Below are 1,153,433 nucleotides of genomic sequence, written 5' to 3'. Positions count from 1 at the left end.
CCGATCTCAATGATTTTTTCAGACATCAATATATGCTATACACGTAAGCAGTTGGTGAAATTTGAAGCTTCTAGCTGTTAAAATGGGGTAGAAATTGCGAAAAGTTTCTTATCTGAACAATCGGTTGTATGAGATATATACTATATATACAACCGATCTCTATGATTTTTTCAGACAACAATATATGCTATATAAGTAAATATTCGGTGAAATTTGAAGCTTCTAGCTGTTAAAATGGGGCTAAAATTTGCGAAAATATATATATATATATATATACTATATATATATACTATATATACCACCATATATATACTATATATACCACCGATCTTTATGATTTTTTCAGACAACAATATATGCTATATACGTAAGCATTCGCTGAAATTTGAAGCCTCTAGCTCTTAAAATAGGGCAGTAATTACGAAAAGTTCCTTATCTGAACAATCGGTTGTGGGGGATATATACTATATATACGACCGATCTCATAAATTTTTTCAGGTAACAATATGTGCAATATACGAAAGTATATGGTGAAGTTTGAAGCTTCAATCTGTTAAATTGGGTAAGATATTACAAAAATCCTCTTTTTCTGAAAAATCGGTTGTATGGAGGATATAAGCTATAGTGGTCCGATCCGGTCGGTTCCGACAAATGTCTAATCGGACACCCAAATACACCTGCTCACCAAATTCTATCAAGATATCTCAAAAATTGAGGGACTAGTTTGCATACAAACAGACAGACGGACAGACGGACATGGCTAAATCAACTCAGCTCTTCAACCTGATTATTTCGGTATACTTAATGGTGGGTCTATCTATTTTCCTTTAAGGACTTACAATTTTCGGTTTCGTGACGAAATTAATATACCATTTCGTTTTCATGAAAGGTATAAAAATAGGTAGGTAATCTGTGTGAGGATGCAAAGCTTCACATTTTTTGTGGTCTGCATGTAAAAACTATGACTACGAATCACGTATTTCAAAAATATATGACGTAAACGTAACTATTTGATGAAATTTGATGAATTTTGAAGCTTCCAGCCGTAAAAAACGGGCAAAAATGACAGTTTGTATGAAGTGTATAATATATATACCACCGATCTCTATAATTTTTTCAGACAACAATATATGCTATATCCGTAAACATTTTGTGAAATTTGAAGCTTCTAGCTGTTAAAACGGGACAGAAATTGCGCAAAGTTTCTTATCTGAACAATCGGTTGTATGAGATATATACTATATATACCACCGATCTCTATGATTTTTTCAGACAACAATATATGCTATATACGTAAGCATTTGGTGAAATTTGAAGCTTCTAGCTGTTAAAATGGGGTAGAAATTGCGAAAAGTTTCTTATCTGAACAATCGGTTGTATGAGATATATACTATATATACAACCGATCTCTATGATTCTTTCAGACAACAATATATGCTATATACGTAAGCAACCGGTGAAATTTGAAGCTTATAGCTGTTAAAATGGGGTAGAAATTGCGAAAAGTTTCTTATCTGAACAATCGGTTGTATGAGATATATACTATATATACAACCGATCTCTATGATTTTTTCAGACAACAATATATGCTATATACGTAAGTATTCGGTGAAATTTGAAGCTTCTAGCTGTTAAAATGGGGCTAAAATTTGCCAAAAATATATATATATATACTATATATATGTGGCACCCTGCACTATTCCATCTTCATACATACTAGCTTTTACTACATATGTTCTATTTTGTACACCTGTAGTTGTTATTCGTTTTCTCTATACCATTCTTTTTGCAATACTGACTGGCTAACAAGTGCGCGCTTATACGATAGCGAAATAAAAAATCTTCAACACAGTTTTTAGTTACAATAGTTAATAAAATATCAATATTTATTAACCACGGTTTATTCACTTATAATTAAATAGTCGTCTCGTAACTGGAAGCAATTTGGTGGGTTTAAAATCAATAAAGCCAACCAAATATATATACTATATATACCACCATATATATACTATATATACCACCGATCTTTATGATTTTTTCAGACAACAATATATGCTATATACCTAAGCATTCGTTGAAATTTGAAGCCTCTAGCTCTTAAAATGGGGCAGTAATTACGAAAAGTTCCTTATCTGAACAATCGGTTGTGGGGGATATATACTATATATACGACCGATCTCATCAATTTTTTCAGGCAACAATATGTGCAATTTACAAAAGTATATGGTGAAGTTTGAAGCTTCAATCTGTTAAATTGGGTAAGATATTACAAAAATCCTCTTTTTCTGAAAAATCGGTTGTATGGAGGATATATGCTATTGTGGTCCGATCCGGTCGGTTCCGACAAATGTCTAATCGGACACCCAAATACACCCGCTCACCAAATTTTATCAAGATATCTCAAAAATTGAGGGACTAGTTTGCATACAAACAGACAGACGGACAGACGGACATGGCTAAATCAACTCAGCTCTTCAACCTGATTATTTCGGTATACTTAATGGTGGGTCTATCTATTTTCCTTTAAGGACTTACAATTTTCGGTTTCGTGACGAAATTAATATACCATTTCATTTTCATGAAAGGTATAAAAACAGAAATAATTTGAACGATAACAAAACAGCCTTAACACATCGATGTAGCGCTATGGGACATTGTCCAGATTTAGAGAATGTGAGAATTTTGCAACAAGAGAAGCAATATAATAAGAGATGCATACTTGAAATACTTCATATTATCAATATAGAGAGTCTAGCATACACTTTATTAAAAAAGTTATATTTCCTCCAATGTTTTATATTAAACACAAAAACGGCTTATTAAAAAAGTTTTGATTTTAAAAAGGTGTGTCAATATATTTTATTTAAATACTTAAAACTTATATTTTGTCAATTCTATTATTTCACGACCGACGACCCAGTAAGTATCCAATTTTAATTCTCGAATCACTCAAGCGCTGGGTTGCATTCGGTCAACTCGTACAAGAACAGCTGATGCATGTTTGATGTGGTGAGTTGCGGTTAGGGTGTCGTTACATCACCCTACTTTGGGAAGAAGAAGTCGGCAGAGTGATCAATTCTGCTGGCTTTTTCTTGCCCGACAATATGTTAAAGTGATGAACTCAAACATACATCATCTTATCTTATCTTCCGGTTAATAATAAAAAAATTATAAACTTATTTAATATGTAGAAATATAATAATTAAATTTACTTATACATGTTATTTTAATTAATGATGATTAAATTTATTTGTGCAATGTAATTGAAAATTTTGCATTGCAATATGCAATTAATTTGCATGGTATATGTATACAATTTGGTATAAGTATTCAGTTTTTAATGAGCTTTGTTTAAATAAAACCATTACTCAGAGTATTTTGTAAAGTTTTACAAAGTTTTACGTATTATAAATTATAATATAGTATTTTTCGTTTTGTTACAATTTCATTTATCTGGAGTGTATAGGTTATGCCACTAAGGGTTTTTGTTATGCCAATTGGTATATTTGAAAATAATTTTATAAGTATAAGATTTCAACTTTTTTATTTATATATTATTTATTTATATAATTCATCTTTCCCATATGTTTATGGTTTAGCTCTTAGCTACTAAGTCGTGTGTTTACATCTTATATTTATTTGTAAATTTGATACAGTACAAGTTTTTTTTGTATAGAAATGCGCTTCAAATAAGTTATTATTTAAATATTACAATTCTAAATTTGAAACTTTTGTATTTGTAAATAAAACGTGAGTTGCCGAAAGGTTTATTGTACCTTTCGTACACGGTTTTTGTGTACAGTTTTTAATTTTTTCTTTATTTATCAAAAACTTTTACATTCGTCCGATCTATTTCTTTAACTACGTACGGCCCCTGATATATACTTGCATGTTTATAGCGCGGTTCTTTTTGTATTAGAACCTTATCATTTCCGCATGTTTGTCATAATAATATTTATTTCGAACTTTATGTTTGTTTAGAAGTTCTTGCGCCAATATATGTAATTTTTGCATGCGGTATTTCGACTCTTTAGCGTAATTCTCTACATCATAAATTGGATCAACTTTTGCTTTTTGAAGTTCACTAGGTAAAATTGGTTTTTTACCGAATACTAATTCGAACGGTGTAAATTTATTATAGTATTGTCCAAGTGGTATTGTGAAAGAACGTGAAAAACTTCAAGTAAGTATCCCAGTCCGATAACGTGTCATTAAGAAATGCGCGCAAGTATTCGATAAATACTCGATGGTTTCGCTCGATTGAACCTAACGCTTCAAGATGATACGCTGTGGAAAAATCGTGTTTGATTTTTAAAAGTTTTGTCAGCTCTGAAAACACTTCATTTTTATATTCCGTGCCTAGATCAGATTTGATAGAATTCATTGGACCATATGTTAAAATAAATGACTCGAATACCGCAGAAGCTATGGTTTTCGCACTTTTATCCGGAACCGCTACTGTTATTAAGTACTTCGTTAAATCGCAAATTATGGTAACTGCGAACCTGTTACCATACTTCGATTCTGGCAACGTTCCTATTGTATCAATGACTACTATTCCAAATGGTTTACAAGGTGTTGGTGTTAACACTAGCTTTTCTTTAGTTTTTGGTTTCACTTTGTTTAATAGGCAGTGTTGGCAATTTTTCACAAATTTCGCAATGTCTGGGGTCATGTTTCTCCAATAAAATTTAGTACGAACTTTTGCGTACAGCTTTTTAACACCGCAATGTCTACCTGAGATGGCATCGTTGTGATAAATTGACATAATTTTGAGTTTTTTGTCTTCCGTTGTTATGATCTCTACAGGGTCGGTCAGTATTATCTCTAACTTCTTTAATATTTTGTTTCCACTTTGTTTTAAATTTAAAATACTAGAATATTTGAACAATAAATCATCTTTTGGCCATTCTATCTTATTAATACCGTGAATGTCGGCTTCGGATTGTAACCTCGAAAGTAACTCGTCTAGATTTGTTATTTCGTTAGCAATCTCAGCATTAACTAGTTCAAATTTTTTATGTTTGATATGCGCATGAATTTGTAATTTTGAAATTTTAGTTTTCTCATCATAGAAAATTGTGGATCTAATACGTGGAATTTTATTAGAAAATGTAAATGAAAATTTGTCATAAACCTTGACTATCTGTATTGTATTGTCTGAGTCGTTAGAAATAGTTGGTAAATTTGTATCAGATTGTTGTTTTGACATCGCCCGTGTTTTTACCGCAAGAATTTGTTTAGCTGAGTCCTTTATTTCGTCAAATGAGATGCGTGAGAGTGCGTCAGCACCAACATTACTTTTTCCTTTGATATACTCTTTTGTGAAGTTGTACTCGGCTAGTCCGAGACGTATCCTTGCTAATTTTGACGTCGGATTCTTCTTAATAAACAAATAAACCAAGGGTCTATGATCTGATTTTACTAGAAAGTTGGTTCCATAAATATATGGTCTGAATTGCTTTATCGCAAAATATATCCCTAATAACTCTAATTCAATAATTGGTTTCTTTTGCTCCGCCTTAGTGAATGATTTAGACGCAAAACAAATGAGTAAATCGTTATCTTCATGAACCTGACTCAATATAGCACCACAACCTGCCTTGGATGCATCTACCGTAATTATGAACTGTTTTTTGAAATCAGGATACTGTAGTAACTGTGGTGACATTAAAGCGGATTTTAATAATTGAAATGCGTTTTCACAAGCACTATCCCAAATAAAGTCTACCTTTTTCCTATTCAAGCGGTTTAAAGGTGCTGCCAGAGAAGCAAAATTAGGTATAAACTTTCGATAATTCGCAAATGCTACAAAGCGTCGCACAGCGTCTTTGTCGGTTGGTTTTGTGTATTTATTAATTGCTTCGATGTTTGACGGGTCTTGCAACAAGCCCTTTGCCGAACATTTGTGACCCAAAAAGGTAACTGCTGGTCTAAGGAAATGACATTTATTTGGATTTAATTTAAGGTTAAACTTTCTACATGTGCTGAATACTTGAGAAAGATTTTTAATGTGATGCTTTCGTTACATCCAATCACTATAATGTCATCCACATACAAAAAAGCTACGTTAGGCGGAATGTCTGAAAAAGCAATCGTCATCATTCTGGAAAAAGAGTTAGGTGAAACGTTTAACCCAAAAGGTAATACTCTCCATCTGAATGATCCACGGTCAGTGCTAAACGAGGTTATGTCGCGTGAGTCGGGGTGTAGAGGTATTTGGTGGAAACCCGAAAAGAGGTCAAGCGTTGAAAAATATTTTGCACGGCCAAGATTGTCAAGAATATCATCCAATATACACCCGTAATATTAATTATATCATTATCATTGATTGATACATTTTTGTTAATGCATGAGATTATAATTAATGAAATGTCGGCTTGCGTGTCGACTAAAAAGGTGCAACATTTCTTAGATCCGGTTATGTTTAATTGGATAAAGTCTGAGAAATTAAGATTTAGACATTAAATGTTTTTTGTAGAATAATTTTTTGAAGAATCGGTTAATCGTAAGTGTCTTGCTCCCCCAGTGTTCGCTCCTGAGGGGCATGCGCGTTTCTAAGCACGCACGTTTGCGTTGTTAGTACTCCTAGGAGTGAAAGTTCGTCGATTCGCATTATTCACGCGATCGTTATTACTGCTATTGTTGCTGTTGTTGTTCTGATACCGGTTACCGTTTGAAAAACGAAAATTTTGACGTTGTTACCACGATTTGAATTGTGAACGTTATTGAAGTTTTGCCTATTTTGCCTGTCACCATTAAAGTTACGATTATTTTGATTGGAAAAATTACGACCCGATAGCCACCTTGAAAATTTCGAAAATTGCTGTTACCGCGATACCTGAAAGCGAGTACTTGGCGTTCTTTAACTTCGTTAGACTGTTCAACTATTAATTTTGCTACAATTTGATAATTTTGATTGAGCTTTAGGCCAGATTATTGAATAAAACTTCTTTTTTAGTAGTATTCAAAATATATTTATTTTTCGATATTTCGACTTCAATCTGAAGTCATCATCAAGAATCTACGAAAAGAAAACAATTAACATTTTTGAACATACATTTCCGTAGCAAAAATACGACTTACACATATGGATATGTATGATCGACTGAACAGAAATTATGACAACATAATTTTAGTAAAAACAAAAGAGCGAAAAATATAAATAAAGATAAATCAAAAACTCCCGCGAATATAAACAATTTCATGTACCGCAAGTGTAAACAAAAAACATATGTATACAATAAAAAATGTGTCAACAAAAGTTAAAAATATATATGTATATATATGTATGTATGTACGTATTTAATGTATGTTATGCTCTCAGCATTGCTAGAGTTATTGTGTTCCTGCTTAAGTTTAGTGAGTGTGCTTAACTGACAGCAGCGTGATGTTGTTGTTTTAAGACCAAATTTCTGTAGGTTTGTGCACAATGGTCTACATCTGATTTAAAATTCATTTTTATATCATTAGGGGTGTTCAAAATGTGTAAGGTTTCTAAAATGAAGCGCTTATTATAATGTTTTTCATGTTCCAGAATGGTTACGTTTTCAAAATCTGGATAGTGTCCCGTGTCTTTGCAATGCGCAGCCAATGCTGTCTTGTTTTCTGGATTATTATTTCTCAATTTAATATTCGATTTGTGGGCGGAAAGCCTAGTCTTTAGTTTAAGTTTAGTTGTCCCTACATATACTTGTTCGCATACGTGGGACCCGTCGCCGTTGCATGGAATTTTGTACACCACGTTGGATTTCTCATGATTTGGTATTTTGTCCTTTAAATTACTATAAATTTGTGGTAGAGTGTTGTTGTAAGTAAACGCGAATTCATATTTCTCTTTGTCATATATATTTGAACCCTTGATTCTTTCAGACACTCCCGGGATATATGTCATTGATTTATAAATTTTATCACCTTTCTCAGTTGTATTATTATTGGCGTTCGCTGTGTGATGTTTGTGAATCAGTTTGTTTATAAGGGACCTGGGAAAAGAATTTTGTTCCAGGGTTTTTCTAATTATGGCTATGTTTTTGTTGTGAAACATCTTATCACTTATGTTAAGAACCCTTCTTATAAAAAAAATTGTTCGCTGTGTTCAAAATAGTGTTGGGTGCGTGTTTGGAATTATAATTGATAAGTCTACCCGAAGCTGTTTGTTTTTTATACCAATCAATGTATAACTTATTATTATTTTTAATTATTAATGTGTCAAGGTAGGAAAGTCTGTTGTTTTTCTCCACTTCCATAGTAAATCGTATGGATTTGTAATATGTATTAAGTAGTTTAAGCATGTTTTCCATTTCGCTCGTTTTGACGATGGCAAATAAGTCGTCAACGTATTTGGTTAGCAATCGGGGTTTGCTTTTTGATTCCATCTCGAATCTTGGAATCAAAAAGCAAACCCCGATTGCTAACCAAATACGTTTACGACTTATTTGCCATCGTCAAAACGAGCGAAATGGAAAACATGCTTAAACTACTTAATACATATTACAAATCCATACGATTTACTATGGAAGTGGAGAAAAACAACAGACTTCCCTACCTTGACACATTAATAAATAAAAATAATAATAAGTTATACATTGATTGGTATAAAAAACAAACAGCTTCGGGTAGACTTATCAATTATAATTCCAAACACGCACCCATCACTATTTTGAACACAGCGAAAAATTTTATAAGAAGGGTTCTTAACATAAGTGATGAGATGTTTCACAAGAAAAACATAGCCATAATTAGAAAAACCCTGGAACAAAATTCTTTTCCCAGGTCCCTTATAAACAAACTGATTCACAAACATCACACAGCGAACGCCAATAATAATACAACTGAGAAAGGTGATAAAATTTATAAATCAATGACATATATCCCGGGAGTGTCTGAAAGAATCAAGGGTTCAAATTTATATGACAAAGAGAAATATGAAATCGCGTTTACTTACAACAACACTCTACGACCAATTTATAGTAATTTAAAGGACAAAATACCAAATCATGACAAATCCAACGTGGTGTACAAAATTCCATGCAACGGCGACGGGTCCCACGTATGCGAACAAGTATATGTAGGGATAACTAAACTTAACCTAAAGACTAGGCTTTCCGCCCACAAATCGAATATTAAATTGAGAAATAATAATCCAGAAAACAAGACAGCATTGGCTGCGCATTGCAAAGACACGGGACACTATCCAGATTTTGAAAACGTAACCATTCTGGAACATGAAAAACATTATAATAAGCGCTTCATTTTAGAAACCTTACACATTTTGAACACCCCTAATGATATAAAAATGAATTTTAAATCAGATGTAGACCATTGTGCACAAACCTACAGAAATTTGGTCTTAAAACAACAACATCACGCTGCTGTCAGTTAAGCACACTCACTAAACTTAAGCTGGAACAATAACTCTAGCAATGCTGAGAGCATAACATACATTAAATACGTACATACATATATATATATATATATATATATATATATATATATATTTTTAACTTTTGTTGACACATTTTTTATTGTATACATATGTTTTTTGTTTACACTTGCGGTACATGAAATTGTTTATATTCGCGGGAGTTTTTGATTTATCTTTATTTATATTTTTCGCTCTTTTGTTTTTACTAAAATTATGTTGACATAATTTCTGTTCAGTCGATCATACATATCCATATGTGTAAGTCGTATTTTTGCTACGGAAATGTATGTTCAAAAATGTTAATTGTTTTCTTTTTGTAGATTCTTGATGATGACTTCAGATTGAAGTCGAAATATCGAAAAATAAATATATTTTGAATACTACTAAAAAAGAAGTTTTATTCAGTAATCTGGCCTAAAGCTCAATCAAAATTATCAAATTATATTAAACAAGGCTATTTAATTTTGCTACGACATCTTTTGAGTCGGTGAATGAAGTAGAAGCGAGAATTGACTTAACGAGGCTTGACTTTGCATTCAACCGGCAAACGTTTACAGTTTGCTCAATCGCCATTTCATGCGCTTTATTCTGGGTTATAACCCTCAATAATTAACGAACGCTCCAATGAGGCCGACAATTCTTCAATACGTCTAGCAAAATCAGTATAGTTGTTTTTATTTACTTGTAACGCCGCGATTCTTCCAGTCACGACCTTCGAGTGTCTGGCTTTATCCTATTACGTAGAGCTATTTTAATTTCATTAACTGGAGTTACTTGCGTCGGTATTGCTTCACGAGCTTTACCCTCCAGTTTTGATTTTAGGAATGCTATAAAAGTACCAGTTAAAGTTTCATCGGCAAACTCTTCGAGTAATTTAATTTTATCTATAAAGTCTCGAGTGCTAGAGGATCACCGCTGTAGTTTTCTCTAATCGAAGTAGCACACATGCTAATGAAAGTTTTCTTTTCCTCAAGTGTTGCCATGATTTGATCGTTAAGATCTGAAGCTGAATTAAAAGAAAGTGAAGCAACTTTTGTATTAATTGAATCGTCAGGATTTGACTTTAAATTAGAAAAAGGTTAAGTTAATTTTGCACTGTTTGTATCGTTAAGATTTGGATCTGAAGTAGAAGTTAAAATTTTACTAGAGGAATCTGTCGACAAGGGTAATTTATTTTTCTGGTTTGTGACGGTTTCGGTCGAAGATGACGTTAAACTTTCGTAGCTTGTAGCTGATTTATCTGAATCGAATTCTGAATCTGAAGTTTTTTTGCACTTGCTTCCTATATCTAAGGTTGTACAGATGTAGTTATCGGAATAGCAAAAAGTTCAGTTCAAACTGTGGAATTATAGAAGCACTTTTTTGAATGTCAAAATTAATATTTGAAGTTGAAATGTTGAGCAGAAGAAATTTGAAAAAAAGGAACTTATTTACAGTGAATTGTGGCTGACGAAATATTTAGAAATTCAGTGGAAAATTTGATTGACACTGCACTATTGGTATGAAAAATCTGTAGCAGGTAGCTGAATTTGAAATTGGTTTAAAAGTATATAGGTATGTGGTTATCACAGACGCACCGGTTTATTAAAAAAATCTTAATTGGTTTTTCCGGAACCATCGTTTTATATGAAAAATCTCATTTGGTTTTTTTTTTAAACCACCGTATGTAATGAAAAAATCCAAACTTTACGATATGTACGTGGAAATAGGTCAAAATGCCCGAAAATTTGAAAAGAAAAATATTTGTAAAAGACTATTTGAAAAACTGGATTCACTTTAAATCGCTTTATAACATACATAACCTGTAAAGTTCACATGCAAAAGAAAATATACGTGTGTAATAATAATTGTACACATGCGAGCAAAAAAAGTGTAGTATGTTCGAATAGATGTGGTTAATCTTTAAGCAATATTTTCCATTTAGCATTTTACCAATTATGTAAAATAAATATAGTTCTAACACTAGTTTTAAGCAGAAGTAGTTAGCACTAATTTGAAAAGAAAAATTTTGGTTGTAGCTGGTTTTAGGCATGGTAGTTTTAAATTTGAAAAATTAGTAGTATTTTTAAACAAAAGTAGTTGTAATGAAGTAGTTTTGATTTATCGTATTTTTGAACCTAACTTTAGTTAACAAAAGTGATTTTTTCTCTTCGCGCAAAATAGTTATATTAACGAAAAGTGTTAAGTTGAAGTTAACATTATAGACTTGGTCACTTAATTTAAGCTAATGTAGTTTTAAGTTTATAAAATTAACATATTTTAGGTGCTCCCGCGCCGCAGTCACAAAAGTGAGGTTATTGTAGGTGCTCCCGCGCAGCAATCACAAAAATTTAGGTTATTTTAGGTGCTTATTACAGTTTTCGGTATTCCCGTAATTAAACGTGAATATGTTGTTTGTCAATGGCATGATGTATGCGATGCAGCCGGATAAAATCAAAGGCTTGGAAAAAATGAGAGATGGTGGCGTACGGCACCATTTTGTGTCCACGCCCACGTGTATTCTTTTGATTTTCACTCGCGGCTGGCCCGCGCCTCACGGCGGCCATCTAGCATACACTATTAAAAAAGTTATATTTCCTCCAATGTTTTATATTAAACACAAAAACGGCTTATTAAAAAAGTTTTGATTTTAAAAAGGTGTATAAATATATTTTATTTAAATATTTAAAACTTATATTTTGTCAATTCTATTATTTCACGACCGACTCCCAGTAAGTATCCAATTTTAATTCCCGAATCACTCAAGCGCTGGGTTGCATTCGGTCAACTCGTACAAGAACAGCTGATGCATGTTTGGTGTGGTGAGTTGCGCTTAGGGTGTCGTTGCAAGAGCGACAAACGCATAAATTTTAAAACGGACACGGAAAATTGTGCTTCGGCCTATAGGCAGCTAATAAGCAGAAACAAAAAAGCCTTTTGGGAGTAATTTGTTAGTTTAATGTCCCACCAATATCTATATATTAATACGCTAACAAAATTTCCATACAATCAATTGACAGGCTGTTTCGCATACTTAGCATACGTAAAATCATATAAAAGTTATATTAATCGATTCGTATTGATCAGCCGCAGTGCATAGGCCTATTTTTGTTAACAAATATTACTCTATTTGTTTATAATTAATAGAAAAAGTTTTTTGTAATTTCGAAAATCTGTGCAACTATCGAAATTGCCATCTGTAGGACGCATTATGTTCACAAACCCCCCTGAGTACATAGCTACAAATGCTCAATTGTAGCGTTGCTCAAATGTTTCATTTCTACATATGTATATATTTGTACACGCCAAACGGTGAGAGAACTACTGCTTCGCTCATTTTCTGTTGAAATAAAATATTGTTTCCCATTGTTGCCAATTGCCTATATTGGTATAAAATAATTGTTAGCACACAAAAAAAACTTTAAAGAGAAGTAATAACTTAACCGGCCTATTTTTTTGGACAAATTTTACTTACACGTAAAAGCATAGGTCTTTATTTAACAGATTCTTTGTTTTTCATTTTAGGTGCTTTAAAAAAAGTGAAATCAGAAATAATGAGTCAACTTTTGTTCAAACTCACTAAATTTATTTATTTATAACAATTAATTGCAAATTTGACCCAAATGTTTTTTGCATTTCCATATTTTATGCTCATTTTAGATATAGCACGTCTTATACTGAACAAAAAATAAATAAATTTGCTACAAAGATATTACATTAAAATTTGTATATTGTCTTTATGCTAACTTATTTTGATATTTCTTATTTTATTTTATTATATTATCTTTTATTTCAACTTAGTTTATTATTATTTAAATGCAACTTGATTGAATCGGAAAAATTCACGTTGTATATTAAACGAAAAAGACGACCTTAAAAAAATGTTCTAAAATAATTGTTAGCTTAACCGGCCTATTTTTTGGACAAACTTTACTTACACGTAAAAGCATAGGACTTTATTTAACAGATACTTTGTTTTTTATTTTAGGTGCTTGAAATCACAAAAAGTGAGTCAACTTTTGGTCACACTCACTAAATACATTTATTTATAACAATTAATTGCAAATTTGACCCAAAATGTTTTTTGCATTTCCATATTTTATGCTCATTTTAGATATAGCACGTCTTATACTGAACAAAAAATAAATAAATTTGGTACAAAGATATTACATTAAAATTTGTATATTGTCTTTATGCTAACTTATTTTGATATTTCTTATTTTATTTTATTATATTATCTTTTATTTCAACTTAGTTAATTATTATTTAAATGCAACTTGATTGCATCGGAAAATTTCACGTTGTATATTAAACGAAAAAAACGACCCAAAAAGGTTTTCGATTTTAGGTCGAAATATTGCAAAGGCCGTATATTCCCCTACTATCTATATACTAATTCGCATATGTACATATTCGTACCGGCCAAATGGTGAGAGAACTACTGCCTCTCTCATTTTCAGTTCAAATAAAATGTTGTTTCCCATTGTTGCCACTTACCTATATTGGTCTGTACCAAAATCTTTAAAAAATTGTTCTAAAATAATTGCTAGCGCACAAAAAAACTTTAAAGGGAAGTAATAACTTAACCGGCCTATTTTTTTGGACAAATTTTACTTACACGTAAATGCATAGGTCTCTATTTAACAGATTCTTTGTTTTTTATTTTAGTTGCTTTCAAAAACACATGAAATCACAAATAATGAGTCAACTTTTGTTCAAACTCACTAAATTTATTTATTTATAACAATTAATTGCAAATTTGACCCAAAATGTTTTTTGCCTTTCCAGATTTTATGCTCATTTTAGATATAGCACGTCTTATACTGAACAAAAAATTAATAAATTTTCTGCAAAGACATCACGTAAAATTTGTATATTGCCTTTTATGCTAATTAATTTTGATATTTCTTATTTTTTTTCATTATATTATCTTATATTTCAACTTAATTTATTATTATTTAAATGCAACTTAATTGCATCGGAAAATTTCACTTTGAATATTAAACGAAAAAACGACCCAAAAACGTTTTCGATTTTAGGTCGAAATATTGCATAGGCAGTGTATTACCCACTACCTATTTATTAATACGCTAGCAAAATTTCCATACAATCAATTGACAGGCTGTCTCGCATACTTAGCATACGTAAAATCATATAAAAGTTATATGAATCGATTCGTATTGATCAGCCGTAGTGCATAGGCCTATTTTTGTTAACAAATATTACTCTATTTGTTTATAATTATTAGAAAAAGTTTTTTGTAAATTCAAAAATATGTGCAACTATCGAAATTGCCATCTGTAGGACGCATTATGTTCACAAACCCCCTGCTTCGCTCATTTTCTGTTGAAATAAAATATTGTTTCCCATTGTTGCCAATTACCTATATTGGTCTGTACCAAAATTGTTAAAAAATTGTTCTAAAATAATTGTTAGCGCACAAAAAAACTTTAAAGAGAAGTAATAACTTAACCGGCCTATTTTTTTTGAACAAATTTTACTTACACGTAAAAGCATAGGTCTTTATTTAACAGATTCTTTGTTTTTCATTTTAGGTGCTTTAAAAAAAATTAAATCAGAAAAATCAGTCAACTTTTGTTCAAACTCACTAAATTTTTTTGGACAAATTTTACTTACACGTAAAAGCATAGGTCTTTATATAACAGATTCTTTGTTTTTCATTTTAGGTGCTCCAAAAAAAACTGAAATCAGAAATAATGAGTCAACTTTTGTTCAAACTCACTAAATTTATTTATTTATAACAATTAATTGCAAATTTGACCCAAACGTTTTTTGCATTTCCAGATTTTATGCTCATTTTAGATATAGCACGTCTTATAGTGAACAAAAAATAAATAAATTTGCTACAAAGATATTACATTAAAATTTGTATATTGTCTTTTATGCTAATTTATTTTGATATTTCTTATTTTATTTTATTATATTCACCCCTATCACGGTCGTCAATAGTGAGAAAATTAGTGTCCACACTCATGAATTGGTATCGGCGTTGTCAACGTCGCACAGTGGCGCCTCTGCCGTTAAAGCATGGCAAAAATCAAAAAAGTTATGAATGCGTTCGCTAAACGTAATACATGTTCCTAATAGAGAATTTTCCAGGGATCAAGAATATATAACTGTTTTTTCACAGAAAATTATAGTTTACCAGGTAGAGCCGCTCAAATTTGAACAATTTTCAACATTGGGAAAAATTTGAAATTTTTCTTTTTTTCGTTGTATTTAAAATGGTTTTGTGAGTAAATAAGGCGGCCGGTTGTCGTTTTTTTTATATAGCAATTAAAGGTAATTTAATTTAGAATTTAAACAAAAAAAATTCGTTTTTTTTTTTGTTAAAAGTTGGCGGATATACTTGTTTTTCGAAATTCCTATTTTTAGGCCCTTTTTAAAACTTTGATGGAAAAAAAATGATAAAAAATGTGCTACGTCAAATTAACAATAGTTATTTGTGAAATATTCAGTTACCTAAATTCACAGCTGCAACTTCACTTTTTACATCAAATAAAGTTAAACAACCTTGGGCATAAATACGCGCCTGAGCAGGTATATATAATTCACAGTACGGCCGTAAGGTCGTTTTTGTTATTGGAACTTGTTAACAACATAAATTTTTTTAGTTTGTATACCTGAAATTCATTTAAATAATTTGAGTAGGTATATTAAGCTATCTATCATACAATGCACATTATCATTCGTCTTTTGGAGATTAAGGAACTAAGAATTCTGTTTACTTAAATAAAGTGAATAGTATTTTTAAATATAGTTCACAGTTTAATATTTAGTCAGATACACTCGAAGCCAATTCTAATATGTATCTAGAAAACTCGAAACTATTTGCGGTGTTTAAATCTACAAAGTCAAGACGGGACTTCGTTGAGGCTATTATGAGAGAATTAGCTAGTGAAACAAGCATTAAAGAAAAGGAAGGCCTGGAAGAAAAAATTGGTTTACAATACATTATGATAGGAAGAAAATGGAAGGACGTCTATCGTAACAATTCAAAATTTCTAAGTCAGCATGAAAAGTGGCTAGCTGACAAAACTTTTTTGGACGAAGAAAAGTCCAGGCGGGTCAACCAATCCAACTAGAGGGAGACCAACAAAGCCCATGGAAGAGTGTTCTACCAACACAAGGAAAAGGAAGCTGTCTGATACCACAAAAGCTATGGCCACGACTCATCTTTCAGAAGCACTGGCTATTAAATATAAAAAAGACGAAGAAAACGTGAAGTCTCATATAACAGAAGCAGTAGCGGTAGCAAGTCCAGTGCGACTGATGAGGATTAAAAACAGCATTCCCACACCACCAAATGCGCTACCTAGGAAATACACTCCCGTAGAAGCTTTGGTGCTGTTTATAGATCTCGGTTTAACGAAGAAAAAATATATCATATTGCGTAAGTCATTATTGCAACGTAATGCCGATATTTTACCTGGATACAAAAAAATTATCCAAGCCAAGAAAGAAGCAGTTCCTCTAAGTCCCAAAATAACCGAAGTATCAGCTGAAATTGAGCTACAAAACCTAATGGATCATACGTCTACACGACTGCTTCAAAGTTTTACTGAAAAAAACTTGAAATCACTGCCAAAGGAGCTAGCATTGATAACTAAGTGGGGCTGTGATGGATCATCAGGACAAAGCGCATATAAACAAAGAATAAATGTAGACGGTGAAACAATTACAGATAGTAATATGTTTATGGCTTCTATTGTTCCATTACGACTAAAAGATGAAGCTTCAGAATATTGGAAAAATCCACGTCCGTCATCAACTATATTGTGCCGCCCGATATTATTTAAATATGAGAAGGAGTCTTCGGAACTCATAAAATCTACAGTGAGTGACATAAAAAATCAAATTGCCAAATTAAAAGTAAAAATAAATAAATGTAAGGCGCGATAGCCTCCGAAGAGATCTAAGGCCGAGCTTCTCTTCAAATTTGCGTCGTGCTCCTCTTGATTTTCCCTACAAATTGGCCGGACGGGACCTACATGATTTACGCCGACTCCGAACGGCATCTGCAAGGCAAACGAGTTTTCACTGAGAGCTTTTCATGGCAGAAATACATCCGGAGCGCTTGCCAAACACTGCCGAGGGGCGACCCCGCTTAGAAAAATTTTCTTCTAATTTAAAAACCTTATTTCTAAATTTTTTGATGTTGTTTTGCCCGGGGTGTGAACCCAGGGCATACGGTGTGGTTAGCGGAGCACGCTACCATCACACCACGGTGGCCGCCAAATTAGAACTAACAATAATTGAAATTGAAGAGGGGAATGACATTACAATAAAGCATGATTTTCTTCTAACAATGGTCGATGGAAAAGTTTTGAACTTAATAACAAATACGACATCTACAATGAAATGTCCAAGTTGTAAGAAGAGCCAAAAGGACTTTGAAAATCTTGATGATTTAATAACTGACGAACTAAATTATGAGTATGGAATATCTCCTTTGCATGCTAGGATAAGATGTATGGAATTTGTTTTGAAGCTGGCTTATACACTACCACAACAAGGAGAAGTTTTCGACGACAATACAACATGTAAGGAGAAACAAAACAGGAGAAAAAAAATAATTCAGGATGCATTCTATAAAGATATTGGCCTTAGAGTTGACTGTCCAAAATATGGATACGGAAATACAAATGATGGTAACTCCTCAAGAAGATTTTATGAAAACGATGAAGTAACTGCTCGCATAACAGGAGTTGATGGAGATGTTGTGAAAAGATTGGGAGTAGTTTAAATATTTTAAACTGCCATGAACCAGTTAATGGACCCAAATTTGGAGAATATGCATCTGAAACTACAGAGTTGCTGCATGAAAAGTATCCTGAGAAGAAACTTACACCAACGGTACATAAAATTTTAGCACATGAAAAAGATTTAATAGAGTACCAGTGCTTACCATTAGGAGAATTGTCTGAAGAAGCTCAATAATCTAAGAACAATGACTACAAAAGTTATAGATGTATGAACACCTGCAAAGTATCACGACTTAGACAAAACGAAGACCTTTTCAACATGTTAGCTATCTCTTCTGATCCAGTCATATCATCTATGAGGTATGTAAGAACACAAAAAGACCTTACAGATGCGTATAGCTCAGAAATGGTTGCTTTGTTAGATAAATGTTCCAGTGATGATGACCATGTTAAGTTAAAATAAGTTTCTCACTTCTTATCACAACATCGAAAAAGAGATTTACTAATCAATTTTGTTACTTTATTGAAAAAATAAGATATCTATGTACAAGTTAATTTTTAAATTCAAATAAAAGAATTAATTAATTTATAAATATATACTTTTCGTTATTGCATTTCCCTAAAGTTTATCAAATTTATTTTAAAGCTTAGGCATTTCGCCTTCAAACGAGTATTAAATTTTTATAGAAACCAATACGTCTATCGAGCTTGGTACAAATTGGTAAAGCGGTTACTAAGATCAAACTTTTTAGTATAATATAGTTTAATCTTTAGCTCGAATAAAATTTCATTGAACAACTTTCAATAACCTTTAGTTATTAATAAAATACATATATGGCTTGTAAATTAAAAAAAAACATGTAAAATTTTACGATGAATTTTGAAGCACCTTGTTATTGTAGCACCAAAAACGAACATTTGAGTTTTATAAGAGTATTGCCATTTAAAAGACAATATACGTCTATCAATTTTGGTAGTTATTGATTGCGTGACTACTTAGATACAACTTTTTATCATAAGTGGGCAGTGCCACACTATCTTATCAAAATCATTAGTTTATCTTATTTATCTTATTTATTACACAATAAAACTTCAAATAATTAGCTTTCATTTGCATTTTAAATTTTTAAAATATCTTCATTGGTTCAAAAGTTATGATTTTTGCAAAGAAAAAACTCAAAAGGCGCCACTGTGCGTCGATAACTATTGATAGGTGTTGACGCTTTTTTGGTATTGGCTAAAACAATATTGAAGTTGTGTTGACGTGACGCGACACAAAGTTTGCCGACACAGTTTTTGGTGACGACAAGCGCGGCAATACAGAATTCAATTATTAAAAATTCAAAAAATAAGCTTTTTTATGATTTTTATGCTTCTTATTTATTAATTTTTTATTCAATTTCAGAAAATAGTCAAAATAACCAACAAGAGTCAGTTTAGTAGAATTGTGGTAATGTTCTAGGGTAGCGGTCGACTGCTAAAACACGCCCAAAAAATTCAGGGGAAGTACCAAAACACACGTATTGACCTCGATTTTAATATTCCGAAGTCGAAATATAAAAATTGTACTTGCGTTAGGAAATATTTGCAAAAACAATTGCAAGCTTTCAAGTGGTTCATTAAAAGGTTTTTGTGAAATTTCAAGGACTTTTTATTTCCGCCTTCAGATTATTAATACCGAGGTCAATTCGGGTATTGTGATACCCCTCCCGAATTCGATTAAGTTTTCCATTAGTGCACCACGCTCTGGGAGGTAGGGAATTGCTAATGGTGTACTAAAGAGAAATCCAATCATCTACAATATATTCACTAAAGTTCGTAAACAAATTCCTTGTATGTATTTTGCCCGGAATGCTTAATTGTGCACTAATAGATTTCAGCAGTTATTTAGATCCACAAATTGTCCACTAAATAAAAAATTAACTCAATACAAATTGTAAATAAACAGCTGTCAAAAATATAGGGATCGTGTTTTTATCGATATCACGTCGACATCAATACATTGCCTTAGTAAATACTAATTATGCATTGACGTGACATTAATGTTGATACGACGTGATGTCGATGACGATACGAAGTGATGGTTGACGTTGACAACCGTAATAGGGGTGATTATCTTTTATCACGTTGTATATTAAATTTGCTACAAAGATATTACATTAAAAATTGTATATTGTCTTTTATGCTAATTTATTTTGATATTTCTTATTTTATTTTATTATATTATCTTTTATCACGTTGTATATTAAATTTGCTACAAAGATATTACATTAAAATTTGTATATTGTCTTTTATGCTAATTTATTTTGATATTTCTTATTTTATTTTATTATATTATCTTTTATTTCAACTTAGTTTATTATTAATTTAATTTAGTTTATTATTATTTAAATGCAACTTGATTGAATCGGAAAATGTCACGTTGTATATTAAACGAAAAAAAAGCACCCAAAAACATTTTCGATTTTAGGTCGAAATATTGCATAGGCCGTATATTACTCTACTATCTATATATTAATACGCTAACAAAATTTCCATACAATCAATTGACAGGCAGTTTCGAATACTTAGCATACGTAAAATCATATAAAAGTTATATGAATCGATTCGTATTGATCAGCCGCAGTGCATAGGCCTATTTTTGTTAACAAATATTACTCTATTTGTTTATAATTAATAGAAAAAGTTTTTTGTAAATTCGAAAATTTGTCCAACTATCGAAATTGCCATCTGTAGGACGCATTATGTTCACAAACCCCCCTGAGTACATAGCTCCAAATGCTCAATTGTCGCGTTACTCAAATGTTTCATATATACATATGTATATATTTGTACACGCCAAACGGTGAGAGAACTACTGCTTCGCTCATGTTCTGTTGAAATAAAATATTGTTTCCCATTGTTGCCAATTACCTATATTGGTCTGTACCAAAATCCTTAAAAAATTGTTCTAAAATAATTGTTAGCGCACAAAAAAACTTTAAAGAGAAGTAATAACTTAACCGGCCTATTTTTTTGGAAAAATTTTACTTACACGTAAAAGCATAGGTCTTTATTTAACAGATTCCTTGTTTTTCATTTTAGGTGCTTTAAAAAAAATGATATCAGAAATAATGAGTCAAATTTTGTTCAAACTCACTAAATTTATTTATTTATAACAATTAATTGCAAATTTGACCCAAATGTTTTTTGCATTTTCAGATTTTATGCTCATTTTAGATATAGCACGCCTTATAGTGAACAAAAAATAAATAAATTTGCTACAAAGATATTACATTCACATTTGTTTATTGTCCTTTATGCTAATTTATTTGATATTTCTTATTTTATTTTATTATATTATCTTTTATTTCAACTTAGTTTATTATTATTTAAATGCAACTTGATTGAATCGGAAAATTTCACGTTGTATATTAAACGAAAAAAAACGACCCAAAAACGTTTTCGATTTTAGGTCGAAATATTGCATAGGCCGTATATTACTCTACTATATTTATTATTTGGTTAACTTTGTTCGATTATAATATGCCCATTACATTGATTCAAAAATGTAAAATTTTTGGCTGAAAAACTTCACAAAAGTCGAAACTGTATACGTGGCCCCACTTAATAAATTTTTAATACGAAAAAAAAAACCGAAATTAAAACTACAGTGGAGACACTGCAGGTTTAAATAGGAGATTTATTTAATCTTCTCAGTTAAAGCTCTAGGTGGAGATGTGCTATTAAACAAAAAATTCCGCGTTCGTTTATGACCCCTAAAAGTATCAAATATTCTACGAAATCTTAAGGGGTGGCAACACGAATGTTGGGTTTCTACTTATTTAAAAGTACTCAACTATATCGTTATTGAGTTTTAAGTGATAAAGAGAGAGTTACACTCAATATATGAAATAAATGACTAAATCAGAACCGGCCACACAAATACTAAAACAATTGCATAAGCGTGTGTAAAAATTGAGTGACAACTCCCGACAGTGTGCTAAAAGAAAATGTGGACTTTGAAAATGTGAAGTTTGAAATTAAAAAGGACTTTGGTTATTTGATTTCAAGCTAATCCTGACTATATTTACTTATATTCGTATAACTAAGAACGCGGAGGTCGAGCTAGTCAGATAAAACTCACTTTTTCATTAAGAAAAAACTATAAAACAAAGTAAATGTAAGGATAGAAATATATATTTTCAAAACATAAAGTTATTCAATAAAAAAATTTATGAAAATTAATAAAACTAAGTAGAACGTATAAAAATATATGTATATTAAATTGTCAATATTTATTAATAATTAATTAATTATTATTAATTATTAATAATTAATATTTAAATTGTCAATATTAATATGTATGTTCAAAGGAACTTTATAATACTAACTAAAACGTATTAAAAGTCACTTTAACATTGCAGCATATTGTTTTTATTATGTGCCCAAAAAGTAGCATGGACTTTTCCTTTTGCATTCATTGTTGATTTTAGTGAGTGACAAGCGAAAGCAAACGATCGTGATCACACATCGTTAGTGTCGGTGTGAAAATACGAACTCAAATTGCACAATGTGCAACTTTTGGCCGGCTTTGGACTAAATTATGGCCTTTGTTATCCGCTGCCTCACTTCGAAAAAGTTCGTGCCAGGAGAAGGAGTAAAAAGAAAGTGAATTTTTGCAAATTTTCAAACGAAATTTAAAATTTAAAATTTTTATATTTTCAGGATAAGCAAAAAAAAGCACATCACACACGCATACATTATTCTATATCATTTATATTATCATCAACATCAGGTAAGTTTATATTTTATCCCACCCGTTCAAACAACTTACATTGGAAACCACCAAAACTCCCACTCCTACTCCCACTCTTATCACCACTCCATACTCGTATTCCCACTACCACTCCTTTAAGCACTCCTACTCCTACTCCCACCCCTCCCACTCCGACTCCTATTTCCATTTCCTCTCCCACTCCTATTCCTACTCTTCCCACCCCTACTCCAGCTACTACTAATCCTGTTCCCCTCAAACTCCTGCTACTCCTATTCCCAATCCCACTCCCACTCTTACCTCCACTCATACCCCAACTCCTATTCCCCTGATACTCCTACTCCTACTCCCACTCTCAATCCCATCCTCTTGCCCCCACCCTCACCGCCACTCCCACTCCTACTACACCTACTCTGCTCCCACTCCTACCCGCACTCCAATTCCCCTACCACTTCGTCTACTCCTACTTCCACTTACAATCCCACGCCTATCCCCACTTCCACTCCTACTACCACTCCTGCTACTACTACTCCCACTCACAATCCCACTCCTACAACCCCACTCCACTCCTACCCCCACTCCACTCCTACTCCTGTTCTTATCCCAATCCCACTCCCATTCCTACCCCACCTCACACTCCTGTTACTCCTACTCCCACTCCTACCCCCACTCCTATTCCCATGATAATCCTACTATCAATGCCACCCCACTCCTGTTCCCCTCCCAATCCCACTCCCATTCCTACCCCCACTCCCACTCCTGTTACTCCTACTCCCACTCCTATTCCGTGATACTCCTACTCTCAATCACCCTGATCGCGAAGTTCACGCGGAAAAGTGTTCGCCTTCACTTTTTTGTTCGGGTGAACTTTTTTCGCCTATCAGCAATTTCGGGCGAACAAAAGTTCACTTCGAAACAGCTGATGCTCTATTGCGAATTAGCGGTGAACAAATGATTTATTTGCAATTGTGTAAATTTTGTAAACAAGCATATATTTCATTAAAATATCGCAAAAATAGAGATAAAAAATTTATAAAAAAATGTTTAGTATTGCACTTAGGTTGATATTGATTGAGCGCTAGGAGAATATAAATGTGAAAGCGATCCGGAGGCAATTAAGGGACAGTTCTAAACCTTTGGAGCTAAGTGATTTTCTGTAAGTTAAAAATTAATATTTTCAGTACTTTTGGATAACAAATTAACTTCTTTTCAACTAGTTTTCGGCAATATTACAGGCTAAACAAGCCGCAATTCAAATATTTGCTAGATATTCTTACCAACTCCTTGCCACAATTGAAGCAAAAATTTGGAGTTCCACCAATTGTAAAGTTGAGCGTATGTGTTCGTTTTATCGCAGAGGGAAGACATCAAAAATGCGTTGGAAAGGACCGTGAGGTGGGTCTTAGCCAATCTTGTTTCAGTGTGCTTCTTTCAGAGGTGCTCAATATTTTGGAACTGTTGCTTTATCCACAATGGATAACTTGGCTGACTGATACGTTGTCATAGAAAATAGAATTTACATACTTAGCAATACAGGAATTTCACTTTTTTCCACTCAGCTTCCGATTGTGCATTATTCATTGATTTATTTCTAATAATAAAAGAGTATCAAATTTCAAAACAAAAAATTATTTACATTTTGTTTTCCTCTCGTTCGCCTGTAAAATATAAGTGAACAAATTTGGGTTTCCCCGCTGTTCATTTCGCCAGAACAAAGAGTTGCCGATAAGGTGAAACAAGAAAAATTGTTCCGCCACCCTCTGCGATAGGGTGAACAAAAACTGTGAATATTTTCGGGTGAAAATAAAACTCGCGATAAGGGTGAATGCCATCCACTCCTGTTCCTCTCCCAATCCCACTCCCATTCCTACCCCCACTCCCACACTTACTACCACTTCTACTCCCACTCCCAATACCACTACCAATTATATATATATATAAACATGCATTTTTAAATTTGTTTTTATTTAAAATATTTGTATATATACGGGCGCCCACACTACTGCCCCACCCCTCCTTTATCGCAACTTATACTCCTACTCGAACTCCCACTCCCACCGCCACTCCCACTGCAACTCCTGCTCGAAAATAAAACTCCCGATAAGCGTGAATGCCACCCACTCCTGTTCCTCTCCCAATCCCACTCCCATTCCTACCCCCACTCCCACTCTTACTACCACTTCTACTCCCACTCCCAATACCACTACCAATTATATATATAAACATGCATTTTTTAAATTTGCTTTATTTAAAATATTTATATATATACGGGCGCCACACTACTGCCCGACCCCTCCTTTATCGCAACTTATACTCCTACTCGAACTCCCACTCCCACCGCCACTCCCACTGCAACTCCTGCTACTCTCGCTACCATGCCCATCCCCTGCTACTCCTACTCCCAATCCCACTCCCACCCTTACTACCACTCCTGCTACTCCTATTCATATTCCTACTCCCACTCCTACCCCCACTCCTGATACTACTACCCCTACTCCTACCCCCTCAATCGCACTCCCAGTCCAACTCCAACTTCTGCTACTTCTATTTCGACTCCCAATCCCACCCCCACTCCCACTCCTTTTTCCACTCCAACTCCTGCTACTCCTACTCCCAATCCCAATGCCACCCCACCCCCACTCCAACTCCTTTTCCCACTCTCACACCCACTTGCTGTCCACTCCCAATTTATGATCGGTCAAACTGTTTAGGATGCAACCCGATTTATACCTACACACATAAGTTGAATTTTAATTATATCTATATGCACATGCATTTTTTAAATTTGTTTTTTTTTAATATTTGTACATATACGGGCGCTCCCACTACTGCCCCACCCCTCCTTTATCACCACTTATACTCCTACTCGAACTCCCGCCGTCACTCCAACTGCAACTCCTGATACTCTCACTACCTTGCCCACCCCCTGCTACTCCTACTCGCAATCCAACTCCCACTCCTACTAACATTTCTACTACCAATCCTGCTACTCCAACTCCTATTCCTATTCGTACTCACACTCCTATTTCCCTTCCATACCTGCTACTCCTACTCCCAATCCCACTCCTGCTACTGATACTACTACCCCACTACCTCCTCAATCACACCCCCACTCCCATTCCAATTCCAACTTCTGCCACTTCTATTTCCACTCCCAATCCTACCCCCACCCCACTACTTCTCCAAGCCTACCCTCACTTCCACTCCTGCTACTCCCAATCCCAATCCCATCCCCACTCAAACTCCTTTTCCCACTCTCACACTCACTCGCTGTCCACTCCCAATTTATAATAGGTCAAACTGTTTAGGATGCAACCCGATTTATACCTACATACATGAGTTGAATTTTAATTGTATCTATATGCACATGCATTTTTTTATTTTGTACATATATGGGCGCTCGCACTACTGCCCCACCCGTCCTTTATCCCACTTATACTCCTACTCTAACTCCCACTCCCACTACAACTCCTGCTATTCTCACTACCATGCCCATCCCCTGCTACTACTACTCCCAATCCCCCTCCCACTCCACAACTCCTACTACCACTATTGCTACTCTTATTCCCACTCCCACTCCCACTTCTACCCCCACTCCTATTCCCCTCCCACTTCTGCTACTCCTATTCCCACCCCCACTCCCACTCCTTTTCCCACTCTAACTCCTGCTACTCCTACTTCTATTCCTATTCCTACTTCCACTCCTACCCCTACTCCTTTTCCCACTCCGACTCCTATTCCCACTCTATGATCAATCAATGCGTTTATATGGCTGCTCCAACTACTGTCCTCACCCCTCTCCTTACCCCACTTCCATTCCTGCTACTACTCTAACTCCCACTCCCCCGCCCACTCGCTGTCCAACTCCCACTTTATGATCGGTCAAACCGGTTTATACCTACATACATATGTTGAATTTTAATTATATCTATATACACATGCATTTTTTAAATTTGTTTTTATTTAAAATATTTGTACATATGTGGGCGCTCCCACTCCTGCCCCACCTCCTTTATCCCAACTTATTCTCCTATTCCTTCTCCTACTCCTATTTTGCACTCCCACACATTTTCCCACTCCACTCCCACCCGCACTCCCGCTACTCCTACTTCTACCTCCACTACTATTCCCCTGCTACTCCCACTACTACCCCCCACACCAACCCTCCACTCCCACTCCTACTACTATTCCAACTCCCACTCCTGCTACTCCCACTCCCAATTCCAATCCTACCCCCCTCTATCACCCCCCTCGCCACTGCCACCCCCACTTTTACTCCTCTTCACACTCCCACATTATGATCGGTTAAAACGTTTATATGAGCGCTCCAACTACTGCCGCCACCCCTTTCTTTATCCCCACTTCCATTCCTACTCCTACTCTTACTACCGGTCAAACCGTTAGGATGCAACCCGGTTTATACCTACATACATAAGTTGAATTTTCATTATATCTATATACACATGCATTTTTTAAATTTGTGTAAAAATCCGTTCCCGCCTGGCTAACACCATAAGGAGCAAGTACCGGATTCATATTCGGCAAAGGCTTACCCATGTCCGTAAAACTTCCGTAAACTCTTGGGTACTCATTTTTTCTGCTACAATAACAACCCAGGCCGTATATCCCAGGTTCATCCCCCTGCGGGTTAAGGGGCTAAGAATATTCCCGCGGTAGGCATGCCTGTCGAAAGAGGCGACTAAAATCCACAAACCTGCGGGATCAAGGGGTAAAAATTCGTTCCCGCCTGGCTAATACCAGAAGGAGCAAGTACCGGATTCATATTCGGCAAAGGATTACCCATGTCCGTAAAACTCCCGTAAAATGTCGGAAGTAAGTTTTGTTGTTACAACAACAACCCTGGCCGAAGATCCCAGGTTCGTCCCCCTGAGGGTTAAGTGGCTCAGAAAATTCCCGCGGCAGGCATGCCTGTCGTAAGAGGCTACTAAAATCCACAGACCCGTAGGTTCAAGGGGCCAAGATTAGTTCCCGCCGGCCTAATACCAGAAGGTGCAAGTATCGGATCGTACCAGATTCGTATTCGGTAAAGGCCTACCTTCGGGGAGTAATTTTTGTTGTTACAGGAACAACATCCCAGGTTCGTATCCAAGGGCAAGTAAAAAGGCCTTAGAAAATGTTTATTATTATGTTTTCAAATAACTTGAATGCATTACCAAGAAAGGAATTTTTAATAAATGCGTTACTAAAAACTGAAGCATGTAAAAATTCTCACTACCTTTGCAGATTAGGCTCCATTACAGAGCTGTGTTTTTCGACAATTATTACCGGATTATGTGAAATTATTTTCATGATCATTCATGGACATTTTGAAATTAATTTTGTTTCTTAATTTATTTTTAGTTATATATAATAGGAAGAGACGTCCTAATGTTAACACATCTCTCGCATTGGTTGATAGTTTTAAGGGTGCTTTGCACGATGTACCTCCTAATTTTATTAGCTTGGATATTGGAAATATGGATTTACGTTGTGAGCATTGTAATGCAATGCATTTCGAGAAAGAAATTACTGCAAGAAGTAGAAATTCCTTTTCGTTGTGTTGTCAAAAGGGAAAAGTAACATTGGCACCGTTAACACAAAATCAGTTTTTCAATAATATATATGAGGGTTTACGCTCCAATAACCTGGTTTTAAAGCGGAGATCAACAAATTACTTTGAAAATATACGTAATTCATCTTTTGCGATGGTTAGTTCTGAAGCGGAAATAGCAGAGAATGTTACGCAAAGTGCTTATTATTTTAAAATTCGCAATATCTTTTATCATAGAGCTGGCCCTTTAACGCATGAGCAAAATGCTAGGTCGAATCCCTGCTATGATCAGTTATATTTCTATGATGTTGATACCGCAAATACTTTTAGACGGAGAGAACCATCAAATGCATTATGCGATAGAGGCTTGATGACAGAAATATCTGCCCAATTGAATCAAGTTAACCCTTTTGTTCGGTCTTTTATTTCCATGAAAGAACACTGTAGTAGACACGAAAACATATATAAGGAAATGTGTTTACTCATTAAGGTTAATCGTGAGATGCCGAATATAGAGATGGGTAGATTTAATGATGCTCTTGCAACAGATGTTGCCGTGATATTTAGTACAACCTCCATTGATAGAAGGATGGTATCATTTTATAAAAGGAGTGGTACGGTAAAGAATATTTCCGTTATAGATTCATCTTTGGATCCGCTTGCCTATCCACTACTATTTCCCAATGGAAACGCGGGATGGCATCCTGATATATTGCATAGCAGACGAAGTACGTCTACTTCAAGACGAGCTAGAATTAAAACTACTATGCTTGAGTTCGCGTCATTTCGACTTGCGATCAGAGACGAATTCAGTCTTCTACATCAGCTTTATCTACAGTGGATTGTAGATATGTATGTTCGATTTGAGGGATAGGATAGGATAGGTTAGGTGGTAGCTGCCCTGATAAGGATAGCTCACTTGGACAACACGAAGGTCCGTTGTGATACCACATATCCAAAAAATAACGGTGACTTAGATCTAGCTACTTAGAGAATCGTTGGGTAGCAACGATAAAGCTCCGAATGATACCGATCTCAACTTTGGATAAATCCTCGGGAGATCCAAGTGAGTCGCGACCGAAGTATTTTCGCCTAGTTCTGGCAAAAGCTGGGCAATCAAGCATAAAGTGATTTGGTGATTCCACCTCATCATCCTCCATACAGCTGCAGCAGGATGGAGTTTCCAGTATATTGAGACGTACCGCATGGATACCCATGGGACAGTGCCCTGTCAAAACCCCAATGACCATTGATAGGTGAGCCTTAGTGAACCCAATTATTTCAGCAGACCTCCTGCCATCCACTTTTGGCCAGAAAGATCTTGCTACCCTGCAAGACGTGGTATCCGCCCAACGTTTGCTGAGCTGATTCGAGGCCCAGCTATGGAGGAGCAATCCACAGGTGGCCAGCGGGATCCCGAAATCCCTACAGCCATCTTCATCCGGTTCAGTTGTACCGATGTGGGCTAAGAGATCCGCTTGACAGTTACCCGGGATATTACTATGGCCCGGGACCCAGATAATCTTAATTGTAAAATAATTCGATGCAATCGAAAGCGAGGTCAGGCACTCCCAGACCACCTTCGATCGCACTGTAGTTGAGCTCAAGGCCTTGATAGCCGCTTGGCTATCAGAGTAGATGTTAAATTCCCTAACCGTGTTAGCACTGGGTAGCATTCCATCCACCGCATCCTTAATCGCAGCAATGTCCGCTTGGAATACACTGCAGTGATCAGCCAACTTAAACTTACGGCTTAAATTTAGCTCTTGACAAAAGACCCCCCCACCAACCTTTCCATCCAGCTTTGACCCATCCGTGAACAAGTTAACCGGTCCCATGCCCCAGATAATTCCTCTTCCCCAATCCTCTCTCTCTGGAATAACTGGGGTGAAGGTTGTATAGGGAGCAGTTATCGGCATACAGTAGTCCGTTCTGTCCGGGATGAAGTCGAAACTGGTAAGAAGGCTAGAGTGTCCGCGGTCAGAAAGTCTATATCCCATATCACGAAGCCTGACCAACGACCTTGCCGCGGCCGCCTTTCCCGCAATATCTACTGGGTATATGTTCAGCATGACGTTCAGTGCCAAGGTAGGTGTTGTTCTGAGAGCGCCACTGATACCGATCAGCGCCGTCCGTTGCACTGACACTAACATTTTGGAGGTGCTCGCCGTGTCCATTGCTTTCCACCAGACCAGCACCCCATATAGCAGAATAGGTTTGACCACCATCTCATAAAGCCAGTGTACTATTCTTGGCGAGAGTCCCCATCTCTTCCCGATAGCTCCTCTGCAGCAGTACAAGGCAATGGCGGCCTTCCTGGCCCGATCTTCCACATTGGGTCTCCAGGACAGTTTCTTGTCCAAAACAATCCCCAAATATTTAACCCTATCAGAAAGTACCAACGGTACCCCTCCAATCGAGGGAGTTCTGAAATCGGGCATCTTATATCTCCTTGTGAAAAGGACCAATTCCGTTTTTCCCGGGTTGACCGCCAATCCACATGATTCAGCCCACCTAGCCACAGTATCCAGGTATCCCTGCAGAACATCGCGCACGGTGCCCAGAAATTTGCCTCTGACTAGGATAGCGAAGTCATCTGCATAGGCTACCACCCGACAACCATTGGCTTCCAGCTCCACAAGAAGCTCGTTGACTACCACAACCCAGAGGAGAGGAGATAGAACACCCCCCTGTGGCGTGCCCCTGCACACCTTCCTCTTAATTATGGCCCCTCCCCACTCCGCTGCAACAATTCTGCCGCATAGAAGTTTGCTAATAAATTCAACCAGAGCCGCCTCGACTCCTAAACCCACCAGAGCTCTTTCCATTGCCCCCGGTAAGACATTGTTAAAAGCTCCCTCGATGTCTAGAAAGGCACCCAGAGCATACCCTTTGTGTTCTAGGGACCCCTCTATTTGCTTTACAATCGAATGGAGAGCCGTTTCCGTCGATCTGCCCTTGCAGTACGAATGCTGTGAAGCCGACAGTAACCCCCGAGGTATCCTTTCCGGTAGGTACAGGTCAATCAACCGCTCAAACGTCTTAAGAAGAAACGACGAGAGACTGATTGGCCTGAAATCCTTAGGTGATACATTAGAGCTTCTGCCGGCCTTCGGAATGAAAATAACCCTAACCGTGTGCCAAGACTTCGGGATATAGTTAAGCCTGAGGCAGTTAGTATATATGATGGCCAACCAGCGGCAGGAAATCCCCAAAGACCTTTGAAGCTGCGCAGGAATGGATCCATCCGGGCCCGGAGACTTATAGGGCTTGAACGACCCTTCTACGTTTTCCCAGAAGCTTCGCCATGCATCTCGCTTGGCTATCCTTATTTCATATTTATAAATCCCCAGACTCACCTTATAGAGCTCCCAGTCCGAGGGTAATTTACTCCTCCTGGCTCTGTTGAAGAGCCGCCGACTGGACGCTCTTAGGTCGTCAAGAGTATCCGACCACCAGGGCGGCTTGCGCTTCCCCCTGTAAGTTTTCAATGGGCAGGACAGCTGAAAGGCGCTATTGCTTGCCGAGGTGAAGTTTTCCACCAGAACGTCTATCTCAGATTCGTACAGGCCCGAACTAATGATAGACACCGCAGGCAGTAGCTCTCCCAGCTTCCTACAATACAAGTCCCAGTTAGTACTTTTAGGGTTCCTAAAAGATATTTTACCGGGACGTTATTCGTTCACTGAGAACTGAATATATCGGTGATCAGAGAACCCGTTGAGAACCCTCCATCCAGATATCCGACCTTACAGTTCTCTACTAACCAGGGTGAGGTCCAGGACCTCCACCCTTACCGCAGTAATAAAAGTCGGGTCATTCCCCCTATTACATATACAAAGTCCCTCATCTACAATAAAAGTAAATAAAGACTCACCTCTAGTGTTGGTATCCGAGCTTCCCCAAATGCTATGATGGGCATTAGCATCGGCACCGATGATCACGCCAACACCTCTCCGCCTTGCTTCAGCGGTGATTTCACCCAGTATCGCAGGTGGTGGTCCCTCTACGTCCCCGTGGGGCATGTACGCTGAGACTACCCACATTTCATTACTTCCTCGCTCGAGGCAGACTGTGGTTACGTCAGCATTGCTGAAATTAGAGAGAATAAAAGCTTTAATCTCTTTTTTAACAAGCACACAGGATCTAGGCCTACTTGCCTCCCCATGCACCAAGGTGTTGAATTTTCCAGTCCTTAATCCAGAAATCTTACTGCCGTTACTACTCAGCCACGGCTCCTGGACAAGGACTATATCCACTCCGCCTTTTTCAAGGCAGAGCAACAAATTTGCGGAAGCCGCCTTAGAGTGCTGAAGATTGATTTCACGGATTTCCATCAAAAGCGCTCTTCTTCCGCACCCCATCCTTGGCGGATTCGTATTAGTCTTGTCCATTCTAAAAAAGTCCCCCCTCAAGGCCGCTATCCGAAGCCGATTGTGTAGTCGCCCTTTAACGGTCTCGTGGTTATCTATGCTACGCAGGGAGGCCACGGGAGGGTTGACGCATTACCTTATGAGTAATGCGTTCAAAGCCAGACCGGACGCGAAGCGGGAAAATCTTCAACCGCACCTACACCACCAACTTAACGGCGACGGAGCCGGAACGTACCTTGAGGCCCGCCACGGTTTTATCGGGACGTGGGCAGGTGCAGCATTAGCCTACCAGCCATTTCGGTAGGGTTTCACCCCGACCTACTAAAGTGGCAGAATCCCGCACCTACCAGCCCAAAGTCATCAAGTTCAAATTTAATGTCAAATTAAAGCCCTAAAACAGTCCAGTTCGTCACCGTTGTGTACCGATCTTGACTCTTAAAGAGTACTCCCTCCCCTGAGCTCGGCACAATGACTCAGGGGGTGCGGGTTTTATCGAGTTGTCCTCTCTAGATCCGCCATTATCAGTAGAAGCAGGGGCACCTCGTGCAGGACGTGAAAACTAATCACGCGTGACATTCGTCACTATGGCCGGTCTAAGACTGAAATCAGTCCCTGATCCAGAGCCTGAAACCACTTATGATATCCAAGCCAAGTATCTTAGCCCCCAACGATTTGAGGGAACAAGACTTAACTTTTTAAGACTTAATCAAGAAAACCTGAGGTGTGATATTTTGTATAACATAACAGATTATCTGATCACAAATCCTCATAGTAATGGACATGAAAATATTGGAAGAAGAATTATTCTGCCATCTTCATTCACCGGCTCTCCCAGAAACATGTACCAAAACTATTTCGACGCTATGAATATATTCCGTCATTTTGGTAAACCATCTCTGTTTATTACAATGACATGCAATCCAAATTGGCCAGAAGTTACCAGGAGTGTTGATTTCAATGAAACACCAAATTATCGCCCAGAAATTATAGTGCGCGTGTTCAGTGCGAAACTAAATGATTTAATAAGCACAATAACTACAAAAAAAGTTGTTGGTACTGTTGCTGCTTATATTTATTCAATAGAATTTCAAAAGAGAGGTTTGCCTAATGCGCACATATTGCTAACATTAGATGAAAGGGATAAACTTGAAGGTGTTAGTGATATAGACAAAGCGGTATGTGCGGAAATTCCTGACATTGAAATAAACCCAAAATTGCATGAATACGTTGCGAAACATATGATGCATGGGCCATGTGGTGCTTTGAATATTAACGCAGTTTGCATGAGAAATGGTAATTGTTCCAAGATTTTCCCCAAAAATGTTTGCGAGTCCACACGAGCAGAGGAAAATGGGTTTCCAATGTATATAAGACGTGGTAATGGTGTTAGTGTTGATATTCGTGGTGCGTCTCTTGATAACCGTTATGTTGTACCATATAATCCATATTTGCTTGCCAAATTTAATTGCCACATTAATGTTGAGGTTTGCTCAACCGTCAAAAGTGTGAAATACATTTATAAATATGTATATAAAGGATATGACAGTGCAACTGTCAGGTTAGCTACTGAACACGTTAATGCTGGTGAAGTAGACAATTGTGACGAGATTCAAAACTTTTTAAATGGACGTTACGTTGGTTCCACTGAAGCGGCTTGGCGAATTTTCCAATTCCCTATGCACTGTCAGTCCCATTCAGTAACGCGACTTGACGTTCACTTACCGCAAAGAGAAAACGTTGTGTTTACTAATGGTCAGGCACAACGAGCTGTTCAGAATTTGAGAAAAACCAGGTTGTTGGCATTTTTTCATTTGAATATTGAAGATCCTTCATATTAATATTTAGAAATTCCATTGCATTATACTTGGGAAGATAAAACCAAGAAATGGAAAAAAATACAGCGAGGCGGTGATAAAACTATTGCTCGCATGTATGTAGTGTCGCCGAAGGATATTGAACTCTTCCATTTACGTTTGCTCCTTTTACATGTAACTGGGCCAAAATCGTTTATGGATGTTCGAACATATAATGGGGTCATATATAATACATTTGTGGAAGCGTGTCGTGCTAGGGGAATCGCCTCAAATTATAACGAATGGCGGGAGTGCTTAGAAGAAGCGCGACAATTTCATCGTGCACTATTAGAAATCGAAGATGTGCTACTTAGTCATAACGTGACATGTCACAGCCTTGGATTACCAGTGCCCACAGCAAATTCTGCTGTAACAAGTACAGATGTTCCTCAACCTGAAAATGAGCTAATTTTATTTGAAGACTATTACTCACGAGCAAACAACGAGCAACGTACAATAATAGACCGCGTTATCCAGGGAATACAGTTTCGTGATACTGGTTCTAATGTGTTCTGCGTTACTGCCCATGCAGGTTGCGGTAAAACTTTTATGCAAACTGCTTTAATTCACAGGTTGAATTCACTTGAGCTTCCATGCATTGCGACTGCTTTTAGTGGCATAACATCAACTCTTTTGATTGGTGGAAGAACAGTGCACAATGTGTTTAAATTACCCATTCCTGTTGTCAAAAATTCTGTACCGAATATCACCCCAAACAATGCTCAAGGAAGATATATAAATTCAGCTGCGCTGATAATAATTGACGAAATTTCCATGTGCCCACTTTTAATTTTGAAAGCTATAGATAGACTACTGCGTGATTTGTGTTCCGATGAAAATGATAAATGCAAGCTGTTTGCTGGGAAAACAATACTTTTTTGTGGCGATTTTAGGCAAATTCTACCCGTTGTTCCTCATGGATCACGTGCTGTTTTGGTTGAAAACTGTATTATTAGTTGGAATGAATTTGCTTCTTTTCATCATGAAACATTAAACCAAAACATGAGAGCATTACCACACGAGCTGCAGTTTGTAGAATTTTTAAAGCAAATTGGTGATGGTCAAACACCTTTATATCCACAGTTTGAAGATAATGTCATTGAAATACCACAGCAGTTAGTGGGAAATGAAGATAACCTAATTGCTGACGTATTTGGAATAATTGAAGAAAATTTATTGTCAGATCAAGTTGTGACTTTTGTAATTTTAGCAGCAACCAATGAGGACTGCTCCCTGGTTAATAATGACATACTTAATCGCATACTTGGTTCATTCAAAACATATATAAGATTTGATGAAATTATTTGCGACGATGAAAGAGAAGTCAATAATTATCCCACTGAGTTTCTGAAATCCCTCAATGTGAGCGGACTTCCACCGCATACGCTTTCACTCAAGCTTAATTGCGTCGTGCTGCTCATTCGAAACCTTAATACAAAGGATGCCTTAGTGAACGGGACGCGACTGAGGGTTAAGTGCCTTCACAACAACGCCATTGATTGTGAAGTTTTAGCCGGATATTCAAGAGGCAAACGAATTACTATACCGCGCATCAAATTAACTTATTCAGGAATCATATTACCCTTTAATTTTCAACGGACCCAGTTTCCAGTAATACCATCTTTCGCAATGACCATAAATAAGTCGCAAGGTCAAACGTTTGAAAAAGTTGGAATTTTGTTGAGGCGGCCTGTATTTACACATGGGCAATTATACGTAGCTGCAAGTAGAGTCAGGTCCTTTGACAGTCTAAAATTTTATGTAAGCGAACATAATAATCAAGGTTACTTAGCTGGCGATGAAAGGGTATTCACGAAAAATATTGTTTTCCCCGAAGTTATAAATCCAAACTGCTAAATGTAAGCAATGCAAATGCATGAATTTAAATTGGCGATAATTGAGAAAAGTTTTTAAAACATTTGCATGTGGACGAAGTAATGTATCTAAGTATAGATTTTTTGGCGTCCCTCCTTTACTCTTTTTCCCTTTTATTCTTGCGAAATGGGCAGTACTCGAGGTTAGTTAAAATCAAGATATTCTTCAGTACTGTGTAAAATTATATTTTAAATTTTTGATATTGCAGTTATATATGGCATGACGTATGGTGATAAGTGTATATATGCACTTAAAAATTTTATATAATTACATTTGGTCTATTCACGAAAGCGTGTTTATCAGGTTATTTGCTTATGTGGTTATATTTTTCGCAAATAATTTTTAAACAAATAAATTGATAATCATGCTGACGAAAAGAGACCAGTAATGTTAAATATGTATATATTTGTTTTTGTGTTAAGTTTTTAATTTATTTATATTTACTTATTTTATAATTTGTGAGTTACACTTTATTTTATCTGGAATATTTTATTTTAAATTTTTGTCATATATATATTATATTTATATGTAGTTTATATGGGTGATATAGGCCTACTGGGGAACCGAGCGTATCTCCCGGGTGGTGTGGAAAAAAGCAAATTTTCAATTCAATTTCAAGGCATTTCACCATAATTCAATGTCAATTTAATTTGATTTTACATATTTTTTATATTTTATTTAAGGAGTTCCAAACCAAAACGTAATTATTACATTTGAAATGTAATTTAAGGAAATACAATCAAAAAGTATAACGTCTTAGGTCAAACCCAAATTGTTAATGGAAACTTTAAGTAGGTTAGACCAGTTGGTTTTAAAAATTTAAATAAAATAAAATATCAGAAAACGTCTCAATATTATTATCTGCAAATTAGGCATCCCAACATTGGAATTCTCACATTAAATATCCGAGCATTAGAATCTTCATATTCCCACAATGATAACATTAAATCGCGGAAAAAATTTAAGTGCATTTATTGCGTTTTGATATGGAACTGCTTATTCCCTTCATTTAACTTTTTTGCACTTTAAGTACTTTATTTTTTCTTTTATTTTAAATTTGTTTAGAAAACTCTGCTTTCTTTTCCATTACATCCTTTTTATATTTTTATTTTATTTTTTATGAAGGTATCCTCTATTCTATTCGAAATTTTCGTTTTCGTTTACATATTACATATGTATTTATAATTAATTTAATTAATTATAATTTAATTTAATTAATTATAAATACATATGTAATAGAATAAATAGGTTAAATTCCTTTAGCACATTTCTTCGTTCTTAACTAAAAATTCGTGTTTTTTGAATTATGGCGCTATTGAAGTAAATGGGCGATATATGTATATGTAGTTTATATTGGTGATATAGACCTACTGGGGAACCGAGCACCCAAAACTAACTTCGGTAGCGCCAACGGCGTATGTAAATTTCATTTGATTTTACATATTTGTTTAGGCCACCAGCCTAAATATTCGCTACCACCCTAATGCACATTTTTTGGCAATATTATTATTTACCGTTAACGGCCCACCCCTGCCGAGCGCTAACTTCAAAGGGGAAAAACTCGACGAAAGTTAGCTATCGGCAGGTGGTGCGGACCTTTTTCGTTTTTAAATCTTTTTTTTCTATTTTGGAACGTTCAAGCGCCAGCAGCTAGCCCCAGGTGAGTTTCCGAACCATTTAATATAATTTTCACAAGTAAATCTTAAATTGTGTTCTAAAGCCAAGTGAATTTATTCTGCCATTGTCACTTAATTTTTAAGTTTCAATTTGCTATTTGCAATTAATATAATTTTCACACGTAAATCTTAAATTGTGTTCTAAAGCCAAGTGAATTTATTTTGCCATTGTCACTTAATTTTTAAGATTCAATTTGCTATTTGCAATTAATCCCGTGCATAAATTTTAATGTGTTAAGTGCATTATGTAAGTCAACTAATTTCTTTCCAATTGCACGGCGGCATATTCAAGCTATTTATCTTGTGAAGTAATTAACTGTCCTGACGACCAGGAAGTTTGTGAGTGCTTCACTTGTATAAACAATTATTGTAAAATATTTATCTTTTATAAATAAATTGTAACGAATCTGTACTAATTCTTCTCTTTTTATTTCTTTTATTTGCGTGCGATCGCGCCCCACGACCCGGGTGCCACATTCCCCCAGCAACATTTGGTCCATTCGTGCCGAGAAAATTTAAGTCGGAGAAAACAGCACCTTTTTGTAAAATTTTGGCCAATTTTCATCTTGGAAATTACACAAAAGTTAAGGAGGCGATTATTAACATACATAAAAACCAGCGAAAACACAAAACAAGCGAGCACACATACAGCCACAAATCATCACATACAGTCTATTGACATCGAAATCATATTACGTCAGCGCACAACATCATACAGTCCACACGACATCACATACAATCCATTGATCATCACAGGTCATAACATCATACAGTCCATTACAGTCAACAGCACATCATACATTTTCAATATCGCAGTATACTCTTCAAGTTCACATACAACATCCCATCAGACAAATCTTCACATCAACACATCGCTGCCCATCGATCAACTAAAAACACAAGGTACGTGGTTGCTTGGTTGCACAAAATTTTTTTTTATTTACGTGATTTTTTTATTTTCCGTGATAGACAAAAAAGGCAAAGCAAGCGAAATTGTTTGATTTCGTGGTTTTAAACACACCAATCGCCTTTTGTCGATCGGGTAATTCCCCCCACCAGTGGTAAGGGTTACTCGACACCGCTCAAGGCAGACAGTCAGTGAATTTTTTTTTAGTTTTTTTTTCACATTCATCACTGCACTGTGTTGTACCCCTCATCGTCACATACGTTGACAAAACTTGCGGCATACCATATTTTCACTTGGTTGATAGCCTTAGCTTATCTATCAGAGAATTCGCTTTATAAATCAGTTTGTGAGCTGAAATAATACCAAAAGCCAAAAAAGTATCACTACGTTGGGTGGCTAGTGGCTTGATCACACAATTTATACTGATCGCTTTATATTATATAGCTGTATTTTTATCACTTTTTTCTTAATAAATACTTTAAATCATAATTTTCCACAGTAAGTTGGATAAACAAATTTATTTTTTATATTGGGAAAGATCCCTGGTTGGATACTCGGGAATACTCAGCGTTCACTTTCACTTTGTATACACATTAAATCCTCGTCAGGATTTCTATCTGTGTTTCACATCACTAGGTATACACATTAAATCCTCATTGGGATTTCTATCTGTGGTTCAAATTTCTAGAATTACACACATTAAATCCACAGGATTTCGATTTGTGTTTCAAATCTCGAGGTTGACACACTATATCCACGTCGGGATTACATATGCGTTTTTTAAACTTTTTTTTAGACACGCTAAATTTTCAGATAATATTTATATCTGTGTCCAATACACTCTTTAGACACATTAAATATTTGCGGACGATTTCTCGTCTCTGCATCACACATCACTGTAGACACATTAAATCCTTGTTAGGATTTCTATCTGTGTTGGATATCACTTTGTACACACTAGAACCTTTCAGGATTTCTATCTGTGCTGCATATCACTACATACCTACTAAATCCTTGTCAGGATTTCTTTCCATATCACTGTAGACACATTAAATCATCGTCAGGATTTCTATCTGTGGCCTACATAATCCTCGTGAGGATCTCTATAAGTGGTTAATATCACTGGCCACACATTACATTCACGTCAAGATTTACATCTGAGTCATTTTTGTCGCTTATCACTAAATTCACATAAGATTGCTTTCTGTGTTAACAATACAATCAGTTCAGAGTTTCAATCCGTGTGTTTTTAAAGATTTTACTTATACAGCACAATCACAGCAGGATTGATAGCTGGGCTGCGTTCAAAAAACGAAACACACTTGTAATTTTTGCTGCGGTTAGATACACACCAACGCCACTAAGTATTTTGCCTCCAAGCTCGAACCCTTTAAAGAATCAAGATATTCAAATTAATAAAATCAATGGAGACTTATATTAGATTGGCTGATTCCATAGCCGAGTTTGAACAAGATTTCAACTCCACCCCGGCCGAATCCCGGAACAAGCACACCCTTGCACTACTGCAAGAGGAGCTAAGGGCACTATGGAAGAAGACCAAGTCCACATATGAAAGTCTTCTCAGCAATTCTGAGCTGTCCAAAGACGAGCTCAGCTCACAAAGAAAAAGAATAAAAGTTGCTTCGCATGCTACCTGCAATGCATGTCTGCTGTGGCGGCTGAAGTCGAAGCTATCACCCCACAGCCGGCAAAGGATGAAGACTCTTCGCGCCGTGGACATAAAATGCGGCTGCCGCCTTGTGACACCGATGTATTTAAAGGCGACTACCTTTCCTGGCCAGCCTTTAGAGATATGTTCACGGCGATTTACATCCACAATACTGATCTGAAAGATGTCGAGAAATTATATTATTTAAAACAAAAAACGCAAGGGGAGGCAAAAGAAATAGTGGGCAGGTGCTCGTTAACAAACGAGGGTTTTGCAACCGCCTGGAAAAACTTAAGCGACAGATATGAAAATAAACGTATCCTAGTAAACACACAACTTAAACTCTTATTTAATCTGACGGCAGTCGAACAGCAGTGTGGAACCTCAATCAAAAAATTGCAACGGGAGATAAACAATTGCATTTCTGCGCTACAATGTCATAATATTGACATCACAAATTGGGATGCAATTATAACTTACTTATGCTCCACAAAACTCCCTGAATCTACACTGGCTCTTTGGGAACAGACCGTAGAACGAAAAACAGATATTCCGAAATGGGAGGATATGGACAAATTCCTGTCCAATCGCTTCCAGGCATTAAGAGACGGTTTCCGATCTTAGGGGTAATAAAACAACAAAAACACCCAAACGTCAGAATTCGAATTCTAGGGAAAATTCTACGAAACTTGGGGTTTACCAAGCCAGCGTACCAAAGTCGGCATGTAAGATGTGCAACAGTACGGAGCACAAATTACGAAATTGTCAAAAACAATAGTTACTGTCTGAATTGTATGTCGGGTGGACACACCGTGACACGATGCACTAGCCAATTTAATTGCAGCACGTGCCATGCAAGGCACAACACCTTGCTCCATCTTCCGACAGCACAACCAAAGACAACTCCTCAAAGGTGGACTCAAAACGCCACCGACAATACACCTTCAACCTCACAGCAGGCTAGGGCAAGGATGGAGTCTGAAAAAAGACAAGATAATGCTAATAACGTCTCTTCGTGTCATGCTAACACCACTAAAGGGGTGTTATTAGGAACAGCACGTGTCAATATACACTATAATGGAGTGAAGTTTTCCGCCAGAGCGCTGATAGACTCTGGGTCCGAATGCTCTTTCATAACAGAAAGACTAAAAAAGCGAATAAACCTTCCATCCAAACGTCTGCATGTGCAAGTGTCAGGAATAAATAATACACCATCTGCACAGGTAAAGGAATCATGTGCGATTACCTTAGGTTCGCTTACAGACCCCTTAGTAAGCATCAATACAGTGGCCCTAGTCCTGCCTCAATTAACAGGGGACCTTCCGACTTGCCAAGTGAGCGCAACGACTCGGCAAGCGTTCCCTGATCTGATTCTGGCGGATAAGAGGTACTTCATTAATGAACCAGTCGATCTTGTACTTGGAGGTGACATTTATCCGCAGATAATACTAAACGGTATACGGAAGAACGTTCTAAATACGCTTCTCGCCCAAGAAACCGTCTTCGGTTGGATTTTAACCGGTCGTGCAGATGCACCTTGCCCAACCAATACGCGGGTATCCTTTTTCAATGAAATTAGCCTAGACAAGCAACTAACAGCTTTCTGGGAAATTGAAAACATACCAACAAAAAAAGCCCTGACGGAAGACAATGCCTATTGCGAGGCACTATATAAGAACACGACGGAAAGGAATTCAGATGGAAGATATACCGTCCCCCTTCCATTCAAACAAGACTTCCCAAAAACGCTCTGTTTGGGCCCATCTCTTAAGAGCGTCTGCTCTCAGTTCTATCGGAACGAGACACGCCTAGCCAAGACGCCGGCCCTACAGACGGAATACAATAGGGTACTGACAGAATACGTCACGTTAGGGCACATGTCTAAGGTGCACACCGTAGTACCACCACAATCATCTGATTGCTACTTCTTGCCGCATCATGCAGTTATCAAAGAGGAGAGTACAACGACTAAAGTGAGAGTCGTGTTCAACGCGTCGTGCCCGACATCCAATAGCACAAGCCTGAACGATGTGCTACACACCGGCCCAGTACTTCAATCCGACCTAACAATACTGCTCCTCCGATGGAGATTCTACAAGTACGTCTTCAACAGCGACATTGAGAAGATGTACAGGCAAATTTGGGTAAAGGAAAATCAAACCCAATACCAAAGAATAGTTTTTCGACTCAAAGCAGAGGACCCTGTCAGCGTGTTTGAGCTCAACACGGTAACCTTTGGGGTCAACTGTGCCCCCTATCTAGCGATCAGAACCCTACATCAACTTGCAGATGACGTCGAGGCATCTCTGCCAACCGCAGCGCACATCTTGCGAAACAGTATGTACGTCGATGACGTCCTTGCAGGGGGGCATAGCATCGAGGCAGCAATCGCGGCTCGCGATGAAATCACAGCTGCATTAAAGTCAGCAGGATTCCCTCTGCGAAAGTGGACCTCTAATTGCAGTAGGATACTACAGGGCATACCCAAACCTCACAGGCTTACGGAAAACTTTCTGGAGCATGGCAAAAACCCTAGGCATCCGTTGGAACGCGCATTCCGACTATTTTTATTTCACCGCGAAACCAATCGAAAACCAGGACATCTTAACAAAGAGGGCGATCCTATCTGCCATCGCCAAACTCTTCGACCCGTTAGGTTGGCTTGCTCCAGTTATCATCGTAGCCAAGATACTAATGCAGAACATTTGGCTGGAGGGGACAGATTGGGATGAACCGGTATCCTCAATAACTTTAGATCGGTGGAAAACCTTTATGCAGGAGTACCCCGCCATTAACCAGATTCGTATACCTCGGTGGGTGCACTTCACCCCAACCAACGATATAGAAATTAACGGCTTCTGCGACGCGTCCGAAAAGGCCTACGCGGCTACGGTTAACGTGCGAGCTTAGATCAACGATAGGATCTGCGTTAGTCTACTTATGGCAAACACAAGGGTGGCACCAGTGAAAACAATTTCATTACCACGATTGGAGTTATTCGGTGTTGTATTGCTGGCTGAGACTTTGGAAACTGTGATGGAGAATCTGAACTTAGGCACATTTAACATTCACCTATGGACAGATTCGACCATCGTCCTAGCATGGATTCGAAAACCCCTTGTTCCTGGTCAACATTTGTAGCTCACAGGGTGACAAAAATCGTGGAAAAGGTAGGAACGAAAGCATGGCATCATGTCGAGTCCGCATCAAATCCAGCGGACTTATCCAGCAGAGTACTTCCAGCCACGGACCTAGTCGACAACTCTTTGTGGTGGCAGGGACCTTCTTGGCTGAAAGAAGGCAAAGCGGAATGGCCATCTCAAGGCGAACAGGAGTACCACACAAATATCGAAGAAAGACGAGTACAAGTGCATGCAGCAACAAACATCAACAATAGCGAGGATATTCTTGATCGGTTTTCCAATCTATCAAGGGCATTGCGGGTAATCTCCTACATTATAAGATTCGCCAATAGAACCCATCCAAAAACTAAACCGTCTTTTAAAGCAGAGTCGCACCAGATTTCGCCTCACGAAATTAAGGCTACGACTAGCCGCCTCATCAGGATATCCCAAACAAACCACTATGCCGAAGAAATAAGCTCTCTGAGAGCTAGGAAACACATCGCGACCAAAAGCGAGATACTCTCCCTAGACCCCTTTATCGACGAAGATGATGTCCTTCGGGTGGGGGGTCGTCTCAACGCATCAAGGGACGTTCCCGTCGACGAGCGTCACCCGATAATCCTCCCTTACGCCTGCCGACTCACCCGTCTCCTAGTCCAGTTTGTCCACACCATTTCCGCACATGGCGGAAACCAACTGATGCTGAGGCTCCTACGCACGCAATATTGGATACCTCGGGTCAAAAACATGTTCCGATCCATCATACACAACTGCAAGGCCTGTACGCTATTCCGCAAACGTTCCCCGACGCAACTCAAGGGAACCCTCCCTGCGGAACGCACTACCTTTTCTAGGGCATTTACCAACACCGGGGTGGATTTTGCCGGACCGTTTGACATCAAGTCTTACAGCGGACGAGGATGCCGCATGTCTAAGGGTTGAGTCTGCCTATTCGCCTGTTTTGCGACTAAGGCGATCCACTTAGAGCCTACTAGCGACCGCAGCACCGCCGCGTTTCTAGCAGCGTTTAGTCGGTTTGTCGCCAGACGAGGATGCCCGAAAAACCTGTACTCCGACAACGGGACGAACTTTGTCGGTGCGTCGAGGGCTCTCCGCTCGGAGTTCAGGGCATTCCTCGTTGATGCGCACGACCAAACCCTCTCGAAATACGCCCACCAAACCCTGACATGGCATTTCATACCAGCCGCTGCTCCTCATATGGGCGGGCTGTGGGAAGCGGGAGTCAAGAGTTTCAAAACTCATTTCAAAAAGATCGCATCGGCTCATAAATTTACTCTAGAGGAGTTTAGCACCCTTCTGTGTAGGATTGAATCCTGTCTCAACTCCCGACCCCTAAGCTCATCGTCAAATGACCCGTCCAACCTGGAGCCACTTACCCCCGGACACTTCCTAGTCGGGGGCCACCTACTAGCGCCACCCGAGATTGACGTCAGCGAGAATCGCGCTTCACTCGTCAATCGATGGGAAAAACTTAAGGCGCTGCATCAAACCTTCTGCAAACGGTGGAAAACGGAGTATCTCACCGAATTGCAGAAGCGCGTTAAGTGGAAGCATCCACAATCAAACCTTAAACAGGGAGACCTAGTCGTCATTAAGGAGGATAATCTGCCCCCCCAATGAATGGAGACTAGGTCGGATAGCCACCCTTCATTATGGCCCCGATAACCGAGTTCGAGTCGTCGAACTGGATACGGCAAGGGGACAAACCACCAGACCAATCACGAAATTGGTCCTACTACCACCCTCCAGTGAGGGTGAGGAAGACTTGTAACTCCCAAACGTTCTCACAAACCCCGTAACCCAGCTCTCGTTCATCCCGAACGAGGCCAACAAACCCCATAACCCAGCTCTCGTTCACCCCGCACGAGGCCAACAAACCCTATAACCCAGCTCTCGTTCAGCACGAACGAGGCCAACAGAAGCCTAAAGCAGATAAACTATCTGCCACCGCATACCCCAAAAAAAAAAAAAAATCATATCACCACCAGAATATCCAGCGACTCAAAACATTCAAACATCATGCCCCAGGATGATTAAAAACGTTCAGGTTCAAAGGTATTTTCGGTTCAAAAGTTAATCTATTTTCGAAAAAAAAAAAAAAAATGTATCTTAAATGTGATTATGCTTGAATAATCATTTCTGATTCATATCTCAGACCAAATAAAATCTTCGATGAGATGTAAAACTTTAACACGTAGAATATTCATTAATCAGTCAATCAAGATTATCAGGGAAGATTCAGAAATCTGAATGGAAAATGACTAAAAAATTGTTGACCATCTAAAGTAAACATATTCGATTCGCATATGACTCCAAAAATGATTGAAAACTATATATAAACGAGGGGTCGCCCCTCGGCAGTGTTTGGCAAGCGCTCCGGGTGTATTTATGCCATGACAAAGCTCTCAGTGAAAACTCATCTGCCTTGCAGATGCCGTTCGGAGTCGGCATAAAACATGTAGGTCCCGTCCGGCCAATTTGTAGGGAAAACCAAGAGGAGCACGACGCAAATTGGAAGAGAGGCTCGGCCTTAGGTCTCTTCGGAGGTTATCGCGCCTTACTTTTATTCATTTATTTTTAAAACGCGTGAGTGGTAGTGCGACAAGGTATTTAAGTAAAAGTTGGTTCCTTGGTTCCAATTTCAAGAGGACTCTGACTCTCATATTGCCTCATTTTGTGGTCTTTAATAACCACTCCAACTGATAAGTGAAAAAAGATTGCACAATTAAAACACCCTTTAAGCTTACGGATTGCACAACAAGGTTATTTTACACTACCATTCGAAACATGTAAAGAAACGCTTACGAAACGAAAGCTTATTAAGCCCAAGACAACAGTGGGCATAATCTTAGTAACTCATGGGTCTGGATAACAGCCTATCTACTACGCTCCCAAAGGGGATCTGAGACACGCCGTCAACACACTGAAACATTTAAGATCATGGAGTAATACGATGGCATGCTGGTATTACATATATCCTAAAAATTTGTACATTTCTTCGTAATTTATTAGTCAAAAATGCAGCGGTTCCTTAATCCAAAATTCAAATAAAAGTGAATCAATTGACGCTTGATTCCTCGTAAGACTTATGTACACTCTTTACTTGTTATCTGGGTAACTAGTGACTTCAAAACATGCTGTATTTGCATCCGGCATTGGAGTTGACACAGAATCAACTAAACCATTTGGACGCGGCTCAATTGGTCACGTACCCAAATGGGGGACACCCGCAATTTTAGCTAACTCAACGTCGCTATTAGATGAGAATATATTAGGGCAATCACTGCAGTGTGGACAAACAACCCATATATTCCATAATATCAATAACATGCAGACCTGTCCTCCGACAAAATGTTAACCCCGCACGTACAGCCGAAAAGGCAACCCCTTGTGGCGTCGTAGACAGGATTTCACCTTCACACTTCACATCACGCATACATTCCATAACAGTAACATGTTCATCTGAGGTGCCCGGGGGTGTCTCAATAATCAAGTAATCCGATCCATCCCACATTACATCGGTGGGACCTTGTTAAACCATCATAATTTTTTGGACCACACCACATAACTGGAGCATTGCGAGCCTTAACAGGAAGCCACTAGCCACGATGGCAAGCGGTTTGTGTTCATCTGTGTAATTTGTTAAATCACACAATTTTTTTTTTCGTTGTAAACCAAACCATTTTCGTGCATTTGTTATTATTCTCTTTCTTAGGCAATGTTGAGGGTTGCCAGGCACATGCACGTACACATAATCTAGTGCTTATGGTATCATCACAGTCAATCATACCAGTGATGCAGCCTCTTCCCACCTCACCACCTATCGCAAATGACAGTCGATTGAGTTCTGCACCAACAGAGTCTATCAAAAGATGCAGACTACCTTGTATAATTGGCTATAACCTCATACCAACGCATGCAAGTGAACACATTAGATCTAGTTGGGAGTAAAAACTGAAAGGTTAAATAAAGAATGTTGAAAGTTCCCTTTTCCCTCAACTATACCATTTAATAAGCACCCAGAGAACAAAGGGAAACGCCTAAATGTCATTAGGACTAATCTCAATATGACGGATGGCTAACATATGTACTTTCAAAAAGCCAAAAGGAAGGTTTAGCCGGTTGAGATCGCCTAATTTAGACTGAAGGCTTCCCTTTGTTATCTCGGCCGCATACGGGGGGACTAGCACTGCACCGGTTAATTCGGCCGCATACGGGGGGACTAGCACTGCACCGGTTAATTTATTTAATAAATCATTTTTTTATTCATTGGCCTAAATAGGCGTCGTGTTTTCCTTGCATTAGAACTACATTGTTACTACACTTATTTGGAGATCGGCCGTATATCATGCATACCACAATCCTAATGTACACCAAATTTCACTCATGCGTGTAGAATGTTTTGTGGCATAAATACCTGTAGAAGATCCGTAGGATATAGAGCGATAATCGGCAGTAATGGCCACATATTGGCCTTCCTACAGTTCTCTCGGCAAAGTGCCATCGCACCCCCATTGGAGCGTACCATATTCCGAATTGGATGCGCTTTCGACGAGGTTAATGGAAGCCCCCTGGGCCATTGCGCAAGCCACCAGCAGTACCACTGGCACCGGCTGCGTATTCAGGACATGCTCCGCAATTCAAGTTGCAAAGTGTCAGCCCATCTAAAACGGATGAAAGGGTTAGGTAAAAACACCACTATATGGGGCTCGAAATCAATTACCAGAATGGCACGCATGTTGTTCGCGTACACCAAGTCGGACGGTTAGGGGCGCGACTCTCTAAAGATTTTGGCCGCTACATGAAAGTTAGTAGCTGAGCTTGCGTACTAAAGAGCTGATGGCAACAAGAGTCCAGCAGTTCTCGAACAACGGCGTGACCAACTAGAAAAGTATTTGGAGGAAATACTTGTCCCTTGTTTTTTACACTCAATGGCCGCACTTCGGCTGAATTCTCTGATTTGGATGATAGATGCTACAGAACTTAGCAAATAAAGGAGTTCATCTGTCACCACTAAGTGAGCGTCGGTCATTTTTGACCGATCCCCCAGGGAATATTGTAGATATTCCCCAACAGGTACCTTGAAATAGAAACGAAAAGAAAAGAAATCAAATTAGTAAATCGGTAATAAGAATAATCAACATTCTTACCGGAACCACGCTCTGCCAATTCGTCAATTTATTTCCGACATAGTATGTATCCATGAAGGAGTGTCATTGTGAATGAAATAGTATATATCCATGAATGAGTGTCATTGTGAACGACCCAAACACGGTTGCCACTCGATGACATTTGCTCTTGTCTTTTCTTACGCCGTAAACACATTGCATGCGATCCCATAGGATCACAAGTCGGATCCGTGGGATCCAACAAATTCCAGTGTTAGTACCCGAACAAAAACTAACGAAATACGAAACACGAAAAATGCAGCCTAGTTCATTGAAAACAAACGAGTCGGTTCGTATTTCGATAGGTTTCTTCTGACAAATAAAACAGCCTAGTTCATTGAAAACAAACGAGTCAGTTCGTATTTCGATAGGTTTCTTCTGACAAATAAAAATTTTGTTTTTAGTTTGAAAATTTGGTGCATTAGAACACTATCAAAGTCAACCTTCTTGTGAATAGGGTGAACCACTCGAGACCGAAATAATTTTCGCGTGTTCTTTGCATTGTTCTTACTGATTCAAAATGGTAATGCAAAAATAAAAAGTAAAACTTAAACAAAAACAGGTCCATCGCTTTCGTGAGAGCAATTGTTTTGGTGTTTTGAAGTTTCGTCAGTCCCTCTAGCTTGAAATCCCAGCAAGAATAAAGTAGTGTCATCTATGCTTTCGATACTACAAACAAGGGAGAAATTAATCTTTTAGAAAAACTATAAATTTTATGTCGCGTTAGAACTCAGACGCGAGTTTTCCCTAAATACTTTCATGACATGACCATTATGTATCATTACACTGCAATGGGCAGCACTGCACAGCTGTCTCATTCCAATGATTGGAAGAGTGAGCAGCTGACAGCTCTACAAATTACCACACTCGATAGTGTAGGCCGAAATCAACAAACACACCACAATTTGTGATTCTCACATAGCATGGCCCAAATCAACACAAAGAGTGTTCCCAGACAGCGAATAAAGGTCTCTTTACATCTGTCGCACACTTTATCTGCACGACGTCATTTGACTAGTCATTTGACAGTCATTCATAGGTTATATTCATAGTCACATTTGCATGGGCGTGGGTAAGTTTTGACCAAATTTTTGTAGGGCAATAACAAGGAGCCGTGACAACACACGGGTTTACCGTGATATACCGTATATTATCGCGTATTGCCTGCCTTAGACAAACACCGAAAAATATAGTTTGCCCTAAGTCTATATTTAATAATTCTTAATCTTACTATTGGTGGCTTTCAATATCAGCATTTCATTCTGATGAAACTATTTTCAAAACTAAAGATAACTTAGGCGTATGTCAATCAAAGTTTACTAAACCTAACAGTGGGTTCAACCACTACACGTCATTGTATCGGCAGAATAACCTAACCAGATTATTCATCACAAGCTCGACCAATTAAGCTTCTACTCTCCGCTCATACGCCACCCAACTCCCTTAAAATGCAAAACAAATAATAACAAGTTCCCGTTCCAGAATGACGGGTTTCTCGGTCAAACGCAACAAGACGGAGCAACGCGTTGACTCCTTCACTGTCTCCTGCCGGTTGTGCCATAAGAATCACGGCATACGACTATGCCCGCTGTACAGGGGTATGTCGGCTGAAGAACGCCTCCGGGCCGTCCTCATACACCGGCACTGCCCCAATTGTTTATCGCCGTTCCATCGGCTGGAAATATGCCCCAGCCGCGACCGTTGCCACCGATGCCGGGAGCCACACACGTTCTTCCTACAGGAATCCAACGCTGGGTTCTTTGGGGCTGGCTTTTGCTCGATATTCACGAAACTCGTTTTTTCGCGTTGGCACTTTTTTCCAAATACTATTCGACCGAATACTTATTTTATCGAACACAATAACACCGGCCCCTTCGTTGGGCGCCAATTAACGTTTTATAGTACGTATTTTTTAAAAAGGTAGCGGACTTGCGTCCGCTTTCATATTTGGCGGTTGGGATTGGGCGGAGCTACAGGTGTCCAACAGCTACTTTTTGTAGACGAGAAAAAAGAGGGGGGTGGGTGGATTGGGAAGCAGTCGCTCGATTAGAAATCTATGGGACTCTTTAAAACGGCTCGGGTGAAATCTAGGACTCATTAGAAATATGAGGAGACATTTAAAAATGTGCGGCTCTTTAGAAATGTAGGGCCCCATTTAACGATCCTCATTTTTTACTCAAAAGATGTCCAACTTATATAAAATGAGACAAGTAGCCCTTATCTAAATGTATGCATATGGATGGGAGTGTCTGTGTCGGTATGTATTTTGCGGTTTGTTGATATATATATATATATAATTTATATGCTGTCATGTTTACGGCAAAGCTCTGCTAAATGTACAAAGCTCTAAGCTTTTTCTTATACACCACTAAGCTTTTTCTTATGCGCCACCTAGCGGAAGTTAGCCAGAACACGCCACCTAGCGGTGAGATCAGCCAGAACACAAACCGAAAAAACGTATGCGCCACCTAGCGGAATTGTTGAATGATCTTGAGAGGTGGTAAAAATTTCAGGTCAAGATAAATATAGACCTGGTTTCATTCCTTCGATCAGCCTCAACCCAGACTGGTCCGAAAATAATGAACTGGTCCCATTCCTAAGACCAGACTGTTGACAGACTGCACCAAAAGTATTAAGTTTTTAGGGTGAGTCATGCTCCCAGTTTTCCATACAAAATGTGATCCAGAACCGCCATATACATACTACTGGTCTGGAATCGGTATTTACATACTACTCACAGGACAAGAGCACAGGATGTGCTCAACCGTTTCTTCCTGCAGCTCACACTTCCTACACTTGCTGTTACTGACGAGGCCTAAGTTATTAGCATGTGACGCCAGAAATGTTCAGTGTACACTCAGTATGCCCATCGTGCACCTTAAATCTTCTATCTTCAGAGATATGAGATATTTTGTGAGTCTGATATGGTAGGCTTTGCACACGATCTTAGAAATTTTGCAGCCCCGCGCTTTTGTCCACGCCTTTCCTGCTTGACGGGTTATATCAAACTGCTATCTCCTTTTGAATTCTCCCAAACGGATTCTGGTAGACAGGAAAATTTGTGGACATTTTTTTAATTTTGTAGGCAAAGACCTGCCTACTATATTTTTTGTTCTCCCTGGCCTCACGTCATTCCACGGAACTATAGGCTACGATACTCTTACGGAAATCAAAGCCGTACAAGACAGGGAATTAAACCTCCTTATATTAAAGCCTGACATATTGTTCCCCCTTAAGCGAAAGGAAGCACAGAATATCAATAGTATATATGCAAACATCCCTCTCGATCCTTATATCACTGACTCTACAAGAAAGCAACTCAACAACATATTGAATAGATACGAAAATTTGTTTGGTCCAGTTCATCGGTAAATCGCTACCAACGTACAGGCAGAAATAAGGACCAACACAGAAGCACCCATTTACACGAAAAGTCACCCTACCCCGTTAACATGCGCGGCGAAGTCGAGAGGCAAATTCAAGAACTCCTTTCAGAAGGCATTATTCGTCCTTCGAAAAGCCCATATAACTCTCCCATATGGATTTTTCCAAAAAAGTCTGGCTCAGATGGGGGAAAAAATACCGCATGGTGATCGATTTTAAAAGGCTGAATGCCGTAACCATCCCTGATACATATCCGATTCCTGATATCAACGGCACTATCGCTAGCCTTAGTAATGCCAAATATTTCACCACACTAGATTTAACTTCAGGATTCCACCAAATCCCAATGAAGGAGCGTGACATTCCGAAAACGGCGTTTTCCACTATGAATGGCAAGTATGAATTTTTGTGGCTTCCCTTCGGGCTTAAAAATGCACCCTCAATCTTCCAACGGATGATTGACGATGTCCTCAAGGAATTCATAGGTCGTGTGTGCTTCGTATATATCGACGATATAATAATTTTTAGCAAGGACGAGGCCACCCTCTTAAAGGACATCGAAACAACCCTCTCCAGACTCCTAGCCGCAAGGCTCACAGTTAACCTTCAAAAAACGCAATTTCTGAAAAAAAGTGTAAATTCTTAGGCTACAACGTAACCTTCGAAGGAATATTACCAGATCCTAAAAAAAATAAATTCAATTAAAAAACTTTTGCCACCTTCAAATTTGAAAGAATTTAAAAGTTTCCTGGGATTAACATCCTATTACAGAAAGTTTATCCGCGACTATGCGAAAATCGCGAAACCACTTACCAACCTTACGAGGGGAGAGCATGCACAAGCCAAAGCAACCCAATCCAAGAGAGTACCAATAACACTGAATAAGGACGCCCTTAGGGCATTCGAGAAACTTAATGAAGTGTTAACAACTTCGGGAGTCCTAACGTTTCCCAATTTTGAGAAAACGTTTAACTTAACAACCGATGCCTCTGACTATGCAATTGGCGCAGTACTGTCTCAAGACTACGACGGTAAAGACAAGCCAATAGCGTTTATCTCGAGAAGCCTTACAACCACAGAGGAAGGCTATGCGACGAATGAAAAGGAGATGCTCGCCATAGTCTGGGCCTTAGATAATCTTCGAAATTATTTATATGGTGCAAAGAAAATACGTATATTCACTGATCACCAACCGTTAACTTTCTCCCTTAGCAATAGAAATTACAGTGCTAAACTTAAGCGTTGGAAATCCCGAATCGAGGAATACAATTATGAGCTTGTCTACAAACCTGGAAAGTCAAATGTCGTGGCTGATGCCCTTTCTCGGCTTAAAACACAAGTAAATCAATTGACGGAGTCTATCCTGCCTGCATCCGAAGTCGCTAGCCAAGCCGCAACTATGGAATCAGATCCTGACGCTGCAAGTGTGGGCGAATTTACGTGCGAGACGGCTCATAGCGCGAAACAAGACTATACAGATTTAATTCCATTCGTCGAAGCACCATTAAATGTCTTCAGGAATCAAATAATATTTGGAAGAGGGCTTCAAATCTACGAAGAACCACATCCTGGACATTCACGTCACTATGTAGGGAAGGAGAACGCTTCTGGAGAGGAACTCACCACAATACTAAAAGAAAAACTTAACCCAAACGTAGTAAATGGTATCAAAATTCAAGACAATTTATTGGGTTTACTTCAGAAGGTATATTTAGAACATTTCACCAATTATAAAATTCGTATAGCGCGTGAAGGACTTGACAAATCCAGATGCGGTATGTGAGGTCATAATGAAAGAGCACAACAGAGCTCACCGCAATGCTAGCGAGAATAGGAAGCAAATTTTAGAGCATTACTACTTCCCAAAAATGAGCAGCCAGATTAGGAAATATGTACTGGCTTGTGAAACCTGCAAGCTTAGTAAGTACGATAGGCATCCTAATAGGCCAGAATTGCAAATTGCACCAATCCCCTCACGACCATGTGAAATCCTTCATATAGATATTTTTGAGATTCAAGGAAAAAAATGTTTAAGTTCTCTTGATAAATTTTCGAAATATGCAAAGCTTTTACATATTAAAAACAAAGGAACCCTGCACCTTAAACAAAAAATAGTGAAACTTCTCCACTATTTTACAGCCCCAAAAATTTTAGTTAGGGATAACGAACGGGATTAATTACCCCAGTAATACGGAATTTATTAGAATCTTTAGGAATTCAGTTTTACCGCACTCTTTCTCAGAGGGCGAGGTTAATGGCCAAATCGAGAGATTTCACTCTACATTATTAGAAATTTACAGATGCCTAAAGGCGAAAAATACAGATCTCAGGACCAAAGAACTCGTTAGTATAGCCGTAGATCGTTATAATAATTCAGTACACTCGGTCACAACCAAGAAACCATCTGAAATATTCTTCAATCGATCAGAAGCCTCTAACTACGAAGAACTCCTTGACAAGATCAGAAAGATGAATAGGTTTATCAAAACACTCTTAAAAGAACAACCCCAAAAAGAACAAAAAGAAGGACCCCACCAAAGCATTATAAGGAAAACGACGTTATATACGTCAAAGACAAGCAAATTAAGGGAAAACAGAGACCAATCTATAAAAAAGAAATAGTCAGCAAGGATAATAAAGTTTCTGTTACCACACTTAGTGGAAAAAAAATCATAAGATACACATTAATAACGTAAAACGAAAAAAAGAGCCTACTTCCACTTAGAGCAGCAAAAAAACAAAAAAGGACTTTATCTTACAAGAGCGGGCTTGTAAGTGGGACAAATCGTGCCTTAGTAGCGGGCGGCGCCATCGAATTTGACAAAAGGCTACGCTGCCTTCAAGACGGACCACACGATCCCCCATAGCTGGTTCGAGACATGTTAACACCTCTAGTCACCACCAAAATGAAAATTCGAATATTTTTCGCCTAATCCGTAAAATATCGAACAAATGAAGCTTATGCGCCTAATCTGCTAAGCAATTACATTAAATATTTTGCGCCTAATCCGAAAAACTATACGAAAAATTAAGCTTATGCGCCTAATCCGCTAAGCAGTTATATTAAATATTTTGCGCATAATCCGCAAAACTATATGAATAAATAATAGTTTAAAAAACTAAAAAAACACGCTTTTATAGCAAACCGAACTAAAAAATAGAAACTAATTTTCAATTAAAAAGAGTTTATGTAACAGTAGTAGAAGGTCAAAGAATCATTTATAGTTTATTACCTCAAAATAAAATTATAATAAAATTTAAGTTATTAACAGAATAATTAAATTCACAGTAAAAAGCGTGGGGTGCTTGATATTGAATGTTACAATCGTTCTATTGGCAACTATCTGAGAGGAAAGATATGATATGTAGTCAAATGCACCCCACACTTTTTAATCTGAATTAAATTATTCTGTTAATAACTTAAATTTTATTATAATTTCATTTTGAGGTGATTAACTATAAATGATTGTTTGACCTTCTACTACTGTTATATAAACTCTTTTAATTGAAAATTATTTTTTTTTTAGTTCGGTTTGCTATAAAAGCGTGTTTTTTAGTTTTTTTAAACTATTATTTATTTTTAATTTTTTAGTTCAAGTAATTTTAAAATTTTAGTCGAGAGTGATGACTCCAACCCCACGGCACCGAAAAGGGCCAAGGCACAGGGAGGCTGGACGCGGTCTTTCGCCGAAATCGCTAAGGGTCGGCAGATCATTGGCTTTATAGACGAGAGCAGCGAAGATGGCAGGATCCCGAAACAACAGTGGAAGTGGATCGAGGCCGCTCTCGCTACGGTGGCCGTTAAGGTTAAGAAAGACAACCCTGGTCCTCCGCCATCTTACACCGATGCAAGGTGACTCCAGGGCAATGTCAAGCTAATTGCCTGTGACGACGCCAGGTCGGTAAACCTCTATAGGGCCGCCGTCACGCTGATAGGGGTGGTATATCCGGGCGCGCGCCTCAAGGTAGTGGAGGCGCGCGATATCCCCTCACGACCAAGGGCTAGAGCCTGGGTCCAGTGACGCCAACGGACCCAGCTGACATCCTGGAGCTACTCCAGGAGTACAACCCGCCACAGGTTTGGAAGTCCACCAGGATAAAACCGAGCTTGTTCTCTTCACGAGGAGGTACAAAGTACCAAATCTTACACCGCCAAGAATTGGGGGTACGTTCTTAGCGTTTAGCGATCAAGTCAAGTATTTGGGAGTCATTCTGGATAGGAAGCTATTATGGAGTGACCATATAGTGGAGCGATCCAAGAAGGCAGCAGCAGAGCTGTTCACCTGCAAGAGGGCAATTGGCACCTCCTGGGGATTCTCCCCTAAGGTGACCTACTGGATTTACACAGCCATTGTGCGCCCAATTCTTCTTTATGGTGCCTTGGTCTGGTGGCCTGCACTAGCTAAAGGTACCTATCTTAAAATGTTTCAAAAGATGCAACGGAGTGCGGAGCTCTGCATTACCGGGGCTCTCGGCTCCACTCCAGATTCCGTTACATACATACATGGATACATAGATAGATACAGGCCAAGCTAATAAAAGCGTGTTAAAAAGGGCTCCAGTATGCTCTTTCGTAGATGTTCCATGCATCCACTTCTATCATTAATAAAGGACATGATTCAATTACAAGAGGTTCCGGATGTAGCTTTTTTTAAAATGTGACACTCCGCACTCATGGTTGTTTTTAAGAAGGAGAGGAAAAAGGGGAAGAATTTAATCCCGTTTTCAAAAAGCTATTAAAATTTTACAAAACGGTATGGATTGAAGTTACTAATATTGTTATAATAATATCTGACGAAGGTTATGAATTTAATGCCCGGTTTTTCTGTGAGAGTTTAAACTCCAGTTTAAGTTGACTAGAGTTTATCCTACCACTTCAGCCGCTTAAGCACAGATGATTCGCAAAACTTTATGTTATTGAACAAAAAGGCAAGGTTACATTCTATTCAACTTTAACTCGAGTTTAAACTCGCATTTAAAAACCGGGGCTAAGCATCGTATTTGCAAAACTAGCCAGGAGGCACAGTGTTGAATTACCTATAAACATTTTGCCGCTCGAAGCCAGACGTTCTGTTCAAAATTAGATGTTTATCTTCTACATTACCGCTGGCTCTTCTTGGACAAATTTGTTTCAATGCTCCCAATGAAACCCTCCGTTCTTATAATATATTTTACATTGAAGTTAGGAGATCGAATTATCTTAATTTTGCACCTCTTGAAGAGTTTAATCGGATCTCTAGAAATCTGGATCTTGACTTCACGATCTCAAGACCTTTGTTTAAGTTACTGATTGAGTCTTACTACCGGGCAAATACAACTGTTCCTTGAACTCATTGTTAATTGGTTTTGAGTTTGTTTCAGTTTCACTAGCCACTCTATTGTGCCTACGGAGGGCAACTTAGTGGCTGGGTTGGCTACTTACGCCTTTTTATCACCTTTCACTAAATAATCAACGCGGCACACGACTTTCAATAATAAAAGGGTTTATAATATTTATTTAATATTAATCCGTTCACAAATTAACTTTATTTAGAAGAATACCTTTCTTGGGTTAAACTTCAAAGTGCACAAATCGAATTAACAAGAGTTTATGGAGTAGAAAAAGAAATATATAGCTTTCACCGCGCGCTCAACGATAACTGCACTCACTCCGTTTTGCTGCTGACGGTTGAGCCTTTGGTTTTTTACTTCTTTACGTATGTATATGTACATATGTATACTTAAGGTACGTACATGACAAAGAAGCGGTATTCTTCCAATTTGATTTAATAGATTTTATATTAGGGCGTTCGAATTTATGATATAAAAATTTTTAGGTGAGTATAAATTTACAGGTGAGTATGAGTTTAAGGTAAGTATATGTATATATGTATTTTATTTCATAAAATTAGTTCATTGGCTATATATACATACCGATATGAATAGTTAATTTTATAGAATTCAGGTAAGTATAAGAGTATATGTATATATAAAAATTCGAAAATGATCATATTTAAAATTCGATTAAATTTTCTTCCTCCATGTCTTCAGCAAAGTTAATTTATAATAACATTGTAAATCTAGTCAGTAGGGTCTTTCGCCATTGACTTAATAAAGATATGAACATGAATATGAATAAACAGCAACTTTTTTATGGACCAACGCAATAAAGCCGAAGAAATTGCTCTATCGCAAGTGTTGAATTGCGTTGGTCAACCCCTTTTATAACTCAAAAGTACAACTGTTTTGTATTTAAACACAAGAATTGAACTTATTTATTTATATTAAGTGTACAGTAAAGAGCACCCAACAGACTGCACTGGTAATGATAATCTCATGTCTCCATAGAACTTTACACGTTTATGCTAATCACGTATATAGCACGGTTTGTTTGGTTTCTTCATAGGTATATTTCACGGAAACGAGAAAATACACCAAAAAGTTGATAATAATCGGCTAAAGTGTTGCATAAATATCCAAGTTGGTCGGTGTAGCGCCTAAGACCATTGCGTATAGGCACCTACATTTAACAATCAGGATTCTTCACAGAATTTGTTCAATAATTGATTTTATTTTCTGTGTTTGGACAAAACATTTTCATTGTCCACCGCGAAGCTTAGTATTGTGCAGCTTCATCTCAATACTAAATACACTCTTCCGCATCCTCTGGGCGTTATTTCAACTAGCGTCTTCTATACATGCGCAAAGCATTGTACAAATTTCAAATAATAAATACATGGCGTTTTGTCCATAAATACAATTTGGCGCCTTTGGTCTCTTCTTCGTAGGGCACATCTTCATCGGGAATCGATATCCTCAGGGGCCAGTGAACATGAGCGTCATATTATAATTTTCGCTTTAATTTCAAACGTTAAGATCTTTTATTAACGAATTCATGGAAGTAATCGTGTTATTGACGGGGACGCAAAATTTAGATGTGCAAAAAAAAAAACGAAATGTTAATACATAAAACAAAAATATAAACAAATTTTGACAATGCAAGAAAAATATTTTATTTTTTAACGGATGAGAACAAAATAAACTATCAAAAGTATATAAGTGTACCCAGCTTATACTTTTTCCCCAAAAAAAAAAATACTTTTTTAAAATTTTTGTTCGATATTCTGAAAGGAGTTTAAAAAGAAGTAAGACCTTAAGTTTTTAGGAGCAATGTGGGGGTTTGGAAGGTGAAAAGTACAGGGTGACATTGCGCTACATGGGTAACCTTGTATAATTAAACCATGATAAAGGAATGCGATTTTCGCATTATGTGCAAGGTTTCAAATCTGTGGCCATTTGGGGTGGTCATAAGTTCAATTGGCCTTATGTCCGTTAACCTTATGTCAGCACACCATCACATGATTGCGTTGTCATCGAGCCTTGATACGTGTGGAAAGTTTCATTCAAACTTATGGCCATTGAAAGTGGTAATAAGGCCAATTGACCTTATGGCCGTTGACCTTATGTCACCACACCATCACATAAATGCATCTTCATCGAGCCTTGATACGTGTGCAAAGTTTCAATCAAACTTATGGCCATTCAGAGTGGTAATAAGGCCAATTGACCATATGGCCGTTGACCTTATGTCAACGCACCATCACACTAATGCATTGTCATCGAGCCTTGATACGTGCGCAAAGCTTCAATCAAACGTATGACCATTCAAAGTGGTAATAAGGCCAATTGACCTTATGGCCGTTGACCTTATGTCACCACACCATCACATTAATGCATTGTCATCGAGCCTTGATACGTGTGAAAAGTTTCAATCAAACATATGGCCATTCAAAGTCGTAATAAGGCCAATTGACCTTATGGCCGTTGACCTTATGTCACCGCACCATAACATTAATGCATTGTCATCGAGCCTGGTTACGTGTGCAAAATTTCAATCAAACTTATGGCCATTCAAAGTGGTAATAAGGCCAATTGACCTTATGCCCTTTGACCTTATGTCACCACACCACCACATTAATGCATTGTCATCGGTCCTTGATACGTATGCAAAGTTTCAAATTAATCAGACTTCTAGAAACCGGTGAAAATTAAGCTGAAAAATTCCGTTACATACAGGCCAAGCTAATAAAAGCGTGTTAAAAATTAAGCTTATGCGCCCAATCCGCTAAGCAATATTAAAAGAAAAAATTAAGCTTATGCGCCTAATCCGCTAAGCAGTTATATTAAATATTTTGCGCATAATCCGCAAAACTATACGAAAAATTAAGCTTATGCGCCTAATCCGCTAAGCAAAGCTAAATGAAAAAATCCAGCTTATGCGCCTAATCCGCTAAGCAAAAGAAAAAAACAAAAACAAAAAAATTATGAAAAACCAAAAAAAGAAAAATTTATGAAAAACAAAAAAATACAAAAGCAAATACTCTTACCTCTTTTTCGTCTTCCTTTTTCTTTCTTTTTTGGTATTTTTCCTAATTTTCTCCTCTTGCTACCGAATCTATACTAACCTCCATTATCCTTTCAAATTTTAACATCGCACGCCTTATTAGTACACTCGAAAGCAAAACAAGAAGAAAAACGCGCAATTCAAACTAATTTTAACTCGAAATGTAAAACTTTAGTTTTATCAATCGAAATGTCAAAAAAATGTTTTTTTTTTTTTCAAAACAGCAAATTGTTCTACACATTAGTAAAGCAAAAAAATATAACAGCCTTGTGAAAGGAAGTAGCTATTCGTCCAAAAATTTTATCTTTTTTATCTTTAAGAATGAACAAAAAAAAAACACAACACAACAATAATTTAGGAAATGTTTGTACTGGAATTTTCGGACGAATAGGAACAGCCCAAAAGAAACAAATATATATTTTGTAAACCCTCTACTAACACATTTAACTATCTAAAATTACGAGTAAAAAACCTAGTCTTAAATAGTCAATAAGTAATCGAAAAAACTTTTTTTTGTTAACCCAATAACAATAACCTACATTCATAGAATCTAATGATTACTAACCCAATAAAAATAACCTACATTCATAGAATCTAATGATTACTAACCCACTAACAATATTGAATTAGATATAACATTTGGCGTTGCAGATTCCCACTGCTGGTGCCGGCCATCAGCGGACACCATATTTTCAATTACAAGGCACCAATTGTTACGATCCAGGACGGAAATGGGTGGATCATCGGTGGGTCATTTAAGCTGGTACACGTCGTCAACCTCCAACCTTACAGGTCGGCTAATGAAACGACCCAATGACCAACTCTTTGCGCAGCTGTACATTAACCAAACATTGGGGCGACTAGAGGAGTTGATGGCAACCAGAAGCAAAACGAGAATAATCCGATCTATTGACTGGATAAGCTAAGCCTGGAAATGGCTGGCAGGATCATCTGACGCAACCGACTGGAACAATATCCTCAACAGTCAAATCAGGTCATCGAAAACAATAACCACCAATACAATATCAATAAGAAACTATTCACAGCTACGCAAGAAGTCCTGAAGAAAATCGGCAAAGTGGTGGACCGCACCAATTACGTAGAAAAAGAAACCGAATTAATAGAATCTGAGCAAAGCGCACTTCACAATATCCTGCTAGTTCGCGACGAAATTAATGAGATAGTGCGGGCATGCCAACTAGCAAAACACGGAATTGTCAACACCAATTTACTTGACACCGGCGAAGTCAACCAGATTTTATCGGAAATAGAAACTCTTCCATATCAAAACGTTATCGAAGCAATCGAATATGGCGAACCATCAGTGCTCACAAACGGAACTAGTAAATATAATATCCTCATTACTCGCGCCGAAATCTACGAAGGAAAACAACTTGACCTACAATTCAGCAGGATGCTCGTCAATCAGAAAGAAACATACGGATTGATGAAGGATTGTTTAGTGATCAGCACAACCACAGTATGTAAATCAGAATCCTTGATCAAATTGGAGGAAAGCGACTGTTTGCCACGATTACTAAAAAGAGGAGAAGCGGCGGCATGACACACATATAGAATTGATAAACGAAAACACCATTTTTTTTTCCAACTACCAAGGCATAATCAGGAGTAATAATGGTTCAGAGGTAATAAATGGTACATATGTCACCCAATTGAATAATGAAACAGTTAGGATCGGTGACCAAGAGTTTTCCAGCAGCGAGGCGGTTACAACGCATGCCCTGCCATCTGTACTATCTAACGTAAAGAAGCATACCACGAAGATAAACTTGGAATACGTTCACGACATCACGATGAAGAACGTAAAGTATCTGGGTTATGTTCACGAAAAGATCAATTTTTCCCTAATTACAGAAACCATTTCAATCCTCGCAATACTATTCATTGGCGGTCTGCTATGGAGATGCTACACCAAAAGACTAGATCTTCCACCGGTTCAAATTCCTACACATTGGACGGGAAACGTCAGCGTTAACAAAATCGTTAAACGAAAATCCGCACCCGAACTATATTGCCTAGATAATAGCCTACCAGTTACAGCGATCAAGACCAACATAATATCAGAAAGCCGAAACCACTCACTGCAAAATTTTACCCCTTTACGATTTTCAGCTTTTGATCTATGAGACGCAGATCTTTAAAGGGAGAGGAGTTATCTCACCTGTAATCCCAATACTAACTAATGGCGCACCCTTTACTCACGTTGCCAGGCATGTGACCATATTGTTCCTCTTACTAACTTCGCTGCCGCCGCACACGCGCAACCAACGATCAGGTCAGGTATCGAAATTATTGAAATCATGGGAATTGCAATATAAGCAATTGCTGTCTAGACGCGCAAGCCTTCGACTTGCGAAATGTGGGAACTGCACCCGCAGCATAAATAGTTAGCAGTAACAGGTTAGCTAATAAGTTAATTCAGATTTTTAGTTCAGTTAATTTTGGGACGTACAAGTGGCACACAATAATTAATTGAAATTGAAGTTGTTCGTGTTTTAGTTTTAAATACATCAGTATCGGCGAACAGTGGGTTCGCCGCACCTTTAATTTTTTATATCTCTCAAGGCACGAGAGATTAACTTTGATGCTCTGCATACCCTCTCAAGTTTTCTGGTATACGTACTTTTTTCTGTGGCTGTCCACCAAGCAAGAACCCCATAGTAAAGTATGGGTTTGACAATTCCGTAAATATCCAATGAGAGAGTTTGGGTGAAAGGCCCCTCATGCATCCTAGCATCCTCTTGTATGCATAGAGTGCCGCGGAGGCTTTCTTCGCTCTCTCTTCCACATGGAGTTTCCACGACAACTTACTATCTAGTATAACTTCTAGATACTTTGTGGTATATTTTTCCTGCAGTTTTACCCCTCCAAGATTAGGCTTAGTCCAATTTTGCAGCCCCGCGCTTTTATCCACGCCTTTCCTGCTTGACGTGTTATACGCAACTGCTACCTCCGTTTGTATTCTCCCAAACGGATTGGGCCGTCTATCGTCGACTCAGCGAGTGTTGTACCCTTCTTTGCCAACTTATGGGCCTTTTCGTTACCTCCTATCCCTTTATGACCGGGAACCCAGTAAAGATGTATGGTCCGGCCTGAGCGAGGCTTTTGCAATGCTTCATTGCATTCCAGAACACTTCTTGATGAAGCACTGTGTGAGATTATTGCCTTAATCGAAGCCTGACTATCAATATATAAATTGACGCGACTGCAGCTAAAGCACGCTTCCTCCAGAATTTCTGCTGCTTTCTTCACTGCTATAAATTCCACCTGAAAAAAGTTATCTGGCGGCCTGTATGATCTACTTATTTCTGGGTCGATACAGTAAACAGCAGACACAACCCCTTCCATTAATACAGAAAATCCGTATACACGTGTATAGTATGTTCTGCCATTTCTGCACCCCGGCACCAACCCCCCGGTTTAATTGTGGTCTCAATATATCTTTCGAAGCTTTCCGTTTGTCCGATATTAGATGGCGCTATACTGCTGTGACCATAAGGCCTGCACTCAAGCTGCCCCGAGGCCTTAAGCCTTGTTGTCGTTGCTAACGCGATGTTTTTGGCCGTTAGGTCTGCAGGCGGGATGTGTAGAATGGCATGCAATGCTGATGTCGGGGTAGTTTTTAAGGCTCCCGTTATGCTAATCATTAATGCTCTGCATACCCTCTCAAGTTTTTTGGTATACGTACTTTTTTCTGTGGCTGTCCACCAAACAAGAACCCCATAGCAAAGTATGGGTTTGACAATTGCCGTAAATATCCAATGAGAGAGTTTGGGTGAAAGGCCCCACGTGCATCCTAGCATCCTCTTGTATGCATAGTGCGCCGCGGAGGCTTTCTTCGCTCTCTCTTCGACATGGAGTTTCCACGACAACTTACTATCTAGTATAACTCCTAGATACTTTGTGCTATATTTTTCCTGCAGGGTTAACCCTCCAACATTAGGCTTAGTCCAATTAGGGAACTTATACTTCCTAGTATATAATAGATCGGTTTTTTCCGCGTTGGCGGTTAACCCGACTCCAGATGCCCAGGCATGTACATCCCGCAGTTCCTGATCCATCAGAGAGCTGCTTATTTTTAGGCATCTGCCGCTCGCGTGATGACAGACACGTCATATGCATATGCCGTAAGTTTAGCTGGTCCTCCGTTGAACCGCCTAACCAATTGTTTTATAACCAGGGTCCACAGCAATGGTGATAAAAGCCCACCCTGCGGCGTTCCTCTGTTTACAGATTTCGTTGCCTCGAACAGACCCCATTGCAATGTGATCATTCTGCAGATTAACTTGGAGCTGTTCCAATTTGCTAGAGCTGGATGAACTTCAATCGAGATGAGACTGTCCATGATTGCTCCGATCGAGACATTATTGAAAGCACCGGCAATGTCCACAAAAACACCTAGGGCATATTTCTGGTGATCCAGGGCCTTCTCTATATTCATAACCACCCTATGCAATGCAGTATAAAATAAAAGCACTTTTAATATAATAAATTGAATTTTTAAATACATACATTTACACAGTTAATGCAGGTTTTTGTTATCAAACTTGAATACGTACAAATGTTTAGTTAAATAGATTTTTATAACCAGTTGTACTTGTACACAGTGTATTATAAATTTGAGTGGATAACGATTGGTTGTACAGGTATGAAGGAATCGAGATAGATATAGACTTCCATATATCAAAATCATCAGTATCAAACAAAAAAAGTTGATTGAGCCATGTCCGTCCCTCCGTCTGTCCGCTAACACTATAACTTAAGTAAATATTGAGATATCTTCACCAAATTTGGTGCAGGAGCTTACCTGGACCCAGAATAGATTGGTATTGAAAATGAGCGAAATCGGATGATAACCACGCCCACTTTTTATATATATAACATTTTGGAAAACACAAAAAACCTGATTATTTAGTAAATAATACACCTAGAATGCTGAAATTTGACGCGTTGACTGATATTGAGACTCTTGATAAAAATTTGAAAAACAAATTTTTAAAAGGGCTGTGGCACCGCCCACTTGTGATAAAATTAATTTTACAAATATTATTAATCATAAATCAAAAATCGTTAAACCTATCGTAACAAAATTCGGCAGAGAGGTTGCCTTTACTATAAGGAATTCTTTGAAGAAAAATTAACGAAATCGGTTAAGGACCACGCCCACCCATAAAAGATTTTTAAAAGGGTCGCGGACGAATAAAATAAGCTATATCTTTGCAAAAAAGAATGATATTTCATTTCCCAAGTGTATTTATAACAATAAATAGGGAAAACTTCAAATTTTAAAAAATAGGCGCGGCACCGCCCCTTTTATGACTAAGCAATTTTCTATGTTTCGGGAGCCATAACTCGAAGAAAAATTTGTGGAACCATATGTATCTATATTGCGACGAATATTAGCAACACAAAGGGATACTATCATCTCTAAGCCGATGCTAAGCAGTGACTTGTATGCACATCAATAGATCAGTCATTATGTCTACACACATTTACGTACATGCAGCGGAGAAAAGACGCACAAACACATGCAGATATCTTATCTGAGATGCTCCCAAAAGTATGCAAATGTAGTTGTGGAAGTGTCGGTCACAATTACACCCACATATGAGCAGCTATACAAGTGCATCTATAGTTATAATTATATGGCAGTAACTAAGTAAATTCTGGAAGCGCCTAGAAGATGCAACGAGGAAATCACAAAGTGTAAAAGGCAGCAACAGTAGAGGCGCGACAATCAGTTTGATGTAAGACGCTATCTGGCGAGCAATAGTAGAAGCAGAAGGAATTAACGTGGAAGAGTATGTCTTTCATCTTGATGTCGACGAGACAACAACAAAAATTGAAGAGCAAAACGAAACATCGCAGACAGTTACGAGCACAGACTTGAACATGATATTGGCTGCAATAACTGCTCAAACATCGACATTGGCATCTCAGCTGGAATCGCAGGAGACACGTTTAACATCCAAGATAAAGAACAGGACGGACGCATTTCAGAAATGTCATCTCAACTGACATCGCAAGAGACACGCATAACATCCAAGATGGAAAAACAACTAGAATCGCAGGAGAACCATATAAAAGCGAAGATTGAAGCACAGGAAACTAAAATTTTACCACAGCGGGAAGAACAAAATACATATATTGCAACTCAACTGAAAGAACAAGAGGCACGCATAACAGTAAAACTAGAAGCACAAGAGGCGCGTATATCATCAAAACTCGAAGCGCGCATGGACGAAAAAACAATGCAGTTTGAAGAAAAATTCGAGGCAGAGGTGGATGCTTTGAGAGGTCGTATACAGGAGTTGCAATTAAATCGCCAAGCTGTTTCAGCAAGCAATCCAAAGGTACAAACACCATCCTTTGACGGTTCTGTTCCTTTGCAGGTCTTTAAGCTACAGTTTGAGAAGACCGCAGCAGTGAACAACTGGAATGCTGAAGATAAAGTTGCTGCATTGTTCGTGGCTTTAAAAAGGACCAGTTGCTGAGATATTACAGACCATCCCAGGGTCCGAACGTACCAGTTATGTAGCATTGATGGCTGCTGTAGAACGGCGATACGGAAGCGAACACAGAAAACAGATATACCAAATTGAGTTGCAAAACCGTTACCAAAAAGCAAATGAGACATTACAGGAGTTTGCTTCGGATGTTGAAAGATTGGCTCATCTTGCAAATGCGAAAGCCCCGCGGAATACACTGAAAGGGTAAAAATTCAGAGCTTTATAAACGGCATACGGGACGTCGAAACGAAGCGAGTCACATACGCGAACTCAAAGCAAACATTCGCTGAAACGGTATCCCATGCACTGACTCAGGAAACTGCCTCACTTTTGAGTAAGCCAGCGTAAAAAGCCCATCGAGTGGAATTAGAAAGGCCAGATTGGGCGGACACAATTTTGGAAGCACTGAGGGGATCACAACAGAAAAACTCTAGAGTTATTAAATGTTTCAAGTGCGGCAACCAAGGCCACATTGCACGTCATTGCAGCACCGGTCCTAATAGTTCCAACAATCTGGGTGGCCGTAAACGCAGAGCTGACGGAGATGAGCAAATATCCAAGTCCACTCAATCATTAAGCTAAAGAGAGTCAGCCGCAAGAGGCGACAGGTGGCCACCTCAATTGAATGCCCCATAATCTCTATCTCGCAAATTGGAAGAAGGTCAAGCAATCTTACTGTCGGAGGACATGTGGATGGAAAGGAACGTTTACTGACTGTAGATACGGGTGCATCCCATTCCATCATTCGATCAGATTTAGTCAACAAGAAGATAATACCATTGCTTGGAGCAAGATTACGTACAGCCACGGGAGAGGACACTCAGGTAATTGGAGAAGTAGCATGTGAAGTAGCAATTGGGAAAGTCACGGTACTACACAATTTTATAGTGGCAGGGATTGTTGATTAAATCATAATTGGAATGGACTTCATAACCGACCAAGGCATCAAGATCGATATGCAAAGCAAGATGATGGATGTGCCACTTAATTTCGGCCACAAGAGAGGCTACAGCAGTAAACGAGTGCTGGTGGAAGAGAGTCAGCAAATACCACCAAAATCCGAAGCAGTCATCTAGGCAAAGGCTGATGGAGATTGTGGGACAAACAAATTGGGGGTTGTCGAAGCAGCAAACAAATCAGGACTGAACATACTTTTAGGAAAACCCCTGGCTATGACAAAACAAGATGGACGTATTCCGATAAGAGTACTCAATGAGTTCAAGTCACCAATCAAACTGACCAAAGGAGCTATTTTGGGAAGATGTTAAGAGGCTGAAGTAGTTATTAACTGTGAACAGCTCCAGGAACACGTTTCATCTAGTAATACTGATCTTCCAAATGACATCACGGCATGGACGCAGGGGCTAGAGGAAGCCTATCAGAGTAAGGAAAAACAACTGCTCCTAAAGTACGCGGATATATTTGACCAGGATGGTTCCAAACCTGGCCGCACCAACATTCTGAAACATCAATTTGACACTCGAGATGCGAGGCCGATCCGTCAAGCTCCACGCAGTGTTCCACTGGCGAAGCGGGAATTTGTGAGTCAAATGGTACAAGAAATGAGCGACAGCGGCGTAATCGAACCATCAGCTAGTCCATGGAGCTCGCCGGTAGTACTTGTAAAGAAGAAGGATGGGAAAATGAGGTTTTGCGTGGACTACCGGAATAGACGACACTGTGGACTGGCTATCTGGTACGAAATGGTTTTCTACACTGGACTTGAAAAGCGGCTACTGGCAAGTTGAGGTGAAGGAGGAAGATAAAGAGAAAACAGCCTTCAGTGTCGGTGATGGTATTTAGCAATTTACAGTGATGTTTTGGACTTTGTAATGCACCAGCTACTTTTGAGAGACTCATGGACCAGGTACTGAAAGAACTACATTGGAAAACATGCTTGGTGTACCTGGACGACATCATCGTATTGGGCAAGAACTCTGATGAACATCTTAAGAACTTGGAGGAAGTTTTCCAGAGAATAGCTGGCGCTGGTCTAAAGTTAAGTCCCAAAAAGTGTGCGCTGTTTAAAAAGGAAGTACATTATTTGGGTCACAAGGTAACGACAGAGGACATCTGCACTGCGAACGAAAAGATAGAGGCTGTAAAGATCACAGAACCTACATGAATTGAGAAGTTTCCTTTGGCTGTGCACATATTACCGCCGATTTGTACCAAATTTTTCCAGCGCAGCCCATAGCCTCCATGAGCTTACAAGAAAAAATCAAGCTTTTGAATGGATGAAGGAGCAAGAAGTGGCTTTCCAAACATTGAAGGAGCGTTTGTGCACTGCCCCAATGTTAGCATATCCGATTCCAACATTTATTCTAGATACAGATGCGAGTGGATATGCTATAGGAGGCGTTTTATCACAACTGGTCGATGGATAGAAGAAGGTAGTTGCATATTACAGCCGTTCGATTGGAAAACCAGAGAGGAACTACTGCGTTACGTGGAGAGAGCTGTTGGCATTTGTAGAGTGCATTAAACATTTTCACAAATACCTCTACGGCCAGCGATTTCGTGTCAGGACAGATCACGCAGCTTTAAAATGGCTACTGCAGTTCCGTAATCCGGAAGGACTATTGGCACGGTGGATCGAGCGACTACAAAGCTATGACTTTTCCATTGAGCATCGAAAAGGTAGTACCCATGGAAATGCCGATGCAATGTCACGAAGACCATGTAGTTTGGAATGCAAGCACAGTTCAAAAGCCGAGGCTAAAGAAGACATTATAGATGTCCGGCTAATGACTATAACATGTACAGATGAATGGGACAAGGAACAGCTAAGAAAGTGCCAGCTAGAAGATGCAGATCTGTCACGTGTTATGCAAGGGCTCGAACGAAATGAAAGACCAAACAGAGAAGAGATGTCAGCAAAGAGTCCCATTGCGAAGTCATATTGGGCACAGTGGAACAGTTTAGAATTGATATCCGGTTTCCTTCATCGAGTGTGGGAGAGTGAGGATGGTAAGTACAAGAATAAACTGATAGTTGTTCCCAGAAAGAGGATTCCTGATGTGCTCAGCGAGCTGCATAATGGTCCAAGCGGCGGTCATCTTGGAATCACGAAGACGCTCGAGAAGATTAAACAGGGATTCTATTGGGTTGGTTGCCGTCAGTCGGTCACTGAGTGGATTGCGAACTGCGAGGTTTGCAGCAGAGCGAAAGGGCCCAGAACACGAAGTCATGGCCAGATGAAGCAATATTAGTCAGGTGCGCCATTTGAAAGGATCGCTATGGATGTCGCCGGTCCATTTCCTACTAGCAACGGCGGAAACAAATATGTACTGGTAGTTATGGATTATTTCAGCAAATGGCCAGAGGTATACCCAATCCCAAACCAAGAAGCAGAAACAGTAGCAGAAGTGGTTACAAACGATTGGGTTGCAAGATATGGTGTACCAATGGTTACATTCTGACCAAGGCAGGAATTTTGAATCAGCTGTGTTCCAAGAAATGTGCAAGAAGTTCGGCATTCGAGAAACACGGACAACTGCATTGCATCCTCAGTCCGATGGTATGGTGGAACGTTTCAATAGAACATTGGAGGAGCATTTAAGGAAAGTAGTAGAGAAGTACCATAAAGACTGGGATACACACATATCATTATTCTTGGTGGCCTACCGATCGGTAGTACATGAGACAACGGGCCAAACTCCCGCAAAGGTAATTTTTGACAATGACCTTCGACTGCCAGCTGATTTGAAGTATGGGTAGATGCCGATGCGGAGAGAAATGTCAAGAAATCCATTGGTGTCCTGGAAGAAGAGCTGAGAGAGATACACGACCTGGTAAGGAAACGAGCAAAGATTATGAGTGACAAGATGAAAGCGAAGTACGACAAAGCAATTAATTCGGAAGGGTTTCAGGAAGGAGATTTGGTGCTATTATACAACCCACAACGAAAAAAAGGTTTGTCCCCGAAATTGCAGTGTAATTGGGAAGGCCCATACAAAGTTGTAAAATGAATCAACGATGTAGTGTACCGCATGGCAAACCACGAACCAAAATGAAAGTGGTCCATTTGGAGAGGCTAGCAGCATTTAGATCGAGAGATTTGTCTGATCGGGACGATTAGACTTAGGTGGAGGGCAGTGTGACGAATATTAGCAACATTAAGGGATGTAAAGAAAAAATGAATTGAACAACAAATGATTTGGCTGACCAACGCTGATGAGAAGCGTTGGATAGCACTTTGTTAATTGTCTTTATTGACGGCATTCATTATTATTTATACAAAATTCTTAACCTATACATATATACATACTTACATTAATATTTACATACTAGTGGTGCATGACTCACTAGTGAGGAATGATTTGTCAGCGAATTATTATATTGACCTACATATTGTCAATATTATTCCTGCTTGAGCAGTTTGGTATGACGCATTAATACATTAGGCGACTTGCTAAACGCGAATGTACTCATAGTAATTATCTGGGTCAACGAACGAATGTTTGTAATGTTAAGCGTGTTTGAAGTGAGGTTAATTCCACGCGATACTACACCATCGGCCTTTTAAGTGAACTTATATAATTTTATGCTTAATTATAGACGGTCACTCCAATGTCACTGTGATAAGCGTGCCGTGTTGTTTCATTTTTCATTGAATGACCCAGTCAACTTGCTTGGTGTTACCAAAAGAGATTTTCATATGTGTTACTAGTAAAAGTTCTATACTAGTTTCAGCCTACTTTTATGGATTACTATTTCTTTTATTTTGTCGGTAGGTTAACAGTAGAAAGAGATGTTTCCTTTTTCATGTAAAGAAATGTTTCCTATTTCTATCTTCTAATCTATTTAGAATGAAAGATATTTTCCTATTACTATTTCTTAGTCTACCTGTGGCTAAAGTAAAAATATTTTTCCTAAAATTATTACCTTTCTAAAAACTAGGTTTCCTAGCTGAAGCATCTCATACTTATATCTATTTTTTTTTTTATTTCTAACTTTAATTATTTCTATTAAATAACATCTTTTTATTGTTATTTCATTTTATCAGGGTTACATTAAACTTAGTACAAAAAAAAATCTGTAGCTAATTATATGGGAATTTATAATATGAAATATGTCACTAAGTATGCAGAAATTTAGGATCTGTGATTGACGGGAGAGAAAGGTAGTTTATATTAGCGGTAGTAGTTTAGCTGGATAGTGGAAGGAAGGTACAGTGGATGCAAAAATTGCTCTATCTTTTAATTTATTTTTCCAGCAATTTTTTTGATCTTATTTGTCATGCGATTTCTGCGGCGGCCACCAAGACAGAATCGTCATGACTTTTATGAAGAATTTTTTTATTTTTTATTTTTATTTTTATATCGGGATTTGTCACTTGCACAACCTCTTGGGTTTGTGCAATTAGATGATTTTGAGAACCTGGTTATCAATTTTAAATTTGCCTACTGCAGTAAATATTCAATTAATTTTTCCTTATAAATTTCAAGTCCTGGGCTGCCGGCATTTGTTGTATGCCTGGTCGAATATTGTCCTGAGTCAATAACTTCCTCAACAAACTGGTTTCTTAATAATTTTTCTACGTTACCATTTGTCTATCCTAAGATGAAAATGAGCGCGACTAGTCTTTTATTGCAAATCTATATAGCGCTTCACATATATTTTAAGGTTCTCTTTGTGACTTTTCTTCATTCTTGCTGTTGTTATGGGCTGGTTTTAAAGTTTTTGTATTTTGCATATATCCACTTACATGCATTTTATCGGGGCTGTGGTATAAATCTTCTTCCTTGACAGCCTCTAAGAATGTTATTTTGATAACTTCCATAGGAACTACTGCGGTATTTAATGTGAATTATGCAACTTCTTGATTTGCTGTCCACTTTAGGCAGGGGTGCTTTACTGTCAATTGTGACATTTTGAGATTTACTATTTGAGGTATACTTGGATTGTTTATTCCCTTCCTCAGCTTTAAGATTTGTTTTAAAATAGTAGGGTGTAAGTTTAACAATAGAATTCCTTAGATACGAGCTTAAACGGGTTTTAATTGCCTATATTTAAATTTCATATAACTTTTGAGTATCATGGCAAGATTAAAACTGCTAACCAAACATCTGGAACGTTTGGCGAATTTTTCGTATCTATTTCGGTTGATGGTTCATATTTTACTACTCTATGTTCCGAGTTTTCCTTCCCTAATTCATAACCGGCTATTGCTATCATGATGCCTTGAGCTTTTTGAGTCCACCAAACCATTTTGAACCTTCTGTGGTTACTTTACTGTTCCAGTGAAAATAAAGGGTTAATTCCAATTTTAATAAAATTTCTTTGATTTTATTCTTTATTTTAAATACTCCAGTTTATTTATAAGCTTCGTATTATAGATTTGTAAGTCTAAAGTTTTTAAATTAAAAATATTTTTATTTAGGTTAAAAGGATTTTAACATTTCAAAAAAATTTTATAATCTACAAGCTTAGTAGAGTTTATTTTCGTTCATAGTCAAAAAAGGTTTCAACGCTATTACAATTTAATTTTAAGCTCTCTCGGGGAATACCATTCGAATCATTCTCACGGTTTCTTCTTCCCTGGTTGTGGGATTATTTACATCCTCAATTATGGGTTCCCTATTCACGCCTATCTTTTTCCAAAATGGTTTTAACCATTTTAATTCCTTTTCGTAATCTACTGTTCCTGCGTCTAAAATTACTTTATCTTTCCACTCAATGGGGTATTTAAAATATTTTTTCGACATTCCAATTTACTCGGTATATGGATATTTCTAGTTATTTTTCTATGACAATGAAACAAATTTTTTTTTTCAACAACTTATTTGAGAAATTGTATTTATGTTTTTTTTCAAGATTTTTCTATTGAGCTAGTCCTATTGTGACAAAATTTATTCTAATTTAAAATGCTGAAAAAAAATGTTCTATGGTTTAGGGTCCCTGAGGCCGCTCAATTGATTCTAGTTATATTTACTCTTGTGAGGATAAAATCCCCCAAATTAACTTTTTAATAATCATCTGGCAACATCTCAACATTGTTACTTACAATGATATTTAATTGTGAATATTAAAACAGAAAGAATAAAATATAAACATAATACGTCATGAGATATTGTAATGTAGTGTGTAAAAGTGAACCAGATATATGTGGGGTGAAACATGAAAAACGATTGGCAAGAGTGACATCGACATTTTCATGTTTCACCGCCATTATTATAAATTTAGCAAGCGTACAAAACAGAAGTGTTCGGGAAAAATATTTAAAAGGAGAATAAGTTTTAGTTATATATATATATAAATCTATATATTGAACAGTTTTTAAATAAAAAAGTGATTATTTAAAAAGGTGAAGCGTCTGACTTAAATTAAGAGTTTCCATACATGGGTGTGTGGCGTAGAAGACCGCCACGGAATTAAATTCCACAAAAATGGCCACAATCTGGAGGCGAGGGTAAGTTTTCGGCTCGACAGCAAAGCTGTACCTTATATGGCGACCGTGAGGCTGGAGCCTCGTTCACTTCAATTTTGGCATCGTGGCGTACCGGACATTTTTTTGGACAGCAGCGGTGAGTAGAGTGGAGAAAAGTGGAAAAGTGTTGGTCAGTGAAATTATTGGAACAAAATTAAAACAAAGTTAATAAATTTATTATACAAAAACTTTAATGCTACGGAGATAGCTAAAAAAAAAATTTTTTTTTCTACAGTTATAATATAAAACACTAAATCTAACAGAAATAATAAAAGAGAAATCAACCTACAATATAAATCCTAATACTACGGAACTAATGGAAAATTTTACAATTATAATTCAACAAAACTAAATTTAACAGAGATAATCGAAGAAAACTGAGTACATAATGCAGAGAACTTAATCCTACGGATATAATCGCAAATTTTACAAAACTAAAGTACGAAATTTAAGTACGGAAGAGATAAACGAAATTTTTAACGATTAAGTACAAAATTTACCAAAAGAGTAAAACCATAATATAAAACAATTTTAATCGACACAGAAATAAAACAAAATTTTCGAAATAATAAACTCAAATAAAACAAACAGAGATAATACAAACTAAGAACAGCGGAAATAGAAAGAAAATCGCTTTTCAAAAGACCTAATACCTAATTCGCCTGAGTAAGAGAAAAACTGTACCAACCACATCTAATAACGGCATAACATCCGCCATATTCCTCCACCTACTCACATAACGGAACGCGAAAAACCACTCCACCAATACAACGCCATTTTTACAGCAATCAGTAGCGACAACACCAGCAGCGATTCAGGTCTGCCAGCGCAGCAGCAGCAGTAACGGAAACTGGCAGCAGCGACAATTAAGTATACATATGTATGTAGTTAAAATTTTTCTTGCTTACGGGTCTTTTTCTTCAAACATATATACGTATATAAAACATTTTAATTCCCATTAAATGCAATGCAATCGCTTTTCATATAATTAACTTGGATTGTTTCAATTACATATAAATTTTGGATTTTGATATTATGGTGGTTTTCGATAAAACCAATTAATTTTTTTTTGATACATACGGTGGGTTTTCGATAAAACCAATTATTTTTTTTAATACATACGGTGGTTTTCGAAAAACCCAATTCATTTTTCGGTACATGCGGTGGTTCCATTAAAAACCAAGTACTTTTTTTGACAATATGCGGTGTTTCCGTTAAAAACAAATTTTTTTTGAATAAAGCGGTGCGCCCGTGAGTACAATTTAAGACTTTTACCAATTAATATACATACTTTTGAGCCATTTTAAAATCAATTACTTTTATAGATTTTTCATACAAATTTACTGCAGTTTCAATTAATTCTTCTAATAAATTGTTAAATATGTATTTAGCGACCATTCACCTGCAAATCAGTTCCATTTTATAAAAATTTGTTTTCCTTCGCTCTTTTTCCTCAACAATTTAACTTCAAATATAAATTCAAAATTCAAACAAGTGCTTTAGTAATTTCATATGTACAACCTTAGAAGTGGTCGACAAGTGCAAAAAACTTCAGATTCAAAATCCGATTCAGATAAATCAGGCTCAAGCTACGAAAGTTTAGCTTCATCTTCGACCGAAAAAGTCACAAACCAGGAAAATTGATTTTCTTTATTAACAGATTTTCCAGGCTTCGAAAATTCTTCCATTAAAAATTCAACTTCTAATTTAGTTTCAAATCTTAACGATTCAAATAGTGAAATATTAACTTCAACTTCTCCTACTTTAAAATCAGATCTTAACGATCCAAATAGTACAAACGTGGCCTCATCTTCTGCTAATTCAGCTCCAGATCTTAACGATCAAATCATGGCAACACCTGAGGAAAAGAAAATTTTTATTAACAAAAGTGCTAATTCTATTAGAGAAAAATACAGTGGTGATCCACTAGCACTTGATTCTTTCATAGACAAAATTGCATTACTCGAACAATTCGCTACTGCAGATTTAACCGATACTTTTATAGCGTTCTTAAAATCAAAATTAGAGGGTAAAGCTCGTGAAGCAATACCAACACAAGTAACTACAGTCAATGAAATTAAAACAGCTCTACGTAATAGGATAAAACCAGACAACTCGAATATTGTAGCAGGGAGAATTGCAGCGTTGCATGTTAACGGTAACAATTATACAGATTTTGCCAAAAAAGTTGAAGATTTAGCTGACTCACTTGAGCGGTCTCTTATTATTGGAGGGATCACTCAAACGAAAGCTCATGAAATGGCAGTCGAACAAACTGTTAACGTGTGTCGTCTAAATGCAAAATCAAATTTAGTAAAAACCATTCTAGCCTCAACAGCATTTACTGATCCGAAAGACTTGAAATTCACGTGGTAGTTATCGAGGTTTCTACCCAAACCGCGGCTATACTGGTTATAGAAATAATAACAGTTCATTCTCATACAATAGTAACTATAACGGTAATAATAATCAAAGATATAGGAATTATAACGGAAATAGATATCAGAATAATCACAGTAATAATACGCGTCCAATTTCAAATTCCAATTCAAATACAAATAATGGTAACAATAGAGGTAACAATTCGAGATCAGCCAATGGTAGAGGTCGAAACGCAAACGTTCGCGCTTTAAACGCCAGTGCCCCTCAGGAGCGAACACTGAGGGAGGACGAATTAAACGAGTAAGCGAACTTCCCTCATCAATAGCCATCTATTGTTTAAATTTAATACTCTGATTTCATAGAATTACAACTAAACGAGTCACAAAAATTTTGTTTTTTCCTAGTAGACACTCAAGCCGACATTTCTTTTATAAAAATATCATGTCTAGACAGAAATATTTCCTTAAATACGAACGACATTATTAACATTACCGGTGTCACTTCTAATTCAGTTTCTACTTTAGGTGAAATTACAGCAAATTTAAATTTTTCTAATTTTTCTATTAAACATACTTTACATGTAGTAAATGAAGACTTTAATATTCCATCCGATGGCATACTGGGTAAAGATTTTCTGAAAATTAACAAAAGCATTATTAATTATGAAAGAAATAGTATTTCCTTTTTGGTAGGTAATGAAAAAGTCGCGATACCAATCCTTCACGGAACAGAAAGCGACAGTTGTATCATTCCACCAAGATGTGAAATATTCAGACCTTTTGATTTAGGAGATTCACCCGAGCCACTTTTCGTGGACTCGCAGGAAATTGAAAAAGGTGTTTTCACAGCTAGGTGCATTGTTAATTCCAGTAACCCAATTATTAAAGTTATAAATACCACGGATGATATAAAGTATGTGAAAAGAAAAAGTATTCGGACAGAAAGACTTTCAAATTATAATGTTTATACAATTAACAAGACAGAAACAGAAGACAAACATACGAAAAAACTAACCTCGATTTTAAAAAATCAAATACCTCAACATGCTCATAGTAAATTAGTTGACCTTTGTATAGATTATGCCGACATTTTCGCTCTTGACACGGACAAAATGACTTTAAATAACTTTTACGAGCAAAAATTAAGACTGACAGACAACGAACCGGTATATGTTAAAAATTATAGATTGCCATACTCTCAACGCGAAGAAATAAATCGCCAAGTAAATAAGTTATTAGACAATGATTTGATTGAACCCAGTTATTCGATTTACAATAGTCCTTTGATTGTAGTCCCAAAGAAAGATACAAATGGTCAAAAAGCTTACCGTATGTGCGTAGATTTTCGCGCAGTAAACAAAAAACTCATTGCTGATAAATTCCCACTAGCTAGAGTTGACGATATTTTAGACAATACGGGTAGAGCAAAATATTTTTCCACATTAGATCTTTTTTCAGGATTTCATCAAATCCCCTTGCATCCTGACTCTCGTGACATTACGCCTTTCAGCACTGACCGTGGCGCATTTATATGGAAAGTGCTTCCATTCGGCTTAAATATAGCACCTAATTCATTCTCGCGAATGATGACCATAGCTTTTTCGGGTATACCACCCAATGTCGCATTTTTGTACGTCGACGATATTAGCGTCATAGGGTGTAGCGAAGCACACCACATTAAAAATCTTTCAAAAGTCTTCGATACTTGTATATCTTTTAATCTCAAACTTAACCCAAATAAATGCAACTTTTTACGACCAGAAGTTACATTTTTAGGTCATAAATGTTCAGCCAAAGGTTTGTTGCCAGACGACTCTAAGATAAACGCAATTAAAAAGTATACGAAACCGACTGACAAAGACGCGGTACGACGATTCGTCGCGTTTGCAAATTATTACAGACGGTTTATACCTAATTTTGCGTCTCTGGCAGCGCCTCTGAATCGATTAAGCAGAAAAAGAGTTGAATTTGTATGGGATTTAGAGTGCGAAAGAGCATTTTTATCTTTGAAAGCAGCGTTACTTTCACCAAAATTACATCAATATCCAGATTTTACTAAACAATTCATTATTACAGTTGATGATTCCACAACTGGATGTGGCGCTATTTTAAGTCAAGAACAGCAAGGTAGTGATTTACCAATTTGTTTCGCTTCTAAAGCATTTAATAAAGCCGAACAGAAAAACCCAATTATAGAGTTGGAACTGTTAGCTATTTACTTTGCAATAAAGCAATTTCGACCATACGTTTATGGTACCCATTTTATTGTAAAGTCAGACCATAGACCTCTAGTATACTTATTCAACATGAAAGACCCATCTTCAAAACTTTCAAGAATAAGACTAGAATTATCTGAATATAACTTTACTATTGTATATATAGAGGGTAAATCAAACGTTTGTGCTGATGCACTATCGCGTATAACAATCGATGAGATTAAAGAAGCTAACAAACAAATTTTGGAGTCCAAATATGGTAACAAGTTCGCACCATGGTTTGCGACATGACTAAATACCTGGTAACAGTCGCTGTGCCAGACAAATCGGCAAAAACAATCGCTTCACCAATTTTTGAAGAATTCATTTTAACTTACGGCACAATGAATGCCATAAAGTCAGATTTAGGTACTGAATTTAAAAATGAATTATTCGAAGAATTAAAAAAGCTTTTAAATATTCAACATAATTTTTCAACTGCATACCATCATGAAACTGTTGGCACGATTGAACGTAATCATAGGGTTTTTAATGAATACTTACGTGCATATTTAAAATACACTTTTTCTGATTGGGATGTTTATTTAAAATACTTTACTTTCCTACACAATACTACGAGTAGCACAGTTTTCGACAACCAATTTTCGCCTTACGAGTTAGTCTTTGGGAAAAAGGCAACTTTGCCTAATGAATTAAGTAAAGAAACAATTGACCCAATTTATAATGTCGAAAACTATGCCAAAGAAGTTAAGTTTAGGATGCAGAAAACGCACAAAATGGCACAAAATCTTATTAATAAAAATAAGCTACAAAGTAAAAATCTATACGATAAAACGGCACGACCTTTAATTGTAAAAATCGGAGATAGAGTACTTTTACAAAAAGAACCACATCATAAACACGAAAATATTTATCAAGGTCTGTTCATCATTACTAAAATTAACGAACCTAACGTAACGATTTTCGATGAAGTCAAAAACAAAGAAAAAGTGGTACATAAAAACCGCTTTAGTAAAGTAAATTAACATTACTTTAATACCTTGATAAAACGTTAAATTCCATTGAAAAATAAATCCAAAATTTTCTTACTAGAATTTAAGCAGCTACGAAGGCCAAAAAAATTGTTAAAACAAAAAAAAAAACAAAAAAAAAGCACAAAATTTTGTATATTCAAAAAACATATTTCAAAACAACAAAGACTAAAAATGTAAAACTTTAACAAATCTAATATATATTACAATGTAACTATTTACAAAAGAAGATTCAAACAAAACAAACATACAAAGTATTTTACTAATTTAAATTGAAATTAATATTCTCGCCAATAACTTTCTAGTTCCTACCAATAAACAAACATGAATGTAAATAAAATTTGAGTATTTTTACTTCTAAGTTCATTTGTAATAATCAGCCATAAAAATGGTTCCGAACCAACGAATTAAAAAGGGGAGGTACACCCTAATATAAATATATATTCGTTTGTTCGCAACAATTTTTATAAGTTATGGCAAAAGAAGAATATGACAAAATTGATCACTTTGTCAATTCTTCTTTTCCCCAAAAAGGGTGATGTGAGGATAAAATCCCCCAAATTAACTTTTTAATAATCATCTGGCAACATCTCAACATTGTTACTCACAATGATATTTAATTGTGAATATTAAAACAGAAAGAATAAAATATAAACATAATACGTCATGAGATATTGTAATGTAGTGTGTAAAAGTGAACCAGATATATGTGGGGTGAAACATGAAAAACGATTGGCAAGAGTGACATCGACATTTTCATGTCTCATCGCCATTATTATAAATTTGGCAAGCGTACAACACAGAAGTGTCCGGGAAAAATATTTAAAAGGAGAATAAGTTTTAGTTATATATATATAAATCTATATATTGAACAGTTTTTAAATAAAAAAGTGATTATTTAAAAAGGTGAAGCGTCTGACTTAAATTAAGAGTTTCCATACATGGGTGTGTTGCGTAGAAGACCGCCACGGAATTAAATTCCACAAAAATGGCCACAATCTGGAGGCGGCGTCCTCCCAGAACCATACCAAGGTGATCGAGGGTAAGTTTTCGGCTCGACAGCAAAGCTGTACCTTATACTCTTACACTAATTGCTGCCAGTCTCAATTGTTGTTTTTTTTACTGCCCCCAGTCAATTGTAATATTCTACTCCTTTTTATGCTGTTAAAATTGCTTCCATTTGATTTAATTTTTGCCATCATTATGCTTTTGCTGCGAATGTAATATTCCACTCCTTTTTATGCTGTTGAAATTGCTTCCATTTAATTTTTTGCCATCACTATGCTTTTGCTGCGAATGTAATATTCCACTACTTTTTATGCTGTTGAAATTGCTTCCATTTAATTTTTTGCCATCACTATGCTTTTGCTGCGATACGACAAAGTGCCTCTGCGAATGTAGTAATTCATTGTATCTCCTTTAGCTTCTAAAGCTTTCTCAAAAATGTCCTGTTTTTGTTGCCAATGTGCACCTTTCCAGGACTTTAAAAAATTAGTCCTTTCCTTCCACGACTGGCAGGATCGCCATGTAAAAAAAAAATGAATTGAACAACAAATGACTTGGCTGGCAAACGCTGATGAGTAGCGTTGGATAGCAATTTGTTTATTGTCTTTATTGACGGCATTCATTATTATTTTTACAAAAGTTCTTAACCTATACATATATACATACTTACATTAATATTTACATATTAGAGGTGCATGACTCAATAGTGAGGAATGCTTTGTCAGCGAATTATTATATTGACCTATATATTGTCAATATGATACCTGATTGAGCAGTTTGGTATGACGCATTAATACATTAGGCGACTTGGCAAACGCTAATGAACTCATAGTAGTTATTTGGGTCAATGAACGAATGTTTGTAATGTTAAGCGTGTTTGAAGTAAGGTGAATTCCACGCGATACTACAGGGATACTATCATCTCTAAGCCGATGCTAAGCAGTGACTTGTATGCACATCAATAGATCAATCATTATGTCTACACATATGTACGTACACGCAGCGGAGAAGCGACGCACAAACATATGCAGATATCTTATCTGAGATGCTCCCAAAAGTATGCAATTTTAATTGTGGAAGTGTCGCTCAGAAATACACGCGCATATGAGAAGCTATACAGTTGCATCTGTAGTTATAATTTTATAGCAGTAACTAAGTAAATTCTGGAAGCGCCTAGAAGATGCAACGAGGAAATCACAGAGTATAAAAGGCAGCAACAGCAGAGGCGCGACAATGAGTTTGATGTAAGACGCTATCTGGCGAGCAATAGTAGTGTTATTTTGGAAGTACTTTAATAAAGGCCATTTTTGCATTATTGAATAGTGGAGTTATTTATTCAACAGCTTAGTGATTCGACCGTTAGAAGAAGATTGCAAATAGGGGGAATTGCAGTAAAAATCGTGACAACAAATTAATACGCTAACAAAATTTCCATACAATTAATTGACAGGCTGTTTCGCATAGTTAGCGTACGTAAAATCATGTAAAAGTTATATGAATCGATTCGGATGGATCAGCCGCAGTGCATAGGCCTATTTTTGTTAACAAATATTACTCTATTTGTTTCTAATTAATAGAAAAAGTTTTTTGTAAATTCGAAAATCTGTAATACCCATTATGTTCACAAACCCCCTGAATTCGAAACTCCAAAGCTGCATTGTCGCGTTGCTCAAATGTTTCATCTCTACGTATGTATATATTCGTACGCGCCAAACGGTGAGAGAACTACTGCCTTACTCATTTTCAGTTCAAACGAAATATTGTTTCCCATTGTTGCCACTTACCTATATTGGTCTGTACCAAAATCCTTAAAAACAGTTCTAAAATTATTGTTAGCGCACAAAAAAAGAGAAGTATTAACTTAACCGGCCTATTTTTTTGGACAAACTTTACTTACACGTATTGGGTCGTTTTTTCGTTTAATATACAACGTGAAATTTTCCGATTCAATCAAGTTGCATTTCAATAATAATAAACTAAGTTGAAATAGGCGGCCACCGTGGTGTGATGGTAGCGTGCTCCGCCTACCACGCCGGATGCCCTGGGTTCAAACCCCGGGCAAAGCAACATCAAAAATTTTAGAAATAAGGTTTTTCAATTAGAGGAACATTTTTGTAAGCGGGGTCGCCCCTCGGCAGTGTTTGGCAAGCGCTCCGGGTGTATTTCTGCCATGAAAAGCTCTCAGTGAAAACTCATCTGCCTTGCAGATGCCGTTCGGAGTCGGCATAAAATCATGTAGGTCCCGTCCGGCCAGTTTGTAGGGAAAATCAAGAGGAGCACGACGCAAATTGGAAGAGAAGCTCGGCCTTAGATCCCTTGGGAGGTTATCGCGCCTTACATATATTTTTTTTTTTAAGTTGAAATAAAAGATAAGACCCAAAATGGTATAGCACGTCTTATACTTAACAAAAAATAAATAAATTTGCTACAAAGATATTACATTAAAATTTGTATATTGTGTTTTATGCTAATTTATTTTTAGATCACGGGTTCGAATCGAGCTCAAGCCCTAACAATAATTTTTTATCATTATTATTGTTATGATAAATTTTTTCTTAATTGAAAAAATTTTTAAATTAGAATAGAAGAAAGAAAAAATTTTAGACAACTGCCAAAGCTCGTTGTATAGATCCATTTCGGGAACTGCTAAATTCCTTCATCGGCAACGTTTAGGCGCCGCTGCTATAACCATTCAGCCACCACAGCGGTTTTTTGTTTGTCTTCATTAATCCTACTTCTATTCTGATTCGTGCCAATTGATATTCACACCACTGCGACATCTGTTGCAGAATAGCTGTGAAAATTGGACTTGTTTGTTGGCAATGCTGCCATAGTGTCATATTTTATTGACACTTTTTTCCCCGTGCTCTGGGATGTATTAACAATTTTTGTTGTTATATCGGCCTACTGATTTTAAGATCGCGGCTTCGAATCGAATTAAGAAAAAATTTATCATAACAATAATAATGATAAAAAATTATTGTTAGGCCTTGAGCTCGATTCGAACCCGCGATCTTAAAATCAGTAGGCCGATATAACAACAAAAATTGTTAATACATCCCAGAGCACGGGGAAAAAAGTGTCAATAAAATATGACACTATGGCAGCATTGCCAACAAACAAGTCCAATTTTCACAGCTATTCTGCAACAGATGTCGCAGTGGTGTGAATATCAATTGGCACGAACCAGAATAGAAGTAGGATTAATGAAGACAAACAAAAAACCGCTGTGGTGGCTGAATGGTTATAGCAGCGGCGCCTAAACGTTGCCGATGAAGGAATTTAGCAGTTCCCGAAATGGATCTATACAACGAGCTTTGGCAGTTGTCTAAAATTTTTTCTTTCTTCTAATCTAATTTAAAAATTTTTTCAATTAAGAAAAAATTTATCATAACAATAATAATGATAAAAAATTATTGTTAGGCCTTCAGCTCGATTCGAACCAGTGATCTTAAAATCAGTAGGCCGATATAACAACAAAAATTGTTAATACATCCCAGAGCACGGGGAAAAAAGTGTCAATAAAATATGACACTATGGCAGCATTGCCAACAAACAAGTCCAATTTTCACAGCTATTCTGCAACAGATGTCGCAGTGGTGTGAATATCAATTGGCACGAAACAGAATAGAAGTAGGATTAATGAAGACAAACAAAAAACCGCTGTGGTGGCTGAATGGTTATAGCAGCGGCGCCTAAACGTTGCCGATGAAGGAATTTAGCAGTTCCCGAAATGGATCTATACAACGAGCTTTGGCAGTTGTCTAAAATTTTTTCTTTCTTCTATTCTAATTTAAAAAATTTTTCAATTAAGAAAAAATGTATCATAACAATAATAATGATAAAAAATTATTGTTAGGCCTTGAGCTCGATTCGAACCCGCGATCTTAAAATCAGTAGGCCGATATAACAACAAAAATTGCTAATTTATTTTTATTATTTTATTTTCTTATTTTTTTATTTTCTTATTTTATTTTATTTTGTTATATTATCTACTTAGTTTATTATTATTTAAATGCAACTTGATTGCATCGGAAACTTTCACGTTGTATATTAAACGAAAAAAACGACCGAAAAAGGTTTTCGACTTTAGGTCGAAATATTGCATAGGCCGTACGTATATTACCCTACTATCTATATACTAATATGCATATGTACATATTCGTACCGGCCAAATGGTGAGAGAACTACTTCCTCTCTCATTTTCAGTTCAAATTTTTCATTCAAATTTCATAATTTTTGCCACTTACCTATATTGGTGTGTACCAAAATCTTTAAAAAATTGTTCTAAAATAATTGTTAGCGCACAAAAACACTTTAACGAGAAGTAATAACTTAACCGGCCTATTTTTTTGGACAAATTTTACTTACACGTAAATGCATAGGTCTTTATTTAACAGAACTTTTTCCTAACTCACTAATTTTATTTATGTCTAACAATTTATTAGCAAATTTGACCTAAAATGTTTTTGCATTTCCAGATTTTATGCTCATTATACTCAGATGAGCATAGCTCACAGATTATATTAACTTTGTTCGCATAGCGGTAATCCGTAACGGCATAAACTAATCGAGTTAGATATAGACTTCTATATATCAAAATGATCTGGGCGAAAAAAGAAATTTATTTAGCATTTCCGACCGTCCGTCCCTCCGTAATAACGATAACTTGAGTAAATTTTGAGGTATCTTGATGAAATTTGGTATGTAGGTTCCTGGGCACTCATCTCAGATCCCTACCTTAAATGAACGAAATTTTTAACAGAACTTTTTCTCAACTCACTAATTTTATTTATGTCTAACAATTTATTAGAAAATTTGACCTAAAATGTTTTTGCATTTCCAGATTTTATGCTCATTATACTCAGATGAGCATAGCTCACTTTGTTCGCATAGCGGTAATCCGTAACGGCATAAACTAATGGAGTTAGATATAAACTTCTATATATCAAAATGATCTGGGCGAAAAAAGAAATTTATTTAGCCATGTCCGACCGTCCGTCCCTCCGTAATAACGATAACTTGAGTAAATTTTGAGGTATCTTGATGAAATTTGGTATGTAGGTTCCTGGGCACTCATCTCAGATCCCTACCTTAAATGAACGAAATTGGACTATAACCACGCCCACTTCGAAAATTTCGAAAAACCGAAAAAGTGCGATAATTCATTACCAAAGACGGATAAAGCGATGAAACTCGGCAGGTGGGTTGACCTTATGACGTAGAATAGAAAATTGGTAGAATTTTGGACAATGGTCGTGGCACCGCCCACTTTTGAAAGAAGGTAATTTGAAAGCTGTAATTTGGCAGTCGTTGAATATATCATGATGAAATTTAGCGAAAGCGTTACTCCTATTCCTGTATGTGTGCTAAATAAAAATTAGCAAAATCGAATGACGAACACGCCCACTTTTTAAAAAAATTTTTGTTTAAAGTGAAATTTTAACAAAAAATTTTATATCTTTACAGTATATAAGTAAATTATGTCAACATTAAACTCCAGTAATAATATGGTGCAACAAAATACAAAAATAAAAGAAAATTTCGAAATGGGCGTGGCTCCGCCCTTCTTAATTTAATTTGTCTAGAATACTTTTAATGCCATAAGTCGAACAAAAATTTACCAATTCCTGTGAAATTTGGTGGGGGCATAGATTCTATGACGGTAACTGCTTTCTGTGGAAATGGGCGAAATCGGTTGAAGCCACGCCCAGTTTTTATACACAGTCGACCGTCTGTCCTTCCGTTCCGCCGTTAACACGATACCTTGAGCAAAAATTGATATATCTTTACTAAACTTAGTTCACGTACTTATCTGAACTCACCTTATCTTGGTATAAAAATGGCTGAAATCCGACTATGACCACGCCGACTTTTTCGATATCGAAAATTACGAAAAATGAAAAAAATGCCATAATTCTATACCAAATATGAAAAAAGGGATGAAACATTGTAATTGGATTGGTTAATTGACGCAAAATATAACTTTAGAAAAAAACTTTGTAAAATGGGTGTGGCACCTTCCATACTAAGTAGAATAAAATGAAAAAGTTCTTCAGGGCGAAATCAAAAGTCCTTGAAATCTTGGCAGGAATACTGTTCGTGGTATTATATATATAAATAAATTAGCGGTACCGGACAGATGATGTTCTGGGTCATCCTGGTTCACCTTTATGGCGATATCTCGAAAAGGCGTCCACCTATAGAACTAAGGCCCACTCCCTTTAAAAATACTCATTAACACCTTTCATTTGATACCCATAACGTACAAACAAAATCTAGAGTCACCCCTGGTCCACCTTTAAGGCGATATCTCGAAAAGGCGTCCACCTATAGAACTAAGGCCCACTCCCTTTAAAAATACACATTGACACCTTTCATTTGATACCCATATCGTACAAACAAATTCTAGAGTCACCCCTGGTCCACCTTTATGGCGATATCTCGAAAAGGCGTCAACCTATAGAACTAAGGCCCACTACCTTTTAAAATACTCATTAACGCCTTTCATTTGATTCCCATATCGTATCATCACATTCTAGAGTCACCCCTGGTCCACCTTTAGGGCGATATCCCGAAATGGCGTCCACCTATAGAACTATGGCGCACTCCCTTTTAAAATAGTCTTTAATACCTTCCATTTGATACCCATGTCATTCAAACACATTCCAGGGTTTCCCTAGGTTTATTTTCCTACATGGTGATTTTCCCTTATTTTGTCCCCAAAAGCTCTCAGCTGCGTATGTAATGTTCGGTTACACCCGAACTTAGTCTTCCTTATTTGTTTGTTGTTGTATATTAAAGGAAAAAAAACGACCCAAAAGCGTTTTCGATTTTAGGTTGAAATATTGCATAGGCAGTATATTACCCACTATCTATATATTAATACGCTAACAAAATTTCCATACAATTAATTGAGAGGCTGTTTCGCATAGTTATCGTACGTAAAATCATATAAAAGTTATATGAATCGATTCGGATGGATCGGCCGCAGTGCACAGGCCTATTTTTATTAACAAATATTACTCTATTTGTTTATAGTTAATAGAAAAAGTTTTTTGCAAATTCTAAAATCTGTGCAAATATCGAAATTGCCATCTGTAATACCCATTATGTTCACAAACCCCCTGAATTCGAAACTCCAAAGCTGCATTGTCGCGTTGCTCAAATGTTTCATCTCTACATATGTATATATTCGTACGCCCCAAACGGTGAGAGAACTACTGCCTTACTCATTTTCATTTCAAATAAAATATCGTTTCCCATTGTTGCCACTTACCTATATTGGTCTGTACCAAAATCCTTAAAAAATTGTTCTAAAATAATTGTTAGCGCACAAAAAATTTAATGAGAAGTATTAATTTAAACGGCCTATTTTCTGGACAAACTTTACTTACACGTATTGGGTCGTTTTTTCGTTTAATATACAACGTGAAATTTTCCGATTCAATCAAGTTGCATTTAAATAATAATAAACTAAGTTGAAATAAAAGATAAGACCCAAAATGTTTTTTGCATTTCCAGATTTTATGCTCATTTTATATATAGCACGTCTTATACTGAACAAAAATAAATTTGCTACAAAGATATTACATTAAAATTTGTATATTTTCTTTTATGCTAATTTATTTTGATATTTCTTATTTTATTTTATTATATTATATTTTATTTCAACTTAGTTTATTATTATTTAAATGCAACTTGATTGCATCGGAAAATTTCACGTTGTATATTAAACGAAAAAAACGACCCAATACGTGTAAGTAAAGTTTGTCCAAAAAATAGGCCGGTTAAATTAATTGCAGATATTGTAATGGAGGAATTGATGAACAAATTCATGAAAAATTTTCCACATAAACCACGTTTGCTTACGAAATATGTGGATGATATATTTGCTATCGTTCAAACAGATAGTCCAAGAAATGGTGGCCACTCTAAATAGCTACATAAAGTCTATAAAGTTCACGTCAGAGATGGAAGTTGACGGAAAATTACCATTCTTAGATACGATAGTAATAAGACATAACAACAAACTTACATTTAAATGGTACAAAAAACCCACTGCGTCTGGGAGATTAATAAACTTTTATTCCAGGCATGAAAGAAGAATTATAGTAAACACGGCAAAGAATTTTGTTGGAAAAGTTTTCTCTATTAGCGACGCATGACAACGATTTTCCTACATATTTAATCAATAGCTACATAAGAGATTTTTACGCTAAAGCAAATACTACTGAGATCAGACAGGATGCCAAGAAAGTATTCAAGACAGCCACATACATTCCAGGCTTGTCCAACAGACTGAAAAATTCAAATATGTATGACCGGGACAGGTTCCAAATAGCTTTTACGTACGACAATACTCTACGACAAATATACAGCAGCATGAAAAGCAGGATTGAAAAATACGAGAAATCCAACGTAATATACCAAATTAATTGCAATGGTGACGGGTCCCACTTATGCAACAAAGTATATGTGGGGACAACTAAATCTAAGCTTAAGACAAGAATTTCCGGACACAAGTCGAATATAAAAAACAGAAATAATTTGAACGATAACAAAACAGCCTTAACACATCGATGTAGCGCTACGGGACATTGTCCAGATTTAGAGAATGTGAGAATTTTGCAACAAGAGAAGCAATATAATAAGAGATGCATACTTGAAATACTTCATATTATCAATATAGAGAGTCTAGCATACGCTTTATTAAAAAAGTTATATTTCCTCCAATGTTTTATATTAAACATAAAAACGGCTTATTAAAAAAGTTTTGATTTTAAAAAGGTGTGTCAATATATTTTATTTAAATACTTAAAACTTATATTTTGTCAATTCTATTATTTCACGACCGACTTCCAGTAAGTATCCAATTTTAATTCTCGAATCACTCAAGCGCTGGGTTGCATTCGGTCAACTCGTACAAGAACAGCTGATGCATATTTGATGTGGTGAGTTGCGCTTAGGGTGTCGTTACATCACCCTCCTTTGGGAAGAAGAAGTCGGCAGAGTGATCAATTCTGCTGGCTTCTTCTTGCTCGACAATATGTTAAAGTGATGAACTCAAACATACATCAGCTTATCTTCCGTTTAACAATAAAAAAATTATAAACTTATTTAATATGTAGAAATATAATATTGAAATTTACTTATACATGTTATTTTAATTAATGATAATTAAATTTATTTGTGCAATGTAACTGAAAATTTTGCATTGCAATATGCAATTAATTTGCATGGTATATGTATACAATTTGGTATAAGTATTCAGTTTTTAATGAGCTTTGTTTAAATAAAACCATTACTCAGAGTATTTTGTAAAGTTTTACGTATTATAAATTATAATATAGTATTTTTCGTTTTGTTACAATTTTATTTATCTGGAGTGTATAGGTTATGCCACTAAGGGTTTTTGTTATGCCAATTGGCATATTTGAAAATAATTTTATAAGTATAAGTTTTCAACTTTTTGGATTTATATAATTCATCTTTCCCATATATTTATGGTTTAGCTCTTAGCTACTAAGTCGTGTGTTTACATCTTATATTTATTTGTAAATTTGATACAGTACAAGTTTTTTTTGTTTTTTTTTTTTTGAAAAATTGTATAGAAATGCGCTTCAAATAAGTTATTATTTAAATATTACAATTCTAAATTTGTAACTTTTGTATTTGTAAATAAAACGTGAGTTGCCGAAAGGTTTATTGTACCTTTCGTACACGGTTTTTGTGTACAGTTTTTAATTTTTTCTTTTCTTTATCAAAAACTTTTACATTCGTCCCATCTATTTCTTTAACTACGTACGGCCCCTGATATATACTTGCATGTTTATAGCGCGGTTCTTTTTGTATTAGAACCTTATCATTTCCGCATGTTTGTCATAATAATATTTATTTCGAACTTTATGTTTGTTTAGAAGTTCTTGCGCCAATGTATGTGACTTTTGCATGCGGTATTTCGACTCTTTAGCGTAATTCTCTACATCATAAATCGGATCAACTTTTGCTTTTTGAAGTTCACTAGGTAAAATTGGTTTTTTACCGAATACTAATTCGAACGGTGTAAATTTATTATCAAAAACTGTATTCCAAGTGGTATTGTGAAAGAACGTGAAAAACTTTAAGTAAGTATGCCAGTCCGACAACGTGTCATTAAGAAATGCGCGCAAGTATTCGATAAATACTCGATGGTTTCGTTCGATTGAACCTAACGCTTCATGATGATACGCTGTGGAAAAATCGTGTTTGATTTTTAAAAGTTTTGTCAGCTCTGAAAACACTTCATTTTTATATTCCGTGTCTAGATCAGATTTGATAGAATTCATTGGACCATATGTTAAAATAAATGACTCGAATACCGCAGAAGCTATGGTTTTCGCACTTTTATCCGGAACCGCTACTGTTACTAAGTACTTCGTTAACCCGCAAATGATGGTAACTGCGAACCTGTTACCATACTTCGATTCTGGCAACGGTCCTATTGTATCAATGACTACTATTCCAAATGGTTTACAAGGTGTTGGTGTTAACACTAGCTTTTCTTTAGTTTTTGGTTTAACTTTGTTTAATAGGCAGTGTTGGCAATTTTTCACAAATTTCGCAATGTCTGGGGTCATGTTTCTCCAATAAAATTTAGTACGAACTCTTGCGTACAGCTTTTTAACACCGCAATGTCTACCTGAGATGGCATCGTTGTGATAAATTGACATAATTTTGAGTTTTTTGTCTTCCGTTGTTATGATCTCTACCGGTTCGGTCAGTATTATCTCTAACGTCTTTAATATTTTGTTTCCACTTTGTTTTAACTTTAAAATACTAGAATATTTGAACAATAAATCATCTTTTGGCCATTCTATCTTATTAATACCGTGAATGTCGGCTTCGGATTGTAACCTCGAAAGTAACTCGTCTAGATTTGTTATTTCGTTAGCAATCTCAGTATTAACTAGTTCAAATTTTTTATGTTTGATATGCGCGTGAATTTGTAATTTTGAAATTTTAGTTTTCTCATCATAGAAAATTGTGGATCTAATACGTGGAATTTTATTAGAAAATGTAAATGAAAATTTGTCATAAACCTTGACTATCTGTATTGTATTGTCTGAGTCGTTAGAAATAGTTGGTAAATTTGTATCAGATTGTTGTTTTGGCATTGCCCGTGTTTTTACCGCAAGAATTTGTTTAGTCGAGTCCTTTATTTCGTCAAATGAGATGCGTGAGAGTGCGTCAGCACCAACATTACTTTTTCCTTTGATATACTCTATTGTGAAGTTGTACTCGGCTAGTCCGAGACGTATCCTTGCTAATTTTGACGTCGGATCCTTCTTAATAAACAAATAAACCAAGGGTCTATGATCTGATTTTACTAGAAAGTTGGTTCCATAAATATATGGTCTGAATTGCTTTATCGCAAAATATATCGCTAATAACTCGAATTCAATAATTGGTTTCTTTTGATCCGCCTTAGTGAATGATTTAGACGCAAACAAATGAGTAAATCGTTATCTTCATGAACCTGACTCAATATAGCACCACAACCTGCCTTGGATGCATCTACCGTAATTATGAACTGTTTTTTGAAATCAGGATACTGTAGTAACTGTGGTGACATTAAAGCGGATTTTAATGATTGAAATGCGTTTTCATAAGCACTATCCCAAATAAAGTTTACCTTTTTCCTATTCAAGCGGTTTAAAGGTGCTGCCAGAGAAGCAAAATTAGGTATAAACTTTCGATAATTCGCAAATGCTACAAAGCGTCGCACAGCGTCTTTGTCGGTTGGTTTTGTGTATTTATTAATTGCTTCGATTTTTGACGGGTCTGGCAACAAGCCCTTTGCCGAACATTTGTGACCCAATAAGGTTACTTCTGGTCTAAGGAAATGACATTTATTAGGATTTAATTTAAGGTTAAACTTTCTACGTGTGCTGAATACTTGAAAGAGATTTTTAATGTGATGCTTTCGTTACATCCAATCACTATAATGTCATCCACATACAAAAAAGCTGCGTTAGGCGGAATGCCTGAAAAAGCAATCGTCATCATTCTGGAAAAAGGAGTTAGGTGAAACGTTTAACCCATAAGGTAATACTTTCCATCTGAATGATCCACGGTCAGTGCTAAACGAGGTTATGTCGCGTGAGTCGGGGTGTAGAGGTATTTGGTGGAAACCCGAAAAGAGGTCAAGCGTTGAAAAAATTTGCACGGCCAAGATTGTCAAGAATATCATCTACTCGAGCGAGCGGAAATTTGTCGGCTATTAGTTTTTTGTTTACTGCGCGAAAATCTACGCACATTCTATACGCTTTTTCGCCGTTTGTATGTTTCTTTGGCACAATTATAAGTGGACTATTATAGTTTGAGAAGCTTTCTTCGATTAAGTCATTTTGCAATAATTTACTAACTTGGTTGTTTATTTCTTCGCGCTGAGAGTGTGGAAGGCGATAATTTTTGATGTACACTGGCGTTGTATCTGAAAGTCGGAATTTTTGTTCGTAGAAGTTGTTTTGTGTCATTTTGCCATTGTTTAACGCAAAAATGTCCGAATACTCTAAACATAACTCAAGCAAATGACTCTGTATATTTAGGTATTTGGTTTTGTAAAATTTGTTTTAGTTCGCTAACACGATTGGTTCGATTTTCTGTTTTATTGATTTTGTAAACGTTATATTTAGATATTTCTGTACGAATGTTGCAACTTTTTATCCATTTAATTGTATTTGTGGTATTTATAACTTTTACTATCGGATTATCGGTATCGATGATGCATCTTGCTGTAAAGACGCCTTCGAATATTTCTTGTGAGTCCACGAACAGTGGTTCTGGTGACTTTCCTAAGTCAAAAATTCTGAAAACTTCGCATCTTGGTGGAATAACACAAGAGTTACTTTCCGTACCGTGTAGGATTGGAAGTGAGACTTTTTTGCCTGATTTCGTATTGGTTTTGTTTCAAAAAGTCTTTACCTAATATTCCATCGGACGGAATATTGAAATCGTCATTCACCACCTGCAACGTATGCTTAATAAAAAAATTTGGAAAATGTAAATTTGTTGTGAACGTTCCCAAGGTAGGAACCACATCTGAGGTAACTCCCGTAATATTAATTATATCATTATCATTGATTGATAAATTTTTGTTAATGCATGAGATTATAATTAATGAAATGTCGGCTTGCGTGTCGACTAAAAAGGTGCAACATTTCTTAGATCCGGTTATGTTTAATTGAATAAAGTCTGAGAAATTAAGATTTAGACAATAAATGTTTTTTATAGAAAAATATTTTGAAGAATCGGTTAATCGTAAGTGTCTTGCTCCCCCAGTGTTCGCTCCTGAGGGGCATGAGCGTTTTTAAGCACGCACGTTTGCGTTGTTAGTACTCCTAGGCGTGAAAGTTCGTCGATTCGCATTATTCACGCGATCGTTATTACTGCTATTGTTGCTGTTGTTGTTCTGATACCGGTTACCGTTTGAAAAACGAAAATTTTGACGTTGATTACCACGATTTGAATTGTGAACGTTATTGAAGTTTTGCCTATTTTGCCTGTAACCATTAAAGTTACGATTATTTTAATTGGAAAAATTACGACCCGAAAGCCACCTTGAAATTTTCGAAAATTGCTGTTACCGCGAGACCTGAAAGCGAGTACTTGGCGTTCTTTAACTTCGTTAGACTGTTCAACTATTAATTTTGCTACGACATCTTTTGAGTCGGTGAATGAAGTAGAAGCGAGAATTGACTTAACGAGGCTTGACTTTGCATTCAACCGGCAAACGTTTACAGTTTGCTCAATCGCCATTTCATGCGCTTTATTCTTGGTTATAACCCTCAATAATTAACGAACGCTCCAATGAGGCCGACAATTCTTCAATACGTCTAGCAAAATCAGTATAGTTGTTTTTATTTACTTGTAACGCCACGATTCTTCCAGCCACGACCTTCGAGTTGTCTGGCTTTATCCTATTACGTAGAGCTGTTTAATTTCATTAAGTGAAGTTACTTGCGTCGGTATTGCTTCACGAGCTTTACCCTCCAGTTTTGATTTTAGGAATGCTATAAAAGTACCAGTTAAAGTTTCATCGGCAAACTCTTCGAGTAATTGAATTTTATCTATAAAGTCTCGAGTGCTAGAGGATCACCGCTGTAGTTTTCTCTAATCGAAGTAGCACACATGCTAATGAAAGTTTTCTTTTCCTCAAGTGTTGCCATGATTTGATCGTTAAGATCTGAAGCTGAATTAGAAGAAAGTGAGGCAACATTTGTATTAATTGAATCGTCAGGATTTGACTTTAAATTAGAAAAAGGTTAAGTTAATTTCGCACTGTTTGTATCGTTAAGATTTGGATCTGAAGTAGAAGTTAAAATTTTACTAGAGGAATCTTCGAAGCATACGAAATCTGTCGACAAGGGTAATTTATTTTTCTGGTTTGTGACGGTTTCGGTCGAAGATGACGTTAAACTTTCGTAGCTTGTAGCTGATTTATCGGAATCGGTTTCTGAATCTGAAGTTTTTTTGCACTTGCTTCCTATATCTAAGGTTGTACAGATGTAGTTATCGCAATAGCAAAAAATTCAGTTCAAACTGTGGAATTATAGAAGCACTTGTTTGAATGTCAAAATTAATATTTGAAGTTGAAATGTTGAGCAGAAGAAATTTGAAAAAAAAGGAACTTATTTACAGTGAATTGTGGCTGACGAAATATTTAGAAATTCAGTGGAAAATTTGATTGACACTGCACTATTGGTATGAAAAATCTGTAGCAGGTAACTGAATTTGAAATTGGTTTAAAAGTATATAGTTATGTGGTTATCACAGACGCACCGGTTTATTAAAAGAATCTTAATTGGTTTTTCCGGAACCATCGTTTTATATGAAAAATCTCATTTGGTTTTTTTTTGAAACCGCCGTATGTAATGAAAAAATCCAAACTTTACGATATGTGCGTGGAAATAGGTCAAAATGCCCGAAAATTTGAAAAGAAAAATATTTGTAAAAGACTATTTGAAAAAATGGTTTAATTTTATTCACTTTATTTATATTTTAATTGGATTCACTTTAAATCGCTTTATAACATACATAACCTGTAAAGTTCACATGAAAAAGAGAATATACGTGTGTAATAATAATTGTACACATGCGAGCAAAACAAGTGTAGTATGTTCGAATAGATGTGGTTAATATTTAAGCAATATTTTCCATTTAGCATTTTACCAATTATGTAAAATAAATATAGTTTTAACACTAGTTTTAAGCAGAAGTATTTAGCACTAATTTGAAAAGAAAAATTTTGGTTGTAGCTGGTTTTAGGCATAGTAGTTTTAAATTTGAAAAATTGGTAGTATTTTTAAACAAAAGTAGTTGTAATGAAGTAGTATCGTATTTTTAAACCTAACTTTAGTTAACAAAAGTGATTTTTTCTCTTCGCGCAAAATAGTTATATTAACGAAAAGTGTTAAGTTGAAGTTAACATTATAGACTTAGTCACTTAATTTAAGCTAATGTAGTTTTAAGTTTATAAAATTAACATATTTTAGGTGCTCCCGCGCCGCAGTCACAAAAGTGAGGTTATTGTAGGTGCTCCCGCGCAGCAGTCACAAAAATTTAGGTTATTTTAGGTGCTTATTACAGTTTTCGGTATTCCCGTAATTAAACGTGAATATGTTGTTTGTCAATGGCATGATGTATGCGATGCAGCCGGATAAAATGAAAGGCTTGGAAAAAATGAGAGATGGTGGCGTACGGCACCATTTTGTGTCCACGCCCACGTGTATTCTTTTGATTTTCACTCGCGGCTGGCCCGCGCCTGACGGCCGCCATCTAGCATACACTTTATTAAAAAAGTTATATTTCCTCCAATGTTTTATATTAAACACAAAAACGGCTTATTAAAAAAGTTTTGATTTTAAAAAGGTGTGTAAATATATTTTATTTAAATATTTAAAACTTATATTTTGTCAATTCTATTATTTCAGACCGACTCCCAGTAAGTATCCAATTTTAATTCCCGAATCACTCAAGCGCTGGGTTGCATTCGGTCAACTCGTACAAGAACAGCTGATGCATGTTTGGTGTGGTGAGTTGCGCTTAGGGTGTCGTTGCAAGAGCGACAAACGCATAAATTTTAAAACGGACACCGAAAATTGTGCTTCGGTCTATAGGCAGCTAATAAGCAGAAACAAAAAAGCCTTTTGAGAGTAATTTGTTAGTTTAATGTCCCACCAATATCTATATATTAATACGCTAAGAAAATTTCCATACAATCAATTGGCAGGCTGTTTCGCATACTTAGCATACGTAAAATCATATAAAAGTTATATTAATCGATTCGTATTGATCAGCCGTAGTGCATAGGCCTATTTTTGTTAACAAATATTACTCTATTTGTTTATAATTAATAGAAAAAGTTTTTTGTAAATTCAAAAATCTGTGCAACTATCGAAATTGCCATCTGTAGGACGCATTATGTTCACAAACCCCCCTGAGTACATAGCTCCAAATGCTCAATTGTAGCGTTGCTCAAATGTTTCATCCCTACATATGTATATATTTGTACACGCCAAACGGTGAGAGAACTACTGCTTCGCTCATTTTCTGTTGAAATAAAATATTGTTTCCCATTGTTGCCAATTGCCTATATTGGTCTAAAATAATTGTTAGCGCACAAAAAAACTTTAAAGAGAAGTAATAACTTAACCGGCCTATTTTTTTGGACAAATTTTACTTACACGTAGATGCATAGGTCTTTATTTAGCAGATGAGTCAAATTTGTTCAAACTCACTAAATTTATTTATTTATAACAATTAATTGCAAATTTGACCCAAAATGTTTTTTGCATTTCCATATTTTATGCTCATTTTAGATATAGCACGTCTTATACTGAACAAAAAATAAATAAATTTGCTACAAAGATATTACATTAAAATTTGTATATTGTCTTTATGCTAACTTATTTTGATATTTCTTATTTTATTTTATTATATTCACCCCTATCACGGTTGTGAATAGTGAGAAAATTAGTGTCGACGCTCATGAATTGGTATCGGCATTGTCAACGTCGCACAGTGGCGCCTCTGCCGTTAAAGCATGGCAAAAATCAAAAAAATTATGAATGCGTTTGCTAAACGTAATACATGTTCCTTATAGAGAATTTTCCAGGGATCAAGAATATATAACTGTTTTTTCACAGAAAATAGTTTACCAGGTAGAGCCGCTCAAAGTTGAACAATTTTCAACATTGGGAAAAATTTGAAATTTTTCTTCTTTTTCGTTGTATTTAAAATGGTTTTGTGAGTAAATAAGGCGGCCGGTTGTCGTTTTTTTATATAGCAATTAAAGGTAATTTAATTTAGAATTGAAACAAAAAAAATTCGTTTTTTTTTTGTTAAAAGTTGGCGGATATACTTGTTTTTCGAAATTCCCATTTTTAGGCCCTTTTTAAAACTTTGATGGAAAAAAAATGATAAAAAATGTGCTACGTTAAATTAACAATAGTTATTTGTGAAATATTCCGTTACCTCAATTCATAAAGTCTACCTGCGTCCAGCTGCAACTTCACTTTTTACATCAAATAAAGTTAAACAACCTTGGGCATAAATACGCGCCGGAGCAGGTATATATAATTCAGTACGGCCGTAAGGTCGTTTTTGTTATTGGAACTTGTTAACAACATACATTTTTTTAGTTTGTATACCTGAAATTCATTTAAATAATTTGAGTAGGTATATTAAGCTATCTATCATACAATGCACATTATCGTTCGTCTTTTGGAGATTAAGGAACTAAGTATTCTGTTTACTTAAATAAAGTGAATAGTATTTTTAAATATAGTTCACAGTTTAATATTTAGTCAGATACACTCGAAGCCAATTCTAATATGTATCTAGAAAACTCGAAACTATTTGCGGTGTTTAAATCTGCAAAGTCAAGACGGGACTTCGTTGAGGCTATTATGAGAGAACTAGCGAGTGAAAGAAGCATTAAAGAAAAGGAAGGCCTGGAAGAAAAAATTGGTTTACAATACATTATGATAGAAAGAAAATGGAAGGACGTCTATCGTAACAATTCAAAATTTCTAAGTCAGTCATGAAAAGTGGCTAGCTGACAAAACTTTTTTGGACGAAGAAAAGTCCAGGCGGGTCAACCAATCCAACTAGAGGGAGACCAACAAAACCCATGGAAGAGTGTTCTACCAACACAAGGAAAAGGAAGCTGTCTGATACCACAAAAGCTATGGCCACGACTCATCTTTCAGAAGCACTGGCTATTAAATATAAAAAAGACGAAGAAAACGTGAAGTCTCATATAACAGAAGCAGTAGCGGTAGCAAGTCCACTGCGACTGATGAGGATTAAAAACAGGGCCCGTATTACGTGTTACGATCAGTGACTGAAAACCATTTTCACTCAAGCCATAACTATGCAACTGTCAAACTTTTTTTAAAAATTATAATAAACAATGGATCTGACGAGAACTATTTGTCGCTAGTTCAAATATGCCATTAATCCGATCCACCTTTCAAGAGCTATTGTGATTTAAAAAATGAGTTTCGATCACGGATCGTAACACGTAATACGGGCCCAGCATTCCCACACCACCAAATGCGCTACCTAGGAAATACACTCCCGTAGAAGCTTTGGTGCTGTTTATAGGTCTCGGTTTAACGAAGAAAAAATATATCATATTGCGTAAGTCATTATTGCAACGTAATGCCGATATTTTACCTGGATACAAAAAAATTACCCAAGCCAAGAAAGAAGCAATTCCTCTAAGTCCCAAAATAACCGAAGTATCAGCTGAAATTGAGCTACAAAACCTAATGGATCATACGTCTACACGACTCCTTCAAAGTTTTACTGAAGAAAACTTGAAATCACTGCCAAAGGAGCTAGCATTGATAACTAAGTGGGGCTGTGATGGATCATCAGGACAAAGCGCATATAAACAAAGAATAAATGTAGACGATGAAACAATTACAGATAGTAATATGTTTATGGCTTCTATTGTTCCATTACGACTAAAAGATGAAGCTTCAGAATATTGGAAAAATCCACGTCCATCATCAACTATATTGTGCCGCCCGATATTATTTAAATACGAGAAGGAGTCTTCGGAACTCATAAAATCTACAGTGAGTGATATAAAAAATCATTTTGCCAAATTAAAAATAAAAATAAATAAATGTAAGGCGCGATATCCTCCGAAGAGATCTAAGGCCGAGCTTCTCTTCCAATTTGCGTCGTGCTCCTCTTGATTTTCCCTACAAATTGGCCGGACGGGACCTACATGATTTACGCCGACTCCGAACGGCATCTGCAAGGCAGACGAGTTTTCACTGAGAGCTTTTCATGGCAGAAATACACCCGGAGCGCTTGCCAAACACTGCCGAGGGGCGACCCCGCTTAGAAAAATTTTCTTCTAATTTAAAAACCTTATTTCTAAATTTTTTGATGTTGCTTTGCCCGGGGTGTGAACCCAGGGCATACGGTGTGGTTATATGGCTTGTAAATAAAAAAAAAACATGTAAAATTTTACGATGAATTTTGAAGCACCTTGTTATCGTGGCACCAAAAACGAACATTTGAGTTTTATAAGAGTATTGCCATTTAAAAGAAAATATACGTCTATCGATTTTGGTAGTTATTGATTGCGTGACTACTTAGATACAACTGTTTATCATAAGTGGGCAGTGCCACACTATCTTATCAAAATCATTAGTTTATCTTATTTATTTTCGAATTTGACAAATTTTTTGGAAGCACCCTGTATCTGTGACATTCTGAGCTTTCACACAATAAAACTTCAAATAATTAGCTTTCATTTGCATTTTAAATTTTTAAAATATCTTCATTGGTTCAAAAGTTATGATTTTTGCAAAGAAAAAACTCAAAAGGCGCCACTGTGCGTCGATAACTATTGATAGGTGTTGACGCTTTTTTGGTATTGGCTAAAACAATATTGAAGTTGTGTTGACGTGACGCGACACAAAGTTTGTCGACACAGTTTTTGGTGACGACAAGCGCGGCAATACAGAATTCAATTATTAAAAATTCAAAAAATAAGTTTTTTTATTATTTTTATGCTTCTTATTTATTAATTTTTTATTCAATTTCAGAAAATAGTCAAAATAACCAACAAGAGTCAGTTTAGTAGAATTGTGGTAATGTTCTAGGGTAGCGGTCGACTGCTAAAACACGCCCAAAAAATTCAGGAGAAGTACCAAAACACACGTATTGACCTCGATTTTAATATTCCGAAGTCGAAATATAAAAATTTTACTTGCGTTAGGAAATATTTGCAAAAACAGTTGCAAGCTTTCAAGTGGTTCATTAAAAGGTTTTTGTGAAATTTCAAGGACTTTTTATTTCCGCCTTCAGATTATTAATAGCGAGGTCAATTCGGGTATTTTGATACCCCTCCCGAATTCGATTAAGTTTTCCATTAGTGCACCACGCTCTGGGAGGTAGGGAGTTGCTAATGGTGTACTAAAGAGAAATCCAATCATCTACAATATATTCACTAAAGTTCGTAAACAAATTCCTTGTGTGTATTTTGCCCGGAATGCTTAATTGTGCACTAATAGATTTCAGCAGTTATTTAGATCCACAAATTGTCCACTAAATAAAAAATTAACTCAATACAAATTGTAAATAAACAGCTGTCAAAAATATAGGGATCGTGTTTTTATCGATATCACGTCGACATCAATACATTGCCTTAGTAAATACTAATTATGCATTGACGTGACATTGATGTTGATACGACGTGATGTCGACGACGATACGAAGTGATGGTTGACGTTGACAACCGTAATAGGGGTGATTATCTTTTATCACGTTGTATATTAAATTTGCTACAAAGATATTACATTAAAATTTGTATATTGTCTTTTATGCTAATTTATTTTGATATTTCTTATTTTATTTTATTATATTATCTTTTATCACGTTGTATATTAAATTTGCTACAAAGATATTACAATTTATTAAATTTTAATGAGCTCGAGGCAGTTTAAAAAATTGAAACACAGTTTAAATTTTTATATTTCAATTTTATTTGGTCGATATTTCGATCTCATTCTGAGATCATCCTCAGGAACTGTGGACAAAAACAACAATTAGTTAACATGTAAACAATTTTCAAACCCTAAACATAATACCACTTACACAATTGAATATGTTTTACCGACTAACAAGATGTACGAAAAAAGAAAGCGTAGAAGTCAAATAAATATGAAAATATAAACAATTTAAAACACCGTAAGTATAAACAAAAATCTACAAAAACAACAATACATAGGATGACGAACAAAAAGACATAATCATTTGCATTAACATACAAATGTACATATGTACATATATATTTGTCATCCCACTGCATTTGTTGTGTTGAGCTGCAATTCTAACTAGAACAGTGTTGTTGTCTTAAAATTAAGTCGCGGTAAACGCGCGCCAGCTGATCAGTATCTATTTTATAATTCATTTTCGTGTCATTAGGGGTGTTCGTTATGTGCAGCATTTCTAAAGTATATCTTTTGCCGTAATTTTTCTCCTCGTGTAAAATGGATACATTATCGAAATCGGGATAATGCCCGGTATCTTTGCAATGTGATGACAATGCCGTCTTATTGTCCGAAAAACTGCTTCTTAATTTCACATTTGACCTGTGAGCGGAAATCCTTGTATTGAGTTTCATTTTTGTTGTCCCCACATATACCTTTTTGCATAAGTGGGACCCGTCACCATTACACGGAATCGTGTAAACTACATCAGACTTCTCTTGTTTGGGAATTCTATCCTTTGTATTGCTGTAGAGTTTTCTTAGCGTGTGTTTATAAGTTGACGCGATCTGATATTTATCTCTGTCATAGAGCTTTGAAAATTTTATTCTTTCCGTTATTCCTGGAACATGAACTGCCGTGGGCTTTTTATACCAGTCAATCAACAATTTGTTATTCTTTCTGATAATAAGAGTGTCTAAGTAGGGTAGCTCTCCATCTTTTTCCGTTTCTATTGTAAATTGAATTGATTTATTGAAGTTGTTAAGATCGTTGAGCATCTTGTCGACATCTTGTGTCCTAACAATCGCGAACAAGTCGTCAACGTACTTAGTTAATAAGCGCGGTTTGTTGAGGATGATCTCAGAATGAGATCGAAATATCGACCAAATAAAATTGAAATATAAAAATTTAAACTGTGTTTCAATTTTTTAAACTGCCTCGAGCTCATTAAAATTTAATAAATTATAATATTTGAAGGCAAATAAAAATATTTTTAAAATGTACAAAGATATTACATTAAAATTTGTATATTGTCTTTTATGCTAATTTATTTTGATATTCCTTATTTTATTTTATTATATTATCTTTTATTTCAACTTAGTTTATTATTAATTTAATTTAGTTTATTATTATTTAAATGCAACTTGATTGAATCGGAAAATGCCACGTTGTATATTAAACGAAAAAAAACCACCCAAAAACATTTTCGATTTTAGGTCGAAATATTGCATAGGCCGTATATTACTCTACTATCTATATATTAATACGCTAACAAAATTTCCATACAATCAATTGACAGGCAGTTTCGCATACTTAGCATACGTAAAATCATATAAAAGTTATATGAATCGATTCGTTTTGATCAGCCGCAGTGCATAGGCCTATTTTAATTAGTAGAAAAAGTTTTTTGTAAATTCGAAAATCTGTGCAACTATCAAAATTGCCATCTGTAGGACGCACTATGTTCATAAACCCCCTGAGTATATAGCTCCAAATGCTCAATTGTCGCGTTACTCAAATGTTTCATATCTACATATGTATATATTTGTACACGCCAACGGTGGAGGGTGGGGCCGTGTGTAGAAGTCCACGAAAGTGGGGAAAGCTTCTGACCGCCATTCACCTGGGAATGGCCAGAGCGATTCTTTTGCATGCGGTTCAAGCAGCTCACTACTGCCGGTCGCTTGCGGCCAAGTATCCTCTGGGTAGCCGCTAAACACTCGTTTAGCGGTGAGCTAATGTGAGAAGGCGACAACCTGGCTAGGCCACTCTGACATAATCGGTTTAAGGGCTAGCCCAGGGAGATTTCATCGGCAGCGTCTGTACACCTCTAGGTGCGGCTGCAAGCGGGCGTCTGTCTTGGAGCAAGCGGCTCGCTATATAAACGTGCCAAGTTATATTTTCACCCCCGCTGAGCGGGTTGTGCGCTGGGCTTGGGACCCGCCACGTAAAACCATACTCCAATGAAATATAACAACAAGCCTCGGATAAATACACTCTCTATTGATGACGACCATGGCAAACGTTTGAAGGACAATGAATTGAGGGCATGCACCTGGAACGTCCGCTCCCTGAATGGGATTGGTGCAGATGCCCGGCTGGTTGATGTCCTCGTCAAAGCAAAATCTGACATCACCGCCATCCAAGAAATGCGTTGGACGAAGCAAGGAAGAAAGAAGATCAAAAATTGTGACATATATTGGAGTGGCCATGCGAAAAAGCGCAGTTTCGGCGTCGGATTCGTGGTGGGAGAGAGACTTTGTCGCCAAGTGCTGGCGTTCACGCCTGTGGACGAGCGTCTCGCCGCTATTCGAATAAAAGCAAAATTTTTTTAATATATCATTCATCTGCGCCCATGCGCCGACAGAGGAGAAAGACGATGAGGTGAAAGACACTTTTTATGAACAATTAGAACGCACATACGAGCGCCACCCCCGTCATGATATAAAAGTCGTGCTTGGCGACTTTAACGCCAGGGTGGGCAAAGAAAGTGTTTTTGGCCCTACAGTCGGAAAGTTCAGCCTACACAATGAAACTTCTCCTAACGGACTGAGGCTGATTGACTTTGCCGGTGCTCGAAACATGGTCATATCAAGCACGAGGTTCATGCATAAAAAGATACATCAAGCTACATGGCTGTCTCCTGATCGAAATACTCGCAATCAGATCGATCACGTTGTGATAGACGGACGGCATGCCTCCAGTGTTTTAGATGTGCGAACGATCCGAGGACCTAACATCAATTCGGACCATTATCTCGTTGCAGCCAAAATACGCACCCGCCTCAACGCGGCTAAAAACAAGGAACAAAAAACACAAGGAAAGCTAGACGTCGAAAAGCTTCAATCACAACAGACTGCCAATGATTTCGCAACTCGACTCTCACACCTGCTCTCTGAGGGCACAACTCATCCTGAAGGAATACAGGAGCAGTGGGAGCATATCTCCAAAGCACTTCATACTGCCATCGAGGAAAAAATTGGTTACCGGCGGCCACGAAAAAACAACTGGTATGATGAAGAATGCCGCGTTGCAACCGAAAGAAAAGACGCTGCCTACAGGGCTACGTTAAAAGCGAGCGCGATAAGACGAGTGTGTGAACGCTATCGTGAGTTGAAAAGGGAAGCGAGACGCCTTTTCAGGAAGAAAAAAGCAGAAGCAGAAAGGCGTGAGTGCGAGGAGCTTGAGCTGCTAGCCACCAGGAATAACGCCCGAAAATTCTACCAAAAAATACGGCGACAGACGGAAGGTTTTAAGACCGGGGCAAACTCCTGTAGGAATGAAAACGGCGACCTTGTAACTGATGTCCAGAGAGTGCTGAGATTATGGAGGAAACACTTCTCTGCTCTCCTAAATGGAGGCAGCAATTCACCGCGCAGAGATGAAGAACCCGATCCCGCAATCGATGATGATGGAATATATGTCCCCCCGCCCGATTATGACGAAGTTAGAATAGCAATAACCAGATTGAAAAACAACAAGGCCGTGGGCGCTGATGGATTGCCTGCGGAGCTATTCAAGTTCGGCGGCGAGGAGTTGGTAAGGCGCATGCAGCAGCTTCTTAGCAAAATATGGGCGGACGAAAGCATGCCCGACGGTTGGAATCTAAGTGTTCTTTGCCCAGTTCACAAGAAGGGGGATACTGCAAAATGCACCAACTATCGTGGAATCAGCCTTCTTAATATCGCATATAAGGCCCTTTCAAGTGTATTGTGCTAAAGATTGAAGCCCACCGTGAACCGGCTGATTGGACCTTATCAGTGCGGCTTCAGACCTGGTAAATCTACCATCGACCAGATTTTCACAATGCGCCAAATCTTGGAAAAAACCCGTGAAAAGAGAATCGACACACATCACCTCTTCGTCGACTTTAAAGCCGCCTTCGACAGCACGAAAAGGAGCTGCCTATATGCCGCTTTGTCTGAATTTGGTTTCCCCGCAAAACTTATACGGCTGTGCAAACCATCAGCTCAGTCAGAATTGGGAAGGACCTCTCCGAGCCGTTCGAAACTAAACGAGGTTTCAGACAGGGTGACCCCCTATCGTGCGATTTCTTTAATTTGATGCTGGAGAAAATTATACTAGCTGCAGAACTTAACCGCACTGGAACAATATACTATAAAAACGTGCAATTACTGGCATATGCTGATGACATTGATATCATCGGCCTAAACACCCGCGCTGTTAGTTCTGCTTACTCCAAGCTGGAAAAAGAAGCGGTAAAGATGGGTTTGATGGTGAATGAGGACAAAACGAAGTACCTGCTGTCATCGAGCAAAGAGTCAGCGCATATGCGCCTTGGCAACCACGCTACTGTTGGCAGCCATAATTTCGAAATAGTAAAAGACTTCGTTTATTTGGGAACCAGCATCAACACTAGCAACAACATCAGCACTGAAATCCAGCGAAGAATCAATCTTGCCAATAAATGCTACTTTGGACTAGGTAGGCAATTGAAAAGTAAAGTCCTCTCTCGGCGAACGAAAATCATACTCTACAAGTCACTTATCGTACCCGTCCTGCTATATGGGGCAGAAGCATGGACCATGACAACAGCAGATGAAGCGGCTTTGGGAGTGTTCGAGAGAAAAGTTCTTCGAAAGATTTATGGACCTCTACGCGTTGGCGATGGCGAGTACCGAAGAAGATTTAATGATGAGCTGTACGAGCTATACGCAGACATCAACATAGTCCAGCGAATTAAAACGCAGCGGCTGCGCTGGCTAGGCCATGTTATGCGAATGAAAGATGATGCTCCGGCCAAGAAAGTGTTTCTATCGGAACCCGCCTATGGAAGCACAGGTAGAGGGCGGCCCCCACTCCGTTGGAAGGACCAGGTGGAAAACGATTTAAACTCCCTTGGTGTGACCAATTGGCGCCGGTTGGCGGAGCGAAGGAGCGACTGGGGCGCCTTGTTGGACGGCCATAACCGTTTAGACGGTTAAGCGCCAATTAAGTAAGTAAGTAAACGGTGAGAGAACTACTGCTTCGCTCATGTTCTGTTGAAATAAAATATTGTTTCCCATTGTTGCCAATTACCTATATTGGTCTGTACCAAAATCCTTAAAAAATTGTTCTAAAATAATTGTTAGCGCAAAAAAAACTTTAAAGAGAAGTAATAACTTAACCGGCCTATTTTTTTGGACAAATTTTACTTACACGTAAAAGCATAGGTCTTTATTTAACAGATTCTTTGTTTTTCATTTTAGGTGCTTTAAAAAAAATGATATCAGAAATAATGAGTCAAATTTTGTTCAAACTCACTAAATTTATTTATTTATAACAATTAATTGCAAATTTGACCCAAATGTTTTTTGCATTTCCAGATTTTATGCTCATTTTAGATATAGCACGCCTTATAGTGAACAAAAAATAAATAAATTTGCTACAAAGATATTACATTCACATTTGTATATTGTCTTTTATGCTAATTTATTTGATATTTCTTATTTTATTTTATTATATTATCTTTTATTTCAACTTAGTTTATTATTATTTAAATGCAACTTGATTGAATCGGAAAATTTCACGTTGTATATTAAACGAAAAAAAAACGACCCAAAAACGTTTTCGATTTTAGGTCGAAATATTGCATAGGCCGTATATTACTCTACTATATTTATTATTTTGTTAACTTTGTTCGATTATAATGTGCCCATTACATTGATTCAAATATGTAAAATTTTTGGCTGAAAAACTTCACAAAAGTCGAAACTGTATACGTGGCCCCACTTAATAAATTTTTAATACGAAAAAAAAACCGAAATTAAAACTACAGTGGAGACACTGCAGGTTTAAATAGGAGTTTTTTTAATCTTCTCAGTTAAAGCTCTAGGTGGAGATGTGCTATTAGACCTAAAAATTCCGCGTTCTTTTATGACCCCCAAAAATTTTCCAACATTCTACGAAATCTTAAGGGGTGGCAACACGAATGTTGGGTTTCTACTTATTTAAAAGTACTCAACTATATCGTTATTGAGTTTTAAGTGATAAAGAGAGAGTTACACTCAATATATGAAATAAATGACTGCATAAGCGTGTGTAAAAATTGAGTGACAACTCCAACAGTGTGCTAAAAGAAAATGTGGACTGTGAAGTTTGAAATTAAAAAGGACTTTGGTTATTTGATTTCAAGCTAATCCTGACTATATTTACTTATATTCGTATAACTAAGAACGCGGAGGTCGAGCTAGTCAGATAAAACTCACTTTTTCATTAAGAAAAAACTATAAAACAAAGTAAATGTAAGGATAGAAATATATATTTTCAAAACATAAAGTTATTCAATAAAAAAAATTTATAAAAATTAATAAAACTAAGTAGAACGTATAAAAATATATGTATATTAAATTGTCAATATTTATTAATAATTAATTAATTATTATTAATTATTAATAATTAATATTTAAATTGTCAATATTAATATGTATGTTCAAATGAACTTTATAATACTAACTAAAACGTATTAAAAGTCACTTTAACATTGCAGCATATTGTTTTTATTATGTGCCCAAAAAGGAGCATGGACTTTTCCTTTTGCATTCATTGTTGATTTTAGTGAGTGACAAGCGAAAGCAAACGATCGTGATCACACATCGTTAGTGTCGGTGTGAAAATACGAACTCAAATTGCACAATGTGCAGCTTTTGGCCGGCTTTGGACTAAATTATGGCCTTCGTTATCCGCTGCCTCACTTCGAAAAAGTTCGTGCCAGGAGAAGGAGTAAAAAGAAAGTGAATTTTTGCAAATTTTCAAACGAAATTTAAAATTTAAAATTTTTATATTTCCAGGATAAGCAAAAAAAAGCACATCACACACGCATACATTATTCTATATCATTTATATTATCATCAACATCAGGTAAGTTTATATTTTATCCCACCCATTCAAACAACTTACATTGGAAACCACCAAAACTCCCACTCCTACTCCCACTCTTATCACCACTCCATACTCGTATTCCCACTACCACTCCTTTAAGCACTCCTACTCCTACTCCCACCCCTCCCACTCCGACTCCTATTTCCATTTCCTCTCCCACTCCTACTCCTACTCTTCCCACCCCTACTCCAGCTACTACTAATCCTGTTCCCCTCAAACTCCTGCTACTCCTATTCCCAATCCCACTCCCACTCTTACCTCCACTCATACCCCAACTCCTATTCCCCTGATACTCCTACTCCTACTCCCACTCTCAATCCCATCCTCTTGCCCCTACCAACCCCTACACCCACTCCTGCCCACACGACCTCTAATCCTACTCCCACTCTTTCCCACCCCCACCCTCACCCTCACCACCACTCCCACTCCTACTACAACTACTCTGCTCCCACTCCTACCCGCACTCCAATTCCCCTACCACTTCGTCTACTCCTACTTCCACTTACAATCCCAGGCCTACCCCCACTTCCACTCCTACTACCACTCCTGCTACTACTACTCCCACTCACAATCCCACTCCTACAACCCCACTCCACTCCTACCCCCACTCCACTCCTACTCCTGTTCCTATCCCAATCCCACTCCACCTCACACTCCTGTTACTCCTACTCCCACTCCTACCCCCACTTCTATTCCCATGATAATCCTACTATCAATGCCACCCCACTCCTGTTCCCCTCCCAATCCCACTCCCATTCCTACCCCCACTCCCACTCCTGTTACTCCTACTCCCACTCCTATTCCCTTGATACTCCTACTCTCAATCACCCTGATCGCGAAGTTCACGCGGAAAAGTGTTCGCCTTCACTTTTTTGTTCGGGTGAACTTTTTTCGCCTATCAGCAATTTCGGGCGAACAAAAGTTCACTTCGAAACAGCTGATGCTCTATTGCGAATTAGCGGTGAACAAATGATTTATTTGCAATTGTGTACATTTTGTAAACAAGCATATATTTCATTAAAATATCGCAAAAATAGAGATAAAAAATTTATAAAAAAATGTTTAGTATTGCACTTAGGTTGGTATTGATTGAGCGCTAGGAGAATATAAATGTGAAAGCGATCCGGAGGCAATTAAGGGACAGTTCTAAACCTTTGGAGCTAAGTGATTTTCTGTAAGTTAAAAATTAATATTTTCAGTACTTTTGGATAACAAATTAACTTCTTTTCAACTAGTTTTCGGCAATATTACAGGCTAAACAAGCCGCAATTCAAATATTTGCTAGATATTCTTACCAACTCCTTGCCACAATTGAAGCAAAAATTTGGAGTTCCACCAATTGTAAAGTTGAGCGTATGTGTTCGCTTTATCGCAGAGGGAAGACATCAAAAAGGCGTTGGAAAGGACCGTGAGGTGGGTCTTAGCCAATCTTGTTTCAGTGAGGTTCTTTCAGAGGTGCTCAACATTTTGGAACCATTGCTTTATCCACAATGGATAACTTGGCTGACTGATACGTTGTCATAGAAAATAGAATTTACATACTTAGCAATACAGGAATTTCACTTTTTTCCACTCAGCTTCCGATTGTGCATTATTGATTGATTTATTTCTAACAATAAAAGAGTATCAAATTTCAAAACAAAAAATTATTTACATTTTGTTATCCTCTCGTTCGCCTGTAAAATATAAGTGAACAAATTTGGGTTTCCCCGCTGTTCATTTCGCCTGAACAAAGAGTTGCCGATAAGGTGAAATCTTTTTCGAACAAGAAAAATTGTTCCGCCACCCTCTGCGATAGGGCGAACAAAAACTGTGAATATTTTCGGGTGAAAATAAAACTCGCGATAAGGGTGAATGCCACCCACTCCTGTTCCTCTCCCAATCCCACTCCCATTCCTACCCCCACTCCCACTCTTACTACCACTTCTACTCCCACTCCCAATACCACTACCAATTATATATATATAAACATGCATTTTTTAAATTTGTTTTTATTTAAAATATTTGTATATATACGGGCGCCCACACTACTGCCCTACCCCTCCTTTATCGCAACTTATACTCCTACTCGAACTCCCACTCCCACCGCCACTCCCACTGCAACTCCTGCTACTCTCGCTACCATGCCCATCCCCTGCTACTCCTACTCCCAATCCCACTCCCACCCCTACTACCACTCCTGCTACTCCTATTCATATTCCTACTCCCACTCCTACCCCCACTCCTGATACTACTACCCCTACTCCTACCCCCTCAATCGCACTCCCAGTCCAACTCCAACTTCTGCTACTTCTACTTCGACTCCCAATCCCACCCCCACTCCCACTCCTTTTCATACTCCAACTCCTGCTACTCCTACTCCCAATTCCAATGCCACCCCCACCCCCACTCCAACTCCTTTTCCCACTCTCACACGCCCTAGCTGTCCACTCCCAATTTATGATCGGTCAAACTGTTTAGGATGCAACCCGATTTATACCTACACAAATAAGTTGAATTTTAATTATATCTATATGCACATGCATTTTATAATTTGTTTTTTTTAATATTTGTACATATACGGGCGCTCCCACTACTGCCCCACCCCTCCTTTATCTCCACTTATACTCCTACTCGAACTCCCACCGTCCCTCCAACTGCAACTCCTGCTACTCTCACTACCTCCCCACCCCCCGCTACTCCTACTCGCAATCCAACTCCCACTCCTACTAACATTTCTACTACCAATCCTGCTACTCCAACTCCTATTCCTATTCGTACTCACACTCCTATTTCCCTTCCATACCTGCTACTCCTACTCCCAATCCCACTCCTGCTACTGCTACTACTACCCCACTACCTCCTCAATCACACCCCCACTCCCATTCCAATTCCAACTTCTGCTACTTCTATTTCCACTCCCAATCCTACCCCCACCCCACTACTTCTCCAAACCTACCCCCACTCCCACTCCTGCTACTCCCAATCCCAATCCCATCCCCACTCAAACTCCTTTTCCCACTCTCACACTCACTCGCTGTCCACTCCCAATTTATAATAGGTCAAACTGTTTAGGATGCAACCCGATTTATACCTACATACATGAGTAGAATTTGAATTATATCTATATGCACATGCATTTTTTTATTTTGTACATATATGGGCGCTCGCACTACTGCCCCACCCGTCCTTTATCCCACTTATACTCCTACTTTAACTCCCACTCCCACTACAACTCCTGCTATTCTCACTACCATGCCCATCCCCTGCTACTCCTACTCCCAATCCCCCTCCCACTCCACAACTCCTACTACCACTATTGCTACTCTTATTCCCACTCCCACTCCTACCCCTACTCCTATTCCCCTCCCACTTCTGCTACTCCTATTCCCACCCCCACTCCCACTCCTTTTCCCACTCCAACTCCTGCTACTCCTACTTCTATTCCTATTCCTACTTCCACTCCTACCCCTACTCCTTTTACCACTCCGACTCCTATTCCCACTCTATGATCAATCAAAGCGTTTATATGGCTGCTCCAACTACTGTCATCACCCCTCTCCTTACCCCACTTCCATTCCTGCTACTACTCTAGCTCCCACTCCCCCGCCCACTCGCTGTCCAACTCCCATTTTTTGATCGGTCAAACCCTACATACATATGCTGAATTTTAATTATATCTATATACACATGCATTTTTTAAATTTGTTTTTATTTAAAATATTTGTACATATGTGGGCGCTCCCACTCCTGCCCCACCCCTCCTTTATCACAACTTATTCTCCTATTCCTTCTCCTACTCCTATTTTCCACTCCCACACCTTTTCCCACTCCACTCCCACCCGCACTCCCGCTACTCCTACTTCTACCTCCACTACTATTCCCCTGCTACTCCCACTACTACCCCCCACACCAACCCTCCACTCCCACTCCTACTACTATTCCAACTCCCACTCCTGCTACTCCCACTCCCAATTCCAATCCTACCCTCTCTATCACCCCCCTCGCCACTGCCACCCCTACTTTTACTCCTTTTCACACTCCCACATTATGATCGGTTAAAGCGTTTATATGAGCGGTCCAACTACTGCCGCCACCCCTTTCTTTATCCCCACTTCCATTCCTACTCCTACTCTTACTACCGGTCAAACCGTTAGGATGTAATCCGGTTTATACCTACATACATAAGTTGAATTTTCATTATATCTATATACACATGCATTTTTTAAATTTGTGTAAAAATTCGTTCCCACCTGGCTAACACCATAAGGAGCAAGTACCGGATTCATATTCGGCAAAGGCTTACCCATGTCCGTAAAACTTCCGTAAACTCTTGGGTACTAATTTTTTCTGCTACAATAACAACCCAGGCCGTATATCCCAGGTTCATCCCCCTGCGGGTTAAGGGGCTAAGAATATTCCCGCGGTAGGCATGCCTGTCGTAAGAGGCGACTAAAATCCACAAACCTGCGGGATCAAGGGGTAAAAATTCGTTCCCGCCTGGTTAATACCAGAAGGAGCAAGTACCGGATTCATATTCGGCAAAGGATTACCCATGTCCGTAAAACTCCCGTAAAATGTCGGGAGTAAGTTTTGTTGTTACAACAACAACCCTGGCCGAAGATCCCAGGTTCGTCCCCCTGAGGGTTAAGGGGCTCAGAAAATTCCCGCGGCAGGCATGCCTGTCGTAAGAGGCTACTAAAATCCACAGACCCGTAGGTTCAAGGGGCCAAGATTCGTTCCCGCCGGCCTAATACCAGAAGGTGCAAGTATCGGATCGTACCAGATTCGTATTCGTTAAAGGCCTACCTTCGGGGAGTAATTTTTGTTGTTACAGGAACAACATCCCAGGTTCGTATCCAAGGGCAAGTAAAAAGGCCTTAGAAAATGTTTATTATTATGTTTTCAAATAACTTGAACGCATTACCAAGAAAGGAATTTTTCATAAATGCATTACTAAAAACTGAAGCATGTAAAAATTTTCACTACCTTTGCAGATTAGGCTCCATTACAGAGCTGTGTTTTTCGACAATTATTACCGGATTATGTGAAATTATTTTCATGATCATTTCTGCAATATTTTCATGGGCATTTTGAAATTAATTTTGTTTCTTAATTTATTTTTAGTTATATATAATGCCACGACTTACAAGAAGAAGGGACAGGGATAGTAATAGGGAGAGACGTCCTAATGTTAACACATCTCTCGCATTGGTTGATAGTTTTAAGGGTGCTTTGCACGATGTACCTCATAATTTTATTAGCTTGGATATTGGAAATATGGATTTACGTTGTGAGCATTGTAATGCAATGCATTTCGAGAAAGAAATTACTGCAAGAAGCAGAAATTCCTTTTCGTTGTGTTGTCAAAAGGGAAAAGTAACTTTGGCACCGTTAACACAAAATCAGTTTTTCAATAATTTATATGAGGGTTTACGCTCCAATAACCTGGTTTTAAAGCGGAGATCAACAAATTACTTTGAAAATATACGTAATTCATCTTTTGCGATGGTTAGTTCTGAAGCGGAAATAGCAGAGAATGTTACGCAAGGTGCTTATTATTTTAAAATTCACAATATCTTTTATCATAGAGCTGGCCCTTTAACGCATGAGCAAAATGCTAGGTCGAATCCCTGCTATGCTCAGTTATATTTCTATGATGTTGATACCGCAAATACTTTTAGACTGAGAGAACCATCAAATGCATTATGCGATAGAGGCTTGATGACAGAAATATCTGCCCAATTGAATCAAGTTAACCCTTTTGTTCGGTCTTTTATTTCCATGAAAGAACACTGTAGTAGACACGAAAACATATATAAGGAAATGTGTTTACTCATTACGGTTAATCGTGAGATGCCGAATATAGAGATGGGTAGATTTAATGATGCTCTTGCAACAGATGTTGCCGTGATATTTAGTACAACCTCCATTGATAGAAGGATGGTATCATTTTATAAAAGGAGTGGTACGGTAAAGAATATTTCCGTTATAGATTCATCTATGGATCCGCTGGCCTATCCACTACTATTTCCCAATGGAAACGCGGGATGGCATCCTGATATATTGCATAGCAGACGAAGTACGTCTACTTCAAGTCGAGCTAGAATTAAAACTACTATGCTTGAGTTCGCGTCATTTCGACTTGCGATCAGAGACGAATTCAGTCTTCTACATCATTCTAAAAAGCTTTATCTACAGTGGATTGTAGATATGTATGTTCGATTTGAGGGATACGATAGGATAGGTTAGGTGGTAGCTGCCCTGATAAGGATAGCTCACTTGGACAACACGAAGGTCCGTTGTGATACCACATATCCAAAAAATAACGGTGACTTAGATCTAGCTACTTAGAGAATCATTGGGTAGCAACGATAAAGCTCCGAATGATACCGATCTCAACTTTGGATATATCCTCGGGATTTGGTGATTCCACCTCATCATCCTCCATAGAGCTGCAGCAGGATGGCGTTTCCAGTATATTGAGACGTACCGCATGGATACCCATGGGACAGTGCCCTGTCAAAACCCCAATGACCATTGATAGGTGAGCCTTAGTGAACCCAATTATTTCAGCAGACCTGCCATCCACTTTTGGCCAGAAAGATCTTGCTACCCTGCAAGACGTAGTAACCGCCCAACGTTTGCTGAGCTGATTCGAGGCCCAGCTATGGAGGAGCAATCCACAGGTGGCCAGCGGGATCCCGGAATCCCTACAGCCATCTTCATCCGGTTCAGTTGTACCGATGCGTGCTAAGAGATCCGCTTCACAGTTACCCGGGATATCACTATGGACCCAGATAATCTTAATTGTAAAATAATTCGATGCAATCGCAAGCGAGGTCAGGCACTCCCAGACCACCCTCGATCGCATTGTAGTTGAGCTCAAGGCCTTGATAGCCGCTTGGCTATCAGAGTAGATGTTAAATTCCCTAACCGTGGTAGCACTGGATAGCATTCCATCCGCCGCATCCTTAATCGCAGCAATTTCCGCTTGGAATACACTGCAGTGATCAGCCAACTTAAACTTACGGCTTAAATTTAGCTCTTGACAAAAGACCCCCCCCCCCCCCCCCCCACCAACCTTTCCATCCAGCTTTGACCCATCCGTGAACAAGTTAACCGGGCCCATGCCCCAGATAATTCCTCTTCCCCAATCCTCTCTCTCTGGAATAACTGGGGTGAAGGTTGTATAGGGAGCAGTTATCGGCATACAGTAGTCCGTTCTGTCCGGGATGAAGTCGAAACTGGTAAGAAGGCTAGAGTGTCCGCGTCAGAAAGTCTATATCCCATATCACGAAGCCTGACCAACGACCTTGCCGCGGCCGCCTTTCCCGCAATATCTACTGGGTATATGTTCAGCATGACGTTCAGTGCCAAGATAGGTGTTGTTCTGAGAGCGCCACTGATACCGATCAGAGCCGTCCGTTGCACTGACACTAACATTTTGGAGGTGCTCGCCGTGTCCAATGCTTTCCACCAGACCAGCACCCCATATAGCAGAATCGGTTTGACCACCATCTCATAAAGCCAGTGTACTATTCTGGCGAGAGTCCCCATCTCTTCCCGATAGCTCCTCTGCAGCAGTACAAGGCAATGGTGGCCTTCCTGGCCCGATCTTCCACATTGGGTCTCCAGGACAATTTCTTGTCCAAAACAATCCCCAAATATTTAACCCTATCAGAAAGTACCAACGTTACCCCTCCAATCGAGGGAGTTCTGAAAACGGGCATCTTATATCTCCTTGTGAAAAGGACGAATTCCGTTTTTCCCGGGTTGACCGCCAATCCACATGATTCAGCCCACCTAGCCACAGTATCCAGGTAGCCCTGCAGAACATCGCGCATGGTGCCCAGAAATTTGCCTCTGACTAGGATAGCGAGGTCATCTGCATAGGCAACCACCCGACAACCATTGGCTTCCAGCTCCACAAGAAGCTCGTTGACTACAACAACCCAGAGTAGAGGAGATAGGACACCCCCCTGTGGCGTGCCCCTGCACACCTTCCTCTTAATTATGGCCCCTCCACACTCCGCTGCAACAATTCTGCCGCATAGAAGTTTGCTAATAAATTCAACCAGAGCCGCCTCGACTCCTAAACCCACCAGAGCTCTTTCGATTGCCCCCGGTAAGACATTGTTAAAAGCTCCCTCGATGTCTAGAAAGGCACCCAGAGCATACTCTTTGTGTTCTAGGGACCCCTCTATTTGCTTTACAATCGAATGGAGAGCCGTTTCCGTCGATCTGCTCTTGCAGTACGCATGCTGTGAAGCCGACAGTAACCCCCGAGGTATCCTTTCCCGTAGGTACAGGTCAATCAACCGCTCAAACGTCTTAAGAAGAAACGACGAGAGACTGATTGGCCTGAAATCCTTAGGTGATACATAAGAGCTTCTGCCGCCCTTCGGAATGAAAATAACCCTAACCGTGTGCCAAGAATTCGGGATATAGTTAAGCCTGAGGCAGTTAGTATATATGATGGCCAACCAGCGGCAGGAAATCCCCAAAGACCTTTGAAGCTGCGCAGGAATGATTCCATCCGGGCCCGGAGACCTATAGGGCTTGAACGACCATATAGCCCAGGTTATTTGACTTTCCCGTATTGGAATGGCAGGCACTTCTGCATGGCCAACGACCGCCGACCATGCAGGCGAAGATCCCTGCGCAACTGGGACATCGGGAAAATGATTGTCCAGTAAAAGCCTTAGGGACTCCTCGCTACTCATCGACCAGTCCCCACCATCATCTCTAGATACCCCAGAGGAGCGGGGTTCCTAGAGAGTATTTTCCTAAATCTCGCGGATTCATTGCAGCCTTCTACGTTTTCGCAGAAGCTTCGCCATGCATCTCGCTTGGCTAATCTTATTTCATATTTATAAATCCCCAGACTCACCTTATAGAGCTCCCAGTCCGAGGGTAATTTACTCCTCCTGGCTCTGTTGAAGAGCCGCCGACTGGACGCTCTTAGGTCGTCAAGAGAATCCGACCACCAGGGCGGCTTGCGCTTCCCCCTGTAAGTTTTAAATGGGCTATTGCTTTCCGAGGTGAAGTTTTCCACCAGAACGTCTATCTCAGATTCGGACAGGCCCGAACTAATGATAGGCACCGCAGGCAGTAGCTCTCCCAGCTTCCTACAATACAAGTCCCAGTTAGTACTTTTAGGGTTCCTAAAAGATATTTTACCGGGACGTCATTCCTCCTATTACATATACAAAGTCCCTCATCTACAATAAAAGTAAATAAAGACTCACCTCTAGTGTTGGTATCCGAGCTTCCCCAAATGCTATGATGGGCATTAGCATCGGCACCTATGATCACGCCAACACCTCTTTCAGCGGTGATTTCACCCAGTATCGCAGGTGGTGGTCCCTCTACGTCCCCGTGGGGCACGTACGCTGAGACTACCCACATTTCCTTACTTCCTCGCTCGAGGCAGACCGTGGTTACGTCAGCATTGCTGAAATTAGAGAGAATAAAAGCTTTAATCTCTTTTTTAACAAGCACACAGGATCTAGGCCTACTTGCCTCCCCATGCACCAAGGTGTTGAATTTTCCAGTCCTTAATCCAGAAATGTTACTGCCGTTACTACTCAGCCACGGCTCCTGGACAAGGACTATATCCACTCCGCCTTTTTCAAGGCAGAGCAACAAATTTGCGGAAGCCGCCTTAGAGTGCTGAAGATAGATTTGACGGATTTCCATCAAAAGCGCTCTTCTTTCGCACCCCATCCTTGGCGGATTCGTATTAGTATTGTCCATTCTAAAAAAAGTCCCCACTCAAGGCCGCTATCCGGAGCCGATTGTGTAGTCGCCCTTTAACGGTCTCGTGGTTATCTATGCTACGCAGGGAGGCCACGCGAGGGTTGACGCATTACCTTATGAGTAATGCGTTCAGAGCCAGACCGGACGCGAAGCGGGAACATCTTCAACCGCACCTACACCACCAACTTAACGGCGACGGAGCCGGAACGTACCTTGAGGCCCGCCACGGTTTTAACGGGACGTGGGCAGGTGCAGCATTAGCCTACCAGCCATTTCGGTAGGGTTTCACCCCGACCTACTAAAGTGGCAGAATACCGCACCTACCAGCCCAAAGTCATCAAGTCCAAATTTAATGTCAAATCAAAGCCCTAAAACAGTCCAGTTCGTCACCGTTGTGTACCGATCTTGACTCTTAAAGAGTGCTCCATCCCCTGAGCTCGGCACAATGACTCAGGGGTCCGGGTTTTATCGAGTTGTCCTCTCTAGATCCGCCATTATCAGTAGAAGCAGGGGCACCTCGTGCAGGACGTGAAAACTAATCACGCGTGACATTCGTCACTATGGCCGGTCTAAGACTGAAATCAGTCCATGATCCAGAGCCTGAAACCACTTATGATATCCAAGCCAAGTATCTTAGCCCCCCTCGATTTGAGAGAACAGACTTAACTTTTTAAGCCTTAATCAAGAAAACCTGAGGTGTGATGTTTTGTATAACATAACAGATTATCTGATCACAAATCCTCATAGTAATGGACATGAAAATATTGGAAGAAGAATTATTCTGCCATCTTCATTCACCGGCTCTCCCAGAAACATGTACCAAAACTATTTCGACGCTATGAATATAGTCCGTCATTTTGGTAAACCATCTCTGTTTATTACAATGACATGCAATCCAAATTGGCCAGAAGTTACCAGGAGTGTTGATTTCAATGAAACACCAAATTATCGCCCAGAAATTATAGTGCGCGTGTTCAGTGCGAAACTAAATGATTTACTGTTGCTGCTTATATTTATACAATAGAATTTCAAAAGAGAGGTTTGCCTCATGCGCACATATTGCTAACATTAGATGAAAGGGATAAACTTAAAGGTGATATAGACAAAGCGGTATGTGCGGATATTCCTGACATTGAAATAAACCCAAAATTGCATGAATACGTTGCGAAACATATGATGCATGGGCAATGTGGTGCTTTGAATATTAACGCAGTTTGCATGAGAAATGGTAATTGTTCCAAGATTTTTCCCAAAAATGTTTGCGAGTCCACACGAGCAGAGGAAAACGGGTTTCCAATGTATATAATACGTGGTAATGGTGTTAGTGTTGATATTCGTGGTGCGTCTCTTGATAACCGTTATGTTGTACCATATAATCCATATTTGCTTGCCAAATTTAATTGCCACATTAATGTTGAGGTTTGCTCAACCGTCAAAAGTGTGAAATACATTTATAAATATGTATATAAAGGATATGACAGTGCAACTGTCAGGTTAGCTACTGAACACGTTAATGCTGGTGAAGTAGACAATTGTGACGAGATTCAAAACTTTTTGAATGGACGTTACGTTGGTTCCACTGAAGCGGCTTGGCGAATTTTCCAATTCCCTATGCACTGTCAGTCCCATTCAGTAACGCGACTTGACGTTCACTTACCGCAAAGAGAAAACGTTGTGTTTACTAATGGTCAGGCACAACGAGCTGTTCAGAATTTGAGAAAAACCAGGTTGTTGGCATTTTTTCATTTGAATATTGAAGATCCTTCATATTAATATTTAGAAATTCCATTGCATTATACTTGGGAAGATAAAACTAAGAAATGGAAAAAAATACAGCGAGGCGGTGATAAAACTATTGCTCGCATGTATGTAGTGTCGCCGAAGGATATTGAACTCTTCCATTTACGTTTGCTCCTTTTACATGTAACTGGGCCAAAATCGTTTATGGACGTTCGAACATATAATGGGGTCATATATAATACATTTGTGGAAGCGTGTCGTGCTAGGGGAATCGCCTCAAATGATAACGAATGGCGGGAGTGCTTAGAAGAAGCGCGACAATTTCATCGTGCACTATTAGAAATCGAAGATGTGCTACTTAGTCATAACGTGACATGTCACAGCCTTGGATTACCAGTGCCCACAGCAAATTCTGCTGTAACAAGTACAGATGTTCCTCAACCTGAAAATGAGCTAATTTTATTTGAAGACTATTACTCACGAGCAAACAACGATCAACGTACAATAATAGACCGCGTTATCCAGGGAATACAGTTTCGTGATACTGGTTCTAATGTGTTCTGCGTTACTGCCCATGCAGGTTGCGGTAAAACTTTTATGCAAACTGCTTTAATTCACAGGTTGAATTCACTTGATCTTCCATGCATTGCAACTGCTTTAGTGGCATAACATCAACTCTTTTGATTGGTGGAAGAACAGTGCACAATGTGTTTAAATTACCCATTCGTGTTGTCGAAAATTCTGTACCGAATATCACCCCAAACAATGCTCAAGGAAGATATATAAATTCAGCTGCGCTGATAATAATTGACGAAATTTCCATGTGCCCCCTTTTAATTTTGAAAGCTATAGATAGACTACTGCGAGATTTGTGTTCCGATGAAAATGATAAATGCAAGCTGTTTGCTGGGAAAACAATACTTTTTTGTGGCGATTTTAGGCAAATTCTACCTGTTGTTCCTCATGGATCACGTGCTGTTTTGGTTGAAAACTGTATTATTAGTTGGAATGAATTTGCTTCTTTTCATCATGAAACATTAAACCAAAACATGAGAGCATTACCACACGAGCTGCAGTTTGTAGAATTTTTAAAGCAAATTGGTGATGGTCAAACACCTTTATATCCACAGTTTGAAGATAATGTCATTGAAATACCACAGCAATTAGTGGGAAATAAAGATAACCTAATTGCTGACGTATTTGGAAATATTGTCAGATCAAGTTGTGACTTTTGTAATTTTAGCAGCAACCAATGAGGACTGCTCCCTGGTTAATAATGACATACTTAATCGCATACCTGGTTCATTCAAAACATATAATAGTTTTGATAAAATTATTTGCGACGATGAAAGAGAAGTCAATAAGAAGTCAGTGGGATAGAGTTTCTGAATTCCCTCAATGTGAGCGGACTTCCACCGCATAAGCTTTCACTCAAGCTTAATTGCGTCGTGCTGCTCATTCGAAACCTTAATACAAAGGATGCCTTAGTGAACGGGACGCGAATGAGGGTTAAGTGCCTTCACAACAACGCCATCGATTGTGAAGTTTTAGACGGATATTCAAAAGGCAAACGAATTATTATTCCGCGCATCAAATTAACTTATTCAGGAATCATATTACCCTTTACTTTTCAACGGACCCAGTTTCCAGTAATACCATCTTTCGCAATGACCATAAATAAGTCGCAAGGTCAAACGTTTGAAAAAGTTGGAATTTTGTTGAGGCGGCCTGTATTTACACATGGGCAATTATACGTAGCTGCAAGTACAGTCAGGTCCTTTGACAGTCTAAAGTTTTATGTAAGCGAACATAATAATCAAGGTCACTTAGCTGGCCATGAAAGGGTATTCACGAAAAATATTGTTTTCCCCGAAGTTATAAATCCAAACTGCTAAATGTAAACAATGCAAATCCATGAATTTAAATTCGCGTTAACTGAGAAAAGTTTTTAAAACATTTGCATGTGGACGAAGTAATGTATCTAAGTATAGATTTTTTGGCGTCTCTCCTTTACTCTTTTTCCCTTTTATTCTTGCGAAATGGGCAGTACTCGAGGTTAGTTAAAATCAAGATATTCTTCAGTACTGTGTAAAATTATATTTTAAATTTTTGATATTGCAGTTATATATGGCATGACGTATGGTGATAAGTGTATATATGCACTTAAAAATTTTATATAATTACATTTGGTCTATTAACGAAAGCGTGCTTATCAGGTTATTTGCTTATGTGGTTATATTTTTCGCAAATAATTTTTAAACAAATAAATTGATAATCATGCTGACGAAAAGAGACCAGTAATGTTAAATATGTATATATTTGTTTTTGTGTTAAGTTTTTAATGTATTTATATTTACTTATTTTATAATTTGTGAGTTACACTTTATTTTATCTTGAATATTTTATTTAAAATTTTTGTCATATATATATTATATTTATATGTAGTTTATATGGGTGATATAGGCCTACTGGGGAACCGAGCACCCAAAACTAACTTCGGTAACGCGCCAACTGCGTATCTCCCAATTCAATTTCAAGGCATTTCACCATAATTCAATGTCAATTTAATTTGATTTTACATATTTTTTATATTTTATTTAAGCAGTTCCAAACCAAAACGTAATTATTACATTTGAAATGTAATTTAAGGAAATACAATCAAAAAGTATAACGTCTTAGGTCAAAACCAAATGGTTAATGGAAACTTTAAGTAGGTTAGACCAGTTGGTTTTAAAAATTTAAATAAAATAAAATATCAGAAAAGTCTCAATATTATTATCTGCAAATTAGGCATCCCAACATTGGAATTCTCACATTAAATATCCGAGCATTAGAATCTTCATATTCCCACAATGATAACATTAAATCGCGGAAAAAATTTAAGTGCATTTATTGCGTTTTGATATGGAACTGCTTATTCCCTTCATTTAACTTTTTTGCACTTTAAGTACTTTATTTTTTTTTCTTTTATTTTAAATTTGTTTAGAAAACTCTGCTTTCTTTTCCATTACATACTTTTTTATATTTTTATTTTATTTTTTATGAAGGTATCCTCTATTCTATTCGAAATTTTCGTTTTCGTTTACATATTACATATGTATTTATAATTAATTTAATTAATTATAATTTAATTTAATTAATTATAAATACATATGTAATAGTAAAGCGCCAAGTGCATACTTAACCGGTGGTGTGAAATAGGTTAAATTCCTTTAGCACATTTTTTCGTTCTTAACTAAAAATTCGTGTTTTTTGAATTATGGCGCTATTGAAGTAAATGGGCGATATATGTATATGTAGTTTATATTGGTGATATAGGCCTACTGGGGAACCGAGCACCCAAAACTAACTTCGGTAGCGCGCAAACGGCGTATCTCCCGGGTGGTGTGGAAAAAGCAAATTTTCAATTCAATTTCAAGTAATTTCATCACAATTCTATGTAAATTTCATTTGATTTTACATATTTGTTTAGGCCACCAGCCTAAATATTCGCTACCACCCAAATGCACATTTTTTGGCAATATTATTATTTACCGTTAACGACCCACCCCTGCCGAGCGCTAACTTCAAAGGGGAAAAACTCGACGAAAGTTAGCTATCGGCAGGTAGTGCGGACCTTTTTCGTTTTTAAATCTTTTCTTTCTATTTTGGAACGTTCAAGCGCCAGCAGCTAGCCCCAGGTGAGTTTCCGAACCATTTAATATAATTTTCACAAGTAAATCTTAAATTGTGTTCTAAAGCCAAGTGAATTTATTCTGCCATTGTCACTTAATTTTTAAGTTTCAATTTGCTATTTGCAATTAATATAATTTTCACAAGTAAATCTTAAATTGTGTTCTAAAGCCAAGTGAATTTATTTTGCCATTGTCACTTAATTTTTAAGTTTCAATTTGCTATTTGCAATTAATCCCGTGCATAAATTTTAATGTGTTAAGTGCATTGTGTAAGTCAACTAATTTCTTTCCAATTGCACGGCGGCATATTCAAGCTATTTATCTTGTGAAGTAATTAACTGTCCTGACGACCAGGAAGTTTGTGAGTGCTTCACTTGTATAAACAATTATTGTAAAATATTTATCTTTTATAAATAAATTGTAACGAATCGGTACTAATTCTTCTCTTTTTATTTCTTTTATCTGCGATCGCGCCCCACGACCCGGGTGCCACATTCCCCCCGCAACATTTGGTCCATTCGTGCCGAGAAAATTTAAGTCGGAGAAAACAGCACCTTTTTGTAAAATTTTGGCCAATTTTCATCTTGGAAATTAAACAAAAGTTAAGGAGGAGATTATTAACATACATAAAAACCAGCGAAAACACAAAACAAGCGAGCACACATACAGCTACAAATCATCACATACAGTCTATTGACATCGAAATCATATCACGTCAGCGCACAACATCAAACAGTCCACACGACATCACGTACAATCCATTGATCATAACAGGTCATAACATCATACAGTCCATTACAGTCAACAGCACATCATACATTTTCAATATCGCAGTACACTCTTCAAGTTCACATACATCATCCCATCAGACAAATCATCACATCAACACATCGCTGCCCATCGATCAACTAAAAACACAAGGTACGTGGTTGCTTGGTTGCACAAAATTTTTTTTTTTATTTACGTGATTTTACGTACGGAAGGTGCATTCCGTGATAGACAAAAAAGGCAAAGCAAGCGAAATTGTTTGATTTCGTGGTTTTAAACACACCAATCGCCATTTGACGATCGGGTAATTCCCCCCACCAGTGGTATGGGTTACTCGACACCGCTCAAGGCAGACAGTCAGTGAATTTTTTTTTTAGTTTTTTTTTTTTCACATTCATCACTGCACTGTGTTGTATCCCCTCATCGTCACATACGTTGACAAAACTTGCGGCATACCATATTTTCACTTGGTTGATAGCCTTAGCTTATCTATCACAGAATTCGCTTTATTAATCAGTTTGCGAGCTGAAATAATACCAAAAGCCAAAAAAGTATCACTACGTTGGGTGGCTAGCGGCTTGATCACACAATTTATACTGATCGCTTTATATTATATAGCTGTATTTTTATCACTTTTTTTCTTAATAAATACTTTAAATCGTAATTTGCCACAGTAAGTTGGATAAACAAATTTATTTTTTATATTGGGAAAGATCCCTCGTTGGCTACACGGGAATACTCAGCGTTCACTTTCACTTTGTATACACATTATATCCTCGTCAGGATTTCTATCTGTGTTTCACATCACTAGGTATACACATTAAACCTCATTGGGATTTCTATCTGTGGTTCAAATTTCTAGAATTACACACATTAAATCCACAGGATTTCGATTTGTGTTTCAAATCTCGAGGTTGACACACTATATCCACGTCGGGATTACATCTGCGTTTTTTAAACTTTTTTTAGACACGCTAAATTTTTTTTTTCACCCTTTAGACACATTAAATATTTGCAGACGATTTCTCGTCTCTGCATCACACATCACTGTAGACACATTAAATCCTCGTTAGGATTTCTATCTGTGTTGGATATCACTTTGTACACACTAGGACCTTTCAGGATTTCTATCTGTGCTGCATATCACTACATACCTACTAAATCCTCGTCAGGATTTCTTTCTATATCACTGTAGACACATTAAATCATCGTCAGGTTTTCTATCTGTGGCCTACATAATCCTCGTGAGGATCTCTATAAGTGGTTAATATCACTGGCCACACATTACATTCACGTCAAGATTTACATCTGAGTCATTTTTGTCGCTTATCACTAAATTCACATAAGATTGCTTTCTGTGTTAACACATACAATCAGTTCAGAGTTTCAGTCCGTGTGTTTTTAAAGATTTTACTTATACAGCACAATCACAGCAGGATTGATAGCTGGGCTACGTTCAAAAAACGAAACACACTTGTAATTTTTGCTGCGGTTAGATACACACCAACGCCACTAAGTATTTTGCCTCCAAGCTCGAACCCTTTAAAGAATCAAGATATTCAAATTAATAAAATCAATGGAGACTTATATTAGATTGGCTGATTCCATAGCCGAGTTTGAACAAGATTTCAACTCCACCCCGGCCGAATCCCGGAACAAGCACACCCTTGCATTACTGCAAGAGGAGCTAAGGGCACTATGGAAGAAGACCAAGTCCACATATGAAAGTCTTCTCAGCAATTCTGAGCTGTCCAAAGACGAGCTCAGCTCACTAAGAAAGAAGAATAAAAGTTGCTTCGCATGCTACCTGCAATGCATGTCTGCTGTGGCGGCTGAAGTCGAAGCTATCACCCCACAGCCGGCAAAGGATGAAGCAAAGGATGAAGACTCTTCGCGCCGTGGACATAAAATGCGGCTGTCGCCTTGTGACACCGATGTATTTAAAGGCGACTACCTTTCCTGGCCAGCCTTTAGAGATATGTTCACGGCGATTTACATCCACAATACTGATCTGAAAGATGTCGAGAAATTATATTATTTAAAACAAAAAACGCAAGGGGAGGCAAAAGAAATAGTGGGCAGGTGCTCGTTAATAAACGAGGGTTTTGCAACCGCCTGGAAAAACTTAAGCGAGAGATATGAAAATAAACGTATCCTAGTAAACACACAACTTAAACTCTTATTTAATCTGACGGCAGTCGAACAGGAGTGTGGAACCTCAATCAAAAAATTGCAAAGGGAGATAAACAATTGCATTTCTGCGCTACAATGTCATAATATTGACATCACAAATTGGGATGCAATTATAACTTACTTATGCTCCACAAAACTCCCTAAATCTACACTGGCTCTTTGGGAACAGACCGTAGAACGAAAAAAAGATATTCCGAAATGGGAGGATATGGACAAATTCCTGTCCAATCGCTTCCAGACATTAGAGACGGTTTCCGATCTTAGGGGTAATAAAACAACAAAAACACCCAAAAGTCAGAATTCGAATTCTAGGGAAAATTCTACGAAACCTGGGGTTTACCAAGCCAGCGTACCAAAGTCGGCATGTAAGATGTGCTACAGTACGGCGCACAAATTACGAAATTGCCAAAAATTCCGTAGGTTGTCCACGTCAGGAAAAATCGAATTTGTCAAAAACAATAGTTACTGTCTGAATTGTCTGTCGGGTGGACACACCGTGACACGATGCACTAGCCAATTTAATTGCAGCACGTGCCATGCAAGGGACAACACCTTGCTCCATCTTCCGACAGCACAACCAAAGACAACTCCTCAAAGGTGGACTCAAAACGCCACCGACAATACACCTTCAACCTCACAGCAGGCTAGAGCAAGGATGGAGTCTGAAAAAATACAAGATAATGCTAATAACGTCTCTTCGTGTCATGCTAACACCACTAAAGGGGTGTTATTAGGAACAGCACGTGTCAATATACACTATAATAGAGTGAAGTTTTCCGCCAGAGCGCTGATAGACTCTGGGTCCGAATGCTCTTTCATAACAGAAAGACTAAAAAAGCGAATAAACCTTCCATCCAAACGTCTGCATGTGCAAGTGTCAGGAATAAATAATACACCATCTGCACAGGTAAAGGAATCATGTGCGATTACCTTAGGTTCGCTTACAGACCCCTTAGTAAGCATCAATACAGTGGCCCTAGTCCTGCCTCAATTAACAGGGGACCTTCCGACTTGCCAAGTGAGCGCAACGACTCGGCAAGCGTTCCCTGATCTGATTCTGGCGGATAAGAGGTTCTTCATTAATGAACCAGTCGATCTCATACTTGGAGGCGACATTTATCCGCAGATAATACTAAACGGTATACGGAAGAACGTTCTAAATACGCTTCTCGCCCAAGAAACCATCTTCGGTTGGATTTTAACCGGTCGTGCAGATGCACCTCGCCCAACCAATACGCGGGTATCCTTTTTCAATGAAATTAGCCTAGACAAGTAACTAACAGGTTTCTGGGAAATTGAAAACATACCAACAAAAAAGCCCTGACGGAAGACAATGCCTATTGCGAGGCACTATATAAGAACACGACGGAAAGGAATTCAGATGGAAGATATACCGTCTCCCTTCCATTCAAACAAGACTTCCCAAAAACGCTCTGTTTGGGCCCATCTCTTAAGAGCGTCTGCTCTCAGTTCTATCGGAACGAGACACACCTAGCCAAGACACCGGCCCTACAGACGGAATACAATAGGGTACTGACAGAATACGTCACGTTAGGGCACATGTCTAAGGTGCACACCGTAGTACCACCACAATCATCTGATTGCTACTTCTTGTCGCATCATGCGGTTATCAAATAGGAGAGTACAACGACTAAAGTGAGAGTCGTGTTCAACGCGTCTTGCCTGACATCCAACAATACTGCTCCTCCGATGGAGATTCTACAAGTACGTCTTCAACAGCGACATTGAGAAGATGTACAGGCAAATTTGGGTAAAGGAAAATCAAACCCAATACCAAAGAATAGTTTTTCGACTCAAAGCAGAGGACCCTGTCAGCGTGTTTGAGCTCAACACGGTAACCTTTGGGGTCAACTGTGCCCCTATCTAGCGATCAGAACCCTACATCAACTTGCAGATGACGTCGAGGCATCTCTGCCAACTGCAGCGCACATCTTGCGAAACAGTATGTACGTCGATGACGTCCTTGCAGGGGGCATAGCATCGAGGCAGCAATCGCGGCTCGCGATGAAATCACAGCTGCATTAAAGTCAGCAGGATTCCCTCTGCGAAAGTGGACCTCTAATTGCAGTAGAATACTACAGGGCATGCCCAAACCTCACAGGCTTACGGAAGACTTTCTGGAGTTAGAGGACGCGAGCATGGTAAAAACCCTAGGCATCCGTTGGAACGCGCTTTCCGACTATTTTTATTTCACCGCGAAACCAATCGAAAACCAGGACATCTTAACAAAGAGGGCGATCCTATCTGCCATCGCCAAACTCTTCGACCCGTTAGGCTGGCTTGCTCCAGTTGTCATCGTAGCCAAGATACTAATGCAGAACATTTGGCTGGAGGGGACGGATTGGGATGAACCGGTATCCTCAATAACTTTAGATCGGTGGAAAACCTTTGTGCAGGAGTACCCCGCCATTAACCAGATTCGTATACCTCGGTGGGTACACTTCCCCCCAACCAACGATATAGAAATTCACGGCTTCTGTGACGCGTCCGAAAAGGCCTACGCGGCTACGGTTTACGTGCGAGCTAAGATCAACGATAGGATCTACGTTAGTCTACTTATGGCAAAAACAAGGGTGGCACCAGTGAAAACAATTTCATTACCACGATTGGAGTTATGCGGTGCCGTATTGCTGGCTGAGACTTTGGAAACTGTGATGGAGAATCTGAACTTAGGCACATTTAACATTCACCTATGGACAGATTCGACCATCGTCCTAGCATGGATTCGAAAACCCCCTTGTTCCTGGTCAACATTTGTAGCTCACAGGGTGACAAAAATCGTGGAAAAGGTAGGAACGAAAGCATGGCATCATGTCGAGTCCGCATCAAATCCAGCGGACTTATCCAGCAGAGGACTTCCAGCCACGGACCTAGTCGACAACTCTTTGTGGTGGCAGGGACCTTCTTGGCTGGAAGAAGGCAAAGCGGAATGGCCATCTCAAGGCGAACATGAGTACCACACAAACATCGAAGAAAGACGAGTACAAGTGCATGCAGCGAAAAACATCAACAATAGCGAGGATATTCTTGATCGGTTTTCCAATCTATCAAGGGCATTGCGGGTAATCTCCTACATTATAAGATTCGCCAATAGAACCCATCTAAAAACTAAACCGTCTTTTAAAGCAGAGTCGCACCAGATTTCGCCTCACGAAATCAAGGCTACGACTAGCCGCCTCATCAGGATATCCCAAACAAACCACTATGCCGAAGAAATAAGCTCTCTGATAGCTAGGAAACCCATCGCGCCCAAAAGCGAAATACTCTCCCTAGACCCCTTTATCGACGAAGATGATGTCCTTCGGGTGGGAGGTCGTCTCAACGCATCCAGGGACGTTCCCGTCGACGAGCGTCACCCGATAATCCTCCCTTACGCCTGCCGACTCACCCGTCTCCTAGTCCAGTTTGTCCACACCATTTCCGTACATGGCGGAAACCAACTGATGCTGCGGTTCCCACGCACGCAATATTGGATACCTCGGGTCAAAAACATGATCCGATCCATCATACACAACTCCAAGGCCTGTACGCTATTCCGCAAACGTTCCCCGACGCAACTCATGGGAACCCTCCCTGCGGAACGCACTACCTTTTCTAGGGCATTTACCAACGCCGGGGTGGATTTTGCCGGACCGTTTGACATCAAGTCTTACTGCGGACGAGGATGCCGTATGTCTAAGGGTTACGTCTGCCTATTCGTCTGTTTTGCGACTAAGGCGATCCACTTAGAGGCTACTAGCGACCTCAGCACCGCCGCGTTTCTAGCAGCGTTTAGTCGGTTTGTCGCCAGATTAGGATGCCCGAAAAACCTGTACTCCGACAACCGGACGAACTTTGTCGGTGCGTCGAGGGCTCTCCGCTCGGAGTTCAAGGCATTCCTCGTAGATGCGCGCGACCAAACCCTCTCGAAATGTGCCCACCAAACCCTGACATGGCATTTCATACCAGCCGCTGCTCCTCATATGGGCGGGCTGTGGGAAGCGGGAGTCAAGAGTTTCAAAACTCATTTCAAAAAGATCGCATCGGATCATAAATTTACTCTAGAGGAGTTTAGCACCCTTCTGTGTAGGATTGAATCCTGTCTCAACTCCCGACCCCTAAGCCCATCGTCAAATGACCCGTCCAACCTGGAGCCACTTACCCCCGGACACTTCCTAGTCGAGGGCCACCTACTAGCGCCACCCGAGATTGACGTCAGCGAGAATCGCGCTTCACTCGTCAATCGATGGGAAAAACTTAAGGCGCTGCATCAAACCTTCTGCAAACGGTGGAAAACGGAGTATCTCACCGAATTGCAGAAGCGCGTTAAGTGCAAGCATCCACAATCAAACCTTAAACAGGGAGACCTAGTCGTCATTAAGGAGGATAATCTGCCCCCCAATGAATGGAGACTAGGTCGGATAGCCACCCTTCATTATGGCCCCGATAACCGGGTTCGAGTCGTCGAACTGGATACGGCAAGGGGACAAACCACCAGACCAATCACGAAATTGGTCCTACTACCACCCTCCAGTGAGGGTGAGGAAGACTTGTAACTCCCAACCGTTCTCACAAACCCCGTAACCCAGCTCTCGTTCACCCCGAACGAGGCCAACAAACCCCATAACCCAGCTCTCGTTCACCCCGAACGAGGCCAACAAACCCCATAACCCAACTCTGGTTCACCACGAACGAGGCCAACAGAAGCATAAAGCAGATAAACTATTTGCCACCGCATACCCCAAAAAAAAAAAAAAATCATATCACCACCAGAATATCCAGCGACTCAAAACATTCAAACATCATGCCCCAGGATGATTAAAAACGTTCAGATTCAAAGGTATTTTCGGTTCAAAAGTTAATTTATTTTCGAAAAAAAAAAAAATGTTACTTAAATGTGATTATGCTTAAATAATCATTTCTGATTCATATCTCAGACCAAATAAAATCTTCGATGAGATGTAAAACTTTAACACGTAGAATATTCATTAATCAGTCAATCAAGATAATCAGGGAAGATTCAGAAAGCTGAATGGAAAATGACTAAAAAATTGTTGACCATCTAAAGTAAACATATTCGATTCGCATATGACTCCAAAAATGATTGAAAACTATATTCAGTTTTCGATCATCGAAGTATTCATATGGTTCAGTGGTTATCTCCTTTGTTCAATCGTACGAGAACCTATATTTAGTCAGACAGATGCCCGCTCCGACGATTAAAACGACGCGCTAAAACGCGCGACCACCGTGGTGTGATGGTAGCGTGCTCCGCTTACCACACCGAATGCCCTGGGTTCACACCCCAACAAGCAACATCAAAATTTTAGAAATAAAGTTTTTCAATTAGAAGACAATTTTTCTAAGCGGGGTCGCCCCTCGGCAGTGTTTGGCAAGCGCTCCGGGTGTATTTCTGCCATGAAAAAGCTCTCAGTGAAAACTTATCTGCCTTGCAGACGCCGTTCGGAGTCGGCATAAAACATGTAGGTCCCGTCCGGGCAATTTGTAGCGAAAACCAAGAGGAGCACGACGCAAATTGGAAGAGAGGCTCGGCCTTAGGTCTCTTCGGAGGTTATCGCGCCTTACATTTATTCATTTATTTTTAAAACGCGTGAGTGGTAGTGCGACAAGGTATTTAAGTAAAAGTTGGTTCCTTGGTTCCAATTTCAAGAGAACACTGACACTCATATTGCCTCATTTTGTGGTCTTTAATAACCAATCCAACTGATAAGTGAAAAAAGATTGCACAATTAAAACACCCTTTAAGCTTACGGATTGCACAACAAGGTTATTTTACACTACCATTCGAAACATGTAAAGAAACGCTTACGAAACGAAAGCTTATTAAGACCAAGACAACATTGGGCATAATCTTAGTAACTCATGGGTCTGGATAACAGCCTCTCTACGCTCCCAAAGGGGATCTGAGACACGCCGTCAACACACTGAAACATTTAAGATCATAGAGTAATACGATGGCATGCTGGTATTACATATATCCTAAAAATTTGTATATTTCTTCGTAATGTATTAGTCAAAAATGCAGCGGTTCCTTAATCCAAAATTCAAATAAAAGTGGGTAACTAGTGACTTCAAAACATGCTGTATTTGCATCCGGCATTGGAGTTGACACAGAATCAACTAAACCATTTGGACGCGGCTCAATTGGTCACGTACCCAAATGGGGGACACCCGTAATTTTAGCTAACTCAACGTCGCTATTAGATGAGAATATATTAGAGCAATCACTGCAGTGTGGACAAACAACCCATATTTTCCATAATATCAATAACATGCAGACCTGTCCTCCGACAAAATGTTAACCCCGCACGTACAGCCGAAAAGGCAACCCCTTGTGGCGCCGTAGACAGGATTGCACCTTCACACTTCACATCACGCATACATTCCATAACAGTAACATGTTCATCTGAGGTGCCCGGGGATGTCTCAATAATCAAGTAATCCGATCCATCCCACATTACATCGGTTGGACCTTGTTAAACCATCATAATTTTTTGGACCACACCACATAACTGGAGCATTGCGGGCCTTAACAGGAAGCCACTAGCCACGATGGCAAGCGGTTTGTGTTCATCTGTGTAATTTGTTACATCACACCATTTTTTTTTTCGTTGTAAACCAAACCATTTTCGTGCATTTGTTATTATTCTCTTTCTTAGACAATGTTGAGGGTTGCCAGGCACATGCACGTACACATAATCTAGTGCTTATGGTGTCATCACAGTCAATCATACCAGTGATGCAGGCTCTTCCCACCACCCCACCTATCGCAAATGACAGTCGATTGAGTTCTGCACCAACAGAGTCTATTAAAAGATGCAGACTACCTTGTATGATTGGCTATAACCTCATACCAACGCATGCAAGTGAACACATTAGATCTAGTTGGGAGTAAAAACTGAAAGGTTAAATAAAGAATGTTGAAAGTTCCCTTTTCCCTCAACTATACCATTTAATAAGCACCCAGAGAACAAAGGGAAACGCCTAAATGTCATTAGGACTAATCTCAATATGACGGATGGCTAACATATGTACTTTCAAAAAGCCAAAAGGAAGGTTTAGCCGGTTGAGATCGCCTAATTTAGACTGAAGGCTTCCCTTTGTTATTTCGGCCGCATACGGGGGGACTAGCACTGCACCGGTTAATTTATTTAATAAATCAGTTTTTTATTCATTGGCCTAAATTGGCGTCGTGTTTTCCTTGCATTAGACCTACATTGTTACTACACTTATTTGGAGATTGGCCGTATATCATGCATACCACAATCCTAATGTACACCAAATTTCACTCATGCGTGTAAAATGTTTTGTAGCATAAATACCTGTAGAAGATCCGTAGGATATAGAGCGATAATCGGCAGTAATGGCCACATATTGACCTTCCTACAGTTGTCTCGGCAAAGTGCCATCGCACCCCCATTGGAGCGTACCATATTCCGAATTGGATGCGCTTTCGACGAGGTTAATGGAAGCCCCCTCGGCCATTGCGCAAGCCACCAGCAGTACTACTGGCACCGGCTGCGTATTCAGGACATGATCCGCAATTCAAGTTGTAAAGTGTCAGCCCATCTAAAACGGATGAAAGGTCACAAGTCGGATCCGTGGGATCCAACAAACTCCAGTGTTAGTACCCGAACAAAAACTAACGAAATACGAAACACGAAAAATACAGCCTAGTTCATTGAAAACAAACGAGTCAGTTCGTATTTCGATAGGTTTCTTCTGACAAATAAAACAGCCTAGTTCATTGAAAACAAACGAGTCAGTTCGTATTTCGATAGGTTTCTTCTGACAAATAAAATTTTTGTTTTTAGTTTGAAAATTTGGTGCATTAGAACACTATCAAAGTCAACCTTCTTGTGAAGAGGGTGAACCACTCGAGACCGAAATAATTTTCGCGTGTTCTTTGCATTGTTCTTACTGATTCAAAATGTAAATGCAAAAATAAAAAGTAAAACTTAAACAAAAACAGGTCTAACTCGCGAATTTTGGGGGAATAGTGCCATCGCTTTCGTGAGAGCAATTGTTTTGGTGTTTTGAAGTTTCGTCAGTCCCTCTAGCTTGAAATCCCAGCAAGAATAAAGTAGTGTCATCTATGCTTTCGATACTACAAACAAGGGAGAAATTAATCTTTTAGAAAAACTATAAATTTTATGTCGCGTTAGAACTCAGACGCGAGTTTTCCCTAAATACTTTCATGACATGACCATTATGTATCATTACACTGCAATGGGCAGCACCGCACAGCTGTCTCATTCCAATGATTGGAAGAGTGAGCAGCTGACAGCTCTACAAATTACCACACTCGATAGTGTAGGCCGAAATCAACAAACACACCACAATTTGTGATTCTCACATAGCATGGCCCAAATCAACACAAAGAGTGTTCCCAGACAGCGAATAAAGGCCTCTTTACATCTGTCGCACACTTTATCTGCACGACGTCATTTGACTAGTCATTTTACAGTCATTCATAGGTTATATTCATAGTCACATTTGCATGGGCGTGGGTAAGTTTTGTGACCAAATTTTTGTAGGGCAATAACAAGGAGCCGTGACAACACACGGGTTTACCGTGATATACCGTATATTATCGCGTATTGCCTGCCTTAGACAAACACCAAAAAATATAGTTTGCCCTAAGTCTATATTTAATAATTTTTAATCTTACTATTGGTGGCTTTCAATATCAGCATTTCATTCTGATGAAACTATTTTCAAAACTAAAGATAACTTAGGCGTATGTCAATCAAAGTTTACTAAACCTAACAGTGGGTTCAACCACTACACGTCATTGTATCGGCAGAATAACCTAACCAGATTATTCATCCCAAATAAACCCCTTAACCCGAGTACGACAACCACAAGCTCGACCAATTAAGCTTCTACTCTCCGCTCATACGTCACCCAACTCCCTTAAAATGCAAAACAAATAATAACAAGTTCCCGTTCCAGAATGACGGGTTTCTCGGTCAAACGCAACAAGACGGAGCAACGCGTTGACTCCTTCACTGTCTCCTGCCGGTTGTGCCATAAGAATCACGGCATACGACTATGCCCGCTGTACAGGGGTATGTCGGCTGAAGAACGCCTCCGGGCCGTCCTCATACACCGGCACTGCCCCAATTGTTTATCGCCGATCCATCGGCTGGAAATATGCCCCAGCCGTGACCGTTGCCACCGATGCCGGGACCCACACCATACTACGCTGCATATGGAGGATGAGCAACCGCAGCCACGCTCTACCTACCACGACGAGCACGACGAGGAAGCAAGCGCCGACGAAGTGCTCTCTATTCATATAACGGAGGACATCCGATCATGGGCACAACAAGTAGCAGATGAGGAGGAAGAGATGGAGGAGATCGCCCGAAGTGCCGCAGCCTTAGCCATCGCCCCAACGACCAGTGGAGAAGCACGATCCTTTCGACCACTGCTTCAGCATGAGAAGCAGAAAAGTAATCAGAGACACATGGAACACGGGGATGGCGCGGAGACACGTCCTTTCCGCCCATCGCACCGCAATGCCAGTAGGCGCCGGGGCGGCGCGGAGCCGCGTCCGTTCCGCTCGACCCGACGCTCCACTGGCAGAGCGGCCCCGTATCAACCATGCAAGGAGGGTACCACAACCACCCTCGCGCGCCAAACAACAACCCCAGCCGGCTTCAGAAGTGGTCGACTCCGGGACAATTTAGCGGCACCGAGTATAACTCGAACATTGATCGCCATCGCGCCGACAGCCATAGTCCGAATTGAGGCAGGAGGCCGTTTACACCTGGTCCGCGCCCTGTTGGATGCCTGCGCTCCCACCAGCATTATCGATGCCAATTTGTGCAACCGTACACCGGGAGCGTAACAATACCGCACGTCTTTCGAGGTGCACCGTCATTCTTCGAGGGAAGTATGGGGTAGCGGGAAAGATCACGACCCAAGCCACCGTAATAGCAAACTATGCCAGGTTAAACCCCACGGCAAATTTGGACCCGTCGGTAGCGGCCCCATTCCAGTTCATGAAGCTGGCCGATCCGACATTTTACCGATCGTCCCCAGTGTTGCTCACTTTGGGCGCCGACGTCTACGTCAGTATTATGGTCGGAGGCACACCCACGTCTACTGTCGGCGGGCTCCTCACCCAAGCCACAATTTTCGGCCTCGTCGTGTCCGGAGCCCACCCCCTATAAAAACTTTAATTATACCACAAGGTGCATTTTAAACCAAGAAACCCCACGTACTTGAATACTAACGCTTTTCATTTTCATCCACACTTCAGCGAGGCTGCATTTTTGCGAGCACGGATGTCCGCCGGAGATCGTACTTACGATCCAACTATACATACATATCATAGTTTTAATTTATTTATTTTATCCTGCCTTGGGAAGGTTGCTGGCGTACTCACCAGTTTTTTTTTTGCTCTTTCGAGTTGCTCGCCACAAGGGGGCGGCATGTTTAGGCCACCAGCCTAAATATTCGCTACCACCCTAATGCACATTTTTTGGCAATATTATTATTTACCGTTAACGGCCCACCCCTGCCGAGCGCTAACTTCAAAGGGCAAAAACTCGACGAAAGTTAGCTATCGGCAGGTGGTGCGGACCTTTTTCGTTTTTAAATCTTTTTTTTCTATTTTGGAACGTTCAAGCGCCAGCAGCTAGCCCCAGGTGAGTTTCCGAACCATTTAATATAATTTTCACAAGTAAATCTTAAATTGTATTCTAAAGCGAAGTGAATTTATTCTGCCATTGTCACTTAATTTTTAAGTTTCAATTTGCTATTTGCAATTAATATAATTTTCACAAGTAAATCTTAAATTGTGTTCTAAAGCCAAGTGAATTTATTTTGCCATTGTCACTTAATTTTTAAGTTTCAATTTGCTATTTGCAATTAATCCCGTGCATAAATTTTAATGTGTTAAGTGCATTGGGTAAGTCAACTAATTTCTTTCCAATTGCACGGCGGCATATTCAAGCTATTTATCTTGTGAAGTAATTAACTGTCCTGACGACCAGGAAGTTTGTGAGTGCTTCAATTGTATAAACAATTATTGTAAAATATTTATCTTTTATAAATAAATTGTAACGAATCGGTACTAATTCTTCTCTTTTTATTTCTTTTATTTGCGTGCGATCGCGCCCCACGACTCGGGTGCCACATTCCCCCCGCAACAATATTTGTTATATTTTTTTTAAGGAGCTCCATACCAAAACTTATAATTACATTTGAAAAGTTTGTAGAAAATTTAAGAAAATACAATCAAAGATTATAACGTCTTGGGTCAAATTCAAAATTTTAATGAGAACTTTAAGTAAGATAGATCAGTTTGCTATATTTCCACTCACTGCTCAACTATTAACGCAATATTGCACTACCCCAACACTGGATGCATAAAGTGAGTTGAAAAAAATAAAAGTTGGTCGAATTTCGACCACGGGCGATACTAGTTTTTATTAGCTGATATATGTACATATATATGTATGCTGAGCGCGACGTACAGTTGGAGAAATTTGTACATGGTTGTTTTTGTCAAAATTTGTTTATATTTACGGTATTTATTTGTTTACATTATGTTGTTTATATTCGTTTCATATGTAATCTTTTAAAATTAGTCGATCAGGCACAGCAAAGAGTGTAAGTTGTGTTATAGTCATGTATGTAAAATGCACTTTTTGATGTTTTTATTGTTTTTAATATTTTTAGTCCTGAGGATGATCTCAGATTGAGGTCGAAATATCGATCAATTTTTAAACAAATATATTTATTGAAACATATTGTCACGGATATTAGCATCGCTAAGTTATACCATCACTAAGGCGATGCTAAGGCCACGACAAGCAGTATTTACGTCAATAATCAAATCATGTATACACATATATAAGGCAGCCGAAAGATGTCACACACAGATGCATTTACTTATACGCCTATGTATGCGCGAGAGACTGTAAACTACAAACATTCACATCAATAATTCAATCATTATGTATCTACATAAAAGAATAAATAATTGCGTCTACACATATGTACTTATACGAGCAGCGTAGCGGCAATGCACAAACACATGCATATATCTTATCTGAGTTGTCACAAGAGAGAGCAATAATTTGTTCACGTAGTTGTGGCTGGCGATTTTGTAGCCGAAACTAACTAGTAAGTTCTGGAAATCAAAGAGCCTAGAAGTATGCAGCGTAAACTATAAAAGCGGGGCAGGCGAGTAAAAAGTAATTCAGTTTGAGTTGAGCACTCAATCAGTTATTGATTAAGCACGCGATCTGGCGGCCAATAGTAGAGTTTAATTTGAGTTATCAATCAGTTTGGTTATTAAGCCAGCGAGTAGCAAAGTATAAGTGTTATTGTGAAGTACTTTAATAAAGGCCATTTTTCCATTCTTCAATATTGGAGTTATTTATTCAACAGTTTAGTGACTCGACCTTAGCAGAGGATTGCAAATAAGAGGATTTGCAAGTAAATTCGTTACAATTGGTGTCAGAAGAGGAGTTGTTGAATAAATTCCAGCAGACAACAAGGACATGGCAAAGTTCAGTGAATTGAAGATCCAGCAACTGAAAAAGGAGTTGGAGAACCGTGGATTAAATACAACTGGCAATAAGATCGAACTTCAAGCACGGCTACGAGAGGTAATGGAGTCGCAAGGAATTGATGTGGACGAGTTTGTCTTTTATCCTGATGGGGACGAGACAGCAACAAAAATTGAAGAGAAAACCGAAACATCCCAGACAGTTACGATCACAGACTTGAACATGATATTGGCTGCAATAACTCATCTCAGCTGGAATCACAGGAGGCACGTATAACATCCAAGATGGAGGCACAGGAGGCACGCATTTCAGAAATGTCGTCACAAATGTCATCTCAACTGGAATCGCAGGAGAACCGTATAACAGCGAAGATTGAAGCCCAAGAGACACGTATAACATCAAAGATTGAAGCACAAGAAACACGGATATCCGAAATGTCGGCGCAAATTTCAACACAGATATCATCGCAGATCTCTGCTCAACTGGAAGAGCAAGAAGAACGTATTTCCTCGAAGTTGGAGGCGCAAGATACATAAAGTTTACAGTTTGAAGAAAAAATCGAGGCCGAGGTGGATGTTTTGAGAGGACGTATCGAGCAGTTGCAACTAAATTGCCCAGCAGTTTCAACGAGTAATACAAAGGTAAAAACACCATCCTTTGACGGTTCTGTTCCTTTCCAGGTCTTTAAGCTACAATTTCAGAAGACCGCAACAGTGAACAACTGGAATGCTGAAGATAAAGTTGCTGCATTGTTCGTAGCTTTAAAAGGACCAGCTGCGGAAATCTTACAGACCATCCCAGAGTACGAGCGGAACCACTACGAAACATTGATGAGCGCTTTAGAGAGACGTTGCGAAAGCGAGCATAGGAAACAGATATTCCAAATTGAGTTGCAAAACCGCTACCAAAAAGCAAATTAGACATTGCAGGAGTTTGCTTCAGATATTGAAAGATTGGCTCATCTTGCAAATGCGGACGCACCCGTGGAATACACTGAAAGGGTAAAAATCCAGAGCTTCATAAATGGCATACGAGATGTGGAAACGAAGCCAGCTACATACGCAAACCCAAAACTGACATCTGCTGAAACGGTATCATATGCATTGACTCAGGAAACGGCCTCACTATTGAGTAAACCAGCATACAAAGCTCATCGTGTGGAAGTGGAAAGACCAGATTGGGTAGACACAATTTTGGAAGCACTGAAGGGATCACAACAGAAAAATGCCGGAGTGATTAAATGTTTCAAGTGCGGCAACTCAGGTCATATTGCACGACATTGCAGCACCGGTTCCAATAGCTCCAACAATGTGGGTGGCCGTAAACGCAGAGCTGAAGGAGATGAGCAAATCTCCAAGTCCACTCAATCGTTAAACTAAAGCGAGTCAGCCGCAAGGGGCGACAGCTGGCTCCCTCAATTGAATGCCCCATAATCTCTATCTCACAAATTGGAAGAAGGTCAAACAATCTTACTGTCGGAGGACATGTCGATGGAAAGGAACGTTTACTGACTGTAGATATGGGTGCATCTCATTCCATCATTCGAGCGGATTTAGTCAACAAGAAGATAAGACCATTGCATGGAGCAAGATTGCGTACAGCCACTGAAGAAGACAGTACGGTTCTAGGAGAAGTATCATGTGAAGTCGCAATTGGGAACGTCACGGTAGTACACAATTTTACAGTGGCAGAGATTGTTGATGAAATCATAATTGGAGTGGACTTCTTAATCGACCAGGGCATCAAGATTGACATGCAAAGCAAGACGATGCGATATAAGAACATGGATGTACCATTTAATTTCGGATACGAGAGAGGCTACAGCAGTAAACGAGTGCTGGTGGAAGAGAGTCAGCGAATACCACCAAAATCCGAAGCAGTCATCTGGGCAAAGGTTGATGGAGATTGTGGGACAAACAAATTGTGGGTTGTCGAAGCAGCAAACAAATCAGCACTGAACATACTTGTAGCAAAAACCCTGGCTATGACAAAACAAGATGGACGTATTCCGGTAAGAGTAGTTTAATGAGTTCAAGTCACCACTCAAACTGACTAAAGGAGCTATTTTGGGAAGATGCCAAGAGGCTGAAGTAGTTATTAACTGTGAACAGCTCCAGGAACACGTTTCAACAAGTAATACTGATCTTTCAAATGACATCACGGCATGGACACAGCGGCTAGAGGAAGCATATCAAAGTAAGGCAAAACAACTGCTCCTAAAGCACGCGAACATATTTGACCAGGATGGTTCCAAACCAGGCCGCACCAATGTTGTGAAACATCAAATTGACACTGGAGATGCGAGGGCGATCCGTCAAGCTCCACGTAGTGTTCCACTGGCGAAGCGGGAAGTTGTGAGCCAAATCATACAAGAAATGAGCGACAGGGGCGTCATCGAACCATCAGCAAGTCCATGGAGCTCACCGGTAGTACTTGTAAAGAAGAAGGATGGAAAAATGAGGTTTTGCGTGGACTACCGGAAGTTGAATAAAGTAACGAAAAAGGATAGCTACCCACTGCCAAGAATTGACGACACTCTGGACTCGCTATCTGGTACGAAATGGTTTTCCACGCTGGATTTGAAAAGCGGCTACTGGCAAGTTGAAGTGAAGGAGGAAGATAAAGAGAAAACAGCCTTCAGTGTGGGTGATGGTCTTTGGCAATTTACAGTGATGCCTTTTGGACTTTGTAATGCACCAGCTACTTTTGAGAGACTCATGGACCAGGTATTGAAAGGACTACATTGGAAAACATGCTTGGTGTACCTGGACGACATCATCGTATTGGGCAAGAACTTTGATGAACATCTTAAAAACTTAGATGAAGTTTTCCAGAGAATAGCTGGCGCTGGTCTGAAGTTAAGTCCCAAAAAGTGTGCGCTGTTTAAAAAGGAAGTAAATTATTTGGGTCACAAGGTAACGACATAAGGTATCCGTACAGCGAATGAAAAGATAGAGGCAGTAAAGGATTGGCCAAGACCACAGAACCTACATGAATTAAGAAGTTTCCTTGGGCTGTGCACATATTACCGCCGATTTGTACAAAAATTTTCCAGCGTAGCCCATAGCCTCCATGAGCTTACAAGAAAAAATAAAGCTTTTGAATGGAAGAAGGAGCAAGAAGTGGCTTTCCAAACATTGAAGGAGCGTTTGTGCACTGCCCCAATGTTAGCATATCCGATTCCAGGAGCAACATTTATTCTAGATACAGATGCGAGTGGATATGCTATAGGAGGCGTTTTATCACAACTGGTCGATGGACAGGGGAAGGTAGTTGCATATTACAGCCGTTCGATTGGAAAACCAGAGAGGAACTACTGCGTTACGCGGAGAGAGCTGTTGGCATTGGTAGAGTGCATTAAACATTTTCACAAATACCTCTACGGCCAGCGATTTCGTGTCAGGACAGATCACGCAGCTTTAAAATGGCTACTGCAGTTCCGTAATCCGGAAGTACAATTGGCACGGTGGATCGAGCGACTACAAAGCTATGACTTTTCCATTGAGCATCGAAAAGGAAGACCATGTAGTTTGGAATGCAAGCACAGTTTAAAAGCCGAGGCTAAAGAAGACATTATAGATGTCCGGCTAGTGACTATAACATGTACAGATGAATGGGACAAGGAACAGCTAAGAAAGTGCCAGCTAGAAGATGCAGATCTGTCACGTGTTATGCAAGGGCTCGAACGAAATGAAAGACCAAACAGAGAAGAGATGTCAGCAGAGAGTCCCATTGCGAAGTCATATTGGGCACAGTGGAACAGTTTAGAATTGATATCCATCGATATGGGAGAGTATGGGAGAGTGAGGATGGTAAATACAAGAATAAACTGATAGTTGTTCCCAGAAAGCGGATTCCTGATGTGCTCAGCGAGCTGCATAATGGTCCAAGCGGCGGTCATCTTGGAATCACGAAGACGCTCGAGAAGATTAAACAGAGATTCTATTGGGTTGGTTGCCGTCAGTCGGTCACTGAGTGGATTGCGAACTGCGAGGTTTGCAGCAGAGCGAAAGGGCCCAGAACACGAAGTCATGGCCAGATGAAGCAATATAACTCAGGTGCGCCATTTGAAAGGATCGCTATGGATGTCGCCGGTCCATTTCCTACTAGCAACGGCGGGAACAAATATGTACTGGTAGTTATGGATTATTTCAGCAAATGGCCAGAGGTATACCCAAACCCAAATCAAGAAGCGGAAACGGTAGCAGAAGTGTTTATAAACAATTGGGTTGCAAGGTATGGTGTACCAATGGAGTTACATTCTGACCAAGGCAGGAATTTCGAATCAGCTGTGTTCCAGGAAATGTGTAAGTCATTGGGCATTCGAAAAACACGGACAACTGCATTGCATCCTCAATCCGATGGTATGGTAGAACGATTCAATAGAACATTGGAGGATCACTTAAGGAAAGTAGTAGACAAGTACCATAAAGAATGGGATACCCGCATACCATTATTATTGATGGCTTACCGATCAGCAGTGCATGAGACAACGGGCCAAACCCCTGCAAAAGTAATTTTTGGCAATGACCTTAGACTGCCAGCTGATTTGAAGTTTGGGATAGATGCCAATGCGGAGAGAAATGTCAGGAAATCCACTAGTGATTTGGAAGAAGAGCTAAGAGAAATACATGATCTGATAAGGCAACGAACAAAGATTATGAGTGACAAGATGAAAGCCAGATATGATAAAGCAATTAATTCAGAAGGTTTTCAGGAAGGAGATTTGGTGCTGTTATACAACCTGCAACGAAAAAAAGGTTTGTCCCCGAAATTGCAGTGTAATTGGGAAGGCCCATACAAAGTTGTAAAACGGATCAACGATGTAGTGTACCGCATACAAACTATCGGTAAACCACGAACCAAAATGAAAGTGGTCCATTTGGAAAGGCTGGCAACGTTTAGATTGAGAGATTTGTCTGATCGGGACGATCAGACTTAGGTGGAGGGCAGTGTCACGGATATTAGCATCGCTAAGTTATACCATCACTAAGGCGATGCTAAGGCCACGATAAGCAGTATTTACGTCAATAATCAAATCATGTATACACATATATAAGGCAGCCGAAAGATGTCACACACAGATGCATTTACTTATACGCCTATGTATGCGCGAGAGACTGTAAACTACAAACATTCACATCAATAATTCAATAATTATGTATCTACATAAACGAATAAATAATTGCGTCTACACATATGTACTTATACGAGCAGCGTAGCGGCAATGCACAAACACATGCATATATCTTATCTGAGTTGTCACAAGAGAGAGCAATAATTTGTGCACGTAGTTGTGGCTGGCGATTTTGTAGCCGAAACTAACTAGTAAGTTCTGGAAATCGAAGCCCCTAGAAGTATACAGCGTAAACTATAAAAGCGGGGCAGGCGAGTAAGAAGTAATTCAGTTTGAGTTGAGCACTCAATCAGTTATTGATTAAGCACGCGATCTGGCGGCCAATAGTAGAGTTTAATTTGAGATATCAATCAGTTTGGTTATTAAGCCAGCGAGTAGCAAAGTATAAGTGTTATTGTGAAGTACTTTAATAAAGGCCATTTTTCCATTCTTCAATATTGGAGTTATTTATTCAACAGTTTAGTGATTCGAACTTAGCAGAGGATTGCAAATAAGAGGATTTGCAAGTAAATTCGTTACAATATAAAATATTTGGTTTTTATTTATGCGTGGCCTTGAGCTCGAAAAATTGAATAATTTGCTACAAAGATATAACGTAAAATTTGTATATTGTTCTTTATGCTAATTTGTTTTGATATTTCTTATTTTATTTTATTATATTATCTTATATTTCAACTTAATTTATTATTAATTAAATGCACCTTAATTACATTGGAAAATTTCACGTTGCATATTAAACGAAAAAAACGACCCAAAACCGTTTTCTATTTTAGGTCGAAATATTGCATAGGCAGTATATTACCCACTATATTTATTATTAGGCTAACTTAGTTGGATTATATGCCCATTAATCGGATGCTTAGATCCCATATTCCTAATTTGTTTATGTCGCTTAATGTTATGAAATCAATTTTATTTTAGTAAATATGTTTGCGTGAATAATTTCAATGTTTTTGTTTCAATGTTTTCTTTTCTTTCTAATTTATTCTGCTTTGTCATATCTTAGTATTATATCGTTCACAGACGATATTTTATGGAGCGTTTACAAATTTAATACAAACTAATTACGTACATAGATCTCAATGGGAATCCCAACATTAAATATCCGAATATAAGAATCTTCATATTTCCACAATGATAGCATTAAAACCCGGAAAAAAGTTTAAGTGCACTTATTGCGTTTTTATATGGAACTGTTTATTCACTTCACTTAATTTTTTCGCACTTTAGGTACTTTATTTTTTTTCTTTCATTAAAATTTTTTTTAGTAAACTCTGCCTTCTTTTTCATTATATAATTTTTTTATATTTTTATTTTTTATGAAGGTATCCTTTATTCTATTCGAAATTTTCGTTTTGTGTCACACTTATGTACATACTATGTATGTATTTATACAAAATTAAACTCTGTAAAGCGCCAATTGCATTCCTAACGGGTGGCGTGAAATAGGCTAAATTCCTTTATCACATTTCTTCGTTTTTAACTAAAATTTCGTGTTTTTTGAATTATGACACTATTGAAGTAAATGGGCGATATATGTATATGGGTGATATAGGCCTATTGGGGAACCGAGCACACAAAACTTACTTCGGTAGCGTCCCAACGGGGACCTCCCGGGTGGTGTGGAAAAAGCTATTTTTCAATTTAATTTCAAGTAATTTCACCATAATTCTGTGGCAATTTCTTTTGATTTTACATATTTTTTATATTTTTGTTTAAGGAGCTCTATACCAAAACGTTATAATTACATTTGAAAATTTTGTAGAAAATTTAAGAAAATACAATGAAAATTACGACTCACTGCTCAACTATTAACGCATTATTGCACTACCCCCAACACTGGATGCATAGACTGAGTTGAAAAAAATACAAGTTGGTCGAATTTTGACCACAGGCGATACTAGTATGTATTATTGCGCAGCCTTGTAACACTATTAAGCACACAAAACTAGAGCTTACGATTTCTTCTCGAACACAAGCGAGATTTTCGAGACGCGAGAAATCGAGAACTCGACTTCTCGCGAGATTTTTGTGTCTCGAAGTACTCGTAAATCTCGCGAGCTTCTCGACATAAACTTAATTGCTGTATGGACAGTATATATTTATACAATTGGTTTTTTTACTTTTGAATTTCTTGTTGATTATACTGCTTTCCAATGACATTCAACTCAAAACATATTTATTATACATATAACTTTGTTCGCAATATTTTATTTTTTTAACGAGACATCGAGAACAAAGCTTCTCGCGAGATTTTCGAATCTCAAAATACTCGTAATACTAGCGAGCTTCTCGACTTTCAATTCTCGCGAGATTCTCGAATCTCGACATACTCGTAATATTCGCCAGCTTCTCGACTTGCAATTCAGCCGCTGCATTGGCGGTATTCTATACATTTCGGTGCCTTTAGTTGTAGTTTTGTGGAAATTTTCGTTTGTGCTCCAAAAAATCATAAGCTCTATATAAAACAGCCGAAGAATCGATTAAACTCAACGTCGAGAAGCTCGCGAGCCTTACGAGCCTTACGAGTCATTCGAGATTCGAAAATCTCGCGAAAGAAAGCTTAGTAGTTAGGCTAATCGTGGGCCATCATTTGCATGCAGTGTATACCTACCAACATGCGAAAGTGATTAGTGAACTGCCTTTGACATCTTTATTCAACTTGTTAAATCTTATTTTAACTTACCGGCCACCGTGGTGTGATGGTAGCGTGCTCCGCCTATCACACCGTACGCCCTGGGTTCAACTCCCGGGCAAAGCAACATCAAAATTTTAGAAATAAGGTTTTTCAATTAGAAGAAATTTTTTCTAAGCGGGGTCGCCCCTCGGCAGTGACTGGCAAGCGCTCCGAGTGTATTTCTGCCATGAAAAGCTCTCAGTGAAAACTCATCTGCCTTGCAGATGCCGTTCGGAGTCGGCATAAAACATGTAGGTCCCGTCCGGCCAATTTGTAGGGAAAATCAAGAGGAGCACGACGCAAATTGGAAGAGAAGCTCCGCCTTAGATCTCTTCGGAGGTTATAGCGCCTTACATTTATTTATTATTTATTATTAATTAAAATATTTAAGAATTGATGAGCTTAACACCGGCTTATAATAATTGAATATTCAATATAGAATTAACTGTGCTAATCATTTGCTGAACAATGTTCAGCGCTGTGCCTTTGAAGAAACTGAGGAACTAAGCCCAATTTTGGACTCTTGTAAAAAAATGATGTTCGGGGACAGCAAATAAAAAACCGCACTGTTCAAGTTTACGTGTTTGTGCTTTATTTGCCTTGAGTGAACTAACTAGTAATTATATTGTAACGAATTTACTGCAATTCCCCTTATTTGCAATCTTCTGCTAACGTTCGTATCGCTAAACTGTTGAATAAATAACTCCAATATTGAATAATGGAAAAATGGCCTTTATTAAAGTACTTCACAATAACACTTATACTTTGCAACTAGCTTGCTTAATAAACAAACTGACTTAAATGAAACTGATCTATTGCCCTACAGATAGCGTGCTTAACTGAAACTGATTCTAGCGCCTTTACCGCTGGTGCTTTTATACTCTGTGATTTCCTCGTGTCATCTTCTAGGCGCTTCCAGAATTTACTTAGTTACCGCCATATAATTATAAGAACAGATGCACGTATATAGCTTCTCATATGCGTGTATTTGTGAGCGACACTTCCACAATTACAACTGCATACTTTTGGGAGCATCTTACATAAGATATCTGCATGTTTTTGTGCATCTCTTCTCTGCTGCGTGTACGTACATATGTGTAGACATAATGTTTTATTCGTTTATGTAGATACAAGTGACTGTCTGCTTTGTTGTTGTTGTGACTTCATTTATTTAGCATCAGACTAGGGATGTGAGTATCACTTAGTGTCACTCATATTCGTCACACTGCCCTCCACCTAAGTCTGATCGTCCCGATCAGGCAAATCTCCCGATCTAAACGTCGCTAGCATCTCCAAATGTACCACTCTTATACGCCGTGGTTTCCCAATGGTTTGTATGCGGTAGATGGTATCACTGATCTTCTTCACAACTTTGTACGGGCCTTCCCAACTGCACCGAATCTTGGATGGAACACCTTTCCGCCGGTAAGGGTTGTATAGCAGTACCAAATCTCCCTTCCGGAGACCTTCCGAATTATTTTCTTTGTCGTACCTGTGTTTCATTTTACTACTCATTACCCTGGGCCGATCCTTCACACTCTGTTGTTTGGCCAATGAACTACTTCGTAGAGCTTGCGCTGGACGGATTTGCTTTGCATAATCAGTATCGTTCCGACGCTTAACAACAGTAGTGTGCCCTGGCTTGAAACCACCCTAGCATTCTTTCTGCGAAATTCTTTCCTTCGTTTTAGTACGTCCGTTAGGGATTTTCAATGCCAGTGTTTCTCTCACAGGTACCTTCGGTTTTGATTTGTTTGGCCCATTCGTTCCATCAACCCTAGTCCGATCTGCTGCCTTTGACTTTTGCGGTTTTTGTCGGATCTCTTTCAACAGCACTCGATTACTGCTGAATCCTTCTTCCAAACTGAAGTTAAGTGGCACATCCTGGTTCCCATAGCGCATAATATTTCTTGGCATATCGATCCTGATGTCATGGTCAACTAAGACGTCCACTCGCAATATGGCTTCATCAACGATCTCGGCCACAACGAATTTGTGTAGAACCATGACCTTACCAATTAGGACTTCACATATCACTGCTCCCTGGACTTGGTTATACTCGCCTGTGACCGTACGCAACCTTGCTCCAGGTAACGGTTTTACTCTCAAGGAATGAGATGCGCCCGTATCTACAGTCAGTACACGCTCCTTGCCATCCACATTGCCTCTGACGGTAAGACTGCTTGATTTCCTTCCGATTTGCAACACAGATATCACAGGACATTCAATAGCTGGAGCAAGCTTTCGTTGTTTACATCTGACACGCTCTTGCTCATCTTCTCCAGCTTCGCGTTTACGGCCACCCACATTGCTGGAACTATTAGGACCAAGATCGCAATGACGTGCAATGTGACCGGGCTTCCCGCATTTGAAGCATTTGATAACTTTTTCACTCCGCTTTTGCGATCCTTTCAGCGCCTCCAATATTGTGTCTACCCACTCTGGCATTTCTACTTTCACACGGCGTGCTTTGAAAACTGGCTTTTACAGAAGCGACGCTGTTTCCTGAATCAGAGCTTGTGACACCGTTTCTGCTAATGTTAGCTTTGGGTTTACGTATAGGGTCCGTATACCATTTATAAAGCTCTGAATCTTTACCCTTTCAGTGTATTCCACGGGTGCGTGCGCATTCGCTAAATGTGCCAGCCTTTCAACATCCGTCGCAAACTCTTGCAATGTTTCACCAGGCCTCTGGAAGTGGTTCAGTAACTCCATTTCATATATCTCTTTCCTGTGTTCACTTCCGTACCATCGTTCTACAACAGCCATCAATGCGTCATAACTGTTCCGTTCGTACTCTGGAATAGTCTGTAAGATTTCCGCGGCAGGCCCTTTCAGTGCCACGAACAGAGCTGCAACTTTATCTTCAGCATTCCAGTTGTTCACTGCTGCGGTCTTTTCAAACTGTAGCTTAAAGACCTGAAAAGGAACAGAACCGTCAAAGGATGGTGTCTTTACCTTTGGATTACTCGCTGTTGGGCGATTTATTTGTAACTCCTGTATACGACCTCTCAAAGCTTCTATCTCGGCATTCATTTTGTCCTCGAGCTGTACAATTTTTGTATTCTGTGCTTCTAACTGCGAAGACATTTGTGCCACCTGCAATAATAAGCGCTCCTCTTGTGCTTCCATCTTGGATGTAATCTGTGTCGACATTTCTGAAATACGCGTTTCTTGTAATTCAATCTTCGATGTTATTTCTGACGACATTTCTGCAATATGAGTCTTCGGTTCTTCCATCTGGGTCTCCTGTGATTCTAGTTGAGATGTCATATATGTCTTCTGTTCTGCCAGTTGAGATGACACTGTCGATGTTTGAGCAGATATTGCAGCTAAATTCCTGTTCTGTGCTTGTAACTGTCTGCGATGTTTCATTTTTCTCTTCAATTTTTGTTGTCTCGTCGACATCAAGATAAAAGACATACTTTTCCACGTTAATTCCTTCTGCTTCCATTACCTCTCTCAGTCGTGCCTGAAGTTCGAGTTTAATGCCGGTTGTATTCAACCCACGGCTCTCCAACTCCTTCTTCAGTTGCTGTATCTTCAATTCACTGAACTTTGCCATGTCCCTGTTGTCCTCTGGAATTTATTCAACAATTCCTCTTCTGACACCAATTGTAACGAATTTACTGCAATTCCCCTTATTTGCAATCTTCTGCTAACGTTCGTATCGCTAAATTGTTGAATAAATAACTCCAATATTGAATAATGGAAAAATGGCCTTTATTAAAGTACTTCACAATAACACTTATACTTGGCAACTAGCTTGCGTAATAACCAAACTGACTTAAATGAAACTGATCTATTGCCCGACAGATAGCGTACTTAACTATGATTTCCTCGTGGCATTTCCTAGGCGCTTCCAGGATTTACTTAGTTACCGCCATATAATTATAACTACAGATGCACGTATATAGCTTCTCATATGCGTATATTTGTGAGCGACACTTCCACAATCACAATTGCATACTTTTGGGAGCACCTCAGATAAGATATCTGCATGTGTTTGTGCATCTCTTCTCTGCTGCGTGTACGTACATTGGTGTAGGCATAATGTTTTATTCGTTTATGTAGATACAAGTGACTGTCTGCTTTATTGTTGTTGTGACTTCATTGACTTAGCATCAGACTAAGGATATGAGCATCACTTAGTGTCACTCGTATTCGTCACAATATGTATGTATGTAAATCTTAGTATGAGAGAGAGCATACTAACTTGCAATGCTCTATAACAGGGCTTTTCAAAATTGAAAGTGCGGCTGTATTAGTGAGAACGCAATCGTTGCGATGATCGTGCGGGTGAATTGATGTTTCCTTATTCGCTTACTAGCAAGCAACGAGCTAACAACAAGCATATGTATCTCGCATACTTATTCATAAATATTTTGATACCGATAAGCCGATATCAATCACCGATGTGCTACGCCAAGTGCCAAGCGGCGACTACCTCAATTAACGACGACAGAGCGAATCATATGCGTGTGAAGTGAGAGGGCACAATTGTGCTATGAAATGAAAAGCTCTTCTCTATAACCTTGAATACAGGCATTGACTTCAAATGACGGTATAATACATGATTTGTTCTTATGTTAGTTAGTGCGTGAATAAATACAATGCATACATGGGCACTGTCTTAACAACAGTAGTGCGTAAAGAAATGAAATGCAAGTTAACAGTACACTTCCCACAGTGCCCTTATGGCAATCATAAAGAAATATTCCATTTCTCAAGCCACTGGCATTTCAGTAAGCAGACTAAACAAATATTATATTTCTCAAGCCACTGGCATTTCATTGAATAAACATTCCATTTCTCACGCATCGGTTTTCAAGGGCAAATCCGATGCAACTTTATATTGTAAATATTAAATTAAGTTATAAATAAGAGCAATTGTGGAAAATAAAGGCAGTTTGGATTCTGAGTTTGGTGTCAATGTTACATTCTGTAACTAACCATACAAAATTCTTATTATTTTTTAAAAACCCCTCCTAAAGTAGGAGGGCGATAATTGGCGCCCGGCATGTAGGGCACGCGTTGTAAAAAATAAGTATCGTCAAAGGACGAGAAAGAATAAAAAAACACAAAAGTTAAACAACAAAATTTTTAAATAAGTATCGTCAAAGGACGAGAAAGAACAAGAAAAAAATACAAAAGTTAAACAACAAAATTTTTTAAATAAGTATCGTCACTGGACGAGAAAGAACCAAAAACACAAAAGTAAAACAACAAAAAATTGTTTTCAAAACTTTAACTAACTACCATTGTGAATTCATACAAATGGTTTGAAAAAAACATTAACAATAGTAAACAGCTTCAATCATCTGTTGAATCGCTGTTCGAATACTTAAATCATTTAATGTGAAGTTCGTGCGTTGAAATTTGAAAATTGACAAGAAAAATACAAGTGAGCAGCTAACAGCAAAATAAGTCCATGGAGAAATAAATTTAATAAAGTGTGCAAAAACAAAAACAAATTTAAAAATCTAATTCTTGAATTGCTCGTATCACAACAACAAAACAAACATACAACCCTAACGTTAAATAAGAGGAAGAAGTAAATGAGAGGAGAAGAGCAGTTCAAAAAGGAGCAGAGGAAAAAAAGGAAGCTGTATATAAATTTGATGTTACAGGACCAGTGAGAGCAGCAGTACGGCAGTGAAGTAAGATTAATTTTTATGCTATTTGGTGACTAAAGATTCATTCTTGCACTTACGCTACTAAAAAAAAAAAAAAAAAACAATTACTAAAAATATTTAAGTGTGGATTTGTTGATACAAGTATTTAGAAGTATGTCGTTAGAAAGTGAAAATGAAGCCCTAGTGGCTAGGTTAATAGCCGCGACTAACGCTTCATTAAAATTAGAGGTAGCGGAATTGCGCAGGCAAATCGAGGGGATGACTCAGGCAGCTACCATTGCGGAGTACAAGCCTGAGATCATCAACCAGCAAATAAAGTGCGAGGAGTCTTTAGAGATAATAAAGTCTTTGCCCGAATTCACGGGAAAGCAAAATAAATATGTTAGTTGGAGGGAATCCGCTAATAACACAATGAGTTTATACGTTAGAGGCAGCCGTAGGTATTTCGCTGCACTAACTATATTAAGAAATAAGATTACCCAGGAAGCCAATGATTTGATATCAAATCATGGGACAGTGCTAAATTTTGATGCCATTTTGGCACGATTAGATTTCGCATACGCCGACAAGAGGCCAGCCCACATTATTGAACAAGAGATGAGCATTTTGAGACAAGGCTCTAATTCAATAATTGATTATTATAATAAGGTTAACGAGAAATTAACGTTGTTGATAAATAAAACTATCATGACCTACGGTACTGACAGTTCAGTCACTAGGGAACTTAATGCCAAGAATAGGCGAGATGCTTTACGCATATTTATAACCGGATTGAATGGGAATTTATCAAATATCCTGTTTTCATTGTCACCAAGTGATCTGCCCAACGCTTTGGCAAAGGCCCAAGAATTGGAGTCTAACAATATGCGAGCAAATTTTGCTTTACAGTTCGGTAGGCCGACCCATTTTTCGCCTTCAGCAAATAATGGGCAAAATAATTATAACCATAGAAGAAACTTCAATAATAATCTGAGGTTTGCACAAGAACAGCCTCAAAGAAATTTCGACCAAAGAATTGAAAGGTTGCAACCACGACCGACCCTAATGGATGTTGATTCCAGCATCAGGGTACAAAATCGGCCGCAGCTAAGACCTGCTTATAATTACCAAAGTAATAACAATCAAAGTGGTAATATAGAAAAAGACACATGGAAGCACGCAGCAGACCGTGCAACCACCCAATAATGCATTGCGTGTTAATAATATAAATGAGGATCATTTTTTAAATCAAAATAAGCTTTGCCATACATTTTCTTGTATGATAGGGCAATAGGTAAACATTTTAAAATATTAGTTGACACAGGAGCAACTAGCTGTTATATAAAGTCAGGTATTTACAAGAATAGAAATGAATTGGCTATACAAAAAAGAGTTAAAACAATTAACGGCTATTCAATAATACGTTACTATCATTTTATAACTTTGTTCGGTAAAAAGCAAATTTTTTATGAAATTGAAAATTTGGAAGCAGATTTGCTGATCGGATGTAAGTTCTTGAGAGATATAAAAGCGGTAATTAATCTTGAAAAGATGAGGTTGATAATAAATAACGGTAAAGAAGCAGAAATATTTTATTTGGGAAGTGAATCCGAGCGACAGGAAAATTTAGAAAATGAAAATACTTTGGGAGCAAGGACTTCTAAAGTGCCAGCCGATGGTAATACCGTCAAAAGAAAGGAAGATAAAGAGGAAAACACTCGGGACAAAGAAATCCTGAGACGCCAGCCGAAGAGAATTCCAGCAATTTTTAAAATAAAACACGTTAATAAAAATAATTTGAATATAAAAAATTCGGGAGAAGATCCTGAAAAGCCAGTCGTTGAATTATCCGACAAGATAAATAGTGAAAAGGGAGCGTTGATAATTACTTTGGAGGAAGAATCCTTTGAAGCACCAGCCGATGTATGTTCCGGCAATGCAGAAGATAATTACAAACCCTGTAATAGGAAAGGGTCAAATAAATTTATTGTTATGGAAAAGGAAAAGGAAATAATAGCGGAAATTAAGAAAATTCATTCTGGAATAGATATGAATTTACCGTTTCGGACAGATGTTAGAGCAGAGATTCGTACTACGACTAATACTACGGTTTGGAGTAAGCAGTATCAATATCCGCTAGGTGCAAATAGCTTTGTTAATGAGGAGATCAGGGTTTTGTTACAAGATGGTGTGGTTCGTCCAAGTAAAAGCCCATACAATTCACCCATCTGGGTTATACCAAAAAAGGGCATAAATGAAGATGGTACACAAAAGTTGAGGATGGTTGTGGACTTCAAAAAATTAAATGAAGTAACAGTTTCGGATAAATATCCAATTCCAGACAGCAATGTCATACTGTCTAATTTGGGGGGTTCTAAATACTTTTCTACAATTGACCTTGAGTCGGGATTTCATCAAATTTTGATGAAGGATAGTGATGTGGAAAAGACAGCATTTTCAGTTAATAACGGCAAGTATGAGTTTCTAAGAATGCCTTTTGGACTGAAAAACGCACCTAGTATTTTTCAAAGAGCTATGGATAACGTTGGCAAATTTTGTCACGTATATATAGATGATATCATTGTGTTTTCCAAAACATTTACGGAGCACACGGAGCATTTAAAGACGGTTGTTGATACGTTGAAGAAAGCAGATATGAAAATTTCATTGGAAAAATCGAAATTTTACAGAAAGGAAGTAGAATTTTTAGGGTATATTGTAGCTAACAATATTATTAAAACCGATCCGGAAAAGATTGAAACGATTTCGAGGTATCCATTACCTAAAACAGTGAGACAACTTCGTAGTTTTCTGGGGATGACAGGTTATTATAGAAAATTTATTAAAGATTATGCAGCGATAGCGGAACCATTGACGAAGCATTTATCAGGAAAAAATGGCCATGTGTCACAGCACATGTCTAAAAAAATTGAGGTTAGATTAGAACAAGACGCAATTATGGCTTTTGAAAGGTTAAAGAAATGACTTGCAAACCAAGTCGAACTGACTCAGCCGGATTTTACAAAAAAATTTATATTGGCAACAGATGCCTCAAATGACGCATTGGGAGGAGTATTAAGTCAGGAAGGAAAGCCCATTACTTTTATATCGAAAACATTAAATTCAACAGAAAGAAATTATGCGACAAATGAAAAGGAGCTTTATGCCATAGTTTGGGCATTAAAAACTTTAAGAAATTACCTTTATGGGGTATCAGATCTGGAGATTCACACAGATCATCAGCCATTATCTTTTTCGGTTTCTCCAAGAAACCCTAATGTTAAAATGAAAAGATGGCACACTATAATCGAGGAATATGCTCCAAAAATAATTTATAAGCCAGGTAAAGTGAATATAGTATCGGATGCGTTGTCTAGGCAATATTTAAATCAGGTATCTGATGACTCATCCGATCGTGCTACGCAGCATTCTGCGGAAAGCTCAGATAATGTGGAAATTCCGGAGACAAAAAAACCGTTGAATCAGTTTAAACAGCAGATATTGCTGAGTAAAGAACGTTTTACCATACATGAGTCAGTGATAAACTTTGGTAGGACAAGACATCTTATTGAATACGATACGGTGGAAAATTTGATAACAATTTTAAAGGAATTTATACAACCCAGTCTTGTGACTGCAATTCACTGTACACCAGAAGATCTCTTTGAAATTAAAACTAAGTTAAAGGAAACGTTTACAAATAAATTTTTGTCTGCCAAGAATTTTCCTATAGATGTAACAAACAGGGAGGACCAAGGTGCGATAATAGAACAAACACATAACAGAGCACATAGAAGTTTTGAAGAAAATATAAGGCAAATTTGTAAAATGTACTATTGGCCTGAAATGCATAAGCAATTCAGAGAGTATATTAGAAGCTGCGATATTTGTAATGGAAATAAATATGATAGGCACCCGAAGAAAATACCGATTGGAGAGGCTCCTATACCTGATGAGGAAGGAATACAGATGCATATGGATATATTTTATGCTCAGTCTTTGAAATTCATTACATGTATTAACGCATATTCAAAGTTTTTGATTATTAAACGAATTGAGGATAAGACTGAGTTGGAAGATAAAGTATTGGAGATATTACAGGGTTTCCCTAATGTAAAGATTATAACACTAGATAATGAACCAGGATTTACTACTGTACAATTTAAGACCTTGATGGAGAGTCTTCATATTGAGGTTTATTTTTGTAACCCAAATCACAGTACTAAATATGGACAAGTTGAGAGAGTTCATTCAAAGATAATTGATAATATATGATTTGATCAGTTTTTCTGAATCAGTATATAGAGCGGTTCAACAATATAATAAAACTATACACTCCGTAATTGAGAATAAACCTTTTGAGGTACTGTATAATAAGATTAAATATGATACTTTGCCACAAAAATTAGTACTGGCGCAAGAAAAGATGTTAGACAGACAAAATAAAAACAGGAAAATAAAAACGTATTCATGTGGTGATATTATATACGAAAAAATCATAGGAGAGAGAAATAAATTAAGACCTAGGTATAGGAAACAGATAGTAAAGGAGGATTTAGGCAATAAGGTTAGAATTAATCAAAGAAATAGAATAGTGCATAAAGATAATATAAAATCTTAATTATACATTTTTAGATGATACCAGTAATAATTGTATCACTAATTGCTCTAGCGATATCAGACATAGTAGACTATACACGGGAGGATTACTGATATGCTTTATACCGCAGCTTTGGAACAATTTTCCACATAACCAATTTGACTTATTTTGAAAATCTCATAATCGCAGATAAAAAATTGTACAACAAAAAATTCAGATACAATAATTTAGAGGAAACATCTGAATCACCAGATATTAAGAAGTCAGACATAAAATTTGAAACCGGTTTAATAGAAACCTTATTGGGGCAACTACAAAGAAAGAGTGGAAGAAATAAAAGGGGTATTAATGAATTAGGGACAATATGGAAATGGATAGCGGGATCACCAGACCATATTGATTTGGTGTTAGTAAATAACAAATTGAACGAATTAACGGATAATAATAATAAACCGTACACTACAAACTATGAAATTTTTAAAGAAATTTATAGATTAACTGAAACAATAAAAAGCTTAAATGGAGACGAATATGTTAAATTACTTGTAAAACGAAGAAATGAATTTTTAATGTCGGAATTACAAAATCTCGGCAACGGCAAAAGTAGGAATTTTAAATCCAGTAATTTTACATTTTGATGAAATAGAGAAGATAACCGAAAATGAGCACGGACGACTGTCTATATCAGATATAATAGACGTATCTACTTATAAAATATTGCAAAATGAAGATGTAATAGTTATTTACATAAAATATCCAAAAATTATATTTGATTGTAAATTGTTTGAAGTAAGGCCAATTGCCCAAATAGATGGTAAGCTATTAATTGCAAAAGAAATTGCAAAATGTAACGACAAATATGTTAATGTTGAAAATTGTAAAAAAGAATTGATAAATACCTATTGTAAAATTAATAATACAAATAGTTGCTTGTCAGATATTTTAACTGGAAATAAAGCTAAATGTAAAAAAATTAAAGAAGGCAATAAACAAATAGATGAAATAAAACAGGGTGCTATATTAGTTTCAGGGAAGCATATTATCAATAATCAGGAAGTAGATGGAATTTATTTAGTTACATTTGAAAATCAAACAAATATTGATAATGTTACATATGAAAATATAGATTAAAAAATATGGCAGTATGTCAGGAATAGTAAAGTAAGTAATTTAAAATTGTAGATTACATTGAGTCAAAAGCCTATAATTTGAAATTTGAAAACATCAATTTGATCAACTATGTAAGAAATGAAATACAATCACATCCTTTATATTGGATTGTCATTGTGTTAACATGTATTATAATTATAATATATATATTTTTTAAGATCAACAAAGTGGTTGAAAGATGGAAAACAAATAGACAGTCAATAAAACAAGAGAAAATTTTTAATGAATTAACCGTTAAAATTAATCAACTTACAAACAAAATTACAGAATCGGGACGATCATCTTAAAGAAAGGGGAGAGTTAACAATACACTTCCCACAGTGCCCTTATGGCATCATAAACAAATATTCCATTTCTCAAGCCACTGGCATTTCAGTAAGCAGACTAAACAAATATTGTATTTCTCAAGCCACTGGCATTTCAGTAAGCAGACTAAACAAATATTATATTTCTCAAGCCACTGGCATTTCAGTAAGCAGACTAAACAAATATTATAATTCTCAAGCCACTGGCATTTCATTGAATAAACATTCCATTTCTCACGCATCGGTTTTCAAGGGCAAATCCGATGCAACGCTTATATTGTAAATATTAAATTAAGTTATAAATAAGAGCAATTGTGGAAAATAAAGGCAGTTTTGATTCTGAGTTTGGTGTCAATGTTACATTCTGTAACTAACCATACAAAATTCTTATTATTTTTTAAAAACCCTTCCTAAAGTAGGAGGACGATAATTTGCATAGATGGGCAGTCTCATCCAACAACTGGTTCGATATTTCTAAAAATCAAACTTACAGCACATGCTATAATATAATTCATAAAAAAAATTGCGCTACGCGTTGGAGTTCCTATCTTAATTTGTTCAAATAAATTTTAGATAATTGGGTTAAGATAGGCGAAATATTGTTCAATCACAACGAAATGTATAGAATAAGTTCGATAAATTACGCGACTTTATATGCATTGGTAGAACTTTTTGAAAAGTTTGATTCAATCATCCCAAAGCTACAGGGAACAAATTATGTATCAACAAACTACGTATACCTTTCAAATTCCAGCATAAGGCAGATTTGTTCTCCTAATCATGAAGACTTATTACTCATACAATCATGGAAAGATAAGATTTTGCCTCAAATAGAGGAGAAATGGATTCCAAATCTTAGCATATACCAGAAAGTAACTTGTTTTTTGTATCCTCCCACTAATAGCACTGGTTTACAGCCAAAATGCACCAGAGACGCCATTATGAAATTCCTATGTAAAATCACCCCCTGATTCCGAAAATCAAGGTTATTTTTAATTCTATGTTAACGTTTTTGAGATATTTACGAATAACCGTTTTTTTTTCAAAAAAAAATTGGGTCCACTTAATCATATATATCTCATATATTGAGCAATTCCTAAAGCTTGAAGCTTTTAAAAGGAAATAAAATTTGCTATAAACTGTGCATACAACACTTTTCGCTAGGCCCTGCAGATTCAAAGATAACGAACAATCATTACGGATTTTTAAAATTTTTTTTGTAAAAGTATAAAAAAATTTGTACTTTACGCGGAAGGATCTCGAAAATTTTTTGTTTTTTTTTTCTCTTAGCTTTGTTTTATTACAAAAAAAAATAAGCTTTCATTCAACAAAATCGATGAACTAATACAAAAGTTATAAGCATTCAAATAAATATATACATTTAATACTTAAGTACCCTACTGGTACATATGTGTTAGTATTCGTATATCAGTTAGTTAGCAGGTAGATTTTCGAAGGGTTATTAGATATAAAAAACTGTTAGTGTCGTTTTCTCAAACCCAGGAACATTTCAAGCAAGAGGATATTTTTAAGGCAGGTAGTGTTTTCTTTGTAGAACTAGGGAACCTTTTTGTCTAGGTAGGCTTGAATTTTTACTTGATCTAAGTATAAATAATAGTACATGCGCCTTGTTCCTTCATAATATCTGCGAGGCTAGCCGGATACTGTTCAGTTTATAATTGCAGTTTATAACCCGTCATTTACTTAAAAATATAATATGAAGAAAAGGGCGCGAGAGTTTGAGTGTACAAGTGATTCAGATATGTTCTGTTTCATCTGCGGTCAATTTATCGTTAAAAGGATGCGACGTGTGTTTTCAAATCCTTTGAAAGTTACATACTATAAGTATTTTTGAGCCTAAAAACAATGAAAAACCATGGACACCGAATATTGTGTGCACCACATGTCAAGTCGAATTAACTTTTCGGAAACCGGAACAAAAAGGTGCGTTGTAAAAATTAGGAATTTGTCCCTTTTAATGCATAGCTGACTAATTTCTGAAACTATCTATTTAGGTGACATATGACATTTATTACACCAGTGAAGTGGAGGGAACCACTTTGCCATTCAACGGACTGCTATATTTGTACTACATAAGTACTTGGGGTTAGAGAGTCAAGAAAAGTAAGCTATGCGAGCGTATCTACAGTGTCATTACCAGAACTAAATTCAACGGAAGCTACATTGCCAGAATCAAATTTAACTTTAGTTCCGGCTCCAGTTTCATTGTCAACAGCAGTATCTGATTACGCGGCATCATGGTGTACTGGATTTCAAACGGAAAACGAAAGAAACTCTTTGTCACAAGCACAACTCAATGATTGGATAAGGGATTTGAAACTGTCAAAGGAAAAGGCCGAACTGCACGCCTCTCGTATGCAAAAATTTAAATTTGTTTCATCCGATGTTAAGGTAACATATTATATCACTCGTCACGAACAATTTTCCAAGTACTATACGAACGAGGACAGTGTTTGTTACTGCAAAGACATTGCTGGTCTATTCAAACAGTTTGGTGAACCATATGATTCAAAAGAGTGAAATATCTCAAAAACTTTACCATAGAATTAAAAGTAACCTTGATTTTCGGAATCAGGGGGTGGTTTTACATAGGAATTTCATAATGGAGTCTTTGGTGCAGAAAAAAAATTGGAATTTTTGATCCAGTGTAATCTAAAGACAATGCTGAGATGAAACATTTTTGCATTTCTATAATTTTGGAAAGAAATTTGGTTAGCCCAAGAATTCATCTAGCAGTCGATAATGCCTCAATGAGTTGCACAAATCATGATCTAGATTTCAGTTTATATTTCTCACGTTTGATTAGTACAGAGAACCGTTCAGATAGAGAGCATGTTGGAGATGAATTGCAAAGTTACTGTTCTTGTAAGGATAATCGTAATAAAAATTGTGAGGCATTGAAATGGTGGGATCATAATTTATCAGAATATCCTAGCCTTTTAAAATTTGCAAGAATGATTTTTTGCATTCCTGCAAGCAGTGCACCATTTGAAAGAGTTTTTTCACTCGCGAGAAATATTATGACTGACAGAAGAATCGCTTAGGACCAAAAAGCTTAAATAATTTATTATTCTTAAATTCTTTAAGTAATTTTAAAAATAATATAAACTGAATACACATGTACATAGAAGAATTTGCGGGAAATGTTATGAATGACAAGACGAATGTCTTAGGCACAAAAAGCTTAAATAATTTATTATTCTTAAATTCTTTAAGAAATTTTAAAAATAATAATAACTAAATATATAAAGAGATATATAAGATTTGTTTTGTATCAAGAGAAACTCATTCAACTTAATTTTAAGATTTTTTACTTTTGTACGTGAAACTATTATAGTTTTAGAATAAAATTATTTAAAATATATTAAATTTTTTTCAGTCAAGAGATAAGTTTGATAGGAAGAATTCGATTTTTATTGATAAAATAGGAGAATATTATTTTAGTAAATATATATTTCGAAGCATTTTCAGTATATGAACGAAAATGTTTCTGTGTGCCTGAAAAACCCTCAAAAGTATGCAAAATTTTGTCATTATATGATGCAGGTTGCTTTCGTCACGTTAACATCGTCATACACTTCGAATGACATTGCTGCCTTCTAAAAAGCAGCGAAACATTTTTGGTGTTGGAGGCATCATTTGAGGTGGTTCCAATTCTCTGAAGAGCTTAGCAGTGCATTAGGCTTACTTCTTTTAAGACCTAGTTCAAGGTAAAAAAAAAATATATATATATATATATGTAAATTTTTTACATTACATGCTTAATGTCTTACAGTATAAAAATAATTTTGCTTTAAACTTATTAATATTTTCACAGTCTTTTATCTCATTTGGTAATTCATTGTACATTTTATAACCTATATATTCTAAAGTCTTCTTTGCGAACTCCATTCTAACTCTAGGCAGTCTTATATTTCCGCTGCTTCTAGTTCCATAGTTATTTATTTCTTTATTTATTTATCAGTCTACAAATTAAACAATTATACAGACCAAATATACCGACACTTAAATCTCAGATGTAATACACGATATAAACAACATAAGCAGTCATCAATTTTAAAGTAATATTTAAACAGTATTGAATTAAACGCTTGACAATTTCAATTAAAAACTTAGAAGTAAGCAAAAGATAAAATGTTGAAAATGTGTTAAAATGTACTCATGAAGGAGCTAGTAAATAATAATTTATGAAATTGACAATAAAGCAAATTAATAGTAGATAAAATATATACAGAATAGAATTTATACAGAGTAAATTTGATTGCATACATATAAAAATAATGATCAAAACGCAATTTTGCAAACAAGTTTCAAGTAACTGGTACTTCAAATTTGAAACAGAGGGTTGAACAGTATATCAAGGTTTAGCGTTTTGAACAGTATATCACGGTTTAGCGTTCTTTGCTTCATTTCGAATTACAAATTTAATGTAGTTAAAAGGTATTTTTTTAATACCAAGAAACGAGTCGCAGACGTCTAAATTTTTACAGTGTTTATTAAAATCACGACATAAACAGTGAAGTGGTTCGTGCATTTCATAATTCGACCTGCATGTAGCTACAAAAATTGATTGAAAATGTCTAGATGGCCTAATAGGAACGTTAAACTTAATTTCACCAAGCAAAAATGGACTATTTATTGACCCTGTTATTAATTTAACAATAAATAAGACACCAAGCATCTCCCTGCGGCTCTGCAATGTAGGTAGCTGTATTAGTTTTAACCGGCTGCAATAGGGGGAAGATTTTTAGAAGGATCCCATGGTAAGTGTTTTAAAGCGAAAAGCAAAAATTGTTTCTGGACCGATTCCAGCTTGTCAGAATGAACCTGATACCGCGGATTCCAAATTATTGAAGCATATTCCAAAGTAGGTCTGACCAATGTGGTAAAAAGAGTTTTTGTAACGTATGGGTGATTAAATTCTTTAGACCAACGTTTAACGAAAGCCAAAGTACCTTTCGCGCTATTCACGCAAGATTCAATATGAAGTTTAAAATCGAGTTTTGGGTTCATTGTAACGCCTAAATCAATAAAATTAGTAACTTGCTTGATTACATAGTCGCCAATAACATAATCATGGGATTGGAAGGACTTCCTTGTAAAACACATGAACTTACATTTAGGTAGGTTTCGCGACACCAGTCACCAAGACCTGAGAGCCTGAAGACATGCCCTATCCACGGGTGAGCGGATAGGCATTACAAGTTTGACATCATCAGCGTACATCAACGGCTTACAGCTCTTCAAAACACTAGGAAGGTCATTAATGAACAACAGGAACAAAACCGGACCGATGGCTGCCTTGGGGAACACCAGAAGTTACGTTTATGAACCGAGACCAATAATTATTAAATATAACTGTTTGTTTTCTATCCCTCACATAAGAAGAAACCCAAGATAGAAGCAAAGGAGGAAATCCTAACCGATCAAGTTTGAATAAAATTATAGAATGAGAAACTTTATCAAATACTACTTACTTACTTAATTGGCGCTTAACCGTCTAAACGGTTATGGCCGTCCAACAAGGCGCGCCAGTCGCTCCTTCGCTCCGCCAGCCGGCGCCAATTGGTCACACCAAGGGAGTTTAAATCGTTTTCCACCTGGTCCTTCCAACGGAGTGGGGGCCGCCCTCTACCTCTGCTTCCATAGGCGGGTTCCGATAGAAACACTTTCTTGGCCGGAGCATCACCTTTCATTCGCATAACATGGCCTAGCCAGCGCACCCGCTGCGCTTTAATTCGCACTTAATCAAATACCTTACTAAAATCAGTATAAATAACATCAACTTCACAATTAGTCTTAAAACTTTTGGATACAAAGGTTGTAAACTCGAGCAAGTTGGACACCGTTGATTTACCCTTGCAAAAGCCGCGTTGTGAAAAGTCAATTAATGAAGATACCCTAAAAGCAATCTGTTTTGTGATAATCAATTCAAATAGCTTAGGAATAGTGTTGAGTTTGGCTATTCCTCTATAATTTATAATCCACGTTCTGCTTCCATTTTTATGCAGTGGTATAATGAATGATTCTTTCCACTTCTTGGGGAATACCCCTTGCTTCAGGGACGCATTAAACAAACAGGTTAGAGGTCGATATAAGTATCGAGCACAAGATTTCAGCACTACCGACGGAATATGATCCGGACCACTAGAGTAAGAAATTTTTAGATTTTCCAGATGAGTTAAAACATCATCAGTACATATATATGGGACTGCCTGGGAATCCAGAGGAGACAATCTGAAAGGATAATTCGATGGCGGGTAATCATAGGTGTTTGAATAATTAGATTCGAAGAAATCCGCAAACATGTTAGCAATTTCGAAGCTATCGTTGGAAATCTGATCATTTAGCTTCATTGTAGAAGGAAACCCTTTTATCTTCCTTTTTGAATTAACGAAGCTGTAAAACGACTTAGGATTGACAAAAATTTGGCTTTTAATCCTACTGATATAGTTCTTGTAACAAATTCTGTTCAATGTGTTATATTTGTGACGTAAAATTTAGTAGGCCGCATAGTCGTTTCAATTCTTTAGTGCTCCAAGCCGATGATGATATAGCAGTGGTTTCTGACGTAGGTATGCATTTTTTAAATATTCCGTATAATACATTATTAAAATGTGATATACTGTCATCAATATCCCCATCGTACACAGGCCAATTTATTCTCGATACTTCGAGTATTACTTTAGACCAATTGGCTTTTCTAAACAGAAATCGGTGAGGGGTCTTTTGCAGTACGTTGGAGGAACGCTCAGAAAAATTGTAAGATTCCATAAACATCGCGAGAGTAGGATGATACACATCTTCAGGCAGGGCAAGGGGGTCACATTGATTTACAAAACAATTTGAGTAAATTAAATCCAAGCATTTACCGAATTTATTCTGAATGTTGTTAACTTGAAAAAGTCCAACATCTGCAAACTCGTTTAGGAAATCATAGTCGATAGCACGAGAAGAAGTAGGGACTAGCTTCCCATCGATAAGACTCCATGACACACATGGCAGATTAAAATCGCCAAGTACAGTGACAGAATCACAGGCCCTGGCAGTACTGCACACAGATTTCACTATTGAGGAATGATTCAAATATAAGGAAATGTCAGATTGTTGGGAAACGTAGTTGGCTATAAAATATTTGTAGGTTGAGGAAAGTTTTACTCTTACACAAAGAAGCTCAGCATCCTCAAAGTCAGGAAAATGTAGTTCCTCCGCGGAAAACCTAGTGTGAACGGCAATTAACACACCTCCACCAGCTCTGGCCAGTCGGTCTTTTCTAAACACTTGAAACGAACTCGATAAAACTTCAGCATTAAAAACTGTTGGTTTTAGCCAAGTCTCAGTAAAAACGAGTACATCATAAGAACTCTCATGACTCCGTAGAAAAATTTCCGTTAGTTTGGTATTCAGCCCCCTAACGTTCTGATAAAGTATACTAAGTGAGATATTATTTACGTCTGATAAGACATAATTTAAGTTTGTACCACTTCTGGAGTGTTGTCTGGCAAGTTTTTTGATGCATTTAAAGTAGCGCGGTCACGGTTCGACTTTCTAGTAAACAAATGTACCACAGAGTGCTTCGGCCAGAAAGTAGAATCGAGTACCCTATCAAAAAATGTGTCAGGAACTAAGATTCTGAAAGAAGAGATCTCTCTCCCAGACTTAAAATTAAATTTATAAACATTAATATTGCTGTTAAGTTCAACACCAAGCTTTGAGCATACGTAGTTAGATATATCAGCCTCCGTCAGCGATGCGTGGAGCCGTGATACAAAAATGGACCTACGGGGGGAACAGCAGTCACCTCCCTAGGAGCACCAGTTTCTAAAACAACCGATTCGGAAACAGGGGCTGTGATTGGGGCTGCGAGTGCGGTTGTTGTTACAGCAGTTGAATCATTACCAGAATTGGGTTGCATAGCAGGAACATTAACAGCATCAGAATCATCAGCATTAACAGAATTAGTGCTGTTCCCAACGGCATTCGCTTTGTTTTTTGAAGCTGGAGTCTTGTTCTTACTAGACATTGCAATGTTAGCAGCAGCACTGGGGTTAACAGTTGTATTGGGAATATCAGCAGTATTAATAGGTACAGGAACATTAACACCATCAGAATCATTCGCATTGACAGAATTAGTGCTGTTCCCAACAGCGTTCGCTTTGTTTTTTGAAGCTGGAGTCTTCTTCTTACTAGACATTGCAAAGTTAGCAGCAGCACTGGAGATAACAGTTGTATTGAGAATATCATCAGTATTAACAGGTGCTGTCAATCGTTTAGCATAAGACATTTGATTATTGAAATCATGCGAGGGGGTGGCTGAGTGTACGCAAAAAGGCTCACTATTGTTATCAGCAGAAATTGGACTTGCATAAACAGCTGATCGGGCGAGCAAGTGGCAATGTATACATGACTGCATTAGTGTAGGTGAAATCGATAGAGTATGAGGTTTGAGCGCGCAACTAACATTACCACTACTCAACGAGTTCGGATTAGTGACAGAGCTAACAACATTTTTTATTTTATTTATACCATCAGCCATCACCTCCACACACCTTTCATTGTTTTTGTTAGAGTCTTCATTATCTTTAAAATGTTTTTTGATGACACTTTTCATATCAGCCATCTCCGCAAACAAATCCTTAAATTTAAGGTCCAAGGCAAGCATTGTGGACTCCATTGTAGCTTTATGGGATGCCAACACAGCGTCATAGGCGTTACAAAGCTTGACGTGGGCGTTTAGGCAATCCGCGCACATATAACTTAGGTGGCGGTTCTTCATAAGCAAATTCACGTCGTACTCTGAAAAGTTGCCTTCACAGAAAGAACGATGGTAGACTCTCTTGCAAAAGCCACCACAAGGCACAATAAGGGTATCCGAACGCGAAAAATGCTTGTCACACTTGGCACAATATTTATCCATTACACCAGATATCGTAATAGGTAAAATAGGTAAAATAAATATATAAAAACTGGACGAAAAGAATAAAAAACAGAGAGCGAGATAAAACACGTCTGTTCGGCACGAACGCAAACTTTAGTTATGTATTTCATGATTAAAATGTATTCTCCCGTTCAGATAATTCGGTGTTATTCCTAATTTCATATGATGTATAAATTTCAATGTGAAATAATGTATCGACTGTTTTACACTGAGCCAGTTTAACATATTTAGCATTGTAGCTTTTGGTGTTCTACGCGAACATTTTAAAATTAATCGCATTGCCTTGTTTTGTTGTATCTGCAGTTTTTTATTTGTGTGTCATTTGCTAATAGCAGGATTGTTGGACAATAAATAAAGTGTGGTTCAATAATTGATCGATCCACTAATATTTTGTGTCGTTGACTAATATATTTACAAGTTCTGTACATAAAACCATTTTTTTTTTTGCAATTTTGTTTTCTAAATAATTTATGTGTTCTCCAAATCTAAGGTTTTTGTCGATAAAGACTCCTAGGTATTTGATCTTGTCTACTTGCTGAATCTCAACGTTTCTTATCTTCAGAGTAATATTGCTTAGGTTATTGGCCCCCATAATGCTTTGATTTTTGCAAAATATCATACATTTGGTTTTATCCACTTTCACTTTCAACTTTCTATGGCATAGCCATTTGTAAAGGGAGTCTAAGTCTTCTTACATTTTCGGTACCGCAAAGCCCGCATTTCTTTCACTGATGGTTATCAATTCATCATCCGCAAATAGTCTAATATTGCAATTTTTCAAGCATTCTTTAATATCGTTAATATATATTGCAAACAATAGCGGTGCTAATACTGACCCTTGTGGTAGCCCAATATTTACATCAGCAACCGGTGAAACTGCACTTCCAATTATCGTCTTCTGCTTTCTATTACTCAAATAGCTTCTGAACCATTCCAAGGCCTTTCCTCTTATCCCATTATTAAACATTACATTCAGCAGTTCCTCTCTATCCACAGTTTCAAAAGCACGTTTTAAATCTAAAAAGACTGAGATCACAACTTTTTTGTCAGTTACATCCTCTTTCCATTCCGAAATAACCATATTCAGTGCGGTTTCACTAGAATGGCTCTTCCTAAACCCAGATTGTTCAGGTATAATAATTTGGTAATTATCTAGATATGCCACTAATTGATTTTTAACCACCGTTTCCATAATTTTTTCATCTGCGGGTAGCGTATTAATTGGGCGCAGGTCCTCCGGCCTTACTGTATTTTTGACTTTTTCCACAGGTACTATAGTTAATACTTTCCAGCAATTTGGAACAATGCTACGGTTTATTGATTCGTTTATTATATCTTTGTAGAAGTGAGCAATGTAAATCATGGCATCTTTAAATACCCCCTCCGACAAAAGCTTTTTTCCACCATATTTGTTTCTAAAAGATTTAGTAATGTTCATTATATCATCTAACTCTACGTCGGTGAATTGAAAAGTTTCAATTGCATTATTTACACTTGCTTCTGCCGCATTCGAAATTATTTCAATGCTATCATTAATTTCAGCTTTGCTCTGTAGAAAAAATGTATTTAGGGCATTGGCTATATCGTATTCCTTCTCAAGGCATTCGCGATTAATTACTATTTTGCTAACGACCTTTATGCCATCGGTGAGCTCAGCAAGATCTTTTAAAGACTTCCACATCAGCTTCATGTCTCCTTCACTATCGAGCACTTTATCTTCCATGTATTTCTTCTTTTTATACATAATAGTTTTTTTATATTTTTTAACGTTATTATAATCCTCCCAGTTGCCAGTATTTCTAGCATTATTATATGATTCAAGTTTTCTTTTGTGCAGTTCCCTTAGCTCACGGTCATACCACTTATTCCTCAGTTGTATTTGGATCCTCTTCTCATACGTCAGTGCTTGCATAGCTCCAGTTAAAATATTGTTCAGTATCTCAGTTCTACTTTCTACCCCTACACGAGACACAGAACTAAAGTCGCATCTTCGCAGCAGATTTAAAAGATTTTCTGCACTATAGTACTCCCAGTTGGTGACAGTAGCAACTTTTCTCATTTTGCAATATTTAGCTGCTGGTACTTTGAAATGAATTGTTTCATGATCGGAAATTCTATATTCACTTACATGTTCAGTTTTAACTTGCTCATTATTGCTGAACAATAAGTCTATTTTCGTAGAAGAGTGCTCAGTTATTCTTGTGTTGAAATTTATCCTTTGTACCATAGCCATTTGTGCAAATAAACTTATAAGCTGGTTTGAGTATGTTGATGATATATTCATATTAATATTAAAATCTCCAACTATTATAATGTTGTCAGATTCCCTGAGGTGTTCATTGATGACATTGTTTAAGTATGTCATGAAGTCAGCATCACTATTTGGTGAGTGATAGAGTACACCAATTTGCCATTTTAACGCACATTTTTTAATTTTTACGATAATGCACCACATATTCCTGTCAATAGCTTTATTACACACGATGCTATATTGTAAATATTCATGTACATACATTAGAACACCACCTGTATGTCTACTGTAGCAATCGCAGCGGATGAATTTATATGTAGAAATGCATAGCTCAGAATCCATGATTATATCTGTTGTACATGTTTCTAGCTTATTTGCTGTAATACTATTAATATTAAGATATATACAGTCCAAGTTGAGCACTTTGTTACGCAGGTTTGTATTAGTTTTTGACTTGTGTTTTGTGGTGACAAATTCCCTCATTGGTTGCTAATAGCCAATCTTCCTCTTCCTAGCCATGAGTTTTTGTTGATACACAGGACACATTCTGTCCATGGAATCGTGATTTTCGTCTAGTCCCAAATTTAATTCTTTATAAAGTAAGAATAAAAAATATAAGACAAAAACAAAAAAATAAATTATAAAATAAATTAAATACAAATCTCTGAATGATTAATTTTATTTTAACAAAATTTTGACTTTGTGAATCAGTTAGTAAAATCTTCCTTATTTCCTAGCCGTTTTAGAAAAAATTCGACTAATTGAGTGTGTGCATAAGTTTATTTTATCGTGGCATTTTATGTAAGCATCCTTACTCTTACAAAATATCAAAATTATTTAAGTTGAGATACTAAAAAATATAATTAGCATCAAACTCACTTAGATACCAATCATCCGTTCAGCTTTTACGTAAGTGGACTTAATCAGCATTGATTTCCGTCCATGATTTTTCAGAAGTTGTATAAATTAAGACATTTAATAGGCCTCAAGTGCAGACAGTGTAGGTAAAAAATGCCAGTTTTAATTACCCCAACAGTTAAAGCTTGAGATAGAAACTGCTGCTGATGAACAACTTTCTAACTTTGATCAACTTCGTTACAACCGAACCTCCTTTCTTCATAAAATTTTCTTGTTTTTGTTTTTGTTCTATTTACAGAACTACAACGAATTAACCAATTTTGTCTGTTTGCTTTACAACAACTAAGGCCTGACGTAGCTGAATGCGTTTGTAACCATTTCAACTATCGTAGAAGTGCGGGTTCGACTCCCACTCCCGGGAGAAAAGGCTCTGAAGAGATTTACAAGGTATAATCGAAACAGCTGTTGCCTTGTCCGTCCTGATGTCACTTTGTTTAAATTTTTCCCAAATTATTAAATAAATTATAAAATTGAAAATTGCTTCAAATAAATGTTTTCACACATTTAAAAAAAAAGCAATACTGGCAATCCCCGATTAAATCATACAAACAGACAAAATTGGTTAATTCGTTGTAGTTCTATAAATAGAACAAAAACAGCAACAATACCAAAGTTTCTTTGAATACCGCCGTACCAACAAGCATAGCTTTAACACATAATTGCATACGAAGTATGCAATGTGTAAAAGATTAAAATATGCAAAAGAAGGCAATTGGGAAAAACTTTTTTGTCTCTTTGCTTTACAACAACTAACGCATGACGTAGCTGAATGCGTTTGTAACCATTTCAACTCTCGCAGGAGTGCGGGTTCGACTCCCACTCCCAGGAGAAAAGGCTTTGAGGAGATTTACTAGGTATAATCGAAACAGCTGCCTCCTTGTCCGTCCTGATGTCACGTTGTTTAAATTTTTCCCAAATTATTAAAAAAATAAAAATTTGTTCATACCTTCGCGTTTTGACGCAACAGCGCCATCCTCAGGGTATTGTTTTTATTAACAATAAACATGAAAAATAGCAATTAGTTATAAAGACACTCGATTAAAATATAATTTTCTCTAAATATAATATTTTTTCATTGCATGTTGACTCACCATGTAATGGTATTTACAAAAATATATAGCTAAATCCGTAAGTTTCTCTTTTGTACATGATTTTCTTACATCACACAAACATTAAGACTGTAAAGAAGGTTAAAAATGAATAAGAGATGAACGCCGATGAGTAGCGTTAAAAAGCGATTGATTTTATTTTAGAAATGTCTTTCCTTTTATACAAAATTATCTATCTTACACACACGTAATTACACTAACACTAATACACTATATTCTTAACATTTACATACTGAGTCAGCATATTAGTTCGACCTAATTTAGAAATTGTAACTATAGAAATATTTTGGCAGGCGCAGCATTGACGAATTGTCGTTGATACGCGGTCACGCTATTAACGAATTGGTCAATGCGCCAGTAGAAATGTAACCGGATACAGGTCTTGCTTTCGGCATTAGTAAGTGATGTTGAACTCCCGCTGCGATGGGGTAAACGTAATGTATTTAGGTCGATATTGTAATGTAATGCAATATGTGTGGTCTGCATAGAAAGTGCATTGGCGTAGTAGAGCATGCTGCATAATACTACAAACATATTGACATAAGGCGGCATTATGCATACACCATCCACCTTAAAAGAAAAAGGCATATATGACTTTTTCAGATTCTTAATGACACACTTGAGTTTTGCTTGAATAATAAAAAGATTTTAATTGTTTTTGAGTTATACTATAATTTATTGCATAGCGGTTACTTGATATGGGAAGCAAAGAGTCTGTTTACATTATTTTCTGTTTACACTTGTTTATAATATGCTGACTTTTGTTATTTACATTTTTTTTTTGTTTTTGTTTTGTTTGTATGTTTGTATGTTTTATGTAATGTTTCGCATCAAGTATTATCTATTGAAATTCGTTTTACATATCAGAATTTTAAGTGTGTCGACCCACTTAAAATCCGCTTATGTTTACAAATTGAAATGAATTTGTATATTTATGTGTGCTTTGTTTTTGTTTACATTTTCTTTACTTACGCATCTATTGTACTGATTGTTGTTTAGTGAGTAAAGTGGAATGCTTTGTGTAGAAAAAAAAATTTTTTTTTAATTATGTGACTTACTAGCAGATGTTTTATATTGGTTTGAGCCCCTTCTTATGGACTATTATTTCCTTATTTTTATTGTTCCTATCGCTATCTTCTACTTTATGTGGTATTAATGTGTAATTGTTATTTTTATCAATTTCCTTTACCTTATACTGCCCCTTATATCTATTATCTAACTTATGGCCCGGATCATTTCTAACTAATACTAGATCACCTATACCTATTTCCTTACTGTAGCTACTTCTACCTTAGTTGGTTTTTTAGTCTCTTAGACTAATTTCCTAGCTCGTTGTTGGGCTATTTGTAGTCTGTATTTTATTTCGTTATCATATGCCTCGTGATTATACACTGGGCTTATTTTATTTTCATCTAGAAATTCGTAGGTCGGGGGTTTTTCGCGAATATAAGCTCGAAAGGACAATACCCGTGTAGGGTTAGTGGCGTCGTATTGTAACAGTACGCGAAGTACCTGAGGTATTCATCCCAATCATCTTTGTCACTGGATATGTGTGAACGTACATATTCATTAAAAGTTCTGTGACTACGCTCTACAGTGCCCAAAGTTTGATGATGGTATGGTGTTGAAGCTTTATGCTCAATTTTTAGCAGTTTGCACAGTTCTTCGAACAAGCTACTTTTGTATTCGATTCCCATATCTGTTACGATTGTTTTCATGCAACTATAAGTCAGAATGAAATGCTCGAATATAGCTTTAACAACTGTTAATGCATGTTTGCTCGGGACTGGGATTGCTACCAAGTATTTGGTTAGATCGCATATAATGGTAACTGCATACTCGTTTCCATTTATCGATTTTGATAGTGGTCCGACCGTATCGATCTGTACAATATCAAAGGCCTTCGGAGGTGTCTCCGTTATTGTCATTGGTTCTTTTATATGCTTATTTACTTTATTCTTTTTGCAGTGGATGCGGTTATATACGTATTTCTTTATGTCACCTCGCTAATTTTTCCAGCTATATTTTTGCTTGATTTTCTTTATCATTCGATTTATTTCCGGGTGGCCACCACTAATAAGATCGTCATGATATTTGTGCAAAATTTCTTTAATTTTCCCGGGATTTGTCACATATCTAACCTCTGGGGTTAGTGCTATTGTTAACTTTTTGAGAACCTTGGTACCTTCTTCTATAAATTTGCCTACCGCAGTATAATTACTTTTAAAAAATTTGTCCCCTAAGGACAACTGTATTTGTACAAGTCCTAAATTGGCGGCTTCTTTTTCAAGCCTGATAAAGAATTGTCCTAAGTCAATTTTGTTATCAACAATTAGGTTGCTTATATTTATAGTGCTACAAATTTTCTTTCCCTTTTTGAAATATAATTTCGGGGGATTGAAGACGAGCCTGACATGTCTTTTTACTTCAAATTTATTTAGCGCTTCATATATTTTGGGTTCTCTTTTGTGACTTTCTTCAATTTTAACATTATTTTTAATATTTTTGGCTGTTGATCTAGTTGTGACTTTCATTATTTTGCATGCTTCCACTGACATTTCTTTTAAGTTTGTTATGTTTATGCGAGACAATGCGTCCGCGACGTGGTTTTCTTTTCCAGCAATGCACTCCACTTCAAAATCATACGCCTCTAAATCGAGTCTTACTCGTGTTAACTTAGATGAAGGGCTCTTCATCGAGAAAAGGTATGTTAAAGGGCGATTGGTGGTTTTCATTAGGCATTTTCTGCCATAGACGTATGGTCTGAAGAAGGTTATGGCCCAATGGATTGCTGCTAATTCTTTCTCTATTTTGGCTTTGTTAGTTTCACCTTTTGTGAAAGATCCAGAAGCGCAATCAATTGGTAACTGTTTGCCATCGTGTTCTTGACTCAGGACTGCTCCGCAAGCATACCCACTAGCGTCTGTTGTTATGCAGAATTCTTTATTGAAGTCTGGGTATTGCAAAAGTTTTGGACTAATTAATGCCTCCTTTAGGTACACAAAAGCTTTTTGACATTCTTCCGTCCACTCAAAGGAAACATTTTTTTTGCAAAGCCTAGTTAGTTTTCTTGAGTATTCTGCGAAATTCGGTACAAATCTTCTGTAGTAGTTGCAGAACGCTACGAACCTTTTAACTTCATCGGCTGTTTTGGGTGTTGGGTAGTTTTGAACTGTTCCAAATTTGCTTGGGTCGGGTAGTATTCCCGTGCTTGTATATTTATGGCCTAAATAGGTTACTTCTTAGCTGAAAAATAGACATTTATCTGGATGTAATTTTAGGTTGTATTTTCTACATGTGGAGAACATGTCTCGTAGGTTTTTCAACATATGTTTTTCAGAGCAACCTAATACAACTAAGTCATCCATATAAAGGAACGCTTGAGATGGTTTGAGACCTGCAAATGCTAGTGTCATCATTCTTTGGAATGAATTCGGTGCTACTTTCAATCCATAAGGTAGTCTTTTAAAATGTATGTGCCATTTTCAGCTGTGAATGAGGTTATATCCCTTGAATCTGGGTGTAATTCTATTTGATGAAAACCTGACATAAGGTCTAGGCATGAAAAATATTTTACTCTTCCAAGTTGGTCTAAAATATCATCAATTCTTGGAAGTGGGAATTTATCCGCTGCTAACCTTTTGTTTACTTGTCTGTAGTCAACTACCAACCTCCATATTTTTTCTGTGTTCCCTGGGAGTGATTTTTTAGGTACTAGTAAAATTGGACTATTGTATTCTGATATTGAGGGCTCTATAATGTCATCTTCGATCAACTTATTAACCTGTTTGCTTATCGCCCCTTTTTGTGTCTCAGGCAATCTATAGTTTTTTATGTAAACTGGTGTGTCGTCTTTCATGTGAAGTTTTTGTTTGTAAAAATTTAGAGGAAATTGGTTCTGTTCCTAGTGCAAATATGTCTATGAATTCTGTGCATAATGATGTTAATTGAGAATTGACAAATTTTGGGACATTTTTGGTAAATCTTTTTAATTTGTCTGTATCATTATTATTTTTATTGTATTTGTTTGTTTCAATTAGTGTGTAGTCATCTAAATTTTCAGTATTAATTTTGTAGTTTTGAATAGTTGTATTTTATTTGTTGTGTTAATAATTCTGACGAAAGTTTGATCTTTATTTGTGATTGTGTTTGCTATAAAAATGCCTTCAGATAATTGTTGATGGGGTATGAAGTTGTTTTTACTATCAGTGTTTACTGTTACTTGTGTAATGACTTCAGATCTAGCAGGGATCGTGATTGTATTGACGGACAGACAATTTGTTAGGTGCATTGTTATTGTTTGGGGAAAATCATATGGTCTTAGAATTTGCTTATCCTCTGTTTTGCCATAATATAGAATCCAATTATATTTCGTAATAAAGTCCTAAGTACTAAACCTATCATTCCATCGCATGGTATTGGGAAGTCGTCTTCCACGACGTGAAATTTATGATAAATTACAAGGTCATCACCTTTTAATCCGCTTTGACTGTGCCTATTGTGCTGGTGATGCCTTGGCCTATGCCCTTTAAATCTATTATTTGTGTTGTATTTATTTTTGTATGATTATCTATTTGATTCTTTTTATAATTGAAATATCTGCTCCTGTATCTACTAGGAGGTTTGAAACTGAATTACTTAGAGTCGTTTTAGTGGATATGTAGCTATTTAAATGTAAATTTAGTATACATATTTTTCTGCTTAATGCTCTTGAAGTGGAGTCTGCTGGTTTTCCTGGTGCGTACAATTGCGTACGTTACGTGTCTGGCTATAATTCCTATTTCCATTTTGGGTTGCAGCCCTTTGGGTATTATTATTTGGTCTCGTGGTATTGTTATTGTTATACCTTGATTGTGGTCTGAACCTTCTGCCTCTATAACTTCCGTAGTTGTTATTTCGATAACCTCCACGGAAATTACTTCGATATTGATTTTGTTGCCTTATATTTAAAATTGTTTTCGAGCTGCCTGTGATTTCCGTGCAGCTGTTTGTGAATTTTGAAATTGCATCGTTTATTGTTCTGAACGTTCCCGCTTGCATGATCATTTTCACTTTATCATTGGAGCAGTTTTTACACATGGCTTTGACTGCTGCTTGGGTAGCATATCTGGTTGCCAAGTCTGGGTTTAAGCCATCCGAGATGTATGCTCCTTCCAATGACCTAGTTATCTTTTCTATCTCCACAGTGTATTGGTTTGCTGTTTTACTGCGCTGTTGGATATTCAGGAGTTTTGCTGTCAAAACCTCCACAGATTCGCCTTTTATTGCAGTTCTTAATTTTAATTTTATTTGTGCAATTGTAGTTTCGTTGCTAATAATATTTCTTGCTGTGCCTTTTAATTTTGTTTTTATCAGCGTTATTGCTAAAGCTTCGTGATTATCCTTGATTTGGTCGAGGATATCAAGGGCGGCTAGGAAACTATGCAAATTTTCAGGCTTACCATCAAACTCTGGTAGCACTGATCAGGCGGTTTTGATGAATTCCACTATGGTTTGTGCCATTGTGATATTAATGACTGGGAGATCTAATGGTTTATTTTCTTCCACCGATGAAGTCTGACTCAACGACGGTGATGGGGTGCGGTTCCGGGAAAATTATGTTAGGACTGAGTTAAAGTCAACCTGAAGTTTTTCTTCTACTGTAGTTGGTATAGTTATTTCTATGTTGTATCTGGTTAAAGAAGATACTAATTTATCTTGTACGTAAGAAAAGAATTGGCAAGCTTCTGTTTGGTGCTCTTTGGTGAGTATATTATTTACCGTATTTATCACCTGTCCTATATTGTTTAAAGCTTCTACAATCGTGTTCAAATGTTTTACTATTGTTTCTGGTTTTATTGTGGTGTTTTTATTTATGCATTTGTATGATTTTTCTGCCTTAATTTTTTCTTCAGATAACGCCTCATAAATTTGTTCCCATTTGTTCATTTCTATCTTGGGAAAACATCAGTGAGCACAAAAGAGGAATTTCAAATTTAAAGGGTTTTTATAAGGACGACATGAGCATTCCAATTTACTTACTTATTTAGTTATAGTTTTTATTTCTTAACTCTCTAATTTTTTCTTTTAATTTTAGTCTATCTTCCTTATTGGTTGTAATATTTAATAGTTTCAGCTATTTCCTTTTTCTTTTTAAATTGTTTACCTCCCCGTTTTCTTCTTCTTTGTATTATCGGGGAAGGTATTATAGGAATTTCTTCCTTCTTGTAAACCTTATTCCGTCGCCGATACTCGTCTATTGTAATCGGTGTCGGACCTTGTTTAGTTGCTCTACGATTTTTGAAGACTTCGGAGATTTTTATAAATTCTTTAATTGTGTCTTCACACTTTTTAAAAATTTTATGAAAATCTTCGTCAGTTGTAATCTCTTGCATAGTAGGGAAATAGCTGCAACCTTTTTTTTTAATTTGACAAGATATTGGAAAATTTTATTATTCTCCTTTTTTTCAAAATTTTTCGATTAACCTAGTCCTACTATAACAATGTTAGATGTTGAGTCTAACTTAATGAATAGAGAGAAAAAAAAAATTCCTAAACAAAAACCAAGGTTTTGCTCATGGTTTAGCGTCCATAAGCCCGCTCAATTTATTCTAAAAAATTTAAAGTATACTTATAAGGATTAAGTCTAGTTTATCTTTATCTTTATTTAAGTCTTTGGAATACAATCCTTACAGACTATGTACTTAACTAATTTATAGGTTACATACTAATTTTGTGTATAAATCGAACCACTTATAGGGCTGAGTTAAGCATCCCGAAAAAAGCATTAATTGGCATCGAAAAATCCAAAGTGATAGCATCACTTAGTGAATTAAACTCCCTTAAAGCACGATTGACGGGAGCATTACGAGCATATAGCGTTCTCGTATTAACCCCATAGAAAGGAGACACATTACGAAGAAACCGTTGAGGGACATTAAACTGGATCCTTTCTAATAAATATGGGCAGTCATTAGGCCCTTGACAATTTCGAAAGTAAAGGACAAGGAGAGTGTAGATCTTCGACTCTCCAAGGATTTGACCCCAGCGGGTTAGGTGATCAGAATATACCCGCAGTAGGTATGCCTGTCTTAAGAGGCGAGTAAAATACCAGATTGAAGGGGCTGTGTAGCGCAACCCTTCAGGTTGCCAGCGCAATATATAGCTTCTCCAAACCCAATTGTCAACCTCACCTATCCGCGGCGAATCCTGTTTCACTAACAGACGAGGCTCTGGCTAACCCAAGCTCCTCATGGAACTTGGGGGGGAGGGAGGGAATGGCGTGAAGGTTTAATGTGGCCACATAAATCGTTCGCGAGATGGTCGGACTAGCACCTTAATGGTGCTATGGTACCGGAGCGTACCGGATCTGTATCCGGCAAAGGACCATCACATCGATAACACTCCCCAAAGCCTTCGGGGAGCAACCTTATCGCAACAACAACAACAACAGCAGTATAAGATGGTATGGGCTCCTCGAAATTTAACGTCCAAAGAGCATACTTAAGAAAGCGTTTTTGTATTCTCGCTAGTCTATTTTTAGCTGTCATAGTACTAGGTCTCCAAATAAAGACATCATATTCTAAATGAGACCTGACAAAAGAAGTATAGAGAGCTTTAAAAGTATAAGGGTCACAGAACTTCGCGGAATTGCGCGCTAACAAAACCCAGCATGGAGTAAGATTTAGAGGTAACGTGGCTAATATGACTATTGAAGGAAAACTTGCTATCAAATATAACCCCAAGGTCCTTAATCTCACTAAGCCATTGAAGTTCACAATTAGAAGTACTATATTTTGAGCGAAGTATATTGGATGACTTAGAATAGGTCACATGAAAGCATTTAGATGCATTTAAGGACAGATGAGACTTGAGACACCACAGATGTAGCTTGGTAATGTCATTATGCAATTTCAATGTATCATCAGGCAACTCAATAATTGAGAACAATTTTAGGTCATCAGCGTAAAGGAGACATTTAGCAAATGTAAAGCAATTGCTAATGTCATTCAGCCCTATTCTGCATTTCGACTTGGATTGGAATTTTTTCGATTTGGCAATTTTGGTATTCTGTGTTCCAATCTCTTTCGATCCAACTTCGAATCGTTCGATTTCGTGTATTCTGCATTTCGATCGTAGTTCCGTTTTTCTAAGTTGCAAATTAGTTGGCGGAAAAATATTTTCTTTTTATATTTTTATTAATTTATAACAGAATTTTAACAAAAATGTAAGTAAAGCTTGTTAAGAAACGTAGAAGGCTTGATGATGATTGTTTTTTATATGTTTCCAGGTCAAAAACAACATGTCGATGTCGAAGTCCTTGGACGTATTTGCCCCGCAAAAGTATCTAACACATACTTGAAAGCAACCTTGTTAAGTCGAAAGTTTTTTTGAACGTAAATAAGAAAATATGTCATTAAACTTTACCACTTTTAAGTTCAATTTCTCACAATTCGTCACTCATCTCAAATGGATTACACAAATCTCGCAATATTTGCCTTTCCATTCTCGCCTGGCCATTTTCGTATGCGTTGCTTTCCAACTCCATAAATAGTACCGCGGCTATTGATTCCATTATAATAGACAGCTATAATTTGTGTCTGTTCGTTGGGTCCAGTAATATGCCAAAGCAAGCTGCCGGAGTAGAGGAAAGTGAAGCGAAAACGTAAACAATCATTGGAGAAAGAATAAAAAAACCTTTATAAAGTATTTTAGGCCAGTGCAATGAAATTAGCATCCATAAAATTCAGAAAATGTCAACTATATTCGTGCAGGAATCCGTTTTAACAAAACTTGGTGGCCACGGCAGGGAATTGGCCAAAAGAACGACAAAAACATACTTACAATTATGAAAGCACTTCACTCAAAAAGAATGGCGTGGGTAATAAAATATAAACGTTTTTCAGTGTTTTTTACAAATTTTCTTTAATTTATTTTGTTCCAATGTTCACACATTCCGCACCAACAGCTGATTTCGAAAAATAATTTGCTCTTCCTCTTCTCGTTACGATTCCGTCGTAATGCAGAATATCCAACTTCGACTAAAGCGGAGCGTAGAACGGTAACGTAATCGAAATGCAGAATAGGGGTGATTAATAAAAAGATTAAATCATAATGGACCTAGTATACTCCCCTGTGGTACCCCTGAAGAGGCAATACAGGAAATATAAGACTCCCCATCAACAGTGACAACACTCCGACTGCTGGATAAATATGAACTTAACCATAACAGAAAAGAAGAATGAAAACCAAGGCATCCTAGTTTATTAATTAGGACTCTATGGGAGACCCTATCAAAGGCCTTTGAAAAGTCAGTATAGATACAATCTACCTGCGAACCAGCTGAAAAAGACTTAATGCAATACTCACTGAAAACAGCAAGATTAGAATACGTCAACCTCTCCGCAAAGAAACCATGCTGATAAGGAGAAACAAGGGACTTAACGGCAAAGCTCAACTTAGCATAGACTGCATGCTCAAAAATTTTGGAAACAGTGTTCAGTTTGGATATGGGTTACGCACATAATTTTTGTTGCCACTCTTGAAGATGGGCGTAATAGACGAAACCTTCCAATCATCAATAAAATTCCCAGAGGATAGTGATTTGTTGAAAATAAGTTGGAGAGGATAAACCAGGGCCGGACAATTTTTCAATAAGATGGGAAAAAATCCGTCTAAATCTGTTTGAGAAGAAAACTTAAGATTATTATTAGCTCCACTAATATCATCAGAAGAAAGATGTAGAGCTCCGAAATTTAAGGCAGAGTTCAGACTATTCGAAGAATCGAGCGGTTGATAACTATCATCCACAGAAAAATTGGATTTAAAAAAATCAGCAAATAAGTTAGCAGCCTCATTTGTAATTTTCGCCGAGTTATCATCCAGGAAACTACGGTTGGCACACTAGCGGAACACTTTTTGTCCTTAAGATATTTCCAAAAAATTTTTGGATTCGATTTGATGTTACCCTCGATATTGCTCATACACTCAGAATAAAGAGTTTTATTCAAAATATTGAAATCCTTTAAGTACGACTTATATTTACTGAAGAACATGTTATTCTTATTCTTCTGAAATTTTTTTAAGAATTTGTTTTTAAGATTCTTGAGTTTTTTTTAACTCCGTAGTGTACCAAGGTAATTTGTAAGCTCGTTTTGCCCGCAAGGGGATTCTATCCAAACATTGGGAGAATAAGATAGATTTAAAAGTGGAAAAGCTAACAGAAGTATCAAGCCCACCCAGTAGCTCCTCCCAATTTATTTCACAAAAAGAATAATTAAAGATTAATCTACTGTCAGTAGTAACCGGAGAAAAATGATAAAAACTAAACTCGACGACAAGTGGTAGATGATGACTGTCCTTAGATGTAACTGGATTCAAGCGCCAGTCTTTCTCAATTGATGTGTTTTACCACCAGTATTCTACTTCCTTATGCCTTTATTGAAATACTTGCTAGTCCACCGCTGCCAGTCAGGTTGTTTTACGTCTGTTGCCGGTATTTATCCAGGTTAACATTGCCTTGTGTTTTTAACTATCGCCATGAAATATTTAGTTATCACCAAATGATGAAATGATGCCTTGTGTGTCTAACTATCGCCATGAAATATTTAATTATCACCAAACGTAAAGTATTTAGGTCGATATTGTAATGTGAATGTAATATGTGTGGTCTGAATAGAAAGTGCATTGGCGTAGTAGAGCATGCTGCATAATACTACAAACGTATTGACATAAGGCGGCACCATGCATAATACTACAATACATATAAAATTTTTTAACACCAGTACAGTTAACATTATATTATTTGAAAACATATCACAGTCTTTTTCCCCTTTTAATTGTCAAGTTTATTAATATGTATCATTTTATCACTGCTGTATATGCACTATTTGTGTTGTTGATATCTTCTTTGAAGTTTATGAGGTTTCTCAACTGTTGTTGTATACGTAAGGTTTCCAGTGTTAATCGTCGTTTTTCTATTCTCTCTATGCCGAATATTCTAGCGCTGGTGAAATCAGCTGCGTGATCGTTGCTTGTCAGGTGTTATGCCAGTGCTGTTGTATCCTTTTTGTTTTCGGCGTCCGTTTCATGTTCATGTAGTCTTATACCCAATGCCCTTTTTGTAGTGCCAATGTAACTCTTATTGCATTCAAAGTTTTAGTTGATTTTACACTTTATTTCATATACCACATTATTCTGATCTTCTTTCCGAATTCTATCTTTAGTTTTGGTAAATATTTTATATAGCGTGCTATGTGGTTTGAGAGCATAACTCCACCCTTATCGCGTACTAATTTTATGCGCAGCAATTTCAGAAGAGTAGATAAAGTTTAACGCTTAGCAGTCCATATAAAGTATAAGCGTAAACGTAGAGATGTAAAAAAAACACAGCTATATACAGAAATTCTTTTAGTTGCACTGAAAATGTTCCGCTACTTGAAAACTTAAAGCGAATTAATTTTTTTAACGAATCGCATACCGTTACTGAATGTTGGTTAGAAAGGGCATTGGTCCTATCCTTCCCGCTCGGTTATAAATCGGTACAATTAGTCTCTTCATGGGGCATGCTCAAACAAAAGGAAACCGTTCAATGCATACAAAGAGGTAAAAACTAACCCCAGCGGGTTAGGGGGTCAGAATATTCCCGCGGTAGGTATGCCTGTCTTAAGAGGCGACTAAAATACCAGATTCAAGAGGTTGTGTAGCGCAACCCTTCAGGTTGCCAGCGCATTATATAGCTTCTCCAAACCCAATTGTCAACCTCACCTATCCGCGGCGAATCCTGTTTCACTAACAGACGAGGCTCTGGCGACCCCAAGCTCCTCGTGGAACTTGGGGTGGGGAGGGAGGGGATGGCCTGAAGGTTTAATGTGGCCACATAAATCTTTCCCGAGATGGTCGGGCTAGCACCTTAATGGTGCTGTGGTACCAGAGCGTACCGGATCTGTATCCGGCAAAGGACCATTACATCGATAACACTCCCCAAAGCCTTCGGGGAGCAACCTTATCGCTACAACAACAACAACAACAGGTAAAAACTGGTATTAGTCGTATACTCCTTTTCGGTTAATCCGGTATTCATCCGAGACTAATCGCATTGTTTTGCAGGGGTAGTTTACTTTACTCTTCAATTAACTTAGATCTACATATACACATACACACTTATAGATGTAGTCAGTATTTATATGTATGTGTAGAAGTTGTAAGTGCAATCAATCTTCAAGTCATCGTAGATTTTTTGTTTTCAAAGGCAAGCATTGTAAGTCTTGCTGAGGCATTTTACATTATAAAGAGAAACTTTGTATGTAGGGGGTAGACATCGAGTTAAGTCGGGTTAGGGTCTGTTTTTCAGTAAAAGGACATATATAGTACTAAACAAGTAAAGGTGTCTAAGTTCGGGTGTAACCGAATAGTATATACTCAGCGTGAGCTTCAATTATACATTTGATTTCAAATAAATTACTTTTCTACATAACATGTGGCACCACCCGTTTAAAAAAAGTGTCTCCCCATTTCCTCTTACAATAAAACTTGATAAGTGAAATATCATTGATTCAAAACTATTTTTTGCTAAGTTATAGGTTATTATTCTTTTAAACTTGTTTTATACCTAAGTTACCGTGGTCTTTAACCGATCCCGTCCATTTTTACTAGAAATATTTTCTGCTATAAGGAAAATATGTGTACACAATTTCATTACAATATGTTAATTTTTCGTCAAGTTATGGCTCCCGAAACACAGAAAATTGCTTAGTCATAAAGTCTTATGACTCTTACACCCCCATTATGAACTCATACGATACACGATAAACGCTTGCAATCTGTTGTACCGTATTATGAAATAAATTCTAGCGTGTGAAATTCGATCGTTAGCGTTTATCGTTTATCGTGGTATTGTCATTCGCTAACTACCGCACCAACCAGCTGTTCAATTTTCTACGGTAGCTATCGTTGATAAAGTGTTGCACGATACGTTGGGAGCTATTTACATAAAAGTAAATATAAAATTATTAAAAAATCCAAAAGAATCCAACTAAAGCCTCAACACTCTGTTGCAACACCCGGGGCAAGAAACCTTTAAGTGGCACAAACCTTCAAAATATTTGGGATTGATGACCTATTTTTACGGGCGCGCAAACTGCCTTCTACTTCTATTAAGACATACTCTGAAATATATTTTTTTTATTCAACTTTTTTTTTTACTTTTAGTATGTCAAATACTTACAGTGTAGAGTTCATTTCAAGAAGATTGGAAGCATCTCTCAATTTTATTCTTTCTATGACCTCTATGCAAGTTAGGTCAATTTGTTCATTTGATTTTATAAAAAAGGCAACAGAGGTTGAAGAAAACATTTTATTATTACAGGTTTTAAAAACTTTTGCCACTTTTACGTACAAAACAATTGAATTGTTAGTATTTACGTTTTGTTTTGCTATCTGTTTCGTATAGATTCACAAAAATTTGTAAACAAAACCCTGCTGTCATTCACAATAGTACATCTATCGGGCGCGTGGAAATCGCAATATGAAAGCTGATTTTTTACGATACGCTAGCAACCGTTTATCGTCTATCGTATGAAAATTCATAATAGGGGTGTTAGTCAATTTAGAAAGTAAAATTCTATTGATACAAAGCTCTTTTTCGCTAAGATATAGCTTATTATTTTCGTGTACGACCCTTTTAAAAATTGGTCTTTAACCGATCTCGTCCATTTTTTCTAGAAATATTTCCTGCTATAGGGAAAATTTCTGTACCCAATTTTATTACGATCCGTTAATTTTTCTTCGAGTTATGGCTCCCGAAACAGAAAATTGTTTAGTCATAAAAGGGGCGGTGCTACGCACATTTTTTAAAATTTGAAGTTTTTCTTATTTATTGTTATAAATCCACTTGAGATATGAAATACCATTGATACAAAGCTCTTTTTTGCAAAGATATAGCTTATTTTATTCATCCACGACCCTATTAAAAATTTTTTATATAAAAGTGGGCGTGGTCCTTAACCGATTTCGTTAATTTTTCTTCAAAGAATTCCTTATAGTAAAGGCAACCTCTCTGCCGAATTTTGTTGCGATAGGTTTAACGATTTTTGATTTATGATTAATATTTGTAAAATTGATTTTATCACAAGTGGGCGGTGCCACGCCCATTTAAAACATTTTTTTTTTTCAAATTTTTATCAATAGTCTCAATATCAGTCCGCACGTCAAATTTCAGCAGTCTAGGTGTATTATTTACTAAATAATCCGGTTTTTTGTGTTTTCCAAAATGTTATATATATAAAAAGGGGCGTGGTTATCCGATTTCGCTCATTTTTAATACCAATTTATTCTGGGTCCAGGTAAGCTCGTGTACCAAATTTGGTGATGATATCGCAATATTTACCCAAGTTATCGTGTTAACGGACAGACGGATGGACGGACGGACATGGCTCAATCAAATTTTTTTTTCGATACTGATAATTTTTTTATATGGAAGTCTATATCTATCTCGATTCCTTTATACCTGTACAACCAACCGTTATCCAATAAAAGTTAATATACTCTGTTTGCAAAGCACGCTGAGTATAAAAATACCTTTTCAACGATATGTAATTAATTTATTCATTCATTTGTTTAAATAAAAAAAATTTGCACAATGAGATTTAACATCTTTTATAGTACAACAAAAAACAAAATTGTAATCAACTATATCAAATAACCAATAGACACAGGTGTAAATATATGAATAAAAATGTATAAATAATAATAATACTAATAGTAATAATAATAATAATATTAGTAATAACAATAGTAATAATACTTATAATTGCAAACTTTTTTGTCCACCCGGTCTACTCACCACTGCCAAGATTTAAAGTCACCAGGTCCGGATGGGATCAGTACATTCTCAGTTACCTGTCTGTTAAACCATATAGCCCCAGCCCCATCCAACCTTTATCAGGCATCTGTACTGCTCAGCCGCATTCCAAACAGATGGTATGGAATTAAGGTGGTATTCGTACCAAAGCCTCAGTAAGTTTCTTCTAAGGGTATGGAGAAAATTTTAAGAAAATTTATATCAAACGACGCATTGACGACCAACGGATTGTTATTTTGTTTATTCGGGCAACTAAATTTTTCATAATGTTTAATTAGATTTTTTTAATTTACGGTAAGATAATTAACCGAATACTTTATTACAGCTAATAGTTGAAAAAAGAGCATTAAACGTACTTTACAATTCTTATTTTTTTCATAACATTAAAAAAAATTCAAAACCCGGAGACATCGGGATTACATACTAGTATATATTTAACTCAAGTTTATGCATATATGAACTTGTAATAAGTTAAATTTTAAATAAGCATAATATTTAAGAGAAGAGGAAATAAATAATCATGCCGTGAGTTTAATCGCACAAAAAAGAAAGATACACATAATTTAGATTTATTCCTTATCTTGTTTTTGAGTCACATCCATATTTTTATTATGAAGCTTCAGCATTTATGGTGCATCTACATAAACTCGATCGCCCACATTCGTACGACCCTCAGCAGCAGTAACAGAAAATCCTAATATACGTGCATCCAATTTAGTCATTTTGCCCTTTTTTACTTTCTTCTGCCTTCCCTAGAAGAAATTAAATAAAAGTATTAACGATATGTTATATAAATATTCATATAATAAAGTAGACCAGCAGAGGTTTGGGTTTTAGTATCTCTCATTTTTGTAATGAGAAAAATTAACTTAACCCAAAGTGCTTTGTAGTAATATTTTAAAAAAATTACAACAAACTTTTGGAAACTTGCATTTCTAGTCGTCCTATATATGGGACATTGGGCGCATAGCATACTGTCAACCATTTTTACAGAATTTATAAAAGGGTTTTAAAAAGTCCTTAATTAATAATTTTGAAACAAATATTGAGACATTTGTGGTACAAAATATAGTTTCACAGGTTCCCTGAGAACCTATAAATATATCAGAAATCTCAAGAAATATTCATCTTGCAGATCCTTCATTTGGTAATCCAGATAAAATTGACATACTTTTAGGTGCTGACATATTCTTTGATTTATTAAAGGAAGAGAAAATTAAGGTTGGAAATGAAAACTATCCTTTCCAAAATAGTATCTTAGGGTGGCTAATATATGGATCAGCTAGCAGCAAATCAAGCTTAGTACACTGCGGCGTTGTTACCAACTCTGACAAAAAAATAAGTGACCAATTAAAGAAATTTTGGGAAATTGAATCGATGGAAAATAATGATGTTTGAAAAACCACAGAAGATAGGGCATGTCAGGAACACTTTGAAAATAGTTTCGAACTCTAAGTTTAAAGTAGGTATCCCATTAAAAGAAAAAAATGTTAGCATAGGGGATTCATCCTTGCGGTTTAAAGGAAATGATGAATTGAGAACTCAATACAAACAATTCATGGATCAATATAAAAACCTTGGATATATAGTTGAAGTAAATATAAATCAACTAGATACGAAATATTACCTACCACACCATTGTGTTCTAAGACCAGATAGCAGTACAGCCAAACTGAGAGTAGTGCTTGACGCCTCATGTAAGACAAATAAAAACATTTCCTTAAATTCAATTATGCATACTGCAGCCAAGCTACAAGAAGATTTATTTAACATTTTGCTAAGATATAGAAAAAATGCATATGTCTTAACTGCAGATATTGAAAAAATGTTTAGACAAATATGGATTCGACAAGAAGATGAAAAATGCCAATTAATTTATTGGAGAGAAAGAGAAAATGAACCATTGCAGACATATGCTCTCAAAACGGTTACTTATGGAACTTCAGCTTACTTAGCTGTTAAATCTTTACACAAGGTTGCAGAAAAAAGCAAAACTAATATCCAGAAATATCTGACCGGTAGAGACAATCTAAACGAACTTAAGTCAATACAACAAAACATTAAAGATATTTTACTGAAGTGTGGTTTCAATCTTAGAAAATGATGTGCTAAAAACATAGAATTTCTAAAAAATATTCACATCAATGACAAAGAAAATCATTTATAATTAAATAAGGAACTGTATAATGATGTGAAGGTCTTATGTGTACACTAACAGTCTGTAAACACCTTGTTTGTTGATTAAAAATAAATTAAAAAAATAAATAAATAAATGTAACTGGGATTGCAGCAACACAATCACAAAAAGAAATATTTTATCAGACATCTCAAAATTGTTCGACCCATAGGGTCTCATTAATCCAGTAACAGTCACTACAAAAATCTTACTTCAAGAACTGTGGAAATCGAAAACAGATTGGGACAAAAAACCTTCTAATGAAATAATAGACCAATGGAAGAAAATTACAGAAGAGCGACCACTTTTAATTCAGTTAAAAATACCACGACGAATTCTTTATAACAACCCTTCAACAGTCGAATTACATGGTTTCTGTGATGCATCTATGAAAGCTTAAGGAGCAGTCGTTTATGCAAAATCCTGGAAAACGGAAGGCACAAAATACATAAACATTGTAGCTGCAAAATCCCGAGTTGCACCGATTAAAGTAGTCACACTGCCACGATTAGAGCTTTAAGCTGCAGTGCTCTTAGTAGAATTAATGCAAAAGGTCTTAGAAAGTTTAAAAATAAATTGTTCTTTATATTTCCATACAGATTCCACAATTGTGCTTAGCTGGTTGCGGCTTGACCCTGGGCGCCTTCAAATATTCGTCTCCAACACTTATATTGATAATTGGAAGCAGATATCTTCAAAACAAAACCTAGCGGACATTATCTCCAGAGGTGTGACATCTGGAGAACTTATAAATAATGACCTGTGGTTAAAATGACTTTAATCCACCAAAAGGATAAGTACAGAGCGATGCAAATCATCAACCCAGGAGAGGTAAATATACCGGAAATAAAAAAGACTAAAATAGTTTCAGTTTTAGTAAAGTTTAAAGTTACTTAATAAAAACAAGCAGATACCAAAAAGTTCAAAATTAATCACGCCATCTCCAGTTTTAGACAATTATGGCATAATCAGAGTAGGAGGCAGATTACAAAAATTGTACAATTACAGAAGATTCGAAACACCCTATCTTACTGTCGTATGAAGATGAATTCGTCGACTTTTAATGACATAACTCCATCAAAAACATTTGCACGTAGGCCCATAGGGATTATTAGCAATAAGTAGACAACAATTTTGGATACTGCGCGGCAGACAACTATGTAGCAGGTAAAATAGTGAGTAAATATTGTAAAGCTAATCCTCGACCGTTACATCAACTGATGGGAAATTTGCCACACGATAGATTAATGGATACACGACCTTTATATAGCGTAGGAGTAGATTTCTTAGGTCCAATTAGGATTCATCATAAAATAAGAGGAAAAAGAGCTTACAAAGCTTATTTCTGTGTGTTTGTGTGCTTCGCAACGAAAGCTGTCCATTTGGAAATAGTTTCAGACTTAAGCTCAGCAGCGTTTATAGGAGCTCTTAAAAGATTCGTAGGGAGACGAAGTTGTCCAAACAAAATATATTCGGATAATGGCATTCATTGGAGCAGCCAATAGTCTTCACGATGTTTATAAGCTTTTTGACCAAGAGCACCTTAAAAACGAGCCCACGACATACTGCAACCATGTAGGAGGGCTATGGGAAGCCACTTCTCACTACACTCCACTAAATCAGTAGAAAAGCATTTCTTCACAGTAATTGAAGGTACAATGAGATTTATGTAAATGTCAACTTTAATGACACAAATTGAAGCCATGCTAAATTCATAAGTGGTCTTGAATTGTCTGATAACCACAACGATCTTCAAGTGCTAACTCCCGGGCACTTTTTAATAGGTGAGCCGTTAGCTATAATTATTGACAACGAGAATAAGTTATCATGGAATTAAAGACCAATGGAAAGCTGTAGAAAAAAATACAAAAGAATTTTGGAAACGCTGCAATATTCATTATTTAAGCGAATTATAAAAAAGAAATAAATGGAGAGAGCCACATAAAAATATTGAAATGGATACTTATTGCTCTTCAAGGTAGAAAATATTCCACAACGCAGTGGAGAAGAGGACGTGTAATTAACACCATATTTGACCAAGACGGCAAATGTAGAATGGTAGAGGTAATCACCAACAATTGCATATCGAAATAATCGATACACAATATTTGTCCTTTTCCTACCGAAGAACAAATAACAACAGAACCCACAGTTGAGAGTTAAGGCTCCATTACTGATACTTAGCATAGACTTGACTTGGCTTGCGAACTGTCACTTACAGTTCTGTTAAATGAACATTGCATGTTACTGATTACTCAAAACTTAACTTGACTTAGAAGTCTGTTGAATTTTGATTTTCTATGTAAGTTCTAAGTGACGTTTACATTTTGAGATGCCATTTGTATGTTTCCATTTCATTTTGACATTTTGTCATACAAATTGACATTTATTTAAAAATAAATTTCAACACTGATTATGATGCCAGATTTTATGCGCCAAGTGGAGTATAATCGTGGCTAAGTTGCCAAGTTTACGCCAAGTCAAGTCAAGTCTATGCTAAGTATCAGTAATGGGGGCTTAATGCACAAATAAAACCAAGGCGGTCGGTTCGGATAAAAAATAAAAAAAAGTTTAATAACATTATTAGGAATTCTGTTAATCTTACCATGCATAATATTAATATTGACTATGTTAAGAATAGCGCAAGAATATTTATAAAAAAAAGTGGGCCTGTAGCGTTAACGAGGACTGCTTGGGATACAATTGTCCACGTAGATATGAAAACGTACACAAGGGAGAAATATAAGATTCGAAGTTCTTTAGAAGTCTTTTCGAAATCGAGCATTGCCGAAAATCCAAAATTTGAAAACTAAATATTTGGCGGCCACCGTGGTGTGATGGTAGCGTGCTCCGCCTATCACACCGTATGCCCTGGGTTCAACTCCCGGGCAAAGCAACATCAAAATTTTAGAAATAAGGTTTTTCAATTATAAGAAAATTTTTCTAAGCGGGGTCGCCCCTCGGCAGTGTTTGGCAAGCGCTCCGGGTGTATTTCTGCCATGAAAAGCTCTCAGTGAAAACTCATCTGCCTTGCAGATGCCGTTCGGAGTCGGCATAAAAACATGTAGGTCCCGTCTGGCCAATTTGTAGGGAAAATCAAGAGGAGCACGACGCAAATTGGAAGAGAAGCTCGGCCTTAGATCTCTTCGGAGGTTATCGCGCCTTACATTTATTTATTTTTTTAAATATTTACACATTGAGCAAAACCACGATATCATCGCTCTCACGGGGAGGAGGATGCAGAGAACTTTGCAATCAGTCCTACCATTCATAGGTTCGGTATATTATTCCCTGTTCGGTCTACTGGACGAAGAGCATGCTGACCTGCTGACAGAAAAAATAGAAAAGGCAAAAGACAACGAAAAATACCTTCTTGGCTTACTGCGAAATGAGTCTTCTGTCCAAGATGTCACCTTAGATGTACTCAAAAGGCAAAATCAGGTTCACGGAGACAACTTTAAGTTGATTGAGACTTTAATGTATGAAATAAGGGCAACAATGAATAGGCACTACAGTTATGACGACACTCAGTGAAAATACGGTAACATTTGAGTTGATGCAAAGGACATCAGAAGCGTGCTATGGAATTGTAGAGGTAACTTTTTAGAATCATATTACCTATGAAGAAATTCCAAGAGCAAATAAAACTGATATACGAGAACATCGACCAAGGCCTGGAGCTGACAGATACTGACCCGTTAACACTTGGCCACATTGTAACTACTACCGCGAAAACTACTAAGGATTATATATTAGTCAATATAAAAATACCTTTGCCAAGCAGGACTATACTTGAAGCTTATACTATTTATCCTTACCCCACCATACATGATGGATATTTTGTGAGTATAAAGGTAAACAGTACTTATATCCCATTGGACAAAATCAGGACAATATTTTATGAAATGAACAACGAAAGGTTCAATCTATGTCAACACATTTCAAAGCTGACTGTATGATCACAACTGCATCCTATCTTTAGGATAGGAAAAATGCAAAATTGTGAGATGTCCTTAGTGAATGAACAAGGAAAGCTGCCAGCCAGCTGCGAAATTAACATAATGCCTCTTCAAGAGTACTGGGTTCAGGTTCAGTTACAATCATCAAACTCTTGGCTATCCTCATTGCCAAAAAAGGAACAAGCAACATTGAATTGTAACGGTAGCTTGGAAGACCTTGAATTGAGTCATCAGGGCATTGTTCGATTAGACAGCGACTGCAAATTAAACACAACGAATGTCAACCTTTGGGCATATGAAGCAATTAGCATGCTTGCTGAATTTGAAACACCACAGACCAACATTACCGAACATCTGCCACCTGTAAAATTAATTGAACTTAAAGGCACCATCTAGGTATTCAAAATACCTGAAATACCTAAAATAAAAACAATTCGAGGATTTCCGCTGGATTTGGATCGGCATCATATTGCACACTACGGCATGAGCACAAATCTTCACCTTCTAATCGCCGCAGGAATCGTCGTATTTTTTGCTTTACGACGCATGTGTAATCAAAAGGCGCACTTAATAATTGCATACACCTTCGTAAATTATAATTATATTAAAAGGTCCAAAAGAGAAAATAACTAAATAAATATCATGTTAAATTGTTAAAGTTATTAGAAACATTTAGTTTTGAAATGTAACCATTTCAACGTGGGCAATATGTTCAGAGTTCTGAACAGATCTTAAGGTTGTAGATGCACAAATGTATGTATGTGGGTACAATTCATGTATGAAAATATATGTATAACAATGTAACAAGAAATGCATTATAGGTATGCATATTTTGTAGATGTAAATTGTCACGAAAACGCTATCAGATAGTGCATTGTTTAATAGGACCAAACAAGATAGGACTCAAGTGTATTTATCCATTAGATAAGAAACACTTAAGTACATAATTTATTTACGTATGTAATAAAATTCATATAGACCTCCGCTGCTAAGGTTAGGATTAAGATAAGTAGGTATTTGTGTGTAACATAGATACTGTACATTAACATACACACACACATGTACATGTATGTAGCATACGATAGTTAGGGTCACGGTTGCCACACCATGTTTTCATTTGGGACCAAAATTCATCGAAAAAAAGGCCCAAATTTGTGTTTTATTTTATTGGTATATAAAGAGGTATACAAGAGTGTCGCATTCGTTGTAAGATATAAAACTTTAGGATGCTTCCATGGTTTCTTATATAAAATTTTACTAGACATAGTAAATACTTTGCCTTAATTCAAGGAACAAACAAAAATAAAATGTAGATCATGGTATTATATTTTCACATTTCTAGAATAAGTGTATGTCGATCACCAACCTACTGTTGTGAACCTAGTTTTGCTCACAAAGCTTTTAGTTTCAGTATTATGTTGTTGATTGCAATGAAATAAAATGTATAGCGCAGTTTAATTTTAGTAAGGAACGGTTCAAAAATTTGCGTTCTGGTCGAACTATGTGGAAAACTCAGTAGAGCATAAATGAAATTAAGCAATTTTGTTAGTGCCATTTCTATACATGCTTACTTTTTTTCTTAACGTTTAAACTTTATATCATAGCCTAGATTCAGTAAGTGTGAGTTTTGATACCAGGCCTCAGGGGTTAATGGGGTTCTGCTAGCACCTAAGGGGATAATTTTACACAAAATATTTCGTCAAAATCAAATCTCTTTTGCATTTGCAATATAAAAATAAAATTTTTTAATAGCATTCATTGTACATTTATAAAGTTATCCCCTTCAAGAAATATTTCTAACTTCCAGTTAAAATATTTCTTGTGCCAAGATACTTAGTTTTAAAGAATAAAATTAATAATATAATATAAATAAATATAATAAATATAATAAATATAAAAATAAAATTTTTAATAACATTCGTTGTACATTTATAAAGTTATCCCCTTCAAGAAATATTTCTAACTTCCAGTTAAAATATTTCTTGTGCCAAGATACTTAGTTTTAAAGAATCTTGCGTGGCTTAACCCAACAAAAGGCCTGGAATTCCTTGAACTCATTGAGCTGGGTGAGAAAGATTTAAATATCAAACTCTCAATATCTCTCGGCATGCTTGAATTAAGTAAATGGCAAGCACACTTAATATAAAATAAATTAGTTTCATTATTTTACTTAGTTTTCAGTTAATTAAAATTCACGCTTCATCAGTTGCAAGCCCTGTCAAAATTCTTAGAGGCGCACGTGCATTTGAAATACAAACTTCTAGCTATACTACATAAAAATCTTTCACTAAGTGTTTAATAACCGATCGAAATATATAGCAATTATTATTATAATTATTATAAAACAAGAGTTTTTTTTTTGATAAGTCGGGTACTTCATCAACAATTAACTTTTTAGTGCCTCGGCTAAACTATTTCCTAGATGAAATATCACTGTGCTAGCACATTTTATTGACTGAGCAATTTTTTGCGGTGAGAAATCCATTGAAGTTAATTCAAAATTATGTGTGGGTTAACGAATATGCGGAAAATCTTTTGGGAAATATTGTAAATTTTTACCGGAGTTAAAAAGAAATAAAAGTATCAAAATCATGGTAACTGCCTAAAAAGGACCAAAAAAAGAAAAAAAGACAGAAGAAAAAGGGACAGCGGACCAAATGGGTTTAGAAGGGACCATTTTTGGTCCAAATGGACCAAAGTGGTAACCGTGCTTGTCACTGTAACATTCACACATATTCATATACCATGTATATGCATGCTGCAGATTATATAATTTTATATCATAGCAAGGCGCATTTCATCATCTATTCTAAGAAATATAAAAGTTACATTAGGGTAGGTCGGCTTTATTGAGTAGGAAAATATAAGTATACATAAGTTACAGGTTACAGTGACTTCAACATTTTGTGAGAAAGTTTTTTTTTAATGTTTATTTCATATTTGGCACAATAGTAGCCACAACCGCTAGTGCTTAAACTTTTTTGCTTACATGTGTCTAATAAAAATCTGACTTAAAAGTACAATGACAAATTCTATAGTACGAGCATTCCTTGTTAAATCGCAAATTTTCGCAGATTTTCGATTTGCTCTCCTTATAAATTAGCAATGCCAATATATGTACTCTAAATATATCACACCTCAACGATCCCAAGAGGACGAATTTAAAATTATTATTAGCTTGAGAAAAAAGATGTTAAAAAAAAATTGGTATAGAAAAATTAAATAATTCTCAAAAATGTATTAGCAACCATTTCTTTATTGCTTCATATTAATTATCTGAAAAAATACAGAATGTTAATTTTTGTACATAGACTAAGCCTGTATCTGAAATAGGTATGTGAATATATATAAACTGGAGTAAATTTCCAGAAGAGAATTTAGGTCTAGCTTCTCTTCCAATTCTCGTCGTGCTTCTTTTAATTTATTTAATTGCCGAGGGGCGACTCCGCTTATTTCTAAATTATTGAAGTTTCTTGAACCCAGGATTTTTAGAGGAAGTGGAGCACGTTACGACACATAATATAGGGAAATCGAAATTGGAAAAATAACTGCGCACATGTCCCGGAAAACTAATTTATTTAGAAACTAAATTTTTTTTTTCGAATAAAGGTATTAAATTTTGTTTGTTATTTGAACAACAACTACCAAATAAAGTTTTTTTAACATTAAATGTTTTGCTGAAGTTTCACCTGACTGACTGCTGTCCCGTACAAAAGGATGGTTTTTTGCGATTTTTCACACACATATACAAATATTTGAAGAGTAGGTTGCTATTTTTATTTACACATGTACTCTACAACCCTATGCACTAAAAACTTTGTCTGAGATTGTTAAGTTTTTCTTTAGTTAAGTCCTAAAAATGAAAAAAATTTGTATGATTTGTTCCATACCAACCGTGGAAACTCCAGTAGCAATTATTTTGAAGAGTGGGTGGAACATTCTCAACATCGATGGGTGCTTCAATGCTGCCTCTATTCATGAAGACCTAGACGACTTTCCTCTAGAATCTGAGCTCTTTGAATATTGATTAGTAGGTCGCACTATTCCTTCTGACAGAAATTTGACCCGTGTTTGAAACCTTCCGTCTTTCGCCGAGTTTTTGGTAATATTTTAAGCTTTTCCTACACTCTGTGCCGTATTTTTCGATCGGGTAACAGCCCTGTAGCTTTATAGATCTTAAAATGTTTAAAGTTTTAGCTGGATATGAAAACATTTCGGAAAACAGCAAAGTCGATCGTCCTCAGTCCATTAATTAAAATCTAAATTGTTGTGTAAATGTATATTATTTCCTTTATATTAGGTCAGTTGAATGTTTGTACGCATTTTCAATATAAATCTTGCAATCGATTTTTAAGTAACTTCTCATTAAGCTAGGTGAAACTTCACATATAGGTTAGAACACCGAGACAATGCAACAAAAGGGGGGAAATCCGTTAGGTGGCGCACGGATCGAAGTAATTAGATGAGAACTTAAACCTGCTTTAAGGTACATACTTCGCGATGAGCTAGAGACTTGAAATTTCAAACGTGATTCAGAGGCCGATGTCCGTTTAAAACGCATAATAAAAAGTTTCGATGGGGACGCACGGATCGAGATATTTATAACAAATAAGGAAGTCTAAGTTCGGGTGAAACCGAACATTACATACCCAGCTGTACACTTGAAATACTGTTGTTGTTTGTTTTGTGTTACAAGGCTGCGCAATAAAACATATACATATTGTTCTATTCTGAACTAATTTTTCTTCGAGTTATGGCTCCCGAAACATAGAAAAGGGTCGGTGCCACGCCCACTTTTTTAAATTTGAAGTTTTTCCCATTTATTGTTATAAATCCAACTGTGAAATGAAATACCATTGATATAAAACTCTTTTTTGCAAAGATATAGCTTATTTTATTCGTCCACGACCCTTTTAAAAATTTTTTATATAAAAGTGGGCGTGGTCCTTAACCGATTTCGTTATTTTGTCTTCAAAGCATTCCTTATAGTAAAGGCAACCTCCCTGCCGAATTCTGTTACGAAAGGTTTAACGATATTTGATTTATGATTAATAATATTTGTAAAACTGATTTCATTACAAGTGGGCGGTGCCACGCCCATTTTAAAAAATTTTCAAATTTTTATCAAGTCTCAATATCAGTCCATACATCAAATTTCAACATTCTAGGTGTAAGATTTACTAAATAATCAAGTTTTTTGTGTTTTCCAAAATGATATATATATAAAAAGTGGGCGTGGGTATCATCCGATTTCGGTCATTTTCTATACCAATCCATTCTGGGTACACGTAAGCTAGTGTACAAAATTTGAAGAAGATATCTCAATATTTACTCAAGTTATCGTGTTAACGGACAGACGGACGGACAAAGCTCAATCCAATTTTTTTTCGATATTGAGGATTTGGATATATGGAAGTCTATATCTATCTCGATTCCTTTATTCCTGTACAACCGACCGTTATCCAATCAAAGTCATAGTTAGTTAGTTAGTTTCTTCTTTACTTAGCTTTTTGCTATTTAAAAATAAAAAAAAATTTCAAGTACAATTTACTTATTAGATAGTAATTTGCTTATTAGGAATTGTGACCTAAAAGACTGCTCTAACGTAATCTATTAGCAGTATTTTAAATACATTAATGATTCTTTCATTATACTCAGTTGAGCAGAGCTCACAGAGTATATTAAGTTTGATTGGATAACGGTTGGTTGTACATATATAAAGGAATCGAGATAGATATATACTTCCATATATCAAAATAATCAGGATCGAAAAAAAATTTGATTGAGCCATGTCCGTCCGTCCGTCCGTCCGTCCGTCCGTTAACACGATAACTTGAGTAAATTTTGAGGTATCTTGATGAAATTTGGTATGTAGGTTCCTGAGCACTCATCTCAGATCGCTATTTAAAATGAACGATATCGGACTATAACCACGCCCACTTTTTCGATATCGAAAATTTCGAAAAACCGAAAAAGTGTGATAATTCATTACAAAAGACCGATAAAGCGACGAAACTTGGTAGATGAGTTGAACTTATGACGCAAAATAGAAAATTAGTAAAATTTTGGACAATGGGCGTGGCACCGCCCACTTTTAAAAGAAGGTAATTTAAAACTTTTGCAAGCTGTAATTTGGCAGTCGTTGAAGATATCATGATGAAATTTGGCAGGAACGTTACTCTTATTACTATATGTACGCTTAATAAAAATTTGCAAAATCGGATAAGGACCACGCCCACTTTTAAAAAAAAATTTTTTTAAAAGTAAAATTTTAACAAAAAATTTAATATCTTTACAGTATATAAGTAAATTATGTCAAGATTCAACTCCAGTAATGATATGGTGCAACAAAATACAAAAATAAACCAAAATTTCAAAATGGGCGTGGCTCCGCCCTTTTTCATTTAATTTGTCTAGGATACTTTTAACGCCATAAGTCGAACAAAAATTAACCAATCCTTTTGAAATTTGGTAAGCGCATAGCTTTTATGGCGTTAACTGTTTTCTGTGAAAATGGGCGAAATCGGCTGATGCCACGCCCAGTTTTTATACACAGTCGTCCGTCTGTCCTTCCGCATGGCCGTTAACACGATAACTTGAGCAAAAATCGATATATCTTTACTAAACTCAGTGCACGTACTTATCTGAACTCACTTTATCTTGGTATGAAAAACGAACGAAATCCGACTATGACCACGCCCACTTTTTCCATATCGAAAATTACGAAAAATGAAAAAAATGCCATAATTCTATACCGAATACGAAAAAAGGGATGAAATATGGTAAGGTAATTGGATTGTTTTATTGATGCGAAATATAACTTTAGAAAAAACTTTATAAAATGGTTGTGACACCTACCATATTAAGTAGAAGAAAATGAAAAAGTTCTGCAGGGCGAAATAAAAAACCCTTAAAATCTTGGCAGGTATTACATATATAAATAAATTAGCGGTATCCAACAGATGATGTTCTGGGTCACCCTGGTCCACATTTTGGTCGATATCTGGAAAACGCCTTCACATATACAACTACCACCACTCCCTTTTAAAACTCTCATTAATACCTTTAATTTGATACCCATATCGTACAAACTCATTCTAGAGTCACCCCTGGTCCACCTTTATGGCGATATTTCGAAAAGGCGAACACCTATAGAACGAAGGCCCACTCCCTTTTAAAAATACTCATTAACACCTTTCATTTGATACTCATATCGTACAAACAAAGTCTAGAGTCACCCCTGGTCCAGAAAGGCCCACTCCCTCTTAAAATACTCATTAACACCTTTCGTTTGATACCCATATTGCGCAAACGAATTCTAGGGTCACCCCTGGTCCACCTTTATGGCGATATCTCGAAACGGCGTCCACATATGGAACTAAGGATTACTCCCTTTTAAAATACTCATTAACACCTTTCATTTGATACCCATATCGTACAAACGCATTCTAGAGTCACACCTGGTCCATCTTTATGGCGATATCTCGAAAAGCCGTCCACCTATAGAACTAAGGCCCACTCCCTCTTAAAATACTCATTAACTCCTTTCGTTTGATACCCATATTGCACAAACGAATTCTAGAGTCACCCCTGGTCCACCTTTATGGCGATATCTCGAAAAGGGGTCCACCTATAGAACTAAGCCCCACGCCCTTTTAAAATAATCATTAACACCTTTCATTTGATACCCATATCATACAAACAAATTCTAAAGTCACCCCTGGTCCACCTCTATGGCGATATCTCGAAAAGGCGAACACCTATAAAACGAAGGCCCACTCCCTTTTAAAAATACTCATTAACACCTTTCATTTGATACCCATATCGTACAAACAAAGTCTAGAGTCACCCCTGGTCCACCTTTATTGCGATACCTGGAAAAGGCGTCCACCTATAGAACTAAGGCCCACTCCCTCTTAAACTACTCATTAACTCCTTTCGTTTGATACCCATATTGCACAAACGAATTCTAGAGTCACCCCTGGTCCACCTTTATGGCGATATCTCGAAAAGGGGTCCACCTATAGAACTAAGCCCCACGCCCTTTTAAAATAATGATTAACACCTTTCATTTGATACCCATATCATACAAACAAATTCTAAAGTCACCCCTGGTCCACCTTTATGGCGATATCTCGAAAAGGCGAACACCTATAAAACGAAGGCCCACTCCCTTTTAAAAATACTCATTAACACCTTTCATTTGATACTCATATCGTACAAACAAAGTCTAAAGTCACCCCTGGTCCAGAAAGGCCCACTCCCTCTTAAAATACTCATTAACACCTTTCGTTTGATACCCATATTGCACAAACGAATTCTAGGGTCACCCCTGGTCCACCTTTATGGCGATATCTCGAAACGGCGTCCACCTATGGAACTAAGGATTACTCCCTTTTAAAATACTCATTAACACCTTTCATTTGATACCCATATCGTACAAACGCATTCTAGAGTCACACCTGGTCCATCTTTATGGCGATATCTCGAAAAGGCGTCCACCTATAGAACTAAGGCCCACTCCCTCTTAAAATACTCATTAACTCCTTTCGTTTGATACCCATATTGCACAAACGAATTCTAGAGTCACCCCTGGCCCACCTTTATGGCGATATCTCGAAACGGCGTCCACCTATGGAACTAAGGATTACTCCCTTTTAAAATGCTCATTAACACCTTTCATTTGATACCCATATCGTACAAACGCATTCTAGAGTCAACCCTGATCCACCTTTATGGCTATATCCCTAAATGGCGTCCACCTATAGAACTATGCCTTTCATTTGATACACATGTCATACAAACACATTCCAGGCTTTCCCTCGGTTCATTTTCCTACATGGTTAGCTCTCAACTGAGTATGTAATGTTCGGTTACACCCGAACTTAACCTTCCTTACTTGTTTTTGATATTACTTGGTAATTCACTAAATAGTTTTAGGCCTTCATACATTAAAATATTTTGTGCCTTATTAGACTTATAAAAGTTAATTCTAAAATCATTTTTGTTCCTTAAACTGTAGGGTTGCACATCCCCAACATACACAATTTGGCTTGCTAAATACTTTGGTAGCAGATTATACCTCATTTTAAATGCAACAAGTAAGGAAGACTAAGTTTGGGTGTAACCGAACATTACATACTCAGCTGAGAGCTTTGGATACAAAATAAGGGAAAATAACCATTTAGCAAAATGAACCTAGGGTAACCCTGAAATGTGTTTGTATGACATTGGTTTCAAATGGAAGGTATTAAAGAGTATTTTAAAAGGGAGTGCGCCATAGTTCTATAGGCGGAGGCAATTTAAGGATATCGCCATAAAGGTGGACCAGGGGTGACTCTAGAATGTGTGTTGTACGATATGGGTATCAAATGAAAGGTGTTAATGATTTTTTAAAACGTAGTGGGCCTTAGTTCTATAGATGGACGCCTTTGCGAGATATCGCAATAAGGGTGGACCAGGGGTGACTCTAGAATGTGTTTGGACGATATGGGTATAAAATGAAAGGTGTTAATGAGTATTTTAAAAGGGAGTGGGCCTTAGTTTTATAGGTGGACGCCTTTTCGAGATGTCGTCATAAAGGTGGAACAGGGATGACTCTAGAATGCGTTTGTACGATATGGGTATCAAATGAAAGGTTTTTTGCGCATTCTCTAGAAAAATCCAATTTTGTTTGCAATTTTACTGAAAACATAATCTATATGCTTGTCGAAATTTAATTTTTCATCGATTATTTCACAATTAACTGTAATGTTTTCATTTGACTCGCCATTGATTATCATTGCCTTTGTTTTATTCGCGTTAAGTTTTAGTTTGTTCATTTCCAGATATTTACATACATTTTTCAGATTATTATTCAGCCGCGCAATACATTCCTGACTAGAACTTCTGGTCATATATAGTAATGTATTATCTGCAAATTGACGAATTTGTACACCATCCTGTAATATATTTTCCATATCGTTTATGTATATTAAAAATAGTAGCGTCCCAAGCACTGCGCCTTGAGGTACGCCTAACATTATTCTTGCTGGATCTGATACACTTTCCGATACTTTAGTGCACTGACATCTGTTACTTAAGTAACTTTTAAACCACCGGTATTCGGTATAATTCCGTACGTCCTCATTTTTTCTAGCAAAATTCCGCTATCAATTGTTTCAAATGCTCGCTTGAAATCCAAGAAAACAGCCACTATACATTCCCCGTTGTCCATTTCTGACTTCCAGTGTGAAATTACTAGATTTATTGCCGACTCACAGCTATGACGTTGTCGGAATCCCGATTGCTTTTCTGATATTAGCCGATTATTCTCCATGTAGCCTTCTAATTGTTTATGCACCACTTTTTCAAGTATTTTACTTTCGGTCATTAACATATTGATGGGACGAAACTCTTCCGGATTTAGCGTGTTTTTAGCTTGTTCTACTGGTACCACCATTGAAGTTTTCCATTTTTTTGGAAATTCTCCCAGTTCGAACGACGCATAAAAATTTCAAGGAGGATTGGGCCCAGCATATCAAATTCACATAGTATTATTTTTGGGGATATCGAGTTATAGTCTTTCTTGTTATTCATTCCTTTGAGTATTCTCTTGAGCTCATTTAATTCTAGTTTCTTAAATTTAATTGTTTATCACAAGGCTTTAGGTTGTTTATATACGTCACATTGGGTATATTTCTATTCAGTTCTTCAACACTTTCTATAAAAAATTTATTAAGTTCGTTAGCGATTTCCAACGGGTTTTTTTATCTCTATGGATTTCACCATAATTTTGCTAATATCTGTCCTCTCTTCGTTTAGGACAAATTGTTTTATTGTTCTCCACATCGTCTTTTGGTCATTCGATGCATCAACCTTCTTCGAAATATAATTGTTTCGCGCCTTTTCAAATCCTTTGGAATACCTATTTCTGTACTGTTTATAGTTCTGTCACTCTGCCTGCTCCATTTTGCTGATTCATATAGTTAAATTTTTGTTTTTTTTTCAGTTGGAGCAGATTACCACCAAACCACCCATCAAAGTTTGTTTTTTGTGTAACCGTTCTAGGCGTAATCATTTTTTTGATAGGTTCCTTTATTTTTTCACTGAAAATTTTCACAGATTCGTTAAAATTATGTATGTAAATTTTCGAAAATTTTGACTTTGCTATTTCTTCAGCAAACAGAATATTGTCAAAGCGGAACGTTTTTTATTACTTTCACGAGCTATATTGCATCTTTCCTTCCTTATTATACTCAGTTGAGCAGAGCTCACAGAGTATATTAACTTTGATTGGATAACGGTTGGTTGTACAGTAGGGCGGGTCGATTGTGGGGAGGCAAAAAAATCGCCCATTGCTCTGTGAAAATCATATTCTAGGGATCAAAATAAGAAACTTTGCCGAAGGAACCATACCTCTAAAAGGAATTCTGATGTCCCCCCCCCCCCCCCCCCAACTTGGGTCGAACTTTTGGGTAGGGGCAAATTTTGAAAAATCCCACTTTGACCCATTTAGAGTGCTCCAAACGAGTCCAAATGTCTGACCGACCCCCACTAACTTTGGAGGCCCGACCCACCGATGCCAGTGGCACACCCCACCATATAACCATTTATGGTGAACCCCCAGGGGGCTTCCAGGGGGTGTGGCATCGAGTTCAGTTCGACCCAAATTGGGGGGGCATCAGAATTCGTTTTAGAGGTATGGTTCCTGTTAGCGTTAAAATGCGGGTTGCGGGTTGTAAATTTTACTTACGCGAGGATTATAGCCGATTATAAAGAACACTTCCACTTGTTTTTCTTTGTTTAATTACTTTGAAGATAAACGGAAGTAGCCATTGACAGCTGACAGTCAGTGCTGCCAATGCCACTAATTGACGTTTGATATGATTACATATAGAGATGCCAATTAGGCGCAAACAGTTCCTTCGGCAAAGTTTCTTATTTTGATCCCTAGAATACGATTTTCACAGAGCAATGAGCGATTTTTAAATCGACCCGCCCTATTGTACAGGTATAAAGGAATCGAGATATATAGACTTCCATATATCAAAATCATCAGTATCGAAAAAAAATTCGATTGAGCCATGTCCGTCCGTCCGTTAACACGATAACTTGAGTAAATTTTGAGGTATCTTGATGAAATTTGGTATGTAGGTTCCTGGGCACACATCTCAGATCGCTATTTAAAATGAACGATATCGGACTATAACCACGGCCACTTTTTCGATATCGAAAATTTCGAAAAATCGAAAAAGTGCGACAACAAAATCGATTCTCCGGAACTACTTTTTCTTCTCCCCTTCTATGCACCCGAAAGGTGTCTAAGGGACAAATACATTTTCTACGTCCAAACGCGTAGAACGAATTTTGGAAATAATGAACCTATTCACAGAATGATCTCCTTATGTAACTCTGTTTGCAATCATGCCGATTTTAGCTCATGTAAAGAACATTTTAAAGCTGATGTTATTGATTACTTTCTTTTCAATTAATATGTTTCAGTATTCGTATTACTATATAAATGTTTTTACATGTAGTTTTATTTAAGCAGTAGCGAATTTTTTACAAAAATTTTTGTTATAATGTCGTTGTATTTATAAATTGTTACCATATATTTTTCTATCTCGATAATTTTTGTTTAAGTTGTTACATATCTGTGAGGACTATGTCCGGTAGATAATAATAATAATAATAATAAAAATAATAATTCATTACCAACTACGGATAAAGCGATGAAACTTGGTAGGTGAGTTGAACTTGTGACGCAGAATAGAGAATTAGTAAAATTTTGGACAATGGGCGTGGCACCGCCCACTTTTAAAAGAATGTAATTTAGAAGTTTTGCAAGCTGTAATTTGGCAGTCGTTGAAGATATCATGATGAAATTTGGAAGGAACGTTACTCTTTTTACTATATGTATGCTTAATAACAATTAGCAAAATCGGAGGCGTGGTCGTTCTCTTCGTTCACTTTAAAAAAAAAAAATTTTTTTTAAGTCAAATTTTAAAGGAAAAGTTAATATCTTTACAGTATATAAGTAAATTATGTCAACATTCAACCCCAGTAATGATATGGTGCAATAAAATACAAAAATAAAAGAAAATTTCAAAATGGGCGTGGCTCCGCCCTTTTTAATTTAAGTTGTCTAGGATACTTTTAATGCCATAAGTCGAACAAAAATTTACCAATCCTTGTGAAATTTGGTAGAGGCTTATATTCTAGGACGATAACTTATTTCTGTGAAAAAGGGTGAATTTGGTTGAAGCCACACCCAGCTTTTATACACAGTCGACCGTCTGTCCTTCCACTCGGCCGTTAACACGATAACTTGAGCAAAAATCGATATATCTTTACTAAACTCAGTTCACGTACTTATCTGAACTCACTTTGTATTGGTATAAAAAATTGCCGAAATCCGACTATGACGAAATTACGAAAAATAAAAAAACCCCATAATTCTATACCAAATACGAAATAAGAGATGAAACATGGTAATTGGATTGGTTTATTGATTGTGGTAGGGACATAGATTCTACGACGATAACTGTTTTCTGTGAAAATGGGCGAAATCGGTTGAAGCCACGCCCAGTTTAATACACAGTCGACCGTCCGTCCTTCCGCTCGGCCGTTAACACGATAACTTGAGCAAAAATCGATATATCTTTACTAAACTCAGTTCACATACTTATCTGAACTCATTTTGTATTGGTGTAAAAAATGGCCAAAATCCGACTATGACCACGCCCACTTTTCGATATCGAAAATTACGAAAAATGAAAAAATGCCATAACTAAATACCAAATACGAAAAAAAGGGATGAAACATGGTAATTGGATTGGTCTATTGACGCAAAATATAACTTTAGAATAAAACTTTGTAAAATAGGTGTGACACCTACCATATTAAGTAGAAGAAAGTGAAAAAGTTCTGCAGGGCGAAATCAAAAACACCACCACTCTCTTTTAAAACCCTCATTAATACCTTTAATTTGATACCCATATCGTACAAACAAATTCTAGAGTCACCCCTGGTCCACCTTTATGGTGATATCTCGAAAAGGCATCCACCTATAGAACTAAGGCCCACGCCCTTTTAAAATACTCATTAACACCTTTCATTTGATACCCATATCGTACAAACAAATTCTAGAGTCACCCCTGGTCCACCTTTATGGTGATATCTCGAAAAGGCGTCCACCTATAGAACTAAGGCCCACGCCCTTTTAAAATACTCATTACCACCTTTCATTTGATACCCATATTGTACAAACGCATTCTAGAGTCACCCCAGGTCCACTTTTATGTCGATATCCCGAAAAGGCGTCCACCCATAGAACTAAGGCCCACTCCCTTTTAAAATACCTATCAACACGTTTCGTTTGATACCCATTGTAGTATAATTGACTGGTTCACTTGACTTCGGGTTTATGACTGTTTTATTAAAGTTCTTTCCAATTACATATCCATGTACAGAGGTGTATTTTAAAGTACTTAAAACTAAACATTATATCATAACATCTCCCCTTCTTAGTATTGCTTAGATTTATCGAGCTTATATAAATGTATGTTTCAAATCTTTTTATGAAATGTTTATAAAAATACAGTGTATACTTACTTAATAAAATTAATTTCAATCTTTGTATTCAAGTCTATTAGGGGGCATTATTTTCCTACCACTTCTTGATCTCAATGCGTTATTTACATTTTCTGTTTCAGTATTATTCTCACTATTGTTTTCGGTACTTTTCTCTTCTGTTTCACACATCATTTCATTAGAGTCTTCTTTCTTTTCTTCTCCTGCGTTTTCATTTACTTCTCTTGGGATCAAGATATGTTGCCTATTTCTTCTATAAGTAGAGCCATGCACATCCTCTATAATATAGGATCTAGGTTCCTTACAATTTTCAATAACTGTTGCTGGAAGCCACAGAGAGTTAGGGTTTTTCTTGAAATATATATTTTTACCTACTTCAATTGGTTTGAGACGTTTTGAATTTCTATTATATAGTTCTGCTGATTTTTTATTTTTCTTTATTATAGACTTTTGGTAGTTATCAGCATTTGAAATTTTTGATTCTAGATTTTTTGAAACCGACGGCACTTTTGTCCTTAACTTCCTAGACATTAAGAGTTCAGCTGGACTAGGAGCATTATTTTTTGGAGCTGTACGATAATGAAGCAAAGCTGTGTAGTAATCAACACCTAATTCTTGATATTTTTTGAAAATATTTTTTATTGTTTGTATTGATCTTTCCGCAAGACCGTTGGATCTAGGCATATAGGGACTTGAGGTATGATGTTCAATGCACCACTCGTTGCAAAATCGTTCGAACTGAATGGGGGACCATTATCGGAAATCATAATGGCAGGAATTCCATGTCTCGCAAATATACTTTTTAGCTTTGTAACTACTAGCGTATTAGTGCATCCCGAACTGAGCCACTCTCTTTCAATGTATTTCGAATAATAATCGACTACCAAAAGAAAGTACTTTTTATTAAATTCAAATAAATCAATTCCTACTTTGTACCACGGGATTGAATAGACTTCATGACTAAGCAAATTTTCTTTTGGGTTTGCGTTTCTGTATTTGATACAAGTTTCACAACTTGAAACGACATTGTATATATCATTATTGATATTTGGCCAGAATACTGTATCTTTTGCCAGATTTTGACAACTTTGAATGCCAGTGTGACCTTCATGTAAACGTTTTAATATTTTAGACCTAAGGGTTTTTGGAATTAGAATTCTCCTGTTTTTCAATATAAGCCCATCTATTAAATTAATTTCGTCTTTCATATTGAAATATGGCGCAACGATCTGATCACATGACTTTTTATTTTCAGGCCATCCCTCCTTTATATAGTTAATAAGTTTCTGAAACACTGTATCTTTCATTGTTTCTGTTCGAATTTCATTCAACTCACTTTCTGGAAGGGCAATTTGAGATATAACAGAATGGCAGTGTAAGTCTGCGTCTTTCTCAATGTCGACTAAAGGCTTATCTTTCAGAGGTGCTCTCGATAGGGCATCTGCAATGTGCATTTCTTTGCCAGGTTTATAGTTAACTGTTAAGTTATACGCCAGTAACCTCAACATAAACCTTTGAAGACGAGGGGGAACTTTGTGCAGTGGCTTATTAAAAAGTGATATCAGTGGTTTCCCTGCAAAAATCGCTATGGACCAACCGAGTAATCAAAAATTAACCACACTTCATAGAAAAAATATGGTCCAATTAACATTGCAATGTCCTAGGACCGGACCATATACTCCAGCTCCGCATTACATCAGAGTAATCCATGGAGTACCCACAGTCCAATAAACATCGTGTAGTGATTACAATCGTTAAAAACGAGCAATGATCGGCTTACAACATGTTCGTGTAGAAACATGAGTTGGTCCATTGCTGCATTACAGTGGAGTAGAATGGTAAGTACTCCAGTGGACCACATGGTCCAACGATTTTTGCAGGGTTATGATCCGTTTCGACTACAACATTATGACCGTATATATATTGATGGAAACGCGTGCATCCAAACAGTATGGCAAATAGCTCTTTTTCAATTTGGGCATACTTTGCCTGACAGTCCGTTAAGGAGGCTGAAGCATAAGCTATTGGATGGTTGTCATGCATAAAAACTGCACCCATAGCAAACTTTGATGCATCGGTAGACAAAACTAGTTGCTTGTTCGGATTATAGTACGTTAAAACAGGCGCGTCGGATATTGCTTTTTTCAAATTATTAAACTCCTCTTCATGAATTTTATACCAATGCCACGACGTTTCCTTTTTCAAAAGGTCTCTTAAATGTTTGTTTTTGGCAGATAAATTATCTATAAAGGAACCTAAGTAGTTTACCATTCCCAAAAAGCGTTGGAGCTCTTTAACATTGGTTGGAACTGACAATTCACTGATAGATTTAATTTTATTTTCATCTGGTCGTACACCTGTTTCACAAAAAATATGTCCGATGAATTTCACTTCACTTTTTAATATATTTGACTTGGCTTTATTGAAGCGAATACCTACTCTTTTAGCCCTGTCTAGTACTTTTTCCAAAATTGCATTATGCTGTTCTATACTTGGCGCATGGATTAGAAAATCGTCCATGTATATAATAAGACCTTTTATATCACTAAATATACGTATCATTTCTGCGTGAAAAATCTCTGGTGCGGCGTTTATGCCAAACGGCAAACGTAAAAATCTATATCGACCAAACGGTGTACTAAATGTGCATAGCTTAGATGATTCCTCATCTAAAGGTATCATCCAGAATCCCGAATTAGCATCCAACGTACTAAAAAATTTCGATTCACTCATTTGCGACTTACATTCATCTAAGGTTGGAAAAGAAAAACGTGGCCTTATTTTAATTTTGTTAAGATTACGAGGATCTAAACAAAGTCTCAAAGTTCCATTGGATTTTGTAACCAAAACTATGGAATTAACCCACTGTGTTGGCTCTTGAACTTCAGCAATAACATTTAACATTTTCATACGCTCTAATTCTCTCTTTAATGGTTCTGCCAAACTAAAAGGTATGCGACGTGGCGGTTCTACAATAGGCTGACTATTTTCTTTTAATTCAAGATGACACTTATTTTTCAACTGACCTAAACCTTTGAACACATCTGAGAAGTTTTTCAAAATATCTTTGCATTTAATTGACTCAATTGACTTCACTATTTGTACCAAATTCTTTTTCACTGCCAAATCTAAACCTATAACACTTCTGCAGCTCATATCTAAAATGTAAAAACTCGCACAATATGTTACCTTGCTATGTTGCAATTTAAGACTGACACTCCCTAGCACTGGTAGTTTCTCACCACTAAATGTAACAATATTATTTAATGAATTCTTATTAATCTTAATTATATTCAACATTTTAAGTATTTTTACCGACATCAGATTTGCCTGCGAGCCCGTGTCAACTTGACAGTTGATTTTGTGGCCATTTACATCCACATTTACGTTCCATTCCTTTATTACTCCTTCTTTGTTTGTTTTCTGCAGTAGCCCAATGAACAGATCATTGCTGAGTTCATTTTCTTCATACCCACTTCGTTCTTCTTTGACAGTTTTTATGAATTTTCTCTTTTCTTTTTGTTCTATGTGTTTGTTGTTGTGGCACATTTTCGCAAAATGATTTGGCTTCTTGCATAGATGACACGTTATACCCTCTGCTGGACATTTGAAACGATGAATTTGACCGCAGTTTTTGCACCGGTTACGTGTTGTTTGCTTATTTTGCTGCTGCGACGTGCCTGCCGGCTTTTTGAATTGCTGCCTTCGGCTTTTTATTGCTGCTATCATTTCGTCACTAGAAGTTGTTGTTGTTGTTGTTTGGGTTGCTTCTGCATTTTCCCGCGCTATTTCCATGCTTCTGGCAATTTCGAAAGCTTTTTGCCATTTGATTTCACCTTCACTCAAAAGGCGCTCCTTAATCTTTTTGTAGTTTGGTGATAATCCGCAAATAAAAATATCTTTTACAAGGCCCTCCCGCAAATTACCAAACTCACATGTCACGCTTAAATTTTGCAAAGCTGTGGCATACTGACTTAAAGACTCATTAGCTGTTTGCCGTCTGATAAAGAAATTATGACGTTCAATTGCTACGTTGGTTTTCGGCATAAAGTAATTATGAAACAATTGCCAGAGGTCTTTGTATTTTATGCTCTCTATATTAACATTAAATGAATTAAAAATTTTAAAGCTTTCTGTGCCCATGTGGTGTAGCAAAATTGCAACTTTTCGTCTGTCGGAATGTTCTTCTAAATTTGCTGCCAAGAGGAAGACTTTGAATTGATTGCTCCAATTTTTCCACTCTAGCGACAAATTCATGGCTTTAGTGTTTAATGGTGGCAAATTTGCTGCCATTGAGATAAATTGATTTTCCTTCATTTTATTTTCAGTCATTTTTTTATTTTTTCACTTTTCACCTGACACCATGTAGTATAATTGACTGGTTCACTTGACTTCGGGTTTATGACTGTTTTATTAAAGTTCTTTCCAATTACATATCCATGTACAGAGGTGTATTTTAAAGTACCTAAAACTAAACATTATATCATAACACCCATAATGTACAAACGCATTCTAGAGTCAATTCTGGTCCACCTTTATAACGATATCCCGAAAAGGCGTTCACCTATAGAACTAAGGCCCACTCCCTTTTAAAATACTCATTAACACCTTCTCTTTGATACCCGTATAGTACAAACAAATTCTAGAGTTACCCCTGGTCCACCTTTATGACGATATCTCGAAAAGGCATCCACCTATAGAACTAAGGCCCACTCCCTTTTAATATACTCATTAACACCTTTCATTTGATACCCATATCGTACAAACAAATTCTAGAGTCACCCCTGGTCCACCTTTATGGCGATATCTCGAAAAGGCGTCCACCCATAGAACTAAGGCCCACTCCCTTTTAAAATACTCATTAACACCTTTCGTTTGATACGCATATCGTACAAACAAATTCTAGAGTCACCCCTGGTCCACCTTTATGGCGATATCCCTAAATGGCGTCCACCTATAGAACTATGGCCCACTCCCTCTTAAAATACTCTTTAATACCTTCCATTTGACACACATGTCATACAAACACATTCCAGGGTTACCCTAGGTTCATTTTACTACATGGTGATTTTCCCTTATTTTGTCTCCATAGCTCTCAACTGAGTATGTAATGTTCGGTTACACCTGAACTTAGCCTTCCTTACTTGTTTTTATATTAATTTCAATGGACTCATGATCACTTATTTGATAGATGGCGTTAACCTTGGCTTCGGCTTTTGAAATATTAGTCAATACATAGTCAATTAGCGTTGCGCTAGTTCTTGTGATTCTTGTTGGTTCAAGAACTATTTGCTCTAGTGCATTGTCTGACACTGACTGACAAATTTGGTCCCTGTAGGCACTATTTCCCAGCCAATCAATATTAGGGGGACTCATGTAACCGTATAAATGCCTTATAAAGTGTGTAAACGTATAAATTTATCTAGTGCGTAAACGAGCTGTCAAATTTTGTATGAAAAATCATTTACACAATTTGTATAAATTTACGCGCACATTTCATTGTGTAAACGCGGTAAACTCAAAGGAATGCAACCTTGCAGACATTACAGCCGGCATTTTCATCAGAAATCTCCAACATCGGCAAGTAAAGGCGTTTTAGTTTTGATTTTTCACTTTATCTTGGTATTTTTCAATTTGTATAACAATCAAAAAAATTTTGTTTGGCAATAATACAGCTGAAAAACAATCAAGTTTATCAAGAGTATTACTAGGTGCGTTCATATAACCGCGTGTGTAAATGGATATAATTTTACACCTTATAAGTTTATATGCTATCATGAGTCCCCCTATTAAAATCATACATTATGAGAACTTCTCTACCACTGTCATCTAATTGCTCAACTTTTTCTTTAATAAAGTCACAAAACACTCTTTCTGGGGATCTCTCTTTATCAGGTGATCAATCTAATTCAACTAAAGTTATATTAACATTTTTTTGGTTGACTATTATTATCAAGGACCATATACTTTTTCGAGCGCTGTTTCCTCTATAACTTCTGCCATTCTGGGCTAATATAAAATAGAACACCTCCTGTATGGTTTGATGTGCTGTCACATCTCACAAGCTGATAGTCCCTTAGCTTTATTTCACAATTCTGTATTGAATTCGTTAAATGAGTTTCACTCACACATATAAACTCAAATCTTAAACCAAATGAAATAGCTTCGAGCTGATTAAAGTTTGTCCTTAAACAGCCGATATTTAAATACATGCCTCTTATCACTGAATTTAATTGATAATATTGAATCCTTTCGGACTCAATTTTTAACTTTTTTTGAAATGACGGACAATCAGTGCTTCTGCCGTCGTGATTTACACATAAATCAGTCAGATTAAATATCTCCTTTCCTTTTACACAATTAACGCACTTTAAAACATTATTTGTACACTGTCGGTATGCATGGCCTTTTTCGCCACACTTAGCACATATTTGTAGGCTTTCCTTACACACTTTGCTTGTGTGGTTGTAACCCCAGCACTTATAGCACCTTCAAATATTGTGGCTTTCATACACCTTGCACGTATCCCATTCCACATTTATTTTTCTAAGTTCCATAACTTTTTCAAAATCTTTTCCATAAATCTCAATTATTGCGTTGTGCACTGCTGGATTTTTGTATGATTTGTAGACTTTAATACACTTCAAGTAGCTCTCTTGCAAATTGTTTTGAGTTTTTATTGCTTGAGTTATTGTCTCCCCATCGAGCGTTTCACTCAATCCACACATCAATATCTTTGGCCTTTTCGTTGCTGGTAGTTGAATGTCATATTTTTCACTCACTTTTTCTTTAATATCATTTACCAATAATTTTCTCGCTTCATCGCTCTCACATCGTATAGCTACTGCCTATCATATGCCTATGTACCCTATGTACAAGTACAGCTGGGTATAAAAATCGTATCGAACAGAGGGAATCTTGCAATCGATTTTTAAGTAACTTCCCATTGAGCTGCAAACGTAAAACATCACAGATAGGTTAAGACACCGGGACGCACGGATCGAAATAGTTAGATGAGAATATGAAAAATTTTGATATAGATTTTTAAGTAACTTCTGTAAAATTGCGTGGTGGCAACGGCGCGCACCCACGTAATTGTTAAAGAATATTTAGGCGGAAAAAAATAGAAGATAAAAACACCAAAAGGGATTTGTGTTAATACAATGAAATATTTATGGTTTTATGAAAAATGATTTGAAACAACAAATGTTAAGGAAAAAATTAACAATTGTTGTGGAATATAGTATTAAGAAAGTATATGAAAACGTTAAATCGGTGTTTCCTTGCTGGCTGCTGGATTCAAAGAGGACGACCTCTTTGCAACAAAAGCTTGTGACTTTAGGTCTGTGACCTAAACATACCCGCCCCCTTGCCGTAAGCAACAAAAGCAAAGAAAAAATTAAAAAAGGAATGTCACGTCATCACACGTCCAGTAAGGCGATGCATCAAAGTAAGGCGTTGAGATCAGGAATATTATTTTTTCATTCATTCATTTATTTAATGCACATATAAGACATGGTCTTTTACAGTGTCATATTTGAAACGTTTACTTAATACTAGTTCAAATTTATTACTTATTTATGCATTTAATATTAGTTACTGACAGAGCGAGATTCAAAAAGTGAGAGCAATTCAAAAAGTGACATGAAGTAAGACAAAATCATAGATATTTTTCATAAGTTCATTAACAAAGGATCTGGTGTACAGCTAACTTGAAGCGCTTAGGATTTAGTTGACTTTACTTTATTAGGCAACGCATTCCACAATTGCACAACTCTAACGAAAAACATTCTGGATGTCTCCGAGTACTTAAAGTGCGGTATAAAAGGTTGCAAGTACGAGTTGACCGCGCAAACGAAAGCTTCGAAAAAAGACATTCTGGGGAACGCGAGTAAATAATTGTATGTATAAACAAGTAAGGAAGGTTAAGTTCGGGTGTAACCGAACATTACATACTCAGTTGAGAGCTATGGTGACAACATAAGGGAAAATAACCATGTAGGAAAATGAACCGAGGGAAACCCTGGAATGTGTTTGTATGACATGTGTATCAAATGAAAGGCATTAAAGAGTATTTTATGAGGGAGTGGGCCATAGTTCTATAGGTGGACGCCATTTAGGGATATAGCCATAAAGGTGGATCAGGTTGACTCTAGAATGCGTTTGTACGATATGGGTATGAAATGAAAGGTGTTAATGAGTATTTTAAAAGGGAGTAATCCTTAGTTCCATAGGTGGACGCCGTTTCGAGATACCGCCATAAAGGTGGACCAGGGGTGACCCTAGAATTTGTTTGTACAATATGGGTATCAAAAGAAAGGTGTTAACGAGTATTTTAAAAGGGAGTAATCCTTAGTTCCATAGGTGGACGCCCTTTTCGAGATATCGCCATAAAGGTGGACCAGGGGTGACCCTAGAATTTGTTTGTACGATATGGGTATCAAATTAAAGGTATTAAGGAGGGTTTTAAAAGGGAGTGGTGGTAGTTGTATAGGTGGTCGCCTTTTCGAGATATCGCCATAAAGGTGGACCAGGGGTGACTCTAGAATGCGCTTGTACGATATGGGTATCAAATGAAAGGTGTTAATGAGTATTTTAAAAGGGAGTAATCCTTAGTTCCACAGGTAGACGCCGTTTCGAGATATCGCCACAAAGGTGGACCAGGTGTGACCCTAGAATTTGTTTGTACAATATTGGTATCAAAAGAAAGGTGTTAATGAGTATTTTAAAAGGGAGTGATGCTTAGTTCCACAGGTGGACGCCGTTTCGAGATATCGCCATAAAGGTGGACCAGGTGTGACCCTAGAATTTGTTTGTACGATATGGGTATCAAATTAAAGGTATTAATGAGGGTTTTAAAAGGGAGAGGTGGTAGTTGTATAGGTGGTCGCCTTTTCGAGATATCGCCATAAAGGTGGACCAGGGGTGACTCTAGAATGCGTTTGTACGATATGGTTATCAAATGAAAGGTGTTAATGAGTATTTTAAAAGGGAGTAATCCTTAGTTCCACAGGTAGACGCCGTTTCGAGATATCGCCACAAAGGTGGACCAGGTGTGACCCTAGAATTTGTTTGTACAATATGGGTATCAAAAGAAAGGTGTTAATGGGTATTTGAAAAGGGAGTGATGCTTAGTTCCAGAAGTGGACACCGTTTCGAGATATCGCCATAAAGGTGGACCAGGTGTGACCCTAGAATTTGTTTGTACGATATGGGTATCAAATTAAAGGTATTAATGAGGGTTTTAAAAGGGAGAGGTGGTAGTTGTATAGGTGGTCGCCTTTTCGAGATATCGCCATAAAGGTGGACCAGGGGTGACTCTAGAATGCGTTTGTACGATATGGTTATCAAATGAAAGGTGTTAATGAGTATTTTAAAAGGGAGTTATCCTTAGTTCCATAGGTGGACGCCGTTTCGAGATATCGCCACAAAAGTGGACCAGGGGTGACCCTAGAATTTGTTTGTACAATATGGGCATCAAACGAATGGTGTTAATGAGTATTTTAAAAGGGGGTGGGCCTTAGTTCTATAGGTGCACGCCGTTTCGAAATATCGCCATAAAGGTGGACCATGGGTGACTCTAGAATGTGTTTGTACGATATGGGTATCAAATTAAAGGTATTAATGAGGGTTTTAAAAGGGAGTGGTGGTTGTTGTATAGGTGGTCGCCTTTTCGAGATATCGCCATAAAGGTGGACCAGGGTGACTCTAGAATGCGTTTGTACGATATGGGTATCAAATGAAAGGTGTTAATGAGTATTTTAAAAGGGAGTAATCCTTAGTTCCATAGGTGGACGCCGTTTCGAGATACCGCCATAAAGGTGGACCAGGGGTGACCCTAGAATTTGTTTGTACAATATGGGTATCAAAAGAAAGGTGTTAATGAGTATTTTAAAAGGGAGTAATCCTTAGTTACATAGGTGGACGCCGTTTCGAGATATCGGCATAAAGGTGGACCAGGGGTGACCGTAGAATTTGTTTGTACAATATGGGTATCAAAAGAAAGGTGTTAATGAGTATTTTAAAAGGGAGTGGGCCTTAGTTCTATAGGTGGACGCCGTTTCGAAATATCGCCATAAAGGTGGTCCAGGGCGACTCTAGAATGTGTTTGTACGATATGGGTATCAAATTAAAGGTATTAATGAGAGTTTTAAAAGGGAGTGGTGGTAGTTGTATATGTGAAGGCGTTTTCCAGATCGCGACCAAAATGTGAACCAGGGTGACACAGAACATCATCTGTTGGATACCGCTAATTTATTTATATATGTAATACCTGCCAAGATTTTAAGGGTTTTTTATTTCGCCCTGCGGAACTTTTTCATTTTCTTCTACTTAATATGGTAGGTGTCACAACCATTTTATAAAGTTTTTTCTAAAGTTATATTTCGTGTCAGTAAACCAATCCAATTACCTCACCATGTTTCATTCCTTTTTTCGTATTTGGTATAGAATTATGGCATTTTTTTCATTTTTCGTAATTTTCGATATCGAAAAAGTGGGCGTGGTCATTGTCGGATTTCGTTCATTTTTCATACCAAAATAAAGTGAGTTCAAGTAAGTACGTGAACTAAGTTCATTAAAGATATGTCGATTTTTGCTCAAGTTATCGTGTTAACGGCCATGCGGACGACTGTGTATAAAAACTGGGCGTGGCATAAACCGATTTCGCCCGTTTTCACAGAAAACAGTTAACATCATAAAATCTATGCCCCTACCAAATTTCAAAAGGATTGGTTAATTTTTGTTCGACTTATGGCGTTAAAAGTATCCTAGACAAATTAAATGAAAAAGGGCGGAGCCACGCCCATTTTGAAATTTTCATTTATTTTTATATTTTGTTGCACCATGTCATTATTGGAGTTGAATGTTGACATAATTTACTTATATACTGTAAAGATATTAAATTTTTTGTTAAAATTTTACTTTAAAAAAATTTTTTTTTTAAATTATCTTCTTTTAAAAGTGGGCGGTGCCACGCCCATTGTCCAAAATTTTACTAATTTTCTATTCTGCGTCATAAATTCAACTCATCTACCAAGTTTCGTCGCTTTATCTGTATTTGGTAATGAATTATCGCACTTTTTCGGTTTTACGAAATTTTCGATATCGAAAAAGTGGGCGTGGTTATAGTCCGATATTGTTCATTTTAAATAGTGATCTGAGATGAGTGCTCAGGAACCTACATACCAAATTTCATGAAGTTACCTCAAAATTTACTCAAGTTATCGTGTTAACGGCCATGCGGAAGGACAGACGGACGACTGTGTATAAAAACTGGGCGTGGCATCAACCGATTTCGCCCGTTTTCACAGAAAACAGTTAACATCATAAAATCTATGCCACTACCAAATTTCAAAAGGATTGGTTAATTTTTGTTCGACTTATGGCGTTAAAAGTATCCTAGACAAATTAAATGAAAAAGGGCGGAGCCACGCCCATTTTGAAATTTTCTTTTATTTTTGTATTTTGTTGCACCATGTCATTACTGGAGTTGAATGTTGACATAATTTACTTATATACTGTAAAGATATTAAATTTTTTGTTAAAATTTTACTTTAAAAAAATTTTTTTTTTTTAAGTGGGCGTGGCCCTTCTCCGATTTTGCTAATTTTTATTAGGCGTACATATAGTAATAGGAGTAACGTCCCTGCCAAATTTCATCATGATATCTTCAACGACTGACAAATTACAGCTTGCAAAAGTTATAAATTACCTTCTTTTAAAAGTGGGCGGTGCCACGCCCATTGTCCAAAATTTTACTAATTTTCTATTCTGCGTCATAAGTTCAACTCATCTACCAAGTTTCGTCGCTTTATCTGTCTTTGGTAATGAATTATCGCACTTTTTCGGTTTTACGAAATTTTCGATATCGAAAAAGTGGGCGTGGTTATAGTCCGATATCGTTCATTTTAAATAGCGATCTGAGATGAGTGCTCAGGAACCTACGTACCAAATTTCATCAAGTTACCTCAAAATTTACTCAAGTTATCGTGTTAACGGACGGACGGACGGACGGACGGACATGGCTCAATCAAATTTTTTTTCGATCCTGATTATTTTGATATATGGAAGTCTATATCTATCTCGATTCCTTTATATATGTACAACCAACCGTTATCCAATCAAACTTAATATACTCTGTGAGCTCTGCTCAACTGAGTATAAAACTAGTAGACGGCGATCAAAGAACGAAGATAAACTACATTCTTGAGAAGCTGGAAATATGATCGTTTTTCCTTTTAAGAAAAATATATCTGGCGCAATTATTAATTATAAGTTGATATTTCCTCATGGAACCTTTATCAAGGCAACCATATATCAGCTCATGGTACGATATTATTGGCAGTAATAGAGTTTTAACAAGTTTAAGCTTGGTATCTTCACTAATAAAATTGGCCGTTTTCCATAAATGTCTCAATATATAATATAACCTACTAATTGATGAATTTACATGATCAGCGCAAGTAACATGCTTATTTAGTATGAATCCAAGCGTTTTAACAGTCTTCTCAAATTTCACAACATTCCGATTAAGTATTATTGGAGAAACGTCATCCAAATTATAAGAATAATGAGAAATGGCAATCGCTTGTGTTTTAGATGCATTAAGACAGAGCTTATTATTGTTAGACCATTGATTTATAGCTTTTAGGTCTTCATTTATTCGACAAACAAGATCCTCCACTAACCCCAGAGGTGCCGAGAGGTATACTTGCGCATCATCAGCATAAAGATGCATAGATACATTTTGGCAACATTTCTCTATGTCATTTATATACAAGCTAAATAATATTGGACCAAGAATAGAGCCCTGAGGTACACCAGATTTCACCGGCAATGAGCTGGATTTACTATCTCTACACACTACCCTCTGATACCTGTTTGTCAAGTAGCTATTTATGAGTCTTGCAGCATCCCAACTGAAACCAAAGTATGTTTGAAGCTTATGAATAAGAATTTTGTGGCAGACAGTGTCAAAAGCCTTGGAGAAATCCAACAGTGCAAGAATTGTCAGGTCACCGTTATCAAAGGAAGGCCGTATATCTTCCATTACCTTAAGCATAGCCGTTGAACAGCTATGACCCCTACGATAACCTGATTGGTTTTGTGAAAGCAGATTTTCTTTTGTCATATAGTTCATAATTTGGCTCAATAAAAGTTTTTCAAAAATCTTTGATAGACACGGAAGAATACTGATAGGCCGAAAATCAGATGGTTGGGAGGCATTAACTTTTTTCGGAACAGGTACAATATTAGCTACTGTCCAAGCATCAGGAAAATTTAAGGAAGTTAGTGAAAAGTTTAGAATATGTGTAAAAGGCGCAATAATATAAGGTAAAATTAATTTAATGAATTTTAAACTGATCTTATCCTCTCCCGTAGCGTTCGATTTCATTGAAAGAATGGCTTGTATTGTTTCAGCCTCAGTTAGATTTGAAAAATTAAATATTTGACCAGGATCATTAGAAGAATCTTCACTCGAGTATATTTATGGATTTTCCCCTTCTGGTAATTTCACAGCAAAGAAGTCATTCATAACATCAGCATCAACCAAGCATTCGGAGTTAAGATTGGGCTTAACACCAAGTTGTTTTAAGTTACTCCAGAGAATCTTGGGACCTAGGCTTACATCAAGTTTGCGATGGAAATAACACCTCTTGGCCTCCCTGGTGATACTAGTAGCTCTATTTCGCAATACTTTGTAAGCCTGCCAATGTTCGATTTTAGACGTTTTCTTCCAAAGCGAATGGCTTTTATTTCTTGCTTTTATAGCCTGAAGTACTACGCTATTGAACCATGGCTGTTTATTATTCTTAACTTTAATTTTCTAAGTGGAACATATTTATCGAACAAGTAATTAACTAAGAACGAAAAATATTCAACTTTATCATTAATATCTGCAGAAAACCAACAGTCGTTCCAAGGAAGTGCAGATGCTTCAGTGGCTAAGTCTCTGATATTTATTTTCTTGAAGTCTCAAAAATTTATGTAGTTTTCTGAAACATTAAATTCTGAGTGCATAACTAAATTATAGCTTAGAAAAATTAAGTCGTGGTTCCACTCAGGGAAATTTGGTCAAAATGTAAGACATTACTCATATCAGAAACGCAAAAGACGTCTAGTAAACTTGGTCTACAATGGGGACCAAAACGAGTAGGAAGCTGGTTTACAACTTTAAGCCCTAAGCCTGACATATCTTCAAGCAAGTTTCTGGAACGATCATTTTCAACAAGCAAAATCTATATTTAAATCTCCACACAGTAGTATATGATCGTAAGTGGCACTATATTTATGTATACATTGAAAGAGGTTATTTAAGTCATACGACTTATTTGGATTATACACGCATACAACAAGGCAACGCTCGTAATTATTGTAAAATTCTACCATCAAAAACTCTACAGGATCGGAATTATCTGATTTATTTATTATTTTACACTGCAACGTCCTCTTGTGGTATATCGCAATACCTCCACCTCGCTTACCTTGCTGTCTGTCATTTCTAATCACACAATAGTCACGAAACTGGTTATCATTATCATTCATGTCATTTTGAAACCAAGTTTCAGTGACACACAGAACATCAACACTCACAGAGCTAAATATGTGGTTCAAATAATCAAGCTTACATTGATTCAGACTTCTAGAGTTGAAATGGCAAAGCTGAAATCCAGGGTGACAATCACTCAAAAGCTTCAGTACTATTTTAGTGTTGAGTTCTTTAGAGCTGGAAAATGAACTATTTGAGTTCATAAACATATCTATGCACTTCAAATTGCCAACATAATATAATACATGCTAGAGCAAGGGAATTAAAAAATAAGTATGGCAGCGAAAGAAAAAGAAAAAATGAAAAGTATACATTAAAAAACCTAAGAAAATAATAGTAAATGGTTACACATCTTAGACTAACGTTAAATTCTAAACCAATAAAACAATATATATATTTCATTTTCATTATCAACTTCTTAGTTTCAGGTGCTTAAAAGTGAATCCACTTCCACTATGGTGGTCACCAGTTTAGGCTCTTCATTGGGCTTCAGTCGTACAAGCACTTTTGCACGTATTGAAAACACTGATGCCAAGTGCTTCTTTCTCTTCATTTCCGTCGCATACGACATTACTTCTCTTAATCTCTTTGGCAAACTCTCATGCAAATATATAGATCCGTAGCCAGGTACATCAATATCAAACAGCGCAAGCGATCTCTTCTTTTGTTTGCAAAATGCAGCAATAGAGGTAAAAATTGGTTTCGCTCACGCGCAGAGTGTAGTTTTACAACAATAGGAATGTTGCTGTTTATATTATTTTGCTTTCTGTTTTGCTTTTTCCGTAACCTAAAGGCATCGCGTAATGGCGGTGGGCTTAGATTTATTGCTTTGCATATCTTGGCAAATAAATCAGGCAAACTCTCTTCGCCAGCATACGGAATACCATTAATTATCATATCAGTGGCGACTGCATTGCTCTCAAGCCCGTTAAGTTGACTACGTGCAGCCACAATTTCATCGCGCAATGTCATAACCTCACTATTCATATTTTCTAGTGCAGTCACCCTACCTTGAATTGTTGTTATGCTTCGCTTAAGGTTAGCAGTCTCCGCAGTCAACTCACCTATTTTCTGCATTACCCTCTCTTCGAAATCGCTTATTGCTTTTTTCATTATTACCGTCAGCTCTTCAATTATTGCGACTCTTTGCTCATCCATCATGCGCTCAAATCTGCCATCCGCGAGATTGGTATTTTTATTGCTTTGCATATCTTGGCAAATAAATCAGGCAAACTCTCTTCGCCAGCATACGGAATACCATTAATTATCATATCAGTGGCGACTGCATTGCTCTCAAGCCCGTTAAGTTGACTACGTGCAGCCACAATTTCATCGCGCAATGTCATAACCTCACTATTCATATTTTCTAGTGCAGTCACCCTACCTTGAATTGTTGTTATGCTTCGCTTAAGGTTAGCAGTCTCCGCAGTCAACTCACCTATTTTCTGCATTACCCTCTCTTCGAAATCGCTTATTGCTTTTTTCATTATTACCGTCAGCTCTTCAATTATTGCGACTCTTTGCTCATCCATCATGCGCTCAAATCTGCCATCCGCGAGATTGGTATTTTTACCGGAGATGCTAGCTTACGAGCTGGATTTTTGCGTGAGTTGGACATGGCTGACAGGCTCCTGAGACCACCAACCCCAATACGGTCGGTTGCGTCAGGAGACCGCCAACTATAGCTGCCGGTGTACCGCTCACCATCATTTGTTGTGCTAATAGCAAAGTGAAATTGCCGGTATTTGAAACTCCACCTGATTCATTGCATTCATTGATTTTTGGAGGATCACCAATATCGAAACATTTTATGAATCATATACAAGAATACAATTCATCATTTCAAATGACTTCTTTTGGTGCTACAAAAATTATAAGAGACAATTTTGTGCCGACATTTAAGGTGATTACTTCATGTGGAATATCTAATTGTTCTGTAGATCTAAGTAACAGTTTCTACAATGTTTTTAAGGATTCTGATCCAACATCAAATTACATTGCATACATATTACAGATTCAAAGTCAGATTTATCATAGAGCGGATGCATTATTACCATTTCCTGACGCTAAACATCAATTTTTGCAAAAATATTTTATCGGAGATGAAAATCGTGAGTTGGATGAATGTTGCACAATTGGCTCACATACAAAACGAGCGATTGATTATTTGCGATCTCCAAAAATTTTTTCATCAGAACAATGAATTGGCTAAATTGTTCAAAACCGGTATCGATCGTATGCCATCTGATAATCACAAAATCATAATCAGAGCCGATAAAACGCCTTTTGGTGAGCGTGCCAGAAGATTTAATGTACCGGCGATTGATGATGTGGCAATTGTAATTGTTGGCGATCAGTTTCAATCCCGCGATATTGTACTTCATCGTAGAAATGAACAATTACAGCGTGTTTCGGAGTTTCATCGCAGTTACGACGCATTACAATATCCAATTCTACATTGGAAAGGTGATGATGGTTATCACATTAATATACCAATGGTAGATCCAAGAACCGGTAAATTATATACTAATTATATTTATTTATTTATTTAATTATTGTAATACCGTCAATGAAACAAAGTTTCTTACAGACTACTAACAGATCAGATATCAGATATTAAATAAAAACTAAAACTTAAAATCGAATGAACATAATTTTTACAGGTCGAGATGTTCAAAGAAAATTAGTGCGATGAATTATTATTCTTATCGATTGATGATTCGTGCACAAGAACAAAATTACATTTCGAGATGTGGTAAACTTTTACACCAATACATTGTAGACATGTATGCAAAAATTGAAACTAAACGTCTCAATTTCATCCGATTCAATCAAGCCAAATTGCGATCAGAAGAGTACATACATTTGCAAGATGCAATAGCGAATGATGCAAATGTGAATGAGATCGGACGTCTGACGATATTACCAGCTTCTTATATTGGTAGTCCACGCCACATGCACGAATATGCACGAATATGCACAAGATGCTATGTGATGATATGTTCGAAAATACGGCCGACCAGATCTTTTCATCAGTTTTACGTGTAATCCGATGTGGAACGATATAAAAAATAATTTGTTCGACGGTCAGTCACCAACAGATCGACACGATGTTACAGCACGTGTATTCCGGAAAAAATTTAAGGCACTGATGGATTTAATTGTGAAATTAAGCGTTTTTGGAAAGGTACAATGTTGGATGTACTCGAATGAATGTCAAAGAAGAGTTTTGCCACACGCACACATATTGATATGGCTGGTACGTAAAATAACACCGGACGAGATCGATAGCGTCATATCAGCCGAAATACCATATCAAACCATCGATCCAGAATTATTTGAAGTGGTAACAAAAAACATGATTCACGGTCCATGCGGTGAAATAAATATGAATTCACCATGTATGATCGATGGGAAATGTTCAAAGCGGTATCCGAAAGCATTAATTTCCGATACCATAACAGGAAATTACGGATATCCATTGTATCGACGTCGATCATTTGAAAATAATTGCAAAACGGCGATAATAAGAGTGCGCAATCAAGACATCGAAATTTACAATCGTTGGGTCGTGCCATATTCACCGATACTGCCAAAAGTTTTTCAGTCTCACATAAATGTTGAGTACTGTAACTCAGTAAAGTCTATCAAACACATTTGTAAATATGTAAATAAAGCAAGTGATATGGCCGTTTTCAGTAGATGGTGAAAATAGAAATGATGAAATCAGTCACTATCAAATGGGACGATACATAAGCAGTAATGAAGCAGTTTGGCTATCTTTTCGTTTCCTTTGCACGAAAGACATCCTGTTGTTGTCCATTTGGCAGTTCATCTGGAAATGGTCAACGAGTTTATTTCACTACTGATAATGTACAGCAGAGAGCAGCATAACCACCAGCAACTATTTTAACTGCGTTTTTTTCAATTGTGTGAAATCGACACATTTGCCAGAAATTTAATACATGTTGATGTACCTCAATATTACACCTGGAATGCATCATCGAAAAAATTTCAGCGGCGTAAACAAGGAACACCAGTTGATGGTCATCCAGGTATTTTCCAAACAGATGCCTTGGGCAGGATGTATACTGTACAACACAACAATGCTGAATGTTTCTATTTGCGAATGTTCTTGGCAAACGTTCGAGGACCAAAGTTATTTCAGGATTTAAGAACAGTTCATGGTCATTTTTTTCAGACATATCGCGAAGCATGTCAGCTCTTGCATTTGTTAGAAGATGACACTCATTGGGACGCAACACTTCATGATGCAACGATTTCATCTCATCCACAGCAAATACGAATGCTTTTTTCGATTATAATACCAACATGCATGCCACCGAATCCAAGTGAATTGTGGAATAAATATAAAGATTACATGACTGAAGATATTTTAATTCGGACGCGTCGTAGAGCAATGGATCCTGATTTGCTGATTACATTGGAAATGTACAATGAGGCTTTGATAATAATTGAAGATATGGGTATTGCGATTGCCAATAAAGCGTTGGGGCAGTTAGCTTTGATTTCACCAAATCGTCCAATGCATGATTTATTTGATCGAGAGTTGCAGCGTGAACAACAATTCGATTGTGACGATTTACGTACATTTGTTCAATCCAGCATCACCAAATTGAACAATCAACGAAAGGATATATATGACAATATCATGCAAGCTGTTTCTGATAACACTGGTGGATTATATTTTTTGGATGTGCCGGTGCCGCCGGAAAAACATTTGTGATTCAATTGATTTTAGCAACTATTCGATCGCAACAGCAAATTGCTTTGGCACCCGCTTCTTCTGGAATTCCTGCAACTTTATTGGATGGAGGACGAACAGCTCATTTAGCTTTAAAATTGGCATTGAATATACAGATGATTGAAACTCCAACCTGTAACATATCCTAAAATTCAGCGATGGCAAAAGTTTTGCAACAAGCAGCGGTCATTCTATGGAATGAGTGTACAATGGCAAACAAAAAATCATTGGAAGCATTAAATCGAACGATGCAGGATTTGCGTGGACACCGAAGGCTTTTTTGGTGGTGCTTTAATTTTATTGTCAGGTGAGTTTCGACAAACATTGCCCGTTATTCCACGATCAACATCGGCAGATGAGATCAATGCATGTTTGAAGTCTTCCCTTTTGTGTCGATACGTGAAAAAACTAACATTACACTTAAACATGCGTGTTCAGTTGCACAATTATCAGTCTGCAAAGCAGTCCTCGAAGCAATTGTTAGAGATCGGAAATGGCAAAATTCCAATCAACAAAACAAATGGTTTGATTACATTGCCAAACAATTTTTGTACAATTATCCAATCAAAAGAAGAATTAATTGAACGAATGTTTCCAAATATTGTTCAAAATTACATGAATCACGATTGGTTGAGAGAACGCGCAATACTGGCACCAAAAAATGTACATGTCAATGAAATCAATCAAAAAAGGTGTGGTAACAACATACAAGTCAGTGGATAGCGCAATGAATCAAGATGACGCAGTGAATTATCCAGTTGAATTTTTGAATTCATTGGAACCGTCTGGTATGCCACCGCATTGTTTAAATTTGAAGGTCGGCTCATCAGTTATTTTATTACGGAAGAGCCGTGCTTTTCGCACGGACAGCTATACGTTGCCTGTTCCAGAGTAGGCATTCCAAATTGTTTGTTTATTCATATCCCAGATGGAAAAGCGAAAAATGTAGTGTATCCAAATGTTTTGGATTAAGAATTGAAATAAAGATTACAAAAATTCTATGATATTTTATTCTTTTTCCAATATTTCTATTGGTGTAGCGAAGCACACCGGGGTCCCGCTAGCTCTGTATAAAAAGAAAGGCATTTCTTTAATAAAGCCAATCATATTCTAAGGCTACTCATCAGCGCACACAGGTAGATTTTAGACATTTAGGCGGCCATAATTGAATTTCCGAAAGTTGCCACAATTACAAAAAAAGCACTCCCACAGCTTAAGAATAGACAGGGGAACAATAATTCTACCCCTTGCCATCCATCGCATACCTGGCGTTAGCTGTCAAGTAATCGGAATTTAGCTATTACTGAAACGCGTGTTATGGTTTTTTTTTTAACCTATGTGAAATCGCATGTTTTAACGTGAATATTTTAGTTTTAAAACAATTGAATTGAGTAATTGTGATGGATTCTGATATTTTTGGTAAATACTAACATTATTAATTTTGCTTGCGGTTTTTAGAAGTTATAAATTGATAAGGAAACTATTTTATTTAGGATGTTAAAAAAATTGTATTTTTTTTTAATTTTTGGTTTTCAAAACCAGTTTTGTTATGTTTCCAAGTCCGTACAAGCAAAAATTAGTTTTGAACATTGTACTTGACAGAATTAGCTTGCCAACTGCGTTAAATTTAGCTGCAGATACTTGCAGATAGGGGGTTAGATAGAAGGTTTGATATACCCTTGTTGCCCCTCACTGCGCAAGAATTTTTAGGTGTTACACAGTTTAATACCTATTCTAATATAACCGATTAGTTACACAAAATATTATAATTTTTCATAAAACCAATTAAAAATTTACCCTAGATAAGGGCAGAACTAAGTTATTACACTTCTTGCCGTACAACAAGAAAAATAGCCTCTGCGTAGAAATTTTTTAGTGTTACACAGTGTAATATCTATTTATTATAACCGATTAATTACACAAAGTATTACAAATTTTCATTTAATAAACAGTTTTAAGAAGATATAGGCAATAAAATATTTTTGGTCGCCTAAAACTTGAAAATCTACCTATGTGCAGCGTGTATTTTCTTTTACGTTTTAACCCTTTCACATTATCGTTCCCTGCGCCACCAGTACAATCGTCGATGCAGAGCTGGTACGCGATTTACAATTGGAGCGCCAAAGACCAGGGCAATGCACACTTGTTCTGCGTGGCAAGTTCGGGTCATCGACGCATGTCACCACTCAAACCGCAGTTGTCAATGGCCACTATCGCTTGAGTCCGCCGTCTTATGTGGACCCGAAGATTGCCTCGCCTTTTCAATTTATGCGGCTAGCGGATCCGCATTTCTACCGTTCCTCACCAATTCTGCTGACACTCGGCGCTGACATATAAAATAAAATAAAATAAAATGATGGTGAGCGGTACACCGCCAACTATAGCTGCCGGTGTACCGCTCACCATCATTTTATTTTATTTTATTTTATATGTCAGCGCCGAGTGTCAGCAGAATTGGTGAGGAACGGTAGAAATGCGGATCCGCTAGCCGCATAAATTGAAAAGGCGAGGCAATCTTCGGGTCCACATTAGACGGCGGACTCAAGCGATAGTGGCCATTGACAACTGCGGTTTGAGTGGTGACATGCGTCGATGACCCGAACTTGCCACGCAGAACAAGTGTGCATTACCCTGGTCTTTGGCGCTCCAATTGTAAATCGCGTACCAGCTCTGCATCGACGATTGTACTGGTGGCGCAGGGAACGATAATGTGAAAGGGTTAAAACGTAAAAGAAAATACACGCTGCACATAGGTAGATTTTCAAGTTTTAGGCGACCAAAAATATTTTATTGCCTATATCTTCTTAAAACTGTTTATTAAATGAAAATTTGTAATACTTTGTGTATATAATCGGTTATAATAAATAGATATTACACTGTGTAACACTAAAAAATTTCTACGCAGAGGCTATTTTTCTTGTTGTACGGCAAGAAGTGTAATAACTTAGTTCTGCCCTTATCTAGGGTAAATTTTTAATTGGTTTTATGAAAAATTATAATATTTTGTGTAACTAATCGGTTATATTAGAATAGGTATTAAACTGTGTAACACCTAAAAATTCTTGCGCAGTGAGGGGCAACAAGGGTATATCAAACCTTCTATCTAACCCCCTATCTGCAAGTATCTGCAGCTAAATTTAACGCAGTTGGCAAGCTAATTCTGTCAAGTACAATGTTCAAAACTAATTTTTGCTTGTACGGACTTGGAAACATAACAAAACTGGTTTTGAAAACCAAAAATTAAAAAAAAATACAATTTTTTTAACATCCTAAATAAAATAGTTTCCTTATCAATTTATAACTTCTAAAAACCGCAAGCACCATTAATAATGTTAGTATTTACCTAAAATATCAGAATCCATCACAATTACTCAATTCAATTGTTTTAAAACTAAAATATTCACGTTAAAACATGCGATTTCACATAGGTTAAAAAAAAAACCATAACACGCGTTTCAGTAATAGCTAAATTCCGATTACTTGACAGCTAACGCCAGGTATGCGATGGATGGCAAGGGGTAGAATTATTGTTCCCCTGTCTATTCTTAAGCTGTGGGAGTGCTTTTTTTGTAATTGTGGCAACTTTCGGAAATTCAATTATGGCCGCCTAAATGTCTAAAATCTACCTGTGTGCGCTGATGAGTAGCCTTAGAATATGATTGGCTTTATTAAAGAAATGCCTTTCTTTTTATACAGAGCTAGCGGGACCCCGGTGTGCTTCGCTACACCAATAGAAATATTGGAAAAAGAATAAAATATCATAGAATTTTTGTAATCTTTATTTCAATTCTTAATCCAAAACATTTGGATACACTACATTTTTCGCTTTTCCATCTGGGATATGAATAAACAAACAATTTGGAATGCCTACTCTGGAACAGGCAACGTATAGCTGTCCGTGCGAAAAGCACGGCTCTTCCGTAATAAAATAACTGATGAGCCGACCTTCAAATTTAAACAATGCGGTGGCATACCAGACGGTTCCAATGAATTCAAAAATTCAACTGGATAATTCACTGCGTCATCTTGATTCATTGCGCTATCCACTGACTTGTATGTTGTTACCACACCTTTTTTGATTGATTTCATTGACATGTACATTTTTTGGTGCCAGTATTGCGCGTTCTCTCAACCAATCGTGATTCATGTAATTTTGAACAATATTTGGAAACACTCGTTCAATTAATTCTTCTTTTGATTGGATAATTGTACAAAAATTGTTTGGCAATGTAATCAAACCATTTGTTTTGTTGATTGGAATTTTGCCATTTCCGATCTCTAACAATTGCTTCGAGGACTGCTTTGCAGACTGATAATTGTGCAACTGAACACGCATGTTTAAGTGTAATGTTAGTTTTTTCACGTATCGACACAAAAGGGAAGACTTCAAACATGCATTGATCTCATCTGCCGGTGTTGATCGTGGAATAACGGGCAATGTTTGTCGAAAGTCACCTGACAATAAAATTAAAGCACCACCAAAAAAGCCTTCGGTGTCCACGCAAATCCTGCATCGTTCGATTTAATGCTTCCAATGATTTTTTGTTTGCCATTGTACACTCATTCCATAGAATGACCGCTGCTTGTTGCAAAACTTTTGCCATCGCTGAATTTTAGGATATGTTACAGGTTGGAGTTTCAATCATCTGTATATTCAATGCCAATTTTAAAGCTAAATGAGCTGTTCGTCCTCCATCCAATAAAGTTGCAGGAATTCCAGAAGAAGCGGGTGCCAAAGCAATTTGCTGTTGCGATCGAATAGTTGCTAAAATCAATTAAATCACAAATGTTTTTCCGGCGGCACCGGCACATCCAAAAAATATAATCCACCAGTGTTATCAGAAACAGCTTGCATGATATTGTCATATATATCCTTTCGTTGATTGTTCAATTTGGTGATGCTGGATTGAACAAATGTACGTAAATCGTCACAATCGAATTGTTGTTCACGCTGCAACTCTCGATCAAATAAATCATGCATTGGACGATTTGGTGAAATCAAAGCTAACTGCCCCAACGCTTTATTGGCAATCGCAATACCCATATCTTCAATTATTATCAAAGCTTCATTGTACATTTCCAATGTAATCAGCAAATCAGGATCCATTGCTCTACGACGCGTCCGAATTAAAATATCTTCAGTCATGTAATCTTTATATTTATTCCACAATTCACTTGGATTCGGTGGCATGCATGTTGGTATTATAATCGAAAAAAGCATTCGTATTTGCTGTGGATCAGATGAAATCGTTGCATCATGAAGTGTTGCGTCCCAATGAGTGTCATCTTCTAAAAAATGCAAGAGCTGACATGCTTCGCGATATGTCTGAAAAAAATGACCATGAACTGTTCTTAAATCCTGAAATAACTTTGGTCCTCAAACGTTTGCCAAGAACATTCGCAAATAGAAACATTCAGCATTGTTGTGTTGTACAGTATACATCCTGCCCAAGGCATCTGTTTGGAAAATACCTGGATGACCATCAACTGGTGTTCCTTGTTTACGCCGCTGAAATTTTTTCGATGATGCATTCCAGGTGTAATATTGAGGTACATCAACATGTATTAAATTTCTGGCAAATGTGTCGATTTCACACAATTGAAAAAAACGCAGTTAAAATAGTTGCTGGTGGTTATGCTGCTCTCTGCTGTACATTATCAGTAGTGAAATAAACTCGTTGACCATTTCCAGATGAACTGCCAAATGGACAACAACAGGATGTCTTTCGTGCAAAGGAAACGAAAAGATAGCCAAACTGCTTCATTACTGCTTATGTATCGTCCCATTTGATAGTGACTGATTTCATCATTTCTATTTTCACCATCTACTGAAAACGGCCATATCACTTGCTTTATTTACATATTTACAAATGTGTTTGATAGACTTTACTGAGTTACAGTACTCAACATTTATGTGAGACTGAAAAACTTTTGGCAGTATCGGTGAATATGGCACGACCCAACGATTGTAAATTTCGATGTCTTGATTGCGCACTCTTATTATCGCCGTTTTGCAATTATTTTCAAATGATCGACGTCGATACAATGGATATCCGTAATTTCCTGTTATGGTATCGGAAATTAATGCTTTCGGATACCGCTTTGAACATTTCCCATCGATCATACATGGTGAATTCATATTTATTTCACCGCATGGACCGTGAATCATGTTTTTTGTTACCACTTCAAATAATTCTGGATCGATGGTTTGATATGGTATTTCGGCTGATATGACGCTATCAATCTCGTCCGGTGTTATTTTACGTACCAGCCATATCAATATGTGTGCGTGTGGCAAAACTCTTCTTTGACATTCATTCGAGTACATCCAACATTGTACCTTTCCAAAAACGCTTAATTTCACAATTAAATCCATCAGTGCCTTAAATTTTTTCCGGAATACACGTGCTGTAACATCGTGTCGATCTGTTGGTGACTGACCGTCGAACAAATTATTTTTTATATCGTTCCACATCGGATTACACGTAAAACTGATGAAAAGATCTGGTCGGCCGTATTTTCGAACATATCATCACATAGCATCTTGTGCATATTCGTGCATGTGGCGTGGACTACCAATATAAGAAGCTGGTAATATCGTCAGACGTCCGATCTCATTCACATTTGCATCATTCGCTATTGCATCTTGCAAATGTATGTACTCTTCTGATCGCAATTTGGCTTGATTGAATCGGATGAAATTGAGACGTTTAGTTTCAATTTTTGCATACATGTCTACAATGTATTGGTGTAAAAGTTTACCACATCTCGAAATGTAATTTTGTTCTTGTGCACGAATCATCAATCGATAAGAATAATAATTCATCGCACTAATTTTCTTTGAACATCTCGACCTGTAAAAATTATGTTCATTCGATTTTAAGTTTTAGTTTTTATTTAATATCTGATATCTGATCTGTTAGTAGTCTGTAAGAAACTTTGTTTCATTGACGGTATTACAATAATTAAATAAATAAATAAATATAATTAGTATATAATTTACCGGTTCTTGGATCTACCATTGGTATATTAATGTGATAACCATCATCACCTTTCCAATGTAGAATTGGATATTGTAATGCGTCGTAACTGCGATGAAACTCCGAAACACGCTGTAATTGTTCATTTCTACGATGAAGTACAATATCGCGGGATTGAAACTGATCGCCAACAATTACAATTGCCACATCATCAATCGTCGGTACATTAAATCTTATGGCACGCTCACCAAAAGGCGTTTTATCGGCTCTGATTATGATTTTGTGATTATCAGATGGCATACGATCGATACCGGTTTTGAAAAATTTAGCCAATTCATTGTTCTGATGAAAAAATTTTTGGAGATCGCAAATAATCAATCGCTCGTTTTGTATGTGAGCCAATTGTGCAACATTCATCCAACTCACGATTTTCATCTCCGATAAAATATTTTTGCAAAAATTGATGTTTAGCGTCAGGAAATGGTAATAATGCATCCGCTCTATGATAAATCTGACTTTGAATCTGTAATATGTATGCAATGTAATTTGATGTTGGATCAGAATCCTTAAAAACATTGTAGAAACTGTTACTTAGATCTACAGAACAATTAGATATTCCACATGAAGTAATCACCTTAAATGTCGGCACAAAATTGTCTCTTATAATTTTTGTAGCACCAAAAGAAGTCATTTGAAATGATGAATTGTATTCTTGTATATGATTCATAAAATGTTTCGATATTGGTGATCCTCCAAAAATCAATGAATGCAATGGATCAGGTGGAGTTTCAAATACCGGCAATTTCACTTTGCTATTAGCACAACACATGCCAGACGTTTCACCCAGAAACTTAGCTGCTTCACAATGTGGACATATCGCACTCATTAATCCAATATATCCATACATACTGTAATCAATTTGTGGATCGTAATTAAAAGCAGAACGATACACATTTTCTAGAACACGACTTCGTAATTGTCTTGGTCGTGCTGGATTTCTTTGCCGCTGTGGTTCTGCAGATCTATTTCGTGCATATCATTCACGTCGTATTTCATTTTGTTGTGACAGGTCAATACTTTGCGCTCTTCTTTGAAGTAACATGTTGTAAGCATTACGCGTACGTCGACCGATATTTTGACGTCTGGCTCGAGGCATTTTCTTCAAGAGAAAGGCAAAAAATTCACTAAAACTCCATGTTCAACGCAAGAAATTTAATTTAAGAAAAGCACATGTGCAAACAAAAAATGCGCGGTCGAAATACACCCACACGTATATGTCCAAAAGACAAAACGAAAATACAAACCGTGCAAAAAATTTGATGAAAAACACAATAAAACACGTGCGCACGATTAGATACAGTTGAAATCACTAAGTGTATTCTGTAAAATGAAAGAAGAAAGAACATTTGAAAAAATAAATTTGAAGAGAAAAACATGATACATCATTGCCACAATTTTCTACTATGTTTTTGTTCAATGATACGACATACTTACAGAAGGAACTCCCAATGTATTATAAATACTGATATGAATTCAATTGAAAATGAAGAAATACTCAATTATGAATCGAAAACTACATAAATGTTGAACACACGTGTTGATTCTCCATAGTTCATAACAAAAAGACCTAATGTCAATATACACCGAAATTACGATGTGACAGATATGTTGCGTTGTGGTGTATCTCTTTCCATTGTATCTGAAAAATCCCTATTGTCAAAATTGCAGCCATGTTCATTGTTTATACTCTATCAGATGCAGATGAATCAGTACAATACATCATAAAGACATTTCTTCATTACTTTTTTTTTAAATTTTTTTATTCTTAAGGCATCAGAGTAAAAAAGTTAGTAAGTGCGTAGGAACAACAATTTTCAGGACGCTGGTGAATATATTCGTTGAACTCGAGGGATCCATGAGTTAGGTTACCAAATAGTTGTAGCGATATTGATTCGAAAACAGGTGGGCGAATGTTTCTAATGTTGACTTGATCCGTATTTCGAAGAAACATTGTATATGTAAATCTTATGGCTATCAGATTTGGTAGTCGTAAATTTGCAAGTTGAATAGCAACAGTCAACGATTCTGTATATTCGTTTTCTCAATAAGTGATTTCTCGTCGTGAAAGAAGATTGAACACGTTGCTTCGAACCGTTGTTTGTTGTGGCAGTTGTGTAATGAAGAGATATTGTAAAGTTTCAGTAAGGAAGCGACCATTTGAGAGGAACCAGTTGAAATTTGCGGAATGTCGGGTTTTGATTTCGAGAAATCTAAAATATTGACCGAAATAATGCATTAGCGCTTCGTCGTAAAAACTGCGATGAACTCGATACTCTAGAATTCTTGTTGCCAAAATCCCAGCCAAAAATGAATTTTCCGATGCGAAACGTATGACATCTTCATCAGAATGCAGTCGGTCAGCAATTTCCAAGATTATTTCAACTGTATTCATGGTTGTTTCTGAAGAAAATCAACGCGATTCTATTACAATGTTGTTTCTTTGACACAACAAAATCACACTTAATAAATTTAGTGGGACATTACTCACCAAACTGAAGCACAGCATATACCGAATTTACTTAAATACAGTTCCTTTTTTTTTTTTTTTAACAGTTTTTATGAAAAAAAAAACAAAACAAAACAAATGACTTCTTTTTATACTCAGTTGAGCAGAGCTCACAGAGTATATTAACTTTGATTGGATAACGGTTGGTTGTACAGGTATAAAGGAATCGAGATAGATATAGACTTCCATATATCAAAATCATCAGTATCGAAAAAAATTCGATTGAGCCATGTCCGTCCGTCCGTCCGTCCGTCCGTCCGTTAACACGATAACTTGAGTAAATTTTGAGGTATCTTGATGAAATTTGGTATGTATGAAATTTGGTATGTAAAAATGAACGATATCGGACTATAACCACGGCCACTTTTTCGATATCGATAATTTCGAAAAATCGAAAAAATGCGATAATTCATTACCACCTACGGATAAAGCGATGAAACTTGGTAGGTGAGTTGAACATATGACACAGAATAGAAAATTAGTAAAATTTTGGACAATGGGCGTGGCACCGCCCACTTTTAAAAGAATGTAATTTAGAAGTTTTGCAAGCTGTAATTTGGCAGTCGTTGAAGATATCATGATGCAATTTGGAAAGAACGTTACTCTTATTACTATATGTATGATTAATAAAAATTTGCAAAATCGGAGAACGACCACGCCCACTTTTTAAAAAAAAATAAAGATATTATTACAGTATATAAGTAAATTATGTCAACATTCAACCCCAGTAATAATATGGTGCAATAAAATACAAAAATAAAAGAAAATTTCAATTGGGCGTGGCTCCGCCCTTTTTAATTTAATTTGTCTAGGATACTTTTAATGCCATAAGTCGAACAAAAATTTACCAATCCCTGTGAAATTTGGTAGAGGCTTAGATTCTAGGACGATAACTTATTTCTGTGAAAAAGGGCGAAATCAGTTGAAGCCACGCCCAGTTTTTATACACAGTCGACCGTCTGTCCTTCCGCTCGGCCGTTAACACGATAACTTGAGCAAAAATCGATATATCTTTACTAAACTCAGTTCACGTACTTATCAGAACTCACTTTGTATTGGTATACAAAACTGCCGAAATCCGAATATGACCACGCCCATTTTTTCGATATCGAAAATTACGAAAAATAAAAAAACCCCATAATTCTATACCAAATACGAAATAAGAGATGAAACATGGTAATTGGATTGGTTTATTGATTGTGGTAGGGACATAGATTCTAGGACGATAACTGTGTTCTGTGAAAATGGGCGAAATCGGTTGAAGCCACGCCCAGTTTTTATACACAGTCGACCGTCTGTCCTTCCGCTCGGCCATTAACACGATAACTTGAGCAAAAATAGATATATCTTTACTAAACTCAGTTCACGTACTTATTTGATCTCACTTTGTATTGGTATAAAAAATGGCCGAAATCCGACTATGACCACGCCCACTTTTTCGATATCGAAAATTACGAAAAATGAAAAAATGCCATAATTATATACCAAATACGAAAAGAAGGGATGAAACATGGTAATTGGATTGGTCTATTGACGCAAAATATGACTTTAGAATAAAACTTTGTAAAATGGGTGTGACACCTACCATATTAAGTAAAAGAAAATGAAAAATTTCTGCAGGGCGAAATCAAAAGCACCACCACTCTCTTTTAAAACCCTCATAAATACCTTTAATTTGATACCCATATCGTACAAACACATTACACAGTCACCCCTGGTCCACCTTTATAGCGGTATCTCGAAAATGCGTCCACCTATCGAACTAAGGCCCACTCACTTTTAAAATACCCATTATCACCTTTCGTTTGATAACCATATCGTACAAACAAATTCTAGAGTCACCCTGGTCCACGTTCATGGCGATATCTCGAAAAGGCGTCCACTTATAGAACTAAGGTCCACTCCCTTTTAAAATACTCATTAACACCTTTCATTTGATACCCATATCGTACAAACAAATTCTAGAGTCACCCCTGGTCCACCTTTATGGCGATATCTTGAAAAGGCATCCACCTATAGAACTAAGGCCCACGCCCTTTTAAAATATTCATTAACACCTTTCATTTGATACCCATATCGTACAAACAAATTCTAGAGTCACCCCTGGTCCACCTTTATGGCGATACCACGAAAAGGCGTACACCTATAGAACTAAGGCCCACGCCCTTTTAAAACACTCATTACCACCTTTCATTTGATCCCTATATTGTATAAACGCATTCTAGAGTCACCCCAGGTCCACGTTTATGGCGACATCCCGAAAAGGCGTCCACCTATAGAACTAAGGCCCACTCCATTTTAAAATACTCATTAACACCTTTCATTTGATACCCATATCGTACAAACAAATTCTAGAGTCACCCCTGGTCCACCTTTATGGCGATACCACGAAAAGGCGTACATCTATAGAACTAAAGCCCACGCCCTTTTAAAATACTCATTACCACCTTTCATTTGATCCCTATATTGTATAAACGCATTCTAGAGTCACCCCAGGTCAACGTTTATGGCGATAACCCGAAAAGGCGTCCACCCATAGAACTAAGGCCCACTCCCTTTTAAAATACCTATCAACACCTTTCGTTTGATACCCATAATGTACAAACGCATTCTAGAGTCAATCCTGGTCAACCTTTATAACGATATCTCGAAAAGGCGTCCACCTATAGAACTAAGGCCCACTCCCTTTTAAAATACTCATTAACACCTTTTCTTTGATACCCATATAGTACAAACAAATTCTAGAGTTACCCCTGGTCCACCTTTATGGCGATATCTCGAAAAGGCATCCACCTATAGAACTAAGGCCCACTCCCTATTAAAATAATCATTAACACCTTTCGCTTGATACCCATATCGTACAAACAAATTCTAGAGTCATCCACCTTTATGGCGATATCCCTAAATGGCGTCCACCTATAGAACTATGGCCCACTCCCTCTTAAAATACTCTTTAATACCTTCCATTTGACAGACATGTCATACAAACACATTCCAGGGTTACCCTAGGTTCATTTTACTACATGGTGATTTTCCCTTATTTTGTCTCCATAGCTCTCAACTGAGTATGTAATGCTCGGTTACACCCGAAATTAGTCTTCCTTACTTTTTTTCGTTTGGCTTTCACTTGAGAAATGCCGAAAGTCAAATTATACTTCTAGAAACGTCAATTCCATTGAATAATGCAAAATGGAAATAAGCACCTCCTATTCCATTTCATGAAATAACGCAAATATGCAAATAAGCACCATCTATTGGTATGAAACGCAGCCGCAGCTGGGTTTGATATATCTCATGAACCGCTCGACCGAATTCAATCAAACTTTACAAAAACCATCTACATGATAGCCCAAATGTACCGTAGAAATTTGGTTGAATTTGGTGGAGCCGGTCTCAAGTTATAAAGCAACACCAAAAATGTGCACTTGTTTTTATATATATAGATAGATTCTTATTCTACATATACACAGTTACATTAATATTTTCAAATCAAAAGTATCTACATTCATAATACATACACACATTCTGTGTAAGCATATTAGTTTGACCAAATTTTAGATATTTGTCATTGTATAAATATTTTGGCAGGCACATTGATAAACGGTCATTGACGTTCCGTCACGCGCCAGCTAAATGTAATCGGATATGGGTCTTGCTGTCGGCATTTGTATGTGATGTTGAACTCCCGCTGTGTTGGTGTTAACATAATTTATACAGGTAGATATTGTAATATGAATGCAATATGACTGTGTGCCTGCTTAAAAATGCATTGACATAGGAGGGCATAATGCATAATGCTACAAATGGCACGAACCAACTGTAAGTGCACGCGCGATTCGATGGCCGTTGGCGCAATGGGCACGAAAGGCCGCATGATGGGCGATGGAGTAGCCGAACTGTCCGGAAGCCTTCCGGTGTGTCGCGCGATACTGCACTTGTATTTTGGGCGTCAGAAGAATATGGCGTCGATTTATATCGCCGGTGCTGTCTTTCATGTATGTATGATTTGGTAGGGCCTCGTTGGAGTCCGGCGTCACTGTGCCGCCAATTGCCTCGTTCGCTCGCTCTCCCTCCGCTTTCGCTCTTTCTTCCTCCACCTGCTGAGCCCAGGACTTTGTCGGTCCTATTAGGTTGATTGACAATGCGTCATCGGGCGGGTTGTCGTCGCCAATTGTGGCTGCATCATCGCGTACTGACTGACGCTCATCCAAATGGAGCGTGGTGTGCTTTTCCTGGCACCGTTTGCAGCGATATTTTCTATTACACTTGTCCACGCGGTGACAGACAGTTCGGACAGTATTTATGTAGAAGCACTGCCCGCAACCTTTCCTCGGGGGATTTTTATACTCAGCTGAGAAGAGCTCACAGAGTATATTAACTTTGGTCGCATAACGGTAATCCGTAACAGCATAAACTAATCGCGATAGATATAGACTTCTATATATCAAAATGATCTGGGCGAAAAAAGAAATTCATTTAGCCATGCCCGCCCGTCCGTCTGTCCGTCCGTCCGCAAACACGATAACTTGAGTAAATTTTGAGGTATCTTGATGAAATTTGGTATGTAGGTTCCTGGGCGCTCATCACAGATCGCTATTTAAAATGAACGGAATTGGACTACAACCACGCCCACTTTTTCGATATCGAAAATTTCGAAAAACCGAAAAAGTGCGATAATTCATTACCAAAGACGGATAAAGCGATGAAACTTGGTGGGTGCGTTGCCATAATGACGCAAAATAGAAAATTAGTAAACTTTTGGACAATGGGCGTGGCGCCGCCCACTTTTAAAAGAAGGTAATTTAAAAGTTCTGCAAGCTGTAATTTGCAGTCGTTGAAGATATCATGATGAAATTTGGTAGGCACCTTACTCCTATTACTATATGTGTGCTAAATAAAAACAAGTAAGGTAGGTTAAGTTCGGGTGTAACCGAACATTACATACTCAGTTGCGAGCTATGGTGACAACATAAGGGAAAATAACCTACATGGTTGGAAATTGAACCGAGGGTAATTCTGGAATGTGCTTGTATGACATGTGTATCAAATGAAGGGTATTAAAAAGTATTTTATGAGGGAGTGGGCCATAGTTCTATAGGTGGACGCCATTTAGGGATATCGCCATAAAGGTGAACCAGGGCTGACTATAGAATTTGTTTGTACGATATGGGTATCAAATGAAAGATGTTAATGAGAATTTTAAAAGGCGTAGGCTTAGTTCTATAGGTGGACGCCTTTTCGAGATATCGCACATAAAGGTGGATCAGGGTTCACTCTAGGATTTGTTTGTACGATATGGGTATCAAATGAAAGGTGTTAATGAGTATTTTAAAAGGGAGTGATCCTTAGTTTCATAGGTTGACCAGGGGTGACTCTAGAATGCGTTTGTACAATATGGGTATCAAATTAAAGGTGTTAATGAGTATTTTAAAAGCGAGTAGGCCTTAGTTCTATAGGTGGACACCTTTTCGAGATATCGCCATAAAGGTGGACCAGATGTGACTCTAGACTTTGTTTGTACGATATGGGTATCAAATTAAAGGTATTAATGAGGGTTTTAAAAGGGAGTGGCGGTAGTTGTATCTGTGAAGGCGTTTTCCAGATATCGACCAAAATGTGGACCAGGGTGACCCAGAAAATTATCTGTTGGATACCGCTAATTTATTTACATATGTAATACCACAAACAGTATTCCTGCCAAGATTTCAAGGGTTTTTTATTTCGCCCTGCAGAACTTTTTCATTTTCTTCTACTTAATATGATAGGTGTCACACCTATTTTACAAAGTTTTTTTCTAAAGTTATATTTTGCGTCAATAAACCAATCCAATTACCATGTTTCATATCTTATTTCGTATTTGGTATAGAATTATGGCGTTTTTTTATTTTTCGTAATTTTCGATATCGAAAAAATGGGCGTGGTCATAGTCGGATTTCGGCAATTTTTTATACCAATACAAAGTGAGTTCAGATAAGTACGTGAACTGAGTTTAGTACAGATATATCGATTTTTGCTCAAGTTATCGTGTTAACGGATGAGCGGAAGGACAGACGGTCGACTGTGTATAAAAACTGGGCGTGGCTTCAACCGATTTCGCCCTTTTCACAGAAATAAGTTATCGTCCTAGAATCTAAGCCCCTACCAAATTTCACAAGGCTTGGTAAATTTTTATTCGACTTATGGCATTAAAACTATCCTAGACAAATTAAATTAAAAAGGGCGGAGCCACGCCCATTTTGCAATTTTCTTTTATTTTTGTATTTTGTTGCACCATGTCATTATTGGAGTTGAATCTTGACATAATTTACTTATATACTGTAAAGATATTAAATTTTCTTTTAAAATTTGACTTAAAAAAGTTTTAAGCTATTGCATAGATTTTATCGCGGGCTTGGCGACTAAATCAAAAAAAACCGTAATGGATATTTGTCAAAAAAGATCCGAAAAGGCTCGAAAATGTTTGAAAAGGTTCGTAAAGGTTCGGTGTTAGCAACAGGCCAAATACATAAAATTGGACCTCTATCATAATCAGCGGTGGGCAGGTTACCAAATTGAGAATGTTTTAGTAAACACGAACGCGTAGCGAGCACGAAAGCAAAATCAATTAGTTATTTAGTTTGATTTCAATGCTTGAACGGTAAACATGTGTCACACGCACTCTCTGGTACTCTGTTTTAAGCGCGCGTGCGACACTTCCTCATTTCCTTTTGCCCCAGCGGGTTAGGGGATCAGAATATACCCGCGGTAGGTATGCCTGTTGTAAGAGGCGACTAAAATACCAGATTCAAGGGGTTGTGTAACGCAACCCTTCAGGTTGCCAGCGCAATATATAGCTTCTCCGAACCCAATTGTCAACCTCACCTATCCGCGGCGAATCCTGTTTCACTAACAGACGAGGCTCTGGCGACCACAAGCTCCTCATGGAACTTGGGGGTGGGGAGGGGGGAATGGCCAGAAGGTTTAATGTGGCCACATAAATCGTTCCCGAGATGGTCGGGCTAGCACCTTAATGGTGCTGTGGTACCGGAGCGTAAAGAATCATCACATCGATAACACTCCCCAAGGCATTCGGGGAGTAACCCTATCGCTACAACAACAACAACAACAACACTTCCTCACCGTACGACCATCGAAATCAAACTAAAAGATCTGTCGTTGATTTTCACGAAGTAGCCATTGTGCTTTCGCTTATCGTATATATATATTGTCGCTTACAAGCCAACCTAATAAAACCGCACTGCGTTTTTTTAGCGCACGCAAACAACAGGCGTTTTTTGCCCTAACACAAATAAGAATGCGTTGCGACAATGTAAACCATGTATGCAAACGTCAAATCTAAATGCCACACAGAACAAAAATTGGAAATCGAGTTAGGTTTTCACGCAGCAAATTCAATTTGAGTTGCTCTCATACAAGTTGTATGTGCATGAGACATTTTTGACAGAAAATGACTTGCGTGCGTTTATATTAGGTTGGCTTGTTAGCAGGTGCTAAGCTCACGCCCACCCCGGATCATAAAGTTAAAGTTAAAGTTAAAGTTAAAGTGAATGTTAAAGTTAAAGCGAAAGTTAAAGTTAAAAATATAGTTAAAGTTAAAGTTAAGGTTAAAGTTAAAATTAAAGTTGAAGCTAAAGTTAAAGTTAAAGTTAAAGTTAAAGTTAAAGATAAAGTTAAAGCTAAAGTTAAAGTTAAAGTTAAAGTTAAAGTGAATGTTAAAGTTAAAGCGAAAGTACCGTAGCAATTTGGTTGAATTATGTGGAGCCGGTCTCAAGTTATAAAGTAACACCAAAAATGTGCACTTGTTTTTATATATATAGATAGATTCTTATTCTACATATACACAGTTACATTAATATTTTCAAATCAAAAGTATCTACATTCATAATACATACACACATTCTGTGTAAGCATATTAGTTTGACCTAATTTTAGATATTTGTCATTGTATAAATATTTTGGCAGGCACATTGATAAACTGTCATTGACGTTCCGTCACGCGCCAGCTAAATGTAATCGGATATGGGTCTTGCTGTCGGCATTTGTATGTGATGTTGAACTCCCGCTGTGTTGGTGTTAACATAATTTATACAGGTAGATATTGTAATATGAATGCAATATGACTGTGTGCCTGCTTAAAAATGCATTGACATAGGAGGGCTTAATGCATAATGCTACAAATGGCACGAACCAACTGTAAGTGCCCGCGCGATTCGATGGCCGTTGGCGCAATGGGCACGAAAGGCCGCATGATGGGCGATGGAGTAGCCGAACTGTCCGGAAGCCTTCCGGTGTGTCGCGCGATACTGCACTTGTATTTTGGGCGTCAGAAGAATATGGCGTCGATTTATATCGCCGGTGCTGTCTTTCATGTATGTATGATTTGGTAGGGCTTCGTTGGAGTCCGGCGTCACTGTGCCGCCAATTGCCTCGTTCGCTCGCTCTCCCTCCGCTTTCGCTCTCTCTTCCTCCACCTGCTGAGCCCAGGACTTTGTCGGTCCCATTAGGTTGATTGACAGTGCGTCATCGAGCGGGTTGTCGTCGCCAATTGTGGCTGCATCATCGCGTTCTGACTGACGCCCATCCAAATGGAGCGTGGTGTGCTTTTCCTGGCACCGTTTGCAGCGATATTTTCTATTACACTTGTCCACGCGGTGACAGACAGTTCGGACAGTATTTATGTAGAAGCACTGCCCGCAACCTTTCCTCGGGGGATTTTTATACTCAGCTGAGAAGAGCTCACAGAGTATATTAACTTTGGTCGCATAACGGTAGTCCGTAACAGCATAAACTAATCGCGATAGATATAAACTTCTATATATCAAAATGATCTGGGCGAAAAAAGAAATTCATTTAGCCATGCCCACCCGTCCGTCTGTCCGTCCGTCCGCAAACACGATAACTTGAGTAAATTTTGAGGTATCTTGATGAAATTTAATATGTAGGTTCCTGGGCGCTCATCACAGATCGCTATTTAAAATGAACGGAATTGGACTACAACCACGCCCACTTTTTCGATATCGAAAATTTCGAAAAACCGAAAAAGTGCGATAATTCATTAACAAAGACGGATAAAGCGATGAAACTTGGTGGGTGCGTTGCCATAATGACGCAAAATAGAAAATTAGTAAAATTTTGGACAATGGGCGTGGCGCCGCCCACTTTTAAAAGAAGGTAATTTAAAAGTTCTGCAAGCTGTAATTTGCAGTCGTTGAAGATATCATGATGAAATTTGGTAGGCACCTTACTCCTATTACTATATGTGTGCTAAATAAAAACAAGTAAGGTAGGTTAAGTTCGGGTGTAACCGAACATTACATACTCAGTTGCGAGCTATGGTGACAACATAAGGGAAAATAACCTACATGGTTGGAAATTGAACCGAGGGTAATTCTGGAATGTGTTTGTATGACATGTGTATCAAATGAAGGGTATTAAAAAGTATTTTATGAGGTAGTGGGCCATAGTTCTATAGGTGGACGCCATTTAGGGATATCGCCATAAAGGTGGACCAGGGCTGACTCTAGAATTTGTTTGTACGATATGGGTATCAAATGAAAGATGTTAATGAGAATTTTAAAAGGCGTAGGCTTAGTTCTATAGGTGGACGCCTTTTCGAGATATCGCACATAAAGGTGGATCAGGGTTCACTGTAGGATTTGTTTGTACGATATGGGTATCAAATGAAAGGTGTTAATGAGTATTTTAAAAGGGAGTGATCCTTAGTTTCATAGGTGGACCAGGGGTGACTCTAGAATGTGTTTGTACGATATGGGTATCAAATTAAAGGTATTAATGAGGGTTTTAAAAGGGAATGGTGGTAGATGTATAGGTGGTCGCCTTTTCGAGATATCGCCATAAAGGTGGACCAGGGGTGACTCTAGAATGCGTTTGTACAATATGGGTATCAAACGAAAGGTGTTAATGAGTATTTTAAAAGCGAGTAGGCCTTAGTTCTATAGGTGGACACCTTTTAGAGATATCGCCATAAAGGTGGACCAGATGTGACTCTAGACTTTGTTTGTACTATATGGGTATCAAATTAAAGGTATTAATGAGGGTTTTAAAAGGTAGTGGCGGTAGTTGTATCTGTGAAGGCGTTTTCCAGATATCGACCAAAATGTGGACCAGGGTGACCCAGAACATTATCTGTTGGATACCGCTAATTTATTTATATATGTAATACCACAAACAGTATTCCTGCCAAGATTTCAAGGGTTTTTTATTTCGCCCTGCTGAACTTTTTCATTTTCTTCTACTTAATATGATAGGTGTCACACCTATTTTACAAATTTTTTTTCTAAAGTTATATTTTGCGTCAATAAACCAATCCAATTACCATGTTTCATCTCTTATTTCGTATTTGGTATAGAATTATGGCGTTTTTTTATTTTTCGTAATTTTCGATATCGAAAAAATGGGCGTGGTCATAGTCGGATTTCGGCAATTTTTTATACCAATACAAAGTGAGTTCAGATAAGTACGTGAACTGAGTTTAGTACAGATATATCGATTTTTGCTCAAGTTATCGTGTTAACGGATGAGCGGAAGGACAGACGGTCGACTGTGTATAAAAACTGGGCGTGGCTTCAACCGATTTCGCCCTTTTCACAGAAATAAGTTATCGTCCTAGAATCTAAGCCCCTACCAAATTTCACAAGGCTTGGTAAATTTTTATTCGACTTATGGCATTAAAACTATCCTAGACAAATTAAATTAAAAAGGGCGAAGCCACGCCCATTTTGCAATTTTCTTTTATTTTTGTATTTTGTTGCACCATGTCATTATTGGAGTTGAATCTTGACATAATTTACTTATATACTGTAAAGATATTAAATTTTCTTTTAAAATTTGACTTAAAAAAGTTTTAAGCTATTGCATAGATTTTATCGCGGGCTTGGCGACTAAATCAAAAAAAACCGTAATGGATATTTGTCAAAAAAGATCCGAAAAGGCTCGAAAATGTTTGAAAAGGTTCGTAAAGGTTCGGTGTTAGCAACAGGCCAAATACATAAAATTGGACCTCTATCATAATCAGCGGTGGGCAGGTTACCAAATTGAGAATGTGTTAGTAAACACGAACGCGTAGCGAGCACGAAAGCAAAATCAATTATTTATTTAGTTTGATTTCAATGCTTGAACGGTAAACATGTGTCACACGCACTCTCTGGTACTCTGTTTTAAGCGCGCGTGCGACACTTCCTCATTTCCTTTTGCCCCAGCGGGTTTGGGGGTCAGAATATACCCGCGGTAGGAATGCCTGTCGTAAGAGGCGACTAAAATACCAGATTCAAGGGGTTGTGTAACGCAACCCTTCAGGTTGCCAGCGCAATATATAGCTTCTCCGAACCCAATTGTCAACCTCACCTATCCGCGGCGAATCCTGTTTCACTAACAGACGAGGCTCTGGCGACCACAAGCTCCTCATGGAACTTGGGGGTGGGGAGGGGGGAATGGCCTGAAGGTTTAATGTGGCCACATAAATCGTTCCCGAGATGGTCGGGCTAGCACCTTAATGGTGCTGTGGTACCGGAGCGTAAAGAATCATCACATCGATAACACTCCCCAAGGCATTCGGGGAGCAACCCTATCGCTACAACAACAACAACAACAACACTTCCTCACCGTACGACCGTCGAAATCAAACTAAAAGAGCTGTCGTTGATTTTCACGAAGTAGCCATTGTGCTTTCGCTTATCGTATATATATATTGTCGCTTACAAGCCAACCTAATAAAACCGCACTGCGTTTTTTTAGCGCACGCAAACAACAGGCGTTTTTTGCCCTAACCCAAATAAGAATGCGTTGCGACAATGTAAACCATGTATGCAAACGTCAAATCTAAATGCCACACAGAACAAAAATTGGAAATCGAGTTAGGTTTTCACGCAGCAAATTCAGTTTGAGTTGCTCTCATACAAGTTCTATGTGCATGAGACATTTTTGACAGAAAATGACTTGCGTGCGTTTATATTAGGTTGGCTTGTTAGCAGGTGCTAAGCTCACGCCCACCACGGATCATAAAGTTAAAGTTAAAGTTAAAGTGAATGTTAAAGTTAAAGCGAAAGTTAAAGTTAAAAATATAGTTAAAGTTAAAGTTAAGGTTAAAGTTAAAATTAAAGTTAAAGTTTAAGCTAAAGTTAAAGTTAAAGCTAAAGTTAAAGTTAAAGTTAAAGTGAATGTTAAAGTTAAAGCGAAAGTTTAAGTTAAAGTTAATGCTAAAGTTAAAGTTAAAGTTAAAGTGAATGTTAAAGTTAAAGAGAAAGTTAAAGTTAAATTTCAAGTTCAAGTTCAAGTTCAAGTTAAAGTTAAAGTTAAAGTTAAAGTTAAAGTTAAAGTTAAAGTTAAAGTTAAAGTTAAAGCTAAAGTTAAAGTTAAAGTTAAAGTTAAAGTTAAAGTTAAAGTTAAAGTTAAAGTCAAAGTTAAAGTTAAAGTTAAGGTTAAAGTTAAATTTAAAGTTAAAGTTAAAGTCACAGTTAAAGTTAAAGTTAAATTTAAAGTTAAATTTAAAGTTAAAGTTGAATTTAAAGTGAATGTTAAAGCGAAAGTTAAAGTTAAAGTTAAAAATAAAGTTAAAGTGAAAGTTAAAGTTAATGTTAAAGTTAAAGCGAAAGTTAAAGTTAAAGTTAAAAATAAAGTTAAAGTGAAAGTTAAATATTAACTTCTCATTTATTCAATAAAAGTAAAAAATTTGTTTTCTTATCGGTCACCACGCTTAAAAAGGTTAACTTGAATTAATATCAAAGACAAAACTTGAATTAATATCAAAGAAAACAAAATGTTGCATAAATATTATAATTGCATAAGTTGATAATATGCAATAGCTTTACCGCGGCAGTCCCCGAGTGCCACACGTCCTTTTTTTGTTTCTCCGATTTTGCTAATTTTTATTAAGCATACATATAGTAATAGGAGTAACGTTTCTGCCAAATTTCATCATGATATCTGCCAAATTACAGCTTGCAAAACTTTTAAATTACCTTCTTTTAAAAGTGGGCGGTGCCACGCCCATTGTACAAAAATTTACTAATTTTCTATTCTGCGTGATAAGATCAACTCACCTACCAAGTTTCATCGCTTTATCCGTGTTTAGTAATGAATTATCGCACTTTTTCAGTTTTCCGAAATTTTCGATATCGATAAAGTGGGCGTGGTTATGGTCCGATATAGTTCATTTTAAATAGCGATCTGAGATGAGTGCTCAGGAACCTATATACCAAATTTCATCAAGATACCTCAAAATTTACTCAAGTTATCGTGTTAACGGACGGACGGACATGGCTCAATCCAATTTTTTTCGATCCTGATGATTTTGATATATGGAAGTCTATATCTATCTCGATGCCTTTATACCTGTACAACCAACCGTTATCCAATCAAAGTCAATATACTCTTCATCTGGATTTTCATTAAATTGGGTCCTATAATATTCGCAATTATTTAATTCTTCTTTTCTTTCTTCTTGGTTTGTCCGAATTTTTTCTAAATTATCAATCTCCATCGGTTCCGCTCGGTCTTGCCTAGGATGATTACCGCGATTTTGACCGGAATTTGGCCTAGGGTTTCCTACCTTTGGGTACCTCTAAAGTTGATCTGAACTACTTCTGTAGTTATTAATTTGGTAATAATTTTGAGGACTCTGCCTCCTTTGTAATGGCACATTTTCCCTAATTTGGTATGACCCTTGCTGATTTTGTCTTACTTGTGCTGAGTTTCCTTGATTATTTCTAAGATTACCAGGGCTTCTCTCGCCTTGGCCTGTGTTTTTATTTGGAACTTGTGGCGTTTGGTTATAGTTTTTCTTCGGCCACTCTCTATACCTTTCTTCCCTTCTATATATTATTCTATATTCGGGTCGGATACACATATCCCCGAATCTTCTTTGATTCATTATGGATATAATTTGGCCTAATTCCCTACATTCATATATTTTGTCTAGCAACGTGCCCTGTGTCATCTCCTTGGTTGTGTTTACTAGGAGACTATCTATGTTAGTGAGATCTATTCCCTGTCCTCCCCTATAGTATACTATAAGCTCATCGGCTTTATACTTAATATTTTGAATTACCGAGTTCACCTTAATGGCTGTAATCCGTTTATAGATCTCGTGAGGATCCGTGTCGGGCTTGAATCTCATCTTTAACACTTCTTTTATCAGTTGCCAGTCGTCTGGGCGAGGCATATTTATTACTACGTTTTTCGCTTCGCCCTGTATGGTCCGGTAGAAGATCATTCTCGTCGCCTCCTTCTCGTTTTCGTTGTCTATTGTTGACAACAGGTATTCTGTGCTCGAGAAGAAAGAATTTACCGATACATTGCCTCGCCCGGTGAAAATTGGTATCTGGGCGATGTTCTTCGACACCCGGTCCGTCCTCGTATGGTCCGCTCTGTGTTGCAGCTCCAGGTATGCTGCCCTCAGCGCCTCCAACTGTTGTTCCCGTCTGGCCAGTTCCTCGACCAGATCTACTGGTGCCATTTGAGCCTGATTTTCCGTCATATTCCTTCGTTCGTCGTGTTCTCTTTGTATTCCTGAAGCCAATTTGTTGCCGCTTTGCTGCTGATTTGTGGGTGGTGGCTATATGTATTATATGCACACTGCACTACCACTTTTTTTTTTAGTTGTGTTCTTTTGTGGGTGGTGGCTATATGTATTATATGCACACTGCACTACCACTTTTTTTTAGTTGTGTTCTTTTGTGGGTGGTCCCTATACGACTGCATGTCACAGCACTGCCACTTTTTTTTTTTTTTTTTGTGTTCTTTTGTGGGTGGTCACTATACTACTGTATGTAACTGCACTGCCACTTTTTAATTGTGTTCTTTTGTGGGTGGTCACTATACTACTGTATGTAACTGCACTGCCACTTTTTAGTTGTTCGTATCACGATCCTTTTATATAAAGGATTACCGACTGCGCCAATTTCTTCGTAGTCGCGGCAAGCGGATTTTTTAAAAAATGCCAAAGGCAACGGCTTAAATAAAATAACAACCGAGAACTAGACTTTAACTCGAGAGACTTCAAAACCAGACTGAATTCTTTTCTTTATTCCAAATTAAAAGAAAGCGTAAATGTACAATGGTGAAAATTCTTACTACTAATTAACCTAAATTGTTTATCTAAAACAATGGTGAAAATGCTTACTACTAATTAACCGGAATTGTTTACTTAAGTTTTGCAATGACTATAATTTTGAATTGGGCCGGAAGTTACTTTTATTTATTTTGTTATGCTTAATATGAATTTGTCGATATCGTCTTGTGCTGAGTCTGCACTTACATAAGTTGACGATTTATTGGTAATTGGGGGGTTATTGGCATTATACATAACCGCGCGCCGTCGTCGCCTGCCACGCCAACGCAACGAGGAAAACAGGTTTTGACTTGTCTTAATCCAGCTAACGCGCCCCGACAAGCATGTATTTCGTGCCGAATATTAGGCGGACGAATATTCGGTATTCGGCCAATTCACTATTCGTGGCATCGCTAGTAAGCGGATGCCTCTTTGGAAGCAAAATGGGGTGACGGGAGTTGAAGTCCAAACCCGCGTTTTTAGTCGCCCGCCGACACGAAGTAATCCAAAATCGTCTAAGAATGGTGATAGCGAAACCAGTGAGCTGGATGAGGTGATCGGCTGTTTTCTTTCGAGTGCGGTATACTCGGCGCAAAAGTTAACTCTTTGAATCATTCGTAGAAGATAGAAGGTCCCTTTCTGAATAAGTAATGGTGACAACATATTAGAGTGATCTTTGCATACAAATTTGTATACGTAGCCATAAATTCGTTGCATTGAGTTGAGTGAATTTACGTACTTGCAGTCAATAGATGAGTCAAACAAGTAAGGAAGGCTATGTTCGGGTGTAACCGAACATTACGTACTCAGCTGAGAGCTTTGGAGACAAAATAAGGGAAAATCACCATGTAGGAAAATTAACCGAGGGTAACCCTGGAATGTGTTGGTATGACATGGGTATCAAATGGAAGGTATTAAAGAGTATTTTAGAAGGGAGTGGGCCATAGTTCTATAGGTGGATGCCTTTTCGAGATATCGCCATAAAGGTGGACCAGGGGTGACTCTAGAATGTTTTTGTACGATATCAGTATCAAATGAAAGGTGGCAATGAGTATTTTAAAAGGGAGAGATCCTTAGTTCTATAGGTGGACGCCTTTTCGAGATATCGCCATAAAGGTGGCCCAGGGGTGACTCTGTAATGTGTTTGGGTATCAAATTAAAGGTATTAATGAGGGTTTTAAAAGAGAGTGGTGGTGCTTTTGACTTCGCCCTGCAGAACTTTTTCACTTTCTTCTACTTAATATGGTAGGTGTCACACTCATTTTACAAAGTTTTTTCCAAAGTTATATTTTGCGTCAAAAATCAATCCAATCACCATGTTTCATCCCTTTTTTCGTATTTGGCAATTTTTTTTTTTCATTTTTCGAAAGTTTCGATATCGAAAAAGAGGTCATAGTCGGATTTCGCCCATTTTTAATACCAAGATAAAGTGAGTTCAGATAAGTACGTGAACTAAGTTTAGGACAGCGGAAGGACAGACGGTCTACTATATATAAAAACTGGGCGTGGCTTCAACCGATTTTGCCCATTTTCACAGAAAACAGTTATCGTGATAGCTATGCCCTTACCAAATTTCACGAGGATTGGTACATTTTTGTTCGACTTACGGCATTAAATGTATTCTAGGCAAACTAAATAAAAAGGAGCCACGCCCATTTTGAAATTTTCTTTTATTTTTGTATTTTATTGCACCATATCATTACTGGAGGTGAATGTTGACATAATTTACTTATATACTGTAAAGATATTCAATTTTTTGTAAAAAAAATAGTTTTTTAAAGTGGGCGTGTTCGTCATCCGATTTTGCTAATTTTTATTAAGCACACATATAGTAATAGGAGTAACGTTCCTGCCAAGTTTCATGATGATGGCTTCAACGACTGCCAAATTACAGCTTGCAAAACTTTTAAATTACCTTCTTTTAAAAGTGGGCGGTGCCACGCCCATTGTCCAAAACTTTACGAATTTTCTATTATGCATCATAAGGTCAACCCATCTACCAAGTTCTATCGCTTTATCCGTCTTTGGTAATGAATATCGAAAAAGTAGGCGTGGTTATAGTCCCATTTCGTTCATTTTATATAGCGATCTGAGATGAGTGCCCAGGAATTTACATATCAAATTTCATTAAGATACCCCAAAATTTACTCAAGTTATCGTGTTTACGGACGGACGGACGGACGTACATGGCTAAATAAATTTCTTTTTTCGCCCAGATCATTTTGATATATAGAAGCCTATATCTATCTCGATTAGTTTATGCCGTTACGGATTACCGTTATGCGAACAAAATTAATATATTATGTAAGCTCTGCTCAGCTGAGTATAAAAATACATGCGATGAGAGCTGTGGACCTTTACTCATCTCAGGCAGACCGTTTACTGGCACACATAATACTGGCCACGTAGCTGATGGTTGGGCTAAAAATTGTGGACCATGCTTCCACAACGACGATTTGAGAAGCTCAGTAGCAGTAGCCCCTCTAGATAATATATCGGCTGGGTTGAGGGCTGATGGAACGTAACGCCATTCCATTCCTTTTGTAAGCTGTTGAATACTGCTTACTAGATTAGAAACAAAAACATCAAAACGCAAAGATTCCATGCCAGAACGATACTGGAATCAGATCAGCAATAAAATTTACAGTCGAAAATGCCGAGCTTTAAAATTGCTTGCACAACTTGGGCAAATAGTGCGGCAGCACAAAGTTCCAATTTCGGTATGGTGAGTGCCTTGAGCGGCGTTACTCGAGTTTTGGAGCATAGAAGAGAAGCCTGAACATCGTGGTTACTGGTTGAACGTACATACACACATACTCCATATGCCGAGATGCTAGCATCGCAAAATGCATGTACTTCGGTTTTAGCGTCTGGCATGGAAACGAAACGAGGAAAACAAAACCCTTTCACTGACTCGAGTTCATTATGTAGCTTCTGGCAAGCAGTATGAAGAGAAAATGGCAAGCCCTTGTCCCAATTGACTTTATCCATCCAGTAGCGCTGCAAAAATATTTTGGCCTTACAAATTATTGGTCCTATCAAGCCAAGTGGATCGTAGAAGCGCGCTATAATAGAGAGCACAACACATTTAGTAATTTTTGGAGGTAGCTTTTCTAATGAAAACGAAAATAGAAACGTGTCTGTTTGCGGATTCCATAAAAGTCCAAGCGTTTTTGTAACATTACTTCCGTCATCAAATTTTAAAAAACTTTCTTTATTTTCGGTGGCAATTTGTGAGAGCACATCGTTTTGACCTGAACCTGAGCACCATTTTTGAATTCGAAAGTTGTCTTTCGCTAACAACTGAGTAGTTTGCATCTCTTGCGTCGTCAGCGGTCTTAGCACCAGTAATTAAATCGTCGTCGTTAAAATCTCGTAGAACAATTTGAGAACCAAGAGAAAATGATTTTTTCTCATCAAAAGCGAGTTGATGCATTGCACGAATAACAAGGAATGACGTCGGTTTCGTGCCATAAGTGACAGTCAGGTTTTAATTTCGCTATTTGGATCATCTCTCCATAGTATACACTGCAAATAGTCATCAGGGGATGTAACCCGGACGCACCTATTTTACATATGTCACAAGTTACAGCTACCGGATAAGTACGAAACCGAATGAGAATATCAACCAACTTGGGTTGAATCGTTGGCCCAGTCATCAAAATTTCATTAAGTGAGTATCCAGTTGTGTTAATTCCGAGCCGTCAAACACAACGCGAAGTTTTGTTGTTGTACTGTCACTTTTGAAGACACAGTGATGAGGTAAATAATAAGCATTTGTATTTTTGGGTGGGTACTCAACAAATGGCGTGTGCCTTAATTGTTGGTACTCTTTGATGAATGCGGAATATTGAGCTTTCACTGGAGTATTATGCTGGAGTCGGCGCTCTAAAGATAGAAATCGTCTGAGAGCTTGCTCATATGAGTCCCCGAGTAAATCAAGGTTATGCTCTAATGGCAATCGAACAGAGTACTCGCCAAGAGTACTCGTCCAAGCGACGATAGCTGTTCGTAAAGTGCTCTTCGCATTCAATCTCTTCCTCTGTTGTGTTTGCTGAGGGTTCGAAGCAGTTGTGGACACATATAAATCGAGTGGTCATCCCTTTTGCAGTATGAGCATCCTTTGTGAATGGATTTCGAAAATACAAGAGCTTTTTTCTGATGCTATGTTTTGCTCACCTGAACGTTTGGCGTTTTCTGTAACGTAGCGAAATTAATGCTCCCCAACGTTTGACATATCTTCTCGACAAATGTTTCCATACTCTCCCATGTAGGTATGTTGTTGCATGAGGCTGATTCTTCCCACTTTCTTTGTGTGGATGGATCTAACCTTTGAGCAATAATAAAGATGAGTAGACAGTCGGCTATTTGTTTCTTACTTCCTAGGGTCTGAAGTGCTCTAATGTGAGACGTGAATTTGTCAACAAGCACGCGAAGACTACCTACAGTGTTGGCTTCTCCACTTTTAAGTTCAAACAATTCGCGAATGTGAGCTGAAAAATAAGGCGTTCGCTATCAAAGCGGCATTTAAGTAAACTCATAGCCTTTTCGTAGTTGCTATCGCGTATTTCCAGTGAACGAATTACACCTAAGGTGCTGCCTTGCAAGCAGGTCCGCAGGTGCTGGAATTTTTCTATTTTCGTAAGCTCCGGTTCATTATCGGCCACAGTTTCAAACATCGAAATGAAATTTGGCCACTCCGTGAATGCATCGGCGAATTTTGGCAGATAAAGGTCGGATAGCCGTGATTTACTTTACTTACGACTACTGATTGGGAATCGTGCGGAGAAAATACGGATGTTGATGAATGAGCCGGTGGCTCCATGCGATCCGATTTTAATTCACAGGTGATTGCCGTTTTTATGGAGACATATATGGCAAGAAAATCAGTACGGCTGCTACTATCCAGCTCATAAGGATTTCCTTCTTGCAAGCTAGTTGTTATCCATTTCAAGAAAAAAATTTGTAAAAAATAATTTTCAAACACAATACCAAAAAAATGTTCGATATAGAAAGCGCGCTCGTTGCGTTGCACAATTACTTGTTGTTGTTTAAAGTGTCACCGAATGTGATCACGTCGGAGTCACCAATATTTGAAGTCAGGAGACTATTTTCTCTTGACTGTATAAATTTCGTTATTCAACTGAACTTAAAATAGATCGAACAAAGTTAGCGTGAAAATATTTGATACTATGGACCTAACTGTTTTATGTATGCGGAAAATATGTATTCATTATGCTAGTTGGAATTCAATAACATCAGCTTAGGAAACTAACATTATTTCAAAATTCTTATAAAGAGAGAATGTATACCTATTGCAAAAAATGTAAAAACTTAACTATATACATATGAATGTAAGTAAGTCAGCATATTGGGGTGGAACTTATATAGTCTTTACAAAACAATGATAATGATTGAATAAGTAGTTAACATTTCTTTTAAGGTTTGATCGACATCGAGGACAAATTAATAGGCCTTTGCGAAAAAGATTTATCCAGTTTTGAGTTGCCTTCCCCAAATCGTGATATTCAATGGAATGCTCTTTTGAGACAAACCTGAGGAGCCCATGTGACTTAAATTATTTAAATGACTGCCTTCAAGCTAATATATCGAAAGGAACTCGAGCTGATATTGTTAAATCGTGCTTAAAATCATCGTTATTATGGATTCACCTCGAAAAATTGTGTCTGGGAACAAACATTAGAGCGCATCTTAACGGAACTATAAGTACATTTCCCCAGGATTTATTAGATATTGGAGATGGTAAAATTTTCACTGAGCACGGCTATTTTATAATAGATTCAAAGCTTGGGAATGTGGTACATAACGTGAGCGAATTAATATCATATAATATATGCGAACGGGCTTTCATTTCACCTGTAAGGCTAAACTAACCTTCACATCCGTTAAAATAACATAAGCTATGTGCATGCAGCTTTAGTTGCATTTGACAGGCGCGGGCAGTTGGCAACGCGAATGTCAAATGCAGCTACGGCCCACGTCACGCAATAAAAAACGATATACATATATACATAAATTTGGTCGAGTCGTACACGAACGTGCTTGGAAGTTTTTATTAAAAAATTTAATAAAGTGCCTGAAACAAATTTGATTTGAAAGTTTTTTTGTAATGGGCATTTGGCGCATAAGACCGCCTCACAAAAGAAATTAAAGGGATACGGCCACAATCTGGAGGAGGCGCCCTCCAAGGCGACAAAACTGCACATTTGGGGTAGCAGCAGAGGCGACGGGTAAGTCGGAGATCACACACCAAGGAATAAGACTGTAGACGAAATAAATAACATAATTCTAGATAGAGTTCCTGGCGAAGTTAAAGAGTATATATCAAATGTCACTGTTCTTAATAATGAAGATGCCGTACACTATCCAATTGAATATTTAAATACGCTTAAAAAACGATATTCCAATTATTTTGCTACGTAACCTCAAGCCACCAACTCTATGCAATGGAACGAGATTACAAACAAAACGAATGCATAACAATGTCCTCGAGGCTATGATCCTCACGGGTCCTGCGGCCGGAGCGATATCGTTCATACCCCGCATACCTATGGTTCCAACGGATATGCCCTTCCAATATAAACGGTTACAATTTCCTCTGAAGGTTTCCTTTGTAGTCACAATCAACAAATCACAATCCAAAACTTTCCTCAATGTTGATATAGACTTGCGTGCAGAATGTTTCACCCATGGGCAGTTGTACGTTGCAATATCGAGAACTGGGAATCCTAGAATCAAAGTATACTGCTACCTTCAGATAATAAAACTAAAAATGTAGTGTATTCGGAAGTAGTTTAAGTTATATAATTAATTTAAATCTAATCTAATATATTTTATATTATAAATGGCAAAGTTTGGATGTTTGGATGTTTGTCCAGACGTTTGTCTTTGTGACTCAATCACGCAAGAACGGCAGGACCGATTTGGATGAAATTTTGCACACATATAGCCAATAGTCTAGAAGGATCTACTAGCTATATATTTTTGAAAAGGAGCGTGGTCCCCGCCCCCTAGGAACAGTTATAATTTAATTATTATATTTTTTCGTCTTTGCGACTGAATCACGCCAGAATGGCTACACGGATTTTGATGAAATTTGGGACACAGACAGTAGTCTACTAGCGAAATTTTTTTCGAACATGGAAATAGGGGTGAGGGTCCCACGACCCCTTCGAGAAATTTTTTTTCATAATTTTTACACATTATAACTTTACGTATACTGGCCTTCACCAATATCACAGACTTAAGGGGTCAAATAAGTCGAGGGCTTACAAAGTAAGCAGTGACACCCTCCGCCCGCCCCCCTTTATCTCCCCCTCTGGTGTAAAATCCATAAATTGTTATAACTCAATCTGAATTTTCTCCTAAATCAATAGTTTTTGGTATCTGGTACATACAGAACGAGATCTAGACAATTTTGGAGGAACGATCAGTGGTCCTCTCCTCTACTCCCGCCATCCGCTCTCCATCAATTGTTTTTATTAGCACGCTTTTATTAGCTTTACCTGTATGTTTCAATGTAACTTTTTATTCGCTCCAATGCGCCTGCTGCCTTATTAACATGGTTTTATAATTAGCTTCACCTTATTTGTAATCCCGTAAGGGTCATATCGAGACCCTTCCGGGATCATTTCTGGATGGTTTTCGGGATCGGTCCGGGATTACGCAGGGGTAATTTCGGGACTTTTTCGGGACTATTTCGGGATCATTTTGGGACCCTTCCGGGATCATTTCTGTATAGTTTACGGGATCCGTCCGGGATCCCGTCGGGGTTATTTTGGAACATTTTCGGGACTATACCGGAATCATTTCGGGACTATTTCGCGATCATTTGGGGACCCTTCCGGCATCATTTCTGGATGGTTTTCGGGATCCATGCGGGATCTCGTCGGGGTCATATGGGGACTTTTTCGGGATCATTTGGGGGCTCTTCCGGCATCATTTCTGGATGGTTTTCGGGATCCGTCCGGGATATCGTCGGGGTCATTTGGGGACTTTTTCGGGATCATTTGGGGGCTCTTCCGGCATCATTTCTGGATGGTTATCGGGATCGGTCCGGGATTACGCCGGGGTAATTTCGGGACTTTTTCGGGACTATTTCGGGATCATTTTGGGACTTCTGTATAGTTTACGGGATCCGTCCGGGATCCCGTCGGGGTTATTTTGGAACATTTTCGGGACTATTCCGGAATCATTTCGGGACTATTTCGGGATCATTTTGGGACCCTTCCGGGATCATTTCTGTATAGTTTACGGGATCCCGTCGGGGTTATTTTGGAACATTTTCGGGACTATTCCGGAATCATTTCGGGACTATTTCGCGATCATTGGGGACCCTTCCGGTATCATTTCTGGATGGTTTTCGGGATCCGTGCGGGATCTCGTCGGGGTCATTTGGGGACTTTTTCGGGATCATTTGGGGGCTCTTCCGGCATCATTTCTGGATGGTTTTCGGGATCCGTCCGGGATATCGTCGGGGTCATTTGGGGACTTTTTCGGGATCATTTGGGGGCTCTTCCGGCATCATTTCTGGATGGTTTTCGGGATCCGTCCGGGATCCCGTCGGGGTCATTTCGGGACTTTTTCGCGACTAATACGAGATCATTTGGGAACCCTTTCGGCATCATCTCTGGATGGTTTTCGGGATCCGTCCGGGATCCCGTCGGGGTCATTTCGGGACTTTTTCGCGACTAATACGGGATCATTTGGGAACCCTTTCGGCATCATTTCTGGATGGTTTTCGGGATCCGTCCGGGATCCCATTAGGGTAATTTCGGGACTATTAGGGGATCATTTGGGAACCTTTCCGGCATCATTTCTGGATAATTTTCGGGATCCGTCCGGGATGCCGACGAGGTCATTTCGGGACTATTTCGGGATCATTTGGGATACCTACCGGCATCATTTCTGGATGGTTTTTGGGATTCGTCCGGGATCCCGTCGTGGTCCTTTCGGGACTTTTTTTCGACTAATACGGGATCATTTGCGGACCCTTTCGGCATCATTTCTGGATAGTTGTAGGGATCCCGTCACGGTCATTTCGGGGCTGTTAGGGGATCATTTGAGGACCTTTCCAGCATCATTTTTGTATTGTTTTCGGAATCCTTTCGGGATCCCGTCAGGGTCATTTTGGGACTTTTTCGGGGCTAATACGGGATCATTTGGGGATCCTCTAGGGGTCGTTTCGTGACTTTTTCTGTTTTATTTCGGGATCATTTGGGGACCCTTCCGGCATAATTTCTTGATGGTTTGCCGGATCCATCAGGGTCATTTCGGGACCATTTTGGGATCATTTGGGGACCCTTCGAGATCATTTCTGGATCCGTCCGGGATGCCGCAGGAGCCATTTCGGGATTTTTTGTTACTTTTCCGGGATAGTTTTTGGACCCTTCCGGGATCATTTCTGGATCTGTGCGGGATCCCATCTGGGTCATTTCCGGACTATTTCGGGATCATTTTGGGATCCTTCCGGAATCATTTCTGTATGGTTTTCGCGATCCGTCGTTGATTCCCTCGGAGCCATTTCGGAACCTTTTCTGCAGTATGTCGGGGTCATTTGGGGACTTTTTCGGGATCATTTGGGGCTCTTCCGGCATCATTTCTGGATGTTTTTCGGGATCCGTGCGGGATCTCGTCGGGGTCATTTGGGGACTTTTTCGGGATCATTTGGGGGCTCTTCCGGCATCATTTCTGGATGGTTTTCGGGATCCGTCCGGGATATCGTCGGGGTCATTTTGGGACTTTTTCGGGATCATTTGGGGGCTCTTCCGGCATCATTTCTGGATGGTTTTCGGGATCCGTCCGGGATCCCATCAGGGTAATTTCGGGACTATTAGGGGATCATTTGTGGACCTTTCCGGCATCATTTCTGGATAATTTACGGTATCCGTCCGGGATGCCGACGAGGTCATTTCGGGATCATTTGGGATACCTACCGGCATCATTTCTGGATGGTTTTTGGATTCGTCCGGGATCCCGTCGGGGTCATTTCGGGACTTTTTCTCGACTAATACGGGATCATTTGCGGACCCTTTCAGCATAATTTCTGGATAGTTGTCGGGATCCGTTCGCCACTATTAGGGGATCATTTGAGGACCTTTCCGGCATCATTTCTGGATAGTTTTCGGAATCCTTTCGGGATCCCGTCAGGGTCATTTCGGGGCTTTTTCGGGATCATTTAAGGATGGCTTTCAGGATTCGTCCGGGAACCCGTCAGTGTAATTTCTGGACTTTTCCGAGACTATTTCGGGATCATTTTGGGACCTTCCCAAGATCATTTCTGGATGGATTTCGGGATTTGTCCGGGATGCCCTCAGGGTCATTTTGGGACTATTAGGTGAGCATTTGAGGACTGTTCCGGCATCACTTCTGGATGGTTTTCGGTATCCGTTCAGATTCCTGTCGGAATAATTGCGGGACTTTTTCGGGATCATTGGGGTCCCTTCCGACATCATTTCTGGATGGTTTTTGGGATTCGTCCGGCATCCCGTCGGCGTCATTTCGGGACTTTTTCTCGACTAATACGGGATCATTTGCGGGCCCTTTCGGTATCATTTCTGGATAGCTGTCGGGATCCGTTCGGGATCCCGTCAGGGTCTTTTCGGAACTATTGGGAGATCATTTGAGGACCTTTCTGGCATCATTTCTGGTTAGTTTTCGGGATACTTTCCGGGTCCCATCAGGGTCATTTCGGGACTTTTTCGGCATCATTTAAGATTGGTTTTCAGGATTCGTCCGGGATCCGTCAGGGTAATTTCTGGACTTTTCCCAGACTATTTCGGGATAATTTTGGGACCCTCCCAAGATCATTTCTGGATGGATTTCGGAATCTGTCCGGGATCCCGTCAGGGTCATTTCGGGGCTTTTTCGGGATCATTTAAGGATGGCTTTCAGGATTCGTCCGGGAACCCGTCAGGGTAATTTCTGGACTTTTCCGAGACTATTTCGGGATCATTTTGGGACCTTCCCAAGATCATTTCTGGATGGATTTCGGGATTTGTCCGGGATGCCCTCAGGGTCATTTTGGGACTATTAGGTGAGCATTTGAGGACCGTTCCGGCATCACTTCTGGATGGTTTTCGGTATCCGTTCAGATTCCCGTCGGAATAATTGCGGGAATTTTTCGGGATCATTGGGGTCCCTTCTGACATCATTTCTGGATGGTTTTTGGGATTCGTCCGGCATCCCGTCGGGGTCATTTCGGGACTTTTTCTCGACTAATACGGGATCATTTGTGGGCCCTTTCGGCATCATTTCTAGATAGTTGTCGGGATCCGTTCGGGATCCCGTCAGGGTCTTTTCGGAACTATTAGGAGATCATTTGAGGACCTTTCCGGCATCATTTCTGGATAGTTTTCGGAATCCTTTCGGGGTCCAGTCAGGGTCATTTCGGGACTTTTTCGGGATCATTTAGAGATGGCTTTCAGGTTTCGTCCGGGAACCCGTCAGGGTAATTTCTGAACTTTTCCGAGACTATTTCGGGATAATTTTGGGACCTTCCCAAGATCATTTCTGGATGGATTTTGGGATCAGTCCGGGATGCCGTCAGGGTCATTTTGGTATTAGGAGATCATTTGAGGACCTTTCCGGCATCACTTCTGGATGGTTTTCGGTATCCGATCAGGATCCTCTCGGAATCATTGCGGGACTTTTTCGGGATCATTTGAGGTCCCTCCCAAGATCATTTCTGGATGGATTCGGGATCTGTCCGGAATCCCGTCAGGGTCATTTAGGGGTGCGTTCGAGATCCCGTCAGGGTCATTTCGGGACTTCTTCGGGACTATATCGGGATCATTTCTGGATGGTTTATGGGATCCGTCCATGACCCCTTAAGGGTCATTTCGGGACTATTAGGTGATCATTTGAGGACCTTTCCGGCATCACTTCTGGATGATTTTCGGTATCCGTTCGGGATCCCGTCGGAATCAATGCGGGACTTTTACGGAATCATTTGGGATTCCTTCCGGCATCATTTCTGGATGGTTTTCGGGATTTGTCCGGGATCCCGTCGGGGTTATTTCGGGACCTTTTCGGGGCTAATACGGGATCATTTGGGGATCCTCTAGGGGTCGTTTCGTGACTTTTTCTGTATTATTTCGGGATCATTTTGGGACCCTTTCGGCATAATTTCTTGATGGTTTGCCGGATCCATCAGGGTCATTTCGGGACCGTTTTGGGATCATTTGGGGACCCTTCCGAGATCATTTCTGGATCCGTCCGGGATGCCGTAGGAGCCATTTCTGGATTTTTTTTACTTTTCCGGGATAGTTTTTGCACCCTTCCGGGATCATTTCTGGATCTGTGCGGGATCCCATCTGGGTCAATTCCGGACTATTTCGGGATCATTTTGGAATCCTTCCGGAATCATTTCTGTATGGTTTTCGCGATCCATCGTGGATCCCCTCGGAGCCATTTCGGAACTTTTTCTGGAGTTAGTCGGGATAATTTAGGGACCCTTCCTGGATATTTTCTGTATGGTTTTTGATATCCGCCCGGGAGCCCGTCAGGGACATTTCGGAACCTTTTCGGGATCATTTTGGAACACCTTCAGGGATCATTTCTGTGTGGTTCTCTGGATACGTCTAGAATCGTGTCGCTCTCATTTCGGGTTTTTTTGGGACTATTCGGGGAACTTTTGGAGACCCTTTGGGGCATTTCTGGATGGTTTTCGGGATCCGTCCGCGATAGCGTTGGGGTCATTTCGTAGCTTTTTCTGGATAATTTCGGGATCATTTGGGATCCTATCAGGTTATCAGCTCATTTAGTTCTTTTTTTTACTCAATTTCAAAAATAAAATGCATTAGACAGAAAACAAAATTTTAAACAGATAATAAGCAGGCTAACGCGAATAGCCCATATATTTAAAATTTTCCTTGCGGACGGGGCCGCGGGTAAAGACTAGTAATTAAATAATCTAGTATCGCCTGTGGTCGAAATTCAACCAACTTGTATTTTTTTCAACTCAGTCTATGCATCCAGTGTTGGGTGTAGTGCAGTAATGCGTTAATAGTTAAACAGTGAGTGGAAATATAGCAAACTGGTCTAACTTACTTAAAATATTCATTAAAAATTTGAATTTGATCTAAGACGTTGATTGCATTTTCTAAAATTGTCTACTAACTTTTCAAATGTAATTATAACGTTTTGGTATGGAGCTCCTTGAACAAAAATATAAAAAATATGTAGAACCAAATGAAATTGACATAGAATTATGGTGAAATTACTTGAAATTGAATTGAATAATAGCTTTTTCCACACCCCCCGGGAGGTATGCCGTTGGCGCGCTACCGAAGTTAGTTTTGGGTGCTCGGTTCCCCAGTAGGCCTATATCACCCATATAAACTACATTTTATTTCATTCATATATGTATATCGCCCATTTACTTCAATAGTGTCATAATTCAAAAACACGAACTTTTAGTTAAAAACGAAGAAATGTGCTAAGGGAGTTTAGCCTATTTCCCACCACCCGTTAGGTATGCAATTGGCGTTTTACCGAGCTTAATTTTTTAAATACATATGTAATATGTAAGGGTGACACTAAAACGAAAATTTCGAATAGAATAGAGGATACCTTCATAAAAAATAAAATACAAATATAAAAAAATTATGTAATGGGAAAGAAGGCAGAGTTTACTAAAAAAAATTAAAATGAAAGAAAAAAATTAAGTGAAGTGAATAAACAGTTCCATATAAAAACGCAATAAGTGCACTTCGACTTTTTTCCGGGTTTTAATGTTATAATTGTGGAAATATGAAGATTCTAATGTTCGGATATTTAATGTTGGTATTTCCATTGAGAACTATGTACGTAATTAATTTATATTAAATTTGTAAACACCCCATTTCATGAATATATATGACCATAAAATATCGTCTGTGAACGATATAATACTAAAATATAACACAGCAGAATAAATTAGAAAGAAAAGAAAAACAAACAAAAACATTGATATTATTCACGCAAAAATATTTACTAAAATGAAATTAATTTCATAACTTTAAGCGACACAAACAAATTAGAGTTATGGGATCTAAGCAACCGGTTAATGGGCATATAATCCAGCATAATAATAAATATATTAGGTAATATACGGCCTATGCAATACGGCTGCTATGATGCCGGTTGCCTATATCGAGCAAAAGAGAAACAAATATACAAATAAGCTTTTTTTACAAATCGCTGAAGCTGTGTTTTTTTACATCTATAGGCGTTTACGCTAAAACTTTATATGGACTGCTAAGCGTCAAGCTTTAAATACACCTCTGAAATTGCTGCGCATAAAATGTGTACTATTAAATTTCAATACTCAGATATAACTGAAATATGTGTCTAAAAATTGTGTGTATCCGCTATTCATCGCAACCGATTCAGCTATGTGTTATACATTTTGGCCACCAGAGGTATGTGTCTCCGATTTTAGGTACACCCTGTTCTGTAGCTGGTTATTTAACCACTGCCGCTAGATGGGTTCCCTAAGCATTATATAAGCGAGGATAAGCGCTTTTTTATGCGCAAACGTAAACGTATATGCTTGTAAAAAAAACACGGCTTTAGTTGAGATTTTCAATTGTTGATTTAACTTAAGCCGTTATGCCGCTATTTTTCAAATAGGTAATTTTTCCAAAAGCAAAATATATTACAGAGTTAGACAGCCTTAAAAGTCAGAATTCAGCAGGTTGCATATGTTGGTTTGTGTCTTGCAGCACTTAGATAATTGGTCCTGCAGATGGCGCACTTTTGTGCACCAAAGTAAATTTTGATATTTGCAGAGATTGTTCGATTTTACAAAAAACTTTTTCTATTAATTATAAATAAATAGAGTAATATTTGTTAACAAAAATAGGCCTATGAACTGCGGCTGATCCATACGAATCGATTGGTATAACTTTTATATGCTTTTACGTATGCTAACTATGCGAAACAGCCTGTCAATTGATTGTATGTAAATTTTGTTAGCGTATTAATGTATAGATAGTAGAGTAATATACGGCCTATGCAATATTTCGACCTAAAATCGAAAACGTTTTTGGGTCGTTTTTTTCGTTTAATATACAACGTGAAATTTTCCGATTCAATCAAATTGCATTTAAATAATAATAAACTAAGTTGAAATAAAAGATAATATAATAAAACCAAATAAGAAATATCAAAATAAATTAGCATAAAAGACAATATACAAATATTAATGTTAATCTTGAGGATGGGGGGATTCCCCCGGGCCCGGGGTTTCTTAGGGGGCCCACGATTTAGAGGTACTAAGCCATTTTTTTTAATTCAGGGGAGTCTTTAGTTGTTCCATGTGCAAATTTTAAGCCGAATTTCAAAAGCAACGAATATTGATAATGATTTTTTGCCTGGGCGTGACTGCTTAATGTGGAGTGCCAGTAGCAATGCTTTTTATTGCCTACCATGTCGTCTGTTAAGCAATATTCCAAATTCCAGGTTGGAAGAAGCTACACGAGAAACTGCCATCACACGAAAATATTCAAGATCACATTAAATGTTATGTTCAATGGCGACCTTTACAAAATCTAATTCAAAAGGAGGAAAAGTCGCATTACACCAAGTAACTAAACGATTTAAATCCGCCTGGAGTACAGAACTTCAACCGACGCGTATGACTTAAAAAGTTTCACGTCGGCGGCATACATTAAAATTTTAGAATATTTTATAGTTGTGGAAACATCGTTTATAAAGACCAAGAACAGAATAGGACCGAGATGGCTGCTCCGAGGCACACCGGAGGGAACATCGATGACATTCGAACAAATGTTTTTAAAAATGACTCTTTGAGTTCTACCGCAAAGATAGGAGGAGATCCAGCGAGTTAGGCCAGGTTGAAAACCAAGCAATTCGAGTTTATAAACAAGTAATGAGTGGCGTACTTTGTCGAATGCTTTGCTGAAATCAGTGTATATAACGTCGGTATGATGATTGTTTCTAAACCCATTAAAGACGTGAGTTGTAAATTCAAGCAAATTGGTTGTGGTTGATTTGGCTCTACAAAAGCCATGCTGAGAACTATCTATCAATGTAGAAATCGAAAATGTAAGGTGATTAGTAACGATTGCTTCGAAAAGCTTAGGGATAGTGGAGAGCTTTGCTATTCCACGATAGTTTTCAATAGACGACTTGCTTCCTATTTTATGGAGTGGGATAAGAAAAGATTCCTTCCAAGCCGTCGGGAAAATGCCATTTTTTAAAGAGAGGTTAAACAGATTAGTAAGGGGCTGGTAAATGTACTCCGCACATTTTTTAAGAAAACATGTTGGGATCAAATCGGGACCGTATTTGAAGGATTCTTTTAGGGTCTTTAGATGTAGTAGAACATCTTCAGGCAACAAATGTGGGGCATATATTGAGTTACTAGAATGGAACTCATACGGATAATTTGTAGGTGATGAATCAACCACAGCAGAGTAATTAGAGTGAAAGAATTGAGCGAAGAAGTTTGCAATCTCTTGATCTTCGCTGGAAATGCTATTTCTAAACTTCATGGCAGAAGGAAACCCGTTATTCTGCGTTTAGAATTTACGAAATCATAAAAAGACTTCGGGTTGCAAATCATGCTTCTTTTAATTTTACATATGTAAGCTTTATAACACTTTTTATTAAATTCAAAATACTTATAACGGAAAATAGCGTACTGTGCATAATCGGAATGTAAACCGGTTCTCTTATATAATTTGAATAAACGTGATTTCTTTAAATCTTTAGTAAACCAGGCTTGCACTGGTTCAATGTACGAGCATGTGCGTTTTGGCACATGTTTTTCAAATAAAGTATAAATGATTTTATTAAAATGTAAAACGTTTTGTTCTACATCCTCTTTATATCGAGGCCACGTTATCTCAGAAAGATCTTTATTTAAATTGTTGAAATTAGTTTTGGAAAAATCAAAGCATTTAGATATGTCGTCAAGAAATGCTAAGTCTAAGAATTGTCCATATTTATTCGGAAAGAAGTTGATCGGATTAAGGCAAAGATCAGTAATTCCATCCAAAAAGTCATTGTTATGCATCTTGGATGATACGGGACAATATTGTGATCAACGGTATTCCAAAATATATGCGGCAAGTCGCCTAAAACAATCATTGAGTCCGTGGGCTTTATCATCGAATTCACTGATTGTAACAGTGAAATATGGTGCATATACACTGATAGATCAGAAGACGGGGGAATATAGCAAACGGCTAAGTAAATATGACCCCGGCCTAGTAGGATTCGGATGAATTTAAACTCGATGGAATCAACGTCGGCTAAATTAACATCTTCAGATGAAATTGAAGAATATACAGCTAGCAAAACACCACCTCTGGTCCTATTTAAGCGATCATTTCTATAGGTCTGATACTCACCGCAAAAAATTTCGGAGTTTCAGCCATGTTTCGGTAAAAGCAATAATATTATAGTTACAGTGAATGGTTTTCAAATATAAGTCAGTTAATTTAGTATTTAAGCCTCTAACGTTTTCATAGTAAATGCTTAAGCAAGATGTTAATTAAGTTTTTTGGATCGGAACTTTGAGGAATTTTTGCTACAATAGTCTTATACACAAATTCGTGAACAAAAGCCCCTGGCAGCCAAAATGCGCTGTCCAAAAGTTTATCAAAATCTTTTGAGTAGACATCAATACTAAATGAAGAAATGTTTCGTAATTAAATTTAAATTTTCTTAAAGTCATGCCGTCAGCCTTAATTTTCGAAGTGACATAAGACTTGATATCCTCAACGGAAGTGTCTTTGTCAAAGCGAGATACAAAAATCGATTTTTTGAGCGGGACTACAACCAGCTTCTTAGCCGGTGCTTCAATTCTAAATGAAGAAATGTTTCGTAATTAAATTTAACTTTTCTTAAAGTCATGCCGTCAGCCTTAATTTTCAAGTGACATAAGACTTGATATCCTCAACGGAAGTGTCTTTGTCAAAGCGAGATACAAAAATCGATTTTTTGAGCGGGACTACAACCAGCTTCTTAGCCGGTGCTTCTGAAAAAGAAGTCACAGATTGAGAAGTTACAGTTTCAGAAGTTAGAGTCTGAGACCCTAAGGTTTTTTCCGCGGAAGTGGATGGAACCACAGCTTGCGGATTAGGGGAAGCCAAGTCTATGAGCTCCACTTGCGGAAGATTAATGCTATGAGCAGGATTAAGATTCAAAGAGTTAGGTGAGTCTTCAGAGTGTTTTTGTTTATTATCGCGGTTGTCTTTATTTCTATTTAAACAATGCGGTAATTCATCCAAATACTTGAAAGATTTGAACAAGCTATCGTATTGATTGAACATTTCCGTGATTATGGAAAACTCTTTAGCAATTTCAGAAAACGCATTTCGTGTTTATTTAAACAGTTTAAATAGGTCAACCTCAGTTGATCTGCATTTAAAGCAGGACCAACGTACTCCCTTCTCGCCATCATTGACAGTGTCAACAACTCTAGCCGTCAGTCCCGCGCACTTTCCATGGGCGAGCCCATCGCAAAGCCAGCAAGAGACAAAACGTTCGGATTCGCTTTTTACCTGACAGTTTTTCAAAATGCAAGTCATTTTTTATAGAAAGATAATGAAAATAGACTAGTATAAGAATATAGAGTGCGATCCTACGGTAATGCTAGTATGATAGGAGGTAGACGTATTCGGTTGCAGGCCACTGTTCAAGATGCCGTGCAAATAGTCCACCACTGTTTGCACGTGAGGTTTACAGTGCGCCTGCGCCACAGACAATTCCACAGAGTATGGCAGCCAAGCTTTACGCCAAGGCTTAGTGACTTGACGTGCCGTACTCGATCGACATGACTTGTAGGGGAGACGTAGCTGACTTGGACTTAGACAAATTACGGACGGACAGCTCACATCCATTATGACCTTGCTGAGGTGCAACACCAACAAATACCAAGCGTATTAATAATATATAAAAAAAAATTATATATATCGACACCAACATCAAACAAAAAAAGGGGGGAGAATTATACATAATTATAACATTCCATTTATTATTATTTTTTTGTTTAACAAATTCTTGAATTTGAACAACACAACAACACATTTCTACTTATATACATACATAGATATACGTATATAACTATTTTTTTTGCAAATTCTATTTATTATTTTTTTGTTTAACAAATTTTTGAATTTGAAGTGCATTCTTTTGGATTTTTTGTACTTTGTTCTTAAGTTTACCCTTTTGAGCAAATCACCTTTGTCTTACTTCGAAATAGGTTTCTAAAAAGGTTTTAATTAACACTTTTTTTATATGGTTCTTTAGTGTTATCTAATAAACAACTTTATTAGTGATTTTCTATTTTTTTAATTCCAAATTATTTTTGAAGTTTTGAAGTCGGAATTGAATTTTTATTATTTTTTCTTATTTTATTTTTGAGTTTTATACCTTCTTTTGGAGTTTTGAAATTCTCTTACCTACATGCGGAGTTCGGTCTTTACATACTCCGTTGTGTTGTTTTTTTTTTATATACTGCCTTAAATTCGAAATATCTTGGGTGTTGAATTTTTAGGCTAACCCTCAGTGGACTTACTTTTTTTAGGTTTGATATTTCTTTTCGTCATAACGTTTTTCTTTGTATTACGTTTACCTGCCTAATTTTTAAATTTTTCCCTAGGAGGATTGAGCCACCAGCGAACACGGGTGCAGCGGAACCCCGGAGAAGCGGACCTAGTTCCACAGCCGGCAATATTGATCAGTTGACTAATATGATGGCTGTGATGGCACAGCAAAACCAAATCATGGGGCAATACATGAACGAGGTCCGCCATATCCGGGATAACGTGCCGAACCTCAGCAACCGCGTCGCTGATATGAAGACCTCGGCACAACCGTTAGGACACCGGTCTGAGCGCGCGTCTACACCAGAGCCTAGGGAGATAAGGAATGAGACAGCGCACCAGCGTGTCAATCCAGGTGCAGCAGGGGGGGGGGGGGGGGGGGGGAGAGAAGTTGATAGAAGGCTGGGAGGATAGCATCATCCCACTGGCCAATCAAAACATAGGCACAGCGAATGGTGCCGAAACGCCAGTGGTTGGTGCTATCATTCTGTCTGTCTTCGGGATGGAATATATAAGGACCTAGAGTTTCTCATTGTACCAGGCCTCCAGCAAGAGGTGTATTTAGGGGTAGACTTTTGGCAGGCTTTCGATCTGAATATTGTTAGTCGTGGGGTGGCGTCGGAGAAGGTCAAGGCGCAGTTTCCCTCATTTGCGGTCCTAGGTTTAGGGAAAACGAATGTGGAGGAACACGTGATAGAAGTCACAAATGAAAACCTCCCAGTCAAGCAAAGGCATTACCCTATATCACCAGCGATCCAAAAACTAGTATTTGAAGAGCTCGATAGGATGGCTGGTTTAGGCGTGATAGAGGAGAGCAATAGTAGCTGGAGCTCCCCTGTGTCGCTGGTGATAAAAGGTGAAAAGAAGCGTCTGTGCCTCGACGCACGAAAGATTAATGAGCGAAGGATAAAGGATGCGTACCCACCAGAGAGCTGCAATTATTCATCTTTTAAGGTTATTAGTGGACTAGCCAAAAAATGATTATTAGTGCGTACACAAACAAAGAATATCAAGCACTTACATAGTCATGCTTCGTAAAATGAATAACCGCTCATAAGCAATGAAGCAGTTCAGTACTCAATCGTCTTGCTGAGTAAGAAAGTCAACTGTGTTATACGAAAACACTAATTGGAATAAGTAAGACTACAGTGCAAAAAAATGAATAAAGTAATATCAGTCTTCTGACGCTAGCAACACAACGATGTGTACCAGAGCCGGCCACACAAATACTAAAACAATTGCATAAGTGTGTGTAAAAATTGAGTGACAACTCCCCACAGTAAGCTAAAAGAAAATGTGGACTGTGAAGTTTGAAATTAAAAAGGACTTTGGTTATTTGATTTCAAGCTAATCCTGACTATATTTACTTATATTCGTATAACTAAGAACGCGGAGGTCGAGCTAGGCAGATAAAACTTTTTTATAAAAGAAGGTATGGTGTTTATTCAATGCAAAATTTACTTAAAAAAATTCACTTTTTCATTGTGAAAGAACTATAAAACAAAGTAAATGTAAAGATAGAAATATACATTTTCAAAACATAAAGTTATTCAATAAAAAAAAATTTATGAAAATTAATAAAACTAAGTAGAACGTATAAAAACATATTTATAGTAAATTGTCAATATTTATTAATAATTAATAAATTACTATTAATTATTAATAATTAATATTTAAATTGTCAATATTAATATGTATGTTCAAAGGAACTTAATAATACTAACTAAAACGTATTAAAAGTCACTTTAACATTGCAGCATATTGTTTTTATTATGTGCCCAAAAAGTAGCATGGACTTTTCCTTTTGCATTCACTGTTGATTTTAGTTAGTGATAAGCGAAAGCAAACGATCGTGATCACACATCGTTAGTGTCGGTGTGAAAATACGAACTCAAATTGCACAATGTGCAACTTTTGCCCGGCTTTGATGTACACGAAACTAAACTGAATACATCGCCAAAGAAAAACCGATAATAAACGAAGAATACAGTGTATTACACACGAAACCAACGTGCTACTGAGTTAAAGCGACTATGATTTCAGTTTATACTCAACAATGTCATATATGTATGGGACATATGTGTTGCGGGGCCCTCGTATGTATTTTCTATTTTATGTGCTAGTCACTCATAGTATTTTTCTGTACTTGACTAAGTACACATTTAGACAAAATTTTTTGGCTCATGACTAAGTGCACTAATTTTATTAGTACTCAAAGCAGATCTCTGGTACCCACTGCCAAATACCGACGGGATCATTAGCCGATTGCAGAACACTAGGTTCATTTCGGCAATAGATTTAAAAGATGCCTTTTGGCAAATACCATTGGAGAAGAAGTCGCGAGAGAAGACAGCATTTACAGTGCCAGGGCGTCCCCTTTACCAATACACAGTCATGCCGCTTGGACTGTACAACGCAGCACAAAGAATGTTTAGGTTAATGGACGAGGTTATACCCGCTTCATTACGTGAGTCTGTGTTTGTATAATTGGATGATTTGTTGGTATGTTCTGTCGATTTTTCGTCTCATTTATGTTTGTTGGAAAAGGTCGCTAGATGTTTACGTGGGGCTAACCTTACCATTAACGTGGAAAAGAGTAAATTTTGCTTTAAAGAAGTTAGATACCTAGGCTATGTAGTGGGCGATGGATGCATCCGTACCGATGTGAACAAGGTTGCTGCTGTGAGGGATTTCTCCGAGCCGAAAACACCAAAGCAGCTCCGACGGTTTCTAGGGACGTCAGGCTGGTACCGTCGTTTTATCCAAGACTACGCAACCATTGCAGATCCACTGCACGATTGTCTCACTAAAGACAAAATTAAAAAGTTAACGATGACTGACGAGGCGAGAGAGTCATTTGAGTGACTAAAACAAACCCTAATTTCTGCTCCCGTACTGGTACACCCTGACTTTGACAGACGATTTTATATCCAGTGCGATGCTTCGACAGACGGTGTGGGCGGGGTACTCTTCCAGTTAGACGACGAGAACAACGAAGTACCGATAGCTTACCGATGGTGGGGACGATCTTCAGCAGGACCAAGCCTGGAAACTCTGGGTACCGTCGGAGTTGCGCGCAGGGTTGGTGGAATCCTCCCACAGCTCACCTTCGGCCGGACATGGGGGCATCCATAAAACGTTAGCCCGAAGACGCGAAAAATACTACTGGTCTGGTATGGTAACAGAGGTTCAAAATTACGTTAGGGAATGCAAAGTCTGTAAGGGAAATAAAACCCAAAACTCTTTTCACAAACCACTCATGGGAAAGCAACACGTAACTGAGAGACCTTTCCAACGATAGTTTATAGACTTTATGGGCCCTTACCCACGTACGAGTGATGGTAATGTGTATGTGTTTCTTTGTCTTGACCATTTTTCCAAGTTTGTCTTTTTGAAACCTATGCGTAAAGCCACGTCTGTAGATGTTATTAAATTTTTAGAAAAAGAGGTTTTTCACATCTTTGGTGTCCCGGAATATTTCCATTCAGATAATGCAAGCAATTCGTATCAGAATTGTTTGTAAAATTTTTAGAAAAGTATAGCACAAGACATATCCGGACTGCATTCTACTCTCCACAAGGGAATGCAGCGGAGAGGGTGAATCGCTCAGTGCTACAGATAATAAGATCCTTCATTAAAGAGAATCAAAAGAGTTGGGATAGGTGCATCAGTGATGCGGCCTTTGCCCTTCGTAGCGCGATACACACATCAATAAACTGCTCGCCATATTATACCACGTTTGGCTTGCCGATGATGCAACATGGCGCGACCTATGAACTATGCCGCAAATTAGGCACCGTGAAAGATACTGATCTACAGATAGATGCGCGAGCAGATAGATTACACGGAATTAGGGACTCGATAATGAAGGAGCTTAAGTTAGCACATGAGCGAAGTCAGAAAGTTTATAACACCCGATCCAAAGATGTGAAATTCCAAATCGGACAAGTGGTATATCGCCGAAATTTCAAACAGAGTTCACAAATAAACAACTATAATACTAAGCTTGCCCCAAAGCAAGTAGTGTGTCGTTCTTAAAGCGATCGGCAACTCGATGTATGAAATCAGGGATACCAGTGGCAAGAAATTCGGCGTATACCACGCTAAGGATATTTTTGTTGCTTGAGTGTATGTTGAATGTTAGTTTTGGTGACCTATGCTAATTGTAGATGTGTGCAACGTTTTGTAGTTTTAGTTTTAGCTTGACCATTAGAGTAATCATTTTTGCAATTATTTATTTTTACGACCATGTTTATTGTTGAAGCCAAACGCCTTCAATAGTTGGGAACCACTGGTGTTTCTTCATTCACAGCTGTTCGCCACAAAGCTGCACTGTCATTGGAAATCTACCGGTGGTTCTCTTTCGAAGTTAGGGTTCGTTAACGCTGCGCTCAACTGCAGAGATATAGTCTTCTACTTAGGACAGCAGTTGAGACAGCGTTCCACAGCAGCATTTCAGAGCTAAGGTAACATATATACCTTTTCGGTAATATTTAACTTTATAAATTCGTTACATCTATTGAGATTTATATTTGTCCTTTTAAATTCGATTTTTCACCCGCGTATATCTTCATATATGCGGTTTCTTTTTCTTCAATAAACCTAAACATTTTTTATATCATATTTAACTAATTCTTTTGTTTCATTTCTTTGTTTCGCTCTTTTCATTTTTTTCGAGTTGCCGTGAGGTCGAACCGGCATATTATTTTGTTTGTGTAGACAAACATTTGGTCCTCGAGCCGACGAGCCCACGGCAACATGGAAAGTAATACTTACAAACATTTATACGAACAGAGAATCAGCAGCACAACAAATACTCAAAATAACAAAGAGAGGGATACACAAAGCGGAGAACTAAACATAAAGCAGAACATCACAAAACGAGAAAAACAGGTGCGTGTAAGAAATAAAATAAATTGTTGAGTGAATAAATAAATAAAAATATACTTAGTGAGTATTGAATTGGTTATATTAAATAGTGCACCGAAGATAATAACAAAAAGTGAAAGAAAAGAAAAATCAACCGAATAAAATTCGTTCAAACAAAAGTTTTTAAAAAATTGTGTAAAATAATACAAAAAGAAACTAAATACGTCGGTTTGTAGTACCTACATCGGTTTAGTGAGTTTCTTTTCTTTCGCCGAAGTTTGCGAGGGTGCACAACAAAAAATATTGTAGAACATTTACATTAGTATATACGGACATATATGGTCATAAAAGTGTGTGTTTGCAAAGAAATTAAAGCAAAGCGATCATTTAACTTTGTTAGAAGTTTATAATTTCTATTGCGGGCAAATTTAAACGAATCTTTTAAAGTTTTCTATTGTGAGAAAGTTTTTATTGTGAGAATAACATACATCAAACAATCATAAATTCGCGTTTGTTGCACTATTTATCCTGACCATATCTGTCTGTGCTTTTTCGTAAAAATCAGTAAATATTGGGCGTGAGAATTTAAAACATACATACGGAGATATTTGTTATTTCGAAATAGTTCGCGCTTTTCCCGTCGGGTTTTCGTAAATTGATCTCTGCCAATTACATTCTTTGGTATAGCATTAATTTTCTCGTCTTATGTTTCACTCACATACGTACATACATATTAATTTATACACCGAACTTCAGTTCCAATCTCGCAAACGAAGAGAATAGTATTTAATATTTCGCGTTTCCGCCCCCCCCCCCCCCCCCTTCCTTAGTCATCAAATATTAATATCTGCCGGCTATTTACATAGCTAAAAACAAATTAGCTCGTTTGCGATTTGACCGGCATACGATCTTCCTCCCCTTTTCACGGTCTCTTCATATAAAAATCCAAGCATTGGTAAATTCGGTACAAACATACAAATTTTCGTTTAGCTAACCTTGTTTTATTGTTCTCATAACACGAAAGTTCAATTGTGAGCGCCCAGTTGTTGACTTTGCCTTTTTTCTACTTTGTCATACCGTACATATACATACAAGGCACATTTGTAGGAACATACAGCCCAGTAGGAAATTTTTACACTGACCCCGTAGGAAATTTTTCAAAAATTAACTTTCAATTAAATTTGAGAAATTTTTTCAAATTTATATTTAATTGGTGGCGCTTATCATTCCCTTTGACGGTTTTCAGTATTCGGGTCATATTTTATTCGATCGTTTTTTAATTTTCGGCACACAGAGCGTGGTCCTTTAAACAAGAGGTATGGCTTTGACTTATTTCACTAGGTGCTCAGACCAAGTTGTTGAATTCAACGCGCAATTCGACGACGTATTTTTAAAAGAAAATAACGTCTCTAGAACTTTTAAAACAGGAAGTAATCGGTTCGTGGTCGAACACAAAGTTGGCGTATGTAAAATGCCCACAATCCTTGAAGAATGACGAGGAAGTAGAAGCGGTTAAAGCAAAGCAGTCAACCACTCTTAAGGACTACATATCCTGCCTTTCGCGTATTAGCGAATACATTCAAAAGGCCGAAGCAAGCGTTGCTCCGGTCATAGCCCCTGCCCAAGTAGCCACCCAATCTAATAGTCTGCGTTTACCGCCATGTGATACGGAAATATTCCGTGGTGATTATGTCTCTTGGCCATCCTTCCGCGATCTATTCACTGCGATTTATATTAAGAATTCGCGACTAGATGACGTCGAAAAACTGTATTTCTTGCTTCAGAAAACAAGTGGTGAAGCAAAGGAAATCGTCGCGAAAGCCCCGCTAACCAATCAAGGCTTCCACATGGCGTGGTCGAATCTCAAAGCGGCGTACGAAAACAAACGGGTGCTGGTCAAAAGCCATCTAACGACACTTTTCTCTCTTCCAGTCATTCGGAGTGAAAGTGCAAAAGCGTTAAAGGAACTTCAGCGGAGCATTAATGGATGCTTATCAGCCCTTGAAATGCACGAGGCCAAGGTGGATAATTGGGATCCAATTCTAATCTTCCATGGTTCTAATCGCTTACCGGAAGCAACGCTCGGTTTGTGGGAACAATCCTTAGAAGACAAAGCGGCGCTACCCAGATGGAGTCAAATGGACGCATTCCTCACGCAACGGTACAGGACTTTGGAATCAATAGTTGATGTAAAATGTTCTACAACATCGTCGTCGCCAAACACCCTTCAAAAATCATCGGCACATTCGACCAACAACGCAGGCCAAAAGAAAGTAGCTCTTGCCACCAAAGTTTCAAATTCAAACTGCGTTTTATGTCCGAAGCAACACCATCCTCTCCGATTATGCACCAAATTCCTCTCCCTTTCCGTAAACGATAGGTTTGCGGCAATAAAAAAGCACAACTGCTGTCTAAATTGCCTTACGAAAGGCCACTCCATAAAGGACTGTAAAGGCCAATACTCCTGCACTACGTGCAAGAGTAGACACCACACTTTACTTCATAGAGTGTCTTCCAACGCGCAACCCTCTAAAGAAACCACGGCTGGAACCGCGGCGCAAGCATTCCACACAAATATACAGGCCACTTCTTCGAATACAAATTTGTCGTTATCTGAGAATAATTTTAAATCGTCAGGTTTATCCTCAGCTCTTCTTGGAACTGCCATGGTTCACATTTGCCATTCGGGCGCAACATACATAGCTCGCGCGTTAATAGATTCTGCTGCTGAAGCGTCGTTTATTTCTGACCGACTGCGAAAACTTCTTAAGCTTCCTTTCTCGAAAACAAACGTGGTTATTTCTGGGCTAAACCAAAAGGTTTGCAACAATTCCGCGAAAAGTTGCTCGTTTATTTTGGGCTCACCCCGTGACCCAAACCTCTTCATAGAAGCCTCGGCAATCGTATTACCTTAAATTACAGGTAATTTTCCTTTGGCTTCAATCGATGAAACACTTCTCGACCAACTGCCAAAAGTACCTTTAGCAGATCCAAAGTTTTTACAAAGCGGTCCCATAGATGTTCTGATAGGGGGAGATTTATACCCTAAAGTTATGTTAGATGGGGTGAAACGTAGTATTCATAAAAATCTTTTATCTCAAGAGACCGTGTTCGGGTGGATTGTCACTGGGGCATCGGACACCGCACACTTCTCTTGCTTTGCTACCAAAGTCTCAATAGAAGAAGATATTAATTTAGATAGTCAGCTTCGTAAATTCTGGGAGTTAGAAGAAATACCCAAGAAGAATTATCAATCATCGGAAGACTTGTTTTGTGAAGAGCTGTACTCGAAGACGACTATACGAAACCCGGATGGTAGATATGTCGTTTCGTTGCCGTTTAAAAGTTTTTATCCCACGGATTTAAAATTAGGTGCATCTCGGCCAACCGCGTTGCAGCAATTTTATCGCAACGAAACAAGATTGTTAAAAAGCCCTTCGTTAAAAGAAGAATACGACAACGTCGTTAAGGAATATCTTGAATTAGGACACATGGAGCGAGTAGAAGCTCCAAATTTCGAACATTCACCTAGCCACTTTTACCTCCCACATCACGCGGTTCTGAAACCGGAAAGTACTTCGACGAAGTTGAGAGTACTTTTTAACGCGTCATGCAACTCTTCGAATGGCGTCTCGTTAAATGATATTCTCCATGTAGGCCCGGCTCTGCAATCAGATTTAACTCTTCTTATAATTCGGTGGCGGCTGTACAATTTCGTTCTGAGTAGCGACATACAGAAAATGTATCGTCAAATTCTGGTCAAACAGACCTTATCAGAGGATTATTTTTAGGGATGACCCGCAAGGTAGCATACAAGACTGTCAACTTAAAACAGTCACCTTCGGGATAAATTGCGCGCCATACTTGGCAATTAGAACACTTATTCAATTAGCTCAAGACTGTCAGGATTCACATCCATTGGCAGCTCAAATTCTCCGGAACTCCATGTACGTAGATGACGTATGAGCTGGATTCCACAATATAGCCACAGCTTTACAAGCGCGAGATGAACTTATCGAGTCATTATACAGCGCTGGCTTTTCCTTGAGGAAATGGTCCTCAAATTCGAAAGACATTCTGAGGAATCTTCCGCAAGAGCATCTCTTGGACAAAGACTTCTTAGAATTAGACGAAACAAGTACGACAAAGGCATTAGGAATTCGATGGAATGCTAAATCAGATCGGTTCACGACCAATCGTGGTGCTAGCAAAAAAATTCATGCAGCAAATATGGTCTGATGGTACTCCCTCGAATAAGCCCTTATCTCCTCAAACTCTTTCCAAATGGAAAGCATTTTTAGAAAATTACCAATTTGTAGAGGAAACGAAATTCCGCGATGGGTATGTTATTCTGAGGAATCACCTTTCCAATTTCATGCCTTTTGCGATGCCTCGGAAAAGGCATACGCGGGGGCGATATATTTAAGAGTAGAAAATCAGGGAATCACGTCTTCCAATCTCTTATTGGCCAAAGCGAAAGTCGCACCAATCAAAACCATTTCACTTCCCCGTTTAGAGTTGTGTGGTGCTGTTCTGGTGGTCAATATGCTTAAGTCACTTCTAAAGGAACTTCCATTCAAAGTAGAAAATATATACTGCTGGACAGATTCTACCATCGTTCTCGCGTGGTTAAGAAAAAGGCCCTGCTCTTGGACCACCTTTGTTGCTAATCGAGTGGTAAAGATCCACGATGCTCTCAGCGTTAGGCATTGGAGTCACGTTGATTCCAAGGATAATCCCGCGGATCTTGGTAGCAGAGGAACTTACCCACAGGACTTATGCTCGAATAAGTTGTGGTGGCACGGCCCCTTGTGGTTAGCCAAATCTGTAGAACAGTGGCCTTCCTTGGATACAGATATAAACGACATTACGCTCGAAGCGAGGGGATTAAAGGCACACATTTCACAAGTGTCGAAGCAGGAGGATCCCTTAGAAAGATTTTCGTCGCTTCCGCATGCACTGCGGGTCTTATCATATGTGTTTAGGTTCTACAATCGAACTAACCGATACACCCGACGGTTTCATTCTTACCCCTCTCTAATTATTTCTGGAGAAGAAATTTCTAAAATTCGAGTTCGGCTCATAATACTCGCACAGATGAATCACTTTCCAGAGGAACACAAGAATCTTACCGCTAAAATTGTAATATCGTCAAAGAGTAAAATTCTCTCCTTAAACCCATTCCTCGATATTCATGGTGTAATTCGAGCAAACGGCCGACTGACAAATTCGCAGATGTTGTCTGAAGACGAAAAGCGTCCGATTATTTTGCCCTATAGTTGTTATTTCGCAAAGTTGTTAGTAGAACTCACAAGGGCTCTCTTCATGGCGGAAATCAATTGGTATTTCGGTTACTGCGCCAACAATATTGGATCCCGAAAGCCAAAAATCTCATAAAGACTGTTATTCATAATTGTAAACCATGTGTTATACACAGAAAACAAAATCAATGTCAAATTATGGCGGCTCTCCCGGAAGAACGGACGGTACTTTCCAGACCCTTTGAAAATACAGGTGCAGATTTCGCCGGTCCATTCGACATTAAAAGCTTTTCGGGAAGATCTTACAAGATTACTAAAGGTTACGCTTGTGTTTTTGTATGCTTTTCTACGAAAGCGATTCACTTAGAAGCTGCCAGCGATCTTTCAACAGAAACCTTTCTAGGCGAATTTTCAAGGTTCATTGCTAGAAGAAGCTGTCCAAAAAATATCTTTTCGGATAACGGAACTAACTTTGTAGGCGCATCCACCGTTCTTAAAAGGGACTTTAAAAAATTCATTACCACAACTCAAGAGTCTGTGTGCAACCTATATAGCCTTCAAGAAGTCTCCTGGTATTTTATCCCGGCAGGCGCTCCTCATATGGGTGGTCTCTGGGAAGCAGGGGTTAAAAGTTTAAAATTCCATCTTCGTCGTACCGCTGCTTCTCAGAAATTCAGCTTGAAGAATTTCAAACCCTTCTTTGTCGCATCGAAGCCTGTCTAAATTCAAGACCGATATCACCTAATTCCAACGACCCCACTGATTGTGCGCTCTTACTCCGGGTCATTTTCTAACTGGGGGGCCAATACTCGCCCCACCGGAACCCTCAATCGAAACAAACCCAATATCATTAATCAACCGATGGCAAAAACTTAAGGCTCTTAGTCAACAACATTCGCTTCGCTGGAAGGAGGAATACTTAAAGGAGCTTCACAAACGTCATAAATGGAAGTCCCCTCAAAAAGATATTGTCATCGATGACCTAGTTGTAGTTCGCCATGAAAATCTTCCACCTAGTGAATGGCGCTTGGGTAGGGTCACCAATATATACCATGGAACTGATAAAAGAGTTCGAGTGGCCGACATTCGCACCCAAAAGGGAATGATAACGCGTCCCATTATAAAGTTAGTTGTTTTACCAAACTAACCTTTAGCGTTTATCATCTCCTTTAATTCCTTAGCTTTACAATATGGATGCAGCACTCATTGAATGTTCACCGGACCCACCCCCCAATGCAGCGGCACCAGTGGAAACATCGACAAGCATTGAAAGAGCAACAACGGACACATCGGCCAACACTGAGCAGGCGGCAATGAACACGTCAACATCAGCGAAGAAATTGCCAGGCCCCAACAAACGAAGCAATACGCTCAAATGCAGAGCTTGTGATCGACCACACCCTCTTCGATTCTGTAAAAGATTTATCGACGCAAGCTTTGAACGCCGACTACATTTGGTACTGTTACACCGTTATTGCTCGCGATGCTTAGCGCATTCACATATAACAAAAACTGCAAAAGCACGGGAACATGCCATTTTTGTGGTGAGAAGCATCATTCGCTTCTACACTCCAGAACTCGTGTAACCTCTCGCCGTCAACTCCCCCCGATCTTCACACAGCTCTCCGGAACGATCACGGTTCTGCCAACAGTCGCCATTTATATACATATAGGGCAACGAAAGGTCCTGACCCGAGCTCTTCTCGACTCTTGCTCACCCACGAGCAAAGTGTGCAATTCATTGGTGCGCCGTCTTCGTATACCGACGGTGCCGGTTGCACATATTGATATATGCGAGCTCTATATCAGCTCATCAAACGACTCGCATGTTCGATTCACGTTCCCAGCAAGAGTCATGCCGGAGTTCGAGCTCAAGACCCCGACTCGCCATCTCAGCCAAGCCACATGTGATGAGTTTGTCAATATGACGTTGGCAGATCCCGGGTTTCACACATCTTCCGCAGTAGCCGTGATTATAGGGGGGATGTATATTACAAAATCATTAAAACCGAAATTGTAAAGTATCCAGGCTATCCGACAGCCCAAAATTCCGTGTTCGGATGGGTCCTTTCTGGCCCATGTGTCCTTTAAGGCACAGCGACCCCTTAATGGGTACCGTTTCGCGTCTTCCGCGTTCGCGTGGGTCCTATCCGGCCCGGGTGTCCCTTCAGGCACAGCGACCCCCTAATAGGTACCGTTTCGTACACTTAAATTTCCTCACCGGTTTAAGTATTCAATTGAATTGAACTTAATATATGAATTATACTAGCTTGGTAATTAATCATATAAGTAAGTCGCCGTTACATTGTAACCCCTACGGGGCAGTAATTATGAATTTATAAAATACGAATATGAATTAGATTTAACTATAATAAAGCACTGTACATATTAAAGAAAACTCAACAATTTATTACTTTACACGCATTTAATGAATTTTAGTTTTAGTTTGGAAATTTATATGGTGCTATGGTATTGGCTTTTGAATTGTTCGTTGCAACCCCTACGTGTTGCAAGGCCGGCGGCAATGTTGAAGCCAAACGCCTTCAATAGTTGGGAACCACTGGTGTTTCTTCATTCACAGCTGTTCGCCACAAAGCTGCACTGTGATTGGAAATCTACCGGTGGTTCTCTTTCGAAGTTAGGGTTCGTTAACGCTGCGCTCAACTGCAGAGATATAGTCTTCTACTTAGGACAGCAGTTGAGACAGCGTTCCACAGCAGCATTTCAGAGCTAAGTTAACATATATACCTTTTCGGTAATATTTAACTTTATAAATTCGTTACATCTATTGAGATTTATATTTGTCCTTTTAAATTCGATTTTTCACCCGCGTATATCTTCATATATGCGGTTTCTTTTTCTTCAATAAACCTAAACATTTTTTATATCATATTTTACTAATTCCTTTGTTTCATTTCTTTGATTCGCTCTTTTCATTTTTTTCGAGTTGCCGTGAGGTCGAACAGGCATATTATTTTGTTTGTGTAGACAAACATTTATAATTTACCTTATTTATTTATTATTTTTTTTATTATTTTTTATTATTTATTTATTTATTATTTTCTATTTTTTATTATTATTTTATAGATTCTGTGATTTTTTTTACTAACATACAAAAACTGTGATATAGATTTAGGCAGATATCTGTGATATAGGCTTAGATACTTTCCAGTGATATAACTTTAGATTTAACCCGCAAGCCAGTCTAGTCATTAATATAAGTAGATATCTGTGATATTAGTTTTAGTAGTAGAAAAATTTTATAATTCTGCGTGCTGCCCTTATACGAGTTTCACCTATACAGAAAGGATGGAAAGGATAGGGGATAGCCTGGCCTTAGGTAGTGGGTCGAGGCCACACGTTAGGCGCTTGAAAGTAGCTTTAGGACAGACTGCGCTTTGAATTTTTTTACGCCCACGCTCCATGTTGCATGCAACATCGGCGGTTGCGAGCCTGTAGCGGCAGCCTGTGGGTTAATGCGATTATAAGGATGTTCAAACATCTACGTATGTATCTGCATGCATAGCTACGTTTACATGTGTTAGTAACTGGTAGAAAGCAAACACATGTATAGATGTTCGAACATGTATCTGTTAGTATGCCTGAAGTTTGTTCGTGAAAGTTTATGTCCGTCGTTTCCCGCCAAAATAGGATTGCATGTATTGGTGTCTTTCGTTCTTGAGTGAAAGTGGTGCGAAAGAAATGCTTTCCATCTATGGGGTACGATCGCCAAACGATGACAGGGCATGTCTCAAATGTAAAGTACATGCAAGTGAGTGCGGAAGCTACTAAAGTCGTTTTAAGTGCAAATTTAGTCTTTTGTGGATAAAAAGTAAGCTTCGGTTTACGGTTGTTGCTAACCGCGTTATTGGCCCGTTAAGCACCGGCACACAGAAAAAAACTCGGTATCCTGGACCCTATTCAGATGAGTCAGTGAAACCCCCTTACCCAGTCCACGGTGCGTGTGGACTATTCGTGAACATAAATAAAATTGTTAAAATGTAAATTAAATTAAATAAAATTAAATACCTAAAATTCATAAAATTGAATAAATAAATAAAATTAAATACAAAGATAATATGAAGTAATAAAATTAAATAAAATAATGAAATTTAAACATAAAATAAAATAAAATTAAAATAAATTAACTATAATTATAAAATAAAATAAAACCATAAAATTAATTAAAATAAAATAACATACATAAATACAAAAAGTCAGACATTTGAGTAAAATCTAGTAGATAACATTAAAGATATATGTAAATAAAATTAAGTAAAACAAATAAACAAAAAATTACATAAGTAGGTAAAATGAAATAAAATAACATAATTTAATAAATTAATATAACAAATAAACGATACAGTGGACAGAACAAAGATAACGGCGAAAGAAAGCTCACATGCACCTAAATATTCCCTTATGTGCGGTATGACCTAACCCCTGAAACTGTTTCTTTTCCCCTCGTAGAGATCGCGGCTCTAAAAGCTAAACCTGCCACATTAGCCACCATCACAATCACAAATACACACAAAAGCGGGGTAGTATTTATTATTAAGAAGCCTGCCACATCATAGAGACGGTGCCAGGCTGAACATAAAAGGAGTAGAGGAGCATCTTGGCGCTCCTGTCCTGGCACCGCAATCATTAACCTGAGCACAGCCTGGAGGAACATTAATTGGAGGAGAAAAGCAAACCCGAGGAGAGGGGCCAAGAAGGGAGCAGAATTATCCGTGCGCCACTGCGGGAATTTATATTGTTTTTTTATATTCCCATTGCATTTTGTTGAACTTGAGATTTCTTTAGTTAGTTTCAATCACTATTTCATTAGTAGTAAGGTAATTTAACTAAATTCTAATTCTGTTCTATTTCTTTGTGAGTTTTTTATTTTTATGAATTAATTTTGTTTTTGAAACTTGATTAATTATTGATATCCTAATTTCGTTTATTTTGCTTTCTGTCTCATGACTTTCTTACTTTTCTCACTTTTTCCCATTTTTGTATTGCTTTGCATATAATGATCGCTAATTTTTTTCCCACCTGCCCAACATTTTTTTATATTTTTGACTTCGTTGGCTTTTTTTTACACCTTTTGCGTTTTTATTCCCCTTTAGCGCATTTTTCTATATTATTTTTCGCTTTTTTTGTTGCTTTACGTTTTCTTTTTTGCGCTTTTCACTTTTTTTCGTAAAGTTATTAGAATTTTTTGAGTTTACATTCAGTTCCATTTTTACATAGTAATTAAATTTCCGACTATTAAAATTCATAATCATTTACATTTCTTTTTATAAAATTTTTTTTGTTGGTTTGCTCAAACCACGCAGAAAGTCTTTGATCCGGGCCGCCACCGCATGCCCGAATAACTTTGCAATTTTTCTCTTGCACCGATCGACTTTCCATATAGCATTTTTCCCTTGGGTATATGTATGTTTATGTATGTAGGTTACGCCTTCTCAACTTTGCAGCCACGCTCTCTCTTCAACGCAGACGCCTCCGTCGCGGGATTGATCGGTAAGTTCTAGACGTTTAAACTATTGATATTACGTAGATATACATACTTATAAACATACACATACATATATACATATATGTTTAAAAGAAAAAAGGGCAAACTTATTGGAAGCCAGGAGAGGGTGATAATCGATTGGGCTACAGTGGCAGGCCGATAATCAGGTACACTACGTATTCAGTAATATTCAATTGAACCTTTTATTAATTTTGAGTTCCGTTTTTTTATGCTAAAGTTTTTTTGTATTAAATAAATTTCGATCCAAAGTTGATCCATTTTTTTATTTCCTTTCCTATTTATTTAAAGTTTTTGGGTGAGTCTTCTTTGCCAATAAATAAACAGCTTTCTTTAAGCTTCCTAAGTTTTTCACAGTATCTTCTCTGTATAGATCTATCTATATATGAACCAATGAACTGCAAAACTCGAACACAACAACGTTCGATTACATTCGGCAACATGATCGCGTTCAATGATCCAACTTGCTTAAACGGACATAATCGACATTGATTTAAAATCAACCAACTTATTGCATGCGTGAATATAACCAATTCAGGCGTTTGCTCGTTTGCCTCAACGGCGATTACATTCATCGAAATGAAAAGGCAAATATGAAAACTCCATGCGTCTGAATATTTGCATGATTCTTCTGCCCTTACGCCCCGGCGACAAGCTACATATAAACATACATACATATGCTTGTTTGCCGAACTAAACGATACTAATTGTCGTGATTTGATTTTATTCTCTGTTATGGTATCGCATTTACAGTGGAAGCAGTAAGGAAGGCGGTCGGCATGATGTGGTGGTGCACAGTGGCTAGCCATTGTCGGCTGGGGCGGGTCCTTGCCAACCTTACTGTTCCTGCGCCATAAACAGAAAAAAGTTCCTATCATGCCTATCAAAACTGAAAGCTGTCAAAATCAAAAACCCTGACAGAAGCGCAGAGACCGACTCAAAACGCTTATAAATTCAAACTAAAACAACATCCGGTCGAACCGGATGTCACGGACAGACCGTTAATCATTCAAAAATTTAAAATTCAAAAAAAAGAAACTTCAAAAAAACTAAGCGCAAAAAAAAAACTTACCGAACCGGACATGGCCGGTTACCAACGTTGAAAATCAAACTAAAAAAAAAAACGGCTGAAAACAGAAATAAAAGAAAGAGAAGGGCCGAATATAAATTGGGGGCGCCGCGGGTGTTGTTGCGACGCCCGGTGCTTATACCCACCCTCAAAGTCCATGGCCACCGACGCACCTAAATTTTCGGTGGCCCCTTACCTGTTTCCCCAAGTGCCTTCTAAATAAATGCGATAGTCAGCATTCCCATTTAAATTACAAAATTTATTCCAAATTCATTATTAATATTTAGAGCTTGTCTTTAAAAAAAATTATTGGATTATTATCTAAATTTCTAATATAACTATACTCGCTAACGCACGGTATTCAAATTTACTTGCTTATATTTTGTTAGCAAAAAAAAATATATATAAAGTTCGGTTTTGGTTATTATCCTAAGGGGTTGCCCTTAAAGCACATTGTTACACTAATCCTTATTATCTGCTTTTTTTTGTGTAAAGCTAATGGTTATGGTATAATGGTAATAATATCTAATATGTACTAAGACGAGTATTCACAAAAGCAATAAAGATGAAATTGAGATAGTAATATGTATTACGTGCACGTATATTACTTTCGTCTCGTTGTCCGAACGATATTGCCCGCAATAGGGATTCATATATATATATATATATATATATATATATATACAACAGAGAAGCTCGGCCTTAGATCTCTTCGGAGGTTATCGCGCCTTACATTTATTTTTTTTTATATATACAGCATTTGTGTGATATAAGAAAAAAAAACTAAATGGAAATCCTTTTGCCAACTCGAGCATAATCGACTAATGGCTGCTGTCGCAAAAAAAATTGTCTTTAAATTTATGGTTGAGCTCCCAAAATGAATCGCTAAAACGTTGCACGTGATAAAGACGGCCTATTATCAATAAAACTTACAGAGCCAACTTCAAACATCTTAAAGCGGCTAAATATGTTACTAGATTGAAAAAAAAGGATGTATGCTCTTTTTACTGTCTAGGTAGGTACTATGTAAATTGAATTACACTCGTAAATGACTGAATACATTTTTAGTTATACTTAAAGAGTTTGGTTCAATATAATGTACATAAGGTGCATTCTCAAATAAACGGCGTAAGTCTGAATTCGCGTTGAGCGTTCTAACAGGTAATTGCTGCTTGACCTGACTGAGGCAAACTGCCTGTTTATTTGTGAACAGACCTTTAGAATGCGTAAACAATTTTGTATATTACACTGTTGTTGCATTATTTAATATCTTGTCAAGGTGCCAAGCATAAGTGTTCATGTAATAATTATTTCGATTAGATAATTGATACAAGCTAATCTTAATTAATGGGAATCATTTAGGTGTATCCCCCTTTTTATTTTTTTCTCTCCACCCTAGTATGGTTGCAAGTAGCATGTATGTAGTGTATTTAATGAAATATATATGAATGAAGCAAACAATCGTATATAGGAAAATTTAAAAACTAATTATAAATACAACATTAGCTTGGCGTTCCAAGCGATTTTTCTTTTGCCAGCGCATATATATTTATGTACCGATATACTATATAATTATGTATACTATCCAGTGTAGTATACTACCATTTGAATTTTAATATTTTTCGCGTCTTCTGCTTTCCATGCAAATCAAAATTTCTAATTTTCTTTACTAATTTTTTGTTTGGAACGAACTCACCCTAGTCAGGTTGCAGGCAATTGGTGTTGGTTCTGCCGTGGTCGTTGTCGTTGCAGGTTGGTGTTGGTACGGTTGGTGGTTCTTGCGCTCTGGTCTGAGGTAATCGAGTGAACCTGGTGGCGATAAAACCTCGTGCTGACCTTTACGGTCTGGATGACTTGGCAATTTTGGCGTTAGTTGTGTTATGCAGCAACGTACTGCTGGCCTGGGAGGCGGACTTGGTGTCGGACGCTGTTCTGAAGGTGGTAGGGTACTTCGTAGACGTAGAGAAAGGGGTTTATCTTCAGATTGCAATGGTTCTCCTCACCGTTTAGCTTCACTGGATATTATACACGTTGAGCTACGACACTACCGTGATAAGGTTTGCTACCACCTAACTGTTCCTCTAGTAGTTGGATCCGGCCTGCAATTCCTCGCTGCAGTCCTTTGGTTCTTCCACAATGCTCACTTGGATACGTGCACAGCCGGCTAGGGTGTTTGGCGATTAGTTAAATATAAGTGGGGATGTGCAGTGGATGTAGCAGCAATGTCAATAAGGCAGTTGGCGTCTTGCTGTTGACGTTGGACCGACTGATGCTGCACGATTCCCTTTTTGTTTTTCTATGTATCTGGGCCAGCACAAAATTTTGCTGCTGCCTATCACGCTTTTTCCCGGAAACTCATTCAATATAAGTGGGGATGGGCAGTTGATGTAGCAGTAATGTCAATAAGGCAGTTGGCGTCTTGCTATTGACGTTGGGCCGACTGATGCTGCACGATTTCCTTTTTGTTTTTCTATGTATCTGGGCTAGCACAAAATTTTGCTGCTGCCTATCACACTTTTTCCCCGGAAAACCATTGCGATTCTTTTTTTGCTAGTGATGATCGGTCTGTTTTTTTCCTTGTTTTTCGATACTTTTTATCGCAACTTTCGCCCCATCACTAGGTGTGTTCGCGCGAATACGCTCCCAAGTGGACCGTAACCGTAGACCGTAGCAGCAGACCCCAACATCTCCGCTTGCCTTCGTTTGATCAATCCAATCGTACGCAAAACCTGTTCGGTCATTCGATCGCAATAATGCTAACAGAGTCTTGTAAAGACAGATGCTGAGTTTATTCAATTACGAGTTTATTCAATTATGAGTTTATTCAATATGAGTTTATTTGCATGATTGAATGTGAATGCAAGTTTTAGTGTTTGATTTAATCAAGAAAATTGTGATTTTTGCAGTTCTCTGATATGAACGCAACGTAGGGTTGGAAACACTAGTATATTTTACCTTTTAGTTCTAGCCGTAAGAAAGCCAATATTGTTGAAAGTTAGGATTTCTTTGTTTTATTGCTTTTTAGTTGGATTTTTTTTTTTTTTGCTAAATAAAAGTAAAGAATTTGTAACGTTTTAAGTCGAAATCCAGGCGCTTGTCTTTATTAGTTCCATGGGTTGAGTTAATTCCAATATGATGCCCTAAATACACTCAGTTGGTGTGGGTGTTGTACGGGAGCAAAAGAGGGGACGTGGAAGTGAGGCAAAGATGATGGACCAGGCAGGCTAGGGAAATGGGACCGTAACGGACAGACAAATGTCAGGCTAAGAGGGCGTTGCTAAAGTTTCGGAGTCAGTGCAACGCCCAAGGCTGCGTCACGGTTTTATGCAGAAGCGGAGGGATGACTCCACCTGACACGGACAGACCTTTTCTTCCAGCTTTCCCTTTCTTTTCGTAGATTTCAGGCATGAACCTCTCTCCCTTGTTTGTATAACTGTAAGTAAGTCGGGTGAGCAAAAACTCACCCCAGCCGACGAGCTAGCAGGGGCTTGCCAGCATGCCGCATGCCACCTCCGCCTTACCCCTACAGACAGTTATACAACAATATCTAAAATGAGCATAAAATCGGGAAATGCAAAAAACATTTTGGAGCAAATTTGAAATTAATTTAGCGAGTTTCAACAAAAGTTAACTCATTATTTGTGATTTCATATTTTTTTGAAAGCAACTAAAATAAAAAACAAGTAAGGACGGGACTGTCTTCGGCTGTGCCGAAGACTTCATACCTTTCATGAATGGGGCTGAACAATAATCTTACGCCGTTCGTAATCTCCGAATAATCGGATGTATAAGATAAGAAATATATAACGAACATACCTAAACGATTTTTGAGATAAATATAAAATAAAAAATAGGTAGGTACTTTGTGTGAGGATGCAAAGTTTCAGGTTTTTTGTGGTCTGCGTGTAAAAACTATGACTACGATTCACGTATTTCAACAATATATGACGTAAACCAAACTATTTGATGAATTTTGAAGCTTGTAGCCATAAAAAAGGGGCAAAAAAATACAGTTTATATGGGGTATATAATATATATACCACCTATCTCTATGATTTTTTCAGACAACAATATATTGTTACGAATATTAGCAAAACTATGGGGTGCTGCCAACTCTAAGCCGATGCTAAACAGTGCTATCATGCACATCCATAGATCAATCATTATATATCTACTACATAAACGAATCAATAATTGCGTCTACACATATGTACGTATACGAACAGCGGAGAAACAATGCACAAACACATGCATATATCTTATCTGAGTTGTCACAAGAGAGGGCAATAATTTGTGCAAGTATTACTCAAATGAAAACTTATACATCTGTAGTTGTAGCTGAGAAATTTATAACTAACTAAGTAAAATTCTGGAAGCGCCTAGAAGATGCCACGAGGAAATCACAGAGTATAAAAGCATCAGCGGTAGAGGAGCTATGGGCAGTTTCGATTAAGACGCTATCTAGCGAGCAATAGCAGTATTATTTTGATAGTAGAGTTTCATTTAAGTTATCAGTTTGGTTATTAAGCCAGCTAGTTGCAAAGTATAAGTGTTATTGTGAAGTACTTTAATAAAGGCCATTTTTCCATTATTCAATATTGGAGTTATTTATTCAACAGTTTAGTGATACGAACGTTGGCAGAAGATTGCAAATAAGGAGTTTTGCAGTAAATTCGTTACAATTGGTGTCAGAAGAGGAATTGTTGAATAAATTCCAGAGGACAACAAGGACATGGCAAAGTTCAGTGAATTGAAGATCCAGCAACTGAAGAACGAGTTGGAGAGCCGTGGATTGAATACAAGCGGCGTTAAACTCGAACTTCAGGCACGGCTACGGGAGGCAATGGAAGCAGAAGGAATTGATGTGGATGAGTATGTCTTTTATCCTGATGGGGACGAGACAACAACAAAAATTGAAGAGAAAAACGAAACATCGCAGACAGTTACGAGCACAGACTTGAACATGATTTTGTTTGCAATATATGCACAAACATCGACAGTAAAAGAAATGTCGTCAGAAATAACATCCAAGATGGAAACTCAACTGGAAGAACAGAAGACATATATGGCATCCCAACTAGAATCGCAGGAGACACGCATAACATCCAAGATGGAAACTCAACTGGAAGAACAGAAGACATATATGGCATCCCAACTGGAATCGCAGGAGACACGCATAACATCCAAGATGGAAGAACAAGAGGAGCGCTTATCATTGCAGGTGGCACAAATGTCTTCACAGTTAGAAGCACAGGAAGCAAGGGTAACATCAAAGCTGAAAGCGCAGGATGCAAAAATCGCTCAATTTCAGGCAGAAGTCGATGATTTGAAGGGTCGTATGGAGCAGTAACAACTAAATCGCCTAGCTGTTTCAACGAGTAATCCAAAGGTAAAAACACCATCCTTTGACGGGTCTGTTCCTTTCCAGGTGTTTAAGATTCAGTTTGAGAAGACCGGAGCAGTGAACAACTGGAGTGCTGAAGATAAAGTTGCTGCACTATTCGTGGCATTGAAAGGATCTGCTGCTGAAATCCTACAGACTATTCCCGAGGGAGAGCGGAACAACTACGAAACATTGATGAGCGCTCTAGAGAGGCGATACGGAAGCGAACAGAGGAAGCAGATACACCAAATAGAGTTGCAAAATCGCTACCAAAAAGCTAATGAGACTTTGCAGGAGTTTGCGTCAGATGTCGAAAGGCTTGCACATTTGGCGAATGCCGACGCACATGTGGAATACACCGAAAGAGTAAAAATTCAGAGCTTTATAAATGACGTCGAAACGAAGCGATCCACATACGCAAACCTTAAGCCAACATTTGCAGAGACGGTATCACATGAATTGACTCAGGAAACTGCCTCACTATTGAGTAAACCAGCATACAAAGCTCATCGTGTGGAAGTGGAAAGACCAGATTGGGTAGACACAATTTTGGAAGCACTGAAGGGATCACAAGAGAAAAATACCGGAGTTATTAAATGTTTCAAGTGCGGCAACCCAGGTCATATTGCACGACATTGCAACACCAACCCTAACAGTTCCAACAATGTGGGTGGTCGTAAGCGCAGAGCTGAAGGAGATGAACAAATCTCCAAGTCCACTCAATCGTTAAACTAAAGAGAGTCAGCCGCAAGGGGCGACAGCTGGCTCCCTCAATTGAATGCCCCATAATCTCTATCTCGCAAATTGGAAGAAGATCAAGCAGTCTTACTGTCGGAGAACATGTGAATGGAAAGGCACGGTTACTGACTGTAGATACGGGTGCATCCCATTTCATCATTCGATCAGATTTAGCCAACAATAAGATAAGACCATTGCTTGGAGCAAGATTACGTACAGCCACTGGAGAGGACACCCAGGTAATTGGAGAAGTAGAATGTGAAGTAGCAATTGGGAACGTCACGGTACTACGCAATTTTATAGTGGCAGGTATTGTTGATGAAGTCATAATTGGAGTGGACTTCTTAATCAACCAAGGCATCAAAATCGATATGCAATGCAGGACTATGCGATATAAGAACATGGATGTGCCGCTTAATTTCGGCTACGAGAGAGGCTACAGCAGTAAACGAGTGCTGGTGGAAGAGAGTCAGCAAATACCACCAAAATCCGAAGCAGTCATCTGGGCAAAGGTTGATGGAGATTGTGGGACAAACAAATTGTGGGTTGTCGAAGCAGCACACAAATCAACACTCAACGTACTTGTGGGAAAAACCTTGGCTATGACAAAACAAGATGGACGTATTCCTGTAAGAGTACTCAATGAGTTCAAGTCACCACTCAAACTGACAAAAGGAGCTATATTCTGAAAATGCCAAGAGGCCGAAGTAGTTATTAACTGTGAACAGCTCCAGGAACACGTTTCATCTAGTAATACTGATCTCTCAAATGAAATCACGGCATGGACGCAGGGGCTAGAGGAAGCCTATCAGAGTAAGGCAAAACAACTGCTCCTAAAGTACGCGAACATACTTGACCAGGATGGTTCCAAACCAGGCCGCACCAATGTTGTGAAACATCAAATTGACACTGGAGATGCGATGCCGATCCGTCAAGCTCCACGTAGTGTTCCACTGGCGAAGCGGGAAGTTGTGAGTCAAATCATACAAGAAATGAGCGACAGCGGCGTCATCGAACCATCAGCTAGTCCATGGAGCTCACCGGTAGTACTTGTAAAGAAGAAAGATGGAAAAATGAGGTTTTTCGTGGACTACCGGAAGTTGAATGACGTTACGAAAAAGGATAGCTACCCATTGCCAAGAATTGACGACACTCTGGACTCGCTATCTGCTACGAAATGTTTTTCCACACTGGACTTGAAAAGCGGCTACTGGCAAGTTGAGGTGAAGGAGGAAGATAAAGAGAAAACAGCCTTCAGTGTCGGTGATGGTTTTTGGCAATTTACAGTGATGCCTTTTGGACTTTGTAATGCACCAGCTACTTTTGAGAGACTCATGGACCAGGTACTGAAAGGGCTACATTGGAAAACATGCTTGATGTACCTGGACGACATCATCGTATTGGGCAAGAATTTTGATGAACATCTTAAGAACTTGGAGGAAGTTTTCCAGAGATGAGCTGGCACTGGTCTGAAGTTAAGTCCCAAAAAGTGTGCGCTGTTTAAAAAGGAAGTAAATTATTTGGGTCACAAGGTTACGACAAAGGGCATCTGCACTGCGAACGAAAAGATAGAGGCTGTAAAGGATTGGCCAAGACCACAGAACCTACATGAATTGAGAAGTTTCTTGGGGCTGTGCACATATTACCGCCGATTTGTACCAAATTTTTCCAGCGTAGCCCATAGCCTCCATGAGCTTAAAAGAAAAAATAAAGCTTTTGTATGGAAGAAGGAGCAAGAAGTGGCTTTCCAAACATTGAAGGAGCGTTTGTGCACTGCCCCAATGTTAGCATATCCGATTCCAGAAGTAACATTTATTCTAGATACAGATGCGAGTGGATATGTTATAGGAGGCATTTTATCACAACTGGTCGATGGACAGGAGAAGGTAATTGCATATTACAGCCGTTCGATTGGAAAACCAGAGAAGAACTACTGCGTTACGCGGAGAGAGCTGTTGGCATTGGTAGAATGCATTAAACATTTTCACAAATACCTCTACGGCCAGCGATTCCGTGTCAGGACAGATCACGTAGCGTTAAAATGGCTTCTGCAGTTCCGTTATCCGGAAGGACAATTGGCACGAAGGATCGAGCGACTACAAAGCTATGAGTTTTCCATTGAGCATCGAAAAGGTAGTACCCATGGAAATGCCGATGCAATGTCACGAAGACAATGTAGTTTGGAATGCAAGCACTGTTCAAAGGCCGAGGCTAAAGAAGACATTATAGATGTCCAGCTAATGACTATAACGTGTACGGATGAATGGGACAGGGAACAACTAAGAAAGTGTCAGCTAGAAGATACAGATCTGTCACATGTTATGCAAGGGCTCGAACGACACGAAAGACCAAGCAGAGAGTCCCATTGCGAAGTCATATTGGGCACAGTGGAACAGTTTAGAATTGATATCCGGTTGCTTGCATAGAGTATGGGAGAGTGAGGATGCTCAAAGAAAAAAGAAACTGATAGTTGTTCCCAGAAAGAGGATTCCTGACGTGCTCAGTGAGCTACATAATGGTCCAAGCGGAGGTCATCTAGGAATCACGAAGACGCTCGAGAAGATTAAACAGAGATTCTATTGGGTTGGTTGCCGTCAGTCGGTCACTGAGTGGATTGCGAACTGCGAGGTTTGCAGTAGAACGAAAGGGCCCAGAACCCGAAGTCATGGCCAGATTAAGCAATATATCTCAGGTGCGCCATTTGAAAGGATCGCTATGGATGTCGCCGGCCCAGTTCCTACTAGCAACGGCGTAAACAAATATGTACTGGTAGTAGATATTATACCCAATCCCAAATCAAGAAGCGGAAACAGTAGCAGAAGTGTTTATAAACAATTGGGTTGCAAGGTATGGTATACCAATGGAGTTACATTCTGACCAAGGCAGGAATTTCGAATCAGCTGTGTTCCAGGAAATGTGCAAATCATTGGGCATTCGAAAAACACGGACCAAAATGAAAGTGGTGCATTTGGAAAGACTGGCAACGTTTAGATCGGGAGATTTGTCTGATCGGGATGATCAGACTTAGGTGGAGGGCAGTGTTACGAATATTAGCAAAACTATGGGGTGCTGCCAACTCTAAGCCGATGCTAAACAGTGATATCATGCACATCCATAGGTCAATCATTATGCATCTACTACATAAACGAATCAATAATTGCGTCAACACATATGTACGTATACGAGCAGCGGAGAAACAATGCACAAACACATGCATATATCTTATCTGAGTTGTCACAAGAGAGGGCAATAATTTGTGCAAGCATTACTCAAATGAGAAATTATACATCTGTAGTTGTAGCTGAGAAATTTATAACTAACTAAGTAAAATTCTGGAAGCGCCTAGAAGATGCCACCAGGAAATCACAGAGTATAAAAGCATCAGCGGTGGAGGCGCTATGGGCAGTTTCAATTAAGAAGCTATCTAGCGAACAACAGCAGTATTATTTTGATAGTAGAGTTTCATTTAAGTTATCATTTTGGTTATTAAGCCAGCTAGTTGCAAAGTATAAGTGTTATTGTGAAGTACTTTAATAAAGGCCATTTTTCCATTATTCAATATTGGAGTTATTTATTCAACAGTTTAGTGATACGAACGTTGGCAGAAGATTGCAAATAAGGAGTTTTGCAGTAAATTCGTTACAACATGCTATACACGTAAGCATTTGGTGAAATTTGAAGCTTCTAGCTGTTAAAATGGGGAAGAAATTGCGCAAAGTTTCTTATCTCAACAATCGGTTGTATGAGATATATACTATATATACCACCAATCTCTATGATTTTTTGAGACAATAGTATATGCTATACACGTAAACATTTGGTGAAAATTGAACATATCTAAACGATTTTTAAGATAAATATAAAATAAAAAATATGTAGGTACTTTGTGTGAGGATGCAAAACTTCACGTTTTTTGTGGTCTGCATGTAAAACCTATGACTACGAATCACGTATTTCAAAAATATATGACCTAAACGTAACTATTTGATGAAATTTGATGAATTTTTAAGCTTCTAGCCGTAAAAAAGGGGCAAAAATGAAAGTTTATATGAAGTATATAATATATATACCACCGATCTCTATGATTTTTTTAGACAACAATATATGCTATATACGTAAGCATTTGGTGAAATTTGAAGCTTCTAGCTGTTAAAACGGGGCAGAAATTGCGCAAAGTTTCTTATCTGAACAATCGGTTGTATGAGATATATACTATGTATACCACCGATCTCAATGATTTTTTCAGACATCAATATATGCTATACACGTAAGCATTTGGTGAAATTTGAAGTTTCTAGCTGTTAAAATGGGGCCGAAATCGCAAAAAAAAAATATATATATACTATATATACCATCACACATATATTATATATATCACCGATCTCTATGATTTTTTGACACAACAATATATACTATATACGTAAGCAATCGGTGAAATTTGAAGCTTATAGCTGTTAAAATGGGGTGAAATTGCGAAAAGCTTCTTATCTGAACAATCGGTTGAATGAGATATATACTATATATACAACCGATCTCTATGATTTTTTCAAACAACAATGTATGCTATATACGTAAGCATTCGGTGAAATTTGAATTATGATTTTTTCAGACAACAATATATGCTATATACGTAAGCATTTGTTGAAATTTGAAGCCTCTAGCTCTTAAAATAGGGCAGCAATTACGAAAAGTTTCTTATCTGAACAATCGGTTGTGGGGGATATATACTATATATACGACCGATCTCATCAATTTTTTCAGGCAACAATATGTGCAATATACGAAAGTATATGGTGAAGTTTGAAGCTTCAATCTGTTAAATTGAGTAAGATATTCAAAAATCCTCTTTTTCTGAAAAATCGGTTGTATGGAGGATATATGCTATAGGGGTCCGATCCGGCCGGTTCCGACAAATGTCTAATCGGACACCCAAATACCCCCGCTCACCAAATTTTATTAAGATATCTCAAAAATTGAGGGACTAGTTTGCATACAAACAGACAGACGGACAGACGGACATGGCTAAATCAAATCAGCTCTTCAACCTGATTATTTCGGTATACTTAATGGTGGGTCTATCTATTTACCTTTAAGGACTTACAATTTTGGGTTTCGTGACGAAATTAATATACCATTTTATTTTCATGAAAGGTATAAAAATAGGTAGGTACTTTGTGTGATGATGCAAAGCTTCAAGTTTTTTGTGGTCTGCATGTAAAAACTATGACTACGAATCACGTATTTCAAAAATATATGACGTAAACGTAACTATTTGATGAAATTTGATGAATTTTGAAGCTTATAGCCGTAAAAAAGGGGCAAAAATGACAGTTTATATGAAGTATATAATATATATACCACCGATCTCTATGATTTTTCAGACAACAATATATGCTATATGCGTAAGCATTTTGGTTAAATTTGAAGCTTCTAGCTGTTAAAACGGGGCAGAAATTGCGAAAAGTTTCTTATCTGAACAATCGGTTGTATGAGATATATACTATATATACAACCGATCTCTATGATTTTTTCAAACAACAATATATGCTATATACGTAAGCATTTGGTGAAATTTGAAGCTTCTAGCTGTTAAAATGGGGCTAAAATTGTGAAAATATATGTTTAGGCAGGATGCCTAACTTTTTCCGCATCTGTCTGCGACCCCCCCCCCCATGGCAACCCTGCGAATCGATACTCGATACTCGAATTAATTTGTAACCACCCACACCATCACCGCCACATGCATGTGCATGCATGTACATGTACGTGTATGTGTGTTTTTTGTCAGCACTCATGCATATGCATGTCGGGGTTGATGTGTGGGTGCCTTTCCCCTCCAAAACGGAGGATTTTGCGGGTCAACGGTTGTAGCTTGCTATACAACCGGCCTCTTTGATTTCAACAGCCAACCTGTTCACATCTGCCGCCAGCGATCTCTGCCGTTTATCAAAGGTAATATTAATTCCTGTATATTTAATATCTTCCAATAAAAATAACAGCTTTATTATAACGAGAAATTCTCGTCTTCTCCTATTTATTTTCAAACACACCCGTTCTTGAGATTTGGTCCTTCTCACCAGGAATTAGAACAGAGCGCCTATATACAGTCCACATCCACACAAAATCTTCTATATACACTTTGGTGGTCAAATTCTTTTGGTGACATTAAAATCATAGCTGATCGCACACACTTAAAAATTCCTCATAAAAAATGTATCCGGGAAAAAAGTATTATTTTCACATCAGCGTCAATCACTGAGCAATCGACAGCGAGCGGAAGCCACTGCAAGACATCAAGCCATCTTACCACATAAGCACCACTATACAAATCGCCATAAAAAGCCAGAGTAAGTGCAATATTTCTTGCCACATTTTTTTTGGTTGGTTAAAAACAATAAATAAAAAGTGCGAAAAATCATTTAAAGTGCCATACGTGATTGTAGTTAACCGCGAAAAGTGTGAAAAAACTGTGTAGTGCCAAAGAAGAAAATAAGTGCAAACGCGTTGCATTAACGTCGGTTAAGATTCCTTGTGACTATCTGGTCTGTCCCCCCACCAGCGGTAAGGCTCTCCAGACACAGCACAGGGAAGAGGTGTACATAACCTCACTTTCACAAAAATTTCACGCCATTTGACTGCGGCAAAATTTAATTTCTTTTGCGTCACTATTATTTTCACTAATTTCCTTAATCAATCTTGTTACACAGTTTTTTGTTCTTTGTTGCATAAGATCTATTTCACGGTTTCACACTTTTCGTCGAGTTGTTATATCAGCGCGCGCACTTATTTATAACAAATTTTAACGTTGAAGTGGCGAGTGGCCCCTTTAATTCCACAAAAGACGTTGTTGTTGCTCTCCCCTTCTCCCTGCTTTTCGGCACAAATAAGCTGCAAAGTCAGTGAAAAAATAAACAAATTGAAAGCGTTAAATAAAGAGTTTTTCTATATTTTAATCATTGTTGGTTGGGTGATTCGCACAGGTTTTTTCAGTTTTATAACCCCTTTTTAATTTGATCACAAATTTTAATCCATGAACATGGAATCATATATTAGATTGGCCGATCGAATAATCGAATTCGAGGCCGATTTTAATGACATCAATGCGGCTCTGCACACTGTGCACACTCTTGCAATACAGCAAAAAGAGTTGCAAGCTAAGTGGGAAAAAGCAGAGAACGCCCTAGAGGAGTTGCTTGGCTCTGACACGCTCGACGCAAAGAAAATTGCAGCGGTCAAGATCAAGCATAAAGCGGCATATGCCGTATTCCTGAGATGCATGTCGAACATGGCTGAACTTCAAGCCAAATTGAAGGAGGAAAAAGATAGGGCAGTCAAACCTGAGGGAGAACGTGCGCGCGAACATAGTATCCGCCTGCCAGCTTGTGATACTGAGGTGTTCAAGGGCGACTACCTATCTTGGCCTACGTTTCGTGACCTGTTCACGGCCATATACAAAAACAACAGTCGCCTAAGCCCGGTAGAAAAGTTGTTCCACCTCAATCAGAAAACTCAAGGTGAGGCAAAGGACATCGTCAAGAAATGTCCCTTGACAAATGAAGGCTTCGAAACAGCCTGGAAAAACCTATGTGAGAGATACGAGAATAAGCGGATTCTCGTAAACTCACAACTACAAATTTTGTTTAATCTAAAAAAGATAGATAGCGAGTGCGGCAGCTCTATCCAAACCTTACAGCGCGACATAAATAATTGCTTGGCATCTTTAAAAAAACATCAGATCGATGTTTCAAATTGGGATGCGATTATTACCTATTTATGTTCGACAAAATTACCTGAAAATACGTTGGCTCTATGGGAGCAGAGCATTGACCACAAGACGGACATATCCAAGTGGGAGGATATGGACAAATTCTTGTCAAATCGTTTCCAGACACTTGAAACCGTGTCTGGTTTTACAGGGAATGCCACTTCTAAAGTGCAAAAATCAAACACGTCGCGCCAGTCGACAGAAAACCCTACAAAAAGACTTGGTGCTTTTCAAACCAAAGTAACCAAGCAAACAACAAAATCAATGTGTAAAATGTGCAAATCTACGGAGCACAGATTACGCAACTGTTCACGTTTTTGCGATTTAAACCCAGTAGAAAGGATTAAATTCGTCAAATCCACAAATGGCTGCCTGAATTGTTTATCCCCAGGACACACAGTGACGAGGTGCACCAGTTCATACAACTGTTCCAAATGCCACTCTCGTCACCACACGCTCCTGCATGCGGACACACTTCAGCAACCGGCGGTACGAAATCCCTTCAAAGATGCGGATAATGCCCCATCAACTTCGGCACAGGCAAGGAAAAGACAGGAATCGGGACAACCACCTTCCTCTGCGAATCAGAATGTCAAATCCTGCCATGCCAATTCCAGCACAGGCGTGCTATTAGGAACTGCTCGCGTACACATTCACCATAATGGTACCGACTTCTCCGCGCGGGCATTAATTGATTCTGGGTCTGAATGTTCCTTTATAACTGAAAGACTGAAACGCAGAATCAATTTGCCAGCGAGGAAAATGCATGCCCATGTTTCAGGCATCACAAATGCGGTGTCAGCTCAGGTGAAAGAAGCATCCAACATCGAACTACGTTCACCAGTGGATCCCTGCTTCAGCCTGACTACACCCGTACTAGTTCTAACGAAACTCACTGGGAATCTTCCATCCTGCCATATCAACGCAATGACTATGCAGGCATTCCCAGACTTGATTTAGGCAGACAAGAGGTTCTACGTCAACGAAGACGTAGACCTCATACCGGGCGGAGACATATATCCCCACATTATAATGAGCGGTATAAAGAAGAATGTGCTAAACACACTGTTAGCCCAAGAGACAGTGTTCGGTTGGATACTAACCGGTCGTATCGAATCACCGAATCCAACGAAGAGCATTATGTCTTTTTAAAACGAGGTTGCGTTAGACAATCAACTCAAAGCTTTCTGGGAGGTAGAAAATGTACCCAAAAATAAAATATTGAATGAGGATGAAAGGTACTGTGAACAACTATTTAAAGAAACAACGCAGCGAAGTGAGAATGGAAGAAACACCGTGTCACTACCATTCCGGCAGGATTACCCTAAAAATATTAACTTAGGACCATCCCTGAAGCGTGCATGCTCTCAATTCTTCCGGAATGAGGGGCGGCTAATAAAAAACCCAGATTTAGGAAAAGAATATGTTCGAGTGTTGTCAGAATATGAAACGCTCGGACATATGAGAAAAATTGAAAAGAATATTCCATCCGACGATTCGGAAAATTATTTCCTGCCCCACCACGCCGTTGTAAAAGCAGAAAGTACAACCACCAAGGTACGCGTAGTATTTAACGCCTCGAGCCCTACGGCCAACGGCAATAGCTTAAACGATATTCTCCTCCCAGGCCCAGTTCTACAAGCCGATCTACCCATACTTATCTTACGATGGAGACTATACCGCTTCGTATTCAATAGCGACATCGAAAAGATGTATCGACAAATTTGGGTGAACGAAAATCACACCAAATTTCAACGTATTGTGCATCGCACTTTCCCGAATGACCCTATTAGTCTTTACGAATTAAAGACGGTTACCTTCGGAGTGAATTGCGCTCCATATCTCGCGATAAGAACGCTCCTACAACTAGCAGACGACGTCTCAAACTCGCACCCTACAGCGGCTAGCATACTGCGAGAATACATGTATGTAGATGATGTGTTAGCGGGTGGACATACGATCACATCGACTATTAAAGCCAGAGATGAAATTCGTCAAGTCCTACAATCAGCGGGCTTTCCACTTCGCAAATGGACCTCCAACTCAGAGGACATTCTAAGGGACATCCCCAAAGCAGACCTGCTCAATGAAAACTTCCTGGCATTCGAAGATACCAGTTCAGTGAAAGCATTAGGTATTCGATGGAATGCCCACTCCGATTTATTTTATTTTAAAGCAGGGACGCTGGACAACCCGGAAAACATTACGAAAAGAGCAGTCCTATCCGCTATAGCCAAACTTTTCGATCCTTTAGGCTGGCTTGCGCCAATGGTTATTGTGGCAAAAATACTCATGCAGAGTATTTGGCTAGAAGGCACCGCTTGGGACGAACCAGTATCGACCAGTACGTTGGAACAATGGAGAACTTTCACCGACCAATACCATGAGATCGATAGAATCAGGATACCTAGATGGGTCAACTTCTCTCCAGGAACCGACATCGAGATTCATGGATTTTGTGACGCATCCGAAAAGGCTTATGCAGCAGCCGTTTACATGCGTGTCAAAACGGATGTTGATGTCGGCACAAACCTGCTGCTATCTAAAACGCGAGTAGCCCCAGTGAAAACTCTCTCTCTCCCACGTTTGGAACTTTGCGGAGCTGTGCTGTTAGCGGAAATCACCGAATCACTTTTCAGGAACCTCAAATTGGGACCAGTGAAAGTCCACCTTTGGACGGATTCAACTATCGTCCTCGCATGGATAAGGAAACCGCCCTGTTCCTGGTCCACTTTCGTCGCACATCGGATCACCAAGATCATCGACATGGTCGGTAGCAAGGACTGGCTTCACGTGAACTCGGAGTCAAACCCAGCCGATTTAGGCAGCAGAGGACTACCTGCCTCTGACTTGGTCGACAATTCGTTGTGGTGGCAGGGACCTTCTTGGCTGCAAGAAGACAATTCCCACTGGCCAGCACAAGACACCGAATACAACACGTCAATTGAGGAAAAGCGGATAAAGGTTCATGCAGCGTCAGTGAACAACAACCCTAACATCCTTGATAGGTTCTCCGAACTTTCAAGGGCGCTGCGGGTTATATCTTACATTTTTCGATTTGCCCGCAGAACACATCCCAAAACTAGAGTTTCCTTCAATAGGCAGTCTCATACAATCGCACCTGATGAAATCGAAACTACGTCACAACGATTGATAGCTATATGCCAAAGGAAATATTATCAAGCAGAGTATGCCAACTTGAAGTCAGGGAAACCAATTCATGCGAAGAGTGAAATTTTACCCTTAAACCCATTTATCGATTCTGATGGCATAATCAGAACTGGTGGTAGGATTGACGCATCCAAAGATATTCCCTACAACGAACGACACCCAATTATCCTGCCGTACACTTGTAGGCTATCCAGACTCCTAGTTGAGTTTATACATAAGATCTCCCTCCATGGAGAAAACCAGCTGATGCTGCGCTTTATTCGCACTCAGTACTGGATACCGCGTGTTAAAACCATGATTAGGTCTGTCATCCACAAATGTAAAGTGTGTACTATTTACAAGAAGCGGGCACAAACTCAACTCATGGGCATCCTTCCCAAGGAGCGCACCACTTTTGCCAGGGCCTTCACAAATACAGGGGTAGATTTCGCCGGACCTTTTGACATAAAGTCCTACCGAGGGAGAGGGTGTCGGACCTCAAAGGGATATGTATGTTTGTTCGTCTGCTTTTCAACGAAAGCTATTCATCTTGAAGCGACAAACGACCTTAGTACCGGGTCCTTCTTGGCTGCCTTTTCCAGATTTGTATCCAGACGAGGATGCCCAAAAAACGTCTACTCCGACAGCGGTACAAACTTTGTCGGAGCTTCACGATCCTTACGATCGGAGTTCAAGGCATTTCTTCGGGAAGCGAGGGACGATACCATGAATAAATATAGCCACCAAACTCTCGCATGGCATTTCATACCCCCAGGTGCTCCTCACATGGGAGGCTTGTGGGAGGCAGGGGTAAAAAGTTTTAAAACCCATTATAAAAAAATCGCGTCCGACCATAAATATACCTTCGAGGAGTTTACGACCCTGTTATGCGGAATAGAGGCATGTCTTAACTCTAGACCACTGAGTCCCTCATCAAATGAACCTTCCGACCTGGAGCCGCTTACTCCAGGCCATTTTCTCGTGGGTGGGCATCTGTTAGCTCCACCCGAACTCGACTGTGACGAGAATCCTGCCTCAATAGTCAACAGATGGCAAAAAATGAAGGCCTTGCATCATACTTTCTGCCAAAGATGGAAATCGGAATATCTCACCGAGATCCAGAAACGATATAAGTGGAAACATCCACAATCCAATTTAAAATCCGGAGACCTGGTCGTTATCAAGGAGGATAACCTCCAACCTAACGAGTGGAGAATGGGGAGGATCGTCAACATACACCCAGGCTCTGACAACCGTGTGCGTGTTGTTGACGTCCAGACAACCAAGGGACAAATAACTAGACCAATTTCGAAATTGGTACTCCTTCCGTCCCACGACCAGGAGGAGGAAATGTAAGGGGCAAAATTCCGCCTCACAAAACCCCAGAAAACCACAACACTATTTCCCCCGACTACCTACAATTAGAGGCCCACGGTTAGTGATAGCATCGAAAGCATATTAAGGAACCCACGTCTTCGTGTCTCTCTATCCCTAAGCTTGTGTTTCTCCCGAGCCATATATTATCATCAACCCCCCGGTCTCGTGAGGGTGCGAGTCTACCGGAGGGGAAACCTAAAGCGTACTACGCGATGGCAATGGGGAAAGGGAGCGCGGGACATAAAGACGCGTTCAACCACGCGCCGTGATGCCCCGCTATCCCTAAGCTTGCGTCGCTCCCGAGGCCCTAATTATTATCAACCACCCCGGTCTCGTGATGGTGCGAGTCTACCGGAGGGCGATCCTACATCTTATCTTTCTTTTTTTTCTCACCCCCGGTCTCGTACCGAGTCTGCCGGAGGGGGAATCCTACACCTAGCTACTTGTGGGCAATGGGGAAAGGGAGCTAGAGACACGAGGACGCGGGAGAGCTTACCAAAAGCTCGCAAACAAAAAAACACTTTTCTTTCCTTCTATGTGCTTTAACAATACTAACCGAGGGCCCCCTGAACAGAAAACCCCCTAATGCAGATAGCCCATCTGCCACCAAACACTTATTTTTTAATTTTTGACAAAACCAACCCAAATTCACTCGCTCACCCCGAGCGAGGACACAAGAAACCATTCCCAGTCACTCGTTATCCCATAACGAGGACATCATAAAAATCTACAGCAGAAGGGCGAACCAATCTGCCACAGAGCCTAAAGGCTTTCAGCCCATCATCTTTAAATTTCCAACAAATCAAACCCAAAGTCACTCGCTGACCCAGAGCGAGGACACCAGAAAACCCTCCCATTCACTCGTTATCCCATAACGAGGACACTATAAAGCCTACCGCAGAAGGGCGAACCGATCTGCCATAGACAACCTTTGCACTCGTTGGCGCGCAACGAGGCCCATCGCAAACTTAACGCAGATCCATTGTCTGCCAGAGAACATAAATGCACTCGGACAAAAGCACGAGGCCAACAGAATTTTTTTTACTTAATGAGTAGGGACAGCCATATTCTACATAACGTCCTATTTCAGAGTTGGGTTGAGGAACGCCGCATCTCAGAATGCTTTTCATTAACTCCTCTTATGCCAGAATGCATTGAAATTATGCTGAAATAGGGAGTTTTCGAAACAAATTTTGAGGTAGTGTATTATTGAATAAAATTCTGACGCTCGCCGTTCTTCATCTAAATTCTGAATGACCAAACGAATATAACTTTTTATCAACTCACGAAGTACTTAGTAGACAAGTAATTGTTTCCGCCAAAACCTGGTGGCGTCTACAAATTTACTATCACTACTAATTTACTACTAAATGTACTTGCCTTTACGTTTTTCGCTGAAGGGGATTGATTTATGCGCGTTTTACCTTACAGCGTAAAAGCAACCAGTTCAGATTTAATTTGGGAGTGCCACAAGATCAGTCATCATTGGACAAGAAGCTTCCGGTGATTGGACTATGGGGCCGGCTCTGCCGGTTCTCAAAAATTATTTTTGCCAATTTTATTAATTCATTACGTATTCTTGAACTTTTTAATTGATTACGAATGCGAATGTTAAAACCCCCCATTAATAACAACAAAAGGGTTCTGTACTTTATATCAGAAACAATATTATCTTGCAATGCGGGAGTGGTGTAGGTAATCGTTTCGTAGTTTCCCAGAATTTATAAATCTTTTTTTTACTTCTTCGGCTATTGAGATATTAAACATCTTTAAAACTCTTAAAACCGCTCTAAATTATTGCTCAAGGTTTGACACAATCTATAAATAACTTTAGGGACATGCAAACGTAACTTCGTCTCAAAATCATAAAATGTTTAGTTAGTGATATGAGAGAACGTTTTGTCGGTTGGATACCTATTTTCAACAAAAAGGAGGAGTTTCACTGGCGAGAGTTGAGGAGATATCGCCAGTGCTCTTTTTCTGTACCTTGCTGTTGACGAGAACAAAATCAAAAGATGGATCGAAATCTGCTACGGAATTATAACATGCGATCACGGATCGAAATATATTGCGACCCTGCACGCAAATGCATACATATAATTATTCATTCTTTTTTGACTTGAGCGAACCATTTCTTTTACGGCGAAATAATTTGCTACAAAATATCTTGAGTGGAATCAATTTTACGGTTTAGTAATGGATAAATTTATTATAAGAAAGCCTAGAGTGGAAAATCTGTCGGCTCAGGAAGATGAAGTTCAACAAGAAAATGAAGCTCAAGAAGACACTGAAAGGGATGAAAATACAGAAGAAAAATATGGTCATCAATAGTTTTTGGAAAAAAATCAGCTCCGTTAAAAATGGACTTGGAGAATCAATGTTTCCTGACCTTTCAAACTTTGTATTTCTCTTATAATCATTGCCTCACAGTTCTGCTGCAGCGAAAGCTTACGAAAAATATCCAAATTGGTGACCCCGGACTTAGGATCACGAACATCGACGGAGATAGGAATCAACACAACGCAGCCAGCGATGCCGCGCACGTGGAAGCATCCTTTGCAATTCCAAAAATCAATCCACCAAATATGGCTGAGTCCTATTTCATGTCATTATAGTTCTGGTTTACAGCATCAGGAATTCTATCAGACGCAAAAAAAAGTACAACATAGTAAGGGCGCAAGTACCACCTACTAATTTAGCTGAGCTGGCAAAGCATTATCAATGAACTGTCAGCACAAAACAAGTACGATTATATATGTATGTAAAAGAAAAACTTAAAAAAACATTTTGCAGAGAGTCAGCAGCACCGCTTGCAAACAGTCATATCCGAAAGGGCACTCGGTGACTTAAAGCCAAGCCAATTATTCAGCGAAATAAAACACGTTGCTGGAAAATCCATAAGCGAAAATATTTTAATAGATCTCTGGACAGCTCGACTCCCTGCACAGGCACGAGCCGCAATTATAGCGTCAGAACATAAAATGTCAAAAAAGGCAAAAATCGCGGATGATATCGTAGAATCGCTAAACCTGGGCGAATCTTTTAATTCCGATTCACATATCCGATCGTTAACTAATGAGAAAAACAATAGCGAAACCGTGTCGGCGCTAGAAACCCTACAGAAAGAGTTCGCTCAGTTATCTCAACGGCTGAATAATTACACCACCGATCGATTAGTTTAGTCCATGCAACACAAAAAAAAAAAAAACACAACACTCATCCAACCATTAAACTATTACGCGCTTAATGTAGTATCGCCCTCCTTTCTTATAAAGTTCGCAAGCGCGATAATTTGACAAGTCAATGCGCATATCTTGGAAGCCAGTTATGGGCTATATTTACGTGTTGGTATTCGCTTACTTACATGCGATCCAAATTTCTACGATAGACCGCTACCCGCTGGCCAATCAGTTGCTCCATACTACCAATTACCATCTGGTTCGTGATTTTGCTCGTTGGCCTGTTTCCAGTTGCTTAATAATTGCAGAAACTCGGCACTTACCTGAAAAAGAGAAAAATTATTTCATGAGATAACTTCGAGAAGATCGTCCACTTCCATTTTCTTTTCACAGCACTATAAACCGTACCTTGTACTTCTCTATTACATCCAACACCTACTTGAGGTAATCAATATTGGCCCGATACATTTTGTACACCCATTCTCTGTAGACCCCCTGACGACTGAAGACAGCTAAGCGCTGCATCGTACGCAGCTTTACGCACCAGCTTTCCACGAGGATTAGGGAAACTACACTTGATGTCGTTCCTCATTAAATTTAAAGGGCTCAGCTGGTCGATTCGATACTGATGGAATTGGACGTCTAAAGCCTAAGACAAAATAGTACTGAGATGCCGGCAAGCGAAATATCGAGACTTAGTTAGTTTTTTGTGATACAAATTTTGTATCTTCTTGTAGTAGTCAATCACTCTTTATTCAACCCACAGTTCACAGCGCTTTGGGATTTCACAATTAGATGCGCGCGCCGCTATCTGCGCAGCACGACTTCCTCATTATTTGTAGAAGGATGTTTTCATGTAAATATGGATGTGGAGTTACCGATGGCGGGAACTAGCCATAGAAGGCGCTCTCGGAAACAGCAAGATTTCCTGTGTAGCCTTCACTTCGTTCAAGGCGATTATTTATTATTATTTATTCACCTTACCCATAAACCCTTACGTCAGCTATACGTTTCCGCAATCCTTACAGAAACCTTCTTGGCATTCGAATTAGTCATGAGAATTTATATGAATTGCCAACTTTTTTACTATTGAAGTTTCGACCACAGCACTTGCCTGGATACCAATATAAGGTAATATCCAATATAAAATTGAATATGAAGCTCCAGAGTACTGCGAGCAGCTGCACCACCTACCCTACCCGCCGGCGTCGATATACCTGAACGATCAGCTGGATGTACGGTGCTACTAGCATCAAACAATTCACATTTATTTTGTACAATGCGAAACCCATAAGATTTCTTGGAAGATAAACGACGCTGACAGAGACGACACCGTCATCGGACACGACAATCAGCAGCTTGTTCTCGACTACATCCGAAAATCGCTTTTGCACAGCTGGCTGATGATGCATAACTGGGGGTGTTGATGTTGTAGAAGGCGGTGGTGCTGGCGCTATAGGTAGGCCGCTAGGGCTGATTTCTTTTGTTTTCTTTAAAACACCTGGTCAAAGTGCGTTAGTTCGTACAACGGCCCTATATGAACGCATACGCACATGATTATTTTATACAAAGGTGTGAACGCATACGCGCATGAATGTAAAGACCTGTGTCCATTGATGCAGGAAAACGCGTCACAAATTGGACAATTGCTCACGCTAGGCGAACGCATTCAATGAAACCACAATTTCGTTGTTTAATAAAACTCACAGTTAACATGGATTAAAGTGTGGTTCCTTTATATTTTAATTTCCACCACAAGCATCAGCACCTAAAAATAAAAGGAATATTAATTAATAAGATGAAATAAAAGAAATATATATTATTAATAAAATAAATTCAACAATTTATAATGTACTTACCTTTTCCCTTATAAATGTGCCATAGTAATCCAACCACGCATAAAAAATGAGAAAAACATGAGAAAACGTTAAATCATGCAATTCATGTCCCGTTTGTTGCAATTCATTGGAATTCTACATTCTATACACGGGTGTGTATGAATGTTTATTTGTTTTGTCTTTCGCCGTTGGCATATTTGTAACCAACGTATGTACATATGTATGTATGTATGCCTACTTGGTTCGGCATATCATATTAGTGCTGCATCAAGTGGCGCACACTGGTACCGAAAACCCGCAAAAGGAACAAAATCGGGATCGGTTTTTTTTGACCCGGGCAGTCCCCAAAAAAAAAAAAAAAAAAAAAAAATTCTTACACACAAAAAAATAAAGGCGAACACCTCATTAAAAATTAAGTGCTCGCATTTACAAACAAAAAACAAAAAAAAAGGAAAAACAATTTTTTTTTTCTTTTTGATTTTTTTTATTTTTCTTTGCCGTCGGTACTGCCTGCTTTCTGGCTGGGGGGCAGGACTTGTTGTTTTTCAACAACAAACATCACAAACAGTCATTATAAGGGCTCGGTACAAAAACAATCCGAGTCCCGAAAGTAAAGAATCCCGACACGACAAAGTCCCGAAATTGGAATAAGTCAACTTTTTCTACTGGCTTAGTGTGCCACTGCCCCAGTGACCTAGTTTTTTTTCAAGGGCAAGCAAATACATAGATGTATATATATATATACTCGCACACCACAAATTCACCATACCAGCTGTCAGCTAACCAAGAAATACACGACAGAGTTGCATGGTACATTTCGCATAATGGTACGGGCAGATAGAACGCGTCGTGAAGAACGCATCGCCAATCTGCATGTAAGCACCGGCAGTTGGTACATTTTCGAATTTAATTACGATGTTCGCTATTCTTCATGAGCTTTCGCACAAAATTAAAATCAATACCGTCGTCAGCCTCTACGGTTCGTTTTAAACTCGGTTTATTCATATATTTCAACGAAGGTTTGTTAATAAAACACCACGCGTATCACGAAAACAAGTAATTTTGCGCGGGTGGCTTGGAATCACGTCCGCTCCAACCTCCCACACACCGCAATCTTGCTGGTTTTTGTTGAAACACATAAGCTGCTCGAAATCACAGCACTAAATACTTTGCAAAAAACGCTCTCGTCACTCCACGTCATTTGACTAGTCATCTTACGGTGGTGGGTTATATTCGTAGTCACATTTGCATGGGCGTGGGTAGGGTTTGTGACCAGGTGTTTTGTAGGGTAATAAAATAATACACAACTGACGAAATGTATGCGCTGCAGCGAAAACGCGCATCACCCAACCAACCTCACGGCCACTCGCCCTGGCACATCCATAAAATGCCACAGTCGCCCTGAGAGCGACACGACACGTTATACGCTGGAACGGAGACCTCGGCCTCTTCGTCCAGCCCAGAAAAACCTCAAAACCATCGAGTCTGGAACGGAGACCTCTGCCTCTTCGTCCAACCAACAAAAAAACCGCAAATCTGGAATGGAGACCTCGGCCTCTCCATCCGGAACGACAAAAACTAAAGAATAACAAAAAATGGTGCCAATCTGGAACGGAGACCTCGGCCTCTTCGTCCAGCCCTACTGGCCATCGACTATACACATATTACATTCTGAATTTCTATATTTAAGAATTATGTATAATTCAATGGCAAGAAATATTCACTTAACTGTTCATAACCGCTAATTTTACAAATCTTAGCTCAGGTGGCATGCGAAGCAAGTCGGAAGGGATTCCCGGCCATTTTGCGTCGTCAGACGAACTCCTCATCTAGATTAAGTTTAGTGTGTAAGTCTTATATTCATTTATATTCATTTTTCTCGTTTCAGTGGAGGTCGTTGGCGGAAAACGATGTTGCGCATCGCAAGGGGGGCCGGCATGTTTAGGCAGGATGCCTAACTTTTTCCGCATCTGTCTGCGACCCCCCCAATGCAACCCTGCGAATCGATACTCGATACTCGAATTAATTTGTAACCACCCACACCATCACCGCCACATGCATGTGCATGCATGTACATGTACGTGTATGTGTGTTTTTTGTCAGCACTCATGCATATGCATGTCGGGGTTGATGTGTGGGTGCCTTTCCCCTCCAAAACGGAGGATTTTGCGGGTCAACGGTTGTAGCTTGCTATACAACCGGCCTCTTTGATTTCAACAGCCAACCTGTTCACATCTGCCGCCAGCGATCTCTGCCGTTTATCAAAGGTAATATTAATTCCTGTATATTTAATATCTACCAATAAAAATAACAGCTTTATTATAACGAGAAATTCTCGTCTTCTCCTATTTATTTTCAAACACACCCGTTCTTTGAGATCGACCCGGTGCGCCCACCTCTCCAGGATTAGACGCACACCGGCCGATCATATATATATATACTATATATTAGAGTGACCACAAAACATATGGGATTTGCAAAAGTATTGAATTTTTTCGCTCCCCGCGCATTTTTTGATAGCTTGACAATAGAAAATAAGATCTGCATAAAAATGCGACCACCTGTAGTGCTTTAGAGACCAATATCTCTTTAAACAATGATTTTCGGAGAAATAATGTAATAATCATTTTATACAAAATGAAACTGGGAACATATTATCCATATGATATTTATACCTACCGTTATCCTTTCAGGACATATTTAAATTTTTTTGTTTGTTAAAAAGGCAAAAATAAATATTTTAAAATAGAGAATTGCATAAACTATACATCATTTAATAGGTTATTTAAATTACACACCATAAATAAATTTTTTAATTTACATGCACTATTATAGTCAAGAAAATAATTTAAAATAAGCAAGCCGCATTTTTTCAAACTTTTTTTTAACAACCTGAAAATATCGTAGTAGGCTTTGCAATTAAAAAAAAATGTGGTATAGTTTCATTCTTAGCAGGCTATGAAAATGTTGAGATAGGGCAAATTAAATGTGCATTAAACAAAAAAAACTTCATTTAATTAGTTTTTTTTAGTATCTTTACACATCATAATTTTTTTTTTTGATTTACATGCATTATTACAAAGAAAAAAAACGGTGTCGAATTTTACAAAAAGTCGAACTCTTTTTTTTCACAAACTGTAGTAGGCTTTACTAAGTGAATAAAAATAAAAAGAATAAGAATAAAAAAGGTAAATAAAAAAAGGTATCCGCCGAGCTTTTAAGAAGCGACCGCATTTATATATTTACATTGACTGTTCTAATAATGGAATCCTCTTCTTCTGTCTGTGGTTCATCGATTTGGTAATCTAAATCATAACGCGACACATGAGCTTCATTAGACTGTACCACGGCATTAAAATTACATGTTTTTGGTTCTGCTTGTGGGTCTGATGACTGTACTTCAATTTCTAAAGCCAATTTTGAGCGCACAGCTTCTATTAATACGCGATGTTCGTTTAAAAAGTTTACGGCTTTTGTATTTTTATTCTTTTGCAATGTTTTAATAGCATTTGTATGTCAAATAACACGTCCAGAGAGTCAGTAAAATGTTTTTTTGCCTTACCACATTTCAATTTAATAATTTAGTTGTATTGATTTAAACGCCTTTTAATCATTTTCTCTATTCCATCTTTTCTTTTGGTCGGAATTCCGAATTTCGTATAGACCTCAATCAATCTATTGGACAAAAGAGGAATGCTTTCCTTTGCCGTTTTATGTTCATCACGAATCAAATAAAATAAATATCTTAACACATCTCTTCTGCTTGGAAGCATATTTCCATTCAAAGAGTTTTTTTCCAGCCTGTGTTTAAAAAAGATACTCTTACATTATACAATAGAAAAGCCTTACATAGCACTTAGCTCGTAAGATATTATTAAATAATTACCAATTAAGGGAATGCATCTGGATCTTAATGCCATTACAATAATAGTTTTAAAAAAATTTTAACAAAACTTTTTTGAACTGAATATAACACACTTATGAGCACTACCGCTACAAGTTCACTTTAAAGAAAGTTCAACACACTATTGAATGAGCTGAAATATTTTCATAACCTACTAAAGGTAAGATCACACCTAGCGTCACGTCACGTAACAGCAGCGTAGCAGCACGTCACGACCAAATATTTTTTGCATGTATTCTTATGGAGCATATCACACTTAGCGGCAGCGGAACTGCGCGTCGCGTCACGTAGCGACAAATTTGAGCAACTAGGCTAAACTGACGCGCTGCTGCCGCTCAGGTGCTGCTTGGTATATCACACTTCGCGGCATGTTATGTCATTTTTAAACCACTATATGCTTAAACAACAACAAATATTTTGCCGCGACATGCCGCTCTACTGCCGCTTTAGTGCGATATACCAAATTATGATGTACAGTGACGCGACGCTGCTGTTACATGCCGCGACGCTAGGTGAGTACGTACCTTAAGAATGAAACTATACCACTTTTTTTTTTTAATTGCAAAGCCTACTACGATATTTTCAGTTTGGTAAAAAAAAAAGTTTGAAAAAATGCGGCTTGCTTATTTTAAATCATTTTCTTGACTACAATAGTGCATGTAAATTAAAAAATTATGATGTGTAAAACTACTTTAAATAACCTATTAAATGATGTATAGTTTATGCAATTCTCTATTTTTTAAATATTTATTTTTGCCTTTTTAACAAACAAAAAAATTTAAATTTCACTTTAAGGACTCAATATGTCCTGAAAGGATAACGGAAGGTATAAATATCATATGGAGAATATGTTCCCAGTTTCATTTTGTATATAAATGATTATTACATTATTTCTCCGAAAATCATTGTTTAAAGAGATATTGGTCTATAAAGCCATGCATAATTTTTAGGTCAATTTTTGAACTTTAGGTCAAATACGCGTGGCTATTTCCCACTACAGGTGGCCAGATTTTTATGCAGATCTTATTTTCTATTGTCAAGCTATCAGAAAATGCGCGGGGAATAAAAAAAATCAGCACTTTTGCATTTGTGGTTACTCTTTATGATTTTTTCAGACAACAATATATACTATATACGTAAGCAATCGTTGAAATTTGAAGCCTCTAGCTCTTAAAATAGGGCAGTAATTACGAAGTTTCTTATCTGAACAATCGGTTGTGGGGGATATATACTATATATACGACCGATTTCATCAATTTTTTCAGGCAACAATATGTGCAATATACGAAAGTATATGGTGAAGTTTGAAGCTCCAATCTGTTAAATTGAGAAGTGAGAGTGAGAATGTCAATCAATTGAGAGGATGCAAAATTAAGCTCAGTAAATAATAAATTATAAATCAAGTTTTTGAAGGCGTTAAAATTACCAATTGGTGTAAAGCATACTTTTTGGGTGCCTTTTTCGAATGAGTGAATTGTATGTGAAATATTATATTGACAAACATAAAAATAATACTTTACACTTTTGTGTTGAAAAATTGAAGACGGCAAAAGAAGTTAAAGAAATGGCGCCAAAAACAACAACAAATAAAAAACACAACGATAAACAAAACACTTCAGTTTCAAGTGATTCGAGTGATAATGAAACTACTTCTGTTGGCCTATCTTCGATAATAGGAAAACTAAACAAAGAATTTAAAATACAAGAAAGAGCGATGAAAAAAATAAAAGAGTCGCAAGACCACATCGGTGACAGCTTTGATGCTCTCAGAAGAGAAATTGACCGGCTAACAGAAGAAAACAAACAAATAAAGAAAGAACTGAAAGAGCTTAAAACAAATGGTGAAAATGTCAAAATGAAAATGAAAAACTTAGAACGAAACGTAATGGAATTGAAGCAAGATAAAAATAAAAACAATCGTATAATAACAAATCTACCAAAGCTAGTAGACATGGACTTAAAAAATGTAGTAATAAAAATTGCTGCGTAAGTCAATGCAAATATTAGCTATATCGATGTCTATCAAAATGAAAACAAAAGATTTAAAACATATCCCATAGTGGTTAAAATGAGCAATATTGAGTTCAAAACCAAATGCTTTGACTTTAGAAAGAAAGGTTGGCGGATAGATGTAAACCAAATTCTAACAAATGTAGATATGGAGGGGAAAAATGTAAACTTTCATCAGATGTTGGAGAAGGAGCTTAGCGATCTTTGGAAGAAGGTCAAAATCGAAGCAAATAAGAAGAATTATAAATACGTGTGGGTAAAAGATGCGAAAGTGTTTGTTCGGAAAGAGAGTGAAACTACTGCCATACAAATAAAAGAATTAAGTTGTTTTATATTTTGTATATTCTTTATTTCAAAAATGGACATTATACATATAATAAATAAAGCAACTTTACACGTCAATGTAAAGTATGACGCTAACAAATTGGTATTCAACAAAAATAATAACAATATTAATATACTATACTTAAATATACAAAGCATTAGAAATAAGGTAAACTAGTTAGATATGTTGATTCACCAAAAATTAATCGAGGGTAAAACTATTCATATAATAGCGCTAAGTGAAATATGGATATATGAAAATGAAAACAAGTATTTTAGTCTGAGATATTATAATGCTTATTTTGCAAATCGAACATCCAATAGAGCAGGTGGATGCACCATTTTCATACATAAAACTATTCCATCCTCATTAGTATATGCAATTGAATATGAAGGAAGCAGCTTTTTGACCGTAAAATTAATCAAAGCAAATATGCATGTATCATGTATCTATAGATGCTGCGCTTCCGATATTGGTTCTTTCGTTGAAAAGTTTGAGAATGATGTTTTGAAATATAAGAGATCCATCATAGTTGGTAATTTTAACCTAAAACTACTAAAATCAAATAACGACATCATTAATTATGTGAACGCCGTATTTGGTAAAGGGTTTCTTTTCTTAAATAATTTGAATCACGAGATGTATACTAGAAAAGGAAATGGCTCAAAAACTATAATTGGTCATGCTCTAACAGATTTAGTAGAATGCGCTTATACTTTATCGTTAGATGATAATAATATACAAGTATGCATGTATTATGTATGTATAGATTCTGCGCTTCCGATATTGGTTCTTTCGTTGAAAAGTTTGAGAATGATGTTTTGAAATATAAGAGATCCATCATAGTTGGTGATTTTAACCTAAACCTACTAAAATCAAATAACGGCATTATTAATTATGTGAAAGCCGTATTTGGTAAAGGGTTTCTTTTCTTAAATAATTTGAATCACGAGATGTATACTAGAAAAGGAAATGGCTCAAAAACTATAATTGATCATGCTCTAACAGATTTAGTAGAATGCGCTTATACTTTATCGTTAGATGACAATGTTTTATCTGATCATAGACTTTTATCACTGACTGTGAATAATAATATACAAAACTTTGAACAGCAAAAAATGAAATAAAAGTCTTTGATTACAGCCGGTTTGAAATTAATAACCACTTAAATACCATTTTAAATCAGACAAACTTTTCAGACTTTCATAGGCAGCTATGTATAAGTATTGAAAATTGAACTAAATGTATCAAAAAATCAAATAAAAACATTAAAACCATGGATGAATAACGAAATTTTATCTTTAATCAAAGAGCAAAATAAATTTTATAAATTGAAGAAGAAGTATCAGAATAACTTGTATTTCGAAACTCAGTTTAGAACTTTGAAAACTTTAACGCGGAATAAATTAAAGAGAGCAAGAAAAGAGTTTTATGGAGCCAGATAGAACAAGGTATCGAATCTAGTGCTAAAACACGGAGAGTTTTTAATCAGATTATATATGGGCAAAAGAATGCATCGCCTCTGGAAATCTCACAAATAGAATACAATGATAAAGTTTTAACAAAACATTCTGAAATAGCCGATACTTTTAATAACTATTTTATAAACATTACAAACACTCCGGAAAACTTTGAGTACTCCCCAGAGCCCGAGGCTGAAATACCTCATCCTTTTGATATGAGTCACTGCAATATCGGGGAAGTAAGCCGTGCAATTTGCAGCCTTAACCCAAGGTCGGCCAACGGGCCCGATGGAATTTCAACAAAATTTTTACAGAAATATAAAGACATGTTATCTGGTCCCTTGTCGAATTTTATAAATCAGTGCTTCGAGAGCGGTCAGTATCCAGATGAATTGAAAATCGGGTCTGTAGTTCCCATTCACAAATCTGGAAGCAAGGAGGTTTGCTCAAACTACAGGCCAATAACAAAATTGAGTGCAATCGATAAGGTTTTCGAAAGCATTTTGCTGAACCGACTCAAACATTTTATTAAAATTAACAATATAATAAGCGATAATCAGTTTGGATACACCGAAAACTCGAGCACATTATCTGCCAGTATCAATTGCACAGAATTTTTATACGAAAACTTAGATAAGAAAAAATATGTTTCAATGCTCTCAATAGATCTCAGCAAAGCGTTTGACTCAGTAAACATCTATATTATGATCCACAAGCTTAAGGAGTTGGGAGTTAATGGCAGTGCTATTAACCTCTTCGAAAGCTTTTTAACTAAAACAATTTGTTCAAATCAAAGATACAAAAAGTTCAATTAAAAATGTTAAATCTGGCGTTCCACAAGGATCGAAGTTAGCTGCCACATTATTTTTATTATATATAAACAACATATTTAAACTTGACTTGAATGGAATTCCGCAATTCTATGCCGATGACGGGACCTTTTTGTATGCTACTGATAGCCTCGATGACCTCTTGGCTCATATGCAAAGAGATCTTAGGTTAATTTCACAATGGTTTCAGCATAATTTATTAAAAATTAATCTATCTAAAACTAACTTTATAATATTCAACAATTATAAAAATATACCCAGTTTGAATGATTTGAAGGGAATTTATCTGGAGGGCAGATTTATTTCGAGAGTCGACAATTTAAAGTACCTCGGAATTTGGTTTGATGCCAATTTAAACTGGCGAGAACATATAAACAAATTGAAAATGAAATTAATACCCCTAAATTTTGCTATTTATAGAAATCGAAAACTTATTCCACAAAAACACAAGTGGCTTCTGTACAACGCCTTGGTCATGTCACATATTAATTATTTAAATCCAATTTGGAACACTTGTTCCGAACAGCTAACAAATGAAATACAAAGAATTCAAAATAAAATAATAAAAAACATTTTACATCTGCCGCTAAGAACAGCAAGTGAACTGCTATACCAAGAGAGGATTGATGTACGCAAGAACTCCATCCTTCAAACCTTAATATTATTTTATAAAATTAAAAATAACTTAATAAAGCATAATTTAGACATTCCAGAAGAATCAACCCCAGAATATACACTTAGAGTTAGAATAAATATGAAACCACGTATCTTTCGAACGGAAAGATGTGCAAAATCACTAAGACATTATGGTGTTAAACTTTTCAACAAACTTCCAGTTGAAGTTAAAAATGCAAGAAATGTGCAATGCTTTAAATTCGAGGTCAAACGGCTACTTATTACAAATTTTGATTTTAATATCTAGATGCAAAGTACGTTCTACACTATATTTTTAATTATACTCATATAATATTAAATTATTAAGCTAAATTTTAGTTTTAATTTAATTTTAATTATTATTATTTACTTACTGTTGTCTTTCATTGTAACCTCTCATAACAATTGATAACAAATAGAGTAAAATAGAAATAAGCTATTTTCTCTCGCAAAAACTTCGCTTTTTTTGAGAAATCTTCTAATAATTTTAAACTTTGTTGTCAATAAAGAAAAAAAAAATTGAGTAAGATATTACAAAAATACTCTCTTTCTGAAAAATCGGTTGTATGGAGGATATATGCTATAGTGGTCCGATCCGGCCGGTTCCGACAAATCTCTAATCGGACACCCAAATACACCCGCTCACCCAATTTTATCAAGATATCTCAAAAATTGAGGGACTAGTTTGCATACAAACAGACAGACGGACAGACGGACATGGCTAAATCAACTCAGCTCTTCAACCTGATTATTTCGGTATACCTAATGGTGGGTCTATCTATTTTCCTTTAAGGACTTACAATTTCGGGTTTCGTGACGAAATTAATATACCATTTCATTTTCATGAAAGGTATAAATATAGGTAGGTACTTTGTGTAAGGATGCAAAGTTTCAGGTTTTTTGTGGTCTGCGTGTAAAAACTATGACTACGAATCACGTATTTCAACAATATATGACGTAAACGAAACTATTTGATGAATTTTGAAGCTTCTAGCCGTAAAAAAGGGGCAAAAAAATACAGTTTATATGGGGTATATAATATATATACCACCGATCTCTATGATTTTTCAGACAACAATATATGCTATATACGTAAGCATTTGGGGAAATTTGAAGCTTCCAGCGGTTAAAATGGGGCAGAAATTGGGCAAAGTTTCTTATCTGAACAATCGGTTGTATGAGATACTATATATACCACCGATCTCAATGATTTTTTCAGACAACAATATATGCTATACACGTAAGCATTTGGTGAAATTTGAAGCCTCTAGCTGTTAAAATGGGGAGGAAATTGCGCAAAGTTTCTTATCTCAACAATTGGTTGTATGAGATATATACTATATATATCACCGGTCTCTATGATTTTTTCAGACAAAAGTATATGCTATACACGTAAACATTTGGTGAAATTTGAACATATCTAAAAGATTTTTAAGATAAATATAAAATAAAAAATAGGGAGGTACTTTGTGTGAGGATGCAAAGCTTCACGTTTTTTGTGGTCTGCATATAAAAACTATGACTACGAATCACGTATTTGAAAAATATATTACCTACACGTAACTATTTGATGAAATTTGATGAATTTTGAAGCTTCTAGCCGTAAAAAAGGGGCAAAAATGACAGTTTATATGAAGTATATAATATATATACCACCGATCTCTATGATTTTTTCAGACAAAAATATATGCTATATACGTAAGCATTTGGTGAAATTTGAAGCTTCTAGCTGTTAAAACGGGGCAGAAATTGCGCAAAGTTTCTTATCTGAATAATCGGTTGTATGAGATATATACTATGTATACCACCGATCTCAATGATTTTTTCAGACATCAATATATGCTATACACGTAAGCATTTGGTGAAATTTGAAGTTTCTAGCTGTTAAAATGGGGCCGAAATCGCAAAAAAAATATATATATACTATATATATACTATATATACCATCATATATATATTATATATATCACCGATCTCTATGATTTTTTGACACAACAATATATACTATATACGTAAGCAATCGGTGAAATTTGAAGATTATAGCTGTTAAAATGGGGTAGAAATTGCGAAAAGTTTCTTATCTGAACAATCGGTTAAATGAGATATATAAAACCGATCTCTATGATTTTTTCAGACAACAAAATATGCTATATACGTAAGCATTCGTTGAAATTTAAAGCCTCTATCTCTTAAAATAGGGCAGTAATTACGAAAAGTTTCTTATCTGAACAATCGGTTGTGGGGGATATATACTATATATACGACCGATCTCATCAATTTTTTCAGGCAACAATATCTACAATATACGAAAAAGTATATGGTGAAGTTTGAAGCTTCAATCTGTTAAATTGAGTAAGATATTACAAAAATCCTCTTTTTCTGAAAAATCGGTTGTATGGAGGATATATGCTATAGGGGTCCGATCCGGCCGGTTCCGACAAATGTCTAATCGGACACCCAAATACACCCGCTCACCAAATTTTATCAAGATATCTCAAAAATTGAGGGACTAGTTTGCATACAAACAGACAGACGGACAGACGGACATATGGCTAAATCAACTCAGCTCTTCAACCTGATTATTTCGGTATACTTAATGGTGCGTCTATCTATTCTCCTTTAAGGACTTACAATTTTTGGTTTCGTGACGAAATTAATATACCATTTCATTTTCATGAAAGGTATAAAAATAGGTAGGTACTTTGTGTGAGGATGCAAAGCTTCAAGTTTTTTGTGGTCTACATGTAAAAACTATGACTACGAATCACGTATTTAAAAATATATGACGAAAACGTAACTATTTGATGAAATTTGATGAAATTTGATGAATTTTGAAGCTTCTAGCCGTAAAAAAGGGGCAAACATTACAGTTTATATGAAGTATATAATATATATACCACCGATCTCTATGATTTTTTCAGACAACGATATATGCTATATACGTAATCATTTGGTGAAATTTGAAGCTTCTGGCTGTTAAAACGGGGCAGAAATTGCGCACAGTTTCTTATCTGAACAATCGGTTGTATGAGATATATACTATGTATACCACCGATCTCAATGATTTTTTCAGACATCAATATATGCTATACACGTAAGCATTTGGTGAAATTTGGGGCCGAAATCGGAAAAAAAAATATATATACTATATATACCATCATATATATCACCGATCTCTATGATACTTTGACACAACAATATATACTATATACGTAAGCAATCGGTGAAATTTGAAGCTTATAGCTGTTAAAATGGGGCTAAAACTGCGAAAATATATATATATATATACTATATATACCACCATATATATACACTATATATACCACCGATCTTTATGATTTTTTCAGACAACAATATATGCTATATACGTAAGCATTCGTTGAAATTTGAAGCCTCTAGCTCTTAAAATAGGGCAGTAATTACGAAAAGTATCTTATCTGAACAATCGGTTGTGGGGGATATATACTATATATACGACCGATCTCATCAATTTTTTCAGGCAACAATATCTACAATATACGAAAAAGTATATGGTGAAGTTTGAAGCTTCAATCTGTTAAAGTGAGTAAGATATTACAAAAATCCTCTTTTTCTGAAAAATCGGTTGTATGGAGGATATATGCTATAGGGGTCCGATCCGGCCGGTTCCGACAAATGTCTAATCGGACATCGAAAGACACCCGCTCAACAAATTTTATCAAGATATCTCAAAAATTGAGGGACTAGTTTGCATACAAACAGACAGACGGACAGATGGACATGGCTAAATCAACTCAGCTCTTCAACCTGATTATTTCGGTATACTTAATGGTGGGTCTATCTATTTTCCTTTAAGGACTTACAATTTTGGGTTTCGTGACGAAATTAATAGACCATTTCATTTTCATGAAAGGTATAACAAAGAATCTGTTAAATAAAGACCTATGTATTTACGTGTAAGTAAAATTTGTCCAAAAAAATGGGCCGGTTAAATTATTACTTCTCTTTAAATTTTTTTTGTGCACTAACAATTATTTTAGAACAATTTTTTAAGGATTTTGGTACAGAGTTATATAGTTAAGTGGCAACAATGGGAAACAATATTTTATTTGAACTGAAAATGAGTGAGGCAGTAGTTCTCTCACCGTTTGGCGCGTACGAATATGTACATATGTAGATGAAACATTTGAGCAACGCGACAATGTAGCTTTTGGAATTTCGAATTCAGAGGGGTTTGTGAACGTAATGGGTCCTACAGATGGCAATTTCGATATTTGCACATATTTTCGGATTTACAAAAAACTTTTTCTATTAATTATAAACAAACTGAATAATATTTGTTAACAAAAATAGGCCTATGCACTGCGACTGATGCTTACGAATCGATTCATATAACTTTTATATGATTTTACGTATGCTAACTATGCGAAACAGCCTGCCAATTGATTGTATGGAAATTTTGTTAGCGTATTAATATATAGATAGTAGAGTAACATACGGCTTTTGCAATATTTCGACCTAAAATCGAAAACGTTTTTGGGTCGTTTTTTTTTTTTCGTTTAATATATAACGTGAAATTTTCCGTTGCAATCAAGTTGCATTTAAATAATAATAAACTAAGCCGAAATAAAAGATAATATAATAAAATAAAATAAGAAATATCAAAATAAATTAGCATAAAAGACAATATACATATTTTAATGTAATATCTTTGTAGAAAATTTATTTATTTTTTATATCTAAAATGAGCATAAAATCTGGAAATGCCAAAAACATTTTGGGTCAAATTTGAAATTAATTGTTATAAATAAATAAATTTAGTGAGTTTGAACAAAAGTTGACTCATTATTTGTGATTTCATATTTTTTTGAAAGCACCTAAAATAAAAAACAAAGAATCTGTTAAATAAAGACCTATGCATTTACGTGTAAGTAAAATTTGTCCGAAAAAATGGGTCGGTTAAGTTATTAATTCTTTTTAAAGTTTTTTTGTGTGCTAACAATTATTTTAGAACATATTCTTAAGGATTTTGGTACAGACCAATATAGGTAAGTGGCAACAATAGGAAACAATATTCTATTTGAACTGAAAATGAGTGAGGCAGTAGTTCTCTCACCGTTTGGCGCGTACGAATATGTACATATGTAGATGAAACATTTGAGCAACACGACAATGCAGCTTTTGGAATTTCGAATTCAGCGGGGTTTGTGAACATAATGGGTCCTACAGATGGCAATTTCGTATTTTCACAGATTTTCGAAATTACAAAAAACTTTTTCTATTAATTATAAACAAATAGAGTAATATTTGTTAACAAAAGTAGGCCTATGCACTGCGGCTGATCCATACGAATCGATTCATATAACTTTTATATGATTTTACGTACGCTATGCGAAGCAGCCTGTCAATTGATTGTATGGAAATTTTGTTAGCGTATTAATATATAGATAGTAGAGTAATATACAGCCTTTGCAATATTTCGACCTAAAATCGAAAACGTTTTTGGGTCGTTTTTTTCGTTTAATATACAACGTGAAATTTTCCGATGCAATCAAGTTGCATTTAAATAATAATAAACTAAGTTGAAATAAAAGAATATAATAAAATCAAATAAGAAATATCAAAATAAATTAGCATAAAAGACAATATACAAATTTTAATGTTATATTTTTGTAGCAAATTTGTTTATTTTGCTATATCTAAAATAAGCATAAAACTTGGAAATGCAAAAAACATTTTGGTGCAAATTTGCAATTAATTGTTACAAATAAATTTAGTGAGTTTGAACAAAAGTTGACTCATTATTTGTGATTTCAAGTTTTTTTGAAAGCAACTAAAATAAAAAACAAAGACTCTGTTAAATAAAGACCTATGCATTTACGTGTAAGTAAAATTGGTCCAAAAAAATGGGCCGGTTAAGTTATTCTTCTCTTTAAGGTTTTTTTTGCGCTAACAATTATTTTAGAACAATTTTTTAAGGATTTTGGTACAGACCAATATAGGTAAGTGGCAACAATGGGAAACAATATTTTATTTGAACTGAAAATGAGTGAGGCAGTAGTTCCCTCACAGTTTGGCGCGTACATATGTAGATGAAACATTTCAGCAGCTTTTGGAATTTCGAATTCAGCGGGGTTTGTGAACATACTGGGTCCTACAGATGGCAATTTCGTTATTTGCACAGATTTTCGAATTTACAAACAACTTTTTCTATTAATTATAAACAAATAGAGTAATATTCGTTAACCAAAATAGGCCTAAGAACTGCGGCTGATCCATACGAATCGATTCATATAACTTTTATATGATTTTACGTACGCTAACTATGCGAAACAGCCTGTCAATTGATTGTATGGAAATTTTGTTAGCGTATTAATATATATGCAATATTTCGACTTAAAATAGAAAACGTTTTTGGGTCGTTTTTTTCGTTTAATATACAACGTGACATTTTCCGATTCAATCAAGTTACATTAAAATAATAATAAATTAAGTTGAAATAAAAGATAATATAATAAAATAAAATAAGAAATATCAAAATAAATTAGCATAAAAGACAATACACAAATTTTAATGTCATATCTTTGTAGCAAATTTACTTATTTTTTATTCAGTATAAGACGTGCTATAACTAAAATGAGCATAAAATCTGAAATGCAAAAAAACATTTTGGGTCAAATTTGCAATTAATTGTTATAAATAAATAAATTTAGTGAGATTGAACAAAAGTTGACTCATTATTTTTGATTTCAAGTTTTTTTGAAAGCAACTAAAATAAAAAACAGAGAATCTGTTAAATAAAGACCTATTGTAGCATTATACGTCACACACTGTATTGTATCATTATATGCCACACCTACTGTAACATACTTGCGGCTTTACGCATAACAAATTAAAATATATTTTAGTAATAATCATATTACAATTATTGAACTAACCCAGACGGCACGGAATGCCGAATATGAGACACATATCACAGTTAATAAATTATACATATAAACACACAACCCATTGTAATATACATACAAACATTCAACTAATTGTGGGAAAATACCAAAATATTCAAACTGATCTGCTGACGCTGCAAATTGTACAAAACTACATGTATGGAGTTATGCATACAAAACTGCATGTATACAAAGACTGTATACAAACGTACATGTCTGCATAACCCATTTCCTATGTACTTATTTTTAGTTATTAGTATTAAGATATTTATGAATGTAAAGGTTAAGTAAATTAGTATAAAAGACAATAATTTATTGAATAAAGCAGAGACTTAATGTCGCATAATCAAACGTGCAACGTCTTTCAATTACGAATATTTCATGGCGATCCTGCCAGCTCAGAACAAAAATCAGCACAACTGCTAAAACGTTCTGACTGGAGAAGATCCTGCCAGCTTGATCTTAACTTAGCTGAAAATTTGCTCATAAGCAAAATTCGCTAGATCTTGCCTGGACAGAGATCCTGCCATCTCACAAACAGCTCACTAACTGCCAAGAATTTGAAAAGAAAGGACTAAAGATCCTGCCAAACTAAAGTAGTCCTGAACGTAACAAGATACAAAGAAAGAAGATATTTTACGCTACAAAGAGGATTCAAAAAATTTTTTGCTAACATCATCAGGAGCTGAACAAATTAAAACCAAAATCATCAGTTATGAAAATTGGAGCAAATCAGAATCGAAGGATGACTGATCAAGTAAACGCATAAGCGAAGTGGAATAAAAAGGCAATAAGGAGAACGGATCAAATAAAAACGTAAGCAAGCTGGAATAAAAATGACGGATCAAATATAAGCAAAAGAGGTGGAATAAATGTTGGAAATCTTCAGCAACAGCAAATTAACGACAAACTACACCCAGACCGACAAGGAGTTATAAATATTTAAGTATACATTTTTAGAATCAATTGAGCGGCCTCAGGGACGCTAAACCATTAGCAAAAACGAAAGTTTTTGCTTAGGATTTTTTTTTCTCTTTTTAAGTAGGAAATAAAATTAATTGAAAATTCTTTTTTTAAACATTGAACAAATTTCCTTTAAAATATATAGAAAAACTGCACTATTTAATTTTGAAAAAAAAAGTGTGTAGAAACAATTTCTTTTGAAAAAAAAATGTAATACAAAAATTTACTTTAAAAGTAAAAGAAAAGTAAATTGGAATATTTAGGACACTTCTATAACCTCTAGAGAAATCCCATAGAACATTTTAATAAAATTTAAAAATTTAAATTACTCTGTCCATTACTATTAAAATGCAAAGAAACTCCTCAGACCTTCCTCTCTATTGGTGGGATGAAAATACCCGACACACTAGGGACCTACCCAAAGAACTAGAGAGTTTAAAGAAATTTTGGAAGACAATAGGTATGGAACGGGAACCCACAATTGAGCACATTATAAACCCCACTACCAGGGTGGAAGAAATAATGCGAATGATGAGGAAAGTGTTCCCCAACAAAATGTTAGGTAGCACCTGAAAAAAAATTTTATAAAACAAAAATATCTAACTTCCTATTAAAACCTTCAAGATGTCTTGGTGGACAAAAATAGCCCAAGGCATTATGGTAGCCATAGCTGGCTACGAAATAGGAAAAGAACGCTCTGAAACAAGAGATAACAAAATAACCAAGTATGAGCCATCAACTAGGGTAGATACAGAAAGTACTCCGAACATCCCGGATGTTTGGTTAGCAATTATAGGTTGCGTATTCATGCTATTAATCATCACAATAGCCATGATGCTCAAAAACTATATGAAGCACAAATTTAGGCAGGTAAAACCCGCCACAACTCGTATCTAACCCATTACCAGTACCAAACCAAAACTGAGGAAGAGCGATAAATTCAAACCCAAAATGTCACAATCGACAGTAAAGGCAACCCTGCCTAAAGCGAACAGCAAATCAAAAAAAAATTAGCATAATTCCTTTGATGGCTCCTGACAAAAATAGTCATGAAGCAATAGGAAAATCTAGGACAGTGGAAGTAAGCAAAACCTAATGAAAAAAAAAAAATAAAAATATATACAAATAATTTTTCTACCCAGCCAATATTAACAACTAAAATGAAGAAAAGTCACAAAGAGAACCTATATTAAATATATATGTTAAAGCGCTATATAAATTTGCAATAAGACATGTCGCGCTAGTTTTCATCTTAGGATAGAAAAATGGTAGCGTAGGAAATACAAGAAACCTGATTGTAGATGATAAAATTGACTTAGGACAATTACTTATCAGGCTGTACATACGTTGTACAAATGCCGCCAATACAGGACTTGGTATTTATATGAAAAACACAGTTGTCCTCAGGAACAAATTGGTGAAAAATAATTGATTATTTACTCGAGTAGGCAAATGTAAAACAATAATTGATAGTTCTCTAAAATAGAATATATGCATTAACCAAAGAGGTTGTGCACGTGACAAATCCCGGTATAAAAATAAAAATTAATTCTTCATAAAAGTTATGACGATTCTGTCCTGGTGGTCGCCGCAGAAATCGCATGACAAATAAGATCAAATAAATTGCTGGAAAAATAAGAAAAATAAATTAAAAGATAGACTAATTTTGCATCCACTGTACCTTCTTTCCATTAACCAGCTAAACTACTACAACAAATACAAATTACCTCGCTCTTCCACCAGCTACAGCTACAAAATTTTCCGAATAAATAAATGTAACCCTAATAAAATAATATAACAATGAAAAGGTGTTAAAAATATGTATATAAATATGAAGTGTTTCAGCCATATAAACAACGTTTATAGAAATCATAATCTTAGGAAAACTCCGATAAAATAGTAATAGGAAATATTTTTACGCTAAATAGAATTGAATAGTAGTAAGAAATAGTCTTATTTCAAAATCCCCAATAGATTAGAAAATATTAATAGCAAGGTTTCTTCTTCTCTAACCTTAGGTAAATAAATAATAAAATTATTTCTATAGGAAACTGATTTGCATAAATTAATAAGTAATGGTAGAATAAATAATGGTAGGAACTATAAAAATAATTTAGAAATTAATAATAATAGCAATTATTATTAAGGAATTAATTTCTCTTGGAAATAATATAAAAATAAATATTCCAATTTACTCGATTTGTAGGAACATGCCGATTTTTAAGTGAGTCGACGCTCTTAAAGACCGGCTGTGCAAAACAAATTTAAAAATTCTTTATATGAAAAATAATTATTACATTTAAAATTTTGAAAAAATAAGTAAAATTTAAAAAATAAAAAAAAATTTTCTATATCTAAAAGTCTAAAATGTTGAAAAAAAATGGACTTATACAAAACAAAAAATATACGTAAACAATAATTATAACAATAAAAATAGCAAGGTCAACAGATCAAAAGCAAAGCAAACAACCTCTTTCACTACAATATCAAATAACAATAAAATATCAAAACAATTGAAAATATGACAAAAAGTCTTATACAATTGTTCACAAAACAATTATATAACACTTTTTTTTCTAAGGTGGATGGTGTAGCATTATACGTCACACACTGTATTGTATCATTATATGCCACACCTACTGTAACATACTTGCGGCTTTACGCATAACAAATTCAAATATATTTTAGTAATAATCATATTACAATTATTGAACTAACCCAGACGGCACGGAATGCCGAATATGAGACACATATCACAGTTAATAAATTATACATATAAACACACAACCCATTGTAATATACATACAAACATTCAACTAATTGTGGGAAAATACCAAAATATTCAAACTGAACTGCTGACGCTGCAAATTGTACAAAACTACATGTATGGAGTTATGCATACAAAACTACATGTATACAAAGACTGTATACAAACGTACATATGTACAAACGTACGTATGCATAAGCCATTTCCTATGTACTTATTTTTAGTTATTAAAAAAAAAAAAATAAATGTAAGGCGCGATAACCTCCGAAGAGATCTAAGGCCGAGCTTCTCTTCCAATTTGCGTCGTGCTCCTCTTGATTTTTCCCTACAAATTGGCCGGACGGGACCTACATGTTTTATGCCGACTCCGAACGGCATCTGCAAGGCAGATGAGTTTTCACTGAGAGCTTTTCATTTTTAGTTATTAGTATTAAGATATTTATGAATGTATAGGTTAAGTAAATTAGTATAAAAGACAATAATTTATTCAATAAAGCAGAGACTTAATGTCGCACAATCAAACGTGCAACGTCTTTCAATTACGAATATTTCACTATTTTTATTTGTTGTTTTTCGGCCTTCAATATTTAAATTATTAAATTTTTCGAGCTCAAGGCCACGCATAAATAAAAACCAAATATTTTATATCTTTCAATAAATATACTTGTTTAATGTTAATCGATATTTCGACCTCAATCTGAGATCATCCTCAGGACTGAAAAGATTACAAACAATAAAAACATCAAAAAGTGCATTTTACGTACATCCTTATAACACAACTTACACTCTTGGCTGTGCCTGATCGACTAATTTTAAAAGATTACATATTAAACGAATATAAACAATATAATGTAAACAAATAAATACCGTAAATATAAACAAATTTTGACAAAAACAACCATGTACAAATTTCTCCAACTGTACGTGGCGCTCAGCATACATATATATGTACATATATCAGCTACAGGTAAACTGTTGTTGTCTAACATTATAATACGAATATTGGTGGGACATTAAACTAACAAATTACTCTCAAAGTGCTTTTTTGTTTCTGCTTATTAGCTGCCTATAGGCCGAAGCACAATTTTCCGTGTCTGTTTTAAAATTTATCCGTTTTTCGCTCTCTATATTGATAATATGAAGCATTTCAAGTATGTATCTCTTGTTATATTGCTTCTCTTGTTGCAAAATTCTCACATTGTCTAAATCTGGACAATGTCCCGTAGCGCTACAATGATGTGTTAAGGCTGTTTTGTTATCGTTCAAATTATTTCTGTTTTTTATATTCGACTTGTGTCCGGAAATCATTGTCTTAAGCTTAGATTTAGTTGTCCCCACATATACTTTATTGCATAAGTGGGACCCGTCACCATTGCAATTAATTTGGTATATTACGTTGGATTTCTCGTATTTTTCAATCCTGCTTTTCATGTTGCTGTATATTTGTCGTAGAGTGTTGTCGTACGTGAAAGCTATTTGGAACTTGTCCCGGTCATATATATTTGAGTTCTTCAGTCTGTTGGACAAGCCTGGAATGTATGTGGCTGTCTTGAATATTTTCTTGGCATCCTGTCTGATCTCAGTAGTATTCTGTCTAGCGTAAAAAGCTCGTATGTAGCTATTGATTAAAGATAGAGGAAAATCGTTGTCTGTTAATATTTCCTTGATCAGGGCAACATTTTCTTCATGGTAACATGCGTCGCTAATAGATAGAACTTTTCTGACAAAGTTCTTTGCCGTGTTTACTATGATTCTTCTTTCATGCTTGGAATAAAAGTTTATTAATCTCCCAGACGCAGTGGGTTTTTTGTACCATTTGAATGTAAGTTTATTGTTATGTCTTATTACCATCGTATCTAAGAATGGTAATTTTCCGTCAACTTCTATCTCTGACGTGAAATTTATAGACTTCATGTAGCTGTTTAGAGTGGCCACCGTTTCTTGGACTTTATCTGTTTTGACGATAGCAAATATATCATCCACATATTTTGTTAGCAAACGTGGTTTATGTGGAAAATCTTCCATGAATTTGTTCAGCAATTCCTCCATTACAATATCTGCAATGACTGGCGATGCTGGGGATCCCATAGGCATTCCATAGCGCTGTTCATATATTTTGTCTCTAAATTTAAAATACCTGTTGTCCTTTATGCAGAATCGTACTACCCCAAGAAATAAGTCCTTCGTTAACGAAGTGTGGCTTTTTATCAAATCCCACTTATTCTCAATAATTTTCATCGCATGGTCTACTGGAACGCTAGGGAAAAGAGATACCACATCAAAAGAAACTAGACTTTCATCGTCATATATATATGTCTTTTTTATTTTGTCTTTAAACTCGATTGAGTCTTTTACGTTGAAAATGGAAGATTTTGTTATGTTCTTAAGAATGTTAGTGAGGTATTTACACATACTATATGATGGCGAATTTACTGACGAACATATTGGTCTCAATGGAATTCCTTCCTTGTGGATCTTCGGTAGACCATAGAGTCTCGGCGCATTAGCTGTTTTGCTTAGCAGACGGTATTTTTCACTCAGACTAATCATTTTGTTTTTAAACATCTTTTCGACAAATTCATTATTCTTTTCTTGGAGTTTGTTGGTGGGATCTCTTTTCAGAACTCTGTATGACGTGATGTCATTAACTATTTTCCCTAACTTCGTTTCATATTCAGATTTTTCCAAAACCACTGTAACATTACCTTTATCTGCACTGAGGACCAGTAGGTGTTTATTGTTACTGAGGAACTCTTTTGCTGAATGTAGGGTGTCTAAAACAAAATTATCTCTCGTATTATAATTTGGTCTTTTCAGGTGATCCCGTATTAATGTGGTTAAATTATTTCTTTCTGTCTCTTGTCTTTCTCTGTCTACGATGGTTTGTATACAGTCCTCTCCGTCTGCTATTATCTTAAAAAGTGGAAAATTTTTCGTTTTTGTTGGCAAAGCATATTTTGGACCTAACGAGAGAAGCCACTGAGTGTCAGCTGTGGGGCTACTCTGTATTGCGATGCGAATGGAAATTTTTTCGCATTTGCCTTATCGACACTCTGTAACTCAACTATCGCAACTGACATTTGACATTTTCGGATTTGCTTTTTCCCTTTCGCATTCATTTTTCCCTTTCGAATTGCGTACCCTCTGTATCGCGAAAGCGAATGTCAATTGCTCTGTAAATTCGAATCTGTCTTCCTACAACAAAACTCAGTCGCGCGGCAAAAAAATGTAAGTTTTTACCAAAAACTGTGTGCTGTTTTATTTTTTATGTTTATTTAAACACTTAATAAATAGTGTTGTTAATGTTTTTTAGGGAAAAATCTAAAATGAAGCACACGCAACAAAAACAATTCGAAGTGCTCGTGGACTTCATGAAGGCGCATCCCGACTTGTCGAAGGGATTACTAAAGTCCGCGAATGGTCGAAATGCTGCCTCAAATTTGTGGAAGAGGGTAACATCACAGCTAAATGCAGTTGGTCCACCATCCCGCGATGTTGCTGGTTGGAAAAAAGTAAGTACTTCTCGGTAGCTATTTATGTACATAGTTAAATGCAAAAAATTTTAGGTGTGGGCTGATTACAAAGTGCATCTAAAATCAAAAATCCGACGCAATAAGACAAGCGTTTCCGGAACTGGTGGGGGTCCGTCGGGGTTTGTGCCGTTAACACACCTAGAAGAAGAAGTAAGCAAGCTATTGAGTGCAGATAAGTCCATGAGCGGAACCATTAGCACCTCGAGGTTTGGTGCTAAGCCAAAGTCGGCTTCAATACAACCGAGGGAGAGTCCGGTGGCGCGACGTGAGAGTCCGGTGGTACGACGTGGGAGTCCGGTGGTACAACGTGGGAGTCCGGTAGCACGAGCAGACAGTTCCGCCGGGTCGGGGAACTCGTGCTCAGATAATGAACATACAGGCTCAGAAGAAAGCGAGCAAGAAGAGCTTCCCACTTGTTCGAACACCGCCAAAACTCCGCGCAGAAAGCAAAGTCTGTTGGAACATCAAGTGTCGAATCAAATCGAGTACCACAAGCGTTCAACAAATTTGCTGAACGAAATAAACTCGAACTTGATAAACATTTACAGCGAAATGAAAAAAAACGAGAGCTACAAGAATGCCGACTAAAGCTGGAGAGAGAAAGGTTCCTTTACCAGCAAACAGCAGACAATAAAAAAATTAAGATGAAGCTAACCAAACTAGAACTACAAAAGGAGGTCCTAGCTGTTGAAGCAAGTACCAACGCGTTGATCTCTAGCTCAAAGCGGCAGGCACAGTAAACCAAAAGAGGTGTTGTTTCACTATGTATATATACTAATAAGACCGTACCTATTTATAAAAAAATATGTGATTTTAAAAACATGATGCTAAATTTAATATTAATTACCAAATAATTAACCAAATGAATATAAAAGACTGTAAGAGTGTATAAACGTATGTGATAATGTGTACAATGTTGAAAGAAAAAGTCGGTACGCTTTATTTAATTTAATGACGTAAATTTATTGAAGTGAATTTAATTTTGATTTAATTGAATGCTTTTATGTTTAATTTAACTAAATATATTTACATATATATATTACATTAAAAAGTGAAAAATATTGTACCTTTTAATTTGAACCATACATACATATATGTATGTATTTACATTAAAAAATGAAAATTAAAAAATTAAAAAAAATGTACCTTTTAATGCCATAAGTGTATATGTGAACATGTGCGAATTTATTTTAATTTAATATTTTTATGTTTTGTATTCATTTTTTTACATCAAACATGTTTAAATTCACATAAATTTGTATACATATGTGTATGTAAAAACTATTTCAAAATACATGAACAAAAATAATTGAGCAATTCATATATTTTATTTCTTTAGTTTGGGTTTCTCGAGTTAACCATATTATTTTTAATTTGTTCCCTAATGTTTTTGGCGATGTTTGATAAATTTCGGCATTCTTGTGCATCGACATTGGCACTTGAAGGGTCATTTCGCTCGAAAACAATGTTTGAAGGATCTTCCAGTTTGTATAAAATGCAAATATTATGCAAAGCACAGCATACGTTTAGAATTTGAACCACTTTTTCGGGTGTATAATGCAACTCTCTTGCAGCTAAGAGGCATCTAAACCTGCCTTTTAATACTCCAAAAGTTCGTTCGATTAACGATCTTCCTTTGCCAAACTTATCATTAAAAAAAATTTCTTCAGAGCTCTCTGCTGCGTTTCTGTATGGTGTTAGCAGCCATGGCTCGAGGGGATATCCAGAATCTCCTATAATAAAGTAACATAAGTATGTGGTTAGAAAAACTGGGAAGCAAATCCTCAGGCGAAATACCTAAAGTATGTTAATCTTACCAAGAATTCTCACTTCTCTGTCTCCATTTTCAAAATTCGCCTTTAAGCAAGCACGCTCTGAAGATAGGCTCCAGACGTGGGAATCATGCGAAGCACCTCCAAACCTTCCATCTACTGCCCTTATGCACATTTTGTGGTCACAAATCTAAAATATATAAATACATAAATATGTAGTTGCATTTAAATGTGTATTTATAAATAATGCATCACTCTTACCACCATTGCATTAATGCTATGTTTGAGCTTACGGTTAAAATATAAATGCTCGTCTCGAGCCGGTCGTACCAATTGAATGTGAGTTCCATCGACCGCACCAATCACTCCTGGAATTCCGCAAGCCGAATAGAAACTTCTATTTGCTTCATTCTTTTCCGCTTCAGACAATGGAAACTCTATATGTTTTTTACATAGCACTTTTTCAATGGCGCTACACACCTCGAACATGCAACGGGAAAACGTTTGCTGGGCCATACCCGTGTGGCGATCTTGACCAATCAAGTGTTGATAGGCCCCCTGGCCAAGAAACTTCAATGTGCTCGACAACTTTAAAATGTTTGGAACTGCGGTTGACCTTTTTGGGCTCTTGAGTTCGCCGTTTATGCTATCTAGCACATATAAAAATGCATCCTTATTCAGGCGGAAATTTTTAACAAAACTAAACACAAAAAATAAACTTGCTATAGGTCACAAACTTACAAATTCATAGATTTTGCATACCTCTTATCACTAAGGTTCATTATATTGGAGCTATCACGAATAATTCGTCTTTCAATGCGCTCCTCGTTTGTGTCATCCCACAGTGCCACTGAATCCATTTTATAAACTTTTAAATCTTTATTGCAACTATTAATTTAAAACACAAGCCGAATTGAACGCGTTCCTAATCGCAACATACAATTGTTTATTTTTTTACTTTATTTGTTTTGTTCTTACATTCTTTGACATCTTCTAGCAGTAATGCCAACCCACACAGGAAAATACGCAAACAGCAAAAAGGCAACACTGTTAGCAATGCTATAGCAATACAGAGTACCATTTGCTTATCGACTCGGATTTGACAATCGCATCGAATTCGTTTTCGAATCGCAATACAGAGTAGCCCCCCTGGTATATTTGTTGATGTTGTGTTACAAAACCACTGGGGAATGTGTTTGATGTTTAGTAGTTGTTTTTGTTCGTCTTTAAGTCTATAAAATTTGTCCGTTTGTGTTTTCTTGATTTTTGTTGTAAGTTTGTTAGTTAGCAGAGTTTCACTCTCAAAAAATACGACGGAATCTTCCTCATTTAATTGTTGTTTTAAATTTGTTGTTAGTTTATTTACCTCCTTTTCCTTTTTCTTCCGAAGCTCGTGCTTGATTTTGATAATTATATTTAATAATTTCTTTTGGACTGTTACCAAATATGATGACGCTGCTTTGTTGATCTTTGATGAAATTTTCTCGTTATTGATGTTACATTCAAGGGTGTATACAATGTTTTTGGTGGCATTTTTGATGAAATTTGGTATTATGCCGCTCTTCCTGCATCTACCCAAAAACTTTATCGACTCCGTCAGCCCAATCAGTTGTTGTGTGTTATATTGATAACGTTTTTACGTTAACTTTGTCAGAAAAGTTCTATCTATTAGCGACGCATGTTACCATGAAGAAAATGTTGCCCTGATCAAGGAAATATTAACAGACAACGATTTTCCTCTATCTTTAATCAATAGCTACATACGAGCTTTTTACGCTAGACAGAATACTACTGAGATCAGACAGGATGCCAAGAAAATATTCAAGACAGCCACATACATTCCAGGCTTGTCCAACAGACTGAAGAACTCAAATATATATGACCGGGACAAGTTCCAAATAGCTTTCACGTACGACAACACTCTACGACAAATATACAGCAACATGAAAAGCAGGATTGAAAAATACGAGAAATCCAACGTAATATACCAAATTAATTGCAATGGTGACGGGTCCCACTTATGCAATAAAGTATATGTGGGGACAACTAAATCTAAGCTTAAGACAAGGATTTCCGGACACAAGTCGAATATAAAAAACAGAAATAATTTGAACGATAACAAAACAGCCTTAACACATCATTGTAGCGCTACGGGACATTGTCCAGATTTAGACAATGTGAGAATTTTGCAACAAGAGAAGCAATATAACAAGAGATACATACTTGAAATGCTTCATATTATCAATATAGAGAGCGAAAAACGGATAAATTTTAAAACACACACGGAAAATTGTGCTTCGGCCTATAGGCAGCTAATAAGCAGAAACAAAAAAGCGCTTTGAGAGTAATTTGTTAGTTTAATGTCCCACCAATATTCGTATTATAATGTTAGACAACAACAGTTTACCTGTAGCTGATATATGTACATATATATGTATGCTGAGCGCCACGTACAGTTGGAGAAATTTGTACATGGTTGTTTTTGTCAAAATTTGTTTATATTTACGGTATTTATTTGTTTACATTATATTGTTTATATTCGTTTAATATGTAATCTTTTAAAATTAGTCGATCAGGCACAGCCAAGAGTGTAAGTTGTGTTATAAGGATGTACGTAAAATGCACTTTTTGATGTTTTTATTGTTTGTAATCTTTTCAGTCCTGAGGATGATCTCAGATTGAGGTCGAAATATCGATTAAAATTAAACAAGTATATTTATTGAAAGATATAAAATATTTGGTTTTTATTTATGCGTGGCCTTGAGCTCGAAAAATTTAATAATTTAATATTTCACTATGCATTTACGTGTAAGTAAAATTTGTCAAAAAAAATGGGCCGGTTAAGTTATTATATCTCTTTAAAGTTTTTTTGTGCTCTAGCAATTGTTTTAGAACAATTTTTTAAGGATTTTGGTACAGACCAATATAGGTAAGTGGCAACAATGGGAAACAATATTTTATTTGAAATGAAAATGAGTGAGGCAGTAGTTCTCTCACCGTTTGGCGCGTACGAATATGTACATATGTAAATGAAACAAATGAGCAACGCGACAATGCAGTTTTGGAATTTCGAATTCAGTGGGGTTTGTGAACATAATGATTCCCACAGATGGCAATTTCGATATTTGCACAAATTTTCGAATTTACAAACAACTTTTTCTATTAATTATAAATAAATAGGGCAATATTTGTTAAAAAAAAATAGGCCTATGCACTGCGGTTGATCCACACGAATCGATTCTTATAACCTTTATATGATTTTACGTAGGCAAACTATGCGAAACAGCCTGTCAATTGATTGTATGGAAATTTTGTTAGCGTAATAATATATAGATAGTAGAGTAATATACGGCCTATGCAATATTTCGAACTAAATGGGAAAACGCTTTTGGGTCGTTTTTTTCGTTTAATATACAACGTGAAATTTGCCGATTCAATCAAGTTGCATTTAAATAATAATAAATTAAGTTGAAATAAAAGATAATATAATAAAATAAAATAAGAAATATCAAAATAAATTAGCATAAAAGACAATATACAAATTTTAATGTTATATCTTTGTAGCAAATTTATTTATTTTTTATTCAGTATAAGACGTGCTAATCTAAAATGAGCATAAAACCTGGAAATGCAAAGAACATTTTGGGGCAAATTTGCAATTAATTGTTACAAATAAATTTAGTGAGTTTGAACAAAAGTTAACTAATTATTTGTAATTTCATATGTTTTTGAAAGCAACTAAAATAAAAAGCAAAGAATCTGTTAAATAAAGACCTATGCATTTACGTGTAAGTAAAATTTGTCCAAAAAATGGGCCGGTTAAATTATTACTTCTCTTTAAAGTTTTTTTGTGAGCTAACAATTATTTTAGAACAATTTTTTAAGGATTTTGGTACAGACCAATATAGGTAAGTGGCAACAATGGGAAACAATATTTTATTTGAACTGAAAATGAGTGAGGCAGTAGTTCTCTCACCGTTTGGCGCGTACGAATATGTACATATGTAGATGAAACATTTGAGCAACGCGACAATGCGGCTTTTGGAATTTCGAATTCAACGAGGTTTGTGAACATAATGGGTCCTACAGATGGCAATTTCGAAATTTGAACAGATTTTCGAATTTACAAAAAAATTTTTCTATTAAGTATAAACAAATAGAGTAATATTTGTTAACAAAAATAGGCCTATGCACTGATCCATACGAATCGATTCATATAACTTTTATATGATTTTACGTATGCTAAATATGCGAAACAGCCTGCCAATTGATTGTATCGAAATTTTGTTAGTGTATTACTATATAGATAGTAGATTAATATACGGCCTGTGCAATATTTCGACCTAAAATAGAAAACGTTTTTGGGCCGTTTTTTTCCTTTAATATACAACGTGAAATTTTCCGATGCAATCAAGTTGCATTTAAATAATAATAAACTAAGTAGAAATAAAAGATAATATATAAAAATAAAAAAAATAAATATCAAAAAAAATTAGCAAGAAAGAGAATATACAAATTTTAATGTAATATCTTTGTAGCAAATTTATTTATTTTTTGTTGTATAAGACGTGCTATATTTAAATGAGCATAAAATCTGGAAATGCAAAAAACATTTTGGGGCAAATTTGCAATTAATTGTTACAAATAAATTTTAAGTATGTTTGTGTGCTAACAATTATTTTAGAACAATTTTTTAAGGAGTTTGGTATAGACCAATATAGGTAAGTGGCAACAATGGGAAACAATATTTTATTTGAACTGAAAATGGGTGAGGCAGTAGTTCTCTCATCGTTTGGCGCGTACGAATATGTACATATGTAGATGAAACATTAGAGCAACGCGACAATGCAGCTTTTGGAATTTCGAATTCGGCGGGGTTTGTGAACATAATGGGTCCTACAGATGGCAATTTCGAAATTTGCACAGATTTTCGAATTTACAAAAAAATTTTTCTATTAAGTATAAACAAATAGAGTAATATTTGTTAACAAAAATAGGACTATGCACTGCGGTTGATCTATACGAATCGATTCATATAACTTTTATATGATTTTACGTATGCTAACTATGCGAAACAGCCTGCCAATTGATTGTATCGAAATTTTGTTAGCGTATTACTATATAGATAGTAGATTAATATACGGCCTGTGCAATATTTCGACCTAAAATCGAAAACGTTTTTGGGCCGTTTTTTTCCTTTAATATACAACGTGAAATTTTCCGATGCAATCAAGTTGCATTTAAATAATAATAAACTAAGTAGAAATAAAAGGTAATATATAAAAATAAAAAAAATAAATATCAAAATAAATTAGCAAGAAAGAGAATATACAAATTTTAATGTAATATCTTTGTAGCAAATTTATTTATTTTTTGTTCGGTATAAGACGTGCTATATCTAAAATGAGCATAAAATCTGGAAATGCAAAAAACATTTTGAGTCAGATTTGCAATTAATTGTTATAAATAAATTAATTTAGTCAGTTTGAACAAAATTTGACTCATTATTTGTGATTTCATGTTTTTTTGAAAGCAACTAAAATAAAAAACAAAGAATCTGTTAAATAAAGACCTATGCATTTACGTGTAAGTAAAATTTGTCCAAAAAATGGGCCGGTTAAGTTATTACTTCTCTTTAAAGTTTTTTTGTGAGCTAACAATTATTTTAGAACAATTTTATAAGGATTTTGGTACAGACCAATATAGGTAAGTGGCAACAATGGGAAACTATATTTTATTTGAACTGAAAATGAGTGAGGCAGTAGTTCTCTCGCCGTTTGGCGCGTACGAATATGTACATATGAAACATTTGAGCAACGCGACAATGCGGCTTTTAGAATTTCGAATTCAGCGGGGTTTGTGAACATAATGGGTCCTACAGATGGCAATTTCGATATTTGCACAGATTTTCGAATTTACAAAAAACTTTTTCTATTAATTATAAACAAATAGAGTAATATTTGTTAAGAAAAAAGTCTATGCACTGCGGTTGATCCATACGAATCGATTCTTATAACTTTTATATGATTTTACGTATGCTAACTATGCGAAACAGCCTGTCAATTGATTGTATGGAAATTTTGTTAGCGTATTAATATATAGATAGTAGAGTAATATACGGCCTATGCAACATTTCGATGTAAAATCTACAACGTTTTTGGGTCGTTTTTTTCGTTTAATATACAACGTGAAATTTTCCGATGCAATCAAGTTGCATTTGAATAATAATAAACTAAGTTGAAATAAAATATAATATAATAAAATCAAATAAGAAATATCAAAATAAATTAGCATAAAAGACAATATACAAATTTTAATGTTATATCTTTGTAGCATATTTATTTATTTTAAATTTGTCCAAAAAATGGGCCGGTTAAATTATTACTTCTCTTTAAAGTTTTTTTGTGAGCTAACAATTATTTTAGAACAATTTTTTAAGGATTTTGGTACAGACCAATATAGGTAAGTGGCAACAATGGGAAACAATATTTTATTTGAACTGAAAATGAGTGAGGCAGTAGTTCTCTCACCGTTTGGCGCGTACGAATATGTACATATGTAGATGAAAAATTTGAGCAACGCGACAATGCGGCTTTTGGAATTTCGAATTCAACGAGGTTTGTGAACATAATGGGTCCTACAGATGGCAATTTCGAAATTTGAACAGATTTTCGAATTTACAAAAAAATTTTTCTATTAAGTATAAACAAATAGAGTAATATTTGTTAACAAAAATAGGCCTATGCACTGATCCATACGAATCGATTCATATAACTTTTATATGATTTTACGTATGCTAAATATGCGAAACAGCCTGCCAATTGATTGTATCGAAATTTTGTTAGTGTATTACTATATAGATAGTAGATTAATATACGGCCTGTGCAATATTTCGACCTAAAATAGAAAACGTTTTTGGGCCGTTTTTTTCCTTTAATATACAACGTGAAATTTTCCGATGCAATCAAGTTGCATTTAAATAATAATAAACTAAGTAGAAATAAAAGATAATATATAAAAATAAAAAAAATAAATATCAAAAAAAATTAGCAAGAAAGAGAATATACAAATTTTAATGTAATATCTTTGTAGCAAATTTATTTATTTTTTGTTGTATAAGACGTGCTATATTTAAATGAGCATAAAATCTGGAAATGCAAAAAACATTTTGGGGCAAATTTGCAATTAATTGTTACAAATAAATTTTAAGTATGTTTGTGTGCTAACAATTATTTTAGAACAATTTTTTAAGGAGTTTGGTATAGACCAATATATGTAAGTGGCAACAATGGGAAACAATATTTTATTTGAACTGAAAATGGGTGAGGCAGTAGTTCTCTCATCGTTTGGCGCGTACGAATATGTACATATGTAGATGAAACATTAGAGCAACGCGACAATGCAGCTTTTGGAATTTCGAATTCAGCGGGGTTTGTGAACATAATGGGTCCTACAGATGGCAATTTCGAAATTTGCACAGATTTTCGAATTTACAAAAAAATTTTTCTATTAAGTATAAACAAATAGAGTAATATTTGTTAACAAAAATAGGACTATGCACTGCGGTTGATCTATACGAATCGATTCATATAACTTTTATATGATTTTACGTATGCTAACTATGCGAAACAGCCTGCCAATTGATTGTATCGAAATTTTGTTAGCGTATTACTATATAGATAGTAGATTAATATACGGCCTGTGCAATATTTCGACCTAAAATCGAAAACGTTTTTGGGCCGTTTTTTTCCTTTAATATACAACGTGAAATTTTCCGATGCAATCAAGTTGCATTTAAATAATAATAAACTAAGTAGAAATAAAAGGTAATATATAAAAATAAAAAAAATAAATATCAAAATAAATTAGCAAGAAAGAGAATATACAAATTTTAATGTAATATCTTTGTAGCAAATTTATTTATTTTTTGTTCGGTATAAGACGTGCTATATCTAAAATGAGCATAAAATCTGGAAATGCAAAAAACATTTTGAGTCAGATTTGCAATTAATTGTTATAAATAAATTAATTTAGTCAGTTTGAACAAAATTTGACTCATTATTTGTGATTTCATGTTTTTTTGAAAGCAACTAAAATAAAAAACAAAGAATCTGTTAAATAAAGACCTATGCATTTACGTGTAAGTAAAATTTGTCCAAAAAATGGGCCGGTTAAGTTATTACTTCTCTTTAAAGTTTTTTTGTGAGCTAACAATTATTTTAGAACAATTTTATAAGGATTTTGGTACAGACCAATATAGGTAAGTGGCAACAATGGGAAACTATATTTTATTTGAACTGAAAATGAGTGAGGCAGTAGTTCTCTCGCCGTTTGGCGCGTACGAATATGTACATATGAAACATTTGAGCAACGCGACAATGCGGCTTTTAGAATTTCGAATTCAGCGGGGTTTGTGAACATAATGGGTCCTACAGATGGCAATTTCGATATTTGCACAGATTTTCGAATTTACAAAAAACTTTTTCTATTAATTATAAACAAATAGAGTAATATTTGTTAAGAAAAAAGTCTATGCACTGCGGTTGATCCATACGAATCGATTCTTATAACTTTTATATGATTTTACGTATGCTAACTATGCGAAACAGCCTGTCAATTGATTGTATGGAAATTTTGTTAGCGTATTAATATATAGATAGTAGAGTAATATACGGCCTATGCAACATTTCGATGTAAAATCTACAACGTTTTTGGGTCGTTTTTTTCGTTTAATATACAACGTGAAATTTTCCGATGCAATCAAGTTGCATTTGAATAATAATAAACTAAGTTGAAATAAAATATAATATAATAAAATCAAATAAGAAATATCAAAATAAATTAGCATAAAAGACAATATACAAATTTTAATGTTATATCTTTGTAGCATATTTATTTATTTTTTATTCAGTATAAGACGTGCTAATCTAAAATGAGCATAAAACCTGGAAATGCAAAAAACATTTTGGGGCAAATTTGCAATTAATTGTTACAAATAAATTTAGTGAGTTTGAACAAAAGTTACCTAATTATTTGTGATTTCATATGTTTTTGAAAGCAACTAAAATAAAAAACAATGAATCTGTTAAATAAAGACCTATGCATTTACGTGTAAGTAAAATTTGTCCAAAAAATGGGCCGGTTAAGTTATTACTTCTCTTTAGAGTTTTTTTGTGAGCTAACAATTATTTTAGAACAATTTTTTAAGGATTTTGGTACAGACCAATATAGGTAAGTGGCAACAATGGGAAACAATATTTTATTTGATCTGAAAATGAGTGAGGCAGTAGTTCTCTCACCGTTTGGCGCGTACGAATATGTACATTTGTAGATGAAACATTTGAGCAACGCGACAATGCAGATTTTGTAATTTCGAATTCAGCGGGGTTTGTGAACATAATGAGGCCTACAGATGGCAATTTCGATATTTGCACAAATTTTCGAATTTACAAACAACTTTTTCTATCAATTATAAATAAATAGGGTAATATTTGTTAACAAAAATAGGCCTATGCACTGCGGTTGATCCATACGAATCGATTCATAAAACTTTTATATGATTTTACGTAGGCAAACTATGCGAAACAGCCTGTCAATTGATTGTATGGAAATTTTGTTAGCGTAATAATATATAGATAGTAGAGTAATATACGGCCTATGCAATATTTCGACCTAAAATGGAAAACGCTTTTGGGTCGTTTTTTTCGTTTAATATACAACGTGAAATTTGCCGATTCAATCAAGTTGCATTTAAATAATAATAAATTAAGGCGAAATAAAAGATAATATAATAAAATAAAATAAGAAATATCAAAATAAATTAGCATAAAAGACAATATTCAAATTTTAATGTTATATCTTTTGTTATGAACTAGTGGACAGGGTGGAAAAAGGAAACGATTGAGGGTCGTCTAGAAGGGCCGGTTAAGTCTTGTCCTACGACTGCCGCGTGTGCACTGGCTCGTTCCCGGAGCTTCAGCCTGGGGCAGGGTATTAAACAGCTGCAGGACCCAGACACCTTCTCCCTAATCCCTAGCCCTAACAAGACAAAATATAATATTGCACACGACTCAAAAAAAACACCCATCAACTTACCCATTGACATCCATACTTACTCCTTCAGAGCTTCGACGCCCATCACCTTGCAGCACATGTAGATGGCTTGGCTGCTCTAGACCCACCCAACCATGGCCTTTACGGTGGTTAAAAAGGCCCCAATAAACCCACTCTCACTATCCTTAATCAGACCAAACTAATAGATTTATGTACTCATGTTAACAATATTTTTATTACAATTCAAAGCATGATTCATCTTAACATTATAAGTAAAGATAAGGAGTCAAAGCTATCTTATAAGTTGTACAAACTACCAATCCAAAAGTTAGAAAAAAAATTACATTACTTAACTTCTAGCAATTTTTGTTTGGGGGTACTTAAATGCAAATCCCTAACCTACCTCAACAGCTGATCTGTATATGTATGGTCATTGAACTATCTTTTTCAAGAGAATGGAAGATCATATGTACAGGTTACATATTCATTCACATACATATGCTTGCGGAGGGCCAAAAAAAAAAAAAAAACTGATATGTATGTAGCTGGGATTGATGACTTTGTCATCAAAAGAAAATAGGTGGAAAAAGAGAAAAAAAAACCACTTGTTGATCACTAACTTTGGCAATCGCAACTAGAGAAAGAAACTCATCCATATGTACATATGTATGTATATATGTATGAATATACAGGTTCTCACTCAAATCATTCCGGTCAAATGAGAGTATTAGCTAAAGTAACCAAAGCTAGGCACACTATAGTCAGGTGTGTAACCACACGTAGATGTATGCGTAAATATGTACATAAATCAAAGCGACTTAATATTTTATTTGTTTACAAAATAAAACATAATAACCATGTTACTTACATGTGGAGCATTTCGACGTAGCGTTGAGGCCTCCTCGCTGTGACGTAGTGCTGAAAATGAATGCGTTATCCCGCCTAACTCTCTAATAATTACTGCTTCGAGGAACTAGTTATTACTTTCTTTTAAATCAAATAGTGGTTCTTCTTAGGTATTTCTTCCTTATATGACGAAATTTCGCAACATAACGAAGAGATTAAAAAGAAACAATATTTATCCCTTGGAAAATTCGAGTAGTTTCGTGGCCATTTTTATTTACGCCACTGTAACTACTTATTTGAGTGAGCGCCGAGTGAGTGAAAAACTCGAAGCGCTAAACAAAACAAAGTTTAAAACAAAAATATTTGTATGAGAAAGAAGCAAAAAAAAACTTCGATTTCTCATTTAATATTAAATATGTATGTACATGGGTATGTAACCTATAAGAAAAAAACCAACAAAAACAATAAAGATATTGTGTGAGGGAGGCTAGTGATTACACTTGTTCTTGATGGACAAAATCTGAAGCATCGCTCTGAAAGAAAAATGGTCTATTATCCATGCGAACTTACATGCGTATTTTTATATGTTACAATGAATTACAATGTTCCGTGATGAAAAAGTCTTTGAAAATCCTAAATATAGAATTTGATATTTGTATGAAACCTTTTTGAGCAAACTTAAACTTAAAATGTATTTTATTAAACTCAAATGGGTAAGACTTAAACAACGCCGTATTAAAGTCTTTGAAAATTCGAAATGTAAGCTTGGAATTTGTTTTCGAAATCGGGTTCTAAATTTAAGGCAACGTTTTTGGAATTGCAACTAAAATTTATAAAATCTCATCATTTACGCTGCTATTTATTTGCTTACAAGCATACATATACCCTCACAAAACTAGGCACAGCAATTTTTAAGTTCGCCACTTTGTTCACGTATTCTCGGGATGCTCAAGCAAGACATTGCAAAGTTCAAATGGCTATAGCAAAAGATGCGACTTGAGAATGCGGCTGGCTTTTGAATTTTCATTACACGGGTCCTTATCTATGAACCAAAGTTGAGGTTATCCCATCAACAGACAATGCATTGGGATTTTAGGTATGCAACGAGAACATCAATGTAGCTCGGAAGATTCTATTAAAAGAAACAAAAGTTTTCATGCCCAAACTCGATTATTTAGCACCATCCTTTGATTAGAAATTAATTTGTCGTCAGCGAAACTACACAGCTAGGATACGGCTCCTGGTGGTCCAGCGGCGATAGGTGGCCTCGTGGCATGCACCTTGGATGGATCTCTTGATATTTGCAAGTCGGCTTAGCGTGGGATCAGTGGAGATGATTTTAGGCAGCGAAACCGATTGTAGATTACGCGTAGGTATACTTTTTACCCTTTACTTGCGGTCTTAAATAAACTTTGCGCACGCGGGCAGATAGAATTAATTAGAAAGCACACTTGTGTTTACATATGTATATATAAAAAAACAAATTCGCCTAATCTCCACTGATCTTACCTCCTCGATATCTCGTTCAGAAAGAAGGACTCAAAAAACATGTTTCCTTCCGGAAGTCTAGCTATGCTCTTTTCTGACAGCTAGCAGTCAGTCGTTTTTGAAGTGGTATCAAATGATACAAAGGAAGTGTTCTGAACGTGGTGTGGTGAGTAACTTTCTTGCACCGGAATGTATACACCGGAAGTGAAAAGTACTCAAACACGTACCCGATATTATTTTAGATATAAAATTATATTAAATGGAGGAATTGTGACTTTGCCAGGTACACCAGTACACCCCCCCCCCCCCCCCCCACCAAGAGTGTTGGTGCGTTGTTTTTATCTTCTTGAAGATCTTTGCGATGATACATTCCCCGCCTTCCACTAGCTACATCCTCAAGCTCATATATACAATTTCCTTTTACATTTACGACTTTTGCTTTTATGAATTTTGGTGCAAGTTTGGCGCAGTATTTCTTCGTGGCATCGCTTAAGATAAAATTCCGACGAAAAAGAGTTTCGCCAACTTTAAAGGCTTTCGTAGTGCTCCGGAGGTTGTAGCGTTTGGCTGTAGATTCGAACGCTGGGCTAATATTTTTCATAATCGTATCACGTATACAGTTTAAGCGACCTGCTCTACTTCGCACATTCTCGTCAAGCGTTCCCAGTTCCCGTAGCAGTTTATAATCATTTCCGTGTGAGATCATTTGCTGGCCGAAAAGTGCAAAATACGGTGAACATCTAATAGTCTGGTGGTAAGAGCTCCTGAGAGCTTCGGCAATGTCTCCTAAATGCTCATCCCAAAGTCCCTGGTCATGTTTGAGGTACGACCTAATGCCAGTTATGATGGACCGATTTACTCTTTCACTCGCGTTAGCCTGTGGGCTATATAAAGCAGTACATATATGTTTCACTCCACGGTCTGCTAAAAATGTGTTGAATTGTTTCGATCTAAACTGTTGGCCATTATCTGTTAGGACAATTTCAGGAGTTCCAAAGAGGCTAAATACTTCCCGCAGATACTCTCGAATTGGTGTGGTGCTAAAATTTCTAACAAGCTTTAATAAGGGATATTTTGTTAGGGCATCGAGAATAGTCAGTACGCCAATATTACCCTGTTTCGATCGTGGATAAGGTCGTATCAGGTCAATGTAAAGTTTCTGGAAGGGTCGCTGAACGATGTACTGCGTAGACATAGGGGGACGTAGAGTAGTATTTGGTGATTTACACTGCCGACATGTATCACATTGCTCGACATATAATTTTACGTTCGCTGCCATGTTGGGCCAGTAAAAGTTAAGCCGCAATCGTTCCAATGTCTTAGCCACACCTCCATGGCATTTGTTTGGGGGGCAGTGGGCATTGTCAATCACCGAACTGGTAAGAGTTTTTGGAATCCACAGCTTCCAGTTGAAAGCTTCTCGATCGACGTTACCATTAGGATGATCTGTGCGTTTATACACCTTGTTGTCCAGTACCTGGAAGTCCGGAAGCCGAGTTTTGTGGGTTTGAACGTGTTGTACAAGCTTATTGTACTCTTCCGACAAAAACTCGGGTGAGCTAAGATCCACCAGTGGGCGGACTTCTAGTTCAGTTATTTCGTCGAAGTTCTGGCGCGATAAACTATCCGGGACCACATTAAGCGAACCTTTGCGATGCTCTATTTTAAACCTAAAGCCCTGTAGTTTTAATGCCCATCGAGCCAGTCTACTTGACAAATCCGTCTGTCGCATGAGCCATTGCAAGCTGGCGTGGTCGGTTATGATGGTAAAGTCCTGACCCTCTACATAGGCTCTAAATTTCTTGAGGCTGAGAATTGCAGCAAGACACTCCAGTTCCGTCACACTATAATTCGTCTGAGCCTGGTTCAGCTTCTGAGAAAAGTAGGCAATAGGGACTTTTGTTCCTTCATCATTTCTGTGTGCCAAAACAGCACCAACACCAAGCTTACTAGCATGACACTGGATGATAAACGGCTTATCGTAGTCCGGGCTTGCTAAGACAGGAGCGGTACACAACATATTTTTGAGTTTGTCGAACGATTTCTGGGCCTCCTCGTTCCATGTGAAATTTTTGCTCTTTTTAAGCAAATTTGTTAAAGGTGTGGTAATGGCTGCGAAATTATCCACAAAACGTCGGTACCAGCCGGCCATTCCGAGGAACCTTCGCAATTGCTTACAGTGTTTGGAAAGGGATAGGTCGTTACGGCAGAAATTTTGTCGGGGTCAGTGCGAAGCGTACCATTCCTTACTATGTAGCCGAGGTATTTAACTTCGCGAATGCAAAATGAGCTTTTTCCCACGTTTATAGTTAGGCCCGCTTTCTTTAAGTATTAAGCAACCTCTGCGAGAACGGACATGTGGTTTTCGAAAGTCTCTGATAGAATCAAGAGATCATCCAAATAAACAAAAACTTGATTTTTCAATTGAGGAGGGATTACGCGATCCATTAGTCGACAACGCGCCTGTGGAGAATTACATAGACCGAAAGGCATAACGCGGTATCGATAAAGCGGACGATTAGGGACAGTAAAACTGGTGTAATCTCGGGAGCTTTCCGCTAAGGGAATTTGCCAGAAGGCACGACGTAAGTCGAGGGAACTAATAAATTCAGCCTTTGGTAATCTGCTTAATATACCATCAATATGTGGGAGGGGATAAGCGTCCTTCACGGTGACACTGTTAACTTTTCGCGAGTCGAGACACAGACGGACTTTATTAGGCTTTTTCACTAGCACGACCGGACTGGACCATGGACTATTTGGAGCTTCCTCGATTACACCTAATCTAATCATTTCATCAATCTCTGCGTGTACTAACTTTTCCACTGCAGGAGATATCGGAAAATATCGCTGTTTTATCGATAACATATTCCATTAAGGAAGTTTTTCCCAGACCTTCTTTTTCGAAGCTGGGAAACCTATTCGTAATTTGATCTAACTGGCGCTGTTGGTCCACACTTAAGGAAATACAGTTTGCATCATTTGCATCAGGGGTTTGGCAAGTCGAAATTTCCGAAATAATATTTGGAGCAATTTGAAATTTTGCCCAAAAGTCGACGCCTAGAATGACTTGTTGGGACATAGACGGGATAACAAAAAAGTGAATAGTCTTGCGTTTTCCTTGAAATTGAACATCTAGGTCGATGCAACCATACACGACTTGTCTCTTCCCATCTGCGGTGCTGATTGAAGTGGCATGTTCGCGTAGTTGGTTTTTGGATTTCACGGTATTCGCTAACGAGGAGCCTAAACAAGATACCTGGGCTCCGCTGTCTAACAGACCCAAATACTCACAACCTAGAACCTCTATCTTAGCGTATGGTCGTAAGTCTGAAGACTTCTGGTAGATGGAGCTAACCACGCTATTTAAAAGTTTGTGGTCACGTTTGACTTTTTCCCAAAAGTTCTTGCAACGTACGGACGATTGCTTGGAGTTGGTAGGTTTAATATCCTCTGCAAATATCCTATTCCTAACTTTATTATAGTTTTTGAGACGCTCTTCGTATGGGATAATTTCCCGGATGGGTGAATTGGGTTCACTGAAATCGCTCTCGGAAATTTTATTAGGACGGACGGCCATCCTATTTGGGGCTACTTCCGGTCGTCGCGAGGAATCTTCCTGAGACCCTCGCTCGGTTTCGGGTTTTCCGGATTACACTTACTACATTTCGGCCGGTAAACGTTTGGTGCTCCACATCCGTAGCAAAACACTGTCCGATGTTCGAGGCAGTCAAAGTACCTATGGCCTTCGCCTTGGCAATTCCAGCAAATTTGTTTCGTCTTGGATGCTTGCTTTGATATTTCGTCGATTTCCGGTTCAGCTTCGATTTCGGTGTCCTTACATGGTATTTCACTAACATAATGGCGAGTAGGTTGTCGGATATTCCCTACTGGCATCGGATTAGCAACCCTACTGATTTCTCCAGCAAGACTTTCTCCCTTGAGACAGAGTCTACGCAGATCCGCTAGCGAGCTTATTTGAACATATAGAAGCTGCTGTCTTATCCGAGGTCGCAAGTTGTGTTGGAGGATTTCCACCAATGCGGCTTCAGGTAGTGGTGACGGCAAAGGTTCTGCTATCTTCAGAACGGCATTACGGAATTCGTCAAAAGTTTCGGTCGGTCCTTGTTTTCTGCTACGTAGCATCTCTTTAATTTCAAAATCCGTACGACGCTGCTGAAAATTAGTACGTAAGGCTTCACAAAGGGATGGCCCCGTAACTCGTTCCACAGTACGACGGTATCGCCAATACCAATCCTTGGCTTCATTAAGAAACAAGCATTGAATGTGCTCGCAGAGTAAATTAAAGTTACCCCCTAAAGTATCTGAAACCTGACATTCAAGCCTATAAAGAAAACTATCTACAGATAATTTTGCTGAACCATCAAACTTTATATCCCAACTTGATATTAGCTGGGCAACCCTACCTGCATTTGGAACACTTGAAATATCACTAAAGCGAAGCTGGTCAAGTTGCTGGTGAAAGTTGGGGTTCGAATGGTATGGTAAATTCGGTATATCTCTAGGCCAACGTGGAGTTGAATGGTTCCGGTGCATACTAGGTTGCGGAGCCACTCTTTCGGGACTAGGGATATTTGATTGTTAAGCGGGTGGAGCATTGAGGTTCAGCCTATTCAGTAATTGAGAAACTACATCCTCAAGTTTTTGTTCGATCAAATGTGATACGCGATCTTCGAGATTATTAAAAATGGTAGCTTGCCTTGCCGATACCACCGCAGATACGATGTTGCGGATACGATTGTTGTCATTATTTCCCTCATTATTTCCAACTGGGGTATTCAAGATAGGCAAACTGGAAGCGCCTTCGGACTGCTGTTGCTCATTTTGGGCTCCCATGGTGAGACCTACTTCCCTACTTCTGTTTTGCTGGTTGTGCTGATTGTGCTGAGGAGGTTTGTGTGAACGCGTCTTAATCCGTGCGCCGGCGTTTTGGCTAAAATCTCGACTGTGACATTTGCTGCGGCATTGTGGACAGGTCGAGTTCCTTTTCAGCCAATTCAAAAGGCAAGCGCGGTGGAACTGATGTGAACACCCGATTATTAGTACATCGTCTGCCTCAGAGAACGCGTCTCGACATATCGTACATATATTGACCTGCTGTGGCACATGCTCATTACTGTGGCGCAGGGCCATTTTCCCAGTTTAACCCGAACGTAACCAAAATCCAACCAAATAAAATTAAAAGGTTGTAAAAAAAGTCTTTAAAGAAAAGGTCGACTTGTTGTCTCCGATAGGTATATATTATAAAAACAATATTCACTGGAACGATAGAAAAATTTCCGAACAATATGAAATCTCGTAACCTAAATCTCCTCCTAAAATCAAATTTGCAAATCTTTGATTTTAGTGTCTATGAATTTATGCATTTTAGGCAGTATCTTGAAAAAAAGGATTATTCAATTAGGGGTTTTTTTTTTTTTTTTTTTTTTTTTTGTTTAATTAATAGCAAAAAGGGTATATAAAAAAATTAGCAAAAGGTTACTATGGTCTGATTCTCCGGAAGTGAGAGAGGCAGAAGTGGTGATGGGTAGTCTGAGGACTGGAGAGTGCATGGTCTTACTGCCAACAGGCTTTAGCCATGGAAAGGAATTTTTTTTGAAGCAAAATACTTCTATGTATCAAAAGAAATGATTAGGTAAAATGAAGAAAAAAAAATCACATAACCTTTTAAAATATGTCAATTTTACTTGTGTTGGTAAGCCAGCGGGCATTTAGCCATAACTAAACTCCTAACAACGGCAAAAAAAGAAAATCATAAAAGCGAAAAAAAACATTAACTAGAAAAAGAATTTCAACTTGAATTGTATCTAAATACACAACATCGAAAAGCGGCAAACTCTCCAGATATTCAACCTTGTCAGAGTTAATTTCCAGCTGGCGGACGTTGGCGTATGAATTACTTCTTGAAAGTAGGTTATGATGCCAGAACAACTTTACAAAAGCTGGTCAAAACCGAATACATATAGCTATCAGTCTTGAGATCCGAAACTTTTTGGAAGTTCCACTAACCAAAATTTATAGACTAATAAAACTATTTTAACGTCGGACAAACGAAAATGAATTCCGATACGGGAATAAAAATATGGGGACAAGAGGCTGTTATTCATCGTCTCTTCATGTCCCTGCTCGGGCGCCATTTCTGTTATGAACTAGTGGACAGGGTGGAAAAAGGAAACGATTGAGGGTCTTCTACAAGGGCCGGTTAAGTCTTGTCCTACGACTGCCGCGTGTGCACTGGCTCGTTTCTGGAGCTTCAGCCTGGGGCAGGGTATTAAAAAGCTGCAGGACCCAGACACCTTCTCCCTAATCCCTAGCCCTAACAAGGCAAAATATAATATTGCACACGACTCAAAAAAAAAAACACCCATCGACTTATCCATTGACATCCATACTTACTCCTTCAGAGCTTCGACGCCCATCACCTTGCAGCACATGTAGATGGCTTGGCTGCTCTAGACCCACCCAACCATGGCCTTTACGGTGGTTAAAAAGGCCCCAATAAACCCACTATCACTATCCTTAATCAGACCAAACTAATAGATTTATGTACTCATGTTAACAAAATTTTTATTACAATTCAAAGCATGATTCATCTTAACATTATAAGTAAAGATAAGCAGTCAAAGCTATCTTATAAGTTGTACAAACTACCAATTCCAAAGTTAGAAAAAAAATTACATTACTTAACTTCTAACAATTTTTGTTTGGGGGTACTTAAATGCAAATCCCTAACCTACCTCAACAGCTGATCTGTATATGTATGGTCATTGAACTATCTTTTTCAAGAGAATGGAAAATCATATGTACAGGTTACATATTCATTCACATACATATGCTTGCGGAGGGCCAAAAAAATAAAAAAAAAACTGATATGTATGTAGCTGGGATTGATGACTTTGTCATCAAAAGAAAATAGGTGGAAAAAGAGAAAAAAAAAACCACTTGGTGACACTAGCTTTGGCAATCGCAACTAGAGGAAGAAACTCATCCATATGTACATATGTATGTATATATGTATGAATATACAGGTTCTCACTCAAATCATTCCGGTCAAATGAGAGTATTAGCTAAAGTAACCAAAGCTAGGCACACTATGGTCAGGTGTGTAACCACATGTATGCGTAAATATGTACATAAATCAAAGCGACTTAATATTTTATTTGTTTACAAAAGAAAACATAATAACCATGTTACTTACATGTGGAGCATTTCGACGTAGCGTTGAGGCCTCCTCGCTGTGACGTAGTGCTGAAAATGAATGCGTTATCCCGTCTAACTCTCTAATAATTACTGCTTCGAGGAACTAGTTATTACTTTCTTTTAAATCAAATAGTGGTTCTTCTTAGGTATTTCTTCCTTATATGACGAAATTTCGCAACATAACGAAGAGATTAAAAAGAAACAATATTTATCCTAAGGAAAATTCGAGTAGTTTCGTGGCCATTTTTATTTACGCCACTGTAACTACTTATTTGAGTGAGCGCTGAGTGAGTGAAAAACTCGAAGCGCTAAACAAAACAAAGTTTAAAACAAAAATATTTGTATGAGAAAGAAGCAAAAAAAAACTTCGATTTCTCATTTAATATTAAATATGTATGTACATGGGTATGTAACCTATAAGAAAAAAACAACAAAAACAATAAAGATATTGTGTGAGGGAGGCTAGTGATTACACTTGTTCTTGATGGACAAAATCTGAAGCATCGCTCGGAAAGAAAAATGGTCTATTATCCATGCGAACTTACATGCATATTTTTATATGTTACAATGAATTACAATGTTCCGTGATGAAAAAGTCTTTGAAAATCCTAAATATAGACTTTGATATTTGTATGAAACCTTTTCGAGCAAACTTAAACTTACAATGTATTTTATTAAACTCAAATGGGTAAGACTTAAACAACGCCGTATTAAAGTTTTTGAAAATTCGAAATGTAAGCTTGGAATTTGTTTTCGAAATCGGGTTCTAAATTTAAGGCAACGTTTTTGGAATTGCAACTAAAATTTATAAAATCTCATCATTTACGCTGCTATTTATTTGCTTACAAGCATACATATACCCTCACAAAACTAGGCATAGCAATTTATAAGTTCGCCACTTTGTTCACGTATTCTCGGGACGCTCAAGCAAGACATTGCAAAGTTCAAATGGCTATAGCAAAAGATGCGACTTGAGAATGCGGCTGGCTTTTGAATTTTCATTACACGGGTCCTTATCTATGAACCAAAGTTGAGGTTATCCCATCAACAGACAATGCATTGGGATTTTAGGTATGCAACGAGAACATCAATGTATCTCGGAAGATTCTATTAAAAGAAACACAAGTTTTCATGCCCAAACTCGATTATTTAGCACCATCCTTTGATTAGAAATTAATTTGTCGTCAGCGAAACTACACAGCTAGGATACGGCTCCTGGTGGTCCAGCGGCGATAGGTGGCCTCGTGGCATGCACCTTGGATAGGTCTCTTGATATTTGCAAGTCGGCTTAGCGTGGGATCAGTGGAGATGATTTTAGGCAGCGAAACCGATTGTAGATTACGCGTAGGTATACTTTTTACCCTTTACTTGCGGTCTTAAATAAACTTTGCGCACGCGGGCAGATAGAATTAATTAGAAAGCACACTTGTGTTTGCATATGTATATATAAAAAAACAAATTCGCCTAATCTCCACTGATCTTACCTCCTCGATATCTCGTTCAGAAAGAAGGACTCAAAAAACATGTTTCCTTCCGGAAGTCTAGCTATGCTCTTTTCTGACAGCTAGCAGTCAGTCGTTTTTGCAGTGGTATCAAATGATACAAAGGAAGTGTTCTGATCGTGGTGTGGTGAGTAACTTTCTTGCACCGGAATGTATACACCGGAAGTGAAAAGTACTCAAACACGTACGAATATGTACATATGTAGATGAAACATTAGAGCAACGCGACAATGCAACTTTTGGAATTTCGAATTCAGCGGGGTTTGTGAACATAATGGGTCCTACAGATGGCAATTTCGAAATTTGCACAGATTTTCGAATTTACAAAAAAATTTTTCTATTAAGTATAAACAAATAGAGTAATATTTGTTAACAAAAATAGGCCTATGCACTGCGGCTGAATCGATTCATATAACTTTTATACGATTTTACGTACGCTAACTATGCGAAACAGCCTGTCAATTGATTGTATCGAAATTTTGTTAGCGTATTACTATATAGATAGTAGAGTAATATACGGCCTATGCAATATTTCGACCTAAAATCGAAAACGTTTTTGGGCCATTTTTTTCCTTTAATATACAACGTGAAATTTTCCGATGCAATCAAGTTGCATTTGAATAATAATAAACTAAGTTGAAATAAAATATAATATAATAAAATCAAATAGGAAATATCAAAAAAAATTAGCATAAAAGAGAATATACAAATTTTAATGCAATATCTTTGTAGCAAATTTATTTATTTTTTGTTCAGTATAAGACGTGCTATATCTAAAATGAGCATAAAATATGGAAATGCAAAAAAGATTTTGGGTCAAATTTGCAATTAATTGTTATAAATAAATAAATTTAGAGATTTTGAACAAAAGTTGACTCATTATTTGTGATTTCAGGTTTTTTGAAAGCACCTAAATAAAAAGCAAAGAATCTGTTAAATAAAGACCTATGCATTTACGTGTAAGTAAAATTTGTCCAAAAAAAATGGGCCGGTTACGTTATTACTTCTCTTTAAAGTTTTTTCGTGTGCTAACAATTATATTAGAACAATTTTTAAGGATTTTGGTAAAGACCAATATAGGTAAATGGCAACAATGGGAAAAAATATTTTATTTGAACTGAAAATGAGTGAGGCAGTAGTTCTCTCACCGTTTGGCGCGTACGAATATGTACATATGTAGACGAAACATTTGAGCAACGCGACAATGCAGCTTTTGGAATTTCGAATTCAGCGGGGTTTGTGAACATAATGGGTCTTACAGAAGGCAATTTCGATATTTGCACAGATTTTCGAATTTACAAAGAACTTTTTCTATTAATTTTAAACAAACAGGGTAATATTTGTTAACAAAAATAGGCTTATGCACTGCGGCTGATCCATACGAATCGATTCATATAACTTTTATATGCTTTTACGTACGCTAACTATGCGAAACTGTCAATTGATTGTATGGAAATTTTGTTAGCGTAATAATATATAGATAGTAGAGTAATATACGGCCTATGCAATATTTCGACCAAAAATCGAAAACGTTTTTGGGTCGTTTTTTTCGTTTAATATACAACGTGAAATTTTCCGATTCAATCAAGTTGCATTTAAACAATAATAAATTAAGTTGAAATAAAAGATAATATAATAAAATAAAATAAAAAATGTCAAAATAATTTAGCATAAAAGACAAAATACAAATTTTAATGTTATATCTTTGCAGCAAATTTATTTATTTTTTGTTCAGTATAAGACGTGCTATATTTAAATGAGCATAAAATCTGGAAATGCAAAAAACATTTTGGGGCAAATTTGCAATTAATTGTTACAAATATATTTTAAGTTTGTTTGTGTGCTAACAATTATTTTAGAACAATTTTTTAAGGAGTTTGGTACAGACCAATATAGGTAAGTGGCAAAAATGGGAAACAATATTTTATTTGAACTGAAAATGAGTGAGGCAGTAGTTCTCTCATCGTTTGGCGCGTACGAATATGTACATATGTAGATGAAACATTTGAGCAAAGCGACAATGCAGCTTTTGGAATTTCGAATTCAGCGGGGTTTGTGAACATATAGGGTCCTAAAGATGGCAATTTCGATATTTGCACAGATTTTCGAATTTACAAAAAACTTTTTCTATTAATTATAAACAAATAGAGTAATATTTGTTAACAAAAATAGGCCTATGCATTGCGGCTGAATCGATTCATATAACTTTTATATGATTTTACGTACGCTAACTTTGCGAAACAGCCTGTCAATTGATTGTATGGAAATTTTGTTAGCGTATTAGTATATAGATAGGCGGCCACCGTGTGTGATGGTAGCGTGCTCCGCCTATCACATCTTATGCCCTCGGTTCAACTCCCGGGCAAAGCAACATCAAAATTTTAGAAATAAGGTTTTTCAATTAGAAGAAAATTTTTCTAAGAGGGGTCGCCCCTCGGCAGTGACTGGCAAGCGCTCCGAGTGTATTTCTGCCATGAAAAGCTCTCAGTGAAAACTCATCTGCCTTGCAGATGCCGTTCGGAGTCGGCATAAAACATGTAGGTCCCGCCCGGCCAATTTGTATGGAAAATCAAGAGGAGCTCGACGCAAATTGGAAGAGAAGCTCGGCCTTAGATCTCTTCGGAGGTTATCGCGCCCTATATTTATTTTTTTTTTGTTTGTTTTTTTTTGAAGATAGATAGTAGAGTAATATACGGCCTATGCAATATTTCGACCTAAAATCGAAAAAGTTTTTGAGTCGTTTTTTTCCTTTAATATACAACGTGAAATTTTCCGATGCAATCAAGTTGCATTTAAATAATAATAAACTATGTTGAAATAAAAGATAATATAATAAAATAAAATAAGAAATATCAAAATAAATTAGCATAAAAGACAATATACAAATTTTAATGTAATATCTTTGTAGCAAATTTATTTATTTTTTGTTCAGTATAAGACGTGCAATATCTAAAATGAGCATAAAAACTGGAAATGCAAAAAAACATTTTGGGTCAAATTTGCAATTAATTGTTATAAATAAATAAATTTAGCCAGTTTGAACAAAAGTTGACTTATTATTTGTGATTTCATGTTACTACTTCTCTCTAAAGTTTGTTTGTGCGTTAACAATTATTTTAGGAAATTTTTTTAAGGATTTTGGTACAGACCAATATAGGTAAGTGGCAACAATGGGAAACAATATTTTATTTGAACTGAAAATGAGTGAGGCAATAGTTCTCTCACTGTTTGGCGTTTTCGAATACGTACATATGTAGATGAAACATTTGAGCATTTACTTATCTTAAACGTTTGTTTGTTTGGTTGTTTGTGCGTTAACAATTATTTTAGGACATTTTTTTAAGGATTTTGGTACAGACCAATATAGGTAAGCGGCAACAATGGGAAACAATATTTTATTTGAACTGAAAATGAGTGATGCAGTAGTTCTCTCACCGTTTGGCGCGTTCGAATATGTACATATGTAGATGAAACATTTGAGCAACGCGACAATGCAGCTTTTGGAATTTCGAATTCAGCGGGGTTTGTGAACATAGTGGGTCCTACAGATGGCAATTTCGATATTTGCACAGATTTTCGAATTTACAAAGAATTTTTCTATTAATTTTAAACAAATAGGTTAATATTTGTTAACAAAAATAGGCCTATGCACTGGGGCTGCTCAATACGAATCGATTCATATAACTTTTATATGATTTTACGTACGCTAACTATGCGAAACAGCCTGTCAATTGATTGTATGGAATTTTTGTTAGCGTATTAATATATTGATAGGCGGCCACCGTGGTGTGTAGGTAAGCGGCAACAATGGGAATTTCGATATTTGCACAGATTTTCGAATTTACAAAGAATTTTTCTATTAATTTTAAACAAATAGGTTAATATTTGTTAACAAAAATAGGCCTATGCACTGGGGCTGCTCCATACGAATCGATTCATATAACTTTTATATGATTTTACGTACGCTAACTATGCGAAACAGCCTGTCAATTAATTGTATGGAATTTTTGTTAGCGTAATAATATATAGATAGTAGAGTAATATACGGCCTATGCAATATTTCGACGTAAAATCGAAAACGTTTTTGGGTCGTTTTTTTCGTTTAATATACAACGTGAAATTTTCCGATGGAATCAAGTTGCATTTAAATAATAATAAACTAAGTTGAAATAAAAGATAATATAATAAAATAAAAAAAAAAGAAATATCAAAATCAAATTAGCAAAAAAGAGAATATACAAATTTTAATGTAATATCTTTGTAGCAAATTTATTTATTTTTTGTTCAGTATAAGACGTGCTATATCTAAAATGAGCATAAACTCTGGAAATGCAAAAAACATTTTGGGGCAAATTTGCAATTAATTGTTACAAATATATTTAGTGAGTTTGAACAAAAGTTAACTCATTATTTGTGATTTCATATTTTTTTGAAAGAAACTAAAATAAAAAACAAAGAATCTGTTAAATAAAGACCTATGCATTTACGTGTAAGTAAAATGTTTCCAAAAAAATTGGCCGGTTAAGTAATTACTTCTCTTTAAAGTTTTTTTGTGCGCTAACAATTATTTTAGAACAATTTTTTAAGGAGTTTGGTACAGACCAATATAGGTAAGTGGCAAAAATGGGAAACAATATTTTATTTGAACTGAAAATGAGGGAGGCAGTAGTTCTCTCATCGTTTGGCGCGTGCGAATATGATCATATGTAGATGAAACATTTGAGCAACGCGACAATGCAGCTTTTGGAATTTCGAATTCAGCGGGGTTTGTGAACATAAGGGGTCCTACAGATGGCAGTTTCGATATTTGCACAGATTTTCGAATTTACAAAAAACTTTTTCTATTAATTATAAACAAATAGAGTAATATTTGTTAACAAAAATAGGCCTATGCACTGCGGTTGGTCCATACGAATCGATTCATATAACCTTTATATGATTTTACGTACGCTAACTATGCGAAAGAGCCTGTCAATTGATTGCATGGAAATTTTGTTAGCGTATTAATATATTGATAGTAGAGTAATATACGGCCTATGCAATATTTTGACCTAAAATCGAAAACGTTTTTGGGTCGTTTTTTTTTCTTGTTTAATATACAACGTGAAATTTTCCGATTCAATCAAGTTACATTTAAATAATAATAAACTAGGTTGAAATAAAAGAAGGTATAATAAAATAAAAAAAAGAAATATCAAAATCAAATTAGCAAAAAAGAGAATATACAAATTTTAGTGTAATATCTTTGTAGCAAATTTATTTATTTTTTGTTCAGTATAAGACGTGCTATATCTAAAATGAGCATAAAATCTGGAAATGCAAAAAACATTTTGGGTCAAATTTGCAATTAATTGTTATAAATAAATAAATTTAGTCAGTTTGAACAAAAGTTGGCTCATTATTTGTGATTTCATGTTTTTTTGAAAGCAACTAAAATAAAAAACAAAGAATCTGTTAAATAAAAACCTATGCATTTACGTGGAAATAAAACTTGTCCAAAAAAATGGGCCGGTTAAGTTATTAAATCTCTTTAAAGTTTTTTTGTGCGTTAGCAACTATTTTAGAACAATTTTTTAAGGATTTTGGTACAGACCAATATAGGTAAGTGGCAACAATGGGAAACAATATTTTATTTGAACTGAAAATGAGTGAGGCAGTAGTTCTCTCACCGTTTGGCGCGTACGAATATGTACATATGTAGATGAAACGTTTGACCAACGCGAAAATGCGGCTTTCAGAATTTCGAATTCAGCGGGGTTTGTGAACATAATAGGTGAAAATGAACGAAATTTTAAGAAATAACAATTATCCGAGCACCCTAATAAAAAGTCTAACTGAACAAAAAGTAATTGAAATAAATAGCCAACAAAGTAAAACAACACGAGAAGAGACAGAAACAAAACAATATTTCAGTGTAACATACATACCGAAACTCACAGAAAACTTTAGCAAATCACTCAACAACAACAAACTGAAAATATCACTAGCCTACAAATCAAACCAAACATTATCGACGATATTCACAAGAACAAAAAGCCCTATTGAAAAACTACAGCAAAGCAAAGTAGTCTACGAAATAACATGCAAAGGCAATGAAAACGAAGACTGCACAAAATATATATCGGTCAGACGAAACGGACGTTACAAGTTCGGCTAACCGAACATACAGCTGATATAAAGAAAAAGAAGCAAAGCACAGCATCATCACAGCACACAACAAAAAACGACCATAGAGCTGATTTAGCGAATATACGAATGAATACCTGATAAAAACAAACAAGGAAAAACCAGACTAACATTGGAAAGCTTAAGAATTTTACAAAATAGATACAAAGCAATAAATAAAAAGGAAGATACCGATGACATCGCCGCTGCCTATACTTTATGCCTATAGTCACATTTATTAGTTTAGTATGACAATGACACCACTAAAGAATGGTACAAATAATATTTTTTAGAATAATTTAATATTTAAAACAATATAAATATGTAAGTGTCATAAATGTTTTATTAGGGTGTTACGTGTTTATTTGTGATTTGTGATATTTATCATGTATTCATGTGTATATAAAAATGTGATGTAATATTAGTTTTAATTTCGGTTTTTACCACATGTTTTAATGTTTTTTGTTGTTTTTCTTAAATAAACGGATGTCCCCCTGAAGAAGCTAGAGAGACTAGCGAAACGTCGGGTAGAAAGATGAAATAAAATTTTTATTTTGCACCTAATATACATTGGTCAAAAAGCCTAACCAAAAGTTACTTCAATAATAAACTAAGTTGAAATAAAAGATAATATAATAAAATAAAAAATATCAAAATAAATTAGCATAAAAGACAATATACAAATTTTAATGTAATATATTTGTAGCAAATTTATTTATTTTTTGTTCAGTATAAGACGTTTATATCTAAAATGAGCATAAAATCTGGAAATGCAAAAAACATTTTGGGTCACATTTGCAATTAATTGTTATAAATAAATAAATTTAGTGAGTTTGAACAAAAGTTGACTCATTACTAGTGATTTCATGTTTTTTTGAAAGCAACTGAAATTAAAACAAAGAATCTGTTAAATAAAGACCTATGCATTTACGTGTAAGTATGTTTTGTCCAAAAAAAAAAGGGCCAGTTAAGTTATTAATTCTCTTTAAAGTTTTTTGGTGCGCTAGCAATTGTTTTAGAATAATTTTTTAAGGATTTTGGTACAGACCAATATAGGTAAGTGGCAACAATGGGAAACAATATTTTATTTGAACTGAAAATGAGTGAGGCAGTAGTTCTCTCACCGTTTGGCGCGTGCGAATATGTACATATGTAGATGAAACATTTGAGCAACGCGACAATGCAGCTTTTGGAATTTCGAATTCAGCTGGGTTTGTGAACATAATGGGTCCTACAAATGGCAAATTCGATATTTGCACAGATTTTCGAATTTACAAAAAACTTTTTCTATTAATTATAAACAAACAGAGTAATATTTTTTAACAAGAATAGGTCTATGCACTGCGGCTGATCCATACGAATCGATTCATATAACGAAACCAGGGTAATCCTGTTTTTTTTTTAATTCATACGTTTTTTTTTTTTTTTTGTATCCTAATTCTTATTTATGTTTTATTTATCATTTCTTATTTTTATTGTTACCGAGTCTTTGAGAGGCAGTGGCTTCTTAAGCGCCGAGATCTAAAACCGCTCACCTACAGAGAAACTAATCAGCAGAAATATAGATTCACAAATACAATAGATTAAAAGTATAAATATAATTTTTTAGTTATTAAGAGAAAATAGAACCGTTTTTTTATGGCAAAGAGCTAGTCCGAAATATCAATTATTTTCGAGTGAGAGTTATAATATGCACAAAAACATAGAAAAGGTTCGTTTAGTTGGAAATTTCTTCTGCATTGTTTAAGAATTATAGGTTTGTAATGCCTTGGCATGGAACATTCAAGTTTACTTCGTTCAAAAAAATGGTCTTGAAATCGATCCATTTAAAAGTCTAGCCATAAACAGTACACCTAGCATTTCTCTACGACTTGGTTATGTTTATAGTGATGGCGTCATTATTTCCAGTTTATGTTCATCAGCCTATTCAAAAATTGAGTTGAGCATTCGAGAAGTGCGGACGTGTTTTTTCGATCTGCTCTCTTTTCGGATTTTTCACGAATTTCTTACTGTTTTTTTGTCTTTTAATATATAAAAGTACTTATTTATTGGTTTTCTTACATCGAAAAGCCATTTTTATTTTACAATATTGATATTAACTTCAAATTTGTGGATTTTACTTTTAATAAACATAAAGTTGACCACGGTAAACCTAAAATATCTTGTGCTCAATGCAAAGAGTATTTCCATTTGGAGTGCGTTGACTTATCTCCCGCTGACGCGGCTTTTCTCTTAAATTCTAATAAACTACTCTTTTGCAAATCTTGTTTGTCTGAACGTTGTAAGTCAATTCGTTCGCCTCCACCCTTTTCCGCTACCAACAACAATGCATCGACAAGCCATTCTGTTGAGTGTGAAACAACTGCAAAATATATTCCGATATTATCATTAAAGAAATTGCAAAAAAAAAAAAAAAAAAACAAAGCTTTTGAATGGAAGAAGGAGCAAGAAGTGGCTTTCCAAACATTAAAGGAGCGGTTGTGCACTGCCCCAATGTTAGCATATCCGATTCCAGGAGCAACATTTATTCTAGACACAGATGCGAGTGGATATGCCATAGGAGGCGTTTTATCACAACTGGTCGATGGACAGGAGAAGGTAGTTGCATATTACAGCCGTTCGATTGGAAAACCAGAGAGGAACTGCTGCGTTACGCGGAGAGAGCTGTTGGCATTGGTAGAGTGCATTAAACATTTTCACAAATACCTCTACGGCCAGCGATTCCGTGTCAGGACAGATCACGCAGCGTTAAAATGGCTTCTGCAGTTCCGTAATCCGGAAGGACAATTGGCACTGTGCATCGAGCGACTACAAAGCTATGACTTTTCCATTGAGCATCGAAAAGGTAGTACCCATGGAAATGCCGATGCAATGTCACGAAGACCACGTAGTTTGGAATGCAAGCACTGTACAAAGGCCGAGGCTAAAGAAGAAATTATAGATGTCCGGCTAATGGCTATAACGTGTACGGATGATGGGACAAGGAACAACTAAGAAAGTGTCAGCTAGAAGATATAGATCTGTCACATGTTATGCAACGGCTCGAACGAAACGAAAGACCAAGCAGAGAGATGTCAGCCGAGAGTCCCATTGCGAAGTCATATTGGGCACAGTGGAACAGTTTAGAATTGATATCCGGTTGCTTGCATCGAGTATGGGAGAGTGAGGATGGTCAAAGAAAAAAAAACTGATAGTTGTTCCCAGAAAGAGGATTCCTGACGTGCTCAGCGAGCTGCATAATGGTCCAAGCGGAGGTCATCTTGGAATCACGAAGACGCTCGAGAGGATTAAATAGAGATTCTGTTGGGTTGGTTGCCGTCAGTCGGTCACTGAGTGGATTGCGAACTGCGAGGTTTGCAGCAGAGCGAAAGGGCCCAGAACCCGGAGTCATGGCCAGATGAAGCAATATAACTCAGGTGCGCCATTTGAAAGGATCGCTATGGATGTCGCCGGTCCATTTGCTACAAGCAACGGCGGAAAATAATATGTACTGGCAGTTATGGATTATTTCAGTAAATGGCCAGAGGTATACCCAATCCCAAATCAAGAAGCGGAAACAGTAGCAGAAGTGTTTATAAACAATTGGGTTGCAAGGTATGGTGTGCCAATGGAGTTACATTCTGACCAAGGCAGGAATTTCGAATCAGCTGTGTTCCAGGAAATGTGTAAATCATTGGGCATTCGAAAAGCACGGACAGCTGCATTGCATCCTCAATCCGATGGTATGGTAGAACGATTCAATAGAACATTGGAGGAGCACTTAAGGAAAGTAGTAGACAAGTACCATAAAGAGTGGGATACCCGCATACCATTATTCTTGATGGCTTACCGATCAGCAGTGCATGAGACAACGCAAAAGTAATTTTTGGCAATGACCTTAGACTGCCAGCTGATTTGAAGTTTGGGATAGATGCCAATGCGGAGAGAAATGTCAAGAAATCCACTGGTGATTTGGAAGAAGAGCTAAGAGAAATACATGATCTGATAAGGCAACGAGCAAAGATTATGAGTGACAAGATGAAAGCCAGATACGATAAAGCAATTAATTCGGAAGGTTTTCAGGGTGGAGATTTGGTGCTGCTATACAATCCACAACGAAAAAAAGGTTTGTCCCCGAAATTGCAGTGTAACGGGGAAGGCCCATACAAAGTTGTAAAACGGATCAGCGATGTAGTGTACCGCATGCAAACCATTGGCATACCACGAACCAAAATGAAAGTGGTTCATTTGGAGAGGCTAGCAGCGTTTAGATCGAGAGATTTGTTTGATCAGGACGATCAGACTTAGGTTGAGGGCAGTATTACGAATATTAGCAAAACTAAGGGGTGCTGCCATCTCTAAGCCGATGCTTAGCAGCGCCTTGCATGCACATCCATAGATCAATCATTATGTATCTACATAAACGAATCAATCATTATGTCTACACATATGCAGGTACACGCAGCTGAGAGCAACGCACAAGCACATGCAGATATCTTATCTGAAATGCTCCTAAAGGTAAGCAGTTGTGATTGTGGAAGTGCCGCTCACACATAAAAGCGCATGGGGTATGAGAGAAGCTATAAAAATTATACATCTGTAGTTGTAGCTGAGAAATTTATAACTAAGTAAATTCTGGAAGCGCCTAGAAGATGCCACGAGGAAATCACAGAGTATAAAAGCATCAGCGGTAGAGGCGCTATAGGCAGTTTCAATTAAGACGCTATCTAGCGAGCAATAGCAGTATTATTTTGAAAATAAGTTTCATTTGAGCTATCAATCAGTTTGGTTATTAAGCAAGCTATTCGTTGCAAAGTATAAGTGTTATTGTGAAGTACTTTAATAAACGTCATTTTTCCATTATTCAATATTGGAGTTATTTATTCAACAGTTTATCGATACGAACGCTGGCAGAAAATTGCAAATAAGGGGATTTGCAGCAAATTCGTTACAATATGAAAATGTATGTGTTTATTTCGGAAATGTTAAATTCTTTTGTGGCTGAAAAACATGACAAAGTTTAAGCTGGGCCAGCGGCCCCACTTTATAGTTTTTTCAATGCGAAAAAATAAAACTTCAAATAAAGCTATAGTGAATACATCGCGGGTTAAAACATGGGATTTAATAATCTTCACAGTTAAAGCTCTAGTTGGAGAGATGCTATATGGTAGGTAGGTAGGTTGAAATGGCCGGTCCATGAGGACCTCACATAGACTGAATGAGTCCGTAGTGTTACCAGAAGTTTGTTTTAACGACCAAACTGAAAAACCCTATCAAAAACCAGGACCTATGTTGTAAAATAACTCCGACCTCTTGGCAAATACTAGAAGCTTCCTAGGACTTAAGCCACTTGCTGCTTCTAGATCTGACAGCTGTATCACTCCTAATAGCTGTAGTTTTAGCCTGGCAAGTGCAGGGCACGAGCACAGAACGTGCTTGATCGTTTCCTCCTCCAACCCGCACTTCCTACATCTGCTATCACTGACCAAGCCTAATTTAAAGGCATGTGACGCCAGAAGGCAGTGCCCAGTCAGAATACCCGTCATGAGTCTACAGTCCTCTCTTTTTAATGATATAACCAACTGTGTTAGTCTAAGGTTGTAAGACCTACACATAATCTTCGACACTTTACAGCCCCGTGCTTGAACCCACGCCTTTCCCGCTTGGTCGATCATGTGCACCTCTCGCATTCGCTTAATCTCGCCCATTCTAATTGGGACATCTACGGAGCAAGCTTCAAGGGATCCAACCTTTTTAGCTAGTTCGTCCGATTTTTAATTCCCATCTATTCCCATATGCCCTGGGACCCAATATAGATGTGTTCTTCTCCTGTCACGATTCTCTCCAGAGACTGCTTACACTCTAACACGCATTTAGATGCTGTGCTATGCGAGATTATTGCCTTAATTGCTGCTTAGCTGTCAATATAAAAGTTAACACGGTTGCAGCTTAAGCTATTCTCTTCTATTCTTGCTATAAGAGTATATCTCAAAAAAAAAATCGTCAATGCATATTTTAATTGTTTTTTATGCGCACACACTGAATAACAAGTAGAAAGAGTCACGTTGATAAGTAGCTATAAATAACATTAAGAATGTTATAACTTCTTAGTTTATTACATAAGGGAAATGGTTCAAAAGTAACAATAACATGAATGGTTAAACAAAAAAGATGCTTATAGGGCGGATAAAACTCAATTGAGTGACCCAATCAAGTGAAAACGACTTCGTAGCTCGAAAAAAAAAAATTAAAAGCAAATATGTAGAGTTCCAAGACCAAAATAACGATGTATCAATATCCAAAATCGGATTTGACATCCAACCAGGTTACTATAAAAAAACAACTTCGGCTGTATTTCGAAGGATCAAAAATTCTGAGGCTCCCTCAACATAAGCTTCAAATTAAGGGGCGGACTTTTCCAATGTTTGTTTTTTTTTTTTTGCGACCCGCTCTAATATGCATGTAAATGTACACAAATTTCTAAATAATGTTAATACTTTTTAAAGCAAAATTTAGTTCACGTTTTCATTTTATTCTCCATTGCGCATCTTTGTTTTTTGACGGTGTAACCATGTAGGCCAGATTCGCGGTTCCATGAACTAGTCACGATTTTCGGTTACATAATAATAGTAAGTAGAATAAAGTCGTTAAAGCTCTAAAGTTGACAATTGTTTTTGTTTTTATCGGCCTGTTGATAAATCATTCAAGGTTCGAATCGAGCTCAAGGCCAGAACAATAATTTTTTTCTAATGATAATTATCGTTATTTTTTAATTTTTCTAAAATTGAAAAATTGTATTTTGTTTTTGGAATTGTAAGTAGCTAAATGGTTAGCGCAGCATACCTAAAGCGTACTGATGATGAAGGCTTAGCACCCTTCGAAATGGATCTATCTGCGCAGCTATGGCAGGTTGTCTGAAAAATTTTCTATTACAATTCCAAAAACAAAATACAATTTTTCAAATTTAGAAAAATTTAAAAATAACAATAATTATCATTAGAAAAAAATTATTGTTCTGGCCTTGAGCTCGATTCGAACCTTGAATGATTTATCAATAGGCCGATAAAAACAAAAACAATTGTTAATAAACCATGAGCACTTGGGAATGTCAAACAAAGTAATTGACAATAAACAAAAATCCAGCATTATCAGTGATTTGCACCAGATGGCGCAACACTGAATAAATATAGTTGGTAAAAAGGAATAGAAGTAGCAAATTTGCCAGTCAAACAAACCACCGCTGTATAGCTAAATGGTTAGCGCAGCATGCCTAAAGCGTACTGATGATGAAGGCTTAGCACCCTTCGAAATGGATCTATCTGCGCAGCTATGGCAGGTTGTCTGAAAAATTTTCTACTTACAATTCCAAAAACAAAATACAATTTTTCAAATTTAGAAAAATTAAAAAATAATAATAATTATCATTAGAAAAAAATTATTGTTCTGGCCTTGAGCTCGATTCGAACCTTGAATGATTTATCAATAGGCCGATAAAAACAAAAAAAATTGTTAATAAACCATGAGCACTTGGGAATGTCAAACAAAGTAATTGACAATAAACAAAAATCCAGCATTATCAGTGATTTGCACCAGATGGCGCAACACTGAATAAATATAGTTGGTAAAAAGGAATAGAAGTAGCAAATTTGCCAGTCAAACAAACCACCGCTGTATAGTTAAATGGTTAGCGCAGCATGTCTAAAGCGTACTGATGATGAAGGCTTAGCACCCTTCGAAATGGATCTATCTGCGCAGCTATGGCAGGTTGTCTGAAAAATTGTCTACTTACAATTCCAAAAACAAAATACAATTTTTCAAATTTAGAAAAATTAAAAAATAACAATAATTATCATTAGAAAAAAATTATTGTTCTGGCCTTGAGCTCGATTCGAACCTTGAATGATTTATCAATAGGCCGATAAAAACAAAAAAAATTGTTAATAAACCATGAGCACTTGGGAATGTCAAACAAAGTAATTGACAATAAACAAAAATCCAGCATTACCAGTGATTTGCACCAGATGGCGCAACACTGAATAAATATAGTTGGTATAAAGGAATAGAAGTAGCAAATTTGCCAGTCAAACAAACCACCGCTATATAGCTAAATGGTTAGCGCAGCATGCCTAAAGCGTACTGATGATGAAGGCTTAGCACCCTTCGAAATGGATCTATCTGCGCAGCTATGGCAGGTTGTCTGAAAAATTTTCTACTTACAATTCCAAAAACAAAATACAATTTTTCAAATTTAGAAAAATTAAAAAATAACAATAATTACCATTAGAAAAAAATTATTGTTCTGGCCTTGAGCTCGATTCGAACCTTGAATGATTTATCAATAGGCCGATAAAAACAAAAACAATTGTTAATAAACCATGAGCACTTGGGAATGTCAAACAAAGTAATTGACAATAAACAAAAATCCAGCATTATCAGTGATTTGCACCAGATGGCGCAACACTGAATAAATATAGTTGGTAAAAAGGAATAGAAGTAGCAAATTTGCCAGTCAAACAAACCACCGCTGTATAGCTAAATGGGTAGCGCAGCATGCCTAAAGCGTACTGATGATGAAGGCTTAGCACCCTTCGAAATGGATCTATCTGCGCAGCTATGGCAGGTTGTCTGAAAAATTTTCTACTTACAATTCCAAAAACAAAATACAATTTTTCAAATTTAGAAAAATTAAAAAATAACAATAATTAACATTAGAAAAAAATTATTGTTCTGGCCTTGAGCTCGATTCGAACCTTGAATGTTCTAAAGTTGATTTATTCAGAGGAATCCGTTTTAGTGTTCAGATACGGCGCAGGAATTAATAAGCATAACCTGTCTAAAAAAGTTCGATCAGCAAGACCTTATAACCTTACCTTGTAGTCGCAATTTTCATTGGTATGGCATGGTGTTATGGCTGGCGCTGGTTTACACATGTCATCCTTATGAGCATTTTGAGCACGTTGCAAATTTTTATAAGTACTACGGCGCTCAAGAAATTGTTTTCCAAAGTCCGAGGACTCCTTATTTTCACCTAAAATTTAAGAGATGAAATTTTGTTAGAGTTCAATATGCTTAACATACGCACATTATATAAGTTTTTTTTTCTCCACACATTTTGCTAAAGTTTTACAGATCCTCCCACCGGTTAAAGAATATGAAAATAGGATGAAGTAGAGTAAATAAAATGAAAAAGACATTTGCAGAATTTGAGGCCGCAACACGCGATCCACGTGACGTTACTCAAATAGCGGTCGCAAGCTTTCACATGTTGTCCTATCTAGAAAACCCTTTTATCATAAATATTACAACATAATAGAGCCCGAAGGTTTGTTCAAAGTTTCAGGTGACTGGGTTATCGGGAACGTCCTTGAAGCTCGAACGCAAAATTTCCAAGCTCGGACGATTTTTTGAATTTTTACAATTCCTGGCTCATCTAGTGAACATTTTTTCCCTCGTGTTGCATTGCCATCGGGTTCCGAAGTACCTTCGCAGTTTCGAGAGTCTAGCTCTACGGGAATAACTCTAGCTCTAACACAAAGGTTGCAGTGCTTCCAGGCCTAGAATAATAATAACTCTAGCTCTACGGGAGTAACTTGCAAGATTCCATATTTTGTTAATGGAATTTCTAAATACTTCGATCCCGATTCCATCTTGAAAACTCTTTTATCCTAATATAAAGCCCAAATCTTCATTCAAAGTTTCAGATCTCTGAGCTATCGGACAATTCCTTAAAACCCTAAACAAGTTTTTCTTTAGGGTTTCTTTGCGTGTTTCAAGTTTCAAGACCCTAGATTTCCGGAAAGTTACTCAAAATTGAATTGCAAGATTCTCCAAAAAAGGGATGTTAAATAATAAAGTAAGAAACAGTCCCAACACAAATTTAAACTTGGGGGGACTTTCGCAACTTTTTTTTCGTTTAATATTCACTGTTTATCCAGCGGCTAGAGTCATTTTCCAATAATTACCTCATAATCTGTGACAGACTGATTGAAACATTAATTGAGTCTACAACGATTTTTGCCCTCTTTAAACTTTCACCATTGCCAATGTCGACGAATTGGGCAGGCACTGATTTGAATATTTAGGTTTTATCAAATCTGTTTTTTTTAGTGCTATTTGATTCAGAATTGAATTTTTTGACATTATGTTTCACAGCTGACTTCAACTTGGTAATAACACCTCATTTAGACCAAAGGTTTACTCACTAATCAACGACTTGAAAAAGGCTTTCACGAGCTGTAAATTTGTCTTCGAAATAAAGGTAGATTAACTGACGAATCACGTGGTTTCGAGTAGGCAAATATATCAAATTTAATTGCCTCGTAGGCATAAAAAATAAATAAATAAATGTAAGGCGCGTTAACCTTCGAAGAGATTTCAGGCCGACCTTCCCATCCACTTTGCGTCGTGCTTCTTTGGCCGGACGGAACCTACTTGTTTTATGCCGACTCCGAACGGTATCTGCAAGGCAGATGAATTTTCACTAAGAAGCTTCTCATGGCAGAAATACACTCGGAGGGCTTGCCAAACTATGCCGAGGGGCTACCCGCTTAGAAAAAGCTTTTTTAATTGAAAAAACTTGTTTAAAAAATTTTGGTGTTGCTTTGACTGGGGCGTGAACCCAAGAACTTCGGTGTTGTAGGCGGAGCACGCTACCATCACACCACGGCGACCGCGGTCATAGGTATACATATTAAAATAACAAAAATTACCGATTAAAAAGTAGGGACGTGAATTTTCCGTGTACCCCATTATCGTTGCATCAATATTGGACGTTGTATAGCAATAATTCGTACACATTTTATCTCCGCCTGGTTTTGATTTAAAATTTTTTGGAAACTATGTGTTGAATATGAAAGTGGCTTTGGGCATGCTCCACTTAATTGACATAAACGTGTGTGAAAAATATGCTTTTGTGGAAATTCTAGAATTAACTTTGGTAATAATTTATTAAAACCTTGCTAATAAAGTTAGAAGTTTGTTTTTATTTTACACCGCGTTGGTTACTGTCGTGTGGCTTATTCGGTGCCCCCATAAATTCAGAAAACAAAAATTCATAAATACATTTTTTCAGAAAACATTAATCAGAACTCTTTTTTCAGAAAGAAAAAATTCAGAGGTCAAAACTCAGAAGTAAAATTTCAGAAGTCAAATTGCAGAAGTCAAATTTCAGAAGTGAAAATTCAGAAGTCAAATTTCAGAAGGCAAAATTCAGAAGTCAAAATTCAGAAAGTAATCAGAAGACAGAAAAAACATTAAATTTTTCTCAAAATTCAGAAACCTTTATTTATTTGGAAGGAATTATGTATAAAGAAAAAGTAGTAAAATTTAAAATTCTAAATTGTGTGCAATACAAGCATGTAATTAACTAAATCTTTTCGCTTTTATCTTTTTCAAATGAATTTACAATATTAAAAAAACGAAGTCTTTATATTTGATCTTGCGTTTCCGATATGGCTCGCCTCCAGCTGAAAATTGCTGCAGTTTTGTTTCTGTTATTGCATGTTCTTTTATACCTTTCATGAACATGAAATGGTATAATAACTTTGGTCCGATGTTTGTAACGTTGAGAAATATAGAAGGTAGACTTACTATTAAGTATACCGAATTGATCAGGGCGACGAACTGAGTTGATATAGCCATGTCCGTCTGTCCGTCCGTCTGTCTGTTTGATCGCAAATTAGTCCCTCAAATTTTGAGATATCTCAATGAAATTTGGCACAAGGATGTATTTTTGTATTATACTAGCAGACCCGGCAGAGGTTGTTCTGCCCTAAATTTGTATATCTGCATATATTTTAATAAGCTTTTTCCGTCTAACTCTCCCTCGCCCCTCTACACTTTTTCCTAATCTTTGTATTCACTCCTCCCTCCGTGTTTTTCGCTTCATCTATCTCCATCTTCGTCTCATTCTATCTCTTTCTCAGTCTCCTTCTCCTTCTCTCTGTTCTCTTCTCTCAAGTTTTTCTCATTCTTCTTCATATCTTATTGCCAGTCCCAGAGGGTGGTATGTATTTTGTTTCAGTCCCATTCCGAGTCTCAGTACCAGTCCCACTCCGAGTCTCATTCCCAGTCCCAGTCCTAATCCCAGTCCCAGTCCGTCTCTGATCTACTTCCCGGAAAAAAGCATCGGAAATACTAATATAGGCAAATTTATATACGAAATTCAGGCAAATCGAATAGGACGTATATAAATAGGTCTGTAGGTATTATTAATTCATGTCTTTATTTCGGCTTCGCATGCATATTTATCAGTTTTGCCAGGTTGATGCGACTAAATCGAATATCACAATGAAAATTACTTAAAAGCTCTCAGCAACAGCTTTTATTTGATATCCAAAATACACACACATTCTAGGGGTGCGCGGGTCCACGTTTTGGTCTATATCTCGAGACCAATAGGTATGAAAACTACCCTGTACTAAAGCACTCATCAACAGCTTTCATTTGATATCCATATTGTATAAACACATTCTAGGGGTGCCCGGGTCCACGTTCTGGCCTATATCTCGAGACTCTAGTCGCCGATTGGTATGAAAACTACCCTGTACTAAAGCACTCATCAACAGCTTTCATTTGATATCCATATTGTATAAACACATTCTAGGGGTGCCCGGGTCCACGTTCTGGCCTATATCTCGAGACTCTAGTCGCCGATTGGTATGAAAACTACCCTGTACTAAAGCACACATCAACAGCTTTCATTTCTAGGGGCGCCCGGGTCCACTTTTTGTTCTATTTCTCGAGACCCTAGTCACCAATATGTATCCTGGTCCACTTCCCAGAAGAAAAATTATCCGACATTTTATTCTAGATATAACGCTACCTACATACCAAATTTCAGGCAAATCGAGCCATATATACGACAGTTTAGAATAAATCGGTCCCTGGTCCACTTCCCGAAAAAAAAACTTTTCACAAACACTCTTCGGGTTCCTATTAAGTTATCCTAAAAATTTCATGGCAATCTTTCTATCCGTTCTCGAGTTATGGAGTGACAATCAAAATGTACACTTCTTTTTATATATATAGATCAGACATTTGTCGGATCCGGTAGGATCGGACGACTACAACATATATCTCCCCTACAACCGATTGTTCAGATAAGACGATTTTGGTCATTCCTGCCGCAATTTAGAAAGATAAACGTGAAACTCGGTGATATATCTTCTAATATATCATAGAAGATATCCTGAAAAAATCACTTTGATCGGAGCTATATTTATTTATTTAATTTCAGTCTACTGATTTATAAATCTTACAGACCAGACAGTTTATCACATAAGTATAAATATAACAAGTTTAATTAAATAGTGTAAACAAGCTTAATTTAAACGTATAAAAACTTGAATTGAGATCAATAACATTAGCGTAACAATTACAAAGGCGGATACACCTATTAATGGGTTCATTCAACGAGTAATTAGTTTTACTTACTGAATCAGCAAATAAGCGATTAGCTCTTAGCGATCTTGGGGGAATATAAACATTGAACAAAGCCTTTATGTCATCACAATCGATATTATGGTTAATTACATTATATACAAATAGTAATGAGCAGCAAATTCTTCGGTCCTGTAAAGACTGCAGACCGAGAAGCTTCCTTCTGCCAATGTAAGGCGGACGACCACCTTCGAAGTTAGTTTTATATAAAGCATATTTCGTAAAGACTCTCTGAACTCTTTCAATTTTTGCTGAGTGTAGATCGTAGTACGGACTCCAAACCAAGGAGAAATATTCTAGCCGGCTCCGTACAAGAGCAGTAAACAAAGATTTAAGGGTATTTGGGTCTCTAAAATCCTTAGTATTTCTATGAATGAAACCTATCAGTGCAAACGATTTGGAGGTTATAAAATCGATCAAATATCACACCCAGGTCCTTCATATCTGGCAGACAACTAAGCACATTAGTATCCAACTGATAGTTGAAGAGAACAATATCCGGCTTCCTAGCATATGTTACTATAGAGCATTTTGTGATATTTAAATATAAATGATTTAAACTACACCACGCTTCGAAAGAATTTAATCATGCTGCAACTTAACGCTATCAGAGGTACTGTCAACTTTCAGAAAGAATTTGACATGTCAGCAAACATTAAACAATTCGCATATTTAAAGTGAAAAGGTAAATCATTAATAAATAATAGAAACAATAAAGAGCCGCTGTGGGTTCCTTGCGGAATACCTGACCACGCATTAACACAAGTGCTGGACGTGATGGACAAATAGTTTCCTACAACTAAGAAAACTAGAGAAAAATTTCAGTAGGTGACCAGTAATGCCGTACATTTTTAATTTATGCAACAAAACTTCATGGTCTAACTTATCGAAGGCTTTAGAGAAATCTGTGTATATCACATCAAGTTGGGACTGGCAATTGAATACCTTAACGATTTCGTGCGTGACTGGTGTAGATCTACCAGGCATAAAACCGTGCTGGCAGGGATGAAGTATATTTTGTACGTGAAGATAAAGTTTTGATTGAATGACACTGTCAAACAACTTTGCCACTGTGCTCTGTTACCTATAGGCCTATAGTTACAAATGTTATGTCGGTCACCTGATTTAAAAATTGGGTGTAGAGAGCACACCTTCCAGTCATCAATAAAAACGCCGTTGGAAAGACATGCGTTAAATATACTAGTAATTGGACCCACTAAAGCTTGTGAACAAGTTTTGAAAACTGCGGAACAAAGTCCCTCGTTATCCAACTTTGTGCTTAACTTAAGGTTCGAAATCGCAAGGGTCACATCACACTCGTCCACAACAAACGTTGATATCGGCGGTAATGATGGGAAAGCCGTAGTAGGAAGAGATTGATTGTCGTGCACTTTAAAGACCCCCTGATAAAATTCAGCGAACAGATTGGATGAAGCCTGTGGGTTATCAGAAACTAACCCATTAAACACAAATGTAGTTGGAAACCCATTTGACTTTCTTTTTGAATTAATGTACTGCCAGAAAGATGATGGATTAGATTTGAGACCTGATTCAGCTTTAAACATATACTGCTTGAACAAAAATTTGTGAAGGCAATCAAAGTCAATACGAAGTCGCTCAAAGTATTGAAAGTCCCTCTCGCTTTGACTTAATTTGAAACATTTAAAGGCTTTGTTCTTTTTATTTTTTAGATTACATAAACGTTTATTAAACCAAGGTGGTTTATTATTTGCGGATATGCGTTTTAGCGGAACATATTTTGATATTGCTTGAGTTAGTAGCAAGTGAAAGTTTTTATAAAATAACAGCGGACTATTTGGTGTGTTCAGAAATAACCAAACAGCTGAGTTTAGAAAATCATTAATTGCAGAATAATTGGCTTTTAAAAAGTCGTATTGCTGTAATGAGTCAACTGTAACGCGATCAAAGTTATAAAATTCAAAAATGATATTAAGTGCTTTATGGTGAAAACAATTTAAGGAAAAAGGAGAAAAGGGTTCACTACAGATAGCCTTAAGGTCACTTGATACAAAAACCAGATCTAGCGCTTTTCCACCGCTATTTAATACGGCGTTACATTGACTAAACCCATTAGATAACAGTGTACTCGTAAAAAACAAATCAATGTCTGACTTCAGATTTACTGCAACTAGAGTTCTGTTGTTATAAAGCCAGGAAATATTACATAAATTAAAATCACCAAGATAAACTACTTCACCGTTATCCTTAGCGATATCAATAATGTATATGAGATTATCCAAATGCTCGTTATATAATTATATATTGCTATTGGGTGAAATATAGGATAATACTATAAATAAAGATTTGTTGCATGAAATTTTAATGCACAAACAGATCTGTTCACATGAACCATTGGCATGAGGCAATGTTATCATTTGGCTGCAAAAGTCAGCCCTAATAGCCAATAAAACACCGCCCCCTCGAGATAACCCTGATGCGATTGGACAGCGATCCTTTCTATAAACCTGGTAGTAGCTATCGAAATATTCAGACGATGAAAAATTTTCAGTAAGCCAAGTCTCGGCGATGGCGATAATATCAAATTCATGAAATGATGTGCAGCGCAGAAACTGGAGGGATTTACTACGCATGCCACTCACATTCTGGTAGTACAGAGAATATTTAATGCTAGGACATAATACTGAGCTCGGTACTTGGGAGGATGGTAATAGATTTCAAGAGCTTATTCCCCCAATTAAAGAAAATTCCGGAAGGGTCTCATGTTCACTCCAGATGGCCAAAGCGAATGGTCGAACAGCTTGCTATAATAATTAGGCGGTACTCCCAATTTGAAGGTTATACGTTTTAACGAATCCGGAGCCACATCTTTCTTCACCAAAGCGAAACATGAAATTTCATTCGCATTAATAGCAGCATTCTTCGCAACATAGTCGATGATATTTGCAGCGGTAACCGAATTCCTAAATGAGGACAAATGTACCCATTCATTGCGAAATGCTACCTCCAATTCGTTCGATGTATTACTACCTCTAATCACATTATGCAAACTTTCTCCACTGGGCATGCTGGTATTTGTCCTACTGGGTTTGTTGATATTTGCCTTACTGGGCAAGCTTTTATTTTCAGCTGTGTCGGCATTAACGTTGGTTGGTAATGTTGGTTGCATTGTTTCATTGGGGATGGTTGACGAAGATTGCAAAAGTAAATTAGAGGCTGTAGCGCCGACGGCATTAGCATATGTGGGTAGTAATGTTTTTGTTGAGTCGAGGGTGGGGGCAGATGGAGGCATCGTCTAACAAAGACGGCAGAGCAGATTGTATGCCAGAGATGTCGAGAGAATTATTGGTATCTACTGGCATAGCGGGCAGAGCACCATCTTTGCCTGTAACCAAAGGCAAGCGGGCAGAGCGCTGAGGGTTATCGCGAGAGCGAGACTGCACTTATTTCTTTACTTGTTGTTGTTGTTGCTTAACGTTAGCACGGCAAAGATCATTGCTGGCAAATTTATGACGTAGGTTATTCATTTCAACAGTGAGCGCATTAACAGCAGTGGTGACGTCGTTATCGTGCAATTGTTTTTTCACCACGCCCAACTCCGACTGCAGGTTTTTTGTTACTTCCAACAATCTCTCCTTGTCATTATAAGATCGTTAATCAGAGTTATTGCGCGAGCATATTCATAACGAAGAGCGATCAACTCGTTAAAAACACTTTGCAGCGCCATCTCTTCGAATACGTCAACTTCTTCAATTTGTTCTTGCTCTTGTTCATTATTACTCTCGCTCAAGTTGATTAGGCAAGGGGTAGTGGAGATATAAATCCAAGTCGTCGTGAGGAACACCAACACAAACCAAGTGGAAGAATTCGGTGCATTCGGCACATTGAACCTTCTCGCTATCTTTGCGATCGACTTTAGAGCCACAAACACACGGCATTATAAACAATTATGTATGTACGATTATGTGCAAATGTGTCACTTTTTTAATTATTAAGCGGTAGGACAATGTTTATTTTAATTTAAGTTGAGTTCACTTAAGTTCACTTAATAAAATCATGTATCAAACTTAGCAGTGTGTATGTATATAGTATATACTTATCCCATACAACCGATCGTTCAGATAAAAAGATTTTTGGCCATTTCTCCCTTAATTTAGAAAGTATAAACGTGAAACTCGGTGATATATATTTTAATATATCATAAAAGATTTTCTGAAAAAATTACTTCGATCGGAGCTATATATAATATATATCCCATACAACCGATCGATCAGATAGAAAGATTTTTGACAATTTCTCCCTTAATTTCCAAATATAAAAATGTTAAACTTGGTGATATTTATCCTAATATACCATAGAAGATTTCATGAAAAAATCATTTCGATCGGAGCTATATATAATATATCCCATACAACCGATCGTTCAGATAGAAAGATTTTTAGCCATTTGTCCCTTAATTTCCTATGTAAAAACGTTAAACTTGGTAATATTTATTCTAATATATCATAGAAGATTTACTGAAAAAATCACTTTGATCGGAGCTATATGTATATAGTATATACCTATCCCATACAACCGATCGTTCAGTAGAAAGATTTTTGGCCATTTCTCCCCTAGTTTCCAATATAAAAACGTGAAACTTGGTGATATATATTCTAATATATCATAGAAGATTTCCTGTAAAAATCATTTCGATAGGAGCTATATATAATATATATCACATACAACCGATCGTTCAGATAAGAGCGTTTTTTGCCATTTTTATTTTATATTTATCTTAAAAATCGTTTAGGTATGTACATCTGTTCACTATATATTTCTTATCTTATACATCCGATTATTTGGAGATTACGAACGGGATAAGATTATCGTTCAGCCCAATTCATGAAAGGTATGAATTCTTCGGCACAGCCGAAGACAGTCCCGTCATTACTTGTTTATTTTATTTATGAAATTAAATATGTTAGCGTGTGTCCCAAACGCACTTCAAATGACGTTGTGCCACCTTTCGATAGAATTATTTGTACGGACTTCACCCAATTTGGTGATATTATACACATTCCATAATTCGATTGGATATAGCGCCTTCTTTCACCGTTGCTGTGTTCCAGACTGAAAAAAGTTTCAGAAGTCAACATTCAGAGAGTAATTAGACAACAAAAAAACATTAAATTTTGCGCTTGGTAAATGATAGCAGATGTAGAAAGTGCGTGTTGGAGGAGGAGACGATCGAGCTCGTTTTGTGCGCTTGCCTCGCTAAGACTCCAGTGATAGAGCTGTCAGAGCTACATATAAGCAGCAAATAGCATAGTTCCTAGAAAGCTTCTGCTATTTACCATGAGGACGGAGTTATTTTATAAAAAAAGCTGGTTTTTGATAGGGCTTTTCAGTTTGGTCATTGAACAAACTTCTGGTTTCACCACGGACTCATTCAGTCTATGCGAGGTCCTCACGGACCGGCCATTTGAAAGAAATCACCAGACGTGAAAATTCCGTTTGGTACCTTGGGAACTAAGATGGACTAAATGAGTTTTTTTTGTGGTTTTCCAGATACAGAATATGAAAAAAGGATGAGATAGATAAAACAGGGTAAAAAAAAACTCACTTTTGCAAATTTCGAAAAATATTTTACGATAGATTTAGCTCCATGTAAAATTTTATATTATCCAAAATAATATATATTGACTATTATGTGGAATAAGCCGGTTCCCCCCATAAATTCAGAAAACAAAAATTCGGAAACACATTTTTTCAAAAAACATTAGTCAGAACCATTTTTCAGAAAGCCAATTTTGGGCAATTTTGCGCAAAATTTAATGTTTTTTTGCTGTCTGATTGCTTTCTGAATTTTGACTTCTGAATATTGATTTCTGAATTTTTGTTTCTGAATTTTGACTTCTGAATTTTGGCTTTCTGAAAAATGGTTCTGACTAATGTTTTTTGAAAAAATGTGTTTCCGAATTTTTGTTTTCTGAATTTATGGGGGGAACCGGCTTATTCCACATAAAAGTCAATATATATTATTTTGGATGATATACAATTTTACATGGAGCTAAATCTGTCGTAAAATATTTGTTTGAAATTTGCAAAAGTGAATTTTTTTCACCCTGTTTCATCTATCACATCCTTTTTTCATATTCTGTATCTGGAAAACCACAAAAAAAAACTAATTTAGTCCATCTTAGTTCCCAAGGTACCAAACGGAATTTTCCCGTCTGGTGATTTCTTTCAAATGGCCGGTCCGTGAGGACCTCGCATAGACTGAATGAGTCCGTATTGTAACCAGAAGTTTGTTCAATGACCAAACTGAAAAGCCCTATCAAAAACCAGCTTTTTTTTATAAAATAACTCAGTCCTCATGGTAAGTACTAGAAGCTTTCTAGGACCTATGCTATTTGCTGCTTATATGTAGCTCTGACAGCTCTATCACTGGAGTCTTAGCCAGGCAAGCGCACAAAACGAGCTCGATCGTCTCCTCCTCCAACACGCACTTTCTACATCTGCTATCATTTACCAAGCCTAAGGTCTCTTAAGCTAGCCCAACCTTTCCAGCCAAATCAAAAAACGTAAGCGTACTAAATTGCACAATATTCAATATTAATTTAATATGGGTTAATTAAATTTATTAACTTGTTTTTAAGAAAATATCGAGGGATGGGTTTCCTTAAATTTAAACTTAGCTTAACGAGGGCTATTTTTAAAAAACAAGTGTATAAATTAGATTAACCCGTATTAAATAAGCATGAAATACCTCACAGTAATATCAAATAAGTTTTCGGTTTTTGATTGGGCTTGGTGGTTGGGCCAGCTTCAATTTAAAATAGCCCAACCCTCGTTATTTTCTAAAAAACAACGATTCTTTCCACGAATGGCTTACACTCTAATATTAAAGGTGAAGCAGCTGCAGTTAGGCTATTTTCTTCCAGTGTTTCTACTGCTTTGGTAACGGCTACTACATCCGCCTAAAAAACGCACCAGTGATTTCGCAGCCTATAAGATCTATTTATTTCCGGATCAGCGCAGTATACCGCACACGTTTCTCCCTGCACTACTTCGGAACCATCTAAGCACAAGCATATCGCCTCGTCCGCCGTTTGGGCGCCCTCTTGCAAACCGCCCACCACTATTGTGAACGTTGAGGCACGACAGCGCGGCACTCCATAATCAGTGGCCCGGCACGGAAGGATGTCTGTAAGAAGTTAAAGATTGTAAATACCCATAGCTACATAGAATTCGCATGTTGGGCGGTCGAAGCCTACTCATACATCAAAGGGTAGGCAATCAACGAACGTGAGCAGGAGAGGAGCAACATATCGGCTCAAATGTCAAAATATATTCAGCGTTAAGAACGACACTGTGCAAATACAACAGAACAGGTTTTGAGTAAGCGTTAATTATCCATACATTGTTGTATTATGCGAAGATAACTACATATAAGCAGAATACAATATTTTAATAATAGCGCATAGCGGTGCGTAGTCACTCATTCCTGATATGGAAAAGAGCACACAACCAGATTCGTATAGCACGGAATGCCTGCACGCTCGAGTGTCCATACAAAATTCTGGTGGCGGTGGAGAGGCGCTGAATGCAACGTTTAAGTATATAGACACAGTTCTAGGTGTAGGATTATAGTAGAGATTGAGTGTGCAAACACTGATCTTGTTAGGTATAAGATTGCACCAGCGATTATTTACGCTCAAATGTACGATTGTTGTCAGCGTGAGGCAACGGCAGGGTGGTGAATCATATGTAGTTGAGATAATTGGTTAGCACGGTTGATGCTGTGCACGAATTCAGGTTTTTATCCGGGGCGCCTTAGGTAAGGAGCTGATATAGTGGTCAGTTTAGTTGAGGATGTTGAAAATTGAGTAGCCACAAATAATTGTCACCATTCCGTCGCGTGCCAAGAGCGTAACTCAAAGTTAATGAAATTTGTTTGTTATAAGCGGGTTCGGTGCACATGCACACCGATACACTTATAGAGTTGAGTTGCTCATTGCCAAAACGACCCTCATGTTATGTATCATGATGTAGCTCAAAGCTTGCAAGACAGAGCCATCGCATAGCGGGTAGTTATACGTGGTCGTTAGATTCGAGTTGGTTTAAAGATGGGCCGCGGTAAAGCGATTCTGTCTTGAAATGCTTTGAGTTGAATCAGGAGTACCATTCCATTATAATGTCATTGTCAATTGTGGACATTTGCTCATATTCATTGGTACGATATAGAGGTATGCGTGGTTAAAAATCCAGTTATGAGAAATGGATTAGGAAGTAAACATTTGCAGCGACATGCATATGAGCGTGTGAATATTTTTATATATAAAATTATGCGGAGTTTTTTTGTTATATCAAACGTAGATGTATATGGATTCGTAGTATATAGATTTGTATTGAGCTAAATGCTTTCAATAACCTTGGTAAGATTAATATCGTTGATGCTCTCATGTGAATACTACCTGCCATTGAATCCATTATAAATGGATGATGAGTGAATGATCATATTATAGTTACATACTTTACTTAAATATATATTTATATTGATATTTTTGCGTGTACATTCGCGCGCAAACATTAGGGTGGGACGCACACCCGTTCGAATTGAATTGAAATCTAGAATATAATTTTAGACAGTGGTTGGGTTGAACGCCACAGTATAGTCGAGTAAGATAAGTATAGACAAGTGCACGAGCACTCATGACAGTATATCTTTAACATTGTAGTAGGTCTAGAGATGAAATAACACATTAAATGAATTGCTAAAACTAACAACAGTGTGATGAATGGGAGTAATGGGGTGATCGTACAGGGTTAGACAGACGGACACAGGCACAGAGGTAAGTGTTGGGTTACCCGATTTGGGCCTTGGTTGACATTGGTAGGGTGGGCAATGAAGCAGAAGGGCCAGCCTTGAGTTTATGGAGGCGAACTGCGACGACGGCGGTGGCATGCTGTGGAGGAGGACATACAAGAGGGGAAGCAAGAACAACAGCGCACGGGTACGCATTTTTTTCTTATTGTTTCTGCGGTTTAGGGCAACATCGTTGATGATTGAGAACCCCACCCCATCCGGCGAGCTGAGCCTTTGCAAGCGTAAAGCGTACCCAGCGGATCATCAGACCTTATTCTTCCATCATAAGGGAACCTGTACCGCACTGCCAGTTATGGCAACACTCTAATTGCCCCTTCGAAGCGCAGATATGGAATCAGGTAGTCTGTTCTCCCTGTAATTGAGGATGCTATACTACTATGGCCGTATGATCTGCGCTCCAGCTGTACCGAGGCACTGAGCCTCGTTGCAGTTGTTAACGCTATGTTCTTTGAACCCAGGCCTACTTCACTCTCTCCTCCTCGATGAGCTCCCACGACAGCTTACTGTATAGGATGATTCCTAGATATTTTGTGCAAGATTTCCCTTGAAGGGTCATCGCTAGTAGCTTAGGTCTGGTTTAATTTGGGAACCTTGTACCTCTTAGTAAACAAGACAGTATCCGTTCTCTCCGCGTTGGCGGTCAACCCGTGATTAGATGCCCCGGTAGGTATATCCCGAAGCGACCGATCCATCAAAGAGCCAATTGTTGGAAGGTACTTTCCACTTGCACCGCGGCTGCCGTGGTTGGGTGGTAGCGTGCTCCGCCTAACACACAGAGGGTCTTGGGTTCAACTTCCGGGCAGAGTAAGATCAAAATATATAAACAAGCTTTTCCATTAGATTTGGCCAACACTTCGATTGTATTTCTGACATAAAAAGCTTGTCAGTGAAAACTCATCTGCCTTGCAGATCCGTTCGGAGTTGGCATAAAAAATGCATTTCCGTCCCGCCAATTTTTAGGGAAAGTCAAAAAAGAAGCACGGCGCAAATTGGAAAGGGAGCTCGGCCTAAATCTTCTCGGAGGTAAATGGCACTAAGTATTTTTGTTTTTGTTTTACTCGCCAATTGTGACAAATGCAACGTCATCTGCGTAAGCCGTAAGTTTGGCGGGTTCCCATAGAACTGTCTGAGCAGTTGACTAACGACCATCATAACATGAACTGGCCGGTCAATAAGAATCTAAATAAACTGAATGTCTCCATAGCAATACCAGAGTTTGTTTGTCGACCAAATGAAAGAGTCCCAATCAGGAGCCAGGACTTATGTCGTAGAATAACTCCGTCCTCTTGGCAAATACTAGCATATTTCTAGGACCCAGCTACTTGGAGACTTGGCAATTCTGCGCCCCTAATAGCTGGATCCCTGACCTGGCGAGTGCAGCACACGAACACAGAACGTGTTCAACCGTTTATTCTTGCAGCTCGCACTTCCTACACCTGCTGTTACTGAGAAGAACTATCTTATCGTGAGCCTTAAGTTTTCTCTCTTCAGAGATATAAGCCAGTTTGTTAGTCTAATATCTGCACATGATCTTACAACTTTTCCAGCCCCGAACTTCTATCCTTGCCTTTCCTGCTTCATGGATCATATGCAACTCATGTCTAATTTTATTGGGACGCTTAACGTCGATTTAGCTTTTCCGTTTTTCCAATGCTTCTTTGCATTCTAGGACACTTCTTGATGAAGTACTGTGTGAGCTTATTGCCTTAAACGCCGCCTGGCTATCAATATATATATCGACGCGACTGCAGCTTAAGTACGCTTCCTTCAAAATTTCTGCTGCATTATTCACGGCTATTGTTTCCGCCTGAAAGACGCTGCAGTGATCTGGCAGCCTATAGGATCTACTTATTTCTTGATTGACACAGTAAACAGCAGACTCCATCCCTTCTGTTAATTTGGAGCCGTTGGCATACACGTGAATAGTATGTTCTGCCGTTTTTGCACCCTGCCGCCAACCCTCCGGCTCAATTTTGGCCCCCAGAGCTTTTTCGAAGGCTGGTACGGGACCATATATTCCATTTGCGAGATATATGATAAGATGCGCTATAATGCTATTGCCATACGGCCTGCACTCAAGCTTGGACGAGGGCTTAAGCCTTGTTGCAGTTCCTAGCGCGATATTTTTGACCATTACCCCCTAAAATTTTTTGGTATACGTACTTTTTAGTGTGGCTTTTCACCAAAAAAGACCCCATAGTAAAGTATGGGTTTGACAATTGCCTTAAATACCCAATAAGAGAGTCCATCCTAGCATCCTCTTACATGCATACAGTGCTGCGGACACTTTCGTCGCCTTCTCTTCAACATGGAGTTTCCACGACAACTTACTATCTAATTTGACTTTTAGATGTTTTGTGCTACATTTCTTTGTAGAGTTACCCCTCCAGCTTAGGCTTGGTACAAATAGGGACCTTATAGATGCACAGGCATGTACATCCCGAACTGCCTCATCCATCAGGTTTACTCACTAACCACCGCCTTCACGAGATGTAAACTTGTCTTCGAAATAAAGGTATATTAACTGACGCATTACGTAGTTTCGAGTAGGAAAATATATTAAATTTAATTGCCTCATAGGCAAAAAAAAAATAAATAAATGTAAGGCGCGATAACCTTCTAAGAGATTTTTGGCCGAGCTTCTCTTCCAGGTTGCGTCGTGCTCCTTTTAGTTTTTCTACAAATTAGCGGGACGGAACCTACTTGTTTTATGCCGACTCCGAACGGTATCTGCAAGGCAGATGAGTTTTCACTGATAAGCTATTCATGGCAGAAATACACTCGGAGTGCTTACCATACACTGCCGAGGGGCGACCCCGCTTAGAAAAAATCTAATTCTAATTGAAAAAACTTGTTTCAAAAATTTTGATGTTGCTCTGACCGGGACTTGAACCCAGGATCATCGGTGTTGTAGGCGGAGCACGCTACCATCACACCACGGCGGACGCGGTCATAGATATACATATTAAAATAATACAAATTACCGACTAAGAAGTAGGGACGTGAATCTTCCGTGTACCCCATTATCGTTGCATTATTATTGGACGTTTTATAGCAATAATAATTTTTCGAAACTGTGTGTCGAATATGAAAGTGGTTTTGGGCATGCTCCACTTAATTGACATAAACGTGTGTGAAAAATACTCGATTTTGAAAAAATATGGAAATTGGAAACGCATTAAACTGAAGAGGGTATCGTTATTCTGGAATTAACGATGTTAATAATTTATTAAAACCTTGCTAAAAAATTTGCGAAGTTTGTCTTTATTTTACACCGTGTTGGTTACTCTCGTGTGGCTTGTTCTTCATAATAGTCAATATATATTATTTTGGATGATATAAAATTTTACATGGCGCTAAATCCATCGTAAAATATTTTTCGAAATTTGAAAAAGTGAATCTTTTTCACCCTATTTCATCTACTTCATCCTTTTTTCATATTCTGTTACAGGAGGGAGTATCTGGAAAACCATGAAAAAAGTTCCCAAGCTAACAAAAGGAATTTTCACGTCTGGTGATTTCTTTCAAATGGCCGGTCCGTGAGGACCTCGCATAGATTGTTTAACGACCAAACTGAAAAGCCCTAACCTTTTTTATATAACTTTGTCCTCATGGTAAATACCAGAAGCTTTCTAGGACATATGCTATTTGCTGCTTATATGTAGCTCTGACAGCTGTATCACTTCTTATAGCTGGAGTCTTAGACTGGCAAGCGTAGGGCACTAGCACAAAACGTGCTCGATCGTCTCCTCCTCCAACACGCACTTCTTACAGCTCCTTTCATTGACCAAGCCTAAGGTCCTTAAGCTAGCCCAACCTTTGCAGCCAAATCAAAAAAAGTAAGCGCACTAAATTGCACCATACTCAATACTAATTTGATATGCAGACCAATTCTAAATATTCTCGCGGAATTTTGTTCTCGCGGATTTTTTTATTCCCGCGGAAAAATTCCTCCAATTCTGTTCTCCTAGGGAGAACAATAATTGGGGAATAGGAATTTCGAATTTTCGAAGTCAGCTGTTTTGTCAATTGAAATTTCGTTGCACATTTCTTCTTTTGTTTAAAAAATTGAAAAGTTTATTTATTGTTGCAAATTTGTTGGAAATTAAGAAATAAAATATAAACAATGCACAGTATTTATAGCATTTCATGTGGTATTCACTGAAATGAGTAATGAATTGGTGCCACAGCAACATCAACAGCGGAACATAAGAAGAAGACGGCCGCATAACACAAATCTGCCGGAGTTGCCTGCTTTCATTCAGCAAAGCAATTTTCTGGCGTCCAAGTTGAGTTGAATTCGTCCTTCGTCATATGCCAAAATCTATTTAAGCCTTATTAAAAAATCCTTGCGCAATTTCTGGATGGCTGCATCAAATATGTATACCAAGAGCTCTACCGTTGCTTATGATATACTTTTCGACTTAAAATAAAGAATATTGTGGTTGTAGTTGTTGTTGTATTAACAGTGAGAATATTGTGGTAGAATGTAAATACATATTGTAACGAATTTTTATTTGCAACTCCTCTTATTTGCAATCCTCTGCTAAGTTCGAATCACTAAACTGTTGAATAAATAACTCCAATATTGAATAATGGAAAAATGGCCTTTATTAAAATACTTCACAATAACACTCAAACTGTGCAACGAATAGCTTAATAACCAAACTGATAGTGCTATTGCTCGCTAGATATCGTCTTACTCGTAACTGCTTGACAATTCAAATCAAACTGAAACTTCTTACTCGCCTGCACTGCTTTTATAGTTTACGCTGCATACTTCTAGGCTCTTCGATTTCCAGAAGTTACTAGTTGTTTCGGCTACAAAATCGCCAGCCACAACTACGTGCACAAATTATTGCTCTCTCTTGTGACACTCAGATAAGATATATGCATGTATTTGTGCATTGCCGCTCAGATGTTCGTATACGAACATATGTGTAGACGCAATTATTTATTCGTTTATGTAGATACATAATGATGAGTTATTGATGTGCATTCACGTCACTGGTTAGCATCGGCTTAGAGACGATAGCATCGCTCAGTGCTGCTAACATTCGTTACAATATTTTAGCACAAATTTGTACAAATAAGTGTTCTTTCTTAAAATAACCAATTTCCTTTAACTATTTTGATGCATTCCCTTTAATTTAACTAGTGAAAAAACTCCTATGAAATGGCAGAGAAATCTCCCTCTCCCTCACATTCATAATACCTACTTTTCTCCCATAACCGGTTTCCGCTTTTTCGAACATTGTTCAGAATAGGAGGAAAGGGAGAAGTGAAAAAACTCACAAGGAATTTTTATTTAGAATACGAGGAATGGGAGAAGGGAAAAAACTCGCACGGAATTTTCGTTTAGAATTGGGCTAATGGGTTAATTAAATTTATTACACTTGTTTTTAAGAAAATGTCGAGGGTTGGGCTTGCTTAAGCTTAACGAGGGCCATTTTAAAAAAACAAGTGTATAAATTAGATTAACCTGTATTAAATAAGCATTAAATACCTCACAGTAATATTAAATACGTTTTCGGTTTTTGATTGGGCTTGGTGGTTGGGCCAGCTTCAATTTAAAATAGCCCAACCCTCGTTGTTTTCTAAAAAACAACGATTCTTTCCACGAATGGCTTACACTCTAATATAAAAGGTGAAGCGACTGCAGTTAGGCTATTTTCTTCCAGTGTTTCTACTGCTTTGGTAACAGCTACTACATCCGCCTAAAAAACGCACCAGTGATTTCGCAGCCTATAAGATCTATTTATTTCCGGATCAGCGCAGTATACCGCACACTTTTCTCCTTGCACTACTTCGGACCCATCTAAGCACAAGCATATCGTTTCGTCCGCCGCTTGTGCGCCTTCTTGCAAACCACCCACCTCTATTGTGAATCGAATTGCCCCTTCTAAGCGCATATATGGAATCAGGTAGTCTGTTCGCCCCATAATTGATGATGCTATACTACTATGGCCGTATGATCTGCTCTGCAGCTGTACCGAGGCACTGAGCCTCGTTTCAGTTGTTAACGCTATGTTCTTTGGACCCAGGCCTACTTCACTCTCTCCTCCTCGATGAGCTGCCACGACAGCTTACTGTATAGGATGATTCCTAGATATTTTGTGCAAGGCCGCTTAATTTGGGAACCTTGTACCTCTTGGTAAAAGAGACCGTGTCCGTCCTCTCCGCGTTGGCGGTCAACCCGAGATTAGATGCCCAGGTAGGCATATCCCGAAGCAACCGATCCATCAAAGAGCCAATTGTTGGAAGGCACTTGCCACTTGCACCGAAACCGCCGTGGTTTGGAGGGAGCGTGTCCGCCTAACACACAGAGAGTCTTGGGTTCAACTTCAGGTCAAAGTAAAATCAATATATAAACAAGTTTTTTGATTAGATTTGGCCAGCGCTTCGAGTGTATTTCTGACATAAAAAGCTTATCAGTGAAAACTCATCTGCCTTGCAGATGCCGTTCGGAGTTGGCATAAAAAATGTATTTTCAGTCCCGCTAATTTTTAGGGAAAATAAAAAAAGGAGCACGACGCAAATTGGAAAAGGATCTCAGCCTAAATCTTCTCGGAGGTAAATGGCACTAAATATTTTTTTTTTTTTTGTTTTACTTGCCACTTGTGACAATTGCAACGTCATTTGCGTAAGCCATAAGTTTGACGATGAGTGAGAGCTGATTGTTGTTAGCCATCTGAAGCTTATGATGGCTGCATATGCCGTAAGCTTGCCTGATCCTCCGCCGTACCGCCTAAGCAAATGGTTGATAACCAGCGTCCATAGCATTGGTGATAAAACGCCACCTGCGGCATTCATTACAGATTTTGTTGCTTCGCATATACCCGATCGAGATGTTGCATTTTGTAGCTTAACATTGAGCCGATCCAATCTATTAAAGCCGGATGAAATTCAATTGAGGTGAGACTGTCTATGATTGCTTGTTTCGAGACGTTTTTGAAAGCTGTGGCAATGTCCAGGAAAACACCTAGGTTATATTCCTAGTGTTCTAGAGCTTTCTTTATGTTCATAACCACCCTATGCAATGCAGTATCGACTGACTTGCCTTTGGTGTAAGCACGTTGTGCTGAAGAGAATAATGCTTCATTCATGTTTAACTTAATATTTTAAGGTTGGCTTTTGTCCGCCAACCATTTTTGTTGTAATTATACTCACGCTTGTGGGTACGCAGCCCACTGTGCACACCCGAACCCACACGCAACAATAAAATTTCCTTTTTAGTCCAATTGAGTACACTTATTTCAGTTTTTAAGTTAGTTTTTTATTTAAGTGTAACTTTAGTTTTTCTTTCATACAATACACTCACTTATCGTTTCGTTTACAATTTTATGTGTTTCATTTCTTTATGTTTAAGCGATAAAATATAGTTAGTCTTTTATTTCTCAACTCAGTTACTTAGCCTTTTAACTTTTTAGTTCAAAACACACATCCACCACTTAGTTTTATTCAATTACTTTTTCTTTTCGATTTTAATAACTAACGCGTGCTGATGGCTTGGCCGGTTACTTTGATTGTTGAAACAAAACTCATCGGGTTCGTTTTTCACCCACGCTCAGCGGCCATCATTTTTACTGCTGAATGCAATTGGTCCTGCTGAGAGCTGTTGCTGAACAGCAATGCCACTTGCACTCAGGGGTGTGTTTTTGCGTAAAGGCGGGTAACGCGGTGCGATTATACCACCCTTCCTTAGAAAAAGAAGAATCTGACAAGTTGATCAGATTTGTCATATTCTTCTTGTTCCTATGACTTAAATTGTTTTGGTTGAATGAATGTATGATATTAGGGTGTTCCTCCCCTTTTTTTCTCATTCGTTCAATCAGAACAATTTTTTCCTTTCACATGAAATTTTGTTAATATTAATTCAATTACTTACATGTAATTTGTTTTCTAATTTCTATTGCACTAAATTAATGTATTATATATATTTATTACAAATAGTGCGTGTATATTAATATCTGGTTTTATTTACATGCAAATTGAAATTTTGGTTTTCGTATATTAATATAAATTTTAATTTGAGATTTCATGCTTCAATAACAGAGTAATGAAAATTTAAAATTAGTTACAAGCTAGTTTGTAAATTTGTATGAAGAAAAGTTTAGTTTACCTTATTGATTCGGTTTTTGTGAACGGTTTTTTTCCTTTTTATTCATTTCATCTAAAACCGTGACATTAACTCCATCAATTTTTGTGACTATATGTGGTCCTTGGTAAACGCTTTCGTGTTTATTTTTAGGTTCTTTTTGTACTACTACCTTATCGTTTATATTAATTGCTAACGGACGCGCCCTCTTATCATAAAGATCCTTATTTTTAATTTTATGTTTATTAATTAAATCTTTTGTTATTTTATGTGTTTTTTGCAGTCTATATTTTACTTCCTTTGCATAATTTTCAACATTGTAAATTGGATCGATTTGTTCCTTTTGAACTTCATTTGGTAAGGTAACATTTCTACCGAACACTAATTCGTATGGAGTAAATCCATTATCAAAAACTGTACTAGGAGTTGTATTATGCAAAAATGTAAAATATTTCAAATAAACGTCCCATTCGGGGAAGTTATCATTTAGAAAAGCTCGTAAATATTCATTAAACACTCGATGATTTCTTTCAATTGTACCTAGGGTTTCATGATGGTAAGCTGTAGAAAAATGATGTTCGATTTTTAGGAGTTTAGTTAATTCAGAGAAAATTTCATTTTTATATTCGGTTCCTAAATCGGGTTTAATTGATTTCATTATGCCATAAATGAGGATGAAGCCTTCAAAAATGGCTGTTGCGATTGTTTTTGCTGTCTTATCAGGGATTGATATTGTAACTAGGTATTTGCTTAAGTCGCACATAATGGTAACCGCGAACCTATTACCATTATTCGACTCAGGCAATAGTCCTATTGTATCTATAACTACGACATCGAAAGGTTTGCAGGGTGTTGGTGTAAGCACCAAATTTTCTTTGGTTTTTGGCTTGACTTTATTCAAAAGGCATTTTTTGCAATTTTTGACGTATGTGGCAATATCACGGGTCATACCTTTCCAATAATATTTTGTACGTATTTTTGCGTAAAGCTTTTTATTTCCGCAGTGACCTCCTGATATCGGGTCATTGTGGTAAATTTCCATTAATTCAAGTTTTTTGTCGTTGTCCGTAACTGTTTCGACAGGTTCTATTAATAGTATTTGTAAATTTTTTAAAATTGAATTCCCTGTACTTTTAAAATTTGAAATAGGAAAATATTTAAATAACTGATTATCTTTTAGCCATTCTGCTTGCTTAATACTGTGTTTACCAGCTTCTTTTTCAAGCTTCAAAAGTAATTCATCTAATTGCATTATTTTGTTAGTACACACAATATTAAGTAACTCGAGTTTTTTATGTTTTAAATGCGCATATTTATACCTTTCATGAAAATGAAATGGTCTATTAATTTCGTCACGAAACCGAAAATTGTAAGCCCTTAAAGGAAAATAGATAGACTCACCATTAAGTATACCGAAATAATCAGGTTGAAGAGCTGAGTTGATTTAGCCATGTCCGTCTGTCCGTCTGTCCGTCTGTCTGTTTGTATGCAAACTAGTTCCTCAATTTTTGAGATATCTGGATAAAATTTGGTGAGCGGGTGTATTTGGGTGTCCGATTAGACATTTGTCGGAACCGACCGGATCGGACCACTATAGCATATATCCTCCATACAACCGATTTTTCAGAAAAAGAGGATTTTTGTAATATCTTACCCAATTTAACAGATTGAAGCTTCAAACTACACCATATACTTTCGTATATTGCACATATTGTTGTCTGAAAAAATTTATGAGATCGTTCGTATATATAGTATATAAACCCCACAACCGATTGTTCAGATAAGGAACTTTTCGTAATTACTGCCCTATTTTAAGAGCTAGAGGCTTCAAATTTCAACGAATGCTTACGTATATAGCATATATTGTTGTCTGAAAAAATCATAAAGATCGGTGGTATATATAGTATATATATGGTGGTATATATAGTATATATATATAGTATATATATATATATTTTCGCAAATTTTAGCCCCATTTTAACAGCTAGAAGCTTCAAATTTCACCGAATATTTACGTATATAGCATATATTGTTGTCTGAAAAAATCATACAGATCGGTTGTATATATAGTATATATCTCATACAACCGATTGTTCAGATAAGAAACTTTTCGCAATTTCTACCCCATTTTAACATCTATAAGCTTCAAATTTCACCGATTGCTTACGTATATAGCATATATTGTTGTCTGAAAAAATCATAGAGATCGGTTGTATATATAGTATATATCTCATACAACCGATTGTTCAGATAAGAAACTTTTCGCAATTTCTACCCCATTTTAACAGCTATAAGCTTCAAATTTCACTGATTGCTTACGTATATAGCATATATTGTTGTCTGAAAAAATCATAGAGATCGGTGGTATATATATTATATACTTCATATAAACTGTCATTTTGACCCCTTTTTTACGGCTAGAAGCTTCAAAATTCATCAAATTTCATCAAATAGTTACGTTTACGTCATATATTTTTGAAATACGTGATTCTTAGTCATAGTTTTTACATGCAGACCACAAAAAACGTGAAGCTTTGCATCCTCACAGAGATTACCTACCTATTTTTATACCTTTCATGAAAATGAAATGGTATATTAATTTCGTCACGAAACCGAAAATTGTAAGTCCTTAAAGGAAAATAGATAGACCCACCATTAAGTATACCGAAATAATCAGGTTGAAGAGCTGAGTTGATTTAGCCATGTCCGTCTGTCCGTCTGTCTGTTTGTATGCAAACTAGTCCCTCAATTTTTGAGATATCTTGATAAAATTTGGTGAGCGGGTGTATTTGGGTGTCCGATTAGACATTTGTCGGAACCGACCGGATCGGAACACTATAGCATATATCCTCCATACAACCGATTTTTCAGAAAAAGAGGATTTTTGTAATATCTTACCCAATTTAACAGATTGAAGCTTCAAACTTCACCATATACTTTCGTATATTGCACATATTGTTGCCTGAAAAAATTTATGAGATCGGTCGTATATATTGTATATATCCCCCACAACCGATTGTTCAGATAAGAAACTTTTCGCAATTTCTACCCCATTTTAACAGCTATAAGGTTCAAATTTCACTGATTGCTTACGTATATAGCATATATTGTTGTCTGAAAAAATCATAGAGATCGGTTGTATATATAGTATATATCTCATACAACCGATTGTTCAGATAAGAAACTTTTCGCAATTTCTACCCCATTTTAACAGTTATAAGCTTCAAATTTCACCGATTGCTTACGTATATAGTATGCATTGTTGTGTCAAAAAATCATAGAGATCGGTGATATATATAATATATATATGATGGTATATATAGTATATATATATAGTATATATATATTTTTTTTACGATTTCGGCCCCATTTTAACAGCTAGAAGCTTCAAATTTCACAAAATGCTTACGTATATAGCATATATTGTTGTCTGAAAAAAATCATAGAGATCGGTTGTATATATATTATATACTTCATATAAACTGTCATTTTGCCCCTTTTTTACGGCTAGAAGCTTCAAAATTCATCAAATTTCATCAAATAGTTACGTTTACGTCATATATTTTTGAAATACGTGATTCTTAGTCATAGTTTTTACATGCAGACCACAAAAAACGTGAAGCTTTGCATCCTCACAGAGATTACCTACCTATTTTTATACCTTTCATGAAAATGAAATGGTATATTAATTTCGTCACGAAACCGAAAATTGTAAGTCCTTAAAGGAAAATAGATAGACCCACCATTAAGTATAACGAAATAATCAGGTTGAAGAGCTGAGTTGATTTAGCTATGTCCGTCTGTCCGTCTGTCCGTCTGTCTGTTTGTATGCAAACTAGTCCCTCAATTTTTGAGATATCTTGATAAAATTAGGTGAGTGGGTGTATTTGGGTGTCCGATTAGACATTTGTCCGAACCGACCGGATCGGACCACTATAGCATATATCCTCCATACAACCGATTTTTCAGAAAAAGAGGATTTTTGTAATATCTTACCCAATTTAACAGATTGAAGCTTCAAACTTCACCATATACTTTCGTATATTGCACATATTGTTGCCTGAAAAAATTTATGAGATCGGTCGTATATATAGTATATATCCCCCACAACCGATTGTTCAGATAAGGAACTTTTCGTAATTACAGCCCTATTTTAAGAGCTAGAGGCTTAAAATTTCAACGAATGCTTACGTATATAGCATATATTGTTGTCTGAAAAAATCATAAAGATCGGTGGTATATATAGTATATATATGGTGGTATATATAGTATATATATATAGTATATATATATATATTTTCGCAAATTTTAGCCCCATTTTAACAGCTAGAAGCTTCAAATTTCACCAAATATTTACGTATATAGCATATATTGTTGTCTGAAAAAATCATAGAGATCGGTTGTATATATAGTATATATCTCATACAACCGATTGTTCAGATAAGAGACTTTTCGCAATTTCTACCCCATTTTAACAGCTATAAGCTTCAAATTTCACCGATTGCTTACGTATATAGCATATATTCTTGTCTGAAAAAATCATAAAGATCGGTTGTGTATAAAGTATATATCTCATACAACCGATTGTTCAGATAAGAAACTTTTCGCAATTTCTACCCCATTTTAACAGCTATAAGCTTCAAATTTCACTGATTGCTTACGTATATAGCATATATTGTTGTCTGAAAAAATCATAGAGATCGGTTGTATATATAGTATATATCTCATACAACCGATTGTTCAGATAAGAAACTTTTCGCAATTTCTACCCCATTTTAACAGTTATAAGCTTCAAATTTCACCGATTGCTTACGTATATAGTATGTATTGTTGTGTCAAAAAATCATAGAGATCGCTGATATACATAATATATATATGATGTTATATATAGTATATATATATATAGTATATATATATTTTTTTTACGATTTCGGCCCCATTTTAACAGCTAGAAGCTTCAAATTTCACCAAATGCTTACGTGTATAGCATATATTGATGTCTGAAAAAATCATTGAGATCGGTGGTATACATACAACCGATTGTTCAGATAAGAAACTTTGCGCAATTTCTGCCCCGTTTTAACAGCTAGAAGCTTCAAATTTCACAAAATGCTTACGTATATAGCATATATTGTTGTCTGAAAAAATCATAGAGATCGGTGGTATATATATTATATACTTCATATAAACTGTCATTTTGACCCCTTTTTTACGGCTAGAAGCTTCAAAATTCATCAAATTTCATCAAATAGTTACGTTTACGTCATATATTTTTGAAATACGTGATTCGTAGTCATAGTTTTTACATGCAGACCACAAAAAACGTGAAGCTTTGCATCCTCACACAGATTACCTACCTATCTTTATACCAGGGATGCACCTTAACGTTAAGCTAATCGTTTATCAAAAAATGTCCACCGTTTCCGTTGAAACCCTTCGAAATATTATCGATAAAGAAATTATCAAGATAAATTGTATCTCGTTTTCAACCGAAACGAAAAGCTTTCGTTAACGTTAAAAACGTTAACGAAAACGTGATACTTTATGTTTGAATTGTGCTGGCAATGCTATAGCCATGGTGAAGCCGTAAGGTGGCAACAACGAGCGCACATACACACACAAACTCTATGTAATTTGTTTGTGTAATTCGTTGGTGGTAATGTCAAAAATACTCTGAGAAATGTTCGTACTCTCAAAATTCATGAGACAAGTTGCAATCAGCTTGGATAATGCTTTCACCTTTAATGACTCCGCCATCAATCAGCTTTGCCAGCATAGTTTGAAATTAATAATCAACATAAACGATTTGATTTCGTTTTGATATGGCAGAAAACGAAACGAAATCATTTCGTTAATTTGACGATCTTAACGTTAATAAACGAAACGAAATGACTTCGTTTCGTTTATTAACGTTGATTATCGTAACGAAATGATATCGTTTCGTTGGTTAAGCATGCCTGCTTTATACTCAGTTGAGCAGAGCTCACAGAGTATATTAAGTTTGATTGAATAACGGTTGGTTGTACATATATAAAGGAATCGAGATAGATATAGACTTCCATATATTAAAATAATCAGGATCGAAAAAAAATTTGATTGAGCCATGTCCGTCCGTCCGTCCGTCCGTTCGTCCGTCCGTCCGTTAACACGATAACTTGAGTAAATTTTGAAATATCTTGATGAAATTTGGTATGTAGGTTCCTGAGCACTCATCTCAGATCGATATTTAAAATGAACGATATCGGACTATAACCACGCCCACTTTTTCGATATCGAAAATTTAGAAAAACCGAAAAAGTGCGATAATTCATTACAAAAGACAGATAAAGCGACGAAACTTGGTAGATGAGTTGAACTTATGACGCAGAATAGAAAATTAGTAAAATTTTGGACAATGGGCGTGGCACCGCCCACTGTTAAAAGAAGGTAATTTAGAAGTTTTGCAAGCTGTAATATGGCAGTCGTTGAAGATATCATGATGAACTTTGGCAGAAACGTTACTGCTATTACTATATATGCGCTCAATAAAAATTAGCAAAATCGGAGAAGGACCACGCCTACTTTTAAAAAAAATTTTTTTTAAAGTAAAATTTTAACAAAAAATTTAATATCTTTACAGTATATAAGTAAATTATGTCAACATTCAACTCCAGTAATGATATGGTGCAACAAAATACAAAAATAAAAGAAAATTTCAAAATGGGCGTGGCTCCGCCCTTTTTCATTTAATTTGTCTAGGATACTTTTAACGCCATAATTCGAACAAAAACTAACCAATCCTTTTGAAATTTGGTATGGGCATAGATTTTATAACGTTAACTGTTTTCTGTGAAAATGGGCGAAATCGGTTGATGCCACGCCCAGTTTTTATACACAGTCTTCCGTCTGTCCTTCAGCATGGCCGTTAACACGATAACTTGAGCAAAAATCGGCATATCTTTAATGAACTTAGTTCACGTGCTTACTTGAACTCACTTTATCTTGGTATGAATAATGAACGAAATCCGACTATGACCACGCCCACTTTTTCGATATCGAAAATTACGAAAAATGAAAAAAATGCCATAATTTTATACCAAATACGAAAAAAGGGATGAGACATGGTAAGGTAATTGGATTGTTTTATTGACGCGTAATATAACTTTAGAAAAAACTTTATAAAATGGTTGTGACACCTACCATATTAAGTAGAAGAAAATTAAAAAAGTTCTGCAGGGCGAAATAAAAAACCCTTAAAATCTTGGCAGGTACTACATATATAAATAAATTAGCGGTATCCAACAGATGATGTTCTGGGTCACCCTGGCCCACATTTTGGTCGATATCTGGAAAATGCCTTCACATATACAACTACCACCACTCCCTTTTAAAACTCTCATTAATACCTTTAATTTGATACCCATATCGTACAAACTTATTCTAGAGTCACCCCTGGTCCACCTTTATGGCGATATCTCGAAAAGGCGTCCACCTATAGAACTAAGTCCCACGCCCTTTTAAAATACTCATTAAAACCTTTCATTTGATACCCATATCGTACAAACATATTCTAAAGTCACCCCTGGTCCACCTTTATGGCGATATCTCGAAAAGGCGAACACCTATAGAACGAAGGCCACTCCCTTTTAAAAATACTCATTAACACCTTTCATTTGATACCCATATCGTACAAACAAAGTCTAGAGTCACCCCTGGTCCACCTTTATTGCGATACCTCGAAAAGGCGTACACCTATAGAACTAAGGCCCACTCCATTTTAAAATACTCATTAACACCTTTCTTTTGATACCCAAACTAGGGTCACCCCTGGTCCACCTTTATGGCGATATCTCGAAACGGCGTTCAGCTATGGAATTAAGGATTACTCCCTTTTAAAATACTCATAAACACCTTTCATTTGGTACCCATATCGTACAAACGCATTCTAGAGTCACCCCTGGTCCACCTTTATGGCGATATCTCGAAAAGGCGACCACCTATACAACAACCACCACTCCCTTTTAAAACCCTCATCAATACCTTTAATTTGATACCCATATCATACAAACACATTCTAGAGTCACCCCTGGTCCACCTTTTTGGCGATATTTCGAAACGGCATCCACCTATAGAACTAAGGCCCACTCCCTTTTAAAATACTCATTAACACCATTCGTTTGATGCCCATATTGAACAAACAAATTCTAGGGTCACCCCTGGTCCACCTTTATAGCGATATCTCGAAACGGCGTCCACCTATGGAACTAAGGATTACTCCCTTTTAAAATACTCATTAACACCTTTCATTTGATACCCATATCGTACAAACGCATTCTAGAGTCACCCCTGGTCCACCTTTATGGCGATATCTCGAAAAGGCGACCACCTATACAACAACCACCACTCCCTTTTAAAACCCTCATTAATACCTATAATTTGATACCCATATCGTACAAACACATTCTAGAGTCACCCCTGGTCCACCTTTGTGGCGATATCTCGAAACGGCGTCCGCCTATGGAACTAAGGATTACTCCCTTTTAAAATACTCATTAACACCTTTCATTTGATACCCATATCGTACAAACGCATTCTAGAGTCAACCCTGATCCGCCTTTATGGCTATATCCCTAAATGGCGTCCACCTATAGAACTATGGCCCACTCCCTCATAAAATACTCTTTAATGCCTTTCATTTGATACACATGTCATACAAACATATTCCAGGTTTTCCCTCGGTTCATTTTCCTACATGGTTATTTTCCCTTATGTTGTCACCATAGCTCTCAACTGAGTATGTAATGTTCGGTTACACCCGAACTTAACCTTCCTTACTTGTTTATTTTATATTTATCTTAAAAATCGTTTAGATATGTTCAAATTTCACCAAATGCTTACGTGTATAGCATATATTGTTGTCTGAGAAAATCATAGATACCGGTGGTATATATAGTATATATCCCATACAACCGATTGTTCAGATAAGAAACTTTGCGCAATTTCTTCCCCTTTTTAACAGCTAGAAGCTTCAAATTTCACCAAATGCTTACGTGTATAGCATATATTGTTGTCTGAAAAAATCGTTGAGATCGGTGGTATATATAGTATATATCTCATACAACCGATTGTTCAGTTAAGAAACTTTGCGCAATTTCTGCCCCTTTTTAACAGCTAGACGCTTCAAATTTCACTATATGCTTACGTATATAGCATATATTGTTTTCTGAAAAAATCATAGAGATCGGTGGTATATATATTATATACCCCATATAAACTCTAATTTTTGCCCCCTTTTTACGGCTAGAAGCTTCAAACTTTATCAAATTTCATCAAATAGTTACGTTTACGTCATATATTGTTGAAATACGTGATTCGTAGTCATAGTTTTTACACGCAGACCACAAAAAACCTGAAACTTTGCATCCTCACAAAAAGTACCTACCTGTTTTTATACTCAGTTGAGCAGAGCTCACAGAGTATATTAACTTTGATTGGATAACGGTTGGTTGTACAGGTATAAAGGAATCGAGATTGATATAGACTTCCATATATCAAAATCATCAGTATCGAAAAAAAATTTGATTGAGCCATGTCCGTCCGTCCGTCCGTCTGTCCGTTAACACGATAACTTGAGTAAATTTTGAAGTATCTTGATGAAATTTGGTGTGTAGATTCCTGGGCACTCATCTCAGATCGCTATTTAAAATGAACGATATCGGACTACAACCACGCCCACTATTTCGATATCGAAAATTTCGAAAAACCGAAAAAATGCGATAATTCACTGCCAAAGGCGGTTAAAGCGATGAAACTTGGTAGATGGGTTGACGTTATGACGCAGAATAGAAAATTAGTAAGATTTTGGACAATGGGCGTGGCACCGCCCACTTTTACAGGAAGGTAATTTAAAAGTTTTGCAAGCTGTAATTTGGCAGTCGTTGAAGATATCATGATGAAATTTGAATTTTACTACTATTACTGTATATGTGCTAAATAAAAATTAGCAAAATTGGATGAAGACCACGCCCACTTTTTAAAAAAAAAAATTTTTTAATTCAAATTTTAACAAAAAATTTAATATCTTTACTGTATATAAGTAAATTAAGGCAAAATTCAACTCCAGCAATGATATGATGCAACAAAATACAAAAATAAAAGAAAATTTCAAAATGGGCGTGGCTCCGCCCATTTTCATTTAGTTTGTCTAGAATACTTTTAATGCCATAAGTCGAACAAAAATTTACCAATCCTTCTCAAATTTGGTAGGGGCATAGATTCTATGACGGTAACTGTTCTCTGTGAAAATGGGCGAAATCGGTGGAAGCCACGCCCAGTTTTTATACACAGTCCACCGTCTGTCCTTCCGCTCGGCCGTTAACACAATAACTTGAGCAAAAACCAATATATCTTTACTAAACTTAGCCCACGTACTTACCTGAACTCACTTTATCTTGGTATAAAAAATGGCCGAAATCCGACCATAACCACGCCCACTTTATCGATATCGAAAATTACGAAAAATGAAAAAAATGCCATAATTCTATACCAAATACGAAAAAAGGGATGAAATATGGTAACTGGATTGGTTTATTGACGCAAAATATAACTTTGGAAAAAACTTTGTAAAATGGGTGTGACACCTACCATATTAAGTAGAAGAAAATGAAAAAGTTCTACAAGGCGAAATCAACAGCCCTTGGAATCTTGGCAGGAATACTGTTAGTGGTATTGCATATATAAATAAATTAGCAGTACCCGACAGATGATTTTCTGGATCACCTGGTCCACATTTTGGTCGATATCGCGAGAACGCCTTCACTTAAAATGCCCAGTAACACCTTTCGTTTGATACCCATATCGTACAAACATTCTAGAGTCACCCCTGGCCCACCCTAATGGCGATATCTCGAAAAGGCGTCCACCTATAGACCTAATGCCCACTCCCTCTTAAAATGCTCAGTAACACCTTTCATTTGATACCCATATAGTACAAACATTCTAGAGTCACCCTTGGTCCACCTTTATGGCGATATCTCGAAAAGGCGTCCACCTATAGACCTAACGCCCACTCCCTCTTAAAATGCTCAGTAACACCTTTCGTTTGATACCCATACCGTACAAACATTCTAGAGTCACCCCTGGCCCACCCTAATGGCGATATCTCGAAAAGGCGTCCACCTATAGACCTAATGCCCACTCCCTCTTAAAATGCTCAGTAACACCTTTCGTTTGATACCCATACCGTACAAACATTCTATAGTCACCCTGGCCCACCCTAATGGCGATATCTCGAAAAGGCGTCCACCTATAGACCTAATGCCCACTCCCTCTTAAAATGCTCAGTAACACCTTTCGTTTGATACCCATATCGTACAAACATTCTAGAGTCACCCCTAATGGCGACATCTCGAAAAGGCGTCCACCTATAGACCTAATGCCCACTCCCTCTTAAAATGCTCAGTAACACCTTTCGTTTGATACCCATATCGTACAAACATTCTAGAGTCACCCCTGGCCCACCCTAATGGCGATATCTCGAAAAGGCGTCCACCTATAGACCTAATGCCCACTCTCTCTTAAAATGCTCAGTAACACCTTTCGTTTGATACCCATACCGTACAAACATTCTAGAGTCACCCCTGGCCCACCCTAATGGCGATATCTTGAAAAGGCGACCACCTATAGAACTAAGGATTAAAAAAAAAAAAAAAATAAAAAAAAAAAAAAAAAGAACTAAGGATTACTCCCTTTTAAAATACTCATTACCATCTTTCATTTGATACCCATATCATACAAACACATTCTAGAGTCACCCCTGGCCCACCCTAATGGCGACATTTTGAAAAGGCGTCCACCTATAGACCTAATGCCCACTCCCTCTTAAAATGCTCAGTAACACTTTTCGTTTGATACCAATATCGTACAAACATTCTAGAGTCACCCCTGGCCCACCCTAATGGCGATATCTCGAAAAGGCGTCCACCTATAGACCTAATGCCCACTCCCTCTTAAAATGCTCAGTAACACCTTTCATTTGATTCCCATATCGTACAAACACATTCTAGAGACACCCCTGGTCCACCTTTATGGCGATATCTCGAAACGGCGTCCACCTATGGAACTAGGGATCACTCCTTTTCAAAATACTCATTAACAGCTTTTATTTGATACCCATATCGTACAAACATATTCTAGAGTCACCCCTGGTCCACCTTTATGGCGATTTCTCGAAAAGGCGTTCACCTATAGAACTAAGGATTACTCCCTTTTAAAATACTCATTACCACCTTTCATTTGATACCCATATCGTACAAACATATTCTAGAGTCACCCCTGGTCCACCTTTATGGCGATTTCTCGAAAAGGCGTTCACCTATAGAACTAAGGATTACTCCCTTTTAAAATACTCATTACCATCTTTCATTTGATACCCATATCATACAAACACATTCTAGAGTCACCCCTGGCCCACCCTAATGGCGACATTATGAAAAGACGTCCACCTTTAGACCTAATGCCCACTCCCTCTTAAAATGCTCAGTAACACTTTTCGTTTGATACCCATATCGTACAAACATTCTAGAGTCAACCCTGTCCCACCCTAATGGCGATATCTCGAAAAGGCGTCCACCTATAAACCTAATGCCCACTCCCTCTTAAAATGCTCAGTAACACCTTTCATTTGATTCCCATATCGTACAAACACATTCTAGAGACACCCCTGGTCCACCTTTATGGCGATATCTCGAAACGGCGTCCACCTATGGAACTAGGGATCACTCCTTTTCAAAATACTCATTAACAGCTTTCATTTGATACCCATATCGTACAACCATATTCTAGTCACCCCTGGTCCACCTTTATGGCGATTTCTCGAAAAGGCGTCCACCTATAGAACTAAGGATTACTCCCTTTTAAAATACTCATTACCACCTTTCATTTGATACCCATATCGTACAAACACATTCTAGAGTCACCCCTGGTCCACTTTAATGGCGATATCTCGAAAAGGCGTCCACTGATAGACCTAAGGCCCACTCCCTCTTAAAATGCTCAGTAACACCTTTCATTTGATACCCATATCGTACAAACAAATTCTAGAGTCAGCCCTGGTCCACCTTTATGGCGATATCCCTAAATGGCGTCCATCCATAGAACTATGGCCTACTCTTTCTTATTATCATTTCTTATTATCATTTCTTGTTATCATTTTGACTCAGTATCGCACCACAACCTAACATTGAAGCATCAACCGTAATTAAAAATTCTTTGGTGAAATCTGGATATTGTAATAGTTTTGGAGAAATCAGACTTTTTCTTAGTTTTTCGAAAGCTAACTCACATGCCGTATCCCAATTAAATTCAACCTTCTTTCTACTCAAACGATTCAATGGAGCTGCTAAAGAAGCGAAATTTGGAATGAATCTCCTATAATAATTTGCAAACGCCAAGAATCTTCGGACAGCGTCTTTATCGCGTGGCTTAGGATACCTTTTAATTGCTTCAATTTTTGAATCGTCTGGTAGCAACCCATTTGCTGAGCATTTATGCCCTAAGAAAGTTACTTCAGGTCGAAGAAAATTACATTTTTTTGGGTTAAGTCGCAAGTTGAACTTCCTACAGGTTTCGAAAACTTTTTTTAGATTATTGAGATGATGTGCTTCGCTACATCCAATTACTATTATATCGTCTACATACATAAAGGCTTGGTTGGGTGAAATACCAGAAAATGCAATTGACATCATTCTTGAAAATGAATTTGGAGCTACGTTTAGACCAAATGGTAACACCTTCCATCGGAAAGCTCCGCGGTCAGTACTAAAAGATGTTATGTCTCTTGAATCTTTGTGAAGTGGAATTTGGTGAAAACCCGAAAAAAGGTCTAAAAAAGAAAAGAATTTCGCACGGCCAAGGTTATCCAAAATATCGTCTACACGTGCCAAAGGAAATTTATCGGCAATTAACTTTTTATTTACAGCCTTAAAGTCAACGCACATTCTATACGATTTTTGGCCATTTGGGTCTTTTTTCGGTACCAAAATCAAGGGACTGTTATAATTCGAACAGCTATTTTCGATCAGATCGTTTTCCAATAATTTATTAACCTGTTTATTTATTTCTTCGCGTTGAGAATACGGTAGGCGGTAATTTTTAATGTATACTGGCGTCGCATCGTTTAGTCTTAGTTTTTGTTCATAAAAATTGTTTATTGTCATTTTATCATTGTCTAGCGCAAAAATATCGGAATATTGTAAACATAAGTTAATAAGCTTATTTTCAGCATAATTAGGTACTTGTTTTTCTAAAATGCTTTTAAGTTCTTTGATACGACTATCTTGTTTTACTGGGTTATTGATTTTATAAACATTATAATTAGAAAGTTTTTCGGTTTGAATGTTGCATTTGTTTACGTATTTTACGCTATTTGTGGTGTTTATTACTTTAATGATCGAATTACTAGTATCAACTATATATTTCGCTGTGAAAACACCGTCAGAAATCTCTTGAGAATCCACGAAAAGTGGTTCTGAGTCTTTTTCCAAGGCGAAAATTCTATAAACTTCGAAACGAGGTGGTATAACAAATGTATCGCTTTCCATTCCGTGAAGGATGGGAAGTGCGATCTTTTCATTGCCTATCCAGAAGGAAATGCAATTTGTTGCATAGCTGATATCGCATTTATTTGTTTTTAGGAAATCCTTACCAAGTATTCCATCTGATGGAATGTTGAAATCATTGTCTACCACGTGCAACGTATGTTTGATATAAAAATTTGAAAAGTGTAAGTTAGTAAGTAATTGTATCACTGTTATTAATTGACAAATTTTTATTAAGAGAAGAAACTTTAATTAACGAAATGTCGGCTTATGTATCGACTAGAAATGTACAAAATTGGTTAGAGCCAGTAATATTTATTTGTATAAAATCGGAATAATTTAAGTTAAGACAATATACGTTTTTAGATGAAAAACTGTGAGCTGAATCAATTAGTAATTTGTCTCGTCCTCCCTCAGTGTTCGCTCCTGAGGGGCTTCCCTGTTTAAAGCCCGGACGCTTGCATTTCTACCTCTATTATTGGAAGTGTTAGAACCGTTATTATTGCTAGTACGACTATTGCTGCTGTTATTATTATTATTATTAGGCTTATTCCGATTTCCGCCGCCGGAACGGAAATTTTGCCTTTGATTGCCGCGATTGAAGTTGTTGCCATAGTTACTGTTACTAAAAGATGGTCTATTTTGTCTATAATTGTTAAAGTTACGACTTTGATTTTGGAAGTTTCGACCTCGGTTATTACTTTGAAAATTTCTAAAATTGTTTTTGTTCCGCGCTCTAAATGCTAAAACTTGGCGTTCTTTTATTTCATTTGATTGCTCTACAATCAGTTTAGCTACTACGTCCTGAGAATCAGAAAAATTGGTTGAAGCGAGGATTGATTTGACTAAACTCGTTTTTGCGTTCAATCGGCAAACGTTAACTGTTTGCTCGATGGCCATTTCATGGGCTTTGGCCTGAGTAATCCCTTCGATAATGAGCGAACGCTCTAAGGCATCAGACAATTCCTCGACTCGTTTTGCAAAATCGGTGTAATTATTATTATTAACTTGCAAAGCTGCAATTTTTCCGCCACAACTTTGGAGTTGTCGGGTTTTATACGGTTACGTAGTGCTAGTTTTATATCATTAACTGAAAGTACTTGAGTTGGTATCGCTTCTCGAGCTTTACCATCGAGTTTAGATTTAATATATGAAATTCAAATGCCAGTTAAATTTTCGTCGAGAAATTTTTCGATTAACTCAATTTTATTAATGAAAGATTCGAGACCCAGGGGCTCACCGCTATAATTTTCACGCATAATACCAGCACACATGCTGATAAACGCCCTTTTTCCTTCAGGAGTCGCCATATTTGTATCTGAATTAGGATTTGAAATATTTGTTTCGGGCAATTCCTCAAATCCGTGAAATTCTCCGGACAAAGAAAGTCTAACAACAAAGTTTTTGATTGTACTGGGCGAATATGTGGTTGAGCCTTCGGAAACTGGGCTTTTAAAATCAAGATTTACGGAATCGGAACTTTCGGAATTAAAATTTTTGGAATTGGAGTCTGACTTTTTGGAATTTTCGGAATCTGAGTCTTGTTCTGAAATTCTGGGAACTACTTTTTGGTTTCTAAGAAACATATGTAGTAGGAAGCAAAGAAGAAATATTTAAACTGATTAAAGTCGAATTTGTAGAAATTGCTTACGAAAATTTAACAAAAATTGAAATTGAATTGAATGTTGATGTGAAATTGAAAGAATTATCCGGCAATTTAATGAAAGACTGAATATTTAATGATAAATTGAATGTATATTGAAGTAATTTAATTTAATTTGATTTCAAAGGAAAGTATTTTATTTTGGTATAAGGACTTGGCTCTTAATAACGGACGCACCGCTTTATTAAAAAGATCTCAATGTGTTTGTGCTATTACGGACGCACCGTTTTTATTAAAATTGTATGGTTTTATTTTTATAGATACGGGCGCACCGCATCTTTTCAAATTTGTAATACGAATATCCTCGGACGCACCGGGATTAAAAAAAATTTCATTGGTTTTGTACGGAACCACCGTTTACGTAAAAAAATTATGTATGTTTGTTTACGGACGCACCGTATTTCCAAAAAAAATCAAAATCTCATATTTGTGTTGCCATGAAAGGTTGGCGAAATAAATTGTTACACTTGAAACGTAAGTACGTATATGGGGTAGTTGGGCAAAAACCAAAAAAAAAGTTTTTATAATGAAAATTTTACAAAGTTATGTTTTTGTGAAAGTTTACAATGATTAAAATTTTCATAAATTGGATTAGAATCAACGAGATTAAATTTTTACATATTTATGAAGTTGTGATTAAGACAGTTGAAATATACTGAATGTGAAAAAGTCGAAAAAAGGATCTTATTTGATTAGATGCATTAATTGGAAAATTTTAGGTTTGGTTTTGTCCAACTGTGACCCATATTATTTAAAAAAGTTCATAGAAAATTTTTATAAATGTATTTGTGTTGAGCATTCCATTTTTGTAATGTTTTACTAATAATAAATTTTGTTTGAAAATAGTAATAGTGATTACATAGGTGATGTTGATGTTTGGTATTTATAGGAACAATTAATTATAATATAGTAAAATGATAGGAAATTATGAAAATTCAAAACTACAATCTTTTTTAAAGAAACAAGTTGAAAAACAATTTTAATAGTCTACTTTTGTTTTGTGCACACTGTGCGCCATACCCGTACTGCAAATTTTTCTGAAGCCGCTGTTCGTTGCCGGTCGAATAATATAATTATCTCTGCCGCTGCTAGTCTGCCATATTATACCTCTTCTGTTATATAATAACCTCCTCTGCTAGCGTTCTGCTGCTCCTGATGTTTGCTGTAGTTTTCGGCGTTATGTATAGGTATAGCTGTACATATAGCCGTAATTGTTTGTGGCGTGTTCTCACTATGACCGTTATGTGGTATTTTAGGTACAGTACCCCTTTTGTAGTTTTAGGTTTTATATTATTTTAGAATTTATCAATTTCGCAAATTATTACCGTATGTATGTATAAATTATCTCCGTTATGTATTAAATTTGTCGATTTTTCCATTTTTAATAATTTGTAGTTTACCTCTGTTGTTGTTAGTTTTCTAGATTATGTTGTATTTGAAGATCTTCTGCGTTTTTCTTTACAAAAAAGTTATGTAGTTATTTCGCTTATTTTTATTATCTCCGAATAAATTAGTTTTACATATTATTATTTGCACTCCCAATACCACCCTATGTAACCATTTAAAAGTTTTTGCAGAGAAAAATTATTTTTATTTAATTCAGTTGCCTTTCCGCAATTTTGTTTTGTAAAATTTTTGAATATTCGTATATTTTTTTGTAAAGTTTTTCATGTTTTTAAAATTTTTTTGTATGGGTTTTTGAATGTTTTTAAATTTTTTTTGTAGGGTTTGCCTAAATTAAAATTTTTTTTTTTGTAATTTTTATAGTTTTTTAAAGAACATTTTTTTTGTATAGTTTTTGGAATTTTAAAATTTTTGTGTAAAATTTTTACATGTTTATATTTTGTTTGGATTTTTATTTGATTTTATGTTTTTTTTTGTAGATTTTTTTAATTTTAAACTTTTTTTGTAACTATTTTGTTAGTATTTCATTTCAATTTTGTGTAACCTTTTGTGGTTTTTTTTTCCCCCCACTTAATCGGTGGTACACCCACGCATGTTGGGAGGTTTGCCTCCTTTTGGCCACTCGCCATATATGCAGGCCTTCGGCCCACGGTCGCCATTTAAGGTTGGCTTTTGCCCGCCAACCATTTTCGTTGTAATTATACTCACGCTTGTGGGTACTTAGCCCACTGTGCACACCCGCACCCACACACAACAATAAAATTTTCTTTTTAGTCCAATTGAGTACACTTATTTCAGTTTTTAAGTTAGTTTTTTATTTAAGTGTAACTTTAGTTTTTCTTTTGTACAATACACTCACTTATCGTTTCGTTTACAATTTTATGTGTTTCATTTCTTTATGTTTAAGCGATAAAATATAGTTAGTCTTTTATTTCTCAACTCAGTTACTTAGCCTTTTAACTTTTTAGTTCAAAACACACATCCACCACTTAGTTTTATTCAATAACTTTTTCTTTTCGATTTTAATAACTAACGCGTGCTGATGGCTTGGCTGGTTACTTTGATTGTTGAAACGAAACTCATCGGGTTCGTTTTTCACCCACGCTCAGCGGCCATCATTTTTACTGCTGAATGCAATTGGTCCTGCTGAGTGCAATTGGCATTGCTGTTCAGCAACAGCTGGTGTGTGTTTTTGCGTAAAGGCGGTTATAATATATACGGTTATAATATATACATTTATTAATCTCTCTAGGGGTTTGAGCAGAAAAGATATCACACTAATAGGCCTGTAGTCTTTCAAATGCAGATTATTGGTTTTTCCCGCTTTCGGTATGAAGACTACTCAAGCCGTCCTCGAAGACTGCGGGACGTGGTTTAGTTTTATGCAACCCTCATGATTATGCTAAGCCATCCTACAATGGTTTCACCTGACATCTGCAGCATAACCCCCTGCTATCCCATCTGGACACGGTGATTTGAACTTGGCAAACGTTTTTATTGGTATTTGTCATTAATCTTGATGAATCCCGCTCCGTATTGGGAGTGAAGACGTGGTTTTATTACTCTTCCGCATCATCTCCCCATGTGTCAAGCAGTGCTCCAAGGGACGTTTGACTACTGTGACCATTCCCCGTCGTCCTTTTTTATCAGTCCCTAAACCCTTGGATATGACCTTCCTCAGTCTCACCGTTTCACTGGAGCATTCTATGCCCGCACCCTTCGACCTCTTGTTTTCCTGTTTATAGATCCTCAATAGATCTCGATATTCTTCCCAGCTTTAAAATCTCTTTCACCTGCCCTCTAAGAAGACTCAACTCAACTTCATGGTGCCTTTACTTTCAGGTTTAACCTTCCCGCGGCACAAGCTCTCTTGTACGCAGTTTTCAGCGCTTTTCATAAGAATTTGTTGCATTCCTCCAGCTTCTCTACGGTGCCATAGCCTTTAAGCTGCTCCAGTCTTCCTGATACACATCTCTGAAATTTGTACCAGTCCGTTGCCCCAGGCACCCTCCATTCATTTCCCAATATATCATGCTCAGTAGTCAATATGATCTCAAACACATTGATTGACGTTAGCCCAACATTTGTAGGAATGCTACCCCATCAGTATTCGCATCCGCGCTTATACAAAGCCGTCTTCTGTGCCCTTTTTGATCCACCAGCCTTTCTTCTGTTAGGGCTTCCTTGCAATGGGCTAAGTAGCAAGATGCAAGGATAAAGAAGGGTTGTTTTCCCCTCTATTGCGACCACCGCTAGGTATTCGGTGCTGAAGTAAGGTAGCATAGATGACTATAGGTGTTTTCTAACCATTAATGCAGCTTTAACTCTGCTTTCTGCCTTTGCGTAATAAATGCTGAATCCGAGAGCGCTGAGTCCAGAAAATTTTCCTCCAGATCAGAGCCATTGCTCCTGTATCAGCGCGATATCAAAGGGACCCTCCACAAAAGCTAAGAGGAGCTCGCTCGGGTTGGAGATTTGACTGTATGACTCGCAGCGCCATTGAGCTATTTGTCTCTCTCCAAATTATCTGCCACTGCGCTCTCGCAACGTAATTTTTCCATGTTACCAAAGTCTGCAGATCGCGATCTCTCCCTCTGCTCGAAGGGTATTTGTTAGACTCGAGGCATCGGTGAGTTGTTTGCCTACTTCCCACACCCAACCTCTACGCCTAAATTTTTGTCTTTTCCTGCTACTTCCAAGTCCTCGAGGTAATTTTGTACCTCTCCTGCTTTTAGCGTATTGTAAAATTCTCAGCAGGACTCCTCTTTTTAAGGTGCATAAAAATACTACCTGCGACTTTTTCCCAAGCTGTGATTCCAACACACCCTCCGATTTCTTATTAACCTGCACCAATAACGGGTCCCCCTCTACGAGTCGAGATAAATGAAGAGCCTTCCAATAACGTGTTGGTATATTCGGGTTTTGACGCTGCAGCATATTTATCGACTCCTTCTTCACCACTGGGGTTATCCAAACCTTGGCGTTTGGTATCGTGGAGATCAGTGCTCTATCCACTACCTTCAACGTTTGGCCTTCTTGTTTTTGAAGGTCTGCAGCAAAGCTCTGCAGCAATTCTAAAGTCGCGTTATTGGTGCAGTCCATCAGTTTAACCCCATTATGCCATCCAGCTGTTTCGAAGGATGGTAGCGGTTTAGTTGGCTCATAAGCCATCATTTTGGTCATTACATTTGTCAGTTCCCCTTCTCCGGATCTCCTTTTTCGGTTAACATCTGCCCATTGGAGTTGCTGCAATCTGGTAGTTGGTCGCAGTCAGGGATTTCGTTTTTCGATTTCGTCTAGCAATGGTATTCTCTATCATTTTCCTTCGACCTTTACGTTTCTTATGTTATATCAAAGAGAAAGCTCAAACAGTTGTAAAACCATGTGTTACCATATCTAATTTCTTTAAAAACTTATAAGCAACACTTAAGTTGTTCAAAATTACTGATGCTATTTTGCTAAATTGGATGAAGCTGAGAACGCCAAGTAGTTCTTTTTACCTTAACATTTGAAGAAATTTCAAAACAAAATAAAATAGATAAATACGAAAAGCCAAATCTTTTGTCGTTGTTTAAAATACTATTTATTTACATTTAAACAAATTCGATGACCTTTGGAAGATTATACTATGGCCAAGGAAACTTATTTATCTTATCTGTTATGAAGATAACAGTGCCACAACTCGGATATGGAAACTGAAGCAGATATTTTCAAGCAATGTCCTTGATTGGCAAGTCCCTTGCAACATAAGCCCAGGAAATATGTTCCCTGACCATACAAAAGGACCAAATAAAAGAGCACAACTTGCTTAAAAGCGCTTTGCATGTTTGTATATTCAAGGGTCAACTTCCATCTACCTCAATATTTTAGTAGTTGATTGCGCTAACAGATTTGTGGTTACTGATATTCTGGAGTTTCAGAAAATAGGTTTTTTTAATTTTCGTCACGTAAGAATCAGCTGTTTTCGTCTGGTGACGTGATCGTGTAACATAATGCAAATACACGAACGATTCGTCTCTGAAGCGAAACGAACGTTCGTTTCGCAATAGAGAATGAGGCCCTTATATTTGTGTCATTTGATAACATTGAAATTAGTTTTTTCTTGTATTACTTTATAGCTATGGTCAGAAACCTCTGAATTCCTTTTATAATATTATTTCGAAATATTTCGCCTGGTCTATCAAAATCGCTCTCTGCTATCAAAACGATTTGAGCTCTTCAACTTATTTATTAGTCAAAATTATCTGCGTTTTGTATTTGTTACAATTTCTTCTCTAATAAAGAAATGGTCCTGCAGGTTTTCTTCAGCTGAATGTATTGATGCTATCGTTTCTATATCTTCTATATTATTTGCTTCTTCTGTACTTGATTGAAGATTATTTTGATTTAAAACAGTAGTTTTATTAAAATCTTCATAATCTTTTTCTTTTTCCGTAGTATCTGCACTGTTTTCTAATCTACTCAGAAAATCCGCAACTTGGTTTTCCTTTCCATTCAAATATTCTATATTGAAATCATATTCTCCTAATTTTAGAAGCCACACGGAAAGAATTTTTGACTAAAATCAAAGCACAAACAAGAAAATCGAGGTTTGTTTTTGAACTTGGAAAATATTTTCTTATTATTAAGAAAATCTTAGAAAATAACTGTACCTCTTACTTTTAAATAAATAAGCAAACATTTTCTTATTTCAGTCTTGATTTGCACTAAAATAAACAAGACTTTTTTTTACTAAAATTACTCCAGTTTTTTCTTGCGTTAGCCGCAAAATTTAAGAAATTTTTTTCTTTTATTAAGCTTTTTTTTCTTGGCAGACGCAGAATTATTAAGAAATAATTTTCCTGTAGTAAGTAAAAATTTTACTTCTTTAAATAAGTAAATATTTGCTTAATATGGACTAGAATACTCTAGCAATTATTTTCCTAAGCTTAGTGAACTTTTTCTTAATAAAACACCGAAATATTTTATACCCAGCAGTTCTAGCACACTTTATTTTTTTAATTTAGTTACAAATTCATTTTTTTTTATTAATATTAACAACTAAATAAAAATATGTTATAGTAAAAGTATGCTCACTTATGTGAATATTATTTCTGTGGAAATATCAATAATATTACAACATATTAGGCTTGAATGCCGTTTTACCATTTGGCAAACGAAATTTTTGTAGCGGCTTACATTCTAGGTTTGCAATGTTTATTTTTTCATAAAAAGTGGTATATTTATTTATATAATAACACATGTAATGGTGATCCCTTGCAGATATTTCTATTTTTTGTAATATAAAGTATACATATTCACTTGTTTTAACAATATCGGCTATATTGTAAAGATCGTCGTCGTAGTATAAATAATCATTCAGCTTATACAAGGTATTTTTAAATACTATACTTTCACCATATTCTGGAAATCCTATAATTTCCTCAAACATTTCCTCGAATTTATACAAGGGTTTACTTGAGATTTTAGACAAAGTAAATGTAAATGTAGGTACAGTTGTACAGTTTAAAATAACATTTGTAAACTTAAAGCAACATTTTATTGCAAAATAAAATGAAAAATTTTTTCTAGAACTAATAGTATGTGCATAGTTAACAATTTCTTTGTTTTTAGACTCAAACCGCATACACCACAGATTTTTCAAGGGACCACATTTTCTTACAATAGACGGATAGGGAATCAATATATGGTGTTTGGGTTTTAAAGAATCATTGAACACATTAGTATATTGACTGTGGTGCAGCTTTATTATGTCTTTAAGTGTTCTTATATATTGAACAGTGAATTTATTGGATAAAATTAAACGAACCATTTCTTCAAGTGTACAAACATATTTCCATACATTATTCCCTACTGGAACTAAGTCACCAATGAAGCAAGTAAAATATGTTAAATACAATAGTGATTCACGGGCAGTCATGTTTAATTTTCCATTTTTTAAGCTTTGTGGAGAAATTTCCTTTGCCTTATTTTTTCCAGCCATATTTCCATAATCAAAAAAAAAATGGAGCGGTTATTAAGATCTTGTAAAGAAAAAAAAATATTAAACACAAAATACTTAATAGCATTAATTAATCCATATTTGACTACACCTTCAAAAACATCGTGCATTATATCAACAGAAAAGTTATCGACTGCGTGAAATGAAAGTAATTTGTTAAAAACCGAATAAAATTTTATTCCTGTTTCGCTGTACGAGTCGCCAGTCAAATCTCGATCAAAGTCAGTTCCTAAACGCAATAATAAAGAGTTTTCAATAATTGAAATTTTTGTATCAGCCTTTGGCATTGTACAAAACCGACAGAAAAGGTATGTGAAAAAGACGGAGAAAATCCAAGTAGCGTATTCATAGCTAAGTTGTCCCCAATAATTAAACTTAGTACAAAATGAATAGTTTCATATGTTAAGTTCACTTTAGTTGGTAGTCCGTGTTCTTCCAGAAATTTTAGTTCTTCAACTAGCGGACTTAATACAGTATTAATGTCAAATTCTTTTAAATATTTCGCTTTAACAAACATAGCTGGAAATATTGCTGACAGTTTTGAGGCTTCCTCTGGAGTTGCAGAAGGGAAAATACCGATATACTTTGAGTTCCTGTGTGACTTTCTATTGGGTCATTCGTTTCGAAGTCATCGTAGTACAAGGAAAAAGGAATCACTTTCTTGTTCGGAAACTTCAATACTTTTTACTTCCATAACTCGCCTTGAAAGTAGCTATTGATATGGCAGAGATTATCCTGACTAAGCACTTCAATTCTCTCTAAAGCCTTAGTCAACATATTAGGTAGCTCAAAAAACTTTTTTAGCTGAAAACGTAGAGGAAGAATTGTTCCCCCAAACATTTTACTACCAACTGATGCAACCCCCTTGGAAACTATTTCTGTTACTACGGAGTCAAAATTGAATTGTGTTGGATTTTGTAAGAACTCATTTTGTAGTAAGTAATTCGTTAATTGGTATTCACTTTTAAACAAGGTAATCATATTCAAAAAATTATGTATAAAACTTTCCACGCTTTCCCTAACCTTCTGGTCAGAAATAGTTTTGGAAATATTTAGTAGAGGATTAAGTGTAATCTCCAAAAGATTGGTCACGTTACAGATAATTTCTTGTACATGTTTTGTAGTCAAGTCGCTTTGAGCATACATATAGGAAATGAATTGTAAAAGTTTTTGCTTCAACGAATCAACTAAAAAAATAGTATCTATGACATAGTTTTTTGATGCGTTTATATTTTGAATATCTAAAACTTGAGGTTCATTAAAAAAAATGTTTGTATTTAGAATTCCGTTTGAGCTGTTAAAATTTTCGGGAAGTTTTATATTTACAAGCTTAGTTTCGGATATGTTTGTATTTTCAGAGCTTATGTGAAAATGATTTAAATGCCGTTTTAGGGTTTTTATACATGAGAACGATTGTATACATTTATCTTTTTGACACTTAAATAGTCCATATGGTTTTTTGCGGTGAACATATTTTAAATGTATGATTAAATCATTTACAGTTTTTAGGCAGTCTTTACATACAAAGCAAATAAACATTATGAAAACGCTGGAATTGTTAAATTTACGCAAGCCGAAATACTGTTTGAATCTATCTCAAAAAAATATTATTGTGTAAATTGCCAAACGTGAACACATTGCTTTTGATATTGAAGATTAAAAATATAATGCAGTTGCGTAGAGTATTTTATATCGTCAAATACTCCAACTATCTGCAAATTAGCCGTATCTTCATTACAAATTAATACTACTAGCGGCTGTAATTGTAGTCCATATTCCTTTAAATGCAGGGAAAGTCTTTCTAGAGATGTTTGTAGATCGTTGGAACTGTTCACCCTTAGCAAAAATTTTTGCTGAGAGTCACTGATAGACGGCTTCCAAAATTGTTTATTTTTCGATTTAATAAGCCCTGTCGGAGGCAATACAACTGACATAAGATCAAATATTGCAGCATCACGTAAATCTGAGTAAAGAAAAAAATTATTAAAATTAACTAAAACATACTATTATGAAACTACCTTTGTTAGTTATATCACAAAGTGTTGAAAACACTTCTAAGTTGTGCTTGTCCTTGATAAAACTCTGAGCTTTGCACATAAACACTTCAATAAATGATTCCCATTTAACATGGAGCCCATAGCAATTACCTTAGCTTATTTTGTCGAAGTATATGTCTATCTGCAAATTCATAAGTGAGTTAAAATAAAAATTTAGTTGTCAGTTGTTATTTAGAATTGGTTGGCTAATACAAATTCGAAATGATGTTTAATGCATTCATTATTCAAAGCTAATGCAAATGGAAAATACTTATAAATTAACTTTGCTCCTAGCAAACTCAGTATAAAATATTTTACTTTTATAGTCGAATTTTACTGCATTAAACAAATATGTACGTATGCATCTGAAAGCTGAGCTTTGCACTCACCAAAGTTTTTCCAAAGCTTTTCTTGTAGGAAGGGCACTCAAGAAGTAATTCGTTTATTGTTTTGTCTTTACTGTTTGATAAGCTAATTCTGCGATAATCAATGGTTTCCACCCAACGTATTTGTACTTCCTCCCAAGGTTCACAAAAATGTCGGAGCCACACCCTGTGATCTTCGAAGACAGTCGCTGAAGAACTTGAAATCTCTTCGATATCTTCGGGCAAATAATGGAATTGCGATTGAAATGCAGTCCTTTTTGCAGGAAACAAACTTTCCTTGCGCAAGCGTGCAACTGAATTTTTATAGAAATGGTACAATTTTCCACTTGGATATTTGCTGCTCTTGTTGTAATAAACCTCCTGTAATTGTTTTAAAATTTAATTTCAAATTGGTTTCAAAAGGATAACAAGGAACTAATACATTATGCCGGTATGACACTACGTTTCTACATGTATTTTTCGGGTATTGTATAAGACCATCCCCTTCGTACAAAAAACAGAAAAAATGCCCCAAAAATACATGAAAACAAGTAAGGAAGGCTAAGTTCGGGTGTAACCGAACATTACATACTCAGTTGAGAGCTGTGGAGACAAAGTAAGGGAAATCACCATGTTGTAAAATGAACCTAGGGTAACCCTGGAATGTGTTTGTATGACATGTGTATCAAATGGAACGTATTATAGAGTATTTTAAGAGGAAGTGAGCCATAGATCTATAGATGGACGCCATTTAGGGGTATCGCCACAAAGGTGGACCAGGCCTGACTCGAGAATTTGTTTGTACGATATGGGTATGAAATGAAATGTGTTAATGATAATTTTAAAAGGGAGTGGGCCTAAGTTCTATAGGTGGACGTCTTTTCGAGATATCGCCATAAAGGTGGACCAGGGGTGACCCTAGAATTTATTTTGTACGATATGGGTATCAAATGAAAGGTGTTAATGAGTATTTTAAAAGGGCGTGGGCCTTAGTTCTATAGGTGGACGCCTTTTCGAGATATCGACATAAAGGTGGACCAGGGGTGACTCTAGAATTTGTTTATATTATATGGGTATCAAATGAAAGGTGATAATGAGTATTTTAAAAGGGTGTGGGCCTTAGTTCTATAGGTGGATGCCTTTTCGAGAAATCGCCATAAAGGTGGGCCAAGGGTGACTCTAGAATGTTCTTGTACGATATGGGTATCAAATGAAAGGTGTTAATGAGTATTTTAAAAAGGCGTCGGCCTTAGTTCTATAGGTGGCCGCCTTTTTGAGATATCGACATGAAGGTGGATCAGGGGTGACTCTAGAATTTGTTTGTACGATATAGGTATCAAATGAAAGGTGTTAATGAGTATTTTAAAAAGGAGTGGGCCTTAGTTCTATATGTGGATGCCTTTTCGAGATATCGCCATAAACGTGGACCAGGGGTGACTCTAGAATGTGTTTGTACGATATGGGTATCAAATTAAAGGTATTAATGAGGGTTTTAAAGGGAGTGGCCCTTAGTTGTATATGTGAAGGCGTTTTCGAGATATCTACCAAAATGTCGACCAGGGTGATCCAGAACATCATCTGTCGGGTACCGCTAATTTATTTATATATGTAATACCACGTACAGTATTCCTTCCAAGATTCCAAGGGCTTTTGATTTCGCTCTGCAAAACTTTTTCATTTTCTTCTACTTAATATGGTAGGTGTCACACCCATTTTACCAAGTTTTTTTCTAAAGTTATATTTTGCGTCAATAGACCAATAAAATTACCATGTTTCATTCCTTTTTTCGTATTTGGTATATAATTATGGCATTTTTTTCATTTTTCGTAATTTTCGATATCGAAAAAGTGGGCGTGGTCATAGTCGGATTTTGGCCATTTTTTACACCAACACAAAGTGAGCTCATATAAGTACGTGAACTGAGTTTAGTAAAGATATATCGATTTTTGCTCAAGTTATCGTGTTAACGGCCGAGCGGAAGGACAGACGATCGACTGTGTATAAAAACTGGGCGTGGCTTCAACCGATTTCGCCCTTTTTCACAGAAAACAGTTATCGTCCTAGGAGCTAAGCCTCTACCAAATTTCACAAGGATTGGTTAATTTTTGTTCGACTTATGGCATTAAAAGCATCTTAGACAAATTAAATGAAAAAGGGCGGAGCCACGCCCATTTTGAAATTTTCTTTTATTTTTGTATTTTGTTGCACCACATCATTACTGGAGTTGAATGTTGGCATAATTTACTTATATGCTGTAAAGATATTAACTTTTCTTTTAAAATTTGAATTAAAAAAAATTTTTTTTTAAAAAGTGGGCGTGGTCGTTCTTCGATTTTGCTAATTTTTATTAAGCAGACATAAAGTAATAAGAGTAACGTTCCTGCCAAATTTCATCATGATATCTTCAACGACTGCCAAATTACAGCTTGCAAAACTTCTAAATTACCTTCATTTAAAAGTGGGCGGTGCCACGCCCATTGTCCAAAATTTTACTAGTTTTCTATTCTGCGTCTCACCTACCAAGTTTCATCGCTTAATGCGTATTTGGTAATGAATTATCGCACTTTTTCGATTTTTCGAAATTTTCGATATCGAAAAAGTGGGCGTGGTTATTGTCCGATATCGTTCATTTTAAATAGCGATCTGAGATGAGTGCCCAGGAACCTACATACCAAATTTCATCAAGATACCTCAAAATTTACTCAAGTTATCGTGTTAACGGACAGAGGGACGGACGGACGGACATGGCTCAATCGAATTTTTTTTCGATACTGATGATTTTGATATATGGAAGTCTATATCTATCTCGATTCCTTTATACCTGTACAACCAACCGTTATGCAATCAAAGTTAATATACTCTGTGAGCTCTGCTAGACTGAGTATAAAAACATAGTGTCATATCGGCTTTAGCAATATTCACAATATCTTCATAATCTTTATAAATTTACTAGTCAGCTTACCACTTTTTCTCCAGGAAATTTGGCACAAATCTGATTTGCAACGCACAAAAAATCTTTTTCTCGCATTAATTTAGATCGTGGTGTATACAATTCTAATGCATTTTCAATAATATTTGATCGGCCTCTTTGTGTTAAAATCGATGGATTCGTTTCCGCAATGAAGTGTTTTAACAAACTTTCAGTCTTCGTTGATAAATATTTTTACAAATCCTGAGAAATTAAATGTGAAAATATAATTCATAAGCAGATATAATTTTTTAAATTCTATACTTACAAAGTCCGCAGCCCCTAAAGGGAATTCCTTAGAAACCGGTGTTGTGGTAGAATGCAAAAACTTTTGAAGCTGAATTTCTATGCGTGCAAGGATATTTTTTATCTCACAAGTTTCCTAAAATATTTAATTATGTAATCTTCGGAAATACTAAGGTTTCAAGATTTTACATTTTGTCTCTGTAATGGCTTAAGCTTCGACTGAAATTTTAATTTTGTAGCAAAGTCGTCCTTGAAGATTTTTTCTACGTCGCTTTCAGTCAAATACAAAAACGTTTCATAGTCTGCAATTCCAATAGCTTTGTAAAAAAACAATAAATTATTGAAATGGCGATCAAGAGAATATGCAAAGCACCGGCTCTTTACAAAAATGCATTAATATTATTCTGTGGAGCTCAGTATGCATTCACCAATTTTTTGCATTTCTGAAAATTTCAAACATACACAAACAGCAAGTTCCTTTAGCATTGCGAGGAGTACATATTTGTTTCTGCAATAAATTGTTGTCTTAATATTAATGCAATTTTGGGGAAGGCCGTAATTTTAGTTAAATAACTTACAATTTAAATGTTCATAAACATTTTCCAATTTCCACTCACTAAGCGTTTTAAGCAAAACATCAGACATTATTTTTATTTCTATTAATTATGCACTTGTTGGTCTGAAAAACGTCTTCACAAACTAAAAAGCAAACAGTAACTGAAGTTTATCGTTTGATAGAGTTGCCAATAATTAAAGAACGTAGGGAGAAAAATCTATCACTGCTTGTAATTTTGGTATCCAGGCTGCGGAGTGGAAATGTAAGCGTCTGGTTTTTGGTTTGCAATACAGAATGATGCCCTGTTCATACATAACGAAATGTGGATATATTTATTTCATCGTTTATAACTTTCGTTCTAGAAATGAAGCACACTGGATGTCATTCTTGTGATAGTACGGCACCAAGTGCGTAGTTCGAAGCGTCAGCTGTCAGTGTAAAAGACTTGTCAAAATTAGGGTATTTTAAAACAGGATAGGTGCTAATTAATATTTCTAATTTCTCAAATGCCTCTACATATGTTGGACCCTTTAAGTAAATTTTTACATTATTTTTTAGATATTTTGTTATATGTAGGATGGGCTATTTTTGCGTAATCCTTTATGAATTTTCGATAGTAGTCCATAATGCCTAGAAAACTTTATATTTGTTTTTTCTGACTTGGGCAATTTCAATGTTTCTATTACTTAAATTTTATCGGGATTTGGTTTCAGTCCCTCTGTTAAGATATGTCCCAAGAACTCTGTCTCCTTTTTCATAAAATTACAGTTGTCGATTTGTATCTTTGCTCTAAAACTTTGAATATATCTGTTAAAGTTTTTAAAGTGTTCTTGAGGCGATGTACTAAAGATCAAAATATCGGCAAGATACACTACACATGTTTATCCCCCCAGCGGGTTAGGGGGCTTAGAATATACCCGCGGTAGGTATGCCTGTCGTAAGAAGCGACTAAAATACCAAATTGATTCAAAGAGTTGTGTATCGCAACCCTTTCAAGGGGTTTCTAGCGCAATATATAGCTTCTCCAACCCAATTGTCAACCTCACCTGGCGAATCCTGTTTTGTTAACAGCCGAGGCTCTAATGACCCCAAACTCATAATTGGATCAAGATCGACATGCAAAGCAAGACGATGCGATATAAGAAACCCCAGCGGGTTAGGGGATCAGAATATACTCGCGGTAGGTATGCCTGTCGTAAGAGGCGACTAAAATACCAGATTCAAGGGGCTGTGTAGCGCAACCTTTCAGGTTGCCAGCGCAACATATAGCTCCTCCAACCCAATTGTCAACCTAACCTACCCGTGGCGAATCATGTTTCATTAACAGCCAAGGATCTGGCGACCCCAATTTCCTCATGGAACTGGGGGTGGGGAGGTCGGGATGGCGGGATGTCCTAGAAGGTTTAATGTAGTCATATAAATCGTTCGCGAGATGTTCGGGGAATGTCTTTATCGTTAATACAACAACAACAGCAACACATGTTTTATTAATAAAGTCACGCAGCGTTTCATTCATTAGCTTTTGGTGCATTTTTTTGCCCAAATGACATTCTAATAAATTCATATAGACCATGCGTATGCCGTCTTTTCTCTTTCTATTCTCTAATTTAAATTTGATGATAACCCTTACTGAACCCAGAGTTGAATATTGAGCTTTACCTAACTTATCTAAAACCGAGTCTATGTTTGGTCACTTCGCTCAATTCTCTGTAGTCTATAACGATTCTATATTTCCATTCTCCAGAATGATCTATTTTTTTGGTACAACAATTAAGGGGCTAGAGTATCGTGAGTGGCTTTTTCTAATAATTCCTTGTTCTTCCATCTCGCTTATTTCCTTCTCACCTCTGCTTCATATTGTGGGGATACCTATATAAATTGCATCCAACTACCAAACTTATTGTTGTATTAAAGCAATTTAGCAGCTCAATACCTATAATAAAGTTATATTTTCTTCCTTTCAGCGAAGTTATTTTCCATTTAATTTTTGGATATATTGGTAGGTTAAATTCCCTAGGTGCCTCTTTCAGTACTTCATACTTGATCAAATAATTTTTCTTATTTATTGTGCTACACGCTATTGATTTCTTCAGTAAAATTTTTTCGAAATAGTCTATATTACCATTTATTAGACTTATGCTAGCTCCGGTCACGGTAGCCACTTTGGTATATTTGGACCAAAAATGGTCGTTTCCAACCCTACTTGATCCGCTGGTCCCTTTTTCCAATTTTGGTACTTTTTAGGCAATAACAATGATTTTGGTACTTTTGATTATTTTTGCACTGAGGTAAAAATGCACAATACTGTCCGCGAAATTTTCCACACCTTCATTAACTCTTATATAATTTTCAATTGACCTCAATAGATATCTTACGAAAAATATTGCTGCCATTAAAGTGTAGCAGAACAGTGGCACTTCATAGCTTAGAAAAGTTTTGGATCTTGAAGCAAACCCATTTTCGTTAACTGTTGATGAAACCAGCGGCCAATCAGAAAATTTTGTTTTGGTGGCTAGATATTTTGATCGGATATCAAACACTTTTTGTGATAGATTTTTATCACTATTTGAGCTTAAAAAAAGTTGTTGCAAATGCTCGTGCACCTCAAAGAAATTTGACGGTGCTTCGCCATTCTGGATTGAAGTACACTTGCCACTCCCTTATTTATGTTCAAGTTATGCGTGCAAGCATACCGATAGATATTGAGAGTTTGTGAAGCAAAAACGTGGCAAATAAAAAGTGACCCTTAAAAAAATTGTACAAAGAAATCCTAAGTAAAAATTGTGAAAGTGTTACTTTTCGCTTGGGATGTCGATATTTGAACGTTTTCACACAGGCGAAAGCAAATTAATGAGATTAAGGATTTCCATGATTATTCTGGTGTTAAGCCACTCAAGATACTAGAAATTAATTTTACTCGTTGGCTCACTTTGGAATGTGTTTTTTTTTTCTATCTTTGTGTCTGGAAGTTAATAGCATTTCTGTCAAAACCACTGTCAAATTCAGTATCAGTTACATAATTAAAAATTTATATTTATTTCCGGCCTGCACTAAAGAGTTCAATTAGAATTAGAAAAAGTTGGTCTACCGATATTATACCATCAATATAAACCACGTTTTAAGTAACTTTAGGTACAGTGACTGGATGAATTGTAGAGCGTTTCCTACAACGTCTGACCGTCAAACAGCTTGCGAAGGTTTCTTTACATAAAGAAAGTTAAACCCAACAATTAAAATTTGCGATTTATTGAAGTTCACCCTTTAATGGTTACTAGGTTAATAATTTTAAAAACTACGCAGCGGCGAAAGTGTGCATTACGAAATCCAATACTTCTCAAAAACTTCGAATGCAGCTTACCTTTCAGAATCAATTACAATCAATGCTACTTTTCCATAAGCATGGCCGCTTTGTGGACAGAACTGATTACTTACATCATTACTGGTAATGGAGTAAGTAAACGATCTCCGAACAATCTTCGGATGTTTATTACTCTAAGGCACACCTTTCTGAAATTGTTATCGGTATTGTAGAGAGGTCATCCACATAACGATACACGCTCTCTAAGGGGTAAGGAACCTTATAATACAGCCACTATACCAATTCGCGTACTCGCAATCGAAGTTATAAAGTATAGTCAACACATTGCAGTGTACATTTATGCAATTGTAATCGGCAGTGTAGGCAGAGCACCCACAGAATGATACACAATTCTGAAGTGGTAAGTTCACTTGGAACAGAATCACTGTACAACTTAATGTACAATTCAAAGGTAGGGTAAAAGCAAAGTAAATTATGTATTTTCATTTATACGATTTTAAGAAGTTTATTTTTATTTTGTTATTTTAGAAATTAACAAATTTATGTGAAATATTTCATCAAAAAAGGTTCAAAAAACTAAAGTAGCCACTACAATTTCATATTAGATATTATGCATACACATACATATGGGGGGCATCCACAAACCTAACCTACATATATACATACTATTTTTTATAATTAATAAAAAAACTGAAAGACAAACGTCAAAAGGATAAAAGAACAAACTAAAATACGAAGTCCATATTATGCACATATTTTTCTTATGAGTATATCTTTACTAATTTGGTGACTTTTTCCCATCATTCGTTTTTTTATTGTCTGTATTCCCAGCACTTCCAATATTTTCCTTATTTTTAAGATTTTAAATATTATTATCGTTCTTTCGTTTTGCTAATCGACCCTTTTGCGTTTTGAATGCTTGTCGTATGGTTTGTTTATATAAGCGCTCATTGGTGTCATTGGTGCAATCAACTTTTAAAGCATGTGTAAATTAAACAAAAACAAGTAAGGAAGGTTAAGTTCGGGTGTAACCGAACATTACATACTCAGTTGAGAGCTATGGTGACAACATAAGGGAAAATAACCATGTAGGAAAATGAACCGAGGGAAACCCTGGAATGTGTTTGTATGACATGTGTATCAAATGAAAGGCATTAAAGAGTATTTTATGAGGGAGTGCGCCATAGTTCTATAGGTGGACGCCATTTAGGGATATAGCCATAAAGGTGGATCAGGGTTGACTCTAGAATGCGTTTGTAGGATATGGGTATCAAATGAAAGGTATTAATGAGTATTTTAAAATGGCGTGGACCTAAGTTCTATAGATGGACGCCTTTTCGAGATATCGCCGTAAAGATGGACCAGGGGTGACTCTAGAATGCGTTTGCACAATATGGGCATCAAACGAAAGGTGTTAATGAGTATTTTAAAAGGGAGTGGGCCTAAGTTCTATAGGTGGACGCCGTTTCGAGATATCGTCATAAAGGTGGACCAGGGGTGACTCTAGAATGCGTTTGTACGATATGGGTATCAAATGAAAGGTGTTAATGAGTACTTTAAAAGGGAGTAATCCTTAGTTCCATAGGTGGACGCCGTTTCGAGATATCGCCATAAAGGTGGACCAGGGGTGACCCTAGAATTTGTTTGTACAATATGGGTATCAAAAGAAAGCTGTTAATGAATATTTTAAAAGGGAGTAATCCTTAGTTCCATAGGTGGACGCCGTTTCGAAATATCGCCATAAAAGTGGACCAGGGGTGACTCTAGAATGTGTTTGTACGATATGGATATCAAATTAAAGGTATTAATGAGGATTTTAAAAGGGAGTGGTGGTTGTTGTATAGGTGGTCGCCTTTTCGAAATATCGCCATAAAGGTGGACCAGGGGTGACTCTAGAATGCGTTTGTACGATATGGATATCAAATTTAAGGTATTAATGAGTATTTTAAAAGGGAGTAATCCTTAGTTCCATAGGTGGACGCCGTTTCGAGATATCGCCATAAAGGTGGACCAGGGGTGACCCTAGAATTTGTTTGTACAATATGGGTATCAAAAGAAAGCTGTTAATGAATATTTTAAAAGGGAGTAATCCTTAGTTCCATAGGTGGACGCCGTTTCGAGATATCGCCATAAAGGTGGACCAGGGGTGACCCTAGAATTTGTTTGTACAATATGGGTATCAAAAGAAAGGTGTTAATGAGTACTTTAAAAGGGTGTGGGGCTTAGTTCGATAGGTGCACACCTTTTCGGAATATCGCCACAAAGGTGGACCAGGGGTGACTCTAGAATGTGTTTGTACGATATGGGTATCAAATTAAAGGTATTAATGAGGGCTTTAAAAGGGAGTGGTGGTTGTTGTATAGGTGGTCGCATTTTCGAGATATCGCCATAAAGGTGGACCAGGGTTGACCCTAGAATTTGTTTGTACAATATGGGCATCAAAAGAAAGGTGATAATGAGTATTTTAAAAGTGAGTATTCCTTAGTTCCATAGGTGGACGCCGTTTCGAGATATCGCCATAAAGGTGGAGCAGGGGTGACCCTAGAATTTGTTTGTACAATATGGGTATCAAAAGAAAGGTGTTAATGAGTATTTTAAAAGGGTGTGGGGCTTAGTTCTATAGGTGGACGCCTTTTCGAGATATCGCCATAAAGGTGGACCAGGGGTGACTCTAGAATGAGTTTGTACGATATGGGTATCAAATTAAAGGTATTAATGAGAGTTTTAAAAGGGAGTGGTGGTAGTTGTATATGTGAAGGCGTTTTCCAGATATCGACCAAAATGTGGACTAGGGTGACCCAGAACATTATCGGTTGGATACCGCTAATTTATTTATATATGTAATACCTGGCAAGATTTTAAGGGGGTTTTATTTCGCCCTGCAGAACTTTTTCATTTTCTTCTACTTAATATGGTAGGTGTCACAACCATTTTATAAAGTTTTTTCTAAAGTTATATTTCGCGTCAATAAAACAATCCAATTACCTTACCATGTTTCATCCCTTTTTTCGTATTTGGTATAGAATTATGGCATTTTTTTCATTTTTCGCAATTTTCGATATCGAAAAAGTGGGCGTGGTCATAGTCGGATTTCGTTCATTTTTCATACCAAGGTAAAGTGGGTTCAGATAAATACGTGAACTGAGTTTAGTAAAGATATATCGATTTTTGCTCAAGTTATCGTGTTAACGGCCATGCGGAAGGACAGACGGACGACTGTGTATAAAAACTGGGCGTGGCATCAACCGATTTCGCCCATTTTCACAGAAAACAGTTACCGCCATAAAATCTATGCCCCTACCAAATTTCAAAAGGATTGGTTAATTTTTGTTCGATTTATGGCATTAAAAGTATCCTAGACAAATTAAATGAAAAAGAGCGGAGCCACGCCCATTTTTAAATTTTCTTTTATTTTTGTATTTTGTTGCACCATATCATTACTGGAGTTGAATCTTGACATAATTTACTTATATACTGTAAAGATATTAAATTTTTTGTTAAAATTTTACTTTAAAAAATTTTTTTTTAAAAGTGGGCGTGGTCCTTCTCCGATTTTGCTAATTTTTATTAAGCGTACATACAGTAATAAGAGTAACGTTCCTGCCAAATTTCATCATGATATCTTCAACGACTGCCAAATTACAGCTTGCAAAAATTTTAAATTACCTTCTTTAAACAGTGGGCGGTGCCACGCCCATTGTCCAAAATTTTACTAATTTTATATTTTGCGTCATAAGTTCAACTCATCTACCAAGTTTCGTCGCTTATCGGTCTTTTGTAATGAATTATCGCACTTTTTCGGTTTTTCGAAATTTTCGATATCGAAAAAGTGGGCGTGGTTATAGTCCGATATCGTTCATTTTAAATAGCGATCTGAGATGAGTGCTCAGTAACCTACATACCAAATTTCATCAAGATACCTCAAAATTTACTCAAGTTATCGTGTTAACGGACGGACGGACGGACGGACGGACGGACATGGCTCAATCAAATTTTTTTTCGATCCTGATTATTTTGATATATGGAAGTCTATATCTATCTCGATTCCTTTATATATGTACAACCAACCGTTATCCAATCAAACTTAATATACTCTGTGAGCTCTGCTCAACTGAGTATAACAAGTAAGAAAGGCTAAGTTCGGGTGTAACCGAACATTACATACTCAGCTGAGAGCTATGGAGACAAAATAAGGGAAAATCACCATGTAGGAAAATGAACCTAGGGTAACCCTGGAATGTGTTTGTATGAAATGTGTATCAAATGGAAATATTAAAGAGTATTTGAAGAGGGAGTGGGCCATAGTTCTATAGGTGGACGCCATTTAGGGATATCGCCATAAAGGTTGACCAGGGCTGACTCTAGAACTTTTTTGTACGATATGAGTACCAAATGAAAGGCGTTAATGAGTATTTTAAAAAGGAGTGGGCCTTAGTTCTATAGGTGGACGCCTTTTCAAGATATCGCCATAAAGGTGGAGCAGAGGTGACTCTAGAATTTCTTTGTACGATATGGGTATCAAATGAAAGGTGTTAATGAGTATTTTAAAAAGGAGTGGGCCTTAGTTCTATAGGTGGACGCCTTTTCGAGATATCGCCATAAAGGTGGACCAGGGGTGACTCTAGAATGCGTTTGTACAATATGGATATCAAACGAAAGGTGTTAATGAGTATTTTAAAAGGGAGTGGGCCTTAGTTCTATAGGTGGACCAGGGGTGACTCTGGAATGTGGTTGTCCGATATGGGTATCAACATAAAGGAATAAGGGTTTTAAAAGGGAGTGGTGGTAGTTGTATATGTGAAGGCGTTTTCGAGATATCGACCAAAATGTGGACCAGGGTGACCCAGAACATCATCTGTCGGGTACCGCTAATTTATTAATATATATAATACCACGAATAGTATTCCTGCCAAGATTCGAAGGGCTTTTGATTTCGCCGTGCAGAAATTTTTCATTTTCTTCTACTTAATATGGTGGGTGTCACAACCATTTTACAAAGTTTTTTTCTAAAGTTATATTTTACGTCAATAAACCAATCCAATTACCATGGTTCATCCCTTTTTTCGTATTTCGTATAGAATTATTGCATTTTTTTCATTTTTCGTAATTTTAGATATCGAAAAAGTGGGCGTGGTCACAGTCGAATTTCGGCCATTTTTTATACCAATACAAAGTGAGTTCAGATAAGTACGGAAATTGAGTTTAGTAAAGATATATCGATTTTTGCTCAAGTTATCGTGTTAACGGCCGAGCGGAAGGACAGACGTGTATAAAAACTGGGCGTGGCTTCAACAGATTTCGCCCCTTTTCACAGAAAACAGTTATCGTCCTAGAATCTAACCCCTACCAAATTTCACAAGGATTGGTAAATTTTTGTTCGACTTATGGAATTAAAAGTATCCTAGACAAATGAAATAAAAAAGGGTGGAGCCACGCCCATTTTGAAATTTCTTTTATTTTTGTATTTTGTTGCACCATATCATTACTGGAGTTGAATGTTGACATAATTTACTTATATATTGTAAAGACATTAAATTTTTTCTTAAAATTTGACTTTAAAAAAAATTTTGTTTAAAAGAAGGCGTGGACGTTCTCCGATTTTGCTAATTTTCATTAAACATACATATAGTAATAGTAGTAACGTTCCTGCCAAATTTCATTATGATATCTTCAACGACTGCCAAATTACAGCTTGCAAAATTTTTAAAATACCTTCTTTTAAAAGTGGGCGGTGCCACGCCCATTGTACAAAATTTTTCTAATTTTTTATTTTGCGTCATAAGTTCAACGCACCTACCAAGTTTCATTGCTTTATCCGTCTTTGGTAATGAATTATCGGTAATGAATTATCGGTTTTTCGAAATTTTCGATATCGAAAAAATGGGCGTGGTTATAGTCCGATATTGTTCATTTTAAATAGCGATCTGAGATGAGTGCCCAGGAACCTACATACCAAATTTCATCAAGATACATAAAAATTTACTCAAGTAATCGTGTTAACGGACGGACGGACGGACATGGCTCAATCAAATTTTTTTTAGAAACTGATGATCTATATCTATCTCGATTCCTTTATACCTGTACAATACGCCGGGTCGATTTGTGGGGAGGCAGAAAAATCGCCCATTGCTCTGTGAAAATCAGATTCTAGGGATCAAAATAAGAAACTTTGCCGAAGGAACCATACCTCTAAAACGAATTCTGATGTCCCCCCCCCTTTGGGTCGTAGGGGCAAATTTTGAAAAATCCCACTTTGAAATGCCTATGTTTTTTCTTTTGGGAGTTTATTTTTCTCTTTAGAAATTCATTTAGTCAGAACATATGTAAATGAAAAAATGAATTTAACTTAGTAATAGAAAAGAAATTAAAAAAAATTATTAGAAATTAGCGTTTTTACAACCCTCTTTTAAAACCAAGGCATCACTGCATGTCGTAAACATAGTTGTGTGGGTTTTTTATTCAACCGTTTTAAAAAATTAAGGTATCACTGTGACACAATTGCAGATCGTGAAATTGCTTGTGTTGTTTTTTTTAAGCCACCACAAGACACAGCAGGTAGAATTGAAATTGCCCCTACCCAAAAGTTCGACCCAAAGGGGGGGGGGGGCATCAGAACTCGTTTTAGAGGTATTGTTCCTTCGGCAAAGTTTCTTATTTTGATCCCTAGCATACGATTTTCATAGAGCAATGAGCGATTTTTAAATCGACCCTCCCTACTGTACAGCCAACCGTTATCCAATCAAAGTTAATATACTCTGTGAGTTCTGCTCAACTGAGTATAAAAATTAATAAAAAAAAACATTGGCATAGGTACATACTGATGTGTTAACTTACATAATACATAAAATCACAATATTTCAGTAATTCACAGAACTTACAGTTTGCTTGCTGGAACTCCACAATGCACACACTAAATAAGAAGAAACCATATATTATAATATGTAAATCTAAGTAATTTAACTGAAAAACTCACTTAAATATTTTAGATTTGTTTTTTATTATTTATTGTCGGATGTTTTTTGCTTTTAAATTTTTTCAATACTATTTACAGCGCACAATCTTCACACGAATAATCGACTGACGCGTGCCACAAAACGATCTACATGTACATATATATGTAAAAGTATGAACATACATATATGTATATATGTATTTTACACGAACCTTCATGAAGTTTTAAAATCTCTATTACGAAGAATGCACAGAAATTTCTTCATTACAAGTCAGCATACAATCTAAGTGAATGTAATACATTACTTGTAAGGGTATTACATACAATCAGCATACAATCTAAGTGAATGTAATACATTACTTGTAAGGGTTTCGTAATGCATAACGTGGAAGGATCGCAGACTCACTTCGCCGCTGGGTAAAAACGAATTAAATGCTAGCAGAAAAAATATGTAGGAATATTTCATGGAAAAGCCCTGTTATATTACATTGACAATTACCGTAGACAATGTCGTATGATTTCTTGAATTAGGTAAACAAAACAATAAGTGCGAAGAGAACAAAAACTATGCGTGTTGTTACCCAGCGGCGAAAATGTGCATTACGAAATCGAATACTTCTCAAACACTTCGAATGCAGCTTACCTTCCAGAATCAATTGCAATCAATGCTACTTTTCCATAAGCATGGCCGCTTTGTGCACAGAACTGATTACTTACATCATTACTGGTAATGGAGTAAGTAAACGATCTCCGAACAATCTTCGGATGTTTATTACTCTAAGGCACACCTTTCTGAAATTGTTATCGGCATTGTAGAGAGGTCATCCACATAATGATACACGCTTTCTAAGGAGTAAGGAACCCTATAATACAGCCACTATACCAATTCGTGTACTTGTAATCGAAGTCGTAAAGTATAGTCAACACACTTCAGTGTACATATATGCAATTGTAATCGGCAGTGTAGGTAGAGTACCCACAGAATGATACACAATTCTGAAGTGGTAAGTGCACTTGGAACAGAATCACTGTACAACTTAATGTACAATTCAAAGGTAGGGTAAAAGCAAAGTAAATTATGTATTTTCATTTATACGATTTTAAGAAGTTTATTTTTATTTTGTTATTTTAGAAATTAACAAATTTATGTGAAATATTTCATCAAAAAAGCTTCAAAAAACTAAAGTAGCCACTACAATTTCATACCTGATATTATGCATACACCTACATATGGGGGGCATCCACAAACCTAACCTACATATATACATACTCTTTCTTATAATTAGTAAAAAACTGAAATATTGTTTGAGAACAAAAAAACGTCAAAAGGATAAAAGAACAAACTAAAATACGAAGTCCATATTATGCACATATTTTTCTTATGAGTATATTTTTACTAATTTGGTGACTTTTTCCCATCATTAGTTTTTTTACTGTCTGTATTCCCAGCACTTCCAATATTTTCTTTATTTTTAAGATGTTAAATTTTATTATCGTACTTTCGTTTTGCTAAGCGACCCTTTTACGTTTTGAATACGAAGTCCATATTATGCAAATATTTTTCTTATGAGTATATCTTTACTAATTTGGTGACCTTTTCCCATCATTCATTTTTTTATTGTCGGTATTCCCAGTACTTGGCGGCCACCGTGGTGTGATGGTAGCGTGCTCCGCCTATCACACCGTATGCCCTGGGTTCAACTCCCGGGCAAAGCAACATCAAAATTTTAGAAATAAGATTTTTCAATTAGAAGAAAATTTTTCTAAGCGGGGTCGCCCCTCGGCAGTGTCTGGCAAGCGCTCCGATTGTATTTCTGCCATGAAAAGCTCTCAGTGAAAACTCATCTGCCTTGCAGATGCCGTTCGGAGTCGGCATAAAACATGTAGGTCCCGTCCGGCCAATTGGTAGGGAAAAATCAAGAGGAGCACGACGCAAATTGGAAGAGAAGCTCGGCCTTAGATCTCTTCGGAGGTTATCGCGCCTTACATTTATTTATTTTTTTTTATTCCCAGCACTTCCAATATTTTCCTTATATTTAAGATTAAAGTTAAATTTTATTATCGTACTTTCGTTTGGCTAAGCGACCCTTTTACGTTTTGAATGCTTGTCGTGTGGTTTGTTTATATAAGCGCTCATTGGTGCCATCAACTTTTAAAGCATCTGTAAATTAAACAAAAAAAAATAAATTATAAAAAAACATAGGCCTAGGTACACACTGCTGTGTTAACTTACATAATACATAAAATCACAATATTTCAGTAGTTCACAGAACTTACAGTTTGCTTGCTGGAACTCCACAATGCACACACTAAATAAGAAGAAACCATTTATTATAATATGTAAATCTAAGTAATTTAACTGAAAAACTCACTTAAATAGTTTAAATTCGTTTTTTATTATTTATTGCCTGGGGTTTTTTGCTTTTAAGTTTTTTCAATACTATTTACAGCGCACAATCTTCACACGAATAATCGACTGACGCGTGCCACAAAACGATCTACATGTACATATATATGGGGTATTCCATCCCATTTCGACCAATTTTGAACCCGACCCCTTTAGAATTGGCTGAAAGTTCTTATTCTTTTTCAAGCTTACGAAAGACGTTTTTCAGAAGTTTTTCAAATTTTTTCATCAAACTGAAAAAAAGTTATGAATTTTTAAAAAAACACCGTTTTTGTCTTCAAAATGCTATAACTTTTTCAAAAATTGACCGTTTGGGATCTTTTTTTTTAAATTTGTTTTTAAATGTACTTTTCGGTAAAAATTCAAAAAAAAATTTTAAGTTTTTTTTCTTAATTTTTCAGTTTTTCGAGATTTTTCGAATTTCGCCCTTTTTTTCTCATAAAAAACTTCAATCAATTCTGCAATCATCCCCACTAATCCCGGAGTGGACCGAGAATTTTTTTTTTTTTAATTTTTTTTGTATTTTTTCCGAAAAGTACATTTAAAAAAAAATTATCCCAAACGGTCAATTTTTAAAAAAGTTATAGCATTTTGAAAAAACACCGTTTTTTTCAAAATATTTAAAACTTCTTTTGAGTTGGAAAACGGTGTTTTTTTTCAAAATGCTATAACTTTTTCAAAAATTGACCGTGCGGGATCATTTTTTTGTTTTTAAACATGTTTTTAAATGTACTTTTCGGAAAAAATACAAAAAAATTTTAAAGTTTTTTTTTTCAATTAAATAAAAAAAAAACAAAAATTCTCGGCCCACTCCGGGATTAGTGGGGATGATTGCAGAATTGATTGAATTTTTGAAAAAGTTATAGCATTTTGAAAACAAAAACGGGGTTTTTATAAAAATTCATAACTTTTTTTGAGTTGGATGAAAAAATTTGAAAAACTTCTGAAAAACGTCTTTCGTAAGCTAGAAAAAGAAGAAAAACTTTCAGCCAATTCTAAAGGGGTGAGGTTCAAAATTGGTCGAAATGGGATGGAATACCCCATATGTAAAAATATGAACAAACTTCACGAAGTTTTAAAATATCTATTACGAAGAATGCATAGAAATTTCTTCATTAAAAGTCAGCATACAATCTAAGTGAATGTAATACTTTACTTGTAAGGGTTTCGTAATGCATAACGTGGAAGGATCGCAGACTCACATCACTATGTATTTTACACGAACCTTCACGAAGTTTTAAAATCTCTATTACGAAGAATGCATAGAAATTTCTTCATTACAAGTCAGAACACAATCTTAGTGAATGTAATACTTTACTTGTAAGGGTTTCGTAATGCACAACGAGGAAGGATCACAGACACACTTTGCCGCGGGGTATGAGTAGATGGCACGTATTATTATGGAGAACGGTAGATTGAGCGACACTGGCGCCATCTGATATGGAAAAGTAGCCAACTCCCAAATTTTGTTCCAAGCAAATCATAAGGAGAAGAATTTGACATTTGCTTTGGCTAAGGGTGCTGGCACACTTTGCAAGTGAAATTATTTTTCACACTGGATGGTAAATTTTCCAACATTTTTCGCAAAAAAAAACTGCAATATAACAATTGAATAGACACAAAATATATTAGCAAGCATTTTTATTGTATAGGGAGAATGTTTATAACAGTGCTTCGCGAAATTTTTTATGTGAATGGTCAAGGCGTAATAAACTTCAATTGCCAAGTCTGAAGTTCCTCATATTTACAAAAGCAACATCTTGATTGATTGTGGCGATGTTACTGGAATGCATAAGCTTGTGTCAAACGCATCTATATGAAAAATGTCATTGTGCCGCGGCTTTAAATGCAAACAACGACAACGACAGCGATGATAAGACGGTAGAATCGTAGGTATGTATGTGCGAAATAGAGAGTAATGCAAATTCGAAGACTGGTTGGAAATACATGTGCGTCGTACGTTGAGCAATAAGGTGCGGCGTAACCATCCACCCCCTGAAAGCTTGCTTTTAATTGTTACTGTTGAGATAACGATGTTTCTATTGGTAGCTTACATACTCGAGTCACTGCTCTTTTGTATGTTCCTTCAGCAGTTTTGATAAGAATAACTCGTACTATGCCATCAATTCCAGTGAAACTATCAACAACTCTGCCTAGTGGCCACTTCAGGGGTGGTGTGAAATCTTTCCTAATAAGAAATATGTCGTTGATTTTTAAATATATATGGTATGTTGTCCTCCACTTGGTACGAACCATTAATTCCTTTAAGTATTCTTGCCGCCGGCGTTCCCAAAAGTTTTGTTGCATTGATTGTACCATTTGGTATCTAGATAACAACCCAGTAGAAATTTGTTGGAGCGATGGTTCAATTACCGTGGTGAGACTTCTGCCAATCAAAAAATTAGGAGGAGTAAGCGCACGAAGATCGTCAGGGCTAGCAGACAAGGGTGTAAGCGGGCGGCTGTTTATCATTGCCTCAGCTTGACAACAAACTGTATTTAGCTCATCGAATGTAAGCAATGTTGCGCCGATAACCCGTCGGAGATAATATTTGACACATTTCCCAAAGTCCGCCGAAATGCGGTGACCGTGGCGGTATGAATCTCCATTTTATGCCTTCGCCTGCATAAGTTGATTGGACCGTAGTAATATGTTTTTGTGATGCAAATTCCGATAACATCTGCTTCAACTCTCGATTTGCTCCGATGAAATTTGTTCCATTGTCTGAGAAAATTGTGCGGCATTTGCCTCTGCGTGCAAAAAATCTCTTGAGAGAAGAAATGAATGCGGCAGTATTCAGGTCTGGTACCAACTCCATATGCACGGCTTTTGTTGTGAAGCAAATGAACAATGCTATGTATACTTTGATAAGGCTCTTGCTTCTAATTCTTTGAATTATTGACAAAGGGTCGCAATAGCCAACCCCAGCGATTTCAAAGGGATAAGCAGGCTGAACGCGTTCTGGAGGAAGTGCTTCCATGAGTTGCTGTTCTAGCTTGGGTTTGTTGCGATAGCATAAAATGCACTTGTATAACTATATTTCGAGAGTTGATAATCCAGTACTTGTCACGAAAGATGCTCAAGGGAGTTTGGCATCCAGCATGGAGGCGTTGATGCGTAGCTTCGATGAGGGTGCGCACGAATGAATGTGCCTTGGGAAGGAGGATTGGGTGTTTCGTAGACCACGGCAGTGAGGAATTAGAAATTCTTCCACCCACTCTGATTATTTCATCGTGCAGAAATGGCGATAATTGATTGAGTGTGGAATTACGATTGACCTCAGATGTATGTAGTGTTTTGTAATCTTCGGCCAATACTAACTACACTCTGGATACATCGGCACAAAGTCATTAGAGACTCATCTAGTTCTTTGGCCGTGATTGGCCCCGATCCCACGAAGCGATGACGAAGGGATGAAATAAAACGTTTAACGTAAGCAAATATGCGAAACAGTTTTCCGTACCTATTCTCGATGCTAAGGAAACACAAAGTGCCCGCTGTTCTGGAAGTTCTTGCGAAGCGTGAACTGGATTGCGTGGCCAGAACCTGCTTTCCTTTGTCAAAAAATCTGGCCCAATCAACCACAATTTATTATCGATTAGGGCCTCTACTAACGTTCCACGTGATACTAAATCTGCTGGATTCTCTTCGGATGGGACATGATGCCATGTGAAGTCAGCAGTAGTGTGTTGTATTTTTGCAACTCCGTTGGCGACTAATGTTGTCCAGCAATATGTTACCCCCGGTTGCCGCATTCACCTTCCCCCAGAGGGAAAAGCAGGGCACGATGATGCGCTAAGTACGCTTGCATTTTCGACTTAGCTCGCCGGATGGGGTGGGTGTTAAGATCATCATAGTTGTTAAAAGACCATATAGGTAAACCGCAGAAACAATAAGAAAAAAATCGTACCCCTTGCTGCCACAAACACAACCCCCTTACTCACCAAACCGCAACCATGATACCTCGTCGTCGTCGTCCCGGCAGTTCGCCTCCATACAATCGAGGCAGGCCTCTGCCTTCACAACTCCCCCCTACCATTGCCCGCCATGGCCACCACTGGCTGGCCTCATAATCAATACCTGTCCTTATGTCCGTCTGTCCATCACCAACAGGTCACCCCGACATCCCCCATTCACCACACACTACATCTTCATCTTTAGCAATTCATTGTTTATTTAGCAATAGCGCTTATATCTACGACAAGATTAATTTTCATATTTACAGGTGTCATCGCACCTAATAGCTTATATTCCTAATGCACATTGTGCGGCATGCATCAGCCATATTTTTATACAACTAAATCAACCTATTCTAAGTTCTCTGATTCTTCAGTTACTACTACACCCGATTACTTTCATCAGTGCATTAACTCAACTTACTTCATTCCGCGTTTGAGAACGAATATGTAGAAATTCAAATGTATGTATATACGTAGTAGTGTAATATCGTGGTTTAGGAAAATGATATTTGATCTAAACCAATTTGGCTTAAACAAAAGCCTGAAGCGAAGGCATTTGAGCAGGAAATCGTTTACCGACATTCAGCATACCAACTGAGATAACAAACAACTATCAGCACGAATAAGGGTGCGCGCCTCCATGATTAGCCCTTACGATGAAATGCTCCTACGATTCCATCCTCGAACGCCTTGCACTTAGCTCTTCACTTTGAATTAACGAAATACGTGACCGTCCACCTTTTGGACCTTTAATTGAACTAAATAACCTTGCGTTGATCCACGCACTCTTACACAGGCGTGCACAGCACTACGGCCGCATATTTCGTTCATCCATTCGTTTTAAGATTCACCCAGAATATGAAAATGTGAAATGCACCAGTGTGAATTATATAAATATGTGAACGCACACAAATAGTAGTATCAGTATAAATAAAGGGGAATCAGACAGGGATTGAGTGGGGCGACAACTGCGAGACACAATCTCTTGGCACCGACACCCAAGCAAACAAACAAAACCTCACCAGCTGATTATCCTAAGGCGCCTTTGGTAACTCGCAACGGGGTATACAGCGCTCATTGCGCTTTACTACTATGTTTCTATATCGAGCGCACCACTCACCCTCTGTCCTACGCTCAAGACAATGGTCATTCATAAACACTCTTAGATAACAACAACAATAGTTAATCAGCAATATTTTCACTGTTGTACACGCTCTTTATTTTCTGCCGTTCATCCACTGCTTTGGCTATCCAGCTTCCTTGCGCTGGACATAAACACGTTTGTTGCTCTTGACGAATAGATTCGCGTTTGTCTTTTTCCTTCTCACAAAAATCACCCCCTTTGATCAGCGCACCGCCACACACTCCCTATGCACATATATGTGTTTGTTATTATGCTGCTCGGGCGAGTGGCCACTGTTCGCGAGCACTCCGTGCTGCGCGCTCAACTAAGCGTTTCTGCCTGCGCTAGCGTTTGCTGCTTGTAGCAAGTGTGTGTTCGAGCTGATTAGCAACGCATGGCCCCAGCAGAATTTTTGGTTTAAAACTAAATACCTGATTGTATATACTGCTCTCGTGTGCTGAGTTCTTGTTGTTGAATCGCTGTGACGATCGAACTCTTGTGCTGGCACTTACTGTCTGTCCACGCTGCTCTGCTCCTTCATTTGGTGGTTCGTCGATTCTTTCCTCGCGCTGGCTTGCGTACATGCGTATTCAACACCAAATTTCCGTAGAAATATTCCAAGCTTCTTAACGCTTCGATGCCTTGCCAGTGCGAGGCTGCAATTTTGTGACTCCTCTGCCGGCCTTGCTGCTGAGACACTCTGCCTCGTGCTCTGATGTTTTACGCTGTATGTCGTCGACGTTTTACAGTATTTTCTTGTAAATTGCTATTCACCTAGGGCGATGGAATCAAATCTGTTGGATGAGATGCCGTTCATGAGAATCTGCTTCCCTTTTCTAATTTTTATTGCAAATCTTACCTACTCTATTCTTCGCCGTGTGTTCTGCTTGGTGGTTGGAGTTGAAAAGGCCGGAAGTGGCAGAGTTAAGTTGGTCGCGGCAACCATTTGCCTTGAATTTGACAATCACGCGCAAGGTTGCATCGAACTTCAAAACTTTTTCTTTGACTGACCGTTAAGGTCGAAACACATCTTTCGCAACAAATGTGGTCCAAGTTGCCACCATGAAAAGGTGATAGTTGAGTCAGACCAACAGTGTACATTGCCCTACTGTGCGCTGAATGTTTCCAAAATTCTAATGAAGCAGATCTGAGAGCAAGCTCCGATTTAGGTAGGGTTATCTCCTTCGTTGGTGCAACTCGTGACTTGGCACAGATAAGCGTTGAATGGATAGCATTTTCATGACAAGAAACGGCATCTGCAAAGGCATGTAAATTAGTGTTATTATTAAAGTATACGTACAGTGGCACTTTCATGCGATTGACGAGGGTAAGTTGATGGCAGATACTCTCCCATTCTGTATGAATAGAAAGCGGTACACTCTCATCCCATGCTAAACGTAGTTTCCAGTGGCGTTGCAACAAGATTTTGCACTTAACGATGATAGGATTAAGTATTCCTACCGGGTTGAAGAAGTTTGCTACTTGTGCCATATAGTGCGTTTGGTTAGCTTCGATGAATTATGTTGCGATGAACGTACGAGAAAGTGATGTTGGCGTTTGTTGGTGACCCTTTCAGTCCCAGAGCCTTTATGTAACTCATTTCATCTGCTGTGATAATTTCTTCAACCTGAGAGCTTGGTATGTCTACAATAATTTCGTTGTAATTGGACGCAAATTTACGAAGCGGAAACCCACCCGATGCTAGTAGTTCGGTAACTTCAGTCTTGATTTCTAGCACTTCTCCTATTGTTTTTCCCCCTGTCATGGGTAGTCGACTTAGAAGTCGCGAAGAGTGACTCGCGATCCAATAGGGTAGGTTTCGAGGTTTTCACGTGCCAGTTGTTGTAAGCAGCGAACTGTTAGGAACGGGGCGGTGCCGTAAGTTACCGTTTGAAGTTGATATGTTTTTAGAGGCTCTACAAGAGAGTTACGCCAAAATATACACTGCCACTTTGCATCGCGTGGATCAACAATGATTTGCCGATACATTTTAGCGATGTCGGCCATTAGAACGAACCGGTGAGTTTGAAACCGAAGCAGAATTTTTACAATATCGTCTTGTAGTGTGGGCCCTGCGTGCAGAATTTCGTTTAAGGACCGCCCATTTGAAGTGCGACATGAAGCGTCGAATACTACGCGCAATTTGGTTGTCGAACTCTCCTCCTTTACAACACAGTGATGGGGAATGTAGGTACCTACCTTCGAAGCTAACGCGCCCGGATCGTCTGGGACCGGCCCTGTACTCTTGCTGAAGAATGCGATTACTTTGAATTCTATTTTCCATGGCGAAAAATCTTCGATGTTCCGTTTCCAAGTAGTTACCTAACCTAGCAGAATATTCTCTGAAGGGGAGGTGTACGATGAACTTGTTCTTAACCAAGCAACGTGTCGTATTTTCGCGAAAATTTTTTTCACACTCATGCTAATTGTTGCGTTATCGACATGTGGTTTGAAACAAACGTCTTCTAAATTCCAGAACCTTTCCAGAAGAGATTCAAGCGATGAATTCGTTAGTGACGACGACTCGGTATACGTTGTTGAGGATGAAGTAAACACCGAGGATAATGAGAGCGAAGAAGACGTAGTGAGGGCTCCAGCCACTACCCAACCCAGTTGCATCTTTTGCAGAGTGGGTGAGTTTTTCTGCTGTTTTATTTGCCCCACAAACAGAATGTCGGAGAAAGTGCCGGCGCCAAGAAGCAAATCAATGACACTAGGAATTTGAAATGTTTTGTCGGCTAAGTTGGTGTTTTGCAATCTCTATAGGGCATCGTGGTTGAGACGAAGAAATCGATGGCATGATGACGGCTTCCACTAGTGACGTAAATCCAGTGTGCATGGATTTGAGTCCAATAAGAGCCACGTATTTTGCCTTCGTTCGTAGTTCGGCTATTCCGCTGATTTCCATAGCAATTTTGATTCGAGATAATTTCAGCATATTGGCGATGCATTCTGATATGAAATTAAGCTGAGATGCCGAGTCGAGCAGCGCTCGAGCCGTAATTGAATTACCTTTATTGTTGTGAAGTTGTACTACAGCTGTAGCAAGATTACATCATTGCTCTTCATATGTGAATGCAGCGACACTGCTGGTGCTTGGATGGCGAATTACGGTGAAGCAGAGTATGATGACTCGCCTTGCAATGTTGGGATCCATTGGTTGATGGGCACTTGCTAGACAGGTGGTTTCTACCCAGGCAATTCAAACAATGGGCGATTTGGGGGCGCGGTGCCAACGACTGCATGGCACGAAGATGAGCATTTATGGAGTCGATGAATTCGCGTAAAGAGGCAACTGTCGGGTGACTGATAGCTCCGTTATCGAAGATAGCTTGTAAATGTGATTGAAAAATATACCGCTTATTATCGAAGCGGTTAACAAGTATCTCGTGTGTAACTTCCAGTGACTGTATTAAGCGGAATGCACTGTCACTTAAGCAAGAGCGTAGGTATTGGAACTCCTCGACGGCATCAAGTCCCGTGTTGTTGTGTACTATGACCTTGAACATGTTATAAAAGTCAAGCTATTCCGTGTGTTTTCAACTAAATTTCATTAGCTGCAGCTTAGGTAATTTATGCGATGCTGGACGAAGAATTCGGTGTAGGGACTATAGTGCTACTAAACCCATCACTCCGACGAAGTGCAGCTATACGATCGATTATGATGTTTTTACCTCACAAAACGACTCTTCGAAAGTTAATCGGTGATCTAGCTCAAACTGCGACTCATCAAGATGGTCTAACTCCGATTGTAGTCTTTCAAATGTGGTGAAATGATGCTCCAAAAGCGCAAGTTTAGATTCGAGCTGTGAGTACGCAAAGTGTTGAATTGCTGCGTGTTTGCACGCAGTTCGGAGACTCGGCGACATAGCTGTTCTCGTTGCAGCTCCTTTACGTGTATGTTGTTGGCATTTGATGCTATTGGTGTCAATTCGTTATCGTGAACGTTTATACTCACCGTATTTGCCAACAAACTTCGGTAATTTTAATGAGGGTAAACGATTTTGGTTGCAATATGGTGGACACATTGGCTACAGTAGAGTCAACGACTTTATCTCTTGTGCTCTTACCTATACGTGTTATTATGATTTCGTTTACAGCGATAAACAAATGTTCAATTTTCGAGCGATTCTCGTCTCCGGATATATATCGATTTTGGCAGCAATGCTCTTTAAATTTCTTTTCATGGTGGGGCACTGTCGACGCAGTCGTGGTAATTGCTCTTCTGGCTTGTCTAATTTTGGCTTGCTCATTTTTACTAGTAGATGTAGTTAACGGCAAAATAATAGGCGAATCCAAATTGTACTGTGTATTTATGTTATTTGTGTAGTGATTAACGCTGTTCCAACAATAAAATATTCAGTGGTGACGTTTTCGATGTAGATACCGCGAATGGTATTTCATTAAAGCGCTATAGCTTTACTTTGAACACTTGTTTTACAAAATAACACCAAATTTAATTAAACCCGTTGAACACCCTCAGGACTGTTTTACGAATTTATTTCGACTGCCTGTTAAATATTCCGATAGAAAATTATAAACCTTAAATATATTGCAAGTGTCCAGTTGACATGACATCGAATGATGTTGAGTGAAAAAATTTATTATTAGAATGCAGTTTTTTTATGTGTACATTTGCATATCCATGGATAAATGCATAACTTATACAAATCAATGGGTAAATATTTGTAATCCTACCTCAAATTCTAGGAAGTGTGGAGCATAGGTATTAGATGATGTGTTAATTTTATGGAAAGCGGACCAGAAGAGTTCGGTGATGGCCGCTTCCTTAATTGCCAATGTGTCAATGATATATATATAAGTAAAGCGCAATAACCTCCGAAGAGATTTTAGGCCGCACTTCTCTTCCAATTTGCGTCGTGCTCCTTTTTTTTTAATTTTCCCTACAAATTGGTGGGATGGGACCTACTTGTTTTTATGCCGACTCCGTACGGCATCTGCAAGGCAGATAAGTTTTCACTAAGAAGCTTTTCATGGCAAAAATATACTCGGAGTGCTTGCCAAACACTGCCGTCAATGATGTCTATGACAAAGCCTTTCGGATAAATGCTTTGCTTATTGTTTATCTACTGTGTAAGTGGTATGGTTAATTGTTTCATAATTGTTTATCTATTCGGTAAATGGTATAGGAAGTTGGTGGCGTTAATTTGCATTCAATTGTTGTTGTACCAATAGAACTCATCGTGCTTGCATTAATAAACCCAACGGATTATTACCGTCCAAAACCAGCCCAACCGTCACGAGAGACGCATCCGAATGACGCACGGATTTTGTTTTCGCCGAGTTGTTGATAGGCGGAGGTTTGTTAAGCGTCGAGATCCTGCTAGTCCTTAAATCAATGCCACAGGAGGGTGTACCTGATTTTCATATGTATTATATTTTAAGCGTGAAATGAAAATATTTCCTTTTCGTGCAATTATTATATATTCAGTTTGCATGTATGTTTATATGTAAATATTTATATATGTATGTTTTTATGTTCAATTTGTATGCAATATTGAAATAATTCATTGCTTCAAAGTTATATACAGTACAGTCGGAAATAAATAGAACAAGATAAACAAGTAAGGAAGGTTAAGTTCGGGTGTAACCGAACATTACATACTCAGTTGAGAGCTATGGTGACAACATAAGGGAAAATAACCATGTAGAAAAATGAACCGAGGGAAATACTGGAATGTGTTTGTATGACATGCGTATCAAATGAAAGGCATTAAAGAGTATTTTATGAGGGCGTGGGCCATAGTTCTATAGGTGGACGCCATTTAGGGATATAGCCATAAAGGTGGATCAGGGTTGACTCTAGAATGCGTTTGTACGATATGGGTATCAAATGAAAGGTATTAATGAGTATTTTAAAAGGGCGTGGACCTAAGTTCTATAGATGGACGCCTTTTCGAGATATCGCCGTAAAGATGGACCAGGTGTGACTCTAGAATGCGTTTGTACGATATGGGTATCAAATGAAAGGTGTTAATGAGTATTTTAAGAGGGAGTGGGCCTTTCTGGACCAGGGGTGACTCTAGACTTTGTTTGTACGATATGGGTATCAAATGAAAGGTGTTAATGAGTATTTTTAAAAGGGAGTGGGCCTTCGTTCTATAGGTGTTCGCCTTTTCCAAATATCGCCATAAAGGTGGACCAGGGGTGACTCTAGAATGAGTTTGTACGATATGGGTATCAAATTAAAGGTATTAATGAGAGTTTTAAAAGGGAGTGGTGGTAGTTGTATATGTGAAGGCGTTTTCCAGATATCGCCCAAAATGTGGACCAGGGTGACCCAGAACATCATCTGTTGGATACCGCTAATTTATTTATATATGTAATACCTGCCAAGATTTTAAGGGTTTTTTATTTCGCCCTGCAGAACTTTTTCATTTTCTTCTACTTAATATGGTAGGTGTCACAACCATTTTATAAAGTTTTTTCTAAAGTTATATTTCGCGTCAATAAAACAATCCAATTACCTTACCATGTTTCATCCCTTTTTTCGTATTTGGTATAGAATTATGGCATTTTTTCATTTTTCGTAATTTTCGATATCGAAAAAGTGGGCGTGGTCATAGTCGGATTTCGTTCATTTTTCATACCAAGATAAAGTGAGTTCAGATAAGTACGTGAACTGAGTTTAGTAAAGATATATCGGTTTTTGCTCAAGTTATTGTGTTAACGGCCATGCGGAAGGACAGACGGACAACTGTGTATAAAAACTGGGCGTGGCATCAACCGATTTCGCCCATTTTCATAGAAAACAGTTATCGCCATAAAATCTATGCCCCTACCAAATTTCAAAAGGATTGGTTAATTTTTGTTCGACTTATGGCGTTAAAAGTATCCTAGACAAATTAAATGAAAAAGGGCGGAGCCATGCCCATTTTTAAATTTTCTTTTATTTTTGTATTTTGTTGCACCATATCATTACTGGAGTTAAATCATGACATAATTTACTATATACTGTAAAGATATTAAATTTTTTGTTAAAATTTTACTTTAAAAAAAATTTTTTTTAAAAGTGGGCGTGGTCCTTCTCCGATTTTGCTCATTTTTATTAGGCGTACATATAGTAATAAGAGTAACGTTCCTGCCAAATTTCATCATGATATATTCAACGACTGCCAAATTACAGCTTGCAAAAGTTTTAAATTACCTTCTTTTAAAAGTGGGCGGTGCCACACCTATTGTCCAAAATTTTACTAATTTTCTATTTTGCGTCATAAGTTCAACTCATATACCAAGTTTCGTCGCTTTATCTGTCTTTTGTAATGAATTATCGCACTTTTTCGGTTTTTCGAAATTTTCGATATCGAAAAAGTGGGCGTGGTTATAGTCCGATATCGTTCATTTTAAATAGCGATCTGAGATGAGTGCTCAGGAACCTACATACCAAATTTCATCAAGATACCTCAAAATTTACTCAAGTTATCGTGTTAACGGCGGACGGACGGACGGACGGACGGACATGGCTCAATCAAATTTTTTTTCGATCCTGATTATTTTGATATATGGAAGTCTATATCTATCTCGATTCCTTTATATATGTACAACCAACCGTTATCCAATCAAACTTAATATACTCTGTGAGCTCTGCTCAACTGAGTATAAAAAGATGTTGATGTTGAAATAGCCTCAGAATTGTATTTTTCCAGATTGATAATGGTCAAGCGAAAGGAAATATCCGTCGAAATACTAACCCAAATCATTATTTTACAAAAAATATCTGTGTGTTCATACGGCTCTTAGAAGATATCGAGAAACTGGGCAAAATACTAACAGAAAAGGATCTGGTCGACCAAGAAAGACAAATCAAAGAATCGACAACAAAATATATGCAATAAGTAAGGCCAATCGACGGAAATCTGCATCATAAATTCGTGCTGAAATCAATGAAGACTTGGATTCACCAATATCGACAATCAAAGGTCGGCTTAAAGAAAAAGGTATGATTGGACACATTGCTGTCAAAAAGCCACCTCTACAGCCAGTAAATAAACAGTAAAAACTGAAGTTCGCTCAAGAACGTATTGACTGAACCATTGATCAGTGGAAATCAGTTTTATGGTCAGACGAATCAATATTCGAATGAAAGATTCAAAGCAGATTGCATTGAAACATGGCGGTAGCTCAGTGATGGTTTGGGGCTGCTTCAGCTACTCTGGCGTTTGTCAAATAAAAAAAATGTAAGGCATTATGAAAAAAGAGCAGTATCACAGTATACTCCAGCGCCTTGCAATACCATCTGGCATAAATTTGATTGGTTGTGAATTCATTTACGCACAAGAGAACGATCTGAAACATACAACAAAACATTGTACTTCTTATTTGGAACGAAAAAAGACGCAGGTGACCTTGATACAATGGAGTGACCACCAAAATCCCCCGGTTTAAATCCCATCGAGCAAATGTGGGAAGAATTGGATCGACGTGTGAGAGATCTAAAGCCAGCAAGCCTTCCTGACCTCTGGGATTTTTTAAACGAAGCGTGGAATAATATTCCATATCAAACACTTCAAAATCTCGTCGAAAGAATGCCGAAATTGTGCGTTGCAGTCATCGAAGCAAAAGGTAGTAATTTTCAAGAAAACGGCTCAAGTAACATACTCACTGTTTTCTTATAAATTTTGATGGAACTTTCAGTATGTAAAAATGTCTTCGGATCATAACTTAGAACTAAGAACTAAGTTGAATGTACAAAAGTACTGCGAATATGTGAATAATATTTTAATAAATGATATGATAAACTGACAAAAACAACTTTTTTCATCTTGTTCTAATACTTTCCGCCTGTACTGTGTGTTTGTATGGAAAAATATGTATGTTGTGATGATCAAAAAGTCCTAAACTTTTGGGGTGCTCACACTGCTCACTACTCACACTGCACCTACCGCATTGTGACTTACTGTCACCATTGTGAGACTTGAATATTCTTCTGTCCCATGCCGTAGCTACCGTTGCTGTTTTTTGTTTTCTTGTGGTTGCTTAAAGCTTGTATGATTTGTTTAGCCCGTTTGTGGTTCTCAACCGTATAGCTTGGTTTTCACTCTTCTAGCAGTTCGCGTGTTGGTGTTGCCGATTGAAACTGATATTATAAAACTTCTCCGAAATTATTTTCTTGAATATATTTCCTTTTGATTTTATGAGCTTAACCTAGTTTACCTTGTGTTAGAAAATAGTGAATTTATGTACGTCTGCATAGATATCCCTGTCAAATTATGCTCATGGCCTTGTTACCACGGCTGGTTCCTACCGAGGAAGGAAGTTGTTGGCCTTGGGGAGTATTATCGATGTACGTTCCGGTAACACGCACCATTAAGGTAATAGTCCGACAATCTCGGAAATGATTTGGTATGACCACATGAAACCTTCTCGGCCATACCGCCCTCCACCCCCTAGAAATATGAGTTTGGGGTCATTAGAGCCTCGGCTGTTAACAAAACAGGATTCGCCACGGGTAGGTGAGGTTGACAATTGGGTTGGAGAAGCTATATATTGCGCTAGAAACCCCTTGAAAGGGCTGCGCTACACAATCCTTGAATCAATTTGGTATTAGTCGCCTCTTACGACAGGCATACCTACCGCGAGTATATTCTAAGCCACCTAACTCACTGGGGTCCGAGGAAGGCAGTCTGGAGGTCTGGTGATCCTCGATATTTCCTCGTATATTATGTAACAATTTTCCGATTTTTTATCTCCATTATCACTTGTGCAATTGGGATTGACGAATAATCTTATGTCTAGTCCGTAACTCCCTTGTTGTTTTGGGCTGCATGATAACTCAAATTCCCCATGGCGAACTGCCTAGCCATTCCCAAACTTGATTCGTACCTTTGCCCTCTGACGATCTGTATCTGATTCCTTTGTGCGATTTCTTCCCATTCTCGGTTTGTATAAAATTTTCTCCAATTGTTTGTACTTGATTCTCTGTGGTGGTTTGCCCTCGATTCTCTCCGTATACTACTATATATTGGCTTGCATACTGGTCTTCTTGGTCTCGTATCGCCGTGTCTCCATTTCCTTGTATTAACGTACCACAAATAGCTGCTTCGGTATTCCTCCCGTTCTCTTGTACCTTAGGATTGTTGCTTACCTTTGCTTTCGATAATATCCATGGTATTTCCTCAACATTTTTCTCTGCGTTCTTTCTTTGACCTCGTAACCTCTTCGTTAACATGGGTTCGGGAGAGTGGCTGTGATCGTTGGCTGCGGCTCTTGATTGCTGATACTCTTTTACCAGCACTAGGTCGCCTATGGCCGGTTGCCACTGCTTCTCCTTAGGATGCAATGCTTCGCCCGCTCTGTAGATTCTCGATCTTGCTTACGTCGTACCATCTTGAATACTTCTTTCATCCTCGTCGACTTCTCTCTTGGGTTCGCCGCTTTTTCTCCTGAATGTCTGCTCATCGTAGGGGCTGTTGGAAGTTCCCGGCTTCCTTCCTCGTACTATGTATGCTGGACTGTAGCCGTTCGATTCATATATGCTTGTGTTTAACGCCAGCGTTATCTCTGGTAACAACTCGTTCCCCGTGAATTTTGCCATCATTATCTTAATGTTCATGTTTGCTCTCTCAGTCGGGTTATCCTGCGGTGAGTAGGCTGCTGGTAACTAGTGTTTCACGCCCAGTTCCTCTAAAAATGTCTTACTACGTCTACTGATAAGCTATGCTGCGTTGTCCGTGATGAATACCTTTGTTCTCGAATTAGGGTTTTTGCCATAGCCTTTCTGAAATCTTTCCAGTTGCTCGTCCACCTGTTGTCGCAAAAGTGCATCAGCCCCTACGTTCGGCGTTGAGTGCTGTTGTACTTCTATCGCCCATCTCGCAATTCGTCCCGTCGATTTCTTCAACCATTTCATCGATAGTTGATCCATAGTTACCGTGAACGTGTTACCTTCCAAGTATGGCCTCATCTTCCGACAACGACTTTTAGACCTTGTATGTATTCTACGTCGAAAACTGTATTCTCTTTTTCGACATGTCGAAAACCTCGTGCTTGTCGAAAACTCTTAAACCTTCAAAAACTTGAAGGGTGACTTATTCAAATAACTTTTTTACTCGCTTCAAGTCTTGAATGTATCTGCACACAAGTTACCACACCCAAACCCAAAAAATGAAAAAACTGAATAAAAAGCTATAAGCAAATTTTTCTGGAGAAAAATAAACACGTTGAAGTAAGGGAAAAAAAGAGTGAACTAGCAAAGGGAAAAAACAGATAAACACATTTTTTCCTTAAAAAATCTCAATAAGTTTCAACCAGAAATTTCCAATGAGATATTGGACCTTGTGAGTATAAACTAATCCCTGCTGTATATTTCTTTCCTTATTTTTTCACAGAGATAAAACCATCGACTCAGGCGAGGTAAAGAAGTCGCTTAAGGAACGGAATGGCGCCATTAACGCCATACTAGCCCAACTGAAAAAAATTTACAAACGACTCAAAGATGTAGAATCAAAGAGCAGCGATGAATCCTTGTCTGGATTGAGTGACAATTTGGAAAGGCTAGAGGCCCAAGTGCGGGAAGTGCGAAGGCAGTCTTCGGACACCAGGGAAGGACTAATAGTAGAGCCGTTTGTGAGTCCTCGGACAGAGAGCGAGCTGGCGGAGGTCGCTAAATTACCCGACTGTGTAAAAGAATTGCAGGTATTCGATGGATCACGGGAGCACTACGGCTCCTGGGTCCATAGCGTCGAACAAGTTATACGTGATTATAAAATAGTGCGGCATAAGCCAATATACACTGCTATCTTAAGGCACATTAGAGGGAAGATTAGAGGCGGATAAAGGAAATCCCCTCTCTGCATTACGCAGACATTAGGGACATAGAAACGTTCGACCAAGAACTGACACTAATGTCGCAAGGACGGCAAAAGATGTCCGATTTATATGCTCAAGTGCAGAGATAGCTTTCTTTAATGATAAATACAATAAAGGTAGACAAATACGTACACGGAGAAACCATAGAGGCATTGGCCGAGGCTCACCGCCGAAGGGCGTTAGACGTCTTCATAAGAGGGCTAAATGAAGATCTTCCTGCATTCCTTCTTGTCCAAAACCTGAAACCCCTTCCTGAGGCATACTCTGCATGCCTCAAAATTTTGAATGTGGATCGCAGAAATGCAATCTACCGCCCACCCTTCCACAGGAATAATAGAAATGACAACTATCAACCTTCAGCTCCAAAATTTTTTTCCCGCGATAGAAGAAATTATTCTAATTTAGACAATTCGGGCCGCAGCTGGAGAGATAACAACCTAACAGGGCAACGGTCCTCTTATCCAAGCTCAGGTCAAACAAAATTGAGCAATCAGTCCACCCCAAGTTGGAGAAACAACACGGTAGTAAGAACGGATGCCGAACCATCTTCCCAGGGCCGACAAAGAGGCAGCAGCACATTCTCTAGATACGACAATACAAAAAGGGTTCTACAAGCTACACAGGATATGCAAATAAAACCCCGAGTAAGTAACAGAAATTATTCCATCTGATTCCAGTAGACGAAGAAGATAGCCCGAACACCTCAACCAACAACAACAGCGAACAAACAACACGTGAATAGTATCAGTACAAATATCCCCCTTGATAATAACATTACCCACTTTACAAGAAATAAGCTATACCAGATACTAGAAAAATATGAAATTTTGTTCGGACCGGTCGACCGAAGCAAGGAAATCCACACCAATGTCCAGGCAGAGATTAAAACTGTAACCGAGAACCCCATCTATGCAAAAAGCTACCCCTACCCCGTTAACATGCGCGAGGAGGTGGAAAAACAAATGCGGGACTTACTATCAGAAGACATCATTCGTCCTTCCAAGAGTCCCTACAATTCACCCATATGGATCGTACCAAAGAAATCTCAATCCAATGGAGAAAAGAAATATTGAATGGTCATTGACCTTAAGCGGCTAAACGCCTTAACAATCCCCGATACGTACCCTACCATTGATATCAATGGCACTATCGCGAGTCTTGGTAATGCGAAATTTTTCACGACACTCGACCTTACTTCGGGATTCCACCAAATCCCAATGAAAGAGGGCGACATCGCAAAAACCGCATTTTCCACAATGAATGGAAAATATGAATTTTTGCGGCTTCCTTTCGGTCTAAAAAATGCACCCTCTATCTTCCAGCGCATGATAGACGACGTACTAAAAGAATACATAGGTCGTATTTGTTTCTTATATATCGACGATATAATAATTTTCAGCAGAGACGAAGCTACACATTTAAGGGACATCGACACTATCCTTGCCAGGCTTTTGATTGCGGGTCTTAAGGTCACCCTTGAAAAGACGCAGTTTCTCAAAAGAAGTGTAGAATTTTTGGGGTACATCGTGACTCCCGAAGGAATACTCCCTGACCCAAAGAAAGTCAATTCCATTAAAAACATGCTGCCTCCATCGAACCTAAAAGAACTCAAGAGCTTTCTAGGGCTAACTTCCTATTATAGAAAGTTTATTCGCGATTACGCGAAGATAGCAAAGCCGCTTACCAACCTTACGCGAGGGGAGCATGCACAAGTAAGGGCAACTCAATCGAAAAAGGTGCCGATTACTTTGAACGATGAAGCCCAAGAAGCATTCGCGAGGAGATATTGACGACCTCCGAAGTCTTGACCTTCCCTAACTTCCATAAATCCTTCAACCTGACGACGGACGCTTCCGATTTCGCTATTGGTGCAGTACTATCACAAGACCACGATGGCAAGGACAAACCCATAGCGTTTATATCGCGAAGTTTATCCACTACGGAAGAAGCATACGCAACAAATGAAAAGGAAATGCTTGCTATCGTATGGGCTTTGGACAACCTCCGGAACTACCTCTATGGTGCTAAAAAGATACGTATATTTACTGACCACCAACTGTTGACTTTCTCTCTAAGCAATCGTAATTACAATGCCAAGCTAAAACGTTGGAAGGCTAGGATTGAGGAATACAATTACGAGATAATCTACAAACCAGGAAATCTAACGTCGTGGCTGAGGCTCTGTCTCGACTCAAAACTCAAGCAAACCCACTCACAACATCAACATCCGAGGCCGCCAGTCGGAACGCAACCACAGGATCAACAGCGAACTCTGAAAGCGAGGACGGTGATACGATCCACAGTGGAGAACAGGACAATTCTGACCTCATTCCGTTCGTTGCAGTGCCTCTTAACGTATTTAGGAACCAGCTTGTATTTAGGGGCAGACTAGAAATATTTGAAGAACGTCATCCAGGTTACTCGAGAACCTACCTAAAGATAGAAGGTATCATTGAAGAGAAGCTCAGGCCGAATGTTGTCAACGGCATTAAAATGCCAAAAGGTAATCTAGGGCTGCTCCAAAAGGTATACCTAGAGAATTTTATAAAATATAAGATCCGTGTAACTCAGTCTATTGTAGACGATTTGAGAGATCCTGATAGGATTTGCGAGATAGTGTGGGCAGAGCACAAAAGAGCTCATCGCAACGCCACCGAAAATAAAAAGCAAATCTTAGAGAAATACTACTTCCCAAAAATGAACAGCATTATCAAGAAATACGTCTCGTTCTATGAGACGTGTAAAATTAACAAATATGATAGACATCCAAATAAACCAAAATTAGAAAACACACCTATCCCATCACGCCCTTATGAAATCATTCACGTGGACATATTTGAAATACAAGGAGAGAAATTTCTCAGTTTTCTTGACAAATTTCCAAAATTTGCGAATCTCTTTCACTTGAGAAACAAGTCTACTTTGCACCTTAAGAAGAAAATAGTGAAACTCCTACACTATTTTACGACCCCCGATATCCTAGTGACCGACAATGAGCGCGGTCTGATTAGTCCAATTATTCAGAACCTTTTGAAATCATTAGGGGTTAGGTTGTATCGCACACCGACCCAGAGAAGCGAAGGGAATGGCCAGGTGGAAGGGCTACATTCCACTTTAATCGAAATCATCAGGTGCCTAAAGGCAGATAACGCAAACCTAAAACGAAGCAGTTAGTAACCATAGCAGTAGATCGATATAACAATTCTATCCATTCTGTTACAAACCGGAAGCCCAGTGAAATATTTTTCAACCGCGCAGGAGCTTCCAACTACCAAGAACTTCTAGAAAAAAGTAGGAAGACCAATGAATATTTGAAATCCTTGTTGACAGAAAAGCAGCCAGCCCAGATTAAGCGACATAAAAGGAAAAGATCTTTACCTGAGCGTTATGACGAAAATGATGTCATATACGTGAAGGGCAACCAGATCAAGGGTAAACAAAAACCCATATATAAAAAGGAGATTGTCGCAAAGGATAACAGGGTATCAGTAACCACACTCAGTGGTAAAAAAATTCACAAAACTCACATTAAAAATGTCAAACGCAGGAAGACAAATCCTAGCACATAACTGAGGAAAAAAGCAAACATCGTTGCAAAAATAAAAAATATAGAAGAAAAAAAGAAAAAATTATTCTCTTCGCCTAATCCGTTGAGTGAAAGAAAAAAAAAAACAAACAAAAATATTAAGCTTATGCGCCTAATCCGCTAAGCAAATGTATGAGATTTTATAAAAAAAAAAAAAACAAAGAAAAACCAAACCTTTGTAAATGTGTCCTTTTCCTTTTTGCTTTTATTTTATTGTGAAAGGAAAAAGGTGAAAAGAAAAATTATAGAACAAAACAGTATAAATAAAAACAATAAATCATTCTTTATTATCCTTTCATCTTTTTAACATCAAAGCTGGAAGCACAGGATACAAAAATTGTACAGCTCGAGCAAAAATTGATACCGAGATAGAAGCTTTGAGAGGTCGTATACAGGAGTTGCAAATAAATCACCCTGCATTTTCAGCGAGTAATCCAAAGGAAAAAACACCATCCTTTCACGGTTCTGTTCCTTTCCAGGTCTTTAAGCTACAATTTGAGAAGACCGCAACAGTGCACAACTGGAATGCTGAAGATAAAGTTTCTGCACTGATCATGGCATTGAAAGGGCCTGCAGCTGAGATTTTACAAACCATTCCAGAGGGCGAACGGAACTGTTATGAAGCATTGATGAGCGCTCTAGAGAGACGATACGGAACTGAGCATAGGAGACAGATATACCAAATGGAGTTGCTGAACCACTTCCAGAGGCCTGGTGAAACATTGCAAGAGCTTGCGTCGGATGTTGAAAGGATAGCACATTTAGCGAATGCGGACGCACCCGTGGAATGCACTGAAAGTGCAAAGATTCAGAGCTTTATAAATGGCATGCGGGACGTCGAAACAAAGCGAGCTACATACGGAAACCCAAAGCCAACATTCACAGAAACGGTATGACATGCTCTGATTCAGGAAACAGCGTCGCTTCTGTGTAAGCCACTTTTCAAAGCACGCCGCGTGGAAGTAGAAAGGCCAGAGTGGGTAGACGAAATTTTAGAAGCTTTAAAAGGAACGCAACATAGGAATAATGGTGCAATCAAATGTTTCAAGTGCGGTAACCCAGGTCACATTGCTCGTCATTGCAGCACCAGTCCTGGTAGTTCCAACTTGGGTGCCCGTAAACGCAAAGCTGGAGGAGATGGGCAAGAGCGTGCCAGATGTACAGATCGAGAGCTAGCTCCAGCTGTTGAATGTCCTGTGATATCTATCTCGCAAATTGGAAGAAAATGGAGCAGTCTTGCCGTCAAAGGAAAGCTGGATGGCAAGGAGCGTGTACTGACTGTAGATACGGGCGCATCTCACTCCTTAATCCGATCTGATTTGGTCAATAGGAGAGTAAAGCCATTACCTGGATCAAGGTTGCGGACGTTCACAGGCGAGTATAACCAAGTCCAGGGAGAAGTAATATGTGAAGTCTTAATTGGGAATGTCATGGTTCTACACAAATTCATTGTGGCGGAAATTGTTGATTAAGTCATATTGGGAGTGGACTTCTTAGCTGACCATTACATTAAGATCGATATGCAGAGAAGGGTTATGCGTTATGAGAACCAGGATGTACCACTTAACTTTAGTTTGGAGGAAGGGTTCAGCAGTATTCGAGTACTGGTGGAGAAGACTCGACAAAGACCACGGAGGTCAACGGTAAAGGTTGATGGATCGAATGGGCCAAATAAAGCGAAATCAAAAGTCCTACGAGAGAAACACTGGCAATGACAAAACCAAAGGGACGCACGAAAACGAAGGAAAGAATTTCCCAGAAGGAATGCGAGGGTAGTTTCAAGCCAGGGCGCACCACTGTTGTGAAACGTGGGAACGATACTGATTATGCGAAGCCAATCCGTCAAGCGCAAGCTCTGCGAAGTATTTCATTGGCCAAACAATATAGTGCGAGGGAACGATACAGGATAATGAGTAATAAGATGAAACGCAGGTACAATGAGAACAATAATTCGGAAGGCTTCTTGGCGGGAGATTTGGTACTGTTATACAACCCTCACCGGCGGAAAGGTGTTCCATCCAAATTTTGGTGCAGTTGGGAAGGCCCGTGCAGAGTTATGAAGAGGATCAGTGATGTCATCTACCGTATACAAACAATTGGGAAACCACGAAATAGAAGAGTGGTTCATTTGGAGAGGCTAGCAGCGTTTAGATCGAGAGATTTGTCTGATCGGGACGATCAGACTTAGGTGGAGGGCAGTGTGACGAATATTAGCAACACTAAAGGATACTATCATCTTCAAACCGAGCAGCGGAGAAGAGACGCACAAACACATGCAGATATCTAATCTGAGATGCTCCCAAAAGAATGCAATTATAACTGTGGAAGTGTCGCTCACAAATATACGGGCATATGAGAAGCTATTCACGTGCATCTTTAGTTATAATTATATAGCGGTAGCTAAGTAAATTCTCGAAGAGCATAGAAGTATGAAAACGAGAAATCACAGAGTATAAAAGGCCGCAACAGTAGACGCTATCTGGCGAGCAATAGTAGTGTTATTTTGACGAACTTTAATAAAGGCCATTTTGCGTTATTGAATAGTGGAGTTATTTATTCAACAGTTTAGTGATTCGAACGTTAGCAGAAGGTTACAAATAAGAGGATTTGCAGTAAATTCGTTACAATATATTCATCTCGTTTCTTTCATTTGTTTCTTTTACTACATTTCGGCTCGTGCCTATGTATGTATGCATCAGCGAAAGTAGAAATATGAGCGACTAACACATGCATAAACATAATCAAATTGGAATGTCAACTACACTGTCAAACCGTGACTTTTCCTGCCGCTGTCGTACTCATAATTTCATCATTTGCATTTTTATTTTGTACATCATTTATCGTAAAAATTACCGAATTATTCGTTATTTATTTTAAAAATGTCAAGCGCATTTAAAAACTGAATGTCACAATGTGGCAAATCATTACCATCGACATCGTCAGGAGGCCGACCAATGCACGACCAATGGACTGGTTATGAAAAGATTGAAAACAATGGAAGAATTGCGGCAAAATGCATCAATTGCTCAAAACTCACCACAAAGACCGCAAAAGCACGTTTACTAAACCATCCGTAATATTATTTTTTCTGTGAAAATGGGCGAAATCGGTTGAAGCCACGCCCAGTTTTTATACACAGTCGACCGTCTGTCCTTCCGCTCGGCCGTTAACACGATAACTTGCGCAAAAAACGATATATCTTAACTAAACTTAGTTCACGTACTTATCTGAAGTCACTTTATCTTGGTATAAAATATGGCCGAAATCCGACTATGACCACGATAGTCGTCATACGATATCGAAAATTATGAAAAATTAAAAAAATGCCATAATTCTGTACCAAATATGAAAAAAGAGATGAAACATGGTAATTGGATTGGTTTTTTGACGCAAAATATATCTTTAGAAAAAACTTTGTAAAATGGGTGTGACACCTACCATATTAAGTAGGAGAAAATGAAAAAACAAGTGTGTGCGGTGCACACCCAGGGGAAGTTTACTTCTTTAATTTAGCATTTTGCCGTCTATCACGAGCCCCGTTGTTATCTTTCGGCATATCGGCCCCTAAACGTAACCAACAAAATTATGAAAATTCATTTGTTTACAGATATCGGTAATTCTATTTCTCAAAAAATATCACAGCCGTAATAAATTCCATTACAAAGGCAAATCAAATGCAATTATGATGTAAGTGACATTTCGCATTAAATGATTAAAAAAAACATATATTAAAGATAAAAAAAGAAATTATATGAAAAAAAAAGAAATTATATGAAAAACAAGTAAGGAAGGCTAAGTTCGGGTGTAACCGAACATTACATACTCAGTTGAGAGCTGTGGAGACAAAGTAAGGGAAAATCACCATGTTGTAAAAAGAACCTAGGGTAACCCTGGAATGTGTTTATATGACACGTGTATCAAATGGAAGGTATTAAAGAGTATTTTAAGAGGAAGTGGACCATAGTTCTATAGATGGACGCCATTTAGGGATATCGCCATAAAGGTGGACCAGGCCTGACTCTAGAATTTGTTTGTACGATATGGGTATCAAATGAAATGTGTTAATGATAATTTTAAAAGGGAGTGGGCCTAAGTTCTATAGGTGGACGCCTTTTCGAGATATCGCCATAAAGGTGGAACAGGGGTGACTCTAGAATTTATTTTGTACGATATGGGTACCAAATGAAAGGTATTAATGAGTATTTTAAAAGGGCGTGGACCTAAGTTCTATAGATGGACGCCGTTTCGAGATATCGCCATAAAGGTGGACCAGGGGTGACTCTAGAATTTGTTTGTACGATATGAGTATCAAATGAAAGGTGTTAATGAGTATTTTAAGAGGGCGTGGGCCTTAGTTCTATACGTGGACGCCTTTTCGAGATATCGCCATAAAGGTGGACCAGGGGTGACTCTAGAATTTGTTTGTACGATATGAGTATCAAATGAAAGGTGTTAATGAGTATTTTAAGAGGGCGTGGGCCTTAGTTCTATACGTGAACGCCTTTTCGAGATATCGCCATAAAGGTGGACCAGGGGTGACTCTAGAATTTGTTTGTACTATATGGGTATCAAATGAAAGGGAGTGGGCCTTAGTTCTATAGGTGGACGCCTTTTCGGAATATCGTTATAAAAGTGGACCAGGGTTGACTTTAGAATGCGTTTGTACAATATGAGTATCAAACGAAAGGTGTTAATAAGTGTTTTAAAACGGAGTGGGCCTTAGTTCTATAGGTGGATGCCTTTTCGGAATATCGTTATAAAAGTGGACCAGGGGTGACTCTAGAATGCGTTTGTACAATATGGGTATCAAATGAAAGGTGTTAATGTGTATTTTAAAAGGGTGTGGGCCTTAGTTCTATAGGTGGACGCCTTTTCGAGATATCGCCATAAAGGTGGACCAGGGGTGACTCTAGAATTTGTTTGTACGATATGGGTATCAAATGAAAGGTGTTAATGAGTATTTTAAAAGGGCGTGCGCCTTAGTTCTATAGGTGGACGCCTTTTCGAAATATCGCCATAAAGGTGGACCAGGGGTGACTCTAGAATTTGTTTGTACGATATGGGTATCAAATGAAAGATGTTAATGAGTTTTTAAAAAAGGAGTGGGCCTTAGTTCTATAGGTGGACGCCGTTTCGGAATATCGTTATAAAAGTGGACCAGGGGTGACTCTAGAATGCGTTTGTATAATATGGGTATCAAATGAAAGGTGTTAATGAGTATTTTAAAAGGGCGTGGGCCTTAGTTCTATAGGTGGACGCCTTTTCGAGATATCGCCATAAAGGTGGACCAGGGGTGACTCTAGAATTTGTTTGTACGATATGGGTATCAAATGAAAGGTGTTAATGAGTATTTTAAAAGGGCGTGCGCCTTAGTTCTATAGGTGGACGCCTTTTCGAAATATCGCCATAAAGGTGGACCAGGGGTGACTCTAGAATTTGTTTGTACGATATGGGTATCAAATGAAAGGTGTTAATGAGTATTTTGAAAGGGAGTGGGCCTTAGTTCTATAGGTGGACGCCTTTTCGGAATATCGTTATAAAAGTGGACCAGGGTTGACTCTAGAATGCGTTTGTACAATATGGGTATCAAACGAAAGGTGTTAATAAGTGTTTTAAAAGGGAGTGGGCCTTAGTTCTATAGGTGGACGCCGTTTCGGAATATCGTTATAAAAGTGGACCAGGGGTGACTCTAGAATGCGTTTGTATAATATGGGTATCAAATGAAAGGTGTTAATGAGTATTTTAAAAGGGCGTGGGCCTTAGTTCTATAGGTGGACGCCTTTTCGAGATATCGCCATAAAGGTGGACCAGGGGTGACTCTAGAATTTGTTTGTACGATATGGGTATCAAATGAAAGGTGTTAATGAGTATTTTAAAAGGGCGTGCGCCTTAGTTCTATAGGTGGACGCCTTTTCGAAATATCGCCATAAAGGTGGACCAGGGGTGACTCTAGAATTTGTTTGTACGATATGGGTATCAAATGAAAGATGTTAATGAGTTTTTAAAAAAGGAGTGGGCCTTAGTTCTATATGTGGACGCCTTTTCGAGATATCGCCATAAACGTGGACCAGGGGTCACTCTAGAATGTGTTTGTACGATATGGGTATAAAATTAAAGGTATTAATGAGGGTTTTAAAAGGGAGTGGCCCTTAGTTGTATATGTGAAGGCGTTTTTGAGATATCGACCAAAATGTGGACCAGGGTGATCCACAACATCATCTGTCGGGTACCGCTAATTTATTTATATATGTAATACCACGAACAGTATTCCTTCCAAGATTCCAAGGGCTTTTGATTTCGCCCTGCAAAACTTTTTCATTTTCTTCTACTTAATATGTTATGTGTCACACCCATTTTACCAAGTTTTTTTCTAAAGTTATATTTTGCGTCAATAGACCAATACAATTACCATGTTTCATCCCTTTTTTCGTATTTGGTATATAATTATGGCATTTTTTTCAATTTTCGTAATTTTCGATATCGAAAAAGTGGGCGTGGTCATAGTCGGATTTCGGCCATTTTTTACACCAATACAAAGTGAGTTCAGATAAATACGTCAACTGAGTTTGGTAAAGATATATCGATTTTTGCTCAAGTTATTATGTTAACGGCCGAGCGGAAGGACAGACGGTCGACTGTGTATAAAAACTGGGCGTGGCTTCAACCGATTTCGCCCTTTTTCACAGAAAACAGTTATCGTCCTAGAATCTAAGCCTCTACCAAATTTCACAAGGATTGGTAAATTTTTGTTCGACTTATGGCATTAAAAGTATCCTAGACAAATTAAATGACAAAGGGCGGAGCCACGCCCATTTTGAAATTTTCTTTTATTTTTGTATTTTGTTGCACCATATCATTACTGGAGTTGAATGCTGACATAGCTTACTTATATACTGTAAAGATATTAACTTTTCTTTTAAAATTTGAATTTAAAAAAAAAAATTTTAAAAAGTGGGCGTGGTTGTTCTCCGATTTTGCTAATTTTTATTAAACAGGCATATAGTAATAAGTGTAACGTTCCTGCCAAATTTCATCATGATATCTTCAACGACTGCCAAATTACAGCTTGCAAAACTTCTAAATTACCTTCTTTTAAAAGTGGGCGGTGCCACGCCCGTTGTCCAAAATTTTACTAGTTTTCTATTCTGCGTCATAAGTTCAACTCACCTACCAAGTTTCATCGCTTTATCCGTATTTGGTAAGGAATTATCGCACTTTTTCGATTTTTCGAAATTTTCGATATCGAAAAAGTGAGCGTGGTTATTGTCCGATATCGTTCATTTTAAATAGCGATCTGAGATGAGTGCCCAGGAACCTACATACCAAATTTCATCAAGATACCTCAAAATTTACTCAAGTTATCGTGTTAACGGACAGACGGACGGACGGACGGACATGGCTCAATCGAATTTTTTTTCGATACCGATGATTTTGATATATGGAAGTCTATATCTATCTCGATTCCTTTATACCTGTACAACCAACCGTTATCCAATCAAAGTTAATATTCTCTGTGAGCTCTGCTCAACTGAGTATAAAAAAAAAAATTAGAGAAAGTAGCCAGCGTTGAACCCGCGACCTTTGTGCACGCTTACAACATGTGCCATACAGACGTTTTCATTTTCATGTCAAATGCCGTACTTAAGATTGTCTATAGTGCTTTTGCTATATGTGTGTGGTGTGTTCGTAAAATTCCACACACACATATACATACAAAGAATCACTAGCTGCTATATGAGTGTGGTGATGTTGAATTATAAACTCTGAAATAAAGGAATGGTGATTTTATACTCTAAAAATTCTGAAATAAATGAATGGTGATTTTATACTCTGAAAATCTGTTTGTTGACAGATATCGGTAATTCTGAAGTGTAACCTTCTTTAAATTAAACTAAGGAATACTTTTAGACTTTTAATTTTATTATTATTAATCAAATTTCTACAAAAGATACAAGTGGCTTATGATAACTAAAATATGAAACATATGTCTTAGTTTCGATTTGATCAATGTTCTTTTAAAACACGGCGTTAATTGCTGTTTTTGATCGCGTTGTAGATTCAGTGCGACTGCTGCAAAGCTTTAAATTAAATTTGGTGGCGAGAAATTCAATTAATGAGATCGATGTATCCGAGGCAAAATTTACATTGAAATCTCCACTTAAAATCATCGGCATTTTGTGGTAGTCTTTTGTGGTATATTTTATTAAACCCTCGTGGATGAATTCAATAATTTTAGTTATTGCTTTATTGGGAGAAATATAAATTTCTACAATTGTTTTGTTGCTACCCAATGTACTCTCACAAGCACATATTCCTTCCACCTTAGAAATCTGAACGGACATTGATTCCAATTGTTTTGCGTTGAGTGTTGTTTGTGGAGTAACAACAATACCGCGGTCATGTGTGTTATGGTAGATTGCAACCCCACCAGCTCTTGTATATGGTATTTTAAATTTGATTACTTTATCGAAATTGGGAATGTCTAAAAACATATCATTATCAATCCACGTCTCGGAAAGAATTAGAAAATCCGACGATGATGCTATTCTGTATAGTTAAATATCTTATAATGGGCGCGTAAGCTTTGGCAATTAAAAGTGAATAATGACAATCCATTTCTCGCATTTATAAAATCATATAATATATTTTCAATTGTTTCAAGTCGATTCAAGTTAAGCCTTTCAAATTCAGCTCGCAACTCAATTGTGGATACTGTTGGTCTCCGGCCGTGATAAAATGTTCTATGATTTTTTTTTTTTTTGAGACAAGATGAAGCGCTTGGATCGATGTTACTCGTGATAATGCGACGTATAGTAGCTGTTGAGCATGTGATTTATCATACTGGTAGACGATCTCACCAAATGTACCGCCTTGTGACTTATGAATCGTTATCGCACACGCAGAGACCAGAGGAAAATGGTTTCGCTTTACAAGAACTGTTTTATTGCGTGTTAATGGTATAGAAGAAGTTCTTCGGTCTATTGGCACTGCCAGTTGTGAAATATTGTACTTATGTATTAACGCCGGTGCTTTTCTTCTGATTTTTCACCAGTTTTAGCAGAATCAGCGAAATGCAGCCATAAACGACCAATCTCCCCATTGTCATTCTATTCTATAAAAATTAAGTTTCCGGTAGCGCCATTAGCTAACCCATCTGACATGTCAATATTAGTTGTTAGGATGTATGGTTTATTGATAACCAACGTAATTTCATAAGGCAAACCCCCTGTATCGATAACGGACATTTTGTGTAATTTTTGCCTCATAATATAGCGGCATATCACACAAACGTATCTCAAATAAAAGAATGGTGATTTTATACTTAAAAAAAATTAGAAACAGCAGACAGCGTCGAACCCGCGACCTTTGGGTGCTCATTCGCACGCTTACCACATGAGCCATATTGACGCTTTCATTTTCATGTCAACTGCCGTACTTAAGATTGTCTATGGTGCTTTTGCTATATGAGTGTAGTGTGGTTGTCGCTTCGCAACAACAACATTCATATGGTTGTTGTCTTCCAATTTCATTACAGTTTTTCTCAAATGCATGCCGCTATAAAGTAAACTTCAAAAAGTTCTGCAGGGCGAAATCAAAAGCCCTTGGAATCTTGGCAGGAATACTGTTCGTGGTATGACATATATAAATAAATTAGCGGTACCCGACAGAAGATGTTCTGGGTCACCCTGGTTCACATTTTGGTCGATATCTCGAAAACGCCTTCACATATACAACCTTTTAAAACCCTCATTAATACTTTTTTGATACCCATATCGTACAAACACATTCTAGAGTCACCCCTGGTCCACCCTTATTGCGATATCTCGAAAAGGCGTCCACCTATAGAACTAAGGCCCACTACGTTTTAAATAATCATTAACACCTTTCATTTGATACACATGTCATACAAACACATTCCAGGGTTACCCTGGGTTCATTTTGCTAAATTGTGATTTTCCCTTATTTTGTCTCCAAAGCTCTCAGCTAAGTATGTAATGTTCGGTTACACCCGAACTTAGCTTTCCTTACTTGTTTTGAATTAATTTCAGTTTAGCGGTCATCATCGGCATTTAGAACATCGACACCAAAGCAACAAAAATTTAAACGTTTTATGGATGAAGTGAAGCCGGCCGAAGAAAATCAGCTTGATTCGCTCACAGCGTTGTTTTTTTATGGCTGCAATGTGCCGTTCCGAGTAGCTGATTCGATTAATTTCAAAAAGTTCGTGAAAGCGCTGCGTCCAGCATATGAGCCACCGAACCGTCGTCTGTTGGCAGGAAAATTGCTTGATCAAGCCCTTGAAGCAATCGAGAAATCCAATAAAGAATTGCTAGTTAAAATGGACAAGAAAGCAACGTTGCTGATCGACGGCTGGCAAAACTCTGCAGCCAATCATCATTACGTTGCAATGATGCTCGCAACGGCGGATGATCGAAAGGTTTTTTTGCAAGCCTATGATTTTTCGGGCATTCGCGAGACCGGTGCAAATTTGTTTGTTGCATTGAAAAATGCAATTGAGCTAGCAAAGGAACGCTACGATGCAACCGTTTATGCTGTTTTGACCGATAACCCGTATTCCATGCAAAATATGGGAAATGCAGGTAGATCGTTGGACTTGCTTTACTCCACTTGTAATGCACAATCCGAAAACTTTTTGGCTGGGGACATACTGAAACTAAAGGATAATTCCAGTGTGATGACAAACATTATGACTGTCCAAAAGGACTTCAAACGAACTGGTTTGGAGGATCGTTTGTTGAAAGCGGGTGGCAATAAGCCAGTGTTATCATGTGCAACACGATAGACGAGCCAACGAGATGCCGCCGAATAGTTTTTGAATAATTTGCCGGCGATGAAGACGGTTACCGTCGCTTGCGAAAATGAAGCAGAGTTCGACCAGCATGAAACAACACCAAAACCGACTGTATCCTCAATTCTATTTAATCAAGAATTTCTCGTATCGGTCAAACAGTTACATGATTTATTAAATCCAGTGGCTGAATTGACAAATTTTTGCCAAAAAAGTACCACATCCGCTGCTGATGCCGCTGAAGAATGGCTGAAATTGTCGCAGGTAGGACCGGTTGAATTACGTGAATTCTTGGATTTTCGCATAAAAAAGAGCAATACCCTAAACATTGTAACCATATCCGCGAACTTTTTTCATCCGGTATATCGTGGTAAAAGATTAAGTGATGATCAACGAAAAGAAGTTACCGGTCACGTTTTTGCTAAATGCGAAGCACCTGAACTTGAATCGCTACGTCAATTTACCGCAGATGAATGAACGTTCGCCAATTTGAACCGCAAAAAAATCACTTCACCGAAAACATTTTGGGACTACGCTGACGAGCTGGGACACAATAAGCTAGCTGAATTCGCAATGGATTATTTAAGGATTCCAGCATCAACTGCGTTGCTCGAGCGTCCATTTTCGAACTGGGCGTTTGTGCATAGTGACATAGTGAAACCGGCTAAGTCCCGAAACAGAGTTTTCGACATGCCAACCCAGATAACAATTATTGTTAGAATGCAGTTATTTTTATGTGTCCAATTGCATGTCCATGGACAAATGAATAACTTATACAAATCAATGGGTTATTATTAGTATAAAACTGTATGCATGTACATATGCATATATATAAATAGAGTAAGGATCCAGGCGGCCGTCGCATGATATGCTTTATGTATGTAGATATTTATTTATTTATTTATTTCAATATTAATCTAGAAAATATTAAAAATGTTCACACATATATCTAAAAAACAGGGCGACCCGATTCGCTTAGGTAAGGACAGCGGGGGGTGTCTTCGGGCGTCTTATCTCCCCATGCTACCCGCCTAGGTGTAGAGCGGCCCGACGCCTAAATGACGCCCCTTAGCTCTGGCTTCGGCCTAAAGCCGGTCCGTTTGAATAAGGGAACAGCTGTGCTCTTTGAAACACATCCCTCCCCCGCTCACCGGGACTGGCCTACTCGCTCGAGTTGAGACGCTGTCTTCAGATCGACAGCTATGATGTGGTAGTGCAATTCCTGGGGCGGCAGTGTCAAGCACGATGCCAAAACTCTTGGTAAGTCGATGGGAGCGGATACCTCGGGAAGATATAACCGCTCCCACTAGCCAGCTGGGGAGAAGGGTTTTGGCGCGAGCAACCCTTCGTTATGATTGGACGAACGGGTTACTTGTCCCCCCGTCGCCCTGGTCAGGTGAGGACTGGACCGATGCATGCGCCTATCCCTTCCCCTCCGCCCAGGGTTCTATCCATAGAGTCTCGGCAGGTGCAATCCTGCCTTCCATAAGCACCTTTTATCTAGCGGGCAGATATGGTGGCGGGGTGTCCAGCGGTTGAGCTAGCTCTAATCGAGTCTTCACTGTTTTGTCTGTTTACACCCCCGACGACGAAGAAGTAACCGGCCCCTGAAAAGGTAAGACCCATCACCGGTTGTCACCCCCTTCTGCCTCCGCCCTGGTACGCACTCCGCAGCAAACTGATGCTGCTGTCATAGCGTCGTCCATCGGGTACCGTTACTGCTATCACGCGGCCATGCTAATCCCGCCGCTGCTATGACTACCGTTGGCCGTACGCTACCTTACAGCCGTTCAGCCACCGTGCTGACCCCTCCGCTGATATGACGACTGTTGACTATCCGCTACCATATCACCGTTCAGCCACCGTGCTGACCTCTGCTCTGATGTGACGTCCATTGCCTGTCACGCTGCTTCCTTCTTCAACATCTTGGTACGGAAAGCTGATGTTCTCCTAACACCTCCAGCCGTGTGTCTGTGTTTGTAACACATAAATACTGTACTTTTGTTAGTAGGGGTTTGTGGTATCTTTATTCGACCCTGGATTGGCTGAGCGCTACCTCAGCCTTCGACAAAACCCACCTCATAAATGTAGCGTGGGCAGGGACCCCCCTCCGCAGATGGCAGTGTGAAAACAAATACAAATACAAGAAGTACCAACACTGCCGAGGCGGGTTTGACGAACACACCACACGAAACAACAAACACACCGGTTCCCAAAGGTACGATGCTGAATGGATATACTTATTTATACAATACCTTACTTAGCTCTAGATTTGTAATCCTACCTTAAATTCTAGGAATTGTGGAGCATAGGTGTTTGATGATGTGTTAATTTTATGGAAGGGGGCCCAAAAGAGTTAGATGATCGCCGCTTCCTTAATTGCCAATGTGTCAATGATATATGGCTGAGCGACTGCCGTTCAAAATCAAAGCTATATTTTTGTAAACTAATTTTAAAAAAGAACTGAATTTTGAATATTGAATTTGCATATGTACCTTTAACTTATAACTACGTACTAAATAAGCTACAAATATGTAAATATGTACATTGAATTATAAATACATTAATACCCTGATGTATAGCCATTATATTTTAAGACTCATGAATTGTACTCATAAGTTAGGGCAAGTCGTATACCACTATACATACTTCGCCTCTCTGGCAACCTCAACCATGAGTTGTCAGATGTTTGTGTTTACATATATATTTTTTTTTTTACTTTGACATTCATTCGAAGATTTTTACAATCTCGGTTGTGAACCAAAATTGAACTCGTGTGAAAATAAATTTTTATAAAAACGGCAAGTATCACTAAATTATTAGCAATTTAATTTTGAATAAATAGCGTAAAAGTAACGTTCTCAAGCAGATTTTCATTGAAGTAGTTTGTTCGGTGCTCAGCAGCGATAAGTGCGATTTGCGTTTCTATATCGCCATTGTATTAGACTACCGGCGCTCCGCAGCAGAAGGTGAACTTTATATTATCCAACCAATTCGCCACCGCCACCGTGTTCAACTAGGGGCGGATCCAGCACGATTTGGGAGGGGGAGCGATTTAAGTCAATTTTTTAAGTAAGATAAAGTGACCTTAAAAATTTTCATACAAACAAACATACATATCTACACTCATCTACAAAAGTCATCATCACTCAGATTTTTCCAGTTTTTACAAAGTTTTGCTTCGAGCTTCATTATTTTCGATATTTTTATAAAAATACGTATTATTATATAACACCAACAATCCACATATACACTTAAGACTTTTTAGAAAATTCGGGAAAATTCCGCGAATTTTCATGCAAATTTTTAGCCTTCAGTAAGAATTTTTAGAATTTATCTCTCAGATGGGGTTTTGCATGACGTTTGCGGGCAATCAAAGAGAGATTTTTTGAAATACATATGTACATACATACATTGTTGCCCTTGTATCGCTTTGCGGAGATTTCATCCTTTTTAGAACATTTTGCTCCTTTGAAAACTATTTCAAATATTTTTAGAACTATTTTGTGGCTCAATATTTTACCCTGTCATTAATATCAAAATTAAAAATGCACTTGATTATTTTAAGAAGTATCTATGGAAATATGATTCAGAAGTTATATCCTTTCGAATTTGTAAGAAATCCACATCCTTAAAAATAAAGGTGCGTATTCAAAGTAGAAATATAGTTACCTATACTTCAAATTTGGGGACAGCTTTTTTGACATATTGTCCATAGCAAATTATTTTAAAAAGTCTACCTACATAACATTGATTGTGAATATGACCATAGTTTATTGGGTATTTTAATGTAGAGAAGGATTTTTATTAGTATTTTTAAATTGATTTACAGTTTATAGCTGTTAAAAATTTCAATTAGAAGGGGCATTGCTAAGAGCTTGACTTTATCGGATCAGTTCAATGTATGATTTTGGTGCGGTCTTGCTACACAAAGTTTGTGGCACGCTTCTGTGTGGAAGTGTAGCATAAAAGTAAAATCCCTATTGGCCGCTTTTTGAAAATTCTCAACGACAACACTGTTCACAGCAGAAGAATGGTACTTTTGACATAGCGGCTACGGTTACCACTTCGATCCATTTATACAAAACTGGTGCTTTTTGTTTAGGTTTGGTCTGATGGCCACTTTTCCTCCAGTTTGATTCTTTGTACGGAAGCGAGAGCAAAAGTGATAAAAAAATAGATTTGTTTGCGCCACTAAAATATATATTTAAACCAAGACCGATTAACAAAATTATTGATTTGTATCCAAGATATCACATTCCAAGATATCAATATTCAGGCGGCTTTTTGGCCGAAGTGACAGCCGATATCAAAGTTAGGAAATAAAAGATTTATTTTTATGTGTCTATATCTTTTTTCATAGTAGGGCAATAGGATCACTTAACACGCGTTCTCAGATTTTTTAGCACCAAGAAATAATTATCACAGCATTTTAAGACGGAGCCAGACATTGACAAATTAACGTAAATAAAAACAAATATATACTTGGCGCGGTTTATCTCAGAAAATATTTAGGCTGCGCTTCTCTTCAAGTTTGTATCTTCCCCCTTTTTAGTTTTTCCTTTTTTCTTAAATTTCGATGTTGCTTTTGCGCGGGTCTTAAACCCAGCACCCTCGGTGTGGTAGGCGGAGTACGTTACCACTACGCCACGGCGCCGCCAGAGTCTTAACCAGCAAAAGTAATAAGTTAAGCTTAAATTCCGGTTAAATAATTATAAAATGAAAATAACAAGTGTTCACTTTGTTTTGGGAAAACCCTCATTTTTTAATTATCTTGATGAGAAAGTTTATGTTTCATGAAAAATTTACGCCTGTTGGAAAGAATATCTTATTATTCCGTTTTTTCGGGTCGTGTATTGACAGCTCTTATAAAGGTTTTGAAACATTATAAATGTGTCAATTAGGCTAATTCACGACTATTTTTATTAGTTATCTTAGCTGAAAAATGCTAAAAGTTTATCCACATTTAAGCAACTCTCCACATTGTTCATAAAGTACGAGCCCTTGACTTTCAAAGAATTTCTGCTGCATTAACCGAATTTCGGACCGGAGGAAGATAGGTTCCATCAACTACTAAGAGGTGCCCAAAGAACTATAGGTTGACTTAATTTTACATATTTTTTTTTATCTTTATGTAGAATTATGTATAGTATAAGTCAGAGCGTGCCACAATTCCCAAAATAATGGAGACTTCCTGGCGTGAATGTATTACTGCAGCCAAATAGCAACACATTAACGCGATGTAGGGACTGAAATTCGCGAAGGCCTATATAAATAATTGTTCTGTGACATTTTAAAAATATTGGTCCTTCTTTTGTTTTTTCAAAAGGAATTTTCGTCCAGAAAAAAGATGCTGTGTGGCAACCGTGAGCATGAAATAGTGATCAAGGCTGCCAAATTTCAGGGAAAAGTACGCAATTCTTTCTTCCAATACCAGAATGGTACATTTTTTCTGCTTATTTAACCCACAGCGAAACAAATGGAAATTGGAAATGAATATATAGCTAAGCTATTCAACCGAAGTATTATGAATTGCAGATCTTAGGAGGGGCGCGATTAGGACGATCTTATAGATTATACATACATAAAAGCTAAAAATTATATAATTTTATATGAAATTAAAACAAACTTTTATAATTTTCATAAGTTCCAGATCTGAGCGGGGGAGGGCGATGTCCCCCTCGCCCCCACCCCCATCGATACTTTTGTTGAATGGCTACATTTCTGAAGGCTCTATAACGATTCTTATAGAAAACCCTCATTAAATTGAAGTGCTCATTAATATTGACAAATATTATTGTAACAGTCACGGAGCCCTAGACTAATTGACATTGATACTTTTGTTGACTAGATACATATTTAAAAGTTCTATCACGATTTGCCTAGAAAACTCCGATCAGATCGAAGTTTTTAACAATATTGCTGTAACTTACCCAAATACATCCGAATATAGTCTCTAACTTCATATGGTGATTCCAAATCGCGTAAAAATGTTACGAATGTAGGCACTGAAATAAACACGCAGTAGATACATATTATTAGTACATTAGCAAAGCCGGAATGGAGTACACATATATTAAAAGAAACGGCTAAATGAGAAACTTTGTATATAACACAGCCCCACCAAAAAGATAGTGCCATTACCACAGACAAGCCGCTGAACTCGAATCCGGGGTCAGAATTCGAAAGTTATCTCCTTCTCTTTAATTAATATGGGACTGAATCTTGAATAGTTATAGTTTTAGCTCATTAGCTTTTTTATCGGCTGCACTGGATTCTTATTTGCTGTCTTATTCGCAAAAAAAGTTTAATCGAAGGAAACCCCGGTTTCGAGCCTAGCGGCTCGAAATCTGGCATATCCCGTCCGTGGTATTTTTTTTCGTCGTGAGGCTGAGTAATTATCAATAAATAGCTGTAATTTTTTCACGTCATTTAGCATCTTCGATTATGTTTGTATCATTTTCGCTAATGGTAAACAACGCACCACCATAGCCGTACGGTGAATATCGGCGATACGTACTTTTTCAATCATTGTGTACAAAGGCGGATCTGTAGTCATCCCCTAAGAGCAGAAGTTGTTACGAACACATATAACTAAAAGACAAAAGTGAATACCTGCTACATAAAGGAGAAATAAATTAGCAGCTGTTCGTGAAGACTGTACGCGAGAATCTAGTTGTGAAGTACTACTACTGAACACTTTATGTGTAAATCCCGGCTCTAGCTAGAGCCCGGCTAAGGTTCCTTGGAACCCCGTTTCTAGAAGACCTCAGAGGGTCATCTGTGATAGCAATCCCGAATATTCTTAATTTTATCAACAACTCTGGCTGGTTGTAATACATTGACCGTAACATTCCGTAGGTTTTTAGACGAGTTACATGGCATCAAAACGGCTTTAAATAGCGACTTGGGCGACAAGGTCGCAGCCATTTCACCTACCTACCTACTACTACTGATCTAGAAAAACATTTTGCTATACTGAATATTTGAGTTATTTATTCGGCAGTTCGGAGATTCGAACGTAAACAGAGCTGCAAAATAATCAAACATTTCCCAAAATTCGTTAAATCATAAGTATGTACATAATAACTCATGAAAAAAAACGTATGAGATACTTAAAAAATATTCCTCTTATTTATAAAAAACTTCCCTTATTTATAATATACTTATAAAACACTCCCCTTACTAAAAAAAATAAAATAGGTTTAGCAAGCTCTAATACCTGAAAATTTGCACGAAATTTTAAGAATCTTTTTGAACTTTTTATAATTTTTGTTAATAATTTGGTATGCACTTTATTAGAAAGAAAAAGTTATCAGCCCAATTCTAAACGAAAATTCCGTGCGAGTTTTTTCCCTGCTCCCATTTCGTATTCTAAATAAAAATTCCGTGTGAGTTTTTTCACTTCTCCCTTTCCTCCTATTCTGAACAATGTTCGAAAAAGCGGAAACCGGTTATGGGAGAAAAGTAGGTATTATGAATGTGAGTGAGAGGGAGATTTTTCCTTCATTTTAAAAGAAATTGTTCACTGATAAGCTGAAAGGAACGCTTCATAAAAATGTAAGTAAATTGTATTTTTTGCATTGAAAATTACTTATTGTATTAAATATGTAATAAGTACAATAATATTCTATTATATTACTCTTGATTTCAGGTCTAAAAGTACAAATAAGCAACAGATTGAGCTGCTAGTCGATTTGGTGCAAAGTCATCTCGCAATTGCGCAAGGTTGTTTTAAAGGAGGCAAAGAAGCCTTACACAAATTTTGGTGTAAAGCTGAGGAAGAGCTGAACTCAGAAGGGCCACCAGCAAAATGCATTGCAGAAAGGAAAAAGATGCTAATATTCATGCAAAAGTTGCATGCATACAAGCTGACTAAAACTTCTGTGTTCTAGGTGTGGGCTGATCAAAAAAATACGTGCCTCAAAAAGCAGCGAACAACCCAAGAGTTCCAGAGGCACTGGCGGTGGCCCAAATACCGAACACAAGTTTTCCGCAACAGAAAGGGCAATATTTGAGTTGATCGATATGAAGTAATCCGTGGAGGGAGTGGGAATTAAATTTGGACTGCCATCTAGGAAGAAGATATTGCAGCAAATAGATGGAAACAGTCAACTTGAAGATGGAAGTATAGTTAGGGAAAGTGGTGTTATTGACGACGTTGTCCAGGTGAATGAGTGTGGGTTAGCGAACGGATTTGATGTATTGAGTGAGACTGTGGTAGAGATTGATTGTGAGGTATTGCATGAGGACCCAGTTAATAGTGTTTTTGTGAATGGGATCCCCTCAAATGCTTTGATTTAAAGGCCCAATTCCTCAAAAAGAGTGCCATGAAAAAGATCTTCCTCTGACATTCTGCGAGAAGAATTGTCAATTCAACGCGAGCTCTGTGATACCATAAAAGGTGCAGTGTCAGATTCCACGGAGCAAAAAGAAAATATTAAAAAAAATATATAGGGCGATGGACAAAATATATGGAATTAATAAAAAGCATTACAAGGAAATGGAAAAATTAAAAAGAGAGGAAATAGATGAACTGAAAAGGCATAATTTAGCAATGGAAAGCCTTATTCTCTCCCAACTAGAAAAATTATGGGAAAATACCTAGTCGCATGACACATGTATATAGCAAGCTACCTGAATTTGTGATTTTTTTGTATAGTCCTTTTTAATACTTACTTAAATATAAGACTAGTTAATTTTTTTAATATGTGAATAACGTTGGTCTTTCTTCGCTACACTCTTCGCTTCGCTAAAGAAAAAGCTGTTGGGGTTTTTCTTAAAACGTTATAATTTTTCAAGTTCACTCTACACAGCTTCTATTACTTTAATTATTACACTTTAATTAAAAACTTCGAAAATAAACACATATGTTTAAAAGAATTAGATATAAATGTTGTGTATATATAACTATACAAAAGGAGCGCGTCCGCGGTTGCCGAGTAATAATGCTTGACTAATTCGTTGGAAAAAGGATCGTTGCTGACGATGGCAGTTCTTGTGAATTTGCGCCTTTCCACTCGCCGCGCACGGCTGCGCATAAGAATTTCGCCGCCGTCTGGATATTATTGGAGGCGGCTTAAACATCCTGCCCGCCCTGCAGGGAGGTGCTTGTAAGGATCTTCTGCAGTTCCTGTAAGGCGCGGATGGTGATAGTTGAGGCGCGACTGGCTATATTATGTCGTTGGCAGGCCTCGTGGGGTGCGCGTGATCGTGCGCTTGGCCATATGTTCCGGTTTGGGAGTTGCCGCTGGTTTCTTCGATCGGTCCGCTGCGCGTGGTAGTGGAGGAAGAGCCGACACTGAAGGCAGTTGTCGGTCTCTGCCGTGAGAGCCAGATGGATGTCGTCCTGGAAGTATAAGAGCAGACAGAGAAACGAGAAGTAGTTGGATACAGCGGATGATAAAGGGAAATTTAATTATACAGGGGAAACGTATATCAGTTAGGGCGCTGTGCTCGAAGAGTGCTCCATTGGAAGGAAGCACAGTTTAACTAAGGGGCGCATGACAAGCCCATTTTGGGTGCGAACCTCTACAACCCGAACATGGTTGTCAGGTCCGAGGCGAACGTTCTCGATTCGTCCCAGACGCCACTCGGTGGGTGGAAGCGAATCTTCTTTAATTACGACAAGGTCGCCTGGTTGAGGATTTCGCTGTGGCGTTTGCCATTTATAGCGCTTCTGAAGGTCCTTCAGATAATCCTCTTTCCAGCGTCGACTGAATTGGTGATGAAGCGATTTGAGTTTTTCCCATCGATTTATCCAGGAGAGGTCTTCCGCGTTTGGCTCAGGAATGGCTAATAGCGGTGCACCTCGAAGGAAGTGACCCGGAGTGAGCGCTGTGAAGTCAGCTGGGTCCTGGGATAGTGAGGTTAGAGGCCTTGAATTGAGAACTGCTTCAATACGCACCAACAGCATCGTGAATTCTTCGAATGTAAACTTGTGGGATGCAGCGTTTTTTTGAAGTGGGTTTTAAAACTTTTTACTGCGGATTCCCACAAGCCGCCCATATGAGGGGCGCTGGGTGGAATATACTGCCAGTTTATTCCCTGGGGGGCATATTTCTGCACAATGTCCGCAGAGCATTCGTTAAGAAATTTAACGAAGTCGCGTTCGAGTGCGCGCTGAGCGCCAATGAACGTTTTACCATTGTCGCTCATCATTTTTGAGGGATAACCTCGTCTGCCAACGAATCGGGCGAATGCTGCGCGAAATGCTTCAGTAGTAAGGTCCGTGCATAGCTCGAGGTGTACTGCCTTTGTGGAAAAACAGACGAATACAGCCACGTACCCTTTTATGATAGTGGTCGACCTCAGAACCGATGCTTTTATTTGGAATGGACCTGCAAAGTCTACTCCTGTTGTGGAAAAGGGGAGTGAGAAATTGCAGCGCTCAGGTGGTAGAGCTGCCATTATTTGCGTGCGCGTTTTCTGTTTGAGAAGCGTGCAAGATTTGCATTGAAAAATGCATTTCTTTATAAGAGGCTTTAGTTTTGGTACGTAGTACTCTTGCCTCACCATTTGGAGCATTAACCGCATTTCTGCATGAAGAAGCAGGCGGTGTAAAAACTCCAGACACAACTGACAGAGGCTTGAATCCGGAGAAAGGATTACTGGATGCTTCTCGTTGTATTGCATTGTAGAATGTTCCAATCTTCCACCGATACGTAGGAGACCGTATCCATCCAGAAATGGGTCAAGAGCCAGAAGGGAACTCTTTTTGCTTATTGGCATATTGTTTTGTAAGGCGCTCTTTTCCGCCCCGAAATGGCGAGATTGTGCCATTGCCACAAGCCGCGTTTTCACATGTTGCAACTCTTTGTACGTCAGATGGGGATTATGTGTTGTTGCCACCGATTTGGATTTGTTGCAGGCATTATTCGCAAAGCGGAACACGTATGCAATCACACGGAGAGCTCGAGAGTATGAGGATAAACGTTGAAGAATGTCGTCCTCTTCCTCGAGTGCGTGATATGCTTCGACCTTGCGTTTCTCGGGTGGAGAAGCGCTACCTGCTTTCGGCTTTGGCCATGCCGAAATGTGGCAAGAAAGCCATTGTGGACCGTGCCACCAAAGTGAAGAGCCTATCAAATCATGCGGCTTGCAACCACGTGTGCCAAGATCAGCAGGGTTGTCTTGGCTAGATACATGGCGCCAGGTGCCGCTGGGAAGATATTCTCGAATTTGAGAGGTACGGTTGGCCACATAAGTCTTCCAGGTCGATGGAGATTTTTCTAGCCAGGCTAGTACAATCTCAGAATCTGATCATAAGAATGTGTTGCATGCTTGTAAGTCGAGCTGTTTTCGAACAGTTGAAGCCAGTTTGGCGAGTAGGACTGCACCACATAGCTCTAAGCGGGGTAAGCTTACAGTTTTTATGGGGGCAACTTTGCCTTTCGCAACCAAAAGAGAAGATTTTATTTGGTTGCCCCCATGTGTGCGGATGTAAATCGCTGCGCAGTATGCTTTTTCCTAGGCATCACAGAACCCGTGGATTTGGGTGTCTTGCCCTGGAACGACATTAACCCATCGAGGGATTTCGATGTGGCAAATATCTGGCAGATTTTCTGCGAAATGTTGCCATTTTGATAATGTCGCGGGTTTGGCGCTTTCATCCCAATCGCTTCCATCCAGCCAGATTTCTCGGAGAAGCATCTTTGCCTGGATCATAACTGGCGACAGCCATCCTGCCGGGTCAAAAAGTTTTGCAACAGAAGATAGAATTTGTAGCTTTGTGACCGCATTTTGGGTGTGTTCCGGCAGCATGGTGTATGAAAATTTATCCGTGAGCGCCTTCCATCGAATGCCAAGAGTTTTGGTATTGGAAGTGCTCTCAAATTTTAAGAAGTTGGAGTCTAGAAGATCCTCCTTCGGAAACTGTTCTAATATGGCCGGGTGATTAGCCGTTGGTTTCTTTAGTATGAAACCAGCTGATTTTAGGGCGTTTATCACTTGAACGAGTGATTCAGTGGCGTTATCGATGGTATGACTTCCGGATAGGATGTCGTCGACATACGTTTGCGTCTTGAGAATTGTTGCAGCCAACGGGAATGTCGCTTTCGTGTCATCGGATAGTTGATGCAACGTACGAATAGCGAGGTATGGTGCACAATTGACGCCGAATGTAACCGTTTTTAGATTGAAATCGCTAACATTGGAGTTGGCCGATTTGCGAAATAGGATTCGCTGAAAATTTTTGTCGTCCTCGTGTATAAGAATCTGACGGTACATTTTTTCAATGTCTCCATTGAACACATACTTATGCATGCGCCACTGTAGAATTAGTAGCATGAGATCTGGTTGGAGAGTTCGACCAGTGTATAGCACGTCATTCAGGGATTTTCCTGACCCAGATTTTTTAGAGGCGTTGAAAACCACACGAACTTTGGTGGTGACCTTATCTGGTTTGACTACCGCATGATGTGGCAAGTAAAATGAGAAGACCTTGCCATTCGAAGTTATTTCGCATGGGTCGGTAGATTCCATGTGATCAAGGTCGAGATATTCTTGCAACACATTGTTGTACATTGTACCTAACTCCCCCTTTTTCTGAAGCGATCGCTCCATGCTGAAAAATTGCTGCAGAGCAGCCGGGCAGGATTTGCCGAGGGAGAGTTTTTCAGGAAACTCTTCCTTGAATGGAAGTCGCACAATGTATCGACCGTTTGGTGCACGTGTCGTTGTTGTTGCGTATATCTGCTCTGTTGTTGCGTATATCCGCTTGATCCTCGGGGGATATCTGTGGAAGTTGTGGAATTTCCTCCTCTTCCCAAAATTTCCTCAGTTGAGAACTGAGTGTCTCGTTTGACGCTTGGACTTGCGTCGAGAATGACACAACATTTTCAGTTATTGGACCACTGAGAATCCAACCAAAAATGGTTTGTTGCGCAAGTATGCTACCGCACACCTTTTTTATACCTTCTAGCAGAATTTGTGGAAGTATGTCGCTGCCAATGACCATGTCAGTCTGACCCGGTATGTGGCAACTGGGATCAGCCAGCTCAAGGAGTTTGAACTGCTGCCAGATTTTGCGACTAATGGTGGATGTTGGCAGATTTTTTGTCAATTGCGGCAACACAATGGCATGAGCCTTTATCCTTTTCATGGCCTTGGATGCAACCAGTGTCAAAGGACAAAGCTTGGAGGACTTTTGTACGACTTGTCCACCCATGCCAGAGATTTCGAACTTTGAATGTTCGAATGGAAGTTTCAACCGTTTTTGAACTTTCGAGGAAATGAAAGTTCTTTCCGAGCCCTGATCAATAAGGGCTCTCAGTTGAAATAATTCCCCTTCGTGTTCGACTGCGACCATAGCAGTAGGAAGGAGAATTTGGTTATCATTGGCTGCATGCAATGATTGAACCGGTGCGTGTTTTGAACAACACGGTAGCTCGCTAGAATCGGAGCTATTCTGCGTTTGTCGAACGGGAGATGTTGACTCAGCAGTTGTGTGCTGCACGTTTGGTGCATTCGTTCGCGGGGTGGAACGTTGAGCTTGTGGGCTCGCATGCAACAGCGTGTGATGCCGTTGATGACATGTCGAACATGACCACTTGCTCGTGCACTCATTGATGATATGAGTGCTGCTAAGGCAGTTTGTACACAGCTTAGCTTGGTTTACGAATTTTGTCCGGTTTTGCACAGACATTCGCTTGAATTGTGGACAGAATCTAATAAGGTGCGGGGAGTTGCAACATTGGCAAGTTTCCTTTTTAGATTCTGCCACAAGGGTTTGCGTCCTGTTGAAGGACCTGTTTTGCGCAGAATTTTGATGAGCGACTGGTTTTTGTTTGCTTGGTTGAAGCCTATTGACCCTTTCAACGACTTCATATCTCGAGGTGAGAAAGTCGTTCATTTGTGACCATGAGGGTAGATCTCTTCGAGAAGAGAGAGATTGTTCCCAAAGTGACAGGGTTGTTTCTGGGAGCTTTGATGAACAAATGTACACCAGAATCGGATCCCAACTGTCTGTCGTAACTCCTTGGGAGTGAAGGACGAATAGGCAGTTGTTGATTGTATTTTGCAATTTCTGAAGTTGATCACTGTTTTCGGATGGAATAGTGGCAAGAGTCAGTAAGGATTTTATCTGGTTGTCAACCAGGATTCGCTTGTTTTCGTATCGTGACCGTAAAGCTTCCCAGGCAAGGTCAACGTTATCATCGCTCAACGCATATTGCTTGACGATGGAGCCGGCTTTGCCTTGCGTTTTGTACCGGAGATGGTAGAATTTCTGAGCACGGGAGAGCCTTGGGTGGTTAATGTACACCGCTGTGAACATATCACGAAAAGCGGGCCATTCTTCATAGCCACCATAAAAGGTCTCCGTGTCGCATGCTGGGACTTTGAGGTAAATATTTGCCTCAGCCGGGGGTTGTCCACGCGGGGTGGTGGACTCGGCGTTGCCATCATTTTGATCAAGGAAAGTTGATCGGCAATCTTTGCTTTTGTCACTTCATACGTATCAAGGCAGGCGCATTGTTTGCCTTGCACTGAACTCTTGAAGTCTTCAGGGAAACTTTCGTCTGGTTTCGAAAATACCAGATCGTAAACCGATTGAAGTCGTGCCCAATAATCATCTAGTGATTTGTCCTTTATCATGAGATACGATTCAGTGTGATCCTGAATCGGTGCTTCGTTGAATTTTGCACAGTATCTCATCAGATTGTCACTTTCCGCAATGAACTTTTGCGCGGAAGGGTCAACTGATTTGGATTTCCGGCGAGGGGATGTTGACCTTTCCTTGGCCGCTTCTTCCTTTGGACCACCTTTTGGGTTTGTCCCGGTTTCGGACGGTTTTAGGGGACTGAGAGGCATTTTATGCAAACTTTTGGGTTTTCACCAAAAAAAAACCGAATAAAATATTTGTACGCTCAGAGAACGTTCGCAAAATTCGAAGATGGAAAACTCTTCGTGTCACAGAAATTTAAAAGGGGAATTTAAATTGGTGACGGTGTTTCTGTTTTTTTTTTTTTTTTGAACAATAGAGTCAAGCACGGACAACGGGACGTTCCTTAAATTATTTAAATCCGCGAAATTCGGAATTTAATAGGATGTATATTGTTTTGTAAAAACAAAAGGTATAAAATTTAAAAAAAATCACAAACACTTTTCACTTATATATACGTGTAAATATACGTGTGGAAATAAACGTGTATTTGTAAATTACTGGTATATATAGGTATGTATATATTAGAAAATAATAATATGAAGTTTGTATGGATATTTTTTTGAAAGTTCCTATAGGGACGAAAATATCTCAAACTTAGTTTTGTACGCCAGAATAAGTACATATGTACGTGCGCAATATACAAACGTATGTATGTATATATTTGTTTGTGCGAACGTATGCACGATAATTAGATGAGCTTCTCTGTTTATGTTTACAAACAGAAGAGTTTGTTTTGATTCGCTTCTTCGTCGCTTTAATGTCGCGTTTCTTTGTGAAGCTGAGTGCGCTTGATTGCACTGTTGGGAGAGTGCAACAAAGAAAGATGAAAAAATTGCAAATATGTGAGAGGGTGAGAAATTTGATCAGCGGTACACAGCTCTCGTTGCTAATGTAGCTATATGTGCTGGCAGAATGTCGCTGGAAGATCGACTGGAACGTGTGAGTAAACACGTATGATGTTCTCAGAGTATGAATGCTGGAAAAGCAACTTGAAATTATTTGTACATGTATGTAAGTATGTACGTATGAATATTATGATTTTTATATATGCTGGCAAGCACGAAAAAATCACTTGGAAGAAGTTGAACTGTATCGACAAGTTCAACGTTCTGTGCGAACAACGGGGTAAACTCAGCTGTAGAAGAAGTTTTTGCCGATGTTGTTCTTGCACAGTGGGTTTGAGTAGGCAAGTAAACTGCAATTTTTTTTGGTTAAATACCACTAGAAATATGTATACATATATATATATATAATTGGCGGATTTTGCCTATTGGTATAGCGGAATATTTTCCACCAATTTTTGGTTGCAAAAAAGATGATTTTTGATGATGATTTCTTCCAAAATTTTACTCTTTTTAAACCCGTGTTAAACAAAAATTTATTTTCGCAAATTTTTGTGAATATATGTAAGTGTTTGTGTACCCACAATTTTCAAAAATATTTTTGTTTTTAAATTTTTAATGTTTTCGCAATTTTTTGTTTTTGAATGCGAGTGTATGTGTGTATTTTTTTTTTTTATTTGTTTTTTAACCAAGCACTTTGAGCTTCGTTCGCCGATTTAAATAAAAATATAAACAAAAGCTCGATTCTACCTTTAATTTTTGTTCTTTGCAATTATATTTCAAAGAAGAATTTTTTTTTTTGTAGGTATGTGAGTATATATGTATTCAAAAATCCACTGTGTATAATATTGTTTTAAATTTTGTTGTCACTTGAAAACTGTGTGCACATTTGTGTATTTTTTTGTACGAACGAATATTCGATTTAATAAAATTTTTAGGGCGGGCCAAAGATGGCTGCGAAGGACCATGAACAATTCTCACCTGGTCTTTCTTCGCCACACTCTTATAATAAATGAATAGATTTTTGAGTTTTTTCGAAAACGTTATAAAATTCACCTTTTTTTCAATTTATTAATGGCTGCTTAAATTCATGCAAACTTCAACACAAATGTATTTAAACTTTGTCAAACCCTTAACTCTTGACTTCAATAAGCTACGTATATAAAATATATATAAAGGTAGATAGTTAAAATGAATGTACATATGCAAAAAAGAAGCGCGTCCGCGGTTGCCGAGTAATAATGCTTGACTAATTCGTTGGAAAAAGGATCGTTGCTGACGATGGCAGTTCTTGTGAATTTGCGCCTTTCCACTAGCCGCGCACGGCTGCGCATAAGAATTTCGCCGCCGTCTGGATCTTATTGGCGGCTTAAACAATATGAACTATTTTTTATTTTATTACATTGTAGTATTAATAGCTGTACTATACATATGTACTTATGTGAACTATTTTTATTTTGTAGATTATAATATTACTTAATTTAAGACTGTACTATAACGAGCAAAAAAACAATTTGTGATATTTATATTTCTTTTAAGAAAAATTTGACTGAAACTCTTTAGTAGGAAATAAGTAAATTGTACTAAATTTTGATACCTGAATTTAAAGACAGAAAACATGAATTTAAAACAGAAAATAAAATATTAATTATTATTAATTAAAATATAATTATTTTTGTGTTATGATAGGCTTTTCTTGACCATAATGTTGCTTTTAGTGCAAGTAAAACTCCACTATTACGTCCCAACGTTTCGCTAAGCACTTTAGCTTCCTCAGGGGCGAAACTGCATTTATTTAAATATTTTTTCAATTTACCAACGTAATTTGACATGAAATTATAAAAATAGTTGTTTAAAATTACAACAATGTCCAAAAATTAAAACCAAACAAAAAACAATAAACGAAAATGGACTTACATACATATACATATATGTTAAATTTTCTATTATAAAAACATATCGCTAATACCATCTATATGTGGTACAATTGTCAAACTAAACAACAGAATTTAAAGGCATAACAAATAAGCCGCGGAAATGCAATCCGTGTCTTCTTTTATGTTTACTGTTTTGTTCCTTTTCTCCATTATTCGTAAGCTCTCTATAGTGTATCTGATTTTTGTTCGTTTCTCTTTGTCTAATATTTTGACATTTTTCATATCAGCTGAGTGACCGCTTGATTTGGTGTGTTGCGATAGCGCTGTGTTGATTTTCTTTTTCCTTATGTCTGCTTCATGCTCATTTAGGCGTACTCCTAGACTTCGCTTAGTCGTGCCTATGTATATTTTATCGCAGCTTTCGTTTTCTTTACCTTTGCATGGTATTGCATAGACAATGTTATTTTGTTGTGAAGTTTGAGAGGGGTTTTGGTTTTTGTGAAGATAATAGATAATGTATTATTCGATGTGTGTGCTAAACATATGTTATTGTTGTCAGACGTAATGTGCTTGTAGAAGTATTCGGTTAATCTAGGTATGTACTTAACACTGTAATACTATTTGGGTTGATCAGTTGTGGTTCTTGTTGTATTTGTATTGATATTATTTTCAACATTTGACATTTTCTCTCGAATTAGGCTGTCTATAAGTGTTTTTGGAAAGTTATTGTTTCTAAGAATTTGTTTAATTTTTCTTATGTTTGCTTCCCAGAAGTTTTGATGGCTAATAGTTAAGACTTTGTTGATAAGATTTTTTGCGGTATTTATTTTGTATTTGAAGGGTTGGGCTGATAGAAAGTTTATCAGGCGGCCAGACGAGGTAGGTTTTGTGTGCCAATCTAATGTCAGAATGTTATTATATCTATGAACCCGTGTATCTAAAAAGGGTATGCTAAAATTCGTTTCGGTTTCAAGAGTGAACTTTAATTTATTGTGGTACTCATTTAGTGTATCTGGATAGTATCCACATCATCTCTTTTCACTATCGCGAAGATATCGTCTACATATTTAACCAATAATTTTATCTCGATGTTGTGTAGTGTTTTTAGTTTAGATATGGAGTCGTTGAGTAAGTCGTCCATGACTATATCTGCGATGGTTGGTGACAGAGGGTTGTCCATGGGCATCCCAAATGTTTGGGCATACAGTTTTTCACCCCAAGCGAAGTAGTTGTTTTCTTTAAGACAGAATTCTAGCATTTATTGGAAATTTCTCTTTTGTATGTTTGTTGTTTTTTCTATTTCCCCCCACTTTTTTAAAATTATTTTTGTAGCAAGAATAGTTAGAATGTTCGTAAATAGTGATACTACATCAAAGGAAACTAATATATCTTCGTCATTGACCTTTATGGCATTCAGCCGTTCTTTAAACTCGAAGGAATTTTTAATGTTGTGCTCATTAGATACTAAACTTTTAAGTATATTTCCTACATACCTAGACATGTTGTAGCATGGAGCGTTAATTGATGATACAATTGGACGAAGTGGAATATCACGTTTGTGTATTTTAGGAGGCCCATAAATTCTTGGGGCAATTGCAGTGGAACATGCTAATAGTTGTTTTTCTTTTGAATTGATTTGTTTGTTTTTGTGAAGCTCTTCTACTATTTTGTTATTCTTTTTTTGGAGCTCATTCGTGGGGTCACTCCTCATCGTTTTATACGTACTTTTGTCGTCTAGTATTGTTTTCATCTTTGTCATGTAATCATCTTTATATAGTGCCACTGTTTTATTGCCTTTGTCTGCGTCGGTTATCACGATATTTTTGTGTTGATTTAGAAAGGTTTTTGCTTTATTAAAGGCATGAAGGATGAATTTTTCTTTTTCATTGTGTCGGGCATTTCGTTTAAACTGCAATACCCTATTACTTAATTTGTTACGGGCAACATCCTTAGCTTTGTCGTCTTTTATATTTTGTATTACCTGTTCCATTTCAGCTATGATATTTATCGGTGTGAAGTTTGTTTTTGTAGTAGGCATTGAGAATTTCCTACCTAGGGAAAGTAGCCATCTAACTTCGTCCGGAAATTCAATGTTGGTTTTGTTTACAAAAAAGTCGTTGTTTATGTGGATACCAATAGCGCATATTTGTTGGTATTTTAGTCTATTTAATTTTGATTTGTGTGTTTCTTCTCTTTCTTTTATTATTCTTTGGCTTAAGAAGTTTTGTTTATCGATAAAATTGGAAAAATCTGTATTATTTAATTGTCGTTTTAACCTATTTTCCGCATGGTGTATGTTGTTGTTGGAAATTTTTATGTCTATATTTGTTTGTGTAATTTCGATGTTCAATACTTTGTTAAGAAATAGTTTTTTGGTTTTTTCTAGTTGCTTTATTACTTGGTTGGACGATGTCACTAGAAAAACCAAAAAACTATTTCTTAACAAAGTATTGAACATCGAAATTACACAAACAAATATAGACATAAAAATTTCCAACAACAACATACACCATGCGGAAAATAGGTTAAAACGACAATTAAATAATACAGATTTTTCCAATTTTATCGAAAAACAAAACTTCTTAAGCCAAAGAATAATAAAAGAAAGAGAAGAAACACACAAATCAAAATTAAATAGACTAAAATACCAACAAATATGCGCTTTCCAAAAGAATAACAAAATAGTAGAAGAGCTTCACAAAAACAAACAAATCAATTCAAAAGAAAAACAAGTAAGGAAGGTTAAGTTCGGGTGTAACCGAACATTATATACTCAGTTGAGAGCTATGGTGACAACATAAGGGAAAATAACCATGTAGGAAAATGAACCGAGGGAAACCCTGGAATGTGTTTGTATGACATGTGTATCAAATGAAAGGCATTAAAGAGTATTTTATGAGGGAGTGCGCCATAGTTCTATAGGTGGACGCCATTTAAGGATATAGCCATAAAGGTGGATCAGGGTTGACTCTAGAATGCGTTTGTACGATATGGGTATCAAATTAAAGGTATTAATGAGTATTTTAAAAAGGCGTGGACCTAAGTTCTATAGATGGACGCCTTTTCTAGATATCGCCGTAAAGATGGACCAGGGGTGACTCTAGAATGCGTTTGCACAATATGGGCATCAAACGAAAGGTGTTAATGAGTATTTTAAAAGGGAGTGGGCCTTAGTTCTATAGGTGGACGCCGTTTCGAGATATCGTCATAAAGGTGGACCAGGGGTGACTCTAGAATGCGTTTGTACGATATGGGTATCAAATGAAAGGTGTTAATGAGTATTTTAAAAGGGAGTAATCCTTAGTTCCATAGGTGGACGCCGTTTCAAGATATCGCCATAAAGGTGGACCAGGGGTGACCCTAGAATTTGTTTGTACAATATGAGCATCAAACGAATGGTGTTAATGAGTATTTTAAAAGGGAGTGGGCCTTAGTTCTATAGGTGGATGCCGTTTCGAAATATCGCCATAAAAGTGGACCAGGGGTGACCCTAGAATGTGTTTGTACGATATGGATATCAAATTAAAGGTATTAATGAGGATTTTAAAAGGGTGTGGGGCTTAGTTCTATAGGTGGACACCTTTTCGGAATATCGCCACAAAGGTGGACCAGGGGTGACTCTAGAATGTGTTTGTACGATATGGGTATCAAATTAAAGGTATTAATGAGGGTTTTAAAAGGGAGTTGTGGTTGTTGTATAGGTGGTCGCATTTTCGAGATATCGCCATAAAGGTGGACCAGGGGTGACCCTAGAATTTGTTTGTACAATATGGGCATCAAAAGAAAGGTGATAATGAGTATTTTAAAAGGGAGTATTCCTTAGTTCCATAGGTGGACGCCGTTTCGAGATATCGCCATAAAGGTGAAGCAGGGGTGACCCTAGAATTTGTTTGTACAATATGGGTATCAAAAGAAAGGTGTTAATGAGTATTTTAAAAGGGTGTGGGGCTTAGTTCTATAGGTGGACGCCTTTTCGAGATATCGCCATAAAGGTGAACCAGGGGTGACTCTAGAATGAGTTTGTACGATATGGGTATCAAATTAAAGGTATTAATGAGAGTTTTAAAATGGAGTGGTGGTAGTTGTATATGTGAAGGCGTTTTCCAGATATCGACCAAAATGTGGACTAGGGTGACCCAGAACATTATCGGTTGGATTCCGCTAATTTATTTATATATGTAATACCTAGCAAGATTTTAAGGGTGTTTTATTTCGCCCTGCAGAACTTTTTCATTTTCTTCTACTTAATATGGTAGGTGTCACAACCATTTTATAAAGTTTTTTCTAAAGTTATATTTCGCGTCAATAAACATAACAAATAACATAAAACCTCACCATGTTTCATCCCTTTTTTCGTATTTGGTATAGAATTATGGCATTTTTTTCATTTTTCGCAATTTTCGATATCGAAAAAGTGGGCGTGGTCATAGTCGGATTTCGTTTATTTTTCATACCAAGGTAAAGTGGGTTCAGATAAGTACGTGAACTGAGTTTAGTAAAGATATATCGATTTTTGCTCAAGTTATCGTGTTAACGGCCATGCGGAAGGACAGACGGACGACTGTGTATAAAAACTGGGCGTGGCATCAACCGATTTCGCCCATTTTCACAGAAAACAGTTAACGCCATAAAATCTATGCCCCTACCAAATTTCAAAAGGATTGGTTAATTTTTGTTCGATTTATGGCATTAAAAGTATCCTAGACAAATTAAATGAAAAAGGGCGGAACAACGCCCATTTTTAAATTTTCTTTTATTTTTGTATTTTGTTGCACCATATCATCACTGGAGTTGAATCTTGACATAATTTACTTATATACTGTAAAGATATTAAATTTTTTGTTAAAATTTTACTTTAAAAAAATTTTTTTTTTAAAAGTGGGCGTGGTCCTTCTCCGATTTTGCTAATTTTTATTAAGCGTACATACAGTAATAAGAGTAACGTTCCTGCCAAATTTCATCATGATATCTTCAACGACTGCCAAATTACAGCTTGCAAAAGTTTTAAATTACCTTCTTTAAAAATTGGGCGGTGCCACGCCCATTGTCCAAAATTTTACTAATTTTATATTTTGCGTCATAAGTTCAACTCATCTACCAAGTTTCGTCGCTTTATCGGTCTTTTGTAATGAACTATCGCACTTTTTCGGTTTTTCGAAATTTTCGATATCGAAAAAGTGGGCGTGGTTATAGTCCGATATCGTTCATTTTAAATAGCGATCTGAGATGAGTGCTCAGCAACCTACATACCAAATTTCATCAAGATACCTCAAAATTTACTCAAGTTATCGTGTTAACGGCGGACGGACGGACGGACGGACATGGCTCAATCAAATTTTTTTTCGATCCTGATTATTTTGATATATGGAAGTCTATATCTATCTCGATTCCTTTATATATGTACAACCAACCGTTATCCAATCAAACTTAATATACTCTGTGAGCTCTGCTCAACTGAGTATAACAACTATTAGTATGTTCCACTGCAATTGCCCCAAGAATTTATGGGCTTCCTAAAATACACAAACGTGATATTCCACTTGGCCCAGTGTATCATCAATTAACGCTCCATGCTACAACATGTCTAGGTATGTAGGAAATATACTTAAAAGTTTAGTATCTAATGAGCACAACATTAAAAATTCCTTCGAGTTTAAAGAACGGCTGAATGCCATAAAGGTCAATGACGAAGATATATTAGTTTCCTTTGATGTAGTATCACTATTTACGAACATTCCAACTATTCTTGCTACAAAAATAATTTTAAAAAAGTGGGGGGAAATAGAAAAAACAACAAACATACAAAAGAGAAATTTCCAACAAATGCTAGAATTCTGTCTTAAAGAAAACAACTACTTCGCTTGGGGTGAAAAACTGTATGCCCAAACATTTGGGATGCCCATGGGCAACCCTCTGTCACCAACCATCGCAGATATAGTCATGGGCGACTTACTCAACGACTCCATATCTAAACTAAAAACACTACACAACATCGAGATAAAATTATTGGTTAAATATGTAGACGATATCTTCGCGATAGTGAAAAGAGATGATGTGGATACTATCCTAGATACACAATATAAGTACCACAATAAATTAAAGTTCACTCTTGAAACCGAGCTCAGGCCAACATGGTCACTGCCCGCAAACAGTAAACGGTTTACTAATTTAGGTTTGTTGCGAATATGCAAATAAGCAGCCCCAAACCAAGAGCGTCTGGTGAGGAGTTTTAGCTTAAAAGGCCTCATGAACCCTGTGAACCCCCATTGACGGGGCGAATAGATTCCGCCCTGAATTTAAGCATCCCCAACCCAGATTGAGGTTGCCCCGAAGGAATACCTAGCCATGATAGGGAGTGAACTACGCGGCGCCGGATACACATTCAGGAAGGAGGAAAAAAAGTTGAACTCTTAAATTATTACCAAAGCTTATATTTGATAGTATATTAATACTGAGCCCAATAAGGTCTTAATTAAGGTATACTGGAATAACATACCAATGAAGTTGGTTCCATTATCGCTAAAGAACTGTTTGAATAAAACTCCATATCGGGTTTCCTTTTGTCGGTTTACTGTAGTCAAAATGAGCCCGAAAAATTCGAGACCCGTGAAACTAAAAACCTCTTAGCCAGGTATGGGTTTTTGTAGTTTACCTACACATTTCACAATTTCGGATATATTTCTTATAAACGAGGTGTGATCGCGTTATGAAGTAAATTTGACAGAGTTCATTTAGCAAGATTTCGCTATTTAAATGGTAACATAGATTATGTTAGTGCATTATAATTAACTTAGTTACCGGATTTTTCTTTGGAAGAATTATCGGCACTTCTTGCCCACCTGTAGCAAATGTCATGTCTATTCGGCCATCGATACGCAGAATGTTGTTGCTAGTGATATAACTTTTAGAAAAAGTATCAATACTGGTACTCATATAAAATATTCGGATCAAAGTATCGATGCTAATACTTATACTCAGTAAAAGGTATCGAGTATACTCAATCCAAGTGAGTACTTTTTACTTCCTTTATATTAGGTCGGTTGAATGTTTGTCCGCTTTTCATACAAATCTTGCAATCGATTTTTAAGTAACTTCTCATTGAGCTACAAACGTGAAACTTTACACATAGGTTAGAACACAAGGGAATATAAGGAGACATTTTTCGATGATTTTTGTCCATTTATGTATAGGAGTGCTTAAAATTTTTTTATTTTATATTTTTTTAAAATGAGATTGTATGTTTTTTTACTCTGCTCAGAGCTCACAGAGTATATGAATTTTGTTCGCATAACGGTACCCCGTATCGGCATAAACTAACCGAGATAGATATAGACTTCTATATATCAAAATGATCTGGGCGAAAAAAGAAATTTATTTAGCCATGCCCGTCCGTTCGTCCGTCTGTCCGTAAACACGATAACTTGAGTAAATTTTGAGGTATCTTAATGAAATGTGGTATGTAGGTTCCTGGGCACTCATCAAAGATCGCTATTTAAAATGAACGAAATCGGACTATAACCACGCCCACTTTTTGATACCGAAAATTTCGAAAAACCGAAAAAGTGAGATTATTCATTACCATAGACGGATAAAGCGATGAAACTTGGTAGGTAGGTTGACCTTATGACGCAGAATAGAAAATTAGTAAAATTTTGGACAATGGGCGTGGCACCGCCCACTTTTAAAATAAGGTAATTTAAAAGTTTTGCAAGCTGTAATTTGGCAGTCGTTGAGGATATCATGATGAAATTTGGCGGAAACGTTACTCCTATTACTATATGTGTGCTAAATAAAAATGTGCAAAATCGGATGACGAACACGCCCACTTAAAAAAAAATATTTTAAAGTCAAATTTTAACAAAAAATTTAATATCTTTACAGTATATAAGTAAATTATGTCAACATTCATCTCCAGTAATGATATGGTGCAACAAAATACAAAAATAAAAGAAATTTTCAAAATGGGCGTGGCTCCGCCCTTTTTCATTTAATTTGTCTAGAATACTTTTAATGCCATAAGTCGAACAAAAATGTATCAATCCTTTGGCAAGGGCATAGCTTCTATGACGATAACTCTTTTCTGTGAAAACGGGCGAAATCGGTTGAATCCACGCCCAGTTTTTATACACTTTTTCGATATCGAAAATTTCGAAAAAGGAAAAAAAATGCCATAATTCTATACCAAATACGAAAAAAGGGATGAAACATGGTGATTGGATGGGTTTTTTGACACAAAATATAACTTTAGAAAATACTTTGTAAAATGGGTGTGACACCTACCATATTAAGTAGAAGAAAATGAAAAAGTTATGCAGGGCGAAATCAAAAGCCCTTTGAATCATGACAGGAATACTGTTCGTAGTATTACATAAATAAATAAATTAGCGGTACCCGACATATGATGTTCTGGGTCACCCTGGTCCACATTTTGGTCGATATCTCGAAAACACTTTCACATATACAACTAAGGGACACTCCCTTTTAAACCCCCGTTAATACCTTTAATTTGATACCCATATTGTACAAACACATTATAGAGTCCACCTTTATGGGAATATCTCGAAAAGGTGTCCACCTATAGAACTAAGGTCCGCTATAGTGTTAACTACTTTGTACTCTTTACTTTAATTTTTAAAATAATTTTAATTGAGTTTTCGTGTTAATTTAAAATTTTTGAATAACTTCAAAAAAAAGAAAATTCTAATTAGTTGGAAAATATTTAAACTCAAAAATAAATAACATACTATTTTTAAAAAATAAATATTTATATATTTGGTTAACTACCAAATATATTGGCGATTCTACCAACGGACCTACAATTACGAACTTTAAAACCTAGTTAACTTAATCAAAGAAAAGTTGTCGAAAATTATTAAATAAATGACACTATTGAAATTCTTGTGCATGTAATATAACTGTGCTTGTGTTCCTAATACATTTGTGGAACGGAAGCACTACAAGTAATAAAATACTTAGAAGTGCACTACATCTTTAAATGTTTACAAATTCAAGGAAAATTTGTATATATTGTCACGGATATTAGCATCACTAAGCTATACCATCAATAAGGCCATGCTAAGCGATATTTACGTCAATAATCAAATCATGTATACACATATATAAGGCAGCTGAGAGATGTCACACACAGATGCATTTACTTATACGCCTATGTGCGCGCGAGAGACTGTAAACTACAAACATTCACATCAATAATTCAATCTCTATGTATCTACATAAACGAATAAATAATTGCGTCCACACATATGTACCATGTACGAATACGAGCAGCGGAGCGCTTCCCAAGGCAGTCGGTTCTATGTACCGGAGCGACTCGGGATTTTTCCCGACCAAGGACTGTCATTTCAGTGTGACCCCATTTAATTTGTTTCGTCCCTCCCACAAATTGTCGTCCTCCCAGCAGCTCCTTGCAGCAGGACTGCTACATATTCTCTTACTCCGGGAAGGTATCGAACCCAATCCGGGTCCGTCTCCTGACCCCGGTCCTGAGAAATGGTTTTGCTGCATTTGCCAGAAAAGAATCTTTCTAGGACGATCATACTCTGTTCAGTGTGTCTCGTGCAAGGGATGGTTGCATCGGACAGGTTGTTCTGGGCTTGATCCCAAAACCCGACGTCCACGTAACTTTTATAAATCTTTTGTGGCTCCTTGCTGCTCACGCCCAAGGGCGTCCCGTAGTCTACGCCTAAGCGCCCCCCCCCCCCCACTACCTTCCAGCAGCCTCGCTGCTCAGCAAGCCACAACAAGTACCCGCTGCTGCTCGCGCCCCACGGCGCCAACAACTCTAACAGCTGATACCACTCATAACTACTACCTTCGTAGTAGAGCTGGTAGCAATGCTGAGCATCAGCCCCTGCCCCCGTCTTCTTCTCCCCCCCTCTTTTCTGGCAGCAATCGTGCAGGTCAGGGAAACAGACTCTTAGTCCCTACCTCCGTTTGCACCGTCTGCCAGCACAGAATATATAGGTTTGCGACATCCGCTCAATGCAGTTCCTGCCTTGGGTGGTGCCACTTTCCTAGATGTTCTGGTCTCCGCGACGGCAACCCCTCGACGGGTTTCATCGCGCCATGTTGCCAGGTCGCAAACCCAAATCATCCGGGTACCCCAATGTTTGCCCAAGGGCGCCCAGTCCCAAGGCCACAACAGCAATTGCGTCCTGGCCTTCCACAACCTAGGCGTAGTCACCCGTCACTTACCCCTAGAGTGGCGGCGTCACCCCTCAGGCACTTCAGAATTCTGCAGTTAAACTGTAATGGACTAACTGGGAAGATTACGGAGATAGTCGATTTCATGAAGCGGCACAACATCCGCATTGCTGCGATTCAAGAGACTAAACTCACAGCAAGATCTGCATAGCAGACCTGCTCTGGGTATAATGTCCACAGGAAAGACCGCGAGAGCGGAAATGGAGGCGGCCTCGCGTTTATTATACACCACTCTGTGCAATATTATATATTTGATCCTGGCATCGACCGCAGGGACAATGTCTTAGAACGTCAAGGCCTATCTGTCCGGTCAGGCGATGCAAATCTAGAAATCATCAACATCTACATCCCTCCTGTCACCTGTTGCCCCAGTGGATACCGCCCTAATATCAAGGCCTTACTCACTGGCAACAATCGCATTATCTTAGGCGATTTCAATGCCCATCACGACCTATGGCATTCAAACTTGCGGGCGGACAGTAGGGGTGAGATGTTGGCGGATCAAATAGAAGAAACGACGTTCTGCACAATAAACGGAGACGCCCCCACACGTATGGTAGGAAGCTGTCATAGCTCGCCAGACATCTCAATCGTGAGCGCAGAACTCGTAAACTGCGTCAACTGGCAGCCGATGGTAACATTGGCATCCGACCACCTGCCCATACTTATTTCGTTCGAGCGTACCGCCGACTTCATCGTCACCGAAAAACGCACTTTCATAAACTTCAAAAAAGGAAAGTGGGAAGAATATAAATCTGCAACAGACAGCAGTTTTGCTGCCCTCCCTATCCCGACTGATGCCCGCCAAGGGGAGTGTGCCTTCCGTAAGGTCATTGAATCCGCATCGGCACATTTCATTCCCGCCGGGAGATTTCCCAAAATCCGGCCCCACTTCCCGGCGGAGGCCGCGAGCTTAGCAAGGGAAAGCGACTTATAAGACAGCTTGATCCAGGCGACCCCCAAATAAGGGATATAAACCAACGCATCAGATTGCTTGTGGACGAACACAAGCGGGCGAAATGGGAAGAGCACCTAAGAGGTTGTAACCTCTCTACCGGTGTAGGTAAACTTTGGTCCACCGTAAAATCCCTATCGAATCCGACTAAGCACAAAGACAAAGTTTCCATCGTCTTTGGCGATAAGGTGCTGTCGGATGCGAAAAAATGCGCGAGCGCTTTCTGCCGACAATATATAATGCATCCTACGGTCGAGAAAGATAGACGGAGAGCCAATAGACACGCACATAAACACAAATTCAGCGCGTCACCAATCACCATCACCGCTAGAGAGGTTGAGGACGCCATTGGTCGCGCTAAACCATCCAAAGCAGTGGGCCCAGACGGCATAGCCATGCCGATGCTTAAAAACCTAGGGAAAGAGGGTTTCAAATATTTATCGCATGTCTTCAACCTGTCTCTTTCCACCTTTGTCATACACGAGAAATGGAAAATGGCCAAGGTGGTCCCGCTACTAAAGCCTGGGAAACCAGCTAACGTAGGTGAGTCATATCGTCCGATATCTTCATGCCTTCAGAAAACTCCATAGCACTACCTCCGCGCTAAATGTCATTGGCACCCAAATAAATTGCGGTTTGAATCAATACCCCCACCATAGAACAGTACTCGTAGCGCTAGACCTATCAAAAGCCTTTGATACGGTCAACCATGGCTCGTTACTGCAAGACCTGGAAGGGTCTACCCTTCCCCCATGTCTTAAAAGGTGGACCGCAAATTATCTGGGTGGTCGGCAGGCATCGGCGCAATTCAGAAACGAAACATCAAAACCAAGGAGAATTAAACAAGGGGTGCCACAGGGTGGTGTCCTATCCCCACTTTTGTTTAATTTCTACATATCTAAGCTACCTTCACCACCGGAAGGAGTCACAATCGTTTCCTACGCCGATGACTGCACAATAATGGCCACAGGCCCAGGCCCAGAGATCGATGAGCTATGCAGTAAAATAAACGGCTATCTCCCTGATCTCTCCAGTTTTTTCGCCTCACGAAACCTGGCATTGTGACCGACTAAATCTTCCGCGACCTTATTTACAACATGGACGCCCCAAATGTCGGCCATATTGAACATCCACGTCGATGGCACTACGCTACCGACTGTCCTACACCCCAAAATCTTGGGTGTGACGTTTGATCAGGATCTACATTTTGGTGCGCACGCAACCGCAATTGTTCCGAGAATTCAGAGCCGTAATAAAATCCTCAAATCCCTTGCTGGCAGTACCTGGGGAAAAGATAAAGAAACGCTAATGACCACATACAAAGCAATTAGCCAGCCGCTTACGTGCTACGCGTCACCCATATGGTCGCCAAGCCTAAAAACTACCCAGTGGAAGAAACTACAGGCCTGCCAAAATACTGCTCTCAGAATCGCCTCGGGCTGTCTTCTTATGTCCACAGAACACCATCTGCATAATGAGGCGAGAATACTCCCCATCAGGGAGAGAAATGAGATGCTGACCAAACAGTTTCTGTTGAATACCCAGAAACCTGGGCATCCCAACAGACATCTGATTGACGAACCAGCACCGCCTAGGGGCCTAAGGAGTCATCTCCGTAAGCATTTTGAGGAAATACGGCACCTGAGAACACAGCCGTATGAAGCGAAAAAACACAAGCAGGTCCTTGGTGAACTCCATAGACAGGCGTCGGACCTTTATGTCGGGAATTGCCCGGTGAATCCAGTACTTGAAGAAAAATATCCAGAACTCGCGGAAGAGGAACGCATACTCCCCAGGGAAACGCGTGTCACTCTTGCTCAACTTCGTTCTGGATACTGTAACAGGTTAAACTCTTACCTATCCAGAGTCAACCCCGACATACAAAATGTATGCCCCGCTTGCAATGTGTCCCCACATGACACCAACCATCTCTTTAATTGTAATGTGGAACCAACGCCTCTAACACCCCTTTCCTTGTGGTCCACCCCTGTTGAAACGGCAAGTTTCCTTGGACTCCCGACTAGAGGGTACTAGAGGATATTGATGACAATTTGTGATCGGTCGCGGCTATTAGGTGGGGCGAGCATTGCTACAACAACAACAACAACGAGCAGCGGAGAGTCAATGCGCAAACACATGCATATAGCTGAGAAGTTTGAGAGCTCATGGACAATGCTAGTAGATTCTGGAAAAATGCGAACGAGGAAACCAAAGGGTATAAAAGGCAACAGATGTAGAGGCGCTGTAATTCAGTTTGATTTGAGATTTGGATTAAGCGCTATCTAGCGAGCTATAGCAGTAGAGTTTCATTTGAGCTGTCAATCAGTTTGGTTATTAAGCAAGCTATTCGTTGCAAAGTATAAGTGTTATTGTGAAGTATTTGAATAAAGGCCATTTTGCATTATTACATATTGGAGTTATTTATTCAACAGTTTAGCGATACGAACTTAGCAGAGGGTTGCAATTAAGAGAATTTGCAGCAAATTCGTAACAATTGGTGTCAGAAGAGGAATTGTTGAATAAATTCCGAAGACTTCGAATACAACTTGGACATGGCAAAGTGGAGTGAATTGAAGATCCAGCAACTAAAGAAGGAGTTGGAGAGCCGTGGATTGAATACAAGCGGCGTTAAACTCGAACTTCAGGCACGGCTACGAGAAGCAATGGAAGCAGAAGGAATTGATGTGGATGAGTATGTCTTTTATCCTGATGGGGACGAGACAACAACAAATATTGAAGAGAAAAACGAAACATCGCAGTCAGTTACGAGCACAGACTTGAGCATGATTTTGACTGCAATATCTGCACAAACATCGACAGTAAAAGAAATGTCGTCAGAAATAACATCGAAGATTGAAGCACAAGAAACGCGTATGTCAGAAATGACGACGCAGATTACATCCAAGATGGAAACACAACTGGAAGAGCAAAAGACATATATGACATCTCAGTTGGCTGAGCAGTTGAAAGCACAGAAGGCCCGCATAACCTCGCAGCTGGAGGCACAGGAGATAAAGGTAACATCGAAGCTGGAGGCCCAGGATACAAAAATTTTACAGTTTGAGGAAAAAATCGAGGCCGAAGTGGATGCTTTGAGAGGATGTATCGAGCAGTTGCAACTGAATCGCCCAGTAGTTTCAACGAGTAATCTAAAGGTAAAAACACCATCCTTTGACGGTTCTGTTGCTTTCCAGGTCTTCAAGCTACAGTTTGAGAAGACCGCAGCAGTGAACAACTGGAATGCGGAAGATAAAGTTGCTGCACTGTTCGTGGCATTGAAGGGGCCAGCAGCGGAAATCCTACAGACGATTCCCGAAGGAGAGCGGAACAATTATGAAGCATTGATGGCTGCTCTAGAGAGACGATACGGAACTGAGCATAGGAGACAGATATACCAAATGGAGTTGCTGAACCGCTTCCAGAGGCCTGGTGAAACATTGCAAGAGTTTGCGTCGGATATTGAAAGGCTAGCACATTTAGCGAATGCGGATGCACCCGTGGAATACACTGAAAGGGTAAAGATTCAGAGCTTTATAAATGGCATACGAGATGTGGAAACGAAGCGGGCTACATATGCGAATCCAAAACTAACATTTGCTGAAACGGTATCGCATGCTCTGATTCAGGAAATAGCGTCGCTTCTGTGTAAGCCAGTTTTCAAAGCACGCCGTGTGGAAGTAGAAAGGCCAGAGTGGGTATACACAATTTTGGAAGCACTGAAGGGATCTCAACAGAAGAATGCCGGAGTTATTAAATGTTTCAAGTGCGGCAACCCAGGTCACATTGCACGTCATTGCGATCTTGGTCCTAATAGTTCTAACAATGTGGGTGGCCTTAACGCAAATCTGGCGTAAATGAGCAAGAGCGTGTCGGATGTAAAGAACGAAAACTTGCCCCGGCTATTGAATGTCCTGTGATATCTGTGTCGCAGATTGGAAGGAAATCAAGCAGTCTTACCATCAGAGGGAATGTGGATGGTAAAGAGCGTGTACTGACTGTAGATACGGGGGCATCTCATTCCTTGATCCGATCTGATTTGGTCTACAGGAGAGTAAAGTCATTACCTGGAGCAAGGTTGCGTACGGTCACAGGCGAATCTAATCAAGTCCAAGGCGAAGTGGTATGTGAGGTATTAATTGGAAAAGTCATGGTTCTACACAAATTTGTTGTGGCGGAGATCGTTGATGAAGTCATATTGGGAGTGGACTTCTTGGTTGACCATGACGTCAGGATCGATATGCGGAGAAAAATTATGCGCTATAAGAATCAGGACATACCACTTAACTTTAGTTTGGAAAAAGGGTTCAGCAGTAATCGGGTACTGGTGGAAAAGACTCGACAAAGACCACGAAAGTCGAAGGCAAAGGTTGATAGATCGAATGGGCCAAATAAATCAAAATCAAAAGTACCTGCGAGATAAACACTGGCATTGACAAAACCTAAAAGACGCAGGAAAACGAAGCAAGAAAGAATGCGAGGATAGTTTCAAGCCGGAGCGCACTACTGTTGTGAAATGTGGGAACGATACCGATTATGCAAAGCAAATCCGTCCAGCACAAGCTCTACGAAGTGGTTCATTGACCAAACAACAGAGTGTGAAGGAACGGCCCAGGGTAACGAGTAGTAAGATGAAATACTGGCATGACAATAACTTTAATTCGGAAGGTTTCTTGGCGGGAGATTTGGTAATGTTAAACAACCCTCACCGGCGGAAAGGTGTTCCAGCCAAATTTCGGTGCAGTTGGGAAGGCCCGTACAAAGTTGTAAAGAAGATCAGTGATACCACTTGGAAACCACGGATTGGAAGAGTGGTACATTTGGAGATTCTAGCGGCAGTTAGATCAGGAGATTTGTCTGATCGGGACGATCAGACTTAGGTGGAGGGCAGTGTCACGGATATTAGCATCACTAAGCTATACCATCACTAAGGCCATGCTAACCGATATTTACGTCAATAATCAAATCATGTATACACATATATAAGGCAGCTGAGAGATGTCACACACAGATGCATTTACTTATACGCCTATGTGCGCGCGAGAGACTGTAAACTACAAACATTCACATCAATAATTCAATCTCTATGTATCTACATAAACGAATAAATAATTGCGTCCACACATATGTATCATGTACGAATACGAGCAGCGGAGAGTCAATGCGCAAACACATGCATATAACTGAGAAGTTTGAGAGCTCATGGACAATGCTAGTAGATTCTGGAAAAATGCGAACGAGGAAACCAAAGGGTATAAAAGGCAACAGATGTAGGGGCGCTGTAATTCAGTTTGATTTGAGATTTGGATTAAGCGCTCTCTAGCGAGCTATAGCAGTAGAGATTCATTTGAGCTGTCAATCAGTTTGGTTATTAAGCAAGCTATTCGTTGCAAAGTATAAGTGTTATTGTGAAGTACTTGAATAAAGGCCATTTTGCATTATTACATATTGGAGTTATTTATTCAACAGTTTAGCGATACGAACTTAGCAGAGGGTTGCAAATAAGAGGATTTGCAGCTAATTCGTAACAATATTCAACATTAAACAATCATTATTCTAACTATACAAAGACAAAACAAATTGTTCATTAGAAAATAATGAAATGAATCCTAAATATACTTCAATTAATAAGCAAAATTCTGTGCAAATTTCGTATACGGTCACTGTTAATTGTATATACGAAACGTAAAACAAAAAAAAACAAAAAAAAAAAAATAAGTGTGGAAAAACAAATTAAAAACATGAAGTGCTTATAACAGCTTACTAGTAAACATGCTATACATTTTATGCAACATAAATACAAAATAAAATTTATCTTCGATTTGTTAATTAATAAAGACTTCTAAAAATGTGTGTGTAAATAAAATAAAAAACATTTACATCATAATACTCTTAAAAGCAACGATTGGGTTATCCAAACCACAATAAACTCAAAACTCTAACATTAATACAACACAATACAATATCTCTAATACAACACAAGATACTTCAACACAAGATAACTTCACAAATTTTCCTTCTACTAAATTTATTAAATTACCACAATTTTGGCAAGATTGTCCTGATGCCTGGTTTTTACTTGTTGAAGGACAATTTAAATTTAATAATATCACTGATGATAATTTAAAATTTCAAAATGTTCTAGTTACCCTTCAACGAGATACTATTTCTAAAATTTTTGACGTTATTAACCCTCCTCCCCTTTTCAATAAATATGATACAATCAAAAAAATTTTATGTGAAAGATTTTCTCTTAGCGAAGAAAAACGATTAGAACAATTATTTTCAAAAACTGAATTTGGTGATCGTTCACCATCTGAATTATTCAGATTTATGAAATCACTTATAGGTTCTGACTCCATAGTTAGCCAAGAATTACTCTTTAAATTGTGGATTCGTAAATTACCACAAGTAATACAAATTCATTTGACGTCCAATAATAATCAAAACAGAGATGAAATTATTATTTTAGCTGACAAACTTTTTGATTTAATCAATAAACCTCATTTTTCCACATCTCCTGTAGACTCAAGTATAAATAATAATATTTTAGAACAATGCGTTAAAAATTTAACTGAATTATCTACGGCTATTTATCAGAATTTAAATAAAATTTCTAATGATATTAATCAATTACAAATCCGAAATTTTTCAAACAATCGTAATTTTAATTCACAAACAACTATTTGTTGGTATCACAAAAAATTTAAGAATAACGCTCTTAAATGTATACCCCCACTGAATAAATATAGTTGGTAAAAAGGAATAGAAGTAGCAAATTTGCCAGTCAAACAAACCACCGCTGTACAGCTAAATGGTTAGCGCAGCATGCCTAAAGCATACTGATGATGAAGGCTTAGCACCCTTCGAAATGGATCTATCTGCGCAGCTATGGCAGGTTGTCTGAAAAATTTTCTACTTACTATTCCAAAAACAAAATACAATTTTTCAAATTTAGAAAAATTAAAAAATAACAATAATTATCATTAGAAAAAAAAATTATTGTTCTGGCCTTGAGCTCGATTCGAACCTTGAATGTATTAAAAATAAAGAAATAATGGATTCTACTACAAAAATTAAAGTTGCTGGGTCTTCTGGATTTTCCGATATTTTCTCACTCAAAATTCCTATTGTCGAAAATAAGTTTTCAAAATTACTTAATGAATTTCCATCTATTACCTGTGAACCAGATTATACTAAAAAAGTTAAACACCATACGGTTCACAGGATAGAAACAAAAGGTATTTTACCATTTTCGAAACCCAGACGTCTTGATCCAATCAAACTTAAAATTGCTAAAGCTGAATTTGAATTTTTAGTTAAAACGGGTATATGCAGACCCTCAAATTCTCCTATTGCATCTCCACTTCATCTCGTTCCTAAAAAGAACCAAATGATTGGAGACCTTGCGGAGACTATCGAAGACTTAATTTTATTACTACACCAGATCAGTATCCTTTACCACATATCCACGATTTAACAATTGATTTAAAAAATAAACATTTTCTTGAAGGTAGAACTTTTACTATTTATACTGATCATAAACCTTTAATTCATGTTCTAAATTCTAAAGTAGATAGATCTCCGCGTCAACTACGTCATCTTGAATATATTGCTCAATTTACAAATGATATTCAATATATACGTGGAAAAGACAACATAGTTGCCGACACACTTTCCCGTATTCCAGAAAGAAATGCAATTTCAGCTCAAGATATAAATTTAGAAACTTTATATAAAGAACAACAAACTGATACATTTTTACAAAAAACCATTTCTGATCAAAATTCTAAAAATAATTTAAAAGAAATTCATATTCCAGTTATTAATTTAAACATATGGTGTGATGTTTCTCTACAACCTTTTCGACCTTATGTTCCACATTGTTGTTTTAAACGTGTACTTTATTCGGCTATATTATAAACGGAAGTGAAGTGAGTACAAAAAGAAATTACAATAGTGTATGAACAGGTTACAATAGTGTATGAACAAGTTACAGTACAATGAAATAATACAGGGTTGCATTAGGATTACTTCGCACTCTCCAACACCTGCCCTCGAAGGATTTCGACTGCAACCTCTCAGAAAGTAGTATCTGTCATGCCTAAGCCCGTCATGCATTTGTAGTGCTTCTCGGCTGGTAGTCCCTTCGTTAAGACATCCGCTGGCATATCTTCAGATCGCATGTAGTTTAAAATAATGTCGCCGTTTTGATGCTTCTCTCGTATAAAGTGATGACGTACGTCAATATGTTTGGTACGTGAATGGAAAGCGTTATTTTGCACAAGTTTTTGAGCACTCTGGCTGTCGTTAAATATTTCAATAGTTGTGCACTCTTTACCAATCTCGTTCAACATTTCGCGTAGATAAAGTGCCTCTCTAGTAGCTTCACACAAAGCCATATATTCGGACTCTGTGCTTGAAAGAGACACAGTTTTCTGTTTACGAGCTTCCCATGATATAGGTGCTCCAGCTAGAATAAAGGCGTAGCCGGAGTATGATCGTCTGTCCATCATATTTGCACCCCAGTCTGCGTCGACGACCGCGTGCAAGTCCACTCCTGTTTGCCTAAAAAGGAGACCATAATTCAAAGTGCCTTTAAGGTATCTAAGTATCCGTTTTGTTGCCTTCCAATGCTCCTCGTTGTAGTTGGAATTGAACTGGCTTAAAAAATTAACTGCATAAGCCAAGTCAGGACGCGTTGTCACTGCCAAATATAACAGTGCGCCAATTAAATTCTGATATGGATACTTTTTCATTAGGTCCACATCTGGTTTAGCTGGTTTTTCCAGTTTGAAGTTACAATCTAATGGCGTTTTGATTGGCTTGCAATCTTCCATATGAAATCGTTTCAAAATTTCTAATGCGTATTCGCTCTGACTCAAAAATAAAGATCGGTTTTGCAGATCTTGCCGAAAATTTATACCTAGGCAAGTTTTAACTGGACCTATGTCCTTCATTTGAAAACATTCGGTGAGATATTGTTTAACATCGCTCAACCATATCCGATCGTTTGTGGCAATTAACAAATCGTCGACATATACAGTGATTAACATGAGTTTTAGTTTTATTTTCATAATAAACAAACATGGGTCACGTTCCGAAGGTGTGAACCCCATATTACGTAGTGTGGCGCTTAATTTTTGATACCATTGGAAACCTGATTGCCGTAAACCATATAAGGACTTTTTAAGTTTACATACCGGATTGTTCGCCTTAGCTATATCTGATTTCCATCTTTCAGCTGTGCTTCTAATTTCTCGAGCTTGTTTGACATCCATATTCATTAGTTTTCCTGAAACAACTTTTTGTAAGATTTCACTCAAGTATTCTGGCAATTCCATATACACACTTTGCTCAAGATCACCGTTCAAGTAAGCTGTGATCACATCCATTTGATGTACTTGCAAGTTAAGCTCCGCTGCTAGTGCTGATAGCATTCGAATCGAAGTTAATCGAGCTACGGGGGAGTATGTGACATTAAAGTCCTCCCCTGGACGTTGCGAGCACCCTTTTGCCACCAGACGCGCTTTTTTCGTATTGCCATTTTTGGTTCGAAACACAAAACGATTGCCAATAATTTTTCTTTCTGTGGGTCGCTCAACAATATCCCACGTTTTATTTAACATTTGTGCCATATACTCATTTTCAACAGCATTGAGCCATGATGCACCCTCATCGCCATTTACTGCTTCTTGAAATGTTTCTGGGTCATTGGTCAACGCTAGGTTTGCATATTCGCAATCCTCGAAATCATTGTTATTTGCATCGGAGCTTTCGGCAACTTCTTCAGTTACACTATTTGCCGGTTGTTGATAAACTTTTTTGCGTCGACCAGGTCCCGTGCTTTTAATTAGTTTTGGTCGACCTCTACCGCGTTTTGTGTCTTCAACGCCTTCACGTTCGCTTGAAGATTGTTCAACAACTTCGTCTGACTTACCATATAATTCATCTTTTTTCAATTGCTCGGAGATGTCATCAGACTGAACATAAATTTCATCTTTTTTAGATTGAAGATCAATTTCTAAACCTTCTGACTTTTCATCATTTCGATTCTTGAACATTTTATCTAGAAATTTAACATCGCGGCTAACTAAAACTTTTCTTTTGATTGGCGACAATAGGCGATACGCTTTGGCTTCTGTTGAATATCCAACGAGGATACATTCTTCTGAGCGTGATTCAAATTTACTATTTTTATTGTCCTTTTTCAATACGTATGACTTTGTACCGAAAGGTCTCAAATGAATTACTGTTGGGGTTTTTCCCGACCAAATTTTAAGTGGCACTTCGTTTTTCAGTACTTTGGTTGGGCACCTATTTCTTATATAATTTGCGGTGTTAATGGCTTCTGCCCAAAAAACAGCTGGTAAACCTGCCTGCTTCAGCATACACCGAGACATTTCTAAAAGCGTTCTGTTTTTTCGCTCTGCAACACCATTTTGTTGCGGTGTATAGGGAGCAGTCAGGCGGCGCTTAATACCACAATCATTTAAATAGTTTTGAAAGTCGATGCTCATATATTCCAAGCCGTTGTCAGATTGAAGCATTTTTATTTTCTTCCCTGTAAAATTTTCTGCCGCATTCTTAAATAATTTAAACATTTGCAGAGATTCACTTTTTCGTTTCATAAAATAGACTTCGCTATATCGCGTAAAATCGTCCGTAAAAGTTATAAAGTATTTTGCGCCTGAATGTGAGCGTGATCGCATTGGCCCACAAACGTCAGTGTGGACGATTTCTAACAAATCTGACGTGCGCTGCTCGCTCTGTTTTGGAAAACTTTCCTTTGTTTGTTTTTCGCTAATACAAATTTCACATGTTTGCAGTTTTTCGTTTGTGTCAAATTTTATGCCGTGCACCATGTTTACTACACGCTTCAAATCATTTTCGTTTAAATGACCCATTCGCTCGTGCCAAGTTTGTATATTGATATTTTTCGTTTCAGAAATATTTGCAATAGGTTCAGCGCTTTTAATGTAATACAAATCACCAATTCGCGTAGCTGTTAGAACGCGTTTGTTGTTTTTCACAACAATTGCTTCATCTCGTCGAAAAATTATTTCGTACCCTTTGTCAGCAATTTTTGACACAGACAATAAATTTGTTCGTAGCTCTGCCACGTACATCACTTTTTCGAAGTTGATTCTCTCACTATTTCCCCTTTCGTTGATAGTCGCTTTGACGTTACCAACACCTGTGATGCTAGCTGTGTTGCTGTTTGCCAAGCAGAGAGTTTTGTTTATATCTTTAAATGTTTCGAAGTTTTCTCTATTTGAAGACATATGCGATGAACAGCCACTGTCTAAGCACCAATATTCGTTTAGATTTTTTGCCAACAATGCTGATTCAGAGAACAAAGATTTTTCGAATTTGTCTTCGTTAGCTTGACGTGCGTTTGAATGCGAATTTTTCTCCTTTTGTTTTGCTCGGCAATTACGTGCAATGTGATCAATTCTACCACATTTGTAGCAATTTCGTTTTTCTTTCACTGCATTTTGCTTGCCGTAAGTGTGGCCACCTTGAGTTTTATTGTAACTCTTATCTTTTGATTGTGCAATTAATCCATTTTGCTCTGTATCAGCCTCTTTGGCTTTTCTGGGTTGTTCTTCTTCCATTATTTTTACGCGAAGAACGTCTGGCTTGGGCAGCTCATCACGCGTCTCTAGGGCACAACGGAATGTTTCGTAGGATTCTGGTAAGCTATACAATAATAAGATTGTCAGCAGATCGTCACCCACAGTGACGTTTATTTCTTTGAGCTTAGCAACTGCATGGAAGAATTCGTTGAGATGCTCACGAACGTTATCCCCTTCCTTCATACGTGCAAGCGCAATACGTTTTAATAGGGTGGCTTTTCGCGCAGGCCCTTTTGATTGAAAAGTTGACTCTAGTTTCTTCCACATATCATGCGCTGTTTCACATTCAGTGACTAAACCCAATTCTGATGGAGACATAGCAAGCGTTATGTCAGCGCAAGCTTTTCGATCGAATCCCTTCCATTTTGCGGCAGCGTTTGCGTCGCTTGGACATGGATTTTCACCCGATGCATAATCCCACAAATCGTACTTTATCAAGATGGCACGCATTTGTAGCTTCCAGCTATCATAATTATCCGCGTTCAGCGGATCAATCCTCACACTTGTCGTGGCCATTTTTTAATAAATCGGCGTAACTATTTTCAGTTACCGATCGCTCAAATTTATACCGAATTTAACTTCTTGAATAAATTACTATTTTCCGAATTTAGGTAGGGCTGGGCCCATAACCTGTTGTTTTAAACGTGTACTTTATTCGGCTATATTATAAACGGAAGTGAAGTGAGTACAAAAAGAAATTACAATAGTGTATGAACAGGTTACAATAGTGTATGAACAAGTTACAGTACAATGAAATAATACAGGGTTGCATTAGGATTACTTCGCACTCTCCAACACACATTCTATGAGAAGAATTATATTTGACAAAATTCACTCATTATCTCATCCAAGTATAAGAACAACTAGAAAATTAATTCAAAATAAATATTATTGGCCTACCATGCGTAAAGAAATTAACGATTGGAGTTCATCTTGCATCAATTGTCAAAAGTCCAAAATTTCAAGACATACTAAATGTCCTATTCAAAAAATTCAAATACCATCAGGTCCTTTTGAACATATTAATATGGATATTGTTGGACCTCCTCCAGTTTCAAATGAAAATTGTTATATTTTAACAATTATTGACAGATTTTCACGTTGGCCTGAAGCTTATCCGCTTAAAGATATTTCAACAAATACTATAGTAAAAACTTTTATTCAAAATTATATTCCACGATTTGGTCTACCATTAAATATTACAGTAGATCAAGGTTCACAATTCACTTCAAAATTTTTTACGGAATTAACTAAACTTTTAGGTTCTCATAAAATTCATACATCTCCTTACCATCCCCAAGCAAATGGCATGATAGAGAGATTTAATCGAACTTTAAAAACAGCAATTATAGCATCAAACGACTCGGTTCATTGGTATGACATTTTACCTCTACTAACTTCTATTAAAGAAGATTTAAAATGTTCATCTGCTGAACTTGTTTATGGCCAAACACTTAGAATACCTGGTGAATTAATTATTTCAAATAGTAATAAAGAACATGATTTTTCTAATGACGCTCTTCATAAAATAAGAGAATATTTTTCGCTTGTTCGTTCTAAAGTTTTTCATAATAACAAAGAAAATTTTTTCGTTCCTAAACAATTTGAAAATTGTGAGTATGTTTTTGTTAAAGTTCTTCGTAAATCTAATTTAGAATCACCTTATGAAGGACATTTTAAAGTTATCTATAAGAAACATAAAACATTTACAATTCAATACAAAAATACTATTAAAAATATTTCAATTGATTTACTTAAACCAGCAAACATACTTATTAACACTAATTTAAATACAAATACATTAAACAACAAAAGACAAAAAAGGGTTACATTCAATATTAATTAATAATTTGTTTGTCTCAAATTTTCTTGGAGGGGGAGTAAATATAGTGTTAACTACTTTGTACTCTTTACTTTAATTTTTAAAATAATTTTAATTGAGTTTTCGTGTTAATTTAAAATTTTTGAATAACTTCAAAAAAAAAAGAAAATTCTAATTAGTTGGAAAATATTTAAACTCAAAAATAAATAACATATTTTTAAAAAATAAATATTTATATATTTGGTTAACTACCAAACCCGCACCCTTTTATAGCCATGTCATACAAACACATTCCAGGGTTACCATATGTTTATTTTCCTACATGGCGATTTCCCCTTATTTTGTCTCCAAAGCTCTCAGCTGAGTATGTAATGTTCGGTTACACCCGAACTTAGCCTTCCTTACTTGTTTTGAATTTAATAGAAAACTAGTAAGAAAGTTTAAGTTTAGACGAAACCAAACATTATATACCCATTTGTGTGTTCTTCCATGTATTTTAAGGACACATTTAAAGGGAAACGTCACGAACATTAAATGATTTAAAAGATTTTTGATCGACTTATGGCGTCTAAAAAAAGGTTCACTTGAAAAAAGTTTTTCTGAACGGTGTCGCCCCTCGGCAGTGGCAAACACTCCGAGTGTACTTCTCCCATGAAGAGAATCGCCGTAAAATATGTAGCACGACGAAAATTGAAAGGGAAGCTGGGTCTAAATCTCATCGGAGGTAAATCGCGTCAACGTTTTGTGTAGAGATTAACTAAATATACCTTTACTTATTTACTTTGCACTCCGATATCTCTAGTGGTTGTTGTTGTTGTAACAGTGATTTGGCCCATTTACTTCGCTTCGGTGCGACCACTCACAATTTTGTCAGCAATATCCTCCAATGGGAGTCCAAGGAAACCTGCAGTTTTAAGCAGGACATACATTATGTATGTCGAGTTGATTCTGGATATGTAAGAGTTAAACCTGTTACAGTATCCAGATCGAAGTTGAGCTAGAGTGACGCGCCTCCCTAGGGAGATTGCTCTCCTCCTCAGCGAGTTCAGGGTATGAAGACAAATATCAGCAGGATAGCCTAGTGGTTAAAGGCAACTGCAGTTTCACCATGTGATTCACGGTTCGAATCCCGGTGAAACCTTTGATAACATTACAAAATTGCCTGATGATGATTACGTTGGCGGTTTTCGAAATGGTTCCATCGCAATATGCCAGTAAATGTTACTTTCTTTTCAGTTTCTCTTAGAAAACATAATAATTGAAATTCAATTATTATAGGCCGGTGTTAAGCTCATGAATTCTTAAATATAAGTGTAAACTGGGCACACCACATTAAACAAACATACATAAATATGTAAAACTGAGCCCGAGTTTACAAAGCTTCTCATTCGCAACGAAGAAGAACTTTACAAAAACAAATCTACATGGTACACAAATTAATATAGAGACAAAATGTCTTAATTGTGTTGTTAGTGTAGAAATGAGAAAAACTGAATTAAGCATGAAAACAAATACCAGCAGGATAGCCTAGTGGTTAAAGGCAACTGCAGTTTCACCATGTTATTCACGGTTCGAATTCAGGTGAAACCTTTAATAACATTACAAAATTGCCTGATGATGATTACGTTGGCGGTTTTCGAAATGGTTCCATCGCAATATGCCAGTAAATGTTTCTTTATTTTCAGTTTCTCTTAGAAAACATAATAATTGAAATTCAATTATTATAAGCCAGTGTTAAGCTCATGAATTCTTAAATATAAGTATAAACTGAACACACCAATAACCAAACATACATAAATATGTAAAACTGAGCCCGAGTTTACAAAGCTTCTCATTCGCAACGAAGAAGATCTTTAAAAAAACAAATCTACATGGCACACAAATTGATATAGCGACAAAATGTCTCAATTGTGTTGTTAGTGTAGAAATGAGAAAAGCTGAATTAAGCATGAAAACAAATACCAGCAGGATAGCCTAGAGGTTAAAGGCAACTGCAGTTTCACCATGTGATTCACGGTTCGAATCCCGGTGAAACCTTTGATATCATTATAAAATTGCCTGATGATGATTACGTTGGCGGTTTTCGAAATGGTTCCATCGCAATATGCCAGTAAATGTTTCTTTCTTTTCAGTTTCTCTTAGAAAACATTGGCTGAACGACTGCCGCAGTCGTCCGCAGTCAACCATATTTTTTCTTTCCAACAAAATGAATTTAAATGAATTTATCTTGAATTTTAATTGAATTATTGAATTTTTATGTACCTTTTATTTGTAAGCTACATACATGTAAAAATTTATACCAGAATTATTTATACATAGAATATGTATAGCCATCATAATCGTTAATAGTCATTACTTATACTCATCAGTTGAGGTAAGTTTTATACCAATTTGTATTTCGCCCCTCTGGCAACCCCAACTGATGAGTTGACAGTGACATGTACGTATCTACATATATATATATATTTGTTTTGACATTTCTTTTACATGTTTTATTCATTCGAAATTCTTTACCATCTCGGTGTGCCAGCAAAAATTTTATAAAATCTTTAAGTTCAAAGAAATAATTCTTTAAACATATTGCTGATTTTTGATAGCCTTGTAAGTACTTATTATTGTAAAAAATTTAATGAGCTGATAGGCCTTAAATAAATAAAACACAATATTTAAAGTTGTGTTTTAGTTGTACTTCGTCGATATTTCGATTTCAGTCTGAAATCATCTTCAGGAACATATGACTATGTTTGATCGACTGATAATTCTTTAAAGTTGAAAAAAAACCCAGTTGCCTTTTTATTTATTTGGCATTCTAAGTTCAGTGCAAAGAGTGAATACCTAACTCGTTTCTAACGAGTATTAAAATGAATTGTCCCCAACCGCTCCAATAAACCATAACAAAAATCATATTGCCGGTGGTAGCAGTAGATATAACCACCGCCACCATCGTCATCAAAAGGCCGCCATATCACCACCACGTCCTCGCCATCACCGCCGCATCCACAGCAGCCACATACACCAAGAAGGAAGGTAAATTTTAGATTGTGCCCCCCTGACCAGTGGTCCTTCGTCGCCATCAAGCTGCCAGCGACACAATAAATACCCATTTGCCAAAAACCGTGAGTATTAAATCGAATTTATTACCTACTTCCCAGTACGGAAATACACCCCCATACGAAAAAATATATATAGAGCGGAAAAATTTGACTCTCGAGGATTGGTGATTCCCGCCAAAAATCCTCATTTCCCGCCAAAACTTCTCGTATATACCTCTTCATATACACATATACCTTTTCGTATATACACTGAGAAAAAAAGTGCGCTTTAAAATTAAATGTGAACACTTTTAAATTTTATTTAAAGTGTCTCAGTCTATAGGTTCTTTATGGGGAACACAAAAAAAAATATTTTGTAAAAGTGCTAATTTTAAGTTTTTTAATTGTTTACTTTTAATTTAAAAGTTAAAATTTTTGTTTTTAATGTAAAATTCTTAAATTTAAAAATGTTAACTTTTTTTATAATGACAGACTTTATATTTTAAAGTAAAATGTATTATTTATAATGTAATCACTTTTAAAATTGTTTTAAAAGTGAATCCATTTAATTTAAAATTTTAAAAATAAAATTATAACGTTTATTTTGAAAGTGTTAAATTTAAAATGCAAAGTGATCAATTTGCAGAAAAGTATTAACATTTACATTTAAAGTGTTCACTTTATAAATCAAAGTGTCACTTTCTAATTAAAAGTGTTCACTTTGACATTTAAAGTGTTCACTTTATAAATCAAAGTGGCACTTTCTAATTAAAAGTGTTCACTTTGAAATCTAAAGTGTTCACTATTTAAATCAAAGTGGCACTTTCTATTTAAAAGTGTTCACTTTGACATTTAAAGTGTTCACTTTATAAATCAAATTGGCACTTTCTAATTAAAAGTGTTCACTTTGACATTTAAGAATTTAGAAGTGTAAACAAGATACAAGAATGGCCAGTCAGGGTAAAATTATACCGGAAAACGACTTGCTGCGAATTTTTGGCAACGATATCCAAATTAATGAGCAGGGCGATTTTACGTACACGGGTGTTGAAGAAGAAACGGATCTCCTTAATCTGCTAAAGGAGTTTGATCTGGAAACACTTTTTCTTAGCCTAAAAAGTAAGTAAAAATTCTTCAGCAATATTAACACTTATGCAGTATTATTAATGTTCCTTAGATGCTGCAATAACTTTTCTAAGCATAAAATATTTGTCGAAAGAAGACATTGCGGAAGCAGTAAAAAATATTGGTCTTCGAGCAGAGTTTAGAGAAAAGTTGTTTTTCTGGCGCAAGTCAAAGGTAAATATAATATTAATTTTGAAGCTTATTTGCGACGTTAAGCACGTACATAGATACAATTAACATTTCAATATTACTACGTTTATAATTTAGCAAACTTATTTTTTCAATTTGGAATAGAAGACGAAACGTTGAGCCAGACTTCAAAAGTTGTTGGTTGGCTAGAAAACGCATTTGGATCACAGGTAAGAATATACAGTAAAAGGTTTTGTATTAAATTTTATGATAAATTGCATTGCAGCCCCTTTCAACATTTTTAAACGATAACTCAGCCGGAAAACAACTTATTCAATATTATGAGGAAAGGGCATGTTTTACGAATAAGCAACGCGATGCCCTCATTAAAATAATTTTAGAAGATGTCATGTTAACAAAGACAAAGCTTAGACCAGAACACTTTGCTAGTATTGTGGAAGAAATAATTGGTTTATTTTCCAATGAAAAAGAGTCCCAGGTATTATTAAAAACGATATATTTAAAAGAACATATTGTAAACTGATTTCTTTGAGGATTATTACTACATTCCTCGTCAAAGAAAAAAAACCCATCAGGCAAGCTCTATTCCAAATATTTTAATTTAAAGACAAAGATTAGAAAGAGTAGTCCATCTGCGGAAAGATCTCTTTCGAGTGAAGTACGTGATCCATTAGTAGAAGAAAATGTTGAAGTTGACGAAACGCTGTCGTTATGTTTAAAAACTTCGCTTCAAAAAGATGTCAGTAATTGGGATGAGGTTATTGACAAATGGCAAAAACATTTACATTTCGGAAGAAGGATTTGACAAAGCTTTCGAATTCTGATTTTTTGCAGGAGTGGCCAATTTTAAAAGACTTCATAGCACCATTTCTGGTATTTAAAAAGAACTTTAACACAAAATTCAAAGATATACAAATTTTTATATTTTTTAGATTAATCTAGATTTAAATTTGATTTATCCACAAAAAGATAATCTTTTAAAAACAAAGTGGGATAATTTTAAAACCAAGATAGTGAACTACTACTATGCCAACATACGGAATCAGCAATCAATAGATCTTCTGAACCAAGCAAAAACGACGAAAAAAATTGGTAAGTTGTTGTTAAATTAATAAAATAACACTAAATAATTTTTTTTTAGATTGTCAAGACTACATTTTTACAATTCTTCTCAATTCAGTTCTGCTGAAGGCAGTATACAAAATAGAAAAGAAAGCCACCATTAAAGATGCTAATGAAAGCTTCGTATTGCAGTTAACAACAATTAGCGATTACTCAGTACGAATAAAAGAAATTATCGGTAAATATTTTTATAATAAATTGGTTGTACAGCCGTTTATAATTGTGGTAGAAGACTCTGAGGACGATCTTAAAACCTTTTATATTTACTTTGACAAAACTTTGTACAAACTAAATTCTTTTATTGAAAGTTTGGATATATGCTTTAAAATCTTTCACGTGTTTAATCTTAAATATCCTAAGATCTGCGAAATGCCATGGATGTTTATCCAAAAGTATTTTTATGAATTAGATTCAAAATTTGATTTAAAAAGTTCAAATCTTACTTCATTGTTAATACACATGAATGAAAAAAATTAATTTTGTAAATTTTTCGATTGTAATAATGTATAAATGTTTCAGATGTTTTCAGTTATTTAAAAGTGTTGATGTGCTAATAAGACATTTAAAACACATGCATTTATTGTCAAATAGAGATAAACTTCAATGCGAACAAAATAAATGTAAGCAAATTTTTTCTAACTTTAGTTCTCTAAAGCGACATTTGTTAACAAAAAAGAATATAATTTACACTTTACAAACACCAACAGAGTTACCCGCCACATCCTCCGGAATTAGGTTAGATGAACCCATTTTATCAGATGAACCTATCATAGTAACAATGCCAGACACAAGTTCACAATTTCATATAAATAGTGAACAAACCATAACGGATTTAAAAAATAAGTCTTTAGCTTTATGTCTGCAACTATATTCAAAAAGTACCATGCCAAGAAAAGATGTTTTAAATACACAAAGCATGGTATCAGATTTACTAGGAACAGTTTCTGCTACAATCAGAAATATTATTTCAAATTCAAACAGTAACTTATTACCTGAACTACAAAACGATATTGACTGTATTCTTAACTTTTGTGATGATCCATTTATGGAAATAAAATCTGAACATCGAATAATTACAGTTTTGAAGGCAATGAATTTATATGAAAGCCCAAAGTCTTTTGTAATTCTTAATGAAATAGCTGACACAGTTGTTCAGGGAAACCCTACACTCGATAGCAAAAAGCTTAGCATTCAAATAATGCCATTAAAATTTCAATTTAAAGCACTTTTTGAGTTACCTAATGTTTTACAAATGACTTTAGAAAATACAGATAAGTTTTTAGCAGATACTAATTTTTCAAATTTTTGTAATGGCCAAATTTTTCATTCAATTAAATTAAAATTTGATTCTCAACTGGTAATACCCTATGTTTTTGATGACTTTCAAATAAATAACGCTCTTGGTAGTCACACGTTCTCTATTTGCGGTTGTTATTACAATTTCCCTACTATGCCACAATATATACTCTCAAAACTTGATTTTATTTTTATACTCAGTTGAGCAGAGCTCACAGAGTATATTAAGTTTGATTGGATAACGGTTGGTTGTACAGGTATTAAGGAATCGAGATAGATATAGACTTCCATATATCAAAATAATCAGGATCGAAAAAAAATTAGATTGAGCCATGTCCGTCCGTCCGTCCGTCCGTCCGTCCGTCCGTTAACACGATAACTTGAGTAAATTTTGAGGTAAATTGATGAAATTTGGTATGTAGGTTCCTGAGCATACATCTCAGATCGCTATTTAAAATGAACGAAATCGGACCATAACCACGCCCACTTTTTCGATATCGAAAATTTCGAAAAACCGAAAAAGTGCGATAATTCATTACCAAAGAAAGCTAAAACGATGAAACTTGGTAGATGGGTTGACCTTATGACACAGAATTGAAAACTAGTAAAATTTTGGACAATGGGCGTGGCACCGCCCACTTTTAAAAGAAGGTAATTTAAAACTTTTGCAAGCTGTAATTTGGCAGTCGTTGAAGATATCATGATGAAGTTTGGCAGGAACGTTACTCCCATTACTATATGTACGCTTAATAAAAATTAGCAAAATCGGAGAAGGACCACGCCCACTTTTAAAAAAAAAATTTTTTTAAAGTAAAATTTTAACAAAAAATTTAATATCTTTACAGTATATAAGTAAATTATGTCAAGATTCAACTCCAGTAATGATATGGTGCAACAAAATACAAAAATAAAAGAGAATTTCATGGGCGTGGCTCCGCCCTTTTTCATTTAATTTGTCTAGGATACTTTTAATGCCATAAGTCGAACAAAAATTTACCACTCCTTTTGAAATTTGGTAGGCTCATAGATATTATGACGTTAACTGTTTTCTGTGAAAATGGGCGAAATCGGTTGAAGCCACGCCAAGTTTTTATACACAGTCGTCCGTCTGTCCTTCCGCATGGCCGTTAACATGATAACTTGAGCAAAAATAGACATATCTTTACTGAACTTAGTTCACGTACTTATCTGAACTCACTTTATCTTGGTATAAAAAATGAACGAAATCCGACTATGACCACGGCCACTTTTTCGATATCGAAAATTACGAAAAATGAAAAAAATGCCATAATTCTATACCAAATACGAAAAGAGGGATGAAACATGGTAATTGGATTGGTTTATTGACGCGAAATATAACTTTAGAAAAAACTTTGTAAAATGGTTGTGACACCTACCATATTAAGTAGAAGAAAATTAAAAAGTTCTGCAGGGCGAAATAAAGAACCCTTGATATCTTGGCAGATATTACATATATAAATAAATTAGGGGTATCCAACAGATGATGTTCTGGGTCACCCTGGTCCACATTTTGGTCGATATCTGGAAAACGCTTTCACATATACAACTACCACCACTCCCTTTTAAAGATCTCATTAATACCTTTAATTTGATACCAATATCGTACAAACATATTCTAGAGTCACCCCTGGTCCACCTTTATGGCGATATCTCGAAAAGGCTACCACCTATAAAACGAGGGCCCACTCCCTTTTAAAAATACTTATTAACACCTTTCATTTGATACCCATATCGTACAAACAAAGTCTAGAGTCACCCCTGGCCCATCTTTATTGCGATACCTCGAAAAGGCGTCCAACTATAGAACTAAGGCCCACTCCCTTTTAAAATACTCATTAACACCTTTCGTTTGATACCCATATTATACAAACGTATTCTAGAGTCACCCCTGGTCCACCTTAATGGCGATATCTCGAAAAGGCGACCACCTATACAACTACCACCACTCACTTTTAAACTCCTCATTAATACCTTAAATTTGATACCCATATCGTACAAACACATTCTAGAGTCACCCCTGGTCCACCTTTATGGCGATATTTCGAGACGGCGTCCACCTATAGAACTAAGGCCCACTCCCTTTTAAAATACTCATTAACACCTTTCGTTTGATACCAATATTGTACAAACAAATTCTAGGGTCACCCCTGGTCCACCTTTATGGAGATATCTCGAAACGGCGTCCACCTATGGAACTAAGGATTACTCCCTTTTAAAATACTCATTAACACCTTTCATTTGATACCCATAGCGTACAACAAATTCTAGAGTCAACCCTGATCCACCTTTATGGCGATATCCCTAAATGGCGTCCACCTATAGAACTATGGCCCACTCCCTCATAAAATACTCTTTAATGCCTTTCATTTGATACACATGTTATACAAACACATTCCAGGGTTACCCTCGGTTCATTTTCCTACATGGTTATTTTCCCTTGTGTTGTCACCATAGCTCTCAACTGAGTATGTAATGTTCGGGTACACCCGAACTTAACCTTCCTTACCTGTTAATGCTGCTTTTATATCTACAAAAGATTTGAAATGTTGTGGAAACAGAACGTCCTTCTTCCATTTACTTGAAGAGCTTAAATCATTGGAGGAAGGGATATTAATTCAATCGTTTGATCAGACTTTCAAAGTACATTTCGTTTTAGGCCTTATAGTTGGAGATAATTTAAGTGTAAATAGTATTTTGGGTTTTGTGCAATCTTTTAATGCCAAGCGTTACTGTCGAGCATGTACAACTACTAAAGATCAAATTAAAATTGATGTTTCAGAAAACGAACAACTGCTAAGAACTTGGATTCAATACGAAGATGACTTATTTAACAATAAATTTCAAGACACCGGTGTCAAAACAGTTTGTATTTTTAATGAGTTAAAAAGCTTTCACGTAACAAATAACATTTGCTTTGACATTATGCATGACGTTTTAGAAGGGATTTGCGTATATGATATTTGCAACATAATCTTGGGTTTGGTAAATGACAAAATTATTTCATTAGACATTATTAACAGCAGAAAAAAATTTTTTCAGTTTGGAAATATTGAAATAGGAAATATTTCGCAGCCTCTCCTTATGGACCGACTTCAATCGTACAACTTAAAAATGACAGCTAGTGAGGTTTTATGCTTTACAAATTTTCTTCCACTCAGATTTAATTTCCCCAGACGTGAAGCATTGGAAACTGTTGGTGTTGCTAATAGAAATAGTAGATTTATTATTTGATTCTAGTTTTTCTAAATTCGATGTAGATAAGTTAAAAAATTTAATTAAAGGCCATCATCAATTATATATTCTACTTTACGGTAATTTGAAACCTAAGCATCATTTTTTGGTGCACTACCCACGCGTAATTGAGAAATGTGGTCCTCTCAAGTTTGTCTGGGCAATGCGTTTCGAGGCAAAACATAAAGATGCAAAAATATATTTTAACAATATAACATCTCGAGTAAATCCTGCTTATACAGCGGCTATGAAAAGTTCTTTTTGTTTTTCAAATTTTTTACATAAGTATAAAGATGGGTTTCCGCATGCTTTATTGCAAAGGACTTAACAAAAGAAGAATATTTTCCTAAAATATTGAACTTTGAAAATATTAACTATCAATCTGTTTATGTTTCGACTATAATACATTATAAAAGAATCGAGTATAAACAAAATAATTTTTTAGCATTACTGAATGAAATAAATTGTTGTATCTATAAAATCAAACTTTTTATTTACGAAAATGAAATTATTTACGTTCTATGTTATCCTATTGAAATTATTAAATTTGATGCACATTTTCAATTTTACGAGACTGGTATAAAACAAAATTGCCTTAAACTGATTAACATATCACATTTCACAAGCCTGCCTATGAATTTACATCAAATTAACAATGGAAAGACATATGCAAGATTAAAAAAGATATAATAATATAATGGTTTATTTTTTAATTTTACATTAAATTATTTTATTTACTGGATTATAAATGAGTTATAAATAAGTTATTTCATAGATATAAAATAAATTTAAATTTAAATATGTTTGAATAAAAAAAATGTGAATTAAAAACAATTAAATGTTTTCTTTAAAGTTTACAGTGAAAGCTTTTAAATTGCATTTGAAAGTGTTCACTCTCAAAATAAAAGCTAAAGCTTTTAATTTGAGGTTGAATGTGTTAACTTTTAATTTAAATACAAATATTTTTAAATTGGGTTAAAAGGGTGAACTTCAAAATCAAAAGTGTTTAAATTGTATTCGATAATGCGCATATTAAAATGTAAAGTTTTCACTTTAATATTCAAAGTGCTAACATTAATAATTTACATTTTAAAGTGTTAAATTTAAGATTAAATATTTTTCAATACGGCTGGTTTTCATACATAAAAATTTTTAATTTTAAAATTCCTTGTACTGGATTTAAAGTGACTTTAAAGTGTTTCTTTTCTGAATGTACACATATATATATATAGAGCAATAACCCCATATTGCAAAACTTAATACGGTATATGCGCAAAGCATAAGAAGAAAAACTCGATTAGAGCTACAGTGGGCACGATTGATAAAACTACTCCTCAAATTTTATTGCGACAAACCCCTGACCAGTGGTCCTTCGTCGCCATCAAGCAGCCAGCAACACAATAAATACCCATTTGCCAAAAACCGTGAGTATTAAATCGAATTTAATACCTATTTCCCAGTACGGAAATACACCCCCATACGAAACAAGTAAGGAAGGTTAAGTTCGGGTGTAACCGAACATTACATACTCAGTTGAGAGCTATGGTGACAACATAAGGGAAAATAACCATGTAGGAAAATTAACCGAGGGAAACCCTGGAATGTGTTTGTATGACATGTGTATCAAATGAAAGGCATTAAATAGTATTTTATGAGGGAGTGGGCCATAGTTCTATAGGTGGACGCCATTTAGGGATATAGCCATAAAGGTGGATCAGGGTTGACTCTAGAATGCGTTTGTACGATATGTGTATCAAATGAAAGGTATTAATGAGTATTTTAAAAGGGCGTGGACCTAAGTTCTATAGATAGACGCCTTTTCGAGATATCGCCGTAAAGATGGACCATGGGTGACTCTAGAATGCGTTTGTACGATATGGGTATCAAATGAAAGGTGTTAATGAGCATTTTAAAAGGGAGTAATCCTTAGTTCCATAGGTGGACGCCGTTTCGAGATATCGCCATAAAGGTGGACCAGGGGTGACCCTAGAATTTGTTTGCACAATATGGGCATCAAACGAAAGGTGCTAATGAGTATTTTAAAAGGGAGTGGGCCTTAGTTCTATAGGTGGACGCCGTTTCGAGATATCGCCATAAAGGTAGACCAGGGGTGACTCTAGAATGAATTTGTACGATATGGGTATCAAATTTAAGGTATTAATGAGAGTTTTAAAAGGGAGTGGTGGTAGTTGTATATGTGAAGGCGTTTTCCAGATATCGACCAAAATGTGGACCAGGGTGACCCAGAACATCATCTGTTGGATACCGCTAATTTATTTATATATGTAATACCTGCCAAGATTTTAAGGGTTTTTTATTTCGCCCTGCAGAACTTTTCATTTTCTTCTACTTAATATGGTAGGTGTCACAACCATTTTATAAAGTTTTTTCTAAAGTTATATTTCGCGTCAATAAAACAATCCAATTACCTTACCATATTTCATCCCTTTTTTCGTATTTGGTATAGAATTATGGCATTTTTTTCATTTTTCGTAATTTTCGATATCGAAAAAGTGGGCGTGGTCATAGTCGAATTTCGTTCATTTTTCATACCAAGTTAAAGTGAGTTCAGATAAGTACGTGAACTGAGTTTAGTAAAGATATATCGATTTTTGCTCAAGTTATCGTGTTAACGGCCATGCGGAAGGACAGACGGACGACTGTGTATAAAAACTGGGCGTGACATCAACCGATTTCGCCCATTTTCACAGTAAACAGTTAGCGCCATAAAATCTATGCCCCTACCGAATTTCAAAAGGATTGGTTAATTTTTGTTCGTCTTATGGCGTTAAAAGTATCCTAGACAAATTAAATGAAAAAGGGCGGAGTCACGCCCTTTTTTCAATTTTCTTTTATTTTTGTATTTTGTTGCACCATATAATTACTGGAGTTTAATCTTGACATAATTTACTTATATACTGTAAAGATATTAAATTTTTTGTTAAAATTTTACTTTAAAAAAAATTTTTTTTTAAAAGTGGGCGTGGTCCTTCTCCGATTTTGCTAATTTTAATTAAGCGTACATATAGTAATAAGAGTAACGTTCCTGCCAAATTTCATCATGATATCTTCAACGACTGCCAAATTACAGCTTGCAAAAGTTTTAAATTACCTTCTTTTAAAAGTGGGCGGTGCCACGCCCATTGCCCAAAATTTTACTAATGTTCTATTTTGCGTCATAAGTTCAACTCATCTACCAAGTTTCGTCGCTTTATCGGTCTTTTGTAATGAATTATCGCACTTTTTCGGTTTTTCGAAATTTTCGATATCGAAAAAGTGGGCGTGGTTATAGTCCGATATCGTTCATTTTAAATAGCGATCTGAGATGAGTGCTCAGGAACCTACATACCAAATTTCATCAAGATACCTCAAAATTTACTCAAGTTATCGTGTTAACGAACGGACGGACGGACGGACGGACATGGCTCAATCAAATTTTTTTTCGATCCTGATTATTTTGATATATGGAAGTCTATATCTATCTCGATTCCTTTATATATGTACAACCAACCGTTATCCAATCAAACTTAATATACTCTGTGAGCTCTGCTCAACTGAGTATAAAAATATATATAGAGCGGAAAAATTTGACTCTCGAGGATTGGTGATTCCCGCCAAAAATCCTCATTTCCCGCCAAAACTTCTCGTATATACCTCTTCATATACACTTTTCGTATATACACATATATATATACAGCAATAACCCCATATTGCAAAACTCAATACGGTATATGTGCAAAGCATAAGAAGAAAAACTCGATTAGAGCTACAGTGGGCACGATTGATAAAACTACTCCTCAAATTTTATTGCGACAAATCTCAACATATTTTAAAAATTTCTCAAGTTGAACTGAAATATCTCTTGTCCTCAATTAAATATATAATAAGAACAACTAAGCTAGATACAGTGGGCACGTATATCGCTTTACATCTCAAATATTTTTTTCGGCATTACATGTGTATACCGCTCTAAAAATATTTAATCTCTTTTAAATCGATACAGCGTCTTCCCTTGCTGATTATCATAGCACAGTTTTCTTATTTATCCTCAATTGAATTAATAAAAAACGCAAGCAAATTTTCTCGGTTTCCTCATTTGCGTATACACATATATACGGATATATAAAAGAAAGAATACGACATAAGCGGTGAAATAAAATCTCGTGCACAGTGGTACAAGAGTGGTGCAGTGCGTGTAATAGCACTTTTCTCGCATTAAATTTTTCACGTTATAAATTCTCAATCCCCATTAAGAATTTCGATAAGCTACTGATTTCTCTCTCCTCAAAGCCTCTACAGTCCAACAAATCGAAGCTAAATAAGACTCCTCTAAGTCACACCGAAAACAAAAAAAAAAAAAAAATAAATTTTTAGATAATCTCATACGAATTAATTTCCCGTATCAAAATTATAATAATTTACCCCCGAGATACTTTTTAATACGTATATATACATATATCTCACACAATTTTACCCACGTATATTTAAACCACCTTCATATACATATTAAATATAGTGCAAACGCAGCACAGTGGTCAAATTTGCTCAGTCTCACCCTCAAATAAATTTAACTTAAACATTTTTTTTTGGTTTTGAAAATTATTCTCTCTTGCGATTTAACGTGAATATTTAAACGTAACTCCCTCACATAGTTAAAAGCAAATACTCACTATTCACAAAAAAAAAAAAGTTTTTTCTATCTGAAGTTAAATTTTTGTTAATTCTCATTTGTAAGCGTCATAAAATAAGCTCAAAAATGAGTGACGATGAAACCAAACAAAGTAGCTCCAAAACTCAAGGAGTTAAAAGATTTAAACTCTCGTCTGCCCCCAAAAAATTTATATCCGAAACGGACAATTTCATGGAATATTGTGCTCGGTTTAGGTCGATGTCCCTCCAAGACAACAGTGAGTCTTCTCTCAACATAAACAACTCGAATATAGAAAAATTCTGGAATAGAGTCCAACACGTCTTCGATAAAATTGTCGAAACCCCAGATCAGGAACTGCCCGAAGATTTTCCAACATCTGCTAATAGCAAATACAGGTCCTGTCTAATAGCGTATGAAGACACAAAAGCCCAGATAGAAGACCAGCTTCAGTTGCTTAAACAAGCAAATGCCCCCGCTCCCCCTACCGTCACACCAGCTCCATCTGACAACTCCGGTATTTCGCTAAAAATGCGTCCCTGCGATACCGAAATATTTTATGGTGGTTATGAAAAATGGCACTCATTTCGTGACATGTTCACGCCGTTTACATTAACCATCCCAAACTCTCCCAAGCGCAAAAATTGTATCACCTCAGATACAAAACCCAAGGAAAGGCAGCTCAAATAGTCAACCAATTTCCCTTGACTGATGACAACTTTGCCTTAGCGTGGGAAGCCCTAAAGTCTCGATACGAGAACAGACGAGTTCTCGTAGACAACCAAATACGGGCCCTGATGAACTTAAAAACCATCACTACCGAAAACAGTGAGGATATACAAAGGTTGCAATCGTCGGTAAATAATTGCCTACAAATTCTCGCTACGCAACAAGTATCAACAGATAACTGGGACCCCATACTTATGTATCTCGTGACCTCTAAACTCCCTGACAATACAGTCACGTTATGGGAGCAGTCTCTGACTTCAAGAAGAGAACTTCCTAACTGGTCCCAAATGGACCAGTACCTCACAACTCGATATGAAGTCGTAGAACGAGTCGATCAATGGCGACCAAATAAATTTAAAACCATCCTCCAAACTAGGCCATCATTTAAACCTCAGCAGTCGCACCCCTTTCAAAATAGACCGACCTCCCACACCCAGTCTCATATGACAGAGCAACGGACAATGTACAAGTGTGCTATGTGTAAAACCTCATCTCACCCCCTTATAAGTTGCTTCAAATTTAAGAAGCTGTCGACCTCTGATCGCAGAAGGTTTGTGAGAGAAAACAATATGTGTTTCAATTGCCTCTCTCAGTCACACATATTGAAAGACTGCTCCAGTACTCAAACTTGTAATCAATGTCAAGATCGGTACAACTCAGTTCTTCACGAAGACACATATCAAGTGCCGAAAAGACAACCCTCACGATTGCAAAAGACAGCCTCACAAGCCACGACCACGAATTCTACAGTCTCACACGGTAATACTCCCGATCAAGCCAATACCCTTCATGCTCGCAGAATAGCCAAGTCCAATTGTTTTATTCCGAAAACGATTGTGAAATAATTTTACCCAGGGCTATCGTACCCGTAGAGCATAGGGGAGAAATTTTCAAACTCAGAGCTCTTGTAGATCAGGGATCTGAACGAACCTTTATCTCTACCAGAGCCCAGGATAGACTCAAACTCCCATTCAAACCCTCTAGATTTGAAATATCAGGGATGGGCGGCAAGGTAGTTCAGACCTCAAACAAATTGTGCTCTCTGACTTTAGTATCCCCCGATTTTAAAACCAGGATAAGTGCAGAAGCAATAGTATTACCCCGGCTAACAAAAATGCTCCCCTCGCTTAAGCTCACTAGCGAGCTTCAAGCAAAATGGGCACACCTCAACCTCGCAGACTCGAACTGTCGCTCCCCCTCGCAAATAGATCTCATCCTAGGCAGTGATGTAATACCGCAAATCATCCAAAATGGCGTTGAGAAACTTTCCCCCCATCTTCTAGCGCAGAAAACCATTTTTGGATGGATTCTGAGCGGTAGAGCCCCTGTGATGGTCAACTCTTTCTGCATGCAAGTGTCAGAAGTGACGAACGAAGATCTTAACTCTCTATTGCGAAAATTCTGGGAATTGGAGGAAGTTCCCACCAAACCCCAAATAACCCCATAAGACGAGTTTTGCGAGAATTTCTACGCAGCCACAACCTCACGCGATGATAACGGTCGTTATATCGTAAGGCTGCCGTTTAAACCCAGCTTCGAAGAGTCAATCTCATTATCCCACTCTCGATCTTCAGCTCTAAGCCAGCTTCTTGGAATGGAGATAAGTCTCCAGAACAAAGGGGATCTAAAGACTCAAATGATAGTGTCCTAGAAGAATACCTCACCCTCGATCATATGGAGGAAACCGGGCCCTATGAAAAATTTGACGGAGGTAAGTGCGTCTCATTTTATCTTCCCCATCACGCAGTTACTAAGCCCGAGAAAAAGACATCAAAGGTGCGGGTCGTGTTTAACGCCCCAAAGAAGTCGGCATCTGGACATGCGCTTAACGACGCTCTTTATACCGGCCCTACCCTCCAACCCGATCTAATGCTTCTTATTCTCAAATGGAGGACATACCAGTTTGTTTTCAATGGAGACGGAGAAAAAATGTATCGTCAAATTATAATGCACGAAGACGACAGAGACTATCAGAGGATCGTCTTTCGCTCATCTCCGAGCGACCCCATAAAAGACTATCGTCTGAAAACTGTCACATTTGGTGTGAACTGTGCCCCCTACCTCGCCATACGTACTCTTCACCAACTGGCCAAAGATGTAGAAGAAACTTTCCCCAAAGCCGCCCCTGTTTTGACGAAAGAAACATATGTAGATGACATTCTCTCTGGCAGCCATGAAATTCTCTCTGCTGAAACATCTCTCTCCCAAGTCATCCAAGTGTTAGCGTCAGCACGATTTCCATTACGGAAAATAACGGCCAATCACCCCAGTATTATAAAAAACATCAAAGAAGAGGACTTGCTAGACACCAATCTTTTGTAATTCGAGAAAGCAAGCAACACCAAAACTCTCGGCATACAGTGGAACGCCCTGACCGACACGTTTTCGTATACAGTGGACTCAATACCGCTCCACAGTGTTTCGTGTAGAACAAGCTAGGTGGACAAAAACAAAGTTCTTATTCCAAGAAAAGTGTAATGGGAAATGAAAGAAAACAAACAAAATAACGGCATTTTTGCTTTTTTTTTAATATTTTTGCTCATATATATTGAGTAATTGAAGTAAGAAGGCAGGAGTGGCCGTAAAATGCATTGATTAATTTTCAAAATTCTTGTTGAATATTAAGATTCATATTTCTTTTAAGTGAACACTTACATAATTTTTTTGATTGATTCTAAGCTCGAAGGTAAGTAAAATTTTATAATAGTAATTCTTTCACAATTAGAGTATTTTCAATATATTTAACATTCCGTTATTAAGAAGAAAAGGTATTTTTTCCCTATATTTTTAACTTTAGGGACAAAAAAGTTACATACATCCGCGGACATCCGGGCTTAATTTTACATATGTTATAGTAGCAAGTATTCTCTAATAGTCGAAAGAAAAAACCATTGCGAATTCTTTGCACATCTATTTTTAATTTTTTTTTTTTTTTTTTGTAGATTTAGTTATCTCTACATATCAAATAGGATGTATGTACCTACCAGCTCCGACGAGATATTTGAACATTTAAAGCTGATCTACAAACGGCAAAACCAATTCCCTGGTACAGGGAACAAACACGTAGCCATAAAACATACAAAAATAAACGCGCAAGGTCGACAAGATCACACCAAAAGCAAAAAGGCGAAGATCATTGACTTCAACCTGCCACAACCTACCGCACCAGTCACCAAGGCATAAAAACAGGTACATACAATGGATTGATGAAGATAAACCAAAACCAGGTTTCGGCAATACCAATGACGGCAACACTGCTCGTAGGTTTTTCGAAAATTCTGAGGCTAGTGCTGAGATTACGGGATTGGATGTAACGCTCATCAAAAGATTCGACACTCTCCTTCGCGCATTAGCATCTGGGTACAATATAAATATCCAAAAATTTGAAAAATTTGCGGTCGAGACTAAAAAACTATACATAGATCCCTATCCATGGTTTAATATGGCTGTTACAGTTCATAAATTCTTAGTGCATAGTACTGATATTATAAAATCAGCAATTTTACCTATTGGTCAACTTTCCGAGGAAGCACAGGAAGCCCGTAACAAAGATTTGAGACGATTCAGGGCTGATAACACACAAAAAGCAGTCGCGTGAAGCCACGAATAGAGATCTTATGAATATGTTTCTTATAACATCGGATCCTTTAGTTAACAGTTTTACGGAGATACCTAAGAAAAAATTTAAAAGTCTGACTTCAGAAGTCTTAAATTTACTGTCCCCCGATAATGTTGAGGAGTCAGTAAATACCCCAGTTGTTTCAAGCTTTCACAGTAGTGTTGCTGATGTTCATGACTATTCCACAAGTGACTCATCCAATGAAAGTGATGATAGCGAATAATAACATAATTATAAAAGATAACCTACCCTATAACTTTTTGTTGGATCAGGTTTTATTCAATTTAAATCTATTGTCTTTTCTACTTTGTATGATACTTTACTTTTAAGTTTTTGTAATAAGTAATTTTCACATAATTAATTTAATTATTTACATTGTTATTATTATTATTGTAATTCACTTTTATATTCCTGACTGGTACTTTAAAATAATTCTGTAAAAATTGTAGTGCCAGGATAAATACTCAAATAAATACAAAATATGTATGTACATATGTACAGTCACTCACATAAATAAGTAGACACCCCTTTTTGGATAATTCTTACAATTTTCGCTTTCGGAAATTTATTTTAAATAATTTCCCATAAGAAAATTTGTCACGATCTATAACAAAAACTAAATTATATTTAAAAAATTCGACGAATTTTCATAAAAAATTTTAATTTTTTTTTCCGAAGTTTTAGAATCTTTTAGATTATTGAGATTTGTATTCCATTCAATTTAAGTACAATAAAGTAATATTCTTAAGTCCTTTAAATTTTTTTGGATCTATGTCACTTATTCACATGAGTTACTGTATAAGAAATAAGCAAATGTATGCATATGAAGTAAAATTTTGGAAAAAAATAAAAAAAGAACATATGGCTGAAAAAATGACGTAGTTGTAATAAATGACTGCATATGAAACGGAAAATCTCATAAAATAATTTTGTCCAGCTAGCTTGTTCTACACGAAACACTGTGCGCTCTCGTCCGCTAGTACAAAACGAGAAATTCTCTCCTCGCTCGCAAAACTTTTTGACCCCGCAGGGTGGCTTACGCCGATTATGATTCAGGCCAAGATTTTACTCCAAGAGTTATGGATAGACGGAACCGGCTGGGACGAACCAGTGAAGCCCCTCCGCGTCATTAAATGGACGCAGTTCGCAAAAAATTTACCCAACATCTCAAATATAAAGATACCTCGATGGGTTGACTACATCCCGAACCAGCAGGTTGAACTGCATGGTTTATGCGATGCGTCAGAAAAGGCATATTGCGCCAATATATATCTGCGAACAACCCACGGTGCCAACACGTCGTCTCACCTTCTAGTCGCTAAAGGCAAGGTTGCCCCCCTTCGCACTACCAGTCTTCCAAGACTAGAACTATGTGCAGCTCTATTCCTTGCCCGACTAATCGCCGTGGTACAATCCCATCTCGAGCTCTCTCTTAAAAATCTTTACATGTGGTCTGACTCGGAAATTGTGTTAGCATGGCCCGAAAAGGCTCCCCACGCTTGGAAAACTTTCGTATCCAATCGAACAGCTGAAATTCTGGATCTCGTCGGAAGCGCCTCCTGGAAGCATGTAGGCAGTCGCGACAATCCAGCAGATATGGGCGCAAGAGGATGCAAACCCATATAATTGGCAAATTCTTCGCTGTGGTGGAATGGCCCTGCGTGGCTGACCCAGCCCCCCGAAGCTTGGCCAAAACCATCAACCCGCCTGAAATGTGTCGAGTCGAAGCACTACACTCAGCTGAAGATGACCCCGATGTATTGGATCGATTTTCCTCTTTTCTTCGCGCCCTGAGGGTCATGGCATATGCCTTTAGGTTCATTAATAATATCAAGGACCAAATTCGAGGCATTAAACCCGCTTACACTCCCTCTCTGTCTCATGAAGATCTCCGCAAAACGAAAAATAAACTTGTGACGTTGACGCAAACCCGATATTTTCCTCGCGAACGAGCATGCTTGGAAAATGCAAAACCAATTGATAAAGGAAGCTCTCTACTAACCCTCAACCCATACCTCGATGAAAATGGGCTCCTTAGGGTTCATGGTAGATTAGTTCATTCGACTTTGACGTACAACGAAAAACATCCCGTTATTATCCCAGAAAAATCTAGATTCGCTGTCCTCTATATACAGTACCTCCACGAACTTCTCCTCCACGCCGAAACACGTCTAATGCTGCAATGCCTCAGACAGGATCTCTATATTCCATGACTCAAACCCCTCATCAAGAGATGCATCCATCAGTGCAAAACTTGTACCCTCCACAAGCAGGAAATGCGATCGCAAATCATGGCGGCCTTGCCCCCGGAACGATGCACATACGCTCCGCCTTTTACCACTACCGGTGTCGACTTTGCGGGGCCTTTTCAAATAAAAGCCTCCTTGCTAAGGTCCCACACCATACTGAAAGGCTACGTGGCCGTTTTTGTCTGTTTCGTGACAAAAGCTGTCCACCTTGAGCTGTGCTCGGACTTAACCAATGCCTTTCTCGAAGCAGTTGCTCGCTTCGTCGGACGTCGTGGATATCCTGCCACAATGATGAGTGACAACGGCAAAACGTTTATTTGAACTAAAAGAGCGACCGAAAAGGAGTTCGTTGACTTCATGAAACTGCCTCTCAAGAAGTAATCGCAAAGTACTCTCCCCAGGGCATCAATTGGAAATTCATTCCGCCCGGAGCTCCCCACATGGGCGGCTTGTGGGAGTCTGCAGTGAAGAGTTTCAAACTGCACTTCAAGAGGACTGCAGGAGCCCACAAGTTCACCTTTGAAGAAATTACCACCCTCTTGGTAAGAATAGAAGCCGTATTGAACTCTCGTCCTATCTCACCTTTATCCCAGCCCCCTCCTCGCTATCCCTGAAGTGGATCACGCGGATGTATCTCTTATAAACCGATTGGACAGGGTAAAAAGCTTACATCATCAATTCAGCAAAAGGTGGAAGGAAGACTACCTAAAGGATCTCCAGAAGAGGCAGAAGTGGAAAAATCCACAACCCGAACCCAAGGTCGGTGAGTGTGTCTGCATTCACGACGACTCACTTCCCCCGACTGAACGGCGCCTTGGACGTATTGAAAAAATACATCCAGGTCCTGACAGCCATATACGTGTTGTTGACCGGCACCCTCTCACGACCACTTGTTAAGCTCTGTTTCCTCTCTCAGATTGAAAGCCCACCATCTCGGGCAAACCCGGAGAATTCGTAGCTACTCCCAAACCACCTCTGCCCACTCTTACCACCTCACCGTCACTAATATGTCGTATTTCGCAACATAATGCCAGCTGAAATCCCCTGTATCAGTATTTCTCTCCACTAAAATACTTTTACAACTGTAATTACAGATCGCTATGGATCGTGCACATCGATCGTCGTCACGAAGGCCAGTGCGGTCGGAGATCGTTGCTCCCAACCGCGCCAATGAATCACGCAGCTCGACGCTAATAACGGATTACCGACGGTGCCGCATATGCACCCGTCAGCACGCCCTTCGGCATTGCGTAATATTTAAAAAGATGAAGCCACCCGAGAGATGGATGCTTGCAGGAGCCCATAAGTTTTGCCTGAATTGCTTGGCATTATCTCACATCACCAGCGAGTGCAGTTCGTACGACAGATGCCGGATCTGTGGAGCGCGACATCACTCCCCACTCCATCGGCGGGACGCTACCCCAATCGCCCAACGCGCCATCCAGCCACCCCGGCCTGGCAGATCCGCCGTACCGGCACCCCCTGCCGCCGCCGGCCAACCCCGTTCTCGCCCGGGAAACAACATTCCCTCAGCAGCACCCAGCATCGCACGACGCACCATTCGATGCACCGCACAAGGGCTGCAGACTGCCAACGCTAGAGGAAAAGTGTCCCAAATCCTCGTGCGAGATGCATTGCGGACCCTTAAGGAGCTACAGGAGGCTCTAGCCGCTGAACGCGCGTAGGGCGGGGACGATGGCTGAACGATGGCTGAACGACTGCCGCAGTCAACCATATTTTTTCTTTCCAACAAAATGAATTTATCTTGAATTTTAATTGAATTATTGAATTTATATGTACCTTTTATTTGTAAGCTACATACATGTAAAAATGTATACTAGAATTTTTTATACATTGAATATGTATAGCCATCATAATTGTTAATAGTCATCACTTATACTCATCAGTTGAGGTAAGTTTTATACCAATTTGTATTTCGCCCCTCTGGCAACCCCAACTGATGAGTTGACAGTGACATGTACGTATGTACATATATATATATTTGTTTTGACATTTCTTTTACATGTTTTATTCATTCGAAATTCTTTACCATCTCGGTGTGTCAGCAAAAATTTTGTAAAATCTTTAAGTTCGAAGAAATAATTCTTTAAAGTTGAAAAAAAAACCCAGTTGCCTTTTTATTTATTTGGCATTCTAAGTTCAGTGCAAAGAGTAAATACCTAACTCGTTTCTAACGAGTATTAAAGTGAATTGTCCCCAACCGCTCCAGTAAACCATAACAAAAATCATATTGCCGGTGGTAGCAGTAGATATAACCACCGCCACCATCGTCATCAAAAGGCCGCCATATCACCACCACGTCCTCGCCATCACCGCCGCATCCACAGCAGCCACATACACCAAGAAGGAAGGTAAATTTTAGATCAATTATTATAAGGCGGTGTTAAGCTCATGAATTCTTAAATACAGGGTATTTAACTTTGAAAAGATTATCTCTACTGGTAGTATTGTTCCGTACCATATATATATATATATATATATATATTGGAAATTTTGTTAAAATTATAACTGTAAGCCCCATTTTCTAAAAGTAGGCGTGGTGCTTATCCGCTTTTGATCGGAGCATATTTCTGCCATATTGCGAAGTGATATCACGACTTTTGATTAACGGTTTGCAAAACTCTTAAATTTTCTTCTGCCTAATGTGGGCGGCGCCATGCTAGTTTTATAAAATTGTAATAAACTTTTTTAGCCACTCATCATGTTTCGCCTTTTGAGCAGTATTTGTTAAAGTATTGTTCCTTTTTCCCATTTTTGAAAGCAGGCGTGGATGTAATCTCATTTCGACCATTTTCAATACCAGTATATCGTCGACGATGCTGTAAAAGCTGGTAACTCCACCAAAACTCCACAGTAGAACGAAAAAGCTCTATTACAAAAATATATTGAAATTTTATGGAGTTAGCAGCTTTTCATAATTTTATTGGAGTTAGTTATTCTGGAAAATAAACACATACTTTTCTTTTACCACCATATGTAGAAATCGTTTCCTACTCCACCATTATCAAAAAGTCGGTTTAAGCTAAATGCGGAGCTTTTACCGGACTGCACTTTGTTGATCTTAAACATGTAGACCATCGGCACTTGGTAAAATATCGGGGAAAATTATCGAGGTAAAGTATCGATACTTTACTCAGTACTTGGGAAAAAGCATCGAGATCGTTGTATCACTAGTCGTTGCCATTAAATATTGGTAATCTTTTGCATAAAGGGCTTGTTTAGGTAACAGCTAACTTCTTTTTACACTCTCCATTACCTTTGCTTAAGCGCTCCTTTGTACTTGTCGGTATAAAAAATGTTCCGCCCTTTTGATCTCGTCTTGAATAAGTGCTCCATGCTGTAGATTTCGTCCGCTTAATCCCGATGTCAAGTTATCAGTGAAACGTAGCGAAACCCCTTTAGCGCGCACGACTCGATTCTGAATTTACGCTGCACCAAGTAACTAGGCTCTTTAAATCCGCTTGAAGCAAGGGACGTTCTTCGATAGACGCATAAGACCTAAACAGTTTTACATCATCGGCATACATTAATATTTTGTAATATTTTATAGTGGTACACATATCATTAAAAAATAGCAAGAACAGAATTGGACCAAGATGGCTGCCCTGTGGGACGCCAGAGGGATCATCGATGACATTTGAAAGAGTATTTTTAAAAATAACTTTTTGCGTTCGACCGCAGATACGACGAGATTTACTAGGTGAGACCAGGTTGGAAGCCAAGCCGATCCAGCTTTTAAATAAGTAAGAAGTGGGATACTTTGTCAAATGCTTTACTGAAATCAGTACAAATAACATCGGTGTGAAGATTTTCTCTAAATCCATTAGAAACATGAGTTGTGAATTCAAGTAGATTAGTAATGGTAGATTTGCCTGTACAGAATCCGTGTTGCGGTTCTGCAATCAAAGTAGAAATGGAAGAAGTTAGCTGATTGGTAACTATAGCTTCAAAAAACTTTGGGATGGCCGACAACTTTGCAATTCCTCGATAGTTTTCTACACACGACCTACTGCCACTTTTGTGGAGGGGTATGAGAAAAGATTCCTTCCAAGCAGAAGGAAAAACTCCACATTTTAGGGACAGATGAATAAATCAGTTAGGGGCTGATAGATGTGTTCAGCGCATTTTTTAAGAAAGCAAGTGGGAATTAAATCAGGACCGTACTTGTAAGATTCCTTCAAACACGTTAAATATGGAAAAACTTCATCAAGAAATGAGTTAAGTTGAAATGGATATTGATCGTCGCTAGACAAATCTTCCTGGTATTTTAAAGCAGAGGGAAACCCTTTAACCCCACGTTTAGAGTTCACGAAATCATAGAAGGCTTTCGGATTGCAAGTTATTTTCCTTTTCATCTTGCAGATGTACGTATTATAGCACTTTTTGTTTAGTTCCAAATATTTATGACGCAAAATAAAGTACTGCAAGTAATAGAGTGAGAGCCCAACCTTTTGAATAATTTGAAGAAGCGCGATTTTCGGGTTTTTAAAGACCTCAGCTCTTTAGTGAACCATATTTGGACTGGTTCGGTAGTCACGCGTTTTCGCTTAGGTACGTGTTTTTCCAAAATACCGTAAATGATGGTATAAAAGTCAGAAACATTTTTGTCAATATCTACACCGTATTTAGGCCAAGAATCATGGACCATGACAACAGCAGATGAAGCGGCTTTGGGAGTGTTCGAGAGAAAAGTTCTTCGAAAGATTTATGGACCTCTACGCGTTGGCGATGGCGAGTACCGAAGAAGATTTAATGATGAGCTGTACGAGCTATACGCAGACATCAACATAGTCCAGCGAATTAAAACGCAGCGGCTGCGCTGGCTAGGCCATGTTATGCGAATGAAAGATGATGCTCCGGCCAAGAAAGTGTTCCTATCGGAACCCGCCTATGGAAGCAGAGGTAGAGGGCGGCCCCCACTCCGTTGGAAGGACCAGGTGGAAAACAGTTTAAACTCCCTTGGTGTGACCAATTGGCGCCGGTTGGCGGAGCGAAGGAGCGACTGGCGCGCCTTGTTGGACGGCCATAACCGTTTAGACGGTTAAGTGCCAATTAAGTAAGTAAGTAATTTAGGCCAAGCCACTGTAGATAAAGTTTGATTAAGTTTGCTAAAATTAGCCTTCGCAAAGTCAAGTCTGCAACTACAGTCGTATTTAGAAACAGCGCTACTTAGAGAATTTGTTTCGAATTCGTATGCTATTTCCAGGAAGGATGGTAAGAGTCTTCAGGTACAGTTAGAGGTTCACCCCGGCTAAGAGTACATTTTGATGTATCGTCAACAAATGCTAAATAAAGGGTCCTCCCGAACATATTATTATATTTATCTGCTTAAGGCAAAGCGGATAAAATTCGTTGTTGGACAGTTTTGAAGAAATATGTACAATATCCTCGTCAGATATGGTCCATAATATATGCGGGAGATTAAACTCACCCAGGACTATCATCGAGTCAATGGGCTTCAACATTGAATTATTTTTAACTAACTTCCCGGTTACCTAGAGACTTGTAACTTAGCACATAGTTCGAGACCCGGTGACATTACAATTTATAGAAAACAAAGTTCTGCTAGGTGGCGTGCTAATTTAGATAACTACAAACCCCTGAAAAACGAGGGGAATCTTGCGATCGATTTTTGAGTAACTTGCCGGTGAGCTAGAGACTTGAAACTTGGGCCGTGGGTCAGAACCCGGTGACAATGCAACATTTGATCAAAAGAAATTCGCTAAGTGGCACGCGGATCGAGATAGTAAGAAAACAAACTTTAATTTGGGAATATTTCAATCCATTTAACTAACTTTCCGGTTACCTAGAGACTTGAAACGTGGCACTTAGTTAGAGGCCTGATGACAATACACCTTATAGAAAACAGAGTTCCGTTAGGTGGCGCGCTAGTCAAGATAACTGCAAATCCTTTAAAAACGGGGGGAATCATGCGATCTATTTTCGAGAAACTTCCCGATGAGCTAGAGACATGAAACTTGGGTCGTAAGTCAGAACCCGGTGACAATGCAATATTTTATCACAAAAATTCCGCTAGGTGGCGCATGGATCGAGATATTGAGAAAACTAGCTTTAAATTGGGAATCTTGCAATCAATTTTTAACTAACTTCCTGGATATCTAGAGACTTGAAACCTGAAATATAGTTTAAAACTCGGTGACAGTGCAATGTTTGATCAAAAAATTTGAGCTACTAACGCACAAGTCGAACTATTTAGAAGATTAAGCCGTACCTTCATGGCTAGCCTCTTGAGTGTAGCAGGCGTTGTAGAATTCCACCTCGTTAAGACCCAACTCAATGCACGTCCTTGCATATGTTTAGGCGTACGCGACTTTCACCACGATTCTTTTAGACTCAGGCGTATTTCAGGCGTATACAGGCGTATGCGAATTTCACCACGATTTTCAGCTGTGCAAATTAAGTAGCTGACAAACGAGGTGGAATTCTCTTGTTATGATACGAGGTGGAATTCTGTTGTTTCCGCCAGTGTAGTCAGCGAAAATTCCACTTAATTCTCTTAAATCTTGGGAATTAACTATGAGGATTGTCTTATATGAGTTAACCGGGGATTGCCCGTATCACTTTAAATGTAAAAAAAATGAAAACATTTATTTCAAGCAATTTTTAATTTTATAATTTATTTAATAATTTATTTAATAAATTGAGGATTACCTTAAGTTAATTCCGATCAAGACAGTTAATTTCGGACTTTCGTTCATCTATCAGCCGCTTAATCCACTATTCTTTATCATGAAGCTTCTTATACTTTGATTTTTTTTTGGTGAAGTTTTGGGAGCAATGACCTAACAAGTGGTGAATCACGGGTTCTGGTGAATGAACTATTAGTGGTGGTGATGCACCACAGCCAAGAGGTAATTCTCTAAACAAATTATTTTGTTACTAGACTTTAAAATTTTCTAAAATCTGCCGGCACAAAATTGTTATGCTTATTGAGTTAAGCCAGAACTCCACGGATAGCCCCGTGGGCGTTGCATGCGTTCTAGAATTCCACCTCGTTTATTAGCTATTCAATCTACACAGCTAAAAATCGTGGTGAAAGTCGCACACGCCTGAAAGTTTGAAAGGACGCGCATGGAGTTGGGCCTTATAGGCCTTTAAGGCTTGAGAGAGGTTTTTGGTATTTGGATTCCCAGATCATGCAATGCTGCAGCTTGAAGTGGTAGATTTGTACCTATCAAGGATAGATGGTAGACCGGCTTCTGCAAGTAGGTACTGAATAGGAGATGTTGGGAAGGCATTTAGGCTTCTACGGACTGCGACGTGATAAGGCATGTTGAGTAATTTTAGGTTTGAAATTGCACATCCTTCATAAATAGGTAGACCATAGTCTATTTTAGATAAAATCAATGCTCGTGTTATGTTAATGAGTGTGTTGGTGTGAATTCATAAGTATTTTGATGAAATATGTTTTATGATGTTGAGTCTGATGATGAGGCTATTTCTGAGAGAAAGGCAGTGATCTTCAAATGTATATTTAGCATCGAATATGACGCCAAGTTTCTTAAGCTTTTGACATTCTCTATATTTATATTCATTGTGTATATTTGTGGTTGCTAACAGTTTTTCTTCCGGCAGATATGTAATACTTTACATTTGCTGTAAGACAGAATTGCTCCTGAATACTTGCTCCAAGGAGTTAATATCTAGGAGTAGCTTTGCGAATATTTTTTGGACTGAATTGATGTATCTCACTTTTGTGTAAAAGAAGGCATCGTCAGCGTATACACAGAAGTCCAAGCTTTTTGTTTATAGGCGATTTTATTTATCGGCTCAAAAGCGATAACAACAAGTACTACAGAGAATGGTGAACCCTGAGGTATATCAATTTCTAGGGAAAATATGGAAGAAAGTTCAGCATTTACTTTAACTTGAATTCTACGATTTGTTAAGAATGACTTTATTATCTGATACATTTTTGGGCCAACATTCCAGGAAGATAATTGCTCAAGGACAACATGGACTCCTATGCGGTCGATAGCTTTTTCAAAATCTGTAGATAGTAGGACTTTTCGATGAGAGAGCATCACTAATGTAATGTTGTAGGGGAAAAGGCCTTCCAGAGCCCCGTGGTGTTTTTTAAGCCGTTTTTGTTTACAACCCACATTAGTCCTTTCGCTACCATTTTTTCGAATGTTTTACCCAGACAAGTTAGGAGAGAGATCGGTCTGTAGCTGTCAGGAGAGAGATCGGTCTGTAGCTGTCGACGTTATTAATTCGCTTGTTTGGCTTTGGTATTGGGAGGACTGTGGCTGTCAGCCAAGTGGGAGGATAGTGTCCTGTTTTAAAAACTCTATTGTAGAGGGATAAGAGTGTGTTTTTACATGATGTAGGAAGATTGCCTAGCACAGGATAAGATATTCTGTCACTACCTGGAGTTTTCCCTTTGGCATGCTGCAGAGAAGTTTCGAGTTCAGTATAAGTAAAGACCATTTCCAAGCTGAGGGCATCTTTTGTTGTGGCGGGAGGTAGGGCGTTGCAATATTCCACTTTTTTAATTAATATACTCCGGAGGAAAATTGAAGTCTCTTGAATACTCTGACCAAGTTCTGCAAAAGGTATTGGCTATATCTGAGGGGTCATAAATTAGGCCAGATGGTAGCTGAATAGATGTGATAGGGGCTGGCGGGAGACCCGTGAGAGATTTAATGGAGGACCAAATTTTTATTGGAGTTGAGGATGGGTTAATTTTTTTGGTGAATTTTGCTATGGATACTCTCTTGGCTTCTTTGACTAATTTTTTAAATAATGCATTGGCTTTCTTGTAGGCAATGAGATTAGAAATCGAAGGAGAGGATTTGTAGATTTGCCAAAGATTTTGTTTATTGGTTCTAAGAATGTTAAGGTCCTGACTCCACCCCGGTGAATAGTTCTTTAGCTGGGAGGTATTGCTTCGATGTATAGTTATATTGGCTGCTGATTTGATGGCTTGAGTAATTTTGGCTGCAAACCGATGGACATTTGTCCAGTCTTTTAAGTTTCTTTCGTAGAAAGATTGATATTGACTCCAGTCTGCAAGATCAGTTTTGAATTTGGGAGATTTTTTAAGATTGCAGGTGACTCCATTCGTTTGTATTACAGTTATTATAGGATAGTTATCACTGCCGTGTAAATCGGTGAGAGTTTGCCAGGTGCATCCAGGAATTAACTGTGCTTCTACTAGTGTAAGATCGATATGTGAAAATGGGTTATGGGTGGAGAAGTGCGTTGGAGAACCATCATTCAAAACTACGAAATTATTATGATGAAGTTTTCTATTGTGGTACCACGGGGGTTTGGTCTTAGCGATCCCCACAACGGGCTCCAAGCATTGAAGTCGCCGAGTAGAATGCGTGGGCTTTGCGAATTAGATAGGAGGCAGGATATGTCATTTTCAGAAAATGTTTGGCTGGGAGGTATGTATGTATTTATTATAGTAAAATGATTGGAGAAAGCTATTTTGAAATAATAAGTTATGTGGAATATAATGTTATGTTTGGTTTTATTGGTCTGTAAATAATTAATTATAATATTTATTTGTTGTCTTCAAGACCAGGTTTGTTATTTTTGTAAAATGTATATTTTACAAGCTATATTATATTAAATTATTGTAAGAAAACGAGTAAATTAGAAAAAAGCAAAATTCATAGACCGTAGCCGACTATTTCAAACCCCATGACGGTTTATCATCAGCGATCCACACATTGAAGGCTTGACGTTTAGCGCATCAAGCCATCAATGCACCTTGCAAGTTTCCATTTATAACTCGTTTTCTACTTTTTGTTGTTTTTATTCTTTACCACCGTCAATTGAGTGCGCCAATCAGGATTTTTGTTGCAGCCCATATGGTTTTTCTTTAAGCTCTCGCCTTTGTTAGAATTCCAGGGTGCTTTTTCCGTAGACTGAAAGTATTTAATGTTATGTTTGGTTTTATTGGTCTGTAAATAATTAATTATTATATTAGTTTGTTGTCTTTAAGACCAGGTTTGTTATTTTTGTAAAATGTATGTTTTACAAGTTATATTATATTAAATTATTATACATAGAAAACGAGTAAATTAGAAAAAAACAAAGTTCATTGACCGTATAGCCGACTATTTCAAAACCCGTGACGGTTTATCATGAGCGATCCGCACATTGAAGGCTTAACGTTTAGCACATCAGGCCATCAGCGCACTTTGCAAGTTTCTGTTTGTAACTCGTTTTCTACTTTTTGTTGTTTTTATTCTTTACCACCGTCAACTTAGTGCGCCAATCAGGTGCTATTATCTCATTAGACGAGGATTTTTGATGTAGCCCATATGGTTTTTCTGTAAGCTGTCGCTTTTGTTAGAATTCCAGGGTGCTTTTTCCGTAGACTGAAAGTATTTAATGTTATGTTTGGTTTTATTGGTCAGTAAATAATTATTATATTAATTTGTTGTCTATGTATGTAATAGAAATAGGCTGCAATGACCAAAATTTGCTTTAGTGCAATTCACAGGACTCCACTATTCAAGCCCTACGATTCGCTAATCTTCTTAGCTTCTTCAGGGGCAGACTGCATTTATTAAATAATAGTATAATACACCACAAACAACAATGTTGAACATAATAGAAAATTATAGAACTTAAAATTGAAGAACTTTTTGTGTAAATATCACATTAAGATAAAAAACTTACAATTTATGTGTATAAATATATAATTATAATTTACATAATGCACAGTTGTCATTAATAAATAAATTAGATTCAAGTCAAAATTTAAAAGGTTTAGATACCCTTCTGTTTAGGTATACTTGTCAAATTGGCCTTTGATCCATAAGTAGAAAAAACCAACAATTATCATAAACATAATAAATAAGCGGATGAAATGTCATCTGTGTCCTCTTTCCTGTTTACAGTTCGGCTTCTGTTTTGCATTATTCGCAAGCTTTCCAGTGTCAATCTGACTTTTCCTCGTTTTTTTTGTCTAAGATTATCGCATTGTTTATGTCAGCTATGTGGCCAGTGGCTGTTGTATGTTGCGATAGTGCTGTGCTGTTTTTGTAGTTTTTAATGTCGGCAGCATATTCTTTTAAACTTACGCCTAGTGTACGTTTTGTTGATCCTATGTATGTTTTATTGCATGTTTGGTTTTCTGTTCCCTTACATTCGATTTCGTAAACTACATTGTTTTGTTGTAACGTTGGAATCGGGTTTTTCTTTTTTGGTGTAGATACTGGACAGGGTTATGTTAGATTAATATGCCAAACATACGTTGTTGTTGCTTTTGATTAAGCTTTTGTTAAAATTGTCTGTTAGCCTAGGTATATATGTTCCACTGTAAAATTTTTCAGGTCTGCCATCGGTATTTTCTGTAGTGTTGTTGATTTTTGTGTGTTTGATCTGTTCCATTTCCTGTTTTATTGGATTTTGTATGAGTATGTGAGGGTAATTATTTTGTATTAATATTTTAGTGATTTTTTTCAAATCTTTATCCCAGAATTTTTGGTGGCAAATTTTCAGCACTTTATGTATGAGGTTTTTTGCGGTATTCACTTTATATTTAGAGGGCTGGGCTGAAAGAAAGTTAATAAACGCCCAGATGAAGTGGGTTTGGTATACCAATCTAGCACAAGTTTATTGCCCATTCTGAAGATACGTGTGTCTAGAAAGGAGAGGCTGCCATTATTTTCAACTTCCACCGTGAAATTGAGTTTGTTGTGGTACTTGTTTAGGGTATGTAGGATTTGATCTAAGTTTCTTCTCTTCACGATAGCAAATATATCAACCACGTATTTGCATAAGAATTTTATATTTATATTTGACCTTTCTTTAAGTTCTACCATAGCGTCATTTAATAGGTCATCCATCACCAAGTCGGCTATAGTAGGAGAGAGTGGGTTTTCCATCGGCATTCCATAGGTTTGAGCGTAAAGCTTATCGCCCCACACGAAATAATTATTATCTTTTAAACAAAAGTTCAGTAATTCCAGAAATTGTTTTTTTGTGATGGAGTTTCTTCTGGAGATCTCATCCCATTTGTTCATTATTATCTTGATCGCGAGCATCCTAGGTATATTAGTGAAAAATGATACTACATCAAACGATACCAGTATGTCGTCGTCGGAAACATTTATATTGTTGATTTTTTCTTTGAGTTCAAAGGAATTTTTTTTATATTGAGTTCCTCAGATATTAAACGTTTTTATCGCATAATTTTAAGTGGGATAGGAACTATGAGACCAATTCGTTTTCATCGGCAACACTTTTGCACGTTTCTGAAGAAATCCTTAAAAAAATGGCGAAAAATACATTTTTTCACCAAAACACTCGTCAAAACCCAAATTATATTTTTTTTTTTCAAAAAACTGTTATCGCCAAAGTTTTTAGCGGACAATGTTGAGTCGAACAGGGTATACATGAAAATTTTAAAATCAAATGAAAATTGTTTAACCCTTTCGCGCCGGAGTTTTATTTCTGTTCCTAGGATATTTTTTTTATTTTTTATTTTGTGAAAACACCGTTAAAAAAACATGTTCTGCTAACCTAAAATATCGCTATGTCCTTTCGTTATCCTGGGACATATTATCCCAATAAGGTTTTATGTTGGGATATATTATCCCAATAAGGTTTTATATATAATATTTGCAAATAAATATATATCAAGTTGACAAACCATTAATTTTGAAATATTGTATATTTAGTTGAAAAATATTGTAGCTTTATATTTTATTTATGATAGGGAGTAAAGCAGTTAAAACATAGTGCATTATTACATCCGAAGCAAATGTAATTTGTTCTTGTTTCCTTTTTTAGCGAAGTGCACCATACGCAGCGACGTCCAGAAGGCCCCTTGATTGGTAAATGATCGCCTATATTCAATAACTGAGTGCGTGTACGTTTAGCTGGTCTTCCGCCAGTTCGACGTGTTTTTATTTTTTTGTGTTTTGTTCCTTCCGAAATCAATGACTCAGCTAACGGTACCATGAACTATATCAACGACGTTTGTTTGCGATTTAGGTCGTTGTGAACAATCCAAGCATTTACAGTGGAAAGCATCAGAACTTTGAAAAATACTTTCTTCCACCACCACTGAGATTTTCGATTTAGATCGTATACAGCTGATTTTTGATCGGCCGTGTCTACGCCGCCCATTATACGGTTATAGTCCACAATAGCTAAGGGACAATCAACTTCTTTCTTTTTACCATCCTTTTGTTTCCTGTTTATGGTGGATATTATTGGTTTGTGGCAGTTCGAAACTACTAGTACTTCCTTGGAATCCATCCAACTTTCGTCCATGAAAATCAACCCAGCTTACTGTACATACATTTAATAAATATTTCAATCGGTGCAATACAAAACAAACTAATAGTTGCAGCTCTTTGCTTAAAGCAAATCTACTACTGTTATACTAAATAAAATATACATGTCGAATATACGCTTTTAAACAAACTATACAAGGCATATGCATATAAGGAATTCAAATGGTGGCATACAAAATGGTTTAGTAGGTACCAAGCTACCCTTATTATAACACTTAAAAACTATATTGCTTATTTACTTCAATAGTGTCATAACTCAAAAAACATGATTTTCGAGTTAATAACGAAAAATCGTACTTAATATCAAGATCGATGTTATATAAAAATTTCTTTGCGATCCGTCAAAGATTGAGCACGTCAGATAAAAATCAAAACCGGCCCTTACACGCTCAACATATGGCAGTTGAAATCTTTGGATGGCTCTCCTGAACAATTGTGTTTTTTGAGTTATGACACTATTGAAGTAAATGTGTGATATGTTGAATGAACACTTTGATGCAAAAGATTGTAAAGATAATATGACGCAGTATCATTACTTTCTTGGCATGTTCCTCAAAAATGAATTAATTAAATTGGTGTAAAATACTTTTCTTAACTTATGCTTAAGTCTGCTTTAGAAAAATTAACTTCTGTTAAAAAATATTGCCATAATTATTCACGCTTAAGAACATATTTTTTCTTTTCGTTCGATGCCCATGTTCGAAGTAGGTTCACGGTGCGTATACAGGTTGTGTTATCAATTAAAAATTTCTTTAAATCTCTAGTGTTCGGCAGTCGGTTTTTCTTGATAGTCTCGCCAAATGCATCGAAGACCGCTTTTCTTTCTTCGGCTGTCCACCTGAGTTTCCTTTTTATATCGTCATTTTCAGAAAGAGCGTTGTAATGGTACTAGTTTTTCTTGGACTGCTTTCATCGGAAGAGATCTCATCTGAAGATGAATATATAATTCGGTTTTGCTTGATTCGGGGAGCAGCATTCGAAACAGATATACAAGAAATTCGAGAAGTTGATAGAGTCTAATCATCGATTACTTCATTCTCCTCTTCTTGAGACCTTGAAGTACTGTCGCTCTCATGTTGTTGTTGTTGTTGTTGTTGTTGTAGCGATTAGGTTACTCCCCGAAGGCTTTGGGGAGTATTATCGATGTGATGGTCCTTTGTCGGATACAGATCCGATACGCTCCGGTAACAGCACCATTAAGGTGCTGGCCCGACCATCTCGGGAACGATTTATATGGCCACATTGAACCTTCAGGCCATCCCTCCCTCCCCACCCCCAAGTTCCATGAGGAGCTTGGGGTCGCCAGAGCCTCGTCTGTTAATGAAACGGGATTCGCCGCTCGAAGGTGAGGTTGACAATTGGGTTGGAGAAGCTATATATTGCGCTACACAACCCCTTGAATCCCTGTCGCTCTCATTAACATTGTTTCTAAAATTCTCGTCACCCTGTGCTTTAATAAGTACGTTGGCTACCCCAAGGACGTCTCTCGACACTACAGATCTTCTGTAGTGTGACCGATGAATTGCCTCCGCGTGGCCCATAAAATTTGCAATATCATTAATTTTGTTTTCATCCATGTTTTCTTCAGCACAGGTTGAACTTCCTCAATTAGGTTCCACGTAACCTTTCGGGGTATTCTGCGCCACATTCATCAGCGAACTGGCGCATCAGCTGACAAGCCCGCAGATATTTGAACCTTCCGTCGGTAAATCCGGGAATACCTGAAATGTAAGGGTTGTTTGCTGGAATTTTTGTAGAGGTTCTACGCAACAAAATCAAATTGATGGATTTTTCCATTTCGGGATCAAGCAGAACCGGGACATCACGTCCCAATTTCCCTGTTATTATAAATCTTGAAAAATATCTAAATTTTTATCTGCTGCGGATAATTTCTCATACATCTCAGTATTTTCGGTTTCTGATATTCTTTCCATGGACTTTAAGTCTGCAATCAACGCTCTTTCAATTTCACCCGCCCGACGACGATTAAAGGTCTGAATTGAAATCAAAGTATATTGAAGAAGATTAACCAGTTCTGATAAGCGTACTGTTCTTGTAATAATTCGTAAGAGCTAATCATTTTATTTTTAACATAAATAGTTAGTTTTTTAATGTCGCTGGTTGTGGGCAATGGTTTTATGTGTTGACGATGTTTTTCGGATTGATCCTCACGTGCGACCCTATTTATGACTTGGCTGTATTGCATTTTGTGGAGAAATAGATATTTGTCCACAATTTTTTTCTTTTTCTTCGTCTGTGTTTTCCACATAATATAGTTTAAGTAAGTCACCGACTGCTTTAATGTAGGTGCCAATAGAAGTGGCCAGTGAGGGAGCCTGATGTACACCAGCGAGTGGATCGAAGCCCGATATTTTTCTTACAGCCTCTACCATAGTTCTATAGAGTCGCGGATGATAGATTGATTTAAAATCTGTGATATATTTATCAATGTCTCGAATTGATGCAAGAAGGCGACCAAGGGTCCGTAAACGATTTCGGATCATTTCCTCCTGCTGCTGTTTATAGTATTTTTCACAAAGACAATTTCCAAATTCAATCAATAGGTCATCATACCTGACCAATCTTACAATATCATCTTCTCTCAAAACTGCCATTACTTTGACAAGTCTTTGATTGGCCTTACTATGCAACCGTCCTTCAATACGCCTGGAAAGAACAGTGTTGGAACGTACTCCTTTCGTCGAAGCGCCCTTACAACTTTGTCGATGCCTTCTAATACTACTAATCGAAAATACTCCTTTGCAGTGATGACTGGTTTTATAAAGAGCTCCGGATCTATTTTTTGAGGTTGTCGAGATACAAGAAGCTCCCCTGTTTTATTATAAATTCTGTTTGTGTTATATAAATAATTTCCTTTCAAGCGTATAGTTTCAATAATTTTCTTTCGTTCTATATTTTGAAAGCACGTACTAATTTCTATAAGAATACTGAGTGTACAGTTTTCTAGCCTGCCAAACAATAATAAAGCGCAAAACTCGATTCTCTGAAAAACTGCATTGATATTTGACAATTTTTCAAGTTTCTGGACATGTAAAAAATTAATGCAATGAACCTACTTATGACTCCGCAGCTGCCTAATACAATCTTCATACTGCAATTCTATTAACCATATGGGGAACTATCAGCCGTGAGGAAATGGTTAACGAAATTTGCATCTGGTTTGGGAACTACGTGTATCACTAAAGCTGCGAAACTATCGGTGGTACTTCAATATATTTGATTTTCTTCACTATCAGTGTAAGGTTTTAAGTGCCTGTTTAAAGCTAAACGTACACACGACCATTTGAGTAGATATTGTTAAACGACGAGTGCAAGAGTAGGATAATCAAGTTTAAGGCGAGCTCATACAAATTTACCGACTTTTTATTTATATTTAATATTATTTATATTTATCTTAAATTTTAAGGAAAAACAAGTAAGGAAACCTAAGTTCGGGTGGAACCGAACATTATATACCCACAAGTGAGTTTCCGGGAAACAGGCGGGAAAAGAATCCTTTTAGGACGGTCATACTCTTGTCAGTGTGTCTCGTAAAAGGGATGGTTGCATCGGACAGGTTGTTCTGGGCCAGATCCCAAAACCAGACCTCCACGTAACTTCTATAAATCTTTTGCGGCTCCTTGCTGTTCACGCCCTAGGACATCCCGTAGTCTGCGCCTCAGTCCATCTCCCCTACCTTCCAGCAGCCCCGCTGCACATCAAGCCACAATAAGTACCCGCTGCTGCTCGCGCGCCACGGCGCCACGAACTCATACGGCTGCTCCCACTCATACCTACAATCTCCGTAGTAGAGTCGGGAGCAATGCCGAGCATCAGCCCCTGCCTCCGTCTTCTCCCCCCCCCCCCCCCCTCTTTTCCGGCAGCAATTGTGTAGGTCAGGAAAACAGACTCTTAGTCCCTACCTCCCTTTGCACCGTTTGCCAGCACAGAATATATATGTTTGCGACATCCGCCCAATGCAGCTCCTGCCACGGACGGTGCCACTTTCCTAGATGTTCTGGTCTCCGCGACGGCAACCCCCCGACGTGGTTCATTGCGCCATGTTGCCAGGCCGCATACCCAAATACACCGGGTACCCCAATGCTTACCCGGGCCGCAACAGCAGTTGCGTCCTAGCCTTCCACAACCAAGGCGTAGTCACCCGTCACTTACTCCCAGAGTGCGACGTCTCCCGCTATGCACTTCAGAATTCTGCAGTTAAACTGTAATGGATTAAATGGGAAGATCACGGAGATAGTCGATTTCATGAAGCGGCACAACATCCGCATTGGTGCGATTCAAGAGACTAAACTCACAGCAAGATCTGCTCTACAGACCTGTTCTGGATATAATGTACACAGAAAAGATTGCGAGGAGGCGGCCTCGCGTTTATCATACACCACTCTGTGCAATATCATATATTTGATCCCGACATCGGTCGCAGGACAGAGTCTTAGAACGTCAAAGCTTATCTGTCCGGTAAGGCGATGCAAACCTAGAAATCATCAACATCTACATCGCTCCTGCCATCTGTTGCCCCAGTGGATACCGCCCTAACATCAGCGCCTTACTCACTGGCAATAATCGCATTATCTTTGGCGATTTCAATGCCCATCACGATCTATGGCATTCAAACTTGCGGGCGGACAATAGGGGTGAGTTGCTGGCGGATCAAATAGAAGAAACGACGTTCTCCACAATAAACGGAGACGCCCCCACACGTACGGTAGGAAGCTGTCACAGTTCGCCGGATATTTCAATCGTGAGCGCAGAACTCGTAAACTGCGTCAACTGGCAGCCGATGATAACATTGGCATCCGACCACCCGTCTATACTTATTTCGCTCGAGCGTACCGCCGACTTCATCGTCACAGAAAAACGTACTTTCATAAACTTTAAAAAAGGAAAATGGGACGAATACAAATCCGTTACAGACAACCGCTTTGCTGCTCTCCCTATCCCGACTGATGCCCGCCAAGGGGAGCGTGCTTTCCGCAAGGTCATTGAATCCGCCTCGGCTCGTTTCATTCCCGCCGGTAGAATTCCCGAAATTCGGCCCCACTTCCCGGCGGAGGCCGCAAATTTTGCGAGAGAACGTGACCTTATAAGACAGCTCGATCCCGGCGACCCCCAAATAAGGGATATAAACCAACGCATCAGACTGCTTGTGAATGAACACAAGCGGGCGAAATGGGAGGAGCACCTAAACGGTTGTAACCTCTCTGGCGGTGTAGGTAAACTTTGTGACGGACTTTTCCTTGCGCCGGGGTATGCTCAGTCCGTCCAGGATCCCTGTGGAATTAGAGAAGAATCCCTATCGTCTCCTTTTAAAGAGAAAGATCCCGTTTGTCGTTATAAAAAAACGTTATAAACTCTTTATTCCAAAATATCCAAACTACCCTTAAAGCTATGGCGACGGAGGTGGGAAACCACCGTCGGTTCTACGCCGATGGGGTTGGGAAAACCCCCACCGGGACTACGCTTAAACTAAAAATCTCAGACTACTTCGTAAAGAAAGCGGAATTGGAGAACCACCACTTCCTCCCAGTCGGTGGAGTTGGTAAAACCCCCACCGAGTATATAGCTCAAGAATACCCTGCCCTTCCTGAAGGTTGCGGAGGTGGAAAAACCACCACAATCTCTCTAACGATGGGGTTGGAAAAACCCCCAAAGTTGCTAAAATAAAGAACTCGTGAGATGGAAAAATCCCAGGAGCCCCATTCACCGCTAAACAAGGCGTTAGCAGGCTACTATACCTAGCTGGCTACTGTCTCAATTCGCGAAGTTTGTCGCCCTTTTATACTTGTCCACGCGCAGGTGGACAGTTATCCTGCAACAATAAATTTTTCTTATTATATGTATTTACTTGAGGTATCTTACATTTAACTGTATTATTCTACCCATATATCGCATTATAAGTATTTATCTCTAAATTGCGTATGTAAAAATGCTTCTTGTGCAAACGAAGAAATTAGATGTTGTCATGAATGTTTATATGTATATTAGGGTGATTCAAAAATGATTATTTTGTATGTGTAAATTTAATTTATATAATTCAGTTTTGTACGTTTTACATGCTATATGTATAAATTCATTGTAATTCAAGTAGGATTTATACACGTTTTAATGAGTTTTGATAAAGATTTGTAGGTTCGAATGAGTGGGCTCCAAAGCCGGTGGATTTGGGTCCTCACACTCTCCCCTCACCTGCCGTAAGCAGGGTTACCGTTACCAGGCCGGTCCTAGTGATTCTCACTCGGTATGTGTGACCGTCTATGTTCCGATGGAACGTCCTCTTCCGCCGCTTCGTCCGTACTACCTGTACGTGCTCCCTGATGTCTCTCGCTAATTCCTCGGGGAGGGGTTCGACTCCGGTTCGGTGGGCCCATGTCTCGGTCGCCTCCGCTGTTGTCTTTTCGAGCCACCTCTCGATTTCTGTGAGCACATCCTCACCTTCGCCTGTGTTGCCGTCGTCGGCGGGCTTTACGCTGGTATCGCCTTTTGTCGTCGACATGTCGTCACTCGCGTTGAGGCTCAGTACGTCGCTGTCGTTGAGGCTGCCGTTGACCTCGTTGGTCAAACGGCTAAATATTTCGTCGTCGTCGTTGTCGTTCGTTGGTGGTCCCATTACCGCCTCCAAGATCCTCCACTTGGTCGGGGGTTCCGTGCTTGCGTTGGCGTCGTATACCCGCATGCGGAGGGTGATGTGCCGCTGGTATTCGACAAACCCCCGGCCTTGTACCTCTTCGTCGGTTTGGCGTATGGAAAACTCGCCCTGTTGCTTCGGTGGTGGTTCGTCGCCTTCTTCCTCGCTGTCTGAGGAAATGAGAATTGGGGTAGGGTCCCGGACCACGGCACGCTCCTCGGGTTCATATCCATACTCAGTACTGTATGTCGGGCTCTGGATCTCGTTACCCATGTCGACAAGTGATCCTGCCGACTCGCACTCCGACACCGTCTCGTACCTCGGGCTAAGTATCGGGCCGTCCTCGTTGCCCCTGAGATACCCGAACGTTTCCATGCCATCACTGTCGGTCTCGCCGTCGTAGGCAACTTCCTCCTCTTCTAGTGGCACTGGGCCCGCCGTATGGTAGCTACTTTCGCTTCCGCTATAGGTAGCCTCTTCTCCTGTTGGCACTTGGCCCGTCGTATCGTGGTTGTGCTGGCTTAGGTCCCGCCGGATTCTGGTACGGAGTGAACCGCCCTTAGCACTCTCGGTGGTATAACTTGCGTTGTCGCTTTTGTCCATGTTTAGAAACTTTTGATCTATTTTCGGTGTTGTGCTCCCTTTTTATAGGAGTCCTCGCGGATCGTCTAACGGTATTATTCCCGGCAGCGCTCATCATGATTTCCTGGGTACGGTGTCTTGTTGTTGTCGGATATTTGAATCTCTTTATGTGCTTTGGTTTTCGCTGCCTGTGTGGTCCTACTGCTGCGGAATGATGATGTACGTATATGTACGTATATGTACATTAGGGTATTTCAAAAAAAAAATTATGTCGGTAAATTTGAATATTGTAAAATTTGAAAAATGTGGTTTTGCGTGTGTGGCCCCAAAGCCGATGGATTTGGGTTCTCACGCTCTCTCCTCACCTGCCGTAATGTGACTTACTGTCACCATTGTAAAATTCAATTTCTCTTAGCGGTCAATACTTGCGTTATTTATAGGGTAATCTCTCGCGATCTGGGTCTTGTTTTAAAATGAAATGTTATGCAGAATTCGGTCATCAGGTTATAGCATTGGCTGGCTATGTGGTTGGCGTAGTTCATCGCCGTCAGGATCCCGTTGTCTAGGGTTGGGGCTTGCGCTCGTGCTGTGTGCCACCCACTCCGGTCTTCATCTACCACCTGTTGGTTGTTGATTATGTCTGCGCGTTCGATTCCGACATCATTTGCACCTGAATTGGCGAGTGCTAGTGAACCACACGTCGCTACCGTGCTGTAATCCGTCTGATCTTCTTCCGTGACCTGGACTGTTTGCGATGTTGACGCGCGTGGCGTTGCTCTTACTACGGCCAGTTGCTCTGTGTGTTCCTCGGTGGATATCTCGGTGGAATGTTGGTTCGAGGTTCTACTACACGATGCTGATGATGCTGCGCGTTGTGTTGTTGCTATCGTCGTCGGTCGTCCCGTTTGTTCCCCGATGGGAACTTCGGTGAAGCCCCCGTTCGGGGCTTGGCGGGGCGCTTTTGACTTACCACGTCCGCGGGGTGAACGTATTCTTCTTTCTGTTTCTGGACTTGCTTCTTCTTCGACTGTCGCTTGATGGTATGCTTTTAGCTCGCTTATGTGTGCCGTTCTCCTTTTGCCGTTATGCACCTTGTCTAGCTCGACGATTACGGGCGATACGAAGTTCGTTACAAGATAAGGCCCACTGTATCTTGGTGCTAACTTTGCTGCGAAATTGTCCACTGCCTTGGACAGCTGATGCTCTTTTACTAGTACCAAGTCGCCCACCGCCGGTTGCCATTGCCTCCTCCGTAAATTATAATGCCTTGCCTGCTCCGCTGATGCTTGCTGTTGTCTACGACGTGCCATCTGATATACCTCTCGCATTTTCGCCATCTTTTCACTGAGAGCCATCTTCTCCTCGCCTGTGCCAAGTGTTTGCTCATCGTAGAGGGCGTTGGGGATCCTCGGTTCACTACTCTGTACCACGAATGCTGGAATGTAGCCTGTTGACTCGCATACGCTCGTATTCAGTGCTAGTGTCATCTCTGGCAACAACTCATCCCATGTCTTATGCTCCTTCCAAGTGAATTGTGCTATCATCCTCTTGATGTTACGATTCGCTCTCTCCGTCGGGTTCTCTTGCGGTGTGTACGGTGCCGTTAGCTGGTGCTTTATGCCAGCTTCTTGTAAAAACTTCTTGAAATTCCTGCTTGTGAACTGTGCTCCATTGTCTGTGATTAGAATTTTTGGCGCGCCAAATCGGGCCAAAATCCTCTCCCTCATACCTCTGATCACATTCTCCGTCGTCGCCTTCCGTATTGCTATGATCTCTACCCATTTCGAGAATTTATCCACGAAAACTAATGCCATCGTATTATAATGCTTCGAACGAGGGAGTGGTCCAACAAAATCTGCACAAACGGTAGCAAAAGGTTCATCTGAAATCTGCGTGAGCATCTTACCTACAGCTTGTTGCTGGCTGGGTTTGTAGATTTTGCATGCGTGGCATTGTTGCACGTACTTCCGTACATCCCTGAACATCCCAGGCCAGTAATACCGCATCATTGCACGCGCGATGGATTTCCGTATCCCCATGTGCCCTGCGCTTGGTGTGTCGTGAATCTCGTTAAGCACTCTTCGCCTCTCCGATTTCGGCACGCATAACTTCCACGGTACCGCATCCTCACCATCCATTTGACTTCCAATTCGTCTGTATAGTCTTCCTTCCTCTATGACGTATTCGGGAAACTTCTCTGGTGTCCTCGTTACTTCAGCCATCTTTGACGTGTACCACTTGCAACTCAAACTTTCTTCATGTGTCGTAAGGCTACCCAGCTGTTCCTCCAGTGGCTGCCTCGACAGTGCATCTGCGACCACGTTCATCTTGCCCTTCCTATACTGCACGTCGAATGAATACTGCTGTAACTCGAGCGCCCATCTAGCGATCCGGCCTGACGGACTTTCGATCGCGTTCAACCATTTCAAAGCCAGGTGATCGGTGATAACCGTGAAATTGTACCCTTCTAAATACGGTCTCATTTTCCTTATTGCCCACACGATTGCTAAACATTCCTTCTCAGTTGGTGAGTAGTTCATCTCGGCTTTATTCAGCCGGCGGCTTGCATACGCTATTACTCGCTCTTCGTCATCCAACCCCTGTGTGAGAACTGCTCCGAGACCATAATCGCTCGCGTCTGTCTGTAATCGAAATCTTTTCGTAAAATCTGGGCAAGCTAGTGCTGGTGCTTGTATTAGTGCATTCTTCAACGCTTCGAATGCCGCCTGTTGTTCTCCGGACCATTTCCACCTACTTCCCTTCTTCAACATTGACGTCAGTGTGTGCGCAACTTGTGAAAAGTCGGGTACGAACCTCCGGTACCAAGAAACTATCCCCAGAAATCGCCTTAGCTCTCGTATGTTGTGTGGTGGCGCCAGCTCCTTGATAGCCGCAACTTTGTCGGGATCCGTGTGTATTCCTTCCTCGCTGACGACGTGGCCTAGATATTTCAAACTTTTCTTAAAAAACTCACATTTTTCTGGGTTGATCTTCAGATTCGCCCTCCGTAGTCGCCGAAATACCTCTCCTAGGTGCTTTATATGCTCTTCCAAAGTTGTGCTGGTGATGATGATATCATCCAGGTAGGCAAACGCATTTGGTTCCAACTCTGGGCCAATAACACGGTCGAGTGCTCGCTGAAACGCACCCGGGGCGGAATGTAGACAGAACGGCATCACTTTCCATTGATACAACCCTCGGCCGGGTACGGTAAATGCTGTATACTTCTTGCTATCTTCTTCCATCGGGATTTGCCAATAACCATTTTTGAGGTCCAGACTGCTGATAAAACGCGCACTACGTAGCCTATCTAAGATATGCTGTATTCTTGGGAGTGGGTACGCATCTGGCACTGAGCGAGCGTTGAGCTACCGATAGTCAACGCAGAGTCTCCATTTGCAGTTCTTCTTCCGGGCTAGAACTATTGGTGCACTGTGTGGGCTGTGGGATGGTTCGATGCAACCCTTCTCTATTAGCTCGTCTACCTCCTTGTTTATGATCTCCTGCACCTTTGGGTTCTTAGGGAAATACCGCTGTTTGATTGGACGGTCATCTCACATCACTATCTTATGCGTGGCAATGTTGGATACTCCTGTCATCTCTTCGAAAATCTGTAATTCGCGCTTTAGAAACGTACTCACCGCAACGTCACTCCTCACGTCTTTCTCGATACTTGCGCTACCTTCGTCCTCCATCATGGTTGTACACGTCACCATCTCCTGCTCTCTCTCTTCTGCTCGTAACGTCATTGTTTCGTTGCACACCTCAGCTCAAATTTAGCCTTCACCAGATAATCTGTCCCAATCACCACGCTGTCGACTGACCCAGGCAGAACTAACAACTCACTCTGATGCACTTGATCCCCCAGTTTTACCTCTGCGTCCACTGCCTCCGCTATCCATGCTGCGCTGCCATCGCCCATCACCACTCGTGTCTTTATCTTCTTGAGCTTCCGTGCGTCTATTTTCGCCGCTGTCTTCTCGCTGATGAAACTTCGTGTCGCCCCCGTATCTACTGACGCCATGACTTCCTCTCCATCCAGGGTTACTGCAGCCAAGATTCGCCCTTGGGTCTGCCTAAATGTACTTACTGAGTACGAGGTTGGGTTTGTTGAGACGCCACCCCTCGATACCAATGGGGTCTCTGCCCGTTTCCCTGCTGTCCATGACAGCAGTCCCACGTTAGTATACCTACTCGGCCACACTGCCAGCAGAAATCCCTTCGTTCGTTTCGACACCCATGTGCGTAGTGTCCGCTTTCCCCGCATCGCCTGCATGCGTTCCGTGGATCGATGGGCCCTTGGTGTGGTGTCGTCGCATGCTCTGGCGTGCTCGCTTGTCGTTGCGCCTCCGTTCTCCGATCTCCTTGCTTCTCGTCTTCGTATATATATTGATAATGCTCGGTTGGCCGTCGCGGCACAAAAGGTTTCGCCGCCGGCCTAAGAAATTAGATGTTGTCATGAATGTTTATATGTATATTAGGGTGATTCAAAAATGATTATTTTGTATGTGTAAATTTAATTTATATAATTCAGTTTTGTACGTTTTACATGCTATATGTATAAATTCATTGTAATTCAAGTAGGATTTATACACGTTTTAATGAGTTTTGATAAATATTTGTAGGTTCGAATGTGTGGCCTCCAAAGCCGGTGGTTTTGGGTCCTCACAACTTTGGTCCACCGTAAAGTCCCTATCGAATCCGTCTAGGCACATTGACAAAGTGTCGATCGCCTTTGGCGATAAAGTGCTGTCCGATGCGAAAAAATGCGCGAGTGCTTTCTGCCGACAATATATAATGCATTCTACGGTCGACAAAGATAGACGGAGGGCCAACAGATACGCACATAAACATAAATTCAGCTAGTCACCAATTTCTAGGTGACGGCTTATGACGGTTTGCATTTTTTTTGCAAAAAAACAAAAGGTAGGTTTAGCTTTTCGTGTGCTTGCTTGTGCGCATAAGTCCTTGTCATCAATATTTCCCGTGAACGCTGGAATGTTTATTTGATCTGAAATGTCTAAGTCAGTTTCCATAGAAAATTCTCCTGAATGGTTCCCAGATATGTCGTTCCCATTTTCGTTAGGCTCTTCAAGTGATAGGGATTGGGGGCATACTTCAAAAGACGAAGAGAGGTCACCATTTTCAAAATCTGCCCCCCCCCCCCCCCCAAGCTTGCATCCAATTCCGGATCATCCAAGCTGTTTGTTATCTCATAGGCGCGTTTTTTTGGACCTTCAGTCCTAATATAGTGCTTATCTAGCACAGTAATGTTTTTCTCAAGTTCGTCTTCAAGCGAACGTCGTGGAACGCCATAAGATGCGTTACTCTCGAGACCTAGTAAAGTTAGAAATATTAATATATTTTTTAACACGAAATTACAGTAGGCCCTTATTTTTTTAATTTTCTTCAGTATCTAATCTACAATACAATACGATTTAATCACTTACTTAAAACTTCGTCTAATATAAGAACAATGCCGAGATCCTCTTCCTGCATGATTTTTACTCGGAGATTAAATAAATTTTGCATTTATCAGGCCGTACATTCAATTAATGTTTTCAGTTACTTATAATTTAGTGATGTTGTTTTTAAAACTCAATTTCGAAGGCCCAGTAATTTAAATAATAAAAAAACAAAAACAGATAAAATTATGTATATTTTTTTAAAGCTCTCGCGGAAGTTAGCATTACCATACCAAAGTAAAAAAAAAAAAAAGAAAAAAATCAGTTTAACTCTGCACAAATTCGTACAACACACTTCATGTAAAATAATTTTGGATTTTTTCTGCTTAAACTAGTGGTAGTGATAACTTCCGCGTGTAGTCAGCATTACCATACCAAATTTAATAAAAAAAGAAAAATAAATCAGTTTAACTCTGAACAATTAATTTACAACAAATTCGTACAACACATTCCAGGTAAAATAACTTTGGATTTTTTCTGTTTTTACTACACCTTTTTCAGTTTATATGCAGACAGTTTCAATTCATATTCAGAAAATCACATTTCATATTCAGAATTTCCATTTCATATTCAGAAAGTTACAATTCATATTCAGAATTCTATTTCATATTCAGAAAGTTACAATTCATATTCAGAATTTCCATTTAATATTCAGAAAATTACAATTCATATTCAGAATTTACATTACATATTCAGAAAGTTACAATTCATATTCAGAATTCCATCTAATATTCAGAAAATTTCAATTCATATTCAGAATTTCCATTTCGTATTCAGAAGCTTACAATTCATATTCAGAATTCCATTTCATATTCAGAAAGTTACAATTCATATTCACAATTTCCATTTAATATTCAGAAAATTACAATTCATATTCAGAATTTCCATTCCATATTCAGAAAGTTACAATATATATTCAGAATTCCATTTATTAAAATTTCAATTCATATTCAGAAAGTTTCAACTGATATTCAGAAAGTTACAATTGATATTCAGAAAGCTTCATTTGATATTCAGAAAGTTAAAATTCATATTCAGAAAATTACAATTCATATTCAGAAAATTTCAATTCATATTCAGAAATATGTTCACGTATATTTTTAAACTTCGTTTGAGTGCAGGTTTTACGCCTCTTTTTTAGATTTTAGCTGCTTTTTTTAGTGGATTTCATTACAATGAAGGTAATAAAACCAAACAGTATTCTTAACAAAAGGAGTTAAAGCATCAATCCAATTTTGCTATTTTTGAAGAATGCTTTATAGGCAGGTAAAGGGAGAGTGAAAGTAATACGTGGTAAAGAACGTGAAAAGGAAATGACAGCCTTTTCGAAAAAAAAGATCATTAAACATATGTTTTATTCAGTTTTATTAAAATTGTTATTATAAAAAAAGATACCTGGTTAAACAATTGTTTCCATGTATGTAAAAAAAAATTTACAATCGAAGGGTGAAATTTTCTGAATATCAGTTGTAAATTTCTGAATATGAATTGTAATTTTCTGAATAATAATTATAACTTTCTGAATATGAATTGTAAATTTCTGAATATTAAATGGAAATTCTGAATATTAATTGTAACTTTCTGAAAATGAAATAGAAATTCTGAATATGAAATGTGATTTTCTGAATATGAAATGGAAATTCTGAATATGAATTGTAATTTTTTGAATATTAAATGGAAATTCTGAATATTAATTGTAACTTTCTGAATATGAATTGTAATTATCTGAATATTAAATGGAAATACTGAATATGAATTGTAACTTTCTGAAAATGAAATGGAAATTCTGAATATGAAATGTGATTTTCTGAATATGAAATGGAAATTCTGAATATGAATTGTGATTTTCTGAATATTAAATGGAAATTATGAATATGAATTGTAACTTTCTGAATATGAATTGTAATTATCTGAATATTAAATGGTAATTCTGAATATGAATTGTAACTTTCTAAATATCAATTGTAACTTTCTGAATATCAGTTGAAACTTTCTGAATATTAAATGGAAATACTGAATATGAATTGTAACTTTCTGAAAATGAAATGGAAATTCTGAATATGAATTGTGATTTTCTGAATATTGAATGGAAATTCTGAATATGAATTGTAACTTTCTGAATATCAATTGTAACTTTCTGAATATCAGTTGAAACTTTCTGAATATGAATTGAAATTTTTTGAATATTAAATGGAAATTCTGAATATGAATTGTAACTTTCTGAATATGAATTGTAATATTCTGAATATGAATTGTAACTTTCTTAATATGAATTGTAATATTCTGAATATGAATTGTAACTTTCTGAAAATGAAATGGAAATTCTGAATATGAAATGTGATTTTCTGAGTATGAAATGGAAATTCTGAGTATGAATTGTAATTTTCTGAATATTAAATGGAAATTCTGAATATTAGTTGTAACTTTCCGAATATGAATTGAAATTTTCTGAAAAAATTAAATGGAAATTCTTAATTTGAATTGTAACTTTCTGAATATGAAGGGGAATTCTGAATAAGAATTGTAACTTTCTGAATATGAAATGGAAATTCTGAATATGAATTGTAATATTCTGAATATGAGTTGTAACTTTCTGAAAATGAAATGGAAATTCTGAATATGAATTGTAACTACCTGAATATTAAATGGAAATTCTGAATATGAATTGTAACTTTCTGAATATCAATTGTAACTTTCTGAATATCAGGTGAAACTTTCTGAATATGAATTGAAATTTTCTGAATATTAAGTGGAAATTCAGAATATGAATTGTAACTTTCTGAATATGAAGGGGAATTCTGAATATGAAATGTGATTTTCTGAATACTAAATGGAAATTCGGAATATGAAATGTGATTTTCTGAATATGAGATGGAATTTTGAATATGAATTGTAACTATCTGAATATCAAATGAAATTCTGATACGAAGTATGACGGCCCATACATGACACAAAAGCCATGCGCAAATATAAAACAACGGAATTTGTGCAAATGAAAATTTTGACATACACGGCTCAAAAACACTGCGCAATATTCATTTTTAATGTAGCGCCACAAATGAAACATGTGTTTTAATTGAATAAAAAAGGCACTAATTGTATAAAAAAAACACTATTTATTTTCCACAGTGCTGGTAATTCACAGTATAAGTGGAAAAACTCGTACCAGAAGCGTTTATTTTCCATAGTGTTTATAATTTTTATATTTTAGTTGCAAGACCAGCTCAACTCATTGCAGCACTGCGCAATATTCATTTTTCAACTAGCGCAACAAATGAAACGTTTTCTAATTGTATAAAAAATTATTATGTATTATTGAATTTGTGTGAATTCCTGTTGCAAGCTAAGATAGTCCTTATGCCTTCGATATTAACATTTTTAAGCAACAATTACTGATTATCAGAAACAACGGGTAAACTGTGTAACATTCACCACACACGAAGAAAAAAGCATGTGCAATATTTGCAGACATGCGTAAATATCAAAATCGTTTTGATTTTAGCGCAGTTCTCTGCGCAAATAGCGCAACCAGTGCACACACCGGGCAAATCCTTGTGCAAATTGGTAATTGGCACAAGGATACTTGAGCCGTGTAATTGGCGTATATACAAAATCTGCTATGAAATACTATTTCTTGTATGTCTTATGTTCGGACACCATGAAGATGATTTAAGTCTTTCCTGGTTTATAATTAACTACTTGTTTTAGAAATGGTACCATCGCAATATACCAATAAATGCTTGTTTCTTTTCAGTTGCTCTTAAACAAACATTATAATTGATATTCAATAATTATAAGCCGGTGTTAAGCTCACGAATTCTTAAATATTAAACTACTTGAATAATTAGAAGGAGCTATTTTTCCTATTGACCAATTTTACGCCTGTTTTGCACCCAACTCCTAAATTGATTTAACATATCTGATGGCAATGAAAGTATACAAAAAAATAACCTTGGGAAAAAAGTATTTAGTACTGAATGGAAAAAAAGTGCATTGATTTCAAGTTTACATTCATTAAAGATTGGGAATGGTTTCTACATTCACACTCTATATTGAATTATATGGTAAGTCTAGTTGAGGGGCCGACTGCTAATACGTTACCAAAAATATCGAGAGAGGTATCATACAACGGTCTTGACATCAGTATTAATACTAAGAAGGTGGAAAATAAAAATTTTAACTCGTTCAAAAGATATTAACGAAAAACCGAAAAAAGAACCACGGGTACCTCCGAAACCGGGCGTGGTATCTATAGTATTTTTGCGCAGAAGACCTTTCTGAGTAATAGGCCTTCGGCAGGGCTTATAAAAAATTATGTAATTTTTTACGACAGCATGACACTGCTAATACGCGTCCAAAAATATCGAGAGAGATATCAAACGACGCGTCTTGACATCAGTATTAATAATCCGAAGGCGGAAAATAAAAATTTTAACTCGTTCAAAAGATATTAACGATAAACCGAAAAAGGACCCGCGGGTACCTTCGAAACCGGTGGTGGTATCCATAGTATTTGGTAATTGTTTACTTTAGCTCACAGCTCCTAAAATCCACTGATCCCAGGACCACGAATCCGAGAGCGGAAAGATCTTATTTCTGCCAATAGTTATTTCCAAAAAACCGAAAAATGGCCCCGGAGCGCTCCGAAACCGGGGGTGGGATCCATAGTATTTTTGCGCAGAACACCTTTTAGCGTTGAAGGCCTTCGGCCGCGCTTACAAAAAATGGTAATAGTCTAGTTGAGGGGTCGACTGCTAATACGCTACCAAAAATATCGAGAGAGGTGTCAAAAGACGCGTATAAATCTCTAGAACAATAATCCGATGGCGGAAAAGAAAAACTTTATCTATGTCCGGAGATATTTGCAGTTGAAGTTGGCGATTTTCATGTGGTTGTTGTTGAGTCGTACCCACAAAAAAAATTGTGCACGGCCACGGTTATACCACACACCCGGACTTGGCATGGCGTAGCCCAGGGTTATTTTTTATAAGCGCGGCCGAAGGCCGCCAACTCAGAAAGGTGTTCTGCGCAAAAATACTATGGATCCCACCCCTGGTTTCGGAGGTACCCGTGGGTCTTTTTTCGGTTTTTCGTTAATATCTTTTAAACGAGTTAATATTTTTATTTTCCGCCTTCGGATTATTAATACTGATGTCAAGACGCGTCGTTTGACACCTCTACCGCTATTTTTTGTAGTGTATTAGCGACCCCTCAACTAGACTATTACCGGAAAAAGCAAGAGCTAAAGGAAAATGACGTAATAATTGCCCATAAAAAACAACTGAATAATGTTTACATGCGCAATGCGCCATCTATAATTCCATCATGGATACTCATGATGAAATTATACAAGGTAGAAGCATGAAGCACAATTATACAAGGTGGAAGCATGAAGCACGATTGAGTCACCTAAAGCATTGTTTACATTATATAGTTGCGCAACTTAAGTAGAGGTTATGTAGCGAATTGAGTGGAAGGCAGTAGATGAAGGCACTCGAATGGGGTGGAATGAAGGAAAAGAGTAAAACACCTTCAATCTTTGTATCAATCTTTAAGACAAAAGCAAACGAAATAACTTAAAACCTGAATAAAAACTAAACTTATCTTATTAAAACAACTAAAAAACGCTATATATGCTAAAACGGGAAATGTTTATGTCTCTTTAAGGTTTAACTTCCACAATATAAAAGTTTTTGTAGTATATTACTGACACAATTATTGAAGGTATTTTGATACAATGCAGCTCTGTTCTTCATGCATCATGCATCATTTAAGTTGCGCTACTTAGTAAGGTTTACAATGACCTAAAATTTATTTAGAATTTGGCAACTGATTATAAATGCTTCTTAGGCCGAGAGTGCATTTTGAAAGTATGGAAAAGAATATTGAAAACAGTAAAAATTTTGAGAGGCATTAAATAATTGTATGGTATTAAATGTAAAGTTTTAAATATTTCGTGGTTAAACTAAACGGTTTGCCTACTTTATACCCAGCAAAAATCTAGTGACCGAAAATGGCGACCAACAACAAAAAATCCCACATTGTTCCACAATGGTTAGTACGAGAAAATGAGGTGGCCTAACTGCAATGTCCCATCCATTTATGCTTGCCTTTTTTTACATGCTATGTACCCTGAAATATGTAAAAAAAATTTTCTGCGAGTCCGCCATTCGTTTTCAGCTTTCCGTACTAGCGTTGGAAAATTCTAGTAGTTTTTTAATTAAATAAAAAAGAAAACGATAGAAAAATAATACAAATTCAATTGCGTGACTAATGTGTTGTTGCACATCGAAAATTGAATGGATAAGAGAAAAAGAAAAAATTATAAATATTAAATGCTATTAAACAATTTAGTGAGCTGCAAACAGCGACGCAACAAACGCCATTTATGGCGTCCACCAGCAAATAATCAGCGGAAATATTTAAAAAAATTATAATTGTGATATTTTTGTGCAAAAAATAATAGAAAATATCAGTGTATTAGTGCCGACTGAAAATTGTCTACATTTAATTAAAGTAAAATTAAGAAAGAAGAAGGAATTCTGGGGAAGCAGGCAACAGGAATTTGGAAGTATACGATTGTTGACTAATTTAATTACAAGTGAGTACAATAGTATGAAATATACATAATGTAACGAATTTACTTGCAAATCCTCTTATTTGCCCTTTTGCTAGGTTCGTATCGTTAAACTGTTGAATAAATAACTCCAATATTGAATAATGGAAAAATGGCCTTTATTAAAATACTTCACAATAACACTCAAACTGTGCAACGAATAGCTTAATAACCAAACTGATAGCTTAAATGAAACTGACTTTCAAAATAATACTGCTATTGCTCGCTAGATATCGTCTTAGTCGTAACTGCTTGACAACTCAAATCAAACTGAATTACAGCGCCTCTACATCTGTCGCCTTTTATACTCTTTGATTTTAACATTCGCATCTTCTAGGCGCTTCCAGAATCTACTAGTCCATTAGCTCTCAAACATCTCAGCTGTAAATACAATTGCACAATTTTATAGTTTTTCTCATTGCATACTTATAGGAGTATCTGAGATATATGCATGTGTTTGCGCATTGACTCTCCGCTGCTCGTATACGTACATGGTACATATATGTAGACGCAGTTATTGTTTCGTTTATGTAGATACATGATGATTGAATTATTGATGTGCATTGACGTCACTGCTTAGAATCGGCTTAGAGCTGGCAGCACTCCTTAGTTTTGCTAATATTCCTAACAATAATATATGAAGGGATTATTGTTATTAGTACGTACGCACGCATGTTTTTACATATGTATATATGGTAATTGTTTACTTTAGCTCACAACTGCTAAAACTCGTCCAAAAATATTAGGAGAGGTGTCAAAAGACCAGCTTTGCACCCAGGATCTGAGGCGACTAAAATACCTAAATGATTCAATGGGTAGTGTAGCGTAAGTTTGCTCCTGCGCAATTGTGGAGGTCCACACCAAAAAGCAAAAAATTTATCTTTTAATGCAGCTCCCTTCCACTTGTTGATTTCTATCGAAATTTCGAATAGCGAATTTAAGAACGCAACCAAGTCTTCATTACGTTGACTTAAAACCATCATATAAGATTATTTCTGACTAGTATTTGCAACAATCTTCCTCATTGTATGGAGATTCATATCAAAACAACACATTTACAAACTCGTCGCACCAAAATGTAACATTTACATTTTTCAATGTTGTTGTTGTTGTTGTAACACCATACATTTTTCAATAGCTTATAATGGGTAAAGTGACATATTAATTTAAAATACAAGTAGCTCCTTCGTTTTGTGCTTATTAAGAAGAACTTACTCCAAATTACAAAAAAAAAACAACTTTCGTTAGGTATCCATGGTAAAATATAATTTGCCAATTTTATCGAAACTATTTATGATGTAAATGTTTATTTTGCAGCCGAGGCTCTGGCGACTCCAAGTTTCAAGGAACTAGAGGCGGGGGCAGTATGGCATAGAAGGTTCAATGTGGTCATATTAAATCGTTTCCGGCATGGTCGAGCTTGTAATAAGGACCATCAACGTCAACGGTAAAAGTCTATTTGACGGGTCGACTGCTAATACGCGTCAAAAAATATCGAGAGAGGTGTGCAAAGACCCGTATTGACCTCGACAACCATAATCCCAAGGCGGAAAAGAAAAATTTTATCTCTGTCCGGAGATATTTGCAGTTGAAGTTGGCGATTTTAATGTGGTTGTTGTAATGTTGTTGTACCCACAAAAAAAGTTGTGAGCATAAGTGTATTGCGCGGATATAGTTTTGGTCTCCAAACCGGTGTTGGACCCACCCGGGGTAATTTTTTATAAGCGCGGCCGAAGGCCGCCAACACAGAAAGGTGTTTTGCGCAAAAAAAACTATGGATTCCACCCCCCGTTCGTTAATATCTTTTGAACGAGTTAAAATTTGTATTTTCCGCCTACGGATTATTAATACTGATATCAAAACGCGTCGTTTGACACCTCTATCGATATTTTTGGACGCGTATTAGCAGTCGACCCCTCAACTAGACTATTACCCAAATAAATACTGTTCTTCCGCCTACTTGTTTATTTGGAGGTTTTCGTTCTGACACTCCACCGCCGGCCGAGATACGCGAAGTACACCCCCGGTGGGTTAGGGGCTAAGAATATAAAGCTTATCCAATCTGTTGTTTTTGGTCGCCATTTTCGGTCACATTTTTGCTGGGATGGTCCTCTAGGTATGCCACCCACATCTACTGCACCAGGTGGGGCAATGACACCACATCCAATTATGCCAAGGTATATACCACACAGCAACCGGGTTGTGCAATGCCACGACAACAGCAGCGACAACCTATCTGCCAATGCCAAAACAGTTGGGCTATCCACCACAACCTGGTCCACCTGGTTGTCCTCCATAACCTCAACAGCCAGGTTATCCTCTACAACAACCAGGTGCACCAGGTGGTTACATGGGTCAAATGATGCCACCAACACAACCTGGACAGGCGCCAATGCCCAGTCATCCACCCATGCCGGGTCAACCCCCAATACCCGCACGTCCTGGTTATAATGTATGCTAATACAACTAATATATTTCAAATATTGCTGATGATTATTTTTGTATTATTTTCTTTAGCAACCACCTGCACCTGGTACTGGTATATATCAACAGGCGCAACAGTATGATCAAGCCCAACGCCGTTTAGATCCCGATCAGATGCCAAATACGATAAGCGTTATCATTGAAAATCAGCGCTGGTGGTGCTTTTATTACTAATCAACAAGGTTTATTGCCACCATTGGTGACCACAAAATATGTGGTACAAGATCAGGGTAACTCCTCGCCACATTACGTTAGGTATTGATATTCGAAATTAATTTTTTGTTTGGCACTTACATTGATCTTTCTCGTTTGCAGGCCTTTTTGTATTGCATACCTGCAACAGCTGATTTATTAAAAACAACAGCTTTGTCCTTTACACTTACCATCTCACCAATGGCACGCACGGTTGGGGGTGAATATGAGCCACATATTGTAAATTTTGGTGAATTGGGTCCAATTAGATGTAATCGTTTGCAAGGCTAAAATGCAATTTGTAGATGCTGGTCGTCGTTTCCAATGTCTAATGTGTAAAGTAACAACAGATGGTAAAAAAAAAATCTTTCACTTCTACTTGTGTTCATTGATCCATATTTTTTCTCAACAGTGCCAAATGAATATTTCCAACATTTAGGCCACACCGGACAGCGTGTCGATAAATATGAACGTCCTGAACTTGTATTGAGTACATGAGTTTTTGTCTAAAAAATGTTTGGGTACCGATAGCTCTCAAGGTAAACCTCAACTCATATCCAACATCAATTGTGGACGCTGTACGCACTACATTGGGTTCACGCAGTATGGACAAGCATATTGTTGATTCCAGTGGTAGGGCCAAAATTTTACATGATGGGGCAACCATTATAAAACTATTGGATATTGTGCATCCAGCCGTAAAAGTCTAGTCGACATCGCCAAATCTCAAAATGCTGAGGTAAGTTTTTTGTTATATTAGAATGTGTAAAATAAAAATGTTTCTCTTATCAGGTCGGCGATGGCACCACTTCAGTAGTACTTTAAGCATGTGAAATCTTAACACAAGTTAAGCCATATGTTGAGGAAGGCGTGTATGCACGTATCATCATTAAAGCTATAAGTAAAGCATTACAATTATGCATGATAAAATATGACATGTCTGTACATGTCGAAGCGCCAATCAAAGGAACAGCAACGTGCTTTATTGGAAAAATGCTCTGCCACAGCAATGTCCTCCAAACTTATTCATCAAGAAAAAGATTTATTTTCTAAAATGGTTGTGGACGCTGTACTTTCATTTGATGGAACCAAAGTCATACAAAAAATATAAAATCGCATTATTAAATATAGAATTGGAATTGAAAGCTGAGCGTGATAATGCTGAAGTACGTGTATATAATGTCCAAGAGTATCAGAAAATTGTTGATGCTGAATGGCGTATTCTGTACAATAAACTAGCTAAGTAAGGCGCCAATGTTGTGTTATCTAAACTACCAGTTAGTGATGTTGCTACACAGTATTTTGCAGATCGTGATATGTTCTGTGCTGTTCATGTACCAAAAGAAGATTGTGGTGGTGCTGTTATGACTACAGCTAATGATATTAATTCAAGTGTTTTGGGTCAATGTGATTACTTTGAAGAACGTCAAGTTGGTGGTGAACGTTTCAACATTTGCCAAGGTTTGATAGTGGGTTTGACATTAATTTTATTTTTATAGTTTATAATTATTTAAAGGTTGCGTTAATGCTAGAATATGTACATTGATTTTACGTGGCGGTGCCGAACAATTTTTGGAAGAAACTGAGCTTCGTTACATGATGCTATATTGATTGTGCGACGCACAATTAAACATGATTCTGCTGTTGCTGGTAAGTCAAAATACAAATTGAAAAAAATGTCTAATCTTAAATTGTTAAGTAATATAATGAAAAGATTGTGTCCAACTACGGAAGAAAAAACTATAAGATTATTGCTTTTCGTTGTTAGTTTTGTATGCATACAATCGCATACAATAAAATTTGTATTTATGGCTCACCAACAAGACTGAAAAACTATTCCTTCCTTATGACTTATAGTTAATAATTTACAACTATCAAAATAATCTAATATATTATAAAAATGTTGAATAAAAGAAATGTTAATGGATTTGTATTAAAGAAGTGTTTTATTTATATAGCAATTTCAGATAAAATCCAAGTAAAGAAACGGTCGTAATACTAGTCAAAAGGCGGTCATATTAACGTAAAAATACTCGTAAAGTTACAGGTATATAACATAAAAAATGACTGCCATTTGACAGTTAACGTGAATGTAAGAACAGTACAGCACTATAGCTTGTTTACATTTCGATAACCTAATACCGTATAAGTGTGAGCAGTATGGACAATCACATAAATAGGTACGACGGAATGGACTGGTCACAAAAGTTACCGCCGCCCTGTACAAATGCTACTTAACGATTAACGACACAGATTTTAGTCATTTTACTAACCAATTTAGGGGTACAGTTTTTGCTGGGTACATATACAGTAAATTTTATTTTTAAACAAGGTTTAAATAACAAGTATCTTTTTGAAAAGGGTAGCTCAGGCAACTCAGAAGCATATGTTGGATAGCAGAGAGTTGATATCAGTCACTTCTGGTTATTGCATCATGCCTCGTTGCATTTGGCGAGATTATTAGAAGCAACCGACTGCCGACCACTAGCGCTTTAAGATATTTCCTAACTGATAACCCAGCGTGTATACGAATCGTGAAACAACTTCGAACATAGCCCTCGAATGAAAAGAAAAAATATAACCTTAAACGTTAATAGTGAAAACTGCCAGGAGATTTTTTTTTAATAATCTTGTCAATATTTTGCAGGAAAACTCATAGTCATATTTAAGAAGGAACTTAAAGTTAGCTACAGCTTTTTTGACAGATTTCCCATTGAAGTCAACGTCAAAAAGCTGCATCTAAATTTAAGTACCTACTTAATTATGACTATGAAGCTGCCCGAATGTTTTTAAGTAAGAAAGCATTTTATACCACTTCAATTTTGACGGTTAGCAAAAACGTAACGGTTGTTCACTATAAAACCGTTTGACATAAGCCTTTTCTATATCTTAGTCTTTGTTGTACTCTGCAGCAAAGGGTGTTTACTCGACATATTTATTGTCTGCTTTAACTAAGGCAGCTGTACAAATGTATTGAACCTTTAGTTGATTTTCTCGAAGCTAACAAAAGCAAATACTCAAGTGTTTTGTTTTTTATTCTTTGGAGTGTTCATATAGTGTATGCATTAAATTTGCATACTAATATACTGAAAAATTAAAAAAGTTACATCGGAAGAATATTCACTTTTGTTTGTTCTTCTCCCTCTTCCTCCTTCACTTCCCCTTTCTTTCTCTTTACACTGGACGAAAGTTCAACATCAATTTTTGGAGTTAAAAGGTGTCTGGAAGTGGGTTCCCACTTAGCTTTTATTACATAGAGAAGGTAAGGTGCTATTTATTGCACACTTTTTGTACGAGTATCCTATCTACTAAAACAACTGCCAACGGATGAAATAAACTGTGGAAAATATTTCTTATTTATTATCATTTGGAGTGGGCTTTTTCCCATGGTTACAGATTTATTTGTCAAACCCTCTCCCATTTCAGGCAATTTAAGAAAAACGAGGGGTAAATACCTAAACATTTCCCTTTTATTCCGGAGCGTCCGCCATTTTCAAGGCTTTTGTTACCTGATTATGAAACTAGCAAAGATGCTCAGAACGATCGATTTTTGCTTTTTTTAACTTTCTTCTTATACGAACTAGAAACTTTGTATAAATAAAAAACACTTGTCGCACTTCTGCTTTTCAGCCGTTTGCCATTCAAATGACTTAAGGGGCAAACACAATCGACTTTTGCGTTGCCTTGGCGCTTACGTTGAGTCACCAGCTGATTTTGAACACACACATCCAATTCCTGTGTTCATAATCCACAAAAAACTCAACGCCAGCGCCAAAGTAACAAAACAAGATTCCAAAACTTACATTTTCACTTGCGCTGTCAGTTCATTTGTGCAATTTCTTGCAGCTTTCACAAAAAACTTGTACTTTTATTTTTGTTTTATTTCATTTTAAAAATATTTCAATTTTCAAGACAAAAAAAATTTTATTTTATTGTTTTCAATGTCAAAAAATCCAAATTTCGGTTTTCGTTTTGCGTTCATGGTGGCAGACAAACTTGCAACGTGCGTTACATCAAAGTAACGCCACCGCCAAAACAACGCAAAAGTCGATTGTGGTTAGGCCTTTAGGTATATGGCAAAAATATAGAAGTGTTAAATTTTTTCGATACTTTTGTTCGATACTCATGGTGAAATTATACAACGTGGAAGCATGAAGCGCGATTGTGTCACCTTAAGTTTATGTAGAATTTGACAACTGATTATGAATGCTTCTTAGACCGAGAGTGCATTTTGGAAGTATGGAAAAGAATATTGAAAACAGTAAAAATTGTGAGAGGCATTAAATAATTGTATGGTATTAAATGTAAAGTTTTAAATAATTCGTGGTTAAACTAGACAGCGAGAGCTGTTCCCCGTTGCTGGCTACACCAGTTTTAGTCCAAATACAAAATTTGAACGAATTCGCTCCATTAATCTCTGGTCTAGGTCGATGTAAAGTTTCCGCGACTGCTCGCGCTTTCCGCGCTCTAACTCAGAAATGGTTGAGCCCACGGAAAAATACGTCAGGTTGGACTTGTGGAGAACTTCATGATGCCCAACTTCGTAATGAGCGTGAAACGCGAGTGAGCCATAGGAAGCGAGATATTTGCGAAAGACGAAATTTCGCGACCTTTGACCTCGAATATCTCAAGAAGCGAACATGCAATTTATTGTGACTTTCAATGACAGCTTTACAATGCCAAAATAAAGGCGTATGCAAGTTTTCAGCCTCTTATCTCAAATTCCGAGGTCAAACCCTCAAATGACTGGCCTATTATAGCAACAGATAAAAAGTATTTTCGGAAAGCCCACTTGTTCGCCCATTAGTTTGGCAAGGAAAACTTACACGTCTATTGCAGCTCAGAAGAGACCCAAACATTAATAGGGTTTGTCCTGACATTGTCAATTTTTAAAACGAACACTGATACACTTTGCTGACAGTCATGAAACTGTCCCAATTGAAATGTTACCAAACTGCGCACTTTAAGCTAAGATGCTTAGTTTGATGACCGTCACCGAAAACGTCATTTTACCTAAGGTGAGTAGTTTGATTACTGTCGCCAAACTCATCACTTTGTCCTCCGATTTTCGCTTTGATGACTGTCATCAAACAACGCATCTCAAAGGCGATTGGTGACGGTCATCAAAGTAACCAGAAGTAGATGAAGTGCGCACTTCTCATGTGAAAAGGTCATCAAACAACGCTCCTAACAGACATATACATACTTATATTATATACATAAATAAAATATATATTAGGGCGGGTCGATTTAAAAATCGCTCATTGTTCTGTGAAAATCGTATTCTAGGGATCAAAATAAGAAACTTTGCCGAAGGAACCATATCTCTAAAACGAATTCTGATGTCCCCCAATTTGGGTCGAACTTTTGGGTAGGGGCAAATTTTGAAAAATCCCACTTTGACCCATTTAGAGTGCTGCAATCGAGTCCAAATATATGACCGACCCCCATTAACTTTGGAGGCCCGACCCACCGATGCCAGTAGAACACCCCCTGGAACCCCCTTGGGGGTTCACCATACAAACATTTCAAAAAATCGCCGGTTTTGCACTTTACATCAAAAAATCAGCTAAATGGCTATGTGGTAATAAGGCCAATTAACCTTATGGCCGTTGACCTTATGCCACCACACCATCACATTAATGCATTGTCATCGAGCCTTGATAGGTGTGCAAAGTTGCAATCAAACTTATCGCCATTCAAAGTGGTGATAAGGCCAATTGACCTTATGACCGTTGACCTTATGTCACCACACCATCACATTAATGCATTGTCATTGGTCCTTGATACGTATGCAAAGTTTCAAATTAATCAGATTTCTAGAAATCGGTGAAAATTAAGCTCAAAGATTCCGTTACATACAGGCCAAGCTAATAAAAGCGTGCTAAAAATGAATTTAACTTAGTAATAGAAAAGAAATTAAAAAGAATTATTAGAAATTAGCGTTTTTACAACCCTTTTAAAACCAATGCATCACTGTGATGCATTTGCATGTCGTAAGCATAGTTGTGTGGGTTTTTTATTCAACCGTTTTAAAAAATGAAGGTATCACTGTGACACAATTGCAGATCGTAAAATTGCTTGTGTTGTTTTTTTAAGCCACCACAAGACACAGCAGGTAGAATTGAAATTACCATTTCATTCTTATTACCTCGTCTCGTAGACCATATATAACGCAACAGTTTTTGTGAATGCATTAAGTCGTTGTGAAGAACTCAAAGTGTGAAGTGCTAATTTCAGATAAAAAATATTTAAAAAAAAAATAATAAGTGAAGTGACCATTCCAAATCAAAAAGTTTACAATGAATCCACCATCCTCTACACCGCAAGATGAAGCAACTACATCAACAACTATCGAAAACCCAATGAGTCATATACCCAAGCATGATGTTCCAGTCTTACGTAACCAATCAATTCAGAATTGGGTTCTCTCAAAATAACAGGATGAGGTTCTTTACAATCCTAGTATGATACTTCTCATCAATTTTATCTATCGTTTCTTCTCTTGCTTTGCTCTTGATACTTGTCAAGCAATTTATTCAATTTATTAAATACACTTTTTTTCAGCATTATTTCCATACCAAGTTTTTCCCAAATTCCAATCAACTTATCTTGTACTTGAATAGTGAATGAGTTATGGGAACACTTTTTGTGTTCTGTTTTAGCACGTTCGCTTAAGTAAAAATAATATGTCAAGATATCCAGATGGGTTGGTAAATTAAGATCAGTTAAATCAGTAGACACACCAAAAACAGTAACAGTGGGTATATGACTCATTGGGTTTTCGATAGTTGTTGATGTATTTGCTTCATCTTGCGGTGTAGAGGATGGTGGATTCATTGTAAACTTTTTGATTTGGAATGGTCACTTCACTTATTATTTTTTTTTGAAATATTATTTTATCTGAAATTAGCACTTCACACTTTGAGTTCTTCACAACGACTTAATGCATTCACAAAAACTGTTGCGTTATATATGGTCTACGAGACGAGGTAATAAGAATGAAATGGTAATTTAAATTCTACCTGCTGTGTCTTGTGGTGGCTTAAAAAAAACAACACAAGCAATTTTACGATCTGCAATTGTGTCACAGTGATGCCTTCATTTTTTAAAACGGTTGAATAAAAAACCCACACAACTATGTGTACGACATGAAAATGCATCACAGTGATGCCTTGGTTTTAAAAGGGTTGTAAAAACGCTAATTTCTAATAATTTTTTTTAATTTCTTTTCTATTACTAAGTTAAATTCATATATAGTATAGTATATATATATAGTATATATATAGTATATAAATATTTTCGCAATTTCAGCACCATTTTAACAGCTAGAAGCTTCAAATTTCACCAAATGCTTACGTATATAGCATATATTGTTGTCTGAAAGAATCATAGAGATTGGTGGTATATATAGTATATATCTCATACAACCGATTGTTCAGATAAGAAACTTTTCGCAATTTCTACCCCATTTTAACAGCTTTAAGCTTCAACTTTCACCAATTAATGCATAACTAGCAAACAAAATTTTAACAATTAAAATAAATTGCACATTATTCCAATTAATTTTATTATTAAATTTTTAGACTGATCGCGATGGTCGTACCAATAATCGCGAACGTCCAGATATTGGGCTACTCGTCATCTCAACTTTTAACAAGACTGCGGACCAGCGAAATTACAAATAGGAAAAAATCATACATAGAACTACAAGACTATGACGATACTATAAATCACTTAGAGACAGGAATCAATGAATAGCTACCAAACCATCCCCTAAAGCCAATCCTCATATCACTTGTCAAACAATCGAAATTTTATCTAGATAGAATTAGGGTAGTCAAACATAGCAATAGAAGATCATTAGACTTCATAGGCTCAACGTGGAAATGGATAGCTTGAAATCCAAACCACAGCGACTTCGAATCCTCACCGAAAAAATGAATAATGTTTTAGAAAATAATAATAGGCAAGTTGTCATAAATAAATTAAGCTACGAAAAAATAAACGAAGTCATTGAAAATATTAATAAAATATCTAAATTAGTGAAGGAAGAGAAAGAAATAGATAATGAAATTGTATTACAAATAAAATTCAAGTTAGAAATTTTGAAGGAAGAACTTATTAATAAAGCTTATGCCATTTACTGGGCAAAATCAAATATAGTCAACTTATACATTTTATCCAATAAGGAAATGCATATAACGAAAAGTTTTTTTAGAAAATGAAAATATACCTTTTATAAATCTAGACGAAGCACTAGAGTTTGCAGAAATAAAAATTGCTTCAAATAAAGAAAGTCTTATTTACGTTATAAGTTTATCTACAACAGAAAAAATCGACTGTAAAGCTTTAGAAATAAGACCGATAAAAATAGGAGAAAGCATTAATAAAATAGAGTATAAGTCAATTTGAACATGTGAAAATAAAATTTATGGAAAAACAGAAAACTGCAAATCATATATGAATTTATCAATTTGTTCTAGAGATATTGTAAAGGATATTACGAATGGCACGTTCATAAAACACCTGCTAAAAAGTAAAATAAATAATTGTACTAAAATATATAACTAACATGTAAAATCAGTAGAAATGATTTCAGATGACATAATTTTTCTAAATAAATTTAATGGTAATGTAAAATTTGAAAATGAAAGTATAGAACTTCAAGGTTCATATTTAATTAAACATGTCAACACAAGTATAGAAATAAATAACAAAATATATTTTTCAAAAGAAATAACGATAAGGAAGCCCTTGCCGGCTATATTACAGCCAAGGGCAACAAATAATAAAATGGAAGAAATGTTATCTCTAGACTTAATTAAGAAACTACAATTAAATGAAGTAAAAGAAATATCAATTTTAAGAAAGAAAAACACTATATTTATATCAGTTTACTCAATTTCTATAATACTTATTGTATTCACAATTGTAATGAAATTACTAAACAAATTTAAAAGAAATAAAGTTCAAATATCAAACCAGAGCACCATTGAGGTAGGGATTGAAGACCTGCCTAAATTTTACGTAAACTCATCGATCGAGGACGCTGGAGTTTAAGGGCCGAGGACTTAACACATAATAAATTCACTTACCTTTTTGGCTACATTTTTACCTACCTTACAAAAAGCTTTTTAATTCTTTTCTGGTTCCCACAATAAATGAAATTCCAATTAATTTTGAAGTAATAATAAACCTTATTAATATTTTGCACTTCCTGTTTTGCAATCAATAAATAAAAATTCTCATTAAGCAAAGGTAACTAAATTTTGCTTCACGAGCGAAGTTGAGCTAATTCAAAGAATTAGCACAACAAGCCACTGCACGCGCATCCGCTACAAAGCTGTTGCTTGCGCTAAAGTGCCGACTCAGCGTCTAGCACACCTCAACACAAGCAATAACCAATACTTGCATGTCTTTGTTGTGTAAACGCGGTAGCGAATTATTTGATTTAATATGACAATTTTACAAAGTAAGTCTTCAGTCTGCATCTTATCGTGTCGTTTAAAAATAACAAACAATATAATTTACACAAACGCATGTATACCTACATAGCGACAGATTTTGTCACTTTGTCATTTCCATTCTTCGCTTGTGCATGCATATGAATATACATATGTACAATCATTAATGAAATTCCTATGTAACTAGAAGTAAACTAAATTTCTTATTATCTATATATATAAAATTCAAATTATGTATGTATATATGTATGTAGGTATAGATCGACTTGCGTCCTAAACGGATTGTAGCATTATGCGTCATGCCCACCTATGCAATACATTTGCGGAATTATGTGTCGTGAACTTCTATGCCAATGCATTTTTTATGAACCGGCCACACGCAGTCATAGCGCAGTCATATTACAATATTGTGCGACATAAATTACATTGACCCGACACAGCGGGAAACCAACATCAATTGAATGCCGAATACGAAACCCTTGTCATTTCACACCTTCACATTTTTGCTCAGTTACTCACCCCGGTCAATACACTTGCCGATCGGAATGTCTAATTGTCAGTGTTAGTTTGTCACCAAAATATTCACACACAACTAATTTACATTGTTTACTTTGTTAATGTGAATCCCCCAAATATTCACACACAAACATTTTACGTGGTTTACATAAATAGCAATCTGCTGACTTTGCATACTATTATTACAAATGTACATATTTTTAGTTTGTTAGTATTAGAATAATTATGAATGTGTAGGTTAAGAAATTATGTATAAAAGAGAAAGAATTTCTTTAATAAAATTAATTATTGTCAGACATTGAAGCTGAAACATTCCTCTTATTAATTTTAATATTTCATGGCGATCCTGCCAGTTCGATCCCTAATAAGCATAAAAATTAGCTGAACAAGCAAATATTACTAAGAAGATCTAAACTGACCAGAGATCCTGCCAAGTTTTTGTATTTAATAAAAATTAATGGCCACAAACTCGGGCCAAAAAGCAGAACATACTGGTGGAAGGAATTGAAGCTGCATTATTTGACAAACAAACCGAAGCTAACCAATGGAAAAATTCGAACTGGATAAAAAACTTTTTCATCGAACCGCATAAAGAGTGGAATAGAAATGGTAATGGAGATAGATAAAAAACTTTTTCACCAAATCGCATAGGGAAGTGGAATACCACATTAACATATCAGATTGGCAACAAAACCATAAGGATTTCCGTTTTGGATGAAGAAAACCACAATATAACCAGATGCAATTAAGTATATAAAATTAACATTAAGTCTTAGAATCAATTGAGTGGCCTTTACGGACGCTAAACTATTAGCAAAAACCAATGTTTTTGCTTAGGATTTTTTTTTCTCTCTCTAAGTAGGAATTGAAAATAATTAATATGAAAAAAAGATTCGTTGTAAAGAAAATTTAATAAAAAAAATAGAAATAGGAAAAATATATGTGTTAAATTTTGAACAAAATTTTTTTTAATTTGAAAAAATTAAATTTAAATTTTTTTTAAGAAAAAATTTTAAATATCTAAATTAGAAATGAAAAAATTCTAAAGTAACACAAAACTACAATTTTAGAAATAAATTGTTAAAATAGCTATTAATTAAATATTAATGAAGGTCAAGAGTAAAATGGAATGCAAAGGATAAATAAAATCAAAATTTTATTAAAAATTAAACATAGTTCATTTCTCATAAAGATAATTATAGAAAATTTTCAGCATGGCTTGGTGAACAAAGATTGCGCAAGGCATCATGATAGTGATAACCGGATATGATTTAGGGAAGGAAAATTCAGCAAGTTCAGAAAATAAAGTATCTGAAAATAGGATAGTTAAATATGAGCCACCAGACCAACTAGACACAAAATTACCCCAAAAATTCCAGATGTTTGGATAGGAGCAATGATTTGCGTAGTCGGGCTGTTGATCATTGCAATGGCTACGATACTAAGAAAATATTTGAAAATCAAATATATGCAATTGAAAAACGTGCAACAGCGCATCTAACATTTTTTTTCTCTCCTTCACAAACATCTAAATTCTTTTTACCCAAAACTGCGGAAGAGCAATAAACAATTCAAGTAAATCTCAAATAGTAAATCTAAAAATGTCACAATCGACAGCAAAGGCAGCCCTGCCTAAAGTGAACAACAAATCAAAAATTTGCATAAATTCCTTTGAATGCTCTGAAAAAGATGGAATAGACTATAGGAAACTCCATGCCATAACGATAGCTGATCGTTATCCAATATCCGACATCAATGAAGTTTTAGCACAACTAGGTAAAAATACCTTCTTTTCAGTAATAGACCTGAAAAGCGGTTTCCACCAGATTCCATTGAAAGAATCTGATATTGAAAAAACTGCTTTTTCAGTTAAAAGCGGAAAATATGAATTTACGCGATTGCCTTTTGGACTCAAAAATGCTCCTGCCATTTTTCAAATGACGTTGGATGACATTTTAAGGAAACATATTGGAAAAATCTGTTATGTTTATATCGATGATATAATCATATTCAGCAAAGACGAAAAAACACATGCCAATAATATCCATGGAGTCTTTGAAACCCTACAGGAATCAAACATGAAAGTACAGATAGACAAGTGCGAATTCTTTAAAACCGAAATAGAATTTTTGGGATTTCTGGTCTCATCTAAGGGAATCACTACAAACCCCACTAAAGTTCAGGCAATAGTTGACTTTCCATACCCACGAACACTGAAAGACTTAAGACCTTTCCTAGGCCTCTCCGGCTACTACAGACGATTTATCAAAGACTTTGCTAAAATAGCCAAACCTCTCACTAGTCTTCTTAGAGGAGAAGATGGAACAGTATCGAAAAAATCACTCAAAAAATAAACTCATTCAATTAGACAACAGAGCAAAAGAAGCACTTAACCAAATCAAAAATGCATTAATTTCAAAAGAAGTAATACTGACCTATCCCAACTACCAAAAAGAATTCCATCTAACAACAGACGCCTCGAAACACGCCATTGGTGCAGTGTTAGAACAGGACGGTAAGCCCATCACGTTTATTTCAAGGACGCTAATAAAGACGGAAGAAAACTACGCCACTAATGAAAAGGAAATGCTGGCAATAATATGGTCACTTAAATCCTTACGAAATTATCTTTACGGCACAGCCAAAATTAAAATATTCACGGACCACCAACCCCTCACCTATGCTCTAAGTAATAAAAACGACAACACAAAACTGAAAATTTGGATAGGAGCAATGATTTGCGTAGTCGGGCTGTTGATCATTGCAATGGCTACGATACTAAGAAAATATTTGAAAATCAAATATATGCAATTGAAAAACGTGCAACAGCGCATCTAAAATTTTTTTCTCTCCTTCTCAAACATCTAAATTCTTTTTACACAAAACTGCGGAAGAGCAATAAACAATTCAAGTAAATCTCAAATAGTAAATCTAAAAATGTCACAATCGACAGCAAAGGCAGCCCTGCCTAAAGTGAACAACAAATCAAAAATTTACATAAATTCCTTTGAATGCTCTGAAAAAGATGGCCATGAAGCAATAGGAAATTCTAGGACAGTGGATGTAAGCAAATCCTAATGAAACAAAAAAAAAATACAGAAATTTTACAACCAGCCAACAAAAAATAATAATGAAGAAAAATCACAAAGAGAACATATAAAAATAAATGTGAAGCGCTATATAAATTTGCAAGAAAAGACTAGTCGTGCTCGTTTTCATCTTAGGATAGAAAAATGTTAGAGTAGAAAAATTTTCAAGCAACCAGATTGTTGAGGAAGTTATTGACTTAGGACAATATTCGACCAGGCATACAAGAAATGCCGGCAATCCAGGACTTGAAATTTATAAGGAAAAACACAGTTGTCCTGAGGGACAAATTGGTGATTAAGAATTGAACAGTAGGCGAATTTATAAAATAATAGTTGGTACCCAAGTTTTCAAAGATCAAACAATTGCACTAACCAAAAAGGTTGTGCATGTGACAACCCCGGTATAAAAATAAATTCTTCATAAAAGTCATGACGATTCTGTCTTGGTGGCCGCCGCAGAAATCGCATGACACATAAGATCAAAGATATTGCTGGAAAATAGGGAAATTATCGAAAATATAAAAAGAACATTTAAAGATACGAAAAATTTTTGCACCCACTGTACCTTCCACTTATCCATTAATACAACTACTACCAATACATAGCTAACCCGCTCTTCCGTCAGCATCCCCTCTATTGTCTATGCAATTTATTACAGATTTACTTTATTATGAATGAAAAAAATATGTCAAGTGAAAATAATATGCGAAATTAGTTTAATAAAATAAAATAAATACAATCATTTATTGCCTGGGCCTCATAAGGTCATAATTTTACATATTAGGAAAAATACTTTACTTTAACCCCAATAGATTAGAAAATGGTAATAGGAAACACTTCTACTTTAACCTAACTAAAAAATAAGGAAGTAATAATCCATAAGAATAAGCTTAAATACATTTGAAAAACCTTTTGATAACCTAAAGCAAATAATCTTAAAATAAGCATTCCACTCTACTCATCACACAATATATATATATCTAAGCAATTGAAAACAAAATTTTTTTCTCAGCTTCATATTTGTATAAATTATTATAAATGCATAAATATTAGAGAATAATTTCTAAAAGACAAGCGGATTTTAAGTACGTGCACACATTTAAGATCCGGCTGTGTAATAAGTAAACTAAGTAAAATAACATCAGTCAAAAACGAAATGTAAATATACCAAAAGTATCTAGGCCAGCATATTAAAAAAAAAAGTACACAAACTCTAAAACATCTAAAATTCAAACAAAGAGTCTTATACAATTGTCCACAATTATATAAGCCTCTTTTTTCTAAGGCGGATGGTATAGCATTATGCGTCATGCCTACCTATGCAATACATTTGCGGCATTATGCATCATGAACTTCTATGCCAATGTATTTTTTATGAACCGGCCACACGCAGTCATAGCGCAGACATATTACAATATTGTGTGACATAAATTACATTGACCCGACACAGCGGGAAGCCAACATCAATTGAATGCCGAATACGAAACCCTTGTCATTTCACACCTTCACATTTTTCCTCAGTTACTCACCCCGGTTAATACACTTGCCGATCGGAATGTCTAATTGTCAGTGTTAGTTTGTCACCAAAATATTCACACACAACTAATTTACATTGTTTACTTTGTTAATGTGAATCACCTAAATATTCACACACAAGCATTTTACATGGTTTACATAAATAGCAATCTGCTGACTTTGCATACTAATATTACAAATGTACATATTTTTAGTTTGTTAGTATTAGAATAATTATGAATGTGTATGTTAAGAAATTATGTATAAAAGAGAAAGAATTTCTTTAATAAAATTAATTATTGTCAGACATTGAAGCTGAAACATTCCTCTAATTAATTTTAATATTTCAGGATCGACCGATCACAACAAAATTTGCACAATCCACTAGAAACCTTCCAAGGATGGTCATAGGCTAAAAACAATATCGATATATAAAAGGGGCGTGGCACCTCCCATGCAAAATGAATATTTGGTACTACATAGCTCTGAAGGTATTCATGCTAGAACATTGAAATTCAGTAAGGAGTTATATGAGATCAATCCCTAACACCACCAAGAAAATGTGGGGTGGAGGAGAAGGGGGCGTGGCACCTCCCATATAACTGGAATTTATCATACTGCATATCTCTGGATGTAGTAATGGTAGGATAATAAAAATTGGTAAGGAGCTATATGAGGTTAAGTCCTAACACCTCCAGTAAAATGTGGAATTGGGGAAGAGCGGGCGTGGCACCTTCCCTACAAATGGAATTTTTCAGAACTATGGCTGCCGTACAAACTTGGATTATTATAACAGCTAAAGTCTGACTACAGAGTTGTTTGGCTGTTAATCCTTTTGGATGTTTATTAGTTTTCCGCCGGCAAAATTTTCTGTTAACTTCAGTCTATCCACATTTTCTATCTATCTATATATATAAAATTCAAATTATGAATGTATGTATGTATGTATAGACCGACTTGCGTCCTAAACGAATGGACCGATCACAACCATGTTCTATCTATATATGTATATATAAAGTTAAAATTATGAATGTTTGTATATAGGTATAAATCGGGTTGCGCCCTAAACGGATCGGCCGATCACAACTAAATTTGAATCACCCTCTAGAAACCTTCCAAAGATAGCATAGGCTAAACATAACTTCAATATAAAGAAAGGGAGTGGTACCTACCATACAAATGGAATGTTGATACAGCATAACTCTGGAAGTATTCCAAGAACATTGAAATCCAGTAGAGAGTTAATTTGGATCGATCCCTAATACCACTAAGAAAATAAGGGGTGAGTAAGAAGGGGCGTGGCACCTCCCATAGAAATGGAATAATGAAAATTGGTATGGAGCTATATGACGTTAAATCCTAACAGCACCAGTAATATATGGAATTGAAAAAAAACAAGACAAATGGGACTTTCAGAGCTATGGCTGGCTTAAAAAATCAGGTTATTTCAACACGTTAAGTTTGATTGCAGAATTCGGTTTGGCTGTTATTCATTTAGTATTCTTTTAGGTTATCTTTAGGGTTGGTATTTTTGGAGACGCCTGGAGGAACTGGAAAAAAACATTTCTGTTTAATTTGATATTAATTGATGTAAGAGCAAAAAGAGAAATCACTATGGCAGTTGCTTTCTCAGATACCGCGGATACCCTTTGTGTAGTGGATGTACAACTCCGCATTTAAATAACTCTTGTCTGCAAACATCTGATACACCGATGTGCAACATAAGCAGACGGTCAGGCCAAAGTGAGAGTGTGTATGTGCGCGCCATGACTCATAAACAGTAGCTGCAAGTTTTAGACCGAACCGTCTTTAGAAATATTTTTTTGGCGGAAACACTTCAGCAGCACCTTTTGCTAACCAACTTCTTGAAATTAATTATGGCAAAATTCCTATTTCTTCACTAACAGATTTGATTTCTTGTCGTGCAAGTTTTTGAGAAATTATGACATCACCTGAAGCTTTATAGCTAATGTTTCTTCCAAATATTGAATCTATCTTTACAAACTATAAATGGCCTTGAGAAAAGGCATTTTAGGCACCTTTAAATGAGGATGTTAATAGCTCTGTGAAGTTGGCACCTATAATAATAATTAAAAAAACCATATCTCATTCGTTTGTCCACCGTTTGTCCATGTTTGTCCAGGAAAAATTTTCGTTTGTCCACCTTTTGTTAAAAAGTTATTTCAAAAAAAAAAAATCGTGTGTGAAGTTGGCACCTCCATTTGCGAGTATTTAAAAAAAAATAAATGTCATTCGTTTGTCCACGTTTGTCCCGTGTGAAGTTGGCACCTTCATTTACGAGTAATTAGAAAAACCAAATGCCATTCGTTTGTCCATCGTTTGTCCACGTTTGTCCACCTTTTGTTAAAAAGTTATAACAAAAATATTTTTTTTCGAAAAAACCCAAAAAATTTTTTGTTTCGCTTTATTGTGCTAAATCGTATGTCCGTCGTTTGCCCATCGTTTGTCCATGTTTGTCCAGGAAACATTTTCGTTTGTCCACCTTTTGTTAAAAAGTTATTTCAAAAAAACAAAAATCGTGTGTGAAGTTGGCACCTCCATTTACAAGTAATTAAAAAAACCAAATGCCATTCGTTTGTCCATCGTTTGTCCACGATTGTTCAGGAAAAATTTTCGTTTGTCCACCTTTTGTTAAAAAGTTATTTCAAAAAAACAAAAATCGTGTGTGAAGTTGGCACCTCCATGTACAAGTAATTAAAAAAACCAAATGCCATTCGTTTGTCCACGATTGTCCAGGAAAAATTTTCGTTTGTCCACCTTTTGTTAAAAAGTTATTTCAAAAAAACAAAAATCGTGTGTGAAGTTGGCACCTCCATTTACGATAATTAAAAAAACCAAATGCCATTCGTTTGTCCATCGTTTGTCCACGTTTGTCCAGGAAAAATTTTCGTTTGTCCACCTTTTGTTAAAAAGTTATAACAAAAATATTTTTTTTCGAAAAAACCCAAAAAATTTTTGTTTCGCTTTATTGTTCTAAATCGTATGTCCGTCGTTTGCCCATCGTTTGCCCATGTTTGTCCAGGAGAAATTTAAAAACCAAATGCCATTCGTTTGTCCAGGCAAAATTTTCGTTTGGCCACCTTTTGTAAAAAGTTATAACAAAAACATTTTTTTTCGAAAAAACGCAAAAAAATTTTTGTTTCGCTTTATTGTGCTAAATCGTATGCCCGTCCTTTATCCATCGTTTGCCAATCGTTTGTCCATGTTTGTCCAGGCGAAATTTTCGTTTGTCCACCTTTTGTTAAAAAGTTATTTCAAAAAAAAAAAAATCTTGTGCGAAGTTGGCACCTCCATTTACGAGAAATTAAAAAAACCAAATGCCATTCGTTTGTCCATCGTTTGTCCAGGAAAAATTTTCGTTTGTCCACCTTTTGTTAAAAAGTTATAACAAAAACATTTTTTTTCGAAAAAACCCAAAAAAATGTTTGTTTCGCTTTATTGTGCTAAATTGTATGTCCGTCGTTTGCCCGTCGTTTGTCCATGTTTGTTCAGAAGAAATTTTCGTTTGTCCACCTTTTGTTAAAAAGTTATTTCAAAAAAACAAAAATCGTGTGTGAAGTTGGCACCTCCATTTACGAGCAATTAAAAAACCAAATGCCATTCGTTTGTCCATCGTTTGTCCACGTTTGTCCAGGAAAAATTTTCGTTTGTCCACCTTCTGTTAAAAAGTTATAACAAAAACATTTTTTTTTAAAAAACCCAAAAAATTTTTGTTTCGCTTTATTGTGCTAAATCGTATGTCCGTCGTTTGCCCATCGCTTGTCCCTGTTTGTCCAGGAGAAATTTTCGTTTGTCCACCTTTTGTTAAAAAGTTATAACAAAAACATTTTTTTTTTCGAAAAAACCTAAAAAAAATTTTGTTTCGCTTTATTGTGCTAAATCGTATGTCCGTCGTTTGCCCGTCGTTTGTCCATGTTTGTTCAGGAGAAATTTTCGTTTGTCCACCTTTTGTTAAAAAGTTATTTCAAAAAAACAAAAATCGTGTGTGAAGTTGGCAACTTTATTTACGAGCAATTAAAAAACCAAATGCCATTCGTTTGTCCATCGTTTTTCCACGTTTGTCCAGGAAAAAGTTTCGTTTGTCCACCTTTTGTTAAAAAGTTATAACAAAAACATTTTTTTTCGAAAAAACCCAAAAAAATTTTTGTTTCGCTTTATTATGCTAAATCGTATGTCCGTCGTTTGCCCATCGTTTGTCCATGTTTGTCCAGGAGAAATTTTCGTTTGTCCACCTTTTGTTAAAAAGTTATTTCAAAAAAACAAAAATCGTGTGTGAACTTGGCACCTCCATTTACGAGTAATTAAAAAAACCAAATGCCATTCGTTTGTCCATCGTTTTTCCAGGAAAAATTTTCGTTTGTCCACCTTTTGTTAAAAAGTTATAACAAAAATGTTTTTTTCGAAAAAACCCAAAAAAATTTTTGTTTCGCTTTATTGTGCTAAATCGTATGTCCATCGTTTGCCCATCGTTTGTCCATGTTTGTTCAGGAGAAATTTTCGTTTGTCCACCTTTTGTTAAAAAGTTATTTAAAAAAAAAACAAAAATCGTGTGTGAAGTTGGCACCTCCATTTACGAGTAATTGAAAAAACCAAATGCCATTCGTTTGTCCATCGTTTGTCCAGGAAAAATTTTCGTTTGTCCACCTCGTGTTAAAAAGTTATAACAAAAACATTTTTTTTTCGAAAAAACCCAAAAAAATGTTTGTTTCCCTTTATTGTGCTAAATCGTATGTCCGTCGCTTGCCCATCGTTTGTCCATGTTTGTTCAGGAGAAATTTTCGTTTGTCCACCTTTTGTTAAAAAGTTATTTAAAAAAAAAACAAAAATCGTGTGTGAAGTTGGCACCTCCATTTACGAGTAATTGAAAAAACCAAATGCCATTCGTTTGTCCATCGTTTGTCCAGGAAAAATTTTCGTTTGTCCACCTTTTGTTAAAAAGTTATAACAAAAATGTTTTTTTCGAAAAAACCCAAAAAAATTTTTGTTTCGCTTTATTGTGCTAAATCGTATGTCCATCGTTTGCCCATCGTTTGTCCATGTTTGTTCAGGAGAAATTTTCGTTTGTCCACCTTTTGTTAAAAAGTTATTTAAAAAAAAAACAAAAATCGTGTGTGAAGTTGGCACCTCCATTTACGAGTAATTGAAAAAACCAAATGCCATTCGTTTGCCAATCGTTTGTACACGTTTGCCCAGGAAAAATTTTCGTTTGTCCACCTCGTGTTAAAAAGTTATAACAAAAACATTTTTTTTTCGAAAAAACCCAAAAAAATGTTTGTTTCCCTTTATTGTGCTAAATCGTATGTCCGTCGCTTGCCCATCGTTTGCCCATGTTTGTTCAGGAGAAATTTTCGTTTGTCCACCTTTTTTTAAAAAGTTATTTCAAAACAAGTAAGCACGGTTAAGTTCGGGTGTAACCTAACATTACATACTCAGTTGAGAGCTATGGTGACAACATAAGGGAAAAAAACCATGTAGGAAAATGAACCGAGGGAAACCCTGGAATGTGTTTGTATGACATGCGTACCAGATGAAAGGCATTAAAGAGTATTTTATGAGGGAGTGGGCCTTAGTTCTATAGGTGGATGCCGTTTCGAAATATCGCCATAAAAGTGGACCAGGGGTGACTCTAGAATGTGTTTGTACGATATGGGTATCAAATTAAAGGTATTAATGAGGGTTTTAAAAGGGAGTGGTGGTTGTTGTATAGGTGGTCGCCTTTTCGAGATATCGCCATAAAGGTGGACCAGGGGTGACCCTAGAATTTGCTTGTACAATATGGGTATCAAAAGAAAGGTGTTAATGAGTATTTTAAAAGGGAGTAATCCTTAGTTCCATAGGTGGACGCCGTTTCGAGATATCGCCATAAAGGTGGACCAGGGGTGACCCTAGAATTTGTTTGTACAATATGGGTATCAAAAGAAAGGTGTTAATGAGTATTTTAAAAGGGAGTAATCCTTAGTTCCATAGGTGGACGCCGTTTCGAGATATCGCCATAAAGGTGGGCCAGGGGTGACTCTAGAATTCGTTTGTGCAATATGGGTATCAAACGAAAGGAGTTAATGAGTTTTTAAAAGGGAGTGGGCCTTAGTTCTATAGGTGGACGCCTTTTCGAGGTATCGCAATAAAGGTGTACCAGGGGTGACTCTAGACTCTGTTTGTGCGATATGGGTATCAAATGAAAGGTGTTAATGAGTATTTTTAAAAGGGAGTGGGCCTTCGTTCTATAGGTGTTCGCCTTTTCGAGATATCGCCATAAAGGTGGACCAGGGGTGACTTTAGTATATGTTTGTACGATATGGGTATCAAATGAAAGGTGTTAATGAGTATTTTAAAAGGGCGCGGGGCTTAGTTCTATAGGTGGACGCCTTTTCGAGATATCGACATAAAGGTGGACCAGGGGTGACTCTAGAATGAGTTTGTACGATATGGGTATCAAATTAAAGGCATTAATGAGAGTTTTAAAAGGGAGTGGTGGTAGTTGTATATGTGAAGGCGTTTTCCAGATATCGACCAAAATGTGGACCAGGGTGACCCAGCACATTATCTGTTGGATACCGCTAATTTATTTATATATGTAATACCTGCCAAGATTTTAAGGGTTTTTTATTTCGCCCTGCAGACATTTTTCATTTTCTTCTACATAATATGGTAGGTGTCACAACCATTTTATAAAGTTTTTTCTAAAGTTATATTTCGCGTCAATAAAACAATCTAATTACCTTACCATGTTTCATCCCTTTTTTCGTATTTGGTATAGAATTATGGCATTTTTTTCATTTTTCGTAATTTTCGATATCGAAAAAGTGGGCGTGGTCATAGTCGGATTTCGTTCATTTTTCATACCAAGATAAAGTGAGTTCAAGTAAGCACGTGAACTAAGTTCATTAAAGATATGTCGATTTTTGCGCAAGTTATCGTGTTAACGGCCATGCGGAAGGACAGACGGACGACTGTGTATAAAAACTGGGCATGGCATCAACCGATTCCGCCCATTTTCACAGAAATCAGTTAGCGTCATAAAATCTATGCCCATACCAAATTTCAAAAGGATTGGTTAATTTTTGTTCGACTTATGGCGTTAAAAGTATCCTAGACAAATTAAATGAAAAAGGGCGGAGCCACGCCCATTTTGAAATTTTCTTTTATTTTTGTATTTTATTGCACCACATCATTACTGGAGTTGAATGTTGACATAATTTACTTATATACTGTAAAGATATTAAATTTTTTGTTAAAATTTTACTTTAAAAAGTTTTTTTTTAAAGTGGGCGTGGTCCTTCTCCGATTTTGCTAATTTTTATTAAGCGTACATATAGTAATAGGAGTAACGTTCCTGCCAAATTTCATCATGATATCTTCAACGACTGCCAAATTACAGCTTGCAAAAGTTTTAAATTACCTTCTTTTAAAAGTGGGCGGTGCCACGCCCATTGTCCAAAATTTTACTAATTTTCTATTCTGCGTCATAAGCTCAACTCATCTACCAAGTTCCGTCGCTTTATCTGTCTTTTGTAATGAATTATCGCACTTTTTTGGTTTTTCGAAATTTTCGATATCGAAAAAGTGGGCGTGGTTATAGTCCGATATCGTTCATTTTATATAGCGATCTGAGATGAGTGCTCAGGAACCTACATACCAAATTTCATCAAGATACCTCAAAATTTACTCAAGTTATCGTGTTAACGGACGGACGGACGGACATGGCTCAATCAAATTTTTTTTCGATCCTGATTATTTTGATATATGGAAGTCTATATCTATCTCGATTCCTTTATATATGTACAACCAACCGTTATCCAATCAAACTTAATATACTCTGTGAGCTCTGCTCAACTGAGTATAAAAACAAAAATCGTGTGTGAAGTTGGCACCTCCATTTACGAGTAATTGAAAAAACCAAATGCCATTCGCTTGTCCATCGTTTGTCCACGTTTGTCCAGGAAAACTTTTCGTTTGTCCACCTTTTGTTAAAAAGTTATAACAAAAACATTTTTTTTCGAAAAAACCCAAAAAAATTTTTGTTTCGCTTTATTGTGCTAAATCGTATGCCCGTCGTTTGCCCATCGTTTGCCAATCGTTTGTCCATGTTTGTCCAGGCGAAATTTTCGTTTGTCCACCTTTGGTTAAAAAGTTATTTCAAAAAAACAAAAATCGTGTGTGAAGTTGGCACCTCCATTTACGAGTAATTAAAAAAACCAAATGCCATTCGTTTGTCCATCGTTTGTCCACCTCGTGTTAAAAAGTTATGACAAAAACATTTTTTTTCGAAAAAACTCAAAAAAATGTTTGTTTCGCTTTATTGTGCTAAATCGTTTGTCCATGTTTGTCCACCTTTTGTTAAAAAGTTATTTCAAAAAAACATAACTCGTGTGTGAAGTTGGCACCTCCATTTACGAGTAATTAAAAAAACCGAATGCCATTCGTTTGTCCATCGTTTGTCCACGATTGTCCAAGAAAACTTTTCGTTTGTCCACCTCGTGTTAAAAAGTTATAACAAAAATATTTTTTTTTTTCGAAAAACCCCAACAGTTTTTTTCGCTTTTTGTGTCCGTCGTTTGCCCATCGTTTGTCAATATATTTGTCTACGAAAGATTTCCTATTGTCCACCTTTTGTTAAAAAATTATAACATAATCATTTTTTTCGAAAAAAATCTTAACAATTGCTGCTCATGAAATTATGTGTAAATTTATTTGCGGCATTTAGTCTTTTTTATGTGGAAATATATGACAAACTTTGCTAACATAACGTGTTATAAAATTCGGCTCGCTCTTCTAACTCTCGAAGATCATTTTTCACGGAAACTTCAAATTGCGTCGTGCTGGTTTTTTGTACTAACTCTGCATGTGTTAAAACAAGTAAGGAAGGCTCAGTTCGGACGGACCCGAACATTATATGCCAGCTGTGATCTACATGTTACACAGGATTTATTAATTTGCCACCTATGGCGTTAGAGGTATTATGGAAAAAATTGAAAATGCGTACGATTTTTGTTTGTCTAAGAACAAGTTTTGCTTATTAACCTATTGCTTACAATCTGTGAACTAATAATAATAAAAAATATAAAAAATGTGGCTTATATAAAGCAATTTTCCATCCTTAGTCTACTATTGTCCCCCTTTTTGATTTATTATTATACATACATACTACTTTTGTATTTTAATTTTTTTTATTATTTCAAAGAAAAATTAAAAAAAAAAATTGGCGCCTTTATATGCGAGTAACTAAAAGAACCAAATGTCATTCGTTTGTCCATCGTTTGTCCAGGAGAAATTTTCGTTTGTCCACCTCTTGTTAAAAAGTTATTTAAAAAAAAAAAACAAAAATCGTGTGTGAAGTTGGCACCTCCATTTACGAGAAATTAAAAAAACCAAATGCCATTCGTTTGTCCACGTTTGTCCAGGAAAAATTTTCGTTTGTCCACCTTTTGTTAAAAAGTTATAACAAAAACATTTTTTTCGAAAAAACCCAAAAAAATTTTTGTTTCGCTGTATTGTGCTAAATCATGTCCGTCGTTTGCCCATCGTTTGTCCATGTTTGTCCAGGAGAAATTTTCGTTTGTCCACCTTTTGTTAAAAAGTTATTTCAAAAAAACAAAAATCGTGTGTGAAGTTGGCACCTCCATTTACGAGTAATTGAAAAAACCAAATGCCATTCGTTTGTCCACGTTTGTCCAGGAAAAATTTTCGTTTGTCCACCTTTTGTTAAAAAGTTATAACAAAAACATTTTTTTTCGAAAAAATCCAAAAAAAATTTGGGTCGCTTTATTGTGCTAAATCGTATGTCCGTCGTTTGCCCATCGTTTGTCCATGTTTGTCCAGGAGAAATTTTCGTTTGTCCACCTTTTGTTAAAAAGTTATTTCAAAAAAAACAAAACTCGTGTGTGAAGTTGGCACCTCCATTTAGGAGCAATTAAAAAACCAAATGCCATTCGTTTGTCCACGTTTGTCCAGGAAAAATTTTCGTTTGTCCACCTTCTGTTAAAAAGTTATAACAAAAACATTTTTTTTTTTTTTGAAAAAAACCCAAAAAAATTTTTGTTTCGCTTTATTGTGCTAAATCGTATGTCCGTCGTTTGCCCATCGTTTGTCCGTGTTTGTCCAGAAGAAATTTTCGTTTGTCCACCTTTTGTTAAAAAGTTATTTCAAAAAAACAAAAATCATGTGTGAAGTTGGCACCTCCATTTATGAGCAATTAAAAAAACCAAATGCCATTCGTTTGTCCATCGTTTGTCCACGTTTGTCCAGGAAAAATTTTCGTTTGTCCACCTTTTGTTAAAAAGTTATTTCAAAAAAACAAAAATCGTGTGTGAAGTTGGCACCTCCATTTACGATAAATTAAAAAAACCAAATGCCATTCGTTTGTCCATCCTGGACAAACATGGACAAACGATGGGCAAACGACGGACATACAATTTAGAACAATAAAGCGAAACAAAAATTTTTTGGGTTTTTTCGAAAAAAAAAATGTTTTTGTTATAACTTTTTAACAAAAGGTGGACAAACGAAAATGTTTCCTGGACAAACGATGGACAAACGAATGGTATTTGGTTTTTTTAATTACTCGTAAATGGAGGTGCCAACTTCACACACGATTTTTGTTTTTTTGAAATAACTTTTTAACAAAAGGTGGACAAACGAAAATTTCGCCTGGACAAACATGGACGAACGATTGGCAAACGATGGGCAAACGACGGGCATACGATTTAGCACAATAAAGCGAAACAAAAATTTTTTTGGGTTTTTTCGAAAAAAAATGTTTTTGTTATAACTTTTTAACAAAAGGTGGACAAACAAAAATTTTTCCTGGACAAACGTGGACAAACGATGGACAAACGAATGGAATTTGGTTTTTTCAATTACTCGTAAATGGAGGTGCCAACTTCACACACGATTTTTGTTTTTTTGAAACACAAACGATGGGCAAACGACGGACATACGATTTAGCACAATAAAGCGAAACAAAAATTTTTTTGGGTTTTTTCGAAAAAAAATATTTTTGTTATAACTTTTTAACAAAACGTGGACAAACGAAAATTTTTCCTGGACAAACGATGGACAAACGAATGGCATTTGGTTTTTTTAATTACTCATAAATGGAGGTGCCAACATCACACACGATTTTTGTTTTTTGAAATAACTTTTTAACAAAAGGTGGACAAACGAAAATTTTTCCTGGACAAACGAATGACCTTTGGTCCTTTTAATTACTCGCATATAAAGGAGCCATTTTTTTTTTAATTTTTCTTTGAAATAATAAAAAAATTAAAATACAAAGGTATTATGTATGTATAATAATAAATCAAAAGGGGGGACAATAGTAGACTAAGGATGGAAAATTGCCTTATATAAGCCACATTTTTTATATTTTTTATTATTATTAGTTTACAGATTGTAAACAATAGGTTAATAAGCAAAACTTGTTATTAGACAAACAAAAATCGTACGCATTTTCAATTTTTTCCATAATACTTCTAACGCCATAGGTGGCAAATTAATAAATCCTGTGTAACATGTAGATCACAGCTGGCATATAACGTTCGGGTCCGTCCGAGCTTAGCCTTCTTTATTTGTTTTAACACATGCAGGGTTAGTACAAAAAAGCAGCACGACGCAATTTGAAGTTTCCGGGAAAAATGATCTTCGAGAGTTAGAAGAGCGAGCCGAATTTTATAACACGTTATGTTAGCAAATGTTTTTCATATATTTCCACATAAAAAAAGACTAAATGCCGCAAATAAATTTACACATAATTTCATGAGCAGCAGTTGTTTAGATTTTTTTCGAAAAAAATGATTTTGTTATAATTTTTTAACAAAAGGTGGACAATAGGAAATCTTTCGTAGACAAATATATTGACAAACGATGGGCAAACGACGTACACAAAAAGCGAAAAAAACTGTTGGGGTTTTTCGAAAAAAAAAAAATATTTTTGTTATAACTTTTTAACACGAGGTGGACAAACGAAAATTTTTCCTGGACAATCGTGAACAAACGATGGACAAACGAATAGCATTTGGTTTTTTTAATTACTCGTAAATGGAGGTGCCAACTTCACACACGAGTTTTGTTTTTTTTTTTTTTGAAATAACTTTTTAACAAAAGGTGGACAAACGAAAATTTCTCCTGGACAAACATGGACAAACGATTGGCAAACGACGGACATACGATTTAGCACAATAAAGCAAAACAAAAATTTTTTTGGGTTTTTTCGAAAAAAAAAATGTTTTTGTTATAACTTTTTAACAAAAGGTGGACAAACGAAAATTTTTCCTGGACAAACGATGGACAAACGAATGGCATTTGGTTTTTTTAATTGCTCGTAAATGAAGGTGCCAACTTCACACATGATTTTTGTTTTCTTTTGAAATAACTTTTTAACAAAAGGTGGACAAACGAAAATTTCTCCTGGACAAACAGGGACAAACGATGGGCAAACGACGGACATACGATTTAGCACAATAAAGCGAAACAAAAAATTTTTTGGGTTTTTTCAAAAAAAAAATGTTTTTGTTATAACTTTTTAACAGAAGGTGGACAAACGAAAATTTTTCCTGGACAAACGTGGACAAACGATGGACAAACGAATGGCATTTGGTTTTTTAATTGCTCGTAAATGGAGGTGCCAACTTCACACACGATTTTGGTTTTTTTGAAATAACTTTTTAACAAAAGGTGGACAAACGAAAATGTCTCCTGAACAAACATGGACAAACGACGGGCAAACGACGGACATACGATTTAGCACAATAAATCGAAACAAAAATTTGTTTGGGTTTTTTCGAAAAAAAAAGTTTTTGTTATAACTTTTTAACAAAAGGTGGACAAACGAAAATTTTTCCTGGACAAACGATGGACAAACGAATGGAATTTGGTTTTTTTAATTTCTCGTAAATGGAGGTGCCAACTTCACACACGATTTTTGTTTTTTTGAAATAACTTTTTAACAAAAGGTGGAAAAACGAAAATTTCGCCTGGACAAACATAGACAAACGATTGGCAAACGATGGGCAAACGACGGGCATACGATTTAGCACAATAAAGCGAAACAAAAATTTTTTTGGGTTTTTTCGATAAAAAATGTTTTTGTTATACCTTTTTAACAAAAGGTGGACAAACGAAAATTTTTCCTGGACAAACGTGGAAAAACGATGGACAAACGAATGGCATTTGGTTTTTTCAATTACTCGTAAATGGAGGTGCCAACTTCACACCCGATTTCTGTTTTTTTGAAATAACTTTTTAACAAAAGGTTGACAAACCAAAATTTCTCATGAACAAACATGGGCAAACGATGAGCAAACGACGAACATACGATATAGCACAATAAAGCGAAACAAAAATTTTTTTGGGGTTTTTCGAAAAAAAATATTTTTTTATAACTTTTTAACAAAAGGTGGACAAACGAAAATTTTTCCTGGACAAACGATGGACAAACGAATGGCATTTGGTTTTTCTAATTACTCGTAAATGGAGGTGCCAACTTCACACACGATTTTTGTTTTTTTGAAATAACGTTTTAACAAAAGGTGGACAAACGAAAATTTCGCCTGGACAAACATGGACAAACGATTGGCAAACGATGGGCAAACGACTGACAAACGATTTAGCACAATAAAGCGAAACAAAAATTTTTTTGGGTTTTTTCGAAAAAAAATGTTTTTGTTATAACTTTTTAACAAAAGGTGGACAAACGAAAAATTTTCCTGGACAAACGTGGACAAACGATGGACAAACGAATGGCATTTGGTTTTTTTAATTACTCGTAAATGGAGGTGCCAACGACGGACATACGATTTAGCACAATAAAACGAAACAAACATTTTTTTGGGTTTTTTCGAAAAAAAAAATATATTTGTGGACAAACGATGGACAAACGAATGGCATTTGGTTTTTTTAATTACTCGTAAATGGAGGTGCCAACTTCACACACGATTTTTGTTTTTTTGAAATAACTTTTTAACAAAAGGTGGACAAACCAAAATTTCTCCTGGACAATTATGGACAAACGATGGGCAAACGACGGACATACAATTTAGCATAATAAAGCGAAACAAATTTTTTTTTGGGTTTTTTCGAAAAAAAATTTTTTTGTTATAACTTTTTAACAAAAGGTGGACAAACGAAAATTTTTCCTGGACAAACGATGGACAAACGAATGACATTTGGTCCTTTTAATTACTCGCATATAAAGGCGCCAATTTTTTTTTTAATTTTTCTTTGAAATAATAAAAAAATTAAAATACAAAAGTAGTATGTAAGTTAAGCCTCCCAGCAGGCGAGGCGATAAAAAATTAAAGTTGCGGTCAACTGCCCGTTCACCGAATTAAAATAAACACGAGAAATATTTAAACGTTATAAAATTTATTCTGTGCTCTTGCACGATCCAAATTGAACTAACTCGAACAAAGTAATTTACCTAGCAGCTAAGTTCTTGTGTTAAAGTAATTATGCTATGCTAACCAATTATTGTATAAAAAATAGTTTACTTAACTAAAACTAGATTTGCTGTTCAATCACAATTTCTGCAACTACACCAATCGTTGTCCCAATTAACTTCCGCTTATTCTGCGCGTGTGCTGCGTCAGCGAAACTTCAACACGCAACATAGCGCGGTCACATGCTCAGCAACGTGAGTAAATGGGTCAACCGCTGGATACTGCTGTTATAACTCCTCCCCCTTTAAAGATCTGCGTCCCGCAGATCGAAGCATGAAAAATGTGAAGTGGATATATCTTTTATAGAGTCGATCTGGTTACTTGGCGTAATGTTGATTCTGACTGGCTTGACTGGTGCGCTGTCGTCCAGGTTACGGATTTCATGGGCAGAGTGGCCCTTGAAGATCTTCGTGTTTGTTGCCCATTGCATCGGAATTTGAACTGGTGGAATATCTAGCTTCCTAGTGTACCATTTCCATAGCATGGTGACGATGAGGGCTATTGCGAATATCGAGGCAGCTTCCGTGACTAACGAGAAGTTAGTTTTCCCGTTTACATACCCTAGATATCTAACGTTTTCCATCGTGATATCGTGAACGTACTCCAGATTGATCTTTGTAGTGTGGTTTTTGACGTTTGCTAGTACGGCTGGCAAGGCTTGAGCTGTGATTGCTTCGTTGCTGGAGAACACTTGGTTGCCAATTTTTATCGTTTCGTTACTTAACTGGATAACGTAGGTGCCATTTATGTTACTAGTATCGTTATTACTTTCCACTACACCTTGGTAGTTTGAGATAAAAATTGTGTTATCGTTTATCAATTCGATTATCGTTCCATTGCGCCTGATGAATTGGCAGCTAGCGTCACCTCCTTTCAGCAACCGAGGTAGGCAGGTATTCTCTTCCAATTTGCTCAAGGACTCTGATTCACATACCGTAGATGAACTGATTGCCAAGCAGTTTTCCTTGAGTCCATACGTTTCTTCTTGGTTGACGAGCATTTTATCGAATGGAAGGTCCAGTTGTTTGCCTTCGTAGATACCGGCGCGAGTAATTAATAGGTTATACTTCTTCTCTGTTACTTTGGGTATTGATAGAACGTATAGGAGCATAGTCCCATTTGTATATATTGATGGTTTTCCGTATTCAATTGCCTCAATTATATTTTGGTAAGGTAGTGTTTCTATTTCTGACAGGATCTGATTAACTTCGTCCATGTCGAGTAGGTTAGTGTTAATAATTCCACGTTTAGCTAGCTGACATGCCCGTACTACTTCATTGACCTCTTCTCGGACGAGCACGATATTATGAAGGGCGCTCTGCTCGAATTGTTCTGCCTCAGCTTCCTTCATTACCGAATTGGTGCGGCTTGTATTGGTGATTATTGTTTTCTATCATTTCACCCTGGCTGTGGAGGATATTGTCCCAATCAGTGGCATCGGGTGATCCCGCTAGCCATTTCCACGCAGAGCCTATCCAGTCAATAGATCGGGAGGGTCTGATTCTTTTCGTGTTCCCCGTCAGCTCTTCGAGGCGCTGCAGAGTTTGGTTGATATAGACTTGTGCTAGGAGCTGGTCGTCAGTTCGTTTTAGTAGTTGGTAAGCCAGTTTTTCCATCTTCGATATAATAGTAGCGTACTGCCGGAGGTTGATAGCATGTATAAGTTTGAAGGATCCGCTGATGATCCACCCATTTCCGCTCTGGATACTAACGATTGGTGCCTTATAGTGGAAAATGTGCAGGCCGCTGATGGCCGACGCCAACAGTGGGAGTCTGCAATTGGAAAGACCATACCTAACATTATTGGTGTTAGTAGGTTAGTGGTTGTAGGAAGTTATTTATGTTATTGTGAGGTTAGGATATTAGTGGGAGTGAAAAAATTGTTAGAAAAGGGACGTTTTTTCATTCTATTTTCTTTTTTTTTTGCTTTTTTTTTTTTGTACATATCATTTCGGTTCCTTGTATATTTGTTTTTTGTTGGTTTTGTGTTTACGCTACATAGTAGTATCTAATAATTTCAATTTTGTAATAACGGAATTCAGAAATACATTTCTTTGGTGATTTTTTGTTTTTTCTTTCTTTTTTTGTTTTTTTTTTTGTTCTTTTTTGTTGTAGCAAGTAATAACAAAATTCAGATATACATTTCTTTGGTTTTTCTTTTCTTTTTTGGTTGTAGCAAGTAATAACGAAATTCGGAAATATGTTTTTTTCTTTTTTCTTTTGTCTCTGTTTTTTGTCTTGTTTTTTTTTTTTTTTTCTTTTTTTTTATTCTACTGATTAGGCGCAGAGAATTAAATATGCATTTGCTTAGCGGATTAGGCGCATAAGCTCAAATTTTTCTCTTTTCTCCTGGACCAGAGGTGTTAACATTTCTCGAACCAGCTATGGGGAGATCGCCAGAATCCCGTTTGGAAGTAGTGTAGCCATTTGTCAAATTCGATGGCACTACGAGCCTACTAAGGCACGATTTGTCCCACTTACAAGCCCGCTCTTGTTAGATAAACTCCCTCTTGGTGCCAGATATTTTATAATTTCTTTTCATGTTTTTTGTATGTTTGTTTGTTTTATTATGTGGGGGTATTTTGTCCCCTTCTTTTTACATTTTTTATATGTGCTTTATAATTTTTATCCCACTAAGTGTGGTTACAGAAACTTCGTTCTCCTTGGCAACTATTTCCTTTTTATAAATTAGTTTTTGTTTCCCCTTTATTTGCTTATCCTTGACGTATATAACATCATTTTTGTTATAACGCTTCTACATGGTCCTTCTCCTATTATGTCTCTCAACCTTAGCCATCTGTTTCTATTTTAATAATTTTTTTTTATGTATCTATTAATTTTCCTGCTTTTGTCAAGGAGTTCCTGATAGTTAGAAGCTTCTGAGCGATTAAAAAATATATCCGAAGGTTTCCTGTTCGTTACAGAGTGAACTGAATTATTATAGCGATCTACTGCTATATTAACGAGTCCTTTAGTCCTGAGATCAGAGTTTTCCGCCTTCAGGAATCTATAAATTTCTAGTAACGTGGAGTGGAATCTCTCAATTTGGCCATTTACCTCACTTCTCTGAGATGAAGTGCGGTAAAGCTGAATTCCCAATGATTCTAATACGTTCTGTATTATTGGGTTAATCAATCCCCGTTCATTATCACTGACTAACATTTTTGGAGTTGTAGAATAGTGGAGAAGCTTCACAATTTTGTGTTTAAGGTGCAGAGTTCCTTTGTTCCTAACTTGAAAAAGCTTTGCGAATTTTGAAAATTTGTCAATAAAACTTAAAAATTTGTTGTTTCAAAAATATCTATGTGAAGGATCTCGCAAGGTTGTGATGGGATTGATGTAGCCTGTAACTCTGGTTTATTAGGGTGTCTATCGTACTTACTAAACTTGCATGTTTCACAAGCCAGTACATATTTCCTAATTTGAGCACGCATTCTCGGGAAATAATACCGCTCTAAAATCTGCTATTTTCAGTGGCATTGCGGTGAGCCCTCTTATGCTCCTATCAACTTGGCCAAACATCTCTTCGTGCTTGCTAAGGATTCTACGGATTTACTCTTTTGCAGGCTCTGAAATGTTAGGATCGATAGGGAGGTCCGTGTAGATACTATTAACATGTGCCGTTTTGCGCTTAAGAGATATTACTGTGTCTGGTTTTAATATCAATATGTTCAATTCCCCCTCAAGAACTGCTCTGACTTCTGTCAGCGTATCGTCTCCAAGGATTCCATCAAAGGACTTTAGCCCCGGAAGGTTAAAGAATGTAGTGGGGATGTCCTTTCCCACAAACGTTAAAAAATGTCCACGAACTTTTCTATGTATTTTAATATTCCCCCCGCCGAAATGATTGTGAATCGTTTTTCCACCGCTGTAGAATTTTGTGCAGCTCGTTCGTTAGTGTAATTCTTGTTATCCCCCATGTATACCAAGAATTCTAGAGTTCCCTGATGTGGAGTGGCATACTCTAAGTATGGTACACCGGACACGAGGTCCCTGCCGTAAAATTTAGTTGATCGCCATCGCCTTGCTCCTGACCGTGTTCGATCGTAGTGTCTTCTCCTGCTTCCTCATCCACTGGTATTAAGTGAAACAACTTCTATTGTTTGCTTGGCCCCCTGCCTGATTGGAATAAAAACCTTCCCGAACGTGTGCCCCCTTTTTAAATTGTTAAAGTCCTGTATTTGGCCGGTATTTTAGATATTCTGGTTTGGCGGGAAGGACTAGGGTTTGTTCTAATAAATCCTGAAGGGGTAGAGTTGCTACGCCAATTTTGCGTAGTCTGATTGCTATTTCTCGTTTGACCGGAGTTCGGGTAGTTGCAGTTTGGTCCTGCCCGGCCTTGGTGTATACCTGAGAAATTTGTAAATGCTCTTGGTTGATTTGGAGCTGCCCTAACCTGACCGGCGTCATTATATTTGGGTTTACATAATACCGAGGGGCTATTGGGAGTTGTTATTGAAATACCTATTTGGGCGGGGCTGGCGATATATGGCGTTCCTGCGGTTGAAGTTCATGAACGTGGGGCATGCCGAGTAGGTCTCGGGCGACGATTTGGGTTTTGCACTAGTAGCCAAGTGGGGAGGTCACCATTTAGGCCTCTAATGAACACATCTAATGCTCTTCAAACCTTCTACGTTGGGCGAGAATTGCGTTAACGGCGTCATTCATTTCCGTTAAGGAGTTTTTCATATTTTCTGGATTCATGCTGGAATGAAAAGATATACAATGAGGCTTACGATTTGTTACTTACAACCACCACTTCATTTTGGATCGGTAAGTTTTGCTGATGTTTGTCTCCTTTTTGTTTTCTTGTTCTTATTTTCACTGTAAGGATTTTTAGTTGATTCTTGTATCTGTTTTGGTTTCTTAAAAAAAAAAAAAAAAATTCTTTGTTTCTTATCTTCACTGCAAGGGTTTTTTTTTTATTATTGAATCTCTTTTTTTTTGTTTTTTTCACTACACGAGTTTTTTATCCTTTGTACGTATAACTAAATACAATTTCACATGGAACGCGAACCCTGCACCGCACTGCTCGGGCGCCAGTTAAGCCTCCCAGCAGGCGAGGCGATAAAAAATTAAAGTTGCGGTGAACTGCCCGTTCACCGAATTAAAATAAACACGAGAAATATTTAAACGTTATAAAATTTATTCTGTGCTCTTGCACGATCCAAATTGAACTAACTCGAACAAAGTAATTTACCTAGCAGCTAAGTTCTTGTGTTAAAGTAATTATGCTATGCTAACCAATTATTGTATAAAAAATAGTTTACTTAACTAAAACTAGATTTGCTGTTCAATCACAATTTCTGCAACTACACCAATCGTTGTCCCAATTAACTTCCGCTTATTCTGCGCGTGTGCTGCGTCAGCGAAACTTCAACACGCAACATAGCGCGGTCACATGCTCAGCAACGTGAGTAAATGGGTATGTATGTATAATAATAAATCAAAAAGGGGGACAATAGTAGACTAAGGATGGAAAATTGCCTTATATAAGCCACATTTTTTATATTTTTTATTATTATTAGTTTACAGATTGTAAACAATAGATTAATAAGCAAAACTTGTTATTAGACAAACAAAAATCGTATTTTCAATTTTTTCCATAATACTTCTAATGCCATAAGTGGCAAATTAATATATCCTGTGTAACATGTAGATCACAGCTGGCATATAATGTTCGGGTCCGTCCGAGCTTAGCCTTCCTTACTTGTTTAAACACATGCAGAGTTAGTACAAAAAACCAGCACGACGCAATTTGAAGTTTCCGGGAAAAATGATCTTCGAGAGTTAGAAGAGCGAGCCGAATTTTATAACACGTTATGTTAGCAAATGTTTGTCATATATTTCCACATAAAAAAATACTTAATGCCGCAAATAAATTTACACATAATTTCATGAGCAGCAATTGTTTAGATTTTTTTCGAAAAAAATGATTTTGTTATAATTTTTTAACAAAAGGTGGACAATAGGAAATCTTTCGTAGACAAATATATTGACAAACGATGGGCAAACGATGGGCAAACGACGGACACAAAAAGCGAAAAAAACTCTTGGGGTTTTTCGAAAAAAAAAAAATATTTTTGTTATAACTTTTTAACACGAGGTGGACAAACGAAAAATTTTCCTGGACAATCGTGGACAAACGATGAACAAACGAATAGCATTTGGTTTTTTTAATTACTCGTAAATGGAGGTGCCAACTTCACACACGAGTTTTGTTTTTTTTTTTTTTGAAATAACTTTTTAACAAAAGGTGGACAAACGAAAATTTCTCCTGGACAAACATGGACAAACGATGGGCAAACGACGGACATACGATTTAGCACAATAAAGCAAAATAAAAATTTTTTTGGGTTTTTTCGAAAAAAAAATGTTTTTGTTATAACTTTTTAACAAAAGGTGGACAAACGAAAATTTTTCGTGGACAAACGATGGACAAACGAATGGCATTTGGTTTTTTTAATTACTCGTAAATGGAGGTGCCAACTTCACACACGAGTTTCGTTTTTTTTGAAATAACTTTTTAACAAAAGGTGGACAAACGAAAATTTCTCCTGGACAAACATGGAAACGATGGGCAAACGACGGACATACGACTTAGCACAATAAAGCGAAACAAAAATTTTTTTGGGTTTTTTCGAAAAAAAAAATGTTTTTGTTATAACTTTTTAACAAAAGGTGGACAAGAAAATTTTTCCTGGACAAACGTGGACAAACGATGGGCAAACGAATGGCATTTGGTTTTTTTAATTGCTCGTAAATGGAGGTGCCAACTTCACACATGATTTTTGTTTTTTTGAAATAACTTTTTAACAAAAGGTGGACAAACGAAAATTTCTCCTGGACAAACAGGGACAAACGATGGGCAAACGACGGACATACGATTTAGCATAATAAAGCGAAACAAAAAATTTTTTGGGTTTTTTCAAAAAAAAAAATGTTTTTGTTATAACTTTTTAACAGAAGGTGGGCAAACGAAAATTTTTCCTGGACAAACGTGGACAAACGATGGACAAACGAATGGCATTTGGTTTTTTAATTGCTCGTAAATGGAGGTGCCAACTTCACACACGATTTTTGTTTTTTTGCAATAACTTTTTAACAAAAGGTGGACAAACGAAAATTTCTCCTGAACAAACATGGACAAACGACGGGCAAACGACGGACATGCGATTTAGCACAATAAAGCGAAACAAATTTTTTTTTTGGTTTTTTCGAAAAAAAATGTTTTTGTTATAACTTTTTAACAAAAGGTGGACAAACGAAAATTTTTCCTGGACAAACGTGGACAAACGATGGACAAACGAATGGCATTTGGTTTTTTTAATTTCTCGTAAATGGAGGTGCCAACTTCACACACGATTTTTGTTTTTTTGAAATAACTTTTTAACAAAAGGTGGACAAACGAAAATTTCGTCTGGACAAACATGGACAAACGACTGGCAAACGATGGGCAAACGACGGGTATACGATTTAGCACAATAAAACGAAACAAAAATTTTTTTGGGTTTTTTCGAAAAAAAATGTTTTTGTTATAACTTTTTAACAAAAGGTGGACAAACGAAAATTTTTCCTGGACAAACGTGGACAAACGATGGACAAACGAATGGCATTTGGTTTTTTCAATTACTCGTAAATAGAGGTGCCAACTTCACACACGATTTTTGTTTTTTTGAAATAACGTTTTAACAAAAGGTGGGCAAACGAAAATTTCGCCTGGACAAACATGGACAAACGATTGGCAAACGATGGGCAAACGACGGACAAACGATTTAGCACAATAAAGCGAAACAAAAATTTTTTTGGGTTTTTTCGAAAAAAAATGTTTTTGTTATAACTTTTTAACAAAAGGTGGACAAACGAAAATTTTTCCTGGACAAACGTGGACAAACGATGGACAAACGAATGGCATTTGGTTTTTTCAATTACTCGTAAATGGAGGTGCCAACTTCACACACGATTTTTGTTTTTTTGAAATAACTTTTTAACAAAAGGTGGACAGACAAAAATTTCTCCTGAACAAACATAGACACACGATGGGCAAACGACGGACATACGATTTAGCACAATAAAACGAAACAAACATTTTTTTGGGTTTTTTCGAAAAAAAAATATTTTTGTTATAACTTTTTAACAAAAGGTGGACAAACGAAAATTTTTCGTGGACAAACGATGGACAAACGAATGGCATTTGGTTTTTTTAATTACTCGTAAATGGAGGTGCCAACTTCACACACGATTTTTGTTTTTTTGAAATAACTTTTTAACAAAAGGTGGACAAACCAAAATTTCTCCTGGACAAACATGGACAAACGATGGGCAAACGACGGACATACGATTTAGCATAATAAAGCGAAACAAAATTTTTTTTGGGTTTTTTCGAAAAAAAATTTTTTTGTTATAACTTTTTAACAAAAGGTGGACAAACGAAAATTTTTCCTGGACAAACGAATGACATTTGGTCCTTTTAATTACTCGCATATAAAGGCGCCAATTTTTTTTTAATTTTTCTTTGAAATAATAAAAAAATTAAAATACAAAAGTAGTATGTAAGTTAAGCCTCCCAGCAGGCGAGGCGATAAAAAATTAAAGTTGCGGTGAACTGCCCGTTCACCGAATTAAAATAAACACGAGAAATATTTAAACGTTATAAAATTTATTCTGTGCTCTTGCACGATCCAAATTGAACTAACTCGAACAAAGTAATTTACCTAGCAGCTAAGTTCTTGTGTTAAAGTAATTATGCTATGCTAACCAATTATTGTATAAAAAATAGTTTACTTAACTAAAACTAGATTTGCTGTTCAATCACAATTTCTGCAACTTCACCAATCGTTGTCCCAATTAACTTCCGCTTATTCTGCGCGTGTGCTGCGTCAGCGAAACTTCAACACGCAACATAGCGCGGTCACATGCTCAGCAACGTGAGTAAATGGGCATGTATGTATAATAATAAATCAAAAAGGTGGACAATAGTAGACTAAGGATGGAAAATTGCCTTATATAAGCCACATTTTTTATATTTTTTATTATTATTAGTTTACAGATTGTAAACAATAGGTTAATAAGCAAAACTTGTTATTAGACAAACAAAAATCGTATTTTCAATTTTTTCCATAATACTTCTAATGCCATAAGTGGCAAATTAATATATCCTGTGTAACATGTAGATCACAGCTGGCATATAATGTTCGGGTCCGTCCGAGCTTAGCCTTCCTTACTTGTTTTAACACATGCAGAGTTAGTACAAAAAACCAGCACGACGCAATTTGAAGTTTCCGGGAAAAATGATCTTCGAGAGTTAGAAGAGCGAGCCGAATTTTATAACACGTTATGTTAGCAAATGTTTGTCATATACTTCCACATAAAAAAATACTTAATGCCGCAAATAAATTTACACATAATTTCATGAGCAGCAATTGTTTAGATTTTTTTCGAAAAAAATGATTTTGTTATAATTTTTTAACAAAAGGTGGACAATAGGAAATCTTTCGTAGACAAATATATTGACAAACGATGGGCAAACGACGGACACAAAAAGCGAAAAAAACTCTTGGGGTTTTTCGAAAAAAAAAAATTTTTTGTTATAACTTTTTAACACGAGGTGGACAAACGAAAAATTTTCCTGGACAATCGTGGACAAACGATGAACAAACGAATAGCATTTGGTTTTTTTAATTACTCGTAAATGGAGGTGCCAACTTCACACACGAGTTTTGTTTTTTTTTTTTTGAAATAACTTTTTAACAAAAGGTGGACAAACGAAAATTTCTCCTGGACAAACATGGACAAACGATGGGCAAACGACGGACATACGATTTAGCACAATAAAGCAAAATAAAAATTTTTTTGGGTTTTTTCGAAAAAAAAATGTTTTTGTTATAACTTTTTAACAAAAGGTGGACAAACGAAAATTTTTCGTGGACAAACGATGGACAAACGAATGGCATTTGGTTTTTTTAATTACTCGTAAATGGAGGTGCCAACTTCACACACGAGTTTCGTTTTTTTTGAAATAACTTTTTAACAAAACGTGGACAAACGAAAATTTCTCCTGGACAAACATGGACAAACGATGGGCAAACGACGGACATACGACTTAGCACAATAAAGCGAAACAAAAATTTTTTTGGGTTTTTTCGAAAAAAAAATGTTTTTGTTATAACTTTTTAACAAAAGGTGGACAAGAAAATTTTTCCTGGACAAACGTGGACAAACGATGGGCAAACGAATGGCATTTGGTTTTTTTAATTGCTCGTAAATGGAGGTGCCAACTTCACACATGATTTTTGTTTTTTTGAAATAACTTTTTAACAAAAGGTGGACAAACGAAAATTTCTCCTGGACAAACAGGGACAAACGATGGGCAAACGACGGACATACGATTTAGCATAATAAAGCGAAACAAAAAATTGTTTGGGTTTTTTCAAAAAAAAAAATGTTTTTGTTATAACTTTTTAACAGAAGGTGGGCAAACGAAAATTTTTCCTGGACAAACGTGGACAAACGATGGACAAACGAATGGCATTTGGTTTTTAATTGCTCGTAAATGGAGGTGCCAACTTCACACACGATTTTTGTTTTTTTGCAATAACTTTTTAACAAAAGGTGGACAAACGAAAATTTCTCCTGAACAAACATGGACAAACGACGGGCAAACGACGGACATGCGATTTAGCACAATAAAGCGAAACAAAATTTTTTTTTGGTTTTTTCGAAAAAAAATGTTTTTGTTATAACTTTTTAACAAAAGGTGGACAAACGAAAATTTTTCCTGGACAAACGTGGACAAACGAATGGCATTTGGTTTTTTTAATTTCTCGTAAATGGAGGTGCCAACTTCACACACGATTTTTGTTTTTTTGAAATAACTTTTTAACAAAAGGTGGACAAACGAAAATTTCGTCTGGACAAACATGGACAAACGACTGGCAAACGATGGGCAAACGAAGGGTATACGATTTAGCACAATAAAGCGAAACAAAATTTTTTTTGGGTTTTTTCGAAAAAAAAATGTTTTTGTTATAACTTTTTAACAAAAGGTGGACAAACGAAAATTTTTCCTGGACAAACGTGGACAAACGATGGACAAACGAATGGCACTTGGTTTTTTCAATTACTCGTAAATGGAGGTGCCAACTTCACACACGATTTTTGTTTTTATACTCAGTTGAGCAGAGCTCGCAGAGTATATTTACTTTGATTGGATAACGGTTGGTTGTACAGGTATAAAGGAATCGAGATAGATATAGGCTTCCATATATCAAAATCATCAGTATCGAAAAAAAATTCGATTGAGCCATGTCCGTCCGTCTGTCCGTTAACACGATAACTTGAGTAAATTTTGAGGTATCTTGATGAAATTTGGTATGTAGGTTCCTGGGCACTCATCTCAGATCGCTATTTAAAATGAACGATATCGGACAATAACCACGCCCACTTTTTCGATATCGAAAATTTCGAAAAATAGAAAAAGTGCGATAATTCATTACCAAATACGGATTTAGCGATGAAACTTGGTAAGTTAGTTGAACTTATAACGCAGAATAGAAAATTAGTAAAATTTTGGACAATGGGCGTGGCACCGCCCACTTTTAAAAGAAGGTAATTTAGAAGTTTTTCAAGCTGTTATCTGGCAATCGTTGAAGATATCATGGTGAAATTTGGCAGGAAAGTTACTTATTACTATATGTCTGCTTACTAAAAATTAGCAAAATCGGAGAACGACCACGCCCACTTTTTAAAAAAAATTTTTTTTAATTCGAATTTTAAAAGAAAAGTTAATATCTTTAGAGTATATAAGTAAATTATGCCAACATTCAACTCCAGTAATGATATGGTGCAACAAAATACAAAAATAAAAGAAAATTTCAAAATGGGCGTGGCTCCGCCCTTTTTCATTTAATTTGTCTAGGATACTTTTAATGCCATATGTCGAACAAAACATTACCAATCCTTGTGAAATTTGGTAGAGGCTTAGATTCTAGGACGATAACTGTTTTCTGTGAAAAAGGCGAAATCGGTTGAAGCCACGCCCAGTTTTTATACACAGTTGACCGTCTGTCTTTCCGCTCGGCCTTTAACACGATAACTTGAGCAAAAATCGATATATCTTTACTAAACTCAGTTCACGTACTTATCTGAACTCACTTTGTATTGGTGTAAAAAATGGCTGAAATCCGACTATGACCACGCCCACTTTTTCGATATCGAAAATTACGAAAATTGAAAAAAATGCCATAATTATATACCAAATACGAAAAAAGGGAGGAAACATGGTAATTATATTGGTCTATTGATGCAAAATATAAAAAAAAAAATAAGTGTAAGGCGCGATAACCTCCGAAGAGATCTAAGGCCGAGCTTCTCTTCCAAGTTTCGTCGTGCTCTTCTTGATTTTCCCTACAAATTGGCCGGACGGGACCTACATGTTTTATGCCGACTCCGAACGGCATCTGCAAGGCAGATGAGTTTTCACTGAGAGCTTTTCATGGCAGAAATACACCCGGAGCGCTTGCCAAACACTGCCGAGGGGCGACCCCGCTTAGAAAAATTTTCTTCTAATTTAAAAACCTTATTTCTAAAATTTTGATGTTGCTTTGCCCGGGGTTCGAACCCAGGGCATACGGTGTGGTAGGCGGAGCACGCTACCATCACACCACGGTGGCCGCCAATATGGACGCAAAATATAACTTTAGAAAACAACTTGGTAAAATGGGTGTGACACCTACCATATTAAGTAGAAGAAAATGAAAAAGTTTTGCAGGGCGAAATCAAAAGCCCTTGGAATCTTGGAAGGAATACTGTTCGTGGTATTACATATATAAATAAATTAGCGGTACCCGACAGATGAAGTTCTAGATCACCCTGGTCCACATTTTGGTCGATATCTCGAAAACGCCTTCACATATACAACTAAGGGCCACTCCCTTTTAAAACCCTCATTAAAACCTTTAATTTGATACCCATATCATACAAACACATTCTAGAGTCACCCCTGGTCCACGTTTATGGCGATATCTCGAAAAGGCGTCCACATATAGAACTAAGGCCCACTCCTTTTTAAAATACTCATTAACACCTTTCATTTGGTACCCATATCGTACAAAAAATTCTAGAGTCACCCCTGGCCCACCTTTATGGCGATATCTCGAAGAGGCATCCACCTATGGAACTAAGGCCCACTCCCTTTTAAAATACTCATTAACACCTTTCATTTGATACCCATATCGTACAAACAAATTCTAGAGTCAGCCCTGGTCCACCTTTATGGCGATATCTCGAAAAGGCGTCCACCTGTAGAACTAAGGCGCACGCCCTTTTAAAATACTCATTAACACCTTTCATTTGAAACCCATATCGTACAAACGAATTCTAGTCACCCCTGGTCCACCTTTATGGCGATATCCCGAAAAGGCGTCCACCCATAGAACTAACGCCCACTCCCTTTTACAACACTTATTAACACCTTTCGTTTGATACCCATATTGTACAAACGCATTCTAGAGTCAACCCTGGTCCACCTTTATAACGATATTCCGAAAAGGCGTCCACCTATAGAACTAAGGCCCACTCCCTTTTAAAATACTCATTAACACCTTTCATTTGATACCCATATAGTACAAACAAATTCTAGAGTCACCCGTGCACCTTTATGGCGATATCTCGAAAAGGCGTCCACATATAGAACTAAGGCCCACTCCCTCTTAAAATACTCATTAATACCTTTCGTTTGACACCCATAGTGTACAAACGCATTCTAGAGTCACCCCTGGTCCCCTTTATGGCGATATCACGAAACGGCGTCCACCTATGGAAATAAGGATCACTCCCTTTTAAAATACTCATTAAGACCTTTCATTTGATACACATGTCATACAAACACATTCCAGGGTTACCCTCGGTTCATTTTCCTACATGGTTATTTTCCCTTATGTTGCCACCATAGCTCTCAACTGAGTATGTAATGTTCGGTTACACCCGAACTTAACCTTCCTTACTTGTTTTGAAATAACTTTTTAACAAAAGGTGGACAAACGAAAATTTCTCCTGGACAAACATGGACAAACGATGGGCAAACGACGGACATACGATTTAGAACAATAAAGCGAAACAAAAATTTTTTGGGTTTTTTCGAAAAAAAAATGTTTTTGTTATAACTTTTTAACAAAAGGTGGACAAACGAAAATTTTTCCTGGACAAACGTGGGCAAACGATGGACAAACGAATGGCATTTGGTTTTTTTAATTACTCGTAAATGGAGGTGCCAACTTCACACACGATTTTTGTCTTTTTGAAATAACTTTTTAACAAAATGTGGACAAACGAAAATTTTTCCTGGACAAACGTGGACAAACGATGGACAAACGAATGGCATTTGGTTTTTTTAATTACTCGTAAATGGAGGTGCCAACTTCACACGGGATTTTTTTTTTTGAAATAACTTTTTAACAAAAGGTGGGCAAACGAAAATTTTTCCTGGACAAACGTGGACAACGATGGACAAACGAATGTCATTTAGTTTTCTTAAATACTCGCAAATGGAGGTGCCAACTTCACACACGATTTTTTTTTTTTTTTAATAACTTTTTAACAAAAGGTGGACAAACGAAAATTTTTCCTGGACAAACATGGACAAACGGTGGACAAACGAATAAGATATGGTTTTTTTAATTATTCGACCAAGTAGGTGCCAACTTCACAGAGCTGATGTTAATATCACTAGAACCAAGAAAACTTATCACTATATTAACACAGTCGTGAAAGAGTCCCAAACTGTGATATCCGATTGAGTTTATTAGCTCTTTTGAGCCATCAGAAATATATCCTGATCGACCGATCCTAAGAGGGCCCATAATATCATAATATTTATACTTCGTTATTTCGATAATCCACGCTTATGTAGTGGGAAGGACAAGGCTTTTCATCACAAAACTTTTACGAATGTCATTGAAGCAATTCATTTTATCGGAAAATTTGGAAAACAAAAAAGTTTAAAACCAAGGATTCCATTGATACCGATATATTTGTCTTTTCAATTTTAAATTCCTCAAATTTCCTATTCAATGAGCGCAATACAAACCTTTATAGCTTCAGAGCTTCTGCAACTCAATTGTCAACCTCACCTACGCGAGGGGAATCCTGATACAAATATGAATATATCATACAACAACAGTCATTAGCTGTAGCAGAAGCCAATGTTACCAACTCATGTTTTACCCATGGCCACTTACGAGAAGCCTGCATATTTTTATAGAAACGTGGGGTAAAACCCACGGGCATAAGCTAGTATATATATAAAGTTAAAATTATGAATGTTTGTATGTAGGTATAAATCGGGTTGCGCCCTAAATGGATCGGCCGATCACAACTAAATTTTAGAAACCTTCCAAAGATGGTCATAGGCTAAACATAACTTCAATATAAAGAAAGGGGGTGGCACCTACCATACAAATGGAATGTTGATACAGCATAACTCTGGAAGTATTCCAAGAACATTGAAAGCCAGTAGAGTTAAATTGGATCAATCCCTAACACCACTAAGAAAATAAGGGGTGAGTAAGAAGGAGCGTGGCACCTCCCATACAAATGGAATAATGAAAATTGGTATGGAGCTATATGACGTTAAGTCCTAACAGCACCAGTAATATATGGAATTGAAAAAAAACAAGACAAATGGGTTTTTGAGAACTATGGCTGGCTTAAAAAATCAGGTTATTTCAAGACGTAAAGTTTGATTGCAGAGTTGTGTTTGGCTGTTATTCCTTTAGTATTCTTTTATGTTATCTTTAGGGTTGCTATTTTTGGAGACGCCTGGAGGAACTGGAAAAAAAATGTCTGTTTAATTTGATATTAATTGATATATGAGCAAAAAGAAAAATCACTATGGCAGTTGCTTTCTCAGATACCGCGGATACCCTTTGTGTAGTGGATGTACAACTCCGCATTTAAATGACCACTGTCTGCAAACATCTGATACACGGATGTGCAACATAAGCAGACGCTCAGGCCAAAGTGAGGGTGTGCGATGTGTGTACAATGACTCATAAACAGTCGCTGCAAGTTTTAGACCGAACCGTCTTTAGAAATATGAGAGGAAATTTTGGCGGAAACACTTCAGCAGCAGCTTTTGCTAACCAACTTCTTAAAATTAATTATGGCAAAATTCCTATTTCTTCACTAACAGATTTTATTTCTTTTCGTGCAAGTTTTTCAGAAATTATGACATCACCTGAAGCTTTAATAGCTAATGTTTCTTCAAAATATTGAATCTATCTTTACAAACTATAAATGGCTTTGAGAAAAGGCATTTTAGTGACCTTAAAATGAGGCTGTTAATATCACTAGACCAAGAAAACTTATCACTATATTAACACAGTCGAGCAAGAGTCCCAAACTGTGCATATCCGATTGAGTTTAATAGCTCTTTTGAGCCATCAGAAATATATCCTCATCGATTGATCCTTAAAAGATAATATCATAATATTTATGCTTCGTTATTTCGATTCTTCACGCTTATGTAGTGGGAAGGACAAGGCTTTTTATCACAAAACTTTTTCGAATGTCATTGAAGCAATTCATTTTATCGGAAAATTTCGAAAACAAAAAAGTTTAAAACCAATGATTCCATTGATACCGATAGATTTGTCTTTTCAATTTTAAATGCCTCAAATTTCCTATTCAATGAAGCTCAAGGACGATCATTAGCTGCGAATCAATGGATTGATGAGCGCAATACAAACCTTTATAGCTTCAGAGCTTCTGCAACTCAATTGTCTACCTCACCTACGCGAGGAGAATCCTGCTACTAATATGAATATATCATATAACAACAGTCATTAGCTGTAGCAGAAGTCAATGTTACCAACTCATGTTTTACCCATGGCCAGTTACGAGTAGGCTGTATATTTTTATGGAAACGTGGGGTAAAACCCACAGGCATAAGCTAGTATATATATAAAGATAAAATTATGAATGTTTGTATGTAGGTATAAATCGGGTTGCGCCCTAAACGGATCGGCCGATCACAACTAAATTTGAATCACCCACTAGAAACCTTCCAAAGATGGTCATAGGCTAAACATAACTTCAATATAAAGAAAGGAATGTTGATACAGCATAACTCTGGAAGTATTCCAAGAACATTAAATCCAGTAAAGAGTTAAATTGGATCAATCCCTAACACCACTAAGAAAATAAGGGGTGAGTAAGAAGTTGCGTGGCACCTCCCATAAACATGGAATAATGAATATTGGTATATGGAGCTATATGACGTTAAGTCCTAACAGCACCAGTAATATATGCAATTGAAAAAAACACAAGACAAATGGGACTTTCAGAACTATGGTTGGCTTAAAAGATGAGGTTATTTCAACACGTAAAGTTTGATTGCAGAGTTGGGTTTGGCTGTTATTCCTTTAGTATTCTTTTATGTTTTCTTTAGGGTTGGTATTTTTGGAGACGCCTGGAGGAACTGGAAAAAAACATTTCTGTTTAATTTGATATTAATTGATGTAGGAGCAAAAAGAGAAATCATTATGGCAGTTGATTTCTCAGATACCGCGGACACCCTTTGTGTAGTGGATGTACAACTCCGCATTTAAATGACCACTGTCTGCAAACATCTGATACACCGACGTGCAGCATAAGCAGACGGTCAGGCCAAAGTGAGGATGTGCGATGTGTGCACTATGACTCATAAACAGTCGCTGCAAGTTTTAGACCGAACCGTCTTTAGAAATATGAGAAGGCATTTTGGCGGAAACACTTCAGCAGCAGCTTTTGCTAACCAACTTCTTGAAATTAATTATAGCAAAATTCCTACTTCTTCACTAACAGATTTTATTTCTTTTCGTGCAAGTTTTTCAGAAATTATGACATCACCTGAAGCTTTAATAGCTAATGTTTCTTCCAAATATTGAACCTATCTTTACAAACTATATATGGCTTTGAGTAAAGGCATTTTAGGCACCTTAAAATGAGGCTGTTAATATCACTAGAACCAAGAAAACTTATCACTATATTAACACAGTCGAGGAAGAGTCCCAAACTGTGCATATCCAATTGAGTTTAATAGCCCTTTTGAGCCATCAGAAATATATCCTCATCGATTGATCCTTAAAAGAGGGCCCATAATATCATAATATTTATGCTTCGATTCTCCACTCTTATGTAGTGGGAAGGACAAGGCTTTTCAACACAAAACTTTAACGAATGTCATTGAAGCAATTCATTTTGTCGGAAAATTTCAAAAACAAAAAAGTTTAAAACCAATGATTCCATTGATACCGATAGATTGGTCTTTTAAATTTTAAATGCCTCAAATTTCCTATTCAATGAAGCTCAAGGACGATCATTAGCTGCGAATCAATGGATTGATGAGCGCAATACACACCTTTATAGCTTCAGAGCTTCTGCAACTCAATTGTCAACCTCACCTACGCGAGGAGAATCCTGTTACTAATATGAATATATCATACGACAACAGTCATTAGCTATAGCAGAACGTGGGGTAAAACCTACGGGCATAAGCTAGTATATATATAAAGATAAAATTATGAATGTTTGTATGTAGGTATAAATCGGGTTGCGCCCTAAACGGATCGCCCGATCACAACTAAATTTGAATCACATACTAGAAACCTTCCAAAGATGTCCATAGGCTAAACATAACTTCAATATAAAGAAAGGAATGTTGATACAGCATAACTCTGGAAGTATTCGAAGAACATTGAAATCCATTAAAGAGTTAAATTGGATCAATCCCTAACACCACTAAGAAAATAAGGGGTGAGTAAGAAGTTGCGTGGCACCTCCCATACAAATGGAATAATGAAAATTGGTATATGGAGCTATATGACGTTAAGTCCTAACAGCACCAGTAATATATGAAATTGAAAAAAATACAAGACAAATGGGACTTTCAGAACTATGGCTGGCTTAAAAAATCAGGTTATTTCAACACGTAAAGTTTGATTGCAGAGTTGGGTTTGGCTGTTATTCCTTTAGTATTCTTTTATGTTATCTTTAGGGTTGGTATTTTGGGAGACGCCTGGAGGAACTGGAAAAAAACATTTGTTTAATTTGATATTAATTGATGTAAGAGCAAAAAGAGAATCACTATGGCAGTTGCTTTCTCAGGTACCGCGGATACCCTTTGTGTAGTGGATGTACAACTCCGCATTTAAATGACCACTGTCTGCAAACATCTGATACACCGATGTGCAACATAAGCAGACGGTCAGGCCAAAGTGAGGGTGTGCGATGTGTGCACTATGACTCATAAACAGTCGCTGCAAGTTTTAGACCGAACCGTCTTTAGAAATATGAGAGGGCATTTTGGCGGAAACACTTCAGCAGCAGCTTTTGCTAGCCAACTTCTTGAAATTAATTATGGCAAAATTCCTATTTCTTCACTAACAGATTTGATCTCTTTTCTAACGTTTCTTCCAAATATTGAATCTATCTTTACAAACTATAAATGGCTTTGAGTAAAGGCATTTTAGGCACCTTAAAATGAGGATGTTAATATCACTAGAACCAAGAAAACTTATCACTATATTAACACAGTCGTGGAAGAGTCCCAAACTGTGCATAGTGCATATCCGATTGAGTTTATTAGCTCTTTTGAGCCATCAGAAATATATCCTCATCGATTGATCCTTAAAAGAGGGCCCATAATATCACAATATTTATGCTTCGATTCTCCACGCTTATGTAGTGGGAAGAACAAGGCTTTTCAACACAAAACTTTAAAACCAAGGATTCCATTGATACCGATAGATTTGTCTTTTCAATTTTAAATGCCTCAAATTTCCTACTCAATGAAGCTCAAGGACGATCATTAGCTGCGAATCAAGGGATTGATGAGCGCAATACAAACCTTTATAGCTTCAGAGCTTCTGCAACTCAATTGTCAACCTCACCTACACGAGGAGAATCCTTTTACAAATATGAATATATCATACAACAACAGTCATTAGCTGTAGCAGAAGTCAATGTTACCAACTCATGTTTTACCCATGGCCAGTTACGAGTAGCCTCTATATTTTTATAGAAACGTGGGGTAAAACCCACGGGCATAAGCTAGTATTGAATAAACTAGTCTACATTGAACCACCAGGAGGCGTTGTTTAATTACGTGATTTTGCTTTTAATTTAGGGCACAGCTCAGTCCCTGTCTTTGAATTTATTCCGCGGTAAGAAAAACGCTTCTTCACCCTACTGATATGATTTCCTCGAAGATATAGGAGCTAAAATCGAAACGAAATCTGAATATTAATTTTACGAGGATGGTAAGGAAAAACTAAGCAATGTCAAATGTGAGTAAGTAAACTCCATATATTTGGATAAGGACTCAGTCCCAGCTCTTGTAAAAGACGACTTTGAGCCTATGATTCAAAAGAAATCGAAGGCATTTTCCAAACCTAACCGCGCATTACCATATAATACTACCGTCAAAGCTAAAATTCGTACTACCTCCTCGGAACCAATTTACATCCGATCTTATCATATCCGGCTTCGGCGGCATCATTAATAGGGAAACAGAATTATTATTGAAGAAAGGCATTATCAGAAAGTCTAACTCGGCTTATAATTCTCCGGTCCATGTTGTGAATAAAAAAGGCCTGGATGAATACGGTAAACAAAAGCTCCGCATGGTAATCGACTTTCGAAAATTAAACGAAAAAACGATTGCGAATAGATATCCCATACCAGATATTTCTACCATATTGGCAAATCTGGGAAGTCCAAATTTTTTACCACTTTAGATCTTAAATCTGGAGAATACCACACAATCCTTGAAGAGAAGGACCGTGAAGCAACGGTCATCAGCATTAATAATGGCAAATACGAGCTTAACAGGTGGCCATTCGGCTTAAAGAATGCGCCCAGCATTTTCCAGCGGGTCATCGATGATGTCTTGAGAGACGACATTGGCCAAAGTTGCCAAGCTTATATGGATGATATAATCACCTTTTCAAGGGACGAAAAGTCTCATATTCAGCATGTCGATAGGGTTTTGGGGAAGTTGGAAAAGGCTGGAATGCGAGTTTCAGCAGAAAAGACTAAATTCTTTAAGGAGGAAGTTGAATTTCTTGCTTTTATTGTATCTCAAAAAGGGATAAAAACATATCCAAGTAAGGTTAGGACATAATCGACTATAAAAACCGGAAACACTTCGAGAACTGCGTTCTTTCTAGGGTCTTTCAGGATACTATAGGAGGTGTATACGAGACTATTCGTCTATCGTCAAACGATTAAAAAAATATCTTCGCGAGGAAAATGGCCGTGTGTCATCCCACAAGTCCAAACACACTAAAATAGTCCTCGATGACGAGGCCATTCAAGCATTTAAAAGGATAAAAAGCATTTTGGCATTAGAAGATGTTTTTTTGTTTTATCCGGACTATAACAAAGCATTCGAGCTGACAACAGACGCTTCCTCTAGCGCTTTAGGTGCGGTCCTGTCCCAGAATGGACGGCCCATCACAATGATTTCGCGAATATTATCGAAAGCAGAGGAAAATTATGCAACTAATGAGCGTGAGCTTTTGGCCATAATGTAGGCCCTTAAAAACCTTCGGCATTACTTATAAGGTATTAAGGATATCACAATTTTCACAGACCACCAGCCTTTAACGTTCGCCATGTCGAACAAAAATCCGAATACCAAAATGAATTTTGTTATAATCCCGGCAGAGAGAACATAGTAGCAGACGGTCAGTCTCGTCAGTTTTTGAATAAGATGAGTGATACAGATGCTACAGCACATAGCGAGTCATCGCTCTCAAACTCAGTTAAAACTATCCAATACCCAGCAAACCAATTCAAAAGATAGTTCATTTTAACGAAGGGACATCATTACCACCAAAGTACAAAAATCATTTTTCAAAAATAAATTCATTATAATATAAATTACGACACAGTAACTAACGTGTTACGAAAACTTAAAAACTTATAAACCCAACCGTTACAAATGCTTTTTGTTGTGATCTTCCGACACTTTCGGAGATCCAGGACCTTCTTATCGAAGCATTCCCGGGGCTAATTCATTCATACGGAAAAGTTCGTAATCGATCTGACAAATCCAAATGATCAACAGGAAGTAATAGCAACTGAACATGCCCGTCACGATTGCCACTTTGGTCCATTTGGACCAAAAATGGTCCTCTCCAAACCCATTTGGTCCGCTGGTACCATTTTTTCAATTTTGGTCCTTTTTGGTAAGCATTCACGATTTTGATACTTCTTTTATTTTTTCAATGCGGTAAAAATACACAACACTGTTGATTGCAATCCATTTTCACTACCCCATACTATCTACCTTTTACTTTAATGAACTTTTTACACAATTACTAGGCCTATTTCGCACAAAAACTATACTATTATTAAAATTAGACAAAACAAGGGAAAATTAGCTAACAGATAACTTAGGCAAGGAACCACTAACAAAATAGTATTAGATCTTAGGGCAAGGCAAGCAAATTTTTGTTCATTGTAGATGAAACAACGTACTCATCGATCGTTTATTAAAAACTTTTCGTTAAAGACTTTTGTCATTAATTAATTAATAAAAGTGATGCAAAATAAAACAATGTAAGAGTATATCGACTTGCATACGAAAAGTTTTACATTCAAAGTTGCGTACTAAAACAGCCTTGTAAATAATGTTACTTTTCGAAAGGCATATAGATGTTCCAAAGTTGGTGTTGACCTACACAAAATACTTGACAATTTTTTACTCTTTCTGTCACTTTGGAAAGTGTAGGAAGTTAGTGGCTAATTGTATATTCAAATTCAATGTCAGATACAGAATTGCAAGTTTATATACTTTTGTACAAAGGGATTTTGCACGGATTTAATTTTGATACTACGCCATTGGTGGACCGGCCAGGGTAATTTTTTATGAGCATGGCTAAAGGCCGCCATCACAGAAAGGTGTTTTGCGCAAAAATACTATGGATCCCACACACGGCTTCGAAGGGATCCGGGGTCATTTTTCAGTTTATTCGTTAATATATTTTGAAAAATTTAAATTTTTCTCCGCCTCCTTTTTAACAAAAGGTGGACAAACGAAAATTTTTCCTGGACAAACGATGGACAAACGAATGGCATTTGGTTTTTCTAATTACTCGTAAATGGAGGTGCCAACTTCACACACGATTTTTGTTTTTTTGAAATAACGTTTTAACAAAAGGTGGACAAACGAAAATTTCGCCTGGACAAACATGGACAAACGATTGGCAAACGATGGGCAAACGACTGACAAACGATTTAGCACAATAAAGCGAAACAAAAATTTTTTTGGGTTTTTTCGAAAAAAAATGTTTTTGTTATAACTTTTTAACAAAAGGTGGACAAACGAAAAATTTTCCTGGACAAACGTGGACAAACGATGGACAAACGAATGGCATTTGGTTTTTTTAATTACTCGTAAATGGAGGTGCCAACTTCACACACGATTTTTGTTTTTTTGAAATAACGTTTTAACAAAAGGTGGGCAAACGAAAATTTCGCCTGGACAAACATGGACAAACGATTGGCAAACGATGGGCAAACGACGGACAAACGATTTAGCACAATAAAGCGAAACAAAAATTTTTTTGGGTTTTTTCGAAAAAAAATGTTTTTGTTATAACTTTTTAACAAAAGGTGGACAAACGAAAATTTTTCCTGGACAAACGTGGACAAACGATGGACAAACGAATGGCATTTGGTTTTTTCAATTACTCGTAAATGGAGGTGCCAACTTCACACACGATTTTTGTTTTTTTGAAATAACTTTTTAACAAAAGGTGGACAGACAAAAATTTCTCCTGAACAAACATAGACACACGATGGGCAAACGACGGACATACGATTTAGCACAATAAAACGAAACAAACATTTTTTTGGGTTTTTTCGAAAAAAAAAATATTTTTGTTATAACTTTTTAACAAAAGGTGGACAAACGAAAATTTTTCGTGGACAAACGATGGACAAACGAATGGCATTTGGTTTTTTTAATTACTCGTAAATGGAGGTGCCAACTTCACACACGATTTTTGTTTTTTTGAAATAACTTTTTAACAAAAGGTGGACAAACCAAAATTTCTCCTGGACAATTATGGACAAACGATGGGCAAACGACGGACATATGATTTAGCATAATAAAGCGAAACAAAATTTTTTTTGGGTTTTTTCGAAAAAAAATTTTTTTGTTATAACTTTTTAACAAAAGGTGGACAAACGAAAATTTTTCCTGGACAAACGATGGACAAACGAATGACATTTGGTCCTTTTAATTACTCGCATATAAAGGCGCCAATTTTTTTTTAATTTTTCTTTGAAATAATAAAAAAATTAAAATACAAAAGTAGTATGTAAGTTAAGCCTCCCAGCAGGCGAGGCGATAAAAAATTAAAGTTGCGGTGAACTGCCCGTTCACCGAATTAAAATAAACACGAGAAATATTTAAACGTTATAAAATTTATTCTGTGCTCTTGCACGATCCAAATTGAACTAACTCGAACAAAGTAATTTACCTAGCAGCTAAGTTCTTGTGTTAAAGTAATTATGCTATGCTAACCAATTATTGTATAAAAAATAGTTTACTTAACTAAAACTAGATTTGCTGTTCAATCACAATTTCTGCAACTACACCAATCGTTGTCCCAATTAACTTCCGCTTATTCTGCGCGTGTGCTGCGTCAGCGAAACTTCAACACGCAACATAGCGCGGTCACATGCTCAGCAACGTGAGTAAATGGGTCAACCGCTGGATACTGCTGTTATAACTCCTCCCCCTTTAAAGATCTGCGTCCCGCAGATCGAAGCATGAAAAATGTGAAGTGGATATATCTTTTATAGAGTCGATCTGGTTACTTGGCGTAATGTTGATTCTGACTGGCTTGACTGGTGCGCTGTCGTCCAGGTTACGGATTTCATGGGCAGAGTGGCCCTTGAAGATCTTCGTGTTTGTTGCCCATTGCATCGGAATTTGAACTGGTGGAATATCTAGCTTCCTAGTGTACCATTTCCATAGCATGGTGACGATGAGGGCTATTGCGAATATCGAGGCAGCTTCCGTGACTAACGAGAAGTTAGTTTTCCCGTTTACATACCCTAGATATCTAACGTTTTCCATCGTGATATCGTGAACGTACTCCAGATTGATCTTTGTAGTGTGGTTTTTGACGTTTGCTAGTACGGCTGGCAAGGCTTGAGCTGTGATTGTTTCGTTGCTGGAGAACACTTGGTTGCCAATTTTTATCGTTTCGTTACTTAACTGGATAACGTAGGTGCCATTTATGTTACTAGTATCGTTATTACTTTCCACTACACCTTGGTAGTTTGAGATAAAAATTGTGTTATCGTTTATCAATTCGATTATCGTTCCATTGCGCCTGATGAATTGGCAGCTAGCGTCACCTCCTTTCAGCAACCGAGGTAGGCAGGTATTCTCTTCCAATTTGCTCAAGGACTCTGATTCACATACCGTAGATGAACTGATTGCCAAGCAGTTTTCCTTGAGTCCATACGTTTCTTCTTGGTTGACGAGCATTTTATCGAATGGAAGGTCCAGTTGTTTGCCTTCGTAGATACCGGCGCGAGTAATTAATAGGTTATACTTCTTCTCTGTTATTTTGGGTATTGATAGAACGTATAGGAGCATAGTCCCATTTGTATATATTGATGGTTTTCCGTATTCAATTGCCTCAATTATATTTTGGTAAGGTAGTGTTTCTATTTCTGACAGGATCTGATTAACTTCGTCCATGTCGAGTAGGTTAGTGTTAATAATTCCACGTTTAGCTAGCTGACATGCCCGTACTACTTCATTGACCTCTTCTCGGACGAGCACGATATTATGAAGGGCGCTCTGCTCGAATTGTTCTGCCTCAGCTTCCTTCATTACCGAATTGGTGCGGCTTGTATTGGTGATTATTGTTTTCTATCATTTCACCCTGGCTGTGGAGGATATTGTCCCAATCAGTGGCATCGGGTGATCCCGCTAGCCATTTCCACGCAGAGCCTATCCAGTCAATAGATCGGGAGGGTCTGATTCTTTTCGTGTTCCCCGTCAGCTCTTCGAGGCGCTGCAGAGTTTGGTTGATATAGACTTGTGCTAGGAGCTGGTCGTCAGTTCGTTTTAGTAGTTGGTAAGCCAGTTTTTCCATCTTCGATATAATAGTAGCGTACTGCCGGAGGTTGATAGCATGTATAAGTTTGAAGGATCCGCTGATGATCCACCCATTTCCGCTCTGGATACTAACGATTGGTGCCTTATAGTGGAAAATGTGCAGGCCGCTGATGGCCGACGCCAACAGTGGGAGTCTGCAATTGGAAAGACCATACCTAACATTATTGGTGTTAGTAGGTTAGTGGTTGTAGGAAGTTATTTATGTTATTGTGAGGTTAGGATATTAGTGGGAGTGAAAAAATTGTTAGAAAAGGGACGTTTTTTCATTCTATTTTCTTTTTTTTTTGTTTTTTTTTTTTTTGTACATATCATTTCGGTTCCTTGTATATTTGTTTTTTGTTGGTTTTGTGTTTACGCTACATAGTAGTATCTAATAATTTCAATGTTGTAATAACGGAATTCAGAAATACATTTCTTTGGTGATTTTTTGTTTTTTCTCTTTCTTTTTTTGTTTTTTTTTTTGTTCTTTTTTGTTGTAGCAAGTAATAACAAAATTCAGAAATACATTTCTTTGGTTTTTCTTTTCTTTTTTGGTTGTAGCAAGTAATAACGAAATTCGGAAATATGTTTTTTTCTTTTTTCTTTTGTCTCTGTTTTTTGTATTCTGTTTTTTTTTTTTTTTTTTTTTTTTTTTTTTATTCTACTGATTAGGCGCAGAGAATTAAATATGCATTTGCTTAGCGGATTAGGCGCATAAGCTCAAATTTTTCTCTTTTCTCCTGGACCAGAGGTGTTAACATTTCTCGAACCAGCTATGGGGAGATCGCCAGAATCCCGTTTGGAAGTAATGTAGCCATTTGTCAAATTCGATGGCACTACGAGCCTACTATGGCACGATTTGTCCCACTTACAAGCCCGCTCTTGTTAGATAAACTCCCTCTTGGTGCCAGATATTTTATAATTTCTTTTCATGTTTTTTGTATGTTTGTTTGTTTTATTATGTGGGGGTATTTTGTCCCCTTCTTTTTACATTTTTTATATGTGCTTTATAATTTTTATCCCACTAAGTGTGGTTACAGAAACTTCGTTCTCCTTGGCAACTATTTCCTTTTTATAAATTTGTTTTTGTTTCCCCTTTATTTGCTTATCCTTGACGTATATAACATCATTTTTGTTATAACGCTTCTACATGGGCCTTCTCCTATTATGTCTCTCAACCTTAGCCATCTGTTTCTATTTTAATAATTTTTTTTTATGTATCTATTAATTTTCCTGCTTTTGTCAAGGAGTTCTTGATAGTTAGAAGCTTCTGAGCGATTAAAAAATATATCCGAAGGTTTCCTGTTCGTTACAGAGTGAACTGAATTATTATAGCGATCTACTGCTATATTAACGAGTCCTTTAGTCCTGAGATCAGAGTTTTCCGCCTTCAGGAATCTATAAATTTCTAGTAACGTGGAGTGGAATCTCTCAATTTGGCCATTTACCTCACTTCTCTGAGATGAAGTGCGGTAAAGCTGAATTCCCAATGATTCTAATACGTTCTGTATTATTGGGTTAATCAATCCCCGTTCATTATCACTGACTAACATTTTTGGAGTTGTAGAATAGTGGAGAAGCTTCACAATTTTGTGTTTAAGGTGCAGAGTTCCTTTGTTCCTAACTTGAAAAAGCTTTGCGAATTTTGAAAATTTGTCAATAAAACTTAAAAATTTGTTGTTTCAAAAATATCTATGTGAAGGATCTCGCAAGGTTGTGATGGGATTGATGTAGCCTGTAACTCTGGTTTATTAGGGTGTCTATCGTACTTACTAAACTTGCATGTTTCACAAGCCAGTACATATTTCCTAATTTGAGCACGCATTCTCGGGAAATAATACCGCTCTAAAATCTGCTATTTTCAGTGGCATTGCGGTGAGCCCTCTTATGCTCCTATCAACTTGGCCAAACATCTCTTCGTGCTTGCTAAGGATTCTACGGATTTACTCTTTTGCAGGCTCTGAAATGTTAGGATCGATAGGGAGGTCCGTGTAGATACTATTAACATGTGCCGTTTTGCGCTTAAGAGATATTACTGTGTCTGGTTTTAATATCAATATGTTCAATTCCCCCTCAAGAACTGCTCTGACTTCTGTCAGCGTATCGTCTCCAAGGATTCCATCAAAGGACTTTAGCCCCGGAAGGTTAAAGAATGTAGTGGGGATGTCCTTTCCTACAAACGTTAAAAAATGTCCACGAACTTTTCTATGTATTTTAATATTCCCCCCGCCGAAATGATTGTGAATGGTTTTTCCACCGCTGTGGAATTTTGTGCAGCTCGTTCGCTAGTGTAATTCTTGTTATCCCCCATGTATACCAAGAATTCTAGAGTTCCCTGATGTGGAGTGGCATACTCTAAGTATGGTACACCGGACACGAGGCCCCTGCCGTAAAATTTAGTTGATCGCCATCGCCTTGCTCCTGACCGTGTTCGATCGTAGTGTCTTCTCCTGCTTCCTCATCCACTGGTATTAAGTGAAACAACTTCTATTGTTTGCTTGGCCCCCTGCCTGATTGGAATAAAAACCTTCCCGAACGTGTGCCCCCTTTTTAAATTGTTAAAGTCCTGTATTTGGCCGGTATTTTAGATATTCTGGTTTGGCGGGAAGGACTAGGGTTTGTTCTAATAAATCCTGAAGGGGTAGAGTTGCTACGCCAATTTTGCGTAGTCTGATTGCTATTCCTCGTTTGACCGGAGTTCGGGTAGTTGCAGTTTGGTCCTGCCCGGCCTTGGTGTATACCTGAGAAATTTGTAAATGCTCTTGGTTGATTTGGAGCTGCCCTAACCTGACCGGCGTCATTATATTTGGGTTTACATAATACCGAGGGGCTATTGGGAGTTGTTATTGAAATACCTATTTGGGCGGGGCTGGCGATATATGGCGTTCCTGCGGTTGAAGTTCATGAACGTGGGGCATGCCGAGTAGGTCTCGGGCGACGATTTGGGTTTTGCACTAGTAGCCAAGTGGGGAGGTCACCATTTAGGCCTCTAATGAACACATCTAATGCTCTTCAAACCTTCTACGTTGGGCGAGAATTGCGTTAACGGCGTCATTCATTTCCGTTAAGGAGTTTTTAATATTTTCTGGATTCATGCTGGAATGAAAAGATATACAATGAGGCTTACGATTTGTTACTTACAACCACCACTTCATTTTGGATCGGTAAGTTTTGCTGATGTTTGTCTCCTTTTTGTTTTCTTGTTCTTATTTTCACTGTAAGGATTTTTAGTTGATTCTTGTATCTGTTTTGGTTTCTTGAAAAAAAAAAAAAAAATTCTTTGTTTCTTATCTTCACTGCAAGGGTTTTTTTTTTATTATTGAATCTCTTTTTTTTTGTTTTTTTCACTACACGAGTTTTTATCCTTTGTACGTATAACTAAATACAATTTCACATGGAACGCGAACCCTGCACCGCACTGCTCGGGCGCCAGTTAAGCCTCCCAGCAGGCGAGGCGATAAAAAATTAAAGTTGCGGTGAACTGCCCGTTCACCGAATTAAAATAAACACGAGAAATATTTAAACGTTATAAAATTTATTCTGTGCTCTTGCACGATCCAAATTGAACTAACTCGAACAAAGTAATTTACCTAGCAGCTAAGTTCTTGTGTTAAAGTAATTATGCTATGCTAACCAATTATTGTATAAAAAATAGTTTACTTAACTAAAACTAGATTTGCTGTTCAATCACAATTTCTGCAACTACACCAATCGTTGTCCCAATTAACTTCCGTTTATTCTGCGCGTGTGCTGCGTCAGCGAAACTTCAACACGCAACATAGCGCGGTCACATGCTCAGCAACGTGAGTAAATGGGTATGTATGTATAATAATAAATCAAAAAGGGGGACAATAGTAGACTAAGGATGGAAAATTGCCTTATATAAGCCACATTTTTTATATTTTTTATTATTAGTTTACAGATTGTAAACAATAGGTTAATAAGCAAAACTTGTTATTAGACAAACAAAAATCGTATTTTCAATTTTTTCCATAATACTTCTAATGCCATAAGTGGCAAATTAATATATCCTGTGTAACATGTAGATCACAGCTGGCATATAATGTTCGGGTCCGTCCGAGCTTAGCCTTCCTTACTTGTTTTAACACATGCAGAGTTAGTACAAAAAACCAGCACGACGCAATTTGAAGTTTCCGGGAAAAATGATCTTCGAGAGTTAGAAGAGCGAGCCGAATTTTATAACACGTTATGTTAGCAAATGTTTGTCATATATTTCCACATAAAAAAATACTTAATTCCGCAAATAAATTTACACATAATTTCATGAGCAGCAATTGTTTAGATTTTTTTCGAAAAAAATGATTTTGTTATAATTTTTTAACAAAAGGTGGACAATAGGAAATCTTTCGTAGACAAATATATTGACAAACGATGGGCAAACGATGGGCAAACGACGGACACAAAAAGCGAAAAAAACTCTTGGGGTTTTTCGAAAAAAAAAAATATGTTTGTTATAACTTTTTAACACGAGGTGGACAAACGAAAAATTTTCCTGGACAATCGTGGACAAACGATGAACAAACGAATAGCATTTGGTTTTTTTAATTACTCGTAAATGGAGGTGCCAACTTCACACACGAGTTTTGTTTTTTTTTTTTTTTTGAAATAACTTTTTAACAAAAGGTGGACAAACGAAAATTTCTCCTGGACAAACATGGACAAACGATGGGCAAACGACGGACATACGATTTAGCACAATAAAGCAAAATAAAAATTTTTTTGGGTTTTTTCGAAAAAAAAATGTTTTTGTTATAAATTTTTAACAAAAGGTGGACAAACGAAAATTTTTCGTGGACAAACGATGGACAAACGAATGGCATTTGGTTTTTTTAATTACTCGTAAATGGAGGTGCCAACTTCACACACGAGTTTCGTTTTTTTTGAAATAACTTTTTAACAAAAGGTGGACAAACGAAAATTTCTCCTGGACAAACATGGACAAACGATGGGCAAACGACGGACATACGACTTAGCACAATAAAGCGAAAAAAAATTTTTTTGGGTTTTTTCGAAAAAAAAAAATGTTTTTGTTATAACTTTTTAACAAAAGGTGGACAAGAAAATTTTTCCTGGACAAACGTGGACAAACGATGGGCAAACGAATGGCATTTGGTTTTTTTAATTGCTCGTAAATGGAGGTGCCAACTTCACACATGATTTTTGTTTTTTTGAAATAACTTTTTAACAAAAGGTGGACAAACGAAAATTTCTCCTGGACAAACAGGGACAAACGATGGGCAAACGACGGACATACGATTTAGCATAATAAAGCGAAACAAAAAATTTTTTGGGTTTTTTCAAAAAAAAAAATGTTTTTGTTATAACTTTTTAACAGAAGGTGGGCAAACGAAAATTTTCCCTGGACAAACGTGGACAAACGATGGACAAACGAATGGCATTTGGTTTTTTAATTGCTCGTAAATGGAGGTGCCAACTTCACACACGATTTTTGTTTTTTTGCAATAACTTTTTAACAAAAGGTGGACAAACGAAAATTTTTCCTGAACAAACATGGACAAACGACGGGCAAACGACGGACATGCGATTTAGCACAATAAAGCGAAACAAAATTTTTTTTTGGTTTTTTCGAAAAAAAATGTTTTTGTTATAACTTTTTAACAAAAGGTGGACAAACGAAAATTTTTCCTGGACAAACGTGGACAAACGATGGACAAACGAATGGCATTTGGTTTTTTTAATTTCTCGTAAATGGAGGTGCCAACTTCACACACGATTTTTGTTTTTTTGAAATAACTTTTTAACAAAAGGTGGACAAACGAAAATTTCGTCTGGACAAACATGGACAAACGACTGGCAAACGATGGGCAAACGAAGGGTATACGATTTAGCACAATAAAGCGAAACAAAATTTTTTTTGGGTTTTTTCGAAAAAAAAATGTTTTTGTTATAACTTTTTAACAAAAGGTGGACAAACGAAAATTTTTCCTGGACAAACGTGGACAAACGATGGACAAACGAATGGCACTTGGTTTTTTCAATTACTCGTAAATGGAGGTGCCAACTTCACACACGATTTTTGTTTTTATACTCAGTTGAGCAGAGCTCGCAGAGTATATTTACTTTGATTGGATAACGGTTGGTTGTACAGGTATAAAGGAATTGAGATAGATATAGGCTTCCATATATCAAAATCATCAGTATCGAAAAAAAATTCGATTGAGCCATGTCCGTCCGTCTGTCCGTTAACACGATAACTTGAGTAAATTTTGAGGTATCTTGATGAAATTTGGTATGTAGGTTCCTGGGCACTCATCTCAGATCGCTATTTAAAATGAACGATATCGGACAATAACCACGCCCACTTTTTCGATATCGAAAATTTCGAAAAATAGAAAAAGTGCGATAATTCATTACCAAATACGGATTTAGCGATGAAACTTGGTAAGTTAGTTGAACTTATAACGCAGAATAGAAAATTAGTAAAATTTTGGACAATGGGGGTGGCACCGCCCACTTTTAAAAGAATGTAATTTAGAAGTTTTTCAAGCTGTTATCTGGCAATCGTTGAAGATATCATGGTGAAATTTGGCAGGAAAGTTACTTATTACTATATGTCTGCTTACTAAAAATTAGCAAAATCGGAGAACGACCACGCCCACTTTTTAAAAAAAAATTTGTTTAATTCGAATTTTAAAAGAAAAGTTAATATCTTTAGAGTATATAAGTAAATTATGCCAACATTCAACTCCAGTAATGATATGGTGCAACAAAATACAAAAATAAAAGAAAATTTCAAAATGGGCGTGGCTCCGCCCTTTTTCATTTAATTTGTCTAGGATACTTTTAATGCCATATGTCGAACAAAACATTACCAATCCTTGTGAAATTTGGTAGAGGCTTAGATTCTAGGACAATAACTGTTTTCTGTGAAAAAGGCGAAATCGGTTGAAGCCACGCCCAGTTTTTATACACAGTTGACCGTCTGTCTTTCCGCTCGGCCTTTAACACGATAACTTGAGCAAAAATCGATATATCTTTACTAAACTCAGTTCACGTACTTATCTGAACTCACTTTGTATTGGTGTAAAAAATGGCTGAAATCCGACTATGACCACGCCCACTTTTTCGATATCGAAAATTACGAAAATTGAAAAAAATGCCATAATTATATACCAAATACGAAAAAAGGGAGGAAACATGGTAATTATATTGGTCTATTGACGCAAAATATAAAAAAAAAATAAGTGTAAGGCGCGATAACCTCCGAAGAGATCTAAGGCCGAGCTTCTCTTCCAAGTTGCGTCGTGCTCTTCTTGATTTTCCCTACAAATTGGCCGGACGGGACCTACATGTTTTATGCCGACTCCGAACGGCATCTGCAAGGCAGATGAGTTTTCACTGAGAGCTTTTCATGGCAGAAATACACCCGGAGCGCTTGCCAAACACTGCCGAGGGGCGACCCCGCTTAGAAAAATTTTCTTCTAATTTAAAAACCTTATTTCTAAAATTTTGATGTTGCTTTGCCCGGGGTTCGAACCCAGGGCATACGGTGTGGTAGGCGGAGCACGCTACCATCACACCACGGTGGCCGCCAATATGGACGCAAAATATAACTTTAGAAAACAACTTGGTAAAATGGGTGTGACACCTACCATATTAAGTAGAAGAAAATGAAAAAGTTTTGCAGGGCGAAATCAAAAGCCCTTGGAATCTTGGAAGGAATACTGTTCGTGGTATTACATATATAAATAAATTAGCGGTACCCGACAGATGAAGTTCTGGATCACCCTGGTCCACATTTTGGTCGATATCTCGAAAACGCCTTCACATATACAACTAAGGGCCACTCCCTTTTAAAACCCTCATTAAAACCTTTAATTTGATACCCATATCATACAAACACATTCTAGAGTCACCCCTGGTCCACGTTTATGGCGATATCTCGAAAAGGCGTCCACATATAGAACTAAGGCCCACTCCTTTTTAAAATACTCATTAACACCTTTCATTTGATACCCATATCGTACAAAAAAATTCTAGAGTCACCCCTGGCCCACCTTTATGGCGATATCTCGAAAAGGCATCCACCTATGGAACTAAGGCCCACTCCCTTTTAAAATACTCATTAACACCTTTCATTTGATACCCATATCGTACAAACAAATTCTAGAGTCAGCCCTGGTCCACCTTTATGGCGATATCTCGAAAAGGCGTCCACCTATAGAACTAAGGCCCACGCCCTTTTAAAATACTCATTAACACCTTTCATTTGAAACCCATATCGTACAAACGAATTCTAGTCACCCCTGGTCCACCTTTATGGCGATATCCCGAAAAGGCGTCCACCCATAGAACTAACGCCCACTCCCTTTTACAACACTTATTAACACCTTTCGTTTGATACCCATATTGTACAAACGCATTCTAGAGTCAACCCTGGTCCACCTTTATAACGATATTCCGAAAAGGCGTCCACCTATAGAACTAAGGCCCACTCCCTTTTAAAATACTCATTAACACCTTTCATTTGATACCCATATAGTACAAACAAATTCTAGAGTCACCCGTCCACCTTTATGGCGATATCTCGAAAAGGCGTCCACATATAGAACTAAGGCCCACGCCCTCTTAAAATACTCATTAATACCTTTCGTTTGACACCCATAGTGTACAAACGCATTCTAGAGTCACCCCTGGTCCCCTTTATGGCGATATCACGAAACGGCGTCCACCTATGGAAATAAGGATCACTCCCTTTTAAAATACTCATTAACACCTTTCATTTGATACACATGTCATACAAACACATTCCAGGGTTACCCTCGGTTCATTTTCCTACATGGTTATTTTCCCTTATGTTGCCACCATAGCTCTCAACTGAGTATGTAATGTTCGGTTACACCCGAACTTAACCTTCCTTACTTGTTTTGAAATAACTTTTTAACAAAAGGTGGACAAACGAAAATTTCTCCTGGACAAACATGGACAAACGATGGGCAAACGACGGACATACGATTTAGAACAATAAAGCGAAACAAAAATTTTTTGGGTTTTTTCGAAAAAAAAAATGTTTTTGTTATAACTTTTTAACAAAAGGTGGACAAACGAAAATTTTTCCTGGACAAACGTGGGCAAACGATGGACAAACGAATGGCATTTGGTTTTTTTAATTACTCGTAAATGGAGGTGCCAACTTCACACGGGATTTTTTTTTTTGAAATAACTTTTTAACAAAAGGTGGGCACACGAAAATTTTTCCTGGACAAACGTGGACAACGATGGACAAACGAATGTCATTTAGTTTTCTTAAATACTCGCAAATGGAGGTGCCAACTTCACACACGATTTTTTTTTTTTTTTTAATAACTTTTTAACAAAAGGTGGACAAACGAAAATTTTTCCTGGACAAACATGGACAAACGGTGGACAAACGAATGAGATATGGTTTTTTTAATTATTCGACCAAGTAGGTGCCAACTTCACAGAGCTGATGTTAATATCACTAGAACCAAGAAAACTTATCACTATATTAACACAGTCGTGAAAGAGTCCCAAACTGTGATATCCGATTGAGTTTATTAGCTCTTTTGAGCCATCAGAAATATATCCTGATCGACCGATCCTAAGGGGGCCCATAATATCATAATATTTATACTTCGTTATTTCGATAATCCACGCTTATGTAGTGGGAAGGACAAGGCTTTTCATCACAAAACTTTTACGAATGTCATTGAAGCAATTCATTTTATCGGAAAATTTGGAAAACAAAAAAGTTTAAAACCAAGGATTCCATTGATACCGATATATTTGTCTTTTCAATTTTAAATTCCTCAAATTTCCTATTCAATGAAGCTCAAGGACGACCATTAGCTGCGAATCAATGGATTGATGAGCGCAATACAAACCTTTATAGCTTCAGAGCTTCTGCAACTCAATTGTCAACCTCACCTACGCGAGGGGAATCCTGATACAAATATGAATATATCATACAACAACAGTCATTAGCTGTAGCAGAAGTCAATGTTACCAACTCATGTTTTACCCATGGCCACTTACGAGAAGCCTGCATATTTTTATAGAAACGTGGGTAAAACCCACGGGCATAAGCTAGTATATATATAAAGTTAAAATTATGAATGTTTGTATGTAGGTATAAATCGGGTTGCGCCCTAAATGGATCGGCCGATCACAACTAAATTTTAGAAACCTTCCAAAGATGGTCATAGGCTAAACATAACTTCAATATAAAGAAAGGGGGTGGCACCTACCATACAAATGGAATGTTGATACAGCATAACTCTGGAAGTATTCCAAGAACATTGAAAGCCAGTAGAGTTAAATTGGATCAATCCCTAACACCACTAAGAAAATAAGGGGTGAGTAAGAAGGAGCGTGGCACCTCCCATACAAATGGAATAATGAAAATTGGTATGGAGCTATATGACGTTAAGTCCTAACAGCACCAGTAATATATGGAATTGAAAAAAAAACAAGACAAATGGGTTTTTGAGAACTATGGCTGGCTTAAAAAATCAGGTTATTTCAAGACGTAAAGTTTGATTGCAGAGTTGTGTTTGGCTGTTATTCCTTTAGTATTCTTTTATGTTATCTTTAGGGTTGCTATTTTTGGAGACGCCTGGAGGAACTGGAAAAAAATGTCTGTTTAATTTGATATTAATTGATATATGAGCAAAAAGAAAAATCACTATGGCAGTTGCTTTCTCAGATACCGCGGATACCCTTTGTGTAGTGGATGTACAACTCCGCATTTAAATGACCACTGTCTGCAAACATCTGATACACCGATGTGCAACATAAGCAGACGGTCAGGCCAAAGTGAGGGTGTGCGATGTGTGTACAATGACTCATAAACAGTCGCTGCAAGTTTTAGACCGAACCGTCTTTAGAAATATGAGAGGAAATTTTGGCGGAAACACTTCAGCAGCAGCTTTTGCTAACCAACTTCTTGAAATTAATTATGGCAAAATTCCTATTTCTTCACTAACAGATTTTATTTCTTTTCGTGCAAGTTTTTCAGAAATTATGACATCACCTGAAGCTTTAATAGCTAATGTTTCTTCAAAATATTGAATCTATCTTTACAAACTATAAATGGCTTTGAGAAAAGGCATTTTAGTGACCTTAAAATGAGGCTGTTAATATCACTAGACCAAGAAAACTTATCACTATATTAACACAGTCGAGCAAGAGTCCCAAACTGTGCATATCCGATTGAGTTTAATAGCTCTTTTGAGCCATCAGAAATATATCCTCATCGATTGATCCTTAAAAGATAATATCATAATATTTATGCTTCGTTATTTCGATTCTTCACGCTTATGTAGTGGGAAGGACAAGGCTTTTTATCACAAAACTTTTTCGAATGTCATTGAAGCAATTCATTTTATCGGAAAATTTCGAAAACAAAAAAGTTTAAAACCAATGATTCCATTGATACCGATAGATTTGTCTTTTCAATTTTAAATGCCTCAAATTTCCTATTCAATGAAGCTCAAGGACGATCATTAGCTGCGAATCAATGGATTGATGAGCGCAATACAAACCTTTATAGCTTCAGAGCTTCTGCAACTCAATTGTCTACCTCACCTACGCGAGGAGAATCCTGCTACTAATATGAATATATCATATAACAACAGTCATTAGCTGTAGCAGAAGTCAATGTTACCAACTCATGTTTTACCCATGGCCAGTTACGAGTAGGCTGTATATTTTTATGGAAACGTGGGGTAAAACCCACAGGCATAAGCTAGTATATATATAAAGATAAAATTATGAATGTTTGTATGTAGGTATAAATCGGGTTGCGCCCTAAACGGATCGGCCGATCACAACTAAATTTGAATCACCCACTAGAAACCTTCCAAAGATGGTCATAGGCTAAACATAACTTCAATATAAAGAGAAAGGAATGTTGATACAGCATAACTCTGGAAGTATTCCAAGAACATTAAATCCAGTAAAGAGTTAAATTGGATCAATCCCTAACACCACTAAGAAAATAAGGGGTGAGTAAGAAGTTGCGTGGCACCTCCCATAAACATGGAATAATGAAAATTGGTATATGGAGCTATATGACGTTAAGTCCTAACAACACCAGTAATATATGCAATTGAAAAAAACACAAGACAAATGGGACTTTCAGAACTATGGTTGGCTTAAAAGATGAGGTTATTTCAACACGTAAAGTTTGATTGCAGAGTTGGGTTTGGCTGTTATTCCTTTAGTATTCTTTTATGTTTTCTTTAGGGTTGGTATTTTTGGAGACGCCTGGAGGAACTGGAAAAAAACATTTCTGTTTAATTTGATATTAATTGATGTAGGAGCAAAAAGAGAAATCATTATGGCAGTTGATTTCTCAGATACCGCGGACACCCTTTGTGTAGTGGATGTACAACTCCGCATTTAAATGACCACTGTCTGCAAACATCTGATACACCGACGTGCAGCATAAGCAGACGGTCAGGCCAAAGTGAGGATGTGCGATGTGTGCACTATGACTCATAAACAGTCGCTGCAAGTTTTAGACCGAACCGTCTTTAAAAATATGAGAAGGCATTTTGGCGGAAACACTTCAGCAGCAGCTTTTGCTAACCAACTTCTTGAAATTAATTATAGCAAAATTCCTACTTCTTCGGTAACAGATTTTATTTCTTTTCGTGCAAGTTTTTCAGAAATTATGACATCACCTGAAGCTTTAATAGCTAATGTTTCTTCCAAATATTGAATCTATCTTTACAAACTATATATGGCTTTGAGTAAAGGCATTTTAGGCACCTTAAAATGAGGCTGTTAATATCACTAGAACCAAGAAAACTTATCACTATATTAACACAGTCGAGGAAGAGTCCCAAACTGTGCATATCCAATTGAGTTTAATAGCCCTTTTGAGCCATCAGAAATATATCCTCATCGATTGATCCTTAAAAGAGGGCCCATAATATCATAATATTTATGCTTCGATTCTCCACGCTTATGTAGTGGGAAGGACAAGGCTTTTCAATACAAAACTTTAACGAATGTCATTGAAGCAATTCATTTTGTCGGAAAATTTCAAAAACAAAAAAGTTTAAAACCAATGATTCCATTGATACCGATAGATTGGTCTTTTAAATTTTAAATGCCTCAAATTTCCTATTCAATGAAGCTCAAGGACGATCATTAGCTGCGAATCAATGAATTGATGAGCGCAATACACACCTTTATAGCTTCAGAGCTTCTGCAACTCAATTGTCAACCTCACCTACGCGAGGAGAATCCTGTTACTAATATGAATATATCATACGACAACAGTCATTAGCTGTAGCAGAACGTGGGGTAAAACCTACGGGCATAAGCTAGTATATATATAAAGATAAAATTATGAATGTTTGTATGTAGGTATAAATCGGGTTGCGCCCTAAACGGATCGCCCGATCACAACTAAATTTGAATCACATACTAGAAACCTTCCAAAAATGTCCATAGGCTAAACATAACTTCAATATAAAGAAAGGAATGTTGATACAGCATAACTCTGGAAGTATTCGAAGAACATTGAAATCCATTAAAGAGTTAAATTGGATCAATCCCTAACACCACTAAGAAAATAAGGGGTGAGTAAGAAGTTGCGTGGCACCTCCCATACAAATGGAATAATGAAAATTGGTATATGGAGCTATATGACGTTAAGTCCTAACAGCACCAGTAATATATGAAATTGAAAAAAATACAAGACAAATGGGACTTTCAGAACTATGGCTGGCTTAAAAAATCAGGTTATTTCAACACGTAAAGTTTGATTGCAGAGTTGGGTTTGGCTGTTATTCCTTTAGTATTCTTTTATGTTATCTTTAGGGTTGGTATTTTGGGAGACGCCTGGAGGAACTGGAAAAAAACATTTCTGTTTAATTTGATATTAATTGATGTAGGAGCAAAAAGAGAAATCATTATGGCAGTTGATTTCTCAGATACCGCGGATACCCTTTGTGTAGTGGATGTACAACTCCGCATTTAAATGACCACTGTCTGCAAACATCTGATACACCGATGTGCAACATAAGCAGACGGTCAGGCCAAAGTGAGGGTGTGCGATGTGTGCACTATGACTCATAAACAGTCGCTGCAAGTTTTAGGCCGAACCGTCTTTAGAAATATGAGAGGGCATTTTGGCGGAAACACTTCAGCAGCAGCTTTTGCTAGCCAACTTCTTGAAATTAATTATGGCAAAATTCCTATTTCTTCACTAACAGATTTGATTTCTTTTCTAATGTTTCTTCCAAATATTGAATCTATCTTTACAAACTATAAATGGCTTTGAGTAAAGGCATTTTAGGCACCTTAAAATGAGGATGTTAATATCACTAGAACCAAGAAAACTTATCACTATATTAACACAGTCGTGGAAGAGTCCCAAACTGTGCATAGTGCATATCCGATTGAGTTTATTAGCTCTTTTGAGCCATCAGAAATATATCCTCATCGATTGATCCTTAAAAGAGGGCCCATAATATCACAATATTTATGCTTCGATTCTCCACGCTTATGTTGTGGGAAGAACAAGGCTTTTCAACACAAAACTTTAAAACCAAGGATTCCATTGATACCGATAGATTTGTCTTTTCAATTTTAAATGCCTCAAATTTCCTACTCAATGAAGCTCAAGGACGATCATTAGCTGCGAATCAAGGGATTGATGAGCGCAATACAAACCTTTATAGCTTCAGAGCTTCTGCAACTCAATTGTCAACCTCACCTACACGAGGAGAATCCTTTTACAAATATGAATATATCATACAACAACAGTCATTAGCTGTAGCAGAAGTCAATGTTACCAACTCATGTTTTACCCATGGCCAGTTACGAGTAGCCTCTATATTTTTATAGAAACGTGGGGTAAAACCCACGGGCATAAGCTAGTATTGAATAAACTAGTCTACATTGAACCACCAGGAGGCGTTGTTTAATTACGTGATTTTGCTTTTAATTTAGGGCACAGCTCAGTCCCTGTCTTTGAATTTATTCCGCGGTAAGAAAAACGCTTCTTCACCCTACTGATATGATTTCCTCGAAGATATAGGAGCTAAAATCGAAACGAAATCTGAATATTAATTTTACGAGGATGGTAAGGAAAAACTAAGCAATGTCAAATGTGAGTAAGTAAACTCCATATATTTGGATAAGGACTCAGTCCCAGCTCTTGTAAAAGACGACTTTGAGCCTATGATTCAAAAGAAATCGAAGGCATTTTCCAAACCTAACCGCGCATTACCATATAATACTACCGTCAAAGCTAAAATTCGTACTACCTCCTCGGAACCAATTTACATCCGATCTTATCATATCCGGCTTCGGCGGCATCATTAATAGGGAAACAGAATTATTATTGAAGAAAGGCATTATCAGAAAGTCTAACTCGGCTTATAATTCTCCGGTCCATGTTGTGAATAAAAAAGGCCTGGATGAATACGGTAAACAAAAGCTCCGCATGGTAATCGACTTTCGAAAATTAAACGAAAAAACGATTGCGAATAGATATCCCATACCAGATATTTCTACCATATTGGCAAATCTGGGAAGTCCAAATTTTTTACCACTTTAGATCTTAAATCTGGAGAATACCACACAATCCTTGAAGAGAAGGACCGTGAAGCAACGGTCATCAGCATTAATAATGGCAAATACGAGCTTAACAGGTTGCCATTCGGCTTAAAGAATGCGCCCAGCATTTTCCAGCGGGTCATCGATGATGTCTTGAGAGACGACATTGGCCAAAGTTGCCAAGCTTATATGGATGATATAATCACCTTTTCAAGGGACGAAAAGTCTCATATTCAGCATGTCGATAGGGTTTTGGGGAAGTTGGAAAAGGCTGGAATGCGAGTTTCAGCAGAAAAGACTAAATTCTTTAAGGAGGAAGTTGAATTTCTTGCTTTTATTGTATCTCAAAAAGGGATAAAAACATATCCAAGTAAGGTTAGGACATAATCGACTATAAAAACCGGAAACACTTCGAGAACTGCGTTCTTTCTAGGGTCTTTCAGGATACTATAGGAGGTGTATACGAGACTATTCGTCTATCGTCAAACGATTAAAAAAATATCTTCGCGAGGAAAATGGCCGTGTGTCATCCCACAAGTCCAAACACACTAAAATAGTCCTCGATGACGAGGCCATTCAAGCATTTAAAAGGATAAAAAGCATTTTGGCATTAGAAGATGTTTTTTTGTTTTATCCGGACTATAACAAAGCATTCGAGCTGACAACAGACGCTTCCTCTAGCGCTTTAGGTGCGGTCCTGTCCCAGAATGGACGGCCCATCACAATGATTTCGCGAATATTATCGAAAGCAGAGGAAAATTATGCAACTAATGAGCGTGAGCTTTTGGCCATAATGTAGGCCCTTAAAAACCTTCGGCATTACTTATAAGGTATTAAGGATATCACAATTTTCACAGACCACCAGCCTTTAACGTTCGCCATGTCGAACAAAAATCCGAATACCAAAATGAATTTTGTTATAATCCCGGCAGAGAGAACATAGTAGCAGACGGTCAGTCTCGTCAGTTTTTGAATAAGATGAGTGATACAGATGCTACAGCACATAGCGAGTCATCGCTCTCAAACTCAGTTAAAACTATCCAATACCCAGCAAACCAATTCAAAAGATAGTTCATTTTAACGAAGGGACATCATTACCACCAAAGTACAAAAATCATTTTTCAAAAATAAATTCATTATAATATAAATTACGACACAGTAACTAACGTGTTACGAAAACTTAAAAACTTATAAACCCAACCGTTACAAATGCTTTTTGTTGTGATCTTCCGACACTTTCGGAGATCCAGGACCTTCTTATCGAAGCATTCCCGGGGCTAATTCATTCATACGGAAAAGTTCGTAATCGATCTGACAAATCCAAATGATCAACAGGAAGTAATAGCAACTGAACATGCCCGTCACGATTGCCACTTTGGTCCATTTGGACCAAAAATGGTCCTCTCCAAACCCATTTGGTCCGCTGGTACCATTTTTTCAATTTTGGTCCTTTTTGGTAAGCATTCACGATTTTGATACTTCTTTTATTTTTTCAATGCGGTAAAAATACACAACACTGTTGATTGCAATCCATTTTCACTACCCCATACTATCTACCTTTTACTTTAATGAACTTTTTACACAATTACTAGGCCTATTTCGCACAAAAACTATACTATTATTAAAATTAGACAAAACAAGGGAAAATTAGCTAACAGATAACTTAGGCAAGGAACCACTAACAAAATAGTATTAGATCTTAGGGCAAGCAAATTTTTGTTCATTGTAGATGAAACAACGTACTCATCGATCGTTTATTAAAAACTTTTCGTTAAAGACTTTTGTCATTAATTAATTAATAAAAGTGATGCAAAATAAAACAATGTAAGAGTATATCGACTTGCATACGAAAAGTTTTACATTCAAAGTTGCGTACTAAAACAGCCTTGTAAATAATGTTACTTTTCGAAAGGCATATAGATGTTCCAAAGTTGGTGTTGACCTACACAAAATACTTGACAATTTTTTACTCTTTCTGTCACTTTGGAAAGTGTAGGAAGTTAGTGGCTAATTGTATATTCAAATTCAATGTCAGATACAGAATTGCAAGTTTATATACTTTTGTACAAAGGGATTTTGCACGGATTTAATTTTGATACTACGCCATTGGTGGACCGGCCAGGGTAATTTTTTATGAGCATGGCTAAAGGCCGCCATCACAGAAAGGTGTTTTGCGCAAAAATACTATGGATCCCACACACGGCTTCGAAGGGATCCGGGGTCATTTTTCAGTTTATTCGTTAATATATTTTGAAAAATTTAAATTTTTCTCCGCCTCCGGATTATTAAAACTGAGCTCAAGACGCGTCGTTTGACACCTCTACCGATATTTTTGGACACGTATTAGCAGTAGACCCCTGTCGTAAATTATTACCGAAAGGAGATAAAAACTTTTCGTGTAAAATAATTCCCGACAAGATGGTAGCTGACAAAGAAACCTCAATAATACCGTTGTTAATAAGATACCATTGTTACAAAACAGAAACTTTCAAAACTTCTGAGTTTTAATGTGAATCCGTATATATACGTCGTTTTATCTTTTTGGGAAAAGGAAGATTTTATAAAAATGACATTATCGAAAAATGATTCTAATAATAGATTAATTTTGTATTTTATGTATAAAATATAGAACAGAGCGCAGCTGTCTCTTATTGAATTGCGCTATAAATAGGAGCTTATTTCATTCTAATATACCATTGTTTGTACATCAATAAAAGAAAACTAATTTGGTCCCTTAAAGTGTATTGTGCGAAAGATTAAAGCCCACCGTGAACCGGCTGATTGCACCTTATCAGTACGCCTTCAGACCTGGTAAGTCTACCATAGACCAGATTTTAAAAATGCGCCAAATCTTGGAAAAAACCCGTTAAAAGAGAATCGACACACATCACCTCTTCGTCGATTTTAAAGCCGCCTTCGACAGCACGAAAAGGAGCTGCCTATATGCCTCTATGTCTGAATTTGGTTACCCCCTCAAAACTTATACGGCTGTGCAAAATGACATTGAGCAACACCATCAGCTCAGTCAGAATTGGGAAGGACCTCTCCGAGCCGTTCGAAACCAAACGAGGTTTCAGACAGGGTGACCCCCTATCGTGCGATTTATTTAATTTGATGCTGGAGAAAATTATACTCGCTGCAGAACTTAACGGAACTGAAACAATATTCATACATACTCTACAAGTCACTTATCGTACCCATCCTGCTATATGGGGCAGAAGCATGAAACATGACAACAGCAGATCAAGCGGCTTTGGGAGTGTTCGAGAGAAAAGTTCTTCGACAGATTTATGGACCCCTACGCGTTGGCGATGGCGAGTATCGAAGAAGATTTAATGATGAGCTGTAGGGAGCTATACGCAGACATCCACATAGTCCAGCGAATTAAAACGCAGCGGCTGCGCTGGCTAGGCCATGTTATGCGAATGAAAGATGATGCTCCGGCCAAGAAAGTGTTTCTATCGGAACCCGCCTATGGAAGCAGAGGTAGAGGGCGGCCCCCAATCCGTTGGAAGGACCTGGTGGAAAACGATTTAAACTCCCTTGGTGTGACCAATTGGCGCCGGTTGGCGGAGCGAAGAAGCGACTGGCGCGCCTTGTTGGACGGCCATAACCGTTTAGACGGTTAAGCGCCAATTAAGTAAGTAATTTGGTCCCTTTTTTTGAACTTTGGTCCTTTTTTTCTATGAATTTTGGTCCCTAATGAAAACATGGTGTGGCAACCGTGATGCCCGTGCACATTGTCATATAGTACTTAGATTAACACATTCATGTATTTTATATCACCTAAGTGGCCACACTCATGTATAGTATAAAAAGCTGAACTCTAACTAACACATATATGTATACGTTCGACATTGGTGAAATAAAGTAGTTGTAAGAAGAAAACGGAAGAACGTGTTCGTTACAATAGCTGGCGACGAGGAGGAAAACATCATTGCGGAAATTACAAAAGGCATTTTTACAATTCCTACAGGAACGCATTTTAATACAACATATAACATACATTTGCTAAATGCCGCATAATTGTCTGTCGTACGGCACATAAAACATAACCTGTTTCAAATCGCACGGGGAATCATAAAATATAATTGAAATGATGAGCGATTACGCAGTTTTTGAAAAATTCAATAAATCAACGATGCAATGGTCTCGTTTCGTGGCACGTTTCGAGGAAACCGTACAAATCTCGAAGCAACGGAAAAAAATAAATCATTACCTACTTCTGATTTATATGGGACAAGAAATATACGACATGATTTACGACAAACTGGTGAAAAGTACTAAAATAAAAGAAGTGAAGTTGTCCAACATTAAAAATTGCTTTATTAATTAATTTCTCGTCTTTTATAGTAATTTGCTTAACCTATACATTCATAAATATCTTAATACTAATAACTAAAAATAAGTACATAGGAAATGGGTTATTCATACATGTACGTTTGTATACAGTCTTTGTATACATGTAGTTTTGTATGCATAACTCCATACATGTAGTTTTGTACATTTAGCAGCGTCAGCAGATCAATTTGAGTGTTTTGGTATTTTCCCACGATGGGTTGTATGTTTGTATGTATAGTTTATGAGCTGTGAATGGATATGGGTCACATATTCGGCATTCCATTGATGTTCGTTAACCGTCTGGGTTAGTTCAATAATTTATGTTGGAAAATATTGTAATATGATTATTACTAAAATATATTTGGAGTTTGTTATGCTAAATGCCGCACGTATGCTACAATGGGTGTGACGTATAATAATACAATACAGTAGGTGTGACGTATAATGCTACACTGGTTCCAGCGACACCAGCGGAGAAAACCTGCAATGAAATTAAAAAAATTATCACAGATGTTTATGATCCAGCCCCATTGGAGATAATGGAAAAATACCGATTCCATCTACGCAAACAAAATGAAAGAGAGTCCATCGAGGAATACTCTACAGCGCTACGGAAGTTAGTAATAAATTGCAATTTCAATACAACGGCATTGCGAAACCAATTCGTATTTGCCCTACGAAGTGCGCGCAAGATTCGTTGCTTAAGTCGCGGCGGGGCTTTTTAAAAAGGAAGATATAAACCAAAGGCAGAATACGCTAAGAAAATCAACACGACTGACTACGGTGTAACTCTGAATCCAACTGAACTTTCACTTTATTACAGTCAATAATGAAACTTACAATTTGCTGACAATAATATTAATACTTATTGCTAACTGAATGATATTATTGCTTACTAAGTAGAATTAACTAGCTGTGTACTTAGTATTTTGTTAAATAGCAGAATTCCCAGAATTGCCAGTTTGCAACTTTAATTTAGACCGGATATTAATACTTTTCTTTATTTGTGATTTCTAAAATGAATTGGTCAATATCGTCTGCTGCTGACTCTGCACTTATATAACTTGGCAATCTATTGACCTTATTTGGTAGAGTAGCGGAATTATACGTAACTACCCTCCCTTTTAGATTGGAATTCTCTTGAATTCTACTATTTAATTTTATAACTACTTTATTATGTTTAAAAATTGAAAATATTACAACCATTATTATTATAATAATTATGCTTACGGTGTATACATATGAAACTTTGCTATGGTTATACAAGCTTGCAATACTCTGTAAATTTATTTTATTAAGTTTAATGACATCCTTTAAAGTTATTTTTTTCTGTATAATTGCGTATCATTTCATTTTGAATGTATATCGTTTTTTCTTCAATATTTTCTTTTGAATTTGAAAAATAATAATCATTTATTTTTAGTGAACAGTTCGTATATTGTAACAAATTATTTTCTACTAGAATAACTGTGTTTTCTGTACAAGTTTGATTTATTAATAAGTTTCGGGCATTCTTAATAAGAATTGTATGTATATCAATTTCTATTATTTCTAGCTCTTTGTTTTTAGTAAATTGGCATTTGAGTTTAAAATACCATGTGTGCTTGGCTTTAATTTTCCTAGCTGTTTATTTTCTTCAAATTTAGACGTTTTGTTGTTGTATTCAAAAATGTCTTCGATTTCGTAGTCAATCTCATGATAGGAATCGTTTGGTATTGGTATAATGTATCTAACTTGAACATTTACAAAAGTTACAGGTATTTTTATACTAAGTATTAGAAATGTATTATTAAAAAATGCTGTTCCAGATTGTAGGTATTTTAGCTTATCGTAGTCAATATCATAGTTCATTATTTCATTACTTGTTAAGATATTAGGGTGTATTATCTTGTACTTGGCTGCCACTACGCTATCAAGTATCTGTTCTATTCTAGTTTTCAGCAGTTGAATTTTTGTTAATTGCTCTAAATATAAACTTCTTTCATATTCCTCATCAAGTGATTTTTGTATAAGGTTGAGTCCTTTTTCTATTTTAATTTTATCGTTATTTATAATCTCGTTAATCTGTTCTAGGGTGCTGCTAAAATAATCGTTTATAAGGACCTGTTTATTAATTTTTTCTCCTGCTTGTAAGAGGTGATTTTTTATATCCTGTCTATCCTCGTCGTCCATCGTACCAAATATCCATTTTGATAAAGTACCGCCTGCATTTATCAGCCCTCGTTTGTGTCGTTTTTTTTCGGTCTTAGCGTTAGTAATTTGCTCCTTGTGTCTGCTATTTCGAGTAATAAGAGGTCTTTGGGCGGCCACCGTGGTGTGATGGTAGCGTGCTCCGCCTATCACACCGTATGCCCTGGGTTCAACTCCCGGGCAAAGCAACATCAAAATTTTAGAAATAATGTTTTTCAATTATAAGAAAATTTTTCTAAGCGGGGTCGCCCCTCGGCAGTGTTTGGCAAGCGCTCCGGGTGTATTTCTGCCATGAAAAGCTCTCAGTGAAAACTCATCTGCCTTGCAGATGCCGTTCGGAGTCGGCATAAAACATGTAGGTCCCGTCCGGCCAATTTGTAAGGAAAATCAAGAGGAGCACGACGCAAATTGGAAGAGAAGCTCGGCCTTAGATCTCTTCGGAGGTTATCGCGCCTTACATTTATTTATTTAAGAGGTCTTTGTATTTTGCTTTCGTTGATACTAGGTTGTCCGTCATTTTGTTTAAAATATCTTCTATCCTGGTTATATTAATCATGTGTAAGATAATTTCAGTGTATTTCACGCTTTCTTGCGTCTTAAATTGAATGTCTGTAAATCCTGACTGATCCTTAATTTTAGTCACGACGATCTCACAATTGTATCATCAATATTATCATCATTATTATATGTAAATTTAAGAGGTCTTTTAATATTACATGGATGAATACCCTTGAGACTTTTCTTCTTATATTTTGGTTGTTCCTTGTGCCTTAATGCTTTATAATTTTTTATAAAGCCTCTTCTCCTAGTTTCTACGTAGCTTTCTCGTTTCTTGTTAAGTTTATGGATAAATTTTCCCTTAGATAACTCCATATTTTGTCTAACTTTTTCTTTACTAATCTTGCCAATTTGTACTTCTACCGAGATACCTTTTATTGTTGAATGATATCTTTCATTATAAGTTCTTATTGCTTTTTGCATAATTTGAGTGATTGGTAATTTCTTGTTCAAATAATATATTATCCTAAATATCTCAGCCACAGAGTTGTGCATTCTTTCAATATCTGCATTTCCTGTGTGGCTATTAGATTTCATCAGGTGTAGTTCGATTCCTTCTTGATCTAAAAATTCCTTCAAACGTACTGTTTTGATTCATTATCCGCGATTATTTTCTCTGGTTTGCCTATTTTCGAAAAATGATTTTCTAACTGTTCAATTATTGTAATGTGATTTCTATCTGTTAAGGCATATACTGCTCCAAATTTGGAGAATTTGTCTATTATTGTTAGAAAATGAAACCGCTTTATAACGTAAGTGTCTATATGTATTACTTGAGTTATATCCGATGGTGTTTCAGTATAAAAAAATTTACGTTTGATGGGATTTCGATCATACTTAACTTCTTTACAAATGTCACATTGGTTAATGACTATTTGTACCAATTCCATTAACTTTGGAAAATAAATTGTTTCTTTAATTTTATTAGATATCTCCTGGATGCCTGAATTCATACTCTCTTTTACATGGTACAGTGATATCTGTTTCACTGCCTCTACCTCCGTTTCAATGTCCCTCGCCCTCATTGTACATTTATAGAATTTTAATTGATTGTCATCTGAAAACATTTCCCTTAACTTCTGTTGGACAATGTTATATTTCGTATCGGTAAGCTCTGAGTATATTCCAACTGATCCTTTGGTGATATACTTTCTAAAGATTTCTCCCATTGTATTAAAATCGCTTTCCGCTATAAAAATTATTCTTTTTCCATGTAACTGTTTCATTTCTTCGATTTTGTTATTAGTTAAAATAATTTGTGTTTTATATTTGTTTACAATTTCTTCTTTGATAAAAAAAATGATCTTGAAGATTTTCTTCGGCTGAATGCATTGTAGCCATCGTCTCATCTTCTAGGTTATTTATCGTTTCCGAATCAATTTTCATATCCTTGACTATTCGTAAATCCCTACATTTATCAATTTCTTTCACACTTTCCATTTTATCAACTTCATTATCTATTCTTCTCAAAAAGTCTGCTACTTGATTTTCCTTCCCTTTTAAGTATTCTATGTTGAACTGATACTCTCCTAATTTTAGAAGCCATCGTTGATGTCTAGGTGACATGTCCTTTCCTTTATATTTAGCATGCAGCTATTTTATTGGCTGATGGTCTGTAAAAATTGTAAACTTTCTTCCGTAAAGGTATGGTCGTAAATAATTAACACTCCATAAAATCGCTAGAAATTCTTTATCTATAGCAGAGTAATTTTTTTCGTGATCATTTAGTGTTCTGGAAATATAGCATATCGAATGCCCTTCTTGTGACAAAACAGAACCGATTGCGTAGTTCGACGCATCAGTAGTTAGAGTAAATGGTTTATCAAAATTAGGATATCCCAAATGTGGGTGAGAACTAATTAGTATTTTCAATTTTCAATTATAGGTTGGATCCTTAGTATTGATCTTTACGTTTTTCTTTAAGTATTTTGTTATAGGATGTGCTACTCGTGCGTAGTCTTTTATACATTTCCGGTAGTAACTTGTCACTTCTAGGAAACCATTTATTTGTTTCTCCGTTTTAGGTAACTGTAACGCTTCTATTACCTTTATTTTATCCGGATTTGGTTTTAAGCCATTTTCTGTTAAAATGTGCCCCAAAAATTCAGTTTCTTTTTTCATGAAATGTGCATTTGTCCATTTGAACCTCTAAATTTGCTCTTTCTAGCACCTTAAAAATTTCTGTTATTGTCCTTACATGCTCCTGAAGGGATGTACTAAATATCAAAATGTCATCTAAGTACACCGCACATGTTTTATTGATGAAGTCTCTTAGAGTTTCATTCATTAGACGTTGAAATGTTGCCGGGGCATTTTTCAATCCAAATGGCATTCTAATAAATTCATACAACCCGTGAGGTGTTGCAAACGCCGTTTTCTCTCTATCTTGTTCCCTTATTAAGATTTGGTGATAACCTTTGGCTAGATCTAATGGTGTAAAGTATTGTGCTTTACCCAGTTTGTCCAAAATTTAATTAATATTAGGAAGAGGAAATTTGTCATCTATTGTTACTTCGTTCAGTTTTCTGTAATCTATCACAATTCTATATTTCCTTTCTCCCGAGTTGTCGATTTTTTTTTGGTACTACAAATAAAGGACTGGAATATCGGGAGCGACTTTTCCTAATAATCCCTTGGCCTTCCATTTCCTTTATTTGCCTTCGTACTTTACTTCATGTTGCGGAGGGTATCTATATAACTTACTGTTTATGTGCTCATTTGTCGTTGTCCTGATTTCGTGTACTACCTTCGTAGTGCTGGTTAATTGATCTCCTTTAAAAAATAAATTTTTAAATCTTTTTACGATTTTTACTGCTTCTTCTTTTTCTTCCTTGTTAAGATGATTCATATTAATTCTACCCCAATCGAATTCTTTTGCTTCTAATGCATGAATTTCTAAATTGGTATACGGATTACTCTCAAAATAGGTGGTTCTTTTATTTAGCATTATACAACCATCCACCAAATTTATTGTTGTGTTGAAACAGTTAAGCAAGTCAATGCCTATAATGAAACTATACTTTCGACCTCTTAGCTGAGTCATTTTCCATCTTATTTCTGCATAATGTGGAAGATTGAATTCTTTAGGTGCATCTGTAAGCACCTCATATTTAATAACATCGCTTTTAGTTATTGTGCTAAATGTAATAGCTTTTTTTAATAAAATTCTTTTGAAATCATTTATACCACTGTCAATTAAGCTTATGCTTGTTCCAGTATCTATGAGAGCTTTAAATTTTTTCTTTTTAAACGTTAAAGTTATGGTCCGAGCTGGTCCCTCGAAAAAATTTTGCTCTACATCATTAACTAGGTTTTTATTGTCCTGATTTCTGCAACATTCGCATGAATTTAATTCAACGAAATCTTCTTGTTTTTCTTTATTTATATTGTCAACTTCCATCGGTTCCTCTCGGTCTTGCCTAGGTTGATTCCAGCGATTTTGGCCGGAATTTGGCCTAGGGTTTCCTACCTTTGGGAACCTTTGAAGTTGTCCTGAATTTCCCGAGATTTGGGGATTATTTGAAGGTCCCTGCCTTCTTTGGTAAGACATATTGTCTTTATTTTGGTTTGAATATTGGTGGAGTGGCCTGTTTTGCCCTGAGCTAGCTTGCCTGTGATAAGTAATTTGATTAAAATTCTGTCTTACTTGTCCTGAAGTTTTGTCGTGATATCCTGTATTTTTATCAGTAGTATATTGAGCTTTTTGGTAGTCGTGTCGGTATGTGTTTAGATTCTTCCTTGTCCATTCCCTGTAGCTTGACCTTTCATCTCTTCTATTTATTTTCCTGTATTCTGGTCGTATACATGTATCCTCAAATCTTCTATGGTTCATAATTTTTATTATCTCCCCTAATTGTGTACACTCGTATATTTTATCTAACAAGGTACCCTGTGTCATCTTTTTTGACGTATTTACTAACAAACTTTCGATATTGGTGAGGTCGATACCCTGTCCTCCTCTATAATACACAATCAATTCATCTGCCTTATATTTTATATTTTGTAATTCTGCCGCTAGTTCACTCACCGTATTTACCCGCAGATTATTTACTTTCCGGTATATTTCATGCGGCTCCGTGTCAGGTTTGAACCTCATTTTTAATGTGTCCTTTATCATCCCCAAGTTGTCCGGTTGAGGTATGTTAATGATGACATTTTTTGCTTCGCCTTGAACAGTTTTATAAAAAATTGTCCTTACTGCCTCCTTCTTCAGTTCTTCATCGTTGATTGTTGATAATAAATATTCCGTACTGCAGAAGAATGAATTCACTGTTACATCGCCTTGGCCGGTGAATATAGGAAGTTGGTTGATGCTTTTAAATAGTCTATGAATTCGGTGTTGGTCCGCTGTCTGTATTTGAGGTTGCCGTTGTTGTTGGTATTGTTGTTGCAACTCAATGTAGGCATTTCTAAGCTGCTCTATTTGCTGTTCTCGCCTGGCGAGCTCTTCCACCAGGATTACATCTATTAGTTGAGCTGGATCCCGAGCCATTGCCCTTCTTAAGACGTATTCCCTTTGCCTTGCTATGCCTATTTTTTTTTTTTTTTTGCACTATCACTTTTTATTTATGTCCGCTATTTGTGGGTGGTGCACTGCAATCCTGTTGCGTTTACTTCACTGCCACTTATTTCAATATTTTGTGGGTGGTGTTCTACAAGTTTATTGTGATCACTGCACTGCCACTTATTTCAATCTTTTGTGGGTGGTGTTCGACAAGTTTATTGTGATCACTGCACTGCCACTTATTTCAATATTTTGTGGGTGGTGTTCTACAAGTTTATTGTGATCACTGCACTGCCACTTTTTGTTATTGATATCAAGTTTTATTTTGTTTTTATTTACTTTATATCCTAGAGGGTCCGGCCAACTGCTGAGTTGACTACGGAATCGCAGGATTGTATACGGGTGTTAATTAGTATTATATATTTTAAGGGGAACGTTTTCCGTAACCGACCATTTTTATTTTAAAAGGACTTTCGACTGCGCCAGATTCGTTGCTTAAGTCGCGGCGGGGCTTTTTAAAAAGGAAGATATAAACCAAAGGCAGAATACGCTAAGAAAATCAACACGACTGACTAAGGTGTAACTCTGAATCCAACTGAACTTTCACTTTATTACAGTCAATAATGAAACTTACAATTTGCTGATAATAATATTAATACTTATTGCTAACTGAATGATATTATTGCTTACTAAGTAGAATTAACTAGCTGTGTACTTAATATTTTTTAAATAGCAGAATTCCCAGAATTGCCAGTTTGCAACTTTAATTTAGACCGGATATTAATACTTTTCTTTATTTGTGATTTTTAAAATGAATTGGACAATATCGTCTGCTGCTGACTCTGCACTTATATAACTTGGCAAGCTATTGACCTTATTTGGTAGAGTAGCGGAATTATACGTAACTCGCATCCAAAATCGATTGCTAGGGACGAAAGATTTCAAACTTGATGCAGCACTGGCTATAGCAAAGCAATGGAGCTGTCAGCGAAAGGTGGTGCCGAAATTCAATGTAGGTAAACTACATCCTTCAAAAGAACAAGAAAAGGAAAAATACGCCAACGATGAATTCAGGAAACCCGTAGACGATTGCTAAAGGTGACGAGATAAAGAAAAGTGGATTTTGTTTTCGGTGTGGCAAAAGCGAGCATCAGGCTAACAAATGCCCTCATCAAAAATCGATTTGCGCGTTTTGTAAAGTGAAGGGTCATCTGCAATTGGTCTGTTTCAAAGCAAAAAAAGGGAAGACAAACAAATTGCATTGAATGTGAGAATGATACCAATTCAGTGGAGGAATTATTCAACATACACTCAGACAATCCTAGTTATGAGTATCACAAAGAAAGAAATCAAAAAATTTGCCAGTACCAAAAATTAATAATATTTGTCTAAGTTTCGAAATAGTTAGTGGCTCCCCAGTAACGATAACACTGGAGCACAAATTCCAATTTTTTTTCTGCACCAGAGACACTATTATTAAATTCCTATGTAAAATCACCCCCTGATTCCAAAATTCAAAAAAATCAAATCAATTCTATGGTAACGTTTTTGAGATATTTACGAGTTACCGGTTTTCAAAAAAAAAAAAAAAAAATTGTTTCCACTTAATCCTATATATCTCAAGAACGAATTGAGCAATTCCAAAACGGTTTGAAGCTTTTAAAAGGTAATAAAATGCTATAAACTGCTAGGCCCTGCAGATTCGAAGATAACGAACAATCATTGCGGATTTTTTCAATTTTTTTTTGTAAAAATATAAAAAAAAATTGTACTTTGCGAGGAAGGTTATCCAAAATTGTTATTTTTTTGCAGATTTTTTTTCCCTTTAAGCTCTGTTTTATTACAAAAAAAATAAGCTTTCGTTCAACAAAATCGATGAACTAATACAATAAGCATTCAAATAAATATATCCATATAGTAAAACTTAAGTACCCTACAAATAATAGCATATGTACATACGATTCTCTGATGATACTCTATGATCTTATTTTATAATTGAAAAAGTTATGTGTCTTGGTTTGAATTTTATTTAGATTAGGATCGGTTTCTCTTATGAGAAACCAACAGTAGTCACCCATCATAGCGACAACTTAGAATCCTTGATACTGACTTTCAATTATTTTCATTTGCTGGTGAAACCTTTCGCCATGCTTGTCACTTTCGTCGCCAAGATTTTGCGGAAAAAAATTTAAATGGGAGTGTAGAAAATGAATTTTTAAAGACATATTTAATCCTGAAAGAAAATAAAAAAGTATATAAGATAAATAGGCTGGATTTATCTTTCAATTCAGAACAAATTTTTTGTTTACATTTTTCTCGTTCTTGTTTGTTCGTAACTGGACGATGAATTCAGATTTAGGGCTATATTTTCTCATGTAAATTTAAAAATTTTCATATCGGGCAAATGGGTTTTAAAGTTAACTGAGAAAACGGTCTTAAATATGTTTTTTTATTTGCCCATTTCCGTATAGTTTTTGATTAAGTCGTTCACTATCATCTCGTAGTTAAGTCTTTTGTGTTTGCCTAAAAACGAAGTAACGACCTTTTCAAAAGAATCCCACGCTGCTGCCTCCATCGGTTACAATAGTTCTTTGAAATGACTATTGGTCATCATTTTCCTGATTTGCGGTCCCATAAAAATCCCTTCCTTTATTTTTGCTTCTGAAATCTCTGGAAAGATTGTCTTCAAATGATGAAAAGCTTCGCCTTCTTTGTCCAAAGCCTTGACAAAGTTTTTGATAAGGCCGAGCTTGATGTGGAGCGGAGGTAGAATTATTTTTTCCTTCTTTATAAGTGGGGAGTATTTTATGTTATCTACCCCAACTTGAAACTCGGTTCGTTTTGGCCAATGTTTTATGATGTAGTGGTCTTGACGAGCTCGGCTTTCCCCATTTGCATAGAAAGCAACAGTAATTTGTGTATCCACTTTGGAGACCACATAGCATTTCAACGACTTTAAGATCGGCACATATTTTCCAATTATGTTCTTCGTATTTGATTAATTTGAGCAATTTTTGCATTATGTCATACGTTTCCTTCGTATTTACTGCATGCGCGATCGGAATAGATGGCTTTTGGTTGTCAATATGCAATAATTCGGCCTTTAAACTTAATTTATTGCCGTCTATGAGTAATCGCCACTCTTTTGAATCATATGGTTCACCAAACTGTTTGAATAGACCAGCAATGTCTTTGCAGTAACAAACACTGTCCTCCTTCGTATAGCACTTGGAAATTGTTCGTGACGAGTTCTACAATATGTTACGTTAACATCGGATGAAACAAATTTAAATTTTTGCATACGAGAGGCGTGTAGTTCGGCCTTTTCCTTTGACAGTTTCAAACCCCTTATCCAATCATTGAGTTGTGCTTGTGACAAAGAGTTTCTTTCGTTTTCCGTTTGAAATCCAGTACAACATTATGCCGCGTAATCAGATACTGCTGTTGACAATGAAACTGGAGCCGGAACTAAAGTTAAATTTGATTCTGGCAATGTAGATTCCGTTAAATTTAGTTCTGGTAATGACACTATAGATACGCTCGCATAGGTTACTTTTCTTGACTTTCCAACCCCAAGTACTATTGTAGTACAAATATAGCAGTCCGTTAAATGGCAACTTGGTTCCCTCCACTTCATTGGTGTAATAAATTTCATGTCGCCTAAATAGATAGTTTCAGAAATTAGTCAGCTATGCATTAAAAGGGAGCAAATTCCTAATTTTTACAATGCACTTTTTGTTCCGGTTTCAGAAAAAATCAATTCGACTCGACATGTGGTGCACACAGTATTCGGTGTCCATGTTTTTTTATTGTTTTTAGGTTCAATTCCAAAATACTTATAGTATGTAACTCTCAAAGGATTTGAAAACACACGTAACAGTGTTGCCAGCTCAGCAACGATGGAAATTACCTTTGATGTTCTCTGTTAGGATTAATACAAGGCGGTGGCGGCTCAATATAAATTTAAATAAACATACAATTACATTGTTTTTGTAATTTACTGAATATTCTGCAATTTAATATATTAAAAGAGAGCAGCATACGTCTATTTATCCAAATAAAGTGATGCTGGCAAATATTAGAAATTTTCATTTTTATTTAGGCGCAGTCTCATCTTCTGTTCTCTTCTATTCTCTTCTCTTCTCTTCTCCTCTTCTCTTCTCTTCTCTTTTCTTTTTTCTCTTTTCTTCTCTTCTCTTCTCTTCTCTTCTCTTCTCTTCTCTTCTCTTCTCTTCTCTTCTCTTCTCTTCTCTTCTCTTCTCTTCTCTTCTCTTATCTTCTCTTCTCTTCCCTTCTCTTCTCTTCTCTTCTATTCTCTTCTCTTCTCTGTTTTCTTCTCTTTCTTTCGCTTCTCCACCCTTTCCTTTTCCCCTCCACACTCTCCTCCTCTTCACTTCTCTCCACTTCTATTCCCTTCTATTTTCTTCTCTCCACCCTTTCCTTCTCTTCTCCACACTTTCCTTATCTTCTTTTCCCTTTTCTTCTCTTCACTCCTCTTCTCTTCTCTTCTCTTCTCTTCTCTTCTCTTCTCTTCTCTTCTCTTCTCTTCTCTTCTCTTCTCTTCTCTTATCTTCTCTTCTCTTCTCTTCGCCTCCCTTCTCTTGTCTTTCCTTTTCTTTTCTTTCCTTCTCTTCTCTCCTCTTTTGGGAAAATTGCATTATAAGGTTAGATTGGATGATGGACGCATCTGGAAGCGACATATTAATAAAATTCATAAAATTTGACCTATTAAACCTTCATGGGAAGATCAAACAAAATATGATAATAGCGACCCCGGACCAGTACCATACACACATACTCAACCGCAAACAAATGAAGAGCAAGCAGTTCCACAAACGCCACAAGAACCAATGGTAAATCCGACACAGAATGTGGAAAATAATGCAACCAACATCGTAAAATCAAATGTTGCTGGGCACGCTCCGATCTCGGAACACAGACCACGGAGGCAGAGAGTTCCACAGAACCGCTTAGCATACGATGAGCAGTTAAATCAAGTTTCAAATTAAGGGGGAAGACTGTCATATACTACTTAGATTAACACACTCATGTATTTTATATCACCTAAGTGAACACACTCATGTACAGTATAAAAAGCTAAACTCTAACTAACACAAATATGTATAAGTTCGGCATTGGTGAAATAAAGTAGTTGTAAGAAGAAAACGGAAGAACGTGTTCATTACAATACCCATCGATCCTTGTCGGAAAATTTCAAGCAGATTCCATCAGAATACTACTCCCCTCACATGAGTAAAATACTCAGGTCAGCAATTTCAAATTGTAAGATCTGTCTGGAAAATAAATGTTAAAGAAGGCCACCAAATCCAGAAATTGGGAGAACCCCAATCCCAGAGCGCCCAGGAGAAATTCTCCACATAGAGATTTTAATTAGTGGGAAACAGCTATTCCTAACAGCTGTTGATAGGTTTTCAAAGGTTGCATTCAACCATTCTCGAAATAGCCGTGCGTGAAAGCCCAGCAGCAAATAAGTGAACTTAGGGAATTGGTTTTGCTTCCCACATATAAATACAATAGAACAATTCACTCGGTTATAAATTCGAAACCAATAGAAATTTTTCAAAACTGCCCGGTGGAGAAACTTGGGGAGATTAAAGAAAAAATAATAAGAGCGCAAAATTTGGTGTTGAGTAAATTGAATGAGAAAAGGATAACCAAAACATATCTGCCGGGTAAAGGGTGTTCCTTCGTCGAAATAAGTGATTATGAAATAAATTTGAGAAAGTTTTCGTGGAAAAAATAGTAGAGCGAGATTTAGAGACAATAGTACAGATAGAAGGAAGAAAAATTCATAAAAGTAATTTACGATAAACCAAATTTAAGATCGCTGCTCGACCTCATCTCCGATACTAGGGCAGTCTAACCGACTACACCTCTTCACCAATTGTTACCATTTCTCGGGGAAATGTAGCTATTTACAATGAATTCATAGCTTATGAAAGCAGATGGTTCGTATCAAAATCCAAAAATCAAATAGTAAACGAAAACATTATAAACCAACAAGCTGAGGAAATATTACACATTATTCGCACAATGGAAATACTGAGAAGAATTTCTGGATCAATAGATTTCTTGCAGTCCGCTCTGAAGTTCATAGCAGGTACCCCAGATCATGAGGACTTTGAAATGCTCTTGACAAAGGAAAGCATGTTAATAGAAAACAACAATAGACAGATTAGAATTAACTCCGATTTACAAAATAGAATTAACGAAATTACCAACAAAATTAATACACTTCGCGTAAATCGAACTGATTGGCTATTGAAAGACGAGGAAACACTGCTCTGTGAAAGAAGAAATAATCATATAATTAGCCAATTGAACAGACTAGCACTCTACATCGTATTATCGAAGAGTAATATTATAAATCCACTTGTTTTGGATGATGACGAGTTGGATCACGCGTTCAATTTCGACCAATTACCCTTTAGTTTAAGTAATTTACTTTTAGTATCAAAGGTAAACATTTTACAAATTTCATAAGTTATTTACTATATTCTTACGATTCCCAAGGTTATAAATTTTTGCGAATTTCTTGAAATCTATCCTGTAGTTCATAATAATAGTAAGCTAGAGAGACCACACTTGCGGCAAAATGTACCGATCAATTTCAACCACTCGGAAACTCGCGCAAGGTAAACCGGCTCACGCAAGTTGTTCAAGTCAGCTGTTAAATAATAACACTGTGACTTGCCCATCGGAATCAGCATATCATGTACCACAAGTTAAAAATATAGATGCATCATTATTCTAAATAACGTGCCATCAACGACAATATTTGATCAACGAAAATTAGAAATTAAAAAAACATATCTGGTTCTTTTTCAAAATTCAATCACCATTAAAGATGCGACATAAGTGGCAAAAAAGGAACCTATTTATATTCAACCGCATCCTCCAAAGACTGTAGCAAGCAACTATTTACAGCACCATACGGAGTTGTCCCTACAATACGTGTAAACAATTTATATTGATCACTTTTCTCGCATTCACGAACATAAAAAGGGCATATCTCTTCATCGCAATTTGTTGTGGACAATGTTTTCCTGCCCTCCATCGCTAATAATTGCAATTGCAATTTTTTTCATCTACTGCAGAGGAAATCGACAACTAATAAGAAAAAAATTTCAGAGGGCAGGGGAGGAAATTTTGGCACAAGTCGCGGGCGACTCGTCTTAAGAGGTGGAAAAGTTAGCGCATTGCACAGTTGCAAAGCTTAAACAGCGTTTTGTCGATTCCTTAGAATCACCCACATTCTTGGCTCATTGTTATTAGATCGCACAACTTACTCCCACGCCTGCTTAATGATATGAATGTAAATACATATATATATATATATATATAATACTCCTAGCTGTAAGTTACTACCGTTAAGAAGTTTAGTGAGGAAGTGATGCGTTTTAATAAAGCTAAGTTTTAGTCTTACGCCAACCTTCGCCGTGTTTCTTTCTTATCCGAGTATCCTCATACATATCAGTTTTGGCGACGAGTGTGACTCGGAACACCACGTGTGAAGTTATGTAACACAAGGTAAAACTTATTTTCTTCGGTTCAAGCTAATTGTTGGATTTCCACAGGAAATTCAAACTAATTAAAAAAGCAAAACAATAAACTGATAGATATAATAGTGATAAATTGTTCAAACAGTTGCATTGATCGGGAACATTGAAGCATTCACTATTGGTGATGATTTTAATTTATATGTGAACAGACTAAACCATCTGCTATCGTTAAATAAATTAACTAAAAATGCGGATAAAGTGTCATTTTTGATAAGCTTAGGCGCCACCGATCTTTACAAAACTCTTACATCGGTTTTGGTGCCACAAACACAATCGGACTTTACATATGAACAAATAGTCAAAAAGTTAGAAGATCATTTACAACCCAAAAAGAACATTATTTTTGAATGCTTTAAGTTTTTTAAACGTGAACAACATGCGTCAGAAAAAATTTCTGATTTTATTGTCGAACTAAAGCAATTGGCTCAAGAATGTGAATTTGTGACTTTTTGAACAGAGCATTGCTAATAAAATTTGTTTGTGGACTTTCGAGTGAGCGAATTCCAAACCGGTTATTGGATGAGAGTAATTTGGATACATTTGAAAAAGCGTGCCTACTGGCGCTGGCAATTGAAACAACGACCACCAGTATGGAAGTAATGAGAACGGGCGCAGTCCATAAATTGAGACTCGAAAATCAATGCAAAGAGGACAATGTAAGGCGAAAAAGTAGAGAACACAGAAATAGCAGCGAACGCAGAGACAAATCTCGGGGCGAAGTGGTACGCGCAGCAACAACATAAAATGTTACTACTGCCAGAAAACGGGTCATATAGAAAGAGATTGTCGGGCGAAATAAAGAAATAGTAAAAACTACAAATATTAGTCAAGAGAAAAGAGTACAAATAAGTCACAAAATAAATTGATTATTCACAGGAAAGTTCTGACGAGTCAGATAATGTAAATTATTTAATAAATGCACTAAATGAAGTATCAAGTTTTTCTGTAGGCAATCCAACCAAACCTCTTGAAGTTAGTGTTAAAATATGCAAAAATATGTTCACCATATAGACACGGGAAACGAAAACATTATAAAACATCAAGCTGAGGAAATATTACACATTATTCGCACAATGGAAATACTGAGAAGAATTTCTGGATCAATAGATTTCTTGCAGTCCGCTCTGAAGTTCATAGCAGGTACCCCAGATCATGAGGACTTTGAAATGCTCTTGACAAAGGAAAGAATGTTAATAGAAAACAACAATAGACAGATTAGAATTAACTCCGATTTACAAAATAGAATTAACGAAATTACCAACAAAATTAATACACTTCGCGTAAATCGAACTGATTGGCTATTGAAAGACGGGGAAACACTGCTTTGTGAAAGAAGAAATAATCATATAATTAGCCAATTGAACAGACTAGCACTCTACATCGTATTATCGAAGAGTAATATTATAAATCCACTTGTTTTGGATGATGACGAGTTGGATCACGCGTTCAATTTCGAACAGTTACCCTTTAGTTTAAGTAATTTACTTTTAGTATCAAAGGTAAAAATTTTACAAATTTCATAAGTTATTTACTATATTCTTACGATTCCCAAGGTTATAAATGTTTGCGAATTTCTTGAAATCTATCCTGTAGTTCATAATAATAGTAAGCTAGAGAGACCACTCTTTCGGCAAAATGTACCGATCAATTTCAACCACTCGGAAACTCGCGCAAGGTAAACCGGCTCACGCAAGTAGTTCAAGTCAGCTGTTAAATAATAACACTGCGACTTGCCCATCGGAATCAGCATATCATGTACCACAAGTTAAAAATATAGATGCATCATTATTCTAAATAACGTGCCATCAACGACAATATTTGATCAACGAAAATTAGAAATTAAAAAAACATATCTGGTTCTTTTTCAAAATTCAATCACCATTAAAGATGCGACATAAGTGGCAAAAAAAGGAACCTATTTATATTCAACCGCATCCTCCAAAGACTGTAGCAAGTAACTATTTACAGCACCATACGGAGTTGTCCCTACAATACTTGCAAACAATTTATATTGATCACTTTTCTCGCATTCACGAACTTAAAAAGGGCATATCTCTTCATCGCAATTTGTTGTGGACAATGTTTTCCTTCCCTCCATCGCTAATAATTGCAATTGCAATTTTTTTCATCTACCGCAGAAGGAAATCGACAACTAATAAGAAAAAAATCTCAGAGGGCAGGGAAGGAAATTTTGGCACAAGTCGCGGGCGACTCGTCTTAAGAGGTGGAAAAGTTAGCGCATTGCACAGTTGCAAAGCTTAAACAGCGTTTTGTCGATTCTTTAGAATCACCCACATTCTTGGCTCATTGTTATTAGATCGCACAACTTACTCCCACGCCTACTTAATGATATGAATGTAAATACATATATATATATATATAATACTCCTAGCTGTAAGTTACTACCGTTAAGAAGTTTAGTGGGGAAGTGATGCGTTTTAATAAAGCTAAGTTTTAGTCTTACGCCAACCTTCGCCGTGTCTCTTTCTTATCCGAGTATCCTCATACATATCAGTTTTGGCGACGAGTGTGACTCGGAACACCACGTGTGAAGTTATGTAACACAAGGTAAAACTTATTTTGTTCTGTTCAAGCTAATTGTTGGATTTCCACAGGAAATTCAAACTAATTAAAAAAGCAAAACAATAAACTGATAGATATAATAGTGATAAATTGTTCAAACAGTTGCATTGATCGGGAACATTGAAGCATTCACTATTGGTGATGATTTTAATTTATATGTGAACAGACTAAACCATCTGCTATCGTTAAATAAATTAACTAAAAATGCGGATAAAGTGTCATTTTTGATAAGCTTAGGCGCCACCGATCTTTACAAAACTCTTACATCGGTTTTGGTGCCACAAACACAATCGGACTTTACATATGAACAAATAGTCAAAAAGTTAGAAGATCATTTACAACCCAAAAAGAACATTATTTTTGAATGCTTTAAGTTTTTTAAACGTGAACAACATGCGTCAGAAAAAATTTCTGATTTTATTGTCGAACTAAAGCAATTGGCTCAAGAATGTGAATTTGTGACTTTTTGAACAGAGCATTGCTAATAAAATTTGTTTGTGGACTTTCGAGTGAGCGAATTCCAAACCGGTTATTGGATGAGAGTTATTTGGATACATTTGAAAAAGCGTGCCTACTGGCGCTGGCAATTGAAACAACGACCACCAGTATGGAGGTAATGAGAACGGGCGCAGTCCATAAATTGAGACTCGAAAATCAATGCAAAGAGGACAATGTAAGGCGAAAAAGTAGAGAACACAGAAATAGCAGCGAACGCAGAGACAAATCTCGGGGCGAAGTGGTACGCGCAGCAACAACATAAAATGTTACTACTGCCAGAAAACGGGTCATATAGAAAGAGATTGTTGGGCGAAATAAAGAAATAGTAAAAACTACAAATATTAGTCAAGAGAAAAGAGTACAAATAAGTCACAAAATAAATTGATTATTCACAGGAAAGTTCTAACGAGTCAGATAATGCAAATTATTTAATAAATACACTAAATGAAGTATCAAGTTTTTCTGTAGGCAATCCAACCAAACCTCTTGAAGTTAGTGTTAAAATATGCAAAAATATGTTCACCATGGAAATAGACACGGGAGCTTGCGTTTCTGTATGTCATATTTCCGATTATTCTGAATTTTTTAGTCACATTGAAATGCAAGCTGCAAATAAGAGTCTTAAAGTTCTCACTGGGGAAAATGTTGTTGTAGTAGGTGAGATTAAAGTAAATGTACAATTCGGTAACAAAGTAAATAAGCTAAATTTAGTAGTACTAAATGGTAAAACAAGGTTTAAACCACTTATGGGCCGAAATTGGTTATCTGCTCTCATACCTAGGTGGCGTGAAATGTTTAAAAACATGTATAGCCTGAAAGTTGAAAAGGAAAAATTCGCGTTTGATATTGATAGATATAAAAGTATATTCTCGCAAGAAAGCACTTCAACCATTAAAGGGTTTGAAGCTGAAATAATTTAAAAAGATGATCACTCCAATTTTTGCAAAAGCCTGGGTACGCCTTTTGGTTTGAGGAAAAAAGTTGAATAGGAGCTGGATAGGCTATGTGAACAAGGCGTATTAATATCGATAAATAGAAGCAAATGGGCGAGCCCAATCGTAGTTTTTAATAAAGGGGATGGATCCATCCGATTGTACGTAAATTGCAGAAGAACCGTTAATAGATTCGTTGAAATGGAACATTTTGTGATTCCCCGAATTGATGAAATACTCGCGAATTTGTCAGGTTGGAAGTTTTTCTGTAAATTAGTTAGATCTCACAGGAGCTTATCTCCAAGTAAAAGTTTCAGAACGATTAATACCCGTGTGTAGAAGTCCACGAAAGTGGGAAAAGCTTCTGACCACCATTCACCTGGGAATGGCCAGAGCGATTATTTTGCATGCGGGTCAAGCAGCTCACTACTGCCGGTCGCTTGCGGCCAAGTATCCTCTGGGTAGCCGCTAAACACCCGTTTAGCGGTGAGCTAATGTGAGAAGGCGACAACCTGGCTAGGCCACTCTGACATAATCGGTTTAAGGGCTAGCCGGGGGAGATCTCATCGGCAGCGTCTGTACACCTCTAGATGCGGCTGCAAACGGGCGTCTGTCTTGGAGCAAGCGGCTCGCTATATAAACGTGCCAAGTAATATTTTTCACCCCCGCTGAGCGGGTTGTGCGCTGGGCTTGGGACCCGCCACGTAAAGCCATACTCCAATGAAATATAACAACAAGCCTCGGATAAATACACTCTCTATTGATGACGACCATGGCAAACGTTTGAAGGACAATGAATTGAGGGCATGCACCTGGAACGTCCGCTCCCTGAATGGGATTGGTGCAGATGCCCGGCTGGTTGATGTCCTCGTCAAAGCAAAATCTGACATCACCGCCATCCAATAAATGCGTTGGACGAAGCAAGGAAGAAAGAAGATCAAAAATTGTGACATATATTGGAGTGGGCATGCGAATAAGCGCAGCTTCGGCGTCGGATTCGTGGTGGGAGAAAGACTTTGTCGCCAAGTGCTGGCGTTCACGCCTGTGGACGAGCGTCTCGCCGCTATCCGAATAAAAGCAAAATTTTTTAATATATCATTCATCTGCGCCCATGCGCCGACAGAGGAGAAAGACGATGAGGTGAAAGACACTTTTTATGAACAATTAGAACGCACACACGAGCGCTGCCCCCGTCATGATATAAAAGTCGTGCTTGGCGACTTTAACGCCAGGGTGAGCAAAGAAGGTGTTTTTGGCCCTACAGCCGGAAAGTTCAGCCTACACAATGAAACTTCTCCTAACTGACTGAGGCTGATTGACTTTGCCGGTGCTCGAAACATGGTCATATCCAGCACGAGGTTCATGCATAAAAAGATACATCAAGCTACATGGCTGTCTCCTGATCGAAATACTCGCAATCAGATCGATCACGTTGTGATAGACGGACGGCATGCCTGCAGTGTTTTAGATGTGCGCACGATCCGAGGCCGTTGCAGCCAAAATACGCACCCGCCTCAACGCGGCTAAAAACAAGGAACAAAAAACACAAGGAAAGCTAGACGTCGAAAAGCTTCACTCACAACAGACTGCCAATGATTTCGCAACTCGACTCTCACACCTGCTCTCTGAGGGCACAACTCATCCTGAAGGAATACAGGAGCAGTGGGAGCATATCTCCAAAGCACTTCGTACTGCCGCCGAGGAAAAAATTGGTTACCGGCGGCTGCGAAAAAACAACTGGTATGATGAAGAATGCCGCGTTGCAACCGAAAGAAAAGACGCTGCCTACAGGGCTACGTTAAAAGCGAGCGCGACAAGAGGAGTGTGTGAACGCTATCGTGAGTTGAAAAGGGAAGCGAGACGCCTTTTCAGGAAGAAAAAAGCAGAAGCAGAAAGGCGTGAGTGCGAGGAGCTTGAACTGCTAGCCACCAGGAATAACGCCCGAAAATTCTACCAAAAAATACGGCGACAGACGGAAGGTTTTAAGACCGGGGCAAACTCCTGTAGGAATGAAAACGGCGACCTTGTAACTGATGTCCAGAGAGTGCTTAGATTATGGAGGGAACACTTCTCTGCTCTCCTAAATGGAGGCAGCAATTCACCGCGCAGAGATGAAGAACCCGATCCCGCAATCGATGATGATGGAATATATGTCCCCCCGCCCGATTATGACGAATAGAATAGCAATAACCAGATTGAAAAACAACAAGGCCGTGGGCGCTGATAGATTGCCTGCGGAGCTATTCAAGTTCGGCGGCGAGGAGTTGGTAAGGCGCATGCAGCAGCTTCTTAGCAAAATATGGGCGGACGAAAGCATGCCCGACGGTTGGAATCTAAGTGTTCTTTGCCCAGTCCACAAGAAGGGGGATACTGCAAGATGCACCAACTATAGTGGAATCAGCCTTCTTAATATCGCATATAAGGTCCTTTCAAGTGTATTGTGCGAAAGATTGAAGCCCACCGTGAACCGGCTGATTGGACCTTATCAGTTCGGCTTCAGACCTGGTAAATCTACCATCGACCAGATTTTCACAATGCGCCAAATCTTGGAAAAAACCCGTGAAAAGAGAATCGACACACATCACCTCTTCGTCGACTTTAAAGCCGCCTTCGACAGCACGAAAAGGAGCTGCCTATATGCCGCTATGTCTGAATTTGGTTTCCCCGCAAAACTTATACGGCTGTGCAAAATGATGTTGAGCAACACCATCAGCTCAGTCAGAATTGGGAAGGACCTCTCCGAGCCGTTCGAAACTAAACGAGGTTTCAGACAGGATGACCCCCTATCGTGCGATTTCTTTAATTTGATGCTGGAGAAAATTATACTAGCTGCAGAACTTAACCGCACTGGAACAATATACTATAAAAGCGTGCAATTACTGGCATATGCTGATGACATTGATATCATCGGCCTAAACACCCGCGCTGTTAGTTCTGCTTACTCCAAACTGGAACAAGAAGCGGTAAAGATGGGTTTGATGGCGAATGAGGACAAAACGAAGTACCTGCTGTCATCGAGCAAAGAGTCAGCGCATATGCGCCTTGGCAACCACGCTACTGTTGGCAGCCATAATTTCGAAATAGTAAAAGACTTCGTTTATTTGGGAACCAGCATCAACACTAGCAACAGCATCAGCACTGAAATCCAGCGAAGAATCAATCTTGCCAATAAATGCTACTTTGGACTAGGTAGGCAATTGAAAAGTAAAGTCCTCTCTCGGCGAAAGAAAATCATACTCTACAAGTCACTTATCGTACCCGTCCTGCTATATGGGGCAGAAGCATGTACCATGACAACAGCAGATGAAGCGGCTTTGGGAGTGTTCGAGAGAAAAGTTCTCCGAAAGATTTATGAACCTCTACGCGTTGGCGATGGCGAGTACCGAAGAAGATTTAACGATGAGCTGTACGAGCTATACGCAGACATCAACATAGTCCAGCGAATTAAAACGCAGCGGCTGCGCTGGCTAGGCCATGTTATGCGAATGAAAGATGATGCTCCGGCCAAGAAAGTGTTTCTATCGGAACCCGCCTATGGAAGCAGAGGTAGAGGGCGGCCCCCACTCCGTTGGAAGGACCAGGTGGAAAACGATTTAAACTCCCTTGGTGTGACCAATTGGCGCCGGTTGGCGGAGCGAAGGAGCGACTGGCGCGCCTTGTTGGACGGCCATAACCGTTTAGACGGTTAAGCGCCAATTAAGTAAGTAAGTAATACCCATAACAATTAATACCCATAAGGGATTATTCCAATACACGCGGTTAGTATACGGGCTCAAAACGGCTCCACAGTTGTTCTCCAAAATAGGCGAGGTTTTAAAAGGGCTTAAAATGGTACAGGTATATTTTAATGACATATTGGTGGGTGGGTCCGATTTAGACGATTGCAAAAGGAACTTCTACGCTCTATTCCATAAGTTAGTAGAGTTTAATCTTAAAATTAATTTCTACGCTGTATTCCATAAGTTAGAAGAATTTAATGTTAAAATTAACTTGGCCAAATGCAGTTTTTTTAAAAAAGAAATAAACTTCCTAGGGTATAAAATTAATGAAGAGGATATAACACCATCTACGAAAAAAGTTGAAGCAGTTGTGCAAGCTCCAGCACCAACCAATAAGCAACAGTTGAAGTCGTAGTTGGGCATGGTAAACTACTACTGTCATTGCATTCGTAATTTGTCGTCCGAGTTGTTTTTGCCTCATGAACTGACGAAAAATAATGTTAAGTGGAAGTGGACAAAGCAACACCAAGAAGTTTTTGACCGCAGTAAGCAATTAGTTCTTGATATTGGAGTGTTGGCGCATTATGAAATATCGAAGCCGATTGTAGGAGGAGTATTGCCTCATATTATTGACGGCAAAGAGCGCCCTGTTTTGTTTGTTTCAAGTAGTCTTAAACCGGCGGAGACAAACTATTTACAGCTGCATCGAGAGGCATTGGCGATAGTAGTAGCAATACGAAAATTTCATAAATATTTATATGGCTTGTACTTTACTATCGAAAGTGACCATCAACCACTTAAAGAAATTTTTGCAGGTAGAAAGGATCTCCAAACGGTTGCCTCAAACAGGCTTCAGAGGTGGGCAATCTTTTTGTCAATGTATAATTACACTATAGTAGTATAGTATAGTAATTCCAAAAAGCCTTGTACGGCATGTATTGGACCTATTGCATAGTGAACACATAGGAATTGTGAGAATGAAATCTTTGGCAAGGACATGTGTATGGTGGGCAGGGATAGATGCTGACATTGGAAGTTATGAAAAAAATTGTGTGGCATGCGCACAAAGTCAAAACGCTCCAAAGCCATTCTTAAGTTCATGGCCCAGTCCTTCATGCCCATTCGAACGCATTCATATCGATTTCTGTAAGATCGACGGTGCTACCATTTTAGTTATTTTTGATACGTTTTCTAAGTGGATAGAAGCCAAAGTACTAAGATCTACAAGCGCACAAATTTACGAATTACGAAAAATTTACGAACATTTTTTTCAAATTTTGGCTTATTAGTGAGCGATGTTGGGTCTAAAATTTTTATTGACTTCTGCAAAAGTAATTGTATAGAATGCTTATAGTCCCCACCATATCACCCCCAATCAAACGGGAGTGCAGAACGCGGCGTAGAAATGATTAAAAGTGCTTTAAAGAAGTTCTTATTAGATCCAAAGACAAAAACGAAGTCATGGAATTTCAAAATAAATAAATTTTTGTTAAAATATCGACCCACACCAACTACAACAACTAATTGCACCCCAGCTGAGCTCGTTTTCAAATACAAACCGAAAACTCAATTAGATTTCCTAAATCCAAAGATTGCAAACAATCATAATTTTAAAGAAGGAAAAGAGAAGAAAGAGATAACAAGTTTACATAAAAGAAGAAAAACGTTTAAGGAAAAATTTTGTAGGTGGCCCTCAATGAAAGGGTAAGGAAAGATGCTGAAAAATTAGAAGAATTAAAACCAAATGAAACTATTTTGTATAGGAACATCTTAAATAACACTGAATCACAAATTCCAATTTTTTTTTTCTGAACCAGGGACAGCATTATGAAATTCCTATGTAAAATCACCCCCTGATTCCGAAAATCAAGGTTTTTTTTTTAATTCTATGGTGACGTTTTTGAGATATTTACGAATTACCGTCCATTGGGTCCACTTAATCATATATATCTCAGGAACGAATTGAGCAATTCCAAAAGGTAATAAAATTTGCTATAAACTGTGCATACAACACTTTTTGTTCGGCCCTGCAGATTCCAAGATAACGATTAATCATTATGGATTTTTTCAATTTTTTTCTTTTAAATATAAAAAAATGTGTACTTTGCGAGGAAGGATCTCAAAAACTTTTTATTTTTTTGCAGATTTTCTCTTTTCTCTCTAAGTTCAGTTTTATTACAAAAAATAAGCTTTCATTCAACAAAATCTATGGACTAGTACAAAAGTTATCAGCATTCAAGTAAATATATCCATTTAATACTTAAGTACCCTACTGGTACATATGTGTTAGTATTCGTATATCAGTTAGTTAGCAGGTAGATTTTCGAAGGGTTCTTAGATACAAAAAACTGTTAGTTTCGTTTTCTCAAACCTAGGTACATTTCAAGCAAGAGCATATTTTTAAGGCAGGTAGTGTTTTCTTTGTAGAACTAGGGAACCTTTTTGTCTCGGTAGGCTTGCATTTTTACTTGATCTTAGTATAAATAATAGTACATGCGCCTTGTTCCTTCATAATATCTGTAAGGCTCGCCGGATACTGTTCAGTTTATAATTGCAGTTTATATCCCGTCATTTACTTCAAAATATAATATGAATAAAAGGGCGCGAGAGTTTGGGTGTACAAATGATCCAGATATGCTCTGTTTCATCTGCGGTCAATTTATCGTTAAAAGGATGCCACGTGTGTTTTCAAATCCTTTGAAGGTTACATACTATAAGTATTTTGAATTTGAGCCTAAAAACAATGAAAAATCATGGCCACCGAATACTGTGTGCACCACATGTCGAGTCGGATTGATTTTTTCGCAAACCGGAACAAAAAGGTGCGTTGTAAAAATTAGGAATTCGCTCCCTTTTAATGCATAGCTGACTAATTTCTGAAACTATCTATTAAGGCGACATATGAAATTTATTACACCAATGAGGTAGAGGGAACCAACTTGCCATTCAACGGACTGCTACATTTGTACTACAAAAGTACTTGGGGTTGGAAAGTCAAAAAAAGTAGGGGAGACCGGGGTAGCTTCGTCTCTTTTTTTTTGGAGCCCTATATCTGGACAAATGTTTTACGAATTGAAACATTCATTGGATCTCCCAGTATATATAGAATGAAATCCTAAATAAATATTTCTTCTAATAGTAATGGAGGCTGAATTTTTTAACATTTTATGAAAATAGTCGATTTCGCTGAATGTGCCCCATGGCGCGGTAGCTCGCGGCATTGATGGGGCACCTTCATCAGGCATGTAGTAAAGCTCCGAAATGAGATTAAAAACCTTTTTAAAATATTTTTGATATGAGTTCATTTTATCAAACATATTGTTACAAACGAAAAGTTGCAGGATCGAAAAATAATGCATCCTGAACTAATAAAAACTAAAATTAAAAAAATTTGTTTTCTTAAATATAATGTTACAAATAAAAAATACATTTAATGCCAGTTTAATGATACAAAAATTTATTTTATATAAAATACTTAGATCCACTTCAAAAATATACTTTGTGCGAAATCGCGATGTTGAAGCAGAATTTGAGGGCTGTGGAAATTTTAACTCAAAACCAAAGAAATGTCTTCCCCCTTGGGCTTGAAAAATATGGATGTCGAAATATCAAGTATCCTAAGAAAGCTTACTGTATATGTAAAGCTCTCAGCGAAAACTCATCTGCCTTGACGCAAATTGGAAGAGAAGCTCGGCCTAAAATCTCTTCGGAGGTTATCGCGCCTTACATTTATTTATTTATCTGCATATATAATGCTTGAGTAACCATTTTTAATGCGATAAAGAAGGAAGAAAGTTTAACTTCAAAGTTGAATTTATTGTTCGGGTAGATACAGCGTCTTAATGGGGCACATTCGGCCGCCGAAATGTACCCCATTAAAAAACGCTATATCTACCCCGGACCCTGAATTTTTATTTTTCCATTTTTTTATAGCTCATGAATTATTTAAAAAACTAACTACACTACTAAAACTCGGTCGATTGGGTTTCCCATCACGGCTTCTCTCTTGGGTTTCTTCGTACTTGGAAGGAAGAAAGCAAACCGTTGTGTTTAACAATTGCTTGTCTGAATTCATCAAGGTATCTTCTGGAGTTCCCCAGGGCAGTCACCTTGGTCCAGTGTTGTTCCTGCTCGTCATTAATGACCTCCCAAAGGTTTTGAAGCACTGCATGCCGCTGATGTACGCAGATGATGTCAAACTGGTTATGCCCATTCGCTCACCTGAAGATAGGGCACTTCTTCAATCGGATTTGAACAACCTAGTTGATGTGAACGTCATGTCACTAAATTTACCGAAGTGCAAGTTTATGTGTTTTACGAGGAAATCTTTTAAATCCCATTAGTGCTTGATAGGCGATTATATCATTAAACAAGTCACAAACTTTACTGATCTTGGCGTTATAATGGACCCTAAACTGGACTTCAAATTACATATCGAATCGTGTGTGAATAGGGCTAGAGGGACTTTGGCTTTCGTAAAAAAGTGGTCAAAGGAATTCAATGACCCCTATGTCACTAAAACTCTTTTTTGTATCGTTAGTAAGACATATATTGGAATATGCTTCCATTACCTGGAACCCGCGTTATCAGATTCATAGCGAAAATTTGGAATCGGTCCAAAAGCAATTTTTTTGCTTTTTGCTTAAAATCATTTGCCCTGGGATCCATCAAGGAATCTACCGCCCTACACTGAAAGAAAAAGACTGGAACCATTTTTAATGCGATAAAGAAGGAAGAAAGTTTAACTTCAAATATGAATTTATTGTTCGGGGTAGATACAGCGGTCTAAATGGGGCACATTCGGCCGCCGAAATGTGCCCCATTAAAAAACGCTATATCTACCCCGGACCCTGAATTTTTATTTTTCCATTTTTTTATGGCTTATGAATTATTTAAAACAACTAACTACACTTTACCACAAACATCACATTCTCACCTTTCACTTGCAATATGCTATTTTTTAATGACACATATAAATATTGAAAATCACTTGCACAAAGACTTGAAATATTATGTCGGCACTCGCGAAAATACAAAAGTACGTTTATTTTTATCAGTTATACAGCTAGATATGTGCAACTTTGAAATGGTCATTATTATTGGTGGTGGGTGAATTTGCGTCGAGATTTGATGATAACAGATTTCTCTTTAATGCCAAAAACGTCGTTGACGATTGTACCCCAACGACGAAGCTACCCCGGTCTCCCCTAACCAATGCAAGCGTATCTACAGTGTCATTACCAGAACTAAATTTAACGGAATCTACATTGCCAGAATCAAATTTAACTTTAGTTCCGGCTCCAGTTTCATTGTCAACAGCAGTATCTGATTACTCGGCATAATGTTGTACTGGATTTCAAACCGGAAACGAAAGAAACTCTTTGTCACAAGCACAACTCAATGATTGGATAAGGGATTTGGAACTGACAAAGGAAAGGCCGAACTACACGCCTCTCGCATGGAACAATTTAAATTTTTTTCATCCGATGTTAAGGTAGCATATTATAGAACTCGTCATGAACAATTTTCCAAGTACTATACGAAGGAGGACAGTGTTTATTACTGCAAAGACATTGCTGGTCTATTCAAACAGTTTGGTGAACCATATGTTTCAAAAGAGTGGCGATTGCTCATAGACGGCAATAAATTAAGTTTAAAGGCTGTATTACTGCATATTGGCAACCAAAAGCCGTCTATCCCGATCGCGCATGCAGTAGATACGAAGGAAACGTATGAGATAATGCAAAAATTGCTCAAATTAATCAAATACGAAGAACATGATTGGAAAATATGTGCCGATCTTAAAGTCGTTGGAATGCTATGTGGTCTACAAAGTGGATACACAAAATACTGTTGCTTTCTATGCAAAGGGGGATAGCCGAGCTCGTCAAAACCACTACATCATAAGGGATTGGCCAGAACGAATCGAGTTTCAAGTTGGGGTGGATAACATAAAATACTCCCCACTTATAAAGAAGGAAAAAATAATTTTACCTCCGCTCTACATCAAGCTCGGCCTTATCAAAAACTTTGTCAAGGCTTTGGATAAAGAAGGCGAAGCTTTTCATCATTTGAAGACAATCTTTCCAGAGATTTCAGAAGCAAAAGTAAAGGAAGGGATTTTTGTGGGACCGCAAATCAGGAACATGATGACCAATAGCCATTTCAAAGAACTATTGTCACTAGTGGAGGCAGCAGCGTGGGATTATTTTGAAAAGGTCGTTACTTCCTTTTAGGCAAACACAAAAGTCCTAACTACGAGATGATATTGAACGACTTAATCAAAAACTATGCGGAAATGGGTAAATGCGTGGCCTTGAGCTCGAAAAATCTAATAATTCAAATATTGAAAGCAGAAAAAAAAAAAAAAAAAAAAACACAAAATGTTTGTTCAGAAATATTTTCTGACCTGCAAATATTGTGGGGGTGAAACCGTTTAAAATTAAAATACCCGTGATGTCTGCTGTCGGACTTCGAACTGGTTTATTAGTCAAGCAATTAAATTCATGAAGCTATGACAAATATAGCACAAAGCATAATATGAAATATAACAATAGAGAGAATGGTTCTAGCTGTAATGATACATACATACATGTGTGTATAAGAGTAATTCAGTTACTTAATGCTTACAATTTAAAGAACTCCAAAGTTATGATATTTTAAATATGAGTAAATACAGTTGTGTATATATACGTATATGTATGTAATATATGCAACCCAGCATCAAGTTCAATATGACCAATGACCCAACATTACATCTTCTGTGACACGATGAAGGTTTATATTTATGTATATGCCTGACCCAACATCCCGGCCCCGTTGAAAGTATTTGCCAACTTTCAAGAGACTGGCAACAAAGCTAATTTATGTATAGGGCGGCGAATTATTCCCCTTGCAGTACGAACGTCGGCAACCCGCACACGACCATCCTTACCAGCCACCACTGATTCAATACGACCCAACACCCAACATTGAGGGGGTGTGTTATCATCATGCACGATAACCATTTGCCCTACGGTTAGGTTTCTTGATGGCTTGTTCCAGGTATTACGTACCTGAAGCTCGTTGATATATTCTTGAGACCAGCGACGCCACAGATGTTGTTTGATTGAGCTTACTTGTCGCCAGTGTTCCGAATGATCCAACTCTATAACTGGATTTTCTGGCAATGCGCGCATAGCACCACCGATGAGAAAATGGCGTGGTGTGAGTGCATCCAAGTCATTCGGATCCGAAGAAAGCGGAGAAAAAGGGCGGGAGTTTAAAATCGCTTCTACTTCTGCTGCAACAGTGGTTAGCTCTTCGTATGTGAGCCGTGTGTTCACTAAAGTTCGGTTGAGTAACCCTTTGACGCTTTTTACAGCTGACTCCCACAATCCGCCGAAATGGGGGGCCCTGGGAGGAATAAAATGAAAGTTGATGAATTCATTTAGACAAAATTTGTTGATCGAATGAATTGTTTCGTCCTTGAATAAAAAGTTCTTGAGTGCCTCCAATTTGCTGCTGGCACCTGTGAAGTTGGTTGCGTTATCGCAAAATATGTCAGAGGGAAGACCGCGCCTGGCCACCAAGCGCTTCAATGCCGCGATGAATGCATCAGTCGACAAATCAGATACCACTTCAACATGCACGGCCTTCATGGCAAAACATATAAAAATGGCGATGTAGGTCTTGTAGGGAGCCTTTCCTCTTATACGCAGGTACGTGTTTACCGGACCGCAAAAGTCCACACCACATCTCGAAAATGGTCTCGATGGCACTAGTCGTTCTACGGGTAGGTTACCCATTATTTGCCTCTCCAGGGTTGGTCGATAGCGAACACAGTGTACACATGAGCGAACGACGCGGCGTGCTACTTCTCGTGCATTAACAATCCAGAATCGTAGGCGTATTAGGCCAACTAGGGCCTTTGGGCCGGCATGATAGTTTTGACGGTGAAGAAATTCAACATATCGCCGGACAAAGTCGTCTTTACCTGGAAGTAATATCGGATGTTTCTGGGTGTATTCAACGTTTGCCAACTCCAAGCGGCCTCCAACCTTAAGCAGTGCAAAGCCATCAGTCTCCTCCAAGAAGGGATTTAAAAACTTAAGTTGACTACTGACCTCTCTTCCTTTGCGGAGTTCTTGTATCTCAGCGGAGAAATATTTGGTCTGCAAGTTCCAAATAATACAATGCATTGCACGTAGTAATTCTTGTGGCGACGGATAAGGTGTGTCAAAAGTACGCAGTTTTCTGCTGGTATAGTAAAACCGAAGCATCCAGGCTACAATGCGCAAACAATGGTTATGCGAACTGATGTTGTAGATAACTTCGAGTAGATGGTTTGAAATGTTAGTGACAACGAAGACCGATTTGCGCCTTTCCGAGTCAACGATGTTTTGATCAATGTCCCCCAGCTTGTGCGTTGGCCACTCGTCTTGGTTTTGCATTAAATAGGCAGGGCCATAGAACCATATCGACTTCTTAAGATTATCCACAGTACAACCTCTTGATATTAGATCGGCGGGGTTAAAATGGGATGGAACATATTTCCAATGGCAGTTGGAGGTATGCTCCTGTATTTCAGATATTCGATTACCAACGAACGTGGACAGTGTGGCGGAGTGTTGCTGAATCCAATATAGCACGATTTGTGAGTCACACCACAAGAATGTTAAATACTTACTTTCATCAAAGTTCGTCTTAATCCTGGCGAAAAGTTGCGCCAACAAATGGGCGCCACACAATTCCAATTTTGGAAGCGATAGCTTTCGCGTTGGTGCAACACGTGATTTCGACGTAACAAGCTTCACCTCAACTTCGTCATTAGGGCGAATCACACGGGCGTAGATGCAATATCCATAGGCTCTGATTGATGCATCACAGAAACCGTGCAACTGAAGACTCTCAGAGTGTGGTTGTAGACAAAATCGTGGTATTGTAAGCGACTCCAACGACGAAAGCGATAAGAGAAACGATGTCCAAGCAGGTTGGACATTGTGTGGGACTGATTCATCCCACTGCAGCCTAAGTAGCCACAGTTCTTGTAAAATAATTTTTGCCACTATTATGATAGGTGACACTAATCCCAATGGATCGAATAGTCATGAAGCCACTGACAGTATTGAGCGTTTAGAGATAACGTTGAATGACTGCTTTGGCACCAGTGAGAACATAAACACGTCTTCTTGTTGATTCCATCTTAAACCCAAAGTACTAGTTATAGTGTTGTCCAGATTCAGCTCCTTGATAGTGCAATCATTGACAAATTCACTGTAGTTTGAATGCCATTTTGCAAGTTCAAATCTGCCACGACGAAGTACTTCGATAACTTCTGTTTTGATTGCGCGAAGAGTCTCAATAGTGTTTGCTCCACATATAAAATCATCTACATAAATCGACGATTTTATGGCGGCAGCACCAATTTTAAACTTGTCCGCATAGGTGTCGGCCAAATACGTCATGCTGCGTATGGCAAGATATGGAGCGGTGGCGGTACCGTAAGTGACTGTATTGAGTTTATATGTGGAAAGCGATTCATTCGAACTATTTCGCCAGAGTATATATTGGAACTTGCGATCCTCCTCATCCACGAGAACCTGTCTGAACATTTTTACGATATCGGCAGTAATTACATAGCGATACAACCTAATACGTAAGAGAAGTGTGTATAGGTCGGGCTGTATCGTTGGTCCGACCATCAACAAGTCGTTTAGTGACCTTTGTGACGTAGTCTGACAGGAGGCATCAAAGACGACCCGTAGCTTAGTTGACGTACTGTTCGGCTTAAGTACACAGTGGTGGGGAATATAGTAATGCGGGACATTTAGATTCGCAGTACTCACCAAGCTAATGTGTCCCAAACGTTCGAACTCTAACATAAAATCTGTATATTGTTGCTTAACATCTGGTGTACGGATTAAGCGACGTTCAAGAGCTTCAAAGCGTCTGCGCGCAGTTTCATATGAATGACCTAGCGAGCTGGGATCATCCTTGAATGGAAGACGAACCACGATTCTGCCATCACTTTCTCGACGAATGGTGTTTTTAGAGAACTCCTCACATCTGCGCTGTTCAGGAGTGTAAGTATCATCAGGTCTGCTAACATCTTCGATACGCCACAGTCGCTCGACGTTTTGGTTTATGGAGTTGTCCAGGGATAGTGCGTAGCTATGGTGGGTTGTGGGTTTAGTATCACAACGACCGGAAACCACCCATCCCAAGAGGGTCTTTTGCAAAACAGGCAAGTTTGGACCAAGTTTCACCTGTCCAACCGATAGAATCTCGAAAAAGGCTTCAGTGCCAAGGAGCAAGTCAATGCGTCGCGACTTGTTAAACCCTTCATCAGCCAACTGCGCATCTTTGGGCAGATCCCATGATGAAATGTCGATTTCTGACTCGGGGTGGTAGGCAATATGGGATGCAACACAAAAATCAAGAGGTAACTCCGGTTCTGTGAAGCGTGATTTTATTGTTGTGGCCGTACGATGCTTAACTTGTGTTTGCGAATCTCCAATGCTGCGAATTTCCAAGTTGCTTCTCTTACGGGGCAAACGAAGTGTTTGTGCGAACTCGTCAGATACAAAGTTTACCTGCGAGCAGGAATCTAGTAATGCGCGTCAAATTTTATAACGACCGGTTGCATCTTTAACCAGAATCAAAGCTGTAGCTAATATGATTCGATTCAAACAAGAGTCTGTATGTGTGTGTACTACTGCATCTGAACTCTGCTGTACAGTCGTTATGGGTTGAGATGCCACTTGTGCAGGCAATGAAGTAGTGTTACTAACATCGCGATGCAACAGCGTGTGATGTGGACGAGAGCACGTTCGGCATCTTTTCACTGATGGACATTTCGCAGACTGATGACCTTTACCAAGACAATTAATACAAAGGCTCAATCTTTTTCTGTATCATAGCGTTGATTTAATGTAGTTGCAATAAATTGTGGACATTTGAAGATTCTGTGTTCCGTATTTGAGCAGACAAGGCAGGCTTGGGATGTGCAGTTGAAGGTCAACCTTTGTCGTTGTGGTTTTTGGTTGCGTGGTTTACTCACCGCTGGTTGACTCGAATGCATATCTACACCGGCCTTACCTATAGATTCTAAATATTGGCAACGCCGTTCCACCACCCCAACGCATGATACCCATGTCGGGAGATCTCGAAAGTCTAAAAACTCATTCCATTTCTTCTTCGTGTCCTGATCGACCTTGTCCATAACAATCGATATGAGCATTGCCTGAGCAATTTGTGACTCAGAACCAAGTGACAGTAATGAATTATATAGGGCGGAAGCGTTGTCTATGAGACTCCGCAATTGTTGCGCATTAGATTTGGAAACGTTTGGCAAGTTAAAAAGTGAATTTATGTTGTCCAAAAAGACAAGAGTAGGGTTGTCATAGCGATCCTTGAGACGTTCAAGCGCCTTCGGATAATTTTCAGACGAGATTTGAAATGCCTTTACAGTTTCTAAGGCCGCTCCCTTTAAGCAATTAATCAGTTGGTTAAACTTTTCGATAGCCGATGAACTAGGCTGATTGTCAACGACTGTCTTAAACGACGTTATGAAGTTTTTGTATTCTGAATACTTGCCATCGAATGTTGGTAATGATAGCCGGGGTAGCTTCATTGAAGTTGAATGAGAGACACATGCCGAAGTGTCAGAAATGGTTGAGTTGTGACCCTCAGCCCCCAATTGATCCTTGATACAAACCTTAATAGCGATATACGTGTCTTCAATCTCGCTTCTGGTGTCGCGCTGCGCTTCGTCTGGATCTAAGTTTTCAATTTCTGTTTGGACTGTCATTACCTGCTTAAAATACGCTTCCAAAATCGCTAAGCGACAATTCAATTCAGCTGGCGAGATTGAAAGTTTAGTATCAACTGTACTACGAATACGCGATATATTCCGACGGAGATTAGTGCGTTGCTGCTTGAGAGCTTCGAGATTCCCCATTTTTGTGGTATCAAGAACAAATGTTTAATGACTTATTTTATTAAATAAATCCAAAATAAAATCCAAAAAATGTATACGTTGTTGTGTAGAAGGGTTAACAACGTATAAATGTCAGTATGTATGTAAGGCACTACAATATTTGTATACCCCTGTACAGGTATTAAAGGCAGGCAAGTTGATTTAGGCGATGGCCAAGATTATTAAAAATAAGATGCCGATGACGAGAATATCCGAAGCGAGGAAGTACTTATGTAGGTACAAATGTTTGTACGACGATATATAGAATATATAAAGCTGCTTAGCATATGGTGGCGTGATTGCAACCACCGTTATCGGCAATGATTTAGAAAAGTGGTGCGATACTAACTTACCGCTAACAACAACAACGCCCCTGTGGCGTAATATGTATCAACGACAGCGCTCCTATAGCGATGACTTGTTGACTTGCGGCAATAGCAAACAAAATAGCGGCGTCGATGGAGTACGTACCAGGAATGTTATGTACTACATACGTTGTAAATCCAGCCGATGTCCGTATTTGCATGCAATGAAGGGACCGAAGCTTCACGGGATTTAATTCCAAAGCCAATCACAGGCCCCACGTTGGGCGCCAAAATGTTTGTTCAGAAATATTTTCTGACCTGCAAATATTGTGGGGGTGAAACCGTTTAAAATTAAAATACCCGTGATGTCTGCTGTCGGACTTCGAACTGGTTTATTAGTCAAGCAATTAAATTCATGAAGCTATGACAAATATAGCACAAAGCATAATATGAAATATAACAATAGAGAGAATGGTTCTAGCTGTAATGATACATACATACATGTGTGTATAAGAGTAATTCAGTTACTTAATGCTTACAATTTAAAGAACTCCAAAGTTATGATATTTTAAATATGAGTAAATACAGTTGTGTATATATACGTATATGTATGTAATATATGCAACCCAGCATCAAGTTCAATATGACCAATGACCCAACATTACATATTTATGTATGTAAACAGTGGTCACTAGCTAACAACAGTCGCCAACCACAGTAGCCAACAACAACCACTCAATGCTGCTCCGTTTAGTTTACAACAATAAGTAGTACATATGACTTCCAGTCGCCTTTACTCTCTCAGTTGATCCGTTGTACCTACAAGCAGTTGATACAGTCGTTTTTTTCAAGTAGCAGTGGGCCTAACAAGGCAGTCTTAAAGTCAAGTTGCGCGCCGTCGGTTGTCAAGAAATCCGTTGTTAACATCAGTCAAGCCGTGTGAAACAAAGCTGAATCAAATATCTATTTTCAATTAATATGCTAAATTAATGTGTTAAAATTAAATCAATATTATAACTAAACCATTTTATTGTGAACTGAACAATTGAATTACATTAAATTATATTAATAGTGATTAGTAAATCACAAAACTATACTTTCCCTTTATTTTTTACATTTGGGGGCTCAACCGAAGCCAAAAGCTATCAAAAATCAAATTGTAAAATTCCGATAAAGCGCATAAGTTGTTTTAATTGATATATCAGCTACATATATCAGTCAACAAATTTTACCAAATATAAACTGTACCACAGTATACGAAAAAAAGTAGTAATTGCATAAAATTCGTGAAGGTAAAGAAAAGGTGACTGTCATTGCAGCCGGCATAGAAAAAAATCCGTTAGTTGTCGCGTTGTCTTTATCAAAGTATTTGCCAATAATACGAAGCCAAAATGCATAGAAATATACACCCTTACTTTACACGTCTCCAAGAGTCTCAAGGTGCAAGGGCATGGGCAGCAGAGCTGCAGCCACTAACAATAAATGTACTAGAGAGTACTAACAAAACGACACAGCAAAATAGTAGCAGAGAAAATGAAAGGAGGGAAATGGTTGAGAACAATAATGAAGAAATTGGCGGCCAAGCAGCATGTCTGAGCGAAGGCGCTGGAGCATTGGATATTTCCAACGGCCTAGATGAGAAAGACGAAAGCATAAAAGATTTGGTAAAGTTGCTCACATTAAAGATGCTACGAGAAGACGATAACAACAAAAAGGTTAAAATCTCAGCAGACAGCTTGGCTAAAATAGTGCCAGCGTACGACGGCAGAAGTATTCCAGTGTTACAGTGGCTCCAAAACTTCGAGAGTAACGCAGAGGCTTATGGGTTAGATGAGAAGCAAAAATATGTTCAAGCGCGCGGAAAAATGATAAAAACGGCTCAATTATTTTTAGAGTCGGGTTGCGTCAATAACTACGTTAGCTTACGTGAAAAATTAATTGACGAATTTCATAAAGACTATACAAGTGCGGAATTGCATAAAGAACTAAGAGAAATGAAAAAACATAGTGATGAAAATTTCCATGAGTATGTTCTGCGTGTTAAAAAGTTGGCATCACTTGGGTCAGTGGATGATGCATCGGTAATCCGCTATGCTGTTGATGGGTTACGCGTTAAACCCGAAATAAAATTTTTATTATATAATTGCAAAACTGTGAAAGAATTTGACTATGCATTTAAAAGTGATCAGCCGGTTGTGAGAAATAATAAAAATAATAATAATCGTCGAAAAAAGAACACTGCTTCAACTGTGGCTCTACAGAGCACAAAAGGCCAGCGTGTAAGGAGCCTATGAAGTGTTTTAATTGTAACAAAAGTGGCCACCACGCGAAAGTTTGCCCTGCTAAAAATCAAAATAAAGATGTTAATGTTATATCTGTTTGTAACCGTTTTAAATATATTACCATAAACGGTACCGAGGCGAAGTCCTTAGTCGACACGGGGTCCGACGTATCAATTATAAGAAAAAGTTTTTATGAAAAATTCTTGCCAAACATTTTGTTAAAAGAATCCGACAAATTACTTTATGGACTTGGTAATGTATCAAACAAAGTTGAAGGCAGTTGCTGCTGTAATGTTGTTGTTGATAATTTGAGCTGTGAGCAAACCTTTTTGGTAGTGTGTGACAAGAATATAAAATTTGACATTTTACTTGGTTTTGACTTCCTAAACAGATTCAAGGTTGTCTTTGATAAAAGTGGTTATAATTTCAGTAAGCTTACTGATGAAACCTTTGAAAACGAATTGAAAGTGTATAATATAAGTGAATATCAGCACGATCTCGTAGTACCAGTTTGTTTTAAAGACGCAATCGTGGAAATTATTAAACTTTATAAACCAATAAAAGGTGATCGCGAATGCCCTATTGCGATGGACATTATTGGTGATAATATTAGACCCTTTCGCCAATCGCCAAGTCGGCTTCCATTTGAGGAGCAAGAGGCGGTGAGGAAACAAGTTGATCAGTGGCTAGAACAAGGTATTGTTAGGCACTCTACCTCTGAATTTGCAAGTGGAGTGGTAGTTGTGAAAAAAAAGGATGGTTCATATCGTGTTTGTATCGATTTTAGAAAACTAAACTCGATGGTGCTTAAAGACTCTTTTCCACTACCAATAATAGACGATGTTTTAGAGAAATTACAAAAAGCTAAATATTTTTGTGTAATGGACCTGGAAAATGGGTTTTTCCATGTCCCAATTAAAGAATCTGCCAAAAAATATACCGGGTTTGTTACTAAAGAAGGCGTATTTGAATTTAATTATGCACCTTTTGGTTTTTGTAATTCGCCAGCCGTTTTTATACGGTACATAAATTACATTTTTCAAGATATGGTGAATGAAGGTGTTATGCAGCTATATATGGACGATATAATTATCTTCGGTGTTACGGCAGACGAATGTACGAAAAAGCTGCAAAAAGTGATAATTAAAGCTTCTGAATACGGCCTTAAAATAAAGTGGCAAAAATGTCCGTTTATGCAAACAAAAATTAATTTTCTGGGCCACGTAATCGAAAGTGGGACAGTGCGACCTGGCAGTGAGAAAACGAGGGCGGTACAGCAGTTTCCAACGCCCAAGAACGTCAAAGACATACAATCATTTCTGGGCTTGACCGGCTTTTTTAGAAAGTTTGTGGAAGATTATTCCATAATAGCACGTCCACTTACCGATTTGCTGAAAAAAGACGGTACTTTCAAATTAGGCCAAGTCGAGCTTGCGGCGATTAATGAACTCAAAAAGAAGCTAGCAGAAGAACCAGTGCTCAAGTTGTACGATAGAAACGCGAGAACAGAGTTACATACTGATGCTTCCAAAGAGGGTTTTGGTGCAGCCTTGATGCAAGTTTTCGAGGGTGAACTGCATCCCGTATACTTCTGGAGCAAAAAAACAACACCGCAAGAGTCTAGGCTACACAGCTATGTGTTAGAAGTAAAAGCAGCTCATCTCGCAATGCAAAAGTTTCGGCACTACTTACTTGGAGTAGACTTCACACTAATCACAGATTGCTCCGCTTTTAAAAGCACCACGTCGAAAAAAAATATTCCGAGAGAAGTTGTGCAATGGATTATGAATTTCCAAGACTTCAGATTTAAAGTTGAACACCGTATAGCGCCAAGAATGAGGCATGTCGACAGCCTTAGTCGTAACCCAGTTGTAGATATATTTGTTGTTACGTCAGATGTTACCACACGTATAAGAAAAGCCCAAAAAGAAGATGAGCACTTGATAGCAGTGCGCGAAATACTCAAAACTAAGCAATACCAAAATTACATAGTAAAAGGCGATTTATTATTCAAATCATTAGATGGACACGAATTATTAGTGGTGCCCAGATCGTTAGAAGCTGACATAATTCGTGATGCACATAACGTTGGTCATTTCGCCGAACTAAAAACATTACACGCTATACAGCAAAACTATTTTATACCACATTTGCAAAATAAAGTAAGACGTTGCATAGACAATTGTGTAAAGTGCATAGTACACAATAAAAAGCTGGGTAAAAAAGAATGCTTATTGAACTGCATTGAAAAGGGAGATCAACCGCTCGAAACGCTGCACATAGACCACCTCGGGCCAATGGACGCCACGGCAAAGCAATACAAATACATCCTAGTTCTTGTGGATGCATTTTGCAAATTTACGTGGCTTTTTCCAACAAAGACGACGAATGCTGAAGAGGTAATACGTAGGATGAATGAATGGACAACCGTATTTGGCAATCCAGCACTAATAATCAGCGATAAGGGTTCGGGTTTTACCTCCAATAACTTCAACGATTTCTGTAAGAAAAATGGAATCACTCATGTTACTATCACTACAGGTGTCGCTCGTGGCAATGGCCAGGTTGAGCGCGTCAACTGATCCGTTCTGCAGGTGTTGTCAAAACTATCAACTGACGAGCCTGCGAAATGGTACAAATACGTCGGGCTAGTACAAAAAGCCATTAATTCTCATGTGCACACATCAACAAAACGTTCACCATTCGAGATCATGTTTGGAGTGAAGATGAGGGGTGATATTAGTAACAGGGTGCTGGATATATTACGCAATGAGCTGATCGATGGGTTTGAAGATGAACGGCAAAATCTACGCCGTGACGTGAAGCAGCAAATCCTTAAAGCCCAAGCTCAATATAAGAAAAACTACGATAAGCAACGAAAAAATGCACCTATATACAAAGTAAACGACGTTGTAGCAATCAAACGTACCCAATTTGTAGCTGGCAAAAAATTGGCTAGCGAATTTCTTGCACCCTACGTTGTCACAAAGGTTAAACGTAACGACCGGTATGATGTGAAAAAAGCTGAAAATTGCGAAGGTCCATTTGAGACATCAACATCCGCTGACAATATGAAATTGTGGCGCTATGTTTGTAACTCGGAAGAATTGATGTCATCTGGGTCAGATGACGAAGATCAGAATGGCCGAATGTAAACAGTGGTCACTAGCTAACAACAGTCGCCAACCACAGTAGCCAACAACAACCACTCAATGCTGCTCCGTTTAGTTTACAACAATAAGTAGTACATATGACTCCAGTCGCCTTTACTCTCTCAGTTGATCCGTTGTACCTACAAGCAGTTGATACAGTCGTTTTTTTCAAGTAGCAGTGGGCCTAACAAGGCAGTCTTAAAGTCAAGTTGCGCGCCGTCGGTTGTCAGGAAATCCGTTGTTAACATCAGTCAAGCCGTGTGAAACAAAGCTGAATCAAATATCTATTTTCAATTAATATGCTAAATTAATGTGTTAAAATTAAATCAATATTATAACTAAACCATTTTATTGTGAACTGAACAATTGAATTACATTAAATTATATTAATAGTGATTAGTAAATCACAAAACTATACTTTCCCTTTATTTTTTACATGTATATGCCTGACCCAACACATATTTAAGACCGTTTTCTCAGTTAACTTTAAAACCTATCTGCCCGATAAACAAAAAATGTGTATGAGAATTTTTAAATTTACATGAGAATTTATAGCCCTAAATCTGAATTCATCGTCCAGTTTCGAACAAACAAGAACGAGAAAAATGTAAACAAAAAATTTGTTCTGAATTGAAAGATAAATCCAGCCTAAGAAAATTATATACTAATGTGCCACTTATGTATTTATCTAATATACTTTTTTATTTTCTTTCAGGAGTAAATATGTCTTTGAAAATTCATTCTCTACACTCCCATTTAAATTTTTTTCCCGCAAAATCTTGGCGACGAAAGTGACGAGCATGGCGAAAGGTTTCACCAACAAATGAAAATGATTGAAAGTCAGTATCAAGGATGTCGCTATGATGAGTGACTACTGTTGGTTTCTCATAAGAGAAACCGATCCTAATATAAATAGGCGTCAAAACAAGACACATAAATTTTTCAAATATAAAATAAGATCATAGAGTTAAGACAGAATCATATGTACATATGCTATTATTTGTAGGCATATGTACATATGCTATTATATGTACATATGCTATTATATGTAAAAATGCTATTATTATCTTGGCGACGAAAGTGACGAGCATGGCGAAAGGTTTCACCAGCAAATGAAAATTATTGAAAGTCAGTATCAAGGATTCTGGGACGTCGCTATGATGGGTGACTACTGTTGGTTTCTCATAAGAGAAACCGATCCTAATCTAAATAAGCGTCAAACCAAGACACATAAATTTTTCAATTAAAAAATAAGATCATAGAGTTACGACAGAATCATATATACATATGCTATTATTTGTAGGGTACTTAAGTTTTACTATATGGATATATTTATTTGAATGCTTATTGTATTAGTTCATCGATTTTGTTGAATGAAAGCTTATTTTTTTGTAATAAAACAGAGCTTAAATAAATAAATAAATGTAAGGCGCGATAACCTCTGAAGAGATCTAAGGCCGAGCTTCTCTTCCAATTTGCATCGTGTTCCTCTTGATTTTCCCTACAAATTGGCCGGACGGGACCTACATGTTTTATGCCGACTCCGAACGGCATCTGCAAGGCAGAGGAGTTTTCACTGAGAGCTTTTCATGGCATAAATACACTCGGAGCACTTACCATACACTGCCGCGGGGCTATCCCGGTTAGGAAAAGTTTCTTCTAATTGAAAAACCTTATTTCTAAAATTTTGATGTTGCTTTTCCCAGGGTGCGAACCCAGGGCATACGGTGTGGTAAGCGGAGCACGCTACCATCACACCACGGTGGCACTTACTAACCGAACGTCAATTGGGCTTACATCAAATATGCTGGCACGCATTAAACATTATACACTTACATATTATGTTCATAACATTTTACTTTTAGTATGACAAGTGTACCACAGTAGATGGTATCGTTTTATTTTATAATTTTAGGCTTCTATATTTTTTATCTTTTTATCTTGTAAATTATGTTTTATTTCTTTAATTAAATGCCGTAATTCAAATGTAAGTGAAAATTTGAAAACTTATAAATCAATGTTAAATGTTAATATGTGTAATTGTGATAATTTCAAATTAATGTTGTTGTTGTTTTTGTCTTTTTATTGTTAACAAATACAGAATTTCTCCAGAAGAAGCCAAGGAAATTTGGCGAAACGTCGAGCTGTAAGGTGAAATAAATTGTTTTATTTGCACTACTTCCGAAAAGATCGGAAAAGCTTACCAAAAATATATGAAAATTATACACTTTATTATTTTGTTTTATTAAGTGTTTAAATTAAGTAATGGCAAAACGTCTGGATACGACTATATTTAGCAAAGTTGTGAAGGCTCTTCCTGAGAAAGCTATCGAATTTCTAACTATTATTTACAATGCTATTCTTAATACAAACCACTACCCAACTCAGTGGAAATGTGCTGCTGTTATCATGGTACCTAAACCGAATAAACCCGAAAACTGTCTCAAGTCTTACCATCCTATTAGTCCACTGGCAACATTTTCGAAAATATTCGAAAGGATATTTTTACAAAGATTGTTGCCAGTAATTGAGGATCACAACATCATACCTGAACATCAGTTTGGGTTTAGAGTGAAGCATGGTACACCGGAACAATGCCATAGAATTACAAATGTTATAACAGATGCACTTGAGGGGAAAAAATACTGTTCTGCAGCTTTTCTAGATATTCAACAAGCCTTTGACAAAGTATGGCACCCGGGACTTCTTTTTAAAATAAAAAAGCTTTTGCCAGCACATTTCTACTTATTACTCAAGTCCTATTTAGGTTACAGATACTTTTACGTAAGTCACCAGGATGTGACATCAGAAATTCACGGAATTAATGCTGGTGTACCACAGGGTAGTATTTTAGGTTCCGCCCTATGTACTATATTTACATCGGATATGCCAACATCAGAAGTAGAAGTGGCGACTTTTGCTGATGATACCGCTTTTATCGCTTGTAATGATTCCCCTGTAGAAGCTTCTTCTATTCTTCAAAATCAACTTGACCTTTTTGAATCTTGGCTTATAAAATGGAAAATTAAAGTTAACACAGAAAAATCCACATATGTCACTTTTACATTAAGAAGAGAACAATGTCCAGCTGTATTTCTAAACAATAATCAGATTCCTACTAGTGATAAGGTCAAATACTTAGGAATGCATCTTGATCGACGCCCAACCTGCAAACCCTATATTAAGGCTAAGCAACAGCAGCTAAAAATAAAAACAAAACGGGTCGCAAATCTCAACTAAGTCTAGAAAACAAAGTACGGCTCTACAAAGCTATACTTAAATCCATTTGGACCTACGGCATACAGCTTTGGGGTACTGCTAGCAAATCCAATGTGGAAATCCTACAACGGTATCAACGGCCGCCATATCTTAGACTTGCCATTCTTCTAAATTTAAAATCTCTCTAAGAATAAAAATATATATATATATAAATGTATAAACATATATATATATAGATGTTTATATATTTATATACATATATATATTATATGTATACTTATATAAAAAATAAACTAAAAAGTTTTAATAACTATAATAAAAAGCTAGAAAACTTAAGTTAAATATAAGTAAGAACCCTTTTTTTCTTTTTGTTTTAATTAAGAAATGAATTCAACAATGAAGCTAAGCAACTCTAAGGTAATTTTAAAATTAACTCAATTTAAGAATGTATGTAAATATATCAAATTTTATACATATTTCTCTATGTAGATTTGTACAAGGCAAACCTACCGCTGTCATTAGATCAAGATCTAATTTGCTGAATGTCCCATGTAAGATAGATTGCAAATAAAATATAAGTTAAAAAAAAATATATATATACTTGCACACATTAAACATTATACACTTTATTATTATGTTTTATTGAACGCACTTTCACCAAATTTTATATTTTATAATTTATTTAAATTATGAATTTTTTGGCGACCTTTTATCTTTAAATATGTATTTATATCTGGCTTTAGGTCCGTGTTTTATAATTGAAAAATTAAAAACACCCTTTGATTCTTTCTTTTAAATCGATATATTTCGATTGCTCAACGGCAATCAGTTTCAGGATTGTAGCAACTAACAAAAATAATAAACATTAACAATAAACAAATTTTGCATTTTACATATCACATAAATACATAATTTTTTTAAGACGTCTGCTTTGTCTGACGTGGAGTATGGTACTGTTTTTTAGTGAGCAGGTGTTTGTAGATGTGGGCTGTGATCTAGGTCGCTCTTATAGTTGAGTCGTGTGTTAGTCGGAATATTAATAATGTGTAACATTTCTAGTGTGAAGCGTTTGTTATAGTGCTGTTCTTGTTGCAGTATTTTAGTCTCATCAAAGTTTGGTGTGTGGCCGCTGTCTGCACAGTGGGCCATGAGTGCTGTTTTCTGATTATTAACTTGATGGCATATTTAAAATCAGACTTATGCTGTGAAGTTCTCGTTTTGAGTTTGGACTTTGTAGTACCTATATATATATTATTGCACGTTTGATCGCTATTGCCTTTACATGGTATCTTGTAAACTACGTTATTTTTTTCCACTATTAGTATTTTCGATTTTGTTTTGTTAAATATGTTTTTTAAAGTGTTGGTAGGTTTATGCGCAATTTTTGTAATTTCTTTATCATAGCAGTCAGATTTTGCTAAACGTTCTGATAGCTGCGGTACATAAGCCACCGACTTGAAAATAATTGGTTTATCGGGAGTTTTTGGTCTAATTGAATTTTTGGGTTTTCTTAATAAAGTTTTTATGGTTTTTTTCGGAAAATCATTGTTTCTTAGTAATGTGAAAATTTCTTTTTTAACTTCTTTGTGGTATACTACATCTGAGGTCTGCAACATTTTCCGTATACAGCCCTTTGCTGTATTCATAATCATTGTTTTCGGATGTTTTGAATTAAAGTTTATAATTCGTCCAGATGCTGTAAGCTTTTGATACCACTTCAGTTTTAAATGATTTCCTCGTCTGTTTATTATGGAGTCGAGGTATGGTAATTCCTCGTTGTTCTCTAGTTCTATACTAAATTTTATATTTTTGTCAAAAGTATTTAGTGTGTCAAGTGTGTTTTGTATTTCATTTTCTTTTATTATCGCTAATAGGTCGTCGACGTATTTGGTAAGTATTCTTGGTTTATGTCGCAACTTCAGCATAGTATCATCTAATAATTTTTCCATAACTATATCTGCTATTATTGGGGATGTGGGTGCACCCATTGGCATTCCTTTTAGTTGCGTATAGATATTAGCATTGAATTTGAAATATCTGCTCTCTTGAATGCAGAATTTAATTATTTCCATGAACAGCGTTTTGGTATCTTTGTGTATTCTTTAATTGTATTCCATTTCTCTTGTATTATTTCAAGTGCCAATTGTATCGGGATGCTAGGGAAAAGCGAAACTACATCAAAAATACTACATGAAAAATAAGCTTTTCATCTTCGTATATATATGTATTGTTTACTTTTTCTTTAAACTCAATTGTGTTTTTAATATTGTACGTAGAACTCGCCGTTACGTTTTTTAAAATTTCTGCCATATATTTGGACAGTGTGTAAAAAGGTGACCCAATTGCTGAGCATATTGGTCTTAATGGAGTTCCTTCCTAATGAATCTTCGGGAGGCCATAGATTCTCGGTGGCTGTGAGATGGTTGTTATCATTCTCTTTCTCTCCACCTTTGTGATTAATTCCATGTTAAAAAGTTTGTCTACTAGTGCATTATTCTTGTTTTGTAAACGTGATGTTGGCTCCATTATAGATCCATTAATATACCAAGGGCCAGGGGTGACTCTAGAATTTTTTTCTACGATATGGGTATCAAATGAAAGGTGTTAATGAGTATTTTAAAAGGGAGTGGGCCTTAGTTCTATATGTGGACGCCTTTTCGAGATATCGCCATAAACGTGGACCAGGGGTGACTCTAGAATATGTTTGTACGATATGGGCATCAAATTAAAGGTATTAATCAGGGTTTTAATAGGGAGTGGCCCTTAGTTGTATATATGAAGGCGTTTTCGAGATATCGACCAAAATGTGGACCAGGGTGATCCAGAACATCATCTGTCGGGTACCGCTAATTTATTTATATATGTAATACCACGAACAGTATTCCTTCCAAGATTCCAAGGGCTTTTGATTTCGCCCTGCAAAACTTTTTCATTTTCTTCTACGAATTGTTTTCTCGCCGCGTACGGACGTGTTTTTAATCGGTCTCACATTTTCACGTATTCTTATATTTTCTTTTACTTTAAATTGCCAAAATGGATGAATTTTGTGGAAAGTGTAATAAACAATTTTCCATAACTGGTGACAATAGTCTAGTGCCGTGTAATGGGTTCTGCAAGAGGATTTTCCACAGAGCCTGTAGTGAGGGTATATCGGACTATGAAGTAAAAATAATCAAGGCTAACCCGCATTTGCTTTACTTGTGTGAAAAGTGTGTGAACATGCCGGACAAGCTATCTAATATTTTGAACGCTATTCTTGTGGCTCAAAAACAAGGTTTTGACATAATTTCCAATGCTGTGTCTAAAAAATTCGATGATTTAAAAAATCATATAATGTACTCTTTGAAGTCATCCAACAACAACTTAAATGTTGCTGAGTCATATGGTTGTTCGAATGTCAGAAATAGTGCGATATTTATTTCTGCTCTCCCCATGGCATCCAATAACAACAACTTAATACAAAGCAACCTAATGGATTTTCCCGCTACCCCGCTTGGCACAGAGTTCTCTAATTCCCCTATCGATAATCTGAGAGCTAATGCTTCATCACCTGCACCTACTACTACTCTTACATCTATACCTGCTGCTATTATTACTCAGCCGCAAACATCGAATATTCTCTCTACTAGTTCTACTACAAAGACAACTTCTACTTCGCCTGCATCTACATCTACAACTACATCTAAAAACGCCTCATCTTCTAAAGTCTCTCATTCGTCTAAAACTACGTCTACATCTGGAAATACATCAACATCAATTAGTTCCAATTCTACATCTAAAACTAAATCTACTGCATCCACATCTAAATCAACTAAAGCTAACAATCATAAAAATAATTCAAATGTGCCTTCTGATAATTCCAATAAGTCTGATGCTCAAATGGTTGTCAACAATGTGACAAATACTAGTGCAGTGTCGCGCTCTGCTGGCACTGTATCGTACGCAGATGCTGCAGCTAGCGCAGTTAATGCAAATGTGCCATCTGTTGATGTTTCTGACAGACAACGAAGGAGTGCATCTAAAGAAATTACGCAAAAATCGCGTGTTGTTAGTGGTAGCAATGACAATGCTGAGTTAGATGGATTTGTGCGGTATAAATGGATCCATTTGTCCTCATTTAAGCCATCGGTCACTGAGGAGAGCATTGTTAAATACATCTCTGATCACTTTGGCATTGCTGCTTCTAATGTCGCTTGTTTTAAGTTAGTAAAGAGAGATGTCGACATTAACACTTTAGTGAGACTCGCTTTTAAAGTTCGAGTGGTTGAAAGTGAATATAGCAAACTGTTCAATGCTTCTCTGTGGCCCAGTAATGTATACGTTAAGCCCTTCCGTTTTTTTTCGAAAAGATGTAGAAATTCCCGCGGAGTCATAGATTTGTCTGACACCTTTCATAACGGCCTCAACGTCTATTATCAGAATGTTAGGGGTCTAAATACTAAACTAGTTGATCTTTTTCTCTGTAGTCATGAACTCTGTTATGACGTTTTGGTTTTTACTGAGACATGGTTGAAACCAACTGTGTTTAACTCTGAGATATTAGCAGATTCTTATGAGATCTTTAGAAAAGACCGACGAAACAGAGTTGGTGGAGGCGTGTTAATCGCCGTACATACCAGGTTCTCTGCTGAAGAAGTGAACTTCGATGATTCTTCTGATGTTGAAATCCTCTGCGTGCGAGTTAAACTTTTATCTACTTATAAATATTTTGTTGCGTCCTATATTCCGCCCCAGTCAGATATTTCTGTATACTTAATACATTCTTCCCTATCGAAATTTATATTTGCTATGTCAAGATCTGTTGATTCTGTCTTAGTGGCTGGCGATTTTAATCTGCCCTTTGTGTCGTGGAATTTTATTGACGGAATGCTAGTTCCCACTGCTTGTAAGTAATGTTGTATTCTACGAGTTTTTAAATGGCCTTGCAGACATTGGTCTTTATCAACTTAACAGAATTCATAATAAATTCGGCAAATATCTTGATTTGATTTTTTCAGACGACACATCGAATTGTTCTGTTACTCGATGTGATCCAGTGGTATTACCTGAGGATGTTTATCATCCAGCACTTTCAATTTACCTGGATTGTCTTAGCTTACCGGTGCGGAACACTACCGATCCGAATCCGTCTTCGCGCCGGTTTCTGTTTAGAAAGGCCAATTGGTCTTTACTAATCGACGAAGTCTCTAAAATAAAGTGGCCTGAGTACGACGGAGATATTGAAGCGAGCTCCGTCCATTTCACCAACGTTTTACATGCGATATTCCTCAAAAGTATGCCTTTTTCCAAAACCTCCTCAGCATCTCGAGCTACTGCTTGGAGCTCTAGAGAACTTAATTATCTAAAAAACAAAAAAACACGCTTCTTCAAGCGTTTCAAATTATCTGGCTCTAATAGTGACTATGCTGCATACTCCATCTTGCGCCTTAAGTACAACAGGCTACAGATAAGATGCTATAAGAATTATCTGATGAAGATTAAGCATCGGATTTCTTCCAATCCAAAAACATTTTATTCCTTCGTCAACTCCAAAAGAAAAATTAAAGGGTTTCCTTCTGTAATGAAGTATAGCGATCGGAATTCTAGTATTGACTCCGAGATTGCAAATATGTTTTCTGACTTTTTTAAATCTAATTACTCGACTATCCCTGACTCCCCTCCGGTGGATTATCAATACATGTTACCTTCGCTTAACTCAGTAGGTATCCGATATATTCATACAGACGAGGTACTAAGACATCTGGAAAGTCTGAAAATTTCCTACTCCAGTGGACCTGATGAAATACCATCTGTTGTGCTCAGAACTTGCGCTCAATTTCTTTTTCAACCCCTTACCTGCTTATTTAATGCCTCTTTGGGGCAAGGGATATTCCCTAAGAAGTGGAAGGAGTCATTTATAATACCACTTTATAAAAGTGGGAGTAGATCTTGTGTCACAAACTATAGAGGAATAGCCAAACTTTGTGATATTCCAAAATTATTTGAATCAGCTGTCACAAATCAACTGGCTTTTGCAGTATCTTCGGCAGTGGACCTGTCACAACATGGCTTTTGCAGGGGTAAGTCCATTGTGTCTAACTTGCTGGAGTTCACAACCCTCGTTTCCAATAACTTAAGGACGAACTGCCAAGTTGATGTCATTTACACTGATTTCAGTAAGGCGTTTGATAAATTTTCCCATTCCTTACTCCTACTAAAACTCGATCGATTGGGTTTTCCATCACGGCTTCTCTCTTGGGTCTCTTCGTCCTTGGTAGGTAGAAAGCAAACCGTTGTGTTTAACAATTGTTTGTCTGAATTCATCAGTGTATCTTCTGGAGTTCCACAGGGCAGTCACCTTGGTTCAGTGTTGTTTCTGCTCTTCATTTATGACCTCCCAAATGTTTTGAAGCGCTGCATACCGCTTATGTACGCTGACGATGTCAAACTGGTTATGCCCATTCGCTCACCTGAAGATAGGGCACTTCTTCAATTGGATCTGAATAACCTGGTTGAGTGGTGTGACGTGAACGTCATGTCACTAAATTTACCGAAGTGCAAGTTTATGTGTTTTACGAGGAAATCTTTTAAAACCTATCAGTACATGATATTCGATTGTATCATTAAGCAAGTCACAAACTTTACTGATCTTGGCGTTATAATGGACCCTAAACCGGACTTCAAATTACATACCGAATCGCGTGTGAATAGGGCTAGAGGCACTTTAGCTTTCGTAAAAAGGTGGTCAAAGGAATTCAATGGCCCTATGTCACTAAAACTCTTTTTTTATCGTTAAGACCTATATTGGAATATGCTTGCATTATCTGGAACCCGCGTTATCAGGTTCATAGCGAAAAATTGGAATCGGTCCAGAAGCAATTTTTGCTCTTTGCTTTAAATCATATGCCCTGGGATCCATCAAGGAACCTACCGCCTTATTGCAGCCGGTTAAAACTTCTACAGCTGCCTTCACTACAGAGCCGTAGGAAGATGCTTGGTGTTTTATTTATGGTAAAACTATTAAGGGGGGTGATAAACAGTCCATTTCTGCTTGGCGAGGTGATGTTGAATGTACCTTTTAGGCCCTCTCGGTATTTCCAACCGCTATATTTAAATACATGTATATCGAATTTTCAAATGCATGAACCTCTTCGTTGTCTGTGTCAAGATTTCAACAATCACTGCAATAATATTGATACTTGCGACACACTTTACAGTATAAAAAAATATATACTCACTGCCTTGAACTCATAACTGTTTCAAAATCACATGTTAAACTAAATCTGTTACCTGCTCCAGTTACTTTGGGCGGGTGGCTTGGACTCACGTCCTTTCCAACCTCCCACACATCGCAGCCCTACTCATTGTGTGTTAAATATACATCAGCTGCTCGAAATCACGTCCATTCTGACAGCACTAATAATCAATAGCTACTTTGGCGGGTGGCTTGGAATCACGTCCTTTCCAACCTCCCACACATCACAGCCCTACTCATTGTGTGTTAAATATACATCAGCTGCTGGAAATCACGTCCATTCCGACAGCACTAATAATCAATAGTTACTTTGGGCGGGTGGCTTGGAATCACGTCCTTTCCAACCTCCCACACATCGCAGCCCTACTATTGTGTGTTAAATATACATCAGCTGCTCGAAATCACGTCCATTCCGACAGCACTGATAATCAATTCCGTTGCTCGGCATCACAGTCCATCCCGACAATTGATTCAATAATATATGTATATACATATTTTATAATCAGCCCAATTATTTTCCCTTCTCCCATTCCTCGTATTCTAAATAAAAATTCCTTGTGAGTTTTTTCACTTCTCCCTTTCCTCCTATTCTGAACAATGTTCGAAAAAGAGGAAACCGGTTATGGGAGAAAAGTAGGTATTATGAATGTGAGGGAGAGGGAGATTTCTTTGCCATTTCATAGGAGTTTTTTCACTAGTTAAATTAAAGGGAATGCATCAAAATAAATAAATAAAAATAAAAAAGGAAATTCGTTCTTTTAAGAAAGAACACTTATTTGTACAAATTTGTGCTAAGATATGTATTTACATTCTACCACAATTTTCTCACTGTTAATACAACAACAACAACAACCACTATTCTTTATTTTAAGTCGAAAAGTATATCATAAGCAACGGAAGAGCTCTTTGTATATTTGATGCAGCCATCCAGAAATTGCGCAAGGATTTTTTAGGAAGGCTTAAGTAGATTTTGGCATATGGCCGCCAGAAAATTACTTTGCAGAATGAAAGCAGGCAACTCCGGCGAGTTTGTGTTATCCCGCCGTCTTCTTCTTATGCTCCTCTGTTGATGTTGCTGTGGCACCAATTCATTACTCATTTCAGTGAATACCACATGAAATGCAATAATGTGCATTGTTTATACCTTATTTCTTAATTTCAAACAAATTCGCAACAATAATTAAACTTTTCAATTATTTAAACAAAATAAGAAATGCGCAATGAATTTTCAAATGACAAAACAGCTGACTTCGAAAATTCGAAATTCATATTCCCCAATTTTTCTTCTCCCTAGGATAAAAGAATTGGAGGAATTTTTCCGCGGGAGTAAAAAAATCCGCGAGAACAAAATTCCGCGAGAATATTTAGAATTGGTCTGAATATAATTTTGCTCACTATGTATGCTTGTTAATTTTACACTGTAATCCGCATTTATATTCATTCATTCATTCATATTTAGTCTGATTGATTGTAAAATTTGTAGACTAACAAATAAATAAATAAATAAATAAATAAATAATATGGTAGGTGTCACACCCATTTTACCAAGTTTTTTTCTAAAGTTATATTTTGCGTCAATAGACCAATACAATTACCATGTTTCATACGGCGGAGCCACGCCCATTTTGAAAATTTCTTTTATTTTTGTATTTTGTTGCACCACATCATTACTGGAGTTGAATGTTGACATAATTTACTTATATACTGTAAAGATATTAACTTTTCTTTTAAAATTTGACTTTAAATATTTTTTTTAAAGTGGGCGTGGTCGTTCTCCGATTTTGCTGATTTTTATTAAGCATACATATAGTAATAAGAGTAACGTTCCTGCCAAATTTCATCATGATATCTTCAACGACTGCCAAATTACAGCTTGCAAAACTTCTAAATTACCTTCTTTTAAAAGTGGGCGGTGCCACGCCCATGGTCCAAAATTTTACTAGTCTTCTATTCTGCGTCATAAGTTCAACTCCCCTACAAAGTTTCATCGCTTAATCCGTATTTGGTAATGAATTATCGCACTTTTTCGGAACTTTCGATATCGAAAAAGTGGGCGTGGTTAGTCCGATATGGTTCATTTTAAAAAGAGATCTAAAATGAGTGTCCAGGAACCTACATACCAAATTTCATCAAGATACCTCAAAATGTACTCAAGTTATCGTGTTAGCGGACAGATGGAAGGACGGACGGACGGACATGGCTCAATCGAATTTTTTTTCGATACTGATGATTTTGATATATGGAAGTCTATATCTATCTCGATTCCTTTATACCTGTACAACCAACCGTTATCCAATCAACGTTAATATACTCTGTGAGCTCTGCTCAACTGAGTATAAACACAACATATTGCAACGATTAAACCAACAAAGAGAGCAATTAACCAACAAATTAAACCTGTAGATAACAAGAATTTCCCTCTCTTTAAATACATAGCAGACGGCGAAGATTTGGTACAAAGCATAAAAAACAAAGCTCAAGAAGAGGAAGCTCGCACAAAACTCTCTTTGTTAATATCAAATCATGCAACAACAAACAAACATAGTACAATAGACAATGCAATTTTAGATACAGTGGAGCGAGCAAAGAAATTCCTGAATGAAAATAAAAACATTAGAATTTTAACATCCGACAAAGGGAATAAAACGGTGGCAATGGAAATTGATGAGTATAATAAGAAAATGGAGGATATATTAATGGATCTAACAACATATAGTGTTTAGAGACAGGATCTAACATCACGTTTACAAAACAAGAATAATGCACTAGTAGACAAACTTCTTAACATGGAATTAATCACAAAGATGGAGAGAAAGAGAATGATAACAACCACCGCACAGCCACCCAGAATCTACGGCCTCCCGAAGATTCATAAGGAAGGAACTCCATTAAGACCAATATGCTCAGCAATTGGGTCACCTTTTTACACACTGTCCAAATATATGGCAGAAATTTTAAAAAACGTAACGGCGAGCTCTACGTACAATATTAAAAACACAATTGAGTTTAAAGAAAGAGTAAACAATACATATATATACGAAGATTAAAAGCTTATTTCCTTTGATGTAGTTTCGCTTTTCCCTAGCATGCCGATACAATTGGCACTTGAAATAATACAAGAGAAATGGAATACAATTAAAGAATACACAAAGATACCAAAAACGCTGTTCATGGAAATAATTAAATTCTGCATTCAAGAGAGCAGATATTTCAAATTCAATGATACTATCTATACGCAACTAAAAGGAATGCCGATGGGTGCACCCACATCCCCAATAATAGCGGATATAGTTATGGAAAAATTATTAGATGATACTATGCTGAAGTTGCGACATAAACCAAGAATACTTACAAAATACGTCGACGACCTTTCGCGATAATAAAAGAAAATGAAATACAAAACACACTTGACACACTAAACACTTTTGACAAAAATATAAAATTTTGTATAGAACTAGAGAACAACGAGGAATTACCATACCTCGACTCCATAATAAACAGACGAGGAAATCAATTAAAACTAAAGTGGTATCAAAAGCTTACAGCATCAGGACGAATTATAAACTTTAATTCAAAACATCCGAAAACAATGATTATGAATACAGCAAAGGGATGTATACGGAACATGTTGCAGACCTCAGATGAAATATACCACAAAGAAGTTAAAAAATAAATTTTCACATTACTAAGAAACAATGATTTTCCGAAAAAAACCATAAAAACTTTATTAAGAAAAACCAAAAATTCAAATAGACCAAAAACTCCCGATAAACCAATTATTTTCATATCGGTGGCTTATGTACCGCAGCTATCAGAACGTTTAGCAAAATCTGACTGCTATGATAAAGAAATTACAAAAATTGCGCATAAACCTACGAACACTTTAAAAAACATATTTAACAAAACAAAATCGAAAATACCAATAATGGAAAAAAATAACGTAGTTTACAAGATACCATGTAAAGGCAATAGCGATGAAACGTGCAATAATATATATATAGGTACTACAAAGTCCAAACTCAAAACGAGAATTTCACAGCATAAGTCTGATTTTAAATTTTGCCAACAAGTGAATAATCAAAAAACAGCACTCATGGCCCACTGTGCAGACAGCGGCCACACACCAAACTTTGATGAGACTAAAATACTGCAACAAGAACAACACTATAACAAACGCTTCACACTAGAAATGTTACACATTATTAATATTCCGACTAACACACGACTCAACTATAAGAGCGACGTAGATCACAGCGCACATATCTACAAACACCTGCTCACTAAAAAACAGTACCATACTCCACGTCAGACACGTCTGCTTTGTGTTAATAAAAGTATGCATTTATGTGATATGTAAAATGCAAAATTTGTTTATTGTTAATGTTTATTATTTTTGTTAGTTGCTACAATCCTGAAGATGATTGCTGTTGATCAATCGAAATATATCGACTTAAAAGAAAGAATCAAAGGGTGTTTTTAATTTTTCAATTATAAAACACGGACCTAAAGCCAGATATATGTAAATACATATTTAAAGAAAAAAGGTCGCCAAAAAATTAATAATTTATATAGACGGAAGGCACGCCGCAGGCATAAACAACCAAACATGGGATATGCTACAATAAAAAACAACAACAAAAACGCCAAAGAAACAATCAACAAACTGCAGTTAACATCTAAAAAATTGGTAAAAGTAAAATCAAGTATTAAGTTCCTAATTTGTTCCTAAAGTGTAGGAAATCAAAAATTATTCCGAATTTTATAAAAAACTCCACTAGATGTAAGAATTTATTTGTATCTGACTTGGACAAGCACTCGGACATAGATAAACTGTTACACAGACATACACACTTTTTCCTTACAAAAGTCTTAAGCTTACTTATAAAACAAAACAAGTAAGGAAGGCTAAGTTCGGGTGTAACCGAACATTACATACTCAGTTGAGAGCTGTGGAGACAAAATAAGGGAAAATCACCATGTAGTAAAAAGAACCTAGGGTAACCCTGGAATGTGTGTGTATGACATGTGTATCAAATGGAAGGTTTAAATAGTATTTTAAGAGGGAGTGGGCCATAGTTCTATAGATGGAGGCCATTTAGGGATATCGCCATAAAGGTGTACCAGGCCTGACTCTAGAATTTGTTTGTACGATATGGGTATCAAATGAAATGTGTTAATAATAATTTTAAAAGGGAGTGGGCCTAAGTTCTATAGGTGGACGCCTTTTCGAGATATCGCCATAAAGGTGGACCAGGGGTGACTCTAGAAATTGTTTGTACGATATGGGTATCAAATGAAAGGTATTAATGAGTATTTTAAAAGGGCGTGGGCCTATGTTCTATAGGTGGACGCCTTTTCGAGATATCGCCATAAAGATGGACCAGGGGTGACTCTAGAATTTGTTTGTACGATATGGGTATCAAATGAAAGGTGTTAATGAGTATTTGAAAAGGGTGTGGGCCTTAGTTCTATAGGTGGACGCCTTTTCGGGATATCGCCATAAAGATGAACCAGGAGTGACTCTAGAATTTGTTTGTACTATATGGGTATCAAATGAAAGGTGTTAATGAGTATTTTAAAAGGGAGTGGGCCTTAGTTCTATAGGTGGACGCCTTTTCGGAATATCGTTATAAAGGTGGACCAGGGTTGACTCTAGAATGCGTTTGTACAATATGGGTATCAAATGAAAGGTGTTAAAGGGTATTTTAAAAGGGAGTGGGCCTTAGTTCTATAGGTGGACGCCTTTTCGAGATATCGCAATAAAGGTGGACCAGGGGTGACTCTAGAATTTGTTTGTACGATATGGGTATCAAATGAAAGGTGTTAAAGGGTATTTTAAAAGGGAGTGGGCCTAAGTTCTATGGGTGGACGCCTTTTCGGGATATCGCCATGCACGTGGACCGGGGGTGACTCTAGAATGCGTTTGTACAATATGGGTATCAAATGAAAGGTGTTAATGAGTATTTTAAAAGGGCGTGAGCCTTAGTTCTATAGGTGGACGCCTTTTCGAGATATCGCAATAAAGGTGGACCAGGGGTGACTCTAGAATTTGTTTGTACGATATGGGTATCAAATGAAAGGTGGTCATGAGTATTTTAAAAGGGCGGGGCTTAGTTCTATAGGTAGACGTCTTTTCGAGATATCGCCATAAAGGTGGACCAGGGGTGACTCTAGAATTTGTTTGTACGATATGGGTATCAAATGAAAGGTGTTAATGAGTATTTTAAAAGGGAGTGGGCCTTAGTTCTATAGGTGGACGCCTTTTCGAGATATCGCCATAAACGTGGACCAGGGGTGACTCTAGAATGTGTTTGTACGATATGGGTATCAAATTAAAGGTATTAATGAGGGTTTTAAAAGGGAGTGGCCCTTAGTTGTATATGTGAAGGCGTTTTCGAGATATCGACCAAAATGTGGACCAGGGTGATCCAGAACATCATCTGTCGGGTACGGCTAATTTATTTATATATGTAATACCACGAACAGTATTCCTTCCAAGATTCCAAGGGCTTTTGATTTCGCCCTGCAAAACTTTTTCATTTTCTTCTACTTAATATGGTAGGTGTCACACCCATTTTACCAACTTTTTCTAAAGTTATATTTTGCGTCAATAGACCAATACAATTACCATGTTCCATACCTTTTTTCGTATTTGGTATATAATTATGACATTTTTCTCATTTTTCGTAATTTCCGATATCGAAAAAGTGGGCGTGGTCATGGTCGGATTTCGGCCATTTCTTACACCAATACAAAGTGAGTTCAGATAAGTACGTGAACTGAGTTTAGAAAAGATATATCGATTTTTGCTCAATTTATCGTGTTAACGGCCGAGCGGAAGGACAGACGGTCGACTGTGTATAAAAACCGATTTCGCCCTTTTTCACAGAAAATAGTTATCGTCCTAGAATCTAAGCCTCTACCAAATTTCACAAGGGTTGGTAAATTTTTGTTCGACTTATGGCATTAAAAGTATCCTAGACAAATTGAATGAAAAAGGGCGGAGCCACGCCCATTTTGAAAATTTCTTTTATTTTTGTATTTTGTTGCACCATATCATTACTGGAGTTGAATGTTGACATAATTTACTTATATACTGTAACTTTTCTTTTAAAATTTGACTTTAAAAAATTTTTTTTTAAAGTGGACGTGGTCGTTCTCCGATTTTGCTGATTTTTATTAAGCATACATATAGTAATAAGAGTAACGTTCCTGCCAAATTTCATCATGATATCTTCAACGACTGCCAAATTACAGCTTGCAAAACTTTTAAATTACCTTCTTTTAAAAGTGGGCGGTGCCACGCCCATTGTCCAAAATTTTACTAATTTTCTATTCTGCGTCGTAAGTTCAACTCACCTACCAAGTTTCATCGCTTAATCCGTATTTGGTAATGAATTATCGCATTTTTTCGATTTTTCGGAATTTTCGATATCGAAAAAGTGGGCGTGGTTATAGTCCGATATCGTTCATTTTAAATAGCGATCTGAGATGAGTGCCCAGGAACCTACATACCAAATTTCATAAAGATACCTCAAAATTTACTCAAGTTATCGTGTTAACGGACGGACGGACGGACGGACATGGCTCAATCGAATTTTTTTCGATACTGATGATTTTGATATATGGAAGTCTATATCTATCTCGGTTCCTTTATACCTGTACAACCAACCGTTACCCAATCAAAGTTAATATACTCTGTGAGCTCTGCTCAACTGAGTATAAACACAACATATTGCAACGATTAAACCAACAAAGAGAGCAATTAACCAACAAATTAAAAATACAATTGAGTGAAAAATGTTTCAAAGAATTACTGGATAGCGAGAGTAATGTCGCTAATAAAACCACAACAACTTTAAAGAAACGTCAAGAGCTGAAATATAAGAAAATTAGAGCGAAACGAAATGAAGTATTCACCAACAACACCAAGCATAAAGAGTGGTTTGTAAACAAAACCAAATTGGAATTCCCGCCAGATATTCAAGCATTGCTAGCAAAGGGACCGAAGTTCAGACTACCTGTAGATAACAAGAATTTCCCTCTCTTTAAATACATAGCAGACGGCGAAGATTTGGGACAAAGCATAAAAAACAAAGATCAACAAGAGGAAGCTCGCACAAAACTCTTTGTTAATATCAAATCATGCAACAACAAACAAACATAGTACAATAGACAATGCAATTTTAGATACAGTGGAGCAAACAAAGAAATTCCTGAATGAAAATAAAAACATTACAATTTTAACATCCGACAAAGGGAATAAAACGGTGGCAATGGAAATTGATGAGTATAATAAGAAAATGGAGGATATATTAATGGATCTAACAACATATAGAGTACAGAGACAGGATCCAACATCACGTTTACAAAACAAGAATAATGCACTAGTAGACAAACTTTTTAACATGGAATTAATCACAAAGATGGAGAGAAAGAGAATGATACCAACCACCGCACAGCCACCCAGAATCTACGACCTCCCGAAGATTCATAAGGAAGGAACTCCATTAAGACCAATATGCTCAGCAATTGGGCCACCTTTTTACACACTGTCCAAAAATATGGCAGAAATTTTAAAAAACGTAACGGCGAGTTCTACGTACAATATTAAAAACACAATTGAGTTTAAAGAAAGAGTAAGCAATACATATATATACGAAGATGAAAAGCTTATTTCCTTTGATGTAGTTTCGCTTTTCCCTAGCATCCCGATACAATTGGCACTTGAAATAATAAAAGAGAAATGGAATACAATTATAGAATACACAAAGATACCAAAAACGCTGTTCATGGAAATAATTAAATTCTGCATTCAAGAGAGCAGATGTTTCAAATTCAATGATACTATCTATACGCACCTAAAAGGAATGTCGATGGGTGCACCCACATCCCCAATAATAGCGGATATAAAAAAAAAAAAAAAAAATAGCGGATATAGTTATGGAAAAAATATTAGATGATACTATGCTGAAGTTGCGACATAAACCAAGAATACTTACCAAATACGTCGACGACCTATTCGCGATAATAAAATAAAATGAAATACAAAACACACTTGACACACTAAACACCCGATAAACCAATTATTTTCAAGTCGGTGGCTTATGTACCGCAGCTATCAGAATGTTTAGCAAAATCTCACTGCTATGATAAAGAAATTACAAAAATTGCGCATAAGCCTACGAACACTTTAAAAAACATATTTAACAAAACAAAATCGAAAATACCAATAATGGAAAAAAATAACGTAGTTTACAAGATACCATGTAAAGGCAATAGCGATGAAACGTGTAATAATATATATATAAGTACTGCAAAGTCCAAACTCAAAACGAGAATTTCACAGCATAAGTCTGATTTTAAATTTTGCCATCAAGTTATTAATCAAAAAACAGCACTCATGGCCCACTGTGCAGACAGCGGCCACACACCAAACTTTGATGAGACTAAAATACTGCAACAAGAACAACACTATAACAAACGCTTCACACTAGAAATGTTACACATTATTAATATTCCGACTAACACACGACTCAACTATAAGAGCGACGTAGATCACAGCCCACATATCTACAAATACCTGCTCACTAAAAAACGTCCACGTCAGACAATGCAGACGTGTTAATAAAAGTATGTATTTATGTGATATGTAAAATGCAAAATTTGTTTATTGTTAATGTTTATTATTTTTGTTAGTTGCTACAATCCTGAAGATGATTGCCGTAGAGCAATCGAAATATATCGATTTAAAAGAAAGAATCAAAGGGTGTTTTTAATTTTTCAATTATAAAACACGGACCTAAAGCCAGATATAAATACATATATAAAGATAAAAGGACGCCAAAAAATTCATAATTTATATAGACGGAACGCACGCCGCAGGCATAAACAACCAAACATGGGATATGCTACAATAAAAAACAACAATAAAAACGCCAAAGAAACAATCAACAAACTGCAGTTAACATCTAAAAAATTGGTAAAAGTAAAATCAAGTATTAAGTTCCTATTAAAATCTAGGAAATCAAAAATTATTCCGAATTTTATAAAAAACTCCACTAGATGTAAGAATTTGTATCTGACTTGGACAAGCACTCGGCCATAGATAAAATGTTACACAAAAATACACACTTTTTCCTTACATAAGTCTTAAGCTTACTTATAAAACAAAAACACAACATATTGCAACGATCAAGAGAGGAGATATTTCAAATTCAATGATACTATCTATACGCAACTAAAAGGAATGCCGATGGGTGCACCCACATCCCCAATAATAGCGGATATAGTTATGGAAAAATTATTAGATGATACTATGCTGAAGTTGCGACATAAACCAAGAATACTTACCAAATACGTCGATGACCTATTCGCGATAATAAAAGAAAATGAAATACAAAACAGACTTGACACACTAAACACTTTTGACAAAAATATAAAATTTAGTATAGAACTAGAAAATGCAAAATTTGTTTATGGTTAAGGTTTATTATTTTTGTTAGTTGCTACAATCCTGAAGATGATTGCCGTTGAGCAATCGAAATATATCGATTTAAAAGAAAGAATCAAAGGGTGCTTTTAATTTTTCAATTACAAAACACGAACCTAAAGCCAGATATGAATACATATTTAAAGATAAAAGGTCGCCAAAAAGTTAAAAATGTATATAGACGGAAGGCACGCCGCAGCCATAAACAACCAAACATGGGATATGCTACAATAAAAAACAACAACAAAAACGCCAAAGAAACAATCAACAAACTGCAGTTAACATCTAAAAAATTGGTAAAAGTAAAATCAAGTATTAAATTCCTATTAAAATGTAGGAAATCAAAAATTTTTCCGAATTTTATAAAAAACTCCACTACATGTAAGAATTTATTTGTATCTGACTTGGACAAGCACTCGGACATAGATAAAATGTTACACAGACATACACACTTTTTCCTTACAAAAGTCTTAAGCTTACTTATAAAACAAAAACACAACATATTGCAACGATTAAACCAACAAAGAGAGCAATTAACCAACAAATTAAAAATACAATTGAATGAAAAAGATTTCAAAGAATTACTGGATAGCGAGAGTAATGTCGCTAATAAAACCACAACAACTTTAAAGAAACGTAAGAGCTGAAATATAAGAAAATTAGAGCGAAACGAAATGAAGTATTCACCAACAACACAAAGCATAAAGAGTGGTTTGTAAACAAAACCAAATTGGAATTCCCGCCAGATATTCAAGCATTGCTAGCAAAGGGGCCGAATTTCGGACTATCTGTAGATAACAAGAATTTCCCTCTCTTTAAATACATAGCAGACGGCGAAGATTTGGTACAAAGCATAAAAAACAAAGATCAACAAGAGGAAGCTCGCACAAAACTCTCTTTGTTAATATCAAATCATGCAACAACAAAAAAACATAGTACAATAGACAATGCAATTTTAGATACAGTGGAGCGAATAAAGAAATTCCTGAATGAAAATAAAAACATTAGAATTTTAACATCCGACAAAGGGAATAAAACGGTGGCAATGGAAATTTATGAGTATAATAAGAAAATGGAGGATATATTAATGGATCTAACAACATATAGAGTTCAGAGACAGGATCCAACATCACGTTTACAAAGCAAGAATAATGCACTAGTAGACAAACTTTTTAACATGGAATTAATCACAAAGATGGAGAGAAGGAGAATGATAACAACCACCGCACAGCCACCCAGAATCTACGGCCTCCCGAAGATTCATAAGGAAGGAACTCCATTAAGACCAATATGCTCAGCAATTGGGTCACCTTTTTACACACTGTCCAAATATATGGCAGAAATTTTAAAATACGTAACGGCGAGTTCTACGTACAATATTAAAAACACAATTGAGTTTAAAGAAAGAGTAAACAATACATATATATACGAAGATGAAAAGCTTATTTCCTTTGATGTAGTTTCGCTTTTCCCTAGCATCCCGATACAATTGGCACTTGAAATAATACAAGAGAAATGGAATACAATTAAAGAATACACAAAGATACCAAAAACGCTGTTCATGGAAATAATTAAATTCTGCATTCAAGAGAGCAGATATTTCAAATTCAATGATACTATCTATACGCAACTAAAAGGAATGCCGATGGGTGCACCCACATCCCCAATAATAGCGGATATAGTTATGGAAAAATTATTAGATGATACTATGCTCAAGTTGCGACATAAACCAAGAATACTTACCAAATACGTCGACGACCTATTCGCGATAATAAAAGAAAATGAAATACAAAACACACTTGACACACTAAACACTTTTGACAAAAATATAAAATTTATTATAGAACTAGAGAACAACGAGGAATTACCATACCTCGACTCCATAATAAACAGACGAGGAAATCAATTAAAACTAAAGAGGTATCAAAAGCTTACATCATCAGGACGCTGAGGGCTGTATACGGAAAATGTTGCAGACCTCAGATGAAGTATACCACAAAGAAGGTAAAAAAGAAATTTTCACATTACTAAGAAACAATGATTTTCCGAAAAAAACCATAAAAACGTTATTAAGAAAAACCAAAAATTCAAATTGACCAAAAACTCCCGATAAACCAATTATTTTCAAGTCGGTGGCTTATGTACCGCAGCTATCAGAACGTTCAGCAAAATCTGACTGCTATGATAAAGAAATTACAAAAATTGCGCATAAACCTACGAACACTTTAAAAAACATATTTAACAAAACAAAATCGAAAATACCAATAATGGAAAAAAATAACGTAGTTTACAAGATACCATGTAAAGGCAATAGCGATGAAACCTGCAAAAATATATATATAGGTACTACAAAGTCCAAACTCAAAACGAGAATTTCACAGCATAAGTCTGATTTTAAACTTTGCCATCAAGTTAATAATCAAAAAACAGCAGTCATGGCCCACTGTGCAGACAGCGGCCATACACCAAACTTTGATGAGACTAAAATACTGCAACAAGAACAACACTATAACAAACGTTTCACACTAGAAATGTTACACATTATTAATATTCCGACTAACACACGACTCAACTATAAGAGCGACGTAGATCACAGCGCACATATCTACAAACACCTGCTCACTAAAAAACAGTACCATACTCCCCGTCAGACGTGTTAATAACAGTATGTATTTATGTGATATGTAAAATTCAAAATTTGTTTATTGTTAATGTTTATTATTTTTGTTAGTTGCTACAATCCTGAAGATGATTGCCGTTGAGCAATCGAAATATATCGATTTAAAAGAAGGAATCAAAGGGTGTTTTTAATTTTTCAATTATAAAACACGGACCTAAAGCCAGATATAAATACATATAATTTATTTAATTTATAGTTTTGAACTTCGCTTTGCAAATAGAAATGAAAATAGTAGTAACAAAACTGATTCTCAATTATTTCAGTTGTAGCTCAGTTCATTCTCAATTTCTTCTCTCGCATGTGGTCGCCACACTTAATTGCTTCGACCAAAACTTGTATAAATGTTTGATATAATTAAATTCGTTCGCGTTAGTGAAAATTCGTAAAAACTTGAACAAAATGTTACTAACTTTGGAAATATCCTGTTCGTTCAAACAAAACTTTTGCAACAGGAGGGCGCAATTTTGCATTTCGCTTGGAGGAGAAGTTGCAAAATTGTACCCGATAAATAGGTTTCCAGGTATCTCATAATTGTTTGCACAGTAAATTCAAAAAAGGGTTTTTCGTTTTGTATTGATAACTCAAAAAATAGTTTTTTGTTGTTTTCCCATTTTGTGTTTTTTTGATCTGGTGGTTTTCTTATTTTGGTATTTCTTTTTAAACAAGTGGCAGCACCATCGTCATAAGTACACAGTAGAGAGCGCAAGGAGCATAAAATTCTCTTTGAAATTAGCTCATGTATTCCGTTGCTCACTGTTGAAATGACCAGTGAGATCAGCTGTGTTAACGGAAAAATCAGTTAGATTGACCAGAAATCTGCCAATTTTACAGAATTTTGTTAACTTAAGAGCGAAAATTTCTCTTCTGTTGAAATGACTAAACTAATTTGTTCGTTTGACAAAGAACTGGGTCGAATTTCCCGTAATTCGATCAATTTCACCCAATCTCCGTTAAGTCAAGAATAACAGAACCGATTTGTTGATTTTACTAGCACCATTTCTTTCAGTGTACTGCAGCCGGTTAAAACTTTTACAGCTGCCTTCACTACTCAGCCGTAGGGAGATGCTTGGCGTTTTATTTATGGTAAAACTATTAAGAGGGATGATAAACAGTCAATTTCTCGGTATTTTCAACCGCTTTATTTAATTACATGTAGGTCGAATTTTCAAATGCATGAACCTCTTCGTTGTCTGTGTCAAGATTTCAATAATCACTGCAATAATATTGATACTTGTGACACACTTTACAGTATAAAAAAATATATACTCACTGCCTTGAACTCATAACTGCTTCAAAATTAACATGTTAAACTAAATATGTTACCAGCTCCAGCTAATTTGGGTGGGTGGCTTGGAATCACGTCCTTTCCAACCTCCCACGCATCGCAGCCCTACTCATTGTGTGTGTAAATCAGCTGCTCGAAATCACGTCCATTACAACAGCACTAAGAATCAATAGTTACGTTGGGCGGGTGGTTTGTTATCACGTCCTTTCCAACCTCCCACACATCGCAGCCATACTCATTGTATGTTAAATATACATCAGCTGCTCGAAATCACGTCCATTCCGACGGCACTAATAATCAATAGTTACTTTGGCGGGGGGCTTGGAATCAAGTCCTTTCCAACCTCCCACACATCGCAGCCCTACTTATTGTGTATTAAATATACATCAGCTGCTCGAAATCACGTCCATTCGGACAGCACTAATAATCAATTCCCTTGCTCGGCATCACAGTCCATCCCGAAAACTAGTTTAATAATATATATATATATATTTTATAATATAATTTTGCTCAATATGTATGCTTCCTTTCTGTAATCTGTAATTATATTTAGTCTGATTAATTGTAAAGTTTGCAGACTAATAAATAAATAAATAAGTAAATATACATATAAAATACTCCTAGCTGTAAGTTACTACCTTTAAGAAGTTTAGTGAGGAAATGATGCGTTTTAATAAAGCCAAGTTTTAGTCTTACGCCAACCTTCGCCGCGTTTCTTTCTTGTCCGAGTATCCTCATACATATCACTAAAATTCTTGAATATTTGGAAGCAAGCTTCACAGCCGCCAAGCTGATCGTCAATTCATCAGAATAACTCCCACACTTAATTTGCCGCTCAGTTATAGCGTACGTGACTTCGGACGGCTTGAGACGATGCAGCAAGCCAATGCATTCACACACACAAACAGAGCTACCGGCGCATTTACACCAGTACAACACAGGCATCAGACCGCAAGTAGGGAACTAGGGTAGATTTTAAGACTACAATATTAAGTTCTAATTTGAGATTATGTATATATTTATGTATACTTATATATACAGATTTCTCCTTGATACAGTGTCCTGTTAGGCGTATCACCTCTGCATCAGATGCATTGCTCCTGCAAGAAGATTTGGATGCTAGTAATGTGTGGGCTCTTAGTAATCATCTGCGATTTACAGTAGTAAATGTTGGCATATCACGTTTTCTAGATCTACTGGCGCTTTCGTCAACATACTTTATCGCTAATACATATCTTGCCTCGGTCAAAGAACTCCGTGATCTTGGTGTCATTTTCGACTCTTCGTTCACTTTCGTTAACCATGTTAACTATCTTATACCAAAAGCTTATGCTAACTTAGATTTTTTACGACGTTATGCGAAGGATTTTAAGGACCCATACGCTAGGAGTATATTGTAAAATTCTTTAGTAGGGGTGGGACTATTCGAATAAAAGTTATTCGAATAATAAAATATTTTACTCCCCAGGTATTCGCAATTCGAATGATATTTATGCTTCGAATAATAATTATGTGCTTGAGTTTTAAGCTAGAAATATCGGGGTCGATAACCACTGTACCGATCATAGAACTTTGTTTACTAGTAAACAAGTGTGTAAATATTCATACATAAATGTACATGTATTTTAATTAGATTAATATGGTAGGGATTTTTGCTTCACATATACATACATATGTTTGGAGAAATTTGATTTGATATCTTTAGATTTGTATAGATATCTAGCTGGTCACCATTAAACAATATTTTTACATGTCATTGTCAAAATTTTTTGCGAAGTCTTATGATTCAAAACATATTTAAGGTCAATGTTAATTTAATTGAAAGCTTTGGAAAAAAATTTCATAAAATAAAATTTTAAGCAATCCATTTTGTACAAAGACGTTTTACGAATAGAAAGGTAACAAAATTCTAGTGGAACTAGTGGTTAGCTTCAAAAATGACTGTCTGTCTGTTTTTGCCGCTCTTTTAAATTTCGATTGTCCTTGAACGCGTTAAAAGCTGTAATATTAGTGTGACCGTTAATTTTTTTTTCGTATTTTCACTTGGCAAACCCCTTAGATTTATTTCAAATTAGGAAAAAATTATATATAAAAAAATTTAGATCGTTTGGATAATTATTGGGCGTGCCTTGAGCCCACAAAGTTTGCTAAAAATTCTATTTTTCTCACTATGGCTCGCTTTAATTGTTCTTAACTTCAGTAGTATTTATTTTATAGAAAAACTTTATTCTCATATTTAAGAATTCATGAGCTTAACACCGGCTTATAATAATTGAATTTCAATTATTATGTTTTCTAAGAGAAACTGAAAAGAAAGATACATTTACTGGCATATTGCGATGGACCCAAGTCGAAAACCGCCAACGTAATCATCATCAGGCGATTTTGTAATGTTATCAAAGGTTTCACCGAGATTCGAACCGTGAATCACATGGTGAAACTGCAGTAGCCTTTAACCACTAGGCCATCCTGCTGGTATTTGTTTTCATGCTTAATTCAGTTTTTCTCATTTCTACACTAACAACACAATTGAGACATTTTGTCTCTATATTGATTTGTGTGCCATGTAGATTTGTTTTTGTAAAGTTCTTCTTCGTTGCGAATGAGAAACTTTGTAAACTTGGGCTCAGTTGTACATATTTATGTATGTTTGTTTAATGGTGTGTTCAGTTTATACTTATATTTAAGAATTCATGAGCTTAACACCGGCTTATAATAATTGAATTTCAATTATTATGTTTTCTAAGAAAAACTGAAAAGAAAGAAACATTTACTGGCATATTGCGATGGACCCATTTCGAAAACCGCCAGCGTAATCATCATCAGGCAATTTTGTATTGTTATCAAAGGTTTCACCGGGATTCAAACCGTGAATCACATGGTGAAACTGCAGTAGCCTTTAACCACTAGGCCATCCTGCTGGTATTTGTTTTCATGCTTAATTCAGTTTTTCTCATTTCTACACTAACAACACAATTGAGACATTTTGTCTCTATATTGACTTGTGTGCCATGTAGATTTGTTTTTGTAAAGTTCTTCTTCGTTGCGAATGAGAAGCTTTGTAAACTCGGGCTCAGTTGTACATATTTATGTATGTTTGTTTAATGGTGTGTTCAGTTTATACTTATATTTAAGAATTCATGAGCTTAACACCGGCTTATAATAATTGAATTTCAATTACTATGTTTTCTAAGAGAAACTGAAAAGAAAGAAACATTTATTGGCATATTGCGATGGACCCATTTCGAAAACCGTCAACGTAATCATCATCAGGCAATTTTGTAATGTTATATAATGTTTCAACGGGATTCGAACCGTGAATCACATGGTGAAACTGCAGTAGCCTTTAACCACTAGACCATCCTGCTGGTATTTGTTTTCATGCTTAATTCAGTTTTTCTCAATTCAATTTCAATTGAGAAATTTTGTCTCTATATTGATTTGTGTGCCATGTAGATTTGTTTTTGTAAAGTTCTTCTTCATTGCGAATGAGAAGCTTTGTAAACTCGGGCTCAGTTGTACATATTTATGTATGTTTGTTTAATGGTGTGTTCAGTTTATAATTATATTTAAGAATTCGTGAGCTTAACACCGGCTTATAATAATTGAATTTCAATTATTATGTTTTCTAAGAGAAACTGAAAAGAAAGAAACATTTACTGGCATATTGCGATGGACCCATTTCGAAAAGCGCCAACGTAATCATCATCAGGCAATTTTGTAATGTTATCAAAGGTTTCACCGGGATTCGAACCGTAAATCACATGGTGAAACTGCAGTAGCCTTTAACCACTAGGCCATCCTGCTGGTATTTGTTTTCATGCTTAATTCAGTTTTTCTCATTTCTACACTAACAACACAATTGAGAAATTTTGTCTCTATATTGATTTGTGTGCCATGTAGATCTGTTTTTGTAAAGTTCTTCTTCGTTGCGAATGAGAAGCTTTGTAAACTCGGGCTCAGTTGTACATATTTATGTATGTTTGTTTAATGGTGTGTTCAGTTTATACTTATATTTAAGAATTCATGAGCTTAACCCCGGTTTATAATAATTGAATTTCAATTATTATGTTTTCTAAGAGAAACTGAAAAGAAAGAAACATTTACTGGCATATTGCGATGGACCCATTTCGAAAACCGCCAGCGTAATCATCATCGGGCAATTTTGTATTGTTATCAAAGGTTTCACCGGGATTCGAACCGTGAATCACATGGTGCAACTACAGTAGCCTTTAACCACTAGGCCATCCTGCTGGTATTTGTTTTCATGCTTAATTCAGTTTTTCTCATTTCTACACTAACAACACAATTGAGACATTTTGTCTCTATATTGATTTGTGTGCCATGTAGATTTGTTTTTGTAAAGTTCTTCTTCGTTGCGAATGAGAAGATTTGTAAACTTGGGCTCAGTTTTACATATTTATGTATGTTTGTTTAATGGTGTGTTCAGTTTATACTTATATTTAAGAATTCATGAGCTTAACACAGGTTTATAATAATTGAATTTCAATTATTATGTTTTCTAAGAGATACTGAAAAGAAAGAAACATTTACTGGCATATTGCGATGGACCCATTTCGACAACCGCCAAGGTAATCATCATCAGGCAATTTTGTAATGGTATCAAAGGTTTCACTGGGATTTGAAACTGCAGTAGCCTTTAACCACTAGGCCATCCTGCTGGTATTTGTTTTCATGCTTAATTCAGTTTTTCTCATTTCTACACTAACAACACAATTGAGACATTTTGTCTCTATATTGATTTGTGTGCCATGTAGATTTGTTTTTGTAAAGTTCTTCTTCGTTGCGAATGAGAAGCTTTGTAAACTCGGGCTCAGTTGTACATATTTATGTATGTTTGTTTAATGGTGTGTTCAGTTTGTACTTATATTTAAGAATTCATGAGCTTAACGCCGGCTTATAATAATTGAATTTCAATTATTATGTTTTCTAAGAGAAACTCAAAAGAAAGAAACATTTACTGGCATATTGCGATGGACCGATTTCGAAAACCGCCAACGCAATCATCATCAGGCAATTTTGTAATGTTATCAAAGGTTTCACCGGGATTCGAACCGTGAATCACATGGTGAAACTGCAGTAGCCTTTAACCACTAGGCCATCCTGATGGTATTTGTTTTCATGCTTAATTCAGTTTTTATCATTTCTACACTAGCAACACAATTGAGACATTTTGTCTCTATATTGATTTGTGTGCCATGTAGATTTGTTTTTGTAAATTTCTTCTTCGTTGCGAACGAGAAGCTTTGTAAACTCGGGCTCAGTTGTACATATTTATGTATGTTTGTTTAATGGTGTGTTCAGTTTATACTTATATTTAAGAATTCATGAGCTTAACACCGGCTTATAATAATTGAATTTCAATTATTATGTTTTCTAAGAGAAACTGAAAAGAAAGAAACATTTACTGGCATATTGCGATGGACCCATTTCGAAAACCGCCAACGTAATCATCATCAGGCAATTTTGTAATGTTATCAAAGGTTTCACCGGGATTCGAACCGTGAATCACATGGCGAAATTCAGTAGCCTTTAACCACTAGGCCATCCTGCTGCTATTTGTTTTCATGCTTAATTCAGTTTTTCTCATTTCTACACTAACAACACAATTGAGACATTTTGTCTCTATATTGATTTGTGTGCCATGTAGATTTGTTTTTGTAAAGTTCTTCTTCGTTGCGAATGAGAAGCTTTGCAAACTCGGCCTCAGTTTTACATATTTATGTATGTTTGTTTAATGGTGTGTTCAGTTTATACTTATATTTAAGAATTCATGAGCTTAACACCGGCTTATAATAATTGAGTTTCAATTATTATGTTTTCTAAGAGAAACTGAAAAGAAAGAAACATTTACTGGCATATTGCGATGGACCCATTTCGAAAACCGCCAACGTAATCATCATCAGGCAATTTTGTAATGTTATCATAGGTTTCACCGGGATTCGAACCGTGAATCACATGGTGAAACTACAGTAGCTTTTAACCACTAGGCCGACCTGCTGGTATTTGTTTTCATGCTTAATTCAGTTTTTCTCATTTCTACACTAACAACACAATTGAGACATTTTGTCTCTATATTGATTTGTGTGCCATGTAGATTTGTTTTTGTAAAGTTCTTCTTCGTTGCGAATGAGAAGCTTTGTAAACTCGGGCTCAGTTGTACATATTTATGTATGTTTGTTTAATGGTGTGTTCAGTTTATACTTATATTTAAGAATTCATTAGCTTAACACCGGCTTATAATAATTGAATTTCAATTATTATGTTTTCAAAGAGAAACTGAAAAGAAAGAAACATTTACTGGCATATTGCGATGGACCCATTTCGAAAACCGCCAACGTAATCATCATCAGGCAATTTTGTAATGTTATCAAAGGTTTCACCGGGATTCGAACCGTGAATCACATGGTGAAACTGCAGTAGCCTTTAACCACTAGGCCATCCTGCTGGTATTTGTTTTCATGCTTAATTCAGTTTTTCTCATTTCTACACTAACAACACAATTGAGACATTTTGTCTCTATATTGATTTGTGTGCCATGTAGATTTGTTTTTGTAAAGTTCTTCTTCGTTGCGAATGAGAAGCTTTGAAAACTCGGGCTCAGTTGTACATATTTATGTATGTTTGTTTAATGGTGTGTTCAGTTTATACTTATATTTAAGAATTCGTGAGCTTAACACCGGCTTATAATAATTGAATTCCAATTATTATGTTTTCTAAGAGAAACTGAAAAGAAAGAAACATTTACTGGCATATTGCGATGGACCCATTTCGAAAAGCGCCAACGTAATCATCATCAGGCAATTTTGTAATGTTATCAAAGGTTTCACCGGGATCCGAACCGTGAATCACATGGTGAAACTGCAGTAGCCTTTAACCACTAGGCCACCCTGCTGGTATTTGTTTTCATGCTTAATTCAGTTTTTCTCATTTCTACACTAACAACACAATTGAGACATTTTGTTTCTATATTGATTTGTGTGCCATGTAGATTTGTTTTTGTAAAGTTCTTCTTCGTTGCGAATGAGAAGCTTTGTAAACTCGGGCTCAGTTGTACATATTTATGTATGTTTGTTTAATGGTGTGTTCAGTTTATACTTATATTTAAGAATTCATGAGCTTAACACCGGCTTATAATAATTGAATTTCAATTATTATGTTTTCTAAGAGAAACTGAAAATAAAGAAACATTTACGGGCATATTGCGATGGACCCATTTCGAAAACCGCCAACGTAATCATCATCAGGCAATTTTGTAATGTTATCAGAGGTTTCACCGGGCCACTAGGCCACCCTGCTGGTATTTGTTTTCATGCTTAATTCAGTTGTTCTCATTTCTACACTAACAACACAATTGAGACATTTTGTCTCTATATTGATTTGTGTGCCTTGTAGATTTGTTTTTGTAAAGTTCTTCTTCGTTGCGAATGAGAAGCTTTGTAAACTCGGGTTCAGTTGTACATATTTATGTATGTTTGTTTAATGGTGTGTTCAGTTTACACTTATATTTAAGAATTCATGTGCTTAACACCGGCTTATAATAATTGAATTTCAGTTTCTCTTAGAAAACATAATAATAAAATTCAATTATTATAAGCCGGTGTTAAGCACATGAATTCTTAAATATAAGTGTAAACTGAACACACCATTGAACAAACATACATAAATATGTACAACTGAGTCCGAGTTTACAAAGCTTCTCATTCGCAACGAAGAAGAACTTTACAAAAACAAATCTACAATGCACACAAATCAATATAGAGACAAAATGTCTCAATTGTGTTGTTAGTGTAGAAATGAGGAAAACTGAATTAAGCATGAAAACAAATACCAGCAGGATGGCCTAGTGGTTGAAGGCTACTGCAGTTTCACCATGTGATTCACGGTTCGAATTCCGGTGAAACCTTTGATAGCATTACAAAATTGCCTGATGATGATTACGTTGGCGGTTTTCGAAATGGGTCCATCGAAATATGCCGGTAAATGTTTCTTTCTTTTCAGTTTCTCTTAGAAAACATAATAATTGAAATTCAATTATTATAAGCCGGTGTTAAGCTCATGAATTCTTAAATATAAGTATAAACTGAACACACCATTAAACAAACATGCATAAATATGTACAACTGAGCCCGAGTTTGCAAAGCTTCTCATTCGCAACGAAGAAGAACTTTACAAAAACAAATCTACATGGCACACAAATCAATATAGAGACAAAATGTCTCAATTGTGTTGTTAGTGTAGAAATGAGAAAAACTGAATTAAGCATTAAAACAAATACCAGCAGGATGGCCTAGTGGTTAAAGGCTACTGCAGTTTCACCATGTGATTCACGGTTCGAATTCCGGCGAAACCTTTGATAACATTACAAAATTGCCTGATGATGATTACGTTGGCGCTTTTCGAAATGGGTCCATCGCAATATGCCAGTAAATGTTTCTTTCTTTTCAGTTTCTCTTGAAAAACATAATAATTGAAATTCAATTATTATAAACCGGTGATAAGATCATGGATTCTTAAATATAAGTATAAACTCAACACACCATTAAACAAACATACATAGATATGTACAACTGAGCCCGAGTTTACAAAGCTTCTCATTCGCAACGAAGAAGAACTTTACAAAAACAAATCTACATGGCACACAAATCAATATAGAGACAAAATGTCTCAATTGTGTTGTTAGTGTAGAAATGAGAAAAACTGAATTAAGCATGAAAACAAATACCAGCAGGATGGCCTAGTGGTTAAAGGCTACTGCAGTTTCACCATGTGATTAACGGTTCGAATCCCGGTGAAACCTTTGGTAACATTACAAAATTGCCTGATGATGATTACGTTGGCGGTTTTCGATATGAGTCCATCGCAATATGCCAGTAAATGTTTCTTTCTTTTCAGTTTCTCTTAGAAAACATAATAATTGAAATTCAATTATTATAAGCCAGTGTTAAGCTCATGAATCCTTAAATATAAGTATAAACTGAACACACCATTAAACAAACATACATAAATATGTACAACTGAGCCCGAGTTTACAAAGCTTCTCATTCGCAACGAAGCAGAACTTTACAAAAACAAATCTTCATGGCACACAAATCAATATAGAGACAAAATGTCTCAATTGTGTTGTTAGTGTAGAAATGAGAAAAACTGAATTAAGCATGAAAACAAATACCAGCAGGATGGCCTAGTGGTTAAAGGCTACTGCAGTTTCACCATGTGATTCACGGTTCGAATCCCTGTTGAAACCTTTGATAACATTACAAAATTGCCTGATGATGATTACGTTGGCGGTTTTCGAAATGGGTTCATCGCAATATGCCAGTAAATGTTTCTTTCTTTTCAGTTTCTCTTAGGAAACATAATAATTGAAGTTCAATTATTATAAGCCGGTGTTAAGCTCATGAATTCTTAAATATAAGTATAAACTGAACACACCGAAAAACTTTATTCACAAATATTCTAGGGACATACCTGATGAAAAATTTTGCTCTGTATTAGTTTTCTTTAACATTAATATTTAATCCAGAAAAAACCAAATTAAAAAACAAGTAAGAAAGGCTAAGTTCGGGTGTAACCGAACATTACATACTCAGTTGAGAGCTATGGAGACAAAATAAGGGAAAATCACCTCGTAGTAAAACGAACCTAGGGTAACCCTGGAATATGTTTGTATGACATGTGTATCAAATGGAAGGTATTAAAGAGTATTTTAAGAGGGAGTGGGCCATAGTTCTATAGATGGACGCCATTTAGGGATATCGCCATAACGGTGGACCAGGGCTGACTCTAGAATTTGTTTGTACGACATGCGTGTCAAATGAAAGTGTTAATGAGTATTTTAAAAGGGAGTGGGCCTAAGTTCTATAGGAGGACGCCTTTTCGAGATATCGCCATAAAGGTGGACCAGGGGTGACTCTAGAATTTGCTTGTACGATAAGGGTATTAAATGAAAGGCGTTAATGAGTATTTTAAAAGGGAGTGGGCCTAAGTTCTATATGTGGACGCCTTTTCGAGATATCGCCATAAAGGTGGACCAGGGGTGACTAGAATTTGTTTGTACGATATGGGTATCAAATGAAAGGTGTTAATGAGTATTTTAAGAGGGAGTGGGCCTTAGTTCTATGGGTGGACGCCTTTTCGAGATATCGCCATAAACGTGGACCGGGGGTGACTCTAGAATGCGTTTGTACAATATGGGTATCAAACCAAAGGTGTTAATGAGTATTTTAAAAGGAAGTAGGCCTTAGTTCTATGGGTGGACGCCTTTTCGAGATATCGCCATAAAGGTGGACCAGGGGTGACTCTAGAATTTGTTTGTACGATATGGGTATCATATGAAAGGTGTTAATGAGTATTTTAAAAGGCAGTCGGTCTTAGTTCTATAGGTGGACGCCTTTTCGAGATATCGCCATAAAGGTGGACCAGGGGTGACTCTAGAATTTGTTTGTACGATATGGGTATCAAATGAAAGGCGTTAATGAGTATTTTAAAAGGGCGTGGGCCTTAGTTCTATAGGTGGACGCCTTTTCGAGATATCGCCACAAAGGTGGACCAGGGGTGACTCTAGAATTTGTTTGTACGATATGGGTATCAAATAAAAGGTGTTAATGAGTATTTTAAAAGGGAGTTGGTCTTAGTTCTATAGGTGGACGCCTTTTCGAGATATCGCCATAAAGGTGGACCAGGGGTGACTCTAGAATTTGTTTGTACGATATGGGTATCAAATGAAAGGTGTTTATGAGTATTTTAAAAGGGAGTGGGCCTTAGTTCTATAGGTGGACGCCTTTTCGGAATATCGTTATAAAGGTGGACCAGGGTTGACTCTAGAATGCTTTTGTACAATATGGGTATCAAACGAAAGGTGTTAATAAGTATTTTAAAAGGGAATGGGCCTTAGTTCTATGGGTGGACGCCTTTTCGGGATATCGCCATTAACGTGGACCAGGGGTGACTCTAGAATACGTTTGTACAATATGGGTATCAAATGAAATGTGTTAATGATTATTTTAAAAGGGCGTGGGCCTTAGTTCTATAGGTGGACGCCTTTTCGAGATATTGCCATAAAGGTGGACCAGGGGTGACTAGAAAGCGTTTGTACGATATGGGTATCACATTAAAGGTATTAATGATGGTTTTAAAAGGGAGTGGCCTGAGTTGTATATGTGAAGACGTTTTCGAGATATCGACCAAAATGTGGATTCGGAATGTGCGTCATAAGTTCAACTCACCTACCAAGTTTTATCGCTTTATCCGTCTATGGTAATGAATTATCGCACTTTTTCGGTTTTTCGAAATTTTCGGTATCGAAAAGTGGGCGTGGTTATAGTCCGATTTCGTTCATTTTAAATAGCGAACTGAGATGAGTGCCCAGGAACCTAAATACCAAATTTCATCAAGAAAGCTCAAAATTTACTCAAGTTATCGGGACAGACAGACGGACAGACGGACGGACGGACATGGATAAATTGATTTCTTTTTTCGCCCAGATCATTTTGATATATAGAAGTCTATATCTATCTCGATTGGTTTATGCCGCCACGGGGTACCGTTATGCGAACAAAATTAATATACTCTGTAAGCTCTGCTCAGCTGAGTATAATAATTGTCAGTCTGGAATGGAAGATAATGATGTCAAAAAATATTTAACAGTAGATAAAGATAAAATAATTGAATTTGTGACAGCGAAGAGATGGTTACAGGGAGTTTTTTGAGCTAACACTAATATTTCTTGGCGAGACTCCACCTACTCGCGATGCAGCTTTTCGCGTCCCTGGGGCTGTCCACCACGCGAGATGGATGACAAAAGCTATATACTGCTTAAAAATATTTTTATTTCGACGTGAATTTGATTTGGCACTAAAAGATAGGAAAGCTTTACGTAATATATGTATTTTTATTGTTTCAATATATGTTGAGATGTGGTTCTCTGCCCCTTCTGCTGCACAAGCAACATACAAAGATTTCCAGCTTTTGAAAAAAATTGATTCTTTTAAAAAAAATGATGCTGATATATCTCAAGTTGCATTACACAAATTTAAAAACCACTTATGGTACTTGAGTCCTGAATGTGTGGCTTTAGCATTTTTTGATAACAGTGTTTCTGTTGAGTCAAAAAAAGAGATGGTGAAGGCATTGAGTCGTGAGACTTTAGATGAGGACGTAAAACGCGCCTCAATTCAAAATTTAAATATTATGCATGTCATTTCTTCTGAGACAAACAATTTTTTTCTTCGTTAAAATCAATACAGTATTTTTGAGAAATGATCCAAGTTTATGGCGTGCGGATAGTAATTTTAAAACTAAAACTGGCCTAGTGGTTAAAGGCTACTGCAGTTTCACCATGTGATTCACGGTTCGAATTCCGGTGAAACCTTTGATAGCATTACAAAATTGCCTGATGATGATTACGTTGGCGGTTTTCGAAATGGGTCCATCGCAATATGCCAGTAAATGTTTTTCTTTTCAGTTTCTCTTAGAAAACATAATAATTGAAATTCAATTATTATAAGCCGGTGTTAAGCTCATGAATTCTTAAATATAAGTATAAACTGAACACACCATTAAACAAACATGCATAAATATGTACAACTGAGCCCGAGTTTACAAAGCTTCTCATTCGCAACGAAGAAGAACTTTACAAAAACAAACCTACATGGCACACAAATCAATATAGAGACAAAAGGTCTCAATTGTGTTGTTAGTGTAGAAATGAGGAAAACTGAATTAAGCATGAAAACAAATACCAGCAGGATGGCCTAGTGGTTAAAGGCTACTGCAGTTTCACCATGTGATTAACGGTTCGAATCCCGGTGAAACCTTTGGTAACATTACAAAATTGCCTGATGATGATTACGTTGGCGGTTTTCGATATGAGTCCATCGCAATATGCCAGTAAATGTTTCTTTCTTTTCAGTTTCTCTTAGAAAACATAGTAATTGAAATTCAATTATTATAAGCCGGTGTTAAGCTCATGAATTCTTAAATATAAGTATAAACTGAACACACCATTAAACAAACATACATAAATATGTACAACTGAGCCCGAGTTTACAAAGCTTCTCATTCGCAACGAAGAAGAACTTTACAAAAACAAATCTACATGGCACACAAATCAATATACAGACAAAATGTCTCAATTGTGTTGTTAGTGTAGAAATGAGAAAAACTGAATTAAGCATGAAAACAAATACCAGCAGGATGGCCTAGTGGTTAAAGGCTACTGCAGTTTCACCTTGTGATTCACGGTTCGAATCCCTGTTGAAACCTTTGATAACATTACAAAATTGCCTGATGATGATTACGTTGGCGGTTTTCGAAATGGGTTCATCGCAATATGCCAGTAAATGTTTCTTTCTTTTCAGTTTCTCTTAGAAAACATAATAATTGAAGTTCAATTATTATAAGCCGGTGTTAAGCTCATGAATTCTTAAATATAAGTATAAACTGAACACACCGAAAAACTTTATTCACAAATATTCTAGGGACATACCTGATGAAAAATTTTGCTCTGTATTAGTTTTCTTTAACATTAATATTTAATCCAGAAAAAACCAAATTAAAAAACAAGTAAGAAAGGCTAAGTTCGGGTGTAACCGAACATTACATACTCAGTTGAGAGCTATGGAGACAAAATAAGGGAAAATCACCTGGTAGTAAAACGAACCTAGGGTAACCCTGGAATATGTTTATATAACATGTGTATCAAATGAAATGCATTAAAGAGTATTTTATGAGGGAGTGGGCCATAGTTCTATAGGTGGACGCCATTTAGGGATATCGCCATAAAGGTGGATCAGGGTTGACTCTAGAATTTGAATACGATATGGGTATCAAATGAAAGGTGTTAATGAGTATTTTAAGAGGGAGTGGGCCATAGTTCTATAGATGGACGCCATTTAGGGATATCGCCATAACGGTGGACCAGGGCTGACTCTAGAATTTGGATACGATATGGGTATCAAATGAAAGGTGTTAATGAGTATTTTAAAAGGGAGTTGGTCTTAGTTCTATAGGTGGACGCCTTTTCGAGATATCGCCATAAAGGTGGACCAGGGGTGACTCTAGAACTTGTTTGTACGATATGGGTATCAAATGAAAGGTGTTTATGAGTATTTTAAAAGGGAGTGGGCCTTAGTTCTATAGGTGGACGCTTTTTCGGAATATCGTTATAAAGGTGGACCAGGGTTGACTCTAGAATGCTTTTGTACAATATGGGTATCAAACGAAAGGTGGTAATAAGTATTTTAAAAAGTAATGGGCCTTAGTTCTATGGGTGGACGCCTTTTCGGGATATCGCCATTAACGTGGACCAGGGGTGACTCTAGAATACGTTTGTACAATATGGGTATCAAATGAAAGGTGTTAATGATTATTTTAAAAGGGCGTGGGCCTTAGTTCTATAGGTGGACGCCTTTTCGAGATATTGCCATAAAGGTGGACCAGGGGTGACTAGAAAGCGTTTGTACGATATGGGTATCACATTAAAGGTATTAATGATGGTTTTAAAAGGGAGTGGCCTGAGTTGTATATGTGAAGACGTTTTCGAGATATCGACCAAAATGTGGACTCGGAATGTGCGTCATAAGTTCAACTCACCTACCAAGTTTTATCGCTTTATCCGTCTATGGTAATGAATTATCGCACTTTTTCGGTTTTTCGAAATTTTCGATATCGAAAAGTGGGCGTGGTTATAGTCCGATTTCGTTCATTTTAAATAGCGATCTGAGATGAGTGCCCAGGAACCTAAATACCAAATTTCATCAAGAAAGCTCAAAATTTACTCAAGTTATCGGGACAGACAGACGGACAGACGGACGGACGGACATGGATAAATTGATTTCTTTTTTCGCCCAGATCATTTTGATATATAGAAGTCTATATCTATCTCGATTGGCTTATGCCGTCACGGGGTACCGTTATGCGAACAAAATTAATATACTCTGTAAGCTCTGCTCAGCTGAGTATAATAATTGTCAGTCTGGAATGGAAGATAATGATGTCAAAAAATATTTAACAGTAGATAAAGATAAAATAATTGAATTTGTGACAGCGAAGAGATGGTTACAGGGAGTTTTTTGAGCTAACACTAATATTTCTTGGCGAGACTCCACCTACTCGCGATGCAGCTTTTCGCGTCCCTGGGGCTGTCCACCACGCGAGATGGATGACAAAAGCTATATACTGCTTAAAAATATTTTTATTTCGACGTGAATTTGATTTGGCACTAAAAGATAGGAAAGCTTTACGTAATATATGTATTTTTATTGTTTCAATATATGTTGAGATGTGGTTCTCTGCCCCTTCTGCTGCACAAGCAACATACAAAGATTTCCAGCTTTTGAAAAAAATTGATTCTTTTAAAAAAAATGATGCTGATATATCTCAAGTTGCATTACACAAATTTAAAAACCACTTATGGTACTTGAGTCCTGAATGTGTGGCTTTAGCATTTTTGATAACAGTGTTTCTGTTGAGTCAAAAAAAGAGATGGTGAAGGCATTGAGTCGTGAGACTTTAGATGAGGACGTAAAACGCGCCTCAATTCAAAATTTAAATATTATGCATGTCATTTCTTCTGAGACAAACAATTTTTTTCTTCGTTAAAATCAATACAGTATTTTTGAGAAATGATCCAAGTTTATGGCGTGCGGATAGTAATTTTAAAACTGCTCTTCGAATTGCTAATGACATTCACGTGGTAAACGATACAGCTGAACGAGCGGTGAAATTGATGCAAGACTACAAACCAATGCTCACAAAAGACGAGGAAAAAAAAACAATATATACTCCAAGTAGTCAAAAACTATCAAAAACAATTTCCTATAAGCACGAAGGAGATTTTATTACAAAACTTTTTATAATTACACCATTTAATAAAATAAATAATCATCAGGCAAAGAATGCGAAAATATGTGAAAATCTCGCTGTTATTTTTTAATTTGGTTTTTTCTGGATTAAATATTAATTTTAAAGAAAACTAATACAGAGCAACATTGTTCATCAGATATGTCCCTAGAATATTTGTGAATAAAGTTTCTATAAAATAAATATTACTGAAGTTAAGAAAAATTAAAGCGAGGCGTAGTGAGAAAAATAGCATTTTTAGGTAACTTTGTGGGCTCAAGGCACGCCCAATAATTATGCAAACGATCTACAATTTTTATACTCAGCTGAGCAGAGCTCACAGAGTAAATTCACTTTGTTCGCATAACGGTAATCCGTAACGGCATAAACTAATCGAGATAGATATAGACTTCTATATATCAAAATGATCTGGGTGAAAAAAGAAATTCACTTAGCCATGTCCGTCCGTCCGTCTGTAAACATGATAACTTGAGTAAATTTTTAGGTATATTGATGAAATTTGATACGTAGGTTCCTGGGCGCTCATCTCAAATCTCTATTTAAAATGAACGAAATCGGACTACAACCACGCCCACATTTTCGATATCGATAATTTCGAAAAACCGAAAAAGTACGATAATTCATTACCAAAGACGGATAAAGCGATGAAACTTGGTAGGTGCATTCGCCTTATGACGCAAAATAGAAAATTACAAAAATTTTGGACAATGGGCGTGGCACCGCCCACTTTTAGAAGAAGGTAATTTAAAAGTTTTGCAAGCCGTAATTTGGCGGTCGTTGAAGATATCATGATGAAATTTGGTAGGCACGTTACCCCTATTACTATATGTGTGCTAAATAAAAATTAGCGAAATCGGATGACGAACACCCACTTTTAAAAAAAATTTTTTTTAAAGTCAAATTTTAACAAAAAATTTAATATCTTTACAGTATAAAAGTAAATTATGTCAACATTCGACTCCAGTAATGATATGGTGCAACAAAATACAAGGATAAAAGAAAATTTCAAAATGGGCGTGGCCTTTTTCATTTAATTTGTCTAGGATACTTTTAATGCCATAAGTCGAACAAAAATTTACCAATCCTTGTGAAATTTTGTAGGGGCTCAGATTCTAGGACGATAACTGTTTTCTGTGAAAAAGGGCGAAATCGGTTGAAGCCACGCCCAGTTTTTATACACAGTCGACTGTCTATCCATCCGCTCGGCCCTTAACACGATAACTTGAGCAAAAATCGATATATCCTTACTAAACTTAGTTCACGTACTTATCTGAACTCACTTTGTATTGGTATTGTTGAAGACATGATCCAATTTTCGGACTAAGTCCGCCCCCTCCGTCTGGCAACAACCGGCCAGTGCGGCCAAGCGTAGGCAGTGCAGCTCAGCTGTGGCTTGCCAACCACCACCGCGCTCACTCTCATTTGTTTTAGCTTTATCTTAACTACCAACCCGCAATCACGCACCGAGCGTGCCCGTCGATAAGTGAAATCGCCCGCCCGCCGTCGCGCAAAGTTTACGCGCCAACATCTAGTTTTTATTTCATTTTAAATAATAATTATATTCACCTTGTATAACCTCATTTGAATTGTGAATAAAACAAATATTTTACTTTAATTTCGTGCCCTTTATACGAATACAGTGCAGTGGTAGTGCGAATGTTTATACATGTTCCTTTTGTGCTGAAAAGCAACCAGCGACCCAAAAACGAGAAACAAAAACAAAAAATTTTACATTAAATAATACGCGCTCGGTACGTGCACATACATGAATACATAAAGAACTAAAACATTAAGGTGTGACAAAAAATTTTAAAACAATTTAGTTGGGAGTCCGTGAAATTAAACGCAGTGCAAAAAAAAGTTTAATAAACAACAAAAAAAATTTACAAACACAAAAAAAACAAAAACCTATTTATTGGAAATAATTTAAACAAAAAAAAACAAATTATTGAAAAATTTACACAAAGCTAAAAAAGTGTAAAGTAGAAAATAATTGTTTGCTAATAAAAAGAAAAAGTAAAATATCTAAGAGAAAACAAACAAAAGAAATAAAACTCAATTTATTTTAAACACACTATTGGAAAAAACAAAACACGTAACACAAGATTTATTTACACAAAAAATTAAACAAAATTAAGTTGTCAGAAAAGTGGGTGAAGAGTTATATTCAAAAGAATTGAAGGGAAAAACAGAGTGCAAATTTTTTTGGAAAAATATATATATTTAATTTTTTCACGAATACAAAAAACGAAAAATATTCAAAAAAAAAAGAAAAAAACTACATTTGGGAAAAAGTTGGGAAACAATAATTGGAAACAAAATCATACATCAAAGCAACATTAACAACACAACAACAACTAGGAGCACATTACAATAAAGGACAACACAAATAACTCACAAGTAACCCATATAAAAACCAAAAATGTCAGAGTGAGTACGGTACATATATATACATACATATATATCCCTCCGATCTTAGAATCCAGACCCCTTCATTATAAACATACCCATTATATATCCACATATATTTTTCACTCCGTCTAAAGTACGGACCCAAATCTAAAATCCCCAAATTTATATACCCCTCCGATCTAAAGATCCGGACCCTGGGTATATAACCCACATCAAAAAGCCTAAACGGCAAAATATTTCATTTGCTTACTCACTGTTACCAACAGGTACAGTCCCTTCAAAAAACCCATATATGTTTTTAAACAAATAAATTTGCATTCCCATATCAACGGAAAATCCACTGCCCGGTTCTAGATACCCAAAAAGTTCGTTGCGCTAAATATCGATTTAATTATAAAAATATATACGTATATATGTAATATATGTATATACCCACTTAGTTCGGTAATATCACCCGAGCTACATATTTTTCCAGCGTGAAATTCACCGCTGCCGAATTTACCCTTATATACATATATTACATAAAATATATTTTACAAAAAACCCATAGCAACAAACTTTGCCAAATTTTTGTCACTTTTCCTAAAGTTTATTTTACCGGTGCACCCAAGATTAATTTTGCATACAAACCTACAATTATATGCACCCATAATACCCACACGCACTTGTATATCTTTTTGCATAAGCCAAAAACCCACCCTCAACAAAGTAATTGCATGACCATATGTAACTACATAATAGAAGGAAGCAACAAAAAAGATCATCGATTACATATTTGCATGCATTTACTTTGTCGATAGATCAAGTGCATTGGCACGGCAAACAAAAGGTTGTTGGTACACCACAGTTTACCGGCAAATATATTTTACCCACTTAGTCTCCGAGCTCCTGCAATGAGTTTAGACCGATAAGTCTGCTGCCTTCTTTATCGAAGGTATATGAGAAGTTATTGGCAACGCAAATAACTGAACATATAACTACGAATAACTTGCTATCGGACATCCAGTCGGGATTCAGAAGAGGGCACAGCTGTGCGTCATCCGTGTTAAAGATTCTTGAACATATACGTCCAGCCTATGACAATAATGAACTTACTGTGTTAGTACTACAGCTATAATTTCAGCCCTTTTGCAATCAATTAATGCGAAGTTATCTCCTCGAGCGATTTCAACAGGTTCAATGCGATAACCAAGTCTCTAGTCTAAAACCAATCACATCTGGTGTTCCACAGGGATCGATCCTAGGACCATTATTGTTTACACTCTTCATCAATGACATAGTTACTTGTTGCCACAATGCCTCCATACATTTATATGCAGACGATACCCAATTATACATGTCTCGACCTATCGGTCTTTCCGAAGACTTATTTGCTAGACTGAATGAAGACTTAAGACGTATAGCAAACTGGGCTAACCTAAATAAACTATCTCTCAATGCAGCTAAATCTGAGGCGATTACGTTAGCAAATACATCAAATGACGTAAACAACTTTCCTGATATTATTCTCAATGGAGATAAAATTATTTTTCATAATGTGGTAACTAATTTAGGTTATAAAATCAACTCTAAACTGACTGTGTTGACCATATCAACCTTGTGGTGAGGAAGATATATAATACCTTGCGTAATTTATACAGAACTGCCTATTTGTTAGCACGAGACGCTAAGATGAAACTGGTCAAAGCTTTAATAATACCTCAAGTCTCTTATGGTGAACTAATATACGGTAACCTGGACTCAATGTCACTCAACAAATTGCAGCTGGCCTTTAACAATGTTGCCCAATGTTTGTTTTTTCTAAAAAGAAATTTGATCACATATCTTCTTATGCAATGCAGATTCTTGGATGCGATATCTATAATTTCCTAAAAATGCGAAATCTCTGTTTTTTGCATAAGCTAATACACTCACAAAAGCCGCCGTACTTATTTAACAAACTAAGTTTCTGCCAATCTACACGGACTTTGAATCTAGTAGTCCCGAATTTTAAGTACACAACGTCATCCAGAATGTTCTTTGTCAGTACAATCCGTATATAGAACTCACTCCCATACGCAACAAAAGCTATTAGGAAAGCAGGATGTTTTAAGCAGGCAGTATTATCTTTTCTCAACTCTTAACCTACCTTTTAATTATATATCTTTATCCTTGTCACAAAAATTTTGAACTGAGGATGTTTAATTGTTAAAGAATAAGTTTATTTTATTATATTTTTAAGTCTTGTATTTGCGTTATATTATATTAGATTATATTATATTATATTATATTACTCTACTTTTATTTTTGATAATGTGATACGATTGATGTACTATCTAAAAGACTATGTCTTACTTGTATAAAAACTCAACTAAATAAATGAAATATATACATACATACGTACTATATACCCATATTACTTGTGCTCAGACGCGCTGAGACAACTACATATAACAAACCAAAAAGCCGGTACACATTAGGCCGGTCTCAAAAAATAAAAAATAAAAAACCCAGTGAACACAAATATTATAATAATTATATTATTATATACCCACATTACTTGTACTCAGAAGCGCTGAGACAAGCCCGTATAAAGAACCAAGCGTACATTAGGCTGGTTTCAAAAAAAAAGATTTTTTACGAATTTTTCTTCATAGCTTAATAAAAGCTCCCCTCTTTGATATACTACATTAAGTTATAATGCCGAAATCGTCGGACGAAACCCAAAAATTGACCACTGCAGACCAATGCCTGCAGAAATTCATATATGACGGTAACCAAGTAGAGGTTTACTGTTCAAGATGGTCACCCTCCCAAGCTACCGATTTATCAGAGTGTATGCTTAAGGTCAAATTAGAAGACCTAGATAAAATATGAGCAAAGGTGCTAGAGTCCCATCGAGATGTAAGTTTCTCTGATAATTATACACGTGTCAGCGGCTCGGTTGAGCAAAAATTTTCTAAATGCATGGAAACGTACCAAACATGCAAATCAGAAATTTTAGAAGCCTTACAGCTTTTTAATACTGCTAGCACCAACCAACAACAAATACCCGCCCACCCAATGAACAATTCAAACGCAAACGGTTTTTATTTAAAAGTACCACCATGCGACACCGAAGTATTTCATGGTGGATACGAAGACTGGCCATCCTTTAGAGATATGTTCACGGCAGTCTATAAAAACCACCCTAAATTATCACCAGCTCAAAAATTCTACCACCTACGCCTGAAAACTAAAGGGCAAGCAGGACTTATTGTAAAACAATACCCACTGAGCGATGATAATTTCGAGCTTGCCTGGGAAGCACTTAGATCGAGGTACGAAAATAGAAGGATACTCGTCGACAATCAACTAAAGACGCTGTTCAACCTGCCCACAATATTCACAGAAAACGGAGAAGAAATCCAAAAGATGCAGACAACAATTAACAATTGCATGTCAACTTTAAACACCCAAGGAATCCCGACAACGGACTGGGACCCGATCCTCGTTTATCTGTGCTCATCAGAGCTGCCAAGTGAAAGCCTTTCACTATGGGAACAATCTCTCAGCTCCCGGAAGGAGCTGCCCATTTGGGAGGACATGAATAAATTCCTCACCAGCAGATACGAGGTAGTAGAAAGACTAAGTACCTACAGACCAGGCAAGGCGAAGCCCCAACTTTCGAGTTTTACACCACGAATGGTGAATCAAAACTCGACCCAACCCAATAATAATAGAACCCATGCATATCATACGGAGTTCAATAAAACGGCTTCGTGTAGATTATGCAACCAATACCACGCAGTCAAATCTTGCGTCAGGTTTAGGAACTTATCGGTATCAGACCGAATCAAATTTGTGAGAGAAAATAGTTACTGTGAAAACTGTTTATCAACGTCACACCCCAAGAACGAATGTAAAAGCAGTTTCACGTGCGTTTATTGCCAAAAGCGTCATCATTCACTACTGCATTTGCAGCCCAAACCCCAACAATCACAACCAAACCCCAGAGCTCAAAATGCCCAAGCCGGCACCCCTAGGAGAACGGACGACGAGCGAGCCTCAACATCGAAAGCCGCCGCAAGAGCCACCTCCTCCCAACAGTCTCAAGACAAAAACCCGGTTTCTACACTCTTCTCGAGTAAGCATGGAACCACCCTACTACCAACAGCAGTAGTATCAATATACTATGCTGGCGAATTTCATAAAATTCGTGCACTAATAGACCAAGGTTCACAAAAAACTTTTGTATCATCCCGTATACAAAAGGTCCTTGGTCTACCCACAAAAGAGTCTCTCCACCAGATATCTGGAATGGGCGGAACGGTTGTAAAAAATGCCAATAAATTCTGCCAGATAACATTCTGTTCAGCAGACTTAACCCAAATGATAGACGCACAAGCAATAATTTTGCCAAAACTAACGAAGTTTTTGCCCACAGTCAGAGTTGCAAGCATCGATCTCGTAGAACTGTCCCGCTTACCGTTAGCCGATCCACAGTATTCGATACCATCGAAAATCGATGTGGTAATCGGCAGCGATATCACCCCGCAAATCTTCACCAAAGGGCTCCAACGGAATGTGAGTGGAACATTACCTGCCCAAAACACCATATTCGGATGGATATTAAGCGGCGCTGTAGCTGAAAAGGTATCAACTTTCAGCACTTATGTCACGGAATGCACCAATGACCCCGTCAATCAACTTTTGAGACGAACAAACCCTCGAAAAAAACCCGAATTAAGAGACAAATATTTTGAAGTCCTCAATGAATATTTAACCATGGATCAAATGGATCCCGCCTCCCAACAAGATATAATTAGACATGGTAAATATCTATCATTATATCTACCCCATCATGCTGTCATAAAACCCGACAGCAAAACCACAAAAGTGCGAGTCAACGCATCAAAAATGTCACATTCTGGCAACTCGTTGAACGACGTGCTTCATACAGGCCCCATGCTACAAAATGACTTAACGCTCGCTATACTTAAATGGCGACTTTATAAGTTTGTTTTTAACGGCGATATTGAGAAAATGTATCGCCAAATACTTATCCATGAAGAAGATAAAGATTTTTATCGAATCGTTTTTCGAAAACACCCAACTCTGCCGATAGAAGATTTTCGACTAAAAACAGTTAACTTTGGTGTAAATTGCGCGCCATATTTGGCACTACGAACCCAACACCAACTCGCCCACGACTGTCAAGACAAATATCCGCTCGCAAAAAATATTTTACTGAATGAAACCTATGTTCACGATATTTTGTCAGGCGGTCATAATATACAGTCCACTTTGAACTCCATGACTCAAGTTATCAAAGCCTTAAAATCGGCAGGGTTCCCTTTGAGCAAGATGACGGCAAATCACCCTGAAATTTTAAAACCCGTTCCCGACCCTAATTTGCTAGACGTCGACTTTTTAAATTCCACGATTCGAGTACCACAAAAACCCTTGGAATTCAGTGGAACGCGCTAACCGACACCTTCACCTATACGTATGATCCACCATCAGCAGAAAACACGACTACAAAAAGGCAGATTTTATCAGCAGTTGCGAAACTGTTTGACCCCGCAGGATGGCTATCGCCAATAATGATTCTTGCGAAAATGTTGCTGCAAAAACTCTGGATGGAAGGAACGGATTGGGACGAAGACGTGAAGCCCGGGGCTCTCCAAAAATGGACCTCAATTTATGAAAATTTACCCCAGATCAGAGAAATTAAAATCCCTAAGTGGGTACAGTATTCCCCCGATAAACTTTTCCAGCTGCATGGATATTCAGATGCTTCAGAAAAAGCATTTTCCTGTATATATTTACGGGTACAAACCCACGAAAATAGTTATTCATCCTATTTTCTAGTTGCTAAAAGCAAAGTAGCACCACTCCAAACGGTAAGTCTTCCACGGTTGGAACTCTGTGGAGCAGTTTTACTCTCCAAATTAGTGAAACAGCTACGAAGTGAGCTGAATCTACCCCAACACGAACTCGTTCTCAGGTGCGATTCTGCCATCGCACTGGCTTGGTTACAAAAAAACATCCCATGCCTGGAATACGTACATCGCTATCAGGACATAGGAAATTATTAAAAACGTTGACAACGCCAGTTGGAAACACGTTACCAGCAACGATAACCCAGCGGATTTGGGAACTCGAGGCTGCAAGCCTCAGGACTTAGTTGAATGTCCATTATGGTGGGAAGGACCTAATTGGCTTATCAATCCATCAACTTCGTAGCCAAAAATATATCTCACCACCCAGCTCCCCCCGAACAACGACATATGGAGGTTGTCTAAGCTTTGGGCAATTGAGGGCGAGCAGTTTAATAAGAGTTATAAATGAGTAATTTTATGTGCTTGTAAGCGTATGAGTCGTGGCACAGTGGCTGACGTACCCGACCAAACGCCCGGGGTTGCGGGTTCAACTCCCACCAAGCATTCCTTTTTTTAAATTTATAAATTATTATTATTAATGGACTGTAATGAGTTTATGGGGTTTTTGATTTAATGTATTCCATTTATTGAGTTGGGTAGTTTTAGTGTTATTGGTGTATTTAAGTCATGGGAGGATGCATAGCATCAGTACACCTTTATTTATTTAATTTGGGGGCGAGCACTGGGGGGCTCTGAGGCTTCGCTCTACTGAGCCACCTCATCCTCTATTTGAAGAACCCTTTAAAATGTGATATGGCGGCGAGCACGGGACGGCTCTGAGGTATTGGCACCCCATTTTCTACAAGAAAAACCTCTATTTATTTAATTTGGGGCGAGAGTTGGGCACTCTGAGGTTTCGCTCTAATGAGCCACCTCATCTTCTATTTGAAGAACCCCTTCAAAGTGTGATATGGAGGCGAGCACTGGGCTCTGATGTATTAGCACACCATCCGAAGAACCTCTATTTATTTAATTTGGGGCGAGCGTTGGGCACTCTGAGGTTTCGCTCTAATGAGCTACCTCATCTTCTATTTGAAGAACCCCTTCAAAGTGTGATATGGAGGCGAGCACTGGGCTCTGATGTATTAGCACACCATCCGAAGAACCTCTATTTTAATTAAAAAACTCAAACTATGTTGCGAAACTGTTGCTGCAACCAGTTGAGAATTACAAGCACACTCAATGGCTACTGAAACAAACGAACGAAAAATGTTCATAGTTTAAGTCGCTTAAACAGAGGTATTCCACACCCTGCGGGTAGAAAAGAGAGATATACTCGACCGTTTTTAATCGTTTTCTCGAGCACTAAGTGTCGTGGCTTATATGCGGCGGTTTATCCGGAAAATAAGGAAACTGAAAGTTCCAGCCAAGCTCAACCTCACCAACGCCGAAGTGAATGATGCCAAAATCAAAATCATCATTCAAACCCAACGGAATTATTACTGAGACACGATAGAGCTGCTTTAAACGGCAGGACCCTTACCCAAAAAGAACACCCTTCTGACATTAGACCCTATGTTAGATGACTCAGGAATCATGCGGGTTTCCGGAAGATTAGCCTATGCCACATGTAGCTTTAATGAGCGGCACCCAATTATCATACCCGAAAACTCTCTATTTTGTTCTTTTCTGTTGTACTTCCTCCATTCGAACATGGTGCACGCCGAAAAACAGCTTATGATCAATGGTATAGCAACAGTACTACATTCCACGTTTGAAGCAAAAGGTCAAAAAGCTCATCTTCCACTGCAAAACCTGCACTATCTACAAACAGCAGATGAAAACGCAGATAATGGCAGCCTTGCCACCCGAGAGGTCAATATATTCCCTACCCTTCCATACAACAGGAGTCGACTTTGCTGCACCATTTTTGTAAAAACTTCTCCCCCTCGCCGAGCTTCGTATGTGAAAGCTTACGTTTGTGTGTTCGTCTGTTTTTCCACAAAGGCTGTTCATTTAGAAGTGTGCTCTGACCACGAACGCCTTCAACGCAGCCTTTGCCCGATTCACTGGCCGCCGTGGCCTTCCCCATCAGATATTTTCTGACAACGGATAAACGTTCGTCGGCGCACAACGCGTAATACATAGGGAATTCACCACATTCCTCAAGGAAGTCGCTACACACGTCGCAGAGAAATATGCAACTCACGGATTCTCATGGAAATTCATCGCTCCATACGCTCCACACATTGGTGGTCTATGGGAAGCGGCTGTGAATAGTTTCAAGATACACCTTACGAAAGAAGCAGGGAACCAGAAGTTCTACTCCGAAGAGCTCCATACCCTTTAGTACGCATAGAGGCGATCCTCAACTCCCAACCGCTCTCCTCCATGTCCGAAGATCCAATGGATCCCCTAGTACTGACCCCAGGGCATTTCCTACGTGGCGCGCCACTCTTATCATTGCCGGAGCCAACTGCAAAGCATCTCACTCTTGTCAATAAATGGCAGAAACTAAAAGTGCTTCACCACCAGTTCAGCACACGGTGGAAGAACGAGTACCTCAAGGAGTTGCACAAGCGGTACGAATGGAAATGCCCTCAACGCAATATTCAAGTTGGAGATTTAGTCGTGGTAAAGGATGATTTACTACCCCCGAACGAATGGCGTTGGGGACGGGTAATCACTTTACACCTTGGATCGAATAACCATGTTCGAGTTGTGGAACTCAAAACCCAAAATGGACTAATAACCCGTAATATTGCCAAACTGTGAGTGCTACCAACTGCCTAGTAGTGCCAACCGTATTTTTCTTTTCTTGTCTTTACAGGACCCGCAGATGTACGGAGATGCCAAAATGTCGGCTAGGTGGCCAGCGACACGCGCTAAGGCAGTGCCGGGCGTTCCTCGCGATGAAGCCGGAGGAGCGCTACGAGTGCGCGAGGAACCACCGGTACTGCATCAACTGTCTGGCAGTGTCGCACAGCACCGGGGCATGTGACTCAAAATCCAGCTGCCGCAAATGCTCCCTCGGCCATCACATGCTCCTACACCGAGCTCGACGCACGCCCACCAACCCGCGTCCCACAGACAGCGGACGACAGCGCGCAACAGCCCAACATCGCCAACGGGCAATTCAAAGCCGGTCGGCTAGACAGCGCGACGACAAACTTCGCGAATTAGTAGCCGAGGCACGAGCAGCCTTAGATAGGGTTGATGCCGCCCTGAACCCATCAATGGCACGGGAAGGGGGGGGGGGGGGGGGGGGGGGGGAGATGTAGAAGACATGATCCAATTTTCGGACTAAGTCCGCCCCCCTCCGTCTGGCAACACCCGGCCAGTGCGGCCAAGCGTAGGCAGTGCAGCTCAGCTGTGGCTTGCCAACCACCACCGCGTTCACATTTGTTTTAGTTTTATCTTAACTGCCAACCCGCAATCACGCACCGATCGTGCCCGTCATCGATAAGTGAAATCGCCCGCTCGCCGTCGCGCAAAGTTTACGCGCCAACATCTAGTTTTTATTTCATTTTAAATAATAATTATATTCACCTTGTATAACTTTATTTGAATTGTGAATAAAACAAATATTTTACTTTAATTTCGTGCCCTTTATATGAATACAGTGCAGTGGTAGTGCGAATGTTTATACAGGTATAAAAAATGGCCGAAATCCGACTATGACCACGTCCACGTTTTCGATATGGAAAATTACGAAAAATGAAAAAAAAATGCCATAATTCTATACCAAATACCAAAAAGGGATGAAACATTATACTTGGATTGGTTTATTGACGCAAAATATAGCTATAGAAAAAAACTTTGTAAAATGTGTGTGACACCTACCATATTAAGTAGAAGAAAATGAAAAAGTTCTGCAAGGCGAAATCAAAAGCCCTTGGAATCTTGGCAGGAATACTGTTCGTGGTATTACATATATAAATAAATTAGCGTACCCGACAGATGACGTTCTGGGTCAAAATGGTCCACATTTTGGTCAATATCTTGAAAACGCCTTCACATATACAACTACCACTCCCATTTTAAACCCTCATTAATACCTTTATTTGATACCCATATCGTACAAACACATTATAGAGTCACCCCTGATCCACCTCTATGGCGATATCTCGAAAAGGCGTCCAAATATAGAACTAAGGCCCACTCCCTTTTAAAATACTTATTATCACCTTTCGTTTGATACCCATATTGTACAAGCGCATTATAGAGTCAACCCTGGCCCACCTATATAATGATATCTCGAAAAGGCGTCCACCTATAGAAATAAGTCCCACTCCCTTTTAAAATACTCATTAACACCTTTCACTTGATACCCATATCGTGCAAACAAATTCTAGTCACCCCTGGTCCACCTTTATGGCGATATCTTTAAAAGGCGTCCACTTATAAAACTAAGGCCCACTCCCTTTTAAAATACTCATTAACACTTTTCGTTTGATACCCATATCGTACAAACAAATTCTAGAGTCACCCCTGGTCCACCTTTATGGCGCTATCTCGAAAAGGCGTCCACGTATAGAACTAAGGCCCACTCCCTTTTAAAATACTCATTAGCACCTTTCATTTGATACCCATATCGTACAAACATATTCTATAGTCACCCCTGGTCCACCTTTATGGCGATATCTCGAAAAGGCGTCCACCTATAGAACTAAAGCCGACGCCCTTATAAAATACTCATTAGCACCTTTCATTTAATACCCATATCGTACAAACAAATTCTAGAGTCACCCCTGGTCCACCTTTATGGCGATATCTCGAAAAGGTGTCCACCTATAGAACTAAGCCCACTCCCTTTTAAAATACTCATTAACACCTTTCATTTGATACCCATATCGTACAAACAAATTCTAGAGTCAGCCCTGGTCCACCTTTATGGCGATATCCCTAAATGGCGTCCACCTATAGAACTATGGCCCACTCCCTCTTAAAATACTATTTAATACCTTCCATACGAATGTCATACAAACACCCACGTCCCTTATTTTAGCGGCGATAGGTTGGCGGAATAAGTTGAAAATTTTACATAATTAGTAGCTAATTAAATGCAAATTAAGTGCGAGAAAAAAAAATTTATAGCTTTACAAATTTTTTTTTATGACATTCTGCGCTAAAATAAGACTGAAGTTAGCGAAACCAATCGGCGAAAGGTTGGCGGAATAAATTGAAAATTTTACATAATGAGTACCTAATTTATTGCAAATTAACTGCGAGAAAAAAAAATTTTTAGCTTTACAAAATTTTTTTTTATGACATTCTGCGCTAAAATAAGACTGAAGTTAGCGAAACCAATCGGCGAAAAGTTGGCGGAAGAAGTTGAAAATTTTACATAATGAGTACCTAATTTATTGCAAATTAACAGCGAGAAAAAATATTTATAGATTTACAAAAATTTTTTTTATGACATTCTGCGCTAAAATAAGACTGAAGTTAGCGAAACCAATCGGCGAAAGGTTGGCGGAATAAGTTGAAAACCGGACGGCCGGACGGGACCTACATGATTTTATGCAGGGATGCACCTTAACGTTAAGCTAATCGTTTATCAAAAAATTTCCACCGTTTCCGTTGAAACACTTCGAAATATTATCGATAAAGAAATTATCAAGATAAATTGTATCTCGTTTTTAACCGAAACGAAAAGCTTTCGTTAACGTTAAAAACGTTAACAAAAACGTGATACTTTATGTTTGAATTGTGCTGGCAATGCTATAGCCATGGTGAAGCCGTAAGGTGGTAACAGCGAGCGGACATACACACACAAACTCCATGTAATTTGTTTGTGTAATTCGTTGGTGGTAATGTCAAAAATACTCTGAGAAATGGTCGTGCTGTCAAAATTCATTAGAAAAGTTGCAATCAGCTTGGCTAATGCTTTCACCTTTAATGACTCCGTCATCAATCAGCTTTGCCAGCATAGTTTGAAATTAATAATCAACGATTTGATTTCGTTTTGATATGGCACAAAACGAAACAAAATCATTTCGTTAATTTGACGTTCTTAACGTTAATAAACGAAATGAAATGACTTTGTTTCATTTATTAACGTTAATTATCGTAACGAAATGATATCGGTTCGTTGGTTATGCATGCCTGATTTTATGCCGACTCCGAACGGCATCTGCAAGGCAGATAAGTTTTCACTGAGAGCTTTTCATGGCAGAAATACACCCTGAGCGCTTGCCAAACACTGCCGAGGGGCGACCCCGCTTAGAAAAATTTTCTTCTAATTGAAAAACCTTATTTCTAAAATTTTTGATGTTACTTTGCCCGGGGTTTGAACCCAGGGCATCCGATGTGGTAGGCGGAGCACGCTACCATCACACCACGGTGGCCGCCATAAATTATACTTCAGATAATAAGTAATATAAATCCATAAATATCAGACTCGTTACTTAAAAAATTGGTGAATTGTCGTTTGCTTAAGGTTTTTTTTTTTTAATAAAACTATTTTTCAAATGACTTTCTAATTTTTGCAACATTTCGAACGCAGGTCTTCGCTGCAAAATCTTTTTAAATTTAAACAGCATTCAAGGCGGTTTCGCTTGTGAAAGTTTCATTAACTTCATCTGTATCTCAGCATCAGTGCTATTGTCATCAATTGTTTCTATGTTGTCAATAACAACATCTAACTCGAGGTCTGAACTTTCAGTCCATGCATTGTTATCTATATCCACAAAGCCATCCGGATTCGAAGAAGTAGAATCCCCAAAAGCTTTCGATAAATCAAAAATTGAAGCTAGCGGTATATCATCTTCGGGCTCGAATTCAAGTGCCGGATTACGATTTTTGTCGAACACTGCCTTTTGAAAGTAATTTTTTATGGTTTCTGCTTGAACTTTTGCCCGGTCTTCCTTTATAAAGTGTATTGCCTCTAAGCGTTCTTATTTCTTTTTAGTGGAACCAGTTTCTTTGCTCACCAATATGTTTTTCACTTACAAGTTGCGGTAGTGAATTTTTAAATTTTGGATTATTCCTTGATCAAGAGGCTGGCAAACTGAAGTAGTGTTGCTAGGCAGAAATAGTATTTTTACATTGTTCAACTTATATCTCGTGGGTGGGATGCCGCGTTATCTAAAAGCAATAGAAATTTTCCGTTTTGCAACTCCATTCTCTGGTCGAAATCTTTCAGCCACTGTGTCATAACATCACGCGTCATCCAAGCCTTTTTATTGGAATGCCAATTTACTGGAAGATTTTTCGTATGTAATGATGCAATTGCTCTCGGACGAGCAGCCTTCCAAATAACAAGAGGTTTTTCTTTTTCGCCGGCCCTATTTGCAAAAAAATGGGACAGTCAGTATTTCTTTCGAAAGTTTTCCTCCACGGCACACTTCGTTTTTTTAGAGCCAATGTTTTGTTTGGCAAAGTTCTGAAAAAAAGACCTGTCTCGTCAGCATTGAACATATTTTTGTGGCGCTATACCCAATCACCAAATACGGTAGTTTTTCTAAAAATTGCTGTACGTCTTGCATATTAACAGCAGCAATTTCACCACAAAGGTATCTAAACTTTATATTATGACGGGTTCGCCATTTTTGTAGCCTTGTATAATTGGTCCAGATATGGGAATGTTTTGGTTTCTTGCCCTAGTAAACGAGCCAGAACACATTTCATAAAATACCTTTTGAATTCAACATTGCTGCCAGACAGCCATTTTATTCGAATTTTTTTATCATCAACAGGCTGCGTTCCAATTTTCCAATTTTGAACCTGATCAAAAAATCGGGCAGCTTTAATAAATAACAAACAGATCATAAATCAAAATAGGGTTTGTACGATTTTAATTTCAAACTTACCTTTCGGGTAATGTACGAACAGACAAATTATTTTCCTCACTAGCGTTAATTATTTCAATTTTTAATTTTTTTTAAGCTCAGGATTGACCTCGCCATCTTATAACACATCTAATATTTACAATATGACTGAACACAATTAACTCACTGTCACTAGTAATCGTTTATCCTGAAAATTTATCTAACGAACATTTTATTATGTAATTACATCTCCACTGTGACGACTTTTAAATTTGATTGTTTATCTAACGCCCACTTGGTTTTATTCTGGGAATCCCCATTTTTTATTTGGTAAATACATATGTACCATAATATTTATGTATGTATATAAATTTTTTTCGCTTAGGGGGGTTCCAGTCCGCTCAAGAGAGGTTTATGATTGATTTGTTATGAAAACTGATAGCAGCGTCCGTTGATAGAGGTTCGTGTCCGCTCAGTAGAGTTTTTTTCCAATTTTAAAGCAAATAACTGTCCGCGTCCGGACAAGACAATGTCCGCCTAAGGGAGGACAATTTGTTCTAAAAAATGTACTTAAAACTTGGTGCATGAAAAACTGTCCGGCCAAGGGAGGTGTCCGTCCAATAGAGGTGTCCCTTAGGAGGGGTTTCTCTGTATATTCTTTGAACTTTGTCTTCATTTCAATGGCATCCAAATATTTTTCATAGAGCAATTAAAAAGAAAGTTATGGGCCAATATATGTCTTCACCTATGGAAAAGGGATTTTTGCCCCCTTACTCCAGTTTTTGGCGGAACTACAATGTGAGGTATGTCTCGCAAAGAGTACGGTAGTACTCAAATTATTGTGGGGTCTAGCAGCAATTCCCACGGTACTGCTGTCGGTGGAAAATGTAATAGATTGTGAGAGAAATCTCGGAATTTGGTCGGTAATTTCGACGGCAGTCCCTTCGGAATTGCTGCTAGTCCGCTATATCTTTAGAAGTCAGTAGAGTTATCAAAAACTAAGAAGAAAATGTATCTTAGAATTTATCCAAGAAAATCCAGTTTTATTTTGTAATGGTGACGTTCGGACACTTACATCATAAATTATGTAATCCTTCTAAGGAAAAGACAGCTTTTTTAGAATGGCGTTATTTCACAGGTCATTGCAAATGTGGGTCCACGTTGAAAGGTATTTTGACGAATAACGAAAACTTCGTCAATATTAATTGCTCAGCAAGTGTTGGAGTGAAACAATGCGGAAAACGCAATTTGAGAGGTGCGAAAAGAATGGAAGTCGCAGAAATGTTGAAACACACAAGTGCAGAAGCGTTTCGAGCTCAAGAGGCAAAACGTCTTATGGAACCAGGACGGCCTGAAGCTCCATTCTTATTCAAAGCAAACGTCCTACATAAGGCGAAGCATGATAAAACTACTCGCGAATAATTGGATCCCGACCCTATTCGTGCTTTGGACATCCTCAAATCTCTAAAACCAAATACCATCCATAAAATTGGCCACAATCCCTTCGATGTCTTTTATATGACATCGCATCAACTCAACATTTACAAAAGATTGACAAAAACAGAAAAGGTGACACTATGTATCGATGCGAGTGGAGTTCGCGTACCCAAATTAAGAAGACCGGATGGGACATTGAGCCACGACGTCTTCTTGTACATAAGTGTCATCAATTGCGATGCTGGTCAATTTTCAATTTCCCAGTTTTTGTTAGAGGCACACTCTACTGTCAGTATCCGAACGTGGTTGATGAACATGTGCATGATTGGCGCTCCTCACCCGAAAGATGTTGTTACCGACGGCTCAAGGGCATTGCTGACAGCAGCCATAAGAGAGTATACGGAATATTTCACTATCGAAGATTATGCTGACGGTTATAAAAGCAAACTTCAAAAATGTTATGTGCGAATCGATGTAGCGCATTTTATAAAGAACTACTCGAGCGAATTAAAAAAATGTTCCAAACCAATCCGTACACTTTTATTCGCGGCCGTCGGACAACTCATAATGTGTCGAAATGTAGATGATGCAGAAAAAATATTTAAGGCATTGCTGACAGTTACGCAATGTGAAACCGAAGGTCAAATATCAGGTACTGAGGAAAGCACAGAATGCGAAAAACAGTTGAATTTTTTGATCCACAAATCTACGGGCGCAGGCAATATTTTGAAGGAAAACGATGCTACGGAAAAAGATTATGGAGTGAAGGAAGGAGTAATCTCTGACGATGAACACGGCATTTCAGAAAATCGGAGCCGTTCTAATTGGTGGTTTACATGGGCAAAAAAAATTAATGATCAAGTCGCTCTTTTTACGTCCGAGTCTGGTACAAAAGCCAATGCCTATTATTTACCAAATTTTTCTAACCGTTTACTCCGCGATTCCAGTAAGTCATTTTTTAACTTTTAAGGTCGGTGTACATAAAACTTTCGTTAAAATATTGACGGATGCACGCTTCATTTTTGCAAATGGCTTAAAATTTTTCTCGGGTTTACATTCCACAAACTTTTTGTGTATAACAATGGGAGCGCAACTTATGTCAAAGTTTTCAAAGTTCTATGTAATTGGGCTTTTATGGTTTAATAGTTATAGCACAGTGTGTCAAAATGGGGGTTCATCTCACCGTAATTGATAAAACCACAAGAAAAGAAAACCAACATGGATTGTTTTCACTTATATTTTTATTGTATATTTATAAATTTGTTAACCCTATTCATAAAGAAACTTCAGTAACGCTCGATCTTATTAAAGAATTTGTATGTTATCGTATATTGCTCTTATATTGTTACACTAAACCAAAAAAGTGCATGTATACTAAGGAAAAGTGCGTATATTTTAAGAAAACCTCTTCCAAAACCGTATTCATAGAATTTAAGAATATAAATAATATGGTTTCTTATATTATAAGAACGAAGTTTTGTCATAAAAATAATTTTACGATTTTTTTCTTAGACCATACGTAAATTTTGAGGTAAAAGTGAACGTCAAAAAAGTTTTAGGTAAAAGTGAATAGGAAAAAATCCGTGATTGAGTTTTGTTATTCGAGGGATAAGACTTTCTTTGCTTTTGGTTTCATCAATTACGTATAACCTTGTTGCACAGTGCAATTTGTTATCATCGATAAATTGATTTTGCTTTAAGGTACAATTCCATTATGGACGTTAAAACTTTCCCTACCATAGATAGATCGAAAATTTATAGAGGATTGCACTGCGACCATTGGTCTGTTGTGCCCTCATCAGATTACGTCGCCTTCCAGTAGGATATGTCCGCCGTCTCTGCAGATCGATCACAAAATATCATTAAAAAAAAATTGTAAAGCTATACATTTTTTTTCTCGCAGTTAATTTGCAATAAATTAGGTACTCATTATGTAAAATTTTCAACTTCTTCCGCCAACCTTTCGCGGATTGGTTTCGCTAACTTCAGTCTTATTTTAGCGCAGAATGTCATAAAAAAAAAATTTGTAAAGCTATAAATTTTTTTTCTCGCTGCTAATTTGCAATAAATTAGGTACTCATTATGTAAAATTTTCAACTTCTTCCGCCAACTTTTCGCCGATTGGTTTCGCTAACTTCAGTCTTATTTTAGCGCAGAATGTCATAAAAAAAATTTTGTAAAGCTATAAATTTTTTTTCTCGCTGTTAATTTGCAATAAATTAGGTACTCATTATGTAAAATTTTCAACTTGTTCCGCCAACTTTTCGCCGATTGCTTTCGCTAACTTCAGTCTTATTTTAGCGCAGAATGTCATAAAAAAAAATTTTGTAAAGCTATACATTTTTTTTCTCGCAGTTAATTTGCAATAAATTAGGTACTCATTATGTAAAGTTTTCAACTTATTCCGCCAACCCTTCGCCGATTGGTTTCGCTAACTTCAGTCTTATTTTAGCGCAGAATGTCATAAAAAAATTTTTTGTAAAGCTATAAATATTTTTTCTCGCTGTTAATTTGCAATAAATTAGGTACTCATTATGTAAAATTTTCAACTTCTTCCGCCAACTTTTCGCCGATTGGTTTCGCTAACTTCAGTCTTATTTTAGCGCAAAATGTCATAAAAAAAAATTTTGTAAAGCTATAAATTTTTTTTCTCGCTGTTAATTTGCAATAAATTAGGTACTCATTATGTAAAATTTTCAACTTCTTCCGCCAACTTTTCGCCGATTGGTTTCGCTAACTTCAGTCTTATTTTAGCGCAGAATGTCATAAAAAAAAATTTTATAAAGCTATAAATATTTTTTCTCGCTGCTAATTTGCAATAAATTAGGTACTCATTATGTAAAATTTTCAACTTCTTCCGCCAACTTTTCGCCGATTGGTTTCGCTAACTTCAGTCTTATTTTAGCGCAGAATGTCATAAAAAAAAATTTTGTAAAGCTATAAATTTTTTTTTCTCGCATTTAATTTGCAATAAATTAGGTACTCATTATGTAAAATTTTCAACTTATTCCGCCAACCTTTCGCCGATTGGTTTCGCTAACTTCAGTCTTATTTTAGCGCAGAATGTCATAAAAAAAAATTTTGTAAAGCAATAAATTTTTTTTCTCGCAGTTAATTTGCAATAAATTAGGTACTCATTATGTAAAATTTTCAACTTCTTCCGCCAACCTTTCGTCGATTGGTTTCGCTAACTTCAGTCTTATTTTAGCGCAGAATGTCATAAAAAAAAATTTTGTAAAGCTATAAATTTTTTTTTTTTCGCACTTAATTTACATTTAATTAGCTACTAATTATGTAAAATTTTCAACTTATTCCGCCAACCTATTGCCGCTAAAATAAGGGACGTTTCCAGGGTTACCCTAGGTTCATTTTCCTACATGGTGATTTTCCCTTATTTTGTCTCCATAGCTCTCAGCTGAGTATGTAATGTTCGGTTACACTTGAACTTAGCCTTCCTTACTTGTTTTTTATTTCATTTGGTTGATGCTTGGATTAGCTGACCATTCTTGCTTGAGGCGTGAAATTCTTCTCTTTTAAATATTTTGGTTTTTGTAGTACTTTTATATGTACACACATATACTCGTGTATTCTACCAGCTATCGACTCACCACAGACCTAGGACAGTACATACATACTGGTAGGTAACTCTAAGGGTACGCTTACACAGCCACCGATAAACCGAAAATTAGCTGATGAAATCGGCCGGGCCGGTGTTAAAATTCCAACCGATTATCGGCCAGCAGCTTTTTTTCTTACATTTTACTTTTTCGCAAAAATACGCTTGCGTTTATGCTTTTACGTGTTTATCCCATAAAGGTCGCCTGCTTTGCACACAATTAATTAATTTTTCACTCCATAGCACCAATGATTAATTTTTCACAGTAAATACACGCAATTTATCGGACGATAAAATTGAACACGCGCGAATTTATAGGCAGTGAAAAACGACAACTGCCGACAACAATTCGATGAGCGGTGAAATATACACACACTCATCTAAATACATGTGTTTATTTTTATCGGACGATTACGACCGTCATCGGGCGATCAAAATCGGTGGCTGTGTAAGCGTACTCTAAGACGTACATTTGCATATAGATAGACATATTAAGGCATATGTCCTTTGTCTTTCTTTAAATTCCGCGCTTGGAACTGTCGTTAACAATAAATATTAGCCACCTTTTTATCTTGCATCGCTTTGTTTATATGTACATACATAAATATGTATGTATGTATTCATCGAATTATAGAAAATTTTAACTGCTGCCACAGTTGCCACTTTGGTCCATTTGGACCAAAAATGGTCCTTTCCAACCCCATTTGGTCCGCTGAGGTAAAAATGTCAAACACTTTCATTTAATTTTCATTTACGTCAATGGATTTCTTAACAAAAAATTTTTGACATTAAAATGTAGCAGGACAATGGCATATCACCTAGCAGATAATTAAGAAAAGTGCTGGATCTTGAAGCAAACCAATATTCGTTGATTGTTGATGATACAAGCGGCTAACTAACTAATCTTGTTTTGGTGGATCGGTTATTAAACACTTTTCGTAATAGATTTTTTCACTATTTGAGCAAATGCACGTCCCACTCAAAGAAATTTTACGGAGCTTGCCACTGATGAAGCCATTCTTGAATTGAAAACTAAATTAAAGCATGCGACTAAACTGCCACTTGCCACTCACTTAAGTTATGCGTGCAAACGATAAATATTGAGAGTTTGTGAAGCAATATATCGACGTGCCTAGAAAAAAATTACCCTTAAAAAATTTTTACAAAGAAATCCTATGTAAAATTTTGAAGTGTTACTTTTTGTTTGGGATGTCGATGTTAAAATTTTTCTCACACAGCCCACAGAAAATTAAGAGATATCGAAGATATTGTGATGCTTGGCCGCGGAAGAACGGGGCATTTATTTTACTCGTTGGCTCAGTCTGGAAAGGTTCTTCTTGCGTACGTCTCACACTGCGATGCGTCTATATTATCTACCTTTGTGTCTGGACGGTAATGGCGTTTCTACTATACAACTGCCAAATTTAATACCAGTTACAAAATTAAAAGTTTATACATATATTAGAGCGGGTCAAATTGTATGGATGGATTTTTTTTCATCAGGAGTATAGCAAAAACGTAATCTACAGATGATTTTAAGAAAAATTGCTGAAGACACCACAGCTCTTAAGTCCGATTTCGAGTCCCCCACTTTTGCAAAATAAATATTTTGCCATATGAATGTAGGGTTTGGCCAAAAGATCTTCATAGCTTCTGATAGAATTATAGGAAAAATATCATATTAGGCTTACTTTAAAGGTATTTTACGTACATGTATGAATCTGTATTAATATCTATAGTGTTTTTGAATTTTAGTAGAAATATCAGGCTTAAATTATGAGAAATTAGCCTAAAATGAACTTTTAACTACTATATTATCATTTTTAACAAATTTCTTAAGGCATTTTTTGTTAAATAAGTTCAGAACATTTCCAACAACTTTCATTCAGACAGTTTTTCTTTTTTCGAATTCGTTTTAGTAGAACAAAATCAAAAAAAAAAAAAACCTATATTTTCAAGTAATAATCAAAAAACACAATTTTTGTAATTTTAATGTAATTTGTTCGGCCGGGGTGCGTCTGATCCTTGCAAGAGGTGGGCGCTCCGGGTCGATCTCAGTGAACGGGTTGTATTAGGAATAAAGAAAGGAGATAAGACGAGATTTCTCGTTATAATAGATAGGCTTTATTATGAAGAATTAAGAAATAAAAATGTTACAATATTACCTTAAGAAATCGTGGAAGAACGGCAGAGATCGCTGGCGGCAGATGTGAGCTGGTTGGCTGTTAAAATCCAAGAGGCCGGTTGTATAGAAAGCGACAACCGTTGACCCGCAAAATCCTCCGTTTTGGAGGGGAAAGGCACCCACACATCAACCCCGACATGCATATGCATGAGTGCTGACAAAAAGCACACATACACGTGCATGTGGCGGTGATGGTGTGGGTGGTTAGAAATTAAGTCGAGCATCGAGTATCGATTTGCAGAGTTGCATTGGGGGGATCGCAATCAGATGAGGAAAAGTTAAGCATCCTGCCTAAACATGCTGGCCCCCCTTGCGATACGCAACATCGTTTTCCCGCAATGACCTCTGCTGAAACGAGAAAAATGAAATTATCACTTAACACCGCAAGCTATACACCTGTATAAGGATGGTGACTTTACGCCTGACCCCCGACGAAATTGGAAAGTAAGAAGACGTCTAAGCCCGCTGATATAGGTCATGAATGGTCCGTCTTTGATGCTACTGGATATTCCTGTGCGCAGATGGATGAATTTGGACTAAATAGATATCAGATGATCATTATGAGAGAGAAAAAAAGGGAGCAATAGAGCCTACGATTTTAACTGGTAACACACACTTCGGGTAAGAAAAAGCTTAATTTGGAAAATAAATCATTTGAGTCAACTTTAATCAGTTTTAGGACTATAGTTCTCCTTGCGCAAACGAGAAGATAATTTTACCGGGAGCAAATTGTTAGTTGCTCAAGCAGATGAAGTGCGTGACGAAAAGAAACAAACTTTGCGAATACTAAGGGTAATACTAATACAAATAAACCAACTACCGATGAATGTGTGCTGGAAGATATTTGACTTTCGAAGACTATAATAAAAAGAGAGTGAGTAAGAATTTGAATTTCTATTTCGATATGCATTTATATATGGCGGGTTTCTTCATAAGTAAATGCTGTTAAATTCAATATGTCTACATACATAGATAAAATGCAGATGCATACAATCGTTTGGTTTAATGCTTCATTAACAGCAGGAGTTATTAAAAAACATAATGTTTTGTTTTATTTTTTTTTAGTTGTGCTTGTGGTTGCACTACAATGAACGTCGACTACGTTATTCTTCTAATACGCTTTGTTTTAGTTGTTCAGCAGATTTCAGATGCACTAGTTGTGTCTCAATAAAAGAGTTCAGACATGTTGTAGCTGTCTGTGATATTAATGTCGGATGTGACATTTTCCTTGACCAGCGTCTCATTGTTTCATACGGAAGCGATTTGACTATCCAAATTGATTGCTTCTTCTGCACCAGCTTCAATTGGTTTATCATTGATACTAGCAACAATAACACTGCTTTCATTACTATCTTCCATATCTCCTTCAATAGATGTTTTAATATCTGATCCGTTACAATTACCGCCATTGGTTATAACCTTTATATGTTCTTCACAATGTATTATTATTTCTGTTGTAATTTGTCCAGCCCCTTTCGAATCCATTCCCATAATTTTCTCTTGTAGTTTTTGTTTATAAGAACGAGCCGTTTCGAGGGCTTTATGCTTATTTTTACACAATTTGTAAACAAACATCATCGTCTTCTAAGCTTGATGTCTGTTTGAGGAAACCTTTTATGATACTCACATTACGGTTACTTTGTTTGTTGAGGTATAAACGCTTAGACAGAGAGTGTAGTGTGTACTAAAAACTCCCAAAAAAATTTTAGGAAATGAATAATTAACGTTTTTGACAAATTGAATGAAGTGAGGGGCATGTCATCTAACATCTCTAAAAACAACGCACTGCGATCGAAATAATGTGTATTTGAAACAATGGTGTACATCCTCTCCTTCGCTGTGGTTTGCGGTGCTACGGAGGCCACTTTTATTATTCCGTACAACATCCGTACCGAAAAACCCGCTTCGGGGTCGCACCGCGTTAGGCTAACTTAAAGTAGGCTCCCAATCCACTGTCTTCCAGCGCTACACCCCGCGTGAATGGCTGGAAACCAGTTTTATTTTGTTTCAGGGAGCGTAGTTCCTGTTGAGACTTGAGATTTTGCTAAATTCTGTTGGCCTCGTGCCTTTGGCCGAGTGCGTAGGGATTCTGTGATCCTCGCTCGGGGTGAGCGAGTGAATTTGGGTCGATTTGTTGGAAATTTAAAATATAAAGAGCCGAAAGCCCTTAGATTGTGTGGCAGATCGGTTCGCCCTTCTGCGGCAGGCTTTTCTGGTGTCTTCGTTCTGGGATAACGAGTGAGTTGGGGTTGTTTCTTGAAAATTGAAAATAAAATATGCCGAAGGCCTGTGTGAAGTAAAGGGGGCCACTCGCCACTTCAACGTTCAATCTAATTATAAAAAATAAGTGCGCGCGTTGATATAAAACTCGACGAAAAGTGCAAAAATCAGTGAAAACTGATGTAAAAAACTGTGTCGATTGAACTAGTGAATATTAAAGTGATAGAAAAAAATGACAAATTGCCGCAGTCGTATGGCGTGAAATTTTTGTGAAAGTGAGGTTATGTGCACCTCTTCCTTGTGCTGTGTCTGGAGAGCCTTACCGCTGGTAGGGGATAGACCAGATGGTCACAAGGAATCTAAGACAACGTTAATGTGCCGCGTTTGCACTTAATTTTCTTTTCGAGACTAATAAATTTTTCACACTTTTCGCGGTTAATCACAGTCACTACGCGTATGCGTAGTGCGTATTTTATAGACGGTTTTATTTTATTTTTATTATAACCAAAATATTGTGGCAAGAAATATTGCACTTACTTTTATTGGCGATGTGTTCTGGTGCTGATGTGGCAAGTTGGCTTGCGATGTTGCAATTGCTTTAGCTGGCTGTCCTTTGCTCAGTGTTTTACCAAGATGTTGTTAGTCAATTGTAGTGTATCACCAAGCGTCTTTATAAGCTTGTGTTTAATTGTTGAGTATCACCAAAAAACTGTCAAAATCCCACCAATAGTGTATCACCACAATAATTTTAGCACCAAAGTGTATCACCAAGCGTGTATATAATGGTTTTGTACGGAGGTGGACTGTATATAGGCGCTAGTTCCTTGTTACGGGGAGATAGGACCAAAATGTTCGGCCGGGGTGCGTCTGATCCTTGCGAGAGGTGGGCGCACCGGGTCGATCTCAATGAACGGGTTGTATTAGGAATAAAGAAAGGAGATAAGACAAGATTTCTCGTTACAATAGATAGGATTTACTATATAGAATTAAGAAATAAAAAGGTTACAATATTACCTTATGAAATCGTGGAAGAACGGCAGAGATCGCTGGCGGCAGATGTGAGCTGGTTGGCTGTTAAAATCCAAGAGGCCGGTTGTATAGAAAGCGATAACCGTTGACCCGCAAAATCCTCCGCTTTGGAGGTGAGAGGCACCCACACATCAACCCCGACATGCATATGCATGAGTGTTGACAAAAAACATACATACGCGTGCATGTTTTTTTTTTTTTTTTTTTTTACGAGGAGGAAGCATCGAAAGCCTCATAGTCAGTGTGGGACTTTAACCGCACTAAACCTCCTACCGTCTGAGTACCATTTACCCCCCGGTACTACCGTCAAGTATTTTGAGGTTGAGCACTAAGCTCTACGTCTGTCGGGGTCACGTTGCTGTACTTAGATAGTGCCGCGGTATGGTTAACGCTGGGACTGACACGCCCTGCTTGCTACCTGAATGTGCTTGACGCATACCACTTCTACGAATATTTGCAAGCCTACCTTAAACACTATGCATATAGTGCTTGTGGCATGCTTGTGCGTTCGACTACTTGTATTGTAGGGTTTTGTTTTGTATATATGTATATATGTGTAAATAAATTATATATGTATAAATAGAAATTTTTTTTTTTATTTCAATAGGTTTTTCCGTTTTTCATTTCATTTTTTTTTTTTTTCCACAATACGTAACGGGGCTTTCCTCGTACATCCACCGGTTGGAGAGGTCTTCTCTCCAATCCGAGTATAAACTCTGATTACATGTGAGACGTTTACCCTCATACTCGTTGTTTCTACGGTTGGAGAGGCCTTGTCTCCAATCCGTAGGTTTGTCGTTGCGTGTATGTTGACTGCTTTTGGTAGCACGGTTGAAGAGGCCGTGTCTCCAATCCGTGCTTTATTCCTTCACCTGGGGCAGTATTCGAACGGTTGAAGAGGCCTTGTCTCCAATCCGTCGCCTGGTTTGCTATTACATTACCTACATATATTACGGTATTTTCTTATTTTATCATTCTCACGCCGCTAATTGTACGGAGGCCTTGCATCCAATACGTGCTCAGCTCGATCCCCTCCACCTTAGCAGTTTGTTATCCACCCACACAACTCGACTGTTCAATGTTCGCTGCTGCGCCGTAGCCTTTCAAGACTTCGTAGACACTTCATTATTTCCGCTATTACATCGCACGCCGCTGACCATTTTACCTTGCTTTGTAGCATGCATCCAACAATTGTTTCAGGAGTGTAATCCTCTCCAAATATTCTGCACAGTTTGCATCTCGAGCTATAGAACCTAGGACACTCGAAAAATACATGGTAAACATCTTCTACTGTATCGCCGCCGCAGTGATCGCATATGTTGTTAGGCTCGTGATTGAATCGGTGCAAATATTCCTTAAAGCAGCCTTGACCACTCAGAAACTGTGTGAGGTAGAAATCCACCTCGCCGTGCTTTCTATATATCCATATATTAATATCTGGGATACATCGGTGTGTCCAGCGACCATTTGTTGAGGCATTCCACCTGAGCTGCCAGTTCTGCACGCTTCGCTCTCGTGCTCCGTTACGTGAGCTTTGATCCTGATAAATCGTCGCTGCTTCTTTTGCTAATATGTCTATAGGACACATTCCTGCGATGATTAGTGCTGCGTCGTCAGAGACAGTTTTAAAGGCGCTACAGACGCGTAGTGCACACAGGCGGAAAGTCGACTTTACCCCGCGGAAGTATGATTTATACTCCGTGGCCTGATGCCAAACAGGAGCCCCGTAAAGTATTTGGCTTTTTACAACGCCAGCCAGAAGTTGACGCCGTAGTTGCTTTGGTCCTCTTGCATTTATCATTATCCTAGATAATGCTGCTACGGTTTTTGCTACCTTTCTATTGGCGTACTCTAAGTGGGATTTGAATGACAACCTCCTATCTATCACAACCCCCAAGTATTTTATTTCAGGCAGTGTGTCGATGTCATGGCGGCCGATTCTTATAGTGACCTGCTCCACCCTTTTCCTACTTGATATGAGTGACCTGCTCCACCCTTTTCCTACTTGATATGAGTACAAGCCTCTGTTTTTTGTTCCGCCAGCTGCAGTCCATTTTTCGTAAGCCACGATTGAACCATCGCTATGCTTGTATTAGATTTGGCGCATATTTCGCCTAGGTGCTTGGCGGTGATTACCAATACGATATCGTCCGCGAAGCCGATAATTTTCACCCCATTGGGTACCTTGAGTTGAAATACTCCGTCGTACATAATATTCCAAAGCAGTGGACCGAGCACGGATCCTTGAGGAACACCGCCTGTGACGTGAAGCTTTTCTACTCCAGCAGCCGTTTCATATTCCAGCACTCTACCTTCAAAGTAGCTGCGTATGATCCTACGCAGGTAAAGGGATATGCCTATCTGCTCCAGCGTGTCTAGAATTTTTGCCTAATTGGCAGTGTTGAAGGCATTTTTTACATCTAAAGTAACGATAAGGCAATATTCCTTAGAGCCTTCGAGCCATCGGGTGCCACTTATGGCTTCTTGGGCCACTTCCTTCGCCATGTTCACAGCTTGGAAGGTGGATCTTCCTTTCCTAAACCCAAACTGGTTATCGGAAATACCACCCATATCTTCAATTTCTTTTTCGAGTCGATTAAAGAGGACTCGCTCAAGAACCTTACCGGCGGAGTCGAGCAGGCAAATGGGCCTGTAGCTAGATGGTTCCGCCGTATTTTTACCAAACTTTGGCAGGACCAGCTTTTGTCGTTTCCATATTGTAGGAAATGTCCCCTCAGCCAAGCATGCATTAAATAGTTCCGCAAATGTTGGCGTGTTATAAGTGAGAGGTAGTTTGAGGCTCTGTTTGGTACCCCGTCTGGGACAGGAGACTTGCGGTCTTGCAGTCTATTCACCGCTTGAAGGACCTCGATGACGGTAACCTCGTCAAATGAGTATAGTACGGCGCCCGATGTGGGAGACACTAGCTCCCTTTGCGACGGAAATAAAGTATCTACCACGTTTCTGAGAAAAGAGGGGCATGTTGGCATCGTCTCTCCTTTGTGTTTCAATTTCTTAAAAACCAATTTATAAGCTGTGCCCCAAGGGTCATTCTCGACGTCATCGCAAAGCTTGAGAAAGCATTCGCGCTTACTATCTTTTATTGCTCTCTTAAGTGCGAGTCGCGATCTTATGTAGGTAGCTCTGCACTCTAGAAATTCCGGTCTCCCTCTGGCTCGTTGATAGCGCCTCCTAGCCTGAATACACTCTCTCCTTAGGGAGTGTATGCGCTCGTTCCACCAAAATGTGGAACAATCTTGTTTGCACTTGGGCTTTCTAGTCATTGACGCATCGCATGCTGCTCTAATATCCGCCATTAATTTATTCGCCATGTCGTTAGCACTTCCTCTATGTTCAACTGTTGTCAACATTTGCTTGAATATGTCGGGGTCGAAAGTATTGATATTCCAGCCTCTGTTTTTTAGGGGTGACTGTATAGTGGGCCGCCCTCCCCCCTCGAGGATACGCGTACATGTACATGCATGCACATGTATGTGGCGATGATGGTGTGGGTGGTTAGAAATTAAGTCGAGTATCGATTTGCAGAGTTGCATTGGGGGGATCGCAATCAGATGCGGAAAAGTTAGGCATCCTGCCTAAACAAATTTATTTAAAAAATTATTTTTTTACGTAGAATTGACCATTTTAAAGTATGTTTCAAAATAGTAATGTTATGTTATTATTTTTTAAATCTTTTTTGCTCTCCATTCGTGGTTGTTTTTCACGACTTTCTGCTGTAACAGCCATAACACTTTCACGTTTTTTTCTATAACACGTTTGGAAAGAGATGCTAACAACTGTACATATCTTTCTGTTCCTTGTATATGCATTGGAATATTAGGATCATCTAGTGTTGGCGGCTCATCATAATCTAAGAATTGTACCAAGTGATCGTGTGGCATATTTCTTGTGAATGCCGGTTCAGATAGTAAATTGTCGTCATTCAGATCAATCATATCAGTATAATCTGAAGCATTAAAATTGATATTATATTTTTTGTAAACTCTGAGTTTAGTGGGATCAAGTATTTTTTCTCGATAGTATACAATTTTTTTGATAGCTCTATCACGTATAGCTTTTCTATCATCAAATAACATTGCTAATAAAATGTTTTCTGAATGAGCGTAATATGAATTATTTTAGATTACTTACTTACTTACTTAATTGGCGTTTAACCGTCTAAACGGTTACGGCCGTCCAACAAGGCGCGCAAGTCGGTCCTTCGCTCCGCCAACAGGCGCCAATTGGTCACACCAAGGGAGTTTAAATAGTTTTCCACCTGGTCCTTCCAACGGAGTGGGGGCCGCCCTCTACCTCTGCTTCCATAGGCGGGTTCCAATAGAAACACTTTCTTGGCCGGAGCATTATCATACATTCGCATAACATGGCGGCTGCGGTGGCCGCTGCGTTTTAATTCGCTGGACTATGTTGATGTCTGCGTATAGCTCGTACAGCTCATCATTAAATCTTCTTCGGTACTCGCCATCGCCAACGCGTAGAGGTCCATAAATCTTTCGAAGAACTTTTCTCTCGAACACTCCCAAAGCCGCTTCATCTGCTGTTGTCATGGTCCATGCTTCTGCCCCATATAGCAGGATGGGTACGATAAGTGATTTGTAGAGTATGATTTTCGTTCGCCGAGAGAGGACTTTACTTTTCAATTGCCTACCTAGTCCAAAGTAGCATTTATTGGCAAGATTGATTTTTCGCTGGATTTCAGTGCTGATGTTGTTGTTGATGCTGGTTCCCAAATAAACGAAGTCTTTTACTATTTCGAAATTATGGCTGCCAACAGTAGCGTGGTTGCCAAGGCGCGTATGCGCTGACTTTTTGCTGGATGACAGCCGGTACTTCGCAGAACTAACAGCGCGGGTGTTTAGGCCGATGATATCAATGTCATCAGCATATGCCACTAATTCTGGATTACACCATCTACAATATTAAGTAAATTACGTGGTAGGTATCGTGTCCAACGAATAAACTTTGATAAAAGTACACTGCCGTATACAACAGAATTATAGTATTTTACATTGAAAAACATTGGCACATAAATTCTAATAATATAAACTGCTAGGGTTTCAAATTTTCCGATTGTGTGTTGGTTGTTGTATATAGACGTTATATCCTGCTTGCTTTGGTTAGCCATCGAGAATGTACAACTGGCCCCGGTTTTATGTTAGCTAAATCAACCGACACAGCACCATTTGAAATTGATTTGGCCATTTGATATAAATATTTAACATCTGTATATAATTCTCGTTCTTCTTCATCACTCATCATACAAGGCATATTTTCCAATATTAATTGTAATGCTTCAGATTATACTGATATGATTGATCTGAATGATGATAAATTTCCTATCTGAACCGTCATTCACAAGAAATATGCCATACGATCACTTGGTACAATTCTTAGATTATGATGAGCCGCCAACACTAGATGATCCTAATATTCCAATGCATATGCAAGGAACAGAAAGATATGTAGTTGTTAACATCTGTTTCCAAACGTGTTATAGAAAAAAGAACGTGAAGGACGCTACAGCAGAAAGTCGTGAAAAACAACCACGAATGGAGAGCAAAAAAGATTTTAAAAAACAAGTAAAAACGGGACTGTCTTCGGCTGTGGCCGCTCGTAATCTCCGAATAATCGGATGTATAAGATAAGAAATATATAGTGAACAGATCTACATACCTTAACGATTTTTAAGATAAATATAAAATAAAAAACAGGTAGGTACTTTGTGTGAGGATGCAAAGTTTCAGGTTTTTTGTGGTCTGCGTGTAAAAACTATGACTACGAATCACGTATTTCAACAATATATGACGTAAACGTAACTATTCGATGAAATTTGATGAATTTTGAAGCTTCTAGCCGTAAAAAGGGGGCAAAAATTAGAGTTTATATGGGGTATATAATATATATACCACCGATCTCTATGATTTTTTCAGACAACAATATATGCTATATACGTAAGCATATGGTGAAATTTGAAGCGCCTAGCTGTTAAAAAGGGGCAGAAATTGCGCACAGTTTCTTCTATATATACCACCGATCTTTATGATTTTTTCAGACAACAATATATGCTATATACGTAAGCATTCGTTGAAATTTTAAACCTCTAGCTCTTAAAATAGGGAAGTAATTACGAAAAGTTCCTTATCTGAACAATCGGTTGTGGGGGATATATACTATATATACGACCGATCTCATCAATTTTTTTAGGCAACAATACGTGCAATATACGAAAGTATATGGTGAAGTTTGAAGCTTCAATCTGTTAAATTGGGTAAGATATTACAAAAATCCTCTTTTTCTGAAAAATCGGTTGTATGGAGGATATATGCTATAGTGGTCCGATCCGGTCGGTTCCGACAAATGTCTAATCGGACACCCAAATACACCCGCTCAACAAATTTTATGAAGATATCTCAAAAACTGAGGGACTAGTTGGCATACAAACAGACAGACGGACAGACGGACAGGCGGACATGGCTAAATCAACTCAGCTCTTCAACCTGATTATTTCGGTATACTTAATGGTGGGTCTATCTATTTTCCTTTAAGGACTTACAATTTTCGGTTTCGTGACGAAATTAATATACCATTTCATTTTCATGAAAGGTATAATAATAACATAACATTACTTTTATTTGGAAAAATACGTTAAAATGGTCAATTCTAAGTAAAAAAATAATTTTTTAAATAAATTACATTAAAATTATAAAAATTGTGTTTTTTGATTATTACTTGAAAATATACGTTTTTTTTGAAAACTTTTTTCTACTAAAACGAATTCGAAAAAGAAAAACTGCCTGAAAAAAGTTGTTGGAAATGTTCTGAACTTATTTTAGCTGTAAAGAAAAAAAATGTTCCATAAGAAATTTGTTAAAAATGATAATATACGTAGTAGTTAAAAGTTCATTTTAGGCAAATTTCTCATAATTTAAGCCTGATATTTCTACTAAAATTCAAAAACACTATAGATATTAATACAGACTCTGAAATGTACGTAAAATACCCTTAAAGTAAGCCCAATATGATATTTTTCCTATAATTTTATCAGAAGCTATGAAGATTTTTTGGCCAAACCCTACATTCATATGGCAAAATATCTATTTTGTAAAAGTGGGGGACTCGAAATTGGACTTACGAGTTATGGTGTCTTCAGCAATTTTTCTTAGAATCATCTGTAGATTACGTTTTTTCTATACTCCTGATGGAAACAAATTTGACCCGCTCTAACATATATATTTCCGGCCTTTACTAAAGAGTTCAATCAGCAAAAGTTTGTTGTTGAAAGGCCTTGGGGAGTGGTATGGAGTTGATGGTCCTTTGCCGGATGTAGATCCGGTACGTTCCGGTACCAAGCCCGACCACCTCGGGAACGATTTGTTATGACCACATGCGACCTTCTAGGCTATACCGCCCTCCCACACCCAGAACAATGAGGAGTTCGGGGTCGCCAGAGCCTCGGCTGTTAACGAAACAGGATTCGCCACGGATAGGTGAGGTTGACAACTGGGTTTGGAGAAGCCATGTACTGCGCTGGCAACCTGAAAGGGCTGCGCTGCGCAAACCCCTTGAATCCGGTATTTTAGTCGCCTCTTACGACAGGCATACCTACCTCGGGTATATTCTAACCCCCTAACCCGGTGGGGCGAGGCAAAAAGTATCTTCACCCGTGGAATATTTTTATTGGAAGAAAGGCAACAATTTTTTTAAAGCGTTAACTCTACACATGCTCAACGTAGAACTGATTTAAATGCAAATTATTCCCGTTGGAGAGCAGAACCCCAAAACCTTAATCAAAGAGTTTTTATTTGTTAAGAGCCGTCGCTCGATACTTTGGCAAATTAGTCGATATTTTCTCAAGGTAGTCGCTGGTTTTTGGTTTTTGTTTGTGTCAGATACATTTACAAAAATGCCTTCTATACATTTTCGTGGCGTATTTGTGTTTGTTTTAAAGATTGTATTAATTTAATTAATAAGTTCTCTTTCCAAAAATCGCAATTACACAAAGTGACTACACCGCATAAATACATAGGATGCAGTTAACCAAAACCCACCAAAACTTCTTTGAGAAAGCATTCGGCATAAGTTGGTTGCTTTGTTGTTGCCAAAGTATCGAGTGATGGCTCTTAACAAATAAAAACTCCTTGCCTTAATAATAACATAGTTAACTAATTTCTCTTACCTAGTTAAATGTGATCAAAATTCCATTACTACACAGTTGAAACTTTTAAGACTTTTCAATGGTTAATCTGAGAAATGTAGCTAAATTCAATTAATGTGAGTTTTGAAAGGTACACCTTTTCTCTAAAACAAATTATATGGAAAAAAATTTACATTTCCAAATTGAAGCGTAAGGGTTTAATGGTAAACGGAAGAGTATAAAATTAAGTTTGCGTATCATTAAAAAATTGGAATACCCAGCTATTGGAAATTTTTTTTTTAATTTATAGGATTGATTTTATCATAAAATTGATATATAACAGAACGCTGGAAAAATTTAGCTTAAAAATAAGATTTTCATGTAATTAAAACTGAACGTGTTTGGCTTGAGGCACGTGATTTCCTCTACGGTATTTTGTTAAAACATATATTTATATAAGGCTTTTTGTTAAAACATATATTTATAAAAGTCTTTTTGTTAAAATGAAAGTGTGTGGGACATTGTCCTTTACCAAAGCAGACTAATCTTAGAAATTTAGGAACGTGATACCTAAAAATACACTTAATTTTTGTTTGTGCAACCTTTTTTTTTACATATATGTACTTATTTAGGCAATTCACAGTCTTCTATTCGTTTAATCAACATTTTTCGTAGGAAATCGTGGAAACAACCTGAAATTTAAGATTTTACAACAAATTCGACATATTTGTGAATTGCCGAATTGTTTGCAAACCAATTAAAGAATAGTAGAATTTGGTCCATTTCTTTGAGATTTGGTCCTTTTTTATACTAAGTTGAGCAGAGCTCACAGAGTATATTATCTTTGATTGGATAGATATAGATTTGATAGATATAGACTTCCATATATCAAAATCATCAGTATCGAAAACAAATTTGATTGAGCCATGTCCGTCCGTCCGTCCGTTAACACGATAACTTGAGTAAATTTTGAGGTATCTTGATGAAATTTGGTATGTAGGTTCCTGGGCACTCATTTCAGATCACTATTTAAAATGAATGATATCGGACTATAACCACGCCCACTTTTTCGATATCGAAAATTTGGAAAAACCGAAAAAGTGCGATAATTCATTACCAAAGACGGTTAAAGCGATGAAACTTGGTAGGTGAGTTGAACTTATGACGCAGAATAGAAAATTAGTAAAATTTTGGACAATGGGCGTGGCACCGCCCACTTTTAAAAGAAGGTAATTTAAAAGTTGTGCCAGCTGTAATTTGGCAGTCCCCCAATTTAACTTTTTAATAATCATCTGGCATCATTGCAACATTGTTGCTCACAATAATATTTAATTGTGAATGTTACAAATAAAATGAATACAACACAACACATTATGGCATGATCCATTGTAATATAGTATGTAAGAGTGAATAAGATATATGTGGGGTGAAACACGAAAAATGACGGGCAATGATGACATCGGCATTTTTCATGTTTCACCGCCATCAATATAATTTTGACCAGCTCGAAGTGTGCACGCAAAAAAGTTGAAGAACGAAAAAATAAAAATAAATTTTATAACCAAGAGTGCACTTTTATTTATTCAATGTGTTGGCGTGTAAGACCCCCGAGGGCATATTAAATCCACAGTAATGGCTACGGTATGGAGGCGGCGCCCTCCGAGATAAATGGTGGCGTACCAGGAGTTTTTCGGTGTCACAGCCGTGACGCAGGTAACCTAACTTTTTAGGTGAGTTGAATGGGTCGGCTAGCGAAGCCGTATATAATGCTCACAATAATATTTACATAGGAAAGTTTTGAAGATGGGTCTTTCATGTTGAATAAGTATACTAGAGGTCTATGGTCTGATTTTACAATGAAATGGGTACCATACACATATGGTCGAAATTGCTTGATAGCAAAGTAAATAGCTAAAAGCTCTAATTCTATAATCGGTTTTTTCTGTTCGGCTTTATTAAATGCTTTAGAAGCGAAACAAATTGGTAAATCACTACCTTGCTGTTCTTGACTTAAAATAGCGCCACATCCAGTTGTGGAAGCATCAACTGTAATAATGAATTGTTTAGTAAAATCTGGATATTGAAGTAATTTTGGTGAAAGTAACGCTGCTTTCAAAGATAAAAATGCTCTTTCGCACTCTACATCCCATACAAATTCAACTCTTTTTCTGCTTAATCGATTTAGAGGCGCTGCCAGAGACGCAAAATTGGGTATAAACCGTCTATAATAGTTTGCAAACGCGACGAATCGTCGTACCGCGTCTTTGTCAATCGGTTTTGTATACTTTTTAATTGCGTTTATTTTAGAGTCGTCTGGCAACAAACCTTTGGCTGAACATTTATGACCTAAAAATGTAACTTCTGGTCGTAAAAAGTTGCATTTATTTGGGTTAAGTTTGAGATTAAAAGATCTACAAGTGTCGAAGACTTTTGAAAGATTTTTAATGTGGTGTGCTTCACTACACCGTATGACGGTAATATCGTCGACGTACAAAAATGCTACATTGGGTGGTATACCCGAAAAAGCTATGGTCATCATTCGTGAGAATGAGTTAGGTGATATATTTAAGCCGAATAGAAAGCACTTTCCATCTAAATGCGCCACGGTCAGTGCTGAAAGACGTAATGTCACGAGAGTCAGGATGCAAGGGAATTTGATGAAATCCTGAAAAAAGATCTAATGTGGAAAAATACTTTGCTCTACCAAGATTGTCTAAAATATCGTCAACTCTAGCTAGTGGAAATTTATCAGCAATGAGTTTTTTGTTTACCGCGCGAAAATCTACGCACATACGATATGCTTTTTGACCATTAGTATATTTCTTTGGGACTACAATCAAAGGACTATTGTAATTCGAATAACTGGGTTCAATCAAATCATTGTCGAATAATTTATTTACTTGGCGATTTATTTCTTCGCGTTGAGAGTATGGCAATCTATAGTTTTTAACATATACCGGTTCGTTGTCTGTCAGTCTTAATTTTTGCTCGTAGAAGTTATTTAGAGTCATTTTGTCCGTGTCAAGAGCGAAAATGTCGGCATAATCTATGCAAAGGTCAATTAATTTACTATGAGCATGTTGAGGTATTTGATTTTTTAAAATCCAAATTAGTTTTTTCGTACGTTTGTCTTCTGTTTCTGTCTTGTTAATTGTATAAACATTGTAGTTTGAAAGTTTTTCTGTCCGAATACTTTTTCTTTTCACATACTTTATATCATCTGTGGTATTTATAACTTTAATAATTGGGTTACTGGAATTAACAATGCACCTAGTTGTGAAAACACCTTTTTCAAAAAGTCTGAATATTTCGCATCTTGGTGGAATGATACAACTGTCGCTTTCTGTTCCGTGCAGGATTGGTATCTCGACTTTTTCATTACCTACCCAAAAGGAAATACTATTTCTTTCATAATTAATAATGCATTTGTTAATTTTCAGAAAATCTTTACCCAGTATGCCATCGGATGGAACATTAAAGTCTTCACTTACTACGTGTAAAGTATGTTTAATAGAAAAGTTTGAAAAATTTAAATTTGCTGTAATTTTACCTAAAGTGGAAACTGAATTAGAAGTGACACCGGTTATGTTAATAATGTCGTTCGTATTTAAGGAAATATTTCTGTCTAGACATGATATTTTTATTAAGGAAATGTCCGCTTGAGTGTCTACTAAGGAAGAACAAAATTTTTGTGACTCGTTTAATTGTAATTCTATGAAGTCAGAGTAATTTAAATTTAAACAATAGATGGCTATTGGTGAGGGAAGTTCGCTTACTCGCTTAATTCGTCCTCCCTCAGTGTTCGCTCCTGAGGGGCACTGGCGTTTAAAGCTCGAACGTTTGCGTTTCGCGGCCACCGTGGTGTGATGGTAGCGTGCTCCGCCTATCACGCCGTATGCCCTGGGTTCAACTCCCGGGCAAAGCAACATCAAAAATTTTAGAAATAAGATTTTTCAATTAGAAGAAAATTTTTCTAAGCGGGGTCGCCCCTCGGCAGTGTCTGGCAAGCGCTCCGATTGTATTTCTGCCATGAAAAGCTCTCAGTGAAAACTCATCTGCCTTGCAGATGCCGTTCGGAGTCGGCATAAAACATGTAGGTCCCGTCCGGCCAATTTGTAGGGAAAAATCAAGAGGAGCACGACGCAAATTGGAAGAGAAGCTCGGCCTTAGATCTCTTCGGAGGTTATCGCGCCTTACATTAATTTATTTTTTTTGTTTGGATTAGGATTGGTATTTGGACGCGTATTATTGTTGTGATTATTCTGATATCTATTTCCGTTATAATTTCTATATCTTTGTTTGTTGTTACCGTTATAGTTACTATAATATGAAAATGAACTATTATTTCTATAACCAGTATAGCCGCGGTTTGGGTAAAAACCTCGATAACTACCACGTGAATTTCTAAATGTACTGTTACCACGTGATCGAAAAGCTAAAACCTGACGCTCAGTTACTTCATTGTTTTGTTCTACAATTAATTTTGCTACTACGTCTTTCGGATCAGTGAATGCCGTTGAGGCTAAAATGGTATTTACTAAATTGGATTTTGCGTTTAAACGACACACGTTAACAGTTTGTTCGACTGCCATTTCATGAGTTTTCGCTTGAGTGATCCCTTCAATAATAAGAGACCGCTCAAGTGAGTCAGCTAAATCTTCAACTTGTTTGGCAAAATCTGTATAATTATTACCGCTAACGTGCAACGCTGCAATTCTCCCTGCTACAACTTTCGAGTTGTCTGGTTTGATCCTATTACGTAGAGCTGTTTTAATTTCGTTGACTGAAGCTACTTGTGTTGGTATTGCTTCACGAGCTTTACCCTCTAATTTTGATTTTAAGAACGCTATAAAAGTATCGGTTAAATCTGCAGTAGCGAATTGTTCAAGTAATGCAATTTTGTCTATGAAAGAATCAAGTGCTAGTGGATCACCACTGTAGTTTTCTCTAATAGAATTAGCACACGTGTTAATAAAAATTCTTTTATCCTCTGGTGTTGCCATGATTTGATCGTTAAGATTTGGAGCTGAATTAGAAGAAGATGAGGCCACGTTTGTACTATTTGAATCGTTAGGATCTGATTTTAGAGTAGAAGTTAAAATTTCACTATTTGAATCGTTAAGATTTGAAACTAAATTAGAAGTTGAATTTTTAATGGAAGAATTTTCGAAGCCTGGAAAATCTGTTGATAAAGAAAATCTATTTTCCTGGTTTGTGACCTTTTCGGTCGAAGATGAAGCTAAACTTTCGTAGCTTGAGCCTGATTTATCTGAATCGGATTCTGAATCTGAAGTTTTTTGCACTTGTCTACCACTTCTAAGGTTGTACATATGAAATAACTAAAGCACTTGTTTGAATGTTGAATTTAAGATTGAAGTTAAATTGTTAAGGAAAAAGAGCAAGGGAAAAATTTAAAGAAATATTTAACAATTTATTATAAGAATTAATTGAAACTGCAGTAAATTTTTATAAAAAATTTGTAAAAAGTAATTGAATTCAAAATGGCTCAAAAGTATGTAAGTTTTAATTGGTAAAAGTCTTAAAATGTACTCACGGACGCACCGCTTTATTCAAAAAAAATCTCAATTTGGTTTTTCACGGAACCACCGCATGTAATAAAAATTGAATTTTCACGGAACCACCGCATGTAATAAAAAAATCTTAATTGGTTTTTAACGGAGCCCACCGTATGTATCAAAAAAAAGAATTTAATTGGTTTTTCCGAAAATTACCGTATGTATTGTCAAAAAAAATCCAAAATTTATATTGAATGCGAAATTAATTTAATTGGAATACGAAGACACCAAAAACTTTTAATTTTTTAATATTCATACATATATAAGTTTAAAGAAAAAATACCCGTAGGTGAAGAAATGTTAAATACGTATATGTATGTTATACTTATTATGCTGCTGCCGTAAATGCAGCCGCTGTCGTCACCAATGCTGCTGATGCCGGAGTTGTTTCTGCTGCTTATGTTGCTGCTGGGTTCTCTGCTGCTGATGTTGCTGCTGGCGGTGGTACAGTTGCTGATCCCGTTGTCTGAGTAGCGTGGGTTTTTGGATGCCGTTATGAATGCTGATGAGTGTAGTAATTTGTATTATTTTATAAATTTTTAGATTTTCGAATTTTAGTTCTTTTTATTATTTCCGTAGTATTTAGTTTTATTACAGTTTTATTTTTTCCACATTGTATTGTTGTATTAGTAGCTTCGAAAAATCTTTTATCTCCGCTCTTTATTAAAAATTGTATTTAATTAAAAACTTTATTATCTCTGCATCGTGTTATAACTTTTGAAAATTGTTAGAAAAATTTATTATCTCCGCATGGTATTATTGGATTTTTGAAAATTGTTTTTAATAAGAATTATTATCTCCGCATAGTATTAATAGATTTTGTGGGAAATCGCATTTGTTAGAAAAAATTTGTATTATCTCTGCATATTATTATTACTTTTTCTTTTAAAAAGTTTCTTTAGACTTATTATCTCCGTATAGTATTATTAGAGTTCTTGTAGAAAATCAAAATTAATTAGAAAAAATTTTTTATTGTTATATCTGATTAGAATTATTAGAGTTGTTGTAGAAACGCTTGAGTTAGAAAAATTTGTATTATCACTGTGTAGTATTATTAGGTTTTTTGATGATAATTGAATTTGGTTAGGAAAAAATATTTTACTGTTGTATTGTTGAATTATTATCTCCGCACTTGATTATTTCAATTAATTTAGCTTTAAAACTGGTTTTATTGAAAATTTTAAGTCTTTTTGTTATTAAAATTGCCTTTATGTCACAAGCACCGGTTTTTATTGGAAAATTTTTAAGTCTTTATATTATCTTTAAACCACACGCACTCACCGCCGTTATATTAATGCCGCATGCCGCTGCTGTACCACCGCTGGAAACCGTCACGGTCGCCATATTATATACGGCTTCGCTAGCCGACCCATTCAACTCACCTAAAAAGTTAGGTTACCTGCGTCACGGCTGTGACACCGAAAAACTCCTGGTACGCCACCATTTATCTCGGAGGGCGCCGCCTCCATACCGTAGCCATTACTGTGGATTTATTATGCCCTCGGGGGTCTTACACGCCAACACATTGAATAAATAAAAGTGCACTCTTGGTTATAAAATTTATTTTTATTTTTTCGTTCTTCAACTTTTTTGCGTGCACACTTCGAGCTGGTCAAAATTATATTGATGGCGGTGAAACATGAAAAATGCCGATGTCATCATTGCCCGTCATTTTTCGTGTTTCACCCCACATATATCTTATTCACTCTTACATACTATATTACAATGGATCATGCCATAATGTGTTGTGTTGTATTCATTTTATTTGTAACATTCACAATTAAATATTATTGTGAGCAACAATGTTGCAATGATGCCAGATGATTATTAAAAAGTTAAATTGGGGGATTTTATCCTCACAATATCATGATGAAATTTGGCAGGAACGTTACTCCTATTACTATATATATGCTTATTAAAAATTTTAAAAATCGGAGAACGACCACGCCCACTTAAAAAAAATTTTTAAAGTCGAATTTTAACAAAAAATTGTATATATTTACAGTATATAAGTAAATTATGTCAACATTCAACTCCAGTAATGATATGGTGCAACAAAATACAAAAATAAAAGAAAGTTTCAAAATGGGCGTGCCTCCGCCCTCTTTCATTTAATTTGTCTACGATACTTTTAATGCCATAAGTCGAACAAAAATTTACCAATCCTTGTGAAATTTGGTAGGCGCATAGATTCTAGGACGATAACCGTTTTCTGTGAAAAAGGGCGAAATCGGTTGAAGTCACGCCCAGTTTTGATACACAGTCGACCGTCTGTCCTTCCGCTCGGCCGTTAACACGATAACTTGAGCAAAAATCGATATATCTTTACTAAACTAAGTTTACGTACTTATCTGAACTCACTTTGTATTGGTATAAAAAATGGCCGAAATCCGACTATGACCACGCCCTTTTTAGATATCGAAAAATTGGAATACCCAGCTATTGGACATTTTTTTTTAATTTTTAGGACTGATTTTATCATAAAATTGATATATAACAGAACGCTAAAAAAATTTAGCTTAAAAATAAGATTTTCATGTAATTAAAACTGAACGTGTTTGGCTTGCGGCACGTGATTTCCTCTACGGAATTTTGTTAAAATATATATTTATATAAGGCTTTTTGTTAAAACATATATTTATAAAAGGCTTTTTGTTAAAACGAAAGTGTGTGTGACATTGTCCTTTACCAAAGCAGACTAATCTTAGAAATTTAGGAACGTGATACTTAAAAATACAGTTAATTTTTGTTTGTGCAACCTTTTTTTTACATATATGTACTTATTTAGGCAATTCACAGTCTTCTATTCGTTTAATCAACATTTTTCGTAGGAAATCGTGGAAACAACCTGAAATTTAAGATTTTACAACAAATTCGACATATTTGAGAATTTCCGAATTGTTTGTAAACCAATTAAAGAATAGTAGAATTTGGTCCATTTCTTTGAGATTTTGTCCTTTTTTATACTCAGTTGAGCAGAGCTCACAGAGTATATTAACTTTGATTCGATAGATATAGATTTGATAGATATAGACTTCCATATATCAAAATCATCAGTATCGAAAAAAAATTTGATTGAGCCATGTCCGTCCGTCCGTCCGTTAACACGATAACTTGAGTAAATTTTGAGGTATCTTGATGAAATTTGGTATGTAGGTTCCTGGGCACTCATTTCAGATCACTATTTAAAATGAACGATATCGGACTATAACCACGCCCACTTTTTCGATATCGAAAATTTGGAAAAACCGAAAAAGTGCGATAATTCATTACCAAAGACGGTTAAAGCGATGAAACTTGGTAAGTGAGTTGAACTTATGACGCAGAATAGAAAATTAGTAAAATTTTTGACCATGGGCGTGGCACCGCCCACTTTTAAAAGAAGGTAATTTAAAAGTTGTGCAAGCTGTAATTTGGCAGTCGTTGAAGATATCATGATGAAATTTGGCAGGAACGTTACTCCTATTACTATATATATGCTTATTAAAAATTTTACAAATCGGAGAACGACCACGCCCACTTAAAAAAATTTTTTTTAAGTCGAATTTTAACAAAAAATTTAATATATTTACAGTATATAAGTAAATTATGTCAACATTCAACTCCAGTAATGATATGGTGCAACAAAATACAAAAATAAAAGAAAGTTTCAAAATGGGCGTGGTTCCGCCCTTTTTCATTTAATTTGTCTACGATACTTTTAATGCCATAAGTCGAACAAAAATGTACCAATCCTTGTGAAATTTGGTAGGGGCATAGATTCTAGGACGATAACCGTTTTCTGTGAAAAAGGGCGAAATCGGTTGAAGTCACGCCCAGTTTTGATACACAGTCGACCGTCTGTCCTTCCGCTCGGTCGTTAACACGATAACTTGAGCAAAAATCGATATATCTTTACTAAACTAAGTTTACGTACTTATCCGAACTCACTTTGTATTGGTATAAAAAATGGCCGAAATCCGACTATGACCACGCCCCTTTTTCGATATCGAAAATTACGAAAAATTAAAAAAATGCCATAATTCTATACCAAATACGAAAAAGGGATGAAACATGGTAATTGGATTGGTTTATTGACGCAAAATATAACTTTAGAAAAAAACTTTGTAAAATGGTTGTGACACCTACCATATTAAGTAGAAGAAAATGAAAAAGTTCTGCAGGGCGAAATCAAAAGCTCTTGGAATCTTGGCAGGAATACTGTTCGTGGTATTACATATATAAATAAATTAGCGGTACCCGACAGATGATGTTCTGGGTCACCCTGGTTCACATTTTGGTCGATATCTCGAAAACGCCTTCACATATACAACTAAGGGTCACTCCCTTTTAAAACCCTCACTAGTACCTTTAATCTGATACCCATATCGTACAAACACATTATAGAGCCACCCCTGGTCCACCTTTATGGCGATATCTCGAAAAGGCGTCCACCTATAGAGCTAAGGCCCACTCACTTTTATAATACTCATTATCACCTTTCATTTGATACCCATATCGTACAAACAAATTCTAGAGTGACCCCTGGTCCACCTTTATGGCGATATCTCGAAAAGTCCTCCTCCTATAGAACTAAGGCCCACTCCGTTTTAAAATACTCATTAGCACCTTTCATTTGATACCCATATCGTACAAACAAATTCTAGAGTGACCCCTGGTCCACCTTTATGGCGATATCTCAAGAAGGCGTCCACCCATAGAACTAAGGGCCACTCCCTTTTAAAATACTCATTAACACCTTTCGTTTGATACCCATATTGTACACACGCATTCTAGAGTCACCCCTGGTCCACCTTTATGGCGATATCTCGAAAAGGCGTCCACCTATAGAACTAAGGCACACCCCCTTTTAAAATACTCATTAACACCTTTCATTTGATACCCATATCGTACAAACAAATTCTAGAGTGACCCCTGGTCCAACTTTATGGCGATATGTGGAAAAGGCGTCCACCCATAGAACTAGGGCCCACTCTCTTTTAAAATACTCATTAACACCTTTCGTTTGATACCCATATTGTACAAACACATTCTAGAGTCACCCCTGGTCCACCTTTATGGCGATATCTCAAGAAGGCGTCCACCTATAGAACTAAGGCCCATTCCCTTTTAAAATACTCATTAGCACCTTTCATTTGATACCCATATCATACAAACAAATTCTAGAGTCACCCCTGGTCCACCTTTATGGAGATATCTCGAAAAGTCGTCCACCCATAGAACTAAGGCCCACTCCCTTTTAAAATACTCATTAACACCTTTCGTTTGATACCCATATTGTACAAACACATTCTAGAGTCACCCCTGGTCCACCTTTATGGCGATATCTCAAGAAGGCGTCCACCTATAGAACTAAGGCCCTTTCCCTTTTAAAATACTCATTAGCACCTTTCATTTGATACCCATATCATACAAACAAATTCTAGAGTCACCCCTGGTCCACCTTTATGGAGATATCTCGAAAAGTCGTCCTCCTATAGAACAAAGGCCCACTCCCTTTTAAAATAGTCATTAACACCTTTCATTTGATACCCATATCGTACAAACAACAAATTCTAGAGTCACTCCTGGGCCACCTTTATGGCGATATCTCGAAAAGGCGTCCACATATAGAACTAAGCCCACGCCCTTTTAAAATACTCATTAACACCTTTCATTTGATACCCATATCGTATAAACAAATTCTAGAGTCACCCGTGGTCCACCCTTATGGCTATATCTCGAAAAGGCGTCCACCTATATAACTTAGCCCACTCCCTTTTAAAATACTCATTAACACCTTTCATTTGATACCCATATCGTACAAACAAATTCTAGAGTCACCCCTGGTCCACCTTTATGGCGATATCTCGAAAAGGCGTCCACCTATAGAACTATGGTCCACTCCCTCTTAAAATACTCTTTAATACCTTCCGTTTGATACAAATATCATACAAACACATTCCAGAGTTACCCTAGGCTCATTTTCCTACATGGTTACTTTCCATTATTTTGTCACCATAGCTCTCAACTGAGTAGGTAATGTTCGGTTACACCCGAACTTAGCCTTCCTTACTTTTTTTAGATGAATTTTGGTCCCAAACGAAAACATGGTGTGGCAACCGTGACTGCTACTGACTGACCTAATCGCGATCGTTAAATCAGATGGCTTAAAAAAATATACTTAAAGTAAGAATGTCTCGCCTCTTCGCAAAAAATGTTAACAATGACATGTAAAAATATTTTTTAATGGTGACGAGTTAGATGTTTATACAAATCAAAAGATATAAAATCAAATTTCTCCATACATATGTATGTATATGGGAAACAAAAATCCCAACCACACTAATCTATTTAAAATACAAGTTATCCCACCTGTAGTCCCAATACTGACTAATGGCGGACCCTTTACTCACGTTGCCAGTCATGTGACCGTATTGATCTATTTACAGTTCATTGCATAAATTCGCTGACGCGGCACACGCGCAACCAACGATCGGATCAGGTATCGAAAGTATTGAAATCATGGGAATTGCAATATCAGCAATTCCTGTCTATACGCGCAAGCCTTCGACTTGCGAAATGTGGGAACTGCAACCTTAGCATAATTAGTTAGCAGTAAATAGGTTAGGCAATAAGTTTATTCAGATGTTTAATTTAGTTGATTTTGGGACGTGCAAGTGGCACGCAATAAATTGTTATCAGTCCAATTGGAGTTGTCCGTGTTTTACTTTTACTTTGATCAGTATCGGCGAACAGTGGGTTCGCCGCACCTTTAATTTTTTATATCTCTCGGGACCCGAGAAATTAACTGGCGCCATAGCAGTTCGGTGCAGGTTCCGCCTAAAGTAAAAATCAGTATTGTGAAAATAAAAAATAAAAAAGTAAAACTGTGATCCTTGAAACCAAAGATATAAAATTTGGAACAAATTAAAGTAATTGTTCGTGAAAAGGTGATATCTGATAGCCAAAGAAAAATTGTGGGGACGAAATTAATCGAAACAAGAAAAAAGAGCAAAAAACTGTGAAAATATACTGCGAAAAGACCAGATATACTGTTAAAAGAAAATATACTGTGAAAAGACCAAATACTCCAATGAAATATTGGATTTTGTAAGTATAACATTTGATCAGGAATAGCCTTTGTATCTCGTTACAGCATGAACGCGGACGAATTCAAGAAATCCATGACGGAAATGAATGGCGCAGTGAATGCCATTCTCTCACAACTTAGAAGATTCGAGGAACGGCTCAAAAGTGTAGAGTCGAAAAGCAATGATGAGTCCTTACAGGGACTCAGTGAGAATCTCGAAAGGCTAGAGGGCCAGGTGGAGGAGGCTCGCAGGCAGTCTGCGGACTCAGAAATACGTCCAGTGGAGGAGCCACTGACAAGTCCTCGAACGGAAACGAATTTAGGGAAATTTCTAAATTGCCAGATTGTGTGAAAGAGCTGCAAGTGTTCGATGGATCTAGGGAACATTATTCCTCCTGGATCCATAGTGTAGAGCAGGTTCTAAACGACTACCAGGTCTTACGGCACAAGCCGATCTATAGGACCATTCTGAGGCACATCAGGTGCAAAATTAGGGGTGCAGCCGATGCTGCACTAGTGTCGCATAATATTCTTGAGAGTGACTGACGAAAAATCAAAGAAATTTTGTCACTACATAGATATAGAGACATTTGATCAACAACTTACTCTCATGACGCAAGGTCGCCAAAAAGTTTCTGATTTCTATGCCCAAATAAATAACCAGTTGTCGCTCATGATCAACACTATAAATACAGATAAATATGTGCATAAAGAAACCATCCAGGCATTAACGGAAGCACACCGGCGTAGGGCTCTAGATGTTTTTATTAGGGGGCTAAATGGTGATCTTCCGACTCTGTTACTTATGCAGAAGCCGAAATCCTTACCCGAAGCATATTCCTCATGTCTTACGTTCTTGAACGTGGATAGACGAAACGCTATCTATCGCCCTCCACAAGCACTAAACAGAAGTGGCCGAATGTTCGGCGACACATATCAACCTTCAGCACCGCGTTACTTTGCGAGGGGCAACAGAGATTTCAATGGCCCATTTCAAAATCCGGCACGAAATCAGTCGGGACACAATAATGGAGCACAGGTAAACAGAGGATACACAGGAAGAACCACAAATCAGGGGGGTTCGAATCCCTCCTACACATTCTCAGGGCAAACTAGGGGCAACAACCAATCGCCACAAAGCTGGCGCAATAACATCACATCAGGAGCTGAAAAGAGAGATACCAGTCAATCTTCTCAAACCCGACAGATTTCTAGTCCAAGGTTCCCTTGGCCTGAAGAGAGGTTCACCTTCCACGGGATTCTCAAATCAAAGTGGTATCAAACAACAAAAGCTATTTCATTTAGTTCCAGTGGACGAGGATGTGGGAGAAAATACCTCAAACGAAATAAGTAACGAACAAATAGTTGATCGAGTAAATTTTACGGTAACAGCCTCGTGTCCGGCGTACCATATCTAGAATATGGCACGCGGGATCAGGGCACTCTAGAGTTTTTAGTGGACACGGGAGCCAACAAAAACTACGTTAGCGAACGCGTCGCCCGTAACACTAGGCCAGTAGATAATCTATTCCATGTCATCTCTGCGGGGAGATAAATTTTGGAGACAGGAAAATTTGTGGATATTTTTTTAAGTTTGTAGGCAAGGACCTACCTACTACATTTTTTGTTCTCCCTGGGCTTACATCATTTCACGGAATTATAGGCGACGACACACTTACGGAAGTCAAAGCCGTACTAGACAGGGAATTAAACCTCCGTATATTAAAGCCTGACATATTGCTTCCCCTTAAGCGAAAGGAAGCACAGAATGTCAATAGTATAGATGCAAACATCCCTCTCGATCCTTATATCAGTGACTCTACAAGAAAGCAACTCAGCAACATATTGAATAGATACGAAAATTTGTTTGGTCCAGTTGATCGGTGCACAGAAATCTCTACCAACGTACAGGCAGAAATAAGGACCAACACAGAAACACCCATTTACACGACAAGTTACCCCTACCCCGTTAACATGCGCGGCGAAGTCGAGAGGCAAATTCAAGAACTCCTTTCAGAAGGCATTCAAAAAGCCCATATAACTCTCCCATATGGATTGTCCCAAAAAAAATCTGGCTCAGAGTGGGAGAAAAAACATCGCATGGTGATCGATTTTAAAATGCTGAACGACGTAACCATCCCTGATACATATCCGATTCCCGATATCAACAGCACCATCGCTAGCCTCTAATGCCAAGTTTTTCACCCCACTAGATTTAACTTCAGGATTCCACCAAATCCCAATGAAAGAGTGTGACATTCCGAAAACGGCGTTTTCCACTATGAATGGCAAGTATGAATTTCTGCGGCTTCCCTTCGGGCTTAAAAATGCACCCTCGATCTTCCATCGGATGATCGACGATGTCCTCAAGGAATTCATAGGTCGTGTGTGCTTCGTATATATCGACGATATAATAATTTTCAGCAAAGACGAAGCCACCCATCTAGAGGACATTGAAACAATCCTTTCTAGTCTTCTAGCTGCAGGGCTAAAAGTGAACGTTCAAAAAACACAGTTTTTGAAAACAAATGTAGAATTCCTGGGCTACATCGTAACCTCCGAAGGAATTCTGCCAGACCCCAAGAAAATAAGCTCAATAAAAAACACGTTGCCGCCTTCAAAAGAACTTAATAGTTTTTTAGGTTTAACATCCTATATAGGAAATTCATTCGCGATTACGCAAAAATCGCAAAACCACTCACTAATCGTACAAGGGGAGAACACGCACAGGTTTAAGCAACTCAGTCCAAGAAAGTGCGAATATCATTAAATGAGGACGCGCTAAGAGCATTCCAGGAACTTAAGGAAATATTGACAACCTCGGAAGTTCTAACATTTCCCAATTTTGAAAAAGCCTTTAACTTAACGACCGACGCCTCCGACTACGCCATTGGCGCGGTACTATCACAAGACTACGATGGTAAGGACAAGCCAATAGCGTTCATATCACGTAGTTTGACTACAACTGAGGAAGCATATGCAACGAGCGAGAAGGAAATGCTCGCTATTGTTTGGGCATTAGATAACCTCAGAAACTATGGAGCTAGGAATACGTATATTTACTGACCACCAACCATTAACTTTCTCCCTAAGCAACCGTAACTACAATGCCAAACTAAAGCGCTGGAAATCCCGAATTGAGGAGTATAACTACGAGCTTGTCTACAAACCGGGGAAGTCTAATGTTGTGGCCGATGCCCTTTCTCGCCTTAAATTGCAAGTAAACCAACTGACGGATTCAGTCCTTCCCGCAACCGAAGTTGCAAGCCAAGATGCAACTATGGCATCAGAAGACGACACATCAACCGACGCAACGGTCAATAGCGCAGAACAGGATAATACGGACTTAATCCCGAGGCACCCTTAAATGTTTTCAGAAACCAAATCATATTTGGAGGTACACTCCAAATTTATGAGGAACCACACCCAGGACACTCACGTCATTACGTAGGCATACAAGATATAAGCGAAAGCGAACTCATCAGCATACTCAAAGAAAAACTCAATCCGAACGTTATTAACGGTATAAAAATTCCAGAAAGTCAATTAGGCCTACTGCAAAAAGTGCATTTAGAGAATTTTATCAATTACAAAATCCGGATAGCGCGAAAACTAGTAGAGGATTTGCGAAATCCAGATACAATATGCGAAACAATAACAAAGGAGCATAAGAGGGCTCACCGCAATGCCACTGAAAATAGGAAGCAGATTTTAGAGCGGTATTACTTTCCGAAAATGAGTGCCCAAATTAGGAAATATGTACTGGCTTGTGAAACCTGTAAGCTTAGTAAGTACGATAGGCATCCTAATAGGCCAGAATTGCAAGCTACACCAATCCCCTCACGATCATGTGAAATTCTTCATATTGACATTTTTGAGATTCAAGGAGAAAAATTTTTAAGTTCTCTTGATAAATTTTCACAATTTGCAAAGCTTTTCCATATTAAAAACAAAGGAACCCTGCACCTTAAACAAAAAATAGTAAAACTTCTCCACTATTTTACAACTCCAAAAATTGTAGTTACGGATAACGAACGGGGATTAATTACCCCAGTACTACGGAATTTATTGGAATCTTTAGGAATTCAGCTTTACCGCACTCCTTCTCAGAGGAGCGAGGTAAATGGTCAAATCGAGAGATTCCACTCTACATTATTAGAAATTTGCAGATGCCTAAAAGCGGAAAATACAGATCCCAGGACCAAAGAACTCGTTAGTATAGCCGTAGATCGTTATAATAATTCAGTACACTCGGTCACAAACAAGAAACCATCCGAAATATTCTTCAATCGGTCAGAAGCCTCTAACTACGAGGAACTCCTTGACAAGAGAAGAAAGATGAATAGGTTTATTAAAACTCTCTTAAAAGAAAAACAAATGGCACAAGTAAAAATACATAATAAAAGAAGGACCCCACCAAAGCATTATAAGGAAAACGACGTTATTTACGTCAAAGACAAGCAAATTAAGAGGAAACAGAGACCATTTTATAAAAAGGAAATAGTCAGCAAGGATAATAAGGTTTCTGTTACCACACTTAGTGCGAAAAAAATTTACAAGATACACATTAAAAACATAAAACGCAAAAAACAGCCTACTCCCACGCAGAGCAACACACACAAAAAAAAAAAAAAAAATTCAGCCCTATTCTGCATTTCGACTTGGATTGGAATTTCTGTGTTCCAATCTCTTTCGATCCAACTTCGAATCGTTCGATTTTTTGTATTCTGCATTTCGATCGTAGTTCCGTTTTTCTAAGCTGCAAATTAGTTGGCGGAAAAATATTTTATTTTTATTTTTTTATTTATAACAGAATTTTAAAAAAAATGTAAGTAAAACTTGTTAAGAAACGTAGAAGGCTTGATGATGATTTTTTTTTTATATATTTCCAGGTCAAAAACAACATGTCGATGTCGAAGTCCTTGGACGTATTTGCCCCGCAAAAGTATCTAACACATACTTGAAAGCATCCTTGTTAAGTCGAAAGTTTTTTTGAACCTAAATAAGAAAAGAAGTCATTAAACTTTACCACTTTTAAGTTCAATTTCTTACAATTCGTCACTCATCTCAAATGGATTACACAAATCTCGCAATATTTGCCTTTCCATTCTCGCCTGGCAATTTTCGTATGCGTTGCTTTCCAACTCCATAAATAATGCCGCGGCTATTGATTCCATTATAATAGACAGCTATAATTTGTGTCTGTTCGTTGGGTCCAATTATATGCCAAAGCAAGCTGCCGGCGTAAAGGAAGGTGGAGCGAAAACGTAAACAATAATAAGGAAAGAATAAATAAACCTTTATAAAGTATTTTAGGCCAGTGCAATGAAATTAGCACCCTTAAAATTCAAAAATGTCAACTATATTCGTGCAGGAATCCGTTTTAACAAAACTTGGTGGCCAGGGCAGGGAATTGGCCAAAAGAACGACAAAAACACACTTACAATTATGAAAGCACTTCACTCAAAAAAATATAACACTGAGGCAATATATTCTATTGCTTTTTTTTTGTACAAAATGGCGTGGATAATAAAATATAAACGTTTTTCAGTGTTTTTTACAAATTTTCTTTAATTTATTTTGTTCCAATGTTCACACATTCCGTACCAACAGCTGATTTCGAAAAATCATTTGCTCTTCCTCTTCTCTTTACGATTCCGTCGTAATGCAGAATACCAAACTTCGATTAAAGCGTAGCGTAGAACGGGAACGTAATCGAAATGCAGAATAGGGGTGATTATAAAGAAATCTGGGGCTAAGAGGGAGTTTATCTTACAAGAGCGGGCTTATAAGTGAGACAAATCGTGCCTTAGTAGTGGGCGGCGCCATCGAATTTGACAAATGGCTACGCTGCCTGCAATGGATCACAAGATCCCCCATAGTTGGTTCGAGACATGTTAACACCTCTTGTCACCAATAAAATGAAAATTCGAATATTTTTCGCCTAATCCGTAAAATATCGAACAAGTTAAGCTTATGCGCCTAATCCGCTAAGCAAGTATATTAAATATTTTGCGCCTAATCCGCAAAACTATAAGAAAAATGAAGCTTATGCGCCTAATCCGCTAAGCAAATATATGAAAATTTAATACTCCGGGCCTAATCCGTAGAATGAAAAAAAGAAAAATTTAAAGCTTATGCGCCTAGTCCGCTAAGCAAATACATGAAAATTGAATACTCTACGCCTAATTCGTAGAATAAAAAAAAGAAAGATTTAAAGCTTATGCGCCTAATCCGCTAAACAAATACATGAAAATTGAATACTCTACGCCTAATCCGTAGAAAAAAAAACTAAAAATTTAAAGCTTATGCGCCTAATTCGCTAAGCCAATATATGAAAATTGAATACTCTGCGCCTAATCCGTACAATGCAAAAAAAAAAAAAAAAAAAAAACTTGTTTAAGCTTATGCGCCTAATCCGCTAAGCAAGTATACGAAATTTAAAAATATTTTGCGCCTAATCCGCAAAATGACTAAAAAAAAAAAGTATAACACTTGCGCCTAATCCGCAAAGTAAAACAAACAACAAAACAAAAAAAAATGTATAATTGCTTTGTTTTTGTTTTGTTGCGTTTGATCCGCAAATTAAACAGAAAACAAAAGCCTTTGCGCCTAGTCCGCATGAAAGGACATACCTTTTTTATACCTTTCATGAAAATGAAATGGTATATTAATTTCTTCACGAAACCGAAAATTGTAAGTCCTTAAAGGAAGATAGATAGACCCATCATTAAGTATACCGAAATAATCAGGTTGAAGAGCTGAGTTGATTTAGCCATGTCCGTCTGTCCGTCTGTCTGTTTGTATGCAAACTAGTCCCTCAATTTTTGAGATATCTTGATAAAATTTGGTGAGCGGGTGTATTTGGGTGTCCGATTAGACATTTGTCGGAACCGACCGGATCGGACCACTATAGCATATATCCTCCATACAACCGATTTTTCAGAAAAAGAGGATTTTTGTAATATCTTACCCAATTTAACAGATTGAAGCTTCAAACTTCACCATATACTTTCGTATATTCCACATATTGTTGCCTGAAAAAATTGATGAGATCGGTCGTATATATAGTATATATCCCCCACAACCGATTGTTCAGATAAGGAACTTTTCGTAATTACTGCCTTATTTTAAGAGCTAGAGGCTTCAAATTTCAACGAATGCTTACGTATATAGCATATATTGTTGTCTGAAAAAATCATAAAGATCGGTGGTATATATAGTATATATATGGTGGTATATATAGTATATATATATAGTATATATATATATTTTCGCAAATTTTAGCCCCATTTTAACAGCTAGAAGCTTCAAATTTCACCCAATACTTACGTATATAGCATATATTGTTGTCTGAAAAAATCATAGAGATCGGTTGTATATATAGTATATATCTCATACAACCGATTGTTCAGATAAGAAACTTTTCGCAATTTCTACCCCATTTTAACAGCTATAAGCTTCAAATTTCACCGATTGCTTACGTATATAGCATATATTGTTGTCTGAAAAAATCATAGAGATCGGTTGTATATATAGTATATATCTCATACAACCGATTGTTCAGATAAGAAACTTTTCGCAATTTCTACCCCATTTTAACAGCTGTAAGCTTCAAATTTCACCGATTGCTTACGTATATAGCATATATTGTTGTCTGAAAAAATCATAGAGATCGGTTGTATATATAGTATATATCTCATACAACCGATTGTTCAGATAAGAAACTTTTCGCAATTTCTACCCCATTTTGACAGCTATAAGCTTCAAATTTCACCGATTGCTTACGTATATAGCATATATTGTTGTCTGAAAAAATCATAGAGATCGGTTGTATATATAGTATATATCTCATACAACCAATTGTTCAGATAAGAAACTTTTCGCAATTTCTACCCCATTTTAACAGCTATAAGCTTCAAATTTCACCGATTGCTTACGTATATAGTATGTATTGTTGTGTCAAAAAATCATAAAGATCGGTGATATATATAATATATATATGATAGTATATATAGTATATATATATAGTATATATATATTTTTTTGCGATTTCGGCCCCATTTTAACAGCTAGAAGCTTCAAATTTCACCAAATGCTTACGTGTATAGCATATATTAATGTCTCAAAAAATCATTGAGATCGGTGGTATACATAGTATATATCTCATACAACCGATTGTTCAGATAAGAAACTTTGCGCGATTTCTGCCCCGTTTTAACAGCCAGAAGCTTCAAATTTCACAAAATGCTTACGTATATAGCATATATTGTTGTCTGAAAAAATCGTAAAGATCGGTGGTATATAAGTTAAACTTTTACAAATTGGAAATTCTAAAAAAATATATTTTTCACACGGGAGACGTGCTCCTTTATTGAATGCAAACTTATATCTGACTTTACACAATAATAATTCTTACAATCTAACCTATGTTTGCCTTACCGCGATCAAAGTGAAAACTGCTGATCACGCGCTTCCCACAGGTGAGTTTGTTTATTTTTAATTTGGTTTCCATTTACCGCTTACTGTTCACACGGTTTGCTTTGTATGTGTTGCGGCTTCAGCAATTTTGTCCGTTTGTTATGTCTGGAGTATTATGTGTCTGAATATTTGTTTTTTTTTTATATTATATAAATATGTGCCGTGGTAACAAGGGTTTGGCTAATTTGGAGTAGTCCCTAATAAAACGACGGTAGTAGCCTGACATACCTAGAAATGATCTTAGTTCCTTCAGGTTCTTTGGCACTGGGAACTGCGCTACGGCCTCTACCTTCTTGGGATTGGTTTTTATGCCATAGGGAGTGACGACGTATGCTAGGAATTCGACTTCCTGTTTTGCGAACTCGCATTTGTCTAGTTGTATCTTCATGTTCGCTTTTTCTAATGTTTTAAATACTAATTTAATATTCCTTAAGTGTTCCTCTTCGGTTTTACCGAATATTATAACGTCATCAATATAGACGTAGCATCTAATTCCTATGTGCTGGCGAAGTATGTCATCTAATGCTCTTTGGAACGTAGAAGGGGCATTTTTAAGCCCGAAAGGTAATCGGAGAAATTCGTATTTTCCGTTATTCACGGAAAATGCCGTTTTCTCTATATCAGATTCACGAAGGGGTATTTGATGGAAACCGCTCTTAAGATCTATAACGGTAAATATTTTATTGTTTCCGAGGTTTGCCAGGACCTCGTTAATTTCGGGTATTGGATATTTGTCTGGGATAGTTACGGCGTTAAGTTTCCGGTAGTCGATGACCATTCGATATTTTTTTTCGCCTGAACCGTCGGTCTTCTTATTGACTATCCAGACCGGGGAGTTGTAAGGAGATTTAGATCTCCTTATTATTCCATTAGCAAGAAGTTCTTCGACTTGACGTTCTATTTCTTCTTTCAGAGCCATTGGGTATGGGTACGGTTTGGAGTAGATTGGGGTGTCTGTCGTTGTTCTAATTTCGCCTTTGACCAGCGTAGTATACGTCAGTTTTTCGTCTGGGTCCGAAAATAAATTTGGGCATTTTGCTATTACGTCCTTGATTTTATCTTTTTGTTCTTCAGAAAGATGGGGAACCCTTATTACCGCGTTATTAACTTCTTCGAATATTCGTTGTTTTAGAGGTATGATTGTATTCGTAAATATGGTCATAATATTTTTATCGGTATGGATGGTGGCTTTTAATTGTTTTAATGTGTCATTACCGATAATCCCGTGAAATGATTTTAATGACGGAAGTATAAAGAATTTTATTTTTCCTACCTCTGGCCCTAGAATGTCTATGAATGTGTGGTGTGTAATTTCGATATCACCAGCTACCGACTTTACCTTAAAAGGGACTTCGTTTGGAATTGGGTTCCTAATTCTTGTAGATTCTATATAATTTTTGTTAGACCCGGTGTCTGTCAGAAAGTCTAGTGCGTCTCCACTTCTAGATACGAATTCGTAATAAGGAAGTGAAGACGGGGTTAATCTAAAAAATGAATGGTGTCGAGGTTGTAGCATTCCTGTTCGCAATTCTCCATTCCATTTTGTCTCATTACATTATCATCTGATTTTGGAAATTGGTTCGACGTTCCGTAGCTATTGGGGTTTGTGTTGCCCCCGTATATGTGGTCAGGATCTTCATATACTTGTTGCTCATTTGGATTCGCTGATCCCGTATCAACATGGAAGTTCCTTTCAATCTTATTGGATTGATGCATATGTTGAGATGAGAGGGGACGCTTCTGTGCGTAATTATTATGATTGTTATTTGGCCTGTTTTGGTAATTTACCTGTCTTGAGTGGATAGAATGATCTAGGTCCATAGAGACAGGTGGTTTAGGGGGTAAATTAGGCCTATTCGTATTAGGATGGTTCGCTTGATTGTTATAACCGAATTGATTCCTACGGAATCCTTGGTTGTTTTGAGGGTAATTGTAGTTATTAGGTGACGTAAATGGTTGTTGTTGACGATACGTTTGTGGTTGATACCTATTCGGTTGTCGATTAAATGTTTGTGTTCTTGGTATAAAATTAGTTCTAGGTGTCGTAGAATATGTCAATTCGGGATAAAATGGTCTATTGTTATTATAATTTGCGCTTTGTCGAGGAGGTCGGGGTTTCTGGAACAGGTGTAATGCCTGTGGCAGTGTGGTTGGTTCACGGATGCTAAGGAGACGAGGAAGGTCCCCGTTAAGTCCGCGAACGAAGGTATCGAGGGCTTTATCTCTGTACGAATTTGTCATGGTTCTAATTGATTCCTCTCCTAAGTCTAGGCAGGATATCTTGTCTAGGATAAGGGACAGATGTTGGTAAACTTTTTGGTAAAACGTCGGGATGTCGTCGTGTCTTTGGGTCAGAGTTGTCATTTGGTACTCGAGAGTACCAATGTCTCTTTTATCTGAATAATGCATCATAAGGCATTTCCTAATTTGTGCCCAATCGAGCGGTGTTCTATACGATTCTAGTGCAGTGTCGGCGTCGCCGACAATTTTGTGCCTAACTGTATGGAGTATAGAAAAGTACTTTGGTGTATCCCTCAATCCTTCGTAAACCTTAAATATTCTGTTACGTGGCTGACTGTTTGGGTGGTGAGGAGCGGCGGCAAGCAGGTATGCTTGCGGGCCCAGGCTAGCTCGTCGTCTTGGGCGGGGTATTGCACCACCGACCTCACCCGCAGCCACATGAACAAAAAGAGGGTTCATACCTGCATGTGTATAGAAAGGAGAGAAAAAGCTGGAAAAGATAGAAATAAACGTGAGGGGCAGAGTTAAGAGGGGAAAAAGATGGAGGCCTGTCCTGTCAGGTGGAGTCTACCCTCCCTCTGCAGTGCAACTTGCACTGCACCGTGGGCACTGTGCTGACTCCTGTTTACCTTACAGTGCCCCCAACCCTGACACTAGTCTGTCCGTCTGTCAATTGGTCATTTTTCTCTACCACCCACCTTCACCTTACCTTGCCACGCACAAGCGCAGCACCAACACCAAAATTCGACTTAGCCCTGCATTATTAAAAATATTAAAATTTCATCCAAACATAATTCTTATGATTTATTTACAAAATTTTTGGTTTCCAAATTACCAACTAATACCCTACTACCAGTTCAATTATTTCAACAAAACTTTAAAATCAAAATTTACTACAAAATAATTTTCCAAGGATTTCAAAAGTTTACTCAAAGTAACAATAGAAAAATTGCTCAAACTTAATGCTAAATTTTATTACTGGTGAACATAAAAAATTCATAAGAGTGCAAGAACCAGTAGATACATTCCAAATTCAATTCTATAAAAAAAAATACCTACGACTAATAGATCAAGTGTCTGGCCTCAAACAAAAAAATTTAAACTTTTAGGGCCACCCTAATGCGATATTATTAATAGGAGCTAATTCTAAATTCTATAGATACAAATTCAAATAAAATAAAATAAGAGGGTGAATAAAAAAATTCAAGTACCCTAATCCCTGACCTACCGCAACCGCTCAAATAAACATAAGATCAATTATGTACACAGCAAAAGTAGGTCATCAAGGAAAAGAATTCATGTGTATATGCAAACAAATGGTATGTATGTAAGTACGTTTGTGACGTTTTCCATGCATGCACATATGTTCGTTGCACTCTGTTTTTATTTTCTGCTTTGCTAATTCCTGTTCTATTTTTGCAAGAGCAGGAATCTGTGCTAACACATGTACATACAACTAAACAGGCGTATTCTGGTAAATTTTTTATATTTCACTCAAAACTTTCACCAAGTTACTCTCCTTATCCAACGGCGCCGCTGCAGTTGAGTAGCTGAAACAAAAAAACTCAAACATACATACGTACATATGACCACGCCCAACCACTGATCAAGATCGATCGCATACGGTCTTGGATGTGAGCGTATTAATAGTGATAAAGTTATAGCCGTGCTGACAATATATAAAAAAAAAACGTGAGTGAAAGAAAAGAAAAATTCGAAAGAAAACAAAAAAATTTAAAAAAAAAATTCAAAAATTTTTCAGGTGTTTAAAAGCAAGCTCCTGAGGCTAAATGTGCGGAAGTCAGGGGTAAGTTTGTCGGAAGCGTTCCGGCAAAGAAGTATGTATGTGCGATCTGGGCAAACCAAATTAGTAAAATAAGTAGGTTCAAAATTGCATAATTTCGACTTAGTCCAAAAAAAAAAAAACATGTGCGGACGTGGAACTGTGGGCAGAGCGCACCGATAAAGATCGGCGTACTCAGGACATAGTAATTAACCAAAAAAAGGAGTGTAAAGAATCAAAAAAAATAAATGAGTCTAAATAAATGTCAGAAGAAAAGGAAAAGTGTGAGTGAAAAATTACTCAACAAAAATTTAAAAAGTGAAGTTAAATTACTTAACGAAAACTTTACTTCGAAAAATTTTCAATTTAGAAACCAACAAAAGTAAAGCTCGAAGCCTTTCGCTTTCTTCACACCTTTTTTTTCGCACCAAAATCTATATCCCAAAAGGAACATACATATGGATAGAAATATACATATGTAAAAAGGTATGCGTTAAATACAAACGTGTTACTTGTTACAAGGACAGAAAAGAAATTTTGAAGTTAAATGTTGGTGATTATTTCTGCTGCTGCCGTGGTGTTGTGTTTTGTTGTGAAATGGTGTTGTTGTTGGCCTCTGGAGGCTGACCGAGCTGATGCAAATTTATTATGTTGAGCAGGGATGAAGATGGAGTTGTTGTGGTTGTAGTTGTTGTGGTGATATATCGCCGATACCGCTTTTATGCTTCTTTATATGTTAGCTTCTTATCCGTGTGATGCTGATAAAAATTACTTTGTTGGGCTGGTTGGTGGATGGCGATAGTGTTGTTATAGTTGTTGTTGTGGTGGCAATGTATTGCCGGTATCAAAATATGTGGTTGTTGTTGGCGTTGCGCCGCCAATAAATACCTGTGTTGTGCTAGGTGTTGTGCCGTCGGTGAAAAACCTCTGTGTAGTTTTTGTATGCGTGATGTGCCGTCGGAAAAACGTTGCTGTCAAAATTTGTTGTGGTTGTTGCTGATGTTTTCTGTGACACGTTTCTTTTGTTGCAATACCAATTAAGTGTGGCCGCAGGTGTGAATTGTAATTGCCAATAGAAAAAAGGGGTTTTACTTGTAACTGGCGTTGCGCTGTCGATGAACAAATATATAAAAATATGTTTGTTGTTGGGTGCGATGTCGCTAATTTGGCTTTTAGGCCGCTAACCGAAATTTTCAATTCTCCGCCGCGTGTGTTCTTTCCAAAAGTGCCCTGGTAATATACAAAAAAAAAAAACATTATTCTTCAAGAATTCCTAATGTGGAAAAACTGGTGAAGCTGAAACTTATTATTTTTTTTTTGTCTGCATTATTAATATACGCACCGACACACATATGTCTGTATGTAGGCGTGCATACAACATGCGAGTTTTCTCTTGGCTTGCTTGGAAAATTGGCTATATGGAAGCCAACTTCCCAGTGGGCATGCCAAGCTGAAAAAGAAAACCCATCCAAAGCCAACGAAAACCATTAGACTCACCTGGTTTTTAGCTGTCGCGACACACGTTGTGGTTTAGCTCATTTCTGCTGTCACAGTCAGGATCGGGAGCTAGGTGGCAAGGTTAGCGTTCGCGATACTCTTTTCGCCGCGCACTACACAAAAAAACTTTAACTATCCAAACTATTTAGCAAACAGTCTTTACTGCGATTTGAGGCGCGCACTAAGAACTGGGTGTATTTAAAGATTTTTAAGGCTTTAACACTGCACTTACACTCACTGGCACTGATGAAATAATACTTTGGCCCGTTGGCTCATTTTGCCCCTTCTTATAGCTACCGCCGTGGTAAGGAACGTTACCCAGAAACGGAGAATTTTTACCATTACATGCCAAACTTTCTTTTCGGCTTTCCCGTATTTTCCATCTATACAATCATGCACTCATACATTCATACGCTTACTGCTCCACACAACGAACACCTACACAGATACATTTGGTTCGTGCCTTGGCCGCTTACACTGATGCATTCACACGTTCATAGCCTTTCACAAATACACATCCACCTACATAATACCGAACAGAACAAACACATAGTTACATATCATTCGTCAAGGCTGCTAGGTTGTTAGCAACATGGTGAAATTTTTCTTATTATAACAACATGATGCCAAGCGCAACATCTTATTTCCATTGCAACATTGTGTTCACTACAGGTACAATGTTGTCAATGTTAATGTTATCAAGTTAATATTATTTTAATGGCAACATTGCGGCTAAGGCACGGACCTGGACATAAAACACATAAACACATAGACGCATATACACTCTGCCACTCATTCAAGCCAGTATGGAGACAGGCTGTCGTTACAGGCTCGCAACCGCCGATGGTGTCTGCACTATGGAGCGTGTGCGTAAAGAATCCAAACGCAGCCTGCTAAGTATTATTTCCTGCGTCCAACGTGTGGCCTCGAACCATGACTCAATGCCGGGCCTATTTTTTTTTCACGCCTTTAGACTTTTGTTCTGTTTAACTGCGAACTAAATCACTTGGCTAATGCTACTACTTAAACGTATATCACAGATACTACTCTACATATCTAATAGTAAATAAGATATCACAGATAAAATAAATAAAAAAATAAATAAAAAAAATAAAATAAAATAAAATATCACAGTTAGCAGAACAACAAAAAAAAAAAAATTATAAAATAAAATATCACAGATGGCAAAAAAATGTATAAAAAAAAGATCACAGATCAAATAGTCATGTAGGTAAAATAAATAAAATAAAAAAATTAAATAAATGCAAAAATAATCAAATAAAGCAAAAGGTCAAAAAAAATATATAAATAGAAATAATTTAATAATATAATCACATACGTCAATAAACTAATAAATACAATACGTCGACAAATAAATAAATAACATAGAACAAGAGTACTAACACTAAAAAAAAAATATTAAGCTATTTTGCAAAAATGTCTTTAGCGTGGTATACGCCGATCTTTTTCCCACTACTATCGCCAAGCTCGTACATTGAATTACCTATAGAATTAAGTACGATACACTTTACTTGTTTCGGTGCTAATTTAGCGTTGTAATTATCAACTTGGGAGCTTTGTTTGAAGTTGCGGCGATATACCACTTGTCCAATCTGAAACTTTATATCCTTACTCCTGGTGTCGTAGACCTTTTGACTTCTATCGTGGGCCAGCTTCAGCTCCTTCATAATTCTCTTTCTTATGAGCTGCATCTTATCACCAGGCGTATCTATCTCCACGTCACCATCCTTCAACGCCGCCAACTTTCGATATAGCTCATATGATGCAGCATGCTGTATCATAGGCATACCGAAAGTGGCATAGTATGGTGACATGTTGATGGCTGAGTGAGTAACACCTAATTATCTGCAGCACAGATCGGTTGACTCTTTCCGCAGCGTTACCCTGAGGTGAATAAAATGCAGTTCTCACGTGTGTCGTGCCGTATTTCTCCAAAACTCTTTGAATATTTCCGAGACGAATTGTTTGCCGTATATATTCGGGCACACCAAACACGTGAAAGACTTCTTTCTCTAGAAATTTTATAACCTCAGCTGAAGTGGCCCTTCCCATAGGTTTTAAGAACACAAACTTAGTAAAGTGATCTAGACAAACAAAGACATACACGTTACCATCACTAGAACGAGGATAAGGACCCATAAAATCAATGAATAAACGTTGGAAAGGTCGCTCTGTGAGCTTTTGCTTTCCCATCATGGGTTGTTTAAACACGTTTTGAGTTTTGTTAGTTTTGCAGGTTTCGCAGTCTTTTACATGTGCGCATACGTCGGTGACCATTCCTGGCCAATAATATTTTTGACGTAGTCGTGACAGTGTCTTGTGGATGCCACCATGACCAGCGGACGGTGAGCTATGAGACGACTCTACCAGCCCCGGTCGCAGTTCCGACGGAACCCAGAGCTTCCAGGTCTGGTCCGCTAGAAGATCGTCCCCCCTGTCGAATTGCGTCCGTTTATAAACGTAACCGTCCGATATGCATAAGTCTGGCAACTTATCTTTGTTCTCGGTCACCGTCTTTTTTAACTCCGTATACTCCTCCGACTCGAAGCACGGTGACTCGAGACACACGTCTATGGCTCTGTCGTTCGTCAGTATTTCGTCCATGTGCATTCGTCAGAGTGTGTCGGGAACCACGTTTTGCGCACCTTTTCGATGTTGGATATCGAAATCATAACCTTGGAGTTTCAAACTCCACCTTGCCAACCTCCTAGAAAGGTCTTTCTGATTCATGAGCCATTTGAGGCTGGCATGATCAGTTATGATGGTGAACGGGGTTCCCTCCACGTAAGGTCGGAATCTCTTGACACTGACGATGGCAGCATAGCATTCTAGTTCTGTTATGCTGTAGTTCTTCTGCGCTTTATTTAGTTTTGCCGAAACGTAGGCAATCGGTCTTTCGTTCTGGTCATCGTCCAGTTGAAACAAAACCCCTCCCACTCCGTCCGTTGATGCATCACATTGAATATAAAAACGACGCTTAAAGTCAGGATGTGTGAGCACCGGTGCAGAAACCAAACTCTGCTTTAAAATTTCAAATGATTTTATTGCTTCTTCCGTCATTGCAAACTTTTTGATTTTGTCTTTCTTGAGGCAGTCGTGCAGCGGGGCTGCAATAGTCGCATAGTCCTGTATGAAACGTCGGTACCAGCCCGACATACCCAGGAACCGTCGTAGTTGCTTCGGGGTTTTCGGAACTGGAAAGTCCCTCACAGCTACCACTTTGATGGCGTCCGTCCTAATACAACCATCCCCGACTACGTATCCTAAATAGCGAACTTCTTCAAAACAAAACTTGCTTTTTTCTACGTTAATTGTTAACTTAGCCTCGCGAAGACACCGAGCGACCTTTTCCAATAAACACATATGGGACTCGAAATCTAAAGAACAAACTAACAAATCGTCAAGATAAACAAAAACACATTCACGTAAAGCGGCCGGAATGACCTTGTCCATGAGACGACACATTCGTTGTGCTGCATTGCACAACCCGAAAGGCATGACGGTGAATCGGTAAAGGGGTCGGCCAGGGACAGTAAAAGCAGTCTTTTCTCTTGACTTCTTCTCCAGAGGAATCTGCCAGAAGGCATCCTTCAAATCTATCGCGGAAATAAATCGTGTATTTTGTAGTCGGCTGAGGATTCCATCAATGTGGGGTAAGGGGTAGGTATCCTTAATTGTTCGTTCGTTGACTTTGCGAGCGTCAAGGCACAAGCGGTTTTTCGTCCCTTTTATTACCAGCGATACCGGCGAATTCCAGCTGCTGTTGGACTCCTCGATGACTCCCATGCCCAACATTCGATCTAACTCTGCGTATATGAGTTTTTGAATAGCTGGTAAAATCGGGTAATGGCGCTGGTTTACTGGCAGATTCTCGTCAACCACCTCGATGACGTGTTCCTCCTTATCTGTTTGGCCTAACCCTAATACCGCGAAGGACGGGAATTGGGCTTTTACACGCTCCAACCTATTATTTTGCTCCGGCGATAAAACGTGCTGCACAGCATCGAAAGACAAGTCACCCTCGGCGGGCACGAGCTCCGCCACGCCGGCACCATTCACACTACCACTCACACCCTTACTCACAACACTCATACCGAAAGCCTGCCAAAAATCTATCCCAAAATATACTTCCTGTTGTAGATCAGGAACTATCAAGAATTCTAATTCCCTGGTCGTATTGTCCCACTCGACTGGTAACTTTATGACCCCTACCACGGCGGTTTCCTCCCCGTTCGCGGTTCGGATATTTTGGCCCTTGATTGGCACAATCAAGGCCTCCTTTCCCCGAAGGAGTGCAGCTGAGTCTTTGCCTAAGCAGCTGGCACTCGCCCCTGAGTCCAAGAGAGCTAAAACTTCCCTACCTCCTATCGCGGTTTTTGCAAAAAATCTATTGTCACCTTTTACAGTGACAATTGTCGCGATAATTTTGCTGCGCAACTTCTTAAAATATCTCATTTTCTCCCTCATCTTATGAATCTTCTCAAAATTTCTCTTTTTCCTATTAGTACTTATGGTTTCACAAAATATCCTTCTTCTTGCTTCTTCATACTCTATCTTTCTTTGGTGTAAACTCTTTCCCTCGCGTTTTTCCACCATCCCTTGTGGTTTCCTAACCTCCTCTCTCTGTTCTATTTCTTCTTTCTTCAAAATTTTTATTTCAGGTCTGCCGGCTTGCCTAACTCCTGGCTGGAGTCCCCGGTCAACTCCGCCAGCCTCGGGTTTCCCTGTTTGGGCTTAAACACGCAAAAGGACGAATCACTTCCACACGCAAAACAGACCATATTGTGGAACGAGGACGAACATTTATTTGGTTTTTGTGCTTCTGCCGGGTTTTTCACAAAGTGATCCACCGGCATACCGCACGAAAAACACAACATCAAGTGGAAGGGTGATGCACAAATGGAATTGACGGTACAGTTGGACACGAAAGGACTAACAGAAGGACGAACACTATTGGGATTGGCTGTGTTTTGGTGTTGGGGTAAGGATTGGGATTGGTGCTGGGGTTTCCTATCAAAGGCTTCGACTTTTGTTGCCTCTCTTAACCTTGACTGCTCAAAATCGACCTCGTTAACGACCCTAGTCCTATTCTTATTCTCTTTAATAAGTTTTTCGGCCCTCTTGCATTCCGACTTGAGCTCCGCCAACGAGTCCATTTTTATGGTGAAGGTCAAGTTGGCCAGGTACGGTTTGAGGTTGCCCCTGATGATGCCAACCAACTCCCTCTCAGGGATCCTCTTCCGCAAACGGAATGTCATATTGTGGACTTCGGCATAAAAGTCATCAAAAGCTTCCGCGGGCAGCTGTTTCCTTTCCCTGATTTCACGGATGATTTCATAGTCGGACTCGGCGGATTTGAAGTGGCTTAGCATTTCGGCTTTCAGCCCGAAATAGCCGAAATCGGGTTCGTCTGCGTGGTCCTCAAGGACCTGCCAATACCACTTCAAAGCACCGCCGGAAACCAGACTATGAAACTCCGTGAAGAGCTGTAAGTAGGAAATATTATGCTGCTCGCGCATCCTCTCCACCCGAAAGATGAAGCTTTCGACGCTTATACCTTTACTGGTCCCATCGAATTTGATGTGCCACTTTTCAAGGTCGAGCTTCTTCCACCTGGGAGGATCGCTGGCATCTCGCCCGGTACTGTAACTGACCGTTGGCTCATTGACGCACTCTGCGTTTCCCCCCCCCCCCCCCCCTCCGGCTCTGAGGCTCGGGCGTAGATGCCAAGGCGGACCGATGTACAGGCACTTGCGCAGACGTTTCTATGTCTGCTACGCGGCCACCAAGGTTATCGACACTGGTCTCAATGCTCATCACCTCATTTGCCATTTGCGACACCAAGTCGTTTTGTTGCGCCATCATCGCCATCATTCGGCTCAGCTGTTCGACATTATTTGCATCTTGGGCGGTGTGGCTTTGAGGAGCATTAAGGCTAATGCCGACATTCGTTGATGGTGCGTTCTGCGCCGGAACATCACCCCCCTGGGCACCTACGTTTTCCCTATCGACCATTTGGCACACCAAATCGATTTTTTGGGAGAAGTTTAGACTATTATCTAATTCGTTGAATGACACCCCGTTCGCGACAGAGACCCTCAGCGGGCGATCAGGGCCAAAAGTTCCAAAAATCCGCGACGCGCACCTATTAAAATAGTCCGTAGGAACAAAGTCAACGGGCCTCGGTATACCCGTGTCAATTTGGTTAAAAACTGAACCAACTATTTGGTTTTCTAGGGCTCGCGCACGGCTCCTAGTTAGACGCCTCTGGGAGTCGAGGATACCCAATCCCCCAACAACTCTATTTTCGACTTCCTTCTCCGACATCCACTGTCGGTATGTGAAAAAAAATTTGACCAAAAAAAAAAAAATATAATATCAACTAATATAAAAAAAAAAACACAATATGAAAATATTACAATTAAATTTAGTATGAATGCATATATATATGTGTGTGTAAAAATGCAGGTAATGTGTATATGTGTATCTTAAGCATAAAGGAAATTCAAGTTTGAAACAAAAAAAAAAAAAATATTTTTCTAGTATATATACTAGAAAAAATTCAAGTATCGAAATTAATTAAAACCAAAATTAATTTCAACCCCTAATTTGCGGTAAAAATTGCCAGAAAAACAATAATAAAAGGAATATCTGACAATGTATGGATGTATAGGATAAATGTAGAAAATAAAATAATGCAACAAAAAAAACTAAAAGCAAAAACACTATAAAAAATTGATAAACTGCAAAATTTCTAAAATCAACGTGAACACTTTTTGAAAATAATCTTAATAATTATGAAATAACCAACAACCAAAAAAAAAAAATATAAATAAAATTAATAAAACTGAAAATTTAAAAGTATCGAACTTAATGGTTGAAATAGGTTAACTGAACTTGAATATATATGTCTTGGTGTTTTTGGTGCTGCCTTGGCGAAGGTTTGGTGAAGGCAGTATGTCCGTCCGTATCTAAACATCTAGTGTCAAGTCCGCCGTCATGCTGTCCGTGGAAGTGGGGCACATCACGATCATGGACTTATCCCTAAGAGTGGATGCCACACCTCCTCTCCTAACTATCGTGGCGACGACTGTAAACCTCACTTACCGGGAATGCTGGACTCCCGGTAAGGTAGCCTGGACAGCTCGCCACGATCTCCTACCTAAGTCCGTCTCTAGCTAAGTGTCATACCAGGTACCACTTAGTCAAATTGCAGGAACCCGAAGAAGGAACCCTGGTATGAGCACGTCGCTAATCCCTATCTAATTGTCATGATGACACTTGTCGGCCAGGCAAACCCGAACGACGTTGCCATCATGACGGTCCCTGTCCAGTCAAAAGACGGAAATAAGGATTGGGTTTGAAAGGAACATGGGATAAAAAACAAAAACAAGGAAATCTGGAATAAAAGTGGGAAGATTAAAGAATAGTGACAAATAGAGTTACTTGAAAAAAATGTGGGAAATAAAAAGATTATCGGGCTATTAGCGTTGGGCGCCATTGTTACGTGGCTGACTGTTTGGGTGGTGAGGAGCGGCGGCAAGCGGGTATGCTTGCGGGCCCAGGCTAGCTCGTCGTCTTGGGCGGGGTATTGCACCACCGACCTCACCCGCAGCCACATGAACAGAAAGAGGGTTCATACCTGCATGTGTATAGAAAGGAGAGAAAAAGCTGAAAAAGATAGAAATAAACGTGAGGGGCAGAGTTAAGAGGGGAAAAAGATGGAGGCCTGTCCTGTCAGGTGCAGTCTACCCTCCCTCTGCAGTGCAACTTGCACTGCACCGTGGGCACTGTGCTGACTCCTGTTTACCTCACAGTGCCCCAACCCTGACACTAGTCTGTCCGTCTGTCAATTGGTCATTTTTCTCTACCACTCACCTTCACCTTACCTTGCCACGCACAAGCGCAGCACCAACACCAAAATTCGACTTAGCCCTGCATTTATAAAAATATTAAAATTTCATCCAAACATAATTCTTATGATTTATTTACAAAATTTTTGGTTTCCAAATTACCAACTAATACCCTACTACCAGTTCAATAATTTCAACAAAACTTTAAAATCAAAATTTACTACAAAATAATTTTCCAAGGATTTCAAAAGTTTACTCAAAGTAACAATAGAAAAATTGCTCAAACTTAATGCTAAATTTTATTACTGGTGAACATAAAAAATTCATAAGAGTGCAAGAACCAGTAGATACATTCCAAATTCAATTCTATAAAAAAAAAATACCTACGACTAATAGACCAAGTGTCTGGCCTCAAACAAAAAAATTTAAACTTTTAGGGCCACCCTAATGCGATATTATTAATAGGAGCTAATTCTAAATTCTATAGATACAAATTCAAATAAAATAAAATAAGAGGGTGAATAAAAAAATTCAAGGATTAGGGTAATCCCTGACCTACCGCAACCGCTCAAATAAACATAAGATCAATTATGTACACAGCAAAAGTAGGTCATCAAGGAAAAGAATTCATGTGTATATGCAAACAAATGGTATGTATGTAAGTACGTTTGTGACGTTTTCCATGCATGCACATATGTTCGTTGCACTCTGTTTTTATTTTCTGCTTTGCTAATTCCTGTTCTATTTTTGCAAGAGCAGGAATCTGTGCTAACACATGTACATACAACTAAACAGGCGTATTCTGATAAATTTTTTATATTTCACTCAAAACACTCACCAAGTTACTCTCCTTATCCAACGGCGCCGCTGCAGTTGAGTAGCTGAAACAAAAAAACTCAAACATACATACGTACATATGACCACGCCCAACCACTGATCAAGATCGATCGCATACGGTCTTGGATGTGAGCGTATTAATAGTGATAAAGTTATAGCCGTGCTGACAATATATAAAAAAAAACGTGAGTGAAAGAAAAGAAAAATTCGAAAGAAAACAAAAAAATTATAAAAAAAAATTCAACAATTTTTCAGGTGTTTAAAAGCAAGCTCCTGAGGCTAAATGTGCGGAAGTCAGGGGTAAGTTTGTCGGAAGCGTTCCGGCAAAGAAGTATGTATGTGCGATCTGGGCAAACCAAATTAGTAAAATAAGTAAGTTCAAAATTGCATAATTTCGACTTAGTCCAAAAAAAAAAAAACATGTGCGGACGTGGAACTGTGGGCAGAGCGCACCGATAAAGATCGGCGTACTCAGGACATAGTAATTAACCAAAAAAAGGAGTGTAAAGAATCAAAAAAAAATAAATGAGTCTAAATAAATGTCAGAAGAAAAGGAAAAGTGTGAGTGAAAAATTACTCAACAAAAATTTAAAAAGTGAAGTTAAATTACTTAAAGAAAACTTTACTTCGAAAAATTTTCAATTTAGAAACTAACAAAAGTAAAGCTCGAAGCCTTTCGCTTTCTTCAACTTTTTTTTTTCGCACCAAAATCTATATCCCAAAAGGAACATACATATGGATAGAAATATACATATGTAAAAAGGTGTGCGTTAAATACAAACGTGTTACTTGTTACAAGGACAGAAAAGAAATTTTGAAGTTAAATGTTGGTGATTATTTCTGCTGCTGCCGTGGTGTTGTGTTTTGTTGTGAAATGGTGTTGTTGTTGGCCTCTGGAGGCTGACCGAGCTGATGCAAATTTATTATGTTGAGCAGGGATGAAGATGGAGTTGTTGTGGTTGTAGTTGTTGTGGTGATATATCGCCGATACCGCTTTTATGCTTCTTTATATGTTAGCTTCTTATCCGTGTGATGCTGATAAAAATTACTTTGTTGGGCTGGTTGGTGGATGGAGATAGTGTTGTTATAGTTGTTGTTGTGGTGGCAATGTATTGCTGGTATCAAAATATGTGGTTGTTGTTGGCGTTGCGCCGCCAATAAATACCTGTGTTGTGCTAGGTGTTGTGCCGTCGGTGAAAAACCTCTGTATAGTTTTTGTATGCGTGATGTGCCGTCGGAAAAACGTTGCTGTCAAAATTTGTTGTGGTTGTTGCTGATGTTTTCTGTGACACGTTTCTTTTGTTGCAATACCAATTAAGTGTGGCCGCAGGTGGGAATTGTAATTGCCAATAGAAAAAAGGGGTTTTACTTGTAACTGGCGTTGCGCTGTCGATGAACAAATATATGTTTGTTGTTGGGTGCGATGTCGCTAATTTGGCTTTTAGGCCGCTAACCGAAATTTTCAATTCTCCGCCGCGTGTGTTCTTTCCAAAAGTGCCCTGGTAATATACAAAAAAAAAAAACATTATTCTTCAAGAATTCCTAATGTGGAAAAACTGGTGAAGCTGAAACTTATTATTTTTTTTTTTGTCTGCATTATTAATATACGCACCGACACACATATGTCTGTATGTAGGCGTGCATACATGCATGCGAGTTTTCTCTTGGCTTGCTTGGAAAATTGGCTATATGGAAGCCAACTTCCCAGTGGGCATGCCAAGCTGAAAAAGAAAACCCATCCAAAGCCAACGAAAACCATTAGACTCACCTGGTTTTTAGCTGTCGCGACACACGTTGTGGTTTAGCTCATTTCTGCTGTCACAGTCAGGATCGGGAGCTAGGTGGCAAGGTTAGCGTTCGCGATGCTCTTTTCGCCGCGCACTACACAAAAAAACTTTAACTGTCCAAACTATTTAGCAAACAGTCTTTACTGCGATTTGAGGCGCGCACTAAGAACTGGGTGTATTTAAAGATTTTTAAGGCTTTAACACTGCACTTACACTCACTGGCACTGATGCAATAATACTTTGGCCCGTTGGCTCATTTTGCCCTTTCTTATAGCTACCGCCGTGGTAAGGAACATTACCCAGAAACGGAGAATTTTTACCATTACATGCCAAACTTTTCGGCTTTCCCGTATTTTCCATCTATACAATCATGCACTCATACATTCATACGCTTACTGCTCCACACAACGAACACCTACACAGATACATTTGGTTCGTGCCTTGGCCGCTTACACTGATGCATTCACACGTTCATAGCCTTTCACAAATACACATCCACCTACATAATACCGAACAGAACAAACACATAGTTACATATCATTCGTCAAGGCTGCTAGGTTGTTAGCAACATGGTGAAATTTTTCTTATTATAACAACATGATGCCAAGCGCAGCATCTTATTTCCGTTGCAACATTGTGTTCACTACAGGTACAATGTTGTCAGTGTTAATGTTATCAAGTTAATATTATTTTAATGGCAACATTGCGGCTAAGGCACGGACCTGGACACAAAACACATAAACACATAGACGCATATACACTCTGCCACTCATTCAAGCCAGTATGGAGACAGGCTGTCGTTACAATTCTGTCGACGCTTTTCCGCCAGGAGTTAAATTCTCCTGGACGTCCCGAGAACTCGCGTAGGCATTTGACCATATCTGGTATTTTGTCTAATTCATTAATGTTATTTACGCTCACTGTCACGTTATGGTCGGGTTGATGAAAATCATTTATTGGTGGAGTTTTAATTCTCTCCATCACTTCTTTAACGATTGTCTCTATTAATGAGGAATTAGAGGTAGAGGGGGTTTCTTGTTGTGGGGGATTTCCATGCTGGGAAGACCCATATTCTAACCTGAGTTGATTCAATTGATTAACCAATTCTTCCGCGGTATCCGGCATTTTTCTCAACAGAGCAATTAGATTTCCTTAAAATTTTTAATTTTTATTAATTTTAATTAATTTTTACTAAACCGCTTTTGATCCGTTTTTTTTTCTAAAAAAATCTGTACCTTTCTAAAACTTGCGAGAATAGTTCTTTAAATTCCACTTTTTGCTTCCTTTTTTCTAATATTTCTTATTATTCTTCTTCTTAAATTTTTTATACGAATTTTTCTTTTCTTTCCTTTTGTAGTTTTCTTTTTTCTGAAAAAAATCTTTTCCTTTCAAGAATTTACAAGTCAATTCTTGAAATTTCACTTATTATTTTTGCTTTTGTTTCTCTTTTTTTTTTTTCTAAGATTTATTATTATTCTTCTTTATAAACTTTTTATCTGAATTTTTCCTTTTCACAGTTGTATCTTCGATAATAATTTTTTTTTCTCGCAATTTCTTTTACTTAAAAACGTTTTCACTTTTTGTTACTTTCTTACATAGCTAAATCTTCCATAAAAAAATTGGTCCAGCGAAGGTCCTTGTAATATCTTACCCAATTTAACAGATTGAAGCTTCAAACATCACCATATACTTTGGTATATTCCAAATATTGTTGCCTGAAAAAATTGATGAGATCGGTCGTATATATAGTATATATCCCCCACAACCGATTGTTCAGATAAGGAACTTTTCGTAATTACTGCCCTATTTTAAGAGCTAGAGGCTTCAAATTTCAACGAATGCTTACGTATATAGCATATATTGTTGTCTGAAAAAATCATAAAGATCGGTGGTATATATAGTATATATATGGTGGTATATATAGTATATATATAATATATATATATATATTTTCGCAATTTCTACCCCATTTTAACAGCTGTAAGCTTCAAATTTCACCGATTGCTTACGTATATAGCATATATTGTTGTCTGAAAAAATCATAGAGATCGGTTGTATATATAGTATATATCTCATACAACCGATTGTTCAGATAAGAAACTTTTCGCAATTTCTACCCCATTTTAACAGCTATAAGCTTCAAATTTCACCGATTGCTTACGTATATAGCATATATTATTGTATGAAAAAATCATAGAGATCGGTTGTATATATAGTATATATCTCATACAACCGATTGTTCAGATAAGAAACTTTTCGCAATTTTTACCCCATTTTAACAGCTATAAGCTTCAAATTTCACCGATTGCTTACGTATATAGTATGTATTTTTGTGTCAAAAAATCATAGAGATCGGTGATATATATAATATATATATGATGGTATATATAGTATATAGTATATATATATTTTTTTTTGCGATTTCGGCCCCATTTTAACAGCTAGAAGCTTCAAATTTCACCAAATGCTTACGTGTATAGCATATATTGATGTCTGAAAAAATCATTGAGATCGGTGGTATACATAGTATATATCTCATACAACCGATTGTTCAGATAAGAAACTTTGCGCAATTTCTGCCCCGTTCTAACAGCTATAAGCTTCAAATTTCACAAAATGCTTACGTATATAGCATATATTGTTGTCTGAAAAAATCGTAGAGATCGGTGGTATATATATTATATACTTCATATAAACTGTCATTTTTGCCCCTTTTTTACGGCTAGAAGCTTCAAAATTCATCAAATTTCATCAAATAGTTACGTTTACGTCATATATTTTTAAAATACGTGATTCGTAGTCATAGTTTTTACATGCAGACCACAAAAAACGTGAAGCTTTGCATCCTCACACAGATTACCTACCTATTTTTATACCTTTCATGAAAATGAAATGTTATATTAATTTCGTCACGAAACCGAAAATTGTAAGTCCTTAAAGGAAGATAGATAGACCCACCATTAAGTATACCGAAATAATCAGGTTGAAGAGCTGAGTTGATTTAGCCATGTCCGTCTGTCCCTCTGTCGGTCTGTCTGTTTGTATGCAAACTAGTCCCTCAATTTTTGAGATATCTTGATAAAATTTTGTGAGCGGGTGTATTTGGGTGTCCGATTAGACATTTGTCGGAACCGACCGGATCGGACCACTATAACATATATCCTCCATACAACCGATTTTTCAGAAAAAGAGGATTTTTGTTATATCTTACCCAATTTAACAGATTAAAGCTTCAAACTTCACCATATACTTTCGTATATTGCACGTATTGTTGCCTGAAAAAAATTATGAGATCGGTCGTATATATAGTATATATCCCCCACAACCGATTGTTCAGATAAAGAACTTTTCGTAATTACTGCCCTATTTTAAGAGCTAGAGGCTTCAAATTTCAACGAATGCTTACGTATATAGCATATATTGTTGTCTGAAAAAATCATAAAGATCGGTGGTATATATAGTATATATATGGTGGTATATATAGTATATATATATAGTATATATATATATTTTCGCAAATTTTAGCCCCATTTTAACAGCTAGAAGCTTCAAATTTCACCGAATACTTACGTATATAGCATATATTGTTGTCTGAAAAAATCATAGAGATCGGTTGTATATATAGTATATATCTCATACAACCGATTGTTCAGATAAGAAACTTTTCGCAATTTCTACCCCATTTTAACAGCTATAAGCTTCAAATTTCACCGATTGCTTACGTATATAGCATATATTGTTGTCTGAAAAAATCATAGAGATCGGTTGTATATATAGTATATATCTCATACAACCGATTGTTCAGATAAGAAACTTTTCGCAATTTCTACCCCATTTTAACAGCTATAAGCTTCAAATTTCACCGATTGCTTAAGTATATAGTATGTATTGTTGTGTCAAAAAATCATAGAGATCGGTGATATATATAATATATATATGATGGTATATATAGTATATATATATAGTATATATATTTTTTTTTGCGATTTCGGCCTCATTTTAACAGCTAGAAGCTTCAAATTTCACCAACTGCTTACGTGTATAGCATATATTGATGTCTGAAAAAATCATTGAGATCGGTGGTATACATAGTATATATCTCATACAACCGATTGTTCAGATAAAAAACTTTGCGCAATTTCTGCCCCGTTTTAACAGCTAGAAGCTTCAAATTTCACAAAATGCTTACGTATATAGCATATATTGTTGTCTGAAAAAATCGTAGAGATCGGTGGTATATATACTATATACTTCATATAAACTCTCATTTTTGCCCCTTTTTTACGGCTAGAAGCTTCAAAATTCATCAAATTTCATCAAATAGTTACGTTTACGTCATATATTTTTGAAAGACGTGATTCGTAGTCATAGTTTTTACATGCAGACCACAAAAAGCGTGAAGCTTTGCATCCTCACACAGATTACCTACCTATTTTTTATTTTATATTTATAAAAATGTTTGTAAATTGTCGAGCTCGAGGCCATACAATATTAAATAACAAACAAAGAAAACTGTTTATTTGTATATGTTATATATTGTCGTTTTTTATTTATCGATATTTCGACTTCAATTAGAAGTCATCTTCAGGACTAGAAATACAAAAATACAAGTATTATAATAAAAAACATAAAAGTACATGTATACATTTGACTTACATCGTTGGATGTACCAGATCGACTAATTTAAAATTTGATATGACAAAAACGAAAATAAACATAAAAAGTAAACAAATAAAGAACCGTAATTATAAACAAAATTCTTAACTAACAACAATATAGCATAAAAAGTTAAACTGTGAGCGACACCCATAGCATAAGTATGTATTAAATTCCCACCAGGTAAATGTTGTTGTATAACACTCTCAGCATTAATTTTTGCAATTTTGCTTTACCAATTGTCGGTATGCGTGAGCGCATTGGTCTGTGTCTGACTTAAAATTCATTCTTTTATCGTTGGGTGTGCTGATGATGTGAAGCATCTCCAAAATATAGCGTTTCGTATAATGTTTTTCTTGTTGTAGAATTTCTACCTCATCGAAATCCGGAGAGTATCCAGTTGTTTTGCAATGCTGAGTGAGGGCCGTTTTGTTATCATTAGTGTGGTCCCTATTTTTTATGTTTGATTTGTGAGCGGAAATCCTTGTCTTTAGTTTGGATTTAGTTGTCCCCACATATACCTTATTGCATACGTGGGACCCGTCGCCGTTGCATTTAATTTTATATATAACGTCAGATTTCTCATATTTTCCGATTTTGCTTTTTGTATTTGTAAATATTTTTTGTAAAGTGTTGTTATATGTGAAGGCAATTTGAAATTTTTCCCTGTCGTACAAATTCGAATGCTTTATCCTATTCGACAAACCTGGTACAAAAGTGGTGGATTTATATATTTTATCTGGTTTGGCTTTCTTGTCTCTAGTCGTCTTGAAATGGCTATGTATGAATTGTTTTATAAGTAGAGCAGGAAATTCATTATTTTCAAGAACTTTTTGAATTATTTCAATATTTTTCTTATGGCACATCGCGTCACTAATTGTGAGAACACGTCTTACGAAATTTTTGGCCGTATTTAGAATTGCAGACTTGTCGTGTTTCGAATAAAAGTTTAATAATCTACCGGAGGCAGTAGGCTTTCTATACCAATCGAACGTGAGGTGGTTGTTGTTTTTTATTACCAGAGCGTCCAGAAATGGCAATTCTCCATCTTTCTCAACTTCTAACGAAAATTTTATAGATCTGTTGTATTCATTTAAGTTAGCCAGCATTTTCTCAATATGGTCCGTTCTTGCAATGGCAAACAGATCGTATACATATTTAGTGAGGAGGCTTGGTTTATATGGTGTATCTTCCTCAAATTTAGTTAGCAGTTCTTCCATCACAAGATCTGCTATGACCGGAGATGCCGGTGACCCCATAGGCATTCCTGCACGTTGTTCATAAATCTTATTGTTGTAGTTGAAGTACCTGTTTTCTTTAATACAAAATCGTACTACCTCAAGGAAGAGATCTTTGGTTAGATTTGTATGCTTTTTAATTTGGTTCCATTTGGACGAAATAATTTCCAAAGCATTGTCTACTGGAATGCTAGGGAATAATGAGACAACATCGAACGAAACTAGGCTCTCATCATCAAAGACATATGTATCCTTAATTTTATTTTTAAACTCAACGGAATCTTTTACATTGTATTTTGATTCTTTGGTTACATTCATCAAAATATTTACAACGAATTTACATAGGTTGTACGAAGGCGAATTGATGGAAGAACATATAGGCCTCAATGGGATACCTTCTTTATGAATCTTCGGTAGACCATACAGTCTTGGTGCATTAGCGGTCTTACTCAAGAGTCGGTATTTTTATTTCAGGTCTATCATATTGTTTTTAAAGAGCTTTTCCACGATCGCATTGTTTCTGTCTTGGAGCTTGGTAGTTGGATCTCGTTTTAATACTCGATATGTGGAAATGTCATTGACGATGCGTTGTAATTTTGTTTCGTAATCGTCCCTTTGCATTAAAACTGTCGCACTTCCTTTGTCCGCGTTTAGAACTAACAATTCTTTATTATTTCTAAGAAATATTTTTGTCGACTGTAGGGTATCTAGAACAAACCTGTCCCTCGCGCTAATGTCTGCTTTGTTTTGGTGATCTCGTATAATTGTTGTAAAATTATTTTTCTCTATTTCTTGCTGTTCTTTGTCTTTGATTGTATGTATGCAATCTTCGCCATCTGCTATAATTTGAAAAAGGGGAGGCTATTCTTTTTTGTTGGTAAAGAGTATTTTGGGCCTAGTGAGAGAATCCACTGAACGTCTGGTGGTATGGTAGTACTTGTTGTATTATGAAACCACTGCGGTACGTTTTTTATGTTAAGTAATTGTTTTTGTTTTTCCCTAAGCTTCTCATATTTGTTCGTTTGTGTTTTCTTTATTTTTGCGGTAATATTTTGAGCTAACACTTTTTCGCTCTCGAAAAACATGTTGGAATCATCCTCACTAAGTTTTTGTTGTAATTTATAATTTAATGTATTTACCTCTTTTATTTTTTGTTGTTGTAGTTCATGTTTTATTTGTATTATGAGATTCAGGAGCTTCTTATGCACATTTTCTAAATACCTCGATGTTGAGTTGGTGATTTTCTTTAATATTCTATTTTTGCCGATGTTGCAGTTGACAATATAAGAAATAGTCTTAGTAGCGTTGCTGATAAAACTTGGTATAATTCCACTCTTTCTACATCTCCCCATTTATTCGAAACACGACAAGTCTGCAATTGTAAATACGGCCAAAAATTTCGTAAGACGTGTTCTCACAATTAGTGACGCGATGTACCATAAGAAAAATATTGAAATAATTCAAAAAGTTCTTGAAAATAATGAATTTCCTGCTCAACTTATAAAACAATTCATACATAGCCATTTCAAGACGACTAGAGACAAGAAAGCCAAACCAGATAAAATATATAAATCCACCACTTTTGTACCAGGTTTGTCGAATAGGATAAAGCATTCGAATTTGTACGATAGGGAAAAATTTCAAATTGCCTTCACATATAACAACACTTTACAAAAAATATTTACAAATACAAAAAGCAAAATCGGAAAATATGAGAAATCTGACGTTATATATAAAATTAAATGCAACGGCGACGGGTCCCACGTATGCAATAAGGTATATGTGGGGACAACTAAATCCAAACTAAAGACAAGGATTTCCGCTCACAAATCAATCATAAAAAATAGGGACCACACTAATGATAACAAAACGGCCCTCACTCAGCATTGCAAAACAACTGGACACTCTCCGGATTTCGATGAGGTAGAAATTCTACAACAAGAAAAACATTATACGAAACGCTATATTTTGGAGATGCTTCACATCATCGGCACACCCAACGATAAAAGAATGAATTTTAAGTCAGACACAGACCAATGCGCTCACGCATACCGACAATTGGTAAAGCAAAATTGCAAAAATTAATGCTGAGAGTGTTATACAACAACATTTACCTGGTGGGAATTGAATACATACTTATGCTATGGGTGTCGCTCACAGTTTAACTTTTTATGCTATATTGTTGTTAGTTAAGAATTTTGTTTATAATTACGGTTCTTTATTTGTTTACTTTTTATGTTTATTTTCGTTTTTGTCATATCAAATTTTAAATTAGTCGATCTGGTACATCCAACGATGTAAGTCAAATGTATACATGTACTTTTATGTTTTTTATTATAATACTTGTATTTTTGTATTTCTAGTCCTGAAGATGACTTCTAATTGAAGTCGAAATATCGATAAATAAAAAACGACAATATATAACATATACAAATAAATAGTTTTCTTTGTTTGTTATTTAATATTGTATGGCCTCGAGCTCGACAATTTACAAAAATTTTTACAAACTAAAGGCCAAAAAACCAACAAAAAAATTAATTTTATATTTATCTTAAAAATCGTTTAGATATGTTCAAATTTCACCAAATGCTTACGTGTATAGCATATATTGTTGTCTGAGAAAATCACAGATACCGGTGGTATATATAGTATATATCTCATACAACCGATTGTTCAGATAAGAAACTTTGCACAATTTCTTCCCCATTTTAACAGCTAGAAGCTTCAAATTTCACCAAATGCTTACGTGTATAGCATATATTGTTGTCTGAAAAAATCATTGAGATCGGTGGTATATATAGTATATATCTCATACAACCGATTGTTCAGATAAGAAACTGTGCGCAATTTCTGCCCCTTTTTAACAGCTAGACGATTCAAATTTCACCATACGCTTACGTATATAGCATATATTGTTGTCTGAAAAAATCATAGAGATCGGTGGTATATATATTATATACCCCATATAAACTCTAATTTTTGCCCCCTTTTTACGGCTAGAAGCTTCAAAATTCATCAAATTTCATCAAACAGTTACGTTTACGTCATATATTGTTGAAATACGGGATTCGTAGTCATAGTTTTTACACGCAGACCACAAAATCCTGAAACTTTGCATCCTCACACAAAGTACCTACCTGCTTTTTATTTTATAGTTATCTTAAAAATCGTTAAGGTATGTAGATCTGTTCACTATATATTTCTTATCTTATACATCCGATTATTCGGAGATTACGAACGGGATAAGATTATTGTTCAGCCCCATTCATGAAAGGTATGAAGTCTTCGGCACAGCCGAAGACAGTCCCGTTCTTACTTGTTTAATTTCTAATTTCCAGCTCTCTCATTTTTTTTTCTTTCTTTCCTTTTTCCTCTACTAACCAGAATAAAAACTAGATTATCCTTCAAAATTCTTTTAAATAATAATTTAAATTTAGTTGAGACAAACTAAAAAAATGCAAAATAAGAAATATTTCTCTTTCTTACACAAAAAAAAGAAAAATACAAAAAAAAAATATAAATTAACGACAGTACCTTCTTTCTACATTTCATTTTTTCCTAACTAAACAAACTACCGATTATAACTATTCTTGTAACATTTCCTTTATTAAAAAAATAAAAAACCGACACAATGAAAAGCTCTAAGAATTATGCATGTTAAGAAAATATAAGAGCGAAACCAACCTTTGTAAATCTAGTCCTAACATACTTAAATATTTAAAATAATCTATTAGTAGAAATATTTTTTGCTTACTCAATAACAAAAAACTGACATTCTTAGAATCCAATGATTACTAACCCACTAACAACATTAAATTAGAAATAACGTTTTTCGTTGCAGATTCCCACTGCACGCATCAGCCATCAGCGGTCTTCATATTTTCCACTATAAGGCCCCAATCGTATCAATCCAAGACGGGAATGGGTGGATCATAGGCGGATCATTCAAGTTGATCCACGTCGTCAACCTCCAACAATATGCTACAACGATGCTGCAAATGCAAAGCTTAACGAATCGTCTGAATAAGCGAATGGATGAACAGCTATTATCGCAGCTATATATAAACCAAACATTGGAGCGCCTTGAAGAGCTAATGGGAAACTCAAGCAGGACCAGAATAACCCGTTCTATTGACTGGATAGGCTCAGCCTGGAAATTGCTAGCAGGGTCACCTGACGCAACGGATTGGAATAATATTCTCCACAGCCAAAATCAAGTAATCGAAAGTAATAACCACCAATACAAAGTAAATAGGAAGCTGTTCACAGCCACACAGGATCTCTTGAATAAGATCGACGAGGTGGTGGACCGCACCAATTACGTAGCCAAAGAAGCCGAGGCATTGGAATTTGAACAAAGCGCACTTCATAACATAATGCTTGTTCGTGAAGAGGTCAACGAGATGGTTCGGGCATTCCAACTAGCAAAGCAAGGAATCGTTAACACAAACTTGCTCGACACAGATGAGGTCAATCAAATCCTATCCGAGATAGACACATATGGATTGACCAAAAATTGCCTGGTCATCAGTGCATCCACAATATGCAACTCAGAGTCCCTGATCAATAACCAGGAGTTTTCCAGCAATGATGTTATTACAACGCAGGCTCTGCCCGCAGTACTATCAAACGTCAAAAATCACACCACAAAAGTCAACCTGGAATACGTCCACGACATAACTCTGAGGAATATTAAGTATCTAGGGTACGTTAACGAAAAAAAAATTTTTTCTATCGTTACAGAAGCCATTTCAATCCTCGCAATACTATTCATTGCAGGCCTGCTGTGGAGATGCTACACCAGAAGGCTAGATCTTCCACCGGTTCAAATTCCTACACATTGGACAGGAAACGTCAGCGGCAACAAAATCAGTAAAGGAAAATCCGCACCCGAACTATATTTCCTAGATAATAGCCTACAAGCTACAGCGATCAGGACCAACATAACATCAGAAAACCGAAATCACTCGCTTCAAAATTTTATCTCTTCACGATTTTCAACGAGACGCAGATCTTTAAAGTGGGAGGAGTTATCCCACCTGTAGTCCCAATACTGACTAATGGCGCACCCTTTACTTACGTTGCCAGGCATGTGGCCGTATTGATCTACTTACAGTTGATTACATAAATTCGCTGACGCGGCACACGCGCAACCAACGATCGGATCAGGTATCGAAATTATTGAAATCATGGGAATTGCAATATCAGCAATTCCTGTCTACACGCGGAAGCCTTCGACCTTCGAAATGTGGGAACTGCAACCTTAGCATAATTAGTTAGCAGTAAATAGGTTAGGCAATAACTTAATTCAGATGTTTAGTTTAGTTGATTTTGGGACGTGCAAGTCGCACGCAATAAATTGTTATCAGTCCAATTGGAGTTGTCCGTGTTTTACTTTTACTTTGATCAGTATCGGCGAACAGTGGGTTCGACGCACCTTTAATTTTTTATATCTCTCGAGACCCGAGAGATTAACCTTACATGTACATTTATATATGAACATTTACACACTTGTTTACTAGTAAACAAAGTTCTATAATCGATACAGTGGTTATCGACCCCGATGTTTCTGGCTGAAGGCTTAAGCACAACTGTGGTTACTAAATAAACTAAATAAATGAATAAAAACAAAGCATACACACATGTGCATGCTCATATGTACAAGCGAATAGCGTAAGGGTAAGGAGGATTTTTTTTATTTTACTATTCGAATAGCTCGGTACCCGTTTTTGCCACTTAATAAATATGAATATGAAAAATATAATATATAAAATATGTGCGGACACATTGCAAGCAGAACATACTTTATGTATGTCGGGGTTGATTCTGTATAGGTAAAAGTTTAACCTGTTACAATATTCGGATCGAAGCTGAGCTCGAGTGACGCGCGCCTTCCTAGGGAAAATGCTTCATCTGCGAGTTCGGGGTATTTATATTCAAAAACGGGTTCTCCGGGCAATTACTGGCAAAGAGGTCCTACGGCTTTTTGTGGATATCACTGACTGGTTTTTGTTTATCTACTACATACATACGTATCTCCTCATAATGCTTGCGGATATGACTTCTTAAGCCCCTGTGAAGTAGGGCCTCTTCAATCAGATGTCTGTTGGGCTTCTGTTCTGAGAGCGGTGTTTTAGCAGGCCTGTATTTTCTTCCAGTGAGTAACCTTTAGGCTTGGCGATCATATAGAGGACGCGTAGCATGCAATCGTCTGGCCAATTACTTTGTAAGTGGTAATGAGCATTTCTTTCTCTTTACCCCAAGTGCTGCCGGCAAGATATATGGATTTAAGATACAGTTGCGGTTGCATGCTCGCCAAAATGTAGATCCTGATCCAACGTCACACCCAAGAGTTTTGTGTGTTACACAGTGGGTAGCGTAATGCCATCGACGTGGGTGTCCAATATAGTCGACATTTGCGGCGACCATGTTGTAAATAAGGTCACCGATGATTTGGTCGGTGACAATGTAAGGTTTCGCGAGGCGAAAAAGCTGGAGAGATCAGGGGGATAGTTGTTTATTTTATTACATAGCTCATCGATAGGTCGGCCGAGACCTGTAGCCATTATCTTGCACTCTTCGGCGTAGAATACAATGATGACTACTTTTGGTGGCGAAGAGAGCTTCATTATATAGAAGTTAAACCAAAGCGGGGATATGACCCCACCCGTAGTACCCGTTGTTTAATTCATCTGGGTTTAGATATTGCGTTCCGGAAATCAACGATACATGCCGACCAGGCGATCCAGGTAGGATCCTCCCAAGTCGCGCAGTAACGTGCAGTACTGTTCTGTGGTAGGGTTTTTGTACAATTAGCAAATTATACGTTGATGGCGTTTAGAGCGGTGGTAAAGCCATGGTGATGCTTGGCAAGATGCGAGTTTGCAGTGAAATAGGGCAGAATGGCTTCAAGTGGCGATAGGAGAGATATTAGACGATAAGATTCGCCTATTAAAGCTGGTTTCCCAGGCCGGTACCACCCTGGACATTTTTCATTTATCGGGGTTGTGGACGGTGGACAAGGACAGGTTAAAGACATCCGCTAGACATTTAAGTCCCTCTTTGCTGAGTTGTTTAAGCATCGGTATGGCTATGCCATCTGGCCCTACTGTTTAGATGGTTTTGCATGAACGATGGCGTCTTCAACCTCTTTGGCGGTGATGGTAATAGGGGACGCTCTGTGTTTATGCTTGTAAGAGCGTTTGTTGGCCCGCCGTTTGGCTTATTCAACCGTAGAGTGCATCATATGGTGTCGGCAGAAAGAGCTCGCGCATTTTTTCGTATTCGACAGCACTTTATCGCAAGAGGCGTTGGATATTTTTTCGATGTGCTAAGTCGGGTTTGACAGGGACAGGGAGAGCGGTAGGCCATAGCTTACCAATACCGGAAGAAAGGTTAATTTAAGGTGCCCCTAACATTTCACCCGCTTGTGTTTGCCCACAAGCTGTCTGATGCGCTGTGTTATGTTCCTTAGGTCGCCAGGGTCAAGTTGTCTTATAAGGTCACGTTCTCTCGCTATAGTTACGGCTTCCGCTGGAAAAGGTTGCCGGATTTCCGTGATTCTACCAGAGGGAATAAAACGAGCCGGCGCTGATTCAATTGGAAGGGCATGACTGTCTTTATATGTTTTGTAGTCTTCCCACTTTTCTTTTTTGAAGTTAATGAAGTGCGCTTTTCAGAAATGATAAATTCGGCTGATCGCTCGAGCGAAAGGAGTATGGGCAGGTTGTCGAATGCCAATGTTACCATCAACTGTCCGTTGGCGCAGTTTAGGGGCAGTTCGCTCACGATGGAAATGTCTTGCGAACTATGACAGCTTCCTACCATACGTATGTAGGCGTCCAAGTTTGTCGTAGTTGTCGTTTGTTGTAAATCAGAATGCCACAGATCGTGGTAGGCATTGAGATCGTTTAGAATAATGCGATTTTCACCCGTCGGGGGTTGCCTTCGCAAAGACCAGAACATCTACGAAAGTGACACCATCCAAAGCAGGAACTGCATTGGGCAGATGTCGCAAGCAAATATATTCTGTGCTGGCAAACGGTGCACAAGGTGGTAGGGACTAAGGGTCTGTTTTCTTGACCTACTCGTGTGCTAGTGCCGGAATGAGGGGGAGAAGACGGGGGAGGAGCTGATGCTCCGTATTGCTAGCTACTCTAGTACGGAGTTTATAGTTATGGGTAGGAGCGGAATAGCAGGGGGTACTTGTTGCAGCTCGGTGAGCAGCGGAGGTGCTAGAAGCTAGGTGGATGCGTAGACTACACCCTTGGGCATGCACGAGAAGGTGCCACAAAAGATTTGCAAAAATTACACGTGACACACTGGCAAGAGTGTGACTGTCCTAAAAATATTCTTTTCCGGCACATGCAGCAAAACCATTTCTCCGGACCGGGTAGTAGGTACAGGCACCGGTTTGCGTTCGATACCTTTACACAACAGGAGAATATGGCGCAGTCCCTCTGCAAGGATCTGCTGGAAGGATGACAATTTGTGGGAGGTACGCAAAAAATTAAATGGGTTACATTGAAATTACAGCCGTTGGTCGAGAAAAATCACGAGTCGCCCCGCCTGCCTTTGAAACCTCGCAAATGAAAAGGTTGGCCGCATCCATTGATTAAAGCAATACAAGTCTGAAATTACAGAATGGTTTTTATACTCAGTTGAGCAGAGCTCACAGAGTATATTAACTTTGATTTGATAACGGTTGGTTGTACAGGTGTAAAGGAATCGAGATAGATATAGACTTCCATATATCAAAATCATCAGCATCGAAAAAAAAATTTGATTGAACCAAGTCCGTCCGTCCGTCTGTCCGTTAACACGATAACTTGAGTAAATTTTGAGGTAGCTTGATGAAATTTGGTATGTGGGTTAATGGGCACTCATCACAGATCGCTATTTAAAATGAACGATATCGGACTATAACCACGCCCACTTTTTCTATATCGAAAATTTCGAAAAACCGAAAAAGTGAGATAATTCATTACCAGAGACGGATAAAGCGATGAAACTTGGCAGGTGAGTTGAGCTTATGACACAAAATAGAAAATTACTAAAATTTTGGGCAATGGGCGTGGCACCGCTCACTTCTAAAAGAAGGTAAGTTGAACTGGCCGGTCCATGAGGACCTCACATAGACTGATTGAGTCCGTAGTGTTACCAGAAGTTTGTTTTAACGACCAAACTGAAAAACCCTATCAAAAACCAGCACCTATGTTATAAAATAACTCCGTCCTCATGGCAAATAATAGAAGCTTCCTAGGACTTAAGCCACTTGCTGCTTCTAGATCTGACAGCTGTATCACTCCTAATAGCTGGAGTCTTAGTCTGGCAAGTGCAGGGCACGAGTACAGAACGTGCTCGATCGTTTCCTCCTCCAACCCGCACTTCCTACATCTGCTATCACTGACCAAGCCTAATTTAAAGGCATGTGACGCCAGAAGGCAGTGTCCAGTCAGAATACCCGTCATGAGTCTACAGTTCTCTCTTTTTAATGATAGAAGCAACTGTGTTAGTCTAAGGTTGTAAGACCTACACATAATCTTCGACACTTTACAGCCCCGCGCTTGAACCCACGCCTTCCCCGCTTGGTCGATCATGTGCACCTCTCGCCTTCGCTCAATCTCGCCCAATCTAATTGGGACGTCTACGGAGCAAGCTTCAAGGGATGCGCCCTTTTAGCTAGTTCGTCCGCTTTTTCATTCCCATCTATTCCCATATGCCCTGGGACCCAATATAGATGTATGCTTCTCTCTGTCCCGATTCTCTCCAGAGACTGCTTACACTCTAACACGCATTTAGATGCTGTGCTATGCGAGATTATTGCCTTAATTGATGCTTGACTATTCTCTTCTTTAGCTATTCTCTTCCAGGGTTTCTTCCGCTTGAAAAACGCTACAGTGATCCGGCAGCCTGTAGGATCTGCTTATTTCCGGCTCAGCGCAGTATACCGCAGACCCTACTCCTTCCACTACTTTGGAACCATCGGTGTACACATGTTCCGCCTCGACCGCCATTTGCGCACCCTTGCGCCAACCGTCCACCTCTATTGTGGCCTTAAGATCTGCCTCGAAGCGCATATAGGGAATCAGGTAGCCTGTTCGTCTTGTGATTGATGACGCTATACTACTATGGCCATATGGTCGGCGCTCAAGCTGTCCCGAAGCACCGAGCCTGGTTGCTGCCGTTAATGCTTTGTTCTTTGCTACCAGGTCTACAGGTGGAATGTGCAGAATGGCATACAGTGCAGCCGTAGGGGTTGTTTTCAGGGCTCCCGTAATGCTAAGCATCGATAGTTTGCATACCCCCTCGAATTTTTTGAGGTATTTTGTTTTTTATGTGACTTTCCACCAAACAATAACTCCATAGTATAGAATAGGGCTTACAATCGCTGTAAAAACTCAATGAGAAAGAGAGGGCGATAGGCCCCACGTACACCCCAGCATTCTTTTACATGCATAGAGTGCCGTTGAGGCCTTCTTGACCCTCTCCTCCACGTTGAGCTTCCATGACAGCTTACTGTCTAGGATGATTCCTAGATATTTTGTGCAAGGTTTCTCCTGTAAGGTCACCCCTGCAAACTTAGGCCTGGTCCAATTTGGGACCTTGTACCTCTTTTTAAACAAGACCATGTCCGTCTTCTCCGCATTGATCTTCAACCCGACATTAAATGCCCAGGTATGAATATCCCGAAGCGCCCGATCCATCAAAGAACTAATCGTTGGAAGGCACTTTCTACTTATGACAATTGCACCGTCATCTGCGTAAGCCGTAAGTTTTACGGGTCCCTTATCGAATTTCCTGAGCAGTTGGTTGATGAGCAGCGTCCACAACAGAGGTGATAGCACCCCTCCCTGCAGCGTGCCCCTGTCCACTGATTTCGTGGCCTCGTGCAATCCCCATTGTGATGTAATCTTTCTGCAATTTAACATGCAGCCGATCCATCTGATTAAGGCAGGATGTAATTTAATGTAATTAAGACCATCCATAATCGCCCATTTTGCAACATTATTGAAAGCCCCGGCAAAGTCCAAGAAGACTCCTAGAGCATACTCCTTATATTCCAGGGATTTCTCTATGCTTATTACCACCCTATGCAATGCGGTGTCTACCGACTTGCCTTTGGTGTACGCATACTGTGTTGTGGAGAGCAGCTTTTCATCCACGTTGGACTTTATGTACACATCTATCAGCCTCTCAAAGGCTTTGAGCAGAAATGATGTTAAGCTAATGGGTCTACAGTCTTTGGGATACACGTACCCGTCTTCCCCGCCTTTGGTAGAAAAGCTACACGAGCAGTTCTCCAAGAGTGCGGTACATGATTCAGTCTTATGTACCCATCGAATATTATTTTAAGCCATTCCACGACCGCCCTACTTGAGACTTGTAGCATGGCCGGGAATATACCATCTGGGCCCGGCTATTTAAACTTAGAAAACGTCTTCACTGCCAACTCGATCTTGGTATCAGTAACCAAGCCCGGCACTACTAGCTCCGTGATCGAAGTGTGAGTGATGTCAGCTGGCTCTTCTAAACCGTCTCCCGATGGGAAATGTGTATCGAGAAGCACCTCAAGGGACTCCTCACTATTACGTGACCATTCCCCGTTCTCTTTCTTTATTAGTCCCTGGACTATCTTTCCCTTTGCTAGGGCTTTTTTCAACCGTGCTGTTTCGCTGGAGCACTCTTTGTCCGTACAGAAAGTTTTCCATGAGTTTCTCTTCGCCCTGGTAATTTAACGTTTGTAGATCCTCAGTAGATCCCTGTACCCGTCCCGACACGCTTCGCTTTCCGTGGTCTTTGCGAACTTAAACATTTCTTTTACCTGTCTTCTTAGAAGGCTCAGCTCATTGCTCCACCATGGCGACTTTGCTTTTCCTCTGAATCTTCCTAGAGGGCAAGCTTTGTTATACGCAGTCATAAGCGTCCTTGTTAGGAATTCATTCGACTCCTCCAGTTCTTCTACATTAGCAACCTCAGGCAGGAACGCTGCTCCTATTACTATATGTATGCTTAATAAAAATTAGCAAAATCGGAGAACGACCACGCCCACTTTAAAAAAACATTTCTTTTAAGTCAAATTTTAACAAAAAATTTAATATCTTTACAGTATATAAGTCAATTATGTCAACATTCAACTCCAGTAATGATATGGTGCAAGAAAATACAAAAATAAAAACTTCAAAATGGGCGTGGCTCCGCCCCTTTTCATTTAATTTGTCTAGGATACTTTTAATGCCATAAGTCGAACAAAAATTAACCAATCCTTTTGAAATTTGGTATGGGCATAGATTTTATGACGCTAACTGATTTCTTTGAAAATGGGCGGAATCGGTTGATGCCACGCCCAGTTTTTATACACAGTCGACCGTCTGTCCTTCCGCTCGGCCCTTAACACGATAACTTAAGCAAAAACCTATATATTTTTACTAAACTTAGTTCACGTACTTATCTGAACTCACTTTGTATTGGTATAAAAAATGGCCGAAATCCGACTATGACCACGCCCACTTTTTCGATATCGAATATTACAAAAAATGAAAAAAATGCCATAATTCTATACCAAATACGAAAAAAGGGATGAAACATGGTAATTGGATTGGTTTATTGACGCAAAATATAACTATAGAAAAAAAATTTGTAAAATGTGTGTGACACCTACCATATTAAGTAAAAGAAAATGAAAAAGTTCTGCAAGGCGAAATCAAAAGCCCTTGGAATCTTGGCAGGAATACTGTTGGTGGTATTACATATATAAATAAATTAGCGGTACCCGACAGATGATGTTCTGGGTCAAACTGGTCCACATTTTGGTCAATATCTCGAAAACGCCTTCACATATACAACTACCACCACGCCCTTTTAAAACCCTCACTAATACATTTATTTGATAGCCATATCGTACAGACACATTATAGAGTTACCCCAGGTCCACCCTTATGGCGATATCTCGAAAAGGCGTCCACCTATAGAACTAAGTTCCACTCCCTTTTAAAATACTCATAAACACCTTTCATTTGATACCCATATCGTACAAACAAATTATAGTCACCCCTGGTTCACCTTTATGGCGATATCTCGAAAAGGCGTCCACCTACAGAACTAAGGCCCACTCCCTTTCAAAATACTCATTAACACCTTTCATTTGATACCCATATCGTACAAACAAATTCTATAGTCACCCCTGGTCCACCTTTATGGCGATATCTCGAAAAGGCGTCCACCTATAGAACTAAGGCCCACGCCCTTTTAAAATGCTCATTAACACCTTTCATTTAATACCCATATCGTACAAACAAATTATAGAGTCACCCCTGGTCTACCTTTATGGCGATATCTCGAAAAGGCGTGCACCTATAGAACTAAGGCCCACGCCCTTTTAAAATACTCATTAACACCTTTCATTTAATACCCATATCGTACAAACAAATTATATAGTCACCCCTGGTCCACCTTTATGGCGATATCTCGAAAAGGCGTCCACCTATTGAACTAAGGCCCACTCCCTTTTAAAATACTCATTATCACCTTTCATTTCATACCCATATCGTACAAACAAATTATATAGTCACCCCTGGTCCACCTTTATGGCGATATCTCGAAAAGGCGTCCACCTATGGAACTAAGGACCACGCCCTTTTAAAATACTCATTACCACCTTTCATTTAATACCCATATCGTACAAACAAATTCTAGAGTCACCCCTGGTCCACCTTTATGGCGATATCTAGAAAAGGCGTCCACCTATAGAACTAAGGCTCACTCCGTTTTAAAATACTCATTAACACCTTTCATTTAATACTATTGTAGTTAATGAAATTTATTGAATGAAAAAATATGAGATACATTTAGACAAGTAATTCAATACGTATATAATATAAACATTTGTATGCTAGATAAAGTACTTCAAGTCTCCAGTACATCATCCCACTAGAATTGAAGTTCTTCACGCCTAGCTTGTTTCTGCAGAATTTAAATTGTGTAATTGTCACTGCTTTTGTAAGAATATCTGCAGCCATGTCTTGAGTGCTTATAAATTTAATGCTCACAACTTCTTCTTGAACAAGGTCTCTCAAAAAATGATGTCGAATATCAATATGTTTGGACCTAGCGTGATACATGTTGTTATGCGCTAAGTCAATACAGCTCTTATTGTCGGAATATAGTGTCCACAATTTCTTTTGGTTTTGTTCCAGCTCATTCAATAGTGCTTTTAGCCATATTATTTCTTGGCATGCTGCTGATAATGACATATATTCAGCTTCGGTTGTTGATAATGCTACAGTTGTTTGCCGCTTTGAACTCCAAGATATACAACCACCCTGATACATAAACGCGTAACCAGTAGTTGATCGACGACTATCAATGTCACCAGCCCAATCAGCATCAGTAAAGCCAATTACCTCTCCATTGATATCTTGGGAAAATTCTAATTTATAATGAAGTGTGCCTTTAATATATCTAAATAATCGCTTAACAGCTTTCCAGTGCACAGTTCCGGGATTTTTCTTGAACTTGGATAAGGTCCCCACTGCAAATGCAATGTCTGGTCTGCTAATCTGCGCAGCATACAATAAACTTCCAATCGCTTCTTGATAAGGCACGTCTTGCATCAACTTTCTCTCTTCATCTGTCGTAGGAGAAAATTCATCTGACAATTTTTGATTTACATCAACAGGAGTGCTTACGCTTTTGCAATCTTCCATGTTAAACCGATTAAGGATATCCGTCATATATCGCTGCTGATCTAACCATAGTTTTCCTCTCTTCCGGTCTCTTGTAATTTTCATACCTAGTATATATTTAGCCTGTCCCATATCTTTTATTTTGAAATTCGTTTTTAAAAATGCCTTTAGTTTCTCTTTATACAAAGTATTATTTGAAAAAATTAGGATATCATCCACATATATTGCTATGTATGCTCTTATTTCCCCTTCTACATAGTAATATAAACAATGATCCCGTTTCGACTGACACAATCCAAATTTTTTTAAAGTCTCACAAAGCTTTTTGTTCCAACAACGACTTGCTTGTTTCAGCCCATATAGTGACTTCTTTAGCCTACATACTTTCCCTTGTGTAATATCAAAACCCTTTGGCTGTTGCATATATATTTCCTCCTGTAAATCGCTTTGAAGAAATGCTGTTATAACATCCATCTGATCAATGTCCAGATTATATTTCACCGCTAAAGCCAAAAGCAAACGCACTGAAGAATATCTAACTACCGGTGCAAACGTTTCTTCGTAATCAATACCTTTTCTTTGGGAGTATCCTTTTACAACTAGGCGTGCCTTATACCGCTCAATGTTATTGCCTTTTTGTCAGGCGGTAGATCACATAAAACCCATGTACCATTTTCAATAAGAGAATTGTACTCCTCTTCCATTGCTTTCTTCCACATCGACGCCTGTGGACTCTGCAAAGCTTCACTTACAGTTTGGGGTTCCATTATCGGATCTTCAATCCCCAGTACTGCATAACGTTGTACAGGTTTCTTAACTCTTGAAGATTTCCTAAGAACAAGTGTTTCTTCAGCTTCAGCATCCCTATCTACCTGGCTATCGGGAACAATCTGTACACCATTTTCTACAGATTGATGCTCTTTACAGGAAGTAGTTAGAATGACATCGTTATCACAGTCAAGTGAATCATCTTTTTCGTTTTCATTCCCTCCTGTCTCGTCAAGATCCGAATAAAATTCTTCCTCTGAACCATTTTCTATCGAATTTGTTACTGTATGATGACAATCATAGTTAATAAGAAACATATTTTGATTATATTTCAAACAACTATCTGAAACGAATTGGTCTTCCAGAAAAACAGCATTTCTACTAATGGTTATTTTACCAGTATTTGGTTTCATAAATCGATATGCCTTGGATTCTGTACAATAGCCAACAAATAAAAGTTCTTCGCCTTTAGAATCGAGCTTCTTTCTTTTCTCTTTTGGGATATGTAATACAGATTTACAACCAAACACTCTCAAATGTTTCAAGTTTATTTTTCTACCAAGCCATACTTCTTCTGGAATATTACCATTTAGTCCTCTACAAGGCGACCTATTCACTAGATACACGGCTGTATTTACCGCCTCCGCCCAGTACCTTTTGCCAAGCTTTGATTGTATGAGCATACAACGTGCCTTCTCGATCAACGTCCTGTTCATACGTTCTGCCATTCCATTCTGCTGGGGCGTATACGGGGCTGTTCTTTGGTGAACAATTCCAGCAGACCTCATTATACTTTCCATCTTTTTGTTGGAGAACTCTGTACCATTATCCGTCCTTAAAGTTTTAATTTTCCTACCAGTCTGATTCTCAACCAACTGTTTAAACTGACAAAATATTTCTGCAACTTGACACTTCGACTTCAAAAAATACCCAAAAACTTTTCTAGAGAAGTCATCAATGAATGTCAGAAGATAGATAGACACTCCATACGAAGCTACTTCCATTGGACCACACAAGTCAGAATGTACGACTTCAAGCATATCCTTAGCTCTATTTCCAAGGTCTTTAAATGGCAGTTGTGACATTTTTCCCTTCGCACAAACTGTACATTGATTGTTTTCTAAAAAGTCCGCTTTAGTTCACCAACGCGATCTACCAACTTCATTAAGTTATCATGACATGGATGACCCAAGCGTTTATGCCAAATTCCGGCGTCGTTATTCGATTTCACTATATAAACTGACTTCTGTGCCCTATTTAAGCGAAACATACCATCTACCATACTACCTGTTGCAATTGTATTTTTATTACAATCAATTACCTTGCATCCCGTAGAATTAAAAACGACTTCAAGACCATATTTCACAATTTTCGATATGGACAACAAATTTGTATGTGCGCCCGGTAAATATAAAACATCTCGCAAACAGATTTCTTCGGTTTTATTATCATCAATTACCTTCACATCAATGTTTCCAAAATGATCCCCGTCCATTGAAGAGTTGTTAGCCGTAACAATGCTAAACTTCGAACATGGTGTAATTGTACTGAACGCAGATGAATCATTGCACATATGCGCTGTAGCCCCTGAATCAAAAAACCACTCACCATCTATGCATTCTCTAGCTGACATTGCCGCAAACATTGACTTTTTCTTCGGCTTTACAATATTTTTCTTCGGACAGTTTGTTTAATATGCCCAAATTCTTGACATCCGTAGCATTTCGGTCCCTTTCTATAATTTTTATTATTAGACTTACTTGGCTTTCCCAACAATGCAATGTCCTGGTTAAAGGTGACTGACATATCCTGCAACAATTTTGTCTTCACGTAATCTCCGCTTATATCAACTCCAGAATTTTCGATAGCCATGATCATTGGTAGATAGATGTCCGGCAATCCCGCTAACATCAATGCTCCAATCCATTCACTGCTCACTGTTAAACCTACATTGCTTAGTTTATTCGCTGCACACATTATGGTATTCACATAATCTTCCATATTCTGGCAATCTTCCATACGAGTCGTGATCAGCTTTTTCAAAAGACTTACTCTCCGTGTTAGTCCTGAATCCTGAAACGCCCGCTCAAGACTAGCCCACATGTCTTTTGCAGTTGCATCGTTCTGTATCATAACATACAGCATCGGATCCACCAGCAGCACCAGCTTCGATTTCGCCACGACGTTCTTCCTTACATCTGTTTCAGTGCCAATAATACATTTCCACAAGTCTTCCATCTGGAAATACGATTCTACTGCAAAACGCCATTGGTCCCAATTTTCTCGCCCTTTAAGTCGTTCAATTTGAGGAATATTCGTAACCGACATTTCAATGAAAAAATTTTTAAATTAATTTTTTTTAATTTGACAGTTATCGCCTGGGCCCATAACCTATTGTAGTTAATGAAATTTATTGAATGAAAAAATATGAGATACATTTAGACAAGTAATTCAATACGTATATAATATAAACATTTGTATGCTAGATAAAGTACTTCAAGTCTCCAGTACATCAAATACCCATATCGTATATTTCGACTGAAATTAGCTTGTCCGTTTTTTTTTTCGGCGATTGCCGTACGAAGTAGTTATCTTTTTTCAAATAAGAAATAAACAGATAATAGTCCACGTTAGATTATTGGGACGCATCTCTAAATAATTACCGATTATCAAAGAGGAAAATCTATAAGGAGAACTAACTTAATTTAATAGTTATTTAGATTTCCTTTCGTATTAGTAAAGCCCTCAAGATAAAAAATATAAGGCATTTTCGGTGTTTTTATACTGTTTAGTAAAAATTTTTGCCCCCAGTATTTCATTGCTAAAACGGAAAATTTATACGTTTTCTATGGTATTTAAATCTTGTTCGTAGTATAATACATATATGCAACCAATTAAAAAGGGAATTTCGATACCGAATTTCAGATTTTGACGAAGTATTTGAAATTCCGAGAATACACTTTTTGTATGCTTGAATGTATTTTAACGATGCATAATTCCTTTTAGTTTCCTTTTACACATTTAGTTTATTAAGCAGAGCTGCCAAAATTGATACCGAAAACATTTTCTGCACTGGGGATTTTTTGTATTTTTCCCGCCCCTCAAAGCAACCCGCTTTAACATTTATATATGTAAGTTTACTTACATGAAAAATTCTTTATCAGATAACATTTTTGATACATTTTGCTTCCAAATATATAAATTTGTCAAATGCACGCCAGCTGCTGACCTGACAGTTGTCATACATTTTAGTGTTGCGTCTATCAAAAGACCTCTCCGAAACCGTGGGTCGGTTCCATGGTATTTTTGCACTGAACTGCTTATAAAATATTAAACTGATTGGGGCCGACACCAGTTTGCAGTTTGGGATCAAAAATTAAATTCACGCAAATCACCTTACTACACAACTTTTTTCTGGGTATAATAAATTATGAGGTCTACAACAACCGCATGCAACTTTTCAACTTTTCTTACAAATATCTGCTGTCGACAGCTGTCCTAGACTTTTAAATTTTAAAAATTTTACCTACTGTGAAAGAGTTGGCAAGTGGTATGATTATTTTCACAGCACTTTGTATTCAACTGAAAACCTACAGCGTTCCTTTACTTAGCAACCCTTAGTGAAAGATTTGAAAAAATTGAGTCTCGGTTGTGAAACGAAAATATGAACAAACATGGTTTATGATATGAAATGCAAATAATTAATGTACATATGGGTAAGGCTTTCTCAAGTGAGCCCTAGATTGACCTTGGTCAATAGTTCCGATGCTCTTTGGACAGCGCCAAGTTTATTCGTGCATTTTGTTGTGTGTGATTCGAAATAGTTTGATCACTGTAAATTTATATTAACCAGCGTGCTAAGTAGATAATTCCAGAAATGTTTTCACAAGTTGTTTTTTAAAATTTCCGGCCACAAGGCGAAGAAATTGTTCAAATATTTGTTTTTAAAAATATTAATAAAAAGTGACAGCAAAAGAAATTTTTTCAAGAGTTCTTGAATGTTTATTAATTCCATATCCAAAATTGTCCGATTCGGTCGATTATATTGAAATCAATAAATTTCCGGAAACACTGCAAGAATTTTAAAAATTATTAAAAAAAAAAACTATACAGAATTTTACAGGAAGTCAGTCTTCTTCTCGACAATAAAACGTCACTACACAAATATCAAAGCATAATATTGACCTCGACGTATTCAGGACCCACTTGAAAAAATACCATGGTAAAGAAATAAAAGAAATTTGTTGACAGAAACATAAAATTGTTATAACCACTGTCTGGCAAAACTGCCAGGAAGAAGCTTAATATTTCTTTTTAAACTGTATTCTTACCGTCAAGTTTTGTGTTCATATTACTCAGACTTTTCGTGCACCAAACATTGAACTCATTCTCATAGTCCTCTTTCTTATTGGTGGATGATCTTCCGCTCAACGGGAAGTTGTGAGATTGATTCTTATTTTTTTTATCTGCAGCCATGCTGTCGGTATAGTTTCCCCCACATTTTTGCGGAACTTTATTGCAGCTACTTAGAGTCGACGTATTGCTATTCTGTTGATTGTTCTTACTAGTCTTTCCATTTGAATGCCCAGTGTTTTTTATTGCAGGTAGGGTTTGACTTTTTCGCAAGGGTCGTGCATTCGGGTTTCGCACTTGGTTTGAGGCCTGCCCAGTCAGAGAAAAACTCGCACCAATTGAAGGGGGTATCTTTTGATTTCCGACTGCAGCCTGTTTGGAAACATTATAAGAGTCGTTATGACTGCAGGAGCTTACGACTTTTGCTGCTCCCGAGCCAGTTTCTATTATACTATTGTCGGGCGTAACATCAGTACTAAGTTTAACTGGTTCTTCCCAGAATCCCGTGATGCTGCCTGAACCCCACACTTTTGCACCGCTCCATATAGCGGAAATATTTTTAATTCGAGAATTGCTGTTAGTAGTCATTGCAGCAACAACTTGTAGCTCCTCCTGTTCTTTACGTCGCTGCGCCTCTGTCAGCTCATCAGACCTTTTAGCTTCCTCGGCTTGGATTTCTGCAAAACTTTTAACTGGAATCTCTTTTAGAGGTGCGTTCCACTTAAGCATAGGATCTAACGTCTCAACAGTGGCAACAACTCCAGAACGCACCCGCTCCACTTGGCGCTGTTCCATCTGACGTTCCCGTCTTTCAGCTTTCTGAATTTCCGCTAGACATGGACCGCTCGTTGCAGCAACATTAATCTGAGATGACCATGGTGCAATTGAAGATTGAACGCGTGGTTGTTCTACAGCTTGCGAATTAGTGAAACAGGTGATATTTCCTCCCGTTATTGCTTTGCGCCGATGTCCCTGTATTTGCAGCTGCTCTCTTTCTTCAATCATTTGGCGACGCTTATCTTCATCAGTCTTTTGCTGTTGCCTTTTCTCTTCAGCCTGCAGCCGCTTTTTTTCTTCTTTTTGACGACGCTTATCTTCCGGTAAGTCCCGACGAAGATCCTGATGATTCGTTTTGGCACTATCATCAAATTCTTTCGCGGCCTTATTGGACACCGACTGCAGTTTAATTATGCGTTTGGTATTAACATTGTGCTGTTTTTCAGCATTTTCGAACTTATATTGACAGATTGCAGTGATGGGCGCAGGTGACTCTACCATTGGTGAACCATGTTGCTTACATTGTATGGTTGTGTCGATTTGATTTTCCGTGCCACTTATCTTCGAATCTTTTGGGGGAATATATTTTTGTTCGGCTTTGGGTGAACAATTAGGAACGGCTTTAGATATTGTTTCTAATTTTGTTTTGTTTTTAAGTGGTTGCTCCTGCTTTGTTACATCACTTTGAGGTTGGTGCAACATCGATAGCGTCCACAAGCCGCCTTGTATTGATTTCTGTTGTTGTGTTGTTTTTTGCTGTAGTGGATTTTCAAGTGGAAAATTAACAATAACATTATCAGAGGATATGATCTGCGCAGCCGAAGTCGGAATACTTACTAGCAAGTTATCCGACCACTCGTTAGGCGACTGATGAGAAACAATTGGCGACCGATTAACTATGCTAGGTAGCCACGATTGTACTTCTACACTATTTGGATCAAAAGAGCTTCCAGCTAGTATGAACTCACTGTCAGTTAGCAAATCACCACTTCGGTTTCTAATAAATTCCGTAGGGTTTTGGTTTGGATTCAGGGCAAGATTGCTGTTACCCGCAGACATAAACATTCGAATACCAAGGTTATCTAGTATTTCAGTACCAACGGGACCATCCTTAAGAAGATCCATTTTTCCGCTTTCACCGAATACCGTTGGAATTGACTGTTTAAGCGGTGGTGAATTTATATGAAAGTCTGCAGCAGTTAAATATGCAGTTGTATCTGGTACTTTTGTGGCATTTATAAATGCGCCTGTAGTCTGCGAAAATTCATCGTCTTTTTTGGATTCGTCTATTGTAACATCATAAAACTGGTCTGTTCCTCCCGAAGGGCTTAAGCGAGCTAAAGGATTATTTACAACTGATACATTGCGAAAAAAGTCCGCTCGTCTTTGGAGCTTTTGCTGTAGAACAGTCTCTTTCTCCGATGGAGTAAGCTGCTGAAAACATTCATTAGCTGCTAGATCGTTATAGACTAAGATTTCTGGGCTAGGCAGCATTTGGAAATGCATACTCGAAATGTCTAAGGGGGCCATAATACCTTTTCTATTGTTAACCACAAAATCATCCCCTATGTTCATATTACCTTTAAGTTGACTTCCGTGTTCAAGATGTTGATGTGCCTGGTATCCCAGGCCATAATCCGCAACAGGCCTTCGGGTCTGCTCTACTTTCGCCACTTCTGTGTCAGCTAAGTTCAAAGTTTCTAACTGTGGTAATAAATGGCTATGGGTGAAAGGCATATTGTCATTGCAAAGCTTTATTAGCTCCCCCAGAGAACGGAAATGCGAGTCACACAATCGACGAACATATAAATTTCCGTTGAAATAGCCAGCGCGGTACCATTCAGTCATTTCTATAGCCGTGAATGGGCCTTGCACCTTAGATTGTGGATCCCTGTAATACCATAGATCTGCATTTGTTGTTGTTGAATTTGAAGAATTGATTTCATGAGTCAAATCTGCAATTGGTGTAAGATTTTTCAATTCTACTTCTGCAAGTTGCTGCTGCTTCCAATTGTGATGATGCATAGTAGGATGATCGATGACAAGGCTACCTCTGTAAAGTTGAATACCCTTATGACCACCTCCATTGGCTAGTGTAGGTGCTATTGTAGGAGAACTTTGGTCTGGTATTTGAATAACTGAGTTTTGGGGGCTAACAATAGTAGAGACAGCCATGAAAACATTCCTCACTGGAGCGGAAGATTTTATGGGCGCCGACTGCACTATATGTTCTGATTTAATTTCGTTTCCACCATTATTATTTGATATGACAGTGTCATCGTCCATAATAAGCTTTTCGATCATATCATCTGCTACTTTTTGCATACGATCGGACAAATCGTGTTTGTCATTGCACGCACTTTCCTCTAAAAGATTATCAACTACAGTTTTGTAAGACCCAATATTGGGCGAAGTAGCTGTTGATTGTAAAATCATGTCCGCAGTACTCGCATTCAATATGCTTTCTTCATGACGCTGCACAATATCAGGGTTTTTCGTTCCCAACTCTTCAGCAATGCCACGGATTTTATAAGCATGCCTATTTAAAGAGTTTTCTACTTTTTCTTCGGATAATTGTATCGAATCTCTAATATTCGCACATTTTATCAAATTGTTTATATGTTGATCACCCTCCACTGGCTCATTCGTTACTTTAGTTGATTCCTGAGATTTGTTATTTCCCACATTATTAGCTTCGTTGTTATGTATGGAATTTTCACATTTGGAGTTGTTTTTTCTCTCAGTCTGCTTGTCGATAGTACTGTCGTCAGTTTCTTCGACAGAGCCGTGGAAAGCACCGCTTGCGTCAAAAGTCCCACCTCCATCGGAGGGGTATTCCATTGCCCATTCAGGTAAAATATCTTCATTATCTACGGACGAAGATTTACCTACACCAGTATTTGCATTCCACTGAGTCTTACGTACTGATGGTACGTTTAATAAGGAAACAGAACTAGAGGTTCGACTAGAAGACTGGTTAGTACTCCCGCAAGGACTCTGAGTAGTTTTGGTTACACTTATGCCTGCACAACCTCGTTCATTAACTGTTGTTATAGTTGAATTCGAACGTTGCATTGTTGGAGCAATCCCGTAACCAGCATCAGTAGTATTCACCGGTTGCGAATCGTCATCGCGCCAACTTGTTGAGCGACCTATTAATGGATTATACATATAAATCCTGCAGAAAAAAACTTTCTCAAACTACACATACCCCAGCGATGACTCCCTAAGAAATTGTTACTGAGATTATTGCTACCACGCCAACCATCCATATTACCCACATAATTTGTTAAATGATCTTCTAATCCGTCCTCATTCCGACTCCGTCGCCAATTTTCCAAGTTTCGAGGATGATTGGAAAAGTCCTTTCGTGGACTTGAGTTTGGCGTGTCACTCCACTCTGGATGCAAACCAAACCCACATATGTTCCCAACACCAGTGTTCAACGAATCCCCGACACCGTTGCGATCAGAGCAGCCACGTTCAATCTAACATAAAGATACCTCATTTTGAAGTTTTAAAATATATTGAAAGTAATTACCTTATGCAGTGCTGAGCGTGTATCTTCATCGTCGAACATTGCGGTTGGTCTTTGATATATCTGGAGATAATTTGATTTACCGCGAATTCGACCTCGGTCAACTGATCCTCCCCGACCAGTGCCCCTAGAAGGATTGTTGAAACCAACTGGGGAACGTTGAATCCATGAAGCTCGCTGATTTCAAATAAGAAAAAAGAAAGAAATTAACAGCTTCGTTGCAATATATTTTTTGGGTTTCGGGAATTGTATCTTTCAAAACATGTTTTAAGTGTCCGTAGTTTTAGAGCCAGGAAAAGTAGACTACTGGTGGGTTACATTTTAATAGTTTATTGGTACATTTTTTTTTTATATGGGTTATAGATGACAGCGGGAATATAAAATCAAGGGGCGCGATGAGGATGTAGACATTCCGGCAAGGGATTTGGAGGGGGACAAACATATCACTGATACGGCTTCTACCAAAATAAAAAAAGCCATCAACACAGTATTGAGTACCTACGTCAGCGAAACAGCAGACCGAAGAAAGTCTCTTAGTCCCTACCACCTTCTGCACCGTTTGCCAGCACAGAATATATATGTTTGCGACATGTGCCCAATGTAGCTCCTGGCTTGGCCGGTGTAACTTTCCTAGATGTTCTGGTCTCAGCGACGGCAACCCCCGACGGGTTTCATCGCATCATGTGGCCAGGCCGCAAAAAAAACTACACCGGGTACTCCAATGGGACGTTCAGTCAAAGGGCCACAACAGCACTTGCGTCCTGGCCACCCTCAACTCAGGCGTAGTCACTCGTCACTTATCCCCAGACTATCAACATCTCCCCCGTTGTACTTCAGAATATTGCAGTTAAACTGTAATGGGTAAACTGGGAAGATCGCGGAGATAGTTGATTTTATGAAGCGGCATAACATCCGCATTGCTGCGATCCAGGAGACCAAACTCACAGCAAGATCTGCTTTGCAGACCTGCTCTGGGTATAACGTCCATAGAAAAAATCGCGAGGGCGAAAATGTAGGTGGTCTCGCGTTTATCACCCACCACTCAGTGCAATATGATCTTTTTGTTCCCGAAATCGGCCGCAGGAACAGTGTTCTGGAACGTCAAGGCATATCTGCCAGGTCAGGGGATGTAAAAATAGAAATCATCAACATCTACATCCCTCCTGTCACCTGTTGCCACAGTGGATTCTGCCCTGACATCAGCGCACTACTCATTGGCGATAATTACATTATCTTAGGCGATATCAATACCCACCACGATCTATGCCATTCTAACCTACAGGCGGACAGTAGGGGTGAGATGTGGGCGGACCAAATAGAAAAAAACAACGTTCTGCACGATAAACGGAGACGCCCCCACTAGTATTGTAGGAAGCTGTCGCAGTTCGCCAGATTTATCAATCGTAAGGCCTAGTAAACGGCGTCAACTGGCTGTCGATGATAGCATTGGCATCCGACCACCTACCCATACTTCTTTCCTTCGAGCTATCTGCCGACTTCATCACCACTGAAAAACACTTTCATCAATTTTAAGAAAGGAAAGTGGGATAATTACAAAACTTATACTGACAATGATTTTGCTGCCCACCCTATCCCGGCTGATGGCCGTCAAGGGGAGCATGCTTTCCGCAAGATCGTTAAATCCGCTTCGGCTCGTTTTATTCCCGCCGGAGGAGTCCCGAAAATCCGGCCACATTTTACAGCGTAGCCCGCGAGAGAACGTGACCTTATAAGACAGCACGACCCCGGCGACCTCTAAATAAGGAATATAAACCAACGCATCAGATTGCTAGTGGATGAACACAAGCGGGCGAAATGGGAGGACACTTAAAGATTAGTAACCTCTCTGCCGGTGTAGGTAAACTATAGTCCACCGTAAAGTCCCTATCGAACCCGACTAAGCAAAATGACATAATCTCTATCGCCTTTGGCGATAAAGTGCTGTTGGATGCGAAAAAATGCGCGAGCGATTTTTTCCGACAATAGCATGCATTCTACGGTTGACAAAGCCAGATGGCGTGCCAAAAGACGCGCACACAAGTACAAATACAGCGCATTTCCAATTACCATCACCGCCGAAGAGGTTGAAGATGCCATCGTTCACGCTAAATCATCTAAAGCAGGAGCCCCGACGGTATAGCCATGCCGATGCTTAAAAAACTAGGCGAAGAAGGACTTAATTATCTAGCGCAACCTGTCCCTGTCCACCTTCCTTATCCCCGAAAAATGGAAAATGGCCAGGGCGGAAGCATAGGAGACAACATGGCTTTCGAAAAGTACATAGCACTTCCACCGCGCTAAACGCCATAAACACGCAAATGAATTGCGGATTAAATCAAAAAACCCCATCATAGGACAGTACTCGTTGCGCTAGACCTGTCAAAAGCTTTTGATACGGTCAACCACGGCAGGCTACTGCAAGACCTGGAAGGGTCCTCCCTTCATCCAAGTATCAAAAGGTGGACCGCAAATTATCTGTCTGGTTGGAAAACATAGGTGTAATTCAGGAACATAACATCTTAACCCAAGAAGAATTAAACAAGGGGTATCACAGGGTGGTGTCCTATCCGCACATCTGCTTAACTTCCACATATCAAAGCTACCTTCCCACCAGAATGAGTCAGTATCATTTCCTACGCCTATGACTGCACAATAATGGCCACAGGCCCAGGCCCACACATCGATGAGCTTTGTAATAAAATTAACAGCTATCTCTCTAATCTCTACAGTTTCTTCGCCTCGCGAAACCTGACATTGTCACAGACCAAATCATCGGCGACCTTTATAAAACTCTGAGATTTCTGCATGACATATTGAACTGAATTTTATCTAGAACTGATGGGAGTCCAGAATCGACCAATGATAAATAAGCAAGATAGAATAGATGCTGGTCTACTGCCATGCCTGTATAGATTAATAAGAAGGCATCAAAATTCGTAGGACGCACTATGGCTCTTGCAAAAATAATATTTTAAAGATTTAAACTGAAATTGAAAGCTAATTTCTCGGTGTTTAAGTATTTCAAAAACACAGGGTGCCACAGCAGCAGGGTTCTTCACAAAAAGTCGTGAAAATTGAAAAATTTTAAATCTAAAAAAAATAATAGGCTTTTTTGACCAATTGTTTTTATTTCATTTTTTCGACCTAACGTTTCGCCAGACTTCGTAGCATCTTCAGAGGTAATCTAATTTGTTAACAACAAAAAATTATTACATTAATTTGTGGTATAAACATTACATTAATGTATATATATATAAATTTACTTTATATATATAACAAGAACAATACTAACATTAATTTACATATGTAAACAACACTTACGTAATATATTATTTAACTATTAAAACTAAAAACATTAGTACCATTTTACACTGGTATCATTGTCTCATTGTCATACTAACTCTTAACTATAAACATAAAAGGTAAACAGCTGCTATATTTTGTGTGTCTTCTTTTTTGTTCACCGTATTTTCCTTTTTTTCCAATTTTTTCAAGCTTTCCAATGTATATCTGGCTCTCCCGTGTTTGTTCCTATCTATTATTTTGGTATTTGCCAGATAAGCTGTGTCTTTTTAGTAAAAACTTAAAAAAAAAAATTCGGCCATACTTACATCTTATGTTTAAGCATATACCCAGATAACCTAAAGATTTTATTGATATTAGAGAAAAATTGCAAATGGCGATGGTTACTAGGACATGTTTCTGAATTTCACTTCTTCATCAGCTAGCTTCTCGGCTTCTCGGAGCAGAGGGTTGAACTCGAATCCCCAACATTAATATCATATAATATCAATAACAAAACAATTGTATATAGCAACATGGGCAAGTCTCGTTAATTAAATACAGATGATAACCTTGATATAATAGTTAACAGCGGAAGCACTGCTGATAACAAAAAAACAAGCAATGCTGTAATAGTCTGGACGAAGGGGACATGTTTTCGTTCCAGATTTCGACGATTGTAAGATCATTTTCCATGTTGGCGGAGTGAAGTCTCCGTTCCAGATTTTAACTTTATGAGATTTAAGGTTATATCCAGATGGAAAGGACCGGTCTCCGTGTCAGATTGGATTTATTTTGTTATGTTTGGTTTTTTTTTTTATTTTTTATTTTGTAAACCTTCGCCCAATAATTTAAAATTATAGACTAGGTAGGAGCTGTGGCTGCCAGGGCCTTAAGCTCGATCGTAACAAATAAATACTATTATTATTATTTTTATAATTATATTTGTTCTTTTTAACGTAATGTATGTTTCTACTATATATGTAGTTTCAAATTATATCGTTGAATAGAGTTTTGTTAGTTTCAGAAATGAAATAATATTTTCTGTGTTTTCTGTGGTAGGGTTAGAAAGGGATTGCATTATGGAGTTGTTGGGGAAAAGGATATTTCTATGAGCACTAAATGCCGGGCACTCAGTTAAAATATGACTGATACTTATTGGTTGCTTGTGTGGGTTAGTTAACTTGTACCAGTGTAACGACAAGTTCCATGTATGAATTGTTGAGTTTGTTTTGCATCGGTTATTTACATATTTTTTTATATCCATTGTGTCAAAGTTCGTATGCATAATAAGAGGAGCTAAAGATGCGTATTTGGCAGTTTCATCAGCTAATTCATTTCCTGCAATACCTTTGTGGCTAGGTATCCATATTAGGATAATTTTTGGCGAGTGTTTGTAGAGATCTTCTCTTATAGTATAAGGGTAGTAGTCACTGTTGGATTGGTTCTTAATTGCATCTAACGCAGACAATGAGTCGGAGCATATCGCGAACTTTACTCGTAGTTTCTTAACTGTGTTAACTGCTGTGAAAATGGCTATCATTTCGGCAGTAAATACTGAGCTGAACTCAGGAAGGTTGCCGACAGATAGTTGACTGTGCTCTGTGGTTACACTATACCCTATACATTGTTTAGTTTTAGAACCATCAGTAAATATGAACTGAAAGTTGTGAAGTTCGCTTTTTAGTTTTAAAAATTCCTGTTGAAACATATCTGGTGAAGATTGCTTCTTATGTTTTCGTAATTTGTCGATTATCAGATTTTGCGGATTGAAAAATGGTGGTATGCTATGTGCAATGCATTTTTGTGGCTGGTGAGGAATTTCAAACTTTTTGCAAAGGTTTAGTGCTCTGATTAAAGCGGACGGTAATTTGTTGCTAGTTTTTCTTTTGGCGTGATTTGTTTTTAGTTTATATAGTGCTGTGTCCGCACAGTGAATAATGATTTTGAAGAGCATTTGTGTGAGGCGGTCTCTTTTTAATTTGAGAGGTTCTATTCCGGACTCGGTAAGCATGCAATTTGTTGGTGTTGTTCTGAATGCACCGAGGGCCTTCTGATTGCTGCATTAATTAAAGTTGTAATTTTGTTTAAAATGTTGTTGGCGCAGTATCCGTAGATGAATAGACCGTAGTCGATGTTGGTGAGTATTATCGTTTTATAACATAGATGAGCATGTTAGTGTTACAACACAGTTTGATACTACTTAAAGATTTAATTATGTTGAGCCTGTTTGAAAGTGAAGAGCAAAGTTCATCGATGTGTGTTTTCCAGGTGTATATATGGTCTATGATTATGCCAAGAATTTTTAATTTGTATACATACTCTAATTGTATGTTTTGTAGTGTTATTTCGCTTCCACATAACTGCTTTCTACATATGTGCATTTGTTTGCATTTGTTAGGGGATAGAAGTGCGCCAGAGGACACACCACCTGTCGTTATTTTCAAACAGAGAGATAAGATTAACTTCTGGATTTTTGCCTTTATTGTGTTTAATAATTAGATGGAAATCGTCTGCATAGGCTGTTAATTTTATTTCTGTATGGAGTTCTATTACGTTACATAAGTTGTTGTATGCTAATAGAAAGAGAACGACTGAGAGTGGGGATCCTTGAGGTATTCCGTTATGTAATGGCTGTACACTGGAGAAATTGTTATTTACATATACCATAATTTTCCTGTTAGTCATGAAGTTGTGTATGAAGCTGATAATTTTGGGGCCAATATTCCAATCTTTTAGTTGATTGATCACAGTGTGGATACCTAGTCTGTCAAAAGCTTTGGCGAAATCTAATCCGACTATTGTAGTGTGACATAGGGAGAGGGAATCAGTAATCAGATGGTCTACGTAAAGTAGAGCTTCTGTTACGGATTTCCCTTTTCTAAACCCAAATTGATGGGCATTGAGTAGTTTATTTTGCAGTATAAACCATCATACCCTGTTTGCTATAATTTTCTCCAATAGCTTGGCACAACATGCGTTGAGGGAGATGGGACGGTAAGATGTTATTAAAGGTTTGTCCGCTTTGGGTTTTAATATAACGATAAGACTGGTTTTGTACATCTGTGGTATATAGGTATTGAAAATAGTTATATAAATTAAGAAGTCTCTTTTGGACGGAGATGGAGAGATTTTTTAACATCGGATAATTAATTCGGTCGTAGCCCGGAGTTTTTCCTGTTAATTTGTTAAGCGCTGATTTAAATTCAATAATGGTAATCTGGGAGTCAATTGGACTGGGATTTGAATTATTTTCACTATTGTATATTTGGTTCGATATTGCTTGTTTGCATGTTTGAAATGTGGTTGAGAATTTGTCATCAGAGGATTCTTTGGACCAGTTTTTCGCAAATTCTTCAGCAATTAACTTGGGTTCGGTTATATTTGCAGGTGTTGTACTGTTACTTAGGCAATGTATCCTGTTTTGCTTAATGTTATAACCATAAAGCCTTCTTATGTTGCTCCAGATTTTAGAGGTTGGTGTATTCGGATTAATTTCGGCTGTGAATTTAGAAAGTGATTCCTGTTTAGCCTTTTTGACTTCTTTTCTGAACTTTTCAGATGCTTTTTTGAATTCAATTATATTGTCTGTATTGATATGCCGTTTAAGCATATTCAAATGTGTGTTTTTAATGTTCTTTAGAATATGAAGTTGGGGGTTCCACCATGGAACTTTGTGTTTTGTAGTGGTTGATAATTTAGGTATAGAGGCGTGTGCGCTTTGTTATATGATTTTGTTGATATTCGCGGCTTCTTTATTTATATTAGTTGTATGTGAAATTAGTTCATTGTAGCTATGAGTTTTCTCGGTAAATTTTTCCCAGTTTGCTTTTTTATAATTGAAGGTTGGTTTCCAATGTTCTTGATTAATTGTAGGTGGGGGGAAAAGATATATAAGAATCGGAAAATGATCACTGCCGTGTAAACTGTTCTCCGTTTTCCATTTTGCCTGAAGCGCTATTGTGGGCATACAGAATGATAGGTCGGGATGAGTGAAAGTGTTTCGTGTACTAAAATGAGTTGGTGACCCATCGTTAAGTAAAATGAAATTAGATTGCTGAATAAAATCAGCTATAAGTTTTCCTTTTTTATTATCAACTGGAGATCCCCAGAGTCTGTGGTGACTGTTAAAGTCGCCGGTAATAATGTTAGGGATACGTGTACTTGTAAAGACGTTATGGAGATTGTTATTATTGAAGCATTTATTTGGTGGTATATATGCTGAAACAATCCCAAATTTTATGCTGGATTGAATCTCTACGAAAACTGCGTCGAAATCGTTGAATGTCTTAGTACCATTGTATTGAATCGATTTGTGGATTAAAAGCCCAGCACCACCATAAGAGTTTGTTGAGTTATGTGTAATTAGTGAATAATTGATAGGAACTGGAAGGGGTGTGTTGGTATTGGGTGTGGTGTGAAGTTCTTGGAGGGAAATGATTTACGGCCTGTGTTTTTTTATTAATATTAGTAGTTGGTTATAATTATTCAAATAACCTCTTACATTCCATTGTAGAATAGTTACTGCCATTGTTTTTATATTGGATTTATATATGTATATGGCTAAATAAATCTGTATCAATGTAGTATAAGTTTTACTTAATAGCTATTTAAATACCTAAATATATGGTTTATTATTGTGCCTTAGTGCTTTTTTTGGTAAATATATATCGATTTATGTATGTTTTAATTTTGCATTAACTTAGTATAAGATTTATATGGATTTATCGATGTACATATGTGCAAAGTATATGCAAACATATATTTTAGGTTATGATTTTTTTTTAAAAATATGTATATGATTTATGTATATTCCATACTAACGTCCTGGTCGTTGTACGGATTGTATGAGCTTTGAGCGTGGTCTTGATGATTATCCTTTTTGTTTTTGTTTTTCAATAAATTTATAGTTTTTCTGTTTGTATTTCTGGGTAGAATTCTTAGGAGAGTGGCACTGCCGTTTTTATTTGGCTTAGATGATAGCGATGATGATGGAGCCTCGTTGAGAATTGCATCAATTTGTAAATTGTTAAAGTACTTGTATTTGCTGTGATACTTTCGGAAATTTGTATTTTTTCGCGATTATCACTTATTGAAAATGTGCTTTCATTTTGTTTGTGTAATTGTTTGTAAATGCCTATGGCTTTTTTGTGACTTACTTTTTGAATAGTTTTTATGGTTGTGATCTCTTGATGTTTGATGAATATTGGGCAACACTTATCTAATGTTGAGTGAGAGGTGAGCGAGATTTTACTCTCTGTACAATTTACACATGTTGGAATATTTTTGCATTGCTCGTCTGCATTAGGGTTGTTATGTTCTGGTAAGGTGCATTTGGTGCATGCTTTTGGATTTTCGCATACTTTAAATGAGTGGTCAAAGCTTAAACAATTTTTACAGCGTAAAGGTTTTGGAATATATGGTCGTATATTGGTTTGATGGTAGCCAATCATGATATGCTCCTGTAGTGTAGATTGGGGAAAATTAGGATTATCAGACCTGTTTCTTGCTCTTCACCTTCGCCTTTCTTTATAATTTTCCAAACTTCTGTAACACCCTGTTCCGCCAGTTCGCTTAATATTAATTCTTCACTAATGCCTCTCAAGTCATTTGAGTAAATAATTCCTTTGCTGCTGTTGAGCGTAAGGTTTTCGATGACGGAGACTTCGATGTCTTTGGTAAATGAGGTGATTTTGAGTAGTTTGTTTGCCCGTTCGGCACTTTTGGCTTTGACAAATAATGTACCGTTTTGCAATTTTTTACATTCCTCAACTTCGCCTTCACAATGGTTATCTATAATCTTTTTAATTAGAAAAGGTGAAAAATTTTTAAGAGTTTCGCCAGTTTCACTTTTTCTAGATATAATCATGAACTGGCCATGCGATTCTACCATTTTTCTATTTATTTGTTTGTTTTTCCCACCGAGTTGGCTATTTAATTCACTTTTTTGTTTTTGTTTTTATTTATATGTGTGCACTTGATACACGGGAGCCGTCGGTTTTTTAGAGTACGTTTTGAGAGTTGGTCTGAGACTGGTGTTTGGTTTTAATTTTAATAAAATGTTTTATTTTAAAATGAGTTTGGTTGTGTGGCGAACGCTTTAATAATTTCGTAAAATTATATTGACCCTCTAACATGCCTTTATGTGGCTGACAACTGTGGCGGGGAAATTCGCCGTATGCGCAATAATGTGTTTTATTCTTAACTTTTGGCGTTTTTCCATATTTCATTTGCCATTCGTGGTTATTTTTACAAAAAGATTCATGAATCATTTAATTGTGAATATTGGTGAAAAAATTGGTGCCTGTGATGCGCCTTGGGACCACGCATTCTGAAAATAGGTGTTTATTTTGCTGATATGGCAACACTACACGGCGAAATTGAAGTGTCAAGTGAAAGAAAACGAATGACAAAGGGAAGAAAAATGTCATTACATAACAAACATGATGATGGTAAATAATAACAAGTTGTAAATTGTACAATTTGTGTTAAATTAATAATTTTAATAACTTCTTGTTTTCTTTTCTTTTCATTTCAGATTATGCGAATTAATACAAAATGCTTGTGGTGCACTCATAATTGCACACCGTATTAATGAACCACCCCAAAAACCATGGTTTGAGGTTATCAGGAAGGAAGCCAAAAACCAGGAAAATTTGCCAGGAAATATGTCCCGGAAATTTGTAAGCTGTTTTTTAAAAAGTGTATTTAAGGGTTCTTTCTAGTTTTTGGGCTAGAAAAGCCAGCAATGATCGCAGAAGCGATCAGTTATAAAGATGAGTTTATTTGTGCAAAGTTAATTGCAATTTTGTTGTTATAGTGCTTTTCCTTATCTCGTGTTGCCCAACAAAAATGTTGTGAGTTATTATATTATTATATTGGAAAACAAGAAGTGCACATATTACGAATATTGACTTCGTTTATTTCCGTTCACGTAGTAATGCACATCTGTATTTTTCGTTAGTATATTGTAAAATTACACTCAACTAATTTTTCCATGCAATTGTTAAGAACTATTGTATAAAACTCAATGCAAGGCATTATTTGCACTCTCAATTGTGTAGTTTTAATGATATCGGTTTGATATTTACTAATTATACCCGCATGCGAATGGGTATAATAGGCATTTTTTTGCGGTTTGGTTTTTATTATGTAGTTAGTCCAATTACACCAACTTGACTTTAATTTTGTATCATTCTTCACAATCGATATTTGACTTAGCATGAGAAATTAACTTGGTAATTAATGATGCAGGTTGTGTTAACCAAAGCTTTGACAAGTTATTGTAGTTGGACTGATTTGCCTGAATCATTGTTAAACCGTTTTATATTTAGGAACAGATGGCTCAGAAGGATCTTGAAACGAAGAAGAAAACACAGGATATAAATGGATGTTTTTCCCTGCGGCTACCGAAAGTTTGTACGTGGTAATTTGCCTGTAGTGAGTTTGATAGTTAGTTTTGTAGTTTATTTATGTAATTTATTTTGTAGTTTATCTATGTTTCCGCTGGGGATATGGGTCATTTTTCTCGGATTTTTTTTTTTTTGTCATTTCTTGACGGATAGACTTGGTATCTGCACCCTGTTGACTTTTGCTTTTATTTTTTTTCATTTTGAAATACAAGTTTTTCCTTTGTACGCCGATAATTAGAAGTGGCATTACCTATTCTGACGAAGTGGAATGTCTTAAGCTTCAGATTCGGCTTAACCTTCAGTGGATATTTCTCCACTTGTGTCAATGGCGGGGGAAGAAGGACCAGTTTGGCCAAATGCCTTATGATTTGACCTTTTTCAGTCGCGATGTCGACTACACTGACAAGGTCGTCTGATCCGGGGTGTAGTTTGACAACTCGTCACAGCCTCCATTCATTTGGAGCGAGATTGTCTTCTTTCAAGACGACGAGATCGCTTAATTTGATGTTGGCTTTCGGGTGTTCCCATTTAACCCGCTTTTGCGTTTCTAAGAGATACTCTCTTTCTCATTGCAATCTATTTCAAGCGCGGCGAGAAGATGTCCGCCCACCAGGAAATGACTAGGGATTAGGGGATCTAAGTCGGTCGACTCGTTGGACGACGGGCTTAATGGTCGCGAGTTGAGGCAAGCCTCTATTCGGCAGAATGGGGTTGAGAATTCCTTGAAGGTATATTTATACCCAGATGCCACTTTTCGAAAGTAGCTTTTGAAACTTTTTACTCCTGCTTCCCACAGGCCTCCCATATGTGGAGAGGCGGCGGGGATGAAGTGCAATAGCAGAAGTTGATGAGCGTATTTAGACAATGCGTTCTCACGCGAATCTGCTATAAACGCCTTAAATTCAGATCTCAGAGATGATCAGGTGAGGCTCCGACAAAGTTAGTTCCATTGTCGGAATAGATATTTTTTGGGCATCCTCTCCTGGCAATAAACCGTGAGAATGCCGCAAGTAAGGATTGGGTTCTGAGGTCGGTTGGGGCTTCCAAATGTATGGCTTTCGTACTAAAGCAGACAAACAGACAGACATAACCTTTTGAAATACGGCACCCTGTACCTCTATAACTTTTTATGTCAAATGGTCCTGCAAAATCTACCACGGTGTTGGTAAACGCTCGGGAAAATGTGGTCCGTTCCTGACGAAGATTCCCCATGAGTTGGGTTTGTATCCGCTTCTTACAGATCGTGCAGACCGTACAACTGTGAATAATGGACTGTATCATATTTTTAACCCTAGGAATCCAGTATTGGGTTATAATAAGTCTAAACATTAGTTGATTTTCCCCATGCAAAGAGATGTCGTGGATAAACTGAACTAAGAGGCGAGACAATTTGCATTTGTATGGGAAGATGATTGGATGGCGTTCGTTGTAGGGTAAGAGGAAGCACTTCGCTTTTAGAATCGACCGGTTTCCCTGATTTGAAATTTTTGTATTCTGTAGTATAAAATTGCAGTTGAGATAATCTCACTTAGCGTTGTGTCGTGGTTTGTATTTCATCTGATGAAACCAGACACGAGGCTTTCTTAAATGAATCTTTTGTCCATGGATAAGTTCTTTCGAAGAATCTCAACACATAAGATATCACCCTCAAAGCTCTGGGTAGATTCGAAAATCTATCCAGAATTTCACAAGGCGGATAGTTTTTTATCCAATGATACCTCACTGTAATAAGACCATTTCTGGCTTGTTTGCTCTTAAGCATCTGCACGGCATGTAAGAATCCAGCCGAAAACAGTTTCTTGTGCTAAGAGTGTACCAAGCACATTCTTCTGCAATCCGTTCAGGATGATTTGAGGATAAATGTCCCCTCCGAGAACTAGATCCACTTGCTCATTTACAAATAACCTTTTATCTGCCATCTCAAGATCTGGGAGTGATTGCCTTGTCATCGCACTGATCTGGCACATTGGAAGATTGCCTGTTAGTTGAGGCAGGGCAAGGACTGTTGCGTCCAAAGAGAATAATGGGTTAATTAGGGACCGCAACTCTATTAAACAAGATTCTTTGACCTATGCAGAGAATAAGTTGGTAATACCGGAACTTGAGCGCGAATTTTCTTGCATAGCAGGTTAGTTCGACGTATAAGACGTTCGGTAATGAACGAGTACTCAGAACCAGAGTCAATTAGGGCTCTAGCTGAAAAATTGGTATTATTATAATTTATGTTGACACAAGCAGTACCTAGAAGTGCACCTGTGGTTGTATACGCATGACAAGATTGCACATTCGAGACTTGCTTCTCATGTGACTTTGAATTTTGTCTCTCCCTTGCCTTTATGGGACATCATCATCCGAATGTTTTGCATGCGTATACGCATGACAAGATTGCACATTCGAGACTTGCTTCTCATGTGACTTTGAATTTTGTCTCTCCCTTGCCTTGATGGGACATCATCATCCGAATGTTTTGCATGCGCTGCTGTCTTTTGTTGAATTTTTGATATATGTAGGAGCGTGTTGTGTTGAGAATGACAAGTGATGCAGTTGTATGAGCTTGAACATTTCGACACAATATGTCCAGATTATAAACAATTCAGGCAGCTATTATTGTTCTTAATAAAATCGACTCTACGAGCACGTGAATTTGCTCATTTGTGTGACACATTTTGCAATAAAATTTCTTTACGCTTGTTTGGAAGCTGCCAATCTTTTTTTGTTGGGGTTCAGGAGTTGGTTTTGAAATATGAGGCATTGAAATTAGTGTTTCGAAAACAAACGTCTGCAAAGTTTGGCCTACATTTTAAAAACTTTATCCAGGATCCTGGTAAAATTTAAATTATGTAGATGCGCCGAGGATTATACTTCTTTCACCAATGAGTTACGCAATGATACCACTTGCGACTGCTAATGATTTCGAGGGCGGCATCCTTGGCCGAATAGTTACTCTCTAACGTTTCTCTGGTAGTGCTGGGTAGCATAGCGCGGCAAAAAACATACGTTAGAAAGTCTTTGGAGCTACACCTAGAGCTTCTAGGAAAGTGACGTCGGCGAAGGTATGAGTTCGAAGCCACAGTCCTATAGCTTCTGTGCTGGCATGTGGTGTGAGGGCCAGGAGATGTTAGCGACTGGTGTTCAAGATTGCTACTGTTCGCACATCTGGTGTTCAAGATTGCTACTGTTCGCACATCAGGAATTATAGCTCTAAAAAACAGCCGAGAAAACTGAAGGCCCCTTTGGCGCGATCAACAATGGGCCAGCGTTTCTGCTAATCGTTAAAACTGTGCCACGAGTGTCATGAGTATTGAAAGACTATTAATAGCAACCGTAAGTCGCCTTTGTGCGTGACCAGCAAGGATCCACAAATGATTTTAAAAAGTCGTGTCGACAACGAGCAATAGGAGTTAGCCCAGAACATCTCCTTCAGTGAAACTACGCTTTGCACGAGTCATACAGACAATAGTGTGACCATTTTAAGGATTTCAATTTTTTTTTTTAGCAGAAGCAGTAGTACCAGTCACTAAGACCGGGGTTAGGTTGGAAGCCACCCTAAAATAAGTGAACGAAAGACAGTCCCTCCCCAAGGAGCTACTCCTGAATTTTTTTAAACGATCCGAGGCGAAACCCCCTGATCTTTCCGAAATGCCCAAACGGTGGATTTCCCGCTGCCGTCGCCGGTGAATAACAGTGCCTACGCCGCCGCCGATAAAGTGATCGGCGTAAACCTATAGTCCGTAAGGACCTTAAGTAGATTGAATGAGTACGTAGTGTTACCAGAAGTTTTTTTAACGACCAATCTGTTAGATCCTATCAAAAACCAGGACATGTGTTCATAAATCCGTCCCCCTGGCAAATGCCTGAAGCTTTCTGGAACCTAAGCCATTTGGTGTTTCTTGATCTGACAGCTGTATCACTCCTAATATCTGGAGTCTTAGGCTGGCAAACGCAGGGCACGAGAAAAAACGTGTTCGATCGTTTCCTTCTCCAACCCGATGTTTGATAGGAGTAACCTTGTTAGTCAAAGGTTGTAAGACCTATCGCTCAATCTGATTGGGACGTCTTCGGAGTAAGCTTCGAGTGATGTGACCTTTTTAGCTAGTTCATCCGCCGTTTCATACCCATCTATTCCCATATGCCCTTGACCCAATAGAGATGTATGCTTCTCCCTATCCAGATTCTTTCCAGGGATTGCTTTCACTCATACACACTTTTGGATGCTGTGATATGCGAGATTATTGCCTTAATTACTGCTGAACTGTCAATATAAAAGTCAACGCGGCTGCAGTTTACGCTATTGCTTTCAGTGTTTTTATTGCTTTGGTTACCGTAACATCTGAAACACGCTACAGTGATCTGGAATTGCTTTGCTGAATGGAAGAAGGCAACTCCAGCCGATTTGTGTATCCCGCCGTCTTGTTCTTCTAATGCTCCTCTGTTTATGTTGCGGTGGCACCAATTCATTACTCATTTCAGTAAATACCATATGAAATGTAATACTGTGCATAGTTTATACTTTATTTCTTAATTTCAAACACATTCGCAACAATAATTAAACTTTCCAATTTTTTAAACAAAATAAGAAATGCGCAACGAAATTTCAATTAACAAAACAGCTGACTTCGATAATTCGCGAGAACAAAATTTCGAGGGAATATTTATAATAGGGCTGATTAATATTTAAACTAATCAAAACACTCCTGTAAGAACGAAAAGGCGAACTTGTAATCGATGTCCAGTGAGAGTACTTAGGTAATGGATGGACCACTTTCCTGCCCTCCTAAATGGAGACAGCGATGTACCACAGAGGTATGATGTACCCGATCCCGCAATGATGGATGATGGAATTAATGTCCTTCCACCCAATTATGACGAAGTCAGAATAGCAATAACCAGAGAAAACAACAACAAGGCCGCGAGCGCTGATGGACTGCCTACGGAGCTATTCAAATACGGCGGCGAAGAGTTGGTAAGGTGCATGCATCAGCTTCTTTGCAAAATATGGTCGGACGAGTGCATGCATATCGCATTAGAGGTCCTGTTAAGTGTATTGTGCGAAAGATTGAAGCCCACCGTGAATTGCCTGATTGGACCTGATCAGTGCGTCTTTCAGTCCTGGCAAATCTACCATCGACCAGATTTTCACAATGCGCCAAACCTTGGAAAAATCCCGCGAAAAAAGAGTCGACCACATCACTTCTTCATCGATTTTAAAGCAGCCCTCGATAGCACGGGAAGGAGCTGCCAATATGCCGCTATGTCTGAGTTTGGTTTCTCCGCAAAACTTATACGGCTGTGCAAAATTACGTTCAGCAAATCCATCAGCTAAATTCAGAATTGGGAATGATCTCTCCGAGCCTTAAGAATATTCTATAAAAGCGTGCATTTATTAGCGTGTGCTGGTGACATTGATATCATCGGCCTGAACACCCACGCCGTTAGTTCTGCTTACTCCACAATGGAAAATATGGGTTTGATGGTGAATGAGGATAAAACACAGTACCTGCTCTCATCGAGCAAAGAGTCAGCGCATTTGCGCCATGGCAACCACGCTACTGTTGGCAGCCATAATTTCAAAATACTAAAAGAATTCGTTTATTTGGCAATCAGAATCAACACATACATACAACAACATCAGCGCTGAAATCCAGCAAAGAATCACTCTTGCCAATAAATGCTACTTTGGACTAAGTAAACAATTGAAAAGTAAAGTCCTCTCGGCAAATGAAAATCATACTCTACAACAGAGCCGGCCACACACATACTAAAACAATTGCATAAGTGTGTGTAAAAATTGAGTGACAACTCCCCACAGTGTGCTAAAAGAAAATGTGGACTGTGAAGTTTGAAATTAAAAAGGACTTTGGTTATTTGATTTCAAGCTAATCCTGACTATATTTACTTATGTTCGTATAACTAAGAACGCGGAGGTCGAGCTAGTCAGATAAAACTTTTTTATAAAAGAAGGTATGGAGTTTATTCAATGCAAAATTTACTTAAAAAAATTCACTTTTTCATTAAGAAGGAACTATAAAACAAAGTAAATGTAAAGATAAAAATATACATTTTCAAAACATAGTTATTCAATAAAAAAAATTTATGAAAATTAATAAAACTAACTAAATAGTTAGTTTAGAGCGGTAAACGACTCACACACACGACAATATAAAATTGATACACCTTAAAGTCGTTTAAACAATATATTTATTGTTTTTGTCTTTATTAAATTAAAAATACAAGAGCAAAACAATTGTTTCTACACATACGTAGTGTCTTCATCAAGTTGATCGTAGCAACTGATGAAGACACTACGTATGTGTCGAAACAATTGTTTTGCTCTTGTATTTTTAATTTAATAAAGACAAAAACAATAAATATATTGTTTAAACGACTTTAAGGTGTATCAATTTTATATTGTCGTGTAATAAAACTTAGTAGAACGTATAAAAATATATTTATATTAAATTGCCAATATTTATTAATAAATAATTAATTATTGTTAATTATTAATAATTAATATTTAAATTGATAATATTAATATGTATGTTCAAAGGAAAGGAAATTCTTCGAAAGATTTACGAACCTCTACGGGGAGTACCGAAGAAGGTTTAATGATGAAGCTGTACGAGCTTTACGCACACATCCACATATTCTAGTGAATTAAAACCCAGCAGCCACACTAGCAGTGTTGCCAGAAAAAAAATTTCTTTGGGGCTAGAATCTAGAAAAACTAGGGCTAGAAAGAGCTAAATTTCTTCAAGAAAATCCAAACCCCGTTGCAAAAAGAGCTTAAAGTATAAACAAAGTTATAAAAAAGGTACAGTAAACTAAAAAAAAAAAAGATACAAGAGAGGTACATAAATAATACTGTTTCTATAGTTCATTTTATATTTTTTAATAACAAAAATACGTTTTTTTTAACTTTTGTTTTGCCATTTGGCATGGATATCGTTAAAAAGTATTTTTCACACTACTGCAATGACGGCACGGCTATAGGTTCGCCAAAAATACGACTTGCCAAAATGTTGGCCGAGGATATTTAATTAAAATTTTTTTATTAAATTTTTAACGTCCTACGGGTGTACGAATCACAATTCAACATAACTAAACTCATTTTTTTTCTGTGTTTGCTTTTATTCAAACTCATGCTTGAAAACGTTCTTGCAACTTCAGCATTACTTAGTGGCAGCACAAAATCGAAACGTTTTTAGAATTATACTGTTTAACATCAAACCAAAAACTCAATGTTGAAGTCACATTTTTCCAATTTTGGAGATAGATATTTTTCCACTGCATTTGTAATCTCGTTATTTCATCAGTGCTATACTTGTTTTTTTCTTTTGTGAAATATGAAACCCTTTGAGGTTGTTCAATTCCCAATGTGATTTCAACCGAAAAGAAATCTATTTTGCTAAGCGTTTCTATATTGTGTGGCAAGCGATGCCTTAATTGCTCTATTAATTTAATTATGAAGTTGCGAAATATACTACGTATCTTTCTTTCAATGAACTCGTCTATACATTTATCTTATTTTTTAATTCGTATATATTCTTCAAAGGTATAATGAATATAAGGTACGGGAGACAACAATTTATTATAATCTAAAGTTAAAGGGTCGAAACTCTTGAAGGTGACACTGTGCTGTTGCACAAGCTGGAAAGCAAATATACATCCTCATGAAACAATTTATCGATTAAAGTTTTTTTATCAGTTGAGTACCGAGTTGCCACATCATAAATAACGAAACAAATAAAATAAAACTTCGGCACACATAAAACACATTACAAATATCACAATACGTATTGCCGCAATACATTTGGCGCCAAAAAGGGGGCAAACATTTTAAAGAGGGCCAAAAAAAGAGCTAGGGGCTAAACCGAAATTTTTGGAGTTAAATGCAAGAATAAAATAATTAAAAAAATGTTTTAAGTTAAACGGTTTTATTGAAAACAATAAAAAATAAATTTCGAAAAATGTGAGGCGTAGCATAACCTGATTAAGGTTCAGTTGGTCTTACTTATGACTATCAATAGGAATTTGACGCGTCCAACTCTTTTATTTGTCTGATCAACGCCTTAGAATGATGAGGAGTGCGATAACTAGTACCTAGGACATACCTAATTATTTTCTAGCTTTTAGTATTATTATTACTTCATGTAAGTATTGTTATTAATAAAACCATTTAACTTAAAAATTTTTTTTTAATTATTTTATTTTCAAGTTTTTAGTCTTTATTTAATTGCCTATTATTTCTAATTATATTTAGTTCGTTTAGTGACTCATTATTTATTACACGGACTCTTTCCTGACAATTTGTTACAATCTAAGTCCTCAATACATAATCCTTCTAAAACTCTACTCGACTCAGATCCACATATGCTTGACCTTCCTCGAACTCCAAAGTATTTTGATGTCACTTCTACCGGCTGTATGTAATATTTATTCCACATATGAGCAAAATTGGACCACAAATCCGAGTATTTTAATATCCTGATCCGACTTCTATTCCCGTATGTATTATGTGTTCAAAATATGAGCCGAATCGGACCACATACGATTTTTTGAAATATTTCGATCCATGCGCCACCTATCGGATTTTTTTTTTTTCATATTCCCTACTAACCATGAGTGGATAAAAATTTGGGTAATCATATACTGACACTGCCCAAAAAATTTGATAATAAGTTGGATAATTTTGTTTGTTATTATCCATGGTGAAATGGGATATTTCGTGTACGTGTGAGCTGCCAGTTTGCAACTACTGCATATTTTCATGTGCAAACGACAGCTTTGAACGTCAATGTGCAGTGTTGCCAGACCGTCCTTTGAAACATCCAAAAAACGTTTTCCTAATACCCAAAAATTCCACATACTCCAAAAATTATCCATAAAAATGCTTCAAATAGCTTTATTCACTTTTTATGTACAAAAAATTCCCAACAAAATGTACCAATTTTTATAATTTTTTTTTTTAAGTTTACAAATTTCATATAATTTGCATTTTTAATAAAAAAATTTTTAATAAAATAACAGATTAAAGTGAACTACAATTGAAAGCGATAAAAAAAAACATAAAATAGATGCTAATTTCGGGTGTAACCGAACATTACATACTCAGCTGCCAAATTACAGCTTGCAAAACTTTTAAATTTCATTTTTAAAAGTGGGCGGTGCCACGCCCATTGTTCAAAAATTTACTAATTTTCTATTCTGCGTCATAAGGTCAACCCACCTACTAAGTTTCATCGCTTTATCCGTCTTTGGTAATGAATATCGTACTTTTTCGGTTTTTCGTAATTTCGATATCGAAAAAGTGGACGTGGTTATAGTCCGATTTTAATCATTTAAATAGCGATCTGGGAGGAGTGCCCAGGAACTTACATACCAAATTTCATTAAGATACCTCAAAATTTACTCAAGTTATCGTGTTTACGGACAGATAGACGGACAGACATGGCTAAATGAATTTTTTTTTTCGCCCAGATCATTCTGTTACATAGAAGTCTATATCTATCTCGATTAGTTTATGCCGTTACGGGGTACCGTTATGCGAACAAAATTAATATACTCCGCTCTGCTCAGCTAAGTATAAAAATAAAAGATAATTTAATTAAAGTAAATAAATTCAAATACAAATACAATAAAATAAAATAAATAAATTAAAAAATAATAATTTGGAATGAAACTAAAGAAAATAAACGGAATAAAATTAAATAAAGTGAATTGGCATAACAAAATAGAGCGGAACGAATTAAAAGAAAAATAAATTCAATGAAATTAAATGGAATGAAGTGAGATGAAACAAAATAAAATGAAACGGAAAGAAGTGAAATGAAACAAAAAAAATGAGCTGAAACGAAAAAATATGAAACCATATTAAATTAAACGGAATGAAATGAAATAGAATAAAATGAATTGATATAGAAAATGTACTGGGTTCCATACCGGCAAAGCTATCATTTTTTTTCCCCCAAAATTCAATTCTTTATTTTAAATAAACCAATGCACCAACTTAACTTATGTCCATTCCCTTTTGCAAATAATTTAATTCACTAACTTAAATACATATAATTTCATTGTGAATAGTATCAATCATTGTTTGATTGTTAATATTCTATTGCTGAAATTTACGAATTGTCAAAAATGAGTAGAATGCAATAAAGAAAATAGATAGAAAGGAAATAAGATGGCCGCTTAACGGTCAAAGCAAGGCTATATATACAGGATTTTCAGCTGATGGCCTCTTTACCTGGGATAGCAGCTAGAAGTAAGAACGTGTTAGTTTTTTTTTCGTGCGGGTTAAAGTTCTTTATGTACGTGACATATTAAGCAAGTTAAACAAGTTAAAAAACTTTCGTAAGATCAATGCGCGTTAACAATTTGCGTTCAAAATCTAAAATTGAAATTCGTCTAATAATCATTTATTAATACAAACCGGGGAAGCTAAGCCGCATGAAGTTTTGGTGAATGAAAAATTTTAAGACGGTATTTTGATACCATATATAATATTGTTACGAATATTAGCAAAACTATGGAGTGCTGCCAGCTCTAAGCCGATCTAAGCAGTGACGTGAATGCACATCAATAATTCAATCATTATGTATCTACATAAACGAATAAATAATTGCGTCTACACATATGTACACATATGTACACATTCCGACGAGCAACATTTACATACAAGGCAGCGAGAGATGAGATGTCACACACCGATGAATTTACTTATACGCTTATGTGTGTGCGGGAGACTGTAAACTACAAACACATGCATATACCTTATCTGAGTTGTCACAAGAGAGAGCAATAATTTGTGCACGTAGTTGTGGCTGGCGATTTTGTAGCCGAAACAACTAGTAACTTCTGGAAATCGAAGAGCCTAGAAGTATGCAGCGTAAACTATAAAAGCAGTGCAGGCGAGTAAGAAGGAATTCAGTTTGATTTGAATTGTCAAGCAGTTACGAGTAAGACGATATCTAGCGAGCAATAGCACTATTATTTTGAAAGTCAGTTTCCTTTAAGCTATCAGTTTGGTTATTAAGCTATTCGTTGTACAGTTGGAGTGTTATTGTGAAGTACTTTAATAAAGGCCATTTTGCATTACTACAAATCGGAGTTATTTATTCAACAGTTTAGTGATTCGAACTTAGCAGAGGATTGCAAATAAGAGGATTTGCAAGCAAATTCGTTACAATTGGTGTCAGAAGAGGAATTGTTGAATAAATTCCGAAGATTGGGAATACAACTTGGACATGACAAAGTTCAGTGAATTGAAGATCCAGCAACTGAAAAAGGAGTTGGAAAACCGTGGATTAAATACAACTGGCAATAAGATCGAACTTCAAGCACGGCTACGAGAGGTAATGGAGTCGCAAGGAATTGATGTGGACGAGTTTGTCTTTTATCCTGATGGGGACGAAACAACAACAAAAATGGAAGAGAAAAACGAAACATCGCAGACAGTTACGAGCACAGACTTGAACATGATATTGGCTGCAATAACTGCTCAAACATCGACAGTGGCATCTCAGCTGGAATCGCAGGAGACACGTTTAACATCCAAGATGGAAAAACAGAAAACTTATATGTCATCTCAACTAGAAGAACACAAAACGTATATGTCATCTCAACTAGAAGAACAGAAAACGTATATGTCATCACAGATGGAATCCCAAGAGACACGTATAACATCAAAGATTGAAGCACAAGAAACGCGTATTTCGGAAATGTCAGCACAAATTTCAGCACAGATATCATCTCAGATCTCCACACAACTAGAAGAGCAGGAAGCCCGTATATCATCTAAACTGGAAGCGCATATGGAAGAAAAACTAACCAAGTTTCATGAAGGCTTCAGTGGTCGACAGGATAAAATCGAGGCCGAGGTGGATGCTTTGAGAGGACGTATCGAGCAGTTACAACTAAATCGTCCAGCAGTTTCAGCGAGTAATCCAAAGGTAAAGCCACCATCCTTTGACGGTTCTGTTCCTTTTCAGGTCTTTAAGCTACAGTTTGAGAAGACCGCAGCAGTGAACCAATGGAATGCTGAAGATAAAGTTGCAGCTCTGTTCGTGGCACTGAAAGGTCCTGCCGCGGAAATCTTACAGACGATTCCAGAGTATGAACGGAACAGTTATGAAACATTGATGGCTGCTGTAGAACGACGTTATGGAAGCGAGCATAGGAAACAAATATTCCAAATGGAGTTGCAAAACCGTCACCAAAGAGCGAATGAGACTTTGCAGCAGTTTGCCTTGGATGTTGAAAGGTTAGCTCATCTCGCAAATGCGGACGCACCCGTGGAATACACCGAGAGGGTAAAAATCCAGAGTTTCATAAATGGCATACGGGACGTGGAAACGAAGCGAGCTACATACGCAAACCCAAAGCTGACATTTGCTGAAACGGTATCACATGCATTGACCCAGGAAACGGCCTCACTATTGAGTAAACCAGCATACAAAGCTCATCGTGTAGAAGTAGAAAGGCCAGAATGGGTAGACACAATTTTGGAAGCACTGAAGGGATCACAACAGAAGAATGCCGGAGTTATTAAATGTTTCAAGTGCGGCAACCCAGGTCACATTGCACGTCATTGCGATCTTGGTCCTAATAGTTCCAGCAATGTGGATGGCCGTAAACGGAAAGCTGGCGGAAATGAGCAAGAGCGTGTCGAATGTAAAGAACGAAAACTTGCCCCGGCTATTGAATGTCCTATGATATCTGTGTCGCAAATTGGAAGGAAATCAAGCAGTCTTACCGTCAGAGGGAATGTGGATGGCAAAGAACGAGTACTGACTGTAGATACGGGCGCATCTCATTCCTTGATCCGATCTGACTTGGTCAACAGGAGAGTAAAACCGTTACCTGGAGCAAAGTTGCGTACGGTCACTGGCGAGTATAACCAAGTTCAGGGAGAAATGATATGTGAAGTATTGATTGGGAAGGTCATGGTCCTACACAAATTTGTTGTGGCGGAGATTGTTGATGAAGTTATATTGGGAGTGGATTTCTTGGTTGACCATGACATCAGGATCGATATGCGGAGAAAAATTATGCGCTATAAGAACCAGGACATACCACTTAACTTTAGTTTGGAAAAAGGGTTCAGCAGTAATCGGGTACTGGTGGAGAAGACTCGACGAAGGCCACGAAATTCAAAGGTAAAGGTTGATGGAACAAATGGGCCAAACAAATCAAAACCGAAGGTACCTGTGAGAGGAACACTGGCATTGAAAAGCCCTAACGGACGTACTGAAACGAAGAAAGAATGCAAGGGTGGTTTCAAGCCAAGGCACACTACTGTTGTGAAGCGTCGGAACGATACTGATTATGCAAAGGAAATCCGTCCAGCGCAAGCTCTGCGAAGTAGTTCTTCATTGGTCAAGCAACAGAGTGCGAGGGAACGATCCAGGATAATGAGTATTAAGATGAAACACAGGTACGACAAGGAAAATAATTCGAAAGGTTTCTGGGCGGGAGATTTGGTACTGCTATACAACCCTCACCGGCGGAAAGGTGTTCCATCCAAATTTCGGTGCAGTTGGGAAGGCCCGTACAAGGTTGTGAAGAAGATCAGTGATACCATCTACCGCATACAAAGCATTGAGATACCACGGAGTAGAAGAGTGGTACATTTGGCGATGCTAGCAGCGTTTAGATCGAGAGATTTGTCTGATCGGGACGATCAGACTTAGGTGGAGGGCAGTGTTACGAATATTAGCAAAACTATGGAGTGCTGCCAGCTCTAAGCCGATCTAAGCAGTGACGTGAATGCACATCAATAATTCAATCATTATGTATCTACATAAACGAATAAATAATTGCGTCTACACATATGTACACATATGTACACATTCCGACGAGCAACATTTACATACAAGGCAGCGAGAGATGAGATGTCACACACCGATGAATTTACTTATACGCTTATGTGTGTGCGGGAGACTGTAAACTACAAACACATGCATATACCTTATCTGAGTTGTCACAAGAGAGAGCAATAATTTGTGCACGTAGTTGTGGCTGGCGATTTTGTAGCCGAAACAACTAGTAACTTCTGGAAATCGAAGAGCCTAGAAGTATGCAGCGTAAACTATAAAAGCAGTGCAGGCGAGTAAGAAGGAATTCAGTTTGATTTGAATTGTCAAGCAGTTACGAGTAAGACGATATCTAGCGAGCAATAGCACTATTATTTTGAAAGTCAGTTTCCTTTAAGCTATCAGTTTGGTTATTAAGCTATTCGTTGTACAGTTGGAGTGTTATTGTGAAGTACTTTAATAAAGGCCATTTTGCATTACTACAAATCGGAGTTATTTATTCAACAGTTTAGTGATTCGAACTTAGCAGAGGATTGCAAATAAGAGGATTTGCAAGCAAATTCGTTACAATATGTATTCGAAAGCACGTACATACATCGTAAAATATGTAGATTTTAATAAAACGAAAAAAAATAATAATAAGAAATCTGTAGGAGAAAAGAATAGCTTTGCGAGAGTTTTTTTTTTTATTTGAAACAGAAAGGCCTCACCTTTGCTGTTATGGAGTTAAGTTCTTGCATAGGAGAAGAGGTACAGTTATAAGTCGAGCTTAGAAGCAGTAGCTAAAATTAGTCAAGGTGATAATTCTAAAGTGAGAACATTTATAGTAATAACAGAAAATAAGGTTATTAATAATTAAAATAATACAAATTCGAGAAAGAAATGAAATAGTTTATGAAAAAAAAGAAGGTTTTGTGAAATATGGAAGAACTGGGTCTGATGTACATATAATAAACGAAATACATGCCCACCACGCGGTAACTTCTTTTTTGTATTCTATAGAAGACCAGTGCGGGTATAGTGTGTGATGTGTATATAAATATACACTGATAAATATATATAAAAGTACTTGGATTGAACAAAAAAAAAAATATCATAATAATTAATACATTTTGATATATATGTAAGTATTAGGGCGGGTCGATTTAAAAATCGCTCATTGCTCTGTGAAAATCGTATTCTAGGTATCAAATTAAGAAACTTTGCCGAAGGAACCATACCTCTAAAACGAATTCTGATGCCGCCCCCCCCCAGGTAGGGGCAAATTTTGAAAAATCCCACTTTGACCCATTTAGAGTGCTCCAATCGAGTCCAAATGTATGACCGACCCCACTTTGGAGGCCCGACATACCGATGCCAGTGGCACACCCCCTGGAACACCTCCCCCCAAGGTAGGGGTAAATTTTGAAAAATCCCTCTTTGACCCATTTAGAGTGCTCCACTCGAGTCCAAATGTATGACCGACCCCCACTAACTTTGGACGCCCGACCCACCGATGCCAGTGGCACAACCCCTGGAACACCTCCCCCCCTCCCCCAGGTAGGGATAAATTTTTAAAAATCCCATTTTGACCCATTTAGAGTGCTCCACTCGAGTCCAAATGTATGACCGACCCCACTAACTTTGGAGGCCCCACCCACAGATGCCAGTGGCACACCCCCTGGAACACCTCCCCCCAAGGTAGGGGTAAATTTTGAAAAATCCCTCTTTGACCCATTTAGAGTGCTCCACTCGAGTCCAAATGTATGACCGACCCCCACTAACTTTGGAGGCCCGACCCACCGACGCCAGTGGCACACCCCCTGGAACCCGCCTGGGGGTTCACCATACAAATTTTTCAAAAAATCGCCGGTTTTGCACTTTACATGAAAAAATCAGCTAAATGCCTATGTTTCTTCTTTTTGGAGTTTATTTTTCTCTTTAGAAATTTATTTAGTCAGAACACATGTAAATGAAAAAATTAATTTAACTTAGTAATAGCAAAGAAATTAAAAAAAATTACTAGAAATTAGCGTTTTTACAAACCTTTTAAAACCAAGGCATCACTGTGATGCATTTGCATGTCGTAAACATAGTTGTGTGGGTTTTTTATTCAACCGTTTTAAAAAATGAAGGTATCACTGTGACACAATTGCAGATCATAAAATTGCTTGTGTTGTTTTTTTTAAGCCACCACAAGACACAGCAGGTAGAATTGAAATTACCATTTCATTCTTATTACCTCGTCTCGTAGACCATATATAACGCAACAGTTTTTGTGAATGCATTAAGTCGTTGTGAAGAACTCAAAGTGTGAAGTGCTAATTTCAGATAAAAAAATATTTCAAAAAAAATAATAAGTGAAGTGACCATTCCAAATCAAAAAGTTTACAATGAATCCACCATCCTCTACACCGCAAGATGAAGCAACTACATCAACAAGTATCGAAAACCCAATGAGTCATATACCCAAGCATGATGTTACTGTTTTTGGTGTGTCTACTGATTTAACTGATCTTAATTTACTAACCCATCTAGATAGCTTGAGATATTATTTTTACTTAAGCGAACGCGCTAAAACAGAACAAAAAAAGTTTTCCCATAAATCATTCACTAATAAAATGTTACGTATACGCAGTGGTGCACCTCTTTTCAGTTGGTATGGTATGTGCTGTTTTTTTGATGTTTTTTGATGTAAAGTGCAAAACCGGCGGTTTTTTGAAATGTTTGTATGGTGAACCGCCAGGGGGTTCCAGGGGGTGTACCACTGCCATCGGTGGGTCGGGCCTCCAAAGTTAGTGGCGGTCGGTCATACATTTGGACTGGAGTGGAGCACTCTAAACGGGTCAAAGTGGGATTTTTCAAAATTGGGGGGGGGGGGGGGGGGGGGGGGCATCAGAATTCGTTTTAGAGGTATGGTTCCTTCGGCAAAGTTTCTTATTTTGATCCCTAGAATATGATTTTCACAGAGCGATTTTTTTGCGACCCGCCCTAATATGTATGATAGATAACGTGAGTATTTTGATTTCTATATCATTACTGTCCCATTTTTGATATCTTCATTTTTTTCATTTAAAATTAAAAAAAAAATAAATAAAAATATATAATATATATATAATATATATATATAGATATATATAGTTGTGGCAGTGCACATATGTGTACATGGGTCTGCATACATAAATTCAGTAGCGGTACAAGTCTGCCTATTTATGTAATTTATTTATTTATTTATTTATTTATTATTTAAAGTCGACGACAAACTATGGTCGACTGCATAATATAAAAGATATATAAATATACAACTCAAAAGATAAAATTTAAGATATATCGAGATTTCAACAATGTTATATTACAAACAAAGAAATATTAATGAACATTACTATTTAATTTCAAAATATAATAATAATAAGAAATATGAGTAGAAATAAGATCTTATGCCGAAATCTTATACTGGCGGAATGCATCAGATTCCGCTCAGCATGATATCGGAATGCAGTGGATTCCAATCTCCCTGTTGGAATGCAACAAGATTCCAATCAGCATGTCATGGGAATCCGGCAGTGCTAAGAGTAGTGTAATGAGGATACGCCATCACAAGGCATAAAAAAGTAACATGACCTGTGTTGTTGGAATGCACCGGATTCCAATCAGCTCGATGCCCTGACCCATAAGATTATACTGCCGGAATGCATACGATTCCGGTCAGTGACTCATGAAAAAGCATGTTTTTTTACGTTGTTGGAATCAGGGATGCACCTTAACGTTAAGCTAATCGTTTATCAAAAAATTTCCACCGTTTCCGTTGAAACACTTCGAAATATTATCGATAAAGAAATTATCAAAATAAATTGTATCTCGTTTTTAACCGAAACGAAAGCTTTCGTTAACGTTAAAAACGTTAACGAAAACGTGATACTTTATGTTTGAATTGTGCTGGCAATGCTATAGCCATGGTGAAGCCGTAAGGTGGCAACAACGAGCGCACATACACACACAAACTCTATGTAATTTGTTTGTGTAATTCGTTGGTGGTAATGTCAAAAATACTCTGAGAAATGTTCGTACTGTCAAAATTCATGAGAAAAGTTGCAATCAGCTTGGATAATGCTTTCACCTTTAATGACTCCCCAATCAATCAGCTTTGCCAGCATTGTTTTGAAATTAATAATCAACATAAACGATTTGATTTCGTTTTGATATGGCAGAAAACGAAACGAAATCATTTCGCTAATTTGACGATCTTAACGTTAATAAACGAAACGAAATGACTTCGTTTCGTTTATTAACGTTGATTATCGTAACGAAATGATATCGTTTCGTTGGTTAAGCATGCCTGGTTGGAATGCACCAGATTCCAATCAACACAGTAACTGTCTTGTTCCTTCTTAATGATACATGTTGATAAATGTTCCTCCATCCTTAAGCGAGATAGTTCCTGTTTTTTACCGAAGGAATAAAATGCCGGCAAATTTAATTAGCTTGTATCTCTTAAATTAGATAGGCAAGTATTGCATTACGTATAGTGGCAAAAGTACATTCAAGACTGATGCAGCTATACAAGTCATTGTAGTGCGCGCACCAGATAAGAAGAGGATTATTTTTAGCAAAGTTTCGTCGACAAAGGGGTAAATAGAAAGGAACGTAGTGTCTGCATACTCTAGGGGGAACCGCAAAAAACAAGCGGCTGAGGAGGTCCGCGGAATCAATTTTTCCAATAATGAGCTTATGGATGAACAATACCCCCAGTAATATTCTCCGATTTTCCAGAGTGGGTAAGTTAATAAGAAGAAGTCTACTTCTGTATGGAGGAAGGTGGAGACTTGAGTCCCAATTAAGGCCGCGCAATGCAAATATCAAAAATTGCTTTTGAACTGACTCAAGACGCTTTATATGCTTTTGAGAAACAGGGGACCAAACGCATAAGCAATACTCGAGTATTGGACGAACCAGCGATGTGTAAAGAACCTTAGTGAGGTACGGATCATCGAACTCTTTAGCCCATCTTTTAACAAATCCAAGTAAACCCAACGCTTTGTTGGCTATAGATGAAATATGCATGTTAAAATTCAATTTCGGATCAAAAAGGACACCTAGATCATTTGCAATAGATATACGCTCCAAAGGCGTACCATCTATTACATAAGATTTCAATGCTGGCTTCACTCGGTGAAATGTCATATGCTTACATTTAGAGCAATTTAAAGCTAGTAAATTTATTGTGCACTAACATTGGAACGAGTCCAAGTCGGCCTGAAGAAGATCCAAGGAACTCAAATCGGTAGGACAGTAAGTGTAGCAAAGTTTTACATCATCCGCATACATTATAGTATGGGAATATAATATTGTCTGTGGCAAGTCATTAATGAAAAGGGCAAAGAGCAAAGGGCCTAGATGACTTCCCTGGGGTACGCCGGAGGAAACTCCGAACGATTCCGACAGATTGCACTTGAACAGGACTTTTTGGATCCGGTTAGAAAGATAGCTTTTCAGCCACATTAATAGGTGAAACGGAAAGCCCAGTAAATCAAGCTTATGAATAAGCAACTCATGGTTGACGGTATCAAATGCTTTGCTGAAGTCCGTGTAGATGACATCCGTTTGCTTGTTCGCTAAAAATCCTTCCATAACTATAGAGGTGAATACAAGCCAATTTGTAGTGGTTGACCTTTGACGAATAAAACCGTGTTGGCATGCAGATAAAAGACTAGAACACTGATATTGCAGTTGACTGGTGACAATCTGTTCAAAGACTTTAGGAATGACTGAAAGTTTAGCAATACCCCTGTAGTTTTCAACTTTTGACCTACTACCTTTTTTATGCAGGATAAGACTGTTTCCAAAGTGCCGGGAATGACGCTCATACATGTTTTCGGCGCAGTACCTAAGCACGCAACTAGGAACACCGTCCGGTCCCGGAGAAAAGGTGGGCTTCAAAGATTGAAGACTCTGAAGAACAATATTACCATCAATAGCAGGATTCCTAATGTTATTTGAGCTATCTAAGTGATAGGGATATTGACCGGAATGAAAACCACTGGATGAATACGTGGACTTAAAGAACTCAGAAAATAGTTCAGCAACGTCGTCATCAGTGCAAGCTTTTTTACCTCCAAAGGTTAATGAGGAAGGATACCCAGAAGTTTTCCGCTTTGAATTTACGAAACTGTAAAACTTTTTTGGATTTCTAAAAAATTGGGCTTTACAACAACTCAAGTAATTTTTATAACAAAGCTGATTAAGACGGTGAAATTTAGAACGAGCTATTAGATATTATGGCGGCCACCGTGGTGTGATGGTAGCGTGCTCCGCCTATCACGCCGTATGCCCTGGGTTCAACTCCCGGGCAAAGCAACATCAAAATTTTAGAAATAAGATTTTTCAATTAGAAGAAAATTTTTCTAAGCGGGGTCGCCCCTCGGCAGTGTCTGGCAAGCGCTCCGATTGTATTTCTGCCATGAAAAGCTCTCAGTGAAAACTCATCTGCCTTGCAGATGCCGTTCGGAGTCGGCATAAAACATGTAGGTCCCGTCCGGCCAATTTGTAGGGAAAAATCAAGAGGAGCACGACGCAAATTGGAAGAGAAGCTCGGCCTTAGATCTCTTCGGAGGTTATCGCGCCTTACATTTATTTATTTTTTTTTATTAGATATTTAGAGAGGTCTGCAGATGCTCCAGATTTCTTGAACATCTTATAAAGCCTAGATTTAATGTTATTAAGCCTGATAAGTTGCCTTGAAAACCAAGGGCCATCAAGCGTACTGTAAAATATAGAGATAGCCGAATCGACATCAGTGCAAGCATAGAGATCCGACCAATCATGGGAAGCCAACAGATCATTGAGCATAATGAAATTCGCTTTGTAGAAGCATCTATATCGGGGACGAAACTGTACTTGAATCCTACGGGGTAGGCTGATATCAAGTGATATCTCTAGCGTAGGGTGAAGAGGGTCTTCTGGAAGGGATAAAGGTGGTATTCGCGTAAGGGCAGTACCCACCGAGCCATCCACAAATACTAAATCCAGCATTTTATTTCCACTATTTGGAACATTGTTAATCTGTAAAAGAGATGAGTCTAACAAGCAATTGAGAAACTCATGTAGAGCAGTGGGAGTTAAAAAGTTTGAATCACTTATATTAACCCAACTAACTGTTGGCCAGTTAAAGTCACCAACAACAACAAGTCGATCGTTATCTCCTAACTGCGAATGCAAATCACAGATGGCCGAGCTATGACTAGCATAAACATCCATATCCGAACGAGGTGGTATATACGAACAGCAAACAATTACACTATAGCTACCGAATGAAAGCCTAACTGCTATGAATTCGATATGAGAGATATTGTCCAGCGAAATCAACTCAGACGATAGGTTAGATTCAACAGCAATAAGGACACCTCCCGCTCTAGAGATGCGATCACGCCGATAAACAGCATATTTATTTGAAAAAACCTCAGAATTGTAATTATCAGGCTTTAGCCAGGTCTCCGTAAAAGCTACAACTTGTGCAGAAAAGTTGAAAGAATTAAGGAAGAATGGAACAAGTTTTGATCGTAAACCACGAAAATTTTGGTAATTAATGAGAAGACGGGACAGATCAGCAATTACCTTTGTGTTGTTATTACTGTGTTCGTCATACCGTTTTTTTGCTGTAATAAAACAGGTTCGGCCCTCGCCTTTCTCGTGAACAAGTGAACCACAGTATGCGTGGGCCAAAAAGAGGAATCAAGTACCTTATCGAAATATTCATCTGAAAGGGATATTTTAAATGAGGAGATGTCTCTCTCATATTTAAAGTTAAATTTATACACATTGATGTTACTAGTGGGTGCAAGACCAAGTTTAGAGCAAACGTAATGAGCAATGTCATTTTCGGTAAGCGAGGCGTGTAATCGGGACACAAATACAGCCCTACGAGGTGGCACGGCAGTCACCTGCAAAGGAGTAGCGGATAGCGCACCAGAGAGCTGGGAAGGTGCGGCCGTTATAGCGTTGGTTATCGAGCTCGTGCTATTTTTTTCAGGTACACTTGTATCGTTAGCAACAACCCCAGTATCGGTAACTGTTATTGTTGGAGCTAAAGATACCAGTTATACACATATTTATGCACATTAGCAAGTCGTTCTTTTCGTTAATATTAAATCGCCAAAATTATTTTTTTTGTTCATATATTTTTTTGTATCTACCCTACTGTACCATATGTACTTCTATATTTGCCTACGTGGGTAAGCTTAATATATTTTGACCGCTATATGTATAGCGTGAGCTAGAGCGTACCAAAGAGTAGTCAAAAAGGTAGGATAGAAAAATTTTTTTATTGGGAGAGTTTACTATCTCTCTAACTCCGAAAATTGTGTTTACACATTTGATTTTGCTTTGCGATATAGTTTCACTTCTTCCATATTGAGAAAAAAAAAGTTATAAAATAAAAATTTGTAAATTGGTAGTTTATATGCAACAACAAAATACATACACATATGTAAAAAATAAAAAAAGGTAAGGAAAACGATTGTAAAATCAGTATGGTTACATACCCAAAATATTATATCTGTAAGGTTTGAAATAATTATAATTTTTTTGGTTGTAGTTTTTTTTTGTTTTATATAAAAATGAACTGTATTATTGATGAGAAGAAAATGATCGTTTAGACAATTATTTCCATCTCTATCTGACACCAATGGTAGAGTAGGTTATAGGAAGGCGGGGCTTCACCCATGTTGGAACTTCACCAACTTTAATGGAAGCCATGGATAGGGAGGGCAAGGGGCAGTATTTTCACCATCTTTAACTGCCAGAATTGATATTGGTAAGGATCAGTAGTGTTTCCTTCTGTGAACGTGATTTGTTGTATATTTGGTAGTCTGGTTACAAGTTTGTTTTTCCTTGTTGACTTTGTAAGTGAGTCGATTAGTGTGCACATAATTTTTTTTTTGTATGGCCTGCTGGTGTAGAACTACCAGTGTTACTCCATTTCTTTTTCTTTTCCCACGACAATGGCGGAAACTCCGGGATGGACATCGAGCAAGGTGCACACGGTGAAGGTGTGTGCATTTCAGAGGAGCTTTCTAAGCTACCCAGTAGGGTAAAATAAAAAAAATAAATAAATGTAAGGCGCGATAACCTCCGAAGAGATCTAAGGCCGAGCTTCTCTTCCAATTTGCATCGTGCTCCTATTGATTTTCCCTACAAATTGGCCGGACGGGACCTACATGTTTTATGCCGACTGCGAGCGGCATCTGCAAGGCAGATGAGCTTTCACTGAGAGCTTTTCATGGCAGAAGTACACCCGGAGCGCTTGCCAAACACTGCCGAGGGGCGACCCCGCTTAGAAAAATTTTCTTCTAATTGAAAAACCTTATTTCTAAAATTTTGATGTTGCCTTGCCCGGGGTGTGAACCCAGGGCATACGGTGTGGTAGGCTGAGCACGCTACCATAACACCGCGGTGGCCGCAGAGTAGGGTAACCTTTACAAAAATGGCGCCCAACGTGGGGCCCACTGAACGTGGGAGCTCAGAAGTTTTTCTTGATATTTTTGTCAATCTTTTTTTTTTTATTCATTTATAGCATTTTTCACGGAATGTCTATGTAGTTATTTAGAGCAATTACAATTGCCCTTGAAAATATAGTGATGCTCGTTACACTTTCAGAGAATTACATTTTGCCTTGTTGTATATTGAAATGCAGTTAATATACACTTATTGCGTTCTACTGACTGATACACTACAGGTGAATGGTTCAGTATTTTTAAACTTCGAACCAAAGTTCGATGTGTCAGATTTGTTGGAATCATATCTGAGAATAATACGGAATATGACCACAAGTCAAATTTTTTTACATTTAATTTTTCTTTCACACGCTATCGTTACCTTTACAATATTTATGCCTTCTTACAACTTCACAAAACCTTTGGACAGAATAGAAATATCTTGTTATATCTTTTGTGGAGATTATACAAAAAATATATTATTTTTTTAAGTTAGTGAATACAGAAATCGTCAAAATGTCTGTACGCTACAGTAACGAAAACTTGCCTAGAAATTCCGGTCAGTTCTGTATACTCTGCCAGGAATATTTTAGGAAAAGTCAAGAAATTTTGCAAACTGCTTGTAGTCACTCATTTCACCGTGCGTGTCTACCAAATTGGCTTAAAAATAATCAAACTTGCCCACAGTGCAGAGCGAATTGCAGCTCAAAGCAATGTTCAAACCCGAGTACCTCCGGAAGGAATACCCGATCGAAAGCTACGCCTCAAAGTGGAATGGCTACTAATGCAACCCAGACAACCGTACCACAATACGATAGTCATCAGCAACAACAACAGCGACCTTATTTACAACATGGACGTCCCAAATGTCGACCATTTTGAACATCCACGTCGATGGCACTACGCTACCGACTGTCCTACACCCCAAAATCTTGGGTGTGACGTTTGATCAGGATCTGCATTTTGGTGAGCACGTAACCGCAATTGTACCGAAAATCCAGAGCCGTACTAGAATCCTCAAATCCCTTGCTGGCAGTACTTGGGGAAAAGACAAAGAAACGCTCACTACCACATACAAAGCAACTGGCCAGCCGATTGCGTGCTACGCGTCCCCTATATGGTCGCCAAGCCTAAAAATTACCCACTGGAAGAAGCTACAGGCCTGCCAAAATACTGTTCTCGTAATCGCCACGGGCTGTCTTCTTATGTCCCCAGAACACCATCTACATAATGAGGCGAGTGTAATATGTTCGAAGTAAATTAAATACAAATGGATTTGATTAGCGCTTATGTTCAGCGCAGAAATCAGATTGTTCGATTGTTCTTTATTGATGAAATTCATTCCTATTTATACAAAAGTTCTTAACCTATACATACATACATGCATTAATATTTACATACTAGAGGTGCATGACTCAATAGTGCAAATGGTTTGTCAGCAAATTATTATATTGACCTACATATTGTCAATATGATCCGCGCTTGAGCAGTTTGGTATGACGCATCAATCTATTGGGCGATTTGGCAAATGCGAATGAACTCATGGTGGTTTTCTGGGTCAATTAGATATGAACGTTTGTTTGTAAGTATATTTGTACCGTTAAGCGTGTTTGAAGTGAGGTGAATTCCTGACACCATTGGCCTTTTAAGTGAGCGTATATAATTGTATGCTTAATTATAGACGGTCACTCTAATGTCACTGTGATAAGTGAGCCGTGTTCTTTCATTTTACGTTAAATGACCCAGTCAACTTGCTTGGTGTTACCAAACAAATTTTTTTTTAATTCAGCTGTAATTATGTATAGTGGTAACTTGATGTTATGAGTTTATGTGTTTTCTTTTTATACTCAGCTGAGCAGAGCTCACCGAGTATATTAATTTTGTTCGCATAACGGCAATCCGTAACGGCATAAACTAATGGAGATAGATATAGACTTCTACATATCAAAATGATCTGGGCGAAAAAAGAAATTCATTTAGCCATGTCCGTCCTTCCGTCTGTCCGTAAACACGATAACTTGAGTAAATTTTGAGGTATCTTGATGAAATTTGGTATGTGGGTTCCTGGGCGCTCATCTCAGATCGCTATTTAAAATGAACGAATTCGGACTGCAACCACACCCACTTTTTTGATATCGAAAATTCCAAAAACAGAAAAAGTGCGGTAATTCATTACCAAAGACGGATAAAGCGATGAAACTTGGTAGGTGGGTTGACCTTATGACGCAGAATAGAAAATTAGTAAAATTTTGGACAATGGGCGTGGCACCGCCCACTTTTAAAATAAGGTAATTTAAAGGTTTTGCAAGCTGTAATTTGGCAGTCGTTGAAGATATCATGATGAAATTTGGCAGAAACGTTACTCATATTACTATTTGTGTGTTAAACAAAAATTAGCAAAATCGGATGGCGAACACACCCAATTTCAGAAAAAAAATTTTTTTTAAATAAAATTTTAACACAAAATTGTATATCTTTACAGTAGTTAAGTAAATTATGCCAACATCCAACTCCAGTAATGATATGGTGCAACAACACGCTGTTACATGGGAAAATTTCATCGCCAAATATAATTTTTAAAAGCACCTATAAATCTAAAGGAATTTTCATTTGGTTTTTGATGGATAAACATACACGTTTTCATAATTTCATTGAAATCGGCATAAGCTTGATATTTAGCTGAAATTACTGTGAAGGTGGCGACAGCATTCCTTTCGTTCTGGTCGTGTGGCACATTCAATTGGTTGCACACGCAATACACTTGTATCATTGCCAAAAGTTTGGAGCAGTTTGGAACAATCAGCGGCCATCCAGCCATACTAACCTAGAGCGGCGACTAGCCAGAGCCTTCCGAGGTAACCAGTGGTCCTTCGGCGCCAAAAATGAACTAAGGTAAAATATAAGTACCCATAATAAGTAAAACCGTAAGTAGAAAGAATTTTCTTTTCTATTCCCCTAACGTAATACACCCCCAGTAAATTGATAATTTTATAATTAAATTCTCGTGAAAAAAAAGAAATACATATCCCGCCAAAAAGTTAAGGAAGCCCACCAAAAATCATACTTCTCGGTTGCAGTGTATATATATATAGAATACACCCCACATACAAAGAAAGAGAAAATAGAAAAACGGTAGATATATCCTGCGCACAAGTATCGTTCGCATACAAAGCAAAATATATCAAAAGATAATTTAATTTCGAAAAAAAGGAGGGCGTTTGTGTGTACAATAAGTACACACACGATAAAGACACATTTGAACAACATTTTTCCCTCCTCCCTTTAAAAATTCAACTGCTGTGCACTCCCATCACATAAATACAGTCCACTACCCCCAAAAATATCTTTTTTTTTATTAATTTATACTCTAATAATCACTTTATACATAAAATGTACTCCGCGGTACGGTTATTCGCAAATATATACATTACAAACTACCAAAAAGAATTTTAGTTGGCACAGTGGGAACGGTTCCCAAATTCTCCACATAAAATTATATAGACGAATTAGCTGGTCTAATCCGAAAGTCACATACCGATATAAAAATACTCCCTCGAAAATTAGTATTAACGAAAAAAAAAAAATTTATAAATTAATCAGCTCTCTCTCCCCTTGTTTCAAACAAAATTCTCACAACAAAGAAAAGCTCTTCCTTTATCAAAATGTCCAGTTCAATCTCAAATAAGTTCATCTCCGAAACGGACATTTTCACTGACTACTGCACTCGGTTCCGCTCAACGCCCCTACAGGACAATACCGAGTCAGCCCTAGCAATAAAGGACAAAACCATCGACCTCTTTTGGGCGAGAGTCCAGAGCGCCTATGATGCCGTAGTAGAAACCGAACACGATGACCTCCCCCAAGATTTCAAATCCTCTGCCTTCGGGAAATATAGGGCATGCTTAATAGCATACGAGGACACCAAAACCCAAATCGGTGATCAAATGCAGCTCAAGATAATGAGTAATCCCGTCCCCGCTACAATCACCACTCCCCAAGAGAGTTCCGGGATGCACCTCAAAGCACTCGCCTGTGACACCGATGTCTTCTACGGGAGTTATGATCAATGGCCGTCCTTCCGTGATATGTTCACTGCGGTCTATATCAACCACCCAAAACTCTCGAGCGCCCAAAAACTATACCATCTCAGGTACAAGACCCAAGGAAAGCCGGCCAGATAGTAAAGCAATTCCCACTTAGTGATGACAACTTTGCTCTGGCGTGGGAAGCCCTGAAATCCCGATATGAAAACAAACGAGTCTTGATTGATAACCAGATAAAAGTCCTCATGAATCTCAAGGCCATTCAAACTGAAAACAGCGAAGATATACAGAAACTGCAATCTTCCGTGAACAACTAAAAAAATAAATAAATAAATGTAAGGCGCGATAACCTCCGAAGAGATTTTAGGCCGAGCTTCTCTTCCAATTTGCGTCGTGCTCCTTTTTTAATTTTTCCCACAAATTGGCGGGACGGGACCTACTTGTTTTATGCCGACTCCGAACGGCATCTGCAAGGCAGATGAGTTTTCAATGAGAGCTTTTCATGGCAGAAATACACTCGGAGTGTTTGCCAAACACTGCCGAGCGGCGACCCCGCTTAGAAAAATTTTCTTCTAATTGAAAAACCCTGATTTCTAAAATTTTGATGTTGCTTTGCCCGGGGTGTGAACACAAAGGCATTCGGTGTGGTAGGCGGTGCACGCTACTATCACACCACGGTGGCCGTGAACAACTGTCCCCAAATATTAGCAACCCAACAAGACTCGACTGAGAGTTGGGACCCGATTTTAATTTATTTAGTAACGTCCAAGCTACCTGAAAACACTGTTGCGCTTTGGGAGCAATCATTGCGCTCCAGAAGAGACCTTCCAACTGGGCCGAAATGAACTAGTTTCTGACACTCGTTATGAAATAGTGGAAAGGGTGGATCAATGGTGCCCGGCCAAACCCCGATTCAATCACCCCAATCCAAAAAACTGTCGATCTCAAAACGTAGAAAATTTGTGAAAGAAAACAATATGTGTGAAAATTGTTTGTCTCAGACGCACCTCCTCAAAGAGTGTTCAAGCACAAGAAGTTGTCTTCACTGTCAAGGGCGGCACAACTCTCAGCAAACCCATGGCCCGCGAAGAACAACATCCCAAGTAGCAACTATAGGATCCACCAGTACTAGTCAGGACGTTACTAACTCAGAACCTCAGGAAGAACTTCCCTCCACCTCAAACGCTGCCCACATTCAATCGTTTCACTCAGAAAATTACAGCTCTATAATACTCCCCACTGCAATTGTCCCGGTAGAACACCGAGGAGATCTCTTTAAGCTTAGATCCCTAATTGACCAAGGTTCAGAACGAAGTTTCATCTGCTCCAAGGCACAGGCCAACTTGGAACTCCCATACAAATCCTCCCTATTTGAAATTTCGGGCATGGGAGGTGGAGTTGTACAAACTTCCAACAAGCTCCGCTCCCAAACTTTGGTCTCGAGGGATAACAAAGTAAAAATCAAAGCCCAAGCTATAGTGTTACCTAAGCTCACAAGGTTACTCCTAACCCCTAAACTTAATCACGAGCAAAGTCGTAAATAGTCGGACCTAAAATTAGCCGACCAAGATTGTCAAAACCAAAACCTCCCAAATTTATCTGGTATTAGGCAGCGACCGTGTTACGTGAAAGCTTAGTACTCGCATTAAAACTTTAGCACGTCTCGTCACCATCAAATTTGTTTCGTCACTCGCGAACGCAGTCTAACTGCGTTTGCAAATCGATTGTTGCAGGTGAACGCAATTTAAGTGCGTTCGCTGTTTGACTGTTTTGGGGCACTGTCTTAAAAATCGCAGCCAATACTGCGTTGCTCCTATTTCCGCCTTTTCAACCACAACCGCCGGCAGAAGCAGCATAAAATCTTGACCCAAGAGTATTCCTTCCAAACAGCATATAATTGAGGTGAGTTATTTAACCTAAAATGATAGTGAAGATGCAGTGCAACAAACTCATCAATATTTCAGCTGGATGTCTCTGTTATTACGCCACGAAATTGAGCGAGAAGAAAAAAAGGAGACAATAAACACGTCAACGTGGCAGCCACCTTTGAGCAGCGCATACACAGGCCCAACGAGCCACTACGTTAGCATCCACATCAGCGTCAAGTGAGAGGAACCGGCAAAAGGCCAGAGCGAAATCGCAAAAATAGCAACGAGTGAAATCGCTGCAAGAAACAAACGTTCACAACCCTATGCTAGTTGCTACAGCAACTAAGTAACATTTTAGTTATAGTAAGTAGTGAATACATAGTTATTGTATGATATTTGCCATAGCGCGAAAAGCGCGCTGAGAAGAGCAGTGTCCCGTGAAACGCTGGGTTAGATTATGTCAGCCGAGCAAGTCTCTCATTAATCGCCAAGAGCATTGCAGAAATCTCGCTGAATTCGTTCCATCAGCGCAAAACACAGACGTGAAAGCGAGCGCGTTAGATGCTTTGGATGCGCTTAAGTGGTTGAGGTTGAACTACTCAGTTTCGCTCAAAAAAAGCGAGTATTTGAGCTTGTGGCGCGCTAACGCTCGACGTAAAATTGCGTGATCGGGTAATCGGAGTTTGCAGAGAGCGTCGAAGCAAGTAAGCAGAGTAGCTAGAACGATTGGCTGTGTAGCAGATAAATGCATGAGTGATTTAGCTTGAGCTTAGTTGGTACAAAACATGCGTATCTACACGCCGTGCTATCATTCAGCTGGAAAGAGAATTTAGGCAAATTCATGCAATTTTCTGGCACACACTCAATCTCAAGTATTTTTAAGTTTTAAGAAAGAGGAAATGCTCGAGTCTGTGAGCGCAAAGTATCACTAAAGTGGTGAGTTTAGCTTGTTTAAACAAATGTAGTGCTCATGCTGACATTAGCATAACAGTTTCAGGAGCTCATCCTCAAGGCGCCTTAAAGACTTCAGATTTCAAACCCACAGTATATATAGGTATGAATATGCACAAGCTAAAGCGGAACAAACCGCAGTTGACAATCGCCACTCTATTGCATACCGAGTGCGAAAGTAAATAACTCAATAGTGAGGACACAATAACATTTAAATTTTATTCTTTAATTTTACTTCTTTAATTTAATCTTTTGGGCATTAATGAAAGCATTAAGAAGCAAGAAGGTGAAAATTCATATTGAATGCAAGGTGAAACATGAGTTCCAGCCTTCGTATTTAGTTCATTTATTAGACGTAATGGGTTATGCATAGATATACATACACATGTAGGAACCAACCTTCATAAACATTTCATTTACTAGACGTGTTTGTTATACACGTATGTACATAGATAGAGGGAGTTAGTCTCAGCTGGTCGTGGTGCGCAGGCACTGCAAGCAATTATTTTGTAAGTACATGTCATGTGTATATGTATATGGGTTATTAAGGTCAGTTGTGGCCGAATGAGATGTCGCTAAATTGGATGAACGGTGATGTTGAAAAAGTAGTGAATGCGAGAATTCGAATTCTCTTTTTTTTGCATAAGCATTAACCAATTAATTTAGATTTCATATAAAATATTAATGAATTTTGATGAGTAAGACATACGGATGAAGTATGATGGTAAGTTAAGGGAAGTTACGTATAGAGCGAGGAAGTAGGTATGGTAATTTTAGTGAAGCGAAACATATTTGAATAAAGCATTTGTATGTGAGAAATGAATCTCTAAACGAAACGATTGTGTGTGATGATGGGGCGGGACGTGGGTGATCAAATCGGTAAGTAGACAGACGGACGTTTGGACGACAGCTGGTGTCAACGTGGATGAACACGGGCCATGGATACGTGGTGACGACGTCATGGTGATGAGGCCGATTTTCAGTGGATGGATTTTGATGGCGGAGAACAAAGGATTCGGTTGAACACGCGTTAGGAAGGGGGGGGGGGGGGGGGGGGGGGGGATTGATTGAAGACTGACTACGACATTCAGGGGGGATGCATGACTGTGGTGCACTAGTTTAGGGGTTATGGCTTTAGAGTTTTCTTAAGCAATAAAAAGCGGGTACCAGTTTTTTTTCGGTTTGTTGCCGCGGTCGCAATGCAAATTCAGTGGTCTGCAAAAGAAACCCACTCCAGTCCGGCGAGCTCAGTCGCGCATATGCAAGCGTACCTGAGCGGAACACAAGGCAATGTCTTCATGCCGTATGACCAGGGTAACAATAAGAAAATGGCGCCCAACGTGGGGCCTTCAAACAGGGGGAATTCCAAGCAAAAAATTTTTTTGGACATCTTGTGTCCACAGTCAAGTATTATAAGTTAGTTATATTTCGGACAGAGGTGGACATTAAAAGGGGGGTTCGTTGTTGATATATTACTAGGCGACGATAAAAGCCTTTAACTGTGTCAACAATGATACATTCTTTGTTATGAATTTGGATCACCTACTGATAGTTTGTTTTAGGTGACGAGTTTCATGAGGTTTATCTCGGGAATAGGGAATGTCAGGGTCGGCCACTGGTTATCTGAAGGAGAAATAGATATCCATGAGGTAGACTTTGTAATGAAAGAGGGTTCCGTAAGTGAAGCGGCTACTACCAGCGGGTTAAGGCCAGATGAGTATGAGGTAGCTTCCGAGGAACATTCAAGGGCAACAGACTTTGTCCAATACGAGGGAGATTCAAATCCGGTCGGAGGGACAAGGGAAAGAAGATATTATAGGAGGGCAGGTAGACAATGACTTTAGACGGGTAGGAAGATTGGTCACCCCAATCCCAACGCATCACACACACGGGTTGAACATAATAATTGCTTTAAAGTATAAACGTTTCCAAGAGTAAATCATATCGCGACTAGATCATTATTTTAACTCAATCTTACCATTAGCAAGGTACGCATTGCATTTGGTAGACTTCCGCTATCGACAAGCGAGACGGAGTTTGATTTTAAATATTAGCGATATTTCGGTTTTGTTGAAAAGAACAGTAACGCGCCTTCAAGTGCTCGTGTACTAAAACTATATACATTTTTTTGTTTTCATTTTTATATTTTACTATGCTCTAATTATTGGGTATATCAAGTTGACTGTTGGTGTGGAGACTAATAGACATTAGAGTAATTACTTGGTCGAGACTTTCGGGTTAATCCCCAGACAATTGGATACAGTTTTTTTACGGTGCCACAGACTGCACTAGTTTTCCTTTTATTTCTTCCGCGAAGCGAAAGAGGTTGCCATTTTGGCGCACTAACCCGCGTAAGGTCAGACAGCAGAGGTTGTCGAATCGCGATGGTTAGAAAGGGAGGCAAAAGAGGCAGGCAAGCTTCTCCGAAGTCAGCGGTAGGCCAAGGAGATGCCACGCACGCAGAGCAGCTATCCACGGGGGAAGTGGAACGCGAGGCGACAGATTCACCATCGGGACGGAGGTTAACCTCGTTAGAGAATGTCACTTCACCGAGAGCGAGCGCGATAGAAAAGGTAGGGGGAGAATTGCTAGCCAAATTTGAAATGATGTTTATACAATATCAGATGGATGTTAATCGTGCCACCACAGAGGCAATACAAGATGACATGAACACGGTGCGGAAGGACGTTAAGGGTTTAGGAGAGCATGTTTCCAAGGTGGAAAGTAGTCGCAAGCGTGAGCAAGCAACTGCGAAGGATCAGAGAGGGGTTATCGACGCTGCTGCTACAGTCGCGGATAACGATAAAGATGAAACAGAAGAGGAACAAACAGTCTTTTACCAACCCGCATTCGGGGTTCGAAAGAGTGCTTCTTCTCTACAACTAAAACCCATCAATTCAGATAAGGACAAATACAAGTTTAAAATTATTAGGGACTGGGGACTCAAATTCGATGGTAGTTCCAAGTCCATACCAATTGAAAGATTTTTGTTTAGAGTGGAAACCCTGCAGAGTCGACATGGAATCTCACCGGGAGACCTATACTCTAATTTTCACTTGCTGTTGAGCGGAGCCCAGGAGTGGTTCTGGATGTATATGGAAGAGAAGTCAGGAGAGGAAGGAGATGGTTTCGACAACCTCAGGGAGGCACTGCTGGATCACTTCCGCAAAGCGGATTGTGATGAAGAGATTATGCAGGCCATGAACGAAAGGAAGCACAATGTACGAGAGTCCTTCGATGATTTCTATACGGTCGTGAGAGGAATGGCGCTGACCATGAAGACGAAGTTGCCGGAACTGAGCCTGGTGAACTTGATGCGTAGGAATCTGAAGCCGAGGACAAAGAATCTAGTGTTCGGATGGAACATGACTACACTCAGCGAAATGAAGTCCGAATGCAGGCGCGCCGAAAAACACTTCGCCGAGTACGATCAGAAGTTCACAAAAAGGGGGGATGTCGATGAGTTAGACCTAAAACGCACCGACGAGTGCAGAAACGCCAGCGAAGGAACCGCGGTGGAGGAATTTGAAAGGAAGGGGCATGCAATTAATCGAAACAAAAGCCCCGGGAAGTCATCGGACACGACGACTAAACCCAGAGCTGTCGACCATGGTTGCGACTCTCAGTTCCACGGACTGGTATGCTACAAATGTAATAAGGCAGGAGCCAGGTTTGTGGTATGCGAAAAGTGCGGACAGGAAAACTGTTCTCCTGGCGGAAACACCGGGTCATCTTGCCAGGACAGGAGAGCCCCGGAAAACAAACAATAATCAAAAGCATTCTGAAAAGAGTGAACTCCGGACGTGAGCCCACATCGGTACGGACGCCGATCAAGACGCTACAGGAAAGAGAAAGGCAATACCGGGAGGTTCGCAGAAGGATGTTCGGAATCGTAGACAAAGCGGAAGACGAATTTAGCACGGAAAGTAGCAGAAGGAAAAGAAAGAAGATCAAGAGACTGCGAGAGAGGGACGAAGAAAGGAGAACCATGAAACGGGCGATAACAGCAACAATAGTAAGAAGTGGCGGAGACCGGAGACCATACGCTGAAGTTCTGGTCGGAGACATACTCATGAGGGGATTATTGGACAGCGGAGCCTCAGTAAGCTGTTTAGGGGGTCCTGCTATGGGACGTTTGAAGAGAGAGAGCTTCAAATCGGTTGACGAGGAGATAGAGACAGCCGATGGGAAAGGACAAGCAATAGTAGGAAAAGTAAGGATGAAACTGAAGTGGCGTGACAAGACAGCATACCTCAACTTGTTTCTGGTGCCGAGCCTAAAACAAGAGTTATATTTGGGTATTGATTTTTGGGAAGCGTTTGGGCTTTTGTCGGCCGTAGTGTCGGAGTTAAGCGTGGATAAAGCGGGAATGGTGGAGCTGACTCATCAGCAGGTTCAGGAGCTGGAGCGCGTGAAGTCATTGTTTCCATCATCCGCCGAGCTGGGCCTAGGGAAATCCAGCCTAATGGAGCATGTCATAGAGGTGTATGATGAGACCATTCCGGTTAAACAGCGCTATTACCCGCTGTCACCCGTGAAACAAAAGCTAGCTTATGAGGAAATAGATCGGATGCTCGAGCTCGGAGTAATCGAAGAGAGCGACAGCGCATGGAGTTCGCCGATCGTTTTGGTCCAAAAGCCAGGAAAGAACAGGCTATGTGTAGACATGCGAAAGCTGAATGAGCGCACCAAAAAGAACGCGTATCCTACTCAGCACGTCGAGGGTATCTTGAGTCGGTTGAAAGACACGTTTTATATAATCGGAATTGATTTGAAGGATGCGTTTTGGCAAATCCCTTTGGCCAAGGAGGCGCGGGAGAAGACGGCATTCACAGTCCCGGGGCGGCCGCTTTATCACTTCAAAGTGATGCCGTTCGGGCTGTGCAATGCCAGTCAGCGACTGTGCCGGTTGATGGACCGAGTCATTCCCTCGAGGCTAAGAGAGAACGTGTTCGTCTACATTAACGATCTTCTTGTATGCTCTCCAGATTTTGGAACGCACCTGCAGCATCTTTCGGAAGTGGCGGAATGCTTATCGAAATCCGGCCTAACGATAAACCTGTTGAAATCTAAGTTTTACAAAAAGGAGATCAAATACTTGGGGTTCATAATCGGTCAAGGTGAGTTGAGAGCGGACCCGTCAAAAATACAAGCCATGTTGGACTTCCCGATACCAAAGACGACCAAACAGTTAAGACGATTCTTGGGCCTCACCGGATGGTATAGACGATTTTTGCCCAACTTTGCCACAACAACCGCGCCTTTGACGGATTGTCTGAAGAAGAGGAACGAATTTGTTATGACAACTGAGGCCATCGCGGCCTTCGAACAGCTCAAGAGTGATTTATCATCGCCAAAGGTACTCATCAACCCTGACTTCTCGAAACGGTTTTACGTGGAATGCGGCAGATAGCATACATCTCGCAGAAGTTGAATGCAGCCCAGAGAAACTACACGATCACGGAGTTGGAGTGTCTAACAGCAGTGACTAGTGTCAAGAAATTCAGGCCTTACATCGACGGCACGCCATTTACCATCATTACGGACCACATGAGCCTCAAATGGCTCATGCAGCAGAAGGATCTGTCGGGAAGACTGGCGCGTTGGAGCCTAAGGTTACAGGCATTCGATTTCTACATTGTCCATCGCAAGGGAGCAAAGAATGTGGTCCCAGACGTGTTGAGCCGTGTTCATATGGATGAAATCGATGGCAGTGGGCTTGAGACGGACATTTCGTTGGATGATGCCGAGTTTAGGTCGGAGAGTTACCAGGATTTGTTGAGGGCTATAGAGCGCAACGCGGATCGGCTGCCAGATGCGAAGATAGTGGGGAATGTTATTTTTAAAACAGATGGTTTCAGAACAGGTGCCGAGGCTGAGGAGTCGGCGTGGAAAGTATGGGTGCCGGAAGGTCTACGGAGGGTATTGCTAGAGCGATCGCATAACAGTGTATCGGCTGGACACGGGGGCGTAGCCAAGACAGTAAACCGCTTGAGAGCGAGATAGTTCTGGCCAGGCATGGTTGCTTCGGTCAGAACTTTCGTGGGTGATTGTGACGTGTGTAAGCGCAGTAAGGCGACCAATGTGATAAGCAGACCTCTTATGGGTAAACAAACAGTGACCGAAAGACCTTTCCAAAGACTCTACGTGGACTTCTGCGGACCATATCCACGATCTCGAGACGGAAACAGCTATGTATTTGTCGTGTTAGATCATTATTCGAAATTTCTGTTCGTCAAGCCAATGAGGAATGATACGGCAAAGGAGGTGATTCGATACATGGAAAGAGATATTTTTCATATTTTCGGAGTGCCCGAGATAGTCCATTCGGACAATGGACGACAGTTTGTGTCGGAGGCATTCAGCGATTTCCTAAAAAGTTATGGTGTTAAGCATGTTAGGACTGCTGTCTATTCCCCGCAAGCTAACGATTCAGAAAGGATCAACAAATCATTACTAGCCATCGTCAGATTTTATATTGCGGAAAATGACCAGAAATCTTGGGACACGCACTTGTCGAGAGCTGCATTCGCACTACCTAGTGCGGTGCATGAAGCCATACAAACCGAACCGTATCGGGTCATCTTCGGGCAGACCATGGTGCAGCACGGAGAGACTTATTCGCTTTTACGCACGCTGGGAGAAATGAACGATTCGAGTATGGAGATAGCCCCGAAGGATATTCGGCTTAGACTGTTACGCGACAAAATACAAAAGAACCTGAGGACCGCGTATGAGAAGGGTCGCAAGGTATATAACACGCGCGCTAAGCCAAAAGTTTTTGCAGTAGGGCAACTGGTATATCGGAGGAGTTTTAGACAGAGCGATGCAGCAAGGGAATTCAGTGCTAAGCTAGGCCCCAAATATCTTAGAGCGCTTGTTCTTCGACGAGTGGGTCATTGTTTATACGAACTAGCGGACATGGGAGGAAGGCTCCTCGGAGTCTTCCACGACAAGGACCTTAAGGTATGAGCCAGGGCCATGGGTTCGAGTTCGGGTAAGCCAGCACGCACGGAAAAAGCTCCTCGTTTCTCGAGTTCATCGGATCAAGCGAGGCCGATTAGCTCGCCCTGTTACGTGAGAGCTTAGTACTCGCATTAAAACTTTAGCACGTCTCGTCACCATCAAATTTGTTTCGTCACTCGCGAACGCAGTCTGACTGCGTTTGCAAATCGATTGTTGCAGGTGAACGCAATTTAAGTGCGTTCGCTGTTTGACGCACTGTCTTAAAAATCGCAGCCAATACTGCGTTGCTCCTATTTCCGCCTTTTCAACCACAACCGCCGGCAGAAGCAGCATAAAATCTTGACCCAAGAGTATTCCTTCCAAACAGCATATAATTGAGGTGAGTTATTTAACCTAAAATGATAGTGAAGATGCAGTGCAACAAACTCATCAATATTTCAGCTGGATGTCTCTGTTATTACGCCACGAAATTGAGCGAGAAGAAAAAAAGGAGACAGTAAACGTGTCAACGTGGCAGCCACCTTTGAGCAGCGCATACACAGGCCCAACGAGCCACTACGTTAGCATCCACATCAGCGTCAAGTGAGAGGAACCGGCAAAAGGCCAGAGCGAAATCGCAAAAATAGCAACGAGTGAAATCGCTGCAAGAAACAAACGTTCACAACCCTATGCTAGTTGCTACAGCAACTAAGTAACATTTTAGTTATAGTAAGTAGTGAATACATAGTTATTGTATGATATTTGCCATAGCGCGAAAAGCGCGCTGAGAAGAGCAGTGTCCCGTGAAACGCTGGGTTAGATTATGTCAGCCGAGCAAGTCTCTCATTAATCGCCGAGAGCATTGCAGAAATCTCGCTAAATTCGTTCCATCAGCGCAAAACACAGACGTGAAAGCGAGCGCGTTAGATGCTTTGGATGCGCTTAAGTGGTTGAGGTTGAACTACTCAGTTTCGCTCAAAAAAAGCGAGTATTTGAGCTTGTGGCGCGCTAACGCTCAACGTAAAATTGCGTGATCGGGTAATCGGAGTTTGCAGAGAACGTCGAAGCAAGTAAGCAGAGTAGCTAGAACGATTGGCTGTATAGCAGACAAATGCATAGTGATTTAGCTTGAGCTTAGTTGGTACAAAACATGCGTATCTACGCTCCGTGCTATCATTCAGCTGGAAAGAGAATTTAGGCAAATTCATGCAATTTTCTGGCACACACTCAATCTCAAGTATTTATAAGTTTTAAGAAAGAGGCAATGCTCGAGTCTGTGAGCGCAAAGTATCACTAAAGTGGTGAGTTTAGCTTGTTTAAACAAATGTAGTGCTCATGCTGACATTAGCATAACAGTTGCAGGAGCTCATGCTCAAGGCGCCTTAAAGACTTCAGCTTTCAAACCCACAGTATATATAGGTATGAATATGCACAAGCTAAAGCGGAACAAACCGCAGTTGACAATCGCCACTCTATTGCATACCGAGTGCGAAAGTAAATAACTCAATAGTGAGGACACAATAACATTTAAATTTTATTCTTTAATTTTACTTCTTTAATTTAATATTTTGGACATTAATGGTAGCATTAAGAAGCAAGTAGGTGAAAATTCATATTGAATGCAAGGTGAAACATGAGTTCCAGCCTTCGTATTTAGTTCATTTATTAGACGTAATGGGTTATGCATAGATATACATACACATGTAGGAACCAACCTTCATAAACATTTCATTTACTAGACGTGTTTGTTATACATGTATGTACATAGATAGAGGGAGTTAGTCTCAGCTGGCCGTGGTGCGCAGGCACTGCAAGCAATTATTTTGTAAGTACATGTCATGTGTATATGTATATGGGTTATTAAGGTCAGTTGTGGCCGAATGAGATGTCGCTAAATTGGATGAACGGCGATGTTGAAAAAGTAGTGAATGCGAGAATTCGAATTCTCTTTTTTTTGCATAAGCATTAACCAATTAATTTAGATTTCATATAAAATATTAATGAATTTTGATGAGTAAGCCATACGGATGAAGTATGATGGTAAGTTAAGGGAAGTTACGTATAGAGCCAGGAAGTGGGAATGGTAATTTTAGTGAAGCGAAACATATTTGAATAAAGCATTTGTATGTGAGAAATGAATTTCTAAACGAAACGATTGTGTGTGATGATGGGGCGGGACGTGGGTGATCAAATCGGTAAGTAGACAGACGGACGATTGGACGACAGCTGGTGTCAACGTGGATGAACACGGGCCATGGATACGTGGTGACGACGTCATGGTGATGAGGGCCGATTTTCAGTGGATGGATTTTGATGGCGGAGAACAAAGGATTCGGTTGAACACGCGTTAGGCAGGGGGGGGGGGGGGGGGGGGGGGATTGATTGACTGACTAAGACATTCAGGGGGGATGCATGACTGTGGTGCACTAGTTTAGGGGTTATGGCTTTAGAGTTTTCTTAAGCAATAAAAAGCGGGTACGAGTTTTTTTTCGGTTTGTTGCCGCGGTCGCAATGCAAATTCAGTGGTCTGCAAAAGAAACCCACCCCAGTCCGGCGAGCTCAGTCGCGCATATGCAAGCGTACCCGAGCGGACCACAAGGCAATGTCTTCATGCCGTATGACCAGGGTAACAACCGCATCCCCCAAATAATGCTAAACGGCATCGAGAAAATCTCTCCCACATTACTAGCGCAAAACACCATATTTAGCAGGATTTTAAGTGGCCAGATCCCCGAAAAGGTGGCAGCGCACTCTGCCCAAGCCTGGGAAGTGTCTGAAGCGTTAGACCAGCAGCTGATACAGTTTTGGGAAATAGAAAAGGTTCCCAGGCCCTACATGATAAACCCCAAAGATCGCATATGCGAGAAGTACTATCAGAGCACCACAATACCACAATTAGGACAGATGACGGTCGATACTTGATTCGGCTCCCTTTCAAGCCAGCATTCCCGAACAATATCGATCTAGGTCCATCCCCAAAGGCAGCCTTGAGACAATTCTTAGGCATGGAACGCACCCTCAGTAAAAAATGCGATCTCAAGTCTCAATACGATAATGTATTGGAAGATTACATCTCCCTCGGCCACATGGAACAATACAGTCCCGATGAGGTAGAATCTCAGGGTAAATACTGTTTTTTTCTATCTCCCTCACCATGCGGTCGTTAAGCCAGAAAAAAAGACAACAAAAGTAAGAGTAGTTTTTAATGCGTCCAAAAAGTCAGGTTCCGGTTACTCCCTTAACGATGTCTTATGTACCGGACCAAACCTTCAAGCTGATCTTCGGCTTATGCTTTTAAAGTGGCGCACATACAAATATGTATTTAATGGCGATGTGAAAAAAATGTACCGCCAAATTCCCCTACATCCCGATGATCAAGACTACCAGAGGATCATCTTCCGCACCTCTCCAAATGGTCCAATAAAGGACTTTAAGCTGAAAACGGTAACTTTCGGTATCAATTGCACGCACGCTATAAGAACTCTGCACGCGCTCGCTAAAGATGTAGCCAACTCCCAACCAAGCGCAGCCCCCATACTTAAAACCGAAACTTATGTGGACGATATCCTATCTGGTAGCCATGATCTTCAGTCAGCCGAGCAGTCCCTTTCGGAAGTAATATCCACTCTCCACTCAGCCGGCTTCACATTAAAAAGATAACAGCAAACCATCCCGACATTCTTCAGTCAATACCAAAAACAGATTTGCTGGACACTAATTTCCTCGAGTTCGAAAAATCGAGTACCGCCAAAACCCTAGGTATCCAGTGGAATGCGCTTTCGGATAAGTTCTCATACACTGTTGAGTCCGACCCGGCATTCACAGCAGCCACAAAAAGGCAAATCCTCTCCTCCATTGCGAAACTTTTCGACCCCGCAGGGTGGCTGACGCCCATAAAGGATATCTCAGCCATTCAGATCCCACGTTGGATAAATTACCACCCCGATCAAGCTGTCGAACTGCAAGGCTTCTGCGACGCCTCCGAAAAGGCTTATTGTGCGACCCTTTATGTAAGTTTAGAGATAAACTAAATATTTATTTTATTTTAAAAATTTATTTTTATTTATTTTTGAGTTTCTATATTTTAATACTAATTAGGATTTTCTTTTTTGAAGTTATTCAAAAATTTTTAAGTTAACACAAAAACTCAATTCAAAATTATTTTAAAAATTAAAGTAAAGAGTACAAAGTAGTTAACACTATATTTACTCCCCCTCCAAGAAAATTTAAATCAAACAAATTATTAATTAATATTAAATGTAACCTTTTTTGGTTTTTTGCTGTTTAATGTATTTGTATTTGTATTTAAATTAGTGTTAATAAGTACATTTGCTGGTTTAAGTAAATCAATCGAAAAATTTTTAATAGTATTTTTGTATTGAATTGTAAATGTTTTATGTTTCTTAGAAATAACTTTAAAAGGTGCTTCATAAGGTGATTCAAAATTAGATTTACGAAGAACTTTAACAAAAACATACTCACAATTTTCAAATTTTTTAGGAACGAAAAAGTTTTCTTTGTTATGATGAAAAACTTTAGAACGAATAAGCGAAAAATATTCTCTTATTTTTTGAAGAGCGTCATTAGAAAAATCATGTTCTTTATTACTATTTGAAACAATTAATTCACCAGGTATTCTAAGTGTTTGGTCATAAACAAGTTCAGCAGATGAACATTTTAAATCTTCTTTAATAGAAGTTCGTAAACCAAGTAGAATGAATGATAAAATGTCAGACCAATGAACCGAGTCGATTGATGCTATAATTGCTGTTTTTAAAGTTCGATTAAATCTCTCTATCATGCCATTTGCTTGGGGATGGTAAGGAGATGTATGAATTTTATGAGAACCTAAAAGTTTAGTTAATTCCGTAAAAAAAATTTGAAGTGAATTGTGAACCTTGATCTACTGTAATCTTTAATGGTATACCAAATCGTGGTATATAATTTTGAATAAAAGTTTTATCTATAGTATTTGTTGAAATATCTTTAAGTGGATAAGCTTCAGGCCAACGTGAAAATCTGTCAATAATTGTTAAAATATAACAATTTTCATTTGAAACTGGAAGAGGTCCAACAATATCCATATGAATATGTTCAAAACGACCTGATGATATTTGAATTTTTTGAATAGGAGATTTAGTATTAGGGTGGAGTGATACCCTATGGATTTTTTTTTGTTTTTTTTTTTTTGTAATAACCTAGCAATGAAAAGTTGTCTTTATAAGAGTTAACCAAAACCACCAAATATTATTTTCGTAGGATGTCGGTTTTAGGTGCCCCCAGCCCCAAGAAGTTGAGCAAAATAATCGCGATTTTACAAAGTTCATTATTTACATATTTATTTTATTTCTTTTTTAATATACATAACTTTAGTAAAATTACATATTATAACTAAAAACGACAAATTTTAAATGGTGTTTTACAGTTTTTGTTGATAATAGTATGTTTCTAATCAAGTGTATAAGTAAAAGTTTTACTGGCACAGACTAAACCATGAAAATCAGTAGGCTTTGAAATCAACGAGCATAATGACAACAAGCGAAAGTAAATCAATGACAAAAAAAAAAACAAAAAAAAATGTTTGTACCTACCGTCTTTTTCAAAGTTTAGTTGCGTTGGGCACCTCTAAACATACGATGAGTGAAATAAAAAATTTCAACCTTATTTCTGGTATAAAAAGGCAACTTTCTGGAGGTCAGCCAAAAGCGATTTCGAAAAAAAATAAATTCACTCCACCCTATTTAGTATGTCTTGAAATTTTGGATTTTTGACAATTGATACAAGATGAAGTCCAATCGTTAATTTCTTTACGCATGTTAGGCCAATAATATTTATTTTGAATTAATTTTCTAGTTGTTCTTATACTTGGATGAGATAATGAGTGAATTTTGTCAAATATAATTCTTCTCATAGAATGTGGAACATAAGGTCGAAAATGTTGTAGAGAAATATCACACCATATATTTAAATTAATAACTGGAATATGAATTTCTTTTAAATTATTTTTAGAATTTTGATCAGAAATCGTTTTTTGTAAAAATGTATCAGTTTGTTGTTCTTTATATAAAGTTTCTAAATTTATATCTTGAGTTGAAATTGCATTTATTTCTGGAATACGGGAAAGTGTGTCGGCAACTATGTGGTCTTATCCACGTATATATTTAATATCATTTGTAAATTGAGCAATATATTCAAGATGACGTAGTTGACGAGGAGATCTATCTACTTTAGAATTTAGAACATGAGTTAAAGGTTTATGATCAGTATAAATTGTAAAAGTTCTACCTTCAAGAAAATGTTTAAAAGGTTTAATTGAATTATAAATTTCCAAAAGTTCACGATCAAATGTTGAATATTTATTTTCTGTTGTAGTTAGTTTTCTTGAAAAATAAGCTAAGGGTTCTAGTATATTATTGCTAGTTTGTTGAAGAACTGCTCCAATAGCAACATTCATGCATCTACTGCTAATGATAAAGTAACATTTCTGTTCAAATGTGTAAGTAAAGTATTTTTAGCAAAAAGTTTTTTAACATTTTCGAAAGCTGTTGTGGTTTCATTTGTCCATTTTAATTGTTTGAGTTTGTTTTTAATTGCATGTGTTAACATTTCATGCAGAGGACTAAGTTCTGTTGCTAACATTTTAATATATCTGTGATAGTAATTTACCATACCTAAAAATATTTGTAACTTATTTATAGAAATCGTTTTTTCAAAATTTGTTATGATTTCAATTCGATCTAAAGATGGTTTAATACCTTCGCCTGAAATTTAGTAATTAAAAAAATTTTATTTATTTACACCGAGAGTACATTTTGAAGGTTTGATATTTAAATTATATTCTTCAAGTCTTTTGAAAACTGATTTTAAATGATTTATATGTCGATCTTCATTATCACTGGCAATAAGAATGTCATCAATGTATGTAAATACAAAATCGAAATCAGAAAATACTTCATTAATAAAGCGTTGGAAAGTTTGAGCACTGTTTCGTAAACCGTAAGGCATTCTTACGAATTCAAACATTCCAAAAGGGGTAGTTATTGCAGTTTATTGAATGTCTTCTTCTGCCATTGGAATTTGGTGGTAAGCACGCACAAGATCAATTTTGGAAAAAAATTCTTTGTTTTTTAAATCAATTGTTAAATCGTGGATATGTGGTAAAGGATACCGATCTGGTGTAGCAATAAAATTAAGTCTTCGATAGTCTCCGCAAGGTCTCCAATAATTTGGTTCTTTTTTAGGAACAAGATGAAGTGGAGATGCAACAAGAGAATTTGAGGGTCTGCATATACCCGTTCTAGCTAAAAATTCAAATTCAGCTTTAGCATTTTTAAGTTTGATTGGATCAAGGTGTCTGGGTTTCGAAAATGGTAAAATACCTTTCCTTTTTATTCTGTGAACCGTATGGTGTTTAACTTTTTTAGTATAATCTGGTTCACAGGTAATACGGAAATTCATTAAGTAATTTTGAAAACTTATTTTCGACAATAGCAATTTTGAGTGAGAAAATATCAGAAAATGCAGAAGATCCAGCAACTTTAATTTTTGTAGTAGAATCCATTATTTCTTTATTTTTAATATTGACAATAATTCCGAATTTTTCTAAAAAGTTTGCTCCTAAAATTTGTGTATCAATGTTCGCAATAATGAATGGAAATTCAAAATCTCTTCTTAAACCTAAATCAATTTTAAGGAGTTTTGTACCGAAAGTTTCAATTGAAGAACCGTTTGCTGCAGTCAAAGTACGATCCGAATTTCTTTTATAAATTTTAAATTTAGAAAAAGGAATAACTGATACAACTGCGCCGGTATCGATAAGAAAATTAAATTTATTGAATTTATCAAATATGAATAGGCGACGAGTAGGTTTAATAATAGTCCCATTATCCGTCACCGTCATAATGGATTGTTTCAGTTTAAATTTTGTTCGGAATTTGAATTATGATTTTGATTAAAATTGCATGAGGGTATACATTTAAGAGCGCTATTCTTAAATTTTTTGTGATACCAACAAATATTTGTTTGTGAATTAAAATTACGACTGTTTGAAAAATTTCTGGACTTTGAAAAATTTCGAGATTTGGATCTATTTCTATCTTTAGATCTTGAACGGATTTGTAATTGATTAATATCATTAGAAATTTTATTTAAATTTTGATAAATAGCCGTAGTTAAATCAGTTAATTTTTAACGCATTGTTCTAAAATATTATTATTTATACTCGAAACTATAGATTTGGAAGAATGAGGTTTGTTGATTAAATCAAAAAGTTTGTCAGATAAAATAATTACTTCATCTTTATTTTGATTATTACTAGAAGTTAAATGGATTTGTATTTCTTCTGGCAATTTACGAATCCATAATTTGAAAAGTTATTCTTGACTTACAATGGAGTCGGTACCTATAAGTGATTTCATAAATCTGAATAATTCAGATGGTGAACGATCACCAAGTTCAGTTTTTGAAAATAATTGTTCTAATCGTTTCTCTTCACTAAGAGAAAATCTTTCACATAAAATTTTTTTGATTGTATCATATTTATTAAAAAGAGGAGGAAGGTTAATCTAATATATAAAATTCTTCTGTCACGGTTTTAGAGGCTTAACTCCTCCGAAACGGCTGAACCGATTCTCATGAAATTTTGTGAGCATATCGGGTAGGACTGAGAATCGGCCAACGTCTACCTTTTTTTCGCTACGTGCCGAGGGTCCTGAGATCTAAACGTGGACCCGGGTACCCCTAAAATGTGTTTATACAATATGTATATCAAATGAAAGCTGTTGATGAGTGCTATAGTACAGAATAATTTTCATACAACTTGGAGGCTAGGGTCTCGAGATATAGCCCAAAACGGTGACCCGGGTACCCCTAGAATGTGTTTATACGATATGGATATCAAATGAAAGCTGTTGATGAGTGCTATAGTACAGGATAATTTTCATACAACTGAGAGGCTAGGGTCTCGAGATACAGCCCAAAACGTGGACCCGGGTACCCCTAGAATATGTTTATACAATATGGATATAAAATGAAAACTGTTGATGAGTGCTATAGTACAGGATAATTTAAATACAACTGGGAGGCTAGCGTCTCGAGATATAGCCCAAAACGTGGACCCGGGTACCCCTAGAATGTGTTTATACAATATGGATATCAAATGAAAGCTGGTGATGAGTGCTATAGTACAAGATAATTTTCATACAACTGGGGGGCTAGCATCTCGAGATATAGCCCAAAACGTCGTAGGGGTACCCACCCCTAGAATGTGTTTATACAATATGGATATCAAATGAAAGCTGTTGATGAGCTGATTGACTAGGGTCTCGAGATATAGGCCAAAACATGGACCCGGATACCCCTAAAATGTGTGTTTATTATGGATATCAAATGAAAGCTGTTGCTGAGAGCTCTAAAATTCATTGTGATATCCGATTTAGTCGCATCAACCTGGCAAAACTGATAAATATGTATGCGAAGCCGAAATAAAGACAAGAATTAATAATACCCACATACCTATTTACATACGTCCTATTCGATTTGCCTGAAATTTCGTATATAAGTTTGCCTATATTAGTATTTACGATGCTTTTTTCCGGGAAGTATACCAGAGACGGGCTGGGACTGGGATTAGGACTAGGACTGGGACTGAGACTCGGAAAGGGACTGGAACAAAATACATACCACCCTCTGGGACTGGCAATAAGAGATGAAGAATAAGGAGTAAAACTTGAGAGAAGAGGAAAGAGAGAAGGAGACTGAGAAAGAGATAGAATGAGACGAAGATGGAGATGAAGCGAAAAAGACAGAGGGAGGAGTGAATAAAAAGATTAGGAAAAAGTGTAGAGGAGTAGGGCAGAGACAGACGGAAAAAGCTTATTAAAATGTATGCAGATAGGCCAAATTTAGGGCAGAACAACGTCTGCCGGGTCTGCTAGTAACATCTAAAATTTTAGATATAGTATCTCGTTGAAGAGTAACTAAAACATTTTGAAATTTTAAATTATCATCATTGATATTGTTAATTTCAAATTGTCCTTCAACAAGTAAAAACCAGGCATCGGGAGATTCTTGCCAAAATTGTGGTAATTTAATAGATTTAGTAGAAGAAACATTTCTTAAGTTATCTTGTGTTGAAGTATCTTGTGTTATATTAGAAATGTTGTTTTGTTAAAGTTTTGAGTTGTATTGTGAGTCATTGTGTTATATGTATAGTTGTTATTTTGATTTTCCGAATTTGTAAAATTACGAGTTCGTTTTGGTGAACGTAGAACCATATGAAAACAAATTTAAATAAAAAATTTTAAAATTGGTAAATATTTGTTTGGAAAGGGAGTTAACAATTTAAACAAAATATTTATTTTTATATAAAAAAATAAGTAAATTTAAATAATTTATGTAAAATTGTTAAAATTATAAAAGTTTAATTTATATCATAGTTGCAAAATTTTTAGTTTAATATTAAAATAAAAATTGTACTTACATAAAATGAAATTTAATAAAAAAATATTAAAATTATTAAATAGTTGATTGATGATTGTAAAGATTTTAAGCGAATCAATTGCGGTTTTTTGACGTGATAATCATTAAATACATCGTTGTTGCTGTTTATTCAATGGCTTTGTAATTAGTGAAGAGGACGTTAAAGGTTGCGAATGATTCCAAAAAATGGCGAACAATATGATGATGTTGTTCGCTGAACAGTTGACGTAGTGTATAATAAATTAAATAATTTATTATACACAAAGTTCACACAAAAATCTCTTTGTTGTAATAGAAAATACGTGGTCAACTTTTATAAATTTTCGTTTCGATGATATGTGCGTGGAATAAATGTCGTACGCACAGAATATTACATAAATAAATAAATGTGTATACACATACATACGAATAAGTGAATATAGAAAGGATAATTGCTTTTGATGATTTTCAATTTTTGTTCATCAAATCTGCTAAAATTTGGTATCCATTTTCGAATTATTATTAATTTGTCGTAATCTGTATTTATATTTAATATTTGTATTTATTTCTTTTATGATGTTGTTGTTAATTAGGTTTATTATGCATAAATAATAACTTAAAATATCTTGTAAATGTCTTAAATCAGTTTTTCCTAGTACATTAGTGATTTAAAAATTTACTCCGTATTCCGTTAGTGGCAAGCATGTATTGTCACTTCGCTGTTGGAACAGAAAACACTACAAATTCCACTGTTTTGTTTTTTTTTTTTTGCAATGAAAATGTGTTGAAAAAAATTCTACACGCGTTTTATATTTCTCTGCTGTAGTGTGCTTAAATCCTTTTCGTTCATTTACTTTTAAGATTTTTGCAATACATCGATTCTTAAATTTTTTTGGTATTGTTTTTGCACATCACATAAACATATAAAGTTCGTTGGTGGGATCGCCATTATATTTAGAGATAAACTAAATAGTTATTTTATTTTAAAAATTTTTTTTTATTTATTTTTGAGTTTCACTATTTTAATACTAATTACAATTTTCTTTTTTGAAGTTATTCAAAAATTTGTAAGTTAACACGAAAAATTAATTCAAAATTATTTTAAAAATTAAAGTAAAGAGTACAAAGTAGTTAACACTATAGTAAGAACTACCGTAGGAACTCAAGTCTTCTCTCACCTTTTAGTATCTAAAGGGAAAGTGGCCCCTAGAAACCATAAGTTTGCCACGACTGGGGTTATGCGGCGTGGTCTTATTAGCCAAGTTAGTCGCAATTGTCCAATCCCATCTCGGTCCCAATAAGCGAAAGTTAACCATGTGGTCTGACTCCGAAATTGTTCTAGCATGGCTAGAGAAGCCACCCCATTCCGAACCGCGCAGATCATCGACCTGATAGGTAATGCCACTTGGCGACATGTGCGCGGGAAGGAAAATCCCGCAGATATGGGCACCAGAGGATGCACCGCAATTGACCTAGCGAGTTCATCCCTATGGTGGAACGGCCCAGAGTGGCTTTCTAGGCCCCCGAGGACTGGCCAACACCAAGGCCAGATATATTGCACCCCCGAACTCGGCCGAGTAGAAGCATTACAAGCAGTGGAAGAGTCAGAAGATTTCTTAGAACGGGTTTTCTCCTATGCGCGCCTTACGCGTAACAGCGTACATATTGAAATTTATAACTCGGCTTAGGAACGCTGTAGGAGGCAATCGTACCCCTAACAACCTCGTCCTATCTCACGCCGACCTCACGCACGCGAAAACCCGTCTGTTGATCCTGACTCAGTCGAAATTTATCCCTTCAGAAAGAGCTTCCCTGGAAAATTCAAAGCCAATCGGAAAGCGAAGTCCCCTACTGGTACTTGACCCTTTCCTGGACACAAGCGGGACTCTTCGTGTCAACGGACGATTGGCAGACGCCACCATGACCTACAATGAGCGTCATCCCATCATTATCCCCGAAAAGGCTCGATTTACTACCCTCTATACAAGGTTTCTGCACGAGACCTTCCTCCATGCGGACGTCCGCCTCCTGCAACAAGCTATGAGGCAGGAGTTCTATCCTTTCTCAAGGCAGTCTCGTTCGACGTCGTCCAGGAGAATGCACCGAAAGGAATCAGCTGGAAATACATCCCGCCGGGCGGATCATGGGAATCCGCTGTCAAAAGCTTTAAAACCCACATTAAAAGAGTCGCCGGAACTCACAGCTTTACTTTTGAAGAATTTTCTACCTTATTGATACCAATAGAGGCTGTCTTAAACTCTCGCCCCATCTCCCAGCTGTCTCAAGACCCAAGCGATCTCACGGCCCTCACACTGGGTCATTACCTCCGAGGCGCGCCCCTACTCTCCATCCCCGAACCGAACTATGAACACTCCTCTATGATTGACCGTTGGGAAAGGTTGAAAGTTTTAAATCACCAGTTCAGCAAATGCTGGAAGAATGACTATCTCATGGATCTGCACAAGCGATATCGATGGAAGATGACCCAACCTCCGCCTCGAAAAGGCGACCTCGTAATCATCAAGGAAGACAACCTACCCCCTACCGAATGGCGCCTAGGACGCGTGGAAGACACGCATCCCGGAAGAGACGGACATATTCGAGTTGTCAACGTACGCACCCAGAACGGCGTACTCACCAGGCAAATCAAAAAACTGTGTTTTCTACCGATTCCTGAGCATGTTGTTGTTGTTGTTGTAGCAGTGCTTCGCCCCACCTAACAGCCGCGACCGATCACAAATTGTCATCAATATCCTCTAACGGGAGTCCAAGAAAACTTGCTGTTTCAACATGGGTGGACCATAATGAAAGGGGTGTTAGAGGCGTTGGTTCCACATTACAATTAAAGAGATGGTTGGTGTCATGTGGGGACACATTGCAAGCGGGGCATACATATTGTATGTCGGGGTTGATTCTGGATAGGTAAGAGTTTAACTTGTTGCAGTATCCAGAACAAAGTTGAGCAAGAGTGACACGCGTTTCCCTGGGGAGTATGCGTTCCTCTTCCACAAGTTTTGGGTACTTTTCTTTGAATACTGGATTCACCGGGCAATTCCTGACATAAAAGTCAGACGCCTGTTTGTGGAGTTCACCAAGGACCTGCTTGTGTTTTTTTGCTTCATACGGCTGGGTTCTCAGGTGCCGTATTTCCTCAAAATGCTTACGGAGATGACTCCTTAACCCCCAAGGCGGTGTTGGCTCATCAATCAGATGTCTGTTTGGATGACCAGGTTTCTGGATATTCAACAGGAACTGTTTGGTTAGCATCTCATTTCTCTCCCTGATGGGGAGTATTCTCGCCTCATTATGTAGATGGTGTTCTGGGGACATAAGAAGGCAGCCCGTGGCGATTCTAAGAGCAGTATTTTGGCAGGCCTGTAGCTTCTTCCAGTGGGTAGTTTTTAGGCTTGGCGACCATATGGGTGACGCGTAGCAATTGCGGCTGGCCAATTGCTTTGTATGTAGTAATGAGCGTTTCTTTATCTTTTCCCCAGGTACTGCTAGCAAGGGATTTGAGGATTTTATTGCGGCTCTGGATTTTCGGAACAATTGCGGCTGCGTGCTCACCAAAATGTAAATCCTGATCAAACGTCACACCCAAGATTTTGGGGTGTACGACAGTCGGTAGCGTAGTGCCATCGACGTGGATGTTCAAAATGGTCGACATTTGGGACGTCCATGTTGTAAATAAGGTCGCGGAAGATTTAGTCGGTGATAATGCCAGGTTTCGCGAGGCGAAAAAACTGGAGAGATCAGGGAGGTAGCCGTTTATTATGTTGCAGAGCTCATCGATCTGTGGGCCTGGGCCTGTGGCCATTATTGTGCAGTCATCGGCGTATGAAACGATAGTGACTCCTTCTGGTGGTAAAGGTAGCTTAGATATGTAGAAATTAAACAAAAGTGGGGATAGGACACCACCCTGTAGCACCCCTTGTTTAATTCTTCTTGGTTTTGATGTTTCGTTTCTAAATTGCACTGATGCCTGCTTACCACCCAGCTAATTTGCGGTCCACCTTTTAAGACATGGGGGAAGGGTAGACCTTGGAAGGGTGGCAGGGAACGTACTCTCTCAAAAAACGGCGATCTCAAGCAGCAATACGACCAAGTAATCGAAGAATATCTGTCCCTAGGCCACATGGAAGAATGCAGTCCCAATGAAATATAATCCCTGGGTAAATACTGCTCGTTCTATCTCTCTCACCATGCGGTCGTAAGGCCAGCCAAGAAAACAACAAAAGTCAGTGTTGTGTTCAACGCCCCTAAAAAGTCGGGTTCCGGTCACTCCCTCAACGATGTTTTATGTACCGGACCAACCCTCCAGCCAGATCTCCGACTTATGTTGCTGAAATGGCGAACATATAAATATGTGTTTAATGGCGACGTCGAGAAAATGTACCGCCAAATTCTCTTGCACCCCGATGACCGAGACTACCAACGGATAATATTTCGAACCCCCGAACACAGTCCAATAAAGGACTACAAGTTGAAAACGGTCACCTTCGTGGTTAACTGCGCGCCTTTCCTGGCTATTCGCACTCTACACGAGCTGTCGAAAGAAATAGCCGATTCCCATCCACGCGCAGCCCCAATACTAAAGTTCGAGACGTATGTTGATGATATTTTATCTGGCAGTCATGATCTCCAAGCAGCCGAGCAATCCCTAAAAGAGACTATAGACGCTCTCAATTCAGCCGGCTTTCCCCTAAAAAAGATCACTGCAAACCATCCCAATATTCTGCAGTCAATACCAAAAGCAGATTTGTTGGACACTAATTTCCTCGAGTTCGAAAAATCGAGCACCGCCAAGACACCCTAACGGATACATTCTCGTATACCGGCGACTCAAATCCGGCATCCACTGCATCCACGAAGCGGCAAAACTCCATAGCAAAACTTTCGATCCCGCAGGGTGGCTAACGCCAATTATGATCCAAGCAAACATCTTGATGCAAGAGCTATGGCTAGACGAGACTGACTGGGATGAGCCAGTGAAACCCCTCCGTCTCATCAAGTGGACGCAGTTCGCCGAAAATCTCACAACGATCTCGGAGATTCAAATACCACGCTGGATAACTACCACCCCGATAAACCAGTTGAGCTCCATGGCTTCTGCGACGCCTCGGAAAAGGCTTACTGCGCGACACTTTATGTAAGAACCACCGTAGGAACTCAAGTCTTCTCTCACCTTTTAGTCTCTAAAGGGAAAGTGGCCCCTAAAAACCATAAGTTTGCCACGACTAGAGTTATGCGGCGCGGTCTTATTAGCCAAGTTAGTCGCTGCTGTCCAATACCATCTCGACCTCAATCAGCGAAAGTTAACCATGTGGTCTGACTCCGAGATTGTTTTAGCATGGCTAGAGAAGCCACCTCATTCCTGGAAAACCTACGTCTCCAACCGAACCGCGCAGATCATCGACCTGATAGGTAATGCCACTTGGCGACATTTGCGCAGCAAGGATAATCCCGCAGATATGGGCACTAGAGGATGCACCCCCTCGAGCTAGCTAGCTCATCCCTATGGTGGAATGGTCCAGAGTGGCTCTCCCGACCCCCCGAGGACTGGCCAACACCAACGGCCAGAAATATTGTACCCCCCGAACTTCGCCGAGTCGAAGCACTGCATGCCGGTGAGGAGACCGACGATATCCTAGATCGGTTTTCCTCTTACTCTCGAGCTCTACGCGTTATTGCATACGTCCTGAGGTTCATACGTCGGGCGAAAGATGCAGTAAGCGGCATCCATGATCCTGTCACCTTCTCGCTATCTCATGCCGAACTCAAACGAGCGAAACACCGTCTGATCATCGCGGCCTAAACCCGATACTTCGGTCCAGAACGAGCCTGCCTATAGGTCTCGAAATCCCTAGGGAAACGTAGTTCCCTGTTGGTACTTGACCTCTTCCTGGATACAAACGGGATTCTCCGTGCTAACGGACGGTTGGTAAACGTCGACGAGACCTACAATGAGGGTCATCCCATCATTCTTCCCGAAAAGGCTGGATTTACTACCCTCTACCTAAGGATTCTACACGAGACCTTCCTCCATGCGGACGTCCGCCTCATGCAACAAGCTGTAAGACAAGAGTTCTTCATAGCCCGGCTTAAATCCCTAATAAAAAAGTGCATTTTCCAATGTAAAGCATGCACCATTCATAAGCAACAAACGCACTCCCAAGTAATGGCAGCTTTACCCCCGAACGGTGTACCTCCGCGCCCCCCTTCACAACTACTGGTGTAGACTTCGCTGGCCCGTTTCAAATAAAAGCTTCTATGCTCCGGTCTCCCAAGATGATGAAGGGTTATGTTGCCGTCTTTGTATGCTTCGCCACCAAAGCCGTCCACTTGGAATTATGTTCCGACCTCACCACCCAAGCAATCCAAGCAGCCTTCGCCCGCTTCGTAGGACGCCGAGGATATCCAAGCAAAATGATGAGCGACAACGGCACCACCCTCGTAGGAGCTAAGCGGGCCATGGAAAAGGAGTTCGTATCCTTCCTCAAAGAAGTCTCATCCGATATCGTACAGAAGAAGGCCCACAAGGAATTAATTGGAAGTTTATACCCCCCGGGGCCCCTTAATTGGGCGGATTATGGGAATTCTCTGTCGAAAGCTTTAAAACCCACTTCAAAAAGGTCGCCGGAACGCACAGCTTCACTTTTGAAGAATTGTCTACCTTATTGATACGAATAGAGGCTGTCTTAAACTCTCGCTCCATCTCCCAACTGTCTCAAGACCCAAGCGATCTCACGGCCCTCACACCGGGTCACTTCCTACGAGGCGCGCCCCTGCTTTCCGTCCCCGAACCGAACTATGAGCACCTCTCTATGATTAACCGTTGGGAACGGTTGAAAGTTTTACATCATCAGTTCAGCAAACGCTAGAAGAATGACTATCTCATGGAGTTACACAAGCGTTATCGATGGCAAACCGCTCAACCTCCCCCTAAAATCGGCTATCTAGTCGTCATCAAGGAAGACAACCTACCCCCTACCGAATGGCGCCTAGGACGCGTGGAAGACACCCATGTAGGAAGAGACGGCCATATTCGAGTAGTCGACATACGCACCCAGAATGGCGTACTCACCAGGCCCATCAGTAATACAGTCAAACCCCCTGTGCTATCGCAACATTCACACAAATAATCATCACCCCTACCAACACTCTCCTCCCAACATCATGAGTGACTAACACGTATTTTATCCTATCTTCCTCAGATGGATCGCCAACGCCCCCCGGTTCCCACACCGCGCCGCTCCTTGGCATCGCAAGTGACAAGGCCAACGATCCCACCACGAAATGCCGGCGCCGTCGCCGACTATCGACGATGCCGTGAAAGCCATCGGTGAAAAGATTTACATTTTTCTGCTGGGCATAAACTTGTAAATTGTGAATTTTCCATATTTCCGCGCAAGAACTATATTCGAAGCTTGCGCTCCATATAAAATAAGTAGTTATACTTAACAGAACTTTGTGCTTTGGTCAATTTGGTGGTCAGTGAAGACATTTTGTGCGAATTGAAGATTCTGCTCGACTAAGAGTGAAGTTAGAATTACATTGTAACATAAAGATTTGCCAAAAGGGAGATAAACCCGTGTTTATATTATACGCAAGGTGTAAAATAGGCATAGACTACGGGACGCCCTTGGACGTGACCAGGGAGTCACAAAAGGTTTATAAAGTTACGTGGACGTCGGGTTTTGGGATCAAGCCCAGAACAACCTGTCCGATGCAACCATCCCTTACACGGATTGGATTCGATACCTTCCCGGAGCAAGAGAATATGGAGCAGTCCCGCTGCAAGGAGCTGCTGGGAGGATGACAATTTGTGGGAGGGACGCAACAAATTAAATGGGGTTACACTGAAATGACAGTCCTTGGTCGGGAAAAATCCCGAGTCGCTCCGGTACATAGAACCGACTGCCTTGGGAAGCGCGCTCGTTATCATTGCAGGTGGCAGCTCGCAACGTAACGAAGCAGTACCGGACTATCGGAAATGCCGATTTTGCATGCGGCATCACGCACTCCTGAGGTGCCCTGTCTTCTCGGCTATGCAGCCGCAACAACGTGCGTTAATTGCTAGGCCACATCAGTATTGTACCAATTGCTTGGTGATGTCACACCGCACCAACGAATGTACCTCCACAGAACGCTGTCGGGTCTGCTGGCAACCTCACCACATACTTCTGCATCGTGAAACCGGGCGTCGCCAGCCATCGTAGGCTGTCCCACGACAACAGGAGGCTCGTCCGCAGCCATACCTCCGCAATCGTCGATGTCGCCAACCACAAGCCACCGATCGTGCTTCGAATGTGCGCCAACATCAGCGGCCATCAAATGTCGGTGACCGCACAATACGATGCACCACTACCGGCCTGCGCACATCCACCTACAATACCAACGTTGGCAAAATCCTTACATAGGCTGTCACACGTCCCAATCTCCCACTGTACATATATGTATATCCATGAATTTAATTATCACCCATATATTATTTTTTATATTATATTGTATTATTCTGTATTAGGTAGGTGAAATGGCGGCGACCCTGGTCGCCCAAGTAGCTATTTAAAGCCATTTTGATGACATGTAACTCGCCTAAAAACCTACGGAATGTTACAGTCAATGTTTTACAACCAGCCAGAGTTGTTGATAAAATTAAGAATATTCGAGATTGCTATCACAGATAACCCTCTGAGATCTTCTAGAAACGGGGTTCCAAGGAACCTTAGCCGGGCTCCAGCTAGAGCCGGGCATTTACACATAAAGTGTTCTACTGTCTCCCTGGCATTTGGATCTTTGCAGCTTCGGGAGTACTCGGTATACGGAATGCCCATCTTTTCCGCATGTGTACCTACTGCCCAATGTCCGGTGCAGACTGCTATCAGTTTGCGTGTGTTGGCCCTGGATTTGTTCAGAAGACTTCTCGTCCTCTTTCCTTCATAGTTTGGCCAAATGGATTTTGATATTGCACAGGTGGTGATGTTATTCCACCTTGTTTGTGCTTTCTTCAATTAGAAGCTTTGGATATTCCCCTTGGCTACTGCTAAGGGTATGCCTACTTCGACACTGGTTATTTCCTCGTTCATCTCCGATGAGCCCCTGCGTGCTAGCTCGTCGGCTTTCTCGTTACCCTCTATCCCCTTATGACCCGGGACCCAGATATTGCGTAGTTCTAGATTGGTGGATAACTGGGATATGAGTCGCTTACAAGCCCACACTAATTTTTTTATATTATATCATATTATATTCCCCACAACTCATGAATTACACTTAGCCTTTAAATTCCCCATTTGGAATACTCATGGACGTTTGGCAACCTCCGCGCAATTGAATTCGCCGCACTCGAAGGGTAGCGATCCGGCATGGTCTCCAGCTGTCCAAAACAACCACCTTTAGTTATAGCTAATTTTCCTCTTGCTAAAAAATCATCGTTTTTCTCTCGTTTTTTGCGGCACCCAATATATATTTAATTATAATACTATAATTGCCATGATTCGAAGTGAACTCGTTGTCGAGTAAACTGAATTAAAGTAATTTACAAGAATACCGTGAAAAGCCGTGCAAACAACACGCTGTTACATGGGAATAAAGTAAAATTTTGTGAGAATTTCATCGCCAAATATAATTTTTAAAAGCACCTATAAATCTAAAGGAATTTTCATTTGGTTTTTGTTTGGCTAAACATACACGTTTTCATAATTTCATTGAAATCGGCATAAGCTTGATATTTAGCTGAAATTACTGTGAAGGTGGCGACAACATTCCTTTCGTTCTAGTCGTGTGGCACATTCAATTGGTTGCACACGCAATAAACTTGTATCATTGCCTGAAGTTTGGAGCAGTTTGGAACAATCAGCGGCCATCCAGCCATACTAACCTAGAGCGGCGACTACCCAGAGGCTCCCGAGGTAAACACCTTGTAAAAGGACAATTCGCCATTAATAATATTTTTGATGATTACACTAAACTTCAAAAAATGTCTCTTTAACGAGAAGTCATCTCTTAAATTATTGATGTAATTAATCCTCCAGCTTTGACCAGTAAATTTAAAACAATTAGGAGGACTTTATGTGAAAAGTATTCTCTTAGTAAGGAAAAGAGGTTAGAGCATTATTTTCAATTACAAAATTAGGAGATCGTCAGAACTTTTTAGATATATGAAATGTTTAACTGGACCAATCCCAAATAAGGTCCACTACGAACGGAGAGTCAAAAGTGATCAGACTTTATTTCTATAACTTGTGATTGAAGTTCAAATATTTGAATGATGTGGAAACAAAAGAGTTTATTGTTTTTCCTAATCCTGGACAGAGAAACCTGATTTCAAACAAAGGCCAAAAAAAAAACTATAAAACATTGTCTAATAAGCAAACGTGGACTTGATATTAAAAAAGATTTCAGATATTATGTGGTCTTTTTTAATAGAATAAAATAAATTTGTCCGGAAGGTTCGGGTAACTTATATTTTTGGTGTCTAAAATTTGTCGCGTCCGCCACCTCTCCTTCATTGGTTGATCCATATATTGGCCTATAACTTTCTTTTTGTTTAGCCTATGAACAAAACCTATGTTGTCAGTAAAGGAAAGGGCCTTTTCGCGCTTTCAGAAGTTTATAAACTGTTAGCTGATTCTTGGGGATGTTAGAGGAATCTTATGAAATATTTTGGTTTACTTGATTAGACCTAAAACTCGAGGTAAGTCTCGCAAAGAATATATATTCGATGTCATACAGCGTTATTCATTCAGAAAAAATTAACGCGTCCGTAACCGTACTTCACTTATATCCAGCGTTTTAAAATATATTTCAGATTTAGTAAAACTACGGGCGTAAGGCATTCTTTCACCATTAGTCTATCATTTAAGGAATGTTAAATGTCCCCTTATTTTCTTTAAGTTTTGCATTAATAAATTACTACTATTTCTTGTCGCGTCCAATCTATCAGGCGAGATATTCAAAGATTTTAACTGCTATATGTTGCACATATAAAGACATAATTTCATTTTTATAGCACGGGCGCAGTTTTGAACCGCTCACAAAGATTTTTTTATGCAACATAGATCATGATATTGAGTACGTTTATACGGTATTAACTCAAAGTCATATTTTTTAAATTATACCACCATTGAAGTAAATGACGACATATGGTCATTTATAAGTACTTACATGTTTGAGGTACCCAAAATTTGTATGGAATGAAGAATTTTGGTAGTGCGATCAAAACATTAGCTTAGTCCGCTGCTCATATTCCCTTTTATGCAGGTTTGAATGCATGCGAATATCGCGTCCGTTAGTCAGGACTTGCCCAACTGGAATGAAGCATTCTGGTAGTGCTATCAAAACATTAGCTTAGTCCGCTGCTCATATTCCCTTTTATGCGTCCGTTATTCAGGATTTGCTTAACTGGTTCTGATTCAATTGAATTGTTGTTCTCCCGGATAAACTTTTTTATTTATTAAATAAATCTCGGTCTTCTAAAAAAACTTCAATAGCAAGTACTGAAAATATCTTTTTGGTACAATGTGTCCAAAATTTGACAGAATTGACTAATGCTCTTTATAAAAATTTGAATCAAATTACTTCAGATATCAACGAATTATGAATACGAAAAAGATCCCGAGAAAGAAATAATTCAAGAGTTGAAAGGTTTTCGAGAACTAAAATCTATAACGATCATCATTAGACATTCGAGCATAATGCTACCAAATGTATTCAACCAAGCAATTTTAATCTTGATGTTTTTCCGACCTTTGTTTACTAATATCTCTCAGTATTGCCGGCTCGAGGTCAACATTTTTTGTTGGTTCCGCAAAAAAATAAAACACTAAGGTTTTTGTTAATGCCAATATATTTCAATTACCTTCGGTAATCGTCTTTATGGCAACTAAGTAACATAAAAGCATGCAATTTATTTATTAGTTGTAAATTAAATACTTAATACATTTTTAAAAAACTAAATAAATACATGTAAGGGATATTATCAAATTATTTAATCCCGGTGCTAGAGTCCAATACAGAAATTGATTATATATTAAATAACAATCACCCTTATTGTCATTGTCGTCGTCGACATCGTCGTCGTTTTTCAGTCGACGTCACATCGTATCGACGTCGTCGTCACTTAGACACCAAATCGGTATTGGCTAAGCTTGTTGAGACGACGTCGACAGTTTATCGATAAAACGAAAGGAAAATATACCATCTCTGCCATTTCTGGATCAGCTGTTAGATTTTTCTTACTATTTCTGAATATTTTTTCGCGATTTAAGCTTTGTTTAAATATTTAATTTCAAGATTTTACAAAAATGTTTTTTTATGACAGTAGTGCGAGCTCTAGTGATGAAAAGAATAAAGAGGAGCTTAGACTAAATAGAAAAAAAAGGAATAACCGATGTATTTCATTTGACAGACAACAAGTATGTATAACAACTTTCGGGGGTTTAGAATGTATTAATGTTTCAGCTGGAAATATTTTACTTTATTTCAGATTTGAAGACTATTTTCGTCTCAATAAAGCTGCCTTCAGATATGTTCTGGAAACGATTCAACCGCATATGAGAAACGAAATCAGGACAACGGCGATTTCAAAAACCATAAAATTGGCAGCAACGTTGCGATTTTTGGGCAAGGTTCCTATCAACTAAGTGTGGGAAATGATTTCCATCTTGGACTTTCCCAGCCATCCGTTAGTGCTGTACTTGCTGAAACACTCGACGTTTTGGAATCCGTTGTATGTCCTCTTTGGATAAAATTTCACATGACAGAGGCTGAATACACAGAACGCAAGGAGTATTTTTTCAAAAAAACTGGCTTTCCAGGAGTTATTGGCTGCGTCGATGGAACTCATATAAAAATTTTGGCTCCCAGAAAACAAGACCAACATCTATACTACAATAGAAAGGGATTTTTTAGTTTAAATGCCATGATTGTAAGAACAGATAAACTTTCAATCGACTAAATAACAGTTTTTTAACAAACAATTCAACAGATTTGTGATGATAAGTTGCGAATAAGGTATATGGATTGTTATATAGCTGGCTTTCAGTGGTAAGACAGAGGTGGCGTGTGGCATGGTGGCAAGCCCCTGCTAGCTCGTCGGACGGGGTGGGGTTTTGCGCACCAGCCTTACCAACAACTACACTAACAAAAAGTAGAGTTCATGCCAAGTGCTAAAAAGAAAAGGGGAAAGCTGAAAGAGGTACAATAGACGTAAGGGGAACAGAGAGAGAGAAATGAGGGGGAGATAAAAAAAAGGGGAAAAGGTGGAGGCCTGTCAAGTCAGGTGGATTCTACCCACCCTCTTCGCTTATCTTACGCGAAGCCATGGGCGCCGTGCTGACTCCTCTAATTTTACGGCCATCACCCCTACGTCCCCTCCTAAGCCCAGAGCAACACCCACACCAAAGATTCTAAAATCAGCCCTCCATTGCAGTGACCAACGAAAAGCTCAACTCATAAAATTCCAACTGGTTACAAACATATCTTTATTTATAATTTTTAAAGTTAAACCTATCTCCTACTAAGTGTGATTCCTCAGGTATTTTCACAAAAAAAAGGAAATCTATAAAAAGCTTACATTCTAACAATTTCTTAATATAAAAAAATTCCAAAAATATGAAATATCCAAAAAAGAAGATAAAATAAAATTAAAAAAATTTTAAAATTAGTCGAAATAACAATATGCTAATCAAAAATTGAACGCTAGCTATCGCTTTAACAACCGATATACAAGTAAAAACCCGTATATTATTTAAACTTAGTATTTTATACCAAAAAGACAAGAAAAATATATTTGATGAAAGAGAAGTTACCGAGAAAAATAATCTGGTGTACGTGAACAGGCACACCCTAATGGTTGCCGTATCTATCTATGTCTTTTAATATCTTTAAAATTACAAAAAAAAAACAAATTCATATATATGTGGCAAAAATTCAAACGCTAAGCAAAAATTAAAAGTAAATTCCTGACCTAGGCTAAGGCATTAGATATATCAGTCATTGACATATATGTAAAGAAATGGAACACAAATAGTATTGTCAATTTTCTCACTCACCTGATCTCAGCACATCAGCATTGTAGGTGCCTTCAAGCTGCGGGGACCTGTGAGGAAGGGAAATTTACATACATATGTCTTTGCCTACTCATAGAAAAATACCATTTACTGCCTGAGCTAAGGTTCAATGAAGCTTTTAAATGTCACCACGATCACTCACTCGCGATAGCGGGCGGAGAGTGGGTAAACACGCAATTTTAACAAAATAAAAAAATAAAAAAACCAAGAGGAAAACGCGAAAACTATAAGTGACAAAGAAATATAGAAAAAAACCGAAACAAATAGAAAGTTTAAAACGAGAAAGAATTACAAAAAAATCGAGGAGAGAAGCTCCAAATCGGCAATTAAATGCTAGTGCCAGTGTATTTTTGAATATAACCCTAATTAGGAAAACTTAAGAAAAATTACTACCAACTAAATGTAAAAAGAAATGCTGACGTGAACAAAATAAATGAATATGTGATATGAAAAAAAATTATTGACAAAAATTAATAAAAATTACAAGAAAATTCCAAAGTTAATATACTAATAATAATCCAAAAAAGGTAAGGTGTGGCAAAATAGTGCCAAAATCCATAAAAAAAGAAATTCCAATAAAAAGAAACATGTGTCAAATGCCCTTTCATGCCCTCCTTGGGCGTTCGATGTTGATGCCGTCGGCGATGGTGACGTCGCTGCGTTGCTGCTGCTGTTGTCGCTTCTTGACGTTGCGTGGGTGCTGGCGGCGTCGCTGTCGTCGCTGCTGCTGTCTACCGGCCACTTTTGGTCACTTTGGCCGATCCTCTCTCTTGCGCTCTCTCTCTCTCCCTTCTCTGAACTCTACTGATCGGCGGTCCCAATATTCCGCCGTTCCATCGTGATGTATGCGGGTAAGTATTCTGGCCCGTTTCCTTCGTCCCGCCAGAGAATTCGGTGGCAGGATGTTGGAGGTTTTTTTTTTCTTCTTCCCTGGGTTTGCGGTTTCTTTAATAAAGTGTTGAAAAAGCCACTACAACGGTACGACCGTATCGGTATTTTTTTCACATAAAAAAAATATATATAAGTTAAGGAGCCCAAGGACTAGGGCTCCAAAAGTTAAAGTTGGGGGCCGCCCCGCGGCCCCATTGCAACCTGAAAAGATCCAAATAAAAATAGGTTTTTCCGCTTAACAATATTTACCATTTATTTCCGTTCAATGTCAAAAACAGACTGCCTTTATCATTAACTTAAACTAAGCTCTAAGCTTCTACATTAATCTAAGTGATTTCATAATTGCTGACACTGCACTTCCCACGATTGGCCAAAATAATATTTTATCGCTTGCGTGGCGAATCACACGGCTTGCATTTTGTCCCCATATCATATCGCTTACGCTGTAGTTCCCATGGATTGCATTTTGTCTGCTTACGCAATATGATATCGGATCAATTACCTACGTTGGCTTTGCTTGTGTTTGTTGAAGTGTGGTGTCAGCACATTCTTACAAGTAAGTGTGTCTGCCCCATTGTTAAGTACCCCCCCCCCCCCCTTAAACATCTGCGTCCCGCAGATGAGCTCCTTTTTCAGAAGGATCCTTTGCATGGCTTGGCTGGTCCTGATCTGTGGTCTGATTTAGTCTAGGAAAGTTGATTGTAGTAGTGAGTTTTCTCCAGATAATGTAGCATACGGCTGCTAGAATGGCCAAGGCAAGAGCGTCAAAAATTAGCGAAAAGTGAAAATTATTGCCAAGTTGTTTAAGCTGATTAATATTTTCCATGCTCAGGCCGTGAATGTAGTTAAGGTTCAATTTTAGTCCTTCGCTCGTGATGTTTACCAAGGGCGGTGGCAGGGCCTGCGCTGTGCGTACTGATCTGCTGGTGAATGTTTGATTTCCCACCGTGACTGTTTCGTTGTTCAAAATAATGACGTACGTTCCATTTAGGGTTGTGGAGTAGTTCTTCCCTTGTAATAGGCCTTCAAAGTTTGTAACAAATATTGTTGAGTCTGTGATCATCTCGACGGTTTTGGTGTTGTCTGGTTCAAAGCGACATTTGGCATCGCCACTTTTAACTAGCCTAGCTAGGCACCCGTTTTCCCGTAGTTTAGTCAGGGATTTGGGAGAGCAAATTGTTGTGTTGCTGATCGAAGGGCAATCCTCGGTCACCCCGAACGTTTCAACTTCGTTTATTAGCATTTTTTTATAGCTGAGGTCAACGTGTTGTCCTTTTATAACAGCGGCCCGTGTTATTAGGAGTCGGTAGCCATCTGATTTTACCTTTGGCATTGAGAGTACGTACAAAAGTGTGCTACCGTTTGAATAGACGGAGGCCGACCCGTACTCTATGGCTTCAATGGTGTTCTGATATGGTAGGGAATCTTCCTCCATTATGAGCCTTCTAATCTCGTTTCGATCAAGAAGATTTGTGTTGATTACGCTTTTGGCATTTGGCACGCTTGGACGACTTCTGACACCTGTTCCTTCAAGATAAGGACTTTGCTTAGGTCAAGAAGTTCGATATTCTCCTCGCTAATGTTTTTGCTTATAGCGTTAATGTGGAGCATCGCTTCGTTTGCTTTCTCGATTGCCTCGCGGGTACCGTTGAATAGTTTTTCGTTGACCCGGTACTGGTGATTGTTGTTTATTATCACGTCATTCATGCTTCCAAGAATATAGTCCCAATCCGCTGCATCTGGAGACCCAGCTATCCACTTCCATGCTGAACCAATCCAGTCAATGGAACGTACCCTTCGTGATTTGCTTATTTGTAGTTCGTCGAGACGCAGCTTAGTTTGATTTAGGTGGAATTGTAGCACAGTCCGCACAGCCCTGCTTGTAATATCGTGCTCTGTTGACTCCATCAATTTGACCAAAGCCGTGTTGAAGTAGTTTAGGTCGACCACATGGACTAAACTGAAGTGTCCGTTCAGGATCCAACCACGCCCGTGCTCAATAGTTACCAGTGGGGAGCCATAATTGTAGATGTTGAGGCCGTACACGCCAGATATTAAAAATAAACTGTGTTCCATTATGGAGAGAAAAAAAAACTCATTAGTGTTGGTAAGATTAGTATTGACCATTTTTTGTTTTTAGGCACTTTTATTATTTATCCCAGGGACGGTGAACTAATAATAAATGGTTACATAATGTAAATCTTGTTTTCTTTTGTATTTTTTCTTTTTATTATTATTATTTAAAGAACATTCTATTGTATAATAAAAAAAATCTTTCCACACTAAGGGAAGAGTTAAAAAAATTAAATTTTTTGTGTGATTTTTTTGAATTTTATTATTTTATTTATGTGTTTTTTGTTGCGTTTAAATGTATTCCTATATCCTACCACCATCCCCGGCTACCCATCGTGGTACTTGGAAGGTCCACAGGATCCGAGAGCATGGATATGAAAGGGAGGTAGTTTGTAATTCTTTACTTTTGTTTGAAAGGTAGCGTTAAAGGCTACTACCCTTGAATCCTGCCGCCTTACAAAAACTCGTGGTAAAGAAGCTGAGGAAAGAGGATAATATTTCTAAGAATTACTGAAATGTTTCCTCTTTACCCCCTTCTTTAAAGTTTTTTTATGTTTTTTGTTTTTTTTTTTTTTCTATTTTTTCTATTTGTCTAATTTGCCTTTTTTAGTAAGCGTATAATTAGTTTTTTGTTGTGGGCAGATTTCTTCTTAAGAAAAAATTTATTTTTTATTTTGCCTCTTTTATTAAGCGTGTAATTAATATTCTTGTGGGCAGATATTGCTTCATTCAAATTTTTTAAACGAAAAATCGTTTTCTCTGTTTTTTTGTATTTTTTTTTTGTTTTTTTTTTGCAATATTTTATGTTGCCTCTTTAATCGCCTATGTGGTTTGTTATAGAAAAGATCTTTGATCTTGAAATTGATGCCTTTTTGGCGTCGTCTGTGCTATAGAATTTCAAATCTTTGTGGTCCCTTATTGGGACATCTTTTTGTTGTTGACTTCCCGTGGTGACCTTATTATCTTTTTTTTTATTTTAAGTTTTTTTTTTTTTGTTTTTTTTTTTTGTTTTTTTACCTTATGTTGGCGTATTTTTTATCTGCGCTTTATGAATCCTTTTGCCAGTGTCTGTGAGCAATGTCACTGTATTGTCTTTACCAACCGTTTCCTTTTTGTAAAGTGCCTTTTGTTTTGATTTTATCTGTTTATCCCTAACGTGAATCTCATCTCCTGGCCTAAATTCCTTAGCTCTTTTCCTTTTTTTATTCAATCGGAGATTTCTTAACTCCCGGTTTCTCTTGATTTGTTCCCTGATCTCCTTGTGGACCCTACTTTTGAAGTTGGTTAGGCCTTGGTAGTTAATTCTTTCGGCTCTGTTGAAAAATATGTCGCTAGGCTTCCTCTTCGTTACAGAGTGTATTGTTGTGTTCCGACGGTGCTGTCAAATGGTTTGCCTGGCATGGAATTTTGGAGAGAGCATCCGCCACGACATTCGATTAACCAGGAGTGTAAATCAATTCGTGGTTATACTCTTCTATTCTAGCCTTCCACCTCTTCAACTTGGCGTTATAGTTTCGACTTCCTAACGCAAAAGTGAGAGGCTGGTGGTCAGTGAAAATTCTAACTTTTTTCGCCCCATAGAGGTAGGATATCAAGTTATCTAGAGCCCAAACTATAGCCAAAATTTCCTTCTCGTTTGTGGCATAGTTTTCCTCTGTTCTGCTTAAAGATCTTGAGATGTAGGCGATGGGTCGATCTTTCCCTGTTTCTCCTTGGGATAGCACCCCACCAATGGCATAGTTTGAGGCGTCGGTGGTAAGGTTGAATGGTTTTTCGAAATCTGGAAATGCGAGAATATCTGAGGAAACGAGTAGTTTTTTTAGAGTATCGAAGGCCTGAAGGGCCTCGGAATTCATTTTGATACGCACTCTTCTAGATTGGTTTGCCTTGACCTGCGAATTCTCACCGCGTGTGAGATTGGTCCAGGGTTTAGCAACCTTAGCGTAATCTCGAATGAACTTTCGGTAATACGACGTCATTCCCAAAAAGCTTTTTAGTTCCTTAAGCGTTTCTGGGGGTGAGAGGTTCTCTATAGCTTGGACCTTTGAAGGATTTGCCTTCATCCCGTGGGATGTTATTACATATCCCAGAAATTCTACTTCCGTTCTCATAAACTTAGTTTTTTCCAAATTCACTCTCAAATAAGCATCCGCAAGCCGTTTAAACACTATCTCTAAATTTACTAAATGTTCGTCGGTACTTTTTCCAAAGACAATAATGTCGTCGATATACACGTAGCATATCCTCCCTATATACTCTTTAAGAACGTCATCAATCATTCGCTGGAATATAGCCGGAGCGTTTTTTTAACCCAAAAGGTAATCTCAGAAATTCGTACTTTCCATTCATGGTTGAAAACGCTGTTTTGGGTATATCTGTTTCTTTCATTGTGATTTGGTGAAAGCCTGAGGTCAGATCTATAGTTGTGAAATTTTGCGTTCCCTAAACTGGCCAGCGTTGCATTAATATCTGGGATAGGATAGGCGTCTGGCACGGTGACTGCATTCAGACGTTTGAAGTCCACTACCATTCTATACTGCTTTTCACCAGAGGGTTTGGGTTTTTTCGGAACTACCCAAATAGGAGAATTGTACGGGCTTTTGGATGGTCGTATAATTCCTTCTTCAAGCAACTCAGTAATTTGTTTTTCTACCTCTTCCCTCATGTTTGCAGTATATGGGTAACTTTTCGTGTATATGGGCTCATCCGTGGTAGTCTTTATCTCAGCTCGAACTGTGGTTTTAATATTTGTTTTGATGTTAAGTGGACCGAACAAATGAGAATACTTTTCTATTATGGCTTTTAGGCGTCGGGTATATCGTCAGTTTCGAAAAAATTTAGGCTTCCTACGACTTTGTTTTTGAGCGGAATTCTTATATTGGGATCTAGTGTAAGGACATGTTTTTTCCTGTCTATGACGGCACCCAGTTCTTTGAGGGTGTCATCGCCTATTATCCCATCAAACGAGCTTAAGGAAGTGCGTAAAAGGTCACCATAGCTTCGTTACCAGCATTTTGGAAAAATCTCCCACTGATTTTTTGGTTTATTACTACAGGTCCTGCTATGGTGGTTACTGAGAAAGGTGGATTGACTGGGACTGTATTAGTTGCCAATTCAGGTCTTATAAAATTTTTATTTGCCCCTGTGTCAACTAAGAACTTTAGGGCTACTTTGTTTGGTGTCAAACAAGTGAGATAGGGTATACTGGATTGCGCGGTAGTCCTCATACGAAATAGGCTGATGGCCCGTCCGCCATAAAATTTACCTGCTGGAAGTTGTCTTCTGTCGATTCAGCATACGTCGAAGGTCCGCTTTCTACATCTGCGCTGTTGGCCTCCATGTTGTAGAGCCTCTGCTGTTTGGGCATCTTCGATGATGCAGGTACCCTTTTGAAGGCGTTGTTATTCGTCGGTCGGTTCATGTAGTTCACCTGTCTGGTTTGAACACTGTCGTCGACATCCATTCTTTCCGCAGGTTTTGGGGCTGCGGGTCTAGCAGGGGGTGCGGTGTTCGTCCCTTGATTGCCTTGGAATCTGTTGTAGGATGACCGGTCATTCCCTTGAGTATTGTTCCGATTCGTCCAGTTGTATGTAGACCGTGATCGAGGAGGTAACGGTGGTCTCTGAGTAACTTGCGACAGGGTATTGGTGGGGACAACTACTCTATTTGGAGTGTTTGCATGGACTATTGTGTTCCTTAACGTTAGGTTTTGGATGTCAAGGCAGGCCGTGTACGCTTCTGGCAGTGTTTTTGGCTTCTGCACTATAAGCATACGCGACAATTCTGGACTGAGGCCCCGTATGAAAACATCGAGTGCCCTGTTACGGTACGTTTCCACAAGGACCAACACGGTTTCCTGGCTATAGTCATCGCACTTGATTTTGTTCACTATTAGAGACAACTGATGATTGACCGTTGCGTAGAAATCATCTAGTTTTGAACCTCTCTGAGCTAGCTGATTCAGTTGGTGCTCTAAAGTCCTAATGTCCCTTTTGTCTGCGTAATGCAGCGATAATACCCTTTTTATTTCTACCCAATCGCTATCGAAAACATTATACGCTACCAGTGCTGCATCGGCAAAGCCACGGATTTTTTGCCTAATATGTTGCAGGATGGCACGATACAGGGGCCTTTCCTTGACGATATCGTAGTCCGACAGAATTCCTTCAACGCTGTGAACCCAAGAGATGTATTGAGAAGGGCTGCCTTCAAAAACTTGCAGCTCCTTCACGCAGTCGGGAAGTCTGCCAATATCCTTTAGGTCTTGCTCCGACAGTGGTGCTCGCACCGCTGCCAATACCCCCTGTGGCTGCGTTCTTACGCCACCCTGTTCTACTCTTCCCAATCACTCATCGATTCTGGCAAGATTTTGTTCTAAACTCGCGTTATTGCATTCAATTTTCCCTAGCCTAGAGTTCAGAGCAACACCGTTGCTTTCTATACCCCCAAGGCGTGTCTCAAGCCGCCTAATCTGCTCGAGGAGAGCATTGATGCCCCCATTAAGTTCATTAACTTTCGTGGATAAAGCGTCCATTTCAGATTAAAAAAAATGTAGTTTGAGATTAAAAAATATATTTTTAAATTTTAATTTGGCACACGGTGGCTCTTTAAAAATTGTTTTTATTTTTTCTTGTGTTACTTACTGGCGTTCGCGATCACCTGACGGGATAGTCCTTATAGCACAGACGATTTGTTTGTTTTTTGTTTTAGTTTTAAGGTTGTCCTTACACTTTGACAGTTTCCTGCAAAGAAAAAAAGGACTTTAGTTACATTTGTGAAACTTTTACCGTGTTCTTATGGCAACGGCGACATGTACCAAGTTGGCGTTTCATAGTACATTAGTCTTTAAATAATTATGGTTTTGGTCAGGGGAGGCTGCGTCACTCCTTTTTAGTCGTCGACAATCAGATTGAAGGCAACCTACTAAGGCACAGTTGCTCCACAACGCTCTGGACATATTGCGAATCTTTAGCGTGTTCTTATGGGTACGCTGAAAGTATCGCAAGTAACGAGTGACCGTTTCCAGTGTGTGCTGATGTGTACCCTGGAAACTCCACAAAAGGATAAGCCGGCCCAAGTGTGTTCTTATGTGTACGCTCGGGTTAACTTTTAAAGCCGGCCCAAGTGTGTTCTTATGTGTACGCTCGGGTTAACTTTTTCAGAAGGAAATTTTTGCCGTATCCTGAAGGGAGCGGCAAGTTGCATATTGCAAAAAAAATGTGTGTGTACATGACACGGTCACAGGAGTCGTTAACCATTTTTCGGCCTTTGGTATGGTGAGGTCCGTCCTAGAAGTATAGGTATACGGACTCACCCAGCCAGTGTGATTATACGTGCACTTGGAATAGCAATAGTGGGGCCGTAGGATAATTCACTTATAAAATGTTTCAATTTTCGTGTTGAATTTCATTCGCGCGCCAGAGGATCTTAGGGGTCACAGGCTCGCTTCTTTTGATATTATTCCTGTATAGCCCTCTGAGGGCTTTTAGGATTGGACGTAGTAATTTATTGCGTGTAGCATCACTTTTCACTCAACTTTTTGTTATTCACTTGTTTTTTTTTTTTATTATTCGTTTTACCTCTCCTGGGGAGAGGAGCTTTTATACCCTGGAGGGTCCCGAAGGGAATCGCAGAGTTAAGCTATCGTTATAACCGGAGGGTCCCCTCGAAGGTGAATCTCGATTTTGGTATTTTCGTTATTGGCTGTACAAGCCTTAAATTATCTAAGCTGAGGTCTTGCCTCTCTATATATATTTTTATTCCTTTATCGGTAAAATTTCTATTATTTTTTTTTTTTTTTAGCACTCCACTATCACTATCACTTTGTCACTAATCACTATGGACCTCACATTTAAGGAGGTCCCTTTTGAAGGACCCACTTGCCAGTGGGTCCCTGCTCGGGCGCCAGTTAAGGAGCCCAAGAACTAGGGCTCCAAAAAGTTAAAGTTGGGGGCCGCCCCGCGGCCTGAAAAGATCCAAAAAAAAATAGGGTTTTCCGCTTAACAATATTTACCATTTATTTCCGTTCAATGTCAAAAACAGACTGCCTTTATCATTAACTTAAACTAAGCTCTAAGCTTCTACATTAATCTAAGTGATTTCATAATTGCTGACACTGCACTTCCCACGATTGGCCAAAATAATATTTTATCGCTTGCGTGGCGAATCACACGGCTTGCATTTTGTCCGCATATCATATCGCTTACGCTGCAGTTCCCATGGATTGCATTTTGTCTGCTTACGCAATATGATATCGGATCAATTACCTACGTTGGCTTTGCTTGTGTTTGTTGAAGTGTGGTGTCAGCACATTCTTACAAGTAAGTGTGTCTGCCCCCTTGTTAAGTTATATATATTTTTTTTTTTTTGACTTGACTTGACTTGACTACTTTCACACGCGAGTTTTCCGCAGCACGACCACGCACTATTGACATAACTTTTCTAATGAATCTCTGAGTTTCGGTTAAATCTTCACATACCTGTATCTAAACGGAATTCCATACATTTCACTCAAACACACCACACACACCTACGTACTTTGCTTTCGTTTTTCCACACGCACACACCCACGCATGTGCTTTCGTTTTATCACTTGAACACGCCCACGCATGCGCGTAGCAGCATCCTTCCACTTATGCTGTGCAACACGTCTAGATACCGGGATTAAGATACTTTTGTGTAGAATGCCTATGGTTTGGTTGCTGGTGATGTTTTTTGCCCTTAAGGCGTACCGAAAGTGGCCCGATAGGGTGACATGTTGATTGCGGAGTGGGCGGCACTTCGCAGAGCAAACGCCGCATCGCTAATGTGTCGGTCCTAGTTCTTTTGGTTTTCATCGATAAATGATCTTACGATCTGTAGTACTGATCGATTCACTCTTTCTGCGGCGTTTCCCTGCGGTGAATAAAACGCTGTCTTGATATGTGTAGTACCGTATTTTTCTAGGAGGGTGGCGCAAGTTCCTGAAACGAATTGTCTTCCATTGTCCGAATGGATGTATTCGGGTACCCCGAATATATGGAAGACTTCTCGTTCCAGAAATTTCACCACCTCGGCTGAAGTAGCTTTCCGCATGGGTTTCAAGAACACAAGTTTTGTAAAATGATCTAAACATACAAACACGAAGACATTACCATCAGACGTACGAGGATAAGGATCCATAAAATCTACAAACAAACGTTGAAAAGGCCGTTCGGTTACGTGTTGCTTTCCCATTAGCGGTCTGTGAAAAGCATTTTGCGTTTTACTTTCCGCGCAAACTTCACATCCCTTTACATAACTACATACTTCAGTAACCATTCCTGGTCAGTAATATCTTTCCCGTAACCGCGACAAAGTTTTATGTATGCCCCCATGTCCTGCTGAAGGAGAGCTGTGAGCTGACTCTACCATGGTCCGCTTGAAGAGCGTCTCCCCGGTCAAACTGAGTCCGTTTATATACGTATCTGTCAGATAGGCATAAGTCTCGCAACTTGTCCTTGTTATCTGCCACAGTTTTTCGCAATTCGCAGTATTCGTCGGAGTCAAAATATGGCGAGTCTAGACATACGTCCATCACTCTATCTCTGGGTATTATTTCTTCCATATCCATTCGGGAAAGGGTATCCGGTACAACGTTCTGCGAGCCTTTCCGATGCTCTATATCAAAGTCGAAGCTTTGGAGTTTTAAACTCCATCTAGCGAGTCGTCCTGCAAGATCCTTTTGATTCATAAGCCATTTTAAACTTGCATGGTCTGTTATTATGGTGAAGGGCAAGCCCTCCACGTAAGGTCGAAATCTTTTTACGCTTAGAACCGCTGCGTAACACTCCAGCTCGTTGACGCTATAATTTCTCTGAGCCTTGTTTAGTTTTGCGGACATGTAGGCGATTGGTCTCTCGTTATTGTCTTCGTCTAGTTGGAAAAGAACCCCGCCCACTCCGTCTGTCGATGCGTCACATTGAATTTAAAATCGTCTGTTAAAGTCCGGATGAGTAAGCACTGGCGCCGATATCAAACTTTGTTTGAGTTTGTCAAATGAAATTTTGGCGTTGTCAGTCATTGTAAATTTCTTAATCTTTTCCTTAGTGAGGCAGTCGTGCAGCGGAGCTGCAATAGTCGCGTATTCTTGTATGAAGCGTCGGTACCATCCTGACATGCCCAAGAACCGTCGCAACTGCTTCGGGTTTTTTGGTTCAGGAAAGTCCCTCACAGCTACTACCTTGTTGGCATCCGTACGGATACAGCCATCCCCTACAACATATCCGAGGTATCGGACCTCTTTATAGCAGAATTTACTTTTTTCGACGTTTATCGTTAAACTTGCTTCGCGCAGACACCGAGCGGCCTTTTCTAACAAACATATATGGGACGAAAAATCTTCAGAACAAACTAACAAGTCATCAAGATACACAAACACACATTCACGTAACACAGCGGGTATAACCTTGTCCATTAATCGACACATTCTTTGTGCCGCGTTGCACAGTCCAAAGGGCATTGCTGTAAACTGATAGAGGGGTCTCCCTGGCACAGTGAACGCTGTCTTCTTCCTGGACCTTTTTTCCAACGGAATCTGCCAGAAGGCGTCCTTCAGGTCTATGGCTGATATATACCTCGTATTTTGCAGCCGGCTAAGAATTCCGTCGATATGAGGGAGTGGATAGGCGTCCTTGATTGTACGCTCATTAACCTTACGCGCATCAAGACAAAGACGATTTTTGGTCACTTTTATCACGAGGGATACTGGAGAATTCCAGCTACTATTTGATTCTTCTATTACACCCATGCTAAGCATTCGGCCTAGTTCTGCGTAAACTAGTTTTTGTATCGCTGGTGAGATGGGGTAATGGCGTTGTTTGACAGGAAGGTTCTCATCGCGTACTTCTATTACATGTTCTTCTAATCCGGTTCGACCTAATCCTAAGACAGCGAATGACGGGAATTGTGCCGTTACCCTCTCTAGAGCTACTGTTTGGTCGGAGGTTAACACATGTTGTACTGCATCAAAAGACAAATCCCCCTCGGCGGGTAGGAGTTCTGCTATGGTCGTGTGGGTTAGTCGAGCTACAGGGCCTCTTCCCACTAAATTTAACTCAAACACCCTCCAAAAATCGATTCCGAGGTAAACCTCTTGTTGAAGTCCTGGCACTATCAAGAAGTCTAGGTCCCTACACATTTTATTCCACGTCACTGGTAACGTGATAATTCCTTCCACTGGAGTCTCTCCTCCGTTAACTGTTTTAATCGATTGGTTGGTGATGGGAAGAATCCTTTCCTCATTACCCTCTAAAAATTGTGCGCTATCCTTACCCAGACGAGCTCCTGCCCCTGAATCAAGTAAGGCTAGTGCCTCTTTACCCGCTATCTTAAATTGCGCAAAAAATCTATTGTCACCTTGGACTGTAACGATCGTCGATATTATTTTATGCTGAATACTCCTAAATATTTTCCGCTTCTCCCTCATTTTCTGTATTTTGTTAAAGTTTTTTGTAATTGATATTAGAGAAAAATTGTAAGTTTACAAACGGCGATGGTTACTAGGACATGTTTCTGAATTTCACTTCTTCATCAGCTAGCTTTTCGGGAGCTGAGCGTTGAACTCGAATCTCCAACATTCACATCAGTGCAAGCCTTTAGCTGCTAAGCCATATGAATGTCCCGTTGTTCGCTGTACAATTGGTTAAGTTAAAGTTTTTTGTTTTCCTTTTCTTTATTATTTCTTCGCAAAATATCCTGCTACGTGCTTCATCATACTCCATTTTCCTGATGTGTAGGCTCTTCAAATCCCGTTGCGCTCTCTGATCTAAACTACTCTCAGATTTTATACTTCCTTCCCTTTTTAAAATTCTTACTGGTTGTTGTCTGGGCGATCCTTCTCCTGACTGAGTGCCCCGGTCATCTCCGCCAGGTTGCCGTTTTCCTTAGGCGGCTTATAAATGCAGAAAGAGCTGTCCCCCCACACGAAAAGCAGACCATATTATGAAAGCTGGACTTGCGTCGCGTGTCCTTACTAACTTCCGCTGGATTCTTTTCAAAATGGTCAACCGGCATTCCACACGAGAAGCACAACATCAAGTGGAAGGGTGAGGGGCAGAAAGAGTTGATGGTTGGCTTGGAGCCGGCTGCAGGCGCTGTGACAGGTGCATTACGTGATGCCACATGTCAGGAAGTTGGCCACTGTTCGACCTATTTTTAAACTGTGCCCCTATTGCTTCCAGTGGCTTGGAACTACCCCCTTCCTCTGGGAACGTAACGTCGGGGTAGACCAGCTCACTTACACCCCCTTTGGACCTACTCTTATTTTCTTTAATGGCCTTTTCAACTCGCCTACATTCAGCTTTCAGCTCCGCTAGTGTGTCCATTTTTGACGAGAAAGTCAGGTTAGCCAGGTATGGTTTGAGGTTCCCCTTAATTATCCCGACCAGTTCCTTCTCGGGTATTCGTTTCCTCAGCCTAAACGTCAAATTGTGCACGTCCCCATAAAATTCATCAAATCCCTCATTCGCCAACTGTTTACGCTCCATGACTTGCCGAATCACCTCGTAGTCGGTCTCCGCGGTTTTGAAATGGGCTAGCAGTTCTGCCTTCAGATCAAGATACCCGAAGGTCGGATCTTCGGCATGATCCTCCAACACCTGCCAGTACCATTTCAAAGCCGCTCCTGACAAGAGGCAATGGAAATCGGTAAACAGTTGATGATGAGAGATTTGATGTTGTTCCCTCATTTTCTCTATCCTAAACAGGAAGCTCTCGACCGAAATCCCTCTGTCCGTCCCGTCAAACTTTATATGCCACTTCTCTAAGTCCATTTTCCAACGTAGTGGCTCTTGTGCGCTTTGGGGTCCTCCGTCGTTTCGTGGCTCTCCTCCGTTGGCCTGCGTCGCTGCTCCATCTCTACCTGGCCCCCTATTGTTCGGAGTGGACGCTTGATTGGAGCGATGATCCAATCCTTGAGCTGCAGAGGTTTCCATGTCGGTGACACGGCCGCTGAGGTTGACTACACAAGTTTTTATAGTTCCTAACTCATTATTCCACTGGGCTATTAACTCCCCTTGCTGTGCTATCATTGCCATAAGACGTGTCAGTTGCTCGGTGTCCGTCCAAGTGGTCTTTGTGCCCCCCCGCTTTCGTCGCAACCTCAGCTGCCGTGGCTCCCGGGACCTGCTGCTCCAAAGGATCAACGCCCCCCTGTGATCCACGCTGTTCGTTGGCGGACATCTCGGCGAGGATTTCGTAGAGCTTGTGAGAGAAACTCAGACTGGCTTCGGCTTGATCCGCTATAACCCGGCTAACCCTGGACACACTAACTTCGCGCACGGCCTCCTCTTCTAGCGAGCTAAAGATCCTGGTTGTACACCGGTTGAAATAGTCCGTGGGAAGGAAATCTACCCTGTGTGCAATCCCTGTATCTATTTGGTTGAACAGTGAGCCAACCACCTGATTTTCAAGGGCACGCGTAAAAGCACGTGTAAACGGCCTGTCTCTAGAAAACAGTCCCAAACCACCTAGTACTGTTTCCTCCCTGTTTTCCTCGTCAGTCAGACTCACGTAACAAACTCACTATATCACACACACAGTCAGTCAAACAAAACCGGGGAATTCCAAACTCAATTTAAAATAAAAAAATTCAACCCAATAATTGGAACCGCAAACAAAAGCAAGCGAAACTTTTGGAATTAACTTAAACTTCAAACAAACAAAAAAGGAATAAAAATGGAACCTTAACTCTAAGTTAAAGAAATACCTCTACCAATATATAAAAAAAAACAACGAGATTGTAAAAACTTAACTTAAAATTCAAAGTAGGAACCTTCGACCGAATAATTGGGAAGAGGATTAAAAGTAACCAAAATAATTTTTAAAGTTAGATAAATGCTTAGAATTACAAACAAAGACTTAAAATAAAGTTCAAGGGTAAAGGTAACCTAGCAATTTTGGGACAAAAAAAATTCAAAGGACGAAAAAAAGAAAGGCTAAAATTAGAACTTAAACCACAATTCAGGGTTAGAATTCAAGGGATTGGGTTTCGAAGGCCGCAGCTTCGACGAAACAAAAATGATTGGGATTAAATTTAAATTCCAAATAGAAAAAAAAATTAGCTATGTAGAACAAAAAATGATAATCAAATCTTCAAAATTTAATAAATACTTGAAGACAGCAAAATTAAAACTATGTTTGAATTCAAAAAAAACTACAACAATTCACGAAATTGAACTTTGTATTTCAACAACAAATTTATAGCCTTAAGTTTAAATTAAACGTAACGTTCTCTAAATTAATTCGAAAATCAAAGTAATACGAGAACCTAACAATTTTCGAAATTACGATAAATTCCGAAATAAAAGTAAAAAAACTTGAACTGAAGTTGAAACCTAACTTTCACAAAAAATTATAAACGTCAGTTACTGCGAGAAATTAATTTTAAATTCCTAAAAAAAAATCCGCAAAAACCAAGGGAAAATGCCAACCAAGGCACTGCTGAAAGTCGTTGACTACTAAAGTCCCTTGACCGCAGCCTAAACAAAATTTTCCACTAAACTCAAAATATTCGTAGATTTCAGATTTTATATATATGCATGTATTTATAAGAAAAATGTGTTTATATGTAAATATACGTATGTCAAAAATGGGTATGGATATATGTAAATGTTTAACTACAGATACGTACAACAAAATTATATGATGAATAGTAATATGAAGGAAATATGTTTTTTTTTATGGCTTCAAAAACGAATTTTTAACTGCTATTTTCCATCTCTCCAAAAAGGAAATCAAAAATTGAATTTCTAATTTCTTGAAATAAAATATATTTATTTGCTTTGGTGTGTAATGGGTGTTGCTCTTGAGGAGGTCATTGTGGGAGTGATTCGTACGTCCGTATGTCTCTAGCGTCAAATCAGTCTTCATGCAGTCCGTGGAAGTGTGGCCCGACACGCTCCTGGACTGATCGCAAAGTGTGGATGCCACACTTCCCTACTCCTCTCTATCGTGGTGACGTCTCAAGCCTCAGTCATCGAAAATGCTGGATCTCCGATGACGTAGCCTGGGCATTTCGCCACGATCCTCTACTAAAGTCCGTCTTCTAGCTAAGTGCCATATCAGGTACCACCTAATCAAATCGTTCCAAATCCGAGAAAGGAACCCTGATATGGTCACCTAGCTAATCTCCTATCCTCATGTCATTATAACACTTGTCGACCAGGCGAACCTAATCGACGATGCTATCATGACGGTCCCTGTCCAAGTCGGTAGGAGGAAATTAGGGTCGGGATTACCGAGATAACAAGATAGAAGAACATGGAAAGCTAAAGACGAAAAAGTAGTAAAAGTGGGGAAAAAGAAAAGTGGTAAGTTAGAAGAAATTATGGTAAATTGAAAAGATTATTGGGCTATGGCATTGGTCGCCATTGTTATATAGCTGGCTTTCAGTGGTAAGACAGAGGTGGCGTGTGGCATGGTGGCAAGCCCCTGCTAGCTCGTCGGACGGCGTGGGGTTTTGCGCACCAGCCTTACCAACAACTACACTAACAAAAAGTAGAGTTCATGCCAAGTGCTAAAAAGAAAAGGGGAAAGCTGAAAGAGGTACAATAGGCGTAAGAGGAACAGAGAGAGAAAGGAGGGGGAGATCAAAAAAAAGGGGGAAAAGGTGGAGGCCTGTCAAGTCAGGTGGAGTCTACCCACCCTCTTCGCGTATCTTACGCGAAGCCATGGGCGCCGTGCTGACTCCTCTAATTTTACGGCGATCCCAAACCTGACTCAAGTCTGCCTGTCTACAGGTCTATTAAGCCATCACCCCTACGTCCCCTCCTAAGCCCAGAGCAACACCCACACCAAAGATTCTAAAATCAGCCCTCCATTGCAGTGACCAACGAAAAGCTCAACTCATAAAATTCCAACTGGTTACAAACATATCTTTATTTATAATTTTTAAAGTTAAACCTATCTCCTCCTAAGTGTGATTCCTCAGGTATTTTCACAAAAAAAGGAAATCTATAAAAAGCTTACATTCTAACAGTTTCTTAATATGAAACAATTCCAAAAATATGAAATATCCAAAAAAAGAAGATAAAAGAAAATTAAAAAAATTTGAAAATTAGTCGAAATAACAATATGCTAATCAAAAATTCAACGCTAGCTATCGCTTTAACAACCGATATACAAGTAAAAACCCGTATATTATTTAAACTTAGTATTTGATACCAAAAACACAAGAAAAATATATTTGATGAAAGAGAAGTTACCGAGAAAAATAATCTGGTGTACGTGAACAGGCACACCCTAATGGTTGCCGTATCTATCTATGTCTTTTAATATCTTTAAAATTACAAAAAAAACAAATTCATATATATGTGGCAAAAATTCAAACGCTAAGCAAAAATTAACAGTAAATTCCTGACCTAGGCTAAGGCATTACATATATCGGTCATTGACATATATGTAAAGAAATGGAACACAAATAGTATTGTCAATTTTCTCACTCACCTGATCTCAGCACATCAGCATTGTAGACGCCTTCAAGCTGCGGGGACCTGTGAGGAAGGGAAATTTACATACATATGTCTTTGCCTACTCATAGAAAAATACCATTTACTGCCTGAGGTAAGGTTCAATGAAGTTTTTAAATGTCACCACGATCACTCACTCGCGATAGCGGGCGGCGAGTGGGTAAACACGCAATTTTAACAAAATAAAAAAATAAAAAAACCAAGAGGAAAACGCGAAAACTATAAGTGACAAAGAAATATAGAAAAAAACCGAAAAAAATAGAAAGTTTAAAACGAGAAAGAAACAATTACAAAAAAATCGAGGAGAGAAGCTCCAAATCGGCAATTAAATGCTAGTGCTAGTGTATTTTTGAATATAAGCCTAATTAGGAAAACTTAAGAAAAATTACTACCAACTAAATGTAAAAAGAAATGCTGAAGTGAACAAAATAAATGAATATGTGATATGAAAAAAAAATATTGACAAAAATTAATAAAAAAATTACAAGAAAATTCCAAAGTTTATATTACTAATAATAGTCCAAAAAAGGTAAGGTATATAAGCCTAATTAGGAAACTTAAGAAAAATTACTACCAACTAAATGTAAAAAGAAATGCTGAAGTGAACAAAATAAATGAATATGTGATATGAAAAAAAATTATTGACAAAAATTAATAAAAAAATTACAAGAAAATTCCAAAGTTTATATTACTAATAATAGTCCAAAAAAGGTAAGGTGTGGCAAAATAGTGCCAAAATCCATAAAAAAAAAAGAAATTCCAATAAAAAGAAACATGTGTCAAATGCCTTTTCATGTAAAAGTTACATAAAATTGTTTACATTTGTAGGCGATGCGGGCTATCCTCTAGAACAATTTATTATGACACCGTATCGAAGCACAACAGAAGGCAGTCCCGAGGGTATTTACTATACCAAGCACGCCAAAGCTAGAAACATATTTGAACGTACTATTGGCGTACTAAAAAACCGTTTTCGCCGTTTTAGCTGCACATCAACTTCACTATACGCCATCTAAAGCCACGCAAATTGCTAATGTATGTGCAGCACTTCACAACATATGCATTGGTTTTAGTTCTCGCTCTGCAAACGAGGATGTACACAGCGAAGAGCAGAACTTAGAGAATAGTGAAAATATTGATGATGTAGGAAATATCGTGAATATGGAAGCATCACAAATTAGAGAGCAAATCAAAACCAGCTTTGTATAGTTTCAGACTGAAAATTTTTCATTTTTTATTGTGTACATATATGCATTAAATTCAGTCGTCTTAATAACTAATATCACAAAACAAAAATAATTCAGTTCTTTAGAAATAAAAAGTAATTCAGGTACTTAAAATAAAATAACTATGTACATCAAAGAAACGGAAAAAATTCATTTTCTTAAAAATAAAAATCAGTCTTCTTCTTTTTTTCTAAATTCTTACGTTTAGTTGTCGCTATTTTAATTTTTATGGCTTTTAAACCCATATTTATTTTATGAAGTTCTACTTCCCTACATTCTTTTTTCTTTAGCATCTTTATCTTTTCCTCCTCATGGCGAGCATTTTTTTTTTGGTACCGTGCCGTATCTCGCAAAGGGTGCTTAATTGAATTTAGTCTGTTCGTGGCATCGGTAAGGACCCTCTCTTGCATGCTACTGTGTTTCTCTAAAAGATCGTCTCTGCCCTTTTTTTGGATTTGTATACCCTAGTAGCAGCGGGAATATGGGATCTGCTTCGTCCGACCGCTGAAGTGCTCGGGCCATCTTCGGAAGGAAAATCCGGTGGATGCAGTTGAACATCTGAAGTTATATGCGGATCATCCTCGACAACACAATTTACGTAAGCTTCCATAGTAAATTGTTTATTCATGCCACCACCTGTTGCATTGCTTTCTTCCCTATTTTTCACCAGTTTTTTCTTCACTTTAAATTTTATTTTGATTAAAAACAATGCTCTATTAATTGAATTACTTTTTGCCAACCGTCGCTGTCTCTTAAAGGTGGTCCCAAAGAATTTAATTTTATGCTGATCGTTTCCCACTGTTGTTTAAAATTTGCTGGTGCCATACCTATTTGGAAGCCATTTGCTAGGCAAGGATTTTTTCAAGCTCAGCTATAAGAACCTCGAATTGTTGCGCACTCGTTATTTTCATTTTGAATATCTAAAAAAACAATGCATATTACATGCTTGTGTATTTAATTAATTAAAAAAAGAAATGTTTTACTTACAAATTTTCCTTCTGTCGTCAGTAAAAACAGCGTCAACGAAAATGGCGTCGTGTGATGGCAACGACGACAGCAAATTTGCTTAGCCAATACCAAAAATGTGTCGATAGTCGTCAATAGTTATCGAAAGCGACAATGGCAATACCGAATTTAACACGTCGTCGTGAGTCGTCGTCGTTTAGTGACGACGACGGCAATGCCAATAAGGGTGAATAAATTGAATATTGGATAAATTGAACGTAAAATTATTTAAAAATTTGTTGGTTTGAGCACACCACAGTGGAGTACGGCACATTTGGTTGGCAACTGAAAAAAAAACACTTTTAATTAACAAATGCGCGCACACGAATTTACGACTTAACTCACCGACAACTTAAGGCGAACTGTTCTATATTTGGCCATTCGACACTCTCATCCGTCCCGGATAGATCAGATTCGTCTAGTCTCCACGGTTTCATATAGTCACAACTCGTTGATGTAGCATTGGGACCTTCAAAATCTGCTGCCTTCTTTACATCATACTTATCGTTCTGTTTGACTTTGACCACTTCATAAGGGCCCAAATATTCATATGTTGATTGGACCAAATTCTTTATGAAATTGTTTGCTGGGTTGGAGCTGTTTTGGTCGATATGTTTAAAGAAAAAACCAAGAGTTTTTAATTTTCTCTTCTATGCATTTCGACGCATCCGCGTCATCATCAGGAAGTCTATTTTATTTTCAAACAAACAACACGAAAAATACAAAACGAATCATTATTTTCAATAAACATTACAAATACAACATTAAAACAATAACGCTCAATAATTTAATTAGTTGTACAAACACAATAATATAACAGGTTCAGCACAATCGACACATTCATTTTTCTTATTTTCTATTTTTGTTTTTATCATTTTTATTATTGCTGTATACGCGTTATTTGTATGGTCAATGTCTTCTTTAAAATTCATGACATTCGTCATATGTTGTTGGATGCGGAGACTTTCCAGTGTCATCCTCCTTTTGCATCTTCTCTCAACATCTAAAATTCTTGCGTTCCCAAAATCAGCTGTATGATCGTTGTCAGTCAGGTGTTGAGAAAGCGCGGTAACAATGTAACATTTATTGCAGGCATTGTTGTTGTTACCGTTGCATTGAATTTTATACACTACATTGCATTGTTGTTCCTTGTCTATTTTGTCCTTTGTTTTTGTAAAGAAACGATTAAGTGTATTGTGTGGTTTGTGAGCAAATGTTATGTTGTCTTTTTTCATAATTCTCCTGAGCGATTGATTACTTGTTAGTCCGGGTATGTAGGTAACTCCAATTTGTTTGTGTTTGCTTCTGTTTGTCCATTTGATGAATTAGGGTGGTCCATTTCTTGTATCGTATTAATTATAAGCTTTTCTATTAGTGTATGCGGGTAGCTATTTTTGAAGAGAATATTTTTTATTTTCTTCTTGTTTTCTTCTATGAAATCGCCGTCACTTATAAGGTGTATTTTCCTTATTAGACTTGTTGCTGTGTTAATTTTCTGCTTCCATGCATGATTGGAGTGATATTTGATAATTCTTCCTGATGCCATCGGCTTTGCATACCAGTTGAACGTTAAGTTTTGGTTTTTTCGGTGTATTTCTACGTCTATGAAAGCAACTTTGTTGTTCTGTTCTAATTCTTTAGTAAATTGTATCTTGGTATGCTGTGCATTAAATACTGTTAGTATGTCTTCCACGTCTTTAACTTTAAAAATTGCGAATATGTCATCTACATATTTGGTTATGTATTTGACATATATGTCTTTGCTTTTTAATTCAGCGAGGCTGTCGTCCAATAGTTTGTCGAGAACGATATCTGCAATGGTTGGAGTTAGCGGGTTGCCCATTGGCATTCCGTAGATTTGTTGGTATAGGGTGTTGTTATATGAAAAGTAATTGTTGTCACGTAAGCAGAAATCGAGTATCGTCTGGAACTGTTTTTTGTCTATTTGTGTATGCGTCTCCAATTTTTCCCATTTTCGCATAATAGTGCGTATTGCTAAATGTATGGGTATATTCGTAAAAAGAGATACGACGTCGAACGAAATGAGAATTTCGTAGTCTTGAATTGTGAAATTATTGATTTTTTCTTTAAGTTGAAGTGAACTTTTTATATTAAGATCTTCGGATATAATATTTTCTAAAATGCTTCCAACAAATTTTGATAATTTGTAACATGGTACATTAACAAATGAGCAAATCGGTCTAAGTGGTGCGTGTGGTTTGTGAATTTTCGGAAGTCCGTAAAGTCTTGGAGCATTAGCAGCCGCGGATGTCAGCTGAAATTTTTGTTTTGCGTCGAGTCTTCTTTGTTTGTAAAGATTATTTATAATTGTGTTCCTCATCAGTTTTTGCGTGGGATCATTCCTAATTGTTTTGTATGTGTTTTTATCGTTTAGCAACTCTTTCATTTTTAGCTCGTATTCGTTTTTGTACATCATAACTGTCTTGTTGCCTCTGTTATTATGATCTCGTTTCTGTGTGGTTAAGGAATCTTTTGGTGTCTGTCGATGTTTTCAGTATAAACTTGTCCTTAGTGCAGTTTCTAATTTTTTGCTGAAAAGTATTGATTTTTGCCGCAATGTCACTCCTAACAGTATCTATTTCCCTCTCGTCCTCAAAACTTTGTACGCATTGTTCCAAATCGGCGATTATTTCAATGGGTTAAAATGTTGTTCTTGACACTGGTAAGGCGAATTTTGTTGCCAAGTGACAATAACCAAGGCGACTCCTGCGGTACTTCGATGTTCGTATTGTTCACAAACCAATCTTCATTTAATCTCATGCCAAATTTTATAGTATTTTTCGAAATTTGCTTCTGGAGTTTGTCGTTGTGTACATTTTGTGTGTTTGTGGCGATTTGTGTCGAAAAATGTTGGAGGTTCTCTATAATTTTTTCGTAATCTGTTTGCTGAAGTCTGTTTTGTAACGTTTCCTGTATGTGCTTAACGGTCCTTGTGATAATTTTAATATTAATGTTTGATTCTTTTATTTCTAAGTTAACGACTTTCAGAAGAAAGCATTGTTCTAATTTAGTAAGGTCTCGTCGTGTAGTGTCTAGTTTAAAGCAGTGTTGTATCGTTTTTGTCTTACCTTGTAAATGTGGTGGAATGATGCCATAATCTTTGCACCGCAGTAAACATTTTAGGCGCTCTTTTTGTTAAGCCAGTTTTTTGATGTTTTTGTTGTGTTGAGATTATTGAGTTTGTACAACTAATTAAATTATTGTGAGTTATGGTTTTAATGTTGAATTTGTAATGTTTATTGAAAATAATGATTCGTTTTGTATTTTTCATGTTGTTTGTTTGAAAATAAAATAGACTTCCTGATGATGACGCGGATGCGTCGAAATGCATAGAAGAGCATAGTAAAAACTCTTGGTTTTTTCTTTATACATATCGACCAAAACAGCTCTAACCCAGAAAACAAGGCCCAAATATTCGTTGGCCAACTTTTTACCTGTGACGAATTGCGACCGTTTGATAGCCACCAATTCTCCCAATTTGTATATTTTTCCGGATTTACGACATCTGTCAAAGTTTGCTTTGTATTCTTTCTGAGAGGCCATGATATCTTGTCTTGCATTTTCTCTCATAGTCACGATTGGCTATTAAAATGTCGGCTATCGCGCTTTCTACCATACTATTTATGTTGAGATCCATAGGCGTCTTCATTTTCACACCAAACATTATTTAAATGGTGTGTATTTCGTTGATTTATTGATGGTACTATTGATTACTCTTTGTACTTTGCCAACGTATTTGTACCAGGCTTCCGTGCGGTCTGCTAACAACTTCGAAACAACATTTATGACAACTCTGTTTAACCGTTCGACTTGGCCATTGCCTCTCGGCACTCCAGTCGTTGTTAGAATGTGTTCTACGTTGTCTGCCTGACACCAGTCCTTAAACGCCGTCGATGTAAATTCTGGCCCCTTATCACTGACAATTCGATGCGGTGTTCCAAATATGTTAACCCATTCGGACATTTTTCTGATTACCACGTAAATTTGCTGAAGCCATCAACAACGATTAAAATGTGCTTGTACAATTTTGTTGTTGCATCTGGAGGTCCGAGGTGATCGACGTGAATTGTCAGCAGAGGCGCATCACCTTTATCAATAATATGCATTTTACCTTCTTGTTTTCCGAGCTTCTTGTTGAACAAAATACATTTGACACAATTTTTTATACATTTTACGGCTTTTTGGCGGAAATGCGGTATAACATACTTTTGTTGAACAGCATTAACTGTTTTATCCACCGAAAAGTGCCCCTTTTCGTGTTCTTCTCTAATAATTTGTTGCTCCATTAAACGCGGAACAGCGAGCAGCAGTAAACCATTTTGGCTTTTGAACAAAATACCATTTTTAACAACATAATCTTTATAATCTTGTGTTTGTAAAATTTGCTTCACGGCTTTGAAATGTGCATCGCTTGTTTGGGCTAGGCGCAATCTTGCACTTATTTCATCAAATCATTAAAATACTTGCTGGCAATCTACTCAACGCATCGACGTGCTTCATCAAAGTACCTTTGCGGTGCTCTATAACGTATTTGTAGTCTTCAAGATAAAGTATCCAACGTGTTACAGCCGGTGATAATTCTTTTTTCGCAGTCGTGCTCTTAAACGCTTGGCAGTCTGTAACTAATTTAAACTCTCGCCCAAGAAGATAGTGACGGAATTTCTGAACAGCATAGTACGCGGCTTTTATTTCAAAATAAAAGCTATGTAACCTACTTTCTTGCGGAGTGTTTTTCTTACTTACTATTGTTGCAAAAGAATTCCCCCAAGACCATCTTTCGACGCATCGGTGTGAAGCTCTGTTGGCGCCGACGGGCAAAATATAAGCAAAACGGGTTGACTAGTTAGAATGTCTTTGACTTTCTCAATGGCCGCCATCTCTTTGGTACCCAGTACGAAATTAACGTCTTTTTTCAACAAGTCAGTGAGTGGTTTGGTTATTACAGCGTAATTTTCAACGAATTTCCGAAAGTATCCAAACAGTTCCAGCATTTGTTGTAGCTGTTTCACATTTTTAGGCACTGGTAACTTCCGTATGGCAACGCATTTTACCGCATCAGGTGAAACACATCCGTTTTTTATTAATAAGCCCAAATAAACCGCCTCGTGTTTTAAAAACTTGCATTTTTGCCACTTCATATGAAGGCCATATTGTTCAGCTAAGCTCAGTATTTTCTTCAACTTTTCTATACCTTCTTCATTCTTCGACGGAACTATAACGTTGTCCATTTACATTTGCATAACATTTTCTCTTACCAAATTACAAAAGATGTGGCTAACGAAGCGTGAAAACATAGCCGGTGAATTACAGAATCCAAACGGCGCTTTGTTGAATTCATAAATAGCATCTCGGGTTACAAATGCGGTGTATTTCTTGGAACTCTCTTCTATTGCTACATGAAAGAATGCATTTTCAAGGTTCTACGTTGTAAATACGTTAGCGCCTTCTAAAGCTTCAATGACCTCCTCCATTAGTGGAACTGGAAAACGATCTTTTTGTAATATTTTATTTAAATCGCAGTAGTCTACACATAAACGTTTGTTACCATCTTTTTTATCGACTACGTCAACCCTACTACAATATTCAGAACTCGGCGGACGTATTATTTTCTTTCGCAACCAGTCTTCAACTTGCTCGTTTATTACATTTTGTTCTGGTAATGGCAGTCTACGCTGTAAATGTCGAATAACCCTATCTTCCGACAACACAATGTTACGTCAGTTTTAGGTGACTACTCTTTTTTAATGTTTTCATTTTTATTTTTGTATTCTTTTGGCACTTCTAACTCTTTATTTTCAATCGTAATATTGTGAATCCCATGATGTAATAACGATGGTGGTATATGTAGTGACAGCTCATTTTGAAAACTCTCATATTAAACGAAGGATGAGAGAAAGGGGAAGAAAAGAAGGGGCCCTTTTGTAAAATAGTATTAAATCTAGTACTTTTTTAGCAAAGCACGAAACTAATATTTTGTAATTTGTTTATTAAAGAAGTGAATATAGGCCAAAGCGACTGCCGCGGTAAATAGGTAATGTGTCTTTTTACTATAACGAAATTTTTGGTATCCAGTTCAAAGTACTTTAGAAACAAATGTTTAGTATTTTTACTTAACTTCGTCGTCCTTCGACAATGGTTTGATTATCGATTCGAGTATATTTCTGCCAAAAAAAGCATTCCCCGTGGTTGTTTCGAGGAGTCTCAAAATGCTTATCCTCCAACCAATATGCTTATAGCCCAACTGTGTGCAGATGTCCAAAGCCAAAGAGAGCTTCGGGTCTCCCTTGGTGGTATGCTTTCATCTTCTGCAAAGATAAGATAGTGTATATTGATAACGTGGTTCACCGGCCGCGACCCAGCAAAAGCGTTTACTGATTTTGTATGGATTTTGCTTAGGGCTCCATGGTATGTAGGTGTCTGATCTCATCTTATGGAGATGTTTCCTTAACCCTTTTGGAGGCCGGGATAGATCAAGCAGTTGTTTGCTAGAGTTTCCTGCTTTGTGACTAAGCAAAACTGTCCCTTCAGCATATCGTTGTGCTCTTTAATTTTGAGATATTTTGCCTTACTATATAATGCTGTCAGTGGTCATAAGAAGACATCCCGTGACAGTTCTGAGTGCAGCATTTTAGCAGGCCTGCAGCCTTTTCCAGTGTGAGTTTTTAAGACTAGGCAACCAAACTGATGCCGCGTAGCAGACGAGCGGCGGCCAATTGATTTTCAAGTGGCTAGCAACGTTTCTTTATCTTTTCCCCAAGTACTGCCGGTAAGCAACTTGAGAATTTTGTTGCGGCATTGAACTTGGGAGACAATTTCGGTGGCATGTGACTTGGAGGTGATTTTGTTATCGAACGTTACCCCTAAGATCTTTAGGTGACTGACATTTGATAACGTAACACCATCAACGTGAAGTTTAATATTTGCGTCATCTGTTCCTTCCACGTCATAAACAGAGTGGCCGTGGATATGGTCGGTGATAGTGCCGGTCGCGCGAGGCGAAGAAAACAGAAATACAGGGGAGATAGCGGTTTATTCTATAAACTACCTCGTTTTTTGGAGGGCCAGGTCCTGTTGTCATTATCGTGCAGTCACCAGCGTAGGAAATAATGGTAACTACTTCTGGTGTGAAAGGAAGCTTTGATACGTAGAAATCAAAAAAACAGAATCGTGGATGGCCACCACCCAGTGGCACCCCCTGTTTAATTATACTAGACTTTGAAGTTTCGTTCCCAAATTGAACCGATGCTTGCCGACCATTCAGATAATTTGAGGTCCATCTTTTTAGACAAGGAGGAAGATGCACCCCTTCTATGTCTTGGAGTAGCGTGCCGTAGTTGACGGTGTCAAAAACTTTCGGCAGGTCGAGTGCCACGAGCACCGTCCTATGATGGGGTTTTCCTTGTTCAGTCCGTAATTTATGTTCCCTTACTAGCAAAAGGAGTGATTTCGGTAGATACAACTCACCTTCGTTACCTGGTTTCCCAGGCTTTAAAAGAGGAAGTATCTTTGCCGTTTCCATTGTTCTGGAATGACGATGGATTTCAACGATAAATTGAAAATGTGCGTCGGATAGCTTACTCCCGCATCTCTTTGAAGGGGTTGCCAGCACAATATATAGCTTCTCCAACCCAACCTCACCTACCCGAGGCGAATCCTGTTTCTTTATCAGCCAAGGCTCTGGCGACCCCAAGTTCCTCATGGATCTAGGGGGAGGGAGGGCGGAACGGCCCAGAAGGTTTCATGTTGTCATACCAAATCTTTCCCGAGATGGTCGGGCTAGTACCTTAATGGTGCTTGTTATCGCAACGTACAGGATTTGCATCCGGCAAAAGACCATCAACATATAACACTTCCCAAGGCCTTCGAGGAGTGTTCTTATCGGTACAAAAATAACAACAACCCCTAAACTGCGGGGCAAAACAGAGTGCACACAAGTATGAAACTTTCTAAACGTCATTCACCATTGAATAGCCTGCGGGTAAACTGACCATCAGTATGAAGATGTGTTTAAGGCTAAAACAGGGCAAGGTCACTCAGTCATAAACTATTTGAAGGTTTTATGATGGACCGCATTACAATGTGTAATAACACTATTGCTCCCAGATAGAAGTAGACAAGCTTAAATTTGGTGTGGGATCCGGGGGTAGTTCGTTATAACATTAATCTACGCACTACCGACGAAGCATATTGCATTGTACAAACGCTTGCAATACACATACATACAAGCGCTCCTCTGCCACTATATACCACGACTTTAACGCGAGGGTTATCAAAGGTGTACCTGGCCAAATAAAAATATAGCCTCTAGGACGATATCCCACCAATAAATTGGCAATTCAATTTTGCAACATCTGAAATATTGGCAAGGCGATAGTTTCGTCTTTCGACTATGTTGCGACAGGCTGAAGAAGGAGTACTTTGGGAAGACGCCTTAGAACAGAAAAAACATCTGGAAAAGAAAAACAAATGACCGAAATTAGAATAATTATTTAAATATGTATTATAATTATTATTTTCAACAAAATACCTTCATTTTGTATCGAAAATGTTCAAATTTCTATAATTTTGTTAGATAAACAAAATTATTTTATGAAAATTGTCACAACATCGAATCATATAAAAGTCAACACAAAATAGAATTTGAGAAAAAAGTGATGCCGTTGCATAAGTTTCCAGGAAAATTTATTTGCGTGGATTTTACTACGATTTTTCCTCTGAATGAAAAAGCAGTTTCGCAAAGAGGCAAATTGAATTTCAGAGTGGGAGTTCAAGATGGCGGATTAGAAAGAGAAGCTGCCAACGTCAGTCACCTTGTAATTGCATCATGTGTGAATCCAATGTTCACTTTCTGACAAAAATGTCGTAAATTTATAACCGTCACTATCATAAATGTATTCGCATTTTCCGATAAAGTCAAAACCTGAGATGACTTCATACTTCGACAAATTGTCCGGTACAACAAGCCATGCTCACAAACAAGATTATCCACATTGATTTTGGCTACGGATTTGCCGATAGCAATCACCTTTTTATTAGCATAACCCGAAAGACTCTCACTACACTTCTGTAGAAAACAATTTAATTTTTTTGCAACCGCTTGCTCAATAATAAAAATTTCCGCACCGCTGTCGATTAGGCAATGAACTTTTATGTTATTAATCTGTATTGTCTTTTGCATGTTTTGGTGCTGATTAACTCTATGGACCAAATTAACCTCACTTTTTTTTGTGTACTTGATGGACAATTTTTTGAAATGTGTCCAGTTTTATTGCATCCAAAGCATTTAGTTCATTCTTTGCTTTCACTTCTTTTGTGCTCCGTAGATCCGCAATTAAACAATGTTCACTTTTACCCTTTTTGTTTTTATTATTTTCCGTTGCACTAAAATTTTTACCATTATATGCTTTTGGTTTTGATTTGTCTTTCATAAGCTTCGAGCATTGCCTTCAAGTCATCGAAGCTTTTGGCAGCATGTAAAAAATGCTTTCTCATTTATTCCATCGATTATTTACCCAATGATCGAAGGTTCATCCACTTTGCCGAACGTTTCTAAACGTCGCATATGTAACATATACCCATGCACACTTTCTGTATTCCTTTTGCGTCTCTCCCGCAGTTGTTTGTGTATGTCAACGCTTACCAAGTCACGTCGAAATTCTCGTTCAACCTCTTTTCTAAGAGTATCATAATCAAAAACCAAATTGAATCCACGAACAACTTAGCTGTCTTTGTCATCTCCTTGCAAGCGAAAACATATTTTTGATTATCGCTCCATTTGAGTGCTGCTGGACATTTCTCAAAATTTTCAAACCAGCTCTCCACACGAACCGGTGACTGGCCATCGAAATCTCCAATAACACTATCAACGTTTTCTGTTGAAATTGCTGCTTGTTTATGTGCCACCTTATATATCTTTTCTTTGTTCAACTTTACAACACAGTTAGGTCAATTTTATTAAAAAAAAAAAAATAAAAATTGCACAACATTGGATTTTGTGAAACGTGATTTGCACCTTGTTAATCAAGTTTGTAACAACTTTTTATTAGCGAAGGTGGAGCCCCCAAATGTAAGGGATATTATTAAATTATTTAATCCCGGTGATAGAGTTCAATACAGAGATTGATTATATATTATTATTAATATTGGATAAATTGAATGTAAAAGTATTTCAAAATTTGTTGGTTTGAGCACACCACGGTGGAGTACGGCACATTTGGTTGGCAACTGAAAAAAACGACTTTTAATTAACAAATGCGCGCACACGAATTTCCGACTTAACTCACCGAAAACTTAAGGCGAACTGCTCTAGCCTACTCTCTTACATACATTTATTTTTCACGTATTTACCGCATAACGTGGAGTATTACACTGTCCGTTTTTTGTTAATAAGTGTCTGTATGATTGTGCAATATTGTCAATGTCTGTTTTGTTTATTCCTTTTCTTGCTTTGTTGTTCTTGCTGAGCAACTGAAGCTGCGTCGAAGTTCGGACAGTGGCTTTTGTTAGCACAGTGGGCCACGAGTGCTGTTTTATAATTTTTCGTACTGTGACATTGTTTGTCGTCGGATTTATGTCGTGGGAGTCCAGTTTTAAATTCTGATTTGGTAGTGCCCACATAAATGTTATCGCAAGATTCAATCTCATTCCGTTGGCATGGTGTTTTGTAACTTTCACTATTTGTCTTACCGTTTCAGGTATTTTTGATTTTGTTCTATTAAATATATGCCTTAATGTGTTAATAGGTTTGTGGGCTATTTTAATTTCTTCGCTATTATAACAATTTGATTTTGTAAAACGTTCAGATAATTTAGGAACATACACAACAGATTTAAACTTTTTTGGTTCCTCTGACATAATTTTTGGTTTCTTTGTTTACGCTTTTTTTTATTAATGTTTTTATAATATTCTCGGAAAAATCATTGTTTCTTAGTAAAATTATTATTTCTTTCTTTATATCATTGTGGTAAGTGTCGTCCGATATTTGTAGCATTCTTTGTATACAGCTCCTTGCTGTATTGATTATCATCGTTCTAGGGTGTTTTGAATTATAGTTTATGACTCGTCCGGACGAACTTGGTTTCTTATACCACTTTAGTTTCATTTGATTACCTTGTCTGATAACGATCGAGTCAAGATATGACAGTTTTCCAGCGTCTTCTAATTCTGTAGTAAATTGTATATGTTTGTTGTTCAAGATGTTTATGGAATGTACTCACGCTGTGAATCCAGTAGAAGTAATCACGAGCTTAAAATGTTTTCTTCTCAATTAGCTTTTAATTAAATATATAGCTTTTAACAAAGTTTGTATTATACAGAGCACACGAAAGAAAAAAAAACCAAAATATGTATATACAACAAATGTCAATTGCCAAAGTTGCCGTTTTGCATGCTGCTTTCATGTCAGCGACAACCAGGTATGTTAATCAGCAACGCGAACCAGAGTTGCCACTTACCGGGTAGATTTGAGTTTTGTTATGTTTTGAACATTTGTCATAAGAATTTAATGCGTCAAGTGTATTTTAACCTCATTTTTGTTTATTATTGTAAATATGTCATCCACGTATTTTGTAAGAGGCTTGGTTTATGATTTAATTTTTTAAGTGTAGTTTCAAGCAATTGTTCCATTACAATATCTACAATGACGGGGGAAGTTGCTGATCCCATTGGTAGTCCCTTCAATTGTGTTTCCCTAAACATTTTCTTTGGTATTTTTGTATATTTTTCTATTATTGTCCATTTTTCTTTTATAACGTCAAGTGTAAGTCGTGTTGGTACGCTAGGGAACAGTGAGACAACATCGAACGAAATTAGCTTTTCATCGTCACAAATGTATATATTAATAATTTTTTCTTTAAAATCAAGTGTATTTTTAATATCGTAACTGGAACTTAAAGTTACGTACGTGTTTGAAATATATTTACAAAGCCCATAAGATTGTGAGCCTGTGGCGGAGAAAATCGGTCTAAGAGGTGTTCCTTCCTTATGAATCTTTGGAAGACCGTATATTCTCGGGGATATTGACGCGGTTGTTACAAGGCTGTTTCTTTCGGCCTTTGAAATAAGTCCCATTTTAAATATTTATCCACTAGAGCTTTATTATTTGTCTGTAATTTTTACGTCGGATCTTGTCTTATTATTCTATACATAGTCATATCATTGTGTATCTTATTCATTTTGGCATTATAATCTTGTATTTCCATCGTTTTGTTGCCTTTGTCTGAAGTTAAAATTTTAATGTTATCATTTTGTCTTAGAAATTTTCGCGTTTGCTCCACTCTATCGATTATTATACGATCTATTGCACTTGGTTTTTTTTTTTGTGTGTTCTCTTATTAAGCTTGAGAATTTGGTGCGTGCCTCATCTTTTTGTTCCTCGTTTTCTATTGTTTTCACAATTTCTTCTCCCTCCGCGATGTATTTAAATAAGGGGAAACAAAATACGTGGTTGACGTATTTACACTAATAAACGAAAACGAGGTTAAAAATACACTTGACGCATTAAATTCTTTTGACAAACATATACAATTTACTAAAGAATTAGAAGACGACGGGAAACTTCCATATCTTGACTCGATCGTAATCAGATAAGGTAATCAAATGAAACTAAAGTATAAGAAACCAAGTTCAGCCAGACGACTCATCAACTATAATTCAAAACTCCCTAGAACGATGATAATCAATACAGCAGGGAGCTGTATACAAAAAATGCTACACATATCGGACGACACTTACCACTCTGATATAAAGAAATAAATAATAATTTTACTAAGAAACGATGATTTTCCCGAGAATATTATAAAAACATTAATAAAAAAAGCGTTAACAAAGAAACCAAAAATTATGTCAGAGAAACCAAAAAAGTTTAAATCTGTTGTGTATGTTCCTAAATTATGTGAACGTCTTACAAAATCAAATTGTTATAATAGCGAAGAAATTAAAATAGCCCACAAACCTATTAACACATTAAGGCATATATTTAATAGAACAAAATCAAAAATACCTGAAACGGAGAAAAGTAATGTAATTTACAAAATACCATGCAAAGGGAATGAGATTGAATCTTGCAATAACATTTATGTGGGCACTACCAAATCAAAATCGAAAACTCGACTCTCACAACATAAATCCGACTGCAAACAGTGTCACAGTACGAATAATTATAAAACAGCACTCATGGCCCACTTTGCTAACAAAAGCCACTGTCCGAACTTCGACGCAACTTCTGTTGCTCAGCAAGAACAACAAAGTAAGAAAAGGATGACAATAGAAATGCTACAACTAATAAACACACCGGCAAATAGAAGAATAATTTACAAAACATTGACAATATTTCACAATCATACATGCGCTTATTAACAAAAAACGGACAGTGTAATACTCCACGTTAGGCGGTAAATACGTGTAAAATAAATGTATGTCTTTAGTTTTTTAAAAATGTATTATTTAATTTACAATTAACAAACAAATTGTATGCTTTTATGTTGTTTAGTTTCCCTGAAGACGATTACCGAAGGTAATTGAAATATATTGGCATTAACAAAAACCTTAGTGTTTTATTTTTTTTTTTTTGCGGAACCAACAAAAAATTTTGACCTCGAGCCAGCAATACTAAGAGACATGCAAATTTAATAAAAATAAATTTCAGTCCAATTAAAATGATTAAAACTGAAAAATTTTATTATGACGGTGTCTAATAACACTGGATCACAAATTCCAATTTTTTTCTGCACCAGAGACGCCATTATGAAATTCCTATCTAAAATCACCCCCTGATTCCGAAAATCAAGGTTATTTTTAATTCTATGGTAACGTTTTTGAGATATTTACGAATTCAAAAAAAAAAAAAACAAAAAAAATTGGGTCCACTTAATCATATGTGACCTGGAATCATGAAACGATCTTATTGTGCGAAAATACCGTTGTTCACTTTTTGAGTGATTCTTATAGGAAATTGAACGTTCTGTACCACCGCAGTTTCCTACCTTTCTTAGTTTTTTCACAAATCGCATTTAAAGCCATATCAGACCACAAATACGATTTTTTGAAGTATTTCGATCTATACGCCACCTATCGGAGATTTTTTTTCTTATTATTGCATTGTCATCGGGTTCTGAACTATATTCCAAGTTTCAAGCTTGTAGCTTATCGGGAGGTTACTTAAATTTTAATTACAAAGTTCGTTCACAACGGTCGGCCGCTACACACAGTCAAGCTAAACAAAAACTTTAAACGCGTTTTTCTCGAAAACTTGTTTTCGCACAATAGGGTCGTTTCGTGATTCCAAGTCACATATATATCTCAAGAACGAATTGAGCAATTCCAAAATGGTTTGAAGAATTTAAAAGGTAATAAAATTTGCTATAAACTGTGCATACAACACCTTTTGCTAGGCCCTGCAGATTCAAAGATGACGAACAATCGTTACGGATTTTTTCAATTTTTTTTGTAACAATATAAAAAAATTTGTACTTTGCGAGGAAGGATCGCGAAAACTTTTTATTTTTTTGCATATTTTTATTTATCTCTAAGCTCTGTTTTATTAGGAAAAAAAATAAGCTTTCATTCAACAAAATCGATGCACTAATACAAAATTTATAAGCATTCAAGTGGTACATATGTGTTAGTATTCGTATATCAGTTATTAGATACAAAAAACTGTTAGTGTCGTTTTCTCAAACCCAGTACATTTTCAGCAAGAGCATATTTTTAAGGCAGGTAGTGTTTTCTTTGTAGAAGTAGGGAACCTTTTTGTCTAGGTAGGCTTGAATTTTTACTTGATCTAAATACAGTACATGCGCCTTGTTCCTTCATAATATCTGCAAGGCTCGCCGGATACTTTTCAGTTTATAATTGCAGTTTTTTACTTAAAAATATAATATGAATAAAAGGGCTCGTTAAAAGGGAATCGTTAAAAGGATGCGACGTGTGTTTTCAAATCCTTTGAAAGTTACATACTATAAGTATTTTGGAAATGAGCCTAAAAACAATGAAAAACCATGGACACAGTGTTCGGTGCACCACATGTCGAGTCGAATTGATTTTTTCGGAAACCTAAACAAAAAGGTGCGTTTTAAAAATTAGGAATTTGCTCCCTTTTAATGCATAGCTGACTAATTTCTGAAACTATCTATTTAGGCGACATATGAAATTTATTACACCAATGAAGTGGAGGGAACCAACTTGCCATTCAACGGACTGCTAAATTTGTACTACATAAGTACTTGGGGTTGGAAAGTCAAGAAAAGTAACCTATGCGAGCGTATCTACAGTGTCATTACCAGAACTAAATTCAACGGAAGCTACATTGCCAGAATCCAATTTAACTTTAGTTCCGGCTCCAGTTTCTTTGTCAACACCAGTATCTGATTACGCGGTAGCATGTTGTACTGGACTTCAAACGGAAAACGAAAGAAACTCTTTGTCACAAGCACAACTCAATGATTGGATAAGGGATTTGGAACTGTCAAAGGAAAAGGCCGAACTACACGCATGGAACAATTTAAATTTTTTTCATCCGATGTTAAGGTAGCATATTATAGAACTCGTATAAAAGGTTAAAAATGAATGAAAAGTGTTGAGACGTTGATGAGTAAATTCCGAATGTATCTTTATTCAAATATTTCAGCTTATTTATATTAAATTATTCTAAACATATTCTTACATACATATTTACATTTAAGCATACATACTTACATGCATATCTACCTTAAGCATACATACTTACATACCTACATAAAACTCGACACAAAATATGTACCTACATATCTGTGTTGAGCTGCGACTTCTATGGGAAATGCATACCTTGTAAATTTGCTGGAATTCAAATTTGTTTGGTTGTGTGTTGTACACACCTGGTTTAATGGCTATGTCAGCATTAATTATCAAATGCATATTTATGTGTTAAAGTAAATACGAAGGAAACGTATGAGATAATGCAAAAATTGCTCAAATTAGTCAAATACGAAGAACATGATTGAAAATATGTGTCGATCTTAAAGTCGTTGGAATGCTGTTGCTTTTTATGCAAATGGGGATAGCCGAGTTCGTCAAAACCACTACATCATAAAGCATTGGCCAGAACGAATCGAGTTTCAAGTTGGGGTGGATAACATAAAATACTCCCCACTTATAAAGAAGGAAAAAATAATTTTACCTCCGCTCCACATCAAGCTCGGTTCCGAACAAACCAGAACGATTAATATGTAAACAAAAAATGTGAAATTGAAAGATAAATCCAGCCTTAGAAAATTATATACTAATGTCTCACTTATGTGTTTATCTAATATACTTTTTTATTTTCTGTCAGGAGTAAATATGTCTTTAAAAATTCATTTTCTACACTCCCATTTAAATTTTTTCCCGGAAAATCTTGGCGACGAAAGTGACGAGCATGGCGAAAGGTTTCACCAGCAAATGAAAATGATTGAAAGTCAGTATCAAGGATTCTGGGATGTCGCTATGATGAGTGACTACTGTTGGTTTCTCATAAGAGAAACCGATCCTAATCTAAATAAGCGTCAAAACAAGACACATAAATTTTTCAAATATAAAATAAGATCAAAGAGTTAAGACAGAATCATATGTACATTTGCTATTATTTGTAGGCATATGTACATATGCTATTATATGTACATATGCTATTATTATCTTGGCGACGAAAGTGACGAGCATGGCGAAAGGTTTCACCAGCAAATGAAAATGATTGAAAGTCAGTATCAAGGATTCTAGGACGTCGCTATGATGGGTGACTACTGTTGGTTTCTCATAAGAGAAACCGATCCTAATCTAAATAAGCGTCAAACCAAGACACATAACTTTTTCAATTAAAAAATAAGATCATAGAGTTACGACAGAATCATATATACATATGCTATTATTTGTAGGGTACTTAGGTTTTACTATATGGATATATTTATTTGAATGCTTATAACTTTTGTATTAGTTCATCGATTTTGTTGAATGAAAGCTTATTTTTTTGTAATAAAACAGAGCTTAAATAAATAAATAACCTCCGAAGAGATCTAAGGCCGAGCTTCTCTTCCAATTTGCATCGTGTTCCTCTTGATTTTCCTTACAAATTGGCCGGACGGGACCTACATGTTTTATGCCGACTCTGAACGGCATCTGTAAGGCAGAGGAGTTTTCACTGAGAGCTTTTCATGGCAGAAATACACTCGGAGCGCTTGCCATACACTGCCGAGGGGCTACCCCGCTTAGAAAAATTTTCTTCTAATTGAAAAACCTTACTTCTAAAATTTTGATGTTGCTTTTCCCAGGGTGCGAACCCAGGGCATACGGTGTGGTAGGCGGAGCACGCTACCATCACACCACGGTGGCCTACATCAAATATGCTGGCACACATTAAACATTATACACTTACATATTATGTTTATAACATTTTACTTTTAGTATGACAAGTGTACCACAGTAGATGGTATCGTTTTATTTTATAATTTTAATCTTCTATATTTTTATCTTTTTTTTTTGTAAATTATGTTTTATTTCTTTAATTAAATGCGGTAATTCAAATGTAAGTGAAAATTTGAAAACTTATAAATCAATGTTAAATGCTAATATGTGTAATTGTGATAATTTCAAATTAATGTTGTTGTTGTTTTTGTGTTTTTATTGTTAACAAATACAGAATTTCTCCAGAAGAAGCCAAGGAAATTTGGCGAAACGTCGAGCTGTAAGGTGAAATAAATTGTTTTATTTGCACTACTTCCGAATAGATCGGAAAAGCTTACCAAAAATATATGAAAATCAATCAAACCGATCGGAAACCAATATATAAAATTATAATTGCCGGAAAGCCTGCCGGAAAAGTTCAACAATACACACCCATACATATACCCATATACCAAAGAAAAATTTATAAACCTCACATCAACTACAAAAACAATAACACCCAACAAAATGAGGAACTATTACAACCACATGAAATACAAACATGGAAAACACATTTGCATGACACTTAAACATTTCAGCAAAGGAAACATCAAACTAAATAAACAAATACAGAATTGCTCCAGAAGAAGCCAAGGAAATTTGGCGAAACGTCGAGCTGTAAGGTGAAATAAATTGTTTTATTTGCACTACTTCCGAATAGATCGGAAAAGCTTACCAAAAATATATGAAAATCAATCAAACCGATCGGAAACCAATATATAAAATTATAATTGCCGGAAAGCCTGCCGGAAAAGTTCAACAATGCACACACATACATATACCCATATACCAAAGAAAAATTTATAAACCTCACATCAACTACAAAAACAACAACACCCAACAAAATGAGGAACTATTACAACCACATGAAATACAAACATGGAAAACACATTTGCATGACACTTACAACATTTCAGCAAAGGAAAAAATCTAACTTGCAAAGCTCACCGAACAACTAAAATTTCTATTAGAATGTAAGAAGTATGATCTAATTCCAAATCATTTAATTAATGTAGTAAAAAAGGACGTGTGGCACTCGGGGACTGCCGCGGTGAAGCTATTGCATATTATCAACTTATGCAATTATAATATTTATGCAACATTTTGTTTTCTTTGATATTAATTCAAGTTTTGTGTTTGATATTAATTCAAGTTAACCTTTTTAAGCGTGGTGACCGATAAGAAAACAAATTTTTTACTTTTATTGAATAAATGAGAAGTTAATATTTAACTTTCACTTTAACTTTAACATTCACTTTAACTTTAACTTTAACTTTATTTTTAACTTTAACTTTAACTTTCACTTTAACATTCACTTTAACTTTAAATTTAACTTTAACTTTAACTGTAACTTTAACTTTAAATTTAACTTTAACTTTAACCTTAACCTTAACTTTAACTTTAACTTTGACTTTAACTTTAACTTTAACTTCAACTTTAACTTTGTTTTTAACTTTAACTTTAACTTTCGCTTTAACTTTAACATTCACTTTAACTTTAACTTTAACTTCAACTTTAACTTTAACTTTAACTTTAACTTTAACTTTAACCTTAACTTTAACTTTAACTTTAACTTTAACTTTAACTTTAACTTTGACTTTAACTTCAACTTTACCCTTAAATTTAACTTTAACTTTAACTTCCACTTTAAATTTAACTTTATTTTTAACTTTAACTTTAACTTTCGCTTTAACTTTGACATTCACTTTAACTTTAACTTTAACTTTAACTTTGACTTTAACCTTAACTTTAACTTTAACTTTGACTTTAACTTTAACTTTAACCTTAACTTTAACTTTCCCTTTAACTTTATTTTTAACTTTAACTTTCGCTTTAACTTTAACATTCACTTTAACTTTAACTTTATGATCCGGGGTGGGCGTGAGCTTAGCACCTGCTAACAAGCCAACCTAATATAAACGCACTGAAGTCATTTTCTGTCAAAAATGTCTCAAGCACATACAACTTGTATGAGAGCAACTCAAATTGAATTTGCTGCGTGAAAACCTAACTCGATTTCCAATTTTTGTTCTGCGTGGCATTTAGATTTGACGTTTGCATACATGCTTTACATTGTCGCAACGCATTCTTATTTGGGTTAGGGCAAAAAACGCCGGTTGTTTGCGTGCGCTAAAAAAACGCAGTGCGGTTTTATTAGGTTGGCTTGTAAGCGACAATATATATATACGATAAGCGAAAGCACAATGGATACTTCGTGAAAATCAGCGACAGCTTTTACTTTGATTTCGATGGTCGTACGGTGAGGAAGTGTCGCACGCGCGCTTAAAACAGAGTACCAGAGAGTGCGTGTGACACATGTTCACCGTTCAAGCATTGAAATCAAATCAATAATTGATTTTGCTTTCGTGCTCGCTACGCGTTCGTGTTTACTAACACATTCTCAATTTGGTAACCTGCCCACCGCTGATTATGATAGAGATCCAATTTTATGTATTTGGCCTGTTGCTAACACCGAACGTTTACGAACCTTTTCGAGCCTTTTCGGATCTTTTTTGACAAATATCCGTTACGGTTTTTTTTTGATTTAGTCGCCAAGCCCGCGATAAAATCTATGCAATAGCTTAACGATAAAAACAACTTCCGAGAGAATAAAGAAACAAATGGAAAAAACCAAACACAATTTCCTACTTAAAATTCTAAACATAGAAATAACACAAACAAACATAAACATTAAAACGACCAAAGACTCAATATACCACGCACAATAACAACTCAAACGAGCACTGAGCGAACAGGAACTTAACACATTCATCAGTAAACAGAATTTCTTAAGTCAAAAGATAGGAAGAGAGAAAGGGAAAATTATTAAGTCCAAAACAGAAAGGCTAAAAGACGAACAAATACGTCGACTCAACATCGAAATAAACAACGAGTGGTTCGTCAACAAAACGAATATTGATTTTCCCGAAGAGGTAATGTGGCTTCTCTCACTTGGCAAAAAATTTACACTACCAACAACATGAAAGAACTTTTCACCAATACATTTAATAGCAGAGGTTGAACAAATAATTCAAGGAATGGGGAACGAAAATGACAAAGGAGTAGCCAGAAACAAACTAAGCTACAAAATTCAACAATTTATGAGGTACATAAAACACAATTCCGCCGAAAAATTTATTATAGAAGCCTACAACAAAACTAAATCCTTTTTAAAGTCACACGAAGAAGATATAATTGTAACTGATGCGGACAAAGGTAACAAAACAGTAGTTTTATATAAGACAGATTACACTCAAAATATTGACGAAGTACTAGGCGACAAGAACACATACAAAGTTATTCGAGTAAATCCAACAAATACATTACAAAGGAAAAACAACAATATTGTTGATGAGCTTTATAAGGGAAAATATATAACACAAAGAGAGAAACAACAATTATCCTGCTCAGCGGCAACCGCTCCAAGACTGTACGGGCTACCGAAAATACATAAACCCGATTTTCCCTTGCGTCCTATAGCGTCCTCCATTAATGTTCCATGCTACAACTTATCTAAGCATGTAGGAAAAATCTTAAAAACTTTAATTTCAGAGGAGTATAACATCAAAAATGTATTTGAATTAAAAGAGAGATTGAAAGATACGATCATTAGCCATGAAGATGTTTTGGTATCCTTTGATGTCTACTCCCTCTTTACCAACATACCAACGAACCTAGCTATAAAGATAATCATGAAAAAATGGGACAAGATTCAAAACAATACCAACATACCGAAGAACAAATTTCAAAGTATTTTAGAGTTTTGCTTAAAGGACAACAATTACTTTATATGTAACAATAATATATACAGTCAGTCTTTTGGAATATGATGGGTAACCCCCTTTCCACCACGATCGCGGATATAATATTAGATGATCTTTTAAATAGCACATACTCAGAGCTCAAAAATCAGCAGAAAGGCATTAAGTTCATTGTAAAGTATGTGGACGACATATTTGCCATTATCCAGAGAGATGATGCAAATATCATACTTAAAACGCTGAACCAATACCATAACAGACTACAATTCAAGATGAAAATGAAAAAAACAACAGCATAACTTTTCTAGATGCCTGCATACATAAAACAAACAATAACTTAATATTAGACTGGTACTCTAAGCCAACAGCGTCTGGGCGCCTAATAAACTTTTTTTCATCACAACCACGAAAATATAAAATTAACACCGCCAAAAACCTCATACACAAAATCTTGACTATAAGCCATCAGCAATTTCATGACGACAACATAAAGAAAATACAAATGACGCTAAAGAGAAATAATTATCCTGACTACCTTATACAGTGTCACTCATATTCACAGGCTAACAGAAAATTTAACACAAGACGTAATTAAACAACAGAACATCACAATAGCTTACAAATCCAACCACACATTATCAAGATGCTTCACAAAAACAAAAACCCCTATAAACAGAGAACAACAAAGCAATGTGGTTTACAAAATAGAATGCAAAGGGAATAACGAAGAAAAATGCAACAAAGTTTATATAGGAACAACTAAGCGCGCTTTGGGTACACGATTAGCCGAACATGAAGCTGATATTAGGAAACAAAAACAAAATACAGCTCTCTCACAACACGAAATAACACACAACCACGTCGCTGACTTCGAAAACATGAAAATAATAGACAAAGAAGCTAGAGAGAAAGACGATACACATGGAAAGCCTACGAATTTTGCAAAATAGGGAAAAGACTATGAATAAGAAAGAGGACACAGATGGAATCGCTGCCACTTACATATTATGTTTATAACATTTTACTTTTAGTGTGACAAGTGTACCACAGTAGATGGTATCGTTTTATTTTATAATTTTAATCTTCTATATTTTTTATCTTTTGTTCTTGTAAATTATGTTTTATTTCTTTAATTTAATGCCGTAATTCAATGTAAGTGAAAATTTGAAAACTTATAAATCAATGCTAAATGTTAATATGTGTAATTGTGATAATTTCAAATTAATGTTGTTGTTGTTTTTGTGTTTTTATTGTTAACAAATACAGAATTGCTCCAGAAGAAAGAAGCCAAGGAAATTTGGTGAAACGTCGAGCTGTAAGGTGAAATAAATAGTTTTATTTGCACTACTTCCGAATAGATCGGAAAAGCTTACCAAAAATATATGAAAATTATACACTTTATTATTTTGTTTTATTAAGTGTTTAAATTAAGTAATGGCAAAACGCCTGGATACGACTATATTTAGCAAAGTTGTGAAGGTTCTTCCTGAGAAAGCTATCGAATTTCTAACTATTATTTACAATGATATTCTTAATGAAAACCACTACCCAACTCAGTGGAAATGTGCTGCTGTTATCATGGTACCTAAATTGAATAAACCCGAAAACTGTCTCAAGTCTTACCATCCTATTAATCTACTGGCAACATTTTCGAAAATATTCGAAAGAATATTTTTACAGAGAATGTTGCCAGTAATTGAGGATCACAACATCATACCTGAACATCAGTTTGGGTTTAGAGTGAAGCATGGTACACCGGAACAATGCCATAGAATTACAAATGTTATAACAGGTGCACTTGAGGGGAAAAAATACTGTTCTGCAGCTTTTCTAGATATTCAACAAGCCTTTGACAAAGTATGGCACCCGGGACTTCTTTTTAAAAATAAAAAAAGCTTTTGCCAGCACATTTCTACTTATTACTCAAGTCCTATTTAAGTTACAGACACTTTTACGTAAGTCACCAGGAAGCGACATCAGAAATTCACGGAATTAATGCTGCTGTACCACAAGGTAGTATTTTAGGTCCCGTCCTATATACTATATTTACATCGGATATGCCAACATCATAAGTAGAAGTGACGACTTTTGCTGATGATACCGCTTTTATCGCTTGTAGTGAGTCCCCTGTAGAAGCTTCTTCTATTCTTCAAAATCAACTTGACCTTTTTGAATCTTGGCTTATAAAATGGAAAATTAAAGTTAACACAGAAAAATCCACATATGTATGTCACTCTTACATTGAGAAGAGAACAATGCCCAGCTGTGTTTCTAAACAATAATCAGATTCCTACTAGTGATAAGGTCAAATACTTAGGAATGCATCTTGATCGACGCCTAACCTGCAAACCCCATATTAAGGCTAAGCAACAGCAGCTAAAAAAAAAAAGCAAAACGGGTCGCAAATCTCAACTAAGTCTAGAAAACAAAGTACGGTTCTACAAAGCTATACTTAAATCCATTTGGACCTACGGCATACAGCTTTGGGGTACTGCTAGCAAATCCAATGTGGAGATCCTACAACGGTATCAATATAAAACATTACGATCAATGGTTAATGCGCCTTGGTTTGTCACTAATGAAGCTTTTCACAAGGATCTAGGCATTCCCTTCATAAAGCGTGAAATATCAAAATAGTTTTTTCACAAATCGCATTTAAAGCCATATCAGACCACAAATACGATTTTTTGAAGTATTTCGATCTATACGCCACCTATCGGAGATTTTTTTCTTATTATTGCATTGTCATCGGGTTCTGAACTATATTCCAAGTTTCAAGCTTGTAGCTTATCGGGAGGTTACTTAAATTTTAATTACAAAGTTCGTTCACAACGGTCGGCCGCTACACACAGTCAAGCTAAACAAAAACTTTAAACGCGTTTTTCTCGAAAACTTGTTTTCGCACAATAGGGTCGTTTCGTGATTCCAAGTCACATATATATCTCAAGAACGAATTGAGCAATTCCAAAACGGTTTGAAGAATTTAAAAGGTAATAAAATTTGCTATAAACTGTGCATACAACACCTTTTGCTAGGCCCTGCAGATTCAAAGATGACGAACAATCGTTACGGATTTTTTCAATTTTTTTTGTAACAATATAAAAAAATTTGTACTTTGCGAGGAAGGATCGCGAAAACTTTTTATTTTTTTGCATATTTTTATTTATCTCTAAGCTCTGTTTTATTACGAAAAAAAATAAGCTTTCATTCAACAAAATCGATGCACTAATACAAAATTTATAAGCATTCAAGTGGTACATATGTGTTAGTATTCGTATATCAGTTATAAGATACAAAAAACTGTTAGTGTCGTTTTCTCAAACCCAGTACATTTTCAGCAAGAGCATATTTTTAAGGCAGGTAGTGTTTTCTTTGTAGAAGTAGGGAACCTTTTTGTCTAGGTAGGCTTGAATTTTTACTTGATCTAAATACAGTACATGCGCCTTGTTCCTTCATAATATCTGCAAGGCTCGCCGGATACTTTTCAGTTTATAATTGCAGTTTTTTACTTAAAAATATAATATGAATAAAAGGGCTCGTTAAAAGGGAATTGTTAAAAGGATGCGACGTGTGTTTTCAAATCCTTTGAAAGTTACATACTATAAGTATTTTGGAAATGAGCCTAAAAACAATGAAAAACCATGGACACAGTGTTCGGTGCACCACATGTCGAGTCGAATTGATTTTTTCGGAAACCTAAACAAAAAGGTGCGTTTTAAAAATTAGGAATTTGCTCCCTTTTAATGCATAGCTGACTAATTTCTGAAACTATCTATTTAGGCGACATATGAAATTTATTACACCAATGAAGTGGAGGGAACCAACTTGCCATTCAACGGACTGCTAAATTTGTACTACATAAGTACTTGGGGTTGGAAAGTCAAGAAAAGTAACCTATGCGAGCGTATCTACAGTGTCATTACCAGAACTAAATTCAACGGAAGCTACATTGCCAGAATCAAATTTAACTTTAGTTCCGGCTCCAGTTTCTTTGTCAACACCAGTATCTGATTACGCGGTAGCATGTTGTACTGGACTTCAAACGGAAAACGAAAGAAACTCTTTGTCACAAGCACAACTCAATGATTGGATAAGGGATTTGGAACTGTCAAAGGAAAAGGCCGAACTACACGCATGGAACAATTTAAATTTTTTTCATCCGATGTTAAGGTAGCATATTATAGAACTCGTATAAAAGGTTAAAAATGAATGAAAAGTGTTGAGACGTTGATGAGTAAATTCCGAATGTATCTTTATTCAAATATTTCAGCTTATTTATATTAAATTATTCTAAACATATTCTTACATACATATTTACATTTAAGCATACATACTTACATGCATATCTACCTTAAGCATACATACTTACATACCTACATAAAACTCGACACAAAATATGTACCTACATATCTGTGTTGAGCTGCGACTTCTATGGGAAATGCATACCTTGTAAATTTGCTGGAATTCAAATTTGTTTGGTTGTGTGTTGTACACACCTGGTTTAATGGCTATGTCAGCATTAATTATCAAATGCATATTTATGTGTTAAAGTAAATACGAAGGAAACGTATGAGATAATGCAAAAATTGCTCAAATTAGTCAAATACGAAGAACATGATTGAAAATATGTGTCGATCTTAAAGTCGTTGGAATGCTGTTGCTTTTTATGCAAATGGGGATAGCCGAGTTCGTCAAAACCACTACATCATAAAGCATTGGCCAGAACGAATCGAGTTTCAAGTTGGGGTGGATAACATAAAATACTCCCCACTTATAAAGAAGGAAAAAATAATTTTACCTCCGCTCCACATCAAGCTCGGTTCCGAATAAACCAGAACGATAAATATGTAAACAAAAAATGTGAAATTGAAAGATAAATCCAGCCTAAGAAAATTATATACTAATGTCTCACTTATGTGTTTATCTAATATACTTTTTTATTTTCTGTCAGGAGTAAATATGTCTTTAAAAATTCATTTTCTACACTCCCATTTAAATTTTTTCCCGGAAAATCTTGGCGACGAAAGTGACGAGCATGGCGAAAGGTTTCACCAGCAAATGAAAATGATTGAAAGTCAGTATCAAGGATTCTGGGATGTCGCTATGATGAGTGACTACTGTTGGTTTCTCATAAGAGAAACCGATCCTAATCTAAATAAGCGTCAAAACAAGACACATAAATTTTTCAAATATAAAATAAGATCAAAGAGTTAAGACAGAATCATATGTACATTTGCTATTATTTGTAGGCATATGTACATATGCTATTATATGTACATATGCTATTATTATCTTGGCGACGAAAGTGACGAGCATGGCGAAAGGTTTAACCAGCAAATGAAAATGATTGAAAGTCAGTATCAAAGATTCTAGGACGTCGCTATGATGGGTGACTACTGTTGGTTTCTCATAAGAGAAACCGATCCTAATCTAAATAAGCGTCAAACCAAGACACATAACTTTTTCAATTAAAAAATAAGATCATAGAGTTACGACAGAATCATATATACATATGCTATTATTTGTAGGGTACTTAGGTTTTACTATATGGATATATTTATTTGAATGCTTATAACTTTTGTATTAGTTCATCGATTTTGTTGAATGAAAGCTTATTTTTTTGTAATAAAACAGAGCTTAAATAAATAAATAACCTCCGAAGAGATCTAAGGCCGAGCTTCTCTTCCAATTTGCATCGTGTTCCTCTTGATTTTCCCTACAAATTGGCCGGACGGGACCTACATGTTTTATGCCGACTCCGAACGGCATCTGTAAGGCAGAGGAGTTTTCACTGAGAGCTTTTCATGGCAGAAATACACTCGGAGCGCTTGCCATACACTGCCGAGGGGCTACCCCGCTTAGAAAAATTTTCTTCTAATTGAAAAACCTTATTTCTAAAATTTTGATGTTGCTTTTCCCAGGGTGCGAACCCAGGGCATACGGTGTGGTAGGCGGAGCACGCTACCATCACACCACGGTGGCCTACATCAAATATGCTGGCACACATTAAACATTATACACTTACATATTATGTTTATAACATTTTACTTTTAGTATGACAAGTGTACCACAGTAGATGGTATCGTTTTATTTTATAATTTTAATCTTCTATATTTTTATCTTTTTTTTTTGTAAATTATGTTTTATTTCTTTAATTAAATGCGGTAATTCAAATGTAAGTGAAAATTTGAAAACTTATAAATCAATGTTAAATGCTAATATGTGTAATTGTGATAATTTCAAATTAATGTTGTTGTTGTTTTTGTGTTTTTATTGTTAACAAATACAGAATTTCTCCAGAAGAAGCCAAGGAAATTTGGCGAAACGTCGAGCTGTAAGGTGAAATAAATTGTTTTATTTGCACTACTTCCGAATAGATCGGAAAAGCTTACCAAAAATATATGAAAATCAATCAAACCGATCGGAAACCAATATATAAAATTATAATTGCCGGAAAGCCTGCCGGAAAAGTTCAACAATACACACCCATACATATACCCATATACCAAAGAAAAATTTATAAACCTCACATCAACTACAAAAACAATAACACCCAACAAAATGAGGAACTATTACAACCACATGAAATACAAACATGGAAAACACATTTGCATGACACTTAAACATTTCAGCAAAGGAAACATCAAACTAAATAAACAAATACAGAATTGCTCCAGAAGAAGCCAAGGAAATTTGGCGAAACGTCGAGCTGTAAGGTGAAATAAATTGTTTTATTTGCACTACTTCCGAATAGATCGGAAAAGCTTACCAAAAATATATGAAAATCAATCAAACCGATCGGAAACCAATATATAAAATTATAATTGCCGGAAAGCCTGCCGGAAAAGTTCAACAATGCACACACATACATATACCCATATACCAAAGAAAAATTTATAAACCTCACATCAACTACAAAAACAACAACACCCAACAAAATGAGGAACTATTACAACCACATGAAATACAAACATGGAAAACACATTTGCATGACACTTACAACATTTCAGCAAAGGAAAAAATCTAACATGCAAAGCTCACCGAACAACTAAAATTTCTATTAGAATGTAAGAAGTATGATCTAATTCCAAATCATTTTATTAATGTAGTAAAAAAGGACGTGTGGCACTCGGGGACTGCCGCGGTGAAGCTATTGCATATTATCAACTTATGCAATTATAATATTTATGCAACATTTTGTTTTCTTTGATATTAATTCAAGTTTTGTGTTTGATATTAATTCAAGTTAACCTTTTTAAGCGTGGTGACCGATAAGAAAACAAATTTTTTACTTTTATTGAATAAATGAGAAGTTAATATTTAACTTTCACTTTAACTTTAACATTCACTTTAACTTTAACTTTAACTTTATTTTTAACTTTAACTTTAACTTTCACTTTAACATTCACTTTAACTTTAAATTTAACTTTAACTTTAACTGTAACTTTAACTTTAAATTTAACTTTAACTTTAACTTTAACCTTAACCTTAACTTTAACTTTAACTTTGACTTTACCTTTAACTTTAACTTCAACTTTAACTTTGTTTTTAACTTTAACTTTAACTTTCGCTTTAACTTTAACATTCACTTTAACTTTAACTTTAACTTCAACTTTAACTTTAACTTTAACTTTAACCTTAACTTTAACTTTAACTTTAACTTTAACTTTAACTTTAACTTTGACTTTAACTTCAACTTTACCCTTAAATTTAACTTTAACTTTAACTTCCACTTTAAATTTAACTTTATTTTTAACTTTAACTTTAACTTTCGCTTTAACTTTGACATTCACTTTAACTTTAACTTTAACTTTAACTTTGACTTTAACCTTAACTTTAACTTTAACTTTGACTTTAACTTTAACTTTAACCTTAACTTTAACTTTCCCTTTAACTTTATTTTTAACTTTAACTTTCGCTTTAACTTTAACATTCACTTTAACTTTAACTTTATGATCCGGGGTGGGCGTGAGCTTAGCACCTGCTAACAAGCCAACCTAATATAAACGCACGGAAGTCATTTTCTGTCAAAAATGTCTCAAGCACATACAACTTGTATGAGAGCAACTCAAATTGAATTTGCTGCGTGAAAACCTAACTCGATTTCCAATTTTTGTTCTGCGTGGCATTTAGATTTGACGTTTGCATACATGCTTTACATTGTCGCAACGCATTCTTATTTGGGTTAGGGCAAAAAACGCCGGTTGTTTGCGTGCGCTAAAAAAACGCAGTGCGGTTTTATTAGGTTGGCTTGTAAGCGACAATATATATATACGATAAGCGAAAGCACAATGGATACTTCGTGAAAATCAGCGACAGCTTTTACTTTGCTTTCGTGCTCGCTACGCGTTCGTGTTTACTAACACATTCTCAATTTGGTAACCTGCCCACCGCTGATTATGATAGAGATCCAATTTTATGTATTTGACCTGTTGCTAACACCGAACGTTTACGAACCTTTTCGAGCCTTTTCGGATCTTTTTTGACAAATATCCGTTACGGTTTTTTTTTGATTTAGTCGCCAAGCCCGCGATAAAATCTATGCAATAGCTTAACGATAAAAACAACTTCCGAGAGAATAAAGAAACAAATGGAAAAAACCAAACACAATTTCCTACTTAAAATTCTAAACATAGAAATAACACAAACAAACATAAACATTAAAACGACCAAAGACTCAATATACCACGCACAATAACAACTCAAACGAGCACTGAGCGAACAGGAACTTAACACATTCATCAGTAAACAGAATTTCTTAAGTCAAAAGATAGGAAGAGAGAAAGGGAAAATTATTAAGTCCAAAACAGAAAGGCTAAAAGACGAACAAATACGTCGACTCAACATCGAAATAAACAACGAGTGGTTCGTCAACAAAACGAATATTGATTTTCCCGAAGAGGTAATGTGGCTTCTCTCACTTGGCAAAAAATTTACACTACCAACAACATGAAAGAACTTTTCACCAATACATTTAATAGCAGAGGTTGAACAAATAATTCAAGGAATGGGGAACGAAAATGACAAAGGAGTAGCCAGAAACAAACTAAGCTACAAAATTCAACAATTTATGAGGTACATAAAACACAATTCCGCCGAAAAATTTATTATAGAAGCCTACAACAAAACTAAATCCTTTTTAAAGTCACACGAAGAAGATATAATTGTAACTGATACGGACAAAGGTAACAAAACAGTAGTTTTATATAAGACAGATTACACTCAAAAGATTGACGAAGTACTAGGCGACAAGAACACATACAAAGTTATTCGAGTAAATCCAACAAATACATTACAAAGGAAAAACAACAATATTGTTGATGAGCTTTATAAGGGAAAATATATAACACAAAGAGAGAAACAACAATTATCCTGCTCAGCGGCAACCGCTCCAAGACTGTACGGGCTACCGAAAATACATAAACCCGATTTTCCCTTGCGTCCTATAGCGTCCTCCATTAATGTCCCATGCTACAACTTATCTAAGCATGTAGGAAAAATCTTAAAAACTTTAATTTCAGAGGAGTATAACATCAAAAATGTATTTGAATTAAAAGAGAGATTGAAAGATACGATCATTAGCCATGAAGATGTTTTGGTATCCTTTGATGTCTACTCCCTCTTTACCAACATACCAACGAGCCTAGCTATAAAGATAATCATGAAAAAATGGGACAAGATTCAAAACAATACCAACATACCGAAGAACAAATTTCAAAGTATTTTAGAGTTTTGCTTAAAGGACAACAATTACTTTATATGTAACAATAATATATACAGTCAGTCTTTTGGAATGCCGATGGGTAACCCCCTTTCCACCACGATCGCGGATATAATAATAGATGATCTTTTAAATAGCACATACTCAGAGCTCAAAAATCAGCAGAAAGGCATTAAGTTCATTGTAAAGTATGTGGACGACATATTTGCCATTATCCAGAGAGATGATGCAAATATCATACTTAAAACGCTGAACCAATACCATAACAGACTACAATTCAAGATGAAAATGAAAAAAACAACAGCATAACTTTTCTAGATGCCTGCATACATAAAACAAACAATAACTTAATATTAGACTGGTACTCTAAGCCAACAGCGTCTGGGCGCCTAATAAACTTTTTTTCATCACAACCACGAAAATATAAAATTAACACCGCCAAAAACCTCATACACAAAATCTTGACTATAAGCCATCAGCAATTTCATGACGACAACATAAAGAAAATACAAATGACGCTAAAGAGAAATAATTATCCTGACTACCTTATACAGTGTCACTCATATTCACAGGCTAACAGAAAATTTAACACAAGACGTAATTAAACAACAGAACATCACAATAGCTTACAAATCCAACCACACATTATCAAGATGCTTCACAAAAACAAAAACCCCTATAAACAGAGAACAACAAAGCAATGTGGTTTACAAAATAGAATGCAAAGGGAATAACGAAGAAAAATGCAACAAAGTTTATATAGGAACAACTAAGCGCGCTTTGGGTACACGATTAGCCGAACATGAAGCTGATATTAGGAAACAAAAACAAAATACAGCTCTCTCACAACACGAAATAACACACAACCACGTCGCTGACTTCGAAAACATGAAAATAATAGACAAAGAAGCTAGAGAGAAAGACGATACACATGGAAAGCCTACGAATTTTGCAAAATAGGGAAAAGACTATGAATAAGAAAGAGGACACAGATGGAATCGCTGCCACTTACATATTATGTTTATAACATTTTACTTTTAGTGTGACAAGTGTACCACAGTAGATGGTATCGTTTTATTTTATAATTTTAATCTTCTATATTTTTTATCTTTTGTTCTTGTAAATTATGTTTTATTTCTTTAATTTAATGCCGTAATTCAATGTAAGTGAAAATTTGAAAACTTATAAATCAATGCTAAATGTTAATATGTGTAATTGTGATAATTTCAAATTAATGTTGTTGTTGTTTTTGTGTTTTTATTGTTAACAAATACAGAATTGCTCCAGAAGAAAGAAGCCAAGGAAATTTGGTGAAACGTCGAGCTGTAAGGTGAAATAAATAGTTTTATTTGCACTACTTCCGAATAGATCGGAAAAGCTTACCAAAAATATATGAAAATTATACACTTTATTATTTTGTTTTATTAAGTGTTTAAATTAAGTAATGGCAAAACGCCTGGATACGACTATATTTAGCAAAGTTGTGAAGGTTCTTCCTGAGAAAGCTATCGAATTTCTAACTATTATTTACAATGATATTCTTAATGAAAACCACTACCCAACTCAGTGGAAATGTGCTGCTGTTATCATGGTACCTAAACCGAATAAACCCGAAAACTGTCTCAAGTCTTACCATCCTATTAATCTACTGGCAACATTTTCGAAAATATTCGAAAGAATATTTTTACAGAGAATGTTGCCAGTAATTGAGGATCACAACATCATACCTGAACATCAGTTTGGGTTTAGAGTGAAGCATGGTACACCGGAACAATGCCATAGAATTACAAATGTTATAACAGGTGCACTTGAGGGGAAAAAATACTGTTCTGCAGCTTTTCTAGATATTCAACAAGCCTTTGACAAAGTATGGCACCCGGGACTTCTTTTTAAAAATAAAAAAAGCTTTTGCCAGCACATTTCTACTTATTACTCAAGTCCTATTTAAGTTACAGACACTTTTACGTAAGTCACCAGGAAGCGACATCAGAAATTCACGGAATTAATGCTGCTGTACCACAAGGTAGTATTTTAGGTCCCGTCCTATATACTATATTTACATCGGATATGCCAACATCATAAGTAGAAGTGGCGACTTTTGCTGATGATACCGCTTTTATCGCTTGTAGTGAGTCCCCTGTAGAAGCTTCTTCTATTCTTCAAAATCAACTTGACCTTTTTGAATCTTGGCTTATAAAATGGAAAATTAAAGTTAACACAGAAAAATCCACATATGTATGTCACTTTTACATTGAGAAGAGAACAATGCCCAGCTGTATTTCTAAACAATAATCAGATTCCTACTAGTGATAAGGTCAAATACTTAGGAATGCATCTTGATCGACGCCTAACCTGCAAACCCCATATTAAGGCTAAGCAACAGCAGCTAAAAAAAAAAAGCAAAACGGGTCGCAAATCTCAACTAAGTCTAGAAAACAAAGTACGGCTCTACAAAGCTATACTTAAATCCATTTGGACCTACGGCATACAGCTTTGGGGTACTGCTAGCAAATCCAATGTGGAGATCCTACAACGGTATCAATATAAAACATTACGATCAATGGTTAATGCGCCTTGGTTTGTCACTAATGAAGCTTTTCACAAGGATCTAGGCATTCCCTTCATAAAGCGTGAAATATCAAAATACAGTGCTAGATATCTTACACGCCTCTCTTACCACATAAACCCAACTGCTATTTGTGTATTAGACACCACTAACGAACCTATACGGCTAAAGCGCCGCCATATCTTAGACTTGCCATTCTTCTAAATTTAAAATCTCTCTAAGAATAAAAAAAAATATATATAAATGTATAAACATAAATATATATAGATGTAGATGTATATATATTATATGTATACTTATATAAAAAAATATACTAAAAAGTTTTAATAACTATAATAAAAAGCTAGAAAGCTTAAGTTAAATATAAGTAAGAACCCTTTTTTTTTCTTTTTTTTTATTAAGAAATGAATTCAACAATGAAGCTAAGCAACTCTAAAGTAATTTTAAAGTTAACTCAATTTAAGAATGCATGTAAATATATCAAATTTTATACATATTTCTTTATGTAGATTTGTACAAGACAAACCTACCGCTGTCATTATCTTATAAGATCTAATTTGCTGAATGTCTCATGTAAGATTGATTGCAAATAAAAAATAAGTTAAAAAAAAATATATATGCTTGCACACATTAAACATTATACACTTTATTATTTTGTTTTATTAAACGCACTTTCACCAAATTTTATATTTTATAATTTATTTAAATTATGAATTTTTTGGCGACCTTTTATCTTTAAATATGTATTTATATCTGGCTTTAGGTCCGTGTTTTATAATTGAAAAATTAAAAACACCCTTTGATTCTTTCATTTAAATCGATATATTTCGATTGCTCAACGGCAATCATCTTCAGGATTGTAGCAACTAACAAAAATAATAAACATTAACAATAAACAAATTTTGCATTTTACATATCACATAAATACATACTTTTATTAACACGTCTGCTTTGTCTGACGTGGAGTATGGTACTGTTTTTTAGTGAGCAGGTGTTTGTAGATATGTGCGCTGTGATCTACATCGCTCTTATAGTTGAGTCATGTGTTAGTCGGAATATTAATAATGTGTAACATTTCTAGTGTGAAGCGTTTGTTATAGTGTTGTTCTTGTTGCAGTATTTTAGTCTCATCAAAGTTTGGTGTGTGGCCGCTGTCTGCACAGTGGGCCATGAGTGCTGTTTTTTGATTATTAACTTGATGGCAAAATTTAAAATCAGACTTATGCTGTGAAATTCTCGTTTTGAGTTTGGACTTTGTAGTACCTATATATATATTATTGCACGTTTCATCGCTATTGCCTTTACATGGTATCTTGTAAACTACGTTATTTTTTTCCATTATTGGTATTTTCGATTTTGTTTTGTTAAATATGTTTTTTAAAGTGTTCGTAGGTTTATGCGCAATTTTTATAATTTCTTTATCATAGCAGTCAGATTTTGCTAAACGTTCTGATAGCTGCGGTACATAAGCCACCGACTTGAAAATAATTGGTTTATCGGGAGTTTTTGGTCTATTTGAATTTTTGGTTTTTCTTAATAAAGTGTTTGTGGTTTTTTTCGGAAAATCATTGTTTCTTAGTAATGTGAAAATTTCGTTTTTAACTTCTTTGTGGTATACTTCATCTGAGGTCTGCAACATTTTCGTATACAGCCCTTTGCTGTATTCATAATCATTGTTTTCGGATGTTTTGAATTAAAGTTTATAATTCGTCCTGATGCTGTAAGCTTTTGATACCACTTTATTTTTAATTGATTTCCTCGTCTGTTTATTATGGATTCGAGGTATGGTAATTCCTCGTTGTTCTCTAGTTCTATACCAAATTTTATATTTTTGTCAAAAGTGTTTAGTGTGTCAAGTGTGTTTTGTATTTCATTTTCTTTTATTATCGCGAATAGGTCGTCGACGTATTTGGTAAGTATTCTTGGTTTATGTCGCAACTTCAGCATAGTATCATCTAATTATTTTTCCATAACTATATCCGCTATTATTGGGGATGGGTGAACCCATCGGCATTCCTTTTAGTTGCGTATAGATAGTGTCATTGAATTTGAAATATCTGCTCTCTTGAATACAGAATTTAATTATTTCCATGAACAGCGTTTTTGGTATCTTTGTGTATTCTTTAATTGTATTCCATTTCTCTTGTATTATTTCAAGTTCCAATTGTATCGGGATGCTAGGGAAAAGCGAAACTACATCAAAGGAAATAAGCTTTTCATCTTCGTATATTCGAACTTTGGATAAAAAAAAAAAAAAACCAACGTTCGATAAACTACATTTTCAATAGATACTGGCGCGAAAGTTTCCGCAATTACATCCTCAAAATTAAAAATGTGTAAAAGAAATTCAGATATTAATTTTACTGCAGCTAATGGTTCATCTATTAAAACATAGTAGTGTCGCCGTTTGTCGAAATTCGACCAACTTGTATTTTTTTCAACTCACTCTATGCATCCACTGTGGGGGGTAGTGCAATAATGCGTTAATAGTTGAGCAGTGAGTGTAAATATAGCAAACTGGTCTAACTTACTTAAAGTTTTCATTAAAATTTTGAATTTGACCTAAGACGTTATACTCCTTGATTGCATTTTCTTAAATTTTCATACTTTTCAAATGTAATTATACGTTTTGGTATGGAGCTCCTTAAGCGAAAATATAAATAATTTGTAAAATCAAATGAAATTGACATCGAATTAGCCCATTTCTCACCACCCGTTAGGTATGCAATTGGCACTTTACTGAGTTTAATTTTATATAAATATGTAATATGTAAGTGTGACACAAAACGAAAATATCGAATAGAATAGAGCATACCTTCATTAAAAAATAAAATAAAAATATAAAAAAATTATGTAATGGAAAAGAAGAAGAGTTTACTAAAAAAAAATTTTAATAAAAGAATAAAAAAAGTACCAAAAATCCAAAAAAAATTAAATACAGCGAATAAACAGTTCCATATAAAAATACCATAAGTGCACTTAGACTTTTTTCCAGGTTTTAATGTTATCATTGTGGGAATATGAAGATTCTAATGTTCGGCGGCCACCGTGATGTGATGGTAGCGTGCTCCGCCTATCACACGGTATGCCCTGGGTTCGCACCCCGGGCAAAGCAACATCAAAATTTTAGAAATAAGGTTTTTCAATTAGAAGAAATTTTTTCTAAGCGGGGCCGCCCCTCGGCAGTGTTTGGCAAGCGCTCCGGGTGTATTTCTGCCATGAAAAGCTCTCAGTGAAAACTCATCTGCCTTGCAGATGCCGCTCGGAGTCGGCATAAAACATGTATGCGCGATAACCTCCGAAGAGATCTAAGGCCGAGCTTCTCTTCCAATTTGGTCGTGCTCCTCTTGATTTTCCCTACAAATTGGCTGGTTGGTGTCATGTGGAGACCCATCGCAGGCTGATTGATTCTGGATAAGTATGAGTTTGCTCTACTACAGTATGTATGTACATGTCATTATTTACAATAAGTTCGAAAAATGCTGATCAATTAAAGTAAGTCTCATATGATTATTTCGGCTAATGCTTGGTAAATGATTGTAAGCTGGAAATTCTAGGCTGCTTCTTATCATGTCTTCAACGCCTGGCGACAAAGGTGGAGGCTCCCAATCTCTATTCAAACAGCAAATATTGTGCAAAACTGCAGTGGCGACAACAATACTCTCAACTTTTGCTATATTTATTCGCAACCCTAGTGATAGTACTGGAAATCTACGTTTCCATACGCCATACGAACGCTCAACGCAGTTTCTTGTTCTAACTAAGGACTCGTTATAAAGATTTTCTTCTGGACTATTGCATTGTGACAAAGGTGTTAATACCCAATTTGTATTTTGATAACCACTATCAGCTACAACGATTCCATTTTGGAACTCCCCATTTTCAAGACGTGCGCATATACGAGAATTTCGAAAAATGGTTGCATCATGTGCGGATCCTGGCCACCGCGCTACAATATCCAATATCTTGAGAGTGCTATCACAAAGGGTTTGAACATTGAAAGAAAACCACCCTTTTCGATTCCGATAAAGTTCAGCCTCATCTCCTCCTGTAATAATACATTTCCAATAACTAATGAAGGAAACAATTTTCGTGTTAGTTTACCAGGTGAACTAATTTTTATATGAGTACAGTCCATAGCAGCTATAACCCGGGGGAATTTAGCTATCATATAAAACTGCTTTTGAATACTTCGAAGTTCTTCATCAGAGGGAAAACAGATGATTTCTTTGGCAAGTAGCGCTAAGTTGTGGGAGACAAGTGTAACTACGCGCGAAGTTGTTGTTGTAGATACTCCACATAGATCGCCTACTGTTTGCAGAAAACTTCCATTTGCATAAAAGCGAAGAGTAACTAGCAGCATTGTTTCAGCGGTTAAGGCAATATTCCTACGATTTAGAAAAATTACAGTGATTTCTGCAATGCTACCAAAGTAGCTGCTTACCATTTCGTTTTGTGTTCCAGTTTATCCTTAATTTTAGCTAATACAGCCCAAGTTACTTCTTTAGTCAATCTAAACCGATCACGAAAATCCTTCTCATCATAGTTTGAGAACACAGTTCTTTCGCGAATAGTTTTGCTCCTACGGACAATTATTCTTCCAGCAACACTATGATCTTCTGCATCGTTCATATCCTGCAATTCCTGATAGTCAAAACTGTCCATTTTATTCCGGGCAACGTAAAATAAAATTTGCATTTAAAATTTCTATTTCAAAGTCAACGTCAAATTAATAAATAAATAAATATGTATTTCAAAGTCAATCAGCTGGTTTCTAACTAGAGTTTAACTCGCCAACATTGGGCAGTAAACTTTTAGTTAACTCGCTACAGTGAAATTGAGAATCAATAGTTAACTGTGGAATGTAAGTTAACTTGCCACTGTGAAAATAGCCCTAAGTCGTACTTTATCTAAAACGAGGATTAAATCTGCAAATGCAAAAACATTTTCGCGCAAATTTGCCATTAATTGTTATAAATAAATTAGTTAGTTTCAACAAAAGTTAACTCATTATTTGTGATTTCATGTTTTTTTGAAAACAACTAAAATAAAAAACAAAGAATCTGTTAAATAAAGACTTATGTATTTACGTGTAAGTGAAATTTGCCACACAAAATAGGCCGGTCAAAAATTAATTCTATTTAAGATTTTTTGGTACGCTACAAATTATTTTGGAAAAATTTTTTAGGATTTTGGTAGAGGCTATTATAGGTAAGTGGCAACAATGGGAAACCATATTTGTATGTAGGTGAAACATTTGTGCTTTCGAATTTAGCGGGGATACATAAAGGTTTAGGTCTTTGAAATTCGCATTAGAACACTTAGATAATTGTTCCCAAAGATGGCGCGCTTGTGCACGAAAATGAATTTCGAAATTTGTATGAATTGTTCGAATTTACAAAAAACTTTATCAAAGACATTTACGACAACAAAATCGATTCTCCGGAACTACTTTTTCTTCTCCCCTTCTATGCACCTGAAAGGTGTCTAAGGGACAAATACATTTTCTACGTTCAAACGCGTAGAACGAATTTTGGAAATAATGAACCTATTCACAGAATGATCTGCTTATGTAACTCTGTTTGCAATCATGCCGATTTTAACTCATGTAAAGAACATTTTAAAGCTGATGTTATTGATTACTTTCTTTTCAATTAATATGTTCCAGTTTCCTATTAATATATAAATGTTTGTACATGTGTATTTATTTAAGCCGTATCGAATTTTTTACAAAAATGTTTGTTATAATGGGTATAAATTGTTACCATATATTTTTCTATTTCGATGATTTTTGTTTAAGTTGTTACATATCTGTGAGGACTACGTCCGGTAGATAATAAATAAATAAATAAATAGAGTAATATTTGTTAACAAAAATAGACCTATGCACTGTGGCTGATCAATACGAATCGATTCATATAACTTTTATGATTTTACGTATGCTAAGTATGCGAAACAGCCTGTCAATTGATTGTATGGAAATTTTGTTAACGGATTAATAATAGATAGTGGGTAATATACTGCCTATCCAATACGGCCGCCATGATGCCGGTTGCCGTTTTCACCTAAAATCAAGGGACGTTTTTTTTGTTTTGTTTAATATACATCGTGAAATTTTTCGATTCAGTCAAGTTGCATTTAAATAATAATAAACTAAGTTTGTTTGTTAGCGAATTAATATACAGATCACAAAGCGTCATTCCCAAACATGGATCAACATAAACGCTACATCCAAAAAGTAATATTACACGGATCAACACAAAATTTTACTTTGACTTCAAAGCATTAAATTTCAATTCTTTAGGTCGTAATTTGACGAAAAAAAATATACATATGGCATGAAAAGGGTTGCTTTCCTATTTAGGAAACCGCTTGAACGAAATTTTTCAAAATCTGCGTTTTAATTTTTACTTGAAAATGAAACAATTCAAATAAATATTTTTATTAAACTTTAATATCGAAAGAACTTACAAAAAAGTGGAAAATGATTTAAAAGTGTACACTTTTACTTTTCTTTTATGTTCATAGGTAATATCCCTCAAAAAACCCCAAATATAGTCTCCCATCATGTTTTCATTATATTGGCCTTGATAACGTTGGCGGCCACCGTGGTGTGATGGTAGCGTGCTCCGCCTATCACACCGTTTGCCCTGGGTTCAACTCCCGGGCAAAGCAACATCAAAATTTTAGAAATAAGATTTTTCAATTAGAAAAAAAATTTTCTAAGCGGGGTCGCCCCTCGGCAGTGTCTGGCAAGCGCTCCGATTGTATTTCTGCCATGAAAAGCTCTCAGTGAAAACTCATCTGCCTTGCAGATGCCGTTCGGAGTCGGCATAAAACATGTAGGTCCCGTCCGGCCAATTTGTAGGGAAAAATCAAGAGGAGCACGACGCAAATTGGAAGAGAAGCTCGGCCTTAGATCTCTTCGGAGGTTATCGCGCCTTACATTTATTTATTTTTTTTTTTATGATAACGTTGTTCGAAGGAGAGCCTAAAAGATCTGCTTTACTTTTTGGTAAATTTAAATCTCTAATCAAATCACTAAAATCTTCAGTAGTGATGAAATGATGTTTTGGTTGTTCTGGAGTTGGTTAAAGGTTCATGCACATTATACGAAGCGACATGTAGCGACACGTTCCGACAAAATATTCGCGGCATTTTTGCCTAGTTGGTCAACTTGGTCATGTCGTGTCGTACGACTGTCGCTAAGTGTGCATGGCTCCATAAGAATACATGCAAAGAATATTTTGTCGCTACATGTCGCGTCGTATAATGTGCGTGAACCTGAAAACTCCTTATCGGCATTGCTTTTATAAGAACTAAGAGATGAGCCACTTCTCTGCGATAATTTTATCAGTGGCTTTGCTACTGGTCATGTCAGATCGTGTGTGCCTGTAGCAGAAGAAGACTCAAGATCAGGATATTCGATAGGTTTTCCATTTTTAGCTCTACGTCTTTTACTCGGATTCACAATTCAAAAGTAGCCGTCTTTAACGAGGTCTCTTGTACTCGCCAGATCTTTGGTGTTGAAAATTTCATAGATGATTTTTCACCTCGATACCAACCTAAAATATAGAAAGAGAAATCAATATGTCTACTTTATTTAATTTACTATTTAAATAAAATTTGCTTACCTTCCAAAAATCTTTTACAATAACTACAAGCAACATGTGGAGCCCATGTCTTGTATTGATTCCAAACAGGACCGCCAAAAAATGCTTCGTAGGCTTCACAGAGGATGAGAGATGTATTTAATTCATATTTTATATCTCTAAGTTTAACAAATTGCCCACATATATAAAAAAGCATCAGCTTCATATTTACACTTTCGTGCCGACATTTTAGGTTATTCTAGATTTGTACCAACACCTCTAGCGCCATGAGTATTGTAACTATAACTATTACGAAAGCAAACTTTATACCGAAAAAAGGTATTTTCTTTTCGTTTTTGTTTATAATAAAACAGAAAATCATGAAATAAACTTTAGGACAAAGAACAAAATTTTTTTTGCAGAGTCGTGTTATCTTTGCTCTGAAAGAACCTCTAAGAACAATATTTTTTAAGAAAATATTTTTCATGCGAATAGCAAAAAGCTATATCGGACTTTTAAACTAAATTAAGCTGACTTTAGAACAAAAAAATGATTTTACTACACAACGGTATTTTTCATCACCCATTAGGATACTTACTTACTTAATTGGCGCTTAACCGTATAAACGGTTATGGCCGTCCAACAAGGCGCGCCAGTCGCTTCTTCTCTCTGCCAACTGGCGCCTGCTCCTTCCAGCGGAGTGGGGCCCGCCCTCTGCCTCTGCTTCCATAGCCGTGTTCCGATAGAAACACTTTCTTGGCCGGAGCGTAATCTTTCATTCGCATAACATGGCCTAGCCAGCGTAGCCGCTGCGTTTTAATTCGCTGGACTATGTTGATGTCTGCGTAGAGCTCGCACAGCTCATCGTTAAATCTTCTTCGGTACTCGCCATCGCCAACGCGTAAAGGTCCATAAATCTTTCTATGAACTTTTCTCTCGAACACTCCCACACAGCTTCATCTGATGTTGACATGGCCCATGCTTTTGCACCATATAGCAGGACGGGTACGATAAGTGACTTGTAGAGTATGATTTTCGTTTGCCGAGAGAGCACTTTACTTTTCAATTGCCTACCTAGTCCAAAGTAGCATTTTTTGGCAAGAGTGATTACTCCCTGGATTTCAGAGCTGATGTTGTTGTTAGTGTTAATTCTGGTTCCCAAATAAAGGAAGTATTTTACTGTTTCGAAATTATGGCTGCCAACGGTAAAGTGGTTGCCAAGGCGCATATGCGCCTACTCTTTGCTCGATGATAGCAGGTACTTCGCTTAGTCCTCATTCGCCATCAAACCCATCTTTACCGCGTCTTTTTCTAGTTTGGAGTAAGCAGAATTAACGGCGCGGGTGTTTAGTCCGATGATATCAATGGGGCATATTCATAGTCAAGTTAAAGTATGCGCTAAAAAAGTTAGAGCATATTTCAATAAAAAGTACACTTTATCTTTATCATAGTCGCAAAAAAGCCGGATTCATCGGTTAGAGCCATCGCTAAAGTTAGAGAGGCGAAAACTGTCACTAAAGCTATTACTAGAATCTGTCAAATGAAATGAAATTTCAATTCACGTGTTTACGGTAATTTAAGCTGTTATGTCTTATGTCTTACTTTGAGGAAATCGAAAGAGATTTTGAAATTATTGACGATTCGCGATTAATGAGAAAGCTAAAAATATATAAAGAACGATTTGATCCATTTGTTTTAGGGTACAAGGTTTCTTTAAATACTAAAAAACATAATTCGTCTTGGGAGCAAAGAACATTATTTAATAGAATTTGTATTCTTTTTGGTATTAGACAAAAAGTGCACACGGCGATGGTTACTAGGGCATGTTTCTGAATTTCACTTCTTCATCGGATGGCGAGCTTCGAACTCAAGTACCTGCATTTGAAAAACAAGCTGATGACGAAGTGAAATTCAGAATCCAGCCCTTGTAACCATCTCTCTAATATGAATAACAAACGTAATTCAATCTAAATATTTCAAATATACTACATGTTAACGCCGTTCTATCATTTGGTGCTAACCACTTCTTATTGTATTTATATCTGGATTTGTGTATAAAATGAATAATAAAACGAATTGCTATAAAATACTTAAATGGAATCATTCTTCCAAGCAGATATGAGTATATATACATATAAAGCAGCGAACAGAAAAATAGCAGTGCAATTTTTATTAAATTTCGTCAATTTCTATAACATCTATGTGGCAGTTTATTAGTTCCCGCAAGCAGTCTTTCTCGCGGTTACTCCAGTTTTGTTCTCTTTTATTGTTCTATAGTAATAAATACAAATTTTAAATAATTAACGAGGTTAAAATACATTTTTTATTAACAAATTGCTAACTTTTTGCATTTTTAGCAATCAGGCGCAAGAAATGAATAACAACAAGCAAACGTCCAGACGAGTGATTTGACAACATAAACTGACAGTAAACTGACTATGATATACTTAGAAATAAAAAGTACTCTATCTTTTTAGTGCCGCACGAAGTGAAGCATACTCTAACTCAGGACTATGAATATGCCCCAAATGTCATCAGCATATGCCAGCAATGACAAGCTTTCACAGAATAGTGTTCCAGAGCGGTTAAGTTCTGCAGCTAGTATTACCTTTAGTATAGCTATTAAGATACTTCATATTATTAGCAATTTACAATATATCTCTCATACGGTTTTTTGCTCTCCTGAAAAATTGAGGTTTCCCTGATATAGGGTATTGATATATTCACGATATGTTGTTCTTAGAAAGTGGTGAATAATTTTTGAGGTGAAAAGACGAAATGTTAACATGCCAAAATCGTACAATCTTTAAATATTTCAGGTACAGTTACGTATTGTGTGGACATATAGTTCATTGAGTATAATCTGAGAAACTAAAGCTGTGATAAAACAATACATGCTTAAAATTAGGGTTAAGGACAAGACACGATTGTGACATTTAGGGTGACTTGTGTTTTTTTTTGTTTTTTTTTTGCAGAATAATGTCAATGAATATTCGATCCGAACGCAGGATTCATAGGAGTCTATCAAAAAAAAAGTAGTTCCAATACACTGATATAAACAATCATTCCAAAAATTCTAAAATGGATTACAATCATTCAAAAAATGCTATAATGGATGAAAAGCCACAAAACCGCGTTGTCGCGGAGAATGAAATGAAATGAGAAGACAGATGCCATTCGGAGTTGGCGTAAAACAAAAATTAAAAAAGGAGCCGCGCGCTAATTGGGATAGAAGCTTGACCTAAATCTCCTTGGAGGTATATCGCGCCTTATATTTTTTGTCTCTGTGGCGTTTTGCTGTAAATCAGAAGATCTCTTTCTTTGGTCTTAAACGTTTTATTTTTATTTTTCAGGTTGATCATAATTTTTTTTTTTTGCGATTTGACTGAACAAGATCGATCTTCCTCATCTTTGCACGCCTTTTTTGACAACTTTTTCGCAATTTCCACGAAACTTTAAAGTACCCATAGAATAATGCTGACATTTCGGCCATTAAGAAGAACTCAAGGAGTGGTAGTGCGTTTTGTCCAAGTATTTGAGGTACTCTCATATTACCAATTATCTATTCACCATGAAGGTTTTTATCGACATCTTCAATATGTGCCCTTGTTACAGATATGTATTTTTCACTTACACTTTGGAGGGTTTAAACAAATATTTTGAAATCAGGGATATTATCTCCATATTTTGCTTGACCATATGCTAGTTTTTTTAAGCTGCCACCTTTTCCGTGCCCTGCTTCGGTAAAATTGTATGAAATCGACAATTTAGGACAACATTGAGGCAAATACTGGTTAACGAGGCTGGACATTTTGCGAGGCACCGAGTGAACTTCTGTTCCAAATTTACATGCATAATTTTCAATCTTCGGATGATACAGCAAAAATCACTTCTACCATTTTTTTATATTTTTTTAGGAGTTTGCCTCTTCACACGATGAAGTTTGCCATTTATGGTAATGTATTTCTTGATTATGATGATGAGATATGTCGACCCTTAGCTGTTTTGCAAGATTGTTTTGAAGGGTTTATTCTACTCTCCTCTTCGTAAAACTTTTGAACATTTGAACAGATGCATTTCGAGTCGGCGTAAAACATGTAGGTCTCGTTCTCCAATTCGGAGGAAAAAATTAAAAAAAGGAGCACGACGCGAACTGGGAGACTTCGGAAATACTAATGCTTATGGTGTTAAGCATATTGCATGTACAGTAAGCTGGGTGGATTTATTAACCTATATCGCGCCATCGATTGTTCGATAGGTTTTGGGCTCAGGAAAAAAGTTCCACTAAGCATACCCAAAAAAATTATTTTCGAGCCTGCAAAATTTGAGTTTTTTGACTTTTTTTCTATGATTTTTAAGGTTTTTTTTATGACCTACTTAAAAATTTGCATTTAATTTTAAAATTTTCATGTATACCCTGTCCGACTCAAAACTGTCCGCTAAAAACTTTGGCGATAACAGTTTTTTGAAAAAAAAAATATTTTTTAGGTTTTGAGGAGTGTTTTGGTGGAGCAATTTATTTTTTCGCATTTTTTTTAAGGGTTTCTTCAGAAACGTGCAAAAGTGTTGCCGATGAAAACGAATTTGTCTCATGGTTCCTATCCCACTTAAAATTATGCGATAAAAACGTTGGCATTAACAGTTTTTTAAAAAAAAATTGTTTTGGTCGAAATCGATTTTTTTCATTTTCAAGGCTCCAAATCATTTTTTATGTATATGTTTCCGTTAGACCCACCAATAAGTATACCAAAATGATCAGGGGACGAGCTAAGTTGATTTAGCCATGTCCGTCTGTCCGTCTGTCCGTTTGTTTGAACGCAAACTAGTCCCTCAATTTTTGAGATATCTTGACGAAATTTGGTAAGCTTAATGTGAAAATGTGCTAAGTCACTTTTTTTGAAAAATTGTATTTTAATCAGTTTTAAAACTGAATTCAAAATACATCGATCACAAAAAAAAATATTTAAATTTTTAATTTTTACGTGCTGGGGGCAATGATGTGTAAATGTGCTAAGTCGTCAGCTGTTAAAAAAAATGTGCTAAGTCAACCAGTCAATAATATCAATCTGAATTACTAGTAATTTCTTTGTGTGCATATTTTATTTATTTATTTCATTCATTAAGTCCAAAAGTACATGCTTTGTTGTTGTTGTTTTATTAACGGTAAAGACACTCCCTGAAGGCTTTGGGGAGTGTTACCGATGTTGATGGCCCTTTGCCGGATATAGATCCGGTGCGTTCCGGTAAAAAGCATTATTAAGGTACTACTAGTTATTTGTCAAACTATTTCTAACTATTGACGGCCACCGTGGTGTGATAGTAGCGTGCTCCGCCTACCACACCGAATGCCTGGGTTCACACCCCGGATACGGTCGATTCCGACAAATGTCGATTCCCATCAAAATATGCCTCCTTACCAAATTTCATCAAGATATCTCAAAAATTGAGGGACTAGTTTGCGTTCAAACAAACGGACAGACGGACATGGCTAAATCAACTTAGCCCTCCCCTGATCATTTTGGTATACTTATTGGTGGGTCTAACGGAAACATATACATAAAAAAGTGATTTGGAGCCTTGAAAATGAAAAAAATCGATTTCGACCAAAACAACTCCCAAAAACAAAAAAAAAAACTTTTTTTAAAAAACTGTTAATGCCAACGTTTTTATCGCATAATTTGAAGTGGGATAGGAACTATGAGACAAATTCGTTTTCATCGGCAACACTTTTGCACGTTTCTGAAGAAACCCTTAAAAAAACCCCAAAAAAATTTTTGTTTTCAAAAAACTGTTATCGTAAAAGTTTTTAGCGGACAATTTTGAGTCGGACAGGGTATACATGAAAATTTTAAAATCAAATGAAAATTTTTTAAGTAGGTAATGAAAAAAACCTTAAAAATCAAAGAAAAAAAAGTCAAAAAACTCAAATTTTGCAGGCTCGAAAATTATTTTTTTGGCTATGCTTAGTGGAACTTTTTTTCCTGAGCCCAAAACCTATCGAAAAATCGATGGCGCGATATGGGTTAACTTTCGTCCATGCAAATCAACCCAGCTTAATGTACAGATTCTAGTGTTACCCGGGTCCGTGTTTTACTCTCACGACACTAGGCACTCAGCGGATTGAAATATGGATTAAAACTTATTCGCAGAACTAGCCAATATACGCTTAAGATTTTATAAAACTCGTTCAAGTTGTTTCAGAGCCTATTTAAGACAAACAATTTTTACATCTTTATAATAATTAAAAAAGTAAGGTTCATTAATTTATATGAAAGGGTTATTCGCTTAATATGTTCATATACATACGAATAATACCTGTTACCATTAACGAAATTTGTTGCACACATAACGCTAATAATAAGATTATAACGAAGCGAAATATTTTTATAAGCTTTTATTTAGTTTCACTTTTGTTGTCTGTAATGGAATCTTGCAAGTTAAATTTGATACACTTCCCGGTGTCCGATTAAGCTGAAATTTTGCACACATGTATAACTCCGATGACAATCCACTATTACTATGTTAAAATTCGATAAATTAATCGATAACACAGTTATCGGTAAAGATTTGTATTTACTTTGGCATAACAGCCTAAGTCCCATACAAACCCGCCGGTACCTATCCGTGGATTGTGATATTTGGACGTGGTGAATCACGCGTTTCACGCGTGGTGAATCTCAACGCTTGCGAAAAGCGGAGACACAACCCTCTGTTGTATTTCTGTGTATAACCAACATAGCTGAATTTTTAAGGCTGTTTAACTCTGTAATCTTTTGTGTAATTTATTTTGCTTTTGGAAAAATTACCTATTTGAAAAAAGCTAGCTGAAAAATATTGGCATAACAGCTTAAGTTAAATCAAGAATGGAAAATCTTGGAAAATTTGAGCAGATGTGGCAATTTCGCGCGTCCGTTGAACGAAATATTGACAATCTGCTGATCATCGCTAGGAAATTAGCGACATTCCATCAACTAAGCAGCACTTTAGCAATACTACTGTTATTATTTGGCCGCTCAAACACACACATATTAATTGTGCATTAAATCTAAAATATACAAATACACCATAATAATTTACACGGCCAAAGCCATAATAATTTACATGGGTCATTAATTCTTTCTCTGATTCAAAATCTGAACTACCAGCGCTACCGTCAACAGCTCAGTGTCATCATTGCCAGTAGCACCAATAACACCAAACTCGTGCCTGACACACAAATGTCGTTTCACTCAATAGCGCAAGTAAAATGTACTACGCACTCACTACTAAGTAGCGTCAAAAATTCGCTTGGAGTCATTTCGTCAATGAGCTACCATTGAGCTGGCACCGCATTGGCGCTGGCGCCATGCAATTTACATCACTAAAATTGCGTGAATGCCCAGGCTCATGACTTTGTTAATCCAGATGGTGAAAACGAACACTCAAAGGAATGCAAGCTTGCAAACAACAGCCGTCATTTTCAAAGTGTAAAAATTCTGTGATACAACGAACGCTAACGCGGTTAGGCTCTTATCGGTAAGTGTTGCAGACTTTTCTGCGCACTTGATTTTGTTTTACAGATTTTTGGCGATAGCTAAGCGAAAGTTGGAATATTAGCCGTTTTTTTATACACGCGTATAGGTTTACGTTTGCGCGTAAAAAAAAACGCCTATCCTCGCTTACATAATGCTTAGGAGACCCATCTAGCGGCAGTGGTTAAACAACTAGCTACAGCGTGTACCGAAAAGCGGAGACACGACCCTCTGTTGTATGCCTGTGTATAACATATAGCTAAATTAGTTGCGATGAATTGTGGGCACATATAGAATACATAGAATTAGTGTAGGGGGTGAAACAAAAACACATATTTCAGTTACATCTGCGTATAATGCGTATTGGAATTTATTAGTACACATTTTATGCGCAGCAACTTCAGAGGTGTATTTAAAATTTGGCGCTTAGCAGTCCATATAAATTATAAGCGTATAGACGTTTACGTGTAAAAAAAAAATACGGCTATTATTTTAAAACAGATTTAACACACAGAGCAGAGATCTGCAATGAGTAGTTGTAAACTGAACGCCACATAGGCCAAGTCACAATAAAATATGATTTTAAGTTAGTTAACACTGTTTGACACAATTTTATATGTGCTCTCTGTCAAAAGCCGAGTTAGGTCTTTAGCATGTATTCGAATCGAAGAACTTGACTGTTCAAAGTTGGCTTCGAAGAAACCCTGTAATGTTGATGCATTAAAAGAAGTGGATAGAATGAAAAACGTTACAAATAACTAAGTAAAGTTTACGTAACTAATTTAAACAATATTTTACTCTACTAAAAATTAAAAAAAAAATTCATATTTAAATTAAATTTAAGAAAAAGGCTTTTCTAAGAACAAGCTTCTATTACTTGTTAATAAAACGAACTAAAAAGTAAAAAATTAAATTAAAGAAAAAAAAAGCTTTTTTAAAAATAAGCTTTTATTATTTTGGTTAAAAAATTAACTAAAAAGTAAACAATAAATTGACTCTAAAGAAATATAACACTTTATAAGTTCATTGTAAGCTTAAACGATAATTAGGCTTTTTCGTCTGCGACAAAAAAATTCTATATCGTACATAATTATATATTTTTAACATTAAAACTTTACACCTAAATTACTAAAGCTTACAGTTTATATCACAGTCCTAATTGTTCTAATAAAAGCGTGTTACATTGCGATAGCAAGAAAATGAGATCCTAAATGTTCTTAATTATACCATCAAAATTTAACACGTTTTTTATTAGAACAATTTGGACTTTGATATAAACTGTAAGATTTAATAATTTAGGTGTAAAGTTTTAATGTTAAAAATATATAATTATGTACGATATAGAATTTTTTTGTCGCAGACGAAAAAGCCTAATTATCGTTTAAGCTTACAATGAACTTATAAAGTGTTATATTTCTTTAGAGTCAATTTATTGTTTACTTTTTAGTTAATTTTATTAACCAAAATAATAAAAGCTTATTTTTAAAAAAGCTTTTTTTTCTTTAATTTTTTTGATAATCAACACAGAGAAACATTTTTGTTTTTCGATAATCAACGAAGCGAATTTTTTTCATTTATCTCGTTTTGCGGGCTTGGAGATAATTGCCTTTATAGCGAATAAAGAAAAATATATGAAGAAATCTTCAATTTGGTTGATTTTAAGGCTCGCGAATAATAAAAGTTTGTATTATGTTTTCTTTAACGGCAAACTTTTTTTCGACCCAGTATACGCAGCTGAAAATAATCAAGTTTTAAGTTACAGCTCTACTAGTACTTACGTTAGGTATAGGCGGTACTTGAGATATCAACTCATCTTCTGTACTTGGTGTTAGTGCCAGAGGTAGCTGAACTTTGTCAACAAAGATCTTTTTGAACTTTGGTAATATTTCAGGAGTATTACACTTTTTATCAAACAATGACAGCATTTCTTCCCGACCATAGCGAAATTCTGGGAATGTATTTCGGGGACCTGATTGGTAAGCCAGTTGCGATGGTATATTAGAAGTCATCCCAAATGATTGGAGGCTGCTGCCATTGGCATTGTTTGCTAAACTTCCGCTATTGGACAATGTGGCACTACCCCCGGCATTGGATAAAAGGCTTAAATTCGGATTATCTGCCGACATGTTACGCAGCCATTCTGGACCAAATTTCATTGAATCAGTCATTTTTTTTTTGAGATGATAAATAATGTGTAACTTTTCAGTACGAAGATGTTGAGCTAGCACTACACACACTCGATCTGTAACACAAAACGTTTAAAAATATAAATATACTTTGTCGATAGCCTTGTTTATTATCTATCTATATATATAAAAAGAAGTGTACATTTTGATTGTCACTCCATAACTCGAGAACGGATAGAAAGATTGCTATGAAATTTTTAGGAAAGATACAGGAAGGAGAGATGATGGTTAGTTGATTTTGAAATCCCAAATCCGTTTAGCCAATCTTCAGTTATGATTTTTTTTTTTAGAAAAAATTCAAATCTAATATATAAAATTCTTCTGTCACGGTTTTAGAGGCTTAACCCCTTCGAAACGGCTGAACCGATTCTCATGAAATTTTGTGAGCATATTGGGTAGGTCTGAGAATCGGCCAACGTCTACCTTTTTTTCGCTACGAGCCTAGGGTCTTGATATCAAAACGTGGACCCGGGTACCCCTAGAATGTGTTTACACAATATGGATATCAAATGAAAGCTGTTTATGAGTGCTATAGTACAGGATAACTTTTATACAACTGGGAGGCTAGGGTCTCGAGATATAGCCCAAAACGTAGACTCGGGTACCCCTAGAATGAGTTTATACAATATGGATACCAAATGAAAACTGTTGATGAGTGCTATAGTACGGGATAATTTGCATACAACTGGGAGGCTAGGGTCTCGAGATATAGCCAAAAACGTGGACCCGGGTACCCCTAGAATGTGTTTATAAAATATGGATATCAAATGAAAACTGTTGATGAGTGCTATAGTACAGGATAATTTCATACAACTGGGAGGCTAGGGGCGCGAGATATAGCCCAAAACGTGGACCAGGGTACCCCTAGAATGTGTTTATAAAATATGGATATCAAATGAAAGCTGTTGATGAGTGCTATAGTACAGGATAATTTTCATAAAACTGGGAGGCTAGGGTCTCGAGATATAGCCCAAAACGTGGACCCGTATACACCTGGAATGTGTTTTTACATTATGGGTATCAAATTGAAGCTGTTGATGTATGCTTTAGTACAGAGTAAGTTTTACACCGCTGGGTGACTACGGTCTCGAGATATAGGCCAAAATACCTAGAATGTGTTTTTATATTATGGGTATCAAATTGAAGCTGTTGATGTGTGCTATAATACAGAGTAAGTTTCACACCGCTGAGTGTCTAGGGTCTCGAGATATAGGCCAAAACATACCCCTAGAATGTGTGTGTATTATGGATATCAAATGAAAGCTGTTGCTGAGAGCCCTAAAGTTCATTGTGATATTCGATTTAGTCGCATCAACCTGGAAAAACTGATAAATATGCATGCGAAGCCGAAATAAAGAAAGGAATTAATAATACCCACATACCTATTTACATACGTCCTATTCGATTTGCCGGAAATTTCGTTTATAAATTTGCCTATATTACTATTTACGATGCTTTTTTCCGGGAAGTATACCAGAGACCGACTGGGACTGGGATTAGGACTAGGAATGGGACTGAGACTGAGACTCGGAGTGGGACTGGGACGGAGACTCGGAATGGGACTGGAACAAAATACATACCTCTGGGACTGGCAATAAGAGATGAAGAAGAAGGAGAAAAACTTGAGAGAAGAGAAAAGAGAGAAGGAAAATTAGAAAGATATAGAATGAGACGAAGATCGAGATGAAACGAAAAAGGCGGAGGGAGGAGTGAATAAAAAGATTAGGAAAAAGTGTAGAGGGGTAGGGCAGAGTTAGACGGAAAAAGCTTATTCAAATATATGCAGATAGGGCAAATTTAGGGCAGAACAACGTCTGCCGGGTCTGCTAGTATTTTATAGTTATCTGTTAAGTAGGGTAAAAGTAAGGTGATCAGAGTAATTAAAATATTTAGATTTTCCCTTCACCAGGTAGTTTTTTAGGAGCTGAGTATTAAACTCGAGGTCAGCCATTTGAGTGTCCCACTAAAAGCATTGTAATTTGTCTCTAACTTTTGCCTTCTCTTGCTATTCCTTTTACACACACTTTAGTACATGTAAAAAGTGTATTTATTTTTAAAGTGAATAAAAGCAGAACTTTTAGAAATATCCGTAAAGGTGCGGTAAAAAAATCAAACAGAATATTTAAGGTATCATTTCGGGAAATCTTTAAAATCAGTTCGATACTGTTTGGGGAAGCTGAAGCATGCTTTCGGGTACACTTCGGAATTTTTTAGCTATTATTTTGGGACAACTTCAGGATATCTTCAGGACTATTGCGAAGCCATTTCGGGACAGTTACAGGATCACTTCAGAATCATTTCGAAACTATTTCGGGAGCAAATAAGGACAATTTTGGGGTTAATTTATGATCCTGTAACTGCCCCGCGATTGGTCCCGAAATAGTTTTGAAGTGATTCTAAAAACAGTCCCGAAGTGTACCCGAAAATATCAAAATTTTCCCAAAACAATCTCAAAATGATTTTGAAGTTTTTCCGAAATGATACCTAAAATGATAAATTAGTGATCCTGAAATTGTTCCAAATTGGTCGCGAAATAGTTTTGAAATCATCCTGAAGCGATCCTGTCTGACCCGAAATTATGCATTAAATAATCCGGAAGCAATCCTGAATATAGTCTCAAAATGTTCACGAAAGGGTGCTGAAGGAGTCCTAAATATGTCCAACAATATATGATACAGTTCCAGCATGATCTCCCTATGGAAAAAAAAACAATAACTCCATTTGATATGTTTATAAGTGTCGCATTTATTCGTTTTTCTTCACATGTAAATACACTTTTAATCACCGCATTTTTATATGTACCAAAGTGTGTATAAAAGGAATAGCAAGAAAGAGTCAAAAGTAAAACACAAATTACAAAGCGTGTAGCTGGGTTATTATTCAAAATTGTTTGAAATACTTTTCCGCGCGTTCAACATAACTTACATTGGATTTTATAGCACTGCATTATTAGCAAAGCTTCCGCTGTTCCCTGTTATATCAACATTATTTATATGTATTTGATTACGGAGACAGGATCATATTGCTTTATACAGTTTTTCTTTTTGTTATTGATGAGACAAATAACAAAATTTACGCACGGTGATGGTTGCTAGGACATGTTTCTGAATTTCACTTCCTCAGTTAGCTTTGCGGGTGCTGAATTTTTAACTCGAGTTCACCTACATTCACACTCTACTAATGCTCTATCTACATATATACGCTATGTTTTGAGTCCATATTGTTGGAAATACTTTCCAGCGCGTTCAACAGAACTTGATCAGTGACACTGAATTTCATAGCACTGCATTATTAGAAATGCTTCCCCTGTTCACTATTATATCAATTTTATTTATATGTAATTGATTGGCGTGACAGGCTCATATTGCTTTATAAAATTTTTCTTTTTGCTTTTGATATTACAGAAAAACTACAAGGTTTGTACACACCGATAGTTACTGCCATGTTTCCAAATTTCACTTCTTCATCAGCTAGCTTTTCGGGTGCTGAGTTGGAAACTCGAGTTCACTTACGTTCCTCAAACTAAAGTTAAGACAACACTCAGCCATTTGAAGACCCCGCAACACGCTTTGTAAAATATCTCTTACTTTTGCCCTTTTGCCGTAAGATTAGGGGCGAACTTATAATGTTTCCGAATGGCAACCATCGACAGGCACATTCGTTGGAGCGTGCTGACAAAACATCGAGCAGCGTTTGAACAGCACACACGATAAAGCGTAAATTCTTTAAGGTGTGTCCACCCATCTCTAACCCGTAGTGATGACTGCATCTCGTTGCACTTGAAAATTCTGCAATTAAATTGTAACGGGTTAACCGGAAAGATCGCGGGGATAGATGATTACATGAATATAAATAATATCCGTAAAGGCGAAAGAAACAAAGGTAACAGCCAGATCAGAACTCCAACTTGGGAGCGCTTCAAATGTCATGGAAAAGATCGCACAGATGTTGAGGCCTTGCCTTTATCACCGTGCAATACATAATATTTCAACACAAACATACGAAGGGGCACAACCTTAGAAAGTCAAGGCATAACTATCCGGTGAGGTGATTTTGGCCTAGAAATAATTAACATATATATTCCTGCCACCTGCTGTCCATGTGGCTATCGCCCTGACATCAGCGCGCTATTCATGTGCTACGCGTCACCTTCTTGGCGATTTCAACGCACACCTCTGGCAATCCAGCCTGCCAGTCGATCCCAGAGGCAGGCCGCTAGCAAAGCAAATAGACAATACTAGTTTCTGCACGATGAATGCCGATGCCTCCCCTCGAATCCGAGGAAACTGTAACAGCTCGCCAGACATTTCTCGTCAGCGCAGAGCTCATAAACGGCGTTAGGTCGCCTGGTCTTAAAAACAAAAACGCTGCTGGCCTGTCAAAACTCTGCAGCCAGAGCTGCTACGGGATGTGTCCTTATGATACCAGAACACCGTCTACATATTCAGGCAAAAGAGCTCAATATTAAGAAGCATGACGAAATGCTGCCGCCGTTGTGTGGTAACAGCGTACTGCGCCTCCTACACCGCAGAACTTGGACTCAATTTTCCATAGGAAATAATTTTCAAAGCTTTTTTTCTTTATATTATGGCAACAGTTCTCGCAGCCTTAAAAAAGTTTTCTGATTGAGAAAACTTGTTTCTAAATTTTTGATGTTGCTTTTCATGGTACTTGAACACAGGATTTTCATATATCCGGTACGCTATATATGTAATATAAGGGAAAATCGAAATTTGAAAACTGAATTCCACACGTGACTAATAAAAACAAATTAATTTTATGTAACGTCATACGTACGTACTATATTTTTCTATCTACCCCTTCGCGCAAGGGCGGTATCTTGCCCCGGGCGCTACTCACAGGGGGCGCCAAATAGTCCGCAAAGCAGAACTTTTTAAATAATTTGTATTTTTATTATAACTGATTCTGGAAAATATTGATACTGGAAAAAATTTTCTATACTAAAAAATGCATGCATATATCCGGAACACTTGCGACAGTTTGTGGACTGATTCAACATAACATTAGTTCCTTCCTGGTATGAAATGTTAAGGAGGATTGATCGTGTGCAGCTCAGATTATAAGATCCGGGGATGAATTTTAGAGATCTTAAATAATTGGCGACTGAGCTATCCGAAATTCGAAATACTCTCTATGAAGAAGCAATATAAAAAGCGAAGTCTCGTTGTGAACAATGGGATATTGATATAGTAAAACGTGTAAGAAGGCGTCCCAAAATGCCCGGAGAATCGGTTAGAGATCTTGGTCTCTCCGCAGAATGTGAAAATTCTCGCGATATGAAAAGTGTTCTTGATCGTCTCCAACAAGAAATACGTAAAAGATTTACACGACTAAATGACCTTAATTTTAAATTTGGATTTCTCCGCCAAAAAAATGTTTGCCCGGGCGCAAGAAAACCTCACTACGCCACTGCACTGTTTATACATTCTTTTAAATTCAAACAAAAATGACATTTTAATTCAAGTACCTTAATTCTATACAAAAATTTAATAAAAAGGTTTGAGAATAAAAGGCCTTTGGTTTAAATTTTTAAACTAATTGCTATAGAGAAATGTAGGTAGGTGAAACCAAATTTTGTCGCAATCACATTTTTTTTCACAACATGTACAAATAAGATACAAGATTTTATTATTTTCTTACCAAAAGATTATATATAAAAAAAAACAAAAAATCGTATTACCGGAAATTTCATTATTATAGACCGATGTATGTATGTATATGTATATTTTCGGAACATAAAAACATTTGTGTATCAATAATCATCGAAAAATCAACTTACTCCCAAAGAGAAACATAATACAATAATTACATTTAAAAAACAAGTACAAAAATCTCGTATTGCTTCTGATCGAAAAATACATATGTGAAAATTCCAAAAGTCACTTTGTACACAAAGGATATATGTTCTCCTCATACAAATAATATAATATTTAGACAGAAAATGTATACGTATAAAAAACCTGTAAAGATCGCATTACACAAGTAAGATACAACCATTATCTCCCCATATCCATCCGTCTGGCAACTTTTCGTATGGAGCTTTTCAAATTTCCAATTGTTGTGAATTTTGTTGCTTTTCTCTATTTTGACATTTCTAGCTTGTTTACAGTTTTATATGTGCGCTGACTTATTAATTTAATTTTGAATGTGACGTTTTATTTAATTACTGCAGTGATTTAGTATACAACTAACTGGCTGTGGAAAAAGCCACCTCCATGCGGATGGTAGCAAGGCGCAGGGGCCCAAAATATTTGCTAAAATGATAAAAGACTAGAACTGTGGTCGGGAGAAGTGCTACTGACTTCGGGAACATTACCCTGAAAGCAGCAAACATGAATTTCGGCTTTGTGAAGAGGTATTTGAAGTTGAAGTTGACAAATTTCATGTGACTATTAAATTTTACTATACGCAGCAAAGCGATATTGTGTACAACGGGGTTTTACACGGCCATAGTATTGACGCCACACTATAAGTGGAGCGGCCAGGATAATTTTTGCATATACCGATATGCTGAGTCATTTGCTGGCGGTGTGTTTTCCATAATTCGGACATCTTCTTCATGCACCAGCATCATTTGTGCAAAAAGGTTTCATGCTACGCGGCAATGCCGCAAAATAATTTAAGTTTATTTCGTTTCGAGCCTTCGGCTTTGGGCCCTTTGTTACCATCTATCGCACTCGAGCGCGACAAGGTGTGCTCAGAGCCCAACGCACAGTGGTCCAAATGCTCAATCTAGCTGGAAGAAAGTGAATTTTTCGACTTTGTTGGAAGCAATAATTTTGTTTTATTATATGTTAGCAAGTATTTACTGTGCATAACGGTACATTTGTTTTGTTTTAATTCGCCGTAATAGATTCGCTTTAATGTGTCAAAAACAGGTGTTTATTTTGTTCTAAAATATTTAATAAAGTGTGAATATTTTTTGTGGATTAACTTAAAAAAAAAAAATAAATGTAAGGCGCGATAACCTCCGAAGAGATCTAAGGCCGAGCTTCTCTTCCAATTTGCGTCGTGCTCCTCTTGATTTTTCCCTACAAATTGGCCGGACGGGACCTACATGTTTTATGCCGACTCCGAACGGCATCTGCAAGGCAGATGAGTTTTCACTGAGAGCTTTTCATGGCAGAAATACAATCGGAGCGCTTGCCAGACACTGCCGAGGGGCGACCCCGCTTAGAAAAATTTTCTTCTAATTGAAAAATCTTATTCCTAAAATTTTGATGTTGCTTTGCCCGGGAGTTGAACCCAGGGCATACGGCGTGATAGGCGGAGCACGCTACCATCATAAATAAATTTTGGTTGAATGTGGTATTTTGTTTGCATAAAAACTCGTTGCATCATATGAGTTTCTAACACGTGGTAATTTTTTCGAAATTAAAATTCTATTAAAGTTTTGGCAAGGACTTTATTCGACTTATATTGTGGTTTATAAATTTGTGTGCAATAAATTATATCAGCATATCAATGTTTGCATAATTAGCTCCCAGTTTTTGCCTAAACGCTTTATTTTTCGCTTACAGTGAAAAATGCCGATAACAAGGAGGGTACTGTACAATGTTTGGTATAATGAAAAACAGCAGAATGAAAAATACAATGCTGTTTTAACATATATTTGCAATTATATCGGGGTTGGAAGTGAAGAAAATAATAAATATTATAAAGATGTTCGGCAATCTGTCCATGTTTTTATATGCGTTTTGAAAAAAAGGTGGACGCAGACGAATCGAACAAAGCTTGTGTTTGAGACTGCAAATAAAGTGTGGTTAGATGAGATATTTGTTGCTCCAACCAAACCTTCTTCGACAACTTTTGAAGAAGAGAAACCATCAACATCTAAGCGCGGAAGACCTTCAAAAGAATTTTTAGATCAAAGCGAGAGAGCGAAGCGAACGAAAGTAGCACCTTTATTGGAAAGTTGGTCGCCAGAAGAATTAGTCTTTGCTGCTGGAGCAAGTCTCTATAAATCTGGAAAAAGAGATGCTGCAAACATTGTCAAATCTGTAAGCTCTTCTCCGTCAAAAGCGTCCAGAATGAAAACAAAATTTAAATTTTCTTTTAAGCAACCAGTACCTTACACTAATACAGAGGCTTTAGTTTTATACAGCGATGGTGCATACACGAAAAGCACGTATACCCTGATGTGTTCGGCTGCAAAAATCCACAACGCCAACATATACCCCTCATTCCATAAACTTTTAGCAGCAAAAATTGAAAGCTATCCAAAGGATGGTATCAAAATTTCCGATATATCGGCTGAAGTATCTTTGCAAAGTTAGGTAGATCACACTACAAAAAGACTTTTAGAGCAGCAAAGAGAAGTTTTAAAGCACTGCAAATGCACTGAACTTACTTTATCTTCTAAGTGGGGATGTGATGACAGCAGCGGCCATTCGCTATATGAGCAAAGGTTTGATGACAGTAGCGCAGAAAAAACAGACGAATTCTTGTTTGCAATTTGTTTAGTTCCGTTGCAACTCAAGGAAAATAATAAAATTATATGGTACAACCCACGTCCATCTTCTACAAGATTTTGTAGGCCAATCAAACTTATTTTTGAAAAAGAAAGAAACTCGTTGATTGAAAAAGAAATAAATGCCATAAAAGCTAAAATAGCTGCGATAGTTCCAACTCAAATTTCAGAAGAAGATGAACAAATTAATGTCACTCATAATTTTTATTTGACGATGATTGATGGCAAAATATTTTCGACAGTCGCGAATCCCACTTCTCAATGTTGTGGGGTATCGCCAAAATTTATGAATAACCTGAGTGCAATAGAACAATTTGATCCAAAAGAAAACCTTTACGAGTATGGCCTGTCAATATTGCACGCTTGGATAAGGTGTTTTGAATGTGTTCCTCACATTGCGTACAAACTAAATATTAAAAAAGGGCAAACCAGAGGAGATTCGGATAAAGCAATAAAAGAGGAAACAAATAAAATTATTATTGATCGGCTGAGAAAAGAAATGGGCTTGCTGGTTGATGTTCCCAAGCCGGGATGTGGAACAACGAACGACGGCAATACGGCTAGAAGATTTTTTAAACTACCAGCTCTAGCTTCAGAAACACCTGGTGTTAATGAAGAATTAATAAATAGATTTGGAGTGATTTTAACACTATGTCTTGCGGCTTTGCTATTAATGTGGAGGCGTTTCGAGCTTATACGATTCAGACTGCACAACTCTACATACAATTGTATTCGTGGTATTATATGCCATCGAGTGTGCACACAATTTTAGTGCATGGTGCAGATATTATTCAATACGCAGCACTGCCTATAGGAATGTTATCCGAAGAAGCCTTGGAATCCCGAAACAAGGATTTCAGGAATATTCGAGAGAACCGTACACGAAAAATGTCGCGAGAAAAAACAATGCACGATCTCTTCCATTATCTACTTTTGTCATCGTATCCGCTTATATCTTCTCTTTCAACCCAGCCTTCTCTTCGTTATAGCAGTGCAGAGCCTTTATCTGAAGAAGTAATAGCTTTGCTTTCAGACGCGTCTGACGCGGTAGTTGCACAGTCAGAAGTCGATTCGGAAAGTAAAGCAGATTCTAATTAAAGAACTTTGAACTTACATACATACTTGATTTTTAACGACATGTAAAATATTTCTTAATAAATCATAGTTTTGAGAAGTCAAGCAAATTTTATTCTGAGATACCCATTTAACCGATTAGGCTTGTTTTTGGTGTAAACCTGCATTTTAATGTAAACTTTCAGCATGTACACTTTCACATCGATACGTCTTCGCAAAAGCAAGTTATGATTTTTTTCCAGCTAGATTGAGCATTTGGACCACTATGCAACGCTGGGAACACCCACCCCTGACATTTAGACATTTTTTTTGCAAATAAACGTATTTAAATTTTTTGTTTTCAAATTTTTTCATCCAACTCAAAAGAAGTTATGAATTCTTAAAAAACACCGTTTTTGTTTTGAAAATGCTATACATTTTTCAAAAAATACCGTTTGCGATCTTTTTTTTTTAATTTGTTTTTGAATATACTTTTCGGAAAAAATTCAAAAAAATGTTTAAAGTTTTTTTTTGTAATTTTTCAGTTTTTCGAGATTTTTCGAATTTCACCCTTTTTTTCTCATAAAAAACTTCAGTCAATTCTGCAATCATCCCCACTAATCCCGGAGTGGGCCGATTTTTTTATATTTTTTTTATTTAATTGAAAAAAAAATTTCAAAAATAATAATTTTTTTTATCAATTTTATTTATATAACAAAAAAATGTAATAAAATGATTTTTAAGTATTCTTTTCTTTATATATTATGGAAATCTACGATTAAAATAACCGCGAAAATAAAATAACAGCGAAAGCGAGTCATCCAACTCAAAAAAAGTTATGAATTTTAAAAAAAACACCGTTTTTGTTTTGAAAATGCTATAAATTTTTCAAAAATTGACCGTTTGGGATCTTTTTTTTAATTTGTTTTTAAATATACTTTTCGGAAAAAATTCAAAAAAATTTTTAAAGTTTTTTTTTGTACTTTTTCAGTTTTTCGAGATTTTTCGAATTTCACCCTTTTTTTCTCATAAAAAACTTCAATCAATTCTGCAATCATCCCCACTAATCCCGGAGTGGGCCGATTTTTTTTATATTTTTTTTTTTATTTAATTGAAAAAAAAATTTCAAAAATAATAATTTTTGTTTATCAATTTTATTTATATAACAAAAAATGTAAGAAAATGATTTTTAAGTATTCTTTTCTTTATATATTATGGTAATCTACGATTAAAATAACCGCGAAAATAAAATAACAGCGAAAGCGATGTACCGAAAAGTACATTTAAAAACAAATTTTTAAAAAAAAAAAAGATCCCAAACGGTCAATTTTTGAAAAAGTTATAGCATTTTGAAAAAAAACGGTGTTTTTTTTTTTAAATTCATAACTTTTTTTTAGTTGCATGAAAAAAATTGAAAAAATTCTGAAAAACGTCTTTCGTAAGCTAGAAAAAGAAGAAAAACTTTCAGCCAATTCTAAAGGGGTCGGGTTCAAAATTGGTCGAAATGGGATGGAATACCCCATATATGTATATATAACATACCTCTCCAGCGCACAGTTTATCACAAAGTAAAACATTTACTGTGAAGATCGAACTTTTATACTCTTGTCAATTCTATTGGAATGTATAGCGTTTCTTTGTTATGATTTAAGCTAGCATGAAGTGCTTACAAAAACATTTGCTTACTTGGAATGCTTACACAGGGTGACCAATATTACTAAAAATGTAATGGTGACTACACACTACGATACTTATAATGTATTGTGTTGCTACATCTTCCCCCTTGATGTTGGGTGGATATATTCATCAAACATCATCAAATTTGCTTAGGATTTCCTGGGTCTTCCTCTCTTTCGAATTGGTTGTATTGGTGTTTGATCTCTCTTCTCCTCGTTGCGTCTAGGCAGATGCGTGGTACACTCCTAGTGGTACGCTTGGTTCGGTTGTACTTGCAATTTCGTAAATTGATGTGCCTATCTTTCGGACAACGACATATGGACCATCACGTTTTGGTACGAATTTTGAAGTTATTCCTTTCTCTGCCTGACTCAGTACGTGTGTAGTTACTAAAACTTCAGATCCCACATCAATATCTTCTTGTGACCTTCTTCTCTTATCAACATAATTTTTGTTGCGATCTTGCATTTGTTGTTCGACTTCTTTTGCGTTTTGAAAGGCGTCAACTAATCTATTCAAGTAAGGCGTAATCTGCGGTATAAAATTCTCGCTTTCAATCATTGCTTCGATGTCATGTTCTACATCATCAAACGTTCTAAGTTCTCTTCCAAAAGTGAAGTATGCTGCGGAGTAACCTGTTGACTGGCCCTTACTGGTGTTCAATGCGGAACGAATGGCGGATAAGTTGCTGTTCCAGGTTTTGTGCTGGTTTTGTACAAATATACTTAACTGGGCTTTGAGGTCCCTATTTTTCCTTTCAACTGGATTTGCGTCAGGGTGATAAACAGGCGTGAAAAGATTTTGTACTCCCATAACGTATGCTATGTTTTGCATGATTGACGAGACAAATTGTACACCATTGTCGCTCTTAAGTCGTCTTGGTACACCGTATCGAAGAAAGATTTCGTTAATTAGCGTTACTGCACAAGCTTCTGCTGTTGCTTCTGTCATTGGGAATAATTCAACCCACCTAGTGGCGACGTCTTCTACCACGAATATCCACAAATATCCATCATCTGTTTTTGGCAACGGGCCAAACAGATCGATAGCAACAACTTCGCCTTTCTCTAAAGAATTTGTGACTTTCGCTAGGTAATCGTCTTTTAGCTGTTCATTTCTTAGTTCGCTAGATGTCTTATGAGGTAAATCTGCATAGAAAGCACATATACAATTTAATGATTGGTGATACTCTGTATCACATGTCGGTCTCGAGAGCATATCAGCTAAGGAGTTGCTTTTGCCTGGGGTATACTCTATTTGAAAATTATAAGATTCAATCTGCAACGCCCATATTGCAAGGCGACCAGTAGGTGATTTCATGCTCAGTAACCATTTCAGAGGCTGGTGGTCTGTCTTTAAGAGAATCTCAGCACCTTCAATATATCCTCGAAATTTTGAACCGGCCCATACGATAGCAAGAGCTTCGCGCTCCGTTGTGGAATAGTTCCGTTCAGCTGATGTTAACAATCGACTGGCGTACCTGATGGGGTGTTCGTTTTCTTTCTCTCCTTGAAGCAATACTGCACCTAATGCGTAAGCGCTCACATCGGTTTTTATTACGAAGGGAACATCATCTTCAGCTTGCTTTAGAATAAGAGGGTTTACCAGCAGCAGTTTTAGTTGATTAAATGCTTCAATTTGTGGTGTACGCCATTTTCATACGAAAAATGAAAATGAAAAAGAATTAGCTCTGTGAGCGGTTTGATAACTTCTGCAAAACGATCGATAAAACGGCGATACCAGGAACACGTCTGTATGAATGATACCAGTTCCTTTAAGTTACGTGGCTCCTTCCTTAGCACAATAGCAGACGTTTTATCTGGATCGACTTTGATACCTTCTGTTGTGAGCACATGACCTAGATATTTTACTTTTGAGCAACAGAATCTACATTTACTAAGGTTTACGCGTAGCTTGAACTTTTCTAGCTTATCAAGTACTGTATTCAAATCTTCCAAATGATCAGAGAACGTGGATGAACCAATAATTATGTCATCTAGGTACGCAAGTATTTGCACATTTGGAACGGTGGATTTGAAGCGATCGGTGAGTCGTTGAAAGGTTGCGGAAGCAATTCGAAGACCAAAAGGCATACGCTTAAATCTATATGTACCAAATGGCATTATGAGACATGTCTTATCTCTGTCCTTTCCAGCAACAGCTATTTCAAAGTATCCACAATGGAGATCCAATGTTGTCATAAATTTTGTGCTTTTTGCGAAGTGGGGTAAGTCATCCATACGTGGCAAGGGTAACGGTCTGGAGTAGTTATCGAATTAATTTTCCGGTAGTCGACACATACGCGCGTACCTCCGTCTTTTTTGGGTACCGTTACAACCGGAGAAGATCATGGCGAATCTGCTTCCTCGACGATGTCATTTTCAAGCATTTTCGTTATTTCGCATTTTAGTTTTCGTAGTTTAGGAAAAGACAAACGGTACGGTGGTGAAACTATCGGTGCATGATCTCCAGTGTCTATGAAATGATGTGCATATGGCGTTGGCTCACACAATGTTCCAAATACGTTTGAATGCGTACGCAAAAGCTTTTTCAGTTGCGTCTTCTCTGATAGCTTCAGTTCAGTTCCGTCCGTTTCTTTAACGAACTCAAAATCAATGGAAAATAAATCAGTCGACTTGTAGACACTAGTAAACAGTGAGTGATCGATTACCTTTGGCATTGGGCAAGATAATAAATTTGATACTCGTGCAATTGGCACGCGTTACAAGAGGAGCATTGCATCCATAGCAAGCAAACTTGGACTTTAAAGCTACAGATTGTGCTACGTTAGCAGCATGCGTTTTTTTCGCTTCCTCGGTCCAGAGCACGGAGACAACGTGTAGTTGACATTTGGGGTAAGGCGAAGGTGGTGTGTGGCATGGTTGCTGGCCCCTGCTAACTCGTCGAATGGGGTGGGCTTATGCTCACCAACCTTACCCACAACTACGACAGCAAAATTATGAGAGTCATGCCTGATAAAATTTATTAAGGAGTGACAAGTCCAAGAGGTAGAAGAAGAGGAAGAAGCAGGAGAAGAAGTGTTAAAGAAGGCAATATCAGAAAGGGGAAGAAGAAGGGACTCAGGCGCAGGAGCGAGTTGCCTGGGGAGGAATAGCGAAAATTTCCTGAAAGGGCAGGAAGAAAGGATTCTCCCCATAGAAAAGCAGTGTATAAGAACGGCAAACGGAGGGGAAATGGCAGTAACAGGCGTGATAACATTACCAGTGGAATGGGATGACATGAGTAGGGATCTAGAATTTTTAGTAGTGCCAGGGTTGCAGCAGGAGGTGTACCTCGGGATAGATTTCTGGAAGGTGTTCAACTTGGACGTAGTGAGCAGAGGTCCCATGACACGTCCCTCCCACACGACCGTAGCAGAGCTCGTACCCGCAGAGGGTGATCTGTCATTCGACGCAGTCCAACATACGTTGACCCCCGACCAGACCGTGGCATTACAGCAAGTAAAAGCACAGTTTCCGGCGGTCGCTGTATTGGGATTAGGCAGAACAGGGTTAGAAGAACATATTATAGAAGTGAGCGATGAGAATCTCCCTGTTAAACAGCGACACTACCCTATTTCACCCGCCATACAAAAACTCATATATGCTGAGCTAGATAGGATGTTGAGTATGGGTGTGATAGAAGAATCCAACAGTAGTTGGAATTCACCAGTATCACTGGTAGTCAAAGGCACGAAATACCGACTTTGCCTTGACGCGCGTAATGTAAATGCAACGTGGCACAGAGAATGTGTAGGTTAATGGACAAGGTTATACCCGCTTCGTTACGTGAATGTGTGTTTGTGTACCTTGATGATTTGTTTGTGTATTCTGAAGATTTTTCGTCCCATATATATTTGTTAGAAAAGGTCGCTCGGTGTCTACGCGAAGCATACTTAACGATAAATGTTGAAAAAAGTTAATTTTGTTACAAAGAGGTGCGATATCTCGGGTATGTTGTGGGAGACGGTTGTATCCGAACAGATGCGAACAAGGTAGCGGCAGTGAGGGACTTCCCTGAGCCGAAAACCCCAAAACAGTTGCGACGGTTCTTAGGCATGTCAGGCTGGTACCGAAGTTTCCTACAAGATAGCGCGACTATTGCAGCCCCGCTGCACGACTGTCTTACTAAGGAAAAGATAAAGAAATTTTCAATGACTGATGATGCCAAAAGGTCATTCGACCAACTTAAGCAAAGCTTGATATCGGCACCCGTACTGATACACCCGGATTTTAACAGACGGCGTGGGCGGGGTGCTTTTCCAACTAGACGAGGACAATAACGAACGACCGATAGCATACATGTCAGCAAAACTCAATAAAGCCCAGAAAAAGTATAGCATTACGGAGCTGGAAGCGTTAAAAGATTTCGACCTTATGTGGAGGGTTTGCCCTTCACCATTATAACGGACCACGCGAGCCTGAAGTGGCTCATGAATCAAAAGGACCTTTCTGGACGACTCGCGAGATGGAGCCTCAAACTACAAAGTTTCGATTTTAATATCGAACACAGTAAAGGGTCACAAAACGTTGTACCTGATACCTTATCTAGGATGGATATGGAAGAGTTGGCGCCCAACGCAATAGACCGAATAGTTTTTTTCTCATTTACCTCTACTTCTACCTATGTCTTCAATCCTCTTAATTCACTGCTACATCTTATCTGTTACTACTAGTCGGACAGGTTAGGGTAAGTAGGTTTCATGGTTGCAACATCGCGGGCGACCAGTCGCGAGCGATATGTGCTACCATGATAAATTGATGGGGGTCGTATCCCTGCGCTTTTAGGGTTCCTTATGCAGTCTTCAAAGTTTGCATAAGCGGCACTTAGGGGTGGTAGGGGTACAATGATAAATTCGAATACTATTCAATAAAAATTGTGTTTCTTTCTGATTAGCGAATGCGGATGCTGAAGCTATCAGATAGTTGTTCCAGCAACAGCCGTGTGTGAGGCTTGCAACACGCGTTTGCATGGGGGCAATTTTCCAAAGGGTGGGGATTAAGGTGGTACATCCAGGTCCCGGTATCGGATACTGAATCCTGAAGTGTACACTGTAAAATTAATAAATCAGGGAATTAGCTAGATGACACAACGTCGGACAGAGGACGAAGGGACTGAAAACCCCTACAATGACCTCTACAAGTACAACACCCTATGTACACCAAAGCAAACCAATATATATAAAGTAGTAATTTTGTTAGTTTGAGGAACGAATAGTTTACTGAGGTTTGGGTTTTTTTTATCTTCATAAATTTTGTAGATTTGAAACCACTATTTATTGTATCTACATATCTATATATACATGCTCTTATATTAAATATATATACTTATACACAAAAATATGCATATATAACTAAATCTCTGTATATTTTCGGTTGGGTTAAACGGGAGAGTTTTCTCGGTCTTGATCATATTTGAATTAAAACAAATATAATTAATTATTGTTTTTTTCATTATCATTAAATCATAATTGAGCGTCCTTTCATTAAATTTTAATTTTTATTGTTTGTTTTTAATCTGAATTAAAAGTTAATTTAGTGGAATTTTTCCTCGATATTTAATACTAGTAATTAATTTAATTCGAATATCGAAAATTTTCGATCTTTATTCTTATTTGGAAAGTTGAAATTGCGTTAAATTTCGCAAATCCTATTGTGGAAATTTGGATTGAAATTGGATTTGGCGAACTTCATTTTTATTACTTTCTTATTGTTTTATTATTACTTTTTTTTATTCTATAAAAGCGGTTGAAAAGTTGTTTACTCGAGTTTTGAGTTTAGGTTTAAGCCCCGTAAATTAAACATTTTTTTTTGATATCCTTGTTCATCTTTCCCTTCGAAATCGGAAGTTGAACTTAATTTCATGAATTTCTAGTTGTTTAAGCGACTTAAACTATGACTTTGTTTTCTTTCGTTTGTTTCATTAGCCATTGTGTGTGCTTGTAATTCTCAACTTGTTAGTGAAATATTCTAAAGACATAGTTTAAATTTTTTATCCCAAAGAGGGGTTTTTCAAAGCAAAACAAGGTGGCTCATCCCGCAGCCAATGCCTTGGAGCCCCCAGTGCTCGCCCCCAATGAATAAATACAAGGTGTAATAGGGGTTTTTCAAAGCAAAACAAGGTGGCTCATCCCGCAGCCAATACTTTGGAGCCCCCAGTGCTCGCCCCCAATGAATAAATACAAGGTGTAACAGGTACATAGTGACCTCTCTCTAAGTAAAATAACATACAGTCCATTAAAATAATAATTTATAAAATAAAAAAAGATAATAAATTTAAAGAATTCTTGCTTGCAGTGGGCTTTGAACCCGCAACCCCAAACGTGTGAGTCGGGTACGTCATCTACTGTGCCACGACTCATACGCCTACAAGCGCATCAAATTACTCCCTTATAACTCATATTAAACTGCTCGCCCTCAACTGCCCCACGCTTAGCTACTAGTTTTGGTATTTCTTTCCTCTTTTTTTAGCCATCTTCTAAAAACAAAAAAATAAAAGCTTTATTGAATTGCTCCTTTTCATTATTTTATTATTTTAAATTTTTTTTCATCTATCCAAATTTTGCGTTGGCAAATTGAATCAAATTCAGTTTCGCAAATCGGTAATATCAATACTCGTTTGCATCATTCGATTCAACATAACTTTTTTGGATTTTTTGACTGAATGCTAGTTTGAAATTAGAGTTAGTGAAATTTTTTTATATAACCGTTTCTTTTAATTTCAATTTTGCAATTATTTTACGGAAGTTTTTGAAATTTGAATTCAGGCTTAAGTACGTGAAACTTTGTTCATTTCTTTGTAATTTTTTCATTATATTTATTTTTTCAAATCGTCTTGGAACGGAATTTTGGTTGTGGCTTCCTGACAGTCCAAGCACCTGAATTCGTTCCGACTTTGATTCTGCCTTCGAGTGAGTGAGAGGTGTGACTGGATCGTAGGAGCCTGGGTACATGTCGGAGGAAGACGATAGGGATGAAAGAGTGGCTGGTGGTCTGGGTTTGTTTATCAGAGATAGGATACTTACTCGCGGCTTTACGCGGGCACTTGAAAATCAGGTGGTTGACTATTCAACCAGATTGACATAGGTATTGAGCACCGGGTGGACTTCGTCCCTACGGACTACTTCAATCGCTGTGCTGTCCCCATTTTCAGTTCGTTAGGGGAGGGAACTGCGTGCGACGCTAGTGCGTCCTTCAGAACTCAGGTTGTGGTAAACCAGTCCGAAGACAGTTTGAGTTTTGGCCATAAAATCGACGTAATATCGACATGTCAGAAAACAATGAGGATGGTGCTTGTGGGGGCGGTGATCCTGCAGCGGGGCCGAGACCAACTGCCGCGACAACAGAGGCGTTAAGCCCCGCCGGAAGTGGAATAGCCATCACTGATGCTGATGTTGAACCGCTGATCCGCCTAATGGCAATGGTAGCTCAGCAAAACGATATGATGGCCCTGTTTACAACCGAGTTTAATAAAATGAAGACGACAGTGGACGGCCTCAGTGGTCGATTAACGGAAGTTGAAACATCCCACGCCCTTGGATCATCGCTCCGCACAAGCAAGCACGCCGAATTACAGGGGTCAAGTTAGCGGAGCCGAAACAAGGATCGGTGCCAATGGCCAGATGAAAGAGGTAATGCCACTCAAGAGCCACCACGTTGGAAGAAGATGGACGTCGAAAAGTGGCATATCAAATTCGACGGTACAGATAAGGGAATATCTGTAAACAGTTTTTTGTTCCGGATCGAGAAGATGAGGGTACAGCATCAAATCTCCCATTTCCAACTGGAAAATATCTATTTGGTCAGCTTCGGATGGCACATTATTTAATATATTTATTTATTTATTACGACTCGAAAAGAATTATTGCATTAATTACAATAGGTACAGTAGTTTAACAATAGGTAGATCAGTTTAAATAGATATATGTATATATATATATATAAACGAGGAAATTTGTAATTTTAGAATTAGATATATAAATTAGGAATACGTATCACAAACCAGCTCAGATCTAAGTATTTATTTTATCCTCATAGATTTGACGTAAGTATATAACCTTTTTTTAAACAAGTTATTATCACTATTTTTTATGTATTCAGGTCGTTCATTGAAGCGTTTTAACCCTTTGTAAAAAAGACTATTCTGTTCAGATTCTGTTTTATAATTAGGTAATTTGAAATCATTTCTTTGCCTTGTATTTTTTCCATGGACATCATAATTAACTCTAATATTTGCTCTTAAGTATTCAGGTAAATTTCCGGTTTTTATATTGTATATAAACTTCATCGTAAAGAAAAATATTTGTTGCTTCACGCTCATCCAATTTAAACTAAGTAGAATATCTTTTATTGGAGTATCATAACGTTTGTTTAAGATGAATCGCATAGCTTTATTCTGCATTTTTTGCAATTTATCGATTTGCGAATCTTTCATAACAAATAAAATTGTATAGCAATATAAAAAGTAAGGTTCAACAATAGATCGATATACTTTAGTTTTATAGTAATTACTTAGGTTTTTGGTCGTTGAATTTTAATTTACAATCTATTACGATACCAAGGTATTTAATAGTATCTACGTTTTCAATTTCTGAATTGTTTATTTTGAGAGTACCAACATCGGAAACATTCTTTCTAGTTATTAGCATGTATTTAGTTTTTTCGATATTAAGTTTAAGTTTGTTAGCACGCAACCAAATATAATGGGCATTTAAGTCACTTTGTAATTTATTTCTTAAATCATTTTCGTTTCTACCACTTATCGAAATTAGTGCATCGTCAGCAAACAATTTTATTGAACTATATTTCAAAATTGAATTAACATCATTAATGTAAATGTTGAACAAAATTGGAGCGAGGACAGAGCCTTGTGGAAGCCCAACCTTAACATCCACTTCATCTGACAACGATGAGCCAATGATTGTTCTTTGCTTACGGTTGCTTAAAAAACTTTTAAACCAGTCTAGTTCTAAACCTTGAATACCTATGTCTGATACTTTTTCCACTAGTATTTTTATATCTATGGTTTCAAACGCTCTTTTAAGATCAACAAAAACTGCTAAAATCGACATTTTATTACTAAGATCATCTTTCCATTCAGCTAAAACCATATTTAAGGCTGTTTCACAGGAATGATTTTTTCTAAAGCCTGATTGTTGAGGTATAAGAGTCTTATTTTGTTCTGAGTACTGTACCAATTGGTTCTTTACCACAATTTCTGAAATTTTTTCATCGCTGGGCAATGAATTTATGGGCCGTAACTCCTCTGCTTTAATAGTTTTTTTAACTGTCTCTATAGGAACAATTGTTGAAGTTTTCCACATACTAGGCACTATGCCACTACTTAAACTTTCATTTACTTTTTGAGAATAGAAGAAGCCCAAATAGGGGTTGCATCTTTCACCACACCATCTGACAATAATTTTTTTCCACCTCTCACAGCTTTGAACTTACTGACAAGTTCAGCGATGTCATCTGATCCAACTTTGACAAATTTAAAAACGCAGTTTCTTTGATTAGTTATATATACTTCTCTATCAAATACCTCTATATTATTACAAATATCAGTAATACTATATATATAGTAGAGCATGTGTTTTTTAACTATGCTGAAAAACATAATTGTAAAGTGATCTTTTCTACTCTGTGGCGCAGTCACATTGCACTTCATTCGTTTGGGCCTTTGAAAACAAAAACAAATATTCCATTATTTTTCATTGTATATTGTATTTAAATGTAATACTTAGAATATATACATTAGACTGGGTCGATTTATTAAGCGATATCGCGCCATCGATTTTTCGATAGTATTTGGGCTCGGGAAAAAAAGTTCCACTACGGATACCCAAAAACTAATTTTCGAGCCTGCGAAATTTCATTTTTTTTTTTACTTTTTTTGACTTTGATTGTTAAGGTTTTTTTCATGACCTACTAAAAAACTTTCGGGGATTAAGTTTCCTTTAAGCTATTCTGATCTATTTCGTTGTAGTGCGAATAAAACCAAGGTTTATTCCACCTTACGGCCTAACGTTTCGCCAAATTTCCTTGGCATCATCAGGGGCGTAATATTTTTAGATGTGGCGGTAGACAAAATTACAAATGGAAAATAAATAAAATTTACAAAAATTACAACACTAATTACATAGAAAAATGGTACCATCGATTTGTGGTTCACTTTGTCACATTAAACACTATAAATACTATAAAATTTTAATTTGATTCTATAATTTTCATGTATACCAACGTTTTTAGCGGACGTTTTTGGGTCGGACAGGGTATACATATGAAAATTTTTTAGTAGGTCATGAAAAAAACCTTAAAAATCAGTCGAAAAAAAGTAAAAAAAAAAAATGAAATTTGACAGGCTCGAAAATAGTTTTTTTTGGGTATGCGTAGTGTAACTTTTTTTCCTGAGCCCAAATCCTATCGAAAAATCGATGGCGCGATATCGGTTAATAAATCGACCCAATCTAATGTATATATTCTAAGTATTACATTTAAATACAATATAAAATGAAAAATAATGGAATATTTGTTTTTGTTATCAAAGGCCCAAACGAGTGAAGTACAATGTGACTGCGCCACAGAGTAGAAAAGATCACTTTTTACGGTTATGTTTTTCAGCATAGTTAAAAAAATCTCTCCACAGTCAACATGCTATACTATATAGTTGGTATAAGTAATGTTTCTCTCAATAACTTGCTATCGTTCTATGTTGTTTGGTAAGTCGTTGGTCAAAGAGCAAAGCATAATACGGAGTATTCAACCGATGTGTTAGTTGGTGTCAGACAGTGAATAGGAAATACGCCCACACCATGCTCTTTGGTTCCTTCTCTTTGTTCTCTACGTTGTTTTATTCCTACGTTATTAACGAAGTATATGTAGAAGAAGAATGTGCTTTATATATATATAAGAGTAGATACAAGTAAAAAATATAGGTGCTCATTTTCAGTGGGTGGTTAAACTGTAGTATATATGTTGCCTAGCGTATTACCCTGCTACTTTATCTATTTAAAAATTTAAAAGATAACAAGGCAAGGTTAAACTGAGCCGACCTTAACTGCAGCTTATATTCACAAAGAAAATTTGGGGAAAAACGTTGTCTTCAATGTGGCTAATTACAAATAGTTGTCGTCTTAAAGAACAATTTGATAAATAGCGTTATAAAGTACCATATAAATATATTGACAATTACCTTAGTAGTATGGTTTCATTTGACTTGAAAAAAGTTTCATTTGAACGGAAAAAAGTTTCATTTGACTTGAAAAAAGTTTCATTTAAAATGAAAAAAGTTTCATTTGAAATGAAAAAAGTTTCATTTGACCTAAAAATGCTATATCAACAAAATATTTATTTATGTTGACAGCAATTTCCGATTCGCCTTTGTATATTTGACCGTTTATTACAATCTTCTTTATTGATGTATCTTCTTTTCCCATACTTATGGCTTGTTTTAGATATTTCCACATCATTTTGCTACCATGACTATTTTTATTTATATTATATTCCATATACTTAACTTTTTTAATGTTTACCAACTGTTTGTATTTATTTTTTATATACCGGTATTTGTCCCAGTTTCCTGAGATTTGAGCCAGTTTAAAAAGTTCAAGTTTGAATTTGTTCATATTGGCTAGCTTTGTCATACCATTTATTATGTATTTTTAAATTCACTACTTTTTCTCTGGTAAGATTTTGCTTGATATTTAAAATGCTATTATTAATCAGCAAAACCTTACTCTCTAAATAAAAAAAAAAGTGATTCATTATTAAAAAAAGTGATTCATTATTATAATAATCCCATGAGGTTATTTTTCTAATACTTGTCATTTTTAATTGTGGACTACTTTTAATTTTAAATTGGATTGCTTCATGATCGGTTATTTGATGTTTATCTAACCTTTCGCAAACAATATAATTATTATCCGAAAATAGTAAATCAATTTTTGTTCTAGATATATCCGTTATACGAGTATCGAAATCAACTTTTTGATACATAGAGTATGATTTGAACAGATCAATTAGTTGTGTACTATATGTTGATGTATTATTTAAATTAATATTAAAATCTCCTACAAGAATATTGTTTCCAGAATTTTCACAAGTAATACCTAAGACATTACGTAAATAGTTTATAAAATCTGAATCGCTTGTGCTAGGTGAGTGATAAACCACACCGACTTGAATTTTTGGGTTAAAGTGCTTCAATTGGATAAAAATATACCACAAGTTTTTATCGACTTCTTTATTATGTTTAACGCAGTATTCAACTGAATCATGTACATAAACAAGAACGCCACCAGTATGCCTACTATGGGAGTGACAACGTACTAATTTATAGGATTCTATTTGCAACTCTTGATTTGTTACGACATTTGTGGTACATGTTTCAGCGCAAAATACTATCGCTGGATTTTTAATCTCCATCAGTCTTTCTAATTCATTTTTATTACTTACAATACTATTTATATTAAGATAAAGACAAATTAGATTATTTAATTGCTACTTTCTAGTTTTGGATTTGCTTTAAATATATCTTTTATATGCTGGGCATTCCTTACTAAACGCAGCATGGTGTACATCAGTCTCTATCAATTTTTTCTGGACTAGCTCACAACAGTTTACACAATTATATACATTTGATACACAATCTTTGAAATCGTGATTGCTTCCACATCTACTACATGCTTTTTTATTGATACATTCAACCGCCTTGTGATTAAATTCCAAACATTCAAAGCATCTAAATACTCTTTCATAATCAGTAATTATGCAAGAGTCCCATTCTACATTAATTCTCTTTTGTTTAATAATATTTTCGTATGTTTCTATATCTGTTTCAACAAGAGCATTGAAACATTCTTCTCTTCGACTGAAATTTTCAAAAACCTTTACAACTTTGAATTGTTTACCCTCACATGGGAGAAAAGTGCGCGTTTTTTCCTAATAAAGACATCCGTCGACTCATGTTTCTGCTGCTTGCTATCAAAAATTTCAACGTATATGCGCGCCTATAACCTAGGAGGAGCGAATGCTTCACGTAACATTCGTATAACATCATCAAAAGCTTCGGCTTTAGATGTCACCCCACGCCACCATTCTGCTGCATTACCTTCAAGAACTATGGGCATACCGCTAATCGCATCCGCATCGTTTATTTTTTCCACCACCTTAAATGTGGAGATGACAGCAATAAATTCCTCTACTTTTGTGGAACTACATTCGCCGCTAAAACGGGCGGTACAATTAGAAAGAGAACCAGGTCGAGAATTAAAATTACTGACGGCTTGTATAAGTCGTTCAATATGTTCTCCAGTGAGGGTCGCCATATTGGAGTTTTTAGAAAATTTCGCAATTCGTTCCCTTCGGCGAACAGGAGTGAAGAAGTCACTCGAGAGGTTGGCCACGATTTAAAGGCAGTAAAAGAAAGGAGTTTGCCACGCAAAATAATGGCCACGCAGTTGGGCGCCAATTTATAATAATGGTGTGTTTGCATTCCTCGATTGTGTAGTATGAACACAATCAGAATTATACCAAATGATTTCTCTCACGATGGGAGAAGAAGAGAAATTGTATTTGAATGTTTATTTCAAAATGTCAGGGTTTTTTTACCTACGTAAATAAACAAAATATACAAAAATCCCATATTTACATTAAATTAGGATTCACCGCTGTAACCAATTTAATATACAAAGAACTCTTGTACCGTTCAAGTGACCAGTTTTTCACTGTTCGCCTTGTCCCATACAACAACAATAAAATATACACTGTAGGCCATTGCTATGTTCCAAGTGACCGGCTTTGCGCCGTTCGCCTTGTAGTGGTAGCAATAGAACTATTCCATTCATTGCTAATTTCCAAGTGACCGGCTTTGTGCCGTTCGCTTTGTAATGGTAGCAATGGTCCTACAACGCAACAATGAATTTGCAAATCAACATGTATACAAAACATATATATATATATATATATATATAACATACCTCTCCAGCGCACATTTTATCACAAAGTAAAACATTTACTGTGAAGATCGAGCTTTTATACTATTGTCAATTCTATTGAAATGTATAGCGTTTCTTTGTTATGATTTAAGCTTGCATGAAGTGCTTACAAAAAAATTTGCTTACTTGGAATGCTTACACAGGGTGACCATATGAATAATAGTACTAAAAATATAATTGTGACTACACACTACGATACTTATAATGTATTGTGTTGCTACAATATAATATAATATGTATGTAATTAGCGAGAATTGCTCAAATTACTTTATACAATGGTTTTTGTTATTGATATTAGAGTAAAATTAAGCTAGCTGATGAAGAAGTGAAATTCAGAAACATGTCCTAGTAACCATCGCCGTTTGTAAACCTTGCAATTTTTCTCTAATATCTATATATAATATATTTATATATATATTTTTAGTAGTAACAGTTTTGCTGAAGTTTCAGCTAACTGTTGTCCCGAAAAGTCGGATGTGCATTTCCGATTTTTCACACACATATACACATATTTGAAGAGCAGGGGTCAATTCCCTAACTGTGAAAAAACTGACAAATGTACACTTATTGAAAACCCATTTGCCCGCAAAATTTACATTTTAAATTTTCATACAATTCTGTAAAATATTGTGCACATTGTTCTGCTGAATGAGCGCTGAATTTAAAAGTCATATGTCAGTGAGAAAATGTTTATGAAACGCCATGAAAACAAAAAAGTTATTCTGCAACAGTGCGTATGAGTTTTGAATGTCACAATAGTGTACACTGACTGTCAAAAAAATCACGAAGTTTTTATCAATGAGTTTTCTTGTTCCCAGGTCTGCTTTACAGAATCAGAATTTCAAAATTTACACAATTACTTGTGTACACTTTAAAACTCACAGATAGTGAATTGACCCCGAGGTTTCAAATTTTTTTTTAAACATGTACCACATAATATCGATGCACTAAACAACTTGTCTAAAAAGTTACAGTTTGTTTTTTAGTTAAGGTATAAAAATTGTAACTGATGTGCAGAGAGTACTTAGATTATGGAGGGAATACTTCTCTGCTCTTCTAAATGGAGGCAGCGATTAACCACACAGGGATGACGAACCCGATCTCGCAATCGTTGATGATGGAATAAATGTCCCCCGACCCGATTATGACGAAGTCAGAATAGCAATAACCAGATTGAAAAACACCAAAGCCGCGGGCGCTGATGGATTGCCTACGGAGCTATTGAAATATGGCGGAGAAGAGTTGGTAAGGCACATGCATCAGCTTCTTTGCAAAATATGGTCGGACGAGTGCATGCCCGGCGATTGGAATCTAAGTGTTCTTTGCCCAGTCCACAAGAGAGGGGATACTGCAAACTACGCCAACTATCGTGGAATCGCCTTCTTAATATCGCAGGAAAAATAACAAATGCTAAGAGAGTAGACGTGTTCTTACTTCGCTGCAATAAAATACATTTAGAAACAGATATATGTCATTTTGATTATTTAAATTACGCGGAAGTTCTTAGTTAAACCATTTGCAACCAGTTTGTGGAATCCGTTTTTGTCATATTTTGCTTGCTTTTGAAATACGTAAATAAATTTAATATAAATTCACAATATGGCTCAAAGACCAAAGACTAAAACTACTCGGCAAACAGCGGCGGCATCTTCCCCACTTCTCACTCCAACGTTTGCTAAATCTTCAACAATTGAGAGTCCACCGCCAATTTCGAGTGAGATTTCGCGCCTAGAGGCAAAAATGATTCTGTGGAAAGAGAGCATTGTGGAACATCTAAAAGAGTCAGAGGAGCTAGTTTTGCAGAGTTGGTGAGTTGGTAGCGGAGATAGCAAATTTAAAAATCAATTATAGCAAAATGGAAAAAAGGGTTGAGTTGGCTGAAAGTGAATGTAGACAGCTTAGATCAGATGTAATTTCTTTAAAAAGCCAGCTCAGTGAATGCCAAAATAATGCGGTGCTGTCTGATTTATTGATAAGTGGGTTCCCCCAAACGCCAAATGAGGATTTGTCTGGAGTATTTCAGAGCATATGTCGCACGGTTCAAATAAGCGCGCCAACAATACGTGATGTTTTTCGAATTAAAAAGAGCAAAAATGGCAACTCACCCATAATAATAAAGCTCAATTCGCCTACCGAACGCTCTTTGCTTTTAAGAGCAATTGCGAATTTTTGTAAAACAAACAAAAGGCCATTGACACTCAGTGATATTGGGCATAGTGGAAATGGCAAAATATTTGTCCATGAGTGCCTAACGAAGAATAACCGCGAGATATTACAGTATGCATTGCAACTGAAAAAACAGAAGCAAATCACTGCTGTTTTCTCAATTCGTGGATGTGTGTATGTCCGCACTAGTCAACAAAGCGAAGCGCAGAAAATTAATGACAGAGAGAGCGCTGATAAAATTGCAGCAGTCAGCACATAGAAAAGTACTCAACCATAAACATATGATAAACATGACTTACTCATTATTGATTTTTTGTTTATTCTCAATTTTTATTACTTCTTTTTTTATGGTGTTTATTTCCCTAACTTTACTCTTTATGTTCTCAATATTTCTAATTGATTTTTACAGCTTACTTATAATCATCCAGCTTGTTTATTTTGATTATGGATAAATTGACCAATGATTGTGCTGACAGTGGGCATGTAAGGTTCATACTGAGTCAAATTTCAAAAGAACATGCATTTAATTTATGTCACCTAAATACACGTAGTCTTACGGTTGAAAAATTAGATTATCTTTCTTATGTATTTGCTGAGCAAAATATTGATTTAATTTGCATCACTGAGACTTGGTTTAGATGCAGTGTTGATGATCGGTCATACGCGATTAATGACTATGCATTACTGCGAAATGACAGAAAAGGCAATATTCGTGGTGGTGGAGTTGCAATTTATTGCAGAGAGGTTTTAAACCCAAAGATAGTTTATTGTTCAGATGACGCAAGTGTGGTTGAATATATTTTCATTGAAATAGGTGACTCACGAACAACCTGATTCGTAGCGTGTATTTATAACCCCAGTAGGACTAACGATTTGGAAGACTTATTTAAGAAAATTTCTGAATTTACAGTTAAATACCAACATGTTGTCATCTGCGGAGATCTTAATGTTGATATTCTTATTAACGATTCCCGTAGTAGAAGCATTCTTGGTAATTTTCAGGCTTATGACTTGAACATTGTTAACCAGTTCGCGACACGCTTTGCGCCAAATAGTAAACCTAGCACGCTAGATCTTATATGCGTTAACAACACTAAGTTTGTAAACCATGTTGACCAAATTCCTATGGAGGGTATCTCTGACCATGAAATGATTTTCCTATCCTATGGTTTAAAATTTAATGCAATAGAGCACGACATAGACTTGACGTACAGGGATTTCAATGGCATAGTGATAGAAGCATTAAATAAAGAGGCCTCTCGTCTGGACTGGAGTGGATGTTTTTCATTTTCTCAGTTAGATGAAAAGTTGAAATATTTTAATAACCTTGTCCACTACCTCTTCAGTAGATTTGTACCTCTTAAAACCATTAGAGTTCGAAGTAATAAGAAACCATGGTTTACAAGAGAAATTTTAAATCTTATAAAAAAACGGGGTAGAGCATACAGGGAATGGAAGATATCTCAGAGTAAAAACCACTGGGAAGTTTACCGCCTTTTGCGTAACCAAGCTACCCTGTGCATTCGGAATGCCAAGATAGCATACCTAAACACAAAATTTAATAATAATTTGCCCCCTAAAAGGCTTTGGCAAAATCTTCGCACGTTGGGAATATCTAATAACAGTAAAATTCAATGTAATTTTGATCCAAATGAAATGAACCAACATTTTTTGGGCAGTAGTTCTGATGGTAATACTAATGATAGTATCGATAATATGTCTTTCAGTGTAGGCAGTACACCAAATATCAATCGCTTCGATTTCTCAGTGGTTACAGAGGCTGAAGTGTTAAACGCTATATTTGATATTAAGTCGAATGCTGTAGGAATCGATGGAATTAGCATACGATTTATCAAACTGATCCTTCCTGTTGTTATCTCTCCGCTTACTCACATTTTTAATTTTTCTGTAACTAGCAGTAGTTTTCCTAGTCAATGGAAAATAGCCAATGTTGTCCCGGTCCCCAAAACTAAGTCTCCGAGCTCCTGCAATGCGTTTAGACCGATAAGTCTGTTGCCTTCTTTATCGAAGGTATATGAGAAGTTATTGGCAACGCAAATAACTGAACATATAACTACGAATAACTTGCTATCGGACGTCCAGTCGGGATTCAGAAGAGGGCACAGCTGTGCGTCATCCGTGTTAAAGATTCTTGAAGATATACGTCCAGCCTATGACAATAATGAACTTACTGTGTTAGTACTACAGCTATAATTTCAGCCCTTTTGCAATCAAGTTAATGCGAAGTTATCTCCTCGAGCGATTTCAACAGGTTCAATGCGATAACCAAGTCTCTAGTCTAAAACCAATCACATCTGGTGTTCCACAGGGATCGATCCTAGGACCATTATTGTTTACACTCTTCATCAATGACATAGTTACTTGTTGCCACAATGCCTCCATACATTTATATGCAGACGATACCCAATTATACATGTCTCGACCTATCGGTCTTTCCGAAGACTTATTTGCTAGACTGAATGAAGACTTAAGACGTATAGCAAACTGGGCTAACCTAAATATCAACCTTGTGGTGAGGAAGATATATAATACCTTGCGTAATTTATACAGAACTGCCTATTTGTTACCACGAGACGCTAAGATGAAACTGGTCAAAGCTTTAATAATACCTCAAGTCTCTTATGGTGAACTAATATACGGTAACCTGGACTCAATGTCACTCAACAAATTGCAGCTGGCCTTTAACAATGTTGCCCGGTTTGTTTTTTCTAAAAAGAAATTTGATCACATATCTTCTTATGCAATGCAGATTCTTGGATGCGATATCTATAATTTCTTAAAAATGCGAAATCTCTGTTTTTTGCATAAGCTAATACACTCACAAAAGCCGCCGTACTTATTTAACAAACTAAGTTTCTGCCAATCTACACGGACTTTGAATCTAGTAGTCCCGAATTTTAAGTACACAACGTCATCCAGAATGTTCTTTGTCAGTACAATCCGTCTATGGAACTCACTCCAATACGCAACTAAAGCTATTAGGAAAGCAGGATGTTTTAAGCAGGCAGTATTATCTTTTCTCAACTCTTAACCTACCTTTTAATTATATATCTTTATCATTGTCACAAAAATTTTGAACAGAGGATGTTTAATTGTTAAAGAATAAGTTTATTTTATTATATTTCTAACTCTTGTATTTGCGTTATATTATATTAGATCATATTATATTATATTATATTATATTACTCTACTTTTATTTTTGATAATGTGATACGATTGATGTACTATCTAAAAGACTATGTCTTACTTGTACAAAAACTCAAATAAATAAATGAAATGAAATGAAATATAAGGTCCTGTTAAGTGTATTGTGCGAAAGATTGAAGCCTACCGTGAATCGGCTGATTGGACCTTATCACTGCGGCTTCAGACCTGGTAACGCTACCATCGACCAGATTGTCACAATGCGCCAAACCTTGGAAAAATCCCGCGAAAAAGGAGTCGACACACATCACCTCTTCGTCGATTGTAAAGCCGGAGTCATCTCCGTAAGCATTTTGAGGAAATATGGCACCTGAGAACTCAGCCGATGACAAGAAGGTCCTTGGTGGACTCCACAAACAGGCGTCGGAACTTTATGCCGGGAATTGCCCGGTGAATCCAGTACTCAAAGCACAGTACCCAAAACTTGCGGAGGAGGAACGCATACTCCCCAGGGAAACGCGAGTCACTCTAGCTCAAGTTCGTTCTGGATACTGTAACAGGTTAAACTCTTACCTATCCAGAATTAATCCCGCCATACAAAATGTATGCCCCGCTTGCAATGTGTCCCCACATGACACCAACCATCTCTTTACCTGTAATGTGGAACCAACGCCTCTAGCACCCCTTTCACTATGGTCTACCCCTGTTGAAAAAGCAAGTTTCCTTGGACTCCCGTTAGAGGATATTGATGACAATTTGTGATCGGTCGCAGCTATTAGGTGGGGCGAAGCACTGCTACAACAACAACAACAACATGATGTAGGGGCCAGCACTTGAGGGCGTTCGACCTGATCTATCTTTTCCATTGCCTTCAAGAAGAAGGAGGTTAGTCTTATTGGTCTGAAGGACTGCTCACAATCCTTTGTTTCTACTTTTGGAATGAAAACCACCCTTGCTCTTATCCACATCATGGGTATGTATCCCAGTTCCAGGCTATCTCTCATGATCCTGGCGAGATGTGGGATAATCTGTGTCCCTTGCTGCATTAGCGCCGGGTAGATGCCATCCATCGGAGATTTATATTTGTCTAAGGATTCCACTACCTACCTGACTCTAGCCCCACAGAAGAGGGAGTTGGCTAATTGCCAGGCTGATGGGGTTGGTCTCAATCTGGGGAGTACAGGTTCCGGTACTTACGGGGAGGCACCAAGGAAAATGCGCTTGCAGCAAGGCATTTGCTCGCTCCTCCACCGTTCTGGTATAGTTTCCGTCTGGGAGCTTTATTGCTAGGTTAACCTCTCTCTGCTCTTTGGCTAGGGCCTCGTGGAGCCTTGCCGCTTCACGTGTGCTGGAAATTCCTTCACAGAAATTCCTAAAACTTTCCCTTTTTGCTTTGCTTATCTCTTTATTGTACTTTGTTAGATTTTGGGTGTATTCCTCCCAGTTGATGGTTCTCTTTGTCACGTTAAAAAGTTTCCTCACTTTCCTCCTTAGTAACGTCAGGCCATGCGACCACCAGGGGTTGTCTTCTTACCTTTAACTAAGCAGACTCGGCAATTGGAGTTGTAGGCATCTATCATTATCTGATTCGCCCTATCCACTTTGCTCTCTAACTCGGTACAATTGGTGTTTCTGCTCTTTTTCTTGAGGCTACCTACGTTTGCCTCTATAATACTTTTGTAGCTGCCCAGTCTGTTTTCCTGGTATTTCTCTTAGGGTTGGCTTGCTCCGATACAGCATCCAGCTCAAACCCTATGATCATGTGATCCGAAAGGGAGGGTTCTTCCGAGACCCTCCATTTCGATATCATATTCTCAGAGAGGTTGTTGCCAAGTGTTATATCAAGGACTTCTGCCCTGGCTCTTGTAACAAACGTCGGTTTACTCCCGACGTTAGGTTAGGTTAGGTTGAACTAGCCGGTCCATGAGGACCTCACATAGACTGATTGAGTCCGTAGTGTTACCAGAAGTTTGTTTTAAAGACCAAACTGAAAACCCTATCAAGAATACCCGTTATGAGTCTACAGTCCTCTCTTTTTAATGATAGAAGCAACTGTGTTAGTCTAAGGTTGTAAGACCTACACATAATCTTCGACACTTTAAGGCCCCGCGCTTGAACCCACGCCTTTCCCACTTGGTCGATCATGTGCACCTCTCGCTTTCGCTTAATCTCGCCCAATCTAATTGGGACGTCTACGGAGCAAGCTTCAAGGGATGCGCCCTTTTTAGCTAGTTCGTCCGCTTTTTCATTCCCATCTATTCCCATATGCCCTGGGACCCAATATAGATGTATGCTTCTCCCTGTCCCGATTCTCTCCAGAGACTGCTTACACTCTAACACGCATTTAGATGCTGTGCTATGCGAGATTATTGCCTTAATTGCTGCTTGACTGTCAATATAAAAGTTAACACGGTTAAGCTATTCTCTTCCAGGGTTTCTACTGCTTCGGTTACGGCTAATATTTCCGCTTGGAAAACGCTACAGTAATCCGGCAGCCTGTAGGATCTGCTTATTTCCGGATCAGCACAGTATACCGCAGACCCTACTCCTTCCACTACTTTGGAACCATCGGTGTACACATGTATCGCCTCGACCGCCATTTGCGCACCCTTGCGCCAACCGTCCACCTCTATTGTGGCCTTAAGATCTCCCTCGAAGCGCAGATAGGGAATTATGTAGTCTGTTCGTCTTGTGATTGATGACGCTATACTACTATGGTCGGCGCTCAAGCTGCCCCGAAGCACCGAGCCTGGTTGCGGTCGTTAACGCTTTGTTCTTTGCTACCAGGTCTACAGGTGGGATGTGCACAATGGCATACAGTGCAGCCGTCGGGGTTGTTTTCAGGGCTCCCGTAATGCTAAGCATCGATAGTCTGCATACCCCCTCTAATTTTTTGAGGTATGTTGTTTTTTGTGTGGCTTTCCACCAAACAAGAACTCCATAGTATAGAATAGGGCTTACAATCGCTGTAAAAAACCAATGAGAAAGAGAGGGCGATAGGCCCCACGTACATCCCAGCATTCTTTTACATGCATAGAGTGCCGTTGGGGCCTTCTTGACCCTCTCCTCCACGTTGAGCTTCCATGACAGCTTACTGTCTAGGATGATTCCTAAATATTTTGTGCAAGGTTCCTCCTGTAAGGCACCCCTCCCAACTTAGGCCTGGTCCAAATTGGGACCTCGTACCTCTTTGTAAACAAGACCATATCCGTCTTCTCCGCATTGACTTTCAACCCGACATTAGATGCCCAGGTATGAATATCCCGAAGCGCCCGATCCATCAAAGAACTAATCGTTGGGGGCACTTTCCACTTATGACAATTTCAACGTCATCTGCGTAAGCCGTAAGTTTTACGGGTCCCTCATCGAATTGCCTGAGCAGTTGGTTGATGACCAGCATCCACAGCAGAGGTGATAGCACCCCTCCCTGCGGCGTGCCCCTGTCCACTGATTTCGTGGCCTCGTACAATCCCCATTGTGATGTAATCTTTCTGCAATTTAACATGCAGCCGATCAATTTGATTAAGGCAGGATGTACTTTAATGTAATTAAGACCATCCATAATCGCCCATTTTGCAACATTATTGAAAGCCCCGGCAATGTCCAAGAAGACTCCTAGAACATATTCCTTATATTCCAGGGATTTCTCTATGCTTATTCTCAAAGGTTTTGAGCAGAAATGATGTTAAGCTAATTGGTCTATAGTCTCTGGGATACACGTGACCGATCTTCCCCGCCTTTGGCAGAAAAGCTACACGAGCAGTTCTCCAAGAGTGCGGTACATGATTCAGTCTTATGCACCCATCGAATATTATTTTCCACGACCACCCTACTTGAGACTTGTAGCATGGCCGGGAATATACCATCCGGGCTCGGCGATTTAAACTTAGAAAACGTCTACACTGCCCACGCGATCTTGGTATCGGTCACCAAGCCCGGCACTATCTCCGTGATCGAAGTGTGAGTGATGTCTGCTGGCTCTTCTAAACCGTCTCCCGATGGGAAATATGTATCGAGAAGCACCTCAAGGGATTCCTCACTATTACGTGACCATTCCCCGTTCTCTTTCTTTATTAGTCCCTGGACTATCTTTCCCTTTGCTCGGGCTTTTTTCAACCGTGCTGTTTCGCTGGAGCACTCTATGTCCGTACAGAAACTTTTCCATGAGTTTATCTTCGCCCTGGTAATTTCAAGCTTGTAGATCCTCAGTAGATCCCTGTACTCGCCCCGAAACACTTCGCTTTCCGCGGTATTTGCGAGCTTAAACATTTCTCTTACCTGGCTTCTTAGAAGACTCAGCTCATTGCTCCACCATGGCGCCCTTGCTTTTCCTCTGAATCTTCTTAGGGGGCAAGCTTTGTTATACGCAGTCATAATCGTCCTTGTTAGGAATTCATTCGACTCCTCCAGTTCCTCTACATTAGCAACCTCTTTGGGTTGTCCCAGTTTTGTTTCTACCTGTTTCTGGAATTTAGTCCAGTTCGTTGACTTAGGGTTTCTAAAGGTGCCTCCCTTCTCTACCCTCTTTAGAGGGATGCTGAAACTGATATACGCATGGTCGGAGAAGGATGGTCTATCAAGAACCATTCAATCATACCTTGATATATCACGCTCGGAGCTCAATGTAATATCCAGAACATTGCTGGATGTTGGACCAATGTATGTAGGGACATTTCCCCTGTTGGCTATGTGCAAATTGGTTTGCAGGATGTTACAAAATAGAGATTCGCCTTTCTCGTTCGTATCTGCTCCTCCCCACGCATTGTGGTGCGCATTTGCATCTGCGCCTATGACCAACCGCCCTTTGCGCCCTTCCTCCTGTAATAGCCTTTTGCACTCCATCGGTGGAATCTCCGCAGGATGGGCCATGTAGCAGGACGCCAGGATAAATGCCTGCTTATTCTTTTGCTCAACGGCCGCCGCTACGAGATCCTCAGTGGTGTAATTAGGCAGCACATATGAATGCAGCTGTTTCCTTACCATTACTACAGCTTGCACCCGTCCTTCCGTTTGCGCGTAGTAAACGCCAAACCCGTGCGCGATAAGTCCAGAAACCTTTCCTTCCGATGAGAGCCACGGCTCCTGGATCAGTGCCCCGTCAAACGAACCCTCCTCAAGGGTTAGGATGAGTTCGCTCGACGCCACTTTACTGTGTTGGAGGTTTATCTGTAGGACTCGCAGCACAAGTGGGCTGTTTGTCCCCTCCAGCACCTTCGTCTTGACGCCGTCGCCCTCCCCTTGCCCTTTTGGTGTAGAGTATTCGAGGCCCCCTTCAGCCTCTCGTGACTGTTGTGCCGGGTGTTCCTCTGTGCGAGTCACAGCACCATTTAGCGGTTGCTCCTCTTCTAGCACGTCCGCAGTGACGTCGCGGACCTCCACCTGTCTTTTTTCCCTTAGGCTGTTGAGGTCCTTTTCGACTTCGCCCACCTCTAGCGTGTTAGGGTTTTTATCCTCGGGACTTCTTTTCCTGAGTCGCATGTAAATTTTGCCAGTGCCAAAGGACATTTTGCCAAGCTGCGTGTACATAATCCTCCGCCTGCTTGTTTATTTGGAAGATGTAGAACTGACCATCCTCGGTAGGACGAGATACAGTAAGTACCTTCCAATCCTGTGTCGGTATGTTCGGATTCTGATTCTGCAGACGTCGCAGTGTATCCTCCGACTTCATCACGCATGGTATCCACACCTTATTTTTTAGTACCGCGGGGATTTGCGCTTTATCCACCACCTCAAACCGCGCGTTCGTGCCTTGCCTTTGGAGGTTTGGAGCCACTTCCTCCAGCCACCGCAAGCTCGCGATGTTGTCGCACGCTATCATCTTCACACCATTATACCATCCCCCCGAATCAAAGGTTGGAAGGGGCTTACTTGGTGGTTCCCGCATCATCTTAAGCATTAAGCTAATAATCTCCCTTTTCACAGATCTCCACCTTTCAGTAGTCATTTGTCCGAAAGGACTGCTACGATCAACCAGCGCCACAGTCAGTGACTGCTTTGCCACATCACTCATCTTCTCGGGAAAAGCAGGAGTCTTAGTGTTATTTCCCTTTGGCACCTCCGAGAAAGCTGGAGTCTTAGCGTTAACTCCCTTTAGCGCCTCCGAGAAAGCCGGAGCCTTAGCGTTATCTCCCTTTGGCTTATCTCCTACTTCCGTAGTTGGAACTTTCCTCTGATTCGCAGCTTTCGAGGTAGTTGCTACCTCGCTATTGGAGCCCATCTGTCTTACAGCTTTGGGCCTACTTGTCTTGTCTATGCGACTGCCCTGCCTCGCGGCTCTAGGACTGGGTCGCCTTCCGCTGAACGTTGCCTCTTCATTCGGCCATTCGACGCTTCTTCCTCCTCGTACCGGTTGCAGAACCGAGGGTTTCTCGCAGCAAATCTTTTGAACTGCCTTCGACCTACTTCTACCGCTTCATGGGCCCATTCCAAGCGCTCGATCTCCACTTCTGTTGGGTCGACCACGGCTCCCAAGCATTGTACAATTCTTAGTGATGCACGGTACTGCGAGGGAGCTCTTTTACTTCCTCTGCTCCGTACCCTTCTCCACTCTTCTACTCCGTTTTCATTTGTGTGCTTCTCCAACACGGAGTTCATTGAATCAGCACTAGTCTCGCTCCCCGAGTCCGACGCATCGCTTAATTCGTCATTGTCGTCCTTGGATTGCGACTCAGTCCTCCTCTTTAAATCTTCCTTTTTACAATCAGGCAATGAGTCATTCATCTTGGTCGTACGACCACCTGCCCGACAAGGCGGGCTCAGCGGTCCAGTATTATATACGGGGAAATAACCGTTCGCCAAAGCAGCGCCCCTTACTGTGGTAAGGCCATAAATACTTCCCGAGGTGGCCCGATATCGGGAAGGCTCCGTTCGAATACAGCCGAATTTATCCCCTGGCTGCAAATCGTCCAATAGGCACGGTCCGCATAACACATTCGATTAGGGGGTTGGCAGTTCTTGGTCACCGACATCCCGTCGCCCTCCTTTGAGGTGAAATGGCGTAGATGTCAGTCCTCAACAGCTTCGCCTCATAGTCGGGCGCTATGGAGTTCGGCTAAGCCCTCACACCAAAGACAAGGTGCTACCCTAGTGAGGGAATCCCGACGTTGTATATAGTTAAATCATTACTGGCTATATATGTAGTACGCCATCAGCGCACTTCCGTATTTCCAATAGAATTTAACACGATGGTTATGTTCAAATTCAATGTTTATTGTAACTAAATCACATAAATTAAGTTTATAGATATTTTTTAATAATAAAGTATTTAGTTTAGTCTATGGTGTATTTAAATTAATTAATTCATTTTTAGTGTTTAACAAATAACGTTCGTCGCCGTCGGTGGTCGCGCAAAAACTGTCGAGTTTGTATCTTTGTGGAGTTAGTTTGAATTCTATGCGTTATTCTCCTGTCTATTGTCTCGTCCTTTTGTCTGTCTCTTCTACGTCTACCACGCAGGGTTGCATATCTTAGGCCGCGTTCATGCATTCCCACATATATTCCAGCAAACACTCACCCCTTTGGTTGGTATCAGTGCTGCCCCACTCCGTGTTGTGGGAGTTAGCATCGATTCCTATGATTAGCGGAAGTTTGGTTCTCCTGCAGTGAGCTACCAGCTTCTGGACGTTATCTGGAGGGACTGTATTTCGTCCCCCGGGAAATAGGCTGCGGCTAGCACAATGCTGGAGTCGTTTCCATTTATGTTCGCATCGATTTGCACCGCCACCAAATCTCGACTTAAAAACTCTGTGATGTAAAAATAGTTAATATCTGGTTTAAGCATTACACATGCTCTAGGTCTCTCCTGAGAGAGATCCCAAATTACTCTATTTTTACCTGTCCCTTGTACACCCAAGGTACCTGTATGAGGGCAATGCCCAGATCATCCGAGGCAAACCTCCTCGCAAGTACAGCCGAAACTGCAATGGCGTGATGGAGGTTGAGGAGGGAGGGTGTTATGATACCATTGACCGAGTGTACTGTAATCACAATCTAAGACGATAGAGAAGAAATGCTTGTGGCAAGGTGCATTGACCACGGTGTGTGCACTGGCGTTTAGGCCCGGAGCTTCAGCTTCGTGGTATTCGATAACGCGATCAATACACCGCATTGCCTTCCTCAGTCCATGGCCAAACAGGATAATTTATATTTGCACACAGGGACTTTCATAAACAACAAAAGAAAACCAAAACAAATTGATAACCGAAAAGTTGCATTTGCTTGCCACACTTCACTAATATGACCCTTCACCATTACTTCCTATGCCAGGCAGCTCATTTAGGGAGATGTGGTGGCTGCCTCTGAACCCGCCCTACCATTGGCCTCCTTGATGTTATAGAAGCCCAAAATACATTACCTTCAACACCCCATGTCTCAAACCAAATAAAAAAGCAATTAGTTACCCATAATTATTTAATTATTATTCATACAAAATCAATCCTAAGGTTACCTTAAGTCAGCCAGCCTACTCAGACTCAAGTAATTTTCATTTCATTTCATTTTCATTTCATTTCATTTATTCGGAAAAAATACATTAGTACAATAAGACAAATTGTCTTTTTTAGTACAACAAACATAATTCATATAATTCATTTAAATAAATAAATAAAAGGTGCTAGAAAACAAGCATATCAAAACAATACTACAAAACTTTAAATTTTTAATTTTTTAAATTTTAAATTTTGGTTAAATTAGATTAAGATAAGATAAAAATAAAATAAATGCCCAGTTTAAGTTTGTTGACTAGAAAAATAACTGAAAATAATATGTTTGTAGTTGCTTTGGTTTACATTATTCCTAATTGCAGCTGGGATAGAGTTCCAAATACGTACAGTGTTGACGAAAAACATATATATTTTGCTAAAATTAGCTTTATAGGAACTTTCAAAAAAAATTTACAATATGGTCGAACTAAAATTAGCTCACGTGTATCTATAAATTTTAATATTAATTTATATGTGCGAAACTTAAATGTACATATGTATGTAAGTACATCTGTACGGTGCTACGTACATATTTATGTATGGAAGAGGAAAGCAAAACTATAACAAAAAAATTAGCGAACCCTAATTTGAAAATAAGCCAAACTCAAATAAGGTTGAGCAAATATACATGCATACATATGTACGTAAAAATATATATATATAAAAATTATATGTACATAAGTATTAGAGTAAATATTAACAATATAATATAATAATATATAACTCAACATTGGAGCATCTTTCCTAGCTTCGAAGGCCTTCTCGCTGGCTAATTGGAAATTCAAAGAAAGAGTCTCAGGCTAAGAAAAAAATAAATAAATCACTTAAACCAAAAAATAATTATTAACCTACAGCAACCATGCTTTTAGTAGCAAATACACAATTTAGTTTAATTTATTTCATCTGGTACATGTTTGAGAGTTTGTTGTACACCAACAACAAGAAACAAGCAATATACTGCTGTAGCTTAGCCACACAATCTTTGCTTAGTAATTATTTAAAGTTAATGATTATTACCAATTCAATTCTTATGCTACCAATTTTTACAGTAGGTATTAACTAAAAAGAACTAATTTTGTTCTAATCTAACATTGGGTCATCTTACATTATTATTTAACAAATTATTTGGGGTTTTCTTTTTTTTCTTCTTTGATTAAGGCATCAAACTTGATTCGTTTTACAACATTTTATCAAATCCCTATATAATTCTAAGGCTTAATTCTTCTTCTTCTTCTTTTTTTTTTTTTTGTTCGAGTTGGATCTCCGCATGCGTTTTCCTTTTGGTTAACTACATTTTGTCTTTTATGGGAATTTCGATTTGTGGGTTTTTTAGAAAATCCAATCGATGAGGGATTTCTTTTTATAGGTGAAATTTTCTATGATGCCTATGTGAACCCTTGTAGCGTAATTGCTGTACATCGATTTTTGGGAATTTTAGACACTTCCATGCTCAGGCGAAATGCAAGAGGACGGGGAAGGGGTGCTTGTGGCCCGCACAAACGACCCACAAGCACGATGATACAAAAAGTGGTCGGTGAATTGAAGTAAATCTGTGGAAAGATAACACACTACAGATTTAGCAAGAGAGTAATGGCATTTTTTTTTTTTTTGATTTTTTTTTTTTTTGGAACTTGGGAAGAGAATAATTAATATTAAAGGAATTTCACTATGAAGTCAAGGGAATGTTATGCAATAATTCAAAGGGCAAACTTACCAATTATATTCTATAGCATATGAGATGAATTTTTTTTTTTTTTTTTTTTTTTTTATATGAGATGCATAGTTGGGCTTCAGCCCTAAATTGGCTGCTCTTTGTTACGGCTGGTTTTATTTTTCTATAATCGCCACTTACGCGCACTGATTTTAAAGCGGGATATTAATAAATATTTTTATACTCAGTTGAGCAGAGCTCACAGAGTATAATAACTTCGATTGGATAACGATTTTTTGTACAGGTATAAAGGAATCGAGATAGATATAGACTTCCATATATCAAAATCATCAGTATCGAAAAAAATTTGATTGAGCCATGTCCGTCCGTCCGTTAACACGATAACTTGAGTAAATTTTGAGGTATCTTGATGAAATTTGGTATGTAGGTTCCTGGGCACTCATCTCAGATCGCTATTTAAAATGAACGAAATCGGACTATAACCACGCCCACTTTTTCGATATCGAAAATTTCGAAAAACCCAAAAAGTGTGATAATTCATTACCAAATACGGATAAAGCGATGAAACTTGGCAGGTGAGTTGAACTTATGACGCGGAATAGAAAATTAGTAAAATTTTGGAAAATGGGCGTGGCACCGCCTACTTTTAAAAGAAGGTAATTTAAAAGTTCTGGAAGCTGTAATTTGGCAGTCGTTGAAGATATTACGATGAAATTTGGCAGGAACGTTACTCCTATTACTATATGTATTATGCTTAATAAAAATTAGCAAAATCGGAGAACGACCACGCTCACTTAAAAAAAAAATTTTAAGTCAAATTTTAACAAAAAATTTAATATCTTTAAAGTATATAAGTAAATTATGTCAACATTCAACTCCAGTAATGATATGGTGCAACAAAATACAAAAATAAAAGAAAATTTCAAGATGGGCGTGGCTCCGCCCTTTTTCATTTAATTTGTCTACGATACCTTTAATGCCATAAGTCGAACAAAAATTTACCAATCCTTGTGAAATTTGGTACGGGCTTAGATTCTAGGACGATAAATATTTTCTGTGAAAACGGGTGAAATCGGTTGAAGCCACGCCCAGTTTTTATACACAGTCAACCGTCTGCGCTTCCGCTCGGCCGTTAACACGATAACTTGAGCAAAAATCGATATATCTTTACTAAACTCAATTCACGTACTTATCTGAACTTTGTATTGGTATAAAAAATGGCCGAAATCCGACTATGACCACGCCCACTTTTTCGATTTCGAAAATTACGAAAAATTCAAAAAATGCCATACTTCAATACCAAATACGAAGAAAGTGATGAGACATGGTAATTGGATTGGTTTATTGACGCAAAATATAACTTTAGAAAAAAACTTTCTAAAATGGGTGTGACACCTACCATATTAAGTAGAAGAAAATGAAAAAGTTCTGCAGGGCGAAATCAAACGCCCTTGGAATCTTGGCAGGAATACTGTTCGTGGTATTACATATATAAATAAATTAGCGGTACCCGACAGATGATCTTCTGGGTCATCCTGGTCCATATTTTGGTCGATATCTCGAAAACGCCTTCACATATACAACTACCACCACTCCCTTTTAAAACCCTCATTAATACCTTTGATTTGATACCCATATCGTACAAACACATTATAGAGTCACCCCTGGTCCACCTTTATGGCGATATCTGGAAAAGGCGTCCACCTGTAGAACTAAGGCCCACTCCCTTTTAAAATACTCATTATCACCTTTCGTTTTATACCCATATTGTACAAACGCATTCTAGAGTCAACCCTGGTCCACCTTTATAACGATATCTCGAAAAGGCGTCCACCTATAGAACTAAGGCCACTCCCTTTTAAAATACTCATTAACACCTTTCGTTTGATACCCATATCGTACAAACAAATTATAGAGTCACCCCTGGTACACCTTTATGGCGATATCCCTAAATGGCGTCCACCTATAGAACTATGGCCCACTCCATCTGAAAAATACTCCTTAATACCTTCCATTTCATACACATGTCATACAAACACATTCCAGGGTTACCCTAGGTTCATTTTCCAACATGGTGATTTTCCCTTATTTTGTCTCCATAGCTCTCAGCTCAGTATGTAATGTTCGGTTACACCCGAACTTAGCCTTCCTTACTTGTTGTTTGTTAATTTAGTTTTACTTTAGATACAACCACTCCGGCTCAAAGTTTAATTTTTAAAGATTACTTTTCTTTTATTTTTTTTTAAGACGATGATGTTGACGGTCCTCGATCTCAGCAGGAAAAGAAAGATATTATGTTGCGGAAGTGGTATTAGACACACATGCTAGATATGTATATATGTCGATAACTAAGTTCAAAATCAGCTGTTTTTGACATAAACTGTGTATATTGGGGTTTTGGAGTTGGAAGAGCGGTGGTAGAGAAAAATGGACACAAAAAAAATAATTTTAAAGCAAAACAAAAATTAATGAATGTGAAGAAGAATTTGCGGCTCTGTACTACGGTACACATCCCCTCACCTAGAAAGTTGGTGCGGTGTGCCCTAGTTGCTATTCTGAATATCTTTCCTGTGATAAATTCCTCTTTTCCCTGTATCGATATCCTCTAACTCGTACATACAATTGCCTTTCATCGCAATCACTTTACATTTTACAAATTTTGAAGCAATTTTCGCTGAAAATCTCTTTGAAGCATCGCTTTGGACAAAGTTGCGCCGAAAAACAAAATCACCAATTTCAAAACGTTTATCAAAACTTCAAAAATTGTATCGTTTTGAGGAATTTTCAAATGCGGTTGAGATGTTTTCAGAGATTTTCTTTCTTATGAGTTTCAGGTTGTCACTTCGTTCCAGAACGGTGTCGTCCAGGGTCTTGAGCCTCCTTAATAGTTCATAATCACCTGCATGGGACATCATCTGCTGTCCAAGCAATGCAAAATATGGTGTTACACCGATCGTTTGGTGATATGAACTTCGAAGTGCTTCAGCAATTTCAGAGATGTTCCTGTCCCAGTGTGATTGATCCTTTTTAAGGTAAGCTCTTATACCTGCAATGATTGAGCGATTCACACGCTCGCTTGCATTAGCCTGGGGACTTTATAGGGCCGTGTAAACATGTCTTATCCCACGGGCCGACAATAAATTATTAAATTGCGTGGATCTAAATTGCTTGCCATTGTCACTCATTACAATTTCGGGAGTTCCGAAAATACTAAAGACGTTATCATGGAGGAAGTCGCGTACAACTGAAGTGTTGAACTTTTTAACAGTTTTTAAAAGGGGAAACTTTGTCAAATGGTCTAATACAATGAATATTCCTATGTTTCCTTGCTTGGATCTAGGGTAAGGTTCAAGAAAGTCTACATACAATTTCTGAAACGGTCTTTGCACCGTGTATTGGGCGGACATTGGTGGTCTTAGCGTTACATTGGGCGATTTGCTTTGTTTGCAAGTTTCACATCGGTTGACGTAGTTCTTGACATCAACTGTCATATTTGGCCAATACAAATTATTTCGCAATCGCTCCAATGTTTTCGCAACCCCACTATGGCATTAATTTGGTGGACAGTGGACGTTTTCTATGACACCGGGAACTAGAGATTTGGGAATCCAAAGCTTCCAATTAAACGACTCCCTTTCCGGATTGCCATCAGCATGTTCGGTCCTTTTATAAAGGAAGTTGTCGATTACCTGTAGGTCAGGCAATCTGCTATCATTCTCACGGACATGACTTAACAATTTTTGATAATCTTCGGACAAAAACTCAGACGACTGTAAATCAACTAACGGACGGATCTCAATTTCACGTACTTCACCGACTTCCTCGAAATTTTGTCGTGACAGACAATCAGGTACCACATTGAGTGAACCTTTCCTATGCTCAATATTAAATTTAAAACCTTGCAATTTGAGAGACCAACGCGCTAGTCGGCTGGATAAGTCAGTTTGCTGCATAAGCCACTGCAGGCTAGCGTGGTCAGTAACTATAGTGAACTCTTGTCCCTCTACATAGGCTGGGAATTTCTTCAAGCTAAGCAAAGCTGCTAGACATTCGAGCTCTGTTACACTATACTTACTTTGCGCTTTCTTCAACTTTTGGGAAAAGTATGCTATAGGGACCTCAATATTATCAGCATTCCTTTGGACTAATACCGCACCAACTCCTAGCTTACTGGCATCACACTGGATGATGAAAGGTTTGCTATAATCTGGACTGGCCAAAACTGGCGCTGTACAAAATTTTTCTTTTAAAGCGCAGAAAGCTTGCTGAGCGTCGTCGTTCTAGTCAAAACATTTTCCATTCTTTAACAAATTAGTGAGAGGACTTGTCAATGCAGCAAAGTTGTCCACGAATCGGCGATACCAACCCGTCATTCACAGGAATCGTCTAACCTGCTTGACATTCGTTGGAACTGGGTATTGGGTTACGGCAGAAATCTTCTCGGGGTCGGCACGAATAGTTCCGTCGCCCACAATATATCCCAGATACTTAACTTCCCCTATACAAAACCTGCTTTTATTGACGTTTATGGTCAATCCTGCTTTCCTTAAATGTAAAGCAACTTCAGCTAGGACGGACATATGTGTCTCAAAATCTTCGGACACAATTAAAAGATCGTCTAAATAGACAAAACCCTGATTTCTTAAGTTGGGAGGTATTACACGGTCCATCAAGCGACAGAGTGCATAACACGGTATCGGTAAAGCGGACGATTTGGAACGGTGGTACAGGTGTAATCTCGGGACTATTCGGCAAGCGGAATTTGCCAAAAGGCACGCCGTAAATCAAGAGAACTAATAAATTTCGCCTTGGGTATTCTGCTGAGAATCCCATCAATATGAGGAAGGGGATAAGCGTCCTTAACGGTAACGCTGTTTACTTTTCCTGAATCCAGACACAGACGGACTTTACCTGGCTTTTTTACTAGAACCACCGGACTGGACCATGGACTGTTCGGAGCTTCCTCGATTACACCTAACTTTATCATTTCATCAATTTCGGCATGTACGAGTTTCTCGACAGCTGGTGAAATTGGAAAATAACGCTGCTTTATCGGACGGACATTGGGTTCGAGTTGAATCTCGTACTCCAATAAAGACGTTTTTCCCAAGCCTTCTTTTTCAAAATTTGGGAATCTATTTTTAATCAAACTTAATTGCTGTTGTTGCTCAACACTCAACGAAAGCGAGTTTTCGTCAACCGCACAATTCTGGTCAAGAGAAATTTCAGATATAATATTAAGTGCGATTTGGAATTTAATCCAAAAGTCGACTCCTAATATCAAATCTTGGGACATACTGGGGACAACGAAAAACGTTATCACCTCAGTTTTACCCTTATATACAACGCTAAGATCTATGGTACGGAAAACGACTTGCGTTTTGCCATCAGCGGTACAAATTGGCACTTTATGCTTCCGCAATTGCTGTTTAGCAACTTCTTTTGCCAACAAACCTCCTAAGCAAGACACTTGTGCTCCGCTTCCCTACCTTCTAAAAATCTAATCCTAACAACGGCCTCAAATCATTTTCTTTTTGCTGTAGTGAACAAACTACTTTTTTAAATTCCTTCTATTTGTTTTAACTTTTGTTCAGAAGTTTTTCATCCGTAGAGAAGAACGCTTTTGTCTACGGGATTCTTCACAATCAGAGCTAAATATTATTTTCCTAACTTCGTTGTATCATTTCAACCGTTCACCATATGGGATTATTTGTTTTACTAAAGTAGTAGTACAACTGTGGGAATCACCACTTGATTGTACGCAGCTGGTGGTTGTGCGTGTGTATGCGCACGATTTCGCTGTTTAGCGCTTGCTGTCGCTGCGAGGCATCTGTCGGGATTCCTCGCTCACTTTGCAGTTTCCCGGACTACATTTAGGGCATTTTGGGCGGTAGGTATTGGGTGCGCCACAACCGTAACAAAACACAGTTCGGCCTTCAAGGCAATCATAATACCTATGCACATCTTTATTGCAATTCCAGCAACCAAGTTTTAGTTTCGTAGCTGGCTGAGAAACTGCGCCTACCTCTGCAAAATCGGTTTGCGTTATATGCTCATCAAAATCTAACTCAAGGTAGGCTTCATTTACCTGTCGCCTGGTTAATTGTCTGGGGTTATTGGCTTGTGAGAAAGGCGCCGTCTTAGCAAGTTCGTTGGCAAGACTTTCACCTTTCAAACAGAGCCTGCTTTTGAAATTCGGCTTAAAATTTTCACATGGAACAACTAAAGACTCTCCTGAATTAAAGAAAATTTCGTAGTACCTCTAAATCGCGGGCCCCCTGAGAAACACATTTTTGTTTGATGTTTTCATTGTCTCCCCAGGCCCAGGCAAAAAATCATTATCACTGTTCGTTGCTTTTGAAATTGGGATTAAAATTTGCACATAGAACAACTAAAGACTCTCCTGAATAAAAAAAAATGTTTTAGTACCTCTAAATCGCGGGCCCCCTGAGAACCCCGGGCCCGGGGGAATCCCCCCATCCCCAAGATTAACATTAATATTTGTATATTGTCTTTTATGCTAATTTATTTTGATATTTCTTATTTTGTTTTATTATATTATCTTTTATTTCAACTTGGTTTATTATTATTTAAATGCAACTTGATTGAATCGGAAAATTTCACGTTGTATATTAAACGAAAAAAACGACCCAAAAACGTTTTCGATTTTAGGTCGAAATATTGCATAGGCCGTATATTACTCTACTATCTATATATTATTACGCTAACAAAATTTCCATACAATCAATTGACAGGCTGTTTCGCATAGTTAGCGTACGTAAAATCATATAAAAGTTATATGAATCGATTCAGCCGAAGTGCATAGGCCTATTTTTGTTAACAAATATTACTCTATTTGTTTATAATTAATAGAAAATTCGAAAATCGGTGCAAATATCGAAATTGCCATCTGTAGGACCCATTATGATCACAAACCCCGCTGAATTCGAAATTCCAAAAGCTGCATTGTCGCGTTGCTCAAATGTTTCATCTACATATGATCATATTCGTACGCGCCAAACGATGAGAGAATTACTGCCTCCCTCATTTTCAGTTCAAATAAAATATTGTTTCCATTGTTTCCAATTACCTATATTGGTTTGTACCAAAATCTTTAAAAAATTGTACTAAATAATTGTTAGCGCACAAAAAAACTTTAAAGAGAAGTAATAACTTAACCAGCCTATTTTTTTGGACAAATTTTCTTACACGTAAAAGCATAGGTCTTTATTTAACAGATTCTTTGTCTTTCATTTTAGGTGCTTTAAAAAAAAAAAAAAATCAGAAATAATGAGTCAACTTTTGCTCAAACTCACTACATTTATTTATTTATAACAATTAATTGCAAATTTGACACAAATGTTTTTTGCATTTCCATATTTTATGCTCATTTTAGATATAGGACGTCTTATAGTGAACAAAAAATAAATAAATTTGCTACAAATATATTACATTAAAATTTGTACATTGTCTTTTATGCTAATTTATTTTGATATTTCTTATTTTATTTTATTTTATTATATTATCTTTTATCACGTTGTATATTAAATTTGGACTTAAGCCACTTGCTGCTTCTAGATCTGACAGCTGTATCACTCCTAATAGCTGGAGTCTTAGCCTGGCAAGTGCAGGGCACGAGCACAGAACGTGCTCGATCGTTTCCTCCTCCAACCCGCACTTCCTACATCTGCTATCACTGACCAAGCCTAGTTTAAAGGCATGTGACGCCAGAAGGCAGTGTCCAGTCAGAATACCCGTCATGAGTCCTCTCTTTTTAATGATAGGAGCAACTGTGTTAGTCTAAGGTTGTAAGACCTACATATAATCTTCGACACTTCACAGCCCCGCGCTTGAACCCACGCCTTTCCCGCTTGGTCGATCATGTGCACCTCTCGCCTTCGCTTAATCTCGCCCAATCTAATTGGGACATCTACGGAGCAAGCTTCAAGGGAAGCGCCCTTTTTAGCTAGTTCGTCCGCTTTTTCATTCCCATCTATTCCCATATGCCCTGGGACCCAATATAGATGTATGCTTCTCCCTGTCCCGTTTCTCTCCAGAGACTGCTTACACTCTAACACGCATTTAGATGCTGTGCTATGCGAGATTATTGCCTTAATTGCTGCTTGACTGTCAATATAAAGGTTAACACGGTTGCAGCTTAAGCTATTCTCTTCCAGGGTTTCTACTGCTTATATTGTGGCCTTAAGATCTCCCTCGAAGTGCAGATAGGGAATCATGTAGTCTGTTCGTCTTGTGATTGATGACGCTATACTACTATGGTCGGCGCTCAAGCTGCCCCGAAGCACCGAGCCTGGTTGCGGTCGTTAACGCTTTGTTCTTGGCGACCAGGTCTACAGGTGGGATGTGCAAAATGCCATACAGTGCAGCTGTCGGGGTTGTTTTCAGGGCTCCCGTAATGCTAGTCATCGATAGTCTGCATACCCCCTCTAATTTTTTGAGGTATATTGTTTTTTGTGTGGCTTTCCACCAAACAAGAACTCCATAGTATAGAATAGAGCTTACAATCGCTGTAAAAACCCAATGAGAAAGAGAGGGCGATAGGCCCCACGTACACCCCAGCATTCTTTTACATGCGTAGAGTTCCGTTGAGGCCTTCTTGACCCTCTCCTCCACGTTGAGCTTCCATGACAGCTTACTGTCTAGGATGATTCCTAAATATTTTGTGCAAGGTTTCTCCTGTAAGGTCACCCCTCCTAACTTAGGCCTGGTCCAATTTGGGACCTTATACCTCTTTGTAAACAAGACCATATCCGTCTTCTCCGCATTGAATTTCAACCCGACATTAGATGCCCAGGTATGCATATCGCGAAGCGCCCGATCCATCAAAGAACTAATCGTTGGAAGGCACTTTCCACTTATGACAATTGCAACGTCATCTGCGTAAGCCGTAAGTTATACGGGTCCCTCATCGAATTGCCTGAGCAGTTGGTTGATGACCAGCGTCCACAGCAGAGGTGATAGCACCCCTCCCTGCGGCGTGCCCCTGTCCACTGATTTCGTGGCCTCGTACAATCCCCATTGTGATGCTATCTTTCTGCAATTTAACATGCAGCCGATCCATCTGATTAAGGCAGGATGTACTTTAATGTAATTAAGACCATCCATAATCGCCCATTTTGCAACATTATTGAAAGCCCCGGCAATGTCCAAGAAGACTCCTAGAGCATACTCCTTATATTCCAGGGATTTCTCTATGCTTATTACCACCCTATGCAATGCGGTGTCTACCGGCTTGCCTTTGGTGTACGCATGCTGTGTTCTGGAGAGCAGCTTTTCATCCACGTTGGACTTTATGTACACATCTATCAGCCTCTCAAAGGTTTTGAGCAGAAATGATGTTAAGCTAATGGGTCTATAGTCTTTGGAATGCATGTGACCGATCTTCCCCGCCCTTGGTAGAAAAGCTACACGAGCAGTTCTCCAAGAGTGCGGTACATGATTCAGTCGTATGCACCCATCGAATATTATTTTAAGCCATTCCACGACCGCTCTACTTGAGACTTGTAGCATGGCCGGGAATATACCATCTGGGTCCGGCGATTTAAACTTAGAAAACGTCTTCACTGCCCACTCGATCTTGGTATCGGTCACCAAGCCCGGCACTACTAGCTCACCGGGCAATTCCTGGCATAAATGTCCGACGCCTGTTACTGAAGTTCGCTGAGGACCTGCTTGTGTTTTTTGGCTTCATACGGCTGAGTCCTCAGGTGCCGTATTTCCTCATAATGCTTATTGAGTTGATGACTCCTTAAGTCCCTGGGTGGTGTTGGCTCATCAATCAGATGTCTGTTGGGTTGCCCAGGTTTCTGGGTATTCAACAGGAACTGTTTGGTTAGCATCTCATTTCTCTCCCTGATGGGGAGTATTCTCGCCTCATTATGTAGATGGTGTTCTGGGGACATAAGAAGACAACCTGTGGCGGTTCTGAGGGCAGTATTTTGGCAGGCCTGTAGCTTCTTGCAGTGAGTGTTCTTTAGGCTTGGCGACCATATCGGGGACGCGTAGCATGCAATCGGCTGGCCAATTGCTTTGTAAGTGGTGTACCATAAGTCGTATTGTAAAACGATGAATATATTTTTAAATTATCACTGTATGATTTTATTGAATAACAACACAATTCAATTTATTGCGATTTAAATGTAAGTTCAGCTTTAAGTGTAATATAATACAATAGTCTCTTATATGAAAAACTATAACTCGATTTATTAGCGTACGAATACCAAGAAAAAATGAGTGAATGCTCTTGCTCCAGAAAATGTGATGAACGAGCCACTAACGCATCGGGTTCATTCGCCCGTGCGAGCGTGTTCAGTCAATTAGAACAACAGCTGATTAATGTTTGCTGTGGTGACATTCTTTTTATTGAACTTAGGGTGCTGTAGAATATACTTACAAATTGTCGTGAGAACTTTGAATGGATTCCAAAGCGCATCCAATAATTAATAACATATTAAACTTTATCTTTACTTTTAATTATTAGTTTTATTTGGTTACTCAATAACCTTAGTTTCCGATATTTTACAAATATATTTTTGGGTAAGTTGTTCAACGTGTTCAAAATGTTTGTCCTTACTTTTTTAAGCTCCAAAGTTGTAATGGCCGAGCCACTCACGCGTCGGGATACATTCACCCGTGCGAGCGTGTTCGGTCAACTAGTACATGAACAGCTGATGTATGTCTGATGTGGTGAGTTGCGCTTAGGGTGTCATTACATCACCCTCCTTCGGGAAGAAGAAATCGGCAGAGTGATCAATTCTGCTGGCTTCTTCTTGTCCGACATTATTTGATGTACATTATGTTAAATTGATGAACTCAAACATACATTAGCTTATCTTCCAATTAATGAAAAGTTTGTGAGCTTATTTAATTTGTATAATAGTTTCAATTAATGATAATGAAATTTATTTGTACATGTTATTGAAGTCATTTAAAGTTTTAATTAATGATAATTAAATTTATTTGTAAAATGTTATTGGAAATTTTTTGCATTGCAATATGGAAATAGTAGTTACATGATATATGTATAAAATTTTGATATAAGTAGTTTTTAATGAATTTTGTTTAACTAAAATTATTAGTCAGAGTATTTTATTGTAAAGTTTTAAGTATTATAAACTATAATAAAGTCTTTTTTTTTTGGTTTGGTTACAATTTCATTTATCTTAAGTGTGATAAGTTTAACATATTTTTGTCTTATGTTGTTAAAGCTAGGGAGTTTTTGCTATGCCAATTGGCATATTTGAAAATAAGTATATAAGTATAAGAATTTTTCGGTTTTTTTTTGTGTTTAGATTTAAATTTGTATGATTTTTTTTCTGCCTTCTTGGCTGTTTGTAAAGGAAATTTTTTTTTGTATATAAGAGTATAGCATAAACAAGTAGTTATTGATTTACTTTATTAATTCTATTTTTGTGTACAATCTTTTCTTTTATTGTAACTTCATCACAAATAATATTAGGTTCGTTGATTTTAGTTATATTATGAGGTGGGTTCTGTCTAAGGCTGGGGCAACGCTCAGTCAATCCAGAATCGCGTAAAGGTCCCACAAACCCCTACTGAATAAATACACAATATTTATGTGTTACGAACACACGGCTGGAGATATTAGGCGGGCAGCAGCTTTACGTCGCAAGATGGCGAGGGGCGGAGCGGCGGCTAACGGTCGTTTGAGTAGAGGAGGTTCGGAAGGGCGGTTGAACGGTCGGGTAACGGACGGATTGGTACGGCGGTACGTAAGCAGCAGCGGGATAGAAGCAGCGGCTTAACGGCCAGCGGTCGTCGTAGCAGCGGCGGGACAGATGCAGCAGCTTAACGGCGGATGGCCAACGGTCGTCGTAGCAGCGGCGGGACGGATGCAGCGGCTTAAAGGCGGTAGGATGGCAAGCGGCCAACGGTCGTCGTAGCAGCGGCGTGACGGATGCAGCGGCTTAACGTGCGGTGGTCGCTCAGGAACGGTGCTAACGCTTTTCCGTCGAACTGCTTCCCATTGTCGGTGAGGAAGGTTTTCGGACAACCAAGTAAGTATATGACCTTTTCTTGTAGCGCTTTGAGCACGCTTGCAGTTTTTGCTTGGCGCACCGGGATTAACTCCACCCACTTGTAGAATTTGTAGATCGTGAAACGTGGTAGAGGTGGCACGAAGTCGGCGGTTACTATTTCCCATGGCTGCGGATATTGCATGGTTGCCAATAATCTCACCGAACTGTTCTCTGTCGCCTTTTATTGTGTAAAATGTCTGGTTCGGTGTTTTGTAACGGGCGGCGGGAGAGCGCATTGCGTATCGCGTTCGGCGCTCTTTTTCGGTACTCTTTATTGAAGTTGTATTTTTATATAGCCCGGTAACGGGGGTAGAAGCGTTGCTTCAGCGGTCGGTTATGTTTACGGATGGTCGAATGTTCGGCTGTGGTAATTGGGCTAACGGTTTTACTCAATGGCTTCTGGTGGTGCTCCGGATTTTGACCATTGTTCACGTGTTCCCGGCTGGTCATTGCACATAGTGTGTCTAGCTCGGCTGATCTCCTGGTCAAGGAGACTTCTAACGACTGGCCATCTAGCGTGAGGGTGATTCCCCTTTCCCATCCATTCCATTCCTAAGATCATCCGTTCTGCTAGTATAAAAGATTAAATGCAGGTAAATGAGTTTTGACATCAATGAGCGAATTCTGAATGTCTATTCAAATATTTCAGCATATTTATATTAAATTATTCTAAACATATTCTTACATATATATTTACATTTAAGCATACATACTTACATGCATATCCACCTTAGGCATACATACTTACATACCTACATACAACTCGATACAAAATATGTACCTACACATCTGTGTTGAGCTGTGACTTCTGTGGGAAATGCAATGTTTGCAAATTTGCTGGAATTCAAATTTGTTTGGTTGTGTGTTGTACACACACCTGTATTAAATCGTGTGACTGGCTATGTCAGCAATAATTGTCAAATGCATATTTATGTGTTGATGAACATTTATACTATTTTTGTATCAGGGTAGCATATTAGACTGATTTAAATATTTGGCATTAAATTGTTGGCTGTTTACACTACATCTCCCTTTTTTTCAGAATGGTTATGCATTTGGAGAATGCATGAGCATTCTATTTTTATTTAGTTAAGCATGAATTAATTCTACTTTTGTCTTTTGTGTTTGTGGGTTGGAAATTTTCTTATTCTACTAATTTAACTCTATTTTTGTGTATTATTATTTTCTTATTATTTATGATATTGCCATTCTCTATGTTACTGAGACATTTTTGCTTATCCTCGTTTCCTATTCTAGATGGGATTAAAGTGTCATTATTTTTATTTTATAGGGTCCTTTATATCTACTATCTAACACGACCTACCTCATTTTTTACTAACACTACATATCCTATATTTATTTCCTTATAGTGAATATTTTTATCATAAATAATCTTTTTTCTTTAGCCTCTTTTACTAATTTAAAGGCTATATCCTGTGCTATTTGTAACCTATATTTAATTTCTTTATCGTAAGCCTCATAATTTTACAATGGGCTTACCGTGTTTTCTTGTAAAAATTCGTAAGTCTGGGGTTTTTTGCCAAAGATCAATTCGAATGGACAATAGTTATGGACTGTAGATGGGGTAGTATTGTAACAATATGCAAAATATTTGAGATATTCATCCCAGTCATCTTTGTTAATGGATATGTATGAACGCACATATTCATTGAAAGTCCGTTATTATTGTTTTCATACTTCCATAAATTAATATGAAATTTTCGAATATGGCTCTGGATACTGTTTTTGCATGTTTGCTATGTATAGGAATTGCAACTAAGTATTTAGTCAAATCACATATCAGAGTGACAGCGTATTCGTTTCCATTTAATGGTCTTGGTAAAGGTCCAATTGTATCTATTTGTACTGTTTCGAACGCCTATGGTGGTGTTTCAGTCAAAATCATTGGTTCTTTTAAAGTTTTATAAATTTTATTTTTATTACAATTAACGCATTTCTTTATATATTTTCTTATATCATTTTTCATATTTTTCCAGTAATATTTTTGTCTTATTTTATTAGTTGTACGATTGATTTCTGGGTGGCCGCCATTAACAGGATCATCGTGATATTTTTGAAGAATCTTTTTAATTTTATTATTTTTTGTCACATGCACAACCTCCGGAGTTAATGCAATTGTTCAATTTTTGAGAACTTTGGTACCTATTTCCTTAAATATGTCTACTCGAGTATAATTAAACAATTTGTCTCCTAAGGACAACTGTATTTTCTTAATTTCCAAATTGCCGGCTTTTTCCATAAACCTGGTAAAGAATTGGCCTAAGTCAATCTTCGCCTCAACAATTTGATTCTCTATATTTATTTCACTACAAATTTTCTTTCCTTTTTTGAAATATAATTTCGGAGGATCGAAAACGAGCTGGACCAGTCTTTTTACTTCACATTTATTAAGCGCTTCGTATATTATAGGGTTCTCTTTGTGACTTCTTCTCTTCATTTCTATTACTATTATTACTGGAATTTTTTTTATTTTGCGATCTTGTAGTGACTTTCATTATTTTACATGCCTGTACTGACATTTCTTTCAAATCATTGATATCTATTCGTGACAGAGCGTCTGCTACGTAATTTTCTTTTCTAGCTATGTACTCCACCCAAAGTCATACTCTTCCAAATCTAACCTGATTCTAGTTAATTTTGATGAAGGGTTTTTGGTTTTAAAAAGAAAATATATTCTAAGGGTCGATGATCTGTTTTCACTGTGAATCTTCTGCATATGGTCTAAAATATATAATGGCCCAATGTATGGCCGTCAATTCTTTTTTGATCGTGGCTTTATTTATTTCGCCTTTTGTAAATGATCTGGAGGCATAGGCAATGGGTAATTGTTTTTCTTCATATTCTTGGCTTAGCACAGCACCGCAGGCATAACCACTTGCTTCGGTTGTAATAAAGAACTATTTATCAAAATTGAGATATTGTAGGATATTTGGACTAACTAATGCATTTTTTAGGTAATTAAAAGATTTATCGCAGTCGTCTGTCCAATTGAAAACTACATTTTTCTTACTAAATCTTGTTAGAATCCTGGCGTATTCCGCGAAATTTGGTATGAATCATCTATAACAAAATGCGACAAATCTTTTTGCTTCATCGGCATTTTTGGGAGTTGGGTAATTTTGAACAATTTTAAATTTGCTTGGGTCTGGTAAAATTCCAGTACTTGCGCATTTATGTCCAAGATAAGTGACTTCTTGGCTGAAAAATAGACATTTGTCCGGATTTAATTTTAAATTATATTTTCTGCATGTGGAGAATACATCCTGTAAATGTTTAATCATATGTTTTTCAGAGCATCCTAATACGACTAAATCGTCGATGTATAAGAATGCTTGTGATGGTTTTAGACCTGCGAATGCCAATGTCATCATCCTCTGGAATGAGTTTGGAGCTACTTTGAGACCATAAGGTAATCTTTTGAAACGTTAAGTACCGTTATCCGCTGTAAAGGATGTGATATCTCTTGATTCTGGGCTGATTTCTATTTGGTGAAATCCTGAATTAAATCTAGGCATGAGAAATATTTCGCTCTTCCCAGTTGATCCAGAATATCATCTATTCTAGGCAAAGGGAATTTATCAGCTGTTAATTTTTTATTTATTTGTCTGAAATCAACAACTAAACTCCACCTTTTTTCTTCTTTGTCCGGAAGAGATTTTTTAGGTACCAATAAAATAGGGCTGTTGTACTCTGAGGTTGATGGTTCAACAATATCATCTTGAATTAGTTTATTTACTTGTTTATTTATTTCATTCTTATGTGCTTGGGGTAGTCTATAATTTTTAATATACACAGGAGTGTTATCCTTCAGATGCAACTTTTGTTTGTAAAAGTTGCTGGTCGTAGTTGGTTCTGTTTCTAATGAAAATATATCAACGTATTCTGAGCATAATGTGTTGAGTGATTTACTAGCGAATGGTGGGAAATTTTTATTCAATCTTTCTAACTTTTCTTTGTTATTAGCTTTACAGTGAGCTGTATTTTCAATTATTACGTAATCCTCTAAACGTTCTGTTTTGATGTCATAATCTTGAATGATTGCATGTTTATCTGTTGTATTTATTATTCTTATTAAAGCGTGATTTGAGTTTACTATCGTGTTGGCTACAAAAATGTCATCATTCAATTCTTGATGAGGTACTAATAGTTCCTTATTGTGACTATTGATATGAACCTGTCTAATTACTTCGGCTCTTGCGGTACAATACCCTATGCTATTAATTGTTGGTTTATTTGTCATTTGTATAACTATATCTTGTGTGTAATCATATGGTCGTGGTATTAGGCTGTCCCCATTTTTATTATAACGTAAAATGCAATTATATTTTTTAATGAAGTCGAGTCCCAAGATTCCATCACATGGGATTGGGAAATTGTCTTCTACTATGGGAAATTTGTGTCTTATTAAAAGACTATCATCTGTTAGATTTGCTTTTACTGTTTTAAGTGTGCTTTGACTTTGTATGTTCTCTTCTTGGAACATATCTCAAAATTTAGCAAAAAAAAAAGGTTTTTACAGCAGAAATTTGAATTTTTGCTTGTCAATAGGCAGCCGTTAGGTTGCCAGAATATTTTTTCTGCTTAGAAATTATGTCTAAAGTGTTAAAACTATTTCAAAACAAGTGAGGAAGGCTAAGTTCGGGTGTAACCGAACATTACATACTCACGCCCCGATTCTGAGAGTTACCGGTAAAATAGTACCTAGGACATTATGTAACCGAATATCGTTACCAGTTCTGTTATCCGCGATTCTGGCCCAAGTGGTACCGCTGTCATCACCGAAAAACTCACCAGTGTCTGTGGAGAAATTTGAAAGGTAGTTTTCTTCGCTTTCACGTTTGGCACTTTGGTCCATTTGGACCAAAAATGGTCCCTTCCAACCCCATTTGGTCTGCTGGTCCCTTTTCTTCAATTTTGGTCCTTTTTAGGCAGTAGCCACGATTGGTACTTTTCTTTCTTTTTCACTCAGGTAAAAATTCACTATATTGCCTAAAAATTCGCCACACTTTCGTTATTCCCCATATAATTTTGAATTTACTTCAATGGAACTCTCACCATAAAAAATTGCTCAGTCAATAAAATGTACCAGAACAATAACATTTCATCTAGGATATAATTTATGTCAGGCATTAAAAAGAAAAGTGTTGGCAAACACATTGTCGTTAATTGTTGATGAAATAACCGAATAATCAAAAAAAAAAACTTTTGTTTTATAATAATATTAATAACGGCTAGATATTTCGATCGGTTATACAACACTATGTGATGAAAATAAAATTTGCCTCTCGCCTAGCATAGCTTATAGCGAGCACTCTGCCGTGAGCCTAACACTTTCAAAACTTATACATAGGAATTTGGCACGTTGGTATTTACATCTTTCTCACCCAGCTCAATGAGTTCAAGGAATTCCAGGACTATTGTGGTGTTAAGCCACGCAAGGTAATTGAAAACTAAGTATCTTGGCACCCGAAATATTTTAACTCGAAGACAGAAGGAAGCAAATGCAAAAGAGATTTGATTTCGGAAGAAATGTTTTGTATAAAATTATTCCCGTAGGTGCTAGCATAACCCCTGAGGCTTGGGATCGAAACTCGCACTTACTGAATCTAGGCTCTGATATGAAGTTTAAACGTTAATGGAAAAAGTAAGCATCTATAAAAATAGCACTAATTACCTAGTTTCATTTATGATTTACTGAATTGTTCACATACATAGTTCGGCAACACCAGAACGCAAATTTTGAACCGTTTCTTACTAAAACCTAACTGCACTATACATTTTATTTCATTGCAATCAACAACATAATGCTAGAACCAAGAGCTTTGTGACCAAAACTAGGTTGACAACGTTTGGTTGGTGAAAGACATAGACTTATCCTATGTCAAAATATAGTACCATTTTTGGTTGCATGCACATATATGTCTTTGTTCAGCTTGGATTGTCTTCACTATGTTTAGTAAAATTTTATTTGGAAACATCCTAAAATTTTGTATTTTAACTAATAAAATAAAATAAAAATTTCGTCCTTTTTTCGATGAATCTTTGTCCCAAAGAAAACATGGTGTGGCTACCGTGTTCGCTTTACCGATGTCTCACTGGTAGATACGAGGTTAACGAACAAACGGGACGATGTGTATATGCATATTATTCATGATAAGTTTCTACATAGTTATATTGTAATTTATTCTGCGAAAGTACATAATGTAAACAATTATGTATAGCAAGAGGCAACACTTTTTTACTATTATCTTTACTTATTTGCGCTTACAATTCTTTATTTTTCAGTTTTGCCTTTTTATCAACAACAGTTGTTGTGTGGTTATTTCGATGTAACCACCTATTTTGTGGGTAAAAAATTATCAGGCTACTTTCGCGGGTAGAATACCAAAAGAGTGTAAAAGTTTCCACATGATTTCGTTACCGTGGTGAAGAATGTTGTTACCACACTAGAATCGTCTGTGAACGATATAATACTAAGATAGAGCAAAACAGAATAAATTAGAAAAAAAAGAAAAAGAAACAAAAACATTGCAATTATTCACGCAAACATATTTACTAAAATAAAATTGATTTCATAATTTTAAGCGACATAATCAAATTAGGATTATGGGATCTAAGCTTCCGATTAATGGGCATATAATCAAACAAAGTTAGCCTAATAATAAATATAGTGGGTAATATACTGCCCATGCAATATTTCGACCTAAAATCGAAAACGTTTTTGGGTCGTTTTTTTCGTTTAATATACAACGTGAAATTGTCCGATTCAATCATTTGCATTTCAATAATAAACGGTGGCGGCCACCGTGGTGTGATGGTAGCGTGCTCCGCCTATCACACCGTATGCCCTGAGTTCAACTCCCGGGCAAAGCAACATCAAAATTTTAGAAATAAGATTTTTCAATTAGAAGAAAATTTTTCTAAGCGGGGTCGCCCCTCGGCAGTGTCTGGCAAGCGCTCCGATTGTATTTCTGCCATGAAAAGCTCTCAGTGAAAACTCATCTGCCTTGCAGATGCCGTTCGGAGTCGGCATAAAACATGTAGGTCCCGTCCGGCCAATTTGTAGGGAAAAATCAAGAGGAGCACGACGCAAATTGGAAGAGAAGCTCGGCCTTAGATCTCTTCGGAGGTTATCGCGCCTTACATTTATTTTTTTTTTAAGTTGAAATAAAAGATAATATAATAAAATAAAATAAGAAATATCAAAATAAATTACATAAAAGACAATATACAAATTTTAATGTAATATCTTTGTAGCAAATTTAATATACAACGTGATAAAAGATAATATAATAAAATAAAATAAGAAATATCAAAATAAATTAGCATAAAAGACAATATACAAATTTTAATGTAATATCTTTGTAGCAAATTTATTTATTTTTTCTTCACTATAAGACGTGCTATATCTAAAATGAGCATAAAATCTGGAAATGCAAAAAACATTTGGGTCAAATTTGTAATTAATTGTTATAAATAAATAAATTTAGTGAGTTTGAACAAAAGGTGACTCATTATTTCTGATTTCATTTTTTTTAAAGCACCTAAAATGAAAAACAAAGAATCTGTTAAATAAAGACCTATGCTTTTACGTGTAAGTAAAATTTGTCCAAAAAAATAGGCCGGTTAAGTTATTACTTCTCTTTAAAGTTTTTTTTGTGCGCTAACAATTATTTTAGAACAATTTTTTAAGGATTTTGGTACAAACCAATATAGGTAATTGAAAACAATGGGAAACAATATTTTATTTCAACAGAAAATGAGCGAAGCAGTAGTTCTCTCACCGTTTGGCGTGCACAAATATATACATATGTAGAGATGAAACATTTGAGCACCGCAACAATTGAGAAATTGGAGCTATGTACTCAGGGGGCTTTGTGAACATAATGCGTCCTACAGATGGCAATTTCGATAGTTGCACAGATTTTCGAATTTACAAAAAACTTTTTCTATTAATTATAAACAAATAGTGATATTTGTTAACAAAAATAGGCCTATGCACTGCGGCTGATCAATACGAATCGATTCATATAACTTTTATATGATTTAACGTATGCTAAGTATGCGAAACAGCCTGCCAATTGATTGTATGGAAATTTTGTTAGCGTATTAATATGTATATAGATTATATTTATACTTATTATGCTGCCTCTCTTATTCCGAATGTGGTTCTTTTGTTCCTTCCAACGTAATATCAATAGTTTTACTGGTCATATCCACTGCTCCTGCATCATTTCGATTATAAAGCCCGTAAATTATCATAAAAATTGCTAAATGGCGCCATTTTTGAGTGCTCCAAATTGGTCATATCCACTGCTCCTGCATCAGTTCGATTATAAAGCCCGTAAATTATCATAAAATTTGCTAAATGGCGTCATTTTTGAGTTCTCCAAATTTAATTCATCGAAAACATAATTTGCTTCTTATACAAGGCTTAGTAAAATCCTTGCCAGCTATGAAATTAGGCTGAAAATTCAGCCAGTAGAATCATAGGCAGGATCGCCATATAAAAGATTAAATATTTCAGCTTATTTATATTAAATTATTCTAAACATATTCTTACATACATATTTACATTTAAGCATACATACTTACATGCATATCTACCTTAAGCATACATACTTACATACCTACATACAACTCGATACAAAATATTTACCTACACATCTGTGTTGAGCTGTGACTTCTGTGGGAAATGCAATGTTTGCAAATTTGTTGGAATTCAAATTTGTTTGGTTGTGTGTTGTACACACACCTGTATTAAATCGTGTGACTGGCTATGTCAGCAATAATTATCAAATGCATATTTATGTGTTGATGAACATTTAGACTATTTTTGTATCAGGGTAGTATATTAGACTGATTTAAATATTTGGCATTAAATTGTTGGCTGTTTACACTACACCAGGTTCGGGATGACGGACATCATTGTTTTAGTCCTTCGTCCTTGGTACGTAATCGTTGCTGGGTAGGAATTCGAACTATAGACACACGTCTGGTCTGCCAATTGGACGCTCCGCCTGTGAAGATGTGGTTTGATGTTGTTCCTCTCCAGGTGGTTTCGTATTGATTCATCGACGTAGGAGAGGGTGGCGCCGGTGTCTACTAGCGCGCGCACGCCCATGCCCTGGATGGTTATCGGTATGTAGAAACGGTCACCCAATTGCATTTCGGTAGTGGGCTCGGCTTGGTGGTTCCATTGGCTTCTCTGGCCGAACAAATAATGCTTGGCGGCTTCCTCTCACATGGTTTGACGGTATCCTGGATGTGTTGTGGATTTGTTGGTCGAAAGGCAGAGGCAGTCCCTGGAGAGGATGTTGTCTTGTCCATACCTGGAGCAGAACATTCTCCAGCGGCCCCTGCATTGGAAGCGGCGGTATCGTACTCCATTTGAAGATGGTACAGGCTGTGGATCGCCACTTTGCCCTGTTTCGCTTCCTCGATTTTTAGCAGCTCATATTCTTCCGTTATTTTCAGGATCGATCGTCTTAAACTCGCTGCGCTTGACGAAGAGGCGGTACTTAACGCGCAGGCCATCGTATATTCGCTCGAGGTGGTTTTCCTTGCATATTGTCGGATGCTGGCGGATCAGCGTTTCCAATGCGAGGACGTAGTCCTTGGCTTTTTCTCGGCCTTGTTGCCTGTGTTTTCGGATGGCCTCTTGTAAATGTTGAAGATGACGCTTAGGCAGAAACAAATTTTTCACCTCCCTTCAAAAATCGCTCCAGTGGTTGATTTGTTGCTTACGGATACGGTGCCATTGGAGTGCTTTGCCACGCAGAAGTTCCGGCAGCGTTAGGAGGAGCCGGTCGACGGGGATGCCGTAATATTCGGCGAGCTCCTCTGTTCTCTCCAGAAATTCGTGCAGCGACTTCTCTCCCGAAAAATGCAGATCCCAGTGGCGGACGGTATTCATTAGCTCACCGGTGCTAATTTCGTCTCGTTTCAGTTGTGCGCGTTCTCTCTAGTGCGCATGCGGTTGGGGACTATAAATCGGGATGGTGGGGATTGACTTGGTCGGTGGTGTGGGGGAGATGTTTAGTGTCGGTGTTGCTAGTTGAACTGGTTTTCCTTTGTCTTCTTCTACTTCCTTCTCCAGCTCCTTCAGTAAGTCTTCGCTTGATTTCCTGCTCGGGCGCCATTTATGAGGTGGGTTTTGTCTAAAGCTGGGGTAACGCGCAGTCAATCCAGAGTCGAGTAAAGGTCCCACAAACCCCTACTGAATAAATACACAATATTTATGTGTTACGAACACACGCATACACGGCTGGAGTTATTAGGCGGGCAGCAGCTTTCCGTCGCAAGATGGCGAAGGGGGCGGAGCGGCGGCTAACGGTCGTTGGACTAGAGGAGGTTTGGGACGGCGATTTAACGGTCGGGTAACGGACGGATTGGTACGGCGGTACGGAAGCAGCGGCTTAACGGCGGTAGGATGGCGAGCGGCCAACGGTCGTCTTAGCAGCGGCGGCTTAGCGGTGATAGGATGGCGGACCATCAACGGTCGTCGCAGCACCGGCGGGATGGAAGCAGCGGCAGCACCACAGGGCAACGATGCGACGGCATCGGCGGTGGGCTACGGAGCGCATACCAGGACCGAGGTGAGAAGGGAAGTAGCGGCTGCGTGTTCCGGGCGGGGTAGGATGGGCGTACCGGCGGGCTTGGGTTGGTCGGTCGGTTTCGGCAGACTCGATAGTCGGCGGGGTCGGTTACCTGCGGAAGAAACTGCGAGGACTCGGGTTAGTGATGGTTTCACCGCTGGAAACCCCCGCCTCCCTATTTGCACACTAGTAGAAGGTGCATAAGGGGCGGGGTTGTACCAGCGGAGACGCCGTGGGTCGACCCGTGGCGGGCGGAGGGGAAGTGCACCTTAACGGCACAGCGGTAGCCTCTTGTGCACACGCCCGAAATCAGAGCTGCGGAGGGGGTCGTGCGATCGTTCGGGCGGCGAGTCATTCCTTACTAGACCAGGACGACGGAGGGACACCACTCGCGTCGCCTTGGTGCAGCAGGGGGTGACTCGCGCCACGGCCGCACCTTCTTCTCCCCAGCTAACTAGAGGGAGTGGTTCCTCCGCTCCGGCCAGCCTACTAAACCCAGAGCTGAGGGGGAGGGGGGTTATTTGGTCATTAAGGCAGCGGGCCGCTCAACACCGAGGTGGGCGACGGAGGGAAGGATAGTCCGAAGACACCACTCGCGTCGTTCAGCCCAGGTGAAGGGTGACTCGCGCCATGACAGCGCCCCCTTCCGCTCACTCCGAGCCGCGGGGGAGGGGGTATTTAGTCATTGAGGCAGCGGGACGCTCAAAACCAGGGTGGGCAACGGAGGGAAGGATAGTCCGAAGACACCGCCCGCGTCGTCCAACCCTGGTGGAGGGTTACCCGCGCCATGACAGCGCCCCCTTCCACTCAGATAGCTAGCCGGAGTGGCAATTTTGTCTTTAAAAAGACAACCACTCCCGCGAGGACTGAATTGCAAAAATGCAAATTCGCTGTTTATATGGGTGGTGCCGCAAACTGGTTGAGAAACGAATACACCATTATTGTGATTTTCTTGTGTTGACGGAACACACCATTAGTTTGCTATCAGTCCTTGGTAGCGTGTGGTTATTTACCATAGTGGTTGTTGGCTATGCTATAGAAAAATAAGTACAGGGCGGTTCAGGTTTAAGTGAATAAGTAAATACAGGGGGTGATGTTATTGTAACGCTACGTTACAATAAACGGACCTTGATAAATATTTTCATGTTTGTGATGGGGTTCTTTCCGTAAAAGTACTTTATCTCCGATTTTGAGAATAAACGGACGAGCCGTTTTATCATAAAGATTTTTGCTTTGTAACTTATTTTCATTTATTTGGTTTTGTGCCATTTTGTGTGCTTTCTGCATTCTAAACTTAACTTCTTTACCATACTTTTCGACATTATAAATTGCGTAAATTTTTTCTTTTCTTAATTCATTAGGCAAAGTTTCCTTTTTTCCAAAAACTAACTCGGAAGGAGAAAATTGATTGCCAAATGATGTGCTTGTGGTAGTATTGTGTAAAAATGTGAAATATTTTAAACATACATCCTAGTCTGAAAAGGATCCGTTTAAATATGCACGAGGGTATTCATTAAAGACTCTATGATTACGTTCTATTGCACCAACAGTTTCATATTTTAATATTAATATTTAAAAGTTTAGGTAATTCTTCAAATAATTCATTTTTAAATTCTGTACCTGAATCTGATTTTATGGTATTCATTGTGCCGTATGTTAAAATAAATCCTTCAAAAAGTGCAGATGCAATTGTTGTTGTTGATTTATCTGGTACAGCTATTGTTACCAAATATTTAGTCATGTCACAAATCATGGTAAGTGCGAACTTGTTACCATATTTGGACTCAGGTAGGGGTCCTATTGTATCAATTACTAATATTTCAAAAGGTTTACAGGGTGTTGGCGTTATAACAAGGTTTTCTTTATTTTTTGTTAGAGGCGATGCCAGAGACGCAAAGGATGGTATAAACCTTTTGTAATAGTTTGCAAACGCGACGAATCGTCGTACCGCGTCTTTGTCAGTCTGTTTTGTATACTTTTTAATAGCGTTTATTTTGGAGTCGTCTGTCAACAAACCTATGACTGAAGATTTCTGACCTAAAAATGTAACTTCTGGTCGTAAAAAGTTGCATTTATTTGGGTTAAGCTTGAGATTGAAAGACCTACAAGTAATGAAAACTTTTGAAAGATTTTTAATATGGTGTGCTTCACTACAATCAAAAAAAAAGTACCACTATCATTTTAATACACGATGTGCAAAAATGAAACTATAAACGGTCTCGTTTTCGTGGTATCAATGCAACGATAAATATTATAAAAAGTATGATTAAAAGTATCAATTTTATATCTTGACTATTGATTTGCCCATGTAAAATATTTGTTTCGCCCTTAAATGTATCAAAATGATAACTGTATAAATTTCCTAGTTTTATTATGATAACATTTAATACTAGATTGATTATAAAACGCATTACATTTGTATGTAGTCTATTAACTTGACAAATACAAGTATCAAACTAATATTTCGAAAATGTCAATAACATAAGATCATTGATGACGAAAAAAAGATAAGCAAAAATTGCACATTGATGCCTAGATGGCATCGCCTTGATGATAACTTTTTTTTGAGTGTACAACCTATGACGATAATATCTTCGACGTACAAAAATGCGACATTGGGTGGTATACCCGAAAAAGCTATAGTCACCATTCGTGAGAATGAATTTGGTGCTATATTTAGGCCGAATGGAAGAACTTTCCATCTAAATGCACTTCGGTCAGTGCTGAAAGACGTAATGTCACGTGAGTCAGGATGCAAGGGGATTTGATGAAATCCCGAAAAAAGGTCTAATGTCGAAAAATACTTTGCTCTACCGAGATTATCTAAAATATCGTCAACTCTAGCTAGTGGAAATTTATCAGCAACAGTTTATTTACTTGGCGATTTATTTGTTCGTGTTGAGAGTATGGCAATCGATAGTTTTTAATATATACCGGGTCGTTGTCTGTCAATCTTAATTTTTGCTCGTAGAAGTTGTTGAAAGTCATTTTGTCCGTGTCAAGAGCGAAAATGTCGGCATAATCTATGCAAAGGTCAATTAATTTACTATAAGCATGTTGAGGTATTTGATTTTTAAAATTGAAATCAGTTTTTTCGTACGTTTGTCTTCTGTTCTGTCTTGTTAATTGTATAAACATTATAATTTGAAAGTTTTTCTGTCCGAATACTGTTTATTTTCACATACTTTACATCATCCGTGGTGTTTATGACTTTAATTATTGGGTTACTGGAATTAACAATGCACCTAGCTGTGAAAACACCTTTTCCAAATTCCTGCGATTCCTCGAGAAGGGGCTCGGGTGAATCTCCTAAATCAAAAAGTCTGAAGATTTCACATGTGGGATGAATGATACAACTGTCGCTTTCTGTTCCGTGCAGGATTGGTACCGCGACGTTTTCATTACCTACCCAAAAGGAATTACTATTTCCTTCATAATTAATAATGCATTTGTTAATTTTCAGAAAATCCTTACCCAATATGCCATCGGATGGGATATTAAAGTCTTAATTTACTACATGTATAGTATGTTTAATAGAAAAGATTTAGTTTATACTTATATTTAAGAATTTATGAGCTTAACACCGGCTTATAATAATTGAATTTCAATTATTATGTTTTCAAAGAGAAACTGAAAAGAAAAACATTTACTGGCATATGGCGATGGAACTATTTCGAAAACCGCCAACGTAATCATCATCAGGCAATTTTGTAATGTTATCAAAGGTTTCACCGGGATTCGAACCGTGAATCACATGGTGAAATGCAGTTTCCTTTAACCACTAGGCTATCCTGCTGGTATTTGTTTTCATGCTTAATTCAGTTTTTCTCATTTCTACACTAAAAACACAGTTGAGACATTTTTATTCTATATTAATTAGTGTGCCATGTAGATTTGTTTTTGTAAAGTTCTTCTTCGTTGCAAATGAGAAGCTTTGTAAATTCGGGCTCAGTTTTACATATTGTAACGAATTTACTTCAGTTCCCCTTATTTGCAATCTTCCGCTAACGTTCGTATCGCTAAACTGTTGAATAAATAACTCCAATATTGAATAATGGAAAAATGGCCTTTATTAAAGTACTTCACAATAACACTTATACTTTGCAACTAGCTGGCTTAAAAACCAAACTGATTGATAGCTCAAATGAAACTAAGCTATTGGCCGACAGATAGCGCGCTTAACTGAAACTGCCCATAGCGCCTCTACCGCTGATGCTTTTATATTCTGTGATTTCCTCGTGGCATCTTCTAGGCGCTTCCAGAATTTACCTAGATAGTTATAAATTTCTCAGCTACAACTACAGATGTATAATTTTTATAGCTTCTCTCATTCCCCATGCGCTTGTATGTGTGAGCGACACTTCGACAAACACAATTGCATACCTTTAGGAGCATTTCAGATAAGATATCTGTATGTGCTTGTGCGTTGCTCTCAGCTGCGTGTACCTACATATGTGTAGACATAATGATTGATTCGTTTATGTAGATACAAGTGACTGTCTGCTTTATTGTTGTTGTGACTTCATTTACTTAGCATCAGACTAGGGATGTAAGTATAACTTAGTGTCACTCATATTCGTCACACTGCCCTCCACCTAAGTCTGATCGTCCCGATTAGACAAATATCTCGATCTAAACGCTGCCAGCCTTTCCAAGTGAACCACTTTCATTTTGCTTCGTGGTTTGCCAATGGCTTGTATGCGGTACACTACATCGTTGATCCGTTTTACAACTTTGTATGGGCCTTCCCAATTACACTGCAATTTCGGGAACAACCAAATCTCTTTCCTGAAACCCTTCCGAATTAATTGCTTTATCGTACCTCGCTTTCATCTTGTCACTCATAATTTTTGATCGTTGCCTTACAAGATCGTGTATCTCTCTCAGCTCTTCTTCCAAGACACCAGTGGATTTCTTGACATTTCTCTCCGCATCGGCATCTATCCCAAACTTCAAATCAGCTGGCAGTCGAAGGTCATTGCCAAAAATTACCTTTGCGGGAGTTTGGCCCGTTGTCTCATGCACTGCCGATCGGTAAGCCATCAAGAATAATGATATATGTGTATCCCACTCCTTATGGTACTTGTCTACTACTTTCCTTAAATGCTCCTCCAATGTTCTATTGAATCGTTTCACCATACCTTCGGACTGAGGATGCATTGCAGGTGTCCGTGTTTTTCGAATTCTCAATGATTGACACATTTCCCGGAACACAGCTGATTCGAAATTCCTGCCTTGGCCAGAATGTAACTCCATTGGTACACCATACCTTGCAACCCAATTGTTTATAAACACTTCTGCTACTGTTTCCGCTTCTTGATTTGGGATTGGGTATACTTCTGGCCATTTGCTGAAGTAATCCATAACCACCAGTACATATTTGTTTCAGCAGTTGCTAGTACGAAATGGACCTGCAACATCTATGGCGATCCTTTCAAATGGCGCACCTCAGTTATATTGCTTCATCTGGCCATGACGTCGGGCTGTGGGCCCTCTCTGCTGCAAACCTCGCAGTTCGCAATCCACTCAGTGACCAACTGACGACAACCAACCCAATAGAATCTCTGTTTAATCTTCTCGAGCGTCTTCGTGATTCCAAGATGACCTCCGCTTGGACCATTATGCAGCTCGCTGAGCACGTCAGGAATCCTCTTTCTGGGAACAACTATCAGTTTCTTCTTGCATTGACCATCCTCACTCTCCCATACTCGATGCAAGCAACCGGATATCAATTCTAAACTGTCCCACTGTGCCCAATATGACTTCGCAATGGGAGTCTCTGCTGACATCTTTTCTCTATTTGGTTTTTCGTTTCGTTCGAGCCCTTGCATAACATGTGACAGATCTGTATCTTCTAGCTGACACTTCCTTAGTTGTTCCTTGTCCCATTCATCCGCACACGTTATAATCATTAGCCGGACATATATAATGTCTTCTTTAGCCTCGGCCTTTGAACAGTGCTTGCGTTCCAAACTACATGGTCTTCGTGACATTGCATCGGCATTCCCATGGGTACTACCTTTCCGATGCTCAATGGAAGTCATAGCTTTGTAGCCGATCGATCCACCGTGCCAATTGTCCTTCTGGATTACGGAACTGCATAAGCCATTTCAACGCTGCGTGATCTGTCCTGACGCGGAATCGCTGGCCGTAGAGATATTTGTGAAAATGTTTAATGCACTTCACCAATGCCAACAGCTCTCTCCGTGTAAAGCAATAGCTCCTCTCTGGTTTTCCAATCGAACGGCTGTAGTATGCAACTACCTTCTCCTGTCCATCGACCAGTCGTGATAAAACGCCTCCTATGGCATATCCACTCGCATCTGTATCTAGAATAAAGGTTGCTCCTGGAATCGGATATGCCAACATTGGGGCAGTGCACAAAAGCTCTTTCAATGTTTGGAAAGCCACTTCTTGCTCCTTCTTCCATTAAAAAGCTTCATTTTTTCTTGTAAGCTCATGGAGGTTATGGGCTACGCTGGAAAAGTTTGGTACAAATCGCCGGTAATATGTGCACAGCCCAAGAAAACTTCTTAATTCATGCAAGTTCTGTGGTCTTGGCCAATTCTTTACTGCCTCTATCTTTTCATTTGCTGTACGGATACCTTCTGTGGTTACTTTGTGACCCATATAATTTACTTCCTATTTAAACAGCGCACACTTTTTGGGACTTAGTTTCAGATCAGCCAGCTATTCTCTGGAAAACTTCCTCCATGTTTTTAAGATGTTCATCGAAGTTCTTGCCCAATACGATGATGTCGTCCAGGTATACCAAGCATGTTTTCCAGTGCAGCCCTTTCAATACCTGATCCATGAGTCTCTCAAAAGTAGCTGGTGCATTACAAAGTCCAAAAGGCATTACTGTAAATTGCCACAGACCATCTCCGACGCTGAAGGCTGTTTTTTCTTTGTCTTCCTCCTTCACTCCCACTTGCCAGTAGCCACTTTTCAAGTCTAATGTGGAAAACCATTTCGTACCAGAGAGCTAGCCCAGAGTGTCGTCAATTCTTGGCAATGGGTAGCTATCCTTTTTCGTGACGTCATTCAACTTGCGGAAGTCCACGCAAAACCTCATTTTCCTATCCTTCCTCTTCACAAGTACCACAGGTGAGCTCCATGGACTAGTTGATGGTTCGATGACGCCACTGTCGCCCATTTCTTGTACGATTTGACTCACAACTTCCCGCTTTGCCAGTGGAACACTACGAGGAGCTTGACGTATCGGCCTCGCGTCTCCAGTATCAATTTGATGTTTCACAACATTGGTGCGGCCTGGTTTGGAACCATCCTGGTCAAATATGTTTGCGTACTTTAAGAGCAGTTGCTTTGCCTTACTTTGATAATCTTCCTCTAGCCCCTCCGTCCATACCGTGATGTCATTTGAAAGATCAGTATTACTAGATGAAACGTGTTCCTGGAGCTGTTCACAGTTAATAACTACTTCAGCCTCTTGGCATCTTCCCACAATAGCTCCTTTGTTCAGTTTGAGTGGTGACTTGAACTCATTGAGTACTCTAACCGGAATAAGTCCATCTTGTTTTGTCAAAGCCAGGGTTTTTTCTACAAGTATGTTCGGTGCTGATTTGTTTGCTGCTTCGACAACCCACAATTGGTTTGTCTCACAATCGCCATCAACCTTTGCCCAGATGACTGCTTCGGATTTTGGTGGTATTTGCTGACTCTCTTCCACGAGCACTCGTTTACTGCTGTAGCCTCTCTCGTAGACGAAATTAAGTGGCACATCCATGTTCTTATATCGCATCGTCTTGCTTTGCATATCGATCTTGATGCCTTGGTAGATTAAGAAGTCCACTCCCATTATGATTTCATCAACAATGTCTGCCACTATAAAATTGTGTAGTACCGTGACGTTCCCAATTGCTACTTCACATGCTACTTCTCCAATTACCTGGGTGTCCTCTCCCATGGCTGTACGTAATCTTGCTCCAAGCAATGGTCTTATCTTCTTGTTGACTACATAAATCTGATCGAATGATGGAATGGGATGCACCCGTATCTACAGCCAGTAAACGTTCCTTTCCATCCACATGTCCTCCGACAGTAAGATTGATTGATCTTCTTCCAATTTGCGAGATAGAGATTTTGGGACATTCAATTGAGGGAGCCAGCTGTCGCCCCTTACGGCTGACTCGCTTTAGTTTAACGATTGAGTGGATTTTGAGATTTGCTTCTCTCCTTCAGCTCTGCGTTTACGGCCACCCACATTGCTGGAACTGTTAGGATTGGTACTGCAATAACGTGCAATGTGCCCTGGCTCTCCACATTTAAAGCATTTGACGACACCATCGTTTTTCTGCCGCGTTCCTTTTAATGCTTTCAAAAATGTGTCTACCCAGTCTGGCTTTTCCACTTCCACGCGATGAGCTTTGTATGTGGGCTTGCTTACTCAAAAGTGACGCTGTTTCCTGAGTCAGCGCATGGGATACCGTTTCTGCGAATGTGGGTTTGGGGTTTGCATATGTCGGTCGCTTCGTTTCTACGTCCCGTATGCCGTTTATAAAACTCTGGATTTTTACCCTCTCGGTGTACTCCACGGGTGCGTCAATTGCCAAATGAGCGAACCTTTCAAAATCCGAAGCAAACTCTTGCAAAGTCTCATTAGCTTTTTGGTACCGGGTTTGCAATTCTATTTGATACATCTGTTTCCTGTGTTCGCTTCCGTACCTTCGTTCTACAGCAGCCATCAATGCGTCATAACTGTTCCGTTCGCACTCTGGAATAGTCTGTAAGATTTCCGCGGCAGGCCCTTTCAGTGCCACGAACAGATCTGCAACTTTATCTTCAGCATTCCAGTTGTTCACTGCTGCGGTCTTCTCAAACTGTAGCTTAAAGACCTGAAAAGAAACAGAACCGTCAAAGGATGGTGTCTTTACCTTTGGATTACTCGCTAAAACTGTTGGGCGATTTATTTGCAACTCCTGTATACGACCTCTCAAAGCTTCTATCTCGGCATCCATTTTGTCCTCGAGCTGTACAATTTTTGTATTCTGTGCTTCTAACTGCGAAGACATTTGTGCCACCTGCAATGATAAGCGCTCCTCTTGTGCTTCCATCTTGGATGTAATCTGTGTCGACATTTCTGAAATACGCGTTTCTTGTGCTTCAATCTTCGATGTTATTTCTGACGACATTTCTGCAAAACGTGTCTTCTGTTCATCCATCTTGGATGTTATACGGTTCTCCTGGGATTCTAGTTGAGATGCCATACTTATCTTTTGTTCTTCCAGTTGAGATGTTATATCTGTCTTTTGCGATTCCAGTTGAGAAGCCACTGTCGATGTTTGAGCAGATATTGCAGCCAAAATCATGTTCAAGTCTGTGCTTGTAACTGTCTGCGTAACTGTCTCTTCCATTTTTGTTGTTTCCTCGCCATCAAGATGAAAGTCATACTCTTCCACGTCAATTCCTTCTAATTCCATTGCCTCTCGTAGTCGTGCCTGAAGTTCGAGTTTAATGCCGGTTGTATTCAATCCACGGCTCTCCAACTCCTTCTTCAGTTGCTGGATCTTTTCAATTCACTGAACCTTGCCATGTCCTTGTTGTCCTCTGGAATTTATTCAGCAATTCCTCTTCTGACACCAATTGTAACGAATTTACTTCAATTCTCCTTATTTGCAATCTTGTGCTAAACACATACATTTTCATATTGTAACGAATTTGCTGCAATTCCCCTTATTTGCAATTTTCTGCTAACGTTCGTATCGCTAAACTGTTGAATAAATAACTCCAATATTGAATAATGGAAAAATGGTCTTTATTAAAGTACTTCACAATAACACTTATACTTTGCAACTAGCTGGCTTAATAACCAAACTGATTGATAGCTCAAATGAAACTAAAATATTGCCCGACAGATAGCTTGCTTAACTGAAACTGCCCATAGCGCCTATACCGCTGATGCTTTTATACTCTGTGATTTCCTCGTGGCATCTTCTAGGCGCTTCCAGAATTTACTTAGTTAGCTATAAATTTCTCAGCTACAACTACAGATGTATAATTTTTATAGCCTCTCTCATACCCCATGCGCTTGTATGTGTGAGCGACACTTCCCCATCACAATTACATACCTTTAGGAGCATTTCAGATAAGATATCTGCACGTGCTTGTGCGTTGCTCTCAGCTGCGTGTACCTACATATGTGTAGACATAATGATTGCTTCGTTTACAAGTGACTGTCTGCTTTATGTTGTTGTGACTTCATTTACTTAGCATCAGACTAGGGATGTGAGTATCACTTAGTGTCACTCATATTCGTCACAATATTTATGTATGTTTGTTTAATGGTGTGTTCAGTTTATACCTATATTTAAGAATTCATGAGCTTAACACCGGCTTATAATAATTGAATTTCAATTATTATGTTTTCAAAGAGAAACTGAAAAGAAAGAAACATTTACTGGCATATTGCGATGGAACCATTTCGAAACCCGCCAACGTAATCATCATCAGGCAATTTTTTAATGTTATCAAAGGGTTCACCGGGATTCGAACCGTGAATCACATGGTGAAACTGCAGTTGCCTTTAACCACTAGGCTATCCTGCTGATATTTGTTTTTATGCTTAATTCAGTTTTTCTCTTTTCTACACTAACAACACAATTGAGACATTTTGTCTCTATATTGATTTGTGTGCCATGTAGGTTTGTTTTTGTAAAGTTCTTCTTCATTGCAAATGAGAAGCTTTGTAAACTGAGCTCAGTTTTACATATTTATGTATGTTTGTTTAATGGTGTGTTCAGTTTATACTTATATTTAAGAATTCATGAGCTTTGAGGATTGCCCGTATTGCTTTTTTTAAATATGTATGAAAACATTTATTTGAAGCAATTTTTAATTTTATAATTTATTTTAATAATTTGGGAAAAATTTAAACAACGTGACATCAGGACGGACAAGGCGAGATCTGTTTCGATTATACCTTGTAAATCTCTTCAAAGCCTTTTCACCCGGGAGTGGGAGTCGAACCCGCACTCCTACGATAGTTGAAAATGGTTACAAACACATTCAGCCACGTCATGCCTTAGTTGTTGTAAAGTTTTTCCCAATTGCCTTCTTTTGCATATTTTAATCTTTTACACATTGCATACTTCGTATGCAATTATGTGTCAAAGCTATGCTTGTTGGTACGGCGGTTTTCAAAGAAACTTTGGTATTTGTTGCTGTTTTTTGTTCTATTTATAGAACTACAACGAATTAACCAATTTTGTCTGTTTGTATGATTTGATCGGGGATTGCCGTATTGCTTTTTTTAAATGTATGAAAACATTTATTTGAAGCAATTTTTAATTTTATAATTTATTTTAATAATTTGGGAAAAACTTAAGCAACGTGACATAAGGACGGACAAGGCGACAGCTGTTTCGATTATACCTTGTAAATCTCTTCAAAGCCTTTTCTCCCGGGATTGGAAGTCGAACCCGCACTCCTACGATAGTTGAAAATGGTTACAAATGCATTCAGCTACGTCATGCCTTAGTTGTTGTAAAGTCTTTCCCAATTGCCTTCTTTTGCATATTTTAATCTTTTACACATTGCATACTTCGTATGCAATTATGTGTCAAAGCTATGCTTGTTGGTACGGCGGTTTTCAAAGAAACTTTGGTATTTGTTGCTGTTTTTATACTCAGTTGAGCAGAGCTCACAGAGTATATTAACTTTGATTGGATAACGGTTGGTTGTACAGGTATAAAGGAATCGAGATAGATATAGACTTCCATATATCAAAATCATCAGGATCGAAAAAAAAATTTGATTGAGCCATGTCCGTCCGTCCGTTAGCACGATAACTTGAGCAAATTTTAAGGTATCTTGATGAAATTTGGTATGTAGGTTCCTGAGCACTCATCTCAGATCGCTATTTAAAATGAACAATATCGGGCTATGACCACGCCCACTTTTTCGATATCGAAAATTTCGAAAAACCGAAAAAGTGCGATAATTAATTGCCAAAGACGGATAAAGCGATGAAACTTGGTAGGTGAGTTGAACTTCTGACGCAGAATAGAAAATTAGTAAAATTTTGGACAATGGACGTGGCACCGCCCGCTTTTAAAAGAAGGTAGTTTAAAACTTTTGCAAGCTGTAATTTGCCAGTCGTTGAAGATATCATAATGAAAATTAGCAGGAACGTTACTATGTATGCTTAATAAAAACTAGCAAAGTCGGAGAACGACCACGCCCATTTTTAAAAAAAAAATTTTTTAAAGTCAAATTTTAACAAACAATTTAATATCTTTACAGTATATAAGTAAATTATGTCAAAATTCAACTCCAGTAATATGGTGCAACAAAATGCAAAAATAAAAGAAAATTTCAAAATGGGCATGGCTCCGCCCTTTTTCATTTAATTTGTCTAGGATACTTTTAATGCCATAAGTCGAACAAAAATTTACCAATTCTTGTGAAATTTGGTAGGGGCTTTGATTCTGGGACGATAACCTATTTCTGTGAAAAAGGGTGAAACCGGTTGAAGCCACGCCTAGTTTTTATACACAGTCGACCGTCTGTCCTTCCGCTCGGCCATTAACACGATAAATTGAGCAAAAATCGATTCATCTTTACTAAACTCAGTTCACGTACTTATCTGAACTAACTTTGTATTGGTATAAAAAATAGCCGAAATCCGACTATGACCACGCCCAGTTTTTCGATATCGAAAATTACCAAAAAGGAAAAAAATTCCATAATTCTATACCAAATACGAAAAAAGGGATGAAAGATGGTATTTGGATTGGTTTATTGACGCAAATTATAACTTTAGAAAAAAATTTTGTAAAATGGGTATGACACCTGCCATATTAAGTAGAATGAAATGAGATAGTTCTGCAGGGCGAAATAAAAAACCCTTGAAATCTTGGCCTGAATACTGTTCGTGGTATTAAATATATAATTAAATTAGCGGTATCCAACAGATGATGTTCTGGGTCACCCTGGTCCACATTTTGGTCGGTATCTGGGAAACGCCTTCACATATACAACTACCACCACTCCCTTTTAAAAGCCTTATTAATACCTTTAATTTGGTACCCATATCGTACAAACACATTCTAGAGTCAGCCCTGGTCCACCTTTATGGCGATATCTGGAAAAGGCGACCACCCATAGAACTAGGGCCCACTCCCTTTTAAAAAGACTCATTAACACCTTTCATTTGATACCCATATCGTACAAACAAAGTCTAGAGTCACCCCTGGTCCACCTTTATGGCGTTATCTCGAAAAGGCGCCCACCTATACAACTACCACCACTCCCTTTTAAAATACTCATTAACACCTTTCGTTTGATACCCATTTCGTACAAACGCATTCTAGAGTCACCCCTGGTCCACCTTTATGCCGATATCTCGAAAAGGCGTCCGCCTATAGAACTAGGCCCCACGCCCTTTGAAAATACTCATTAACACCTTTCGTTTGATACCCATATTGTACAACCGCATTCTAGAGTCACCCCTGGTCCACCTTTATGCCGATAACTCGAAAAGGAGACCACCTATACAACTACCACCACTCCCATTTAAAACCCTCATTAATACCTTTAATTTGATACCGATATCGTACAAACACATTCTAGAGTCACCCCTGGTCCACCTTTATGGCGATATCTCGAAAAGGCGTCCACCTATAGAACTAAGCCCCACGCCCTTTTAAAATACTTATTAACACCTTTCGTTTGATACCCATATTGTACAAACGCATTCTAGAGTCACCCCTGGTCCACCTTTATGCCGATATCTCGAAAAGGCGACCACTTACCACCACTACCTTTTAAAACCCTCATTAATACCTTTAATTTGATACCCATATCGTACAAACACATTCTAGAGTCACCCCTGGTCCACCTTTATGGCGATATCTCGAAAAGGCGTCCACCTATAGAAATAAGCCCCACGCCCTTTTAAAATACTCATTAACACCTGTCGTTTGATACCCATATTGTACAAACGCATTCTGGAGTCACCCCTGGTCCACCTTTATGCCGACATCTCGAAAAGGCGACCACCTCTACAACTACCACCACTCCCTTTTAAAACCCTCATTAATACCTTTAATTTGATACCCATATCGTACAAACACATTCTAGAGTCACCCCTGGTCTACCTTTATGGCGATATCTCGAAAAGGCATTCACCTATAGAACTAAACCCCACGCCCTTTTGAAATACTCATTAACACCTTTCGTTTGATACCCATATTGTACAAACGCATTCTAGAGTCACCCCTGGTCCACCTTTATGGCGATATCTCGAAAAGGCGTCCACCTATAGAACTAAACACCACGCCCTTTTGAAATACTCATTAACACCTTTCGTTTGATACCCATATCGTACAAACAAACTCTAGAGTCAAACCTGATCCACCTTTATGGCGATATCCCTAAATGGCGTCCACCTATAGAACTATGGCCCACTCCCTCATAAAATACTCTTTAATACCTTTCATTTGATACACATGTCATAGAAACACATTCCAGGGTTACCCTCTGTTCATTTTCCTACATGGTTATTTTCCCTTATGTTGTCACCATAGCTCTCAACTGAGTATGTAATGTTCGGTTAAACCCGAACTTAACCTTCCTTACTTGTTTGTTCTATTTATAGAACTACAACGAATTAACCAATTTTGTCTCTTTGTATGATTTGATCGGGCATTGCTCGTATTGCTTTTTTAAATGTATGAAAACATTTACATAATGACGGACAAGGCGACAGCTGTTTCGATTATACCTTCGAAATCTCTTCAAAGCCTTGTTTAAAGTCATTTTGTCCGTGTCAAGAGCGAAAATGTCGACATAATCTATGCAAAGGTCAATTAATTTACTATGAGCATGTGTATTTTTTTAAAATTGAAATCAGTTTTTTCATACGTTTGTCTTCTGTTTCTGTCTTGTTAATTGTATAAACATAATTTGAAAGTTTTTCTGTCCGAATACTGTTTCTTTTCACATACTTTACATCATCCGTGGTGTTTAATACTTTAATTATTGGGTTACTGGAATTAACAATGCACTTAGCTGTGAAAACGCCTTTTCCAATTTCCTGCGAGTCCACGAAAGGGGCTCAGATGAATCTCCTAAATCAAAAAGTCTGAAGATATCACATCTGGGAGGAAAGATACAACTGTCGCTTTCTGTTCCGTGCAGGATTGGTACCGCGACTTTTTCATTACCTACCCAAAAGGAAATACTATTTCTTTCATAATTAATTATGCATTTGTTAATTTTCAGAAAATCCTTACCCAATATGCCATCGGATGGAATATTAAAGTCTTCATTTACTACATGCAAAGTACATTTAATAGAAAAGATTTAGATTTACGGTAATTTTACCTAAAGTAGAAACTGAATTGGAAGTGACACCGGTAATGTTAATAATGTCGTTTGTATTTAAAGAAATATTACTGTCTATGCATGATATTTTTACTAAGGAAATGTCTACTTGAGTGTCTACTAAGAAAGAACAAAATTTTTGTGACTCGTTAAGTTGTAATTCTATGAAATCTGAATAATTTAAATTTAAACAGTAGATATCCACTGGTGAGGGAAATTCGCTTACTCTTAGTTCGTCCTCCCCCAGTGTTCGCTCCTGAGGGGCACTCGCGTTTAAAGCGCGTAGGTTTACGTTTCTACCTCTACCGTTTGACGATCTTGAATTATTTGGATTTGAATTTGAGTTTGAACGTGTATTGAAACTGTTACTATTTTGGTATCTATTTCTATTATCATATCGATATCGGTGACTATTGTTACCGTTGCGGTTGCTATTGTATGAAAATGGACTATTATTTCTATAACCCGTATAGCTGCGATTTGGGTAAAAATCACGATAAATACCACGTGAATTTCTGAATGTATTGTTACCACGCGATCGAAAAGCTAAAACATGACGCTCTGTTACTTCGTTGTTTTGTTCTACAATAAGTTTTGCTACTACGTCTTTCGGATCAGTAAATGCCGTTGTGGCTAGAGATATACGCCGCCGATAAACGCCGCCGCCGATTTTGGTCGTTTTTCGCACGCCGCCGCCGAATGTCAAAAATATCGGCGTGGCGGCGCGGCGTCCGGCGCGTTACTATATTTTCTACTCGTTTAAGACTGTTTAGGCCATTTATTGTTCATGTCGAAAATTGGTCGGATATGGTCGAAAGTGGAATCAACGGATGCGCATCACTGCCAGTTAAAAGAAACTAATAGCGAAATTTAACTCTTTATAACTATTCAAAAGTTATTTAAAATAACAGGCGCTTTCGATGTCAACTCAACACGGACTTTCCATCACCCAATTCAGCAAGTTATTAAAACAAAATACTAAAAGAAAAGTTATATAATAAATTTATATGCTCACTTTGCATAATTCAAATAAAATTACCCAAGGCGAAAATGTTTTTAAATTGTCCTCAAGAATAAGCGAAATCAGTGATGCAAAATCCTTTAGTAGGTTCTATGGGCATAAACACTCCTTTGAAATTATTCTTACATCATACTTAAGTTGAGGATATATGTACGTATGAGAAGGGTTTGAAAAATCACTAAGTCTTGCATTCAAACATCTGCTGTTTATTTGCGAAGCTATACAATAGCGTATGAAATATTAGTTTTGATTTTCACCCTTCATCCTTCAACACCCAAGTCTCCCGGTTGGACATTTCCTAAAGTTGGCGGCCCTATCCAAAACTAATCCCTTGGAGTGAATCACATTGATTATAGCCTATCAACCAAGTTTAAATATCACCTACACTTTACGGCTCCTTTTACAATTGTGAATACGTAGGCACATATATCTACCAGGTGAGGCTTTGTCCTTCGCAAGAACACTCAAAGTGGTGAAGCAAAAGCTTTCCCAAGCCAGTGGAACTAATGACCGTGTGTGATACTACCCTAACGTAGTGGACAGTCGAACTTGTCTGAAAACTGAAGCTACGCGGTCATCCATAATGAGCTCCTATATCGTAAGGCCGGAAAACAGTAGTTAACAACTTTCAACTTAAAGTCCGTCGACTTTCATTCTAAATTTGATTTAACGAAGACTATTGAAATCAATGTTGTGAACACAAACGCATGCAATCTTTGCTCTACATTTTAAAAATTTTATCCAGGGTCCTTGTAAAATTTTAATTATGTAGATGCGCCGAGGATTATACGGATTTTCACCCATGACGCAATGACATCCACTTAGACTGCTTATGATTTCGAGGGCGGCATCTTTGGCCGAATAGTCACTTCCTAACGTTTCAAAGTGTAGCTCGGCAGCATAGCGCGACAAAAGCATCCGTTGGAAAGTCTTCGGAGCAACACCTAGAGCTTCTAGGAAAGTGACGTCGACGAAGGTATGAGTTCGAAGTCGCAGTCCTATAGCTTCTGTACTGGCATATGGTGTGAGGAGGCGTGGTAGCGACTGGTGGTAGGGATTCCTACTGTTCGCACATCGGAAATTTTAGCTCTTAAAAACAGCCGAAAAAACTGGAGGCGCCCTGTGCCACGATAGTCATGAGTATTAATAGACCATTCATAGTAACCCTAAGTCGCCTTTATGCGTGACCGCCAAGGAGCCACAAATGATTTAAAGAAATTGTGTTTGCGACGATTATTAGGAGTTAACCCTAGGTGAAACTACGTTTTGCACGAGATATACAGGCAAAAGTGTGACTATTTTATGTATCTCTATTTCTTTTCAGCAGACGCAGCAGTACCAATTCCAAAGACCGGGGTTAGGTTCGAAGCCTCTCTGGAGCATGCGAACGAGGGACAATCCCTTCGCAAGGAGCTACTCCTGAACATTTTTGAACGGTCTGCGAGATTTTGATGCAAAAACCCCGGATATTCGAAATGGCCAACACGTTGATTTCCTTAAATACATATAAACAAAACCTTTCCTAAATATTATTTTTTTAAATAGAAAAATCAAGCTTTTAAAGTAAGAAAACCGGCGTACGTCGGCGCGCCGCCTACGCCGCCGCCGCCGATAAAGTGATCGGCGTAAACCTCTAGTTGTGGCTAAAATAGTTTTCACTAAATTGGATTTTGCATTTAAACGACACACGTTAACCGTTTGTTCGACTGCCAGTTCATGCGCTTTCGCTTGAGTGATCCCTTCATTAATAAGAGACCGCTCAAGTGAGTCAACTAAATCTTCAACTTTTTTGGCAAAATCTGTATAATTGTTATTGTTAACGTGCAACGCTGCAATTTTCCCTGCTACAACCTTCGAGTTGTCTGGTTTGATCCTAGTACGTAGAGCTACTTTAATTTCATTGACTGAAGTTACTTGCGTTGGTATTGTTTCACGGGCTTCACCCTCAAGTTTTGATTTTAAAAATTCTATAAAAGTATTAGTTAAATTTGCATTAGCGAACTCTTCAAGTAATTCAATTTTGTCTATATGAGTCTCAAGTGCTAGAGGATCACCGCTGTAGTTTTCTCTAATAGAATTAGCACACATGTTAATGAAAGTTTTCTTTTCCTCAAGTGTTGCCATGATTTGATCGTTAAAATCTGAAGCTAAATTAGAAGAAGGTGAGGCAACGTTTGTACTAATTGGATCGTTAAGATCTGGGTTTAAGTCAGAAGAAGGGGAAACTATGTTTGGACTATTTGAATCGTTAAGATTTGATTTTAAAGTAGAAGAAGCCGAAGTTAATTTTGCACTATTTGAATGTAAATTAGAAGAAGTTAAATTTTTGCTAGACGAATATTCCAAGCCTGGGAAATCTGTCGACAAGGATAATCTATTTTCCTGGTTTGTCAATTTTTCGGTCGAAGATGAAGTTAAACTTTCGGAGCTTGAAGCTAATTTATCGGAATCTGGTTCTGAATCTGAAGTTTTCTGAACTCGCTTCCTATCTCTCAAATTGTACATATGTAGTTATAAGAGGAGCAAAAGAATTTAGTTTGAACTACTGTGAAATTAATGAAGCGCTTATTTGAATGTCGAGAAACAAATTTTTAGAAAACGGAACTGATTTACAGTAAACTGTCGCTAATGAAATATTTAAAAATTTATTGGAAGAATTAAATGCAACTGAAATATAATTGTATGAAAAATCTGTAAGAAGTAATTGAATTTAAAATTGGGTCAAAAGTATATAAGTATGTGGTAAATACGGACGCGTCTTAATTGGTTCTTCACGGAACCACCGTTTTATCAAATAAAAAATCTCGTATTGTATTGTATTGATTTATTAAGTATGGTTTAATAAGGGTTTTATAAGGCTTTCATAAGGCTGGTTATACGCCTTATTAGTAGGAAATTTATAAGGAGTTTCGCAGCGGATACTAATCTGGAAAAATGAAATTTATTAATTACAGAGAATATGAAGTCGAAATTTTCAAATTTGATTAATTTATGGTCTAATGAATTCCAGGACGGATACCAAATTGCAAGGACTTAATAAGGAATTTTTAAGGAACTCGTGTTCGAAAAGAAAAATCTCGAAGGAAATAAGGAAAATTTGAAAGAGAATTAATTATATGTCAGTTAAAACGCACTACACATTATACACTGTATTATTTTGTATTATTAGACACACTTTCACCAAATTTTATATTTTATAGTTTATGTAATTTACAGTTTTGAACTTCGCTGTGCAAATAGAAATGAAAATAGTAGTCACAAAACTCTTTCTCAATTCCTTCAGTTGCAGCTTAGCTCATTCTCAATTTCTTCTCTCGCTTGATTGTTTCGAACAAAACTTTTAGTATAAATGTTTGACATAACATTTTAAATAGAGAACTTGTTAGTTATAGAAAAGTAAAGAATCAAATCGCTGAAAGGTAATTCACCACTGAAGTAACTTTACATGTAATTCGGCAAGCTTAATTTTCGTAACACTTTAAGTTGAAACGATTCCAAAACAACTCAAACTTTTATGTTGTCGGAAACATCAACATTAAAAAAGGATGTTTTTATTAATTAATAGATACGTTCGCGTGAGTGAAAATTCGTAAAAACTTGAACAAAATGTTACTAACTTCAAATTTGTACCCGACAAATAGGTGTCTCATAATTTTTTGCACAGTAAATTCAAAAAAGGGTTTTCGTTTTGTATTGATAACTGAAAAACTATTTTTTTGTTGTTTTCCCATTTTGTGTGTTTTTTCGATTTGGTGGTTTTCTTATTTTGTTGTTTTTTTTTTTTTAACAAGTGGCACCATCGTCATAAGTACAAAGAAGAGAGCGCAGTGAGTGTAAAATTCTCTTTGAAATTTGCTCATGTATTGACTGTTGATCGCTGTTGAAATGGCCAGTGAGATCAGTTGTGTTAACAAAAAAATCAGTTAGATTGATTGGGAATCTGTCAATTTTACAGAATATTGTTAACTTAAGAGTGACAATTTCTGTTTTGTTGAAATGACTAAACTAATTTGTTCGCTTGACAAAGAACTCGGTCGAATTAACCGTAATCCGATCAATTTCACCGAATCTCCGCTAAAAGTCAAGAACAGCAGAACAGATTTGTTGATTCTCTAGCACCATTTCTTTCAGTGAAGCGAGTTCACAAAACTTCAGATTCAGAATCCGATTTCGATAAATTAGCTTCAAGCTTCGAAAGTTTAACTTCATCTTCGACCAAAACAGTCACAAAACAGGAAAATAAACTATCTTTGTCAGCAGATTTCACAGGCTTCGAAGATTCTTCCGACAAAAAATTAACTTCAACTTCTTCTAACTTAACCCCAGATCTTAACGATCCAATTAGTACAAACGTTGCCTCACCTTCTAATTCAGCTTCAGATCCTAACGATCAAATCATGGCAACACTTGAGGAAAATAAATCTCTCATTAACATGTGTGCTAATTCTATTAGAGAAAACTAGAGCGGTGATCCTTTAGCACTTGAGACTTTTATCGACAAAATTGAATTACTTGAAGAGTTCGCTAATGCAAATTTAACTAATACTTTTATAGGATTTTAAAAATCAAAACTGGAGGGTAAAGCCCGTGAAGCAATACCGAGACAAGTAACTTCAGTCAATGAAATTAAAGTAGCTCTACGTAGTAGGATCAAATCAGACAACTCGAAAGTTTTAGCAGGGAAAATTGCAGCGTTGCACGTTAACAATAACAATTATACAGAGTTTGCCAAACAAGTTGAAGATTTAGCTGACTCACTTCAGCGGTCTCTTATTATTGAAGGGATCACTCAAGCGAAAGCTCATGAAATGGCAGTCGAGCAAACGGTTAACGTGTGTCGTTTAATCGCAAAATCAAATTTAGTAAAAACCATTTTAGCTTCAACGGCATTTACTGATCCGAAAGACGTAGTAGCGAAATTAATTCTAGAACAAAACAACGAAGTAACTGAGCGTCAGGTTTTAGCTTTTCGATCACGTGGTAACAACACATTTAGAAATTCACGTGGTAGTTATCGAGGCTTTTACCCAAACCGTGGCTATACCGGTTATAGAAATAATAGCTCATTTTCATACAACGGCAACCGTAACGGCAACAATAATCAAAGATATAGGAATTATAACGGAAATACATACCAAAATAACAACAATAGTAATACACGCCCAAATTCCAATTCAAATACAAATAGCAGTAACAATAGAAGTAACAATTCAAGATCATCCAACGGTAGAGATAGAAATGCAAACGTCCGCGCTTTAAACGCGAGTGCCCCTCAGGAGCGAACACTGGGGGATGACGGACTAACCGAGTAAGCGAATTTCCCTCACCAATAGGCATCTATTATTTAAACTTAAATTACTCAGATTTCATAGAATTACAACTTAACGAGTCACAAAAATTTTGTTCTTTCCTACTAGACACTCAAGCCCAAAATTTCTTTAATAAAGATATCATGTTTAGACAGTAATATTTCCTTAAATACAAACGACATTATCAACATTGGTGTTACTTCCAATTCAGTTTCCACTTTCGGTAAAATCACAGTAAATTTAAATCTTTCAAACTTTTCTATTAAACATACTTTACATGTAGTAAATGAAGACTTTAATATTCCATCCGATGGCATACTGGGTAAAGATTTTTTGAAAATTAACAAATGCATTATTAACTATGAAAGAAATAGTATTTCCTTTTGGGTAGGTAATGAAAATTATAGAATTAGAACTCTTATCTATTTACTTTGCAATCAAGCAATTTCGACCATACGCTTATGGCACCCATTTTATTGTAAAGTCAGATCATAGACCTCTAGTATACTTATTCAATATGAAAGACCCATCTTCAAAACTTTCAGGAATAAGACTAGAACTAGCTGAATATAATTTCACTATTGTATATATTAAGGGTAAATCAAACGGTGGTGCTGATGCACTATCTCGCATTACAATGGATGAGATTAAAGAAGCTAACAAACAAATTTTGGCAGTACAGACAAGGGCAATGACAAAACAGGCAAACGACAAAAATTTACATAAGAAAACAGACAAAAACGACGAAAAACAACTTACTTTTCATGTCTACGACAAATTTTCATTTAATTTTTGAAAAAAGATTCCACGAATAAGATCTGCAATTACGTACGATAAAAATAATAAAACAACAAATTTAAGAATTTTTGCGCATATTAAACATAAAAAACTCGAGTTACTTAGTTTTGAGCTTGTTAACGAAATAATGACTTTAGAGAAATTACTTTCGAGGCTTGAATCAGAAGCCGGCAAACGCAAAATTAAGCAGATTGAATGGCCTAAAAACGATATTTTGTTCGAACATTATACTATTACAAATTTCAAAAATATTGGAAATAAAATTTTAAAATCATTAGAAATTATTTTAACAGATCCAGTGGAGACAGTAACAGATGAAGATACAGATTTAAAGCTAATGAAAATTTACCATAATGATCCCATTTCTGGTGGACATTGCGGAATGAAAAGGCTTTACGCAAAACTACGAACAAAATTTTATTGGAAAGATATGTAATGAGTAACAGTCGCTGTGCCAGACAAATCAGCAAAAACAATTGCTTCAGCAATTTTTGAAGGATTTATTTTGACATACGGCACAATGAATGCCATAAAATCAGATTTAGTTACAGAATTTAAAAATGAATTATTCGAAGAATTAACTAAACTTTTAAATATTAAACACAATTTTTCAACTGCATACTATCACGAAACCGTTGGTGCAGCTGAACGTAATCATAGAGTTTTTAATGAATACTTACGTGCATATTTGAAAGAAACTTTTTCTGATTGGGATGTTTATTTAAAATACTTTACATTCCTACACAATACTACGAGTAGCAAAGTTTTCGACAATCAGTTTTCTCCTTTCGAGTTAGTTTTTGGGAAAAAGGCAACTTTGCCGAATGAATTAAGTAAAGAAAAAATTGACCCGATATATAATGTCGAAAACTATGCCAAAGAAGTTAAGTTTAGGCACAAAATCAAATAAACACAAATAAGTTACAAAGTAAAAATCTGTACGATAAAACGGCACGACCGTTAGTTGTCAAAATCGGAGATAAAGTACTTTTACAGAAAGAACCACATCATAAACACTAAAATATTTATCAAGGTCCGTTTATTATAACTAAAATTAACGAACCTAATGTAACTATTTTCGATGAACTTAGAAACAAAGAAAAAGTAGTACATAAAAATCGCCTAAGTAAAGTAAATTAACATTACTTCAATACTTTGAATAAACCGTAAATTTGATTGAAAAATAAATCCAAAATTTTTTTTACTAGCATTTAAGCAGCCACGAAGGCTCAAAAACTGTTAAAACAAAAAAAAAATAAAAAGGAAATAACACAAATTTTGTATATTCAAAGAGACAAAAAAAAACCTATTTCATAAAAATTGTTCATAAATGTATTTTTTAAGTTAGAAACAAAAAAAAACAAATAAAACAAAACAAAAAAAAACATATTTCAAAAGCAACAAAGATTAAAAATGTAAAACTTTAAATTGAATATATAAAATATATATACTTACAAAGAAACATTTAACATATATTGTAGTAAATTCAAATGTTAGTAATATATATAATTGTTTTTGTTTTTTATCGGCCTATTGATAAATCATTCAAGGTTCGAATCGAGCTCAAGGCCAGAACAATAATTTTTTTCTAATGATAATTATTGTTATTTTTTAATTTTTCTTAATTTGAAAAATTGTATTTTGTTTTTGGAATAGTAAGTAGAAAATTTTTCAGACAGCCTGCCATAGCTGCGCAGGTAGATCCATTTCGAAGGGTGCTAAGCCTTCATCAGTACGTTTTCGGGCATGCTGCGCTAACCATTTAGCTATACAGCGGTGGTTTGTTTGACTGGCAAATTCGCTACTTCTATTCCTTTTTACCAACCATATTTATTCAGTGTTGCGCCATCTGGTGCAAATCACTGATAATGCTGGATTTTTGTTTATTGTCAATTACTTTGTCAAATTTTTTCACCCAACTCAAAAAAAGTTATGAATTTTTAAAAAAACACCGTTTTTGTTTTCAAAATGCTTTAACTTTTTCAAAAATTGACCGTTTGGTATCATTTTTTTTTAAATATGTTTTTAAATGTACTTTTCGGAAAAAATACAAAAAAAATTTTAAAGTTTTTTTTTTTCAATTAAATAAAAAAATAATTCTCGGCCCACTCAGGGATTTGTGGGGATGATTGCAGAATTGATTGAAGTTTTTTATGAGAAAAAAAAAATGGCGAAATTCGAAAAATCTCGAAAAACTGAAAAATTACAAAAAAAACTTTAAAAATTTTTTTGAATTTTTTACGAAAAGTACATTTAAAAACAAATTTAAAAAAAAAAGATCCCAAACGGTCAATTTTTGAAAAAGTTATAGCATTTTGAAAACAAAAACGGTGTTTTTTTAAAAATTCATAACTTTTTTTGAGTTGGATGAAAAAATTTGAAAAACTTCTGAAAAACATCTTTCGTAAGCTAGAAAAAGAAGAAAAACTTTCAGCCAATTCTAAAGGGGTCGGGTTCAAAATTCGTCGAAATGGGATGGAATACCCCAAATATATTCGTTTGTTCGCAACAATTTTTACAAGTTTATGGGCAAGAAGAATGTGACAAAACTGATCACTTTGTCAATTCTTCTTTTCCCCAAAAAGGGTGATGTAAGGGTAAAATCCCCCAAATTATCTTTATAAATCAACTGGCAACATCGTTGCTCACAATACAAGAGGTGTCATTGTGAACAGTGCATCTTGCCAGACAGAATAAAAGATTGTATATACGTTATGTATTCAGCTGCTGTAATATAGCATGTAAGAGTGAACAAGGTATATGTGTGGGGTGAAACATGAAAATGACGTAACTAAATAGTTAGTTTAGAGCGGTAAACGACTCACACACACGACAATATAAAACTGATATACCTTAAAGTCGTTTAAACAATATATTTATTGTTTTTGTCTTTATTAAATTAAAAATACAAGAGCAAAACAATTGTTTCGACACATACGTAGTGTCTTCATCAGTTGCTACGATCAACTAACCAAAACAAAATAAAAATAAACAAAGTAAGCTTAACTAAATCAAACAAACGAATTTAGAAAAAAGCTAATACAATGTAACAAGTTAAAGAGAGTTACAAGAACAAAAAACAAAGTAATTATATATGTCTGTATGTATAACAATAAACGGAACCATCAAACATTACTGAAGAGCTGCTAATAGACTCGAATACAGTGGGCCTGTATCACGATTTACCGAGTCACTTTTGTTTACATATATATGTATAGATTCTAGAATATTTAATCTGCTATTATTTGTTTCTGCTTTTATTAATTGACAATCGTCTTCGCTTATTCGGTGCCTATTCGATAAAGCATGTTCAGCGATTCCACTTCGGGACGACTGACGAATTCGGTTAAATGAGCATTTAAAATATATAAAGAATATTGACCCGAGAAGTGGAATCGCTGAACATGCTTTATCGAATAGGCACCGAATAAGCGAAGACGATTGTCAATTAATAAAAGCAGAAACAAATAATAGCAGATTAAATATTCTAGAATCTTTACATATATATGTAAACAAAAGTGACTCGGTAAATCGTGATACAGGCCCACTGTATTCGAGTCTATTCGCAGCTCTTCAGTAATGTTTGATGGTTCCGTTTATTGTTATACATACAGACATATATAATTACTTTGTTTTTTGTTCTTGTAACTCTCTTTAACTTGTTACATTGTATTAGCTTTTTTCTAAATTCGTTTGTTTGATTTAGTTAAGCTTACTTTGTTTATTTTTATTTTGTTTTGGTTAGTTGATCGTAGCAACTGATGAAGACACTACGTATGTGTCGAAACAATTGTTTTGCTCTTGTATTTTTAATTTAATAAAGACAAAAACAATAAATATATTGTTTAAACGACTTTAAGGTGTATCAATTTTATATTGTCGTATGAAAATGACGATTGGCAATGATGGGTCGGCATTTTCATGTTTCACCGCCATCATTATAAATTTGGAACTCGACAGAAGAAAAAACGTGAACTAAGTGCGTGCAAAAGAAAAACTAAAATATTTAATTTGTAAAGTAATTTAAAAAAACATTTATTTACACAAAAAACATTATAGTACACACCTAAATAAAGAAACAAAAACGAACTAAAATGCTTTGTTTAGTGATTGGGTGGAGTGTGCGTGTAATAGGGTGTGTGCGCACAAGAACAATCAATTTTTTTGAGAAGTTCCAAAAGGGAAAATAAAACAATGCTGGGTTTTTTTATTTCAATAAGATGTTCCAGCTCTAGCTTATTTGCTGTAATACTATTAATATTAAGATATATACAGTCCAAGTTGAGCACTTTGTTACGCAGGTTTGTATTAGTTTTTGACTTGTGTTTTGTGGTTACAAATTCCCTCATTGGTTGCTAATAGCCAATCTTCCTCTTCCTTGCCATGAGCTTTTGTTGATACACAGGACACATTCTGTCCATGGAATCGTGATTTTCGTCTAGTCCCAAATTTAATTCTTTATTTGCCCTGATGCAGTTGATGCATTTATTTATTGCTTCTTTATTGCATACCACATATATATGCTCACCCAAGCATTTTGTGCATACTTCTTTTTCTTTGCAGTCACTCGCTTTGTGATTGAAGCCTTTGCATTTGAAACAACACAATACTTGCACTGCATCATATACTCTGCACCGCTCCCAGCCTACATTGAGCCTTTCTCCGGCTAGTATATTCATAAAAGCTTCAACCTCCACATCAAGTACGGCATTATAGTAAACTTTCTCATTTTTTTTAACTTCATACTGCTTGACAATTTTTATATCTGTTTCGGATAGACAATTATTTTGACGTTTAATTCTCTGGGTAAGCTCATAATTATCATACTTGAAATTTATAACAGTTACAATAACGGTTGGTTTCACTTTCATAGGAATCTTCACATTGTAATTATTTCCGAGGCTGTTCTCAATAGCATTTTTTATTTTCTCACGATCATGGTCATTTGCACTTTCTACTATCACTACACCGCTTTGTCTTGCCACTATATTTGTAATTTGTAGCTCCTTTGGATCGACTTTCAAGTTTAGATCCTTTTTGGTTTTTTCAGCACCTTGCTTTGTATTTGGCTTAACTATTAAGGGAACAGCTTTTCTGATCTCGGGCAACGCTTTTGTTACAGCTGCATACGATGCCTTGGCTTCAACATTGCCGTTTCTCTTTTTTTCTGTGCATATTCTTTTATTTTCATTACTAATAGTTTCAATCATTTTCTTATTGTCATTTTTATTGCTTTTTAACTCTTCGCATACTTGCTCACTGCTTCGCTTGAACCCTTCAGCTATTTCGCGGATTTTGTTTACTTCTTTCACACTTCTTTCGCTAGACCCTTGAGGTTTTTGCATTGCTTTGATTCATTCACTAAATGCAACTTCCACTGCTTTAAGTACGTGTTTAATCCCTCGCTCATTTTTCTTTAGTGAATTATCAAACTCATTTCTATACTCTGCTAATTGTTGTCCATTCTGCTTTACCACCATTTGCATATCTTTAAGGATGTCATCAACGTTATATACATACTGCACACAGTCAGCACACATAAACCTAAGCATCTCTAATTCTTCAAGTTTGGTGACGCTGTATAGATCCAAGCCTGAGTATTTTGTTGTTAAGTGGTAATATTTACCATACACCCCTTCACACCGAAGTTTTGTCGCTTCTCCTCGTATACTACTTTTGCATTTGTCACATTTTTTGTCAATTTTTCTTTCCACATATACAAAATTTATTATAAAAGTAGTTTACAATGTTTTTGCATCAAATAACTGCAGAACATTTATGTTCGCTAATTGTAGTTGAATTTTAGAGCTTTTATGTATATTTTTCACAAATAATTAGTGCGTATAAATAATTTAAAAAGATTTTAGAATATGCGCATATTTTTCACCGCCTCCTTGCACCGCTGTTGCCCCAGTGGATACCGCCCTAACATCAGCGCCTTACTCACTGGCAATAATCGCATTATTTTAGGCAACTTCAATGCCCACCACGATCTATGGCATTCAAAACTTGGTTTATTGAGAAGAATTAGAAAGAGCTTATCTGTGCTAAACACAATAAAAATTTATAACACAATAGTTAAACGACATTTTGAGTATTGTTCAACTATACTGTATTCGTGCTGCAGTAACTCGCAAATTGATAGAATGCAAAAGCTACAGAATAGAGCTATGCGAATAATATTAAAATGTGGTAGATATACATCCGTACAGCTGATGCTTGATACACTTAAGTGGTTGAATGTGCGGCAGAGACTGGAGCTGAATACAATTGTTTATATACCAGACTACTATCGGAAAAATGCCAGACTACATAGCAGAGGAGGTCCTCTATGTTGGAGAAGTGCAACCATATGGGTTGAGAAACGTTAAAGGCGTTAAGATTACAGAAGTATAGCAAGAGCAAAATATTAAATCATTCAAGAGAAAATGTATAGATTTTGTAAGAAAATAGCATAACCAAATTTTGTAAATACTATCAATGTAATTACAAGTAATCCTATTATTACTAAATAAATCAATCAATCAAACTTGCAGGCAGACAGTAGGGGTGAGATGTTGGTGGATCAAATAGAAGAAACGACGTTCTGCACAATAAACGGAGATGCCCCCACACGTATGGTAGGAAGCTGTCACAGTTCGCCGGATATATCTATCGTGAGCGCAGGACTCGTAAACTGCGTCAACTGGCAGCCGATGGTAACATTGGCATCTGACCACCAGCCTATACTTATTTCGCTCGAGCGTACCACCGACTTCATTGTCACAGAAAACCGTCCTTTCATAAACTTTAAAAAAGGAAAGTGGGACGAATACAAATCCTTTACAGACAACCGCTTTGCTGCGCTCCCCAGCCAGACTGATGCTCGCCAAGGGGAGCGTGCTTTCCGCAAGGTCATTGAATCCGCCTCGGCTCGCTTCATTCCCGCCGGAAGAATTCCCCCAATTTGGCCTCACTTTCCGGCGGAGGCCGCAAATTTAGCGACAGAACGTGATCTTATAAGACAGCTCGATCCCGGCGACCCCTAAATAAGGGATATAAACCAACGCAACAGATTGCTTGTGGATGAACACAAGCGGGGGAAATGGGAGGAGCACCTAAGCGGTTGTAACCTCTCTCGCCTTTGGCGATAAAGTGCTCTTGGATGCGAAAAAATGCGCGAGCGCTTTCTGCCGACAATATATTATGCATTCTACGGTCGACAAAGATAGACGGAGGGCCAACAGACACGCACATAAACATAAATTCAGCACGTCGCCAATTACTATCACCGCCAAAGAGGTTGGGGATGCCATCGGTCATGCTAAACCATCCAAAGCAGTAGGCCTAGACGGCATAGCCATGCCGATGCTTAAAAGCCTAGGGAAAGAGGGTTTCAAATATTTAGCACATGTCTTCAACCTGTCTCTTTCCACCTTTGTCATTCCCGAAAAATGGAAAATGGCCAAGCTGGTCCCACTACTAAAGCCTGGGAAACCAGCTAACATAGGAGAGTCATAACGCCCGATATCTCTCATATCGCCCGATATCTCTCCTATCGCCAGTAGCCAAGACGCTTGAAGCCATTTTGCTCCCCTACTTCAGGGCAAATTTGCAGCTAGCCTGCCATCAGCATGGCTTTAGAAAACTCCGTAGCACCACCACCGCGCTAAATGCCTGTAGCACCCAGATAAACTGTGGTTTAAATCAAAAGCCCCACCATAGAACAGTACTCGTTGCGCTAGACCTATCAAAAGCTTTTGATAGGTCAACCATGGCACGTTACTACAAGACCTGGTAGGGTTTACCCTTCCCCAATGTCTTAAAATGTGGACCGCAAATTATCTGGGTGGTCGGCAGGCATCGGTGCAATTCAGAAACGAAACATCAAAGCCAAGAAGAATTAAACAAGGGGTGCCACAGGGAGGTGTCCTATCCCAACTTTTGTTTAATTTCTACATATCAAAACTACCTTCGCCAGCGGAAGGAGTTACTATCGTTTCTTACGCCGGCACAATAATGGCCACAGGCCCGGGCCCACAGGTCGATGACCTTTGCAACAGAATAAACGGCTACCTCCCTGATCTCTCCAGTTTTTTCGCCTCGCGAAACCTGGTATTATCACCGACTAAATCATCCGCGACTTTATTTTCAACTTGGACGTCCCAAATGTCGACCATTTTGAACATCCACGTCGATGGCACTACGCTGCCGACTGTCCTACACCCCAAAATCTTGGGTGTGACGTTCGATCAGGATCTACATTTTGGTGAGCATGCAGCCGCAATTGTACCCAAAATCCAGAGCCGTAATAAAATCCTCAAATCTCTTGCTGGCAGTACTTGGGGAAAAGATAAAGAAACGTTCATTACTACATAAAAAGCAATTGGCCAGCCATTTGCGTGCTACGCGTCCCCTATATGGTCGCCAAGCCTAAAAACTACCCACGGGAAGAAGTTACAGGCCTGTCAAAATACTGCGCTCAGAACTGCCACGGGCTGTCTTCTTATGTCCCCAGAACACCATCTACATAATGAGGCGAGAATACTCCCCATCAGGGAGAGAAATGAAATGCTAACCAAACAGTTTCTGTAAATAAATAAATACCCAGAAACCTGGGTATCGTAAGATATTTGTTTATATCTGATACCTGTCGGGATGCTTAATTATGCGACCCGATTTCGTAGTAGTTACATATCTCGGTATGGTGCGTGGTGATGCCGTCGTAGGTGCATCTGATTCATTTGAGCTGAGATTTTCGGTTTTGGAAACTTCAGCAGCACTCTTGGTACTTTTCGTTGGAATCTATCTTACCTCCCCAGGTTCATATGGAACATCTTTTCGTCTGGCGGACACAAGATGGAACGAGTTTCTGCAAAAGTCTCCGTTGCTTGTGCTAACGATGTATGAGCGAGGTGTTTCTGCACATTTTTTAATGCGACCCCATGAGCTTAAATCACGAATCCACACTACAACTCCCACTTCAAATTGTTCTCGCTTGGCAACAGTGTGTCTTTTGTCATAGTTATTAGCTTGCTTGCTCTCAGCTCCCTGTCATTTTCTATCTGCTTATCAAGGTTATAGTTTGGCACCAATTTTTGCTGGATAATGGGTAAAGTGGTTCGAATTTTCCTACCCATTAACATCTCTGCCGGTGAAAAGCCGTTTGCTAATGGCGTTGCTCGATATTCCATCAGCGCTAAATATGGGTCCTTATTCTTCTTCAACAGTGACTTTACGGTTTTCACCGAAGACTCAATGAAGCCGTTGCTTTGCGGATATCGTGGTGACGAAGTTATATGTTGAAATCCCCGTTGTTTGGCAAACATCGCGAAAGCTGATTAATTAATACGCTGGAACTGTGGTCCGTTATCGGATCGGACTATCTCTGGCATGCTATGTATACAAAAAATTGATTTAAGATGATTTATGACGCAGCTCGTAGTTTGATTCTCAAGTTTGGCTATTTCTAGGTATGGCGATAAATAGTCACTGATTATTAAATAGCTGTTCGAATTGTGAAAAAATAAGTCTGTCCCTACCATTTGCCAAGGACGCTCCGGTGTTGCGGTCAGCTTTCATGTCGCGGTATGGTATTTTGTATGCAGATAGAGCATTTCTTTATGTGGTTTTCGATATCTTTTCCACAGCCTGGCCACCACACAGATTGTTGGGCCCTTGTCTTACATTTTACGATTCCCAAGTTGCCCGCGTGTATCTTTTCTAAGACTTCCTGACGAAGCTCGGCTGGAACTACCACGCGACAGCCATGCATAAGCAGATTATTATTCAGTGATAAATTTTGTTTCTCGTTATTATATGGACGGACCTGTGATTCAATTCGGTATCGGTCAGGCCAACCCTCTAAACAATACCTCACTACTTTTTGTAAAACAGCATCTTTTTTTTGAGAGTATTCATAAATATTTAATTTACCTTGGATCATGGGCAAACTGGCAACAACACTGTTGACATATGTCCTTGCGTCTTCTTCAAGAGAGCCCTCGTCTGCTGCTATATCTTCTTCGACTGGATGACGTGACAGTGCATCCGCCGCAACTAGGAATTTCCCTGCAGTGTAATAGATTTCATATTGGTATTTCATCATCCGCATTCTGAATCTTTTTGGTCTTGGTGTGAATTCGTCCAGATTTTTCGAAGTAAAAATAGGTATCAAATCGTGTGACCAAAAACGCACACAGCCACACGAATTTTTGACAGGGCTGACGATTTGGAATGAAAAATTCTGCAAATGAAATAGCATGTTGACAATTTTAGCTTTCCCACTATGTATCGTGCTCTCTCGCACCTCTTATATTCATACGGATGGTCATTGTTGCTTGCAAAAAAATGTTCTGCTAGTCCGCCATTTCTAATGAGCATCGGTGTCGGCGGTGAAAATTTCAAGTTTGCCAAATAAATTGTGTAAATAAGAGTTTATTTGGAGGACCTGAGGCGTTGGTCTGATACAGATTATTATTCAGAAAATGTGAAAAAATTCACTTGCATTCGTAATACCCTACAATCAAAATACAACACAGAACTTGGACTTGGCGTCTTCTCGAAATAAATGTCCGACGTGCTAGAAATAAGCACTAATATTTTGAAAATCAATTACGATTTATGTCTAGCGTTAGAGAACTTTACGAACAACGACAATATGGGGAGATTGAAGAATTTGAATCTGCACTACAAAATAAATAAATAACTTAGCGATGTTGGATGTGAGTGTGTGGAAAGTGAATTTAATATGTATTTATGTTTGTATTTGTACAATATTACAAATTCTAATATTTTTCCAGAAAACAATTGGTGCACTTCGTGTACGTCTCCAAAAAATGGAATCAACAACACAAACGCTTCGTTGCCTGGAAATCGAGCACAAATGGAAAAAAGTAACCAACTCCAAGAAACCACCAACGGCATATAGAAAAGTGGTTAACGAAATCTTATAGCGTAAAGAACAACGTAAAGCTCACCGACAAGAAATAGCAAAAAGACATACTGCAGCGGCTCAAGAACGTATGCGTATTATTTCTTTATTGGCGCACAATGATACATTTGGCTTAAACGACAATGATTGGGATGTGTATAAATCAATAAATACGGATAACGAAAGCGGCAGTAAAAGTGATAATGATAAGCTACTTGAATGTGAAAACATTTTACGTCAATATGATCCATCTTTTAAGCTGCAAAGCTCGACTCAAATCTGTGATATGGCCGAAAACTATCATAGAATACTTAAAACTATTTGTATTAATACAAAATTATTATTTACAGGATATTGTAAAAATTCAAGAATCTGTTCATTGCTTCGAAACGTCGGTAATTCTATACCACAGCATGACACTCTTAATACACCTCCAAAACTATCGAGAGGAGTGTCAAAATACGCGTTTTGGTGACAGGTTCGCGAACCCGAAAACGGAAAACTAAAAATTTTGAGTCGTTCAAAAAATATTGACGTAAAACCGAAATATTACACCGGGTCCCTCCGAAACCGGGAGTTCGATCCATGGTATTTTTGCTCAGAACAATGTTTTGCGTTGACGGACTTCCGTCGCGCTTCTAAAAAAATACCCTGGCCGATCCACCAATGGGGTGGGATTCAAACTAAACCCGTTCAAAATTCCTTTGAACACACATTTTTTTTCTCTCTACAAAACATTACAACCACCTGAATAGTTGCACTTTCTTTTGTAAATATCTCTCCAGATACGTAAAATTTTTTATTTCCGTTTTCGGATTCGCGGTTCTGATTTCAAAACGCGACTTTTGACACCCCTCCCGATATTTTTGGATGTGAATTAAGAGTGTCATGCTGTCGTATAAAATTACCGAAACGCCCTTTAGCTTTTGACAAAGCGAATTATGGAGGTGTAGAAGGAGCTGTCCTAATACATTATAGAATACATGCTATTTATTTCTACTCTTTCCTGGGTCGATCATCAAACCCTGAAAATCACTCTTTATCATCACTTTTTAGAATCTTTTTTGAATAACTTTGCTGATTAAATTTTAAGTTTTCATAAAATGGAACAAAAAGAATAATCAAATTGCTTTGTTTAACAAATAAAAATTGGTTTGAGAACAGCGGTGGACAATTTTTGTATATTTGGATAAAATAAACAATAATTAACACCCTTTCGGTAAGTCTTTTAAAGGAATCTGCTCTAACTCGCGCCGCCCGAACTTTAAAGTAATTCAATAATGTACTTAAGTTAGCCCAATAAATCAAACGATTAATATTCATATATTCATTTTTCCTCTTTTCTTCATCCAACAGTTAACAAATTCTAGGAGCGGCTTATCCATGAATTCATTGAAGCAACCGGCTCCGACTGCTCCGCAACCCAATACACCATATACAAATGCTAACCTACCAGGTGCTCCTCCATATAATGCTACTCAGCAAACTGTTTTACCATTATCCAATAGACCATGCACTGGCAACAAGCGCAACAAGCAACAACAACAACCGAACAATAACTTTATAGCTGGTCAATATGGTGAAACAGCTAAGCCACCGCCTCAAGCCAATGCACCAACTTCCATGGATTCGCCATCGCCTCCAGCAACGACACCGCCAGGGAAAGCTGTACCTGGTGGTCCCAATCAGATGACTATAAATAGGGCAAATATACCTGGCTTGCCTCATATTCTGTGTTTAATAAATTTTGTTATTTTTCTAGACTGGTCAACCACCAGTTTCAGCTACACCACCAACATGAATTTCAGGCGGTGTTACAGCTCCATACCAGCTAACACGTGAATATCAAATGCCAATGCCATCGGTTACAATGCCACGACAGTCCGGTCTAATGCAGTCACAATCCGGTCAAATGCCACCTCAACACCCTATGCACCACCCATTTGGTGGCCATGAGCATCGTGGTCCTCCAGGTATGCCGCCCGCATCAACTGGACCAGGTGGGGCAATGACACCACATCCAGTTATACCAAGGTATATACCACAACAGCAACCGGGTTTTGCAATGCCACGACAGCAGCAGCAACAACCTCCCCATCCTGGCTATCTGCCAATGCCACAACATCCGGGCTATCCACCACAACCTGGCAACCTAAAGGGCAAATGAAAGTCGCTTGGTACTTGCAATTGTAGAGTTGCGCCAAGATTATTAAATATATAAGCTATGTATATATGAATATAATATTTGCAGAATACTTGCGGTTTTTTAATTTATGCGGTGAAATGTTTTTCCTGGTGGATAATTCGGCGCGAATGACCAAAAAATGTTGTGGCGCATTACTTCGCTTGTGCGGTGCGGGTGGACTTCTCCGGCTTAGCGGGAGTGGACTGTATGCGATGGTTTTCCTTTCACAATTGGGGGTAGCCAGCCAAAGGAAACTCAATATGCTTTTTGTTCACTTTAATTTAATTAAGTTAACTTTAGTTGCTTGTACATAAATACAAGTTTTAAATCTAATGTACTAATTAATAATTGGCAAGTAAAGAAAATCACGGGCGGTCGGTCAGCAGCAAGAACTCTTTTATATATATATAAATCAAAGTAAAAAAGCAAAACGTCAAAACCCAAGTAGCGAGAAATGACCCCACCTTATCGATGTATATGATACACTACCATATCGACACCTAGTTACCCCATTAACATTACGAAGATTATTAAGACAACTTTAAGATCCAACATACCGCCGCCCTTGAACTACATATATATGTACATATGATATGTTCAACTTAATCTTGTAATAAATATTTCAAGGTATTTGACAACAAATATTTAAATATCACGAAATTACAAACTATGTATTTTGAGTATCATATGTTTACAAATTCAGTCTTCAATTATTAAGATAACTATTAGAAAAGATATTCACCTTTACAAAAATTCAATTTTTAATTACTCTCAAACATTTTTAAAGTTAATTAATCGAAAAAGTTTACTTTAAATTTCAATCATCAAAAATTTACTTTAAATTTTTAACTTCGCAAAGTTTACTTAACATTTTTAATTATTAAAAAATATTAAATTTAAAATTTAATTTTGAAAGTCTATCTCGAACAATTTAATATTTTTAAAACTTGAGTAATCGAGATAAATATGAAAAAATACGAAAACCTTATAAATATTACGCCTTTTCTGATGATGACTCGCAAAAGAAATCCTCTTTTGTAGGTAAAGGCACGGTCTGGTTACGGGTCAAACGAGCTCTCCATTGCTTGTCTTTACGGTTACGACGCGAACGTTTCCATCGGCACCAGGGTGGCAACGAATTACCCTTGCAAGTGTCCACTTCGTAAGTAGTGTTCGTTCATCAAACAAAGCTACGACATCTCCTTCTTCGTAGTTGCGTGCGGATCTAAACCATTTAGTTCGACGTTGTAAATTTAACAAGTATTCATCACGCCATCGGCGCCAAAAATGTCGCATAGAAGAGATTAAATGCCATCGCTGAAATAATTTCCAAAGAACCCTTGACCCTCAGGTTCTGGGATCGACTTCAGTGGCTCTCCGACGAGGAAATGGCCAGGCCTTAAAACTTCAAGATCGGTTGCGCTGGTCGGATCAGCGCATAAGGGGCGAGAATTGACGCATGCTTCGACTTCGGTCAGCAGAGTGCTGAATTCATCGAAAGACAGTAAGTTACCTTCTAGAACGCGTTTGATATGGTATTTTATGCGCTTGATACCGACTTCCCAATATCCGCCCATATGAGGCGCGATTGGCGCGTTAAAGTGACACTCTACATTGGAGTCAGCGAAAAACGATCGCAACTTCTCATCTGCCATACACTTCTCATATCTCTCGCGCAATTCTCTGTCAGCGCCAACGAAGTTCGTACCGTTATCAGAGTACATGGCTTTGCAATAACCTCGACGGTTGATAAAGCGTTTGAATGCGTTGAGAAAGGCACTTGAGGACAAATCTCCAACAAATTCTATATGCATACCACCAGTACACATGCATCACGACGAAACGTAGCCCTTTGTTGACTTTGACCCTCTTCCATGTGCAAATTTATAAGTATACGGACCAGCGAAATCTACAGCTGTGCGCGTGAAGCATCAAGCATAAGTGGTGCGAGACGAAGGAAGATCGCCCATCGACTGGACGGATGTATTGCTGTTCAAGCAAGTGCATTTAACGCACATATGGTATATGCTTCTAATCAAATTGCGGGCACCAATTACCCAATAGCGGTGTTGAAGAACGACAGTCATTGTGCGTGGCCCAGCGTGTAGGGTATACTTATGTATGTCAGATATTATTAATTTCGACAGCGGTGAATTTTTTGGTAAGATAATAGGGTGTTTGGCGTCAAGCGCGACATCCGCAGATTTTAGGCTACCTCCGACCCTTAAAATACCTGACGGATCAAGATACGGCTGCAGACGCAACAAGCTACTTCGCAAGGGAATCGGTTTTTTCTCCCTGCAATGAAAAATCTCATTAGTAAAATACATACTTTGGGTATATTTAATTAAACGTAGTTCGGCTGTAGCTAACTCTTGACAATTAGGAGTACCATCTTTGATCTTTTTTGTGTGCGGTTCTTACTAGCGCGAGTATTGTGAATGAACCTTAATACATATGCGACAACCTTCCGTAGTTTTGAAAATGATGAATATTTAGTCATGATTGACCAGCACTCCTCGGGTACCGTTATGTGAACGGTAACCTTCTTGCGTAGACCAAGTTCAGTTAAATGCGGTTCTGGCGTAGATTGCTTCCAAATCTGATCTTCGCTGTACAAAAAGTCGGGACCCGACCACCACAGCTGATATTATATAAGTTCTTGCGGCGTTAAACCTCTTGGTGCGCAATCTGGCGGATTGCGTTCTGAGCGTACATGTTGCCAGCACTCCGGCGGTATAATTCCTTGTATGTCGGCCACACGATTCGCAATGAATATTTCCCATCTTCTTGGGTGAGCTTGCAACCATGCCAGAGTAATAGTTGAATCAGTACAGGCGTATAGCGGGTAGCTAAGTTCGTCCCAACTTTGTAGTACACTTCGTACTAACTTAGACGCGAGATGAGCTGCGCAGAGCTCCAAACGCGGTAATGTAGGAGACTTTATTGGCGCTGCTTTGGTTTTGGCCGAAATCAGGGAAACCGTAGCTTGTCCGTTGCTATATACTGTACGCGCGTATATGACGGCGGCATAGGCTCGTTCCGATTCATCTGAGAAAACGTGAGGCTCAGTTGCTGATTCAGAGGTTTTACAGCCAACCCAACGTGGCACCTTTAGATTCGTCAAACTGTGTAGCTCCGATCGATGTTCACACCAGCTCAGGTATTTGTTCGTCCCAACCAACCTCGGTGCGCCAGATGTCCTGAAACCATATCTTGGATTTGAACGTGGTGGGGGCGAGCAAGCCTAAAGGGTCGAACAGCGTGCTAGCATCCAATAAAAAAGCTCTCTTTGTAGCAAGCCTAGGTGGTTGCTTAAGGTTGATTGCGAAAGTGAAATAATCTTCCTCCGTGTTCCACACGAGGCCGAGAGCGTGAACATCTTTACCTTCAGCGATGTAAAGAGCAATGTTCTCTGAATCGCTAGGGATAGTGTTGGTATAAAAAAAATAAATGTAAGGTGCGACAACCTCCGAAGAGATCTAAGGCCGAGCTTCTCTTCCAATTTGCGTCGTGCTCCTCCGAACGGCATCTGCACTGAGAGCTTTTCATGGCAGAAATACACCCGGAGCGCTTGCCAAACACTGCCGCGGGGCGACCCCGCTTAATTGAAAAAACTTATTTCTAAAATTTTGATGTTGCTTTGCCCGGGGTGCGAACCCAGGGCATACGGTGTGGCAGGCGGAGCACGCTACCATCACACCACGGTGACCGCGATAGTGTTGGTAAGCTCCACACAATTTGAAGCCCACTTGCGAAGTTCAAACCCAGTACCAAGGAGGATTTTTGAGACATTTTGTTGCAAGGACTGAAGCTCATCAACACTCGAAGCGCCGGTTAAAAGATCGTCCATATAAAAATCCCTTTGTATTATTACAGCGGCATTTTCGCATATACTTGTTGAATAACGTAAACTTTGCTGAAGTGCCGTGACAGCCAAATATGATGCGGCGGCGACCCCGTACGTTACCGGAAGCATCCTGTAGTCTTGAATGGGATGTGATGGGTCACTTCGCCAAACAATCCGCTGCAGGTCTACGTGTTTCGGTGAAACACATACCTGACGGTACATTTGTGCAATGTCCGCAGTGACGGCATAACGGTGGGTTCGGAAGCGTAACAGTATACAAACCAAGCTTTGTTGCAGTTGCGGACCGACAAACAGTGCATCGTTGAGTGAGTTCCCATTTGTTGTCTTAGCGGATGCGTTGAAGACGACTCTTAATTTGGTCGTAACACTCGAGTCCTTAATCACGGGGTGATGGGGCATATAATATGTGGAATTCGACGTTTCGACAGCAGCTTCCATGTGCTTCATGCTTATGACCTCTCGCATAAACTCATTGTAGCTGGCACGTAAATCTTTATCGGCGGCGAGTTTCCTTTCTATGCGTAAGAGATTACGAACCGCCTGGTTTCGAGACTCTCCAAGGGGTACATCAGGCTTTAGCGGCAATTCGACGATGAAGCGTTTGTCCGGTGATCTGGTATGCGTTGCTTCGAAGTGCTCTTCACAAAATTGTTCCTCCCTTGTTAGATACGTTTTCTCCGGTGCGTCTTCCAATTCCCAGAGCCTCGTTAAAGCTCTTTCGAGTTGCACCTCACAAAAATAAGTTTGGAAACACGGCGCTGATGGATTGCCTACACTTCCAAAGATCGTCCAACCGAACACTGTGCGTTGAGTTGTAGGCATCCCACATGGACCCTTTCGAATCTCCGAGCAAATTAAAGTCTCCATTACGTCCATACCTATCAATAGATCTATAGGACCAGGCCTCATAAACTGTGGGTCTGCTAGGGACAAACCTTGGATATGTGGCCACGAAGTTATACTAACGGTTTAAGTCGGTTAATTCCCAGTGATTTTTGGAAAAATTAATGCATTGATAGCGTAGCATTGATCAGAAAAGTTCCATGAAAGTGACAGCGAAAATTGACCTCTAGCGCGTCCTCCCTGTGAGGACCCAATGCCTGTAATTATGGCGGTAGATGAACTCCTACGTAAGCCCAAACGTCGGACACACGACTCAGTTACGAAGGAGGCGTGCGAACCAGAGTCAAACAACAAACGAGCTTGTTGAAAGCGACCAGAACAATCTCGTACCTTAACGAGAGCCGTAGCCAACAATATAGTTTTGTTCTCTGGTAGAGGATCAGCATTCGTGTCTAAACACGAAGACACAAATTCAGGGGCGGGGTAATCGGTCGAAAAAGCGATTGCGGAAAGAGCGGTGGTGCTATTCCCTGAAGTGTTATCTGCGGCGGCGTAGTTCGATGTTGTTTGCTGGTTTTCGGCGGTGTCGGTACTGTTGGTTGCTGCTGGCGTTCCATGTAATAGCGTGTGATGGCGTTGGCAACAATTGCGGCATGACGAAGAACTATTGCAACGAGGTTTATAATGCCCCGAACCTAGGCAATTTATGCAAAGATGTGACTGCTTAACAAACTTTGATCTAGAGGTAGGATCAAGGCTGATGAATTTATCGCAGCTATAAATCTTGTGCGCACCCTCGCAACAAGGGCAACTATTGGTGTTGGGATCAGATATAGCATGGAAAGCTTTGGTATGTTTGTTAGCAGTAATGGGTTTACTTGGTTGTAATGGCGCTGCTGCTGACAGCATAGCTTCTCAAATGTTGGCGGTGCATCAGTCAAAAGCGAAAGCTCCCACTGCTTCCTTCTTTCAAAAGATAATTTACATACTATATCATGGACGAGCCAGTCGTCCCAGAAATAAACATGGCAGCCTAATGCCTTGAGTTCACGAACATGCTGCTGATATGGGTTCAGAACTGCTTTAATTGCACTGGCGGTGTCACTTGTCGCTTTGCGGACATCGGCCATTGCCTTGAAATGCGATTCGACGATAACTCTGATAATGTTGAACCGGGACTTGAGCAAGTCCCATGCCTCCTTATAATTGGCGTCACAGATTTTGAAACCGCTGACCACCTTCAACGCTTCCCCTTTAAACAACTTCGTAAATAATGCATTTTCTGCCCGTCTGACAGTGCAGCATTACCATCAACAAGTGAGCAAAAGGAATCATAAAAGCTGATCCACTCAGTTGAATCGCCCGAAAAAGATGGTAGCTCAATTTTTGGTAAACGAATGGAGGCAGAAACTATTGTAGAATGGGTTGCATTGTGACTTCAATATTCTAAACGACATCTGCGAACACGATTAAAATTAGCTAGGGCCGATGCGTACCAAGTTTCGGCTTGAGTCCGTTGGCTCTCCTCAACTGCAGTGTTTTCTGTACCACATGAAGTGTCCACCTCATATCGTGCAGCGTTGAATCGAGCCCATTGCTCATTCAAGAGTTCAAATAACTTTCAACTTGATCGATATCTACAGTTAATGCAACATCCGTGCTTTTGGTCATATAACGTTTGATTGCATTGAGCGCAGAATCGCGGGTTTTTACGAAGGCGGACATACTTCTTGATTGTTGTTAGGTATTACTAATATTCGAAGAAGTGTATGTGATTCTATTCGTAGAATGCCGATTTGTTACAAAAAAAATGCGAAAATGTAACTTTTGTATCAAAATTGCATGGGGGTATAAACGTATAAGCGGAGTCTGCTATTTAGTATTTGAATGCTCGCTTAGAGTCGTATGAGTTGAACTTGTACGAAACACAAAGCATAAAAGGAATTTGCAATCCTTGTTAATATGTATATTTGTATGTGTGTAGAGGGCAAATGAAAGTCGCTTGGTACTTGCAATTGTAGAGTTGCGCCAAGATTATTAAATATATAAGCTATGTATATATGATATGAATATAATATTTGCAGAATACTTGCGGTTTTTTAATTTATGCGGTGAAATGCTTTTCCTGGTGGATAATTCGGCGCGAATGACCAAAAAATGTTGTGGCGGATTACTTCGCTTGTGCGGTATGGGTGGACTTCTCCCGCTTAGCGGGAGTCGGCTGTATGCGATGGTTTTCCTTTCACAATTGCGGGTAGCCAGCCAAAGGAAACTCAATATGCTTTTTGTTCACTTTAATTTAATTAAGTTAACTTTAGTTGCTTGTACATAAATACAAGTTTTAAATCTAATGTACAATTAAATAATTGGCAAGTAAAGAAAATCACGGGCGGTCGGTCAGCAGCAAGAACTCTTTTGTATATATATAAATCAAAGTAAAAAAGCAAAACGTCAAAACCCAAGTAGCGAGAAATGACCCTACCTGTTGATATATATGAACGTCTTGAACTTGTATTGGGTACATATGAGTTTTTGTGTAAAAAATGTTTGGGCCCCGATAGCCCTCAAGGTAAACCTCAACTCATATCCAACATCAATGCCTCGCAATCAATTGTGGACGCTATACGCACTACATTGGGTCCACGCAGTATGGACAAGCATATTGTTGATCTTAGTGGTAAGGCCACAATTTCAAATGATCGTGCAACCAGTATGAAACTATTGGATATTGTGCATCCAGCCGTAAAACTCTAGTTGACATCGCCAAATCTCAAGATGCTGAGGTAAGTTTTTTGTTATATTAGTATGTGTAGAATAAAAATGTTTCTCTTATCAGGTCGGCCATGGCACCACTTCAGTAGTACTTTAAGCAAGTGAAATCTTACAACAAGTTAAACCATATGTTGAGGAAGGCGTGCATGCAAATATCTATACGTAAAGCATTATAATTATGCATGACCAAAATATGACATGACTGTACATGTCGAAGCGCCAATCAAAGGAACAACAACGTGCTTTATTGGAAAAATACGCTGCCACAGCAATGTCCTCCAAACTTATTCATCAACAAAAAGATTTCGTGTACCAGAAGAAGATTTGAAACGTACAATGAAAGCTTGTGGTCGTGCTGTTATGACTACAGCTAATGACATTAATTCAAGTGTTTTGGGTCAATGTGATTACTTTGAAGAACGTCAAGTTGGTGGTGAACGTTTCAACATTTTCCAAGGTTTGATAGTGGGTTTGACATTGATTTTATTTTCATAGTTTATAATTATTTAAAGGTTGCGTTAGAGACGAAACCGCTTCTTTGCGGATCAGAGACGAATTGCTTGTGTATTTGCACTATGTTAAACGATGGCAACTTATCACTTGACAATTACTTTTGCCTTCCTGTTAGTTAGAAACGTAAAGACCGAACGAAAATGATACGAGAATGCCATTGCTAGACGAAATCGTTTGGAGGCGAATCGTTCGTCTGAGCTATCGTTCGTAATATAGAATGAAGCCCTTAAGTTGTTAAGTAATATAATGAAAATATTGTGTCCAACTCCCGAAGAAAAAAACTATAAAACTTGTGTCAGTGAAATGATAATTATTGCTTTTGGTTGTTAGTTTTGAGGCATGGTCTTCGAGTGCCTTCTGATCGTATATGCCGGTTCTTTTGGATTCTTTTACATGCATAAAGTGCCGTTGAAGCAGTCCTCACCCTCTCCTCCGCGTGGAGCTTCCATGACAGCTTACTGTCTAGGATGATTCCTTCATATTTTGTGCAAAGTTTCGCCCGTAGGGTCGCTCCTCCTAACCTAGGCCTGGTCCAATTAGGGACCTTGTACCTCCTTGTAAACAAGACCATATGCAACGTCATCTGCGTAAACCGTAAGTTTTGCTGGTCCCTCGTAGAATCCCCTGAGCAGTTGGTTAATGACCAGCGTCCACAGCAGAGGTGATAGCACCCGCCCCCCCTGCGGAGTGCCCCTGTCCACTAATTTCGTGACCGCGTACAATCCCCATTGCGATGTAATCTTACTGCAGTTTAACATGCAGTCGATCCATCTGGGTAAGGCTGGATGTACTTTAACGTAATTAAGACCATCCACAATCGCTCATTTAGAAACACTGTTGAAAGCCCCGGCAATGTTTAAGAAGACTTCTAGAGATATTCCTTATATTCCAAGGCTTTTTCTATGCTTATTACCATCCTATGCAATCCGGTGTCTACTGACTTGCCTTTGGTGTACGCCTGTTGTGTTGTGGAGAGCAGCTTTTCATCCACGTTGGACTTTATGTACATTTAGCATATTTTAGCATATGCCTTTATTGAAAACTTTATTTTTATCTCCAAAGTGGTATTAATACACAAATCAGCTTGTTAAAAATACTTCACATTATTTAAAAGTTTATTTAAATATCTATCTTTAATGTTTTCCAACTTATATTGTAAAATTATCCTTTTTAGGCACAACCACTTGTAGCAAAGTTGTAACGACAGCCTGTCTCCATACTGGCTTCAATGAGTGGCGGAGTGTATATGCGTCTATGTGTTTATGTGTTTTGTGTCCAGGTCCGTGCCTTGGCCGCAATGTTGCCATTAAAATAATATTAACATAATAACATTAACATTGACAACATTGTACCTATAGTGAACACAATGTTGCAACTGAAAGAAGATGTTGCGCTTGACATCATGTTGTTATAATAAGTAAAATTTCACCATGTTGCTAACAACCTAGCAGCCTTGACGAATGATATGTAACTATGTGTTTGTTCTGTTCGGTGTTACGTATGTGGATGTGTATTTGTGCAAGGCTATGAGCGTGTGAATGCATCAGTGTGAGCGGTCAAGGCACGAACCAAATGTATCAGTGTAGGTGTTCGTTGTGGGGAGCGGTAAGCGTATGAAAGTATGAGTGCATGATTGTATAGATGGAAAATACGGGAAAGCCGAAAAGAAAGTTTGACATGCAAGGGTAAAAATTTTCCGTTTCTGGGTAACGTTCCTTACCACGGCGGTAGCTATAAGAAGGGGCAAAATGAGCCAACGGGCCAAAGTATTATTTCATCAGTGCCAGTGAATGTAAATGGAAAATGGTTAACAAAAAAAAAAAAATTATAAAAATTCTTCAATAAGTTTTTAGTGCGCGCTTCAAACCTAAAAAGCCTGCTTACTATTCTGTAGCGAAGTACCTTTTTTTAATTGTGTAGTACGCGGTGAAGTGTCTCGCGACCGCTAGAACCAGGCAAATCTGGTTTGCCAGCTAGCCCCCGATCCTGGCCGTTGCAGCAGAAATAAATTAGACCACAAAGGCTATCGCCACCGCTAAAACCAGGTAAGTCTAATGGTTTCCTTTGGCTTTGGATTTGTTTTTTTTTTCAACTTGGCATGCCCACTGGGAAGTTGGCTTCTATATAGCCAATTTTCCAAGCAAGCCAAAAGCAAACTTGCATGCATGTACGCACGCCTTCATACAGACATATGTATGTCGGTGAGTATATAATCACGCAGACAACAAAAAAAAAGGAAAATAAAAATAAAATAAATTTAATGCTAGAAATGCTGCAAGAATAACGTTTTTTTGTATATTACCAGGCCACTTTTGGAAAGACCCACTGGGCACGGTTCTTGGCGGCGTACCGCCCAAAAACAAATACATTATACTTGGCGAAATACCGCCCGGCAACAACCACCACGCACTACACTACATTTTTAATTGGTAGCGCACTCCACAACAAAAACCACTACAGCACTTTTTTTATATTGGCGATATACGCCGCAACAACCACAACAGCATTTTTTCATATTGGCGGCGTAACGCCCAACAACAACTACATCACATTGGCGACATACCGCTCAACACCAACTATACCATCCCCATTACATTGGCGACGCAACGCCCAACAACAACAACATCACACTGGTGACATTCCGGCCAAAAACAATTGCCACGCATCCACAAACAGTACGTTCTATTTAATTCGTTGCATGCGCACACCGAAACAACAACGGCAAAAGCACAATAGAATTGGCAACATCGATAGCACTTTTCACCGGCGGCAGTGAGACGCAACCACAACAACAGCTACGCCAACACATATAACAAAAATCGCATACAATTTTAACAAAGCGGACAACCCGAGAAACTACAAGTATAAAAACGGTGGCAACAACCACAACCAAGTTTACGGCAATACTCATACATTTATTGGGCTGGCTCAGCTGATTCTGATAACGAAAGCAACTATCAAACACCGGCGGAGGGGGGAGCTGTTCCAGAATCACATTTGGCCATAGTATTATGTTTGTATATATTTATATATTATAATATTTTTTTTATATTTTTTATTTAAATACTATCATAGAGGGCATGATCTTCATGAGGAGGGGCAAAAGGGTCATTTCGTTACCTGGGCAAAGCATTTTGTTGTTAGGAGATATAGAGTTTTCCTTTATAATTCAACTCCATATTTCAGGAATTAATGGTGGCACTCCTGCCTCCATCCCTTTTCTTTTTGTTCTACATTATAATTTTTTTTGTCATTTCCTCCTCGGTTTGACATTTCATTTTTTTATCTTTTGGTATATTTATCTTCTACCATATACACATTTCTTTATTCACACATGTTTTCGGCTACCTATGGTAGCACTGCACCAACAAAAGAAAAAATTTTATTTTTTCTGAATTTTTGATTTTCACCTTTATTTATGTTTTCTTTAGGAATTATTGGGAAAACCAATTCCAACATACCTTTTCTTTGCCACCCCGAGGTTATACACAATAGTGTGCCCTCCGTACCAAAGAATTTTTTTTTTATTACACATTTTTTATTTGTATTATTAATTTTTGCGTTTCACCATCACGTTGGTAGAATTAACACTACCAAAGAACTCATTACTAAAGATCACTAGCGAGTGATCTTGGCTGAGTGATTGCGGGTGGCTAACGTGGACGTGGCCTGTAGAATTGATTGCATGCTAGGAGTATTTCTTTTCAGCGTTTTCAGCAAAGCTACTCAACTGCAGTGGCGCCGTTGGATGAGAAGAGTAACTTGGTGAGTGTTTTGAGTGAAACATTATAATTTATCAAAATACACCTGTTTAGTTGTATGTACATGTGCTAGCACGGATTCCTGCTCTTGCAAAAATAGTTCAGAAATTAGCAAATCAGAAAAATAAAAACAGATTGCAACGAACATATGTGCATGCATGAAAAACGTCACAAACGTACATTTGCACTTACATACATACCATTTGTTTTCATATACACATAAATCCCTTTCCTTTGATGACCTAATTTTGCTGTGCACATAATTGATCTTATGTTTACTTGAGCGGTTGCGGTAGATCAGGGATTAGGGTACTTGAATGTTTTTTTTGTTCGCCCTCTTACTTTGTTTCATTTTATTTGAATTTGCAATTTTAGGATTTAGAATTAGCTCCTAGTAATAATATGGCATTAGGGTGGCCCTAAAAGTTAAACTTTTTTTTATTTGAGTTCAGACACTTTGTCTATTAGTCATAAGTATTTTGTATTGTATGGAATTTGAAATTTATCGACTTCTTCCTGCCTTCACATGAATTTGTAATGTTAGCTAGTAATAAGGTTCAGTATTATATTTGAGCATTTTTTTTTTACTTTGAGTAAATAGAAGTTTTAGAAATTGATACTAGTTAAGCCTTTTGGAATCCTTGGCAAATTATTTTGTAGTAAACTTTGAGTTCAAAGTTTGTTGAAATTATTGCACTTATTATTAGTTGGTAATTTGGAAACCAAAAATTTTGTAAATAAATCATAAGAATTATGTTTGGATGAAATTTTAATATTTTCAATAATGCAGGGCTAAGTCGAATTTTGGTGTTGGTGCTGCGCTTGCGCGCGGTAAGGTAAGGTGAAGGTGAGTGATAGGGAAATGGCTTATTGACGGATGGACAGACTTAAGTCAGGTTTGGGGGCACTGTAAGGTAAACAGGAGTCAGCACAGTGCCCACGGTGCAGTGCAAGTTGCACTGCAGAGGGAGGGTAGACTCCACCTGACAGGACGGGCCTTCATCCTTTTCTACCCCTTACGTTTTCCCCTCTATATCTTTGCCCCTCACGTCTATTTCTATCTGTTTCAGCTTTTCTTTCCAACACATATGCAGGTATGAACCCTTCTTGTTCATGTGGCTGCGGGTGAGGTCGGTGGTGCAATACCCCGCCCAAACGACGAGCTAGCCTGGGCCCGCAAGCATACCTGCTTGCCGCCGCTCCTCACCACCCAAACAGTCAGCCACGTAACAATGGCGCCCAACGGTTAATAGCCCGATCCTCTTTTATTTCCCACATTTTTTAAGTAACTCTATCTTTCACTATTCTTTAATCTTCCCACTTTTCTTCTAGATTTCCTTCGTTTTTTTCCCCCCATGTTCCATCCAAACCCAATCCCTATTTCCGTCTTTTGACAGAACAGGGACCGTCATGATGGCAACGCCGATTGGGCTCGCCTGGTCGACAAGTGTCGTCATGACAAAGGTATAGGAAGTGGCTGAGTATTCATGCCAGGGTTCCTTCTTTTGGTTTCTACAACTGGACTAAGTGGTACCTGGTATGACACTCAGCCAGAAGACGGACGTTAGCAGAAGGTCGTGGCGAGCTGGTTAAGCTACCTTACCGGGAGTCCAGCACTGCCGGTGAGTGAGGTATACAGTCATCGCCACGATATTTAGGAGTAGGAGGTGTGGCATCCACGCTTAGGAACAAGTTCTTGGGCGTGAAGTACCACACTTCCACGGACAGCACGAAAACTGACTAGACAGGATATAGATACGGACGACCACACTGCCTTCACCGAACATTCGCCAAGGCAGCACCGCACGCACCAATACACACTCAATTTCAGTAGTGACTTTCTTTTTTTTTTACTGGCAAATTTCCAATTTAGTTTTTTTATATTTTCTTATTAGGATTATTTCCATACAAATTTGTTGAAACTGCGTTGTAAATTTTTTGGTTTTTGCTATTATATCGTTCTTAGGGTTGTTTCATATTGCTTTCCATTTTTAGTATTAGGGACTTGAGAAAGAAAAAAAAAATTGTTTACACATACATACATACGTATATTGAAAGTCGTATGCATTTTGTAGGTGTTTAGCATATTCCATAAATTACAGAGTATCTTTGAATTTTTTTGTAATAATTAGAACTAAGTTTTTATTTTTCTGTTTTATTTTTGAACTTGGGTTTTGGGTGAACTTTATTAATTCCTTTCTAGGCGTTTAAGATATAAAATTTCAGTTTTTTTGTCATATCCACACCATTACTTAGATTACCATACATATACATACATACACACAAACATATTACCTATTAATTGATTGAATTTTTATATACCTACATTGTAATTTTTATATCTATTATTCAATATCCATTATTTATATATATTTTTTTTTATTGGGTTTTGGGTTAAATTATTAAGGCTCACATTCATATTTATTCTTTTGTCTAATTTTTGCTTTCATAGCATATTTTGGTTGCTTCCAAATACATACAACACCGTTTAGTGAACTCCTTTTTTATTTGTATTTTCTTCACTTTTTTTTAGTTTCGTTTCTTTCACTTCTTGGGATTTTTTGTTCTGTGCTCAGACAGTGAATGTCTGATAAAGACAAAGAGGTTGCTAACCGCGTAGTAGGTGGATTAGGGATACTAGATTCCAAACAACGCGTAACTAGGAGCCGTGCGCGAGCCCTAGAAAACCAAATCGCATGTTCTCTTTTCAACCAAATTGACACGGGTATACCGAGGCCTGTTGACTTTGTCCATACGGACTACTTTAATAGGTGCGCGTCGCGGATCTTTGGATCGTTTGGCCCTGGGCGTCCGATTAGGGTCTCTTTCGCGAACGGAGTGTCGTTTAACGAGACAGGGGATAGTTTGAACTTCTCGCAGAAAATCGATTTGGTGTGCCAAATGTCAGATAGCGAGAGCGTGGGTGCACAGGGGGGCGATGTTCATTCGCGAAACGCACCATCAACGAATGTCGGCACTGGCCGTAATGCTACTCAAAGCCACACCGCCCAAAATGCAAATAATGTCGAACAGCTAAGCCGAATGATGGCGATGATGGCGCAACAAAGTCTCAAATTAAAATTGCCGAGCCAACCAAGCGCTGGGTTGCATTCGGTCAACTCGTACATGAACAGCACAAATTTGTTGTTGTTGTTTGATGTGGTTTGTTTGAGTTTAGGGCGCCGTTACATCACCCCCTTTGGAAAGAAGAAGTCGGCAGAGTGTTCAATTCTGCTGGCTTCTTCTTACCTGACATTATTTGATTGAATAATGTTACATTTATGAACTCAAACATACATCACCTTATCTTCTAGTTGATAACAAAAATTTATAAACTTATTTAATATGTAGAGTAGTTTCAGTTAACGATAATGAAATTTACTTATACATGTTATTGAAGTTGTTTAAAGTTATAATTACTGGTGATTAAATGTCTATGTACAATGTAATTGAAAATTTTGCATTGCAATATGCAAATATAGTATAGTTGTGGTATATGTATACAATTTTGGTATAAGTATTCAGTTTCAATTCATTACTCAGATTATTTTGTAAAGTTTTAAGTAAAATTAAATTTATATTTGAAGTTGAAATGTTGAGCAGAAGAAATTTGAAAAAAGGAACTTATTTGCAGTGAATTGTCGCTGACGAAATATTTAGAAATTCAGTGGAAAATTTGATTGGTATGAAAAATATGTAGCAAGTAACTGAATTTGAAATTGGTTCAAAAGTATATAGGTATGTGATAATCACAGACGCACCGGTTTATTAAAAAAAATCTTAATTGGTTTTTCCGGAACCATCGTTTTATATACAAAATCTCATTGGGTTTTTTTTTTTGAAACCACCGTATGTAATGAAAAAATCCAAACTTTACCATATGTACGTGGAAATAGGTCAAAATGCTCGAAAATTTGAAAAGAAAAATATTTGTAAAAGACTATTTGAAAAATTGGTTTAAGAACACGTTAAAGTTTATGGAAATACCGTTTGCAAAAATCGCACTTTTGGATTCACTTTAAATCGCTTTATAACATACATAACCAGTAAAGTTCACATGCAAAAGAAAATATACGTGTGTAATAATAATTGTACACATGCAAGCAAAACAAGTGTAGTATGTTCGAATAGATGTGGCTAATTATATTGTAGAATTAATCACTTATTTAAACTAATGTAGTCATAAAAATTATGAAATGTGAAAATCAATGTGGTTATAAAAATTGAGGTTAATTTGGGTGCTCCCACGCCGCAGTCAGAAAAATTGAGGTTATTTTAGGTGCTCCCGCGCCGCAGTCACAAAAATTTAAATTATTTTAGATGCTTACCACAGTTTTCGTTATTCCCGTAAATAAACGTGAATATATTGTTTGTCAATGGCATGATGTATGCGATGCGGCCGGATAAAATTGCAAGCTTGAAAAAAATTAGAGGTGGTGGCGTACGCCACCATTTTGTCTCCACGCCCTTGTGTATGCCTTTAATTTCCATTCGCGGCTGTCCCGCGCGTCACGGTCGCCATTTAGCATAGTTTAGCATATGCCTTTATTTAAAACTTTATTTTTATCTCCAACGTGGTATTAATAACCAAATCGGCTTTTTAGAAATACTTCACTTTATTAAAAAGTTTATTTAAATATCTATCTTTAATGTTTTCCAACTTATATTGTAAAATTATCCTTTTTAGGCACAACCACTTATAGCAAAGTCTATTATTAAAATTGCCGAGCCAACCAAGCGCTGGGTTGCATTCGATCAACTCGTACATGAACAGCTGATGCATGTTTGATGTGGTGTGTTTGAGTTTAGGGCGCCGTTACATACACATCTATCAGCCTCTAAAAGGTTTTGAGCAGAAATGATGTTAAGCTATTGGGTCTATAATCTTTGGGATACACGTGACCGATCTTCCCCGCCTTTGGTAGGAAAGCTACACGAGCAGTTCTCCAAGAGTGCGGTACATGATTCAGTCTTATGCACCCATCGAATCACTCATCTTCTCGGGAAAAGCCGGCGTGCACCTCTGAGAAAGTCGGAGTCTTATCGTCATCTCCCTTTGGCTTATCTCCTACTTCCGTAGTTAGAACTTCCCTCTGACTCGCAGCCTTCGAGGTAGTTGCTACCTCGCTATTGGGGCCCATCTGTCTTACAGCTTTGGGCCTACTTGTCTTGTCTATGCGACTGCCCTGCCTCGCGGCTCTGGGACTGGGTCCTTTCTGCCTCTTGAAAGCAGGCTTGTCGCCTTCCGCCGAACATTGCCTCTTCATTCTACGATTCAACGCTCCTTCCTCGTACCGGTTGCAGAACCGAGGGTTTCTAGCAGCAAACCTTTTGAACTGCCTTCGACCTACTTCTACCGCCTCATGGGCCCATTCCAAGCGCTCGCGTTCCACTTCTGTTGGGTCGACCACTGCTCCCAGGCGTTGGACAATTCTTAGTTCTGCACGGTACTGCGAGAGAGCTCTTTTACTTCCCCTGCTCCGTACCCTTCTCCACTATTCTACTCATTCATTGAATCAGCACTACTCTCGCTCGCCGAGTCCGACGCATCGCTTAATGCGTATTCTTCGTCCTTGGCTTGCGACTCAGTCCTCCTCTTATCATCCTCCTTATTACAAATTGGTAAAGAGTCGTTCATCTTGGTCGTACGACCACCAGCCCGACAAGGCGGGCTCAGCGGTCCAGTATTATATACGGAAAATAATCGTCAGCCACAGCAGCGCCCCTTACTGTGGTAAGGCCATCAATACTTCCCGAGGTGGTCCAGTATCGGGAAGGCTCCGTTCGAATACAGCCGAATTTATCCCCTGGCTGCAAATTGTCCAATAGGCACGGTCCGCATAACACCCTGGATTAGGGGGTTGGCAGTTCTTGGTCACCGACATCCCGCCGCCCTCCTATGAGGTAAAACGGCGTAGATGCCAGTCCTAAACAGCTCCTCCTCATAGTCGGGCGCTATGGAGATCGGCTAAGCCCTCACACCAACGACGAGATGCCTACCCTAGTGAGGGAGAGATTGGGGAGAAAGCTGTTTATTTTATTACAAAGCTCATCGATGTAGGAAACAATTGCATAGGTGTAGAAGCAATAGTGACTCCCTCTGGTGGTAAAGGTAGTTATTGATATGTAGAAGTTAAACAGAAATTTGATGAATATGAGTTTTTTTTAAGTTATTGCAAAAAAAGCGTTGAGGATTTTTAATACCTTACGAGGTACCTTCGTACATGTTTCTAAGAATGAAGAATGAGACCTATTTGAACTTCGCTATACTTTAACATATAATACTTTACCCCATTTTAACACAACTATCATTTTTTGATTTTATTAAATTTTATAAAATGTTTCTTCCTCTACAGTTCCATTTCCGTATTGGATGGTAAATATGGCTTTCGCATTTTCTCCATCAATAACTGTGACAAGGTGGAAGAAATCTATGCGCGTAAATCGCAACATATTATCTTGGTCGAGCGTTTCTTCAATAGCTCTCTAGTGGTGATGGTGACAGCAGAGAAACCCAACTGTGTACAAATGTTAAACTTCAAAAAGAATCAAAATATCTGCGTCTACGGCTCAAATACCCACAGTATATGAATGAATCGAACGCACCCAATAGTCTGCCTAACGGATAGTATACATATTCATCAACGAACTGGGTCTGAATACTGAAACAGTACACATATTCAAAATCGATGAGAAGACTGTGATGATGGTATAGGGTGAGTTGTTGAATAACATACGAAAACCACTTTAACCCATCTATATATTTGCATTACAGCTAAAGCTTTACAACAGCAAAAATTGCTGGCGCCAAGCAATTGGAAAAGGCAGTGAAGCATTCATTACACTGTACGGATGGTGCAAAGTTAGAAACTGCTGTTGTAACTGCTGCCACACAACGGTCATCTCTACTTCGCCGAGTAGCGGCTCGTCCAACTATCTATCGAAGACAGTATAATCATATCTTCTGCCAACACAGGTTAGCGATGTGCTTGCACAGGAAAATATTTCAATTGGAAAACAAAAACCAATTAAGAGAGTTTATTTATTATTAAAGTACTAACTTTTCTTTATATCAACTGTATTAATTTAAGTTGCAATTTCATGTGCCAACACAGGTTAGCGATGTGCTTGCAAAGGAAAATATTTCAATTGGAAAACAAAAACCAATTAAGAGAGTTTATTTATTATTAAAGTACTTACTTTTCTTTATATCAACTGTATTAATTTAAGTTGCAATTTCATGTGCATATATAATAGGGGTTGTCGTGATACGATTGCTGTCGGAATTAGATTTGAAACCAATCAATACTCCTGCTAAGGGTTGCAGAATTATTGCTTGAATGATTAGATTTAGAACAATAATAAGTCTGACTCAATTACTAGTCGTACATTTTTAAGTTCACCAATTACGACAGCAATCGGATTCCACTACACCTTTGAATATTCTTGATCTGAAAAAAGAGTAAACCTAATCTGAATTTCTACTAAGCTTTAAGTTGTAGATTATTCAAATAATTGGATTTTTTCTAAAGCTTAAAATTATTTTCTGCTCGCTTAGAAAAAGATTTAAATTGGAAAACAAAAACCAATTAAGCGAGTTTATTTATTATTAAAGTACTTACTTCTTTTTTATATGAACTGTATTAATATAAGATCCAATTGCATGTACATATATAATAATATTGAAAATAATAAATATTGAAAATTCAATTTTTTTGGTTCATATTTTATTCATATGGCTGATCCAGGTAAAGTAAATCTGCAGGTAAAATTCATGTTATATGGCGGTTATATAAATGGTAAAACCGCAGTAAAACTGATTGTCAAATGACTCGAAAATGTAGAGTGAAATGACGGAGAATATGACCGCCATTTGACGAGCATTGTGACGTGTGTGAGCAGCACAGTACTATGCTCACATCCTATAGGTGGGAGCGGAATGCACGATCACATTAATAGGAACGAAACGGAAAATTTGGTCACAAAACCTAATCATGCCCATGCAAATGTGACTATGAATATAACCGCTGGGAAGTCACAATGACCGTAAAATGACTACCCAAATGACGTGGAGCGTTTTTTGCAGGGTAGTACCAATTTCGCACTTGTCTCTGTTTACTGTAGCACCATTCTCTTTGAATCTTCTTAAAACTTTACGTAGAATATCATCATGTGATTTGGCATCCGAGCCAAACACCAAGATGTCCATTTGGCAGACTGTCCCCTTAATGTCGCGCAGTATATACTGCATTCGCTTTTGATAAATCTCGGGAGCCGAGGTAATGACAAAAGGCATTCTCAAAAAACAGTACCTAACAAACGGGGTTAAACATGTTGTCAATAATTGGGATGCCTCGTTTAATTTTACTTGCCAAAACCGCGAATTAGAGTCTAATTTGGAGAAAAGTTTTGCTCCTGGCTAATTGCGCCAGAGTGTGGTCGGCCACCGGCATTGGGTGTATTTCCCTTTTAACGGATACGTTTAGCTTAGTTAAATCAATGCATAGGCGAATGTCACCATTACTTTTTGTAGTAATTACCATAGGGGAACCCCAGGGTATGGGCTAGTCCACTTTCTTTATTACCCCCATCTTAGTTATTTCGCCTAGCTTGGACTTCAAAACATTGCGAAGGGCTACCGGTACCCTACGTGCCGTAAATAGTTGAAAGGGCATTTTTCAATTTGATGTTACATTCGAAGTCTTTTAAGCAACCAAGCGCATTGAAAAGTGATGGAAATTCTTTCTTGATGTCAACTGATGATTTTTGTGCTTTTATTTGCGTACGATCTTCGTCGCGTATGTATATGGTATTTTTCGTAATCAACCCTAACCTTACTCTCGTAGTCAAGCTAAGCAAATGTTTCTGCAGGCCATCGATTACATAGATGTTGCTTTTTATTTAATTTTGCTGAAATTTCATGTCTGCCTGAAACATTCCCTTTACTACTAATGATTTTCCGTCCGGTCCCGAAATAGCTTTGTCAGATTTGTATAGCTTTGTATTTGAAAAAGTATTTCCATACGTTTCGTATGAAATCGCGTCATTCGGCGAACCGGTATCTATCATAAAATTTATACTACCTTGGTTTACGTATATTGCTACTTGCCAAGAGCGGCATTCGTTTATGTTATTTATTGAGAGCATTCCTAAAAATTCCGTTTTTCCTGAAGGTAACTCGTGAAGTGAGGTGTTTAGTTGGTTGACTCTGGGCTAGCTTTTTGCTTCGCTTGATTTGCATACGCTTGCAAAGTGATTCATTTTTTTACATTTGTTGCACCTCTTCCCCTTCGCTGGACAATTGTTCGGGTTCTCGTGTACATACTGAAAGCCACACCAAATGCATTTGCTTTGCCCCTTTTTACCTCCCATGTTCTTGCTTGTGCTTCTGTTTTTTTGTGTGTTTGCCTCTGTGCTGAGTTTATGTATAGAAGAGTTGTTGAGATCTACATGCTGCTTTCTCACTGCTTGATGCTGCCTTACTTCGGTGATTGCTTTTTCCAATGTCAAATCGGTCAATAGTTGTAATTTTTCGGACAATCGGCGGTCGCGTACCCCAACAACAATTTTGTCTCTAATCATTTCAGCGGGCAATGTATCATAGTTACAGTTTTCGGAAAGTATGTATAAATCCGTGATGAAGTCTTCGATAAGTTCACCTTCCAGTTGGCTCCGAAGGTTAAATTTTGCCCGCTCATATACTGCATTCGTTTTGACGACAAAATGATTTGTGAAGGCTTTCATTACCTTCGCATATTTTTCCTTGTTTGCTTGCGATAAGCGAAAGGATAAGAAAATATTATCCGCCTGGTCCCCCATTAAATATATCAGCGTGTTTATTTGCTCCTTTTCTGAAGCTTTCTCGAGTTTAGAGGCGATTCTAAATCTCTCAGACCGTCGCTGCCATCTGGGCCATTCCGCCGGATTGCTAAATGTAAAAGGGTCTGGAGAACGCACTGTAACGCTGCTGATTCCCACTGCTGGTGCTGTGTGGGATTCAGCGGGACCCGTCATGATAAAATACTTTGTAATTTAGTGTTCAACTGGACTTGAATTTTGCTAGTTAAACCACGTTTTTGTATTTGCATAAGTTCAAACCGACCGCTGCCATCATGTTATGTACGCGGGTTCTAATTCAAGACTGGTTTATTAATTCAATTCATTGTTATAAATAAGTCACAGAGTGAATCGCTTACAAATATTAAAGAGAACATAAGAGTAACAAAAGAGTAAACAGTTAGTGTTTGTGAGATACTCCACAGTAACTCCTTCTGGTGGCGAAGGTAGCTTTGATATGTAGAAGTTAAACAAAAGTGGGGATAGGACACCACCCTTTGGCACCCCTTGTTTAACTTTCCTTGGTTTAGATGTTTCGTTTCGAAATTGTACCGATGCCTGCCGTGCACCCAGATAATTTGCGGTCCACCTTTTAAGACTTGGGGGAAGGGTAGACCCTTCCAGGTCTTGCAGTAACGTGCCATGGTTGACCGTAACAAAAGCGTTTTGATTTAAACCGCAATTTATCTGGGTGCTAATGGCATTTAGCGCGGTGGTAGTGATGTGCAGTTTTCTAAAGCCATGCTGATGAGAGGCTAGTGGAAAATTTGCAATGGGGCAGTAAAATGGCTTCAAGCGTCTTAGCTACTGGCGATAGGAGAGATATCGGGCGATATGACTCTCCTATGTTAGCTGGTTTCCCAGGCTTTAGTAGCGGGACCACCTTGGCCATTTTCCATTTTTCGGGAATGACAAAGGTGGAAAGAGACAGGTTAAAGATATGTGCTAAATATTTGAAACCCTCTTTCCCTAGGCTTTTAAGCATCGGCATGGCTATGCCGTCTGAGCCCACTGCTTTGGGTGGTTTAGCATGACCGATGGCGTTGTTGTTGTTGTTGTAGCAGTGCTTCGCCCCACGCAATAGGTGCGACCGATCACAAATTGTCATCAATATCCTCTAACGGGAGTCCAAGGAAACTTGCTGTTTCAACAGGGGTGGACCATAATGAAAGGGGTGTTAGAGGCGTTGGTTCCACATCACAATTAAAGAGATGGTTTTGTCATGTGGGGACACATTGCAAGCGAGGCATACATTTTGTATGTCGGGGCTGATTCTGGATAGGCAAGAGTTTAACCTGTTACAGTATCCAGATCGAAGTCGGGCTAGAGTGACTCGCGTTTCCCTAGGGAGCGTGCGTTCCTGTTCTGCAAGTTTAGGGTATTATTCTTTGAGTACTGAATTCACCGGGCAATTCCTGACATAGAGGTCCGACGCCTGTTTATGGAGTTCACCAAGGACCTGCTTGTGTTTTCTTGCTTCATACGGCTGAGTTCTCAGGTGCCGTATTTCCTCATAATGCTTACGGAGATGACTCCTTAAGCCCCTAGGCGGTGTTGGCTCATCAATCAGATGTCTGTTGGGATGCCCAGGTTTCTGGGTATTCAACAGGAGCTGTTTGGTTAGCATCTCATTTCTCTCTCTCTGATGGGGAGTATTCTCGCCTCATTATGTAGATTGTGTTCTGGGGACATAAGGAGACAGCCCGTGGCTGTTCTGAGAGCAGTATTTTGGCAGGCCTGTAGCTTCTTCCAGTGAGTAGTTTTTAGGCTTGGCGACCATATAGGGGACGCGTAGCATGCAATCGGCTGGCCAATTGCTTTGTATGTGGTAATGAGCGTTTCTTTGTCTTTCTCCCAAGTACTGCCAGCAAGGGATTTGAGGATTTTATAACGGCTCTGGATTTTCGGCACAGTTGCGGCTGCATGCTCACCAAAATCTAGATCCTGATCAAACGTCACACCCAAGATTTTGGGGTGTAGGACAGTCGGTAGCGTAGTGCCATCGACGTGGATGTTCAAAATGGTCGACATTTGGGACGTCCATGTTGTAAATAAGGTCGCGAAGGATTTAGTCGTTGATAATGCCAGGTTTCGCGAGGCGAAAAAACTGGAGAGATCAGGGAGGTAGCCGTTTATTCTGTTGCAAAGCTCATCGATCTGTGGGCCTGGGCCTGTGGCCATTATTGTGCAGTCATCGGCGTAGGAAACGATAGTAACTCCTTCTGGTGGCGAAGGTAGCTTGGATATGTAGAAATTAAACAAAAGTGGGGATAGGACACCACCCTGTGGCACCCCTTGTTTAATTCTTCTTGGTTTTGATGTTTCGTTTCTAAATTGCACCGATGTCTGCCGACCACCCAGATAATTTGCGGTCCACCTTTTAAGACATGGGGGAAGGGTAGACCCTTCCAGGTCTTGCAGTAGCGTGCCATGGTTGACCGTATCAAAAGCTTTTGATAGGTCTAGCGCAACGAGTACTGTTCTATGGTGGGGGTTTTGATTTAAACCGCAATTTATCTGGGTGCTAATGGCATTTGGCGCGGTGGTGGTGCTATAGAGTTTTTTGAAGCCATGCATGTGACAGGCTAGCTGCAAATTTGCTTTGAAGTAGGGGAGCAAAATGGCTTCAAGCGTCTTGGCTACTGGCGATAGGAAAGATATCGGGCGATATGACTCTCCTATGTTAGCTGGTTTCCCAGGCTTTAGTAGCGGGACCACCTTGACCATTTTCCATTTTTCGGGAATGACAAAGGTGGACAGAGACAGGTTGAAGATATGTGCTAAATATTTGAAACCCTCTTTCCCTAGGCTTTAAGCACCGGCATGGCTATGCCGTCTGGGCCCACTGCTTTGGATGGTTTAGCATGACCAATGGCATTCTCAACCTCTTTGGCGATGATGGTAATTGGTGGCGAGCTGAATTTATGTTTATGTGCGTGTCTGTTGGCCCTCCGTCTATCTTTGTCGACCGTAGAATGCATTATATATTGTCGGCAGAAAGCGCTCGCGCATTTTTTCGCATCCGACAGCACTTTATCGCCAAAGGCGATGGAAACTTTGTCATTGTGCCTAGACGGATTCGATAGGGACTTTCCGGTGGACCAAACTTTACCTACACCGGCAGAGATGTTACAACCGCTTAGTTGCTCCTCCCATTTCGCCCGCTTGTGTTCATCCACAAGCAATCTGATGCGTTGGTTTATATCCCTTATTTGGGGGTCGCCGGGATCGAGCTGTCTTATAAGGTCACGTTCTCTCGCTAAATTTGCGGCCTCCGCCGGAAAGTGGGGCCAAATTTCGGGAATTCTGCCGGCGGGAATGAAGCGAGCCGAGGCGGATTCAATGACCTTGCGGAAAGCACTGTAAGATGACCATCGTGGTCATCTGTATGTCCATTGAGGTGGACATGGATTTTTGCCATGTACTGGCTAGAATACGGCCTGCCTATTTATTTGTGCAATTGCATGCAATAGCTTACACTCACTCACGTATTTGCTCAATCGAAATAAAATTGTTTGTAGTTCATATAAAAATGAACACACGTGTATTTATTGAACTTTAAATATATGTTAAACACAAAATGAAAGAGTCTTCAAAGCTCTAATAAAATTAATTAGATTTACAATTTTTCACAACCGGTCTTTTCAACGTGCGCCAATACTCTGGCGTCAGTCAGTTTGACATTTCGTGAGGTAACCCTCATTGTGAATGTTAGGTGTGTTTAATAAGCATTGTTTGACATTTATGTTTCACAACACTTAAACATAAGGGTTACCTTACAGCACACTCCCCTTGGCGAGCATCAGTCGTACGGTAGTAGGCTCGAGCGAAATAAGTATAGGCAGGTGGTCAGATGCCAATGTTGCAATCGGCTGCCAGTTGACGCAGTTTACGAGTCCTGCGCTCACGATTGATATATCCGGCCAACTGTGACAGCTTCCTACCATACGTGTGGGGGCGTCTACGTTTATTGTGCAGACGTCGTTTCTTCTATTTGATCCGCCAACATCTCACCCCTACTGTCTGCCTGCGAGATTGAATGCCATAGATCGTGATGGGCATTTAAATCGCCCAAGATAATGCGATTATTGCCAGTGAGTAAGGCGCTGATATTAGGGCGGTATCCACTGGGGCAACAGGTGGCAGGAGGGATGTGGATGTTGATGATTTCTAGGTTTGCATCCTCTGACCGGACAGATAAGCCTTGACGTTCTAAGACACTGTCCCTGCGGCGGTGTCGGGATCAAATATATGATATTGCACAGAGTGGTGTATGATAAACGCGAGCCCGCCTCCATTTCCGCTCTCGCGATCTTTTCTATGGACATTATACCCAGAACAGGTCTGCAGAGCAGATCCTGCTGTGAGTTTAGTATCTTGAATCGCAGCAATGCGGATGTTGTACCGCTTCATGAAATCGACTATTTCCGTGATCTTCGCAGTTAATCCATTACAGTTTAACTGCAGAATTCTTGAATTCCTTAGACCAACGGTTAACGAAAGCCAAAGTACCTTTAGCCCTATTCACGCAAGATTCAATATGAAATTTAAAATTCACTGTAACGCCTAGATCAATAAATTTAGTGACTTGCTTGATTATATATTCGCCAATAGCATAATCATGGGATTGGAAGGACTTCCTTGTAAAACACATGTACTTACACTTAGGAAGGTTTAGTCACATGGCGCTTACATAACACCAATCAACTAGACTATTCAGATCCGCCTGAAGAAATTCCTTATCCACAGGTAAGCAAATAGGCACTACAAGTTTGACATCATTAGCGTACATCAACGGATTGCAGCACTTCAAAACACTTGGAAGGTCATTAATGAACAACAGGAACAAAACTGGACCAAGGTGACTGCCTTGTGGAACACCAGAAGTTACGTTTATGAACCGAGACCAGCAATTATTGAATATAACTCTTTGTTTTCTTTCCTTCAAATAAGAAGAAAACCAAGAGAGGAACAATGGAGGAAATCCTAACCGAACAAGTTTGAATAAAATTATGGAATGAGAAACTTTATCAAATGCCTTACTAAAATCCGTATAAATAACATCAACTTGAAAATTAGTTTTAAAACTGTTGGATACAATGGTTGTAAACTCAAACAAGTTGGACACCATAGACTTACCCTTGCAAAAGCCATGTTGTGAAAAGTCAACTAATGAAGATACTCTAAAAGCAAGTGGCTCTGTGATTATCGATTCAAGTAGCCTAGGAATAGTGTTTAAAGTTTAGCTATTACTCTGTAATTTATAACACATGTTCTACTTCCATTTTTATGCAGTGGTATTATGAATTCTTTCCACTTCTTGGGAAATATCCCTTGCTTCAGGGAGGCATTGAACAAACAGGCTAGAGGTCGATATAAGTATCGAGCACAAGATTTCAGCACAACTGACGGAATTTGATCCGGACCACTAGAGTAAGAAATTTTTTAATTTTCCAGATGAATTAAAACATCATCAGTACATATATATGGGACTGCCTGGGAATTCAGGGGAGACAATCTGAAAGGATAATTCGATGGCGGGTAATCAGAGGTGTTTGAATAATTAGATTCGAAGACATCGGCAAACATATTAGCAATTTCGAAGCTATCGTTGGAAATCTCATCATTTAGCTTCATTGTAGATGGAAACCCTTTTATCTTCCTTTTCGAATTCACAAAGCTATAAAACGACTTAGGATTGCCAAAAATTTTGCTCTTAATCCTACAGATATAGTTCTTGTAGCAACTTATATGTAACGTGTTATATTTGTAACGTAAAATTGAGAAGGCGTCATAGGCAGTCATTGATACAGATTGTTTGTATTGTTTGAATAAACACGTCTTTTGATTTTTCAGGCGATTCAGTTCTTAAGTGCTCCAAGCCGATGATGCAATTGCAGTGGTTTCGGACATAGGCATGCATTTTTGGAATATTCCGTATAATACATTATTAAAATGAGATATACTTACGTCAATATCCCCATCGTACTCAGGCCAATTTATTTTCGATACTTCGAGTATTACTTTAGGCCAATTAGCGTTTCTAAACAGAAATCGGTGAGGGGTCTTTCGCACTACGTTATAGGTAAGCTCAGATAGATTGTGAGACTCCATAAATATCGCAAGAGCTGGATGATATACATCTCAGGTAGGGCAAAGGGATCGCATCGTTTTACAAAACAATTTGATGAATCGTCTGTAAAAATTAAATCCAAGCATTTACCAAATTTGTTCAGAATGTTGTTCACTTGAAAAAGTCCAACATCCACTAATTCATTTAGGAACTCGTAGAAGATAGCGCGATATGAAGTAGGGACAAGCATCCCTTCTATAAGATTCCACGTCACACATGGCAGATTAAAATCGCCAAGTATAATGACAAAATCACAGGCCCTGGCAGTACTGAACACAGATTTCACTATTAAGGAATGTTTCGAATATAAAGAAATGTCAGATTGAGGGGGAATGTAACTTGCTATAAAGTAGAGAGAGTAATTTCAACGAGTTCGGACGTGTATCTAATTAGCTCCGTGTGATATTTGTAAATAAATCGAATTTAATGGTTTATGTGCAGTAGTAAAACAATGTTTTGATTTTACTTGGACACTATAATACGTGCGAGCGAGCAATGAATTGTTTTTTAATTCAAATATACACGAAAGCTCAAAAATAAAAATGTCGTGTGATAAGTGCAAATTAGCAATTAACAGAGAAATTGGAATACGGTGCGATGGTGTTTGTGGGAAGATTTTTCACCTAAAAACGAAATGTTGTGGCCTAGATGAATATGCAGTGCTAAATCAAAATAAGTTGTTAAGATTTATGTGTGACGACTGCGTTACATATATATATAATATAGATTCTGCAATGCGAAACATGCAAGCAGTGATAAACAAAAATGGTGCCCTATTAGAAGAGTACAAAGGTGAATTTGAATTGGCGCTTAAACATAACGAGTATGAGATAAACAAATTATTAGAGGCGATTTAAAATAAATTTAGCGAGAGAATGCAAGAAATGCAAAAGATGCAAGAAAAATGTGTTGTAAATAGAGGTGAAGTAAAGAAAATAAGAGATGTAGCGGAGATATTTAAGAAAGACAGCGAGAAAATTTGCAGTGAAATTAAAAAAAGTAGCGAAGAAAATAAGAAAGCACAAAAAGAAATAAAAGAGTTGCGGATGGAAATCTGAAAGTTTTAAAACAGTATGAGACAAAAAAGCTCGATGTAATATACTACAATGCATTAATCGAAGCAGATCCGGAAACGTCCCAAAAGACTATTGCCGCCGAAAAAGTAAATATAGGTTGGGAAAAATGTAGAGTCTTTGATGACCTTGAGGTACAACAGTGCAATAAATGTAGAGGATTCAACCACAAAGCCGCACAATGTAAAAATGAAGAAATCTGTGTGAAATGTTTAGAAAAACATAGTTCAAGGGATTGCAACCGAGAATTAACAAATAAATGTATGAACTGCATACGTTCGAAAGAAAGACTAAACATCGATGTGGATATTAATCACGTGACATTTAGTAAAAAGTTGTCCACTATATGTGAATAAACTGGAAGCTAAAAGGAGAAAAAATGGTTACTAGCAATCAAAGTCAATAATGGCAATCAAATAATAATAAAATCAAGTTTTTCATATGTGAATACAGGGGTGCCCCAAGGATCGATTCTGGGAGCAATTCTGTTTATAATTTACATAAATGATATAAAAAAAAGTGACATCAAAATCCAAAGTGGTAATGTATGCCGACGATACATTGGTATATACAGAAGCAGAAACAGTGATCTAGATGAAATTATGAAATGGCTTAAAATGAATAGGCTCAAATTGAATGAACAGAAAACAAAAGTAATGGTGATGAATACAAATAGCGAAATAAATTTATTGATAAATAATACTAGTATTGAACAAGTAACCAATAGGAAATACTTAGGTGTAATAATAGACAATGAGCTCAAATTTAACTATCACGTGGACTTTTTGTGTAAAAAAACTGCAAAAAAAATTAACTTCTTTAGAAGAATACTAAATAAATTAGACACTTTAACAGCAATAAATATATACAATACAATCATAAAGCCACATTTTGAGTACTGTTCCACAATTCTGTACACATCTTGTAACCAATCACAAATAGGAAGAATACAGAAATTACAAAACAAATGTATGAGATCCATAATAAAATGCCGCAAATACACCCCAATAAGGCTCATGCTTGAAACATTGAAATGGCTAAATATTGAGCAAAAACTGATGTTCAATACACAAATAATGATTTTTAAAATTAAACACAACATGGCGCCGATGTATTTAACAAGTTGCATTCAGTATGTTAGAGATACACACCAATATGCTGTCCGGAATGCGAATGACTTTCGACTAGGATAACAGCGGACTACTTCAGCCCAAAACACCTAATTATATAAGGGCCTTTACATATTTAACTCGTTACCTGATTATATCCAAGGAGAGAATAATATTTTGAATTTCAAACGGCTATGCATAGTGTAAGGATAAACTAACCTTCACATCCGTTTAAAATAATATAAGCTATGTGCATGCAGCTTTAGTTGCATTTGACAGGCGCGGGCAGTTGGCAACGCGAATGTCAAATGCAGCTGCGGCTCACGCCGCTGACAGATAATGAATACACATAATAAATTTTCACTCAAGTCGGACGGACGTGTCCAAGTAAAGTTTTGCGAATTTAATTAAAATTGTTTTTCTGGATACTTTGGATGGTGTGGCGCCGGCCACCTGTAAGTCCATCGCTTCGGATATTTCAACCGAAGGCCTACAGGAGTCAGAAGCACCGAGGTACCATTACGAGGGTTTGGAGGCGGCGCCCTCCAAGAAGGACATATTCTGCAGGTGAAAGCAACCTAACCTATATGGTTAGCTTATAATAGATTTCATTCGAGGCTAAAATTCTTTTTTATTACTTTTTTATTACATAGTATATATACTTTTTTATTACTTAATATATATATACAGGGGCCCACACTAATTTCGTGCAGCTGCAGAAAAAACTGTAGAACTATATAGAAAAGAAACCAGTGATGGTGTAAAAAAAAATTCAAATAAAAATAAAAATAAAAAAATAATTGTAAGGCGCGATAACCTCCGAAGAGATCTAAGGCCGAGCTTCTCTTCCAATTTGCGTCGTGCTCCTCTTGATTTTCCCTACAAATTGGCCGGACGAGACCTACATGTTTTATGCCGACTCCGAACGGCATCTGCAAGGCAGATGAGTTTTCACTGAGAGCTTTTCATGGCAGAAATACACTCGGAGCGCTTGCCAGACACTGCCGAGGGGCGACCCGCTTAGAAAAATTTTCTTTTAATTGAAAAACCTTATTTCTAAAATTTTGATGTTGCTTTGGCCGGGAGTTGAACCCAGGGCATACGGTGTGATAGGCGGAGCACGCTACCATCACACCACAGTGGCCGCCCAGAAAAAATTCAAATGCACAGCTTTAATAAAAATATGCTTCTATGTGAACAAATACTTAATTTTCATGTGTTTTAAACATCTCAAAAACTAAGGTCAAAGCTTATTTCGTGCTCTGCGCCCTGCCTTAGAAAAAACTACTTTTTATTTAGTTTAGTAAGTCGTATGACTACCTTTTTGTTAAATAACATCTTCAAGATGATTTTTCATAGATGCAATTAGTTTTTGAGCGGCTTCGGGTTGTACCTTATGCCTTCCTTCGACAAGAGTAGTTTTTAAATCGCTAATCTTACTAATCTGCCTTTGCCGTGTAGCCGATTGAAAAATTGATCACACATTTTCAATGACGTTTAAGGCGAGACATTGTGGAAGTGGATTCATGAGGTGTGGACAGTTCCATATATGCCTGCGCAGTCCCAGCACAATCCTGGATATGTGTTAAGGGTATTTGCCTTGGTTATAGCGAAATCGATCACGTACACCTAAATAAGGGGCGATTCGCAACAAATTGCCTTTCGTAACATTACATACAATTTTTGTCCATTGTGGCATCAAAGTAAGTTATTTTGCCAACTCCACAAGCAGCCAAGTAGGCCCAGACCCATCACAATTCCACCGCCATACCATACAGTTGCCTTCAAAATTTTATTTTTGAGCTCTGGAATTGCTTAACACCGCAATGATACGATGAATCAATATTTTTATATATTTGGCTTGGCATGATTAAAGTGAGGTGTAAAGCAAATACAGAGCTCAAAAACAAATTTCACAGCTCAAAAATTAAAAATTGAAGGCACCTGGCGGTGGAAGTGTGATGAGTTTGGGCCTACTTGGCTGCCTCTGGAGTTGGCAAAATAACTTTCTTTGATGGTACAATGGACAAAAATTTTTATTTAACCTTACGAGAAGACAATTTGTTGCAAATTGTCCCTAATTTAAGTCTGTGTGATCGATGTCGCTATAACCAAGGCAAATACCCTTAACACATATCCAGGATTGTGCTGGGATTGTGCAGGCATATATGGAACTGTCCACACCTCATGAATCCACTTCCACAATGTCTCGCCTTAAATGTCATTGAAAATTTGTGGTAAATTTTTCAATCGGCTACACGGCAAAGGCAGATTAGTAAGATTAGCAATTTAAAAACTACTCTTGTCGAAGAAAAGCATAAGGTACCCCCCGAAGCCGCTCAAAAACTAATTGCATCTATGAAAAATCATCTTGAAGATGTTATTTAACAAAAAGGTGGTCATACGACGTACTAAACTAAATAAAAAGTAGTTTTTCTAAGGCAGGGCGCAGTGCACGAAATAAGCTGTGACCTTAGTTTTTGAGATAATTTTAGTTTTTATTAAACGTGTAAACACATGAAAATTAAGTATTTGTTGAAATAGAAGCATATTATTATTAAAACTATGCATTTGAATTTTTTTGACACCGTCAGTAGTTTCCTTTCTGTATAGCTCAACAGTTTTGTTCTATAGCTGCACGAAATTAGCTGTGAGCCACTGTATATCATACACGTCTGTGAAATGAAAATGAAATTGTGATATTTTAAATTTATTGTGAAATCAAAAAATATGTAAACATATTAATATTAATAATAAATATCAATCCAATCTATTTATAGGTTGAAGAAAGTTTTACTCTTACGCCAATGAACTCAGCATCCTCGTAATTAGCAAAGTGTACTTCCACTTACAGATAATAAAAAAACATATCACTAAAATTGTAATTAATGGTGAATGTCTAGAGAAGGAACATGATATAGCTAATGCCCTAAACAACTTTTTAGTGCAGAGTATGGTAGAAATTAATGATAGTATCGAAGAATTGCCCATAACGGACGAAATATAAGCAAATCATTTTACCACAATTGAATCATTTCATTCCAGAGCCATCAAGTTAGATGATATAATGAATATCACTAAGTCATTTAAAAACAAATATGGCGGAGAAAAGCTCTTATATGAGGGTGTCTTCAAGGATGCCATGGTGTACACTGGTAACTTTTACAAAGATATTATTAATGGATCCCTAAACAGTGGCAGTGTTCCTAATTGCTGGAAAGTTTCATCAGTAGTTCCCGTGGAAAAAGTAAAGAGCACAGTGAAACCGGAGGAGCTACGACCAATAAATACTTTACCCGCAGATGCGAAAATTATGGAAGTAGTGGTGAAAAATCAACTGGTGGCATTTCTAGACAAACACAAAGTGATTATACCAGAACAATCGGGATTCAGAAAAAGCCATTCATGTGAAACGGCGCTTAACATGGTAATTGCAGTATGGAAAGAGAATATATCAGACAAAAAAGTTGTGGTGTCTGTCTTCTTGGACTTGAAACGGGCCTTCGAAACAGTTGACAGATTGAAATTGTTGGACGTTATGGCCAAAATTGGCATCAGAGGCAAGGCCCTGGAATGGTTCCGAAGTTATTTGAGTGAAAGAAAGCAGATGACAATAATCGGAAAAGCAGTTCCATAAATATTGGATGCCACAAGGTTCGGTACTTGCACCGATATTATTTATATTGTATATTAATGACATTAAAGGATGTTTAAAATATTGTAAAATACGCTTGTTTGCAGATGATGCTTTGCAATCTTATACAAATGGTTGTGCATTAGAAAATTGAAGTTAAATGTTGATAAGACTAAGTTCATGATATGTTGCAAAAATCAGAACATCATACGACACGACGATTTAAACAATATAACATTGAAGGTAAAAAACAGTGAAATACAAAGAGTAAAAGAAATAAAGTATTTAGGAGCTTTGATTGCCGATAACTTAAATTTTGGCGAACATATAAACTATATTGAAAGAAAAATTGCTCAGAAAATAGGATTCATGTACAGAACATGTAAAGATATTAGCCAACGTCACAAAATTTTGGTGTGTATCGTTCAATTATTGAACCACATTTTATGTAATGCCCTACAATCCTATTAGCGAAAGAAATGCAAATTAAAAAACTGCAAGTACAATAAAACAAAGCAATGCGCTTCATTTTACGATGCCCTCCTAGAACAACAAAAATTATAATGCTGAATAGGTTAAATTGGCTCAGTATAAAACAGTCAATTACTTATTTTACATTGAAGTGTATACACCATGCAAAATTGGGAATGTTACGAGCTACCTTAGTAATAAAATAAAATATAATCATGAGATCCATAATTATGTAAGTAGGTACTGCAAAAATATAAGACTGCGTAGAGTAAGAACTGAGTACGCAAAAAGACCTTAGAATACATAGGGTATAAAATGTATAATGAATAACCTACTACGATAAAAGACTAGCAGCGGGTTAGGGCCGTAAGAGGCGACTAAAATACCAGATTCAAGGGGTTGTGTAGCTCAACCCTTCAGGTTGCCAGCGCAATATATAGCTTCTCCAAACCCAACTGTCAACCTCACCTATCCGCGGCGAATCCTGTTTCGCTAAAAGACGAGGCTCTGGCGACCCCAAGCTTCTAAGGGAACTTGGGGGTGGTGAGGGAGTTATGGCCTGAAGGTTTAATGTGGCCATATAAATCGTTCCCGAGATGGTGATATGTTACCGGAGCGTACCGGATCTGCATCCGGCAAAGGACCATCACATCGACAACACTCCCTAAAGCCTTCGGGGAGCAACCTTAGCGCTACAACAACAATAACATAAAAAACTGAAAATATTAAGAAGTTTAAAGAACATTTTTTTATATATTGTAAAACACTTAACATGTAATGAAACAAAATTTTAAATTATTCTAAACTATGTCTTAAAGACCGTAATAAACAAAGAAAAAATAAATAAAATTCGGTGCTTAAAGAAAAATACCAAGAACTAGCAGAGGAGGAACGCACTGTCCCCAACGAAACGCGCGGCACTCTACCCCAACATCCGTCTGGGTACTTTAACAGGTTAAACTCTTACCGATCCAGAATCAACCCCGACATACAAAATGTATGTCCTGCTTGCAATGAGGACCAACGCGTCTAACACCCCTGTTGAAACAGAAAGTTTCCTTGGACTACCGTTAGAGGACATTGATGACAATTTGTGACTGGTCGCACCTATGGGGCGAAGCTTTGCTACAACAACTACAGTATTGCCAAAACAATGCTCTCAGAACTGCCTTGGATTCTCTTCTATGTCCCCAGAACACCACCAAGACAATTGTTTCTTTATTTTTATTTCAGTCTATGGCATTTAAAGTCCTTACAGACTAGATAACAATGTTTAATTAAAATTAGATAATTTTTTAATAGTATAGTAAATAAGTTGAGTATAGACACAATAAAACTTACATGCTATGAAGAGATTGACACGAACATTAATCTGTTTGAAAAGATATCAGTAAGTATTGTTTTAAAAGTAAACTTAGTAAGAGCAAAATCAATAGCTGAAGAGTCAGAGATGCGATTCAAGTCGGTCATAGATCTAAGCAACTAAACCATTAATGATGCCATAAACAAACGTGAGCGATAGGACAGTTCTTCTGCATTCCAAGGACTCAAGTTTGATAAGTGAGCACCTGGATTTATAAGATGGAATCGGTTCAGAAAAGTTCATCGAGCGCAGTGCGAACCGAACAAACGTTGTCTGCACACGTTCAAGCCTAACAATATGGCATTCATGATATGGCCTCCAAATAAACCAGGCATATTCCAGCTTCGAACGAACTATTGCAGTGAACAATAACTTGAGGCTGTAGGGATCCGTGAAGTCTGTGCAGGAACGCCTAATAAAAGCCAGAAGTGAATACGCCCTAGCATTAGTAGAATTTATATGGGTCGTGAAAGAAAATTTCGAGTCGAAGACAACACCCAAGTCCTTTATCTCGTTAAGAGTTGAGAGGCGGGTACCACCAAGAGAGTAGGAAGTGGGAATGAGGCCACGTGATTTAGAAAAGTTTACAAGAAAGCATTTTCTAACATTTCTTGGCAAGTTATTGGCACAACACCAGACAGCAGCGTTATCTAAATCAGATTAAATTTTAATCACGTCATCTGAGTTTGTGATGGTATTGAAAATCTTTAGGTCATCAGCGTATAATAAAAAATTAGAGTGCTGGAAGCAGGTGGAAATATCGTTTATAAAAATTACAAAAAGTAACGGGCCAAGTATGCTACCTTGAGGCACCCCGGAGGTGGCAGTGAATTGGTTTGAAGAGTTATAACCACAACACAGCCATGCTGATGAAGGTACGATTTAATCCATGATAAAAACATCAAATGGAAGCCCAAGCGGGCCAATTTAGAAATCAGGATTGAAAGACTAACTTTATCAAATGCTTTTGGGAAATCGGTGTACAGTATCAACTTGACAACGGTCATTAAAAGAAGATATGCAAAAATCAGAGAAGATAGATAGGTTTGTTACAGTGGACCTACCGGACATAAAACCATGGTGATTTTCAAGGATTAAAGGTTTAAAAGCAAAGTACATTTTTTGTTTCACGATGTACTCGAATAATTTTTAAACAGATGATAAAAATCGGGCTGATAAGGGTTATCTTCCACGCATCAATAAATTCGCCGCACTCTAAAGATTTGTTGAAAATTAAAAGGAGGGGGAATGCCAGAGCCAAACAATTTTTCAAAAGATACGACGATAAGCCGTCAATATCAGTATGGGTAGATGATTTAATATTCTGGATTCCATCGACCATATGTTCAATCGATAGAGTCAGCGCATCAAAGCTAATGGGACTGTCAATCACAACAGCAACGTTTTTAAATAAACTGAAGCAACGAGCAAGATCACATCCCAGAAAAAGGGCTTCGCAATCAACGGAAGAAACTTCCTGATACGTACAGTCATAATTTCCACGTCTAAATGAAAAACTAGGATCCTCATTTAGAGTTCCAATACTTTCGAAGTTATAGAATTCTACTTCGAGGATAAGCGGAATGTGGTGCAAACCAGAGCACGACAACGGTTCCAGGGATTTAGTGACCGTACAGTTTAAATTATCATTAAGAAAGACAATATCAAGAATTCTCGACAGTTGATTGGTGAAGTCGTTGATCTGAGAAAGACTAACACTTGAGAAACTGTCAATAAGGTACATAAATCTCAGGAGTGGTGTTTACATTGTTCGGAACCAATGAGTACTTATTGTCGACGTAAGACCATTCAATATTAGGTAAATTAAAGTCACCTATGATTTTTTAATAATCGGGGATTGCCCATATTGCTTTTTTTTAATGTATGAAAACATTTATTTGAAGCAATTTTTTAATTTTATAATTTATTTAATAATTTGGGAAAAATTTAAACAACGTGACATCAGGACGGACAAGGCGACAGCTGTTTCGATTATACCTTGTAAATCTCTTCAAAGCCTTTTCTCCCGGGAGTGGGAGTCGAATTCGCACCCCTACGATAGTTGAAATGGTTGTAAACGCATTCAGCTACGTCATGCCTGTTGTAAAGTCTTTCCCAATTGCCTTCTTTTTGCATATTTTAATCTTTTACACATTGCATACTTCGTATGCAATTATGTGTTAAAGCTATGCTTGGTACGGCGGTTTTCAAAGAAACTTTGGTTTTGTTGCTGTTTTCGTTCTATTTATAGAACTACAACGAATTAACCAATTTTGTCTGTTTGTATGATTTTTTAATAATCGGGGATTGCCCATATTGCTTTTTTTTAATGTATGAAAACATTTATTTGAAGCAATTTTTTAATTTTATAATTTATTTAATAATTTGGGAAAAATTTAAACAACGTGACATAAGGACGGACAAGGCGACAGCTGTTTCGATTATACCTTGTAAATCTCTTCAAAGCCTTTTCTCCCGGGAGTGGGAGTCGAATTCGCACCCCTACGATAAGTCACCTAATATGCAAAAGTTACCACTATCACAAGAACGAACTAAATCGGTAATATTATCTACATGAGACCTATAAAGTGAGTCTAGACTACCTCTCTGAAGTTGGCAAGACAACTTTTACGTGGAAAAAAATTACCTATTGGGAAAATTGCCGTGAATTTGCCGTAATTTATCCGTGAAACAAAAAAATTTGCCGTGGCCATATTTTAGAAAATACAGGGTGGCACGCCAACTTCACGTGAAGTTAGCGTGCCACCCTCAGAAAACCACCTTAGAGACCAGCTAGGAAAATAATTCTTGCACAAGAATTTGCCGTAAATTTGCCGTAGATAAGTGGCATATTTTATAAATTCGAAAAAATAAATTTCAAATTTTTTTTATGGTGCACCGCCAACTTCACATGAAGTTAGCGTGCCACTTTTCGAAAACCACCCTAGACACCAGTTAGGAAAATAATTCTTGCACGTGAATTTGCCGTAAATTTGCCGTGAATTATCCGTGAAACAAAAAAATTTGCCGCGGCCATGTTTTAGAAAATACAGGGTGGGACGCCAACTTCACGTGAAGTTAGCGTGCCACCCTCAGAAAACCACCTTAGAGGCCAGCTAGGAAAATAATTCTTGCACACGAATTTGCCGTAAATTTGCCGTAGATAAGTGGCATATTTTATAAATTCGAAAAAAAAATTTTCTAATTTTTTTTATGGTGCACCGCCAACTTCACGTGAAGTTAGCGTGCCACCCTCAGAAAACCACCTTAGAGGCCAGCTAGGAAAATATTTCTTGCATACGAATTTGCCGTAAATTTGCCGTAGATAAGTGGCATATTTTATAAATTCGAAAAAAAAATTTCAAATTTTTTTTATGGTGCACCGCCAACTTCACGTGAAGTTAGCGTGCCACCCTCAGAAAACCACCTTAGAGGCCAGCTAGGAAAATAATTCTTGCACATGAATTTGCCGTAGATAAGTGGCATATTTTATAAATTCGAAAAAAAAAATTTCAAAATTACGGCAAATTTACGACAAATTCGTTTGGAAGAGTTATTTTCCTAGCTGGCCTCTAAGGTGGTTTTCTGATGGTGGCACGCTAACTTCACGTGAAGTTGGCGGTGCACCATAAAAAATATTTGAAATTTTTTTTTTTCGAATTTATAAAATATGCCACTTATCTACGGCAAATTTACGGCAAATTCGTGTGCAAGAATTATTCTCCTAGCTGGCCTCTAAGGTGGGTTTCTGAGGGTGGCACGCTAACTTCACGTGAAGTTGGCGGTGCACCATAAAAAAAATTTGAAATTTTTTTTTTCGAATTTATAAAATATGCCACTTATCTACGGCAAATTTACGGCAAATTCATGTGCAAGAATTATTTTCCTAGCTGGCCTCTAAGGTGGTTTTCTGAGGGTGGCACGCTAACTTCACGTGAAGTTGGCGGTGCACGATAAAAAATATTTGAATTTTTTTTTTTCGAATTTATAAAATATGCCACTTATCTACGGCAAATTTACGGCAAATTCATGTGCAAGAATTATTTTCCTAGCTGGCCTCTAAGGTGGTTTTCTGAGGGTGGCACGCTAACTTCACGTAAAGTTGGCGGTGCACCATAAAAAATATTTGAAATTTTTTTTTTCGAATTTATAAAATATGCCACTTATCTACGGCAAATTTACGGCAAATTCGGGTGCAAGAATTATTCTCCTAGCTGGCCTCTAAGGTGGGTTTCTGAGGGTGGCACGCTAACTTCACGTGAAGTTGGCGGTGCACCATAAAAAAAATTTGAAATTTTTTTTTTGAATTTATAAAATATGCCACTTATCTACGGCAAATTTATGTGCAAGAATTATTTTCCTAGCTGGCCTTTAAGGTGCTTTTCTGAGGGTGGCACGCTAACTTCACGTAAAGTTGGCGGTGCACCATAAAAAATATTTGAAATTTTTTTTTCGAATTTATAAAATATGCCACTTATCTACGGCAAATTTACGGCAAATTCGGGTGCAAGAATTATTCTCCTAGCTGGCCTCTAAGGTGGGTTTCTGAGGGTGGCACGCTAACTTCACGTGAAGTTGGCGGTGCACCATAAAAAAAATTTGAAATTTTTTTTTCGAATTTATAAAATATGCCACTTATCTACGGCAAATTTACGGCAAATTCATGTGAAAGAATTATTTTCCTAGCTGGCCTTTAAGGTGGTTTTCTGAGGGTGGCACGCTAACTTCACGTAAAGTTGGCGGTGCACCATAAAAAATATTTGAATTTTTTTTTTTCGAATTTATAAAATATGCCACTTATCTACGGCAAATTCGTGTGCAAGAAATATTTTCCTAGCTGGCCTCTAAGGTGGTTTTCTGAGGGTGGCACGCCAACTTCACGTGAAGTTGGCGTGCCACTCTGTATTTTCTAAAACATGGCCGCGGCAAATTTTTTTGTTCACGGATAATTCACGGCAAATTCACGTGCAAGAATTATTTTCCCAACTGGTGTCTAAGGTGGTTTTCGAAAAGTGGCACCCTGACTTCACGTGAAGTTGGCGGTTCAACATAAAAAAAATTTAAATTTTTTTTTTTTTTTTACGAAGTTATAAAATATGCCACTTATCTACGGCAAATTTTCGGCAAATTCGTGTGCAAGAATTATTTTTCTAGCTAGCCTCTAAGGTGGTTTTCTGAGGGTGGCACGCTAACTTCACGTGAAGTTGGCGTGCCACTCTGTATATTCTAAAACATGGCCGCGGAAAATTTTTTTGTTTCACGGATAATTCACGGCAAATTTACGGCAAATTCGCGTGCAAGAATTATTTTCCTAACTGGTGTCTAAGGTGGTTTTCGAAAAGTGGCACGCTAACTTCACGTGAAGTTGGCGGTGCACCATAAAAAAAGTTAAATTTTATTTTTTCGGAATTATATAATGTGCCACTTATCTACGGCAAATTTACGGCAAATTCGTGTGCAAGAATTATTTTCCTAGCTGGCCTCTAAGGTGGTTTTCTGAGGGTGGCACGCTAACTTCACGTGAAGTTGGCGGTGCACCATAAAAAAATTTGAAATTTTTTTTTCGAATTTATAAAATATGCCACTTATCTACGGCAAATTTACGGAAATTCATGTGCAAGAATTATTTTCCTAGCTGGCCTCTAAGGTGGTTTTCTGAGGGTGGCACGCTAACTTCACGTAAAGTTGGCGGTGCACCATACAAAATATTTGAAATTTTTTTTTCGAATTTATAAAATATGCCACTTATCTACGGCAAATTTACGGCAAATTTGGGTGCAAGATTTATTCTCCTAGCTGGCCTCTAAGGTGGGTTTCTGAGGGTGGCACGCTAACTTCACGTTACAAAAATAGAGGAAGTTTAAATATTTAAGTATTTAGGGTTACAGATTGACAACAAGTTAAAGTTTAATGATCACATTGAATATATAGTTGCTAAAATTGCCAAGAAAATTGGATTCTGGAAGAGATAATCAGACCAATTCTAAATATTCTCGCGGAATTTTGTTCTCGCGGATTTTTTTATTCCCGCGGAAAAATTCCTCCAATTCTGTTCTCCTAGGGATAACAATAATTGGGGAATAGGAATTTCGAATTTTCGAAGTCAGCTGTTTTGTCAATTGAAATTTCGTTGCACATTTCTTATTTTGCTTAAAAAATTGAAAAGTTTAATTATTGTTGCAAATTTGTTGGAAATTAAGAAATAAAATATAAACATTGCACAGTATTTATTGCATTTCATGTGGTATTCACTGAAATGAGTAATGAATTGGTGCCACAGCAACATCAACAGCGGAACATAAGAAGAAGACGGCCGCATAACACAAATCTGCCGGAGTTGCCTGCTTTCATTCAGCAAAGCAATTTTCTGGCGGCCAAGTTGAGTTGAATTCGTCCTTCATCATATGCCAAAATCTATTTAAGCCTTATTAAAAAATCCTTGCGCAATTTCTGGATGGCTGCATCAAATTTGTATACCAAGAGCTCTACCGTTGCTTATGATATACTTTTCGACTTAAAATAAAGAATATTGTGGTTGTAGTTGTTGTTGTATTAACAGTGAGAATAATGTGGTAGAATATAAATACATCTTTTAGCACAATTTGTACAAATAAGTGTTCTTTCTTAAAATAACCAATTTCCTTTAACTATTTTGATGCATTCACTTTAATTTAACAAGTGAAAAAACTCCTATGAAATGGCAGAGAAATCTCCCTCTGCCTCACATTCATAATACCTACTTTTCTCCCATAACCGGTTTCCGCTTTTTCGAACATTGTTCAGAATATGAGGAAAGGGAGAAGTGAAAAAACTCACAAGGAATTTTTATTTAGAATACGAGGAATGGGAGAAGGGAGAAAACTCGCACGGAATTTTCGTTTAGAATTGGGCTGAATGTAAATATATAAGTAAAAAATATAAACTGAAAGTCTACAGATCCATAATTGAGCCGCACTTTATATACTGTCCAACACTATTTTTTATTGCTAGCGATGCACAAGTAGATAACCTACAGGTTATGCAAAATATGCTATGAGATTTATCCTTACGCTGCCATACGACACTCCAATAAAAACTATGATCGAAACACTTAATTGGCTCAGCGTAGGACAGCTTATATTTTATCACAGTATGAAATTTGTGTTTAATATGAAGATTGGAATGTTGCCTGAGTACTTGAGTGATAAACTAATTTATGTTAATGAAACCCACTCATACGTAGTCAGAGAAAACAACAACTTCAGACTTTCTCTCTTCAAATTAGAACTGGACAAGCAAAATATATTTTATAAAAGCTTAAAAAGTTTTAACGAACTTCCTAATAATATAAAAAAAGTAATAATTTAAAAACATTCAAGAACAAATTGCTAGAGCACTGTACAATGATAGAAGAAGTGAAAAATAAAACTGAAATAATTGGTAAAGACAATGACGAAATAAAGAAAATTAGTAGTAATAATAAGGAAAAAGGGCTGTCATATGCAGAAGTAATGAAAAATAATAATAAAAAAGGTGAAAACAAAAGCAAAGATACTACAGTGCCTGAATTAAAGAAACGTACTCCTATTATTGTTAAACCGAAAGTAAAACAATCGTGTGAAAAAACCAAGAAAGATCAAAACAATAAAATTAATCCTAAGGAACTAAAGATAACAGATATTAAAGCTGGTAATAATGGTATTATGGTGATCGATAGTGTTGATGAAAATGAAAGAGACAAAATAAAAGAAATAATGGACAAAGAAATTAGCAATGAATATGAGATAAAGATACCTCGTGAATGTAAACCAAACTATTTATAACAGGTATGCAATTTGAAAAGAATGGTGATGAATTAACTGAATGTCTACGAAAACAAAATAAATGCTTTGAACAGGGTGAAGTAAAAATTATTATTATTATTAAAGTTAGGCACAAAAATTATTACAATGCAATAGTTGAGGTGGATGTGGAAATATTTACTGAAGCGTTAAAATTAGATAAACTGAATATAGGATGGGAAAGGTGAAAGTATAATTGTGTTGATATAACAATGTGTTTTAAATGTAAAGGATACAACCATAAAGCTAGTGAATGCAAAAATGAAGATGTTTGTACCAAATGCTTGGGTAAACATAAACCCATGGAGTGCAAGGAACAACCTAAAAACATGTGTAATTGTATTAGAGCTAATGAGAAATTAAATTTAGGGCTTGACACCAATCACCCGTGCAACAGCAGACATTGCCCTGTCTACTGAAAACACTTAAATGTAAAAAAAACAAAGGCTAGGATATTAGCAACTAACAATCAGGCCACTGGCTCACCTGGACCATGCTAATGTTATGCAACGTAGAGTATCAAAGTACCAAAAAAGATCCACAAAGGACATCTACAATGACTTTAAATGCATCTATTTAAACATAAATAGCCTAGTAGCTAACAAATCAGAGTTGAAAGTGTTGGCGGAAGTTCATAGACCAGGCATCATACTGTGCTCTGAAACATGTACACCCAAAGATATTCTAGACAATGAATTAAAAATAGCAACCTATAAAATGATAAGATGTGATTCCCATAGCAGGCCCACAGGAGGTGTGTTAGTTTATGTATATAGTACAATTGATGTTAAAGTAATCTATAATCTATAAATCTTATAAAATAAATTCGCTAAATGCCATGTATGCACATAACTTCACACAGAATGCTCCGATTTTAAAACGGTTTTTTGCATTTGAAAGCTTAGCTACGTGAGATGGTACAGTTAATATAATTTGAAAGTATATATTATAGGGGCGTGGCAAATTGCCAAAATGTAGTAAAAAATCATAAAATTTTTGTTTACACAGCTATAACTCATAAACGGATGGATGGATTTAAAAAATTCTACTTTTCAGTAAAACTTTGAAATATTTACCTTCGATCTGCATCAAAAAAAATACTTGATTCCTTTCTTAGATCAGCCAAATTGCTTAAACAAAAGTAACATTTTTATCAAAAAATGCGTGTGTGGGTTTGTTCGCTGTGAACTGTCCGCGCTAATTGCTTTTGAGTGAGGCTTGATGCGACACATACATACGTACATATATAGCATTCGCTGCGTTATTTAACTTCGGGCGTAGGTTTATAGGTATGTATGGATGTACATCACTACATAGTATAAAACAAAGTCGCATTTTCTGTCCCTATGTCCCTTTGAATGCTTAAACCTTTAAAAATACGCAACGGATTTTGATGCGATTTTTTAATAGATAAAGAGTGATTGAAGAGGAAGTAACGGATGAACATATTGAGATCAAAACGTGGACCTGGGTAATCCTGGGATATGTTTGTACAATATGGGTATCGAATGCAAGCTGTTTATGAGTACTTTGATAGGGGTATTTTTCGTACCCGCGGGTAACTAGGGTCTCGAGATATAAGCGAAAACGTGGACGCGGGTACCCCTACAATGTGTTTATAGAATATGGATAACGAATGAAAGCTGTTGATGAGTGCTTTAGTACAGAGTAATTTTTATACCGCTGGGTGACTAGGGTCTCAAGATATGGGAAAAACCTGGACCCGGATACCCCTAGAATGTGGGTGTAATATGGATATCAAATGAAAGTTGTTGCTGAGAGCTTTAAAGTAATTTTCATTGTGATATTCGATTTAGTTGCATTAACCTGGCAAAACTGATAAATGTGCATGCGAAGCCGAAATAAAGACATGAATTAATTATACCCACATAACTTTTTACATACGTCCTATTCGATTTGCCTTGCAATAAGGGATGAAGAAGAATGGGAAAAATTTTAGAGAAGAGAAAAGAGAGAAGGAGACTGAGAAAGAGATAGAGTGAGACGAAAATAGAGATTGATTGATTGATATTTATTATTAATATGTTTATATATTTTTTGATTTCACAATAAATTTTAAATATCACAAATTCATTTTCAATTCACAGACGTGTATGATATATATATATATACTAAGTAATAAAAAGTAAAAAGTAATAAAAAGTATTTCAGCCTCGAATAAGATCTATACATAGCCGTTTAAAATTCATAATATTATTCTCTCCTTTGATATAATCAGGTAACGAGTTAAATATGTTAAGGCCCTTATATAATAATGTGTTTTGGGCTGCAGTAGTCCGCTGTAATCCTAGTCGAAAGTCATTCGCATTCCGCACAGCATATTGGTGTGTATCTCTAACATACTGAATGCAATTTGTTAAATACATCGGCGCCCTATTCTGTTTAATTTTAAAAATCATTATTAGTGTATTGAGCATCAGTTTTTACTCAATATTTAGCCATTTCAATGTTTCAAGCATGTGACTTATTGGGGTGTATTTGTGGCATTTTATTATTGATCTCATACATTTGTTTTGTAATTTCTGTATTCTTCCTATTTGTGATTGGTTACAAGATGTGTACAGAATTGTGGAACAGTATTCAAAATGTGGCTTTATGATTGTATTGTATATTTTTATTGCTGTTAAAGCGTATAATTTATTTCGTATTCTTCTAAAGAAGTAAATTTTTTTTGCAGCTTTTTTACACAAATAGTCGACGTGATTGTTAAATTTGAGCTCATTGTCTATTATTACACCTAAGTATTTCATATTGGTTACTTGCTCAATACTAGTATTATTTATCACTAAATTTATTTCGCTATTTGTATTCATCACCATTACATTTGTTTTCTGTTCATTCAATTTGAGCCTATTCATTTTAAGCCATTTCATAATTTCATCTAGTATATCACATTCTAACTTTCGTTTACATTCTTCCACTGTTTCTGCTTCTGTATATACCAATGTATCGTCTGCATACATTACCACTTTGGATTTTGATATCACAGAGTTAGACGGAAAAAGCTTATTAAAATGTATGGAGATTAGGGGTGGGACTATCCGAATAAAAATTATCCGAATAATAAACTCTTTTATTCGCCAGGTATTCGTAATCCGAATAATATTTATTCGGATTTTTTATTCGTTTATCCGGATAGTACTATCCGGATAATTTTTATTCGGATAGTACTATCCGGATAGTGCGCACTATCCGGATACTTGGAATAGTAAAATAAAAGACATTGCGTTTATGTTACGCTCATCGCTTGTGCAGATGAGCATGCATATATATTTATACGTACATATATTTATGTGTGTATAGATGCATATATGCATATATTTTTGTTTGTTTGGGGTTGCTTTGTTAATATTCATTTATTTAGTTACATATATTTACGTAACCAAAGTTGTGCTTGAGGCTTAAGCTAGAAATAGTTATCGGGGTCGTTTACAACTGTACTGATCATAGAACATTATATACATATGTATGTATGTAAGTTGTATGGAAAATGTTTGTTTTGATATCGTTTGGTTTGTATAAACATCTAATTGGTCACCATTAAAAAAATAAGTTTACGTGTCATTGTCAACATTTTTTGCGAAGTCTGATGGATCAAAAGTTATTTAAGGTCAATGTTAACTTAATGAAAACTTTTGAAAAAATTTCCTAAAACAAAGTTTGAAGCAATCAATTTTAAACGTAACAAAATTCTAGTGGAATTAGTGACTAGTTTCAAAAACGGCTGTCTGTCTGTTTTTGCCGCTCCTTAAAATTTTGATTGTCCTTGAACGCGTTAAACGCCAAATGTGCATATAAGCATATTCTAACATATGTACATGTTGTATTCTTGCAGATTCCTTTGAAATTAGATTCATATACAAGTGCATGTGGGTATCTCTATGTGTATGTATATGTATTCAAGAAAATGCGCAAAGGGTGATATGAAATAAGAATCCCACCTACTTTTACGGTTAGTGTGGGTATTATGTTTATTTTTTTAATTTAATTTTGTTGATGCTTGGACTGACTAGCTGAGTATTTTTGCTTGCGAATGAAATTCTTTTCTTTTAAATCTTTTGGTTGTTGCAATACTTTTATGTGGGCATACTCGTGTATTCTACCTGCTACTGACTGACCTAACTACTGCTACTGACTGATCACAGTCCTACAACCATAAATACATACGTGTAGGTAATTCTAAAATAAATTTGCATATACATAGATGGAAATATTCAGGCAAACTTTTCCTTCGGTTTTTAGTTGTGGATTTTTAATCGATTATGTATATGTTCTTTGTCTTTCTTTAAATGCCGCGCTTGGAAATTTCGTTAACAATAAATATTAACCAGCATTGTCCTTTTATATCCTGCATCGCGTAACTTATTCATAAATAAAAAACGAAACAATGGAAAGTATAAAATGAGGATACCATCTTCTTTTTGTTGATGGTGTGGGTACCTATACTCCGTATTGAACAGAAGACAAATCACTTATCACAAATAATCAGTAGTATTTTGAGGCTTATTTCGAGTTATAAGACATTCAAAAAGCAAAAAACCTTAACCTTTGCCCTTCAAAGTGAACAATTTTTTTTAATTTCATGATAAAATTTTATTTATTTATTTCTTTTATATACATACTTACAATAAAAACAATCTTTGCTTAATTATTCATTTCAGTGTCACATAAAGTTGATTTTCTTATTTATATATATGTAGATGATGACTTAGTTCTAAAATCTGTGTAAATATTTAACTTTTTTTATTTTGGTGTAAAAATATTACTCGCTCGGAACTTGCTGAAGTAGCTGGTATGGCAAGATATTTCTTTGCCAGCATAGAAAGTAAGCGATATTGCTTTTCATGATCCTTCCACCAAATTCTTGCCTCTAAATTGTGGTTTATCTGAGGCTCTGAAATATATCTTTCGTACTCATCCTGCATTTCGTTTATGTTGTCGCCACAAAGAAGTATATCCATCACTGTTGGTGCATCCTGAGCGACCGAAGTTGACGGCGTGTTTATGCCGGATCTATATAGTTCTTTTGCCGTTGCACATATCTTCGCTCTGAACTCCTCTGAACTTTCAAAAAGTAAATTCTTATATCGCGGATCTAAGAATGATGCGATGTGACATGGTTCGACGGATCGTGTTTCCAACGTTGTATAAAGCCCAAACCGTTGAACCAAGTCATCCGAAATTTTGTTTTTGATATCCATTACAAAACTGGAATCATTGCAGTTCGGTCTGAGGTGTTTGTATACTAAACTATTTATAATTGGCTGAACTAAGGATATTGTTATAATAGCTTCAGAGCACAACACAGTTGTTGCTTTCTCTAAAGGCTGCAACAAATTACAGACGTCACTTAGCTTCAGCCATTCACCCTCAAAAACTTCCATTTTTTGGGCCGTTCGACCATCAAAAAATTCTCTATCTGCGAGCACTGCTTCCAATGATGGTCTCAGGTTTATTAACCGCTCAACCATATAAAAACTGGAATTCCATCTTGTGGGGCAACTTTGTATTAGAGACAGTGCGGGTTTTCCATGTTGCTCAAGGTGTTTCTCTAGTGCTGCAGTTCTTTTCGATGAATGGTTGAAGGCACTTACTAAATTTGATGCCTTTTTTAAGAGGTTGCTACAGTCTTCCATCTCCATGGCTTTTTTAATGCTTAACTGCAGCGTATGTGCTGCACAAGCCACGTTGCCTATTTCCTTGCTTTGCAAATTCCGAACCGCGTTTGTCACATTTTTTGCATTATCGTGCACTACAGCTGATATTCTTCCGGAAATTCCCCATTCCTCTATGGAGTCCAGAAGAAAGTTGTGCAAGTTTTCCGATGTGTGACTTCAACCCAATTCATCTGTTTTCAAATTCATTGAATGTAGGATTCAATCAGAATCAAAATAATGCGCTGCAGACAAATATTTTTATAAAAAAAATATATATATAATATAAATTTTTATTTTTCCAAAAGAGTTTTTCAATTACAATATAAAAAATTTTATTTTAAGAAATTATTTTTTGGCATAACTCTTAGAACGCTCGAAAAAATGCCACGTTGGCCGCAAGCCAACCATAAATAGATATATTGTAGACAACTAACCTGTTATTGTGACGTAGGAATCTAACGCCCTTGAAGTCCAACCATCTGTGGTTAGGGCTATATATGCATTAACCTTGCCAATGACATCTTTAGCTTTGGCTAATTCGTCAAAGTACAGAGCTTCAATTCGTTTCCGAATAGTTTTCCGACAAGGAACTTTGTAGCTTGGCTCCAAAGTACTCATTAAGGACCTAAATCCTTCATTTTCAACAAACGACGTCGGCAGCATATCCAATGTCAACATTTTCGTTAACGCCTGTGTTATCAGTTCCTGCCGGTCTTGACTGATATTGCAGGAATTGCTGATTGATGTACTAACTCGTGACTGCCGTTTCCGGTTTGGTGGCAATTTATTTATTGTTAACGAAATTTCCAAGCGCGGCATTTAAAGAAAGACAAAGTACATATACATAATCGATTAAAAATCCACAACTAAAAACCGAAGGAAAAGTTTGCCTGAATATTTCCATCTATGTATATGCAAATTTATTTTAGAATTACCTACACGTATGTATTTATGGTTGTAGGACTGTGATCAGTCAGTAGCAGGTAGAATACACGAGTATGCCCACATAAATGTATTGCAACAACCAAAAGATTTAAAAGAAAAGAATTTCATTCGCAAGCAAAAATACTCAGCTAGTCCAAGCATCAACAAAATTAAATAAAAAAAATAAACATAATACCCACACTAACCGTAAAAGTAGGTGGGATTCTTATTTCATATTACCCTTTGCGCATTTTCTTGAATACATATACATACACATAGAGATACCCACATGCACTTGTATATGAATCTAATTTCAAAGGAATCTGCAAGAATACAACATGTACATATGTTAGAATATGCTTATATGCACATTTGGGTATTTATATTACAGCGTTTAACGCGTTCAAGGACAATCAAAATTTTAAGGAGCGGCAAAAACAGACAGACAGCCGTTTTTGAAACTAGTCACTAATTCCACTAGAATTTTGTTACGTTTAAAATTGATTGCTTCAAACTTTATTTTAGGAAATTTTTTCAAAAGTTTTCATTAAGTTAACATTGACCTTAAATAACTTTTGATCCATCAGACTTCGCAAAAAATGTTGACAATGACACGTAAACTTATTTTTTTAATGGTGACCAATTAGATGTTTATACAAACCAAACGATATCAAAACAAACATTTTCCATACAACTTACATACATACATATGTATATATGTATGTATATGGGAAACAAAAATCCCTACCATATTACCATTTCCACACCTGTTTACTAATAAACAAAGTTCTATGATCAGTACAGTTGTAAACGACCCCGATAACTATTTCTAGCTTAAGCCTCAAGCACAACTTTGGTTACGTAAATATATGTAACTAAATAAATGAATATTAACAAAGCAACCCCAAACAAACAAAAATATATGCATATATGCATCTATACACACATAAATATATGTACGTATAAATATATATGCATGCTCATCTGCACAAGCGATGAGCGTAACATAAACGCAATGTCTTTTATTTTACTATTCCAAGTATCCGGATAGTGCGCACTATCCGGATAGTACTATCCGAATAAAAATTATCCGGATAGTACTATCCGGATAAACGAATAAAAAAATCCGAATAAATATTATCCGGATTATTTGAAACGAATAAATTTATTCGTTTATTCGAATAACGTTTATTCGGATATAATTCGAAAATAATCCCACCACTAATGGAGATAGACCAAATTTAGGGCAGAACAATGTCTGACGGGTCTGCCAGTGATAACATAAATGAAAACGTATGGTGCATTGTAATAAAACTGAAGAAGGTTGATAAAAAGTGGCAGATTGAGGTTCTGTACCACTCGCCGAGCACTAGTGATGCAGTTTTTGTTAAATACCTAAATGAAATTCTAATCTATAAATATGAAAAAAGTAACCATAATATAGTAGTCGGTGATTTTAATATTAACATGAACTGCATTTCAACATATAGTACTAAATTAAATGAGATATTTGCTGTAATGGGGATGAGCCAAAAAATAGAATTTAATACGCGAATCAAAGATACAAGTGAATCGAAAATTGATTTATTATTTTCAAATTCGGATGAAATTCTCTGTAAACCTAGAGATACTCGTACGGCTGATATGCTGAGAAGTTTGAACTGGTTAAGTGTCAAGCAAAAGATTTTTTTTCACGCTATGAAGTTTATATTTAATATTAAAAGTGAAAATGTACCTGAATATCTAAGTAAAAACGTAGTATTAGTTAAGCAAACACATAACATTAATAAATGAATAAACACAATTTCAAACTGCCTTTATTCAGAACTGAAATAGATCAGCAAAATATTTTTTATAAAGGTCTAAAAAGTTTCAATGAACTGCCTATAGATATAAAAAGTTGTAATGAAATCGTAGCTTTTAAAGCAAAACTTTATGAATATTGTAAGACCTCAGCAATAAGATAGTAAATTGTAATATAATTTAATTTATGAATTAGGCTTTTTTGCCTTAATAAATAAATGAAATGAAAATGAAATGAAATGTAATAATTTGCAGGAATACAAAATATCTGATCATGAAACTATAAAATTTAATATTAAAACGTCCAAAGTATACAAGATGAGACTGACCAAGAAAATCATAGCATGGGTCAAATATAATAGTGATATTTTAATAAGCATCCTTAGATCATTTAACTTCAACTTTACTATAAACTTATCAATTGATGTAAAAGTCGAATTAATTAATAATATAATGATTCAGGCTATGGAAAGTTTAACCTACGAGAAAGAAGTACATATGAAGTTAATGAATAAATGGGGTGACAGAGAATTGAAACAAATGAATAAATATAAATACAGTATTTATTGGAGTTTAAGTAGGCTATTTGACCTATTTTGGTTTTCAGTGCAAATAAAACAATTTTACTTCACTGTCGCAGCTCGACGTTTCGCTAATCACTCTAGCATCTTCAGGAGCGAGATCTATATTCACCAACAAAATCATTATACATATATTGCATTACATTTTAAATTTTAACAATTAAACATTGAGTTACATATGACAAAAAACAAAAACTAAAACTTACATTATTTGTTTATATTATTAACTAAAAAATTAACTAATTATTAGTACCGCGCGCATTGGGTATCATTGTCATACTAAAGTGCTTATAGGCATAGTAGGTACGCAGAGGCAATGTCAGCTGTGTCTTCCTTTTTATTGACTGTGTTTTCCCTTTGTTGCAATATTCGTAAGCTTTCCAAAGTGTATCTCGTTCTCTCTCGTTTGTTTTTGTCCAATTTTTTGTGTTTGTCAGATCAGCTGTGTGTCCACTTGTTGTTGTGTGTTGTGATAATGCGGTGTTGCTTTGGTTTTCTGTATGTCGGCTTGGTGCTCTGCTAGTCGTACTTTCAGTGACCTTCGGGTCGTGCCGATGTATAGCTTATTACATTCCTCGTTCTCTTTTCTTTTGCAAGTTATTTGGTATATTACGTTGCTTTGTTGTAGGGGTTTGATGGGGCTTTTTGTTTGTGTGAAGATATTGGATAGAGTGTGGTTCGATTTATATACGAGAGCAATGTTTTCTGTTTTTTTTAAATATTTTTGCGAATGTGTTCAGTGAATTTCGGTATGTATGTTACGCTGTGATATTGCTTTGTTTTGTTTTCTGTTTGTTTTTGATGTTGGTTTTGGTTTATTTTCATAGTTTGTTGTTGTAATAAACTTGATATTGTGCTATCAGGGTAGTTGTTGCTTTTAAGTGTTTGTATTATTTTGTGGATGTTGCTGTTATGGAACTTCTCATGGCTTAGGGACAAAACTTTACTTATGAAGTTTTTAGCAGTGTTTATTTTATAATTAAGGGGTTGAGAGGAGTAGAAGTTAATCATACGCCCAGAGGAAGTGGGTTTTGCGTACCAGTCGAAAATTAAATCATTGTTTATTTTGTGTATTTTTACATCCAGAAAGGGAATGCAGTTGTCTTTTTCTATTTCAAGCGTCAGGTGTAGTTTGTTGTGGTAGCTGTTGAGGGTGTCTAAGATTATTTGCACATCATTTCGTCGGACGATCGCAAATATGTCGTCCACATATTTGACTAAAAATTTTATTTGTACATTATGTTGCTGGTTTAATGTATTAAAAGAGTTTTCAATGAGGTCATCCATTATGATGTCCGCTATTGTAGGGGACTGAAAACCAAAATAGGTCAAATACCTACTTAAACTCCAATAAATTTAAGAAAGTTGACCGGAATCACCAATACTAAATACAGTATGTACACGCGTGCGTTACAAACTGGAGAGATGGATGAATATAAAAATATAAATAGGTCATACAAAAAATTAGTCAAATTAAAAAAAAATAAATTATATGGAGAATAAAATCATTTTGAATGAATATAATGCTAAAGAAATGTGGAAATATCTCAAACAAACGGTTAACCAAACTAAAGATAACGAAGGGGTAAAAAAGGTGATACTGGATGGCATACTGGTTGAAAACGAAACCGATCTGGCGAATGGTCTGAATAGATTTTTTGTAAACAGTGTGATTGAAATTAATAATATCGAAACCTGTCAAGTAGCACTAGAGGATACACAAGTCCATTCAAAATTAAAGTTTGCTGAAATTACCACGGATGATGTCATTAATATCCCAACAGACTTTAAATATAAAATAGGTGGAAGAAAACTGCTATCCGAAGGTGTACTAAAAGATTGTATATCGTATACCGGATATTTCTATGCTCAAATAATCAATAACAGCTTAGAAAATGGTGTAGTACCTGAAATGTGGAAAACGTCAACAATAATACCTGTGGAAAAAGTTAAAAAGACAATGCAACCTGAAGAACTTAGACCCGTAAATACCCTGCCAAGTGATGCTAAAATTCTCGAAGTCGTTGTTAATAATCAGTGGGTGAATCATCTTGAAGTAAATAAAATACTAGTCTACCAACAGTCAGGATTTAGGAAAAAACATTGTTGTTGTTGTTGTTGTTGTAGCGATTAGGTTATTCCCCGAAGGCTTTGGGGAGTGTTATCGATGTGATGGTCCTTTGTCGGATACAGATCCGATACGCTCCGGTAACACAGCACCATTAAGGTGCTGGCCCGACCATCTCGGGAACGATTTATATGGCCACATTGAACCTTCAGGCCATCCCTCCCTCCCCACCCCCAAGTTCCATGAGGAGCTTGGGGTCGCCAGAGCCTCGTCTGTTAGTGAAACGGGATTCGCCACTCGAAGGTGAGGTTGACAATTGGGTTGGAGAAGCTATATATTGCGCTACACAACCCCTTGAATCCCAGGAAAAAACTAATTCTCAAATTCCTGTGAGACAGCGCTGAACTTGGTGATATCTGATTGGAAAGAAGAGATAAACAACAAAAAAGTAGTGGTTTCAGTTTTCCTTGACCTCAGAAGAGCTTTTGAACGGTGGATAGAGAGATATTAATAAAAAAATGCCGCAGATTGGCATAACTGATATTGAACTTAAATGGTTCCGCAACTATTTGAAGCAGAGAAAGCAGAAGACAGTTATAAATGCTGTGACGTCGGATGAATTAGAGGTACCCATACGGTTGGTTACCTCAAGGCTCAGTATTGGCACCTATATTATTTCTTATATACATAAATGACATAGTCAATGCTATCGAAGGTTGTGAAATTAGACTTTCTGCGGATGATGCATTAATTATGAAAAGTGAAAATAATATTAATACTGCACTTGCCAAAATGCAACATGAACTAAATAACTTGTATAAATGGTTGTGTGGCAATAGACTGAAACTAAACATAAATAAAACTAAATATATGATAATAACAAGGGGGAATATCAATGAGGATGATATAGCCGAGCTAAAAATAAATGATGCAATCATACAAAGAGTTAACAGTATAAAATACTTAGGAATAATAATTGATAATAAACTCAAATTTGAGGAAAAAAAGTTGCTAATAAAATAGGAGTGATGCAGATACCAACTAAATTCATTCAAAAAAAGTACAAATCTTATATAAATCAGTTATAGAACCGCACTTCGTGTACTGCCCGTCCATTCTATTCATAATATCGGATAAAGAAGTAGACAAGCTCCAAAAGCTTCAAAATAGATGCATGAGATGTATTCTTCAGAAACCTAGAGATACACGAACGGCTGACATGTTGAAGACTTCAGACTAGTTAAGTGTGAAACAAAAGATTTTTTTCCACTCCAAGAAATTCATATTTAATATCAAACATGGAAATGTCCCTGAGTATTTAAATAAAAATATAGCATTAGTTGAGCAAACTCACAACATAAATACGAGGAGCAAACATAATTTCAAATTGCCGTTTTTTAGAACTGAAATTGATCAACAGAACATTTTCTACAAGGGTCTGAAAAGTTACAATGATCTGCCTATGGATATAAAAAGTTGCAACCAAATAACAGTATTTAAAACAAAATTATATGAATATTGAAAAACCTTAGCTATAAGATAAAAAACTGTAATATTTTCTAATTTACGAATTAGGCTTCTGGCCGTAATAAATAAATAATCTAATCTAATCTACAACTCTCCCGCTAAGGTAACCAAGTTTTAATTGTCCTTATTTTTGATTTTTCATGTACGGGCACATGATGGAGAATGCACAACCAGCTAAGCCTTAAGCTGCCGAATGATTAACCGTAAACGGATCGCCCGGCAGAAAATTTATGGGGCACAGCGTGCTTTCAGCGTAATTCGGGACAGGATTGGAAACACGTTCTTTCCAACCTTCCAATAAACATTACTCATCACTTTGAAACACCAATCGTAATAAAATAAAATAAGGCCAAACAGTTGGAAACACATCCTTTTCAACCTCCCATTACATGTTGAGCTGTGCTGATCGGAATCTTCTTGCATTCCCACAGCGTCATAAATGAAAATATATGTTCAAAATTTTGTTGCCTTATGCTGGGAGCACTGGAGGATTGGAAGCGCGTCCTTGCCAACCTCCCTTAAAAGAGTGAATCCCAGACTGGTCCGTTTGTCATGCTAAGCAATACGCTGATCGGAATTACATGGCATTCTGACAGCATACTCAATAGAACTAAGTAATTTTAATAATGAATTGTATTTAGTAATTTAAGTTTTAGGCCTAAACAGCCGTAATAATAAATAAATTAAATTAATTGTCCCGCCGCTTGAATGGTCGCCGTGCCTAAAAGTAACTTTCTGGAAGAAAATTCAGGCCTGTCAACCTATGTCCCCAAAACGCCATCTACACACTAGGCGAGAATATATTATTATTATCAGGGAGAAAAATTATGATAATTCTATACTACAGCATGACACTCTTAACCTTCGGTAGACACAATGGGGTGTGAATCACCCAACAAAATGTTTCTGGGTTGTTTGCTTATTTTTAACATCTGGAAATATACCGTTAGCTGTATTTTAGCAACGCAAATTTCACTTTTCGAATTCAGGCAGTTGGTCGTCAGAAGTTGGTGAGCACCAAATTTATGCAGATCTAAAAATGTGAGGGGGTGAAATTTACCCGCGTGTAGTACGCGTACTTTTTTCCATAAGGTGAATTTTTATCTTTTTTCAATTCCATTTCTATAAGGAAAGATTTTATTTTAAATCAATAATGGCAATGTGGTCTAGAAGTCGTCCTCTAAACGAAATCGAGGTGGAACGATTGTTATCGGATTTGGATGATGAAAATATTGATTTCGATGACGATGATAGTGTTTTAGATTCAGATTTTTTGGAAACGCAGACAGATTCTGAAAGTGAGCTTAGTGTTGACGGAAATATTGAAGAGTTGCCCACAGGTTCAAAGAGACTGGCTGGATTGAAAGCTAAAAATGGATATCAGTGGAGTGCTATAGTACCTCAAAAGTTTGGTAAACGTCAAATGCAAAATATAGTGGCACACTTACCTGATCCGATTGGAGCTGCTAGAAATATTAAAACGCCGTTAGAGTGTTTAGCTAAGCTAATTAAACTTACTGATTTATATGAATTCGCTATTCTTTCTTATATTTACTTATTTATTTCTTAATTACATAGTTTTTTGAAGTCCAAGAAAGTTTCCTGATACTGTTTTTTTCTTTAGAACGCAAAACCTATATCTGATAGAAATTTTCTTTATGTCAATTGTTGCGGTCACCCTAATAACTTCATAACATAAAGTACCAAAATAATGTAACTCTGTTATTCCATTTCCAAACGCCTCCATCCATGTGACGTATGTCATATCAGCTGTGGGAAAATGCATAGGCCGCGACGGACAACTTCCGCTTTCTTTCTGGATGAACAGCGCGGTCGGATTGACGTCTCAAATTTAATATCTCAGTTTATCCATAATTGCTTTTATCCAAAAGCTTACTTATATTGTAAGAGTTAGAGTTTTTTCGCTTCGTTGCCTGACGCGCAAGAAATATCCGCCAATTGATTGGAGCAACGCCCAGTACAAGCGCAAAAATTAGGGTAAGTGAGCAGCCAACAGAAACAAAAGAGGGACTCTGATTTTATTCTCCCAATTTAGAGCGTACATCTCGCAGGCGGCTGGATTGCGCGCCCTGGTAGTGAGCAAATTATTTTATCACCAGCAAGTGGGACGCGGCGAGGAAAACGACAGTTTGCTGAGCGCGCGCACACGGGGTCAGCGCCAGTTGAAAGAGCCGTCGCTGAACTGCATCCATGTGCACGTGTACAACAGCAGCGAAAATATGTAACGAAATAACAAGCATCAACTGAAGCAGTGAACAAAGAAGCAGTCAAACAGGTTTTTTTTAAGTTTTAAGTGTTGCGTTGGCGCTTAAGCCACGCGTCTCGGCAGTTAAGCAAATTGATAGTTAGGAACGCGGTCAGGTGTGCTCTGAACCTGCGCTCCACAGCAACGTGAAGACATTTTTATAATCTAAGAGTGATGTGACAGGAATTCGGCGATGAATCGAAGAGTGATCCAATGAGGAGAATGACCACCAAATATGCTTGTTCTATGATTTGTTAAATGTAAATCTTTTTTTTTTGCACACTTATAGTGCTACAGTTCTTGTGTTAGTTTCTCCTGGTTTGTTGCTTTCATTTAACTCATGTGAAGGCGTTATCTCACGAGTATTAAACAAATTTTTTTTTTTGTTGAGCGAAGCGCACAGACGCTGGCAGAACCAAAGGGAGTGGTAGGGTGATTCGAGCGCGCTAGAAAGTGCAACCAAGGGCCTGCACAAGACGTCTTGTAGGGTTTGCGGGGGTGTATGTAGCGGTTGGCCACGATGAGCCTGGCGTCTCCCAACAATTTGTTTGGTATTTTGATTGATTCGCATACGTAGGTGTGTTCTCACCGCGTTTTATTGAAGAGCCAAAATTCGGCATGCGTGGATGAGATAGCGCAGGATTTTATACAATATAATCATTAGCAGCTTTTAATATAGGCTAGCGTCTTTCATACATTTGATATTTCATTGATTTATAATACATTACTATTTAGCATACGCGGCCGTTTGAACAGGCTTAGCGCTTGATTCCAACAAGAATTTAAACACTTAGTATGTAAGATATGGTAGTAAATATAATGCTATGAATTGTTGATCATCAAAAAGCGTGACTTGTGTGTTGGGCGGGGGGGCGACATCGACGGACGGACTCAGACTTTAGGAGGGGCAGAATGAGAGATTCGTAAAAGGTCCAGTGGACAATCGTTGGGGTCGACAGCAACAACGGCCAAGGTCGACCATGGTAGGGAGGGAAGATGAATGCCTGCCACACAACATCAGTGGCGATTTTCCTCGGCGTCGGATGCGAGGAAGAAAGAGGGAGGGAAGATGAATGCCTGCCACACAACATCAGTGGCGATTTTCCTCGGCATCGGATGCGAGGAAGAAAGAGGGGGGGAACCACAGTATCGCCTCCTAGTTAAGGAAGGGTACGAGTTTTTTTTGTATGGTGCGGTTGGCATGCAGCGAAGGCACAAGAACCACCCCATAGTCCGGCGAGCTAGCTCGTGCATTAACGCAAGCGTACCCAGTGTTTTTCGAGCATGCCCAGCGGATACAGTAGGAGTAGAAGAGCAGAGAGAAGGGACACCAGTAGAACTCCGACAGCCCGTACGTAACAAAATGGCGCCCAACGTGTGAGGCCCACTAGGCAGTGGTGCTCTGCACATGAATTGAATTGATGGACGTATGGGAAGCGATACTGTGAATGTTTGGTTTTTTTTTTTAAATAATTTTTTTGAGGAATTCTGATATCTCGCATGGACAAGAGCGGGCCATGAGATTGTGTCGAATTCCAGGATCAAAAAGGAAAGGTGGGTAAATTTTCTTCAGATAGCTTGTCTTGGCTAAGTCAGAGCTAGGCAATAGTGTCGAGGAAAGTCCCCACCTAAGCCCGCCGGTCTGGTAGCTTACATGGCCACGATTGGGCTGTACAGATATCATGATTGGACATTCAGAAGTCTAGTCACAAGTGTCTCCAGCTGTAGGCTAGGAATTAAATTACATGGGACATTATGACTCTTGACTGACGCAGAACGGAAAAGGACAGAGGTCGCATCTAATCACCATAGGTCACGCTGATTACGCACATATATAAATTATCACATACAAACGTAAATACATACTTAAATTCTTGCATAACGTGGTACCTTCATGTTGTGTACATAAAGCAAAAGATGACTAATCCAAACAAAAAGAAAGCAGGCCCCCGTAGTAATACGGAGAAGGAGGGGAATGCTGAAGATCAGGTTCCGCCAGCTCAACCGCTCGACGGGGAAACAGGTTCTTCGGAACGAGAAGTGGACAATTCTAACATTCCACAAAATACACGGGACGTGGCTTCCGGGATTGGGGGAGATGAGCTGCTTCAGAAGTTTCAGCTCATGTTCTTTCAGTACCAGATGGATGTCAGTCGGTCGACATCAGACGCGGTGAAGGAAGTGGTCCAGACTCTGAGGAAGGACATGAACGGTCTGGCAAATAGACTGTCGAATTTGGAAAAGTGGGGTATACAGGGTAGCTCCGAAGCGAATCGGGGTGGCTGGCAAGGGGAAACAGAGGCTGGTGACAATTTCGCAACGGATGAGGACAACAGCTCGCCTCAACGCAGAGGGAGAGCAGACGTTTATCATGGGATGACACCGTCATCGGAGGATCAAAAGGGCAGAAGAAGTCAGCGTTTTGAGAGGGGCACTACCAAAGCCATACGCGACTGGAATATTAAGTTTGATGGGGGGCCCAAAGCTATACCGATTGAACGGTTCCTCTTTAGAGTTCAGACTCTGCGGGGAAAACACGACATCTCTCCCCAAGATCTCTTCGCAAACTTTCATTTGCTATTGGACGGACAGGCACAGGACTGGTATTGGTTATATACCGAAGAACATGCCGGGGATAAAACAGTGGATTTTGATTCATTTCAAGCAGCCATGATGGGACAATTTCGGAAGGCTGAATGTGATGAGGAGATTCGGCAGGCGATGAATGAACGGAAGCAAGATTATAGCGAGAGATTTGAGTTCTATGCCGCCATTAGAGGATTGGAGCTGACCTTGAAGACAAGGATGCCAGAGCAAAGTCTAGTCAACCTCATAAGGAGGAACTTGAAGCCAAGAATCAAAAATCTAATTTTTGGGTGCAGAATCGAGTCGCTGGAAGACTTACGTAAAGAATGCCGCCGAGCAGAGAAACATCTTACCGAGTTTGAGCCGAAGCTTTTCCGAAGGAGAGCGGTCGAGGAACTGGATGATGAGCCGAGTGAGGAACTGGATGATGAGCCGAGTGAGGAAACGACAGAAGCCGTAGAAGCTGTTCAGGGTCAGCGTAGGGGGAACTTTACTGGGAAAGATCTTGGGAAAGTCACACCACGAACGGGTCGCATGCAAATTCATGCGATGGGAAACTGCATAGGATGTTGTGCTACTAGTGCGGCATTCCGAACGTGCAGTACGTGTTGTGCGAGGGTTGTCAGGAAAACAGGAAGATTGGCGGGAAAACCGGGGAGCCTTGCCAGCAGAGTTTAGCCCCGGAAAAATTAAGCTAGAAGCATCAAGAACAGGTGACCGCCGATCCCAAACAGATTGGAGGTCGCCGGCCCACATGTCGCTCCAGGAAAGACAGGAGCGGTATAAGATTGTTAGGCGGAGAATATTTGGACAAGACGAAGACGTATTTGATGAACAGGAGGAAGGATTGCCGAAGAGAAACTGGCGAAAAATCCTTCGCATTCGTAAAAGTACAAAAAGCAGCAAAAGGGAGCGGAGGGCCATTGAGGAGACTGTCATCCGAGATGCAGAGGACAGACGGCCTTATGTAAACGTAGAAATAGAGGGAAAACAGGTGAATGGTCTGCTGGACAGTGGTGCGTCAATAAGTTGCTTTGGGTCTGGCGCAACTATGTGGAGCGAGAGGTTTAAGGAAAAGGTTAAAAGATTAGACCAGCGACTGAAAACGGGAGACGGGAGATCTCAACCCATTACTGGTAAAGTTGAAGTCAAGGTGACTTGGAGAGGGAGAACGGAGATTATGACTCTCTATCTGGCCCCGAGTCTGCAGCAGGAGCTGTATCTCGGAATCGACTTCTGGGACACATTCGGGGTCGCTCCCGCAGTAGTTTCAGAACTGAAGATCGGGGACGAGAATCAGCTCAGCCTTTCCGAGGAGGAACAATGTAGGCTAGAGCGAGTGAAGAGGCTATTCCCGTCTTTCACCGAACTGGGCTTGGGACGAACACATGTTATGGAACATGTAATCGAAACCTTTGATGACACTGTCCCTGTAAAGCAACGGTTTTACCCAATGTCACCAGTAAAACAGCAATTTGCTTACGAGGAAATTGATAGGATGTTAAGGCTAGATGTCATCGAAGAAAGTAATAGCTCGTGGAGTTCCCCTATTGTCCTCGTCGAGAAGCCAGGGAAGAAGCGTCTATGTGTGGACATGAGGAAGCTCAATGAGCTTACCAAAAAGGACGCGTATCCAACGCAGCACGTCGAGGGCATTCTGTCCCGTCTTAGGGAAACCTACTTTATATCCGGGATAGACCTTAAAGACGCCTTCTGGCAGATCCCCTTGGAGAGTTCGTCGAGAGAAAAGACGGCGTTCACGGTCCCTGGCCGACCGTTGTATCAGTTCAAGGTTATGCCGTTTGGACTGTGCAACGCAAGCCAGAGACTTTGCCGCCTGATGGACAAGATCATTCCGTCTCGCTTGAGAGAGAATGTCTTTATTTATATAGACGATCTTCTCATTTGTTCTCCGGATTTTGAATCGCATTTGGAGCATCTCTCGGAAGTGGCGGAATGCATCGCCAGCGCGGGTCTGACTATAAATCTTGAGAAGTCCAGGTTTTGCCAGAGAGACTTAAAGTATCTCGGGTATATTGTCGGTCAGGGTGAATTAAAGACAGATCCATCGAAAATACGGGCAGTACTTGATTTTCCCACCCCGTCGACGAGTAAGCAGTTGCGTCGTTTTCTCGGCATGTGTGGTTGGTATCGGAGATTTATACCAAGCTTTGCCACCATGGCGGCCCCCATGACAGACTGCTTGCGGAAAGGAAAAGCGTTTGCCATGTCCGAGTCCGCGGTGAAGGCCTTCAATGTCTTGAAAGTTGCGTTAACGTCAGCAGACGTATTGGTTAACCCGGACTTTAGTAAACCATTCTATATTCAATGCGATGCATCAACGCAAGGAATTGGGAGTGTCCTGTTCCAGAAAGATGACGAGGGTAATGAGAGACCCATCGCGTATATTTCCCAAAAGCTTAACTCGGCCCAGCGAAACTACACTATAACGGAGTTAGAGTGCTTAGCCGCGGTAGTAAGTGTGAAAAAGTTTCGGGCATATGTGGAGGGTCTCCCGTTCACCATCATCACCGACCATATGAGTCTGAAGTGGTTGATGGGACAGAAGGACCTTTCCGGGCGCTTGGCCAGATGGAGCCTCAAGCTACAGGGTTTTGACTTCAAGATAGAGCATCGGAAAGGATCCCAGAACATTGTCCCCGACGCGTTGAGCCGCGTGCACGTGGAAGAGATCAACGAACAGAAAGTGGAGCGTTATCTAGACTTCTCTCCCGAATTCACCAGTCAGAGTTACAAAATACTGATGCAAAATATAACTGAGAACGCAGAACGATTGCCAGATCTTCGGGTAGTGGGTGGTGTAGTATTTAAACGGATATATGCTAGGCGCGCGGAAGAGTCTGAGGAGAGCACATGGAGAATTTGGGTTCCCGAGGGTCTCAGACAAGGACTTCTCAGGCAAATGCATTGCAGCGAGTCAGCGGGACACGGAGGCGTGGCGAAAACGCTCGCCAGGCTGAGGAGTTGGTTTTTCTGGCCAGGAATGCTCGGTGACACTAAGAAGTTTCTGGGAGATTGCGAGCTCTGCAAGTGTTCTAAGTCTCCGAACGTTACCTCGAGGCCACCTATGATAGGTCGCTTCCGATCAGAAAGGTATTTCAACGCCTGTACGTAGATTTTTGTGGCCCATACCCGCGCTCTAAATCGGGAAATGCTTATGTATTTGTAGTTCTCGACCATCTATCCAAATTCGTCTTCCTCAAGCCCATGCGCCATGCCACTGCACAAGAGGTGATAAAGTATCTGGAAAATGATGTGTTTCACGTTTTCGGCGTTCCAGAGGCGGTCCATTCGGACAATGGTCGTCAGTTCATCGCGGAAGTGTTTCAGAAGTTTTTGCAAGGGTACGGTGTCAGTCATGTGAAGACGGCTCCTTACTCACCTCAGGCCAATGCGTCAGAACGCGTCAACCGGTCGTTGTCAGCTATGATTCGAACATATTTGCAGGGAGTGGGGCAGGAGGCATGGGATCAGCACGTGTCGTGCGCAGCTTTCGCGCTGCGAAGCGCAACACATGAAGCGATAGGGATGGAACCATATAAAGCGGTATTTGGGCAAACAATGATGCAGCACGGCAGCGCGTATGAGATACTACGGCGCATGGACGCTCTGAGGGAGCCAAATCTAGAGGTCCTATCAAAGAATGACCGCCTCAATTCGATACGAAGCCAGCTCATCCTTAACTTGGAGAAAGCATTCAGTAAGGGACAACGGACTTACAAAACGAGATCTCGGCCAGTAAAGTATCGAGAGGGACAAATCGTGTATCGAAAGAATTTCAAACTAAGCAACGCGGCCGAAAAGTTCAATGCGAAGCTCTCAGCCAAATATCTCAGATCCATTGTGCTGGCGGCGAAAGGAAACTCCCTCTATGAGCTAGGTGACTCGTCGGGGCGCTCCGTTGGGATTTATCATGCGAAGGACATACGTACGTGATGTATTGGTGGACCTGCTTTTCGAGCGCTTTGCCTCGTGAGCTCAGCTGCAGCGCTCGCCCTGTTGCGGTCACCCTAATAACTTCATAGCATAAAGTACCAAAATAATGTAACTCTGTTATTCCATTTCCAAACGCTTCCATCCATGTGACGTATGTCATATCAGCTGTGGGAAAATGCATAGGCCGCGACGGACAACTTCCGCTTTCTTTCTGGATGAACAGCGCGGTCGGATTGACGTCTCAAATTTAATATCTCAGTTTATCCATAATTGCTTTTATCCAAAAGCTTACTTATATTGTAAGAGTTAGAGTTTTTTCGCTTCGTTGCCTGACGCGCAAGAAATATCCGCCAATTGATTGGAGCAACGCCCAGTACAAGCGCGGTAGTGAGCAAATTATTTTATCACCAGCAAGTGGGACGCGGCGAGGAAAACGACAGTTTGCTGAGCGCGCGCACACGGGGTCAGCGCCAGTTGAAAGAGCCGTCGCTGAACTGCATCCATGTGCACGTGTACAACAGCAGCGAAAATATGTAACGAAATAACAAGCATCAACTGAAGCAGTGAACAAAGATGCAGTCAAACAGGTTTTTTTTAAGTTTTAAGTGTTGCGTTGGCGCTTAAGCCACGCGTCTCGGCAGTTAAGCAAATTGATAGTTAGGAACGCGGTCAGGTGTGCTCTGAACCTGCGCTCCACAGCAACGTGAAGACATTTTTATAATCTAAGAGTGATGTGACAGGAATTCGGCGATGAATCGAAGAGTGATCCAATGAGGAGAATGACCACCAAATATGCTTGTTCTATGATTTGTTAAATGTAAATCTTTTTTTTTTGCACACTTATAGTGCTACAGTTATTGTGTTAGTTTCTCCTGGTTTGTTGCTTTCATTTAATTCATGTGAAGGCGTTATCTCACGAGTATTAAACAAATTTTTTTTTTGTTGAGCGAAGCGCACAGACGCTGGCAGAACCAAAGGGAGTGGTAGGGTGATTCGAGCGCGCTAGAAAGTGCAACCAAGGGCCTGCACAAGACGTCTTGTAGGGTTTGCGGGGGTGTATGTAGCGGTTGGCCACGATGAGCCTGGCGTCTCCCAACAATTTGTTTGGTATTTACGTAGGTGTGTTCTCACCGCGTTTTATTGAAGAGCCAAAATTCGGCATGCGTGGATGAGATAGCGCAGGATTTTATACAATATAATCATTAGCAGCTTTTAATATAGGCTAGCGTCTTTCATACATTTGATATTTCATTGATTTATAATACATTACTATTTAGCATACGCGGCCGTTTGAACAGGCTTAGCGCTTGATTCCAACAAGAATTTAAACACTTAGTATGTAAGATATGGTAGTAAATATAATGCTATGAATTGTTGATCATCAAAAAGCGTGACTTGTGTGTTGGGCGGGGGGGCGACATCGACGGACGGACTCAGACTTTAGGAGGGGCAGAATGAGAGATTCGTAAAAGGTCCAGTGGACAATCGTTGGGGTCGACAGCAACAACGGCCAAGGTCGACCATGGTAGGGAGGGAAGATGAATGCCTGCCACACAACATCAGTGGCGATTTTCCTCGGCGTCGGATGCGAGGAAGAAAGAGGGAGGGAAGATGAATGCCTGCCACACAACATCAGTGGCGATTTTCCTCGGCATCGGATGCGAGGAAGAAAGAGGGGGGAACCACAGTATAGCCTCCTAGTTAAGGAAGGGTACGAGTTTTTTTTGTATGGTGCGGTTGGCATGCAGCGAAGGCACAAGAACCACCCCATAGTCCGGCGAGCTAGCTCGTGCATTAACGCAAGCGTACCCAGTGTTTTTCGAGCATGCCCAGCGGATACAGTAGGAGTAGAAGAGCAGAGAGAAGGGACACCAGTAGAACTCCGGCGTTATCCGACAGCCCGTACGTAACACAATAAAAACCCAGTATGTTATTATATTATTTGATGTCCTTTAATTAACTCAATTAAACAGTTCATTTTAAATTTATTTTATTTAAATACTTACAAAAAAAAATTGAAATAACAACAAGATATCAAAAAAAATTGGATTTATGTTCCGGACATGCAAGCACGTCAGCAAATATTATAAAATTATGGTTTATAGGTCCATTATAGAACCTCATTTCATATACTGCCCTACGATATTATTCATGTTAGCCGACTCGAACATCGCAAAACTACAGGTGAAACAAAATAAAGCAATGCGGTTTATTCTTAGAAAACGATATGATACCCCAATACATGAAATGTTAGAAAGTTTAAATTGGCTGAGTGTAAAGCAACTCATTGTATACTACACTCTAAAATTCATACACAACATGAAACTAGGCCACCTGCCGAAATATTTAAATGACCGAGTAACATACAACAACGAGGTTCATGACTACCACACAAGAAACAGGAATAACTTCCGTCTGCCAGCTGTTCGATCAGAATTCGACAAGAACAATATATACTACGAGGGATTGAGAGAGTACAATGATCTACCATTTGAAATAAAACAATGTCCAAATATCAATAAATTTAAGAAATTATTATATAACTATTGCAAAGCACTACCATTTAGATAATGATCTCATACATACATGTACCTAATTTAGGTCTACAAGACTGTAAATAAATAAATAAATAAATAAATAAACTTTAACTCTGTTTGTGGAAACATGTTAATGAATTGGAGTGAAACTTGCCCCAGTATGTCGTTTACGTAAAAAAATAAAAATATGTGTGTCTTCCGAGGGTTAATACACGTCAAAAAATATCTAATCTCATACTGATTTTCTCGTACCCATAAAAAAAAACTATGGGTAAAACTGTTTTGCGCAGTAGTTTTGGTCTCCAAACCGGTGGTGACTTACCCAGGGTAATTTTTGATAAGCGCGGCCGCAGGCCGTCAACGCAAAAACGTGTTCTTCGCAAAATTACTATGGATCCCACCCCTGGTTTTGGAGCGCTTCGGGGCCATTTTTCCGTTTTTTGGAAATATCTTTTGAACGAGGTAAAATTTTTATTTTCCGCCTTTGCATTATTGTTGTCGAGGTCAATACGCTTCTTTTAACAATTCTGTCAATATTTTTGGACGCGTATTAGCTGTGTCATTCTGCCGTATAGAATTACCAAAATTAAGTGCTGAACAAACTGTTTCTGTTGGTACTCAAGAAAGTATTGGCGGTAATTCTATACGAAAGCATGACGCTGCTAATACGCGTCCAAAAATATCGAGACGTGTCAAACGACGCGTCTTGACATCAGTATTAATAATCCGAAACCGAAAAAAATTTAAGTCGTTCAAAAGATATTAAAGAAAAACCGAAAAATGACCCACGGGTCCCTCCCAAAACGGGGGTGGAATCCACAGTATTTTTGCGCAGAACACCTTGCTGCATTGGCGGCCTTCGGCCGCGCTTATAAAAAATTACCCTGGGTGGGTCCAACCCCGTTTTGGAGACTAAAACTATATCCGCGCAAAACACTTATGTTCACAATTTTTTTTGTGGGCACCCCAACATTACAAAAACCACATGAAAATCCCCAACTTCAACTGCAAATATCTCCTGACAGAGATACAATTTTTCTTTTCACGTTTCGGATTATTAATACTGATGTCAATACCCGTTTTTTGAAACGTCTCTCGATCTTTTTGGACGCGTATTGGCAGCTTCATGCTGTCGTATAGAATTACCGTATTGGCAAACCCTTTATTAAAGATAAGTAGCCTGAACACCCAGAAAAGAAAAGCAATTTAGTTAGGTTAAACAATTGTCCAACTCCAATCAACCCCAACATGCATAATGTAAGTTCTGCTTTTCAACTTGTCATCACATCAAACCGTATTTTCAATTACAAAGTCGAACCAACGTCTCTAATATTCTTTTCTCTCTGGTCCACCCATGTTGAAGTGTAAGTAGCATTGCACTTCCGGCCAACCTATTTGATAAGGCAAAACAGGGTGAAAGCCGAGTTGAGGGGTCGACTGCTAATACGCGTCAAAAAATATCAAGAGGTGTCAAAAGACGATAAAATTTTTATTTTTTGCCTTCGGATTATTAATATTGATGTCAAGATGCGTCTTTTGACACCACTTTCGATATTTTTGGTAGCGTATTAGCAGTCGACCCCTCAACTAGACTTTTACTGAAATTAGGTGGTGCACCGTCTTGTAAAACGTTACCATCAGTATTAATAATCCGAAGACGGAAAATAAAAATTTTAACTCGTTCAAAACATATTAACGAAAAACCGAAACGGCAGCATGACACTGCTAATACGCTACCAACAATATCGAGAGAGGTGTCAAACGACGGGGGGTTTTATTTTATATAAGGTGCCACGATTTTCAAACATTTGCTGATTTGTAGGGGTAGAGGGGGTCCTAAAAACCACAAAATTACCATCCGCAACTCTAGGAAACTCTTAGTTTATGAAATATAAGCTTTTTAATTTCCAAATTTAGTAAAATTTCAACTTAAGTCCTGCACTTAAAATTCGGGTCGCACATGTCGAAAAACGAAAAAAGCGACAATAGTACCGACGGGTTTTCCGCGAATAACTTTTAAACGAGATAAAAAATTTAGTTTCTGCTTTCGGATTCTGAATCTTGACGCAAATACGCGTCTTTTGATATCGCTATCGACATGTGCGACCCGAATTTTAAGTGCAAGACTTAAGTTGAAATTTTACTAGATTTGGAAATTAAAAGGCTTATATTTCATAAACTAAGAGTTTCCTAGAGTTGCGGATGATAATTTTGTGATTTTTAGGACCCCCGCCACCCCTCGAAAAAAAGAAGTTGGAAAATCGTGGCACCTTATTCTAAGTATTCCCCCAAAATACTGCTCTCAGAATCCGCACGGGCTGTCTTATGTCCCCAGAACACCATCTACATAATGAGGCGAGAATACTCCCCATCAGGGAGAGAAATGATATGCTAACCAAACAGTTCCTGCTGAATACCCAAGGCAGTCGGTTCTATGTACCGGAGCGACTCGGGATTTTTCCCGACCAAGGACTGTCATTTCAGTGTGACCCCATTTAATTTGTTTCGTCCTTCCCACAAATTGTCATCCTCCCAGCAGCTCTTTGCAGCAGGACTGCTACATATTCTCTTACTCCGGGAAGGTATCGAACCCAATCCGGGTCCGTCTCCTGACCCCGGTCCTGAGAAATGGGTTTGCTGCATTTGCCAGAAAAGAATCTTTTTAGGACGGTCATACTCTGTTCAGTGTGTCTCGTGCAAGGGATGGTTGCATCGGACAGGTTGTTCTGGGCTTGATCCCAAAACCCGACGTCCACGTAACTTTTATAAATCTTTTGTGGCTCCTTGCTGCTCACGCCCAAGGGCGTCCCGTAGTCTACGCCTAAGCGTATCCCCACTACCTTCCAGCAGCTTCGCTGCTCAGCAAGCCACAACAAGTACCCGCTGCTGCACGCGCGCCACGGCGCCAACAACTCAAACAGCTGATACCACTCATAACTACTACCTTCGTAGTAGAGCTGGTAGCTATTCAGCCCCTGCCCCCGTCTTCTTCTCCCCCCCTCTTAGTCCCTGCCTCCGTTTGCACCGTCTGCCAGCACAGAATATATAGGTTTGCGACATCCGCTCAATGCAGCTCCTGCCTTGGGTGGTGCCACTTTCCTAGATGTTCTGTCTCCGCGACGGCAACCCCTCGACGGGTTTCATCGCGCCATGTTGCCAGGTCGCAAACCCAAATCATCCGGGTACCCCAATGCTTGCCCAAGGGCGCCCAGTCCCAAGGCCACAACAGCAATTGCGTCCTGGCCTTCCACAACCTAGGCGTAGTCACCCCTCACTTACCCCTAGAGTGGCGGCGTCACCCCTCATGCACTTCAGAATTCTGCAGTTCAACTGTAATGGACTAACTGGGAAGATTACGGAGATAGTCGATTTCATGAAGCGGCACAACATCCGCATTGCTGCGATTCAAGAGACTAAACTCACAGCAAGATCTGCATTGCAGACCTGCTCTGGTTATAATGACGACAGGAAAGACCGCGAGAGCGGAAATGGAGGCGGCCTCGCGTTTATTATACACCACTCTGTGCAATATCATATATTTGATCCTGGCATCGACCGTAGTGACAATGTCTTAGAACGTCAAGGCCTATCTGTCCGGTCAGGCGATGCAAATCTAGAAATCATCAACATCTACGTCCCTCCTGTCACCTGTTGCCCCAGTGGATACCGCCCTAATATCGAGGCCTTACTCACTGGCAACAATCGCATTATCTTAGGCGATTTCAATGCCCACCACGACCTATGGCATTCAAACTTGCGGGCGGACAGTAGGGGTGAGATGTTGGCGGATCAAATAGACGAAACGACGTTCTGCACAATAAACGGAGACGCCCCCACACGTATGGTAGGAAGCTGTCATAGCTCGCCAGATATCTCAATCGTAAGCGCAGAACTCGTAAACTGCGTCAACTGGCAGCCGATGGTAACATTGGCATCCGACCACCTGCCCATACTTATTTCGTTCGAGCGTACCGCCGACTTCATCGTCACCGAAAAACGCACTTTCATAAACTTCAAAAAAGGAAAGTGGGAAGAATATAAATCTGCAACAGACAGCAGCTTTGCTGCCCTCCCTATCCCGACTGATGCCCGCCAAGGGGAGCGTGCCTTCCGTAAGGTCATTGAATCCGCCTCGGCACATTTCATTCCCGCCGGGAGAATTCCCGAAATCCGGCCCCACTTCCCGGCGGTGGCCGCGAGCTTAGCGAGGGAACGCGACCTTATAAGACAGCTTGATCCAGGCGACCCCCAAATAAGGGATATAAACCAACGCATCAGATTGCTTGTGGACGAACACAAGCGGGCGAAATGGGAAGAGCACCTAAGAGGTTGTAACCTCTCTACCGGTGTAGGTAAACTTTGGTCCACCGTAAAGTCCCTATCGAATCCGACTAAGCACAAAGACAAAGTTTCCATCGCCTTTGGCGATAAGGTGCTGTCGGATGCGAAAAAATGCGCGAGCGCTTTCTGCCGACAACATATAATTCATCCTACGGTCGACAAAGATAGACGGAGAGCCAATAGACACGCACGTAAACACAAACTCAGCGCGTCACCAATTACCATCACCGCTAGAGAGGTTGAGGACGCCATTGGTCGCGCTAAACCATCCAAAGCAGTGGACCCAGACGGCATAGCCATGCCGATGCTTAAAAACCTAGGGAAAGAGGGTTTCAAATATTTAGCGCATGTCTTCAACCTGTCTCTTTCCACCTTTGTCATACCCGAGAAATGGAAAATGGCCAAGGTGGTCCCGCTACTAAAGCCTGGGAAACCAGCTAACGTACGTGAGTCATATCGTCCGATATCTCTCCTATCGCCAGTGGCAAAGACGCTTGAAGCCATTTTGCTCCCTTATTTCCAAGCACATTTGCAGCTAGCCCCTCATCAGCATGGCTTCAGAAAACTCCATAGCACTACCTCCACGCTAAATGTCATTAGCACCCAGATAAATTGCGGTTTGAATCAATATCCCCACCATAGAACAGTAATCGTAGCGTTAGACCTATCAAAAGCTTTTGATACGGTCAACCATGGCTCGTTACTGCAAGACCTGGAAGGGTCCACCCTTCCCCCATGTCTTAAAAGGTGGACCGCAAATTATCTGGGTGGTCGGCAGGCATCGGTGCAATTCAGAAACGAAACATCAAAACAAAGGAGAATTAAACAAGGGGTGCCACAGGGTGGTGTCCTATCCCCGCTTTTGTTTAATTTCTACATATCTAAGCTACCTTCACCACCGGAAAGAGTCACAATCGTTTCCTACGCCGATGACTGCACAATAATGGCCACAGGCCCAGGCCCACAGATCGATGAGCTATGCAATAAAATAAACGGCTATCTCCCTGATCTCTCCAGTTTTTTCGCCTCGCGAAACCTGACATTGTCACCGACTAAATCTTCCGCGACCTTATTTACAACATGGACGCCCCAAATGTCGACCATATTGAACATCCACGTCGATGGCACTACGCTACCGACTGTCCTACACCCCAAAATCTTGGGTGTGACGTTTGATCAGGATCTACATTTTGGTGCGCACGCAACCGCAATTGTTCCAAGAATTCAGAGCCGTAATAAAATCCTCAAATCCCTTGCTGGCAATACCTGGGGAAAAGATAAAGAAACGCTCTTGACCACATACAAAGCAATTAGCCAGCCGATTACGTGCTACGCGTCACCCATATGGTCGGCAAGCCTAAAAACCACCCACTGGGAAGAAACTACAGGCCTGCCAAAATACTGCTCTCAGAATCGCCACGGGCTGTCTTCTTATGCCCCCAGAACACCATCTGCATAATGAGGCGAGAATACTCCCCATCAGGGAGAGAAATGAGATGCTGACCAAACAGTTTCTTTTGAATACCCAGAAACCTGGGCATCCCAACAGACATCTGATTGACGAACCAGCACCGCCTAGGGGCCTAAGGAGTCATCTCCGTAAGCATTTTGAGGAAATACGGCACCTGAGAACCCAGCCGTATGAAGCGGAAAAACACAAGCAGGTCCTTGGTGAACTCCATAGACAGGCGTCGGACCTTTATGTCGGGAATTGCCCGGTGAATCCAGTTCTTGAAGAAAAATATCCAGAACTCGCAGAAGAGGAACGCATACTCCCCAGGGAAACGCGTGTCACTCTTGCTCAACTTCGTTCTGGATACTGTAACAGGTTAAACTCTTACCTATCCAGAATCAACCCCGACATACAAAATGTATGCCCTGCTTGCAATGTGTCCCCACATGACACCAACCATCTCTTTAATTGTAATGTGGAACCAACGCCTCTAACACCCCTTTCCTTATGGTCCACCCCTGTTGAAACGGCAAGTTTCCTTGTACTCCCGTTAGAGGATATTGATGACAATTTGTGATCGGTCGCGGCTATTAGGTGGGGCGAGCATTGCTACAACAACAACAATACCCAGAAACTTGGGCATCAAAACAGACATCTGATTGATGAGCCAACACCGCCAAGGGGCTTAAGGAGTAATCTCCGTAAGCATTTTGAGGAAATACGGCACCTGAGAACCAAAAAAACACAAGCAGGTCCTTGGTGAACTCCACAAACAGGCGTCGGACCTTATGCCGGGAATTGCCCGGTGAATCCAGTACTCAAAGAAAAGTACCCAAAACTTGTGGAAGAGGAACGCATATTCCCCAGGGAAACGCGTGCCACTCTTGCTCAACTTCGTTCTGGATACTGTTATAGATTAAACTCTTACCTATCCAGAATCAACCCCGACATACAACAAGTATGCCCCACATGACACCAACCATCCCTTTAATTGTAATGACCAACCAAAACTTAACACTCCTTTCATTATGGTCCACCCCTGTTGAAACAGCGGGAAAATTTTAGAAAAGCACCCCCCGAGTTCGGGGTAAAACTTGGTATCAAATGAAAGAGGGAGCTGTCCCGATCACAAATATATATCTATTTTAAAGAGCGCAAACCTATAATTTAAAAGTTATTTGTTGTTAAAGTTTGCAAATTTAGGAAATTTCTATAGCACATTAAATTACAATTTACATATCTTTCAAAACATTAATCCACATACATATCTATATAAATTGGCAACGATAAACTCAAATTGCATTGCAGAAAGGTGTTCTACGCAGAATTACTGTGCATGGCGCAGCCGGTGTTGGATCGGCTAACATAACAATAAACAAATTTTCGGTAAATAAAGACTAGAAAAGTTAAAGATATATATACATCACATGAAAGGTATTTTTATAAGTTATTTTTAAATTCTGCACTTGTTCCGTTTTTTTAGATGTGGCAGCACATATATGTAATGTCATACAATATATATATACGTGTACACATATAAAAGTTGTATAGAAATTTGCAAAATTTAACAACAAATAACTTTTAAAGTATAAGTTTTCGCACTTTAAAATATATATATTTGTGATCGGGAGAACTCCCTCTTTCATTTGATACCAAGTTAAACCCCGAACTCGGGGGGTGCTAAACTAAATCGCTGCCGGACGGAGCACTGCTACAACAACAACAACACACCCGGACTTGGGATGTCGTAGCCCAGGGTAATTTATTTATTTATTTATTTATTTATTATCTACCGGACATAGTCCTCACAGATATGTAACAACTTAAACAAAAATTATCGAGATAGAAAAATATATGGTAACAATTTATAAATACAACATTATAACAACAATTTTTGTAAAAAATTCGCTACGGCTTAAATAAAACTACATGTAAAAACATTTATATAGTAATAGGAATACTGAAACATATTAATTGAAAAGAAAGTAATCAATAACATCAGCTTTAAAATGTTCTTTACATGAGCTAAAATCGGCATGATTGCAAACAGAGTTACATAAGGAGATCATTCTGTGAATAGGTTCATTATTTCCAAAATTCGTTCTACGCGTTTGGACGTAGAAAATGTATTTGTCCCTTAGACACCTTTCAGGTGCATAGAAGGGGAGAAGAAAAAGTAGTTCCGGAGAATCGATTTTGTTGTCGTAAATGTCTTTGATAAAGAAAATACCACAAATTTTCCTTCGAGTATTAAGGCACTGAATATTTAAAATTCTACATCTTAGTGCATAAGATGGCATCGATTCAAAAGTGAACATTCGTCGAAGCGCGAATTTAGTGAATCTCCTTTGAACTCTTTCTAACCGGCTGGAATGTGTTACAAAGTCAGAGTCCCAAATAATGCAGGCATATTCCAAAGTGGATCTTACAAGGCTAATGTAAAGACTGTTCAGCGTTAGCGGATCAAAAAAGTCTTTGGAATTACGTTTGAGAAAGCCGAGTTTTGAATTGGCAGCACTGATTATGTACTCCCTATGAAAGTCGAATCTAAGCTTCGAGTCTAAGTATACTCCTAAATCCTTAACAGTAGTTGTACGATTGAATTAGTCGCTATCGTTAAAGTAATAGCTGTTCATTATGCATGCGTTTCTCCGAGTGAATGTGATAATGTTACACTTGGAGAAGTTCAAGAAAAGACCGTTACTATTACACCATTTTATCAATTCCAAGATGTCTTGCTGTATTTCTATGCAGTCGCTAATGTGTTTAACTCTGTAATAAAGTTTTAGATCATCAGCGTACATCAGGCAACTACAAAATTTAAAACATTGGCAGATATCATTTATAAATAAAGAAAAAAGTAAAGGGCCCAGATGACTACCTTGTGGTACTCCTGATGTAACGATTATAGGCTTGGAGAGATTGCTGGTAATAGTTTGGTTGAGGGGTCGACTGCTAATACGCTACCAAAAATATCGAGGTGTCAAACGACGCGTCTTGACATTAGTATTAATAATCCGAAGGCGGAATATAAAAATTTTAACTCATTCAAAAGATATTAACTAAAAACCGAAAAAAGACCCGCGGGTACCTCCGAAACCGGGGGTGGGATCCATAGTATTTTTGGTAAAGTCTAAATGAAGGCCGCCAACGCAGAAAGGTGTTCTGCGCAAAAATACTTCTACAATCTTTTGAACGAGTTAAAAATTTTCCGCCTCCTGATTATTGTTCTCGAGATAAATACGCGTCTTTTAACACCTCTCCCGATATTTTTTGACGCGTATTAGCAGTTGACCCCTCAACTAGACCATTATCATATCTTTTGAACGAGTTAAAATTTTTCTTTTCCGCCTTCGGATTATTGTTCTCGAGATTAATATGCGACTTTTAACACCTCTCTCGATATTTTTTGAAGCGTATTAGCAGTCGACCCCTCAACTAGCCTATTACCCAAATATCTCCGGATAGAGATAAAATTTTTATATTCCGGCTTCGGATTATTGTTGTCGAGATTAATACGCTTCTGTTGACACCTCTTTCGATATTTTTGGATGCGTTTTAACAGTGTCACGCTGTCGTATAGAATTACCGTATTAAGAATGTAGTTTTCTGCTCGTCGCTTTATATTCACGCTGATTTTTAAGCACGAATTTTAGAAACATTACAAAGGCAATAAGGAATCAAAACACTTAGGAGCAATCACAACTTGAAAAAACAAACGTGTATAAAGCATTTCACAATAATTAAATTTTCAATCTGTTATATATTTATTATGTTTTATAATATAAAAAGATAATCTGCCTACTTTTTAGGTTTTGAAGTTTTCTTGATGTAATTAATCGCACACCGAGATATTTTCAACTTAGGTTAGGCAAACGAACAAAACCTATGTACATATGTAAAGTCCGACGAAAACTTTAGCAAAGGTTACATGTACAATAAATATCATAAAACTTCATCGTCTTCCAATAAGTATTGAGTCGATGAATGTCGTGTAAATGCTGTACCTTCAATATATATTGGGGTTGGGTTTTATATAAGGAGCCACAATTTTCGGTAATAGTATACCCTACAAGAACACTGACTATCATATGACAATCATCTGATTGTCAGCAATGTCAACCTAACGATCAGCGCCTCATACAAACTTTCTATCACAAACTTAAGGGGACTTGCGCAAATGTGATGTAAACAACTGTGTACGTGTGAGTTTTTGTCTCCTTCTTATACACTAACATGACCTACTGATTAAGTATATAGCCATACTGCTCACTCTCATTCCTTTTCCTGGATCAGTGCTGACACTCTAACTATCAAAAAGTGTCATAAATGATAGTTTCTGTAGATATCAGGTTTGACTGTTATACTATCATAAATGACCATTGTTATATTCCGCCAAAAATGAAACAATGCTTTTTGCTTTTTATTTACTTTATTTCATTACGTTTTTAATTTTGTACGTGATAAAAGCATACGTGTTTCTTATTTGTTTAAAATAAATAGTTTTATAAGAATTCGAGTTCAAAATGTTCAATTTAAATTCAGAAAATAACAAAACAACAGAAGAGCGCTTTCCTCATGCGGAGACACATTTAAAAATGAATCACCACTAACCACTATTATTTTTCGCGTATCAATTTTTTGAGTGGAGTGCGCCCCATACATTCCGATAGCTTTTGGTATTTTTTAAAATTATTTTAAATTTTTTTTCTTTTAGCATGGAGCTTTGAAATGCTCTCTTTTTCATTTTTTAGACTTTTTTTTTATATGGTTTTCGTCGTTTGAAAATGGCGGAATTTAAAAAATAACAAAACAACCGTGATAATCATTTGATTGCCATATGACAGTCAGTAGTGACAACATGATTAAATCGGATAATCTGTTCTCGCATACATAAAATTCCGTTGAGAATTATGTATCTGTCTCACATGCATTATGGTTTCGGCTGTATGTTCTTTTGTTCTGTACCAGGTGTCCGAAGCCTTCCCAGTTTGAGTCCTTTTTCATGATTATAGACTGGCGTTGGGAACATGCAGACATGCGTGAGCGAACAAAGGAACATACATAAATTTGAGTATCAATGTTTACGTCATCGCAGGATCAGCATTGTCAATTACAAGTGTGAGTGTATTAGTAAAACTATCAGCGTTTCTTGTAGGGATAGTTGATGGGTCAACTGCTAATACGCTACCAAAAATATCGAGATAGGTGTCAAAAGAAGCGTATTAATCTCGAGAACAATAATCCGGTGGCGGAAAAGAAAAATTGTATCTATGTCGGAAGATATTTGCAGTTGAATTTGGCGATTTTCATGTGGTTGTTGTTGTGTAGTACCCACAAAAAAAATTGTGCATCACCGTGGCGATAGCCACGGTTATACCACACACCCGGACTTGGCATGGCGTAGCCCAAGGCTATTTTTTATAAGCGCGGCCGAAGGCCGCCAACTCAGAAAGGTGTTCTGCGCAAAAATACGGGGAATATTTTATATAAGGTGCCGGGATTTTCCAACTTTTTTTTTTCGGGGGGTGGGGGAGTCCTAAAAATCACAAAATTATCATCCACAACTCTAGGTTTATGAAAAAATAGCTTTTAAATACCGAAATTTGGTAATAATACGACTTAAGTTTTGCACTTAAAATTCGCGTCGAACTTGTCGGAACTAGTATCCAAAGACGCGTATTTTCGCCAAGATTCAGAATTCATTAGTGGAAACTATTTTTTTTTTAACATTTTTAAAGTTATTCGCGAAAAACCGGCCGGTACAATTGTCGCTTTTTTTTGTTGTTGAAATTAAACAAACGAAAACAAGGAATGCATACATGCGTATTCGTTAAACTATCAACGAGTATTTGATAGTTCCCGGGGTGAACGATATAACTATTTTTGCCATTGGCTTCGCGTACGACTTCAACTTTGGCAATGCTTCGACTTCAACACGTAACGAAAAGTTACTCTGTTATAGAACAATTTTGCGGATCAAAGCGAGTAAAACTTCAAGCCGTTCTGTTGTAATCTTAACACAGACTGACATAAGCGCTTTTTCTGCGCTACTTCGCTTTGACACCGCCATAAAATAAACAATACAACTTTACTTACTTCGCTTTGAAGTAACCAAAGCATATCTGAAAATCTTCCTCTATGTCTGTCAAAGGCTACAAAATCCTGCCATAAGCCTCAGACCTAATGCTTATTCATTTCATTCTGTTAGCATATTGATTTTGTTAGCTTTAAATTTTTTTTTACATGAAATCGAAAACATCTGGAATTTAAAGCTTATTAAAGAAAAGCGTCGCATTTTTTGGACATGAAATAGGGAAACCTCACAAATTTGAATTTTATAAAAGGAAAGCGTTACAGGCGGAAATTTTTCTATGTTTCGTACATGAAGTGGGAAATCTCACAAATTTTAACTTTAGGAAAGAAAAGGGTTTCCTCGGACCCTTGTAGATTGACTCATCTATAGCTAAGTTTAAATGGAACGCTTTAAAGTTTCACGCCATCCCCGTTTAGCACCATTCACAATTTGATCCAATGTTCTATCTATAACGGTTCAATTTCTACCGCACACTGATGGGTTAATCGATCAGTGCTGATTAGAAACCGTTTAGTGTGCATATCTCTTGAACCAAGCAGGATAGGAAATTTTTTTTTTGGCAATATGTGGGTATCCATTTGTAGATTAAATGAAAATTTGATTGAGAGTTCCATAATTAACCCTTCAATGAAAAAATGCAGTTTATCGGTACACATATGACCCCGAAACCCGATTTGGCGCCATATCTCTTGAACTACGCAAGATTTTCTAAATTTTATTTTTGCATTAGATAGCCATCCCCGTTTAGCACCATTCACAATTTGATCCAATCTTCTATCTATAACGGTTCAATTTTTACCGCATACTGATGGGTAAATCGATCAGTGCTGATTAAAACCGATGAGTGTGCATATCTCTTGAACCAAGCAAGATGGAATCGATTTTGTTTTTGCATATCGTAGGTATTCACGTGTAGATTAATCCACAAGTTGATTCAAGGTTTTATTATTAACGGTTCAGGCGATAGGAGGCTTAATCAGTTAAATCGGTTAAAATCGCGCGATGTTCTAATCTAAGTTTTCTATGTTTAGGACATGAAGTGGGAAAATCTCACAAAGTTTCACTTTAGAAGAGAAAGGGGTTTCCGAGGACCCTTGACCATTGACGCATCTAATGGCAAATTTAGATGGAAAGCTTTAAAGCTTCAAAAGCGCCATATTCTAAAAATATCTCAACTTTTAGACTCGCTTCACATATGTAAACCTTTTGCAGAATAGTATATGTGGTGCCCTACATTGAACTTATCTGCAAAGCAAAGCAACAACAAACAAAATGCAACAAAGCGTTCTATGAAAATCCCACAAAAAAACGAGAAAAGGATACTTACATATACAAATATGTATGCGCGTCCGCAAACAAGTACCTAAAAAAAAAAAAAAATAAATGTAAGGCGCGATAACCTCCGAAGAGATCTAAGGCCGAGCTTCTCTTCCAATTTTCGTCGTGCTCCTCTTGATTTTTCCCTACAAATTGGCCGGACGGGACCTACATGTTTTATGCCGACTCCGAACGGCATCTGCAAGGCAGATGAGTTTTCACTGAGAGCTTTTCATGGCAGAAATACAATCGGAGCGCTTGCCAGACACTGCCGAGGGGCGACCCCGCTTAGAAAAATTTTCTTCTAATTGAAAAATCTTATTTCTAAAATTTTGATGTTGCTTTGCCCGGGAGTTGAACCCAGGGCATACGGTGTGATAGGCGGAGCACGCTACCATCACACCACGGTGGCCGCCAACAAGTACCTAACCATTCACAAAATAACAAAACAACCATTAAGGGAAAAAGACATAAGTCAGAAAAAACCCTTTTTTATTTATAATGATGGTATTATATGTACATTTAATATTTCTGCTCTCTGTTTGTTGGTTAGCTGGTACTTTCCGTCTCTGACAAGCGTACTTTAGAGACATATCAACGCCTGTAAAAAATATTTTATTATATATTTAAATATGACAAAGAAAAACAAATCAATCCATCAAAGTAACTACCCATGTCTATTCCTGAAGAACATATATATGTTTTATAGCCTCTATCAGCTTCTTGAAGGGGTCTTCATGTTTCCTCAAAACTGATCGGCGCCACAAAAACTCTACAAGAATATCTTCGAAATTTGCAGGATGGTTATAATTTTCTTTGTAAAAATATCTCTTCACAACGCGCCATGGAGATTCTATTCTCTGTGTATGTGTGCCATCAGGTGCAACAAACGGGTTGCCTGGGTCGCTGTGGTTGACTTTGGAATGCAAATACCCATGTTTGGGTAAGCAATCATATGCCTTCCAAAAGTCTATACGAATCGTCGTACCTTCCACCACATGTTTTTTAATTAGCGGTATAAGCGCATCCGCTGACCGATCATTCTTTGGGCACACTTCTAGCCTTAGGTCATCACTGCCGTCTTCAATCATACCTAGGACCCAGTGACCTTCCACACTTCTACCTAAAATACAATACGTTTATATAGATTTTATTTAAAGCTTGTTTATTGTTTAAAAAATACCTTTGTTGTATTCCTTTTGCCGAACTTGCTTTCGTCGATTTGAACAACTTTCCCAGGTCCACCAATCTTCCCCTTCTGCTTCTGCTGGTCTAATTGGAAAGTAACAACCACCTCGCGACAGTAGTTAAATCAATCGGTTATTGTACACGAGGAAAGCGTGGTACCTTCTTGTAACAGAGCCTTAATAAATAATAAATGTCACCCTGTGTTCAAGTTGCTGCAACACCCGTTGTCTACCCACGGGTGTGGAACAACTTGAACACAGAGCAATTCGGCTGACAGAATGATAATTCAAATTTTGACATTCAAGTGTACACACGAACAAGTGCGGAAAAAGGTTAAAATAAAAAATATTTGTAACCATTAATTTAAAACTAAGCCTAGTGTATATATACAAAATAAAATTACCTATTAAAGGAACATTCTGCAAACTTACTTTAAATAAAAAACAAAAATTCTTAAATTAAAAAATTGTGTTTGGCGTTTGGATGTTTTTATGCGGAGTGCGTTGCGACGTGCAAGAGCACATCCATTTTTCGGAGGTTCATACAATGAACCTTTATATGGCGACCGTGAGGCTGGAGCCTCGCCCTTTCTTTTTTCAATTTTGACATCGTGGCGAAGCGGCAGTAGCGGTGAGGGGAAATTTTTTTTTCGAGCTGGACAAAAAAGTAAAAGTGAGTGTGGTGCGAAAAATGTTCAAAATTTAATAATACAATTTTTCTAAATAAATTCTGAGATTCTAACACATAAATTGCTAATTAAAATTCTAATCTACGACGTAATTTTCTACATATATTCAACAAAATACAATACATAATTTCCTAACTAAAATTTTACTAATCTACGATATAATTTTCTAAATAAAATTCAACTAAATTTCAATACATAATTTTCTAAATAAATTTTCAATAAACTAAAATGCAATTTTCTAACTAAAATTCAATAAAACCTCAATATACAATTTTCTAAATAAAATTCTACTAAACTACGATATAATTTCTTAAAATAAAATGTAACAAACCTACAATATGTTCTTCTAATACAACTTTAAACAATTCTACAATTAAATTTTATAAATTAAATTTAAAAACGACAGTACAATTTTTCTACATTGAATTTAATAAAACCACAAAAACAATTGTTACTACTTCGGCTCCCTGCTAGGATGATATCCCTAGGTTGTCAAATATTTAATCGATTATTTGTTAATGTGGCAACTACTCTGTACTTTCTTGATATTTGGTAACCGGCTTATTTTACCATCACTAGTTGTGAAATAGTCGGCGACCAAAGTAAGTTAAAATATCCTGCATTGTATATCATATTAATTATGTTAATATTACTTAGACTTTAAAGCATCAATACTGTGAATTGAAATCCGAAATAAACAGCAAAATCGATTGCGGTGTTGCGCTATTAAAACTGGTTGTTGGGCAGACGAATTCCCAACATTCTTTAAAGTTTTGTGCCACGTGTACAAACACATGCGAAATCAAGGTTAAGTCAGTTGATCGCGACAGCCAAAGATTCATATCGATTCTAATACGAACAAAGTGGCATCAAGATGGCAACTAACAAAGAGCAGTGCTCGCTATGTGTAGAACCTGATTCAGAGGAAATGGTTCAATGCGACCGGTGCGATCAATGGTATCATTTCGTGTGCGCCTGGGTAGGTGCGGATATCGGTGACAAAGAATGGGAGTGCCACGAATGCCGTAAGAAGACTCCAGGTGACGACCTTAAAACACCTGCAGCCAAACAGCCGGCGATTGAAACTACTGGGGCTGATCAACGAGACAAGGTAGGTACAAAGGTAGTTAGAATATTAAGCAAGGGCAGTTCTTATGGAGAGAGTAAAAATCTTGAGCTCGAGCGCTTAGAGGAAGAACGAAAGGCTACAATAGAACTCATTCAAAGGAAATACGCAATACTTAGCGCAAGCGGCTCAAGGGATGAGACCGGTGATCAAGGAAACTCTACAGCTGCACAATGAGCTGAACCAGGCTTAAATAGCAACGGCATTTATGCTCGTCAAGTTATCTCGCGAGAGCTACCAAGCCTTACAGAGAAACCTGAAGAGCAAGGATATCCCATTACTGCACAATGCGCCGGACCAGTCCTGAATAGTAACAACATCTATTCGCGCCAGGTTATTTCTCGAGAAATACCGAGCTTTACAGGGAAACCTGAAGAATGGCCTTTGTTCATAAGTAACTTTGAACACTCAACCAGAATATGTGGATTCTCGCACGAAGAAAATATGCTTCGGTTGCAGAAAGCACTAAAGGGTAAAGCATTAGAATGCGTGAGTAATCAACTATTAATTCCCTCGTTAGTCCCCCAAGTAATCTCGACGCTAAAGATGATGTTCGGTCGACCCGAGCATATTATCAATAGCCTCTTGGCAAAGCTTAGGGCGTCGCCAGGGGTTAACGTAAACAAGCTCGATACCCTAGTGAATTTTTCGCTTGAAGTAAGAAATATCGCCGCGTCCATGCAAGCGAGCGGTTTAACCGCGCATTTAAATAATCCCATGCTTGTCCAAGAATTGATCGAGAAACTTCCAGCCCAAATGCGCTTGAGCTGGGCCATGTTCGCTAGATCCAAGGAGCACGTTACGATTGCCACTCTTAGTGACTGGCTTTACGAATCGGCTGAAGCGGCCAGTTCTATTATTTCGATACCGGTGGCCAGTCAAGCAACAACTGACATGGAGAAACGTAGACTCCACAGGGTTAAGTCCAAGAGGCGCGTCCAAGTCAAGAGCCCCAGTGCCCTATATGTAGTGGACAGCACGACGCTAAAGGTTGTTCAACGTTCGAAAACGCAAGTTACGATAAAAAATGGGAATACATACACGAAAACAAGTTGTGTCGATCCTGTTTAAAGCAACATTACCCCAAATACTGCCGCGAGCGCAAAGAATGCGGAGTCAACAAGTGCGCAGCGAAGCATCACATGAAACTCCACAATCCGTGAAGCGAGAATACACTAGTAGCGAGCCAGCAAGCGAGCAGTTCAAGTGTACTTTATAAGATCGTTCCTATTACAATTTATGGAGCACATAAATCCCTTAACACGTTTGCCTTCCTTGATGACAGCTCGGGCCCTACTCTGATCGAACAAAGCGTAATTGACCAACTAGGTACAGATGGGCCTGAGACATGTTTATCACTGAAATGGACAGACGGAACTATGCGAACGGAAGAGAATTCCAAAACAGTAAATCTAAATATATCGTCAGCTGAAAACGACACAAAGGTACGGCTCTTAAATGTGCGGTCAGTACAAAGCCTAGATTTACCAAGACAAACACTCGACGCAAAAGAAATGCAAAGGCGATTCAAACACCTACGAGGCCTTCCGATTCCCTCATATTAAGGGGCAAAACCTCGAATAATAATCGGCCTGAACAACGTACGTGCAGCTATACCGTTGAAATACAGAGAGGGTAAAACCCATGAATCAGCTGCGGTTAAAACGCGATTGGGCTGGACAATTTTTGGAGCTTTGGGTCAAGCAAGGGAAGGTGCTGAAACTTATAGCGACTGCGTGTTTCAGCTCCATGTTCATGAACTGGAGGACGATATATCCCTACACAAACTAATAGCTGATAAAATGAACTTCTATTACTTAAGCCATCAGGATGACAAGCAAGGAAGCTTTGCTCCTAACCGGTTCCCAAGGTTAGACAAGGCAGTCCAACGAAAGGAAACCACCTTCGTAGTCAAGCTCTTGTGGAAGCATAATAACATAAGCCTACCCGATAACTACTTGGGGGCTTTACGACGCTTGAACTGTTTCGAGTCCAAACTAGCGAAGGATGCGATGTTAAAATCCAAAGTCGACGAAAAGATCAGACAAATGAAAAGCAAAGGATATATGCGTAAACTGGAACGAGACGAAATATTCATGAATCATCCCCGAAATTGGTACTTACCTATTTTCACGGTAACTAGCCCAAGCAAGCCAAACAAAGTGCGATTGGTATGGGACGCAGCCGCCGAATATCAGGGTTTTGCTCTGAATAAATGCCTAGATAAAGGGCCTGATTTGCTAACACCACTCATCAAAGTATTGTTCAATTTTGCCGGGCAGGAAACAGGACGGAGCAAGGGTTTGAATTTGATAAGGTCCTCGGCCTGTGGTGGAAAACTAGTCAAGATTGCTTCACATTCTCGTTCAAAACCACCAAAACTAACGCCGACGTCCTGAAGGGCAATCGCATGCCAACGAAACGCGAGGTGTTGCGGCTAGTTATGTCCATTTTTGACCCCCTTGGGTTTTTAAGTTTTTTCACCATACACGCAAAGATCCTACTACAGAAAGTGTGGCGAAGCAACTCAGATTGGGATGAGGAGATTCCCTTTAACCTGCAAAGCGAATGGACTCGGTGGCTACGCGCTTTATCTAACGTTAATCAAGTGCAAGTTCCACGATGCTACTTCGGGTCATCAAGCAAGCAAGGGAACAAGATAACACTTCACATATTCACCGACGCCAGCGAATATGCATACGCAGCAGTAGCGTACTTCCGCATTGAAGATGACAGCGGGATCGCGGCAAGCTTGGTTTGCTCGAAATGCAAAGTAGCTCCGCTCCGCCCTGTTTCGATCCCGAGAATGGAACTTATGGCCGCAGTATTGGGAGCACGATTGAGTCACACAATTATCAGCATCCATGACTTGGTAATTGCGTCCAAAACCTTTTGGACTGATTCGCGAACTGTGTTGAAATGGCTCAAAAGCGATCCGAGAAGTTTTAAGCAGTTTGTAATGTTCC

General features: G+C 37.6%; 4 protein-coding genes, 1 long non-coding RNA gene and 5 pseudogenes across 12 annotated transcripts; 2 read left to right on the top strand and 8 right to left on the bottom strand.

Moving 5' to 3' along the window:
* Positions 1-47,021: 47,021 nt before the first annotated feature.
* Positions 47,022-52,850, bottom strand: LOC137235212 (cytosolic Fe-S cluster assembly factor Nubp2 homolog; annotated as a pseudogene).
* A 49,644-nt stretch (positions 52,851-102,494) lies between these two features.
* Positions 102,495-103,243, bottom strand: LOC137234660 (uncharacterized). The gene is made up of 2 exons (XR_010947861.1): positions 102,631-103,243; positions 102,495-102,562 (listed from the first exon to the last, which is right to left on the bottom strand). It is a non-coding gene; the product is annotated as an uncharacterized lncRNA (long non-coding RNA).
* Positions 103,244-133,165: 29,922 nt separating this feature from the next.
* LOC137235211 (cytosolic Fe-S cluster assembly factor Nubp2 homolog) lies at positions 133,166-151,481 on the bottom strand (annotated as a pseudogene).
* Positions 151,482-188,282: 36,801 nt separating this feature from the next.
* Gyf (GIGYF family protein Gyf) lies at positions 188,283-1,143,999 on the bottom strand. Of its 6 annotated transcripts, XM_067757907.1 has the most exons (9): positions 1,143,857-1,143,939; positions 1,124,360-1,124,377; positions 967,775-968,238; positions 825,393-825,566; positions 825,063-825,339; positions 821,053-825,003; positions 474,767-474,841; positions 373,515-373,672; positions 188,283-188,624 (listed from the first exon to the last, which is right to left on the bottom strand). In XM_067757907.1, exons 3-9 carry the CDS (start codon positions 968,162-968,164, stop codon positions 188,499-188,501), a joined length of 5,151 nt encoding a protein of 1,716 aa, XP_067614008.1. In that variant the 5' UTR covers positions 968,165-968,238; positions 1,124,360-1,124,377; positions 1,143,857-1,143,939; the 3' UTR covers positions 188,283-188,498. The 6 variants fall into 6 exon arrangements, with proteins under 6 accessions (XP_067614008.1, XP_067614007.1, XP_067614006.1 ...); XM_067757906.1 differs by lacking the exon at positions 1,124,360-1,124,377 and having other exon boundaries at positions 1,143,857-1,143,999; XM_067757905.1 differs by lacking the exons at positions 474,767-474,841; positions 1,124,360-1,124,377 and adding an exon at positions 1,063,949-1,064,258 and having other exon boundaries at positions 1,143,857-1,143,961.
* LOC137234716 (putative nuclease HARBI1) lies at positions 336,954-338,478 on the bottom strand. Its single transcript, XM_067758176.1, has 4 exons — positions 338,153-338,478; positions 337,652-338,090; positions 337,436-337,580; positions 336,954-337,351 (listed from the first exon to the last, which is right to left on the bottom strand). The coding sequence occupies exons 1-4, from the start codon at positions 338,248-338,250 to the stop codon at positions 336,954-336,956; spliced, it is 1,080 nt and encodes a 359-aa protein (XP_067614277.1). The 5' UTR covers positions 338,251-338,478.
* On the bottom strand, positions 419,753-425,181 carry LOC137234303 (uncharacterized). 2 transcript variants are annotated; one of them, XM_067757913.1, is made up of 7 exons: positions 424,871-425,181; positions 424,482-424,609; positions 424,315-424,428; positions 424,041-424,250; positions 421,103-421,459; positions 420,696-420,855; positions 419,753-420,640 (listed from the first exon to the last, which is right to left on the bottom strand). In XM_067757913.1, exons 1-4 carry the CDS (start codon positions 424,935-424,937, stop codon positions 424,242-424,244), a joined length of 318 nt encoding a protein of 105 aa, XP_067614014.1. In that variant the 5' UTR covers positions 424,938-425,181; the 3' UTR covers positions 419,753-420,640; positions 420,696-420,855; positions 421,103-421,459; positions 424,041-424,241. The 2 variants fall into 2 exon arrangements, with proteins under 2 accessions (XP_067614014.1, XP_067614013.1); XM_067757912.1 differs by having other exon boundaries at positions 424,315-424,609.
* Positions 514,834-515,761, top strand: LOC137234301 (uncharacterized; annotated as a pseudogene).
* Positions 567,880-575,056, top strand: LOC137234715 (T-complex protein 1 subunit eta-like; annotated as a pseudogene).
* LOC137234300 (uncharacterized) lies at positions 916,411-920,334 on the bottom strand. Of its 2 annotated transcripts, XM_067757911.1 has the most exons (4): positions 917,722-920,334; positions 917,359-917,661; positions 917,112-917,291; positions 917,010-917,052 (listed from the first exon to the last, which is right to left on the bottom strand). In XM_067757911.1, exon 1 carries the CDS (start codon positions 919,811-919,813, stop codon positions 918,638-918,640), a length of 1,176 nt encoding a protein of 391 aa, XP_067614012.1. In that variant the 5' UTR covers positions 919,814-920,334; the 3' UTR covers positions 917,010-917,052; positions 917,112-917,291; positions 917,359-917,661; positions 917,722-918,637. The 2 variants fall into 2 exon arrangements, with proteins under 2 accessions (XP_067614011.1, XP_067614012.1); XM_067757910.1 differs by having other exon boundaries at positions 916,411-917,291.
* Positions 1,144,000-1,148,142: 4,143 nt separating the features above from the next.
* On the bottom strand, positions 1,148,143-1,149,974 carry LOC137235210 (uncharacterized; annotated as a pseudogene).
* Between the last annotated feature and the right edge of the window lie 3,459 nt (positions 1,149,975-1,153,433).

The sequence above is a fragment of the Eurosta solidaginis genome, chromosome X, assembly GCF_040869045.1.
Source record: "Eurosta solidaginis isolate ZX-2024a chromosome X, ASM4086904v1, whole genome shotgun sequence".
Taxonomy (NCBI): Eukaryota; Metazoa; Arthropoda; class Insecta; order Diptera; family Tephritidae; genus Eurosta; species Eurosta solidaginis.
Note: the sequence above shows the minus strand (reverse complement) of the source record. Positions and strands in the feature narration are given on the sequence as shown.

What these genes read in the sequence shown, in the direction of transcription:
- LOC137234303 (XM_067757912.1), bottom strand. Translation starts at nt 424,106, where the DNA reads ATGCGAGAAAAAGATTTTTTGTGCGTTGCAAATCAGATTTGTGCCAAA. An exon ending in AATTTCCTGGAGAAAAAGTG is followed by an intron (nt 421,460 to 424,040) that starts GTAAGCTGACTA and finishes AAACAATTACAG; the next exon opens with GAGGTTTATTACAACAAGAG. An exon ending in AAAGCTTTGGAAAAACTTTG is followed by an intron (nt 420,856 to 421,102) that starts GTGAGTGCAAAG and finishes ATGAATTTGCAG; the next exon opens with ATAGACATATACTTCGACAA.
- LOC137234300 (XM_067757910.1), bottom strand. Translation starts at nt 919,813, where the DNA reads ATGATGTACAAAAACGAATACGAGCTAAAAATGAAAGAGTTGCTAAAC.
- LOC137234716 (XM_067758176.1), bottom strand. Translation starts at nt 338,250, where the DNA reads ATGGATTCAGTGGCACTGTGGGATGACACAAACGAGGAGCGCATTGAA. An exon ending in ATGAACCTTAGTGATAAGAG is followed by an intron (nt 338,091 to 338,152) that starts GTATGCAAAATC and finishes TTTTGTGTTTAG; the next exon opens with TTTTGTTAAAAATTTCCGCC. An exon ending in CAGAGAAGTGAGAATTCTTG is followed by an intron (nt 337,352 to 337,435) that starts GTAAGATTAACA and finishes ACTTTATTATAG; the next exon opens with GAGATTCTGGATATCCCCTC.
- Gyf (XM_067757903.1), bottom strand. Translation starts at nt 1,064,126, where the DNA reads ATGCGGATGATGAAATACCAATATGAAATCTATTACACTGCAGGGAAA. An exon ending in CAGTTTGCCCATGATCCAAG is followed by an intron (nt 968,239 to 1,063,948) that starts GTAAATTAAATA and finishes TTTGTGTTACAG; the next exon opens with ATCGAGTGTGTGTAGTGCTA. An exon ending in CTTAGGGAGTCATCGCTGGG is followed by an intron (nt 825,004 to 825,062) that starts GTATGTGTAGTT and finishes ATCCATTAATAG; the next exon opens with GTCGCTCAACAAGTTGGCGC.